At 38.8% G+C, this 872,985-nt stretch overlaps 4 protein-coding genes across 10 annotated transcripts; 2 read left to right on the forward strand and 2 right to left on the reverse strand.

Annotated features, from left to right (window-relative positions):
- Positions 1 to 151,562: 151,562 nt before the first annotated feature.
- On the forward strand, positions 151,563 to 532,520 carry LOC136879059 (core histone macro-H2A.1). Of its 6 annotated transcripts, none has more exons than XR_010860885.2 (10): positions 151,563 to 151,868; positions 177,266 to 177,372; positions 188,810 to 189,041; positions 201,872 to 201,981; positions 270,192 to 270,323; positions 336,905 to 336,953; positions 367,520 to 367,694; positions 387,979 to 388,156; positions 405,018 to 405,954; positions 406,033 to 406,317. XR_010860885.2 is itself a non-coding variant. In XM_067152802.2 (9 exons), exons 1-8 carry the CDS (start codon positions 151,697 to 151,699, stop codon positions 388,139 to 388,141), a joined length of 1,140 nt encoding a protein of 379 aa, XP_067008903.2. In that variant the 5' UTR covers positions 151,563 to 151,696; the 3' UTR covers positions 388,142 to 388,156; positions 531,991 to 532,520. The 6 variants fall into 6 exon arrangements, 4 of the variants coding, with proteins under 4 accessions (XP_067008903.2, XP_067008902.2, XP_067008900.2 ...); XR_010860886.2 differs by having other exon boundaries at positions 405,018 to 405,094; XM_067152802.2 differs by lacking the exons at positions 405,018 to 405,954; positions 406,033 to 406,317 and adding an exon at positions 531,991 to 532,520.
- Positions 414,235 to 416,130, reverse strand: LOC136878767 (uncharacterized). The gene is made up of 2 exons (XM_067152227.2): positions 415,443 to 416,130; positions 414,235 to 415,299 (listed from the first exon to the last, which is right to left on the reverse strand). The coding sequence occupies exons 1-2, from the start codon at positions 415,724 to 415,726 to the stop codon at positions 415,257 to 415,259; spliced, it is 327 nt and encodes a 108-aa protein (XP_067008328.2). The 5' UTR covers positions 415,727 to 416,130; the 3' UTR covers positions 414,235 to 415,256.
- LOC136879060 (uncharacterized) lies at positions 530,779 to 631,247 on the reverse strand. The gene is made up of 3 exons (XM_067152803.2): positions 631,010 to 631,247; positions 548,632 to 548,754; positions 530,779 to 531,457 (listed from the first exon to the last, which is right to left on the reverse strand). The coding sequence occupies exons 1-3, from the start codon at positions 631,219 to 631,221 to the stop codon at positions 531,268 to 531,270; spliced, it is 525 nt and encodes a 174-aa protein (XP_067008904.1). The 5' UTR covers positions 631,222 to 631,247; the 3' UTR covers positions 530,779 to 531,267.
- A 285-nt stretch (positions 631,248 to 631,532) lies between these two features.
- LOC136879058 (histone acetyltransferase KAT8) lies at positions 631,533 to 773,333 on the forward strand. 2 transcript variants are annotated; one of them, XM_067152797.2, is made up of 8 exons: positions 631,627 to 631,751; positions 633,262 to 633,391; positions 679,604 to 679,715; positions 694,802 to 694,949; positions 714,626 to 714,844; positions 714,928 to 715,158; positions 729,004 to 729,248; positions 771,785 to 773,333. In XM_067152797.2, the coding sequence occupies exons 2-8, from the start codon at positions 633,364 to 633,366 to the stop codon at positions 772,002 to 772,004; spliced, it is 1,203 nt and encodes a 400-aa protein (XP_067008898.1). In that variant the 5' UTR covers positions 631,627 to 631,751; positions 633,262 to 633,363; the 3' UTR covers positions 772,005 to 773,333. The 2 variants fall into 2 exon arrangements, with proteins under 2 accessions (XP_067008897.1, XP_067008898.1); XM_067152796.2 differs by lacking the exon at positions 633,262 to 633,391 and having other exon boundaries at positions 631,533 to 631,751; positions 771,785 to 773,332.
- Positions 773,334 to 872,985: the final 99,652 nt, after the last annotated feature.

An 872,985-nucleotide genomic window follows, 5' to 3' on the forward strand; every position in this document is an offset into this window, starting at 1 on the left:
TGGTTTTCCTAACTGAAGTCAACATAGGTCATTACAAAAACGTCAGTAGGAATGTAGCGATTAAAAACAATGTCATCATATAAAATACTCGATCAAATGAAGAAATGCACATTTTCTCACTTTTAACGAAGAGTACTACGGTGCCGATCCAACAGTCCAAAGTTCCAGAGCTGGAATGACCAGGCCGCAGGCAGCCGTGAACACTCCTCTGCCATTATTCCGTTAAATGTGCACACTGCTCCTTCCAATCAGTGCCTTAGAGTAGGGATTGAGTAGCTGGAATACTATGATGAACCAGTGTGTTACGTACCATTAGTAAGAGAAAATTTATGAACCACAGGAACCGCATGCTAAAGAAGAAGGTTATCTAACTTTCCAGCTACTTCCCACCAATATTCAGGCAGGATGTTAAACTCTGCAGAACCGGGCGGGATGGCCGTGTCATTAGGGGCGCGAAGGTGTGAGCTTGCATCCGGGAGATAATGGATTCGACCCCACTGTCGCCAGCCCTGAAGATGGTATTCCGTGGTTTCCCATCTTCACACCAGGCAAATTCTAGGGCTGTACCTTAATTAAGGCAAAGGCCGCTTCCTTTGCACTCCTAGCCCTTTCCTATCCCATCGTCGCCATAAGACCTATCTGCGTCGGTGCGATGTAAAATATTTAAAAAGTACTCAGTACGCAGCAGTAATCCAATCTATCGGACATGCTAGTTGCTTTACGTCCCAGGTCTTATGGCGACGATGGGATAGGGAAGGGCTAGGAGTGGAAAGGAAGCGTCCGTGGCCTTAATTAAGATACAGCCCCAGCATTTGCCGGGTGTGAAAATGGGAAACCACTGAAAACCATCTTCAAGGCTGCCGACAGTGGGGTTCGAACGCACTATCTCCCGAATACCGGCTACTGGCCGCATTTAAGCGACTGCAGCTATCGAACTCGGTTATCGGAGATGAGTGGCAACACAAGACACCAAGCACATCACAACAAACAACGGTCAATGTAATGTAAATGTTGATCAATTTTGTATGCTTTCGACATTGTAGGCCTTCACATTTATGTTTGTTTCGACTCTGTGATATTGGGGCGTACTATAAAATTATTTATATTGTAGACGGTAGTTCCTTATTCTCCGAATTTACATACCGATTTTCATTAAATTCTGTTTACCCATTTTCTCGTGACTAGGCGCTGATATGGACTTAATAACAAAATACAAATTCATGAATATATCTGTGATCATAACCGGCACGGTAACAATGTATAACACATTGCTGATCGGAAATTTACTACTATATAACTTTAATTATGTAGTATTTATCGATACGACCAATATTATCATAAATAACAACTCAGCGTGAATACAATTATTTATGGCCTAGATTATAGAGACTTATTCTCGGACTTAGCATATCGATTTCCATTAAGATATGATTCCAAATATTTCAGAATTCAATTTTAGACCTTCCACTAAACTACCTTTTTTTTCTCAGCGTGAATACAATTATTTATAGCTTATATTATAGCGTCTTATTTCCCGAATTCGTCTTACGATTTTCACTCAGATACGACCACTACTAACATAAATATTTAAGAATTAAATTTGTGCCAAACCACCACTATACTATCCCCCAAAAAATCAATGCGATGATATTACGTCGAAAGTAATACATACATCGGGAATAATTGAGGCGTGGACCCCGGCTAGGAAAGGCCTAGACATAGCCCTGAGCTGGAAATGACCCTCGTTGTCGGTGAACAAGCGGTGAAACTAAAACTACCAGCAATGAAAGAAAACAGAATGAATTACATTTAGGGTTTATTAATAAGATTGAAACCAAATATTAAACAAGAATAGAACCATATTTGAAAATAAAAAGAATGTAATCGTTATTAACCAGAACGTACCTTTCAGGAATGAATACCTCCATTTCAAGGCGTGAGGGCAAGATTACACTTGTTTCAATACTCAATCACATATATTTATAAGCTCAGCGCCTTCCAACAACACCTTTCTTACATCATAGGGCAGCGTAATAATCATTCTCACATCTCAGTTTAGGTCGCCCCTTTTACGAGAAACCTTTCCATTCATAACGAGTCTTTACTTACACCATTAACCAATAAACAATATCAATAGCTCGTCAACAATCCGCCCAGCACGGAGAATAAAAGGCAGATAAAAAGAATGGAGATATCGGTACGAGACTGAGAGAGACATCGCTGGACCAAATGTAAGATCAAAGAATACTACAGGCATGCGGAAAACAGAATACACGCAGCAAACATGGCGGCCACTCGGGCGAGCACACACCACGGGACGAAAAATAAATAAACAAATCTGCACCGAGAACAATATACGGCACAGATATAAACAAAGCAATAAACCAGGTCGACCGACATATCACCTTTTCTCTCCCTTCACTCATTAACACAAGCACATCTAGCATTCACACACATACATGAGGGTATCGGGAAATAAAAATGCGAACGGCCGTTCAGATAACAAAGTCAAATATAATTCAGAAATTATCACCCACACGGTCATAACCAACAGGTCTCACATATTTCAAGTATCAGCGTGCACCGTGCAATTAATTTTCACGGCCGGGGTGGTTGAATACTTTATTCAAATCCATCAGTATTGCGCGCCTCGTGCGACCTGAATGTAGCTTCGAGTCGAGACGAAGGGCTTATTATTGGGATGACGAAGTATACAAGCACGGAGTGCACCAAAACGTAGCCACGCAGGGACCCATTTGCTAACATCACACCCACACAAACCATACCATATAACGGAGTAGGAAAGATGTATGTCAACCAAATGTGAAAGTAAGCAATGAATCATCGCAAAACCAAAGATTTAAAACAAACCAACATACTGTACCTGTAATTATCAATGGTTTAAATTAAAAGAAAAATGTATGTATGTCCAAAGCTTGAAGACGTTAAATGAATATTTATGACACAAAATCACCACCTCGATCATCGTGGCTTCCATTGTTGTTATATGCCACATACACAACAAGATGAGCTTCAAAGAGAAAAACGTTACAGCTCTCGTAAAATGAACGATCTCCCTGTTTCACCGCTGAAGGTGCTGCCCTCTACTGAACATTACTAGAGATACATAAGTTATTGGGAAATGAGGCTGATAGAAGCCATTTGCATAGAGAAATGTCACATATGCGAACATGCCACAGGTATAGTCCAAATTTTAGGCCTTCCCCTAAAGTACCATTTCACTTAGCGTGAATAAAATTAGTTATGGGCTAGATTGCGGTGACTTATTCCCCGACCTTTCACACCGATCTTCATTAAATTCTCTTCAGCCTTTTTCTCGTGATGCGTGTACATACATACATACATACATACATACATACATACATACATACAGACAGACAGACAGAAAGACAGACAGACAGACAGACAGACAGACATACATACATACATACATACATACATACATACATACAGACAGACAGACAGACAGACAGACAGAAATTACGGAAAATTAAAAAGTGTATTTCTTTGTTACCGTGAACACGACTGATACAGAAATACCAGCTTTTTTAATTCTGAGCAATATCCAGATAAAACTCTTGTTATTTATCCAAGGCTACGGGCCACTCACATGGTGTACCCTTGTCGCTGCTGCACTCTTAACTTCCAAACAACATCCAGGTCTTAATATCTTCCAAATATTTCTTTCTCGGTCTTCTTCTCACCTTTCTTCGTGTACTCCTTCCTTCTAAAATATGTTTAAGAAACTGGTGAGAGTTAATACACAATATAAAATTTTTTTTCCTCTTTCCATTATATCCGACAATTTTGTCTCTTCATCAGTCTCTGTCCAGCTTGTCCTCTAAGCGAAGGTGCATCTCCACTCACAAGCTGGCGTAGTGCACAAATGGCGCACATGGTCAAGTGTGCACCGTGACCGCCAGGGTGTACTACGCATTATTGGCAGCGGTCATTATCGGTACCTCGGATCATAAGGCGGGACCCCATCCTCGCCATGCTCACAAAGCAACACCACCATTGTGTCATCAGTCACATGAGGCAATGGATCTTGCATTCACGCTGGTAATGGTGGGAATTTTCGCAAGACAGTGCACCAGAGATGTCTCGATGTCAACCCAATTGAGCACTGCTGATATGTGCAGTGATCACGGATGGCTGCCCAACGCTTGCTGTGGAGTCCATGCCACGCCTCATCGCCAACGTTATCAAAGCGAAACTACGAATCAGAAATCTCGGACTCAATTTCTCCTGAGTTCTTGTTGAAAGCGTTTTGACTATTTCTATCCTCCTCGTGATTTCACTGCTGCATCTGTGTCTCTTATTGTGCAATATTCCCTAACACCCTTGCTATGTAGATTGCCCCAATTCCACTGATGTTAAAGTGCTCTTTCAATTCCATTTTCCCCATACCCCTACTTCCTGGAAGTCAATAAGACAAGGAAGTAAGGTATGGTAGTACTATCTGCGCTAGAGTAACCATACTCATTGTTACCGCAGTCTCCTCCTCTAGCCACAGTTAGCTAGTGTGAAACTAGCCTTACAATCTCACTTTGCAGATCTGCGACAAACATAAAGACACGAGTTGGCTCCGCGGTTTCAGACACGCAGCTGAGAGCTTGGGTTCGAACACCATTGTCGGCAGCCCTGAAGATGGTTATCAATTTCTTCCACACCACGCAAATGCTGGAGCTGTACCTCAAGCAAGGCCACAGCCTCTCCTTCTACAACGTCACTTTTCTGCATCTGTGTGAGCAATAAGATAGGCAGCAAAAGAAATGAGGAAAAATCAGTTACATATTTCTGATTAAACCGGTAAATATCGTGTTTGCCTTATGAGTAAAAGAAATAAATTCCCACTGTGCCGTGTTGTTGCTTGAGTCATCAGTCCAGCTGGTTTGATGTAGCTCTCCATGCTACCCTATCATGTGCTAAACTTTTCATTCCTACATAACTACTACATCCTACATCTGCTCTAATCTGCTCGTCATATTCGTACCTTCGTCTACCCTTACCGTTCTTACCACCTACACTTCCCTCAAAAACCAACTGTACAAGTCTCAAGATGTGCCCTATCTTTCTATCTCTTCTTCTGGTCAAATTTAGCCAAATCGATCTCCTCTCACCAATTCGAATCAGTACCTCTTTATACATGATTCTATCTACCCATCTCATCTTCAGCATTCTTCCGTAACACCGCATTCCAAAAGCTTCTATTCTCTTGCTTTCTGAGCTAGGTATCGTCCATGTTTCACTTCCATACAATGCCACGCTCCGGACGAAAGTCTTCAAAACATCCTTCTCATTCACTGATAGAAGCCATTTGCATAGAGAAATGTCACATGTTCCAGGTGAACAAATTTCTTTTCTTAAGAAAGGCGTTAATTGCTTGTACTAGTCTGTATTTTATGTCCTCCTCAAGGGCGCCCTTAGGATAGCTTGTAGGGGGCTAGACCTTGGGGTATGTAGTATTTTTAATATTTTGGAAGATGAATGGCGACTTGTATTCCACGGTAGAATACCACCCACGGTATCCGCTAAGACTTCAAATCATTTTCTTGAAAGAAAAACGCCTCATTATATTATACTTTTTCCTTTCCCTGAGAGCTAGGTGGAGCGAGTCCCCCCTTGCCCCCGAGTATGGGCGCCCTTCGTTCTCCTTACTTCTACCATCATTAGTTATTTTACTACCTAAGTAAAAATATTCATCTACCTCCTTTAAGACTCCAATTCCTAATCTAATATTTCCTGTATCACCTGACTGACTTCGACCGCACTCCATTACTTTTGTTCTGGACTTATTTATATCCATCTTGTATTCCTCCTCCAAGACTCTGTCCGTACCATTCAGCAATTTCTCCAGATCTTTTGCAGAGTCAAATAAAATAACATCATCGGCAAATCTCAGGGTATTGATTTCCTCTGCTTGGACTTTGATTCCCTTTCCAAATTCATCTGTGATTTCCTTTATTGCCTGTTCTCTGTAAACATTGTAAAGAAGAGGGGACAAACTTCAGCCTTGCCTCACTCCTTTCTGGGTTGCTGCCCCTATTTCTAAGCCCTCGATTCTTATCACTGCAGAATGATTTTTGTTTAGATAATTCTCCTTCCTCGGTACCTGATCCGGATCACCTTCAAAATCACAAACAGCTTGGTCATTCAGCATTATCGAATGCCTTTTCTAGATCTTCGAAAGCTATGTACGTGGGCTTGTATTTCTTAATTCCGTCCTCTAAGATAAGGATTGCTTCACATTTCTTCTGAAGCTAAATTGATCTTCTCCCAAATTGCCTTTCTATTCTTCTGTAAATAAATCGTGTTAAAATTTTGCAGGCGTAGGATACTAAACTGTGCAGCAGTCTTCACACTTGCCAGCACCGGCTTTCTTGGGAATAGGTACAACAACATACTGCCGAAAATCGGATGCCACTTCTCCTGTGTCATACATCTTACACAATAAACGGAACAACCTCTTCACGCTAGTTTCCTCTAAGGCAGTCAATAATTCCGAGGGTATGTCATCAGTTCCAGGTGCTTTGTTGCTACTTAGGTCTATCATACCTCTGTCGAACTCTGACCTCAAAATTGTGTCTCCCATGGCATCAGCATCAACAGCCTCATCTTGTTTCAGAACCAAATTATCTACATCTTTACCTTGATACAACTGTTGGATATGTTCCTGCCATCTTCTTGCCTTGTTTTCTTTCCCTAGAAGTGGTTTTCGATCAGAGCTTTTAATATTCCCATACCTAGTTTTCCTTTCTCCAAAGGTTTCCCTGTTTTCCTGTATCCAGCATCTACCTTTCCTAGGACCATGTAACCTTCAACATCCTTGCACTTCTCTTTCAGCCATTCTTCCTTAGCTGTCCTGCACTCTCTATCTACTTCATTCTTTATACGCCTGTATTCTTTTCTGCCCTCCACATTTTTTTCATTCTTGTACTTTCGTCGTTCGTAAATTAGGTCTAGTATCTCATGAGTTATCGACTATTTCTTTAGTTGATCTCTCCTTTCTTCCTAACTTTTCTTCAGCAGCCTTACATATCACATTCTTCATAACTACCCATTCTTCCTCTACTGTTTTCCTTCAGCCTTTACATTTAGTCCTTGTGTTACATGTTCCTTGAAACAATCCCTCACATTCTTTTCTTTCAACTTATCTATATCCCATCTCCTTGCATTCCTTCCTTTCTTCAACTTCAGATGGCATTTCATGACCAACAGGTTGTGGTCAGAGTCCACATCTGCTCCTGGAAAAGTCTTGCAATTCAACACCTGGTTTCTGAATCTCTGCCTAATCATAATGACGTCTACTTGATACCTTCCAGTGTCTCCAGGTGTCGACTATGTATACAGCCATTGTTTGTGGTATTTTAATCAAATGTTAGCCAGGATTAAATTATGATCGATACATAATTCAACCAGCCAGCTTCCTCTTTCATTCCTTTGTCCCAATCCGAATTCTCCTACTATGCTACCTTATCTTCCTTGGCCTACCACTGCACTCCAGTCTCCCATCGCAATTAGACTTTCGTCGCCTTTTACATATTGTTTTAAATCTTCTATCTCTTCGTACATTGTTTCGATTTCTTCATCATCCGCTGAACTAGTAGGCATATCGACCTGTACTATTGTGGTGGGCATTGGCTTGGTGTCTATGTTGACAACAATAATCCTTTCACTATGCTGGTCGTAGTAGCTTACCCGCTGCCCTATTTTCTTATTCATTATTAAACCAACTCCTTAATTTCCCCTGTTTAATTTTGTGTTGATAATTCTGTAGTCGCCAGACCAAAAATCATGCTCATCCGGCCAACGTACTTCACTTATACAAACTACATATAACTTTAGCTTATCCATCTCCCTTTTCAGATTCTCTAACCTACCTCAACGATTCGAACTTCTAACATTCCACGCTCCGACTCGCAGAATGTCAGTATCCATCTTCCTGTTGATCGCCCCCTCTCGTGTAGTCCCCACCCGGAGATCCCAATGGGGGACTATTTTACCTCCGGAATATCTTACCCGGGAGGAAGCCATCATCAGTACATCATTCATACAGAGAGAGTTGCATGTCCTCGGGAGGTAGTTACGGTTGTAGTTTCCCATTGCTTTCAGCCGTGTAGCAGTGCCAACATGGCTAAGCCATGTTAAGTATTATTACAAGACCATATCAGTCAATCATCTAGACTGCCACCCTTGCAACTTCCGAAAGGCTGCTACCCCCCTTTCGATGAACCATTCGTCAGTCAGGTCTCTCGACAGATATTCATCCGATATGGTTGCACCTGCGGCTCGGCTATCTGCTGCATTGGGACAAGCAAGCCTCCCCACCGCGGCAAGGTCACATGGTTCCCAGGGGAGGACTGTGCCGTATCCTGTCCTAATTTCGGCCAAGCTCAAGGGTAGAAATGCGTGGTGCGTCCGAATATAGCCAATAGCAAATATATATATATAAATTATTAAATACACTATAATACATGGGCAGGTAATACGTACTTAAGTGTAGTGAATAAGAACTCGAGAAATCGGGTAAAATGGATTTATTGTAGTAAAACATAAAAAGAAACCATACTAAACAAAAAGTCAAATAAAGCAACCGACCATTGGTTGTGTCTAAGAAAATCACACGAACTTTTATATAAATTACAATGATCAAATAAATCGTTTACAAACGATGCGGGTAAAGAACCCAAGATATTAAGTGAGTTTCACATGGAATAGAATATGGAGGTTGCGCGATTTGTTAAGTCCCTAGGGTTCAATTTCCTAAACCGTTCATGAAATCCGACAGTAATACACGATTCACTAGTAACATACATATGCCGAATACTCGGACACAAACATATAAAATACTTGTTCACGACTGCATCTGAATAACCCTTCCAAAGTTGTCACAAATTCTACTTTATAGGTCCGAACACATGATCACAGGTGAGGTCCGAACCTCTCTTCCCATAAATAGCCGTCAGGCTATGTATCCCCATTATCGAACAAATGACAACAATGCAACAAAGAAATAGCACACTCGACACAAAATACAAAATCATAACATGAAAATAAACAAAACCTGGAAAATAAAACATACAAAATATAAACACTAAAGTTGATAGAGCTGTCGGGTCAAGAACCCATCTGGACGTCGCATATCTCATGTAGTAGCATGTGATGGGCGACCAACTAGGCCTTTGTGGCTAGGCGATTCATAAACGTAACGGGGTCACAGCTGAATTGAGGCTCGCAAAAATGAATGCCACATCTGGCTTTGACAACATTCTCAGTGCTACAAATAAGCATACAAAATCTGGCCAGCAAACACAGCTGGCAGATTTATATACATTCACATATAACAGGCCGGTTTATTATCTCATCATCATCACGGCTAAAATACGGCCATCATAGCCTAACTCTTAGCATCTCAGCCCCAGTAAATATCCACAGGCAACTCTCTAGCCTCACATATAAAGAAACCTCTGTTCAACGACCGATATATATCTATGAATTTCCTGCCACCATACTTAAGACCCTAATTTACTCTCGAGGTTGAAAAGTCTCAACTTGTGCCTTCTCACAGCTGAAATTCATGCATCATTCAACATAACATCCTAGCCTACAATGGTTCTAGTCTAATCTGCTCTCCCGGTTCGATACTGGTGGTGTACAGTCCACCCATACAACTCAACATAAATAACGTTAACACACACCTATACCTAAACTATTCTTTCTCTCATATTTACAATCCACAGCTCTGGGATTTAGCATGCATGCAGCCATAAACGCATTTAAATTTACTGAAATGAGCGGTACAAATGTCACTTGGCTTACATTTAAAAGTTAATTTTAATATTTAAAATGGCCCTTCACTTCACATGCTTAAATAACATAAGGACTTAATTTGGCTGCAACCTCTCCACATGCCACTTTGCATTCTGGCTTAGCCCATGATGACGACACACAGCATAGGCATGAAGGTCCTCTTTTCGACTCCTGGGTAGTTCATGACTTCTGCCATCTAGATGTTGGGCTGTATCTGGAACTGATGAATTAAATTAGCACAATCAGCTTCTCCGCTTAGTGCACTTGAATGCACGATCGCAAACTTAGCACTGGCTAACAATTAACAATATCCGCCGCTTAGATATTAGTCCGATCTACGCGGCACTAAATTAAGGGAACTGGGCCTGGTTGCTATCTGTACTTGTCAGCGGTTAACGAATCTCACACTTCGCGAACGCGCCGTATATTAGTTATATACACAGACCGCCACATGCTCTTGTGAATTAAATCACAACGATTTTAGTTTGTAATATTTGTAAATATCAATAATAATAATAATAATAATAATAATAATAATAATAATAATAATTCATAATCATTGCAATATAATTAAACAATCAAATATGAATAAACAAAATAATTAATCGCCTCACGCCTCGGCATAAATTGTAATATGATTCAAAATAGATGAAAAAATAACTGAATAACGTACTAAAATAAATTACATTAATAAAATAATTAACCGAAATGTCCGCAGTATGGGTGCCAGAATTCACCAGAATGGATCCCTCGAATTTTGATAAAGCATAATAAATCTCTCTCTCTCTCCCAAGCCGTGTACATAAAATCTGCGTACCGAGCTCGATAGCTGCAGTCACTTAAGTGCGGCCAGTATCCAGTAATCGGAAGATAGTGGGTTTGAGCCCCACTGTCGGCAGCCCTGAAGATGGTTTCCCATTTTCACACCAGGCAAATGCCGGGTCTGTGCCTTAATAAAGGCCGCGGCCACTTCCTTACACTTCCTAGGTTTTTCCTACCCCATCGTCGCCGTAAGACCTATCTGTGTCGGTGCGACGTAAAGCAAATGGAAAAAAAAATATCTACGTACTGGTACATCTGCTTCAGGCCTTTCCTAACCTTCTACAAACTACTAAATAGGTAGGAACTGCACCTAGGTTCATCAATAACTCCACTCATTCTAAAAACAACTAACTATATACTGAATAACATCCGTGCATGAGCGCCTCATCAACACACCAAAATACACATATAATGCACACACAAAATATTGCTGGAAGACTCCATATTTACATCAACAACAATGAAAACAGTGAGAAAACGAAAGTGAGAACCAAGCCACCATTTGCAGTTGGTCCGTTTAACAATGCACACATATATGTAGATAAGTACCCTTCACTGTCTCTATGTATCAGCACGACTTGTAGATTCTCAAAATTGGCACTTATTATCTCACACAGATGCTGTACCTTTACAATACTGTGTTCACTGTCTCTAACACTTGGTTTAAAGATACATTCACTTGACCAACACACGCTTGTCTTTCTAAAACGTAAATTCAGAAAAGTCTGAGATATAGAACCTCCCACCTTTCACCAACATGTAACACCAAGCCGCTACAAGTGATACAACACTCAGTGCCTAAGCACTCCGCAGTTTGTAGGTCAACCACGTTCCACAAACGTTTGAAGTCCAGTCCAGTCCAGTCCAGTCCAGTGTGTTTAAAAGTCATTTCACTGTGTCCTCTTCGACGTATGATCACATGCATATATAGACATCAGCTTCCTTTTCCCACACAGGATATGTCGAGATTGATCCTGGCCAGCCAATCACGAGTAGGTCCTCTTGTCAAGACCACGCCCTGAACCTCCTCCGATCGCATGACAATAACAACAACAGACTCTGGGGTGCTTCACATGAGTCATCGGAAGTTTCCGACTACAACAACAAGTTCACCTCATCGGACTCAGGCATGACCGCATGAGTCATGCAAATTTCCCGAGTTATGAATAGCACTGTTTTCCTAGCCGTTGTACAAAACAAATTACACATGCCACTTATGGAGACCTCCAAGCTTAAAAATATTAATACCGGACGAGTTGGCCGTGCGGTTAGGAGGGCGCGGCTGTGAGCTTGTATCCGGGTGAACCCCACTATCGGCAGCCCTGAGGATGGTTTTCCATCGTTTCCCATTTTCACACCAGGCAAATGCTGGGGATGCACCTTAATTAAGGCTACAGCACATCCTTCCCATTCCTAAGCCTATCCCATGAGACCTCTCTGTGTCTGTGCGAGGTAAAGCAAATAACAAAAAAATTAATAACAAAATATACAACTGATGTACTAATAAGAATAAAAAATTGAACTCTGACAAAATATATCTCACTTCTAAATACAGTGCGAGGGTGTGATATATGTACTATCGCATAACGCCCCATTGGTGAATCGATGATATCACATATTATGATTCACCATAATGAAGTACTTCATAAACAATCCCAGAATAACATAACAGAACACTTAAACTACTGTGATAAAGATATATACATTGCGTCTATTGCATTGTATTCGCACACGCGAAATATAATTTGTCCAAATAATAATAATAATAATAATAATAATAATAATAATATGTCTATATACAAATAACCCTGATTGTTTCATACCTCCTTTAACACAATCCCTTCTTACTACTGAACATATAAATTGATAATATATACAGTACATCAAAGGTGCAGATCATATCTCTTACATCTGCGAAGACGATAGATAATATATCTTCCAAGGACCTTGTCGTCATAAGTTAGAAGCCGATAAGCACACTTGCCTATTCGACTGTCTACAGTATACGGACACCGATATAAATGAAAAACTTATACACAGTTTTCTGATTCTGATTCTGATTCTAATTCGACAAATGAGGAACTCTGAGAAGCACTTCGTCACCCACCTCAAACTCGTCCTGTATTTTCCCCTTTTGTTGACGAATTCTCCTATTACCTGTCTTAATTAAATTATCCCTAGCCAGCTGGATGCAGATATCCCTGGGTACCGCCTCTCCTGTAGCTAAACCTAGTATTCTAGCGAGTTCGTTGGCAGGCTTCCTACCTAATTGAACCTCAATCGGAGAATATCCAGTGCTGTCGTGCTTGGTGACGTTAAACCACCGCTCAATATCGTCCAGACGATTAAACCATGAGCTGTGTTTATCGCTCACATACGACCTGAACATCCTGCCGAGTTCTCTCATGACTCTTTCAGACATATTCCCTTGCGGATATCGTATCGACGAATAAATGCATTGGATCCAAATTTTAGCTAATTTGGTTCTCCAGATTTTTTAGGAAAATTGTGATCCATGGTCTGATAGTATCCTGAGTGGCTTTCCAAACTCAGGCGCATACCTGTCAATGATTTGAATGACACACCCTCTCCCTGTGGCTTATCTCAGGGGATACAACATGACGTGTTTGCTGAATGCATCTGATACGACAAATATGAACTGGTATTCATACCGAGAAGACACTAACGGTCCATACATATCTACGCATAGAAGCTGTCCAGGCGCCTGTGTCAAAACTACCTGTCTAGGAGCCTCTAAATACCTGTTGGAATGCTTGCAGTGCTAGCACAATTCACAAGTCACTAGAAATTTCCTAACGTCCCTTCCCATGTTCTTCCAGATGAAATTGAACCGAAGAGCACATAAAAACTTGTCCGGACCGAAATGTTCTAACTCCTCGGGATAAAACCAAACAATGTCTTCAATCAAAGACCTGGGAACTATCACACACCACACATCGTTATAACACTTCACCTTGTAATCGGTACCACGTGTTACCTTAGTCAGGCTCACTAGCCTCCAATTCACCAATTATCTGAATAACGTCATCCACCTTCCTCTGTTCAACATTAATCTTATACAAACGTAACTTCTCCTCCTTACGATCATAAAATTTTGCAGTACATACTAAAATGCCTCCTGACTGTTCGGCGACAATGTCGTCACGAAATACCTGAGTGTTTATACTCAAGAAATCTGCTAAGATATTGTCCGCCCCTTCGACATGAGATATGTCGAATTTGTACTCTTGCAACGCAAGAATACAACGATACATTCGATTAGATGTTAACTTTCACGTCTGAATCAAAATCAGAGTATTGTGATCCGTCATAATCTTAAATTTAGTTCCTAACACATGCGTTCTATATTTTTCCAAGGAGTACACAATGCCAAGAAACTCTAACTCGGTAACGGTATACCTCTTTTCAGCTAAATTAAGTCGCCTACTAGCTAGAGACACAATCCCAAGGTTACCCTCATCATCCTCCTGAGATAACATCCCCGCAATCCCCTTGTCGCTAGCATCAGTCATCATTAAGTATGCACGGTCTGATCTAGGATATTTTAGCATGGCAGCTTCTCGAAAACCTAACTTGAGCTGCGTGAAAGCTGTATCATGCACCGGACCACATTTCCACCCAGGAATGGCTGTACGAGAAATGAATACCGAATTACAAACCTCCTAAAATAATTGCAAACTCCCAAACAGGACCGAATTTGTCTGACATTACGTGGAGTCCTGGTGTTCAAAATGTGTTCTAATTTTGTCTGTTCCGGAGTTACACCCTGCTGCGTGATAGTGTGACCTAGAAATGTTATTTGTTGTGCGCAAAATGCTGATTTATTTAATTTCAAGGTGAACCCCATCCCTAAACTTACGAAAAACTATTCCTAAGTGTCTCATGTGTTCCTTGAATGTATGTGACGCAATGACTAGATCATCAACGTAACTGGTGCTGAAATCCTCCGTTTCACGTCCCAACACAATATCTAATGCCCTGATTAGTGCAGTAAATGATGTTTTCGTGCCAAAAGGGAGACGAGTGACCTGAAATAACTTATTCTTATAAAAAACGCTGTGAATTGTCTGTTTTCCTTCCTTAGGGAAACTTGACAGAAACTAGAACTTAAATCTACCGTCGTGAGCCATTTCATATCATCGAAATGTTGGATCAGGCTTTCGGTGGACTCAGGTCGTTGTTGATCGGGTGCAATGCGTTTGTTCATTTGTCTCGCATCTAAGCACACACGAACACTCCCATCCTTCTTGGCCACAACCACTGTATTGATTACTTGAAGGTTCAATCATCCCATCCTCAAACATTCTCGATATAACTTCGTCTACTGCTCTAGCATGAACATGTGGGATAGGGTACCATGGTCCCACAAAACTCAAGCGATCAGTGATGTCAAACTCATGTTCATAATGGTAAGTTTTTCCAGGATTACCACTAAAACATCGCTATACTCTACTAATAAAGAAAATAAGCAATCCTTCTGCTCCTGTACTAAATTTGTTCCGTCCACAGCCTCGAGAAACTGGTCTCCGTGACTAGCCTCCACATACATATGGCACAGATTTACCTGTGACTTGCTATCACAGACTTCATTTACTTCAGCATCGTAGCCACCTGAATACAACTCAACTCATGAACAAAAATTCCCTCATCGATCACGAGAACTACCCCAAAAGAATCGAACCGTCGCACTATCAAAATCTAACTTAACCCCTTGACTACCCAAACAATCCGCTCCAAAAATCGTCTGATATACTAAATTAGGCACTAATAAACATACATGAAAAACAGTCTCACTGCCTATCTTAACTGGAATAGCCACTTGACTCTTAATTCTATGTGATTTGCTGCCTACCGCAGACAATATGAACGTGTTACTAACAGGAATTTCCTCTATAATATGTCCTTTTCTCTTAGCATCATCATAAAACTTTAGATTAATACACGCCTTCTCACTACCTGAATCTAATAAGCCTTGACCTTGTTCTCCCAAATCTCAACCTCAATCACATGTGTGATCATAATAGCTTCAGTTTCCTTCTGATCAAAAAACACTTGGTCCTTCAATAATTCCTCTTTCAAGTCTAAATCGTACCTTACCTGTTTCATCGGGTGAATAGGAATTTCGATATCGGACTGCCTATCTGACCCAACTAAGAAGTCCGATTCCGGTTCAAATTACTTGAAGTGGCTTGTTCACTGTTATCATGTCTCTTGTTACGTATTTTTAGTTAGGCCAGTTCAAACACGATTTCAAGCGGGGAGGAGAGGAGAACCTCCCTTAATTATAAGGTAGTGAACAATATTTAGGTGACAGGACAATTAGAGCAGACGGAAGCGTGCAAGAGACAATACGCAATTCGTCACAAATACAGCGCGCAGAACACAAAGTAAGGCCCTTTTCTAGAGGTATTCCGTGGTAGGAGCATTAGAATTAATATGAAAGGGATGCCAAATAAATAACAAAACACAAAGGAGGAGGTTTTCAAGAAAGCAGGACATATAATTACAACGGCATTAAGATAAAAGACTTACAGACATGGTACATAATAATTGAACTCATTATCTTTCGCATTTCACAGGTACAAGAATAGTAGACATTACAGAAGATAAAGTTAAAAATGACAGTATGAACAATTACATTATAATAGCATACAGATGACTAGATCCAATTTATCACAATGATATGTAGATCGCAGGAAGTAAGTTCCACGAAGATATCTTAGAAAAGGGTGTCCAATTAATTTTTACTCAAGTGGAATGAAACATTCCCTAAGCTTTGGGATGCCAAAATACAATGAGCATATTATCATTATATTAATCCCCCGAACGGAATTCACTACGCTTCAAACAGCAAGATTGGCACCATTTTAAACAATTGAAGGGAAAGAATACCAATCAGATTCGCAGACCACGAATAACCATTTTGTACCATTACAATTTCTCATATGAAACAGGAGAATGGGAAGTGATAATGGTAAAACATAAGAAGAAAGAGAGCAAAGGAAAAGGATAAGAAAAAATCACAGGTAAAGGTATGATAGAGTAGGCAGGGATCATGCTGCAAAAACCCACTTCGAAATAATGTTCATTTCAGGACACAAGTAAAGTTCCAATTCACTTATTAGTCCGCCAACCATAACTCCCTCATCACTGTTATTAACTTTCACAAAAGTGGGGGTAGTGCTCCAATGCCCAGTTAAGTCCGAAAGGGACCAAGGTTCAAACTTGATAATCGTAACAAAGTCTACCAGGAGCAAGAAAGATGTTAACATAAAATCAAAATAAAATATGAATCTGCTCACCCAGCCAGAAGAAGAAAGTTCCACATAGGTTATAAAACCAGCACGGACCAGCCGTGCGAACGGTATACTCTGCACTTGATCTGGAGGTCTTTGAACCGTACGCCTCCTACTTTCCAATTCCCCTTGATTCGGTCTTCTTCCATAATATTCCTGGTGATTTACTCCCTGATTAGTGTGTGTTTTCCCTTCTGGAATTACCACCCTGATTCGCTTGTCTAGAATGATTGAAATTCTGATTATTCCTATCTCCCCCCAGGTGATTACCTTGTCCCTCATTATCCCCATAATTCCCACCCTCACTTTGCCTAGTCTTCCCCTGCCCTTCCAAAGCCTCAAACCCCTCTAAAAGCTGCTCTAATTCCTTAATGGTAACGATATTCTGTATGCATGGGCTAATCCGACCTTCTAAGGAAAATGCCTCAACATCTGGCGGACTCTATCTCTCTCCGATGCTAGACCTTCTATATTCTGGCTGATCAGAATATGCACCAAGAAACACTCCGTCATAGACACACCTTCCTGAGGTCTAAATTTGCCAAATATCACGCGATGTCATTCCCATCCCTGAATAGCTTCACTCCAAAATTTAGAATTAAATTTCTCCCTAAATTCCTCCAAACTCGAAATACCCTGTCTACAAACTTGAAACCAAGATCTCGCATCTCCAACAAATGCAACATCCAACACTTCATCAACCATATTCCACTCAATGAAACCATCGTCAACATTCTTGGAAAACCATTTCTCCACCGTTTTCAAGAATTCCATCGGATTAAAGTGCCGACTATTAAACTTAGGTAATTCTGAGTGCTTCGTACAAGATACGTACCTACTACATATACTGCTACCTACTTGGATTTCACTGATCATCTGCCTTAACTGCACATGACATACTTTAATTCCTTCTTCCACTACCATTCTGGCATTCCCATCTACTGACTTGAGAACTTTCTCTAATTTCTCAGTGTTCTCATCTTTTCGCTTTGCTAAAGCATTCTGATTGGTTTTAATTCTATCTAGTTCCTGGACTTTATCTTCCACTATTTGTATCCTCTTATCACATTCCTTGCTATTTTCAACAAATTCCTTCCTAACTACATTAAATCGGCATTCAATTTTCGCGGACAGTTCGAAGCATTGGTTTAATTCATCTATTCTACCATTAACAGCACTGCTTAAACTATCAATTTTACTAGAGAGTTCAACACTCACTGAATTTAACTCCTTACTCTGACTATCAATCTTACTGGACAATTCATCACTCTTACTGTTTAATTCAACACCTTATTTATCGATTTTACTGGACAATACATCACTCTATCACTCTTACTGGACAATTCATTAAATAGTGATTTAAACACACTAAGAGTTAAAACCTCCTCTTGATCCCCTACATTCTAAATTTGAGGCGGGATACTCGATTCCTCACTTGTCTTTGCCGATTGATCTTCACTGCTGTTACCCATTTCGCTACTTTTACTTAAATTGGATACACTGGATGCGATGGAATTCTTTTGGCCTCTCCTATCCTGATTCATAGTACCAACAACTTTTACAACCTCTCTATTTCTCAATTTTATAGTACTCGACTCACTCAAACATTTCTTCATACTCCAAAATACATATCATGTACATATAAAACACTTAACTTGACATACTTTTTAGAATTCCATCCATACCTGACAAGAGCATCTACGCAGATACGCCTCAAATATGTACCAATCATTCAAGCCTTTTGTAATATTTGTAAATAATAATAATAATAATAATAATAATAATAATAATAATAATAATAATAATAATAATAATAATAATAATAATAATAATTGTTACGGAGTATCGTGGATGTGCAGAGGTGAAAGAAGGTGCGGGGGTGAACAGGTCCCAAAATACGAAATTGAAGTTAAGATAAAATTTAACAAGGTTATATTTTCTTAGCAAAATCAAGAAATAACAAGAATGGCAGGTACAGAGTAGCAAGGCAACAAATGTACAATTACAGTATTCACAGGATTTGGGCTTCGAGCCCCGGACTCACAGTTCTTGAGCTATAAGCCAAACCTTACGATATACAGAATACAACAAAGGGGCGGAAGACCCCAATCATGCCCAGGAGCACTTTCTCCCAATTACACAGTAAAGCCTCCTCGAGGCGCGCAGAAAACAAAATTTTAGAAAGAGCAACCCGCTCTTAAGTTCCAGCCTATCAAAGGCCACACCAAACTCCACTTTCAAGTTGTCCTCCCAGGACATGAAAACAGGGGTAAAATACCCAACCTACTGAGGCCTATTAAGTAAAGAAACAGGTTAATTACCTGGCCTCTAAAATACCAACTTGAGAGGAGGCGAAGCTGCACTCCTAATACATTTTGTTTAAAACCTACTTGGCCCTAGGCCGTTAATGCAAGGGCTAATCCCATACTAAAGAGGTGACTTATATGAGAAGACAATTTACATTACGCTAGAATGGAAGAAACGGTTAAGAAAATAAGTTCACCTCAAAGCAATATGAGTGGGAGCTCGAGAGGGTTAAGCACTCTCTATCCCAATTTATAATTTAACCAGATAGAATAGATACCGAGTGTCTTTACATTTTAAGGGAAAGTTACATGGTAAAAGGCTTCGGACCTGCCCCGAGAGTTAAACTGCTGAGCTAGCAAGAAAAGAAGTTATTAAACGGCCATTACCTTGTGGACGAACTGCTGCCCGAAGAAAGAGGCGCTTCCCGCCCCCTGCTACGTACTTTACACACTGAAAGATGTTACTGAAGTGGCGCGGAGACCCGAAAATCAGCAGTTTATATACTCTCGCGGAAAGTTCGAGGCGTTTCAGGAATGAGAACACCCTCCCACAAGAATTTTATTGGCTAGGGTTAAGCAACATATCCAAGTTGAAGAAGATACACCTGATTGGTCATACATTAATTAAAGAAATTCGGGATTGGCTAAATTCAAAACAAGGGGAAAGAAAGGGTTAATATTGCCAACTTAAACAATGACTGAAAGAAATTTAACAAAGAACAAACTTATGAATTCAAAATTTCTCCAAAAACATAGTTCTTTCACTTCGCACTAGGGTGCACAATTGTAGTTCTTCAGTAGTGCCATCTGGAAGACAATGTCCACACTTCTTACTACAGGCACAACAAAAATACATCGAAAACAACCCAGTTCAGAAACTTCAAAATTTCCAAGTAGTGACATCTTCTGAAAAACTTGAAAATTAACACAGTAGATAAAGTTCAGGCTTCCTCCAGTAGGGGAGTTTCAACTGGCGCAAAGTTTGAATTAGCGACGTGGAGGTGTACCACCCGGTACAATAATAATAATAATAATAATAATAATAATAATAATAATAATAATAATAATAATAATAATAATAATAATAATAATCGCAGTATTTATTTGTTACATGTCGAACATTGCAGGCTTTCGCCCAAATACGTGATGAACCATTCCTCCTACCGCTCCTACCATATATAATCAATAATTTATATCTAACCAAAGACATATACATTTAATAAAACAGAAAAAATTAGCTCCTAGTCGGAGTCCTTGACAGTGCGGCAACAATGTATAAGGAAAATGAATGCCTTTCGGAGATATAAGATATAAACACATCGGCACTCTGCGGGGATACATCACCTGCCCCCATCCTTTGTGTCAGCAACACTCGCCTATTCACTTCCTCTTCACACGCACACATCTTAGCAAGCAGCCACTGTCCATGAACCATGTTTCATATGCTTGAGCCTGTGTTCTTGCTCTTAATCATGACTTCCTCTATCTCCATTTTGCTGTACACACATATCGCTCCTTCAGCCTGCTGAGTTGTGCACTAACTAATTTTAACTCGAAATATCCTAAACCCCTGACTAACTATTGAAGAGTAGCACTTAAATCGCACTCGCCAGGCCTTTTCTTTACAATTTTTAAGATACTCGGCTATTTTATTCTTCCCTTTTGACCACGCATGTTTTAACAGCACGTAAGTATTTATTTAAATTACCGGTCCTGGTCTATGCATTCGCCGCCCGTTCATCCCCCTGCTTAAGTAGAGCTTCTCACTTTCTCTAATGCTATACATTCACCAAATGAAGGCCACAATAAACACCATGAATTACCTTCCCTTCTGCCTTTGGATGTCTTCAATACTCCCTACTATCTCTCTCTGTCTGCTGTTCCCCTTCCCGTACCACAGTCTTCCAAATATACCCCATCCCGATCCTATCCAAATACGCTTTAATTTTTGTAAGTCAACTCCCCGTATACATATGTTTCAACTGTTGGCGATATGCTGCTTTCAAAACCACACCCCCTTTTCCTCTTTTTAGTATCATCCAGTAGTTTAGTACTCTTTTAACACAATCTGCTTCAATAAACTCCCAACACATTAGTAATGCACCGGCATTCGCATTGCACTGTGGTAATTGCATTATTGTTTTGCTAAATTTACATATAATATGCTTCAACATGTATTTTTGTCCTCTAAACCCCATAGCTCCACTCCATACAGTACTCTGTCTAGCACCAACGTCTTTAACACCAATATTTGCAAACTGTAATTTATACCAGGGAATTTTGATTCTAGGATGTTGACCGCCGAAGGAGATGCGGCCCCCTTCCACTTCGCCCTCTTAATTTGGTCCCCCTAGCCTCCTCTCCTGTTGATAATTACTCCCAAATATTCCAGTTTGCTTATTTATTCAATCTTCACTCCCTGTACCACCCATATAATTTCATTCTTCCTTCTCATAGACTTACTACTATCACCTTCGACTTACTTCCATTAATTTTCAGGGACCACTTCCCGGTGAATATTCCTCAACCATGTTGAGATTTTCCTGTAAGCCTCCCCCTGTTAGGGCTATAAGGATCACATCATCATCAAATATTAAGCCTGGTATCTCCAACCCATTTACATCCGGCACTGCCCAGTTATTTCCTCCGTGATCCAGTAGGATGACATTAATGAACAGAATAAATAATGTAGGCGATAACTTACATCCCTGCTTCAGCCCCATCTTACATTCTATTTGGCTGCTCATCAGCTTTTCCTCCAATCTTACACGACAATACACCTTCCCATGTAACGCTTGAATCGCTTTGATAATATTTCTATGAATGCACGTCTACTAACCGTGGGAAATGCTTTCTCAAAATCTATTGCAGCTAAGTACACTTTACCCCCTTTCCTGTCCAGGTATTTTTCTATGATCATCTTGACTGTCATTATACTATCTGTTATTCTTCGTTCTCTTCTAAAACCTCCTTGCAAAATTGACAACATCGACTGTCTCTCGACCCAGACACTTAACTTGTTCGCCAAAACTCCTGTGAACACCTTACTCAGCGAGTCCAACTGTGTTATTCTTCTATAGATTTTTGGTAAATTTCTGCTACCTTTCTTTTTATAAATAGGGCATATTACGCCAACTTTCCATTCTTTTGGGTACTTCCCCCTTCGAAAGTTCTGTTAAAAAGTTTAACTAAACCCTCTATTATCTGATCGTGTTTGCCTGTTTCTTTCCGGAAAACGTTGCTTATACCATTACATTCTCCCGCTGATTTGCTCTTAAGATTAGTCAACGCCCTTATCACTTCATCCCTTGAAATCTCTTTATCAAGTTCCTGAATTTCAACCTCTAAAATTCACCCTCCTGTCATTTCCCTTTTTACCTGACTCCATTTGTCTTCACCCCCTAACAGCTTTCGGAAATAGTCAAACCATTGTTCGGTTTGTCAACCCTCTTCCCTCCTCTCCAATCGTCTCATCTTGTTTATTAGAATAGAATAGAACATCTCTTTATTTCCCACCCTAGTATACACCATCGGCTTACAGGCAATAAGACAGCGAAACACACAGAAACAAAAAATGTAAACAAACAATATCTACTATATATCTCTTAAAACTACTTAACTACATACTCTAACTAATTTGGTGGCGCCGCACAGGCGGAATAGCAGACCATGAGCTGCGTCACCCTTCACTAAAACTATTATTCTACTAACTACAACCAACTAACAGAAAGGAAAAAAGAGACAACTGGCTGTTCGCGGTATCCCCTGGTAAGGAGGGAGCCCCTTCCGCCCATGATACCACTATCAGCCACACCCGTGGCTCAGATGTCATCCCCACCTAAACCTCTTTGGCAATGTGCTTCCCTCCCATTTTTGCGTGGCGAATGACAGAAGCGGAAACCAGTCTATCGTGCAATCCGTCACGCTCTTATCTACTGTCCCGCCTACTAATTCAAGTCGTCTTACATACACATTGCCTGCTCCCATCTTTGACTGTTCAGTACCTCTATGTGCAGACATGCTTATTCTTTTCACCTTGGAAAGGGTCTGTCACACCCCATCCTTCCACCTTTTATCCCCCCCCTCCCTTTTCAAAATCTTTCTATCTCTCTCTCTCACTTACACCTGTCCATCTACCTTATTGTAACTTATCTACTATAGTTTATACACTGCTTATTTTCAATACTATGTCATAGAGTTAATATTTTATACACCTTTTAACAACACTGAACTCGTCAACAGTTCTACAGTTTCCTTATTCCTCACCGATCTTTCATTTACACACTGCTTGCTTATTTCCATCCACTATGTCCTAGTGTTAATACAACACCGAACTTGCCAACAGTTCTACAGTTCCCTTACTCATCACAATTCTTTCCTCTTATTTACATCTCTTAGTCTAAAAAACCACTCACTATTGCACATTTCTTTACATTACCAATTCAATTATTTTCACATTGGGATATAGGTCTGTCACACCCCATCCTTCCACCTCTTATAACGCCCCCTCCCTTTTCCAAATCTTCCCATCTCTCTTTCTCACTTACACCTGTTCATCTACCTTATTGTAACTTATCCACTGTCGTTTACACACTGCTTGCTTATTTTCATCCACTATGCCCTAGAGTTAATCCTTTAAACCTTTTTAACAACACCGTACTTGCCAACAATTCTACAGTTCCCCTACTCCTCACAGTTCTTTCATCTTATTTACATCTCTTAGTCTAAAAAACCACTCAGTAATTGCACATTTCTTTACATTACCAATTCAATTATTATACCATCTCTTTACAGGTTCTCTCTCAACTTACCTTCGTCTATCTAATTTCTTTATAACAAGGTTTTCCTACCTCATCTTATCTAGCAATTACCTACTCATCACTTATTAGAATATTTTACTCATATTTACAGGCTTCTTCTATTATGTTTAGATTATCTATCATATAACACTTTTTCAACTCATCCTCGTCCCTATCTAACTCTTTCAACTCTCTTCTTAATACTAATATCTACAATATCTTCTTTTTGTCACTACATTAACTGAAACAACACATTCGACAACGTAATACAATCTTCTTTCAATATCTACAATTTTGTTTTATAATACATTCTTTTCCAGTATATTAAAATCTCCTCTTACTTTTTTACATTATATATAATCTAACAGTTTCGCCTACATTTTTCCTCCCATTCCTCTGAAACCCCATTCTACCTATTATTCCCTTAATTTCTTTAAAAATCTACCTCTAACCAAGTTTAAATATTTTGATATATTTGTTCCTCTTTCCCATTCTCTGCATAGCCATGGCGTCATCTTATAATCCTTTTCTACTTTTTCTACCTCTTTCTTATTCAACACTTTCTTTTTCATCTGCTCTAACGCACTACACTGAGTAAATATATGCAGGTCCGACCATCCCTCCCCACATAAAATACATCTATCCTTATTTTCTCGGCCTATCCTTCCCCTGTTTTTGGAACTCCCATAACCCACCAGTATAAAACTCTTTTACCTCTCCTACCCTCAAATTCGGTTCTCGGGTTCGTAGTTTTCACCAATTTGTTTAAGACTGATAGTGAGTCTCTTTCTCTACATTCCATTATTAAACTCTGTCTTTTTATATCATCCACTCTCTTTTGCACCCTTTTCCATACCCATTCTTTCCTCTCTCCCCATCCCTCACACCCTAGATCTCCTAACTCTAAATTTTTAAATTTATTTTTACACTTATTCACCCAGTACTCTTCGTTCTCCATACTTTTCTGGAACCTATACACCTCTTGTAATAAATTCCCTCCCTACCCTTCTTCCAATCTCATCCAATACTTCATCACCCTCTCAGCTATTGTAATGTCTATCGATTCTTTACATACTAATCTAGTCCCCACATTTGCAGTACAGTCTGGAACCCCCATCATAATCTTACTAAATTTCGCCACCACTTGGTTTAGTTCCTTTCTTCTCTCCTCCAATCCCCACACTTCCACCCCATATAACATTTTTCCTTTAACCAGTGATTGGAACACCATTCTCTGAATTTTGTACTTAATATCCGGGAATTTATTTTCTAATACCCCCACTACTGCAAGTGCTACCCTCCCCTTAAGTTTGGATCTTCTGTTCTGATCCTTCCAGGATACGTTACTACTAATTATTACTCCTAAATACTCAATTATTTTTCTGGTCTGATTTCTTCCTGCTCTACTATCCAAAATTTCTTTCCTTTCTTGTCTTTCCTTTTCCTACATACCATTATCTGCGTCTTCTGAACATTTATTCTAAGTGCCCATCTTTTAGTGTATTCCACAACTTCTTCTAGCCCCCTTTTCAATCCACTTGCTGTTAGTGCCAAGATCAATAAATCGTCTGCAAATAACAGTCCCGGTATCTCACGTTTCCCTATCCAAAGACATTGCCATCTCTCACCTCCATGTCTATCTAATATATTATTTATAAACAACAGCTTACAGCCTTGTCTCACACCCCTCTTGGATTCAATACACTTACTCAACTCACCCCCCTGTAATTTAATCATCACCATTACTTTCTCATATATTCCTTCTATTGCCATCCTCATTTTCTTCGATAACCCAATATCCCTTAATCTAGTAAATAACGCCTCCCTATTCACTGCATCGAAGGCTTTCTCTAAATCTATTGCTGCTTCATATAATCTCATCCCTACTATCTTGACATACTTCGTAATTAAGGTATCCAAAATCCATACATTATCCACCGTACTTCACTCTTTTCTAAACCCATTTTGATACTCCGATATCCTTCCATACTTCTCTGCCCAATTCTAATCCTATTGGCTAGAATTCCTGTATATACCTTCGACAGCGAGTCAAGGAGTGTTATTCCTCTATAATTATTGGATCACTTCGACTCCCTTTATTCTTGTATATAGGACATAATACTCCTTTTCTCCATTCGGTAGAAAATTTCGCCGTTTCCCATATCTTGTTAAAAATTTAACCATCACCTTCAACATCGATTCATTTGTCCCTACTTCCTCCCATACTCTGTTAGTAATACCGTTCGCCGCACCCGCTGCTTTCGTTTTTGCTTTACTTAACACCCTAATTACTTCCTGTCTTGTTATCTCCTCATCTAGTAACTGTACTCCTACTTGTAATTCTCTTAGAATATAAGTCTTGCCCATGTCCCCATGCCAGTCTCCCCTCCCACCCAAAAGACCTGCAAAATATCCTACCCACTCATTTTCCTCTATGCTTGTTCCCTTCCCCGTAGGCTTAGTTCTCTTTAGCTTATTTATAGTTTCCCAAATCCTCTCAAATATTTTCTCTTTGCAATATCTGTTCACTCTTTCCGCTTCCGCCTCTTTCCAGTATTTCTTTTTCTCGTTCAGTAACTTCTTGTAATCTCTTCTTAATTTACAATATTCCTCTCTTTTTTCTTGTTTCCCTCCCTTCTTAAACTCTACTAGAGCTGACGTAAGTACCTCACGTTCCCTCTTTCAGTCTTCATCAAACCACCCCGTGACTCTGTTTTTTGTCTCTCTCTTCTCTTATCTTCACTATCTTTCCCACCTTCCATACTGGGAGTTCTATTATTTTTAAAACTTTATCTATGTCCTCTTCTTCCAGAGCCCTTTCACATTCTACCCTTATACTATCTCCCCTCTCACTTAGCTCTAATCTCAATTTCTCAATTGTAGTTTCATTTCAAATATACTTCCAACCCTCCTTATACCTCACCCTTTTTCGTACCCCTCTCTTCACTTGACCATTATCATCTCTTAATTTTATCTTAATGGGCATGTGATCTGATGTCCCACATTCTACCACCTCAAAACTTATTATTTTCCTTAAAGCTGTTTCCGTGCTTACTTCTATATCTACCAAACACCCTCCCTTCGATGTGATGAATGTCAATTCTCCCATACTATCTCTCTTCATCCATCCGTTTAAGATATATAATTTTTCTATAGCACATAACTCTAGCAACCTTACACCATAACTATTTATATCTTTGTCTTTACTGCTTCTTCTATACCATCTCACTTCGGTATCCTCCCTCCCATAATCTGGTACCCTATTACTCACTCTTACATTCCAATCTCCTATTAATATCATTCCATCTTCCATATATAAACCCTTAATTTTATTTATTTCTTCAATGAGTTCTTAAAAAAATTCGCATGAATCCTTAGGATGATTGTATAATAGAGCTAGATAAATTGCCTCCTTCTCTTTACTTCCCACTTTAATTCTAAACCACACCACCCCTTCTGCCTCATTCTGTATTCTCTCTACTCTCCGTACTATCTCATTTTTATTAAAACTGTCATCCCACCATGGTTTCTTCCCATCCTCCCCATTTTTTCTTTGTGACGTTGACTACTCTATACCCATACCATTCAATTTCCACCCCTTTCCCTAACCAAGTCTCTACTAGGGCAATGATCTCGAACTCCTTTACTAATTTCTCTATTTCTTTATTCCCTAGCTTCCCCATCAACCCGTCAATATTGCACAACCCTGTCGTCATATCTAGTTATTTATTCCCTCCCCCTCTCTGCTTCTGTGCTTCTCCACTTCCACCCCTACTCCTTGTCACTCTTCCTTGCAAATCTTCTCCATCTCTCTCCTCTTCTTCCTTTCTCTTGTCCTCCTTCCTTTTCTCCGTACCTACACCTTTTTTCTTTCCCCATAAATCCTTCAAACTTAATGATCTGTCCTTATTTAGCACCTGTCTTCTCTCCATTTTACTTTCTGTATTTCTTTTACTCGGGGGGGGGGGTGAATCATTACCCTGCTTCCTATTATCTTCATTCACAACTTTCACTTCACTCCGCACCACTCGTGACACATTACTTGCTTCCTCCACCTCTACGTTGCGCTGACACTTCAAGGTCTCTTCATTCCCGGCCATCTGGATGCTGGCACTGCTGTTCAGCAGTTCTCTACTTCCTGCACCTGATATGATGTGGACTTCACTCACTTCCGAAATATCATTCTCCTCTACGTCACTGCCACTTCTCCTTGTGCCCTTCCTTGCTACTCCCTCTGCCGTCAAGGACTCCTTCTGCTGCTGTTGGTGTTCCTCATCAAGTTTTGTTTTGCCGGTCCACCCCCCATATACGATTCCATCTGCCGTCTCCAACCACCAATTGTTGCCCTCTAATATATGCTTTAAGGCCTTGTTTTCTGCGTCTCTTAAATGTCTGTTCAGGATCCTGTTCTCCTCGATGGCTTCCCTGTTCATCTCTCTTATTATACACACTTTCTCTCCTTTATATTGCTCGAATTTCTTATCAGAATGTCAGCCATCAACGTGGATCATAATTTCACTCTGATGGGCCTCCTTCCCATAACTTTCCCCACACGATGCACATTGTCTACATCAACTTCAGTAAATTTGATCTTCATCCTATTCTGGACCACTTCCACCACTTTGTATACTAGTTCCACTTTTGACTCTTTTTCCTCTTCTTGGACAGCATATATAAACATGTTCTTTCTCACACTTTCTTGCACACCCCTCTCTACTAATCTCTTAGTTTATCTCAGGTCCTCCTTTCTCCACCCTTCAGCTCCAGCTGCCAATCACTCCGCGCTCCTTGCTCACTGTTCTTGTTCATTAGCGCGGCTTGTTCTTTCATCCAGATTCTCTTCCTCTCTGCGATTTTTAATTTGTATTCTTTTCTAGGGTTACAACCCTCCCTTCTTCCTAAATTCTTTTAGCGCCACCATCACTAATTTTCTTTTTTCTTTATATTCATTGTTGTACCAGCACTCTTCCTTCTTCTTTCACCTCTATTCGCCTGTGCTACCCTTTTAATAGGGTAATCTATTAGCTCTAACGCTTTATCAGTATTACCTCCTCTTAAGGCCTTTTCCCACCCACACCTAATTAAATCCAGCTCCTGCTGTGAAAGGGCATTTAGCTCCTTTTTGTCTTTTCCGCCCACCTGTATTTAGTATAGCTAATGCCCTTCTCCATGCTTCCCTTTACCTCCCCCTCAATGTTTCTCTCTCGCCTCTTTCTATCATCACCCATACTGGTGCATGATGGGACTCGGCCAGTCTCCAACCTGCATCTTATTGATACTCTCTAACATGTCTTCTGAACACAATACTAAATCAGTCACACTCCCCCACTGTCCCACAACGAATGTCAGCTTACCCTCTCCCCCTCCCCTTATCTCCTTCCCACCATCCATTCAAAATATAAAATTTTCCTGTGGCACATAGCTTCAACAGTTTTGATCCATACCCATTCCTTCCTTTATCTGCATTTCGCCTCCTTACCCTCATCATCATCTCGTCTTCTTTAGTGTAATCAGGGTACAGTTCCCCTATTTAGCATTCCCTTCTCCAAATAACAACATTCCATCTTCGTCAAATTTCCCTCTTATGATACTTGTTTCTAGTACTAATTCCTCATAAAAAGTTTGTTCACGTAAGCAGAGTTCTGTGGGTGGAAATATGCAAAAGCCGGATATACCTTTTTTCCCTCCCTTGTACCTTCCTCCAACTAAGCCTGACCCAAATTACTTTCTCCATCTGATTTTAATATCCTCTAAGAGCTCACAATCTCTTCCTTTATCAATAACGGAAATCTCCTCTTTCGCTCTTTTTCCTTCTGGATTTATACTTTACCTCATACCCTTTCCATTTATATCTTTCCCGAATTCAAGCCAAGTTTCTAGTAGCACCACATTGTCAAAGCTTTCTACCGTTTTAATGACTGCCTCATTAACTGACTTATTTATTAACCTTTCAATATTTATAAATCCTATCTTCCAGTCTCCCGTCCCTCCCCATTACCTCCCTTATTTTTACTTCTCGTTCTTATAGATCTATCCTCGTCTGTTCCCACTCCTTTTTTTCTTTGGAGCCCAGCCTGTCCTTTACCTCCAAAATTTTACTTTTCTTTCCGTTAGATACTATCAACTGCTGGCCCCTGATATACGCTCTGAGACCTTGACGTCATGCCCTAAATAGATCAGCTCTTAAAGTATTTACTGCCTTCACTCCCCATATATCTTCTCACCCATAATTTCTTCCTTGCAGATTACCAGCACTTCTCACGATAATCAGAGCTGATAACATCTTCACTCTGATAGGCCTGTTCCCTCTCACGTTTCCGACCCTTTCAACGTCGTCTATATCCACTTTGCTAAAGTTAATATATACAGGGATCTGCGCTCAGATGGCCTTCATTTAAACCGCAGTGGTACGTATAAGTTAGGAAACTTGTTTAGAAGGATTATAGGTAGGTACATTCAGGGAAACGCGGTGGACTAGGAAGCGGTGATAAGGGTACAGCGAACTGGAAATCAAGTAGGGATGACATAAAAATATTAGTGCTCAACTGTAGAAGCATTGTAAACAAAGGAATCGAATTAAGTAATTTAATAGATATATACTTATCAGATATTGTAATAGGAGTTGTATCGTAGCTGAGAAATGATATAATGGATGCAGAAATATTCTCACGGAACTGGAGTGTGTATCGTAGAGATAGGATAGGAATGGTAGGAGGAGGAGTATTCATTCTGGTGAGAGAAGAATTTGTAAGCTACGAACAGTTAAGGATTAAAAACGTGAAATTCTGCGTATAAGGCTCATTTCTAAAGATAATAGGCAACTTGATGTCTTTGGAGTGTACCGACCGGGAAAGGGTAGCGCTGCCCCTGATTCAGAATTATTTGATAAGATAATCAACTATGTGGGAAACGATAAGGAAAGGAACCTGATTGTAGCGGGTGATCTCAATTTACCAAATGCCAATTGGGAAGGAAATGAGAACGACAGGAAGCATGAACAACAAATGGCAAATAGGTTAATATGGGAAGGGCACCTGATTCAGAAAGTGATGGAACCAACTAGAGGGAAGAATATATTGGATCTGGTGCTGATAAAACCAGATAAGCTCTATAGAAAAACCGAAGTCATAGATGGTATTAGGGATCATGAAGCTGTTTTTGTCGTAGTTAAAAATAAATGTGGAAGAAAGGAAGGTATTAGAATTAGGACTATTAGGCAGTACCATATGGCTGATAAAACAGGCATGAGGGAGATTTTAAAAAGTAACTATGATCGCTGGAAAATTGTAAATAAAAATGTAAACAGACTCTGGGATGGGTTTAAAGCAATTGCTGAGGAATGTGAAGACAGGTTTGAACCTTTAAAGGTGGTAAGGAATGGTAGAGATCCAATATATTATAACATAGAAATAAAGAGACTAAGAAGGAGGTGCAGGTTGGAAGGAAATAGAGTTAGAAATGGTTATGGAAGTAAGGAGAAATTGAAGGAACTTACTAGGAAATTCAATCTAGCAAATAATTCAGCTAAGGATAACAGCAAGCATTATTGGTGGTCATACAAATTTTAGTGAAATACGGAAGAGTATGTATAGGTACTTAAAGGCAGAAACAGATTCAAAGAAGGACATTCCAGGAATCATTTATGAACAGGGGGAGTGTGTATGCGAGGATCTTCAAAAGGCAGAAATATACAGTCAACAGTATGTAAAGATTGTTGATCACAAGGATAATGTCCAGATAGAGGAGGTGAGTAATACAGAAGAAGTATTAAAATTTACTTATGATAACAATGACATTTAGAGTAAGATACAAAAAATGAAAACTAGAAAAGCGGCTGGAATTGGTAAGATTTCTGGGGATATACTAAAGGCAATGGGTTGGGATATAGTACCATATCAGAAATACTTATTGGATTATTGTTTGGTTGAAGGAGCTATAAGAAATGAATGGAGAGTTGCTATAGTAGCCCCTGTATATAAAGGAAAGCGTGATAGACATAAAGCTGAAAATTACAGGCCAGTCAGTTTGACATGCATTGCATGTAAGCTTTGGGAAAGCATTCTTTCTGATTATATTAGGCATGTTTGCGAAATTAATAACTGGTTCGATAGAAGGCAGTTTGGGATTAGGAAAGGTTATTCCACTGAAACTCAGCTTGTAGGATTTCAGCAAGATATAGCAAATATCCTGGATTCAGGATGTCAAATGGACTGTATGGATATTGACCTATCCAAGGCATTTGTTAGGGTAGATCGTGGAAGACTACTGGCAAAAATGAGTGCTATTGGACTAGAAAAAGAGTGACTGAATGGGTGGCTATATTTCTGGAAAATAGAACTCAGAGAATTAGAGTAGGCGAATCTTTATCTGACCCTAGGACCTTTATGTTTTCTTACATATATATATATTGCACCCGTCCACCTCCCGAGTCCCAGACTAGCATTTATCTCAGGGGTGTCGGTTCATTATTTAAGTCATCAAATATAAATATAGCGGCATAATAGAACACGGGAATGAACGGAGCAATTTAAAATTAAAAATGGGGAAGGCTCGATTGTAAACTTGAGTTTAAGGACTCCATGATAGGACTAGGAAGTGACTGTTAACTTTAAAAAAGGTACCATCTAACTACGATAAAAAGATTATGAGAATGGTTTCCTTTGAAATAATTTGCCAGAAGGAGCAGTTTATTACGCCATCCGACGTACGAAACTTTGATACATTTGGCAACGATATTTAAATTCCCACACATGTTACATAAATAAATCACTTGCTATACCCCAAGTGGTATCAATATGTTGCTGGGTTGCTTCTGAAAGAAATTACAAGTGGAGTATAACTTACGGGTCGATTCCATTTGAATCGAACCGTTGTTCAAGGATATAGCTTCCTTTTATCGGGAGCCCGAGCATAACCCATGTTACGGTCGGCTTCTCGATTTAACTAAGATGATGTACCCCGGCTATATACATTTTTCCGAGACCGGTACTCGGACTGGGTAATGTTTCTCGTGAATTGCGAAAAATGGATTACACGGAGAGTTCCTATCTTACGATGTCCAGCTGATGCCATACCACTGAATTAGCATTTATATTTTCTTTGTAGTCAAGAAAAATTTTCTTTACATTTGATTTTGGTTATTATAGTTAAATAGACCCGATATGTGCTTTCTGTTTGTCATTTTAACGAGCGATGTAATGACATTGAAGGAAAGTCCAGCCTTGTCATACCAAAGTGAAGTTGTTAAATTTGGGAGAAGCGATAATAATAATAATAATAATAATAATAATAATAATAATAATAATAATAATAATAATAATAATAATAATAATATTTCCAAGTAAATCATATCTGGATTGATTAGTGCCAAAATAAATCGAAATTGTAAAAGGGGTTATGCGTTAAACATAGTTAACGTGGACTACCGTGTAACAGGCGAAAATTAATTTTTTTAAAAAAATTAATAATAATAAATAAATATAAAACTACTTTTTAAGAAGACTTTATTTTTTTAAATTTGGATATAATAATAATTCATGTGATAACGGAATATTTAGTGAGCCGTGCGTAATAATAAATTTAAGTGATCACGTGTTGAGTTTGTCGGGAATCATTTAATGACTGTATGTCGTTTTTAATTCGGAATTAAAGAGTGTGGTAATTTAACTTGATAAATTAATAATATTGAAATGTAGATCGGTGCTAATAATCCGTGCATGTTACTGAACGTGTGGTTTAAATTACGGTCCAATATATTTTTACGTATAAATGTCGTGTCTTAAAGTTGCAATTCAGTAGCCGGAACACGTAGGACTAATATTACGAAACCATGATTGTCAAATTTTGGTAAATATAATTTCAAAATGTTACAATTATTTGTGGAGAACGAACTAAGGCGTAGATCAAAATGAGATAGAAAAATGTTAAAGAATCTGCAGTCAGATAATAAAAGGTCGTACAATGTCAGAAGTGAATAAATAAGTCAGTTGATAATTCTGTGAGAAATAAATGAATCAAGGAATATTGAGATAGAAAGGGATATAAATTCCGTACGAGAGACACTTAGGATATAAATGAGTGTAAAATGTACGGGCAGTGTCACAGAGAAATACTGAGTTACGTAGCGGGTAGAATTCGAACCCGTGACAGCATGTACGAAATAAATAGACTGCACCGCTATTCGTTGAGATACTACGGATCTAAGGATAATGAGAGTTCAGAGTCCACATAAATGATCGTATAGTGTAATCATTGTAATGACGAGCGATGACAATCATGATGTCGTGATAATAATAATAAATATTGCAGATAAAGGTTTGGACCGCCTTAAGTAATTGAGCGTTGATAAAGATGTTAAACGGGAATCTAAATGATAATATGCAACCGATAATAATAATAACAATGTAAGGACGATGTTAAATCATCGCGGTCAGATTAATAATAATTGTCATAATAATAACAGTAATGATGTCGTTGGTTGATCAGTGAAATAATTATAATTGCGACCGATATCTTAATATATTTTGGCGGAAGTGACCGGTTCATTAATAATAACCTCTTGAGTGACGTGAATAATAATAATAATATCTGGAGTCACCTATTCATTAATAATAATAATCACAAGAGGGATATAATAATAATAATAACAGTAATAACCATTTGTGTTTGCAGCCCGCATAATAATGACGATATTAATCAAACGTGACAGTGCCAGGAATCGTTAATAATAATAATAATAATAATAATAATAATAATAATAATAATAATAATAATAATAACAATAATAATTTCAAGGATGATAATTTCGTGGATAAATGAATACTCTGACGATAGTGGATTAATTATTTGGTGACAACATCCCTCTATTCGTATGTTGAATAATCAGAATGATAAATGTTATAGTCATTTGTTACCTCGTTATCGTACGGTTTCCGCACGGTATTTCCCACCGCTTCTCGTTATCTCATCTGTGGCAGTAGTATACTGAGGCTACTTTGTCACATTTCAGATCATGTGTAAATAAAATGTAAATGCTAATTCAGTGGTATGGCATCAGCTGGACATCGTAAGATAGGAACTGTCCGTGTAATCCATTTTTCGTAATTCACGAGAAACATTACCCAGTCCGAGTACCGGTCTCGGAAAAATGTATATAGCCGGGGTACATCATCTTAGTTAAATCGAGAAGCCGACCGTAACATGGGTTATGCTCGGGCTCCCGATAAAAGGAAGCTATATCCTTGAACAACGGTTCGATTCAAATGGAATCGACCCGTAAGTTATACTCCACTTGTAATTTCTTTCAGAAACAACCCAGCAACATATTGATACCACTTGGGGTATAGCAAGTGATTTATTTATGTAACATGTGTGGGAATTTAAATATCGTTGCCAAATGTATCAAAGTTTCGTACGTCGGATGGCGTAATAAACTGCTCCTTCTGGCAAATTATTTCAAAGGAAACCATTCTCATAATCTTTTTATTGTAGTTAGATGAGACCCTTTTTAAAGTTAACAGTCACCTCCTAGTCCTATCATGGAGTCCTTAAATTCAAGTTTACAATCGAGCCTTCCCCATTTTTAATTTTAAATTGCTCCGTTCATTCCCGTGTTCTATTATGCCGCTATATTTATATTTGATGACTTAAATAATGAACCGACACCCCTGAGATAAATGCTAGTCTGGGACTCGGGAGGTGGACGGGTGCAATATATATATATCAACGATATGTGTAAAGAATTGGAATCAGAGATAAGGCTGTTTGCAGATGATGTTATTTTGTACAGAGTAATAAATAAGTTACAAGGTTATGAGCGGCTGCAGGGTGACCTCGATAGTGTTGTGAGATGAAGGGTGGGCAATGGTATGGTGATAAACGGGGGTTAAAAGTCAGGTTGTGAGTTTCACAAATAAGGAAAGTCCTCTCAGTTTTAATTACTGCGTTGATGGGGTGAAAGTTCCTTTTGGGGATCATTGTAAGTATCTAGGTGTTAATATAAGAAAAGACCTTCATTGGGGTAATCACATAAATATGATTGTTAATAAAGGGCACAGATCTCTGCACATGGTTATGAGGTTTTTTATGTGTTGTAGTAAGGATGTAAAGGAGAGGGCATATAAGTCTCTGGTAAGACCCCAACTAGAGTATGGTTCCAGTGTATGGGACCCTCACTAGGATTACTTGATTCAGGAACTGGAAAAATCCAAAGAAAAGCAGCTCAATTTGTTCTGGGTGATTTCCGACAAAGGAGTAGCGTTACAAAAATGTTGCAAAATTTGGACTGGGAAGACTTGGGAGAAAGGAGACGAGTTGCTCGATTAAGTGGTATGCTCCGAACTGTCAGTGGAGAGATGGCGTGGGAGGACATCAGTAGACGAATATATTTGTGTGGCGTCTTTAAAAGTAGGAAAGATCATAATATGAAGATAAAGTTGGAATTCAAGAGGACAAATTGGGGCAAATGTTCGTTTATACGAAGGGGATTGGAATAACTTACCAAGGGAGATGTTCAATAATTTTCCAATTTCTTTGCGATCATTAAAGGAAAGGGTAGGAAAACAACAGATAGGGAATCTGCCACCTGGGCGACAGCCCTAAATGCAGATCAGTATTGACTGATTTGATCTTATTCTGGACTACTTCAACCACCTTGTATATGATATTAACTTTAGCCTCTTTTACCTCTTTCTTCACCCCGTATATAAAAATACATTTCTTCACACGTTTCTGACAGCAGTTCGCCTCTACTTTCTTCAGTTTCGGCACCTCTTCTTCCAGATTTTTTACTTTTTCTTTCAGTTTCGCGATTTCTTCTTCATTATTTCCCATCTTTGCTGCTATCTCTTCTATTTTGTCCTTTATGCATTCTCCAGATCTTCAAATTTCTTTGACTGGTTTAGTTGATCTGTTGTAAAAACACCCTTCACCTCCTCTCTGACTATTCCTTTAATAGCCTCCATATCGTCCCAGCTCATATTGCCGTTAGTATTCAGGCCGGGATTAAGTTCCACGCCCCCAATACAAGGTAACTAACTGCGTCGTTACCACCACAGCAACCAGTACCATCTCTCCTATCCTCCATAAATCACTCTTTTGCTCTCTTTTCTCAGATTTTTCCACTTCATTCTCCATAGCCACCCTCCTATCGCTGCTCGGTACTGCTCCACACCAACCATTGTTCTGCACACTACACTCAGCACGTCCACTTCCTTTGCTAGCTTTAGTGAGACTGTCATAATCATTGCAATATGATCAATACAATCAGATATGAATAAAACAAAATACTTAATCGCCTCACGCCTCTGCATAAATTGTAATCTAATTCAAAATAGATGAAAAAATAACTGAATAACGTACTAAAATAAATTAAATTAATAAAATAATGAATCGAAATGTCCGCGGTATGGGCGCCAGAGTTCACCAGAATGGATCCCTCGAATTTTGATAAAGCATAATAAATCTCTCTCTCTCTCTTCCAAGGCGTGTACATAAAATCTGCGTACTGGTACATCTGCTGAAGGCCTTTCCTAACCTTCTACAAACTACTAAATAGGTAGGAACTGCACCTAGGTCCATCAATAACTCCACTGATTCTAAATAACTAACTATATACTGAATAACATCCGTGAATGAGCGCCTCATCAACACACCAAAATACACATATAATGCACACACAGAATATTCCTGGAAGACTCCATATTTACAACAACAACAACAATGAAAACAGTGAGAAAACGAAAGTGACGACCAAGCCACCATTTGCAGTTGGTCCGTTTAACAATGCACACATACATGTAGATAAGTACCCTTCACTGTCTCTATGTATCAGCACGACTTGTAGATTCTCAAAATTGGCACTTATTATCTCACACAGATGCTGTACCTTTATAATATTGTGTTCACTGTCTCTTTTTTTTTTGCTACGGGCTTTACGTCGCACCGACACAGATAGGTCTTATGGCGACGATGGGATAGGAAAGGCCTAGGAGTTGGAAGGAAGCGGCCGTGGCCTTAATTAAGTACAGCCCCAGCATTTGCCTGGTGTGAAAATGGGAAACCATCTTCAGGGCTGCCGATAGTGGGATTCGAACCTACTATCTCCCGGATGCAAGCTCACAGCCGCGCGCCTCTACACGCACGGCCATTTCACTGTCTCTAACACTTGGTTTAAAAATACGTTCAATTGAGCAACACACGCTTGTCTTTCTAAAACGTAAATTCAGAAAATTCTGAGATATAGAACCTCCTAGCTTTCACCAACATATAACACCAAGCCGCTACAAGTGATACAACACTCAGTGCCTAAGCACTCCACAGTTTGTAGGTCAACCACGTTCCACAAAGGTTTGAAGTCCAGTCCAGTCCAGTGTGTTTAAAAGTCATTCCACTGTGTCCTCTTCGACGTATGATCACATGCATATATAGACATCAACCTACCTTTCCCTTTACATGATATGCCGAGATTGATCCTGGCCAGCCAATCACGAGTAGATCCTCTTGTCAAGACCACGCCCTGAACCTCCTCCGATCGCATAACAACAACAACAACAGACTCTGGGGTGTTTCACATGAGTCATCGGAAGTTTCCGACTACAACAACAAGTCCACCTAATTGGAACCTGGGATGACCGCATGAGTCAAGCAAATTTCCCGAGTTATGAATAGCACTGTTTTCCTAGCCGTTGAACTCATACCACATATGGAGAACTCCCAGCTTAAAATATTAATAACAAAATATAAAACTGAAATACTGATAATAATGATGATAAAAAGAAGAAGAAGAAATCGAATATTGACAATAATATATGTCACTTCTAAACACGTTGAGAGGGTGTGCTATATGTAATATCACAATTTCAATTCTAACGTAAACTTCACTAAGGTAATGTGTCATCTCCCCGCGGTCACGACACATCACTCTCGCGGTTCAAAATGCAATAGAACTCTTCCCTCGTCTACTGATCTTTCACAAGGTCTCGGGCTCCAAGCGGAACCGTCTTCCTCTGTGAGAGCTCGCCAGATGCTAACGGCTGCTCACGTTAATACGGATGGCGCAAGTAAATGGTTTTATTAGCTCCTCTTACTCTATAATTATCATCTTAACTACGTGTGGTGTCAGATCTGTAGAATTCAGGTGTGTCCAGCCCTGAAGAAGAGAAGTTTGTCAACCTGTGACAAATGTTGCACCCACCAGCGTTTGCTGTTCGCTATGGGGTCTTCGTGACCAAAATCACGGCTTGCGGCTCAGAGCAATTCGTTCCCACCGGAGCGCTACCGCACGGCGACTATATTGAGCGCGTGAATAAAATTATGCCACAGTGTTGTACATAATAAATCAAAGCATTTAGCCTACGATATGTTTCACTACGAAGTTCTGCAAAAAGGAAAAAGGATTTGATTCCTGTAAAGAATTTCCCACGCCTGTGAATAACTGAAATTAAATGAAATGGCGTATGGCTTTTAGTGGAGAGAGTGTCTGGGGACAAGTTCGGCTCGCCAGGTGCAGGTCTTTCGATTTGAACCGCTTAGGCGACCTGTGCGTCATGATGAGGATGAAACGATGATGAAGACGACACAAACACCCAGCCCCCGTTCCAACGGAATTTAACCAATGATGGTTAAACTTATCGACCCTGCCGGGAATCGAACCCGAGACCCCTGTGACCAAAGGCCAGCACGCCATGGAGCCGCACTGTGAATCACTGATATCGTGCTGTGGAACTGTTTGTGAACAAGTCTGCAATACTTGTTTTGAAATCATTTCCACCAATTTAGATATTAGATCCTACTTCAGAGATGTAGACTCCTATATTTCAGGTTAATGTTATTTATGTCGAAATTCTGTTTTTTCTTAGGCATCCCTATGGCACTTTCCATTTGATCACTACATTTTTAAAATCATAAAGTTCAAAATGGGAAAGAATACGTTTCGTTTTGGTCCAGCATCCGCAGCTTCATTTTCGGAGTTGATTGTGTCCCGTTATCTCCAGCAATAAATTTGAACGTGCATTTTCTACTAATAAAGTGAAGATTTGTGTGCGGACTATCATCTATTCTTACAGACAGAAGTGTATCGGTTTGATAATAAAATTTATTTATTGCAAAGATTTAATTATGCTAAATTGTGATATTGTGACGAATTAAGGCGATTGTTTAAGTATCTAACTTGTACAAGGTCCGATCTTCTTTAATGTAGTTGGTGAAGTCTTTATTATGGTTGTAATAGTTTGTCTTTGTATAACTTGACAACAAACACATGTAGTATTTCCATTTAGTGTTCTCACAACGCGTTTGATTTGTGTGTACTATCTTCGAAACTTTTATTGACACTTCGTTTTGCGAATTTGAAGAGCAAGGCGAGAGCATCAACGGTTACGGTGGAACTGCCAGCTGAATGGAACTGAAATATGAAACGAATTGGTAATAAGATTGATATGCAGTTTCCAAACCGTTATTACCTAAAACCCACAACTGCGTCACATCACATCACAATAAACTAGCTTTAGTCCACTTACTGAGAGCTCGTATTCATTTTGTAGTGAAGTTGTCTTTGTTTCGGCGTTGCCTACGAGATATACAAGTCCGGGACATAGCTACTAATTTGCCGCTGAAAGACGTCCCGACCGTGTTCACGGTTTGGCCGCTAGATGTCAGGTTTCTGTTCTGCTCTTGGCGGACTTCAACATTGTTATGTTGTGTTGATTTAATGCAATTTATTGTGCGTATTGTTTCTGACGGTGAGTCTGTGAGGTTTGAAAAGCAAGGTGCACTGTTGTGTTCCTCTACGCACTTCGGATACCGCTAAAAAGCAAGAAAATGTGACGTTCCATAATTTTCCTTCGGAGTGCGTTTTAAGAGAGAAATGCAGGCAAGCTACAGTATTTCTAGGCACGAGTATGTAGCTTGCATTTTAATACATCATATTTGAGTGTAAGCATATCAATCAAGCGAATTCTCCCCAACGAAGCTCCTTCTGATTTTAGTGTATATCCTGTTCAAAACAGAAAAGTGTCAAACACAGGAAGGCTCCAGCTCCAAGAAATGACGTATTGCCATCACACTTTCTGATTCACATAACTATAAACATACCATATCTCCAGCATATAACTGATCTACATCACCCACAAACAAAAACGTAACTACAAGTCTCGTTTCTATGTCAAGGAAAGGCTACGAGTATCTATGTTAATTCTAAATATATATTGTTGAGATTTCAAATGCCAGATGACGGAAAACTGTCTTTATATTGAGAAGTAGGATACAGTAATGAAATCACAAAAATGATTTTAGGTACCGTATCTTAACTTGACCAAAAAGTAAACCAAATTGAAAATAATTGTACAAATGATCATTTAGGAGTTTTATTCCCGTTCGAACAAACTGGATCTTACGGGAAGAAAAAGTGAAATAAGGAGGAACGACGCTAAAAATTAGTGTCCTATGGCATAGGAAAGCACCTACTGGCTACAGATTTGAGATCCTTGCACTGCTTAACTGTACCACATCAGAAGATGCTGAAAAATTATATAGGATTTTCTAATGGCGAAACGGCCATAACATCGTTCTCCAAACAGCGCCTTCAATACGAATGTCGCAACATCAGATGTATGGAAGAAAAGGTAGGATAGCTGATAATTTATAAGATGGTGATTAAACCGAAAGTTCTTTATGACCGCACTCTCGATCAGTTAATCGGACACACTGAGGCAGAATGAGAGAAAACGGGAGGAAGTGAGAAACTCTCTAATAGACTTCTCTGCTTCTTTCGTGAATTACTTATTTCATTTAAGCAAAGTGTAAGAAATACGTTGTAGAAAGTAAGTCATACAACTGCGCAGGGTGTATGAGCGAGCGAATGGTATTCCAAAGGGATGTTGCAGATGATTAAGAGACGAGATGAAGGCTTTCCAAGACTCGCGTCTCTTGGCATTAAATATGCGCTTGGTAAGCTTCAGTATTAACTTGTGACATTCGTCGTCCCACCAATGTATTTTCTGATAAGGACGGGGAAAGAGGGCGGGATGAATTTGCATGGATGAAAAGTCTCAACATATGTGGAGAGAATGCGTAGAAGGGTGGGATAGTCTAAGGTGGTGGGTTTGTATTTAAGGAGATGGGTGTGAAGGAAACTACAATACGATCGTTTGTCAAAATTCCGGGAAGACCTAATTTTACTGAGCTGGGAGGGTGGGGATGAGGAAAAGGGTGGTTTACAAACACCATAAGAAATAAGAATAGGGAAATGATCACTGAAATGAGTGTCACGGAGGGTACGCCACGCGGTATTTGGAGTTATTTGGTCATGGCAGAGCGAAAGATCAAAAGTACTAGGGGTGCTCCAAGAGGGGAGAGACGAGTTTGGACCCATCACTTAAAAGGGTAAAGTGATGGGATTGAGATGCCGTAAGAAAATTTGTCCCTTTATATGTATCTTTAGAACTGCCCCAGGTAGTATGGTGGCAATTAAAATTACCACAGAGGAAAACATGGTCAATGGAATCAAATTGGGTAAGGAAGTGGGACCAGTGAGAGGCATTGATGAAATAAAAATTAGGCAAAATAATACCTAAAGCCAGAGTATTTGGAATCCAATGCGTCAGAGGGAAGGGGACATATGGAATAAACAACACCTATTTACGCCTTATGTATCTCTTAGACAACGATTTCAGTCAGCCTCTAAGATCTTGATGATAATGATAGTTTACACTGCCACATGTCTCATGGTGATATATATTCGCCAGAGCAAGACCAACTCCAATACGTCAGGCGGTTGTTTGGGGCCATTTGCTGTTTCCTGTGAAACAAGAATAAAGCAATAGGCGTAATTTTTAGATGAAATAAAGAACGCTAATTATTTCAGTAAGGAGGAACTACAGTATTATATTCAACATTTACTGCATTTTCAAAAACACGAATTGATATTAGTTATCACCTAAAAATGTACACGATCTCGTATAGAGTGACCAACTGTTGTAGGAAGCATTCCTGGGGAACAGCTATGTTTTTAGGGTTAACATTTTACTAAAGCATTGTGTTAGCAGTGTTAAGACCACTCTTCTTGAAGTAATATTTGTTTGTTTGTCTACGGGATCGCGTATATGTGAGATGAATCTGTCGTGGCGGATTCTGACGTCAACCTCATATGAGGAGGCAATGAAATGAATGACGTGTTATGTGAAAGTAGAAAGCGAGAGGATGAAATCTGGTGCCGGCACATAGCCCACTCCTGTCGAACAGCACAAGGGGCCTGCACATGGCTTAACGTTCCCATCCGACGGACGAATCACGATCAAGAGCGTCATATTCCCTCACTCCATATGAGCACTGCGGAGAGGTTTGGAATTAATCCAGGCTTTTGGCACGCAATCTAGTGATTACCACCCCTCCCCTCCCCTGCCGACCAACATTCTGATGGTGACCACCGGGACTCGAAACGGCTAATCTGGGTGTCAGGCTACGAGGTAAGCAACTATTGTTGAAGAAATAACATAGAAAAATACATTTCACTCGTCTTTGTGCCTCGTCAAGTCGTAGTTTTCTCCATCAGAAAAAAGGCTCAGGGGATACGCTTGACGTGTTGGACTCCCGGTTTGCATTATATACGCCTTGTCGGGTTTAAATGGTGGCTTTCTTTCTTCGACGATGAAATCCATTTCAGAAATCACTAAAACTTAATGAAAAGCGGCAGTTTACACAAGTAATGCTGCTCCGGAACGCTTCCCCAATGAGACCATACCGTTGTTTAGTTTAAGCTAGGTGGCAGGACAGTTGCGAAAATTCTTACCGATGACAATAACACGAAACGACAGAAAACGAAACAATTACGGGGAAAATGTTTGGGATATTTAGAAAATACGGGACGTTTGATAGCCCTCTCGACTCGCGTACATGACCCTACAAACAGCGAACTTTTAACAATATCTACCATAATGACGTAAAATCCACTCATGTTCATAAAAACCCACCTTGAAAGACTAGAGATAGAAATGTCATATTCACAGGACACGTCCATTAGCATGTTCTCAAGAAATAATAAGCATTTGAAGCATATCGCCCCTCAGGCTCAAGGTCGGCGCACCACCACCGACTGCGGCTCTCGTTGTCGCTATAAACGGATGGTAAATGGATCTGTGTGACGAGCAGACATATGCGGGAAGGGCACCGTCAAATGAGTGAGTTTTAAAGAGGGCGTATTATTGGCATGAGAGAACGTGATGCATTCATCCGGGGAATTGCTGCTCGTGAGGGACGAAGTGCGTCGGCAGTGCAACGGGTGTGTACAGAATGGTTCATAGACGGCCGTAGAACACGACGAGATGGGTCTGGTTGCACAATCCAGACCACCCCCGAGGAGATCGACACCTAATTCGAATGCCATTGCAGGACATATCTGCGTCCTTCTCGGCTCTGGTCCAACAATGGAACAGTGCAACACATAGTACACTATCAGGAGTGACAGTCCTTCACCGTTTATTATGGTCTGGGTCACCGGTGCGTCGTCCACTTCTCTGCCTACCTTTGACTAATGTGCATAGACATGTTAGACTCCAATGGTGTATGGAACGACGTCACTGGGGACAGGAATGGCAGCAGATAGTGTTTTCGGACGAATTCAGGTTCTGTTTGTTTGAAAATGATGGCCGAATTTTGGTTCGTCGCAGACGGAGACAGGCGCCACATTTATTGCATTCACACAAGACATACAGCACCAACTCAAGGCCTTACGGTGTGGGGTGGTATTGGGTACAAGCACAAATCTCAGTCGGTGCGTGACCGGGGCACTCTGACCAGTTTGATTTACGTGAATGACATTCTGCGCCCCGTAGCCATACCGTTTCTACACGACACCCCAGACGCCATATTTCAGCAGAACAAAGCGCGACCACATGTTGCTGCACGAACACGTGCCTTCTTGTTGCCACAGGATGTCAGACTGTTGCCCTAGCCCGCACGATCACCAGACTTGTTACCAATCGAAAATGTATAGGATATGTTGAAACGACGGGTGCGGCGCTGTGACCCAATGCCAACCATCAAAGATGAACTGTGGAATCAGGTGAGTGCAGCATGGAACCCAGGATGTCATTCGCGATGCCATCACACATGGAACAAGTTTCAGTCCCCATGGAGGACCCAGTGCCTACTAGGCAACAGGACACATACTGAACCTAGGTGACTGAAACGCTAATCGTTTCTTCAGAACATACTAGTGAATATGAACTTCCTGTCTCCAGTCGTTGAAGATGTTCTGTTTTCTATGAACATGAGTGTACCGGTATATTTAAAAGAACAAGTGTTCACTTCCACTTCAGATTGAGGATACGTTATTTTCTAAAGAGAACAATTTTCAATATTTATGATTCCACTCTCTTTGAGTCCGCTTGTACGTAGGCTACCTGTCTTAATATAATTGATCGGCTGGTTCTTAGCAAATTAAAAGTTGTTTCCTCAAAATCATTTTTGTATAACTTGATAAAATAATTAATACTGATAATTTTCATAATTTCCGCAAATAATTGCTACATAAACTACGTTTATCACGAAATGATATTAATGTATCGTCTAGAAATGCGCAGAATCACAATGTGTCAGTTCGCACTCCTTTCAACAGGCTAGACACACGTAGCTAATTCCTAAACATACCAGTGCATTTCTTTCATTCTATAACTGAAGAAATTCATATTTATAATTGTCACTAATCAACACGGGAAAAAGGCTCAAAATACTGCAACAAAGGAAGAATAATATTGATAATTGATACTTGAAATCATTTTTGATCAATTGAATGAAATGTAAGGAATATCCACGTCACAATCCAAAGCGTCTCTTGCAATAAACTAGGTATAACATGTTTCATGAACGCAAGTATTGTTCCTAACCTATCTCCCGTCAGTGATTTGACCAGACTTTGTGATATGGGCCGATGACCTGGTTGTTAGGCCCATTTAAACAACAAACAACTTTGTGTTCTTAGTACAATGACAAGCAAGCCTATGTTCACATTGAAGGCATAACACCAGGATACGGTAACCATGTAATTACAATAACTAACATGAACATATTTCCAAGACTTCCTAACCAACAGCATGTGCACTACGCATATTGCATATTTACATGAGAAGCACTCAGAAAACTTTTCAAATGTTTTCTATGTTCAAAAGATTCTAAAATGTTTTCATTTTTTACACTAGCACATAAATAAAGCACAATTTTCACACAAAATGTCGTCTGAGATCAAGAAGGATTACCTAAGAGTGTGGAGTTTTCCGGGAAATTTGTGTACCAGAGAGGTGTAAGAAGGTAATGAGAGCATCAGTTAAAACACTAAATTTGTGTACCAGAGAGGTGTAAGAAGGTAATGAGAGCATCAGTTAAAACACTAAATTTGTGTACCAGAGAGGTGTAAGAAGGTAATGAGAGCATCAGTTAAAACACTAAATTTGTGTACCAGAGAGGTGTAAGAAGGTAATGAGAGCATCAGTTAAAACACTAAATTTGTGTACCAGAGAGGTGTAAGAAGGTAATGAGAGCATCAGTTAAAACACTAAATTTGTGTACCAGAGAGGTGTAAGAAGGTAATGAGAGCATCAGTTAAAACACTAAATTTGTGTACCAGAGAGGTGTAAGAAGGTAATGAGAGCATCAGTTAAAACACTAAATTTGTGTACCAGAGAGGTGTAAGAAGGTAATGAGAGCATCAGTTAAAACACTAAATTTGTGTACCAGAGAGGTGTAAGAAGGTAATGAGAGCATCAGTTAAAACACTAAATTTGTGTACCAGAGAGGTGTAAGAAGGTAATGAGAGCATCAGTTAAAACACTAAATTTGTGTACCAGAGAGGTGTAAGAAGGTAATGAGAGCATCAGTTAAAACACTAAATTTGTGTACCAGAGAGGTGTAAGAAGGTAATGAGAGCATCAGTTAAAACACTAAATTTGTGTACCAGAGAGGTGTAAGAAGGTAATGAGAGCATCAGTTAAAACACTAAATTTGTGTACCAGAGAGGTGTAAGAAGGTAATGAGAGCATCAGTTAAAACACTAAATTTGTGTACCAGAGAGGTGTAAGAAGGTAATGAGAGCATCAGTTAAAACACTAAATTTTGAAATTTTATTTCTTTCCTTTTTTCTGCGTTAAAAATATGATAGATATTTGATTTAACAGTGTGGCTCACTCTAGTCTCGACAGTAAGCGTAGGGCCAATGAGTGCCCAACGATCGGCCACTCCTTTTGAATGTATGTTTAGTCATCAGCCCGAAGGCTGGTTGCATCCTCACCAGCTCCGCCATCAACTGTCATAGATGGCCTAATCATCACTGAAGAGGCGTACCAAGTACATGAGGAGTGAGTAAGTTTTGCTTTGGCCCGAAATTACAGAGGGGTGACTATACGAAATATTAGAGCGAAGAATTGAGAGTTTTAGAAAATAAGTTACATATTTCCCAGCAGTCATTTGAACCAAACTTGCCTGAAAACTTACACTTAAAAGGTGATTAAGAATTTTATATCAGGAAAGAAGTTTGAAACCTTCCCCTGAAGTTAACTGCCTGGAGCTATGACATGTTAAAAGATGTCTGTCATTACCTTGAGTTGTTGGGCCTGCCTGCCTGCAATTACGCCGTACACTCACTTAGACCGCAGCGATGTAGACGATAATACGGCCCTAAAGTGGCCAGCTTTTATGGCAACTCAGAGGGGAAAGTTCCACAACTCTCTTGACCTAGGCAGAATGCCTGCACACACCCCGAATTTTAATTGGCCACAGCAAAATACACAATAATTTGTGATTAGTTCAGGAAGAAGGAAGTCGCTCAAGTACAGACAACCTCAGCTCATAAACACAATCTACAAACACTTAAGGTTTACAAACATAGAAAATTCCCTTAAAATTAATTGCCCGTCCTCTCACGAGAGGGGGCAGATAAGAGACATCTAAAGATTAAAGGTCCAAGTATTTTCAGATACATAGTTCAGGGTTCACAACACAGAAGGCGTGCTCTTCAACTGGACAGACGTGGTGCACCCGCGGTACACTCCGTGACTATCGTCCGTGACCCCTGCATGACGTATTTGTTCCATCTCACAATTTTTCATGTACGTGGCTAACGAATCCTCACTAGTGTTTAGTCCCATTATTGTTTTTACAACTTGGTCTACGTCGCGCCGACACAGATAGGGACAGGAAAGTGCTAGCAGTGGGAAGGAAGTGGCAATGGCATTAATTAAGCGACAGCCAGATGTGAACATGGGAAACCATCTTCAAGGCTGTCGAAAATTGGGTTCGAACCCACTCTCTCCGGAATACTGGCTGCAGCTATCGAGGTCGGTCCTCATTATAGACCTTATTGCTGCATCCCTACAGATAATCTCGATGGCTAAAAGCAACCACTGAATACATTATATTGTCAAACTCCCCTCAAAGGACGTCCAGCTTTACGGAAATGTGTATTATCTCATTAGTGGTTACATTTAGAATGGAATTAAAATGTACTTTTCAGTGAGAAATAGCAGAATTAATATTGTAGAGCCTACTTTTAGCTGACTTTACGTGAATATTACTGTCTAAAGAAATGAAATGTAATGCTCATTGTAATATTCTGAAGTTCTAACAAGTTATTTATCTACTCCTTAAAGCTGGAACGAATTCGTAACTCTCATCAAAACGATAGGAGATTCAATAATAAATCAAGAAAATATTAGCTTTGTACATTATTGATCATAGAGGTGCTATGAATCAGGCTGTGAAGATGCAGTTGGCAGCTCATTTTGTGTTAGTCATAGACAGGTGAATGGCTTCAAAATAAAATCGCTGCACATTGTAGTTGCAGTATTCATCGCGGTGCCACCACATTGACAATGCTGATGAGTTTATTAAACTTTATATTTATAATTAATGAGAATTTTGTTTGGTACGAACGACCTGTCTCCTGAGTGGAGGCTGCCACTGCACAGGACTGCCACCGCCTCTGTTCGCCGACATGTTCTCCCTGTTGTGTAGGGGTTCATTATCGGCACCAGGCTGATTTTCTGTCGGGGTTTCTTCCCTTAGCAGCTTCACCAGAGCCCCATTAGCCGCCATTTTCAGGGTTTTTATTAGGCCTTCACAGCCACTGTCGCGAACACAAAAAGTTGCTAAATTATATTAAAAATATAGCTAAAAGTGGCTACAATTACAGACTGAAATAGCTTTTGAAAAAGGTTAGATGAAGTCACCCTTCATACTGCTATCAGAGCTAGCGGAAGATACAGAAGCACCCGGTGCCGTGATACCACACTTGCATGGAGCGGCAGCTAATGGCTCTTCTGACACCAAAACGTGCAAGCAGATCAATCGCTTTGATATTAACACACGTTCTACGTGACCATTTGAATGTGATAGATACGATCTGTCATCTACCTCAACCCAAAACTCTATTGTATTCAAGTGTGTTCAACTGGGTTACCAGTAAGTCAGGGTCACGTGCGAATGTTTCAGCACCTTCAGGGTTTCCCCAACAACTACAAAATGCTTGTCATTTGTGTAGTATTTCCTGGAAGGCGTGATCGCAGTTCATTGGTCAATTTTACAGTAACATTTGTTCATCTTTGGCGTGTGTTAAACTCAGTGCTGGTCACTTGCGAGCAGAGCACGCAAAAACTTCTATTTTACCTTCTGCCTCACGTACGCCTAATGAGTGTAGTGTGGAGGTCCGTTGATCGCTGAAGGAGACTAGTCGAGAGATCGGCCGCTCTTTCAAAGATCATCATGTTGTGCATGTATTCCTTGACTTTATTTCACACTTGCATGAATCGTAAGGAAAATCATTAAATTGGAAAAAAGGACAAAAATAAAGCTAATAGGTATACTCAAAATTTTGTAGGAAATCGATTTCCACAATGGATAAACTGAGAACACTGTTCAGAGTTACAGTAGCGGTTCTAGGGCACACAATGTCCCCACTGTAGTTCACCCTTACAGGCACTCCCCCATTTGGACCATTGGGAGTCTAATTTTGTCTGTCTATTCAGGTCTGTAGTTCCTGGGCGTCAAACCTCGGACTACACAGGTCCGGGACGAAATGTGTTTAACAGATTCCTTCAAAACTCCTAAATTATCGCTAAATTCACAACGTTACGCTATAATCACAAGCGGCTGTTTTATAAATAATACGTGCGAAATGATATTTTTAAGTAGAAAATGGAAATTTTCGCGTAAAAATGTACGTCAACGTTTGGGCATATGCTCGTTACGTTAAGTTACGAGTATTTTAGGTAGAACGACACGGTTGACAAGAGGCTGCAAGAAAAAGTTAAAGCCATTGCGGAACTAGATACTATTGTAAAAATCAAGCATTTCAAGTTTGTAAAACAATGTGAAGGAGAAAAAGGTGACATTGAGGGGCATGCTTGAAGGTCATCGTAATTGTCTGCAGCTTATGTGGTTTATGTCGACAGATTAGATAATAGACCCAGTTTGTGCTTCTTAATCCACTGCTTTGCAAACAAGCAATTGTCAAATCAAGATTGTAGTCCTAGTTATTTAATCATTTTAATATCAATATGGAAACGTTTGTAAATATGACCAGTGATACAGTACTGACATTCTTTATATTAATTTTTACAACATGCAATTATTAGCGCATATTTTGTATATTTTATCCCATGTGTATGAACATATTTAGGCATTTTAATTGCATAAAAACCTTTACAGTTGTTAATAGTAGATCCGGATTTCTATGATCGAAAATTTTTGGAAATATGCCTATTCGTATGGTATAAAAATACCAATATATACCAGAAAGAGTGAAAATATGATGCAAAATAAATTTAAAATATGTGCAAAATTTGCTAAGAAGACCGACAATAAATGAGTCACATTCCTAGCATCCTTTCGCCCTTTCTGTCTTGACAACAAACCCCCCAGTTTACCGCAATGGGATCTAAACTAAGCAAACATAAACAAAAATGATTGGGACACATGTGTGTTAATGATTAACAATGCGAAGAATAAAAACCGCGTCTACTTGAGGTCGAGAGGCTAGTTTATTAAATAGTGCTCATTAAAATGAGAAACTAGTGAGGCATTTACAAATCATATCATTAATGAGAAGAAGTCGTGCTGACCTACTGCTACTGCTGAGGTTTACTCTCTTGGTGTGTGAACGAGCGAGAGAACACAACATATCTCGTACTAGGTTTTTTAGGGAAGTTAAGATGCTACAAATCAAATTATTTGGTATTTTCAGATTACCACCCAACAAAATAATGTGTATAGTCCTAACTAAATTAATGAATCTGTTGATAGAAAGTCATTCTCCAACGAAGTTGCAGTTAAACCTGGTCTTGTGTGGTGTCGTCCCTTTTCAGAGTTCGTTGCTAGATGGCAAGTTCGAAGCGAACTGATAGAAGTATGCCCCGCGACGGATGCAGAGGCCTAGCGGCGCCCACTGCTCTGCATTCGGGAGGCGGAGAGGGGCTGAGAATAGCCTTCCGTTGTTTTCTATTCTTCTGCTCTAAGGCGAACAGAGATTCCAACCCGCCATATTCTACGAACATCTCCTTCACCGTTACCATCTAGGAGGCTCGTCCCGACTTGTGTAGTAGTAACAACTTTGAGCACTGTTTGTAGCTTCTGTAGTCTTCTCACAAACTACTGAAAGGATAATATTACATTTTTCATCAACGCTTTATGATGATAAAACTGAACTACCTGAATTACTCTACTAAGGATAGACGAGAGCACGTGCAATCCATTACGTGTCCATCTGCAATTTGTTTACGAAATTCCTCAACCTAGGAACGTGGCAATCACAGCTCACACGTAAGAATTCATTTAAAAAAGGCACCTGCATGTCTAGAAGTATTATATTTTTATATTTTAAATCCTTATATTGGCCAATAAGTTACTTTCTTGAGGAATTCATATACCGTACCAAGTGTAAAACGTCACATGCAATTCAGATAATAGTGCCACATGGCACACAGTCCACTACTGGGACATGATTCCTCCCCGTGCTGCCCCTGAATAGGTATAAGTAACTATCACTTGTGATCTCCTGGCTAATGGTACACGAAACGAACGATACTAGCTCTTTTCAGAGCCAATCTGCAAAGCCCTTGGAGACTGTTCTGAGAATCCTTCAAATCAACATCGAAGGAATCAGTAGATCTAAAAGTGACTACCTTTCCAAACTGGCATTGGAAAATAATGTTGATATAATATGCATTCAGGAAACTCATGCCTCTAAATATCTCAGCTTCGTTCAAGAGGAAACATTCCTGGATACAAGTTTCTGGGAGCTACTTATCTTCAGTCTTGTCGGACTGCAACATTTGTTCGAAATTCCATCACCTGATCTTATTTAGTCTTTGCTAATTCTGATGCAGTCATTTTCAACATTACTACAGAAGTTAATGATCTATCGATCATAAATATTTATAAACCTCCAGGAATTCACTGGCCTAACAGTGTTCTTCAAACAATCTCTCACCCATCCATCTATGTGGGTGATTTCAATAGTCATCATACTGTGTGGGGTTATATAAATAGTGATCAGTGTGGAGAAAAACTTATAGAGTGGGCAGAGCTTTGTAACATGCAACTGATTTTCAATCCAAAAGAAAAACCTACATTCAAGCCAGGAAGATGGGACTCAGAGACCAATCCTGACTTGTGCTTTGCTTCATGTGATCATCAGGGATCCAGCATACCTGTGTTTCGTAAAGTTCTTATGAACTTTCCACATAGTCAACATTGACCTGTCCTTCTGGAAATTGGAATGCAGATTCCTATTATAAGATCTTCTCCACTCCCTCGTTGGAACTGCAGTAAAGCTAGTTGGGAGAGCTATTCAGCTGATCTTGACAGTACCATACGATGGATTCCTCCTGAGGTTAGTAACTACTCTAGGTTTGTGAAAGCTATTCTAACATGTGCTAAAAGACATATTCCCCGTGGAGCGAGAAAGGACTTTATTCCAGCGTGGGATGAGGCTTGTGGAGTACTTTATAAAGATTTCCAGAGGAGTGGTGAAAAAGATGTAGCTGACGAGCTCCTTCATAAGCTAGATGAAGCTGGACGAAGCAGACAGAAGGAAACCATGGTCACACTGGACTTCAGACACTCAAGTAGAAAAGCTTGGAGCCTTCTGAAGATGCTAGGAAGAATACCTCACAGTCCCCAGCTGAAACCAGAGGTTTCACCAAATCATTTTGCCAGTCGCATTGCCAGTTTGTCCAAATCCAAGCCAGACAAATTACACAAAAGGTTTATTAAAAACGAACTGTCTCATTTGAGAAAGCAGTACACTACTTCTTCCAACATTTCTGCTCCTTTTACTGAGCAAGAGCTTTTGCTTGCCCTAAATGAACTGAAAATTGGAAAATCCCCGGCTTTTGATGGTATACACCCAGAATGTTTGAAGCACTGTGGAAAAAACGTAAGGAGCTGTCTAGTGCAGTTTTTCTCAAACATACTCCGAACAAGTCAACACCCTTCAAAGTTTAAACAAACTAAGATAATAGCTATCTTAAAACCTGGTAAACCTACGGATTCTGTCGAAAGATATAGACCAATTGCCTTAATGAGTGTCTGCTTTAAGCTCTTGAAACGGTTTCTCTACAATAGAATAAGTCCTCTCATTTTTAGAATCATTCCAATCGAACAAGCTGGTTTTAGACCTCAACGTAGTTGTGTAGATCAGGTGCTTGCTCTGACAACACATATTGAGACAGGTTTTGAAAAGCAATTAAAGAGTGGAGCAGTGTTTATTGATCTAACAGCTGCATATGATACAGTGTGGAAAGAAGGTATTGTGTATAAGTTCTTTAAACTGACAAAGTGTAGTCAAATGTCGCGTCTGATTAACAATATGTTCTCGAATAGAATTATCCAGGTAGTCATGCATACAAATCACAGCAAAATAAAGGTACTTAACAATGGTCTACCTCAAGGATCTGTTCTCTCTCCATTACTGTTTAACCTGTATATTGCAGACATACCTGTCACGAGCTCTCGTCAATTTGCTTATGCCAACGATCTGGCAATAATTAGTCAGCATGTGGATGCTAATGTGATAGAGAGAACTTTAAATGCAGGTCTGGATGTTCTGTGCACATACTTCAAAACGTGGTGCTTGAAACCAAGCCGTAGTAAAACGGAAACCTGCTTCTTCCATTTAAATAACCGGCAAGCGAATATCACCTTAAAAGTGTCACTTAATGGAAGTCTTCTCCCTCACAATGCCAACCCCAAATATCTTGGAGTTGCTCTCGATCGAACGCTATCATATAAGAAACATCTAACCAATCCAGCAGCCAAATTAAGGTCACGCAACAACATCATCCACAAACTTGCTGGCTCCATATGGGGAGCTTCTGCATCTACTTTGCGTACTTCAGCTATGGCGCTGGTGCTTTCCACAGCTGAGTACTGTTCTTTGGTTTGGATCAACAGCTCCCATGCTAAAAAGGTCCTGAATTGAACAATGCGTGTCATAAGTGGCACAGTAAAATCTACTCCTCTTTACTGATTGGCAGTGCTCAGCCACATAGAACCTCCTAGAATTAGAAGATTGAATAACTTGGTCAGAGAATACAAGATATTAACCAATCCTGATCTCCCTATCCATGAAGATGTTAACGTCAGATTCAGCCCCCTCAAATCTAGATCTTCTCATATTCAAACAGCACAGGAACTTGTTGGGAGGGATTTCAATCCAAAAACTGATTGGCAACAAGAGTGGAACAGCGTAGCTCCGATTCAATGGCAGACACTGCTCAATTATAAGAATCTTCCAGCTGGCTTTGATTTGCCCCGCAAGACATGGGTAGTAGCCCTTAACAGAGTACGTACAAACCACGGGAGATGTGGATCAATGTTGTTTAAATGGGGTATGAGATCATCTCCAGCCTGTGACTGTGGTGCACTTAAGCAGACCATCAACCATATTGTCACCGAATGCATTATAAGGGCATTCGCTGGATCCAGCCAGGACTTTGTGGTGGCTTCTTCTGAGGCCATACAATGGCTAGAGAACTTAGATCTAACTCTCTGAACCCTTTTGCTTGCATGATTATTTTCAATGTTATGTGTATATCTTGTAATTATGTATATAATATTATGTGCTGTATATTTAATCTTTGTATTGTTTTGTGTACCATACACTAATAATAATAATAATACCTGCCCTGCCTTCAAAACGACTGCGTCGGAAATTCATCACTGACGTTAGGAGATTGTAACCTGTGAGCTCCTATTGAAAATGTCATTTCTCTCGCCAGGTGGCCTCCTCGTTCTTCCGACCTCTTCCCATGTGCGGGCACATGAAGAGGCTAGTGTATGAGACTCCAACTGGATTGGAGGAAGAGCTCTTCACAGCACAAGCCTCAAGCATAACACGTTGTAAAAATATTTTAATTAAATTGAAATGTAGTAGCTTCTTTCTCAACGTCCTCAAACCGTAGCTCACTGATCAATTTCCGACCTATAGTTATCGTGCGTTATACCCTTTCTTCTCACGGAGTGGTCAATGTAAAAGGAAAATCACAAATCTTAGTCAACTGCTGTGGAACTTCGATATCTCGAACTGCTCGTGGAGCCTGAAAATCATTCGAGTTACCGAATAACGTGCTCCACCGATACCATTATAGAAGCTGGGTTATTACGGATCATTCTCATTTTCGATACTTCGTACTGAATATTTTATCTGTAACACTGTACTCTGTACAAATTTCTCTAGCATATCGACAGTACCAAACACGTCCTCAGCAAATGATGGCTGTCCTTAAAGAAAGGTTTACCTAGCCAAAGGACCACGAACTGGCAATCTCGTACTGTCAGAAGCTAGCTCAGTGTTCGGTTCCTGTGGGGCATGGGGCTAGTCAAAGAGGCGCCTTATACAGAAAGTAGCTATTCACAGGCCCCGATTTCAAGTAGTTAGCGCCCTGGGCAAACAATATTTAGCCGTCCGCCCCTCTGCTTGTTTTCCTGTTCCTCTAGAAAATAAATGTTTACAAATTAAATATTACAGTTTTCAAGATTACAAGTTTTAAAACAGCACATTATGCAAACACAGTTAATTCTCATAATTAAACTTATCAAGCCAAATAAAAATAACAACCAAATAAGAATGAGGCTGTTTTTATTTTTATTTAAAAAGCCGTTGGTTCAGTTTGATAGTTTGTATGTAAGTAAATAATTTTAGAAATAAGACACATTTTCTTCATAAAATTTAAATATATGTTAAATTCAGGTTTTAAAGTTAGAATAGTTTAAAGTGTTTTATATAGTCTAATAAAATAATTGGAATAATTTGTGGAATGTAAAAGTAATTTGACTGTAATGAATTTAAGACGTAATTCACGGAGGCGATAATTACTCGATCCGCCGGCCGCCGCCTCTCAAAAACTGGCGCCTTGGGCAAATGCTCAGTCCGCCCATTTGTAAATCGGGCCCTGGCTATTCATGGGAATAATGTGTTCGCATTATTTCGAGTTAGAGAAACACACTTTCAATCGGAGCTTCAAATCTGCTTAAGGGTATCGAAAAATTGGAGAAATAAAACTTCGAGTTATGGAAAAAACCTAACAGGTAATTTTATGTCGGGTCCCTTGGAGAATTCTCGAGCTATACGCGGGGCGTGCTCAAGGCTTAACGTCCCCATCGACTATTCTCTCATTCCATATTCACTTGATTCAAGAGAAGCAGCTCCATTCATTCTGAGTGATTTCCGAGTAGCGTTACTAAAATGTTGCAAAATGTGGACTGTGAGTAAGGAGACGAGCTGTTCGAATACGCGGTATGTTCCGAGCTGTCAGGCGAGAGATGGCGTGGAATTACATTAGTAAACGAATAAGCTTGACTGGTGTCTTTAAAAGTAGGAAAAATCACAATATGAAGATGAAGTTGGAATTCAAGAGGACAAATTGGGGCAAATATTCGTTTGTAGGAAGGGGAGTTAGGGATTGGAATAACTTACCAAGGGAGATGTTCAATAAATTTCCAATTTCTTTGAAATCATTTAAGAAAAGGCTAGTAAAAAAGGGAATCTCCCACCTGGGTGACTGCCCTAAATGCAGATGAGTTATCAATTGATTGATTGATTGATTGATTGATTGATTGATTGATTGATTGATTGATTGATTGATTGATTGATTGATTGATTGATTTATTGATTGATTGATTGATTGATTGATTGATTGATTGATTGATTGATTGATTGATTGATTGATTGATTGATTGATTGATTGATTGATTGATTGATTGATTGATTGATTGATTGATTGATTGATTGATTGATTGATTGATTCGACACAAACACCCAGTCCCCGAGTTGGAGGGCCATTTAGCCAAGCGTATTCTCGTTTACTGCCTCCTTATGACATAAGTGATACTGTCATTGAGCTCGCTTTCTCTGAAACATGTTCTTACCCCTCAATGATCTTTCCTGCTTTTAAAATAGCCTCTGAAGCTTATTATTCTGCTTATGTCATTCCACACCAACTCACCACTGGTCTGCACTCGATCATCTCTTCGCCTTACTGCCACGTCTTCGCAGCACAAATTTGGCAATTCTACTGCTTTGTCGTGCTGCTTTCCTTCGAATGCCTTCCAGTTCTCATACCAAGTGAGGATACCATACTCTAACTGCGCTCTTACGCATTCCCCTTCATTACAACCCCTAAAAACTCATATAACCATGTGACGAGATCTGTAACCTCGTTAATTCCTTTTATTAACACCTACGTAACAATATACTGTAGTTCCCTACCGCGCCAGTTGGCCGTGCTGTTAGGGCGCGCGGCGTTGATATTGCATCCGGGACATACATCCACCTCCTTCACACTCCTAGGCCATTCCTATCCCATCGTCGCCATAAGACGACATATCTGCGCCGGTCGGAGGTATAAAAACGTTGTTCTCCATGGTGTACCATCTTCCCATCAACACAATAATTAAAAGTGAGAGGATTTCTTCTCTTAACAAAACTTACAAATTGACCATAGTCCGCAGTTCATCTCACTACATTGTGCTGTCCCGCCTTACCGTGATTTACTCATAAGAAAACATAAAGGTCACAAAACACGTATGAACCACTGACAGCTGTGCTCATTCCTGTTAGTGCCCCAGAGCAGGACTCCAATATGGCACGTACCAGTAGTTATTAGAACACGTATGAAATAGAGACAGCAGTCCTCATTCCTGTTAGTGCTCCAGAGCAGGACTCCAATATGGCACGTACCAGTAGTTATTAAAACACGTATAAAATAGAGACAGCAGTCCTCGTTCCTGTTAGTGCCCCACAGCAGGACTCCAATATGGCACGTACCAGTAGTTATTAGAACACGTATAAAATAGAGACAGCAGTCCTCGTTCCTGTTAGTGCTCCAGAGCAGGACTACAATATGGCACGTACCAGTAGTTATTAGAACACGTACAAAATAGAGACAGCAGTCCTCATTCCTGTTAGTGCTCCAGAGCAGGACTACAATATGGCACGTACCAGTAGTTATTAGAACACGTACAAAATAGAGACAGCAGTCCTCATTCCTGTTAGTGCCCCACAGCAGGACTACAATATGGCACGTACCAGTAGTTATTAGAACACGTACAAAATAGAGACAGCAGTCCTCATTCCTGTTAGTGCTCCAGAGCAGGACTCCAATATGGCACGTACCAGTAGTTATTAGAACACGTACAAAATAGAGACAGCAGTCCTCATTCCTGTTAGTGCTCCAGAGCAGGACTACAATATGGCACGTACCAGTAGTTATTAGAACACGTATGAAATAGAGACAGCAGTCCTCATTCCTGTTAGTGCTCCAGAACAGGACTCCAATATGGCACGTACCAGTAGTTATTAGAACACGTATAAAATAGAGACAGCAGTCCTCGTTCCTGTTAGTGCCCCACAGCAGGACTCCAATATGGCACGTACCAGTAGTTATTAGAACACGTATAAAATAGAGACAGCAGTCCTCATTCCTGTTAGTGCCCCACAGCAGGACTCCAATATGGCACGTACCAGTAGTTATTAAAACACGTATGAACCACAAAGAGTTATTAGAACACGTATGAACCACAGAGACTTATTAGGACACGTATGTACCACAGAGAGTTATTAGGACACGTACAAAATAGAGACAGCAGTCCTTTTTCTGTTAGTGCTCCAGAGCAGGACTCCAATATGGCACGTGTTGTTGTTTGAGTCATCAGTCCATAGACTTGTTTGATGCAGCCCTCCATGCCACCCTATCCTGTGCTAACCTTTTCATTTCTACGTTACTATTGCATCCTACATCTGCTCTAATCTGCTTGTCATATTCATACCTTGCTCTACCCCTACCGTTCCCACCCCCTACACTTCCTTCAAAAATCAACTGAACAAGTCCTGGGTGTCTTAAGGTGTGTCCTATCATTCTATCTCTTTCTTCTCGTCAAATTTAGCCAAATTGATTTCCTCTCACCAATTCGAATCAGTATCTCTTCATTCGTGATTCGATCTATCCATCACACCTTCAGCATTCTTCTGTAACACCACATTTCAAAAGCTTCTATTCTCTTTCTTTCTGAGCCAGTTATCGTCCATGTTTCACTTCCATACAATGCCACGCTCCACACGAAAGTCTTCAAAAACATCTTTCTAATTCCGATATCAATGTTTGAAGTGAGCAAATTTCTTTTCTTAAGAAAGCTCTTCCTTGCTTGTGCTAGTCTGCATTTTATGTCCTCCTTACTTCTGCCATCGTTAGTTATTTTACTACCCAAGTAACAATATTCATCTACTTCCTTTAAGACTTCATTTCCTAATCTAATATTTCCTGCAACACCTGCCTTCGTTCGACTGCACTCCATTACTTTTGTTTTGGACTTATTTATTTTCATCTTGTACTCCTTACCCAAGACTTCATCCATACCATTCAGCAACTTCTCGAGATCTTCTGCAGTCTCAGATAAAATAACAATATCATCGGCAAATCTCAAGGTTTTGATTTCTTCTCCTTGGACTGTGATTCCCTTTCCAAATTTCTCTTTGATTTCCTTTACTACCTGTTCTATGTAAACATTGAAAAGGAGAGGGGACAAACTGCAGCCTTGCCTCACTCCTTTCTGCATTGCTGCTTCTTTTTCAAAGCCCTCGATTCTTATAACTGCAGACTGATTTTTATACAGATTGTAGATAATTCTTCGTTCTCGGTATCTGATCCCTATCATCTTCAGAATCATAAATAGCTTGGTCCAATCAACATTATCGAATGCCTTTTCTAGATCTACGAATGCCATGTACGTGGGCTTGTCCTTCTTGATTCGATCCTCTAAGATCAGACGTAAAGTCAGGATAGCTTCACGTGTTCCTACATTTCTTCTGAAGCCAAATTGATCTTCTCCCAACTCAGCTTCAACTTGTTTTTCCATTCTTCTGTAAATAATACGTGTTAAAATTCTGCAGGCATGAGATACTAAACTAATAGTGCGGTAGTTTTCACACCTGTCTGCACCGGCTTTCTTGGGAACAGGTATAACAACATTCTTCCGAAAATCGGATGGAACTTCTCCTGTCTCATACATCTTGCACACTAAATGAAATAACCTTGCCATGCTGGTTTCTCCTAAGGCATTCAGTAATTCAGAGGGAATGTCATCAATTCCAGGTGCCTTGTTCCTATTGAGGTCACTCACAGCTCTGTCAAACTCTGACCTCAAAATTGGGTCTCCCATTTCATCAGCATCAACAGCCTCTTCATGTTCCAGAACCAAATTATCTATATCTTTACCTTGATACAACTGTTGGATATGCTCCTGCCATCTTTCTGCCTTGTCTTCTTTCCCTAGAAGTGGTTTTCCATCTGAGCTCTTAATATTCATACACCTAGATTTCCTTTCTCCAAAGGTTTCCTTGATTTTCCTGTATGCAGCATCTACCTTTCCCAGGACCATACAGCCTTCGACATCCTTGCATTTCTCCTTCTGCCATTCCTCCTTAGCTACCTTGCACTTTCTATCCACTTCATTCTTTAATCGTCTGTATTCTTTTCTGCCCTCTTCATTTCTAGCATTCTTGTATTTTCGTCGTTCAGCAATCAGGTCTAGTATCTCCTGAGTTATCCACTGATTCGTAGTTGATCTTTCCTTCCTTCCTAACATTTCTTCAGCAGCCCTACTGACTTCATTTTTCATGACTCTCCACTCTTCCTCTATAGTGTTTCCTTCAGCTTTTTCATTTAGTCCTTGTGCAACATGTTCCTTGAAACAATCCCCCACATTCTTTTCTTTCAACTTGTCTAGATCCCACCTTTTTGCATTCTTTCCTTTCTTCAAGTTCTTCAACTTCAGATGGCATTTCATGACCAACAAGTTGTGGTCAGAGTCCACGTCTGCTCCTGGGAAAGTTTTGCAATCCAACACCTGGTTTCTGAATCTCTACCTAATCATAATGAATTCTATTTGATACCTTCCAGTGTCTCCAGGTCTCGTCCACGTATACAGCCGTCGTTTGTGGTGTTTGAACCAAGTATTGGCAAGGACTAAATTATGATCAGTGCAGAATTCAACCAGACGACTTCCTCTTTCGTTCCTTTGTCCCAATCCAAATTCTCCTACTGTACTACCTTCTCTTCCTTGGCCTACCACTGCATTCCAGTCTCCCATCACAATTAGATTCTCGTCACCTTTTACATATTGTATTAAATCTTCTATCTCCTCATATATTCTTTCGATTTCTTCATCATCCGCTGAACTAGTAGGCATATAGACCTGCACTATTGTGGTGGGCATTGGTTTGGTGTCTATCTTGACGACAATAATTCTTTCACTATGCTGGTCGTAGTAGCTTACTCGCTGCCCTATTTTTTCTTATCCATTATTAAACCAACTCCTGCATTTCCTCTGTTTGATTTTGTGTTGATAATTCGGTAGTTGCCTGACCAAAAATCTTGTTCTTCCTGCCAACGTACTTCACTTATGCCAACTACATCTAACTTTAGCCTATGCATCTCCCTTTTCAGATTCTCTAGCCTACCACAACGATTCAAACTTCTAACATTCCACGCTCCGACTCGCAGAATGTCAGTATCCATCTTCCTGATGATCGCCCCCTCTCGTGTAGTCCCCACCCGGAGATCCGAATGGGGGACTAGTTTACCTCCGGAATATTTTACCCGGGAGGAAGCCATCATCAGTACATCATTCATACAGAGTGAGCTGCATGTCCTCGGGAGTTAGTTACGGCTGTAGTTTCCCGTTGCTTTCAGCCGTGTAGCAGTATCAACACAGCTAAGCCATGTTGAGTGTTATTACAAGGCCATATCAGTCAATCATCTAGACTGCCGCCCTTGCAACTACCGAAAGGCTGCTACCGCCCTTTCGATGAACCATTCGTTAGTCTGGTCTCTCAACAGATACCCATCCGATATGGTTGCACCTGCGGCTCGGCTATCTGCATCATTCGGACACGCAAGCCTCCCCACCGCGGCAAGGTCACATGGTTCGCAGAGGAGGATATGGCACGTACCAGTAGTTATTATGACACGTACAAAATAGAGACAGCAGTCCTCATTCCTGTTAGTGCTCCAGAGCAGGACTCCAATATGGCACGTACCAGTAGTTATTATGACACGTACAAAATAGAGACAGCAGTCCTCATTCCTGTCAGTGCCCTACAGCAGGACTCCAATATGGCACGTACCAGTAGTTATTATGACACGTACAAAATAGAGACAGCAGTCCTCATTCCTGTTAGTGCTCCAGAGCAGGACTACAATATTTCACGTACCAGTAGTTATTATGACACGTATGAAATAGAGACAGCAGTCCTCATTCCTGTCAGTGCCCCACAGCAGGACTCCAATATGGCACGTACCAGTAGTTATTATGACACGTATGAAATAGAGACAGCTGTGCTCATTCCTGTTAATGCTCCAGAACAGGACTCCAATATGGCACGTACCAGTAGTTATTATGACACGTATGAAATAGAGACAGCAGTCCTCATTCCTGTTAGTGCCCCACAGCAGGACTCCAATATGGCACGTACCAGTAGTTATTAGAACACGTATGAAATAGAGACAACAGTCCTCATTCCTGTTAGTGCCCCAGAGCAGGACTCCAATATGGCACGTACCAGTAGTTATTATGACACGTATGAAATAGAGACAGCTGTGCTCATTCCTGTTAATGCTCCAGAACAGGACTCCAATATGGCACGTACCAGTAGTTATTATGACACGTATGAAATAGAGACAGCAGTCCTCATTCCTGTTAGTGCCCCACAGCAGGACTCCAATATGGCACGTACCAGTAGTTATTAGAACACGTATGAAATAGAGACAGCAGTCCTCATTCCTGTTAGTGCTCCAGAGCAGGACTACAATATGGCACGTACCAGTAGTTATTAGAACACGTATAAAATAGAGACAGCAGTCCTCATTCCTGTTAGTGCTCCAGAGCAGGACTCCAATATGGCACGTACCAGTAGTTATTATGACACGTATGAAATAGAGACAGCTGTGCTCATTCCTGTTAGTGCTCCAGAGCAGGACTCCAATATGGCACGTACCAGTAGTTATTAGAACACGTATGAACCACAAAGAGTTATTAGAACACGTATGAACCACAAAGAGTTATTAGAACACGTATAAAATAGAGACAGCAGTCCTCGTTCCTGTTAGTGCTCCAGAGCAGGACTACAATATGGCACGTACCAGTTGTTATTGAAATACGTATGAACCACAAAGAGTTATTAGAACACGTATAAAATAGAGACAGCAGTCCTCGTTCCTGTTAGTGCTCCAGAGCAGGACTCCAATATGGCACGTACCAGTAGTTATTAGAACACGTATGAAATAGAGACAGCAGTCCTCATTCCTGTCAGTGCTCCAGAGCAGGACTACAATATGGCACGTACCAGTAGTTATTAGAACACGTATGAACCTCTGCCACTGTGCTCATTCCTGTCAGTGCTCCACGGCAGGACTCCAATATGGCACGTACCAGGGGTTACTAGAACACGTCTGAACCGGAAGAAATTTATGTCACTCCCCAGCAAATTCCCGGCATGACGCGAATTATCGTATATATGGCAGGGGAGTGGCGGCACATCAAATAATATTCTACGTAATGCCATGGTTCATCATATTTATGGACTTAAGCCTTCACATTGAGTTTCCTTTCTTCTTCTTTCTTCACTCCCTCTTGTCTTATTCTTCAAGTGATGATTTCTTTACGGTTTCCTTCTAATTTTTAAATTATTTTCACTATTTTGGACCGGTTACTGGGCCGCTGTACAGAAACCGTCACCAGTTAAAAGACTGCCACTCGGCGTTCATATGGACTAAGCAACAAACGTCATAGTCGGTGGCGTAGACATAAATGATCGGAAATTTTATTCTCGGTAATTGTTTCTCAGTGTTATAATCGTCTTATTCCTTGTCAATGTGGATTGATAGCAATCACGGCAAAACCCAACACCATCGCCAGTTAACACGACTTCGTGATGTTGGGCGTTCATGTGTACTGCACCGTTGCCGTCGACGGAACCAAGACTCGAGCATATACAGTACTCGATCTCAGCGGGGGTGGCAACGGGAAGAGATGACACAATGTATAGGTATTCTTAACTGGACGCATACAATAAATTTGGAAAAGGGAGGAAACAAATTATGAAATAGTATATCGTGTAGAAACAACAATCACGGTAAACTCTGTGAAAATTAATGCTATTAATACATTTTCTGGTTGAATAAGGAATATTGTCTTGGATTCGACTACACATTTCACTGTTTATTCACGAATGAATGTGAGTAGCTGACCTGGAAATGTACGAGTATGTTTAACGAGTTTCTGAGTTATAACGTTCCGTTACGTTACACAGAAAATTTCACGTCAAAAAAATCAATTAATACATGTGGACAGCTAAGGAGAAAATCGGATTTTCTAACCCTGAATCCAATCGCACTCGAAAAACAAACAGCAAATAATGATTTACAACCTTTCAGTAACAATCAAGATTGTTGTTTGTTGAACCCTTGTCCAGTTTATCTACGGGGTCGGGTATGAAGTGAGATGACCGGATGCCCTTTCTGGCGTCAACCTCATCAGAGTTGAATGACGTGATACTGTATACGAACCCGGTGCCGCCACATAATCTACAGCAACATCACCATCAACAGCGTCATGTGAGTAGTGCGGAGAGGTTCCGAATTTAATCCAGGCTTTTGGCACGCAGTATAGTGATTAGAAATTGTATCCCACCACCTCCCATACCTTGCCGGCCAACATTCTGATGGTGAAATTTTTTCGACCAACGGGACTCGACCCGAATGACAACCTAGATGAATGCGAATAAACATGCCATTAATAAATGTCACTGACAATTAACCCTGAACACGGAAATGTATTAACAAAATCTAATAACCACATGCTAGTGGTCATAGTCAATCAGCATTTCAATGGATTTCATGGGTTACTAACTAAATATGTCAGACTACGTTATGCAGTTCTTACTCTGGAAATGTACCCCAGCTGACAAGGCCCATGACTTCTGTATATCACTAAACAATATTCCGAGATCTAACCCCAGCCACAAGCATTAATCAACAAACACTTAAGGTAAGTAAACTCACGAGAAAATTAATAAATTAAATGTAATCAATACCACGTCAAGTGACAGGCACAGTCCTATCGGGTACAAGCTATGACCGAACACTGGCATTACGAATGATTGTTAATTATGTTACAACCAGTCATTATTGAGGATTCACCCGACCTGCAAATCTAGTGGTTACTATAACATCTGCCTTTTTTGGATCGGTCGAAACTGGCTAAGAACTACCTGGAGCTGAATCTGGGCCTCTTAGACTAATGAAAAGAGTGTAGAAGGTACGCCCCCAAAGCAGAGACACAATAACGTAGAGCAGAGGCCAATTTAAATGAATTAAGTTAATTAAAATAAAAGCACAGGGAAACGGTCTGAAGATTAGCATTAAAAACAAACTAATGGGGATACAGGGAGGCAAATACTCACACACATAACATGCAACATTGAACTTGGAACTTGACTTACTTAAACTTTTCCTCTGAAGATGTCACTACCGTAAGTTTTTTCTTATGGTGAAGTTTCCTGAACTGTGTGCATTTCAACTTGTTTTGTTTTCCGTTCTTCAAGAAGTGTGGACATTCTCTCATAGATGTCTCTGCTCAAAAACTATGATCATGCACCCTGGTGCGAAGTTAAGGAACTTTTTTGAAGAAATTTTGTATCATTAAGTTTGTTCTTTACTAAATTTCGTTCATTCATTGGTGGGTTGGCAATATTTAACTTTTCCTTCCGCCAGTTTTTAATTTAGCCAATCCAGAATTTCTGTAATTAATTTCCTACCAATCACAGGCTGCTTCTTCGATTTGGTGTGTAACTGTAAGCTATCCAATAAAATTGAGAGGGTGTGGCTAAGTTATTCAAGAAAGGTCTCTTTCCTTCCCCAATGGTTTATAAACTGCGGATTTTCACGTCTCTTGGCCATTTGATCAACATCTATCTAAGTGTGTGGATGTGAAGCAGGTGGTGGGTGGTGCCTCTTTCATCAGGTAGCAGGTCTTCAGCAAGGTAATGGCCATTTAACATCTTTATTTCTTGCTAGCTCAGCATTTTAACCCGCGGGAAAGGTCCGAAACTTTTACCATGTAACCTATCTTTCTAAACATGTAATTTTCTGCCGGCTTATGTAAAAACTTAATTAAATCTGTAACTGTAATTCGGGAATAGAGAGTGATTTACCCTCTCGAGCTCCCCCTCATTTTGGTTTGAGGGGACTACGTTTTGGTAACTGATTTTCTTCTCTTCCTTAATGTCTTAAATAATTCTTATACGAGTCACCTCCATAGTTTGGGAATAGCCCCTGTGTCATCGGCCTGGTGCCTTTTAGGTTTTAAGAAGCTACACAGAGGAGTGCAAGTGTTCGTCTCCTTTCATTTTGTATCGGGCCATTTATTTAACTGTTATTTCTTTTACACGAAGGCCCTGATGGCTGGGTACGAGATGCCCCTGTTTCATTTTTGTAAGTTGTGCCTTGATGGCCAGTGATTTTAAGTTTCTGATATTGCTTTGAATAGGCTTGAAAACTGAGAGCGGCTCAGCTCTTTTCTAGCGTGGTAACTGTGCCTCTGGGAGGCTTGATGTTTGAAGTCAGGAGCAAGTGCTCAAGGTATTAGGGGATTTCTGCCCTTAAGTAAGGTTATATGGTTGAGCGTGTAGTTCAGGAAGTGTGAAGTGAGGGCTTGAAGCCCAAGTTCTGTTTATACCTCCAATCTTGTCTTTACTGGACCTGTTGATCGCTACTGGTACCTGTTATATTGTTATTGGTTGATTGTCAATTTTTTAAAGAGAAAAAATATAACCTTTGTTAAAGTTTTAAATTAACTTTGATGTGGTAGTTAGACCCATTCACCCCGGCACCTTCTTTCACCTCTGCTGATCCACCAACCACGGTAACAGGTACTACTTCACATAAAGCAGGTGTGTGTGTGTAAATATTATGCTAGAGGTGTGTACTTTGTAATATATACGCTAAGCTGTCTTACATCACAATATACTGTACATATTGTATAAAGATAGTAAGAAGGGTGAGGTACACTAAGAGCGTAGTACAGCAAATGATCCAAGTTTAAACTTGTACACACAAAAATTACCAGAACTGAATTATTAATTGTAAGATAAAGCATGCACATACAAGAATTGCGTCGGGAAGGGAAGAAGGACGCAAACATCACTACGGTAAAATGATTCAAGATAAAACTTATACAGATAGATGTAAATAAATAATGTAGATTTGGCATATTCTTTTATTTTAGATTAGGTATTACCTTCTCCTCCTCCCGCTCCTTCTTCTTAAATACTCGAAAAAGAAGAAGAAGAGTATGTTAATAAAGAAGGTGTTCAGCAGATTCGTAAGTATTTTATCGTCTTAGAATTGCAGCTCAGTAAGTATGTTGAGAAGAGAATTTTTTTTTTTAAACAGTGTTTGATTCTAGTCTTGCAATGGAGTGTTTTACAGCATTGAACTGTAGTATGCGATTCTAGTTGTAATAGGTTTTGAACAGCAGTGTGTGTTTAAGTCTAAACATGCATCGTTGCAGCTACGCAATATGCGCACTGCCTTGTTCGATAAAGCTATGCCTTAACAGAGCAGGTAGAGGAAAAGGAGGTTATAACAGCCGCTATCTTGCTATCTTGATATCGTAGTGAAAGGCTCCGGCTGTTATCCATATGCAAGCGTTTCCACTCTCGTTCTGTGCGTGATTTAGCTCCAGATTCATAATCTCTCTCACTCTGTCACTGGTTGTTTTTGTCCCTGATATCCTGTTGATAGCGTTTAGTGTCCATCTCCAAACTTGTCCCGCATTGCCGCATGTGGTAACTCGATGAAAAGGTCAAATGCAAGATCCAGTGTGGTGTAACAGCATCAAATATCTATATATAAAGGGAACTGTGCTTTGTTAGCGGCTTTTTGGCAGTATTTATGACACTGTGGCATATATTTTCTGTGTGTGAGTGTTGTCTAGTGAATTTGTGATCATTTGATATTGATTTTTAACGTAAGTCTATTGTGTGTTTATGCCATAGGCGATAGTCATCTTGTTTTGCCCTCAGAGAGACACTCGATATAATTATTTACTATATTTGCCCTAAGTATCGGCCATTTTGTTCTATCTGCCATCAATGCCATGGAAACTATGACAAAGACGGGAACTATGCATGCTCCTATCGACGTTGCCAAGGAACTAGAGTCTACACCTGTTGACACCATTACAATGGACGTATTTTTTACGGTATAGACAGAACAGCCAGTGACTCCACGCCGAGTGTTAGGCGGCGAGAAATAACCTGACACCCTCAGGGAGCCAACGGCTTCGGGCGGATGAGCTCCTTGAGGAAGGGCGGTGGTCCCTCAGTGGAGGAAATGCCACTGGAATCCACTGAAAACCTGATGTCGGGCAGCAGCGCCATCAGTATCGACTTGATGCACAGAGCAATTCATGCTCGAGATGGGTCAAGAGCGGGGAGCCTCAAGCGTCACCAGAATGACTGGTTTTTCGGTTGTGGTACTGCGCTGAGGAAGAGAGAGGGACCTCACTACACTATTATTTCCATTAACACTATCATGATAGCTGCTTTAAATGGATCTAATTCGTCATGCGACCCGGCTGTCAACCGGCGCTTTTGCAGTTCCAGGCTGCAAAGTGTGAAATGTGCTACTGGGCATGTGCATGTAGGCAACCAGGCTGCATGTGCGAAATTTGCAACTGGAAGAACAAAGCAGAATGTGGGTACTTGGAATGTGAGAGGACTTTTAGCTTCAGGAAAACTTCTGATAATACAAGAGCTGGAAAAGTATAATATAGGAGTGGCTGGGACATGTGAAACTCACTGGAAAAACAATGGCCATTTTAGGAGTGGTAATCATTGGATCTACTTTTCTGGAAATGAAGAAAAAATCAGTAACGGGGTCGCAATTTTGATCAGTGACAAACTGAATGGCCGAGTGAAAGGATATAAACCTGTTAATGATCACATTATAACACTAAGTCTCAAATGCAAGCCACTTTCAATCAACATTATTCAAGTTTATGCCCCATCAGCGGATGCGTCCGATGAAATAATCGACCGCTTCTATCAAGATCTTGATGCTACTGTTTCAGCTTTTCCAAGCAGAGAAATAACTATTGTTATGGGAGACTTCAGTGCCAAAATTGGTTCAACACAACATGATGAGCATGTCAGAACATCGATAGGCAGATACGGAATTGGAGAAAGAAATGAATGGGAGAACAGGCTTCTTGAGTTTGCAATTCAAAACAGGTTCACTATAACTAATACAGTCTTCAAGCATCACATACGGTACATGTACACATGGACTTCGCCTGATGGTCAATATAAAAATCATATTGACTAAGTCTTGATCAGTCAAGATGGAGGTCCTCTGTAATGGACACCAAAACTTGTCCAGGTGCAGTATGTGGCAGTGATCATCAGCTTCTTAGAACAGAAATAAGAACAAAACTGCAAACACCAGTTAAAAGATCACACAGGATACCACAAGAAGTTAATATGTCGTCTTTCAAGGAATCATTGGCGCGAAGAGCCTCCATATTACAGGATCAAGTAATAACTGCAGAAGGGCTGTGGAATGTGACTAAAACTGGATAGAGTCCTCTTTGAATGAATCTCGAGTACCAAATACTAGAAGGCAACAGTGGATCTCTGACTTGAGCCTTTAGCTTGTAGAAGAAAGAAGGTGCCTTAAAAAATCTGGCATTAACACTAAAGAAAAAAGAAAGCAAATGTCTGATCTTGATAGAAGGATTCAGTCTTCTTGTAGAAGAGATAAGAATAATTTCCTTAGTAACAATTGTTTTGAGATTGAAGACCATGCAAATCAAAACCAGAGCAAGGATCTTATTGACAAAATTAGAATAATCACTCGAGAATTCAAGCCATATTCCTGGAATATACAGAACTCAAAGGGGGAAGATGTTGTGGATATAGAGAATGTTCTGGAAACATGGAGATGGTACTGCCAGGATCTGTACAGTGAACAATGTAATGCACAAGACCAAGTGAAGATAGACAAGGAATCAGATCCTGAACCTGACATCCTCCGAGATGAAGTAGAAATGGCTTTGAAAATGCTGAGAACAGGAAAAGCGTGTGGACCTGATGGAATAAGTGCAGAAGTCTTGAAAGCTACAGGAGATGCTGGAATTGAAATGCTGTTGAAAATCTGCCAAGCAATATGGAATTCTAGAAGATGGCCCGAGGAATGGGTACAGTCAATCTTTGTCCCAATCCACAAGAAAGATCGAGGAAAAAATGGGGAAATTATCGCTTAATTGCTTTGATTTCACATGCCAGTAAAGTTATGCTTCATATCCTGCACAATAGATTCCGGGCATTTCTAGAGTATCAAATTCCTGAAGTCCAGACTGGATTTATGAAAGGAAAAAGTACTCGAGAACAGATCTTAAGCCTAAGACAAATCATAGAAAAGGCTAGAGAATTCAGTGTTCCGGTATATCTGTGCTTTATTGACTACCAAAAGGCCTTCGATACTGTCAAATGGAACCATCTTTGGAAAATTCTGGATGACATGGGTTTGCCACTCCATTTGATTGATCTCCTCAAGTCCTTGTATAAGGAAAATACAGTCACTGTGAAGATTCAAAACAAACAGTCTCAGCAGTTTCGTACAAGGGCTGGAGTTCGCCAGGGATGTATCCTGTCACCGTTACTTTTGAACATCTATGGTGAATATGCAATGAGAACTGCATTAGATGGTTGAGACAAAGGGTTTTCCATTGGGGGATGCAAGATCAACAACTTGAGATTTGCTGATGACACCACCTTGATAGCATCATCTGAAGAGGAGTTGACACAGCTGATCAAGGGAGTAGAGGAAGCAAGCCTAGAAATTGGATTACGCCTAAATCGACAGAAAACCAAAGTCATGATTGTTGATCGTAAGAACAACAACAGTCCACATATCAAACAGATTGGAGGGTGTGAAGTTGTACATCAGTATGTATATCTAGGCTCCTTACTATCCAATTCTGGTGGTTCCAGGGATGAAATAAAGCGAAGAATTGAAATAGCAAAGGTAGCAATGATCCGTCTGCGGAAAATCTGGAAAGATAACAACATCACCATCAAGACAAAAAAGAAGCTCGTTGAATCTCTAGTCTTCTCAGTCTTCTTGTATGGCGCAGAGACGTGGACCATCCTCAAAAGTGATCGTGAACGGATAGAAAGCTTTGAAATGTGGTGCTGGAGGAAAATGTTAAGGATTCCTTGGACAGCTCATCACACGAACACATCAATCCTGAACCAACTTCAGATAAAAGTTCGTCTATCGTGTAAGGTCTCTCAGCGGATTGTACGCTACTTTGGACATATAATTCGCCGAGATGGTAGTCTTCAAAAGGTGATTGTTGAGGGCAAAGTCCAGGGAACCAGACAACGAGGACGAATACCAACGCGATGGATTGACATGGTGAACGGCCCCCTACAGTGTTCTCTCAGAGTAACCACATTGAAAGCTTTAGGTAGGGAAGAATGGCGGTGTATGGTTCATCGGCTAGAGGGCTGAATATTATGATAGTCACGACGCCTCAGTCATGAGGCAAAACGAAGAAGAAGAAGATCTTGCGTAGGCTGTTTAGAATTCTAGTCTTATTACTTTTCTCTTACAACAAAGGTATCCCCAGATATGTTGTATCGTGTATCGTGTTCTAAACACATCAATCAATGTTCAGATCACATATTGAAGTTAGCGGCATCGATTACAGTGTTCAATTCTAGTCTTGTTATGTTTTAATCACTTCTTTTGTAATCTAATCTTCTTAGAACAAAGGTATCCCCTAATATGTTCTAAACACATGTTTTATCAAGTATCGTGTTTTATTCTAGTCTCCATCTCTTATTTAGTGTACTGAACACATCAATCAATCTACTACGATAAAGATAGCAGCACGGTGCTCTGTTGATTAAAGATGGCGGATGACAGCTGTCGGAATATTTCAAATTGTCCACTACCACATGCATAAGGTGGCAACAGTGAGGTTTAGTCCCGTCAAGATAGTGGCACTGTGGTTAGCGATGCACGATGGCGGATCACAGCTGTCAAAAAAGCATGTGACTGTCAAAAAAGCACGTGGAGATTCAAATGTCGCGCTAGTGAGGTTTAGTGCCGTAAAGATGGCAGCACTGAGGTTTAGGCCCGTCAAGATGGCAGCACTGAGGTTAGCGATGCGTTGTTGTCGGATGACAGCTGCCAAAAAGCACGTGGCTTTGTTTACAAATTCAAATCTCGCGCTAGTAAGGTTTAGTTGGCAGCACTGAGGTTTAGGTCCGACAAGATGGCAGCACTGAGGTTAGCGATGCGTTGTTGTTTAAAGATAGCCACTTGGCAGCTGTCAAAAAGCACGTGGCTTTCTTTACAAATTCAAATCTCGCGCCAACATTCGAATCTCCGGCCAAAATTCAAATCTTCCGCCAAACTTCAAATTTCCCGCGGGAGGTGGAGTTCTCTCCTGAGAGCCGGAGGCGGAGGTGGCGGCTGAATCCCCCTCTTATACTACTAATTACATATGTTCAAATCTTTCCAGGTGATAATATTAAGCAACGAAGTACCCAGTGCGTGATCCGTGCGAGTCATGGCAGCTGCTAGTGGAGGGGAAGAGCTGCTCGATAATTTAGTGGATCATGAAGAATCTGTGGCTTTGCAGTAAACTATTCCTCTGTGAATACTAATCAAGTGCAATCACCAGACAATCCGAGTGAAAACTGTAGAAAAAAGCCTCAGCACCCACTTGACCAAGAGCACTATGGTCACTATATCGTGTTTGTCGAATCAGTTAGTGATAAAAACATTGGACGATAGCCTTCGGCCGTATTTTTTATGACAATGATATCTATGTCAAATCGATATCGCGAAATGGTCGAAATCGTTTGCAGCTTTCATTTCAACATTCCGCCCAAGCAAATGGCATCCGATACTTGACAGTGACTTTCTTATACGTTTATTTGTAAAATCGTTCTTATTGTATTATTGACGTGTTGGGCTGGAGAGACTCTTGGCAGCAATATTTCGCTTATCACGCCGTTGCAGTGATCGCCGCGCGCTATTTTGCTTCTGAATTTCTTAAGTATTTGATGTAAACATGGTTAATAAATTAGTATTAACTGCCTTCCGTATATGTTTTTACAAAATGAGCGACCTAAGAGATGTGGTTTTACCAGAAAAATTACATTCTTTTGTTCTAGGGGTCGGATATTGTGAATACTCTACCGCCGTTTGTTACGAATACTAACTTATTCGTATGTAACGCTACTTTACGTGCGGTAGCCAGTGACGTGTTGTGTGATGTTCGCCGCTCGTTTATAACCTAACTGTATGTTAAGTCTTGTGGATCTCTGAACGGCCTCTGGTTTCATCGCGGACGTGCTTATCTGCTGACGAAGCTCAAAGTGTCAGACTATCGTGCGAGCTCCCATTCAAGTACAATCCGAACTGCTGTTGAAGAATTCCACTGGAGAGCTGAGTAACTACTGGACCTGGTGACGCGCCCTATTTCGACTCCAGGCCGGTGCACATCTACAAGCAGACGTAAGTACCTAGACTGGCAACAGCCAATCCTTTCTTACCTAATATTGTTATGTGCATGTTATCCTCGCCCATGTATTGATTCCAGTTTTTCTAATTATTGTTCTTGTGTATTCCTCTTCTGCGGTCCTTATCTGTCAACATTGGTGAGACTAGCAGGAAGAAATTAGTTACTAATCGTGCAGTAGCAAAATCGAGCCTCACGCGTCTCGCGAAATTCGTACAAGAATTTCAAACGGATTCAAATTATCTGGCAATCATAGTTCGTTTGAAGGAACTGCCTATTATTCGTGACAAATTTGGAACTGCTCAATCGCAGCTAGATATATTTGAAGATTTCCAACAGCATGCCGAAGACAGAGATCACTCTGAAACCATGTATTTCGACACAGAAGCAAAAATGAATAGCATAATAGCTGTTATGAAGAGACTTTTCATTTTTGTAAAATTATTTCATTAATTGAAGTTGGCACTTTCTAAGCCTATTTCCGATTGGTCAGATGATTTTGTATTGTTGAAAATGGTTACGCATGCAACAGTCATGTCCGTCATCAAGTTGTGATATCGTATCATTAAGACACATCAAATGCAATAAAGTATTGAAGGCACCAAGTTCCTTTACTTCAAAATCAAAAACAAACAATAGTATTAACTAACGCGGCTGCTGGCCCCAGTAGTTCTCGTTCTAGTGACAGTCAGTCTTCTTTAAGTGAAACTAGAAGGCAATTAAGCTCCCTGCCGTAACACTGCCAACCTTCAGTAATGATGTAACTGGATTTAGACACTTTTATGACACGTTCATAAGTCTTATAGTTAACAATGAATCGCTGGACAACATTCAAAGATTTCATTACTTACTCTACCTGGCGAAGTGCACGTACTAAAATCCCAGTCACTAGCTTCAATTTCAACGTGGCTTTCGATACGATTTGGAATCTCTAAAATAATCCGAGGTTAATTGCATCCGCACATCTTAACAATCTATTGAACTTACCCACGATGAATAAGCCATCAGCGAATGAACTTTGTGCTCTATTCAATCAAGCTTTGAATAATTTGAACGCACTTAAGGCCTTAGAGCTAAATTTACCTTTAGATGATCTGAGTTTTTCACAGCTAATTCTTAAAAAACACGGAAGCGTCAGTTCGTATGGAGTACGAAACTGCTTTAAGTCCCAGACATTTCCTACTGTTAGAGATTCTTGCGACTTCTTGGAAACGAAATGCAAGTCCATTGAGATCGTGATCTCTAGTTTGCCTGTAAAACCAACCCTTTCGAACACCAGAATGTATGACTCATCCAGTCATAAGCAGCACTCCGCAGTGCACGTACTAGGACGTAGCTCACACACTGAGTAAGTTTCGTAACTTTGCACGTATTTCTGTCAATGAGCGCAGAGACTTTGTAAGAAGCAACAATCTGTGCTTCAGCTGTTTACGGGGAGATCACAAGGTACAGGCTTGTAAATCTGGTACCTGTCGCACTTGTGGTAAGTGGCATCATAGCACAACAACATGGTCTGTCACGCAACACCGAGAAAGCGAGCACTTCAGCAGAATCAAAGTCATGTATCAATAGCTATTGTTCACTGAAGGTGGAACCAAGTAAACACATCATTTTATACACTGCATGCATCAGAATTAAGGATAGGAATGGAAAGTGGCAGACATGTAGAGCTCTACTAGCTTCAGGCTCCCAATCATGTTTTATGTCAGAGTCCTGTGCCCAGCGATTAAGGTTGCATTCGGAGCCTAACAGAACACCTGTCCAAGGAATAGGTGATACCATTTCAGATACTAAGTAGAGTGTTTCGATAGATCTTGGCTCATGCACTAGTGACTTTACAACTTCAGCAAATTGTTTTGTGGTTCCTAGATAGCAGATGACTTACCGGGTCACATAATTGATTCTGCAACGTGGAACATTTCCCAGCACATTGTCTTAGCTAATCCCGAGTTTTATAAGCCCTCTAAGATCGACATCCTTCAAGGAGCTGAGGTCTTTCCGTAAATTCAGCAGCCAGGCAGGTTCACCCCATTCTTAAAGAAACCAAACTGGGATGGGTTTTAACCGGAAGATACACAATTAGTGAAGGACCTTCAGCTGTCTCACGGCGGCCGGTAATGTCATGTTTTTCTAAGGCAGATGTTGAAGTCCAACAGCAGCTTTGAAGATTTTGGGAGATCGAAAAGTTGCATCAAACTCCGCGTACGAAAGAAGAACAATGTGAAGCACACTTCGTGCGACATACCAAGAATGATTCTACAGGAAGATTTGTTCTTCGTTTAACGTTCAGAAAAGACCCGAAAAAATGGGTGACTCATTTCAAACGGCCGCCAGGCGATTCTATCATCTAGAGAGAAGATTGCGCAAACAACCCAATATGAAGCGAGAATACCTGAAATTCATGAAGAAATACGAAGAGTTAGGGCACATGGCACTGACACTTCCCTCTGCGATTCCTGCATACTATGTACCTCATCACGCGGTTATCAACGAATCCAGTTCTACCACAAAGCTACGTGTTGTATTTGACTGCTAGGCTAGTTCCAGCAGTGGAATTTCTTTGAACGACTTACTTTATGTTGCGCCAACAGTCCAGCAAGATTTGTGTTCTATAATCACCAGGTTCCGGACCCACGAGATCGCGTTCACTGCTGACATAGAGAAAATGTACAGACAGGTACAGGTAGATGAAGGAGATCGCACTTACCAGCGTATTCTCTGGAGAAATTACAAATCGCAGCCTTTACAGGAATATCAGCTCAAGACCGTTACATATGGTATGACAAGCGCCCCTTTCCTTGCGACACGATGTCTATATCAGATTGCAATGGAAGCCGCTCATGAACTTCCTAGAGCATCTGAAACGCTATTAGACGACCATGGGCGCCCGCAAGGGCCCCCCCCCCCGGAATTCTAAAGACGTTGATGTTCAATTGTTTAATATCATACCAGATTATTTCATAAACTGAAATTACTGACAGTCATCTAGCATATGTTATAACTGGAAATTTCTGTAAACAATTTAATGTTGCTGACGTTATATTGGTTTTTATATTCAAGAAAATTGTTAATGTGCCCCCCCCCTGGAAAAGATCCTGTGGGCGCCCATGTAGACGACTTTTATGCTGATGACTGTATGTCTGGATCACAAACTGTAAATGAAGCTCTATTCATGCAGCAGGACTTGATACATTTGTTAAGAAAGAGTGAGTTTTCAGTGCGAAAATGGTGCAGTAATCATCCAACTATTCTTGAGAATGTTCCTCCAGAGTATCGAGAGACTCTACTTCCCTGCGGATCGACAAAGATGAGAACTTAAAGACGTTAGGTTTGTTATGACATCCAGCATCTGACAACGTTTAGATAGTTAATAATGTTCAACCAAGTCTCCACGCTCCACCATTTTCGAAACGCTGTGTTCTCGCAACAGTATCATCCATATTTGATCATGTGGGACTCATGAGTCCAGTGGTAATTTTGGGGAAAATATTTCTACAACAGTTGTGGCAGAAACAGACGTTGTGGGATGAACCTTTGGATCCAGGAATGTCAAGTGCTTGGGAAACACTATACTATCAGTTGCCTTCCATTGAGAAGATTCAAATCGATCGTCGTGTCTTGGTTAAAGGCCCTATCAAGGATATTCAGCTCCATGGATTTTGTGACGCCTCTGAGAAGGCTTACGGTAGCTGTATCTACATACGATCGACTAATACCCAGGGTACTACTTCAGTTAGACTACTATGCTCTAAATCACGCGTCGCTCCTTTGAAAAAGCTGTCACTTCCTCGGCTAGAGCTCTGTGGAGCCCTTCTTCTTGCACGGTTGGTCAAGAACATTATCCTTGCACTGAAACAATCGGTCTCTAAAGTCATCCTGTGGACAGACTCAACCATGGTCTTGGCATGGATAGCTGCTCCATCTACAAAATGGAAATCGTTTGTAGCAGAGATTCAGGACCGTACTGAGAACAGTGGCGTCTCAAGACAACCCACCAGGCACTGTATCAAGAGGATGATGTCCAGATGAACTTGGTAAAACTCGTTTGTGGTGGCAAGGACCAGGCTGGCTACCGCAACACCATGATATGTGGCCTACCTCTGCAAGTGCTAGACCACTACTAGTGCTGCCTGAAGAGAGGTGCAAGGTGACGTGTAACACCGCAGCGATTCCTGAGGATAATGCTATCACCCGCTTTTCCAATCTTACCAAACTGCAGTGTGTTGTAGCATACTGTCTAAGATTTTCAAGAAATTGCAGGGCAACTCGTGGGTGCAGAGCAACAGGTGCACTATCCCCTCTAGAGCTCAACAGCGCAATTCTCCACTGCATACGAATAGCACAGTTGACATCGTACTCTAAGAAAATACATCAGTTGCAGTCCAAGAAACCTATTCAGAGCAAGAGCAAATTGAAAACTCTAAATCCGATGTTAGACAGTACCAATATCCTGACTGTGGGTGGAAGACTTGAACATGCCAACATACCTTATGAACAGATACATCCAGCGATACTGCCTGTAAATCAACATCTTACGAAATTGATTGTCGAACAAGAGCACAGACGTATGCTGCATGCCGTCGGTCAACATCTACTATCATCGATTAGGCAGCGGTATTGGTTTTAAAAGGCAAAATGTCATCCGAAGAACTTTGCACCGTTGTTTGATTTGTCAAAAATTGAAGTCAAACAGTGCTCAACAGCTTATCGGTCTGATGTAACGCCCTCGATAAAAGCAGTTAGACCATTTTACAACTGCGGGATAGATTATGCTGGGCTGTGCTATATAAAGGCCGGCTCCAAGCGATCACAATTTACGCAAAAATGTTATATTGCCTTATTTGTATGCCTAGCCAGTAAGGCAACTCACCTCGACGTTGTAGCCGAGCTGAATTCAAGGCCCCTTATTCCCTTGTTTTGCAACCCTGATGGCCCTGAAGCCATAACTCCAGGTCACTACCTGATTGGCACAGCTCTCAGTACCATTCCTCATCCAGATCCAGGTAATACTAAGCTTAACCTACTGACTAGATGGGAAATACTACAGCTGCAAATGCAGAGGTTCTTACACCACTGGTCGAACGACTACCTCCATGACCTCCAGCGGCGATCCAAACGGACATACTCCAGTCCAGATATGCAACCTGGTGCACTGGTGGTGTTAAAGGAGGATAATCTTCCTCCATTAATGTGGAAACTGGCAGTGATCACGGACGTTCACCCAGGATCAGATGGACTAGTGCGTGTGGCTAGTGTCAGCACCTCACGTGGGATATTGAAGTGGCCTATCAATAAACCATGCCCTCTTCCAAACGACGAAGAGTGATTTATGTGTGTTGTAGATATTGAGTGTTGTATTGTGAACTTGTCTAGTGTATTTGATCCGAATTATTTTGATTTCAACTTTATTATTTGTACCTTTGCAGTTGTATATTTTAAGAAATTGACATTTCTTGGCGGCAGGAATCTTGAGATAGTGACTTTCTTATAAGTTGATTTGTACAATTGTTCTTATTGTATTTGTATTATTGAATGATTTTTCGCTTGGCTGCTCTGTTGGACGCCCCAACAGTGGGCTGGACAATGGTCGATTGTAGATTTGAACTTGTTTCGCTTACCACGCCATTGCAGTGATCGCCGTGTGCTATTGTGTCTGAACTTCTTAAGTATTTGATGTAAATATGGTTAATAAATTAGTATTAATTGTCTTCTGTATATATTTTACAAAGTGAGCTACCAAAGAGATGTTGTTTTATCAGGAAACAAACAAAGGCCAAAGCCTTTATCCCAAGTTCAAATGTATTACGTGTAGGTATAATTCGTGGAGTCGATAAGGATTTAAAGGATGATGAAATACTCACGAACCTAAAGTCGCCATTCCCAGTTAAATCTAATCAGAGACTGAACCGTAAAATTGTTCATCAAGATCGCACCAACAGGCTCCATAAAAGTATTTTTCCTTACGCAAACCCTACCACAGCATGTTTCCCTATATAGAGCATATTTGGAAGTTCAACCTTTTATTTTTGCACCAATAATGTAAAGGGTGTGGTCATACGGAATGCAACTGTAAAGCACAAGCACACACAGCACGCTACATTTCAGTGCATGGAAAGCGCATTCACTGCCAGGGAGCACATTCTGATTGTCCAGCGCTTAAATACTAACAACTTGTTAAAGAGAAAACATTCCATAACCGGAGGCTAACTCCTAAATTGCCCCGCCCCCCCCCCCCAACTTCTATCCCTATCAACATCCTCGAAAATTTTCACCACTCTCTCAGAACATCCTACACCTCTCATAGACAATCCACGTAAACGGAAATTCACCCAAGTTGTTCATCAAAACGCCAGACCCACTCCACCACCAGGTTATGAAAGAGCGGGATATAGTCAATGCCTCCAGGCCACCCAGTGTCACCCAGCCACAGCCTTCCACGTCAACCGCAAGAGACATGATAAACAGTAACCCAATAATACCGATGTATCACCCTGCCAAGCGATAAAGAGACAATCTCCAAACTCAAATACACCAAATCCTTTTACTACTTCTTAAAATGGGCGATAAACCGCAAATCTCCAATGTCATTTATCAACTTGGCAGTATATCTTCTATGTTTGATTTCTATTGTATTGTATTGTATTGTATTGTATTGTATTTCGTCCAACTGATCATACAGTGATATGGGACACGTCAATAATCATCTTTACAGTAACAAAGGATTAAACAGTAATATACATGCCAAGATAAATAAAGAGAAATATACGATGTGGTAAAGAGGCACAGATTAAAAACAAAAGTGATACATAAGTTAATTTTCAAGAGCTAAGTATTCTTCAATAGAATAAAAACAATGGTTAGAAACAAATTTGAATAATTCTTTCTTAAATTTCGAACATGGTTTTATCTGCTTAATGTAGTCTGGTAATTTATTAAATAAATGTACTCCTGCATAACTCAAACTTGATTCATATAGCTTAGTTTTGTGTGTTTCTATGTGCAGACTGTGTTTATTTCTAGTATTATACCTATGTACATCAGAGTTTCTGGTGTAGCTGTTTACATTCTCCTTCATATATACAAGTGTATGGAAGATATAAATGCTAGGCAATGGTAAAATGAAATAAAGTTTAAAGTATTTCTTGCAGCTTGTCCTCCTGCCGACACCGGCCATTCCTCTAATTATTTTCTTTTGTAACTTAAAGATGACTTCGCTATATCGTGAATTCCCCCAGTAAATGATTCCATAGGTTAGTATGGGAAGGACATATGCAAAATATATAATTTGGCAAGCCTTTAAATTAAAACTATTTTTCAAAGATATTACCAAGAAATAAATTCTACTAAGCTTTTTCCCTATAAACTCTGTAGGTTTTTCCCAGGATAATGATTCATCCATCCACAAGCCAAGAAACTTTGTTGATGATGAGTACTCAATTATGGTCTTTCCAAATGATATTGGACTAATTTCCATATTTAAATTAATATTATGGGTAATCTAATCACAGAAGTTTTCTGTTTACTTAAAATTATTTTATTATCTTCAAGCCAGCACAGGATATTACTCACTATATTGCCTGCCTTCAATTCTAACCCTTCAGAACTTTCATCAGCTACAAAAAACAGTAATATCATCTGCAAACAAAGTTAATTGTAATCCTTGAATATCATCGACAATTTGGACGATATCATTAATAAATACTAAAAGTAATAATGGTCCTAAAACTGACCCCTGTGGAACACCATGTTCTATGTTTCTGACACAGGAATGCACATTCTTGATTACATTTTTGCTCAAATCAGTACCGGTATATGATATTTCAACAATCTGTCTTCTATCCCCTAAAAATGATTTTAACCAGTCATAGGCCATTCCCCGAACTCCATACATGTATAACTTTTCTAAAAGCACGCTGTGGTCAATTATATCAAAAGCTTTGGTTAAGTCCAAAAAAATACCTAAACATGCACCCTTCCCATCTAGTGTGTCATATATGCGTTCAATAAAGTTAATGAATGCTGTGGTAGTTGATCTATTTTTACGAAAGCCATTCTGGCAACCAGCTAATATATTATGCTTATCTAAGAATGATAACAGTTTATCGTACATAATTCTTTCCAGTATTTGGGATAATACAGAGGGGAGACAGACAGGCCTATAGTTACCAGCATCTTCACTACCCTTTTTATGTATCGGAACAACTTTGGTTACCTTGAATTTGTCTGGAAATTTACCAGTGGTTAGTGACAAATTTATCAAATAACAGAGAGGCTTGATTATGTATTGGTAACAGCATTTAATAAGGTAGTTTTTATAACCAGCTAAACCAGAAGACTTCTTTTTACCCATCTGTTTTATTATCTTATCTATCTCTTGCTCAGTCACAGGAGTAAGAAACATGGATGATACATTCCTGTGAACTGTATTCAAGTTTGTTCTTGTCACTGATGTTTGAAAATTTTCCGTTAACCTCAAAACTGGCTCTAGAAAATAGTTACTAAATATTTCTGCAACTTCTTCTGGATCACTGACTTCTTTCCCTGCATTTGTAAGAGTAATACAATTTTTTAATCGCGCGGCTGTGAACTTGCATCCGGGATATAGTAGGTTCGAATCCCACTATCGGCAGCCCTGAAGATGGTTTTCCGTGGTTTCCCATTTTCACACCAGGGAAATGCTGGGGCTGTACCTTAATTAAGGCCACGGCCGCTTCCTTCAAACTCTTAGGCCCTTCCTATCCCATCGTCGCCATAAGACCTATCTGTGTCAGTGCGACGTAAAGCCCCTAGCAAAAAAAAATAATTTTTTAATGGAACTGGAGTACCTTTCTCCCTTTTTATAATGTTCCACATACATTTAGACCTGTTTTTCGAATTTTGTAGCTCATTCTCATTATGTAATTTTTTGGCAGCCTTCAAAACTTCTTTATATATGTTAATGTTCTTATTATTTCTTATAATAATCCTTCAATTCAGATGAGGTGTTACTCCCTTTCACACATTTGCTTAAAAACCTTAATCGTCTACTTGAATTTCTAATTCCTGTTGTAATCCACCCATTCCTACAATTCTTTACAATTACCCTTTTGACTGGTATTGCCACTTGATAATAATAATCAAACAAACCCAAAAACTCACTGAAGGCCTCATTAGTTGAGTTATTTCTATATACACTCTTCCAAGTTTCCTTGGCCAATAACTGGTTAAAATATGAAATATTTTCCTTGTTACACATTCTAGTTTCCCTGTAAATTAAATTGTTATTTTTTAAATTATGGTTTCTTATTACCCTAAAATTTAGATGCACAATTTGAGCAAAATGATCTGAAAAACCTGTATCGTAAACTTCTATTTCATAGTTCCATATTTCCTCATTCAATACAACTTGATCTACTGCTGACTTTGTATCCCCAGATATTCTAGTTGGTTGATTTACAACTGCCTTTAGACCGTACAAGGAAAACAACATTTCTAGCCTTTGCTTATCTCGCCCACCATTATTCCCTAAAAAATCTACATTGAAGTCGCCCATGATTATTACATTTTGGTTCTTATTCTGTAGGTCATCTAAAATAATTTCAATATTATTATAAAAAGTTTCAACATTACTAGAAGGATTTCTATAAATGCATATAAGTATTAACTTATAATCCACTAGTTCAACAAAGCTAGCCTCAAAATGCTCCTCTACATTCAGATATTCAAATGTATCCAACTACTTACATTTGATATTATTATTCACATATATACATGAACCTCCACACTTCATTTTCTTTCTACAAAACTTACTTACAAGAGCATAACCTTCTAATACAAAGTTTGAAATCTCATCCTCTATCAACCAATGTTCAGTTAACCATAAAACATCATACCCTTGTAGGTTATCTGCCAACAGAACCCCCATACTTAGAATTTTATTTCTTAAAGATTGAACATTCTGGTGGAACAAATTTAGCTCTCCCTTTAGATTATAACTATTCCTTTTACCTTTTACCTTAAAAAATCCTGCTCTAGTAATACTGGTCGTTTCCTTGTCCTACTTGACGTTCTTATTTCTGGTTGTTTATCTTGCCCTCCTTCAGTTCGTCCTGATGGTGCTCCAACATCCAACCCTCCAGTAACTCCTCTCCTCGTTCATCCAACTGACTGCTACTGACGATCTAAATGGTTTCCTCACAAGTTTTCCCTGAGTACTCGGTGCTTTCTGGTATTGCTGATTCTGATGATTGTGGTAGAATCACATTAATCCCTTTCAGCTGATTTTCTTCTCCTAGGCATCCTTCTTTAGTGGTAGCACTCACCTCAACTACTTCCTCAACTCTTCTTACTTTCATTACCTGCAAATATTCTGCAACTTCCTCATCTTTATCGAACAGCAGTGGTATGGCATTATTCATGATAGTTGTTCCTGGAGTCTCTTGTATTTTCTTTCTTATCATATTACATAGCTGCTTTTTCCCACTTCTGCTAAGATACATGCCATGATTTGTGAAAAATCCTCAATCCAGATTGCTCATATCAATTATTTCTGTATTTCGAAAGCCTGTAGCCGCCTGTTTGTATCATCAACCAACGTATTTACACAAGACCATTCAATTAAATCATGTCGATGTGGAATATTACATAATATTACATTGGTGGTCTTTAATTTGCAAAGTACTTTCTTCACCCCAGAAATTACATTTGATGCTTCATTTCTAGCAATATCATTCGTCCCTGCCATAATAACCACGTAGTCATTCTCATTAAGTGTTCTCATCTCTTCCATATCTGACTGAAGAACCTCTTTGAACAGAGCACCTGGCTTGACAAAACCTATAACTTCAGTCTCCGGTAGCATATCACCAAGTTCGACAGCAATACCCCGACCATGGCTATCCCCGTACACAACTACCTTACATTCTTTCTTCTTCAACCCCAGTGCAGGCTTCCTTGTAATGGCTGGAACGTTATTAATCTTTACACATTCTTCTTCACTAGAGGTAATTGATTCAAGGACCTGGAACTTATTCCTTAATTCAATACCTAGGCCTACGCCCCGATCATGATTAGAAAAAAGGGCTACAGTTGCAACTCCTCGTACTTACTTCCGACCATGTCCAGTTTGCACTTCAGTCACACCATTTAAACTAAGTCTATTACGTTTAATACTTTCAATGTCTTCCCTTATCATTCGAATCATTTCATCCCTTGAGGCCAATTCGGATAATAAATTAACACAGTCAACACACTTTCCCGCTTCCGCATGCACGATGCGTGCGTCACATACACAAGCATTTCGCGAATTATTTTCCCATTGGCCTATGACCTAATCCACACTTCCACTGGTATTTGACACCTTCTTCTTCCCGTCGTTAAATTCTATGCACTCACTACTTTCCATTAAACTATTACATTTCTGAAAATTCTCAACAGCTTGAGGAGCAACACGACCGGCCGGCGCCATGGAGCGTATTGTATAAACAGTATGAATTAAAATTGCTCATTAAAGAAACTACCCCTCAAATCACTGCCATTCCCCCCAAATCGACTTTCATAATGCAGGATATAATATTGAACGTAGTGATGACCAGGGTCACGGTGGTGTGGCGACACTTGTTCACATAACCCTACTCAAATTCCCAGTACCTTTGTAGAAGGAGTTACCCATAATAACCTACATATTATTAATATTTGCTGCCGCCAGACATTTTTATACATGCAACAAAATGGTCTCAATGTTATCAACAATTCGACAGTTTGTGGAATATCCCACTTCCTTGGCCACCACACAATGTGGGGAAACATTACTGACACTACTATTCCCCACCCAGTGCCGTCGGTCTTACCTTAAAGCGCTGCTAGTGATATTGCATTGGAAAACCACTTTCACCACTTAACAAACCCGCAAAGTGCGATCGTTTCGAAATGTTTACTCAACACGGCCAGAAGTCAGCATATACTACATTACTTAAAATTCTGAATAATTACATAAATACCTCCCACCAATATAAATTGATAACTCCTACTCCACCTCGACTCTCTACCTGCATATGCTGGTGGGACAAAGAATGTCACCAGCTTATACACACTCGTAGATTGTTATTTCAAACTTATCGTAAATCATTAACACGTTCTAATTATCTGCGATTAAAACAACATATTGCTCACTCGAACGAAATTTTCAATGCTAAAAGAACAGCATGGAAAATGTTCATTTCGTCTCTAACTACTCATATCCCAGCCACCCAGCTGGTGAATGCTGTACGGACCCTTACGCGTGAATCGCAATATACTAGACCCTATACAAAAGACCAAACCTAGCTCAATTTTATTTCCCTTTCTTACTTCGCTAACCCCGCACTACACGGTGACTCCTATTGTTTCCTATGTCATCCCTTCGAATTCTAACTTCTCAACCCTGTCTCAACCTATCCATTTACGAGAATTAGAATCGGCCCTATCCACAACTTCCCATTCTTCAACCGGACTTGACTATATTATATATACAATGGTCCGCTTCCTACCCTCACAGGCAAAACATGTTATTCTCGACATTTATAACAATATATTACTAACCACCCATACCCCTGTACGGTGGAATGAATTATTTTTACTACCAATACTAAAACCTCATAAGATACCGACTGACCCCAATAACTACAGAGGGATCGTTTTAGGTTCGTGTCTACGTAAAACGTTTTAAAAATTCTCTTGCAGCGATTTAGTTGGACTTTGGAGTTTTATAATTTGGTCCCCAAAACCCAATATGCTTTTCTGAAAGGAAGAAGCACGCATGGTCCTATCAATATTATGATCGTTGATATACTTTTAGCTCGACATCGTAAGCAAAGCACCATAGCAATATTTTTAGATATACAAGGTGTATACGACTCAGTTCCTCTCCAGCTCCTCAGGGAAAATCTTGCTTTTCAAGGTATCCCTATTGAGTTTATATATATTTTACAACAATTGCTTTCATACCGTATGCTAAGAATTAAATCCGCTTATCATCGCCTTTCTAGTCGTCAGTCATCGCATGGACTACCTCAAGGTGATATTTTCTGTGGCATTCTTTTCGCACTCTATATGACTGACTTTGAACAGCTTATCTTGCAATCCGCCCATTATTAGCTTATGCAGACGATTTCGTTATATATCACTCCCAGCATAGTATTGATGAGTGCACGGAACATCTGTCACGTGTTATGAGTACAGCATTAACTAGGCTAAATAAACATGGTTTCCAATTCTCAATTACGAAATGTGCAGCGATGGTTTTTCTAACAGACGCAACTGTGACCATTCCCCTATTACTTTTGACGAATATGCTATCTCTTTTACCACAGATCATAAATACCTTAGGTTCAGCTTAGGTCACAAACTCAATTGGAAACAACATATCAGTAGCTTTCGCCACAAAGCTGACGGATACATTAAAGTACTTAAAACAGTCAGGCGAGGTAAGTGGGGAATAGACATCACGACAGCGATATCCTTATATCGAGCGAGAATACGATCTTATATGGACTATAGTGCACATATTATTGATACTGCGCTAATCTCTACTCTCACACAGTTAAATACAATAAAATACCAAGCCTTACGAATATGTCTAGGAGCCCTGAAAACTACACCCACAAATGTACTACCGGTACTTGTGGAATCCTCTGTGCATCCGCCGTCAAATGTTACCCACGAAATATCTCGTTAAAATACCTGCCCTCTCGATTTCCCCACTAGTTCCGTAATTACGACTACTGCATGCATATTATCAAGCGAAAGGCGTTAAAAATGGTCGCATTCCGACAATATATTACGGCTATCGAACTTCCTTATTGAGAACGCCTACTCTCTCTCTTCGTATTCCTTTTCTTTCACTAGTCTCTATTTCATTCCACGTATCATAATCCCACTAGCAGAGAATTTTCTACGAACAGATTACAGTTTGACTAATTTAGAGCACGTGAACATAAAGTTGCGATTATCCCTGGAACTGATATTTATACTGATGGGTCAAAAACCCTGCAGAGAGCCGGCGCAGACACTCTCGTTACTGAACAGAATCACCTACCCAATAACTTCTCTATTTATTCTGCCGAATTACTTGCGATTCGACAAGCTCTAATCTACATTAAAAACACTCCTTTAAGAAAGCAACCATTTACACTGATGCTTTAAGTGTGCCACAGTCGTTATCTTCATTCAGCTCCTCTCTTAATTGGTATTTATAAAACCTTAAGTATCTTATTTATCAACTCGAGCAATCTGGAGTTTTTTTTAACATTGGTATTGATACCTAGGTATTGTATCGGTTACGACTTGTACATGCGTATTTTTTGATGATTAATTGTATTCAATCATTACGCAAGACGTTCAGAGCGAACTTGATTTGTTTACGTTCGGAAGAGCGAACAGGCTAGCCGCCGACAGCTGTGTGTGTGACGTAGCTGCAGGGACAAGATAGACTACCCGCCTGACACCACGTGTAGCCTGCATGGCCTGGTATGTTCTGGATGTGAACGTCACGCCTTCGCGAACATTCAATTGAAAAATTCAAAACTTCTCTAATAATAATTGCAGCGACTTGAGCGATGCTTCATTTTGAAGAGGATAGCATAAAGGTCTCAAATTGCGAATACCAAGGAAAGAGATCACGTTATGTGATGACGTAGGAGCCCCAAACCGAATATATACCCAGATCAGACAGTCGTAGCTGAGTGTTCAGCCTGACTCTCCACGCTGCAGTATTCGTCGAAGTACTGACAGAAGCTATCTTAGAATATTTAAAGTCTTCATGTGGGACTTGGCGTGTTGAACTTGCACGTTTTGCGTGTGTTGAAACTCTGATTATGACAAGTCATGTATTGGTGACAACAGTAAAGTATGTAGAAACTTCTCGATGTAACTTACTTTCGTTCTTGTGGAACTGAGTTCATTACCACATTGCCTGTGGGAAACTTAATCTCCTAACCAATATTAATTTAAATGTGGCACTACCGCGATATACTAGGAACTGTGATATTCCTTTTTAAATATCAGTCAGCGGAACTTAATCTCTGAACCCATATCATTAATATCAGTGTGACACTATTACGTTATAATATTAACTGTGACATTTTTTCTTTAAATCTCAGTCAGCATAATTTCCTTAACAGACACGAGTATTCATGAAAGTGTTCAAATTTTCCATGAATGCTGCTGCAAATGATTACCATGATACAAGTATAATCTTGTACTGCGACACAAGTGTTTCACTGTGAATTCAAACTGTGTTTTTAATCCAATTCAAACAGAACTGTGTATTATTTCTTCTGAACAGTGTGTAAATTATCTGTGTGTGACTGACAGCAGTGTCTTTGACAAACTCTCGAACAGTCGCCTATTTTATTTAATGTCAAGAGCGCCTAACAACGAACTGTACTTTTCATTACAACCTTATTTCTTCGTCAAAGTGTTTAGTGTTGTTTCATGACGGACAGCAGTGTCTTTGATAAACTCTAGAGCAGTCATACAGTTCTTTCAAGGTCAAGTGCTACTTTATTTAGTGGAAAATCACCACGAACTGTGCCGAGTGCGTGAACAATTTTCAGTTTCATTATTTCTATTCTTGAACTGTGCTTTATTTTCTTCCAATCTCAATGCTACTGGCATCTACATCTTTAGTGAACTTTAAAATTCTATGTACAAGATTAAGAGTGAATTCGACGGCATATCCCAACCATATTAAATGAAACAGTGCTGTTAAACCAAAGTGTCGGGGGACTGTGTAATTTTGGACACTCGTATAGTTATGTGACGAGTGATTACCCCGCAACATCATCGGAGAACGTCGGAGATCGTCCAGAACGTCGAAAGTTCGAGACTCAAACCCATATCAAACCAACCTGGATGTTCCGGCCTTATGTCAACGTAATATTGGCAACTTCCAGAACGAGTTCCAGCCCCGTTCAGCCTGGTGAACTGGGAGCACGGGTCATCAAAAGGCGATATTCATTCTATTTAAAATGTTTCTTGTAGATAGGACCCTGCCTCCTGTACCAAGCCCTAGCTAGAAACTGCTCGAAATTGCCCTGAGACCTACTTCGTGCTAACTTTAAAGTTAATTCATAAAGTTGGGCTATTTTACTGGTACAGTATATTGGTATATTAGGCAATGAAAAAGCAAATTTTGTTGCTAAGAAAGCGGCCCTGCTTACGACGGCTCCCCTTACAGTAGCTGCATCTTCCCCTGATTATTATCCCCTCATAAAAGATACATCATATCGTGCCTGGCAAGTGGAATGGTGCAAATCTGTTCGGAGGAAAGAAAAAGTTTATTGTCAAATTCAACCCCACATACCTCTCATCCCTTGGTATAAGAAGGGTTCCTATACCCGGCGACACATCACAAATACCATTAATCATGCACTTATACCACAGTATAAATATCGCTTCCACAATACCAACCTGCCTCACTGCATATGTAGTGATCAAGATGGAGATATTAACCATTTACTTTTTCAATGTCATGTTTATTTTTCAGCACGATGAATATCTTTCGCCCGTCTCGCACGCTTGTGTTCCCTGTTTATTATTTGAGCTCAATCCTGCTCGGTTTCTTGATGACTCTAAATTAGTTTTGAAAACATTTCATTTGTTCCAATGAAGGTCATACGCTCCTGCTTCTATTAGTGATTTGGTTGTGCGTTTTAATGGGAGGACTCTGAATACATTGTTTACTACGTGTGTGGAGTGAGTACTTAATGACTTTAGTGAGAGTGATCTTCTAAAGTGCGTTGTGTGACTGGGTGACACGTAAAGAATCCATAATTTTCACCAAGAGAAGTAGAAGATAACATTAAACATGACCGGACTGTACTAAGGAGATCCGACAACGTCACTTGGAGTCAATTATGTGTCTTCTGTGTTCGTTATTTGTAAACAAGTCTAACGTGGTGTATCGTTATATTTTGTGTTGTGTGTGAATTAACTTGATGGCATTATTTAAAATTCAGTGTATACTGAAGATATTTTACGTGTTATAGTTTAAAACATTAATCAATTAATACTGATCTGCATTTAGGGCAGTCGCCCAGGTGGCAGATTCCCTATCTGTTGCTTTCCTAGCCTTTTCCTAAATGATTTCAAAGAAATTGGAAATTTATTGAACATCTCCCTTGGTAAGTTATTCCAATCCCTAACTCCCCTTCCTATAAATGAATATTAACCTACACGCTATTTGGTTTCCTGGAACGGCACTAATTTACGGCAAAGGTGAGCTTTCTCATGTTGCAGTATGTATAAGAGTGACAATCCACGCCGTTTTTAAAGCCATTCTGTGTATGTATTTTTAAAATTGAGTAGTTTAAAAGAGCAGCATGATTGTGTTATTTTATTTTACGTTGCACAAGTATGACAAGTATGACAACCACAATTAAAACTAGGCTTAATTTCAGATGCCAACGCATTGCTGTGATCTTTCGTGCTCCAACAACTATGATTATAATAAAGAAGGATACATTTCAGTGTTCAGATTTCCTAAGGATGATGCAGTGAAGGCTTCGTGGTTGAAATATATCTCCAGAGAGATACTTCATCTAGTGTAGTCTGTGCGAAACACTTTGCTCCTCAAGATGTGTAAATATTTGAGACTTACATTGATCACAATGGTGAAAAGAAAACAAAGAAAAACATAGGCCTACATTAAAGTCTCGTGCTCCCCCTAGGATTTTCCCAAACCTTCCCTATTATTTAACCAAACCCAGTCCATCCACAAGAAAAACTCCAGATGAAATGCGTAAAGAAATTCAGGAAAGGGAAGAGCATGAATTTCAAAAACTTGTTGAACAAGACAAAATTGTAGATTTTGTAACCTTAAAAGATTGTAAAACCCTCCTTGCTGACTGTTTAGGAAACAGATGGTTGACAGAAGGTAGTGAAAATGAATTTGTATTTTACATTCTGTCAAGTGTTGAGGTAGCAGTAAAAGTGTCAGTGTTGTTGGAGGTATAAGTGTTTGTGAAAGGGCAAAATGTAGGTAAGGATGATCTCTTATTAAAGTGAAAGTTACAGAAGTGCATTGTTGGATGCACTTGTGAACAGTTGGCTGTTCAGAGAGCTCTTGCATAATTGTAGTGATAAAGTAGTTAAAACCTATTGAAATTGTAGAAATTTTTTTGTGTGTGTGTTCCATTTAGTGCTATCTATGTATAGGTGTTTAGTGCTTGTTGGTGAAAATTGGGAGCAGGATATTTATTTGAATCTTATAACAAGTAACAAGTAACCTTGTTTCGAATTTAGGTTTAGGAAATACGTTTGGTAGGTAATAAGAGTAACTTTTTAAAACAATATTTTTAAATATCTGTAGGTTCGTTGGTATATTACTTACAAAGGCAGATTATCACAAGGAGTTGTAACTCATTGTAACTTCCGCCGCAACTTTTCCGATATTTCGTATAGATATCCGTTCAAACTATCACGAAGGTAATAATTTATTAAATTATACGCCTGTAAACTTCGATTTAAAAGAAGTTAAAGATAATACACGGTAGTTTCACGGTACTTGACAGTTTTTGGAATGTTGACGACTGTTGCTACATGCACATTGTAGTTGTGTAATTAAATACAAAATCAGCTGATTACTTTTTCCAATAATTTGTAGTCTCAGTTCCCTTCGTTCCACCTTCGTTCATTCATCGAGTAAAAGTTTAGTCAAATAATCAAATTACTATATCCCGATAATATTGCAGTTCAAGCCCCCGGCGTAGTTTTGACAGGAATTATTGTCAACAAACTCTTACTTTTCAGCATTTAAGGACACTTTTATTCCTTGTCGCTAGTAGTAGGGAAAATAATAGTAATCCACCAGCGGTAAAAATTCATATAACCATATCTCAGCTGAGAATGGTAGTGTAGATTCAGTATATTTAGATAGTACCGTATCTTGCCTCATATATTCGTGTGTATCTATTAGAGCATAGTACTAATAATAATATGTCTAAGCATTTAGCTTTGTTGGTAATCTTTGAGTACAGTAGTTCTTGCAAATTTCAAACTTGCAATTTTCATTTCTGTTTGTGTTTAATAGTGACATACGATAGGCTACTCGTATTGTAATTAGCATACGTCTGAACGTAGTTTAAAATTATTGTAGTGGACTGTACAGTAGTATACGAGTAATATCTTATTAGAATTTAGCGTGCTTATTTTATTATTGTACAATATTTGTGTAGTACCGGTATACTAGAGGTATCCGTTGAAACTGTCGTACTAAAATTATGTTGTTATAATTAGGATAGGCTTAATTGCAGTTTAGAATTGGGTAATTCTTGTGTATTGTTTACGGTATTCAGTAATTAACAGCAGTTTTCATCCTATTAGGGTGTTGTAGGATAAAAATAGAGTAAGACTAAGTAGTATTGTAGTGTAGTCGTATATTAATTACCTAATTGTCATGCGATTTTTAAGTACTATCCCAGACAATATATCCCCCTGTTAATTTTTTTTACATAAGTTATTTTTATTTTCATTTTTTTCCGTAAAAAATGGCTAAGGAGTGAAATTGCATGAACTGTGGGTGTGGCGAGGCATTCAGGGGTACGAGGGAGGAGTTGGAAAGTTTGAAGGAAATAATTAGGATTCTTACAGAAGACAGGAAGGAAGATAGGCCTCCCTCAAACAATGTACAGGTTACAGTAGATGCACAAGTGGTATGGGAAGGAAAGGGAGGAGTTGTAGAAGACAGGTGGTCTAATGTTCTAAGGGGAAGGAGATTGCAGGCTAAGGGCACTATTCAGGATCAGAATTCAGGACAGGTGTCTGTGCGAAATCGGTACGAGTCACTCCAGGTAGAACAACAGAGGGAAGATGAGGAACAGGGAACTGTTGCTGAGATGTGTGGAATAGGAGGAAGGGGAAAAGTAGAAAAGGAAAATGTAGAGGAAATGATAGGAAAAGACAGGTGGAACAAGGTCATGGGAAGGACAAAAGGGAGGAGGAAGTAGCTTCTGCAGCTATCGGGGAAGAGAGGGCTGACCAGGACGGGAGGGGATCAAATAAGGTGGGTAGGGTTGAGGCTCTGGTCATGGGGGATTCCAATGCTAGACATACCAGGAAAGTGTGTGGAAGAAAGGGAACCAGGGTAGAGTGTTATCCAGGAATTAGGTTGAGGCAGATGTTGAGGAAAGTAGAAGAGAGGGAGGAGGGGAAGGAGAAGGTGGTAGTTTTTCACGTTGGAACCAACAACATAAAGCAAGCTGATATAAGTACCAACATAGTTGGAGATGTGCGGGATCTGGTAAATGCAGCACGGGTAAAGTTTAAGGAAGCGGAGATTGTTATCAGTGGGATACTGTGTAGGAGGGATACTGACTGGAGGGTGATTGGGGATTTAAATGAGACTATGGAGTGGATCTGTGGGAAACTGGGAGTGAAATTCCTAGATCCTAATGGGTGGGTACGAGATAGGGATCTGCGCTCAGATGGCCTTCGCTTAAACCGCAGTGGTACATGTAAGTTAGAATATTTGTTTGGAAGGGTTATAGGGAGGTACATTCAGGGAAACGGGGTGGTCTAGTGAACAGTGATAAGGGAACAGGGAACTGGAAATTAGTAGGGATGACAAAAATGTTAGTGTTGAACTGTAGAAGTCTTGTAAAGAAAGGAATAGAATTAAGTAATTTGATAGATATATACTTACCAGATATAGTAATAGGAGTTGAATCATGGCTGAGAAATAATGTAATGGATGCAGACATTTTCTCACTGAACTGGAGTGTGTTAGGAATGGTGGGTGGGGGAGTATTCATTCTGGTGAAAGAAGAATTTGTAAGATACGAAATAGTTAAAGATGAAAAACATGAAATTCAAGGTGTGAGGCTCATTTCTAAAAATAATAGGCAACTTGATACCTTTGGTATGTACAGACCGGGAAAAGGTAGCGCTGACATGTATTCAGAATTATTTTATAAGATAATTCGCTATGTTGGAAACGACATGGAAAGGAATGTGATTGTAGCGGGAGATCTGAATTTACCAGGTGTCAATTGGGAAGGAAATCCGAACGACAGAAAGCATGACCAACAAATGGCAAATAAGTTAACATGGGAAGGACAGCTGATTCAGAAAGTGACGGAACCAACTAGAGGGAAAAATGTCCTGCATATAGTGCTAGTAAAACCAGATGACCTCTATAGAGAAACCGAAGTAATAGATGGTATTGGTGATCATGAGCCTGTTTTGTCGTAGTTAAAAATAAATGCGGTAAAAATGTCTTAAAAGTAGGACTATTAGGGAGTACCATATGGCTGATACAGCAGGCATGAGGCAGTTTCTAAAAAGTAACTATGGCCAGTGGATAACGATAAATAAAAAGGTAAGCAGACTCCGGGATGGGTTTAAAGCAATTGTTGAGGAATGTGAGAACAGGTTTGTACCTTTAAAGGTGGTAAGGAATGCTAAAGACCCACCTTATTATAATAGAGAAATAAACAGATTAAGAAGGAGGTGCAGACTGCAAGGAAATAGAGTTAGAAATGGCTGTGGAAGTAAGGAGAAATTGAAGGAACTCACTAGGAAATTGAATCTAGCAAAGAAGGCAGCTAAGGATAACATGATGGCAAGAATAATTAGCAGTCATACAAACTTAGTTTAAAATGGAAGGGTATGTATAGGTATTTTAAGGCAGAAACAGTTTTCAAGAAGGACATTCCAGGAATAATTAATGAACAAGGTGAGTGTGTATGTGAGGATCTTCAAAATGCAGAAGTATTCAGTCAGCAGTATGTAAAGATTGTTGGTTACAAGGATAATGTCTAGATAGAGGAGGTGACTAATTCTAAAGAAGTATTAAAATATACATATTATAAAAATGACATTTACAATAAGATACAAAATGTTGAAAACTAGAAAGCAGCTGTTATTGATAAGATTTCTGGGGATACTAAAGACAATGGGTTGGGATATAGTACCATATCTGAAGTACTTATTTGATTATTGTTTGGTTGAAGGAGCTATACCAAATGAATGGATAGTTGCTATAGTAGCGCCTGTATATAAAGGAAATGGTGATAGACATAAAGCTGAAAATTACAGGCCAGTAAGTTTGATATGCATTGCATGTAAGCTTTGGTAAGGCATTCTTTCTGATTATATTAGACATGTTTGCGAAATTAATAACTGGTTCAATAGAAGGCAGTTCAGTTTTAGGAATTGTTGTTCCACTGAGGCTCAGCTTGCAGGATTTCAGCAAGATGTAGCAGATATCTTGGATTCAGGAGGCCAAATGGACTGTATTGTGATTGACCTATCCAAGGCATTTGATATGGTAGATCATGGAAGACTACTGGCAAAAATGAGACAATTGAACTAGACAAAAGAGTGACTGAATGGGTTGCTATATTTCTAGAGAATAGATCTCAGACATTTAAAGTAGGTGAAGCTTTATTTGAACCTGTAATAATTAAGAGGGGAATTCCTCAAGGCAGTATTATTGAACCTTTATGTTTTCTTATATACATATATATAAATGATATGAGTAAAGAAGTGGAATCAGAAATAAGGCTTTTTGTGGATGATGTCATTCTGTATAGAGTAATAAATAAGTTACAAGATTGTGAGCAAGTAGGCAATGGTATGTTGATAAACGGGGTTAAAAGTCAGGTTGTGAGTTTCACAAATAGGTAAAGTCCTCTCAGTTTTAATTACTGCGTTGATGGCGTGAAACTTCCTTTTGGGGATCATTGTAAGTATCTAGGTGTTAACAATCCACGTTACAGAGTTCGGCGCGCATGTCTGTACCCGCCTTAATGTTACCCATGTTTATGACATAACTCGCCATCTGGACTTATTTCTCTCAGGATGTGATTTTCAGGAAAGCGCTTAATACACACAACTGTGTTGTGATTAACTATTAAATTCTCCTTGGGAATAGCCTTCTTCCATAACTTGAACTCGTTCTTCATCAGAAGGAAGCACAAATTCTTGAAAGGGAGAATGGCGCCTGCCGGTCGTGTTGCTCCTCAAGCTGTTGAGAATTTTCAGAAATGTAATAGTTTAATGGAAAGTAGTGAGTGCATAGAATTTAACGACGGGAAGAAGAAGTTGTCAAATACCAGTGGAAGTGTGGACCAGGTCATAGGCCAAAGGAAAAATAATTCGCGAAGTGTTTGTGAATGTGACGCATGTATCGTGCATGCGGAAGCGGGAAAGTGTGTTGACTGTGTTACTTTATTATCCGAATTGGCCTCAAGGGATGAAATTATTCGAATGTTAAGGGAAGACATTGAAAGTATTAAACGTAATAGACGTGGTTTAAATGGTGTGACTGAAGTGCAAACTGAGACATGGTCGGAAGTAAGTACGAGGTGTTGTAACAGTAGGCCTAAAACTAATCATGACCGGGGCGTAGGCCTAGGTATTGAATTAAGGAATAAGTTCCAGGTCCTTGAATCAATTACCTCTAGTGAAGAAGAATGTGTAAAGATTAATAACATTCCAGCCATTACAAGGAAGACTGCACTGGGGTTGAAGAAGAAAGAATGTAAGGTAGTTGTGTACGGGGATAGCCATGGTCGGGGTATTGCTGTCGAACTTGGTGATATGCTACCGGAGACTGAAGTTGTAGGTTTTGTCAAGCCAGGTGCTCTGTTTAAAGATATGGAAGAGATGAGAACACTTAATGAGAATGACTACGTGGTTATTATGGCAGGAACGAATGATATTGCCAGAAATGAAGCATCAAATGTGATTTCTGGGGTGAAGAAAGCACTTTGCAAATTAAAGACCACCAATGTAATATTATGTAATATTCCACATCGACATGATTTAATTGAATGGTCTTGTGTAAATACGTTGGTTGATGATACAAACAGGTAGCTACAGAAAATTGTCAAATGCTTTCAAAATACAGAAATAATTGATATGAGCAATATAGATCGAGGATATTTCACAAATCATGGCATGCATCTTAGCAGAAGAGGGAAAAAGCAGCTATGTAATATGATAAGAAAGAAAATACAACAGACTCCAGGAACAACTATCACAACTAATGCCATACCACTGCTGTTCGATAAAGATGAGGAAGTTGCAGAATATTTGCAGGTAATGAAAGTAAGAAGAGTTGAGGAAGTAGTTGAGGTGAGTGCTACCACTAAAGAAGGATGCCTAGGAGAAGAAAATCAGCTGAAAGGGATTAATGTGATTCTACCACAATCATCAGAGACAGCAATACCAGAAAGCACCGAGTACTCAGGGAAAACTTGTGAGGAAACCATTGAGATCGTCGGTAACAGTCAGTTGGATGAACGAGGAGAGGAGTTACTGGAGAAGTTGGATGTTGGAGCACCATCAGGACGAACTGAAGGAGGGCAAGCTAAACAACCAGAAATAAGAACGTCAAGTAGGACAAGGAAACGACCAGTATTACTAGAGCAGGATTTTTTACGGTAAAAGGTAGCAATAGTTATAATCTAAAAGGAGAGCTAAATTTGTTCCACCAGAATGTTCAATCTTTAAGAAATAAAATTCTAAGTATGGAGGTTCTGTTGGCAGATAACCTACAAGGGTATGATGTTTTATGGTTAACTGAACATTGGTTGATAGAGGATGAGATTTCAAATTTTGTATTAGAAGGTTATGCTCTTGCAAGTAAGTTTTGTAGAAAGAAAATGAAGTGTGGAGGTTCATGTATTGTATTGTATTGTATTGTATTGTATTGTATTTTATTTCGTCCAACTGATCATACAGTGATATGGGACACGTCAATAATCATATTTACAGTAACAAAGGATAAAACAGTAATATACATGCCATGATAAATAAAGAGAAATATACAATGTGGTAAAGAGGCACAGATTAAAAACAAAAGTGATACATAAGTTAATTTTCAAGAGCTAAGTATTCTTCAATAGAATAAAAACAATGGTTAGAAACAAATTTGAATAATTCTTTCTTAAATTTTGAACATGGTTTTATCTGCTTAATGTAGTCTGGTAATTTATTAAATAAATGTACTCCTGCATAACTCAAACTTGATTCATATAGCTTAGTTTTGTGTGGTTCTATGTGCAGACTGTGTTTATTTCTAGTATTATACCTATGTACATCAGAGTTTATGGTGTAGCTGTTTACATTCGCCTTCATATATACAAGTGTATGGAAGATATAAAGGCTAGGCAATGGTAAAATAAAATAAAGTTTAAAGTATTTCTTGCAGCTTGTCCTCCTGCCGACACCGGCCATTCCTCTAATTATTTTCTTTTGTAACTTAAAGATGACTTCGCTATATCGTGAATTCCCCCAGTAAATGATTCCATAGGTTAGTATGGGATGGACTTATGCAAAATACATAATTTGGCAAGCCTTTAAATTAAAACTATTTTTCAAAGATATTATCATGAAATAAATTCTACTAAGCTTTTTCCCTATGAACTGTGTATGTTTATCCCAGGTTAATGATTCATCCATCCACAAGCCAAGAAACTTTGTTGATGATGAGTACTCAATTATGGTCTCTCCAAATGATATTGGACTAACTTCCATATTGAAATTAACCTTATGGTGAAATCTAATCACAGAAGTTTCTGTTTACTTAAAATTAATTTATTATCTTCAAGCCAGCTCAGGATATTACTCACTATATTGCCTGCCTTCAATTCTAACCCTTCAGAAATTTCATCAGCTACAAAAACAGTAATATCATCTGCAAACAAAGTTAATTGCACTCCTTGAATATCATCAACAATTTGGACGATATCATTAATAAATACTAAAAGTAATAATGGTCCTAAAACTGACCCCTGTGGAACACCATGTATATATGTGAATAATAATATCAAATGTAAGCAGTTGGATAAATTTGAATATGTGAATGTAGAGGAGCATTTCGAGGCTAGCATTGTTGAACTAGTGGATTATAAATTAATACTTATATGCATTTATAGAAATCCTTCTAGTAATGTTGAAACTTTTTATAATAATATTGAAATTATTTTAGATGACCTAAAGAATCATAACAAAAATGTAATAATCATGGGTGACTTCAATGTAGATTTTTTAGGGAATAATGGTGGGCGAGATAAGCAAAGGCTAGAAATGTTGTTTTCCTTGTACGGTCTAAAGGCAGTTGTAAATCAACCAACTAGAATATCTGGGGATACAAAGTCAGCAGTAGATCAAGTTGTATTGAATGAGGAAATGCGGAACTATGAAATAGAAGTTTATGATACAGGTTTTTCAGATCATTTTGCTCAAATTGTGCATCTAAATTTTAGGGTAATAAGACACCATAATTTAAAAAATAACAATGTAATTTACAGGGAAACTAGAATGTGCAAAAAAGAAAATATTTCATATTTTAACCAGTTATTGGCCAAGGAAACTTGGGAGAGTGTATATAGAAATAACTCAACTAATGACGCCTTCAGTGAGTTTTTGGGTTTGTTCGATTATTATTATCAAGTGGCAATACCAGTCAAAAGGGTAATTGTAAAGAAATATAGGAATGGGTGGATTACAACAGGAATTAGAAATTCAAGTAGATGATTAAGGTTTTTAAGCAAATGTGTGAAAGGGAGTAACACCTCATCTGAATTGAAGGATTATTATAAGAAATATAAGAACATATATCAAGAAGTTTTGAAGGCTGCCAAAAGATTGCATAATGAGAATGAGCTAAAAAATTCTAAAAACAGGTCTAAATGTATGTGGAACATTATAAAAAGGGAGAAAGGTATTCTAGTTCCATTAAAAAATAATATTACTCTTACAAATGCAGGAAAAGAAATCAGTTATCCAGGAGAAGTTGCAGAAATATTTAGTAACTATTTTATAGAAGCAGTTTTGAGGTTAACGGAAAATTTTCAAACATCAGTGACAAGAACAGGCTTGAATACAGTTCACAGGAATGTATCATCCATGTTTCTTACTCCTGTGACTGAGCAAGAGATAGATAAGATAATAAAACAGATGGGTAAAAAGAAGTCTTCTGGTTTAGATGGTTATTCAAACTACCTTATTAAATGCTGTTACCAATACATAATCAAGCCTCTCTGTTACTTTATAAACTTGTCACTAACCACTGGTAAATTTCCAGACAAATTCAAGGTAAGCAAAGTTGTTCCGATACATAAAAAGGGTAGTGAAGAAGATGCTGGTAACTATAGGCCTGTCTGCCTCCCCTCTGTATTCTCCAAAATACTGGAAAGAATTATGTACGATAGACTGTTATCATTCTTAGAGAAGCATAATATATTAGCTGGTTGCCAGAATGGCTTTCGTAAAAATAGATCAACTACCACAGCATTCATTAACTTTATTGAACGGATATATGACACACTAGATGGGAAGGGTGCATGTTTAGGTATTTTCTTGGACTTAACAAATTCTTTTGATATAATTGACCACAGCTTGCTTTTAGAAAAGTTATACATGTATGGAGTTCGGGGAATGGCCTATGACTGGTTCAAATCATTTTTAGGGGATAGAAGACAGATTGTTGAAATATCATATACCGGTACTGATTTGAGCAAAAATGTAATTAAGAATGTGCATTCCTGTGCCAGAAATATAGATCATGGTGTTCCACAGGGGTCAGTCTTGGGACCATTATTATTTTTAGTATTTATTAATGATATCGTCCAAATTGTCGATGATATTCAAGGAGTGCAATTAACTTTTTTTGCAGATGATATTACTGTTTTTGTAGCTGATGAAAGTTCTGAAGGGTTAGAATTGAAGGCAGGCAATATAGTGAGTAATATCCTGAGCTGGCTTGAAGATAATAAATTAATTTTAAGTAAACAGAAAACCTCTGTGATTAGATTTCACCATAAGATTAATTTAAATATGGAAGTTAGTCCAATATCATTTGGAGAGACCATAATTGAGTACTCATCGTCAACAAAGTTTCTTGGCTTGTGGATGGATGAATCATTAACCTGGGAAAAACATACAGAGTTTATAGGGAAAAAGCTTAGTAGAATTTATTTCATGATAATATCTTTGAAAAATAGTTTTAATTTAAAGGCTTGCCAAATTATGTATTTTGCATAAGTCCATCCCATACTAACCTATGGAATCATTTACTGGGGGAATTCACGATATAGAAAAAGTCATCTTTAAGTTACAAAAGAAAATAATTAGAGGAATGGCCGGTGTCGGCAGGAGGACAAGCTGCAAGAAATACTTTAAACTTTATTTTATTTTACCATTGCCTAGCCTTTATATCTTCCATACACTTGTATATATGAAGGAGAATGTAAACAGCTACACCATAAACTCTGATGTACATAGGTATAATACTAGAAATAAACACAGTCTGCACATAGAACCACGCAAAACTAAGCTATATGAATCAAGTTTGAGTTATGCAGGAGTACATTTATTTAATAAATTACCAGACTACATTAAGCAGATAAAACCATGTTCAAAATTTAAGAAAGAATTATTCAAATTTGTTTCTAACCATTGTTTTTATTCTATTGAAGAATACTTAGCTCTTGAAAATTAACTTATGTATCACTTTTTTTAAATCTGTGCCTCTTTACCACATTGTATATTTCTCTTTATTTATCATGGCATGTATATTACTGTTTTATCCTTTGTTACTGTAAATATGATTATTGACGTGTCCCATATCACTGTATGATCAGTTGGACGAAATACAATACAATACAATACAATATAAGAAATGATCTTCACTGCGGTAATCACATAAATGGGATTGTAAACAAAGGGTACAGATCCCTGCACATTATTATGACGGTGTTTAGGGGTTGGAGTAAGGATGTAAAGGAGAGGGCATATAAGTCTCTGGTAAGACCCCAACTAGAGTATGGTTCCAGTGTATGGGACCCTCACCAGGATTACCTGATTCAAGAACTGGAAAAAATCCAAAGGAAAGCAGCTCGATTTGTTTTGGGTGATTTCCGACAAAAGAGTAGCATTACAAAAATGTTGCAAAGTTTGGGCTAGGACGAATTGGGAGAAAGAAGACGAGCTGCTCGACTAAGTGGTATGTTCCGAGCTGTCAGCGGAGAGATGGCGTGGAATGACATTAGTAGACGAATAAGTCTGAGTGGCGTCTGTTAAAGTAGGAAAGATCACAATATGAAGATAAAGTTGGAATTCAAGAGGACAAATTGGGGCAAATATTAGTTTATAGGAAGGGAGTAAGGGATTGGAATAATTTACCAAGGGGGACGTTCAATAAATTTCCAATTCCTTTGAAATCATTTAAGAAAAGTATAGGAAAATAACAGATAGGGAATCTGCCACCTGGGCGACTGCCCTAAATGCAGATCAGTATTGATTGATTGATTGATTGATTGATTGATTGATTGATTGATTGATTGATTGATTGATTGATTGATTGATTGATTGATTGATTGATTGATGTGGTCACAACTCAGGGAAATTCTGATTAATTATTGTGTATGTCATGCAAATAGCGAGTTGGAACCTCAGGTGCATTGCAAGAAAAGGGTTGACCATATCACAGGCTAGCTGTCAGATTTTGAGACTCAGTGAATCTCACTCAGATGGAGAATTTCCAGACTCGAAACAAGTAGTGTTTTTAAGACATCAGTTTCAACTCTTGTGTGTGTCTAAGATGTTTTATTCCTGCCTTCTTTTTCAGTTTTCATTTCTGATTCACTACATATCTTCTTCCTGTTATGCTGCATATTCGCAGTCAAAACATTATGTTCCTTCCTCATTCTAGACTTCTCAAACGCATAGCAAATGCATTACATGTGTCACCTGATCAAGATAATGACAGTTTTCTTAAGACTATAGCACGTGATCTTTCTGTGAGACAGCGATGTGTAATTCTCCTTTTGGATGAAATGTATGTGAACTCATATTGCCAGAATAAGTCAGGTGTTGTGCATGGCCATGCTCAGAATCAAACAGGAAATTTAGCTAAAACCATTCAGGCCTTAATGATAAGTTCTGTTTTTGGAAGTGTTTCTGCTGTAGTTGCACTGGTGCCAGTAAAAAATTAACAGGTGTTGTCTTAGCTATCTTGACAAAAAAGCTATAAGTACTGTCCAAAATTGCGATTTTACTGTGCTTAGCATTATTACTGATAATAATCGGATAAATCGCAATATGTTTTCTGTCCTAGGTGGAAGTTTAAATTATAAGATCCCCAATCCAAAGTGTGATTCTTTTATTTACTTTTTATTTGATACTGTTCATCTTAAATCTTTCAGAAATAATTGGTTAAATCTGTGTGATGTAACTAAAAACCTTCTTTTATCCCAAATTTGATCCTGTTGTTGGTCATGGTTGTTCTGTTTTCAAAGCCCAGTTTTCTGTGTTGAGAGAACTGTACAAGTTAGAGTCCAACAAGTTATTGAAGAGTGCCTCTAGACTTAATTACAAGTGAGTGTTTCCATCAATCATGGAGAGGCAGAACGTGGGTCTTGCTTGTAATATTTTTTTGTAATGAGACAATTACAGCAGTGTCTGAAAGAGGTTATTCTGAAGTAGAACATTTTCTTAACTTGATCAATAGATGGTGGACAATTATGAACATTAAGAGCAAGTCAATTGGAAGTAGAAAGAGAGAAGAATGAAGCTTCTCCATTCACATGAAGAGATGATATCAGATTACAGTTTCTTGAAGAATTTGTGAATTGGTTGAGGTCGTGGTTTAATATGACCTTGCAATACGGTCGCCCTTCAGTAGACACTTTCAGGGCTCTTATACAAACATCAAGTGCCATGATTGAGTTGATAAGCTTTAGTTTAGATCTACCTGAAGTCAAGTATGTGTTGCCAGGAAAGTTTCAAACCGATAAACTTGAGAAGAGATATAATTCTTTAGACAGGTGTGTGGTGCCAATTATAATGTATCTGTTTTACAAGTTTTTGAAGCTGAGAAGAAGATAAGAGTGCAGTGTTTGCTAGGATTAAGTCTTCAAAATATAAAGAAATATATTTAAGCAAGGACATGTTTGAATTAGATTTCGATTCATTGAACATAACTGACGTAACAGATGTACGGTATGCAGTGAATTTTCCAGTGTGCTAGTTAAAGTAAATGAAATAGAAGTAGACTTTGATAACATGTTTCCTGTCATTTACATTTCAGGTTATGTAGCTTTTATGCTAGCCAGTAAACTTAATTGCAGGTCTGTATCTCGAACATATGAAATGAAACAGTGGAAAATGACATGTTTAAAAGCTTAAACAGAGATGGGTTATCGGTCCCAGCAGAATTGCTCTTAAATGTGTATTCAAGTGTATATAAGATTATGTAGATTTTAATCTCTGAGGAATATGAAGTAGCATTCCTTCAGAGTGAGAATCAGAAATGTGTATTGATTCCGCTTGCTAGGCAAAGTGTAAAGGCCGGTCTCCACTGATTAACATTTAACAACAACATGTTAAATGTGTTAAATGTTAACTGGCGACACCATCAATATGTTACATGTTCAAATATTGAATATTGTTTCATTTAACATTGTGTCCAAACTTAATAAATATGTTGAACTTGACTTTCTTTGTTTATCATATCAATTTGCGGTACTACATTTAGGTGGTGTCTAGTATTTTCAAACAACGACAATGGACTCAGATGAAGAGGATTTGCCACTGTTGCTTCTTGTTATGATTTAGAAATGCAGTTTTATTAGACACATTTCCTCCCCTCATCCTGCTCATTGCTTCAAAAGCAAACCTTGGAGTCCCACTTGGAGCGGAAAACACGCCAACATGTTAAAAGTGTTAACCTCAACATTCTGAGTTAACATGCAAAGTCTATTGGAAGACACAATCACAATATACATGTCAATTGTAACATGTTCAATTTAACATGTTGGTGTTAAATGTTAATCAGTGGAGACCGGCCTTAAATGATACAAGGGAATGCTGCTCATATTGTGAAAAACCTCTACAGTGCATAACAGTCTTTTTTGTACACCAACTTATTGCAACGAAGTAATGGTTAAACTTTTGTATACAATTATTGTGTTGTATTTAATTGCCCATATCGTAATAGAGACACTAATAAACAGCATAAATAATAAAAAAGAGATCTATGATCTTACAATTTAACACAAATACAAGCAATGTACCAAAACCGGGCGTTTCATCGTGCAACAATCTTGTTTGTACATTAACAGAAGAAAATGAAAAGTTCACTCATAAACACTTGTTACCTTGTATTTAATAACCCGATGAGTATCCTCTGGCCTTGAGAACTGCCTTGCAGCTTCGCTTCATGGAATGAACCAGTTTCTCATATCCTTTTGGGTCAGTTTTGCCCCATACTTCGTTGACTATACTTCTTAACTGCTCTGGTGATTGATGTTTCCTAGCATGAACCCTTCTTTTTCGATCGACCCACAAATGTTCTATGGGGTTCAAGTCGCGGATTAAGCAGGAGTTCGCAGTTGCATTGGTAAGTTCCATATCAGCCGCTGCTTGCAAATATCAGCTGTGTGCTTGGGGTCATTGGATTGCTGAAAGATGTAGCGAGACCCCAACCTCATTTTTGCTGCACTCTGTTTGAATTGTTCTTTAAAATATTTAAATGACCCCATCTTTCATTGATGCCATTGATGATTTCGACATTCCGCACTCCACAAGACGACATGTACCCCCAAATCATAATTGATCCACTCCATGTTTTACGGTGGGTAGCGTATTTTCAGGTTTATTGGCTGTATTTAGTTTTCTCCATGCATAACTCTTTCCATCCGAACGGTACAGAGATATTTTGGTCTCATTTGACCGAATAACTTTGTTCCAGAACGTACGATCCTTGTTTTTAATACTCTCTGCGAAATTTAATTCCGTCTTGTCGATTTTCCTTAGGATCAAACGGCCTTTTCCATGGTCGTCTACCGTGATAATCATATTTCCACAATACCGTGCGAATTGTCTAACTTGACATTTTCTTCTTCGTACTTCCTTCTAGCATTATGTAAATCTTAGACGCACTTCATTGTGGGTTCTGTTTTGCTAGTTTCACAATATAACGTTAATCTCGCCTATTCAGTATGTTTTCGTTTGCTTTTCTTGGCAAATTCTTTGTGGTTCCTCCATGTCTGAATTCGTTCAACACAGAGTGTATTTTGGAATGCGGTTTATTTACTTTGCATCCAATTTCAGGCAGAGAATACCCTTGCGGTCCGAGAGACACAATTACATTTTTAGTTCGTCATTTTACTCGTTATGTAACACATGGCCTGGTGCACTAACTGCGAAACTATACACACACTACCACAGCACAGATTGACACCAGCTAACTAGGAGTGTTCCTGAACAAATACGAGGTAGTTAACGTGAACAAACAAGACTGTTGCAAACAATTAGGTCACTACACAACCTATTTCAGTCCTATTCTTTTAACATGATGTACCGAGACTTTTGATCACTAACATCATGCTCTCAACATCTTGTGCAATAACTTATCCAATGTCGTGCATTGATTACGTACTATTTAGAAATTATGAGGACATTCTATCTGCTAAGTTGGGTGCACAAACAAGACATTTATGCACTGTATATGAACTTCTCTGTCTATCTTTGCCCTATTTTGCTAATATTTTGATCAACAACTAGACAAAACATGTTAATCATGCTGATGCCATGTTTAAGAGTTCTGGCAAGAAAAGAAAACTGATGACCCTGGAGTGATTATGTTGTAAGTTGATTCCCAATGTTAGAAATGTATTTTGATGGACATAGGATTGTATTGTTTTTTCTAGTTAAAGCCATATGTTTGTTTATTCTCATATTTACATTGACGTATTTATTTCAATTTTCACCTTGTATTATATGTATCCAATGAAAACTGCTCTTCCAGCAACGTTTTATTTGAGAAAACATCATTGAAGGTTAACTTCTCAATTGTTACAAGTAAGGCTCGAAATCATCAAGATGGCAGTGACTTATATGATGTTCGCGTATAATATTGTCGCCTGGAACTATTGAATAATCGGTAATTCTAAGCTAAAATTTACCGTCTGAGGCAACAGAGTGAAGCTGCTAAGTACTTTTGTATTGAGTGTGGTTTTAAATCTGCATTTTGGAGATTAGTGTTCATTAGAGGATCAATCTCATACCTATAACCTCATCCTGTTAGCTAACCGATAATGGCCGCCTCTGTTGATGGAGGTCAGCAAGATTTTTCTAACTCATTGAATCTAAATAATGAAAATCAGCAAGTCGCAAGTAACCTCATGAATCGACAGGATAAAGAAATCATAATTCCCACCCGTACCGGTGAACCAGGTAACCTCTATTACTGTTCCTAACACTCTTAATCAATCTCCTGACAATCCAAGGTTAAGTTACTCTGCAGCAATGCAATCCTACCCTACCAAAGATCAAGCTATTGTTATTGAATCTTGTGATGGTAATAGTATCCGAGATTACATACTACCAATTGGACAAGTAACTAGCCCTAGTAACATCCGATTTATCTCACGGATATATAATGGAAGAATATGTATCTTCCTTGCAAGTCAAAAGTGTGTTGAAGGATTAATTTCAAAACATCCCAAGATTCACATAAATAATGTTTCCTTGGAAATAAGACATTTCCTATCTAAAAACAAACGAGTTATTCTATCTAATGTTTGCCCTGTGATTCCTAATATTGTTATTGAAGAAGAATTTCTCAAACTCGGCATTAAACCAATGTCAAAGTTATCACCTAGTAGAGCAGGTTTAACAATCCCTGGATTTTCTCACATTCTCAGTTTTCGGAGACAGATTTATGTTCAAAATGAAGACATTAACAAACTTCCAGGCTCACTCCAAATCGGATATGAGGGTACCAATTACTGGATTTATTTATCCTCTGACACACCCACCTGCTTTCTTTGTAAAACTGAGGGGCACTTAGCTAGAAACTGTCCCGATAATGATGAAATAATAAAAGAAGGTTCATTAAATCAAAACAGTCATTCCCGTGGCAAGATCAATCTAACGGAATATCCCCAACTAGTAGAGGATACACAAAAAATGAAGACAAACTGCCAAGAAAATGTTACCTGTACTCCCTCACAAACTACTCTTTAGACAACTGCTTCATCTACATCATATCTTCAGTGTTTTCAAAATAAAAACTGTGGGCCTTCACCCTCAGTCGAAACGACTCTAATCTCTCCTTTGGAATGTCCTCAAAATCCTTCATGTGTTCATCTTGCTGGATCAAAGAGGCCAATATCAATATCTAGCAGTGAAACTACAGGCAGAAAAGATCTTGATGTTAAGAAACAACTGAACCTAAGACAAGTGAACAGGCAGGGAAACCCAAGACAAAACAAACTTACAAGAAACCAAAGACAGAAAAAGAAAGCACAGCTATTAGTGGCATGCTTAAGCCAATTAAGCAAGTTCTAGAAGTCAACCCTCAGTCCTTTCCCCTCAGTTATTTACAACTCCAATCCTTTTTGAAAACAGTATTGGAGTTAATGACATAAGAAAAATAGCTTCCAATTACACCCAATATCTAGGGGGTTTAGCCCAAGCCCTTCAAAAACTATATCCATACTACACTGAAAAATCCATTCAGAACAGGAGCACTCGAGTAGTCAAGAAGCTGTTTAAGGCTAGCAGTGAAAACCGAGGTGAAGCAATTAACAGTTTAGTTCCAGATTACTCCAGCGATGACTCTACTTCCCTCACATAATGATGATAAAATTCCTTCTGCACCTGTTTGTCATTCTTATAACTATAACATTACTTAAATGGAACCTCAACAGTTTTCGATCACAGCAAGAGTATTTACAACTTCTACGAAATAATCGTCAGCCTTCAGTTGTCTGTCTACAAGAAACTAACTTTAGAGACAACTTTGTTTCCCATTTTGGACATTTCAACGTACATTATACAAACCGAATTAATCCAAATCATGCAAGTGGAGGCGTAGCTACCTATGTTAAAAGTAATTTATACCATCAAGTGGCTCCTTTAACTACTGCCTTAGAATCAGTCGCAGTTTTATTATACCTACCACAAGCTATATGCGTACGTAATGATTTTCCTACGAATAGTACATCTCACGCTGATGATTTAAGAAACCTAATACACCAACACCCCAAACCATTCATTTTGATGGGTAATTTTAATAGCCACAACAGTTTATGGGGTAGTCGCAATACTGATGCAAGAGGGAAAGAAATAGAGACGGTACTAGATGAATTTACTCTAGTGTTATTGAACTCAACTGCTCCAATCCGTTTTATATAGCACACGGAATATACAGTAGCATAGATTTAACTATATGTACGCCAGACATAGCTGCATTATTTAACTGGTCCATTTATTCAACTCTACAAGGAAGTGACCATTTTCCCATCATAATTAACGATGATCAAAGTTCTCCAGACAACACATCAAAACCCCAATACCGTAAATGGAATTTAAATTAGGCAAATTGGGAATCATTTAGAAAGACTGTAAATAACTATTTAAATGATCTAACTCCAACAAATAAATTTCCTTCTGTGCACATCAATGATATTGTTCAAGACTTCGCTGAAGTAATAATTACATCTGCTGACCAGAGTATCACTAAAACAACTCCTATGCCCTTCAAGAAAACGGTTCCCTTGTGGAATGCCTCCTGTAAAGAGGCTATCAAAAATGAAAAGCGTGCTTACTACCTATACAAAAGAAATCCTACATCTGAAAATAAAATTAATTTTCAGAAATATCGAGCAATAGCACGAAATAAAATAAAATAAAGTAAGAAAACCTCCTGGTTAACATTCGTCTCCTCCTTAACCTCCCAAACTTCACAAAAAATTACGTGGAATAAAATCGAAAGAATAAATGGTAAATACAATAAATTCTGTATTACTTCTCTAAGAGATCCAGTCGCCGTGTCAATTGTAAATGAAACTCAACAAATAGCTGATCTACTGGCTAAATCATTTTCAGAAATCTCTAGCGATAACAATTATGAACCTGAATTTCTTCACATGAAAACAACTCGAGATCCAATAGACTTAAGTGAATCTGTACCTACACCGAACTATGCTTATAATGATACTTTACAGTTATAAGAAATTGTTACAGAACTCAACAAATGCGGCAGATCTAGTCCTGGCTCAGATACCATTCCATATGAATTTTTGAAACAGCTTCCACATAGGGCATTCAATTATCTACTTGCTATTTTCAACTATATATGGAGTTCCAAACTATTTCCAGATCAATGGCGTTGTGCTATTGTAGTGCCTATACTAAAACCAGGAAAGGACATTTTGATCCCAGACAATTATCGCCCCACCGCCTTGACAAATACAATGTGTAAGTTAATGGAGAAAATTGTTAAAAAGGGATTACACTAGTATTTGGAACATATACACTTTTTGGTGATGCACAAAATGGTTTTCGTAAAGCACGTTCAACAACAGATACTCTGATATGTTTAGAATAAGAACTCCGAGAAGCTTTCCTGAATAATGAGCATCTCATAGCTTAAATTTCTCTAAAAAATATTTTCACCGCCTTGTCGATACTTTATACATTTTATTTTATTTAATTACCGTCCATGTACATGTTTCGAGAGCCACCAAACATTAATTGATCCTTGGACTATGGTACAAGTATATATGAATTTTGAACATTTTTACAACAATTTCTCTTAGTTTCACCTTTCCTATTTACGATGTCATTTTTTGCAGATTTTACTGGAATTTTCCTAAATAATGAAATCTATTTAATTAATCTCTATATGTTAATTTATGTCCTTATTTACATCTGAAAGAATAAATATTTCTTCTTGTCTAAATTTAACATTTACTTGTCATTTAGTGGAAATCCTTAAATAAATCAATTTGTAAAATAATAGATAACATCTATAAAATAGTCCTTATCCTAAAATCGTAAAATCATAAATAATAAATATCAATTCGTAAAATAATAAATAACATCTATAAAATTAGTTATCCTTTAAAATGTTTCTGCTCTCTTCTTTCTTATTAAAGTCTGCTATAATTTTCTAGACCTTTCATAAATCCGAATATCTTCTCTTAATCTCGTACAATTCTTCATTCCATCTAATTTATCCAAAAATTAAAATGCAGCTTGCATCCGGGAGACAGTGGTTTCGAACCCCAATGTCGGCAGCCCTGAAGGTGGCTTTACGTTGCACCGATACAGATAGCTCTGATGGCGATGATGGGATAGGAAAGGGCTAGGAGTTGGAAGGAAGCGGCCGTAGCCTTAATTAAGGTACAGCCCCGGCATTTGCCTGGTATGACATGGAAAACCACGGAATGTCATTTTCAGGGCTGCCGACAGTGAGGTTCAAACAAACTATCCACCGTATACTGACCGCACGCTGTTGTTATCCATTGATGGGATAAATTCTTTGGGTTCTTACGCAAAAATACTCTTCTCATATATAACAAGAGTGATGTTCTTAGCTACTGGGTACTAGTTTATGGATAACCCATGCAGATGAGTAGTACAAAGTGGTGGTGGTGAATATTGTTTTAAGAGAAGTACTATTGCGCAACCATCCACTTTAAACACTAATCAGAGGGGAAATTTTGAAACGATCCGACACTTCGAAAAAATTGTGCTATTGGCCAAAGAAAGACAAAGGCCACGAAGTTCGTGAAAATGAAAGACTGCTCTAATACCGTCGGGGTCGAAAAAGAACAAGAGTTGACCAAGGACGGTCGGATACGATAGAAAAACTGCGGAGCCTGGCACAAGTAAGTGGAAAGAATGTCGAGACTCAGCTAAAGGCTCCGTGGTCGCCAACCCACGCTCTCAAGTTATCAGCCTCTGGGGCCCCTTTAGTCGCCTCTTGCGACAGGAAGGGGATACCCTGGATGTATTCTTCTGTCCCCACAAAATGGTTCAAACCCGACATCTGTACTCTGTTTATGTCAACATCATTTGAAAACCGGTGATAATAATTTGTAGGGCTACAGTCTTCAGTTAGCTTTTGGCAAAAAAGTAAAGGTAATACTCATCATCATCATCATCATCATCATCATAAGAAGAAGAAGAAGACCGAGCAAGTGGCTGTGCGGTTTTGGTCACGCAACTATCAACTTGCATTCGAGAGATAGTGGGTTCGAACTCCACTGTTGGCAACCCTGAAGATGGTTTTCCGTGGTTTCCCCATTGTTCATACTAGGAAAATGCTGGGGCTGTTCCTTAATTGCGAGGCCATGGTCGCTTCCTTTCCACTCCTAGCCCTTTCCTATCCCATAATCATTACCCCCTCCCCCCTTCTCCGTGGATGGGAGTGGTAGAATAACACCCACGCTATCCCCTTGCCTGTCGTAAGAGGTGACTTAAAGAGGCCAAAAGGTCTCTTAACTTGGAAGCCCGGATTGGCGCCTACGGGGCCCTTAACTGAGTCCTGGCTTTTTTTCTGTCACTTAGCTTACTTGTGCCAGGCTCCATACTTCATTTTTCCTAAACGACCTCCCTTGTGTTGTTAACTCGAAAAAAGGAAAAATTAATAATATTATTATACAGTTCCTATTATATTTGCTGCTACCGAGCTCGATAGCTGCAGTCGCTTAAGTGCGGCCAGTATCCAGTAATCGGGAACTAGTGGGTTCGAGCCTCACTGTCGGCAGCCCTGAAGATGGTTTTCCGTGGTTTCTCATTTTCACACCAGGCAAATGCCGAGTCTGTACCTCAATTAAGGTCACGGCCGCTTCTTTCCACTTCCTAGGCCTTTCGTATCCCATCCTCGCCATAAGACCTATGTGTCGGCGCGACGTAAAGCAAATAGCAAAAAGAAATTGCTGCTTCTTTAAAAAAATCTTTGTTTGGAAACTTTCCTATAACATTTTAAAGACTTGAGTGGATTAGAAACATTTTTGGGATCGAATTTCAGTTGAGTGTTATCGCCCATCTACACTCTTCTGTTCAAATTGCAATTAATCAAAATGATATCAGAAGAAAATACATAATGGAACCTACAAATACAAAAATTATTCATATAAACATGTGATTCTTCAGGAATAACTCCATTGTAATAACTTACTAACCTCGAACAAGACGGAATTATAAGTGGTTTGCCATTTATCACACCTGTAATTTTTTACAGTATCCACTGAGCTCACCATTGCTTATCACTCGTTGGCTGAACGGTCAGCGTACTGGCCTTCGGTTCAGAGGGTCCCGGGTTCGATTTCCGGCCGGGTCGGGGATTTTAACCTTAATTGGTTAATTCCAATGGCACGGGGGCTGGCTGTATGTGATTTCTTCATCATTATTTCATCCTCATTACGACACGCAGGTCGCCTACGGGAGTCAGATAGAAAGACCTGCAACTGGCGAGCCGAATCCGTCTTGGGATATCCCGGCACTAAAAGCCATGCGACATTTCATTTCATTAGAAAGCGGAACACTATAATCCCGCCAGTTGACTAATTCTGACAATTTGGTGCAGCGCAGTATCCCATTTCCTTTAAAAATGCAAATATATTTCATATTATCACATCGGGCCCGCCCGCATCATAACGATGTTTAAGACCCAATATGGCCGTCTCCGCATAGGATTGTGGTAGTGGGACCAGACCTTCCTATACTGACCTTGTTCACCCATAGCTACACTAGCGCGATCTGCCGCCACCACCTCCCTATGCTTATACATCCTTACGGGCGACTGGATCCCTCGCTGCGCTCCTTATACGAGCTAGCTAGAGCGACACATCAAGTCGGCCGTGACATCCTCTTTGGACTATAAACAGTCAACGTCAGAACGCCATTTGACTTCTTTCTCCAGTTCGTCCGTATGTCTCGTACGGTGCGGGTGTTTCTTGGTTGCAGTCTGGTGTTTGCTTGCGGTGACAAGTGGTGTGTGAAAGTTGGGCGAGCGTGTCCGTGTAAGCTTAGGCGATGGATACCGATATTGGAGGAGATGAGGCACCGGATCCCTCATCCAATGACAATGTTGGTCATGAAGAAACTGTGTCTATGCAAACTGATTTGATTATTCCCAATTCAAATACGAATTCATTACAGCAGCCCTCACAACCTCAACAGTCTAATGACGCTCAGCCACCTCTCCCACCACCTGTGGTGTTGGAGGTTTATCAACAAGGTCATTTTGGTCCATTTATTGTCTTTGTTGAATCGTTGCCTACAAAATACCATACGCGCACCTTTTAGCGATACATGGGCACCCTAGTGCTGAAAAGGTCGACTTCGGGCATCTTCAAGATTCGTATTGGCAACATTTGAAATACAAACTATGAATCGCTTATGCATCGCTGTGTGACATCTGGCGTACACTTTACGTTCTAGTACCGTTGTTGTTTATACAGCAAAGCCAAACTATAGAATTCATGCTGGGAACAAGATTCGCATCGAGAAATGTTATATAATGTTATATAAAGTGTGTATGACACAGTTGTTGGCTTAAGATAATAAAGGTTTAGAGAATTCATATCGATCGATCATATTATCGATTCAATTCAGATTTCATTTTCTTTCAGTTGGCAGTATTACCGGAACCGTGAGAGGTCCCTCCTTACTCCACCCCCCGTACAAATAAATATCGCTAAAAGGTGCGCGGACTATACATAAGGCCGGGAAATACAGCACACTAGACTCGGCCTCGATACTTCCGACAAGAGCCACTGGAGTTCTCTTTACTGAGCTGTCTCGCCCGTTCATTGGAAAGTATGGAAAGCTATAAAAATTCATCAAAAATAGTAATTTCAGAAGACACCAAACAGTTGTGAGATTAAAAATAGACCAAGAGCAGTTGTATAACTTACTTTCTACAACGTCTTTCTTACACTTTGCTTAAACGAAATAAGTAATTCACGAAAGAAGCAGAGAAGTCTATTAGCGAATTTGTCACTTCTCCCCATTTTCTCTAATTCTGCCTCAGTTTATCCGGTAAACTGATCGAGATTGCGGACATAAATAACTTTGGGTTTAATCGCCATCTTATAAATTATTAGCGATCCTATCTTTTCCGCCACACATCTGATGTTGCGACATTCGTATTGAAGCCGCTCTTTGGAGAGCGATGTTATGCCCGTTTCGCCATTAGAAAATCCTATGTCATTTTCAGCATCTTCTGATGTGGTACAGTTGGGAAATGCAAGGATATCAAATCTATAGCCGGTAGATGCTTTGTTATGCAAGAGGACGCAAACTTTTGGCGTCCTTTCGCCGTATTTCACTTTTCCTTCCCGTAAGATTCAATTTGTTGTAACAGGAATAAAGCTCCTAAATGATCATTTGTACCATTATTTTTAATTTGGTTTACTTTTTGGTCAAGTTCGGGTACCTTAAATTATTTTTCTGATTTCATTACCGTATCCTACTTCTCAATGTAAATACTGTTTCCGTCATCTGGCGTATGAAATCTGATCAGTATATATTTAGATTTAACATACACACTCGTAGCCTTTCCTTGGCATGGAAATGAGGCTTGTAGGTGACGTAGAGCACTTATATGCTGAAGATATGGTATGTTCATCGTTATTTGAATCAAAACTTTTACTAAATTTTTATGTCAGTGCGTCATTTCTGGGAGCTGGATCCTACCTGCGTTTGACACTTTTCTGTTTGTGAACAGCATATACACTAAAATCAGAAGGAGCTTCGTTGGGGAGAATTAGCTTGATTGATATGCTTACACTCAAATATGATGTATTACAATGCATACTCGTGTCTCGAAATACTGTAGCTTGCCTGCATTTCTCTCTTAAACCGCACTCCGAAGAAATATTATAGAATGTCATATTTTCTTGCTTTTTAGCGGCATCCGAAGTACGTAGAGGTACACAACAGTGCACCATGCTTTTCAAAGTCACGGACACTCCCGACAGAAACAATACTCACAATAAATTGCATAAAATCAACACAACATCACAATTACTCCGTACATCACAATGTTAAAGTCCGCCAAGAGCAGAACAGAAACCTGACATCTAGCGGCCAAACCGAGAACACGGTCGGGCCGTCTTTTCAGCGGCAAATTAGTAGCTATGTCCCGGCCCATTATATCTCGTAGGCAACGGTTGAATCAACTAAGTCGAAAAACATTGGTGGGCTGCATCCCATGGGGCTTAGGCGATTACTTTACGATAATGATATTTTTGTGAAAGGTATAACGCCCAAAGGACGAAATAGATTATTGGTGGAATTTTGTTCCGTGATCCAAGCTAATTCCTTTCTACGTCATTCAATGCTTGAAACTCACTCTTTGAAAGCGTATATTCCCATCTCCAATATGTCCCGCGTTGCTCTGGAAAAGAACGTTTCTGATTCTGACATTCTTAAACACATCAAATCTGATGTTCGGGTCAAATCGGTCAAGCGGATTAACTGTAAGGTTGTGGAGCCCAGTGAGTGACCTACGTTCCCACTGGAACAGTTAAGATTCTTTTCCGCTCTCAGACTCTTCCCCAATATGTCTCGTTGTTTCAAGTGCATTTGAAAGTTCAACCTTTCATATTCTCTCCGATAATATGCTCTAAATGTCAGCGATATGTACATACGATCAAAAACTGTCAGGCTAAGTCACCCCGATATGGGCATTGTGCGTTACATCATCCTACATCTGAGTGTCAGGAAAATATTCGCCGATGTGTTCACTTTGTTTGTTATTTGTTAAAAATGAAGCCATGTTTTCCAGTGTTGACTTAGTTAAATGTAGCAAAGGCTTTTCAGTCTGTCAAACACATAGCAAATATAATGTAAATTAAAACACTAAAAGCATATCATAAAACACACACTAACATACAAAGAATGACATGTTTCGTTCTACAAGAACATCCTCAGATTCTATCAGATCACTTAAAATAAGCTTATATATGTACAGTATTGTTTACGTAGCGTAAACTTGTCAAAGATAGAGAGAAAAGTGATAACATGAAACAGTAATGACAAAAAATAAATTATATACAATTATAATATAGTGAAAAACTTACGTATTTATCTAGACTGCTGATGTTAAGTCTGTTGTCACCAAACACTATTTCAGGACTGTGGTGGAAAGTTTGTGGTGAGCCAGACTGTGCGTGGAGAGGGGAGGGCAGGACAGGGAGGGGCCTAGTAGAACGATGCGGATCTCTCCTATTGGATGATAAAATCGGGTGGACTATAGAGTGGAGAGGGGGGGGGGCGGTGGGAGAGATGTAGGGCGCAGTGGCTGGAGCGCTGTGGAACTTTCCATCAACATTGGAGGGGGGGGGGAGATGTTATTGACCTATTTCATGTTAATTGTACCTGTATGTAATATGGATGAATGTAATTATTATAATTTTTTATTATTTATAATAGGTGAATGAAGTACGGAACGGTATTATTATTATTATTATTATTATTATTATTATTATTATTATTATTATTATTATTATGAAAAAAGCAATTCACCTTCCGTCAACATTGGAGAGGGGAGAGAAGTTATTGACCTTTTCCTTGCGAATGTACCTTTATGTAATATGGATGAATGCAAATTAATAATTTTTAGTTGAATAAAGTAAGGGACGTTATTATTATTATTATTATTATTATTTACGATAGAAGCGATTTAATGAGTAGGTGTTGTCAGATATTATGCGAGTATAGCAAATAGGGGGGAATTATTTAAATGTGTATTATTATTATTACTATTATTATTATTATTTACGATAGAAGCAATTTAAGGAGTAGGTGTTGTTAGATATTATGTAAGTAGAGCGAATAGGGGGGAATTACTTAAATGTGTATGCTCATTCAGGTTATTGGCATTAGTATTTTTTGCGACGTAAATTTCTATTGCTTCTTTTATATTCAAAGATTTACTTTTATTTTCGAAGTGTAAAATTTTTAGATCAGTGTTGATGTCTGTGAAATGGTGTGAACAGTCGTAGATGTGCTCCCCGAAGGCTGAATGCCGATTATATCTGATCGCGTTTTTGTGTTCTTTGTATCTTGTATGGAAATTACGTTTTGTTTGACCTATGTATGTGGCGTTGCAGTTAGGTTCTTGGCACTTGAGTTCATACACTCCTGACTTTGAGAAAGGGTCCTTTTTGTTTAAGTTGCACCTGCTGAAGTGTCTCTGTAGTGTGTTATTCGTTCGAAAAGCTACTTTTAAACCTTGTTTCTTGAAAATGTTAGCTACTTTGTATGTGTTATTGTTAACATAGTTGAGAACCACGTAGTTTTCTTTGTCGTGTGTGGTGCTTTCCCGGCGACTTTTCTTATGCTTATTTAAAAGTTTATCCACTGTGCCTGGAGGATGGTTGTTTTCTTTCGCGATTTGTTTAATTATTTGCATTTCTTCATTGAAATTTGTTGTGCTCATTGGTATGGAAATAGCTCTATGTATCATTGTATTCAGTCCTGCTATTTTGTGTGTGTATGGGTGGTTCGAGTTGTTGTCAATAGTGTGTGACGTCTGAGTGGGCTTTCTGTATACCTTGTAAGATAGGTTGTCATTATTCCTGTTGATTGTGATGTCTAAATAGTTTATTTTCTTGTTATTTTCTGGTTCCATTGTGAAGCTGATGGATTTGTGTAAAGAATTTAGAGTGTTTAATAACTGGTCTGCATTAGTGACGTCATTATCATATATGCATATGACGTCATCCACAAATCTGCTCCAATGTAAGATTCCTTTTGAAAGCTGGCCCATTAAGAACATGTTTTCGAAGTTATTGAGAAAAATGTTTGCTATTATACCTGATAACGGTGAGCCCATGGCTAGCCCTTCTGTTTGGCAATAGATTTTGTCGTTAAATGCAAAGCAATTTTGGTGTAGTGTTGTTCTAAGAAGGTTAATAATTTCTTTAGTTTCTTGTAGAGAGGTGTTTTCCTTAAGAAGGTTTTCGATAATTTTAATGGATTCATCTATTGGTATGTTGGTGTACATGTTAGTGATGTCAAAGGATATCATACGTGTACTCTCTGTTATTTTAAGTTTATTTAATTCTTTAATTAGTTCTAGGCTGTTTTTAATTGATCTGTCTCCTTTAAGTGAAATTTTCTCTTTTAGAATGATGTTCAGTTGTTTGCTTACATTGTAACTTGGCGCATCTTTAAAATTTACTATTGGTCTAATGGGACAGAGCTCTTTGTGTATTTTGGGCAGGGCTCTTAGTGTGGGGAGTTTAGGATTTTTGATTATGAGGCTTTCTTTTTCTTGTTTTGTGAAAATTAAGTCTGTTTCCTTGATAGCTTGCTTTATTTGGTTTTGAAATTTATTTGTAGGGTCGCGTTGCAATTCTTGAATACCGTTGTTGTTGATGAATTCTATTGTTTTTTCTATGTATTCGTCTTTCTTCATTATGACTGTTGTGTTACCTTTATCCGCTTTTGTGATGATAAGGTTGTCGTTTTTAATTTTGTTCTTAATTGTTTTCATTGCCGAGTATTGAGTGGCGTAATTCGGTTGCTTAGTGGAATTTTCATGTGCGATTATTTTTAGGGCTTCGTTGGTGGCTACGTTTTTTATTATTTCTCTTTGTGGAGAGGGTATTTTGTCGCAGGCAATTTCTACGTCAGTGATGAGCTGTTTTATGTTGTTTTCGTTATGACGTTCCTGGCAGTTGAATTTGAGACCTTTCTCTAGCAGATCTATTTCATTCTTTGAAAAGGTAGTGTCTGATCTGTTAATTAATCTAGGGTGAAAATTCGCGAGTGTGTTGTGCTTAGCGTTTTCTGGACTTTTCTGTTTAATCATTAGGTTACGTATTTTATTGTCAATAACCTTCTGTTTCCGGATTGCTTCCTTTTTAATGTAATCGTGTAAAAAGTTGGAATAGGATGTCCATTGTGTGCGGTGCCAGAAGTTGCTTAGGTTTAAGTGGATGCGTAGAATTTGTTTATTGATTTGCTGTTTCTTTATGTACGCGAATTTGATTTCGTTTTACATTGATGTGTTCACTGTCATCAGGAACATTATACTGGTTCATCAAACTGTCCTGCTCATCAACAGCATACTGCTCTTAAAAAGCTTATGTGTACAGAAAATCTATCCTTTCCCCAGGCATCTGCTAGAATGCCCTCGACCCAATTTGACATGACCAATCATTTTCCACCTCTTCCTTCTACTCGTTCCTCTTCACCCGTGGTAAGCCCCAGGAAACATAAATTTACTCAGGTGGTTATGAAAGAGTCCCGTCCCCTTCCACCAACTGGTTTTGATAAGTCTGGGTATCTCAATCTCATCAACCCAATCCAGTGTCTTCACATACCTCGGTCTTTCCATCCACTTCATCTTGATCCTCACCGTCCCTTATTCCGTCTACGTCCCATAATTCTCAGTGTTTCCCTTCAGATCCTTCTCAATCATCTAGTTCCCCTGTGCTACGCCAAAAAGCTCATCTCCAAAATAGTATCCATCAACGACTTCTGCAACTTATTTAATTATTAGGGGACCAGCCACATGTTACACATGGTACACTTTTTAAGCTTCGTGATTGTGTGCACACTGTGTTCTCTTTAGATGCTACGAATTCTGCAGAGGAATGCTAGGAGTATTCCTTCTAAACGGTATGAGTTACAATTTTTGATAAACGAAATTTCCCCTTTCATTATAGCATTACAGGAGACATGGTTTTCCCCATCCTCTGAGTTTTCCTTAAATGACTTTAATGTTGAGCGTTGAGATGGTGTTGGTTTCGGTGGAGTTGCTTTATTTATTCACCATAGTTTATCCTATCACCGTATTCAAATCTCATATTATATACCACATACGTTTGTTATTGGTATCTCATATAATCGCCTTTCCATTATTCACCTTTACTGTCCTCCAGGTCTTTCTATTTCTCATATTCAATGGTGTCGATTCTTACAGCAATTTTCTTCTCATAACGAGCTTTTCCTCTTAGGTGACTTCAATATTCATCATACTTCCCTGGGTTCCTATTGCATCACTGCTTCTCAATCGCTCAATCGCACGACTTTGTCATTTTAAACGATGGTTCTCCCACGCGCCTCACTCCTCCCGGCTCTCCCCCAAGTGCTGTTGATTTATCATTATGTCGTACTGCAATAGCTTCGGTTGTAACTTGGCACCGTCTTACTGATACACATTCTAGCGACCATTTCCCTATTATTCTTACGTATGGTCTTGGTAGGTTTCCTAGTTCTTCTTCCACTCCTACAACTAACAGTAATGTTCGCTCCCTCCGTCACTTTGATCGAGTATCTTTCATCTCTTATGTTACCCATCGTCTTGAGCTTCTTTCTGATAATATTTTGTCCTTTTCTACTCTCTTTCAAATTATACAAGATTATCTCGATCTTTACAATCCCTATCAACTTGTTTCTCCACATTCTCCTCGTCCCTCTTCGTTTGTACGATGGTGGGATTCTGAGTGTCATAATCTCGTTCTCAAACGACGCCGCTTATTTCGGGTGCATTAGCCCCCAATCATTATTTCCGTCTTAAACAACATATTGCTTACGCTAGACGAGTTTTTCTTTCTAAACGCCGTGCTGCATGACGATCCTTTATTTCCTCCTTAAACGCTCATATTTCGTCTTCTCAGTTATGGAGTGCAATTCGCTCACTCACCCGAGCTTCTCAACATATTCCACCCTCTGTCACCCCTTCACAGATCCTATCTATCTTTCTCAATTGACTCACTCCTGATTATGTCGTGCCCGATCTTAATATTCCCCTGTCTCCGTGCTCTTCCCACTTCTCTGTATTACTCCAACCTATACATCTTCCTGAACTTGAGGCCACCTTGTGTAACGCAAAGAGTTCGTCTCCAAGCCCTGATTATATACCATACGATATGCTCCGCATCCTCCCCCTACGTGCTAAACAAGCTTCATTAGCTCTCTATAATAATGTAATTCTCACTACTTCTGTTCCTACCTCTTGGAATGATTTTTTATGGTGCCTATCCCTAAACCTCGTCAACTTCACACCGACGATAACAGCTTTCGAGGGATTGTCCTTGGCTCGTGTATCCGACAGACTTTTTTTTAAATTCTCCTTCAACGACTTCTGTGGTCTCTTGAATATTACAATTTAGTTCCCAAATATCAATTCGCCTACTTTAAAGGTCGTTGTGCTCAAGATGCTATTAACATTTTAATTATAGATATCTTATTAGCGCAAAATCGTAAGGACAGTACTATTTCTATTCTTTGGACATAAGAGGAGCCTTTGACTCCATACCCCCTTCATCTTCTCTGGGCTAATCTCGCGCAGAAAGGTTTTCTTGCTCATTTTCTCCATATCTTGCGTAATTTGTTTATTTATCGGAAACTTTAACTTAAATCTGCTTATTCTTCTCTTCCTTTTCGTCTGTCATCTATCGGTGTTCCTCAGGGAGACATTTTAAGTGGTCTTCTGTTCGCCCTGTGTATGAGTAATCTCGAACAATTGGTTACACAAAAAGCTCGCATTCTCTTTTACGCCGATGATATAGTTATTTATTATTCTCACAGTAATGTCGATGAGTGTCGTCACCATATATATCAGCTAATGAAGCACGTCATTACGTGGCCTACTTTCCATGGTCTTCAACTTTCCATTTATAAATGCTGTGCTATGCTTTTTACTTCTAAGCGTCGATTTAATTCTGAGCCACTTGTTTTCGATTCATATGTCAATCCTTTTTGTCCCTCCCATAAATACCTTGGTGTCATGCTAGATCGCTCGTGTTCTTGGAAACATCATACTAATCAGTTACGTAATTCTTCTGATCGCATATTAAAATTCTCCAAGCGGTTACTAGACGATCATGGGGTGCTGATCCTGGCACCGCCCAGATGTTATATTCCGCTACTATTCGCTCTAGACTCGACTACTGCGCGCATGTTATAGATACCACGTCTGATTCTTCTCTCAACCACTTAAATACTATACAGTTTAAAGTCCTGAGAACTTGTATTGGAGCATTGTTGTCCACCCCTACTAATGCTCTCCTTGACGAGACCGGTGAGCTCCCTCTTCCAATTCGCCATAAAATGATAACATCTAAATCTTTATTTAAACGATTTGCCGTGGCTCAACACCCATTGCTTCCTAAATTGCAGTTATTAGATGAATACTCCCTTCTTTCACATGCCCGCCGTCGTAAGATGCCCGCCTTGTTGTATGCATATCAATTTCTTCTCTCATATAAAAATGCTATCTTACGCACTCCTTCTCCCCCATTTTATTCAGTACATTTTTACTGTTTATTTTTGGTCCCTTCTATCATTATCTCCTCTACATCTTGTTTTCTTCCTCTATTCCTGGTTCCTCGTTAGCTGGCCCTCCTTTTAAAAAATTACGTGTTGCTCTAAGTGATTCCGGCGTCAATATATATACAGATGGCTCAAAAAACTCTTCCGGCGTTGGAGCAGCGTTCTTTATTGTCAATACCAATGTTGCTGAGCACTATCGTTTACCCAGTGACTTTTCTATTTACACTGCGGAACCTTTTGCTAATCGTCAAGCTCTCATGTACATTAAGCATCATTCTATATCTACAGCAGCTATTTATACGGATTCTCTCAGTGCCGTCCAGTCGCTAATGTCCTCTAATCTTTCTTTTAACTGGTATTTGTATCGTGTTAAAAGTCTCATTTGTACCTTGCATCAATCTGGGGTTGTTCTCACCTTCGTCTGGGTCCCTAGTCATATGGGTATCTATGGGTATGAACAACCGGATTTATTCGCTAAGCGAGCTGCTCGTGATGGAAAATCCCTTCTTTAACTTGCCGTTCCTTTACCCGATTTTTACCCTCTTCTTAAACATTCTGCTTATTGTCAGTGGCAAGAAGATTGGATTCGTTCTGCCTCTCATATAGGTCGATTTATTACAATATCCAGCCTTGTATTCCTCCCTATCCTTGGTATTTGAAGGGTAACTATAAACGCCGTCACATTTCAAACATTATTCGCCTTCGTTTTAATCATGCCCTTACTCCTCTGTATAAACGTCGATTTAACCTCTCCCCCCAACCCTCCTGTATATGTGGTACTCCGAATGCTGATGTACATCATTTATTTTTCCAGTGCCCTGTGTATGATTCTTTTCGTCCGACTTTTATTTCTCGTCTTGTCAGTCTCCGATATGTCTCCTGCTATAATGCATGCTATCAGTCAATATCTGGATGATTCTCACATTCTTTTGTAAACGGAACTACTGTATTTTTCACTTTTGCGCGGTTACATACTCCTGCTTCCACTGTATTTGATTCTGCGCACTTCATCTGTTTATGTATCTCGTTGCCTAAGATGTGTGCATAGACATGGTGTTCAACTCTGTTTTTGGGACTTTCATCGTGTGAATAATTGCGTGTGATTTAGCATTATCAGTGTCCTATCGTCAGTGGCGGCGCATGACTTTCGTCACTGGGGGTTGAACAAAAGGAAAAATTCCCCCTTCATTATCTCCTCTCCCCCCTGTCCCCTTGTGCCATGACTAAGTTCAAAGAATGGGCATAACGGTGAACATAATCTTCCCTGATGAGAAGTTGCACCCTGAATGGTGACCACTCATTACATTTGCTCCATCGTAACCTTGTGAAATCAATTTATCTGGATTATCCACAACTTCGCTCAAAGAAAATTTTAAACACTCTCCTATTGTCTTAACATCATGACTAGAGAGTGAGAGGAAACCCCAGAATCTTTCAACTGGCTTCCCGTTGGGAAGAACGTTAACAAATTGGGCTGTAGTTGATATATCGGTGTTCTCATCTGCGATTACCGAAATGAAGTGCGCTGTGGTGATTTATTTATTTTTTCTTTTCTCACGACAGATTCGTACATGCACGAGACGAATCATTCTGAATGTCTTTCGAGGTGCCTTTGAAAACAGTAGCTTTGGACAGATGGTGTCTTAATGCAACGTCAATTTCAGAACTAAAATTGACGAGGCCTCGAAATATGCCAGGATTCTATGATTCACTTATTTCTTCATGCCCGCGCAGTGCCATCTCAAACGCGCCACTGAACTTTACACAGCACATGACGATTTTTCCGTACTTTATCGTTGTCTCTTTCCACAGACTGCCTGTAAGCACAGTCAAATTACTAATGGTTATCGTGTCTTCCCAGGAGATCGAATTGTAACTGAGCAAGCATATGTGATTTAGAACTTTTGTGTTTCTTTACTTTTTTGGGACAAGTGTCCTAAATGTACCACTCCGACTTTGGTCCAAGTCCCTTCGCCTTCATCACTCATGATTCATAAAAAGGAAAACAAATCAACATGTTACTAATTTCGCACCCACAGATCCACTCGATTCTTTTATATATATATATATCAATTCTGAATTTATGCACGATTTCGTTACTTTTACTTTTAGGATGTCCGGCTCCATGGCTAAATGGTTAGGGCGCTGGCCTTTGGTCACAGGGGTCCCGGGTTCGATTCCCGGCAGGGTCGGGAATTGTAACCATGATTGGTTAACTTCTCTGGCACCCGGACTGGGTGTATGTGTAGTCTTCATCATCATTTCATCCTCATTATGACGCGCAGGTCGCCTTCGCCTACGGGAGTCAAATCAGAAGACCTGCACCAGGTCTCCCCGGAGACCACACGCCATTATTATTATTATACTTTTAGGATGCCTCGTTATATCAAGATCAGGCATTGGACGTCCGGCATCCTTAATTTTAATCTTACGTTTACGCTCAAGAGAGAGCGAGAGAGAGAGAGAGAGATAAGAAAAGTGTGTCTTCTTAAGTATCATATCACTGTTCAAACTCATTATGTAGCTCCTTACCTTTCCCTGGAACAAAGATTATGGACGCAACTACAGTGCACAAAAATACACACACGGACAAAATATTGTAACTTCTTGATGTCCTAAAAATTAAGTTTCTGAACGGCACAACAGTGCAGAAAAACACTCACACGCTTGCACAGCGTACAGTAATATTACGAATTATGATAACTGTTGCAAAAATTTGTAAACACTAGCACCAGACTTGAAAAACACGAGTAAACTTTAGGGATGTATGTTCGCACAATGTTGGTAACATAATTTTAAGAACTTCTATGGCTAGGCAATTAGCGTTTTCATTGGTATTGCATTCCCTGCGAGTTACAATCTATACGGATTCGCTGAGTGCATTACAATCTTTGGTTTCGTATGAGTTATCCTATAATTGGTATGTATACAATGTCAAGAGTCTCCTTTATATGCTTGACAACGTCGGTATTTACATAACTTTAGTATGGGAACCCGGTCATGTGGGTATCGAGGGCAATGAAAAAGTAGATTGTCTTGCCAAACAAGCTTCTCGTCTTCCAGTTCTGAATACTAACAATATTGTTCCTGCTTCTGATTATATAGTTGTTATCCGACAGGATTCGCGTCAAGAATGGCAGAACTACTGGAGACAGACTGCACAAGTCAAAGGTAACTTCTATTATCATTTACAACCAACACTTTTGGTTACACCTTGGTTTGTACGAGGATCATATTCTAGACGACATATTATTAACATCATTCGGTTACGGTTTAATCATGGCCTTACACCACAATATAGATCACGTTTCCATTTAACGCAGGATACAAACTGTTTGTGTGGTACAAATATTCGTAATGGCGACTCCAACCACATTTTATTTGAATGTTCTTTATATCCTAACCCCCGTAAACAACTTCTGACTAATCTCAAGCGACTCAAGCAAGTTTTTCAAACCAGTGTTTCTTGTTTACTCTGTAATCCTACGGACGAGATTATTAGAGTGCTAAATTTGTTTCTAGATGAAGCCAATATCGTGTTATAATTCTGTCTGTAATATAGGGTGAGAATTGCTCATGCTTTTGAAGGTTCCATTTGAGTGATTCCTCATATCATTAGTGTATTACTTGAGAGTGCTATTTTGGATTATTCGTGTGGGTGAAGCTTTAGAAGAAGTGTGATTGCAAGATTGGAAGTTTCCCGTATAAGAACAGTTTGCTCTAGTAAATTAGGGTTATTATGTGATATAGTGAAGATCAGTGTTTTGTGTTTTCTACTTGCAAGCTCAAGCATCAATTATTGAACTGAAGTTTTTCATTTATACTAGTGGGCTTAAATGAGTAAGCGAGTATTGACTGGGTGAAATGTCATAGACACAGCCCATAAGCATCAGCAAGCAAGCAAGCAAGTATTGCATTCCCGCTACTCTTTGCCTCGGTGATTTTTACGTTAATTTTCTCTCAAAAAAGTAATTATTCCAAAGAAGGCAAATTAATAGATGTTTAGTAAGTATTGATGTACAGTATTTGGGAAAAGGCATCAATTGGAATTTGGCAGTTTAATGTGACTGCTGGTAGTAATGATGCTCTTCAACACTAGCGCTAATTATGTACACTACTTTCTGCTGCGTAGATGAATTCCTGTAATGGCTGGTTTACACGTGGACAGTGTTTAGTACAGGGGTACATGGCAGTTTGTCACTCAAGCCACGTGATTCAGTCGTTCCTGTGTCGTCAACTAGATCAGAGATAAGATGGACGGCCATCAACAAAGTGTAAAATTTGTAATGACTTTATTCGCTGCGTGTTAGATAACATTTTAGAGGAAGTTGAGAATGAGGTGACCAAAGTTAGGAGAAAAAGAGAATGGGAGCGAAAATGGATTACCAGAAGGAATAATCTCGGGACAAGTACAATTCTCTTTAAAGAATTAGCCGAGGAAGATCGACAGGAATATATGTTATCCTTGCGAATGTCAGAAGTAACATTTAATGAGTTACTGAATAAAGTTGAACCAATGATACAAAAGACAGATAACATCATGCGTAGTGCATTATCAGCAAAGCTGAAACTGCATATCGTGCTGTACATGCTCGCGACGAGAAATAATGCCCGAAGCCTTCATCATTTCTTCAGAGTTTCCAAAGCCAGTATTTTTTTAATGATTCCAGAAGTATATGAAGCTATACATATATATATATATATATATACTGCTCTGAAATATTTCATACAGGTAAGGAAAAATAAAAACACACATTGGTTACAATATTATATATAAGCAATTGTTTAGCAAAACGACTATTATCAAAGGTTTATTGCTTTTAAATTTCAGTGAATACACATCAAAAACCTATCACAATAATTAGTATTGTTTCAATTCTGCAGTGACTTAAAAGCTTCTGTCCATCTAGCCATTGTTCTCGGCAATTAGAATGAACGATCAAAAGAAAAGAGGAACTCACAACGATGATCAGCTCCGTAGCTTTACCCACACCTTATGAACTTGACTAAATTGCGCCTGTTCGCACGTGGTAAGTTGCAAGTACAGTGCTCCCCACTACTCCGATGGGTGCGCGCGCAGCTGGTGAGAAGTCCACTTGAAAGGAAAAATAGACTGGATTCTATTCGACTTGACTAAATTGTTACTTAATCGTTTACTTACCACTTTACCACTAAAGTCACAGTTCACACGCTGCAAGTCACTTAAAATTAAGTTAAAAATTTAGTTACCACTGAATTACTGTCCGCGTGTAAACAGATCATAAGGGCAACAGATGGCAGGCACATACTTACCCCAACCTTAGCCTACAAGGAATACAAAGCCTGCCCAATAGCCACTCATAGTTATCCGCCCTATGGATGCTATATTTGCCGCTAGAGGCGCTGCAATTCAACCTCACATGAACGCCTCGGTTAGCGGTATTTCTACACCTTGTATGCTTAGTGGTGACGTCTACTACGAAAGTTGAATGTTAATAGTGGTAGAAATAATGAAACTCAATAATGATTTTATTTTGTCCGAATCCTTGGCTGAATCGTCAGTGTTGAGGCCTTCGATTCAGAAGTCCCCGGATTCGATTGCCGGCCGAAGTGGTGATTATAATCACGTCTACTTAATTCTTCTGGCTCGGGGACTGGTGTTTGTGCTTGTTCTAACACTTTTCCTTTCATATTCAGACAACACACTACACTTCCAACCACCAGAGGAACTTGATATAGTGATTACTAGACCTCGGATTTTTAGGTGCTAAAACGTTATTTTAGCTGCCTAAAACAGACTCTCAAATAGGCTCTACAATATTTTTAGGCAGCTGCAGTTTTACTTATCTCAATAGGCATTACTGAAAATACCATGTTGATTTTGCTAAATTCATTATAATTCGTTAGGGGGAATATAAAACAAGTTTCACTCACCTCTTTGCTGCAAACGTCACAGAATATAATTTTACCATCAGATGTGAAATGGGTAAACTCTTGTAAATTCAGGATGATTTGGAACCTGACACTTTCGGCTTAACTCACACACTGACAAAACGGGAAAACGGTATTGTTAAAATACGTCAATTATACAGGGTGTTAGGTGTATACGTGCAGATATTAAGCTAGTCGGCAAAGAAAAAGACATCTCACAATATATGCTATGTACTTTTTATCTTGTCCTATTAGTTTGCCCATAACGGAGCCAAATATTTCAGGACCTAATGTGTTTTGAACGGCTGTAGCAGGATATGCCGGTTACGTCATTCTGTCCACGCGTAGTGGAAGTACAGTAGCAGAGTCTAGGGCTTGTTGAACCTGTTTCTTATCGCAGGCCAACACATGTTGTTGTGCACTTCCCCTAAAGGCTTGGCAAGTAGCAGAGGATGACTCACGTGCCAGGCCACTTGCTGTACTCGTAAACCGGTCTAGGGTACTCTGTGTGAAATGTACACAGGATCCTTACAGTGACCTCGAAGATACGCACCAGCACATACGTGCGAATAAAGTATTGTGTAGTTGTGTGTGATTTATAAGACGTCAATGGCATTACTCAGTGATCCAACCTGACAAAATGAAAGGAAATAGTTAATAAGTAAATGAAAAATGAGCGCAACATTTCTGTGCTGTTATTGCGACAGTCTACGATGAATTTCTGACAATAAACAATGCGAGTTGTCTATGCTTATTCATAAACTTTTCAGGTCAATGAAAGAACGGTGGACACTGAAAGAAAAGGCTGTAAGCATTCAGTCATATTGTTATTAATGAGACAGATTTCAAAAACCGTAGTTGCAGCCATGCGTGAACATTGCTCGAAGGAACAATAGCTACTGTGGATTTCTTTTGCTAGATGCTTTACGTCGCACCGACACAAATAGGTCTTATGGCGACGATGGGACAGGAAAGGGCTAGGAGTGGGAAGGAAGCGGCCGTGGCCTTAATTAAGGTACAGCCCCAGCATTTGCCTGGTGTGAAAATGGGAAACCACGGAAAATCATCTTCACGGCCGCCGACAGTGGGGTTCGAACCTGCTATCTCCCGAATACTGGATACTGGCCGCAGTTAAGCAACTGCAGCTATCGAGCTCGGTCTACTATGGAATTGCCACCGGGCATTTCTAATAGAAGGCTTATTCTTCTTTTTCCTAATCTGTTTACATTCCAGGGTTGGTTTTCCCTCGGACTCAGCGAGGGATCCCACCTCTACCGCCTGAAGGGCAGTGTCCTGGAGCGTGAGACATTGGGTCGGGGATACAACTGGGGAGTGTTACGGTGTAACGCAATTTATCCTACCCTGTGAACCTATTTTGAACTGGCAATATCGCCGTAGAAAATCTTAATCTTTCTATATGTCTAAGCGGACGGATTCCCTCGTACTACTACGTGCTTTGGTGATACTCATCGAACTTATTTATAATTCTTATTGTGGACTGATGGCAACGTCCTTGGATTATCGCATTTCTGAATTGTACGGACTGTTTCATTTCTCTTACAATAAGTGCTGCAATCTTCTGCCAGACACCCACAATGAGTTTCCCCTCCCCTAGCGCTCTTCTCCTATCAGAGCGCGGCTACTTCCTCATGGAGCAAACCTCGCCATTTTGTCCCCGACAGTACGCATTGAGAAGTCATGGCGTGCGGTTGTGTTTATTGGATCCTTAAGATGTTGGCGTCGTGTTGGTGTGAAGACCCCGGCTGAGAGTCTTGAGATGTGGGTTTTAAACCCAAATTACTTTGTTTCCTGCATCGTCCTATTATGATACTTTTCAACTAATTCTGACCAGGGAAAAGCAAACTCATCAGGAAGCATCTGTAAGTATGTGAGGAACTAGCTCATCATGGCTGAGCGTCAGCTTCACCCAAGTAAGTGGGTTCATCATTTGGCAAGTTATATCCTGTGAATATGAAACGGCAAGGAAATTCGTGTGATTCGTGTATTGAAAATTAACTCCTTCAAGGTGGAATTTCGTGAAAATAATTTTTTTGGAAATTACTAAAAGGACGCACGTGTGCTTTATTCTAATAATATTTCAAAATTATTGGTATGTAGTGACTACGTAAATAAGGAAATCCTTTTTAAATTAACTATCATTTTCTCCCGTTAATGATTTTCATTGATCATGTAAATTCAATATGTGTCAGGCACTTAATGCCCTTTATACTGCGTGAGGTTCCGCAGAAGCATATAATTCTGGTTTCCTGGGTTTAAAAAAAAAAGAATAACCTTGCTTCTATTTTCTGGTATTTTAAACTTTGGTGTTTCCTGATTTTATTTTGGTTCTGGCCTTTGTTGTGCTTGTACTATGTTTGGTTTGGCGGGCGGATGTTTTTTGTTGCTATGGTTACGATTTGTTTTCGGGAGATGATGGTGATTGTTGCTAGTTGGCTTTGCGTGTTTTATGGTGGAGCCTGAGTTTGCTTAAGAATTTCCGCTTTCGGTGGAAGATTTATTTGCTCCTCACTTGATCTCTTACCGTTTTCTTCCTTTTCCCCTTGTTTACTGTGTGTGTTTTCCGTGCGCTAATCTTATTTGACCCCTCGTAGTTTATTAATTGGGCTAGAGTTCTATGCTCCTGCGAAGCCTCCTTTTATTAAGAAGGTGCAATGAAACTCGTTAATTGAGTGGCTTTCCCTAGGTTTAATACGTTAGTTTTAATTTCATTTTAGTAAGTCTAACAAACGGGCCCCGTTTTAACCTTCTGTGAACAATTTAAGTTTTAATTCGAATCATTTTCTGTTATTATGGTAATATTACCAAGGTGTACTATTTCTAGTGATGGATTTAGTGCCTTTAATTAGTACAACCTTCTGTTTTAAGCTAATGATTTCCATCAGTATCATTTTCTGAAGAGGACTACGTTTTTCAGTTTCATCTGTGTGTTTTCTATTATTCACTAATTGTTTTTTTGAACTACTTAAAATATTTTTTTTTCCCCTCAGATAGGACGATGTTTTTTTTTGGTTTCCTGTTAAGTTTTCATTCTTTAATTAAAAGTTTATTTGATTGAAACCAGTGACTCCTTTTATTATCTGTGTGGTTCAGCGCCTAAACAAGGAATTTTTATCCATTTCCTCTGGGTGTTTTATTTGGGCCTTGCTGGGTAAGTATCTGTTGGATGTTATTTTCCTATTCTTGTGACTGATTTCCTTAATTTGTTTAATAAACTTTGTTTATTTAACACCGGTTTATAGGTAGTACCAGCCGGTGCATGTTTGCTAATCACTAGTGTAGTGACTTTCTGCGCTGGTGGTATAGTAAAGTGGTAGCAGAAAGCTCTGGTTGTCTTTTTTCTTGAGGGCGCTGCTAACCATTGTCATTCTTTCCCCTTTTTCCCCTGGGTTATTGTACTTGTGATGGCGTTGAAGCACTGGATTATGAAGGTTGACTATGTATGATAATTATATGCATAATTGTGAAAAGAAGTGCAAGTATCTTTCCTAATTCTTTTGAATTCTGTTTCATGTTAATTCATCATGTCCCGAGCGGTGTTGTTTCCATATCATTTGCGGAAAGCTGAACTCCTGTATGAGCTCCAGGTTCGTGGCTTGGAGACTGACGGCACTGCTACTGAATGTGCAGCTCGTTTGTCATCCCATCTCCAGGTTCCGATTGATCTATCTAAGGTAGAAGTTAACAACTCCGGTGAGTCCATTCTTGAGATTAAAAGTAACGTAGAGGAGATTCAATCCTTCAGAAATGAATTTATTGAGGTGACGCCTACCAAGGCCCAAGTAGATCGGCTCAAGGCTAGATCATTCCACTATTGTGGGCGGATTCAAGACCTTTTAACCATTAAACCTGCTGCAGAAAATGTTAGTGAGTTAACACGTTTGTTATGTCTCGCCTCTAGTATCTCAACTGAGTTAGACTTGATGTTAGCGTGTAGAGAGGTAGAAAAGTTATCTGTGGTTGACAGGCAAGGTCCTTTGTGTACTAACCCTAATAACCATCCTAACCGAGTTGCTTCCAATACTAATGAACAAGAGTCTACCTGTGTTCCTACTTCTGTGTTAGAGAGCCTTATCTCTAGGTTAAACGTTAACCCTTCTCATAATTCCCTTAAGGAACTGTTTAACGGAGTTAAGAATTTTACTGTGAATTCGATCGAAGAAACCTTAAGATTCCTAAGATTCCTTGTAGAAATCAAGGAATCCGCTTGTGTATACTCTGTTGACGATCTGGGTATGTATAGAGCCTTATTTTCCCATTGCGAAGGTATTTTAAAGAGAGAAATTTCTGAGGCTATTTCTCAGAGGTGTAAAATTGATAATTTTCATGAATTAATTCTTGATAAATTTATTCCCTCCTTAGCCCTTCAGAGTCTCATTCCACAGCATTGCTTCAGGACTCAGTACCTTCATGAAAACTTACTAACATACATTGTTGATGTGAAATTCTTTTGTAAGGTGTTCCGAATTACGGTCCCTGAAGAAGAAATGGTGACTCGAATAATAAAAGGGATATCTCCTGCCTATCGGTCTTACCTTTCCCTCACGAGGTGTCCTACTAATTTTAGTGAACTTGAGGCCGCGTGTTCCTTTGCAGAAGATGTAAAGCACGGAGACGCGTCCAGATCGGTACACCTACCTCCCCCTATTTATCCCAGTCTTCCAGTGGGTCCTAAAACTGGTAATGGTTCTAATCTTAAAGCATGTTTTGTATGTGGTTCTGTCGAGCATCTCAGGAATTCTTGCCCTTCCAAGAACAGGAAACTGGATATTTGTTGCTATTTGTGTGGTTCTCGGCAACATTCCAAGAATTCCTGCCCTAACTCCTTCCATAGACGTAGCAAATGACAAAAGGGTAATGGTAAACTATTTGCATTTCAAAATTCTGTGAATTCAAACAATGTGAATGAAGTTCTCTGTCCCCCCGAATGTAATAAAATATATGGGCTCGTTTCTTCCCATGGTGCTTTCACTAAGGTGGAAATAAATAATGAAGCTGTTCTTGCATTGGTGGATTCGGGTAGTATGGTGAATTTGATTGATTTTGATTGGTATAATCGCCTGAAGAGTGCCTGTAAATTTTCTGAATTGCAACCCGTTGGCATTAAATGTGTTGCAGCTAATGGTAACAAATTGGATATTTTAGGATCTGTGAGAGTAAAACTAAGAATAGGAAATTTCACTTGGAAAGTTACCTTCCTAGTGGCATCCCAACTACCCTGCAATGTAATTTTAGGATCTGGATTCTTGTCAAAAACGGGTTTAGTCCTTGATCTTCAGGACAAAATGTTCTTTTTTAAATTTTCCCCCTCCTGTAAATTTAAATTGATTGAGAGTTCTAGGGGTACCCTTAATGTCTCTTGTGTATCTGGGTCTGAACCAGATGAAAGTTGTGGTATTGAAAACTTAAAACTTGGTCATTTAAGTAAAGAAAAGGCTGAGGTAATCCGTGTTCTCTGCAGTGAATTTCCTGAAGTTTTCACCAGTAAATTAGGGCTAACTAATGTTCTTGAATATGATATCGAACTAACTGATACCAAACCTGTGAGGTCTCCCCCGTATAGACTCTCTCCTCCACGTATGTTGGAATTAAAAAAGATTATTGAGAAAATGCTCGCGGAAGGGGTTATCCGTCCTTCTACCTCTCCATATGCCTCTCCTGTTTTCCTTGTACCCAAGCCCTCTGGTGGCTTCCGTGCTGTTTTGGACTATAGGAAATTAAACCAGAAAGTGGTTCTTCAGTCTATTCCGTTACCTGACCTGCACACCTGCTTTGGGTGGTTTTCTGGGGCAAAGTTTTTCACAGTACTGGACCTTAACCAGGCCTACTATCAGATTCCCTTATCTAAGCGGTCGATACCTCTTACTGCCTTCATTACTGACTGGAATTTGTATGAATTTCTCCGGCTCCCGTTCGGTTTAAATTCTGGGGCTGGTGTTCTCACTCGTTTGCTTGATTCTATCTTTTCTGATATCAAATTTAAATGCGTTTTTAACTATCTTGATGATGTCCTTATATATTCTAAAACCTTTGAGGAACATGTGACCCATGTTCGGGAAGTTCTTGAGCGCTTGAGGAAAGCTGGCCTCACCGTTAAGCTATCTAAGGTAGCCTTTGCCCAACCGAGTATGTCCTTTCTTGGGCACGTTGTGTCTTCAGACGGAGTTTCCGTTGATCAATCCAGGACACAGGCCATTCGTGAGTTCCAGCCTCCTAAAGATGTCAAAGGCATTGCTCGTTTTGTGGGAATGGTTAACTTTTTCAGAAAATTTATTCCCAATTTCGCTGAGGTAGCTGCTCCTCTCAATCATTTAAGGCGGAAGGATGTGAAGTTCTTCTGGGGTCCTCTTCAACAAGAAGCATTTGAAAAATTGAAACTTGCTCTGTCGAACGCCCCTGTTTTGGCCATACCTGATTTTTCTAAACGCTTTATTGTTCAGACCGACGCATCTGGAAAGGCTATTGCTGGTGTTCTCCTACAAGAGTACGAGGATGGACGCAGACCTGTTGCATATGCCTCCCGTGTCCTAACCGATCTTGAGAGTAAATACTCTGTTTACGAGCTGGAGTGTCTTGCAGTCCTGTTTGCCCTCGAAAAGTTTCGGCCATTTGTTGAACATGTAAATTTTGACCTGGAGACAGATAATCAGGCTTTGTCGTGGGTTTTGAACCGGCCCAAAAGAACTGGGAGGATCACTCGATGGGCACTTAGAATTTCTGCCTTTAATTTTAAAGTTAAGCATATCAGAGGTACTGATAATGTCATCGCCGATGGTCTAAGCAGAATGTTTGATGGGGAACCTTGTCCTAAGGAAAAATCTGATGTTGTAAATTTTGATGAAAGTAATGTCGTTGGAGTTAGTGCCATCCTTACTAATCTACCTTTACTTTACCATGAATTTGAAGATCATCAGAAATCTGACCCGGAATTAAGTGAGATCATCGACAAAATTAATAATGGAACTCTTGTGAAGCCTTACTCTCTTGTCAAGGGGGTCCTGTGTTGTAAGGGTCGAGGAGACCATAGTTTCAAAATTGTTGTGCCCAAGGTGCTAATACCGACTATCTTCAAGTATTATCACTACTGTCCAATCGGAGGTCATTTAGGTGTGTTCAAGACAAGGCAGAAGATTAGGCAGTTTTTCATTTGGAAAAGGATGGACTGTGACATCAGAAACATGATTAAGTCATGTAAAATTTGTGCCATCAGTAAACCTAGTTTGAACAACCGTGTAGGTTTGTTATCATCCTCACAAGCCTCTCGCCCGATGGAGCGACTATTCATAGACTACGTGGGACCAATGGTTCGATCTTCTCAGGGAAACACTCATATCTTTGTATGTGTCGATGCGTTCTCACGGTTCACTTGGATCTTGCCTACTAGGTCTACCACTTCTCGGACTACTATTAACTGTCTAAATTATATCTTTGCTTCTTTCGGCCCTCCCAAGTTCCTTGTTTCTGATAATGCCAGTGCTTTCACTAGTCATCTGTTTAAAAGATACCTTTTCGAGTTGTGTATCTCACATGTCACAACCACTCCTTATTATCCAAACCCATCTTATGCTGAAAGAGTAAATAGGAATTTGAAGTCTGCGTTGATAGCCTATCATCACCATAATCAATCTAAGTGGGACTCCTGTTTGCATTGGTTAGCTCATGCTTTCAACTCTGCAATCCATGAATCTCATGGAAAAACGCCCATGTCCCTTATGTTTTCTTACATTCCATATTCCCCAATGTCAAATGTGCTTGCCATTGATGATCTTTTGCCTGATCTCTCTAACCCACATGATGTTCGGAAGGTTTGGGAGGAAGCAAAGAAAAACCTGTCCGTGTCATATGAGAAAGCCAAGAGAAGGTACAATTTGGGTAGGAAATCAAATAGAGTCAAGGTTGGCGACTCAGTCTTCATTAAATGTTATCCCATCAGTAAAGCTGTTAATAAATTTTCAGCCAAACTGGCACCTAGGTATCAAGGTCCTTGCACCGTATTACAATTTCTGTCCCCGGTATCTATGTTAGTGAGTGACCCGGTTGCTAAAAGAATTAGGCGTGTCCATCTGTCTCAAATTAAACCTGGTTGATGTACAGTACTGTTCTACCATTTCCCTTACTTTGGGGTTTCTGTTTGGTCAAGCACCTGGGGTGCTAGAAACAACATACAACTGAGAACTGCATTTCAGTGAGCTAATTAAACTATTAACACGTTACGGTTTATTGTAAGTGAACTTGTCAGTTTCATTTCGGTGCATGTTTCTGTGATTTTGGAACCTAAGATTGTTATGCTCCTATTTGTTTTGGTACTGCTAATGTTTCAGGTGTGAACATGGTGGTTTGGTGGTGTGTGGAATTTATCACATGTCTGTTTCTTGGGGTTTGTTACCTATAAGTTTCCTGAGCTGTACACCTAATATCTTACCTTTTCTGGGTTTAAATTTTTATTTATCATGTCAATTCTGCCTTGGCTGTGAGTAGGATTTGATAATGAATTCTTCGAGTCTACCTTTGGTCATCCTTGATACTCATACTGTGGTATTGCAAAAATGTTATGACGGTGTCCTGTTGATATGTATTTAACCTCCTGTGCAGGGTATGTAGTTGGTAGCCTTCTGAACTAATGGTTGCTTGTTTTAATTTTGTCACCTGGGTGATCGTTCTAAAATATATTTAAAAAAAAAAAAAAAAAATTGGTCGAGTTTTAACTATCTGGTGGTTGATTTAATCATGGCATATTTGTTCATATCCTTGACTTGTTTCTGGTATTGGTGATCTTATCATAATTTATCCCTTTGAAATTAGGTTTAATATCTTGTTCTGTATCTTATTTGTGGGCTACTATCGACTTTCAATAATAAGTGTGCCTGAATGCCATTTGTTTAAGCTTCGAAGATTAACTCAGTTACTTACCGCTGATCAGTTTCTGCAATCCTTTTGTTTGGGTGAAATCCTTTGGGGTGGTCTGTTAACCTGTGTCGGAGTTGGTAGACCGTTTGCTTCGTGCATGGATCTTGGATCTTTATGGTTTTTCCATCTCTAGCTATTGGTTTCAGTCCCTCGTCATATCAAATGATGCGTTGCCCTTTGATAATTATTCTAAGGACTGACAGTAGTACCTCTATTCTTAGTAATCTCAATTTATTCCTTATTTAGCTTATGGTTTTCCTTTGGTTGAATGTATTATCCCATCGTTTTGAAATTTGGTCCTGTTTTAAAACTACTCTTCCTCTATGGGTGGTATTAGGTTGTCCTTTATGATGTTTATGGGTCTTGTTGTATTTTATTCCACGCATTACTATTACCGCCACACTACTGAAATATTTTCTTAAATTTACTATCTTCTTGTTGATCTTATCGTTCTGTGCGAGTTGTGGAGTGTATGTTGGGGTGTTATCTGTACCATCTTCCCATCTGTTGATATTATGTTGAGTAGAGAAGTCAATTCATGAACTTGAAGCCTGAGAAGTTATCTTCTTTTACCTTTGTGCTTGGTTTCCTGGTCCTGAATTTGGTGGTGGTGTGGTTTTGCACCATGAATTGGTTAAGATGTTGTGTGGCATGTCGTGGTGGAGGGACCCTGTTGTATTGTCTCTTAGTGCTGGTTAGCAATGCTCCTGTGAGGATTCCGTGAGTCAGTATTAGTTGTGTTATTGCACTCTGGGGGGGTGTTTAAGCACCTTTCATTGAACCATTGTGTCTTTGTGAAGATGGAAATTAATTAAACAGTTTGTGCCTGCAACTCGTATGGTATGTTATGGACTTGGTGAGTGAAAATTGTAGTTACCCGCATAACCTATTGCCCTGATGTCATCCTTTTTTTTTCACTTATAATATTGTAAAGTTCAATTTGGTTAATCCTACCTTCTGTGGTTGTTTTTCCTTTGGTTAATTTGCTAACATTAGTAGTTATCGTTGATTTGTCTGCTTACCGTTCTGCATTCTGGATTGTTGAGCGTGTTATTGCTTACCTAGGTGCTATCTCCTTTTTGGAGTCATCCTGCCCATTAATTTCGATGATCCCTTAGTGAATTCATTCTTTATTCGGTATGTTGGGTTATTGCCCATCACGACCCCAGTAGTCATCTAATTGAGGTATCTCATTACCTTTTCTGTTTTAATTGGGTGCACTATTGTGGAAGGTGCTCTAGTTTTTCCTTTCCCAATGTGGGTTGGTTATGAGACTCCGTGTTATATCCTCCTGAAGCCTTGTCCATCAATTCTTGAATGGTACTTTCCTCTGTGCTAGTTTGTTCCTTGCTTAGTGTACCCCCGCGGAATGATTGTCGATGACAAACTGTTGCGCTCCCTACACCTGATAGTACTAGAGGTCTCCAATTCATTCTACCTAGGGTTTCCTTTGCTCGGAAAGGGAATTACCATTAACTCAGTTATGGCTTCACAATGTTTGTGCTATGGTCGGTAGTTGCTCTACTTGATGTGTCCTTTTTGAATAATCTCTTCTTCTGGGTTATGCGTGGTCAATTACTTATGATTTAAAATCTGCCATACCTTATGATCTAATTAGTTACTTGGGTTGAGTCATGGTGGGTTCTTAACAAATAATGAACCAGTGGCTCACTGATCTGTAGATCTCAGTCTGTTTAAAAAAAAAAAAAAAAAAATAAAGGAAAAAGTAGGGGTTCTTTCTCATCTTATCCGTCTGTGGGTGTTTAACTAAAGCTGTGTTTTGGAGGATTGTATCTTAGAATATTACTGGTTTTGGGGATTTTTCTTATTGTGGTAAGGGTTCTCCGGTGGAGCACGTGAATTGATTGTTCTCCTTGTGGCTCCCTGTATAGGTAGAAAACCTTAGTGGATGTCATGTCCATTGTTCTCATTTTCCTCCTACGTTTAAGTTTAGTGTACTGAACCATTTGGTACTTTGTGGTAAGTACTGTAAGCTTGGCATTTATGTTTCACCCTTGGAGTAGGGTGGGTTAAAATTACCCTTGCTTGTGTCTATCTATTATGTGTTGTAATCTTGTGATGTTTGGGGTGCTGGTAGATTATTAGGTTCGTACCTACTTAGTTTAACCTAATTTGTTTTCTTGTGTAATTTTGTTTGGTGGGTCAATTGGTACGATTTAGTCTTGAGTCCGCCTTCTACTAAGTTAAGCTATGTGTGATTTATTATTGATTTTATAAATTTTCTTTACTGTATGAATCACCGGACTTGTTTCTCTCCTTGTGATTTTTCCTTTTCTTTTGCTTGTATGATTGACTATTATGTCAAAAGGAAATGGGCGAGATATTGCATTTCTTGGAAACCTAGAGAATATTTATTTCCTAACCTGTAATAAAGTACTTAATCTTAATCTTCTTTAAACGGGTGAATTGTAATATGTAACAGGCTTTACTGGAAGCGCACGGCCTAAAGAGTGTAAATTCAGCTAAAGCTAGCTGTTTTAGACGTTAGATAAATGGAACCCTGTTTGAGGGAAGCGTGATCTCTTTACTAAACTCTTGCCACCACCAACTTGAACTGAAGTGAGGATTGTGATATTAAAATGACTCAAGGTCGGTGTGTTATTGTTATACATACATGAAGTCAGTTGTGGTCTCTATCTAATGTGGACACGATTGGAAATTTAGCTTACTTCTTGACCACTAAACTGAGCTGGAAGCTATATCAGTGAATACACTAAGCTTCGGGGGGAGAGGGCTGTTACGGTGTAACGCAATTTATCCTACCCTGTGAACCTATTTTGAACTGGCAATATCGCCGTAGAAAATCTTAATCTTTCTATATGTCTAAGCGGACGGATTCCCTCGTACTACTACGTGCTTTGGTGATACTCATCGAACTTATTTATAATTCTTATTGTGGACTGATGGCAACGTCCTTGGATTATCGCATTTCTGAATTGTACGGACTGTTTCATTTCTCTTACAATAAGTGCTGCAATCTTCTGCCAGACACCCACAATGAGTTTCCCCTCCCCTAGCGCTCTTCTCCTATCAGAGCGCGGCTACTTCCTCATGGAGCAAACCTCGCCATTTTGTCCCCGACAGTACGCATTGAGAAGTCATGGCGTGCGGTTGTGTTTATTGGATCCTTAAGATGTTGGCGTCGTGTTGGTGTGAAGACCCCGGCTGAGAGTCTTGAGATGTGGGTTTTAAACCCAAATTACTTTGTTTCCTGCATCGTCCTATTATGATACTTTTCAACTAATTCTGACCAGGGAAAAGCAAACTCATCAGGAAGCATCTGTAAGTATGTGAGGAACTAGCTCATCATGGCTGAGCGTCAGCTTCACCCAAGTAAGTGGGTTCATCATTTGGCAAGTTATATCCTGTGAATATGAAACGGCAAGGAAATTCGTGTGATTCGTGTATTGAAAATTAACTCCTTCAAGGTGGAATTTCGTGAAAATAATTTTTTTGGAAATTACTAAAAGGACGCACGTGTGCTTTATTCTAATAATATTTCAAAATTATTGGTATGTAGTGACTACGTAAATAAGGAAATCCTTTTTAAATTAACTATCATTTTCTCCCGTTAATGATTTTCATTGATCATGTAAATTCAATATGTGTCAGGCACTTAATGCCCTTTATACTGCGTGAGGTTCCGCAGAAGCATATAATTCTGGTTTCCTGGGTTTAAAAAAAAAAAAGAATAACCTTGCTTCTATTTTCTGGTATTTTAAACTTTGGTGTTTCCTGATTTTATTTTGGTTCTGGCCTTTGTTGTGCTTGTACTATGTTTGGTTTGGCGGGCGGATGTTTTTTGTTGCTATGGTTACGATTTGTTTTCGGGAGATGATGGTGATTGTTGCTAGTTGGCTTTGCGTGTTTTATGGTGGAGCCTGAGTTTGCTTAAGAATTTCCGCTTTCGGTGGAAGATTTATTTGCTCCTCACTTGATCTCTTACCGTTTTCTTCCTTTTCCCCTTGTTTACTGTGTGTGTTTTCCGTGCGCTAATCTTATTTGACCCCTCGTAGTTTATTAATTGGGCTAGAGTTCTATGCTCCTGCGAAGCCTCCTTTTATTAAGAAGGTGCAATGAAACTCGTTAATTGAGTGGCTTTCCCTAGGTTTAATACGTTAGTTTTAATTTCATTTTAGTAAGTCTAACAAACGGGCCCCGTTTTAACCTTCTGTGAACAATTTAAGTTTTAATTCGAATCATTTTCTGTTATTATGGTAATATTACCAAGGTGTACTATTTCTAGTGATGGATTTAGTGCCTTTAATTAGTACAACCTTCTGTTTTAAGCTAATGATTTCCATCAGTATCATTTTCTGAAGAGGACTACGTTTTTCAGTTTCATCTGTGTGTTTTCTATTATTCACTAATTGTTTTTTTGAACTACTTAAAATATTTTTTTTCCCCTCAGATAGGACGATGTTTTTTTTTGGTTTCCTGTTAAGTTTTCATTCTTTAATTAAAAGTTTATTTGATTGAAACCAGTGACTCCTTTTATTATCTGTGTGGTTCAGCGCCTAAACAAGGAATTTTTATCCATTTCCTCTGGGTGTTTTATTTGGGCCTTGCTGGGTAAGTATCTGTTGGATGTTATTTTCCTATTCTTGTGACTGATTTCCTTAATTTGTTTAATAAACTTTGTTTATTTAACACCGGTTTATAGGTAGTACCAGCCGGTGCATGTTTGCTAATCACTAGTGTAGTGACTTTCTGCGCTGGTGGTATAGGAGAATGACCAGTACCTCGCCCAGGCGGCCTCACCTTCTATGCTGAACAGGGGTCTTGTGTAGGCCTTGCGGCGGAATGGGGAGATTGGAAGGGATAGACAAGGAAGAGGGAAGGAAGCGGCCGCGGCCTTAAGTTAGGTACCATCCCGGCATTTGCCTGGAGAAGTGCGAAACTACGGGAAACCACTTTCAGGATGGCTGAGGTGGGAATCGAACCACCTCTACCCATTTGACCTCCCGAGGCTTAGTGGACTCCGTTCCAGCCCTCGTACCACTTTTCAAATTTCGTGGCGGAGCTGGGAATGGAACACGGGCCTCCGGGGGTTGGCAGCTAATCACACTAACCACTATACCACAGAGGTGGACAGAAGGCTAATTACCGGGCAGTAAGTGCCGATAGGTAATGTAATGGACCCGTTTAATTAAAACGTCCGTAATAATAATGTTACTACTACTACTACTACTACTACTACTACTATCTTTACGTTCCACTAACTAATTTTCACGGTTTTCGAAGACACTGAAGTGCCAGAATTTTGTAAAGCAGTACGTTTTTAAATCCAAGTAAATCCACAGACACGAGACTGGCGTATTTCAGCACCTTCAAATACCACCGAACTCAGCCGCCATCGAACCTGCCAAGGTGGGATCAGAAGACCAGCGCTCTATCGTCCGAGCTACGCAGACCGGCATTGGGGCTTAGAGTAAGTTGATCGTGCGGTTAGGGGCGCGCAGCTGTGAGCTTGTATTCTGGTGATAGTGGGTTCGAACTCCACTGTCGGTAGCCGGGAAGATGGTTTTCCGTAGTTTCCCATTTTCACATCAGGGAAATGCTGGAACTGTACCTTTATTAGACTTCGAACGCTTCCTTCCCACTTGTATCCGTTTTCTCTCCCACTGTCGCCGTAAGACCTATTTGTGTCGGTGCGACGTAAAACAATTTGTAAGTACATGCTTCGGTAATTTCGGAGACATGTCTGCAATTATATTATTAATAATAATTCGGACATGTTAAAAGTTCACTATTTTCTTTAGTGTTTTCTGACAGATTACGAGCTACGAAGTTTGAGTGGGGCGATTAACTTTTATTTTCATAATAGTCAGTAATAATAGACTAACACAGTTTTTATAATAATATTGTTAGTGGCTTTTCGACGGATGCAAGCTAATCGCACGGCCAACTCGCCCAATAATAATAATAATAATAATAATAATAATAATAATAATAATAAATCTTCACGTGCCAATGGAGACGCGCGGTGTCGGAATTTAGCCCACTGGTATTCTTTAACGTGCCCGTAAATCTACCGATCAGAAGCGGTCGTATTTGAGCACCTTCAAATACCAGCGGACTGAGCCAGGATCGAGCCTGCTAAGTTCATGAAACCAGTGCTTGAACCGTCTGAGCCACTCAGCCTGGCAACGTTTATTTTGATACGTTGAATAGGCACTGCAAAATCAGCAGTAAGCTAGAAGGTTCTCATTTACATTTAAACATGTTCTCTTCGGTTGGAAGCACGAAAGGAAGGTACGTTTAATTAATTTATGTTTATAACATGTCCCTTACTGGTATGAAGTAAAACGTTCGATGTGTTTTGACATTTCAATTCCGATACTACTCACTTTGAAATTCTATCCCATGCATTCTTTCGTTGACGTAATAAACGTTATTTACGTACACGTCAACACGGGTTGTTTCTGCATACGGCGAGTAGGACTCCCAAAAGACCATGATATTGAAATCGCACTGTGGGAGAATATTCCACGTAAGCAGTTCGACAAAAGCACTAGACCTGTCACATGCTGGTTGTCTGCTGTTCTTAGCGACGGGGATGTCGCTGGACGGGTTCCCCACTCCTACATGAAACCGGTCTGTCTGACCTTGACCTGAATAACAGCTGTCAGAGATGCGAATTATCGTCCGTGCTTTGCGTTTTAAGGGCCGATGACATTAAGACAGCAATTATCATCATCATCATCATCATCGTCGTCGTCGTCGTCGTCGTCACGAATAAATATTCAATAAAATAATCGTTTTATATTCATCATTACTGAAATAGGAACTATAAGTTAACATTTAACTTAAGAAGATTGCCTAGAGTGTTTTGTTAATTTATAAAGGAAAGTTTAACATTTCTTTTAATGCAATCTGTATGTTTTGTTTTCTAAACTGTTGTACTGTAATGTTTAACATAGGTATATTATGTTGTTCACAGGCGTTTTCGTGTACGTTCGTAAATCCGTACTTTTCTATTCGAGATAGTCTTGTTACCGTCCACCTGGAATTACGGAGCCCGTACTGTATGTTAGTTCATTATTTTTCTACAACAGAGTGTTACGAATGCGACTGTAGTACCCGCGACCACGCCACTCTTATGTCTGTGTCACTAATGTGCACTTTGTTCAGCTGTGTGCTGCTTGACTATGTGGCTCTCGTTACCTTCTTCTTCCTCTTCTTCTACTGCAGCCTTATGTCTTAACAGGTATACTGTATTCTACCGACATCACCTCAACACGCAGTAGCGTAATCTGCTGCGATTTACCGAGCTCGATAGCTGCAGTCGCTTAAGTCCGGCTCCATGGCTAAATGGTTAGCGTGCTGGCCTTTGGTCACAGGGGTACCGTGTTCGATTCCCGGGAGGGTCGGAAATTTAACCTTAATTGGTTAAATTTGCTGGCACGGGAAGTGGGTGTATGTGCCATCTTCATCATCATTTCATCCTCATCACGACGCGCAGGTCGCCTACGGGAGTCAAATCAAAAGACCTGCATCTGGCGAGCCGAACTTATCCTCGGACACTCCCGGCACTAAAAGCCATACGACATTTCACTTCAGTGTGGCCAGTATCCATTATTCGGGAGATAGTGGGTTCGAACCCCACTCTCGGCAGCCCAGAAGATGGTTTTCCGTGGTTTCCCATTCTCACATCAGACAAATGCTGGTGCTGTACCATTAAGGCTACGGCCGCTTCCTTCCCTGTCCTAGCCCGTTCCAGTCCCATCGTCGCCATAATGCCTATCTGTGTAGGTGCGACGTAAAGCCAATTGCTGCTGCGATTTGTTATTAGCACCATCATAGTAAAATGTAATATAGTTGTGGCGGAATCTTCTTAGATAAGTTCGACATCTGTGGATTGTGTATAATTTGATAACTCATCTGTACACATGAAAGCGACCGTCGGCCTGGCGTTCAGGTTAATAACTACATGTCTCTAACGTGTAACCTTGTTTATGTTTCTTATATTTGTTGATGTGTATGTTTGATGTTTATACACAATACGAGATTACAGCTGACTCATCCCCACGAGCTTGACCTGGTTCTCGCTTTACGCATAGTAATCTGTAGGTAACTACTGCGACCGATGCTAACTCACGTGACATACATTTCATCTTGTTTCCACTTAAACCACGCATATTTTACTATTTTCTTCCACGTATTTCAGCTTTTAATGACCTAATAATAATAATAATAATAATAATAATAATAATAATAATAATAATAATAATAATAATAATAATAATAACGTTACGTGCTTTACGTCCCACTAACTACTTCTACGGTTTTCTGAGACGCTGAGGCGCCCGAATTTAGTCCCGCACAGTTCTTTTTATGTACCAGTAAATCTGCCGACACGAGGCTGACCTACAGTATTTGAGCACCTTCAAATACCACCGGACTGGGCCAGGTTCGAACCTGTAAAGTTGGAATCAAAAGGCCTGCACCTCAACCGTCTGAGCAACTCAGCCCGGAAGGAGGCATGAAATGTAGGTACGTTTAATTTATTTAGTTGTATAACATGTCCAATATTCCTTTGAAACTAAACGTTCGATGTGTTTCGATAATTCAATTCCGATGCTACTCACTTGGGCATCCCATAACTGCTTTCGTTGGCGTAAGGACCTGCCATCTTTCTTGTACCTTTACGCAATGCACAACGGGGATCTACTGTATTTCACGTCCCGGCGCGCCTATACCAACCAATAATTATATCACACGCTCGTACAGGTCCCGCACGGATTCAGGTTTTCAGGTCATTTCCATACTCGCTAGACCACGGGGCTGATGACCACACATATCCCAATCCCGTAAAGGACATAACAGCAAATGAACCAGTATTAACGCTGAGAATTCGGAACATCCAGGGTCCGAAACCGATGACCAGGGTTGTCTGAAGCCCCTAAGACGGAAACTGAATACTGACAACTACGAAACCACTCTGGCGAGAATGTAACGTAACAAGGTATACGCTACTGTAGTAGCCACCTTCAGCTGTTATCGTAGCTCAGTTGCTCTTAAACATAAAACCAGTTTGACAAGTATGTTACGTAACATCTCGTGCACTGCATAGGAAGCGTTCAGCTGTTGTACGTAAACATAAACAGAAACCAGTTTGGCACGAATGGCGCGTGACTCGCCTGTTCTCAAAGGGAAGCTATTCATTCACAAGAACAAGGCATACTACCTATTCTAAAAACATCGTGTCTCTTTGCTCTCGAAAATAACTTCCGAGAATTTCTAAAAGTTTGATATATAGTGGTTCGTCACATCGTTCTCTATTGCTAGAAGAAATATCTGCAGGTATACACCTAACACCCTGTATTACACTGGTGTACTGCTGAGTACCGTTTTGTAAACAAGGCTCTAGAAATGAAGTTCCTGGAAGTAGTTTCCATGAATTTCCTTGCCAAGAGTCAACAAGGGAATTATGGATTAAAGCAATAAGCAGACAAGGTATGGTACAGTAAATACGCAGACCATGTGACGGCAAAAATTAAATTACTTACACTGACTGACAGTGACAATGCAACACCAAGGAGGAGTGGTTCGAAAGGGATGAAAGTTGGGGAAAAAACAGAGACGGCACGGACGAATAATTGATGTTTATTTCAAACCGATATGCAGGTTACACAATGCGCACGGCATCGACTCAGTAGGATGTAGGACCACCGCGAGCGGCGATGCACGCAGAAACACGTCGAGGTACAGAGTCAATAAGAGTGCGGATGGTGTCCTGAGGGATGGTTCTCCATTCTCTGTCAACCATTTGCCACAGTTGGTCGTCCGTACGAGGCTGGGGCAGAGTTTGCAAACGGCGTCCAACGAGATCCCACACGTGTTCGATTGGTGAGAGATCCGGAGAGTACGCTGGCCACGGAAGCATCTGTACACCTCGTAGAGCCTGTTGGGAGATGCGAGCAGTGTGTGGGCGGGCATTATCCTGCTGAAACAGAGCATTGGGCAGCCCCTGAAGGTACGGGAGTGCCACCGGCCGCAGCACATGCTGCACGTAGCGGTGGGCATTTAACGTGCCTTGAATACGCACTAGAGGTGACGTGGAATCATACGCAATAGCGCCCCAAACCATGATGCCGCGTTGTCTAGCGGTAGGGCGCTCCACAGTTACTGCCGGATTTGACCTTTCTCCACGCCGACGCCACACTCGTCTGCGCTGACTATCACTGACAGAACAGAAGCGTGACTCATCGGAGAACACGACGTTCCGACGTTCCGCCATTCCCTCATCCAAGTCGCTCTAGCCCGGCACCATGCCAGGCGTGCACGTCTATGCTGTGGAGTCAATGGTAGTCTTCTGAACGGACGCCGGGAGTGCAGGCCTCCTTCAACCAATCGACGGGAAATTGTTCTGGTCGATATTGGAACAGCCAGGGTGTCTTGCACATGCTGAAGAATGGCGGTTGACGTGGCGTGCGGGGCTGCCACCGCTTGGCGGCGGATGCGCCGATCCTCGCGTGCTGACGTCACTCGGGCTGCGCCTGGACCCCTCGCACGTGCCACATGTCCCTGCGCCAACCATCTTCGCCACAGGCGCTGCACCGTGGACACATCCCTATGGGTATCGGCTGCGATTTGACGAAGCGACCAACCTGCCCTTCTCAGCCCGATCACCATACCCCTCGTAAAGTCGTCTGTCTGCTGGAAATGCCTCCGTTGACGGCGGCCTGGCATTCTTAGCTATACACGTGTCCTGTGGCACACGACAACACGTTCTACAATGACTGTCGGCTGAGAAATCACGGTATGAAGTGGGCCATTCGCCAACGCCGTGTCCCATTTATCGTTCGCTACGTGCGCAGCACAGCGGCGCATTTCACATCATGAGCATACCTCAGTGACGTCAGTCTACCCTGCAATTGGCATAAAGTTCTGACCACTCCTTCTTGGTGTTGCATTTGCTCTGTCAGTCAGTGTATTATTATTGCTCCTGTTCTGATGATAATAATTTCCTTATTCTGTTGTGTAGGTAGTACCAAAGATAAGTTATGGAACCCTAGTGACAGGTCCGTCGAGTGCTGCAATGGCATATATTGGAGGGTATTTGGTAAGAGTTGTCGAAGACCACATGCCATGCCATGAGTGTGTTGATAAAATTAGTACAGTAGTATCCAGAGTCCATCTCAACTAACGTCATTAATAAAAATCAAAGACAGAGGTGATCTCACGTCTCAGGTATCCGAAGCCAAGTTTTGTTTCACTGCTGATGAAACTGGGGCAAGTAAGGGACGAAATATTATCGGTAATACTGTGCAGTCCAAAAATGGCACAAACATTAACCGAAATACTGTTGCCACGTGTTGCTAAAAATCCTGTTCTACAGTGTGGAAAAAGTGATTATCCTGAGGAACTAAGCGGAATAATACTGCAGAAGTTTCTGCGCCCCTCTGTCACTAACTACGCTAATGACATGACAGATGAGTATCGCCGAGAATAGTTCTCGAGAAGAAAAACAATTTATGAGAAGAAAATATCAAGAAACATGGTTAAAGTCGTTCCTTTTCACTGAAAATATACGGTGCGGTAGTAAAAATATCTAGTGCAGACCTTATATCCTTTTAAATGCCAGACATAAATTTCGACAGTTATATGTGTTATCTGAAATGAAAATCCACAGCTGAATTGAACTCCTAGGGGTAAAAGCTGAACATTTATTATTTTCTACTTCATTCCGCTCAGTAACGTATATAATATACAGGAAGTATAGTGTAGAGGTAAATTTGTGCAGGTTTTAACTCCCGTTAGCAATGCTATCGAGTGCTGATGTGAGGTGGTATACTAGCGCTACAGTGGTCAAGACGCGCACTGCCAGGCGGACACTGTTTCTGAAGAGAACACTGCGATAGTGAATAGGCTTTGTATTCCTTGTAGGCTAAGCCCCAACACCCCCGACAACTCTACTTGAGAGAGTGGGATATTGCGCATGCGTAAACCGCGGATATCTGTTTCTGCGATATCCTGGTCTTGCCTACGTACAGGCCGATGTTCCCCCGCACCTCGCCACTCCCTTCACCCAGGTATGGACGGGGAGATCGCCTTCCAAGGGGGTTCATTTCAGACAAGTATCCAGCCACGGAACGTGCGCAGATCACATGAATTGAAAGCCAGTACTTGTATATTACGGATAGATGGGCTAACCAAGAGCTTCGAGATTGACAAGGAAGTTATGAATATTAAGTAGTTGAGTACAATTTAATGTGAACTGGAGGTTCATTGCGCTATACCAGAAACCGCCACTGCCTACCGTAATATTACGTGTTGTAACTGGGTGAAATAATAGAGCCCATAACTTCACCAACAACAACGATTTCTTTCTTGCTTACTACAGATAGCAGCACTTACTGGAAGTTTATTTTAGCGCTATCTAACGGATAGAAAGGTAATTAAGATAGTTGATAGCCAAAGGGGCGTAGCTAATGACATCTAGGGATAATGCGGTGTTTTAGCTTCGTGTAAGTGTTGTTTCTGTTGTCATTGTGTTTACATAGGAGTTTTCATAGCTCTCCCGTTTCCTGCTGAAAAGAGAAGTTCAGTAAGAATGTCTGCAAGAGGTGGAAAAAAGCGCCAGAAGGCAATGTCCAAATCTCAGCGGGCAAACGTAACTTTTCCTGTTGGGCGTATGCACCGGTATCTGAAGATAGGAACTCATCGCTTGCGTATTGGGGTTGGTTCCCCGGTGTATATGGCAGCCGTCATAGAATATCTCACAGGTATGAATAAATATATAGGAATTTCATTATCATTGTCCAGTGTTGAAAAAATATTCTCACAGTAGTATTATGTGGACTCGAGTGGATAATGTCCGATTTAAAGTCCTTCATACTCAGTGACTGAATAAAATAAATTCTGCAGACGGCATGGTTTGTACGAATTATCGGCACGTTGTAAATACAAGTTTCTCAATGATCCATAGATTTCGTTGTGATCCTGAAATAGTTCTCGATTCTCTAGTTTATGTATATATGCACTTCGTTAATTTGTGTCTCAGTTAACATCATGTAAAGTAACTACAGTGACCGTCATAATTTTTCGGACAGGCAGAGTTCCTTTAAACTTTTTAAAAAGAGATAATAGTTCAATTTTGCTTACTTGAGAATGAACAGTTACACATACAGATACCAAAAATAAACATGCAGTTCATTTCATGATACACAAAAATTTGAAACTTATGAATGTAATTAGAGTAACTCAAAATTGCCTGTTCATAAATATTCGGACCAAAATGCGCAAGTACAACAAAAATATACATGAAAGACGGAGTCCATGTAGGAATATTAATACTTCATGATTCTTCCCTTCCTGCGAAGCACTTCAGTCAGGCGTCTTAGCATGCTGTCCACGAGTTTTCTTGTAGTAGAATGGGGCAATTTTTCCCACTCCTCTTGCAGTCGTCTGTTCACATCAGCTTTGGAATTTATGGGAAGTTTCCGGATGCTGTTTTCCAGTATATCCCATAAATTCTCTATATAGTTGTCCGACTCGGCTGAACGGTCAGCGTACGGGTCGTGGATTTTAACCTTAATTGGTTAATTTCAATGGCACGGGGGCTGGGTGTATGTGTTGTCTTCATCATCATTTCATCCTCATCACGACGCGCAGGTCGCCTACGGGAGTCAAATAGAAAAACCTGCATCTGGCGAGCCAAACCCGTTCTGGGATATCCCGGCACTAAAAGCCATACGACATTTCATTTCTATATAGTTAATGTCAGGACTTTGATGGGGAGGATTCACAACTTTAGGACAGTTGTACAACAACCATAGCCGTACATTATAGGCTGTATGTTTCGGATCATTGTCCTGGTAAGATTTAAAACAGTCCTCAACTCCTATATTTTCTGCACTTTTCTTCAAGTTGTTTTTTAAAATCTGAAGATACGGGCGGTGGTCCATGTTTCTGTCTACAAAACTCAGCTCACACCTACTCCTTGAGTAGCCCCACACCATGTTTTACCGTTGCCTTCATATTTCTTTCTTCAACCTCTTTATTGGGCTGTCTCCAAATTATGATGCGCTGATCTGAGCCAGAAACATTGAATTTTGATTTATCGTAGAAAATTAGAGTCTTCAACCAGTTCATGTGTTTGCTAAGATGATCCTTAGCAAATCGTTGTCACTTGATTCTATTTATTTTGTTGATATAGGGCTTCCTTCTTGCAGTTCGCCCATGATAATCACCTCTATATAACACCCTCGGGATGGTACCTGCACTGATCTTTCCAAACTCGCTCTCAACTGAAGCAGCAATAGTGGTTGTAGTAAGACGTGGATTTCTTTTCACTTTTGTTACTACTGTCCTCTCTTCTCTCCTGTGGTCTGTGGCAAATTTTCAATTCTCTCTTGGAATTTGTATCGGCAGATAATTCGTTAACAGCACTTTTCTTATGTTCAGCAAATCTGCGATTTGTCGACATGTTTTCCCTTTCTCATGATAGAATCACATTTTTTAGCAATAGATTTTTGTTCTGGATTAAGGAGTAAGGAGGGAGCACTGCCGGTTCTGATAATATTGCCAACTGAATGGAAATGAAATCTGAATTGAATCGATAATATGATCGATCGATATGAATTTTCTACATCTTTATTATCTTAAGCCAACAAATATGTCGGATACACATTATATCCCTTTCAGACCATGTACGCACAATTGTGCGGGTTCGTATTTTAGTTATCCCTGACCGTATTTGATGTTTTTTCGGCGCTAGACTGGACTGCAGTGATTGTGCAGGACACGTGGCGTGTATTTCAATTGATTTTAGTATGCACTTGACCGCCAGGGCGAAGGAAGAAGAGTTTAAAAAGCACAGTTGATAGGCGAGATGGCGGGAAGCAGTAGTGCCAAAAGTAAGTATTTATTTATTGTGTTTATATTAATCTAGAAGCTTTACTGAATACCGGAATATATTCAATGAAGTGTGTACATTGGTTAGTGAACGTAAATTTTGAAGCTACACCACCGTACGTGATAGAACGAGGTTTTGAATTTTGATACGCACAATTGTGTGGGTCCTGTTTTTCGAAGTATTTTGTAAAATAAACCATCAATATGTGTATTGAGGAGCATTTTAGTCAGTTTTTGACATATAAACAAAAATTCACACCTCCAGTTTTCTTTCAGGTCTGAAAGGGTTATAACATTATGTAACATTTCTCAATGCAAATCTTGTTCCTAGCATGAATTATATGGTTAGACTTTGCTGTGTAAACAAAAACAGTATGAGTACGTAAAGTGTACGCCAGATGTCGCACAGTGATGCATAAGCGATTCTTAGTTTTTGTTTCAAAGGTTGCCAGTACGAATCTCGAAGATAATAATAATGTTATTTGCTTTATGTCTCACTAACTACTCTTTTAAGGTTTTCGGAGATGCCGAGGTGCCGGAATTTAGTCCCGCAGGAGTTCTTTTACGTGCCAGTAAATCTACCGACACGAGGCTGACATATTTGAGCACTTCAAATACCACCGGACTGAGCCAGGATCGAACCTGCCAAGGTGGGGTCAGAAGGCCAGCACCTTAACCGTCTGAGCCACTCAGCCCGGCAATCTCGAAGATAACCGAGGTCGACCGATTCAGCACTAGGGTGTAAATCTATCACTAAAAGGTGCACGTACAATAATTGCCTTTGATCAAATGTACTGTTCTTTCCTTTGCGTCCCATTTCACTCATGAATCGTTGCGTCTGCTTTGTGCATGAGGAAGGCACTGACTGGGACCTGCCTGCACAGCATGGCTCGAGTAGCTAAACATCTGTCCGAAAAATATTGACCAGCAAATTTTCGTACCTCAAATAAGTAAAAGGTATTATTACTTTGTTAACTCATCTGCAAATCCCATTTGGATAATTACAGTACATACGAAGTGCATTAAATTCAGAGTTTAGCAATTTCAAATTTATTACCTGTTCTTTCTTTAATAACAAACATTATGTAGATGGAACTATAGCACTAAAGTGACATTTCTGATTATTACAAGGTTACTTTTTTTTTTTTTCAGAACTTGATCTGTAGCACTTAGGCCTACTGAGTTACCTGCATCTTCATTTTGTTATAGTTAGTCCTAAGAGGAGAAGATTTTAAAAGTAAGAAAAGATCATAAAATGGAGATAGAAGTTGGAATTCAAGAGGACAAATTGGGGCAAATACTCGTTTATGCGGAGAGGAATTAGGGATTGGAATAATTTATCAAGGGAGATGTTTGATATAAGTTATTTCCAACTACTTTGAAATAATTTAAGAGAAGTCTGGGAAAACAACCGATAGGAAATCTGCCCCTGGCTGACAGCCCTAAATGCAGATCACTGGTGAATGATGACTATCATTGTAATTTTAGTTCCTGTCAAGTTTATTTGATGCGTTATTTATTTCTAGTTCTACGCTAGATCCATTGAGCATCCCAGTAAACAACAGAAATTTGACCATTACCCTAAGTATGGTCATGTCACACATTTGCAACTTTAGTGCTAAATACCATAAATTGTGCTGGTTTGGAGTAATATTTCTCAGTAATATTATTAAGTTTAAATTATAGAGCTAGGGCTAATCAGTTGCTTTCATTATACCAATAATTATTAGTGCTACCAATAACGATTAGTAATTTGATCAAAGTGTAATTTGATCTGTCACATTAAAAATCATTGCTATAAATTTGCCTAGGATTACCAGATAAGCCCTGGTGAGACAGAATATCGTCAGTAATTGATGAAATTGTAATCAATATAGGTAAAACTTTTTATAACCCTCATCAGGATAAATAACATTACAATCATGCCTGATGGTGGGGCAAATGGACTCTGCCATGGTTGAAGATTACGCTAATGAAACGTCGCTCCCATAATTCAAGACAGTGAGAAGTTACGAGCAACTTATGCAGTATAAAAAGACCTAAAACAGTGAGGCAATGTTACCGACAAGATAATCATCCTTGTAGTCTGGAGTAAGAATGGAAAGAATAAACATATGAAATTAATAAGAATAATAACATCTCGCTGTCTTGAATTATGGGAGTGACGTTTCAGCCAGTGGCAAAGCCCATTCGTGCCACCGCCAGCCATGATTTAATATGAATAAGAAAGACAAATAACAACATGTTGAAATGGTTCAGAGCTAGCAGTACGATAATTACAGATCTCGTCACTGTAAAGCATAGATTACGCTGTAGTCACTCTTGGAATTCATACGACCCAAATAATGGAAACAGAATTTTATGTATACAAGAGAAGCAGTAGCATTTGTAAGTGGTCCAGTTCTGACGGTAACTTAAAACTCGACAAAGTAAGGTGTGTATCGTGCTGATGTCAACAGGCCAAAGCCGTTTCGTGGCCCCACACTCCCTTTGCTTCATCACAGTCCAATGGGTTTGCCACTAGCCGGACATAACCTATCCAGTCAAATGATTTTCTGACTAGCCAGACCTCTGAAAAGTAACACTAATGGTCTAGGGTAGACGAATGCTGAAAAATTATTTCATACACACACGTAAACAAAGTTTAACGTACATAGGAGGAGGGAAGGAAGATTTATATAAAAATTTAGCATTCCTTATTCGAGAGCATCTAAAGAATAATTCCTTCCCTCGAAAATCAATACTTCTGACATAGCAACATCCACGTTTAACAATACCTTGTTGATTACCATAGCAACGAAGAATTTATTTATGACCGTAGCAACTAACCACAAATAAATTAAACATCCTGACCAAAGTTGGTACTAGCAACTAGTGATGTTGGTGGGCCTACCAGGAACTAATTACGTCGCATCAGTCGCCAAGAACTTACTTATGTCCCCAGTGACAAATAAACATTAAACAGCGGTGAAGGTTAGAAAAAGTTGTACCTCAATTTAAATTAGGCCTAAACATTTCATTTCTATTTTTCCATTATTACTGCTTGACTTTACATCCTTCATCATTGATCTGAATTGTCATCCAATTGTTTACCTGCTGGTTATTTCAAAGAACTTGGAAATATCTCAAACATTTTTCATCATAAATAATTCCAATCTCTAATTCTACTTCCTGTTTGCCCCTTTCTCATTTTTAATTTACACTTTCCCTTCATATTACGATCTTTCCAACTTTTAAAAGCACCACTCAATCCTTATTTGTCTTTTTGTCAATCCACAGATCAGAACACACTACATATTACTTGTAACATTATTGCTAAGCGAGGTTTCTCCGTTGTGAATCGAACAACTCAGTGAGTTTAATAACATGTATAAAGAATTATGCAATTGCAGTGAACAATTTTTTTAGTACTTGCTAATATCTGTAGAGACATAAACTGAAAGCCAGGTTGCAGAGAATGGAACTAAATTACAGAGAAGAGGCTTGAGGTAAGTAAAATACCAACACTAATTCTGTTCTGTTTGAATAATATTTCACTGATTAACTGGAGAAGCACAGTTTCTAAGGAAGAAAATTAAGATATTAGATCATTGAAGAACGATAGTTTTGTATAAAGGTAGAAAATGGAAATCATTTATGCATGGGACTTCATATACAGCAAGGAAATTAAACATTAAACCATTAATAAATGAAACTAAGTCTATCAGAAAATAACATCAGGCCTATGTCACTACAGAAATTATCACATTTTTAATTATTTTATTATTATGATCATAGTTTCACACATCTTAAGACACCCAGGACTTGTTCAGTTGGTTTTTGAAGGAAGTGTAGGTGGTAAGAATGGTAGGGGTAGACCAAGATATGAATATGACAAGCAGATTAGAGCAAATGTATAATGCAATAGTTGCATAGAAATAAAAGGTTAGCACGGGATAGGGTGGAGTGGAGGGCTGCATCAAACCAGTCTTTGGACTGATGACTCAAACAACAACAGTTTCATATAAAGGTTGAAAAGACATTATTATTGTCCATTGTTCTGAATATCATTAACAACCCCAGTCAGGTAATGTTCCTGTCTTTGAAATATGTGTGAGATACATCCCACAGTACCGGCCATTTAGAAACGATGAAATCAATTCCCTGTTCCAAGAGACATGGTGAACTTGGGGCAACATACTTGCAGCCAAACAGCAAGAAACCTGATCTGAATTGAAGTGACATTGAGCAGAAGAGCTGGTTCTGCTCCTTGTCGGGCAATACCCATGTTACGCGCTCAACTGCTCAGGACCGCTTGTTAATGCTTGCTGCTTCAAAACTAGCCACCGAAACTTTCCTAATTGAAGAGCTCAAATTCAAACTACAGCTGCCTTCTATCCATTCAGAACAAGAACTCCTCAAATCCAGGTGTTAGATCGTAATTGGACAGGACCAAAAAATCGCATGCGCAGTGCTCTTACAAGATTAGGACTACACGGCTTCAATAATAAGATGTGCTTATGAACAGGTTTTAACGAACCAAGTGACCAATGTGTGTGTGTGCCTTGTGTGGGAATTTACGCGAACGGTATTACTTCAACATGTGTAAAGAAAGAACTAAATCACTTATGGAATATAATGAAAATTAAATGAAACCAATCATACATATGTATGTCACATTATGGCCTTTCGGCTGAAATAAATTCTTATTTAATTAATTAATTAATTAAATAGTGCTGCTTTCCTTGGGATCTTTTCCAGTTCTTGTATCTCGTAAACCTCATATGCAATTATGGCACTATACCCCAAGTATCTCGTAAACCATACTCTCATTGAGGTCTTATACGCCCTCTCCTTTACATCTGTAATAGGCCTACAACATCTTAATACTCTCATAACCATATTAAGGATCAGTAACCTTTATTTACAATCCTGTTCATGTGATTATCCCTGTGAAAGTACTCTAATTCTCAGTTCTGTTTTCTAAAAATTTAGCCACCTGTTCAACAACTCTTTTGTCTAGGCCAATATCCCTCATGTTTGTCAGTAGTCTCCCTTGATCTACCCTATCAAAAGCCTTGGGTAGGTCATAGCTGTACAGTCAGTTTGACCTCCTGAATCTAAAATATGTGTGATATCTTACTGGAATCCTACAATTTGAGTCTCAATGCAAACTACCTTCTATCAATCCAGTTAGTAATTTTGCAAACATGTCTAAGATAATCATAAAGAATGCTTTCCCACAGCTAAAAAGCAACATATGGCAAGCTGAATGGCTCTAATTGTCCACTTTATGTTTCTAAGATGAAATTCTAAAAGAATTTAATTGTATAAAGTCCACCTGTTCAATACACGTTTGCCATTTAATAAAGGGTCTGTTTAAAAAACTACATAGTTGACACTAATTTTTCGACTTCTGAACGAATCTACACCTGAATACCTATCCTCACATTTTAACTTCCTCTCATCTTTCCATGAACATAATACCAGATCGACTTCTACCCTTATGATACTGGTTAATCATTCATCTGTATACAGCCACTCTTTCCAAGTGTCTGGGGCAAGGCTATGGAACACACTCCCTGCCAGTATACGTAATAGCACTTCAGCAGTCTCATTTAAACGGTCTTGTTGAGATTTCCTCTTAAATACGTGACCAGCTTGTATGAATGTTAGTGTGTATGATTGCAAGCATGATTTAGAACTACTGTTAGGTGATGTAGATAGGCTAGATAATATTAATCATTAAAAATAACAATTATAATCTGTTATAATATTACTCCATAAATTTAGGTAGCTCCTGGGGTCTGCTAATGTTATTTTACCAAAGTATGTGATTATGTACTGTACGTAGTGGTTAAGTGTAAGAGAGGGCCGTGAGCCCTAACTTTGCCACATACAAAGGCATAAAATAAATAAATAAATAATAAACGAGGCCATACCGCCTGATAGGAATGTCAGACGGATTGCTGAACAAACAGAATCTGAATCACACACACCATATGTCACACAACTTGTCCAAAAAAAGTGTCAGAAAGGTTCTGATAGCTAAGGTACACCTTTGACAACAACTAACAAAACTTGGCAATGTCTTGCACAACAAAATATGCTTAGGGTATATGGTTACCCCTAACGGCCACACATGCTTCGCAGCGACGTGGCATGCTCTCTATCAGATGTTCCAAGAGCTCTTGTGGCAGTCGATCCCATTCCTCCGAAAGGGCAATGCGAAGGTTTTGGAGGGTCCTTGGTGGAGGCTGTCGGGATGCAATTCGCCTCCCCAATGCATCCCAGGCATGTTTTGTAGGATTCATATCCGCAGACCTCGCTGGCCAGTCCATGCGATGAATGTCTTCCCCAGCCAGAAATTCATCCACCAGAGCAGCGCGGTGCGGTCGGACATTATTGTCCATTAAGAGGAAGTCTGGACCAACTGCACCTCTGAAGAATCGAACATATGGTCTCAGTACCTCATCCTTGTATCTCCGAGCATTAACAGTGTTCTTCGAACCACCCATGAAGATGTGCAAGTCTGTACGGCCGTTCTACATGATGCCACCCTACACCATGATGCCACCACGACCATACTGGTCCCGTTCCACGATGTTCCTGTGGTTGTATTGGCTACCCAGTTCTCTCAAGATTAACGTGCGGTGGGAATCGTTCTGCAAACTGAAGCGGGATTCATCTGTGAAGAGCACATGTCTCCGTTCATTCCTGGTCCAGTTTCGATATTGACGGCTCCGTAGTAAACGGATCTGTTTCTGCACTGGAGTGAGCGGGACGCATACCGCTGGATGTTGTGCGAACAGCCCTGCTGTTCTGAGCCTCCGGTACACAGTTTGCCGGGAAACGGCAACTCCCGAGACGGTTGCAAGCTCCGCCGACAATTGTCTTGCAGGTGCACTCCAATTTCATTGGGTAGTTAAGGCCAGATATCGGTCCGGCTGTGGGGTGGTTACCCTTGGTTGACCTTGTACTGGTCTACGCGACTTCGGTCTGTGTCTGGCCTGCTTCCAGGCGGCTGAGTATTCTACCCTGCAAAACGGGGTCCATTATAACATCACGTTCACAACGAGACTACACTCCGCACCTGTAAGAGGGCAAACACGACTGAGGGAATACGGGGCGCAGGCACTGGCTCTGTTTACCTTGCGGATACGCCGCTTAACTTATGCTTAACTTTTGGACACTAGTGTACAATGGAAATCTGGATTTAAAATGTACATAGATTCAAACTTGGACAAATTTAGTTGTAAGTGTGGGTCCAACCGTATTAATACAATATCAGTTGGCCTGAGGAAGTACTTTAAAAAATTGTGATTTCCAGTAGCATGACAAATAGAACAACATCTAACTGTCTTCACAATTTTTTAAGTATTTCCTGAGGCTAACCAATATTGTATTAAATGTGGTTGGACCCACACTTACAACTAAATTCGTCCAAGTTTGAATCTATGTACATTTTTAACACAGATTTCCATTGTATTTGTTGAGTGTATTTTAATATTGAAGCTATGCACATTTTAAATATAGACTTCCATTGCATTTGTTGATTGTATTTTATCTCAAATTTTCTTTTATTAATGTAGCACTGTTTTTGTTATATGTCTTTCTTCTTTATGTTATTTTAGCTGATGATGACCTCTAGGCTAGGTCAAAATATGTCCTATGTAGTAGCTCTTTGAACAACTATGTAGCTTTTTAAGCAGACCCTTTATTAAATGACAAACTTGTATTGAACAGGTGAACTTTATACAATCAAATACTTTTAGAATTTCCTCTTAGATATTTAAAGTATAAGTGTTGAAAGCGATTCAAATTACTCTCCAACTGACTTGCTAGGCTTAACATTAGAGAAGATTTTCTGTCAGGGTTAGCCTTTAGCAGGCCCTTGCCACATCTGCAAGGCAGCAGCTTCTAGTGAATTTATGTGTCATTTCCTACACAGTGGCTTCAACAAGCCCCCTAAGGGTGAACTCCTCTGCCCATAGCCATTGGTTCTCCCTTAGTTTGTCAGGTTTGGTAACAGCCGCCCAACCCTCGGCCAGACAGTCACAGGTAGTACCGTCTACTGTCGCATACGGTAGCAGGATGTACCTGACCTCAATGCAGTTTGGAAAGATGGCAAGATACCTACTGATTGGACCAAGGGTGTCATTATCTCCCTGTTTAAGAAAGGAAATCGCCGAAAATGCTCCAACTACCGGGAAATAACACTCCTTTCTCGTGGGCTTAAGTTTCTTGAGAAAATCTTAGAGAGCAGATTACGAGTCATCTTAGAGCCACAGTTTGAAGAGGAACAGTATGGCTTCAGACCTAACAGGTCCACAACAGACCTAATCTTCAGTGTCCGTATGTTAATGGAAAAATATTGGGAAAAAGGCAAAGATCTGTTTATGGTTTGTCTTGACATTGAGAAGGCATATGACAGCATTGCAAGAGAGAAGATATGGGAATGCCTAAGAAAAAGGAATGTGCCAGAGGGACTGGTGAGAAAAGTTCAGATGCTGGATGAGAACTGTACCAGCTGTGTGCGATTGGCTGATAGACATTCATCCTGGTTCAAGACCGAAAGTGGAGTCCAGCAAGGCAGTGCATTATCCCCATTATTGTTGCTATGGGGAGGATACTTTCAAGAAGGCTTCAAAATTCAGCAAATTAAGGAGAAAGAAGTCTATTCTTCTTTGTGCTTTCTACTGAGATGCAGGGACCATAACATCATTCCCAGCTGTGTGAAGCTGAAGCACAAGTTAAATACACCGAAAGCCAGGAGAATATATCTATGCTCTCGAGCTCTTACCCACACTAAACACTACAGGTCCAGAATTATATGGGAAGCGTAAATACGTAAAAATCCTAACAATTTCAAGAGGGACACCAGCTATCAATTAAGTAATACCTGGTTGCCAGCCATTAAGAATTTACGTAGGTAGTTCCCTTCCCTGTTCCTTCACTATTGTTATTTCATCTCAGTGTTTTCCAAATTCGTACTTCCTCGTCACCAGATGTTTCATTCCAGGCTTGTGTCTATATCGTACACCTGTCTATGTCGCGTTATGTGAACCGCTTAGTCCTGATTGTGATGGTTCGGTCGGCTTCCGCTTCGAACGCTAGCATTGTGCCACATCCTGGGGGCCATCTGGTGGCGAATGTACGTACCATTTCCACTTCTATTATAATGTCCAAATTTCAAAGTGTCCTTGTTTAAGAAGCTTTTCTCGTGGTCAGTCGAGATTTCTTCTGAGGACACAGAGCACAGTTTTCTGGGAAACGTTAAGAATTTCACCTTTTATTCTTGACACGGTGTAAGCCCAAAAGCCTATACAGTATCATATCCCCATTATTGTTTTTCACCATCATGGATGACATAATGAAGAACATCAAAGAAACTTCTGGTGAACTAAATGCAATGGCCTTTGCTGATGATGTTATGATCTGGGGAGAAACTGAGGAACAAGTACAGTCGAGACGCAATGATTGGAAGGTTAAGTTCCAGGAGTTCAATCTCAAGATAAGCAGTGATGGCAGTAAACAGAGAGGGACGACCAGCGAACATCATGCTAGGAAACCATCCACTAGAAAGTGTGGAAAGCTTTACATACCTTGACAGTGTAATATCTCGAGATACACTAGCCACAAAGGAGGTGGCAAATAGAGTGCAGAAGAGCTCTCACTTTTACCAGCAAGTATGAACAGTCCTCTGGGATCCCAAAGTACTAACAAAATCAAAGCTGGTGATGTTCAATCAGTACTTCATACCAATCTTAACCTATGGTATTGAAACCTGCACCCTCACTAAGGAACATTCATCAAGGTTGCAGGCATCCGAGATGAAGTTCCTTAGGTCCACTATTCAAAAAACCAAACAGGACAAGTTAAGGAATGATGTGGTTAGGAAGGAAGCTGGGATTGTTACATCATTGTTAGGTGGGATCAGCATGTACAGACAGAGGTGGTTTGGGCATGTAATGAGGATGGAGTCAACAAGGACAGCATATGTCAACTTGGAGCGACAAGTGGCAGGGAAACAGATGGTGGGAAGAGCAAGAACCCACTGGATGGACATTGCAGATCGGGGAAGGACACTGGAGGATGTCATTAACAACAGAATGTATCTCAATAAGACAATGCACACAGGAAACTGGAATTCTAAAATGATGATGATACTTAAAGTAAATACAGAACCAGAATGAAGTTCATTACTTGTCACCATTTCCTTTGTACACTGGGGCTACTATTGCAACTGCCCATTCCTTTGGTTTTGTTCCTTCATGCAAACAGTACTCAAATAAGTACTGGTATTTCAGATATGGCAGTATATCCCAACCCATAGCCTTTAGTATTTCCCCAGAAATCTTATCAATCCCAACTACTTTTCTAGCTTGCTGCTTATATATAGGCCTATATATATATATATATATATATATATATGTATTATCATGGGTACTTTGCCACTATTAGTCACCACCTCTACCTGGTCATTATCCTTATGTTCAACTATTTGCTGACTGAATACTTCTTCCTTCGGCCACCCCTTCCAATGTAGTTTTATGCAACATGCAATGTTAATTCCTTCCTGAAAACATCTACCCTGCCGACAACACAATCAGGCATTTTGGTATATACCGCCTCATTACAATAGGATGCCGTAATATTATACTCGTATTAAACATTGATCATACGAACCTGACGTGCTGGCGAAACACTAAATTGATATTGTGACCGTAGTAAACCTAATACATGCTATAAGCAGCACAGTGCGCTGTATGGAACCATAGCGTAGTTGGTGAAGGCACAACAGAGAGGGCTTACGTGTGAGGTGGGAGGTTTGAGTCTGGGGCGAAGATCCCATATTTTTGAAATATTTGTTTAATACGTATTGCACGTAATGTAAGTTCAATACTCAGTACTCATGAAATCAACCTATCTACGGAGAGCCCTCCGGTTATCCCAAATGACAAGGAACAGACTCCTTCATCAGGGAGGTAGCAATAAAGAATAATCTGCCACAAACCCCATATAAGGGAAAGCTTTTATCTCATGCCAGCCATGCCCACTGCGAGGCGTATATACGAGAATGGCAGTGCATGCATCAGCTCAATGTTCCTGCACTGTGAACAGTATCATCTGCTCGATTGCATAGTAAGGACAAACTCGCAGACATTTTATGCATTTGTTAAATTTTTTGTGTAATATACAATTCTCATGTAAACATTGTGTTTAATAAATGTTATTAATTAACACTCACTTTCATGCAAATTGTGTGTGAATGAATGTGTTTGTGGCCCTAAGAAAGGCCGATTAGTTAGCAGGCCAGGCACATATGGACCGGAAATAGTAGGAACACAACTGACCTGACAACGTTTTATCGCAGCAAATGCTCGATGTGATGACCGTTTCAGTTTTTGCACATTTGGACCCCGTGTCCATTAGATCGTTTTGCGTGCTGAAGCATTCCAGGTGTAATTGCTTGGCAGGTGTCTGTGATGAGTTGCTGGAGTTGGTTGGGGTTTTCCGGTGCTTGAGTGTAAACGACGTTCTTCAAATGCCCTCACGAGAAGAAGTCTAAAGGCGTTAAATCTGGTGATTTGGCGGGCTAAGAAACAGAGCTTCCTCATCATATCCATTTCCCTGGCAGTTCTCGTTCAGATGGTTATGAACGGGTAAAGTCGAATGTGGTGGAGCTCCGTCAACCACATTGTCAAATGATTGTGCAGGTGCACATCCTCCAGCTGTCGTGGGAGTTCCTGACTCAGAAAGTGTAGGTAGTGTGGGCCCGTCCGATGACTCTCAAAGAAATAAGGTCCAATCAGGCGATGCCCCAGGATTCCATACCACACATTCACTCCATGTCATACTTGATGGGACGCCTGTCGCACCCCAATAGTGCATGCTGTGGTGATTGACATTCCCATTATTGTGGAAGCACGATTTGTCCAAGAACAAGATGTGCAATACGAATGCTGCATCATTGTCCAGCCTGCCTAGTAGCCACCGACAGAACTCCATTCGAGCTTCGAAATTCCACCCATGGAGGTCTTGGTATAGCTCAAGATGGTATGGGTGAAATGTATGTTCATGCAGTATTCGCCAGATGGACGGCTGGCTGGTGCTCATCTGTTGTGCAGTCGCCCTTGTACTGATGTATGGATTATTACGAGCTGCCTTCAGAACGCCCTCTTCTGTTTCAACCGATGTAACGGGCCTATCGCGGACTGCTGGTTCTTGCAAATCATGACTGCTGTCCTTAGGCGTCTTTCAACATGGTAGAACGTCGTAGCAGATGGGTGTCACCTGTCGGGATACTGTTCTTGGTACAGACGTGGCTCGCACACATTTTATCTTGCTTCCCCATAAATGAGGAGCATGTCAACGTATTCCTCTGTAGAAAACATGCCGAATGACAGCAGAGATTACATTCAGGCCCTAACCAGTGGAGTATGCACAGGGCACAAGTTGAATAACAGCGTCGTTCTCCTGCTTGAATGTGGCAAACGTGGGCCTGAGTTTACATATTAAAACATCATACCACCAGGCGAGTTGGCCGTGCGGTTAGGAGCGTGCAGCTGTGAGCTTGCATCCACTGATTCTGGGTTCGAACCTCGCTGTCGGTAGCCCTCAAAATGGTTTTCCGTGGTTTCCCATTTTCACACCAGGCAAATGCTGGGGCTGTACCTTAATTAAGGCCACGGCCGCTTCCTTTCCACTCGTAGCCCCTCCCTGTCCCATCGTCGCCATAAGACCTATCTGTGTCGGTGCAACGTAAAGCAGCTTAAAAAAAAAAAGGAAAAAAAAGGGGGAAAAACATCATACTGATGCAAAAATATTTGAACGATGCAGGATTCAAACCGCCGGTGGCACATTTTGTCGATTGCTAGGCTAACGCCTAATCACATTCTCTGTGCTACACTGCTGGGAACATACTGGTAGTATGACGAGAGTCGAGTACATATGTCATCTGGTTCAGTGTTTAAGACATTAATTACTCCACTGTTACCTATTTTTATGTTCGTTACACCCGGTCACGAGGCACGACACATTAACGTGGTTACATGGTCAAAGGACATCGCTACACGATTTCAAGGAGTCATGTTTTGCGAGCGGACAATATAACCTGTCGGTAGGGTTCAGAATTGTGTGCAAAATATGCTCAAGTTCCTTACAGTACGCCTTATAAGTATGTCGCACTTTAGTTGAGTTGCATAAAACTGTACATTGGAAGGGGCGGCTGAATACACTCCCCTTGTTCATTTGTAATCCTTGTAATGTCCTTCATGTTCCTATTTTTTTTTTTTTCCGATAACAAAGTTTGCTGTATGACTTTGTCCTGGTAGAGCATTATAATTTGGCCTTGCATGAAGTAACTTACACAGTTTAGTAATGTGAATCTTATATATATAACACATAGGAGAGAGTGGTGTTCATTGCCGATGCTAAGGACCCACCAACCCACCCCAGAATTATACTTACTTTTATATCAGAATGTCAAATCATGCAACATTTTCCATACTTTCTGACTGAGGAGCCACTATCATTTTCTGAAATTTGTTAATTATGTTGTTACTCTCAGAATTCAACACAGATTTGATTTCATCACCAACTATCAAACAGTTAGAACTCCTGAGCTGTAGGTCTGTCGTTTGACACAAAACAGTGTCTCTGCTACATGGTGACATGGTGTGATCACTATCTAGGACGTGTCCAGACCAGTAATTAACACACACCTTGGAGTGTTTAGGCAACACTCAGTAATCGTGCGAGGAAGCAAGTTAAGGTACTAGAAAGGATGCGATGCTTTCTACTGGTCATAGCTGATAGGGATTTGTATACTGTACCTCTATTTCTGCTACACTCAACTCTTGCTTAACTAGGATAATGTAGGGTTAAAGCTTCCGCGGTAAGTAAAATCGCGATTAACCCGCAAAAATTTAAAAATAGGACAGGCATACTGAAAGCACAGTTAAAATGATACTACTGTATTGTTTTTTATTAACTTACCCAATACGTTTGAGAAAAAGTAGCACTTAGCACAATTAATAACTGGAAAAATAGCAATGACTCAACATTTGCCAAGGCAGCCCCATGCGTAACTGTTTGTTGTGCTTGTCTTACTGAAACTCCTAACATGCATGTATTTATACTGTTTTTGATATCACAGTTAAGCCGCAATGTGGTTGATCTGATTACGGTAAATTGAGAGTTGAGTGTACGTCATAAATCTCAATTTAGGTTCTGTTTTTCTTTCTTTCTCATAAAAAGAACTTGACAAATCAACCTCAAATTTGGCAAACTTACAGCGCACTAGGCCACTTTTATCACGCTGTCTCTTAGGGGATCTATGTGAAGCAAGTCGGAGAAAAGTATACGCCTACGACACGTAAAAGTGAGTGCAATGCTGAAATTTTAAAACAGGGAATCTTAGAATTTAATTTCCTGCATTTTTCCCTTACTCTCAACAAGTTTTTCAGAAAACCAGTGCTCCTTTATGGTTTGATGCATCTGATGAAAACGAAACAAAAGGAGCGCAGATACAGGATCGTATTCCTCTTCTTCAAACTGTAACTCTGACGTGCTTACGGTCGAGGTCACTTGTGTGCATTGTGGTTTCAGAAAAGCTGTATGTAAATATGAGATGTTCATTGAACTACACAATAAGAGAATTTAATAATAAATGCATCACCTTGTTACAAAGAATTTTGGAGCACCATTCTTAATCAATGATTATTTAAGCACGTTTAGTTGGTATTGGAATTAAACAATAGCATGAAGTTTTGCTTGCGAGCAGAGCACTACGGGGATTTAATGTTTCTTTAGTTGGTTGGAAGAATATTGATGCCTTCATTGCTGAAAGCACTTGTTAGCAACATGGAAGTACAAAATTGAAAAAGGACATTAAATTTTTTCCCATTTTGAAACCGATATTGTTGCAGAATTAGTTATTAGACACAAAGATATCATTGAAAATAAAAGGACAGATGTAGTCACCATAAAGCAGAAAAAAGAAACTGAAGAAAATTTAAGCAAAATTAAGTTTTATTTCTGGTAAGAAATTCTATTTCTCTGTGCTATAATGGTTTAATGTTCCAGTTAAACTATAAAAATGGGTCCTCAGAATATATAGTATGGCTACTGAATGTAAACTATTTTTTAAAGCAGTACTATAAAACTATAACTAAAAAGTACATTGGGTTATTTACGCCTGTAAATTGTAAGACAAAACACTATTAATACACTAGTGTAGGCCTACTATAGTTTATTTTTCTGGACTATTGTAATTTAATACAGTCAAACCTCCTTTCTGCGCACACCGTCAGTTCTGAGGAAAAATGTCCGTTACGAGAGGTGTCCGCTAAAACAAGTTTGTAAAAATAATCAAACATTTTAACGGCAAAGAACATCCACCTTAAATATAAGCGTACATATCTTTATTTTTAATATTCTTAGTCATTTCCTTGTTAGTATTTCATAGAGAGTTATTATAAGTGATTTTACATCATTTACAAACATTACAGCTTCATGAAGTAATCCCTTGTTACTCATGTTTAACAGACAACTGAAATTCTATGGTATTTCTGTCTCACTAATTAGCGCCTGTACTGTCTTTTCCTTCTAAAGAGCTCGAACTTATCAGCGACAATCCAGGTTATGAATAGAATGATGTAAGGGGAAGAAAATCCCCAGGTAACTTGTGAGTCAACAGTCTCTGGCAGCATTTCTCGGCAATTAGAATTCTTGGAATAGTCTTAGACACCACTAGGTAGAACTGCATTCCAATGTACCTTCTCTCCCCTTGCACTCGAAGTAGTACAAACATTCAAAAGGGATTTCCTTATGTCTGAAGAATGGTTTTAAAAGAAAGGACGACATGTGGTCCGGTGTAATAAATTGTCTTCCAATGTGTAAAGTGTCCGCTTAAGTCAAGTGGACGGGACAAATGGCGCTGTCCGGAGTTCGAGGTGTCCGCTTAAATGAGGCCAATATAACATTTGTATTATGTAATATAAAATCGGTTCCGAGAAAAATTTTCCGAATGGGGAGGTATCCGCTGAATAAGGGTGTCCATTAGGGCAGGTTCGACTCTATTTCGAGTTAAGCTTTAAACATTGGTCAATAGAATAAAATTTCATGACCTCTGAATTCAGAATTTTTTTAAACAATTCTACAAAACTGTATTCTGGTTTAATTTCATAAATAGAATAAAACAGTGTTAACACACCATAATTTCCAGGTATCTCTTGCTGGAGTGTAAGAAATTTGAAGGCTTGCTTGAACTTGAAGAAAAACAAGGAAAATATGTGCAGACAGTAAAGTGATGATGAATGCTGCTGTTGGTGCTAACTTTATATCTGAAATGACTGAAAATGTTATGGCCTTAATACAACCATCACATCACTTACGTGTGCTCATGACTTGTGAATGAACTTGGGCAGTTTTTACCAGGCATTTCACAAAAATCATAATACATTAATTAAGCTCCAATTGCAAATATTAATTACACTTTTTCTCTCTCCCTCTCTCTCTCTTGTTTTTTTTTTAGTCTTCCCATTTGATGATGTGGACATATTCAAGCACATGGAGCAGCAGTAAGATGAGCTGTAGTTGCACCATCTGATGATGATGGGCTAAGCACTGAAAGTTCTTGTAAAATCAATGACAACCAGCATTTCTGCCATCTTCACATAGAGCAGCACAGTCTTCAACATCAGCTGGAACACCCAAGGGAAGACTCCTGTGAAAGAAGAATTTCAGTGTTGGAATATCTAGTTGCAAGTAATGAGAAATGAAGTGGAAATTAAAGATTCAGTAATAAACATGAAAGAATAAAATACTGGCAAAATATGAACATGAAGGAAGATATGTCAAACAAGGTTCTTTTTTGTAGAGCAGCAAGTGTTGTTATTAGCATATTATTATTATTGTTAGCCTCCAAGACAAGTTAGTTTTTATGTTTCTCAGATAGGATTACTAACTAGAGTTTTGCTCAAATGTATTGTTTTGTTAGAAATTAATAAATTTCACTTGCCTGAAATGACCATTAATTAAAGCGTGACATACAGGTCTACCAGCATTGTCATTGTTTCTGTATACGTTTGATGCACTGGATTTAATTATTCGCCATTTTCCATATCGGGACCTGCGACTTGTTGGAGCTCTGTAATAATGTGTGGAACCAGTAAATCATCAGGAGAGTTTTGTTCAATACTGCTATAGCTTTATGATCTTCACACCTCAAACCAACAGATAGAGCAGAAAACTTCCACTTTCATACACCTTAATATCTTATTATTTCCGGTTCTAACATGTGCCCTGTTGTACATACGCTCTTCCCTGGTTTGTGGATTCAGCAGAGGTGGTAAGAGAAATGACCCACTCTCTCCGTGTTGTATTTCACCTCCTTTGAATTATGCCCGCTTACTGCAGATTGTGCTATCGTGGAAAGAACTGGGCCATGTAACAATAATATTTCTAATAAATAAATTACTGTCACTTATTGTCTGACAGTTTATGGAAAAATAACCTTTCCTGTTTTGAAATACAGGGTCTTCTTTTAGCTTTGGTCGTAGCACTACTTAGAGTACGGCACGACTGGTGGAATGACACTCTTGTCGCTAGCCGGTGGAACGTGCGCCTGTCCTCACCGCTACATCACGGCAATTCGCATTTATAGAAGGGTATTTCCAGTGAAACTATTAGGAAAACCTACGTGGCATTACATTTCATGTTCAAAATGTTGTCTCTCAGCTGTCAAATGCGCCTGACACCTCATAAACAGCTTTGCACACACTCGGCAAATCTCAGCTCGTGTGATGTTCAAAATAACTTGTGCAATGTTATCTTGTAGTTCTTCTCGTCTGTGAGGGTTGTTCCCATACATTTTTGTCTTCAGTATCCCCACTGGTAATAATGACAGGGTTTTAAATCCCGAGATCTAGCGGGATAATTAACCACACAATCTCTGAAAACTTTCCGCATTATCTTCATAGATTCACAATTAAGTATTTATTTATTTTCCACCTAGTCGATACAATGATTGCTTAAGGCAAATTTTAATGGTCAATTTTATGTTAATTTTAAGGACACTTCCTGTAAAGCATTACTTTGTCAATTTTATATATTTTTCATCTAAACAGTGTTATGTGGCTGAAGATGTTGATAATATACGAAACATGTACCACTTTTGACCATTAAAAATTGCCTTAAGCAATCGTTGTATCGACTAGGTGGAAAATAAATAAATACTTAATTGTGAATCTATTGAAGTGCGATACGGACCATGAAGCTGATTTTATGTTATCTTCATAGACCGATCAGCAATCTGCATTTATTGTTTCACGGAAAACTATAAGCCCTATAATTCTGCGAGCATTTATTGTGTACCAAACTCCTATCTTTACATCTTGAAGTGGATGGACATGCAGCTGTTTTGACTATTTATATAGCCACTTAAGTGCAGCCATGCTAAGAAATAAAAGTTGTTGGTGAACATCCCATCGTGAACTGACTGAAGCAACCAGTTACAATATCGAGCCCTAGCAAACCTGTCAGGTCCTCTTAAATGTTGGGCAGCAGTGGGTTTGTACTGTTTGGCTTTTAATACCGTATTTACGCAAATAATACCCGCATATTTTTTAAAAAAATTTCAGTCTCGAAATTGGGGTGCAGGTTTTATTTGCATCAATGTTGGCATTTTTTTTTTTTTTTTTTTTTTTTTTTTTCAAAATCGGCCTTCCTAAAGTTATGGTGCGGGAATTATTTGCATAAATATGGTAGTTTTGTTGCTTTGTGGGCAGGAGATAATGACACATTATCTTGTATGATGTGACATAACAGGGATTTTGTTGGAGTTCTTTCCAAGAGATTTCCTATTTCGTTAAGCTTTTTCTCTGTTAAAACAATTTGTCTCCTGCATGTTTTCTTATTAAGTATGGACAAATACAGTAGAGACAGTATGCGACACTTCCGGATTTAGCCCTGTTAAAATGGGAGACAATTCGCAAGTGGCACTCCTAGTGGTGTGACCTGAAAATTTGCGCTAAATTCAAATATCAATGGAAATGTATATACGGAAATGGATAAATAAATTATGTCTAGAAAGAAAGTGTTGCTAAAATATTAACTTCAAGGTTGCTAAAGCAATTCTGCATACGGTACATGAATGAAGAATTATATAACAGGTTATTATTTAAAGACTGAAATTAGACATATAATCAAGATGTGAAAGGGCTTGATCTTTCAATTATGCATTACTTTTTTAGCTTTAGCATACCTGCCTGAGCTTTTACGGCTAGATTTGTCTTTTTTTTCTCATTTAAAAGCATTGTACATCACATTAGCCGAACAACCTCAGCCACTTTTATATATCCTTAATAGTTATATGACAGCCTCATGTACTTCTTGTTTCATTATATTGATCATTTTAAGCTCGCATCACCTGGCTGCATAACCCGCCCATTATCGGATGGTTTTGGCATGATAATAAGTTTTTGCACTATTTTTTTATTCTCAACTCCAATTGAATTTTACAAGAAATTATCGGATCTTCAAGTACACAGTGATCTAACGCCACAACAAGAACATAGTGCTCGATATTTTAATGCATACAGACTCTATTCTATTGTGTTTTATCCTATTCGACTAGATGGAATTTAATTTCATGCATCCACACTTTGATTTTAAAAATCTTAAATTGTATAGGCAATAGTTTTGGATTTTTTAATGCCCCCTCCCCCCCTTTACTAGGTCTTTTTGTGTACAGGAATTTTAATTTTAATTTGACTAGCTGATGAAGGGAATGTATATAGATTTCCGAAACATGTACTAGACTTATGTAAATAAATATAAATAATTAATATTTAGTATTGACTAGGTAGACCATCCACCTACATATTTGTTGTGATCAAGTCAATGCGGACCAAATACCGGCCACTATGGTCAAGATTATTAATTAGCACACTTGTCAATAAAAATATCGGCACATTCCGTACACGCATGATTCAATGAATTTACATTTAAGAGCTGGACAATTTTGCTTTTAACTTGAAACCTACTAACAGAAAGAAAATCTATAAATTTAGCCGCAAAAACATTCAAAATTTCCCTGTAAGCAATACTTGCCATTACATTAGGGTAAAGCAAATTTGCATAATCATCACATTTCTTAAATCACGCATATTTTCTTCCGTGCTTGACTACGCATTATGGCATTCCAAATGGGGTAACTTGGAACACAACCGACCACACACATGTGCATATGCATTTTCCTGAATTAAATCAAAACCCACAGATCACACCTACAACAACACATCAGTATTGAAGGTTAACTGCTGCATTAATACAATAAAATAAGCTTATTATATTTTTAGCCAGTTAAAATATGGGTCACTCAGGTCAGAAGTTTAGGAAGTACTATAAAAATCTCTAACTGGAAGAATATATATGCAAATACAGTATTTACTTACATTTTCTTGTCACGAGGGAAACAGAAGAAAGACCACAAATCCTTCTGCACTTCATAGTTACTGCAGCCAAATGCAGCCCATATCTTTCCACTCATATTGACAGGAGATATAAAGGAATGACAGACACTACTATTTACTTATGTCAACTTAATGCAAACGCATAAATAATCCCATAAACTTCACAAACAAATACACATGCTCTTACGACAGAATCAGTAACTCTCAGGTCACTCCGCTAGGCAGAGCTCTAATCTCTGTCCCTCGATATCTCGCAGAGTGTCGTGTATTGTTTCTACTGTATTTGGTATGGACCCAGTGGTGTGAAACTTCTTCACTAAAGTAGGGGAGGGAGGATGCCAGGAAATTTGTAAATGAATCAAAAGCCACACACTAACAGAAGAATGCTTCGCGTGGCACAGCACAATTAATACACACAATTATACTGTATACATCACAATAAATTTTATGTTCATATGCTATTTCAAAGCTAACACATTGAACACACTCAATATCAGAGATGTTTAACTAAACTACTGTACTGTGGTGAAGATGCAGGATTTATCACTTAATCGCTACTCCATTAGCTTATACCAGCCAGAAATGAAGCAGTATATCTCTTGGCAAATGAGTCACCCAGTCGTACTATCTCCTTTCCGTGTAGCTCCCTGGACACTCGCACAGAGTCAAAAAGGACCCTTTATCTCCACCTGGAGAGCTGATGCGAATGTGATGGTTCCAGTTACACCAGAAAATCTAGCAAAATTAAAGTTTTGCATTTCTTCTGCTTGTGTTGTTGGGAAATAAATGAGGTTGTGTATATTGTGAGCTGCTGCTGTAGCAGTAATACCTACATTGATGTAATACCTCAATGCAGCAGCAGAAATAGATTGATTTCTGTGCATTGGAAATCGTAGTTTATTTTGCATTGTTTCTAGAAGACATCATACTGTTTGTTTTGATTAACGAAACCTTTCCAGACATTTTCTATCACTAAGTTCTTCAAAAGGATCACCTCACTACCAAGCGAGTTGGATGGTGGGCTTGAAGGTTTAATTGAACAGTGCAGTGACTGGCATCCATGTGACGATTGAGAAAGTTGGATAAGAGGAAGGAACTTTATGTTGCAACAGATTCCCAGAACATATGAAATTGTTTATTGCCAAAATACTGACAAAAGAAATCAACCTGGACCGCCAGTTGGTGACCCTTTAGCCTACCAGTATACTTCAGAAAGCATAATTGATTTCCAAGACGATTGGAGGTTCGAAACATAAACATGTGGATACCGTGCTACACTCTATACTCTATACATGACCTTCTCCAATTGAAACTTACAGAAACTTATAAACCTTATTCCAAATGATTATCAGGTTTTCTATTACTTTTTTTACTTACAAATAAATGAAAACAACATTTGAAATAGCTTTATTAGAAATAGGCTACCACTTATGTTTTCAGAAATAAGTGGCTTGCCACACAAGTGCTATTTAGTTATAGTTTAGAATTTAGAGGTGACCTGAGCCTGCGCTTTTCAACACAGACACAAAGTTATTCTCCTAAGAAAAAAGTGCTGAATAAGTTCTGGTTTATTGCACTTTTTATTTTCCTATATGTGCATGTGTTATGAAGGGTATGCAGAATCAACAAAAGCACAAAGCTTGTTCATAGTGTGGCAGTGTATGGTCACCCTAAGGCTTGCTTGAATTTGTTGAGATATTCTTGGCACCAAAGGATCTAACTTGATTTGCGCAGATTATCCTGCTCTTGGCTAGCAGCTTTAGTCGGTTACTGAGGATTCGTTCGTGTCCTCGGACCATACCGTGGGTCTCGTGACCACTCTAGCTCGATGGTCTTGTTCGCTAGTGTAAATCCCTCGCTAACAGTCCAGTCATAGGACCAAATATGACTGCTGATGGGCTTGTTCCTTGCCTCCAGATCTCAACAGAGAAGAGTGTACACACAAGCTGCCCTATGGTATGGTCTCTCTGTGTAGGTCCTTTGTCGCACTGACACATTCACTCTGATTGCTCTCCGAAGTTCCTGATTATCGGTGGGCTTGCGAAGTGCTGAAAGCAACAAATACTGAATCGTTTGTGTGTGCGTGAACTTTTTCCCAGCTCTGCAGACTCACTCCAACATGATCCACTTGTTACCATCCTTCTTGCAACACACAACAAATATTGAACCTGATGCGGGTTTAACGTAACTTACATCATCATGAGAAAGCGAGTAATTAGTTACATCGCATAACAATATGCAAATATTCAGCTACTATGTGACCTTCTTCATCAAGAATTCAGTTTGAGCTTGCTGCTTTTTTCTTCTTGAGCTGTTGACCGGCTACTCCAACCTCCAGAAGAAGGGGAAGTTCACCAAAATGGTTTTGTATTGGCTGTTGAGGAAATGTAGCAAATATGTTTTCAACAACAACTGAATCTCTGATTGAGTTCCTGGAAATGTTCTCTCTTAATCGAAGAGTTGGCTTCGGAAAGTCAAGTGCCATCTTTGGATTTCAGAAGGTTAGGACTTGTGTTGATGAGTCAAAGGCAGCTTTGGTAGCAGGGAAAAAAAGCTCTTGTATAGTTGATTTTGGCCATATTTTGTATTTCAAGAATCTTGGCTGTCCACTATTGGTTCTTTAGCATTCAAGTCCTCTTCATATTAACATTTTTCTGTAAATTATTGTGTAGAAAACTAAATTCATGTTCTTATATGCATGGCTTTGCCCTCAAAACGATCAACTTTCACTTTGTTTTGTTGTTTTGTGATGTAAACATTAAAGCATATATTTCACTGTTAATATAAACCATTTATTCTTATTTCAGCTGAAGTTTTAGAACTAGCAGGAAATGCTGCGCGAGACAATAGGAAAGGCAGAATTACACCTCGACATATTCTTCTTGCCGTAGCCAATGATGAAGAATTACATTTAGTAAGATTATTTTCCATTACTTCCTGTTTAGCATATATTTCTCAAAACAGTTTATTTGTTTTTGTTGATTTTATTTTAAATGTAATATGCCAGGCCCAGATGTTGATGACATAAAGAGTATTAAAATGCACTTAAGATGATCAAATTGACTATATTAAATGACCTAAAAGTTAAGAAAATTCATTATAAAATGTAAAAATGATATAATGAATATTTTAAACAATCGTTCATAAAATAATAGGCTTACAAAGCCCTCTAATACCGAATTACAGTACATGTTCTTTAGTCTCAGTTGCACTAGACTACAATAGTCATTCTCAGATGACCTGTAGTCCTCTGACAAAGATTTTTATACTTTGGAAATCTGTAAAAATTGCTCATACCATATATGGTGCTGCATCACTAAAAAAAAAATGCATTATCATGTTTTATGCCCCCAAGTCACAAAAAATATTGCACTATCAAAGAGTTTGGATATCATCAAGTAATTGGTCTTTTCTAATCCTTTAGCGGTCAATAAAAATATTTCACTTGATCTATCCAATTTCAATGTGTTTGTTTTTTTTACAATTGGCTTTACGTCGCACCAACACAGTCTTATGGCGATAATGGGACAGGAAAGGGCTAGGAGTGGGAAGGAAGTGGCCGTAGTCTTAATTAAGATACAGGCCCAGCATTTGCCTGGTGCGAAAATGAGAAACCACTGAAAACCATCTTCAGGGCTGCCGACAGTGGGATTCAAGCCCACTATCTCTCAAATGCAAGCTCACAGCTGCGCACCCCTAACCGCATAGCCATCTCATTCAGTTTCTATCATAATGTTGCCTACATAGTGCCTGACAGCATCTGTGGTCTCATTGATAGAAACCATGGCTTCTTCCCGTATTTTATTTAATGTTTTTCGTAGCACTGTGGTAAATAATTCTTATATGATGTCGACTCATCTGGTAATTTATTTGTTTGTGTGTTTTTCCTAAAATGCCTGTAATTTTGGATTAGAAAGTTTAAATAGTGGAATATTTGCTTTCACTAAAACATTGCACAATTCCTTAGTAAACGGTGAGGACCTGGTGGATATTGATGTCAAAGAAGTATTGGCGACATTCCAGCGAATAACATGCTTCCTGGAAAAGCGAGTGTGGGCCTGTACTTGGGCAGCTATCTAACCTTCATGCATCAGCTAGCAAAATAATACTGTGTTGAAATGTTTTATTTCCATATTTGTATAAACCATCAGTTTGTTAGTTTTAATTTAATAAAATAATATGGTTACATGTCAAAACGGTCCAAATTACCTAAAGAGACAGAATTCTCCAAAATCAACAAAAATCCTCTTAAAATTAAGAAACAGCAAAAATGGCACATGTCTTACTGGACAAGGAGGAAAACTGAAGCTGTCAAACCATGAAGTGAATTCAGAGAACATTGTGATGATTTTGGCCTGGAAGGACCTTCCATAACCCTTCCACAACCTGGTGACAAGAAAATCTTTGCTAGGGGCTTTACGTCGCACCGACACAGATAGGTCTTATGGCGACGATGGGATAGGAAAGGCCTAGGAGTTGGAAGGAAGCGGCCGTGGCCTTAATTAAGGTACAGCCCCAGCATTTGCCTGGTGTGAAAATGGGAAACCACGGAAAACAAGAAAATCTAGAGGAGGGCAATTAACTAAATTTGAGAAGCCAGCGGTCATCTCACTCTATACTCAGCATATTGGAGGAATAGACCAAGTTGAACACTATAGCCTGAGGAAAGCGTATTGCTGTTGTGAACAACCAGGTGCAAGTAACCTATTCCTCATCTTGGGAGATGTTGGTGGAGCTCATTGGTGACATTTGGAAGAGCAACAAGTCAAAATCTGCCGACCAGGAAGAGAGACTAAAAGGATACCGGTTCATTGTGAAGAGTCTAAGGACTGTGCCATGTGCAGTAATAGGAAAGGGAAAAACTTGTACTAGGAACCCAGGACTTCACCCAGAGGACTGTTTTGAAAATATCACACCCTGAAGTTATTTAAATGAATACATTTATGCCAAATACTGTACTCCTCACATTTGAGAATTATTAACTTGAATAATTATTGTGTGTGCATGACCGGAATTTACCATTTTGTCAAAATAAACTTTGAGCTGGCATAGATTAAGATGTGTTATTGTTTGGAGCCCTCTCAAAATTTGCATATTAATGTTGTGTGGTGTAGCTCCATCGATGGCCAGGTTGGGTTTATATAAATATGTATCTATCTTACCAGAAAGATAATAAGTGGTGATTACATAAATGTTGTAGAACTTTTCAGCGGTGGCTGTTATGCATCTCGGCAAAAAATGTAAGCGGTGTCTTAGCTTGTTTCTTGTTATTTTGCAAGGATAAAGGGTAATATTTTGCTGTTCTATCGTAATAAAAGGCACTTGTAAATCAGTATCTGTGAGCTACTGTTGCAAAGTGAAGTTAGGGTATATGGAAAATGTACATACTTCTTCAAAAAAATAGCATATATGTGTTAATTTTCATTATGCAGAATGAGTGGAATCAGTTTTCTCTAGTACAAGCTAGTATATTGTCGTTGCCGGGACAAAACCTACTATGTGATAATATTTTTTGGAGATATACTGACTCGCAGCACATACATTATGAAGAGCGAGAATGCTTTGACAATATTCACACAATATTGCATCTTAGATGACAGAACCTTATGAACATTAAAATAAGAACAATAGTTTACACCACCTTTCCAATACTTATTTTTCCTTATATTTAGGATATAAACATTACAACAAGTGTTGTAATTTGGGACATGTTTCGCTTAACTGTCGTAAGCATCATCAGCCGAAATAAATCTTAGCCTCCCCGAACTTAGTGTCCTTAAAATATATGGTACCCTGAGATTCAACATTTGCATTATAGAAAATCAAATAGGCTTAAAACTAGTTTGAAAAACAAAGAATGTTCATCATGGCTGAGAGAAAAAAACACAATCGTGTTGATAGAGGTTAAAAACATAAGGTACAACACAGAGCTGGTAGTGAAATAATTAAAATCATTGCTACCAGTCAGTTAATCAGAATGTTCATACATAAAACTAGTGTGAAAACATATAAGAATGTTCATCATGGCTAAGTGAAAAACACACAATCATGTTGACAGAGGTTAAAAACATATGGTACAACCCTCAGCTGGTAGTAAAATAATTAAAATCATATAGGATATCATTGCATACCTGCCAACCCTTCCAATTTACCCAGAAACTTTCCGATTTTTAACTCGTCTTCCGGTTTTCCGATTTATTTTTATTTCTTCCTATTTTTGACCAATATAACCTCCAGTACGGTCAGTACTCTTCCCCTAGCACGAATTCTTATGTGCTTGTGTAATTTACGCAACCTCATTTTTAAACATATTTACCGGTATTTGATGCTTTATTTGGCGGGCGGATCATCCGTCGCCTTTGTGTATCGTATTTCCCGCTCACTACAGCAGCGTGTGTGCTGTTCAGGTGGGAATTCGGGACGGCAATTGTCCTACGAGTCAGAGAAGGTCATGCGCACTAGCGACTGCTAGGGACTCTGTTGATCGGGATGAAAGAGTGAGTTTGTTATTGTGTGGTTCGCGCGCTCGTTTCTGTGCATAGTTTCATTGAAGTTTTAGACCACGTGTTTTTCCTTGCGGTTCTGTGCTTTTCTCCCTGTCGAAGTCATATGTTAATAATGCACGAGACATATTGATCTGTTTTGTATGTGGTAGTTTAGCATATTTCAGTGCTTTTGTGTTGATCCGAGTTCATAATTTTAATGACTTCAATGTATTTCAGAGAGTTGTGTCAGTGACAGTTTGTGATATTTTCTCTTCAGATGATGACTACAAAACATAACAAACGTTATCTCCAAGTGTTCAGAGATACCTATAAAACTGAATTTCCGTTCGTTTTACAGTCTAATAAAGGAAACTATTGTGCATTTTGTTCCATGTGTCGGTGTGATATTAATATCTCACATGGAGGGAAAACAGATATTGTAGCTCACAGTGTCACACAGAAACACGAAGATAGTGCTAGCTGTCTCGAGAGGAATAAAACATTATGTAATTTTTTTGTAGGTGGGAAGGAAGATGATGCAGTCACTCGAGCAGAATGTTTGTTCACGGCGTTCATTGTCGAACATAACCTTGCATTGTCTTGTTCTGATCACGCAGGGCCATTGTTCAGAAAGATGTTTCCAGATTCAGACATTGCGAAGAAATACGCGTGTGCTAGAACACAAACATCTGCCATAATGAAAGAAATGGCCCGTGATGCAGATAGTAAGGTGATTCAAACTTTAAAGACTGAACCTTTTGCAATTTCAACTGATGGTAGCAGTGATAAAGATAGTAAGCTCTATCCTATCGTCGTCTCGTTTTTCAACAAAGAATTGCAAAAGATTGAAAATTGTTTACTATCTGTGGAACATTTGGAAGGCAATTCTACTGGTATTAATATTGCTGATTTGCTCTTGGATGTTCTGAAAAGATATGACGTTCCGATAGCAAACTGCATAACTTTTAGTGCAGATAATGCTCCTGTTATGATGGGAAGAAAAAACTGTGTTGCTGCTAAACTAAGAGAGCAGTGCGAAAACATTATTATTATTATTATTATTATTATTATTATTATTATTATTATTATTATTATTATTATTATTATTATTATTATGGGATGCCCATGTCATTTGATTAATTTGGCTGCCATGAAGGGTGCAGACTCCCTTCCTGTCAAAATTGATGAGATGCTAATTGATATTTATTATTATTTAGAGAAAAGATCATCTCAAAATGTGTCAAGCTTTGTACCAAACTGATGTTAGAAAAATATTAAAGCATGTGTGTACACGCTGGTTATCCTTGGGGAAATGTTTGGAAAGATTGATTTCAGAGTGGGAGCCACTTCAGAGTTTTTTTTAAGGATGAGGTAAAGCGGTCCAATGGCACAGACACATCTCTGAAGTATTTCCAAATTCTCAAGCTAAAGGCACATGAAGATACAGAAATGGAACGTGGTCCTTGTGTCAGTAGAGTACAAGACCAAGCTTCTGTTATTTCTGGAAAAAGGAAAGCGGAGAGTAGTTCATTTCCATCTGTGAAAAAAATAAAGGAGTCTAGTTGCACTGCCAGTATTTCACGCGATAAGAGACTATTTCTTTTTCTTTCTTCAAACTTTAATAAAGCATTTTGCTCATTTCTGGCATTTATCATCCCTACATTTGAGAAAACTAATAAAGTTCTTCAGTCGCAAGCACCTCACGTCATAAGATCAATGCTGACAGATATGTTGAAGGACATTCTGTGTAGGTTTGTTAAGCCAGTGGTTATAAAAAAATATCATACAGTTTTAGAAGTGGTCTATCACACAAGAGAGAATCAGAAAGCTGATGATGATTTAGTAATTGGCAGTTCAACATCTCGTCTTGTAGAAAATCTGGCACCTGAGGAGAAGAAAAACTTTTATTTTTATGTCAGGAACTATTTTATTGCAGTTTGTGATTATATTATTCATAAATTTAATTTGAATAGTGTTTTTGTTAATGCTCAAGTAGCTCAGATAAATTCTTTGCAGAATTCTTCCTTCAGTGCCATAAAGTATTTTGTTTCAAAGTTTCCTGTTATATTGCCAGTGAAAGATAGTGAAGATAACCAAGAAGCAATGGATGCTTTACAGTGCCAGTTTTGTGCTCTCCAAGTTGAGGATTTACCATTGTCTGCTATGGGGGATATATGAGGTGCAGATGGGTGTTTCAAATATGATAGAATCGCAAAAGTAATGCTCTCAATATTGACAATTCCACACAGCAATACCGAGTGTGAAAGATTGTTCAGCCAGGTAAAAAAGACGAGGACACAATTCTGATCATCTCTGAATGACGAAAATCTCAGTAAACTATTGGTGGTCAAATCAAGTTTAAGTGAAAATTGTTATGAGCAGCAGTATGACAGTGCATTGTTGAAGAGGGCAAAGTTAGCTGCCAGTTCAATGCTAAACAAGTAAACACAGCAGTCTCTATCACCTACATGTGTATATTCTTCACCATTTGGTAAGTTGCAGTCAGTTCCTGACTTATCTGTCTAAATGTTACTATTCGTATGTATGAGTCATAAATGAGAATGATTATTAGGTACGTTTTCTTGCAATCGTTTGCAATAGTTTAAGATTTGAAATGTAATGGTTAATTCGCATTGTAACTGTAGATATGTATGCCTTTTATCTTGTCCTCTTTTTTACCGAGACCATGGCACAATACACTTGATGAAATCCAAGAATTAAAACTTTTCCTATTTTTGATTTCTAAAAGTTGGCAGGTATGTCATTGCTACCAGTCAGTCAGAATGTTCATCATGGCTAAGAGAAAAACACACAATCATGTTGACAGTTAATTCTTGCAAGAATGATATTTAATTAGTTAACAATTCTAATTACCTTCTTCATTCAAAAGAATATAATAATCATTTTTTATTATGTATGAACATTCTTATTAACTGACCGGTAGCAATGATTTTAATTATTTCACTACCAGCTCTGTGTTGTACCTTATGTTTTAACCTCTGTCAACACGATTGTGTTTTTTTCTCTCAGCCATGATGAACATTCTATGTTTTTCAAACTACTTTTAAGCCTATTTGATTTTCTATAATGTAAATGTTGAATCTCAGGGTACCATATATTTTAAGAACACTAGGTTCGGGGAGGCTAAGATTTATTTCGGCTGATGATGCTTACGACAGTTAAGCGAAACATGTCCCAACTTACAACACTTGTAATGTTTATATCCTAAATATAAGGAAAAATAAGTATTGGAAAGGTGGTGTAAATTGTTATTCTTATTTTAATGTTCATAATCTGATGTCCAATACGGTCTATAATGAGATTTATTACTTGTAATGACAGAACCTTACCGGCCAAAGTTCAGAGCTAAAATATTTTACATAGGAGGTTTTGTCCCAGCTGCGACAATTTGTTTGTCAAGTATATGTTTTCTTTTATTCATTGCTATATCTCCTAGAATGTCAAGTCAACAAGGTTATCAGATTGCAAAGTAAGGATAAATTGGTTTAACCCTTTGAACGTGGGAATATCAGGCAAAGAGCCTCAGCTGTTCTGATCCTAGTGTGCTTCCTTTGTCTTCTTTTAGGCATTCAATTGAATGTTGTAAACATCACTGAAAATTACATTTTAAAAACAAATAAATTTTAAGAATAAAATATATTTTTCCTTTAACCTAATGAAAATGAAAATTCACAGCCTGTTTGAAGTCATTAAGCGTAAGGAATTTCATGTTTTTATCCGTATTGAACTGAGATCATAACTAAATAGCTTATAGTAGGTTCCACATTTTCAATACATTTACAATGTTGTTATCTGATGTTTACAACATTATTTATTACAAATTACAGGACATGTTTCGGTGTACAATTTTTAACACCATCATCAGCTGCATGAAAAGTGTATAGAAACTTGCTTCCCATCATTGCCAATAATCTGAAAAAATATAGTCGCTTAAGCAAGCTAGAAATCGATGAATTCATGGCCATTTTAAAATTGCTGGTTAATAATAACTGTTTTATTTTCGAGCAGGTTATATATATACAGTGGTTTATGTTTGTGGGTTACTGTGGTCACGTCCTAGTTCGTGAACCATGGGCAACGCCTGAGTGGCCTAGTAAGTGGTCCTGAGAGTCGGGATACCAGTTGCTATGGAATGGGAGTGGGCATCTCGGACATATTCTGAGTCATGGCCCTCCTTGTGCTCAGGCGGCTAGGACTACACAATTCACCGGTGGTCCATAACCCGTTAGAGGAGAGATCCTCACTTGGACTATGTGCAAGTAGGGTAGCATCCTGCTTCATGAATTTACCGAGCTCAGAACATTTTAAGCAAGCCTCGGTCCTATGGGAGTAATGGAGCCCCACTCCCATTTGACAGGCGAGGGACTCCTTGGAAACAACTTGGCGAACTAAATGGAATTCGATGGGGAGCTATCAATATTAATGGGGCTTATGGAAGAAAGAAAGTAGAACTGGCTGAGTCAGCAAAGAGGATGCATTTGGATGTGCTAGGAGTAAGTGATATTCGGGTAAGGGGAGATAACGAGGAAGAGATAGGAGATTATAAAGTGTACTTGACGGGTGTTAGAAAGGGAAGAGCAGAGTCTGGGGTAGGGCTCTTTATCAGGAATACCATTGCACGCAACATAGTTTCTGTTAGGCACATAAATGAGCGAATGATGTGGGTAGATTTGTCAGTTGGAGGAATTAGGACTAGAATTGTGTCCGTGTATTCACCATGTGAGGGTGCAGATGAGGATGAAGTTGACAAGTTTTATGAAGCATTGAGTGACATCGTGGTCAGGGTCAACAGCAAGGATAGAATAGTGCTAACGGGCAATTTCAATGCGAGAGTTGGGAATAGAACTGAAGGATACAAAAGGGTGATTGGTAAATGTGGGGAAGATATGGAAGCTAACGGGAATGGGAAGCGTTTGCTGGACTTCTGTGCTAGTATGGGTTTAGCTGTTACGAATACATTCTTCAAGCATAAGGCTATTCACCGCTACACATGGGAGGCTAGGGGTACCAGATCTATAATAGACTATATCTTAACAGACTTTGAATTCAGGAAATCTGTTAGGAATGTACGAGTTTTTCGCGGATTTTTCGATGATACAGACCACTATCTGATCTGTAGTGAACTAAGTATCTCTAGGCCTAGGGTAGAAAAAGTGAAATCTGTCTGCAAACGAATAAGGGTAGAAAATCTCCAGGACAAGGAAATTAGACAGAAGTACGTGGATATGATTAGTGAGAAGTTTCAAACAGTAGACAGTAAGCAGGTTCAGGATATAGAAAGAGAATTGGTGGCTTACAGAAATGCTGTAGTAGAAACATCAAGGCAATGCCTAGGAACAACTGTGTGTAAAGATGGGAAAAGGCGAACATCTTGGTGGAATGATGAAGTGAGAGCAGCCTGTAAACGTAAAAAGAAGGCTTATCAGAAATGGCTCCAAACAAGGGCCAAGGCAGACAGGGATTTGTACGTAGATGAAAGAAACAGAGCGAAACACATAGTTGTTGAATCCAAAAAGAAGTCATGGGAAGATTTTGGTAACAACCGGGAAAGGCTAGGTCAAGCAGCAGGGAAACCTTTCTGGACAGTAATAAAGAATCTTAGGAAGGGAGGGAAAAAGGAAATGAACAGTGTTTTGAGTAATTCAGGTGAACTCATAATAGATCCCAGGGAATCACTGGAGAGGTGGAGGGAATATTTTGACGGAATATTTTGAACATCTTCTCATTGTAAAAGGAAATCACCCTGGTGGTGTTGCGAACAGCCAAGCTCATGGGGAGGAGGAAAATGATGTTAGTGAAATTATGCTTGAGGAAGTGGAAAGGATGGCAAATAAACTCCATTGTCATAAAGCAGCAGGAATAGATGAAATTAGACCGGAATTGGTGAAGTATAGTGGGAAGGCAGGGATGAAATGGCTTCATAGAATAGTAAAATTAGCGTGGAGTGTTGGTAAGGTACCTTCAGATTGGACAAAAGCAGTAATTGCACCTATCTATAAGCAAGGGAACAGGAAGGATTGCAACAACTATCGAGGTATCTCATTGATTAGTATACCAGGCAAAGTATTCACTGGCATCTTAGAAGGGAGGGTGCGATCAGTCGTTGAGAGGAAGTTGGATGAAAACCAGTGTGGTTTCAGACCACAGAGAGGCTGTCAGGTTCAGATTTTCAGTATGCGCCAGGTAATTGAAAAATGCTACGAGAGGAATAGGCAGTTGTGTTTATGTTTCGTAGATCTAGAGAAAGCATATGACAGGGTACCGAGGGAAAGGATGTTCGCCATACTGGGGGACTATGGAATTAAAGGTAGATTATTAAAATCAATTAAGGGTATTTATGTTGACAATTGGGCTTCACTGAGAATTGATGGTAGAATGAGTTCTTGGTTCAGGGTACTTACAGGGGTTAGACAAGGCTGTAATCTTTCACCTTTGCTGTTTGTAGTTTACATGGATCATCTGCTGAAAGGTATAAAGTGGCAGGGAGGGATTCAGTTAGGTGGAAATGTAGTAAGCAGTCTGGCCTATGCTGACGACTTGGTCTTAATGGCAGATTGTGCCGAAAGCCTACAGTCTAATATCTTGGAACTTGAAAATAGGTGCAATGAGTATGGTATGAAAATTAGCCTTTTGAAGACTAAATGAATTGCAGTAGGTAAGAAATTCAACAGAATTGAATGTCAGATTGGTGATACAAAGCTAGAACAGGTCGATAATTTCAAGTATTTAGGTTGTGTGTTCTCCCAGGATGGTAATATAGTAAGTGAGATTGAATCAAGGTGTATTAAAGCTAATGCAGTGAGCTCGCAGTTGTGATCAACAGTATTCTGTAAGAAGGAAGACAGCTCCCAGGCGAAATTATGTTTGCTTTACGGGAGCAAGCGCTAGGTGGACTCAAGATATCTTATTCATAAGTTAGAAGTAACAGACTTGAAAGTAGCGAGAATGGTTGCTGATACAAACAGGTGGGAACAATGGCAGGAGGGTACTTGGAATAATGAGATAAAGGCTAACTTAGGAATGAACTCGATGGATGAAGCTGCACGCATCAACCGGTTTTGGTGGTGGGGTCTTGTGAGGCGAATGGAGGAGGATAGGTTACCTAGGAGAATTGTGGACTCTGTTATAGAGGGTAAGAGAAGTATAGGGAGACCAAGATGGCGATGGTTAGACTCAGTTTTTAACGATTTAAAGATAAGAGGTATAGAACTAAATGAGGCCACAACACTAGTTGCAAATAGAGGATTGTGGCGTTACAGTCTATAATGATAATATATGTTCTTTATTATAATGCAATGTTAAAATAAGTTAGTATGTAGTGTGTTGTGCCGCACAAATCGTGTTTGCATGTCACCAAGTGGCACACATGTCATAGGTTTGCCAGCCGTGGCCTACGGGATGTACATTTTCCCTTCTTTACCTGCTATACTCATTTTTTCAAATGGTTAACATTTCACATTTTTATCCATTTGTTAATGGTACAAGGGGCTGAGGAACCTTTAAAATAATAACACCAACCAATGTTGTGTCAACATGTAAAAACATTTTGCTACTGTACTTTAAAGAAATGGCAGGAGTAAAAAGCCATGTAAGACTGATTCCGAGCTATATTTTGATATAATTCTTGACAGCTTTGTTCCAATATTTTCTCTTATAATTTGTTTCACAAGTTGTAAATTTTACTTTTATATATATATATATATATATATATATATTTTGCCAGATATAAGAATTTCTACCACTGTGTACCAATCATTAAATTAGAGTGTGTTTCATAAATTTTGTTACTTTTATAGTGTTAAGTCCAAGACTGACAATTAGCGATGTTTCTGTATCATTCAACAGCTTTTAAAGAATGTAACGATAGCATCAGGAGGTGTTTTACCAAAAATACACCCTGAATTACTTGCAAAGAAGAAAGGTGGCAAGTTTGTTATGGGTAATAACATGCCTCTGACTGTTCCATACAAAAAGCCAATTGCTACGAAACCCATTTCTCCTCACAAGAAACCATCGCCTCCAGCTATTCCAGCTTCTAGTGGTCTCCGTACTAAGAAAGCAACTAGTCCAACCACAGGTAAGTCAAGCTTCTGCTAACACACACTGCATTTCTGTTACTTAAAAAGAAAATTCTTACATAGGTTCTATGAAATACTCAGTATGAAATCTGTGAGTCACATATACAAAGCCAGCTCCATCTGGTCCAAGTTTAATTTCAGGCTCTGAAGGACTAAAACAAGCTTCACTCTGCCTCTGGTAATTAATTGAATAAAAAAGTGGGTCTGGACATCTTAGAATTGGTTTCCCATGACTTCCTACTTAAGATGTAGATAAGTTAGAACATATTCCACTGCAGAATCCCAGTCCTTGTTCTGGTTATACAACTACAAAGTAGGTTGTGAGACTGATGGTATTTTTTTTCATAACCATAGGACTTGTAGTTTTACACAGAGTCTGAATCGCTGGAATATGTTTTTTCATTTCAAGAATTCCACTTCCACAGGCTGGGATTGAAACTGCAGGTGCCTTAGTGTGAAGCTAGTGATGATATAATCCAGCTTTATCATCTAATTTCCTACACGACATCAGTATAGATACAGGTAATCACTAAATACACCACACTGATAAACAGAATTTCCCAAACTCCTTTCCTTTCATAGAAACAAGAAGGAAAAAAGTCCAGAAAGTAAGCCTCAGTTATTGTTTTAACAGAACAGAACCACATTTTCAAAACAGTTCATCCATTTAGTTTTATATGTATATATACTGTATATGGCCAAAAGTTTATGGACAAAACATATACCTGCATGAATATGTTCAATGACAGAGAATGTTAAAGATAAAAATTTAATAATGTTCCATATTGAACTGTATCACAATTAAATTGAAATAACAAATTAAGTGGTTCAACCTATTCAATACAAGTAAATAAGAAATGTAGTGTTACATTCTTGTTTGGTTAATAGTAGTACCAGTTTTTACCACCACCGGGCGAGTTGGCCGTGCGCGTAGAGGCGCGCGGCTGTGAGCTTGCATCCGGGAGATAGTAGGTTCGAATCCCACTATCGGCAGCCCTGAAAATGGTTTTCCGTGGTTTCCCATTTTCACACCAGGCAAATGCTGGGGCTCAACCGTAATTAAGCCACGGCCGCTTCCTTCCAACTCCTAGGCCTTTCCTATCCCATCGCCGCCATAAGACCTATCTGTGTCGGTGCGACGGAAAGCCCCTAGAAGAAAAAAAAATAGTTTTGACCACCAATCTGGGTCATCATCTGCCAATTAAAAATACAAAAACAATGCATAGAAAACAGAGAATTAAAGTATAAGTCTTTCACAAGAAGCAATGTAAGACAATAGGGGGTAGCACTGCGCGATTTTAAATAATAAAATCCAGAAGAATTCGAAGATCAGTCACTTATATGTAGCAAGGCGCAAGTCCCTGAAGAGTAGCACAACATACTCAATGTCCGGCACTGTGCCTTAAAATGTTTACGAGAAGAGGTGAACAGTTCATTGAACAAGCCTGCAAACACTGCCAGGCGCGAAGTCACAACACGATTTAATAAATTTGAAGTTCTGAAATTGTGTAGAAGTTGAAGACAAGTCGCTTAAATAAAGTAAAACGCTGGCTCCTGAGGATCAGCGCAACATACACAACGTCCGGCACTGTGCTTTTAAATGCCGACGAAACTCACTGAATAGCTTAAAGAACAAGGCTGCAAATGCTTCAGTCACGAAAATATATAGTAAAATTTAATATAATTGAAGTATATATCAGTATTAATAGGATCTTGTAGATTCTTTAGTGATGCAGAACAGTTGACGTAAAAAAAAAAAAATCGGAGGAGAAAAATGTTAAAAAGCGCAATATTGGAAACAAATGAAAAACGTATATACATAGCATGTTAATTCTTGAAGATAAGAATTTGGGTCGTACTTGAGGTAGCGTAAGGTATGAGTTTAAATTTGAATGTTGTAATGATCTGAATTGTAGGTGGTATTATAGTATACAGTTCAATTCGGAAAATAGTTGTTTGTTTTTTAATCGAGAGGTGAGGTGAAGAGAAAAGAAAAGATGGGATAAGGTAATGAAGGAGGATTAGTGGATAAGAGAAAATTAAAAGAGAACGGGTAGTTAAAAGAAGATGGGAAAGGATAGGAAATAAAGGAGGGGTAGTTTAGGGTGGGTTAGGATGATGGGTTATTGGAGGTAGAAAACATGGGTAGGAACTGTGTAAGGCATGGAAAATTGAATTCGGGTTTAGAAATTTAGCATTTTTGAGAAGAAGAATTAGGAAGTCTAATAGAATATTGGGTTTTTCAGAAGTGTCGTTTAAATTGAAATTAGGGTTGAAGTATTGGTCAAGGTGAATAAAACAATTTTCAGTAGTGTTTAGAAGGGGGCCTTTGTTAATGATTTTAAGTATTTTTATGTCCTTTTCAATATTGGTGAAATTAAGTTTGGAGTCTTGTATGTGTTGTCCTATAGCAGAGAATCTGTTGTATTTAATGGCGTTGATATGTTAGGAGTATGTGGTATTAAAGTTGTCTCCAGTCTGTCCAATGTACGAGGAGCTGCAGTTGTTACATTTGAATCTGTATACTCCAGATTTAGAAAAAGCATTAGATTTATTTAATGATTTAGAGTTGTGTAACATATCAAGATTTCTTTTATTGGTTCTGAAAGAAATTTTTATGTTGTATTTTTTAAGAACGTATATCCCAGTATTCCAATTTCCATATTTTTCCCCACTCATAGCTTGCTGTCTTTCTCATCAATATGTTAGTGTTCAGTTGCTGAGCTCTGTGTCTTCTGGTAGAAAAGCTTGGTTTCTTTATTGGAGGGGTGTTGGCTCAGTTGTGAGTATTATTATAAAGTAGCTGTTATATTATTGCAGTCAAAAGTCTTATTAATATTGTGACACACTTGGTCCGATTCTTTTCAGAATACAGATTAAAATTGATAACAGTAACCACTAGATCCACAGAGGGCCCATAACTTGTACCCGAATCTGATAAGCTTGCTTTGATGAAGTTTCAAGTTGTTATGCCCTTAGTATTTTACTATCATTTTATCCAATGCTAGACATTCTTCAGACACTCTGAGCTGCATTCATCATCTAGATATAAAAGGTCATGATGTGCCGTATCAGAGCCATGAATTAGTGATCCAGGCACATACATTCAAAATTTTATTAAGCATGTCCTGTATTTGGCGCAAGGCCGATGAAACAGGGGCTATTCCCAAACTATGGAGGTGACCCGTATAAGAAAGAAATTTTAAAACATTAAGGAAGAGAAGAAAATCAGTTACCAAAACGTAGTCACCTCAAACCAAAATGATGGAGAGCTCAAGAGGGTAAATCACTCTCTATCCCCGAATTACAGTTACAGATTTTATGAAGTTTTTACATAAACCGGCAGAGAATTACATGTTTAGAAGAGTAGGTTACATTGTAAAGTTTTGGGACCTTTCCCACGGGTTAAACTGCTGAGTTAGCAAGAAATAAAGATTTTAAACGGCCATTACCTTGCTGAAGTCCTGCTGCCTGATGAAAGAGGCACCTCCTGCCTCCTGCTTTACATTCATACTCTTAGTTAGATGTTGATCAAGTGGCCATGAGATGTGAAAATCAGCAGTTTATAAACCCTCGTGGAAAGTTCGAGAACTTTCATGAATAAAACAGCCACACCCTCTCAATTTAATTGGCTACCTTAAAGTTACACACCAAATCGAAGAAGTAGCCTATGATTGGTAGGAAATTAATTACAGAAATTCTGGATTGGCTAAATTCAAAACTGGCAGAAGGAAAAGCTAAATATTGCCAACCCACAAAAGAATGAACGAAATTTAGTAAAGAAAAAACTTATGAGTACAAAATTTCTTCAAAAAGGTTTCTTCACTTCGCACCAGGGTGCATGATCATAGTTTTTTTTGTAGAGACATCTATGAGAGAATGTCTACACTTCTTGCAGAACGGAAAACAAAACAAGTTGAAATCCACACAGTACAGGCAACTTCATAATCACAAAATTAAACTAGTGACATCTTCTGAGCAAAAGTTTAAGGAGGTCTAGTTTTAAGTTCAGTGTTTCTCCCATAGAGGAGGTCTTACTGGCGCAAGATTTAAATGTGCAGCGTAGAGGTGTACCTCCCGGTACAGTTATTATCTATACGAGTTTCTCGCGATGTAGGATTGAGATATTTCAGTAACTTTCCGAGGTTCAGACATGATCGATTGTCAATGTGGTAATTTCTTAGTTTCAGTTTATCATATTTATTAAAGAGTTGGCCACTTTATTATTCACGTTTACTTTGAGTGCGAGTGCTTTGATTTGTGACCAGTACGGTCGTGTTGCTTTCATGTGAACGAATGTTAGATAACATCCTTCATATTTCTTCAGTTTTACGCAATTTTAGGACATGAGATATTATTTGGGGTGATTTTGTGTAAGAGGACGTGTTCCTCATTTGAAAGGCGTGCATTTTCTTGATTCTGTGACTTGCCTCGGGTAGACTGTTGAGCAGCGTGTGTAAAGGGTTGGACCGTGTGGTTTCGGTATTGCTGCTTTATTTTGGGAGACGTGGATCTCCACTTTGAGTTATTCCGCCGTGTGTTGGCGAGGGTGATATGTTTGTCTACTGAGGAAAGTTTTATTTGAGCGGTCTGTACTTCGTGATTTTGTTTCTGTCCATGTCTCTACGGTTGTAGTCGACAAGAGTTTTATATCGCGATGTTTTGTTCGGATTTTCTTTTAATGATATAACCGTGCTGAGGAATATTTTGTCATGTAATCTCTTCCAGGATACAACGTTGAATTAGGTTGAAAGGTAAAGCCTACTCTGTCACCTTTTTTTATTGATTTTGTATCATGTAATTATTTTTCAGGAACCTGTGTTGAATAGGAAGTGTTGCTTAACGTGTAATTATGTTTCCTTTTATTTTCGTTGAGCCTTTGAGTGGATGCGAGTTGCGTGAATGCCGCATGCTTTCCTTGGTGAACCCTGGAAAATATGATATCATGTTTTTGTTTCTTTGGAATGTATATATTTTGCCATTTACATGTTTTTGATTTGTGTGGTTCCGATCCACACTGTTTGTTACGCTCATGACTCGAGATGTATATTTTGTGCGTAGGATGTTTTACCACTCAGCGGATTATATATTGTACAGTTAGGTTAGTTTTGTTCCTCCCTTTTTGCGCATTAGATCACGTCTTTTCTTAAGGTTAGGAACCCCACTGCAATGTCAAGTGTGCAGAAATGAGGAACGTACTCACCTACAGTTAAAAGTGTTAACAAAAAGTAAAGTCAGGAGCGTGCTGCGAGCACGCAAGCCCATGTGTTAAAATTAATGAAACTTCAAGATTTGATTGGATATGTTAAGTATGTGTGTTGGCATACACTGTAAATTTGTAATATATTCTGATTCTCAAGATGGACTTTATCCAGCTTAAAAGTCATGTAAATCTGGATTATTTGATACTTTTGCTATTTAAAAAAAATACTTATCTTGTTTATTTTAATAAACAGATTTTCCTCCAAAAAATTGACATCATGCTTCGCCTTGCTTTATTTGTAGTTTTAATTGACCTCACCGTGTCCGTATTTAGTTATATGTTCCCTATCAAGATCAAAAGATCCCTATCAAAAAAAAAAAAAAAAAAGAAAGAAAAAAAAAAAACAACTTAAATAAAGAATTGAACACCATTCGCTCTATAGCAAAATTCAATGGATATAATGAATCCTTTATTGAAAGAATAATCAATAAATTCAGACACCGCCCAAAAACCACCCTAATAAAAGACAATACTAGCACTGCCACGTTTTCCACATTTACCTTCAATAAAGAAATTTACAACGTCACTAACTTTTTTAAAAAACACAACGTTCAAATAGCCTTTCGTACTAACAATAGAAGCACAGAGATCCTACACAACTCTTCATCAATAAATAAAAGTAGTCCTTTTTCTAAATCAGGTGTATATAGGTTTTCTTGCCAAGACTGCAAAAGTTCTTACCTAGGGCAAACAGGACGCAGCTTTAAAATCAGATATGCAGAACATGTCAATGCCCTAAAACACAACCGTTTTTCCGCGGTCGGCCTACATATAAAAGAATTTAAGCACAACTTTACTGAAATAAATCAAAATCTTGAGGTATTAGATATTCTAAACAAAGGTTCTTTCCTAGACGTCACTGAAAACCTCTATATTCATTTAGACCAATATTTCAATCCCATCCTAAACTTAAATGATATCTCAGAGAAACCAAAGATCCTATTCAACTTTCTCATTGAATTTTTCAAAAACATGAATATCCCGAAAAACAGATCTGTCTTTCAGATTATGCATAATACTTTGTCACGCCACACACTTTCACCACATCACCCTCCATACTTCCCCTCCTTCCACTCCTCCTCCCCTACCGCTCCTCCCCTCTCCCCTCCTAATCCAACAATGGCCGCTCCCCAGACCTAAACTATCCAATATGCTCTGTTCCTCTTCATCTCGCGCCATAGCTTTACCGCCTCATGTCACGCAATAAACATCATAGAAACCTGCCCCCACCCTACACGTAACGCTGCAACAATACACCACAAATACTGGCACAGTCATCCTCCAAACTCTCAACAACGTATTCCTTAATACCTATTTTATATTCTTGTCGAGCTGAATACCAGACCTGTGAAGATTACAAGATTATTTTGTGCATCTACAGAATGGTGTGTTAATGAAGCTATGTAATATAGAGAGAGAATTTCAAAGGTGGTTAAATGAAGAATTTATATCATGTTCAAGATCATGCTTTCACATCTCTGCACAGTATTTAAAATACAATTTACCGTTGGTCTTTTATAGCTATTGTTGAGAGTTAAGGAGAATTTCCTGTTGTGTATGTTTATCAGGAACTCAAGGGAGACTTCACTAGTTAGTCGCAACATAGAAAGAATGATGAACTCTTCTCAGAAGAACTCTTAAGGTTTCACCTTACTTTTTCCTGCTTGCTGGCTCTTTAGAAATGTGTGCGCGTGTGTCTTGTATTCAAGAATCACTCAAGGCAAATATTTTCGCACTGCAAGTTGTGTGGTTAAGCTTATTTTTAATATTTATAATTTTTGCTTTCTCAACGATGCATTTGTTTCTACATTCGTCCCTGTTTTTATCTCCTCGTAAGATGTGTATTGTTTAATGTAACACCTTGTGTAAAAAATTGGGTTAAATGAAGGAGTTATATTATATTCAAGATCATGCTTTCACGTCTCTGCACAATATTTAAAATGAAATTTACCGTTGGTCTTTATAGCTATTGTTGAGAGTGAAGGAGAATTTCCTGTTGTGTATGTTTATCAGGAACTCAAGGGAGACTTCATTAGTTAGTCGGAACATAGAAAAAATGATGAACTCTTCTCAGAAGAACTCTTAAGGTTTCACTTTACTTTTTCCTGCCTGCTGGCTCTTCAGAAATGTGTGCGCGTGTGTTTTGTATTCAGGAATCATTCAAGACGAATATTTTCGCACTACAAGATGTGTGGTTAAGGTTATTTTTAATATGTATAACTTTCCCTGTTTTCATCTCCTTGTAAGATGTGTATTGTTTAATTTCCTATTGTGTATGTTTATCAGGAACTCAAGGGAGACTTCATTAGTTAGTCAGATCATAGAAAGAATGATGAACTCTTCTCAGAAGAACTCTTAAGGTTTCACCTTACTTTTTTCCCCGCCTGCTGGCTCTTCAGAAGTGTGTGCGCGTGCGTTTTGTATTCAGGAATCATTCAAGGCTAATATTTTCGTACTGCAAGTTGTGTGGTTAAGCTTATTTTTAATATGTATAACTTTGCTTTCTCAACGATGCATGTGTTTCTGCATTCGTCCCTGTTTTTACCTCCTCGTAAGATGTGTATTATTTAATGTAACACCTTGTGTAAAAAACTGGGTTATATGAAGGAGTTATATCATGTTCAAAATCATGCTTTCACGTCTCTGCACAATATTTAAAATGAAATTTTACCGTTGGTCTTTATAGCTATTGTTGAGAGTGAAGGAGAATTTCCTGTTTTGTATGTTTATCAGGAACTCAAGGGAGACTTCATTAGTTAGTCAGAACATAGAAAAATGAGAACTCTTAAGGTTTCACTTTACTTGTCCTGCCTGCTGGCTCTTCAGAAATGTGTGCACGTGTGTTTTATATTCAGGAATCATTCAAGAAGAACACTTTCGCACTGCAAGATGTGTGGTTAAGGTTATTTTTAATATGTATAACTTTTGTTTTCTCAACGATTCATTTGTTTCTATACTCGTCCCTGTTTTTATCTCCTTGTAAGATGTGTATTGTTTAATGTAACGCCTTGTGTAATATAAATGCCTACATGCTTGCCTATTCCCACATTTTGGCTGATGATGACGCAAATCAGCGTTGAAACTAGTTCCAAGTACAAATACATGTTATAAATAAACTATAACATTTTTGTATTGAAAAGGTGGACCGTTTTAAGTTTTCCTATCATCCATTATTTTTATCATTGTTCGGACTGAGCACGCCTGGGATCGGCTGACTAGTCTGGGGCAATTTACCTTTATGGTAAAAACGGGGACAACACCCACATTTCGAATGCTTCCAGTCTTTTTTCAGAGGGCTTGAGTAAGTGTCCAGCCATCCATTCCATAAAGTAACGTGGGAAGGATGTAGGCACAGACCAGTCGGAGCCTTAGGTTTAGTTGTAGGTTGCGATTGTTGAGCAGTTCTTCATCTGCATGAAGATGCTTCTCACATGTTCAATGCGGACCCGTATTTCCTGGCTGCAGTCCCATTTCTGATTGAGGTAACATCCTAGATACTTGTATTGGTGAACCCTAGCGATGGGTTCATTGTTGTGAGTGAGCTGCTCCTGGACGTCTTGCCGTTTACTGATGACCATGAACTAGGTTTTCTTAGGCCCGGTTTCATCAACGTGGGTTAAATATACTCTAACCCTGGGTTTGTTAACTTAGGGTTAATATTTTAACTCATTCTTACAAGTCACGCGTTTCACCAAGCTATTTCGGCAGCGGGTTAACTAACACTGCGTTAAACGTCGCAGGAAACAGCTGTCCTAATAATCAAGGAGGCAGTGACTAAAAATCAGAAATCACGAACACACTTCTTGCGTGGTTCTTTTGTTCATTTCTTGCGCGGTATTTCGTTTTCTTCCTCAGGTCCGTGGTAGATATTACTCTTTCGCGATCTTGAACGAAAAATGGAAGAAGTGCAGAAGAGAAATAGTGGCACGAATTTTTCTGCTTTAGAAAAATCATGACTTATTGAATTAGCCACAGAGTACCGAAGATTTACAGAATGCAAGAAGATTGATGGTATAAAATTAAAAGAAAAGGAGGATACATGGGAAAGAATAACAGGGGAATTTAATAATATTGCCCACGTTACAGTGCGATCTACGAAACAACTAAAACAGTTCCTTAAAAATTTTAGCTTCTCTGTGCCAAGAGTTGTGTTTTGAAAGTTGGCACACCTTCATAGCAATAACATTTGATAGGGTGGATCATGGGAGGCTACTGGCAAAAATGAGTGCATTTGGACTAGACAAAAGAGTGACTGAATGGGTTGCTATATTTCTAGAAAATAGATCTCAGAGAATTAGAGTAGGCAAAGCTTTATCTGACCCTGTAATAATTAAGAGGGGAATTCCTCAAGGCAGTATTATCGGACCTTTATGTTTTCTTATATGTATAAATGATATGAGTAAAGGAGTGGAATCGGAGGTAAGGCTTTTTGCGGATGATGTTATTCTCTATAGAGTGATAAATAAGTTACAAGATTGTGAGCAACTGCAACGTGACCTTGAAAATGTTGTGAGATGGACAGCAGGCAATGGTATGTTGATAAACGGGGCTAAAAGTCAGGTTGTGTGTTTCACAAATGGGAAAAGTCCTCTCAGTTTTAATTACTGCGTTGATGGGGTGAAAGTTCCTTTTGGGGATCATTGCAAGTATCTAGGTGTTAATATAAGGAAAGATCTTCATTGGGGTAATCACATAAATGGGATTGTAAATAAAGGGTACAGATCTCTGCACATGGTTATGAGGGTGTTTAGGGGTTGTAGTAAGGATGTAAAGGAGAGTGCATATAAGTCTCTGGTAGGACCCCAACTAGAGTATGGTTCCAGTGTATGGGACCCTCACCAGGATTACCTGATTCAAGAACTGGAAAAAATCCAAAGAAAAGCAGCTCGATTTGTTCTGGGTGATTTCCGACAAAAGAGTAGCGTTACAAAAATGTTGCAATGTCTGGGTTGGGAAGAATTGAGAGAAAGAAGAAGAGCTGCTCGACTAAGTGGTATGTTCCGAGCTGTCAGCGGAGAGATGGCGTGGAATGACATTAGTAGACGAATAAGTTTGAATGGCGTTTATAAAAGTAGGAAAGATCACAATATGAAGATAAAGTTGGAATTCAAGAGGACAAACTGGGGCAAATATTCATTTATAGGAAGGGGAGTTAGGGATTGGAATAACTTACCAAGGGAGATGTTCAATAAATTTCCAATTTCTTTGAAATCATTTAGGAAAAGGCTAGGAAAGCAACAGATAGGGAATCTGCCATCTCGGCAACTGCCCTAAATGCAGATCAGTATTGATTGATTGATTGATTGATTGATTGATTGATTGATTGATTGATTGATTGATTGATTGAGGTTCTGCAGAGATAGCCTCTGAGTAAATGTTGAAGAGTAGAGGCGATAATACGCAACCTTGTTGAACGCCCCGGCGGATGTCCATTTCTTCTGACAGGTTTTCCTCAATCTTGATTGCTGCTTTCTGACCCCAATACAAGTTGGCAATAATCCGAATATCTTGGTCGTCAAGTCCGATGTTGTGCAGTATTTCCATCAACTTCCCGTGCTGGACTTTGTCAAATGCCTTTTCGTAGTCTATGAAACGTGCACAGACATCCTTGTTCATTTCCAAGCAATGCTGGACAAGTACTTGAATACAGAAAAGTGCATCTCTAGTCCCAAGACCATTCCTGAATCCGAACTGTGTTTCAGTTATCACTTCTTCACACTTAGCACGGATTCTGCAATGAATGATCTTTAAGAATATCTTTAGGATATGGCTCATCAGACTGATGGTTCTGTGCTTTTTGCATCGTCTGGCATTTGCCTTTTTGGAGAGAGTGATGAAAGTGGACCTAAGCCAGTCTTCTGGGATTATTCCAGTTGAGTAGATTTTGTTGAATAGGTCTGTCAGAATACTGATACCATTGTTGCCAGGAGTGTGAGGAGTTCTGCATGCACTTCATCAGGTCCGGGGGCCTTTCCATTTTTCGTTTGGCAGATGACAGGTTTCACCTCGTCCTTCAAAATGGCAGGACCTATGTTCGCCTCGTTCACACCATGTTAGGTGTATCATCTTTGAACTGTTCTTCTGTATATGACTTCCAGACTCTGAGTCTGTCAGTGATGTTAGTCACAATGCAGTTGTTCTTATCCAGTAGTACATCATGCCCTCTATTTCGATATAACCCAAGGCATATTCAATGTGTTCATCATAAGAAGATGTTTTCAAATATTTCTTTCGGAGAAAGAGATTGGATTTCCTGCTTCATTCTCTCCACTGCACTACAAGCGAAACAGTGGAAAAGACCTCACCCTGTATAGACAGTGATAATCTAAATGGTAACTTCTTCACAAATGCAGCATGAACAAGCGGTTAACAATGCTCAAGAATGCCCGAACTCCCAGTGTCCTCATTTGAAAACACTCATTTTTTAAATTTTTAAACAATTACTCGACAGCAATGTACAAACCTGCGCCTGTAGATTCTCTGAGCAATGAAAAACCCCATCCGTTGTTTCTGCGGATGGCGTTTTCAGTGTGTTAATATGTCACGAGATATCCACTGATTCCTATTTTATCTTGCTATGTATGTTTTCATCATTAGCGCTATTTATCTCATTTCTCAGGGCTATGCACTTTTCATGTGTTGCGTTTCTTTCACTTTTTTTGCTAGTTGCTTTAGGTCGCACCGACACAGATAGGTCTTACGGCGACGATGGGATAGGGAAGGGCTAGGAGTGCAAAGAAAGCGGCCATGCCCTTATTTAAGGTATATTTGCCTGATTTGAAAATTTGAAACCACAGAAAACCATCTCACGGCTGCCAACAGTGGGGTTCGAACGCACTATCTCCCGGATGCAAGCTCACAGCTGCGTGCCCTAACCGCACGGCCAACTCACCCGGTGTTTCTTTCACTGTCGTCAGTAAGTCCTTCTTCAAAACTTCTCTTGAAACATTCTCTTTCTTTGGTTATTCACATCCTCTCTCTTTGTTTTCTATACTTTCTTCTGTTTCTTCAGTTTAGTTGGCATTTTATGGCCATGAAATTGTGATTGGAATCCATGACTATTCCCATAAAGATCTTGCTATCCACCTCATGCTTTCTGAATCTCTGCCTAACCATAATGAGATCTCTTTGATATCTACAGTATCTCCAGATCTTCGTCTTGCATACATTCATATTTTGTGCCTTTTGAATAAAGTGTTAGCAAGCATATCAGTGCAGAATTTTACCAGTAGGCTTCCTTTTTCATTCCTTTGCCACTGTCCATAGTTTCCTGCATTCCCGTCCCCATCGCAGTTTCATCTGCTTTTATGTATTGTGTTAACTCTTCCATCTCTTTGTATATTATCAATCTGCTGAAGTAGAAGACATGTACTGCACATCTGTTTATTTTCCTGGTTATAGTCCTACATTTCCCATGCTTGATTTTGTGTTGATAATTCTGCAGTCACCTGACCAGAGTTTGTTGTAAATATTTGGAGAGGAAGAGAGGCAATTTAAGGGAGCAAATAAACTGGATTCAACAATGCTGCTTAATGCAAGTGTTTAAAAGAGTATGTATGATTTCAGGAAAACCTGGAAAAGGTAAAGGAAAAACGAAAGATAACACAGCTAATAATAGTACAGCTGGAACTGGAGTAACCATTTTATCAGAGAAGAAGTTGTTCCTTGGACAGAAGGTGAGTAATACAGTAAACCTTATATCAAGGTTTTAGTACAAAGCACACCTTTTTTTGGCCGGTTTTACATAAATTGCACCATCACACATTATTTACACAATGACAGCAAACCTGCCCTATACACTACATTGTAGTTACAAAGGGACCTGTACTGTTCTCTGAAAATAAATAAATAAATAAATGAAGAAAGAAAGAAAGACTTGGGTACAGCCTAACAAACAGATTAACAAACCTGTGCCCAACTGATGATCCTCGGAACATACACAGGGTATTGTGGTTCCTATTCAGTCTGCAAGCCTCTGTGAATGAACTATATCTAGCCTCTTTCAGTTCCAAACCTCATAAAACTGTCTCCCTCTCTGTTTCTTAGTTGGTCAACAATTTAGGTAATGGTGAGCCCATCGTTAAATCTTACGTTTGACAATAGATTTTGTTGTTGAATGCAGTTTTCTGTAAAGTCAGAAAAGATGCCACACTCTTACAAAATTAAATTATAAAATCAGTATAAAGCAGTAATCAATTTATCCAAGATAAAAATCTGAAAGAATTTCATGGTATAAAATCCACTTATTCAATACAAGTATACCATTTAATAAATAATACATGTCCTATGTAGCTTTCTAGACAGACGATTTATTAAATGGCATACTTGTATTGAATAGGTGGACTTTATACATTTGAATTATTTTAGAATTGTATCTTAGATATTTAAAGTCAATTTCAGAACTGGAATGAAGTTCATTACTTGCAATAGCAGTCAGTTTGTTTGAATGTTTTCTAGGACCATGCAGTGATTTAATCATTATTATGGTATTTTCTAGATTCAATAATCTGTGAACACAGACGTTCAGTTTCATTCATAAAAATTGTAATAGCATCACTCCATAGGCTTCTGAGGTAAGCGTTTCAATTTTCTTACTTCAATGATAACCTTTTCGCTATAAATTTACATGGGGATAAACTTTCTGAAATTTAACCTGACACAAGAGTATAAATCAACCTCTGAAAACAGTGATAACGCTGTATTGGGAGAAGAAGGAGTTATCACATTCTTATTTTATTTCAGTATCTATATTCCAGGCCACCTTTTCAGCAAACTAAAGTGGAAGAGGCATTATAGGCCAGGCAAAGACTTGGGTGAGAGGGGCTGCACCTGCAGTGTTGTCAAATGGTAGGAGAGGGGTAAGGGGAGCTGCACGTTTTGTGCCTATTGCCACCATGAGTTATGGCAATGGTGTTGCGTATGCAGAGCTGCCTTGACCACGTGGGTGCAGTTACATTATCATGGACCATTTAAAACATCAGTGAGAGAATTTTATCAGTGTGCTTTGCTATGAAAAAACAGATTCACAACTAAGTATTTTTTTATTTTCCACCTTGTTGATACACTAAATTGCTTAAGGCAACTTATTGGTTTAAAGTGGTACATGTTTCGTATATTATCAACATCTTCAGCACATAACACTGTTTAGATGAAATATTCATATGAACATGTACCACTTTTAACCAACAAGTTGCCTTAAGCAATTTAATGTATCGACAAGGTGGAAAATAAAAAAATACTTAGTTGTGAATCTGTTCAAGTGCAATACGGACCATGAAGCTGATTTTATGTAATATGTATGTGCATATTATGTGCTTTGAGCATCTTGTACATGTGTTGGTTTATTCTTACTTTTTCTTATTACTGATTATCATTACGTGTACATAGAACTTCGTGCAGTGGATCCAAACAAAACTCACCACACTGCTTTCAGTTGAAAAAGAAACGTGAGATTTTTACAAATCCAGCAGGAGAGAAATGAATCTGTCTGTTTATGAGCATTTCCGAGTGAAAACTGTTGTCGGCGGTATTACTACTGTTCATGAAGTGGCAAGGCTGACAGATATACAACCATGCTGGACTCGGGCCATAATGCTGTAATAAAATAATGCGGGCCTAATGTGTATTATGACAATAATAATTCAACAAATGTAATGAATGTTCATGTCAAACAAATTTGTTTGCAATGCTTTAAGCTTGAAGTTGTAGTTAATGGATAATTTAATTCAATAACTTAATTATTTTAAGATGTAGCCATTCATTCAGTGCTGGTATGGGACTCCACTAATATGAATACATTAATACATGAATTCAGGTTACTATCGGTGATCTGTGCTGTGTGGCAACGGAGGCGAGTCCGCTTTAGTCTGTTCAAAAGGTTGTTCGGGAATACTATGTTTGGGTCACATACATAGTGGCAGCCCTATTTTCACACCAGGCAAATGCTGGAGTGGCTTTACGTCGCATGGACACAAATAGGTCTTATGGCGATGATGGGATAGGAAAGGCCTACGGGTTGGAAGGAAGCGGCCATCTTCAGGGCTGCCGACAGTGGGATTCGAACGAACCGTCTCCCGGATGCAAGCTCTCACAGCCACGTGCCCCTAATTTGTCCGGTTGTACCTTACTTCCTTCTATCCCGTCGTCGCCATAAGACCTATCTGTATCGGTGTGACGTAAATCAATTTTTTTTTTAAGTGTGTAGTATGAAAAATAAAGCAGTCGTTTACTTCAGCATTTATTTGTAAGGAGTTAACTGCTATTGGCCATGTTATTTACGCATTTAGCATGTTGTTTACACCAGTTGGAGTTGTGGGCTATTATTAACCCTCAAAGTGGCGGTCATTTATCCTGTAATGGCAGTGATATTTTACCAGTGTTGCAGACTCTTAGTATAAATTGTGTTAAAAATCGTTGACTTGTTATACATACATAAACAGCACACCCTTTTATCCTCAAAAGTACAAGGAATAAGATGATGACGATACTAAAGCTGTTATTTATCATCCACAAAGTGTAAGACCAAAAATATGTTGAATTTGTTTATATTATTTATTTTTGCAAACGTTTTGCTATATATAAAATGTTTATAATTAGGTAAATTTTAAAAATGGCATATACAAAAGAAGCACCAGTTCATGGTAAATAGGTGCATACCAGTATATAGTTTATAATACTGTTCTTAGCTGGAAAAATTATACAACAATGTATACAACAATTGTATGCTACCACTTGTACATTTCACTCAGAGTCACTTGGGTGGGTCTTCCTTTTTACTCCATGATTGTGAGGCCTCCAGAAGTGCACTAGTTTATAACACCCCTGGTGAATACCACCATTACATCCTCGACTCCAGAATGTAGACTTCTTCTCCTTCTTCTTCTTTACTTTCAAGCACACAACACGTAGGCGATTGTTATTCTGTGGCAATATTTCGAGAGCATGAGAGGGGCCTCCTGCATGACCTGTTGGCCTCATAACTGGAATTGGGAACTGTTCATTTAGCAATCCCCTAACTATAGTGATCATGAAGTCTCATCTTGCTAAAGGCTTATCAGTGTTCTTTATGTACAGGACGTATGTGTCAAATAATGTCATATCTAGAAGATTTGAAAAAAACTGCTTCCAGTACCTTCTAGTGGGTCTGGAACAAGTGGCATGGAAAATGCACTTACCTTTATTATCTACACCTCCCATGAAGTTATTGTACTTACGAATCAGTAGTGGTTTCAACCCCTCCTCTCCCTCAATATAACATCCTGTTGTGAGACAATAAACTGGTTTCCTTGTTTTCGTCTCTTTATAAGCAACCAGTAGAACGTCACCTTGCCTAAAGTAATCGATTTGCCTAGGTTCAAGTTTTATACCTCAAACAATCTGAGACAGTCCCTTTGAAGATTTATTCACTGTTCCTGTGAGGAAATGATTCAGTGTTGCTGAGATGAGTGCATATCAACACTTCAGATTGATATCAGAAGGAAAACTGGCGACTAAATATAGCTGGCTCAGCTGAGACATTCGTGTGGCCGGCCGCTGAGTAAGTAGCAGCTAGCACAAGACAGCGGAATTATGACGCTACTTTGGCAACGATTTACACTAGATTAGTGTAAGATGTTATTATACAAACTATTTCATGATTATGGCTGAACATTTCTCCTTCAATTGATTCGTAATTAGCACATTTCGATGAATAATAATATTATCAAAAGAAAATAAAGAGCATGTCAAAACGCCTGATATCAGGCGTTGCCACTTGGAGGGTTAATCAGCATCAGAGTAGAGCTTGCTCATGAGGAAGATGATCGATCATATTGTATATAAATGCTGAAGTAGAGTGTATGAATATCGACTACGGAAACCGAATGCGCCGAAATTTACTCGTAATAGTGGATGAATCGGCAAAAGGGATGTTGCACAGGAATTTCCAAGGGGGATAAAAATATTGTTGCAACGGTATTCTCACTGTAGTGGACTTTTGTTTTACTACTGTACTACACCAGCAGCAGTTGGATGTGTATGTGCCCCCATGCTCTAAATTTTTCCTCTGCCTTGAATCATCCTTAGCCAGCTTGTGACATCTTTTTCGTAGGTTTTTATTGTCCCATAACCGTAAGGAATAGAAATATAAATACTCGAGAATTTTAACATTTCCTTATACAAATTACGTTAAATCGAATGTAAAATTACATTGCTCTTGCAGAATAATTTTTGGGACTTGAAATTTCTTCCATTAAATGCGGGTTCATGCTAAATCGAGGCCACGCAAAATTGGGGTTATTCTGTAATTTATTTTAATGGGAAAAATATTCTTTATAAGCAATTATCAATTGAATTAGTGGGCACAGCCATGATGTGTTCAACTGTATTCTTCTGAAGATCTGATCTTCTTCAAAACAATTCGTTGACTTAGAATATATTTATAGAACATAATGACATGCCATTTTATGGTGGAATTTGTAATTTGTTGACTTAGAATATATTTATAGACCTTAATGACATGCCATTTTTTGGTGGAATTTGTAAATACAAGATAGCTCTGAAAGCGTCCAGCTCCATGGCCAAATGGTTAGCGTGCTGGCCTTTGGTCACAGGGGTCCCGGGTTCGATTCTCGGTGGGGTCGGAAATTTTAACCATCATTGGTTAATTTCGCTGGCACGGGGGCTGGGTGTATGTGTCATCTTCATCACAATTTCATCCTCATCACGATGCACAGGTCGCCTACGGGAGTCAAATCAAAAGACGTGCACCTCACGAGCCGAACATGACCTCGGACACTCCCGGCACTAAAAGCCATACGCCATTTCATTTTTGCTCTGAAAGCAATTCACCAAAATTTGGCAGTTGAAATCACTATTGTCACAAATGGAGGATATTTTGGAATTAATGAAAATCTCCCGGACATGTCTAGGAAGAAGACAACATCTGCAGCACCACGAACTATGAGCATGACAACCATTCTTGCGACTTCCCGTGATGCTCTAGAGGCACCTGTACCTACAGTGGTGCGTTGAACAACGATCATGGCCACAGGAATGTGGTCACATTGTCTTTTCGGACGAATCCCGGTTCTGCATACAGCATAATGATGGACATATCTACATTTGGAGGTACCGAGGAGAACTAATGTTGTCGGCTTGCATTCGCAATCGTCATGTGGGCGTAGCATCTGCAGTGATGGTATGGGGTGACATTGGGTGCACATCCCACTCGCCTATTGTTCGACAGCCCCAGCTACGGTTCTGACGTGTTGAGGCCCATGGCTGTGCACTGTATGCAGAGCCTCTATGATGCTACCTTGCAACAAGACATTGCATGATCGCATGTTGCCTGTGCTGTTCTGACCTTCCTCGATACAAAGTGTGTTCAACTAATGCATTAGAAAGCATATTCTCCAGATCTGTTACCAGCTGCAAACATTGCCAAGAGCCTGGCATGCCACCACTTGCTAGCCAATATGATTGATGAACTCTGGCTCGAATAATGTACGCGGACCTGTCATCAAAGCTCAGTGTTGATAAACTTAACCATAATAGGTATTTATTTGATTCTGTATTGACTTGTCTTAATATATTAAAGAAACTATTTAAAATAGTTTATGTTGGGTCCACCTTGTCAATACACTTTTAATTATTGAAATTATTCATTTTGTAACCGCCATCGGACAAGGGCACAATTACGGTTACACATAATAATAATAATAATAATAATAATAATAATATAAGAATAGTAATAATAAAAAAACTTAATAATATGACTAAGAAATAACGCAGTGGCGATGTATTCATATCAGAACATAGAAGCGTGACGAGTATTTTTGATATGCAAAATTAAACCAAATACAGGGAACACTTACAGGCCTAAAAATGACAACTAAGAAAGGATGGTGGAACGTGCGGAAGCCCTTACAAGGTCCATGAGAACGTATGACGTTATGGGGGAGAAAAGACTTACATGAAGCACCCTCTAGCTCAATTCTATTAAAAATAACAAATAACCAAAATTACAAGAGACTAAGTCACATGACAGAGCAGCAGATACTTTACACATTTGAGTAACGGAATGATTACGAAACCAAATCAGAAATGAAAGGATAGTTGATTAAAAGACAGAAAGGATAGTTGATTAAAAGACAGGAGAAAAACTTTAAATTACGAAATCTAGAATCTAGAGCAAACTCAAGACACGTTGAATATTAAAACTTTGAAAATTACATTAAGCAAGAAAATACCGAAACACAAAGGAATTTAATTAAATCAAACGAAATCAGAAAACATTGATAATAACATGAAAATAGCACTGAAATAACACTTACCTCGGAAAGGCAGGAGTTCCCGAGGGTAACCCTTGAGCGCGAATGCTTGCTAGGGCGGTCGAATGGAAAATGACGCCGAGCATACGCATCATTTTTCCAAAACCGGCAAGAAGACCGGATATGGCTTGATTACAATCTCTTAGTATGTATATTCCTTGTATTATTAACTATTACCATAATAACATCTCATTTCACTTGTTATTCTTTAAAATAACATTTTCTTAGGATTTCGCCAAAAATGATCTTCGCTCCAATACGACTGATGATGACCCCTAGATGGGTCGAAACTAGTACCGTGTAATTTATAATTTTGTGAATATATTTTAGTATTGAAAAGGTGGAAACGTTTACGTTGTTATTATTATTACTTATATATTATTCTCAGTTCAATGCGGACCAAAAACATGAAATTCATAACCATCAATGACCTTATATGGTCATTTCCTGTCTACAGAGGCTAGATAAATTACATCAGTTATTTCAACATCCATAACCGCGCGTGCGGTATAGGCTGTTCCAAATTAAAGCACCTTTACATTTTTTAAATGTTACCAAATTACATCATGATATACAAATCACTTTATCACTCTTGCAATGTTAACAATCCAATCTTGAGGTGTTCTTAAATTACATTTTATTAGTTATATAACTTGTCGCCGAGTGTTGGGCGGCGGGAAATAACCTGACTCCCTAAGGGGGCCAACGGCTTCGGGCGAATGAGCCCCTTTGGGTGGGGTGATGGTCCCCACAGTGGAGGAAATGCCACTGGAATCCATTATGCAGCGTCTGTTCTCCAGGTTAGGGGCGGCTGCACAAGGCGTCTGTACTCCAGAGGAGCGGCCTCATTATCACCTCACTGGATCACATCCAGAGTTGTAATTCGGGACCTAGTCCCACACAGGTGACACCTTGACAGTCAACCATGGAAGGTCTTTTAAGGAATACTCCACCGGCTGAACCAAGAGTTCAGAGAAGGCAGCATTCGGATACGGTGGGCTGCCACCTGAAAGATACCGTGAAGTCGGAGGCACGGAAATACCCCAGTACTACATACACGAATGAGACAAAATCAAGAATCAAACCAAAGCAGATAACATACTTCTCTACACACAACATAAACTCACTCATGCAAACCGGTAAACTAAAAGTGATCACCGACATAATGGACCAACACAAAATTCTTATCATGGGATTACAGGAAATTAGAAACACTGACCAGGATGCCTTGGAATCTCAAGGGTACAGACTTTATAAAGGTATACCCGGGAAGAGAGTGATGAAGAATGTCCCACAATTTGGAACAGGATTTTTGGTCAGCCTTAAAATAATAAACTCAGTTCAAGAATTCAGATCACAGTCTCCACGACTCTCAATGCTCACCTTAAAGGCATCTAATAAAATCTATACTATAATAAATGCCCATGCTCCCACTAATGATAAAAACAACTCCTCAAAAGACCAGGAGGAAACAGGAGAATTTTGGGACCTATTGGACCAGACCATAGATAACATCCCCAAACACCATATAAAATTATTAATAGGTGACTTCAACGCTCAACTAGGCAGAGAAAGAAAATACCGTGACATCATCGGAAAATGGCCAGCACACAAGAAAACAAATAAAAATGGAGAGAGACTAGTTGACCTGTGTAGAAACCATAATTTAATCTCAAAATCTACATGTTTTAAGAGGAAACCTCAAAAACTCAAAACATGGAAACACCCTGACTACACTAAAGGAGAATGGCAACTGGACCACGTCTGCATGGACAAATACCACCACAAAGAGATCTATAACGTCAAAGTCCTCCGAGGAATAGACACAGGTTCAGATCACTACGTAGTTAAAATTAAAATTAAACTCACTCCCCAGAGGAGACAACAAAAGCAAGCCCTTAAAACTAAAAGAAAAATAGATCCTACCCAGCTAATCAACAACAAAAATTACCAGAAAGCAACTGAAAAAATAAAAATCACAGACAAACTTGAAGACTTAGTACACAACCTTAAACAAATTGCAGAAGACCTAGCTCCAATTAAACCACGTAAAAAAACACCAATGGTGGAACAGTGAATGTGATGAAACAGTGGAGAAAAGACATCAGGCATGGCTATTACATCAGTCCCAAAAGACAGAAATATCCTATCAAAAGCTAGTAAAACAGAGAAAAGAAACTACCCAAGTCTTAAGAAGAATAAAAAGACAACATCATAAGGACACCCTGCAGTTAATTGAAGAACAGTTCAGTAAAACTAAATCAAGGGACTACTACAAAACCTTCAGAAAGCAGCTCCAAAAATATGAACCCCCGACCCTACTGATGAAGGATGAAGATGGTAAGCTGGCCCATAACAATAAAGACAATGCAGAAATTCTGGCTAAACATTTCAACAAGCTTTTAAATTGTGAGGAACCTACAGAACTCCTTCATTTGGACACCAACACCCCGATAAAAACATCACCAGAAAACATCAATCCCCCCACAATAAAGGAAGTCTACCAAGCTCTGAATAAATTAAAAAACTACAAAGCGCCAGGAGAAGATCAGACCTTTGCGGAAATCTGGAAATATGCAGGAACCTCAGCAAAAGTTGCCCTCCATCAACAACTTGTCTCTATCTGGATTAAAGAAGAACTACCAGAACACTGGACAACAGCCCTCATTCATCCTCTGCACAAAAAAGGGGACAAAACCGACCCTAATAACTACAGGGGAATCTCTCTCCTAGACATAACATACAAAATATTTTCAATAATCATCCTTAATAGGATAAGTTTACAACTTGAGAAAGAACTAGGAGAATATCAAGGAGGTTTCAGACCCTGGAGGAGCTGTCCTGATCAGATCATGAGTCTTAAGTTGATAATGGACTATAACAGGAGAAGAAACAGAGATATGGTGATAACATTTGTAGATTTCAAGAAAGCTTATGATTGCATCCATAGAGAATCTCTGTTTAAAATTTTAAGACACCTTGGACTACACCCCAAATTAATAAACATGATAAAATTGACTCTCACCAATACCAAGTCAAAAGTGAAGTTTAGGGGTGAAACATCAGAGACATTTGAAATTAAAACTGGACTACGGCAGGGAGATGGGCTCTCACCACTATTATTTAACTGTGCTCTAGAAATGGTAATGAGGGAATGGTTTAGAAAATGTCCCCCCAAAATAAAGATTGGCCGAAAAATCAAAACAAATTGCCTGGGTTTTGCTGACGATTTAGCATTACTAGCAGTGGACATAAAAGAAGCAAGAACCCAGATATCAGAACTTCAAAACATTGCAAATAAAATTGGCCTCAAAATATCATTTGAAAAAACAGAAATTATGCCCCAAAAACCAACACAGCTAAAAGAAGTCACCATAAATGGTAATAAAATCAAAATAGTAACTCAGTTTAAATATCTTGGAGAAGTAATAACACATAACTTAAATGAAAAAATCTCAATCCAAGTAAGAACAAATAGATTAGCTAAAGCACAAAAATTAACATGGGATATCTACAAAAAGAAATGTCTATCAATAAATTCAAAAATAAAACACTACAACACAGTTATAAAACCGGAAGCTACATATGCAGCAGAAACACTCTTTTACCTGAATAAACAATCAAAGACTGACAGACTTCAGAAAATTGAAAGGAGGATTGGAAGAACCTGTATCAACAAAAAATATCAGAAAGATGGACAGTGGCGGTTAATACCTAACAAAGTCGTGTACAAAGAGCTAGAACCCATTACAGATACTATGCGTAAGAGGAGACTGGGATTCTTTGGACATATCATGAGGATGCAGGACTCAAGACTTCTGAAACAACTAGTACAACACAATCTCGTCTCAAAAAATACCACAACAGGATGTAAATGGATCAGAGAAGTAAGAGAGGATCTGAAGGAAATAGGCCTTACAACAGAAGACACCAAAAATAAGATAAAATTGAATACAAAACTCAAGAATACAAACCTCCGCTTTACCCTTACACAAAACAAACCAACAACACGCACATTTTCAACTGAGGAAAGGGCACGAAGATCGGAGCGTCTGAAGAAGTACTGGGAGGACCGCAAAGCCCGAACAATCCCTTCAAAGAGACCTGAACGACGGACTGACTAAAGTGATCCTATGTGGTCATAAAAGAAGAAGAAGAAGAAGAACTTGTCGTATTCATACCTTGGTCTACCCGTACCGTTCTTACCACCTACACTTCCTTCAAAAATCAACTGAACAAGTCCTGGGTGTCTCAAGATGTGTCCTATCATTCTATCTCTTCTTCTAGTCAAATTTAGCCAAATCGATCTCCTCTCGCCAATTCGATTCGGTATCTCTTCATCTCTCAATGTACATACAGTTCAACATTTCTTGCTTATTGCCTAAAAGAAAAATTATTACACACACATTTAAATTGATATTTCTTGCAGTTACACAAAATAATTCCAGTAGAGTCCAGAGTTCTTATTTCTTCATTTCTCAAAATATTACAAACAAAATAAAATCCTTCAGATATGTTAAATTAAAAAAAAAAAAAACTTTTACATTTCCAAACTCCAACTTCTTGCAACACACAACATCCAGTTGCAGTTCTGTCCCACTACAGCTTACACATTTTATCATACGTGTTTCTGGAAAAATATCCATTCCCTTCATCAGTGATGTCAATTCAAGGAATATAACAGTATCTTTTGTTTTTCTTACAATATAAAGGAGTATTGTATCCTAATTCACCATATCAATGAATAAAGAAATTAATGAAATATTATGAAAATGATAAAACCTAAAATTTAATGTGTGTTTGAGTCATCAGTCCATAGACTGGTTTGATGCAACTCTCCATGTACCTATCCTGTGCTAACCTTTTCATTTCTACGTAACTACTGTATCCTACATCTGCTCTAATCTGCTTGTCGTATTCATACCTTGGTCTACCCGTACCGTTCTTACCACCTACACTTCCTTCAAAAATCAACTGAACAAGTCCTGGGTGTCTCAAGATGTGTCCTATCATTCTATCTCTTCTTCTAGTCAAATTTAGCCAAATCGATCTCCTCTCGCCAATTCGATTCGGTATCTCTTCATTTGTGATTCGATCTATCCATCTCACCTCCAGCATTCTTCTGTAACACCACATTTCACAAGCTTCTATTCTCTTTCTTTCTGAGCTAGTCATCGTCCATGTTTCACTTGCATACAATGCCACGCTCCACGTGAAGTCTTCAAAAACATCTTTCTAATTCCTATATCAATGTTTGAAGTGAGCAAATTTCTTTTCTTAAGAAAGCTCTTCCTTGCTTGTGCTAATCTGCATTTTATGTCCTCCTTACTTCTGCCATCGTTAGTTATTTTACTACCCAAGTAACAATATTCATCTACTTCCTTTAAGACTTCACTTCCTAATCTAATATTTCCTGCATCACCTGCCTTCATTCGACTGCACTCCATTACTTTGTTTTGGACTTATTTATTTTCATCTTGTACTCCTTACCCAAGACTTTGTCCATACCATTCAGCAGCTTCTCAAAATCTTCTGCAGTCTCAGATAAAATAACAATATCATCGGCAAATCTCAAGGTTTTGATTTCCTCTCCTTGCATTGTGATTCCCTTTCCAAATTCCTCTTTCATTTTCTTTACTGCCTGTTCTATGTAAACATTGAAAAGGAGGGGGGACAAACTGCAGCCTTGCCTCACTCCTTTCTGGATTGCTGCTTCTTTTTCAAAGCCCTCGATTCTTATCACTGCAGACTGATTTTTATACAGATTGTAGATAATTCTTGTTCTTGGTATTTGATCCCACTCACCCTCAGAATATTAAATAGCTTGATCCAGTCAACATTATCGAATGCCTTTTCTAGACCTATGAATGCCATGTACGTGGGCTTGTCCTTTTTGATTCGATCCTCTAAGATCAGACGTAAAGTCAGGATTGCTTCACGTGTTCCTACATTTCTGCTGAAGCCAAATTGATCTTCTCCCAACTCCGCTTCAACTTGTTTTTCCATTCTTCTGTAAACAATACATGTTAAAATTCTGCAGGCATGAGATACTAAACTAATGGTGCGATAGTTTTCACACCTGTCTGCACCGGCTTTCTTGGGAATAGGAATAACAACATTCTGCCAAAAATCGGATGGGACTTCTCCTGTCTCATACATCTTACACACCAAATGGAAAAACCTTGCCATGTTGGTTTCTCCTAAGGCAGTCAGTAATTCAGAGGGAATGCCATCAATTCCAGGTGCCTTGTTCCTATTTAGGTCGCTCACAGCTCTGTTAAACTCTGGCCTCAAAATTGGGTCTCCCATTTCATCAGCATCGACAGCCTCTTCTTGTTCCAGAACCAAATTATTTACATCACCACCTTGATACAACTGTTGAATATGTTCCTGCCATCTTTCTGCTTTGTCTTCTTTCCCTAGAAGTGGCTTTCCATCTGAGCTCTTAATATTCATACACCTAGATTTCCTTTCTCCAAAGGTTTCCTTGATTTTCCTGTATGCTGCATCTAGCTTTCCCAGGACCATACAACCTTCGACATCCTTGCATTTCTCCTTTAGCCAGTCTTTCTTAGCTACCTTACACTTTCTATCCACTTCATTCTTTAATCGCCTGTATTCTTTTCTGCCCTCTTCATTTCTAGCATTCTTGTATTTTTGTCGTTCATCAATCAGGTCTAGTATCTCCTGAGTTATCCACTGATTCTTACTTGATCTTTTCTTCCTTCCTAACATTTCTTCAGCAGCCCGGCTGACTTCATTTTTCATGACTGTCCACTCTTCCTCTATTGTGTTTCCTTCAGCCTTTTCATTTAGCCCTTGTGCAACATGTTCCTTGAAACAATCTCTCACACTTTTTTCTTTCAACTTGTCTAGATCCTATCTTTTTGCATTCTTTCCTTTCTTCAATTTCTTCAGCTTCAGATGGCATTTCATGACCAACAAGTTGTGGTCAGAGTTCACGTCTGCTTCTGGGAAAGTTTTGCAATCCAACACCTGGTTTCTGAATCTCTGCCTAATCATAATGAAGTCTATTTGATATCTTCCAGTGTCTCCAGGTCTCGTCCACGTATAAAGCCGTCGTTTGTGGTGTTTGAACCAAGTGTTGACAAGGACTAAATTATGATCAGTGCAGAATTCAACCAGCCAACTTCCTCTTTCATTCCTTTGTTCCAGTCCGAATTCTCCTACTGTATTACCTTCTCTTCCTTGGTCTACCACTGCATTCCAGTCTCCCATCACAATTAGATTCTCGTCACCTTTTGCATATTGTATTAAATCTTCTATCTCTTCATATGTTCTTTCGATTTCCTCATCATCCGCTGAGCTAGTGGGCATATAGACCTGCACTATTGTGGTGGGCATTGGCTTGGTGTCTATCTTGACAATAATTCTTTCACTATGCTGGTCATAGTAGCTCACCCGCTGCCCTATTTTCTTATTCATTATTAAACCAACTCCTGCATTTCCTCGGCTTGATTTTGTGTTGATAATTCGGTAGTCGCCTGACCAGAAATCGTGTTCTTCCTGCCAACGTACTTCTCTTATACCAACTACATCTAACTTTAGTCTATCCATCTCCCTTTCCAGATTCTCTAATCTACCATAACGATTCAAACTTCTAACATTCCACGCTCCGACTCGCAGAACGTCAGTATCCATCTTCCTGATGATCGCCCCCTCTCGTGTAGTCACCACCCGGAGATCCGAATGGGGGACTAGTTTACCTCCGGAATATTTTACCCGGGAGGAAGCCATCATCAGTACATCATTCATACAGAGAGAGCTGCATGTCCTCGGGAGTTAGTTACGGCTGTAGTTTCCCGTTGCTTTCAGCCGTGTAGCAGTATCAACACAGCTAAGCCATGTTGAGTATTATTACAAGGCCATATCAGTCAATCATCCAGACTGCCACCCTTGCAGCTTCCGAAAGGCTGCTACCCCCCTTTCGATGAACCATTCCTTAGTCTGGTCTCTCAACAGATACCCATCCGATATGGTTGCACCTGCGGCTCGGCTATCTGCTTCATTGTGACATGCAAGCGTCCCCACCGCGGCAAGGTCGCATGGTTCGCATTAATGAATTGAAATGAGAATACCTAAATAAATTTAAAATCTTCAAGTTTTCTTCTTTTTCTTCCTTAAATGATCAAATGCTAGTCTATACAATGGGTTCTCTTCTGTACTTCTTTCATTTAAACTTGATCCAAAGTCTTTTTTGTGCAAGATAAATTTCTAAACTTTCCAAAACATTAATGAATTTTCCCCTTTTGGCTGAATGTATTAACTCCATGCCGTTAGAAATGTCTGTAAATTTATTATTCTTTTCGACCATATGCTCTCCCATTGCCGAATATCTTTTATGTTTGCATTAACATGCTCTTTGAACCTTATAGCCAAACTTCTTCCAGACTGTCTACGTTTCACATGTCAATTTGTAAATTCCTGTTTTATTAAATATATACGTTTATTCTCTATTTTATCTGAATTGAAAATTATCTTCTTAGTATTATTATCAGTTTTGTATGTGACATTGATGTTCCTTTTTCTGAAAATTTTAGCCAGTTGATAAGAGTGCTTATTACAAATCATCACTCTCATTCTTGGTCCGTATTGAAAACAGCGATCTCGCCTAGTATTGAATAGATTGAACAATAAATGTACTCCATTTGTAAACTAAGTAAGAGTGCTTATATCGAAAAGTTAGGATTTATCTTTGTATTAATACATTTTCTGGAGTATCAGTTGTTATCTCTCTCCATTATAATTCTTCCTAGACATAGGTATATTCATAGCTCTGGATGATTGGAGTCGTTTCTGATAATAGTATCTGTTTGAGTAGCTTTTCCGAAAATTTGAAAATCAAAATGTTCTGAATTTTTAGTAATTGTTAAATCTAAAAAACTTAAAGTTCCATCATTTTCAGATTCCATCGTAAAATGTACTTGTTTATCCATGTATACATGGTTAAGATACGTCGATGATAGATTTGTTATTGTCGATGAACAAAAGGTTAAACCTGATGGTTTATTAGAGTATTTAAATATTTAGGATAAACAAGTACATTTTACGATGGAGTCTGAAAATGATGGAACTTTAAGTTATTTAGATTTAACAATAAATTACTAAAAATTCTGCTCATTTCGATTTTCAAATTTTCAGAAAAGCTATTCATACGGATACTGTTTTGCCTGCTGTCATTTCTTGATGGATACAGTACTTTTGCATCCTTCTCTTGGCACAGGCCAGAGTAAAGTGTAGCTTCCACCAAAGGTCCCAGTCAACATCCCTGGCTGTGACAATATGGAAGTTGCTGGGGTATGGGTGGTGCTGAGTAATGACATTCAGAGCGTGACTAGTGCATCTGAGTGTTATGAAAGGTGCTGCTCATAGGGTCAGTCGTGCTGCAATAGTACTTTCTGACCCAGTGAGGAAAGCAATGGCAAACTACCTCACTCCTCTTCTTGCCTAGTATGCCTCATTTTGGTGCTGCCATTGGTTTTTGGGGTTTCCTTATAACCGCATAACCTTTGGTGGTGCTATTTGAGGATCCAACCAGCCTCTGGGCTGATGACCTAACAGGCAGATGGATACTGTTATCAGAAACGACTCTAATCGTCCAGGTCAACATAAAAAGGCAACATTTTACAACTTAATTAAGACTATAATCTGCATGTGAAATTAGACTCAATATTCTATGTTCTTCACATTTTTTGCTGTTCTTTTCCATAGGGATTAAGATGATTTCACTGAAGTCCTTCGGTCATTTTCCTGTCAAGTATATTTGATTACATAATCCAATCAACTTCTTTCTTCATTCTTTATTTAATGCTTTTAACAGTTCAACAGGAATCTCATCTATTCCCATTGTTTTTCTATGTTTCATCTTGTTCAGTGATGCTTCAATCTTTCTTCTCAGTATAGTTTTCCCCTTTATCATCCCCTTTAACCATATCTTCCTCCTCTAATTCAAGTTCTTCATTTAAATTGTAATAAAAACAAAAGATACTGTTATATTCCTTGAACTGACATCACTGATGAAGGGAATGGATATTTTTCCAGAAAGATGTATGATAAAATGAATAATTTTGATCATTAAAAGTGTATTGACAAGGTTGACCCAACATAAACTATTTTAAATAGTTTATTTAATAGATCAAAGCTCAGTTCGACTTGATGCTCAATCAGATTACAGCTGTTATTGTTGCCAGAGTACATCAAAAGTACCTGTAAAGCGAATTGTCTCTTCCATCCATCATACTGTAAGAGAACAATAATATGATTCTGCTCTCTTCCTGGTGTAGCAATGTTAATGGCCAGCAGTTGTAACTTTACTACCATAAGGACTCAAAATTATTTATATAAATTTGCTGGGATGCACATAAAAATCATTCCCCCTTTACTAAAAAATAAACTTACTAGAGAAAAACCAAAACATGAAATTGAGATTGGGCACCACTGTAATGTATGTATGTTCAGTATTCAGCCCGAAGGCTGGTTTGATCCTCTCCAGCTCTGCCAACAGCTGTCATAAATAGCCTAGGCATCACTGAAGAGGTGTACTAGGGAAATGAGGAGTGAGGTAGTTTCCCGTTGCTTTCTTCACTGAGTCAGCCGTTGCTATTACATATCAGTCTGCCAAGCCCACTGAAATGTATGCACCAACCGACCATATAAGCGATATTTTCACACCATTCATAATAGGGACTGGTTGCATAAGGAATGGTATTACTAGCATCACTCACACCTCAGTTCCCCCCTGTGGGTGGGGGCAGTAGAATAACACCCACGGTATCCCCTGCCTGTCGTAAGAGGCGACTAAAAGAGGCCCCAGGGGCTCTGAACTTTAGAGCATGGGTTGGCAACCACGGGGTTCTTAGCTGAGTCCTGGTATTGCTTCCACTTACTTGTGCCAGGCTCCTCACTTTCATCTATCCTATCTGACCTCCCTTGGTCAACTCTTGTTCTTTTTCGACCTTGACGCTATTAGGTTTCCATTTTTCCCTCTGATTAGTGTTATATAGAGGATGGTTCCCTAGTTGTACTTCCTCTTAAAACAATAATCACCACCACCAATCACCACCTCACACCTCAGTCACTTTCATATTGTCAAAGCCAAGGATGAGACTGTGACAGGTCAATGAAAGGAACAAATTTGATATAGCCCATACCAGAAGACATAGTGCACTGTAAACACTACATCTCGCCAGCAAAGGCATGTAATGTAATTACAGAAATGAATAAACAAGTCAAATTTGTATAGCATGAGTGATCAAATTCTCCCAGAGTAACGATCTTGTGTTGATTAGAATCAAAATTTGCTTCTTAATCTTACCTAACACCTATTAACTCCCTGAAATTTAATCTAGGAAACATGCCACAAGAAATTACTAATGAATACTCATGTATTAACACGCAAGAGATCGCGCCCGCGACAACTTGCTGCACTTTTTAAATATTTGTTAATATTTCATTGCTTACGGCGCTCATTTTATCCCTCCCATCTCTCTCTTGCCTGACCTTGATTATCGTCAGTGTATTGCGTGCTGCGTTTCGGAGTGGTTTGTTTTCTTTCACTCTCACATCTGCCGCAGGAAATTGCCTTCGTGCGACCCCTCGCTTAGTGAATTCTTACATGACTCTGCATTTCCATTGATGGTTATGAATTTCATGTTTTTGGTCCGTATTGAACAATATATAAGTAATAATAATAATAACTTAAATGTTTCCACCTTTTCAATACAATATATTCACAAGATTACAAAATTATACGGTACTAGTTTCGACCCATCTAGGGGTCATCATCAGCCGTATTGGAGCAAAGATCATTTGTGGCGAAATCCTAAGACAATATTATTTTAAAGAATAACAAGTGAAATGAGATGTTATGGTAATAGTTAATAATACAAGGAATATACATAATAAGAGGTTTTTAACAAAGAATAAAGTATAAATGGGGTGTTGTAAAAATTATAATCATGGAAATCAGTAAGTTCTTGTATTGAAATGAAATATGGCTTAGGAAGAGGGCTTAAGGTGGGGCTGAAGGGTGCGGGAGAAAGTGTAATTGTCTTGGAAAAGTACCTTTGATTAAATTTAGGATTGAGTTTAGGTTGGCTGCATTATTGTTTCTGAGGAAAGTGATAAATAGATCGAAGAGTATGTTGGGTTTCTCTGAGATTTCATTGAGATTGTGACTGGCATTAAAGTATTGGTCTAAGTGTATGTAGTAATTTTCCATTATGTTCAGTAAAGGGCCCTTGTTTGCTAATACGAGGATGTCCATGTCTTGTTCAATATTGGTGAAATTATGGTTATAATCTTGCATGTGTTGGCCGATGGCTGAAAACTTGTTGTATTTTATTGCGTTAGTGTGCTCGTGGTATCTGATAATGAAGTTTCTCCCGGTTTGCCCGATGTAGGTTTTTTTACAGGTGGTACATTTGATCCTATAAACTCCTGATTTTAAAAAACTGCTGGTCTTGTTGATGTGTGAAGTATTGTATAAAACATTCATGTTCTTATTGTTGGTTTTGAAGGCTATTTTAACGCCTTGTTTCTTAAAGATGTTGGTTAACTTGTAGATATCATTGTTGAACGTGAAGGTGGAAAATGTTAGAGGTTTGGTTATTTCTTTTTTGAGGGTAGTTTTTGGGCGATGTTTGTGTTTATTGATTATCCTTTCTATAAAATGATTGCTGAAGCCGTTGAATTTTGCGATTCCGCGGATTGTGTTGAGTTCGTTTTTTAGATCTTTATTGGACATAGGTATGCTGAAGGCTCGGTGAACTAGGCTGTTGTATGTGGCTCGTTTGTGGGACTGGGGGTGCACTGAATCTTGGCGAATGGTGGAGGCTGTTTGAGTGGGTTTTCTGAAAATTTTATAACTGAAAGAATCTGAGTTTCTAGTGATGGTTAAATCTAGAAAGTTGATTTTTTGATTTGATTCGGATTCTAGTGTGAATTTGATATGAGGATCAATATTGTTGAGTCTTAAGAGGGTGGTGGGTGCGTTAATTGATTTCTCATTCATGATTACAAAGACATCGTCGACATATCTGGCCCAAAAGAGAATGTTTTCGAATTCGTTGTCAATTTTGGTGTATTCGAGGAAGTCCAGGTATATTTCTGCTAAGATACCTGAGGCCGGTGACCCCATTGCCAAACCATTTTGTTGATATATGACATTGTCAAAAGTGAAGAAGTTATTGTCGATGATAAGTTTTAATATTGTGATAAAGTCTTGTATCTCTAGTTTGCTTAAGTGGCTGTTTTTGTTTAAATTGTTTATAATTATCGGAATTAATTTTGATACTTGTATGCTTGGGTACATGTTTACAATATCGAAAGAGTGGATGGAGTGATCCGGTTGCAAATTGAACTTGTTTAGTTTTTCTACTAGCTCAGATGTGTTTTTAATAGACTTTTTGGATAAGAATTGATAATTTTTTCTTAAGAAACATTGGATGAATTGTGATATTCTGTATAAGGGGCTCGGTCTATAGTTGATAATTGGCCGGATGGGAATTCCGGTTTTGTGAATTTTGGGAAGAGCTTTAGCAGTGGGGAGTCCTGGGTTCATATGTATGAGTTTGGATTTTTCCCGTTCGGTAAATAAAAATGAAGTGTTTTTAAGAGTTTGTTTAAGTAGTTTTTGAATTTTTTGGGTGGGGTCTTTTTTGATTATGGAAAATGAGCTGTCTGTGAAAAAGTTTTTTGTTTTTTCAATATATACTTTTTTATCCAATTTTTAAACAATTTAAACAAAAACAGCCACTTAAGCAAACTAGAGATACAAGACTTTATCACAATATTAAAACTTATCATCGACAATAACTTCTTCACTTTTGACAATGTCATATATCAACAAAATGGTTTGGCAATGGGGTCACCGGCCTCAGGTATCTTAGCAGAAATATACCTGGACTTCCTCGAATACACCAAAATTGACAACGAATTCGAAAACATTCTCTTTTGGGCCAGATATGTCGACGATGTCTTTGTAATCATGAATGAGAAATCAATTAACGCACCCACCACCCTCTTAAGACTCAACAATATTGATCCTCATATCAAATTCACACTAGAATCCGAATCAAATCAAAAAATCAACTTTCTAGATTTAACCATCACTAGAAACTCAGATTCTTTCAGTTATAAAATTTTCAGAAAACCCACTCAAACAGCCTCCACCATTCGCCAAGATTCAGTGCACCCCCAGTCCCACAAACGAGCCACATACAACAGCCTAGTTCACCGAGCCTTCAGCATACCTATGTCCAATAAAGATCTAAAAAACGAACTCAACACAATCCGCGGAATCGCAAAATTCAACGGCTTCAGCAATCATTTTATAGAAAGGATAATCAATAAACACAAACATCGCCCAAAAACTACCCTCAAAAAAGAAATAACCAAACCTCTAACATTTTCCACCTTCACGTTCAACAATGATATCTACAAGTTAACCAACATCTTTAAGAAACAAGGCGTTAAAATAGCCTTCAAAACCAACAATAAGAACATGAATGTTTTATACAATACTTCACACATCAACAAGACCAGCAGTTTTTTAAAATCAGGAGTTTATAGGATCAAATGTACCACCTGTAAAAAAACCTACATCGGGCAAACCGGGAGAAACTTCATTATCAGATACCACGAGCACACTAACGCAATAAAATACAACAAGTTTTCAGCCATCGGCCAACACATGCAAGATTATAACCATAATTTCACCAATATTGAACAAGACATGGACATCCTCGTATTAGCAAACAAGGGCCCTTTACTGAACATAATGGAAAATTACTACATACACTTAGACCAATACTTTAATGCCAGTCACAATCTCAATGAAATCTCAGAGAAACCCAACATACTCTTCGATCTATTTATCACTTTCCTCAGAAACAATAATGCAGCCAACCTAAACTCAATCCTAAATTTAATCAAAGGTACTTTTCCAAGACAATTACACTTTCTCCCGCACCCTTCAGCCCCACCTTAAGCCCTCTTCCTAAGCCATATTTCATTTCAATACAAGAACTTACTGATTTCCATGATTATAATTTTTACAACACCCCATTTATACTTTATTCTTTGTTAAAAACCTCTTATTATGTATATTCCTTGTATTATTAACTATTACCATAACATCTCATTTCACTTGTTATTCTTTAAAATAATATTGTCTTAGGATTTCGCCACAAATGATCTTTGCTCCAATACGGCTGATTTGACCCCTAGATGGGTCGAAACTAGTACCGTATAATTTTGTAATCTTGTGAATATATTGTATTGAAAAGGTGGAAACATTTAAGTTATTATTATTATTACTTCTGCATTTCCAAGAAAGTTTCTGAATTTTGAAGAGGAACAGAGGAAAATTAGACAATAGTTGGAATCTATTCCTGAGCAGGTTTCAAATGACAACAATGACTCAGATAACAGTGACGTAGATGAAAGTGAAATTCTAAATAATTTTGAGAAGGATAGTGCTTCAGAAGAAAGTTTAAATGAAGAGGATGAACACAATTTAGATGAAGGGAAAGAACAATTTATCAAAGAAGAACTCGAAGGAGAACCAGAACAAGGTGAGGTTTTTCTAACCCTATCTATAGCAGCAGAGATATACCGAATCCTACGATTTGATCAGATAGGCCACAAAAGAGATCTAATCACACTAGAAAGCATAATATTTTTACTCAACTTCCAGGGGCCATTAGGAACGCAAGACATGCATCTTGTTCACGCCGCACCATTTTAACATTGAAGATTGGCAAGACGCTATCGCGCCGCATCACAGGATACAAAGACTTTGCATTTACTTATTTTAATGTGTCCTTGCCTTATTTTTAATGTTATGTATTTGTATTTATGACTGAAGATGTCCTATAAGAGGACGAAACATGTTTCATGAGTTTAATTTAATGTAATCTTTTTATAATAATAATAATAATAATAATAATAATAATAATAATAATAATAATAATCACTTTATTAATCATTATAATTAATAAAGATACAGCACACAAATTGTGCATTGTATAAACAAAGTTTGTCATATGTACTGTCACTTCTCACTATTACAAAAGTTCACAATAGATAATCCCCGGTTTTTGCGTGTGATTACGTGATATCGACTGCAATGCTCATTGCACAGCTTGCAAACACAGGTTTCGTCGGGGTCATGGAAGTACTCGGTGTTGCACAGTTTATGGTGGTACCCATGGACGGCCATCGAGTTAACAAAATGTCGCATGTCTTGATTGGTCTTTGTCCATGTTCTATTCATCATCGCCTCCGTTGAGTAGAAATCGAGCCAGATTTCTTCCCTCTTCTTCACTCTGTCCTGCATTAATTTTTCCCAAGCATCTGTGGATGGAAACGCTCGCTTCATTCGGAGGTCCTCGATGAAGAAGGTTTCCTTTGCAAGCTCATATGCAAGCCTTGATTTTGTGTATTTTGATATTCCCAGTGTAGCTTTCAGGAAGCGCGACTTGACTGCTTCAATTGTCTTCAGCTCAGCCAGACCCAATTTATTCCATACTAGCTGATGTACCCGTGCTTCGCTACGGGATTCTCAGAAAGACTGACTTGGTGGTTTTCTTAACTGAATTCAACATAGGTCATTACAAAAACATCAGTAGGAAAGTAGTGATTGAAAGCAATGTTATCATATAAAATACTCGATCAAATGAAAAACCGCACACTTTCTCACTTTCAACGAACAGTACTACAGTGCCGATCTAAGAGTCCAAAGATCCAGAGCCGGAATAACCAGGTCGCAGACTGCCATGAACGCTCCTCTGTCATTATTCCGTTAAATATGCACACTACTCATTCCAATCAGTGCCTCAGATTAGGGATTGAATAGCTCGAATACTGTGATGAACCAGTGTGTTACGTACCAGATATATCAGAAAATGTATGAACCAGAGGAATGGCATGCTAAAGAAGAAAGTTATCTTACTCCCCAACTACTTCCCGCCAATATACAGGCAGGCTGTTACAGTCGGTACGACCAGGCGAGTTGCCCGTGTGGTTAGGGGCGCGCAGCTGTGAGCTTGCATCCGGGAGATAGTGGATTCGAACCCCACTGGCGGCAACCCTGAAGATGGTATTCCGTGGTTTCCCATTTTCACACCAGGCTGTACCTTAAAGCCAAGGCCGCTTCCTTCACACCACTATTCATTTCCTATCCCATCGACGCCATAAGACCTCCCTGTGTCGGTGCGACGTCAAGCAAATTAAAAAACCTCGGTACGCTGCAGTAATCCTATCTATCGGGGATGAGAGGAAACAGAAGACAAAAAGCACATCACAACAAACAATGGTCAATGTAATGTTATTGTTGATAAAGTTTATGAGCTTTCTATATTGCACGCCTTCACATTAGTTTTCTTTCGACTCTGTGATATTAGGTGTCTTACAAAATTATTTATATCGTAGACTGTAGTTCCATATTCTCAGATTTTACATACCGATTTTCACTAAATTCTGTTTACCCATTTTCTCGTGACTCGGCGCTGATATGAACTTAGTAACAAAAATCCAAATTCATGAATATCTCTTATAATATGCGGTACGGAAACAATGTATAAGACATAAGTGATCGGAAATTTAATAACTTCTTACATAACTACTACTAACTTACGACATAACTAAAGTTATGTTAGTTATGTAGTATTTATCGATACGACCACTAATAACATAAATAACTTATTTGAGAATTATATTTCAGACCTTCCCCTAAAATACCATTTCACTCAGCGTGAATAAAATAATTTGTAGCCTAGATTGCAGTGGTTCATCACCCGACATTACATACCGATTTTCATTAAATTCTCTTCAGCCGTTTTCTATTGATGCGTGTACAAACATACATCCATCCATACATACAGACAGACAGAAATTACGGAAAAGTAAAACATGCATTTCCTTGTTACTGTGGACATGACAGATACAGAAATATCATTCATTTCAAATTCTAAGCAAAGCACAGGCAAAACACTTATTTTATATATATTTTATATATAGCTTTATATGCCTCAGAAACCATATGCTTAGGTGGTCACTCTAAAATTACAGAAATTGAAAAGCAGGAGCGGAAAATTCTCAGGAAAATTTATGGTCCTACGAGAGAAAATGGAATGTGGATTAAGAGGAAAACAGCGGACCTCTACTCCTTCACCGACAGGTTTACTGATGCTGTACGGAAAAGGCGCCTTAATTTCTATGGCCATATCTACAGAATGAACAGCGACAGACTAACTAAAAGATTATTCAAAGTAATCAACTCAAAGAAGGTCAAAATAAAATGGCTAGAAGAAACTAAGGCGGACCTCCAAGAAATAAATATTACAGACGACATCATGGAAAATCGTGGAGCTTTTAGAACCAAAGTAGCTAATCATAAATTTAGGGAGAAACCAAAAAAGACAACTGGTAGGAAGTGGTCGACAGAACGCAAGATGCAACACAGTGCATTCATGAAGAGATTTTGGGAGGATAAGAAGGCACAAACCATCAAACCAACTATCAAGTTCAAACGCGCTCTATGAATGGGCATAACGAAGGAAGAAGAAGAAGATTACATTTCAGGCCTTCCCCAAAACTACCATTTCACTCAGTGCGAATAACATTATTGATAGCCTAGATTATAGCGACCTATTCCCCGACTTTGCATACCAATTTTCGTGAAGATACGACCACTAATAAAATAAATATTTGACAATTAAATTTTAGGCCTTCCCCTAAACTACCATTTTTCTCAGCGTGCATAGCCTATATTGTAGCGAATTATTTCCCATCTTTGTCTAGCGATTTTCATTAAGACACGACCACTGATAACATAAATATTTGAGAATTAAATTTCAGGCCTTCCCCTAAATTACCATTTCTGTCAGCGTGATTAAAATAATTTATAGCCTAGATTGTAGCGGTTCATCACCCGACTTTACGTTCCGATTTTCATTAAATTCTCTTCAGCCGTTTTCTCGTGATGCGTGTACATACATACATACAGACAGACAGACATAAATTACGGAAAAGTAAAAAATGCATTTTCTTGTTACTGTGGACATGACCGACACAGAAATACCATTCTTTTCAAATTCTGAGCAATGTACAGACAAAACTCTTATTTTATATATATAGATAATGTCCAGTCCATATGTGGCAATTGGCGCAATTTTCGCATCGAATAGTTTCATAGCAGTTTCTAGTGAAAGCTTGGTAATTGTTTTAATATCATATATTGCTTTGGTGGCCGCCGTTGCTCTAGACTTTATGTGAATCCTATAGGTTGTTGCTGTTGTCTGCATGGTCAGTCCTAGATACTTAAATGTATTGACAGTCTTAAGGACTGTAGATCCTAGGTATATCCTGTCACTTGCGGCCTCTCGGCCACCGTTCCGAAATGTCATTTTTCACTGTTTTCTCTGTGTTAATTTTCATCTTGTTATCTTTTGCCCACCTGTCCAGATTGTCTACAGCTTTTTGCACATCATATAGGGAAATTGATCCAATGACCATATCGTCTGCATATAAGTATATTTTCAAATCTTCTATTCCTTGCTGAGTAACCTTTACCACATCGTACGTCGCAATGTTAAACAGCAAGGGGCTTAGTGGGTCTCCTTGGAGTACTCCGTTGGTCTGCACGATCAATTTCAAAGTCGAGACTTGGTCATCAATTTGTATGTAATTTGTCGTCAGTATGTTACTTATCAGAGTCGTGGGCTTGTCTTTCCCCATTATTGCTTCCAGCTTCGCGATTATTAGTGGTCTGCTTAACGTGTCGAAAGCTTTTGCATAATCAACAAATATTGCATGGAATTTGCCTCTTGGATGTCTGAGGGCTCCTTCCTTTACGGAATCCAAACTGTTCCCTTGGGAGTTTGTGTTCCACTGCGCCTGCAACTCTTTTTGTGAGAAGCTTTGTCATTATTTTCAGCATGCATTTTTCTATAGCTATTCCTCTATATGAGCTATTCCTTTGTGAACGGGTCAGTTACTTCTTGGTACGATTCTGTTATCGCAGCCTCAGTGTTGACGTCCTCATCAATATTTAGTATATTCCTAAAGTGATCTTCCCATGTGTCCATTTCTATCATTCCACTGCTTTGCATTTGTACAACATTTTCATAGTCGAGGTTCTCCAAGATGTTGGGATGTTGCATACTTGTAGACAGAGGTTCATTAGGTTTGAAATCACCAGGAATAGTATTTCTGATGAGTCTTTTAGGTGTTCGATGTAAATGCCATCGGGTCCTATGGCCTTTTTATTTTTAAGTGACATAATAGCTTCGTACACCTCTTCCTTTGTGAACGGGTCAGTTACTTCTTGGTACGATTCTGTTATCGCAGCCTCAGTGTTGACGTCCTCATCAATATTTAGTATATTCCTAAAGTGATCTTCCCATGTGTCCATTTCTATCATTCCACTGCTTTGCATTTTCCTAGGCTTTAATGCTACAAACGGGTCCGTGATGGCATCCTTCACGATTTTTATCGCTCCCTTCTCCATATGTTCATTTCGTTTTACCGATAGCATTTCTTGTATTCCTTCCTGAAGATGATATATTGTCTCAATGCTCTTGTTGTTCTTTGCCGCATGCATGGCCTTAATAGTGCTCTTTCTCTTCTTATAGCAGTCTTTATCGAACCATATTCGCGATCTTCTCTTACGCTTATACACAAGTGCTGATTTGATTGTCTTCTCCAGGGATAGTGCAGCTGCATCTATGTCATTATTCTTTATGTTCTTTTCAAGTTCTTTCTGTTCTTTGGTTTGTTGTTTGAGTACATTTTCATTTATCTGTCTTGAGAGTTTGGTATCAGCATACGGTAGTTCTCTCTCTTCTCTATTCTTGAGACATTAAAATGCGTCGAGACAGGACAGTGTTTCCTTATCATTGCCTGTTCTGTAGTGAAACACACGGAATAATTTATTAGCTTAATGTTTTGACCTTTGTAAAAGATTAAGTCTATAGTACTACTCCCTGTATATGTAAAGTACGTTCTATGTTCGAAGTTGTTAACAAGGTTGAAACCTTCCTCAGTCATCATTTCCAGGAGCTCTTTCGCTCTATGTTTGTTGTTGTCAAGTCTGCAGTTTAGGTCTCCGGCAAGTATTATGTCTCTGCCCGGAGCTATTTGTTTTATGGAGGACATGATGATTGCTATTAGTTCTTCAATGGGTGTTAGTGGCCCTGCGTATATTGCTATCACGGAGATCCATTTAAAGTTTATTATCATTGTATCCTGTTCTTGGTGTGTACTTAAAATTTTACCTAGTCTTGGTTTGTAGTAGCATGAAATACCGCGCATTGGTCTCCCTCTTGGTCCTTGCGTTGCTGGTAAATGTTGCGCATAGAAGTGCTTTAGTTCACTGGGTTTGGTAGATAGAGTCTCAAGTAGTATGAGAATATCATGTGATTGTAGAAGGTTATTGTTTGTCAACTGTATGGCGCTCTTTAGACCTTCTACGTTCCATAACAAGATGCAAAGAAGGTTAGGCTGGGAGTTTGACTCCTGTTTCTCTGGAGCGAAAAAGACTGTATCGTCTCACGACAACGCCTTTAGGCCACGCTTCACACCTTCCCCATTTCATGTAAAGGTATAACTACTCTTAGTGGTTTAAGTGAATTATTAGTTTGTAATTCTTCACATTCAATAATATTTGTCACATTTAATTTGGTTAGGTGTCGCTTTACCATTTCTACAGTGGTATTATGGTGTAGTCGCCCTATGTATATCCAAGCTCTGGGTTCTGCTGCTTGTAATTCTGTTTCATTCATCGTGAGGTCCTTTTCGGAGTTGATTAATCGTGCATCTGCTGTTGTCAAGATAGTCGGCTGTATGTTGGAAGGCATTGGTGTCTTTTGTCTGGATCGTGACTCTTCCATGATTTCTTTGTATGTGCGGCTGAGGTGCGTTGTGATTTCCATGGATGACATGTTTGAGGAAGTTGCTTGATCCGCTTCTGTGTTTGTTATGAACGAATTATTACCTCGAATATCGTTCAAACTATTTCGATTGATGAGTTCACCCTTATGGATTGTAATTCCGGTGTTAATTTCCTCACGTAGCATACGTTAAAGTATCCATCATGGCATGTAAGGCCTGTGTAATTTTTCTTGTGATTCTTTCTTCCATTTCATGTTCTGAGGAACTGACTATGTTGCCCTGCTGACCTCTAGATGGCATCTGGCCCTGCTGCTGGCGCTGTTCTAGATTCGATATCTCATCTGTCTGATCATAGGTTGTTCTCCCTGTGCCATCGCTGATGTCCGCTAGATAGAACCTGTCCCTCATCATGTTGGTCATTATTCATAACTTCGACTCGTTGCTCGGTGAATGATATCTTTGCGTTATCTCCGTTATTCTCTTGACTGCTCTGTGGCCAATCGGGATATTGCGAGTTCCCAAGAGATGGCGCCACCTGTCCTGTCATATCATTTTGTTTAACCTCATTGTCCTCATGTCGAGGATTCTGTTTTCTTGCACTGTCATTTCATCAAAACAGCTAATGATGACACTCACCATTTTATGAATATCTTCTTTAATTTCTTTCTTCATATATCCTCCTGCATCTGCAGTATTCTGTATAAACCTTAGAGCAATGTGTAACCGGCTTTCGATCTCGTCCGCCTTTTTTAATGTAGTCTTTTTAATAAAGACAATTACAGTATTGTAAAGGTGGAATTATAAAATCTAAATTTTCACAAGCTCTCTACGAGTGTCAGTAGATTTAGATTTTTGCTGAGAAATAAAAGATTTGTTGACGGAGACATTGAAGGTCATCAAGAAAGAAATCAAAGGATAAGTTTTATTGCATGAGAGAATTATTTGAAGAGTTTGTCAGTTTGTGTAAGGAGAACTATAGCCATAGTGAATTTGTTACTGTGGACGAGATGTTACCTAATTTTTGAGGGAAATGTACCTTTAGAGTCCACATGCCAAAAAGAGCCCAGTATGTTTGACATAAAAGTGTGGGCAATGTCAGATTCGAAGACTTTCTACACTTCCAACATGGAAATATCCATTTCAAAGCTAAAAAGAGGACCTTATAAACAAGACAACTCAGCTAGAGCACACGTCATCTATCTCGAACACAGGACGAAATGTCCCTTGTGACAATTACTTTACCTCCCTTCCCTTGGTGCAAGATGTGCTAAAAAGAAATCTGACTCTCGTAGGGACCATCAGAAAAAATAAAAAATAAATTCCTAAAGAGCTGACAACAGAACCACAGGGAAGCAAACAACCAATGTCTTACAGGCCCAAGAGACAGATGAGATCCGCGAGGAGGTTTCTCCATAAGGTTGCAGGTTTGCGCTACCCCCATTAATTCTTCGTTTATTTTAGGTAGTTTTATAATTTGGATTACTCAACTGCTGTATTTTCATCCAACAAGACAAACCTTTCAAGAGCTTGACTACAGGAGACTACAAGATGTTCACTGCAGGAGCCGCAAAGTTTGCAGCAGAGAGTCAACCTGAGGTAGAATGAAACCTGGGCTGCCAGAGGGGTGCGCGGGGAGAGGAAAAGATAGGTGTGGCTTCTTATACATTGCTTAAATTGAGGTTTATCAACCTGGCTCCTCCTACCACGGCCGACTTGATGCGTTGCTCTAGCTAGCTCCTTGCATCGCAGCGAGGGATCCAATCGGCCGTGCTCCTAAGTAACCAACTACTAGCAAAGTCGCTAGAGACAGTGGATTACAAGATATTAGAATCATTCCGTATTGACGGTTTTCACTTTACAATGGCGCCATTGTAAAGAGACAGTTGGAGCTCATTGTCAGAGCCTGTTACAGAACAGGGATGTCACCTAGCGACATTGGATGGAAGTTCATCTGCTGGATCACTGCCGACTGGATCCCTCGCTGCGCTCCCAAGGAGCTAGCTAGAGCGACGCATCAAGTCGGCTGTGTTTGGATATATAACTAATGGCTTTTATTTTGAAAATAAAGACCGCCATTTCTTTCAGTATAGTTGTGAGCTTTGTTATGTGCGGACAAGCTAAGTAGCTTATTGATTTCACTGTGTAAACATTCGTGTCAGCGTGTGTGTTTTTATTATTGTGCGTTTTTATGTTAGTGGTATTTTGCCAGATCATGAATTCGGTGCAGTCTTTGTATGGGCCGTTTCCGCAACAGACTGCCGAAGAAAAATCCTAGGGGAAACGAATAGGTAGGCCCACACGACGTTTAATTTCAAAACCAGATACAGTACCGGAATTAGGCTACCCAAAGTGTTTCATTTCAATATGGTAAAAGAGTTTCTAAATGAAAATATGTTGCTGGGTTGTTGTAATATTCCTGAAAATAGAAATGTAAAAAGTTTGTTTTATTCTTAATAATAAAAAGTATTGTTGATGTATCTGGAAAATTAGTCTGTAATATTGTGCACCACTGAACTTTTAAACCACCAGCCATCACTGGACTCTGGAGAAGACTTCAAGCCCAGTATGGTGACCTTTTACAACCAATATAAATGTGGGGTCGATGTTTGAGATGCTATGCAGAAACATTTCAAACAGGTGGCCACTGACGATGTTTTGTCTTTATGCTGAATGTTGGGAGAATAAACGGTTATGTAATTTATACAGCGAACAACTAGACTTTTGAACATGAAAAGGTTCCCCCATGCCGATCACTTCTGATGAATTTAGGGCCAGAAAAAGATCAAGCCCTCAATACAATATTGCGTGACAAGTGAAAATAAGAATAATGGACGTTTTCAAACTGGAACCTATCCAAGAAAGAGATGAAGAACCTACTAAAGAGGGACGATACCCTTACTGTAGAATTTGTCCTCAAAGGAAAAATAGGAAGACAACTGTAAGATGCAGTTCCGATTTGTAAAGAGCACACCAAAGCAACCTGTACACGATGTGCAGATGAAGTCATGGACACTGATTAGAACTGTTATCCAGCAAAAAAAAAAAAAGAATTATTCAACGAAATTAATTTTTGTAATTTATTGTTTGTTTATTTATTTATATATACATTTATTTATTTATTTATTTATTTATTTATTTATTTATTTATTTATTTATTTATTTATTTATTTATTTATTTATTTATTTATTTATTTATTTATTTATTTATTTTTGTAATTTTGTGCAGTACTTTCCGTTAAATTTTGTACTTCATTTTCAGAATACATTTTGTTCTTGAGTCGTCCAGTGGCAAAACCCGTTATGTCCAATTTTTTCCTCAAAATGAGTTATCACCGCCATTGTGTGCAGCTCATCAAAATACACAATCCAGTAATGTAATACGTGAGCAAAGGCCATTTAATCCATACGTTTAAAGGTGACAAATAACGGAACTGCTGCAGAAGTCGTTATTTCCAGCGTGTGTTATGCAGCAAAGCTCATTATGTCCCAGAACCCTGTAAGAGGATCATACTTACACTAACAAAATCAGGCAACTGTGTGATAAGATGTGAAGTAAACTATAACAGCAATTGTGGTGGAAGCAAAAAGCATATTGAAGTATGGGAAACCCTTTTCTGCTATTGTGCCCAGTACCAGTGGAGGAGGGAGTTTCTCTTAAGAAAGAAAAGCTCAACGACCTGAACACATTGCTGACCAAACATTAGGGAAAGAGTGGATAAGGAACAATGACCTCACATTCTACAAGACACTGTTTGACCAGTGGCAAACTTCAAACAGTGAAATGTCAGACTATGACATTGATGTGGGAGATTTTGTTGAGGACAATAATGGATTGTTAAACTGTACAAAATGTTAAAGAACTTATAAAACGTTTTGAATGAGTGATGATTTTTTGATGTAATCATAAAATCAAAGAGCGAGGATTAGATATCAAAACATTATATCCTAATCTTAAAATTATTTCCATTCATGCTATTTTCATAGTGTAACACTTTGAACGTAGCTAATAAAACATTTTCACCATAAATCTGCACACACTATTCCATTTACTGCTGCAGATATCTTTTATCTCCAAAAAACTGCTGCAAAACTTGTTATGTCCAAATGTATTTTTGCAAAAAATATGGGTTCTATAAGTTATATTTTGTGGAGATTTTGTGGTATGACGAAGATGAACGCTTACTGTTTAATTACAAGATTTCAACCTCCTATCCTTGCTGCATAACAAATGACAGTGTTTTGCGCTTCCTGAAAAATTTGTTTGTCTGCACATAACGGGTTTCGCAACTGGACGACTCATTTGAATTGTGACCAAATCATTCATTGAAATGTACAAATGCAAACATTGAGGCAATTTGCTCATGCGCGACCTCTCGTGCTCTTTAAAAACTCATGTAATTTTACCAGATTTAGCAAATAATTTTTTTTACATTGAGAAAATATTTTTTACTGGGTAATTATGTTAGTACTAGTTGAAAGGTAGTTAACCATTGTTTTGCTTTCGTGCGACCTCTTGCGTTCTAAAACGGGTGTGACCTGTCGCGTGTTAACAAATTCTTCTCAATTATATACACACATTACAAAATGTATTCCTCATAACTTTCATCAATATGGGGTTCTATGAAAATAACCATCACATACAACAAACACTTCACCTCTGATCCCCTCCTTATCAAACTCACTCGTATTAGTAAACTTGAAATCCAGTTATTATTACTTGGAACTTAAACGAGAAAGTATCAGTAGAAAATAGAACAACTAAATTGAAACAAACACAACGAATCACTTGGCCAACCTACAAGAAGAAATCTCTCTCGATAAACACTACAACTCCATTATTAAACTTGAAGCTACCTGTGCTAGTGAAACTATTCAGTTTGAACACCTAAATTACTGAAGACAGAAAGAAGAATCCTTAGAACAATCATAAACAAAAAACACCAAGTAGATGGACAATGGCGATTATTACCTAATGAAGTTGTATACCAGGAAACTGAGTCAGTAATAGACACAATGTGGAAAAGGAGGGTTGCATTTTTCTGCCACATATGAAGAGTACTAGAAACTAGGCTACTGAAACATATTTTCTACTACTTTTGGAAAAGTAAAACCAAGAATAATTGGTTCAAAGAAGTCCAAGATGACTTAGATGAATTAAGCTTGGCAATGCAGCAAATTGAAGACCGAGAAGAGAAGCGGATCCTGAGAAACATAGACTTAAACTAAAAACATTTACACGCAAACGGTACACCATAACTGACGAAGAAAGGCCAGCCAGGTCAGAAAGAATGAAGGAGTTCTGGGTGCAGAAGAAGAAACATAAGCCAAATTTGTAGTTAATTCTCTTAAGACTTAAATGTATGTGGATTGATTAAAGTGCTCCAATGTGGGCGTAAAATAATAAATAATAATAATAATAATAATAATAATTATGAGGACAAGGTATCTGATCACAGCAATTTACTCATTGTGATATCTAACATGTATGCTTCCCTCTTGCATCCAGGACCCTGAAGCTCACTACCGGCATCTATTGGAATTGATCAATCGATTTCCCCCAGCTTCCAGACATCACACAACAGGATTTACACTTAACTGGGCTGTACTAACCCACGTGGCTACATGAGACAACCAAAGATGTAATTTTCAATCTCACAATGAGCTTCTCATTTTAAAACTTTTTAATTTTACATTGCACCTACAACTGACACAGATATGACTTATGACGATGATGGGATAGGAAAAAGTTGGGAGTGAGGAGGAAGCAACCATGGCATCAGGGCAACATTTGCCTGGTGTGATCGGAAAACCATCTTCAGGGCTGCATGCAGTGGGGTTCGAACCCACTATCTCCCGAATACAAGATAGGTACATGACCCAAGAGGCTCTTAGTGCTGATTAATTTCACATAAGAACAGTCTCACAGTTAGCTTCACATAACAACAGTGTCTGAATAAGTTTGCTGCAGATCAGTCGTGTAATAACCTCCTAATAACATTCTTAAAATAAATATTTCTGAATTAGAATTGTAGAATGAGCACTTCACATTAAGTTCACATAAGAATAGTGTCAATAATTATGTTAGAGTAAACAGGCTTTCGAAATAAGTCCTTACATAGGAACAGTCTGAGCAAGGCAAAAGTAAGAATCTAAGTTTCTTGCTTGTGCAAGCTTATACAGGCTGGCTGAGGCAGGTGACAGCCAACAGGAAATTGTCAGATAGGTTTACATATTGAGAATTTCCTGTTTCATAAAACTTTTGAACTGACAACCGACACTGATATCACTTATGGTGATAGTTGAGCTTGATTCTCTCTTATCAAGTTTAATTTTATCGAAATTACTTGTCATTCTGCTGAGTGAGTATGAATTCCATCTTGTATTTTACCGCTTACTTTTTGGTAATAATAGTCGAACTGCATAGACTATGTATCGCATCCATTAATTGATATCGGTCTTCAGGGCCATCTAGAATGCAATACAGTAAACTTCCTCGTTCTGATATAAATTTATCGTGTTTATGAAAAACGTTTGACAAGTTACTAGGTACATTTTGCCTATCACGTAAGGGAAACTTGTAACATTAATGGAACAGGAAATTATAATGACATATTTACAAATTTGTCAGATCTGAGTTGTCGCACCTGTTGAGTTTGATGAAACAGGGGCCCAGGACCCACACGATCTTGTACGATGAGCACTTAGGGTGTCACAAGTGTGGCTGAGCTCTCACTTTAACACCTGCTGGATGAGACTCCATTACCATCCATTTTAAATATCTTGGATCTCTGGTCTCATCAGACATACAGCGTAGCATGGTCCAAGTAGAGATGGATTGTCACAAAGATTGCTCTGCTCTGTTACTGTCACAAGAACTTGTGATTTTGTCACAGTTATGATTTTACTTAACGTTGTTCTGTGTCCGTAAACACCTAGTTCTATACATGAATCTCGGTCGACTAACGTGGGTGAAACTAAGAGAAGACCGTAAAAATTAAATCATCATCATCTTCTTTTCCATTTCCAGCTTCCCGGGTTGAGTTGTGAATCAAGGACCTCCATCGCTTTCCCGGCAGGGTCGGGAATTTTAACCATAATTGGTTAATTTCGCTGGCACGGGGACTGGGTGTTTGTGTTGTCTTCATCATCATTTCATCCTCATCATGACGTGAAGGTCGCCTACGGGCGTCAAATCGAAAGACCTGCAACTGGCGAACCGAACTTGTCCTCGGACACTCCCAGCACTAAAAGCCATACGGCATTTCATTTAATTTTCCTCCATCGCTGCCTGTCTCTACACTACTTTTCTCCTTTTTTAAGTACATCTTCTGGTTTTCCTCCCCTCTTCTCTATGCACTCCCCTACTGAATCTGTCCATCTCTTTTGGGGTCTTACTTGTGGTCTCTTTCCTGAAAAAACTTTTCTCTGAAAAGTTTCTTTCTTTCCTTCTCTGAATATCTTCTTTATTTCTTTCTTTCTCTGAAAAACATTTTTTGGCACTCTCTCTTCTCCCATTTTCATCATATGCTTATACCACTTTCGGTTCGTTGTTTCTACCCTGTCTTGAAATTTCAGTATTCCTCCCCTTGTCCCTTTCTTTTCATTTCTAATTCTATCCTCTCTGGTCTTGCCCTCGGAATTTCATCTCTGCTGCCTGTATTCTACTCTCCTCTCGTTCTGTTGTAGTCCACGATCCAGCTGCATAGGTTAGTATGGGTTCATAATAGGTTGAATATAATACTTTCTTTAGGATGTCTTGGTTCCACAAAATACCCTTTATACTCTGGTAGAAGCTGTTTGCTTATTGTATTCTTTTCCAGATTTCCTTGGTTATCTTTCCATCTTCTGAGATCACACTTCCCAAGTACTTGAAACTTTTAACCACTTCCAGAATTTTACCATTCAGTTTTATCTTTCCTCTTCCTTCCTTCCTTCCTTCCTTCCTTCCTTCCTTCCTTCCTTCCTTCCTTCCTTCCTTCCACTTGTCATCACTATTGTTTTACTTTTCTCTGTACTTACTTTCATACCTTCTATCTCTTGATTCCATGCATCTACTTGTTTTTCCACTTCCGTTTCATCCTCACCCCATACCACTATATCATCTGCAAACAACATGGCTTTTCTTGCCTGTCTTCCCAGTCTCTGTTTAATGTTCTTATGAATTTCATCCATGACTATTCATCATCATCATCATCATCATCATCATCATCATTTAAGAAAAGGGTAGGAAAACAACAGATATGGATTCTGCCACCTGGGCGACTGCCCTAAATGCAGATCAGTATTGATTGATTGATTGATTGATTGATTGATTGATTGATTGATTGATTGATTGATTGATTGATTTGATATGATGAAAAGTATGGGGGATAGTACACTTCCCTGTCGAAGACCAGTTTCAACTTCAAACCATTTTGTTTTCCGTGTACTAGTTTTCACACTACTAACACAATTTTTGAACATAGCTTTTATCATTTGCACTTCCACTCTGTAAACTTATTTTTTCCTTAATGTGTCCCATACCAACTGTCTGGGCGCACTGCCGTAAGCTTTCTCAAAATCAATAAATGTCATCACCATGTCTTTTCCAAACTCCCATTTTCTTCCATCATATGAAAGATCAGGTCATACGTTGATCTGTCTTTCCTAAAACCATACTGTTGTTCTTCATTTCTCCTTCTAGCTTCCTCCTCAGTCTTCCTTCCAATACTCTCTCAAAGATCTTAGTCACATGGACAATAAGGGTGATCCCTCTGTAGTTATTACTTTCCTTTTTATCACCCTTTTTTTTTAAATATCGGGATAATTAAACCCTTTCCCCACTCTTCTGGGGTCTCTTTCTACCTCCAGATTATTCTGAATAATCTATACAGCCACTGTAGCTCTATTGGTCCTGCTGCTTTTATCATTTCCATAGTTACCTCATCCACTCCTGCTGCTTTACCGCTCTTCATCTTTTGTATGGCTTCCTCTATTTCTAACATTGATATCTCCTTTTCTTGTTCTCCTCCCTTCTCCATTGTTCTTGTTCCTTCTCATCTACCAGTTCACTGTGTTAAATATTTAGCAATTCTGAAAAGTATTCTTCCCATCTTTTTAGTATGTCATCTCTTTGCATCAATATCTGCCCTGTTTCAGTTTTTACAAATTTTGTATCTTCCCTATTTCTTAAACTATTCTTCAACAAACCATTGTGGCGTTTGGGTACGTTGGATATGTTAATATTTTATGTCTGACAATAATATGTATGTGCTAAGTGATAGAATAATCACAATACGAGTGAAAATAAGTAAACTTGTCCACAATACTTAGGTTATGAAACAGTATTATCGATCGATATCTGAGCAACTTAGTGCCTGAGCAGCGGGATACCATATGACTGGAGGGAATATGACAAACCACAGAAAGACATATGTCGAATACCGATCCCTCAGTCTCGTTAGTTACCAGCAGTACAGAACTATTACATTAGGAATAACAAATTTAATAAGCAGAGTCAGTGGAGCATTGCCAGACGGACCAAGATGGTAGTCCGTGGTAAGTACAAGATAAGAAACAACAGAGAGAAAAGGGGAAACATTAGGCAGAACTTTCAAAAAAAAAAAGAATCAATTTGAGAAAATTATGTTTTACCATAGATTTCCGACAAGAACACGCGATGTACAATAAGCAAGATTTTAAAATGCAATTTCCACGTGTTGGGAACAGGCAAAACCAAACATTATTAAATGAGATCAAATAGATCTTGACTAGTTATTTGCAAGCGACACCAATGAGTCTCACCTATAACCCATGATCCATACTCAATCACTATCTTTGATAAGTAAATCACAAAGCTTAAAAAAAGGAGTGATAATACAACTTATAGTACTGAATAAAGGCCACACTTAAAGTTTTTATCAAACCCACCAGGGAAAAAGAAGAATTTAAGCAAGTTACAAATAGTAGATAGGAATTAAGACCGTAAAAAAAAGGGGGGGGGGTGGTTGATACAGGAGAAAATACAGACAGACAGAGGAGGGAGGGAGGACGGATTTCAGGCTGCTGTAATCATATAAAGTTAACAGTGAGCGTGTACACTGCGCTGCTAAGCAAAGGGTTCTTGATGCGATAACACTTCTACCATTTGTCCATGATAAGTCCACCACATGAATTTGAAAACAACTAGAGACATCGGTCTGCAAGATTAGGTTGCAATCAAGGTCTGAAGGGCATGCTGTAGTAAATCTGAAGTCTTTATGAGAAAGCACCAAACATGTTGAAAATTTGCTCTCTCCACTCCAGAATATTCACACTCGATGTCTGACCACCGATCAGAGGCTTGAGCACGCTTATATAGTCGCAGAAGGGCGAGTCTGGAAGTTAGTAGAACAGAGAGTACGTAAACGTGATGTAGCGGCGAGGAGCAGCACAGTCAGTGATGAGCAGGGCGAGCATGTAGACAATGAAAGTGTAGCATCAGTAGAGCAGCGAGGTTGTCAGACGGTAAGAAAAATATAATGACCATTGATGTTGTAGACAGATGGGGGAGAGATGCGAAGCGATGCAAGAGATGAGAAGAGAGTCCCACGTTGTCCCAGAGAGGCACCTTCACAGGAACGCGTAGGACGATGCAGCAGAAACAAACAAGAATAAGCAGCGAACCAAAAAAGGGGGGCGGGTGAAGGAAAAAAACAGGGCTAGACAGGAGGAAAACAGTCTGGATCGTATATATAAAAAATATAAGAGGGTTGGGGCAAAAGTCTTGGCAACTATTTTTTTTTTCCTTGAAGATACCAGTCCAGTTGGAAAATGTGACATATACAGACGAAAGGACAAGGTGTTAACTACATGTGTGGACATTGAATAGCACTGAAATATCGTAACACACTAATTTATTACGGTAGTATACAGGGCGCCAGCCCCACGGTGTAGGGTTGGCATGCCTGCCTCTTACCCGGAGGCCTCAGGTTCGATTCCCGGCCAGGTCAGGGATTTTTACCTGGACCTGAGGGCTGGTTCGAGGTCCACTCAGCCTACGTGATTAGAAATGAGGAGCTATCTGACGGTGAGATAGTGCCCCCGGTGTAGAAAGCCAAGAATAACGGCCGAGAGGATTCGTCGTGCTGATGACACGACACCTCGTAATCTGCAGGCCTTTGGGCTGAGCAGTGGTTGCTTGGTAGACCAAGGCCCTTCAAGGGCTGTAGTGCCATGGGGTTTGGTTTGGTTTTAGTATACAGGGCAATATGGCCTTCCTGGTGCAAAAGAATGACAACACAATACACATAAAGTTGACATGACAAACCTCGGCCTAAAGACCCGTAATGTAGTTCCCTGCTATTGACACCACACGCTGCCAACTATGTGGGAGGCGCTGAATACCATCTGCCTCAGCATTTGCCGCACCATGTTTGAATCGGATCACCTGTTGGCGCACAGCATTAGCAATGTCCTCTTGTGTTGCAAACCGCCTACTGTGTCGTGGTTCCTTAATCTTTCAAATGAGATCAAATTCACAGGGCGAAATGTCGGGAGAGTAAAGTGGATGCTCCAATTCTTCCCACCCCCAACGTCGCAGTAGCTGCCCTACACACTCTGCTTTATGTGGCTTTGCATTGTCGTGCAGGATTATTGCACTGTCCACAAGATCCGGACGTTTCTCCCAAATACCACGTCATACCTGTCGCACCAAGAACTCCCTGTAGTACTGTGAGGACACTGTTCTGCCGTATGGAAAAAAGTGGCAAACAATGACATCCCTGACGTCATACACGGCGATCACCATCAGTTTGACTGGGGAAGGATTCTGACGGACCTTCTGCCTCCTTGGTGATCCAGCATGTCGCCACTCCGCGGACTGACGTTTCAGTTCTGGTTTGTATACCCTCCCAAAATTGATCGATGGCGATTATTCGTGAAAAGAATTAATTGCCGTCCTGTTGCCAGCGTGCAAGGTGGTCGGAGCATATTGCATAGCGCACCCACCTTTGCACTTCCGTGAGTGCATGCGGTACCCACCGCGATGCGATTTTGCGCAGTTGCAGCTCATTACGCAATATCCTGTGTACAGCGTGTTTCTTGATGCCACTTGCCCTCTCTAACTCCAATAGCGTCCATCGTCTGTCTTCATCCAGGAGCTGGTCGATGACGGCACGTGCCATGTTGGTCCACACACTGACAGGTCGTCCTGAACGTTGCTCATCACTGGTTGACACACGTCCTTGCTGAAACTTTCCTACCCACTGTGCTACTGTACGGTATGGTAGGGCGTTATTCCCAAGGGCTTCCACTAATTCACTGTAACATTCCATTGCATTTCTCCCTCGGAGAACGGCTATTTTGATGTAAGCGCATTGCTCAACACGGGTTATGTCCATCTCGCACGACACTCACCAACTGTTAAGGGTTATGAACTTCATATTGAAATGAGATGACATATAAATAATGCACAGTAAAGTTTTCCACCTATTCAATACTAAGTTGTATTTACAATATTTACATTACATGGGACTAGTTTCAACCCTACTCGGGGTCATCATCAGCCATATTAAAACATACACAATATTTGGCGAAATCCTAAAACATGTTTTCTAGCAGTAAGAGTCTTATGAAAATATAATTCTGGAATTCTGAGCATGTATAATGTACTTGTGTTAATTATTACTCACCTACATCACATGTAATATTTCATTTTCATTTGCAACATTTCAACCACACTTCATATTGTAAAAAATTATATTTTCATAAGACTCTTACTGCTAGAAAACATGTTTTAGGATTTCGCCAAATATTGTGTGTGTTTTAATGTGGCTAATGATGACCCCGAGTAGGGTTGAAACTAGTCCCATGTAATGTAAATATTGTAAATACAACTTCGTATTGAATAGGTGGAAAACTCTACTGTGCATCATTTATATGTTACCTCAACAACTGACTGATTTCACAGCCCTCACTGTGCTACTACCAGCTATCACAAAGCCATCTGTTGTTCTGCATACACACTATGCTTGCAGAACTTGCACACGACACATATACGTTTGTGATCCGTTCGCATATCTATAAGAAAAAAAATAGTTGCCATGACTTTTGCCCCAATCCTCGTATATACCGTATTTACGCGAATAATCCCCACCACCAATTAATCACTGCAGCCTAATTTTAGGAAGGGTCACTTCGAAAAAAACTAAATCACCTAAAATTCCTTCCATCAAAAGAGTAATGTAGGCATAAACAAACATTTCATATTACTCCGCGAGGTCCACGTGGCCTTTATGGAAATATGAACGTGTAAATTTACGGATATAGCTGCTTTGCTTGAACATATTTGAGATGATAAAAATGCATTATCACTCATATAAAATATATTTGCCATGAAAATGAGCAAGTAGTCCTAGGTATTCCATTAATCTCAACTTGCAATAGGCTCGATTCCCTGTAGATCGGAAGATTCGTTGACTCTTGCATCACTAGAATCCTCTCTTAAATTACTTACAAATTCGTCACACTCCACATCTAAAACACTTTTCACACGCGGTCTCTTTTTACTCAGATATTAAGATGACCGATGTTGGATAATACTTTTCGTGCAATGTAAACACTTGAAAGAGACACAATGGCGAACTCAAATGTTAGTTTTGCGATACAGTAAAACCTCATTAATTCGAAGTCATCGGGACGCAAAAATTGAACTTCGAAGTACATGATTTCAAATTAACCGCCAACTCGTACTTCAGAAATGCCAACCCTTGCCGCATCACAAAATATTCTAAGACCCGTGACTACATGCAATTAACATTGTTTCACAGTTTAAACCTTTTAAATATCATGGAAAGAACTATTTCCGAAATGTATCTAACATGGTACATTTACATTAATCAACTAATGCACTTCAGTGACAAGCATAACCTCACGCGACGAAAGAAAAACAAAACACTATTCAAAGACGAGGACAAATTATGCTAGTTCCCCTGTGCAAGTGGTTTAATTTTTGGATTACTGTACTGGTTGTATTTCAGATGCCTTGTATTTCCACGGAAAGTACCCAACGCCCTTAAAATTCCGTGCCTTATCAAACTTTCCTATGACGAGGGGAGGGAGTCTTTCACTTCCGTCTGCATTGCAACATAGTTCAGTGACCCCATCTCCTTCAGAAATGTCTGTTAGGGCTAGGCATAAAAAACAATGCAGTTTCATTGGTATTGACAATATTGTTCGGTGCGTATGAATTGATTATGATTATGAGCCACGTTATTTCGCCAGCTGTCGGCATCACCAGTATTCGCAGATTCTGCTTTGCCGCACACTGCCTGTTCCTTAAAACTCTGAATACAAAATAATTACTATTTCACTCGAACTTAGCAACTATGAAACACACTGTCGACACACTGAAGTGAAAGTGCGGAAAGCTACCCCTGCATGTTCCGGAAGACGCATTCTATCGTGACACGGAGAAATTTTGAATTTAAATTACTCTATAAAATACTTTTTTTTTAAATGTAAAGGCAGTTTTCAATTATAAGTCTGAATTATTTTCCGTGTAAATATGACAGTCTTCCATCTGCGGTTACACAAAGCATAACTGTACATCCAACATCGAAAACTTGGTGAGCAGGAGCGTGTTGTCAACCTTGACGCAAATAAAACCCGCACCCTAATTTCATGCCTTTTTTTTAAATATGCGGGTATTATTCGCGTAAATACAGTATATATCTATATAAAGAAGAAAAGGGTGGCCTTGACAAATAAATGTACAGGTACAGTTACATAGATGCTTAATGTAGTATATTAGATTATTATGATTAAAATTTCCCATAACAGAAACAGAGAAGAGGTAAAAAAAAAAAACAACAATTTTTTATTTTTATGGAAGAGTCAGACATGGGGTGAGGGTGAGTGGAGAAAGCAGAACCGAGTGAGCAAAAAAAAAGAGGGGGAAACACAAATATATATGTAAAATAAAAAGGAAGTACTCAAATGTGGACAAGTGGAAGAAGGGAAATAAACAAAAAGGAACAACCAAAGTCAGCCTGAAAGAACCTTATCCCTCACCACTGCGAAAGGGAGGAGCAAAGAACTTTAATTGGGAAAAGTGATCCTTTTTAACATCATTAGGAATGTCAATAGATTGCAACAGGGCAGTAGTGGGCGAGGGAAAGGAAAGAATGCGAAAAGGGCCAGTCTAACGGGGAGAAAGCTTAGCAGAAAGATTTTGAGAAGTGGAACTAGTAGGGTGGTTTTTCAGTAACACAAGCTCAGGAAGTTTAAAAGATGGTGTTTGGACCAGGAAATTACAGTTTTTTTTTGTGAAGATCTCTGGCATGAAGGACTTTTTGGAGGGCATCATTGAGTTAACCACCAGTAAGAAGGTAAGAGGGGGTGTATGATAATGAAGATACATTCCAAGTAAAAGAGAGAGGTGTTTGTAACTCTCTGCCGAGAAACAATTTGACCGGAGTGTAAGCAGTAGAAGAATTAATAGTAGTATTTAACGCCAAAACAAAATGTGGAAGTTCAGAATCACAAGATTTATGGTCATGGGAATGAAAGTTTTTCAGATTACGATGGTAATGCTCTACAATATTAGCCTGTGGGTGATAAGGAGAAGTAAAAACTTTTTTTATACCATGAGAAAAACAAAAGTTATAACAGGCTTTAGAAGTAAAAATAGTAGCATTATCAGAGACTAATGTTTTAAGAAGAGCAATAATAGGGAAGATTTGACTGGATAATAAGTTAATAAATATATTTCGTAATGGACAAACGATAAGAAAACCATCAAGCAAAGTAAATATATGAGCATTAGATTTTGAGGATTTAACCAGTGGACCAACAATGTCGATGTAGAATTTTTCAGTAGGAGAGGCAGCATAGGCACCATAGGGTTGATGGTTAAGGGGCTTATGTTTCTGACATAAATCACATAAGCAGACCCAAGAATAAACATCTTTCCTCATCTGTGGCCAAAAAAAATTGAGAAGCAAGAGGAGCATAGGTTTTTTTTTTTATTACCAAAATGGCCCCCGACAGGGGAACCATTAAAATACTGAAAAATCATGCATTGCAAATTGGAGGGCAGGACGGGACGAGGAGTAGCGCATGGAGTAGGTTTACAAATAAGAAGGTGATTCTGTAAACGAAAAGGGCCAGACTAACTAGAAAGAGAAAGATCATGAATAATTTGTTGGCAGTACGGATCAAGTTTTTGATGTTCTACACAAAAATGAAAAGAAAGAGGAAAGTTAGTTAGGGAAGAAATAGAAGTGATGGAATTAGTAGAAAGTCGATTCATTTCAGAATCATGAGATTGATTGTCTTCAAAGAGACGAGATAAAGCGTCAGCAACCAAATTTTTAAAGGCGGATACAAACTTAAGGGAGAATTTGAAACAGGATAAGAGAAGCAGTATGACCTATTTCGGTGGCATTATGAAGCAATGATGAAAGAGCGTGATTGTCAGTAGGCCTACTTACTAAGAATTTACGATGTTCAAGATAGTCTGCAAAATGTTCAGTAGCAAGAATAAGAGCCAGAGCTTCCCTTTCATAAACGGAATATTTACATTCAACAGGAGATAGAGAGCGACTGAAATAGACAATGAGTAATGTTTGACCATTAAAGGTTTGTTGTAGTACAGCCCCAATAGCAACGTCAGACACATCGGTTGAAAGTTCAAAGGGTAAACCACAGTCTGGGATTTGCAAAAGAGGAGCTTGAGAGAGTTTGGACTTTAACGTATCAAAGGCGGTTTGTTGGGGAGCAGCCCAATAAAATTTAATACCTTTTCTTTTAAGGAGATTCAAATGTTCTGAGATTTGGGAGAAATTAGGAATATACTTGACATTAAAAGCCAACCATACCCAGAAAAGAATGCAATTGTTTCAACTTTTTAGGAGGAGGGATTTTATGAATAGCTGAGGCTCTGTCAGGATCGACAGCGACACCCTGTGAACTTAAAATGTGGCCAAGAAATTTAATTGATGATTGAGCGATAAGGACCTTAGAAGGATTAACGGTCAAACCAACAGAACGAAGACGTCTGAGAACCTCCCGAATGTGCAATAGATGAGATTCGAAATAAGGAGTGTAAATCAGAATATCGTCAATAAAAAGAAATAAATATTTGTACTGAATGTCAGAAAACAAAGAAACAACAAAACGTTGCATAATATGTGATTCAAGAATTAGACCAAAGGGAACTTTTTTAACTGATATAAACCATTGGGAGTAATAAAAGCAGTGTAGCGGGACCTTATCTCATCAAGAGGAATTTGATTATAGGCGGAATTAAGATAAAAAATGGTAAAAAAGTGGGAATTAGAAAAATGCTGAAATGCAGATTATAATTTAGGCACCGGGTAGGCATAATACAGTATACCAGAGTTCACTTTTCGATAATCAATAATAAATCTAAATGATCCATCAGGTTTATTTACAATAAATGCAGGGGAAGCATAATTCGATGATGAAGGAATAATAGTGCCATCTTGAAGCATGTTCTCGATTAATTGGTTAATAATTTTCATTCTGGAAGGACCTACAAAATACGGAGAAGAATGGACCGGAGTCTTGTCAGTAAGATCAATGTGAGCAGTGAAATTTTTGACAGTACGTGAATTTGGAGTAATAACTTCAGAGAATTCATTGAGCAGAGACTGAACTTGATCAAAATGAAGGGAATTAAACATAAGAGAAGTAGACTGGTGGAAAGATGGATAATTTAAAATATTTATCAATGGAATGGACTTCGACAAAAAATGAAAAGAAACCTTGGAATCAACTGAATCAAGAATAAGACCAGTATGAGAAAAAAAATCAAAACCTAAAATAAGAGGAGAGGATAAATCTTCAACAACAGGAAAGGTAAAGGGCCACGAAAAATGTTGCATATTAATATTTAAAGAAATAGTTCCAAGAACATGAAGGGGTTGATTAGATGCTGAGACAAATTGCTTAGAAGATGGAACATAATGCAAATACGAAGAAGTAGCTTTTAATGAATTAGAAAATGATTAACTGATAAGGGATACGGCTGCTCCAGAATCTAAAAGAGCAATAGATGGCAAATTATTAACTGTTACCAGACCATGAGAGGTGAGAGGAGCAAATGAAGCATTATTCTTGGGAGAAAAAAATCAGAGGGATGTTGAAAAGAAGACAACGTGAATGAAGGCAGGTTTTCCCCAAATTTACGTCTACTGCCTAACGAGGCGGGTGGAAGGCATTCCCCGAAGGTGGGGTAGTGCAATATTTAGAAATATGCCCCTGACCTTCACAGCGAAAACATGTGATAGGCGAGCGAACCACAGGTGGGGAAGGAGAAACGGAAAGCGAAGGTAGCTACGTGGGTGGAGGGGGAGGTGTAGTACTAGGTGGCGGATGGAAGAATAATAACAGAGGTCTCCTAAACAATTAATAGCATGAGATTGAGCCAAATCATATAATTGAAGCATGGTAGTATGGGGGTTAAGTGCATTGAAAAGCTGACGAAAAGAAGGGGTAGCATAGAACTGAATGATTGAAATTAATTCTGAGGTATTACGGGCAATATTTAATACATCACTATAGGTGGTAATGGAGTCTAAGTAGTCATGTGCAGGTTCGGTAGGTAATTGATGGTGACGAATGAACTCAGTACTAAGTTTATAAAGTATTTTATAAGGCAAAAAATAATTGTGTATCGCATTCCACAATTCAAACCATGTGGATAAATTAGACATGTTATCAAGCCAAAATTTTGAAAAGAAACCAGTAGTTTTAGCGGATAAAAGACCAATCAGTTGGGGAAAGGAAGCTAACGTAATATTTAAAAATTTACGAGCCGAGAAAAGCCAAATAGTTATGCTACGTGGATCAGTAGCTTGTATTTGAGGAACCTGAAGCAAAGATTGTTTAACAATTTGAATATTAAGTGAACTGTAAACAGAGTTAAGTTGAGAATGAGGTAGTGGAGACAGAGGTATTCCGTGTTGTCGAAAGAATGAAGAACCTTTGTGTCATCATTCAATAGATCAGATGTAGGAAAATGCATTGATGAACTGGAAAAAGTAGAAAAAAAAATTATATCACCAACAGGAGGGTTGGGTAAAGAAAAATTATGGTAAGACGGAAGTGATGAAGAAATAGAACTTTCACCCAATGGAAAGTTATCTGAAAAACATGCCATACTCACTAAATGAGAAAACAAGGCATATAATTTGGAAAACAAAAAGATACTCTGCTACCATGTGTGGCGTTTGGGTACGTTGGATATGTTGATATTTTATGTCTGACAATAATACGTATGTGCTAAGTGATAGAATAATCACAATACAAGTGAAAATAAGTAAACTTGTCCACAATACTTAGGTTATGAAACAGTATTATCGATCGATATCTGAGCAACTTAGTGCCTGAGCAGCGGGATACCATATGACTGGAGGGAATATGACAAACCACAGAAAGACATATGTCGAATACCGATCCCTCAGTCTCGTTAGTTACCAGCAGTACAGAACTATTACATTAGGAATAACAAATTTAATAAGCAGAGTCAGTGGAGCATTGCCAGACGGACCAAGATGGTAGTCCGTGGTAAGTACAAGATAAGAAACAACAGAGAGAAAAGGGGAAACATTAGGCAGAACTTTCAAAAAAAAAAAAAAAAAAAAAAAAAAGGAATCAATTTGAGAAAATTATAATTTACCATAGATTTCCGACAAGAACACGCGATGTACAATAAGCGAGATTTTAAAATGCAATTTCCACGTGTTGGGAACAGGCAAAACCAAACATTATTAAATGAGATCAAATAGATCTTGACTAGTTATTTGCAAGCGACACCAATGAGTCTCACCTATAACCCATGATCCATACTCAATCACTATCTTTGATAAGTAAATCACAAAGCTTAAAAAAAGGAGTGATAATACAACTTATAGTACTGAATTAAGGCCACACTAAAGTTTTTATCAAACCCACCAGGGAAAAAGAAGAATTTAAGCAAGTTACAAATAGTAGATAGGAATTAAGACCGTAAAAAAAAGGGGGGGGGGGGGGTTGATACAGGAGAAAATACAGACAGAGGAGGGAGGGAGGACGGATTTCAGGCCGCTTTAATCATATAAAGTTAACAGTGAGCGTGTACACTGCGCTGCTAAGCAAAGGGTTCTTGATGCGATAACACTTCTACCATTTGTCCATGATAAGTCCACCACATGAATTTGAAAACAACTAGAGACATCGGTCTGCAAGATTAGGTTGCAATCAAGGCCTGAAGGGCATGCTGTAGTAAATCTGAAGTCTTTATGAGAAAGCACCAAACATGTTGAAAATTATACTTTTTGCTCACCCAGCTGTACGATGAATTTTTAGTAGGATTTCAAAAGGATTGATTAAAATATCGCAACGGGCCAACCGCTTGCGAATAAAACTGCTCTCTCCACTCCAAAATATTCACATTCGATGTCTGACTGCTGATCAGAGGCTTGAGCACGCTTATACTGTATAACAAGTAATAAATCTCATTGTAGACCGTATTGGACATCAGATATGAACATTAAAACAAGAATAATAGTTAACACCACCTTTCCAATACTTATCTTTCCTATATTTAGGAAATAAACATTACAACAGGCGTTGTAAGATGGGACATGTTTCGCTTAACAGTCGTAAGCATCATCAGCCAAAAATAAATCTTAGCCTAAAGTTAGGTCAGGGCCCTGAACCTAGTGTCCTTAACATATATGGCACCCTAAGAATCAACATTTATATTTATAAAATGAAAATAGGCTTAAAACTACTGTGAAAAAACATGGAATGTTACAACATGGCTAAGAGAAAAAAAACAATCGAGTTGAGACAGATGATAAGAACATAAAGTAGGCTACAGTACAGAGCTGGTAGTGAAATAATTAAAATCATTAGGATATCATTGTTACCAGTCAATCATCAGAATGTTCAAACATAAAAACAAGAGTGAAAATATAAGAGTGTTCATCATGGCTGAGTTAGAAAAAACACGTAATCGTGTTGCCAGAGGTTAAAAACATAAGGTACAACACAGAGCTGGCAGTGTAATATCAAACTCATGGCTGCCAGTCAGTTAATAAGAATGTTCATATATAACAAAACATGATGGTTATATTCTTTTAAGTGAAGAAATAATTAAATCCCCCTCTTGTATAGCTACGTGAGAACGGGCGAGAGAAGTCATATGTTGTAGCAGACATGGAGTAGTAACACTTCAAACAGGATTGATCATGCCTGAAGCTGCTTCATTTTTGCTGGGAGTTCAAGACCAAAACGGAAAAAATAAGATGCCAAGTCCGTGCACTGAAATCTGAAAATGGAAAAAGGAAAAAGATGTACTGGGGCCTTGAAAATAGGGTGTTCAGAATGGAAGACTAAGATCGCTTACCTCTTATGTTGGATGAGCGTTGAGCGGAGACATTAGCCGTTCAAGGGGGTCTGTTAAATTTATGCCCGTTGTTGCGTGTGTTGTATCTGTGTGCTTGCCTAGGCAAAGAGTAAGTTGGGACGGGAGGAGTAGGCGCAACAGTGAGAGTGCTGGAAGCTGGCGGCGGAGCTGTATTATGGGGAGGGGGTAAGGTGGAATCTGTTATGATGACTGGAGGGGTATTTAAAGGTTTATAATTGAAGATTTTCATGAAATTGTTATGATTTAAATTAAGATTAGTGAGTAAATTGGGGACTTGTTCAATTAATGGGCTGTTGTTCTCAGGGACATCATTCAAATTATTATTAAAATGTTGATCCAAGAAAATGTATGTATTTTCCAATTCAGTCATTAAGCTGCTTTTATTTACATATTTTATAATGTGGAGGTCCTGATCAATTGTAGAATAATTGTGGCCGGAATCCCTCATGTGGTTGCTCATGGCAGAGTACTTTTTATGCTTTAAGGCATTATAATGTTCCAAGTATCTAGTTCTAAAACTGCGGCCAGTTTGTCCAATATAGGAAAATTCACACTGGGGGCATTTGAGTCTGTAAATACAAGAGTTTGAAAATTTGTCTTGAGAACTATTTACCAAGTTGGAATTAAAGAATATATTCCGATTAGTGTTGCGAGTTCGGTAGGCAATTCTAATGTTATGCTTCTTAAATGGGTTAGTAATGCTGTGTATGGCGGGGTTAGTGAAGGTGAAAGTGGCAGTGTTTATTCTTTTGGGCTTATCTGGAATTAAATTTGTAGTATTTTTTTGAATTTATTTTACCTATAATCTTATCGATCAGGTTAGGTTTATAGCCGTTAAGTTTTGCAAGTTTTTATATATTCAAACTCTTTTTTTCGGTTAGAAGGGCTGGGCTGAGTGGCTCAGATGGTTGAGGCGCTGGCCTTCTGACCCCAACTTGGCAGGTTCGATCCTGGCTCAGTCCGGTGGTATTTGAAGGTGCTCAAATACGTCAGCCTCGTGTCAGTAGATTTACTGGCACGTAAAAGAACTCCCGCGGGACTAAATTCCGGCACCTCGGCGTCTCCGAAGACCTTAAAATAGTAGTTAGTGGGACGTAAAGCAAATAACATTATTATTATTATTATTATTATTATTATTATTATTATTATTATTATTATTATTATTATCGGTTAGAAGGGGATACTGGAATATTTAATGCTCGATGAACTAAACTAGAAAGTTGCTTGTTTATGAGATTGAGGGTGTAACGACTCATTCTTTATTGTCAAAGGAGCAGCGGAGGGCTTTCTCTAAATTTGGAAAATAAAATTATCACTGGCTCTGGTCAAGGTTAAGTCCAGGAAGTTTAAAGACCTGTTGACTTCGTCTTCCTTAGTGAACCTGATATTGTGGTCAAGGTCATTAAGGGTCTTTAAAATGTTATCACTATTATTGCTGTTGTGATTATTGGGATTTGATTATTTGGACTCGGAAGACGGTGATAAATTATGTATGTAAAGGATTTATTCAATTGTTTGTTTTGGTTTTCCTCAGTATGTGAATTTTGGAATTGTTTAATTTGTTTGAAGTCGATATGATTTTAAAATTATTTGATTGTCATTGTAATTCTGGTGCATCCTGTACCACACGCGCCACATCGGCGTGGGAGATTTCCGGTTTCGTAAAGTTGCACAAATGAGATTTCCGGTTTCGTAAAGTTGCACAAATTTCGTAATTTTTCTAGAGGCTTCCTAAATGTTCTTTGTCAGCACTATTTTTTTCTGCGCTCCTATTGGAGAAAATAAAAGGAAATGTGATTGGTAGGTGAAGGAAATCATCGTACGCTCATTGGCCGTGGTAATATTTCATAATTTCCGGGGAGAAGCGTTGTCGCTGGAGCCTTGCTCTGCGAGGGCGTCTTTTCTGTTTGACCACTGAAGGGAACGGTCACCTTCCAAGGTACGGGTCTTCTGGGCCCCACCATCCGGTAAGCACTGATTATTATTTTTTAACTTTTCTGGTATTCAGTTTCAGATGTAGTGTTTCATTTAATTTATCTTGCCGGAGCGTACCCGTGTTTCCTTCTGCTTCCAAATGTTATAATTATGACTTAGCTGTTTCGGTAAGTCACCTCACCTTGTTAAGAGATAGTTCCCGTTTGTTGTTTTGTAAATTAAATGTTATACGCCTTTCGAAGTAATCCTTATCAGTAATATTTTTCTCGGGACTATCTCATTAATTCCGCTTCATCATGGAATATTCATCTTTAGGTCGGGTACCCTTTCTCAGAAGTGTTTTTGAGGGGGCTACCCACTGAAGATGCTCTGCTCCATGATTATACGTAAATTATTTTTCCTCCTTAGATGTATCTCTTCACTTTAGTATAACGTTACCTTCCTTTATTTATTTCGAACTGTTTTGGGTTTTTAAAGGTAACGCCACGACAGTGGAACGTCATGTGTGATGTTCCGGTGTAAAATAAATTTAATTACTAAAAGCTACCCTCATGTAAATTGTAATGGTTGTTGAAATTATGCCGTCATTATTTTAATTGTATCTTGGTTATTGCTTTATATATGAAATCAAATCTAACTTGTTAAGTAAAGTTTAGGATTACATTGACTTCGCTTCTTCAGTGTTACCAATACCTTCCACCGCCTGGATATGGTTCCCAGCCGCTTCCCGGTTATCCTTTCTTAATAGTCATGTTGGTTAAACTGTTGTTTATTTCCTGTGATTTATGTGCTTGCAAATTTAATTTCGTACATGTTTACATGCCTAGTGTACAGTACTTTTGGTGAAAGCATTACGGTAGCAAACATTTTCTCTTCTTTAAACCTATTAATTGTAACCTTACCCTTTGGAGAGGTTGCAGTATGTTTGGGAGGTTGGACTGCAATTAGGATGGAGACGTTGGCAACGGCCGCGGTCAACGACTTCGTTTGACAGCGATACCAACGCTCTACTGGTTTTTGCCTGTATGGACGTTCCTGAAGAGAACGATGATAAGAAATTGTGGTGTGGTGCAATTTGTGGCGTTGTGAAAATATTCTGATCTCCATTAAGCCTCCCATTTTAAGTTCATTTAGATTTTGTTATTTTTGGTAAATTTTTTTTGTCGAGCTGAGCTCGACGTTGGGAGGAGGAGAATGTCACCGGTGTGTGGGACGGAGAATTGGAACTACAGTGTGTTTAAAATTTATATTTGTAAAGTTTTTGTGTACCGGTAACTGAAATATGTTTGTAAAATTTTTTTTAAATATGGAAACATCAAGAAACATTGAACTGTATGAACATTGCAACATGCAGAAGTGTTTTGAAGTGATTTTTTTTAAAAATGTAGTTTATATGTAATCTGATGTAAAATTTGTAAGGTGATTTATTTTGGAGCATCCTGTACCTGTACCACACGTGTGGTTTCCTATGATGAAATTTTGGTGTTGTAATCGTAATGTTCCAGAACTTGTGTAATTGCTAACGATGTTAAAATTACCATATATGGTAACGAGATTTCCTATTGGCAAAAGGTCCAGGAATCTAGGGTAAGTTTGATCTTATTGGTTGATTGTAATCGGGCCATTTCCGGTCTTCTTACCGGCTTGGGAAAAATGATGCGTGAGCTCGGCGTCTTTTCCATCCGACCGTCCAAGCGAGCGTTCGCGCTCGAGGGCTGTTGCCCTCGGGAACTCCTGCTTTTCCGAAGTAAGTGTTATTTCAGTGTTTTTGCAATATTATTCTCAATGTTTTCCGGTTTCGTTTCATTTAGTTTAATTCCTTTGGTGTTTCATTATTTCTTCGCTTAATGTCATTTTAAAGTTTAATTTGATGTGTCCGAGTTTACCCTAGGTTCCAATTGCCGTAGTTTCAAGTCTTTCATCCATTAAATACTTTCGTTTTAAACTATACCTTTAATGTAGCATCACCTTCATTGTTAAATCAAGTTTTATTTAAAGTTACTTAAGTATGTCTTGTTTCCGTGTCATGGAACTGTATTTGTAAAATTTTGTCATTTTTAATATAGTTGAGCTAGAGGGTGTTTCTTGTAAATCTTTTCTCCCCCATAACGTCATACGTTCCCATGGACCTCTATAAGGGCTTCCCGCTGCTTCCACATCCTGTCTTAGTTATCATTTTTAGGCCTGTAAGTGTTCCCTGTATTTGGTTTATATGAATTCTCCGCCACTGCGTCATATTTCTACCTCCTTATTCATATTATTAAGTATTATCTTATTTATTACCGGTATTATATTATTTCTATATTATTATTATTATTATTTATGGTAACCGTAATTGTCCCGAACAGCGGTTACTCCCCCCCTTTAATTTGGAGCACCGCTCCAAAATAAAAATTTTGATCACAACTTTAGCAGTTCAGTTACAGCATAGTTGAAAAAATAACAAAACACCTTAAAAAAAAACCGCTGAAAATAAAGGACATATAACAATGTTCATTGAAACAGAAAGCACATAAAATATACACTAAAGAGATTTTTAAAAAAATTTCTTTTTTTTTTTGTTCTTATGTTCGTAAAACACCACACTGAAATTATTTTCTTTAAAAAAATGAAACGTTCACTGAAAAAAAAAATTTACACAAAATAAGAGACATCTTTTGGATTGAATTCTTGGTTTTTCCAGTTTATTTACACTGTAGCACCACGAGTTCTTGCTGTTGATGTGACTGACGACGCGGCCACTGTCTTCAGCCTCTACATTACAGTTCAAACTGGGTGACTGCGCACAGCCTAGCACGACTGGCGTCATTGGCATATCTGGTTACAGCGCTGTAAATTGCCATGTCCAAGTATAGGTGATATCACGTGCCACTAATGGCCACGTCAGTGTATGTCTGGTAACTATTCAGAATCTTGGCATGGGATGATGGTCACCACCATGCAGACGGTTCCCTCTTGGATTAGGGACGTCAAGTTGTCAGGCAGGAACAGTAATTGTCATCTGTAGCTCAGCTCACTGGAATGCAGTGCAGAACGGCAGGGCCCAAGACATAACGTACCTCTCCACTAGGCACGACAGCAGAAATGGGGATGGTATCCCCCTCCGGCCACTGCAACAGAAATTTACCCGCAGCAGACAGGGAATATGAAGCTAAAGCCACCCTGGTGGACAAGAGCTTGGAGGCACCTAACCGGTGTCTCCTCGACCTTCATTTGGGAGGTTCCCCCACAGGTTTGGGACTATCCTAGCCCCCCCATTCCGGCAAGCACTATGGATAACTTAAGATGAAATCTAGGAAATAGTTTAAAGAAACTCAAAAACTTTGCCGGAGCTTACCCTGATTTCACAATTTGACAATAATCCCTAGTTACGAAGATCTTAATTCTACCCCACAATACATACTAAATTATATCTAATATGATCATAAATGACCTTTCCATTACAACTAAAGAGACTTAACTAAATCATAAACTATAAAATCCGAAAAATTGTGCGCACTTAATTAAAAATTTGCTTACAACTAATTCCTTATCACTACCCCAAAACAAAATAGTTTCTAAAGTATTATCTCATAACTAGGGAATTTTTATCTGAGATAAATGCACACGGCTGATCCTCTTTCTTTCAGGATCACTGATTAACAATGATACAGGGGTTAAAAATTTCAAAATTGTGCAGGGACCTCGGAATCTGGGGGATAACTTGCTTATTACATGGTCCGCAGCACTACTAATGGGATGAGTCTTTACATAGACCTGGTCACCCACAGACAGATTGTGCGGTCTTCGCCCGTGATTATAGTTACGTTGAACTTTAGCGTAATAAACCTTCAAATTTTTACGCGCACGATGCCAAGCAGCACGGATCGTTTCTGGATTAGCGACATCAGGCAGGAGATCGTTAATGGACCACAGATTAGAAAGTGGAGAATTAGGGGTGAACGCTAACATCAATGAAGCAGGAGTTTGCTTGTGACTTTCATGAACAGCAGTATTGAAAGCAAATGATAGCCAATTAAGTGAAGAATCCCACTTTGAGTGGTCAGAAGAATGGTATGCAATAAGAGCAGATCTTAGGTTCCGATTAACTCTTTCAGCATAATTAGGCCTGGGATAATAAGGTGTGGTAGTCACATGAGAGATAGATAGATCAAAACAGAAATTACGGAATTGCACAGATGTAAAAGCTCTAGCATTATCACTCACTAAAAATTGACAGGGTCCAAATGAAGCAAAGATCTGTTTTAAGCAAGAAATAGTAGTACTAGCATTAGCCATGCGAGTAGGGAACAGCCATGTAAAACGCGAGAACGCATCAACACACACAAGTATGAAACGATGGCCGGTCCGCGAACGCGGAAATGGTCCAATGTAGTCGATAAATAGTCTCTCCATTGGGCGAGAAGCTTGCTCAGATGACAACAGACCAAGGCGGGTATTAGGAGCGGGTTTACTGATGTTACAGGTTTTGCAAGATTTGACCATTGTGCGAATTTCACCATCCATAGATTTCCAAATAAAATGCTTACGAATTTTCTCCCTAGTTTTAAATACACCAAGGTGTCCGCCAACAGGGGATTCATGGAAATATTTGAAAAGAGCAGGGACTAGATTAGAAGGTACAACAATTTTGGGGTCTCTGCGCCCACGAGCAGGACAACACAGAACACCATTTTTGAGGGCATACGGTTTGACATGTTCACCAGATTTAATCCTGTCAATAATACCCTTCAATTCAGGATCGTCTTCCTGATGTTTAGAGATATCTTTGAAAAGGACAGGGGAATTGGTCAAAACCACATTAACAAAGGCCGAAACTTGTTCAGGAGAGGGATCAGCGGATTCTAATTGAGGATCAGAACTGCCAGGGTAGAACATTCTACTAAGAGTGTCGGCAATAACATTTTGAGTTCCACGAATGTGACGAGCTTCAAATTGAAAAGCTGAGATGCGTACTGCCCAACGCGCAAGACGACCAGTTCTTCTTGGCTTGGCCAGTACCCAACTCAATGCCTGATTGTCTGTTTCAAGATCAAAAGGTAGATGTTCAAGATACATTCTAAATTTCTCCAAGGAGAAAACAACAGCTAAGGCTTCTAACTCATATATAGAATAGTTGCGTTCAGCAGGATTTAGACTACGTGAAGCATAAGAGATAGGACGACGTCCATCTTCAAATTCCTGAAGGAGAACACCAGATATACCTGTAGATGAGGCGTCGGTTTGGAGAATGAAACGTTTAGAAAAATCTGGCATCGCCAGCACAGGAGCATTACATAAAGCAGATTTCAGATCATAGAAAGCTTCAAGTTGGGCATCACCCCACTCAAATTTAGCATCTTTTCTCCTCAAGGCATTTAATGGGGCTGCTCTTTCAGCGAAATTAGGGATAAATTTACGGAAGAAATTGACCATACCAACGAACCTAGCGACAGCTTTGACATCTTTAGGAGTAGGAAAATTTTGGATAGCTGCAGTACGAGATTGGTCAACCGAAACGCCTTTCTCGGACACGATATGGCCTAGGAAGGACATCTGAGGCTGTGCGAAAGTCACTTTGCTAGCCTTAAGGGTTAGTCCTGCTTTACGGAGCCTTTCAAGGACTTCATTGATATGAGCAAGGTGTTCTTCAAAAGTTTCGCTAAAAATTACCAAATCACCAAGATAATTATAAACGAATTTGAATTTAATGTCTGACAACACGTTATCCAGCAGCCGAGTCAAAACAGCGGCTCCCGTTGCCAGTCCGAACGGCACGCGCTCAAATTCATAGAGGTTCCAGTCAGTAGCAAAAGCTGTGAGATGCTTGGATTCCTCAGCAAGAGGTATCTGATAGTACGCCTGATTCAGATCAAAAGTGGTAAAAATTTTGGCATTAGCAAACCAAGAGAAACAAGAGTGCAAGTCAGGAAGTGGAACAGATTGAAGCACAACTCGCTTATTCAACATTCGATAGTCTATTACAGGCCGAAAACCACCCTGTGGTTTAGGGACTAGAAATATGGGAGAAGAGTACGCAGATTTAGAAGGACGTATTACACCATCAGCAAGCATTTGGTCGATGATAGCCTTAAGGGCTTTCATCTTAGGAGGCGACAACCGGTACGGAGGAGAACGAACAGGTACATTGTCAGTTACTTCAATTTTATATTCCAAAACATTGGTCACACCTAACTTGTCAGTGAACACATCAGGAAATTTATCGCAAAGATTCCTAAGCTGGTTGGCCTGATCATCAGGCAAATGATCAAAGTCGAAAGCTTTTGGTTCACTTGTGTCCTCAGACACAGCACTGACATGATAAGGAAGGATAGGAGAACGGTTACACAATGTAAAGATCCTCATAGAAAACTTAAACTGGAATTTATTATATTGAAGATCCAAAACCATACCAGTTTTGGCAATAAAATTTGCACCGAGAATGAAAGGACAAGATAAATCTTTCACCACTACCACGGGCATTTTCCATGTGAAATTACGTATTCTAATTTTGAGATTCAGACTTCCAATCAAATTCAAGGAATTAGAATTAGCCGTATGGCAGGTTAAAGACACAGGTGTTAAAGCAGGGAACTTACAAACAGATTTCACAGAGTTATACAATTTTTCACTCATCAAGGTGAGGCTACTTCCAGAATCAACTAAAGCACAAACTGGTTCATTGTTCACTTCTAGGCAAATGTAAGGTAATTTACATGGAGGAATAGCAGAAATACCACAAGATTTTGGAAAATTGACACTAGGGTCAGACTGAAGCTTATAATCGACTACAGGGTCAGGTAAATCATCAACTAATTGACAGCGATAACAGACGAAACATGAAGGTACACTATAAGTTTTGGCACCAGGATCGGCGGCTAGTCATCTGGGATTACTATTACCAGAACGCCCAGAGCCGGAAGAATTGCGAGGACACTGTCTTGAAAAGTGTCTATTTGACCCACAATATCTGCAAGAACTAGTGGAGAGAGAAACTCTATTCTCATTCGGATTTGAATTGCCTAAGGGCTCAATCTTAGGACAATTCCTTTGGAAATTTTGAAGATGACCACCCATGACAGGTTTTGAATTGCCTAAGGGCCCAATCTTAGGACAATTCCGCTGGAAATGATCCGTAGAACCACAACTATAACATGCACGTGAATTACGTGGCTTGGAAGAAGTAGAAACAGTACTAGTGACCTGAGAAGACATGCTCATAGGAGGAGGAGCCAAGGCGACTCGTAACTGGTCGGCATACCTAATGCCTTCAGCAGAAACAGTAATAGCTTCCAACTGAGCGAACGTAGCGGGTCGAGGCGACAGAGCAAGATACGACCGGTAATTTGGTGCAAGACCCTCAATAATGCTAGCAACCATTTGAGACTCAGAATAGTTTAGCATGAAGATCCGAGCATTGAACTTAATGTCCTGGATGTATTCCGACAATGTTTCATTCAAATACTGTACTCGAAAATAATGCCTTTGAACCAAAGAAGACAAAGCACGGGAAGGAATAAAAAACTAAAGCACATGTGCATGAAATTGGTCAACTGTCCACTTCTCTGAAATGGCTCTTATGACATGCTCAGAAAGAGCTCCAGATACATGTGGATATAAGACTTGGAAGAAATTGTCACGACTTAAGGAATACACTACACTCTGATCTTTAAATTCGACCAAAAAACGTAGAAACACTATGACTTCGTCAATCGAATTAACGGTGAACTTAGATACACCCTTAAATATAGCAGTTAATGGGTGAGGCAAGTTTGAAAAAATTTGAGAAGCAGCAGGAGTAGTAGGTACCTGAACAGCACTGGATTGGTTACAAGAAGGCATCACAGTAGCAAAGAAATCTTGATTTGAACGCTCCTGGGATAGGGTAGGAGTACTAAAAGTGAGGTTAGGACTGAGGTTAGATTGCATAGAAACCGGCACAGATATTCGCATTTGCGACACATTTTCACACATCTGTGACACCCCTGAAGAATTTACTACAGGTGACGCTTGGACATGGGGATATCTTTGTACAATAGGAAGAGAAACAACTTGGGTCGCAACCAGAGGATGAGATAAAGACACAGTAGAATTAACAGTTCCCATAGGAACAGTTGACATAGCAACTTGCGTACAAGAAGCACCACTATCATTATTCACGGGCAGAGAAGCACTGGTAAATACAGCAGGAGAAGATTGCACGGGAGTATCATTAAAAGTGGCCACTGCACTAACTGGTGAAGCAGTAGATACAGATACAGTGTCACTGTCACATGTTTCAGATTGGACGGGTACATTAACTATAGAACTTGAGCTAGGCAAAGAATTACCTTCCAGCAATCCAACAATTTTATCAAAAATATCACAAAACTGCAATAACAACGATTCGCACTCGCATCGCTCATCTTCAGATAAATTATGCGCCAACAGATCGCGAATCCTGTCCACGTAATGCTGCACTTGGCCTTTCGCACGTGTTAACTGTGCATCGGACGGTTTAGAAGAACAAAATGACATGATAATGGCTTTATATTCTACAATTTTATCTCTGACAATCGACAAAGATGCGCACACTTCATCTGTTGATAACCCTGGGACAAAAACAGGTTCATTTAGCGATTGTTTCAACAAGCTCGTGTCATCCTTAACCTTTCCTGTCGAATTCAACTTACGAATACGAAGTTCGTAAGCTAATTCCTCCTTCCTCAAATGGAACGGACCTGGGATAGCACGAGACATGTTGATAAAAAAAGGAAACTACGAGATAATACTTGAATTAAATTTTAGGTTATAATCACCGAATTACCATCAACTTTGCTTCTTCAGCAACCACGCTCTGCTACCATACTGCAACCTCTCCAAAGGGTAAGGTTACAATTAATAGGTTTAAAGAAGAGAAAATGTTTGCTACCGTAATGCTTTCACCAAAAGTACTGTACACTAGGCATGTAAACATGTACGAAATTAAATTTGCAAGCACATAAATCACAGGAAATAAACAACAGTTTAACCAACATGACTATTAAGAAAGGATAACCGGGAAGCGGCTGGGAACCATATCCAGGCGGTGGAAGGTATTGGTAACACTGAAGAAGCGAAGTCAATGTAATCCTAAACTTTACTTAACAAGTTAGATTTGATTTCATATATAAAGCAATAACCAAGATACAATTAAAATAATGACGGCATAATTTCAACAACCATTACAATTTACATGAGGGTAGCTTTTAGTAATTAAATTTATTTTACACCGGAACATCACACATGACGTTCCACTGTCGTGGCGTTACCTTTAAAAACCCAAAACAGTTCGAAATAAATAAAGGAAGGTAACGTTATACTAAAGTGAAGAGATACATCTAAGGAGGAAAAATAATTTACGTATAATCATGGAGCAGAGCATCTTCAGTGGGTAGCCCCCTCAAAAACACTTCTGAGAAAGGGTACCCGACCTAAAGATGAATATTCCATGATGAAGCGGAATTAATGAGATAGTCCCGAGAAAAATATTACTGATAAGGATTACTTCGAAAGGCGTATAACATTTAATTTACAAAACAACAAACGGGAACTATCTCTTAACAAGGTGAGGTGACTTACCGAAACAGCTAAGTCATAATTATAACATTTGGAAGCAGAAGGAAACACGGGTACGCTCCGGCAAGATAAATTAAATGAAACACTACATCTGAAACTGAATACCAGAAAAGTTAAAAAATAATAATCAGTGCTTACCGGATGGTGGGGCCCAGAAGACCCGTACCTTGGAAGGTGACCGTTCCCTTCAGTGGTCAAACAGAAAAGACGCCCTCGCAGAGCAAGGCTCCAGCGACAACGCTTCTCCCCGGAAATTATGAAATATTACCACGGCCAATGAGCGTACGATGATTTCCTTCACCTACCAATCACATTTCCTTTATTTTCTCCAATAGGAGCGCAGAAAAAAATAGTGCTGACAAAGAACATTTAGGAAGCCTCTAGAAAAATTACGAAATTTGTGCAACTTTACGAAACCGGAAATCTCATTTGTGCAACTTTACGAAACCGGAAATCTCCCACGCCGATGTGGCGCGTGTGGTACAGGATGCACCAGAATTACAATGACAATCAAATAATTTTAAAATCATATCGACTTCAAACAAATTAAACAATTCCAAAATTCACATACTGAGGAAAACCAAAACAAACAATTGAATAAATCCTTTACATACATAATTTATCACCGTCTTCCGAGTCCAAATAATCAAATCCCAATAATCACAACAATTGCGATGTATGTCAATGATGGCAAATGTGTCATCGATGTATCTTAGCCAAAGCTGTAGACCGTTGATTTTATTGATTATCTTGTTAGTCTCGAGGTGATCCATAAAAATGTTAGCAAGGATTCCAGATATCGGGTCGCCCATCGCTAGTCCCTTCTGTTGGTAAATTTTGTTATTGAATGTAAAGAAGTTATTGTTTACTACAAATTTTAGCAAGTTGATCAGTTCATCTATTTCACATTTGCTTATAGTGTTATGTTTCAAAAGGTTAGTTTCTATTAAACTAATGATTTCTTTTACTGGTATAATAGTATACATATTGATGACATCATACGAAACCATGACGTGATTGTCATGTAACTTGAATTTAGAAAGTTTATTACAAAAATCAACTGGATTTTTGACATAGGCTTCATTATTGAACTTATAATGGCTATTTAAAAAATGGTGTAAAAATTTAGAAACCTTGTAGGTGGGACTATTTTGACAGTTTATAATAGGGCGCATTGGCACATCTTTTTTACGTATTTTTGGTAAGGCTTTAGCAGTAGGTAACCTGGGATTCATAATGGTGAGTTTTTGTTGTTCATGCTCTTGAAAGAGAGAAGATGAATTTTTCAGCAAGTTCTTTAAACCACGCTGGATTTTTAAAGTGGGATCCTTGTCAATTAGTTTGTAGTTATTGGCGGAAAAGAAATCTTCAGTTTTACTAATATATTCATTTTTGTTCAATAATACAGTAGTAGAGCCTTTGTCGGCTTTTGTGACTATTACGTTATTGTTCCTGATTTTGTTCTTTACTTCAATTATTTGCTTGTTAAGATTTAAAGAAGGCTTGGAATTTATTTCACTGGTTAGTAACGTGAGCTTCTTTTTAATTTCGTATTTAACATCATTACGGTGTTCTATAGGAAGTTTTGAAATATTTGATTCGATTTCGGCAGTGTTGGTCACCAGATCGTCAATTTTATTGGGGTTGGGCCAGTTGAATTTGAAACCCTTGTTCAAAAGATCCATTTCACTGTTTGGAAAGTTAGTGTTGGATAAATTTACAGTGTTTGGAACAACTATGATTTGAGGAGAGGGTGTTCCCATGGTTTTGAAAGATTTGACGGATTTAGTTTTTGATTCTTTAAGAAAAGTAAACTTTTTGTCTAAAACTTCTTGTTTTTCATTTGCCGCAATTGACACCTTGCCGTTAGCAAATTTAGAAAAGGAGTCCCATTCTAAAGGCGACATGTTGGACGAAGTTTTTAGATGAACTTTGTAAAGCTGCAAGTTCAGGAGTGATTTTTTTCCTGTAGAGTGTTTTGATTTCATTTTTCAGCCAAATGGAATTAACTTTTTCTTGGGTGGGTTGTATATTTGGGGATGAAATGTTCTTTCGTTGTAAATGTTGCAAGAATCTGGGAACCAATCCATATCTTAAGCACTCCTTTAAAAACGTAATGTCCCTGGAAATTCTAGTGACCTTAACTTTGAGGTTAAGATATATATTCTTTGCATTTGCCTGGTTGGCGGTTACATTATAAGTAATAAATCTCATTGTAGACCGTATTGGACATCAGATATGAACATTAAAACAAGAATAATAGTTAACACCACCTTTCCAATACTTATCTTTCCTATATTTAGGAAATAAACGTTACAACAGGCGTTGTAAGATGGGACATGTTTCGCTTAACAGTCGTAAGCATCATCAGCCAAAAATAAATCTCAGCCTAAAGTTAGGTCAGGGCCCTGAACCTAGTGTCCTTAACATATATGGCACCCTAAGAATCAACATTTATATTCATAAAATGAAAATAGGCTTCCACAGTTGTTTTTTCTCTTAGCCATGTTGTAATGTTTATTTCCTAAATATAGGAAAGATAAGTATTGGAAAGGTGGTGTTAACTATTATTCTTGTTTTAATGTTCATATACTGTATAGTCGCAGAAGTGCAAGTCCAGAAGTTAGAACAGTGAGTACGTAAACGTGATGTAGCGGCGAGGAGCAGCACAGTCAGTGATGAGCAGGGCGAGCATGTAGACAATGAAAGTGTAGCACCAGTAGAGCAGCGAGGTTGTCAGACGGTAAGAAAAATATAATGACCATTGATGTTGTAGAGAGAGTCCGTAACACCACACAAAACCTTTTTATTTCCCTTTATATCCTCCTGTAAAGTTTCTGTTTCAGCTCTTCTGTTTCTCTTCTGATATTATTTTCTTACATACCGTTTTGGCTTCTTTATATTTCTGCCAATTCTCTGTACTAATGCTGCCTATCCACTTCCTCCAAGCCATTTGTTTCTCTTTAACTGCTTCCTTTACCCTGCTCTTCCACCAAGGAGTCTCCTTTTCCTTTTTTCCTCCCTAGTAGTCTTCCACAGTTGTTGTACAAAACCATTTCTGAAACATGCCCATTCCTCTTCCACACTGTACACTTCATCTTTGGAAATTTCTTTCTTTGCATCCTCTTGAAACTTTTCCCTTATTTCTTTCACTTTTAACTTCCATCTCTTTATTTTTCTTTCCCTTTTATTTTTCTATTAACTTCATTATTTTAGAGCCTCCGTGGCTCAGACGGCAGCGCGTTGGCCTCTCACCGCTGGATACCGTGGTTCAAATCCCGATCACTCCATGTGATATTTGTGCTGGACAAAGCGGAGGCGGGACAGGTTTTTCTCCGGGTACTCCGGTTTTCCCTGTCATCATTCATTCCAGCAACACTCTCCATTCTCATTTCATAGCATCTATCATTCATTAATAAATCACTTTGGGAGTGGCGACCCCATCGTACTGACACCGAGGTGTCACATTCCTACGTCTTCTCCCTCCTAACGTTTTTGGACCCGAGCTAACCCTCGTGGAAATTGGTATCTTACAACCTTAATTTTATTGTATTCGCCTTGCCGCCTTTCCCTACTACTTCTAGTTTTATTATTAACTACTACTCCGAGCTGGCGCTTTAGTTGTGTGACGATCTGATCTAAGAAGGGCTCCTTGTATGTACTGACATCTGTGCAGAGAGCTTGAACTACAATGCTCCGCTCCTTGACCAATGAGAGCTCGTCTCAGAGAGAACGTTGCCTTGTTGAGCCTTGGCCAAGGCGAGAGAGTCATTCTTGTGCTTGCGACTAGTTGAAGATGGACGCGCGTTGCATGTGTCTCGTGAAGGTGAAGATTTCACCTGGAGCAGTGGACTACGGCTGAAGAAAACTGTGAGAGGGCTCCTTCTCTCATGCCCTCAGTTCATTGTTCGGTGTTATTCATCTCGGGAGCGTCACCAGAGTGCATATCCTAATTTTTTTCCTACATCATGTACTGTAAGTAGAAAAATGGCGCTTCGCCTCATCTTCAGTAATGGTTTCCTTCTCTTCTTCCTGTATCGGAACTTCTTGTGGAATGGAACTGTTTTAAAAAAAGAAAAAAAACAGAATATTTTGGTGTGTGGAACTCTAAATTGAATTTTTGGTTCTCCAACTCAAAAAAATTATAATTAACTTTTAAATATCAACATAATTTGGGTTCCTTGTAACCGTTTGGATCTTGGTTTTTTGAGTGTACTGTAGTGCACTTATACTTGGGGTGAAACTAGATTTATTAATTTATTTTCTATATACGTTGAACATTTGTAATAATATTTATACTTTGTGTGAAACGGTACCAAACCACCCCTTAGGGTAAAGGTCGAATCATGAGTTCCGACCAAGAGGAAGGAAATTTTATTTAAGTTTTCTTGATCTTATGTTAATTTTCTGGAATCCTCGTTTTTTTTCTTTCTCGTTGAGTTATGTTTTTCTCCTTGTTGTTCGGGCTTGTTTCCATGGTTACCTATTTACGCTTGGATTCACGCCTTTCATTGCCATGACGACTGGTTATTGTTCATTGTTTAAAATAAACAAAAAGAAAAAAAGGTTGGATGAAGAATGGATGATAATTTCGGGTGACCTGTGAGATTACCTACTCGTGTGACGTTCCTATTTTGATATTAATTTCCCTTACTTTAATGCAATGTCGATACTGTGGTTGCAGTATTGTGTTTTATTTTCCACTGATTTGCTCCTTGAATGAAGTGTAGTTCTGATTATTTGATCTGTGTTGTTGAAGTTTCTTCCTGTTGGGCTGAACTCCGTGGTTCAGGGTGTACCTTTTAAAATATTATTAAAGAACAAATTTATCTCAATTTTCCTTTTTCATCTAGTGTTTGAGGCCTCTTAGATTTTACTTGACTTAGGTCGGATTGATCCTTTTGAGTAATGTTAAATAACTGTTTATCATTTTATCTTAATTTAACTTTTGCATTAATTCATTTTCCTGTGTTGACGCTTTCGTTGTTTTACATTTCAATTTAACTTCTCATTAATAAATCATTTTATTTTTCTTAAAGTAAAGGTGTTCTTTCTTTCTTTCTTTCATTTCTTTCGTGTTCTGATGTCCAGTACAGTGATTAATTTAATTATCCACGGGTTGTTGTGACACTTCTCCACTTGTTAAGGTAAGTTTTTCTTTCTTTCTTGTTCTTTGTTTGGAGTGTATAGTGTCTGATTGGGCTTCCACTTATTTCTTATGAACTGTGGCAGTAGTGTAACTGCTAGTTCATACTTTGGGCTGGCCGTTATGGTTGTAGTTGCGGTGTTTGACAATGTAACGGCACAGTACTAACAGCCTATATCTGCTTCATTCATTACATCCTTGACCCGGTCAATGACTGGAAAACAGGTTGTATGTTTTCATTTTTCATTATTTTACCAAGTCTTAATATAGCTACCACCAGTTTATGGTCTTCAAAAATCTGTTCATGGCATTGCGGTCACATCTTCCGGTTGTCTACGTTTCTCCTTCACCAGAATAAGATCAGTCATTATCTTTGTCTTTCTATCTCCCTAACTGTATCTAGTTCTTTTTAATTATCCTGTCACTGATCGAGTCAATTTTGTCCACATATTGCACTAGGTCTTCTTTCAATACAACACCAGCACCATTTGTTGCCATCTTTCCTCTACTCCAGTACATTCTATACCCTATCTTCAATTCTTTTTGTCCTTTCCCCTTCCATTTTGTCTCTCTCATTCCCATCATCACTATGTCTTTCTTTTCGATATACTCTTATCAGTTCTTCTACCCTGCCATTCAAAGTCATGACACTGATGATACCGATTCTGGTGATGTCTAGTAGCCCACTTCTCACAGTTCCCCTAGAGGTCCAGGAACCACGCCTCACTTCAGGGGGATGCCCCAGCATTTTCTGAGGCCTCGATTCACTTGCACTAATTTTATAGGTTGTTGGTACGATGGGTTCGCCACTCACAAAGGCATTTTATTACCTTCTGCCAGGTTCAAATTAGGCCACCCCTAGCATGGAGTCAGATGCCTTTTGTAGCAACTCCTCTGGAGTACAGACGCTGTAAAATATAGTATGTTCATAGGTTAGATTTTAAAAGCTTGAACATATTTATTAATAGGCTCTACATAATATAAACTACACATGAATAGGTTATAGGCTACCTCAGAACACAAATGTTTGAATTTTATGCAGAATTATTTGATGTTTCTATTATATAATTATAATGGGATTATATGGCGACCCATTTAACCCGATAAGTTGATCTTTAGTTCAGAGCACAAACATAATAATTTGAGTATGTTTTTGATAAAATTTGTGCAAAAATTTGAAACTTCTCCAGAAAAAGCAAAAATTCCATGGAAAAAAAAATCAAAATTTTGCATTCAAGAGATAAATTTTGCATTATTTCTCAAGCTTTAAATGATAGTTATGATCTTGGAGGACTTGAAAGAGAATACACGTGCTTTATGTGCAGTAGAATAATGTTTCATGAATCAGTCACTCACAAAAGCTAGGTATCTCTAGTAATTACACGCTTGGGTTTTATTCTGTTAGTTCACTCCATATGTTCTCGTTATTAATGTCCTTACTTGAAAAGAATGCAGAATTTCAGCAACATGTAGTTCATATGAAATTATTTTTTTCTGAAACTATTTTTTATTTATGTTGATATTTAAGTTGTATGTAGTAATAGCTTCTAGCTAAACTACATAAATTGTTCTGTTGATACGTTCACAGTTTGTTTTTTATACTTACAGTTAATGGTTGTTCAAGGAGACATTACAAATATTACTGCTGATGCTTTGGTTCACCCAACAAATGCACATTTAGCAATGATGGGTGAAGTAGGACAAGCTCTTGAGAAACGAGGGGGCAAAGAATTCCTTCAGGTAAGTTTGTTTTCTACCTCTTAATAATTATCCCTTTAGTTTTGATTGCTATGCATTTCAAGTAACCCTCAACTCCCTTTTCCAAAAATTGAAGACATACTCTGAGAAATGCACTAACCTACACTATTATAATGGAGAAAAAAATAAGTTTTGTGAATATGAAATTCAAGCAGACCATAAAAAAAAAATCTTTCTTCAGCTTATCCCAGTTATTGTTGGGGTCGCTGGAACCACCCAGGCTCATTTAGCTTTTGGCCAGGCTTCGTGATGCAATGTGATTTTTGAGATGAAAATCTCGACCCATAATTGACCGGGATTTTAAACAGCGTTCCGTAATACATGATTTTTTTTTTTTTTCAAAAATGAAAATTAGGATGTGTGGATTATATGAGACAAGTTTGGCATCAGCTTATTCTCAGCAATAATCAAATCTTCCATTCGTGCTCCTGCGCACTGAGACTTTACACAGTGCTTCATTCTTGCTTGTCTTTTTGGTTTTGGTGTTTGCAGTTTGTAAGTTAATATTTTTGTGACAAAATAAAAACTATGGGTTATTGTTGCTTATATACAGCAAGTGAAAAATTAAAAATAACTGAAAAAGCTGAAAACTAAGACAGAGCTGCAGGTGGTGGTGATTATTGTTTTAAGAGGAAAGTACAACTAGGCAACCATCCTCTTCAAAAAACTCTTCAAAAAATTAAGGTATTGGCGAAAGAAAGACAAGAGCCTCGAAGGGCGTGAAAATGAAAGACTCCCTAGGACTCGACACCTAAGACTGTCGGGATCGGGAGGTCCGATAGGATAGATGAAAGTGAGGAGCCTGGCACAAGTAAGGCTGGGACTCAGCTAAGGAACCCGTGATCCCCAGCCCTAGCTCCCAAGTTAAGAGCCACTGGGGCTCCTTTTAGTCGCATCTTACAACAGGCAGTGGATACAGTGGGTGTTATTCTACCGCAGGGGCAGAGCTACAGGTAGGTTGTGTTCTCTACTATCGAAGTAAGAAAGCTCTTGTAGTGGGAACCACCAGTAGCCGCAAAGAGCAGTGAAATATCCGGAAGTGGAAGAAAACTTTTGGGAGCTCATCAAGGAGAAGTGACAATTTGATTGTGCTGTTTCCATCGAAATATGTAAGTTAATATATGAAGCTACTGCGAAGGAAATGAAAATCAAGGACTTCAAAGATAGTCGAGGTTGACTGACTAGATGCTTTGGAAAGAAATTCTCTTTCGATAAGAAGAACAAGAATCTCAATACCTGTCGGATGCATACGAAATAAAATCTTAAAATTCCATCGTTATATCATCAATTTGTGGTTGCAGCCTAGTATACTCCAGTTTATGTTGAAATGCTGTTAGTAAAAAGGGAGAGATATGTCTTTGTAAGGACAGGTAGTTATGTTGTCGCACCGGGCCAAAGCTCACATGCTGACATACAACCTAATAATAGTCATAAGAAATTTGTAGTATGAAAATGTTTATGGTTATCAAACATGCAATATTTAAAATATAAAGTAAAACTGGTAATTTTAATTGTGCTTTATCTAGGAGAGATGTCACATAGAACGGACTTGGAAGCTTTACAATAAACAGCAAGTTATAAGTTCGACTTCATGTAAATGTAAATACATATTCAAAAAAATTACAGACTAAGTAACACAACACCAATAAAAAATCAGTTTTCCTTCTCTTAACGCTAGCACAACATACCTATTAGCTCATTATTCACCCTTCACCAAAATATTGCACTCGAACAAAACTAGTACTGCTCATATCCAACAAACAATTTTAAAGCAAGTGTCTACCCCAGAAAATAAACATTCGTTAATGACTTAAAGTCAATTTATTTAAAGTTCCTTGCTGTTGAATTTCAACTCTTTCGTAATGTGCTGTTTCTGCCTGAGAGTTGTTTCATCAGTCATTCTCATGGCACCATGCTTTTCAAGTTTCTTGGCAATTTCTTGGGTTATCTTCTTTTCATTTAAGACGTTGGTGTAATTGTTAATAAAATTATTGGCCTGAATTTTCACACACTTCTTCATAATTCTGGTCAAAGGAGCACCGCATTTGCACACATTACTCGCATTATCAACACTGTAACTGTTCGCCTCACCTAGCTTCACACTTGAGGAGACGAAAGTTAATAGCTGGGGACACATGAATATAAACTATATGTGGCTTGCCCACAAATTGCCACGCAAATAGAATATCAGTTATCCTTCCATGGTTTTCCATTTCTCTATGTTTGGATTGGGTGCCAGCTTTACAGTTTTAAACAAAACTGTACAGTAAAATTTATATTTAATAGCATAGAGACTTATGCTTAAATCACAGGGGTGGGATTTTAAATAATTAACCATTAAGTATCGCTTTGAGAAAGAAAATTAACGCAGTATAAAATAAAATGAATTTATTGCAAGAGAAAAAAAATGAGATGAATGGGAAAAGTTCCTTTAAGCTTGGAGAGAATTTAGAATTTATGTTACTGAAATTTACTGTTGCTTGCTTGGTCTAATTGTGGCTCACCAACTGCAGCTTCCGTTGAGATAATCTGTATTCTGTGGTTACTCGTTCTCCTTTCCTCGTTGTAGAATTGGCTCCATGGACATCCTTCCTTCCTTCTACTATTTTGGTTTGGTCTATCTGGACTAGCACTCCCTTATTGCCTAGTCTTTAAATGAGACATTGGCCCTATGCTTGTGAAAATTGATCCGTTGATCTTGGGAGGAGAAAATCCAGTGTTATGAATTTTTGCATGTTATCAGAAACCTCAGTCCAACTAAGCTGTTCTCCTGATACAATACAGACTTGTACCAAGTACCGTAGACTTGAACTAATGTAGTTCTTCGTCCAGAATGATATAGAATATACTAGAAGCCATATACTTGTTCCGTCTAACCCTGATCCAACAGCATCACAGCAGCTACGTACTGTATCTCGAAGCGACAACTCACTGTCCTAAAATAATATAATTGTGTGTTTCTGGATTGCTCCATATAGAATAATATACATGAGCCATCCCGTCCCCAGGTAACTGCTCCATACCAAGTCTCTTTACAACGTAACATCGTATTCGTTGATCTCATACCATATGTTCTCTCTCTTCTTTCTTCATGAGTCACCAGTAGGCGTGTTGACGAAGTAGTCTCGTAGCATGTGGTTCGTTGTATAATCACGTGGTCTTGAGTTAAACCCAGTGATAAAATTGAAATAATTGATAAAGAGATTCAACCTATTCAATACAAAAGAATAAGAAATGTAGTGAATTACATTCCTATTTAATAATAAGTAGAAATGGTATCGGTTTCAACCCTAGTCCAGGTCATCATCAGCCAATTAAAACATGAAAAACAATGCATAGGAAAAGGAAATGAAAGATCAAGTACACTCCGGATCAGTAGAAGAGGCGATATAAAAATGAACGGGGGTAGACACTGTAAAACTCAGAAGAAGTAAAATGCAACTCACTCAAAAGAAAACAGTGCGCAATTCTCTGCGCGGCAGCATGGCACACGCAGCGCTAGGCAAAGTCCCACAATGTTTACGAATAGCGGAGAACGGTTAAATGAGCCAGTTTTTAAACACTGTCAGGCACAAAGTCACATCACAATCGAACACATACAAAGATCAATAATCGTGCAGGAGTTGAAGACGAGTAGATCCATTGAAGCAACTTGCCAGCTCCCGGTTATCAGCGTGACAACATACAATATCAGCCACTGTGGTTTCAAACGCCAAAGTAAAATGGAGAATAGCTTGAAGATCCAGTAATTTTCCTCGGTCGCAGGAAAGTAATTATATAGATAAATATAATACAATTCAATATAATTGAATAAGTAATTGTGCTCCTATAGAATACTTAGAATAGTTGACATGAAGAAACAATTGTGAAGAGAAATATAGTAAAAAGTGCAATACCGGAAACAAATTAAAACATATATGCACAGTGCGCAATTTTTTAAACGTAAAAAATTCAGGTCTTGATTGAAGTAGTCGAAATCGGCGCAAGGCAGGAGTTGAGTATGAAAGAGAAGAACTGAAATGAAGGTGGAATTGAATTTTTTTTGTTTGTTTTTTTAAAGAAAAGATAGAATAAATTAATAGAGGAATAGTGGAATAGGATAAGAATAAAAGAAATTGAAATTAAATGGTGTTGAGGAAGGATAAGATAGGGAGATAGATGAAGGAGGGGTAGTTTATGGTGGGTTAGGAGGGTGGGTTATTGGAAGTAAAAAATGTGGGTAGGAACTCTGTAAGGCATGGAAAATAGAATTGGGGTTTTGAAATTTAGAATTTTTGAGAAGAAGAATTAGGAAGTCGAAAAGGATATTGGGTTTTTTAGAAATGTTGTTTAAATTGAAATTAGGGTTGAAGTATTGATCAAGGTGAATAAAGCAATTTTCAGTAGTGTTTAAAAGGGGGCCTTTGTTTATGATTTTAAGTATTTTCATGTCTTTTTCTATATTGGTGAAACTATGGTTGGAGTCTTGTATGTGTTGTCCTATGGTGGAGAATCTATTGTATTTAATGGCGTTGATATGTTCGGAGTATCTGATATAGAAGTTGCGGCCAGTTTGTCCGATGGAGGGGGAGTTGCAGTTGTTACATTTGAATCTGTACACTCCAGATTTAGAAAAAGCATTAGATTTATTTAGTGATTTAGAGTTGTGTAAAATATCCAAATTTCTATTGTTAGTTCTAAAAGAAATTTTCATGTTGTGTTTTTTTAAAATATTAGTTATTTTATAAGCATCTTGAATGAAAGTGAAATTGGAAAATGCAGTTGGTTTTGGTATGTCTTTAGATAAAGTGGTTTTAGGACGGTGTTTGAATTTGTTGATGATGCGGTTTATGAAGGAGTTGTTAAAGCCATGGAATTTAGCAATGTTACGGATGGTGTTCAATTCATTATTTAAATATTTTTTAGACATAGGGGTGTTGAAGGGACGAAAAATTAAGCTGTATTAAGTAGCACCTTTATGAGCTTGAGGGTGCGAAGAATCTTGTCGTATTGTGGTTGCTGTTTGGGTTGGTTTTCTGAATATTTTGCAAGATAAAGAAGAAGGATGTCTAGTGATAGTTAAGTCTAGAAAGTTAAGAGTTTGGTTGTGTTCAGATTCGAGGGTAGAATTTAATGTTAGAGTCTAAGTTGTTGAGATGAATAAGTGTAAAGGCTGCATTGGTTGATTCTTCATTTAAAATTACCAAAGTGTCGTCGACATATCGGGCCCAAAAGAGGATGTTGGAAAAAATTATTATTATTATTGATTTTTGTGTTTTCTAAGAAGTCAAGGTAAATTTCAGCAAGAATGCCTGAAGCTGGTGATCCCATAGCCAAGCCATCTTGTTGATAAATGGTGTTATCAAAGGTAAAATAATTATTATTGAGAACCAATTTTAAAATAGACATGAAGTCTTGAATTTCAAGTTTACTTAGGTTACTGAATTTATTTAGGTTGTTGTTTATTATGGGGAATAATTTTGAAATTGGAATACTAGGGTACATGTTTACAATGTCAAAAGAATGGAGAGAAAAATTTGGTTGGATATTAAAGTTCTTTAATTTGTTGATTAGATCAGAAGTGTTTTTGATAGATTTGTTGGATAAAAATCTATAGTTTTTTAGTAAAAATGTTTGGATGAATTTAGAAGTATTGTATAGGGGACTGGGTCTGTAATTGATTATTGGACGGATGGGAATGTTAGTTTTGTGAATTTTTGGGAGGGCTTTGGCAGTGGGTAGGCCTGGGTTCATGTTTATTAATTTAGTTTTTTCTTGATCTGTGAGGAGTGTACCGGGCGGTACACCTCTACGACGTAAGTTCAAATCTTGTGCCAATTGAAACTCCTGTACAGGAGAAACCCTGAACTGTAACAACTGAATCAACTCTCCTGTTTATCAGAAGATGTCTCTAGGTGTTTTTGATTTGCTTTTGTTGATCAAGAAGTGTGGACATTCTCTAACAGATATCTCTACTAAAAACTATGATTATGCACTCTGGTGCGAAGGAATGAACTTTCTTGGAGAAATTTTGTATTCATAAGTTTTGTCCTTACTAAATTTTCTTCTGTCACTTTTGGGTTGGCAGTATTAATCCTTTCTTTCTGCCTGTTTTGAATGTAGCCAATCAGGAATTTCTGTAATTAATTTTCGGCCAATCGGGGCTTTCTTCTTCAATGCTGTATGTAACCGTGTACTGTAGCCAATAAAAGTTTGAGGGCAGGTTGTTATCATTCTTGAAAGGCCTCGAACTTTCCATGAGGGTATAAAAACTGCTGATTTTCTTGTCTCCGGGCCACTCGAGAAACATCTTGCTCAGTGTGTGAATATGTAGCAGGGGGCGGGAAGCACCTCGTTCTTCAGGCAGCAGCTCTTCAACAAGGTAATGGCCTCTTAACATCTTTATTTTTTGCTAGCTCAGCAGTTTAACTCACAAGGATGAGCAACTACGGCGACCAAAAATAGCGGGAATGAAACTTGTGGCCGAGATTCCCCACAGACAGTATGGCAGCGCTGGTTTTGCCAAACCAAATTTACAGATTTTGTCTGTTGCAGCCACCAATGAAAATCAAATCGAGATAATAACTGTGAAACTCAATAACTGCACCGTTTCGGGCGTCTACAAACCACCAAATGTAGATTTCTCCTTTAAAATTCCAGAGAACTACTTCAAGCAAAAGACAAACGTTGTGGTTGGAGACTTCAACAGCCATAACAGTGCATGGGGATATACAGATGATGATAATAATGGAGAAGTTGTGTTAGAATGGGCTGGTGATTACCAATTACAACTTATTCATGACCCCAAACTACCTCCATCCTTTAACAGCAGTAGATGGCAACGAGGCTTCAACCCAGACCTGATATTTGTGAGTGAACACGTGGCACAGCAATGTGTGAAATCAATGTGCAATCCTATTCCAAATACCCAACATCGGCCCATAATGTGTCAACTTTTCTCTGCAATTCAACCAATAAAGGTTCCGTTTCGAAGGAGATATAATTTCAAAAAAGCAGACTGGGAGAAGTTCAGCTCAACCCTTGATAAAATAATATCAGATATCCACCCAACACCAGAGTTTTATGATCAGTTTGTTGAAGCTGTGAAGAAAGCTTCCCGCGCTTCCATACCATGAGGATGCAGAGTTAACTATATACAAGGTCTAACTTCAGACACAGCTGCCCAAATGAACACATATATTTCACTGTTTCAAGAAGATCCACTAAGTGAAGACACCATCTCAGCTGGAAGGAAACTGCTTTCCTCAATTGCAGAGGCAAAGAAAGATGCTTGGATCAAACTTATGGAGGAAACTGACATGTCAAGGGATAGCCGAAAGGCTTGGAAGCTTCTCAAACGACTTAGCAACGATCCAACCAAGGGACCAGTCCATGCAAAAGTTACGGCAAACCAAATTGCAAATCAGCTTGCCATCAATGGGAAAACAAATCACCCAATAAGGAAGATGGAACATAATATCCTAAAAAGCGAGGTAATGAAGTCCAGTAACCTATCCCGGCCATTTGAAATAACGGAATTACAGAAAGCGATTCAATGCGCCAAAAATGGAAAAGCAGCAGGATTAGATAATATTACAATAGAACAAATAAAACACTTCAGTTCAACCACACAGGCATGGCTTTTAAAATTCTTCAACAACTGCTTTACTTCCCTAAAAATTCCAAAAATATGGAGAAAATCCAAGGTGATCGCATTTCTGAAACCTGGAAAGGAACCTTCGAACCCCAAAAATTTCAGACCAATCTCTTTACTCTGCCACCTATACAAAATAATGGAAAGAATGTTGCTCAACCGCTTAATGGGAGTAGTAGACCAAGTCCTAATCCCTCAGCAATGTGGCTTCCGCCCAGGAAAGAGTTGCACAGCACAGGTTTTACATCTAACCCAGCACATCGAGGACGGGTTTGAAATGAAGAAGATTACTGGTGTGGCTTTTGTGGACCTCTCAGCCGCCTACGATACAGTAAATCACAGGATATTATTACACAAACTTTATAGAATGATTACAGACATCAAGGTAACCAAGATGATAGCTACTCTCCTGGAAAATCGTCGCTTTTTTGTCGAATTCCAAGGACGCCGAAGCAGATGGAGAAATTAAAGGAATGGACTACCTCAAGGCAGTGTACTGGCTCCTATTCTTTTCAACATCTACACTAATGACCAGCCATTACCAGAAAATACTAAAAGCTTTATCTATGCCGATGACCTTGCACTTACTACTCAAACTGATACCTTTGATGAAGCAGAGATCTCTTTAACTGCTGCATTAGAAGAGCTAGGTACCTATTATGAGAAAAACCAACTCAAACCAAATCCAGCTAAGACTCAAATTTGTGCGTTCCATCTGCGGCATGTGCAGGCCTCTCAGAAACTCAAAGTACTATGGAAGGGGAACTTACTGGAACACTGCTTTACACCAAAGTACCTGGGAGTTATGCTGGAACGCACATTAACATATAAGAAGCATTGCCAAAACCTGAAACAAAAGATAGCTGCCAGAAACAACATTCTACGAAAGTTATCAGGAACAAGTTGGGGAACACAACCACAAACAATTAGAACATCAGCTCTTGCTCTATGCTATTCTGCAGGAGAATATACCTCCCCGGTTTGGTACAGGTCAGCTCATACGAAGCAGGTCGACATCGCTTTAAACGAAAGCTGCAGGATCATTACTGGATGTTTGAAACCTACACCCATTGAGAAGGTCCAACTTTTAGCTGGTATTCCTCCCGGTGAAATTCGTAGATAGGTAGCAGCTAACAAAGAAAGGCTTCAGGCATCTTCTTCAGAAGCACATCCTCTCTATTGATACCACCCAGCCACACAGAGGCTAAAATCTAGGAAAAGTTTTCTCCGCTCATCAGTTAACCTTGAGGGGAAAGCAGAGAATGCTAGTCACAATGTGGAAAGAAAGAATCCACCACTTTTCCAACTGGATAGAGCCGAAGGAAAGTCTTCCATGTGGACACCAGGAGAAGTGGACAGTATGGAAAGCCCTTAACAGACTCCGTACAGAAGTCGGCAGAACCAAAGTAAACTTGCGGAAGTGGGGCTTCTCAAGTGATTCATCACTTTGTGATTGCGGAGAGCAGCAGACGATCCAACATCTATGTCAGTGTGTTTTATGTCCTTCAATGTGCACTATGAAAGACTTGATTGCAGCCTCCCCCAACGCTATTGACGTCGCCCAATACTGGGCAAGCATCATCTAGCTCTCGAATATTGTTGCTCTCTCTGTGATTGTATAATAGACCTGTATATTTGTATAGTAGGAATGTAGATATCTTGTTGCTTTTTGTTAAATATCTGTAAGTAAAGTTGATACTTCTGACACGAATAAAGAAAGAAGACTCCCGGGGAAGGTTCGAAACCTTTAATATGTAACCTATATCTTTAAATATGTAAGCCTTTTCAATCTTTGTAAATACTCCACTTAACTGGAACTGTAATTCTGGGATAGAGAGTGCTTTTACCTCTCGAGCTCCCCTTCATTTTTGGAATTTGAGGTGACTACGTTTTCGTAACCGTTTTTCTCTTCCTTCTTAATGTGTTAAATTTATTTTGCAGACTAGTCACCTCCATAGATTGGGATTAGCCCCTGTATTATCGGCCTAGCGCCACATAGGTTTTAACAAACTTTAGGAGTGCAAGTACTCGCCTCCATTCATCTTTGTGTTTGGGCCATTTAATTAACCTTTAATTTGCTATTCAGGCCTCGTAGGTTGGGTACTAGATACCCCTGTGTCCTTATAATTGTGCCTTGAGAGGCAGTTTTTTTCTTGCTAGGGGCTTTACGTCGCACCGACTCAGATAGGTCTTATGGCGACGATGGGATGGGAAAGGCCTAGGAGTTGGAAGGAAGCGGCCGTGGCCTTAATTAAGATACAGCCCCAGCATTTGCCTGGTGTGAAAATGGGAAACCACGGAAAACCATCTTCAGGGCTGCCGATAGTGGGATTCGAACCTACTATCTCCCGGATGCAAGAGAGGCAGTTTGGAGGAATGTTTGTTGTTGCCTTTAACAGGCGTGAGAAATTGAGAGCAGGTTAGCTCTTTCTGATGTGATAGATGTGCCTCTAGGAGGCCCAATATGTGTCTTTGGAGCTAACGCTTCCAGTAATGAAGGGGTTTTCTGCCCTTTGGTCATTTGTGGTTGTGAGCTGAGAGCTCAGACTTTGGGGCTCGTAGCCCAGAATTGTAAAGTTGCATTGTACCTGATTGTTCTTTGTTATTTCACTTAGTGAAAATTGTTAAATGTTGTTATCTGTTGAAAATATAACCTTTATTTAAATTTTAAAATTCATCTTTCGGACTTGTAGTTAGACCCATTCCAGCCCGCACCTTCTTTCACCTCTGTCTTCCACGGATAACTCTGTACCAAGGAGAAAGGAACTTTTTTTAAAGTTTGTTTGAGTAGGCGTTGGATTTTCGTGGTTGGGTCTTTTTTTACTATAGAAAAAGAAACTGAAAAATTTTTTGGTTTTATCTAAGTAGTCAGTTTTTTCCATTATGAGAGTAGTGTTGCCTTTATCAGGTTTGGTGATGATGAGATTGTCATTGATTTTCTTTTTAAGGTCCGAAATGAGTTTATTATTATTAATTGAATTATTAATATTGTTATTATTTTTATTATTATTATTATTATTAAGAGAAGTGTTTTTGTCATTGTTAAGGAAGATTTTTTTCGAGTTTTCTTTTTACTTCATATCTGATTTCATCTTGTTCATCTGTTGGCATTTTTTTAATGGCTATTTCAGATTCAATAATTAAATTAGTGGCTACATTGAGGTTGGGCCAATTGTGTTTGAGGCCCTTTGAAAGAATTGAGTTTTCATCATCACTCAGAGTTGTTTTAGATAAATTTACAATGGGAGGATGGAATTGATCAATAGTTTTGGAGGGTGTGTTAATGTTCTTAAACTGAAATTTATGTGAAGAAGATTTGTTCTTAAGAATGTTGAGTTTTTTCTCCGGGGTTTGTTGTTTAATTGACAATTCATGAAATAATTTATTATCTACTTGAGTTAGGAAAAGGTCCCATTGTGCACTCGGGAGAATATTGGCAATTTCTAGATGTGTTTCGTATAATCTGTTGTTTAAAAATGATTTTTTCTTGTATAAGAAATGAATTTTGTTTTTTAACCAAATTTTGTTGGTTATTCTTTGGGTTTTTAACATGTGAGGAGAAGAATGGATTTTTCTGATACAACTTTGAAGAAATTTAGGGATAAGATTATAGGAAATGCATTGTTTTAGGAATTCGATGTCTTTTCCTAATTTAACGATCTTGATCTTAAGGCCCATGTAAGAGAAGGCTTTTTGTTTAGCTTGGTTAGCTTGTACATTTAAAGTTAAAAACTTCATTGTTCCATATTGAAGAATATTACAGATAAAATTGAAATAATTGACAAAGAGATTCAACCTATTCAATACAAAAGAATAAGAAATGTAGTGAATTACATTCCTATTTAATAATAAGTAGAAATGGTACCGGTTTCGACCCTAGTCCAAGTCATCATTAGCCGATTAAAACATGAAAAACAATGCATAGGAAAAGGAAATGAAAGATTTAGTACAGTCCGGATCAGTAGAAGAGGCGATATAAAAATGAACGGGGGTAGACACTGTAAAACTCAGAAGAAGTAAAATGCAACTCACTCAAAAGAAAACAGTGCGCAATTCTCTGAGCGGCAGCATGGCACACGCAGCGCTAGGCAAAGTCCCACAATGTTTACGAATAGTGGAGAACGGTTAAATGAGCCAGTTTTTAAATACTGTCAGGCACAAAGTCACATCACAATCGAACACATACGAAGATCCATAATCGTGCAGGAGTTGAAGACGAGTAGATCCATTGAAGCAACTTGCCAGCTCCCGGTGATCAGCGCGACACATTCAACATTAGGCACTGTGGTTTCAAACGCCAAAGTAAAATGGAGAATAGGTTGTAGATCCAGTAATTTTCCTCGCTCACGGGAAAGTAATTATGTAGATAAATATAATACAATTCAATATAATTGAATAAGTAATTGTGCTCCTATAGAATACTTAGAATAGTTGACGTGAAGAAACAATTGTGAAGAGAAATATAGTAAAAAACGCAATACCGGAAACAAATGAAAACGTACAAGTTAACCAAGCTAAACAAAAAGCCTTCTCTTACATGGGCCGTAAGATCAAGATCGCTAAATTAGGAAAAGACATTGAATTCCTAAAACAATGCATTTCCTATAATCTTGCCCCTAAATTTCTTCAAAGTTGTATCAGAAAAATCCATTCTTCTCCTCACATGTTAAAAACCCAAAGAATAACCAACAAATTTTGGTTAAAAAACAAAATTCATTTCTTATACAAGAAAAAATCATTTTTAAACAACAGATTATACGAAACACATCTAGAAATTGCCAATCTTCTCCCGAGTGCACTATGTGACCTTTTCCTAACTCAAGTAGATAATAAATTATTTCATGAATTGTCAATTAAACAACAAACCCCGGAGAAAAAACTCAACATTCTTAAGAACAAATCTTCTTCACATAAATTTCAGTTTAAGAACATTAACACACCCTCCAAAACTATTGATCAATTCCATCCTCCCATTGTAAATTTATCTAAAACAACTCTGAGTGATGATGAAAACTCAATTCTTTCAAAGGGCCTCAAACACAATTGGCCCAACCTCAATGTAGCCACTAATTTAATTATTGAATCTGAAATAGCCATTAAAAAAATGCCAACAGATGAACAAGATGAAATCAGATATGAAGTAAAAAGAAAACTCGAAAAAATCTTCCTTAACAATGACAAAAACACTTCTCTTAATAATAATAATAATAATAATAATAATAATAATAATAATAATAATAATAATAATTCAATTAATAATAAAAAACTCATTTCAGACCTTAAAAAGAAAATCAGTGACAATAATCTCATTATCACCAAATCTGATAAAGGCAACACTACTGTCATAATGGAAAAGGTGACTACTTAGATAAAACCAAAATTTTTTTTCAGTGACTCTTCTTTTTCTATAGTAAAAAAAGACCCAACCACAAAAATCCAATGCCTACTCAAACAAACTTTAAAAACCACTTCCTTTATCCTCACAGATCAAGGAAAAACTAAATTAATAAACATGAACCCAGGCCTACCCACTGCCAAAGCCCTCCCAAAAATTCACAAAACTAACATTCCCATCCGTCCAATAATCAATTACAGACCCAGTCCCCTATATAATACTTCTAAATTCATTCAAACATTTTTACTAAACTACCAATTTTTAATATATAAGTAATAATAATAATAACGTAAACGTTTCCACCTTTTCAATTATTATTTATTTATTTATTTACATATTTTACGCCCACATTGGAGCACTGAAATCAATACATTTGAGATAATTTCTTCTTCTTCTTCTCCCAGAACTTTTTCATCCTCTCCGACCTGGAAGCCCTTTGTGTGTCCGATATAGTATATTGTTTCCGTTCAACTGCTTTTAGTTTGAGACTTATGCTTTTGTTCTTCAAAATCCTCTTCTCTTTTCTGTCTTTGATTTGTTGCCGAGTTATACCCAATTCTTCCAAATCGTCCTGAACTTCTCTGAACCAATTATTATTGATTTTATTCTTCAAAAAGTAATCGAATAGTTGTTTCAATATCCTGGTGTCTGCTAATCTTGATATGTGACAGAAAAAGGAAATTCTTCTTTTACGCATTGTAGATATTATTGATTCACATTCACGATAGACAATGTTGTTAGGCAACAATCTCCACTGTCCATCAACTTGGTGTTTTTTATTAATAATTGTTCTAAGAATTCTTCTCTCAGTTTTCTGTAATTTGTCTGTTGTAGATTTTACATTTAATTTGAATAAAGTTTCACTAGCATAGGTTGCCTCTGGTTTAACTATGGAATTATAGTGTTTCAGCTTAGCGTTTATCGAAAGAGATTTTTTTTTATAGGTTGGCCAGGTAAGTCTTTGTGCTTGTTTAAATTTAGTTGTTCTGTGTTCTATTGCTTCTTTTTCATTTGTGTTCCATGTTATTATTTCCCCAAGATATTTGAATTTCTGAACAATTTTAATCTCTTTATTACTGTTCAGCTGAATAACTGGTAAATCAACTTTAAAAGTTGGCATCATTTCTGTTTTTTCAAATGAAATTTGTAATCCCATTTTTTTAGCTATAATTTCTAGTTGTTCAATTTGAAATTTAGCCTCTTCTATTGTATTTGCAAGTAATGCTAAATCGTCCGCAAAAGCAAGGCAGTTGAGTTTAATATTTCTACCGATCTTGATAGTTGGTTGGCATTTCTTGTTCCATTCACGCATAACCTTCTCCAATGCACAATTAAATAACAATGGTGAAAGTCCGTCTCCTTGTCGAAGTCCAGTTCTTATAGTGAATGATTCTGATAATTCACCTCTAAATTTAACTTTTGCCTTCGTATTTTTAAAAGTCATATTAATGAGATTAACAAGTTTTTGATGTAAGCCAAATTCTTTAAGGCTTTTTAATAATGAGTCACGATGAATACTGTCGTATGCTTTTTTAAAATCTACAAACGTGATGACCAGACCCTTACTTCGAACTCTTTGGTGCTTCATTATCCATTTTAAACTAATGATTTGATCTGGACAGCTTCTACCTGGTCGAAATCCTCCCTGATATTCTCCAAGTTCTTGGTCGAGTTGTTCTTGGATTCTTGTGTATATCATCTTGGATAAAATCTTGTATGTAATATCAAGTAAGGATATCCCCCGATAATTATTTGGATCGGAGCGATCACCTTTCTTGTGCAGCGGGTGGATTATCGCTGTATTCCATTCCTCAGGAAGCTTCTCCGTGTTCCAAATATCAATGATGTATTTATGTAGGTTTTGAATAGTCTGATCATTAGCATTCTTCCATATTTCTGCTACTATTTGATTCTCTCCTGCTGCTTTGTAGTTTTTAAGTGCATTAATTGCCGTTTTCACTTCATTGTAAACTGGTGGTATAATCTTTTGTAATGGAGTTTTATTTTTTGGGTTAGGATCAAATTCTAAATGTTCCACAGGATCCTCACAATTAAGTAACTCTTTAAAGTATTCTGCAAGAATGTTAGCATTATCCTGATTATTGTGTGCCATTTTACCATTTTTATTTCTTAACATAAGTGTGGGAGGGGTAAATTTAGATTGATATTGCTTGAATGTTTTGTAATAGTCTCTTGTTTTATGCTGATTGAATGTTTCTTCTATAGTGCTAAGCATTTCCTTTTGATAATTCCTTTTAATTGTCCTAATTTCTTTAGCTGTTTGTCTTCTGGCATTAATTAGTTCTTCTCGAGATTTTTCCGTTTTCCTCTGTTGATCATTTATCCATGCCTTGTGTCTTGCTTGAATTGCTTTGTCACATTCCTCGTTCCACCACGCATGTTTCTTTCTCCTTTTGATTGGGGCAATTTCTTCAGCTATGGTTTTAAGTTTGTTGATCATTGTCTCTAATTTGTCATTTAAAGGTGTTTTGGATCTCTCTAAATATATTTTATTATTTATTAAGTAACTGGGATCATAATTTCTCCTTGCTTTGAGATGATTATGTTTGTGTTTCCTTTTTGGTGTTAACTTGATTTTTATTTTTGAGATATAATGATCCGAGTCAATGTCTACCCCACGGAGGACTCTGACATTATAAATTTCTTTATGATAATCTTTATCCATGGCAACATGATCAATCTGAAACTCTCCCAATTTTACGTTAGGGCATTTCCATGTCATAAGTTTATGTGGTCGCCTCATGAATCTGGTGGTTTCCAAAACGAGTCTATGATCTGCACAAAGTTCAATTAATCTTTGGCCATTTTTGTTCGTTAATTTATGAGCTGGCCATTTTCCTACAACTGTGCGATACTTCTTTTCTCTGCCTATTTTAGCATTGAAATCTCCAAGTAAGATTTTTATATGCTCATCAGGGATCTTCGCTAATATGTAATCAAGTTCCTCCCAAAAGTTTTCAACTCCTTCTCTATCTTTATTGTTTTTGTCATTTGTTGGTGCATGGACATTTATTAAAGTATAAGTTTTATTCCCTACTTTAATTGTTAGAAGTGCCATCCTCGAAGATTTTGAAGAAAATTCTTCAATTGAGTCTATTATGCTACTATGAACAAGAAAACCTACACCAAATTGAGGGACATTCTTCATTACTCTTTCTCCTGGAGGTCCTTTGTAGAGACGATAACCTCCTGATTCAATTGGGTCCTGGTCTGTGTTCCTAAGTTCTTGTAAAGCCATTATTAAAATCCTATGTTGGTCCATCACATCAGTTAAATGTTTCAACTTGCCCACCTTACTTAGTGAATTAATGTTTAATGTTGCAAAGTATGAAAATTTTCCTGATTTGTTGAACTTAAGTCTCTTCTTACATTGTTGGGTTAGTCCACTGTCTGTCAGCTGTCTGTCGATTGTCTGTTGGGCTTCCAGGCGCTCCGATTCGCCTAGGTCTTCTACTTGACACCCCACCGATTCCGAGTGGTGTCTTTGTGCAGATCCTTGTTGTTGTTTGTCCACACCGGTGGATTTATTCATTAGAAGACTCATCATCATTGATTGTCTGATCTTTCGATCGAAACATTTCTGACCAAGGTCAGGCTTTACAATTCCAGATGTGATCTGGAAAGGTGATTAATGAAGTATGAATTGGTGATGAATGAAGTGCTACAAGTTCATCCTAGTTGTTCAGGACTGGGAGTAGGCATTTCCTCCATACTCCGCATATGTTATGGTTTCCCATCTAGGGGTCATCATCAGCCGTATTGGAGCAAAGATCATTTGTGGCGAGATTGGTCTAGACCAATACTTTAATGCCAGTCACAATCTCAATGAAATCTCAGAGAAACCCAACATACTCTTCGATCTATTTATCACTTTCCTCAGAAACAATAATGCAGCCAACCTAAACTCAATCCTAAATTTAATCAAAGGTACTTTTCCAAGACAATTACACTTTCTCCCGCACCCTTCAGCCCCACCTTAAGCCCTCTTCCTAAGCCATATTTCATTTCAATACAAGAACTTACTGATTTCCATGATTATAATTTTTACAACACCCCATTTATACTTTATTCTTTGTTAAAAACCTCTTAGTATGTATATTCCTTGTATTATTAACTATTACCATAACATCTCATTTCACTTGTTATTCTTTAAAATAACATTGTCTTAGGATTTCGCCACAAATGATCTTTTCTCCAATACGGCTGATGATGACCCCTAGATGGGTCGAAACTAGTACCGTATAATTTGTAATTTTGTGAATATATTGTAGTATTGAAAAGGTGGAAACGTTTACGTTATTATTATTATTACTTATATATTATTCTCAGTTCAATACGGACCAAAAACATGAAATTCATAACTACCAATTTTTATCCAACAAATCTATCAAAAACACTTCTGATCTAATCAACAAATTAAAGAACTTTAATATCCAACCAAATTTTTCTCTCCATTTTTATGACATTGTAAACATGTACCCTAGTATTCCAATTTCAAAATTATTCCCCATAATAAACAACAACCTAAACAAATTCAGTAACCTAAGTAAACTTGAAATTCAAGACTTCATGTCTATTTTAAAATTGGTTCTCGATAATAATAATTTTACCTTTGATAACACCATTTATCAACAAGATGGCTTGGCTATGGGATCACCAGCTTCAGGCATTCTTGCTGAAATTTACCTTGACTTCTTAGAAAACACAAAAATCAATAATAATAATAATTTCTCCAACATCCTCTTTTGGGCCCGATATGTCGACGACACTTTGGTAATTTTAAATGAAGAATCAACCAACGCAGCCTCTACACTTATTCATGTCAACAACTTAGACTCTAACATTAAATTCACCCTCGAATCTGAACACAACCAAACTCTTAACTTTCTAGACTTAACTATCACTAGACATCCTTCTTCTTTATCTTGCAAAATATTCAGAAAACCAACCCAAACAGCAACCACAATACGACAAGATTCTTCGCACCCTCAAGCACATAAAGGTGCTACTTATAACAGCTTAATTTTTCGTGCCTTCAACACCCCTATGTCTAAAAAAGATTTAAATAATGAATTGAACACCATCCATAACATTAATAAATTCAATGGCTTTAACAACTCCTTCATAAACCGCATCATCAACAAATTCAAATTAAAACAAATTAAAACCAAAACAGACTATCAACGTATTAGGTTGTGTTACGTACATGTAGTACGTGTTGAAGAGATGTTAAGTACAGAACAAAAATGGCCAGCCGGACACCAGTGGGATCCGAACCCACAACCTCCCGATTTCGCATCGGTTGCTCTACCGATTCAGCTATGGTGGTCTAGGCCATCTTTGTTCTGTTTGAAAGGATCTGAGCTACAGGTCTGGCACTGCTGCTAGCACACTGTAGAGTGCGTTTAAGTCGCTCGTTGTGGGGCATGTCAATGAATATTGAATTTTCATGACCGCATTGTAATCGAAACAGACTATCAACGTATTAGGTCCTACTACATGTACATAACACGATACGACCTAATACGTTGATAGTCTGTTTCGATTACAATGCGGTCATGAAAATTCAATTTTCACCGTCCTAAAACCACTTTATCTAAAGACATAACAAAACCAACTGCATTTTCCACTTTCACTCAAGATGCTTATAAAATAACTAATATTTTAAAAGAACACAACATGAAAATTTCTTTTAGAACTAACAATAGAAATTTTGGATATTTTACACAACTCTAAATCACTAAATAAATCTAATACTTTTCTAAATCTGGAGTGTACAGATTCAAATGTAACAACTGCAACTCCTCTTACATCGGACAAACTGGCCGCAACTTGAATATCAGATACTCCGAACATATCAACGCCATTAAATACAATAGATTCTCCGCCATAGGACAACACATACAAGACTCCAACCATAGTTTCACCAATATAGAAAAAGACATGAAAATACTTAAAATCATAAACGAAGGCCCCCTTTTAAACACTACTGAAAATTGCTTTATTCACCTTGATCAATACTTCAACCCTAATTTCAATTTAAACAACATTTCTGAAAAACCCAATATCCTTTTCGACTTCCTAATTCTTCTTCTCGAAAATTCTAAATTTCAAAACCCCAATTCAATTTTCCATGCCTTACAGAGTTCCTACAAACATTTTTTACTTCCAATAACCCACCCCCCCTTATCCACCCTAAACTACCCCTCCTTCATCTATCTCCCTATCTTATCCTTCCTCAACACCATTTAATTTCAATTTCTTTTATTCTTATCCTATTCCACTATTCCTCTATTAATTTATTCTATCTTTTCTTTAAAAAATAAACAAAAAAATTCAATTCCACCTTCATTTCAGTTCTTCTCATTCATACTCAACTCCTGCCTTGCGCCGATTTCGACTACTTCAATCAAGACCTGAATTTTTTACGTTTAAAAAATTTGTGCACTGTGCATATACTGTACCCTATAGGGCATAAACAACACTGCATAATCGATCTTACCTTCTTACCTGTTATCTGATGAATGCGCCAGCTCAACTGCAGTCGGCAGGAAAGGTCGTTTACTGGGTTCTTGTGAACGAGAGTAGGGAGATAATAAAGAAAATTGTTCTATACGTATGCTTACGAAATGAGGAACACAAACGCATTTACTAACATTTTGAGCCTAAGTTGTGTATTCTTAAACCAATATTTTCCTTTTTTTTATTTTACAATTGATTGCACTAATAGTGCTAAAATGGATGCCCCATAGGCTCACATCATAAATCCAAAGATAAACATCGAAAAAATATACAATAGCTGGTTGATGTCGTGCGGGAGACGATAAGTGAACCGAAGAAACAAATATGTCCTTACACGGAACAGCATCGCTGTACCTACAAATAAAGTATATGATGCCAGGGTGAGAAATTGTCCTGCAGAAATAAAGCCACAAAAAGGTCCCCTTACATTATTTGGGAAATACACACAACAAAATAGTGAGTTTGAATCTACAACTACAGGCATATCTATTCAATCTCGCATGAAATATATATTTTATGGATGTGAACCAAGGTCCATTAAACAAACGTTATATTTACAAAATGTACTGATTAAGCTAGTTTCCTTAGTGCCCAGTTCCTACCTAAGACATCTCAATTAAAAAAAAAAAAAAAAAGAAAGAATGAATGAATGACACTGCCGCGGCAGCTTGTCTCGCCCGCAAGAAAGAAATTCTCACATTACTGTCTCTTTAAAAATGGCGTCGAGCCTCCCTGCCATGCAAGACTCGACTGTGAAACACCCTCACAACAAAAAGAAGATAAAAACATAGCCTAGTTTCCAAGCATGCAGAGACCTTTGCCACTGCTCCTTCCCTCTTCTACACATGACTACAATAGCCATATAAATGAGTGAGGAATCACCTACATTTTTCTAACTGTCCAACACCCGTGACAGACCGCCCTGGGTCTCGATTATAACATATGAAGTATAACATTCCGTTATTCACGTCAACCTCGCCGTCAACCCATGCGACGAGTTCCAGCTACCCTCAAGTCTAGGGTTCAGTCCCTTACTTGGCAGAGTATGAGGGGTCGCAAATATTCGTGACATAGCCTATGGCGTAGTTTCATTACACTTGCAGTTAATCAAACTCAATACAAACACGAAGTAAACAATTAAATCCAGGCCGCATGCGTGCTCTACATTATGCAGACAGATTCCCTTCCCAATATAAAGAAATGGTACACTATCATTAATAACCCATAATTACAAGCAGATATCGTCTGATGCCAGGCACTAAGAAACATTGACCTAAGCTCGTAATTAAGCTCCCCTACGACTATGTACACAGCAACACTATCACATAAGCTACCTTGATCCTTGCTTTCTATGAAATAGAATAAAATGTATATGCCTTACCCTAAAATATATAAAGAAAATACCTCAATAAATGGCCTAATGGGCCGTAATCATATTCCCTTCTATATTTACAAATTAATCACCGTATTTCTGCATAACAACCCCCCGACCCTACACATGTATATTAATTATAGTTCACTTATCTATCATCTTGGAGACCTCTTCCTCACCATCCGGGTTGACTGCGAATGCTTAAGCAGTCATGGCGGCAGCGTTGTCCCGGATCGATCCCTTAGGTCCAGTCTTCCAGTGTATCACGTTCATGATGTCTTCTTCCGTCTGGGTGGCTCGTTGGTCGTCTTCTTGGGGTCGTGGACGGCAGTTCGTAACACCCGTCTCCTGCACACCTCACTGCTCTTCACTAAAATGAAATACTTGGTTTATTCACAGCACACCACCTCCCGATCTATTTATTCCCTTTGACATGGGAATCAGTACTGGATATCTGGAATCTCGAAACTGACTTTACTATTCCTGCTCCACTAATCTAGCCTTCTACGTCTGACCGGAATAATACCAACTATCCTAGCTTATTGTTATTGGTACTCCTTTCGCCCATCGCCACTCCTCTCTCATCGCCTCATAATGAAAGTCTACACAGGTAGCACTCTTTGCGTCAAATACTTAAACACTCGCGGTCTCACTGCAAACGTCTACATATTGTCATTCACTTAAATTGCTACCGGGAATTTTACAAATCTCAAAATTACTGAATCAAGTTATCGCCACAACACTTATTAGTCACAACCTTTGTCTTAGACAAAGGTTTCCGGTGTGAATATCAGCAGAGACGCGACGCGCACGGACAGCGATCTTATCACGGACTGAATACCTCCTCCCACCATTCTCAGCTCTTATAGAATGCAGGAACCCACGCGACGCTCTGGGAAGTCCCGGGAAACAACTTGAGATTGGCATGTGGCCTCGAAATATTTTCTCACGGTAGTCGGCCTCCCACGTAGTTATTTATTCGATTATATATTAATAGACTTTGATGCACCTATGGCTTCATAAAATTCTGGCAATGATTTCCATCCTTTTACTTTCCTCGGAAACCTTCAAATATAGGAATTACGACTCAATTTCTGTAATGTAGTGAGCCTGTCTGTTCCCACTGAAAATCTCTGGTAAGATGGCAGGTCTCTCCCCCAGACAAAATCCCATCTCTCTTTCTTTCTTCCTCACATATTCTTTCTTCGTCACACATGACCACGCCTTGCCTCGGGGATCCCCTTCAGTTCCCGCGCTTAGTATAGCATCACGCCTTTGCAGTTAGCGTCCTGCTGCGCATTATCATATCAGTGTTAAATATCCATTCTCATAATTAACAGAATGGTACAATACGTTTTAATTTGTTTCCGGTATTGCGCTTTTTACTATATTTCTCTTCACAATTGTTTCTTCACGTCAACTATTCTAAGTATTCTATAGGAGCACAATTATTCAATTATATTGAATTGTATTATATTTATCTATATCTATATAATTACTTTCCTGCGATTGAGGAAAATTACTGGATCTTCAAGCTATTCTCCATTTTACTTTGGCGTTTGAAACCACAGTGCCTAATGTTGAATGTGTCGCGCTGTCCTATAATGTAAATAATAAATGATGTTTCTAATATATGTAATATGATTTCAATAGCCTTCTTATTTACAATTGACTGTAGTTAAATTAACAGGTCTCTGTGAATAATTGCAGATGACAGATAATTTTGATATCGAGTGATATCACGTAATTGGACTGTAGAATTACAATTAATATGGCTGGTGAACCTTGGACGGTTCCATACACCGTCCTGTTATTTACAAATATTAAGATATGTGAAAATAACATACTACATGAATACGGCTGATACATACATCATTGCCTCTTATAAACACCTAATAAACATAATAAAATCTTGTATCTCGCTGTAGTGTGTCTGTTCCAATGTTATCATATAACACTTGTAATAATTCGTGCTGATTTCCTTACGGAAGTTTGTCAGCAACACTCATAATATTTTACAACATTACAACAGGTAAGTAACACTATCTTTGCACTTCACCATCATAGTGTTCTACAGTTCTGGGTTATTATAATATATACACCACACACGTCATCACACATGGCTTATCTCTCTTAGATGGCAGCAAGCAATTTCTTGTTTTCATTGTACAAAAAAAAGCTATTTAGAAAATCATAGCATTAATTTCCTTCTGCAGTGTCAAAAAAAGTTCCCAAGTTATTCATGGCTTCTACAATAGTATTAAAAATTAAATAATTGCAGTTCAACCAATTCAATACATAAAAGAAAGAAATGTAGTAATTACATTCTTATTTAAATGGGACCGGTTCTGACAGAGTGTGAAACTGACCCATTTCTCCAATATTCATAAACATTGTGTGATTTCGGCTACTTGTTTTTACGGCTGACGATGACCTGGACTAGGGTCGAAACCGGTCCCATTTAAATAAGAATGTTATTACTACATTTCTTTCTTTTATGTATTGAATTGGTTGAACTTCAATTATTTAATTTTTAATGTTAATAATTTCAATACGGAACAATGAAATTTTTATCTTTAAATTCTACATAGTGTCAGGTCTAGTTTCACAACCTATACATGAATTCACGTTTTCTAACTCAAGTACATTTAGTGTTATCAAAACGACACCTGGGAGACATTACGCTTTATTCTCAGAAATGTATCATCCCAGAGAGCAAATATTATGAGTGCCCAACATGACACAACAAGAAGAATTTCTTCATCACCTTCTCTTCACTAAACGAGAGCATGGGAACACATAACAAAACAGAAAGTCCTACCTGAAATTCGTCTAACACCTGACGTTTCTGCTGTTTGCTACGCTTCTCAGCCACTTTAATCAAATTTTTATAGTATTCTGCCCACTTCCACTTATTGCCAACTCTCAGCAAATCTCTAAACGGCTCTAATAAGTAGGAAAATCGAACTACAAATCTTCTAAAAAATTTACATGCTCCAATATATGACCTCAATTCCTTTAAATTCCTGGGCCTTTTTCATTCAGTATTTTCTCTATTCTCATGGTTCTGGATTCACACCTACTGCAGATACACGGTGTCCTAAAAAGATGACTTTGGGCTTACAAAATATGCATTTCTTCAGTTTAAGAGTGAAACCTGCCTGTTCTAAACTTAGTAAATACCCTATCGAGATGTTCTAAATGCTCTTCAAGACTACTAGACGAAATGACTAAATCATCAATGTAATTAGTAGCATAGTGGTCGGCTTCATGCCCCAAAGCAATATTCAAAGCATTAATTAACGCAGAAGAACTAGTACGAGTTCCATATGGGACACAACAGAATTGATACAAATTACTCTTGTGACTAAAAGCTGTTAAAGGTGTATCTTCCTCCTAACGCAATCTGCCAAAAACTACTACGTAAATCTACAGTTGAAAACCAAACTTTCCCTTGAAAATCCTGTATCAACTCCTCTACTGTTAACGTTAATTGATCTGCCGCAATACGTTTATTCATCTCCCTCGCGTCAATACATAAACAAACAGAACCATCGCTCTTAGGCATGATCAATAAAGGATTGACACACTGATTACTCGAAACTTCAATGATACCATCCTCTAACATGGGTTCTATTTGATTGTCTACTGCTTTATCATATTTATGTGGTATCGGATATTTCGGTCCAGGCGAATATACTTTGTCCAGCACTGAAAATGAGTGTTCATACACATGTGCCTTACTACGTTTCAACGAAAACACCTCCTTGTGTTTTCTCAACACATACAACAATTGGTCCCTCTGACCTTCTTCCTAATTGCTACTATCTACTGCTTCTCTGAAAGCATTATCCTGATTCTCCTCTAACCACACTTCACATAACTTAAAATTTGCTCCATCTTCTTCATCTTTTGAAACCTCATTGACACACCACATGCTGCAAACCTTCACTTTTGTCTGAACTTCGACCTCCCACCTGACTTTAATATCTTTATTATTCCACTTTAAATATACCATCGCCTCATTGAAATCTAACTGAGCTGAGTATAAAAATAGCCAGTCAGATCCCTAAATAACATAAACATCAAATATAAGGTTCGGAATTACAAGACATATCTGAAATTTTGACTTCCCGTTAATACATATAGGTATGGCAACTTGTTTACATATTTGTTTGGATAGTTTACCTACAGCAGTGATGATACATGTGGTGGATTTCAAGGCAATTCCTCTCTATCTCAGTATTCTCCTTTTTTCTGTCCTCAAAACACTTCGAACTTACACATGACCTTTGACTACCTGAATCTAATAAAGCCTGATTAGTTTAGCATACTGCGATTGTAACAATGGGGTTATCACTTTTACTAGCAACTTTGATTTTCCACTTACACCTCCCGTAATAACTCATCTCTGACAGCGAGATCATAATTCATGTGCGTCATTACGCAATTTCTCGCAACATTTACTGAAGACTGATATTCTGTTCTCTCATTACCGTCTACTATCAGTTTAAATTACTCTGTCTCCTTGTATCCTGATTTCGGCTTGTACGCTCCTCAACATTACGTTCCCTCTGAACATTCCTATTTTGCTGGTGTGACTGATTACCTATATTTTGTTGTCTCACTTGGAATTGACCATGGTGATTGTGTTATTGTCTTCTTGGTGGTGTTTGATAGTTTGTGTACTCTCGTGTACTACTACTATTTCCTAACGCATCAAAACTTGCTAGCAATCTTTCCATTCCTTGAATAGACTCTATCTGTTGCTTCACGGATTTTGTTGGGAAAATGTCTTAAGTAATAATTTCACAATGTCTCTCTCTGCTGACATCCTGTCTACATTTTTACAAATCATAACGTGGACCAGAAAATATTCTGTCATAGAAACCCCTTCGTGTGGCCTAAATTTCCAAAAGACAATGCATTCTCTTTCCCTGCTTTGTATAACTTCACTCCAGAATTTCTCAGTGAAATATTTCTGGAATTCCACTATACTGGTCATGTTGCTCTTATACACCGCAGACCATGATTTTGTTTCCCAAGTAAAAGCATTACCAATTATTTCTAACCATTACTTCACAGTGTTTAATAAATCAGATAAAAGCAAGGTAATATAGGAAGTTAGTGCCATGGTACAAATTTCTTATGTGAAACAGAACTACCAAAATTCACTGGGCGGCAGACAAACCCTTTAGATTTTTTGTAGTATTTGTGCCTCCGACCTATCAATACGTTCATTTATTCGTTTCACTTTAGTTTCTACGTCACTCGCAATGTGTTCCTGTCTTTCCTTGGTGACTTTAATTTCAACTGCATTTTCCTCTGCTTTCTTAAACTTTTCATTACATATTTTAGCATTAATCTCTACCTTACCGCACAGATTATCGTATTGTTGTACCTGTTCTCTAACTTTGCTAACTTGTCGTACTTGTTCTTGAATTTTACAGTTAATTCCTGTGATTTGCTGGTCTACTTCGCTCCTAACTTAACAATTTTCTTTCTCTACCAACTCCATGACTTCACTTGTGTGTTCACTTAACTTTCTTTCTACCTCTTTCTCATGTTGTGTAGGTTTTATCTCCTGTTCCCCTAACTGTTCATCAAAAAGTTTCTGCTGTTCTAGTGCTTCATCTAATCTTTGATTTAAAGCATCCATCTTAGTATTAACTTCTCTGCTAATTTCGGTTTTCGTCTGTTCTATCCCCTTTTTATTTTCTTCAATTTCTGTCTGCATTCTCTGTAGTTCCTTCCTAATTTCATTCATTTCCATTCTAATTTCCTCTATCCCTTTCGTTTCCTTCCTATTTTCATCCATTTCTTTCCTAATTTCATTAATTTCCCTCCTAATTTCATCTCTCTCTTTCATTTGCTCTAATATCCCTTGCATCATCAAAAACAGTTGTTGAATATTCCTTTTACAATTCATATTACTTTCTTTCTTGCCCTCCATCCTAGTACATTAGATTCTGTGCTATATTCCGTGTTCTTCCACTCTATACCGTTTTATCTACTTCTATGTTCTCATCCACAACATCCCTAGAATTCAGCGCCTCGCCTCCCTTTACTAAGTTTCCACTACGTAATTTCATGTCCTTTTCACCTTGTGCAGCCATGATTTCCCCAAAATCACACACATAAATTATATGGACACACACTTTACCCTCACAATCACAGACTCTACTTTTACTGCTTTCTTTTCTCGAATACTTAATGGTTTTTGAGCTCCACATTGGTGTGACAAATGTAACTGTTCGCCTCACCTTCACACTTGAGGAGACAAAAGTTAATAGCTGGGACATATGAATATAAATATAAACTATATGTGGCTTGCCCGCAAATTGCCACGCAAATAGAATTTCAGTTAAACCTCCATGGTTTCCCATTTCTCTGTGTTTTGATTGGGTGCCAGCTTTACAGTTTTAAACAAAACTGTACAGTAAAATTTATATTTAGTAGCATTGAGACTTATGCTTAAATCACAGGGGCAGGGTTTTAATTAATTAACCATTAAGTATCGCTTTGAGAAAGAAAATTAATGCAATATAAAATAAAGTGATTTATTACAAAAGAAAATGAGATGAATCGGGAAAGTTCCTTTAAGCATGGAGAGAATTTAGACTTTACGTTGCTGGGCTGCGTGGCTCAGAAGGTTGAGGTGCTGGCCTTCCGACCCCAAATTGGCAGGTTCGATCCTGGCTCAGTCCAGTGGTACTTGAAGGTGCTCAAATACGTCAGCCTCGTGTCAGTAGATTTACTGGCACGTTGAAGAACTCCTCCGGGACTAAATTCCGGCACCTCAGAGTCTCCAAAAACCGCAAAAGTAATTAGTGGGACGTAAAGCCAATAACATTATTATTTATTATTAGAATTTATGTTACTGAAATTTACTGTTGCTTGCTTGGTCTAATTGTGGCTCACCAACTGCAGCTTCCGTTGAGATAATCTGTATTCCGTGGTTACTCATTCTCCTTTTCTCGTTGTAGAATTGGCTCCATGGACATCCTTCCTTCTGCGGTTTTGGTTTGGGCTATCTGGACTAGCACTCCCTAATTGCCTAGTCTTTAAATGAGACATTGGCCCTATGCCTGTGAAAATTGATCCATTGATCTTGGGAGGAGAAAATCCAGTGTTATGAATTTTTGCATGTTATCAGAAACCTCAATCCAACTAAGCTGTTCTCCTGATACAATACAGACTTGTACCAAGTACCGTAGACTTGAACTAATGTAGTTCTTCGTCCAGAATGATATAGAATATACTAGAAGCATTTTATACATTGACCAACAAGCATATAACTTGTTTATATTCTTTTAAGCATTGTAGTTTTACTTCATCTTCTTAATGTCACTTATTACTAAGGGTCTATTATATGTAATACATACTTGTATATCTTTGTTCACGCAACCTGTTTCAGCTGATGGTGGTGTCCATAGACACCAAAACCGGTACTGAATAAAAAATGTTGTGATTAAATTAACAACATATTATGTAACGAAAAAAGGTGGATCAATCAAATTTTCCTTTGTTGTATGTTAAGTATGTAATCGCCCGGATAGTGCCAAAAGTTCCACGACAGAAAGAATAAAAATAAATAACAGGAAAGTTTGCCGCATTTATGGATATCTACAGGTGTGGCGGTAATGCATTGTCTTATCATAATGTTTAATTTTGTATGTTCGCTGTCTCCCATTTTTTATTAACGCATACCCTAGTATGTTTCGTTTGGCGTCTCCGAAATTTGCTGAAAGTAATTGGGGACATAAAAAAATCAATTAGTTATTATTATTATTATTATTATTATTATTATTATTTGTTAGGTACGTTGGCGAGTAAAACAATTGTGATTGGATTATTTTTATCACGTTTTAAACCTACTTCTCTCCCAAGACACCCTACATTGGCCCGAGTTACGAGATATTAAACGATCACTTTGTTAATGATCTTGCCTGCCTATATTAATAGGCTTAGCAACAACTGTGAAATTTTCTTAACTAAAATAAACTTGTTTCCTCATGCCAAGGTGGTGCAGCTCTTTTTTAGACAGGCCCCCAGTGGAAGGGAGTTGCATGTACCATTTTTACTGCAAATCAACCTTCCTGCCATTCGTAAATCTTTGGCAGTACGTTACCGGGAATCGAACTCAGCCTGCCGAGAACGGCAGCTAATTGTGCTAACCATTACACTGGCAGACATTCTTAACTACAAACCACAGACATATAGCATGCTGATATGTGTCAGTCGCTAAACTATTCACCTATTTGTGCAACGTCATCAGAGCTGCAGTAGGCCTACTCTACGGAGGCGGACATTTCTTAATTACGAAACACAGATGTACCGCATGACTTTGACGCATGTTAACATTGCATGAGTTGTACAGATGAAACTATTCACAAATTTGAGTGATGTCATCAGAGCTGCATAGGGCTTGTAGCCACTTTGAAGCAGAATCATTGTTCTTCTCTGACGAATTACGTTGGGGGTCTTGTATGCAAGATTGATGAATTACAGTGGGGGTCTTGTGTGCAAGATTTATTTTTTCATTTTCTTTGTCTCGAAAAGCCAAGGCGGGGGGGGGGGTCTAATACATGAGTAAATATGGTAATCTCCTATAGGTTCCAAACCTTCCTTCCAAACTCAGTCTGTAACTTTGCTGTAAGTCCCTATGACCAATTACTAAAAGCGTACCTACACAACTGAACTAACGCTGTCAAAGTAGTGGTCAAATGTTAAGAAAATGGTGGAGAGTTCAGTCATAGTGTAAAGTGTGTATCAAGGCAAACTTGTAAATCTGCAAGATAAACAGCAGCTAAGTGCCATTCGTGACCTAATCTCCGTAGTTTTAGTAATCACCGTCCAAGATTGACAATGATCATGACGCTACGGGATGTAGTTCGAAAGGTATCAGCAGTTGAAGATGCAATGCACCATTTCCGCGCCCAACTCAAGGAGGCGACGAGCAGCGCTAGCCGGGAGGAGAAACTACAGTGGCTGAATGAGGAGTTCTGTGCGTTTCAAGAGAAAGTGTCTGATGAACTGAAAGACATAAAAAAAACAATATTTTAAAAATAGAGCAAAAGCTGGATGAGCAAAGTGAACGCATGAACAAAGCGGAGCAATATAGCCGCCGAAACTGTCTAATTTTGCATGGTGTCCCGGAAGCACCAGGTGAAAACGTGTACGCTAAAGTATTATCCTTAGGGCCGATGACCTTCGATGTTAGGCCCCTTAAAACAACAAGCATCATCATCATCATCAAAGTATTATCAACTATTAAAGAAAAACTGGATATCGAGCTTAATATGTCAGACATTGACCGTTGCCATCGCCTAGGTGTTCCGAAGCAAACAACGGCTGATGTGGTTGCTACGGGTAAACGCCCTTTGATTATTAAGTTCCTGCGATATCAGGATCATGACCGCATCTGGAGGGCTAAATGTCAGCTAAAAGCACGCACCTTCTCCTGACAGAATCCCTCACGGGTATCAGGAAAAACATCTTAAATCGTGCACGTGATCACTTTGGCTTAAATCGTGTCTATAGCCAGGATGGTCGCATTGTCATGCTATGTGATAATGGACGAAAAGTAATTGTTACTACAATGGTACAACTTGTTAGTTTAATGTAAAACACGAGTGAGCATTGATACGGGCTCATTACTGAGATGCCATTAACGGGTAATGTAGTTTTAAGTAGATGTGCATGTAAGTGTGTGAGTGAATGTGATTGTACCCCTGGAAGTACTTGTGGAGAAAACAAGGTGAGTAAGCAGAAGTATTTTCTAGACAATGGCTAGTCACAATACAAGTGTTATTGTTACCGATTGTAGTGCCCTTGATGTCAGTGACCCGCTCCCACCCCACTCCCTGGTCTCCCCTCTCATCCTACCCTTCAACAACGTCAGCGGGAAACATTCTCAGGGAAAGTCTTGCAAGGTATCGGCGAGTCGTACAGTGTTGTCAATATTAACGCGCAATCGTTAATGGCTCACATTGACGAAATACAATCCCTCTTTCATGACAGTAATACCTTGCACTGCGTATATGTAACTGAGACTTGGTTACAACCCTCACTAAACTCAGGCCTTGTTGAATTAAATAACATGACTTTTCATCGTCTAGACCTAAAAAAACGTATAGGGGGAGGGTGTGCTATTTACTGTCGTAATGATCTCAAAAGTAAAATAGTGGCTACTTCAGACCAGACAATTCCCAATCGACCTGAGTTTATGTTTGTGGAAGTTTCGGCTAACAATTAAAAAGTACTGATCGGAGTAGTTTATAAACCCCCAGACATAAGACATATATTGGACCTTGAACTTTGGTTAGCCAAGTTAATTCCACTGTACGAAAATATAATTATACTGGGAGATTTTAATACAAATCTGCTGACTGCGACAAACGACTCATTACATTTACAAAATATGTTCTTTAGCTTAGACCTAAACACCCTGCCTCTAAATGCTACTAATCATCTACATACAGTAAACCGGATGACTCATACTTTGATTGACTTGATCATAACTAACAATCCTCAGAAAGTTTTAAATCCCGGACAGCTTGCAGTGCCAGGTATTTCTACCCATGGTCTAATATATGTCTGCTATTCATTAAAGATACCAAAATATGAAACTAAATATATAACACCTAGGGATATAAAAAATCTGGACAAGGAAAGAATACGACATGAAGCATATTATCTACCATGGAACGATATTTTACACGTGGATGATATTGACGAAAAAATAAATAAAGTATCTGATCTGGTGTTAGAACTGTATGACAGATTTGCTCCCAAGAAAGAGATCCGGGTAACTCGGCCACCTTCTCCGTGGATGACTAGTGAGATTAAATCAGAAATGGCAAAGCGTGACTCATGGTACAGAAGGTTTAAAGGAACGGGTAATGCTAATGACTTTGAAAATTACCGCGTTCTCTGCAACAGGGTTAAACCGTTAATCAGAAACAGTAAATATAAACACATGTCAAGTATCGAAATGCAAGAACTCGACAGAAATATGGAAACATTTACGAACGATGGGTATAGGTCGAAAGTTATTAAAGCAGGCGCCGAATGTATCCCTTGATGACTTAAATTTTCACTTCACGTCTGCCGAATCTACTGTAACAGCAAATAATAATAATAATAATAATAATAATAATAATAATAATAATAATAATAATAATAATAATAAATGCTTCTTCTATGCCAATTCAAGATACATTTGTGCTTAAAGAGGTTGGTATAAATGATGTAAAGTGAGTTATGTATTCTCTCAAATCAAATGCTGCTGGACACGATGGCATACCTCTTGTCTTTCTACAAATATATCATTGGCGCCATTCTGCCGATCGTAACACACATTATTAACTACTGTTTAACCCAAGGAATTTTCCCTACGGCGTGGAAGGATGCCCTCGTCATCCCAATCCCGAAAAAGGATGGGCCCAGTATTCCTTCAGATTACCGACCAGTTTCTATCCTACCACCCCTGTCCAAAGTGCTGGAATGCCTGGTACATGAGCAAATCCTTACATACTTACATAAATATGCTTTACTTGCCTCTTACCAATAAGGCTTTAAGAAAAAACATAGTACCATGACAGCTCTGCTGAAAGTGACAGATGACATTAGATATGCTGTAGACAACAAACAAGTGACAATACTTACTCTTTTAGATTTCAGTAGTGCATTTGATACTGTCGATCTTGGGTTGCTTCTTCCCAAATTTCAGTCATTAAACTTTAGCCAGAAAGTGCTGCAATTTTTCTATTCTTACCTCACAAACCGCCGGCAGTGTGTGGTTGCAAATAGTAATAAATCAACGTGGCGAACAAAAAATATTGGTGTCCCACAAGGGTCAGTTCTTGGCCCTCTCCTGTTCTCTTTATATATAAATGATATCACCAGATCAATTAAGCACTGCAAGTACCATCTTTATGCTGATGATCTGCAAATTTCTTACCACACTAAAACTATTAACATACAACAAGCAATATGTAATGTAAATACGGATCTTGAGCAAATTAATGGCTATGCAGTTAAAAACAACCTTAAATTAAACCCCCATAAAACGCAAGCCATTATCATCGGTACATCAAAGAACCTTCACATTCTAACACAAAACTGCATTCCTCCTATAACTTTAACTAATACTGTTATACTTTTTTTTTTTTTTTTGCTAGTTGCTTTACGTTGCGCCGACACAGATAGGTCTTATGGCGACGATGGGACAGGGAAGGGCTGGGAGTGGGAAGGAAGCGGCCATGGCCTTAATTAAGGTACAGCCCCAGCATTTGCCTGGTGTGAAAATGGGAAACCACGGAAAACCATTTTCAGGGCTGCCGACAGTGGTTTTCGAACCTACTATCTCCCGAATACTGGATACTGGCCACACTTAAGCGACTGCAGCTATCGAGCTCGGTCTGTTATACTTTATTGTGAATCAGTTTCTAATCTTGGAGTTATTATAATGGAAACTCTAAACTGGTCAGCGCAAGTTAAGAATATCTGCAAAAAGGTTTATTGCGGCTTGCACCCCTTAAAACGGTTCAGAAATGTATTCCCTTGATCACTAAAAATTCAACTTGTTCAGTCATTATTATTTCCCATTTTTGACTACTGTGATGTAATTTTTACGGATATAAAAAATGAATTTAGCTTGAAACTACAACGCACTTAAAAGTGCTTGTCGTAGATATGCTATGGATTTATGGTATGACGCTCGAGTTTCTCCCTACTATAAACAATTATCTTGGTTACGACTAGACATCAGGCGTAAACTACATTCAAATACTCTTGTGTACCAGGTACTTTCGGAAGACATCCCTGCTTATCTCTCCAGCAATTTTCGTCACCTTGGTTCTTTACATCTCCATGATAGTCGCTCACTGTCCCTTCTAGAAATACCTGCCCACCGAACAACCACATACCATCAATCATTTACTATCACCACTTCGGGATTGTGGAACACTCTTCCCAAGGACTTCAAGGATGCTGCATCAAAAAGCATATTTAAAACCTCTTACCAGCAGTTCCTCGTTAAGTGCTTCCAGCAAGGTACCTGTATCAGTGGAACGAGTGATTGTGTGTGAAAATGATATGAGATTATTGTACAATAAAATATTCAGTTAATATGATAATTTAAATTAAATTAAAAGCATCCGTACTGTATTTATGAAGAAGTAGCCTAAACAAAGCTAGTAGTAACTACAGTATTTAACTTAGTCTAGTATTGCAAGGATACAGTTAGTTAGATTTACAGTAGAGTCTCACTTAACCGACCTTCGCTTAACCGACACTCTGTGTTATCCGACACTGGTAGGCTTAATTTGAACTTTAGGAGGATGCAATTCTGGGACACGGGGTGTGGAGGGTGCGACTGTGGGACAAGCACTGGCAGGCATGCGGTAGGATTGTTCAATGTAGTATTGGTTGGGTGCGGATGTTATAGTTTTCATATCCTCTGTGAGTATGGCGAGTAAACGTAACAGAGTGATTGTTTCTGTCGAAGACAAGTAGAGTGGATTAAAGAGACTGGACAAAGGGGAAGCTCTCCAAAAAATGGCTTCAGATTATGGTGTTGGACGTGTTACAGTGGGAGACTGGAAATATACGAGGGAATAAATTGAAAAGTGGTGCTCTACCAGAGCAACAAATGATGCCCTGAAAATTAGAAAAAAACAATGAAAAATGTGAGTACGAAAAAGTAAGTGAAGCACTATTTCTTTGATTCACTAAAAACCAGGAAAAGGGCTTGTCAATATCTGGCCACATTTTGCAAGAAATGGCGGTGTATATCCAGGAGTTTAATAAAGGGACCCTAATTTTACTGCCAGTGCTGGGTGGCTTGATCGGTTGAAAGAGCGGTACGGCATTGGGCAGCTTAATATCTGTGGAGAAAAACTGTCAGGTAAATCCGATGAGGTTGTGAAATTTAAAAGACAATTTCAAGAAATAATTCTTGCTGAAGGATTATCCGGTGATCAGATTTTTAAGTGTGATGAGACTGGGCCAAATTTCACGATACTGACATCAAAACTCTTGCAGCCCAAGCCAAGACGTCTGCACCTGGCTACAGGCGTAGTAAGAAAAGAGTACTGCGTCTACTGTACAATTTAATTAATAAGTCAATAAATAGAATCCCATAAAACATAGTACGTAATACAGTATAGCCTTCCTGTTTGTTTTAGTTAATTTTCAAAGTTATTCTGTATTATCCGACATTTTCGGTGATCCGACGTACTCCAGATCCCGTTTAAGTCGGATAATCGAGACTCTACTGTAATTTAATATTTTTATTAAACTTACTAGTATTTTTATATTAGTATTTCTTTCGTTCCGTATTGAAATGAGTAGATTTTCAAATCTGTGTTATCTAGGCAGTTCCTTTTTCTTTCTTTCTTCTTTGCTTGTATATATTCATATTCTTGTCTTAAAATTTGTCTTAAAAATTAGTGTTATTTATAGTTCTTAGTATTTTAAGTTAATCAGTGTCATCATTAACAAATAATAATATGTGTGTGGTTAAGTGTAAGAAAGGGCCAAGACCCCTAACTTCGCCGCAGAAAATAAAGGCTTTTATCTATCAAAGCAAGGTGAGTTTCATTACTCAGTTTCCCTGCAACATGCAACATGTGCCGAACATCAATGTAAACTTTCAGACTTTCTAAGAAAGTAAGTTTAGGGTCATCAGAACCAGTAATGGGATTGGAGTCATCCTTTTTGGTATATTTTCCCTTCATTGGATTAAATAAAATTTGTGTGGCTGTTTCTAGCTGGGTGCAGCCCTTGTAAGGCAGATCTTCCGATGAGAGTGGGCGGCATCTGCCATGTGTAGATAACTGCATGTTATTGTGGTGGAGGATAGTATTATGTGTGGTGTGTGAGTTGCAAGGATGTTGGGGACAGCACAAACACCCAGCCCCTGGGCCATTGGAATTAACCAATGGAGGTTAAAATCCCCGACCCAGCCGGGAATCAAACCCAGGACCCTCTGAACCGAAGGCCAGTACGCTGACCATTCAGCCAACGAGTCGGACTATTGGATGCTGAACATTGGATATTGCCCATTACCTACCAATCAGCTTCAAGAAATGAATTGTGCCAATGGAAATATCAACACCTTCACTCTTTAACACTTCTAGAGCTGCAATATTCTTCACCTCAAAAATATTTATTGTTAAGGAAACATTCTGCCGACCGAGCTCGATAGCTGCAGTCGCTTAAGTGCGGCCAGTATCCAGTAATCAGGAGATAGTGGGTTCGAGCCCCACTGTTGGTAGCCCTGAAGATGGTTTTCCGTGGTTTCCCATTTTCACACCAGGCAAATGCCAGGGCTGTACCTTAATTAAGGCCACAACTGCTTCCTTCAAATTCCTAGGCCTTTCCTATCCCATCGTCGCCGTAAGACATATCTGTGTGAAGCAGCCAACCAGGCAAAAGTTATAGCCCATCAATATATGGGTTTAAAGATTAAAATTAGAAAAATAGGCAAGGACATTGGATTTATTAAGCAATATATAAGGCTTGATCTTACCCCTAATTTTTTAAGGAAAAATTTGTGTATTCTTTATGCATTGTTTATTGTAACCTTGTCAATGTATCTTTTTCTTATTTTGGGCTGATGATGATGCACACCAGCATCAAAACCGGTACTAAGTATAATGAAATGTTATAATTTATCTTATTACTTTATGTGGTATTGAGTAGGTGGATCTCTCTTGTTTCCATTAGGTTCGACGTTAAGAAAAAAAAAAACCAACATTCTGCCTTCTACTGAAGTAGGTGATGATGATGATGCTTGTTGTTTAAAGGGGCCTAACATCGCAGGTCATCAGCCCCTACTGAAGTAGGAAGAAGGGTTTTTCTTGATAAGTTTGGTGCCAGTTTCAAAAGCATGGTTTTTTTTTCTGAGTGGAATACATCTTTCAAGTCTGAAAACCTAGCTTCAACTGTAGAATACTGACATGTAGCAGTGCCATCAGGAATACTGAGCAATGGAAAAGTCTCTTCACCATTTAGAATAGTGAATGTTTGATTAGACCTATTGATCCAGTTATTTCTGATACACTTGAGTAAGTGAACACTATCAAAAAGAAGACAAATGACATGCAATAAATTAAATGGGTTTGGAATACAAGCTTTTAGCAAACAGTTCAAACATTCTTCTGTTTGTACTATGATTGTCAGAGATCATGCACACAACTTCAAACCCTAATTCATTCATAAGTTTTAGAACCTCTGTCATGAGTTTCAAAAGTGTTTCTGCATTTAGTTTTGAAGAGACCAATAACACCTTTTTGATCAGAAAGTATTAAAGGGGACATAAAAACCTGAATGGTAGTAGCTGGATCCAGCTCAGCCACTCCTAAAATCTTATGTCAGTTTAGAACTGACAAAGACTTCAACCAGCATCAATGTCACAACTTGATCATGTTTAGCCTTCTCCTTTAAAAATGCTTTTTGAGAAGCCCCGATACCAGTGCTATTTGGAACTATTTTTGTCAAAAAAGTGCCCTAAATAGACAGGATGTGGTAAAGTCATCACCTGTGTATTCCTCAACATGCGATAAGACCCAGAAAAAGAATAGTAAAAAGTTGCTGCCCATATTAGCAACTCAGAAGAATATCTCGCTTGAAAATAACGGCTGCATTAATGCAACTAGGAACTTGAAACAAGAACGTACAATTTGTTTGCAAGATCTAGGCATAGAAATGAATGATCGAGTTATGTCCAAAAATAGCCATCTTCCCAACGTAAGGAAGGTCCGACAGATACTACGAGACAGAGAAGTTCAGTCATGGACGAAGTTGCCGCACAAAGGAAAGGGCATTGGACTCTTCCAGGAATACATGCCAGGGAACAAATGGATAAGAGATCACCGAGGCTTATTCTGTATGGAATGGAGAGAGACCAACAAGATGACAGCGAATGTGTGCGCCGTTCGCTCTGTGCCAGGAAGGTCCCAGGACAACACCCTCTCTCAGCGTTGCCACAGAGAGCACGAAACTCTTGGCCATGTCCTGGGAGCCTGTCCTCATGGGAAGGTATTGAGAAATTCCCGCCATCATACAATACGACACATGATTGCGACCTTGCTGAGGGATCACGGTTTCACGGTGCATGAAGAGGTCTCTGGCCTAGTTACCGACGGGAGTAACAGGCGTATTGACATGATAGCCTTTCAACCAGCTAGCAAGCAAGGACTAATCTTAGATCCCACGATACGCTTCAAGTCGCACGTTGGCCAGGCTGAAGAGGTGGATGCCGAAAAGAAGTCAATTTACCAGCCAACTGTAAACTACTATAAAGATAAATATCACCTAGACAATATTTCCGTCCATGGACTCATGATCGGAGCTCGAGGCACAATCCCGAAATTTATTGTACAGTTATGGGATTCTCACGGTCTCAGCCGGACACAACTTCACGACATCGCTATCGTCGCAATACGAGGTTCAGTGACCATACTCCGTAATCATCTATATAACATCTGAAGAACCGTATTGCAAATTTATTCCTGAGCCTTGTGGTGATTTTTCTACCTGGCACACTAGCAAAGTCAACAGTAACTTAGAAGACAAAATACTGTGTAGTCAACATACTTTGTCCTTGTGGCAGCCTCCGGATGGGGGAAGTTGTAATAATAATTTAAAAAAAATAAATAATAATAATACAAACTTAATTTTATTGTGTTTCACTGTTTCTTTTTCACAGTCTAAAACAAGGGCTTTTTTCAGAAAGTTTACCAAAATAAGTACTCTATCACTCATTTGAATACTACTTCTTCATAATTACCAGAGTTCTGTCACACTTAAGACCATCCTGTACTTCACATCCTAATATAAACCTTAATTTTTCTGCAGGTAAAGGAATGTTTCTAAAATGCACTTTCACTTCTAGGTCACTCGACTCACCACAACTGATGGAATCTCTTGGTCTAGAAGTTTTAAGAATAGAATATCATCTTTCACAATCACACTGAATGGGCTTACATTTCTCTTCTTCACTTCTATCATGAAAACCTGAAAATTCTATTTTGTCCTCTTCACACCAACGTTTAAATGCTTCTTCATCTCTCTGTAGCAATTGCTATTTATGCTCTTCAGGGTCCTTTCTGTCTCGAGGCAAACTTATGATATTATACGAAGGCTGATTGTCAAATATGGTTGCATAGGCTTCAGGTACTAATTTAGGATTCTACCTAGGAATGCAAATCGGTTCACCATTCTCAACGGAAAAAACATCTTAATGCAGAATAAATTTAGGGTCAAAATGTTTGATGCAGACAACAGTCTTATTATTTACAGTGAAATTTTCATGATGAATGCAACGAATCCATTTCTCTCGTAAGCCTTTGTCCTTTGGAAATGTGAAGGCAGAAATTCCTGAAGAATTGCCATAATTTGACTTACAGAGAGGTACACAACACGATCGTCCCATGTTAATCTAAAATATGTACATTACATTCTAAAATGACACTGATGATAATAATAATAATAATAACAACAATAACAATAACACTCGAACACAAAGATAAACAAACACATAATCTATACGTGACCACATGCAAACAGGAGATAACCTAAGGTATGTTACAAGGACATTCCTACCTTCCAATACTTGTCAGTTTCTTATAGCTAGTTTATTATTTACATAAAATAATCTAGCTTAATCTCTGAGTATAGTACTAAATAGAACATGTTTTGTTCCAATTATGGAACATCTTCAGCTAAAAAATTTAACAAAAATTGACATGACAAAACACTTGTGATGATTATGATAATGATGATGTGATGAAATGAAATGTCGTATGGCTTTTAGTGCCGGGATATCCCAGGACGGGTTCAGCTCGCCAGGTGCAGGTCTTTCTATTTGACTCCCGTAGGCGACCTGCGCTTCGTGATGAGGATGAAATGATGATGAAGATAACACATACACCCAGCCCCCGTGCCATTGGAATTAACCAATTAAGGTTAAAATCCCCGACCCGGCTGGGAATCGAACTCGGGACCCTCTGAACCGAAGGCCAGTACGCTGACCGTTCAGCCAACGAGTCGGACGATGATGTGATAAAATGTTCATTCATGTTGGGTTAAAATTTTGCATCAAGTCAACGTCCAAGTTAACGAATAAAATCGACGTAAGGAGTCTTCTTTTTAGACTGGAGAAGTATGTACCTGTTGAATCTTGAAGTTAAAATTGAGAATATAAAAGATTTTCTTAAAATATGATTGTCAGGGGAACTCTTGAAAACAACGGTAGTTGAAGTTTAAATTTAAAGTTAGACTGTTGAAATAAGTCTGAAATGAGAAAGAATTTAAGTAAGAAGGTTAGTATTTTAAAGGAGAAAACCTTGTAAGAATGTATATTGGGAGGATATATAAAATTATTTACCTCATAGTCGGTCGTTGTGTTTAGCGTCCTCTCTTACGCCGTGTCGTCAACTGACGAGTTTGTATGTATTTAAGAAGCTTTTTGTTCCTAATTGGAATGAAACCTGTTCTATTTAGTACTATATAAATCAATCAATCAATCAATCACAATCAATCACTACTGATCTGCATTGAGGGCAGTGGCCAGGGTGGCAGATTCCCTATTTGTTGTTTTCCTAGCCTTTTCTTACATGATCACAAAGAAATTGGAAAATTATTGAACATCTCCCTTGGTAAGTTATTCCAATCCCTAACTCCCCTTTCTATAAATGAATATTTGCCCCAATTTGTCCTCTTGAATTCCAACTTTATCTTCATATTGTGATCTTTCCTACTTTTAAAGACACCACTCAAACTTAGTCGTCTACTGATGTCCTCCCACGCTATCTCTCTACTGATAGCTTGGAACATACCACTTACAAGTAACTAATCTCATTTTGTTCCGTAATGAAGATACAGTAAGTAAAATTATTTCTTGAATAAAATTACTGTGTCCACCTATTCAATACAGTTATATTTTGTAGTGATTACAATCTACATGAAATATAAACACTAGTTAGGAACATGTTTTGCCCTGGTTTTGGGCATCTTCAGCCTAATACTAATCTTAAGGTCAAGTCTTAACTCTATTAACATTGGAACTTAATACTAAACGTCAATTAATATCAAATACTAAATACTTATGCTTATTACATATTTACATAGTTTACAGTATGTACATTAATTAAATGCCAGAATTTGTGAACAAGGAAGTAATAAAATATTTTATTTTACAATGACTAGAAAATGCCTGAGACGTCTGGATGAAAGTTATGCAAATGTGTACGTATTGGCTAGAAGTTGATCACAGTGTGAATTGTGGCTTCTCCAACTGTTTGACTCGAGATTGATCACAGCGTGAATTGGGGCTTCTCCAACTTATAGATGAACATTAGGTTGAAGGTTTAACTGCTGGTTCGTTGAAAGGTGGTTATGGCCATTATCATAAGTATATTGTTGCAAAACTGGTACCGTGGTTAAAGTCGATCGTGTTGGATTTGAATATTCCTTTAGAAAGAAGCATGGTTGGACGGTAATGTTTAATAGGTTAAAGCATGTATGTTGGAAACATATTGTTGGTATTATTCATTGGTGCTCATCTGATAAAAATTTTTTTTTTTGAATATTGTGCCATTCTTATCGATTAACGTTCCCATTGGTGCATTGTTCAACCTTGGGAGGAATTATGAGATGTCTGTAACTGAATAAGAGAAAAAAAGGAATTTAGAATGTGAATGTAGAGCCCAATATAATCATAATTGTAAAGGGAAAGTGTTTACCGCATAAAAGTGGACGAACTTACTTAACTTACAAGTAATAAATCTCATTGTAGACTGTATTGGACATCAGATATGAACATTAAAACAAGAATAATAGTTAACACCACCTTTCCAATACTTATCTTTCCTATATTTAGGAAATAAACATTACAACAGGCGTTGTAAGATGGTTGTAATGTTTATTTCCTAAAAATAGGAAAGATAAGTATTGGAAAGGTGGTGTTAACTATTATTCTTGTTTTAATGTTCATATCTTACTTAATTTGTCGATGTTAGCTGGAAACATCTGTTCCGGTTGCGTCTGAATGACTAACCTTACTATTCCTAGTGAAGTATTGATGCAGTAACGGAAGGGTGGAGTGTAGAGGGGAAGGGGGAGTGAGTTTCAATTTGTGCGTCTGTGTTGTTGCTTGAGAGGCGTTACTCGAATTGGATTGGGCGGGCCCAGCATTAGACGTGGCAATTGGAGCGCATGCGTGCTGTGATTTAAATAAACTGGGGACTTGATTCTGATTTATGGCCAGGATTAACCTTGGAGTTGCCTCATATAAAGGATTTTTGTTGTCAATAACATCGTTAAGATTATTATTTTTATTATAAGATTGTTCCAAATAAATGTACAAGTTTTCCGTCTCGTTCAACAACTTCCCCTTACCTAGGCTTCTAACGATCGTCAAATCGTTCTCTATTGAGGTGAATTTATGGCCTGTTTCAGTCATATGCTGGCTCATGGCTGAATACTTGTTATGTTTGGAAGCATTGTAATGTTCCAGATATCTTGTGTAAAAGCTCCTCCCTGTTTGTCCAAAATATGTGAACTCACATTGGGCACATTTTAACCTATAAACACCAGATCCTGAGTAAATGTTGTTATTATTATTGACTCTATTGTGGTTGAGGAATATGTTACGATTATTATTTATTGTCTTGAAGGCTATGTTGACGCTGTGTTTTTTTAAAATATTAGTGATATGATGGATAGCCGAGCTATTATACGTGAATGTGGAGTAGGTGTTGATCTTTGATTTCTCTGGGACTAGGTTAGAAGGTAGCGTAATTTTGATCTTATTAATTAACCAGTTGATTACATTTACCTTGAAGCCATTGAACCAAGCTACCTATCTTATGTAATTCAGCTCTATTTCCAAACTTTTTGGCGAAAGAGGAATTTTTAGTGCCCTATATATTAGACTATGATAAGCAGCTAGTTTTTGGGCCTTAGGATGTAAGGATGAATCTTTAATAGTTATGGGTGAATGAGTAGGTTTCCTAAAAATTTGAAATTCAAAAGTGTTATCCAAGCGTGTAATTGTTAAATCTAAAAAAATTAAGGAATTTTTGACCTCATCTTCTTTGGTGAATTTGATGTTAGGATCTATTTCGTTTAGTGAGAGTAAAATATCGTTACTGTCGGTAATGTCCTTGTTGATGATCACGAAAGTATCGTCAACAAATCTTAGCCATAAACAAATGCCCTTTACTTGTGAAATAATTTTAGTATGTTCTATAGAGTCCATGTAAATATCTGCTAGAATGCCAGAAACATCAATAAACACAGCAGCCTTAGTAAAATGGAAATTGAAGAATTCATGAAGATATTGAATTGTGTACTAAACAATAATTACTTCTCCTTTAATGGTAAATATTATCAGCAGGAAGGCCTAGCTATGGGAGATCCTCTTTCTGGCATTGTAACTAAATTGTAAAATTTTAATATCTGAATTCCTTGAATAATTTACGCATCCAAAGTTTTTGCCTGTACTTTTCGTCAAAAAAGGGTGCCAATTACACAAGAAGATACGGTATGATGGACATTTTTTGCAGGAACACAAAAGATGAAGTGAAAGCTTGAGGAAAGCGAGGAAACAGAGAGCAAGTTATCATACCTGAAGGACTCGCATCAGTACTTCAGCTGCTTGATGTATGCATTTCAAGGCAAACTTGAAATGGGTATACACCAAATGGACAGCAGGTAGCAATGACACTTGGGGGCTGATATGTAAGTGATTATGGCAGGAGAAGTTGCAAGATGTGTGGTATATCAGATGCACACGATGGTCTGTGAAGCAAGAAGCAGCTGTGTAAACTGATATGAAAGTTAGGTATCTGTGACTTTAACCGGTAACTCTCCGCAGAGTTACTCACGAGTATGGTAGAATTTAAATGCATAAACTTATATTTACCTAATAAAATTGCATGTTAAAATTATTTGGGATTATTTTTTTTTTCTTTTTTTTTTTTTTTTTTTTTTTTTTTTTTTTTTTTTTTTTTTTTTCACTGTTCTCTTTGTAAAGTTGGGGTGCAAAGTATCAGAAAACCTGTTTGTAAAATATAACTTGTCTATAAAAATATTTATACTCTGTTAAATGTATTGAATATTGCATCTAGCTTTTTCTTAGTATTTTTAACATTTCCGTTTTCTGTTTCTGCCATTGTTTCTTTTTAAATCTTAAGTGCATCAATATAAACGCAGTTCAAAAGGTTTTTTCATTGGTGTTTCAAGTGGACTTGGAAGACATCTGTATAAAATGCAATGAGTGTGCCGTCAACAACGGACCCTTGCCGGGGTGAGTGCTCAGAGAGTTGACGCCCTGGCCTTCTGACCCCAACCTGGTGGGTTTGATCCTGGATCAGTCCAGTGGTATTTGAAGGTGCTCAAATACGCTAGCCTAGTGTCGGTAGATTTACTGGCATGTAAAAGAACGCCTGTGGGACTAAATTCTGGCATCTCGGCGTCTCGAAAACTGTAAATGTAGTTAGTGGATTATAAAGCAAATAATATTATTATTATTATTAGCAAGGGACAAAGCAGGAGTCATAAAGCTCAAATGAAGATGTACAATGTGGATATGCCCATTGAGAAAGTGTTGATTGATGTAGCCAGACCATTCCCTATTGGTGATGCGGGAAATTGCCATATATTCACTGTTAGTGATCACTTCACGAAGTGGCCGAAGGTGTATGCTCTGCTGAACCAGGAGGCAACTACAGTGGTGTTTGCTCTTTGTGAATGAGTTACTTAGCAGATACAGCATACCATTAGAGCTACATTCTGACCAAGAACATAAATTCAAGTTGGCAGTCATCCAAAATCTGTGCTGACTACTGGATATCCAGAAAACCAAAATCATGCCTGTACATCCCCAGTCAGACAGAATTGTGGAATAATTCAACAGCACCATAGCTGTCAGCAAACATGCAAGGGACTGCAATCATCATCTTTCCCTATTCCTCTTGGCATACCAGTCTACTGTGCACAAAGTCACAGGATGCTGTTTGGAAGAGAACTGGACATCCTGGTCCGGAGGACCATCATGCCTTGACCAACCAGTATTGCCTGGATCTGGCAAGACGTACATGCCGCTGTTCGGAAGAAATTGATGATAGAAAGCGACCGATGAGCGAGTGCTACAAGAACAAACGACCTATTGTGGCTGTATAATTTCACACGGAAGAGGCTTGTCTCCCAACTCCAGAAGGTATGGCAAAGCTCTTAGCATGTTCTGGAGAGATCGGCTGGCATACAGGCACATGACAACCTCTGCCTCCACTGTCCTTTCGTCTGGTGTGTTTGTAAATTTTTTGAAAGGCAAAACTAGAGCATTTATATTCTGTCTGTAACTACAACTTCTATGAGTGTTGAATGGTCATATGAGGTGATTGTGTAAGTTATCAGTCTTGTCTGGAGCCGTGTGTTGTGGTAGTCAACCTGACCACTTCCAGTTGCTGTACGAAATGAATGTGGCACGTGCACAGTGAAGTCGTATCTTATCAATTTCATTTCCGTATTGATAGTTCAACGGTTCACAATGTAGGTTTGGGGTTCTCTACCTAATAGTGTTAATTATATCTATTCACGTTTAAAAGTACATTATGAGTGTAGGACTAGTTTTGATCCTCTGTTGGGATCATCTTCAGCTTCTAAATGTATCATGAACATAAATATACCAAGAATTAAAAATATTACACTACTTAAGATATGTACAGTTCTAAATTATGGTGATAAGAACACATGTTTACGTCCTCACCACATATCTGAATTTGTTCAGGATTCACTTTCACATCTCTACGTACTAGTTGCAGCAGTTTACTCAGAGCATTGTTGATTCAAAATTCACATGCACAGATCTCTGTCTAACAATAGCACTTGACACCATTTGGTGAGAAAACTGTACAGGATCTCTTATGCCAGACAGATATACACAAATTGGTCAAATGTTTTCATGGTTTTCCGTGGTTTCCCATTTTCACACCAGGCAAATACTGGGGCTATACCTTCATTAAGGCCACGGCCACTTCCTTCCCACTCCTAGCCCTTTCCTGTCCCATCGTTGCCAAAAGAGCTATCTGTGTCAGTGCGATGTAAAGCAACTAGTAAAAAAAGAAAAAGTCAAATGTTTGAACAGAGTCTGTCCCATTCAGTAACACAGCGATGTACACTGGTATGGAAGTTCTTGCTGTCTTCTTATGAGTATTGCATTTGTGGTTTGGAGAGAACCTCCCTTAAATAAGTTGGTATAGGAGCTGTTAACATTTGATTGTGTAATCTAGAATGAAAGAGAAAGTATGTAGTGTTAGATAATGTCTATGAAATTTGTAGAAGTGTTAGAGTTAATATGCTCAATATGACAGCATCACTAATTTTAAATTAATTTTATCACAGACTCTGTTCAAACATTTGACCAATTTGTGTATATCTATCTGGCATAGGAGATCCTGTTTTCTCACCAAATGGTGTCAAGTGCTGCTGTTAGACACAGATCTGTGCATGTGAATTTTGAAACTGTTGTTACTAGTATGTAGAGGTGTGAAAGTGAATTTTGAACAAACTCAGACAGGGTCAACTGGGGCAAATATGAGACAGCAATATGTTGAGGGAAAAGCGGGACATCATCATTGTTCCTTACGAGTGGCAATAGATTATTTTTAGTTCATTGAATGGCTTGAAATGACTAAATGACCATGTTATGAGCATCAAACATAATGAAAAACTAACACTTATTTTCAGGATTCAAAAATTGCTTTCTGGTTAGAAATATTTGTAATTTTAGAAGAAAGCTATTGTAGATACAATTGATTTCTTTAATCCAAGTTTAAAGAGAGCATTGCAGAAATTGCCTTTAAAACCGTGTATTTGTAGGATCAATATTAAGCAAGAAATTTTTCTTTTCATATTTGGGGCAATTGTGGGACATTGTTTGGGGCAATTCAGGGACATTCATAGGGTAAAGTCAGGTTTTGTTTTGGTAAAATTTGAAGTAGCAAGAAAGCAGAATATCAATGAATGCAGGTATGCATGTATTGTTTTTGAATATTCAGGCCAGATGAAGTTTATGTGACATTAATTAGTCATATGAATATTAAGAAATTGCCACAACCTAAATTTGTGTGTATTGGGGATCGTCTCCATTATGAATTTACAGAGTCCATAGATGTAATGGAGAAAAAAATAGGATATTGGATTACTTTGACATATTGTAGACTATAATAGTAGCCTATTCTTTTTGTCCAACTTATATTTTATTACATACCCTATGGCATTTCACATCGATGATGTGCAGTGAGTGAAGTTTTTTATTTGAGAAGTATTTGATATCAATGGTGGCTTATATTTTAATTGAGCAATATGTATGGACAGTGGTTATTATTTATCCCAAGTTTTCTGCATTTTGGTAGTAAATGAAAGTGATTATTGTTGCCTCAATTATCAGGTAATTTTTAACAGTAAAAGTCTATTTAATGAACAAAAGTAGTGCAATATTATGCCCAAAAAAAGTTTTTTTCAAAAATCATATTCATATTATGTGAATAAGCTCTGTCCCACTTTTGCCTCAGTATCTGTCAAACAAGCTTTCTGATTGAGTTAACACCGTGTCCCTCTTTTGCCCCATGCCTGTCCCAGCATTGCCCCAAAGCAAGGGGTAATTGTGGGACACAGTTTTTGTGGAATTGCTGAACGGTTATAAGATTTTAATAGAATTCCTTCCTGGAAGTGAACTGTGGATACAAAATTACAGTAATTTAACATCATGCCAAATTTCCACATTGAGATTTAGTGCCCCAGAATTTGAAAGTTTTCATTTGTGTCCCATAATTACCCCAATTTACCCTATGTAATGAGGACGTTAACATGTGTTATCATCATAATTGAGAACTGTACATATCTTAAATAATGTAATATTTTAAATTTAATATATTGGTCATCATCATATCATCAGGATTTCCTTCGTCTGTTTAGCTCTTAAAGGCACTCCCTTGTCCCAGATTAGGTTTCGTACTTGGTGGAAGAAGCTAGATCCTTTTGCTACTCTGTTTAATACTTCTAGTTTGGCACTTTTATCACATGATATGACACTACCCAGGTAATTGAAACTTTTCACACTTACCGTCTCTCCCTCCAGTATGATGGTATAAAATGTGGGCGTCCTGCTCATCTGCATTGCTGCTGACTTGTTCTTACTCAGAGTCAACTTGAATTCCAGTAATCCAGTTTCATCTGAACTTCCATTTCACTCACCAAATGGTGATGTCATCAGCATTGAGATCTTCAGTTTCTTCTTTCTTGATTTCTTTCATGATTGTGTCTATAAGCATAATGGAGAGTAACAGGGAAAGCAAACTGCCTTGTCTTGATCTTCCACCTCCTACTTGTACACTGCTCACAGTATGTTTCATCAAGCATTCCCATATTTTATCCCTTGGTACACTGTCATATGCCTTTTCCTAATCCAGGAACACTACTATCAAGTCCTTTCCTTTCTCCCAGTGTTTCTCCATTAACTGGTGGAGGGAAAAAATGAGGTCTATCATTCCTCTATTACTTCTGAATCCATGCTGTTCTTCCTCGAGTTGGGTTTCTAGGATTTTCCTCAATCTCTTTTCTATCATCTTTTCCATTATCGTAAAACAATATGATAGTAGTGTGATTCCTCAGTAGTGGGTGCTCTTCGTTTTACTTCCTTTCTTGAACAATGGTTTTATAATTCCATTTTCCCATTATTCCGTTACTTTATTCTCTTTCCATATCACCCCCAGTATCCAATGTAACCACTGTATTCCATGGATTCCAGCTGCCTTAATCATAGCTTGCCGCCTTCCCACCTTTCATCTGTTTTAGGGCATATTCAGTTTCTGCCCAAGAAATTCAATACTGTTCTTCCTCTACTTCAATGACTTCAGTATCTCTTTCTTGTTCATTTTCCCCGTTCAGTAAGCTTTCAAAATAATTCTTCATCTCTTCCCTGATGCCTTTCATTTCCATTGATATCATCTCCATCTTGAGTTTCAATTGCTTTTATATCTTCTCTATCAGACCTCCTACTTTTCAACAACCCATATAACAATTAATGAACGTATGTTTTCATGGCTCATTGTATTAACATAAAGAAATAAATGAACTGGATTAAAGCCACTATATTGAACCCTTTAGGTCCTTATTGAGGGATACCTACCTTCCTTACCTATCAGCAAAGTTCATGAGATCTGTCTCTTGGGTCGTTTCGGGTTCTTCGTCACTTGCTGAGGTAAAGGTAGGGTTCATTAATTCTAATCTATCTACTGGAATGAAAGGTCTGTTTAAAAGATTCCTATTTATTCAGGAAATTCTGAAGCAATCTGTCACTGGTATCATAGAAGTCAACTGTATCCACTGGACACCACAATCATTTTACATAATGGTCAGAACACTGGTGTGAGACTTTAACGTAATTGCCTGATGGGCATTCTTACTAGAAACCATTATCTCAATTATTAATCATTTAAGAAAGGAAAGTCTGGAAATCCTTAAATTCGGCTTCCATGTGAGACCACATGTACCATCATAGTGATTCGTTATGGTCCAGCCCTCGTAACACGAACTCTGGACTCTGGTTATAATTAAGGCCGTCCAATCGGTGTGTGCCACACAGTGGTTCTACGGCATGGACCCTTAATTGAATCGATGTGACCTGCGTCTATGTCATGGACCGACATCTAATCTTCTAAGTTACTTTAAAGTCATTGTGGATGATGACCGCAAGGAAAGGATGCTACAATGGCATATGGCCCTAATCTAAGTCACTGAGGTTGATGACCCCCTGACCATCCAAGTTTCTAGGCTGAAGGCTAAACACAATTAAGTTACATCGGTTGATGACCAAAGTTCCACTTTACTATCCCCAGCACATTCACTGCTCAATCAATCAAAGTTCAATAATTACACCAACAACAATGCTCACAAACTTTGTGGCAGTCAAATCCATTTCCTTCGGATATGTCCCTTTAATCTTTACTTTATTTTTAATATTCCCCAGACAACAAACTAAAATTTCCAGAATGCATCTCCAAGTTATTCGCTTGATTAAAGTTATTTCAAAATGCGGGTTCACTGAATTTAATAATTTAATAAATTTAAATGATTTATCGAAATGTTAAAGAACAGTAAATTTTATCTCCGCGGACTCTGGTTTCCTCACAAATTTCTACGCAGCTGTAATGTAAAATTCAATATTGCGATGTTTATCTGGCTGGAAAAGAATTTGTTACATCATTCATGTCCAGCTATATATCTCGTATCGTGATATCACACTTTAAAATCTAATCTAATCCTAACCGTTATTAACACTTGGATATCCTAATAATCTACGTACAAACCAAACAACTCGCCATATAATTACGATGTCATATCTCGTCATTACCATTATGAATTTTGCACACCCCTCGCAGACAAATCGATCATCACGACCATCGCTCTATATTTTGGACAACCTTGAAATTGGGTTACTCTGTTCCTTATACTCAAAGTTCATGGTTTCAAATGTTCATTACGTCCCCAATTACAGTATTTCACAAATTTAGATCATTACCGGCTATGAATTTTCAACTAAATCCAGCATTTTAACGTTTTCCTGGCCGAGAATTAAAGTACAATCTCGACTCCACTCCTATTCCCGTTATTATCCCCGCTGTCCGCTTAGGTCTCTCACCCCATGCTCGCTTGGCAGTTACAGGAACCACCTGGTTTATTCACAGATGACTGACTTCTCAAAATGCTCCCTTTAAACTCTGCCGACATGATTCAACAAATACGATATTCTACCCAACAAAATGCACAGATATGCTTCAAGATGCCCACACTAATTATACGCGTCGCCAATTATACCGCTATGGATTTCTATGAATTTCTTTCCATTCCCAACATTATAAAATATTTCTCGGGCTATCATATCCCGGCTTCAATGACAGGACTCTAACCTGATTCGCACATCTCATCTCAACTCATATACAACACTCCTCGGGCTTCAGTGTCCCGGCTTCAATGACAGGTCCAACCTGATCCACAAAACCAACCTCTGTTTCCCAGCTCCACAATTATCATCGACCAAGAACTGGAATAAAATCCTCACTAGAAATACCGACGTCTAATATCGCACAATGCATTAATCATGAATAACTTCGCATAAATGATATCGTATTTAATAACTTGATTTTTACGAGAAATGACTGAAACATTCTACTAGATCTTTTTATTGTCAGTCAGACACAGTTTAAAATGGGCATTAAATAAAAACGTTTCTCTCCGTGACCAAATTCATCCCCTAGGTTCTCACCCGACAGCGCGCTTCCACTCGATTGAAAATGAGTAACCATGGATTATTATTATTAACGTCAAATTGCAGACAGAAGAATTTTACGTCGAATGAACATCTTACTTCGACATCACAAAATACAGGCAGTACACTCACACGGATGACGATCTACATTGGACGTGATATCACTTCAGAACCCTTATCAATAACCTTTTACAACATTATACGGCTTTCGCAAGACTTCAAAATTTATCCAAGTGGAAAATAAAACAAATGACTCTTTTAGTCGTACTCTCACATTTACAAAACTTAGTAGGGCGACCACTGCGTCGTAAATCCCCATTCAAATACACTTTTAGAAATCACGATACGAGATATAAGAGGTAGTAAGATGGAAAGTCACATTACCTTATGTAGTCACACCATTGTTCGTCATAGGGCTCACCTGCGACCCTGGCATTTTATTTAGCCATTTTTACATTCATGGCTGTACATCTCATTATGTTTCTTCAGGTTTCCTGGAATAAAGCATTAAAAAAAAAGAAATACCCTTCACTTGTTTGCTTGAACGCACACGATGGACTATAATTATTTCGGCACACGAATTACTTAATCACATTAGAATATTTCAGTACTTTGACCGTCCTATCTGATACACTTATTTCTCTCAAGAAAACTATCTCCCCATGGAGTCAAGACTTAGCCACACTGGCTAAAATCTGCAGTCGAACTCAGTCTACTTTCGTTGATTTGATTTCGCAGAGCAGCTCAACAATTTTTCGTCCGCTTTGTATCACAAATGCCGGAGAAGGAAGCTTCGTCATGGCGTCCCTTCATATTTATAGCAGTTACCCCCTCTCTTCAGGTCTCTCCCTTTGCCGCCAAGAAAAATTTTATAAATTTTCTGACTTACCTAAACTGTAATTTCAAGAGTTTTGAAAGTGACTACATGCTTGCTACATTTCTGATGGTAGTGTTCATGGACATTTAAAAATTTTACGGGTTCGATTTGTGAGATGATTGACCTCCTTTGATAGGCACTATATTTTTTTGACTTGGCGTGGTCACGCCGTGTACACGCGCTTTGAAATAGTTCATAAAAATGAATTGAGATTCTTCCGCCGTCGACACGTGTGGTTGACGTCACGTACCCCAGAGCGTGGGACCGAAGGTAATCACCCCCTCGTCACGTGTCAAATCCATGCTATCAAGAATCCAACTTTTAGTTTAATTGTTATATAATGCATAATGTTCTTAGGGCACAAAGGTCATGGGTTCAATATATATTTATTAATAATAAAGCCAAGCTTTCAGCCAAATTGCATTGGCCTTCATCAGGGCATGTGAAGTTTTGCCTCCGACAGTGAGCAAAGAAATTATCTGAAGGAACATGGAAGTCATGCCCGTACTATCCACGGCCTACCCCTCTAACTGGACTCAAGGATTGTGGCGCTGTGCTGTGGTGGTTGGGAGGGAAGTTACTGATGCACCACCCTCTGTCGACAGTTTGAGTGCGTCCCGCTGTGCCATGGTGGTGTTATGCATGTATTTCTGCAGTACAGGTCTCCATGTATTTGATAACTTGAAGCCGTCTTCCCTGTTGACCGAGCTCGATAGCTGCAGTCGCTTAAGTGCGGCCAGTGTCCAGTATTCAGAAGATAGTAGGTTCAAACCCCACTGTCGGCAGCCCTGAAAATGGTTTTCCGTGGTTTCCCATTTTCACACCAAGCAAATGCTGGGGCTGTACCTTAATTAAGGCCACGGCCGCTTCCTTCCCACTCCTAGCCCTTCCGTGTCCCATCGTCGCCATAAGACCTATCTGTGTCGGTGCGACGTAAAGCAACTAGCAAAAAAAATTTTTAAAAAATAGCTTCCCTGTTGATGTTATTTGGGCGCAGCTCTATCTCTATGGCTTCCCTCACAAGACGAAGCGAAGGTCAAAATGGTGGTTTAATAATGTGTGTACATAATTTGTAAATATAACAGTGTACACAATTGACAGCATCTTTGTGGTAACTCTTATCATTCCACCAACTGGTTTCTTTCTCTTTTACCTTAACTTTTTGTTTTGCCACATATTTGCACAGCACTACTGACTATTGATGCTGTAAACAGGTTCCGTTCTTCATCAACACTACCAGTCTCAGTTCTTGGCAATTTTTGTGCTGTTAGATTTTGGAAACTTTTCTTATTTTCTTCTTACAACTTCCATTCCTTAATTTTTGGCATTCTTTGTACAGCAGTCACACCTCTAATATTATAATTTAGATCTGCCACTAGTAACCTGTGGTCACCATCTAGACACTCACATGGTATAAGTTTTGTCTCTCTCACTGTTTCTCCAATTAATTAACTGTTAAGACATAGTCGATAACTGTCTTAGATTTGTCATCCTAGCCATATGTCGTAATCTTATGGATATCTTGTTTTTTGAAAAAAAAAATTCTTTACTAAAAGATTATTCCTTATACACAGATTTAGAGTTTATTTTCCCATATCCAAAAGGTCCCATCACTTCCTCCTATACATTTCTAACGATACCAGTGCGTGCATTCAAATCCCCAATAATCATTACGTTGTCTTCTCTTACTTGGTCCTCCAGTTCTTCAAGGAATTTCACTTTTTCATCCTCACTACACCCTTGCTGAGGTGCATACACTTGAGTATAATGAAACTGTTCTTTCCTATGTTCACTCTGGGCCTATTGCAGAAACTGTGTTTAGACAATGTCTATGGTTAAAAAGTGCATAAGTATTGCTGCTGCATTGCAAAGACGTTATTTATCACTTAGACACTGTCTAAAACGCATGTTCAACCGGCAATGTTTAAACACTGACGAGAGCACTGTTTAACCTCAAATGACAGGAGTGAATCACAATCAGAGGTTATGTACCATTAAACATGTAATTTGTATGATCATGTTGAGACGATTCCGGGAAGAAAGGTTAGTCCGATGGCCTCTCTGTGGGTTGCCCACTGCGAAATTGCAGCAATTCGTTTGAAATGTATGGGGAGGTAGATCTTAAAATAAGAGACTTTTTTCTTGAGCCTGACAAAGGGACAGTCCGGTAACTGTCAACTTGAATATAATTCTTGGCAACCAATATATTTTATTGTATATGGGGTAATTTCCATGGAATTATAGTTCACTTCGACTACATACATGTCAGAATTACTTGTCCCAATCACCAGAGGGCTGTCACATACATCGACCGGGAGGGATTCACTTATATTTATTGCCAAGTAAGCACACATAATAGTGAAAAACTAAAAAGTAGGTTGTATGTGGTTTATGAATATATATATATATATATATATATATATATATATATATATATATATCATCGTCCCGCTAATTCAGATAAGTTTTCGGCAACTATGAGGTGATGGCAGTGATTACTGTTTAAAGAGGAGGACTGGGGAAGAAGAGCCCTAGTGTTGGTCTGGTGCAAAAATAGAGAAACTACGGAAAACAAGGGCTGCCGATGATGCGTTTCAAATCTACGATCTCCAGAATGCAAGCTACATCTATGTTGCCCACACAGCACATTCAGTTACACATTACTATTGTTTCATCTTCCCTTTGTCGAAGCTATTTACGAGTAGATTACACTCTATTACATGTTATGAGTCTCATTATGATAGCCGTATTGGAGTACAGAATGTCAAAGTTTCAAACAAATTTATTAAAAACCACCATTCCAATACTTTACAATCTTTACAGGAAACCTTTGTCCACTCCGTTGACTATAAAAAATGATTATTTGCATCCACATTCTCATAAGCAGGCGACTTTTTACAGTTTAATTCACAGGGCTCTAAAAATCCCATTTTCTAATGCTAACAGAAAGAAAGAATTTGGTTACATTAAAGATTTAGCTGAACTCAACAGCTACAAACCAGATATGGTCAATAAAATTATAGGTAAAATCAAACTAAAAGCCGCTTCAAAATTAACTCCCGAAAAACCCGAGAAAACAAGTTTTGCTGCTTTTACCTTTACTAACCCGGCTATATACCGTATAACCAATCCGCTAAAGAAATATGACGTCAAAATCTCGTATAAAACTCGTAACACGAATCGTAATATATTTTTTAAACTCCAGTACTGTAAATTCAATACACAATAAATTTTCGAATTCCGGAATTTATAGACTCAAATGCGCCCAATGTAACTTCACGTACGTAGGCCAAACCGAACGCAGTTTCAAAACTAGATATTTGGAACATTACAATGCTTCAAAACATAGAAAATATTCCTCCATGAGCAATCATATGAAGGATACCGGCCATAACTTTACCACGATTGAACAAGACCTTCATATTATATAACACATCAACAAGAGTAAACTGATGACCGAGTTTGAAAACGCTTAAAGCACTATAACATTAATAGTAATCTAAACGATGTTCTTGACACAAATAGCCCATTAATTGAACAAATCTCTAAATTACTCACATTCTTCAACATAAATACAAATATTTAATTATAAACACGTCAGCAATTTCCCTAACGCAATAGTAGCCACTCCCAAGTTACCGATTCACGCCACACCCTCTCCGCCTACTCCTAACGTCCTCAGTGCTCTGCCTACCTCCCCTCTCCTGACTCATTCTCTGCCTTCACAGACACACCCCTACAACACACGTAGCAGTACAATAACAACTGCCAGATCGTCTCAAACAACCAACAAGACTAGTCACCTCTCTGTCAACACTAGGGGTAAGCATTGTTAAACTTCCACTCATTAATAGAATGTTCTCTATGTTTCAAAACGTACATTTATTTTCTTACACATTTCAGTTTTCAACACACGCTACATTGCGAATTCTCCCACGTCTAAGGCTTTATTGAACACCGTATTTGTTGAATCTACGCTAGACAGCTCGCGACTACAATCTATTACAAAGATTATTGTAGAAGGAGACACAACACTTCTATACTGATGCTTCAAGCGCCTTTTGACCTTATCATGCAACTACTTGGAGTTAACAACTCTACTGTAATTCTACGTACCTGCTTCTCAACAACGTTCGAAGATTTATTTTTCAATATTTTAATTAATCCACGTTTCATTAATATCAAATAATTTGTACAAACCAAATGTATGTCAGATCATTATATGTCTCATTCTACAAATAACCAACTTGTACTTTTTTAGACAAACGCTAGTATTCATTCCATGTACTTACAATACTATGACAAGTTCATTATTGAATTTTAGTTGCATTTAAGCATCGCTTTCTCCACAGACTAGATTTTTATGACTGTTTTATCTTGTGTTACAGCATGTATTATACTTTGATGAGTAACCCAGTTCAGGGCCCTGACTTAGCTTCAGATTAAGTATGGCTGAAGATGCTTACAAAGCCTAAGCGAAACATGTTCCATTTTAACATATGTAATATTTGTATCTTAAACTTAAAGATTATAAAGTATTGGAATGGTGGTTTTTTAATAAATTTGTTTGAAACTTTACATTAGATTACACTCACCATAACAACGCTATAATCAAAGCTACACTTCCTCGTGTAGTGGCATGTTGCTTTAGTGTTGATGATATTATGAGACTTAATTTCCACCGAAAGCGATACTCTTATCTGTGGGCAAGTCATGCTCGTGCTTAGCCATGTTTGAGTAATGTGTATAGGAAGACAAACAGCTGACGCGCTCGGACGAATTTCATTGGTTGCAACAAGCAAAGAGTTGAGTGAAAGATACTTCTATGTCCATCTTCAAACCAATATTGAAACTTTAAATGATGTCTAGTTAAACACCGACTGAGCATTGTTTATGCAATGGAAGATCGTGCTTGATTTAGACGTTGTTTAGGTAGACGTTGTCTAAGGCTTAAAACTAGTCATCGTTTCTGCAATCGGCCCTTTGGCTTTAATTATCCTTTCACTTATAAAGCTTACATCTGTAATAGGGTCAGTGTCTTTGTGAAACACAAAGCCCACTCCATTCTTTGCCTCTTTATTGTGACCGTGCCAGTATAATTTGTATCTATCTCTCTGCAATTTGGAGTTGGTCTCACTCATTCCAAGGATACGGATCTTCCTCCTTTCCATCACGTCTGCAACCTCTTCACTCTTTCCCCTCAAGGTTATTACTAGAGACGGGAATTTGCCTATTTGCCTATTTTATTCCTGTGCTCAGAAACATAGGCTTTTAAGATATAAATCCGTTTCAGGTTCCTTTAAGCTAGATTTAGTTGGTTTTATTGTGCCTATAAATGCCTATTTCAGGGGTTTGTGCCTATTTGGTGTATAATTGCCTATTCAATGCCTATTTGATGCCTTTTTAATCCGTTTTAAAGAAGCCGGTTTTCTTCCAGTGCATTATATTGTAACTGATGTGCTCGACAGTATTATCTTCTCATTTCTCAAGATCTGTTTAACCCAGGAACAAAAATGGGAATTCTTGGAAGTCACCAGAAATAGTTCTTGAGAAATTTCCGTCAGGAGAAACAAGGAACAATTTGACCTTGAAGCCTTCAACCCCTCCAACATTCTAAGACACATGCGAGAACCAATCAACGTCGAACCCTTATACCTCCTTCTCGATGTGAACTGTTGTACACATGCGCTTTATCTTCAGAACGTGTTGCGATTTATTGTGAAGAAGAAGAAGGGTGTCTGTGGCAATACCCGAAGAAAAATCATCGGGCGAGTTGGATGTGCGCTTAGGGGCGTGCAGCTGTGAGCTTGCATCCAGGAGATAGTGGGTTTGAGCCCAACTGTCGGCAGCCCTGAAGACGGTTTTCTGTGGTTTCCCATTTTCACACCAGGCAAATGCTGGGGCTGTACCTTAATAAAGGCCACGGTTGCTTCCTTCCCACTCCTAGGCCTTGACCATCCCATCGTCCCCATAAGACCTATCTGTGTCGGCGTGACGTAAAAAATGTAATTGCGAAGAAGTCCTACTGGCTAAAGCGGTGGATCACAGGGGATGGAAGGGTAGTCTTCTGCCAAACTTGGTAACTTCCTTTGTAACTGAACTACGATCACATTTCATTGTAGCATTTATAGGCCTATTAATTTATGTATTGTTTGTTGCAATGCTATATTAGTTGTGAATTTTCAATAATTTGTATTACTAAAATGTAGATAGTCATTTTATTACTGAACGAGGAGTTAGAACGCCGATGGTCTCTTGTCACAGAGTGGATGAAAATTACAAATTGGTAATTTGAACTCTGATTCAATTCCCGCGAAAATAGAGATTTACAGCTGAAATATTTTATTTCTGCCTGTCTTTCTTTCTTTCTTTCTTTCTTTCTTTCTTTCTTTCTTTCTTTCTTAATCTGTTTACCCTCCAGGGTAGCTTTTTTCCTCGGACTCAGCAAAGGATCCCACCTCTACCGTGTCAAGGGCAGCGTCCTGGAGCGTGAGACTTTGGGTCGGGGAATACAACCGGGGAGGAGGACTAGTACCTTTCCCAGACAGTCTCACCTTCTATGCTGAACAGGGGCCTTGTGAAGGCATGGGAAGATTGGAAGGGACAGGCAAATAAGAGGGAAGGAAGTGGCCAAGTCTTTAAGTTAGGTACCATCTCAGCATTTCCCTGAGGAAAAGTGGGAAACCACAGAAAAGCACTTCGAGGATGTCTGAGGTGGGAATTTTATTTTTTGCTAGCGGCTTTACGTCGCACCGACACAGATAGGTCTTATGGCGACGATAGGATAGGAAAGGTCTAGGAGTTGGAAGGAAGTGGTAGTGTCCTTAATTAAGATACAGCCCTAGCATTTGCCTGGTGTGAAAATGGGAAACCACAGAAAACCATCTTCATGGCTGCCGACAGTGGGATTCCAGCCCACTATCTACTGGGTGCAAGCTTACAGCTGTGCGCCCCTAAAACCACACGGCCAACTCGCCCAGTGATGTGGGAATCGAACCCACCTCCACTCAGTTGACCTCCCAAGGCTTAGTGTACCCCGTTCCAGCCCTCGTACCACGTTTCAAATTTCGTGGCAGAACCGGGAATCGAACCCGAGCCTACGCTGGTGGCGCCTAATCGCGCTAACTACTACACCACAGAAGCGGACTACAACTGAATTGTAATTTTTAAAAATCATGAGCAGCTTTCACCAGCGCTATGTGTAGGCTCTAGTGAACTCTGTTACGCTTCCGCTATGCTTTCGCGAAACATAGGATGAAGATTGAATGTGGTGCAGCTAGGACGATATCACAGAGGCTAGACGTACAAGATGGCATGGCTTGGACGATGTCACAGCGTGTTTAACAAGGCTACAAGGACTATCTTTACAAGACCAGGCCAGTGGAAAGACCGTTGGTCTAGATTGGTGAGGTCCGGTTTGTACCCATTGTGCTGAGGGGGCAGAGACAATCAAAGAGAGTCTGGGGTGCATAAGCTCTAGCATCCCATCTAGAGTTTCGCTAAATTGTGATAAAAAGTAAGTTTATGGGCGCATGCCACGACAATTTCAAATCACGCGGTTTTCTAATTTTCTACGAGGGTGGCAGTCTTGTCGGCACACATGATGCAGGATCTATTGCAGGCAACAGAAAATAGTCTTCATGACAGCTGACCCGGGTGACCAAAGTAGGCGAATAGTAACATATAAAATGTTCACAAATCTGAGATTTATAGTGCCTCCGTTTTAATTTTTCTATATAAGTAAGAATACTGCTAGAGGCAGCTTGGTGAGTTTCTGGCAAGCATGTAGGAAGGATCTCTCCTCTACGCTACTCAGGTATCGTATCGCGTCATTTTCATGGGGTTTTTTTTTTTCACCCAGTGAACTCAACAGGAAACTGACAGATTATAACTGAACATTTTGAGGACATATTTCCATGTAAATTACGAATTCTCTTGTTCCTATTTTAAAGTTTTCACCTCTAACAGTATTTCTCTTTTTTTAATGAAACAAATGGATGTTTATACTGTCCGACTCGTTGGATGAATGGTCAGCGTACTGGCCTCAGGTTCACAGGGCCCCGGTTTCGATTCACCGTCGGGTCGGGGATTTTAACCTTAACTGGTTAATTCTAGTGGCTCCGGGGCTGGGTGTGTGTGGCATATGCAACATTAGAAATCATCCTAGGATGGGCCCTCATCTTCACAGACATGCACGTCGTCTAATAGGCCGTCTACGATAAAAAGACCTGCACCAGGCCTCTCCGGAGGCCATAAGCCATTATTATGTTTATACTAAACATTATTGCCAATTAGCCCAGCTTTAGGAATATAAGAACATTGTAATTTAAGTCAATTTTATTATTTTTCAGATCAAATGTGAAAAAATACCATATAGATCAACATAGAAATATTGCGATGCATTTGACACAGGTACAGAAAGCGTTGTCATCGCAGCTTTTCTACCAGTCCACTGTGAACAGCGACCAACAACAATTTTCTATAGACCTGTGCACTGCAACGATGGGAGCTAATATTCCCCTTGCATAAACTGGAACATCTTCAGACTTCGACAAGCTGCCGGGAGCAATCACCGAGTAGGAGACGAGTGGCTTTCCCCCGGTGGACTCATTTAGGGTTGTGGAAGAAGTCAGGAGAAATATTGACCAAACCTCTGAGAAGGTAGCCGCTGTCAGTAAAAAGTTCCATAAGAGTTCTGCAGCAGAATCTATGATGGAAAGCTACGGTAAACGTAGCCAGGGTGCTACGAGGTGAGGTAGATGAAGCAGCTGAACTAAAACCAGATGAAGTGGCTTCATTGAAATTTTGTCCAATCACTTCCTGTGATGTTAAGAGATTTCTCTCATTACAAAACATTCTGCCCGACAGGAGAACAAGATTGTTACCCGAAAACATTGAAACGTTGCCTGTTGTAAATTCATTTTATAGTAATTGAGCGTGTTATTCAATTATAAGTATTTTTTCATGCCTATTATGTTGCCTATTTTACACGTTAGTGCCTATTTACATGCCTATTTTGGCTAATTTAAGAGCCTATATGCCTGCCTATTTTAACTGTTTTTAGTGCCTATAATTCTCGTCTCTAGTTATTACATTTGATGTTCCCACTCTCAACTTTTCGTTTAGTTCTAGTTTTTTGTCCTTTATCAATAATTCTTCTTGCATTCCTTGGATTGTCTTCAGGCTGTAAAGAGCCGTCATTCATGCCAGGGGTACAAGAAGTGTTGTCTACATTAAGTATTTTTAATCTGAGGCTCATTCTTTCACTGAAAGCCATAACATCTATTACTCTTCTGCTGCCCTGCTAAGCCTAACGCATCTGAAGATTTTCTTTCAGGGTTTACTCTGTTAGCCTTTGAAGATCCCTCTTCACCACAAGGCAGTGTTTTCCTCTTGTAATTATCCCCAGGGAGGATGGGTTGCCATCTCTGCCATTCCGAAGGTCTCATTCTCTGCCATACATGCTCTTAAGGTCTTTGCTCCTAACACCGGGCAAGGGTTCCTCGTTATACCCCGTGGAACTGGGTCCCTGCCTGAACTTAGCCATCCTTTCACACCAGCCTACTGATGTAGAGGATTCCACGCCATTTCTCTGCTGACAGCTCGGAACATAACACTCAGTCGAGCAGCTCATCTCCTTTCTCCCAGTTCTTCCCAACCCAAACTTTGCAACATTTTTGTAGCACTACTCTTTTGTCAGAAATCACCCAGAGCAAATCGAGCTGCTTTTCTTTGTATTTTTTCCAGTTCTTGAATCAAGTATCCTGGTGAGGGTCTCATACACTGGAACCATACTCTAGTTGAGGTCTTACCAGAGACTTATAAGCCCTCTCCTTTACATCCTTACTGCAACCCCTAAACACCCTCATAACCATGTGCAGAGATCTGTATCCTTTATTTACAATCCCATTTATGTGATCAACCCAATGAAGATCTTTCCTTATATTAACACCTAGATACTTACAATGATCCCCAAAACAAACTTTCACCCAATCAACACAATAATTAAAACTGAGAGGACTTATCCTATTTGTGAAACTCACAACTTGACTTTTACCCCCATTTATCATCATACCATTGCCTACTGTCCATCTCACAACATTATCGAGGTCACGCTGTAGTTGCTCACAATCTTGTAAGTTATTTATTACTCTATAGAGAATATCATCATCCGCAAAAAGCCTTACCTCTGATTCCAATCCTTTACTCAAATCATTTATATATATAACAAAATATAAAGGTCCAATAATACTGCCTTGATGAATTCCCCTGTTAATTATTACAGGGTCAGATAAAGCTTCGCCTACTCTAATTGTCTGAGATCTATTTTCTAGAAATATAGCAACCAATTCAGTCACTCTTTTGTCTAATCCAATTGCACTCATTTTTGCCAGTAGTCTCCCATGATCCACCCTATCAAATGCTTTAGACAGGTCAATCGCGATACAGTCCGATTGACCTCCTGAATCCAAGATATCCGCTATATCTTGCTGGAATCCTACCAGTTGAGCTTCAGTGGAATAACCTTTCCTAAAACCGAATTGCCTTCTATTGAACTAGTTATTAATTTTGTAAACATGTCTAATGTAATCAGAAAGAATGACTTCCCAAAGCTTACATGCAACGCATGTCAAACTTACTGGCCTGTAATTTTCAGCTTTATGCCTATCACCCTTTCCTTTATACACAGGGGCTACTATAGCAACTCTCCATTCATCTGGTATAGCTCCTTCAACCATACAATAATCAAATAAGTACTTCATATATGGTACTATAACCCAACCCATTATCTTTAGTACATCCCCAGAAATCTTACCAGTTCCAGCCACTTTTCTAGTTTTTAACTTTTGTATCTTACTGTAAATGTCATTGTTATCATAGGTAAATTTTAATACTTCTTTAGCATTAATCACCTCCTCTACCTGGACATTTTCCTTGTAACCGACAATCTTTACATACTGCTGACTGAATACTTCTGCCTTTTGAAGATCCTCACATACACACTCTCCTTGTTCATTAATTATTCGTGGAATGTCCTTCTCGGAACCTGTTTCTGCCTTAAAATACCTATGCATACCCTTCCATTTATTACTAAAATGTGTATGACTGCCAATTATGCTTGCCATTATGTTATCCTTAGCTGCCTTCTTTGCTAGATTCAATTTCCTAGTAAGTTCCTTCAATTTCTCCTTACTTCCACAGCCATTTCTAACTCTATTTCTTTCCACTCTGCACCTCCTTCTTAGTCTTTATTTCTCTATTATAATAAGGTAGGTCTTTACCATTCCTTACCACCCTTAAAGGTACAAACCTGTTTTCACATTCCTCAACAATTGCTTTAAACCCATCCCAGAGTCTGTTTACATTCTTACTTACCATTTTCCACCGGTCATAGTTACTCTTTACATTTTGCCCCATGCCTGCTTTATCAGCCATATGGTACTGCCTAATAGTCCTACTTCTAAAACCTTCCTTTTTATCACAATTATTTTTAACTACGACAAAAACAGCTTCGCGATCACTAATACCATCTATTACTTCGGTTTCTCTATAGAGCTCTTCTGGTTTTATCAGCACCACGTCCAGGATATTTTTTCCTCTAGTTGGTTCCGTCACTTTCTGTATCAGCTGTCCTTCTCATATTAACTTATTTGCCATTTGTTGGTCATGCTTCCTGTCGTTCGCATTTCCTTCCCAATTGACATTTGGTAAATTCAGATCTCCTGCTACAGTCACATTCCTTTCCATATCGTTTCCCACATAGCTGATTATCTTATCAAATAATACCGAATCTGTGTCAGCACTACCCTTTCCCGGTCTGTACACTCCAAAGACATCAAGTTGCCTATTATCTTTAGAAATGAGCCTTAGAGCTAGAATTTCATGTTTCTCATCTTTAACTTTTTCGTAGCTTACAAATTCTTCTTTCACCAGAATGAATACACCCCCTTCCACCATTCCTATCCTATCTCTACGATACATACTCATGTTCTGTGAGAAAATTTCTGCATCCATTATATCATTTCTCAGCCGTAATTCAACTCCTATTACAATATCTTGTAAGTATACATCTATTAAATTACTTAATTCTATTCCTTTCTTTACAATACTTATACCGTTCAACACTAACATTTTTATGTCATCCCTACTTTATTTATTTATTTTAACCTGTTCCCTGTTTCCCTATCACCGCTCCCTAGGCCAGCCCGTTTCCCTCAATGTAACTCCTTATTACTCTTCTAAACAAATTTCCTAATCTACACGTACCACTACGATTTAAGTGAAGGCCATCTGAGCGCAGATCCCTATCTCCTACCTACCCATTAATATCTAGATATTTAAGTTGCCCACCCCCAGACAAGAATTACTCGAGGGGAGATTAGGGAAGGTGACCCTATCTCCCTTGAGCTGGGTTAATGGTTGCATATGATGCAACAACCAATGTATCGGTATCTTGATATATTTATGTTCATGATACTTTTAGCAGCTGAAGATGATCCAAATAGAGAGGATCAATACTAGTCCTGCACTCATAATGTACTTTTAAGTGTGAATACATGTAATTAGCACACTGTGAGCTGTCAGTCAAGATTATGGATGATCACCCATTCTAGCTGCCAGGACAATAAACTTCTGTAAACAGCCAGCCATCCTAGATAAATTAGTTCAAGAAAACAGTCTGTGTTTTATTGGTAACAGCATATATGTAAAGGGGGTGAAAGTGGGGGGGGGGGGTATTTATTGGAGATGATAAACAGCAATGTGTGCGATGTGAGCAAAACCTCTCGATTAATAGAAATAATGCAATATTTAGTTGGAAAAGAAGGCAAGTAGCAATGTACTGCTGTATGTCATTTGTGTTTCGTTATGTAAGTTCATAGCAAGAAGCTGCTAAATTTGCTAAATTACTATTGATGTTCTCAATTATTTCACATTCAAGCTGGTGTATTTTAATGTATAATTTTTTAATTGCAATTTTTGCTTGCATAACAATACTTTTTGTAATAAAAATTGAAAAAAAAAGAGCATGACTTAATCATCATCATCATCATCATCATCATCATCATCATCGTTATAATCATCATATGCAGTTTCCAGCTGTTGGCCAAGTCTGCTTGTAACATAAGCCTCTTCATCTCCTCTTGCCTCTCCCTCGTCTCTCTTGCCCAGTCCTCTCCTCTTCTCTGTATATGCTCTTCGTCTCCTTTTATCTACCTGTCTCTCGGTCATTTTCCTGTTACTTCCATTTCATGCATCCTCCTTGGTATCATTTCCTCTGTCATTCTCTTCATGAATCCCTACCATCAAAGTCTAGATGCCTCTATCCTATTCCTTTACTATACCTGATGTATGCACAAGTCGTTTCCGGTTTGACCAAGAGATAGCGCCAGCGAACAGTATGCAGCATATGAATTTGACACAGCAGTTTGTTCGTCTGACATTAACCTACCAACACACACAAGTTGAGTCCACCAAACACTGGCATCTGTGTTGTATCCTTCAGTGATCATGTCGACGTTTGTGCCTGAAAAGAACATTTGCGGCACGCATTGCTTTTCTTATTTAATCAAAAGAAAAAGGCTGTGGAAATTCATTGTTTGCTGATAAAAACATATGGTGAACACGCTCCATCTGTTAGAACATGTGAGACATGGTTTTGACAATTTAAACGTGGTGATTTCAATGTAAAAGACCATGCTTTGTGTCTGATGGGACTAGAGCGGTATTGTGTATTATGAACTATTGAAGCCCGGCGAAACCTTTAATCCACAACGCTATCGCCAACAAATGATTCATTTGAATCGTGCATTGATCGAAAGACAAGTGGAATGGGCCAGAAGACGTAGCAAAGTGATTTTGTTACATGACAATGCGCCGTCTCACACACAGTCGCCTCGATATTGCTTGGATGGGACATCTTTCCACTCCAGCCGTACTCCCCTGGTCTGGTGCCATCTATCACCTCTTCACATCAATGGGGTATGCGCACGCAGGAGCGAGGAAGTTGGAAAATGGCTTGATGAATGTTTTAAAGCAGTTTTTCTGGCATGGTATTCATAACCTACCTGAAAGATGGGTGAAGCCGATGGCTAATATTTTGAATAAACAAAAAATGAATTTTTCTTGAAAATTATATGTTTTCTTTACCACAAAAACCAGCAAAAACGTATGCATACACCTGCTACTTCTAACTTTCTCGTTTCTCACTTTATTCATTCCTGTCACTCCTATCCTGTCACTTGCCTGTATCCTAGTCACGGCTCTCTGCCTCCTGCTGCATACGTCCTGTATATTACTCTTTTGCTTCTCTAAGGATCATCCTTGCTCTAGAGTAGGCTTCTGGCACTTTTCAGGAACCCATATTGTGCAAAATATAATGATAAATTTTCTTTGTAGGAAATTCAAGATCTGCGTGCAAATCATGGGCCCCTTGATCCAACTACAGGTAAGAAATGCAATAACAAGTTATATCATTAAGACCACTTGGCTAATATATTGTTGCTGACAAATATTTCCAATTTAAAAATACTTCCTTAATTATAATTACTTAAAGAAAAAAGCACCATCAAGAAAGAGAATTTTCTTCTTTATTTTTACCACTTTTTCCACACTATGGGGTTGTGGGTGCAAACTACATCACACAAGTCAATTTGCCCCTGCTTACGGTGGATGCCGTTGTTGACACCAACCCTATATAAAGGGACATAATCATTATTGGGTGTTTCTGTGGTGGTTGGTAGTGTAGTGTGTTGTTAGTACATACACAAACACCTAATCCCCAAGCCAGAAGAATTAATCAGAAGCCAGGAATCAATCCCAGGACCTCTCAACTGAAGGGCAGTATGTTGACTGTTCAGCCAATGAGTCGGACACTATCAAGAACAAAAATTATTCTGATAAATTCATCGTTGCTTGCTTAGTATCAAAATACTTTTAGACCATCTGTAAAGCAATTAGATCAGGTGTTAAGCAAAATAATAATAATAATCGTATGGCCTCAGCTACAGTGTGCAGACATTTCAATTTGATGCCATCTAGCTGTTTGCTCGTCAGTTTCGACGTTCTGTTTTACTCTAGGCCCACTAGATGGCAGACCGAGTAAACAGAAACCCTCTTGGGCATCTAAGGCTGAGATTTAATGAATTTTGTCAGGTAAACACCAAATGTGTCACCCGAGATCTTTTACGTGCCGACATCGTACGACATGGAGTGTTGAATAGAATTTTTTCCGCCCTTCATAAATCTAACTACCTCTTCCAGGTTTGAACCTGCTATCTTGGGATCCGAAGGCCAACACCCTACCACTGATCCACAGAGGTAGCTAGCTTTATTATCTTATGATTCTGGTGCCTTTCATTTGGAGAAGAAGTATGTTGATATTTCCAGATAACTGGCTACAGGAAAAATTTGAGAAGGTATTGTAACAGCTAATATTAAGGATAGAGATGTGGAGTGCTAGAATTTTAGAATGCATATGATTGCAGTTTGAAAAGAAAAAGTAGTAAAACCTCAAGAAAAGTAAGACAGAAAGATAATAATAATGTTATTTGCTTTACGTCCCACTAACTACTTTTACGGTCTTCGGAGACGCCGAGGTGCCGAAATTTAGTCCCGCAGGCATTCTTTTACATGCCAGTAAATCTACCGACACAAGGCTGTCGTATTTGAGCACCTTCAAATACCACCGGACTGAGCCAGGATCGAACCTGCCAAGTTGGGGTTAGAAGGCCAGCGCCTTAACCGCCTGAGCCACTCAGCCTGGCAAGACAGAAAGAGACAGTGTGGCAGAAATAATAGGGAAGAAAGTGTATGCTGAAGAGTAAACTGAGAAATATTTTCTGTGGGAATAGGGGATAGAAAAAATCTACTACAGCAAAACCTCGTCAAGAAAGTGTTAAACGAGAAAAGTACTGTTGAATAAGGTAGTAACTATCCAACAGGGAACCTTTTCTTCCTACATGCATGCATTTTACAATGAAAGCTATATCTTCCAGTTTTAAAGATGAGGGAGAGTATTGACAGGTATAAAAATTATGAGGGAACAAAAATGAAAAACTTTTTTTTTTCCATTGGGGTGTATTCAATAACAACAGTATGTTAAAAGGTGCGTAAAACACCAAACAACAAATATGAAAACATTTGCACTGGGGCCCGTAATAGTATCAGTGCATTATTGCAGATCACACTCTTTCTGAAACAAATGTTAGTTGAAGCATTATATTTCGGACCATTGGGTTATTAAACATTTTCTAGTCACACTCTTTGACCATGAATTATTCAGAGGTTACACTTGGCTGTTGTGAGAGAGTGAACTTAGCTGCCATCTGAATGCAGCACTTAGACAATATTGTAGTACACGTCTCTAACAAACTTAACCTCACTTTGTTAAAGAAACTAAACACACTTGACAAAAAATGGAGTGCTCTTTCAAAAACAAAAACAATGCTTAGCAAAAATAACACTCCAAATAACACAAAGTCAAATGATTTTAACCAACCTGTAGTAAACTTAAGTAAAATCAATCTTGATGTCGATGATCTCAATGTGCTGAGCAAGGGTAATCCTTCTAACTGTGATAACACTAGCCTGCAAAATAAAACTTTTTTTGTGCGGTAAAAACAAAACTAGGTGGGTTTTATGAATTTCTTAATGTAGAATTCGAGAAAAAAATTAGTTTTGGTGAATCACGTCTGGTTTGGTGGCAATTTTACAAAACATTATTTTGTTCTTACGTAAAATTGTTGATACTTAGTATTGATTAAATTTGATGTATTAATGTAAATTTCAGCTTGCAAAACGTAATCATATTTTGCATGCATTGAATACACATAAATGCTGCTTTGTAAGCAAGTAGATAGTATGTATTATATTTTTAATGTATATTGAAATTCGTGAAACTGAAGCATAAAGCGCCTATTTAGTTTCGACTGTACAGTTGCTTTTAAATTAATATAACCGTACCTTGAATAAAAATTACATGGTTAAACATACATAGTTTTGTTACTTACATTATGTGCAGGTTAGATTCATACCTCCGTCTTTTCCCGTTTTCCGTGGAATTTCCAGGTCTTTGAAGTTCTTGAATGATCTCCAGAAGGGTCGTCTCGTGCAATCGACCAACAGTAATCGGCCATCGTATTCACATCCCAACGTCCCTGATAGCGTCGTTCTGCATCTTTGAGATCCTAGTGAAACCTTTCACCTTGTTCTTCACTGACAGCTCCTAAATTTAGAGGGAAATAATCCAGATGCGAAGCTAAAAAATGAAGCTTAAGGCTCATATTACAACCGAGTTCCTTAAACTTTATCAACATTTTCCTTACTATTTCTTTGTATTGAGGGTCCTTAATGTTGCCAAGGAATTTAGTCACTACATCTTTGAATGCGTTCCATGCCTCTTTCTCAATTTTGGTCATCGTGTCTGTGAAAATTTTATCCTTCATCTGTTTACGAATCTGTGGTCCATCAAATACGCCTTCTTTGATTTTTGCATCTAATAATGAGGTAAATTTAGTGGATAAATATTGGAAGCATAGGCTACTTTTATCTAATGCCTCGACATACAGTTTCATCAATCCAAATTTGATGTGCAAGGGTGGAAGTAGAATTTTTTCACGGTCAATAAGACTTACATTCAAGACATTTTTGGATTCTGGTTGTAGTTGTTTCCTTTCTGTTCAATTCACTGTATCCCAATGTTTATCCCGTGCCCTGCTATCCCATTCGCATAGGAAACAGGGAAATTTTGTATAGCCTTTTTGTTGTCCCAGCAACAATCCAATGATCTTCAAATCACCGCAAATTTGCCACCCATGCTCATGATACTTAATTTTTTCAAGCACCAACTTTAAGGTCTCGTATGTTTCAGACATTTTTGTGGAGTGTGCAAGTGGATGGATGCCAGAACATTTGTATTATGAAGCAAAACAGCCTTTAAACTTATTTTGGAAGAGTCAATAAAAACACGCCAGTTACTAGGATCATACTCTTTCTCTCCCAATCGACGTAGAAGGTTTGAAACATCCATACAAAATAAAAGTTCATCTTATTGAGTATAATACTTTCGGACTGTTATCTTTGAAAGGAAACTGCTTTATCAGTCCATTATAAATATTGCATAAGGGCTGGGGCCTTTAACACGTCTGTTTATTCAAGTGGTCTAAGATGAAAGGCAAACTCTCAACTGTCTTATCTTCAATCCTACATACCTCGCGGTCTATTGCGTATCTGGGGGAGTTTGTTATGAATTTACCAGGAAATCCCCAACTACAAAATGAAAATTTAGACAGCAATAAACCTATAATAAAATGGAAACAATAACAAATCAAATCACATAATTGTATTCTAAAAAAAGTTGTGCGAGAACATCTCTCAACGTTACATCTTACGAATTCATGCAGATACTAAAACACCGAATTGCGTGAAAACTAGACGTGTTAGGAAAAAAAATAGCATCATTTTCGGAATCAGGGCAGCGATTTCCATAAGAATTACATATTCTCTATGTTACCGCAAAATCATGTTGGCTAGTGTAATTTAATTTCCACCATAGCTGAATCTGAATTGGCCATTAATAAATTACCAATAAACATACAAGAAGAGGTCCGATATGAAGTCAAACACCAGCTATCTTCCATCCTTAATCAACAACCCAATACAGAGCACATAGGTAAAGTAAACAAACTAAAGAAAAAAGTCAAACACAATGACTTAATTATAACAAAAGCCGACAAAGGAAATGCTACCATAATCATGGACAAAAGTGACTCTCTTAATAAAGCACACATGCTTTTTGCAAACAACAACTTCATAACCTCTAAAAAAGATCCAACTAATAAAATACAGAGAGACCTAAAAACCATCATCAAGAACATTTCATTTCTGTTTAATGACCTTGAAAAATCCAAAATGATTATCATGAATCCGAAGCTTCCCACAGCCATAGCGCTACCCAAGATCCATAAAGCAGACGTCCCCATAAGACCCATTATCAATTTCAGAAACAGCCCAACCTGTGAAGTACCTCGGTTCATTCACAAATTCCTCAAGTCACACTATCGTTTTCAAGCCAACACATCAGTAAAGAACTCCTTAGAATTCTGCAACAAGATTAAACACTTTAATTTATCCAAACACCACATTCTTCATTCTTTTGATATTACTAACGTGTATGCTAATGTTCCCATTAACAGCACCGTACAATTGATCACGAACAATCTCTCCAAATTCAACAATTTAAGTATAGGCGACATAGATGAATTTATTCAGATTCTGGAATTTACTTCGAACAACAATTTCTTCACTTTCTATAATGTTATTTACCAACAGATAGGTCTTCCCATGGGGTTACCAGCTTCAGGAATCCGTGCAGATATCTACATCGATCATTTAGAGCATTCTCACATCATTGGCAAGATCAATGACATTCAACACTGGACTCGCTTTGTAGATGACACGTTTGTTATTTAGACTCCCACGTTACTAACAGCAACACAGTACTTGAATTTCACAACTCCATTGACCCACATATAAAATTCGCCATAGAGTCAGAAAACAATAATGCCCTTAATTACCTGGACTTAATCATTATGCGCAACAGCAACAAACACTTTATCCTTCAATATATACAGGAAACCCACCCACACCATCAATACCATCCATCAGACCTCTGTGCACCCAGACATACATAAAAAAAGCAACTTACAATAGCATGCTCCTCAGAGCATTAACTGTCCGTTTATCTCGCAAGAATTACAAAAAAGAAATTATTACCATTTACAATATTGCAGAACACAATGGTTTCAGTAGAACCTTCGTCAGCAGAATCATCAATAGGTATAAGAGCAGACCCAAGACTACCCTAGAAAAAGAGTCCGCTCCTAAAGAAAAGTTTTCCACATTCACTTTCAATAATAGTAGTATTTACCAAATTTCTAATATTTTTAAGAAACACAACATCAAAATAGCTTATAGAACCTCCCACACCAACTCCAAACTCATTTTCAATCCACACACTGTCAACAATAACAACATTAACAACAAATATTTGAACTCTGGAGTTTACAAATTAAAATGCCAATCCTGTAATTCCAATGGTCAAACAGGCCGCAATTTTGTCATAAGATACACCGAACATCGCAACGCTCTCAAATATAATCGTTTTTCAGCTATGAGTGAACATCATAAAGCATCCAGCCACGAATACACTTCAATAGATAAAGACCTTATGATCTTGCATTATGAGCAAAAACACACCTTTCTCAACGTTCTCGAGAACATCCACATCGATTTAGATCTGTTTATGAACCCCTCTCACAATTTAAATGAAGTCAGCAAGAAAAAGAACATTCTACTTGAAACATTCATTCCATATATTTGTCAGAACTTCCATAATACAAAGAAACCCCACCTCCATCTCTCCAACTCACCACCACTCCCTCCTCCTCACACCAGCCCTGCACCACCCCTTCCCCTCCGCTCTTTCCATCCTCGCGAACACAACTGAACCAACAATAGACTCGATCACGCGAACAAGACCGTTACTTTGAGAAGGCCAGGCCATTCGAGAGGACAACCATCTGCTAAACACCATAAGTTTAAGCTTTCTACACACCCAATCCACACTTTTTACTTATCAGCCCACATTTCTCACATAACCTCATTTTTTCCATTACAGATTAGAACTTCATTGACGGTTTCCACTAGGTCACTTAGAGTTTACCATGCATCTATCGTCTACCTAACACAGTTTCTCAATTTTATGTTGTGTCCCTCCGACCCTTTATAATAAGGCAAACCAACCAGCCAATATTATGAAACGATAATCAAGAAAGGGACTGCTAGATTGAGAAGATATTAAGAATGCTGCTGTTTCTAAAGCTTTAAATTTCATTGGTGTTTTTCCTTTTCACCTGCACGTTATATCAGGCTTGGTTTCTCAAAAAAAAAATTCTCCCGCTCCCTTCCTAATCAATTTGATGTGATGGGTTTCTACAAGGATGATTTTCGACATTGATTTCAACCTGTTTTGTTATTGTTACAAAATCAATATTTTGTAAACTATGAGGTCTGCAACCTAACCTTGTGCTACTATTGTTCATTTCCATCTGTATCATTTGTTTTTCATTCCTTCGTTTCTTAGGTTAACACAGTTTTTAGTTTCAATTATTATTTTAACTCTTTCGCTGCGCTATTTTTAAACAGAACACATACAGAAAAATGTAATTTTTTTTGTATTTTCCAAATGAACTGAAATTTAATTTTTGTTAAAGGTTAGTGACATTCAACACCATTGCACAATTTTTAACTCAACTTTGGCAAACTAGCAGTGACATTTGACCTTGAAACACACATTACTGTGATACATCTCCGAACATGGAACTGGAAACATTGCAGGCTGCCCTGGGTAATTCTTACAAAAAAAATACTGTCTGTTTTCTCTTGCACAGTCCCTTTCCTTTCTCTGAATATTTTGCTGGTAATATGGAACAAACAACACAATTAGGTTTGTGACTCTTGTCCTGCTGCTCTCCAAGAAAGTGCGTCTCCGTCAGGCGCGCTTGAGGTATGTAATCAGAAGGTCTTCCTCGTTTCGCCGGCGGTCTGCACTGATACTCTCGTAGAAGTCCGATTATGACAGAATTTCTGAAGTCAGGAGCACTAGTTGCCCTTTTTTGAAGCTTATTGTGCAATATTCTTCCTCTCATTAGTGAAGTTTCAATGCCATCACTAATATCCCGCTAGTCCGAAACAAAATGAAGATCTTCCTAGTTGGCATTTTCTTGCGAACAATCACTATGCACATCATCACTTGTTTCATTGTCCAAATTTACTGAACAGACTGAATCAGAATCGGCCACTAAAAGATTGAAGATTTCGTCACTGTCATTACTAATGTTTTTCCGCTCGCTCATAGCTGCTGAGTGCAGCCTGCTATCGGCCAGACAGTTGACAGGAATGTTGGCGGGTGGACGGGCGGGTGAAAGATAACAAGTAAACATAGGTCCAGTATTTGTGGCAACGTTTTCAAACAATGCTTAGTACATAGTCAGTATATGACTATAGATGTTTGTATTATTAAATGCGCCTTTATTAAGGAAGCGCGTGGAAAATATAGCAGGAAAGTACCAAGTCGACAAAAGTTGATTTCCGCAGCGAATGCTATAAGGAAGTAAGTCAACAAAAGTCGACTTCCGCAGCGAAAGAGTTAAATTAACACCTGTTTCACTGAATTTTGTTGCAGTGAGTTGTTTTTTTGCTCCGCATATTGATGTAAATATTGTATATTTGTGCTAATTTTGTTTCTGTCTAGGCTCTCTTTTGTTTGTTTTTTCATTTGCTCCTTTATGTTTTTTTGGCATTTTTTAAGTTATATTATGTAAGTTATTTCAACCCCCTCTTTTTTCACTGGAGATGACTCAAACGAGTCGAAACATATTTGAATTTGTTTACTCCGTCTAATGATGGAATATATGATGTATTGAATTAGGAGAATACTCTCATTTTTCACCTTTGTAAATAGTAGTAGGTCTTCCTCGAATTTGGAAGTGCGTGTTTCAACATTCTTGCCACCTCTATATGCTCCCATTCCTAGATTTTAATTTTGTCTTCATTAGTAACAAATTTCTCTTTTTTTCTCTCTCTCTCCCTGTATCTGTAACTAGGCTATTGCAAGACAAGAATGTCACTTTAAAGCTTTTCAGTCTGTCATTCTCTCGCACACGGCGTAATGAAATGCTTCAACGCTTCAACATTTGTTCTAGAAAGAGTGTGATACTGTCATGGGTCCCCAGCCAGTGTTTTACAGTACACCTTGAAAAAAAGTTAAAAGTGTGATTTAGTAGACTCGGGAGATGTTTGTTTTACCTCGTAGTATTCAACGGTCTGGAAGTTACATTAACTGAGTCGGCACTAAAAAGTAACAAACATGATGATGATGTTTTTAGGGGCCTAACATGTCATCAGCCCCTAATGGTATGAAATGTAATGACAGTTTAACCGTTCAAAATCATCCACTGACCAGAATAAAAATGTGATGAAGAATAAATGGATGGATATGAATTTAAAACAATCAGTGGATCAACCCAGAAACTATCTCAAACAGTAGTATTACTGACCAAGGGACTGCTTTGGAAGCACAGTCCTGCTGAGTCAAGGATGCTTGTTGTCTAAAGGGGTCCAAAATCCAGGTCAATGGCCCCTCATAATGGTACTTATCACTAGTAAAGTAGAACCACGGTATATGTCATGTTGTGGTACTAATCAAAAGTAGCATAGACTCACGGTGTTCCACACATTATGGTACTACTCACAAGTACTGTACGTTGCACAGGTAAACACAAACTCATGGTGTTCCTCACCTAGCTGTACTAGTCTTTACAAAGGTAAAATTAAGTGCATCCTCCTACCGTAATTCAATACATCATGTAATTCCATCATTAGATGGAGTAATCAAATTCAAACATGTTTCGACTCATTTGAGCCATCTTCAGTAAAAAAAGGGGGGGGGGGGGGGGAGGTTAAAATAAATATGATCAATCGGTTAATTAATAAGATCAAAATTAGACTATCTTCCAATCTAGTACCAGATAAATCTCAGAAAAATAGTCACGCCACATTTACGTATAACAGCCCGGCTATTCATCAGGTCACTAATGTTCTAAAAAAAAAAAAACATCAACATAGCCTTCAGGACAGTAAATAATAACCAGAACATATTCCTCAACCACAGTAAGGTCAATAATAATGACGACTACGTTTATTCAAGATCTGGGGTTTATAGATTTAAGTGTACACAGTGTGGGTTCACGTATCTCGGTCAAACAGGGAGGAGCTTTCACACAAGATATCTGGAACATTATAATGCTTCCAAACATAACAAGTATTCAGCCATGAGGCAGCATATGAGTGAAACGAGGCATAAATTCACCTCAATAAATAAAGATTTGACGATCGTTAGAAGCCTAGGTAAGGGGAAAGAAATTATTGAGTGAGATGGAAAACTTGTACATTTATTTGTAGCGCACTTATAATAAAGATAATAATCTTAACAACGTCATTGACAACAAAAATCTGTTATATGAGACAACTCCAAGGTTAATCCAGGCTGTAAACCAGTATATTTGAGTCACAGCATGTATTCGTTCCAATTACCATGCCTAATGCTAGGCCCGAGTAACGCAATAACACAGGCGTACAAGGTACAACTCACTCCCCTTTCCCCTCAATGCTCCACCCCTCCGTTACCGCATCAACACTTCACTAGAAGTAGAAAGGTTAGTCGTTCAGACGCAACCAGAACAAGTGGATCCAGCTAACATCCGACTGGACAAGTAAGTTCGTCCACAATTATGGGGTTTTACAATTTCATCTTTATAATTATCAAGTGGGCTCTACAGTCGTCATTCTAAATTCTTTTTCTGTCTTATTCAATTACAGACAATACTCATAAATCATCCCAAGGGTAGAACAACGTACCAACGGGAACATTAATAAGATAAGAACGGCACAAAATTCCAAGAAACATTTTATCAGGCGAGCACCTGACTAATGAATAATATTGACAACATGTTCCAACTACGCTTCTTCCTAATGGGATATTCAAGCTCAACAACATCAACATTACACCACGGTTCCGGTTTTGTAACTGCTGTACTTAAGACATAGGTGATCATAAGCACCTTTGGATGAACACATTTGTATAAACTATCAACCTAATGATTCATCCATACAGTTGGTGAAGTTCCAATTTGCACTTTGGACAATTTTTAGTCAATGTATGATAGTTTTAATTGCTTCTTTGTCACAAATTCTGGGTTTTAATTAATGTACACATTTTAAACCTATGTAAACATCACCTAAAGCACAACCTTTTGTAAAAAACTTTTAAAGCTTAAGACCATTGTTTTTAGTTTAAAGTTCAAGTGTTTAATTGGTTTAAGGACTTGACCTTAAGATTATCATTAGGTTGAAGATCCCCAAAACTAGGGCAAAACATGTACCTAATTAGTATATGTAATTCATGTAGGATTTAATCACTACAGAATATAATTGTATTGAAGAGGTGGACACAGTATATTTTATTCTTGAAAGAATTTAACTTAAATTTGGTTGGTTCGAGCATGCATCACTACTCAATCATCCATTATAAAGTTTCGATCGATAATAATCCATATTTTCAATAAGTGGGATATAGGCATTGTTTTGCTATACAAGACGTATTGCAGCAACCATTCACCACACTTTCTGGCAGCTACGTTCTGAAGATGATAGGGATCAGATACCAAGAACGAAGAATTATCTACAATCTGTATAAAAATCAGTCTGCAGTGATAAGAATAGAGGGCTTTGAAAAAGAAGCAGCAATCCAGAAAGGAGTGAGGCAAGGCTGCAGTTTGTCCCCTCTCCTTTTCAATGTTTACATAGAACAGGCAGTAAAGGAAATCAAAGTGAAATTTGGAAAGGGAATCACAGTCCAAGGAGAGGAAATCAAAACCTTGAGATTTGCCGATGATATTGTTATTTTATCTGAGACTGCAGAAGATCTCGAGAAGTTGCTGAATGGTTTGGACAAAGTCTCGGGTAAGGAGTACAAGATGAAAATAAATAAGTCTAAAACAAAAGTAATGGAGTGCAGTCGAACGAAGGCAGGTGATGTAGGAAATATTAGATTAGGAAATGAAGTATTAAAGGAAGTAGATGAATGTTGTTACTTGGGTAGTAAAATAACTAACAATGGCAGAAGTAAGGAGGACATAAAATGCAGACTAGCACAAGCAAGGAAGAGCTTTCTGAAGAAAAGAAATTTGCTCACTTCAAACATTGATATCGGAATTAGAAAGATGTTTTTGAAGACCTTCGTGTGGAGCGTGGCATTGTATGGAAGTGAAACATGGACGATGACTAGTTCAGAAAGAAAGAGAATAGAAGCTTTTGTAATGTGGTGTTACAGAAGAATGCTGAAGGTGAGATGGATAAATCGAATCGCGAATGAAGAGATACTGAATCAAATTGGTGAGAGAAGATCGATTTGGCTAAATTTGACGAGAAGAAGAGATAGAATGATAGGACACATCTTAAGACACCCAGGACTTGTTCAGTTGGTTTTTGAAGGAAGTGAAGGTTGTAAGAACGGTAGGGGTAGACCAAGGTATGAATTGAATGAGTACTTATTCTGATTTGCGTCGTATATTTTTATATACGTACTTAACTTCCCGCAACCGTAACAAATTCTGGACCTTCATAACATTCTCCACTCTACTTTGGCGTCCGACCGCTGCGCATGACCTCGAATGTGCCGCGCTGATCACCAGGAGCTGGCGGTTTTCTACTACAAATCTATTCGTCTGCGACTTCAAGTTTTTTTGATCTTCGTATATTAGTTGATAGTGTTGTGACTTTGTGCATGACAGAATGTGGTGTCGTGTCTTTGTGCCTATCAGAGTGTGAAACTGATCTCCAATATTCATAAACATTGTACATGTTTTTACGGCTGATGATGACCTGGACTAAGGTCGAAACCGGTCCCATTTAAATAGGAATGTCATTACTGCATTTCTTTCTTTTAAGTATTGAATAGGTTGAACCTCCTTTTCAAATATTTTTTTTTTAACATCAATAATTTCAATACGGAACAATGAAATTTTTATCTTTAAATACATACCACTTAGTCGAACAGCTCTTCTTCTTTCTCTCAATTCTTCCCAACCCAAACATTGCAACATTTTTGTAACGCTACTCTTTTGTCGGAAATCACCCAGAACAAATCGAGCTGCTTTTCTTTGGATTTTTTCCAGTTCTTGAGTCAGGTAATCCTGGTGAGGGTCCCATACACTGGAACCATACTCTAGTTGGGGTCTTACCAGAGACTTATATGCACTCTCCTTTACATCCTTACTACAACCCCTAAACACCCTCATAACCATGTGCAGAGATCTGTACCCTTTATTTACAATCTCATTTATGTGATACCCCAATGAAGATCTTTCCTTATATTAACACCTAGATACTTACAATGATCCCCAAAAGGAACTTTCACCCCATCAACGCAGTAATTAAAACTGAGAGGACTTTTCCTATTTGTGAAACTCACAACCTGACTTTTAACCCCGTTTATCAACATACCATTGCCTGCTGTCCATCTCACAACATTTTCGAGGTCACGTTGCAGTTGCTCACAATCTCGTAACTTATTTATCACTCTATAGAGAATAACATCATCCGCAAAATGCCTTACCTCCGATTCCACTCCTTTACTCATATCATTTATATATATAAGAAAACATAAAGGTCCAATAATACTGCCTTGAGGAATTCCCCTCTTAATTATTACAGGGTCAGATAAAGCTTCACCAACTCTAATTCTCTGAGATCTATTTTCTAGAAATATAGCAACCCATTCAGTCACTCTTTTGTCTAGTCCAATTGCACTCATTTTTGCAAGTAGTCTCCCATGATCCACCCTATCAAATGCTTTAGACAGGTCAATCGCGATACAGTCCATTTGACCTCCAGAATCCAAGATATCTGCTATATCTTGCTGGAATCCTACAAGTTGAGCTTCAGTGAAATAACCCTTCCTAAAACCGAATTGCCTTCTGTCGAACCAGTTATTAATTTCACAAACATGTCTAATATAATCAGAAAGAATGCCTTCCCAAAGCTTACATACAATGCATGTCAAACTTACTGGCCTGTAATTTTCAACTTTATGTCTATCACCCTTTCCTTTATACACCGGGGCTACTATAGCAACTCTCCATTCATCTGGTATAGCTCCTCCGACCAAACAATAATCAAATAAGTACTTCAGATATGGCACTATATCCCAACCCATTGTCTTTAGTATATCCCCAGAAATCTGATCAATTCCAGCCGCTTTTCTAGTTTTCAACTTTTGTATGTTATTGTAAATGTCATTGTTATCATACGTAAATTTTATTACTTCTTTGGCCTTAGTCTCCTCCTCTATCTTGACATCATCCTTGTAACCAACAATCTTTACATACTGCTGACTGAATACTTCTGCCTTTTGAAGATCATCACATATACACTCCCCTCGTTCATTAAATATTCCTGGAATGTCCTTCTTGGAACCTATTTCTGCCTTAAAATACCTATGCATACCCTTCCATTTTTCACTAAAATTCGTATGACTGCCAATTATGCTTGCCATCATGTTATCCTTAGCTGCCTTCTTTGCTAGATTCAATTTTCTAGTAAGTTCCTTCAATTTCTCCTTACTTCCACAGCCATTTCTAACTCTATTTCTTTCCAGTCTGCACCTCCTTCTTAGTCTCTTTATTTCTCTATTATAATAAGGTGGGTCTTTACCATTCCTTACCACCCTTAATGGTACAAACCTGTTTTCGCATTCCTCAACAATTTCTTTAAACCCATCCCAGAGTCTGTTTACATTTTTATTTACCGTTTTCCACCGATCATAGCTACTTTTTAGAAACTGCCTCATACCTGCTTTATCAGCCATATGGTACTGCCTAACAGTCCTACTTTTAAGACCTTCCTTTCTATCACATTTATTTTTAACTACCACAAAAACAGCTTCATGATCACTAATACCATCTATTACTTCAGTTTTCCTATAGAGCTCATCTGGTTTTATCAGCACCACATCCAGGATATTTTTCCCTCTGGTTGGTTCCATCACTTTCTGAATCAGCTGTCCTTCCCATATTAACTTATTTGCCATTTGTTGGTCATGCTTCCTGTCGTTTGCATTTCCTTCCCAATTGACATCTGGCAAATTCAGATCTCCCGCTACAATCACATTTCTTTCCATGTCGTTTCCCACATAGCTGACTATCCTATCAAATAATTCCAAATCCGCGTCAGTGCTACCCTTTCCCGATCTGTACACTCCAAATATATCAAGTTGCCTATTATCTTTAGAAATGAGCCTTACACCTAGAATTTCATGTGTCTCATCTTTAACTTTTTCGTAGCTTACAAATTCTTCTTTCACCAGAATGAACACTCCCCCTCCCACCCTTCCTATCCTATCTCTATGATACACACTCCAGTGCCGTGAGAAAATTTCTGCATCCATTATATCATTTCTCAGCCATGATTCAACTCCTATTACAATATCTGGTAAATATATATCTATTAAATTATTTAATTCTATTCCTTTCCTTACAATACTTCTACAGTTCAACACTAACAATTTTATGTCATCCCTGCTTGATTTCCAGTTCCCTGTTCCCTTATCACCGCTCCCTAGGCCATCCCGTTTCCCTGAATGTACCTCCCTATTACCCTTCCAAACAAATTTCCTAACTTATACGTACCACTGCGGTTTAAAAGAAGGCCATCTGAGCGCAGATCCCTATCTCCTACCCACCCATTAGGATCTAGAAATTTCACTCCCAGTTTCCCACATACCCACTCCATAGTCTCATTTAAATCCCCAATCACCCTCCAGTCAGTATCCCTCCTACACAGTATTCCACTAATAACAATCTCCGCGTATGGCTTTTAGTGCCGGGAGTGTCCGAGGACATGTTTGGTTCGCCAGGTGCAGGTCTTTTGATTTGACACCCGTAGGCGACCTGCACATCAAGATCAGCTGATGATGACTTCTAAGAACATCAAAACCGGTACCGAGTAACCGAATTAAAATGTAATTCAAACTGACCAACATAATTATTTTGAATTGAAAGTGTGGACCTTTCGCAATTTATTTTGATTTTTGTTATTCTCAGTTCAGTATGGACCCATGATGAAGTTCGGGGAACATCCTTCGTTGTTTTGTAACAGCTGCTGTATGTTGAAAATGTCACTGTTGATGTTGTTTTTTAAAAGATATAAATAATAATAATATTAATAATAATACTATTATTATTAATTATAATTCATAACCATTGCAATATGATTAAAATAATATAATATGAATAAAACATCATCATCATCATCATCATCATCATCATTAATGTCCCACTCCAGTCGCCCGGGTGTGGTTAACATGCCTCCTCCACTCCTTTCTTGTCCTTCCACTTTTCCTGCTGTATTATTTCCGCCACACCCAATCTAGCATCTCTAATGTCCTTCCAAATCTAATCCATCCACCTTCTTCTCGGTCTTTCAACTAGTCTCTTCTTGTCTTTTTAACCAATGTTCTTAAAAATTTCATTTCTACTGCTTGGATATTACTATCTTGTCTCTTATTAGTTACCAGCATTTCTAGTCTGTATGTTGCAATTGGTATGAAATACTGTTTATATAATGTTAATTTCACTCTCTTAGGTACTTTGTTATCCCATAAAAGCTCTCTGACTTGATGATAAAATGTTGTACCTTTACTTAGTCTGTTGTTAATTTCAGGGTTGATTTCATTACTTCCATTAATAATGCTACCCAAACTGTTCTACATTCTCTAACCATTCTCCATCTGTGTTCACTTGGCTTCTCTTTTTCTCTTTTCTACAGTGCATGACTACAGTTTTCTATTTACTAATTACCATTCCAAATTCCTTCAGATTTTCATTCCAAATGTCCAGTCTCCTTTGTACTTTCTTTTCTCACTTTCTCCAAATCACCACATTATCTGCAAATACCAAGGTATTCACTTCATCACTACTGATACTCTGTTTTACACGTGTTATGATTTCATCCATCAATATTGTACCGGGCGGTACACCTCCACGTCGCTAATTCAAACTTTGCGCCAGTTGAAACTCCCCTACTGGAGGAAGTCTGAACTTTATCTAAGGTGTTAATTTTCAAGTTTCTCAGAAGATGTCACTACTTGGAAATTTTGAAGTTTGTGAACTGGGTCGTTTTCGATGTATTTTTGTTTTACCTGTAGTAAGAAGTGTGAACTTTCTCTTCTAGAGGACACTACTGAAGAACTACAATGGTGCACCCTAGTGCGAAGTGAAAGAACTATTTTTGGAGAAAATATGAATTCATAAGTTTGTTCGTTGTTAAATTTTCTTGCAGTCATGGTTTAAGTTGGCAGTATTAACCCTTTCTTTCCCCTTGTTTTGAATTTAGCCAATCCCGAATTTCTTTAGTTAATTTATGACCAATCAGGTGTATCTTCCCCAAAGGGGATATGTTGCTTAACCCTAGCCAATAAAATGATTGTGGGCGGGTGTACTCATTCCTGAAACGCCTCGAACTTTCTGCGAGAGTATATAAACTGCTGATTTTCGGGTCTCCGCGCCACTCCAGTAACATCTTTTGGTGTGTAAAGTACATAGCAGGGGGCGGGAAGCGCCTCTTTCTTCGGGCAGCAGTTCAACAACAAGGTAATGGCCGTTTAATAACTTCTTTTCTTGCTAGCTCAGCAGTTTAACTCTCGGGGCAGGTCCGATGCTTTTCCACCATGTAACCTTTCCCTAAAATGTAAAGACTCTTAGTATCTATTCTCTCTTAACCCATTTATGCCCAGGTGGGTCGTTTTCGACCCATCAAATCATGCTATCTTTCTTTAAGCTATCACATTCTTGACACTTGTAAGATTGATTAAGTTAACCATTATATATTTCGTCATACGTTTGGGCGGGAATTTGTTTCATTGTTGACGTTATTCTTGATCTGGAGTCAATAAAAGAAAGATGGGTTGTCAGCCCTCTGGACGCGGGTGAAGAATGTAAGTAGAATTGAGAACTATTCTCAAGTTGGCAAGTTACTCATTGCAATATTTACTATTGCAAACTTCAATAATATACATACATAATTTGATATCCGCATAAGGTTCTTAGAATTTCCGTTATATTCAATAGAACCTAGTGTGGGTCGCTAACGACCCGCTGGACAGTTACCCGAGAACTATCACTGACTTCCACGTTCGCTCAATAACGATCATATATTTAGCTTAAACCTTACGTAAATAGTCTTAGGATCCCTAATTGCTCTGTAATATATTGCAGAGTATAGTAAGTAACAGTTGCAGAAATTCAGGATGAGCTCGAAGCGGCCGATCCTTCAGATATCCCCGACTCAGTTGTTGATATCTTTACTGGGCTGCATGAAAACGGAGGAGAAGAAACAGATGCTGACTCTGGTGATGAAAATTGTTCAGATCCTGACAGACTAAATCGTGCTCAGCTTCCAGCTCCAGCAGAATTAGTGATGCAGGTACCAATAAACAGTTACTTCAATTCAGAACTTCCTCCCGAATTCAGTAATGAACCTGAACCACTTCCGGAAAATGAACAAGTTGACGGTAGTGACTTAGACAAAAATTGTAGTAACGGGACAGCTAAATCTTACTCTTTCAATTGGGAAACAGTTGATATGATATTCCCACCCTCTTCTTTATCCAATGTTCGTCATCCAGGTAAAATAAATTTTACGATCCGATCATACCCTATAGATTTTTTGTGTGCATTTTTCGAAGCGGATACAGTTCTTAAAATATTGAAATAGACCGCCATACTTTTTCTGAGAGGGTATGTACCCCTACCACGAAGAAGAATGTCTCAATTCCACTGTCAGTTATGGAATCTGAAGTTGCGTGTTTTGGGTACTAAATATTATTATAATTAAACAGAACAATGACAATTATTGCTTTTTGTGTCATTATGAAACTCATTTCTAAAGGTTCGTAAACTGTAAGTCTGTAGAAATAAATTGTTGCTAAGGTTGATGTTCGGAATATCGTCTCTCTCTGTTTCCCGAGCAAGTGCTTAGCGGGTCGTTAACGACCCATGTGTTTATATGGGTTCTAAACAAGTAAATATGGTTTTGTTCATTTCTATATTAATAATGGGTCATATTGAGTGTTTATATATACAAGTTATCAATATCGCAAGAAAAAAATAATTTGGGCATAAATGGGTTAAGCTGCATATTGGGATAGAGAGTGCTTAACCCTCTCGAGCTCCCACTCATATTGCATTGAGGTGAACTTATTTTTTTCTCAACCGTTTCTTCCTTAACGTAATGTAAATTGTTTCATTCTAAAGTCACCTCTTTAGTATAGGATTAGCCCTTGCATTAGCGGCCTAGAGCCAGATTAGGTTTTAAACAAAATGTATTAGGAGTGCAGATCGCCTCCTCTCAAATTGGTATTTTAGAGGCCATGTAATTAACCTTTTCTCACTTAATAGGCCTCAGTAGGTTGGGTATTTTACCCCTGTGTTTATGTCCTTAGAGGACAACTTGAAGGTGGAGTTTGGTGTGGCCTTTTATAGGCTTGAACGTTGAGAGCGGTTTGCTCTTTTTGAAATTTGGTTCTGCGTGCCTCGAGGAGGCTTTACTGTGTAATTTGGAGCAAGTGCTCCTGGGCATGAATGGGGTTTTCTGCCCCTCTGTTGAAACTTGTTTTGGGGTAAAGCTGGGCTAATTGCTCAAGAATTGTGAGTTTGGGGCTCGAAGCCCAAATCCTGTAAATACTGTAATTGTACTTTTGTTGCCTTGCTACTCTGTCCCTGCCATGCTTGTTATTTCTTGATTTTGCAAAGAAAATATAACCTTGTTAAATTTTATCTTAACTTTAATTTCGTATTTTGAGGCCCGTTCACCCCCGCACCTTCTTTCACCTCTGCTGTTCCACAGATACCTCGGAACAAATATAATAAACAATAATGGTGACAGTGCACTTCCTTGCTTGAGACCTTTTCTTGTATAAAATGTTTGTCACCACTCCCCACTCGTACACTGCCTTTACTCTCATGATAAAACATTTTTATCTTGTTAATTAATTATTTTGGTACATTCCTTTTCAATAGGCCTTCCCATACTTGTTTTCTCTTAACTGTATCATAAGCTTTTTCCAAATCCAAAAATACGAATATGGTTTCCTTGTTCCTTTCCAGATGTTTTTCCATTATCGTTCGCACTGTAAATATCAAGTCTATTGTTGATCTATTCGGTTTAAAGCCATATTGTTCTTCCTGTAACTGTGTTTCTATTATATCCCTCAGTCTTTGGTCTATGACTTTTTCCATTATTTTTAACCCATGTGATAATAGGGTTATACCTCTATAATTTTCACATTTCTTCCTATTTCCTTTTTTGAACAGCGGTACAATGCTTCCTTGTTGCCAATCTTCACGTATCCTTTCATCCTTCCATATGGCATTGAGGGCTCTGTGTAGCCACTGTAGTCCAATGCTTCCTGCTGCCCTAATCATATCAGCATGGAATTCGTCTTTTCCACTTGCTTTACCTTTAGTCATTGCTTTCACTGCCCTTTCAAGTTCCAACCATGTTATTGGTTCTCTTCTTTTTCTACGTCTATTATTTCCATTTTCTTATCTCCTTCTTCCTCCAAGCAGTCATTCTCATTATAAAGTTTTTCAAAATACTTTGCCATCACCTTCTGATGACCCTTTTCATTATGTACTATGGATCCATCTTCTCTCTCTAATGCCTTGATTTTTCTTGATTTATTCTTTTCGATTTTATTACTCTGTATAATAGTTTCTGATTTCTTCAACTATCTTGCTTAATTTTGTTGGCAAACTCTCCTTTTCTTCCTTGATACTCCTCTTTACTTGTAGTTTCAATCTTTTGTATTCCACATGGAACCTTTCTGTCTTATTCTCATCCCTCTGATATGTTTTTTGCTTTTCCTATTCCATTTCTTTCTTCACCTTGTTCCTTTCTTTTATTTCAAGTTTTATTTTGTTTGTCCACCACCATGTCTCCTTTGCCTTAACCTTTGCTTTTGTTTTCCCTGCATACCTCAATTGCTGTTCCCACAAATGTATGTCTTAAAGTGTTCCACTCTTCTTCTCCACTTCGTATTTCTGTGTTAGGCAACTTCCTTTTTATACAATCTTGGAATGCCATTCTTTTATCCTCCTCCTCTAATTCCCAAATCCTGATCTTTGGTTTCTTCTTCAATACAATTTTAGGGATTTTTACTTGTTTTAATTCCACAATTAATAAGCTACGATCACCTTCCATACTTTTACTGGGGATTATCTTCATATTAATGACCTATCTTCCCCATTCTCGGTCTGTTACTATAAAATCGATGAGTGTTCCATGCTGTCCATCCCAACTATTGTTGATAAACTTAACCATGTTAGGTTAATATGGTTGTTTGATCCGTACTGACTTGTCTGAATCTATTACAGAACTATTTACTTGAGTTCATCTTATAATGAAGGGAATGGATGACTTCCCGAAACGTGTATGGTAAAATTAATAGTTTTCTTTCATTATAAGGTGTATTGACAAGGCGGACTCAGTAAAACTATTTAAAATAGTTCTGTAATAGATTCGTCCCAACTATATCGGCTGATCTTATGGCTAGTCCTCTTCATAAACCATGTGTTCTTTATTATCAGGTTATTTCTGATACAAACGTCCAACAGTTTCTTTCCATCTTCATTTCTATCACCATACGCATGTGGGACCAGATCATTCTCATACCCCATTCTATCAGTTCCCACGTGAGCATTCAGATCTCCCATTATCATGATCCCACCTCCAACAATGTGTTTCCAGTTCATTGAGGAACTCTTCTTTTCCTTCAACGTTACTTCCTGTCTGTAGAGCATACACTTGTACTATCTTGAGTAGTTCCTTGTTTACATGTATGTGCATTATATATAATTCTTTCATATACATACTCAACTTCAGCTATTAGTTCAACATTTCTTTTCTCTTTACTGTTACCCGTCCAGTACAAGGTGTACCCCTTTCTTAGTTTCTGTATTCCTTTTCCTTTCCATTTTACTTCACTTAATGCCAGGATGTCGAGTTTTTGTCTCTCCATTAGGTCAATCAGTTCATTTTCCTTCCCATTCAGTGTTAAAATATTTATTGTTCCAAATTGGGTTTTGTTCTGTGATCTAACACTTTCACGAACATCAGCATTACCATTATACTGTGCAACTGTTGCCAGAGACTTGTCAATTTCATTTCCATTTATAAACTTCCATCCGAGGCTTGTATTATAGTTGACAGCAAGTACAAATTTACTCATCTGCTGACCTGCTAAGCCTAACGCATCTGAGGATTTTCTTTTGGGGTTTACTCCCTTTTCTCCACAAGGCAGTGTTTTCCTCTTCTAATTTTTCCCAGAGAGGAAGGGTTGCCTCATCCATCATCTTTGCCATTCTGAAGGTGTCCTTCTCTGCCTAAGATGCTGTTAAGGTCTTCACCCATAAGCCTGGGCACGGGTTCCATATTATATCCCGTGAGACTGGCTCCCTGCCTGAACTTAGCTCTCCTTCACACTGGCCTGCTGATGAGGAGGATACCCACCCCTGCAACGTGGATGTGCCAGACAAGAATTATTCAAGTGAAGGATAGAGAAGATGGCCCTATCTCCCTTGAGGCAGGTTAATGGCTGTGTATGATGCTACAACCAATGGCAATTCAAAATATATCTATAAATAACTGAATAAATTACTAAAATAAATTAAATTAATAAAAATAATTAATAGACATGTCCGTAGTATGAACGCCAGAGTTCACCAGAAACGATCCCTCGAGTTTTGATAAAGCACGATAATTCTCTCTCCCAGGGTATGTACATAAAGCTGCGTACTGGTACGTCTGCTTCAGGCCTTACCTAACCTTCTGAAAACGACTAAATAGGTAGGAACTGCACCTAGGCTCATCAATAACTCCACTATATTCTAAACAACATCTGTGCATGGGCACCTCAATAACACACCAAAATTTACATAAATTACACTCACAAAATACTGCTGGAAGACTCCATATTTACAACAACAAAAAAAACAAAAATGGTGGGGAAACCAAAAGCAAGGACCAAGCTACCATTTGCAGTCAGCCCGTTGAAAGTTTATTACAAAGAATATATAGATGAATACCCTTCACCTTCTCTGTGTATCAACACAACTTGCATATTCTCATTATAGGCACTTGTTATATCACACAGATACTATACCTTATTATACTGTGTTCACTGACTAGCAGGAAAGTACCCCATAGCTTTCACCAAGCTGCCACAAGTGATACAATACCAAGGGTGGCATGCACCAACCAAGAGTAAGTGCTACTTCCATAGTAAAGTACTCTTGAAGTCAGCATTCGGTGACTTCCATACGAGAGTAAATTACTTACGAAGTATTTTAGTCCTTTCAGATACTCCTGGACTAAATTACTACAAGAGCACCATCTTGTAGTATATTACTAAAGTAGTAAAAAATGCACGAATATAGGTTAGAATTTACTCTCACGTCGTGCATGGAGTAAGCTAGGTGCTGTATATGAGAGGAAGACGTTTCAAATGTGTTTATGGATTACTTCGATTATCTTGATGATCTCGACGCAGAAAATGACGGGAAATGTAATAGTGCATACAGTGCGTGAAAGGCACACAGAGAGAGTTTCAGGAACATTTCCTTCCTTAGGAAGGAATCCTTTACTTTCCTTCTAAATCTACTTGGAGATCACTTACAGCTGAATTCCTGTCTTAATTGTGTTGTATCTCTCAAATTACAATTGCTGTGTGCCCTACGAGTGTTTCGTACCGGAACATTTCAATATAGTTGCCGGTGATCTAATTAACGTTTACCGCACCACTGCTAGCCATATCTTTCATCGCGTGGTGAAAGCACTACTGAGGCTAAGAGTGAGGTATGCCTGCAAATGATTATGACTGTTCTGAAAATAAAAGGATATTCTTCACGTTGGCAGGTTTCCACACATCGCGGGTGCAATTGACTGTGACTGCACGCATATTCCCATTTTTTGCCCTCCTGATGACAACGGTGAACTTTTCAGAAATTGGAGGAGGTAGGCCTGTTTACCCTTTTTTTTTTTTTTGCTTAACGTCGCACAGACACAGATATTGGTCTTATGACGATGATAGGGTAGGAAAGTCCTAGGAGTGGGAAGCGGCGGTAGTCTTAAGGTACAGACCCATCATTTGCCTGGTGTGAAAAAATGGGAAAATTCGCTGTAGATGTAGGCGATCTGTATGAAGAAATCACCATCAGTTTTAATTTCTCCCGCGTGTCCATGACTTTGAGCTTTTCTTTACCCTTCACTTTTAAGTCCTTCCACATTGAATTCATCAGTCACGGCTTTCCATGAATTTCTTTTCTTATCCAGCATCTTTCTGTTCTGTTTCTTACACCCTATATCCTTTGCATAGATCGTCATTATCTCTACTAACAAGCATTTATCTTTTTCACTTACGTTTTTCCCCCCCTTTTGCTATCGCACATAACCTTATCCATTTAGATTTCTTTAAAGTAGACACACAAACACAACACTACTCCGCGAGTAACAAATGCTACTTCTATAGTATTAACTAAAATAGTAAATTGTACTTCAACTCTCCGACATTACTTCCGGAGTAAGTAACTCCCGTAATAATGTAGTATGGACTTCTTTAGTAAACGCTACTTCTGTAGTAATTTACTCCAAGATGGTGCATACCACCCCAAGTGTCTAAGCACTCCACAGTTGTAGATTAGTACCACTTTTCACATTCCACAAACATTATAAGAGCACGTTCCACCAAAGTTGTATCTTCTCTTCCTACCAAAGTTTGAAGTCCAGTCTCTCCGCCGTTTTTGCACATGCTGATATAGACCTCAGCTTCCCTCTACTCTTTCACGATACGTCTAGATTGATGTTGGCCATCCAATCACAAGTGGAAGATCCTCTTGTCACTCCAAGACCACGCCCCCAAACCACTTCCGTGTCACAAGACAATAACAAGGCCACCTCATCAGATTCTGGAATGTCCGCATGACTCACGCAAACTTTCCGAGTTGTAAATAGCACTGTTTTTCCATCCGTTTGTATAAAACAAGTTACTCATATCACATAATAATAATATAAATAATGACAATACGGTTAACCAACCGCATTTTCACTTTCCTCCAAGAGAAAAAGGCAAAGGAGGCATGGTTCAGTGAGGTACAGAAAGATCTGCAGGAGATCGGGATCTCATTTGAAGATATCCAGGAGCGTGTCCCACTTAAGAAAAAACTCCAAGAACATCAGAGTTTCCTACCAAAGCCGAAGATGAAAACTGGAAAGGCATGGACGGAAGAGCGAAAGGAGCAACACCGTGTACAAATGAAGGAATACTGGACCAACATTAAAGTTCAAGGGAAACAGTTGAAATGACGTGGTCCTTAGTTGGCTGAAATGAAACAAGAAGATCTCCTACTTCTGAATACATTTTTTTAAAGGTATCTTTTTATAGCTTGCTCTGCAGGGCATTCAGTGTACCATTATCTCATTCCAAACTAAAAGAACATGATACCATCAGGGCAATAGCTCATTCTAATGGATGTAACAGAAGGTTCATCGACCAAATAATATCTAAAATTCAAAATAAACCAAAATCTACTCTTATTAAAGAAAAGAAACAGAAGGAAGAAACAGAACGATGATTCTGTATACCAAGTAGCAAACTTGTTTAAAAAACCCGGGGTAGAAATAGCATTCAGGATAATCAACAACAATCTATCTCACTTCCACAATCCAGGGACCGTGAATAAATCCGGTAAGTTTGGTAAATCAGGTATTTACAGATTACAGTGCATGTCATGTTTAGCAGGCTATATCGGACAGACAGGGAAGAGCTTTAACACCAGGTACATCGAACATATTAGTGCAGTCAAACATAACAGGCATTCTGCCATGGAAATACATATACATGAATCCAACCACAATTTTTCTGATATAGACAAGGACTTGCATCATTGAAATTATGAAAAAGGAACCTCTGCTCAATATCACAGAAATGTTTTATATATCTTTGGATCAACGAGTCAATTTCAATTGCAATGTGAATGAATCTATCGAGAAAACAAACATACTTTACGAGGTCATCCATCCCCTTATTCTCAAGACGTATCTAGGTAGCACAGCGGATCAACGGATCACTCACCTACTCTCTCGCGCCCCCTCTTAAAGTCAGTAATAAACTCCACTCAGTGTACCTCCAGCTTTCCTAGCGGCAGGGTAACGAGAACAAGGAGTAAAGGAGTAAGTACTATCAAACCATTCTCTAATACGCACATTAACTCTCATTTCTTCTTTCTCAGACATCCATCTTTTGCGACTACTGTGCCTACAACAACATCACCAGTGACATTTTCAACATACAGCAGCTGTTACAAAACAACTCCTCGGCAAAATGCCTTAACTGTAAATTGTCTTAACATAACTTAACAACTTTCACAAGATTGACATTTTTTATACGTGTTTTTTTCTCGACGATTCAACTACGAATATATGAACAAATTTAACATAGGTTTTTTATATATCCACAGCAACAATGTAAGAACTTCATAGCATTCCTCAACTTCAAGTTTTTATACAGTAGAACCTCGATAATTCGAAACCGGTTAATTCAAAATCCCACCTAATTCGAAGGAGTTCTCATTCCCAGAAACATGAGGTACGGTTTTGCATGTTTTTTAAATTGTTTAATTCAAAATACGGATAATTTGTAATTCAAAGAACAGTGTCGGTCCCATTACCAAAATTCAGACTTTTAATTTAAAACTGTCTTTACATTTTTTTTTTTAAATAATATTTTTCGGAGTAATTTAAATTCAAAATTATCTGCAACATGATAGAGCGCATCTCCCGGAACATGCAGGGGTAGCTTTCCGCACTTTCACTCATTTCGGTGTGTCTACAGTGTGCTTCATATTTGCTAAGTTTGAGTGAAATCGTAATTCTTTTATACCGGTATTCAGCATTTTAAGGAGCACCACAATATCATGTAGCAGGCAGTGTGCGGAGAAGCAGAATCCATGAACACTGGCAATACCAACAATTGGCAAAAAAGCGTGGCTCATATAATCAATTCGTACGCACCGAACAATATTGTCAATATGGTGAAACCGCATTGTTTTTTTTTATGCTGAGCCCAAACGGACTATGGTTTTAAAAGAGAGAAGCGCCAGCCGGGAAATCGTACAAGGGTGGGGGTCATTGTACTGTGGTGCAATGCACACGGAAGCGAGAGACTTCCTCCCCTCGTCATAGGAAAGTTCAATAAGCCACAATGTTTTAAGGATGTCGGGCACTTTCCGTGCAAGTACAAGGAATCTAAACAATTCAAACAGTACAGTAATCCAAAAAATAAAGCATTTGCACAAGGGAGCCAGCATAATTTGTCCTCATCTCTGAATTGTGTGGGTTTTTTTTTTCCTTTCATTGCGTGAGGTTATGTTTGCCAGTGATTTATCCAAGTGCATTATTTGAATAATGTAAATTCACCTTGTTGGATACATTTGGGAATTTTTTTTTTTTTAATTTTTTTTTTTCCTGTGGCATTTGAAAGGTTTAGACTGTGAATCAATGTTAATTTCATGGAATAACGGGCGTTAGATTATTTTGTGACACAGCAAGTGTTCAAGAAGTTAGTATAAATAACCACCTAGCGCAGAATAAACGTCTTTTCCAAACAAAAACGAGAGGCAAGATGTCCTATTATGATGACCTCCATTTTTTAACAAAGGAATCTCCAAAGAACTTTTATTATTTGTGCTTATTGTCCTAATGTTTTTCTTCTCAGTTCTTTCTTTATACAGCTGAAGAGGACCACTGACTGGTCAAAACATGTCCTGTAAGTGCTAATTTATATTCAATTTCACCTGAGACAATAATAAAGTATTGATTGGGTGGTTATTTATACTAACTTCTTGATTATACTCATCAATACGGTCATGAAATGGACAACTTGTAATACAGCAAGTGTTGGCATTTCTGAATTGCGAGTTGGCGGTTAATTCAAAATCACATAATTCGAAGTCTGGTTTTTGTGTCCCAACGACTTTCAATTAACAAGGTTTAACTATATATTATTTTCAAATTCTACTCAACATTGTACAAATGCATTCCAATTATTTGTGACCTAGTCGTAGGCAGTTCTTTAAATATTAACGTATAACCCATGTCAACCATTTTAAGTGTGTTCAAAGGCAGATTTCATGTTGGAAGGTGTTAATACCCTTCTGATTTATTTATTTGCTTTGAACTGATGATGATTCCAAGGGAATACCGGGCGAGTTAGCCGTGCGCGTAGAGGCGCGCGGCTGTGAGCTTGCATCCGGGAGATAGTAGGTTCGAATCCCACTATCGGCAGCCCTGAAAATGGTTTTCCGTGATTTCCCATTTTCACACCAGGCGAATGTTGGGGCTGTACCTTAAGGCCATGGCTGCTTCCTTCCAACTCCTAGGCCTTTCCTGTACCATCGTCGCGATAAGACCTGTCTGTGTCGGTGCGACGTAAAGCCCCTAGCAAAAAAGATTCCAAGGGAATCGAAAGCGGTATTCATTTAATGAATGTTATATATTATATAAAATATTGATGGTGGAACATCCCTCGATTGGCTCTTATTATATAAAACAAATATATATCTTGAAATATATTAATTCATTTTCCAGGGAAAAAAATAGGTCAAAACCTAAAAAATCTGGACTCTCCTCATCACGGAATAAATTTCTAGCCGTTAACTGGAATGCACTAACAGGCTCACTAGCACTGCTAACTGGCAAGCAAAATTGAACCCCCCTGAGACTAGCAGCTTGATCCCCAGGTGGAATTTACCCTGTGAAGTTCAAGAATTCAAGGACTTTTCCCTTTATTCCCATCTTTCTCCAACCTGCTTCCTATCTGTGTTGGAAATCTCATTCCTTTCACATGGATGACACTGAAGATTTTCAGGATAACAAAGAACATTTTAAGGGCTAGAAAAAATGTGATTGTACTTTGTGGTAATGGCAAAAGTTCATTACACTATAAGTGAGGTACTTTATATAGATTTTACACAATGGGAACTGGGACTTCGAATTTACGACTTTCTAAACGATTAAACATCTTAATGAGGAACGTACTAATGAGGTTTCACTATAAGTGGAAGTTGAAAATGTTGTCATTAGAATTTTTTGTAGCGGTAATCGAGATAATTACGCCTACAAATAATAATAATAATAATAATAATAATAATAATAAATGTTTAATATTGACATAAAAGGTGAATGAAGAAATAGTAAATAATAGAGACACTTAATAATATTAATAAAGAAATAGTAAAATGACACAGGGGCGGTGAATTCACATCAGAGCATGGAAACGTGACGGAAAACTTCTAAATACGCAAAATCAAATCATACGCTGGGAACTTATAGGCCTAATAATGGCAACTAAGAGAGGATTATGGAACGTGCGGGGCCCTATGAGGTCCATGGCAACGTATGACGTTATGGGGGAGAAAAAACTTATAATAATACACCCAACAGACAAATAATTATTGAGAAAATGAACATACAATTATAAATGAACTGCGGATTAACTGATCCTTGAGATACAAAACAAACGATGTTTAAGGGAAACAAACAAACAAACTTTGACATAGAGGTTCACATTAAGTTGAATGAAAGGAGGCAACCTCGAACGAAACAAAAGTAATTACGCTATTCAAAAAGGTGTTACAGTTACAACTTGTCTGCCTCTGAAAACAACACGTTGCGGACTAGCATAATCGCTCTATTTTGGAAAATGTGGAAAACTAGAGGAAACTCTGGTACACAAGATGAAATTCTACATAATTACTGAAGTTACATTAAGTGGGAAAGGTCCGAAACACAAGAATGCATTTAAATAACATAGCGCTTACCTTCGCCGGCTGAAGACCCATTGCGGGACGGACGTAAAACGCGTCTGCCCGCTGTAGTGATCCAAATTCAAAGACGCGGACAAATTAACTCGCACCCGCGAGGAGCCGCAAACAGGATATCGAGTGATTACAAATAACCAATAGCCACACTCTAGTGTGCCACATTCACAAATTAAAAATCCTAATATACTGGCCAATTAAAGCATCTTAACGGATATTACAAAACGACACGTGGCACACCCTGCCTCACAAGTCATGTATAAAAATTCCACATCCCTTTCTATACTTTACAAAATAATACAATTTAAATCAGGAAATGCAAAAGAACATAAATCTTCTTCATAGGCCTAAATATTTAATAATTTTTAAATAAGAAAGCTTCATACAATAATTTGCTTTGCATAAACACTTCAGTTCTTTAAATGTTTTGTTTACCCAACATGATGACAAGACAAAATTTACATAGCACTTCTGTTGCTTCACTGATTTCTGTTCATTGCTATTCAACAACGGCCATATCTTCCCCCCCCTTTTACACTCTAGCAATGCTCGAAACAATTGCTTTTTAACTTGTACTAATGAGGTTTCACTATAAGTGGAAGTTGAAAATGTTGTCATTAGAATTTTTGAAGGCCAGAAATGGAGTTGTGGAGACAGCAATCCAATGGAAAGAATATTTTGTTGACTTGTCAAGTGTTAAAGCAAGAGAAGAGGCATGCTACATCCTGAATTCTCAAGAATGGTCCTTGTCGATGCTCACCGTCCCGAGTTCGCGAGCTGAGAGGGAGCAGTACATGGAGTTTGTCCTCAATATCTAGCAACTGAAACTGTCTGTGGCTAACTTCTCACTAAATTAAAATTAATCTTGCCTCTAAGATGATGGGATTTTATAAAAATTTATCATGTTAACCTCTGATCGAGGTTAAGTTGCCTTGGCAAAGAATACCGCATTGTATTCAAAATGTCAGCAAACTCAACCCAGAAGAACTAGGTAATTTTTACCTTGTTGTTGGTTATTCGTTGACGAATGGCTGCTCTATATGTTGGAGGCCTGAAGAGCAGCTTACTTTATCTTTCTTGCAACTTCACCGCTCTGTTTGTTGGCAGCAGTGTAGACCTTCATACCTTACATAACACTTTGTCTGGTTATATTCTTTGTGGCAATCCTGTTCTTTTACTACAACACTGAGTAAAGAACGTTTAATGTTACCAGCTAGGCATTGCACATTGTTTCCTGGGCACATGTTCATTTCTTTACGCTAGAGTACATCAATAACAATGTTTGTATCAGTGTGCCCTTTCCCTGTATTAATATTTGATTTGTTGTGAAATATTAACTGTATAACAATAATTATATTTTTATCATTGCAGGGAAACCTAGCAGAATGAGTTTATGAAACATCACAGTAATATTATAACAGAATAGTGCAGATTGCAACCTTCTTATGCTCTCTGCTTTCAGCGGCTGTATGTGGGGGATATAACTTCCCTGCCAAATGGGTGATCCACGTAAATGGTCCTACAAGTAATGAAGTGGATGCTACTGATAAACTGGATAAAACTGTTAAAAACTGCCTGACGCTTGCAGATCAGAAGAACTTGAAGTCTCTTGCTCTTCCTGCTATTGGTAGTGGCAGGTCAGTATATACATCTAGATCAGCAACACTGTATTCCAACATTCTGTCAAAAAGAGCACTCCCAGCATAGTGCTGTAGTGTGTAAATGCTTTTCTTCTGAACATCAAATTGCCACTAAACTAAGCAGCTGAGAATCTCCTGAAAACCTAGTACAGGCACTTGGTTCTCTTTCTTTTTATGACCAAAAGCTGCAAAATGGATGCCTTGCATAACTTTTGTTGGCCTGTGATTATAAGTTGTTCTGTAGACGGCATTTAAAAAACAGGCTAAAAAAGAAAATCAGAAAACCCTACCGAGCAATCGCTGGTCAGCCTGAAGGCCGGAGATTACAACATGACATGGCAAATCTTCACAATCATTATCCTTGACTTTCTAGACTGAGACGACTATCTCAATAGTCAGATAGTTCCTGAATTGTTCTCATGTTGGCTGAGTAGACCTAAAACCAGCCCTCGTCTCGCAATTAAATCCCAGACCTAGCCAGGGCAAGTAACTATTTTGTTAATATGATTTCATCATCATTAAAGCACATCTACTTTGTGCTTTCTGATATGGAAAGCATTGGTATTTACACAGCACTACTACCAGGGCTAGATCTGTGGAAGTTTTTAAATATTGTTAGTACAGTGTTATGAATAGTCCCTAAGTAAATTTAAACAGACTGTTGGAAGAAAGCGGCATTGTAGGTACAGTGGAACCTCGATTATTCATTCCCTAAAACTATGTTTTCCCATATTATTCTCATATTTTCCCATATTATTCGTTCAAATTATGTGCTCCCGCGAGCATCCCAGTTAAATAGTGTTTTAAAAATCCCACATTATCTGTTCCTCAAAGAAACAATATCCCAGATTAACCTTCCTCAAATTTCAGTTCCATCAGTGCTAAATCCTTGTGTAACCGTAGTTCTAAGCCCGTACACAAAAAGTAATAAAAATAATAATAGAATAATAATAATAATAATAAAATAATGATATAAAATAATAAATATTGACATAAAATGTTGATAAAGAACTAGTCAAATGACGCAGTGGCGGTGCATTCACATCAGAGCATGGAAACGTGACGGATAACTGAGGCGTCCCATGCCAAACCTCGCCTTAGCCACTTTTTTCTGAAATTGAGATAGCTATAGTACTGGATTCCTTGGGTTAATCCCTATTTTATGGTGATACACATATCGTGCTAGAACTGGTCATTTCCTGTTAAAATGAGCACAGAAAATCGAGTGTCATAGCAAGACATGCCTTTTCCAATGCACCTGTCATTCCTAAACTGGTCTAATCCAACTGGCCAATCACAGCTCAGCTGGGAGGTCACGTGAGTACCCGGCCGGCAGCCAGTTAGTTGTTCTAATGTTTATGTTGTGTTTGAGTAAAGGTATACTGTTGCTTTATTTGATAAAAAGTTTCAGAATGAATACTAGTACCGTAGCGGTCCCAGGGCCCTCGAAGTCCCCACTGTACTTCACCCCTACAGGCAGTCCCCTACTTTGGCTGTCCAAACTCCTTAGACCAGGGGATGGAATTAATTTATTCACACACTTTTTTTTTTTTTTTTAACAATAACCTGCACTGGTCGAATGCCCTCTAACACTTCATTTATTTTCTCTGTTGCTGTTTATTCTCTTCTTGAATATCTGTACAGATTTTGGAAAAGGATCAAATACTACCCCTGGTAAACTGTTCCACTCCTTCACATCCTTCCCAATGAATGAAAATTTACCCCAATCGCTTCTGCTAAAATTCCTTCTAATTTTATATTTGTGGTCAGTCCTGCCGATATAATTATTTTCCAACTGAAGCCTCTCACGGATATCTCCCCATGCTTCTTCTCCTGTATAGGCTCTATATAATCCTATAAGTCTAGTTTTCTCCCTTCTCTTACTTAAAGTTTCCCACCCAAGTTCCTTTAACATTTCTGATACACTACTCTTTCTCCTGAAATCCCCTGTTACAGATCTTGCTGCTTTCCTCTGCACACTATCTATTTCTTTTATTAGGTATTCTTGGTGAGGATCCCAAACACTGTTTGCATATTCCAATAATGGACGAACCATACTCAAGTAACTTTTTTCTTTTTATTTCTTTGTTGCATCCTTTAAAAAGCCTCATTATGACATGTAACGATCTGTATGCTTTCCCAACAATGTCATCAATATGACCCTTCCAGTGCAAATTACTTTCAAATCTCACACCTAAGTATTTGCACTTGCCATCTTTTGGGATAACTACCTCATCCAAAGTATATTCAAATTCAGTTTTAAAGCTCCTGTTTGTAAAAGTTGTAACAGTTGATTTGCCTCCATTAACCTTCATATTATTTTCTTCAACCCATTGTTGGATACTTTCAAGGTCCCTTTGTAATTCTGAACAATCCTCAATGTTGTTTATTTCCCTATAAACAATTATGTCATCTTCATACAATCTTATTTTTGATGTTATATTGTTCCCTAAATCATTTGCTTATATTAAGAAAAGGAACGGACCGATTATACTACCCTGTGCAATTCCCTTCCAAACTTTCTCTTCCTGAGATACATTATTTCTTACTTTGACTTTCTGAACCCTTGAATTTAGAAATGTTTTTATCCTACATGTAACCCTTACGTCCAATCCTATTCCCTCCAATTTCTTTAATAATATTCCATGTTCCACTCTATCAAAGGCTTTGGAAAGATCTATGGCTATGCAATCTAACTGACCTCCTGAATCCAATTGATCTGATATGTCCTGCTGAAATCCCACCAGTTGTGCCTCACAAGATAATTTCTTTCTAAATCCATACTGGCTCCTCATGAACCAATTTTTATCATCACATATCCCTCTGATGTACTTCGATATTAAACTCTCCAGTATTTTACAAACTATACTGGTCAGGCTGATTGGTCTGTAGTTCTCTGGTTTCCTTTTAACACCCTTTCCTTTATAAATTGGTATTATTATAGATTCCTTCCATTCCTTTGGTATTACACTATTATTTATGACATAGTCAAAGAGAAATTTTAAATAAGGCACTATGTACCATCCCATTGTCTTTAATACCTCCCCAGTAATTTGATCACTTCCTGCTGCTTTTCCTTGCTGAAGCAGTTGGATTTCTCTGAAAATATCTTCGTTTGTGAATGAGAAGCTTCTTGTTTCCCTCTGTCTCTCTCCCTCTCTATCTTCTGTTTCGGTTTCCAACTCTTGACAATCATCTACTGAATCTCTAAATTCCCTACTAAATAGGTTTGCTTTCTCAGTATCTGTTAAATAGTGTTCACCCCCTTCTCCCACCATTGTAGGAATTAGGATTCCTTTTCCTTTTTGATTCCTGATATATGAATACAGTTTTTTCCATTTCCCTTTGTGATCATTACCCTCTTGAAGTATGCCATTCATATAATTCTCTTTTGCTTCCTTTTTGACTCTATTCAGTTCCTCATTAGCTGTTTTCTAGTTTCTCTACTCTCCCTACCCTCTTTGATTTTCCTGTTTACTATTCTACATTTTCTTTTTAATTTTCTTATTTTCCTTGTATAATAAACAGGGTCTGAGGTCATATTACCCTTTTTAACAGGTACAAATCTCTTCTCTCCTTCCCAAATGATTCCTTTAAATTTAGCCCAAAGTGTATCCACGTTACTCCCTTCACTTATCCAACAACTGAATTGTGATTTAAGGTAAGTCCCAAATTCATCAACCTTAGTTTTTCTGTACAATTTCCTGTCTTGTGTAACCCTCTTATTAAGCCTTTTTGGTACGAGTCCTACATCCATTATTACAGCCTTATGGTCTCCTATTCCTTCAATTAGCTCAGTTTTATCAACAATTTCCCATGGTTTAACCAAGAATACATCTAGTAAGTTATCGAGACGAGTCGGTTCTTGTACTACTTGTGTAAATCCTCCCTCCCAAATTAACTTATTTGCCAGTTTCTGTTCATGGGCTTCACTTGCAGCTCCATTCCATTCAACTTCAGGCAAGTTTAGATCTCCCCCAATTATTACCATATCATTATTATTGTTTTTATGAGTATAATCTATTATTTTCTCAAATATTTCCATGTCTCTTTCCTCTCTTCCTGGCCTGTATGTTCCTATAATTCCCACCTCCTTCATATTATCACAAACTAATTTTATCCCTAATATTTCATCCCTTTCATCGGTAAACCATTCATGTGAACAGTAAGTTTCTTTCACCAGAATAAAAACCCCCCCCTCCCTTTTTATCTCCTCGGTCTCTACGATAGACTGTGTACCCTTCTGGAAATACTTCTCTATTAGCCACCCCTTCTTTCAACCACGATTCCACTCCTATCACCACATCAGTCTCGTAAGATTCCATCAATGTACCGCATTTTAGTTGTTTATTTACTACACTTTGACAGTTTACCAAGAGCAATCTCAGACCCCCTTCCTCCCTAAAACTTGACTGTTGCAATTGGGTAACTTGAAATTCCTTACTATCCTGAGTTTCTTTTTCTAGTTGACTGAGCCAGCTTGAAGTACAGCTGGCTCTTTCTACTAGTTTTCCTGGTCAGTATTATAACTCAAGGGAGTTGCCTGTTTTACAGTACATATCTTAAGATTAATAAAATCTAGAACAATGTTTGCTATCTTTCGTTTACCTGAATTGTTTAGATGGAGGCCATGTTTCGTATAACAGTATCTCTCAAAACTGCTGCATTCAATAACCTGAGTATTCCGAAAATGTTTACAAATTTTAACAATATCTGTATTGACCTTGTCCACTTCAATGTTCACACACGAGTCTCTACTCAAATCATGCCTGTGGGGCAAAGACGTTAGTGAGGGTCAGCTTCCCTAGTGTATGTTTAAGTTGTGATCTTACATTCTTGGCGTCGTCGTGGCCTTGGAGTAGCCAATCAGAATGCATGAGTCCTCCCATCCCCTCCTAGGTTCACCAATCACAATTCCTATTCCCGTGGCGAACATTAACTAACATTCTCGAATATACACGTTCACGAATCTTCCATTTCCAGAATAGTTCGAAAATTCCTTCTAGAGCACATAACCCACAAAAAGCACACACCCTGTTCAACAATTTTCTAGATACTTCCAGTAAGTACAGAATTGAAATCTACTATTTACAAATACATATGTTACAAATATTACACAGTACAGGTTAGGTCATTACAAATAAAACATTATATCATACTTTACAAATAAAGTCTTCAAAAGCACTTTCCACTTCCACTATATTGTTCACCTGTGATATCTTCCTCCCCCCGAAAGTCGAGCCACGCTCGACCATTAACATAGTTTCCCTGGGGAGAAAGTGATAAAACATTCTCACACAGTACAGATAGTAAAGATACATTATTCTAACACACACGATTTCTTGAAGTAGTCCTTCTGATAACAAAAAAAACAAACTGTCAGCACACCACAAGTCCTTTTAGTAGCCAAGATTTTACGATTCATCAATAATTTTCAAACATAATAATGGTGTTCATAGATCCACCTATTCAATACATATCACAAAATCTACATGGGTAGTCACATTACACTCCAAAATGCCTTCTTTCACAGTAGTTTAGACAATTTGCACTCTGTCTACCAAAGGATGTACACACTTCCCTTCTGCTGAATGTTAGTCATCCAGAAACTTCTCACTCTGTTGCCAAACAGCGTTCAAAAGCCTCCCATTAGGCAAGTTATGGACTCAGTATTTTGCACCACTTTTCCACACCAGTCACAGCACAGCTAGGCCACAGGTTCTCGCTGATGATGCGGCTGCTGACACGGCCGTTTGCCGCCAGCCTCCATTCAATTTCAGTCCGATCCAAGTAGCCATGTAATTGCAGTCCAGTGGTATCCTGCACCAGATAAGCAACAGGGTGAGACACCATCCAGTCCGACTGTCTCCATTAGGACGTTCGTCACAGGATCGTGGTGTGGCATGGTAGCGCCCAAGGCACAGAGTGTGCCTCCCAACTTGGCACTTCAGGTTGCTGTCCAAAGAAACTGGTCACTGCAGCCTCTGTAACACAAACAAACTGCAGCAGACAGGGGAATACTTAAGGAAAGTATGCTGCTGGGCTCAAAGCTCTTGCGCAGTCACCCGAAGGCTAGCTTAATAAGTATGCAGTAGGGACTCTCCCTCGCACACCAGGGATATTAGGGCACTAGCCCCAGGGTAAGCACTGCTATCTATAATTCATCTGACAAGATTATGGTGGGGGTGAAAGGAAGCTATAGGAGTTTACCCTAAACCTGGAAGTCATCATCATCATCCTAAACCATCTCCAGTTTCCCGGGTGTGGTATATGAGCCTCCTCCATCTCATCCTGTCCTTGTACCATTCTTCCTCCACCAACTTGTCCCAATCATGACCTCTCAGCAGTACATCGCTCTTAACTAAATCTATCCACTTCCTTTGTGGCCTTCCCACGGGTCGTCTTCCTTCTACCTTTCTGTTAAATTCCTTCCTTGCAGTTCTGTTTACTGGCATCCTCTTCATGTGGCCAAACCACTTCAGTCTTGATATCTGAATCTTAGTGAGGAGAGATTCATCTGTTCCTACTTCTTCTCTAATTTTCTCATTCCTAATCTTGTCTTTCCTGGTTTTCTGGATCATAGTGCGTAGGAATTTCATTTCAGCTGCCTGAAGTTTGAAATTATCTCTATTGGTCAGTGTTGTGGTTTCGAGACTGTATGTAAGAATTGGTGTATAATAGGACTTGTACAATGTCATTTTTGTTTTCATGGGTATTTGCTCATCCCACAGCAGGTGTCTTACCTGGTGGTAAAATTGTGCTGCCTTATTGATTCAATTGTTCACCTCATGTTTTGCTAGGTTGTCATTTGATATAACGCTACCCAAGTATTTGAAAACTGGAACGCTGTCCAGTTGAGCTTCATTTAACATGACTATTGGTTCTGCTCCTTCCCCATACACTTTCATCACCACCATCTTGGTCTTGCTGAAGTTTAAACCATATTTCTTAAACTCCTCATTCCAGCTTTGTATTCTCTCTCCCAATTCCTCTTCTGAGTCACTCCAGATTGCAACATCATCTGCAAATGTGAAGGCTTTGATATCTCCATGTTCTTTCCTTTTAATAGATTTCATTACTACATCCATTACAATAATAAATAGAAGTGGTGACAATAAGCTGCCCTGCTGCACTCCTCTCTTTGTTTCAAACCAGAGAGGAGTGCAGGGGAATAAATTCCAAGGAGTGATCCTAAAGTGGAACCTACCTAACGTATAATACTAAATCCATTACACTAGAGGATACCTAAAGTATTCGTCTTCACAATTACTTACAACTAACTTACAACCAAACTGATATCTTCATCTTTATTCATCTTTAGACATGTTTTGCCCTTCATTGAGGGCATCATCAGTCAAATTACCTCCTCAAGGCAAAAATCAGGTACCTGGTTAGTAATTAAATTATAAACATTAAGATACATTACAATGGGAAAAATTAAGCAACCAAGAAAAACTTGTTCACAGGTGATACAGTTAAACAGTATAAGTTTATAGACACAGTAGTCGGCACCAATGCGTAAAATCACTGGGTATTTTAGCAGAGTCCAGCAGTGGTGTTCCGAAGAATAATTGACGCACTCATTAGAAAATCATAGGAAATTATAAAGTTTATACAAATATTTACATTGAAACAGTCAGGGGAGAAAAGGTATAAAGTATCTGGCGTCAATGTTCGTAACATTAATTAATGCCGTTGGTTGAACGATTACAGGTTAACAGGGAAACTATACAGTAAATTTACAATATCCAATTGAACAGTTGAGAAATTACAGCTTATATACATATTTACAAGAGAGCAGCTTGGTGAGAAAGGGTGTAAAGATGTCTAGCATCAAGTGCGTCCCGTTGTTTTAGTCGGTGGATGACGTTTGCAGCATTAACACATCGGTAATATGCAGAGCGGTCCAACCTTAGTTTATAATCACAGGGGTCAGGGAAAAATATTCCATAGTTTATTTTTTATTTTTAGAATGTCAAATGAGGTTCTGTAGGCGTAGTCAAACTGAAAGTTGTCTGGTTGAAGTCCCGGGTTCAGTGCGGTGAATTTGGTCAGTGTGGACGGAGACTCAGTGGGTGTCACTGAGTACACGGTGCATATGAATGGCAACAATGACGGCAGTTATTTGTTGATAACACAACCCAGCATTTTCAAACATTTTTCTTGCGGCAAGAGGTGTGATAGGTGATCTTAACTAATTTTGGGTCGCTGAACACGAATCCGTTGTCCGTTTCTACGTATCACGTCACGTTTTCTCGCAATAGGTATATCAAAATAAGAGGTAGACCTGAATATTGCATTTTAAAAGTACTGAAAAATGTTGATAATTTTGGAAATATTTGTTTGTATTATTATATATATTTTGAAAGTTGAATATTGTCTTGAATTATTATATAAAATGAATAATTATCAAGTATAAAATTACAATGAAATATTTAGCATTTATTTTAATATAATACTGATTTACACAAAAACACATAAACAAACAACTCTGAGGCAATGAAAGCATTTTATTTTGACAATTAAATGTGATTTATAAGCAAACAATGTAACTTTTATTCAGTATCTTTATAAATTCACAAATGTGAACAAAATAAACTTTAACAGTCCTAGATGTTCGTTTGGAATGAACACTTCGCTTCCCAGCGTCTGACTGCATCAAGTTTTTCTTTTCTTCAAACACCAACACTAGTCGGGCATCATTGGTTCATCCCACCTCCCCTGGTATCTTCTTTCTGCCTCCTTGATGTCCTGATGGGACCTCTCTCCCATCTCTTCATTAACAGCCCCAAGATTTTACGGAAATTGATCGAGATGAGAATGAAGTGCAGTTTCAGACTCATTCTACGCAACTCTTTTATATCACCCAACATCGTTTTCACTATTGTTTAGTATTGTTCATCCTTTACATTTCCTAGGAACTTCATTATGACGTCTCTTATTGAATTCTATGCATCAAGTTCCACGCCATTCATCGTCTGTTCGAAGTTTCTCTTTCAGAAGCTTACTAATTTGTGGTCCATTAAAAATGCCTTCATTGACTTTTGCATCAGATAAATGTGGAAATTTGCTTGCGATGTACTTGAAACAGGGGCTACTTTTGCCCAAGGCCTTAACATACAGCTTCATGATTCCCAGTTTGATGTGTAGCGGTGGCAAAATTGGTGGGTCAACTAATGAAGCATTTGTAACATTTTTCACACCACGTGTCAAAACTTGTCTCTCTGGCCAGGAAGGTGTAGACCAGTATTTGTCCCTAGCTTGCTGTCCCATTCACATAAATAACAATGGAATTTAGTGTAGCCTGCTTGTTGTCCTAATACAATACCACACACCTTCAAGTCACTACACACATCCCACTGGTGTTCATGATACTTGATTTTATCTAAAACAGTTTGCATTGTGATATATTGTAATTTTCTTTTCGTGAAACCGAATGTACCACAGGAATCGAAGCGAGAATGTTTCCGTTATGAAGTAGTACAGCCTTTAAGCTCCTCTTGTAGGAATCCACAAACAGCCGATTCGCTGTTATCACAAAGCAGCACTGTGCCGCAATGACACATTTTCAGACAGTAAATGGAAAATAACACGAAAACTAGATGTGATACAATAGAACCAATGACATTTCTGAAATCAACAATACAATTATTAACAAATAACTGCCGCCATTGTTGCCATTCATATGCACCGTGTACTCGGTGACACCCAGTGAGTCTCCGTCCACACCGACCAAATTCACCGCACTGAACCCGGGACTTCAACCAGACAACTTTCACTTTGACTACCCCTACAGAACCTCATTTGACATTCTAAAAATAAAAAATAAACTATGGAATATTTTTCCCTGACCCCTGTGATTATAAACTAAGGCTGGACCGCTCTGCATATTACTGATGTGTTAATGCTGCAATCGTCATCTAACGACTAAAACAACGAGACGCACTTGATGCTAGACATCTTTATACCCTTTCTCACCAAGCTGCTCTCTTGTAAATATGTATATAAGCTGTAATTTCTCAACTGTTCAATTGGATATTGTAAATTTACTGTATAGTTTCCCTGTTAACCTGTAATCGTTCAACCAATGGCATTAATTAATGTTACGAACATTGACGCCAGATACTTTATACCTTTTCTCCCCTGACTGTTTCAATGTAAATATTTGTATAAACTTTATAATTTCCTATGATTTTCTAATGAGTGCGTCAATTATTCTTCGGAACACCACTGCTGGACTCTGCTAAAATACTCAGTGATTTTACGCATTGGTGCCGACTACTGTGTCTATAAACTTATATTGTTTAACTGTATCACCTGTGAACAAGTTTTTCTTGGTTGCTTAATTTTTCCCATTGTAATGTATCTTAATGTTTACAATTTAATTACTAACCAGGTACCTGATTTTTGCCTTGAGGAGGTAATTTGACTGATGATGCCCTCAATGAAGGGCGAAACATGTCTCAAATGGAATAATAAATTCCTAAATGTTTAAATTTTATATGTATTGAATAGTTGACACAATAAACCCTTTAGCATCCTACAAAACACATGTATCGAAAAAACTTGAAATAATCAAACATATTGAAATTTATCAAAGACTTTTGGAACGCGAACACATCACACGAAATGTGAAGACATCACTTTACTACAAAACACGTGGTCAAGCGAAACCTTGCCACACAAGAAAATTTATTTAAATTAACGAAACAAAAACTTGTTACAAATAGTGACGCACCATTTCCTCCAACCGTTAATTACAAGGTAAAACACAGCAACACAAACTGCCCCTCACGGAATGAACAACACGTGGTTTGTAAAACTCGAGCAAAAATCATGAAAAACAAAACCCGGGATTTAAGAATACGCACGTAACAATCATAACCTATATTCAAACTTAAGATTTAAATTAATTTTAGAAACTTAGCCGAGAATGATCATTGTAAAGTCTTTCTCCTTCCATAACCACGCTCTGCTACCAGTGTAACCATAGTTTTGAGCGTGTACACAAATATATAATAAAAATAATAGAATAATAATAAAATAATAAATGTTGAAATGAAATTTGAATAAAGAAATAGTAAAATGACGTAGTGGCGGTGCATTCACATCAGAGCATGGAAACGCGACGGAAAACTTTCAGTACTCAAAATTAAATCAAATACAAGGGAACACTTACAGGCCTAAAAATGACAACTAAGAAACGATGTGGAAGGTGCAGGAACCCTATGAGGTCCATGGAAAGGTATGGCGTTATGGGGGACAAAAGACTTACAGTCATCACCTCGAAACTCATCATATTAACACAAACGAAACCATTATTACAAGAAACAAGTCATAACATAGCAACTGATACTTATACACAAATGAAGGGTGTGTAAAAGACTTTAACAAAATACAGTTCCACGACACGGAATCAAGACGTACTTAAGTAATTTAGAGAAAATTTGATTTAACATAGAAGGGTGATGCTACATTACAATGTATAGTTTAAAACGAAAGTAAGTGATAGAACTGAAATTACGGCAACAGTAAGCTAGGGCAAACTCGGATACGTTAAATTTAAAACTTTGAAAATGACATTAAGCAAGGAAATACCGAAATACCAAAGTAATTAAATTAAATCAAACGAAACCAGAAAACATTGAGAATAACATTGAAATAACACTTACCAATAAGAACTGGAGTTCCCGAGGCTCACGCGCTCGCTAGGGCGGTCGGATGTAAATGACGCCGATCACATGCATCATTTTTCCGAAGCTGGCAGAAGACCGGAAATACCCCGATCACAATTTTAAATAAGATCAAACTTATACTAGATTCCTGTTTGCCAATACAATTGCATGACCATATATGGTCATTTCCTGGCCTACTGACGCGAAAGGAATTACATCACCTGTTTCAACATCGGTAACCACGCGTGTGGTATAGGATGCTTCAAAATCAAGCACCGTACAAAATCTTATCGTTAATCTCAATTCAATACGGAAACATTAATGAAGTTCATTTCTTTAAACATTGTCACCGGTGACGAGAAATGGTGCCTGTATGTCAACATGAAGAAGAGGAAAGAGTGGCTCAGCCCATCAAAAAAAGCAACTCCCCGTGCCAAGGATAGTGCCCATCCACGGAAAGTCATGCTGTATTTTGGTGGAACAAAGGTGGCATTCTTCACCATGAACTTCTTCCAAAAAATGTAACGATTACCTCTGCTGTGTATAGTGACCAGCTAAGATGACTCGCTGTTGCTATTAACAACAAAGGACAAAGACAACAACCAGTCTTATTGCCCCATGATAATGCTCGCCTGCATACAGTGCAATTGACCAAAGGTGTGATTGCTGAACTTGGCTGGGAACCTCTTCGTCATCCTCTGAATTACCCTGACCTTGCCACCTCAGATTTCCGCTCTCTTTCTAAGTACAAGATATTAGAATCATTCCGTATTGCAGTATAAAGATAATTTAAAAGTCACCACCTTATCAATACACAGATTTATTTACTTCAAAATTGGTAAATTAGGTCAAGACCGGTTTCGATCCCTAAGGGATCATCTTCAGTTGACATACATATAAAAAAGATATTTACAAAAACATCACATGTAAAATATTAATCTTTTAGTTAATTCAATTGAGTCAAAAAATTATTATTATTATTATTATTATTATTATTATTATTATTATTTTTTTTTTTTTTTTTTTTTTTTTTTTTTTTTTTTTTTTTTTTTTTTTTAGAATGTTGGTGGGTACATCTTAGTTTGAAAACGTGTGTGAGATTTATAGGCTCACTATGTCTAAATTATTGCGTATATAGGTCCTATACTTCTTTACATACAGTGTCAAAGTTATTACATTCAATATAATTTTCCTATTTGATGAAAACACTGGCAAATTGCTTACTGAAATGGTAAAGTGTGTACATTTTTTAGTTTAAAAGTACATGTTTTTTACATGTTGTCATATTACGATTTATATTACAAAGTATAGAATAAAATTATTCTTGCATTTGTGCACATTGATAATAGTGAGACTATTGTAGGATCTTCAAAAAATATACCATTGTTTGAGGTATGTCACTGTATATCTGCTTTTTTGAAATGTCAATAGCCTAATTACATTCTTATATATAAGTTATGAAATTTCACTTTTTATAGTTCGGTCAAATGGAAAAAACATAGAATAACCTTGTTAATATAGATTCTTCATGACTAAAATACTGGTATATAGTACATTATTAAAATAGATCCTTAATACTAAAATACAAGTATGTGGTACCTTCTGTACTTGTTTTATATATTAAAATGGGGTTTACATTTATTGACATTAGTTCTATGGTTTGTTACCATTTGTAAAGTTGTGGTCTAATATGAAGGCCAGTTGGAAATGTTTAAAGTTAGTCTGATGGGAAATGGTTCAATCCCTTGTTTATATTGTTTATTTTTGCCGCTTGTTAGGTACAAGCATGGGATGATCTAGTTAAAATGAACTCTTCATAACTAAAATATTGGTATATGGTAGCTTATTAAAATAAATTCTTTACATTAAAAGTACTAACGTGTAGTGCTATATTGTGCACATTTTTCAAACGTAAGATAGGGTTAACAACAGTACTATGGGTGAGATTGTAATCTGATATAACTGGTCAGTTAGAAATGTTTACATAAATAGGACCGAATACATATTTATACTATGTTGCTTTGCCTCTTTTTACAAGTGAATTACGTGTTGTAGTATAGTATTTGTTGCAATTTTGTAAGCTGCTGCTGTCAAAATTCATACAAAAATTCATCAAAAAACATTACTTTTTCAGGCAAATAAAACCATAAAAAACTCAATAGAATTTTGCAATATTACCAAAAATATAAAAATAGAACAATACTACAAACTAGCAACAATTGTTGGTTCGACTGTGTTTGCTAGGATGGAAGGAGCGGAGGGGGAAGGGGTGGTCCAGGGCTGGTGTGAGGAGAGGGGAGTGGTGGTGAGTTGGAGAGATGGAGGTGGGGTTTGTTTGTGTTATGGAAATTCTGACAAATATATGGGATGAATGTTTCAAGTAGAATGTTCTTTTTCTCGCTGACTTCATTTAAATTGTGAGAGGGGTTCATAAACTGATCTAAATCGATGTGGATGCTCTCGAGAACGTTGAGCAAGGTGCCTTTTTGCTCGTAATGCAAGATCTTGAGGTCTTTATCTATTGAGGTGTATTCTAACCACATTCAGGGGCAAGTGTTTCCTGACGAAGCTTCTCTTGAGTAATGGCTAGCATATTTCTTCCAGTTAAAACCATAACAGTTCTACAGGCAAGGCATACATCTGCTACCTGAACGTTGGCAGAAGGTCATAGAGAGTGGAGGTGAATACGTCACTGAGTGATTGTGATTGTGAGTTACAGTGACAGTAAAATAGAATATAAGAACCACACAAACTTATGCATCGACTCAATATCTACATTACATCCAGGGTTAGAGTTTATTTTTTTACTTCTTTCAGTTGTATCGCCGAACAGGACTTCCCTCAGCACACTATACAGTCACTCGGCTTTCAGACAGGAATCGAAATTATTGCTCCTTCGTAACACAAATCTAGAATTTTTAATATGATCGAATAATGATTATGTTCTCGAGACCAGAACAGATTTTGAAAATTAAATCATTAGCCAGAACAGATGTTGCACATTACATAACTAAAGACATGGGAGGTCGTAGGATTGCCTATTGCTGTTTTGGTCCTAATATGAAATGGGGATTTTTACATTTTTATGTCAAAATACCCTTATAATTGCAGACGTGCAGCGTAACATTTAAAAAGTTTGTATTTCACTCTTGTACTGGTTTTTGCCACGAGTACATATAGCCACTGTAGCCACGAGTGTCTCAACGTGCTTTCCAGCTGAGCGCAAGGTCACGAATATACCAAAATTTCTGGAGTTTTGATGATTGTTTTCTCTTTCCAATTTGCTTGTGATTAGGGACGGGCAGAATTGAAAATACTGTAATGCATTCAAGAACTTTTGAGAATTGATGCCTACATTCAAAACCACATTCTCGAGTTTTTTCTTTTTGCTATTTGTTTTACGTCGCACTGACCCAGATAGGTCTTACTGTGACAATGGGATAGGAAAGGCCTAGGAATGGGAAGAAGCAGCCGTGACCTTAATTAAGGATCAGCCTGAGCATTTGCCTGGTGTGAAAATGGGAAACCACAGATAACCATCTTCAGGGCTGCCGACAGTGGAATTCGAACCCACTATCTCCCGGATGCAAGCTCACAGCTGCGCGCCCCTAACCACATGGCCAACTTGCCCAGTATTCTCGGGTTTAACATAACCTCTAAAAGTCAACGTAGGCCTAATTTACGCAGTACAAGACGTCCAGAAACTTATATTAACCAGTGACTAGATTAAAGTGGAAGATTAAAAAAAGGGATTTTGCCATCATGTTGGGTGCTTTATCTTATTAGAGAATTGAATCTACTTGTGAGCAATTGTTGTTTGGTTTGGTGTCATTTATTAGACTCTTCAATGAGCTTGGCTAAAGTTGCTGACGTGGAAGAAGTTCTCACAGGAAACTGCAGAAAAACTGAATATCAAGTATTGATATCTTTTATTCCTCTAATTTTTTAGCTGGCCCACGGTCACCTGTCTCTCAACCGGAGAGGCCCTGCATTCGATTCCTGGCCAGGTCAGGAATTTTTACCTGTGTATGAGAGATGGTTCTAAGTCCACTCAGCCTACAGGATTACCATTAATTGAGGAGCTATCTACGGTGGATGGGAACCGTGGCATAGAGAGCCAGGAGTAATGGCCAAGAGGATTAGTCACACTAACCATGCATCACTTCGTAATCTGCAGGCCATTAGTGCTCTAGTTTGCTTTGGTTTAGCAGTGTTTGTAAGATTGTAATTATACATATTTCATTATTGTGGTGAAATAATTGTTGATGGTTTTAATTCGTTCCTGCATTTTCCCTTTTTCCCATACCATACAGTTTTTCGTCTTTTTCTTTTTTTTTCATGGTCCCTCAAAACGCAGAGAATTGTGGTTCCACTGTATATGTATGTTTACAAAGATGTATCTTTAGTAAATTTGTGCAGAAATTTAATATTCATTCCAAGAATTTACACTTTATTTTTTATGGTCAAATAGTCAGGGATGAACATTGAACATGTGTTGTTTTACAGTGAAATGAAATTCTGTAAGCCCCATATATCAGATTCATGCATGTTGCAGCTGTCGACGGTTAGCGTGTCTATACAAAATAATAATAATCATAAAACTAATAATAATAATAATAATAATAATAATAATAATAATAATAATAATAATAATAATAACTACCAAAAGGCCTTTGATTCAGTACCACACACTTGGCTCATACATGTTCTGGAACTATATAAAGTTGACCCCACAATCATTCACTTCCTGAAGACGGTAATGGCAGACTGGAACACCTCACTTCACGTTTCTCTAAGAAACTGCAGTGTTGCAACAAGACCCATACCAATACGACGAGGGATCTTCCAAGGGGCTCACTGAGTCCATTATGGTTCTGCATGGCATTAAATCCACTATCCTACCTACTGAACACAAGTGGGTATGGATTTAGCATTAAGAATAAGCGAGAAGAGCTATTCAAAATCAGCCACCTAATTTATATGGATGGCATTAAGCTGTATGCCTCTACCAAACCCCATCTCCAACATCTCTTCTCAATTACCAAGACGTTTTCTTCAGATATAGGCATGCGGTTTGGATTGGACAAATACAGAACCCAAACTGGCATCAGAGGCTCGGCACAAGGGACACCTTCGAGTTTAAGCGACAAATCCATACAACAGCTGGAAGAAGAAGAACTGTACAAATACCTCGGTTTTCATCAGAGCACTCGTATGAAACATGCCGACATCAAGAGAAATGTCACGCAGCAATATATAACACATCTCAACAAGGTACTGTCATCAAAACTGACAGCTACACATCTTCCCAAAGCAGTCAATACGTACACCGTACCACTGCTCACATACTCCTTTGGTATCATAAAATGGACCCAAACAGAACTTCAGCAGTTACAAACGAAAACAGCAGTTTCACTCACCCGGTACCATATGCACCATCCTAAATCAGCAACCGAACGTCTTACACACCCGAGATCAGAAGGTGGTAGGGGCTTCTTATCCATTGTCAATTTACATAGCAAACTGATATCAAGTCTAAGAGAATATTTCCACTCGAGAGCTGATACATCATGTCTTCATCATGCTGTTTGCAGAGCTGATATAAACTATACACCTCTCAATCTGTCATCGCCAGAAATGCCTGTTTCTACCCCACCTACAAAAGAGATGAATATGGCCATGTGGAAGCAAAAACCTCTGCACGGGAAATACCCCCATGAACTGGATCAGCCTCATATCGACAAACGTGCGTCGCACGCTTGGCTGACCTACTCCGGTCTTTTCCCAGAAACAGAAGGATTTGTTCTGGCCATCCAAGATCAAGTAATTGCTACACGGAACTACCGTAGATTTATCATGAAGGATCCAACAGTTGTCTCGGACAACTGCCGCCGCTGTTCCAGAACTACAGAGAGCATACAGCACGTCATCTCTGGTTGCCCACACTTGGCCAACACCGATTATAAGCACCGACATGATCAGGTAGCAAAAATCATTCACCTGAAACTTTCTGTAAAATGTGGATTTCTTCAGTCATCAACTGCATATTGGAAATATACACCTCCACCCATTCTCGAAAACTCCTCATATAAACTACTATGGGACCGAGAAGTCATAACCGATGTCACGCTCAGCAACAATAGGCCAGATATTATTCTAATCGATAAATCAAAAAGATCCGCATCCCTTATAGAAATTGCCTGTCCAAATACCTCCAATCTGCAAACAACAATAGCCACAAAGATATCAAAATACACAGAACTGGCAATAGAAATACAACGCCTGTGGAAACTAGAGTCAGTCACCACAGTTCCAATAGTAATATCATGTACCGGTGTTATTCCAAAATGCTTGCACAGCTTAAACCTGCATCATCACACATACGTAGAACTACAGAAAGCCACCCTCCTGAGCACTTCCCACATTGTGAGAAAGTTCCTAGGAACGAGTTTTCCTCTGACTCACGCCAAACAGCATGAAGTTCCAGGCCGCAGTTCCAGTAATACTGAAGAACAGATTCCCAAAACGGGGACATAAGAAGTCTGAAGTTGTTTGTATTTATTGTATAAATGTATATGTTGTAAATATTTGTACATATATGCACCTGTAGTTTCATAATCAAGAGGGTGACTCCTTGCTTAGGCCGAGTCAGCCCATTATGTTACCGGCACAAGCCGAGCCTTCCTAAATTGATAAAAATAATAATAATGATAATAATAATAATAATAATAATAATAATAATAATTAAAAAAATGAATTAGGAAAACATGAATATAGCGATGGCTTCACATCTAGGCCAGAAAATGCAACAGTTGACTTATGAACATAACGTACAGGTCTAACGATGACAACTATGGAAGGATTGTGGAACGTGATGGGAACCCTAATAAGGCCATAGGAATGTATATCGTTGTGGGGAAAGGGAAGCGAGCATCGATTACCCTTGAGCTCACATATATTAAAATTAACAAGAGATACAAAATCAAATAAACCAAAACAAAGACATATCGGATGACAAATACAACCTAAAATGAAGATATTTAGATAAATTGATAAAACACAAGATTTAACATAAAAGTTGATGCTGAATTACAATAAGTTGCCAATAACAAGATGTGGTGACTGTCTGTCAAAAGCACAGTCATTCAGAAAAGCAAAATTGGCGAATGCGAGGATCTAAAGCAAACTCCGGCACGCCGAACTTAAATAATTGAAAGTTAGCCTACATTAAATGAGCAACGACCGAAACACAAGAATGAATTAAATAAAATGAAACATAATAGAAATAGCACTTGCCAAGGAAGGCAGGGGTTACCCTGAGCGCTCGCTAGGCCGGTCAGATGGAAAAGATGTGGACAATACGCATCACACACGCAAAGCCGGAAGAAAGCTGGAAATGGACCGATCACAAGTGACCAATAGGACACCGAATTTCTCTAGATTCCCGTTTTCGCCAATTGGAAAGGTCGTTGTTCTGACCAATCCAATTACATGACCATATATCGCCAGTTTCTAAACTGCTGATGCCACGTTCTCCACGTGGCAGTACATACTGTTCCAAAAGCCATGCACCGCACGCGCTTCACCAAAACACAATATTAATTTTCTCTTCCAATTACATCAAATATATTTCTTCTTCAATGTCCATCAGTTCATATTGTTTACAATACTTTTCTCCCAATTAACATTTTCTAACACACAAATTATTCAAACAATGTTTTTTTCTGGAGGCTTCCTGATATTAATTTAAATGATACACAACCTTTTCAAAATTCAATAAACCACAACTACATAAAATTTAAATACAAAGATCACTTCAAAAATAATTCTTGCCATTTTCATTTACAGTTCCAAATAATAGGTAAATCATTTCTTGATCTGCTCAGAAACAACATATTAAGCAATTCCATTTTCTTAAAATAAAAAGCGAATAGTCCGAACTTTGATAATATAATTTTACGAAACACTATAATTTCCAGTTTGCTGTCCCACCACACGTGACAATGCGTACATATAGATGTATCGTAGATAACCTTTTACAACTGCATGATGCGCTAAATGGGGAAGAGTGAAGTTATTTCTTACTTTGTTACAGCAGAATGTTTGTTCGTCATAGTTTTTCCAATGGATGGAGCCATTTTCCTATCTTAATCCTTGTTAAGAACATTTTTTGCCAGTAATGCGGGCTCAGCAGGAGTGTCGCTCCTCCACAGAGCTTTGCCAAAGAAGTGGGTGGGGTCTGGACTCTTCCTCGCATGTAGAAAATACACATTATGAAGTTCAGTAACCTGCACCTGATTACATCAGCAAAGCTGGCAAGAATCTAATTCTGAAACTCGAGATCCTTCTCGGCCTGTTTCAGTACCAAAAAGGTTCATGGTGCATAACATATTTTCTGTCATCATTAAACATAAGTTTGCTCTTGTTTTACTCTCTTCCCTATCTTGCTTTCTATTGGCAGTAATGTTGTATTGTGGTCACTCAAAGTTCTTAATCAGTTCATAAAATTATGTTTCCCACAATATTCATTTTTACCTGTGAAAATCTTTCATTTATTGAATTTTTCTGAATATTTCAGTATCATAATATTACTTGTTTTCTTTTAGGGCGGGGTTCCCAAAGCAGCAAGCTGCCCAGACCATTTTGAAGGCGATAAGTAACTATTTTGTTAATGTGATGTCATCATCATTAAAGCAAATCTACTTTGTGCTTTTTGATATGGAAAGCATTGGTATTTACACAGCAGAACTAGCAAAGCTAGATTCATAGAAGTTTTTAAAAATTGTGAGTACAACATTGTGAACAGTCAATAAGTAAATTTGAACAGACTGTCGGAAGAAAGCATCATTTTATGTACGTGTATGTTTACAAATCTAGCACTTCCAAGGGATGTGCAGAAATTTAATGATCATGGAAAGAATTTACATTTTTTAAAGTGGTCAAATAGTTAAGAATGAACACTTGAGATGTGTTTTATTTCACAGTGAAGTGAAAGTTTTTAAGCCCCATTTACCAGATTCATACGTACTCAGGGCAAGGTGATTTCAAATTCTCATTAGTAGCAACAAAAGAAATGTTGGAAGAATGATACTTGTTTCAATGACAGTTGCCTTTGAAGCTTGTAAGATAATTTTCCCATTTGTTCATATTTGAACAGAGCATTATTTTTTAGGCTGAGTGGTTGCTCTCTAGGATCAAAATATGTGAATTCCTCTCCAGCCTTGCCCTTTCATTATTTGCTTAGTACTTTGTAAAATGGCATTTATATTGGCACTCTTGTTTGCATCTCCTCGGTTGGTCGTATTGAAAACAAAACAAGAAGATACTGGTTTCTTACCCCTGAACAGTGCAGAATCTCCCAAATCATAATATTATCAAATTCTTTTGTAGGTTAATATGACTGCCTTTTATATGTTTATGTAATCTTTTGTATGAATCTTTGTTGAATATGCATGTAAATTGAAAGCTGTAACTTAGTTTGTAATTTAGCTGGAGAGCAATGTGTTGCTATATTTGGCAGGAATGGGAGGTACTTGAAACTGATTGCAACCACTTTTGTAATATTGCATCTAGTGCCTTCATAGTTTGGTACATGCAATGTTCTCCAGTATACAGGTCACTTAGTTTAGTAAGGGGAAAAAAGAAATCTCTTTAGCTAATTTCTTACAAATATAGTCGTTATAAGAAGTTGAATGGAGCTTGGTGTAATTCAACCAACAAGAAACTTTTAGATTACAGAATTTCATTACCATGAATCTCTCCAGTTTTGTAGTTGGCAAGGAGATCCAATGGTATGTGTGTTGTATTATCATTATTGATTTAAGCTCTCTGGATAGTGCTTATGACTCGTTCTATTTTTGAGCATTCACTTTTTTTCTCAGTGTCTCTGGAGTCCGGCTAATAATTTTTCCTTTCTCTCCTGTGAGAGTGGTTTCTGGGACTTAGTACTTTTCGGTGGCGGGAACCAAGAATTAATCATATTACCGAATTTGGAGCGATCTAGGATATCAAGTATAAATCACAGTGGAATCCAGGTCTCTTTTTGGATCTCATGGAGCCAAAGGCTTCCTGTCTTGTAGCTTTTACAAAATTGTTCAAAACTGTTTTAATCCTCCTAGTCAATACTATTCTGTAATAATAGCCTTTAATCGTGAGACTATTCGTGAAAGGTGCCCGTAGAATTTCAGCCGCACATGTCACATGGTGATGTTGGCCATTCAGAGTTTCCTTTTTGTCGGTAGGTTCTGTCTGGAAGTACTCTAGCATCATGAATTTTCCTGATGATACATCTTTGATATTCTTCCAAGTTGTCCATGGTACCTTTTGTATTCACTAGGAGAGTCTCTTGGTGCATATAGACTGATCTTGGCATTCTTCGAAATACACTTCTTGTTGTATCAGTTTCATGACATTGAGTTTTGTACATCTTTCTAGGAACGAGGTGCTTTCTCTGCCATTGTGGTAGAGATAGCAGAAACAATCAACGCTCCCAATCATTCTATGGACAGTTGTTAGAAGGGTTTCTCCGAGGTGCAAGTTCTCAAAGTACTTGGTCTTGTCGTACAATATCTCATGTAGAACTTAGACAGCAATGGAAGCTTCCTCAGAGTTATTGGCTTGGATTGCAATGTCGTCTGCAAAGGCCAAACTCCTCATTTTGATCTTGATACTCCCGGCTCACGTCGTGATCAGTTTGATTTCTAGATTTCTCATTTTATTTTCCTTCACAACATCTTAGAAATGGCTTTTTATTTAGGTTACTCTTGTTGGCTAACAAGTATTTGAGTGGTCTGTCCATTTCTTTCCATCATTTTTTCTTTATGGGACTAGCTCTAGTCTTCTTATTACATAGAGAGAAATGGCAATGCTTGACCATAATTATTATCTTTGTTAGTGGTTTACTTAACCTCATTTGACCACCTATAGTATAGCAGATTATGAACTGACCATCATCCATGTGGTAGATATGAACATTTTTACTTGTCCGTATTTACTTTGTTTGCATAATAATGCATTTTCATCAAAATAGTATTTATAACTCACATTTCTTTTATTTCTTAATGTCTTTCTTTCTAGCTGGTATGAATACATTTGGCATAATATGTATGAAATGCTTAAGGCTTCTGTAGTTGTCATCTGAACACAGATCAGAACTGCCGGTGGAAAGAATTAGCATGCCTGATAAGCGAGGGTGTGAGCGAAGGCCTCGTTTGTGCTACTAGCTCTGCAGTATTATTTTTATCAAGAACAACACTTCTGTTCCCAATTCAAGTCAACTGTGAAGAAACTGAAGCTTACTAACATCCTTTCGCTTGCTTTAACCATATAAAAAATTCACTGTATTATCCTAGTTTATCTGTCCATCTCCAAACAACACAATTACTAAGGCTATCAGGAAAATGTTTCTCAGATGCTGATGTACTAGTAAGGACTACCCTGAAATAAATATTACAACTACCAACAGATACCCCAGATAGCACGTTATATTCTCCAAAGAAACACAAAGAACTTATGCTGCAGATAGTAAGCATACCTTTAACACATCCTTATCAGCTCTAATAACATTTGCATAGTCCACACGGTGCAATATCAGTTATGAACCAGATAGTGTTCGCACAAACTAGATCTATCCAGCAAACAGTCCACTTCAGAACTCGAAAGTGTCTGTTAGTTTAGACAAGGCATATGCCTGAAAGAATATTAAAGATCATGCTCCTTACTTCAGTAGGGCGAAAGAGTTATCCTGTTCAAGAAATATATGGCAGCCAACAGATGGGTGACAAATCTGGAGAGATTATTGAGCAGTAAATGGAGGGACTCACTCAAAATCATTGCTGATGTATGTCCAGCGTGAGCATGATCAGGCATATTCCAAGATGGAAACAACTATCACTGTTCCCATAGTGATGTAGAAACCCTTGCACATGTCTTGGGTGCCTGGAAACATTTTGAAGCACTTAGCAATGCCTGTCAGTACCTTGAAGTAATGTCAATATGAAGTATACGGGGAAGTGCCTGGACTTGTGCTCAATAATAGCTGTTATGGCTGCTCTAGTGTTAGAACTGAGGCCTTGGAAACCCAATCAAAGAATGTTCATCAAGAAAAGTGAGGCCTATGAACTCGCAGGAGTCTAATGGTTGGAGCTAGAAGCACAATAACAGCTGTTCAGGTTGCCAACACATTTGTGACTGTAAAGGATTCAATTGATATCTTGAGGAATCTGTTGTATAACTGTTACCTATCTGAGTAAGACTTACGGTATGGCTAGACAGCCTCTAGCTAGAAGAAAGTGAATGGCAGATGATGTCAGTGGGAGAGGGGGCAGGAATATTGCTGCCTGTATTTCGAAGGTGTTTAAGAAACTGGCCGTGTTAAAGAAATAAATATCAAACCTGTAAAGAAGATCTGGCGAGATAGAGCAATATCTAAGAATACGAAGAAAAGATTAGTCCATTCACTTGTGTTCTTGATCTTCCTGTATGGACGCAAAACATGGACCATAAAAGGAACCGAATCAGCACCTTTGAAGTGTGGTGTTGGAGAAGAATGTTGCGAATACCGTGGACAGCCAGGCGAATAAATGATTCTGTCATCCGGGAAATTGGAATACAAGAAAGTCTATGCCAAGTTGTTTGGTCACATTATGAGAAGAGAGTATGACAACCTGCAAAAATTCATTGTACTAGGAAAAGTTTCTGGCACAGAAAGATGGGTTGATTAAAGTAAGAAAAATCAAGGACTTGCTTGTTGTTTTAAGGGGAGAATTACTATCCAGAAAACACAAGTTAACAAAGTCCTTGGGTCATGATACTTAGTCATGAGAGAGAGAGATGTAAAGGTTTGTAAAAAAACGTAACCTGTATAATATACAGTAGAAGTCTGTTATAGCGAGAATTCACAACAGCGAAAAATTCACTTGCTATAGCGGATTGTCGTTATATCAGATTTTTGTATAAAAGTTGGTAAACCCCCATGTACATTAAAATCGACATGAAACAGTACTCAGTTTGTTCAAAACTTCGCCACAATCCTCGATTTGCAACTAGTGTTGTGGACTCATTTAGTTCTATACCTCTTATCTTTAAATCCTTAGAAACCGAGTCTAACCATCGTCATCTTGGTCTCCCTCTACTTCTCTTACCCTCCATAACAGAGTCCATTATTCTCCTAGGTAACCTATCCTCCTCCATTTGCCTCACATGACCACACCACCGAAGCCAGTTTATGCGTACAGCTTCATCCATCAAGTTCATTCCTCTAAATTAGCCTACATCTCCTCATTCCGAGTACCCTCCTGCCATTGATCCCACCTGTTTGTACCATCAAACATTCTTGCTACTTTCATGTCTGTTACTTCTAACTCATGAATAAGATATCCTGAGCCCATCCAGCTTTCGCTCCCATAAAGCAAAGTTGGTCTGAAAACAGACCGATGTAAAGATAGTTTTGTCTGGGAGCTGACTTTCTTCTTACAGAATACTACTGATCGCAACTGCGAGCTCTCTGCATTAGCTTTACTACACCTTCATTCAATCTCTCTCACTATACTACCATCCTGGGAGAAAACACAACCTAAATACTTGAAATTATTGACCTATTCTAGCTTTGTATCACCAATCTGACATTCAATTCTGTTGAATTTCTTACCTACTGACATCAATTTAGTCTTTGAGAGGCTAATTTTCATACCATAATAATTGCACCTATTTTCAAGTTCCAGAATACTAGACTGCAGCCTTTCGGCACAGTCTGCCATTAAGACCAAGTCGTCAGCATAGGCCAAACTGCTTACTACCTTTCCACCTAACTGAATCCCTCCCTGTCACTTTATACCTTTCAGCAGATGATCCATGTAAACTAAGAACAGCAAAAGTGAAAGATTACAGCCTTGTCTAACCCCTGTAAGTACCCTGAACCAAGAACTCATTCTACCATCAATTCTCACTGAAGCCCAATTGTCAACATAAATGCCTTTGATTGATTTTAATAATCTATCTTTAATTCCATAGTCCCCCAGTATAGTGAACATCTTTTCCCTCAGTACCCTGTCATATGCTTTTTTCTAGATCTACGAAACATAAACACAACTGCTTCTTCCTCTCGTTGCATTTTTCAATTACCTGGCGCAGACTGAAAATCTGATCTTGACAGCCTCTCTGTGGTCTGAAACCATACTGGTTTTCATCCAACTTCCTCTCAACAACTGATCGCACCCTCCCTTCCAAGATGCCAGTGAATACTTTGCCTGGTATACTAATCAATGAGATACCTCGATACTTGTTGCAATCCTTCCTGTTCCCTTGCTTATAGATAGGTGCAATTACTGCTTTTGTCCAGTCTGAAGATACCTTACCAACACTCCACACTAATTTTACTACTCTATGAAGCCATTTCATCCCTGCCGTCCCACTATACTTCACCAGTTCCGGTCTAATTTCATCTATTCCTGCTGCCTCATGACAACGGAGTTTATTTACCATCCTTTCCACTTCCTCAAGCATAATTTCACCAACACCATTTTCCTCCTCCCCATGAGCTTGGCTGTTTGCAACACCACCAGAATGATTTCCTTTTACAATGAGATGTTGTTCAAAATATTCCTTCCACCTCTCCAGTGATTCCCTGGGATCTATTATGAGTTCACCTGAATTACTCAAAACACTGTTCATTTCCTTTTCCCCCTCCCTTCCTAAGATTCTTTATTACTGTCCAGAAAGGTTTCACTGCTGCTTGACCTAGCCTTTCCAGGTTGTTACCAAAATCTTCCCATGACTTCTTTTTGGATTCAACAACTGTTTGTTTTGCTCTGTTTCTTTCATCTACGTATAAATCCCTGTCTGCCTCGGCCCTTGTTTGGAGCCATTTCTGATAAGCCTTCTGTTTATGTTTACAAGCAGCTCTCACTTCATCATTCCACCCAGATGTTCGCCTTTTCCCATCTTTACACACAGTTCTTCCTAGGCATTCCCTTGCTGTTTCTACTACAGCATCCCTGTATGCCACCCATTCACTTTCTATGTCTTGAACCTGCTTACTGTCTACTGTTCGAAACTTCTCATTAATCATATCCATGTACTTCTGTCTAATTTCCTCGTCCTGGAGATTTTCTACCCTTATTCGTTTGCAGACAGATTTCACTTTCTCTACCCTAGGCCTAGAGACACTTAGTTCACTACAGATCAGATGGTTGTCTGTATCATCAAAAAATCCCCGGAAAACTCGTACATTCCTAACAGATTTCTTGAATTCAAAGTCTGTTAAGATATAGTCTATTATGGATCTGGCACCCCTAGCCTCCCATGTGTAGCGGTGAATAGCCTTATGCTTGAAGAATGTATTCGTAACAGCTAAACCCATACTAGCACAGAAGTCCAGCAAACGCTTCCCATTCCCATTAGCTTCCATATCTTCCCCACATTTACCAATCACCCTTTCGTATCCTTCAGTTCTTTTCCCAACTCTTGCATTGAAATCGCCCATTAGCACTATTCTATCCTTGCTGTTGACCCTGACCATGATGTCACTCAATGCTTCATAAAATTTATCAACTTCATCCTCATCTGCACCCTCACATGGTGAATACACGGACACAGTTCTTGTCCTAATTCCTCCAACTGACAAATCTACCCACATCATTCGCTCATTTACGTGCTTAACAGAAACTATGTTGCGGGCAATGGTATTCCTGATAGAGAGCCCTACCCCAGACTCTGCCCTTCCCTTTCTAACACTTTATAATCTCCTATCTCTTCCTCGTTATCTCCCCTTACCCGAATATCACTTACTCCTAGCACATCCAGATGCATCCTCTTTGCTGACTCAGCCAGTTCTACCTTCTTTCTTCCATCGAATTCCATTTTGTTCGCGAAGTTGTTTCCAAGGAGTCCCTCGCGTGTCAAATGGGAGTGGGACTCCTTTACTCCCATAGGTTCGAGGCTTGCTTAAAGTGTTCTGAGCTTGGTAAATTCATGAAGCAGGATGCTACCCTACTTGCACATAGTCCAAGTGAGGATCTCTCCTCTAACGGGTTATGGACCACCGATGGATTGTATAGTCCTAGCCGCCTGAGCACAAGGAGGGCCATGACTCAGAATATGTCCGAGATGCCCACTCCCATTCCATAGCAACTGGTATCCCGACTCTCAGGACCACTTACTAGGCCACTCAGCCGTTGTCCATGCGTCTCTACAATATGATGATCCATCAGAAAAATATTCTTGCTGTCTATAAAACTGTTACTTTTACTCAGCGTCAGATATAACCGGCTACCTGTACATGCACATCTCGCTTGCCAGGTTCGGCCAGCTTCAGTAGCTACCGATGTAGTGGCCTAATCGCGGACGTTGAAGGTCAACGAACGAGTTTATTGCGCCGTGATATGCCATTCCGCCCTTGCGATTTTCGTGCACTTACCTCACTGTTTCATCTTCGACTCTTTAAAGTGCCGTTGTTGCAGATCACTGAATGAATTTCTTGTACAGTACGCTTTTTTTAGCTATCTTTGTCTTCACACTAACGCCGAATTTTGGCTTTAGTTAGGCCTATGCCGTATTTTCTTGCGGCTGTACAATTAATCTACATTTCCGAGTGTTTAATAACCATTAACTTAAAATTGGCATCATAATATTGGCGAGAACCCATTGAAAATTTGCCGGCTATACCTGTTCCACGAATCTTCACAACACGACCATCCATCACGAAAATATTCCTGCTCTCTATAAAACTTAATTTTACTAAATGTCAGGTAGAGTAGATGCGTTAGAACTCTACCACTGAGTAGCCAGTTTTTCTAAGAATTCTAAGGTTCGTATGTTTTGATGCCATTCTACAGATTTGAGAAACGTTTTTGTAGGGGCTAATAGAACGTCAATCTCTCTTCACTATTTCTCGAGATCCAGTGATGTAGGATGCTAAAAGGTTTGTTTTGTCACCTATTCAATACATATAAAATTTTACAATTTAGGAATTTATTATTGATTCCACTTGAGACATGTTTCGTCCTTCATTGAGGGCATCATCAGTCCAATTATCTCCTCAAGGGAAAAATCAGGTACCTGGTTAGTAGTTGACATGCACAAATTAATTCACATTATTAATACACATTACAAAAATTAAGTATGAGAAACAGTTGTACAATAGTGATGGTTGAACATATAAGTTTATAGAATAAGAAGTCGGGACCAAGCGTAAAATTAAAATAGTAGAGTTCGGCAGTGGTGCTCTGGAGAATAATTGACTCACTCATAGGGAATATAAAGTTTTAAAAATATTTACATTATAACAATCAGGGGAGAAAGGGTGTAGTGCTCAGTGTCAATGTTTGTAACCAAAAATTAATGTCAATGGTTGGTAACTATACAGTATTTACATTGTCCAATTGAACAGTTGAGAATTTTACAATTTATATACATAATTACATGAAAGCAGCTTGGTGAGCAAGGATATAAAAAAAGTATAGTACCAAGTGCGTCCTGTTGTTTTAAAGGTTGGAAGAAGAATGTAGCATTGACATTCCTAAATTGTAAAATTTTATATGTATTGAATAGGTGACAAAACAAACCTTTTAGCATCCTACATTCAGTATCTTCAATACGGATAACAATGATTTTTATCCAGTGATGTTACACAGAGGCACTGTGCAACCAGTTGCTGCAGCTAGCGATGTATAATAAAGAGGCGGTCGTTTATTGTCAATGAGTTCTGTATCTGTGCAGGGTTGGGAGGTGAAAAGAAGCAGCGTGGTTACCGCAGTAGTTGCCAGTGGTATTCATTACTGTTTGGCCACGAATGCAAGACAACCCTTGATTTTTCGCATGTGATACTGAGATAAAGCGTCATTTTAGATTCGGAGAAATATGGTATCACTCCCGAGGCAGTCCGGCTCCATAGCTAAATGGTTAGCATGCTGGCCTTTGGCCACAGGGGTCCCGGGTTCGATTCCCGGCAGGGTCTGGAATTTTAACCATTATTGGTTAATTTCTCTGGCATGGGGGCTGGGTGTATGTGTAGTCTTCATCATCATTTCATCCTCATCACGACGCGCAGGTCACCTCGGGCGTCAAATCGAAAGACCTGAACCTGGCGAGCCGAACATGTCCTCGAACACTCCCGCACTAAAAGCCATACGCCATTTTATTACTCCCAGGGCTTCTGTGGCAAAAATTTCAGTTTTCTTCACACAGCGTCACCTAACCTAACCATATATGTATTGTGAAAACATGCATGTAGAGAAATTATAACCTCCTCACTAAAAATTTACGTGGGAATAGCCTTTCCAAAATTTAACTAGACACGAGAAAGTATGAACTATCGAGTTAAATCAATGATGTACCCTTCCATATCTTGAGGTGTATTACATTCTTACTTAATTTCAGTATATAACATTAAAATTAAGAGATCGTTTACTTCAGCCATTATTTTTAATGAGTTAACAACTGCTATCGGCCACGTTATTTACTCATTTATTAGGAAAGCGTGTTATTCTCTTTCATTTCAAATTTTCTTTAGAGAACAGCAGTCAATGGACATTACTAATTGACTCTAATATCACTTTTGAATGTCGACGAGAGAGCTCGCAAATGCATACAGTGAGAAAACTATATCGTACTAAAGATGATCGATCGCATTTTGTGGCAAACGTTTCAGTTTTCTTATTCAAACATCGCCTATCATAACTTAACTGTACTTTACATATGATGAAAACATACTTCAAGCGCCAGTAGAAAAATGATAACCTTCTTGCTATAAATTTACATGGTAATAGCCTTTCCGTAATTTAACCAGACGCGAGAAAATATAAACTAACCTCTGAAATCAATTATGCACTCTGCCATATCTTGAGGTGTATCCCATATTTACTTAAATTGCAGTATTTAGCATTAAAATTAAGGGATCGTTTAGTCAGCTTTTACTTTTAACGAGTTAACAACTGTTATCGGACATGTTTTTTATGCATTTATTATGAAAACATGTTCCGTTTCATTTCGAATTTTCTTTATGGAACAGCGGTCGATGGGTATTACTTATCAACTCCGACGTTGCCTTCTAATGTCGACGAGAGAACTCGCTGGTGGACATAGCGAGGAAACGATACCGAAGGTGATCGATTGCATGCAATATAATCACTGGGGTGCATAAATATCGGTAATGGAAAAATCGCGAGCGCTTAATCGCTCATAATAACGGATAGGACTCTCGCTGTAACCGAAAAATAATGCACGGTTTAATATAGGAATTTTGAAGGCACAGACAGCAATTGTCGTTATAGCAGGGTTCACGTTATATGCCGTACTCGCTATAGCGGACTTCTACTGTAGTTTGAAGAAATACATGAATAAGAGTAATCATTTGTATGAGGTTTAAACAGATGTATATCAGATCTTTCACAGGAAACATTTTGAAGTTCAAAACAGCTAAAAGAACCTGTAGTAGCTGTATTTAAGAGCACATCCATACCAGAATATTTTTTTGTAATTGTGTGTATTATTTTTCTCAAAAAAAATTATATTCGTTAACATTTATGTTGATGAACATGTGAAGGTAGTCACTTATTTTCTGTGTTTATTAACATTAACAACTTTGCATGTGCTAGTGCTAATACAAATCATTCCCTTCTTTAATTTTTAATTGGAGTCATGAGTTCTGTCCTCACTTTATCAGACTGATTCACTCAAACCATAAGAGAATTGGTCATTGCTTATTTTTAATATTTTTTAAATTAATACTGGTATTTTCTTGTATACTGTCAACATAAATCTAAAAGGAAGCTCAGGAACAAGGAAAGTTGCCAGTGGCTGCTTTTCATCTATACAATGTTGAATCATTTCATACCAAATGGAAATCCACTTTAGGCTGCCACTTAGTAAACACTTCACATGAAAAAACCTTAGATTGCAGTTGAAGTATTGTGGGAAGACGATTACTGCATTTCAGTAAATACCTAACCATCAGTTCAGCACTGAATTTGTGTCATTTTAGCACACACAATACTGTAAAGTAGTGGCCCCCCACTGCGCAGAATACAGCCTCGGAGGGGTTCTTTCAACTTCGGAAAGTCCTGAGGACTCGTGTGGTGAGTACGGAGCATGTTCCAAGACCTCCCAATGCTACCGTTGCAATAAGAGCTTTGCAGCATGACAATGTGCATTATCGTGCAACACAGTAGGGGCGGACATCTTGCAAAAGACTTGGACGTTTGCACTGCATAGCCGGAAACAGATGTCGGCAGTAGTAGTCGCTGTTGACGGTTTGTCCCTCAGGAGCACAACACCCTCGTAATCGTACTCCACTCTCACCCGACTGGGTTCCTGTCGAAATTTCTGTGGACGTGGTGAACCTCGTAGGCTTGTACCCACGTCTCATCAAAGGCGACAATACGTTCCAGAAGTGAGTCTCCTTCGTTGTAGTATTTGTCCAGGTGGATGTCAGCCAGTGCATACTGGTGCCATTTGTGTACGTCAGTGAGTTGATGTGGAACCTAATGGGACGCAGTTTTCTTCGTGTTAAGACATTTTTATCAGTATGTACCACAGCGTTTCATGACTGAGACCAACCTCTATGGATAATCCCCAGACTGTCTGGTCTACAGAAACGAGACCACTCACGATGTCAATCTGATCTTCAGGATGGACGACCGACCCGTGCTGTGCAAATCCGTAGTATAATTCCGACCTGCACGAAACGCCTTGACCCATCGTGCAACTGTCCTGTATGGTAATGCATTCTCACCACAGGCTTCACGTAATCCTCGATAACATTCTGATGCATTTTTGCCACATGCAACCTAAATTTTAATCTACAAATACTGATCCCCTTTTGAAAACGCGCCTTAGAGGTGTGAAATAAACGGTCTTCACTTCAACAGCACACAGCAACTACACTACCAACTGGATGCCCATCAAATGCACACTACACATCGGCAAGAGGGCCACCTGACCACTCCCATATCTTATTTATACGTGCCCGATTTCCTGCGAGTATGTAAAAAGGGTCATTGAGGAGAAATTGTCTTGAAGACTGATAGACTCATCCATATAGGGTAGTGTAGATAGTCATGGTTCTATTTGGCATTTGATTTGTTCACCATGTCCAACTAACTAAATTCAATTTTGTTAGGAACCAGCCACATCATATACACTGACCAGAACAGTGTCACAGCGGCATGCAACAAGTCTTGTTCAAAATAAGAAAATGGGATAAAGGGCACCACAAATGCACTTTTGGATCTGCCAAGACTAATCCTAATGGTTAAATGGCCTCCCCACACTCCAGTCCTCATTGTGACCAGCCACCAGTTCTACTCTATCTAGTCTCGAGATTTTGATTTCCACGGGTCTTGCTTTACCTAGTGGTTCTTCCAAGGCCTTTGATGTGCAGAGGAAACATTTCCTGGATTTCAGTCAGCAGCAACTTTGTGGCGAATGCCCGCAAGGCAGTATAACTAAATAATGAAAGGCGTAATATCCTATGTATGTGTGAATGAACTTGTCGACTGAATCATTGTCTTCTAGTTATTGTAATAGAAATTACTGAGAGAATGATTGAGCTAGTGTTAATTATTGTAGGGTTGAAATAGTGGATGTAGCAATGTAGTGAAGGTCAGACCAATTCCTAGTCCTTTAAGACTCTGATGGCTTGAAATTAGTCATGTTAAAAAATATTTTGATACAAATTCACTGAATATTTTAGCAGTAAATATTGATTCTTTACATATCAGTGCTTCTGTTTATTACAGTCTGGCTCAGAACAAGATGACCTCTCCCCATCCCCTTCACTGTGTAACAGTAGCCCCGTGCCATTGCTATTGTTTTGCCCCTGCTGCATGGCAGTGGACAGACAAGTGTAGGCTTCCATTGTATTGCTGTGTACCTCGTCATCCAGTCCCGGTCATGTTCGGAGCCCGACATTATTTTTCTGAATGCATGAAGGTAAAGATGTTTCAAATTCCTGCCATTGTCAGGAACTGAAGTTGTCCTCCATTTTAATTTGTGATATTAGAAGGGTGAAAATGCTAATGAACACCAAATTGAAAATAACGTAAGCAATAACAACTGCAACTGGACTTTTCAGTTGCTCAAGAGTCTTTTTAACTGTCCACTTTTATATTATAATGGGAACATTGTGATATAAATCTGATACTAGATGCAGTCTGCCTAGTTTGTGCTAATTGGAGCAGCTCTGAAGATAAATACAAAATCTATTAGATTAGTTAATTTCCTTGAGAAAAATGAAGAAGAAATACTTCACCAATTTAGCATATTACTTTTTTTAATAATTCAGTTTTGGCAGAACCTACAAACTTCAACTGTATTATGGGAAAAATCTCTGTGTTGTTGATGGTCCTTGTATCTGATTTCTCAAAGTATATCACCAACACCACCTTCCCCAGTCCATTACCTTCAGGAGATTTATGCGTGGGATATTCAAGTACGTACAGTAATAAGGTTAAAACAACTATATATTTACTTCATTGAGCATTAGATTAGTTTGATGTTGCAACTATAGTTGGTGCATATTCACTGGAATAAGACATATGTTGAGATTGAGAATCCCAATTAATACTGATTTTTTAATCTGGCTTTGAAATTTTTGAAAAGCCAAGTCAAGAAATTCTAAAAAGGGAACAATAAAGGTTATGATAAATCAGACACTATAGTGTGATTCCACTCTCCTGCTGCCATCATGAACCAGTATCTTCAGAACTTCTCTTGTTTATGTAAGTTAGTGATTACTATGTTGAATGATTTTGTCAAAGTCCTATTTCCCTCGTAAAAATCACTAGACTGTTTCACTGCTATTATGTTCAAATAAATTTCTAAGAGTATTTGTCTTTTCTCAATATTATTGTTATTATTATTTTATACAATCTGAAATATTTTTTGTTGCTGTTCAGCTACCTCTAAACCTTTAAAAAATACATAAAATTCTCTCTCTCTTTTAGGACCATATATTAGTCAAATTAGAGAATTAATCACGGACCATTACGTAGCACAAAATGAGACTATCTGCATTTATTAAGTATGAGTACAAAAGTCGAGAAGTAGATTTTATATTCATATTTACTCACCATGATGACAGCCATCCATTTGAGACTGTGTTAAGTGAAATGATTTGTAATTAATTGTAGTTTGTTTGGGTTTATTTTAAGTGGGATTTCCCTTCCCCAGTTGAATAGTATAGAAAGAAAAAGAAGCAACTGAACTGCATTGTGACAAAGTGTCTTGTCAGCCACTTAGTCATCAAGTGTTGGTTAATTATAATCTGGTTTCCTTAAACCAGTCCATGTGTAAATGTTCCTTCACTGGATATCTTACGTATTTCAATCTATTAGGCTGAGAAAAATAGCTATATTTGTATTGGGATTAAGGTTTTCTTCATAAGAAAATTTATGTTTTTTAATTGTAACTGGTAAATTTCATGTTTAGTACTGCCACATATTGATATTTATCTAGTGATTTCCAAAGCCAAGTAGCCGTTAAATGTACAATGAGGTCTCTTTATAAAGAACTGAAACTGGAAATGCCATAATGTTGATGTCTCCAGAAATATCTACAATGTTTATTACAATAGCTGGAAATTTTGTTATAATATCATTAACTTATCAGAAAATCTATTAATTTCCAAGGAAACTTCCACGAGCAGTATTCACCACAGATACCTACATAAACTTTTCCAAGATGCTGCTATCAGCATTGTTGAGTAATTTTTGATAAATGCTTATGTCATCCATTTTCCTATCTTCATATTACAGCTACTATTACATAAAAATGTTTCAGTGTTATACTCTCAGGCAAGATGGTAAACAAACTAACAACTGTTAACATTTACAAAGTATAATTTTTGAAGAAAATAGATATGACAAGAGAACCCAGTTGTGAAAAAAATGTTTGTCAGTAACAGTTTGGGGATCATTGTTTTATATTTTAGTTGTATCTGATCCTACTGGATGATCTAACTCTGCCTTATGTTGAGCTGTACATAAAGTAGATTTGTACATATATAAACACTAACAGGAACAACACATGAAAATTGAAGAATATCTAAATTATGAATGTAAACAATTTGCCATATTGAAACTCTTTAAGCTAACAACAATAAGAAGCACGATAATGCCCATGAGGACAAAGAAAACTTTTTGTATAATGTTATAGGAATGGTCTCTGAATAGACTACCAATATGTTAATGGCTAAAGCAGAACCCATATCCATTTTACTAACTCACATCAGGTGGTTTTTGCTAATAGTTTAAATCACACTAATGTAGACTAATGTAGAAAAGGTTTTTGGCAACACAAGTCACGACATTAACCTGGTGTGAAAATGGGGAACCATCTCCAGGGCTACCATCAAGTGGGGTCAAACATATCAATATTCTTGATCTTACTACTATGGATGGATGGATGGATGGATGGATGGATGGACGGACGGACGGACGGACGGACGGACGGACGGACGGATGGATCCTCACACATCTCCACCATTAGCTGCCATAGATGGCCTAGGCAGCACTGAGAGGTGTACTTGGGAAATGAGGAGTGAGGTAGTTCCTCATTGCTTTCCTCATTGAGCCAGAAGTTGCTATTAGATATCAGTCTGCCAAGCCCACTGAAATGCATGCACCAACCGACCCTATGAGCAACATTTTCACACCATTTATAGCAGAGACTGGTTGCTTAAGGAATGGCATTACTAGCATCGCTCACACCTCAGTTACTTTCTTACTGTCAAAGCTAAGGATGAGACTGTTAAAGTTGAATGAAAATAACAGAAGACATAGTGCGCAGTAAATACTAGCTCTCACCAGCAAAGGCATTGCTGTTGGACATTAAAAAAAAAAAAAAATTGTTCCACAAGGCGGATCAATCAATCAATCAATCAATACTGATCTGCATTTAGGGCAGTCGCCCAGGTGGCAGATTCCCTATCTGTTGCTTTCCTAGCCTTTTCCGAAATGATTTCAAAGAAATTGGAAATTTATTGAACATCTCCCTTGGTAAGTTATTCCCCATAAGGCCTGTTATGAACTTCAGAAGTAGTCCGACATACAAAATATTCCAATATATTCACAATTTTCTTAAAACACATTATTTCTTCCAAGATAACACGTCAGTTAAAAATTCCCTGGAATTCTGCAATAGGGATAAAAGATCTTACTTTACCAGAACATTACACCCTTCACTCCTTTGACATAGTCAATATGTACGCGAATGTACCCGTCAATAAAACCATCGAAATAGTAAAATTCAGTAAACTGACTGTAGGGGAGATAGATGAGTTTGTTCAGATCCTCAAGTTTACATTAAATAGTAGTTTCTTCACTTTTAATAACATCATATACCAACAAAAGAGTCTTCCTATGGGGTCAACGGCCTCAGAAATCCTCGCTGATATTTACGTAGATTTCCTTGAATACACTCATATTATAGGCAAAATTAATGGTACCAAACATTCGACTCGCTATGTTGATGATACTTTTATTATCCTGGATTCTCATACTACTGATAGCAACACAGTTCTCGAATTCCTTAATAACCTAGATCCGCACATAAAGTGTACGATAGAATCCGAGAACAACAATTCTCTTAATTATCTTGATTTAACTATTATTCGCAATCAGAATAAAACCCTTTCTTTTAATATTTACAGGAAGCCCACTCACACAATAAACACAATCCACCAGACTTCTCTACACCCAGGGATGCAGAAGAAGACAGCTTATAATAGTATGATTTTCAGAGCTCTTAATGTTCCTTTATCCTGTAAGAATTTTAGAAGGGAAATCAACACTATTTATACAATACCCAAAGGTAATGGTTTCAGTGAAGCTTTCATGTACAAAATTCTTAATAAATTTAAAAGTAAACCCAAGACCACCTTAGAAAAAGAATCTTCCCCTAAAGAGAAATTCGCCACATTTACCTTTAATAATAACAACATATATCCTATTTTAAACATCTTTAAAAAACACAAGTTAAAAGTAGCTTTCAAGACCATTCACACCAATGCAAAAACATTTTTAATTCTCATACTATCAATAGCAACAAAAAAATTTCAAACTCTGGGATATATAAATTAAAATGCCAATCGTGTCTTTCAACGTATGTTGGACAAAGAGGCCGCAGCTTCAATATAAGATACTCCGAACACCTCAGTGCCATAAAGTACAACCACTACTCAGCCATGAGCGAACATTGTAGAGAGAAAAATCACAAATACACAACAATTGACCAAGATTTAAAGATCTTGCACTATGAACAGAAAGGTCCCTTACTTAATATACTACAGAATATTTATATAGATATCGACCAATATAACAATCCCGTGCACAACTTGAATGAAATCAATGAAAAGAAAAATATATTATTGGAAACCTTTGTCCCACTCATCTCTGAACAATATATTAATAAAAACAAGTTTCACTACCGACATTCTAGAACAAGACCCGTCTCACCTCATCCCTCTCCATTCCCCCACCCAACCGCATCGGCACAGATACACGGTAAGCCACACACAAGCTTAGTTGTCAATGTGACTTGAGACTGACAAGATCATTTCCATTCGAGACGACAGCTTCTATTTACAAGTAAGTTAAATGAGTTTTCTTTTCTTACATATTTTTTACTTGTTTTTCATCCACTCATAATTCCTTTTCTCATTACAGATGTTACACACGTTTTAATCCATGGTGTTGACGGTCTCGCTACACTGCTTAGCACAGTGTTCTCGTTTTAACAGTCAGCAAGTTTTATTTGACAATCAAGAACGACCCGTCAGGCGAGAGGACGTTGTACCTCAATATGTTTTTAATTCATTAATCATGATCACTGTCATTTCACTTCATCAAGATTTTTAATTTGTTTGTCTTGTTCTGCTACTGAAGGTGGCCTTGAGAATAGGCTGTAACATGTATAGACTTTGTTTCATCTGACAGATGAGTTGATTTGTATTGATAAGGAGGATTTTATAAATATTTTTATTTGTAATGTAACAGAAAATTGATTACAGTCGCATTTTCAGTAAATCAGTCAGCTATCCTGTACATCTGCTTTCCTCTAGTTAATGGGAAAAATAACCTGAGAATATTAACTCTGTAATGTTTTCGTGTGTTGTTGATATTAATTTTGGAATCTCCTGCTTGTGAAAATTTGTGGTGGAGTGATTACTGTCTCTTGTCATTCCATCAGTGACTTCCTGTTTCGTAACTTTATACAATGGCCCCTTTTTCAGAGTTGTTTAAGACTGTCTTCTGATTATTTCATTAGTTCTCCCAATTTTGTCTAATTATTGGTGAACTTCGGTTATATACGCATTACATTCCTTCGGTGTAGTCATTCTCTATTGATGGCAGGACTCGGAGGGTGTTCCAAGGCCACTGCTGCAATGACAACACAATGGGGTGATCATCTCACAATAAACTTGGACGTTTGCACCCGCATAGCCAGAAGAAGATGTTGCTCCTGAAATCAGCAATAGTAGTCACTGTTGACGGTTTATCCCTCGGGCACAGCATGCATGAAAAGAACACCCTCGTAGTCAGGATGAGCTTCTCCCGACTCGGTTCCTGTCGAAATCTCTATGGACGTGTCGAACATGGGTGACACCATTCATTCGGACTCGTAGGCTTGTACCCACGTCTCATCAATGGTGACAGTACGCTATAGAAATGCACCTTCTTTGTTGCGGTATCTGTCCAGGTGGTTGTCAGCCAGAGAGTTGATGTGGAACCCAGCGGGACGCTGTTAAGGTATCATTTGTGTATTAATAGATTCAACGTATAGACGAGAAATGTGTTTTTCCACCAATCAATACTTAATACACTAGTACCGGTTTCAGCAAGCCTTCAGACATATTGGTACAAAACCTCCACAACAACCACAAACGAACATAGACGAGAGAGGTGTCGCCACCAACAGCTTCTAAATTCAAACTCAAGACCTGCAGTTTATTATATAAAAAATTTACTGGAGTACATCACAAAAAATTTTCATGACAAAGGTCCACACCAATATGACACATATCAGCCTCAGAACATTCTCGAAGATTACCTCACAGAGCTAAACCAACATGACATAGAAGCAAAGGAACGACACAGAAGATAGAAGAATGCAATCTAAACAACATGAACTTAAATTTTAACAAGTGTCTAACCTATACATACCAAATTTTAATGTGTTAAACCTTTTTAAGTGTCTTATATTGTGGCCCATATGTTTTAATGTGTTCTGTATACTCATGGTCTAACTTATTGTAACTTTTTACCTTTGACCACAGATATTTCCATCCCCCATTAGACATCCGGATGTCTAACATAATAACAACTTGTGATTTTGTCTAATGGCTGGAAACTAGGCCGCTACTAGTGTGATCTATTTACATTTCTCGTCTATACATGTTAAGGTATTTCGTCAGTATGTGCCACACCGTTTGATGACGGAGACCAACCTCTACAGACCATCGACAGTCTACAGAAATGAGACCACTCACGATGTCAATCTCACCTTCAGAAATGGACGACCGATCTGTGCTGTGAAAATCCGCACTCTCATTCCGACCCGTTCAAAATGCCTTGATCCATTGTGCACCCTTCCTATATGGAAATGCAGGCTTCACATAACCCTCCATGGCTTTCTGATGCATTTTTGCCATGGGCAACCTTGATTTTAATCCACAAATACTGATCACCTTTAGAGCGGTGAAACCAACTTTCTTCACTTGAATGCCACACAGCAACAGCACTCCCAGCACCACTTTATTTACTGCTCTCGTTCTCATGCCCTCTGTTTGTCTGTTCTGTCTTGGATGCACTCTTCTTTATTCAAGTTTGTATAGTAGGTTGGTAATGGATGTTATTTGGGTACCTGATTTCCCTCAGTATGTAGTTGTTTATTGACTTTACCGCAACATTTTTGTCATATTCCAGTGTTTTTTCTTCACTGTGGCCAAAAAAGTACAGTTTTCAGAACAGTTTCCATGCATTATTTAAAACAGGATTTGCTTATTGTACTGTTTCTGCATCCCTTGGAAACAAAGAAGCACTGAGAAAACATCAGTAATTAAAAAAGTAGATTTTGGTGTTAAAGTAAAAGCGATTGAGTGATAAATGCCAAATGCTTATTTGCATCATTCATTTTGGAGCATAATTTGCCAGTTACTTGTGCAGATCAGGCAAGTCATCTTTTCAAAAAAATGTTTCCTGACAGCAGTATTGTAAAGAGGTATGAGTGTGCAAGAACAATTATTGGAGATCTTGGCCATTATTCTACCTTACAGTATATAATCAGAAGGCACACATTTGAAAGCTGCTTATTGGCTGTCCCTAACCTGAAAGGGGATTCCACCAGTGTGAACATGAGTCCCCTTCTTCTCAACACCCTGAGAGTGCAATATTCCACTGAACAACTGCTTAGCCTAATGTTGTGATAATGTACCAGTAATGGTTGGAATGAAGAATGGAGTTGGTGGAGTGCCTGATCTCTTTGTAGCTGGATGTCCCTGCCATTTGTTAAATTTGCTGCAGAAAAGGGAACATCATGCATGCCATTCCAGACTGATGATTATTTGGTCGACATATACCATTTTCTGCTAAAGAAAAAAATGACTAAGAGGAAAGAGGAACTGAAACAATTTCAGGAACTGTACAGTGTCGAGACAAGGAGAAATTTTAAGCATGCGTGCACCCGTTGCCTTTCTGTGGGCAAGGAAATGAATTTCAAGGAAACATACACATGAAATGACACGCCATTGCTCTTTATGAATCTCCCTATGCAGCCATAAGCATTTTTCCTTCATTCGGAAAGCTGCAGTAGTGACAGTGCCAAACAATCCAGCGACTGCAGCGCCAGTGCTACTTACTCACTCTATGATGTTACAGGCTTTGATGCTATTGATGGATAGCCATGACATACAGAGCCGCAGCCTGCTTAATTATGAAGTAGAGTCTGGTAAAGATGAGATGATGAACACCAGTAGAGAGTAAAAACCAATGAATCACCAGTCCCATGTTATTCTACATCCTAAACAATTTTATTATTGAAAAGGCACACATACCGTGCAGAAAACCATTACATTACTTTTCTTTGCTATAAGCTACGATGGATTTCTGTCTATTCCTGCCTTTTATAATATGGTATCTATCACAGAATTCCAAGCACAACTTACACACACATTCGTCATTTGGTTAGTGAAATAATTTGTTGCAGCACACCTTGTGGTGAAAACCATGGATCGCCAGTCTCGTCGTCACGTATCGCATATCGTGATTAGCTTCCATCCAGGTCCTGTCTTGCATAGCAGATGTTGCATAGATGTCCTCCGGTATGTTGTTTTTCTTCTCATGCAGATCATATATAAGCTGTTTCAAGCTGGTACTAGCTGGAAGTATGAGCTCGCATCTCAATCGTCTATTAAGAAGGTCTCCCTGGTAAGCTCATACACTAACCTCGATCTTGCATTCTGCGGGACTCCTAAAATTCTCCCAGCTATTTGTATGTGAGGTATTCTCCCACAAATTCTAGGCCATACATCAGAACAGGTAGTATCTTTAACCTAAACAGTTCCATAGCTGTGCTGATCGATAGTTGTGTGATGTTTCTGATTTCATTCATAGCTCTAGTGGCCACCACTGTTCTAGATGTTATGTGTAATCTGAAACTCTTTCCCGTTGTTTGGATTGTGATACCTAGATATTTAAAATTGTTAGCCCTCTTGAGTAGTTTGCCATTGCATTTGACGTTCTCTGCTTCAGTGAGTCTTCCTCCTTTCCTAAACACTACCAATTCCGTCTTCTCTTTGTTTATCTGGATGTCATTTCTCTCCGCCCATTCACATAGTGTGTTTATCGATACTATATCTGTCGCTGTGATGGCCATGTCATCAGTGTATATGTATGTGCTTGTTCCTGCCATTCCATTGGTGACATCATTCATGAGAACATTACACAGGATAGGGCTGAGTAGATCGCCTGGGAGGACACCATTCGTCTGTGACAGTCAGTCAGATATGCCTATTCCATCATCTATCTGAATGTGATTTTCTGCCAGTATATTCGATATCAGGGTCATTGTGCTCGTTCTTCCAGTTAGTTCCTCCAGTTTATCTATTAATACCTTTCTGTTAACCATATCGAAGGCGTTTGAGTAGTCAACAAAAACCACATATAGTTTTCCGTTTGGTCTTTCTATCGTCTCTTATTTGTTCCAAAAGGTTTTCTACTGCCAGAGTCGTGGACCTTCCCTTTCTAAAACCAAAATGTTCCTCTGGTACAAGGGGTTCTAGCTTCTCTGCCAGCCTTTTGGCAAGGATTCCTGTTAGGAGTCTCAGTGATGTAGATTCCAACACTATTCCTCTATACACGTTTGGGTTCTCTGTGTGTCATTTTCCCTTGTATAATAGTTTAATTGGTGACTTTCTCCATTCGTCTGATATACTTCCTAATTCTAAACATTTATTTAGGAGGAGGTCCATATTGGTAGGTATTCTTCTACTGTCTGCTTCAAGAGTTCATCTACTGGAACTCTCCTATTCTTCATTTTCTGTATCGCTCTCGCAATTTGATCCGTGGTGAAGATCTCATCAGCTTGTGGAGTCCTAGGTGCCTTAATCATGGGTCTTCTTTCTTTTGAGCAAATTACTATTCTTATATGATCTATCCATGTTTCCATGGGTATGTCGGGCTGTATTTTCTGCCTTTTTGGTCTCAGAGCTCTGTAAGGGTCTTCTTCTGCCTCCTCTACCATTTTCTTATGTTCTTCTTCCAGGTCTTGCTTGTCATTTGTTCTCTAGTTTTATGTAGTGTTTTCAGTGTCGATTTTCTTTGTTCATAACATTTTCTGTCGAACCATGGCCGTGCCTTCCTATTTGTATCTTGTGTGGTGGCCCCACTTATTATAGTTAATTTCAGCCATGTAGCGGCCTCATCAATATCTCCTGCTCTTATTGCTCTTTCAACCTTATCCTTTTCTTTCATTTTTCCTTTAATTTTTTCCATGTCCAGGATCTTGCCAATTGTTATATTTAGTCTTTCTTCTAGTTCTGCCGTTTTCTATATTTAATTGTACTGGAATGTGTTTACGGATGACTGCCACTGTGGTGGCAGGGTGTTTTGTTCTAAAGCCCTTTCTGCTAGCTCCGTTATGCCCTATGTATGTCCAGTCCTCCTGTCTGTTGTGTATTGTAAAGCCTTCGTTTGTTAGATATTCCATTACTTCTTTGCATTTTCTATCTTGCCTATTTATTGCGCAATTCAGATCTCCCGCAATGATTATCTTATCGTTGCTTCTACTGTGATCCAAGGCCATCTCTAGTTTATCTATTATGTCTGTCGTGGTGTGATCTGGATTAAAGTAGACTGCTGCTATAACTCCAATTCTTGTCCTGACAACCAGCATGTTTTCTTCTCTTAATAGTTATTTGAAGGGGGCCAGTTATGGTTTGATAATGCATAGCACACCGCCCGCTGGTCTTCCTCTAATCATACACTGTATCGCATAGGCATGAAAATTGTAAAATTCTGAAATGTTCCGTTCTGTGTCCTCTTGTACCATTGTGTCTGTGAGTACATGATATTTCTTGGGAGCAGGCTCATGACTCCCCTCAGGCCCTCTACATTCCATGTTTTACATTAATCCCTTATTGCCAGGCCTCTGAACTTCCAGGGTTGCCGAAAGGGCCGACACATTACATCTTTTGGCCAGAAGTTTCCATCGTAGAGTGTTTCTAGGTCTTGCATTGGAATGCCTATTTTGAAAGCTCTGCTTCCTGTTTTGTCATTCACCAGGCTGCAATATATTTTCCTTTTTACTCCGTTTTCCTTCAGGTATTCTATGATAGCTTCCTCCGTCGTATCCTTGTCCAGTTTTCCTACGTGTAACCAGGCGTATCGTTCCGCTGCCTTTATTTTACTTTCCCCTTGTCTCATTCCCATTTTTCTGTTCATTTCTTTTCCTGCCTCGTTTTCCCGTTGTCTGTTCCCGCCTCTCACCGCTGTTGTCCACTCTCTATCCTGGTTCTCTAGTTTAGTTTCATCATTTACTGGTGTTCTAGGCTGCCCTGTTGTTCGCTTCCACTCTTCATCTTCTATCATATTTATTTTGGCGTTGTTGGATCGTCCTTGCAGGCCCCTGCGCTCGTGTTATTACCCTTGTCTCTGTTACGCCATGTGTTTGAGCTGGTTCCTGTCTTTGTGTCACCATTATTTTTATTTCCTCTTTTATCATCATCTTTATATCATATGTCAGATTTCCAAACATGTATTTTATCTGTTGGTTCATCTTTTCTTATTATTCCTTCTATATCTTCTTCCGTTCGTGTTTGGTGTTACGTGTTTGTAGCCAGGTCTGGTGACTGACCATTACGTGTCGTCACTTCGTCATCATTTCCCTTAGTCAGTCTTTGTTCATCACTACTAGTTGCCTGCTGATCTCTTTGTATCTCGGAGATGTCGTTGTTGCTGTAGCTGAGAGATGTACCTACATTTGACAAATGAAATATAATTTTGCCATTAATTGTGACTCTCATCCATTTGGTGCAAGATATGCTGCTGGACAAATTAAGGCTTCTGATATCTAAATTTGTGCAACTTTCAGTGGTTAAATCCTCCTCTCATTTGGAAGTTGATTACCATAGCAGAGGAAACCACAAGAATGATTGTGACTTGGTCATTGGTAGTTGCACTTCCCAATTCGAAGATCATCTGAGATACGATGAGGAGGAGGAATTCTTCACATCACTTTGAAAATACTTCAGTGCCGCATGCTACTACATTGTTCACAAGTTTCCATTGAAGAATCACAAATTACATCTGCATCCAAAGCTCAATTTGGTGCCTAAGTTTCCAATGCTACTGAAAAAGAGTATGAAGCCATGGATGAATGGCAGCCCCAATTCTCTGCGTTTCAGATAGATGAACTACCACATGAGATCTTCGTGCAAGAAAGAATTGATAGAAGTGGTGGTGATGGGGGCCTAAAATATGACAGATTAGTTTGTGTTTGTTAACAAACTCTCACAGTAATGCTGAATGTGGCAGGTGACTAAAACACAAACACAGCTTAAGACATCTCTTGATAATGAAAACTTGAGACATTGTTGACAGTAAAATCAAGAGTACAGGGCAACTGCTTTCAACAGTTTCTCAAACAGGCAAAATCTGCCACTGCTGCTTCTTTTAATCAATAGCAAGCCCTACTATAGATGTTCTTATACATACTCTATTGTTATTGGATATTTTGATATAACTGAATACATACTAAAAGTTAAATATTTGTGGATTTAGATTCCACTAACAGTTTTCCTGGAAATGTGTTGAATCAAATGTGGATTTGACAACATGATGCTTAGAGTTTGCTAGGATAAAGTATGAACTGCCTGAGACATGTAGAATAAGCAGTTTTGACTATATATCTTATTTTTTTATTTTGTAAGGTTGGCGGGTGTGCATTAATTGCTGAGAATCGTTTCAGATAGTTTATCCAAGGAAGGTAATAATAGAAAGTGATCAACCAATCAATACTTCCAGATCATACAGTCCAAGACTTCAGTTTAACCTCTAGAGACCCAAGGTCGAATTTGTTTCGTGAAATATGATTCTCTGAATTAATTTTACTCTTTCAGGCTTGAAAATGGTACTTTGACTAAAAAAAAAAAAATGTGTAGGGTTTGCATAGTGGCAGGAGGGGATGTATCATATATGATACAGTGGGTCTGTATCAACAACAAACATTTATTGTAAGAAATTTTATTTGCATGATAATACAGGTTAAAATAAGCTCTTTCATAGCCTTTTACTTGGTAGAACTATTAGACATTGAAAGAATGAATTTTAGAATTGCCTTTCCATACCCATCCAACAGACAACTCCCTCTTGTGGTGTGGAAATCACGGAAGCAGTTTCTTTGGGAAGTGAAACGTAGAAACACATTACAATCTATGCATCTGACATATGTTAATGCAGATCATCTGGGAGCTCTACACCTTGATCTTGACTTCTGTTGAATCATCATTTCTGCTAAAGGCATGGCATTTCTTGATCATTTTGCCAATGGTGGAAGTGGCTGGGTTGGGGTTCGTTTTCTTTGTTCTTCTGCTAATTCGTCATCTTCGTCTTCACTTTCTCTTTTTACACTTTTCCTAGTGACATGAGAGTAGATGAGATGCTCTGCAATACATAGCTTGAATGAGAAATAGGTTAGAATGTCTTTCCTTAGCCACTTATTTTGCATAGCAGCCATTCGATACTCGATCCAAGCGGCTGCCAACATAAAATCAAAAAAATGGTGGATTGTTCTAATTGTCCACTTATTAGTCCTGTTTCTCATAGCATACCTGCTGAGGATTCTATCCAAGAGATCAACACCTCCCACGATGTTGTTGTACATTTTGACTAGGAATGGTCGAGGAATACGTATGTACTTATCATCTTTCTTTGACCAACGCCTGCAGTCTTCAATGGGAGCAACACCGTAGTCTGTTGAAATTAATTTACTATAACCATCTTTTCATCTGCTCTTACAACTTGGTCACTTCCACCTCTCCCTTCGCGCCTCATATCACCATCTCGTTTCAGTGTCACAGATTTTGGAATCCTGTTTACCATGATTGTACCACAAACTAAAATGGACCTGTGGGTAAACAATGCATCAAAGAGAGTCACAGATAATAAATATCTGTCCATAAAAATGGTTGAACCAGAAGAAAGAGAGTCCAAGAGTTTAAGTAAAACCCTTCATCCAATGTCCATTTTCTCTGGGAGAGGAACCTTTTCCGACACAATTTCCCTTCCACCTCCTTCATACAAGGTAAAATCTAAGGGAAGGCCACTGGTACTTGTCATAACAAAATTTTTTAACCCAACAAGTTGGGGTTTTCCTTTCACATACTGTTTCATCTTCACTTGGCCATGAAAGGGGCATGATGAGATGGCCCCAGAAACCTGAAAAGAAAAACAAACCATAAAATTAGTAACAAGATACTTTTTACTGTTTGAACTACAACACACATTGAGATAATCTGTGGAAATTGGCTTTTATTTGGGTTGATTATTTATTAAATGGACCAGTTGACAAAATTACTCACTCTGTTTTGTGGCGCCATCGCTGAGTAGGAACCCTTCTGGCAGAAACGTCACCATTGGAAACTGTTCCATCATTAGCATCATCATCATCATCATCATCATCATCATCATCAGAAGCTCCTTCCTCCAGAACGCTAGTACTAACTGCTGGAGCTTGAATGTCAGCCTCAACATCCTCATCTTCAATTTCAATATCTGAATTGTTTGGATATACGCCATCCAACATCTCAAAAATCTCATCATCATCCAGCCCTAACAAAAGAAATCGGAAGATCATGTGTAACATAACCTTAAAATATCGATAAATTTTTATTCTTAATATGTCTGTATGGGCTTACATATTTGATATGTATTTACCTCACCGTTCTATTGCATTAAAGCCAAAAACATGACGATTCCGAGAATAAAAATCTTAATACTAAATCACAGACAACCCACGAGAAAACTGCTTGAAAAGTAGTTATAGAAACCCAATGTATCATATATGATACATAAGATATATCTTGGTGTTACACATTGAAATTTTATTGAAAATTTTTTTACTATGATGAAAATATGATCTCCAGACTTGGAGCACAATTAGCAAACAATCTTATGTTATAAAGTACGTAATAACGTAACTTACCGTATTTATTATGCAGCATTGTTGTTATGGTTCAATCTCCACCTGATTACAACCTCCCCTGCCATCTACCGGGACCGCGAGCAATGAAAAACAAGCGACGGTTGAATAGCGTAGAGTGTAACGAATGTGATACAATGGGTGGAACCTTCCCAACATGCATACGAAGCGCCAGAGAAAATAAATTCCCAGTGTATCATATATGATACAAGGGGTCGCTAGAGGATAAGTAGCCAAGTTTAATTATTTGGTCATTTGTTTTAACAAAGATGCCCTTATGTTCTCTTGTACTTCATAAATCAAGTTTAATGACACAAGATTGATTATGAGTTTTCCATTCCTAAAAGTGGATCAAGGTGTGAAGAAAAGTCCTCATTTGAGTCATATATCATTCAGTATGCACTGTAGACTGAAGAAACCATTTCAAAATTAATTATATCTCTGTGATCAAGATTTACAGTAAGAATGAAACAGACCTATAGTTCTGGCCAGAAGTAGTAATCTTTCTATCGTATGCATAAACATTTAATACCCATATGGTAATGTATTATTGATATATGACCTTATACAACCACAATTATAGCTGCACTACATTTGTGGGCTTTTTAACAAAAATAATTGCATTGCATAAACTCCACATTGAATTCCATATTGATATTGACTATTCACTTTGTATTAGTTCCACCTTTCAGTACAAATTGTGTTAAACATAAAATCAGCAAGGATAAGTCATGTTAAAGTGTAGGACATGTTTTGCACCTCTTATCAGACGACTTCTGCTACATAAACTTTAATGATAAAAATATACATTTATGAATAAAAAAATAGCACCATGTTGCATTAAAATTTGTAAAAAATCCCATCCGTACTCACAGTCCTGACGAATATAAAGACATTGTTGTTTCCTCCGTCTGAAATTGTTCACAAATGGAGTGCAGATAGTAAGGTGATATTCACTGGGTGTTTCTGTTCAGCATCCAAAACTGGGCTATAATTAATTAACTAACCGCAAAAAGGCGTGGAAGAAGAAAATTTTATGCCTGATGAAGTACACTGTTCAGAGGACCAATATTTTCAGACAACTTTGAAAGGTCAAATTAAAGATTTTGTTGTTCTAATTCCATTATGTAATCATTAGTGGAAACGTAACATTCTGTTTCATTTTGTGATTATAAACAATTAGAAAACATATTTCTCAAAATTATTTATCTACAGTATAATCATATACAGTTATGCAGTCATCATTCACAACCAAAATAGCAGAAATAATTTCAGCTCATCGTTAAAGCATTCTCCAAAATCATTATACCTTTCTTATTCCTACTAAAACAATTGGCACTGTGCCTATCTGAATCCTGTATTACAGGTACAAGGAAAACTGGAAATCATAGATGAAACTTTACATATCGAGAAGAGTTCTGACAAGATGATTTGCTATGTGCAATAAATCAATTTTAATATAGTTAATATAGTTTTTAAACAGCAAATGTTAATAATTCAATTACAATTGTAATGAAGACTTATTTCCTTTAAAATGTTTGTGTTTTGATAAGTTTAACTAGACCAGTAACAGCAGTCAGTGTTTGTTTAGATGTGTACCTCCATCTGAAATCACACTGTGTTTAGTAGTAAAATAGTAGTATGGTATTTAATGATTCCAGTAGGTGAAGGCACTATCAGTTCTGTACTCATTTGTGTACATTTATAAATTAGTTTGTGCTAAGCTTGTATAGTAATCATAGTTGCTGCTCAGAAACTCAAGTATTCATCATAGTAAAGAAGAGTATGCTCCTCTTTTTATTTTAAATAATTAATCATGTATCTTAAAACTAGTTTTGTAATTTTCCTTTGTTTTCTCCTCAATGCAAAAATGCACGAGCATGTTTGACTATTTATTGTCCTTTCACAAGAAAGCTGAGTTATTAAAACGTCCACAGGCCTATTGAAGCATTTGAATGTACAATGCCATTGGTGGATACTGAATACGTTGTGATCAGATAAAAGAAGTTGTATTTCAATCAGAAGAGAATTAAAATTTAGAATAGTCTTGCAGTTGTTATCGGAGATCCCTACAGCTTTTTGGTACTATCATGTGAAGGGGCAAAGCTCATGGTCCTGACAAAGGTGAATCAATAAAATCATCATGGAAGATATTCTGAGAGGTAGATGGACCAAAACCACTTGCTGTCTAAAGTTCCTGTCAGTTGCAATGAGATTCACATGTCATTTGAATGATGTTTGAAACATGAGATCATGGAGTTAGGTCATGAACAGAAAATGTTATATTCTTGTAGAATTTGAATAATTTTTCTTAGAAATGTACTCAAAACAGCAATACTAGAATACGTTAGCTGTTTCTCTGCTGATCTACAGTTTGAGTTCAGACATAATATGAATCAAATCCTGTGCGGTGACTGTTGTTTTTTTGCTATTTGCTTTACGTCGCACCGACACAGACAGGTCTTATGGCGACGATGGGATAGGAAAGGCCTAGGAGTTGGAAGGAAGCGGCCGTGGCCTTAATTAAGGTACAGCCCCAGCATTTTCCTGGTGTGAAAATGGGAAACCATGGAAAACCATCTTCAGGGCTGCCGACAGTGGGGCTCGAACCCACGATCTCCCGGATGCAAGCTCACAGCCGCGCGCCTCTACGCGCACGGCCAACTCGCCCGGTGGTGACTGTTGTAATAGTATCAATAATTAAGTACAAATTTGATTATTTCTGTGGTTTTCATTCATTTCTTCTACAAAGTTTTAGGTTGTAAATGCATACAGCATGCCAGAGTTTTCATCATCAAAGAACAATTATGAATTTCTAAATATTTTCTGCTTTATACTTTATTTTAAAAGTTGTGAAACTTTTCCAAAAATATTTGCTTTCTTTAGTATTAAGAATTTCCCCCCATTATTAGCACTGTATAAGCATGCTCCTAGTTTATCAAAAGTTGGCACCTGTGATAATAAAAGATGGAAGAAATGTGAGCTTCAGCCACATGTGTTTCTCGAGTCATTAGTCCAGAGGCTACATGACATCACATCCCCGGCATGAATTACAAGACGGTTTAGTTCCAACGTGAATGTGCCATATGTACTTGATGGGAATCAGTGCCCTTAATGAAATAGACATTAAAGCAGTGGAATTTCCCATCAGCACCTTCCAGAATTTATTCTTCACATTAAGAGCATTTTCTTTTCTTTTTTTTTGCCCCCATCATGATGATATGGACAAATCTTGAATGACTTTGATATTCATTGAATCAAATCCTGTATGGCTAGTATTGTAATGCTGTCGGTAACTGATTTACTACAAATTTGATTTTTTTTTTCCTGTGGTGTTCAGTTTTTAAAAAAAATCACACTATTTCTGACAAAGTTTGAACTTGTAAATACATGCAGCAGGCCAGTTTTCATGATGTTAATAGCAATTGTTATTACTGTTTAAAATAATTCTGTTGATGAAAAGTACTCAATCCTGTTTTAGTTTGTATTCTAAGCTGTGCTGTATATTAGCTTACACTTATCGTAACAATTGGTGTTTGGTGAAATGGTAGAGCCTCCACTAGTTGGATTGTTTCAGGTTCATTTTGCATTGAGTCACAGTGCCACTTTTCTTTGAGATTGCGCTTCTCTAAACGCCCACTATTTCAGACTAAAAGAGAAGACAACTCGTACAAATCAATGAAAGTTCAGAAATGTTTTTTTGAAATTGAAGCTGTATTCAGTCAGTCATTTAAGACTCTCGTCCAGATGACAGATTCCCTATCATTTCACCTAATCTTTTCATAAATCATTTGGAAAAAACTTGAAAATTTATTGAACATTTCCCTTATTCCTCCTCCTGTAAACAAATATTTGCCCTAATGACACACTACTGATCGACTGCACACATTTTTTGACCCAAACTTTGGGTGCCGTGGCGCGTAGATTCACATGTTATTTTCCTACCGGTACAGAGCTTCACAGTGACTTGGGAGTTTGATTTAATCAAGAGATGGGAGACAAAAAGTGAAGCAAACCTCAAATGAAAGGTGATATTTGCTTCTGAAGCAACAAGACAGAAGTTCACCAGTCCTGAGCTAGAGAAAAAAAGGTTTTAAAAGTCATACATGAAAATAGAAAATAATCGTAAATGTACCTGAATTGTAATTCTGGGAACTCACTGTTCTCTACATTTATTGCTATTTTTCTTAATGTTGTAAAAAAAAATTGGCTTACTAATGCCCGACTCGGTCATGTGCTGAAGTACTAAACTTCAGTTTATTTAGGTGTTGTAGAGTATGGCATTCAGAGATAGAATAGTACTATATACTGAAACTTATCATATTGTGGGCTTCAGCAGAGGGTGAGACATATTACTGTATTGGAGTCTCGATTGTCATGAATTCCAAATTAATGAAGTCCAAGTTTGCTGTAATTTTCATTATTAAAATGTTTGTAGATGTTGATTAATGTAGTCAAATCTGGCTGTTGCAAGAATATTTAACTGTACTTCTCTCATTGTAACAACTCAAATTTTCCATTTGGTATAAGTTGGATGGCTCCAAAACTTACCTGCATTAATTAGTCCGTTTATTGCAAATGTTAAGGAAGTGTTTGCCCAGGATTAAAAATTGTACGAATATTAAATTCTGACTTCATACTATAGTAATCCTAGCTAAATAGATAGCCATCATTTTGGAAATATTTATGTACTAACGAAGTAATTTGTATTTCATTGATGTCCTGAAAAATATTGTTATGTAGTACATTTGAACTGGTCTTGAGCAAAAGTGTTGTCACTATTGTTATCTCAACTTATCCCCATGATGGAAATTTATGAGAATTTGAGTTGCTAATGAAGACGAATATAGAATATCACAAATGTTATTCCCTTATTGCTTAATGTGTATATTCTGTTGAGCAAGCAGGGAGCACACTGCTTCCGTTCTGTTCAGTTCAGTTGGTTCACGTGTAATCAAATGTCCAGCCGCGTACTGCTTCAGCATTTCTTCCCCACCATCCGTTCAGTCGAGCTTGCCCTCGCGAGCAAAGTTGACGGAAGGTAGACCCCACCTTGCGAGCCTCTGGCGAAGTGTTTTATTTGAGTTCAATGAGTATGATCAATGAAGAACTGCTGACTGAAGTTGACATCCGGATATCATGATATGGCAAGGAGAAGATCAAGTCAATCGGCAAGAAGTGATAATGATGCAGCAACTCTGTCCACGGTTTCTATGCAAAGAAAGAGACTTACCTCTGTGGCCAAGGAGTTGGACAATTTTTTAAATGACAAATATTCAAAAGCAGATAGAAAGCCCGCGGATTGCCGACAAAAAGTTTTATGAAATCGTGGAATAAACAGTGAGATATTTTAGTTCTCTGCTACAAATTGAATTTAAATCTAAAATAACTATTCTAGTGACGGAATATGACAGACTGTACACTGACTTGTAGTATTATACAATTCTAATTACTTTGACCATGTAGTATTGTTAAATAAAATATGAAAAGATTTTTTTTTTTTTTTGCTCTACGTTGCACCAACAGAGATAGGTCTTATGGCGACGATGAAAGGAAATCAATAGATACTTCATTGTTACTGCTAGTCGCTCAAACGGTGAAATTGGTTTTGTGAAATTTGATTTTTTTAAGAAGTTGTGCTCATCAAGTAGCGAGTCCGGAAAGTGAAGGTAATATTCACCACACAGTGTTCCCTTTTTAAATGTATTTCATGTATACAAAATCTTCTTTCTTTCTTCTTCTTCTTCTTCTTCTTCTTCGCAGTCTATAATTTCTCTGTCTTCGGACAAAGAGCTCGACATTACTACAGGAACTGTTCCAAGCCTGGTTCACCGACAGCTTCCGAAAGAGACGGAAGGTATGTGCGGCAGATGAACTGATGCGAACTGATACGCAGGAAACTGAACTGAACTGAACCGAGCGGGACGGATGCAATGTGGCCCCTGCTTTAGAGTTCTTTCTCCAAATGTCACTTGGGAAAGAAAAACTGAAGCTGTAACCAGTTCCAATGCTGTCCAGTTAACTATTCTTGCACCCTCTTTTGTATATGATATGAACAAATAATTATGCAGTACTTTCAGGCTTGGAATATCTGTAACAGAAACAACTCACTGGGTTTCTAGCCTGCCCCAACTGACCCCAGAAGACAGTTGAGACAGCTGTGCTTAGTGAAGTGTGTACATGCAGCAGACTCCAGCTCATGTAGGTCTCTACAGCAAATTTATCACAAAGTGCTTTCTCTTTTCTTTTCCTCCATGTCACTCTAATACTCTGTACTTAGTTTATTTCAAATGTCACACATCATCTTGAAGTCAATTGAGAGCAGTATGTTTAAAATAATCTTTAATCTATCGGGCAAGTAAAAAGCAGTTCAGGTTTCCCGTATCCACCGAACTTAAATGGGGGGAATCAAATTTACCCATTTCAAAAATCAGTACAGGCATATACAGTATTATAAAATTATTATTGGCAAACAAACGTATATACTGTACTCAAAATTGACATGTTCTTCTACCCTCAGTTTCAGTTATGTAAGACCTCTGTTGACTGTATATTGTAGCCCACTGCTAGCACGTTTGGGTCAGAGTAAAAGAAAACAAAAGGTTCATGGTGCAGGACTCTGTGCTGCTAGCATAAAGATGTCATTATTATTCAACCATGGGGTCAGTTTTTCAACTAGAAAATGTTATCCATTTTGTTTAATGTAAAATTGTTATCATGTCACATTTTCATGCCATTGGAACCAGCTAATTGATCCGTTTGAATTTTACATTAGGGTTGTTTTGATACTGATGTAGAGATACTATATGCTAATACAATGAGAGGTGAGCACCAGCCAAGACCCAGCAGGTCAGCAAGTTGTTGTTGCCATCCTGATATCTCTAGGCCTTTCTTGTGGTCCTGTTGTGGGACCATACCACTTCAGTCTCCACTTCTAATAATAATAATAATAATAATAATAATAATAATAATAATAATGTTGTTGTTTTTACGTCCCACAACCACTTCTGATGAATTTTGAAGATGCTGAGGTGCCGAAATTTTGCCCCACAGGAGTTCTTTTACATGCCAGTAAATTTACCAACATCAAACTGATGTATTTGAGCACTTAGCCCTGGACTAAGCCAAGTTGTGGTCAGAAGGCCAGTGCCTCAACTGTCCTCAGTGACTCAGCCCAGCTATTTACCCAGTTCTTATGTCTGCAACAAACTCCTTCCCATACCAAGCTGTTCATGTATTTCCTCCCTTCTGGTGTTCTGTCACCAAGAACGTATTGCTTGGAGTCTGTTGTTTAGCTGCTTTAAGTCCTTAGGTCACCACATAGAGTTATATATATTTATGTAACCTTGGAAGTGAGGGGAAAAGAACCATCCCTTAACAGGTGGTGATTCTATTGCCAATTTCATGTTTTATGGTGATGTTTGAAGAAAAGTAGCTGCCTGAGTATTTGAATATGTTGATTATTTCTGGGCATCAGTACAAATTTGCAGATGAATCTTTCCGATTTCCTGCTCAAAACCAAGCCGACTGCCTCATCTTAGCTAATATTTATCTCCACCTTATTAAACATAAAAATAAGGTCTGTAGTTGATTTGGCTGGTCAGAATCCATGCTGTTCTAGTTTAGGCTGTACAGGTTTTCTATTTCGATTTCAAAAATGGACTGATATATTTTCAAACCATGAGAGAGCATTGTAATTCTCCTAGGGTGGTAAATTTTTTAGTGTCTCCTTCTTTAAAGAGTGGAATGAATACACCTCATTTCCAATCTTTGAGAAATTGATTTCTGCCCAAATCTTTGTCAAGATTGTACCTCCACTGTTCTCCTAAGTCAAGACTAAATTCATGTAAACCATGCAATTTGTTACTTTTCATTTTCTTTATTCCACTTTCTGCTTAGAGCTAGGTCAGTGTTTCACAGCTGGAGGATCATCATTAATCACGAACTTATGGTCATTTTGACAGTAAGTATCAAAATATTGCTATTTTATTCATTGTAATCTATCTGGGAGCTCTATTGCTCTGATGGTTCGGATCATACTGCACGGAAGCTTTGTTTTTCAGTCTTATGCACTTTATTTTTCAGATCTTTCTTATGTTTGTTTTTCAATTTCAACTGTTCTTTTGACCTTTTGGTTGCTCTTCTATTGCACCTTGTGGATGTTTTCATTAAATGCTCTTGGTTCAGAAAGTTGCCATCTCTAATAATCTAGGGTTCCATCCAAACCTTCAGGGCTGAGTAGCACTGGCCTTCTGATCCCAACAGCCTCATGTCAGTAGAACTCCACCGGAACAAAATTCCAGCACCTCGGCATCTCCGAAAACCATAAAAATTTAGTTAATGGGATGTAAAACCAGTAACACTTCCCATACCTCTTGGTTTGTTAAGATGTAAGCAATCACTGTACCAGCAATACCATACGTGTGATCTTGTGGAGTCCATGTGTTGCCTATGACCAAGCTGTTTCTCATGCATAAATGGACATTTTAGAGGTTTCCTTAGCTAGTAGAACTTTATAGATACCAGTGCAATTTGATATGTAATACTCTGTTTTAATGGCAGTGTTTAAATACAGGAGGTTAGTTATGTCATATATATAATAAATAGGGCCTGGGTTTCTTAAAATGCATATGCAAATGCATATTTTGAATGTTAGTGCATATAGAGATGTATTTTTCTATTATGTGTCATCGATTATCTAGAATTTCTGAACGAAATGAAAGATCTAATGAAATCTATATGTTCTTCATCCCTTGACAACATGAGAAGCCTTCCCTGGTCAAGGAAAGTGCTTTCAGTGTCGCAGTACAAGCAGGTAAACAGATAATGACCCTTTCCTCAACAGTTATTTCCTTCTTTGTGACGTTCCTTTCTCCTTACACTAGCTTCCGTGGTTTGCTTAACCAAGTGCGTTCATTTGTTAATTGCAATGTTTTACCAGGATAAACTGTAAAAATGCCTAAAGATAACAGATCTATGTCTTTTTTTAATTAAACAGTGGATGTCGGGCAATAGAGACCAGTGTAGTGTACTGTCAAGTGTGCGACAAACTGAACAGCATTCAAAAACAACTTCACATCTCAGATCAAAAGAACAGTAAGACGTGACTACACGGTGTGAAGTTAGTACATTTTCCGCTTATATTTTTAAAGCTTTTGCATGCAGCTACATTCTGCTGCATAAATTGAAGAATCCACATCTATGCTTGTGTCTTGAAAAGTATTGTGCTAATCCAAGGATACCAGATGAATCTACACTTAGGAAGAACTATTTACTTTCACTGCACACTTTCGTCGTGGATTCGATATGATCTGACATCGGAGGGAACTGTGTCTGGATATCAGTAGATGAAACAACCGACTCGTGTGGTCGATATTTTGCGAACTCATAGTCGGTAAGCAAATCAATCAATCAATCAATCAATACTGATCTGCATTTAGGGCAGTCACCCAGGTGGCAGATTCCCTATCTGTTGTTTTCCTAGTCTTTTCCTAAATGATTTCAAAGAAATTGGAAATTTAATGAACGTCTCCCTTGGTAAGTTATTCCAATCCCTAACTCCCCTTCCTATAAATTAATATTTGCCCCAATTTGTCCTCTTGAATTCCAACTTTATCTTCATATTGTGATCTTTCCTACTTTTATAAACGCCACTCAAGCTTATTCGTCTACTAATGTCATTCCACGCCATATCTCCGCTGACAGCACAGAACATACCACTTACATGTTACAAATTTCATATTTGGTCCGTATTGAAATGTACCTCAATTTAAGATACTATCAAAATTTATTAGGATCAACCTATTCAATACAATAGAATTTACAAAGTTAGGACTTACATCCTATTAAACTAAAATTTGAAGGGACATGTTTCGCCCTTTAAAAGGGCATCATCAGCCTTTTTACACTCATACTCAAAGATAAAAGTCAGGATCCTGATTGTCATGGTAAAAAAATATAACATTAGAATATAAGATTAGAGTTAAATTATACAATGTGAGAAATTGTTAAGAGTTCTTAAATAATAAATAATAATTTACAATTAAAAACTTCATTTAAAATATTTGCGAAGAAAAAGTTGAAGTTGGTATGATATTACACTAGCAATTTTAAAATGATTTTATAAATTAGACAAACTAGGCCTTAACCTCATAATAACAAGAAGGTCTACGGCTGAAATTCGAGTGAAATTCGGCTGGAAGTAACTTGATTTACATGTTGAAGAGAAGGTTAATGGAACTTAGTAGCCGCTTGAGATGGCATTGAAACTTTCGCTCGAACTTTGATACGGCAACTTTAGCCATAGACCTTCTTGTTATTATGTGGTTAAGGCCTAGTTTGTCTAATTTATAAAATCATTTTAAAATTACTAGTGTAATATCATACCAACTTCAACATTTTCTTCGCAAATATTTCAAATGAAGTTTTTAATTGCAAATTATTATTTAAGAACTCCTAACAATTTCTCACATTGTATAATTTCACTCTAATCTTATATTCTAATGTTATATTTTTTACCATGACAATCAGGATCCTGATTTTTATCTTTGAGTATGAGTGTAAAAAGGCTGATGATGCCCTTTTAAAGGGCGAAACATGTCCCTTCAAATTTTAGTTTAATAGGATGTAAGTCCTAACTTTGTAAATTCTATTGTATTGAATAGGTTGATCCTAATAAATTTTGATAATATCTTAAATTGACATACCACTTAGTCGAGCAGCTCTTCTTCTTTCTCTCAATTCCCCCCAACCCAAACTTAGCAACATTTTTGTAACGCTACTCTTTTGTCGGAAATCACCCAGAACAAATCAAGCTGTTTTTCTTTGGATTCTTTCCAGTTCTTGAATCAGGTAATCCTGGTGAGGGTCCCATACACTGGGACCTTACTCTAGTTGGGGTCTTACCAGAGACTTATATGCCCTCTCCTTTACATCCTTACTACAACCCCTAAACACCCTCATAACTATGTACAGAGATCTGTACCCTTTATTTACAATCCCATTTATGTGATTACCCCAATGAAGATCTTTCCTTATATTAATACCTAGATACTTACAATGATACCCAAAAGGAACTTTCACCCCATGGACCCAATATTTGAAACTGAGAGAACTTTTCCTATTTGTGAAACTCAATCTGACTTTTAACCACGTTTATCAACCTACCATTCCCTGCTGTCCATCTCACAACATTTTCGAGGTCACACTGCAGTTGATCACAATCTTGTGACTTATTTATTACTCTGTAGAGAATAACATCATTTGCAAAAAGCCTTACCTCTGATTCCACTCCTTTACTCATATCATTTATATATATAAGAAAACATAAAGGTCCCATAATACTACCTTGATAAATTCCCCTCTTAATTATTACAGGGTCAGATAAAGCTTCACCAACTCTAATTCTCTGAGATCTATTTTCTAGAAATATAGCAACCCATTCAGTCACTCTTTTGCTTAGTCCAATTGCACTCATTTTTGCCAGTAGTCTCCCATGATCCACCCTATCAAATGCTTTAGACAGGTCAATCGTGATACAGTCCATTTGACCTCCAGAATCCAAGATATCCGTTATATCTTCCTGGAATCCTACAAGTTGAGCTTCAGTGGAATAACCTTTCCTAATCCCAAACTGCCTTCTGTCAAACCAGTTATTAATTTCACAAACATGTCTAACATAATCAGAAAGAATGCCTTCCCAAAGCTTACATACAATGCATGTCAAACTTACTGGCCTGTAATTTTCAACTTTATGTCTATCACCCTTTCCTTTATACACAGAGGCTACTATAGCAACTCTCCATTCATCTGGTATAGCTCCTCTGACCAAACAATAATCAAATAAGTACTTCAGATATGGTACAATATCCCAACCCATTGTCTTTAGTATATCCCCAGAAATCTGATCAATTCCAGCGGCTTTTCTAGTTTTCAACTTTTGTATCTTATTGTAAATGTCATTGTTATCATATGTAAATTTTAATACTTCTTTGGCCTTAGTCTCTTCCTCTATCTGGACATTATCCTTGTAACCAACAATCTTTACATACGGCTGACTGAATACTTCTGCCTTTTGAAGATCCTCGCATACACACTCCCTTTGTTCATTAATTATTCCTGGAATATCCTTCTTGGAACCAACTGTTTCTGCCTTAAAATACCTATACATACCCTTCCATTTTTCACTAAAATTCATATGACTGCCGATTATGCTTGCCATCATGTTATCCTTAGCTGCCTTCTTTGCTAGATTCAATTTTCTAGTAAGTTCCTTCAATTTCTCCTTACTTCCACAGCCATTTCTAATTCGATTTCTTTCCAGTCTGCACCTCCTTCTTAGTCTCTTTATTTCTCTATTATAATAAGGTGGGTCTTTACCATTCCTTACCACCCTTAAAGGTACAAACCTGTTTTTGCATTCCTCAACAATTTCTTTAAACACATCCCAGAGTCAGTTTACATTTTTATTTACCATTTTCCAGCGATCATAGTTACTTTTTAGAAACTGCCTCATGCATGCTTTATGAGCCATATGGTACTGCCTAACAGTCCTACTTTTAAGACCTTCCTTTCTATCACATTTCTTTTTAACTACCACAAAAACAGCTTCATGATTACTAATACCATCTATTACTTCAGTTTCCCTATAGAGCTCATCCAGGATATTTTTCCCTCTGGTTGGTTCCATTGCTGTCCTTCCCATATTAACTTATTTGCCATTTGTTGGTCATCTCATTTACTTTCATGCGAAGTCCTAGAAACAATTCCTTTCAACTTCTGTGGCCTGGTGAATTGGAGAGTGATTGTTACAAAGTGCACCTTTTAGTTGCAGATGCAGCTTCGTATATGTTGAAAGTTGGTCAGTCTCTTTGAGTACTTTTTTCCTAATCTCATCCATGTCACATATTTGCTCTATAGATTGCATCATATTGCGGAAGAGATCCATCTGTCAACAAAGTTATTTCAGGTGGGAAAAAGAAAGTGTTCCTTAAAACACCGGCTCGTGTACAGTTGTACAAAACTCCTCTGCATCAGGTTTCTCTTCCGCTGGAAACTGTTCTCACAAGTTGGGGAACTTGGTTATCTGCATTATTGTTCTGCAAGAACTGTATTGATGATAGTCATACTGCATGTGTTTGTGAAGCAAAGTACGCATTTGAATCTGAAACTGTATATAAAGATATCAGTTTCATCCATGTGCATTATTTGTCATATTTTTGGAGTTTGGAGTGCATATGAATCCGGGCCCTAATAATAAAACAGTCCTATTTCCCCTACACAAATCCTTTCAGTTAATTTGAAACACCAGTAGTTTTTTAATGGTGTCCCTAGTGAAACTGTAGAGAAAGTTAAAAGGAAAGTCAATACGATTTTGGGCTCAAACCCAGGACTGAAGAAGATTCAATCCGTAAGCAACTACATAAGTGGAATCAGGCAGTCAGTGCCACGGTACATGTATTGCCCAGTTACATCTGTCGACACAGAACGATCATTTTCAGCGTATAAATTAATTCTGTCCGACAACAGGAAAACATTGAAAAACTGTTGATAGCCTATGCCACACATCATTTTGCAAGGAAAGAACACGTTTATCAATTTAACACTGAGTTAAAATTAAATAATCCGTTTGGTAAGTGCATTTTGTTTTATTTTTAGTGCATATATTCGTGCATATTTTCAACCTTGTTAGTGCATATGTGCATGCATATTTTTGAAGTCTGTAGTGCATATGAATCCGGGCCCTAATAATAAAACACTCCTATTTCCCATGCTTTGAGGACCCACCCCCGGTGTAGAAAGCCAAGAATAACGGCCGAGAGGATTCGTCGGGCTGACCACACGACACCTCGTAATCTGCAGGTCTTCGGGCTGAGCAGCGGTCGCTTGGTAGGCCAGGGCCCTTCAAGGGCTGTAGTGCCATGGGGTTTGATTTGGTTTTTGAGGACCCACCTGTTCTTTGTGAACAGACCTGGGCATTAAAAGTTCCCATTGTGAGAAGGTTTCTGCAACCTAGGTATCTGCATTTCATCCAAATTTAATACTACTCGGCTACAAGTATCCAGATATTTATGGAGTATGAGAGTCCATTTCGTGGTTTATCTTAATTTCCAGACTCTTCAAGTTTATAGTCTAGCCAGAGAGTTTTGATACCTCATCCCTGTGATGAGAATTTTACATCTCTCCATGAGGTCTATCAACTCCTCAGTTTTAGTCAACACTTGGGTCAGGTAACTACTGGCAAGCCATCATTGTGATAAATTCGCTTGAATTGAAAGCAATTTAAAGGTTTTCATCTGCTGGCTTGCTAGGTCTAAAACAGCTGAAGATTTTCTGTTAGTCCCTTACCACGCAGAGTTCTTTTTTCATAGTAAATACGAGTATAAAATATTCACTGTAAAAAGAAAATTGAATCTTCAATGAAAATAAATGACTTGTTTATAAATATCCTGAGTAACCACCATAAATTACTGAATGTAATACGGTACTTTTAGTACATCCTTATGATAAAAAGAGTATTTCACAGAAGTTCCAGAAAGTAAAGTTCAATGTAATATTTATTCCCTGTGCGTTAGTTTCAGAAACAAAAACACATTGGGCATGATTCGCCATTTGAAGAGCCACGAGATATTTCAAGGCTCGTACTGTTCCACTTAATAGGCTGTGTTTGTAGCTTAAACTACATTGTTTTCATTCTTTTTATATATACTGTATTTTTTTTTCAAATAAGTAAGTTATAACTTTACAGTTAAATAATTTTTCTCAAATTTAAATTAGAGAAAGTATAATTCAGAGGAGGTTTTTTTTAATTTATATTTATTGACATAATATTTGAAGAGTTCCTAAACTGGGTTTTATTCTGTTTCATTTCTTTTTAAAAATAAGGAGTTTAATTAATATTAGGCAAAGAATTTTAGGAAGATGTTCTTTAACAGCTGGAGTCCCATATATTTCCAGTTCAGAGAGTGCAGCCGACTCGGGAGGAGTTACAAGATTTTGGCCACCAGCCACAACAGACTCATAAGAACCTTTATGTTATGAAGGTGGGCATACAATGTAAGGCTGCAGCTGACTAATCACTCAGCTAATGTTAAATTATTATCATTTTGTTGTTTTTCTTACAGAGTATTTTGATGATATGAAGATTCTCTCTATAATATGGTTTATTTAGTTAACAAAAGTAATGAGTTTACAATATTCTGATGACCCTATATGTCAAGAGCCAATGACATGTTCTATAGTCTCATGAACTATTGGTTGGTGCCGATCTGGGTAATAGATCATAAAGGAAGTGCTCCAGTATCAGAACAGCCCTATGGGTTTTTTTTAATCCTCAGTACAAATGCAAGAAAATGTACAGTATTCTATTAGTCCATATAGATAGACATAAGTGGGAACAGCTGTCATGACAAAGACATTTTAACACATTTTCAAAAAATCAAGTGTTGAATTCAGAAACTCTCATGCACTGTTAGAAAACATGTATCCAAAGCATTAACCCTGACAGTAACACGTCTATAAATATCGTTTTAGTTACACCACACGTTTCGAACACGTGTCACTCAAAGCCTATTATTTAAAGTTACATTAAAGTTACCAGATGGAATGAACAAGGACTAGAGGTGGTGGAGTGGATAACTCTCCGCTCCTTAAGAGGAATAGATGGCATTCATTCGCACGACACGTCAGAAAAACATATGGTGTTACTGTCAGGGTTAAATGCTTGTCTTGAAGAAAGTGAGCTTGGACTGAGTTAGCTGGGTCTAATAGAGGGAACAAGTGTATTGTGGAATGTCGTGTGAAATATCCCTCAGTCTTTCAGCTTGGAAGGAAAGTGTCTTCCATGCAGGTGAATATGGAACATAGAATTGACTGTAGTTTCAAACTTTGAGAGAAACATTATAAAGTGTTGAAAGTGTTTAGTTAAGGTTGTGGTTCATCAAATACACCTTTCATGTCTGCAATAATGGCAAACTTTATACTGTGTTTTAGTTTAGTTCCATGCACACACACACACACACACACACGCACGCACACACACACACACACACACACACACACAGAGAGTTGCAGTTGTGCTGCTTATTGAAAAATCATGAAGTTTAATTTTATGAATTGGTGATGCTTTGAGAGGTCCATTGTTTAGTCATGTAGATGTTTGTTTTGTTTGATTGTTTGTTTTATGTAAGAAGAAACAAAAATTTAAAGACTTATCTGGGAATTTAGAGCATATTTTGTAATATTTCTCTATTAGCTAGTCACACATTATTAGGAAATTATATTTAATTGTAATGTACAAAAGTTTTAAAATGAAAGAAAAAGTATTTGTTCAGGATACTATTGTGTTTCTATTTATTCCCTTATATGCATGTACAATCCAACTTCTGTCATCTGTAACAAACACATCATTCTCTACCAGATTGTTATGAAATTTTCCAATTTCATTTGGCTGTTTATAAATGTAAGAGCATTTGAGAGGCTGTGGATGGAACCTTGGCTATCCATTGTTTGACTTGCTAAGTTGTGTGGTTATAAAAATATAGCACAGGTTAAAGTGATGACCAGAAAAGCGAATTGTCAGAATTTTGATGATGAATTAGCCAGATCACAGTTAACACCAACCTCCATATGTGATATGGACCTTGTTTTCTTTTCTAGCCACCAACGTCTGTAAATTGATTAACCTACACGGTTGGGCATTATTGTTCTCAGAGTTATCAAAATATGAATGGTTTTCCTTTAAAGTTGAAGCTCTGAACTTTAAAAATATATTTTCTGGCATATAGCTGTCTTAGTGAGTAGATAAATATCCCATCAAAGATGTCAATATGCTGCCGTGACCTATGAACGCAGATGAATGAACCTTGCAACCCTGAAATGCCGCTTGAGCTATTAACCCTTAAGCGACCGACATCAACACGACACACAAATAAAAACAAGGACACACAATTGCTAACAAATAAAATCAAGACTCAAAACGAAACCTGGAAGAAAATACACCCATAAAATACACTGGTCTTCATACAAGCTCATGTACCGACCGAACTCTTGACCTGTCAGATACATTGGCATCCACTCATACGACTGGACATGCAATATCCCAGTTGGTCTCGGTAACACATTGCTGAACTATGCATTCCATAACTGAGTAAGGGGTCTCTGTTTACTGCGGGCCAAGGCCATTCGCAGAGCCGAGATAAACTTTCGCTGGCCATGGGACAAGCCCCTCAAGGCCCCTTCAGCCAGTCCAATCATACAGTACATCTTTCAACCTCTATGTCTGGGATTCACATGATGTGCCTTTAGATATCCTTTTACTCAGGCCATCTACATTAATCTCAGCGATTCTCACCCTTTCATATAACGTACCCCCGTTCCATTTAAGAGCACAGTCACGAGCCATCGGGGAAATATCTCCCTCTGCTTTTAGAGCTCCACTGAAATGTCACGCCCCCGGTTCGAAACTACAAGGCACTTTCGTTCTCTCAAGTCCTTTAGAAATGAAACATGCACCAGTCCCAACCGTATTTAACTAACTTTCCCATAATGGGGTTACTGAAAATATTATCTATGTTATTTACAATGACCTTTTCTTAACTCGTGATTTGATTTACTGGGCTAGTTGGCTGTGCGGTTAGGGGCACACAGCTGTGAGCTTGAATCCGGGACATAGTGGGTTCTGAGCCAAGAAATCTTTTCTTGACTCTTTACTATCTGTTTCATGCTACTAATATGTTGGTCACAACAGATGGCAGTGAGATCGCTCTTGTGATCTTTGTCATCTCTGTTAGACTCCTGCAGGAATGAACTATTCTGTTCTGTGAATTTCCCTAACCTGATTTTGTCTTTTATTATCCCAATGAAGGATTGTGTTCATTATATTGAACGTTATGATTGATAATCTAACTAGGATGGATGCTCTAATGACCTCTGTATTTGCATGGAATGTAAGGCATAGTTCCAGGTGGAAGGCTCATACTTTATACTTGGTACTATTTTTTTTTTTTCAATTTGTTTTACGTCACACCGACACAGATAGGTCTTTGGCGACGATGGAATAGGAAAGGCCTAGGAAGTGGAAGTGGCCGTGGCCTTAATTAAGGTACAGCCCCGGCATTTGCCTGGTGTGAAAATGGGAAACCACAGAAAACCATCTTCAAGGCTGCCGACAGTGGGGCTCGAACCCATTATCTCCCGATTACTGGATACTGGCTGCACTTAAGCTACTGCACCTATCGAGCTCGGTGGTACTACCTTAACCTCATGTGAAGTTAATGTTTTCCTTCGCGCCTATGCGGGTGTTTTGGCAGACACGATAACTTGAATTATTGTTTCCTTTTTTCATTCCTTTATGTGAGGTGTTTTGGTCATTTCGATTTTATTCATTCTTTAGTTATTCAGCCAGCACATTCCGAGCGGCGGTGTCCTTCTTTTTGTTTATTTTCCTTTTGTGTTCCTTGTATTTTTATTATAAACAACGTGAGATATTTTGATGATATTTGGTTTTGTGTCTGTTTCTTTTATTTGCCATGGCTTACCAGTGACACTTTTTTGGTATGCACTGTTGGTTTAGTCGTGCGTGTGCATGCTTGCATATCCATCAACACGTTCTGCCGAGGTAAGCTATTATGAACCCAAACTGCGTTCATTTACCTGTCACAGAAATAAGTGTATTTGTACAAAAGTTAAGTGATGGGATTCTACTGTTGTACAAGATGATATGAGGAGCTACTAAAAATTGGTGCTCTATTTACATGTGATAAAATTGCATACCAAATTTGACATTTTCTGGTCTCCTTGCTTATCTCCCTTCTTGTGTGATTGAGTTTAGAATGACTGTATTAATGTCTCGCCTTGTTTCTAATTGTATTCTTTGATTTTGTATGCTGACACATAACCTTCCTTTTTCTTTTGTGGGAGGACATTTTGTAATCATCAAGCGTTACAGGTAGACATAAACATGATTCCTTTTCTTTATCCACTGACCTTTTCTCTTTCTCCTTGTGGCGCTATGTTTGCCCCATTCCAAAATAGGCTTCGCAGCAGGAATGTTGTCTTGGAAACAGAATAACAAACTGCTTTTGCGGTGAACAACAAAGAAAGAAAGGCAAGGAGAAGGAGCTTAAATGAGATTAATATTGTTCAATGACATCAATCACAAGAGAGAGAATTCCAGGTGATAGGAATTCCCTCTTATGATCCTAAAACTCTAATAAATAAAGGAATCAAAGTCCGTAAGCTCTAGCCTACTGCCATCCTTGTATCCTTTATCCTGTCTATGCCTATGTTATCAATGAGTGTTGCCACAATCTTTTAATTTTGTGTTTGTGTATATTAGTAATAGAATTACCAAGCTTCTTTTTTCTAAGTTTCATTAATTGGTGCCTTAATAAGTACATATGACTTCATCTTATCATTTCTATCAAGTAGACTAGGTCCTAAGAGCCTGGATCCTTGGTCCGTTTTGAACCACGATCATGGCCATACAGCTGGGTACAGTTCGACCTCCATTGCTGGCAGCCCTGGAGGTGGTTTTCTGTGGTTTCCCATTTTTACATCACCACCTTAATTAAGGCCACAGCTGCTTCCTTCCCACTTCTAGACCATCGTGACCATAAGATATATCAGTATCGGTGCAATGTAAAGCAAATTATAAAAATTAAAAAGAATAAAGAAAGACAGATTTGATTTATTCCAACTTATCCAGTTTCTACTGCGTTATGTCAGCTCATCCTTCCGGGCTATACATCGTGTTGCTGAAGTCGCCCAATCCACTCCAATGCTGGCGGTGCAGTCATGGTTCAATGCCATCTACTGGCTCTGCTCGTCCTACTGACTTCTCCAACTAGGCACAGACTGACACGTCCACAGCACTCATGTTCTCTGATACCGTGATCAAGAAATTGGGGAAACAATTGGCTATTCTTGCTATACAAGCACGAGTCCGGCTCTTACACCTTGTAATCAAGTGTTGATTACCCGATCATTTAGATATCTGTCCTGCAATCTAGTTCTATTCAACTTCTCATTCAATCTGAAATATTAAAATCATCTCCCTGATTTAAGAACAATTTATTATTCGCTCTAGATGACTACTCGCCCTATGTTGCGTTGTATCGGGCAGAAATAATACGCACCTTACGTCCACAGCGATAGTGACGCCTCATTCAACTCTAGGACCTACCTCCCCTTTGTGCGGTAGCCGTCTTTCAAAACTTAACATATTTTGTTAATAAGTAGAGATCGGAGGTTCATGCATTTGCATATATTTTTCTCACCATTGTATGAAATCTGAACAGAATATGAGTGGCGAGCACGAAACTTGGATGTCGTGTCTATGATGTAACCCCACACTAAAGAAGTTTTTTACCTACAATACTGCTTGTATAGCTACGTCTTGAAGTCCTTTGGCTACATTCAAATTTATTTATCGTTGTTGGTTTAGGGCTGAGCAACGGCTTCCTCTTTATGGAAGTTGGAAACACTGTTCACAATAGCAGTGACGCTGTCTCAACAGTGCTGAGGGCGTTACGTTTGAGTTGCAGTGTTAAGTGTGTTGTTTAATGTTCATGTATGTACATCATGCCAAAAACTAAATCAATTAATGGCGTGTGTCTTTCAAGTTGACGGTGTACAGGCGACCTGCAGGGCCCTAACTATGATGAAGACTGCACACGCACCCAGCCCCCAAGCTATTGGAATTAACCAATGAAGGTTAAAATCCCAGACCCATACAGGAATCAAACCCGAGACCCCCTGGACTAAAGACCAGAGCCGACCTTTACAGTAAATTAAGTAGTGCAGGTAGGATTAAAGGCTACAAGATGAGTTTTTTTCTCAATTTATTTCTACTGATTCTAAAATACCATATTGCAAGGCATGTGTAGGTAGTGTAAAAGTGTATCAGCATATGAACACATCAGTCTACTATGTGGAGTGTTCGTCAGCAGATATTCCTCTGTTTAATTCATCACTGAATATATTCCAGATGAAAGCACTTCATGCATCAGCTGGTGTTATAATGTCCAAGAAATTGGTACGTGTGGGTTAGTGTCAAAGAGACCCATATCTTCTTAATGTAGAATGGCTACACAACAGTAACTCAGTTTGTCATTGATTCACTGGAATTATTCTGGCCTGATGGTATTAGATACATGAATGTACTCCTCATGATTAAATCGGGGACAACGTTGAACGTTTCTTTAATTGTATTCACGTAACATGTTTTGCACATGAACTCCATCGCATAGTAGTCACTATCCATTAGTTGACAAGTTAAGAAAATATTTGTAAACGCACTATGACAGGGTCAGATATTCCCATACCACCATATCATATTTTAACGTGCTGCGCTCTATTATTCTGAACAATAGAGAAGCTGTAAAAACATCTGATCCTATTGAGCTGGCTCAGCAAACACTGTCAAGCAAAGGATTGTGTTAATAACAGCTCATTTTCCATTGTATTCCTAAAGCTATTACATCATTGGAATCAGTTGGAATTCCTTTAAACCAGTCATTTGTAAAATTTGACAAATCCGTGTCCACTTTAAAAATACTTCCAGGAGTTGTAGGAGAAACAGTGAAATAGAAAGTAACAAATGTTCTCTCCAAAAATCCTGGGTACAAGTATTATGTACTGCTTGAAATTGTACATGTTCGAGAACACCAACTGAACAGTCATAATCTACAGAACAGTTAGCAAAACAACTCCCTATGGGTGGGGAATGCAGACAAAGAATACACCCACGGTATTCCATGCCTGTCGTAAGAGGCGACTAAAAGGGGCAACCAAGGGATTATTTATTTATTTATCGTATGGCATATATACATATATACAGAAACAAGAAAGCAAGTACATTATATTTTAATGTCCAAAGATGTTATCCATTCTAGAGCCTCTGTATTGGCCTCTAGAAAATCAAACCAATCTCCAGGGTAGGCTCTTCTGCTACACTCCTTTACAATGTGTTCGATGGTTTGAAAAGGAGCACCACAGTCACACTCGGGGGATTGTATCTTTCCACATTTATACAGGGACGCAGCACAGACACCATGACCACATCGAATCCTATTAAGGATGGTCCAAGTTCTTCTTGGGAGATCAGACCTTGAATTAGGTGGGAAGAAAGGCCAGAGATGTTCACCTGTTTTTAAGATCCAATCTTCCTTCCATTGGGCATAGGGGTTGAAACCAAGGGATGGTTGTACTAGATTCATCAAACTACTTGTGATTAGGACCACCACGCGGGGAACAGGAGCAACACCATGGTTCTGGCTTGCCTATGATTAGTACCCACTATATGCGGAACACCACGGGACAGTGCAGTGTGCAAAACACCATAGGTCTGTATTCTATGTGCGAATTTCATTACTTGTGAGTAGTACCATGCTGTGTGGAATGCCGCGAGTCTACACTACTTTTGATTAGTAGCGCAACATGACAAATACCATGGTTCTACTTTTCTAGCGCTAAGTACCATTATGCACTTTCCTAGTGATAAGTACCATTATGAGGGCCCGATGACTAGATGTTTTTAGTCTAAAGGGGTCCAAAATCCATCGATTCATTATTACGCTATAGACGCAATCCTTTGGTCAGTAATACTATTGTTTCATGTCAGTTTCTGTGAATGTGAGGCACTGCGGGTCGGATCCACTGATTGTTTTAAATTCATATCCATCCATTCATTCTTCGTCCTCATGTTTTGAATTCTGGTCAGTGGAGAATTTTGGACTTTTAATTTGTCATTCCATTTCGTACAATTAGGGGCCGATGACCTAGACAACAGTCAGCCTCAAAGGGCCATGGCCTACGAAGCAACCGCTGCTCAGCCTGCAGATTACAAGGTGTCATCACGACAAATTCTCTTGGCCGTTATTCTTGGCTTCCTAGACTGGGCAGAACAGTTAGCAGCATTTGTCGCTTTGTATGATACAGAACAAAGCTTTGCTGAGGAACAACAGACAAAGACATCCATTGTTCTCTGGAATGGTGAAAAATTCACCAATGATGAGGCTGGGACTTCAAATTCCATGGAATAGCGACATAAGTTACGGATAATTATTTTATTTTGTGGGAATGAGCTAACATTGATGCATATTTAGGGAGCAAATGCATACATATTTATACCGTTTTGATGATGATGATGACTTGTTTAAAGGGACCTAACATCTAGGTCATTGGCCCCCTAATGGTACGAAATGAGCTGAAATGCAATGAAAATTTAAAATTCCAAAATTCACCCACTAACCGGAATTCAAAATGTGATGATGAATGAATGGATGAATATGAATTTAAAACAATCAGTAGATGTACAATATTATAGGTTAGGATCCACCTTTCAATACTCCGTAATAAGATGGTAAAAAGTAGTTACAACCTGTTTAATGGGACCGGTTTCAACACATTTTAAGTGTCATCATCAGCCAATTTGCGAAGATCTTAAAACAACTAGCACATTGAATACAGGCAAAAAATTAACATTGTATCATAACGTAGCAATTCAGTAAATTCAGTGAATTGCTACGTTATGATACAATGTTAATTTTTTGCCTGTATTCAATGTGCTAGTTGTTTTAAGATCTTCGCAAATTGGCTGATGATGACACTTAAAATGTGTTGAAACCGGTCCCATTAAACAGGTTGTAACTACTTTTTACCATCTTATTACGGAGTATTGAAAGGTGGATCCTAACCTATAATATTGTACATCTTATTTCTCTATTCAATACGGAACAATAATGAAGTTTTTAACTTTAAAAAAAACAATCAGTAGATCCGACCCGCAAACTTTCCAGAAACTATGACTGACCAAGGGACTGCTTCCAAAGCACAATCCTGAATTGAGGATGCGTGTTGTCTAAAGGTCAACGGTCACTCATAACGGTACTTATCGCTAGAAAAGTAGAACCATGGTACTTCTCAAGTTGCGGTACTAATCAAAAGTAGCATAAACTCATGGTGTTCTGAACATTGTTCGTCGCACAGGTAACGCGGACGTATGGTGTTCGTCACATAACGGTACAAATCACAGGGACTCGTACTCTCCTGTGGTGTTCCTCATATAGTGGGTACAAATCGCAAGCAACGCCCAGATCCGTTTTGTTTCTCACGTAACGGTACAAATCACAGGCAACGAAAGCTCGTGATGTTCCGCATATAGTGGTACTATCGTAATCTATGATCTATGTCTAAAGGTCAACGGCCCCTCATAATGGCACTTATTGCTAGAAAAGTAGAACCATGGTACTTCTCAAGTTGTGGTACTAATCAAAAGTAGTGTAAACTCATGGTGTTCTGAACATTGTACGTCGTATGGTGTTTCTCACATAGGTGTACTAATCACAGGGACTCGTACTGTGGTGTTCCTCATATAGTGGGTACAAATCACAGAGGATTTGTCGTGACGTACTGCACCCATCGGATGAGTCTGATTGGCAACATTTTAATAATTGGATTTGTTAATAAATAGTAATAGCCAGCGTTCTTAAACAAAGGGACAGCATTGGAAATTTCTGGTAGCTAGCCCGTGAGAATGAAGCCTTGATAGGAACTCACGCTTCTTTCTCTGCTAAAAATAAATTATTGGGACACCTGTTATTACATCATCTTTTGGAACTGCGTAGTTAGAGTGGAAAAGTACTGGCAGGAGTGACTGAGATGGAGAATCATGGTTTTTGATACCCGAATCCCCTCATTCTGGAATGAACTCGTCTGTACAGATGAACATCGGAGTATGCGCTCCAATCAGATTGCTGCATTTAAATAACTTCAAAATTAGCGCGACCAAATGATATGTGGCTTGTAATTAATCCCTGTCAGTATTTAAGGAAGATTATATCAAAGGAGATGTCAGTAATTATTGTAATAATTCTGAACTAACTTATTGGTTTGTGGCAAATGGATTGGAATATTGTGTATCCAGATGTTTGTTATCACCGGCAGTGGGAACCCCTTTGCCAGCGTGGAGAGTGGTTTATCAGCGCGGCAGAAGATATAGTCCAACCAACGCCTACTGTATTGTAAAAGAAATTACGAACAATTTTAGAGTCAGGGTGCATCATGGCAATAACAAGAATTTATGCAGTCTGTGTGTACAAGGCATTTCATGTTTTTGGCAACTTTGTTTGGGAGGTACCCAGCATTCCTTTGGTTGGGATTTTTAGTGGCAAGAATTAGTGTCCCTACGCCGATTTAGTGCGCCAATATTCCCCGACTAGTGGCTTCTCACGAGTCAGTCATCATCAAGAGTCTAGTGGCGGTCAGACGTGTCTTAAATTTGCTCCGCACTTAAGTACGATTGTGGTAAATTATATATATTTATTAGTACTGTGGAGGAGGAAATGAGTGTTATAAACAGAAGTGTAGGTGGTAAAGTTTTCGAAACCCCACAAGTGAGTGGAGGAACAGATTAACAAATTATACAAGTGTCTAAATCTACGCAGAGTAAAGAAATGAAACTGGGAATTATGCAGAGTTGCATCTTATGTGACGTATTTTCAATATGTAGCCCGCAGAGCATAGCAGACAGTTCAATAGGCATTGGTAGCCCGTAAGTGTGGAAACATTGCCTGCTACGGCTGGTTTGTTAGGGTGTTTGAAACGTGGAGCGAAGAAAATACTTTTACTTTCTACGAGATATTTAGCTAAAGTGGGGGTAGTCACTTTCCCCAACGGCGTGGTCTACATGAAGGGAGCGGTTGAGCGCACAAAGACTTTGCTACAATGGAAGTAGCTGTTATGTTAGAGCATAGTACGTGAGATCCGGCCTAAGTTCCAAGTTATCTGAGTACTGCGTATGTGTATATATATATATTACAGTGTAATGTCAAGTGTTAAAAACGAGTTGTTATGTTTAATATTATGAGTAGGAAATAAGCGTGTGCAAAGTGTCAAGATAGTGGAAGGTAGTAATATAAGCCCATGCCGGATACATCAAGAATGGTCAAGGATATTAACATGTTGGTCATGAATCTGTAAGACAACATGGCTGCCTTTAGTCCTGGCGATCCCGAAGTGCCCTCAATGTGAGTACACAATCTCATGTTTGATTTAAAATCTAAAGCTTTCCTTTGATAATGGTATCTTTATTTAGACGGGTATGCGAGTGACGATGATGTAATTATAAACTCGAGTACACAGCCAGAAAATTAGGATAATTCTGTTTATGAGTAGTGTAAATATTATTATTATCATTATCATCAGTCGTGCGTGTATTATTCTGTTCTGTATTGACCAAGTTATATTTTTGAGGCAATTATAACGAGTGATTCGCCTATACCTGCACTATTATTATTATTATCAGTAGCATTGTCAGTATTGCATTTAGGCGGAATTTTATTTGTTTCACGCAAGCACAGTTATCGTGGGGGAGTAGTGATGAAGTCAATTAATGATAATAAAACATATATATATATATATATATATATATATATATATATATATATATATATTCAATAGTTACTGTCGAGAATTTTGTTGGACGACAGTAACACTGATACATCCACATGTTGGTTGCTATGGCAAGTAACGCGGTTAGACAGTTGAGTGAACAATGTTAAATAAAAGGATTTATTTTTGGCTCAGGTAAAATCAAGGTGTTGTCAAATAATAAGAGCGATATTGAGCGACGGTAATTTATTTGAAATGTTTGAAGGTCCGTAGTTGAGAGTATATGGTAACACACGGGGTTATTTACCTGAAGATAATTATGGAGAACAAAGAGTATGGTGAACATATTCTTAATAAAAATGGAAATATAAGTATCAGCGCGATAGCTGAGAGGTAATAAAATTCGTGCAGAATAAGAAATGATGATGACGTCGTAAATGAATAAATGTGAGGAAATAAATAAGCCAGTTAAAGAAGGTATATCAGTTAGAAGGACAAGATGATACATATAAATGGTTTAGCCGTGTCACAATATCGTTCTATTTAGAGAAAGTTATAGTACGCATTTAAATGATATTTCAAAGTTAGGTTGGTAACATGGATCACGCAACTGGGCTGGTGTGGATGCTTGCCAGTAGGAACTATTTTATTGGTTTTAATAGATGATGATTATTATTATTAATATTAAATATATTTATTACTTTATTTGCCTCGTATCAGTCATCATTTAGGTACATTCTTTTATTGTCTGTGCATTGTCTATGCATTTTATTCTGAAGAAACCACAGTAACATTTGCAATGGGTCATGGCTACATTTCAGCGAATTATAATATGTTGAGACGCTGAAATAAGTCAAAAGTGTGGTGTGTGCTGATGACAGAGTTCATCTATGTATATATTAGTGGAATTTTAAGTATTAGGTTAGGATTTCTGGCAGCGTTACCTCGCTTGGTGTACATATTAGCATAAGTTAGTGTATGTTTCTTTAAAGTAGGAGAGTTTGTCTTTTCCAGATTAATTTTACGATATCTAAGTAGGGGTCACTCGCATATATGAAAGCAAAGCTTTAGATTTTTGTATGCAACAACAACCAAGGTCCATTATGTGAGACAAAGTTACTGAATTCTCAGGTTAAAGCAAGTATTGTTTATTGCACCTGGAAGGAAGATATTGTAATTATGGGAACTCAGTAACAGTTTTGATAAGAGAAATATTATTATTATTATTAATATTGATGAACTCTATTATGAGAATTTCATAGTTATGCCTTTACACAGTGGATTAGGTATTTCATTAAATTATGGCAAACATGGTTTTATAGATAAAGAAAACCCAATATGCACTGTTAAGTAAGATTCTATTCAAATGGTGTTACTCATGGCAAATGAATGTTCTAAGATAACTGACGTAAACATACTATAATTTATCAGGATGGTGGATCAAGAGTACCGTAATTACAGGTCAAGTTAAGATATTATTATTTATTATTATTATTATTATTATTATTATTATTATTAATATTGAATATTATTATCTAACATTTTACCAATGTAATTCACAAGCAATTAGGGAGTTTTGATGAATACCATATTAATCACTTGTGTCAGTCAATTGTGGATTTATTAATTAATTAAATAATTTACATTTTATATTTTTTTTATTATTCAATTTATCTACGATTTGGTTAACAACAGTATTGGATTTTGGTAGGCGATTATAAATTCTTTAGGACTTTTCTTTATGATACCCAACATAGAAGTAACATTCATTAAGTGATATTATTATTCTCGTTTCAATTATTATTATTATTATTATTATTGTTATTACAATATTATTATTATTATCATTTCGATGCAGTGTAAATTCATTAATATCACTATATTGGAGGATTTGAGTCACAAGACAAGGATTTCCAGTGATCAGTTAGGCAATTAATTATGTAATCAATAAAATTTGAGTACAATCAAATTAGTAAAATTAATTAATTGTTATATTATGGTAATTTTTGGTATGTTTGTTTGCAAACTTATTTCACATATCTGAGAGATTAGTAGGGACATTTCTAGGTTTTGATCTACGCAAAAAAATCGTCGTATTATTTCAATTATTATTATTATTATTATTATTATTATTATTATTATTATTATTACTATTGTATTACATTTTAGGTTGGTTTTCCACGCTTCAGATATGTATTTGAGATACACTATGGAGACTTTCCTGTATTCTTTTAATTGGTTTACAATGTGATTCAGTGATATCAAAACAATTTTATTAATTAGTTAATATCGATATTTTATTTATTTTTTATATCTATATAAACAATTTTATCTATTATAAATATATTTTACTGATGGCAAGTAGTTTTTTTTGATGAATAACTTGATTTGGCTATACAAAATTTTATTCATATAAATATTATTATTATTATTATTATTATTATTATTATTATTATTATTGTTATCATCACTAAATGTTCTCATGAGTATATTGTTATTCAATTGATCCACCTGGTTTATAAACAACATTATCCTAGCAAATATGTAGAGTTACACCGACATTATATAATTGGATGAACAAATATGGGAAACATCATTTAAAACAAAATTTTATGGAAAATTACAAATATTATACTTTAGGGATTAATGAGGTAGTCATGTGTGTCATTAATGAGAGTTCTAGCTGTACAGTCTCATATGATAATAATGTAACATTAACAAGTTTATATTTACATTTTAAAAAAAAATTATTTACTTTTCTCTTTTGATTTATCAATAAAATTTTATACACATATTTAAACTCAAATCAGTCTGAGTCATAAATTATTGTAGTCAATAGTTTACCGAATGCACTATCCCTATGCATCCTGATTCGACGACAGGGACTGATCGCGCCTGAGAAGAGGACCTCACCACCTTCGGTAAGTATATTTTTTTAGGGCAGCCGAGGCAACATTGACATCTAATCTACACCGAAGGAGCTCTGCAAGGGTGCATAGGTAATCAGTAATGAGTTATAAAATGGTCACCCAACGTTGGGGCTTGACTGTCGTCTATAAGGGAATGGTAAGTCAACGTTAGGATTATTTAAATGACCAGACTGAAACTTAGAACATTCATTGAACTTGCAGTAAAATGAACACTGTGTAAAAGGCGGAATTTCATATATGTGATACATATTGAATATATGTTATTAATGTTTATTTATGTAAAACATGGGACATTTGTTGTTGTTGTATATAGCACGTAAGGTCACCTAGGCATAGAGGCAGACTTTTATGCATAATGGTTATAACACAGGAGCAGTGGGAGCAGCTAGTTACGAGCATTAATATGCTCAACACCAAGGTAGAAACTGTACAGAGTGAGATGAAGGAAGGACAGGATGAAATTACTAAGAACTTAACAGAAAGTCTAGAAAATAGTCAAACAGTACTCAAGGACGAAATTACTAAGAACTTAACAGAAAGTCTAGAAAATAGTCAAACAGTACTCAAGGACGAAATTACTAGGAACTTAGCGGAAAACTTAGAGAATAGTCAGGCAGTGCTTAAAGATGAAATCACTAGGAACGTAACTGAAAGTTTTTCCCAGAAACTAGAGGATACGCGGGCTATGTTGGAGACACTCGATGGTAAAATTGTTAGTAGTCAGGGCGAACTGAGAAAGGAATTCCTAGATAACCAAGAAAAGTTATTAAGGCTCTGCGAGACTAATAGGGCACACACTAAGCAGGAATTGCATAGTTTAGCCGCTGCACATAAGCAATTAATTAAGCAGATAGGCGATGTAAGCATATCATTTACAAAAAGTTTGCAAGAAACCAAAGAAGAAGTGCAAGCTCAGTGTGAAAAGATGTCACAAAAGATCGTTATGATCGAAGATAGGGTCAACCAGGTGGAAACGGAGACACGTGATAACCTTACGGCGGTTAGCGCTAAAATGCAGGAAACCATGGAAAGGTTGGACCAGGGATTCAAAACGGTCGAGGCCAACCGGGTAGCAGACCAGGAAAGGGTGACACAACAATTCGCTGACATGAAAGAAGACATAGTTGAATGGCAGGTGGACATGAATAATAAATGGGAACAGTTAGATAAAGGCTTGATCTCTAGTGAAGAAGGGGTTAGAGAAGAGGTGAAAGAAGTCCTAAATAAGGAAATACACCAGTTGCAAGTACAAAGTGACAACTTAGCAACATTAATAAAATTTGTGACAGAGGAGCAAAGCGAAATTAAGAAACAGCTGGCTCAAACCACGACATCACAGGTAGTGACAGATGCTAATCCGTTCCGGGATTTGTTGATTAACAAGGAATCCAATACTCCATTAACTTCAGTTGGAGGTGGACAGACAGTTGCTGCACCGGCAAGTCTCATAAATGTGCTTAAGATTACCGACGAACAACCGAGAAAATTTAACGGGAGTGGGTCGTTAACTCCAAAAATGTTTCTGAAAGATCTTAAGGCCTACTTTAGGGAAATGCAGGTACCTGAAGAAAAGAGGTTGAGAATCGCAGAAAGATACCTCGAGGGCTCTCCTAAAACATGGTTTATTGGTTTCCGATTTTTATTTGAAACTTTCGAAGATTTTGAAAAGGCATTTCTGAATCGGTATTGGGGAAGCGACGCTCAACAGAATTTAAGGCTTGAGTTATATTCCAGAAAATACAATTCCAGCATGCCTACGAGATACAGTGATTACTTTTTGAACCAGCTGGTCAAGATGAAAGAGCTAGATAATCCTCCTTGTCAACAAGAGTTGGTTCAAGCCATAGTAAAGCAGTTTCCTCCAGATGTACAAAGGATGATGATTACCGCTAAAGCACAAAGTCCTGAGGAAGCGGAAGGAATTTTGCGACAGCTGGACAACACTGTAAATATGAGCACTCCGAGGCAAGCCAAGGCCACAGAGCACAGGGCATTTGTAGTTGATGCGGTGAAGGCAAATGATAAACAAGATGAGAAGGGACGCGTCACTGGTACAATTTCAAGACGACTACCGAATGAGAGGAATACACCAAGTGGTCGAGAATTTTATGAACATCGGCAGTATCAACAGAACTACAATTATCCCAGGTCATATTCGAGAAGATACTGGAACAAGGAGCAAAATAGATACCAAAATAGGAATAGAAGTCAGCCATATCAACGGTACAGTCGGAGAGGAACGTGGAGTGATCATCCATCGCAGAGATCAGGCTACAGGAATCCGGAATACCGCAATTATGAGAAGAAAGGATATGTGCAGGAACTGCGGGAGCAACAGCAACAGCAAGAGCAACAAAAGTGGAAGCAAGCGTTGGACAGACAAGACTTAAATCCCGATCTCACTGGAGCAGAGAGTATAGAATTTCAGCGAGCAAGGGAGCAGGATGGTCGACGTCAACAATCGCTTAATCCAATGGTTCAAGCTTACCCACCTGGGGGTAACAGTCAAGAAAAAAAAAAACGTCAATTTTGAATTGCTAAATACATCTAAATGGAAGGATACGGGCTTAGTGGATGAAAATCCAAGTGAATGGGTGGTAGCACAAGTAGACTCTTGGGTTGTTGAACCATCAGATCTGCTAGAGGATCCAATTAAAAGGGAAGCAACACAAGTTAGGAAACTACCTGTTATTAATGTTCGAATACATGGCACACAGGCAAGGGCATTGGCTGACACCGGCGCCACGATTAGCATTATTTCTAGAACATTATTTGAGGATTTGAAAGAAAGGCACAACCTACCAGAAATACCTGTATCGGCTGTAAAAATTAGAGGAATCGTGCCGGACAAAACTACAACTTGCAAGTCACAAACACTTTTAGATATACAGATTGGAAATTCATCCTTTTCACATCCGTTTGTCATCATGTCGCGGATGAATTACAATGTCATCCTGGGAGCAGACTTCTTAAGGGAAACTAATGCTGTAGTAGATTTGGCACGGAACACTATTAAATTTCGCAAAATAGATGGCAACGAATGTATACAAATGAGTCAAGAGGTCGGAAGGAATGAGGAAATTAACTGTGTAGATCAGGCTGGTGTGGAACTTGAAGAGATAGAGCATGTTTTGGATCACGAGGAAATTTTTCAGGATATTTTTAATAGTGAGATTCAATCGGAACTAGAAGAATTAATTGATGTCAAGGTGGCTGAGTTTAGTGGTACGAAGGAACAAAAACAACAGCTGAGGGATATGCTGATAAAGTATCAAGAAGTTTTCGATTCAAAGGTTGGGAAAATTCCGAATTTTGCCTACGCTCTCAATGTAACAGATTGGCGTCCATACAAGAGAAAGCCATACCCGATTCCCGAAAAACATTATCAGGAAGTAAAAAGGATTATAAGGGAAATGGAAGAAAATGGGATTATAGCTAAAAGAGTTACACCTTTTGTAAACAATTTAGTCACAGTTGTCAAACCAGATGGGTCGCTGCGCATTTGCTTGGATGCACGACAAGTAAATGAAAAACTCATTCCAGAAAATGATAAAGCGCCTCCAATTAAGGATATCATCCGTCGTTTCAAGGGGATGAACATGTTTACGGGGGTAGACCTGACCTCTTCTTTTCATCACATCCAATTAGAGGAGAAGTCAAAATTACTAACTGGCTTTATATTTGACCAGCATACGTACACCTTTGAACGTCTACCCTTTGGCCTGAAGAATAGCAGCGCAGCATTGATAAGAGCCTTGGACAGGAACCTGACTGACGCTGTCAAGGAATTTACAACCAGGTTTATCGATGACATCATTATCCCAAGCACATCATTCGAGGAAAATTTGCGACGAGTCAGTCTATTGTTCCAAAATTTAATTGATACGGGATTTAAGGTCAATTTAAAGAAATCTCACTTTTGCCAAACTGAAATACTTTTCCTAGGGCATATCATAGATGGCGTAGGAATCCGACCCAACCCACTAAAATTAGAGGCCATCAATAACTTTCAGAGGCCCAGGAAGATTAAGCACATCAGGCAATTCTTGGGTATGTGCCAATTCTTTGCGGACCACTGTCCTAATTATACTGAGGTGGTGGCTCCATTGCAAGAATTGTTGCACAAGAATAACAAATGGCGATGGACGGATGTAACGGAGATGTCTTTCCAGCGAACAAAGGAGTTGCTTTCCAGAAGTATCAAGTTATCTTATCCAGACTTTGAGTTGCCATTTGTACTGCAAACGGATGCTTCCAATGTTGGAATTGGTGCGGTCTTATTTCAAGAAGAAGAGCACCCACCAAATGCCAAAAGATATATTTCATTTTACAGTAGAAAGTTGAGGAAACATGAAGTCAACTATAACACCACAGAATTGGAAATGTTGGCCATAGTTCAAGCGCTGCAACATTGGCAGAAGATAGTATATGGTTTCCCAGTAAAGATCAGGACCGATCATAAGGCGCTCACATTTATGTTAAAAACGGCTGTTTCTAGTCAACGAGTCTCACGATGGTCTCTATATGTGCAGCAGTTTAATTTCACAATAGAACACTGTCCTGGTAAAGAGAACATCATTGCAGATATTCTCAGCAGAAACCCTAATGAAGAAGAGGAGCAAGCAAATTATGTTGACCTCGTACAGGAAGACCAAGAAGTTTTGCTTCATTTGAGTCAATTAGCTCGCTATCAACAGGCAGATGCTACTTTGAGTAGATTAATTGACTTTCTCCAGGGAAGAATTCAACAAGGGGATCCTAACTATATAGAAATTCAGAAAGAGGCCGAGGAATACCTAATTGTAAATAATCTTTTGGTCAGATATTTGGACAAGGATCATACAAAATTAAGGGTGGTAATTCCATCTCAACTCCAGGAAGAGATCATTTGGCACGTTCACCGGATTACAGGGCATGGAGGAATTGACAAAGTAGTGGCTACCATTCAAGAGAACTTTATTTGGAAAAACCTTAGAAAATCTGTAAGAGAAGCAATTATTACCTGCGACATTTGCCAAAGGGTTAAGGCAAATTCATACCTTATTAGGCAAATGCCTATTCCGTTGTTGCCAAGTAAGCCCAAGGAGTTGTACGCAATGGATATTTTTGGTCCAATTCCGAAGTCCACTACGGGAAACAGGTTTATCTTGGTGACAATGGACGTATTTTCAAAATTCACCACCTTATTTCCCATGCAAAAGGCAAACACTAAACTTGTTGTAAGATGCCTCACTCGGAGTTTAATTCCTGGTATGGGAAAACCGGAAAGTTTACTAACTGACCATGGGCCCCAATTTACTGCAGCTCAATTTAAAGCGACTCTACAGGAGCTAGACATTAAACATGTTATGAGTTCTATTAGAAATCCTCAGAGTAACCCATCTGAGAGGGTTATGAAGGTCATTTCGAAATTTTGTAGGATCTATATCCCTAATGAGCATGCCAAATGGATGAAACTTTTGCCAGTGATTACTGATTGCATCAATAACACAATCCATGAAGCAACAGGATCTATACCATCAGTGGTTCATTTAAATCAATATCCCGCTAGACCTTGGCACGCTGTCGTGGATAGCCCAGTGGATGCACAACCTGCACCAGAAATAAGAATACGAGAGGTAGCCGAACATCTGCAACAACAAGCACAACGTCGCTTGAGGAGAGTTCAGGGAAGAAGATTTCATCGTCCGCTGAGAGTGGGAGAACTTGTATTGGTCCGACGTCCAGCTACTTCAGTACCTGCAGCTAGATACTATGCTAAATTCGCACCACTTTACATAGGCCCATATCGTGTCACTCAAACCTTTAACAACAATGCATACAAGATAACGGATCTGGACGGGAACAACGAAGTCATTTTCAATGCTTCAAACTTGAGACTCTATAGACAGCCACGACACGAGGTTCCACCACAAGTTAATATCGCCGAACAATGGGGAAAATCATCAGAAGAAGATGACGTCTGTTCCGAGAAGGAAGAAGAAGATGGGGAGGACACGGAGCCGTCATCAGATGAGGAGGCGACATCCTTTGTTTCCGAGGAGGAAGACGACACCATTTCGGCCCAACGCCAGGGAGAAGAGAGAAGAGATTGCTGTCCAGTATGTCTGCAAGAACAAGTAGAATTGAGAAAGGTTTTACTAACTATAGCAGAACAATTAATAAAGGAACAGAGACACCTTCTTCAAGAGAATCAAGAGCTCCGGAGTAACTTGCTTAAGTCAAATAGAGCATAAAATAGTACAGACTCACGAATGGTTGCAAGTGATGCACACAAGTTACATTATCAATATGGAGGTGGAAAAATTTTCTCGATACTCTCAAAAATTTTATTTAAAGTGGGAGAGTGTTGCACCCATCGGATGAGTCTGATTGGCAACATTTTAATAATTGGATTTGTTAATAAATAGTAATAGCCAGCGTTCTTAAACAAAGGGACAGCATTGGAAATTTCTGGTAGCTAGCCCGTGAGAATGAAGCCTTGATAGGAACTCACGCTTCTTTCTCTGCTAAAAATAAATTATTGGGACACCTGTTATTACATCATCTTTTGGAACTGCGTAGTTAGAGTGGAAAAGTACTGGCAGGAGTGACTGAGATGGAGAATCATGGTTTTTGATACCCGAATCCCCTCATTCTGGAATGAACTCGTCTGTACAGATGAACATCGGAGTATGCGCTCCAATCAGATTGCTGCATTTAAATAACTTCAAAATTAGCGCGACCAAATGATATGTGGCTTGTAATTAATCCCTGTCAGTATTTAAGGAAGATTATATCAAAGGAGATGTCAGTAATTATTGTAATAATTCTGAACTAACTTATTGGTTTGTGGCAAATGGATTGGAATATTGTGTATCCAGATGTTTGTTATCACCGGCAGTGGGAACCCCTTTGCCAGCGTGGAGAGTGGTTTATCAGCGCGGCAGAAGATATAGTCCAACCAACGCCTACTGTATTGTAAAAGAAATTACGAACAATTTTAGAGTCAGGGTGCATCATGGCAATAACAAGAATTTATGCAGTCTGTGTGTACAAGGCATTTCATGTTTTTGGCAACTTTGTTTGGGAGGTACCCAGCATTCCTTTGGTTGGGATTTTTAGTGGCAAGAATTAGTGTCCCTACGCCGATTTAGTGCGCCAATATTCCCCGACTAGTGGCTTCTCACGAGTCAGTCATCATCAAGAGTCTAGTGGCGGTCAGACGTGTCTTAAATTTGCTCCGCACTTAAGTACGATTGTGGTAAATTATATATATTTATTAGTACTGTGGAGGAGGAAATGAGTGTTATAAACAGAAGTGTAGGTGGTAAAGTTTTCGAAACCCCACAAGTGAGTGGAGGAACAGATTAACAAATTATACAAGTGTCTAAATCTACGCAGAGTAAAGAAATGAAACTGGGAATTATGCAGAGTTGCATCTTATGTGACGTATTTTCAATATGTAGCCCGCAGAGCATAGCAGACAGTTCAATAGGCATTGGTAGCCCGTAAGTGTGGAAACATTGCCTGCTACGGCTGGTTTGTTAGGGTGTTTGAAACGTGGAGCGAAGAAAATACTTTTACTTTCTACGAGATATTTAGCTAAAGTGGGGGTAGTCACTTTCCCCAACGGCGTGGTCTACATGAAGGGAGCGGTTGAGCGCACAAAGACTTTGCTACAATGGAAGTAGCTGTTATGTTAGAGCATAGTACGTGAGATCCGGCCTAAGTTCCAAGTTATCTGAGTACTGCGTATGTGTATATATATATATTACAGTGTAATGTCAAGTGTTAAAAACGAGTTGTTATGTTTAATATTATGAGTAGGAAATAAGCGTGTGCAAAGTGTCAAGATAGTGGAAGGTAGTAATATAAGCCCATGCCGGATACATCAAGAATGGTCAAGGATATTAACATGTTGGTCATGAATCTGTAAGACAACATGGCTGCCTTTAGTCCTGGCGATCCCGAAGTGCCCTCAATGTGAGTACACAATCTCATGTTTGATTTAAAATCTAAAGCTTTCCTTTGATAATGGTATCTTTATTTAGACGGGTATGCGAGTGACGATGATGTAATTATAAACTCGAGTACACAGCCAGAAAATTAGGATAATTCTGTTTATGAGTAGTGTAAATATTATTATTATCATTATCATCAGTCGTGCGTGTATTATTCTGTTCTGTATTGACCAAGTTATATTTTTGAGGCAATTATAACGAGTGATTCGCCTATACCTGCACTATTATTATTATTATCAGTAGCATTGTCAGTATTGCATTTAGGCGGAATTTTATTTGTTTCACGCAAGCACAGTTATCGTGGGGGAGTAGTGATGAAGTCAATTAATGATAATAAAACATATATATATATATATATATATATATATATATATATATATATATATATTCAATAGTTACTGTCGAGAATTTTGTTGGACGACAGTAACACTGATACATCCACATGTTGGTTGCTATGGCAAGTAACGCGGTTAGACAGTTGAGTGAACAATGTTAAATAAAAGGATTTATTTTTGGCTCAGGTAAAATCAAGGTGTTGTCAAATAATAAGAGCGATATTGAGCGACGGTAATTTATTTGAAATGTTTGAAGGTCCGTAGTTGAGAGTATATGGTAACACACGGGGTTATTTACCTGAAGATAATTATGGAGAACAAAGAGTATGGTGAACATATTCTTAATAAAAATGGAAATATAAGTATCAGCGCGATAGCTGAGAGGTAATAAAATTCGTGCAGAATAAGAAATGATGATGACGTCGTAAATGAATAAATGTGAGGAAATAAATAAGCCAGTTAAAGAAGGTATATCAGTTAGAAGGACAAGATGATACATATAAATGGTTTAGCCGTGTCACAATATCGTTCTATTTAGAGAAAGTTATAGTACGCATTTAAATGATATTTCAAAGTTAGGTTGGTAACATGGATCACGCAACTGGGCTGGTGTGGATGCTTGCCAGTAGGAACTATTTTATTGGTTTTAATAGATGATTATTATTATTATTAATATTAAATATATTTATTACTTTATTTGCCTCGTATCAGTCATCATTTAGGTACATTCTTTTATTGTCTGTGCATTGTCTATGCATTTTATTCTGAAGAAACCACAGTAACATTTGCAATGGGTCATGGCTACATTTCAGCGAATTATAATATGTTGAGACGCTGAAATAAGTCAAAAGTGTGGTGTGTGCTGATGACAGAGTTCATCTATGTATATATTAGTGGAATTTTAAGTATTAGGTTAGGATTTCTGGCTGCGTTACCTCGCTTGGTGTACATATTAGCATAAGTTAGTGTATGTTTCTTTAAAGTAGGAGAGTTTGTCTTTTCCAGATTAATTTTACGATATCTAAGTAGGGGTCACTCGCATATATGAAAGCAAAGCTTTAGATTTTTGTATGCAACAACAACCAAGGTCCATTATGTGAGACAAAGTTACTGAATTCTCAGGTTAAAGCAAGTATTGTTTATTGCACCTGGAAGGAAGATATTGTAATTATGGGAACTCAGTAACAGTTTTGATAAGAGAAATATTATTATTATTATTAATATTGATGAACTCTATTATGAGAATTTCATAGTTATGCCTTTACACAGTGGATTAGGTATTTCATTAAATTATGGCAAACATGGTTTTATAGATAAAGAAAACCCAATATGCACTGTTAAGTAAGATTCTATTCAAATGGTGTTACTCATGGCAAATGAATGTTCTAAGATAACTGACGTAAACATACTATAATTTATCAGGATGGTGGATCAAGAGTACCGTAATTACAGGTCAAGTTAAGATATTATTATTTATTATTATTATTATTATTATTATTATTATTATTATTATTATTATTATTATTATTATTATTATTATTATTAATATTGAATATTATTATCTAACATTTTACCAATGTAATTCACAAGCAATTAGGGAGTTTTGATGAATACCATATTAATCACTTGTGTCAGTCAATTGTGGATTTATTAATTAATTAAATAATTTACATTTTATATTTTTTTTATTATTCAATTTATCTACGATTTGGTTAACAACAGTATTGGATTTTGGTAGGCGATTATAAATTCTTTAGGACTTTTCTTTATGATACCCAACATAGAAGTAACATTCATTAAGTGATATTATTATTCTCGTTTCAATTATTATTATTATTATTATTATTGTTATTACAATATTATTATTATTATCATTTCGATGCAGTGTAAATTCATTAATATCACTATATTGGAGGATTTGAGTCACAAGACAAGGATTTCCAGTGATCAGTTAGGCAATTAATTATGTAATCAATAAAATTTGAGTACAATCAAATTAGTAAAATTAATTAATTGTTATATTATGGTAATTTTTGGTATGTTTGTTTGCAAACTTATTTCACATATCTGAGAGATTAGTAGGGACATTTCTAGGTTTTGATCTACGCAAAAAAATCGTCGTATTATTTCAATTATTATTATTATTATTATTATTATTATTATTATTATTATTATTATTATTATTACTATTGTATTACATTTTAGGTTGGTTTTCCACGCTTCAGATATGTATTTGAGATACACTATGGAGACTTTCCTGTATTCTTTTAATTGGTTTACAATGTGATTCAGTGATATCAAAACAATTTTATTAATTAGTTAATATCGATATTTTATTTATTTTTTATATCTATATAAACAATTTTATCTATTATAAATATATTTTACTGATGGCAAGTAGTTTTTTTTTGATGAATAACTTGATTTGGCTATACAAAATTTTATTCATATAAATATTATTATTATTATTATTATTATTATTATTATTGTTATCATCACTAAATGTTCTCATGAGTATATTGTTATTCAATTGATCCACCTGGTTTATAAACAACATTATCCTAGCAAATATGTAGAGTTACACCGACATTATATAATTGGATGAACAAATATGGGAAACATCATTTAAAACAAAATTTTATGGAAAATTACAAATATTATACTTTAGGGATTAATGAGGTAGTCATGTGTGTCATTAATGAGAGTTCTAGCTGTACAGTCTCATATGATAATAATGTAACATTAACAAGTTTATATTTACATTTTAAAAAAAAATTATTTACTTTTCTCTTTTGATTTATCAATAAAATTTTATACACATATTTAAACTCAAATCAGTCTGAGTCATAAATTATTGTAGTCAATAGTTTACCGAATGCACTATCCCTATGCATCCTGATTCGACGACAGGGACTGATCGCGCCTGAGAAGAGGACCTCACCACCTTCGGTAAGTATATTTTTTTAGGGCAGCCGAGGCAACATTGACATCTAATCTACACCGAAGGAGCTCTGCAAGGGTGCAGTACAGTGTTCTGTTTCTAATTGTATAGTGGGACTAATCACAGAACTGGAAACCCACAGTGAACTCCTCTCTGCTGCTACGAATCACAAACCTATTGTGTACCTAACATAGTGGTACTACTCGCAAGTAAAGGCAACCCATGGTGTTCCCCGTGTGATGGTACTAATCACGAGTAGTTTCATGGTTCTAATTCAATCATCCCTCGGTCGCCCCTTTTAGTTGCCTCTTATGTTGGGCAGCGGATACCGTGGGTGTATTCTTTGTCTGCGTCCCCCACCTACATAGTGGCTCCATTCATAGGTAACGCAATCCCATGGTGTTCGTCACATAAGTGTACTAATCACAGGGATTCGTACTATCCCGTAGTGTTCCTCATATAGTGGGTACTAATCACAGGCAACGCAGACCAATGGTATCGCTCATATAGTGGTACTAATCACAGGCAACGCCCACGTACGTCTTGACCTAAACCAGATCCACTACCCTCTAAATTGGCACTAATTCTGCACAATATACAGTTTTTAGGTCATGAACTTCTAATCCCTATTAATAAGACAGTTACATGATTTTATGAGTCTCATACACTCTATAAATCTAGGGAATCTCTGTTTTACTTTTGCTCAAACCGTCACTACAGTGTAAATCAAATCTCTTATTTTGAGGGAATTCCAGGCCTGACCACTCTGATTTCGCTAGCTTATATTGGCAACTGGGACTCGCAATTGGGCAACACGTACATACCTTCTTAATCTCTTCTCTGTCAGCATTGCACATCATGACCTTGTGCATTCTCAAACTGTCAAAAAGATATCTTCAATGGTTGCTCAATTTTTGTTATATTGGGAGAAGCTCCTTTCCATGTCACGGGAGTGTATTTGAACTGAGCTGTGAGTCGTCTTTGCATAGAATAGATCCACTACCCTCTAAATTGGCACATTTTGGATACTCAGTATCTTATTGAGTTTCTTCTTCACCGCAGCTGACACTGCACACCACCGGGTGAGTTGGTCGTGTGGTTAGGGGCGCGCGGCTGTGAGCTTGCATCCGGGAGATAGTGGGTTCGAATCCTACTGTTGGCAGCCATGAAGATGGTTTTCCGTGGTTTCCCATTTTCACACCAGGCAAATGCTGGGGCTGTACCTTGATTAAGGCCACGGCCGCTTCCTTCCAACTCCTAGGCCTTTCCTATCCCATCGTCGCCATAAGACCTAACTGTGTCGGTGCGACGTAAGCATCTAGCAAAAAAAAAAAAAAAAGACACTGCACACCAGTAGTTTCTAGGCGAGAGATAGCTTTTGACAGATCTTTCAATCAATCAATACTAATCTGCAGGCATGAGCAAACTAATTCTGCACACTGTTGCGTATTCAGTACCTTACCAAGTTTGTTCTTCACCGCAGCTGATACTGCACACCAGTAGTTTCTAGGCAAGAGATAGCTTTTGACAGATCTCTGTAATTTGAAGTAATACACACTTATTCTGCACATTGTTGCGTATTCATTACTTTACCGAGTTTGTTCTTCACCACAGCTTACACTGCACACCAACAGTTTCTAGGCGATGGATAGCTTTTGACAGATCTCTGTAATATGAACTAATATACACTAATATTTCACCGGGCGAGTTGGCCGTGCGCGTAGAGGCGCGCGGCTGTGAGCTTGCATCCGGGAGATAGTAGGTTCGAATCCCACTATCGGCAGCCCTGAAGATGGTTTTCCGTGGTTTCCCATTTTCACACCAGGCAAATGCTGGGGCTGTACCTTAATTAAGGCCACGGCCGCTTCCTTCCAACTCCTAGGCCTTTCCTATCCCATCGTCGCCATAAGACCTATCTGTGTCGGTGCGACGTAAAGCCACTAGCAAAAAAACACTAATATTTCCCAACAAATTGTTGGAAAACAGTTCTCATGCACTTATTATTGAAGATGCCTCACTACTGTCAAAAGCAGAAACAATTTCTTGCACAGTTTTGTAGTGTTCACAGTAATACTCCACAACGTTAAGTCACATTCCCCGCCAGGTGAGCACTAGCTGAGGGGGAAGAGGAAGTGCAGGCACATGATCTTTCAAGTTTGCCACCCTCAGTGAAGCCTTCACAAATAATGTTTTAACGTTTGATATTAACTGGTCCACATCAGAAAAATTCTGCCGTATTTCTTCAGCAACTCAGTGCAACCCATGAGCAAGACATGTTAAATGGACCATTTTTGGGTAGAGTATCTGAAATCCCCTTGCTGCTTTCACCGTGTATGGTGCAGCATTATTCTCGCTTAACTTCATCATCCAACAAAAGCTTCATGGTGTTGTCAAACAGTACTGCGATTGTGGAATGGTTACCTGGATCTAGACCTCTGAACGAAGCACGATCCACGAGAAGCATGCCAATTATATACCTCCGACAAACATTCATAGTTCAATCAATGGATACCTAGACGCTATTGTTACCAAATGTTTAAGTGCGCCTTCATAACAGGAGGGCAAATAACCTTTTTGCAATGTTGCCTTGTCCAGTATTGATTGTGTTGTGTATTTAGTTAAGTGCTCGTTCACTTTGTGAGGCGAAATATTGGTAGATACCAGCACTTCGCACCGGTCTTTTGGTAGACAAAGATTTCGCTGTATCAAACAAAAGAGTCTGCCTGTTCTGTTCAGAATTTGTGCAGCTTTCATGCTGTTGCACATTAAGTCGCTTTACCACCGCTACCTGAACTTTGCATGCTTTAAGGAATTGTTCCATCAGTAGGTACTGATTTCTTAATTTCTCTGACAGATCCTGTTCCACTCTCGCCTTACATACTGTTGCCTGTTTAAAATCAACGTACAGCTGGTGCAGCTGCTTGTCGTACTCATAAAACTTCTCCAGTAATTGCCGCAATATAAAAATCTGATCCAGTGTAGAGCGATTTTTTCTAAAACCTGCTTGGTAATCCCCTAGTATCCTTTCCATCCATGGTTTCAGTCTTGAGTCTAATATCTTACTAGAAACCTTGTAAGTTCCATCCAGCAAAGTAATTCCTCGGTAGTTTCTGCATACTGCCTTATCTCCTTTCTTATGTATTGGACATATTATGTCCAATGTCCCATCCTTGGGCATTTCCTCCTTCATCCAAATGTTTATAAATGCATGAACAGCCTTCTCTACTCCTTCTCCCCCATATCTCAACAGTTCTGTCTCCATCCCATCTTCACCTGGGCCTTTGTTACTCTTTAATTGCTATCCTGACCTCTTCTAAATCTGGCTGCTCTATTAACTCTTAATTCAATTCTCCTTCTTTCCCATCATCACTAATGTTTTCCTCTTCTCTATCATCCTCATTATTTCCATTGAGTACCTTGTAAAAATACTACTGCCATCTTTTGAGCACTTTGCTTTTGTCACCAATGAGGTTTCCATCCTCGTCCGTAAAGAAAACAGCTCTTGATTGAAATCCTCTCTTAGGATCTTTTATTCTCTCATAAAACTTTTGTACCGCATTTCTATCCTTCATTTAATCCAGTTCTTCGATTCTCTTTCTCTCAAAAGCTCTCTCTTTGGATCTACATATCTTATCGGCTCTTCTCTGCTTCTCTCTGTACTCTTCCACTGCTTGCCTTGTCCTCCTTTGAAGCATTCTTTTCTTAGCTTCATTCCTCTCTTGAATTAGTGTTAAACATTCTTCATCAAACCATTCTGCTCTCTTTACATGTTCCTTCTTCTCCAAAGTATCATCTGCAACTTCACTGAAAATTGTTCTCAGTATCTCCAACTTACTTTCCACTTTTCCTTTCTCCAATAACTCCTTTCTTATTTCCAAAGATTCTGCCATTTTCTTCTTGTATTTCTCTTGCAATTCCTTGTTTTTAATACCCTCTACATTATGCTTTGTCTTCTTCCTTTTTCCATCCTTGCCAAGTCTATTTTTTGTCTGTATTTTATTCTTACAAGATAATGGTCTGAATCAGCATCAGCACCTCTACAACCTCTAACACCCATGATGTCTGATGCATCCCGCCTGTCGATGATAACATGGTCTATTTGATTTCTTGTTACACCCTCTGGTGATATCCATGTCTCCTTTATGTTTTTCCGCGGGTGCCAAGTACTTTTGATTATCATTTGCTTCCCACTCGCAAAGTCAATAAGTCTCAAACCATTATCATTATCATTACTGACTTTGTGCAAGCTTTCTTTTGCTTCTATATGTTTATACACCTTTTCTCTTCCAATCTTTGCATTTAGATCTCCGAGGAGCATTTTCACGTCATGTCTTTTAACTTAGTTAATTTCATCCTCAAATTTGGTGTAAAATGCATCTCTTTTCTCACCTGCCTCTTCTGTAGAGGCATACACACAAAACATTGTAACATTGAAGAATTTTACTCAAAGTCTCAAAGAGCACATCTTATCGTTGATTGCAGTACAATTGATCACGCTTTGCTTACAGACTTTTGTATGAGGAATCCTGTGCCATTACTGCATTCTTCTCCTCCACTGTACATCAGGATATGTTGAACAGATGTTATAATTCCTTGCCCCTTCAATCTTACTTCCCGCAGTGCTGCTATTTTCACTCCATACTTATGCAGTTCATTCCTTAATTCCTTCAACTTGCAAGGTCTCTTTAATGTCCTTATATTCTGCGTTGCTACTATATCATTTTTCCTTCTCTTCAGCCATTTTTCTTGCCGGGTCATCACCAAGTTATCTGCTTTTCCTGTGGTATGTCTTAATTTATCCGTAACATTTGTCTTTTTATGAGGTAGGGGTCTGGAGGACTAGGGTAGTCTGGATCATCACCTTAGACCTGTCCGGCTTGCGTGGCCCTACCAGGAGCATGTGCTCCCGCCGGCATAGCTCTAAAGATCATTTGAACACGCAAGCCTCCAAACACCCAGCAAATTATATTTTGCCTTCGTCAAGGTGGTGATACCTTCGGGAGGCCAAATGTCACTTAGCAGTTCCAAATTCAAGAGCAATGGATATGGGTGGTGGGGGCAGGTTATGAGTGATACTAGTTCGGACCTGCGCGTTGGTGGCAGATGTGTGGTGGTCATCTCGCTGACACCCTGCATAGGCCTATGTGTTTGCGCAGGCCTGTTTAGGGTTACCACTCCCCACTCCACATAGGAAAGGCCCTAGAAAAGGAGGGCTAAACATCGTATGGGCAGCCGCACCCAGCGGGTCACCCTCTCATTCAGTCAGAAATCAAAAGCAGGAAACAGTCACATACTGAAAATCAGAACATGGAATGTGGGAACTTTACTTGACGTGACAGCCTGTGAGAAGAATAGCATGAGCTCTCAAGACTCAACATTAATGTTGCTGCTTTGAGTGAAAGCAGACTGTCCACCGAGTTTGGAAGCGGAAGGAGGAGCAAGAACATTGTATCGAAGATTTGGGATTCGTTGTGATTATTGATGGAAGGGAGTGTGCATGTGAGGATCTTCAAAAGGCAGAAGTATTCAGTCAGCAGTATGTAAAGATTGTTGGTTACAAGGATAATGTCCAGATAGAGGAGGTGACTAATACTAAAGAAGTATTAAAATTTACATATGATAACAATGACATCTACAATAAGATACAAAAGTTGAAAACTAGAAAAGCAGCTGGAATTGATAAGGTTTCTGGGGATATACTAAAGACAATGGGTTGGGATATAGCACCATATCTGAAGTACTTATTTGATTTTCGTTTGGTCAGAGGAGCTGTACCAGATGAATGGAGAGTTGCTATAGTAGCCCTTGTGTATACAGGAAAGGGTGATAGACATGAAGCTGAAAATTACAGGCCAGTAAGTTTGACATGCATTGCATGTAAGCTTTGGGAAGGCATTCTTTCTGATTATATTAGACATGTTTGTGAAATTAATAACTGGTTTGACTGAAGGTAGTTTGGGATTAGGAAAGGTTATTCCGCTGAAGCTCAACTTGTAGGATTCCAGCAAGATATAGCGAATATCTTGGATTCTGGAGGTCAAATGGACTGTATCACGATTGACCTGTCTAAAGCATTTGATAGGGTGGATCATGGGAGACTACTGGCAAAAATGAGTGCAATTGGACTAAGCAAAAGAGTGACTGAATGGGTTGCTATATTTCTAGAAAATAGATCTCAGAGAATTAGAGTAGGTGAAGCTTTATCTGACCCTGTAATAATTAAGAGGGGAATTTATCAAGGCAGTATTATGGGACCTTTGTTTTCTTATATATATATAAATGATATGAGTAAAGGAGTGGAATCAGAGGTAAGGCTTTTTGCAAATGATGTTATTCTCTATAGAGTAATGAATAAGTTACAAGATTGTGAGCAACTGCAATGTGACCTCGAAAATGTTGTGGGATGGACAGCAGGCAATGGTATGTTGATAAACGGGGTTAAAAGTCAGGTTGTGAGTTTCACAAATAGGAAAAGTGCTCTAATTACTGCGTTGATGGGGTGAAAGTTCCCTTTGGGGATCATTGTATGTACCTAGGTGTTAATGTAAGGAAAGATCTTCATTGGGGTAATCACATAATTGGGATTGTAAATAAAGGGTACAGATCTCTGCACATAGTTATGAGGGTGTTTAGGGTTTGTAGTAAGGATGTAAAGGAGAGGGCATATAAGTCTCTGGTAAGACCCCAACTAGAGTATGGTTCCAGTGTACGGGACCTTCACCAGGATTACCTGATTCAAGAACTGGAAAAAATACAAAGAAAAGCATCTCGATTTGTTCTGGGTGATTTCCAACAAAAGAGTAGTGTTACAAAAATGTTGCAAAGTTTGGGCTGGGAAGAATTGAGAGAAAGGAGGAGAGCTGCTCGACTAAGTGGTATGTAAATACAAAGTATGTTACAAGTGTTTATTTATATATCCACCTATTCAATACAAAGAGATCTTTTTAGAAATTAAATATTATTATAAAATGTTAAGGAACATGTTTCGCCCATATTAAGGGCATCATCAGCCTCAAATTCAAACCTGTATGGTGAAAAATCAGGATCCTGATTGCTCTTACAAGCCATAAGAAGAGGATATCATTATAGGTGTCAGTCTAAACATACAAAATATTAGAATGTCCTTGGCTAAAATTGCAGTATCAAGCTGCATGTCATAAGTTCACATGAATATACTTTCCGGAGCGTTGAAAAACTTGTTGAGGTAGGGCAGTAAATAGCTCAGTCTTTATAATGAAACAGAAATGTGCCTCCTTGAAGATGATAAGAAAAAGCAAAGCTGATACACTGTTACAATGTCAATATCGTATGTTGTGATAAGACAACAGATCTCTTAAATGGCTGTTCAGCTGCCTATAGTCTATTTAACTGGCTGAAGGAGTGAAGGTCGAATGTGTTATGATAAGATAACAGTCTTCCTTACGTAATTGTGGGAGCAAGGAAAAAGCATTCGGTTGTCTATAGATGTATTTATCTTATTTGAAGGACGAAAGTCGAAGGTTTATCGACGTTGATAGAGCTCTTTGGTGTGAAGTCTGTAACAAGAGGAGAGTGAATGCTTAGGAAGGTATTTTTGAAGAGAATGTGGGTTTAAAGAAAGGTAAAACATGGAAAATCTATAAAAACACTTACCCTTTCGTCTGTGAAGATGTAAATCAGTTATGGCAAGGTTAGTTGAAGAAAAATAACGTTATGTGTAGGTTCATTTATTTGTTTGACTGTTAATGCAGTTGCTATGGTAGCGTTGAATGACTGACACTTGTACTTCTGGTATTGTATCGATGTGAGATTGGCAGAGGAGGGTGTGGTTGAGGGGAGGGGGTAGGCAGAGCGTTAAGTTTATGTGTTGTTGGTTGCGAGAGATTTACATGGTCGGACAGGGAGGGAGTCGTGTTGGGTTGCGGGAGAATTGTGGGGGCGGGCATGAAGGGAGTCAAGTTAGTTAAAGTAGTGGAGGTTCTAGAAGATGTTAACTTAAGATTTTTAAGAATGTAGTTATGTTTTGAATTTAGAGTTTGCAATAATTTGGGTAAACTTTCATATAATGGATTCTTGACTTCAATTAAATCATTGAGGTTTAGATTTTAGAAACAGGACATCACTTCACAACAATAGAAAGAGACCTCACAATTATTAAGAGAGTAGACAAAGGAAAGTTGAGGCGTAGATATCAAGGATAATTTAATAAAAAACCACCTATTCAATACTTTCCACGTTTAATGTGGTTATTATCTACATGATTTTATGTAGACTTATTTGGTCAGGTACATGTTTCACCCATTATTTTGGGCATCTTCAGCCTGTAAACAACCTTTAGGTCAAGGTTTGGGACCTTTTTAACCAATATAAACATACCTATATATACACTATATACAACATATACATTATATACAAAATATACAAACATAAGTTAATACAGTTAAGTTTTTTGGTCCTAATCTATCTAATATGGAAAATGTCCAAAACTAAAATGGATCTTCTTTTCGGTGAAGAGGATTGCATATCGGGGTTTATGTGACCCCTGTAACGTATTAAGTTCTTGACGTATCGTGTCACCAGGACCAAAAAACTTAACTGTATTAACTTATGTTTGTATATTTTGTATATAATGTATATGTTGTATATAGTGTATATATAGGTATGTTTATATTGGTTAAAAAGGTCCCAAACCTTGACCTAAAGGTTGTTTACAGGCTGAAGATGCCCAAAATAATGGGTGAAACATGTACCTGACCAAATAAGTCTACATAAAATCATGTAGATAATAACCACATTAAACGTGGAAAGTATTGAATAGGTGGTTTTTTATTAAATTATCCTTGATATCTACGCCTCAACTTTCCTTTGTCTACTCTCTTAATAATTGTGAGGTCTCTTTCTATTGTTGTGAAGTGATGTCCTGTTTCTAAAATCTAAACCTCAATGATTTAATTGAAGTCAAGAATCCATTATATGAAAGTTTACCCAAATTATTGCAAACTCTAAATTCAAAACATAACTACATTCTTAAAAATCTTAAGTTAACATCTTCTAGAACCTCCACTACTTTAACTAACTTGACTCCCTTCATGCCCGCCCCCACAATTCTCCCGCAACCCAACACGACTCCCTCCCTGTCCGACCATGTAAATCTCTCGCAACCAACAACACATAAACTTAACGCTCTGCCTACCCCCTCCCCTCAACCACACCCTCCTCTGCCAATCTCACATCGATACAATACCAGAAGTACAAGTGTCAGTCATTCAACGCTACCATAGCAACTGCATTAACAGTCAAACAAATAAATGAACCTACACATAACGTTATTTTTCTTCAACTAACCTTGCCATAACTGATTTACATCTTCACAGACGAAAGGGTAAGTGTTTTTATAGATTTTCCATGTTTTACCTTTCTTTAAACCCACATTCTCTTCAAAAATACCTTCCTAAGCATTCACTCTCCTCTTGTTACAGACTTCACACCAAAGAGCTCTATCAACGTCGATAAACCTTCGACTTTCGTCCTTCAAATAAGATAAATACATCTATAGACAACCGAATGCTTTTTCCTTGCTCCCACAATTACGTAAGGAAGACTGTTATCTTATCATAACACATTCGACCTTCACTCCTTCAGCCAGTTAAATAGACTATAGGCAGCTGAACAGCCATTTAAGAGATCTGTTGTCTTATCACAACATACGATATTGACATCTGTAACAGTGTATCAGCTTTGCTTTTTCTTATCATCTTCAAGGAGGCACATTTCTGTTTCATTATAAAGACTGAGCTATTTACTGCCCTACCTCAACAAGTTTTTCAACGCTCCGGAAAGTATATTCATGTGAACTTATGACATGCAGCTTGATACTGCAATTTTAGCCAAGGACATTCTAATATTTTGTATGTTTAGACTGACACCTATAATGATATCCTCTTTTTATGGCTTGTAAGAGCAATCAGGATCCTGATTTTTCACCATACAGGTTTGAATTTGAGGCTGATGATGCCCTTAATATGGGCGAAACATGTTCCTTAACATTTTATAATAATATTTAATTTCTAAAAAGATCTCTTTGTATTGAATAGGTGGATATATAAATAAACACTTGTAACATGCTTTGTATTTACGTACATTTCAATACGGACCTAACATGAGAATTATAACATGTAAGTGGTATGTTCCGAGCTGTCAGCGGAGAGATGGCGTGGAATGACAGTAGACGTATAAGTTTGAGTGGCGTTTATAAAAGTAGGAAAGATCACAATATGAAGATAAAGTTGGAACACAAGAGGACAAATTGGGGCAAATATTCATTTATAAGAAGGGGAGTTAGGGATTGGAATAACTTACCAAGGGAGATGTTCAATAAATTTCCAATTTCTTGAAATCATTTAGGAAAAGGCTAGGAAAACAACAGATAGGGAATCTGCCACCTGGGCGACTGCCCTAAACGCAGATCAGTACTGATTGATTGATCACAACTGCAATCAGCGAATGCCTCTCAGGAGGTATGCTGTAACCTTCACCGAGTGCTCATGATGTAAAGGATGAGTTCTACAACCAGCACCAAGGTACCCTCTTACTCCTTGGTGATTTCAATTCCAGAGTTTGGAGAGATGTGACAGGTAAACAGGGAGTTGACTGTTGCTTCTCCGTGAATGAGCAGAACATGAACTCTTCATCACAAGAGAAGGGATTTTAAGATGGAAAGTATGGTCAGAAAAGGGGCAAGAAATGTTCTGAAAATACATACAAAAAGTGATGTGGAAATCATTTTATTAAGGTTTAAACAAGTCACATATACTTTATCATATTTAATGGGTTCTAATAATTAACCTCCTCAGACCCATAGAAAATTGGAAATATAAATAAATGTAATTATTCGGTATTTATTTCCATTTAGTGTATGAAACAACAATAAAACATGTATTATGGATGTCTGAAATATTTTTGACATAAAAATGGCATGTCCCCTATAGGGGACATTAGGCTTTAAGCTATGAATTCCAAGTGTTAATCAATAATCACCATTTTCTTCCTAAAGATTGTTACATTGTTGCATTCTATCTAAACAATCACACTGGCCTTTCACTGCATTTCATGATACTGCTTGAAACAGTTTCGTCCTGTAACCTACCACAAATGCACCTTGCAAGTAGTACACATTATCCTCGCTTTCTTGCTCTGGCAAGTTGGCAGGCGGCATCTGTGTTCTTTAGTGTCCACGATTTCAGGCATGTGCAGCACACCTTCGTAGTTGAGGGGATGGGTGTGGAACAACTTTTCTTCTTTTGCTGTTCATTTCCTGGTTTCTCTCTTCCTCACTGGTGTCATCTGAAACAATTTGTGACTCATTTTCACAATGCAGAAGGCTATCAGCAACGTACTTCTTGAAGTCCAAAAAACCATATTTGTTCTTCTTAGGAGTTTCCCTGGCTGTTTCATCCCTTCTCATTTCAATCCACCCTGCTGCAATTGCGAAGTCCAACATATGCATAATAAGTCTAACAGTCCACTTTCTTGTCCTGTTCATAATCCTATAGAATGCAATTATTCTGTCGAAGAGGTCAACACCACACATTTGGGAATTATAATTCTTCACAATCAATGGTCGGTTGACTTTGATATACCTTTTTTTCTTTTTTACACCAACGGAGACACTCATCAGGTGGTTCTGAAGCTTCTTTTGAAGACGCCAAGGTTACAGATTTATTGTCAAACCACTTCACAATTTCCATTTGTCCATCGCTCCGTACCACTTGATCTGTTGTTCCTCTACCTTCCTGTTTCATCTGCTTATTTGTCTTCAGACGAGCTCCTTCAGGAATTCAGTTATTCTGAATTGTTCCCGTTGCTTGCAGTTTTCTTTCTGAATGGAGAAGGTCTAGAAGGGGAATTGATGTAAAATAGCTATCCATGTAGACTGTAGATCCTTCACTGAGAGTTGTTGTGAGACGCATCACAGCTTTTTCACCTATTCCAAGTGTTTCTGTTTCTAAAGTATCATCATTAAAAACTGAATCACCTTTACCATCATACAAGAAAAAGTCTAACAGCAGTCCATCTGGAGAACAAGCAAGGAAAACTTTTAAGCCATAAGGATTTGGTTTGCCACGAACATATTGCCTCATGCTAACATGTCCGTGAAATGGTACGATCTGTTCATCCACAGAAACAGTTGCCCTTCTGGAATTTTTCAGGCAGCCTTCTCTCAACAAATTCAGCATGGGCCTCACCTTCCAAAATTTATCTTTACTTCTGTCATCCTCAGAAACAGAATCGTCATCAACAATTTTGAGGTTGCTCCTTAGAAGCAAGAACCTGTTCCGGGGCATTTTATCTGCAATTGCGGAAACCTTCGTGCGACTGGACCAATACATTCGCATTTGTGGGTATCGCAGATACGACATGGTTATAATAATTCCAAATAAATTTTTTATTTCCTGTGGAGTTGAATTCAGTAGTTTTCCCGTCTTCACATGATAGCGATGATTAGTCTTCTCGCTCACAAGTTCATAAAATTCTAGTGGAAGATATTTCAAGACATAATCAAAGGGTAATTGCTTTCGATATGGATGAACATCTGGCTGATACTCTGGAGCAGGAGGAAGAGGTTGAAAATCCCCAGTATGCTTCCAACGAACCCGCTGTGTTTCGTTAGCGTAAGAGATGTCGTGGGCTTGAATTTCACCATCCTCATCTTCTTCATGCTCTTCTTCACTGGAAGTCGAGTCTGACTCTTGAAGTGGTTGCAGTGTAAGATCTGTTTCCCCATAATCTTCACCATCCGAAATATCAATGTCTGATATATCACCATTGAGAGTTTCAGTGATGTCCTTTTCCGACAAGCCTAATGAACAACAAAATTTGTGATAAAATATTATAATAAATGGGGTTATCACACACACATCCCACATACATACACACTGCTCATAGCCCATAATTCTGTCCAACTAGACACAGAACAAAGAAACAATGATCACTACATTAACTACGCCCTAGACTCAATGTCCCCTATAGGGGACATTAAAACTTAACATGAACTTTTTTTTTTTTTTGCTAGGAGCTTTACGTCGCACCGACACAGATAGGTCTTATGGCGACGATGGGATAGGAAAGGACTAGGAGTTGGAAGGAAGCGGCCATGGTCTTAATTAAGGTACAGCCCCAGCATTTGCCTGGTGTGAAAATGGGAAACCACGGAAAACCATTTTCAGGGCTGCCGATAGTGGGATTCGAACCTACTATCTCCCGGATGCAAGCTCACAGCCGCGCGCCTCTACGTGCACGGCCAACTCGCCCGGTACTTAACATGAACTAGATCCAAAGTAAGATTTAGTATCAATTATATTACTGCCAACGTATATTACACCAAAACTAATAGAGTGATTTGTGTAGCCGTAAGTAAATATTCAATAGTGTGAAATACAGAAAATGTGATATTTACCTCTGCTTTGCAGCACATGTTCGGCTATCAGACATTTCTTCTGAATTGAGTATGTTACCATCCAACAATGGTTAATATTTGGCGCTAAAATACTGTTGTGTTACAGAGCTGCATTCTTCAGAAAGGCAACAATGCAATAACACAACAGTGGAAGTAGAAACAATCACAAGGATATTACAAAATCAAATGTCCCCTATAGGGGACAGTGGGTCTGAGGAGGTTAATCAACATATTAGATTACACACAATATTTTAAAGTTTTTGACAGTAAGTCACTGGCACTCTGAGCTCAGTAGATCCTTATATAGCGACATGCACAGAAACCAATGAAACCTATCTTCTCAGCACTCATAAAGGGAGTTCAGTCAGTTTCTACATCTAGATTGTTCTTCAAATTCAGTTTGAATTAGTCTTTAGAAATCTGTCAGGGTTGCCTCTAACTTCCTCCACTGTTCCTCCTTCTTGACCTTCGACATGATTTGTGTTATGAAAAATCCGCTCTGGTCCTGGCCAACATAGTAGATAGGGGGAAATGAACTAACTGAACTTGTTGCACATCATTGTTTAGCTGCAGATTGGGCACTCTTGCTGAGGTTGGCCTTTGTTGCTGGAGGTTTCCACATAAATTATAAAATATAATTGTATTTTAATAATTTATTGACTAGTGTTCATTTCTGATCAAACAAAATGTTAAAAATCTGTTCAAGAAAGGAAAAAAATGTCTAATCTTTTAAAAACGCAGATAGTAAAGGTGCTGTACCTTAAAATACTTTCACTCTTCATCCTCGATCCAAGCATTGGCACATTCTTGATTATGTCATTACACGGCACTTGATACCAGAACAGCAAGAAGTACTGATCACATACGCCCTGGGCATCTCCAAATCTTGATCAGGAGAAAGTTCAACACTTCAGTATGAAACCTTTGCCACAGAATATGATCAATGTACAACTAACAGTTAACCCTGTTAGCACAAATGATGTTCAGCAAAAATGGGCCACTTTGCAGAAGAAGTCAGCCGAGGAAACTGTTGGTTTTGTAAAGCAGAAGAGGCAAGATTGGTTGGACAATAGTGAGGAAACTTTTGTCTCTCATCAATGCAAAAAGGGAAGCCTTTCTATCCCATCTTCAAGATCCATCCTCCAACATTAAGAAACTCAAAACAACATCTCAAAGATAAGAGAAATTAAGAATACCTAAGGGCAACAGAAAGCTCACAAACTTCAGGGGCTATCTGATGCTCAGGACCTGAGGGACTTTTACACAGAAATGAAAGAGCTGTATCTTCCAGCCTACAATGAAAACTGCTGACACCTCTACCACTCTTACTGAGAGCCGTGGAGTGTTGAAAGGAGCATTTCTCCACCCTTCTAAATCATCCTTCCACTGCTGATGATAGGCCTCAACAGCCTGAACAACCATGGATGGCAGTTCCACCAATTACCAAGAATTCAGTGCAGCTCTCAATCATCTGAAACCCAGAAAGGCACCTGGCCCAGATAACATCTCTCTACAGTTAATTCAAGCTGGTGGTCAGTCCCTCAAAACAAGGATTTTCACTCTCATCCTCAAAATTTGGAAAGTCAGAGAAGTACCTGGTGAACTAAAAATGCCAATATCATCACAATCTTCAGGAAAGGTGATCAGTTCGTGACAACTATCGCAGTATATCACTTCTATGTATTGCAGGCAAAATTCTCTCAAGAATTCCACTTAATCGCCTGCAGGTTATCTCTGAGAGAGTCCTCCCAAAGTCCCAACATTGGTTTTGAACCTCCAGAAGCACAACTGATCTGATTTTCTGTGCAAGGCAACTTCAAGAAAAATGCAAAGCACAACAGAATCCTCTCTTTTATGACCTGAAAAAAGGCATTTGACTGTTCGAAGACATGCACTGAAACACTTTTTGTTGATATTGTTCAAGCCCTTCATGATGGCATGACCGGACAAGTTGGCCATCAGATCTCATTCATGGACTGAAACAAGGCTAACAACATTTGGCTGCCATGCTACATGAACAACCCAGGTGTTTTGATAGAGGACTTTTCAACCTAGCTCGACTTTGCTCCCAGAGAGTCACCTGCACTCCCACCAGACAAACTGCTACAAGATGCATGTAATCGTTTTGTTCTAACCATTATCGTTCAAAAGACCAAGGTCCTAGCACAACCCTTCCACATTTCAACGTCTCCATCTCAGACACTCCAGTGGAGCAGGTAGTAAACTTTCTGTGAGCTGTAACTGGGATCCACCCTGTGGGAGGGGGCAGTAGAATGACTCCCACGGTATCCCCTGCCTGTCGTAAGAGGTGACTAATAGGGGCCCCAGGGGCTCTGAACTTTGAAGCGTGAGTTGGCGACCATGGGGACCTTAGCTATGTCCTCGCATTGCTTCCACTTCCTTGTTCCAGGCTCCTCACCTTCATCTATCCTATCCGGCATCTCTTGGTCAACTCTTGTTCTTTTCCGACCCGACGGTATTATGTATGGAGGCCTAGGGAGTCTTTCATTTTCACGCCCTTCGTGGCCCTCGTCTTCCTGTGGCCGATACCTTCATTTTTCGAAGTGTCGAACCCTTTCCATTTTTTCTCTCTGATTAGTGTTATATAGAGGATGGTTACCTAGTTGTAGTTCCTCTTAAAACAATAATCACCACTACCACCACCACCCCCTGTAACTGGGAGCAAGGTGGGAGTAGAGAATTGAACTGCCCATACACCATTTGGGCGACTATCACACTGGGTGTTCATGAATAAAGACCTGACCGTGAAGATGAAACTCATGGTGTACCACGCTGTTGTCATGACAATATTGCTATATGGTTGTCAAACTAGGACCCTTTACCGACATGACTTGAAAACGAAAACTTTGATCCACCCTTAGGATCAAAAGCGAAGACCAACATTGCTGTTCTTGAGAAAGTGCATGACAAGAGCATAAAATCATCCATCACAGGTCATCAGCTTAGATGGATTGGCCATGTCCGTCGAATGAGTGATACCAGATTTCCACAAAAATCCTGTGTGGTGAACTTTGTTCTTTGTTCCGGTGCTATGAGGTGCTACAAGGACCAGCTTAAACACACTAAGAAGATGACAGAAACCTCGGACACACTTGCTCAAGACCGTACAATATGATGCCGGACAGTCCCTGCTGCTGCCAAACTGAAGGGGAACATCAGAGACGTGAAGTGGCCTGGAGTACGACAATGCCCTCCTCCAACAATTGTGTGCAATATGTGTATGGATACTTATTCCATGCCAGAATTGGTCAGTTTAATCACCTAAAAGTACATCCACAGACAGAAATGAATTTATTGGAAGGAGTTACTTACTCAGGAATGACTTACACCGACGGATTGTGGAGCCACAAGCACCAACCATCAGCATTACTGTGTCCAATCGAAAGAGCGAGGGTTCACCACAGATCAGGCTTTGTGAAGGGCAGAGTGCTGTCAGGCTGCTCATGGCAGTCCATGGAGCTTTTTTAGATGCATGGAAGGCGTTTGACCAAATTCCTTAGAAGCTGATCTGAAGGGGACACGAGTTTCATGGTGTTTCCAAAATACACGTTCACTGAAAAGCAGCTCCTGCACAGTAACAGAAGAGCAATCGCGCAATGTCCTTCTGTAATCACAAGGTCCTTTCCCCATCTCAGTTGGCATCCATCAGGTTTCTCCACCCAAGTGTTTTAATTGCAAAATAAAACCATGATATTATAAGAACTGCTGGTGTATGATTGTCAACGCTGCATTCCATCTTGTGCACTCCTTTTCAATTTTTTCCACATGATCACAAACACAATCAATCACCTCTGATCCAGCTGCCAGAGTTGATAGTGACATTATCAACTTAAACTTTGGACCCAATGATGCATGACATGGAGGCTGTCTCCACCAGCAACCATCATTACCTCCAACGCAATCTTAAACAGCAGACCAGGTGAAGCATCATGTGGAGGCTGTCAGCCATCATTACCTCCAACGCAATCTTAAACAGCAGATCATGTGGAGGCTGTCAGCCATCATTACCACCAACGCAATCTTAAACAGCAGATCAGGTGAAGCATCATGTGGAGGCTGTCAGCCATCATTACCACCAACGCAATCTTAAACAGCAGACCAGGTGAAGCATCATGTGGAGGCTGTCAGCCATCATTACCTCCAACGCAATCTTAAACAGCAGATCAGGTGAAGCATCATGTGGAGGCTGTCAGCCATCATTACCTCCAACACAATCTTAAACAGCAGATCAGGTGAAGCATCATGTGGAGGCTGTCAGCCATCATTACTTCCAACGCAATCTTAAACAGCAGATCATGTGGAGGCTGTCAGCCATCATTACCACCAACGCAATCTTAAACAGCAGATCAGGTGAAGCATCATGTGGAGGCTGTCAGCCATCATTACCACCAACGCAATCTTAAACAGCAGACCAGGTGAAGCATCATGTGGAGGCTGTCAGCCATCATTACCACCAACGCAATCTTAAACAGCAGATCAGGTGAAGCATCATGTGGAGGCTGTCAGCCATCATTACCACCAACACAATCTTAAACAGCAGACCAGGTGAAGCATCATGTGGAGGCTGTCAGCCATCATTACCACCAACGCAATCTTAAACAGCAGATCAGGTGAAGCATCATGTGGAGGCTGTCAGCCATCATTACCACCAACGCAACCTTAAACAGCAGATCAGGTGAAGCATCATGTGGAGGCTGTCAGCCATCATTACCTCCAACGCAATCTTAAATAGCAGATCAGGTGAAGCATCATGTGGAGGCTGTCAGCCATCATTACCACCAACGCAATCTTAAACAGCAGACCAGGTGAAGCATCACGTGGAGGCTGTCAGCCATCATTACCACGAATACAATCTTAAACAGCAGACCAGGTGAAGCATCATGTGGAGGCTGTCGGCCACCATTACCTCCAACGCAATCTTAAACAGCAGTTCAGCTGAAGCATCATGTGGAGGCTGTCAGCCATCATTACCTCCAACGCAATCTTAAACAGCAGATCAGGTGAAGCATCATGTGGAGGCTGTCAGCCATCATTACCTCCAACACAATCTTAAACAGCAGATCAGGTGAAGCATCATGTGGAGGCTGTCAGCCATCATTACCACGAATACAATCTTAAACAGCAGACCAGGTGAAGCATCATGTGGAGGCTGTCAGCCATCATTACCACGAATACAATCTTAAACAGCAGATCAGGTGAAGCATCATGTGGAGGCTGTCAGCCATCATTACCACGAATACAATCTTAAACAGCAGACCAGGTGAAGCATCATGTGGAGGCTGTCAGCCATCATTACCACGAATACAATCTTAAACAGCAGACCAGGTGAAGCATCATGTGGAGGCTGTCAGCCATCATTACCACGAATACAATCTTAAACAGCAGATCAGGTGAAGCATCATGTGGAGGCTGTCAGCCATCATTACCTCCAACGCAATCTTAAACAGCAGACCAGGTGAAGCATCATGTGGAGGCTGTCAGCCATCATTACCACGAATACAATCTTAAACAGTAGACCAGGTGAAGCATCATGTGGAGGCTGTCAGCCATCATTACCACGAATACAATCTTAAACAGCAGACCAGGTGAAGCATCATGTGGAGGCTGTCAGCCATCATTACCATGAATACAATCTTAAACAGCAGATCAGGTGAAGCATCATGTGGAGGCTGTCAGCCATCATTACCTCCAACGCAATCTTAAACAGCAGACCAGGTGAAGCATCATGTGGAGGCTGTCAGCCATCATTACCACGAATACAATCTTAAACAGCAGACCAGCTGAAGCATCATGTGGAGGCTGTCAGCCATCATTACCACCAACGCAATCTTAAACAGTAGACCAGGTGAAGCATCATGTGGAGGCTGTCAGCCATCATTACCACGAATACAATCTTAAACAGCAGACCAGGTGAAGCATCATGTGGAGGCTGTCAGCCATCATTACCACGAATACAATCTTAAACAGCAGATCAGGTGAAGCATCATGTGGAGGCTGTCAGCCATCATTACCTCCAACGCAATCTTAAACAGCAGATCAGGTGAAGCATCACGTGGAGGCTGTCAGCCATCATTACCACAAATACAATCTTAAACAGCAGACCAGCTGAAGCATCATGTGGAGGCTGTCAGCCATCATTACCACCAATGCAATCTTAAACAGTAGACCAGGTGAAGCATCATGTGGAGGCTGTCAGCCATCATTACCACGAATACAATCTTAAACAGCAGACCAGCTGAAGCATCATGTGGAGGCTGTCAGCCATCATTACCACCAACGCAATCTTAAACAGTAGACCAGGTGAAGCATCATGTGGAGGCTGTCAGCCATCATTACCACGAATACAATCTTAAACAGCAGACCAGGTGAAGCATCATGTGGAGGCTGTCAGCCATCATTACCTCCAACGCAATCTTAAACAGCAGACCAGGTGAAGCATCATGTGGAGGCTGTCAGCCATCATTACCTCCAACGCAATCTTAAACAGCAGACTAGGTGAAGCATCATGTGGAGGCTGTCAGCCATCATTACCACGAATACAATCTTAAACAGCAGATCAGGTGAAGCATCATGTGGAGGCTGTCAGCCATCATTACCACGAATACAATCTTAAACAGCAGACCAGGTGAAGCATCATGTGGAGGCTGTCAGCCATCATTACCTCCAACGCAATCTTAAACAGCAGACCAGCTGAAGCATCATGTGGAGGCTGTCAGCCATCATTACCTCCAACGCAATCTTAAACAGCAGACCAGCTGAAGCATCATGTGGAGGCTGTCAGCCATCATTACCACGAATACAATCTTAAACAGTAGACCAGGTGAAGCATCATGTGGAGGCTGTCAGCCATCATTACCACGAATACAATCTTAAACAGCAGAGCAGCTGAAGCATCATGTGGAGGCTGTCAGCCATCATTACCTCCAACGCAATCTTAAACAGCAGATCAGGTGAAGCATCATGTGGAGGCTGTCAGCCATCATTACCTCCAACGCAATCTTAAACAGCAGATCAGGTGAAGCATCATGTGGAGGCTGTCAGCCATCATTACCACCAACGCAATCTTAAACAGCAGACCAGGTGAAGCATCATGTGGAGGCTGTCAGCCATCATTACCACGAATACAATCTTAAACAGTAGACCAGGTGAAGCATCATGTGGAGGCTGTCAGCCATCATTACCACCAACGCAATCTTAAACAGCAGATCAGGTGAAGCATCATGTGGAGGCTGTCAGCCATCATTACCACCAACCCAAAGTGCAGACCAGGTGAAGCAGGTGGTGGTAATTTTTGTTTCAAGGGGAATTACATCTAGGTAATCAAACTCTGAACAAATTACAGGAAAAGAAATTTAAAATAAAACATAAATATATAGTCAACAAAGAAATACGGAAGTGTAGTACAAAACAAATTATTATTGAATTACACCGAAAAATTGTTCTGCCCCACGGAGGCAACGAGTCCGCCTGTCACCCAGCAGCCCCAGGTTCGATTGTCGGCCGGGTCAGGAGTTTTTGATTGTAAATTATTAATATCCCTGGTCTGGGAACTGGGTGTTTGTGTCGTCCTTAATGTTCCTTTCTTCACATTCAACACTGTACACTTCCGCAATTCCACTTGCACAAGGTTAAGATCATATGGTGAAAGTAGTAGCAAATGATCTATAGAGGTCAATGCCACGAACAAATATCATTTTTAAAAGAAAGGCCGAAATATTACTAACGATACAAAAGAGAACCTCTGTTCCCTGAGTAGCAGTTACTTTTAATTTACATACCCTTGATTAATCCACTGTAGCACATAAATTGGATGACGGGATCAACAGCAGTCGCGTCATCTAGTATGCGTTTGAGTGTTTCCTGCGGGCTGAGGCTCCATCTTAGGCCAGAGAGTTCTGCGCATTTTGTGAGGATGGTAGCCACGGTGAAGTTGGCACCACAAGAACACCTGGGGGGGGGGTCCCTCTTTAGGAAATAAGAGTGCGTAGATCATAAATGACCTATCCTCAGCCTACACAATACTAGGGCCTCTCTCCGTGAAGGCCGGAAAGAGAACCGCCACACGGTAGTTGTCTTCTTAATTGCTCTCAGCTTGTTGGGGTTCAGATAGCTAGCCACTCTGATTCCCAGCGCGCCAAGATGGTTCGATGTAGCTGATAACAAATATCTCTAGCAGGTACTGTACCCGTCTAAATGGTACCTCAGTTAATTTGAGAAAGCTGGGAATATTTATTACGGAGCATTGCTTACGAGTGCGCGTGTACCAGCTGTGACACAGTTGTGCGAGAGCGAGCCGGCCGAAACTAGGTCAACAGCTGATCGAGGGCGACCAGAGCGCAGTTACGTCATGACACCGGCAGACGACAAAGGGGAGGAGAAATGTTCTCATAAAATCCACTCGTAGCGGTCAAGGACGAGCTATGGCGCAGGTCGAATACCAGCCAATAGAAATTGAGGAAAGTGCTGGAAATATTAGGATTGTTCTGGAACTAAGTCGAAGGAAGTTCTTGGGTAAGAACGTCAGAACAGTTCAAGAGAAATTTTACGAGACGACGGCCAGAACAGTTTTTCAAGAGCACGTCGGACAGTTGTTTCTTACGAGAAGTCGAACCGTGTATTCTCTACGGGAAAGAAGAATATGTTCAGACGACGTGAATACTAGTGTAATCCTTGTAGGGCACGATCATTACATTACTTGAATGCCAGTGTAATTCATTGTTAGCTCAACGCAGTATCCAGCGAGCTTATTACAGTCGTGCATTCTCCCGGGTGGAAAATGTTAAACCGCAGACAGTCAGCGTGCTCATTAAAGCCGATTCTTGCCATAGAAGCTTTAGGAATGTTCCATTGGACATTATGAAAGGAAATCACGATCTCAAGTGGATAGGCGAGAGGAAATCTAACCTTTATTTAATCATCATAATAGTCAGCCCTATTATTTGTCAGCCTAAGGCGTATCGTAACTTAATGAATGTGTTCAGAAGACGAAGCTTATAGTAATAATGGACCTAAAGTACATCGTTGCGCCAAGTTAAGTGTTGTACATAACTTAGTGAGTTATAGCTAGTGTGGATCCCTGTGTTAATAGAATATTTTAGTTTCAGCTATCTCCGAGGAAACCAAGTTGTCGACATGCGGCGATCAAGAGGGAAATCGAGAGATTTTCTGGGACTTTGCTGGAGTAAAAAGAAGACGCTGAATATAGCTACAGTCATGAGGAACTAAATTCCAGAGTGCACGCCAACGCGATGACTTTGTACATCCGTAAACCACCATAGATGAGTCAAGAGACGTTGTCGCCTGAAGCAGCATCCCGACGCCAAGGATTTTCACCGGAAATATGAGTACCCTTGTAAAATTTCTTCTCTTTTAGTAGATGACTAGATTGTATTCTTGCGTAGAGTAAAGTAGTTTCCTTAGTAATTTTGTATGTAATGGTGATGGGAGAGCATTCCTTACTTCGTTGATTTGTAATTTCAATATTGTTCTATCTTTGCATTTTCTTGGAATAATGATAATTTTATTTTTGGACGTGATGATGAATAATCCCAGTCGTTCTCGAGTTGACAAGAGTGAATGATTATGATCTTCGAAAGTGATTTAAGGGAGTAAGGTCTACTAACAATCATAATAATAATAATAAGAGTAAATTAAACTCATAAAAATAGTAAATGAAGATATGATTAAATGTAGGAGTAAACTATAATTAAATCGTAGTTTTAAAACCCTGTTAGTCATGTGTAGTGATTGATGGTAGAAGGGAAAGTGAACGACGAATGTTAGAAATATTCTTCGAGAGAACGATCTAGGAGCCATTATAGGATAATAGTAATAATAATAATGATCAAAATAGTAAAGGTCGGATAATGTAAAAGTTGTTGAGATTCAACTTGTATGGTCATTGTGATAATGGAGTTCGCCATTAATGGACGACATGGGACTACTAGGGTGCATGTCGGGCCTAAACGGTATTATGAGTCACAATGATTGTAATGAATGATTATGGCGATAATGATTTATGAGGATGTACGGATTTAGGGACTATAATAGGTCTATTTCTGGCTCAACCACTGATATGAATAATACACGACTTAATCGTTATTAGATGTTTTCGAGGCTCTTGAGCTCTTATCACTGACGATGGTGATGGTTATTCTTCGAGAGAGAAATTTGGCTTTCTGTATCATCATAACTACAGTCATGAGCGAGTTTTATTCTGGTCAGATGATTATAAGGATCTTCAATAAAACCCAAGAGGAAGACGAGATAAATGACTGGATAATAATAATAATAATAAATATTACAGATTCATTGTGTGATAAAAATGTACTTATAACCAGTTGGTAGAATTGGGTTATTTGGTGTCATTTACTTTTATCATTCCAAGGAAACTTATCTTGTATATTTTTTTTGTGACTGTGATGCATTGTTGTTGTTGTTGTTGATTCCGTGTAGGATCACATGATGCTCTATCCATCCATGAAATGCTAGGTAATTTAGAAAGGTTAAATAGAGTAAGGAAAGAATACAGTCAAGCGTAGTCTACGAGAGAGAGGGAGTTATGCCAAAGAAATTGTAAAAATATTTCCAAACGCTAAAGTGAAGAATTTGTAAAATATTTCCCAGCACTAAAATGAAATTGTAAAGGAATTTTATGATGACAAAATGAGTTAGAGGATTTTTCACAGGTAGAGTGAAATGAATGTTCAAGAAATTTTCTTGAACAAGTAAATGCTGAGTTAATAGTAATTGTTCTTCAAAATGTATGAAATTATTTTACCTGTAAATGACTAAACATGAGTTATAACGGGAAATGACAGCTTTGCTAATTTAGTGATTCATTCGATGTTACAGAGTAAAATCTTAGGTGGAGTTTCATTGGAGAAGCAATGGAATCTAACTCCAGAAGCATGCGAGGACTTACAGTCGTATTCATTTATTCACAAGCCATTAAAGATTGAGATATTCCTTTTATTGCAAAAATCACATTGTATTTAATAAAATTTTTTTTTTCTTTCATGCATTTGTCCAGACTGAGTTTCCATTATGTTTTTAATAAACGTTGTTGTTATTTTGCCCTGATTTTTCATTTATATTGTGTCACCTATCCAGTCACCAAGGGTCCTGAAAATATAAATTCTATGAAGTTGTCCCTTAATAGCATAATCGGCCCTGCGAACGGTCCACCCTTTTGGGACTCTCGCTCCGCCGACTGAGCGACCCCGGAGAAGGGGACATATTTCTGTGGCGCCCAACTTTCAGGGCCAACCCAAACCCTCATTGCTTAGGCATTGATCGTTTTGGTGAGTTATTTCCAGGGCATATTTTTGTTGTTGTTATATTTACGATCTTGTTTCGGCGAACACTATTGTGGCGCAAAAGCAAGGAGATGGTAATTTTTATTCAGTTAAATGGTGACAATTAAATGGATAGAGATACCAAGGTTGGTAATGACATAATACAGCTGGACATTGCTTCGGTATAGGTCTATTTGTTACAGTACGGAGAGCATGCTTGTGGAGTTCATACTTTGTATTTTACAAATTCTTTGGCAATTTCCGGTGAAATTTAGGCAAATGGGGCAAAGATGTACAGGTTCATCGTTGTTGGCGAGCACAATGCTTATGAATTGTAATGGATTTGGATACTTTAGCTCGGATGATAGCGGAGATGAGAGCCAGCGCTGAGAAATTGGGAGCTGAGAATAAGGCTAGTATTGAAAGACTTGAACTTGCGCAATCTCAAATGTCGGCCGAGTGTAGGGCTAGTGCTGATTCTATGAAAGCCGAAACTAAAGCTAGTATTGAAAGACTTGAACGTAATCAATCAGAAATGAGAGCGGAAACTAAGGCTAGTGTTGATTCTATTAGGACTGAGTTTAAGGAGAGTCAAGCACAGATGTCACGTGAGTTCAAAGACAACCAGACTAGGTTAACCCAAGAAATTAAAGTGATGTCGCGTGATTTTAAAGATAGTCAGGCGAAGTTGAAACAAGAGATTGAACGAACAGTTACAAACTCGATAGCTAGCGTAGCGCAGGAGTTTACTGAGAGGCTAGGCACGCTCAAGAAATCAATTATGGATAATATGATCACACATAAGACTGAGGTGGAAAGGAAAATTTCTGAACTTAGCAACCAAATACAATCGCATAAAGAAAATACGACCGATGCGCAATTGAGGTGGACTAAACGATTTAAGGAAGTATGTGATAGTATAATTCAGGTCGACAAGGGGGTCAGACAGGAAATTCAGATGAGCAAAGAACTCATTACTGATGAAGTAGAAGGTCTGAAAACAGCTGTAAATGACAATAAGAAAGCTATCGGAGAAGTTGTATCCAAGGTGGAACACGAACTTCTTGCGTCCCGTGGGTTAGTAGGACAAATGGAGGATAAAATAAAGGGGATGTCAGACGAAATATCAAATATGACAACGGAACTACAAACGTTGCGATTGCATAGTGACAGCACACGAGTTGTGACTGCGTCCGTAATTGAAAGGCAATCACAAATGGAGCAACAGTTTAAAGCAGGATTCATTTGTTCGACTCCTAATGCAGCACAGGAGATAAAAACTTCCGGTCGAGCTAAGAATAATACCGTATCTTTAAATCAAATGGACGATAAAGGGAACAGGCCGCAGATTGTGAATATTATACGTCTACAGGACAATCAACCCCGAAAGTTCAACAATCAAAACGGACCTACACCTAAAACCTTTATTAAGGACCTACAAGAATATTTTAAAGATAATGACATTCCTCCTGAACGACAATTACGAGTGACGGAAAAATACCTAGATTCGTCAGCTCACACGTGGTTTATGGCATTCCGGTACAGTTTCGATGATTTCGAAGGATTTAAAGTCGCATTTTTCGACAAATTTTGGAACACAGATATTCAGCACAATTTAAGGACGGAATGGTATGCTCGTCGATATGCTTCGACGCTGCCTACGAAATTTTCCGAGTTCGCCGCAAATCAGATCCGGAAAATTCGAGAATTGGACGACCCACTTCCAGAGGAAGAATTATGCCGAGTCATCATTCGACAGTTACCGCCGGACGTACAAAGAATATTAATAGCATCGAACATCCGAACAGCTATGGAGCTGGAAAGAGTATTAAGACAGCTAGATATGACGTCTAGGGATCATACCCGTAATACTCGAGCCTTGAGTCAGGAAATCAATTCGACTTATGTTGAGAAAGAAAGGACGGTGGTTCCACAGAAAAATAAAGAGGTACAAACTAAAGAGAGGTCCGAACGGAGTGAAACAAGGGATGAGCAGAGATTACAGAGGGGCTTCCATGGATTTCGACCGTATTCGATGGGATCAAGAGGAAGAGATCGATATTTTGGCCGAACTTCTCGAGGAGTAAAATATGCCGCCGAGAAAAGAAGAAATTATCATCGGTTTTATCAACCAAGGGGGACAGTTGATGAAAACAAAGAACATGTCCGGGAACTCAAGGAGAAAACAGACGGAGGTGAAATATGGAGAAGAGCTATTTTGAATCAAAATACAGATCCCGACGTAACAGGCGCAGAATCCCTCGCATTTCAGGAAGAGAAAAAAAGACGGAAAGGAGAGGAGGAGACCGTCTGCCAACCCGGAAGGAGTCAAGGGGTGAAAAAAAAAACGTCAATTTTTGAATGAAGAAATACCCGAAATATTGGCGAATGGTCAAGGGGACTGCTTTGAGATAATTCAGGTGGATTCATGGCTCACACGACCGCATGATTTATTGGAAGAAAGACGCCAGGGCAACAACCCGAATAAAGGTAAATTACCTGTCATTACAGCACGAGTGTTCGACAGGAAGGTATCCTGTTTAATTGACACTGGAGCTACCATTAGCGTTATATCCAACAGTTTTTTACAGGAACTGCAGGGAAAAGGAGATATACCATCAATTCCGGTATCCAATATGAAGATTAAGGGTATCATACCGGATAAATCCGTAGAATGCAAAGTGCAGGTTTTCCTCACACTTCAGATAGGAAATTCAGAATTTCCTCACATTTTTGTAGTAATGTCGCGGATCCAATACAATATGATTTTGGGAGTCGACTTCTTAGAGTACTATCAAGCTCAAATTAAATTCAAAACTAATCAAGTTTTATTAAGGAAAAACGATTTTTCAGAGATCGTATCCCTGGAAGATGGGGGAAAAATCTCATATCAAGAATTGGTCACCAACCAATTGTCGTCGCGGGACCATCTTTGGAATCAAGAACAGAATGAAAATCCTGGCCGAATTCAGCACAACATAGTGGATCCTGAAGAAGAAGTTTCCCTAAAAGAGATAGAGATGAAAGCTCAAGAGATTGAAGGGACGGCTGAACAAAAATTGATAGTTACATCAGTACTGTTAAAACATAAGGTAGTATTTTCGGACAAACCTGGGGCAATTCCAGACTTTAAATACACACTGTTAATCAACGATTGGTCTCCATATAAGAGGAAAGTATACCCTATCCCAGATAAATATTATGATAGAGTGGGAAAGGTGATTGAGAGGATGGAGAAAGATGGTATTATTGAGAAAGCCCGAACTCCGTATTTAAATGCTATTGTTATCGTTCCTAAGCCTGACGGTTCCCTCAGATTGTGTTTGGACGCACGGGCTGTCAACGAAAGCCTAATTCCGGAGAATGATAGGATGCCTAATGTAAAGGATATACTCCGAAGATTTTCCGGCATGAATTTGTTGTCAATCATGGACGTAACGTCTTCATATTATCACATCGTGCTGGAAGAAAAGTCTAGGCTGTTTACAGGTTTCCTGTATGGACAACACACCTATGTGTTCGTTCGTCTCCCCTTCGGAATCAAAAATGCAGGGGCAGCTTTATTGAGGGCCTTAGATCGATGCCTGACGCCGGAGGTAAAGGAGTTCACCACTCGTTTTGTAGACGATATCGTCATCGCTTCTAAAACGTTTGAAGAGCACGTGATGAAGCTAGAAAAGCTACTCACAAATCTAGAAGAAGCAGGGTTGAGAATTAATTTAGGGAAATCCAAGTTTCTTCAGAAAGAAATCCAGTTTGTAGGCCATGTGATAGACGGAGGAAACATTAAGCCCAACCCCGTCAAGGTGACCGCTATTTGTGATTTTCCACGTCCACGAAGGATAAAACACGTACGTCAATTCCTAGGCATGTGTCAGTTTTACGCGAATTTTTGCCCGGGTTATACGAGAACGATCTCGCCATTGCAGGAATTATTGAAAAAGAACCAGAAGTGGAAATGGTCGGAAGTTGAAGAACAAGCTTTCATCCAGACCAAGGAAATGCTAAGGAATAATGTTAATCTTAGCTACCCCGACTTCGAACGACCGTTCATTATTCAGACGGACGCCTCAAAGGTTGGAGTGGGAGCAGTCCTATTTCAAGAAAATCCAGAGAAACCGGATGTGAAAGACTTTATTTCGTTTGCAAGCAGGAAATTACGACCTAATGAGAAAGGATACACTATAACGGAATTAGAAATGTTAGCAATTGTTTACGCTTTGACGCAATGGAAAAAAATAATTTATGGGTTCCCCATACTGATCCGAACAGATCACCATGCCTTGACGTTTATGACGCGCGCCACAATGAGTAGCGAAAGGGTAATGAGATGGACACTCTTTGTCCAGCAGTTTGATATCCAAGTCGAGCATTGCCCGGGAAAACAGAATGTGTTAGCAGACTATTTAAGCCGTAATCCGGAGGAAGATGTCGAGGTTTATCGGATCGAGCTAATTCCGGATGACCTGGAGCTCCTACGAAAATTACGATATTTTCCACAGATGCAGAAAAGAGATGCTACTTTAAGGCCTTTGATTGATTATTTGTCTGGAAAGATCGAACCAGGTGATCCCAGGTACAAAATGCTGAGGAGAAAGGCTAAACGATATCTCAACCAAGGGGGCATGTTATGTCAATTCGTGGACCCCATGAGGGTCAATTTAAAGGCCGTGGTGCCCATGAAAATTCGAGAAGACTTAGTATGGCATGTGCACAGAATTACGGGTCATGCAGGACTCGATAAAACTGTAGCAACTATCAAAGAAACCTTCACTTGGGATAAACTCCGCCAGAATGTACGTGAAATTATACGCACCTGTGATACGTGTCAGAGAACGAAAGCCAGCTCACACTTTGCTAAGCAAAAACCGATTCCTATTATTCCAGAGAGACCACTAAGCTTATTCGCAATGGACATATTTGGCCCGATTCCAGCCAGTAGATTTAAGCATAAATTCGTAATTGTGACCATAGATGTGTTTTCGAAATTTCTAACCCTTTTTCCAATTCAGAAGGCGAACACAAAATCGATCCTATGGAGATTAAAGAAAAGCATAATTCCTATGATGGGGAAACCCAAGGTCTTGCTGACTGACCACGGATCGCAATTCACGGCTGAAGAGTTCAGACGAGGCTTATCTGAAATGGGGATCAAGCACACCATGAGTTCGATCCGAAATCCAGCCAGTAATCCCGCTGAGCGGGTGATGCAAGAGATTTCAAAATTTTGCAGAATTTATTGTAAAAACAGACACGAAAGGTGGATCGCAGTGTTACCAATAATGATGGACGTGGTAAATAACACAGTGCATGAGGCGACGAAATTAATTCCCTCAGTCATTCATTTCAATCAATATCCCGTCCGAACTTGGGACAACGTAATTCCACACCTGGATCAAAGACGTCCTACTCATGCGGAAGTAATTCTCCAAGCGAGAGAAAACCTTGTAGATCATGCCAACAGAAGACGGAGGAGAGTACGTAAGAAACGATTTCATCGTCCCTTAAATGTTGGAGAGTACGTATTACTCCGTAAACCCGCTATTTCAAGTCCTGTTGAAAAATTCTACGCGAAGTTCGCACCTTTATATGTTGGACCTTACAGAGTAATTAAAGATTTGGGGAACAATGCATACCAGGTAGAGAGCTTTGATGGACACTTTAGAGCTATTTATAATGCTGGGAATTTACGCGTCTATCACCAGTTCCGGAGAAATCCTAGAAATTAATCTTGAAAAGGAGCTGTAATGGTGCACATTTTCCGTGTACATTTAGAAAGTAAACTGAGCTGTTATGATTTAATCTGCTAATTAAATCCTAAATCAACCAAGGGGGATTATGTACCCGTCTAAATGGTACCTCAGTTAATTTGAGAAAGCTGGGAATATTTATTACGGAGCATTGCTTACGAGTGCGCGTGTACCAGCTGTGACACAGTTGTGCGAGAGCGAGCCGGCCGAAACTAGGTCAACAGCTGATCGAGGGCGACCAGAGCGCAGTTACGTCATGACACCGGCAGACGACAAAGGGGAGGAGAAATGTTCTCATAAAATCCACTCGTAGCGGTCAAGGACGAGCTATGGCGCAGGTCGAATACCAGCCAATAGAAATTGAGGAAAGTGCTGGAAATATTAGGATTGTTCTGGAACTAAGTCGAAGGAAGTTCTTGGGTAAGAACGTCAGAACAGTTCAAGAGAAATTTTACGAGACGACGGCCAGAACAGTTTTTCAAGAGCACGTCGGACAGTTGTTTCTTACGAGAAGTCGAACCGTGTATTCTCTACGGGAAAGAAGAATATGTTCAGACGACGTGAATACTAGTGTAATCCTTGTAGGGCACGATCATTACATTACTTGAATGCCAGTGTAATTCATTGTTAGCTCAACGCAGTATCCAGCGAGCTTATTACAGTCGTGCATTCTCCCGGGTGGAAAATGTTAAACCGCAGACAGTCAGCGTGCTCATTAAAGCCGATTCTTGCCATAGAAGCTTTAGGAATGTTCCATTGGACATTATGAAAGGAAATCACGATCTCAAGTGGATAGGCGAGAGGAAATCTAACCTTTATTTAATCATCATAATAGTCAGCCCTATTATTTGTCAGCCTAAGGCGTATCGTAACTTAATGAATGTGTTCAGAAGACGAAGCTTATAGTAATAATGGACCTAAAGTACATCGTTGCGCCAAGTTAAGTGTTGTACATAACTTAGTGAGTTATAGCTAGTGTGGATCCCTGTGTTAATAGAATATTTTAGTTTCAGCTATCTCCGAGGAAACCAAGTTGTCGACATGCGGCGATCAAGAGGGAAATCGAGAGATTTTCTGGGACTTTGCTGGAGTAAAAAGAAGACGCTGAATATAGCTACAGTCATGAGGAACTAAATTCCAGAGTGCACGCCAACGCGATGACTTTGTACATCCGTAAACCACCATAGATGAGTCAAGAGACGTTGTCGCCTGAAGCAGCATCCCGACGCCAAGGATTTTCACCGGAAATATGAGTACCCTTGTAAAATTTCTTCTCTTTTAGTAGATGACTAGATTGTATTCTTGCGTAGAGTAAAGTAGTTTCCTTAGTAATTTTGTATGTAATGGTGATGGGAGAGCATTCCTTACTTCGTTGATTTGTAATTTCAATATTGTTCTATCTTTGCATTTTCTTGGAATAATGATAATTTTATTTTTGGACGTGATGATGAATAATCCCAGTCGTTCTCGAGTTGACAAGAGTGAATGATTATGATCTTCGAAAGTGATTTAAGGGAGTAAGGTCTACTAACAATCATAATAATAATAATAAGAGTAAATTAAACTCATAAAAATAGTAAATGAAGATATGATTAAATGTAGGAGTAAACTATAATTAAATCGTAGTTTTAAAACCCTGTTAGTCATGTGTAGTGATTGATGGTAGAAGGGAAAGTGAACGACGAATGTTAGAAATATTCTTCGAGAGAACGATCTAGGAGCCATTATAGGATAATAGTAATAATAATAATGATCAAAATAGTAAAGGTCGGATAATGTAAAAGTTGTTGAGATTCAACTTGTATGGTCATTGTGATAATGGAGTTCGCCATTAATGGACGACATGGGACTACTAGGGTGCATGTCGGGCCTAAACGGTATTATGAGTCACAATGATTGTAATGAATGATTATGGCGATAATGATTTATGAGGATGTACGGATTTAGGGACTATAATAGGTCTATTTCTGGCTCAACCACTGATATGAATAATACACGACTTAATCGTTATTAGATGTTTTCGAGGCTCTTGAGCTCTTATCACTGACGATGGTGATGGTTATTCTTCGAGAGAGAAATTTGGCTTTCTGTATCATCATAACTACAGTCATGAGCGAGTTTTATTCTGGTCAGATGATTATAAGGATCTTCAATAAAACCCAAGAGGAAGACGAGATAAATGACTGGATAATAATAATAATAATAAATATTACAGATTCATTGTGTGATAAAAATGTACTTATAACCAGTTGGTAGAATTGGGTTATTTGGTGTCATTTACTTTTATCATTCCAAGGAAACTTATCTTGTATATTTTTTTTGTGACTGTGATGCATTGTTGTTGTTGTTGTTGATTCCGTGTAGGATCACATGATGCTCTATCCATCCATGAAATGCTAGGTAATTTAGAAAGGTTAAATAGAGTAAGGAAAGAATACAGTCAAGCGTAGTCTACGAGAGAGAGGGAGTTATGCCAAAGAAATTGTAAAAATATTTCCAAACGCTAAAGTGAAGAATTTGTAAAATATTTCCCAGCACTAAAATGAAATTGTAAAGGAATTTTATGATGACAAAATGAGTTAGAGGATTTTTCACAGGTAGAGTGAAATGAATGTTCAAGAAATTTTCTTGAACAAGTAAATGCTGAGTTAATAGTAATTGTTCTTCAAAATGTATGAAATTATTTTACCTGTAAATGACTAAACATGAGTTATAACGGGAAATGACAGCTTTGCTAATTTAGTGATTCATTCGATGTTACAGAAATCTTAGGTGGAGTTTCATTGGAGAAGCAATGGAATCTAACTCCAGAAGCATGCGAGGACTTACAGTCGTATTCATTTATTCACAAGCCATTAAAGATTGAGATATTCCTTTTATTGCAAAAATCACATTGTATTTAATAAAATTTTTTTTTTCTTTCATGCATTTGTCCAGACTGAGTTTCCATTATGTTTTTAATAAACGTTGTTGTTATTTTGCCCTGATTTTTCATTTATATTGTGTCACCTATCCAGTCACCAAGGGTCCTGAAAATATAAATTCTATGAAGTTGTCCCTTAATAGCATAATCGGCCCTGCGAACGGTCCACCCTTTTGGGACTCTCGCTCCGCCGACTGAGCGACCCCGGAGAAGGGGACAGTACATTGATAAGTCTTGGAGGTAAAAATGCCTCTTCCTTTGCAACTTCATCCGCAAGTTCACTTCCCGCAATCCCAACAAGGCTTGGAAGCCATGCGAAAGTAATTCCGGTGCCAGGCTAGGTCATGAATCTGCTGTTGCGAGAAACAGGTTGCAATGGACTGCAGAGAGCTTGATGAGTCAGTACACGTAAGAAACTGCAGAGCTTTTACGATGGTGTAAAGCTCCGCAGTATACACTAGGAAGCTCATATCATTGGTGATGAAAAGAGCAACCAACATTTTCTCCGATTTTACAACCATCCGTGGAGATATGTTTCGCTGCCAGATATTGGGGAGCAAAGTCCTCGAATCTTTGTTCTCCACGGAGTAGATCCAGACATATATCCGGTCGCGGAACTAACCATGGAGGTACTTCGCTAAAAGTTTGCTTAAGGCAACTACCGATATCTATATTTAAATCACGACACAAGCTATCAAAAGATTCACAATTAAGTATTTATTATTTTCCACCTAGTCGATACAATATTTGCTTACGGCAATTTAATGGTTAAAAGTGGTACACCACTTAATTGTGAATCTATTGAAGTGCGATACGGACCATGAAACTGATTTTATGTAATACAAGCTATCAATTCAAAAACCAACCGGCCGTGTAGAATTCGGCCAGTCTTGGTACTTCTGGTGGTGAAAAATCAAAATCCACAGCCTGTTTCCAGTGATTCGATGGGGTTAGGAATGGAATGAACGAAGCCCCCATCTAGCAGCGAAGATAACAATTGTGCCGGCTGCCGAAGCCTGTCGCACTCCTCTGGGGCAATGATTAATGACTGATAAATGAAATGATATTGGGGAGTGTTGCTGGAATGAAATATAACAGGGAAAACAGGAGTACCAGGAGAAAAACCTGTCCCGCCTCCGCTTTGTCCAGCACAAATCTCACATGGAGTGACCGGGATTTGAACCATGGATCCTGCCGCCTGAGCCACAGAGGCACACCTCTGGTGGTATTCGGTACTAAAGATGGCTTGGATGTAGTGGCATTTCACAAATTTTGGCAACGCACGTGAGCAGTAACTGCTGCCTCCTTATTCGTAAAAATGGAACTCCCTTTTCAGTGAGTAGGCTGGGAATGGGGCTAGTATGGAAAGCTCCCATTGCCAGCCTTACTCCACTATGGTGAATACTGTCTAAAAGGCTCAGTATAAATTTTGATGCTGAACCATAAGCTGCACTTCCATAGTTAATTCGGGAGAAAACCGTTGCTGTGTAAAAACGTAGCAGCACCGCACGATCAGCCCCCCACAAAGTGCCGCTGAGAAACTTAAGCACGTTAAGTCTCTTCGTGCAGGCAACCTTCGGCTGCCACCTTAGTCTCTTATCAAAATTGAGTCCCAATAATCTGCAAGTGTTTACCACTGGTAAGGCACTGTTTTGCAAGCGGATCTTTACCTGGTTTGGGAATTGGTATCACAATTCCCTCATGTCAATGAGATGGAAACACCCCCCTCACTCCATATTCTTTTGAATAGGGTGAGGATATGCTTGAGACATCTGTCACTCAAATGCTTAAGCACTTGACTGTGGATTTTGTCCAGTCCGGGAGCCGTGTTTCTGCATAGCGCGAGTGCAATACGCAACTCCCACTCCGTAAAAGGTAAGTTTTAGGGATTCGAAGCACTTGAGGTGAAAGGGAGGTTGTGTGCCTCTTCTTCGCGCTTAATTGGTAGAAATTCAGGGTTGTATCTCCCAGAGCTGGCTGTATCTGCGAAATGTGATGTGATGTGGTCTGCAATGACTGAAGTTATTGTAACAATATCTCCATCAATGGATATACCAGCGACTGAGGGCACATTCTGTAGTCCGCAATGTGGTGGAGTTTTGTCCACACTTTTCCCACGTAGCTTTCTTACTTTCTCGAATTAAAAACCGGGCCTTCGCGCGCAGACACTTAAATATGATACGATTGGCCATCGTATGATTCCAACAATAATGCTTTAAAGCCCATTGGCGATCCCGTATGGATGCTGCAATTTCGTCCTTCCACCATCTGACCTGTTTCTAGGGATGAATACCGGACGAGGAAGGAATTGTTTCCTCTGCAGCAGCCAAAATTCCAGTAGTAATGGAAGAAACGTGGTCGTCAACAGACTCCAGTATATCATCGGCCATCACTGCATGACTGGAAAATTCTGGCTAATTGGCTCGCCTAAGTAACCAGCGCTTCGGCACTTCGGACCGTCTTTGATTCAAGATAGATAGAATTATCGGTTAGTGGTCACTATCACAGAGGTCGCCGTGTACTTACCACCGTAGCAGGGGAACTAGCGCACGGCTGCACAAAGTGACATCCAGATGCAAGAATCTACCATGTGCACTGCTGAAATGTGTCGGTTCTCCTGCATTAAGCACGCAAGGATCGAACAGATTGATCAGTCGCTCGAGCATTCTCCCCCAACACAGGAAGACGGAGAACCCCATATTGTGTTACCGGCGTTCACGTCTCGCAGCATGAGGAAAAGAGGAGGTAACTGAGCGATTAAATCTTGTAGTGCACGCATTTCAAGATCGTAATCCGGTGGTATGTACACATTGCACACCCTTGTCATTACTGGCAACAGAGTGCAAACTGCAATTGCATCTAGCTGAGTACAGAGCGGTACTTCTTCACTGAAGATGTTGGAGCGAAGTAGGGTATAAACGCCCCCAGTTGCCCCGCCATCCACAGCTTTGGAATAAAGACGATATCCTCTCATAGTTGTGTCATGTCCAGGTCTCAAACGAGATTCCTGTAGGCAGACTATGGAGGCCGAAGAGGCAGATATCAACTGATGTAACTCAGCTAAGCGACAGTGATAACTACTGCTGTTCCACTGCAATAGTGCCATTGTGTGATTAGGTAGCGCTTCGAATTTAGAGCAATTTCTTGCCCTTAGTTCGGTCCATTACCTGCCAGGTTCCGCCGTCTTTGTCGGTATCTTTCTTATCACCACCATCCACGACGATGAGTGATTCAGTCTGCATGGTCTCCTCAGAAGAAGGAGACGCGGTGACTGGGCACTCCGCAGACGGTGATCTCATTGATAGGGAACCGTGGGCCTTCTTCCTGGGAGAACTAGGTTCTCCAGAAAGTGATCGAGCAAGAGGATGTTGGGGTCTCTTGCTCTTACCCACAGTTTCTGTCTTTTTAGGAGGAGAACCGGCAGATGGCTTGCCGGACTTCTTCGGGGATCCTGTGACCCCTGATTGAGTCGGAGAAGGCTTCTTCTCAAATTCTCAAATTTCTTAAGGAAGCTCTGTGGCTTCACCTTCTCCTCCTTTATGGTCTGAGCATTGGAAGGAGGACTGGACTTTCCAGCCCTATTTGGGAAAGTCTTTCCACCCTCTGTGTTGGAGGAGGACTTCCCAGCCACCTGGGAAGGGCCCTTCCCAGGCTACATCGAAAGTAACGCTCTTTTCAATGGTTCGCGTAGCGAAACTCAAGTTTCTTTTGCTTTCACATTTTTTATGGATTTTCAGTACTGATGTTCTGTGCAAGACTCTGTGGAGTGATCCACACGTTTGCTACCTTTCCAGTGAAGGAGATGGAGAACTCGAGAGCAGCCATATACTTGTACTTCCTCGTGGCATCTGGATAAGATAGCTTACCCAGCATTTTTATCTCCTGGATCTTGTTCTCATGCTTGAATGTGGGGCTCTCTTTTGAGATTGCTGCATGCAAATCTGGGCAATTTATGCACACAGGTGGTGGTGTGCAGTCAACACATGTATATCGCATTGAAATGTGGCCAAACTTTTGACTGTTATAGCACCTCATTGGTGCCAGAATATATGGACAGAGTGTCGGATGATTCTTTGCCACTTTTATCCATTCAGGAACGGTCTTGGTGTCAAAGGTAAGGATGAAAGCACCTGTATCGAGTAGCTTATCACACACATGCCTCTTCAACCCCCTTTCACGCTGGTTACACCTCGACGTGCTAGGTACTGGATCATAGTATCATCGGAGGACTTAACCAAATCCCAGCGGAATAAAACTCCCTGAGGGAGTTCAGGGTTTGCTGCTTCTCGATTTTCACCTCTACCTTTTCGAATAACTTGGCTTTAAGTAGCTGCCTGGCATGTACAGCCGTAGACAACTTTATAAGTACGAATCCATCGCAGAACTTGCGCATCTCATCGACTTCACAAGCAACAATTTCTTCAATGGAATTGCTGATCAAGAAAGCACATTCAACAAGGAAACTTTTACAATCGATCCTGGAAACAACCAGGAATCGATGAAGATGTTTGTCACTTACATAATCCACTTGAACTGCAGTATACCGCTTACATTTCTTACCTATTTTTGACAACATTTTTTGAAGGGTGCCACACAAGAAAGAGAAGAGAGATGTTCCGTTTTCGGTCCCACAAGAACCCGGGAGAAGAAGGTCAAATTTCGACAGAGCCCTGACGTGCCAAAGGCAATGCAATATACTCCAGAGGGCGTCCAGAATAAGGAGGGGGTCCTTAACAACTACTCTCCCAGTAGACATGCATCACCTCGCCATGACACGAAACTTATGACAGGGGGAGGATAAAACCTATTCTACCCGAGGCAGAGGTGGCCAGACAGGAAGAGGAATGAAATATAAGGAGGTGAGCATAGAAAGGTAGACACAGTGATGAAGAATAAAGAGCACAGACACCTTTCAGGCAACACGGGGGGACACCTTGTTAGCCTGGCCCTACATAGCGGCCAATCCAGCATGGGTAACCCTGAGCTAGCATGGCCCTCGGGAGCAACAAGCACACAAGACCCCACACTGACGTCAAAGTCTTGGTTATCCCTAGAGTGGGCCAGGTGAAGCATCATGTGGAGGCTGTCCCCACCAACAACCATTATTACCACCAAGCTCATCTTATAAAGTGCAGGCCCGGTGAAGCATCATGTGGAGGCTGACTCCACCAGCAGACATTATTACCACAACCCACTGACAAAGTGCAGATCAGGTGAAGCATCATGTGGAGGCTATCTCCACCAGCAGACATTATTACCACAACCCACTGACAAATGGCAGACCAGGTGAAGCATCATGTGGAGGCTGTCTCCACCAGCAGCCATTATTACCACCAAGCCACTGACAAAGTGCAGACCAGGTGAAGCATCATGTGGAGGCTCTCTCCACCAGCAGCCATTATTACCACCAAGCCACTGACAAAGTGCAGACCAGGTGAAGCATCATGTGAAGGCTGTCTCCACCAGCAGCCATTATTACCACCAAGTCACTGATAAAGTGCAGACCAGGTGAAGCATCATGTGAAGGCTGTCTCCACCAGCAGCCATTATTACCACCAAGTCACTGATAAAGTGCAGTCCAGGTGAAGCATCATGTGAAGGCTGTCTCCACCAGCAGCCATTATTACCACCAAGCCACTGATAAAGTGCAGTCCAGGTGAAGCATCATGTGGAGGCTCTCTCCACAAGCAGCCATTATTACCACCAACACACTGATAAAGTGCAGATGAGATGAAGCATCATGTGAAGGCTGTCTCCACCAGCAGCCATTATTACCACCAAGCCACTGATAAAGTGCAGTCCAGGTGAAGCATCATGTGGAGGCTCTCTCCACAAGCAGCCATTATTACTACCAAGCCACTGATAAAGTGCAGACCAGGTGAAGCATCATGTGGAGGCTCTCTCCACAAGCAGCCATTATTACCACCAAGCCACTGATAAAGTGCAGATGAGATGAAGCATCATGTGAAGGCTGTCTCCACCAGCAGCCATTATTACCACCAACCTACTGATAAAGTGCAGACCAGATGAAGCATCATGCGGAGGCTGTCTCCACCAACAACCATTATTACCACCAAGCTCATCTTATAAAGTGCAGGCCCGGTGAAGCATCATGTGGAGGCTGACTCCACCAGCAGCCAGTATTACCACCAACGCACTGATAAAGTGCAGACCAGATGAGGTGCCATGTGAAGCCTGTCTCCACCAGCAGCCATTTTACCACCAACCCACTGATAAATTGGAGACCAGGTCAAGCATCATGTGGAGGCTGTCTGCACCAGCAGCCATTATTACCACCAAGCAACTGATAAAGTATTTACCAAATTTAGCATCATGTGGAGCCTGTCTCCACCAGCAGCCCTTATTACCATGAAGCCACTGATAGAGTTCAGACCAGATGAAGCGTCATGTGGTGCCTGTCTCCACCAGCAGCCATTATTACCACCAACCAAATAATAAAGTGCAGACCAGGTGAAGTATCAGTCTGGCTTGAACAACAGTGGAGTGAAGTCGCGTGGTGCAGTGCGTGCCGAGAACATGGTTGTGCCGCGATTGGGAAGTGGCAGGTGAAGCAGAGGAAGAAGACCAAGAATGGACGGGTGTTAAGAAAAGAAGGAGTAAAAATGGGTGAAGCGGTGCTGGTAGTGACAGTGCTACTGGTTATTGGGGGGGAAGTAAACCCAGTCCGAAATACCAGCGGAAAATTCAGCATGGATGACTTGACAGCACTCAAGGTGGTAGTGAGTGAGGTAATAGAGGAAAAGTGTCAATGGGATAAGGTACAGGAAATAAGAGACATCGATGGAGGAGCAGAGAAATGAGATAGGGAACATGAAGAAATGGCTGGAAACGCAAACTGAGGAATCGAACAGGAGAGTGGACAACAATGAGAAAGAAATAGAGTTATTAAGAGGGGAAGAGAAACATCTGGAGGAGGAGGTGATGATGATGAAGAGAGAAGCGGAAGGGTACAGGCAGGAGAGAATGAAGAAAGCCATATTTATATATGGTATGGAGGAGGGCGAGAGGGAAGGCAAGATTGACCTAATATCCAAGGTGGTAGAGGTCATACAGGATAGGATGAAGATAAATTTCAGTGAAGTGGACATAGACGATGTGGAGAGAGTGGGAAAAACTAAAGGACGGGGGCCAATTAGGGTAAAATTTTTCTCAACCCTAATGGCAGAAATTGTGATAAGAAACAGTAATAATTTACAGGACCAGAAAGTAAGGGTGAAAAGAGACATGGGAAAGGAAGGAAGTGAAAATATGAAGATCTTGAGCAGACACCTATGGAGAGCGAGAAATCAGGGGCTAAAGGCCTGAATAAGAGGTCAGAGGTTGGTGGTGACAAACGGAAGATGGGTTAAGGAGCACTCAGTGGCGAAGCTAAAGGAGATGGACGAATGCGTTAGTTCCGAGGGAGGACAGATTACAAGGCAAGATGGAAGGAAGAAAGAAGTAACAAAGAGGAGTGGAGACGAGGAAGGAGGGAAGATCTACTCATGTGAGAACGGACAGTGCAGTGTGTATACAGAAGATCAAAACAGTGAAGACGTGAGTGAGGGTGAGCAGCAAGAAACGGTGAGAGCAGAGTGCAGTGGTTTAGTGAGTAAGAAAGGACATGAGAAAACTAATTGACAGGAAGTAAAGCAATTATGAGCAAAGGAAGAAGTAGGGGTTTAAAAGACCTCTGGGGTAAAGTATGTAAAGGGATGGAGGATGCAGAGGGCATGGAACGGATTAGGTTGGTAGAAAAAGGAGGAATGGAGACAATAGATGAGGGGGCGAGAACTACAAGGAATAAGATTAGATGAGGAAACTTCGAAGGGAGGAAGGGAAAATTATAACTATATTGGAAAATAGGATGTGTGAATATTGAGGGACTAATGAGCAAATAAGAAAGTTCGGGAAGTAATAGAAAGTTTCAATGTTGTGGCACTCTTGGAGACCTGGCTAGAAACAGGGAGGGAGATCCGATGGAAGGGGTTTGTGATTAAATATAAATATAGAAGAAAGGAGAGGACTAAGGGACGCACACCAGGAGGGATGATAGTACTAATTAGGGAAGAAATCAGTGAACTGGTGGAGGATATAGACAGATATAAAAGAAACCATATGGTTGAGATTGAATATGGGAGGGGTAGAGGGAAGGGGGGAAGAAAATAAATCTAGCGTTCGTATATTGCCATCCTAGTGATTTACCATATGCAAGTAAGTATCTTTTTGAAGATTTATTGTTGGATATTAGTATGATAAGAGAGAAGTGGCAGAAGAAGAGGATATGTTGTTATTTGGAGACTGGAACGCTAGAATAGGGGAACAGAGCCCAGTATATAGTAGAGAGGATGGAAGGTGTATGTTGAAAAGTAGAAGTAGTGAGGATAAAATTATCAACAGCTATGGGGAGAAACTCCTAGGGATGTGCGCTGCGGGAAATTTGTATATTCTGAATGGATGGATGGAGGGTGACAGTACGGGGAAATTGACCTATGTTACCGAGAAGGGAGGTAGTGTGACACATATGGTTTTAAGTTCGAAAGGAGTGTTGGAGGATATTGTAAGGATGGAAGTAGGCGACTGGATTGAAACACACCATTTCCCAGTGTGGGTTATGTTGAAAAGGGAGGAAGAGACGCATATAAGAAAGGAAGTTGAGATGAAGGATAAATTAGGGAGTGGATATAACAAGTACAAATGGTCAGAGAAAGTGGGACGGGATTGGGATAGGGTAGTAAAAGAGGAATTACAATTTCTGAAATATGGCTGGGCAAGTGCATTAGAGGAGAATAATATTGATGAAGCCTTGGAATTGATGCTACATCCAATAAAGATGTTAGCACAGAAGGTAGAATGTAGAAGGAAGAAAAAGAAAGATGGTGAAGAATGGTTTAATAGAGAGTGTGAAGAAATGCGGAGGAGGGTGTTGGGTGCGTTAGAAGAGTATAGAAAGAAAGGTGGAAGTGCAGAAAGGGAGGTTTTCTGTGAGTTGAGGAAGTAGTATAAAAAGAAAATCTGTGAGGTAAAAAAGGCATAGTTAGAGGAACAAACTGTAGCCATAAATAAAGATTGTAAGACTAACAGCATTGAAAAGGTTTGGGAAAAGATTAATAGAATAATTAAGGGTGGAAGGAGTCTAGAGAGAACGAGCATTGAGGAAGTTAAGTGGGTGAGGTACTCGGGGGTAAGGGGGAAGAATGGTGGAGACAAACGGGGGAGGAAGTAATTTGGAGGAATAGAAGAGTGGCAAATTATGATTTGGACAAGGAAATTACAAGGGAAGAAATCTTGAGAGTGATAAGAAGAATCAGGGGCAAATCGGCCAGGGGATGTAATGGGATCTATAACAAGTATTGGAAAGAAATAAGCAAAAATGTGATAATGATGGAGGGCATAGTTAAACTATTCAATAAGATCTATGGGAGAAAGTACCCGAAGGAATGTGAAATAGGAATTGTATGTCCAATATATAAGGAAAAGGGTAGTAAGAATAGTTTGAACAATTATAGGGGAATATCTCTGTTAGACTCCTTAACCTTTAGAATACCAGAGAGCGCAAAAACGTTCCTCGGCGAGCGAGCGAAAATTGCCGGGAACGCAACAGCGCTCCTTCCGCAAGCAGTTTTGTATTTGCTTGTAGTTCTTAGTTTCCGGACATACAGCAGCACAGCGCAGGTGATCTAGACTTTTCGGAAACAGTAGTTTCTAAATCTACCACAACTATCGCGCCAATCGCTTTATTTACGGAGATATGATTTTATCAAAGCGACCTATATTCTGTACACCGTAAAAGTTTGTGAGTAGGAAAATGGCCGCCTCTGCCGCGCGCGATGTGTTCGAGAATGATGACAATTTAGCTGAATATATTAACAGACTCTATGCCAATGACGACTATATTGAGTCTGATGAAGATGTAGCTATATCAGGGTCATGTAATAATGATGTTGGTGATGTTATTTCAGAGACAGGAAATGAGTAGCGATGACATTCCACGGTACAATAAACCTCGTGGTATTGTCATTAGTGAAAGTGACAGTGATGCTGATTCGGAGAGTGACGGAAATGAAGACAGTGTAGACCGTGATGCAGGCAATAATGACAACAATGCCTACATGCTTAACACAGTGTTCAGTGAAGATTCAGTTGGAAATGACACGGTTCCATCCCTCCCCGCTGTATCTCGAAACACCCAGTCACAAAATATTTTTTAAATTAGAAACTTTAGTGCCTAGGTTATTGAAATTTTGCAAATAGTGAACAAGAGCATGTATCTGCAGACAATAATATTTTTCAGTGCATAATTTTTATTTTTATTTGTGTTTCTTTATCTCAATTATGACTTTTCAATTTTCATTTTGATAATTGTTAAACTAATATTTTTTATTTGTTAGAGCATTAATATAACATAGCTTGTGAATTTAAAAACATGTAAAGAACCTCCTTTTCTATGATAAGTTAAAATGTCCGATGCATATCTTCAATAATAAGAAAGTTATAATGATTTTTTTTTTCAAAATGGCGCCCGGTAATGACGACGTAGTGTTTTATTCTCCGAGTAAATTAACCGTAAAATGTGACGAAAAGTGCGGAAAATGTCGAAAATTAGTGAAAAATGGAATGTTGTGTGATTCATGTGATCGATGGTGGCATTATAAGTGCGGAAATTGCCCTAGAGACGTAAAAACTAATGAAAATGTTGACTGGATTTGTGAGCAGTGTGTTCGGAATGTTGTTGTTGGGGACGGCGTTGACGAAGCACCGAAAACAGTCGATGAGGAATATAAAAGTGCATTAGAAATTATAAACATTCTAAAAAAGGACAATGAGACTCTTAAAGTTGAAAATCAAGAATTAAAAGAAAGACTGCGATCGCTAGAATTTGGGACTGACCATTCTTCGAGTGATATACCGGTACAAGTAACAAACTCGAGCACGTGGTGTCAAGTAGTTCGTGGATGGCCGGCTAAGAAGAAATCTACAACTGAATTTCCGGAAATAAACATTAGAAATAGGTTTTCTGCCCTAAATAATGTAATCCTGGAAGAAAGTGATCGCGCGCGTGAAACCAAATCATCGCGATCCGTTGCCGTGCCGAGTTTGAAATTTAGGCCTAGAATTCAGATTCAAGACCCAGTTAGGCCTAAATCAGCGAAGGTAGCTGTGTTTGGTGATAGCCAAGGAAGGGGAATTGCGGGAGTGATTAACGACGAGAATATAGCAGCAACCGGAGAAATATATCCAGGAGCTTCTATCAGCAGGGTTGTGGAAAACGTAGAAGCAGCAACTAGGAACTTCGGGAGCGGCGATGCAGTGCTTATCATCGGTGGGACGAACGACGTAGCTCGCGACGACGCCAAGAATGTAAGATCACAACTTAAACATACACTAGGGAAGCTGACCCACACTAACGTTTTTGTAGTGAACGTGCCCCACAGGCATGATTTGAGTAGAGATTCGTGTGTTAACATTGAAGTGGACAAGGTCAATACAGATATTGTTAAAATTTGCAAACATTTTCGGAATACTCAGGTTATTGAATGCAGCAGTTTTGAGAGATACTGTTATACAAAACATGGCCTCCATCTAAACAATTCAGGTAAACGAAAGATAGGAAATATTGTTCTAGATTTTATTAATCTTAAGATATGTACTGTAAAACAGGCAACTCCCTTGAGTTATAATACTGACCAGGAAAACTAGTAGAAAGAGCCAGCTATACTTCAAGCTGGCTCAGTCAACTAGAAAAAGAAACTCAGGATAGTAAGGAATTTCAAGTTACACAATTGCAACAGTCAAGTTTTAGGGAGGAAGGGGGTCTGAGATTGCTCTTGGTAAACTGTCAAAGTGTAGTAAATAAACAATTAAAATTCGGTACATTGATGGAATCTTATGAGACTGATGTGGTGATAGGAGTGGAATCGTGGTTGAAAGAAGGGGTGGGTAATAGAGAAGTATTTCCAGAAGGGTACACAGTCTATCGTAGAGACCGAGGAGATAAAAAGGGAGGGGGGGTGTTTATTCTGGTGAAGGAAACTTACTGTTCACATGAATGGTTTACCGATGAAAGGGATGAAATATTAGGGATAAAATTAGTTTGTGATAATATGAAGGAGGTGGGAATTATAGGAACATACAGGCCTGGAAGAGAGGAAAGAGACATGGAAATCTTTGAAAAAATAATAGATTATACTTGTAAAAACAATAATAATGATATGGTAATAATTGGGGGAGATCTAAATTTGCCTGAAGTTGAATGGAAAGGAGCTGCAAGTGAAGCCCATGAACAGAAACTGGCAAATAAGTTAATTTGGGAGGGAGGATTTACACAAGTAGTACAAGAACCGACTCGTCTCAATAACTTACTAGATGTATTCTTGGTTAAACCATGGGAAATTGTTGATAAAACTGAGGTAATTGAAGGAATAGGAGACCATAAGGCTGTAATAATGGATGTAGGACTCGTACCAAAAAGGCTTAATAAGAGGGTTACACAAGACAAGAAATTGTACAGAAAAACTAAAGTTGATGAATTTGGGACTTACCTTAACTCACAATTCAGTTGTTGGATAAGTGAAGGGAGTAACGTGGATACACTTTGGGCTAAATTTAAAGGAATTATTTGGGAAGGAGAGAAGAGATTTGTACCTGTTAAGAAGGGTAAAATGACCTCAGACCCTGTTTATTATACAAGGGAAATAAGAAAATTAAAAAGAAAATGTAGAATAGTAAACAGGAAAATCAAAGAGGGTAGGGAGAGTAGAGAAACTAGAAAACAGCTAATGAGGGAACTGAATAGAGTGAAAAAGGAAGCAAAAGAGAATTATATGAATGGCATACTTCAAGAGGGTAATGACCACAAAGGGAAATGGAAAAAGCTGTATTCATATATCAGGAATCAAAAAGGAAAAGGAATCCAAATTCCTACAATGGTGGGAGAAGGGGGTGAACACTATTTAACAGATACTGAGAAAGCAAACCTATTTAGTAGGGAATTTAGAGATTCAGTAGATGATTGTCAAGAGCTGGAAACCGAAACAGAAGATAGAGAGGGAGAGAGACAGAGGGAAACAAGAAGCTTCTCATTCACAAACGAAGATATTTTCAGAGAAATCCAACTGCTTCAGCAAGGAAAAGCAGCAGGGAGTGATCAAATTACTGGGGAGGTATTAAAGACAATGGGGTGGTACATAGTGCCTTATTTAAAATTTCTCTTTGACTATGTCATAAATAATAGTGTAATACCAAAGGAATGGAAGGAATCTATAATAATACCAATTTATAAAGGAAAGGGTGATAAAAGGAAACCAGAGAACTACAGACCAATCAGCCTGACCAGTATAGTTTGTAAAATTCTGGAGAGTTTAATATCGAAGTACATCAGAGGGATATGTGATGATAAAAATTGGTTCATGAGGAGCCAGTATGGATTTAGAAAGAAATTTTCTTGTGAGGCACAACTGGTGGGATTTCAGCAGGACATATCAGATCAGTTGGATTCAGGAGGTCAGTTAGATTGCATAGCCATAGATCTTTCCAAAGCCTTTGATAGAGTGGAACATAGAATATTATTAAAGAAATTGGAGGGAATAGGATTGGACGTAAGGGTTACACGTTGGATAAAAGCATTTCTAAATTCAAGGGTTCAGAAAGTCAAAGTAGGAAATAATGTATCTCAGGAAGAGAAAGTTTGGAAGGGAATTGCACAGGGTAGTATAATCGGTCCGTTACTTTTCTTAATATACGCAAATGATTTAGGGAACAATATAACATCAAAAATAAGATTGTATGTAGATGACATAATTGTTTATAGAGAAATAAACAACATTGAGGATTGTTCAGAATTACAAAGGGACCTTGAAAGTATCCAACAATGGGTTGAAGAAAATAATATGAAGGTTAATGGAGGCAAATCAACTGTTACAACTTTTACAAACAGGAGCTTTAAAACTGAATTTGAATATACTTTGGATGAGGTAGTTATCCCAAAAGATGGCAAGTGCAAATACTTAGGTGTGAGATTTGAAAGTAATTTGCACTGGAAGGGTCATATTGATGACATTGTTGGGAAAGCATACAGATCATTACATGTCATAATGAGGCTACTTAAAGGATGCAACAAAGAATTAAAAGAAAAAAGTTACTTGAGTATGGTTCGTCCATTATTGGAATATGCAAACAGTGTTTGGGATCCTCACCAAGAATACCTAATAAAAGAAATAGATAGTGTGCAGAGGAAAGCAGCAAGATTTGTAACAGGGGATTTCAGGAGAAAGAGTAGTGTATCAGAAATGTTAAAGGAACTTGGGTGGGAAACTTTAAGTAAGAGAAGGGAGAAAACTAGACTCACAGGATTATATAGAGCCTATACAGGAGAAGAAGCATGGGGAGATATCCGTGAGAGGCTTCAGTTGGAAAATAATTATATCGGCAGGACTGACCACAAATATAAAATTAGAAGGAATTTTAGCAGAAGCGATTGGGGTAAATTTTCATTCATTGGGAAGGGTGTGAAGGAGTGGAACAGTTTACCAGGGGTAGTGTTTGATCCTTTTCCAAAATCTGTACAGATATTCAAGAAGAGAATAAACAGCAACAGAGAAAATAAATGAAATGTTAGAGGGCATTCGACCAGTGCAGGTTATTGTATATAAAAAAATGTGTGTGAATAAATTAATTCCATCCCCTGGTCTAAGGAGTTTGGACAGCCAAGGTAGGGGACTGCCTGTAGGGGTGAAGTACAGTGGGGACTTCGAGGGCCCTGGGACCGCTACGGTAGCTGTGAAGGCCCTTCAGGAACTCTGAAAAGTGGTGGCAAAAGGGGCTCTGGTTAAGACGCAGCAGGTCGTTATGCTACTTAGGATCCAGAACGGGTAAAAAAAAAAAAAAAAAAAAGTAAATAAATAAATGCAATGTAAATATTAATGTTATACCAGTTGTATAGTATCATTTGAAGTAATTCCACATACTGTATATCAGTTGACTATATTTGTAAGTAGGACAGGATATATAATAAGTAGAATTTTGTAAACAATATAAATTTATTAAGGATGAGCTGTGTGTTTAATAGAAAACATTGTTGGCGTAAATTGTATAATATTGTATTATAGGAAAAATTTTCTTCTCTTGTTAATTTAATATTTAGTGCTTGACAATAATGTATTTTAGTGTACCATTTGCCACCGAGGTAGACACCTCATTTGCAAATAAAGAGATTTTGATTTTTTTTGATTTTATTGAAACATTGATATTTCTTAAAAATAAGCCTGGTATTCTTCGCATACACCACCTATAAGCGACTGGTACTAAAAAGGTTAAGTAAAATTTACACGGGGGTGTTGGCGAACAGGTTAAGTGAATGGGCCGAAAGAAATTAAATATTAACAGATTACCAAGGAAGATTTAGAAAAAAGAAAAGAACAGTGGATAATATAATGATTGTAAGGACAGTCTTAGAGAAGTATAAGAGCCTGTATAGAAGTAAGGTGTATGTGGCAGCAATTGATTTTGAAAAAACGTTTGATAAGGTGAATAGAGAGGCTCTATTGGAGAAATTGGGTAGGTTGGGGGTTTCGGAAAAGATGATAGAGCAGTGGAGGATATATATAGGGTGGTCAGGTTTTGTGTAAAATTGGGAGGCGATAGATTGAGCAGACCCTAAGAGTCCAAGGTGGGTTTGAAGCAAGGGTGCAAATTATCGCCAATATTGTTTATTTTATTTATCAACGATATCTTGGATGGGCATGGGGATAGAAATTGGGCCGTGCCGGTAATTAATGGGTTGGAAGTTCCGGGATTGATTTTTGCGGACGATGTAATATTAATAACTCTAACTGCAGGAGGGATGTAGAAAGCTTTATATGCAGTGTCGGATTTCGCGAAGAAATGGGACCTGAGAATTAATGGGAATAAATCCAAAATGCTAGTTTTGTTTGTCCAACCCTTGTCCCGTTTCCCTACGGGGTCGGGTATGAGGTGAGATGAATTTGTCGTGGCGGTTTTTTACGACCGGATGCCCTTCCTGACGTCAACCTCATCAGAGGAGTTAATGAGAGATGAAATGAATGACGTGATATATGATAGTAGGGAGAGGGTGAAACCCGGTGCCGGCACATAGCCTACTCCTGTCGAATAGCACCAAGGGGTCTGCTCAAGGCTTAACGTCCCCATCCGACGGACGAATCACCATCAACAGCGTCATATGCCCTCACTCCATATGAGCACTGCGGAGAGGTTTGGAATTTAATCCAGGCTTTTGGCACGCAATCTAGTGATTAGAAATTGTATACCACCACCTCCCCTACCCTGCCGGCCAACATTCTGATGGTGAAAATTTTTTCGACCAACGGGACTCGAACCGGCTAACCTCGGTGTTAGACCGTTTTTAGACTTCAGCGCCTTAACGATCATGGCCACCAAGCGGGCTAAATCCAAAATGCTAGTAGCCCAGGGAAAAAAAGGAAGAGGGGAGGACAGGAAATGGCTCCTACAGGGAGAAAGGTTGGAACAAGTAAGGAAGTTGGAATATTTAGGAGTCATTATTAAGAGTAAAGGAACTTGGAATGATCAGATTAGTAGGGCGAAAAGCAGAGGTTTGGCAGCCCTAGACTCAGTCAAAAACTTGTTAGTTAAATATCCAGGTATCAATTATAAAACCTTGAGGTTAGTGTTAAGATCGGTGATTTTCAGTAGGGTATTGTATGGCGCGGAAGTATGGATGAGAAAAGAGGTGAATTGAGAAGAATTATAAGTAACTTCGGTAAGATGGTGATGGGACTGCCGCTGTGCACAGCTAATGCAGGGGCAGAACTAATGTGTGGGGAGGATTTGGAATCCGAGTGTGTGAAAAGAATAGTTAGATATTGGATGTTTTTAAAAAGACAGGAAGGGGGGAGGATATTACAGGCCGCGTATGAACAACAACGAAAGAGCATGTATAAGGGCGGTTGGCTAGAAAAAATTAAGGGATATTTGGAGATGATAGGTTTGGGGTACATGTGGTAAGAGGTGTGGACGAAGACAGAAGCTAGATGGATGAAAGTACTGACGAGGATTAAAGATTTGTATAGGCAGAAATTATTGGCTGAAAGTAGAGTAAGAAGTTCTCTTGGTGTTTTTAATAAAGCAGAAGAAGTAACGGGGATAAATATTAGAAATGTAGAGAGGTTAAACAGGAGAGGGTTGGTTTGGTGGCTATTGGGCCTTCATAAAAATAAGGGATGGTTAAAAGGTGGAGAGAAGTCGGTATGTATACTGTACCATTTCATTGCCCTGATTATATTGAAATGAGATGTTACGACACCAATGTTTGCCATGCATCGTAATAAAATGACAAAGATTATATAGTAGAGAAATACATTAGAAGAAAGTACAGACATACAGAATTAAATAGGCCGTGATTATGTTATAATAAAAGTACAGACATATAGAATTAAAGAAGCCGTGAATGTGTCAAAAAGAATACAGATCTAACGAATCAAGTAAGACATAGTCAGGAAGTAAGACATTCAGACCTATAGAATCCACATGGCCGTGATTTTAAAAAATGCAGAATATTTTAAATTGTTAAAATAGGAAAGTGAACAATCACATTTACGTTGAGCATCAGAACGAAGTTTTAACGCGAGATCATCACGTAAAGAAGGAGGAAGCTGTTTCACGGAAGATTTGTAAAAAATTGGAAGAATGAGTAATATTATAAAGATATTACGCCAACCTACAAATAAGTATCAAGGTTAACGAGGAGAAAACTTAAAAAAGAGTGGAAGAATTAAGTTACCGGAGACCAAAGCTCGAATTGAAAATTAACACTAGTTACTTAGAGGAAAATAAAATATCGCCAACTCAAAATATATTTACGACAAACTAGAAATAATCTAAAGTACTTTACAGGTCTTATAACTGGAGATTTTCATTGAATTTTGAGAGAATAATCTGTTTAAAAAAAAATAGAAATTAGACACAGAAGAATTTGTTGTGAAACTGAATTGTGGAACTAATGGCGAAGTTAATTATGTTTTTATCGCATGTAAATGATGGCATCGAGATGAGTAACTAAGCCGGAGATGGGGCTGACAACTGATGGACACGGGCCAGCTGATTCTACAAGCCCGAAACTGGTAGCCACTGCCCAAATATGACGCAGCCATCACCTTGAGCCAGGGAACCAAAGATGATCGAGTTTGAATCCAGCCCAGTCCAGTAACGCCAGCAGATAAAAGTTAAATTCCATGTAGTTTTATCTATTCAAAGTAGCCATACATATTTAACTTTAAGAAGTAGTGCGTTGATGTTAGTAATGTGATTTTATAAAGTCGACATTTATATCTTCGAGAACTGAATTCAATGTGCAGTGTTTTCGCAAAGAAATTATTATAATTGTCATAAAAACGTGGATGTACAGTAGGTAGTCCTCGATTACGTAAATCAACATTCAAATGTAGGGATGCTTGTGTGGAGAGATTTGAAAACGATACTTCGACCATTGCCAAAGGGAAGTGCTATACAGAATGTGATTTAATTCAGCTGTAATGCGGAATGGAAATAGATGATTTCATGGGATATTAAGACTTGGTTATCGCTAGATCGTCATCGCATGTAAGTAAATACGAGCCTGATACATTCATACATGTATTTCTTTTACAGGAAAATAGTGATTATGTGTATTTGAATAGAGTTTAAACCCATTTATGCATCATTGTCATATGATAATGGAATATTGGAATGATATGCCGCTAAAGGAGAAATTATTAATATTTATATGTGTAATTAAGAGTACATACAACGTAATGATGAGATTATAAGTATGAATATTCTGAGGGATATATTTGTTGATATGAATAATGTGGAGTTATAATGTTTACGGTTGGAATATGAAGAGAGATATGTGTTTATGATTTATTGGTAGTAATTACGCGACATAATGTTAATCATGGGTTATAGTTGACATGATTGCGGCATGATTTTAGTAGTGGCATAGGATGTTTTGGGTTAATAGGTTATTCATATGGTGAAATACGTTACAGAATCCGTAGGCTGATAACCATAAACAGTCATCAAAATAAAATTTCCAAATAATAAATCTTAAGGTGTAAACCTGAAATCTTCTAGGAGAATTTCACATGTTGTACAAAGTCCTCTTTGATTTATGTCGAAGCCACAAACTGATGGGAGAAAGCTTCCTCATAATTTAAGTCTCTGCCATTGACAAGTAGATAATTATCACCAACAATATTCTCCAGAATACCATGATCTAATGATTGAATTTAGATGCGATTGTGAATCTTGATAGATGTAAGACCTGATAGGATAATGATTAGAATTTATTAAACGATACCTACATTTTCTTTTTAGGAATTAATATGGATATATTTATCCAGTAACAGGTGAAACTGATTGATATTTTTTTTTATGTAAGTTATCGGCATATATTAAGAATAGCCATTTGAAGCTATGACATTTGGAACTTTACTTTTTCTGCTATCATTACAATTGAAAATCAAGCAAGGATATACGAGAAGATTAATGACTTGATGAGAAGATAAATAAACACTTTTGATTTAATTCAATTTTGATTTTAACCACACTTTCAACTTAATTCACTTTCGACTTTATTCATTTTTTATTTTATTCACACTTTTAATTTTCTTGCCACTTTGATTTCATTAATATTCAGCAATATAGTTACTGAATGAGATTGATATTTACGACAGATAATGCTTCATACATTTTTGTTTGCTTTTATTTATTGAGAACCATATTTCTTTAACGAAATAATGATTTGATCTTAGTCAAAGACCATTGATTTATCCTTTGAATTAAGATACGACGAATGTAATTAGATATTTAATAATTGAATAATTCATCCCAAGGCAATTCATGATCATGAATAAATCAAGAATTTAAACATTTAAATTATTATTATTGCAATTTATTTCATTATTATAGCAGAATAGTTTAATTCCTGCAGGATTATTTTTAGTTGGATGAGTTTAAATCATGATTTTTATTTATATTTGAGAAAAAATGGATTTGCTGGTAAACTATAAGGGAGGATATGCGGGTCCCCAGTTGATCTCACATAAAAAAATATATTTTATTGATGCATACCCCTGAGAGGTATCGTGTAGCAAATCGGAGAATAATTTGACGCCTACAGAGAAACAGAGAAAAGAGATTATTACGTTAACTGAAAATTATGAAGGCGCAAAGAATTTATTATTGACGCATTAATGGAGTTAAATGTAGCTGCTGATACATAGCATCATATTTAATGCACGATCTATAAAATTGACTCCAATATGTGGAGTAGTCTGAAGAGGAGGAGTAGCCGGTGCAATAAACAGGTCGCCAATGGGAGGCGAGAAAGATATTCCCTCAAAGGAAGGTGCATTAAATTGGTCGCCTATCGTGGCGCAATTAGAATGGTTGGACGATGCAATACTTTGTGGGGCAGAGAACAGCGATTTTCACTTATTAGGTAATTGTAAAGAAATAAGTAAGATCAGAAATACTCTATTGAGTGCCAAACGTCGGGAAATGTTAGGAATAGGGGACGAGCGGAGTATTATAAGGTGGATTATTAAGGAATGGTAAGACGGAGGAGAATTGAACAGGTATTTATGTGCGGTTAAAAAGGCATGTTTAAGAAAAATGGAAGGAGATTTATAGGGCAATGGTGGTGAGTTTAGCTTGGAGGAAATAAGGAGATATGTATTTGGGAATGGGGATGGGAGTTTACAATGTTTATGGGGGTCTTGTTTAACAGTATTCTGTGTTTGAGTTTGTTAGGCGAGTTCAGCAGTAAGTGAAGTGCTGGTGAGATAGTGAAGAATGTAAAATTCGTGCCTGAAGGTGAAACAAGACCGAGTGACAGCGATGTGCATTCAGATTGCGAAGTACCGTTTGCGAGATTGCATGAAAATATGCGATTGTTGTCATTTGGTATACTTTTAATACACGGTAAGCCAGTTAAGTAACAAGGATTGCGAAGTAAGCAACTGTGTATACAAGGGCTTGAGCTGAATCTGTTGTAATGTTATGTCAGCGGTTTTCTTCTTTTGCAGAACTATATGTTGTGACAGTCATGTGGTGATTGCAAGGTCAGCGTAGGGCCAGATTAGTTGTTTTGTAGGTAGATATTATTATTATTATTATTATTATTATTATTATTATTATTATTATTATCATCATCATCATCATGGGTACTTGGTTGTATACATTAGGGCAAGAGCTTTTTTCTCACTATTCAAGCATAATAGGAGCTGGTAAGGGAGAGCAGGACATACCCGTAAGAAGACGGGGTGGGACGGCATCACTCCAAATAAGTAAAGGAAGAGAGAAATGTGAGAGGTGGGCTCCAGTTTCACGTGGTCGGTCGCAATGGAATGGTGAGAGAAACGCATTGTCATATGATAGGATTGTTGGGGTCTTCCTTACGACCGCATGGATAGGGCCGGTCGTGTCATCATCGGGAGGGCGGTCTTCTTCTTACCAGGGGTGATGACACGGCAGGACAGTAGCAGTAGTCACAAATATTATTTCTTGCTTTACTTTATTATTCTTTATTGTTCATTTTATGTCTTAATATTAAGTAGAGACGATGGGTGTGGCATGAGAGACCGAGGATGACTGCCATGGTAATTCAACCTTGGGAGTGTCACATTTCCAGAGTGTCAAATAAACCGCATGGCATGCCCAAGGAATCCGGTATTTCTTTTCTTTCTTCTGATGTGAGTTGTCCATGTCAACATGTATCGGGGCAAATTCGCCTGTTTTGTTCAATAAATATCTATCTATCTATCACCAACAGCCATTATTACCACCAAGCTACTGATAAACTGCAGACCAGGTGAAACATCATGTGGAGGCTGTCATCCACTAACAGCCAGTATTACCACCAAGCCCCTGATAAAGTGCACATCAGATGAAGCATCATGCGGAGGCTGTCTCCACCAGCAGCCATTATTACCACCAAGCCACTGACAAAGTGCAGACCAGGTGAAGCATCATGTGGAGGCTCTCTCCACCAGCAGCCATTATTGCCACCAAGCCACTGATAAAGTGCAGGTGAGATGAAGCATCATGTGGAGGCTGTCTCCACCAGCAGCCATTATTACCACCAAGCCACTGATAAAGTGCAGGTGAGATGAAGCATCATGTGAAGGCTCTCTTCACCAGCAGCCATTATTACCACCAAGCCACTGATAAAGTGCAGACCAGGTGAAGCATCATGTGGAGGCTGTCATTCACTAACAGCCATTATTGCCACCAAGCCACTGATAAAGTGCAGGTGAGATGAAGCATCATGCGGAGGCTGTCTCCACCAGCAGCCATTATTACCACCAAGCCACTGATAAAGTTGTGACCAGATGAAGCATCATGTGAAGGCTGTCTCCACCAGCAGCCATTATTACCACCAACACACTGATAAAGTTGTGACCAGATGAAGCATCATGCGGAGGCTGTCTCCACCAGCAGCCATTATTACCACCAAGCCACTGATGAAGTGCAGATCAGATGAAGCATCATGTGGAGGCTGTCTCCACCAGCAGCCATTATTACCACCAAGCCACTGATAAAGTGCTGATGAGATGAAGCATCATGCGGAGGCTCTCTCCACCAGCAGCCATTATTACCACCAAGCCAGTGATAAAGTGCTGATGAGATGAAGCATCATGCGGAGGCTCTCTCCACCAGCAGCCATTATTACCACCAAGCCACTGATAAAGTGCAGACCAGGTGAAGCATCATGTGAAGGCTGTCTCCACCAGCAGCCATTATTACCACCAAGCCACTGCTAAAGTGCAGATCGGATGAAGCATCATGTGGAGGCTGTCTCCACCAGCAGCCATTATTACCACCAAGCCACTGCTAAAGTGCAGATCGGATGAAGCATCATGTGAAGGCTGTCTCCACCAGCAGCCATTAATACCACCAAGTCACTGATAAAGTGCAGACCAGATGAAGCATCATGTGGAGGCTCTCTTCACCAGCAGCCATTATTACCACCAACCTACTCGTATAAAGTGCAGATGAGATGAAGCATCATGTGGATGCTCTCTCCACCAGCAGCCATTATTACCACCAAGCCACTGATAAAGTGCAGATCGGATGAAGCATCATGCGGATATTACCACCAAGCCACTGATAAAGTGCAGACCAGGTGAAGCATCATGTGAAGGCTGTCTCCACCAGCAGCCATTATTACCACCAAGTCACTGATAAAGTGCAGGTGAGATGAAGCATCATGCGGAGGCTCTCTTCACCAGCAGCCATTATTACCACCAAGCCACTGATAAAGTACAGACCAGATGAAGCATCATGTGGAGGCTCTCTTCACCAGCAGCCATTATTACCACCAAGCCACTGATAAAGTGCAGACCAGGTGAAGCATCATGCAGAGGCTCTCTCCACCAACACCCATTATTACCACCAAGCCACTGATAAAGTGCAGTCCAGGTGAAGCATCATGTGAAGGCTGTCTCCACCAGCAGCCATTATTACCACCAAGTCACTGATAAAGTGCAGACCAGGTGAAGCATCATGTGGAGGCTCTCTTCACCAGCAGCCATTATTACCACCAAGCCACTGATAAAGTGCAGACCAGGTGAAGCATCATGCGGAGGCTGTCTCCACCAGCAGCCGTTATTACCACCAAGCCACTGATAAAGTGCAGGTGAGATGAAGCATCATGCGGAGGCTCTCTTCACCAGCAGCCATTATTACCACCAAGCCACTGATAAAGTGCAGACCAGGTGAAGCATCATGTGGAGGCTGTCATTCACTAACAGCCATTATTGCCACCAAGCCACTGATAAAGTGCAGACCAGGTGAAGCATCATGTGGAGGCTGTCATTCACTAACAGCCATTATTGCCACCAAGCCACTGATAAAGTGCAGGTGAGATGAAGCATCATGCAGAGGCTGTCTCCACCAGCAGCCATTATTACCACCAAGCCACTGATAAAGTGCAGGTGAGATAAAGCATCATGCGGAGGCTGTCTCCACCAGCAGCCATTATTACCACCAAACCACTGATAAAGTGCAGATGAGATGAAGCATCATGCAGAGGCTCTCTCCACCAGCAGCCATTATTACCACCAAGCCACTGACAAAGTGCAGACCAGGTGAAGCATCATGCGGAGGCTCTCTTCACCAGCAGCAATTATTACCACCAAGCCACTGATAAAGTGCAGACCAGGTGAAGCATCATGTGGAGGCTGTCATTCACTAACAGCCATTATTGCCACCAAGCCACTGATAAAGTGCAGGTGAGATGAAGCATCATGCGGAGGCTGTCTCCACCAGCAGCCATTATTACCACCAAGCCACTGATAAAGTGCAGGTGAGATGAAGCATCATGCGGAGGCTGTCTCCACCAGCAGCCATTATTACCACCAAGCCACTGATAAAGTGCAGGTGAGATGAAGCGTCATGCGGAGGCTGTCTCCACCAGCAGCCATTATTACCACCAAACCACTGATAAAGTGCAGATGAGATGAAGCATCATGCAGAGGCTCTCTCCACCAGCAGCCATTATTACCACCAAACCACTGATAAAGTGCAGATGAGATGAAACATCATGTGGAGGCGCTCTTCACCAGCAGCCATTATTACCACCAAGCCACTGATAAAGTGCAGATGAGATGAAGCATCATGCGGAGGCTCTCTTCACCAGCAGCCATTATTACCACCAAGCCACTGACAAAGTGCAGACCAGGTGAAGCATCATGTGGAGGCTGTCATTCACTAACAGCCATTATTGCCACCAAGCCACTGATAAAGTGCAGGTGAGATGAAGCATCATGCGGATGCTGTCTCCATCAGCAGCCATTATTACCACCAAGCCACTGATAAAGTGCAGAGCAGATGAAGCATCATGTGGCGGCTGTCACCCACTAACAGCCAGTATTACCACCAACCTACTCGTATAAAGTGCAGATCAGATGAAGCATCATGCGGAGGCTCTCTCCACCAGCAGCCATTATTACCACCAAGCCACTGATAAAGTGCAGATGAGATGAAGCATCATGCGGAGGCTGTCTCCACCAGCAGCCATTATTACCACCAAGCTACTGATAAAGTGCAGACCAGATGAAGCATCGTGTGGAGGCTGTCTCCATGTAAACTCACGCCTCATCGTGCGTAACGGAGACAGCTGCGGAGCCTTATCATTATCCCATTTCCTCAATGGAGGAAAGACTACGACTCTTCTAACAGGACTGGAGCCAGAAACAAGGAAAGACCTAAATAAGGAGTTCTGCATGATGATCTCTGGCGGGGGTGAAAGAAGGACTACCTCCTCCACCTGCAAAACTACCATGAGGTTAGGTGTCCTCGTTGTGGACATCCGAAACTCCGAATAGGGGATACTGTTTTGTTACAAGGCGACGTGCTGCCCAGGTTGATGTCAAGAAGAGCTTGCATCAAGGAACTTCTCCAAGGAAGAGATGGACGGGTAAGAACAGTCATCCTGTGTCAGCCAGGTGGATCCAGAATCAGCCGACCGATGCAACTGGTCATCCCTCTGGAGACTGACCAGGATCTTGCCTGACATATCTTCTTTTACTCTGTGAACAATGCTGATTTGTATGTGTTCATTTGTGTACATATTGTCTCCACAAATAAAGAAAGGAATTGCTACGTAAAGGTGTTTTTCAATAACCCCCCTCTCCCATCACAATCACGATTCACAACAACCTTAACATAGATTAAAACATGTCCTTGAGACATCATCTTTAATTTAAGTGGTGTATATTTGATAATACAAGAGCTGGAAAGGTAAAATATAGGAGTGCCTGGGTCTACTTTTCTGGAAATGAAGAAAAAAGCAGTAACGGGGTCGCAATTGTGATCAGTGACAAACTAAATGGCCTAGTGAAAGGATATAAGCCTGTTAATGATCGCATTATAACACTAAGTCTCAGATGCACGCCACTTTCAACCAACATCATTCAGGTCTGATGAAATAATCGACCACTTCTATCAAGATCTTCATGCTACAGTTTCAGCTTTTCCAAGCGGAGAAATAACTATTGTTATGGGAGACTTCAATGCCAAAATTGGTTCAACACAATATGATGAGCATGTCAGAACATCAATAGGCAGATACGGAATTGGAGAAAGAAGTGAACGGGGGAACAGGCTTCTTGAGTTTGCAATTCAAAACAGGTTCACTATAACTAATACAGTCTTCAAGCATCACATACAGTACATGTACACATGGACTTTGCCTGATGGTCAATATAAAAATCAGATTGACTACATCTTGATCAGTTCAAGATGGAGGTCCTCTGTAATGGACACGAAAACTTGTCCAGGTACCGTATGTGGCAGTGATCATCAGCTTCTTAGAACAGGAATAAGAATAAAACTTCAAACACCAGTTACAAGATCACACAGGATACCAGAAGTAGTTAATATGTCTTCATTCAAGGAATCATTGGCGCGAAGAGCCTCCATATTACAGGATCCAGTAACAACTGCAGAAGGGCTGTGGAATGTGACTAAAAACTGGATAGAGTCCTCTTTGAATGAATCTCAAGTACCAAATACTAGAAGGCAACAGTGGATCTCTGACTTGAGCCTTTAGCTTGTAGAAGAAAGAAGGTGCCTTAAAAAAATCTGGCATTAACACTAAAGAAAAAAGAGAGCAAATGTCTGATCTTGATAGAAGGATTCAGTCTTCTTGCAGAAGAGGTAAGAATCATTTCCTTAGTAACATTTGTTTTGAGATTGAAGACCATGCAAATCAAAACCAGAGCAAGGATCTTTTTGACAAAATTAGAATAATCACTCGAGAATTCAAGCCATATTCCTGGAATATACAGAACTCAAAGGGGGAAGATGTTGTGGATATAGAGAATGTTCTGGAAACATGGAGATGGTACTGCCAGGATCTGTACAGTGAACAAGGTAATGCACAAGACCAAGTGAAGATAGACAAGGAATCAGATCCTGAACCTGACATCCTCCGAGATGAAGCAGAAATGGCTTTGAAAATGCTGAGAACTGGAAAAGCGTGTGGACCTGATGGAATAAATGCAGAAGTCTTGAAAACACAGACGATGCTGGAATTGAAATGCTGTTGAAAATCTGCCAAGCAATATGGAATTCTAGAAGATGGCCCAAGGAATGGGTACAGTCAATCTTTGTCCCAATCCACAAGAAAGGATTGAGGAAAAAATGTGGAAATTATCGCTTAATTGCTTTGATTTCATATGCCAGTAAAGTTATGCTTCATATCCTGCACAAGAGTCTCCGGGCATTTCTAGAGTATCAAATTCCTGAAGTCCAGACTGGATTCATGAAAGGAAAAGGTACTCGAGAACAGATCTTAAGCCTAAGACAAATCATAGAAAAGGCTAGAGAATTCAGTGTTCCGGTATATCTGTGCTTTATTGACGACCAAAAGGCCTTCGACACTGTCAAATGGAACCATCTTTGGAAAATTTTGGATGACATGGGTTTGCCAGTCCATTTGATTGATCTCCTCAAGTCCTTGTATAAGGAAAATACAGTCACTGTGAAGATTCAAAACAAACAGTCTCAGCAGTTTCGTACAAGGGCTGGAGTTCGCCAGGGATGTATCCTGTCACCGTTACTTTTCAACATCTATGGTGAATATGCAATGAGAACTGCATTAGATGGCTGAGACAAAGGGTTTTCCATTAGGGGATGCAAGATCAACAACTTGAGATTTGCTGATGACACCACCTTGATAGCATCATCTGAAGAGGAGTTGACAGAGCTGATCAAGAGAGTAGAGGAAGCAAGCCTAGAAATTGGATTACGCCTAAATCGACAGAAAACCAAAATCATGATTTTTGATCGTAAGAACAACAACAGTCCACATATCAAACAGATTGGAGGGTGTGAAGTTGTACATCAGTATGTATACCTAGGCTCCTTACTATCCAATTCTGGTGGTTCCAAAGATGAAATAAAGTGAAGAATTAAAATAGCAAAGGTAGCAATGATCCGTCTGCAGAAGATTTGGAAAGATAACATCACCATTAAGACAAGAAAGAAGCTCGTTGAATCTCTAGTCTTCTCAGTCTTCTTGTATGGCGCAGAGACGTGGACCATCCTCAAACGTGATCGTGAACGGATAGAAAGCTTTGAAATGTGGTGCTGGAGGAAAATGTTAAGGATTCCTTGGACAGCTCATTGCACGAACACTTCAATCCTGAACCAACTTCAGATAAAAGTTTGTCTATCGTGTAAGGTCTCTCAGCGGATTGTACGCCGAGGTGGTAGTCTTCAAAAGCTGATTGTTGAGGGCAAAGTCCAGGGAAGCAGACGAGCACAAGTACCAACGCGATGGATTGACATGGTGAACGGCCCCCTACAGTGTTCTCTCAGAGCAACCACATTGAAAGCTTTAGATAAGGAAGAATGGCGGAGTATGGTTCATCGGCTAGAGGGTTGAACATTATGATAGTCATGAGGCAAAACGAAGAAGATATTTGAATAGGTAGACGAATATATGTAAATTCTTGCTAAGAATTTTTAATTATATTTAAGTCGATACAGAACTGAAGATGAAATTTATCACATGTAACAAAATAAAAATGAAAACTCGAACTTGTGACCTTCAAATCAGTAAGCAAGCACTTTACCACTATTCCACGAGAAGAAGATATTGAATGACTCCTCCTCAAACACCACAGTTCTTTGCATCTACGAAGAACATGCCTCAGCTATGTGCCGACATCAGCTTTCACCCTTTCCTTACCACAGACCTCTCCAGAGGCCACACGACATCAAGTGGAGTCGATCAATATGTTCAAGATCACATGCAGATAGTGTCACTCCTGTTGGTGCGCACCAGGCATGTCTAGTGTGTATGATAATGATAATGAGGTAGGGAAAATGTGAAAGTATGACCTAATCCGCTCACCTTCAACACTCCATATGAGCACTGTCGAGAGGTATGGTATTGAATCCAGGGTTTTGGCATAAAGTCTAGTCATTAGGAACTATATACCACGTGGTAGTGCCTTTATTCGGACTAGCTTGGATGAAAAGAAAAGAGTTCAAGTGTTTTATTTCTTCCTTTAACGATACACTTATGAGCAACTGAATTAAAGTTAGCTGTGATGTCGTCACTGGCTGCGTAGGTAACACGTGGGCACCGGATGGGTAAGACACGAGATCTCAGCCGTACGTATGGGCTGTTCCATCTCCAAAGTCACCACATTGCCGTGCAGTACAGGGGATAACCATCAACTGACTTGGATGGTACGAGGGGATAGACAGGTCACTGTGCAACAGATTACTCGCAAATTCAATAAAGGATAACAATGAACTGTGAGCAGAACTATCTCCTCGTCACGCACAAAAGCCACCATCCCACTTGGGTTCAACTGCTTACTGCACGTTACAAGACACAGGAACTCTCTAAGTATAGAAAAAGATCACCAGAACAAATGAGTCTTGGTACCAGTTTGTACATGTCGATGGCAGGGAACAAGTATGTTACCGAGCACTCTCTGGTCAACAAGCCAGGCTCAAAGTGGTTTATGGGAACTGCTCATTTGGGGTGTAATAGGATCGATGAACAATACTATGGCGTATGCATATATGTCGCGCATTTCAAGAATGCATGGACTTAAAAAAAATATTTAAAGGTCATTCGAAGCCCGATGGAATTGTACACGATTCATAAGAAGCGGGTTCTTACCAGTAGAAAAGTTGGCTATCAGACTGAGTGTTTCATCTGAACTGCATCCTACTGCCATCTGTGAGCACAGCGTGAACTTCAGCGCTGCTCTGCCGATTATCGATCGAGTTCGACAATATGTGCGTAGTTTTTTGTTTTGTTTTTTCCCTAGTTGTTGTTGGAGATTCTGAAGCCAAACTGTTCGAACTTGGTCACACATACTTGGTTTTTTAAAAGAAACCCGATCAAAAGATGAAGACGGGCGAGATGTGGCTGATTTTCGACCCTGGTTAAATTTGTGGCCAACCGGCCACAAATTCTAGTTGGATTTGTGGTTTGTTTATCAACTTATATTTGTTTCCGAGAAATTGTAAGTACCCTGCACGATGAAATCTGCATGAATACCCTTTCCCACCGAGGTATCTCCACAATCCTCAAGATTTTTGGTTTGGACCGAACAAGTAAAAAAATCTGAATTGCGAGTATGTTTTAAACTACAGTTATCAAGAGGAATTTCCTTATCACGCGTTAGCCTTTACTCTGGCATTAATAAGATGTAAATTGTTAAAATCGGGACTCAGATTTCTTATGTGTTGGTAAATTTTCATTTCGAAACTTCTTGTAACAGATAGTTAAGCATTATTTCGGTGGATCACAGATGAAAATCGGTAAGTTGGAGTTGTTTGGTCAATGTCTATCTGATAATGTTTGGTAGCCATGTTTTAATCGCGACATGTGATTCGTTTCTTTGGGAACTGTTGTAAACATATATGGATTCCCTGTGTTGAAAAAACAGCTGATGCCGTGCACGTAGAGGCGCGCGGCTGTGAGGCTTGCATCCGGGAGATAGTAGGTTCGAATCCCACTATCGGCAGCCCTGAAGATGGTTTTCCGTGGTTTCCCATTTTCACACCAGGCAAATGCTGGGGCTGTACCTTAATTAAGGCCACGGCCGCTTCCTTCCAACTCCTAGGCCTTTCCTATCCCATCGTCGCCATAAGACCTATCTGTGTCGGTGCGACGTAAAGCCCCTAGCAAAAAAAAAAAAAAAAAACAGCTGATAGCTGTCGATTGTATTTTGATTCGGTGTATGGACTCGTATTGTACTCCAGTATACTAATTATATGTTGAAATACGTCTTCCTTTCCTATGGTGTAATTTAATAACGATTGGGTTCTATTTCGCCTAAAACTTGGTAACATTTATTTGCCACTTCGGTTATTTCATGGAATTATACTAGACGTGTCGAGAAACAAGCCCCAACTTACCTTCAATTATTCCACTACTGGTCCACTATTAAATTGATTAATTAATTTGGTTTTCAAGAATTGTAATCCCAGGATTTATTTCTTATATTTTCAAGGGTCGACCCAAGTTATATTATCTTTTCTTTTAGTCTGATTATAATTTTCTTCTTTTCTTTTAATCATTGAATTGTTTCGAAGGTTATTAATGTCTTTCGAGATCTGAAGCACAAATCCATTAAAGTTGGTTTAAGTTTTTAAACTGTCTTTCCTTTATAGTTAGTACATTCTCTTGGGTTTGATTCACATAGCCTCTGGCACCGGTGTCCGTTTCTCATGCCTTTTCTTCTTTGGACATCGTGGTAAGTATTTCATTTCGGTTGTTTTCTTGTAAGGTCCAGTGTTGCCAAACTACTACCGATTGGGAAGTTTCGGAGACACCAAGGTAGAGTTGGTTGTTATACTGTTGTGTTGTGACAGTATTTGGTAGCTACGCGTGGGTTTGAAGTATTATTACTGCCGTGTTGGCTACCTTTTGGGACTGATTTATTTATAATCAATAACTTGTGTTGCTCTCACAAGAGAATATACTGACTGGAAAAGAAGATAGGTCTATAATTGAAAGTGTAAGAGAGAGTGTAAGGAGAAAGGCAAGGTTACCTTTAATTTATTGGAATTTTCTGTTTCATGTCAAAAATGTCTGCCCAGTCTGTCTTACTGCCACGCATGTTAAGGAAAGGTGAGCTGATATATGAACTGGAGGTGCGCGGGGTGACCTCGTATGGGTCGGTTCCGGGTGATGTTGGATTCCTTGGATTGTCCGGTAAAGCCTAGAAATTTAAACTACGAATTGGGTGAGTCAGTGCAGCTTATTAGTAATGCATTAGCTGAAATCAATACTGTTGTGAAGGAATTAAGTGACATGGAACCTTCGGCATATCAAGTTAAAAGGTTAAAATCCAGAACTAGTCACTATATCAACAGGGTTCAGGATTTAATATCATTGTCGCCCGAACCTGAATTGCTTGCTCGGTGTACCTCCTTGCTAATGTTGGGAATTAACCTTTCTGTTGAATTAGATATAATCATGAATATGAGAAATGTCAATGAACTTACCTTGAGTGGTGGGTCTAGGAAAGATGAGAGTGACAGTCAGGAAGTGATTAATGCTTCTGGTTGTCCTGAATCGCCGAGTAATGAATCAGCTCATTACTGCGCCCTTGCTCCTGTTTTAGAAGGCTTGTTAGCCAAACCTAATGGTACCCCTAATTCTATCAAAGAGTTATTCAAAAAAGTAAAAATATTTTCGGTTAACTCCATTGATGAAACTATTAGATTTATGCGCTTTTTAGTGGAGTTGACGGAATCTGCCAATGTTTTCTCTATGGACTCCCTAGGTGTCTTTAGGGTTCTATTCCCTTACTGTGAGGGAATATTAAAGAAGGAAATTTCTAAGGCTATTAGTAATAATCTAAGTATAACTGAATTTCATGAGCTAATTCTATCTAAATTTATCCCATCCCTTGCATTACAGAGTTTAATCCCTAAACATTGTTTCAGGACTCAGTTTCTTCATGAAAGCTTGTTAGCATATGTTCTAGACCTGAAATTTTTTTGCGAAGTCTTCAAAATTGTTGTACCTGAAGATGAGATGGTAGCGAGGATTCTTAAGGGAATTGCTCCACAATACAGATCCTTTTTGTCGTTAACTAGGACTCCCACTACCTTTGCTGAGTTAGAGGAGGCGTGTTCCTTCGCCGAAGATGTTAAGTACGGCGATGAATCACGTCATGTTAACTATCCACCTCCCCCACCTCCTAGTAACTCCGCATATTTTCCCTCTCATACTCCTAATGAAGTTCAGGGTAAGAAATGTTATGCGTGCGGGTCAAAGGACCATCTCAGGAACAAGTGCCCTTCAGTTAGAGGTAGAAGTGGTGTAGTCCAGAACCAGAGCATCTGTTGTTTTATTTGTGGTTCTAGACAACATGTGAAAAGACAGTGCCCTAATTTCAACAAAAATAATTCACGGTGACTAGTAAATGAAATTAATGAATTCCATGAAGGTACGCCTAAGCATAAGCAGTTAAGGGATGAGATTCGTGTCCCTCAAGATTTGAGAATTTCAGGGAGGGTCATTCCGAAAACTTCTATAATTCAGATTGAGGTTAATGACGAACCTGTATTGGGTCTAATTGATTCGGGAAGCATTGTCTCTCTTGTGAATGATGCCTGGTATCGGAAAATGAAAAGATGTTGTAAATTTCCCGAAATTGTAACTTCGAAACTTAATTGTGTAACTGCCAATGGGAGTAAGTTGGAAGTTGTTGGTTCTACTGTGGTCAAAATTCGTATAGCTGAATTTACGTGGAAAATTACTTGCCTTGTAGCCTCTAATTTGTCGCATCAAGTCATATTAGGTACCGATTTTATAGTTAAAGTTGGAATGCTCCTGAATTTGCAAGATAGAATGTTTTCCTTTAAATTCTGCCCTAATCGAAAATTTTATTTCCATGATGTTAAGATGTTTCAGGATAGGGTAGCTTGTGTATTGGATGAGAATAGTGAGGAGGGCGAGAATGACAAATTGGATCTCGATCATCTGTCGGACGAACAGGCTTCAAAAATTCGTGAGCTTTGCGCTCAATACCCTGAAGTTTTTACTGATCGGCTTGGGCTAACTAATGTGCTCAAATATCATATCGATGTAACTGATAGAACTCCGGTGAGGTCTCCAAATTATAGACTATCTCCCCCTAAGATGATCGAGTTGAAAAAAAATAATTGAACAGTTACTCAAGGATGGAGTAATACGACCGTCTATTTCCTGCCTACTCTGCCCCAATGTTCCTGGTTCCTAAGTCCTCTGGTGGTTACAGGCCGGTTATTGATTATCGAGGACTGAATCGTAAGATCGTCCTGCAGTCTGTCCCCTTAGCTGATTTACATACCTGTTTTTCTTGGTTCCATGGTGCTAATTTTGTTTCAACTTTTGACTTGAATCAAGCATATAACCAAATACCACTAGATGAAGATTCCATTCCTCTCACTGCTTTTGCTACCGACTGGAACCTCTATGAGTACACCAGGATTCCTTTCGAGCTATCGACGGGAGCCACTGTGTTAACTCGCTTGCTCGATGCTGTGTTTGGCGATGTAAAATTTAAGTTCGTGATTAATTATTTAGATGACTTGGTTGTGTACTCTACTAATTTTGAGGATCATCTCGAGCATATCAAGGAGGTTGTTGAAAGATTAAAGAAAGCTGGGCTAACCGTGAAACTCTCAAAGACTAATTTTGCTAAATCTCAAATTTCCTTCCTTGGGCATATTGTATCGGCACAGGGCATCTCTGTAGATCATGCCCGTACCCAGGCCATCCACGATTTTGAACCACCCAAAAATGTGAAGGGCGTTGCTAGGTTCATCGGGATGACCAATTTCTTTTGGAAATTTGTGCCTAATTATGCTGAAATCGCTGCCCCGTTAAACTTATTACGGCGGAAAGATGTCAAGTTTATGTGGGATCAACCTCAACAAGTTGCTTTCGACTCCCTAAAAATGGCCCTTAGCAATGCCCCGGTACTTGCTATTCCTGACTTTAACCAGAAATTTATTATCCAAACTGACGCCTCTGGGAAAGCTATCGCTGGAGTCCTATTGCAAGATTCGGAAACAGGAAGAAGACCCATTGCGTACGCGTCCAGGGCACTTTCTCCCCTGGAAAGGAAGTATTCGACTTATGAACTTGAGTGTTTAGCAGTTCTGTTCTCATTGGAAAAGTTCCGTATGTATGTGGAACATGTAAATTTTGATTTGGAGACTGACAATGAGGCTCTTTCTTGGGTGCTTAGAAGACCTAAGCGAACTGGCAGATTGACTAGATGGGCATTAAGGATTTCCGCCTTCAATTTCAATGCTCGCCACATTCGTTGCACTGATAATGTAATTGCGGATGGGCTCAGTCGTATGTTTGATGGTGAAATAGACCCCCTTGAAAATTCTGGAGAAGTTACTCCTCAGTGTAGTTTGGTAGAAGTAAACCCTATCCTATCTAACCTTCCTATGCTGTACCAAGATATTGCTCAATATCAAAAAGATGACCCTGATTTGAAAATAATTTTGGAGAAAATCATGTCTGGGGAAAATCTGAAGCCATACTCCTGTGAGAAAGGTGTCCTATTGTGTCAGTCCCGTCATGATAAAAGGTTAAAGATTGTTGCTCCGAAAATTATTGTTCCTATCATCTTCCAGTATTATCATGATAGCCCTCTTGGTGGACATTTAGCTGTATTTAAAACAAGGCAAAAAATTCGACAATTTTTCATATGGAAGAAGATGGATAGTGACATAAGATCTATGGTTAAATCATGTAGAATTTGTGCAGTTAGTAAACCAAATCTAAATAACCGAATGGGATTGCTGTCTTCGTCCCAAGCATCTAGAGCTATGGAGCGATTGTTTATCGACCATATCGGACCCTTACCTCGGTCTTCTCGTGGGAATACTCATGCATTAGTGTGCATTGATGCTTTTACCCGGTTTTGTTGGATCTTCCCAACCAGATCTACAAATTCACAAACAACTATTAACTGTTTAAATTCCATTTTTGCTTCATTTGGTACACCTAAGTACTTAGTTTCAGATAATGCTAGTGGTTTTACCAGCCACACATTTAAGAAATATTTATTTGACTTACGCATTTCGCATGTCACTACTACTCCCTATTACCCGAACCCCTCATATTTGGAGAGGATGAACAGGAATTTGAAAGCTGCACTAATTGCGTACCATCATTCCAACCAGACCAAGTGGGATACTTGTCTACATTGGCTGTCATATGCCTTCAATTCAACAACCCATGAATCCCATGGTAAGACTCCTATGGAATTAATGTTTTGTTTTATTCCATTTTCACCTCTGTCAAACCTCCTTCACATTGAGGAGCTGTTACCGGATCTGTCTACCCCATGTAATGTCCGTAAGGTGTGGGATGAAGCCAAGGCAAAGTTAGCCGTGTCATATGAGAAGGTTCGGAAAAACTATGACAAGGGACGCAAACCCACCAAGCTGACGGTTGGAGATCAAGTTTTTGTTAAATGTTATCCCATAAGCAAAGCTATCAATAAATTTTCTTCCAAGTTGGCTCCGAGATTCCAAGGTCCTTGTACCATCTTGCAGTTTTTGAGTCCAGTATCTTTGCTGATAAGTGATCCTATTGCCAAAAGGATAAGGAGAGTGCATCTCTCTCAAGTAAAGCCTGCGTGAGTTTCTGTATAATTGTGTGTTTGATATTGCTTAATTCTAAATTTGAGACTGTTGGGGTAATTCACCAGTTATCTTTTCGATTTAACATCATCTTTTTTTAAAAATCTGAAATATGGTAATAATATTGTTTGGGGAGTTAATGAACTTGTAGTGTGGAGTATAGAATTTTGAACCATGCATGTGTATTGACGTTGGGAAGGTCTTGTATTTGGGTTGGACTGGGCTAATCGTCTAAACCGTAATAATCTAGATTTGAGTAAACACCAAAGGTTAACTTGATGAATTATGATGGTGAGGTTATATATTACCCATGTAACTGAGTTTGCTTATCTACCTTCAGTCCACGTTTCAGTAAGCGAGTTGAGTCATTCTGGTTGTACTATAATTACCTTCTTCAGTGGGTGAATTTCTATTGGTAATGAGTAAATGTTACTATTGACCAATTTTGGTAAGGTGAGTTGTGTGCTGATTATCTAGCGACTAAGGATCCTTAAGCCTGAGGAGTGAAGGAACAATCTCCTCTTAATTTGTTGATATGGTTTTATGATCCTTGTTGGGAATTATTTGAGTGATGATATAGTGGAAATGTTTTAGCTGTTGATTGTGATTACATTGTGATTTGTTGGCATGTGTTGTGGGTTGTAAAGTTTTTTTCTTTAACCTTCGAAGAATAACACATGTACTCTAGTATCATTTTAGTAGCGTTATACTATGGTGTGGTTTTGATGTTACTGTTCATTTATTGTTTAAGACACTTGGTGAGGCAAGTCCTTGCTTCTTTTCATGTTGCCTCTGTATCATCGAAGTATGGGGTGTAAATTTATTTATAGGTGTCTGCAACCCATCTTTTGCTTCTTAATTGTAAATGCAACCTTCTGATCCCCTGTGTGATGTCTTGTTCCCATCCTTATGTTTGCTTGCATAGCCTATTTCCTGACATAATCTGGAAAGTGTCTTTTCCTGTTGAGCATTGGTTATCATTTGACTCCTTACCAGCCATTAGAGGTTTGTTGGTGGTGTATAATGTAGGTTACTGCTCCTTGATTTCCTGTGGTTACCTGGTTTGAGGTAAATTTCTTTACCTTTTCATCTAATCGGGTGATCATTATGGAGATATATTTTGGAAATTCCTATGAATTTGGTTAAATGGCTGGTATCAAAACCTTTTACTCTCATGTATTCTATTCCTAAAACTTCTATCCTTCCCCTCCCACGGTGTTTATGATTATCTTGTATTCAATTATTACCAATTCTATCTTGGTGCTATGCTTTGCTTGGTGTTATTCGATGAATCTGTTGTTGATGACAAACATTACGCGTACCTTCCATCTAATTGAGCTCGAAGTCTCCAACCGTGTTCATCCTGTTTCTCCTTGGTTAGCATGTTCTTATTTAAAAACCATAAATTTGGTGGTTTTTCCTATACTTGTTACAAACGCTGTTTCTATTCCGCTGGCATGACGATTCCCTATATGCCCTTTCCTTTCTTTTCTTCCTCTTCTTATTCTTCTCTTTCTTTTCTTCCGGGGTATGTATTGTGTGCATTTGGATGTGAACCTGTGCAGCAAAAAAAATTGCACTACTTGTCACTTATTTTGGGTAATTTTAATGACTCGCTTGGTGTTTGTGCTGTGCGTAAAAAGTTCTGATTTGATTTTCCTTTGTCTGGGAACTGTAATGTTATTTAATGATATCCTTTCTCTAGTCGTACCTAGACTAGTTTACTGATTATTCTGAAAGATTATGGGTGATGATGATGCCTACCTGTTGGTGATGAGGTTGTAATGTAATTGATTGTAAATATTGATGCAATGACTCATTCAGTCATTTTTCAGTTACCGTCTTTCCTTTCCCCCTATTATTTTCCTGGGATTTATTCTTTTTTTTACCTTGTGTGTTGCGAAACAAGGTAACCGTGCCTTCTCTAGCTTGGAGTCCCGAAGTTGTGTTAACGAAGTAATGGATGGTCTAGATTATTTCTATTGAGTTCCGATCATCTGCAAACCATTCTCTTAAAGCTTGGTGCAACATAAACTTTTGAAAGATTCTCATTGACGTGCTACCGGATTGAAAATTAGTTGTTACTGAACTGTGGTAAGTTAACTAGTTGGAAGTGCGTTGCCACGAAAGAACTGTGAAACATCATAGACTGAAAGGAGGACAAATTATTAGTAACCAACTGGGTGTCTCCCATATTTGGTGAAACGTCTCTGCTACTGCTACAATATGTCTAATGAGTGTGACAAATTTAGTTAAAGATGCTAGAGAAGTTTTCGATGCGATACCCATCTGTTTGTAAAAAATTCTCTGGTGGGCGCTTGGCCTCACCCGTGTTGAGCTTTTGCTGGGGGAGGCTATGGCGTATGCATATTTGTCGCGCATTTCGAGAATGCATGGACTTAAAAAAATATTTAAAGGTCATTCGAAGCCCGATGGAATTGTACACGATTCATAAGAAGCGGGTTCTTACCAGTAGAAAAGTTAGCTATCAGACTGAGTGTTTCACCTGAACTGCATCCTACTGCCATCTGTGAGCACAGCGTGAAGTTTAGCGCTGCTGCCGATTATCGATCGAGTTCGACAATATGTGCGTAGTTTTTTTTTTTTCCCTAGTTGTTGTTGGAGATTTTGAAGCCAAACTGTTCGAACTTGGTCGCACATACTTGGTTTTTTAAAAGAAACCCGATCAGAAGATGAAGACGGGCGAGATGTGGCTGATTTTCGACCCTGGTTAAATTTGTGGCCAACCGGCCACAAATTCTAGTTGGATTTGTGGTTTGTTTATCAACTTATATTTGTTTCCGAGAAATTGTAAGTACCCTGCATGATGAAATCTGCATGAATACCCTTTCCCACCGAGGTATCTCCACAATCCTCAAGATTTTTGGTTTGGACCGAACAAGTAAAAAAATCTGAATTGCGAGTATGTTTTAAACTACAGTTATCAAGAGGAATTTCCTTATCACGCGTTAGCCTTTACTCTGGCATTAATAAGATGTAAATTGTTAAAATCGGGACTCAGATTTCTTATGTGTTGGTAAATTTTCATTTCGAAACTTCTTGTAACAGATAGTTAAGCATTATTTCGGTGGATCACAGATGAAAATCGGTAAGTTGGAGTTGTTTGGTCGATGTCTAACTGATAATGTTTGGTAGCCATGTTTTAATCGCGACATGTGATTCGTTTCTATGGGAACTGTTGTAAACAAATATGGATTCCCTGTGTTCAAAGAACAGCTGATAGCTGTCGATTGTATTTTGATTCGGTGTATGGACTCGTATTGTACTCCAGTATACTAATTCTATGTTGAAATACGTCTTCCTTTCCTATGGTGTAATTTTTTTTTTTTTTTTTTTGCTAGGGGCTTTACGTCGCACAGACACAGATAGGTCTTATGGCGATGATGGGATAGGAAAGGCCTAGGAGTTGGAAGGAAGCGGCCGTGGCCTTAATTAAGGTACAGCCCCAGCATTTGCCTGGTGTGAAAATGGGAAACCACGGAAAACCATCTTCAGGGCTGCCGATAGTGGGATTCGAACCTACTATCTCCCGGATGCAAGCATGGTGTAATTTAATAACGATTGGGTTCTATTTCGCCTAAAACTTGGTAACATTTATTTGCCACTTCGGTTATTTCATGGAATTATACTAGACGTGTCGAGAAACAAGCCCCAACTTACCTTCAATTATTCCACTACTGGTCCACTATTAAATTGATTAATTAATTTGGTTTTCAAGAATTGTAATCCCAGGATTTATTTCTTATATTTTCAAGGGTCGACCCAAGTTATATTATCTTTTCTTTTAGTCTGATTATAATTTTCTTCTTTTCTTTTAATCATTGAATTGTTTCGAAGGTTATTAATGTCATTCGAGATCTGAAGCACAAATCCATTAAAGTTGGTTTAAGTTTTTAAACTGTCTTTCCTTTATAGTTAGTACATTCTCTTGGGTTTGATTCACATAGCCTCTGGCACCGGTGTCCGTTTCTCATGCCTTTTCTTCTTTGGACATCGTGGTAAGTATTTCATTTCGGTTGTTTTCTTGTAAGGTCCAGTGTTGCCAAACTACTACCGATTGGGAAGTTTCGGAGACACCAAGGTAGAGTTGGTTGTTATACTGTTGTGTTGTGACAATACAAGAACCTGCTCTCGGATCATGTCCGCCTATTTGTTCAGTACGGCAGACCTATACATACAGTGGTTAATTGGTTCGATGAACACTCAATGGTCCCTAAGTTCAATCCTATTTAGCACATCAACGATGCTGTCGGGAGAGACGTGCTCCGAGCGATCTCTGTGCATCATGCATGTTACATGCAATTGTTCATCAGTGTACATTTAATGTGTTGAGATATTATCCGTTCTACAAAGTACACTCAAAGTGTTCAGGTCCAGGGAAAGCTATTAAATTCTAGGAACTGCAGGGGGGGGGGGGGGGGAGAGGATCTTGTATTCGCTGATTTACAGCATATATATATTAGGTAGTAAATTCAGTTTCTAATAATAAGATATGTCAATATATCATTAGGTTTATTTTTATACCATCATATGATTTCAATACACAAAGTATTAACTAGGAAAATTCACAAATAGCATTTTAATAAATATGAAGAATGACCTAATAATACAGTTGAGAGTTTTCGCTTGAAAATGATTTTGTATCATCAATACAAACATTTACGTGTTTAGCACTTTATACTTATATACAGAAAAAACACTAGATAAATATCACACTGCACTAACCTTTAGTTGTTGAGAGAAAACAATCATAGGGAAATATAAAATACAATTTTAAATCATTACAATGTAAAATAATATTTAACAAAATTGAGAAAAAGGTAGAAAACATGATACTTCATGATGATCATGGACCAACTGGTTCTCCATGATAACACATCTATAAAACAAGAACTACTGAAGAACTAGAACTGTGCTGCAGTACTTGACGAGATGCCAACTAGATGGCAAAACAGATAAAAGTCTGAGATCTTTCTTTCCACACTTACTTCTTAGGAGGAAGGCTCTTCAGCTTTGAATCAATATAACTTAGGTAGCTCATTCCCCAATTCATCAAGCCTACTCCCGATGATACTCCGATCACCGAGCAGATGAAAACGTTCTTGGGTACGAAACTTCTTATGATAGCCCAGAGAAGAACAGAGCCCAAACTGAACATGACTGCACCATATATACTGAAATCAAAGAACATTCCACTCCATTAAATGGCTGTTTTCTTCCACGCTGCAGAACCTTTCTCTGCTCATGCATAATTCATCATGCAACATGTTTGCCTGGCCTAAAGGTAAATAAAATATATATGCACAATGTGAATGCTGGAGTTAACACACGAGATAATATAATGCAGGCAAGTCCTTACACAGCTCATTAGCAGGACAATAGTGAATTATCAAGAGAGGTAGAGCATGCAGTGCAGTGCCTGTATCACTGGAGGCAGGTATAACTTAAGGATCACTATCATGTGCATGTTATCTCGTGTGATCAAATCTACTCCAGTTCACTGCTGACGGGTATAATGTCACAGATCTACTGCCCTCATCAATCAGAGAATTCCACGAGGTCTCCAGAAATCCTAATCTACTTGTGTATAGGGACCTGTCATTTTTAAATCGTGAAATAAATTTAATTCTGTTTATCTACATTTTTATCTACATTTTGCTTCTCTCGTTTTAATATTCATCTGATTATTTTTTTGTTTTCTTTCTAGATTTCATTCCCACAACATGACCTGACGGCAGTTCATTTCCGATCAATGGTCTGGCTGGCATTAATTTAATCTACATTTGTAAATTCGTAACATTTTAGAAGTTTTTATACGAAGTGGAACAACAATTTTAATGAATCAACTGGCAATATTTTTACGTGAAACAAATTTTAAGGAACAGAAGAAACTTTTAATTACTGATGTAATGTCATAATGTCATAGAACTGTTCAATGTCAGACTCATTCTGATGGTGTTTCAACATGCACTTATATGAATGTTAATTTTATTCATGTTTTTGTAACTTTTAATATATTAATTTTATTTCTAGAAGTTGAAGATGGCCTAATGCAGCCGAAACATGTCTTGTCCTTCTAATATGATGTTTTTACAACTTTGAGTTGACTAGGTGGAACCAGTTACAGAACGGGCCATGGCACTGTGAGTGGACATTCAGTTGTGAGTAACCCTGCGAAGTTCACTGTTTCTGAAATGGTAATATGTATGTCTCTGTTGTTGTTGTTACAAGCATGTAATAGCCATATGCTAAATAAATCAATATTTTTTTCAAAATCTGGCAGTGAAAAGTCGGGGTATATGCATTATTTGTGTCAAGGTTGATAAAGTACTTCTGACATACAGAAATCTGGAAATTGGTATTTTTTTGCCTCCTCTATTGGCAACTCTTTTCCCACTACAACCAAAAAGTGAGCTGTGAACATGAGGCGTTCCGGAAGAGAAGGCCGAACTCTTTAACACAATCATACTCTGTAATTATCATAGACTAGACCTACGTTATTAGGGTGGTAAATTTAATACCAAACATTAGGGCAAATAAAGGGACAGAATGAACTGATTAACAGGAAATAATAACCAGGTATGCCAGGCTGATTGTCATTTTCACTGTTACTCATAATCATACGTCTAGATGCATGAATCTTCATACTGACATAGATTAAATACTATGATAATTGAAATTGTATCAAAGTATGTATTTTAAGCAACCACATTAATGTTGTTTAACTTTCGGTAACCTCGAGCATAAGCTTATGCATGATAAACCTTTCAATTTTCTTTTTGAAGAACCAGGATTCTGTGATGTGATTGACAGTTCTATTATTTAACAATTTTGTTATTTTCTGATACAAAGTCAAGTTCTACTGTGTTCGTATTGTAATTCTTTCAATGCTTGAGGTTAGTGGCTTTTAGTATTCAAACTAAGTGTTCATTTTTTTGCCTTTACACTCTTCTAAACAAGCACATGAATGCATGTAACTTGAAACCGTCATCATGTTCGTTGTAATACAGTGTTTCATATCAAATTACCTACTTTGGTTATAACTTTACATTGTTATTGTGCCCTGACCTATTTCGAAACTAGTTTTTAAAATCTATGAGGCATAAAAACGCTTTTACTGCATTCTCATGTTCTCTACTAAACAATATTGACAATATTTCTAGTTGTACGCTAGAACCCCACAAGTGAACCTAAGATAAGGCGCACTACCTATCGCACACATCGATAGCAAACTGTAAGAGTTTGGCGGATCGTCTTCATCACTTATGCCCGGTTTCTGGAACGTGAGATATCGAACCTATAGCGGTATCGAATGGTTAACGTGTGTTCTGGCGTTGCACGAACGTAAGATACACCTATCTGTTCGATAAATCTCTTGCTAACTTAGAGGGCCCTGAGCAGGAGATATCTATTTGTTAACTTGGTGGGCGCATGCGCAGTACTTCAGTACCAGCAGCTAACATTGTGTTTGTTAAAATTTTCTATGGCTTTCTCATCTTCTTCCACATTCTAGAACGACCACGATTATATCATCGCCAGCCTAATGTTCTAATAAAGTATACAGTAGTGAAAATGAATTTAAAGACAGATTGAGGCTAAAGAAATATACTGTCATAGGTTTGGTAGAGGTTACAGGCGACAATTTGCGTTCTGTGACAAATAATTTTCCATTGTCCCCTGTTGATCAATTATTAATTACGATACCCTTTAAGATTCAGTACTACTGAGTCTTATCATATTTGTATCTGTGACTGCATTCGTGACCATAAAAACACTGGTACCAGTAACTGAGCTTAACAGATAATTACACATTTATCGTAGTAGGCCTACTTGCATTGGCCGTGAATGTATAATTTTATCGTGGGATTGTTTTTAATTAGCGATATTACATTACAAGGAACTTAACAAGTTATATAATTATGTTAATTACCCGATATATATCGTTATACTGTGATCAAACAATGTTCATAGTTTGTAATAACAGTGAAGAGATATGGTATACTTATAAGGCTCAATGCAAACTGGATTGCGTGTGACATGTGACATGTGCCACTTGTGTGCATATTTCATTAGAAATCCTCAAACAATGTAAAATTCTTCTGACAGTCCTTAAACACCACGAAACTGACACCCACGTCTGCAAGAACTAGTCAAATACCCATTTCTTGCTTCATGCCAAAGATTGGATAATAGGAGCTGCATAGAAAGCTCAATTACTTGCGCGCATGCGCCTGACAATCTAGGGAACAAACCTAATGCACAAAAACAAAGCAGTACGAGGGGTGGCATCTAGTGTGTATTTATGAAAGTTGATCAACGAGCCAATAGTTGACAGTTCGATAAGTTAGCTGCTATCTTGCTGTGCAACGCAGTGAAGATTTATCGAGTCGACAGCTGTAACAAAGCAATAGCTATCGGAAAGATATCTCACCATTCCAGAAACCGGCCATAAGTGTTGTATTAGCAAGTCTCTTATTTAAATTAGTGTCATTGTGCATGACATCATGAGAAAATCTCAATGATCATAGATTTTTGTAAGTACCAAGACTATTTATCTCAGTAGACATGACACCCACCAAGACCACTAAAGAAGATCAGTGCAGAACATGCGCGAAGACTGTATGGCAATACAGTGTTGAAGGCCCATGCCACGTATGGTACCATAAGGACAGTCTTTCATCACTAATGACATGACCAGTATCATAGAAGAAAAAAACAGTTGAAAATCTTTTCAAGACACATAACAAACTATCCATGACAAATAAAGAGACCCCATTAAATACAAGCACCTCAAGAAGCTCAACAAATACACTTACATCCCATGGAAAATAATGACGACAAGAGACGGTACTACTTTCACAGAGATATTGAGAAAGAAACTAAAGCCAAGGGATCTTTCAATAACTGGTACATCAGACCCCATCCATGGAGAACTTCAGGGAGGACCAAAACTTGCTTGGCTGTATATGGGTGAACTCCACCAACAGACGACAAAAGAAACAACTGAGAAACACCTACACCAACAAGGGATCTCCAATATTGCCGTTTGTAAAGAAGAGTTGCAAGTCAAACGACATCTGAAAGCATTCAAGAGAGGCATACCATTCACAGACCTTCAGCAATTTTTATAACAAAACAAGCATTGCACAGCATTTCCCAGCTGATTATTTCCACAGAAATGTTATTGGTTTGTGCTAGAAAAAATTAATATGTACTCTGACAAATTGGTAATGACTGGAGTACAGGCTACTAAAGAGGAATTCTTCTTCCACTTTCCCCACACCCTTGCGGGTTAGACTCCATATACTCTTCACAACGCCAACCCGATGTGGAAGGCTGTGGTTGGTTGAGTGATACATGAAGAGGATAAACACAAACGCCCAGTCCCTGTTCTTTCTTTTCCAGTTCCTCTTGTTCACCTGGTTAAACATTAAACATTCTGATCCATATAATACCTCTGGTTTAATTTCAGTTGTGTAGTGTCTGATTTTTGCCCAGAACGATATCAATCGTTTGTTGCAATGGTGTTGTCCATCTTCTTTGATCTCTCTTTGCAGGTTGTGTTATACAGTCAAAGATATTTAAATTTATCAATTCTTTCAATATGTCCATGTTGTGTTGTTAGATACTTATCTGTTCTGTCTGTGCTCAATATATTTAATTTTTCATATGAAATTTGAAGACCATTTTTAATGGGTATATCATGTAGAATTTCTGCCATTATTTGTGCTTGTAATTTGATTTCTGATATTCAGGGGTAGAAGAAAATAGAAATAATTCAGTAGCCAGCCTCTTTTCATCAGGAGCCAGCACATTTTTCACAAATATACATTATGAACACCACAGGTTAGACTAGGATAAAGCTACATATTATTTTTGAAATGTGACCTTAAGTAGTATAGTCTCATTTCATATAAGAATGTAAAATTATATTTTAAGATATACTAACCCAAATAATCACCAGTCACCTTCAAGGTCAGCATCTTTTAAAATTATACTACATGTGCCTGTTTGATTTCCCACCAGTTACATTCAACTTCCTTAACAATGCAAACAAACCTTCAAAATCAGTGTAGGGTCTTTTTTTTTTTTTAGCATTCATTTTCTTGACGCACCTCACTAAAAGTGCACATTCAGGATTTTTCATGAAACTTAAAGCCTCCTGCCGGCCCCACGGTGTAGTGGTAGCGTGCCTGCCTCTTACCCGGAGGCCCCAGGTTCGATTTCCGGCCAGGTTATGGATTTTGACCTGGATCTGCTTGTGTTAATACGCACTGCATTCGACTGCAATAGTTATCGATATTTTAAGGATGAGAATTTTGTGTCGGTCATTATGATGAATATGCTTGGAGATGTTCAAAGGATAAACAAAGACATTTCCACAGCAGCTGTGACTATAGTTTAAAAATTGGATAAATTGGTGTTTGGCAATGGAGATGATGGCAGAACCATAATAGACAGTAGGAATTTAAACGATTTGGGTTTTCAAAAGCTTCCAATGAATGTGACAATAGACTTAAAAGCTATGTGTATTGTCTTGTATTTGGGATACGAGGGAGATAAAGAACTGACAAAGTGCATTTTGCAATACCTCATGAAATTAGAATTGTTACTGAAACTTGGAAATGATGATGACGACGACAAGGGTGACCGTGGCAACTATGACAATGATGTAATTGTCATTGTAGTTCTGAATTCAAAACTAAAAATAAATTAAAAGAACACGTCTGAATGAAGATCATCATCATCGCCATCATGAATTCCTTCCAGCGAGCCAGGTGGGATGTTTACAAACGATGTGCCTCCATTTATTACGGTCCTGGTATGCTTCTTTTCTCTCTACTGCATCCCATGTTTCTCCTCTCTTCTCTAGGTCTTCTCTTATCTGATCTAACCAACTTCTTCTAGGCGTCCAATTGGTCTTTGTCCCAGAACTATCTTTTCACGATACTTACTTGGTGCTCGAGTCTCTTCCCTCCACTTACCGTGTCCTAGGCACTTCAGCCTTTCTTCCATGGTCAGGCTGACCTGCAAGTCTCTTCGTATCTGATCATTCCTAATTCTGTCCTCCCTTGTTTTCTGTACAGCTGATCTAAGCTTGCAGTTGACTTACTTCTCGTATGTATGATGCAACTCTCCAGATGATATGTCATGATGGGCAGGAGACAAGTCTTAAACAGGGTCTGTTTAGCCCACTGAGAAACTTCCTTGTCCCATACTATGTTTCATACTTGATGGAACAATTTGGATCCTGTTCATTGGCAGTTCCGTCACTTGATATTGTTTGTACTCCCCAGATATTCCATCTTCTCAACCTCGAGGGTGAGGTTACAAGATGTATTTGTCCTTCTAACTACCGCTGTTTTGCTCTTGCTCACAGTTAACTTACTTGGTGTTCCGAAGATCCAGTCTCCTCTGAACATCTCTCTCAGTTTCTCCCCAAATGGCAACATCATCAGCAAAAACAAATTCAGTACGATCTTCCTTATCTATTTCTTTGAGTTCCTTTATAATAGTATCCGTGAGTGAAATGAAGAGCAATGGGGAAAGAGAACTCCCTTGTTGGACACCTCTTCTTGTTTTAAACCACTCAGATCTTCCATCTTCTAGCTGCACACTACTTTCAGAACCACCACACAACATCTGAACTTTTTAAATTAGTGCTTCTGGGATGTTATGTTTTACTAAACATTCTCATATTTTTCCTCTCTCTACCCTGTTGTATGCTTTTTCCACATCCAAAAACACTATTATCAAGTCCTTCCCTTTTTCCCAAAATTTTTCCATTCGATGCCTGAGCAAAAAATTAGGTCTGTGGTTCCTCTATTTCTTCTAAATCCTTGTTGTTCCTCTTCAAATTGATCTTCCTTTATGTCTTTCAGTCTCTGTTCTATAATCTGCAATGTGACAAAAGGGCGATGCCTCTATAATTGGTGCACTTCCTTTCTTAAACAGTGGTATTATAATTCCTCCTCTGGCAACTTGTCTTTCCATATAACTCCCAGTGTTCAATGTAGGCACTGTATTTCAAGGATTCCAGCTGCCTTAATCATGTCTGCTGTTAAGTAATGAACGTAGATTTTCGTGGCTCATAGTATTAATGGAAATAAATAAATGAATACTGGATTAAAGCCACTATGTTTATTTAATGAAGCCGAGCTTTCAGCCAAATTGCATTGGCCTTCATCAGGACAAGTTAAATTATGCTTCCGACAGTGAGCAAAGAAATTCAAAGAACGTGGAAGTCATGGCCATAGTATCCACGGCCTACCCAACTAATAGGACTCAAGGATCGTCATGCTGTAATTCACCGCCCTCTGTCGACGGTTTCGTGAGCGCATCCCACTGTTCCATGGTGGTGTTATGCATGTATTTCTGCAGTAAAGGTCTCCATGTATTTGTTAACTTGAAGCCGTATTCCCTGTTGATGTTATTTGGGCTCAGCTCTATCTCTATGGCTTCTCTTACCAGTCGAACATAGAAGTCTTTTACAGGCGTGATGGCCTTCACCTGGCCAAAGAGGATTTCATGGTCTGTGCTGTAGAAATGTTCTGCTATGGCAGACTGGCTTATGGCATTCTCCGTGGAGGATGAAAGAGCGACATTCTTTGCAAATCGAATGTGTTCTTTCAGCCTGGTGCTCACAAGCCTTTTCGTCATACCAATATATGAGCGACCACAACTACATGTAAACTTCATACACGCCCGGTGTTTCAAAATGTGGTTTTTCTTTGAATGGTCGAAACAGGGATTTGAGCTTCCGGTCTGTGGTGAAAACTGGAATTATATTGTGCTTACTAAGAATGCGCACTATTCTGTTATACCTGCCACGTAAGGAAGGAATACTTTCATCTTTTTATTGTAGTCCTGGTTGGTACTATCCCTGTTAGGCTCCTTGATCTTCACAGCTTGTGCTATGTCTCCTGACGTATAGCCATTTTTCTTCATGGATGTTGTCAGTTCTCTTAATGCACTTGAGCGGTTATCAGCGTCTACAACGTTATTCACCCTGGTAAATAATGTTCGAAGGAGAGCTGCTTTTTGGCACGGGTGGTGATGTGAGGACTTATGAAGGTATCTTTCAGAATGTGTAGGTTTCCTGTACATTGCATGGCCTATTGTACCATCATTCTTCTTGTACACTAGCACATCAAGAAAAGGTAATTTACCTTCATTTTCTACTTCCGTCGTGAATTTGATCTTACTGTTAATGGATTTAGGTGTTCCAGTCATCCACATAACGATAGAAGCACTTAGGTTTCAATGGCGCTGTAGTTAATTCAGCAGACTCAGAGGGCGGAGAATTACAGCACGACGATCCTCGAGTCCTATTAGTGGGGTAGGCTGCGGATACTATGGCCATGACTTCGTTTCTTTGAATTTCTTTGCTCACTGTGGGAAGCATCATTTAACTTGCCCTGATGAAGGCCAATGCAATTTGGCTGAAAGCTCGGCTTCATTGAATAAACATAGTGGTTTAAATCCAGTATTCATTTATTTATTTACGTTAATGTCTGCTGTTAGTTCATCTGCTCCTACTGAATTTCCACTTTTCATTTTCTTCAGGGCATTTTCTGTCTCTTTGCAAGTAACTGGAGGTTGTTCCTTCTGTAATTCATTAATGACTTTGGTAACTTGTTCACACTCCCCATTCAATATTTTTTCAAAATAAGTCTTCATCTCTTCTCTGATTCCTACCATGTCTCTGATAATGATGCCGTCCTCTGTTTCAATAGCTTTAATTCTGTTCTATAATCATCATCTTAAGGCAGTGTGACAAAAGGGCGATGCCTCTATAATTGGTGCACTTCCTTCTACTTCCTTTCTTAAACAGTGGTATTATAATTCCCATTGAGCGTTCCAACCTTAAATTGCAGTACAGTGGTAATGGGATAATTCCGTCTCTTTCCTTCTCCCATGTTTTGCGGGTAGCGCTGTCCTACTCTAATGCAGCGGGTTTGCCAAATATCCGTAAATCAGAATGTTATCGGTTAAAATGGGTAAATATTGTGTTATGTACAAAATTTCAAGGCGTATTTGATACCATTAACAAAAAAAATGTAAAAAAATAATTTAGTAATAAAATAGAAAGTTTCACCAAATGCAAAATCTTCATTGCATAGAACTTATCATGTCATAACTCCTATTTTATATTCATTATTTTCTTAATTTTTTCACTGCTGGTCAAGAAACATTTCAGATCGATGTAGATAAGTTTATTTTGAAATTTAAATGATAACAAAATGCAGTATAAGTGTTTATTTTCAGTCATGTTCAGCGATTTTTATGTGCAGGCATGAAAAAGTCAGTCGCTGGCCAGCTTCTTTCCTATTGAATTTGCATGGGGATCAAAGCGAGACAATTGGTCTTCAGATATGGAAGTTATTTTTAAAAACAATCCTGAAGTTCTTATCTTGCTTAGTTCTTAATTTTTGACAGGAAGAATATCTCCTTGAATTTTGGTTGGCTAAACTGATCTTCAGTGACTTCTCGCCTTCGACTGAGGTGCTATCTATCATTAAATGTACGAAGCTCATTTCGATTTTATTTTCCTGTGCCTGCATGTACTGATTATCACCAACGAGCGTAATAAGGGGAGTCTGCAGAGTTATGGACAACGATTTATGTCAAGGTTTCGTGAGGATAATCTATGAGATTTTAAAATCAATACCTAATTGGGTTTAAAACTCCAGATTTTAACATTTTAATTTTCTTACACCAGTCATGTAAGGCAGTGTTTCATAAAGTATTCTCGCAGTAGAGTGATCAAGACGCTCGCTCTGGAATAGAAGGTACGCAGATTCTGTTAGTCTTTTTAATTTAAATTCAAAATTATTTTCATTCTCTGTTGTTCGTAACTCTCTTTTACGTGCTTCCTCGTACAGTAGAAGTCCACTACAAGAATGGCACATAACGAGAACCCCGTTATAACGATGGTTTTTGTCTGTTCCTTCAAAATTCCGATATTAAACTGTGTATTAACCTTCGGTTACAGTGAGAGCCCTATCGCTGATGCATCCGTTATGAGTGATTAAGGTTGCACGATTTCTCAGTTAATGATATTTATGCACCCGGTGATTATATTGCATGCGATCGATCATCTTCGGTATAGTTTCCTCACTATGTCCACCAGCGAGTTCTCTCGTCAACATTTGAAGGCAACGTCGGGGTCGATTAGAAATACTCGTCGATTGCTGTTCCGTTGTTAACTCATTAAAAATAAAGGCTGAAGTAAATGATTGCTTAATTTTAATGCAAAACACTGCAATTAAGTAAGAATGGGATACACCTCCAGATATGGCAGAGTGCATTATTGACCCACTGTAGACAATGCCGTACATATAGACATCATCATGAAGTGGTATGGGTAACCCCGCAAATATATTGCAAAGTGCGGAAGAAGTGCAAGTACAAACTAAACCAATTTGTGTTATTCCCGCTAGACTTATGAGTCAGAATCAGTCGAGTATGAGAAGCTGACAATTCGCTCGGCCGATTAAGTTGCTGATTTCAGATAGTAGATATATTGCCTACATACATTCGTGCGCGGTTAAGCAGCTAAAGGAGAACAATTTTTAACGTCGCAGATCACCAGCACTGATTAATTAAATAAAAGTACCGGGAGTGTTGTGCTGTTAATAAATTAGGCATTTCATTCCAGTGAAGACCTATGCCATGTTTCAAGAGATGTGTGATACAAGACCTTCCGACCACAAGAAGACGGCCTCATGAACGAGCTATCCCTCAAGAAGACAGCCTCATGTACGAGCTATCCATGGAGACGGGACCGAGAGGATCCACCCAGGACCACATCGCTACCATGATGGGCTAAGAAGGCACAGCCTAACCCTGAAAGGGGGATAAGGTGGTCACCAAATGATAGATAAGTGAACTACACTTGTAAGCATGTGTTAGGATTGGGGGGGTCGTTATGGAGAAATGTAGTAATTAAGTATGTAGTTTAGAATACGACTTGAGTATAGCCCATCAGGCTGTTTATTAAGATGGTTTTAAAAATACTAAAATTGTAAGTACAGATGTTTTTATGTAGCAAATAGCAACGTAAGGTATGTTAGGTGCTGGGAAGAAGAATGCCTAGAGTTACTTAGGTTGTTTAGTGAATATGAGATCAGTATGTTCCTTAGTATCTGTTGGCGGATAAAATTTTCTGTAGGTAGGGATCGTTTGGATTAGTTTATCATTCTCTCTATTTGGAAGGATAGATAGATCTGCGTAACATAGTGTTTGCATGACGCCTGAATTTGATTTATATGCATGTATCTATTTGTTTGAATCCTGGTAAATTAAAACCACATCGTATGCAGTGCCATTAAAATCTTTTACTCAATTTCACTCTGCCAAACATGGACTTGAACCTTGGACCTGGAGTGTACCAGGCGCGTCATATGTATAGACGGTCATGATTTTACGAGAAATAGTACGGTATTGTACTTTGTGTGAAATGAATTAGGCCTGAGATGGCCAGGTATTAGAGCCAGATATATAGAATGAGAATTTGCTCATTGTTTGTTCTAAGGCTTAGGGTTTTTTTTTTTTTTTTTTGCTAGGGGCTTTACGTCGCACCGACACAGATAGGTCTTATGGCGACGATGGGATGGGAAAGGCCTAGGAGTTGGAAGGAAGCGGCCGTGGCCTTAATTAAGGTACAGCCCCAGCATTTGCCTGGTGTGAAAATGGGAAACCACGGAAAACCATTTTCAGGGCTGCCGATAGTGGGATTCGAACCTACTATCTCCCGGATGCAAGCTCACAGCCGCACGCCTCTACGCGCACGGCCAACTCGCCCGGTTGGCTTAGGTTTGTCAAGAGAAGACTAAATTTACAGCCCTCTTATGATCTTAGCCCACAACGCAGAGAAAATAGGTTACTGGCACCCATGTGTACGATTTTGTGTGTGTGTGTTGTGTGTGTGTGTTGGGGGGGGGGATTTCTTTTTCTTTTCCATGTACTTGTCAACATTGATGTGTATTGTACATATGATATCTTGGTACTAAGGAATTAGGATTATTAGTTTATGTAGTATCTATAAAAATTACTCAAGAGGATATGGGTTCACATCCCTATGTATTTTATATGTGGTCGGGTAACATTTAGCTTCAGTGTTTGGTTTATCTTAGTTGTCGTTTGTAATGTGCGAAGTTGCTATTTATATGTAAAGATTTCCCCAAAAATGTGAGGGAACCTTTAGTAATAGCTTTATTTCTGCGAAACGCCTCTAATCCTGGCATCATGTTTTTATTTTTGTAGGTCCAATGGTTGTTCCCTAAAGAGGGATACAGGCTTGGTTCACGGATTTACTCGCCTGCACCGAGTCATCACATGATTTTATCTTTGTAAATTATGAATGTGCACCTTTACAGCAGTTATCTTTGCACTACGAGTGCGATCCATTGTAAAAGAGGTATTGTGATAACTAACTTTTTTTTTTCATTTTAAATCAAATATGCTTTGTCAAGTAAAGAGTCAAATAATAATGGAGTTCCTCATTTCCATAATTAAAATTTAATAGTGTAGTATCCCTGTCCCATTATACTCTTGTCACAAGAACCCAAAACGCCCATCTGCCGGTTGCAGCTAGCTTGGTGCAGTAATTTACTGACAGGTAAGCAGGTAAGTTTGGTAATCCATTATTGTTTACGCCCGGTAGGGTATAATATTTTCTCACATCTAGTTAAATTTCAGAAAGGCTGTTCCCATGTAAATTTGTAGCAAGGAGGTTTATTATTTCTCTACGTGCACTTGAGATATGTTTTCATGATACATGTATGGTTAGGTTATGCTGTTTGAAGAAGAAAAATGGAACGCTTGCCACAGAGGCGTCTGGAGTGATACTAAACTTTTTTTGTATGAAATTAAACATACTCTTTTAAGTAGTATCGGATTTTGAATAATAACGAACGAATAAGCCGTAATGTGGATATCGTCCGCGAAAATGGAAGTTTTGAACAAACTGATTACCGTTTCATACCGATTTTAATGTGGGTTTTTCCCAACTTTTACGTAAAATCGGATATAACCACAATCCATTATAGCGAGCAAATTTTTGCCATTAAGAATTCTTGCTATAACAGACTTCTACTGTACGTATGTACACACATCTTCCTTAGGGACTTATTGCCTCCGAGCATTCTATCTGCAGGCTTCTGTGAATTAATTAAGTACCTCCAAAATCATCTACTTGCAACTAGCTCTGTGACCTCATTTACTTCCACATGCTTCCATCTATTGAAAATGTATTTCATTCTGTGGTTCATGGTGTGGATTACTGTAGTCACGTTGGCAACAGCTGAGTGGCCCAGTAAGTGGTCCTGAGAGTCAGGATACCAGTTGCTATAGAATGGGAGTGGGCATTTTGGAGATATTCTGAGTCATCGCCCTCCTTGTGCTCAGGCAACTAGGACTATACAATCCACCGGTGGTCCCTAACCCATTACAAGACAGATCCTCAATTGGACTATGTGTAAGTAAAGGTAGCATCCTGCTAGAATTTTCACCCAGCATGCTCAGAACGTTCTAAGCAAGCCTCGGATCTGTCAGATTAACCCTTTACTGCATACTGTTGCCCTCAGGCAACATATAACTTTTCACATGTATAAATGGATACTGATTGTGGACAGAGGTAGTTTTATATTTATTCACAAAGCACAAGATACAACTACAATGAACAAATTTCACTTGCGTGGTCAACAGACTATTTAACAAACGTAAACTTTCATAATAAAATATAACAAACATAACAAAATATAACAAGATCAGGTACACAGCCTACTAATAACAACTGTCTAAATCAAAGACCATGAGAATGTCCATGTTCATAGCCAAGTCGTTGTCGGTCAAGATGACGGTATAATCCCTTCACATCAACTTATCTTTAAGAGACTATTTACACCCCTCTCGAATATGCTTTTATTTGATGCTATATCAAGCTCTTGGCTCCTCAGTCAATCAAAGACATATACCAATGATGCCTTGTTTTTTTCATAACATAAGACAAAACAACCCTACAACCCTACAACCAAAGGTTTATTGTACGTTGGCCCTCCCCATCACATTACCACAGGCTTCAGGAGTACCTCTGGCTAAACCTCAAAGACATTACCGACCTACGGTAGTGCAAGTTGTACTTGCGCCTTGCAGTACGTACCCATGGCCAGCAGGCAGTAATGTTCGAAAACTGGAACGTTTGCTAGCCTCTCTTGCTTGTACGACGATTGCCGTCCTGAATCCCCAGCCGTTAAGCACACATGCTGCTGTAGTGGGCAGGAAACATGATTCACGATGGTGATGGACGACACTCGCGAAATACAGCATTAAATAAAAATGCTTGAAAATGAGGTTGGGTAAATTACACAAGCACATAAGAATTTATCCTTCATCCCAGGGAAATAGTATTGACTGTATTGGAGGTTATATTGGTCAAAAATAGAAAGAGCTGAAAATAAATAGCAAAATCGGAAGAAGAGTTAAAAAAACGGAAAGTTTCCGGGTAAATCAGAAGGGTTGGCAGGTATGGGTCCAGTAGTTTTTGAGTCCATTTGAGATGAACAAACAAATATTCATTTTTATATATTATATGGTGTGTAATTTTTTTATGAACATGCATCTGGAGTAAGTTGTAGTGAACTAAGTATCTCTAGGACTAGGACAGAGAAAGAGAAATCTGGTTGCAGATGAATTTCTAGGAGGAGGAAATTAAGACAGAAATACATGGATGTGATGAGTGAGAAGTTCCAAAGAACAGACAGTAAGGAGGTTCAGGATATAAAAAGAGAGTGGGTGGCATACAAGGATGCAGTAGTAAAAACAGCAAGGGAATGCCAAGAAACAACTGTGTATAAAGAAGCGGGGAAAAGCGAACAATTTGGTGGAGTGATGAAGTGTGGCCAGCTTGTAAACATGAAAAGAAAGCATATCAGAAATTATTTAACATTAAAAATTTCATTCTTCAGGTTCCGTATTGAATCAAGATTCACAATAGAGAAACAAGGATTGATGCAGACAGGGATTTGTACGAAGAATGAGACAGAGCAAAAGAAATAATTGTTGAATTTGGAGAGGAAGTCTGAGAAGATTTCATAACAACCTGGAGAGGCTTGATCAAGCAGCAGGTGAAACCTTTCTGTACAGAATCTTAGAACAGAAGGTAAAAGAAGAAATGAATAGTGTTTTGAGTAAATTAGGTGAATTCATAATAGATCACAGGGAATCACTGTACAGGTGAAGGAATATTCTGAAAACTTCACAGTGTAAAAGGAAATCTTTGTTTTAACATTGTGAACAACCATGCTTGTGGGGAGGAGGACAACAACATTGGTGATATTATGCTTGAGGAAGTGGAAACGCCACTGCCATAGAATAGATGAAATTAGACTTGAAATGGCGACGTAGAGCAGGAAGGCAGGGATGAAATGGCTTCACAGAGTAATAAGATTACCATGACATGTAAGTGGTTTTTTTTTTCCTAGTGGCTTTACGTCGCACCGACACAGATAGGTCTTATGGCGACAGTGGGATAGGAAAGAGCTAGGAGTGGGAAGGAAACAGCTGTGGCCTTAATTAAGGTACAACCCCAGCATTTGCCTGATGTGAAAATTGGAAACCATGGAAAACAGTCTTCAGGGCTGCCAACAGTATAATTCAAACCCACTATCTCCTGGATGCGCGCTCCTAACCGCACAGCCAACTCGCCCGGTGGAATGTTAGTAATGTACTTTCTGATCGGACAAAAGCAGTAAATGCACCTATCTACAAGGGATCAAAGAGAATTGCAACAGCTATCAAGGTATTTCATTGATCAGTAAATGAGGCAAGGTGTTCACTGACATTCTGGAAGGGAGAGTGCAATCAATGAAAACCAGTCTGGTTTCAGACCACAGCAATATGTCTCAGGTACAGTAATTGAAAAATGCTATGAAAAGTCATGTTATATTATGAGGGATAATGGAATTAAGGGTAGACTATTTAAAAAAAGGAATTTATATTCACAAATGTGCTGCAGTGAGAATAGATGGTAGAATGAGTTCTGGTTCAAGGTACTTAAGGGGTTATATAAGGCTGTAGTCTTTCACCACTGTTGTTCATAGTTTACATGGATGATCTACTGAAAGGTATAAAGTGGCAGGGAGAGATTCAGTTAGGTGAAAATGTAATAAGCAGTTTGGCCAATGCCGACGACTTGGTCTTAATGGCAGATTGTGCCGAAAGCCTGCAGTCTCATATCTTGGAACTTGAAAAAACGTGCAACGAGTATGGTGTGAAAATTAGCCTTTCCAAGACGAAAATGATGTCAGTACATAAGAAGTCTAAGAGAACTGAATATCAGGCTCAGAATACAAAGCTGGAACAGGCAGAGATTTCGAGTATTTAGGATGTGTGTTCTCCCAGGATGGCACAGTGACACAAACTAGGTGCAGCGAAGCTAATGCAGCGAGTTCACAATCGCGATGATCAGTATTCCGTCAGCACCTGTATGAAACTATCTTTACATCGGTGTGTTTTCAGAGCAACTTTGCCTTACGGGAATGAAAGCTGGGTGGACTTAGGATATCTTGTTCACGACGTAAGAAATATGAAAGTAGCGAGAATAATTGCTGATATAAACAAGTGGGAACAAGAGCAGGAGGGTACTCAGAATAAGGAGATAAGGAATGAAATAAATGGGTGAAGCTGGGGCGAACGGAGGAAGAGAGGACTTTGTAATGGAGGGTAAGAGAAGTAGAGGAAGTTTCTAATGATTTAAAGATGAAATAAACGAGTTACAAATAGAGGATTGTGCGGTGGTTAGTAAATTCACAGGGGCTTACAGACTGAACAGACTGGGTAACACAGGAATGGGATCCGGATGTGCTTCTCAAATGACAACCATGACTCTGTGTGTTGCTTTGATAGAAGCTCACATCAATGAACTGAGTGGATGTATCCCCATTTCACCAACAGAGGGTCATATGAAGTCTTAACCCTCATACAATGGCCTTTCAAATACAGCCTGATACAACTGATCATAGAAAGAATGGAAACTAAGACGTGATTCAACATCCACGATACGCCAGGATGATCACCAACATTCTGTGAGGAATCAGAAGCATCGTAATAGTGGTCGGTCACACTTCACAACCAAATTGTCAAAAAATGAAAAGCAATCTCTTTCAGGAAAAAGTTTCATAACTTATAATTTATCATTAAAAAACACAACTACTTTAACCAATAATTGAGTGTAATGTTCAACTAAATTAATGTAAAAATCTATGCAATCAATGACACCAATCACTACTTCATTTAAAGTTTTAGAAACGCAATTCACTGGAACAACACGAGAGTCAACACATACCTGAAACCAAGCCTCATATCTGACGGTGCGAGTCTCATGTGGGGCCTGTCGTAAATATACAGCCCGCTTCCCACCAATGAGCTGCATAGGAGGATATTTGCAATGTCATAATTTGGAATCAACCTGGGAAAAAAGAATCAAAGAAGTGAAAAACTTAAAACATATAAATTATTATTAAGAGGGAACCAGGATTGTTTGAATCATCTGGCTACTGTGGAGGACTGAACATACTATCAACAGAAAACAATCTTACTGAAAATGTGGTTAGTATGTTTAAAAGTAAAAAAAGCATGAACAAAGTCATTTGTCTAGTAGAATTCTGTTTTGTAAGGGATCAATTAGACTTCCATCCTTGGTACCAATGTTAGTGTGTGTTTCTTGTACATAGTATTTAGTAGTTTTAATAATTTCTGTCTTCATTTTGTTTTCCAAAAACTTATGATTTCTTGTGCATTAGCCTTCTGTATTGTATATATGTATGTATAGTCCTCAGCCCGAAGGCTGGTTGGATCCTCAGCAGCTCCGCCATCAGCTGACATAGCTAGGCATCACTGAAGAGGCGTACTAGGGAAATGAGTGAGGTAGTTTCCCGTTGCTTTCCTCATCGAGCCAGAAGTCGCTATTACATATCAGTCTGCCAAGCCCATGGAAATGCATGTAGCAACTGACCCTATGAGCAAAATTTTAACACCATTCATAGCAGGGACTGGCTGCAGAAGGAATAGCATTACTAGCATCACTTATACCTCAGTTACTTTCATTTTGTCAAAGCCAAGGATAAAGCTGAGACAGATCAATGAAAGTAACAAAATTCCTCTAGCCCATACCAGAAGACACAGTGCACTGTAAACACTAGGTCCCGCCAACAAAGGCATTTCTGTATTGTATTTGTTGAATACTCATAAGTAGAGCCCGGATTTCCATGCAAATGCATGTTTTTAAATAAGATAGTTACACTTCTCAAACTTTGCAAATATGCGTTTTATGGCTTAACAATTCCAAATAACCGTTCTTTTTCCGTGCATGTTTGCATGTTTCGGCCTTTTTAGGACAAAATTCATGCATAATGCATATTTTGAAGATTTTGGGTTTAATAGCGAATATTTGAACGTTTAATATTGCATAACATGACTTTTCTTCTGACTTTGGCGCATATATAATGGTAACCTGCATGATAGTGCCTTTTATGAATGTTGGTTTTCCATGTTACACAGTATGTCTATTACTGAGAGACGGAGAGAATGTATTCCTGGTATCCTATGTTACAACCAAAGTTAGTACATACAGTAGAGGTCCTATAATCCAACTTAACTAAGCACTTTCTTATCCGTTGCTTGAATAAACATTGACGTAAGCCGGAAGGCTCCACGTCGATCTCTGTAATTTTTAGGAATAAGCTGTCCCAGTTATACATTGCTATAAATTGAACCGCAAATTGTGCATTACTCATTGCCGGCTGATTTTTTCGTTTATGTTAGATGAACAAAACAGAACTTGTATCGCTCTTCCGTGGTGCTGCGTTACTGAGATATTAGCTTATCATACCTTGGTTTTGCATTGAATCCTCTTCTGTTGTTATCCTGGAATTTTCTACCCGGAACTATCAATTGCCACACGTCTTTGTTGTCGCATGAGGCAATCCTTACCAGTTATTGAAGACATTTAAATGTGTCTGCAATCATCGCACGGAGAAGTAGCTACGGCAAGTACAGATAGGTTGAACAAAGTGATCCGTTCAAGTTCTGATTTTGAATTTGTCAAGCTTATAAAAGACGTATTGTGGTGAAAGTGCAAAAGATGTACAATTTGACCTCACTTTGTCCCAAAAGTCCACAATTAAGTATGCACCTGTCACTTCTTGTGACGTAGAAAGGTCATTCTATGTGCTTAAGAATGTGCTGACATATAAACAGGTGAGCTTAAATCAAGACAATTTGGAGAAATTAGTTGTTGTACAATGTTTCAAAAGGAACTGAATTTTGATAGTGCATATTTTCCAGTTTATTGTGCATGTTTTCCCATATGATCGTGCATGAATGCATGCATATTTTGAGATTTGAGAGTGCATGGAAATCCGGGCTCTACTCATAAGCTATCTGAAGACATGTACATATAATTGGAGGTGCACAATTTTCTCAGATCTAAGGGCACAAAATACCTAAATCCAGGGCTGTCCAGTTAATTATATGATAAATTAAAACCACAATTACCAACATTCTGAACGGTCAGTCAGTAAATACAGAGGTAGGATTTATTTATATGGCACAATGTCTAAAAGTAGCACATTTCAAAATGAGTGAATTAAATTTGATCAAAATACCTTGTCAGTATTCAGTTTACTGAAGAAAAAATTTACAGATAATCACCAAGCAGAATACACTACTTACCACGACCAGAACTTATCACTATACTGGGAAGTTTTGTTCTTCAGTCTGTCAAGACTAATTCAATGTAACATAAATTTAGAAAAAGAAAGCATAATCTGTTATAATGAATTAGTTTCGACAATGGTTAAAAGAGATCAAGCAGAGAAATTGTTCCACCTAATCGATACTTTTTATTTTGCCTTTGGCAAATTTAATTTACAAGCCGTACATGTTTCATTTAGATCAGCTACACTTTTTGGTTTAGGTAGAAATTCATAAAAGTACAGACACATACAGTTCCATATGAATCTTAAAACAATTTCTAATATGTTAAAAACTATTGGGTTAGATCTTTAAAAATGAAGGATGTGGCGAGGGAGTGGGGGTGAGGAAGGTTAAGAACTTAGTTATGACTTTCTTTTTTTCCTACCGCTTTTCCCACACCTATAGGGTCATGGATGCGAACTCTGTCGCTCATGTGGATTTGGCCCTGTTTTGCGACTGGATGCCCTTCCTGATGCCAACGCTACATGGAGGGATGTAATCACTATAGCGTATTTCTGTAGTGGTTGGTAGTGTAATGTGTTGTCTGAATATGAAGAGGAAAGTGTTGGGACAAACACAAACACCCTGTCCCCAGCCCAGAAGAATTAATCAGAGGTGATTAAAATCCTTGAACCAGCCGGGAATCGAACCCGGGACCCTCTGAACTGAAGGCCTCAACGCTGACCATTCTGTCAATGAGCCAGACAAGAACTTATTATTATTAAGAACTTAATTATGACTATTTTGGTTAAAACTTATAGCTAGTAAATATTTCTAAAAGCATGTTATAATTGATGACTAGAAAATGTCTTTGTTCTTTTTGTGTTTCCATAACTTGGAACGTAGAATGTGAACAGTCTTTATTGGTGCAACACCTATTATGCATCGAATGGTTAGTTGGTTGTTGGCCCATGTTCTTATTACTACCTTGGGAGTGGTCCAGCTATTAACCTGCTGTGATACCAGTATGTTCTTATTACTACCTTGGGAGTGGTCCAGCTATTAACCTGCTGTGATACCAGTATCTACTAGCTAGAGGTGGAACAATTTCTCTTGCTTGATTGATTGATCTATCTATCCTTCTATCTATCGATTCAGACAATGATGATGAAGATGACGATGCTTGTTGTTTAAAGGGGCCTAACATCGAGGTCATCGGCCCCTAATGGTGCGAAATGAGATGAAATGGAATCAAGAAGTAAGTATAAATAACCACCTAATCGATACTTTATTAATGCCTCAGGCAAAATTGAATATACAGGACATGTTTCGACCACTTAGTAGTCCTCTTCAGCTGTATAAATAAAGAACTGAAAAGAAAAACATTGACAATAAGCACAAATAAACGTTCTTTGGAGACTCCAAACTTTGGTTGTGCTTATTGTCAATGTTTTTCTTTTCAGTTCTTTATTTATACAGCTGAAGAGGACCACTAAGTGGTCGAAACATGTCCTGTATATTCAATTTTGCCTGAGGCATTAATAAAGTATCGATTAGGTGGTTATTTATACTTACTTCTTGATTAAACATCGATACGGTCATGAAATGGACAACTTGTAATAAAATGAAATGGAATGACAAATTAAAAGTCCAAAATTCTCCACTGACCAGAATTCAAAACGTGAGGACGAAGAATGAATGGACATTAATTTAAAACAATCAGTGGATGCGACCCGCAATGCCTTACATTCACAGAAACTGACGTAAAACAATAGGATTACTGACCAAAGGACGGCTGCTAGAGCATAACATTGAATCGATGATGCTTGCAGTCTAAAGGGAGTCCAAAATCCAAGTTATCGGCCCGTCATAATGGTAATTATTGCTAGGAAAGTAGAACCATGGTATTTTTGTCATGTTGCGGTACGAATCAAAAATAGCAGAGACTGGTGGTATTCCACACATTATGGTACTACTCACAGGTTATGAAATGCGACATATAATACAGACCTATGGTTTTTCTCACTTTGCGGCGCCATTTACAGGCAACGCAAACCTACGGTGTTCATCATGTAAGAGTACTAACCACAGGGACCTGCACTATCCCGTGGTGCTCCTCGTATAGTGGGTACTAATCATAGGCAAGGCAGAACCATGGTAGCTATCATCCCAGGGTCCTTCTCATATGGTGGTACTAATCACAGGTACTGCAAAAACCGACCGCACTGTGCTCCTGTGTGCTACTAATCACAAACCTATTCGGTACCTAATATAGTGGTACTATGCGCAAGTAAAAGCGACCCATAATATTCTTCGCGTGGTGATACTAATCACAAGTAGTTTCATGGTTCCAAAACAATCATCCCTTGGTCGCCCCTTACGACAGGCAGGGGATACCATGAGCGTATTCTTCGTCTGTGTCCCCCATCCACAGGGGGTTGTGTGTTTGGTCCGCGAGAGGTATTTTATTTCCCTCAAGTCCGCGGGCAAGCTGTTTAGGACCCTCCTATCCGCCACCTGGGATGCGCCACGTGGGAGTATCATCTCTCCCCATGCTACGCCAGCGTAGTAGGTTCGTGAGATTCAGGCAATGAAGTGGATGGTTTGCAAGACACAAGAACCACACAAACTAAGTCAAAACTGAAGAAAAATGGCTTCCATCATAACAACAACAGTACAATTCTCAAGCTTTTAACTTATGAGGTATGCTTCAGCAGGGAAGGGATTTGTGTGGAGGTGTGACTGTCATTTTTGGAACTTTTCTTTGCTTCTTATAGCTCAGATATTTAAAATACCAATCCCTAATTAACAGTTACACTTTTTAAATATCATAACAGTTTTTGTTGAAGTGCACAGTCTAATCAGAACAAGGTTCCTTTCTTACTTTTTATTTTCCCAATAGTTGGCCACAGTGTGGCACTCATTGGTTTCTGTTCATTATTTCAATTGCTCTGTGTGACAACTGTATGAGTTACCTTGTGACATTCGTAATACCTGTCTTCAACAGAAACGATTCCCAGGAATCACAGTGTGACTGCAGAATACCTCGTGAGCTACTAAATGTAAATCAATTTATATGGTTGCATAGATTGGTTCAAAATCACTCAAGAAAAAAGGGAAACAATGGCAGGATACGGTGACACGGGAGTGAATCTGCATGCGACTTCAAATAAGTGGAGGGAAAGCTTCGAACAGAACAGTTATCAGGACTGCATAACAGAACACTCGGAAAAGAAGTTGTCACTTTGAAGAGCAGGAGCATGTGTGCTTCAAACAAAGAATGAGCCACCATTTGCAATGGACAAAGATGTTTCTGGGGTATTTTACACATACTAATACTGATAATAATAGTAACTTCAACAATATTCTCTTTTGGGCAAAGTATGTAGACAATACCTTAGTAATTATGGATGAAAAAACAGTAGATGCTGCTACCACTCTTCTCAGTCTTAATAACATTGATTCACACATCAAATTCACATTTGAATCTGAAAATGATCAAAAAATAATTTTTTTAGACTTAACTTTTGTTAAACACTCAAGCTTTATAAGCTATAAGATTTTTAGAAAACCTACTCAAACAGCTTCTACAATCCGCCAAGAGTCTTCACATCCTCAGATTCATAAACGAGCAACTTACAATAGCATGGTTCACCGAGCCTTTAATGGGCCTATGTCTAGCAAAAACCTAAAAAAATGAATTGAACACTATTCGCATGATTGCAAAATCTAATGGTTACAATAGTTTTTTTCACTGAAAGAATAATCAACAGATAAAAACATCGTCTTTCGACCATGTTAAAGAAAGAAAAATCCAACGTCCTCTCAATTTCTAACTTCACACTTAATAAAGAGATCTCTAAAGTCACTAATATCTGTAAAAAACAATGTAAAAATATCCTTTAAAACTAACAATAAAAGTGCAGAAATTTTACATAATTCAAAAACAGTTTCTCAAAATCAGGATCAAATGTAATAGTTATAATTTTTCTTACGTTGGACAGACTGGGAGGAGTTTCAACACTTTAATGCCCTAAAATATAACAAATTCTCAGCAGTCGGACAACATATGCATGATTATAATCATAGAACAAGATATGGAAATCCTCAAGATGATAAATAAAGGACCCCTTCCTAATATAACAGAAAACTGCTTTATACATTAAGATCAGTATTTCAATTCAAACTACAACCTTAACCTTTTGAACTCCATTACCCTTAGCGTATGCTTCCTGCTCCACTCCTAATCAATTTCTGCACTATGAACAGCTGTAGGATGTGAACAATGTAAAAGAATCTAACACAAAATATAAGTATGTTTTACATGAATATATTTACAATTAGGCACACAAAATACATTAATCCTTGTAGGTTTTCACTGTGTGGTATTTTTCAAAATAGTTTTCTGGGTGGAGACCGGGTTTTCTCGAACATGTTTTACAGTAGTAAACTCTTTCCTTTCTACCACCTTTCTTGCTCCTGTTTGAACAGACAGCACAATCTTCATGTTGTTTTCCAGGCAGCTTGTTGATGATGTACAGTGTACCATTCAAACATTCTTCAACATCAGAAGTCGATGGTCTTCCTCGCTTTTGACCTTTGTTGCGTACTTTGCCAACCAACTCGCTGATCACCTGTTTTCGGAAGGTTTTGTGAGATGGAATCTCCATGAGATTCATGGTGCAGTAATCTTTATAGAGCAAAAGGCTGCTGACTATTGCCACTTCCAATAGCCAGAAGTATTATTTCCGCCACCATTTCAAGCTTTTCACAACAAAAGCGAAGTTTGATGTGTAGTGGTCCAAGCGATCAACGATTATAATCATAGTTTTACTGACATAGAACAAGATAAGGAAATCCTCAAGATGATAAATAAAGGACCCCTCCCTAATATAACAGAAAACTGCTTTATACTTTTAGATCAATATTTCAATTCAAACTACAACCTTAACCTTTTGAACTCCATTACCCTTAGCGTATGCGTGTAGTCAACAATTACGTCTGGTTATTCTAATTGTTCTAATTGTTCAACACAGTTTCTCTTCTTTCTGACAATAACTGAGGTTGAATTGTTTCCAGATGTTAAAAGCATCAGTACTGTGCGGTTGTCATGCCATTCCAGAACCATCATTGCATCTGTGCGTAAGCATTTGACTTCATGCTTCTTTAGGCGCAGATTTTTCTTCCGGATCCCATTTGGCAAGTGCTTGCGATTCGGTTGAATTGTTCCAGTGATATGGATCTTTTGCTTCAGTAATTCATCAGCCAGAGTACCACCTGTATAGAGACGATCAGTGTGGACATGGTACCCAGACTGACTTGTTGCATTTGTAACATTAGCAACTAACTGAAGCACGATTCTTTCTGTGAAAGCCAAGTCCGGTCGAATCAAAGATTCTCTAGTTGCAGAGCCATAGTAAGGGATAAGACTACACACATATCCATTTGTAGAATCGGATATTACGCAAACTCCGAGTCCCCATTTAGTAGGCTTCTGCAGATTTTACGTCTTGAATAACACACGGCCTCTGAAAGACACTGTTGATTCATCAGCTGCTAGTTATTTATGTGGTGCATAAACTTCCAAGAACTTTTCACTGATATAGTCCAAAACGTACTTGACTTTGCTGATTCGAGACCTAACTTGAGGATTTAAATGGATTGCTGAATCTGGACCAGAAACATGCAGAGCCCAGAATATCTGAAAGAATATTTTGTGGCTAAAACAGTCTACAAAAAAACTGGACGATTCTAACCAACCTCTTGAAAAGAAATCCTGCATTGTCATTTTTCTGCATTACCATATTCAGTAAAACTCCATGGAAAGCCTTCATTTCATTTACAATAATACTAGTCCAACCCCACCAAGCCGAATGCCTTGTAAGTGGTGTCACTTTCTGAATTTTGACTTTAGCATATCTGTTGGTCTCGTCGGCAATTTGCTTGAATAACTCCTCACTAAAAATAAATAGAAAAAATCCGTAAGGTGTTGAGGGATTGTTCCTACCTGATGCTTTGTATCGACAAATTTTTTCATTGAATGAGAATGCAGGTAGGTAAATCAGGATCGCCGGCTTTCCACTCGCGCCATGGGGATGGAGGAGCATCACCATCCCCGGTTTAATTATCACAATCACGTTGTTCACTTTCACTTACATTATTCACTAATAAATTATCCAAGTCAGTTGTTGGTTCATTATCATCACTATCACTGTCCACTAACTGTTCTAAAATATCCAGTTCCATGAGTGAAGACGAAGCAGAAGCCATGTTTACATTCAAACAACATCTGTGAACTTGCATAAACATTCGAGAATAACAGAGCTTAAAAAGTCATCACAATTCCCACGAACTATTGTAAATAGGAAAACGTGTTCTCTCAGAGACCGTTACACAGCTCTACAATACCAGAACCCGGCATAATCGTCATATGAGCGCTGAAAGTACGAGATATTGTCATAGTCGAGTAGAGCTCGACATCGGAGCGCAAGTCTAATATTTGTAACGATCTTTGTACTTGATAGTGTCTTTGCTTACTATCAACTCGCTAGAAATAGCGTTGTAATTGAGATTTGCTTTTAAGAAAGTGCCCTTGATCGGGACACTAGACAACAAGATATCAAAGTACTCAGAACTGACAGTACACAACCGCGCAGAGTGCTGAGAAGCGTGCAACATGAGAATATAACAGTTCAATACATCGTGTCAACATTACCGTAAACAATGCAATTTAGAGCTCCATACATGTGCATAAAGAAGTTAAAGGGCCGCTACCCAAGAGAATTGCCGTGATAGGTACCAGTGAAAACAGAAGTAATAGGGGAAAGGAACTCGTGAAAGAGAATTTTGGAAAACAAGTTTGAAAATAACAAATATATTATACCAATCTCAAAGGGGTAACAAATTATATTTACATCAGAACAAATAGTATGAACCAGCATATGGCGTAATAAAAGCGTTAAGTTTGATTTTAAGACACGTAGGTGATACAAATTTTAATTACATCGTCATAATCGAATTCCTAAGCACCAATCACTACAATCTTTGATATATGTTCCGACACTTCAATTAGGGGAAAAAGAAAAAGAATGGGGGGAAACCCATAGATTCTGAAATCAGTTTCTTTGCATTATATTACACAATACGCTAGAAGGAAGGTACATCAAATAAAGTTTCAGGCTCGTGCCAGTAGAATACAAAGTTGGTAGTGTCATACACTTGCAAGATAAGCTCACAAATTGATACAATGTTTACAATAAGACATTGTAATGTAACCTCATGCCAAACAATTCAAGAGATTCAGAATTGAAATAACCCAATCTCCAGTTTCAGGGACTGATCCTTTTGGTAGATTAGAAAAGAAAAAAAAGGAATTCTAACAAATGATCCCAGAAGGGATTAAAACACACACGCATGCGCAGAAGCGATAATAAAATAGAAGCTAACCGATGAACATACAAATTAAATTAGCAGACCACATCTTTTGAGCAAACACCATTTTTACGCAAAATTAACAAATAGATGGGATAAGAAAAGAAATAAAGATAGGTAGAAGATCAAGGATAGAATAAGGAAATAAGAAACGGAGGAATGGGATAGGATAAGGATCAAGCCGCCAAGTCCCCAGCACTAACAGACGCGATGCAAAAGTTCAACTCAGAAGGTAGGAATGTTTATGGACTAGAATATTAGATCAGCTGTCCAATACACCATTTACACCACATTTTAGGAATATAGATGTCCAAAAGGCAGAACTTTTGCGCTGCATGAATACTCAGATGTGTCCTGAAGGGACCAAAGTTAAATTTTCGTTACTACGGCGAAGCCCAAGTATAGCAAGGTAGGGCACGTTAAATGATAGAAAGAAACAGTGTCTGCTCACCCTTGACAGTGACAGAAGTCCAGCACGAAGTTTACAAGTAAAATGGACACGGTCCAGCCGTGTGGAGAGTTCCAGCTCCCACTGTCTTCAACAAGGTTATACCACAACTGACCTGCCGAATGAACGACACAAGGCCATATATATATGCCAGCGGGGTAGATCGAGAACATACTATAGGCGTGACGTCAGAGTGGATGCGCCATACAGGCGAGCAGTGACAGCAATAGTACAAGCAGCCGGGAAGCCGACAGTTCGTAACAGCAGACGGAGAAAAGAGCACCAATTCGAAGGGGAGAATTTTTTTACGTAAGGTAAGCACAAACAGCTCGCAACATATTTTAATGTCGAACTGCACTCAACACAGGAATGCAAAAGGTTAATGACATTTCGGAGAAGCCCAATTTTTTATTTGACCTTCTTATTAATATTTTTAGAAATGTTAAGTCAACAAACCAGAATTTGATTTTTCATTCTATTCATTGTACCTTCCGCAGCAAGTACCCTCGGCCCTGCCCACCACTTACCCTTCCCTCCATATCAGTCATGTACAGCCAGTTACGTTCTACACATCGCAGCAAAAGGTCACATATTGCTTATGCCATTTGATCGGCCCTTTTCTTCAACAGTCCTCATATTAATTATGGCTTTTATTATTATTTATCAGTCAAACTTCTCATTCTGCATTGAACTGCGAACCTTTACCACCTGCATCTTAGAATTAATTTGACCTTCATGCACAACATTTGCCCTCAGCATAATGAACATCAACTGGAAGATTTTTTAACAACTTCAATGTACCTTGTTTTAACATTAATCATATTATGTGCACAACCTAATCTTAAATGTCATTGCTACCACACATCGTGATCTGACTATTAGAACTTTGTAATGGAATGCAACACATTTTTAAGAATCTTCTTCAGCATCAAGATCAATTAACTAGAAATATTCCTTAGGGGCATCCAACTGCCTTATTTTAATGTATTGTGTGCAATATTTAAATTTTTAATATCAATGTGACCACCCTTTATCTTCAGTTTTAACTTCGTAATGGTGCACCACAATATTCAAAATCTGTCTAATTTTAACTCTCACAGGTTTATTTTAATGTCATCGTATTGTACATTGTTTTTGGACTACTTGATATATTGTATAATTTGTGTTATGGCTGATGTTGACCTTGACCTTAGGCCGAAACTAGTACCAAATTAAATTAACTTGTAATGTAAACGCATTGCTAAACTTTGTATTGAAAAGGTGGAACTGATAAAATGTATTTAACTATTAATGAAAGACTATCAGAAGGAAATAAATGGAGAGGTATTTGAAGAATGGTTTGTTAATGTTCTTACTCGTCTTAAAGCCAATGCGGTAATTGTTATGGACAATGCGTCTTACCATTCGGTTAGAATTGAGGAACTGCCTAATCAATCGTGGAGAGAGGAAGATATAAGTAAGTTTCTGGATGGAAAGGGAATCCCTTACGAACTGAACAGTGCCAAGTTGGAACTTCCTAATGTCATTCCATACATATGAAGGACTCGTGTGGTGCGTATCGAGTAATAGATGATATCCCACTGCAATCGGGAAGAAAAGTTTCAAGGTTACCTACGTACCACTGTCTTTAAATCCAATTGAAAGTGTGTGGAGCCAAGTTAAGGGCCATGTGGCACGGAACAACTTAACTTTCACCATTGTGGAAGTAAGAAAACTGCTGATAGAAGGGATCGAACTAGTGACCCCTCAACATTGGGAAATGTGTGTAAAACATGCCATTGAGACGGAAGGAAAATGAATATGGGATAGAGACCAGTTAGTACACGATGCCATTGAACGGATAGTGATAAATGTGGACAATTCCAACAATGATGGGAGGGGATTAAGTAACCAGTGTTTCTTCCGCAGGTGACACTGGTGAGTACATTAACCTTCAGAATTGTATTGACTATCATCTTGATTCATTCTGATGATTGTATAAATGTTGTATTCTTCTTATAACATGTTAGTTAAAGATTATTTGAACTAGTTATCGATCTCATGGTTTCTATATGACTAGTGCTGCAATGCACACGTGGCCGGACATGTTATTCTTATCTCCGAGGTAATTTGAGATAGGGTATAGCGATTCTTGCTTAGAGTAAACCTTGAGTGCTTGTGGGTTCTTGGAGTGATAGACCAACAGGGTCTCGAGATGAATTTCTTCTTCACAACAAAGAGGCTATGGGTCCTCTTTTCTTGTACTGACAGAAATGTTCTGCTAGGCATTTGTTTCCACAACAAGCCAGTTTAATCCAGATTGAACACTTGATATAGCAAATATCCATACTCCTCAATCACAACTGAACCTTGTAGGAAAATTTTCAGCAGCAACATCCCTCCTGCAGCTTCCCGTTAGCTTAACGTCATCCCGTGAAACGTTCAAACCAACCTGCACTTGCAGTAAAACATTGTACTTCAAGGTCTGGGCAGGATGCTTTAACCTGCTTTAACTGGTGGTTATCAGGATAGAACATTTATGTTCAATCCACTGTGGCAACATTCGTTACATTTTCTCCATAACTGGCACTTATTTGTGTCGTCTTGGATTCTGGTCACACTTCTGCAGCTTTCTTTATTTTTGTCTGACTTCTTATGGTTGTCAGGGTTGATTCTGAGATTCCTGTAGCTCTGACAATGTCTACAGTCGATATTGCTTCATAATTTCCAGCTCTTCTTCAAGAGTTATTGATTTCTTTTGTTTTTTGCTTTCGGAAGCATTTTGATCACCTGTTCTCCATGGCTGCCAACAGTGGGGTCTGAATCCACTATCTCCCAACTACAATCTTCAGCTTTTGTCGAGATGATATGTGAATATTTTCACAGTTCTGTAACCTTTTTCTCAAATTGCAGGTGTAGACATCTAGAGATTTTGATATCTCACAGGAAAATAAAATGCTGTAGTTTCTCTCTGGTCTCACGTATGTACAGTACGGTAGTGATTTTGATATTACTAAGAAGGTTCTTCCATTTTTCTCAAAAGAGTGATTTGTGGATAGTTTCATAATTCTTGTAATATGTCAGTTTCTTATACTGTATGTATAGCATCCATGAAGACTTGGTGGTTGCATTTGGATGTCTGAAATCAAGATCTTCTTCCATTCAAAATGCCAGGGAGCTCATCATTAGGTCCTGTGAGTGGCATGTGAAGTGGAAAAACAGAGCTCCAATTGAGTGGCAGGCAGCATCCACCAGCTGGGGGCTGCACCAATCATGGACGGTGTGGCTCACTGCAGACTATCCAGCAATATCGCCACTGGGGCCTTTGGAAGACTATGGACAATTTAGTTTTAATTTTATGAACTCGCCAAGAGTTTGGTATTGGTAACGGTTTTTCTTTTCAGTTACTTCTTCATTATTTGTTTTATATTTGTATGTAACTTACAACACTGTGTACAATAAAGAAACAAATAAATAAACATGCACTTAAGTATTATAAAAGTGTTGCAGTTTCTGTAAATTTGTGGTAGTATACGAGTATGATTACTTGTAAAAAAGGAAGTATATACTGTGTTGTGCAAAATACTAATTGCAATTAACACAAAGTGGTGATTATTGTTTTAAGACGAAGTACAACTGGGTAACTAACCTTTATCAACACTAATCAGAGAGAAAATGTGGAAGGGGACAGAGCAACGGGCTAGAATAATATGCCTGACATCAGCGCTCCTTGCAGCCTTGTTTTGTGTTGTCAAAGAGAGAGTGTGAGAGAACATACAATCAGGTGACACGGAGATTGTGCATGGCGATTGAACATCATAGGTTTTAAAAAGTTACATTTTTGCCTTCAAGAATGCCAGTAATATACTTAGCACTAATATAATACCAATATAGTTGGTCTGTTATTGGCCTTTATAAATTTTCCAGCTAACTCGTTTCTGGTTGCCAGTGTTTCGCCCCAGTGTGCAAAGTTGGGCTCATCGGTTGGTAAATAGCACACCTACCAAGACGCATGGCTAGTGCAACCATGGAGGCCACTGTCTAGGCTACTTGGAGGCACCAGCAGTGCCAATGCACTATGAGAGACTTTGTCCCATTTCCAAAGTTGATGTCTGCCTGGTCATCAGATGATATAGATGTTGATTCCCATAGGGAAGCTGAAATATTTGTCCCGAATGAGTAGCCTACGCAGTGGCCTCCACAGTATGCACTAGCCATGCGTCTTGGTAGGTGTGCTATTTACCAACTGATGAGCCCAACTTAGCTCACTGGGGCGAAATGCTGGCAACTGGGAATGAGTTAGCTGGAAAATTTATAATACAAAGGGCACTAGGAAAGTTTTGCATTGTGAGTGAACGCTTTAGACTTTTTCAAAATAATTTCCACGACACTCAATACACTTCTCCATACGTCGAAACCAGTCACTGAATCAACTCTGCCACTTTTCTTCGGTTACATTCTCACACTCTTGATCCCATGCTACCAGAAGCTCCTCGTCGGATGAAAAACGCCACCCTTTCAGCTTCATCTTCACTTCTGGGAAGGGTGCAAAGTCACACGGGGCAAGATCAGGACTGTATGGAGGGTGATCAAGCACAGTCAACCCTGATCTGGCAAGAAAATACATTGTTACATTTGCACGATGTGCTGGTGCATTGTCGTAATGCAAGAGCCAAGTGTAAAGCCGAGACCTTGGATGGAGCTGCTTGAGAGCCTGGATGACCTGAGGCAGAAAAGTCTCACTGTACCACTTCGCAGTAACTGTCCTTTGTGTTTCTAGCACAACCCGAGTCAGGATGCCCTGTTTAGTGAAGAATACTGCAATCATCCTTTGCTTCACTGACCTTGACTTTCGCATACGCACAGTCACACAAGTACTCTCATCTTCAAACAGCCACACCTTGTTTTGGGATTTTGTTGGGACATCGTAATAATAAAGCTAAGTTTCGTCACCTGTAACAATGCTATTGGCGTTACGCGAAGTTCCATTTTCAAAGTTTTTTTTTAGCATTTCTCGGCACCATTTCACTCGATGTGCCCTTTGTTCCTCTGAAAGTGAATGGAGCACCCAAAGGAAACAAACCTTTCTAACATGCAGATGGTCATGTAGAACTGAATGAATAGCTGGTGCAGGGATGTGGAGGGTCTCTTCTACCTGCCAATATGTCAACCACCTCTCTTGCTGCAACATTTTTCCTCACAGCTTTAATGTTTTCCTCAGTCAGTGATTCAGACGGTCGCCCAGAACGAGAATCATCTTCATCCCCAAAATTTCCCCTCTGGAACTCTTTGTAACAGTGGAAAATTGTTGTCCGATATGGACAGTCTTTCCCCAACACAGGAGTCATTTCCTCCAGGCACTGGTCACCAGTTAATCCACGAGCAAAATTGTAGCAGATAATTGCGCGACCACACTGACATCTTAACTTGCTTTCAATCCCACTGCTTAGTAACAACTGGTGTGAAGGTCATGCCTTACTGTCTTCTAGACCAGTTTTCACCCCTCTTCATCCCTCACCATAACAGGGGAGTCCAGCCAACCGTTTTTGTGTATTGCAAAACCTTCCTAGTGCCCTTTGTATTATATAAATTTTCTCATTTGGGAGAAATATTTTAGGTTCCCCATGGGAATCAACATCTATATCATCTGCTCAGTACTAATCAGAGTTGTGGGCGAGGTGCTGTCATGTTATGAAAAACTTGGTTGTAACAGGTCTCTTAAAATGATTTCCTTTATGCTCATCTTGGCTTCTTCCCGGAAAATTTGCATCTGTAAGAGATGTACATGGCAAATGATTTCATGCAGACATTGCAGCTATGGAGAAGAGTTATGCAGGGAAGTGCTGGACTTTGGCGAGAGATGCTCCAGAGACAAGCGAAGCAAAAATGCTCATCATCAACGTATCACTTTGACAGACTTTTGTTGAAACTGACTACAAATGTGTAGCTTATTTCTTTACACTAACTCTATCAGTTCAACTATAAGGAAATAGTGTTTACTTATTCATTTTGCCTTTACTGCAAAAGTAATATACTGCTGTATTTAATTAACTTTTTCATAGTATTTTTGTGTGTATACCTGAAAACATGCATTTTTAATGTATCTCAGCTGTTGTAAGTTCATAGAATTTCAGCCTTTATCAATTCAGTTTGTTGAATTTGTTGAATACTGAAAAATGTATTTAAACATTGTAATCTAGAAGCACTTATTTCCAACACTGGAGCTAAGTATTTGTTTAGATCGGAATATTTACTCATATTAAACACACATGAATGTGAAAAATCCAAACTGAAGTTATCTGCACACTTTTCATCAAAATTTGTTGAACACTGTAATGTTGCCTTTTTCTGACTTATGATAAGTGATGATTTCTTGGTACCTGTTTATCTTTTATCCTTCAATTTTTTTGCCATCTGTTATTGATCTAGGATTCATTGAAGTTTGATATTTAGGTTTTTTCCTCCATAATGGTCCTACGTGTCACTTTCTGAGCTTTGCAGTTGTGAACTGGTTTGATGTAAGCCTATTTCAGTCAAACGTACACCAAGCGTGGAAAATAAACAGCTGTTTGTAAAATTTATGAAGTGTTTATTATTCTTCTTAAGCCGTCGTCTCCAAACGGAGGTAGACGAGCCACACGGCCAGCTCCGATCTTGACGTTGCAGCCATGCCATGTGGATTTATTGGAATATCTCTCAGGATCTTTAATGCAGTGGTTTCCCGTTGCCTTCTGCATCCTAATGCCGTTGACCAAACTGGTTCCTCCACCCTTACCCATACCTGCTCATCCACTCTCAAAGAGACTGTTGGCACTTGGTATAGGGGATCTCCTTATACCGGGAGATAATCGGTCCCTTCATTCGTTAGCCGCCTGCATATAATATATTATTTTTATATGCAGTCGTTGCCACCTCTCTGAATCTCAGGATTTCACCGTCATTGAAACAAGGACCAAATGGCATTGCTCTTTAGAGAGGGAAGTGTTTATTGTAGTTTGAAATTAGGCTACATTTCATTACAGACAACTTTCAAAGTCACTTTTCAGCTAGTAATCCCAGTGTTGTTGTTTGAGTCATCAGTCCGTAGACTGGTTTGATGCAGCTCTCCATGCCACCCTATCCTGTGCTAACCTTTTCATTTCTACGTAACTATTGCATTACAACTTTTATTATAATTTGGATCCACCCTATTCAACACATAAAAACTGTTGTTTAGATGAAATTACAACATATAATTCAATCAGAACTAGTTTCGACGCCCTTTTTGCGTCATCATCAACTGATATAGTTTCTTGGAAAAATTGGCAATTACATAAGTTTATCTACGTCAAATTGAACACAATTTAAAACCATATTAACAATCTAAAACTGTGTTACAATTAAACTGTCTCAAAGTCCATATTTTTTACAAGTCTGAGACTTGCGAGTCTTAAACCTTAAATTGATGAAAACATATGTAAACCGGTTTGCTCACTAATAAACTAACATGGATTTAAAAGAACAACAACTTAAAAATAAAATAGTCTTGAAGAAACATTACCTTATTTTAGCACACTTCTTAAAACGTGATGTGGAATCGTATTAAAATAATTCAATAAAATCTTCAGAGTCGCTTTTTGGAGCAATCCTAGTGATGTGGAAACGAGCAATCGGTCCTTTAAGATGTTAACAAGTACAACGTTCCCAGTTCAATGCGGACCTGAAATAATAGGAATCTAATAAACTATCACTTAATTGAAGAGGCAAAATATAAAATTACGTCTTATAACATGAACGTTTTTTACGTGACTCACCGCAAAAGATCGCTGTCCATGCAAAGCACAATGAAGCCTAGCGAGCAGTGTTGTGTTAGTAATCAAGTGTCCAAGGTTGGTCTGGGCCAAAGGGGGGGAAGTAGGGGAAAGCGGGAAGAGCAACTGAGGAGCGGCAACCTGTTGGAGCTCCGGAGGGCGTGGTCCGCATTGAACTGGGAACGTTGTACTTGTTAACATCTTAAAGGACGGATTGCTCGTTTCCACATCACTAGGATTGCTCCAAAAAGCGACTCTGAAGATTTTATTGAATTATTTTAATACGATTCCACATCACGTTTTAAGAAGTGTGTTAAATTAAGCTAATCGTTCTTCAAGACTATTTCATTTTTAAGTTGTTGTTCTTTTAAATCCACGTTAGTTTATTAGTGAGCAAACCGGTTTAAATATGTTTTCATCAATTTAAGGTTTAAGACTCGCAAGTCTCGGCCTTGTAGAAAATATGGACTTTGAAACAGTTTAATTGTAACACAGTTTTAGGTTGTTAATATGGTTTTAAATTGTGTTCAATTTGACGTAGATAAACTTATGTAATTGCCAATTTTTCCAAGAAACTACATCAGCTGACGATGACGCAAAAAGGGCATCGAAACTAGTTCTGATTGAATTATATGTTGTAATTTCATCTAAACAACAGTTTTTATGTATTGAATAAGGTGGATCCAAATTATAATAAAAGTTGTAACCTTGGTTCAATCCGGACAAGCAATGAAATTTATTAATTTAACTAACTACTGCACCCTACATCTGCTCTAATCTGCTTGTCATATTCATACCTTGGTCTACCCCTCCCGTTCTTACCACCTACACTTCCTTCAAAAACATACTGAACAAGTCCTGGGTGTCTTAACCCATTAGTGCATATGATCCGAAAAATTGGATCTTGGTATTTCAGGCTTTAAATTTCATAATTGTGTGATTTTCTTTTATTTCCACTTTCATATCTGTTCAGTAATACCTTCTGAACAAGTTAGTACCATTAGTTAGTGCATACAGTTGGCCAGACTGATACAGTATTCATTAGAAGACAACATGGCGTCTCAGAGGAGCACTGTTCACAGCATGTGGTAAGTATTTTGCAAAAATATCACTTATTTCTAACATATCTGATCTCTTATTTGTTGTAGAAGTATTGTTGAGAATCCATGCTTTTGTTTGATATGCATTTTAGACAAGTACGTCCATACGTTTTGGAAATAACGAGATTTATTTTCATGGATCCGAAAAATCTGATCACATGCAAAGCAGTCTTACATTGTTCTCCTTATACAATACCAACTAAATGTTGTAATTGTTGTAGGATGTTTCTGATCTCAACATAATGAGTACAATATTTTTTTCTCCTTTTGTTTCAGCCTCCCTGTGGCCAAGATAATTGAAATGCTTGAGGAAGAGGACGAGGAACACAGTGATGACACTGAGAATGTAATATACGCTGCAGTTCCAGCTGAGGGTAGGGAGACAGACATTGACAGTGATAAAACAGAAGACGAACATGAGGGTAACCTTAACCACCTTGGTTGGAGGATGATGATTAGCTCGTGTGAAATACAGACTAATGACACAGACTTTGAAGAAACCGAAAATTCTCTCGGACTTACACCAGAACCTATCGCGTCTGGTTCAAAAGTTGTTCAGGTATCTGAAAGAGATGAAATGGTGGACTCCCGTGAAAGAAGAAACGTGTTCCTGTGAGGGAAAAACAAAATTTTACGTGGAGGAAATCAGATCCTCATCCTGTCTTGAAAACTCAGTGCGAACCAATACCTGTGTCTGAGACTGCAGAAACATTCCAAACACCATTGCAGTTTTTTCACTTGTTTTTTTCAAAGAATTTGGTACAGAAAATTGTAGAAGAAAGCTATAAATATGCAGCTCAGAAAAATGTTATTCTCGGCCTAACAGAGTCGGAATTTTGGGTACTGATAGGAAGCCTGCTTTTATCCGGGTATGCTAAATATCCCAATAGAAGGATGTACTGGTCAGCAGATGAAGATGTTCCCAAGCTTTTAGCCAACAGCATCCGCTGTAATAGATTTGAAAGTATTTTGCACTACCTGCATTTAAATGATAATGACAACATTGACCCGAACAATCGTCTGTAAAAGCTGAGACCTATCATCGATATACTGAACGAAAATTTCAGGAGCCATGGTGGACTTGAAGAGCACTTGTCTATAGACGAAAGTATGATTCCATACTATGGGAAACATTATGCTAAGCAATATATAAGAGGTAAACCAATAAGATTTGGATTCAAGAACTGGGCACTTTGTTCTTTATCTGGTAATATGGTGTCCTTCAAAATTTATACAGGGAAGGAAGAAAATGATGAGAAGCAGTTTGGCTTAGGTGGTGATACAGTTATCTCACTAATAAAATCCGCAGATGTACCCCCACACAAAGGGTTCAAGCTATACTTTGATAACTATTTCATGTCAATAAAATTGCTCAAACACCTGTCTGAAGAAGGTTACTGTGTAATGGGAACTATTCGAGAAGGCCGTACTGAGAAATGCCCTCTCATCAGCACAGCAGAAATGAAGAAACTGCCGCGTGGATCCAGCTATTTCCGCTCTTCGGGTGAAATACTTGCTGTCAGGTGGAAGGATAACAATGTTGTTATCATAGCAACAAACCACGGTGAAAATAGAGAGGGAACCTGCTCTAGATGGTCCAAGGAAAAGAAAGGAAAGGTGACAATCAAGCAGCCTACACTTTTTGGCTCCTATAATAAAGGAATGGGGGGGGGGGGGTGTAGATCTAATGGATCAGTTAGTGGCGACAAACAGAACCAGAATACGTCAAAAAAGTGGTACCGGCCAATCTTTGTTTACTTACTGGATGTTTGTATTATCAATGCATGGCTAAAAATGCGTAAAGTCTTGCCGGATGATGATAAACCACAAAGTCTCCTGAAGTATCGAAGGGATGTATGCATTAGTTTGCTGAAGACGCATGGAACTGTTTCTAGAAGGGAAAAACAACCGTGTGATCCCAACATAGATAGTCGCTTCGACAAAATTCATGTGCGACAAACGTGATGTAGGCCTCCACCCGAAATGTTTCAAGGCCTACCATTCATACTAGGAAAACAGTGGTGGTATTATGCCTTAGGCAGTTTCTTTGAACAACTCTACAGAAGTGTGTGAGAAGTACAGAATTTTGAGCAAAAAGAATTGTTTGTATCAACATTTGAGCATGTTTCTTGTATGTGAGTGTATATGTAACTGATATTCTGACAAAATCAACAATAAAGAAACTATCGTTGAGTTGTACTGGTCTTCTATTATTGAATCTTCTCTTCCTCTCCCTCTTCCTCAGTGTATTTTATCCTTGCATGTGATCCGATTTTTCGGATCGCACCTCCCTACCAAAGTACGCAATATCCCGTGTTCTATGCATAATATATATTTAATGTACTTACATATAGTTAGGAAAACACAATAAAATTAACTAAAAAGCAACCAGGAAACTTCATGCACTAATGGGTTAAGATGTGTCCTATCATTCTATCTCTTCTTCTCGTCAAATTTAGCCAAATTGATCTCCTCTCGCCAATTCAAATCAGTATCTCTTCATTCGTGATTCGATCTATCCATCTCACCTTCAGCATTCTTCTGTAACACCACATTTCAAAAGCTTCTATTCTCTTTCTTTCTGAGTTAGTTATCGTCCATGTTTCACTTCCATACAATGCCATGCTCCACACAAAAGTCTTCAAAAACATCTAATTCCTATATCAATGTTTGAAGTGAGCAAATTTCTTTTCTTAACCCTTTCAGTCCAGGTGTACAGTATACTGTACATCAAATTCATTAGCTTATAGCACCAAGAATTATTAGTGAATAGGGGAGTTCTCTATCTTGCTAGAGACTTCTATGCTCTGTCTTTGTTTCTCAATTGGTTGAAGTTACATCTACCAACACATTAGGGAATTATGAAGATAAACAACAAACATGGCAGACAAGCATGCTGTTAGTGGAGGTAAGTGGGAAAATTTTATTCTTTATTTTTAACATTTTATTCTGTTTAGGGTAAAGTTCTGTTTGGGGGTTAAAGACAAAGGTTTGAATAGAATATGCATACTAATTATAGTTGGTCTTTCATATCAAAATCAAATCAAAATCTCTTTATTTGCAAATGAGGTGTCTACCTCGGTGGCAAATGGTACACTAAAATACATTATTGTCAAGCACTAAATATTAAATTAACAAGAGAAGAAAATTTTTCCTATAATACAATATTATACAATTTACGCTAACAATGTTTTCTATTAAACACACAGCTCATCCTTAATAAATTTATATTGTTTACAAAATTCTACTTATAATATATCCTGTCCTACTTACAAATATAGTCAACTGATATACAGTATGTGGAATTACTTCAAATGATACTATACAACTGGTATAACATTAATATTTACATTGCATTTATTTATTTACTTTTTTTTTTTTTTTTTTTACCCGTTCTGGATCCTAAGTAGCATAACGACCTGCTGCGTCTTAACCAGAGCCCCTTTTGCCACCACTTTTCAGAGTTCCTGAAGGGCCTTCACAGCTACCGTAGCGGTCCCAGGGCCCTCGAAATCCCCACTGTACTTCACCCCTACAGGCAGTCCCCTACTTTGGCTGTCCAAACTCCTTAGACCAGGGGATGGAATTAATTTATTCACACACATTTTTTTTATATACAATAACCTGCACTGGTCGAATGCCCTCTAACATTTCATTTATTTTCTCTGTTGCTGTTTATTCTCTTCTTGAATATCTGTACAGATTTTGGAAAAGGATCAAACACTACCCCTGGTAAACTGTTCCACTCCTTCACACCCTTCCCAATGAATGAAAATTTACCCCAATCGCTTCTGCTAAAATTCCTTCTAATTTTATATTTGTGGTCAGTCCTGCCGATATAATTATTTTCCAACTGAAGCCTCTCACGGATATCTCCCCATGCTTCTTCTCCTGTATAGGCTCTATATAATCCTGTAAGTCAAGTTTTCTCCCTTCTCTTACTTAAAGTTTCCCACCCAAGTTCCTTTAACATTTCTGATACACTACTCTTTCTCCTGAAATCCCCTGTTACAAATCTTGCTGCTTTCCTCTGCACACTATCTATTTCTTTTATTAGGTATTCTTGGTGAGGATCCCAAACACTGTTTGCATATTCCAATAATGGACGAACCATACTCAAGTAACTTTTTTCTTTTAATTCTTTGTTGCATCCTTTAAGTAGCCTCATTATGACATGTAATGATCTGTATGCTTTCCCAACAATGTCATCAATATGACCCTTCCAGTGCAAATTACTTTCAAATCTCACACCTAAGTATTTGCACTTGCCATCTTTTGGGATAACTACCTCATCCAAAGTATATTCAAATTCAGTTTTAAAGCTCCTGTTTGTAAAAGTTGTAACAGTTGATTTGTCTCCATTAACCTTCATATTATTTTCTTCAACCCATTGTTGGATACTTTCAAGGTCCCTTTGTAATTCTGAACAATCCTCAATGTTGTTTATTTCTCTATAAACAATTATGTCATCTGCATACAATCTTATTTTTGATGTTATATTGTTCCCTAAATCATTTGCGTATATTAAGAAAAGTAACGGACCGATTATACTACCCTGTGCAATTCCCTTCCAAACTTTCTCTTCCTGAGATACATTATTTCCTACTTTGACTTTCTGAACCCTTGAATTTAGAAATGCTTTTATCCAACGTGTAACCCTTACGTCCAATCCTATTCCCTCCAATTTCTTTAATAATATTCCATGTTCCACTCTATCAAAGGCTTTGGAAAGATCTATGGCTATGCAGTCTAACTGACCTCCTGAATCCAACTGATCTGATATGTCCTGCTGAAATCCCACCAGTTGTGCCTCACAAGAAAATTTCTTTCTAAATCCATACTGGCTCCTCATGAACCAATTTTTATCATCACATATCCCTCTGATGTACTTCGATATTAAACTCTCCAGAATTTTACAAACTATACTGGTCAGGCTGATTGGTCTGTAGTTCTCTGGTTTCCTTTTATCACCCTTTCCTTTATAAATTGGTATTATTATAGATTCCTTCCATTCCTTTGGTATTACACTATTATTTATGACATAGTCAAAGAGAAATTTTAAATAAGGCACTATGTACCACCCCATTGTCTTTAATACCTCCCCAGTAATTTGATCACTCCCTGCTGCTTTTCCTTGCTGAGGCAGTTGGATTTCTCTGAAAATATCTTCGTTTGTGAATGAGAAGCTTCTTGTTTCCCTCTGTCTCTCTCCCTCTCTATCTTCTGTTTCGGTTTCCAACTCTTGACAATCATCTACTGAATCTCTAAATTCCCTACTAAATAGGTTTGCTTTCTCAGTATCTGTTAAATAGTGTTCACCCCCTTCTCCCACCATTGTAGGAATTTGGATTCCTTTTCCTTTTTGATTCCTGATATATGAATACAGCTTTTTCCATTTCCCTTTGTGGTCATTACCCTCTTGAAGTATGCCATTCATATAATTCTCTTTTGCTTCCTTTTTCACTCTATTCAGTTCCCTCATTAGCTGTTTTCTAGTTTCTCTACTCTCCCTACCCTCTTTGATTTTCCTGTTTACTATTCTACATTTTCTTTTTAATTTTCTTATTTCCCTTGTATAATAAACAGGGTCTGAGGTCATTTTACCCTTCTTAACAGGTACAAATCTCTTCTCTCCTTCCCAAATAATTCCTTTAAATTTAGCCCAAAGTGTATCCACGTTACTCCCTTCACTTATCCAACAACTGAATTGTGAGTTAAGGTAAGTCCCAAATTCATCAACTTTAGTTTTTCTGTACAATTTCTTGTCTTGTGTAACCCTCTTATTAAGCCTTTTTGGTACGAGTCCTACATCCATTATTACAGCCTTATGGTCTCCTATTCCTTCAATTACCTCAGTTTTATCAACAATTTCCCATGGTTTAACCAAGAATACATCTAGTAAGTTATTGAGACGAGTCGGTTCTTGTACTACTTGTGTAAATCCTCCCTCCCAAATTAACTTATTTGCCAGTTTCTGTTCATGGGCTTCACTTGCAGCTCCTTTCCATTCAACTTCAGGCAAATTTAGATCTCCCCCAATTATTACCATATCATTATTATTGTTTTTACAAGTATAATCTATTATTTTTTCAAAGATTTCCATGTCTCTTGCCTCTCTTCCAGGCCTGTATGTTCCTATAATTCCCACCTCCTTCATATTATCACAAACTAATTTTATCCCTAATATTTCATCCCTTTCATTGGTAAACCATTCATGTGAACAGTAAGTTTCCTTCACCAGAATAAACACCCCCCCTCCCTTTTTATCTCCTCGGTCTCTACGATAGACTGTGTACTCTTCTGGAAATACTTCTCTATTACCCACCCCTTCTTTCAACCACGATTCCACTCCTATCACCACATCAGTCTCATAAGATTCCATCAATGTACCGAATTTTAATTGTTTATTTACTACACTTTGACAGTTTACCAAGAGCAATCTCAGACCCCCTTTCTCCCTAAAACTTGACTGTTGCAATTGGGTAACTTGAAATTCCTTACTATCCTGAGTTTCTTTTTCTAGTTGACTGAGCCAGCTTAAAGTATAGCTGGCTCTTTCTACTAGTTTTCCTGGTCAGTCCCTTGACTCATAACATCCATGTATATTAGCATGTACAGTATACTGTACATGGGGTCTCAAGTGTTGCAAATAGTGTGACTGAGTTCATTATCTTTCACAAAGTTTTATTTATATACCTGGTAGTTTCTAGTAATATAGAAGAAGATTAAGTGTTATATACTCTTAGATTGTCTCTTAGAAATTTAAAAAGAAACTTTGTTTTTGTTCTCTGAGTTCCCTAAAAATATATTTTTGTTGAAATTCAGGCACATCAAGAATGAAAATGAACCCAAGCAACTTTGATATGATATTGAAGTTGTTGGAGAATGGAGATGTGTCTGATGTGGAGGAACTAGCCAGTGATGGTGAGGATGAACCACAAACCAGCCACAAATACAGTGCATTGGTACGTTATCACATTCAATATTATTAAACATTATGAAACTCCAGTACTCTTATGGCAAACTGAGTTGCCCAAATTTTTAGCTAATAATTATTAAAATACAGCTTTATTCTGCGATATATTTCAGGAGCTGATGTTGAGATGATATCTGTAAGCAGCCCAACCGAGGCAAGTGGCAATGGATATACTATTGGTACTTCTGGAGATGCTGAACTTTCTGTTGAAGATATTTTCCTGACACAGAGGCCTGATATTCTGCTCCCATGACAATGTGCAAACCAAACAACACTTTATTACTTTCCTCATGTTTGATTGGCTTGTATGTCACGTTTTTCTGAAGTGCATACATATTTGTTTTCTCTGAGTGATGGAGTATAGTCAAAATGCTAGAAATGCTGGGTTGCCACAGAAGGAGATAATGGATTTGTTAGATTTCAGGCTTAGGGTAGCTGAAGCTTTTCTGAAGGTTGATAACCAATTCAAGTGTATCAAAAGAGGAAGGCTATCTACAAGCCCTGTAATATCACCTTCAACTAATAAAAAACAAACAACTGAGAGGAGACCATAGAGGGAAGTGCAGGATAGTGTTGATCACTTACCAGAGCATGATGGCAATAAAGAACCTACTCGATGCAAGAAAATTAATTGCACCCAGCGATCACACATTATCTGCAGAAAATGTGGAGTACATCTTTGTATAAATAGGAACAGGAAGTGCTTTGCAGCATTTCATAAGCAATGAAATGAATGTGAATTGTTATGAAGCATTTCTTTGTCGGTAATATGTGAACAAAATATGAATATTTGTAAGTAATTATCTGTAAACAATGAAAATATCTCAAAAATAGATAATTTCAGTTCTATAGGAATGTATGGCTTACTATTTAGTACAGTAGAAACATTGTATACCTCCAAATCCTGTCCTAAGAAGGTTGCCATCCCAAGGTAAGAGTTTAGGATTCAGCAACACTTGAGACCAAATGTACAGTATACTGTACATGATATATTTTTGTAACGGGAGGTCTCTCATCAACCAAATTTTGTAAGTGCATCCCCAGTATGACCTAAAATCAAAATCCAGTCAGAAATGATTTTTCTTTCTAAACAGAAAAATTCAGGACTGAAGGGGTTAAGAAAGCTCTTCCTTGCTTGTGCTAGTCTGCATTTTATGTCCTCCTTACTTCTACCATCCTTAGTTATTTTACTAACCAAGTAAGAATATTCATCTATTTCGTTTAAGAATTCATTTTCTAATCTAATATTTCCTGCATCACCTGCCTTCGTTTGACTGCACTCCATTACATTTGTTTTGGATTTAATTATTTTCATCTTGTACTCCTTACCCAAGACTTCATCCATACCATTCAGCAACTTCTCAAGATCTTCTGCAGTCTCAGATAAAATAACAATATCATCGGCAGATCTCAAGGTTTTGATTTCCTCTCCTTCGACTGTGATTCCCTTTCCAAATTTCTCTTTGATTTCCTTGAATGCCTGTTCTATGTAAACAATGAAAAGGAGAGGGGACAAACTGCAGCCTTGCCTCACTCCTTTCTGGATTGCTGCTTCTTTTTTCACAGCCCTCGATTCTTATCACTGCAGACTGATTTTTATACAGACTGTAGATAATTCTTCGTTCTCGGTATCTGATCCCCATCATCTTCAGAATCATAAATAGCTTGGTCCAATCAACATTATCAAATGCCTTTTCTAGATCTACGAATGCCATGTACGTGGGCTTGTCCTTCTTTATTCAAACTTCTAAGATCAGACGTAAAGTCAGGATTGCTTCACGTGTTCCTACATTTCTTCTGAAGCCAAATTGATCTTCCCCCAACTCAGCTTCAACTTGTTTTTCCATTCTTCTGTAAACAATACATGTTAAAATTTTGCAGGCATGAGATACTAAACTAATGGTGCGGTAGTTTTCACACCTGTCAGCACCAGCTTTCTTGGGAATAGGTATAACAACATTCTGCCGAAAATCGGATGGGACTTCTCCTGTCTCATACATCTTGCACACTAAATGGAACAACCTTGCCATGCTGGTTTCTCCTAAGACAGTCAGTAATTCAGAGGGAATGTCATGAATTCCAGGTGCCTTGTTCCTATTTAGGTCACTCACAGCTCTGTCAAACTCTGACCTCAAAATTGGGTCTCCCATTTCATCAGCATCAACAGCCTCTTCATGTTCCAGAACCAAATTATCTACATCTTTACCCTGATACAATTATTGGATATGCTACTGCCATCTTTCTGCTTTGTCTTCTTTCCCTAGAAGTGGCTTTCCATCTGAGCTCTTAATATTCATACACCTAGTTTTCCTTTCTCCAAAGGTTTCCTTGATTTTCCTGCATGCAGCATCTACCTTTCCCACGACCATACAAACTTCAACATCCTTGCACTTCTCCTTCAACCATTCTTCCTTAGCTACCTTGCACTTTCTATCCGCTTGATTCTTTAATCGCCTGTATTCTTTTCTGCCCTCTTCATTTCTAGCATTCTTGTATTTTTGTCGTTCATCAATCAGGTCTAGTATCTCCTGAGTTATCCACTGATTCTTAGTTGATCTTTTCTTCCTTCCTAACATTTCCTCAACAGCCCTACCGACTTCATTTTTCATGACTATCCACTATTCCTCTATTGTGTTTCCTTCAACCTTTCCATTTAGTCCTTGTGCAACATGTTCCTTGAAACAATCTCTCACACTTTTTTCTTTCAACTTGTCTAGATCCCATCTTTTTGCATTCTTTCCTTTCTTCAATTTCTTCAGGTTCAGATGGCATTTCATGACCAACAAGTTGTGGTCGGAGTCCACATCTGCTCCTGGGAAAGTTTTGCAATTCAACACCTGGTTTCTGAATCTCTGCCTAATCATAATGAAGTCTTATTTGATACCATCCAGTGTCTCCAGGTCTCGTCCGCATATACAGCCATCGTTTGTGGTGTTTGAACCAAGTATTGGCAAGGACTAAATTATGATCAGTGCAGAATTCAACCAGCCGACTTCCTCTTTCGTTCCTTTGTCCCAATCCGAATTCTCCTACTGTACTACCTTCTCTTCCTTGGCCTACCACTGCATTCCAGTCTCCCATAACAATTAGATTCTCGTCGCCTTTTACATATTGTATTAAATCTTCTTCTATCTCTTCACATATTCTTTCGATTTCTTCATCATCCGCTGAACTAGTAGGCATATAGACCTGCATTATTGTGGTGGGCATTGGTTTGGTGTCTATCTTGACGACAATAACTCTTTCACTATGCTGGTCGTAGTAGCTTACCCGCTGTCCTATTTTCTTATTCATTATTAAACCAACTCCTGCATTACCCCTGTTTGATTTGATTTTGTGTTGATAATTCGGTAGTCGCCTGACCAAAAATCCTGTTCTTCCTGCCAACGTACTTCACTTATATCAACTACATCTAACTTTAGTCTATCCATCTCCCTTTTCAGATTCTCTAATCTACCACAACGATTCAAACTTCTAACATTCCACGCTCCGACTCGCAGAATGTCAGTATCCATCTTCCTGATGATCGCCCCCTCTGTGTAGATCCAAATGGGGGACTAGTTCACCTACTTCAAATCTCTTCAAGATTTTAAAATTCATTTCATTACTACATGTTATTTAGACGCTTATTTTTAATTTAAGGTTAAGACTATGGCTGATGATGCCTTCAGGGAAGGCGAAACATGTCCCACTATTAGCTAACAAATTTATGTAAATCATCCAAGACGATTTTGTATTGATTAGGTGGTCTAATAAATAACTTAATGTTATTATTTCAATCTAATATCATCAATACGGACCAAAAATGATATTTATTACATGTAATGTCAATGCCAACCAGGCAATAGTAAAACCTAACAAGTACTTGAACCTAAAAATTAAAATAGGCAAGATTTCTAGAGATATCAAGTTTCTTAAAGATTGCTTGAAATTAGAGTTGGTACCTAAATTTCTCAAATCTTTACAAAGAAAAAGTCATCCCTATTCAAAATCTAATGCCACTCAAAAGAAAGTAAACAACATATGGTTGAAAAATGAAATTAAACTATTATACAAGAAGAAATCTTTACTAAATTTACAATTATATAGGACTCATTTGACCATCTCTCAGAAATTACCCCCACTTGAACGGAGCTCATTTTTAAGGTACACTGACCTCAAACTATCTTACGTATTAGACAAGAAACAGAAAACCCTAAACCATAAATTACTTTGTCTTCAAGAAAACAAATGTAAAACTCCTGACCAAAATACAAACAACAAAGTGTCCCCTTCCCATTTGACTAACATTCCCACTACAATCAACCTATCTAATGCAACCTTCTCTAACCAAGAATTAAATCTATTAGATAAAGGCATCAAACATAATTGGCCCAATCACAAAAAGGCAGAAGACATCATCACTACCATCGCTGAAACCGAAACTAATATCGATAAACAAATCCCAATTGATAAACAGAATGACGTACGATATGAAGTAAAAAAGAAACTCCCAACTTTGATTAATGAGATAACATCTAATAATAACTACAATGTCTCGAAACAAATTCTAAACCTGAAATCCAAAATCCATAACAACAACGTAGTAATTACAAAAGCAGATAAGGGCAACACCATAGTAATAATGAACAAACAAGATTACATCAATAAAACTGAAACCTTTTTTTCAGACAATACCTATACCTTAATTAACAAAGATCCAACAAACAAAATACAGCGTAACTTAAAGAACCTTCTTAAAAATTCTAACTTCATTTTAAATGATCAAGATTATCAGAAATTAACTGTAATGAACCCAAAATTACCTACAGTCAGATCACTGCCCAAAATTCATAAAAATGATGTCCCCATTCAGCCTATAATTAATAGTATCAATAGTCCTACCTATAAAACCTCTCAATTCCTACACAAATTCCTAAAAAAACACTTCAAATTTCACAACTCCAACCCCATAAAGAACTCGATCGAACTTTGTAATTCCCTAAATAATTTCAGTCTACAACCAAACCATGTTTTATGTTCTTTTGACATCACCAACATGTATACTAATATACCTATCAACAACACTATTAACATCATAAAAAACAATCTCTTGAAACATAGCACATTGAGTAAAATCGAAATTGATGAATGGTTAAAATTACTTAATTTCGTTTTAGACAACAACTATTTTACCTTCAATAAGAAAATTAACAAACAAGAAGGTCTAGCGATGGGAGACCCGTTATCTGGAATACTAGCCGATATATACTTAGATAATCTCGAACATAGTAAGATTATTAATAACATCAACGGACTCTGTCTTTGGCATCGCTATGTTGATGATACCATAGCTATCATTGATAAACAAATCAACAACAGCAATAACATACTATCATTCCTCAACAACTTAGATAATAATATTAAATTCACTAAAGAAGATGAGTTCAATAACTCTTTGAACTTCTTAGATATCAAAATCACACGAGCATTGAACAAATTCGACTTTGAAATATACAGAAAACCCACCTTTTCTCCAACAACCATAAAAAATGATTCTTTACATCCCAACTCACATAAAAAAGCCACTTATCACAGTTTAATATATAGAGCATTAAAGATCCCTATGTCCTCTACTAATTTAAAGAAAGAATTACTACTCATCAAGGAAATAGCTAAATTCAATGGATTTAACACGAGTATGATTGATAAATTCATCAATAAAACCAAACTGAAACTAGCTACCAATTTAACTCCATTAAAACCCGTCAAACCAAAATACGCTAAATTCACGTTCACTAACCATAGCATTTACCCGATAACCAATTCATTAATGAAGCACGAAATAAAAATAGCCTACACAACAAAAAACACTAATCGTAATTTATTCTTCAATCACAACTCTATCAACATCACAGACAATAGTTACTCTGGATCAGGAATATACAGATTGAAATGCTCTACATGTAATTTTTCTTATGTTGGCCAAACTGGCCGCAGCTTCTCTACCAGATACGCCGAGCATTACAATGCCCAAAGACACAACAAATTCTCCGCAATGGCCAACCATATGAGGGACACCGGGCATAAATTCACCACAATACAACAAGACCTCCATATCCTAAAAAGAGTCGATAAAAGCAAACTCATGACAGAATATGAAAACTTATTTATTTTCCTCGACCAACATTTTAATAAAGATAAAAATCTAAATGACTCTACTGATAAAAAAAGCCCCTTGTATGAACAGATTCTTATTTTATTACGAGAATCAACTTCCCTCACCAACAAATTCTTAAAAATCTTCAACCTCACATCAATTAGAGTTCCCACCTCCCCTACAGCTAATATACCCCCCTCCCTTCCCCCCGCCGCTAGTACCTCTAATTCAAATACAACCAATAAACCCATAGCCACACCCACCGGAACATCGCTCCCTCCAATAGCCTTACACCGTTACAACACGCGCAGTAATACACTCTCTTCCTTCCCTCCCACCAATAGCAGCCCCCCTCCAATAGTTACGTCAACGCAAACAGATCCCCCTCCAGTACAAAACTTCAGTTATAACACACGTAGCAAGAAGTCTACTGTTGCAAATACTTCTAACTCATAATATTACAAGCTATCTTTGTCACCGTCAAATGGTAAGTGCATACGATTCTACTTCAATATTTTTCAAATATCTTTTCACACAATTAACTCTACGTTTCTTGCTTCCATTTACAGATCCACTTTTATATGCTTTTTCAACTAGAATATCTACAAACTCACAATTTACAACATTTGAACATCACTTCAAATTTTGAGATGGTCCATAGTGATCCTATTTGAAACTGTTCTTCAACTTCTATTCACCAACTTCATATCCTCAATGTCTTCTACAACTTCACCATATGCATCTGACTTTCGTCTTTTATCTTCAAGATCATGATGAACTTCGGATCTCTCGACTAACTTTGATTTTTATTCTCTCCTCTTTACTTTGATTATATAAGATTTTTCGCCGTCGTCTAATTATAACCGCCATGACTATCAACTTTACTTTTATGCAATCTTACTACTTGTTGTATAACAATCTGTTGTTTTATCCATTGTACTTATTTTAGCAGCCTTCTAATGTTAATTTTGTTAATACTTCCACTATTGTATCTCATCACATTGTATTTTCAAACCATCATTGTTATTTTAATGTTATTTTACTTCAAATCTCTTCAAGATTTTAAAATTCATTTCATTACTACATGTTATTTAGACGCTTATTTTTAATTTAAGGTTAAGACTATGGCTGATGATGCCTTCAGGGAGGGCGAAACATGTCCCACTATTAGCTAACAAATTTATGTAAATCATCCAAGACGATTTTGTATTGATTAGGTGGTCTAATAAATAACTTAATGTTATTATTTCAACTGGGTTGTGTATCGTAGAGATAGGATAGGAAGGGTGGGAGGGAGAGTGTTCATTCTGGTGAAAGAAGAATTTGTAAGCTACGAAAAAGTTAAAGATGAGACACATGAAATTCTAGGTGTAAGGCTCATTTCTAAAGATAATAGGCAACTTGATATATTTGGAGTGTACAGATCGGGAAAGGGTAGCACTGACGCGGATTGGGAATTATTTAATAGGATAGTCAGCTATGTGGGAAACGACATGGAAAGAAATGTGATTGTAGCGGGAGATCTAAATTTGCCAGATGTCAAATGGGAAGGAAATGCGAACGACAGGAAGCATGACTAACAAATGGCAAATAAGTTAATATGGGAAGGACAGCTGATTCAGAAAGTGATGAAACCAACGAGAGGGAAAACTATCCTGGATGTCGTGCCGATAAAACCAGATGAGCTCTATAGGGAAACTGAAGTAATAGATGGTATTAGTGATCATGAAGCCGTTTTTGTGGTAGTTCAAAATAAATGCGATAGAAAGGACGGTCTTAAAAGTAGGACTGTTAGGCAGTACCATATGGCTGATAAAGCAGGCATGAGGCAGTTTCTAAAAAGTAACTATGATCGGTGGAAAACGGTAAATAAAAATGTAAACAGACTCTGAAATGGGTTTAAAGAAAATTTTGAGGAATGCAAAAACAGGTTTGTACCATTAAGGGTGGTAAGGAATGGTAAAGACCCACCTTATTATAATAGAGAAATAAAGAGACTAAGAAGGAGGTGCAGACTGGAAAGAAATAGAGTTAGAAATGGCTGTGGAAGTAAGGAGAAATTGAAGGAACTTACTAGAAAATTGAATCTAGCAAAGAAGGCAGCTAAGGATAACATGATGGCAAGCATAATTGGCAGTCATACGAATTTTAGTGAAAAATGGAAGGGTATGTATAGGTATTTTAAGGAAGAAACAAGTTCCAAGAACAACATTCCAGGAATAATTAATGAACAAGGAGAGTGTGTAAGTGAGGATCTTCAAAGGCAGAAGTATTCAGTCAGCAGTATGTAAAGATTGTTGGTTACAAGGATAATGTCGAGATAGAGGAGGAGACTAAGGCCAAAGAAGTAATAAAATTTACATATGATAACAATGACATTTACAACAAGATACAAAAGTTGAAAACTAGAAAAGCGGCTGGAATTGATCAGATTTCTGGGGATATACTAAAGACAATGGGTTGGGATATAGTACCATATCTGAAGTACTTATTTGATTATTGTTTGGTCGGAGGAGCTATACCAGATGAATGGAGAGTTGCTATAGTAGCCCCTGTGTATAAAGGAAAGGGTGATAGACATAAAGCTGAAAATTACAGGCCAGTAAGTTTGACATGCATTGTATGTAAGCTTTGGGAAGGCATTCTTTCTGATTATATAAGACATGTTTGTGAAATTAATAACTGGTTCGATAGAAGGCAATTCGGTTTTAGGAAGGTTATTCCACTGAAGCTCAACTTGTAGGATTCCAGCAAGATATAGCAGATATCTTGGATTCTGGAGGTCAAATGGACTGTATCGCGATTGACCTGTCTAAAGCATTTGATAGGGTGGATCACGGGAGACTACTGGCAAAAATGAGTGCAATTGGACTAGACAAAAGAGTGACTGAATGGGTTGCTGTATTTCTAGAAAACAGATCTCAGAGAATTAGAGTAGGTGACGCTTTATCTGACCCTGTAATAATTAAGAGGGGAATTCCTCAAGGCAGTATTATCGGACCTTTATATTTTCTTATATATATAAATGATATGAGTAAAGGAGTGGAATCGGAGGTAAGGCTTTTTGCGGATGATGTTATTCTCTATAGAGTGATAAATAAGTTACAAGATTGTGAGCAACTGCAACGTGACCTCGAAAATGTTGTGAGATGGACAGCAGGCAAGGGTATGTTGATAAACGGGGTTAAAAGTCAGCTTGTGAGTTTTCAGTTTTAATTACTGCGTTGATGGGGTGAAAGTTCCTTTTGGGGATCATTGTAAGTATCTAGGTGTTAACATAAGGAAAGATCTTCATTGGGGTAATCACATAAATGGGATTGTAAATAAAGGGTACAGATCTCTGGACATGGTTATGAGGGTGTTTAGGAATTGTAGTAAGGATGTAAAGGAGAGTGCATATAAGTCTCTGGTAAGACCCCAACTAGAGTATGGTTCCAGTGTATGGGACCCTCACCAGGATTACCTGATTCAAGAACTGGAAAAAATCCAAAGAAAAGCAGCTTGATTTGTTCTGGGTGATTTCCGACAAAAGAGTAGCGTTACAAAAATGTTGCAATGTTTGGGTTGGGAAGAATTGAGAGAAAGAAGAAGAGCTGCTCGACTAAGTGGTATGTTTAAATTTAATTCTAAGAATTTCATTTTTGTCCGTATTGAACTGAGAATGGAAGACAGGGTGGTATGTGGTATGTTCCGAGCTGTCAGCAGAGAGATGGCGTGGAATGACATTAGTAGACGATTAAGTTTGAATGGCGTTTATAAAAGTAGGAAAGATCACAATATGAAGATAAAGTTGGAATTCAAGAGGACGAACTGGGGCAAATATTCATTTATAGGTGGGGAGTTAGGGATTGGAATAACTTACCAAGGGAGATGTTCATTAAATTTCCAATTTCTTTGAAATCATTTAGGAAAAGGCTAGGAAAGCAACAGATAGGAAATCTGCCACCTGGGCGACTGCCCTAAATGCAGATCAGTATTGATTGATTGATCTCTGAAACTGTAAAAGTAGTTAGCGGGACGTAAAAACATTAACATTATTATTAGAAAATATTTTCCGGTTAATCTGAAAATTACATAATCCGAACAGACTGTAGTCCCAATTAGTTCGGATTAACTAAACTCTACTGTACTTAAACATTTTGCGTGACTTATAATATACAAGAGTTAGACACTGGACATGTTAATACCGTGTGTGATAGAACTGTTGCTTAACTTGTCAATTAAAACGAGTCTACGTGTTAACTTTCTACGAGTAAAATAACCAGTTCGGACTTTGTTTGTGGAAACTACATGTCTAATACTTCATGGTTAGAAGTAAAGACAGTGCCATTAACTAATTAATATTTCATGGTGACAGAGTGATAGTAGACTGTTTCTCAACCCATAGGCAACATAAATGAAATGGAGTATAGCTTTTAGTGCCGGGAGTGTCCGCGGACAAGTTCGGCTCCCCATATGCAAGTCTTCTGACTTGATACCTGTAGGCGAACTGCGGGTCGTGACGAGGATGAAATGATGATGAAGATGACACATACATCCAGCCCCCATGCCAGCAAAATTAACCAGTTATGGTTAAAATTCCTGACCCTGCCAGGAATCGAACCCGGGACCCCTGTGACCAAAGGCCAGCACGCTAACCATTTAGCCATGGAGTCAGACATAGAGAACCTAGACTGAATCCTACACTAGTATCACGTGTGAAGTTGAATGAATAGACTTTATTTTCAATTTCCTTTAATTGCATTAACCCTGAGTTGGTGCGACGTTAAGCCACTAGCAAAAAAAAAATTTAAAAAAAAAAAAAAAAAAGAAGCATTAACCTGACAGTCAGAAATTAGTGAAGTCAGCGTATTGTGAAAGTACATTTATCTTATTATAGACTTTGTTTAAAATTTATTGAAGTGCATTAAACTGGCAAGTGGAACTTAAAAAATTCAGTGTCTCATGACAAGTCAATAACCTTATTAATGGACTTGTTGCAAATTACTGTGCATGTTAGTCGTGCTACTTGGAACGAACAGTGCCATATCACCCAAAGTGACGCGTGTAAACCACCGCCCCATGCATACTCCGACCGCCCATATTATCATTTGAACTTCCGCCGATGGAGACGTAGTAACTTCAAGGGATACACGGTATTAGTGCTCCTGATCTACGGTGGACGTGGTAACTTCAAGGGATGTGGTGATGGTGTTCCTGATCTATGGTGGACGTGGTAACTTCGAGGGATGTGGTGATGGTGTTGCTGATCCATGGTAGACTTGGTACTACAGACTGTGAGGACACAGTCAAATGGAACCAGCACTTCAATAAGGAGATATGCATTTGTGTCATTAAGACCAATGTGAACTGTCGTATCTAGTAATTTTTAAATTCAGCAAGTCACTTTAAAACTTTCTAGCAACTTTAATTCTCATGATTTCTAACTTATACATTCCAATTTTTCAAATGACTTGCTATTTCTTAAAGCCAGTATAATATTAAGTCATACCAACAAACTTGCTAGTGAGTATTCAGTGCAAAGGCTGGTTTGGTCCTTCACAGCTCCGCCAACAATGTCGTAAATAGCATTGGCGTCACTGAAGAGGCGTGCTAGGGAAATGAGGAGTGAGGTAACTTCCCGCTGCTTTTCTCACCGAGCCAGAAGTTGCTATTACATACCAGTCTGTCAAGCCCACTGAAATGCATGCACCAACCAACCCTATGAGCAATATTTTCACACCATTCGTAACAGGGACTGGCTGCATAAGGAATGGTATTACTAGCATCACTCATGACTCAGTCACTTTCATACTGTCAAAGCCAAGGATGAGACTGAGACAGGTTAATGAAAGTAACAAATTTATTCTAGCCCATACATGCCAGCAAAGGCATGCTAGCACATGGAAACTTTAAAACTTAACTACTTCATTAACCTGTCTATGGCCGGAACTTTGCTTATACCCATATTATGTTAGTTAGTTAACTAATTGAAGAACAAACTTTAGCTCGCTATTTTATAAGCATATCAAGATTAACTTTATTTGCTCGCACCAATTGATCATTTCAGAAAGAAATTCTAATTAATTTTGTTAGTTCCATTTTTCAAGAATAATCTTTATATATTTCAAGGTGAACTTAATTAACAATGTTATTTATGAACTTTAAGAATGAACATTAAACACTTAAAATAATTAATTATTTCAAGGTATCTTAATTAATGTTGTCATTTATAAACTTCAAGAATGAACTTTCTTTATCCAAGTTAATTAATTATATCAAAGAGATTTTTTGCTAATAAGTTTGACACAAACATATTATCAATTTATTGACGGTTAAATGCGGATGAGAGTCCAATTTGATAAGTATTCAAAGAAACGATAGGCTGTTCGTTTATTTTGATTGATTTTAATAAAGTTTATGTGGCCAGTCTGTGCAATCTTTTACTCCCTCTCTGTACAATCTCCTACATAAGACCGCACACGCCCTGCGAAACCCTCATGCTCCATTACACACATCAATGAGTGTGTGTCAGTTACTGGTACAGAGAGAGGAGCAATATACGTGGTGCCGCAACGTGTAAGGCCCGAAAGGAGAACTCCTGCTGACAAGTAGGAGATATACGTGGTCAACCCTAACGTGTCAGGCAACACTGATTTCTAAATCTTTTGGCAGTCGCTCAAATTTACAATCTCTATAGTAAGCAATATGAAAAATACACTTGCTGCTTAATATGAATCAACAACTTGCCAAGGCAAATGCCAACATCACTTCTGAATTAATTAATAGTGTTCCGACTTCATTCGGACAGGTCCCTGAGAACACGTGGTGCCAGGAACCACATGCTGGTTCATTCATACACATAGAAAGATGAAATGTATTTAATTTTACATATACTAGATTTATTACACTATATACACATAGTGACTTGTTTAAGCTGTTGCTCATGCGATGGTTTAGATATTTACAGAACTTGTCCGCATAGCACATTTGAACATAGTCCGGCAGCCATGCTGCATTTTCTAGTCACTCGCTCACCCCATTGCACGCGAAGATGCCCAACCACTTCCGATATAAAACAACCCCAGGAAGTGGCGCTCTGATCAGTCACAAACATACCGCCACACCTACATGTATCACATTTAACAATTACAAGAAATGTTGAATTTAAATTGAACACATAGTCATCAGTGTTGCCAACTTATATTTTCAAGATCAGCTAAATACTACAACAAATCCGCTAAAATTCCGCCAAGAAATGCGATCTCAAATAATAATAATAATAATAATGATAATAATAATAATAATAATAATAAAAGGAAATGTCTGCACTCACCTGCTCTGTGAGTTTCACTGGGAATAACCGCCTGCCTGCGAGCCGGCGAGCTAAAACTTGTAGGTGTTTTACTGCCGGGTACAAACTAGGTGAATCCCATACCTCAAGGGCCACACAGTTCATTAAACGGTCTTCCTTCATAGCATAAATATAAATGCTACTCTCACACCGTTTCATTATCTGTCGTCATTCGTCAACTAGGAGATAAGTACCCTTTCCCCACGCATTACAAATTTATGATACCATGATCTCATAACATCAAATCAAATAACATGTTTTCCTCATGCGACTGCTAGCTCCTGACAAGAAATACGGAATAGCTCAGAGACAGAGTGGAGTACAATTTTTTTTTTTTAAGTAAAATGCATAAAACGCTAAATTCCGATATAATAAATCTAGAATTCCGCCAAAAAATCCGCTGTCCGCTAAATGGTATATTTCTCCACCGAGAGTCTTCTAATTCCACCAAATTTAGCGGAAAATCCGCTAAGTTGGCAACACTGAGTCATATTATGAAGTTCTTTCATCATCAATACATATGCCGATACGACACATGCACGACTTCAACCAATATTACTGAGCAAAAATGTACACAGATGTTCAAATAATGAAACCTAAATGAACAAATTAAATCCTACAATAAAAGTACAGCACTAAACACAAACAATAAAGGACACCGATCATAATTAAAATCTTACATTACAAGAGCAAAGAATTTAACACCAACACGAAATGAGACACTGTGTGTACTTGCAAGTATCAGTCTTGAGCTGGCAATGGACATAACTTATGTATAGAACGCCTCAAAATTCCATTGCTGGAGCAAATTGTAACCGTACGCACTCGTCCGTCCTTCCCAGGATGAGTTTCCTCGATCGTTGCAAGTCGCCAAGAGAGAGGAGAAATGTTGTCGTCCTTAACTAAGACGATAGTTCCATGCTGAAGGTTAGGCTGACTCGTCAACCACTTCTGCCGCTGTTGTAAGCTATTAAGATAGTCATTAGACCACTGTCTCCAAAACTTCTGCTGCAGCGCCTGAATGTAGCGCCATCTGGAAGTATAACAGTGCACACACTCACTATGGTCAGGTTCAGGGAAGGATAACAGGGGAGCTTCGATCAGAAAGTGGCCAGAAGTTAGGTATCAGGCTTGATCAGGGTCGTCTGAGAGTCTAACGAGCGGCCTTGAGTTTAGCCATGACTCTATTTGGCAAAGTAGGGCATACATCTCGTCATATGTCAAGCAGGCATTGCCAGCAGTTCTTCGCAAAGGATGTTTCATGGATTTCACTCCAGCTTCCCAGAGTCCCCCGAAGTGAGGCGAATAAGGAGGAATGAAATGCCAAGTGAATCCCTCTTGCGCTGCGTTGCTCAGCATTTCTGTCTTCCACTGCTCCGACTGGTGCACCTTCAACAATTCATTTCTAGCTCCTACAAAGTTTGTAGCATTGTCACTATATAGGTTTATACACCTCCCCCTCCTGGCTGCGAATCTCCGTAAGGCAGCAATAAAGGCCTGTGTGGTCAAGTCACAAACTAATTCCAAGTGTATTGCCTTGATGCAAAGGCAAACGAACAATGCTACATAGCATTTTACCTTGACCTTGCTCCTGGTTGCACCCTGTTTAATGTACAACGGGCCAGCATAGTCAACTCCCGTATTCAAGAATGGCCGCGATGAAGTCACTCAAGGAGAAGGTAGCTGCCCCATGAGCTGCGTTGCTGTTGAGGCTCGTAGTCTGAAACACTTCACACATTGGTGAATGACAGTCCGTACCACTTTCTTTATGCTCACTGCCCAATATCTGCACCTAAGAGAAGCTGCTACATGATTTGTACCAGCATGTAGCAGCCGAATATGCTTGTCAGCCACAATCAACTTGGTTACATTATGATGCTGAGGTAATATGATTTGATGCCATTCTGCAAATGGTTTCAAAGAGTTTTGTAAGCGTCCTCCTACTCGTAATATATTGTTCCCATCTAGGAATGGGTTCAGATTTCTTATTGCACTTTGCGATGAAACTAATGAGTTCGACTTCAACTCGCCTATTTCCCTCGCGAATGTCACACGTTGAGCAAGTTTGATACATATCTGTAGTCTCACTGCTAGCTCTTCTGCAGATAATGGTCCCATTCTTCTTACGTTGTGTCTTCTGGAATTGAAAATAAATCTGTTGCAATAAGCCATCACCCTCTGTAGACGACGGAGAAATGAGAACCACGTCGTTACTTTGTCAGATGGAATGGCACTAACTAAACATTGTACTGTATCCCTTCTTTCCGGAAGTTCGCCTGCAGAATCGTTTGAATCCTTAGTGGGCCAGGTACTTGCATCTTGCACTAACCATGCCGGTCCATGCCACCATTGTTCATTATGTTGTAGGCTGAGTGGTCCTTCTCCCCTTGAAAGAACATCAGACGGGTTGTCTTCTGACATAACATGACCCCACTCGGTTCCTCCAGTCAACTGCTGTATCTCAGAGACACGATTTACGATAAACGTTTTCCATCTTGTCGGTTCAGCTGCAAGCCACGAGAGTACTACTGTCGAGTCAGTCCACAAGAAAGTGTTGTCGATTTTCAGATTCAGGGTGTTGGTAGTCTTATCCACCAGACGTGCCAACAAAAGAGCCCCACACAGTTCTAATCTAGGTAGAGACTATTGTTTCAGAGGAGCAACTCTGGATTTCGAACAGACCAAATGTACCGAAACTTCACTGAGTTGATTGGTACTGCGAATATACACGCATGCTGCGTAGGCCCATTCAGAAGCGTCTGAGAAGTCATGAACCTGTATTTGGACGATTCTTCCTGTGCAAAGAATCAATCTGTCGACATGAATGTTGTTCAGTGCTGGATGATCAGTAAAGATTTTAATCCAGCCCTCAAGTAAAGGAGATGGTAGCGGTTCATCCCATCCTAGTTTTTCTTGCCACAAACTGCTGCATGAAAATTTTACACATTACGATTACTGGTCCTATGAGCCCTAGTGGATCAAATATACAGGCTACAATTGAAAGCACCTTTTGTTTCGTATGGCCTCCATTGCAAAGACTTTAATATTACTTATCTAGACTCACAGAGCGCGCTGATGCTATGCGGAATATTGAACACTTTCGCGCATCGCCATGTTGCGGGCGCTTCAGCTTCGAATGCATGGCTAGCACGTGGTAATGTTTACAGACCTTTGCATGTTTTCGATTTGTATCATGCCTGTTAGTGAATCCGTTTTAGTATTATATGAGATTGAGTGATAATATATTGTCAAATATTTTCAAGGAATGTGTGATCTGATATATTACAGTAGACTCGGCAATATTAGGCCTAAAGTTAGGCCTTACCTGTAGAATGGAAAGATATTAACGAGGGTGAATTCGTGTTCAGCCTTCATTTGTACAGGTTGCTATCGGAAGGGATCTGCTATTTCTTTTCACATGTGAGTAGAAATTGAACTGTTATAAAATAACTTTAATTTACCATAGGGTCTAATCGAGAACCAAACAGGCTATAGGGTGGTTGATTCAGAGAACGCATGGACATGAAGTTTAGAATATTTAGGCTTCTTCTTTTTGCCTTTTTCCAATTAATCGGAGATAGTTGTTTAGAACTAAACAGCTGTTCTGAAAAAGGCTACATATTTTTCACACAAACCGTATTGTGGTATTACAAATTTGATAAACTTGTGCCTAGAATCCGTAAGATATGATTGCTACAACTTGATAAAACCTTTTGATATTAGGGTAAGGTATTGTTTCAAATTATCAATTATCTGAAAAATGATTTAATAGTATCGCATGTCTTCATTTTTTTTTCTATTTTTTCCCATTTGCTTTATAATAAAATAATACAATTGTTAATACGCTATTCCAAAAAATCTGGCAATATAAAGTGTAAATAAAGCTCATTACAACCTTGTCAATCCTAGTCTGCAGTAGAAAACGCTAATCAAAATAACTGTTCACTATGATATTGATCTTTTTGTTTGAAAGTGCTTTACTTTCAGTTTCATCTATTTTCTTTCTGGTGTAAATCATGGTGTTCATATCAGAGAAAAATTAGAACGCACTTTCAATTTTTATGTGCTCAGATAATGTTAATTCAGAATGAGTTGGTAAAAGCAGTAATATTTAAGAAGATAATATTATAAGGAGGGTTTTACATCTTAAATGATACCATTCTTACTTAAGCCTAACCGTGCGAGTTGGCGGTGCGGTTAGGACCGCCCAGCTGTGAGCTTGCATCCAGGATATAGTGGGTTAGAACCCCACTGTCGGCAGCCCTGAAGATGGTTTTCCATGGTTTCCCATTTTCACACCAGGCAAATGCTGGGGCTGACTTTAATTAAGGCCACGGGCTCTTCCTTCTCATTCCTAGACCTTTCCTATCCCATCGTCGCGATAAGACCTATCTGTGTCGGTGCGACGTAAAACAAATTAGTAAAATAACTTAAGCCTAAACCACGCAGAAAAACTCAAACTAACCCTAGACATTCATTTCATTTTAAGAAATACACAATAGAAGACTAGCACTAGTGTAACAAATGCCAGGCAGCGTTTACCTAAATCCAAACCACACAATTATGATAACTTCTGCTCATCCAGTTACGTTATTTCATATCCAAACCAAACCCCATGGCACAACAGGCCCGAAAGGCCACGGCCTACCAAGGGACCGCTGCTCAGCCTGAAGGCCTGCAGATTACGAGGTGTCATGTGGTCAGCACGGCGAATCCTCTCGGCCGTTATCTCACCGTCAGATACCTCCGAAATTGTAATCACGTAGGCTGAGCGGACCTCGAACCAGCACTCAGATCCAGGTACAAATCTCTGACCTGGCCGGGGATTGAAGCCGGGGTCTCCGGGTAAGAAGTAGACACGCTACCCCAACACCGCAGAGCCGGCATTTCATATTCAGAAAATGATAAAACATGTATCTGATTGTTTTAGAAAGATTTCTGCAGTCATGTACTTTTTAAACAATGATTTCAGAGAATTGAGTAAAATTTGCTGTAGGCCTAATGACTTATCAGAAAGGAATCATAAGCTATGTACCTTTCATAAAAAGAATTTATTTCACAGGTTTCCTTTTTTGTTGATATTGAAGCTTATTGTTATCGGTTTGTAAATATTTGTGTGTTCGCCAGTCTGCTGAGAGACAGGCAATTTTTATCTCACGATATGAAATCATACTTAAGTTGTAGACTGCTTTTTAACATGTCTTGTTATTTTCAATAAAACTAAATTGTAGAGTCTAGGTTTTTCAAGAGACGGATTGTCACGTGATCCTCGTCCTTTGAGTCTGGCATTCTTGCCATACGTACAATGTTCGAACACTTCAGTTACGAACATGACCCTTATATTAAAGTGAGCAACATGATAATTTTCGAAGTACCGCTAGTGTATTTTTGTAGTAGTGTATTTTTCAGTCTTTTTATTCAGTCTGCTAAAGTTTCTTTTTAGGTGCGACGCCTATGGGCTATCCAAAGGATTTGTGTAGATTGTTCAGTTTTTATACAGAAATATATTTTAATATTACCACAGTCTTTATATTATGTATATTAATTTTGCGTGTGTACACGGTAGTCGGTGTAGGCTGTCATTAATGTTGAAGGGTGGATATTTTCATGTGTGCGAAATTTAAATTAAAGCACGTATTCCATACGATCTTCGCGTCAAGCTGAGGAGCGCCCGCAACATGGCGGTACGCGCATGGACATGTCTTCCCCAGTCATACGCTTCTGCGCAGCCAGCGGTGTGGGGCCTTGCTCCATTGTTCTCCTTGACGTGAACCTCAAACTGGAACGTGTCAAGAAAGGGATGCCAAAGCAATCCTAGCATTTTAATATTGTCTTCCTTATCAAATCGTAAGGGTAACTGTGATTCTCTCAGTTCTGCTGGTATCGTCTCAAGTACAGCAGAGTGATTCTACGTCCACTTGCGGAGCGGGAAGCTTCTGCGTTGCAGCAACTCTTGTAGTTCTCCTCACAGCTGTATAGCATTTTCCACTGTATCACTACCACACAATACATCGTCCATGTAGAAGTCACGCTTCAACACGCGAGATGCTGTAGGAAACACATGGGCTGCTTCTTCAGCCATTCGAGTTAGACACCTTGTGGCTAGGAAGGTCGCTGAGGATGTACCATACGTTAAAGTCTTCAGTTGGTAGGTGCGTAGAGGCTCGGATGGATGTTTTCGCCAGATTGTGCGCTGTAAGTTAACATCCTTGTTGTCTACTCTGATCTGACGGTACATTTTTTGTAATTTCTGCCGTCATCGGAATCTGATGTGTGCGAAAACTAGTCACAATTGATAGTAGATCTTGTTGAACAGTAGGTCCCACTGCAAGAGTGTCATTGAGGGAAACACCATTGTCAGTTTTGCAGGACGCGTCGAATACAACCCGTGTCTTAGTGGTACTCTCTGCCTTCAAAACTGCATGGTGCGGGAGATAGCAGACTGCTTCTTCATCCTTGCATATATCTGGGGCCAGCTTCATATGACCCAGAGTCTCATACTCCTCCATGAAGTTCACATAATCAGCTCGCAGATCAGGTCTCTTCTCAAGCTCCTGTTCTAGTAGCCTGAATCGTTTCTCCGCTATTTTGTAAGAGTTTCCAAGTTGCAGAACTTCTGCCTTTGCAGGCAACCTCACAATGAAATGTCTACTGTTGTCCTGTTTGGTTTGAGTTACGTGGTGCTCCTCGCAGTGCTGCTCCCCTTTCGTTAGGGGCATTTTTCTAGTTGTCACTTCTTCTATTGACCAGAATTTTTCCATCTTTCTGTTGAGGTCATCGTTTTGTATGAGGAAAAATTACGAAGTGGGTGGAGTTTCTGCTTTCTCACTAGTCCGAGCCCAGGACTTTACTGAGCCTGATAGTATCCATCCTAACACAGTATTCTTCAAGATGGGTAATTCATCACAGTTTTTCCGTCACCCTTCTTGCAACAGCTGCATAAAATCTCAGCACCGATGAGCATATCCACTGGTCCTGACTCGAAGTGAGGATCCGCCAATGTGATATCCTCTGGCAGATTCCACAATTTACAATCAATATGGTTTGCTGGAATATCGCCTGTTATGTGAGGGAGTATAGAACATGTTATAACAGTTTCAAATCTAGACACATTAGAAATGATATGAACGTCAACACTTTGAGATGCGGCGACAGCAGTGTTATTTATACCATTAATTGGAATAGAGTTGCTATGTCGCTGAGGCCTCAGCTTACTTGCAAGCGACTTGGTTATGAAATGCAATTGAGATCCATTGTCAAGTAGAATTCGACTATTGTTGTCTTCAACTCCTACTATTGCATTGGACAGCATTACTTGAGACTGTGGCTTGAATTTTAGAGTGCAGTAACTAGCATTACTCTGACCTTGTTCGTCATCTCTAATATCAGTACCTCTACTAGCTTGGGTATCTTTGTTCGTAGTCGTCTGATTGTGTGTGGCACTGTCGAAGTGAATCAAAGTGTGATGTCTACGTTGGCAAGTCTTACAGATATCATATTTGCACACGTTGACACTATGATGCCTGAAACAGTTAAAGCATAAACCCTTCCTTCTGACAAAATCATAACGCTGTCTTGTGTTAGCTTGCAGAAATCCTTTGCACCGATGTAATGGATGATCTAAGACCCAAAAGTCAAACTTCCCCCCTTGTAGATACGTATGACTTAACTCAAATTGGGCTTTCGTTGTTTCTCACATACGGGTGCTTAGCTGGATTTGCCGCGCTCCCACTTTGTTCCCAAGTTTCCATCATCAATTCCAACACTTGTGTCCTCTCTTCCAAAAAGGTGGATAACTCAGCAAGTTGCAAGTTATCAGCTTCATTTTCCGTATCAAAATCTAATCACTGAGATTTACAATATTAAAATTCTTCCACAATTTTGATACATTTTTATTTGCCTTTTAGCAAATTTTTATTTGTCAACAGCACATGTTTCGTTACTACTTAGGAACATCCTCAGCTGTTATTAAAGCTTAGGTGAATTGCTAAGATTTTAAACACGTTAATATTTTCAAATGAATAGACATAGTTTGTAAGCTGACCAACTATGTAATCATCCGTTCTCATATCATTAACACACTAACCCCTACATCGTTTTTAATATCATTTAATTTAATTGGTATTAGTAGTTTTTAAGAGAATCAATGTATCTGCAAATTAACGTGTTTAAAATCTTAGCAATTCACCTAAGCTTTGATAACAGCTGAGGATGTTCCTAAGTAGGAACGAGACATGTACCGTTGACAAATAAAAATTTGCTAAAAGGCAAATAAAACAGTATCAAAACGGTGGAAGAATTTTAATATTTTAAATCTCAGTAACTCAGCAAGCCTCGGAAAATCATCGCTGGGAGCTTTCATTTCAAACTCTTTACGGGTAGCAGGATCTAACTTGTCTAATATCAGCTGCTGGAGTAAGGCTGCGTGTAAAGGCACTGAAAGGCTGAGATTCTGAATAGCGTTTAAATTGCTTACTAAGTGGTTGTTCAACTTCCTAAGGTCTGATGCTGTATCTTTGTGACATGTAGGTAATGACAATAGAGGCTTGATATGTTGTGTTGCTATCAGTTTTCTGTTGCTGTACTTCTTACATACGATTCCCCAAGCTACTAAATATTAGAGTTAGAAACAGGAATGTTCTGAATTAATTGATGAGGCTCACCCTTGAGTGCTGAAAGTAGATAATGAAAATGCTGAACGTTTGATATTTTTAAATTATCAACAATTCAATCCTGAAAAGTGTCTTGAAAATGAGTCCAAGTCTCATACTGCCCATGAAATGTAGGGAGGTAAATGACAGGCAATCGTATCTCCATGGAATTCTGTTGGGAATTACCGCAAGAATGCTGAGATAACTGATCGATATTCTGCACGGAGGTTGTGCTCTTTTCTATCAGTGTAGTTATTCTCGCCCCTAAATCGTAATAGTTTTCTTCAAACTGTTTCCTATCCCGTTCATGATTTTCGTAGTTCTCGTCGTCATTAATCTCGAGTTTACACTGAACAGGCTTATATTCTTCCCAGAGCGAAAGCAATTGTTTCAACCTGCTAAGTAATGCATTAATATCAGAGCCCGCCACAAACTTGTCTACATATTTACTGATATGTCAGTAACCCTTTAATGACCGCTCGTTGTTTCACTAACAGGTTTTTCTCATTAGACTCCATGATATGAGTTAAGAAAGACAGGAACAATTAAAGAAATGACTGACCTCTGGTATACTGATGTGATGTGCACTTACCCTTTGTCCGCCTTGTCTAGTTCAGCATGCCGCTGGGATAATGATACACGTGCTCCAGTATTCTCTCCACATGTTGTCAGCACTCGAAACAGACACTCACAAACACCGGAGGACCACGTAATATTATAGCATTACAACACCTTCACAAATCCGGCCCAGTATGACCATTCGGCCAGGTCCCTGAGAACACGTGGTGCTAGGAACCACAAGCTGGTTCATACACATAGAAAGATGAAATGTATTTAATTATACATATACTAGGTTTATTAAACTATATACACATCGTGATACATTTGTTTAACCTGTCGCTCACGTGATGGTTTAGATATTTACAGAACTTGTCCGCATAGCACATTTGAATATAGTCCGGCAGCCATGCTGCTTTTTCTAGTCACTCACTCGCTCACTCGATTGCCCGCGAAGGTGCCCGACCTCTTCCGATATAAAACAACCCCAGAAAGTGGCGCTCTGATCAATCACAAACAAATAGCATTGCCGAGGTGAACTCCAAAATTGAAACTAAATTTGCCAAAGCGAACTCCAAAATTGCAGGGGTAACTACTGACATGAATAAAGCCCCCGAATCTAAATTCGCTGAGCTGAATACCAAATTGACCGAAGCAGATACCAAAATTGAAACCAAATCTGCCGAGACAGATAAACATCTTTCCGATTCAAATGCTATCCTTAAACAGCAGCTTCTGCAGGCTAGCACACGAATAGAAAAAAGATTTAGTGACTCTAATGCTGAAATTGAAAGGAGGTTCACATAGATTAATACTCAATTCATCAGTAACCTCGAAGCGGTAAAAGAAAACATTATATTACAGGTGGTGAATACCATCAAGGATGATTTACAAGCTATTTTACCAGCTTCAAATCAAATAGCACAAGAACTAAATGATCTTAAGGCAGAATTTAGGGAATCTGATGGCAACCTTTCATTGGCACAAGCCAAGATAGCTTCAGTCCAGGACAAGTTAGGAGATTCGCTCAAAAATGATAAAGATAGAATTAATAATTAAGTTTGCCTCTTTAAAAGTAAACAAGGAGAATTTGATAAACGCCTCACAATTCAACTTTAAACTATGCATACTCAAGTCTACCGGCTCTGTAAGGACGTAAAATGTAAAAAGGGACATTCAAGCAGAAGTTAAGGAAATGGAAATGACGATGCAGATACAAGTAGATGCCCTCGATAATAAAATTACCTTATTAGAACAGAGGAATGTTTTATTTTCACCATCATTGTCAATGGGATCATGTGGTGACAATCTTAATGTAACTACTATTATAAAAGTACAAGATGACAGACCTGCAAAATTTTCAGGAAAGGAGGATTATACTGCTAGAGAGTTCCTAAAATGATTTACAAGCTATTTTACCAGCTTCAAATCAAATAGCACAAGAACTAAACGATCTTAAGGCAGAAGGAGTGCAAACAGAACAACAAGTAGTTCTCAAGAGGCTAGGAGTAACACTAGACAATTACGCAGCAGGAAGAAAAATATACCAAAAAGCCCAATTTGGAACATACGAGAACAATTCAAATTCTACATCACATTAGAAAGTGTTTATTCACCAACAAGTTTGTTCATGAACAATATCCTCGTATTGGCAACATAAAATTAATGCCAATACATTTTGAGCAAATGTTACTCCAGCAACAACAAGAACAAGTAAAATGTTCATAACATAGGCAATTATCAACTGTAGAAAATTGTTAATATAGTTAACGAAGTTTCAGCGACAATCATACAAGTCAAGCACCATTGAATAAATACAGTTAGCCAGATCTCAAAAGGTTTTTAAAAATAATTTTAAAGGATGTTCACCAGATGAGTTAAGTCAATAAAATGTTACTCTTAGATAGATTTTAGACAAATATGTTTTAACTTAAAAACATAATTTTATTGTTATTTGACTTGTAAAATATTATAAGATATGTCAATCAGGTTTACAAGCATAACCTTAATCCAATAGAATAGATTCATGATCTTATATAACCTTAAGTAAATAATAATTGGCTGATGATGCTCACGAAAAGGAGCGAAACATGTACCGGTACCATATCATAAACTTAATAAATATGTAAGTTTTTATTACATTTTTATTGTATTGAATAGGTGGTAATTAACGAATTATAAGAATATGTATCATAAGTGGTATGTTCCGAGCTGCCAGTGGAGAGATGGCGTGGGAGGATATCAGTAGACAAATAAGTTTGGATGGTGTATTTAAAAGTAGGAAAGATCACAATATGAATTTAGCAATCTCAGGGTTAATCGGTGTAAAATGTGTGATTTATCTTGAAGATATCTTGCTGTATGCTAATTCTATTGAGGAACACAATCAGAGACTTAGAGATGTGTTCTAGAGATTGAGGGAATGTTGGCTGAAGCTGCAGCCAGATAAATGTGAATTCTGTAGAACGTTACGGAAGTAGCATTTCTAGGTCACATTAACATTGCTAACGGGGTACAGCCAGATGAGCGAAAGGTTGAGGCAGTGAGAAAATTTCCCAAGCCTACAACTACTAAAACTGAGCTCGATAGCTGCAGTCGCTTAAGTGCAGCCAGTATCCAGTATTTGGAAGATAGTATCCAGACTTTGAGACCATTCATCTTAACTGCTTGTACCAGTGGAGAGGCATTAGCAGTAGTTCTCTCACACGGCGAATTAAGCAAGTGCTTGCCAATAGCATACACTAGTAGAACTTTAAACGAGACAGAAAGAAATTATTCAGTTACCAAGAAGGAATTACCTGCTACCGTCTGGAGCGTGAAGTATTTTAGACCGTACCTGTTTGGACGGCATTTCACCGGGGTCACAGACCATAAACCTTTAAAATGGGTATTCAATGTACAGGACCATTCTTCCAGGTTAATGAAATTTAGAATCAAACTAGCTGAGTATGATTTCACCATAGTATACAAGAAGGGGAAAACGAATCAGAACGCAGATGTATTCAGTGGGATCCACACCTCACCTGAGAAGGCAGTAAGGGTGATAGGTTCCGAAGGGTAGGAATCCAGCCAAGAGACAGGTGAGCAAGGAAAGGTTGATAGATGGAATGATCTCAAGGACGTGAGAGCAGAGAGGTCAGGAAAAGAGTATTTAGTTCAGGACTCTAATTCCGAGGACGCGGAAGCAGAGGAAGCTGAGTCTCATGGGGAAAAGAGCTTGCCTAATGTTGCAACAAAGGAGCAAACTAAAGAGAAGTTAGCTATCTTGCAAGATGCACATAATTCTCTTATTGGTCATCAAGGTACTACCAGAACTCTAGCGCGAATCAAAGATGTTTACCAGTGGCCAAACATGAAGAAGGACATAAAAGCTTTTGTACGCTCTTGTTCTTCATGTCAAAAGAATAAAATTGCAGTTCCAGAAACTAGAGTGTCAATGGTCATTACTGATACACCCAGTACAGTATTCGAGAAGGTAGTGTTAGACGTGCTGGGACCTCTTCCTGTAATTGAACGAAAACACAGATATATACTTACCTGTCAGGATCAGTTGTCTAAATATGTAATAGCAAGTCCAATGGTTAATCAAGAAGCACATACCATAACAAGGACTTCAGTAATGAACATGATTAGCATATTTGGAAGTCCAAGTGTTATTTTGATAGATATGGGGAGTAACTTTATGAGTCAAACTTTTAGAAAACTGTGTAAAATTTTGAGGATAGAAAAAATTTATAAGACAGTTTTCAGGCCACAATCTAATGGAAGCATAGAATGAGTACATAGGACACTCACTGAGTATTTGAGATATTACATATGTAAATATCAGAATGATTGTACATTATCATTATAGACTGTTATGCCTTTCAGCGTACAGTCTGCAAGCCTCTGTGACTTTACTAAACGTCGCCACAATCCTCGATCTGCAACTAGTGTTGTGGCCTCATTTAGTTCTATACCTTTTTTCTTTAAATCGTTAGAAACCGAGTCTAACCATCGTCGTCTTGGTCTACCTCTACTTCTCTTACCCTCCATAGCAGAGGCCATTGTTCTCCTAGGTAACCTATCCTCCTCCATTCGCCTCACGTGACCCCACCACCAAAACCGGTGTATGCGTACAGCTTCATCCATACAGTTAATTCCTAATTTAGCCTTTATCTCCTCATTCCGAGTACCATCCTGCCATTGTTCCCACCTGTTTGTACCAGAAATCATTCTTGCTACTTTCATGTCTGTTACTTCTAACTTATGAATAAGATATCCTGAGTCCACCCAGCTTTCGCTCCCATAAACCAAAGTTGGTCTGAAAACAGACCGATGTAAAGATAGTTTCGTCTGGGAGCTGACTTCCTTCTTACAGAATACTGTTGATTGCAACTGCGAGTTCACTGCATTAGCTTAACAACACCTTGATTCAATCTCACTTACTATATTACCATCCTGGGAAAACAAACAACCTAAATACCTGAAATTATCGACCTGTTCTAGCTTTGTATCACCAATCTGACATTCAATTCTGTTGAATTTCTTACCTACTGACATCAATTTAGTCTTCAAGAGGCTAATTTTCATACCATACTCATTGCACCTATTTTCAAGTTCCAAGATATTAGACTGCAGGCTTTCGGCACATTCTGCCATTAAGACCAAGTCGTCAGCATAGGCCAGACTGCTTACTACATTTCCACCTAACTGAATCCCTCCCTGCCATTTTATACCTTTCAGCAGATGATCCATGTAAACTACGAACAGCAAAGGTGAAAGATTACACCCTTGTCCAACCCCTGTAAGTACCCTGAACCAAGAACTCATTCTACCATCAATTCTCACTGAAGCCCAATTGTCAACATAAATACCTTTGATTGATTTTAATAATCTACCTTTAATTACATAGTCCCCCAGTATGTCGAACATCCTTCCCCACGGTACCCTGTCATACGCTTTCTCTAGATCTACGAAACAAATACAACTGCCTATTCCTCTCGTAGCATTTTTCAATTACCTGGCGCAGACTGAAAATCTGATCCTGACAGCCTCTCTGCGGTCTGAAACCGCACTGGGTTTCATCCAACTTCCTCTCAACGACTGATCGCACCCTCCTTTCCAAGATGCCAGTGAATACTTTGCCCGGTATACTAATCAATGAGATACATCAATAGTTGTTGCAATCCTTCCTGTTCCCTTGCTTATAGATAGGTGCAATTACTGCTTTTGTCCAATCTGAAGGTACCTTACCAACACTCCATGCTAATTTTACTACTCTAGAAGCCATTTCATCCCTGCCTTCCCACTATACTTCACCATTTCAGGTCTAATTTCATCTATTCCTGCTGTTTTATGACAATGGAGTTTATCTACCATCCTTTCCACTTCCTCAAGCATAATTTCACCAACATCATTTTCCTCCTCATCATGAGCTTGGCTGTTCGCAACACCACTAGGATGATTTCCTTTCACATTGATAAGATGTTCAAAATATTCCCTCCACCTCTCCAGTGATTCCCTGGGATCTATTATGAGTTCACCTGAATTACTAAAAACACTGTTCATTTCCTTTTTCCCTCCCTTGCTAAGATTCTTTATTACTGTCCAGAAAGGTTTCCCTGCTGCATGACCTAGCCTTTCCAGGTTGTTACCAAAATCTTCCCATGACTTCTTTTTGGATTCAACAACTATTTGTTTCGCTCTGTTTCTTTCATCTACATACAAATCCCTGTCTGCCTCAGCCCTTGTTTGGAGCCATTTCTGATAAGCCTTCTTTTTTACATTTACAAGCTGCTCTCACTTCATCATTCCACCAAGATGTTTTTTCCCATCTTTACACAGAGTTGTTCCTAGGCATTTCCTTGCTGTTTCCACTACAGCATCCCTGTATGCCACCCATTCACTTTCTATATCCTGAACCTGCTTACTGTCTACTGTTCGAAACTTCTCACTAATCATATCCATGTACTTCTGTCTCATTTCCTCGTCCTGGAGATTTTCTACCCTTATTCATTTGCAGACAGATTTCACTTTCTCTACCCTAGGCCTAGAGATACTTAGTTCACTACAGATCAGATAGTGGGCTGTATCATCGAAAAATCCGCGGAAAACTCGTACATTCCTCACAGATTTCCTGAATTCAAAGTCTGTTAAGATATAGTCTATTATGGATCTGGTACCCCTAGCCTCCCATGTGTAGCGGTGAATAGCCTTATGCTTGAAGAATGTATTCGTAACAGCTAAACCCATACTAGCACAGAAGTCCAGCAAACTCGTCCCATTCCCATTAGCTTCCATATCTTCCCCACCTTTACCAATCACCCTTTCATATCCTTCAGTTCTATTGCCAACTCTTGCATTGAAATCACCCATTAGCACTATTCTATCCTTGCTGTTGACCCCGACGATGATGTCACTCAATGCTTCATAAAACTTGTCAACTTCATCCTCATCTGCACCCTCACATGCTGAATACACTGAGACAATTCTAGTCCTAATTCCTCCAACTGACAAATCTACCCACATCATTCACTCATTTAAGTGCCTAACAGAAACTATGTTGCGTGCAATGGTATTCCTGATAAAGAGCCCTACCCCAGACTCTGCCCTTCCCTTTCTAACACCCATCAAGTACACTTTATAATCTCCTATCTCTTCCTCGTTATTTCCCCTTACCCGAATATCACTTATTCCTAGTACATGCAGATTCATCCTCTTTGCTGACTCAGCCAGTTCTTCTTTCTATCTTCCATAAGGCCCATTAATTGCTCGCCATCGAATTCCAATTCGTTCGCAAGTTGTTTCCAAGGAGTCCCTCGCCTGTCAAATGGGAGTGGGACTCTGTTACTCCGATAGGTCCGAGGCTTGCTTAAAATGTTCTGAGCTCGGTAGATTCATGAAGCAGGATGCTACCCTACTTGCACATAGTCCAAGTGAGGATCTCTCCTCTAACGGGTTATGGACCACCGGTCATACCTGCCAACTTTTAGCAACCAAAAATAGGAAGATTTTCTAAATTCTTGGATTTCATCACATATATTCCACCACAGTCTACGTGAATAAAGGTCAGGATAAAAGATATATCTACAGTTACAATGCGAATTGACCATTGAATTTAAAATCTAGAACTTAAAAAAACACAAAAATGGTTATAAGAAAATGTACCTTATCACTCTCATTTATGACACATACGAATTTATGTCACACCGACACACACAACAAAATGCATAAAATACCGTGTTTTCTCGCGTAATTAACGCACTTTTTTGACGAAAAATACAGGCAAAAATTTCGGATGCGTAAATTATTCAAGGAATTTAGTTATTTACAAATTATTTACAATTCATTTTCATTTAAAAGATAAGTTACACAAATACAATATACACACAATTGGTTCAACTCATTTGCGATTATCGTCATTTGGCGTAAAATTCCTGCGCGAGATTTTTTCTGAAAAGTCAAATAGGGCACATCAGCTAAGTTAGACACGTGGGTTTGAAGTAGCGACACAAGAAAATATTCTTCTCATTACGAGCTGACAATACGACCTGAATGACATACCATAATGGCAAAAAAAGAAAATGTCCAATACGAGAAGGGCCGGGCATCGAAGGAGGGACTCTGCTACATTACCCCCGACCGTTCGTATCCAATCTTGTACGAGTGACGTGTCCATCCACCCTTTTCCTTGAATACGAACGTGGATCAATCGCGGAAATTTTGCTATAGGCATTGTTTTTCGTTTTAGAACAATGTAAGGTGCAAGCTTTCTGCCATCAGCTGTTACAGAAAGCGTTGCAGTACCGGTACATCGTTGCTGTTTTTTTTTTTTTTTTTGCTTCCGGTAGCGCGTCCGATAACACTGCATGTTCCTTTCTTATCGACTGTTCGACTTTGTGGCATATGGAAACTGATTGGCGTCTGACCTCCGGTTCCTATAAGGGAGATCAAATATTCATTCACTTTACGCTTCTCAATCACAAAGCGATGAAAATGGTTGAAATCATTCGTCATTTCTCTTCGTAAAATTAATCAAGCCTCGGCTAACTTTGAAATCCGAGACACTGATTCCATGTGGCGCGACTATCTATCATTCTTTAAAGTACAGCATTTCGTGAGAAACGGCTTATCCAACATTGCGCAACAAAATCATATATTTAAGCACATAATCCTCTACTTGCGGAAACTTGCCGCTTTTTGGTCCGCGAAATGCTTTGCGAGACTCGTTGGCCGCTTGAAGTGCACTTCTGTTACCGCTGTGGCGCACGTTTCATTTGGACACTGAATACTTGCTGCCCGCTGCTCTATATGTTTCGGCGTAATTGATCACCGCGAGTTTGTCTGATGCAGTATTACTTCAATGCTGTGGACTGACAAACAATTTTGAGATCACAGAGTGTCCCGTATCCGAAACACTCGTAAAACTAGTGCAGTGGCATTTCCTGACTGCTAATAACAGCACGTTGCCCTGTGTTTGGAATGCCCGCTTTCGCAATAGGAAGCCTGCTACTTGAATAGTTGGCATCTTTATTTCGAAACGCATCCGGAGCTGAGTGATGGATGCTCGAAGTTGTGGGTGCGTCAAATACGTGAACTTTTCTTTTTCTTCACAATGGGCCCCAAAATATTGGGATGCGTAAATTATGCAAGGGCGTTAATTACGCGAGAAAATACGGTAGATTACTTTATCATACGGTAAAATGACCGGAAATGTATAGGTATCGCTGAACGCTTGGAGATAAAGTTTGTCATATTTTTATGCCATAACGAAAAAAAGGAAATGCCAGAAACTGTCACCGACACAACATTCAACTCATTAAAATTATGCACTTAAATACGCGAAACTACCACATACAAAACAATTCAATATGTCGCGTACATTATTAACATACGACTTTGATAGGGGGGGGGGGGGAGCATAGAAATGCAAGAAAAAACACGTGGCCTACAACTCCGACGAAACTACGCACAGAAACGATGGTAACAGCGCGCGAACAACAAAATAACATTCTTTCGTCCCGATAAACGGAGTCGTTACCGCGCGCGAGCCTCTTGCTTGAATGACGATCGCCGCTCCGAATCCCCAGCTGCTGTATCAAGCGCACGCGCTGTTGTGGTGAGCGGGAAACAAGATTCAAGAAGATGGCGGACGAAACACTCACGAAATACAGTATCAAATAAATACGCTTGAAAATGAAGATTCGTAAATTACACAAGCACGTAAGAATTTATCCTTTATCCTAGGGAAAGAGTATTGGCCGTACTAGACGTTATATTAGTCAAAAATCGGAAGAGCCGCCTGAGCACAAGGAGGGCTTTGACTCAGAATATGTCCGAGATGCCCGCTCCCATTCCATAGCAACTGGTATCCCGACTCTCAGGACCACTTACTAGGCCACTCAGCCGTTGCCCACGGTTCACGAACTAGGACGTGACTACAGTAACCCACTAACATGAACCATGATCAGAATGATTGGGACGAATATATATTTACCCAACGCCACTTTTGTGTATAATACTTTGCATCAAGCTAACACAGGTTTTATTCCGTATGAGTTCATATTCGGGCAGAAGGCGAATATATCGGGAATATTGCAGAAAATACCCGAGGTAATCTACAATGAGTACCAAAATGTGGTAACCCGTATGTTACAGTTCAGATTTTGTTCCACCATCACTTTCCAGATTTAGCTTGCAAAGTGAAAAGTGAGGAATCTTTTCACTTTCCAAGCCTGTTATGTTCCTCCATTGGTACAGAAATGCAAAGTGCAAAGAAATGAAGTGAAAAGTTTTCATAAATCTTGCAGAGATGATTCCCTTTTCATATGTTAATTAACAAGTATGTACACTAGTTTCTCGGCATAGAATTTGGTTTAGTGATATAATCACATTACGACATGAGCGTTTGTTAGCATCAAGTGAGGACAGTGATGAAGAATCTAATAAGAGAACGAAGAAAGACAGGATTATTTTTCATAATCTCACTTCGACGTAATTTCGCGAGTGATTTCGTATTGCCCCAACACAGGCTGACTATATTCTTGAAATGATCTATCATTTATTGAAACATGCAACAAAAAGAAGTCAATTCCTTTCCGAAAAAGAACAAATACTATATGCTTACACTGATTAGCAAATGGTGCCCAGCTGGACGGTGTAGCACCAATGCATGGGACACCAAAATCAATTATTTGCAGAACTGTTACCAAAGTCGTAGATGTTATAGTAAATGTAATATTTCCCAACAGTACGTTGGCCTGATAATCCACTTAATATAGCGACGGGATTTCTAATGAAGGGTGAATTTCCTTCTGTGTGGATGTGTTGACGGTATTCTTGTTATCATTGATGTGTGTCATCATTTGAGAGGGTTATTTTTAAAGTTGCCAAAAAGGATGTCACGTTTCTCCTTGACAACTTCCAGCACAGCCAGCTTCTTGTAAAACCTTTCTTTCCCGTGATAAAAACTTTAACAGTACGACAATTATACCGCCAAGTTCGCCGCAAAAAGTAAAGCATTAAAATCATAGAGTATTAGGCCTATTTATTTATTTATTTAGCATATGGTCCATACACTCAAGTTGAGTTCAGATATAAATTATATACATATTTACATAACAAGAAAACAATGAACAAGAAAAAGCTCCCTACAAGTGAATGTCAAGACCACTGATCCACTGTATTGCTTCTGGAGTTGCCATCTGGAAATCCACTTTGCTGCCTGTGTATGTCCGCGTTTCGCACTCTCTGACAATATGATGTATGGTTCGTCGTGCAGCTCCACAGTCACACGCGGGTGTCGGCAACTTGTTCCATTTAAACAGCATGTCCCTGCATCTGCCATGGCCTGTTCTTATTCTGTTCAGAGCAGACCATGTTTTACGTGGTAGTTGGAATCCACTTGGAAGTTTGGCATTCGAGAACATACTGTGCAGGTGCGTCTCCGTTGCTGCTTCCCACCGTCTTTTCCACTCTGTAGTTGGGTTGTATAGGTGGGCCGGCGTAAGGTTGCACTTGACAGCTGCGCACAATGTTGGTCACACTGCAATGGCGCACGAAGCGATGTTGCCGCTGTAACAACAGCTGATTGCACGACACATGTGTTTTTAAAAACATGGGAGAAATGTTTTTATTGTCATCGCGATGATACACAATACAAATGAAATCTGCCGACAAAAATTGAACTTTCAACTCGCCGATTATTCATCACACAAAATTATACGAGATAAATATACTACGAAGTTCTTATTGTCGCAATGTTAGAAAACACGGAAGAAATCGGCCGACAAGGATCTCACTTCATATACACCTTTACCAATAAATGTTAGAATAATATACACCGGTGCTAACACAAAATGTTTCAAGTAAATTCTATAAAATTTACGAAATTTCAGAAACCTTATTTTCATACCTGATTCACAAAGGCAGAGGCTCGATACCCTCCAGTTCCCCGCCATCACTACCGTCGCCTTCGTTGTCACTGTCATCATCGTCTAGGCAGATCATCAACTCCTGAGAGTCACTGATGATGCCATGTATTGCCATTGCCGAATTAATGAATGCTGCGACATGGCTAAATTTCTTCCTGCACAAAGCCGCATCCATTGGAGCAATACTCTCCCGGAACAGTCCTTCCACTTCAGTAACTGTGAAGGACGTGTTATAAGTGCGTACGTAATGTTTTACTTCACCCCATACCGTACCAACTCAATGAGGTTGAAGTGACAGTGGTACGGCGGCAACCTAATAACCTCGTGCCCTTGTTCCTTCGCTACCTCGTCGACTTTTTTTTTTTTTTTTTTTTTTTTTTTTTTTTTTTTTTTTTTTTTTTGCTATTTGCTTTACATCGCACCGACATAGATAGGTTTTATAGCGACGATGGGACAGGAAAGGCCTAGGAATGGGAAGGAAGCGACCGTTGTCTTAATTAAGGTACACCCCCAGCATTTGCCTGGAGTGAAAATGGGAAACCACGGAAAACCATCTTCAGGGCTGTCGACAGTGGAATTCGAACCATCTATCTCCCGGATGCGAGCTCACAGCTGCGCGCCCCTAACCGCACGGCCAACTCGCCCGGTGTCGACTAATTTAGTCGTACACATATGCGCTGGGATATTTCTTTACTGCAGCCATTCCACTTACAGTTCTTTACGGGCGCTCGAAGAAGTGGTCTTGTCCATTATTACGGAGTGGTAACGTGCATTGTCCATAACAATGACAGATGGGACTTTGAGCTGTAAAAATCGTACTCGTGTCTTCGTATTGCATCAGCCTGGAAAGAATTAATTCCTATTACAGGAGATAGCTTAATTCGTTTCTTTCCCGGAGTGCTGTGAAACAAGTCCCTACTATCAGCCCCGTTTTCGCTATTGCTATGTACCCCAGTCACTTTTTCCTTCTGTTCTTGGAGGCGAACACCTGTTTGAATGACAGTACGCTTTGAAAGCCCTAATGTTTGAGATATGCGATCCACAACATGATCTACAGGAACGGAGAGACGGCTATACAAACGTACGAATTTCGTCTCCCTCTCGTAAAACTCACGAGTTCTCCGCACTAATTCTAATGCCTGACTATTAAGGGACACTCCGCGGCTCAAAGGATTATCACTTCGCGCTTCATGACTATGTTGTCATTTCCGAGACATCGCACTGCATTCGTTAAAATAAAATTTCACAATTTTCTCAAAATGAAAACAAAACCTTCATAAACGCGGGAATCACACCCGACCACGTGCTAGCGGCGACAGACAAAACGGCAACACTTCAATACATTAGTCAAGCTACTTATAGATGGCACCACTATACTACATATATTGCCAACAACAATCAACTGAAAATAATTCGTATTTGTTTTGTAGCTCGTTTAAACCTTATAATATATTTTAAATGCTCATATTTGTGTAGGCAAATAAAATATTATGATCACTATACGGAATTAAATACGAATTAACATGAATAAAATGCGCAACTGTATCTGACATAAAAAGTTATGGATTGGTGATTCTGATTGACGAGTGACGTTCTTCATTTCACTTTTGTAGTGGTGCCAACATGACATACAACTGTCAAGTGCAACCTTATGCCGGCCCACCTATAGCTTCTAACAACCATATCTAAGGCGTTACGTAAAGTTGGATGGGGTGAACGTAATCTGTCTTGGTTGATATTTTGTAGATCTTCATGTACAGGTCGATCGGGGTTCCTTAAGATTTTATTGAATTCCTTGATAAGAGCGGCGGATCTGCGTAAATCAGATGGCATTATTCCAGATAGAAGCGGGAGCCAATGTGTTGATGTAGATCGAATTGTGCCAGTTATTATGCGCATAGTGGAATTCAATTCAGTATCAATGAGTTTTGTGTGATGACTGTTCATCCATACTGGAGCACAGTACTCAGCACTTGAATATACCACGCCTAAAGCTGAAGACCGTAAAACACTTGCCGAAGAACCCCAGGTAGTTCCACAAAGCTTATGAATGATGATGTTATGTGTTTCCAGTTTCTGTGCAGAGCCCAGCAGATGTTGCTTGTAGGATAGTGTTCGATCCAAGATTACTCCAAGATATTTTGGGTTCCAGTTGTGGTGAAGTATCCTGCCACAGAAACTTACATTCAATTTAGTATTGGCCAAGTGACTGTTTAAATGGAAACAAGACACCTCCGTTTCATTGGTGTTGGGCTTAAGTCTCCAGTTCCTGAAGTAAGTTTCCAAAATGGACAAATCCCTTATTAAAATCTCTTCAGTTCTCTCCAGTTCTTTGTGTTGCACAGCTAATGCTATATCATCAGCGTAGCAGAATTTCTGTGATGTAACTGCAGGAAGATCAGATATATATAAGCTGAACAGGAGTGGCGATAGGACTGAACCTTGAGGCAAACCATTTTTAAGCTTCCCCTCCTTGAACACATTGTTTCCGATGATAACCTGAAGCCTCCTATCACCCAACATATTGTTAATAAGTCTTGCTATCTTCATGCACGGTATGACCCGGAGAAGTTAACAGACCATACATTCCCCCCACACGGTATCAAATGCAAAAGTGAGATGTTTTCAATTTTCTTTGGAACCCCATTTCTATAAATGTTGTAAGAGTCAAATTAGGCCTTATTCGCAAAGACTTTTCACTTTACGAAGAAATTGAAAAGTACAACCTAGTTCATGGTGGAACAGAAAGACTTTGCACTTTGCAAGAATTGATAAATGAAAAGTGCAAAGTTGAAAAGTTACAAAGTGCATTCGTGGAACAGGCCTCAGGTACTGCTTAGAGATGAGACATTAGGTGAGGACGTATTTCCAAATTTTCCCAGCCATATAGAGGTCGGTATGTGGTACAGAAAGTTGAAGGCGTAAATTGTCTCTTGAGAATTAATAAAAAGGGGAAGATAATTGAAGTACATAAAAATAGATTGAAATTACACATTTAAGTTGGGTCAAGAATTTGAGATGTGTTGGCTCCTATTTCGATCACAGTGGATTTCACACTCCCGTCCACTCCTACGATTATTTGGAACCATCAATGGTTCCTGGTAGGATTAGTTGAAATACCCAGCCAAACCATGTAACCAAATTTAGAGGAGAATAGAAATTTGAAACCATATAATTAAGTTAGGTTGTGCTATGTAGAGATGAAGCTCCTTCTTGTATCAGGTGCCAAGGGATATTTAGTAAGAGCCTGGGGATTTCAGTATGAATAATAATAATAATAATAATAATAATAATAATAATAATAATAATAATTGTACCGGGAGGTACACCTCCGCGCCGCTAATTCAAACATTGCGCCAGTTGAAACTCCTCTACTGGAGGAAGCCTGAACTTTAACCACCATGTTAATTCTAAAGTTTCTCAGAAGATGTCACTATTGTAAATTTTGAAGAGTTCTGAACTGTGTCTTTTTCGTTTTATATTTGTTTTCTCCGTAGTGAGAAGTGTGAACATTCTCTTCTAGATGGCACTACTGAAGAACTACAATTGTGCACCCTGGTGCGAAGTGAAGGAACTGTTTTTGAGAAATTTTGTGTTCATAAGTTTGTTCTTTGTTAAATTTCTTTCAGTCATTTTTTGGGTTGGCAGTATAACCCTTCTCTTTCCGCTTGTTTTGAATTTAGCCAATCCCAAATTTCTTTAATTAATTTTTAACCAATAATGTGTGTCTTCTCCGATATGGATATATTGCTTGACCCTAGTCAATAAAGTTGAAGGGGGTGTGGGTTCTCATTCTTGAAACGTCTCGAATTTTCCGCGAGGATATATAAACTGCTGATTTTCTTGTCTCCTGGCCACTTCAGTAACATCTTTCCTAGTGTGATTATGTAGCAGGGGGCGGGAAGCGCCTCTTTCTTCGGGCAGCAGTTCATCCATCAGGTAACGGCCTTTTAATAACTTCTTTGCTTGCTAGCTCAGCAGTTTAACCCTCGGGGCAAGTTCGAAACTTTTATCATGTAACTTTCCTTTAAAATGTTAAAGACACTTGGTATAAAATTCTGTCTCTTTGACTACAAATCAGGATAGAGAGTGCCTAACCCTCTCGAGCTCCCACTCCTATTGTTTTGAGGTGACCTTGTTTTCACAACCGTTTCTTCCTTTCTTATTGTAATTAAGTCTTCTCATACAAGTCACCTCTTTGGTATGGGATTAGCCCTTGTGTATACGGCCTAGAGCCAAATAGGTTTCTAAAAAAAGGTGTATTAGGAGTGCAAGTTACGCCTCCACTCAAATTGGTATTTTGGGGCCATGTAATTGAACTGTTTCTTTATTGAATAGGCTTCAGTAGGTTGGGTATAATTACCCCTGTTCTTGTGTGCCCGGATGGCAGCTTGAAAGTGGAGTTTGGAGTAGCTTTGGAATTGGCTTGAACTTTGAGAGTGGGTTGCTCTTTCTTAAATTTGGTTTCTGTGTGCCTCGAGCAGGCTTTACTGGGTAACTGGGAGCTAGAGCTCCTGGGTATGATTGGGGTTTTCTGCCCCTTTGTTGAACCTTGTGTATAAGTAAAGTTGGGCTCATTGCTCAGGGATTGCGATTCTGGGGCTCGAAGCCCAAAAGCCATTAATAAACTGTAATTGTACATTCTTAACTTGCTGATATATATATATATATAACTGAGTTCCTGTTGTACTTGTTATTTCTCGATCTCGAAAAGAAAATATAACCTTTGTTAAATTTTAAATTAACTTTAATTTCGTAAGTTGAGATCTGTTCATCCCAGCACCTTCTTTCACCTGTGCTGTTCCACAGGAACCTCAGAACAAGTGGTAGCAGAGCGTGGTAGAATGGGTCTCAATTTAGCCCCTTTTGACGGCTAAACATTGCTTTGATTCGAACTCTAACAATTTTCTCAGTTGCTGGATTTTTTTATTATTTTTCTTTCTCAAAAATTTTCTGTCATCATGTCCGGCCCTCGCGAGGTTCTCCATCCTTTCTATTTGCGTAAAGAGGAATTAATTTATGAACTATCTCTCAGACACGTTCAATCTGGAGGCACGGTTGCATTCGACTCCAATAAGCTAAAAGATTCCCTTGATTTGCCTATTATCATCCCGACTTTGGGAGAGAAAGAGATTGACGACGCTCTCTCCACGATCAATGATAATACTACTGAGCTAGCATCTGTAGTTAGTTTTTTTTAAGTAAGTGATCCATCTCCTAATCAACTCAAAAGAGTACAGGCTAGGCTGTACCACTTTTATAATAAGGTGTGTGATCTATTGTCTCTGAAGTTAAATGACCTTCAGGGTAAGGAAGATAGTGCCCTTGCCGAAAACTTGTCTAAAATGTCTAGCAAAGTTAGCCATTTGTAATCTGGATCCGCTATTCCTAAAGTCGACCAGCCCATGGTAGTAAATATCGTAAATGTGGAGGATTCCTCTAAAGAGGAAGGAAGTAGTACTGAGGCGACTACACAACGAACATCTGCCCCATTAGGAACCGAGTCCGATCCTCGCACGTCCATTCCACCCTTTGTGTTAAATAATGCTCCTTCTGAATCTGCTTCTCCGCCACTTAGGCCCCTTCCTACTACGTTTCCGGGTTTCAGCAGTTTGCCCCATCCTTTAGCAACGTTGCTCAGAGGTATTTCTAAGTTTTCGGTTAACTCTACCAGTGACGTAATTTCATTCTTAAGGTTTTTAGTTGAGTTACAGGATCATGCCCTTGTTTTTTCTCTTTCCGCTTATCAGATTTTGCTAATCATCTATCCCTATGCAATGGGTGTTCTCTCCGACAAAATAGTTAGGGCAACTGCGGAACAGTCATCCATAGAAGACTTCAATGCCGATCTGTTGGCAAATTTTATCCCCGCCCAAGCTAGGTCTTCGCTCATTCAGAAGTACTACTACCGAGTACAACGGTTGGATGAAAATTTAGCAGACTTCATCCAAGACATTAAGTTTTACACTAGGGTATTTGCCCTTCATTTTCCCGAAGATCAAATTGTTCAGGCCATAGTGGAAGGTATTTCCCCATCATACCGCTCATACTTGTGTTTTGCATTGCGTCCGCAAACTTTCGCTGAGTTAGAGGCTATGGCTGTCTCAGCCGAAGGAGTCAGATACGCCGATACCTTGCGTGTAGCGAAAGAACCCCCTCCATCATCTGGTAATTTTCGGCCTCCACCTCGCCGACCCATCACACCCCGTAAATGTTACGCTTGCGGGTCGCCTGACCATCTTCGCAATAAATGTCCATTGATCAAATCTAGTAGGACTAATAATGGAGCAGGTTCATCCCAAGGCTGCTATAAATGCGGCGCGTTTTCACATATTGCCAAGAACTGCCCTAATGCTAACAGCACTCCCTCCTGCTCAACTTTGAACAACAATCAAAAGTCACTAGGGGCTTCGGCTGAGTCGATCAATCCTTCATTCCGAGGCTCAGCCCCAAGTAAAACGGCCGAATTACCAGGGAAAACTCTGTCTTCAAATTTAACTTTTGAAGGTCCCAAAGAATGCCTTAGGATTGCGGCGGATACCCCCGCACCGGTTCCTTTTCTCAAAATTGAATTAAATAATGAACCTGTGACTGCTCTTTTAGATTCTGGCAGTGTTTGTTCCATTATCTCGACCGAATGGTATTCGAAATTGAAATCTGTTTGTAAACTTCCTGCCTATTGCTCGTCTTCGGTTCAATATGTTTCGGCTAATTCTTCTCCATTAGAAATTTTAGGTTTTTTTATATGCCAAAATTCGGATTTCTAAATTTACTTGGAAAGGTAAATTGTTTGTGGCAAAGCACTTATCTTGCCCCATTATATTGGGAGCAGACTTCATGTCTCATACTGGTCTAATGCTCGATCTTCAAAGTAAGTCGTGCACATTCAAATTTGCTTCTAATTGTAAAATCCCCTTATTGAAATGTAATTCTGCATCATGTTCATCTATTTCGCCTACCCAGGATCAGATGTTGTTAGATCTTAGACATCTACCTGAGGAGCAGGCTGATAGTATTCGTAAGCTGTGTCAGTCGTTTCCAGAGGTGTTCTCTGATACTCTTGGTGTTACTGACCTTATTGAATACAAGATTGAGGTTACGGATTCGATTCCTGTCCGTTTTCCACCTTATAGGCTATCTCCACCTAAAATGAAGGCGCTGAAAGAAATCATTGATCAGATGCTGAAGGACGGTATTATTCGGCCCTCTAAGTCGGCGTATTCTTCGCCTATTTTTCTAGTCCCGAAACCCCAAGGTGGCTTCAGGCCTGTGATTGATTATAGGGCTCTCAATCGGAAGGTGGTGTTACAATCTGTGCCCCTTCCAGACCTTCACTCTTGTTTTTCATGGTTTCGGAAGGCTAAGTACTTTACCATATTGGATCTGAATCAGGCCTATAATCAAATTCCTCTGGCTGAAGAATCTAAACATCTTACAGCGTTTGCCACGGATTGGAATTTGTATGAATACAACCGCGTGCCTTTCGGGCTCCCCACGGGAGCAGCTGTACTCACTAGACTGTTAGATAGGGTCTTCTCCGAAATCAAATTCGAGTACTTGTACCACTATCTTGATGATGTTGTATTTTCGGAGACCTTCGAAGAACATCTAGATCATCTGAAAGAAGTTCTCAATCGCCTCTGTAAGGCTGGGTTAACTGTGAAGTTGTCCAAGGTTGCCTTCGCTAAGCCCTCCATGTCATTCCTAGGGCATATTGTGTCGCCCGATGGTGTCGCAGTCGATCACTCTAGAACACAGGCCATCCGTGATTTCAAGCCTCCCAAGGACATCAAAGGTATTGCTAGGTTGATTGGTATGGTGAATTTCTTCAGGAAATTTATTCCAAATTTCGCCAACAGAGCGGCGCCCTTGAACTTACTTCGTAGGAAAGGCGTCAAATTTGAGTGGGGACCTTCTCAACAAGCCGCTTTCGAAGATCTCAAATTAGCTCTGTGTAACGCCCCTGTTCTGGCCATGCCAGATTTCTCCAAGAAATTCATCGTCCAAAACGACACGTCGTCGTCGGCGGTAGCTGCAGTCCTTCTTCAAAAGACTGAACTAGGGAGGCGACCCATCGCCTATGCATCTAGGACTCTATCGGCTCAAGAAGCCAAATATTCCATCTATGAGCTCGAAGGTTTGGCAGTCTTATTTGCTTTAGAAAAATTCCGTCTCTATCTGGAACATGTCAAGTTCGACTTGGAAACTGATAACCAAGCCTTAAGTTGGGTCTTAGGTAGGCCGCGTCGTACTGGTCGTATAGCCCGGTGGGCCATCCGAATTTCGGCCTTCCAATTTGATGTTAGGCCTATCAGAGGTACTGAAAACGTGGTTGCTGACGGACTAATCCGTATGTTTTCTAATGATGTAGAGACGCCTGATCTGGATGATAGTTCTTCACCTCCCGTGTCCATACTATCCGAGGTTAATGCCATCTTAACAGATGCTCCCATGCTCTTTAGGGATATTGAGAAATATCAACGTGAAGATCCGACGCTGGCTCCAATCATGGAAACCCTTTCTTCTGGGGAACATGTTGTCCCTTATGTTTTGAGGAATGGTGTTTTATGTTGCCCGTCGAGGCATGATCAAAAAATTAAAGTTGTTGTTCCAGCTTTTCTTGTACCAATGATTTTCAAGTATTATCATAAGACCCCATTAAGGGGGCATTTAGGCATCTTCAAAACCCGTGAAAATATTCGTGAAATGTTCATCTGGAAGGGTATGGACGGAGAAATCCGTGAATTGGTAAAATCTTGTAAATCATGTTGGCTTAGTAAACCCACTATGTCCACCAAGGTAGGTCTATTGTCTTCTCAGCAAGCATCACGCCCAATGGAACGTCTCTACATCGATTACGTAGGACCCTTCCCCCAGGCAAAGGGGGAGCGCCAACAAGTTCATCCTTGTATGTGTAGATGGTTTTACTAGATTTTCTTGGTTATTCCCGACTAAGCTGGCTACCGCTCAGTCCACCATTACTTGTTTAAATTCCATTTTTGCTTCTTTTGGTCCGTGTCAATATATTGTGTCTGATAATGCTAAAGCTTTCACATCCAATCTCTTTCGTAAATTCTGTTTTGATCTGTCCATACCTCATGTGACTACTTCGGCTTATTATCCTCAACCATCTCTAGCTGAACGAGTCAATCGCAATTTGAGGTCGGCCCTTATTGCCTATCATCACGACGATCATTCTAGGTGGGACACGTCCTTGCATTGGTTAGCTTTTGCTTTGAATTCGGCGGTTCATGAATCTCATAAGTTTACTCCAGCTTCTTTGATGTTCAAATTTGTTCCCAACACGCCGCTCTCTAACCTTTTGTCTCTTAGTGATATTCTACCTGAGACAATAGATCCAGATAATATTAAAGATCTTTGGAAGAAGGCTAAAGCCAATCTTAAAGTGTCTCATGAAAAGGTTAGGGAAAGATATGATCGTGGACGCAGACCCACCCATTTGAAGGTAGGTGACCAGGTGATGGTCAAGAACTTTGTTCCCGCGGGCAAGCTTGCCCCCAGATTTCATGGGCCGTGCATAATTGTAGATTTTCTCACGCCGGTCACGTTATTGCTAAGCAATCCGGCCACCAAGAGGATATTTAGGGTTCACCTGTCCCAGGTGAAACCTGGGTAATTTCCGCACTAACTTAGCTTGTTTTATTTCTTGTTACATTTTGGAAGAAATCTGAAGGTTATATTTTTAGTTTCATTTTGAGGCCTTCTGCCCTTGGAATTATGTTCTTTGTTTCCTAATGTTCATTGTACAACCTCCCCCGAACAGTTAAACTGCTATCCTGTACTTGCCATGGCCATTACCACGCTCCCGTCTCCTGCTCAACCACACCAGGGGCTAATTAAAATGAAATAAAGATTTCCACACCGCTGGCCCCTCAGCTCCACCACAGGTACTGTACCCGAAAATCATTATGGTCCAACAAATTCTGCCGCCGAGATCTTAATGTTTCAGTGCCCCCGCAGCCGCGCGGCGCCGTGCCGCTACTGGAGTAGAGCACGGGCCCGATCTACTTCAGTGAGGTCAACCAGTGTACAGCGAGCCGGAGCCCTCCTCCTGGCCAAGGCTGATGTGCGGCGCACCACCTGCAACTTGCCCGCGGCCTGTAAACATTCGCCGCGTGTGCGGCGTGCTTCAGCACCACTACCCCTCTCATGGTGCGGGCGAGCGGTATCTCAGGGTACTTGAGGGGTCCGAGCGGCCTCCTCTGGACACAAGCAGCGGCGGCTGGTCTGGCCGTCTAACTTAATCAACATTTAATGTACTTAATCAGAAACATGGACATTTCATATCAACAATTACTACATTTTTGGAATTCAACTGCAATATTTGGTGAACTTAAAAACTTTTTTTTTCCTTTCAAGAATTAAGTTTTCCTTCTGAAATCAACTACTACAAGCATAAAGACATTACATCAAAGTTACTGCAAAGAATTTTGAAACTGGATCCAACCAATTTAAGAAAGTTGTTTGTAAATCCTCCTGCAATTAATTTCTATATCAACATCATAACTTGGACCTTGTTTTAAAATAAAATCTGGTGTTCTTCTGTGTTACCCCTTGGAGGGTCTTTTGGGGGGGGGTCTGTACCGGGCGGTACACCTCCGCGCCGCTAATTCAAACATTGCGCCAGTTGAAACTCCTCTACTGGAGGAAGCCTGAACTTTAACCACCATGTTAATTCTAAAGTTTCTCAGAAGATGTCACTATTGTAAATTTTGAAGAGTTCTGAACTGTGTCTTTTTCGATTTATATTTGTTTTCTCTGTAGTGAAAAGTGTGAACATTCTCTTCTAGATGGCACTACTGAAGAACTACAATTGTGCACCCTGGTGCGAAGTGAAGGAACTGTTTTTGAGAAATTTTGTGTTCATAAGTTTGTTCTTTGTTAAATTTCTTTCAGTCATTTTTTGGGTTGGCAGTATAACCCTTCTCTTTCCGCTTGTTTTGAATTTAGCCAATCCCAAATTTCTTTAATTAATTTTTAACCAATAATGTGTGTCTTCTCCGATATGGATATATTGCTTGACCCTAGTCAATAAAGTTGAAGGGGGTGTGGGTTCTCATTCTTGAAACGTCTCGAATTTTCCGCGAGGATATATAAACTGCTGATTTTCTTGTCTCCTGGCCACTTCAGTAACATCTTTCCTAGTGTGATTATGTAGCAGGGGGCGGGAAGCGCCTCTTTCTTCGGGCAGCAGTTCATCCATCAGGTAACGGCCTTTTAATAACTTCTTTGCTTGCTAGCTCAGCAGTTTAACCCTCGGGGCAAGTTCGAAACTTTTATCATGTAACTTTCCTTTAAAATGTTAAAGACACTTGGTATAAAATTCTGTCTCTTTGACTACAAATCAGGATAGAGAGTGCCTAACCCTCTCGAGCTCCCACTCCTATTGTTTTGAGGTGACCTTGTTTTCATAACCGTTTCTTCCTTTCTTATTGTAATTAAGTCTTCTCATACAAGTCACCTCTTTGGTATGGGATTAGCCCTTGTGTATACGGCCTAGAGCCAAATAGGTTTCTAAAAAAAGGTGTATTAGGAGTGCAAGTTACGCCTCCACTCAAATTGGTATTTTGGGGCCATGTAATTGAACTGTTTCTTTATTGAATAGGCTTCAGTAGGTTGGGTATAATTACCCCTGTTCTTGTGTGCCCGGATGGCAGCTTGAAAGTGGAGTTTGGAGTGGCCTTGGAATTGGCTTGAACTTTGAGAGCGAGTTGCTCTTTCTTAAATTTGGTTTCTGTGTGCCTCGAGCAGGCTTTACTGGGTAATTGGGAGCTAGAGCTCCTGGGTATGATTAGGGTTTTCTGCCCCTTTGTTGAACCTTGTGTATAAGTAAAGTTGGGCTCATTGCTCAGGGATTGCGATTCTGGGGCTCGAAGCCCGAAAGCCATTAATAAACTGTAATTGTACATTCTTAACTTGTTGATATATATATAACTGAGTTCCTGTTCTACTTGTTATTTCTCGATCTCGAAAAGAAAATATAACCTTTGTTAAATTTTAAATTAACTTTAATTTCGTAAGTTGAGATCTGTTCATCCCAGCACCTTCTTTCACCTCTGCTGTTCCACAGGAACTTCGGAACAATAATAATAATGATGATGATGTTATTTGACTTACGTCCCACTAACTACTTTTACGGTCTTCGGAGGCACCAAGGTGCCGGAATTTAGTCCCGCAGGAGTTCTGTAAATTTACCGACACGAGGCTGTAGTATTTGAGCACCTTCAAATACCACCGGACTGAGCCAGGATCGAACCTGCCAAGTTGGGGTTAGAAGGCCAGCGCCTTAACCGTCTGAGCCACTCAGCCCAGCGATTTCAGTACGCAGTGCACATTGCGTGTATCTGTATGTACTCATCAGAAGGGACTCTCTGAGGTGAGGCCATAGTCCAGATGTACCTTGCAACTAGGAGATCATACTTTGATCCCCAATTGGAGAGATATTAATGTCATTTACATAGTTAAAGCTATAACGTGAATATGAAACATGTCACTACAGTACATCACTTGCAGATCTTCAGATAATTTGAAGAGGTTATGCCTGTAAATGAAAGAACACGTGTTATGAATAAGCAATAGTGAACGCTTACAGATGTTTGTTGGTAGAGAAGTAGACTGGAGAAAGTGAGAGTGAATACCGTTCACCCTAGTGAGTTCAGTCCAGGCAATGGAACACACCCATTGCTCTATGGTTAAATGCTTCGATGAATGAGCCCATTTAAATGTTGGTAGTAGACAAGATGCGATTCTATTTGCCCTTGTGGCATAGGGCAGGCACAAACAACACATAGACACCTGGAGTTGTAGAGCGAAAGACATTTGCACACGCAGAATAGCGCCACGACTAGTTCTGTCTCTCGTAGCAGGCAAGAAAAGAATTCTTTCTTTTCCATCTTGTTCTTATGCTGTCTATCTAGACAAGATATCTTCTTCTTACTCGTTTCCGAAAGAGCATGTGTGGCTCAGTTGATTAGTTGAAAGGAGGTGCAGTACTATTGGTTGCAGTGGCCACAAGGTTGGCAAACCCTATCTTCTCTTAAGTCCCAAATGAGCGTATGCTCTACCTACCATCCTCTGGTGAAAACCTCACTTACCGGTACTTCTTTTGAGAGTAGAAGCAATGATGATGTAAGACGATTTGAGAAGTAGATTGTTTCTATAGTAAACCACAGAAGCATCTTAACTACTTTTGATTTTAAAAAGGGAACTGTTGTAAAAGAGAGATCATTTGTATGTGAATGTGATGAACTCGCAGGTGTATAGATTTAATGCAAGGATTGATTGTCCACTCTTCTTATTCTCCCATATGGAGAACTTGTATCACTATTATAGTGTTTACAATTTAGGGTGATATGACACTATCATCAAAGAGTCTGCTGAATAATAGGTTGATACTCAATTATGACTCCTGTAATAAAGTATTGATATGGGTATAGCAAGAAATATTTTTTCAACTGCAGGTCATTTCCTTGGAGGTGCAAGATGGAGACTTTTGCATGAAAAGTACTTTCGATCATAACAGTCATTCACCTAATGACATATGGAGTTATCATGAGAGAAGCATTAGATTTTCAAGTGTTACCGTATGAGAAAACCCCAGGGATATATTTTAAAGATCAGGGAAATGTGGCTATATCCACGGTAGATTTGAGATTGGATACTTATGTGAATGTGTAAGTAAATTAAATGATGCATTTCGAGTTGTTAAACATACAGAAAACACAAACACTGTGTAATCAATTGCCAGAAGAATTAAACCACACATGTCAACATGACATACAGTTAGAGGTAAATCATTTAAAAAAAGAGACAAGAATTAAAAGAAGTAATTAAGCAATGTACTTGAAGTATAGAGAAACGTAAGAAACGTGGGATATTTAGCTTCATTGGCACTGTGTCAAAAACTGTATTCAGTATTTTAGATCAGGGCAACATGGATTTTTATCTAAGGAAAATATCAGAGTTAGAGAGAGAACAGATGTCCATGTTAACGATAGCTAAAGAACAAATGACAGCGGCCAGATCTACATTACAATCTATAAATAGTACTTTTGATGATGTAACAACCAATGAGTTAATATTGAATCAGAATTCAGAAGATATTCAAAATTTTCTTCACAACGAAACAAGACAGTTAACACAGTCTTTTAAACTGTTAGAAATTAAGATAGCTGTTAACAGACACACAATCTAGATAGAGAATCTTGTATCACAACCATATGAACAGTATCAGGTGGTTGCTACCGGAATTATGTATGCTCAAGTAGGAATAATACACATGAGCCCTGTTGAGATATTAAAGGCATATGAGGAGTCACAAGAACAGTTTCCATTAGGAATGACCCTACCATTTGAGCTGGGCACAACTCTAGCACAATTGATTTATAAGATTGTTGAAGTTACAGCATTTATTAATAAAGATATGCTGGTGTACGTTAGGGTTAATGCAGCTCAGTGATAAGAAAATCTTCAAGTTATATGAAATACTTCCTTTTTCTACTACAGTTAGAAATCAAAATGATCAATTTGTGAGTGTACAAATAGAAAAAGACTTTGTGCTCATAGACTCGGAACAATTCTATACTTACCCAAGCAGAAACCAAATAAACAATTGTGAACTTGTAACTAAAATGTCTAGAGTGTGTAAATCAGAATTCATAATGAAAATGGTTCATGGAACAGAAGAATGTGTAATTATGTTGTATAAAGGTGTTAATTCAATACCCGAAAGTTGTGAAAAGGATGTAGTGCACATAAAAAAAGTTAATATGATTACCTATAGACACAAATAAGTACTTGTATTTAGCTCCTAAACCAGTAAAGGTAACAGTTGCCTGTAGGCCTAAATGGTACACGTATATTAATGTTGTATGAGGCTTGTTTCACACCTACCCGGCTGCCGGGTAACCGGTGCCAGGTACACGGTTGTCAGGGTAAGTGTACGAGACGTTTCACACTTGCCCGGTAAAAGTCGTGGCCGTATAAACGGCACCCAGCTGCCGTGCTATTGTAGTAGGAAGCCGGCAGCCCCCACTGTACGGGCCGGCTGCCGGGTGAACAAAACCAGATTGGGAGGGTAGTGCGGGCTGTGTCAGTGGAAGTTTACAAATCTCGCCAGCACGGCAGTGTATACAGTCTTCTCGAGTGTTGTGTTTCCTTGTTTTTACGCTCTAGTGTATTAAGTATTTGTTCTTATGGCGGAAATTGACACAGAAAGTTTGCACACTCATCCTAAAATAGTTGAAAAATTTGTCGCAGTCATTTCTTAAGTCTTCAGAAAGTATAAAGAATGCCCCAACCTCGTCTCTTCCCATATTGACTGGATTCACCCATAGCAGCCTATTTTTTCTCCTTTTCTTCAAACGCCTATACAAGACCATAAACGGTAGTAATTTATTGCGATCCATTCCAACCCGCGATGTGTACACAACTGCTGCAGTGTGCTTGCCGGGTATATGTGAAACGGATTCCCATTCTTGCCGGAGCTGGCTACTGGTTACCCGGCAGCCGGGTAGGTGTGAAACAAGCCTGAGCCTTGTACAGTTTATGGGTTGAACACTAAGATTAAAACTATTAATAATGTTAATACTACCAAATACAGTAGAGACAAAAAGCGACACTTCCGGATTTAGCCTTGTTAAAATGGGAGACAAGTCACAAGTGGCTTGACCTGAAAATTCGCACTAAATTCAAATATCAATGGAAATGTATATACGGAAATGGATATATAAATAAATTATGTCTAAAAAGAAAGTATTACTAAGATATTAACTTCAAAGTTGCTAAAGCAATTCTGGATAAATGAATGAAGAATTATTTAACAGGTTATTATTTAAAGACTGAAATTAGACATAGGCCTATAATTAAGATGTGAAATGGACTGATGTGAAAGGGCTTGATCTTTCATTTATGGATTACTTTCTTAGCTTTAGAATTCCTGCCTGAACGTTCATGGCTAGATTTTTCTTTTTTCTCATTTAAAAGCATTATATCATATTAAAACACTTGTCAACAAAAATATCAGCATATTCCTTACACACAACTCAATGAATTTACATTTAAGAGCTGGACAATTTTCCTTTTAACTTGAAGCCTACTAACAGAAAGAAAACAAGTGCGGCCAGTATCCAGTATTCGGGAGATAGTAGGTTCGAACCCCACTGTCGGCAGCCCTGAAAATGGTTTTCCGCGATTTCCCATTTTCACACCAGGCAAATGGGGCTGTACCTTAATTAAGGCCACGGCTGCTTCCTTCCCACTCCCAGCCCTTCCCTGTCCGATCGTCGCCATAAGATCTATCTGTGTCGGCGCAACATAAAGTAACTACTGTAGTTGTAGTGTAGCATAAATTTAGCCTCAAAAACATTCAAACATTCCCTATAAGCAATACTTGCCATTATATTAGGTTAAGCAAATTTACATCATTATATTGTTCCAACAAAATATGTACATTTCTTAAATCACCCATATTTTCTTCAGTGCTTGACAACGCATTACAGCATTCCAAATGGGGTAACTTGGAACACAACCAGCCACACTCATATGCATATGTATTTTCCTGAATTAAATCAAACCCACAGATCACACCAACAACAACACATTGGTATTGAAGGTTAACTGCTGCACTATACAATAAAATATGCGTATTATATTTTAAGCCAGTTAAAATATGGGTCGAGCAGGTCAGAATATTATGAAGTACTATAAAAATCTCTTTGTCACTGGAAGAATATGTATGCAAACACAATATTACTTAAATTTTCTTGTCACGAGGCAAATGGAAGAAAGACCGCACATTCTTCTCTACTTCATAGTTACTGCAGCCAAACACAGCACATACCTTTCCCCTCATGTTGAGAGGAGATACCAAGGAATGACACACGTTACTATTTAATTATGTCAACTCACTGAAAACGCATAAATAACACCAAAAACTTCACACACAAATACATGTGCTCTTATGACAGAATCAGTAGTTCTCAGGTCAATCCACTAGAAAGAGCTCTAACAGCTGTCCCTCGATATCTCGCCGAGTGTCGCGTATTGTCTCTACTGTATTTGATACTACTTACAGGAAGGATATAGTTCCCAGTATACCCCTTGAGTATAACTGTTGTGAACATTTAAATTCTAAAATCTCATTACAAGATTTAAATGTAAAAGAAAATGTGCTACATAGTCTCCTAACGCACGTAGATGGAGAAAGGTAGAGGAAGTGGAGACCTTAATCAGCGACGATGTCAATTCAAGTCTCAGAGGACGAAAGTAACTATAGTTTAATTGTTGAAAATTTTGCACAAAAATTTGTTTTAAACAGAAGATACCTAGTAAATGAAGGTCATTTAAAAGCAAAATCATCAGATTTTGATTTGACAGTATTCATGGAAGGGAAATCTCAAACGATTCCTCAGAGACAGATACTGGTGATGCAGTGTACACAACCCATAGTACGAGATCCCACAAGAAAATGAGATTGTAAATCAAAAGGTACTCCATGCAGTAAATAAGTGTTACCACACAATGTAGGCCCTAATAAGATAACAGAAATGGTTGAGAAGAGCGGACAGATATGTTCGCATCAAGTGGACGCAAATATTTCTTCCCTGGCGAGGGAGGTGTCATGACTGTCTCTCGTGACACGCCCCTTTCATGTCTCAGTGCCGAGCGAACGGACTCGAGCGAGTCTCGAATCTGTGACCTCCAAGACTAAGGATATGGGCATTGATCTAGAGTTTTTATGATCATGTAACAGTGGCGAGAAGGTATAGTGTTTCAAATGTTGAGTGATAATTTTATGAAGTGGGAGAGTTGTGAGTAGGGACCTGAAAAATTAGCATCTATTTGTTTCAAAATTAGCATCTATTTTTCCAAAATTAGCATCTATTTAAAAAGTTTCAATAATCGCACAGTATTATTAATTAATTTTAACGATTCCAAGTTTATGAAGTGTAATTATTGTCCTTGGTTCACACACAATACAAATTCCCTGAATGTACCTGTCTATAACCCTTCTAAACAAATTTCCTAACTTATATGTACTACTGCGGTTTAAGTGAAGGCCACCTGTGCGTAGATCCCTGTCTCCTACCCACCCATTAGGATCTAGAAATCTCATTCCAAGTTTCCCACATACCCACTCCATAGTCTCATTTAAATCCTCAATCACCCTCCAGTCAGTATCCCTCCTACACAGTATTCCACTGATAACAATCTCCGCTTCCTTAAACTTCACCTGTGCTGCATTTACCAGATCCCACAAATCCCCCACTATGTTGGTACTTATACCCCCTTGCTTGGTTCACCACCTTCTCCCTCCCCTCCTCTTCTACTTTCCTCAACATCTGCCTCAACCTAATTCCTGGATAACACACTACCCTGGTTCCCTTTCCATCACACAATCTCCCAACATGTATAACCATGAAATCCCCCATGACCAGAGCCTCAATCCTACCCACCTCAATTGATCCCCTCCCCTCTCTTTCCTGATAGCTGCAGAAGCTCCTTCCTCCTCCCTTTTCTCCCTCCCATGACCCTGTTCCACCTGTCTTTTCCTATCCTCTACTCTACATTTCCCTTTCCTACATTTTCCCTTCCTCCTACTTCTACACATCTCAGCAACAGTTTCCTGTTCCTCATCTTCCCTCTGTTGTTCTACCTGGAGTGACTCGTACCGATTTCTCACAGACACCTGTCCTGAATTCTGATCCTGAATAGAGCCCTTAACCCGCAATCTCCTTCCCCTTAGAACATTAGAACACATGTCTTCTACCATTCCCCCTTTCCTTCCCATCCCTCCCAGGAGTAGGCCTCATATGCTCAAAACTGTGATTTATGCCAGAGATGGCAACACACACGTGTGATGGAGCAGAAATTCAGTGCAATAATAACTGTAACATGTGACAGGAACTAAAAATGGGTATAAGTCCAGGATCCGCCGGCACGGGCTTCGCGGCTGCTGCTCGTGCGTCTATGTGACGATCATATATGACGTGTTTAGCGAGCTGATGTTTGCAAACATGGCGGATAACTCGAAGGAACGTTAGCGGCCGCTAAATTTATGAATTAATGGTCTGGTAGATTTAGCTGTTTGAGGCTGCGTAACACAATTCACAGGTACTAGATTGGGTTACAACTCGACTAGTTTGTTCGTGAAATAGATATTGACGGTGCGATATGATGGGGCTGACTTAATTTCGCCAAAACTTTACGAATATTAAGTACGTCCGGCAAGTAAGAAAAGCATTGGTCTGGTCTGGTTAGGTCCGGCCAGTGGAAAAACCATTGGTCTGGAGACAAGCAAAGGGGGTCTGGGGGCGTAAGCCCCAGTGTTAGGGCCGCAAAGCAGCCAACAGCCTCTAGCATCCCTTACGAAAGCAATTGTGATTCACCGAAAACCAATGATAGTGGTAGGTTGGGGTGTAATCGACCGAAAACCACTGATAGTGACAGGTTAGGTTGTGATCCACCGACAATCACTGATAGTGACAGGTTTAGTTGTGATCCACCAAAATCCACTGAAAGTGACAGGTTAGGTTGTCATCCACCGAAAACCACTGGTAGTGACACGTTAGGTTATGTTTGGTTAGGTGCGACAGCATTTCTAATTTAGCGGGGTGATCCACCAAAAACCACTGATATTGACAGGTTAGGTTGTGATCCACCAAAAACCACTGACAGTGACAGGTTAGGTTGTGATCCACCGAAAACCACTGGTAGTGACAGGTTATGTTGTGATCACCGAAAACCACTGATAATGACAGGTTAGGTTGTGATCCACCATAAACCACTAACAGTGACAGGTTAGGTTGTGATCCACTGAAAACCACTGATAATGATAGGTTAGGTTGTGTTCCACCAAAAACCACTGATAGTGACAGTTAGGTTGTTATCCACCAAAAACCACTGATAGTGACAGGTTAGGTTGTAATTCACCGAAAACCACTGGTAGTGACAAGTTAGGTGTGAGAGCATTGCTAATTGAGCGACTGTTGTTGGAAGTACACTTCTGGTGTTCACATCACGAATGGGAAAGCAACACTATACACACGAGTATATTGCAATCACTGAGATAGGATATGAATTTATGGGTACTCACCACAAGTTGGCACAGGAGTGGACAGAAGAGGGACTTCTTGTGTTTGCGTAGATGTACTCCCTCTTAAAATAATTATTACTAGTATGGATGCAGCACCGAACAGGAGTTTTAATTGTTTTGGCTAGTTGTACTTCGTCTTAAAACAATAATCACGAATATCACAGAGCTTGACACACGACTCGATTGTTTCTCTCTAGTTATACTTCCTCTTAAACAATAATCACGACTGATAGAGCTGGACACACAACTCGATTGTTTTCGTCTAGTTGTAGGCCTACTTTCTCTTAAGACAGTAATCACGGCTATAACATAGCTGGACAATCGACTCGATCGTTTTCGTCTAGTTATACTTCCTCTTAAAACAATAATGACGACCACCACAGAGCTTGACACAAGACTGGTTTGTTTTCGTCTAGTTGTACTCCCTCTTCAAACAATAATCACACTGCTGATAATGAAACTCGTGATTTGTGTTTGATGTATTTTTGTTCCTCGTAGAAGTTAAGTTGGCAACAGTTGAGAGAGAGAGATGACAGAGTCATCGTTTGGGTCAAGACGGCCTGTCACCAGGAATTGATAACAGGTAAGTAAAATTAGATTGGTATGTGAATATGTAAGTGGAATAACTACGTATAAAATAGGTTAAATGGATGTCGGTGAAGTACAGCCAGGAGTTGAAAAAAAAAGTGAAGGTATAGAAAATGCAAGGTAAAAATTCTTCAGTATCTTTTTAAGTTCTCCCCATCCAAAACCCCTCCTACCCAGGAAGTCCCGTGAGTATGTCGTCATAGCTGTGCCGGTGAATTCTGGCCTTGTTCCTAAAAATAGACTGTCCTGAATGTTAAATTTTGATACAAACGTGGGTGATTTAGCAAGTTTTTGTATCCCTGAGAATAATTTACTGTATACTTTAATTTCTCCCAAAGAAAATTGTTCTGGATATCTGATTAGTACCGAGTTAAATGATAATCATTAAGATAACTACACGCACAACTTAATCATTGATTTTAATAAAGTGATCAGTTACTTTGCAAAATATGAAGTGTCGGTTTTTACCTATACCTAACTAATACACAGCAGCCAAGGAATATCGGTCATAAACTTGCATGTCATGTCAGGTATTTGAAAAGGCGGGAGTCAACTGCATTTGTCAACAATAGCAAGCTGCAAACCCAAAAGTTATATCCAACAAAATTTACTTTTGCAAAGGTTTTGACATATTGGGGAGGGCATTGTAATACTTTTGTCAAATACTGGAGACCTATCTCCTGGTTTGGAAATCTACACCAGCTGTACGATATTTTATCAAGTAATTTCTTGAGATCAATTTGGGCAAGAATAACAATCAATGCCCATTGAGAAAATGGCATTTCAACCAGAATAAGCATAACTTACAGGCTTACTGAAAAGTGGGCACTTGGGTGTAAATTGGTATTAATGGCACCCACAAATGCAGTGCTGTACTCCTACCACACCCGTAAAAATCGCCAAAACGACCAAACGAAGATAAAGCATCCCAGCAATACTGGCCATAAACTTGGGCATCGTGTCAGGTGGCAATCAACTGCGTTTATGATTTATGTCAAATAATGTTATTTTGCTTAACGTCCCAATAACTATTATTACGGATTTCGGAGATGCCGGAATGTTGTTCCGTAGGAATTCTTTTACGTGCCAGTAAATCTACAGATACGAGGCTGGCGTAATCCAACACCTTCAAATACCACCGGAATGAGCCAGGATCGAACCTTACATTTAAAAACTTTCTAATTACAGGTCGCGACACTGCATTTAACTGGGCAAGTTCGAAAGTATACCTACATAAGACTAAGTAAGTAATAACGAAACAAATAAGAATGGTTAATATCCAACAAAAAAAAAAAAAAACGTATTTCATTAGGCAATTAGCCGAATTCCCATGCAATACTTTTAACTTTCCAATAAATCAAGTTACAAAGGCTTTATTCCCCTCAGCAAAAGGAAAGCGATAATGACGATCAACTTCGCATAACAAAACCCAGAGACAAGCAAATAATATTCCTTACATGAATTATATTCTACACAAAGATAAACCTACTCTACAGTAGCTCACCTGCTAACCAAAGTAGGGTTCATCACATTCACCGAAAGAAACGTATAACCAACAGCACCCTGCAATGGCATGTAGTAATACATCAGATTTTCAGTCGTGAGAGGTTTTAATTCCAATTCTTTTATCCTATCTATTAGAGATTTATCGTTCGCCGAGCTTGCAGCTCTAGACGCGGCCATTTTTAATTTAACAAAATACGACGAACAGCGCATTCGTAATGTAATCGGCGCAAACAACCATCGTCCATATTCAGAACTCTTTTGTTTCAGTTAGTTCATACCAATCACCAACCATCTGTGGAGCCTGTTCCCCAGAAGTTGATATCTGAGATAATATAAATATTAATATTGATAGGCTGAATAGTATAAAACAGTAATTCAACACCTGCTTTGGAATTTTCTTAATACGATCCCGTGTTTTTAAGATCTGCGGCCATGAAAGCTATTTTTGGAACAATACAAATCTGTTTTGCCAATTGTGTTTTCATAACTGTACGCTCATGTTGGTACTAGAAAGTAGAAATAAACAAACTTTGTTTGGAAAATGGCTGATGGTGAGCCGAAAATAAGGGAAACTTCTCAGGATAAATTGGATACCAATATGGTAAAGCAAGAGAAAAGAAGTGAAAATATGCAACTTGAGAATAATAAGGGAGTCGGTGATAACGAAGATGAAGAATCAGTGGAAGAACAGCCTCTAGATATTGGTGAACACTATTTGGTTAGGAGAGCAGATGATTGGCGTGAGTGCATTATGGATTTAACATTAGTTTTATTACAGTGTTAATAACATAATGTGTCATTTACATTTTGATATTTTAATTTCTATCTCTTGTGAAGGTAATTCTTCGTACAGTGATTGATCTTTTTTTGTCTACATTTTGAGTAGACTTTGATTTGTATCATTTCTTGATATGAGACTATCCATTTCAGGTTCATTGACCATACTCCGCAATTATCTATATAACATTTGAAGAACCATACATCATGTCATATCCCAAATTCATTGCAAATTTAGTCCCGAGCCTTGTGGTGGTTATTTCTATCTGGCACACTAGCAAACTCAACAGTAACTTAGAAGACAAAATACTGTGTAGTCGACATACTTTGTCCTTGTGGCAGCCTCCGCATGGGATAGTTGTATTAATAAATAAAAATTCCAAATCTGGCTATTATTCACAGCGATATACAGAATAGTACAAAGTTTCAACAGCTGAAATTGGTACCGGTTATGTCATCTTTAAAAGAAAAATAAGGTTGTTTCAGGGAAGTAATCATCATTCTCATTGTATGGCCTCAGCTATCGTGCGCAGGCATTTTTTTATTTGACACCATCTGGCTGTCTACTCGTCAGTTTCGTCGTTCCGTTTTACTCTAGGCTAGATGGCGAGATCGATGAATGAACTGACAAGTGAAACATTCCTTATTGAAGATCTCAAGGCAAGGTATTTTCTGCCATGTACTGATAACTCGACGAAGATGTTGAATGAGAGGCAATGAGAAAGAAGAGAGATATGGAGTGATTTCTACTGTGCAAATGCCATGATGACTACAGACTGGAAACAAGCTAACTATACAACCTTAGGCATCTTGTAGCATGCTTCGCAGTCCACAGATTTGATTTCAGAATATGTCCAAACAAGGGATTTAATTAACCATGCCCCAGTTGCATCTGTGATCTGTGCAAGAAAAATTGTTATCGGTACCACACAATAGTCTATAAACAAAGAGTTGATTCGCTATCAAAATTTCTTTTCAGAATGGTACCTTCTGCACATCATGTGCAACACTTGTTTGTTATTATCAGGCCATTGGCTGCAGTTATTGTATCTATAGATGGCAGAGTAAACTGAATCTCTGTTTGGCATCTATGTGCGTTTAGTGAAGTAATTATCTCATGTTCGTCATAATAAAGTACAAAGTTATGTCCATCGGCAGGAGTTCGAATTACGTACATCCTGTCTTATGTTACCTTCCACAGATATAGTGAGAAAACAGGAACATTTGATAGACTGAAACTGGTTCAGATATAGGTTACAGCAGCAGTGCATTGATGACCATCATACTTGAACGTTTTGGTGAAAAATAGTGTCAGACCTAAGACGAAACGCCTGAAAAGCCTTACATCTGATATGTTTTTGACATGATCTATTGGTGAAAAATATCTAATTCCCTCCATGGGAATTTAGAATTTTCCCTTTGAAAAAAAGTATCTTTCTGTCATGTGAATGTTTTTTTTCTTTGTTTTTTCAGAGAAAACTCATTATCTCATCGATAAGCACGAGACAGAACGCCTTCTGCTGAGTTTGAGAATTAACGTCTTACCAAATGTTGATCGTGGATGCTTCATTGTAGATGTTTCCATGGTGGAGATATGAGTCAGGTGTGTACTACTTTACAGTTGTGAGAGCTGGACTATTGGAAAAAAAGAAAGGGATTCATTGGAAGCCAACAAAATGTGGATTTGGAGGAAAATGGCGAGGATATGCTGGACTCAAAAAAGGTCAATCGAAATGTTCTAAAGGAAGTCAATGAGTAACGGAGACTGATAAAGGATATGGAAAGAAGGAAGTTAAAAATTGTAGGTCACGTCCTGAGAGATAATGACTTCCTAATTAACATCTTTGAAGGAAAAATACTAGGAAAGAAAGGAGGAGACCAAGGATGTGAGAATCTTGATGGAATGTAAAGATTACCGGTACAAGGAAGCGAAGATTGAGATGAGAACGGTTGCAGCGTTTAGTGTATGATGATGATAGTTCTTTCTCAATGATAAGCCTCTCATTCAACTAGGTGAGATGTCATTTTTTTGCATATTAGCATAAGAATGAACCAGGTCCTACTGTCTGCTTTGAAATTTTTGCATTTTGGAAGTGATAACTGATAAAACAGTAAATATGTTGGAAGATGGTCCGCCTAGTCAATACTATTTATTTATTTATTTACCTTTCACCTTAACATCTAGTACATGTTTCGAGAATAGTATGCATTCTCTTCCTCAGCTAGTAGATTAAAATTCAGTATACAATAAGACCTTACTAAAATAGGGGGGGGGGGGCCCATTAAAAATTCAAAACAATGAGTATTACAATGTAACACAAAAAATTTGGATAGTACAAACATAGAATTAAAATTCCATTTTGTCAAGTACAAATTAAAAACACAATATAGTAATGTCTAATTAAATACAACGTCTTGTGATGATATGAATTCACAGTGTTGATTGAAGTTGCCTTGCGTGGTTCAAAAAAAGTTGAGTTAGGAATGAATGAAATTGCATTAAAACTTGAAGTCCTGCCGATATCCACCGTTAATGGGTGTTAAAATGATGTCTATTTAAATTAAAATATTGGACACAGCGTCGTATAATGATGTGAACTTACGGTGTCCTAGGAATTGTAATACTATCTTGCGTAGTTCAATTGGATTTGTGCAAGAATAAATGAAGTTGCGTTAACACTTGGAGTCCTGCCATTATCTTCAGTTGATAGATGTATTATGCAGCCAGGTTGAAAATAGGTTAAAATGGTCTTCTGAAGCATTTCACAGGGTGACTTCCATGTGACTCTCTCAAGATTGAGGAAACCAACAGAAAACCACAGAGAGAGCATCTCTTTCAGGGTCAGGTTTAACTGTTGTAGTGGCAGAGCAGAGGGATCCTTCACATCCAATTCTGAAAGAAGTGTCAGAACATCAGTCCTGAGGTCCACAAGAAACTTCACGCCTTTCTCAAGTCGTCCCATGTGGATGAACAGCCATGAATATTGTGGAGTGAGTAAGTTCTTAAGCCTCTCTTCACCTTTGATGACCTGAAACTTGTCACATTCTTCTTGCAATGATTTTGCTGCTTTGCATACCATCTGATGATCCACAGAATGTTCACATGCCAGGACTTTGAGAAAACCATCTTTATGTGGTTTAAGAAGATAGCGATAAGCCGAACATAGTATTTTCACTTTACTCTCAACAATCCAGCTGCTCACATTAGTGTCTCGGTATGCTAAAACTTCTTTCAATAGTTTTTCTAACCAACGTTCATCGTCTGTAGTACTTGGTCTTCTGGCAAAGTGTTCTGGCAATGAAAATATATCATCAGGATCATCGACATCTTCATTTCCAGTATTCTTTCTCACATCACACCTCGGTCTTGTGAACAAAGTTCTGTTTTTCAAATTATCTGGATCACCAGAGGCCATGCGAGACAAATGGGGAACGATCGAGTAATAACCACGGCTAGTGTTTTCAAAAAATATATTTTTAAGAGCTATAGAAGATAAAGCCCCATTTAACTGGGCAAAGCTATTTTCAACCTGGCTGCATAATACATCTATCAACTGAAGATAATGGCAGGACTCCAAGTGTTAACGCAACTTCATTTATTCTTGTACAAATCCAATTGAACTACGCAAGATAGTATTACAATTCCTAGGACACCGTAAATTCACATCATTATACGACGTTGTGTCCAATATTTTAATTTAAATAGACATCATTTTAACACCCATTAACGGTGGATATCGGCAGGACTTCAAGTTTTAATACAATTTCATTCATTCCTAACTCAACTTTTTTTGAACCACGCAAGGCAACTTCAATTGACACTGTGAATTCATATCATCACAAGACGTTGTATTTAATTAGACATTACTATATTGTGTTTTTAATTTGTACTTGACAAAATGGAATTTTAATTCTATGTTTGTACTATCCAAATTTTTTAAGTGTTACATTGTAATACTCATTGTTTTGAATTTTTAATGGCCCCCCCCCCCCTATTTTTGTCAGGTCTTATTGTATACTGAATTTTAATCTAGTAGCTGAGGAAGAGAATGCATAATATTCTCGAAACATGTACTAGATGTTAAGGTGAAAGGTAAATAAATAAATAGTATTGACTAGGCGGACCATCTTCCAACATATTTACTGTTACTAAGTCAATACGGATCCAATCCCGACCATCATGGTCAAGATTATTAATAACTGATAAAAGACGTTACATATAAGTCATTCCCGTATTGTCAGCTTCGAACAGTTTTATATCATTAAACGTTCCACCTATACAGTACTCACAAAGTTTAATCTTAAAACAAAGTATCAGGTACTTGTTTCATCCCTCTTGGGGAAATCTGCAGCCTTGCAAAGAACAAACGTTAAGTAGTAAAAATAGAAGCATATCTGAAATGTTGTTACAATTCATGTCTTCAATAACTTAACCCGTTAAGTGGGGAGCAAGCTCTTCCTCTTTACACACTACGGTGGGGAGGTGTTTTCATCATTATTTTTTTTTTTAAATACTTGGATTTATGCAACCCGACATGTATCTATCTAATATTACTTGAATATTGTGACAATAAGACACATTAATTTCGATACCGCACTGAATATTCACGATAAAGAATGATTTTTAAGCACGACATTTTTAGTGCAACAAACACATAAGTCTCATATTTCCCGTTTTTTTCTCTTATGGGCATTGTAATAGTTACTTTCCGAAACTTATACATAAGCAGTAAGCATTTATGAATCAAACTGTCATTGTAGTCCCACAAGTGCTATAATATATTGTTATACTGTACTATTATTACACTATTGAAGAATATAAAAATGATCAGAGAAAAGTGTACTCACCAAATATCTTTCTTCTCTTGTTCTGGATATGAAACTGCCGAGTCACTAATTTCACTCAGAGATTTTCAATATATATCCACACGCAGTGGCGGTGACAGTTGGGGGGGAGGGGGTTAGCGGTGCTTGCTCTGACAGCACATATTGAGACAGGTTTTGAAAAGCAATTAAAGAGTGGAGCAGTGTTTATTGATCTAACAGCTGCATATGATACAGTGTGGAGAGAAGGTATTGTGTATAAGTTCTTTAAACTGACAAAGTGTGGTCAAATGTCGCGTCTGATTAACAATATGCTCTCAAATAGAATTATCCAGGTAGTCATGCATACAAATCACAGAAAAATAAAGGTACTTAACAATGGTCTACCTCAAGGATCTGTTCTCTCTCCATTACTGTTTAACCTGTATATTGCAGACATACCTGTCACGAGCTCTCGTCAATTTGCTTATGCCAACGATCTGGCAATAATTAGTCAGCATGTGGATGCTAATGTGATAGAGAGAACTTTAAATGCAGACCTGGATGTTCTGTGTGCATACTTCAGAACGTGGTGCTTGAAACCAAGCCCTAGTAAAACGGAAACCTGCTTCTTCCATTTAAATAACCGACAAGCGAATGTCGCCTTGAAAGTGTCACTTAATGGAAGTCTTCTCCCTCACAATGCCAACCCCAAATATCTTGGAGTTGCTCTCGACCGAACGCTATCATACAGGAAACATCTAACCAACCTAGCAGCCAAATTAATGTCACACAACAACATCATCCACAAGCTTGCTGGCTCCACATGGGGAGCTTTTGCATCTACTTTGCGTACTTCAGCTATGGCGTTGGTGCTTTCCACAGCTGAGTACTGTTCTTCAGTTTGGATCAACGGCTCTCATACTAAAAAGGTGGACTCGGTCTTGAATGAAACAATGCGTGTCATTAGTGGCACAGTAAAATCTACCGGTACTCCTCTTTTCTGGTTGCCAGTGCTCAGCCACATGGAACATCCTAGAATTGGAAGATTGAACAACTTGTATAGAAATACAATAAGATATTAACCAATCCTGATCTCCCTATCCATAAAGATGTTAACGTCAGATTCAGTCGCCTCAAATCAAGATCTCCTCCTATTCAAACAGAACAGGAACTTGTTAGGAGGGATTTCAATCCAAAAACTGATTGGCAATAAGAGTGGAACAGCGTAGCTCCGATTCAATGGCAGACACTGTTCAGTTATAAGAATCTTCCAGCTGGCTTTGATTTGCCCCGCAAGACATGGGTAGCCCTCAACAGAGTACATACTAACCACTGGAGATGTGGATCAATGTTGTTTAAATGGGGTATGAGATCATCTCCAGCCTGTGACTGTGGTGCACTTAAGCAGACTATCAACCTTATTGTCACCGAATGCATTGGAAGGGCATTCACTGGATCCAGCCAGGACTTTGTGGTGGCTTCTTCTGAGGCCATACATTGGCTAGAGAACTTAGATTTAACTCTCTGAACCCTTTTGCTTGCACGATTGTTTTCAATGTTATGTGTTTATCTTGTAATTATGTGTATAATATTTTGTGCTGTATATTTAATCTTTGTATTGTTTTGTGTACGTTACCATATGCTAATAATAATAATAATAATAATAGCAGGGGTTGATTTATCATACTTGTCAAAAAGCTTCTGGATAACGTGCATACGGAATTGTAAGTGAGTGAATTTTCCTCCATGTTTTTTATAAATAACGAAGGAATTGAACATTGTTATGTCCAACAAGTGCCTGAAAATCTTTTGGTAGAATTTCTTGATTCGCTTTCAGGCAATACTGTACGGGACCATATACTGATCAGATAAATCGACCCCACCCATTGAGTCACTGTAATCTATACACATAACAGGCTTTTCTACTGTGTCCCCTTTCCTGTTTTTCACAGTGCGCATTTCAGCATCATGTATGCTACTTAGCATACACACATCCCTCTTGTCTCTCCACTTGAGAGCAATGAGTTTGTTACGATAAGCAAACGCAACTTCCCCTTTTTTTAGTTTCTTCCCCATAACATCTTTTGGGATATTTTTTCTGTTCGGTCTTACGGTGCCTACAGCATCTGTCTGAAGGTCATTGAGCAGGTCATATAGCTCCGGACTACTGTAGTAATTATCCACAGCTATTAGATAACCTTTATTCAGCAGAACTTCGGCCAGTGTAAATACAACTTTGGAAGGCTTAGTGTACTCAGAAATATCTATTCCACAAACTTCGTTTACCACATCAGTTTCCTTCCCCGTATACCATAGGAGGTTCCACACATACCCAGATTTAGCTTCACATAACTTATAAGTAGGGCCCGGATTTTTAGGCTTTAACCTATTTTTTTCCTCGCTATTTAATTCACAAATTTCTATATATTTGTTCGTTTCACACTTCCTGGAGCAGAATATGTGAATTTCATTGCACCTAAAAAACCTAAATGAGGGGTTGACACCTAAAATAACCTAACTAGCTGTTTTACCTTCTTCAAATAAAGAATGTTATTTTCCCTGCATTGTAAAATTATTTCCAGCCCAATTACAAGCAGTAGGACGGAGATAGTTGATGTTACTACCGTTAAATGCAGCATATCCCATGTTTCCCACTACATATGTGACATCTAGTGGCTCCTTGATGCATCTGATAGAAGGTCAGGAGGAACGTGAATAGTTTCGCCTCCAGTCGTCCATAGAGAGTACAGCCGGCAGAGTGTGTGGTGACTGGTTCCTGCAGTATTTTCTAACGGTAATTGCTATATAGCGAAACTATGCCTAAATCGCACTTATTGAGAAAATGCATTGCTACAGATGGACACTTCACTACAGACGGTCGAGTAGTCTTCTGTCAGGCATGTTTCAAAGAAGTAAGTTTCCCGTAACTAACCTAAAACCTGCATTGCAATACCCTGGCTCGCTTACTGAAGAGTACTTAGGATTTGGATTCTTCATTTCAGGTTAAATGTGAGCAGAAATCCCATCTTGAGCAGCATAAATCTGCAGCGGCTCACATAGCTAGCGTAGCGAAGAGAAATAAGTCCAGCAGCAACAGTAAGCAAACGTTTATTTCTTCCGCAGTTGGCAAGCCTGAAGATAACTTTAACTTTCGCCTATGTCAGGCGTTGGTGTCTGCAAACGTCCCATGGAACGTGCTAAGTAACCTGCCCATGAAAACATTCTTAAGAGACATCAGCGGCCGCAGTATACCTAATGAATCCACTGTAAGGAAGAATTCTTTGCATCCTGTTTACCAGAAGACATTAGATAAAATAAGAGAAGATATAGGCGATCGCTATATTTGGTGTTCTGTCGATGAAACATCTGACAGTTGCGGTCGCTTCATTGTGAATGTGGTAGTAGTTAAGCTGGATCAAAACGAACCAGGTAACGCTCATCTAATTCTGTGTAAAGAAATAGAACAAACTAACAACAGCACAATAGCCTGCACTGTGAGGGATGCTTTACGCATATTGTGGCCAGCAGAGAATCAAGATAGTAAGTTCCTTTTGTTAGTGACAGACAGTGCTGCTTACATGTTGAAGGCAGGGCAGGTTCTACAGTCCTTCTACCCGAGCATGCTACACGTTACGTGCTTGGCCCATGGCCTGCACCGCCTTGCGGAGGAGATTTGAAGCAACTTCAGTGACGTCAACAATGTGGTTTCTTCAGTCAAGAAAGTTTTCCTCAAAGAGCCCCAACACGTATACAGTTGTTTAAAGAGAAACTACCAACAACACCTCTTCCACCTGAGCCGATACTTACCCGCTGGGGAACTTGGTTGTCTGCTGCTATTTACTATGCTGAGCACCTAGAAGGAATTTAAAATGTTGTCAACGACTTGGATGAAACAGAAGCTTCCTGCATCGCAAAGGCCAAGAAATCGCTCGAGTGCCCGACCCTCGTCGCTTCCCTAGCATATATTAAGACACATTTTTGTTTTATACCAGAAGCTATTCTCCAGTTGGAAGGTGCAACCTGATTCCCTGGATATCATTGGCAATGTTTCCAGAAGTGAAATACATGGGCCATTGGGAGTGGCATGTTCTTCGAAGCTACAGAAGATTCTTCAACGCAGTCCTGGTTTTGAAGATATGAAAGTCATCAATTCAGTATTACAGGGAGAAAAGTATTCAGGAAAATTACCCCCACAACCTCATGCATTAGCATCTATGTACTACGCTCCAATGACGTTGTGTTCCGTTGAAAGAACTTTTTCGTCATATAAGAATGTGTTACGTGACAACAGGAAATCATTTACGCCAGACAATTTGGGTATGTACATTATTTACTGCAATGCCAAAAAATAACTTACAAAGGAAACAGTACAGTGTATTCTCTGTGTATTTTTTATGAATATGACAATGTAAACTTTTGTGAAATAAGTACATAAATAAATTTTAGAGAACTACCAAAACCACAAAATATTGCTGCCTGGAGGCAAAACCTAAAATAACCTATTTTAAGAATACAAAAAACCTAAAATGAAGGTTTATGCTGCCTAAAAATCCGGGCCCTACTTTTTTTTTTCAAAATGGCGCCCGGTAATGATGACGTTGTGTTTTATTCTCCGAGTAAATTAACCGTAAAATGTGACGAAAAGTGCGGAAAATGTCGAAGATTAGTGAAAAATGGAATGTTGTGTGATTCATGTGATCGATGGTGGCATTATAAGGTTGACAGACTGAACTCTTTAATATTAGGACTGTATGACAAACACGCTCCGATGAAGCAAATTTGAGTTTCTCACCCTTCGTCTCCTTGGCTAACAAATGAAATAAAGTCGGTCATGGCAAATCGTGATGCTTGGTATAGGCGATTTAGGCGAACTGAAAGCACTAGTGATTTCGAAAATTACCGTATTCTCCGAAATCAAGTTAAGAAATTAATTCGTAACAGCAAGTATAAATATATTCAAGAGATAACAAACAGACGAAATTCAGCACTAATATGGAAACATTTGCATCATGACCATGCAGACACCCAGTATACCACTTGATGATCTAAATTCTCATTTTACGAAAGCAGCATACACTAATAATGATATTACTGACAATAATGACTATGATGCTAACTATCCTAATAATGATAATAATAATAATAATCATCGCGCGTAGAGGCGCGCGGCTGTGAGCTTGCATCCGGGAGATAGTAGGTTCGAATCCCACTATCGGCAGCCCTGAAAATGGTTTTCCGTGGTTTCCCATTTTCACACCAGGCAAATGCTGGGGCTGTACCTTAATTAAGGCCACAGCCGCTTCCTTCCAACTCCTAGGCCTTTCCTACCCCATCGTCGCCATAAGACCTATCTGTGTCGGCGCGACGTAAAGCCCCTAGCAAAAAAAAAAAAAAAATCATCATCATCATCATCATCAACCAGTTGATGACCTAACTGATGATATTAACGCCATAAATGCTCATTCCCGAGTAAATCAAATAAAATTCACTTTCAAAAAAGTTGGGGCGAACGATGTGAAGCGTGTAATTTACTCCCTCAAGTCTGATGCTCCGGGTAATGACGACATACCATTATCTTTCATAAAAAATATTTTTGGTGCCATATTACCTATTCTGACGCATATATTTAATCATTGCCTTGTACAGGGAGTATTCCCAACTGTGTGGAAGCACGGTATCGTCATTCCTATTCCTAAGAAGAATTGTCCTAGTTTACCATCAGATTATCGCCCTATATCCATTCTCCCACCCCTTTCCAAAGTACTAGAACGCTTGGTACACGAACAAGTCCTCACTTACTTGACTAACTTCTCACTGCTTGACCCTTACCAATCTGGTTTCAAGAAAGGACACAGCACAACGACTGCCCTACTGAAAGTAACTGATGATATCCGACAGGCAATGGACACTCGACAAGTGACTGTACTGGTTCTTCTTGATTTTTCTAGTGCTTTTGATACTGTTGTTCCTCAACTGCTACTTTCAAAATTGGATTCATTAAATTTCAGCAAGACGGCAATAAACTTTTTCAGTTCGTACCTCAAAAATCGCCGTCAGTGTGTCAAAGTAAATAATAGCAGATCTGAGTGGCTTAACAAACCCCTCGGTGTCCCCCAAGGGTCTGTACTTGGACCATTGCTGTTTGCAATTTACTTACACGATGTTGCCAAATCGATTACACATTGCAAGTATCATCTTTATGCTGATGATCTGCAGATCTACTACCACTCAAGAACTGATAAAATTCAGAGTGCTGTAGAAAAAATTAATGCTGATTTAAGTCTCATAAGTAATTTTGCATTGAGTAACAATCTCAAAATTAATCTTCTTAAAACACAAGCAATAATCATTGGTACTTCAAAAAACTTACACGTCTTAAAACAATACGAAATTCCTCCTGTAGCACTAAACAATACCATTATTCCATTTTGTGAAACAGTTATGAATCTTGGTGTGGCTATAAGCGAAACATTGAACTGGTCGCAACATGTGATGAAAGTGTGCCAAAAGGTATATCAAAGCCTGCATCCTCTGAAGCGGTTTAAAAATATATTTCCTCGGTCCTTGAAAATAAAGCTCATTCAATCACTCTTGTTTCCAATTCTCGAATACTGTGATACAGTTTTTATTGATATCAGTAACGAGCAAAGCATGAGACTGCAACGTGCCCAAAATGCATGCATCAGGTATGCATTCGACATACAACCATACGCCCATGTATCCCCATTCTATACACAATTATCTTGGTTACGACTGAATGACAGACGTAGACTCCATGCAACTACTTCGGTGTATCAAGTGCTTTCTGAAAACACTCCTCCTTACCTATCCACCAGATTTCGCTACCTTAGTTCCCTGCACCTGTTCAATACCCGGTCAGGCTGTACGCTAGAAATTCCTGTGCATCGAACCGCAACCTACAACAGATCGTTCACAATCTCCGCCACGAGCTGGTGGAATGAACTCCCCAATGACATCAGGGAAGCTAAATCTAAGACAAAATTTAAAATCCTTTGCCAGCGTCATCTTTTAAGCACTTCCAGTCTTTCTTGAGTGTGAATGGGATGCATGAATGAGAGTGAATATGGTTGTTTATTGCAATGTGTTCCTGTATATAATTTAGTTATACTTTACTCACCTTAGTTTAGTTAGTGATACTTTAGTTGCTTTAATTATACTTTAGGTTGTAAAGATTTCATATGTTTAAATTTTATGTAAAATATACATTGTATATACATGAAGTGGTTAAGTGTAAGAAAGGGCCGGGAGCCCTAACTTCGCCACAATAAAGACGCTTTTTTAATAATAATAATAATAATTATAAGTGCGTAAATTGCCCTAGAGACGTAAAAACTAATGAAAATATTGACTGGATTTGTGAGCAGTGTGTTCGGAATGTTGTTGTTGGGGACGGCGTTGACGAAGCACCGAAAACAGTCGATGAGGAATATAAAAGTGCATTAGAAATTATAAACATTCTAAAAAAGGACAATGAGACTCTTAAAGTTGAAAATCAAGAATTAAAAGAAACACTGCGATCCCTAGAATTTGGGACTGACCATTCTTCGAGTGATATACCGGTACAAGTAACAAACTCGAGCACGTGGTGTCAAGTAGTTCGTGGATGGCCGGCCAAGAAGAAATCTACAACTGAATTTCCGGAAATAAACATCAGAAATAGGTTTTCTGCCCTAAATAATTTAATTCTGGAAGAAAGTGATCGCGCGCGTGAAACCAAATCATCGCGATCCGCTGCCGTTGCCGTGCCGAGTTTAAAATTTAGGCCTAGAATTCAGATTCAAGACCCAGTTGGGCCTAAATCAGCGAAGGTAGCTGTGTTTGGTGATAGCCAAGGAAGGGGAATAGCGGGAGTGATTAACGACGAGAATATAGCAGCAACCGGAGAAATATATCCAGGAGCTTCTATCAGCAGTGTTGTGGAAAATGTAGAAGCAGCAACTAGGAACTTCGGGAGCGGCGATGCAGTGCTTATCATCGGTGGGACGAATGACGTAGCTCACGACGACGCCAAGAATGTAAGACCACAACTTAAACATACACTAGGGAAGCTGAACCACACTAACGTTTTTGTAGTGAACGTGCCCCACAGGCATGATTTGAGTAGAGACTCGTGTGTGAACATTGAAGTGGACAAGGTCAATACAGATAATGTTAAAATTTTTAAACATTTTCGGAATACTCAGGTTATTGAATGCAGCAGTTTTGGGAGATACTGTTATACAAAACATGACCTCCATCTAAACAATTCAGGTAAACAAAAGATAGCAAATATTGTTCTAGATTTTATTAATCTTAAGATATGTACTGTAAAACAGGCAACTCCCTTGAGTTATAATACTGACCACGAAAACTAGTAGAAAGAGCCAGCTGTACTTCAAGCTGGCTCAGTCAACTAGAAAAAGAAACTCAGGATAGTAAGGAATTTCAAGTTACCCAATTGCAACAGTCAAGTTTTAGGGAGGAAGGGGGTCTGAGATTGCTCTTGGTAAACTGTCAAAGTGTAGTAAATAAACAACTAAAATGCGGTACATTGATGGAATCTTACGAGACTGATGTGGTGATAGGAGTGGAATCGTGGTTGAAAGAAGGAGTGGGTAATAGAGAAGTATTTCCAGAAGGGTACACAGTCTGTCGTAGAGACCGAGGAGATAAAAAGGGAGGGGGGGGGGGGTGTTTATTCTGGTGAAGGAAACTTATTGTTCACATGAATGGTTTACCGATGAAAGGGATGAAATATTAGGGATAAAATTAGTTTTGTGATAATATGAAGGAGGTGGGAATTATAGGAACATACAGGCCTGGAAGAGAGGAAAGAGACATGGAAATCTTTGAGAAAATAATAGATTATACTCGTAAAAACAATAATGATATGGTAATAATTGGAGGAGATCTAAATTTGCCTGAAGTTGAATGGAATGGAGCTGCAAGTGAAGCCCATGAACAGAAACTGGTAAATAAGTTAATTTGGGAGGGAGGATTTACACAAGTAGTACAAGAACCGACTCGTCTCAATAACTTACTAGATGTATTCTTGGTTAAACCATGGGAAATTGTTGATAAAACTGAGCTAATTGAAGGAATAGGAGACCATAAGGCTGTAATAATGGATGTAGGACTCGTACCAAAAAGGCTTAATAAGAGGGTTACACAAGACAAGAAATTGTACAGAAAAACTAAAGTTGATGAATTTGGGACTTACCTTAAATCACAATTCAGTTGTTGGATTAGTGAAGGGAGTAACGTGGATACACTTTGGGCTAAATTTAAAGGAATCATTTGGGAAGGAGAGAAGAGATTTGTACCTGTTAAGAAGGGTAAAATAACCTCAGACCCTGTTTATTATACAAAGGAAATAAGAAAAAAAAAAAAAAGAAATGTAGACTAGTAAACAGGAAAATCAAAGAGGGTAGGGAGAGTAGAGAAACTAGAAAACAGCTAATGAGGGAACTGAATAGAGTGAAAAAGGAAGCAAAAGAGAATTATATGAATGGCATACTTCAAGAGGGTAATGACCACAAAGGAAAATGGAAAGAGCTGTATTCATATATCAGGAATCAAAAAGGAAAAGGAATCCAAATTCCTACAATGGTGGGAGAAGGGGGTGAACACTATTTAACAGATACTGAGAAAGCAAACCTATTTAGTAGGGAATTTAGAGATTCAGTAGATGATTGTCAAGAGTTGGAAACCGAAACAGAAGATAGAGGGGGAGAGGGACAGAGGGAAACAAGAAGCTTCTCATTCACAAACGAAGATATTTTCAGAGAAATCCAACTGCTCCAGCAAGGAAAAGCAGCAGTAAGTGATCAAATTACTGGGGAGGTATTAAAGACAATGGGGTGGTACATAATGCCTTATTTAAAATTTCTCTTTGACTATGTCATAAATAATAGTGTAATACCAAAGGAATGGAAGGAATCTATAATAATACCAATTTATAAAGGAAAGTGTGCTAAAAGGAAACCAGAGAACTACAGACCAATCAGCCTGACCAGTATAGTTTGTAAAATACTGGAGAGTTTAATATCGAAGTACATCAGAGGGATATGTGATGATAAAAATTGGTTCATGAGGAGCCAGTATGGATTTAGAAAGAAATTTTCTTGTGAGGCACAACTGGTGGGATTTCAGCAGGACATATCAGATCAGTTGGATTCAGGAGGCCAGTTAGATTGCATAGCCATAGATCTTTCCAAAGCCTTTGATAGAGTGGAACATGGAATATTATTAAAGAAATTGGAGGGAATAGGATTGGACGTAAGGGTTACACGTTGGATAAAAACATTTCTAAATTCAAGGGTTCAGAAAGTCAAAGTAGGAAATAATGTATCTCAGGAAGAGAAAGTTTGGAAGGGAATTGCACAGAGTAGTATAATCGGTCCGTTACTTTTCTTAATATACGCAAATGATTTAGGGAACAATATAACATCAAAAATAAGATTGTATGCAGATGACATAATTGTTTATAGGGAAATAAACAACATTGAGGATTGTTCAGAATTACAAAGGGACCTTGAAAATATCCAACAAAGGGTTAAAGAAAATAATATGAAGGTTAATGGAGGCAAATCAACTGTTACAACTTTTACAAACAGGAGCTTTAAAACTGAATTTGAATATACTTTGGATGAGGTAGTTATCCCAAAAGATGGCAAGTGCAAATACTTAGGTGTGAGATTTGAAAGTAATTTGCACTGGAAGGGTCATATTGATGACATTGTTGGGAAATCATACAGATCGTTACATGTCATAATGAGGCTACTTAAAGGATGCAACAAAGAATTAAAAGAAAAAAGTTACTTGAGTATGGTTCGTCCATTATTGGAATATACAAACAGTGTTTGGGATCCTTACCAAGAATACCTAATAAAAGAAATAGATAGTGTGCAGAGGAAAGCAGCAAGATTTCTAACAGGGGATTTCAGGAGAAAGAGTAGTGTATCAGAAATGTTAAAGGAACTTGGGTGGGAAACTTTAAGTAAGAGAAGGGTAATCACATAAATGGGATTGTAAATAAAGGGTACCGATCTCTACACATGGTTATGAGGGTGTTTAGGGGTTGTAGTAAGGATGTAAAGGAGAGTGCATATAAGTCTCTGGTAAGACCCCAACTAGAGTATGGTTCCAGTGTATGGGACCCTCACCAGGATTACCTGATTCAAGAACTGGAAAAAATCCAAAGAAAAGCAGCTCGATTTGTTCTGGGTGATTTCCGACAAAAGAGTAGCGTTACAAAAATGTTGCAATGTTTGGGTTGGGAAGAATTGAGAGAAAGAAGAAGAGCTGCTAGACTAAGTGGTATGTTCCGAGCTGTTAGCGGAGAGATGGCGTGGAATAGTAGACAAATAGGTTTGAATGGCGTTTATAAAAGTAGGAAAGATCATGATATGAAGATAAAGTTGGAATTCAAGAGGACAAACTGGGGCAAATATTCATTTATAGGAAGGGGAGTTAGGGATTGGAATAACTTACCAAGGGAGATGTTCAATAAATTTCCAATTTCTTTGAAATCATTTCGGAAAAGGCTAGGAAAGCAACAGATAGGGAATCTGCCACCTGGGCGACTGCCCTAAATGCAGATCAGTATTGATTGATTGATTGAAAACTAGACTTATAGGATTATATAGAGCCTATACAGGAGAAGAAGCATGGGGAGATATCCGTGAGAGGCTTCAGTTGGAAAATAATTATATCGGCAGGACTGACCACAAATATAAAATTAGAAGGAATTTTAGCAGAAGCGATTGGGGTAAATTTTCATTCATTGGGAAGGGTGTGAAGGAGTGGAACAGTTTACCGGGGGTAGTGTTTGATCCTTTTCCAAAATCTGTACAGATATTCAAGAAGAGAATAAACAGCAACAGAGAAAATAAATGAAGTGTTAGAGGGCATTCGACTAGTGCAGGTTATTGTAAATAAAAAAATGTGTGTGAATAAATTAATTCCATCCCCTGGTCTAAGGAGTTTGGACAGCCAAAGTAGGGGACTGCCTGTAGGGGTGAAGTACAGTGGGGACTTTGAGGGCCCTGGGACCGCTACGGTAGCTGTGAAGGCCCTTCAGGAACTCTGAAAAGTGGTGGCAAAAGGGGCTCTGGTTAAGACGCAGCAGGTCGTTATGCTACTTAGGATCCAGAACGGGTATTAAAAAAAAGATAGTAAATAAATAAATGCAATGTAAATATTAATCTTATACCAGTTGTATAGTATCATTTGAAGGAATTCCACATACTGTATATCAGTTGACTATATTTGTTAGTAGTACAGGAGATATTATAAGTAGAATTTTGTAAACAATATAAATTTATTAAGGATGAGCTGTGTGTTTAATAGAAAACATTGTTAGCGTAAATTGTATAATATTGTATTATAGGAAAATTTTCCTCTCTTGTTAATTTAATATTAAGTGCTTGACAATAATGTATTTTAGTGTACGATTTGCCACCGAGGTAGACACCTCATTTGCAAATAAAGAAATTTTGATTTGATTTGATTTATTTTGATTTGATTTGAAGATTCCATACCAAAGCGCGACCGTTTCTTCGGTATGTATACCTTCCATCCCAGTCTACCTTTCCACATTAACAGGCTCTCGTCGATAGATAGGCGATCGTCTGGGGTATTTGTGGTTCTGAATTTTGATAATAGGTCATCTAGAACTGGCTTCACTTTATACAATTTGGGGTGAACCCGTCTATTATATGCTTCATTGTCTGCAAAATGCAAAAATTTAAGTAAAAGGAAAAATAATTTCTCAGGCATAATTTCATAAAATACAGGAATAGCTAACGGTTTATTACGAGGAAAGTAATGGACTAATTTCGGCTTCTGAACAATACCCTGCAGTAATAAGATCCCTAAAAAAAAGTTTTATTTCATTTTTGTTAGTGGGTACCCAGTCTCTCTCACGACTTCTTCTTTTCACTTTTGCCATCAACGAATTCGAGGTAATTGTTTGCTGAGCATACAGATTTGTTTGCTGTGCAATAAGATCACAAAGTCCGTCATCTATAAAAAATTCGTAAATTTCTTTGGGCTGTTTCTTATCTAAAAGTTCACCCTGGATTCCAGCATTGTAATTTATTGGAAATCTTGCTCGCTTACAACCCCGCACATCCCATTCAGCCTGTACAGCAGCAGGATTACCGTCATTCGCAGATTCATTTTCACTGCTTTCACTGGAACTCGAACTCCGCACCAATTGAACCGGTCTTGGAACACTACTAGAAAAGCTACTTCCCGGAATATTTACTAATAACGGAGATTCATCGTCACTTTCCGAGCTGAAGTCACTACAACTTTCATCTTCGCTATTATCAAGGATATCACGAATAGTACAATCACTTGGAATATCCCTCATCCCTTTAAACATACTGTAATACGATATAAAACAAAATAAAACTCTAACACATTTCAAAAACGCAAAAGGAACACACTGAAGCTTTTATTTATCGTGAACTTAGTACAGCGCAGGGCCAGTTATGCGGCCTACTGAAAAATGCACGGGCTGAATGTGATGCGGCGCTTCAGCGATTTTTGCACTCAACAAATACGAACGAAACAGAAAGGGGATTCCCTGTCACAATACCGTTCTTACTACCTAGTTAAAAAAAATCGAAGAGATGGCAGCACCTTCCAAAGCATGTGAGGAAAGTTTCGAGGCTCGCTCCTAATATTGAAGATAAGAAAAAAATAAAAACAGTCGCGCGTCTGGAGCCGCATCGCCCTCCCTAGCGCAGAGTTTGAAGTGCGGCTGGAGCCGCAAGCCCCGCTCTACGGGTTAACACTCAGTACACAGCACAAGGCCACTCAAGGCTTGCCTGCCAAGACAAGGAATGACATTTCAAGGAAATTGCTTCATATACAATATTACAACATAAGCCCAGCAATTTTAACTTCTAACTACACAACATAAAATGTTTCCCCTGTGTAAATAGGTTCAGTTTTTCCACACACTGGTTTTATCAGTAAAATGCATAGTACAAATAGTAGCAAGAAAACCAAGACTGCACAACAAGTTAAACAAGTTATAGAATTTTATCCATAACCTATTTGCTTGCAAACATAAAGACTTTTATAAGCTTTTTTTAAGCAGGTTTTGATTGTATGTTAGCACTTTCATGTTAAATGGCGCACAAGGACCCTATAGATTTAAGTTACCCAGGTGGCAGGAATATACCACGATAGTTGCCACATATACTGCAATAACCTTACTTGAACATGGTGATGATAGTAGCATTCTTCAGGTACTTGCTGAGTTTCCCAGAATAAAAGGATTAGAGTGAAGAGTCTTGTCTTTAAGGAATGGAATATTGTCAGGTCCAGGTACCTTTCTGGATTTCAATTTGTTAAGAGCTTCACGTATGATGGTGGCATTCCCATCCATGCCTGCGTGGGCTGTTGTGGTACATCTCGGATGAAGTCCTCAGCTGTGGTAGAGTGACGATTTAAAAGAGTGAAGAAGTGTGTGTTTCCAGCGCTCCCAAGATATCATTGCTATAAGTAAATGTGGTAACATTCATTGTCGGCTGATTTTAGAGCTCCTGTTGAGGAATAAATTGGTCCATGTAATTCTTTAAACCCTGCAAAGTTCCACAGATCTCTAGCATCAGGTAATCTTTGAAGCTCTTGAGCTTTCTGTTGCCACCGGTTGTTCTTCATTTCCTTATTTGAGTCTGGCATTTCCATTTAGGATCTTGTAAATGGGTTTTCTTCAAGCTTGATTGGTCAGTACTAAAGGGATATAAGAGCTTGCTTTTTGGCATCAATGAGGCTCATAATTTCTGCATTTTTCCATTGTAGTCCTCAAACCAGTCTTGACTCTTCTTCGAAACCAATAGATTTCTTACCTGACTCAAGGAGAACAGTTTGAATTGTTGACCATTCTTGCTCCACGTCATTTGTGATAGTGGGATTTGATGCCAAGCCCTCAGAGATCGCATTCTGGAACTGTATAGGTGGATCAGTCTGATAGTTTATGGATGTCAATTTGGATACACTTGTATAATTTTTACTGAACGCTTTAACTCTCTCATGGACGAATTTTGAAATAGAATTTTAAAAAACTAATTCTTATGTTTCTAGACAGGAAATACAATAAATAATACCATCTAACACAAATTTCAACAAATTGACTGTTACAACTGTCAAAAAATGACAGGCCTCATATGAGGCTTAAGTTTACCAATGACATCTTTTTTAGAAAGGGAGTTAGGGATTGGAATAACTTACCAAGGGAGACGTTCAATAAATCTCCAATTTTTTTGAAATCATTTAGGAAAAGGCTAGGAAAACAACAGGTAGGGAATCTGCCACCTGGGCGACTGCCCTAAATGCAGATCAGTATTGATTGGTATAAATAGATGCATTGCAACAGGTATCTAGAAAGCATGGTTTAGCCCTCTTATAGTAATGTTTACTCAAATATAAATAATAATACATCCATATACTAGTAAATAGTAATAATACATAAATAGCACAGCAAAATAATTCATTCCAAATCAATTTTTACTGCACAGGTGAATCTTTATATCTGAGGAATGCACATACTGTATGTATAGGGGAGTCATATCTTCCTTGCTTCTTCCCCTGAATGATGTAACACAGTCTTCTTGCTGCTTATTCCAGCATGTTGTCAGCAATGGTGGAAAGTCTTGTACCATGTGTCAGACTCTAGTACTGTCTTAGTCTTGCATATCGTAAATAGGTAATCATATAGTTGATACTAAAATACGCTTTCAACTCTTGGACTGTAAGTCTAAAATTTTCTCTACCCTTCTAGGTGGCATACAAATTACTAGCATCAACTCTTTCCTGTATGAACTCTTCAGGGAATATGGATAAACATAATTTATCGGCATCCTGCGGTTCAATATTTGATGTATGTGTACCCTGAAATTAAGGAATGTTGCCCACAAGACCATTTTCTTTCTCACCAAACTACAGAAGTGGCCATGGATTTATCTGAAGGCAATGTATTGTATCGGTCGCAAGTGATGGTGGTTGTGGTGATAACTCCTGAGAATCATTTACACTATTGGGTGAATCATCGCCACTGTTTGATGGCTGTGGCTCCACATTCTCAGATGGGACCCAGAGTTCATCCTCCGATCCAGAAAAATCATCTTCTGAGCTTAACGTGTACAGCATGTTATGGATCTCACGTGTTGATAGCACATCCCTCAATCCTGCGTCTAAAAAATAGTATAAAATGTAAGGTTAGAATCCATCCTACACCCTTCAACACAGATAGGCCTCATATAAGGTCTCACATTCAAGCACAAATAACATGATCTACAATAAAGATAGTTGTTATAATGTTACGTATTCATGATTTCACATGCTTTCCAATCCTAAAAATAATTTTGCTTACCTCCTAGTTGATATCTGCCGAGCAACACAGGTCACTGAACATTTGCAAATGCAATAACAACACAACTTCAAAGAATATCACAGCAGAGATGCAAGTTCTGGGTCCGTATGGTGCTGCAATCTGTCCCACGCTCATGAAACTATAAAATGACCTTACCTGAGGTCTATGTGTAGCAATGGAAACATAACAGAAAACATCTGTTGTCATGGAGACTTAGCATGACAATTCAAATATCAATTAATTTCAGACCTCGTATGAGGCTTTCATGCACAAGAGGGTTAAGGCCCTTCAAAGGATACCTACCTTCCTCACTTATCAGCAAATCAGCATGAGATCTTTTTCCTCGGTCTTCTATAGGTTCATCACTTGCTTAGGTAAGAGGCTGGTTTCAGCAATTTAAAACTAATGTCTACAATGAGAGAACTCTATTTAAATGTATTGGTTTATTGACCATTTAAAACAACATCAGAAAAAAACTTGTGATATTTCACAACAGCTGATCGTCATACTCAATCCTGACCATTTAAGAACAAACGAATAATAAAAACGATTATGAGAGACGCTGGCTTTGGAAACCTTAACTCAATTGCCTGAAACCACCATCTTACGAAGAATAAAATAAAGAAAGTCTGGAGATCCCTAAGATTGGTTTCCATGTAAGACTGCATGTACCTCCATAATGGTTCATGATAATCCGATAATCCAGCCCCTGTAATGTGAGCTCTGGACTCTTGGTATAATTAAGGCAGTCCAATCGGTATGTGCCACACAGTGGTTGTACGGCACGGACCCTTAATTGAATCGAGGTGACCTGCGACTATGTCATGGACCGGCATCTAACTTTGTTATGCATAAATATCTCCAGGATAATTTAAATGCAACCACCTGTTCAATACATACTACATTTAATGTAGTTTGGATCTACATGAATTTATATGGATTTACCAGGTATATGTTTCACCCTATTTTGGGCATCTTCAGCCTGTAGACAACCTTAAGGTCAAGGTCCAGGACCTTATTTAACCCTTATGTAATATAAATTATGAATATTAATGTTACACAGTAATAACCTCTTAAAAATTAACATGCCACAATGATATATATATATATATATATTGAAATATGTTCCTTAACTGCTGCCTAACTTTTGAAACATATTAAACTGCATTTAACTTGAAAAATCTGAATATCTTCATTTAAAATGGAAAATCTGAAAATTAACATTCATTAAATAAAATACACACTCGTCGAACCTTGTACTCACACTTACTTGTTACCTGCTTACTTACACATACGTTATTTGAAGGGCGCCAGCTGTCACTCAGTACAGCAATAATAGAATGAGATTCTTGACTATCTCTAGGGTGTGGGGTAATAAGCTTACTTTTGACAACATACCATATAAGTTCTGGGAAAAGGAGATTGGCGTTCGGTTTCCCCATTAATTTTGAGGTTAAGATATTTTACTGTCAATGAAATGAAACTATGAATTCGTTTGATAGAACAATATATATTCTTTAAATAATATATCAAAAAAATAGTGAGTCTTGTTGCGATAAAACAGATGAGAATGTGAAATTATGACATTGCAACTGAAAGAAACTAGGCATGAATTTGAATTCTTCTTGACCGGACATTTAACAATTTATACGAAATATTTCCCTCACTGATTCACTTGACTGTACCTTTAACACTTTGAGTGTAATTACGACGTAATCCATTGCTCTGGTGTTTACTGTAGATGTGTCACGCCTAACATGGTGATACATCCTTGAGACTGCTTCTTCTCCATATCATCTGACTTCTTTGTAAGTCAATATGGTATGACCTCTTTGCAGGTCCAGGGTTGCCCTCTCTGACTCCTTGGTAAGCCTTGCGTCCGCGTCTTCCACTAAGTGACGGACCAACCATTTGGTCTCACTCTCTCAATGACCAATAATTAATGGCTCACTGAGTCTTCTCCATCTCTCGTTCACACTCGTTGGCTGACCACCTAAGGCCTCTTGATCTAGTAGACTACTTCACTGTACTGCATCCGTATAAGTAATGACTGACGCTACAATATGGAGCTACCTTATATAGAAGTTGGTTGACACAACTACGTAATCTCCAGAAATAACAATGACATACTCCCACCTATGCGACAGATATTACATCCAGTGGTGAAATAGCCGCCGGCTCTAACTCGCTGAGCGCATATTCTAAATAAAAACGATGACATAGCCAAGGCGCGGCGATGACTTGGCAGAATCGCCACTAATCTTGCACAATGTCCCCACGTCACACTCAATCTCTGATATATACAACAATTCTCACTGTACAGGTATTGAGTGTTATACTACACATACGTATATATGTATACATCTAAGTGCAATCTTGCAAGCAACAGGCAATTGCAAAATTGAATAAAACGGATAATTACAATAATAGTACAATATCACAGATAACATAATAATAATAATAATAATAATAATAATAATAATAATAATAATAATAAAATACAGATAAAATCATACAATAATAAAAATACAGATATCATCTTGTAACGGGATTTGAACCGTTACAATTCGCCTCCCTCATAAATAAATCGAAGAACAAAGAATCGATTGATTTATGAACAAAATTATATATATAACACTGACACAGATAAACACTATAAATGAGTATACAACAATAATTTTCTTTTTCAGCATCCATACATTTTATAATACATCACATATATGAGAATTCTTCTCGCACATTGTCATCGTAGATAACTGTTCAGTGTCCCATTCTCATACAATTCACAAGAGCATAGCCCTTAATTTAACACACACAAATAATTTTCAATCAATATACAACATTCTTCTCCTTTTTTTTTTTTTTTTAACATATCAAAATATTTTGTGAAATATCACTTATATGAGAACTTTTCTTGCATATCGTTATCGCAGTTAACTGTCCAATGTCCTGTTCTCCGTTTATTTGTCACACAGTACATGACAATGTAGCACTTATTCTTCCAATACACCAATACGACACTTGGTTCACACGCATATCGCAGATGTTAGTTTTATTTTGCCAGTTTCTCACAAAATTAATCATCTTATTCTTATCTCAACAAATCTCACGTGACGTACTTCTTTAAGTTCTTAATGTTGTAAGTACCGACAATCTTCCCTTCCTGATCTTTTAAGGAATATGCACACTTCCCGATACGGCTCACAATAGTGAAATACCCCTGATACAAAAGAAAGAATTTAGACATATTTCCCGCCTCTGCAGATGATGAAATGGAACTCTGAGTAGCACTCTGTCACTCAAACTGAATCAATTTTGCCCTCATTAACTTACATATCTCAACAAATCACATCCTCCTTGGCAACAATAATTAAAGGATCAATACTATGGCTACAAGATGGTTCAATTATTCCGTAATCCAGCATAATGCTTATTTGTTCTTAGACTTCACTAGCATTTTTAAGTTGAATGGGGTACTTACCTCCCACAAACGATCTATGGTCATGTACTACAAACTTATGTTCATATACGTGTTCTTCCTCACTTACCAATAAATACATCTCGATGCTTACCTAACATCGAACTCAATTACTCCTCCTGTAATTCACTCAAATTACCTCACGTCACTGCCTCATACCGACTATCCCTCGGATACTGGTCGTACAGGCACGTAACACACCCAACAAAACATTTCCTCTCACTAGGAACAACTTCACTTACCTCTCATATATTTCCAAGAACACACGTCACCAACACACTTACCTCAGACCATCATAATTAACACGTACTTCTTTGCTAGATTACTCCCAGAACAAACACACACTACCTAAATCAAAGTCTACTCTACTTCCATGATTTGCAACCAAGTCAGCTCCTAAAACAACTGAATACACAAGTTCCGGTACAACAAGGCCTAGTTGAAACTTACAATTATCTTTACTTATGATTGGTACCGCTATTATTTTATTTACTCACTTTGACTCACCCAACGGCTGTTATAAGATCTGATAGTACCTTCACTTACCTTCTTCATATCACAATTTCCATCATCGGAGTTATTCCCTCACTACTTACATCACATTCTCGGCATTACAAGTACTTCACTTTAACAGATCACGTCTTACGTCTAACTTACTGCTACTATTAATTACTTCATTATCTACGACTACGGCACTACTTAATTATCTCACTTAACATTACTCAGGTCACAATCACACTATACTTAAATCTACTTTCACTACATAACTACTTATACTACATACCTGTTCATCTACTACCTTCAGACTGTTCACTTAATTTATCCGATTCCCTGTGAATCTGAAATACTCTGGCTCGATAACGACACCTTGATAACATTCATATTCGGCTTATCATAATCCCTCTGATATCTCAAACCCGTACGCCTCCCATCTTCCGATTCTCTCTCGTTACTCTTCTGACCCTCTCTCTCACAACTCAAATACATACGCCTCCCATCTTCCGATTCTCTCTGATTACTCTTCTGACCTTCTCTCTCATAACTCAAATACATACGCCTCCCATCTTCCGATTCTCTCTGATTACTCTTCTGACCTTCTCTCTCATAACTCAAATACATACGCCTCCCAATTTCCGATTCTCTCTCGTTACTCTTCTGACCGCTATCACCATCAACACAACTATTAATCCTCTGCGGATCATGATCACCCCCTCTCCTCTGATACACGGCTAACATTTTCCCCTCTCTCTCTACTACACTACTTTCCCCAGACATCATGCGCTCTCTCTCGCGCGCGCGCCCTTGCACACATTTCTTCCAAAGCCTATCAATGGACACTTTAATCTCTCCTAAATTAGACATATCATCCCAGTACACTCGAAACCATATTTTACTTTCACCGATAAAAACATTAGACAAAATCTCCAACACATATTCCCATTCAGTATTATTATTCCTCAACTTACTAGCAAATCTTTTCTCAACTATTTTCACAAACTCTATAGTATTAAACTGTTTTCCAGAAAACTTGGTTAAATCACGATCCCTACTGAACAAACCACTCGCCACTATCATTTCTCCCGTCATCTCACCTGCAAATTCAAATTCCTGCCGAATCAATCCCTGGCAGTTCACAACTTCTTCTTCTTCTTCTTCTTCTTCTTCTTCTTCTTCTACTTCCGCTGCTCTCTCAGAATTCTCTTCCACTATTCTCACGTCTTCCTGCAATTCTTCCTCTCTCTCTCTCACCTGCTGTGATAGCATTTCCTGTTCGTTCCGTAGTTCACTGACTTCCACAAGTTTGCTTTCAATTTGTTCAATTCTACTAATCTGTTCCCTCGTATCTTCCCTAACTGCATTGTAAATTTTGTCCAATCTTTTCTCGACTACCTCATGAATTTCTTCCCGATTACTCGAAATTTTATTTCTTAATTCTTTGATATTCTCTGTACAAGTTCCTTTGACATGCTCAATTTGCGTATGAAGATCGCTCCGACTCGACTCCATTTCTTCTCTAAGGTCAACACACTCTTTATTTACCTTATCTTCTAACTTAGATATTTGACTAGTTACCTCTACTATCTTAGTATCTATTTTAGAATTTAGTGATTCACTTAGCCCATCTATTTTATCATTAATCGCACTGTTACCATTAATCAATTCTTTGATTTTACTACTTAGAGAGTTAATCTGTTTATTACAATTTTCATTACTACTATCAATTAATTCTTTCATCTCTTTCTTATTATTTTCACTCATCTTTTCCATTCGTTTATTACTATTTTCATTACTATTACTAATTAATTCTTTCATCTCTTTCATCTCTTTCTTATTATTTTCACTACTATTACAAAATAATTCTTTCATCTCTTTCATCTCTTTCTTATTATTTTCACTAATGATCTCGGTAAATCTGGCCATCATCAAATTTATAGAATCTTGGTTCATTCCCCCCGCGATTTCCTTTTGAGTTTCAGTATGCTTCTCAATTTCTGCACTTTCCTGAATTATCTCAGAAGCTTCCATCGTATTCACCTGTTCCCTACTCTGAATTTCACCTTGGATGTCCGCAGAAGCAATGACCTCGTCGTCACATGACTTGTTATTGTCTTCCTTGTCCATCTTTGGTTCACTAGTGATAGTACGCGATCTCAAATTAATTTCCCTCTTCAAATCCCTTGACATATCCCCAAAATACAAATATATATCACAAAATTACACTCTTGACATTTACCGGTAATAATTTCCGTTGGCTTAAATGCGCACACTCCTCCCAAAATGAACCTATGATATGCTGTCATTCAGACCAAGTTCTGAATTTATTCGAGCCCCACGTTGGGCGCCACATTGAAATATGTTCCTTAACTGCTGCCTAACTTTTGAAACATATTAAACTGCATTTAACTTGAAAAATCTGAATATCTTCATTTAAAATGGAAAATCTGAAAATTAACATTCATTAAATAAAATACACACTCGTCGAACCTTGTACTCACACTTACTTGTTACCTGCTTACTTACACATACGTTATTTGAAGGGCGCCAGCTGTCACTCAGTACAGCAATAATAGAATGAGATTCTTGACTATCTCTAGGGTGTGGGGTAATAAGCTTACTTTTGACAACATACCATATAAGTTCTGGGAAAAGGAGATTGGCGTTCGGTTTCCCCATTAATTTTGAGGTTAAGATATTTTACTGTCAATGAAATGAAACTATGAATTCGTTTGATAGAACAATATATATTCTTTAAATAATATATCAAAAAAATAGTGAGTCTTGTTGCGATAAAACAGATGAGAATGTGAAATTATGACATTGCAACTGAAAGAAACTAGGCATGAATTTGAATTCTTCTTGACCGGACATTTAACAATTTATACGAAATATTTCCCTCACTGATTCACTTGACTGTACCTTTAACACTTTGAGTGTAATTACGACGTAATCCATTGCTCTGGTGTTTACTGTAGATGTGTCACGCCTAACATGGTGATACATCCTTGAGACTGCTTCTTCTCCATATCATCTGACTTCTTTGTAAGTCAATATGGTATGACCTCTTTGCAGGTCCAGGGTTGCCCTCTCTGACTCCTTGGTAAGCCTTGCGTCCGCGTCTTCCACTAAGTGACGGACCAACCATTTGGTCTCACTCTCTCAATGACCAATAATTAATGGCTCACTGAGTCTTCTCCATCTCTCGTTCACACTCGTTGGCTGACCACCTAAGGCCTCTTGATCTAGTAGACTACTTCACTGTACTGCATCCGTATAAGTAATGACTGACGCTACAATATGGAGCTACCTTATATAGAAGTTGGTTGACACAACTACGTAATCTCCAGAAATAACAATGACATACTCCCACCTACGCGACAGATATTACATCCAGTGGTGAAATAGCCGCCGGCTCTAACTCGCTGAGCGCATATTCTAAATAAAAACGATGACATAGCCAAGGCGCGGCGATGACTTGGCAGAATCGCCACTAATCTTGCACAATGTCCCCACGTCACACTCAATCTCTGATATATACAACAATTCTCACTGTACAGGTATTGAGTGTTATACTACACATACGTATATATGTATACATCTAAGTGCAATCTTGCAAGCAACAGGCAATTGCAAAATTGAATAAAACGGATAATTACAATAATAGTACAATATCACAGATAACATAATAATAATAATAATAATAATAATAATAATAATAAAATACAGATAAAATCATACAATAATAAAAATACAGATATCATCTTGTAACGGGATTTGAACCGTTACAATATATATATATATATATATATATATAAGAAAGTGAACAATACATAAATATGAGTAATATAAAATTTATGATATTTTAACACAATTAAAACTTGTCAGTTCTATTTTATCTGATTATTTTTTTTTTTAATGTCCAAAACTAAAATGGATCTTCTTCATCTGATCTGAGGACCATTAGGCTGACAATGGTCTTGGGTAAATAGTGTATTTATCTGAAGGGGTTATTTGACCCACATATATCGTTTGACGAACCAACGTTGAATGTGTTGTCTATCACAAATGAAGGTTTTGAAACCGATTGTCGATATAGATTGGATAAGACTGTTTAAAACTTCATTAAGTTCTGTTGTAAAATAAAAATATAAGCGTCTTGATTTCTTAATGAAGTTTTAAATGGTCTTATCCCATCTATATCAACAAACAATCGATTTCAAAACCTTCATTTGTGATAGACAACACATTCAACGTTGGTTCATCGAACAATATATGTGGGTCGAATAACCCCTTGGGATAAATACACTATTTACCCAAGACCATTGTCAGCCTAATGGTCCACAGATCAGATGAAGAAGATCCATTTTAGTTTTGGACATTTTCTTAAAAATCAGATAAAATAGAATTGGCGAGTTTTAATTGTGTTAAAATACCATAAATTTTATATTACTCACATTTATGTATTGTTCATGTTTGTTTATTTATATATATATATACATACGAGGGGCGTTTGGAAAGTCTGTGCAAAAATAAAAACTACTTACGTGTTTGGGATAAACTTTTTTTTTCTTTTTTGACATAGTCTCCTTCTAGGCTTATACACTTTGTCCAACAATGTTCTAGTTTGTTGATCCCTTCCGAATAATAGGATTAGTCCAAGTCTGCAAAATATCCATTAGAGTTTGCAATCACCTACTCGTTTGAATAAAATCTTTGTCCCGCCAGCCATTTCTTCAGACTGGGGAACAAATAGTAGTCCGAGGGAGCCAAGTCTGGAGAATAGGGGGGATGTGAAACGAGTTGGAATCCTATTTCCATTAATTTTGCTACCACAACTGCTGAGGTGTGTGCTGGTGCATTGTCGTGATGGAAAAGAACTTTCTTGTGGGCCAGTCGCGGGCGTTTTTCTTGCAGCTCGGTTTTCAAACGGTCCAATAATAATGAATAATATGCGCCTGTAATAGTTTTACCCTTTTCCAGATAGTCAATGAGGATTATCCCTTGCGAATCCCAAAAGAGAGTTACCATAACCTTTCCGACCGAAGGAATGGTCTCGCTTTTTTTGTGCAGATTCCCCCTTGGTAACCCATTGTTTAGATTGTTGTTTGGTCTCAGGAGTATAGTAATGTATCCATGTTTCATCCACAGTGACAAAACGATGCTTAAAGTCCTCCGGATTCTTCTGGAACAGCAGCACACCATCCTTGCAACACTTCACACGATTCCGTTTTTCGTCAAGCATGAGCAGTCGCGGCACCCTTCTTGCGAATAGCTTCCTCATGTCCAAATGTTTATGCAAAATATTATGTACCCGTTCATTCGAGATGCCCACAGCACTAGCAATTTCACGCACATTAACTCTTCTGTCATCCACCACCATATCATGGATTTGATCAATGATTTCTGGATTCGTAACCTCCACAGGCCGTCCAGAACGTTCAGCGTCACTTGTGCCCATATGGCCAGTCCAAAAATTTTGAAACCACTTAATTGAAGGTGCAGTCACTATAATATTTATCAAACTTCTCTTTAGTCTCCTGAGGTGTTTTGCCTTTCATAAAGTAATGTTTAATCACCACACAAAATTCTTTTTTGTCCGTTTCTTGAAAATCACTCGATTTCCTTGATTCACACGAATGCCAAACACAAAGAAATTGACCAGTATGGCTGAAACTTGGTGTGCGTTCATTCAAGAGATGCTACTAACTAAACATGACCTCGATACGTGCCGGTGGTGCTATCTCTCGGACTTTGCATGGACTTTTCAAACCAGCTTCATATATCATTGAGCCTCCGTGGCTCAGACGGCAGTGCGTCGGCCTCTCACTGCTGGATACCGTGATTCAAATTCCGGTCACTTCATGTGATTTGTGCTGGACAAGGCAGAGGCGAGACAGGTTTTTCTCCAGGTACTCCGGTTTTCCTTGTCGTCATTCATTCCAGCAACACTCTCCATTATCATTTCATATCATTTATCAGTCATTAATAATCACCTTGGTGTCGACCCCATTGTAATAATAGCCTATATATGATACTGTATAGGTTTTTGGGCTTAATGCCGTGTCAAGAAAATAAGGTGAAATTCTTAACGTTTCGCAAACTGTGCTCTGCGTCCTCAGAAGAAATCTCGACTGTCCATGAAAAAGGCTTCTTAAACAATGACACTTTAAATTGGACGTTATTATAGAAGTAGAAAATGGTACGTTCAATCGCCACCAGATGGCCCCCAGGACATGGCAATGCTAACGTTCGAAGCGGAAGCTGACCGAACCATCACAATCAGTCTAAGAGGTTCACATAACGTGTTTGCATAATGCGTCACATTGGCAGGTATATGGCATAGACACAAGCCTGGAATGAAACATCTGGCGACGAGGAAGGTACAAATTTGGAAAACACCGAGGCGAGATGACAATAGTGTAGGGACAGGGAAGGGAACTACCTACCTAGGTATTACTTAATTGATAGCCGGTAATACCTGGTTGCCAGCCATTAAGAATTTACGTAGCTAGTTACTGTACAGTACACTACAGTAATTTTAAACTACTTTCAGACGTATCCTAATTACGATACCGGTAAACTAAGCACAACAGAAATGAAATTTGCAAGAACTACTGTACTCAAAGATTACCAACGAAGCTAAATGCTTAGACAAATTATTATTAGTATTACGGTCCAATAGATACACACGAAAAATAACACACGAATATAGCAGGCAAGATACGGCACTATCTAAATGTACTGTATCTATACTACAATGTATCTACACTACACTGCGTTTGGTTAAATGCTTAAGTATTTTCACACCAGGCAAATGCCGGCGCTGTACCTTAATTAAGGCCACGGCTGCTTCCTTCCAATTCCTAGGCCTTTCCTATCCCATCGTCGCCATAAGACATATCTGTGTCGGTGCGACGTAAACCAAATAGCAATTTTTAAGAGGTTTACTGTTTAACATTAATATTCATAATTTAGATTACATAAGGGTTAAATAATGTCCTGAACCTTGACCTTAAGGTTGTCTACAGGCTGAAGATGCCGAAAATAGGGTGAAACATGTACCTGGTAAATCCATATAAATTCATGTAAATCATGTGGTATGTATTGAACAGGTGGTTTCATTGAATTATCCTGGAGATATTTATGCTTAACGTCACTTTCAAGACGGAACAAGAATGAGAATTGTTACCTGTAATCTAACTTTGTGATTTGCGTTAAAGTCATTGTGGATGATGGCCGCAAGAAAAATGATGCTATAACGGCAGATAGCCCTAATCTAAGTCTCTGAGGTTGATGACCCCATGACCATCCAAATCTCTGGGCTGAAGGCTGAACACAATTAAGTTAAAGTAGTTGATGACCAAGGTTTCCACGTTAGTAAATCCCCAGCACATCTGGTGCTCAACAAATCAAAATAAAAAATAACATCAACAACAAATGCTCACAACACTTAAGGCAGTAAAATTCCTGCTATCAGACATGTCTCCTTAATCGTAACGTTAATCAGTTGAATTTTCCCAGCAAATAAAACTATGATTTCCAGAATACATTTTCAAGTTAGTCACTTGGTTTTAGGCTAATTCTCAGATGGGGTTGTACCTTAATTAAGGCCATGGCCACTCCTTCTCACTCTTAGCCCTTTCTTATCCCATCATTGCCATAAGACCTGTCTGTGTCGGTAAAGCCACTAACAAAAAATTTAAGCTAATTCTCAGAATACGGTTCTACTGAATTTAATAAATGAAGTAATCTCATAATCCTAATTAACAACAAATTTATCTACCCCGGACGAAGTGGTTTCTTTAAACTCCCTAACTGTTTCAATTAAATTTACATTATCACTTGGACATGTTTACCAGAAACATTCCTTTGAAAGAAATATTGATTTTATCATGAAACATAACATGACCTTTCGTCGTATTCCTCTGACATTTTCACGAAATGAAAAGGTGACATAATGAAATAAACAAATGCACTTTACAAAGGTTAGCTTACACAACAAAGGTGAATGGTCCGCCTAGTCAGTACTAAATATTACTTATTTATATTTATTTACATAAGTCTAATACATGTTTCGGAAATCTATATACATTCCCTTCATTTTTGTGTACAAGAATTTTAATTTTAATTTGACTAGCTGATGAAGAGAATGTAGATTCCCAAAACATGTACTAGACTTATGTAAATAAATACATATTTGTTGTGATTTAAGTCAAGACGGATCAAATACCGGCCACTATGGTCAAGATTATTAATAATGGTTAACTTACAGTCGTACGTGGCCTCTCTCAATCTCGACAGATAGTGGCTTTACAAAACATACTCTTCCTTTCATCAGGATTCCTATCCTGGCTAAAAAAATGTTTTATTTTACATCATTCATCTGAAAATAATGACATAAAAAATATAAATGCCTTTCACATGTTTCTTCCTTCCGCGAACCGAACATGTTTGTCAAACCACCGATCCGCACACGCAATACTTATGATACAACAATGATATTTTGTAATTACCGGGCGAGTTGGCCGTGCGCGTAGAGGCGCGCGGCTGTGAGCTTGCATCCGGGAGATAGTAGGTTCGAATCCCACTATCGGCAGCCCTGAAAATGGTTTTCCGTGGTTTCCCATTTTCACACCAGGCAAATGCTGGGGCTGTACCTTAATTAAGGCCACGGCCGCTTCCTTCCAACTCCTAGGCCTTTCCTATCCCATCGTCGCAATAAGACCTATCTGTGTCGGCGCGACGTAAAGCCCCTAGCAAAAAAAAAAAAAAAAAAAGATATTTTGTAATTCAACTGCAGGATTTTGTTATTATAATGACCGTCTGTTTCCAGGACTTGAATTGGAATGATGATTTCTCATTTTGGAAAACTGTTGATTTACCTTCTAACCTATCTCCACTTGGATATGATTTTATTGCCACCTTCGGCCAAACCTATCTTCCCTCTTTGGGACAGTCTTCCTGGCAAGTTTGCAATGATATTCTGAATTGCGTTGAGTCGCCTCCAATCCACTGGACACAATGGACATTTCCAAATGGTGCTGTGTGGTTTTATAAATTTTTCTCCCACTCCCATGCCATCTGCATTTACCGCCAAAAGTTTACTGACAGTTTTTACCTCACAAAAAATGTAATTAGGGCTGATCTTGAAATGACACAAACATTAAGGGTTTCTCTTAACAAATTTGAGTCTTTAAATTAACTCATAAGCTAGGCACTATATTTTGGTCGATGTAACAGAGTTTAAACAAACTGGCGCGTCTTTTCAACAATTTCCCTTCTTGGGCTATTAAGCGGCCTAAAGCCTTTACCACTAACAACCAAATTGTTTCACTTATGAGCTCCTTATGTTTACCACAGTGGTTTCATCGCCAATTCTTCTTAAAACGGAATTTCAACAAAAATTGCTTTGTATCCTTGCACATTCTACAAGTGTGGGTGACGTAATTTCTGTTGCCTGAGAATGAGAATATCACACCTGTTCTCCATGTGCCATCTCTGTTCAGAAAATAAAAATGCAACTAGGGCTCCTGAACCGCATCCCACCCTCACATAAATACCCGGTAAAAAAAAAAAATTGGCGGAATATAATACGTGAGCACAAAACCATGAACCGTGACTGGGAAAGGCCGAAAAACTAAGATCCTGAGCTGGAAATCGGGCTCTTAAAATAGTACTAATAAGAGTCCAAATGCTTCTCGAATGAAATTCAAATGTCCCAACAACAAGGTTTATTCAATCAAAGAAAATCAAATTAAAAAGGACTGAATTAAATTGAAACAAGAATAGAAATTGTGTCAAATACATACGTAATTCAATCGTCGACCTTTGGGTAGTACTCACGACCATTCTCCAGTGAACATTCCAACATATTTTAAAATTGTATTTTTAACTTACTCAATGCAATTGCACTGAGGGTTAGAACATTATTAAATAATTTCAGAACAGATCTACGAAAGTCACACTTCCCCGCAGATATGTCATTCCTCAAGAACGTACAATTTCATCCACCCGCATACATCTTAGTTTTACAACAATTCCATTCCCGTCGTTATCCGCCCACGCGCCAAGGAACAAGCAAAAGTAATATTTGTTCTGAGAGCTCCAGGAAGTTAAAAAGGGGTAAGCGAGCTCATTCAGCAAACATGTTGGTAATAAAAATTAATAATATAGTAAGAGGCCAGCACAGGCATGAAACTACAAGCCTCGAACCGGCATCAAAACACAGATAAATAAACAAAGCGGGCAATCGATATGACACGTCCTCCAACACACCTACGCACTGATCCACGCCACCATACATTTCGGTACTGATATACACAGATCTAATACTAACATAATTTCGTAATTATCATGACCCTAAGGACACCCAAGGGTTACACAGATGGGCACAGGAACGTGCGTATGGTGCATGCACGAAGAATACGGTAACAAGACCGTGCAATATAATTCCCATCATGACCGTGATTCGTACAAGGCAAGAGAATTCTTGCGATGACATGAACGGCAATCACAATCTGATGGTTAAGGCAAGCGAGAAGGCTGACACAAATATACAGTATAAGCTGGACCATCTCATAATCAAAAGGCAAATCAACCAAGTACTAAAACACACACACACACACACACACACACAGTCCGTTCACACAAGGGAGTAAACATTGCCTATCGAAAATAAGAAAAAGCCAGTATTAAATATAAGATAACTTACTAATACCGGGAGCTATCAAGGACTCAAACGGAAAAATGAAAGGTAGTTACAGATGCACTTAAAACGTTTAAAAACGTTCTTATAAGTCAAAAACGCTGCTCCAATGTGCAGGGAAGCCATTTATTTACAGTCCCCAGAATAACAACCACCAAAACATCATCATCATCATAGGTTGTTTTGCCATCCGGCAGGTCCAGTCATGGCTATGACTTCCATATCTCTCGATCGCGTGCCCTTTTCTTCACTGCTGCATAATCTTCCTTTCTTTTTCTAATGCTGTCTAATAACTGGTATCGTCTCCTTCCCTTACCTCGTTTTCCCTTTTATCATCCCTTCAATTGCTACTCGTAGTAAAGTGTTGTGTCTTAGATTATGCCCTATTCAAGTTTTCTTCCTATTTTGGATTACAGTCAGCATGCTCCTCACTTCTCCCACTCTCTTCAGAACTTCCTCATTTGATATTTTATCTTCCCACTTTACTCCTTCAAGTCTTCGCCAAATCCACATCTCAAATGCGTCTATTCTTCTCTGTTCTTCCTTCCTTAATGTCCATGTTTCAGCGCCATATAGAGCTATACTCCATACGTAACACCTTGCAAGTCCCTTCCTCAGATCTTTCTCTAGGCGGGCCACAAAGCAATTCGAGCTTTTATGTCGGGAAGGTCTTCAGTCACAATACTTCCAAGATACTTAAACTACCAAAACATCAAGGAGATAAAAGATTCACAGGTGGCAGGAAGTTTGACCTTTGGCGACGAACACCGAGACGTCCGCCATCTCTCATACACACATGATACTATTAAAGTCATATCAAGTGAAGTGGCAAGATGCCATTACAGTAATACTTTTTTCAGAATAAACCAAACTGACATGTCGACACGATAATAGCCAATGCAAGGTGGCTTAAATTCTTTGTCACAGCTGCTCCATCGGCCGCATTTATGGGCATTTTTGTTCCTAACATCCCCAACAAGCCCCATGATAACTTGGTCCCTGAAAGTCTTGTGATTTACCTTGGGCTTATATTCTGCATTTTGTTGCAAATTATACAGGTGAAAACTGTTCACCAAAGCTAGCTTCAGCACCCAGAAGTACAATTTCCTCCACCACTTCAGGCTTTTCACTACAAAATTGTAAGACGAGCAGTAGTGATCAGCACGATTTGACCCCTCCCACCCCCTACATTACTGCTTTCGCCATTATCTTCCACCTAAATTTCCTCCTCCTTCTCACTCAAAATATCATTCTCATATTCGGGAATACTAATGTTGCTATCAGAATCCGTCAACAAATCATTGTCGGTATCGCCACTGTCGCATAACTCTTCGTAAATATCACCAGACTCCATGCCGTAGTTGCTGGACGCTATGTTGATAACAAAAGTAAACACAGCACTGGCAGTGAGGAACTATCTCCAAAGAAAACACAATTCAGCTTAAATAAATTAACAGCTGATGGCAGTAGGTAAGAGAGAAATGTGTAAAGCTCGGCACCATTTCTGCTCCAGCATACAGAATATAGAACCTTAAAGTAGGTCCGACATTGGACCCCAAAAGGTTAAGGCTGCTCCTGCTATGCACCAGTGGTAGACTGTCAGCCTCCTAATACGAAGATCACAGGTTCAAGCCCGACAGTGATAGTCGGAACTTCGAAGGCCGGTAAAAAGTCCATTCGATGATCCATGTTGTACGATGTCAGGATGTAAAAGATCTCTGGTGACACATTTGCTGTTTACCCAGCAAAATTAATTAACACTTAGCCATATATAGCCCATGTAACAGAGTAAAACAAAATGTTGAAATTGACTTGCAGGCATCCTAGGAGATGGTGTCGTGTGAAAATGCCTTCATACAGTTGCTGAGGCCATACAATTGTTGTTGCTGTAGTTTTTAAAACCCTAGGGTCATTAGTAATCCAAAATAGCATTCATGACCAACAGTTGCATGTTTTTATTGAGATGTATCTAATAAGGAGAGCATTGAACGGTGAGGTTTGAAGTACACTTCTTCTCTCAGTGCCTATCCGTTTCGGGTGTTGGCGATCATGATGGCTATTTTCGTCTTGTTTGTGACAGCGTGGAACAGTTCAACTGATGACATATTGCACCAGCCTCTAAGATTGTCAAGCCAAGATATTCTTCTTCTTCCAGGACCTCTTTTGCTGTTGATTTTCCCCTGGAGTATTTTTTGGTGTAGGTTGTATCTATCTGTGTTGCGCATTATATGTCCCAGATACTGCAGCATTCTGCATTTCAATATCTTGATCAACTGAGGTGTTGTGTTCATCCTTCTCATTACTTCCACGTTTGTCATTCTCTGGGTCCAAGATATTCTCAGGATCCGCCTATAAAGCCATGTTTCAAAGGCCTCCAGATTCTTCTCTGTGTTTTTATTTAAGGTCCATGTCTCTACACCATATAAAAGAACAGAAAGTACATAACAGTGCAGAAGTCTGATCTTAGTCCCTAAAGTTAGATTGTGGCTTTTAAACACATTAGTAATTTTCTGGAACACACTTCTTGCTTTTCCAATGCGTACCTTGACTTCTTGTGAGCATTTATTATGGTTCCAGGTATGAATATTGTTTTAACCTTTCTATACTCTTTTGATTTATAACCAAGTTTATTCCGGAAATATTTTCCTTGCTTATAACCATGAGTTTTGTCTTTTTGGTGTTTATTTCAAGCCCGAATTGGCTGCTGACTCTTACAATTCTATCTATTAGTGATTGTAGCACTTGGATAGTGTTGTTGTTGTTTGAGTCATCAGTCCATAGACTGGTTTGATGCAGCCCTCCATGCCACCCTAACCTATGCTAACCTTTTCATTTCTACGTAACTATTGCATCCTACATCTGCTCTAATCTGCCTGTCATATTCATACCTTGGTCTACCCCTACCGTTCTTACTACCTACACTTCCTTCAAAAACCAACTGAACAAGTCCTGGGTCTCTTAAGATGTGTCCTATCATTCTATCTCTTCTTCTCGTCAAATTTAGCCAAATCGATCTCCTCTCGCCATTTCGATTCAGTATCTCTTCATTCGTGATCTGATCTATCCATTTCACCTTCAGCATTCTTCTGTAACACCACATTTCAAAAGTTTCTAATCTCTTTCTTTCTGAGCTAGTTATCGTCCATGTTTCACTTCCATACAACGCCACGCTCCACACAAAAGTCTTCAAAAACATCTTTCTAATTCCTATATCAATGTTTGAAGTGAGAAAATTTCTTTTCTTAAGAAAGCTCTTCCTTGCTTGTGCTAATCTGCATTTTATGTCCTCCTTACTTCTGCCATCATTAGTTATTTTACTACCCAAATAAGAATATTCATTTACTTCCTTTAAGACTTCACTTCCTAATTTAATATTACCTGCATCACCTGCCTTCGTTCGACTGTACTCCATTACTTTTGTTTTGGACTTATTTATTTTCATCTTGTACTCCTTACTCAAGACTTTGTCCATTCCATTCAGCAGCTTCTCAAGATCTTCTGCAGTCTCAGATAAAATAACAATATCATCGGCAAATCGCAAGGTTTTGATTTCCTCTCCTTAGATTGTGATTTCCTTTCCAAATTCCTCTTTGATTTCCTTTACTGCCTGTTCTACGTAAACATTGAAAAGGAGGGGGGACAAACTGCAGCCTTGCCTCACTCCTTTCTGGATTGCTGCTTCTTATTCAAAGCCCTCGATTCTTATTACTGCAGACTGATTTTTATATAGATTGTAGATAATTCTTTGTTCTCGGTATCTGATCCCAATCACCTTCAGAATCTTAAATAGCGTGGTCCAATCAACATTATCGAATGCCTTTTCCAGGTTTACGAATGCCATGTATATGGGCTTGTCCTTGATTCGATCCTCTAAGATCAGACGTAAAGTCAGGATTGCTTCACGTGTTCCTACATTTCTTCTGAAGCCAAATTGATCTTCTCCCAACTCAGCTTCAACTTGTTTTTCCATTCTTCTGTAAATAATACGTGTTAAAATTTTGCAGGCACGAGATACTAAACTGATGTTGCAGTAGTTTTCACACCTGTCAGCACCGGCTTTATTGGGAATAGGTATAACAACATTCTGCCGAAAATCGGATGGGATTTCTTCTGTCTCATACATGTTACACACTAAATGGAATACCCTTGCCATGCTGGTTTCTCCTAAGGCAGTCAGTAATTCAGAGGGAATGTGATCAGTTCCAGGTGCCTTGTTCCTATTTAGGTCTCTCACAGCTCTGTCAAACTCTGACCTCAAAATTGCGTCTCCCATTTCATCAGCATCAACAGCCTCTTCTTGTTCCAGAATCAAATCATCTACATTTTTACCTTGACACAACTGTTGGATATGTTCTTGCCATCTTTCTGCTTTGTCTTCTTTCCCTAGAAGTGGCTTTCCATCTGAGCTCTTAATATTCATACACCTAGATTTCCTTTCTCCAAAGGTTTCCTAGATTTTCCTGTATGCAGCATCTACCTTTCCCAGGACCATACAACCTTCAACATCCTTCAGCCATTCTTCCTTAGCTACTTTGCACTTTCTATCCACTTGATTCTTTAATCGCCTGTATTCTTTTCTGCCCTTTTCATTTCTACCATTCTTATATTTTCGTCGTTCATCAATCAGGTCTAGTATCTCCTGAGTTATCCACTGATTCTTAGTTGATCTTTTCTTCCTTCCTACCATTTCTTCAGCAGCCCTGCGGACTTCATTTTTCATGACTATCCACTCTTCCTCTATTGTGTTTCCTTCAGCCTTTTCATTTAGTCCTTTTGCAACATGTTCCTTGAAACAATCCCTCACACTCTTTTCTTTCAACTTGTCTAGATCCCATCTTTTTGCATTCTTTCCTTTCCTCATTTTCTTCAGGTTCAGATGGCATTTCATGACCAACAAGTTGTGGTCAGAGTCCACGTCTGCTCCTGGGAAAGTTTTGCAATCCAACTCATGGTTTCTGAATCTCTGCCTAATCATAACAAAGTCTATTTGATCCCTTCCAGTGTCTCCATGTCTCGTCCACGTGTACAGCTATCGTTTGCGGTGTTGAACCAAGTATTGGCAAGGACTAAATTATGATCAGTGCAGAATTCAACCAGCCAAGTTTCTCTTTCGTTTCTTTGTCCCAGTCCGAATTCTCCTACTGTATTACCTTCTCTTCCTTGGCCTACCACTGCATTCCAGTCTCCCATCACAATTAGATTCTCGTCACCTTTTACATATTGTATTAAATCTTCTATCTCTTCATATATTCTTTCGACTTCCTCATCATCCGCTGAGCTGGTAGGCATATAGACCTGTACTATTGTGGTGGGCATTGGTTTGGTGTCTATCTTGACGACAATAATTCTTTCACTATGCTGGTCGTAGTAGCTTACCCGCTGTCCTATTTTTTTATTCATTATTAAACCAACTCCTGCATCACCCCTGTTTGATTTTGTGTTTATAATTTGGTAGTCGCCTGACCAAAAATCCTGTTCTTCCTGCCAATGTACTTCACTTATACCAACTACATCTAACTTTAGTCTATCCATCTCCCTTTTCAGATTCTCTAATCTACCACAACGATTCAAACTTCTAACATTCCACGCTCCGACTCGCAGAATGTCAGTATCCATCTTCCTGATGATTGCCCCCTCTGTGTAGATCCGAATGGGGGACTAGTTTACCTCCGGAATATTTTACCCGGGAGGAAGCCATCATCAGTACATCATTCATAGAGAGCTGTATGTCCAGGTTGAGTATTATTACAAGGCCATATCAGTCAATCATCTAGACTGCCGCCCTTGCAACTTCCGAAAGGCTGCTACCCCCCTTTCGATGGTATCAGCAAATATAATTGTATCATCGGCATACTGGATGTTATTCAATCTCACTCCATTTATCAAAATTCCTTCTTCTATATCTTCCAAGGCTTCTCTAAATATGTATTTCGAATACAAATTAAATAGTATAGGTGACAAGATACATCCCTGCCTCACTCCTCTCAGGATTTTGACTGCTTCGGTGTGTTCTCCTTCAACACGCAACACCGCTGTTTGATTCCAGTACAGCGTCTTGATGATTCGCTTATCTCTTTCCTCCATTCCAATATTTCTCAAAATCTCCATCAATTTTTCATGTTTTACACAGTCAAAGGCTTTCTGGTAGTCTATTAAACAAGTAAATCCATTCTTATTTACATCTCTACATCTCTGAAAGAGGACCTGCACACTGAACAAAGCCTCTCTCATACCTACTGCTTTAATAAACCCAAATTGATTAGTCTGTATATTCTTCTATGTATCACTCTCAAGAACACTTTCAAGAGATGACTCATCAAGCATATTGTGCTGTAATCTCCACATTGGTTTGCGTTTGGCTTTTTTGGCAAGGTGATGAACTCTGATTTGAGCCGTTCCGATGGAATATTCCCGGATACATAAATTCGGTTGAAAATTTTGGTCAACCATTTTACATGATGTTCATCCATCAGTTTTAAGAACTCTGCTTCTACTTTATCTTGTCCCACTGCCTTACCGTCCTTCATCTGATTGATGGCTGTTTGAACTAGCCTACTTCTTCTAAAATATCTGTGCCGCTTATCTCATTTGTATTTTGTGTAAAAGCACATCTAGTGTCACGAAATAAATCTTCTATATATTTTTTCCAGATCTTTTTCTTGTCTTCAAAATCCACCATCAAGTTCCCGGCTTCATCTATTAACTTTCCACCAGTGCCATTCCTGTATTTCCCTGTTACTTCTCTTACTTTCCTGTGTACATTGAAGCTGTCATAACTTACCTACTTTGATATTACTCAATCTCCTCACATTGCTCCACTTTTTCTTTTTCTTTTGCCTCCCGGATCTTTCTTCTGATGTCTGCATTTATCTTTCTGTATTCTGCAGGTTTTCCTTTATTGACTCTTCTTTTCTGCATTAGGTTCAGTATTTCATCTGTCATCCATGACTTTCTCTTTTTCTCCTCTGGTTTCATGTACTTCTCTTTTATTTGCTGAACGGCGGTTTTTAGTTTAGTTAATTCTAATTTGACATTATTGCTGGTGATGTTTTCCTCTGTGATAATCTTCAAGTTAAGTTCTACTTGCATGTTCTGTTTCACTATTGTGTCTTAGATTTTCCTCAAATTGTAGTTTTGCCTGTTCTTCCTCTTCACTTTCTTCATTTTGACTTTGAAAACTCCAACAAGTGGTGTGTGATCTGCACCTGGGTAGGTTTTCACTGTGGTGCAACTGTTCCTGAAACGTTTATTTAGCAATATGAAATTAATCATCTGGTTTCTCACACATTTCCTGGGTTTGTCCATTGGAGAGTTCCATGTATATAGTCTTCTAAGTGGGAGTTTAAACCAAGTGTTCAAGATCTCTAAATCATTTTACATCGCAAAACTTTCAAGATCATCCCCTCTGGAATTCCCCTCTCATAGTCCAAACGGTCCTACCTTCCCCTACTTTCGCATTGAAATCTCCCATCACAATTGTAACCTTTACTACAGTGGTTAACAAAGCACTAAAAACAATAAGGGGGGGAAGTAAGAGCAACTACACAATGTCAGAAAACACTACACACTCAGCGAAACATCAGCTGGACTACGCAGATCTCCGCCAACAACATAATACGTAAATATCACTAGGGCCAACTAGTGGACAATAAACCAGGAAGGTGGAAGGAACTACGACCTACTGAGGGCATGGACATGGCTTAGGATGCTGTTTCCGAAATAATTTGCCGTGATCCTTAAATTTGAAAAATATTATTTACAAGTGAAATTTTACAAATACATTCCGAAACAAAATCCAACTTACAACTTACGAACTATAAGCTCCGTGATATACATATCTTAGAGGTTCTTTGATAATGGCTTCACTGCAATGTTCAAACTTCAAACCAACTGTACATCTAGTTACAAATCCAGTTGTACAATGCAATTTAGTAGGTTAAAAGCAACGTAAAAAGCAATTACAATTTACAATAAAGTGAACGTACTCTCCTAAACTCTAGCATACATCAAGTGACACTGAACTACCAGAGGCAAACCCCAAGGTAAATATATTAAATTACAATCTACATATTTAGTGAAATAAGAAATGGGAATGCCTCGAAAACAAACAGGCAAGCCCAGCTGAAAAGCTAAGGCGTCATAAATAATTAATTTGGCGAATCTAGGTTAGGCTAGGGCAGACTCCTGTACGAAATAGCAACCGAACATTACGGAAATTTTAGCCAGAACGGAATTCAAGAGTGCTTACCCGAAGGTGGCCCATCCTGGTAGCGAAGCGTCACACATGACGTAAAACTTAAGACAGATCAAGACAGACCAAGGCAGACCAGGCCAAGACAAGACCAAGACAATAATCTATTAGTTTCATGGTCCGTATTGATAGTTCAAGTACAAGTATGAAGGATGAGTTCTCCACCTAATCAGTATTTTACATAGTGTCAATAATTTACATAAAAACAGTACCGGTTTCGACCCGTAAATAGGTCATCTTCAGCTGTTAGAGAACTAACTTAATAGCGACTGTACAGAATAAACAATACTACAATTAAAACTGGGCCGATGACCTTCGATGTTAGGCCCCTTAAAACAACAAGCACAACAAGCAAAATTAAAACTAAACAAGAATGCCATTAAATAAACATGATACCAGCTATATACATATGATACAGTTTTGGGGTTAAGGGTGTTATTTTCAAATATTACATATATTGAGGCTGGAATCGGATACAGTTCTTGGTGTTGATCAAGATCACTGGTATTCAGATGTCAGGTTATCTGTGTTAAAGCCACTATTATGTCCAACGGTTTATGAGATTTTTGAAGTGCATTGTTGTGTCGAAAATATTCGGGGGTGTCGTGTTCCTTAGAATAAGAGGTTCAGGGACCAGTTCACGGACACGTATCTTATACCCAGTCTATATCACTGCTGAAAAGTACGTTAGTGAGTGCCACTTTTCTAAAAAATACTTAAAATATATACATATGGTACAGTTATGGGGTTGAAGGGTTTTACACTGGCCCCATGATTCCACAACATGTTGTGGAACACAAGCATAAATTCACCAACATCGAGAATGACATGGAAATTTTAAATATAAACCCGTCAGGCCCATTGCTCAATATAATGGAAGATTTATACATAAACATGGACCAATACGCTAATCCTAACTACAACTTAAATGAAGTCGCAGATAAAACAAACATCCTTTTCAACACAGCCATACCCTTTCTAAAAGACACAGGAATCAGCAAACAAGGGCCCATACACGCCTCACTCCACATGCCGCCCCCCCTCCTCACCACCTCTCTTTCTCAACGCTATGATAGCCACACAACGTACACGCAACAATGTGCAACATGCTCCTAACCATGCTCAAGGACATATCCAGCTTACACGTAAGTAACACACACACATACCGTATATACAACCTATTTAACAGGCACTCTCTATCAGTTATTCTAATACCTACCTTCCTTTTCTTCTTTCTCAGATTTTCTAAAATTACATGAGGGAACGCAAGTATGAAGTGAGGAGCACCCACAACTAGCTTTCACTGATTTCAATATGTCACGCACAGCAACGTAAACCTCAATAAGGAAGTCTAATATAAACTAGCTTGTTTTTTATCATCGATATAGACTGAGTAAGAGCTATGTACCTGTAAACAGGTTATTCAACCTCTCATTCTAATGAATACGACGTCCGCGCATATTTGCGGCCCAACAATGCACCTTGAATAACCGTTGGACATGGTACTGGCATTTAACATTGGATATCTGAGCCTGACACCAGTATGTCAATGATTCTCCATAAACCCTAAGAATTGTATCCAATTTCAACCTCACGGGACCCTTACCAGATGTTACACACCGGGCCAGTGTGCTCTGAGACTCGCATAGGCAGGGGTGCCACTCCCTGGATAGGGCTATCTGCAAAGATGGCCCCTACCTGCAACACAGTTCTAGTTAATGAGGATGGTAGGAGAGACCGTGCTGTTAGGGCTGCACTGATGGGAGCTTGCATCTGGGATATAGTGGGTTCGAACCCCACTGTCGACAGGCCTGAAGAGGGTTTTCTATTTTCACACCATGTAAATGCTGGAGCTGTACCTTAATTAAGTCCATGGCCGCTTCCTTCCCACTCCTAGGCCTTTCCTATCCCATCTTAGCCATAAGACCTATCTGTGTCAGTGCGGCGTAAAGCAAAATGTAAAAAAAAAAAAAAAAAAAAAATAGAGAGAGAGAGAGAGATGGTTGTAGAAATAATAATAAAATAAATATTCTGAATGTAAAATGTGTGTAACATTAAGGCATACTTGGGTGCCAGAATTTTGCTTTGAGAAGGGTTTTAACATGGATCTCTCATTTTAACACTGTTAAATGAGAGCTGATAATGCTGAGATTCAAACCTGCAACCTTGTACTCAGGAAACCAGCTGAGTCCAATTATTAAATTTACTGTAGATGTCTTGATATGAATGGTTAGTCACTTCATAGGTTTGTTATTTTAGTTTTCTGGGTGAGGAAGAGTTCTACCTCTCCAGCTTGGAAAAGTGTAGGTCATTGTTTGAACCCCTAACGTCAGCTTATAAGCAATGATGATGATGGAAGACTCTTGCACAGCGTTGCATTAAGAAGGCTTTGCAGTTTGGAAGAGATCACTCAACACAGGGGAGATTCTTGATGAACAGCTGACCCAAGTAACAGCTATCGTACAAGTTGTGAGTGAAGATCAGAAAATACCCTGCACTTCTTAGATCTTGTAAGCTGTTGATAACTGTTTCAGTATCCCACAGTTATACTTCAAATGTATGTTCTCTTTTACTGGAACGTCTCTATGGTTTAAGTGTGGTTTTTGAATAAATATTCCAAAGTAAGTGGAGAACACTCCTAGAATGTTTCATGGCCATAAATTGATGAAATTCATAAATCAGAACTGCAAGTCAGCAGCAGTTCTCCCTCTTGTTTGATTGCCGTGGTTTTAATTCATGGTCTAATAAAATGAGAAAAGCTAAAGCATTAAGATAATGATGAACTTACATGTATGGCAAAGATGCTTTCAAGATTTTATGAATGTCATTATCATCATCATTCCCTAACTGCAGTTTCATAGGTCTGGCATACAAATGCTCTCCACTTCTTCTTATCTTCATACATATTTTATTCTTGCATGTTTTCCCATGTGAATCTGTTTTTCATCACTGCCTCTTTCTGCCACTTCCTTTGTCTCCCCCTTGATCTTTTTCTTAACATTTTGAGGCTGAAGTTCTTAATGTGTCCATACCACTGAAGTCTATGCTTGTTTTAACATTGGCAATAGGAACTTCCTTCTTTTATTCGCTTCATTTCTGATCTTGTCCCATCTGGTCTTTTGATTGATAGTTCTGATGAATGTCATTTCTGTTGCTTGAATTCTGCTAAGGTCTTTGTTTAGAAGAATACATCTCTCCAAATTGTAGATGAGAGTTGGTACATAATAGTTGTGGTATATAGTTATTTTGGCTTTTTGGGGTATTTTATTTTCTCAAAGTAGGATTATGATTTAATTGTAAGAGTGATCTGCCTTTTGGGTTCTGTTGAGTATTTTCTACTTAACTGTGTTGTCTTTTGAGGTACTAAAAGTGAGAAGCTGATTCTAATTTGGATTTTTCTAAATAGATGTTTGAAATTGTTCGTCTTTTGTTCTTAACAATCTCTGCTATCTTTGTTTTACTCACTTTCCAAGCAGCTGATTTCTCATGTACTGTGTATTCTATTCATAGTAAACTTGATTTTTCCAGTCCCCTACACTTTGTCACCCATCCCTGTTGTGCAAGTTGAAGACAGAAATGTATTAGTATCATTCACTAAGGTAAAGACTCAAAGGATGTCCAACAGTAAAAGTTTTCTATTTACTTTGGAGGCACTACAAGACATTAATAGTTCAATTTCCTTTCCAGATCCAGCAGAAATTATCCAGACTCGGTACAATGAGCAGGATGGCCACTACGAGTATTATGTGCACTATGAAGGCTATAACAGACGTTTGGATGAATGGGTTCAACGAGACAGGTATTGCTTTAGAGTTACAGAAAGTAACACAGAAGTGACAAATCTAATCTTTTTAATAAGTCACTTGTTTGTACTTTTCTATCGTATTGATGTTTACCTGACTTTCTTCATATCCTAAACTTCACACATCCTTCCTGATGAAGTTGGGCAGCAGAAATGAACTGGGGTGAGGACCTTGTCCTTTTGCATTTTCATGTTTGTCTTTATCTGCTCTTTCTGTTCCACCCTCATCCATTGCTTTGTGTCTTCCTAACTTTCTAAATGACTTGAGTTACTTTATTGAAATTTAGAATATAGAGTTGTGTATTGTACTACAAATGCTGTATGGGAAAAGCAGATGTTGTGTGTAGTTGGGTCATAGTGAAACAAAGAGAAGCATCACCCTCATGACGTGTGCCGTAATAAAGGCTCTATGAAAGGATGGGGCAGTAGTACATACAAGCCTATGTGGTGATGGATTGCTGATTTCTTTTAGTCTTTCTCTAAGTTAAAAATGAATTCAGAGTATGCAGGTGAGAGAATGAAAATACAGGACAAACCCTCAAGTATCTTTCAGCATCAGTATCTTTCAGCTGACTGTCAAGGACACATACGTTCCAGCTACTTCAAGATGCCCCGCTGGGGGTTTACAACAGCCAGAGGGAGAGAAAGCTATTTAACCCTAGAATCGGCAGCTGTCGAATATTCGACACTTTGGTCCCTGCTGTAGTGGCACTGTCGAATACTCGACATGTTCGTATTTTTCTCATAATTTTCCCATTTCTTCAACAGATGTCATGAGAGTCTACTTCTTGTCGTTATTGATATCCACAGCAGCCGTGATTTCAGCTTCATTCATATTTAGAAGCTCTTTGGGCACATTTTCACAGAAATAAATGAGTCCAGTTTTTGACGACCTGTGTTTGTAAACAAACTTTCACAGGCTCTGCTTTGCTATTCTATTTCATTTTATTTCGTAGTTTTCCATTCGGTGTGACTTATTTACTTATTCTCATGGCTGATGACTATAGAGAGACATAGAATGTAAACTTGATGGTTTTGACCCATATTGAATTGTGATGAGGGTAGTTTTCCTTACGTTGGAAGTGTAATCTCCAGTGATAATTTGGTCAGAAAGGAAATTATAAACAGAGTGCAAAAGGGATCAGAATTCTACCAACAACTAAGAACACTTTTATGGGATGACATGATTCCAAAACTGGCCAAACTGATGATGTTTAACAGCTATTTCATACCAATATTGACCTATGGTATTGAAGCGTGCATCCTCACAAAAAGAGATCCATCAAGACTGCAAGCATCAGAGATGAAATTTCTTAGATCCACCATCCAGAAGACCAAGAAGGACAAGTTAAGAAATGAGGAGGTGAGGAAAGAAGCCAGAATAAACACATCCCTATTAGTCCAAAACGGCACATCCAGACTACGGTCGTACAGGCTGGAGCCTACAAGAACAGCCAGAATAAGTTTGGTAAGACAGGTGGAGGGCAAAAGACTTGCAGGAAGACCTAAAACCTGATGGATGGACATGATCAAAGTTGATCTAGTTTCCAGGGGATGGACAGTAGATGGATGTTTTCTATGACAAGTTGTATATTGACAGGAAGAAGTGAAAGAGGCTCATAAACAGTACCTGGGAAACTGGAACTGTACAATGATGATGATGATGATTGAATTGTGATCACAATAATAATTGAACTTCGGTTTTAATGGTCCACTTTTCAATACTACTGTATATTATGCAATGTTTACATTACATTTTTAATTTTGGAACTATTTTCGGCCTTGGCTGGCCATCATCATTCATAATATAAAAATGTACAAACACATCTAATGACTAAAACAAATGTACAAACACAAATGACGTTAAAAGGTATTAAAAGGATCTGGAATGAACTATGTGCACAACATGTAAAATATGGTGAAATTAAAATAAGGCTCCAAAATCCTTGGATGCGTTGCATCATGTTAAAGTGTTTCATTAGTGCTTCTTGTTAAAATATCTTAAATAATGCTGATGGAGATTGTCAAAAACAACACGTGAAGATATGACACGAGGTAGGTAGCCGGTTCATATCACTGGATTCCTGTGGAATTATTAACAAAACATATAGATGAAAAATTAAGATGGGATTGTCTTATTAAAAAATTGCGAAGTCTCTGAGTTCTGTTTGTTTTGCCTTAAGGATTTTGTCTAATAGTTGTAGTGAAGAATATGTTAGAATAGCATATCGTCGCTGCCGGGACAAAACCTCCTATGTGAAATATTTTAGCTTAGAACTTTGGCCGGTAAGGTTCTGTCATCTAAGGTGCAATATTCTGTGACCATTGTCAAGGCATTCTTGCTCTTCATAATGTATGTGCGGGTCAGTATATCTCCAAAAATATTATCACATAGGAGATTTTGTCCCGGCAACGACGATATTTTGGATATTTCCATTCAGTCATCACTTATGCTGTTGATCCTTGGGGTTGCTACAAATCAAATCTTGATGTTATTTTTCGAATAAAGAAACGACCTATCAGAATTATATCAATAGGTAACAGGTTAGATCATTGCAGACCATTATTTAAGAGACTAAGGATACTCCCAGAACCAAGCATATACATCATGCAATGCATTCTACACGTGAAAAAAAATATTGATCACTTCAGAAAGAGTTTTGACAATCACAGTTACCAGACCCGAACAAGGAATAATATTTTTATCGAGCACAAGAGTAAAACCATTGCCTTGAGACATGAAGACTCTGTTGGAATCAGATTGTATAATAAGCTTCCAAATACAATTAAAGATATTATTCCCATCAGTTCATTTACCACAGCTTTAAAAAATCTCCTGCTGATAACTGCTTCTACAGTACAGAAGAATATATGATGAAGTGCTGGTAATGATGCTACTACTTATTAACTTGTAAACGTTCTTAATATCTAGTATATAGCCTTAAAAATATGTTAATGTCACATTGATTATGTACATATTATTAACACCACATCAATAGATTTTTATTTTGTCTCGTAATTATTGGTTATTAATATTATTTATTATTTAAAATATTAAGATGTGCTGTCTTAACATTGAGGTAATTTTCTTCTTTTTCAAAATGTTCATTATTGCACATATATTATTGTTAGTTATTGTTAGTTATACTAGTTATACTAGTTACAAGTAACTAATCTCATTTTGGTCCGTATTGAAGATACACTAAGTAAAACACTTTCAAGATTAAAATTATTGTGTCCACCTTTTCAATACAAATATATTTCTTAGCGATTAAATTCTACAGGAATTAAAAACACCAGTTAGGGACTTGTTTCGCCCTAGTTATGGGCGTCTTCAGCCTAATACTAAATCTTAAGGTCAAGAATCAAAACTATAAACATCGGAACTTAATAGTAAACTTAACTTAATACTAAATACAATGGTTTTATGCTTTTTACATAGTTTACAATATGTACAGTATGTACAAAATGTACATTAACTTTGCCAGAATTATGAACAATGAATTTATTTATTTTATAATGACTAGACATCCAAATTGTAGATTGGATTAATCACAGCTTCCTTCCTATCCCTAGCCATTTCCTGTCCCTTCGTCGCCATAAGACCTATCTTTGTCGGAGCGACGTAAACCTGCTTGTAAAAAACATTATATAAACACATGTGGAGCATCATAACTATTATAATTTTCTACCTGATCATCATGTGCCTTTCATCAAACTTGTGATTCATTGTGTGTCATTGTGAAGCGTAGGAGCCACAAGAACCTTACAACCATAGTTTTTATATTGTATTTTTAAGTACATTTCATCATTTTTACAAGTTGGTTTATGCCACACTGACACAGTTAGGTCTTATGGCAATGATGGGATGGGAACAAAATAGTAGGGTCAACCTATTCAATACAAAACAATGCTATAAGATGAATTATAGGCACTAAAACCAGTTAAAATAAGCAGTCATATAGGCACTTAAATTAGCCAAAGTAGGCATTTAAATACGCAACAAAATAGGCATAAAAAAGTACTTATAATTTAATAACACGCTCAGTTACTATAAAAAGAATTTACAAGCAACATTTCAATGTTTTCTGGTAACAGTCTTGTTCTCCTCTTATACACAATGTTTTTTTTACTGAGAGAAAGATCTCTCAATATCACATGAGGTGATTGGACAAAACTTCAATGAAGTCACTTCATCTGGTTTTATTTTGCTGACAGCGGCTGCCTTCCCAGAGGTTCGGTCAAAACTTCCCCTGACTTCTTTCACAATCCTAAATGGCTCCACAAGGGCATGCCACTCTTCTCCAACTTGGTGATTGCTCCCGGCAGCTTGTTGAATTTTGAAGATGCTCCGGTTTATGCAGGGGCATATCAGCTCCCAACATTGCAGTGCATAGGTCTGAAGAAGATGGTTGTTGGTCACTGCCCAAAGTGGTCTGGTAGAAAGGCTGCGTTGATACAGATTTCTGTACTCATCAAATGCATCGCAGTATTTCTAAGTTGATCTATGTGGTATTTTTCTTACATTTGATCTGAAAAGTAATTAAATTGACATAAATTACATTGTCCCTATATTTTAAATTTCTACATTTGGGCTAATTGGCAGTAATGCTTAGTATATATCATGCATTTGTTTCATAAAAAAAAGAAGACTATTAGAGATGATGTTTCTAGAAGTACAAAACTTTAAAGTAGAAACAAGGAAATATTAGTAATTTACATGGAAATATGCGCTCAAGGAGTTTTAGTAATTTACATGGAAATATGTCCTCAAGGATTTTCAGTTATAATTTCGCAGTATCGTGTCGAGTTCACCAGGTGAAAAATATAATACAAAAGACATGAAACGATACTGGAGTAGCGTAGAGGAGAGATCCCTTCTTTATGCTTGCCAAGGACCCACCAAACTGGCCCTATCAGTATTCTTATTTATACAGATGAATGAAAAAGGAGGCACTATAAATCTCAGATTTGTGAACATTTTATTTGTTTCTATTTGCCGGCTTTGGTCAGCCTGGTCAGCTGTCATGAAGATTATTTTCTGTTGCCTGCAATAGATCCTGCCACACTCGTTGAAAATTAAAAACTGCGTAATTTGAAACTGTCGTGACATGCGCCCATAACCTTATTTTACCAGGCGAGTTGGCTGTGCGGTTAGAGGCGCACAGTTGTGAGTTTGCATCCGCGGGGTAGTGGGTTCGAATCCCACTGTCGGCAGCCCTGAAGATGGTTTTCCGTGGTTCCCATTCCTAGCCCTTTCCTATCCCATCGTCTCCATAAGGTCTGTCTGTGTCAGTGCGACATAAAGCCACTAGCAAAAATAAAAACCTTATATTTGTCACAATTTAGCAAGACTCTAGAGGGGATGCTAGAGGCTTGTTAACCTGGGAGCTTACACCCCTCAGACTCTCTTTGCCCCCCCCAGAGCACAGTGGTTACTAACCGGACCTCACCAATCCAGACCAACGGTCTTTTCGCTGGCCTGGTCTTGTAAAGATAGTCTTGGCAACCTTGTAAAGCTCGCTGTGGCATCGTCCTATCCGGGCTACGTTGGATCTGCAACCTGTGTTTCGCGAAGGCTTAGCGGAAGTGTAATAGAATTCGCGAATTTTTAAAGGGAATTTTAAAAATTGCATTTCAGTTGTAAATATCTATTTTCACACGAAATGAATCACAGTTCAACATACCGATTTAATTTTCATCCATTCTGTGATAAGAGACCACCTGCGTTCTAACTCCTTATTCAGTAATTTAATGTTTTGCATGATAGCAATATAAATTATTGAAACTTCATGACTAATACAACATTGCAACAAAACAAGTTGCCACAATACAGAAATTAATAGGCCTATATATGCTACAATGAAATGCGATCATAGTTCTCAATCACAAGAGAGATAAAAGGAACAAATGAACTTACTTACCACCTAACAGCAAGCTTGACAGACTACCCTTCCATCCGTAGTGAAATTGGGATCCCCTGTGATCCACTGCTTAAGCCAGTAGGACCTCGACGATTTTTCTTTGAGCATGCCGCAAACACACTTTTCTTCCACTTCACAATAAATCACAACACGTTCTGAACGTAAAGCATGCGCGTACAACAGTTCGCATCGAAAGAAAGGTACAGGGCAGACGGGTTGTGCAGCATATTTTGGCGTTGACTGGTTCTCGCATATGTCTTAGGAGGTTGGAGGGATTGAAGGTTTCGAGGTCCAATTTTTCCTTGTTTCTCCTGATGGAAATTTCCCTAGAACAATTTCTGGTGACTTCTGAAAATTCCCATTTTTGTTCGTGGGTTAAACAGATAGAAAATCGTCTGTTTTAAAATACAGTCAAAAGGCATCAAATAGGCAATTATACTCGAAATAGGCACAAACCCCTGAAATAGGCATTTATAGGCACAATAAAACCAATGAAAAATAGCTAAAAAGACCCTAAAACAGATTCATATCTCAAAAGCCTACGTTTCTGAATACAGGAATAAAATAGGCAAATTCCCATCTCTAATTATAACATTTAATTATTAATGGGACCGGTCTCAACGCGTGTTCAGCATCATCTTCAGCCATAAATTTTAAAAGCAGACAGAACAATATTTAAACTTACAAAACAGTGCATAATACATATGAGTGTACATATCTTATGAACGATTGGTTGAAATTGATATTATTAAAACATGATCTGGAAACTTTTCTTATAACACCATTTCCATTTAAATAAGTATGGCAAGTCCTTTTGACGAGTCTTGATTTGTAAAATATAAGTTATGAAGAATATTTTTTAATTTCGTGTGGCTATTTCTAGCCGGGTGCAGCCCTTGTAAGGCAGACCCTCCGATGAGGGTGGGCGGCATCTGCCATGTGTAGGTAACTGCGTGTTATTGTGGTGGAGGATAGTGTTATGTGTGGTGTGTGAGTTGCAGGAATGTTGGGGACAGCACAAACACCCAGTCCCCGAGCCATTGGAATTAACCAATGAAGGTTAAAATCCCCGACCCGGCCGGGAATCGAACCCGGGACCCTCTGAACCGAAGGCCAGCACGCTGACCATTCAGCCAACGAGTCGGACATGAAGAATATTAGGATCCATTTTCAAAGCACCGAGTGAACACCAGTCTTTAATGTTCCTTCTTAAAATGACATAACAAATCTTCAAATCTAAAAAACGAAGATTAATATTTCAAGTTCTGCTTTCCGTTAACGGTTTTAAAAATACTAGATACCTTGCGTCTATTTTTGAGGATGAAATACAGGTGTTCTCTACCTAAAAACACCCATTAACAATGCTATGGCTGGAGTTGGTCTGCTGTGGGTTTTCAGTTTTATCATAACATGTGAAAATGAGGCAGAAAAGGCACCATTTTTGCCCAAGGGTACTAGAAGGTATTCTCAGTTCAAGGTGGGACCTGAAGCAAAAAGAAAAATGGGGAGAAGTTATAAAAATTGGAAAGGAAGAAATCCTGCTCTAGAGTTTAAGTAAATATGTGATTCACCTCCGGCGGCATGTGTGAACGTGTGTTAGAGGATTTCGCCACAAATGATCTTTGCTCCAATACGGCTGATGATGACCCCTAGATGGGTCGAAACTAGTACCGTATAATTTTGTAATTTTGTGAATATATTGTATTGAAAAGGTGGAAACATTTAAGTTATTATTATTATTACTTGTTAGAGAAGACACTGAGAGTTGTAAGACACCGAGACCAGTACATACTGTGTGTTTGGTAAGAGGTAGGGGAAGGGAAAGTGGGTAAGCAGGGGATATGATAGGAAGGAGTGGGAGAGTAAGTAGGGATGGGAGAGGAGGGAGATAGGGAGGAGTTTGAGTAGGGACGGGGTGGGAAGGGAAGGAGGAAGAGGGGGAATTAGGTAGGGTGATGAGCATGGCGTGAAAACGTATTATGTATGTTTTGAAAAACTAATTTGCTATTGGAGATTTTACTAATCCTAAAGAATGCAATTAAGAAATCAAATAATATTTTTGGCTTTTCATAAATGTCGTTGAGGTTTAAACCTGAATTGCAATATTGGTCTAGGTGAATGTAACAACTCTCAGTGATGTCAAGCAAAAGACCTTTGTTCAGAATAAATAGTACTGTGAAATCTTGTTCGATATCAGTAAAATTATGCTGAAAATCCTTCGTATGCTGGCCTATTGCTGAGAACTTATTATATCTGACGGCGTTGACATGTTCTGCATATCTAATCCTGAAGTTTCTTCCTGTTTGTCCTAGGTACAAACTGCTGCAGTCTTGACAGCAGAATCTGTATACTCCGGAATTATGAAAAACATTACTATTGTTTATGGAGGTGGAGTTTTGAAGAATGTCAATGCTTCTATTACTAGTTCTGTAGGATATCTTCATATTATGTTTTATGAAAACGTTAGTGATAATTTAAATTTCATTAGTAAAAGTGAAGGTTGAAAAAGTGTCGGCTTTGGATTTACTTCTCAGTAGGGTCGTGTTAGGGCAATGCCTAAACTTGTTAAAATGAATTAAATTGAGTTCTTTGTTTAAATTCTTTTTTGACCTAGGTATTCTAAATGCTGTCTCAACCAAGCTATTGTAAGTAGCAGTTTTATAAGCCTGAGGATGGGAAGAATGGTTCCTTATGGTGTTGGCCATTTGAGTTGGTTTTCTGTAGATGTTATATGTGAAAGAGGAAAGTGATCTAGTAATTGTTAAATCCAAAAAGTTTCTCCGATTATTAGTCTCCGATTCTAAGGTAAATGTAATATCTTGGTCTAAACTGTCAATGGTAGACTGTGCATTTGTGGAGCGTCCACATACCTGGCCCAGAAATGAATATTATTAAACTTAGAGGTGAAGCTTCCACGGTCTGTAGAATTATTTAGTTTGCGTACGGTTTGCCGATGTTTCAAATACATTGCAGTATTCTTTGTCAAGGCGACTGAAATACCCCTATTACCTCGGATCGAGTAGGGTTGAGAGAGCATTTAGAATACCTATGTTAAAAAGGAATTTAAACAAAGAACTCAGTTTAATTTGTTCGATAGCTAAAAGTAATGGTTTCAAGGAAGCCTTTATCGAGAGAATAATTAACAAGAATACTGCAATGTATTCGAAACGTCGGCAAACTGTACATAATGTACAGATAAAAACCACACAGTTCAACCCGGAGAATAAACTAAATAAAACTTTAAATTGTTAACTATAACCGTGTTTTCCGAGAAATCTAAGTAAATCTCAGCCAGAATCCCCGAGGCTGGTGACCCCATTGCTAGACCATTCTGCTTATAAATAGTATTATAGAATGTAAATAATATTATAGAATGTAAAGTAATTGTTGTTCAGCAACCTGAGAAGGTTCATAAAATTGAGAACTTGTAGCTTACTGAGTTGGCTATTAGTGAGTAGATTCTTCTTAATAATAGGAAAAAGAAAATTGGTATTTATGCTAGGGTACATATTAACTATGTCGAAGGAATGCATAGTGTGAAAGGATTGAAGATTAAAATGATCTAATCTGTTAATTCCCTCGTGTTCTTAATGGAAGAAAATTTGTAATGTTTAACAAGAGTAAACTGTGCTAACTTGTAAAGAGGACTAGGTCTGTAATCAATAATAGGGACACCAGCTTTGTGGATTTTGGGGAGTGAAGCTTAGATTCATAATGATTAATTTTTGTTTTTCTTGTTTGGTAAAGAGAAAGGAAGTATTTTTTAAAATTTGTTTTAACTGGCGTTGAATAGACTGTGTGGGTTCCTTCTTTATGATTGAAAACGAATCGTTATTAAAGAAGGCTTTGGTTTTTGGGAATGTAATCCATTCTGTCCACGACTACTGTCGTTTTACCTTTATCGGCTTTCGGGATGATAAGATTATTGACGGTTACTTTCTTTTTGAGATTCTGAATCTTTTCCTTTCCTTGAACAGTTCTTTATTATTGTTAGTATTGGGGGCTACTTTACAGCTTTTAAATAGGAAGGTTTATTAAGTTCTTTTTTCATGTTGACTCTAAGTTCCTGTTGTAGGTCGTGTGGCATTCTACTGATGGCCATTTCTGACTCAATAACGAGTTTTGCAGCTGTATTGGCAGGATTTAAACATGGCCAATTATGCTTTGACTTTTAGAAAGAATAACTTTTTTGTCCTCGTCCAAGATTGTATTGGATAGGTTTATTAACGGAGGATGGAAAAGAGCTAAAGGATCGGTAGTGGGTCCTGGATTATTAACAGATTTGACTGGAGAATTTTTAGACTTTGCTTTGTGTAAAAGCAAATTGAGTTTCTTTTCTAAAGTAGTTTGTTTAATAGCTAATATGTTAAATAACCTAACTTGGGCTTGCTCTTGAAAGATGTTCCATTGGGCTTCTGTAAGTAGAACTGTAGCTCTGAGGTGAGTCTCATATAAACAGTGATTGAGAAACGATTTTTTCCGATAAATAAATTTTAAGTTCGTTTCTCAACCAAAGCTCATTAGTTTTTAGATGAATATTACGTCGATGGGAAGGGATGAAACTTTGTTTTATCGCACTTTAAAAAAAAATTGGAGTGAGGTTTGATTTTGCGCATTGATTTATGAACTTCATGTCTTTGCCTTAGTTTTCCAGTTTTGATCTTCAAACTCAAATACTGATGGGCTGTAGCATTTGCCTGGTTGGCTGCTTCATTCAAGTTTAAAAACATTTTAAATCCATACCTTCTAGTACCCTGGGGTAAAAATGGTGTTTTTTCCGCCTCATTTTCACATGTTATGGTAAAATTGAAAACCCGCAGCTGACCAACTCCAGCCATAGCATTGTTAATGGGTGTTTTTTAGTTAGAGAACACCTGTATTTCATCCTCAAAAATAGATGCAAGATATCTAATATTTTAAAAAACGTTAACGGAAAGCAACTTGAAATATTCGTCTTCTTTTTAGATTTGAAAATTCGTTATGTCATTTTAAGAAGGACCATACATACATTTTAAAAACTGGTGTTCACTCAATGCTTTGGAAATGGATCTTGACTGAAGTTCCTAATATTCTTCATAACTTTTATTTTACAAATCAAGACTCGTCAAGAGGACTTTCTCTTAGTATCATAAAAGGAAATAGTGTTATATTTTTAGTATAATTTTTAAGCTAGTGTTACAAGAAATGTTTCCAGATCATGTTTTAATCATATCAATTTTTAACCAATCGTTCATAAGAAGATTGTACACTCATATGTATTATGCATTGTTTTGTAAGTTTAAATATGTTACTGTCTGCTTTTAAAGTTTATGGCTGAAGATGACGCTGAACACGCGTCGAAACCGGTCCCATTAATAATTAAATGTAGCACTCTTTTGTATTGAATAGGTGAACCCTACTATTCTGTTCAGTTCAATACGGATTTAAAATGTTTTTAAACTTGAATGGCCTAAGAGTGGGAAGGAAGTGGACGTGCCCTTTATTAGGATACAGCCTCAGCATTTGTCTGATGTGAAAATGGGGAAACCACGGAAAAACATCTTAAGGGCTAATACCAATATAATGGTCCGTTATTGGACATTATAAATTTTCCAGCTAACTCATTCTTGGTTGCCTGCGTTTCGCCCTCGTGTGCTAAGTTAGGCTCATCAGTTGGGACTTAGCACACCACCCAAGACGCAATGCTAGTGCATACCATGGAGGCCACTGCATAGGCTATTTGAAGCCACCAGCAGTGCCAATACACTATGAGAGCTAATGTCCAATAATGGACCATTATATTGGTATTATAAATTTACTCATTCAGGACAAATATTTTAGGTTCCCTATGGGAATCAACATCTACTTGATCTTAAGGGCTGCCGACAGTGGGGCTCGAACGCACTACCTCCTGAATGCAAGCTCACAGTTGCACGCCTGTAACCTTTTTTGTAATTTTAAAGGTCCGGGTATGTTAAGAGGTTTCTGAACTTGTGAGTTGAAAAGAGCTGAAGGCTCTCAAAACATGTACTGTTAGAATGTAAAGAACAATCCTTGTTATGTATATTTAGGTATTGACAGGGCAGATCAAATAAAAGAAACATAAACACTAATTATTTAAAGAAATGAATACCTTTGTGATAGATTGAACTATTTGAAATACAGAGGGTTTAAGGTGGGGCTGAAGGGTGCGGGAGAAAGTGTAATTGTCTTGGAAAAGTACCTTTGATTAAATTTGGGATTGAGTTTAGGTTGGCTGCATTATTGTTTCTGAGGAAAGTGATAAATAGATCGAAGAGTATGTTGGGTTTCTCTGAGATTTCATTGAGATTGTGACTGGCACTAAAGTATTGGTCTAGGTGTATGTAGTAATTTTCCATTATGTTGAGTAAAGGGCCCTTGTTTGCTAATACGAGGATGTCCATGTCTTGTTCAATATTGGTGAAATTATGGTTATAATCTTGCATGTGTTGGCCGATGGCTGAAAACCTGTTGTATTTTATTGCGTTAGTGTGCTCGTGGTATCTGATAATGAAGTTTCTCCCGGTTTGCCCGATGTAGGTTTTTTTACAGGTGGTACATTTGATCCTATAAACTCCTGATTTTAAAAAACTGCTGGTCTTGTTGATGTGTGAAGTATTGTATAAAACGTTCATGTTCTTATTGTTGGTTTTGAAGGCTATTTTAAGCCCTCTTCCTAAGCCATATATAATTTTATATATGTCATTTCAATACAAGAACTTACTGATTTCCACGATTATAATTTTTACAACACCCCATTTATACTTTATTCTTTGTTAAAAACCTCTTAGTATGTATATTCCTTGTATTATTAACTATTACCATAATAACATCTCATTTCACTTGTTATTCTTTAAAATAACATTTTCTTAGGATTTCGCCAAAAGTGATCTTTGCTCCAATACGGCTGATGATGACCCCTAGATGGGTCGAAACTAGTACCGTGTAATTTATAATTTTGTGAATATATTTTTATTGAAAAGGTGGAAACGTTTACGTTGTTATTATTATTACTTATATATTATTCTCAGTTCAATACGGACCAAAAACATGAAATTCATAACCATTATTGAACTTCGCGCGCGGCGGGAGATATGCAGCCCGCCGAACTCAATGACGTAGCTGCCTCGGGTGTCCTCTACATGACCATATATGGTCGTGTTCCAGCCTACCTGCAAAAGTCTATTTTGAGTTAAAATATCGCTATTTTGACACTGCCATCGTAAAGACCATTATAATGGACGCAACCTGTCAACATTTCAGGGAAATCCACCGTATACTTTAAGAGTTATAAGGATCGATAATACCCATGTTCTAGATACTTCCACGCAATCGGGTATAAAAGGAGGACGACCCAGACTACTCCACCGTCTCTGCAGCACGGGTGACGCGAGGAGCACTGTGAGTACAGACCGAACCTATAGTTGGAAAAGTCTTTGAAATCCGAGTGTTGGAACTTTATTATTTTCTTAAAGTGCCACGTTGGGACTTTGTTATTTTCTTCAAGTATCGCGTTGGGACTTTGTTATTTTCTTCAAGTATTGCATTGGAACTTTGTTATTTTCTTCAAGTGCCGCATTGGAACTTTGTCACTTTCTTCGAGTGCCGCGTTGGGACTTTGTTATTTTCTTCTTTGTCACTTTCTTCTAGTGGTGCGTTGGGACTTTGTTATTTTCTTCAAGTGCCACATTGGAACTTTGTCATTTTCTTCGAGTGTCATGTTGGGACTTTGTTATCCGGTGACTATTGCAGGAACTTAGAATTCTCGTGAGTGTCGTGACTTCTGCAAGCACCACGTTTGAACTTATATTTCGAACTTGTGCTTTCGTGGATCAATTTCAGGAACATAGAAATTCTCAGAGTGCGTAAGTTGGACTTGTGTTCTATGACAAGCTGTGTCAACGTAAACTTTCGTGTGAATGGTATGATTTTCTTCCAAGTACCACATTGAACTTATGTCTTATGACAAACTGTGGAACTTAAGGTATTTTTAAACATTGCGTTCGATTGTGAAAATATGAAATACTTTCCGAGTACTGCATCAGGACTTGTGCTTAGGCTCGTGTCAATATAATAGATTGTGACAACTTAGAATACACATGCCATGTTCCGAGGGAATATAGAACTTTCTAGCGTTATAAGTGAACTCACAATTTACGGAGTTAGACTTTTTCCAAGTACGATTTTTCTTTAATGATTATTTACTTTGCTTATCGACGGAATAAGACATTTTCAGAGTGCTATTTCATTTACTAAGCTTACTGCCAATGTGTTCCGAACCTTCATAAACTGTGCATTAAAAACTGTGGTGACTATAAACGGCAATCCTATAGAATATTTTAGTTTACCGTGCCTGTGTTAGTAAGCTCACGTCACGAACTTAACATTTTACACATTAATTCTACCAGTACAAGGTCAAATATTTAATGCCATCATCCTGTTTTTCAAGTGACTGTTTAGGAACATTTTTGATTCAATGAAGTGTCTGAATCAAGGATTTAGTGACACTTGTCACATTTCATTGTACGAGTGGATGCAGTCATTGAAAGGTCATATCTATTTAACAGTGCCACAAATAAATGGTATGCCGTACAGGGACTTGCACGTGAATCACGTCTTAAAAATCGAACCCCGGTACGTGTGCGTCCAGAACTTCAAGAAATTCCAGAACTTCGAGAAATTCCATAACTTCACATCCAGGCGGGTGTGGTTCCTACCCAGGCCGTATCCAGCGCCATCCCAGGACCCGGAGTTACCAACCGGCCACGACACTTCAGTTCTACTGTATGAAGGTGATATTAACTTGTTTTCAATGGTCAATAAACTCAGATTATCCAAAAAATCTCTAAGTTCGATGAACTATACCCTTCTCTGTACCAACTCCAATGTTTTAAGCCACACCCTAAGATATAGTCCATGCTCATCAATTTAGTGTCAAGCACCTCTAAGATAAACATCTTTTCCTGATAGAATATAAAACCTTAATCATATTTAGCTAAGAATATTTCGAACAATGCAATGTATAATTAGTACTAACTATATAGAGAATGAGGAGTAGTTTTATTTTGGTTTTAGAACTAAATGCTTTGTGATAACCATTGTCTCTAAAGACAATGTTGCTATTGTACATTTGCCTGTCAATTTCATTTTATTTTGTAGGATAATGAATTCCCGGTTTGACATGTCCGATCAGCAATGGAAAAGCAACGAGAGAAATCCTGTCGGTGACTTGTTGTCAGATCAATCCGATAGAAAAATTACACGTAACCAGAAGAGGAGACATGATGAAATCAACCATATTCAAAAAGTAAGCTTGCTATACATGCAGTTTGTCTAGGTTAAGAAATGGTGTCATGCAGTTTACTAAGAAATTCTGTTTAATGTACTATTAGAGTGTCTGATTTTTATGCCTATTTATTTACATATTTTACGCCCACATTGGAGCACTGAAATCAATACATTTGAGTTAATTTCTTCTTCTTCTTCTTCTCCCAGAACTTTTTCATTCTCTCCGACCTGGAAGCCCTTTGTGTGTCCGATATAGTATATTGTTTCCGTTCAACTGCTTTTAGTTTGAGACTTATGCTTTTGTTCTTCAAAATCCTCTTCTCTTTTCTGTCTTTGATTTGTTGCCGAGTTATACCCAATTCTTCCAAATCGTCCTGAACTTCTTTGAACCAATTATTATTGATTTTATTCTTCAAAAAGTAATCGAATAGTTGTTTCAATATCCTGGTGTCTGCTAATCTTGATATGTGACAGAGAAAGGAAATTCTTCTTTTACGCATTGTAGATATTATTGATTCACATTCACGATAGACAATGTTGTTAGGCAACAATCTCCACTGTCCATCAACTTGGTGTTTTTTATTAATAATTGTTCTAAGAATTCTTCTCTCAGTTTTCTGTAATTTGTCTGTTGTAGATTTTACATTTAATTTGAATAAAGTTTCACTAGCATAGGTTGCCTCTGGTTTAACTATGGAATTATAGTGTTTCAGCTTAGCGTTTATCGAAAGAGATTTTTTTTTATAGGTTGGCCAGGTAAGTCTTTGTGCTTGTTTAAATTTAGTTGTTCTGTGTTCTATTGCTTCTTTTTCATTTGTGTTCCATGTTATTATTTCCCCAAGATATTTGAATTTCTGAACAATTTTAATCTCTTTATTACTGTTCAGCTGAATAACTGGTAAATCAACTTTAAAAGTTGGCATCATTTCTGTTTTTTCAAATGAAATTTGTAATCCCATTTTTTTAGCTATAATTTCTAGTTGTTCAATTTGAAATTTAGCCTCTTCTATTGTATTTGCAAGTAATGCTAAATCGTCCGCAAAAGCAAGGCAGTTGAGTTTAATATTTCTACCGATCTTGATAGTTGGTTGGCATTTCTTGTTCCATTCACGCATAACCTTCTCCAATGCACAATTAAATAACAATGGTGAAAGTCCGTCTCCTTGTCGAAGTCCAGTTCTTATAGTGAATGATTCTGATAATTCACCTCTAAATTTAACTTTTGCCTTCGTATTTTTAAAAGTCATATTAATGAGGTTAACAAGTTTTTGATGTAAGCCAAATTCTTTAAGGCTTTTTAATAATGAGTCACGATGAATACTGTCGTATGCTTTTTTAAAATCTACAAACGTGATGACCAGACCCTTACTTCGAACTCTTTGGTGCTTCATTATCCATTTTAAACTAATGATTTGATCTGGACAGCTTCTACCTGGTCGAAATCCTCCCTGATATTCTCCAAGTTCTTGGTCGAGTTGTTCTTGGATTCTTGTGTATATAATCTTGGATAAAATCTTGTATGTAATATCAAGTAAGGATATCCCCCGATAATTATTTGGATCGGAGCGATCACCTTTCTTGTGCAGCGGGTGGATTATCGCTGTATTCCATTCCTCAGGAAGCTTCTCCGTGTTCCAAATATCAATGATGTATTTATGTAGGTTTTGAATAGTCTGATCATTAGCATTCTTCCATATTTCTGCTACTATTTGATTCTCTCCTGCTGCTTTGTAGTTTTTAAGTGCATTAATTGCCGTTTTCACTTCATTGTAAACTGGTGGTATAATCTTTTGTAATGGAGTTTTATTTTTTGGGTTAGGATCAAATTCTAAATGTTCCACAGGATCCTCACAATTAAGTAACTCTTTAAAGTATTCTGCAAGAATGTTAGCATTATCCTGATTATTGTGTGCCATTTTACCATTTTTATTTCTTAACATAAGTGTGGGAGGGGTAAATTTAGATTGATATTGCTTGAATGTTTTGTAATAGTCTCTTGTTTTATGCTGATTGAATGTTTCTTCTATAGTGCTAAGCATTTCCTTTTGATAATTCCTTTTAATTGTCCTAATTTCTTTAGCTGTTTGTCTTCTGGCATTAATTAGTTCTTCTCGAGATTTTTCCGATTTCCTCTGTTGATCATTTATCCATGCCTTGTGTCTTGCTTGAATTGCTTTGTCACATTCCTCGTTCCACCACGCATGTTTCTTTCTCCTTTTGATTGGGGCAATTTCTTCAGCTATGATTTTAAGTTTGTTGATCATTGTCTCTAATTTGTCATTTAAAGGTGTTTTGGATCTCTCTAAATATATTTTATTATTTATTAAGTAACTGGGATCATAATTTCTCCTTGCTTTGAGATGATTATGTTTGTGTTTCCTTTTTGGTGTTAACTTGATTTTTATTTTTGAGATATAATGATCCGAGTCAATGTCTACCCCACGGAGGACTCTGACATTATAAATTTCTTTATGATAATCTTTATCCATGGCAACATGATCAATCTGAAACTCTCCCAATTTTACGTTATGGCATTTCCATGTCATAAGTTTATGTGGTCGCCTCATGAATCTGGTGGTTTCCAAAACGAGTCTATGATCTGCACAAAGTTCAATTAATCTTTGGCCATTTTTGTTCGTTAATTTATGAGCTGGCCATTTTCCTACAACTGTGCGATACTTCTTTTCTCTGCCTATTTTAGCATTGAAATCTCCAAGTAAGATTTTTATATGCTCATCAGGGATCTTCGCTAATATGTAATCAAGTTCCTCCCAAAAGTTTTCAACTCCTTCTCTATCTTTATTGTTTTTGTCATTTGTTGGTGCATGGACATTTATTAAAGTATAAGTTTTATTCCCTACTTTAATTGTTAGAAGTGCCATCCTCGAAGATTTTGAAGAAAATTCTTCAATTGAGTCTATTATGCTACTATGAACAAGAAAACCTACACCAAATTGAGGGACATTCTTCATTACTCTTTCTCCTGGAGGTCCTTTGTAGAGACGATAACCTCCTGATTCAATTGGGTCCTGGTCTGTGTTCCTAAGTTCTTGTAAAGCCATTATTAAAATCCTATGTTGGTCCATCACATCAGTTAAATGTTTCAACTTGCCCACCTTACTTAGTGAATTAATGTTTAATGTTGCAAAGTATGAAAATTTTCCTGATTTGTTGAACTTAAGTCTCTTCTTACATTGTTGGGTTAGTCCACTGTCTGTCAGCTGTCTGTCGATTGTCTGTTGGGCTTCCAGGCGCTCCGATTCGCCTAGGTCTTCTACTTGACACCCCACCGATTCCGAGTGGTGTCTTTGTGCAGATCCTTGTTGTTGTTTGTCCACACCGGTGGATTTATTCATTAGAAGACTCATCATCATTGATTGTCTGATCTTTCGATCGAAACATTTCTGACCAAGGTCAGGCTTTACAATTCCAGATGTGATCTGGAAAGGTGATTAATGAAGTATGAATTGGTGATGAATGAAGTGCTACACGTTCATCCTAGTTGTTCAGGACTGGAAGTAGGCATTTCCTCCATACTCCGCATATGTTATGGTTTTCCCGCCAATACTCGGGTAGCTGATTGCAGTGGTTTCCCACTGGGCGATGGGGTCGCCACATCCCTACGCCACTTTTTATGCCTATAATATAATATAATATTAACCTTGTATGTGAGTCATTGTCATCCTGCTTTAGTTACTAGCTGCCGATCTCAAACTCATCACTTCTTTCTTTTCATGAACTCCCATTTTCTCAACATTTAATTTGAGTCCAATTTCAGCTCGTCCTGGACATTAGTGAGGAAAACGTTGCCAGCATACAAGAGCATCTCCGTGTGTGTCTGGCAAGTACTGCACCACATGAAGCATGTGCATGTACGAAGAATTCATAGCTCTAGGAAGGCAGTGTGAACTTGCGTGTTCTTCTCCCTGAGCAGTCTGACGGCATGAATGGCATCTGGTGTGCCACATCCACATTGATCACTTGTAACATTGTTGATGCTCCAGAGGCAGCTGTCAAGAACTTGCTGAAAAATCTTCATAGTGTGCCACAAATAGGGCGATAGTTGATTCATTTGCTGGTGTCTCCCTTGCCTTTTCAAATGAGTCAAAAAATACCGGGTGCCTGAATTTTCAAATTTGGTTTTGAAAATTTATTTTTTGAAATCCAGAGTTTCCTTACATGTACGTTTCCACCACTTTATAAAGTTACAAGTCGTATGATGTTTTGCGTGTTTTCTGTAGCTCATATATTCTACTATCTACTTTTAAAATTTTTACTGCTTTTGGCAGAGTCTTGAATATTCTGTAATTGAGTTTCATGCCTTGGAACTTGACGTTTCAGTTCTGTGCGAGATTTGCCTAGCGATAATGGGAGACGTCATTGTAACCCGTCAAACAAGTAGCCTCTCATGTAGACATTGAGTTCCATTACAGATGATCAGTTATCGGTAGCCGAGTACAAGGATCAGACCAGAGTTGTGGAGAAATGCAGAGAACTAGTACGTTAAATAATTCTACAAACACTACATTACTGCCTTCCTTCCCGCAACTAGCCGTTCCTAAACTACTACCGCCAAATCAGTGTCGATAAATTCCCGTGGAATTCATTCATTGCGTTTAAAACATACGGAATGTTGTGTTCATCAATTTGTGTATTTTCACTGAACATTATTTATACTTTTAATTTAATTAAAGCATCTTGGTATTGAACGGTTTGCACTTTTCAAATATGGTTGTTTTCATTCCTGTGCAGTTATGGAAAATTGGTAACGTTGCATCAGATATCGAAGCCCGCAAACTCGGCAGCCATTTAACGCTGGTGATTTATTGTAGTCTGTTATTTGTTTTACGTTTCTGTGTTGATAAAAGTGGCAAAATGAAAAGAACAAAGCTGCACAAATTGACTGATGCGAGAAAAAACTGTGTATTCCTTCAGATTTCTTCATAAGTAACACAAGTAATTGTAACACAAAGTGATACAGAAGCGAGTGAATGTGAGAAAACACTTGATGGAAGTGCCAATTGTAGTGTTCAGGACGGCAATGGCCAGTGTGAAATTTATGGTCAAACATTAAAAATACGTTGAAATATCAATTATCAGGCAATTTTAGACATTCGTGGCTTGAATTACTACCGTGGTGCACTATGAAGAAGGAATTAATAAGTGTGAATTGTGCACTAACTTTCCTAGTATTGCCGACCAAAATTCTAAAGTTGTATCTGGATTTTTAGGACCATTTAAACTGTAAACTTGTAAACAACACAAAAAATCCTATCCTCACTTGAAGTGTCAGGAGGCTGAAAGTTTCAAGAAAAATCCCTAATGTACACTTTTAGCTAAGTGCATAAAGAAAATTGATGCTAATATGTTATAGCATATGAATGCATTCTTCATGGCATCTTATCATATTGCAAAAAATAACATCCTACCCTGATTTTGAAGGTTTGGTTGCATTGTTAAGCAAGTTGAATGTTACTGATTCAGGGAAGTATGTGAATGATAAACAATGCAGAGAATTTATTTCATGCATTGCCTCAGATCTTTGTGAAGATTTGATATGTGAAATTAAGGAAAGTTCACGTCAGTATGTTACTCGATGGATCAACAGATAAATCTGATGGTGAGGACCTGATACTTTACATTCGTGTTTTAAAAGAAGATAAGTTGAAGGAGACATGTTTTTCCTTTGTGTCATTGGAGGATGAAACAAACAATGGCTGTATGGAAGCTCTAGAAACAGAACTCTTCACGGGTACATAACTAATAGGTGTAGCATGTGAAATATCTGTATTACAGTACTTACACAAAGTTAGATGGGTAGCAAGCAAATGCAGTTGTCAAGCACTGGGAATGCCTAGTGGTGCATTTAGATAATATTTCTGAAAGGAAAGGTGAAGAGGGAATCACAGCTAAAGTTCTTCTAAAGAAGTTCAAAGAAGACTTCACTTCTTGTATGACATCGGAGTATATTCAAAAGACTTTCACTTGTATTTCAGAGGCATGATCTGATTTTAAGTCAGATAAGAGTGCATGTAAATAATGCAGTTAATTCTTGCAGCAACTTCAGAACACCAAGGGCCCAATGGAAGAAAAGTTTGTTTCTGCTACAACACTTCAGGAGTTTTCAGTAGAATACAATTATCAGGTGTGTCGGATAAGAATTTAACATTAAGAATTTCATTCTTTAGGTTCCGTATTGAATCCAGATTCACAATAGAGAATTGGGAAAAGGTATATCGATGACGTATTTATCATAATGGACCAACGTTCCATAGACGCAGTTACTACTTTAACACATTTAAACACTATCGATGCAGACATTAAATTTACATTAGAGTCCGAAGTTAACAAGACCATTAATTTCCTAGATCTCACTATCACTAGGCTCCCCTCTTCCTTCAAATATAAAATTTACAGAAAACCTACGCATACTGGTACTACAATAAAACAGGACTCCATTCATCCCCTTAATCATAAACGGGCAACTTACAATAGTCTAGTATATCGAGCCTTCAACATACCTATGTCCAAATCAGACCTCAATAAAGAATTAAATACCATACGCAAGATAGCATTCTATAATGGCTACAACAAGAGTTTTATAGAAAGTATAATTAGCAAGTTCAAACATCGCTCAAAATCCAACCTACTTAAAGAAACTATTAAACCAAAAACTTTTGCAGCCTTCACCTTTAACAACGACATCCATCCAATTACAAACATATTTAAGAAACAGAATATCAACATCTCCTTCAGAACCAATAATAGAAACTTAGACATTCTACACAATTCTAACTCAATCAACACTTCCAACCCATTTGAAAAGTCAGGTGTATATAAATTTCATTGTAACGACTGCCTCAGTACTTATCTCGGACAGACCGGTAGATCATTCAAAATTAGATATACAAAACATGTAAACGCTATCAAATACCGAAGATTCTCTGCAGTAGGACAACATATAAACGACTGCAAACACAAATTTCAAGGCTTAGACCAAGACATAGACATCATCGAAATAATAAATAAAGGCCCTGCACTCGATTTAACAGAACAATTCTATATATCACTTGATCAGTACTATAACCCTAATTATAATCTCAATGACCTCTCTGAGAAACCTACGATCTTGTTTGACACGTTCATTAAAATTTTAAATAATCTAAAAATACCCGAAAATCAATCAGTCATCAAAACAATACATAACATGCTCAAGTATTACCCCTACCGCTCTCCGCGCCCACCTTACTATAGTCCCGCCTCTATTGCCCTTCCCCTTCCCCTCCCTCCTACTTAGAAACTCCGCCCCTCACTGCATTCGTGCAGACCCGCCTCTACCTCCAGTTAGTCCGTTGGTTCCTCTCTGACACATCTGATACTAGCTTGGCATCCGAGGTGAGTCTGCTATTCTTTTATTAATAATATACATTCCCGGCTTACGTAATTCTAAAATCGCGGATTATATTTTCTTATAGGTTCCGCCTTGGTTCAAGATCCTTCTCGAACAACCTATGTACTTGCAACTCATAGTGTTCATTCTGGTGAAAGAAGAATTTGTAAGCTACGAAAAAGTTTATTATTATTTATTTGGCGTATGATGAATAATGACAACCCATAAACTATTTACACAACCAGTGAAAGATGAGTACAAAGTAAATACAAATTATCATATCTATACAGTCAAAGAAAGCAATTTACAAAGTTTGAAAGTACAAGAAGAAAACACAATATATTTACATCGCTATCCACCTATCAACTCTGACAGTTCATATATACACACTGAGTGCGAGTGATGTACATGTCACTAAATGTGAATGTCCAAACCCGCCACCCACTTCACTGCTTCGGGTGTTGCTGTGTTGACGTCTTCCATGGTGCCAGTGAAAGCACGGAGTGGACATTCCTGCACTACATGTTTCATTGTTTGTCGAACCTCCCCACAATCACAGTATGGAGAAACTGACCAGCCCCAGGCGTGTAAAGTAGATGCTATTCTACCTACTCCACATCTCATGCGGTTTAGTCTACTCCAGGTGCAACGTGGCAGATCAAAGCCTGCCAGCTTTGTGGATGGGTTATTAATATCCACTATTGCCCGAGCTGGGGATAAAGACCACTCTGTTAACCATTTAGAGGTGGGGTTGAAAAAGTTATAGATGAGACACATGAAATTCTAGGTGTAAGGCTCATTTCTAAAGATAATAGGCAACTTGATATATTTGGAGTGTACAGATCGGGAAAGGGTAGCACTGACGCGGATTCGGAATTATTTGATAGGATAGTCAGCTATGTGGGAAACGACATGGAAAGAAATGTGATTGTAGCGGGAGATCTGAATTTGCCAGATGTCAATTGGGAAGGAAATGCGAACGACAGGAAGCATGACCAACAAATGGCAAATAAGTTAATATGGGAAGGACAGCTGATTCAGAAAGTGATGGAACCAACCAGAGGGAAAAATATCCTGGATGTCGTGCTGATAAAACCAGATGAGCTCTATAGGGAAACTGAAGTAATAGATGGTATTAGTGATCATGAAGCTGTTTTTGTGGTAGTTAAAAATAAATGTGATAGAAAGGAAGGTCTTAAAAGTAGGACTGTTAGGCAGTACCATATGGCTGATAAAGCAGGCATGAGGCAGTTTCTAAAAAGTAACTATGATCGGTGGAAAACGGTAAATATAAATGTAAACAGACTCTGGGATGGGTTTAAAGAAATTGTTGAGGAATGCGAAAACAGGTTTGTACCATTAAGGGTGGTAAGGAATCGTAAAGACCCGCCTTATTATAATACAGAAATAAAGAGACTAAGAAGGAGGTGCAGACTGGAAAGAAATAGAGTTAGAAATGGCTGTGGAAGTAAGGAGAAATTGAAGGAACTTACTAGAAAATTGAACCTAGCAAAGAAGGCAGCTAAGGATAACATGATGGCAAGCATAATTGGCAGTCATACGAATTTTAGTGAAAAATGGAAGGGTATGTATAGGTACTTTAAGGCAGAAACAGGTTCCAAGAAGGACATTCCAGGAATAATTAATGAACAAGGGGAGAGTGTATGTGAGGATCTTCAAAAGGCAGAAGTATTCAGTCAGCAGTATGTAAAGATTGTTGGTTACAAGGATAATGTCGAGATAGAGGAGGAGACTAAGGCCAAAGAAGTAATAAAATTTACATATGATAACAATGACATTTACAATAAGATACAAAAGTTAAAAACTAGAAAAGCGACTGGAATTGATCAGATTTCTGGGGATATACTAAAGACAATGGGTTGGGATATAGTACCATATCTGAAGTACTTATTTGATTATTGTTTGGTCGGAGGAGCTATACCAGATGAATGGAGAGTTGCTATAGTTACCCCTGTGTATAAAGGAAAGGGTGATAGACATAAAGCTGAAAATTACAGGCCAGTAAGTTTGACATGCATTGTATGTAAGCTTTGGGAAGGCATTCTTTCTGATTATATAAGACATGTTTGTGAAATTAATAACTGGTTCGATAGAAGGCAATTCGGTTTTAGGAAAGGTTATTCCACTGAAGCTCAACTTGTAGGATTCCAGCAAGATATAGCAGATATCTTGGATTCTGGAAGTCAAATGGACTGTATCGCGATTGATCTGTCTAAAGCATTTGATAGGGTGGATCATGGGAGACTACTGGCAAAAATGAGTGCAATTGGACTAGACAAAAGAGTGAGTGAATGGGTTTCTATATTTCTAGAAAATAGATCTCAGAGAATTAGAGTAGGTGAAGCTTTATCCGACCCTGTAATAATTAAGAGGGGAATTCCTCAAGGCAGTATTATCGGACCTTTATGTTTTCTTATATATATAAATGATATGAGTAAAGGAGTGAAATCGGAGGTAAGGCTTTTTGCGGATGATGTTATTCTCTATAGAGTGATAAATAAGTTACAAGATTGTGAGCAACTGCAACGTGACCTCGAAAATGTTGTGAGATGGACAGCAGGCAATGGTATGTTGATAAACGGGGTTAAAAGTCAGGTTGTGAGTTTTACAAGTAGGAAAAGTCCTCTCAGTTTTAATTACTGCGTTGATGGGGTGAAAGTTCCTTTTGGGGATCATTGTAAGTATCTAGGTGTTAATATAAGGAAAGATCTTCATTGGAGTAATCACATAAATGGGATTGTAAATAAAGGGTACAGATCTCTGCACATGGTTATGAGGGTGTTTAGGGGTTGTAGTAAGGATGTAAAGGAGAGGGCATATAAGTCTCTGGTAAGACCCTAACTAGAGTATGGGACCCTCACCAGGATTACCTAATTCAAGAACTGGAAAAAATCCAAAGAAAAGCAGCTCGATTTGTTCTGGGCGATTTCCGACAAAAGAGTAGCGTTACAAAAATGTTGCAATGTTTGGGTTGGGAAGAATTGAGAGAAAGAAGAAGAGCTGCTCGACTAAGTGGTATGTTCCGGGCTGTCAGCGGAGAGATGGCGTGGATTGACATTAGTAGACGAATAAGTTTGAATGGCGTTTATAAAAGTAGGAAAGATCACAATATGAAGACAAAGTTGGAATTCAAGAGGACAAACTGGGGCAAATATTCATTTATAGGAAGGGGAGTTAGGGTTTGGAATAACTTACCGAGGGAGACGTTCAATAAATTTCCACTTTCTTTGAAATCATTTAGGAAAAGGCTAGAAAAACAACAAATAGGGAATCTGCCACCTGGGCGACTGCCCTAAATGCAGATCAGTATTGATTGATAATTTAATTTAAACAAGAATCTCTTCAATACCATTACAACAGAACTGATATAAATTAGAGTACAAACAACTTATACATAGAATCCACCAACGGACATTTTATATGCCAACATCAATGTGCAGTGACATTCAATCTTTTAAGCTGAAGCCATATTCGAATACTTTCTAGATTTTACTGTACATATTTTTATTTAGAAACACTCATAACTAAGCATGTGTCTACTTTTATAATGTTAAACATGGCTATAAAGCCTCCAAAAACACAACCATACTGTTCAGCAGACAAATATGTCACTAAAAGCTGATTATTATACTTCACTTTCAATACTTTCTCCTTTTTTAACTAAAATACAAAGGTGTACACCTTATAAAACAATCTTTTATCCCATTGACTGTCAGCTTATATATGTATATATTTTTAATTATTTTCATGTTTATATTCATTACATGTTATATTACTGTAGGAGTCATGATTAATGTAATATATCTTTTTACAATTGTCCTTGGCTAATGATGACATCAAACATTGTCGAAACCGGTACCAGATGTAAATAAACGTGATGTTTTAAATGTAAAACCCTCACGTAATCCATTGTATTGAAAAGGTGGATATTAACTTTTCCCAATTCTCTATTGTGGATAAGAATTTCACGAGCGAGAGGGAACATATTTTGCCAAGTGGGATTAACTTTCTGAAAGACACATTTCTTCAAAATGAGAATATTCCAAGCGCCAATGGTGTTTTTGACACATATTCCTGGCCATCAGAAAAACAATTGGAAAATTATGGCAACAGTGAAATACAGCTTCTGGCCACTAATTTTTCAAAACACCTTCAAATTGAGGAGAACAACATAGAAGACATAATGAGCGAGTGGTCGAGTTCAAAATAGTCGGTAAATGACTTCCATTAAATGATCTACTTAAAAATCGCAGACTGTGGAAGGACGATCTCCGATTTTAGGAAGGCTCCTCAGTATAATGGCAACAATTCCTGTATCAAACTCATGTGAGCAAGGGTTCAGCACAATGAATATTATTAAACACAATCTGTGAATCAAGCTTGCCGTGAAGAACTTAAATGATCTCATGATGATCTCTTTGAATGGACCATCTATAAAGGACTTTGATGCAACAAAATGTAGTGATCCTTGGTATTTTGGTGGGAAATCAAACAGGCACATGTAGTGTAATTTCAAAACATACTGACCTTGAAGGCAACTGGTGGCTATTTGGGTTAGTATCTCTTAAGATATAAATTGTTTCTATTCCATTCTTACATGAATTGATAGACTGGACTACTTAAGGAAGCATTTCAAAAACAAGACGTAGTTTTCATAATCTTTATTTGCAAAAATTTGCTGGCTCCTAATTTTAAAAAAAGGGCTGGCTACTGAATTATTCCCTGGTATTGATGTGCTGGAGTTCCAGATCTGGGACACTATTCCTTCCTTCACAATTTGATTGAACTAGGATACCAAGAGTTCAGCACCATGCTGATCAAGCATTTTCAGCTGGGTGTTCTGCCTGCTGAACTTGTCTTTCATTGAGATGGTTGGAGCTGATGCAAGGATGCATTCAGCTCTGTTAATGAGCACATGGAGAAACTTCACAGTACTGACTTTTCTTAAGTAGTTGCTCCATCAATTCAAGATGGCAGTCAACTCTCGGAGGACTTGGTAATTTTTCGTCTTTGATGTGAATGAGGTGACCCATATTTTCCTTAGAGCAGTTGCAGGGATTTGGCTAGGCGGAATATCTTCTTTCCTCCTTCAAATGTGTCCAGCTGTTCATACAGCTGACTTCTTTTAACACTTGAGTCCATGTTTTTTTCTCTTCTGTCTTTTGTTGCCTAGCCTTGCACGTGATACTTGTACGACTCAGGATATTTTTCAACTTCTTCCCCAAATTTGATGTTCACGATTTGTATTGCAGCACCAAGCATGAGACTGCTACTACAATGCAATTGAGGTTGCTTTGCATCTGGAATGCAACCGTTATATGACTGATTAATAATCAGTTACATATGGAACGAACTGTGTGCAACAGCGCATTCAACTATGCATGAACAAGCTTGCGTGCAACTCTCATGCAACTAGTCACCAACTTGTAATTTCTAATGATATACAGTGAAACTCTGTTAAGAAGTTTTTCAAGGGACCATTAAAAAAAAAAATTTAACTTCTTAAGCAGGAAACTTCTTAAAAGGGGTAGTGCCCGAAAACTTATTCTGTACTTTGACATACATGTGAAACACACAGCCAACAGATTTCCTTGTTTGTGAACAATAGGCTGATATACAAGAGCTGCTGAAAGAAAGCCACAATATAAATATTACATTATCATGACATGTATTTTTAGAGATAAAGTAAAATACTGTATTATAAAAATTCTTGATAAGAGAAGGGAACATATTATATAAAACTTTGCACAAGAGAACATTAAAACGGTAGATGGTAACTGTACATTATGTAAATGCCGTACTCCATTAGACATTAAATACATTTCCAAACACAAAAGTCTAGGCTCCTACTTGGAAAAGAAATTGTCCAGGGTTGACTGTTTTAGGTTTTTACTGTTTTCTTGAAGTATAAACCTCTCCATTTCCCACATTGCCTTTCATGTGTTCTGAGGCACACAGACTGAACCTTCCATAAACCGCCTCAGTTTTTCAAGGCAGATGCTTGCCTCACTGCAAGATGGTCTTGTGGGATTCTCTTCTTCTTCTTCTTCTTCTTCTTCTTCTTCTTCTTCTTCTTCTTCTTCTTCTTCTTCTTCTTCTTCTTCTTCTTCTTCTTCTTCAATCTCCTCATCTCCTGCCTGAACTTCCTTGCAGATCTCATCGATAGTCTGCTTCTCACAAAGATTACCATCTAATGTTTCTATTAGATTCTGGGTTCAATACGGAATTAACATGAAGTTTTTAAACTTGAGTGATTACCATATCATCCATGACAGTCAAGTTGTCGAAACTACTGGTAATCTCCATCTTCTCCTGTATAGTTTTCCAGCACCCTGGCTCTTCATCACCAACTTCCATAACAATGCTGTTGGAACCACCACCGAAGCCTGCTTTCTTGAAGCAATTTGCTATTATTTACAAGCTCCACTGAATCCCATGATGAGGCAATGAACTGCATTGTGTCTAAAAGAGATGGTTTGTAGATGGGTTTGTCTGCTTCCGTGCATAGCAGCATACAGCGCACAACTGATTTTCGGTACCTCTGCTTCAATACCTTAATGATTCCTTGGTCCATGGGCTGTAGTACCGATGTAGTATTCCGTGGAAAAAATTCTACCTTGATGTTCCTTAAATGGGGCCACTCCTTGGTCCGTAAACACCACAGTCTTCCTGTTCTGGCTCCCCATTTTGGTATCTAATGCCTGCATATACTCTTCAGACAGGGAACTTGTCATCCAAGCTGACTTGTTGCTGGTGTACTTGCACGGTAAAGTCCCAACATTTTTAAAACAACGTGCCTTCCTAGACTTCCCGATCATCAGTAGAGGTGGTTTTTCAGTTCCTTCCATATTGACACCAACCAATACTGTAACTCGCAATTGACTGGTAGATACTGGTAGATACTTCTGGAATGCTGACGTTCAGTTCAGTACTGGAATTTTAATCCAGGTACCTATGCAGGGGCACCACGAGCAGGAATCAGCTTCATCAGGAAGATGGAACATAATATCCTAAAAAGCGAGGTAATGAAGTCCAGTAACCTATCCCGGCCATTTGAAATAACGGAATTACAGAAAGCGATTCAATGCGCCAAAAATGGAAAAGCGGCAGGATTAGATGATATCACAATAGAACAAATAAAACACTTCAGTTCAACCACACAGGCATGGCTTTTAAAATTCTTCAACAACTGCTTTACTTCCCTAAAAATTCCAAAAATATGGAGAAAATCCAAGGTGATCGCATTTCTGAAACCTGGAAAGGAACCTTCGAACCCTAAAAATTTCAGACCAATCTCCTTACTCTGCCACCTATACAAAATAATGGAAAGAATGTTGCTCAATCGCTTAATGGGAGTAGTAGACCAAGTCCTAATCCCTCAGCAATGTGGCTTCCGCCCAGGAAAGAGTTGCACAGCACAGGTTTTACATCTAACCCAGCATATCGAGGACGGGTTTGAAATGAAGAAGATTACTGGTGTGGCTTTTGTGGACCTCTCAGCCGCCTACGATACAGTAAATCACAGGATATTATTACACAAACTTTATAGAATGATTACAGACATCAAGGTAACCAAGATGATAGCTACTCTCCTGGAAAATCGTCGCTTTTTTGTCGAATTCCAAGGACGCCGAAGCAGATGGAGGAATCAAAGGAATGGACTACCTCAAGGCAGTGTACTGGCTCCTGTTCTTTTCAACATCTACACTAATGACCAGCCATTACCAGAAAATACTAAAAGCTTTATCTATGCCGATGACCTTGCACTTACTACTCAAACTGATACCTTTGATGAAGCAGAGATCTCTTTAACTGCTGCATTAGAAGAGCTAGGTAACTATTATGAGAAAAACCAACTCAAACCAAATCCAGCTAAGACTCAAATCTGTGCGTTCCATCTGCGGCATGCGCAGGCCTCTCAGAAACTCAAAGTACTATGGAAGGGGAACTTACTGGAACACTGCTTTACGCCAAAGTACCTGGGAGTTATGCTGGATCGCACATTAACATATAAGAAACATTGCCAAAACCTGAAACAAAAGATAGCTGCCAGAAACAACATTCTACGAAAGTTATCAGGAACAAGTTGGGGAACACAACCACAAACAATTAGAACATCAGCTCTAGCTCTATGCTATTCTGCAGGAGAATATGCCTCCCCAGTTTGGTACAGGTCAGCTCATACGAAGCAGGTCGACATAGCTTTAAACGAAAGCTGCAGGATCATCACTGGATGTTTGAAACCTACACCCATTGAGAAGGTCCAACTTTTAGCTGGTATTGCTCCCGGTGAGATTCGTAGGGAGGTAGCAGCTAACAAAGAAAGGCTCCAGGCATCTTCTTCAGAAGCACATCCTCTCTATGGATACCAACCAGCCACACAGAGGCTAAAATCTAGGAAAAGTTTTCTCCGCACATCAGTCAACCTTGAGGGGAAAGCAGAGAATGCTAGAGTCACAATGTGGAAAGAAAGAATCCACCACCTTTCCAACTGGATAGAGCCAAAGGAAAGTCTTCCATGTGGACACCAGGAGAAGTGGACAGTATGGAAAGCCCTTAACAGACTCCGTACAGAAGTCGGCAGAACCAAAGTAAACTTGCGGAAGTGGGGCTTCTCAAGTGATTCATCACTTTGTGATTGCGGAGAGCAGCAGACGATCCAACATCTATGTCAGTGTGTTTTATGTCCTTCAATGTGCACTATGAAAGACTTGATTGCAGCCTCCCCCAACGCTATTGACGTCGCCCAATACTGGGCAAGCATCATCTAGCTCTTGAATATTGTTGCTCTATCTGTGATTGTATAATAGACTTGTATATTTGTGTAGTAGAAATGTAGATGTTGCTTTTTGTTAAATATTTATAAGTTGATACTTCTGACACGAATAAAGAAAGAAGACTCGCAATTTACTTAGTTTTCCCCCGTGGCAAGATTCTCCCTTCAAAACTAGAAATTTATCCGGGATAAGCTGGTAAAAAAAGTGCGAATTCATCGAGATTAAAAACGTTGCAAGGTTTGTAACTGCTTATTTTAGCAGGCCAAACTGTTTCCTTCCACGCTCCCGTTTCCTCCGCACTTACACTCTCTGCTTCGCCGCAAATTGTTTTGTAAACGATACTGGCTTGATTTTTAAAGCGGTCCAGCCACCCGTTCGATGCGGTAAAAGGTACTTTTAATTTGCACGCAATTTCTTCAGCTTTCTCCTTCACAATAGTCCCGCTCAAAGGTATGTTTAAACTTCGCTGCTGTTTAAACCATATTAGTAGAGCTTGTTCTACTTCATCGTACTTTGCAGATTGAACTTTCTTGCAATCTGCTGAAGTATTCCCTGCAGAAGCCAAGATCTCCTCTTTCTTCGCTATAATGCCGTTCAAAGTAGTCGGCGGCATCCCCAGCTCCTTCGCCAAAGCAACACGGGAAAGTGTAGATGATTCCACTTTCCTTATAATCTCCACTTTGTCTTTAATTGTTAGTGCCTTTCGCTTGATCACTTCTCTGAGTTCCGCTTATTTTCACTTAAAATGTTCGTACGTTGATATTACAAGTACAACTAACTTCACTGTCTCTTGTTCACACTAATTACGAAGCTACACTATGCTTGGCGATCCGTAGCTTAGGCTTACAAGGACGTGTACTACAGTTCGTTAGCATGTGCTTTCTATCTTCTTCACACCCCCCAAAACCTGCTTCAAGGTTAATGGCAGCAAATGGGAAATCTGGCAACTTATTCTTAGAGATTCTTAGGACCTAGGCATTCCTACTGGTTGTCACGGCAACGCGTAGTTTCTGGCTGTTTCGCAAGTACCGCATGGACAAGCCGATATTGAGTTTATTTTCCTGGTTTAATCCTCTTCATGCTAAAGGTAATGAAGAAAAGAAAAGCAGGTTCAAAGTTGCAGAAATTAGTGCATGGGGAAGTATTGGGGTATTACGTGCGAGTGATAAAGGCGCAGTAGCAACGCTAGCACATCTAAACGTAAACAGTTCTTTCCCTGCGAGAATTTTATTTCATGTCTCCTCATCCTTGTGCTACGTTCTAATAATGTGATGTAATAATTACGAGTAACACGATAATACAATGTTTAGCTCGTATAAAGGTAAAAATAAAAGTAACTTTCAATTTTATGCCAACACGTGGTATCGCAATGCCTCTGCGTCTGTGTATCGGGCCCCCTCTCACCAACACCCAACTGGTTATCAATATTCGTTCAACTTCGTAAACGATCGGGATCTTTCAGCTGGCAAGTCGGCTGTTTCTTGCGTAGAGTCGCGAAGTATCTTAGTTTTGTAATAGTTTATTCACCTAACTAATAATGGACACAGAAAATCTTATCAGTTTAGTTCCAAAACGTAATTTCTTGTACGGCAAGATCCATAAGCATTATTGCAACAACAACGTAAGAGAGAATGTCTGGAAGGAAATAAGCAAGGGAATGAAAAATCAAACAGGTTAGAATATTCAATTTTGTGGCAGATTAGGCCTATATGGTACTTTATTTTGCAATTATTGTTGACCTTATTTCAGAATCATATTATCATGTTGGAGTCCATATACAGTACGGTATGTCAGTACGATAATTGACATGTCTTGGAATGTACAGTATTTACCGTGAACAATTTTGTACGTAGCATTCCCTACGGTTGTCGTTCGTGTATTCCTAACAAACAGTACAGCAATGCATAAGAAGCTGCTGTGTTGTGGACAGATACATTTTTCGGTTTTTAATTAATGTTGAGGCCACCTCGATTAATGACTTCACCCTGTCGTGGCACGCAACTTACTGCCTTAAAGTTTTATCAAACCATCCATTGCGTGCTTTGTGTTTCCCGCGTAGAATCCCATTCGATTCTATTCTGCTTGATGTAAACGGTGGAGTGGAAATTTCGACTGATGGGTTCGATTCGATTCCACAAGGTGAGAGTGAGTGTCTGGTGTTGGTGATGTCATATGGCCTTGGCAAGCCTGGAGAGGCTCCATGACAGGCGCAAACGGTCTAACACAGGATTCAACTTGCGCGGCGCCTGGAGGTTCGAACCATGAGCTGCTTTGAGCGGACGTTTTCTATCTCAAGCGGCTCTAAAATTTGAACTGTTTAACCGGAAATATATTTACAACAGAACACTTTAAGTGGGATAAATATACATATATCTTAATGCAACCGATCAAGGGACCAACAATATCACACTTCTTAGGCAGGAAAACTTCTTAACCGAGTTTCACTGTAGATTTTGATTCCCATAAGGAACCAGAAATATTTGTTCTGAATGAGTAAATTCATAATTCCAATATAATTGGTCCATTATTGGAAATTATAAATTTCCCTGTTAACTCATTCTTTTCTTTTTCACTTTACAATAGAAAATTCTTTACCTTATCCTCCTTTTCAATACAAAAGTGTTGATCTGTGTTAGATGGGACAATGTCTCACTAGACATGTTTTGGCTTTTCTAAAAGCCATCTTCAGTAGAAAGCTTAAAATGTTACATATATACACTAACAAATAAAACACTGAGAAAATTGTGTAGAATTAAAAGGACAGTGAACATGATTGACACTTAAAAGACATGAGCAACACAATATCTCACTACCATTTGATTCCTGCTGCTCCATTAACAGAATGTCGGCATCTTGGAAGATAGATTTTCCATTTTAAAACGGACAAAAAATGTTTTTACTTTAACCAGAGGAGTTTAGACAAGAGGACTTTTGACCTCAACATCAAGCCAAAACATGACCCATGTAACACAGATGGACACTTTTGTATTGAAAATGAGGATGGTATACTATTGTAAAGTGATAGCCATCAATACTTAAAACATGCAATGGTTGCCGGCGTTTCTAGCTGGTCGAGCCTTGTGAGGATGGTCTACCTGAGCCTGTTACTGCATTGAACCATTGATTCTTATTGCTGCCTTTAATTCCTAACAGAATTTTTTTAAATATTACAATCAATCTGGAAAATCAATTATAGTCTTCTGGGTTTGTGTTGTATAACCAACAGGATTACGTCTAGTATTTGTGACTGAGAAAGTATGAAATAATTCAAATTTACCTTCGGTAATCCTGTTCCAGGTCTACAAAAAATAAACATAATAAAACATAGTAGTGCTCTATTACTTCAAAATCTGTTCTGAAAACATCTTTGTGGTCTAAAACTGCACTTGTTTAATGCCATCATATCCTTTTTTTATGTTACTGGTTAATATTAAATTTGTTCTCAGTGAAATTATTCAAGGTGCCATATCATTGTTGTTTCCATTTTATATTCTTTTTTTCTCCTAGACATATGCAGAAATGGATCCTACTACTGCAGCTTTAGAGAAAGAACATGAAGCAATTACGAAAGTGAAATATATAGATAGAATTCAGATTGGAAGATACGAAATTGATACGTGGTACTTCAGTCCATATCCAGAGGAGTATGGGAAACAACCTAAACTATGGATATGTGAATATTGTCTTAAATACATGCGTCTTGAAAAAACGTACCGATATCACATGGTATGTAGTTTTACGGTTGTACTGATGGGGTTGCTTTTGCTGTGCTCTATCTGTTTCTTGTAATTTATATACTATTGTTGCAGAGTGAATGTACTTCAAGACAACCTCCAGGAAAGGAAATATATAGGAAGGGTACCTTATCTATTTGGGAAGTGGATGGAAAAGATCATAAAATTTACAGCCAGAATCTCTGTTTGTTGGCCAAGTTGTTTCTTGATCACAAGACTTTATACTTTGATGTGGAGCCGTTCCTCTTCTACATCCTGTGTGAGGTTGATAAACATGGTGCCCACTTGGTTGGCTACTTCTCGAAGGTAATTATCTTTATGAAATACACAAGAGTTGGAGCATAAGCAGTCTTAACCATTAAATATTGTGAAATATCATCCACTGTGTCTTGTGTCTGCTTTGACAAGTCATGATGATATCGGTAATGTTAAGTCATGTTTAGTAGAAACTAATAGTGTCATAACTTGCATTTCACTTACAGTGTGTTCCTATCGAAACCTACAATGAGATTTCGCTCAGAGGATGAGGGGACCATAAAAAAGCATTTAGCTGCCATTTCAAACTGTAAGATCCTAATGTCTAATAAGATTGCACACATTAGCATATAGCTGGACATGGTGACCACCTGAGGCGAGAAATTTCTGTGCCAGGCAGTCATGAATCCAGCTGCATTTTCTAGAGTATCCATTAGCTTATTTGTGTGAGAAAAGGTTTCTCTTCTTCTCGTGAAATAACTTCGATGTGTGATCAAACTATTTCAAATCATCCCACGTGTGCCAGCATTGTCTCTGAGTCGTGTCTGGAGAGAAATAGTGATAGCGAAAGTGAGAGCCGAAGCAGCAATATCTCGTCTGTATCATCTGAAAGAGAAGACAGCACACCATTGCCAGGCACAAGATGTGTTATGTATCTGAGTCTGATTCCTGTCAATCCATTGAAGCGATACCGCAGTCACCTGATAAATCTACCAGTTCAAGCTATGCTTCCAGTCCACAGAAGAAAATGTAACACAATGTACATCTTGCGTGCAAGAGGAAAGCTATACATTTATGGTTAAATAAGGGGGGTGGGGCTTTCATTAACAACTATTCGAAAACATTGTATGTTGACATCACTACAACAACACAAAGATGCACACAAAATGCTGTCAGTTGGTACACTTATTTATTTCACCTTAACTTCACATTAACATACACATAACCTGATCAACTGCTGTCACAAACAAAATACAGTATAACCCCGATTTCACGTAAAACCATATTTGACAGAAGAAATTTCAAGTCCCGAAATTATGCCATAAGAACAATGCAATTTTATATTCCATTTAACGTAATTAACATTACGGCAAAATCCGCATTTAGCGTTAGGAAATTTTAAAACTCGCAAGTATTTATTTCTATTCGTTACGGTAATGGGACATTGAGAACGCACGAAAAAGGCTTGCTAAGGGTGATTCAAGGCTCTGATACACACCCGACCGCGGCTGCTGCCGTATATGACAATATTAAGGTGCGCAATAAGAACCTTTTCACCGATTCATCCGTTCTTACGGGCAAATTTGGGCCGCGTTAGTTTCTCCGTTGTGAATATTCATACTCTCAACCCCGGTGTTGATATAACGTGATCGGTCATTTTCCGTATGAATTACTCGCTACGCGCACGAACGAGCTCAAACATAGCTGACTGCGGCCGAAGACTAACGATGACACAATGTTCAAACGCTCGTGATGCTCTGCTTGCATGCACGCAGTACACGGCTGAGCTCTGTTCGAGTGTGTACATCTGTAGCAGCATTAGAGTATAATGTCAGTTCGTCTGTTGTGTATCGCGTGGATTATCCAGCTCTAAGTCAGTTTGCTCTAGTTCGTTGTTTTAGTGAAGTTGACTATGGCAGCGAAAAGAAAAATGTGATAAACGCAGATAAAGTGGACTTGATTCCGGAAGTGGAGAGAAATGCAAATGAGCCCGTTAGTTGACAGCTCTGTTATAGACGGACTAAACCAATTGGAAATGGACATTTTGAACGTAAAATCCAACAGATTACCATCTTTGATTATTTTAAAAAAAGAGACACTGTCAGTTGTGTAAATATGTTGTGGGTGTTGTGTGCTGGGAATCTGCTATCTTTGAATACTGCATTAGTGCTACAGATAGGTGAAGCCCAACAGGATGTAGAGGGTTTGATGAGACCTTGCCCTTCCATTTCTTGTATCTTCTGGATGACGAAGTTGCGCTTATCCTGGTTGATTGGATATTGGCGTTGCTTGATGGGTGAAGAAGCGCTGCATTCAGTGGTGTGCGTTACAGTGGTAGTCCGTCCTATTTTATTGGTGATGACTTCCGGAAAGTCTTTTAAGGTGTGTGTCAGCTCCTCTTCTTCACTCAGTTGAAGATGCGTTAACTGGATATCTCCCAGGTCTACGTCAACTACTGTATCCTTGCGAGACCGGAGATTTCCATCGTGCCAGGCGATCCTCAGATGTCTGTCTTTTCTCAAAAAAGACTTCATGAACTGCATGGTCTAGGATCACCTTGTATTCCACCAGAAAATCATGACCTAATATGATGTCAGGTATCAGGTTCTGAATCACTGCAACATCAATTACAGTAGGCATGTTCATGCATTTAGCAGTTAGGTTAGTCTGTCCTTGAATGGAATAGGTTACCTCGTCTGCTACTCCCCATGGGCGCCCATATGACAGTTTGTAGGGGTGGGGGGGCCTAGACCTGGAGGTATGTAGTATTTTTAACATTTTCGAAGCTGAATGGCGAATTGTATTCCATGGTAGAATAACACCCGCGATATCCCCTGCCTGTTGGTGGGGGCGGTACCACCACTTCTATGTAATACCGACTTTTAAATAATTTTCTTGAAAGAAAAACACCTGACTACGTTATATTTTTGCCTTTCCCTGAGAGCTAGGGGGATGAGGGCAGCCCCCCTTGCCCCCAGGCACGGGCGCCCTTGCTACTACTACTATCCTTCCGAGATGGTGAGACTTCATAGGCAGTAGTAATCTGGCGCCAGTCCCGTTGACAAATGATGGCTTGCTTGGCTGTGGAGTATGGCCGAAAAATTCTCGTTTCCTGTCCTTAATATGATAGCAGGGCGGGGTTGATCTGTTCTACTCACAATCTGACCAATCCCTCTCCTACTTGACTAGGGTTGTGTAACTGTACAAGTGTATGACTCCCAATTTTAGGTTAGGAAATTTTCATAAAATAATTTTTAATATAAAGTAGTAAATATCTTGTGAGCTTTGAATTGAGATGTAAGAACATTATATTATAAGAAGAATTTGGTAGTAGGGAATTTTGTATCTTTCTTTATATTGGTGTAACATTAATTTGTGTATGAATCTGCACATGGCATAGCAGTAAAGTTTATGCAAGCAGGAAAACAGCTACTATATCGGTAAAGACAGTTGAAGGTGGTTTAAAGTGTTGCAACATGTGGATTTTGGCGGAGTGAGTCTGTATATGTGTGTGCGTATTATTGTGCGTGACTGTTACAGTTTCTGATTATTGCTATTGAGGTTACTGTTGATACCGCGAAGTGGGTGCTGCACGAGCATTTTACTGCACAATTACCGAGTCAAGAGTGCATGGCTCGTTAATGGACATTCCCAGTAAGCGGTTGGTGAGAGATGCTGTACGGTGATGTTTTGAAAGACTATCGATTTTCCCTCGCCAAGGATATGCACATTGTGTGCAGTGTGGAGGTAATATGCGGCTCACAGAACTAATTACAACTTGATGGAATATAGCCCAATTGTTCATTACCTGCGGTCAATACCACATGCTTGTTGCTATTTATCGTGACTTACGCGAGAATGAAACTGGGGTCATTATTCTTTTACATTCAGAGTCAGTAACCAGCATGGACTCAGTGCGTGAACAGTTTTCATTCATACTTGTTTGGCTGCATTTCTCTTCGCTTCAGGTAATTTGATATTTTCTTCACAGACACTTGACTTGACATTGTAAGATTTGATTTGATATCACCTAGGATGCTGATGTGTCTATGTTAATACCTCATACAGTGACATCACTTGGTATTCTCAAACGGTGATGGTGCTTCTTGTTCAGTGTATATACTGTCACAGGTGAACATGTAGTGGAAGTGGAAAGTGCTTTTTGAAGACTTTATTTGTAAAGTATGATATCATGTTTTTTTGTAATGACCTAACCTGTACTGTGTAATATTTGTGACATATGTATTTGTAAATAGTAGTATTCAGTTCTATATTTACTGGAAGTATCCAGAAACTTTTTTTACATAAATTTTTGAACAGGGTGTGTTGCCTTTTGTTGGTTAGGTATTCTAGAATGTATTTTCTGACTGTTCTGGAAATGGAAGGTTCGTGATCGCGTATTCGAGAATGTAGATTAAGTTCGCGACTTAAGTTGGAGTTGTGATTGGTGAACCTAGGAGGGGTTGGGCGGACTCATGCATTCTGATTGGCTGTTCCAAGGCCAGGGTTTACCTATATATAGAGAGCGAGGCAGCGTTCGTGATAATTCGGTCTGTTTTGTCTGTCTTGGTCTGTCTGAAGTTTTACACCGTGTCCGACGCCTCGCTTCTGAGATGGGCCCCCTTCGGGTAAGCACTCTTGAATTCCGGCTAAAATTTCCGTAATGTTCGGTTGCTATTTCGTATAGGAGTCTGCCCTAGCCTAACCTAGATTCGCCAAATTAATTATTTATGACGCCTTAGCTTTTCAGCTGGGCTTGCCTGTTTGTTTTCGAGGCATTCCCATTTCTTATTTCACTAAGGGCCGAATTCATAGACAACACTTATACATAAGTGCCCCTTATAAGCCAGGTTTCATTTCATATTACCTACTTAAGTGTCCCACTTATTGCTATAAGTGGACCTCCCACACACACTTAAGTGACTCACTTATGTTGCAGCAAGATGGAGGATAATGATTTTGCTTGAATATGTTGCAGTTCATTCACAGAATGCTTTCCGTGCACACAGTAGAGATGGAAAATCCTGTTGAAATGTAATGTGATCAACAATTTAAAGAAGATTTCATTTTAGTAAAGTGAGAGTTATGAATATTCTTGTTCCTTTGATTGAGAGTGCTCTGGATGACTCACTATCTCACCATTAATGAAGATATTGTCTTGATAATTTATGCCACCTCTTAATTTCAGGTTATTATTATTATTATTATTATTATTATTATTATTATTATTATTATTATTATTATTATCACCATCATCATTACTGGCATTTCGCTTAATTGGAAACGTGTTAACAGTTGATAAGTTATCAAGACTGTAGGCCTATGGAATAGTAAAGAAATTATAAGAAAAATGAACGTGTTCAACTACCACCATTTATTTTAAGGTTGACTTTTGCTAATTATATCAGGATATCAACCAATCATTTGCCGGATTATATCAGAAGTTTCTGAAATTATGGCATCGCACATCAAAACAGACTATTTACATTTTATTGGAGAAGTAATTAGGCCTATTACAACATGACGGTTACGGATATATTTGTCAAATCATTAAAAGTGTTGTAAGGCTAGATATTCTACATTTGGATGAATATTTGTATATGTTCGAGTACCTGGATAACTATAAACATATTATATTAAGAAGAAAATTAGACTGGGCATTTTCGTAGTTTGCATTGCCATTAAATTAGAATCTAGCACCGAAACATGCTCTGTAATAAATAATGTTGTAAATACCATCCAACAACATTGTATTTTGTATTGAAAAGGTGGAACCCGCTAGATTCTAGTTTAATTGTGATCTCAGTTCAATACGGACCAAAAGATGAAGTTCCTTACGTTTAAAGTTTGCATTGCCCACAAGTTTTTCCCACGTCATTCATATTCTGATGGGAAACTGCGTCGATCTGCTTGTTCTACATTATGTGCATGTTCTTGCAGGTGCCGTCTCAGCTCGCTGTTTTGTTATCCATTCTGATAACCAAATACAATATAGACAATCTTTTAACCTCAAAAATGTCGCGCGCGGTCATGCGATGTCCTTCGATAAACCGTTGCCTACGTGATTAGATTAGTAATATCTCGTAGGCAACGGATAAACAAAGCGCAATAGATCATGCCACAATTCGGTAGCAGAACTACACGATCCAGGAAGCATGGGCATAATATACAGCATTGCCACATCTCCAGTGATACTAACTGTATCAATGAGTGTGCTCTTTAAGTGCTGTCTATGAAATGTAAACTCACATAAGTGAATACTTATTATAAGTAATCCCTTATTACTTAAGGGTTCCACTTATACATAACTGCTGACTATGAATTCGGCCCTAAATATGTAGATTGTAGTTTGATATATTTACCTTGGGGTTTGCCTCTGGTTGTTGAGCGTCACTTGATGTATGCTAGAGTTTTGGAGAGTACGTTTACTTCACTGTAAATTGCATTGTACAACTGAATTTGTAACTAGATGTATAGTTGGTTTGGAATTTTGTAACTTGTATGTAGATATTATCAAAGAACCTCTAAGTTATGTGTATCACAGAGCTTATAGTTTGTAAGTTGCAAGTTTGTGGATTTGGTTTCGGAATGTATTTGTAAAATTTCACTTGTAAATAATATTTTTTCAAATTTAAGGATCACGGCGAATTATTTCCGAATCTGCAACCTAAGCCATATCCTTGGCCTCAGTAGGTCGTAGTTCCTTCCACCTTCCTGGCTTATTGTCCACTAGATATTTACGTATGTTTTGGTCGGCGGAGATCACGCGTAATTTCAGTTAATGTTTCTGAGTGTGTAGTGGTTTCTGATGTTGTGTAGTTGCTCTTACCTTCCCCCTTGACTGTGTTTAGTGCTTTGTTTTGTGTAACCACTGTAGTGAAGGTTACATATACGAGATCAAAATGGGATGAAGATCTTGTAGCCTACTTCTAAATTGTCAGTAATAAGCTAAGCAGTCTGCAATCTGGATAAAGATGAGGAGAATTGGTGCAGTGTTTCCTGGGTGGTAATGTTTATGGAGCAACCAACCAACCTATGGATGGTTGTGGCAATTGGAAAGGCTCAGAAGTCAAGATTTAAGAAGTGAGCGTTGTGTTAGGTTAGAGATGCAGTTAGCAAATAACTGGTTTCAAATCATAACGGTAGTTGGGCACCTTGTCCTTACTAATTAATATGTTGAGTAAAAATTGTGCGTTTGAATCTGTTATAAGGGATAACACATGAGGTATGTATGTACGGTGTAAATATTTTGTTGTTTGTGAAGTGGGCAAGATGGAAATGTAATTGTATATTGTGAGTAATGTTAGAATTTTTTATAAACTTTAATTCGCAGTAAATTTAATAGTTAAACGTATGATAACTTTTACTCATGGAGTGAAAAACCTGGCATGTTACCTAAATTTAATTTCAGGAGTAAACAGGTAAGGTTATATAGCAAGTTTGGAGCATCGTCAGCCTGATGACCGTCGCCTTGGGAGGGGGAGTTCTGTCATGCTCCTTGAGTCAATTATTCCTGTAAATTGTTTGCAGGTGGTGCCCAGTTTCGATATTTATACCTTATCCAAGTGACTATTCATACATGTAGTAATTTTTGTTTCGCTAACCAGTTACAGTTGCTTGCCCGTCGTGTCTTTAGACGCATTCCTGTTCCCGGTCCCATCCCCCCCTCAATCTAGAATGGACCGGACCTAGTTTTCCGACATCAAGGCTGGGCACTTGTTCTTCAGGTGTCCCGCTCTTCCACACTGGTAGCACTTCCTAACTGCGCTGGTCTCTTCCGTAGCTTTGCTCCTGTGTTCCTCCTCCAGCTGGGCGATGATTCTGCGTAGACCATCAAATGATCTCGGTTGTGATACTTTCACTAGGGGTCGAATCGTATTGTGCAGTAGCTCTGTGGTAACATCTCGTTTTCCCTTGCATCCGGGTGCAGACGTTTGAAGAGTTGGTACTTCTGTAGGATGAAGGTGCTAGCTCTCTTTCCAGTGGGTTGTGCCTCAGTCAGTAGTTTCCTTTTCACGGAGCTCTTCACCCCTTCGGAATTACACCCAGTGAAGAATTCCCTCTTGAAGTCTGTCCAGTGTAAATTTAGACCCTTCATGTGTTTCCATCAAGTAGCGGCTTGCCCCTTTAATAGCGGTGTGATGAGTTGCACAAAGGTGTCCTCTGGTAGATTAGTCCTTCCTAACAGACTGACCGATCCCTCGATGAAGCTAGTCGGTTTCTCTTCCAGTCGCCCGTGGAATTCCGGAAGGCTCTCTATAATCACCTTCGGGTCTAGGTGTGCTGTATTGCCGGTTAGGTTTGAGGGGGTTAGCGGTGTGGTGATATGTCCTGTTAGAATTGATCTATATTCTACTGCGTGAAGGATGTTTTCCCTTATATTCTGCATATTTCCCTTGGTGGTCAAAAACCGGTTTTCTAACCTTCCTTCAACAGCAGAAATCCTTCCCTCAACCTGTTGCTTTATGCCGGAAACCTGGTTGTCCACTTCCTCCTTGAGGTTCGAGATATCCCCTTCCAGCTGGCTTACTCTACTACGAGGGGCGTTTGAAAAGTCCGTGCAAAAATAAAAACTACTTACGTGTTTGAGGTAAAACTTTTTTATTTTTCAGCATAGTCTCCTTTTAGGCTTATACACTTTGTCCAATGATGTTCTAGTTTGTTGATCCCTTCGGAATAATAGGATTTGTCCAAGTTTGCGAAATATCCATTAGAGTTTGCAATCACCTCCTCGTTTGAATAAAATCTTTGTCCCGCCAGCCATTTCTTCAAATTGGGGAGCAAATAGTAGTCCGAGGGAGCCAAGTCTGGAGAATAGGAGGGATGTGAAACGAGTTGGAATCCTGTTTCCATAAATTTTGCGACCACAACTGTTGAGGTGTGTGCTGGTGCGTTGTCGTGATGTAAAAGGACTTTCTTGTGGGCCAATCGCGGGCGTTTTTCTTGCAGGTCGGTTTTCAAACGGTCCAATAACGATGAATAATATGCACCTGTAATAGTTTTACCCTTTTCCAGATAGTCGATGAGGGTTATCCCTTGCGAATCCCAAAAGACAGTTGCCATAACCTTTCCGGCCGAAGGAACAGTCTTCGCCTTTTTTGGTGCAGATTCCCCCTTGGTAACCCATTGTTTAGATTGTTGTTTGGTCTCGGGAGTATAGTAATGTATCCATGTTTCATCCACAGTGACAAAACGACGCTTAAAGTCCTCCGGATTCTTCTGGAACAGCAGCACACCATCCTTGGAACACTTCACACGATTCCGTTTTTCGTCAAGAGTGAGCATTCGCGGCACCCTTCTTGCGAATAGCTTTCTCATGTCCAAATGTTTATGCAAAATATTATGTACCCGTTCAGTCGAGATGCCCACAGTACTAGCAATCTCACGCACCTTAACTCTTCTCTCATCCACCACCATATCATGGATTTGATCAATGATTTCTGGATTCGTAACCTCCACAGGCCATCCAGAACATTCAGCGTCACTTGTGCCCATATGGCCAGTCCGAAAATTTTGAAACCACTTATAAACTTTTCTAATCGAAGGTGCAGAGTCACCATAATGTTTATCAAGCTTCTCTTTAGTCTCCTGAGGTGTTTTGCCTTTCATAAAGTAATGTTTAATCACCACACAAAATTCTTTTTTGTCCGTTTCTTGAAAATCACTCGATTACCTTGATTCACACGAATGCCAAACACAAAGAAATTGACCAGTATGGCTGATACTTGGTGTGCGTTCATTCAAGAGATGCTACTAACTAAACACGACTTACACATGCCATCTCTCGGACTTTTCAAACCACCTGTCCCAGTTTTGATCTGATGTCCGATATCTGCTGCGTTAATCGATTGGTGATGCGATGAAATTTTGTCCTTTATAGTTGAAGTTTTCGATTCTTCAACTTTGTAAACCTGTGTGTACACTTGTCCGGTTAAAAATGAGTTAGCTTGAGTGTCTGTGTCAAGTTCGAGAAAGCACTTTGGTCATATTTACCTCATCTTCCGATGTTTCGGGATCTTCTCCTTCTTCAGCGAAATTTTCCCGTAATCGCATCTGTAGCGATTTCTTCTTCCCATTCTTCAGGAGATTTCTCTTGGTGAGTTTGTCTTTGAGCTGTTTCACCGACATATTGTCCAGCTCCATGGCTAAATGGTTAGCATGCTGGCCATTGGCCGCAGGGCTCCCGGGTTCGATTCCTGGCAGGGTCGGAAATTTTAACCATAATTGGTTAATTTCGCTGGCACGGGGGGCTGGGTATTTGTGTCGTCTTCATCATCATTTCATCCTCATCACGATGCACATGTTGCCTGCGGGCGTCAAATCGAAAGACTGCGCTTGGCGAGCCGAACTTGTCCTCGGACTGTCCTGGAACTAAAAGCCATACGCCATTTCATTTTTACCGACATATCTTCTAGTATCACTTGAATTTTGATCTATTTCGTGCTACACTCGTAAATTCTTCTGTCCTGTCCCACGTTCATCATTGATGTCTCCACAAGGATGCACATGAAATGCTGTCTGTTGATACACTTATTTATTTCACCTTAACTTCACATAAACATAACCTGATCAATTGCTGTCACAAACAAAATATACACATCAACAAACCGCCATTTTAACAATTGCCTATCACATTGCATGGAGATTGCAACCTTAAAACGCAGCTGAAACATTTGACTACTGACTGCCTATGTTGGCATGTCAGCCTAACCACAACACATGTTCCTGTGAAACCATAACTCGTCTCTACCATCAAGACCACCGCAACTCCATTCTGCTGTGCGCCACACCAGCAAGGGTTGCCCAGTAGCTGCATTGTCACATGGATTTTGAATCAAGGTTTCAACATTTTTGTACATGGCTGTTCTATGGCCTCGTCATATTCTCAGCGAAATTGCATCATCGGTTTCGATATGACCTTACGGATAGTTGCCTTGTGAGAGAAGCAGGGGAGGTGACATCAGTTTATCTATAAAAAGAACGTTGATCTGAGGCTAGTATTTCTTTGTAAATAGTCAGCTTCCAATAACTCGGACATATGATAATTCTGGTAACATTTTTCAAAAATAACATTTTTAATTATTAATGTAATATCCACATTCTGTCAAAGTAAAAGGTTACAGAATTAGGTTATTTATTGAATGTCCTAACCGTATTATAGAATTAGGTGATGTAATGCAGCAGCTCAACGCCACTCCTCAAAGCCTTGCGCTGAACACGAGAAACATCCAGACAGACCACGTCAGTGGCATCAAACAAGAAAAAGTGTGTGATTCTTTAGGGTTACTGAGAAACTGAAATTTATTGAAAAGTTGGAGTTAGGTGTTTCTGTGGCAAATGTGTGTAAGAATAACGAACAGTTTCCAGTTGAAAACTACTGAAGTTGCCTAGTGACACAAACCTGGTACACAGGTCTAGCGGAGTTGCAGTTCATTAGCTGCTATTCATCAGGAAGATAATGAAGGTGACTATTGCTATGAGAAGTCAGTTGGTCAGGTTCTTTACTTAGTCTTCTCTGAAATCACTTCACCAAAGTTGGAAATGTACTCCCTTAGTAAACCCTAATTTCTCTTCAAGAAGACCATCACACTTTTTATCAGTTTCATGGATCCCTTGTGCATGGGGGATGCAGATCCCCTGCTTGTCTTAAGGGGCGACCAAGGGATGATACTTTTTGGAACGATGAGACATGCGATGAACACCATGGGTCGACTTTATTTTCGATTAGTACTAATACATGTTCCTAGTTGTGCTCCCTTTTAGAGCCATAATCACTAGTTCCTGAGGAACACGTACCGCTACTGCCTCCAGCTGGGCCTGTGATTACTATCATCTGGGGAGGCTTACCATGGGAGTAGTACCATTATATGAAGAACACCATGAGTCTGTGGTACCATAATGTGGTCTACATTGCCTACAATTAGTACCACTATGCGAGCAACGCCATGAGTAACCGGGTGAGTTGGCCATGCGGTTAGGGGCGCGCGGCTGTGAGCTTGGATCCAAGAGATAGTGGGTTCGAATCCCGCTGTCGGCAGCTCTGATGATGGTTTTCCGTGGTTTCTCATTTTCACACGAGGCTGGTGGTGCTGTACCTTAATTAAGGCCACGGCCGCTTCTTTCACACTCCTAGACCTTTCCTATCCCATCGTCGCCGTAAGACCTATCTGTTTACATGTAACTAATCTCATTATTAGACCCGTATTGAACTATGCTATGATATACTAACAATTTGTTGGTTGTTTTGATCCACCTTTTCAATACAAATTACAGTTTGTGTTGCTAAGTTGTAATGTTACAACACTAATTTACTGGGACATGTTTCGCTTTTATTCACAAGCATCATCAGCCTATACAATTGCCTCAAGGTTTGTCGTATTTGGATTGTTGTTACAAATTTCATTACATTGAATGTAAATCTAATTTCAGTGATATCAATATTTAAAACATAATAATATACACATGAAAAATTATGACAATATTATTTGCAATGTTAAAATGGAGTAACTCTTAATTCTAAAACACATTGACGTCCAAAACACAGTTTTTACAATTTGAAAATTTGGCTAAAAATTGGTCGCAGTGTTAAAATAAAATGATTTAACTATAATTTGGCATTAAAATTTGAGTCATAAATATAAATATAGGATGTTAATATATAGGAGCCATAGTTTCTGAAGTGCGTTGGTTTCTAGAATACAGTAACATTTCAGTATTGAGAATTTTAGTTAAGAATTGTGCTCTGTAAATAATGTTATTTAAAAAGACTGTAATTTTGCATTATGTGTGATTGGAGTCATGATGATAATCTAGAATTGAAGTCTTGGGAAATCTGGAAGCCATTTGTACTGTTGTGAGGGGCCGGTGACAACAAGCACCATCTCAGAAAATAAGGCATTGTGAATCAGATCCAATGATTGTTTTGGATTCATGGTCATTTTTTCATCATCATTTATTTCAGATTCTAGTCAGTGGATACATTTTGAAGTTTTAATTATCGTTTCATTCCATTGCACCTCTTATTAGGGGCAGATGACCTAGCCTTTTCATTGCTGAAAACTATTTTGGTTAGTGCACACAACTGCCATCCTGTCTACGGAACCGGCTTCATGCTCCTGCACAGAGTGTACAGTCCCGTCCAGTGGCTCAGTGTATATGTCCAAGGTGAGGCCACTGAATAAAGACACTGTAGCTCCTGAAATTCATACAGATCGTACTCATACATTTATGAAACCTAACTTTCATAATAATTCACTTTGTATTATAAAAACAAAGAAGTAAAGGACTGGAGTACCGAATGGTATCTGCAAAATTCTTCTCCCAGATCAAATATCTCAGTGACTGATATCCTGGATTTTGAAAACAATAAGGATTCACTCTGGAGATCATTCCAGGTCCATGTCAAGGGGACCGTTGCACTCTTTATCTCTTTTACCTCCTTTAATGGTACCTACCTGTTATCCCACTTCTTAACTATTGCTTTAAACCCATCCCGTGGGCTGTTAACATTTTTATTTACCGTTTTTCACCAATCATAATTACTTTTTTAAACTCTCTCTTGCCTCCCTTATCAGTCATATGGAAATGCTTATAACCTTCCCCTATGTTCAATTTTTTTTCTAACTAAGTGAAAGTCCTCATGTAACTCCAAAAAATGTTGCTGACCATATAGTTTCTATATCTTGAACAACTAGAGACAAAAAACACTTAAGATATATCAAGAAAGGGATATGGATCAGAATATACTAGACCCTTCACCATGAAAATTTTTTTTGTTATCTTCAAATTCACTGAAATTATTTTCCTGTGTGCCCTCTTGCCTTACATCAATTTTGTTTGTACTCTGATTACTTGTTGTTCTCTCTCTACATCCTAAAAGAGCTTCCTAATTCTTGTGCTCTTGTTTGGAGTCAAACTCAAAAAGGTCATGTGCAGAACAGGTCTAAAATAATTTGCAGCAGTGGGATGCTGATGCTAGAATTGTGCACTGGATGTGTGCTCTACTGACATTAGAACTAAATCTTCTGTATCTAAAATTCAGTTATTCCATCTTGATTTATGCAGAAGAAATATCCTCCTCTTCCAGTACATGACCTTTGTATCCTGCTCTCTTCCTACCTATATTGTGTGTGTATTGGTTCATTATTCACTTATTTTTAATACCTTTTTCTGTAGGAAAAAGAATCTCCTGATGGTAATAATGTAGCATGTATCCTGACTCTGCCTCCATACCAGCGGCAAGGCTATGGAAAACTTCTTATTGCTTTTAGCTATGAGCTCTCAAAAATGGAATCTGCTGTTGGAAGTCCAGAAAAGCCTTTGTCTGACCTAGGCAAGCTTAGTTACAGATCTTATTGGTCATGGGTTCTTTTGGAAATACTAAGGGACTTCAGAGGAACTTTAGCAATAAAGGATTTAAGGTAAGTCAGAGTAACACATATTACTGCAGTAGAATTCAGGTTCCAAAAATTATTTCATTAGATTTATGCATTTTTTCCTTTGATTTAAGATAATTCTTAATAGAAGTTTCACCGTTGCTGTGCTTAACCCTTTCATTGCTATGCTTTATATGAGGCGTCTAGTATCAAAACCGGCCAAGTCACAAAATTTACCAAAATGAGTTGAGGTTATCAATTTGAAGTAGAAGTATAGCACTATCAGGTGAAACAAGAATATGCTTTAAAATCGTCCATGTCTTCATGTTATAGACCACTGAATTCTCGGTCGTGCAGCAGAATCGGCCAAGTCATGCAGCCAGTGAATTCAAAACCGGCCAAGTCAAGGAACGAGCAACAATCTTTATGATGCAGCATTATTGTCTGGAATCTTGTGTTGTTACATTAAGCAACAATGTGATAATACCAGTAGGCAAAATCGTTCCTTGTAATGTATATTCTTTGAAGTCATTATATTTTGTTTTTTGGTTGTTTGCAACACTGATTTACGTATTCGCGGGCTTCTTACCGTCATTGGCGCCAAAACAATCCTATTTCCGGTGTGCTCGTATTTTGTCATTGTTGTGTGCTGTAACGTGGATATTGTTCCGAGTGGAGAACTGAAAGATTTACTTTCATACCTTGTGAAATTGTACAAAATTGCAACAAAAACGGCCAAGTCAAAATTTAAATTAACAAAAAAGATGGGTTAATTATGAGTTAGATTTCTCAAAACAGCGGAACTTAAATATTAAACCATTAAGGATATAACTGTGAAAAAAAACCTTTCCTGACCATCATTGCTCTGTCTCTAAGAGGTTTTTCGTCCATATTGAAAAATATGCCTTGAGTGACTTGGCCGGTTTTGATACTAGACACCTCATATGCACTTGTAAACCCTCTCTGCTAACTTTTACACATCATCATTATTCCCAGTAGGGCGCACGGTTGGGGAAATGAAGCATGTTGCGTTCCTGTCTCTTGCCATAATTTTAGATAGAATCGGGGTGTGAAAAAGGGTTTTGTTAACCAATGTTCTGAAACTCTCAATTTCTTTAAGTATTGTCATAAGCATTGTAAAAGAGAGAGGAAGAATCACATATCCCGAGTATGACGATGCTGTCCCTCGAGACTGGTTACACGTATTGATGCACAGTCCATCAGGAGAACAAGTTCATTTTCCTTTGTGCGTGTGTAAAGGAAAATGAACCTTAAATACATTTTACTCTGGGAGCAGGCAAGTAATACTTTGTTTATACGTTTTCCACGGGACCAAAGGAAAAAAAGTATGAGTGTGAAAAGCCCTTAAATGAAATTCTGTAAATATGAAGCTGAGTTAAGTATATATGGCAATATGAAACAATGAAAACACAAAAGAAATGCACCCAGACTTTTAAAAATGCAAAGAGAGGGAAAAGGGTCACTTTCCAGAATAAAGTAGTCCGTTATCTTGGTTTGTTTTTTGTTGGCCGTGGCCACACATCTACAGCATTCTCAAACCAGTACAATTTGGCCATTATTTCCTCAGAAACATTATGACGCGTCACAAAATGTTTGATAGTCCGTAGAGCATTGACAGTGTCATTAAAGTTCACTGAAGTTTGCTGCGGCTCTTCGGTATTAGTGTCGTGATTACAGTCCTCACTCAGACCTCTGTGCGTCTTCAGCATTCTCGGAGATAGTCGTGGCTTCTGCAGTAACAAGGTTAGCGTCAAAATTTACTTAATCGTCGAATGATGCCTTCTCTTCCAATTTCCTCCATTCGCTGTCATTATCAGGATCATCGCCATTATCATCGATGTTATTACAGTCGTTATCAGAAATACCTTCAAATCCAGCTTTTAGGAAACAATTTTGAACTGTAAGTACTGAGACACGGTGCCATGATGCTGTGATGTAATGCATTGCCTATCAGAAGGAAAGAAAATAGTCTATATTAATTTATTGTTTTTAATTTGTTTGAAGACACAGGATTATTATAACAACTCATAAACTTGTGTGTTTCGGGGCTGCTTCACATTACGCGACCAGAATCGGCTACAGAGTAGCTGAGCAGTAGCCGCCTTCCCCGGCCCTGTGCTAGTTTTTTATCATCTGCTTGCCTCTTGTTATTGCCAGAAAGAAAGAAGGAAAAAATGTGTCGTAGGTTGTTGGAAGATTGTTTGGAAAAAGGACTTTTCTATAAATTATTCTATTATTTATATGATGACCAAGTTTATTAGTTACTTGAGGATGTCAAAGAAACCTTTTGATGAACTCTTTGAAAGTGTGAAAGATATTACTGGTACGGGTATGGATACCAAGTTGAGAAAAGCAAAAACTGGCTAAAGAAGAATTAGGCTTAACTTTGAGGTAGTTAAACTGAGAAAACTCTATTGCTACATAAGTTCCAGATGGTTGTATAATTTGTTTATTCGGCCCACTTATCTAGATATATCGTACACACATGATGTGAAGGAGGGTGTAGTGGTTGGTAGTGTGATATGTTGTATGAAGAGTGTGAGTACAAACCATACCATGTGCAGTTTAAATTTCCGGCCCCACTCGGAATTGAACACGAGGCCAATAGGTTGTCCATTCAGGCAAGGAGCTGGACACATTCACACTGAAAATAATTGATTTTATTTAGTACAGTTTATAGTATTTTGAAATGAAATCCATAACATGGAGGAATATGGAATGCACAATGACAATGAAGGGAGATCTGAACGGAACGCGATTGAAGAATGTTAAGACCCGTGAGCACAGCGATGGTTTACCAGTTGCTGGGAGTGGTCGGTCGCCGAGACAGAGTAGCCCTGTGCGAAGAGCTCCGTGAAGCATGGGCAGCTGGTAGCCGCTTCCTGTCCCCTAGTGTGAAACGGCTCGTAATGCACAGTATTGCGCAAAGTCCTAGGGTAAACATTAAAGAAAGAGGAATTAAATGAGAGAAATCTTGCCTGTAATGTGTTGATCTTCATTTCGTCCTTCTTTCCAACGTGTAAACGTCTAATTGTGTGCTGCACCAGCATCTTACGATAATGCAACTTCAAGTTGCGCATCACTCCAAGATCGCACGGCTGCAGCTCACTTGTGCAATTCGTAAGGAAAAATTCCACAATCACATTTTTCATATAAGAAGTACTGTAATAGGAGGATGTGCTGGGCATCGATCCACGAATAATATGATCTTACGACCTTTCACTCCCGTTTTGGCGTCCAAGCTTCGAAGCCAGTCTTCAAAAACGGTACATCATATTGACAAACAGTTTGCTCTATAAGATGCCTCTTTTAGAGATTTACATGGTAAAACCTATGACATTTTCTTCTGTCTCCTCTATTTATGGCTTAGATTGAGTTAGAAATGTTTAATAAGGCAAAATTTGGGTGCAGTTTTCACACACCATAAGTTTCTGGATACTTATATGACAGCTAGAAACATACAGTTTGGTTCACATATGGTTCTTTTCTGGCTCTCAACTTTTATTATCGAACCTAAGTTATGAACTTGAGAGATGGTTGTTGTATATATTATATATAATATTATATTCATCATATGGTAAATAAATAACTACGTGGGCCAATGTTTGTGCCGAATTTGATGATTCTACCCTTTTTATTTTAAATATATATATCTTTATATACAGATTGCTCCAAACTGACCTGCATTTATTACTCGTCGTCATCATCAATGTCCCACTCCAGTCACCCGGGTGTGGTTGACAAGCCTCCTCCACTCCTTTCTGTCCTTCTACTTTTCCTGCTCCATTACTTCTGCCACATCCAATCCAGCTTCTCTAATGTCCTTCCAAATCTGATCCGTCCACCTTCTTCTCGGCCTTCCAACTGGTCCCTTTCCATTTCCCTTCTTGCTACCCGTTCCTTTCCCATTCTTTTTACATGTCCGAACCACCTCAGTCTTGCTTTCTGTATCTTCTGTACTAACAGTTCTATATTTAGATCTTCTCTGATTTTAATATTTTGAATTATATTTCTTCTTATCTTTTTAAGTGATGTTCTTCAAAATTTCATTTCTACTGCTTGGGTCTTACTATCTTTTCCCTTATTGGTTACCAGTGTTTCTAGTCCGTATTTTACATCATCATCATCTGCAGTTTCCTAGTTGTTGGCCAGGTATGCTTTCTGTATGTTACAATTGGTATGAAATACTGTTCATATAATGTTAATTTCGTTCTCTTGGGTACTTTGTCATCCCATAAAAGATCTCTGACTTGATCTTAGTCTGTTAATAATTTCAGGGTTGATTTCATTACTTCCAGTAATAATACTACCCAGATATGTAAACTGTTCTACATTCTCTAACCATTCTCCATTTGTGTTCACTTGGCTTCTCTTTTCCACAGTGCATGACTACAGTTTTCTTTTTACTAATTACCATTTCCAAACTCCTTCAGATTTTCATTCCGAATGCCCAGTCTCCTTTGTACTTCTTTTTCTCCCTTTCCTCAAATCACCACATCATCTGCAAATTCCAAAGCATTCACTTCATCACTACTGATACTCTGTTTTACATGTTTTATGATTTCATCCAGCACTATAATAAACAATAATGGTGACAGTGCACTTCCTTGCTTGAGACCTTTTTTTTATATATAAAATGCTTCAGTCACCATTCCCCACTTGTACACTGCTTACTCTCATGATACAACATTTTTATCTTGTCAATTAATGATTTTGGTACATTCCTTTTCAGTAGGCATTTACATACATGTTTTCTCGGTATAACTCCCGATAAGGCTCGCCGGGATAAATAACGTAGTAACCATGCCGGACGTGGGCGAATGGACTCTGCCATTGTTTGAAGATTACAACAATGAAATATCATTCCCATAATTCAAGATAGCGAGAAGTTATAGCCAACTTACGCAGGATGAAAAGGTCTAAAAGAATGAGGCAACGTCAAAGAATAAGCATACGAAATTAATAAGGATAACAATATCTCGCTGTGTTGAATTATGGGACAAATCTTCAGGCAATGGCAGAGTCTATTCGTGCCACCACCAGCCATGATTATATACAACACCGAAGATTAATAACAATATGTTGAAATAGTTCAGACGTAGCTAAGCAGTAATTACGATTCTGAACACTGGAAAGCATAGAATGTGCCAATTATGATGAAATATTAATAAGAAGTAAAAGTTAGAAGCCATGTTGGTTGTTCACAGACCAATGATTTTTAAATAGTTGAGATGTAGCGGTGCAGTAATTATGATCCTGAACACTGTAAAGCATAGACTGCACCACTTAAGATGTAATATTAATAAGAAATAGAGGCCTAAAGCCGCTTCGCAGCTTCTAACATTTGCTTGTTCACAGACCAATGGTTTTGTCACTGGACGGACCTAACCTATCCAGACCAATGGCTTTGTCACTAGCCCTGCAGTAATTACGGATCTGAACACTAAGGCATAGATTGCGCCACTTATGATTTAATAGTAATAAGAAATAGAGGCCTAAATCCGCTTTGTGGCTTCTAACGTTTGTCTTCCTTGTTGGCTGGAATCTGCCTTCCTGTTGCTTGCCTTGGTGCAGACACAGATGTAGTACCTCTTCACGTAGTCCAGGATGTCTTTCCGCATGTTGACCCAGGTGAATCTTTGTCAGATGGACTGATATGTCTCTTCACCTCCTGGATGTCCGGCTTCCGTGCTGTCATGGAACTTGTCAAGGATGTCCGTCGTGTGCTGTCTGGGGATCACCACTACTGCAGTTGTGTCGGAGATTTGCGACCTTTTCATCAGGAGTCCTCCTTCAGCCCAGAAGTTCTTGTAGCACATCTAATTCCCTCGGGACAAGTCGACTGTTGGTGTTGTGTCTCCTAATCCACTGCATCATGGTTCTACAGGGCTTGTCTTGTTCCCGCCACTGTTTGATCACTCCCAGATCAAGTTCTTTCTTGATGGTCATAAGGACAGATTCCTTAGGCTCACTCTCGATTTTTATTGGAACTCCCTCTCGACAATGGTGCTCCTAGCTTCAGGTTTAATCGCCGGGTGTCGAGATCAGCTGTCTGCTCCTATGTTTGTCGGTCCTGGGACGTGACACACTTCGAAATCAAATTCTGCAATTAGCAGAGCTGATCGCATCAATTTAGATTTTGAGCCAGAGGCAGAGTTCAACCATTTGAGAGCGGTGTTATCGATGTAGAACTGGAACTTCCTTCTCTCCAAGTAGCCTCTGAATTTGCCCATGGCCCACACCACGGCCAAGGCTTATTTCTCGGCAGTACAGTAGTAGGTATTTTCGTGGGAGATAGCTTCCTGTTGGCATACTCAATGATGTTCCTTCCACCGTCACTGCTCTCCTGGAATAACACTGCTCCCAAGCCATATTCGCTGGTGTCCGTTTGCAGGCACATCTTCTGTTGAGGGTCGGGATAGGCTAGATCAGGAGCGTTGCATATTGCAGCCTTAATGCCTTGGAATGCTCCCTCTTCCTTGTTGGTCCATCGGAACGGGCGGTTATGGAGTAGATCGGTGAGTGGTATTGCTTTATCTTCAAAGTATGGCACAAAGCTGCTAAATCATTCACGCAAGCCAAGGAACTGACGCACTTGTCGCTTGGTCCACGGGCGTTCAGCTTCTTCGCTAGCTCGATTCTTCTCCGGTTGCCTTTCTGAGCCTTCAGAGGTTAGGGCATGGCCAAGATATTCTACGCAGGACTGGGTGAAGTGGCACTTCTCCAGTTGGCAATTCAGTCCATGAATTTTCAGTCGTTCCAGTACTATCCTCAGAAGTACAAGGTGTTCTTGAAAATTCTTGCTGTGAATTAAAATGTTGTCGAGGTACACTTGGCAAAAATCTCCAACATATCCTGATAATACCTATCCATCAGTTGCTTGAAGGTGGCAGGAGCATTCTTCAAGCCAAGGGGCATTACTGCAAACTGGTACAATTCTCTCTGAGTCATGAAAGCGGTCAGTTGTGTAGAACTTTGCTCAACCTCCACTTGCCAGTATCCGGAGTTGAGATCCAGTGAGTCTTTCAGGTCAGGCATCACTAACGGTCTTCTCGTTCAACCTGCGGAAGTCCATACATAGTTGATATTCCCCATTCATCTTCTTCAGTAGGACGATAGGTGAAGCCCAACAGGATGTAGAGGGCATATACACTGACTTAGCAAATGTCATGGGATAGTCACCTAATAGCGTGTGGGGCCCTGGCCCTGCGAACTGCAGTGAGACACCATGGAAGTGAGTCGACAAGTCCTTGGTAGTCCTCTGGACGCAGCTGACACCAAATCGTTTGCAGAGCGGCCGTCAATGCTGGTCTGTTCGTGGGTGCAGGATCCATGGCACGGAGCCTGCATTCCAGGACATCCCAGATATGCTCGATAGGGTTTATATCGTGGCTCCTGGGTGGCCATGGCAGTCGTTGGACCTCCGCTGCATGTTCCTGGAACCATTCCCGGGCGACGTGGGAGCAATGTGGCGGTGCGTTATCATCTTGAAACACCGCAGAACTATCTGGGCACTGGAAGACCAAAAATGGGTGGAGATGGTCTCCGAGCAGCTCAACATACCGCGTACCATTCAAAGTCTCTTCCAGAACACCTAGGGGGCCCATTCCATACCAGGAAAATACATCCCAGACCATAACAGAGACCTGGACCACACCTTTGAGGCAGGCGGGATCCATCACTTTATGTCGTCTGCGCCATACACGGTGCCTCCCATCGGCATGGTGCAGTTGAAATCGTGATTCATCCGACCATATCACGTTACGCCATTGTTCCAGTGTCCATCCGTGGTGACTGGCGACAAATGCACGTCGTCGTGTCCGATGACGTTAGGTTAACAGTGGCACCCGTGTGCGGCGCTGGCTCCCATACCCCATAGAACCCATGTTCCTGTGGATTGTCCACTGGGAGACGTGTGTAGCACGGCCTGTGTTGAATTGAGACGTGATTGCCTGTCTGTCACTATTGGTCGCGCTCATCGAGGCTGGCTGGACGGCCGGTCGTTCGTCTGTTGTGGATGGTGACATTCAACCATTCACAATACACCCTGGACACGGTCGATCGTGGGAAGCTGAATTCCCGCACCACTTCCGAAATCGCACTTCCCATCCGACGGGCACCGACCACCATACCCCGTTCGAACGGTGTCAGCTCACATGCACAGCCACTGCTCACAAGGTCTCCTATACAACTGCCACTGGCACAGGGGGCGTGTGGTGGGCATCAGTGCTCCGCTATCCCATGACATTTGCTCAGTCAGTGTAAATTATAAACATAAAAGTTTTCCACAATAGTTATATTTACAGTGCGTGTATTCACATTACATGGGACTAGTCGGGGTCATCATCAGCCGTATTTAAACAATACACAATATTTGAGAATGTTCAAATTGGGCCAGTTGTGTTTGGGTCCTTTGGCTAAAGTTCAAATTAACTTAAGGGTGTGTTTAACAGGTGGGTGAAACTGTTTACAATTGTCCATGTTTCTAGTGTCATTGTTGTGTAGTTTGGAGTTTTTTAATCTGTTAAGTTTTTCTCCAGATTTCATTGTTTCCTGGCTAGTTCGTGGAAAAATTGATTTTCTACTTGGTCCATTGAGGATTTGAAAGTAGTTTAGTCGTAGTTTAGTAGTTTAGCATCATATAATTTCTGATTTAAAAAGATTTCTTCCTATACAAGAATTTAATTTTTCTCTTAACCATATTTTGTTGGTTTTGTTATGAGATATCACGAACACACTAACGCAATAAAATATAATAAGTTTTCAGCTATTAGCCAACACATGCAAGATTATAAGCATAGTTTCACCTATATCGAGGAAGACATACATTCTTGAATTAGCAAATAAGGGTCCTTTACTCAACATAACGGAAAACTACTACTATATACACCTAGACCAATATTTTAATGCCAGTTACAATTTTAATGAAATCTCAGGGAAACCCAACATCCTTTTTGTTTTATTTATCACTTTTCTCAGAAATAATACTTCAGCCAACCAGAATTCGTTCCTAAGTTTAATTAAAGGTATTTTTCCGAAAGAATTACCCTTTCTCCCACACCCTTCAGCTCCACCTCAAATTCCCCCCTCCTCCCCCTCCCCCCATCCCCTCCCGAGCCACTACCACTCTCCCTAATCCGCATGCGCCCGCCCCTCACTTTCCTCCCCTCCCATATATCTTCTTCCGCCGCCAGTCGCACACTATCAGCTAAGCTGCACACACTGCCGCGCTAGGTGAGTGTCAGTTCGCGTTGTTGTCATCTATTCTTCTCTCCACGTACTTTGTGGATTTTCTGTTTTTTTCTCTCAATTTTAATAGGTCCCTTTTGTTCCGCTGTGTACTGAGAGTTCCACCCATTCATATCACCATGCGCAGTGTCTACTTACAACTCCAGAATAATTCTCAAACTTCATATTCAGTCTGCATAGTTCCAACAATCAACCCTGCAGTCATATCAACATAGCTTGGTTACCTTATACACCAAGTATCAAAATTTCTGCTTAAGCTGATACAATGTATAATCAATTCACAGATTCTTCTAGAGAGTATCAAGTACATATTTGTTACTCACACGTTTGTACATACTTGTATACTTTTATTATAAGTGTCACATTATGTTGTGTTCAGTCCTAGTACCATAACACTCGGTCCACAACCGTAATGTATTGCCAGGACCTACTGAATTCTATCTGAAACGCCATGTGTCTAAAAATTTGACTCAAGTTGATCCACAACATAGAGCATCTCATTTGTACTTTTATACCCAGACTTTTTAACGTATTTGTGTACTTGTATTATATATTGCTCACCTATTGTCACTTTCATATGCAACATTTTTAACACCATAGCACTCGCCTAATTCAACCACACATCATAGTGTTAATTATATACTTGTTTTATACTGTTCTTACTGCTCATTAGAAACATGTTTTAGGAGTTCGTCAAATGTTATGTATTGTTTAAATATGGCTGATGATGACCCCGAGTAGGGTTGAAACTAGTCTCATGTAATGAAAATACACGCATTGTAAATATAACTATGTATTGAATAGGTGGAAAACTTTTATGTTTATAATTTATATGTTTTCTCAGTTCAGTACAGACCAACAACATGAAATTCATAACCCTTGAGGAGTTGAGGGTTCGATGAGACCTTGCCCTTCCATCTCTTGAATCTTCTGGATGACGAAGTTGCGCTTATCCAGGTTGATTGGATATGGATAGATGGATAGATAAATGTCTTTATTGGTGTAGTTAAGGCCATTAGGCCTTCTCTTACACTAAACCAATTATTATACATAGAATCAAAGTTAACACTACCGTAATTAATACTAAATATAGCACAGTTCAAGATAATCTAAATACTTTATATCAGAAATAAAATTCCACCCCAGTGAGATATACATAATCATAATAAAAGCTAGTGGTAATAATGCACCACCAGTAAAGACTAGAAATGGACAGTTCATTCGTATCCTGGTGTACCTCTTAACGCTCTTTTAAATGACCTTGCGGTTGGTATTCCTCCAATGTCATCCGGTAAATGATTCCATTCTCGGACGGCAAACACAGGAAATGAGTTATTATGTATGGCAGTTCGATGGTGAGAAATGACAAGCAGGTTTGAAGTTTGAGCCCTTGTATCTCTGTTATGCACATTTGAGAAATAATGAAAACGCGAAGAAAGGTAAGATGGGGAAGTTGTAGTACAGACTTGGTCTAGGAGAGACAGAGTATGACGATTACGGCGAACATGGAGTCGCGACCACTCTAGTTCTAGGAAAGATGATGACATGTGGTCATATTTTCATAGACTACATATATACCTTACACATGCATTTTGAGCGTGTTGTGGCCTTAGGGACAACAGTGGCCTCACATCATTGAAAACAACATCGCAATAGTCAAAATGTGGCATTACAAGAGCCTTGATTAATGTTTGCTTAAGTTTTTTTGGAATTATATATTTATATAAAGAATGAAGAGCAGAGAAAATCTTTTGGCAGTTATGTAAGATATGTCCAGACGAAATCATGCATTTGTCCATGATAACGCCGAGGTTCTTCACTTGTACAAAAGGAATTGCAACATTATGGAGGATTACTCTCGGTAGTGGACATTTATTAATACTTGCCATTTGATTTTGATGGCCAAGAAGGATTACTTGTGAATTTGTAGGATTCAATTGCAGGCCGTGGGCAGCAGACCATTCACTAAGAGTCTGTAAGTCAATGTTTAGTAAGTCTATGTTTTCCTGAAGGTTTTGTGCTGTAGAGTCTGTGTAGAGTTGAAGGTTGTCAGTGTAAATGTGGTATTTGCAATGTCTTAAATTTGATGATATGTCATTCACAAAGAGTGCGAAAAGAAGAGGTCCAAGTACAGAGCCTTGAGGGACTCCTCTATTCAGGTGGCGCCATGAGGAAACGATTCCATTATTACCTTTCACACATTGTTGACGTCTGTGAAGATAGGAATGCATCCTAGCAATCGTACTCTGAGAAAAATGTAGAGCCTTCAGTTTTACAAGTAATATGTCAATGTTTATGCTGTCAAAGGCTTTACTGTAATCTAGTAGTATTAGAACTGTGACTCGTCCTCTGTCTATTTCTTGTTCAACGTCCTTAGTCACTTTGAGTAAGGCGGTAGTTGTACTATGTCCTTGTCAGAAACCAGACTGGAAAGGATTAAGGAGATTGTGCGTTTGAAGGTACTCTGACATTTGTGTATGGACTATAATTCTAAGATTTTAGATAAAGCTGATAAAATACGGATTGGATGATAGCCTCCCTCGTTCGAAGGCATTTGACTTTTTGGAAGAGGTAGCACAATAGCCTTCTTCCAGAGAGTTGGGTATGTGGAGTATAGAAGAGGGAAATTGATTATATGGGTTAAGGTTGGTAATATAAAATCAAGAATTAGTTTGACCATGTCAGTGCCAATGTCATCATTTCCTTTCGCTTTCGTGCTTATCATAACAACTGCTCTTTCTGACTTGGAGGGGTGTCACGTGACTGAAATAGAATTTATCTCTGTCAGGGGTGGGATGTGTTTCGTAATGGTTCATAAGTTTATGTTTGTCGACAGGTCGTAATGCAGAGGAACTAGCAATAAAGTACTCATTAAGAGCCTTGAGAGATACTGTAATTTAGTCTGTTTTTGTTCTTCGTAAGTCCAAGGTTATTAATAGATTTCCGCAATGTTGTCACTGTTCTGCCGTTCGGCGTAGTTAAACTGCAAGTGTGGCGCAATTTAGCATTCTGTATTTATGTTGTCTTGTTTCGTAACTTCCTATATTCGTCAAACTTTTGTACAGTAGGTTCGTTTTTGTATTGTCTATGGGCACAGTCTCTTTGTTACATTAGTTGTCTAATGTCGTCATTTAACTGCAGGGAGGGTCCTTTATATATTCTTGCTCGCCGCTTTGGGGCATACTTGTCAAATAGTTCCGTTACTTTGCATTGAAGAAGGTGACTTTGTCGTCTAGTTTGTTATATAACATAAAGATAATTGAGAAGTCTCCACCTTTTTGTAACTATTTCTTTGTGTGTCAGCTGAGGATGATCCCATAGGGATCGAAACCAGTACTGACTGAATTTACTACTTTAAAGTAAATAAATAATGTATTGATAAGGTGGAGACTTCTCAATTTTCTTTATGTTGTAGTAGCAATCAATACGGAGATGAAGCTGATAGACTATGATAGTTTGTTATATATCGTTATGTTATAGCCGGGTATGTTGCTTGCGTCCTCGAAGAGTCTATCTTTATTTATACTTTTCAGTGGTCGATAGGTAATAAATTTTTGGGAGGGTTTTGGTGGACGGAGGTTATACGAGATGTATATTGCGTCATGTGCAGAAATACCAGGTACAGAGGTTTGACCAACATTGAGAACTCTGTCTGAATTGCTGGTAACTATAAGATCTAATAGTGTGTGCAATTGAGATGTGTGGTGAGTTGGAGAGAAAGGCAAGATGTCCATATTATAGGCTTGAAACAATGTTTCAAGTTGCGTGGTTTGGGGAGAAGTTACGTCAATTAAGTCCATATTAAAATCTCCCATAATTATTGTGTGAGGGTAGTCTGGCAGCAGTTCAGTTAAGTCAGCTTCAAAATCTTCTAAGTGGCCTATATTCGGAGGTTTGTAAACTACTCCTACAAGGGCTTTAAACCTGTTTGCTGTTATTTCTACGAACATGTAGTCTGGTTTCCTCTCATACCTGCCTGGTGAATGACCTAACATTTTGGGTTTGAGGCTGGTTAAGAAATAGTCAAATACCCCTCCACCTCGCTTGTAGGTGTAGTCATTGCTTGATGGGTGAGGAAGCGCTGCATTCAGTGGTGTGGGTTACCGTGGTAGTCCGTCTTATTTTATTGGTGATGACTTTCGGAAAATCCTTTAAGCTGTGTATTAGCTCCTCTTCTTCACTTGTTCAAAGATGTGTTAACTGGATATCTCCCAGGTTTATGTCAACTTCCGTATCCTTGCAAGTCCGAAAATTTCCCTCGTGCCAGGCGACCCTCAGACGTCTGTCTTTTCCCAAAAAGACTTTATGAGCTGCATAATCTAGGATCACCTTGTATTCCACCAAAAAGTCATGACCTAATATGATGTCAGGTATCAGGTTCTGAATCACTGCAATATCAATTACTATAGGCATGTTCATGCATTTAGTGGTTAGGTTAGTCTGTCCTTGGATGGAATAGGTTACCCTGTCCGCTGCTCCTACTACCCTTCTGTGGTGGTGATACTTCATAGGCAGTAGTTATCTGGCAACAGACCCGTTGACAAATGAATGGCTTGCTTGGCTGTCGAGTATGGCTAAAAAATTCTCGTTGCCAATCCTTAAGATGATAGCTGGTTGGGGTTGGCCTATTCTACTCACTATCTGACCAATCCCTCTCGTACTTGACCAGGGTTGCTGATCCGCCAGGTCTTGAGGTGAATTCCTGTTCCCTGTTCCATCCCCCCTCAATCCATAATGGGCCAGACCTAGTTTTCCGATGTCAAGTCTGGGTACTTGTTCTTCAGGTGTCCCGCTCTTCCACACTGGTAACACTTCCTAACTGCGCTGGTCTCTTCCGTAGCTTTGCTGTTATGTTCCTCCTCCCGCTGGACGATGATTGTGCATAGATCATCAAAGGATCTGGGTCGAATCTTATCTTGTAGTAGCTCTGTGATATATGGTAAGATCTCGTTTTCGCTTTCTTCCGGGTGCAGACGTTTGAAGAGTTGTTACTTCTGTAGGACGAATGTGCTAGCTCTCATGCCAGTGGGTTGTGCCTCAGACAGTAGCTTCCTTTTATTGGAGCTCTCCACCACCACTTCGAAGTTAAACCTAGCGAGGAATTCCCTCTTGAAGTCCATCCAGTTTAGATTTAATCCCTTCAAGTTGTTCCACCAAGTAGCAGCTTGTTCCTTTAATCGTGGTGTGATGAGTTGCACGAAGATGTCCTCTGGTAGATTAGTCCTTCCTAGTAGGTAGATCGATCCCTCGACTAAGCTAGTCGGGTTCTCCTCCAGTCGCCTGTAGAATTCCGGAAGACTCTCTATAGTCACCTTTGGGTCAAGGTGTCCTGTATTACTGGTTAGGTTTGAGGTTAGAGGTCTGGTGGTATGTCCTGTTTGAGTCAATCTATCTTCTACTGCGTGAAGGACGCTTTCCCTTATATTCTGCACACCTCCCTTGATTGTCGAAATCCCATTTTCTATCCTTCCTTCAACAGCAGATATACGGCTCCCAGAATTTCCCTCAATGGCAGATATACGGCTTAAAAGTTCCCCTCGATGTTAACAATCCTCCCCTCAACCTGTTGGGTTATGCCGGAAACCTGGATTTCAACCCCTTCCTTGAGGTCCAGGTGTCTTACTCTACTATCGATCTGGTCAACGTGTTCCAGTTTTGACCTGATGTCCGATATCTGCTGCATTAATCGGGCGGTGGTGTCGCTAATTTGCTATTAAATGTTGTCATTTGCCGTTGAAATTTTTTATTCTAGGCCCTGTTCTATATTGTAAACCTGTGTTTACACTTGTGCTATCCGTCCTGTTAAAACTGAGTTAGCTTGAGAAATTTTTCCTGAAAGTTGTCATTTACGTCTGAATTTTGATCAGCAAGTTTGTTATTCTGTTCATTGAGTGCCTGGATCATAGTCATTATGTTAGAACACATTTCGGTTATATTTACCTCATCTTCTGATGTTTCGTGAGCATCTTCATTGACTTCGATGCAAAACTTTCTTGGATCTTCTCCACGAGATCTTCCCGTAGTCTCCTCTTGGCAAGTTCGTCTTTGAGCTGTTTGAGTGACATATTCTGCATTTTGAAATACTACACTCGTATTCACTCCTGTCACAGTCGCCAGTTAACCTATCCACAAAGACGCACACGAGATGCTGTCAGTTGGTATAATTGTTTTATTTAAGGCAGGTCTCCACTGAATAACATTTAACAACAACATGTTAAAATAACATTTAACAACAACATGTTAAATGTTACAAGTGTTAATATTAATTGGTGACACCATCAACATGTCAAATGTTAAATGTTGAATAGTGTTTCATTTAACATTGTGTCCACGATTAATAAACATGTTAAACTTGACGTCCTTTAGGTAGTTCATTATATCAGTTTGTGGTGTCTAGTACTTTCATACAAGGACAATGGACTCAGATGAAGAGGATTACCGGACGAGTTGGCTGTGTGGTTAGGACGACGCAGCTGTGAACTTGCATCCGGGAGATAGTGGGTTCGAATCCCGCTGTTGGCAGCCCTGAAGATGGTTTTCTGTGGCTTCCCGTTTACACACCAGGCAAATGCTGGGGCTGTACCTTAATTAAGGCCACGGCCGCTTCCTTCCAAATCCTAGGCCTTTCCTATCCCATCGTCGCCATAAGACCTATCTGTGTCGGTGCGACGTATAGCCACCAGCTAAAAGAAAAATGATAAAGAGGATTTCGCCTTTGTTATTGCCACTGTTGCTTCTTGTTATGATTTATAAATGCAGTTTTATTAGGCACGCTTCCTGCCCTCACCCTGCTCATTGCTTCAAAAGCTTTGAAGTGTAAACTTTGTCCACACCCGCCCCCGACTTTCGACTTTTCTGAACTTTCTGCAATTCTCGACCGTACTGGGAGTGAATGGAAGCTAGTTCATTTTCGATGCACTCGCGGGAACAATTATAGATAATTTCGAGTTCCTGTAATCTTTGCAGGTTATAAATTTCATTTTTTGTCCGTATTGAAGATCTACAGTACTTGTGATACAAATTCTTATAATTTTGTTAAATACCACCTATTCAGTACAATAAAAACGTAATAAAAACTTACATATTTATTAAGTTGTTGATATGGTAAGTCATATAACAATAAAATTATGTCTTTAAGTTAAAACATATTTGTATAAAATCTATCTAAGTCTAACATTTTATTGATGAAACTCATCTGGTGAACATCCTTTGAAATTATTTTAAAAACCTTTTGAGATCTGGCTAGTTGTATTGATTCAATGTTGCTTGACTTGTATGATTGTCGTTGAAACTTCGTTAACTATATTAACAATTTTCTACAGTTGATAATTGCCTATGTTATGAACATTTGACTTGTTCTCGATGTTCCTGGAGTAACATTTGTACAAAATGTATTGGTATTAATTTTATATTGTCAATACGAGAATATTGTTCATGAACAAACTTGTTGGTGAATAAACACTTTCTAATGTGAGGTAGAATTTGAATTGTTCTCGTATGTTCCAAATTGGACTTGTTGGTATATCTGTAATGGAAGATAAAAAAATATATGTTTATGGTTTTGATTATAATTCTGTATAAACTTCTTATCGAAAGAATTGTCACTTACTTTTCTTTCTGCTGCGTAATTGTCTAGTGTTACTCCTAGCCTCCTGAGAACTACTTGTTCTGTTTGCACTCCTTGTATTATATGAGTGTGTGGATGAGTTTACGTTTTGGTGGGGAGTGGGAAGGGAAGTGAAGGTAGACGGTGCATTGACAGCTTCAATAGATTGTGGAGGGGACTGCCAAGGAGAAGTAAGGGGAGAAGTTATTATTATTATTATTATTATTATTATTATTATTATTATTATTATTATTATTATTATTATTATTATTATTATTATTATTATTATTTATTGGTGACAAAAGGTCCCATGAGCCTCTGGCTCGTGATAGGGACGAGTACATTTTTGGATAACTAAGACATTGTGGGTTTTTTTTTTTTTTTTTTTCAATGTTAGGATCATAGTTTCTCAGAAGAATATTCAGATATTGCATGGCTGTAATATATTAAATATGGACAATATATATATTATTGTATTAAATAAAGCAAGTTATACAGAGATTATATTAAGATATCTGTAAAAGAGTAATATTCCTTCAGTTTTTTCTTAAAACATATAACCGATTTAGAGTTCTTTATAACAGGAGGCAACACATTATATTCCCTAAACATGGATGATTCTATGCCTTTCACTCCATACTTTACTGAATTAGAGTGAGAGGGATATATCCTTAATGATCCTCTAGTTTCATATCCATGAATTTCACTGAAATGGGAGAAGTTAACAGTAGAATGTGTTAATTTCCTGTCTAGCTTATACATCAAGACTGCTGATGAAAATCCAATTTGTTTATGGAATGGCAGAATATTTGACTCTGAAAAAACTTCATGTGACGGTTTGAGGAAGGGGAATCCATACATAATTTTGATGGCTCTTTTTTGTAGGATTTCCAAATTATTAATGTAATCTTTCCTACATCTTCCCCAAATAAAGCTTGTGTATGTTAGATGTGGGTGGATCATTGCATAATATATACCCTTCAATTGTTGATGAGAAAAATTACTGTATCTTAATCTGTACATTATTCCCATCAAAGGGGTAATTTTGCTGATTACATAATCAATATGGCTTTTCCGGGAAAGTGTTGAGTCTAATATTATACCAAGATACTTAGCTGAGTTGACTCGCTCTATTACTTGGTCCTTTAGGGTAACAGTGTTAGCCGCTGTGATCTTATGGGCTGTTTTATGAAAGATTAAGTATTTTGTTTTAGTCACATTTATGATAATTTTTTGAGATAAAGCCCAGTCCGATAACTTGTCCAAGCCACAATGTATATCTTTCATAATTTGCGTTTCACATAGTCCTTTGTAAGTTATTAAGATACCATCGGCAAATACTTTACATTTTCCCTTTAGTGTTAAAGATTGTATGTCATTAATATAAATCAAAAATAGAATAGGACCTAGTACTGAGCCCTGCAGTACTACTGTTTTTGTTTGCTGCTTAGAACTTTTAGTATGGTTAATTATCACATTTTGTGTTCGGTTTGATAAATAATTTTGGAACCATTTGTGCACTAAACCCTTAATTCCTGCTAATTTTAACTTGTTCAGAAATATTTTGTTGTCAACCAGGTCAAATGCTTTTTTTAAGATCTATGAGTAGCCCTGCTGCTAATTTATTTTCATCTAAGGTCTTTTGAACATCTATTACTGTATCAAATACAGCATTATCAGTTCCTCTATTTGGGAGAAACCCATATTGATTATTGGAAAAGTAATTAGTTTTACACAGAAAATTTACCAATCTAATTTTTACTACCATTTCTATGAGTTTTCCAATTGCAGTAATATACTAATTGGCCTTTAATAGGATGGATCTGTGCTATCTCCTGATTTAAAGATAGGTACAATTCTGGTACATTTGAGTAATTGGGGTATTTCTCCACTGAGAATTGAACGGTTAATAATTTCCACAATATAAAGCACTAAACTTTCAACACAGGTTTTTAACATGACATTGGTTATTTTATCTTCTGTTAAATTATTTTTATTTTTTAGAGAAGTGATAATTTTGAGCACTTCACATTCATCAGTTGGAGGCATGAAAATACTATTAGTTTGACTTTCAGCTGTTGTGCTGCCATGAACTTGCTCATCTTCAGGAAGACCTTTTCTTATATTTTCAGCTGCGTTAACATATAGTTCATTTAGATTATTGCATATGTCCTCTGTGTTTGTAATGCTGACATCATTTACCACCAGATGGCTGATTTCATGTTTATGTCCAAGCTTCCTATTTAACACTTCATTGACTACATACCATGTTTCTTTTTGGTTTTTGCAATTCTGTAATCTGTGTTCATAATACCTTTTTTGTAACTCTCTCTTGGATTTCGTTATTTTATACTGATTCTTTTGTATTCTTCAATTACTTCCGCAGAGGGGTTTTTTACTTTAGTTTTTGAAAACAGTGAGTCTTTGATGTGAATCAGTGTTAGTAATTCTTGGGTAACCCAAGGTTTTAGGGGAATGTCTTTGGGGTTCTTTCTTTTTATTGAAATTGAGCTGGTTTCAATTCTTGTGCGAATATACTCAATAAATTTATTATAATTAGTGTTTACATCCATTTCCTCACAGTTAAATTTATTTTGTAGGATATACTGATTTAATTTGTTGTAATTTACAAATTGCTTACCACTATCTTTGACTATTGGTACTACTGGAACTGATTTTTCACTAGAAATGTCACATACCAGTAGGTAGTGATCACTTAAGTTATTTGTTATATTGAATACATGACATTTTTTTACTACTATTTGTGACAAGTATGTGATCAATTAATGTGGAGGTTGTTTTCGTTACTCTAGTTGGGTATTCGTTATTACATGTTATATAGCCGTAAGTTGTTATTAAATTGTCATACAAAGTTCTGTTTCTGGAGGTTGAAAGCAAGTCTATATTTGTATCTCCAAGTATTATTGAAGTATGCCCTGAACTACTATTTAGGATATTTTCTAGATCAAACATAAAACTTGGCGAGTTACTTTCTTGTGGGTTATAAATGGTAATGATTTCATATCTTTGATTTCCTTTTGTAATCATGACTTGCAGTATGGTATGAGATTTATTTATTTCATTTATGATATTGCTTTTCCATTTATTTGAAACATAAAGCGAAACACCCCCACCTATCTGCTCCCTTACCACATGATGAGAAGTGTAGTTGTTTGTTTCAAAAGCGTGGGTTAGTTTGTTGGTTAACCAATTTTCAGAGATTGCAAGAATATCTACTTCTTTAATCTGATCTAAGATAATTTCGATTTCATCAAATTTATTTTTCATGCTTTGTGCATTTATGTGTAGGCCTTTCAGATCACATGATCTACTTTCTAAAACTCTATCTTTAATATAATTATTTAGGGTTTCACATTTAAATTCATCTACTTTAAGAAATTTGTTTTCAGGATCCAGGTTTGGTTATGTAAGGACAAAAATTTGAGATTAAGAAAAGAAAGCTTGGAATTGAAGCGGGTACAACACAAGGAAAGGTTACCTCATTGTTTCTAGATCAGCTGAAGTGAGCAAGTTCATGCAGAACTTCAGGGTTTGCTACTAGCCTCGAAGGACCGTCCTGGAACTTACGGATATACACTGTACAGTCCCTGACCTATGTGCCAAATATTTTCCCCTGTTGCCGTAGCTCATGGCATTTTTTGGCGAGGGTATCATTCCTAGGCGTTAAGTGCTCGTGGATATAGATGTTATTTACCGAACTATATCCGATTTCGTCCGTTTTTAGTGTCTTTTTTTGTTGTCTGCTACTGAGGATTTCTTCTTTCTTCCATCGATTAACAAACTTCACGATGATAGGTTGTGGTCCAGGTTTCGTGGATGGAAGTCTGTGTGCAGCGCCAATATCTTCGGGCTCGACTCCCAGCGCCTTTCCAACTTCAGTTACTTTCTGGAAAACTTTTTCATCCTTTTCAGTAGGAACTCCATACACTAGTAAATTGTTTTTGCGTTGATACTGCTTCAAGTCTTCTAGCTCGTTCATGGCTGCTGTTGTCGCAATTTCCGCATTTTTCTTATCTTTCCTCAAAGTGTCTAGTTCGTTCTTGAGGTCATCATATTTTTCGGAAAGAAAGGTTGCTAATTTCCATACTCCTTTGTTTTCTTCCGTTTAATTTGGGGGACTCTTCAAGTTGTTTGGAAAAGTTCGCCATAACCTCATTTATGTTAGGTTGTGCAATTCAGTCTTCACGTTTACACAACCATTGGAATTGTTCTTCCTTACGGAAATTTTGGAGAGTTTCTTTGTTCTTTTTTACACATGTTACGTGGAACCAACGTTCGCATTTACCATCACAGCTTACAGCCTGTTTGTTTTTTTATTTTCTTGCCACACGGGGAGCACACGAACACCATGATGTTGTTTATCTTATTTATTTAGTTGTAGCTGTTTGAGTGCTAATTCGATTTTGTTTTAATGTTTTCCTGAGTTATTAATGTTACTGATCTGCAGTATCTTCCTGAGGAATTGTGGATATTACTCACATAAATTTGTTTTTTTCATCACTTCACTTAATATATCATACACTCACTGCCGCCATGTTCATTCATGAGTTTGTTTGCGTCAATAAGCCATTACCTTTTGTCGGATTAAAATGTTTATAGAATTTATATCAGATTTAGGCATTTGTATTAATTCTGGTAATTGTACTAAGATGGGGTTCTTTATTTCAATTTCATCATTTAGGTTTTTATTTTTGTTGTATTGCTGATCTAAATGAATGTAACTTATATGTTTTCCAATTTCGTCATTTCTTTTCCTTTTTCTACTCTTCTTAAAATTCTTAAATCCCTTTCAATAGTTGTAAAACTGTGCCCAGTTTCTAGCATGTGTGCTCCCGTTGCAGAATGTTTCTTGTGTTTTGCTGCATTTACATGTTCGAGATATCTTATCATAAAGCTCCGGCCAGTTTGGCCATCATACGAAAAATTGCATTCTGCACACGCAAGCCTTTATATTCCAGATCCTTCACATTGATTACTATTTATATAAACTTTATTGTGATTGAAGAAAATATTTTGGTTCGTATTTTGGGTTTTGAAGGCAATGTTAATATCTCAGTTTTTGATGGTATTAGTGACTTGGTATATAGCTGGGTTAGTAAAAGTTGCAAATTTGGATTTTCCTGGAAACTGTCAGCTTTCTTTGCTTTTTCTCTGTATTCCTTTGATGAGACAACCCACAAATAAGGCCTTTCTATTATATCGTTAACAAAGTCCAGAGTAATCTCCTTGCTCCACTCCATTTCTGACTATAAATTTTAGTACCGGTAGAGTGCAGAGAGAATGACGTACGTGCGCATCCTGTATTTGTAGCTTATAATAAAGAGAATGAGTGTTTCAGAGTGTTGTAACTATAATCGTACTTCACAAGAAGCACGTCGTTCGTGTCGTTTAGGCTATCTGTTGGCATGGAAACAGCACAGAAATTGTCGAAGCTGTGCCAACATCTCACGAACAAGGAATTAACTTGACAGGAGTGGAAAACATTCCAACGTGTTAAAAGTGTTAAACTCAACATTCTGAGTTAACATGCAAAGTCAATTGGAAGACACAATCACAATATACACGTCAGTTGTAACACGTTAAATTTAACATGTTGGTGTTAAATGCTAATCAGTGGAGACCGGCCTGTACATTTATCTACAAATTATCACACACACATAACCGTAATCCCAGTATCACAACAAAACACTTCACTTCAAGAATATCAACAAAGTCGCCATTATTAAAAACAACTAGCAATCGCTGCACATGGAGATTACCATTTTGAAACACAGTTGAAAACAGATGACTACCGACTGCCTACCTCGGCATGTCAGCTAACACGTGGTCAGAAGTATATTCTTGGTACACCATAACTCGTCAACCAATAACTTCCAAACAGAAACTAACTTTTTCCGTCTCCTTGTGTATATATATGCCTGGCCAGGCTTCTAGAAAGTTACATTGCAAAATATATCTACATGAAAATTCTGGAGTGTCTAATACATAGGTTATAATGTATAGAATATTCTCAATTGTTCTCGTGACTATTACCATTCTGGAAGTTACAGTGTGTTTCACAATTATGGATTACAATTGAAGGGGTCGGGGTAAAAGAGTACCAAGCAACATTTTTGGCAAAACTGAGCTGTCGGTTTCATCGGTTGACGATTATGATAAGCCAACAGTAAATACTGGAAACTTGCATAGAAACACATTCAGGTGGCACTGCATGTGGCTTTCATCTTGTTGCCGCTAAGCGTTCTTAGAAACACTTGTAGCAAAACAGTGTCAAGCAACCAGGAGTCCCAGATTACCATGGATTGTAGGAGGAAGCTTGTTTTATCCAGTGATTCTGAAGAATATCCCAGTGATCCTGATGTAAGTGGCTTTTTCAGTTCAGAGTTTACTAGGTTTATTTTAAGGCCTTTGCTGACTGACATTCGCAAATATGCATTGTGTGGCTTGGCACTATATTGCACCAATATTAAATCTGTTGCTGTCAGTCATCATTTTTCTCAAGAAAGGTTACATTGTCACTTGTGACCAGAGATTCATACGAGTTAACAGAAAAACTAGTGCATAATTTTGCAGCACTCTTGTTAAAGTAATCGTTATTAGTTTCATAACAGAGGACACAACATGGGTATTTCTCATACTAAGACTTGGTGTTTTCCACTGTTTAGGATATCCTGCTAAAAAGCTTGTCCCTTTTTTCTGATAACTGAGGTGGCCAGAATATAAACTGGAATATAATGGCTCCCTGGTGTTATTTAATTCATACTAAGCGATTTAATGAGACTGAACATTGGTTTTTAACATCTGACCACACATTCTTGCCATCAGATAGGGCTTTGGCAAAATTGAGAAGTACCAACGAAATCAACCGCATGTGTACGACTCTGCCGAGTTGGAAACGTATCATTCAAGAATGTGGGAGAAAGTGTAACAGACATGAAGCAAGACGACATTTATGACCTGTTGGCACTAAAAGTTGGACTCCTGAACACCAGTAAAAAAAAAAAAAAATGTGTAAGTGGCATGGAATTTAAATTCAGACGTAATTTATTTCAAATTTGAAGCAAGTAATTCATGGTTTATCAAACTAAACACAAGAGTGAATATGGATTTTGAAGACTGTAACGTTCAAAAAAGGGGCAACACCACAACGTTGAGCTTGAAACTGCGAAAAGTAAATAAAAACAAACTGCAAGATGTGTTGAAACTCCTGGACTATGTCTCACATGTCCATCACCAGTTTTATTTCAGCTTGATTCCGACTCTGCAGACACTAATGAAGTTGAAGAAGTGTAGGAAAGGAGCAGCAGATCTGTTAGTTTTAATGTTATGCGTGTGCAGTTATAAGTCCCTAAATTCCATATTTTGAAAAGAACATCATAATGAAAAGGTACAAACAGATCTTTTTCCATGACGGATTTAAGTTGATTTATTTAAATTTCTTTACAGTTGCCAGTTCCACCCCGATTTCCACTGCTACCAATTTAAATATTATTGGTGGAAATGTTATTGTAACTGAAGATTGGTGTTAGTTTTCATTTCTGATTAAAATAGTTGAAATATCAGACATTGTTTCATTATCATAAAATAATATTCCTAAGATAAGTGTCTCTCCCATTGGGGCAATAAAATGCCAAGCCACAGTATTCTGTGACACGGTATTAAATGGATTGACCTTTGACCCTACAAATAGCAGCCCAAAAGAAATTATGCCTGCAAATCACATACAATGCATATTACTGAACCACTCAAAGCTATTAATACATCATTCCCATGAATGGTACGATTGAACAAACTTTCTAAATGCTCTCCCTTAAAATTAAGAAAATGTTGCTTGGTACTCTTTTGCCCCGACCCCTTCATTTTATATATACAGGTAAGAATAAATTATAATATTCATTTACAGGTATTTACATTAACTGAACAGATATAAATGTCTATATACAGTGCATGTTTCATGACATAACCTCAAAAACAACGCGATCATATTGTATGTATGCATGATGTTTTTTTTGCTGGGGGCTTTTACGTCGCGCCGACACAGATAGGTCTTATGGCGACGATGGGATAGGAAAGGCCTAGGAGTTGGAAGGAAGCGGCCGTGGCCTTAATTAAGGTACAGCCCCAGCATTTGCCTGGTGTGAAAATAGGGAAACCACGGAAAACCATTTTCAAGGCTGCCGATAGTGGGATTCGAACCTACTATCTCCCGGATGCAAGCTAACAGCCGCGTGCCTCTACACGCACGGCCAACTCGCCCGGTTATGCATGATGTAATAATAATACTAAATGGTTGTAACACTTCACAGCTATACATACAATAATAATTATTATTATAAAATAATAATTGTACCGGGCGGTACACCTCCACTCCGCTAATTTAAAATGTGCGCCACTTGAAACTCCTCTGCTGGAGGAAGTCTGAACTTCATCTACGCTATTAATTCTCTACTTTCTCAGAAGATGTCACCACGTGGAAAATTTTGAGTTTTTGAACTGTGTCATTTTTGATGTGGTTTTGTTTCGCTTGAAGTAAGAAGTGTGAACTTTCTCTTCTAGAGGACACTACTGAAGATCAACAATAGTGCAACCTAGTGCGGAGTCAAAGAACTATTTTGTTGGAGAAATTTTTATTTCAAATGTTTGTTCTTTGCTAAATTTTTTTACAGTCTTTGGTTAAGTTGGCAATATTAACCCCTTCTTTCCCCTTGTTTTAAATCTAGCCTATCCCGAATTTCTTGAATTAATTTTCCACCAATTATGTGTTTCTTCTTAGTATTGTGTAGGGGGTTTATTGATCTACCAATAAAATCATCGCGGGAGGGTGTTTTCATTCCCCTAACGCCTAGAACCTTCTGCGAGAGTATTTAAACTGCTGATTTTAGGGTCTCCGGGCCACTTCTGTTCCATCTTTCAGTGTATAAAGTACATAGCAGGAGGCGGGAAGCGCCTCTTTCCTCGGCAGCGGTCATCAATAAGGTAATGGCCGATTAATAAATTCTTTCTTTGCTAGCTCAGCAGTTTAACTCTCGGGGCGGGTACGAAGCGTTCCTCCATGTAACCTTTTCCTAAAATGTAACGATCTTTTCTTCTATTCTCTTTTAAGCTGCATATTGGGATAGAGAGTGCTAACCCTCTCGAGCTCCCACTCACATTGTCTTGAGGTGAACTTATTTTCTCAACCTATTCTTCGTTAATGTAAAACAAATTGCTCTTTTCTAAAGTCACCTCGGTAGTATGGGATTAGCCCTTGCATTAGTGGCCTAGAGCCAGATTAGGTTCTTAAAAACAAGTGTATTAGGAGTGCAAGATCGCCTCCTCTCAAATTGTTATTTTAGAGGTCATGTAATTGCCCATTTTTATTTAAAAGACCTCAGTAGGTTGGGTATTTTACCCCTGTGTCTATGTCCAGTGAGGACAACTTGAAGGTGGAGTTTGGTGTGGCCTGGGAGAGGCTTAAATTTTGAGAGCGAGTGGCTCTTTTGAAAATTGAGTGTTGTATGCCTCGTGGAGGCTTTTCTGTGTAATTTGGAGCAAGGGCTCCTAGGTATGAATGGGGTTTTCTGCCCCTCTGTTAAAACTCGTGTTTGGGGTAAAACTGAGCTGATTGCCCAAGCAGTGTAAAATCAGGGCGCAAAGCCCAATTCCTGTAAATATTGTAACTACCCTTTTTGATTTGCTACTTTGTACCTGCCATGCTTGTTTGTTTTTGAAAAGAAAATATAACCTTGTTAACTTTTAAATTAATTTTGCTTTCGTAGCTGGAGACCTATTCACACCCGCACCTTCTTTCACCTCTACCTACCACGGAAAACTCCGTAACAAGTGGTAGCAGAGCGTGGTTGAATGGGTCTCAATTTAGCCCCTTTTGACGGCTAAACATTGTTTGTTCCGAACTCTAACTATTTTCCCAGTTGCTGGAATTTTTTGAGTTTTTCAAAATTGTTCTGTCACCATGCCCGGCCCTCGCGATGTTCTCCATCTTAACTATTTGCGCAAGGAGGAGTTGATCTATGAATTGACTATTAGAAATGTACAATCTGGAGGCACGGTTGCAGTAGACACAAACAAGCTTAGAGAGTCCCTAGATTTGCCTATTTCCATCCCCAATTTGGGAGAGAAAGAAATTGACGACTCTCTTTCCACGATCACGGAGAATATTACTGGGCTAGCTTCTGTAGTTAGTTTTTTTGATGAAAATGATCCTTCTCCTAATCAAATTAAGCGTGTGCAAGCTAGGCTATATCACTTTTCGAATAGGGTTAACGATCTGTTGTCTCTAAAGTTGAATGACGTTCAGAAGAAGGAAGCTAGTACGCTGCTTGAAAATATGTCTGAATTATCTAGCAAGGTCACTCAATTGTTAACAGGGGAGGTTCCTCCCAAAAGCGATCTACCCACCACAGTGAATGCAGGTAGTGAGGAAGCGCCTCCCAAGGGAGAAGTTAATAGGATAACCGTTGCTGCTCAAACTATCCCTGCCCCATTGGACAACGAATCTGAACGTCGTGCATCATTGAGTAACATCCGTTCTGAATTAACTTCCTTGCCATTGAAACCTTTACCTACTATGTCACCCGGGTTTAGCAGCTTGCCTCATCCATTAGCAATGTTGCTCAGAGGTATCTCTAAGTTTTCCGTTAATACCACCAGTGATGTAATTTCATTTTTAAGATTTCTAGTTGAATTTCAGGATCATGCCCTTGTGTTTTCTCTTTCTCCATGTCAAATTTTGCAAATTATCTATCCGTATGCTATTGGTATTCTCTCAGATAAAATCGTAAGAGCCATTGCCGAGCAATCATCTATTGAGGATTTCCATGCCCATTTGCTAGCTAACTTCATCCCGGCTAGGGCCAGGTCCTCCCTTATTCAGAAGTACTATTACCGTGTACAACGCTTGGATGAAAACCTGGCGGATTTCATACAGGACATTAAGTTTTATACTAGGGTGTTTGCTCTTCATTTCCCTGAGGATCAGATTGTACAAGCTATTGTGGAAGGGATTTCACCACCCTACAGGTCATATTTGTGTTTTGCGGCGTGCCCGCAAACTTTCTCTGAACTTGAAGCATTGACCGTCTCAGCGGAAGGAGTTAGATACGCCGATTCTTTGTGTGTCGCGAAAGAACCCCCGCCTTCCTTTAGTAATACTCGGCCTCCACCTCGCCGACCAGTCAATCCCCGTAAATGTTATGCTTGCGGGTCGCCTAACCATCTGCGCAACAAGTGTCCACTGATCAAGTCAAGTGGGACAAGGAATGGAGCCGGGTCATCACAAGGCTGTTTTAAATGTGGGGCTTTCTCACATATCACCAAGAATTGTCCCAATTCGAATAGCACCCCCTCCTGCTCAACTTCTGGTGCAAATTCCACCTATGCCAATAATAAAAAGTGACTAGTGGCTTCGGCTGAGTCGACTAATCCATCTTCCCGAGACTCAGCCCCGGGTAAACAGGTTGTAAATTCAGGGAACGAGCAATTTTCAAATTCATCTTTTGAAGGTCCCAAAGAGTGTCTTAGGATTGCGGCGGATTCCCCCGCACCGGTCCCCTTTCTCAAAATTGAGTTAAATAACGAGCCTATAACAGCTCTCTTAGATTCAGGTAGTGTTTGTTCTATTATTTCGGCTGATTGGTATTCAAAATTGAAATCTGTTTGTAAGCTTCCTAACTATTGTCTGTCGGCGATCCAATACGTTTCGGCTAATTCCTCTCCATTAGAAATTCTCGGTTCCTTATATGTCAAAATTCGTATTTTTCAATTCACATGGAAAGTTAAATTGTTTGTGGCCAAGCATTTGTCTTGCCCCATTATATTGGGAGCGGACTTTATTTCTCACACTGGTCTTGTGCTCGATCTTCAGAGTAGGTCTTGCACTTTCAAATTTGCCTCGAATTGTAATATCCCTCTATTAAAGTGTAATTCTGAATCATGTTCTTCTATTTCGCCTACCCAGGATGAGATGTTGTTAGACCTTAGACATCTACCTGAGGAGCAGGCTGATAGTATTCGCAAATTGTGTCAGTCGTTTCCCGAGGTGTTCTCTGATACTCTTGGTGTTACTGACCTTATTGAATACAAAATTGAGGTCACGGATTCGATTCCTGTCCGTTTTCCACCTTATAGGCTATCTCCACCTAAAATGAAGGCTCTAAAAGAAATCATCGATCAGATGTTGAAGGACGGTATTATTAGGCCCTCTAAGTCAGCGTATTCTTCGCCTATTTTTTTAGTCCCGAAACCCCAAGGAGGCTTCGGGCCTGTCATTGATTACAGGGCTCTCAATCGGAAGGTGGTGTTACAATCTGTGCCCCTTCCCGACCTTCATTCTTGTTTTTCATGGTTTCGTAAGGCCAAGTTCTTTACTATCTTGGACTTGAATCAGGCCTATAATCAAATTCCCCTTGCCGAAGAGTCTAAACATCTTACAGCGTTTGCCACGGACTGGAATTTATACAAATACAACCGCGTGCCTTTCGGGCTCCCCACGGGAGCAGCTGTACTCACTAGGCTGCTAGATAGGGTCTTCTCCGACATCAAATTTGAGTACTTATATCACTACTTGGATGATGTCGTCGTATTTTCAGAGACTTTTGAAGAGCATCTAGATCATCTGCGAGAAGTTCTCGATCGCCTTCGTAAGGCTGGGTTAACTGTTAAGTTGTCCAAGGTTGCCTTTGCTAAGCCCTCTATGTCTTTCCTAGGGCATATTGTGTCACCGGATGGTGTAGCAGTCGATCATTCTAGAACACAGGCCATCCGTGATTTTAAACCTCCCAAGGACATTAAAGGTATCGCCAGGTTCATTAGTATGGTGAATTTCTTCAGGAAGTTTATTCCTAACTTCGCTAATAGAGCGGCGCCATTAAACCTTCTTCGTAGGAAAGGCATCAAATTCGAGTGGGGACCTTCTCAACAAGCCGCTTTTGAAGACCTTAAATTAGCTCTTTGTAATGCCCCTGTACTTGCTATGCCTGATTTCTCGAAGAAATTCATTGTCCAAACCGACACATCGTCGGCAGCGGTAGCTGCAGTCCTTCTTCAAGAGACTGAACTAGGGAGGCGCCCCATCGCCTATGCGTCTAGGACATTGTCGGCTCAAGAAACCAAGTATTCCATCTATGAGCTCGAAGGTTTGGCAGTCTTATTCGCCTTAGAGAAGTTCCGTCTCTATCTGGAACATGTCAAATTCGACCTGGAGACAGATAATCAAACCTTAAGCTGGGTCTTAGGTAGGCCGCGTCGTACTGGTCGTATAGCCCGCTGGGCCATCCGTATTTCTGCCTTCCAGTTTGATGTTAGACATATCAGAGGTACCGAAAATGTTGTTGCTGATGGACTCAGCCGTATGTTTTCTAACGACATCGAGACCCACGAACCGGTCGACAGTTCATCACCTTCCGAGTCCATACTATCTAAGGTTAATGCCATCCTAACAGATGCTCCCATGCTCTTTAGGGATATCGAGAAATACCAACGTGAAGATCCGACGCTGGCTCCGATAATGGAAACCCTTTCTTCTGGGGAACATGTTGTCCCTTATGTTCTGAGGAATGGTGTTCTATGTTGCCCTTCGAGGCATGATAAGATGATGAAAGTTGTTGTTCCAGCGGTTCTTGTACCTATGATCTTCAAGTATTATCATGAGACCCCATTAGGAGGGCATCTTGGTATCTTTAAAACTCGTGAAAAGATTCGTGAAATGTTCATCTGGAAAAGTATGGACGGTGAAATCCGTGAACTAGTAAAGGCTTGTAAATCCTGTTTGCTTAGTAAACCGACCATGTCCACCAAGGTAGGCCTCTTGTCTTCTCAGCAAGCGTCGAGCCCCATGGAACGCCTGTATATTGATTATGTAGGACCATTCCCCCAGTCAAAGGGTAATGCCAACAAGTTCATCCTTGTGTGTGTAGATGGTTTTACCAGATTTTCTTGGTTATTTCCGACTAAGCTGGCTACCGCTCAGTCTACCATTACTTGCTTAAATTCTATTTTTGCTTCTTTTGGTCCGTGCCAATATATTGTATCTGATAATGCTAAGGCTTTTACATCTAACTTATTTCGTAAATTCTGTTTTGACTTATCCATCTCTCATGTAACTACTTCTGCTTATTACCCTCAACCATCTCTGGCTGAACGGGTTAATCGTAATCTCAGGTCCGCACTTATTGCCTATCATCATGAAGATCATTCCAGGTGGGACACGTCCCTGCATTGGTTAGCTTTTGCTTTGAATTCGGCGGTTCATGAATCTCATAAGTTCACTCCAGCTTCCTTGATGTTCAAGTTTGTTCCCAACACGCCGCTCTCTAACCTTTGGTCTCTGAGTGACATTCTACCCGAGACAATAGATCCGGATAATATTAAAGATCTTTGGAAGAAGGCTAAAGCCAATCTTAAGGTATCTCATGAAAAGGTTAGGGAAAAGTATGATCGTGGACGGAGACCCACCACTTTGAAGGTAGGTGACCAGGTGATGGTCAAGAATTTTGTTCCCGCGGGCAAGCTTGCCCCCAGATTTCATGGGCCATGCATCATTCTCGATTTTCTTACGCCGGTTACATTGTTAATAAGCAATCCAGCCACCGAGAGGATATTTAGGGTTCACCTGTCCCAGGTGAAACCGGTGTAAATTTTGTGTCAACTCGCTTCATATAATTTGATAGGAATATGAAGGTTATATTTTTTTTTTTGAGTTCCACTCTTAAGGCATTCTGCTCCTTCTATTTTATTTTATATGTAAGCATTTCTGTGAAACCTCCCCCGATTTGTTAAACTGCCATCCTGTCCTTGCCACGGCCATTACCACGCTCCCGTCTCCTGCTCCACTACACACAGTGGCTGGCTTAGATGAAATGCCATGGATATCTGCACGCCGCTGGCCCCTCAATCTCTCTACATGCCTGTGCCCTCAAAAGAAACATGATGGTCCAACACAATTCTGCCGCCTAGCTTTAATGTTTCAGTGCCCCCGCAGCCGCACGGCGCCGTGCCGCAATTGGGTTTGAGGAAGGGCCCCCTCGGCCCCAGCGAGGACGACATGTGCACGGCGAGCCGGAGCTCTCCTCCCGGCCAAGGCTGATGTGCGGCGCACGACCTGCTACTTGCCCGCAGCCTGTATATGCTCACTGCGGGCGCGGCGTGTTTCAACACCTCTGCTCCCCTCATAGTGCGGGCGAGCGGTATCTCAGGGTACTTGAGGGGTCCGAGCGGCCTCCTTTGGACGCAAGCTGCAACGGCCGGTCTGGCCATCCAACTTCATCAACCTCAACTACATGGACAGTTACGATAAGCAATGACTACACTCGGGAATTCAACAGCAATATTTGGTGGACATTGCAAAATTTTTCATCACTTTTAAGTATTAAAAGTTTATCCTCAGAATTCTACTTCTACAAACTTAAAAACTATTCTTCATCTGCAACAACAAAATTTTGAAACTAAATCAAACCAAATTAAGAAAATCTTATAAATTTTTTTGGCAATTAATATCCATATCTACATCAAAACTTGGACCTTGTTTTCAAACAATTTCATGTGTCACCCCGGGAGGAACTTTTGGGGGGGGAGGTCTGTACCGGGCGGTACACCTCCACTCCGCTAATTTAAAATGTGCGCCAGTTGAAACGCCTCTGCTGGAGGAAGTCTGAACTTCATCTACGCTATTAATTCTCTACTTTCTCAGAAGATGTCACCACGTGGAAAATTTTGAGTTTTTGAACTGTGTCATTTTTGATGTGGTTTTGTTTCGCTTGAAGTAAGAAGTGTGAACTTTCTCTTCTAGAGGACACTACTGAAGATCAACAATAGTGCAACCTAGTGCGGAGTCAAAGAACTATTTTGTTGGAGAAATTTTTATTTCAAATGTTTGTTCTTTGCTAAAAATTTTTTCAGTCTTTGGTTAAGTTGGCAATATTAACCCCTTCTTTCCCCTTGTTTTAAATCTAGCCTATCCCGAATTTCTTGAATTAATTTTCCACCAATTATGTGTTTCTTCTTAGTATTGTGTAGGGGGTTTATTGATCTACCAATAAAATCATCGCGGGAGGGTGTTTTCATTCCCCTAACGCCTAGAACCTTCTGCGAGAGTATTTAAACTGCTGATTTTAGGGTCTCCGGGCCACTTCTGTTCCATCTTTCAGTGTATAAAGTACATAGCAGGAGGCGGGAAGCACCTCTTTCCTCGGCAGCGGTCATCAATAAGGTAATGGCCGATTAATAAATTCTTTCTTTGCTAGCTCAGCAGTTTAACTCTCGGGGCGGGTGCGAAGCGTTCCTCCATGTAACCTTTTCCTAAAATGTAACGATCTTTTCTTCTATTCTCTTTTAAGCTGCATATTGGGATAGAGAGTGCTAACCCTCTCGAGCTCCCACTCACATTGTCTTGAGGTGAACTTATTTTCTCAACCTATTCTTCGTTAATGTAAAACAAATTGCTCTTTTCTAAAGTCACCTCGGTAGTATGGGATTAGCCCTTGCATTAGTGGCCTAGAGCCAGATTAGGTTTTTAAAAACGAGTGTATTAGGAGTGCAAGATCGCCTCCTCTCAAATTGTTATTTTAGAGGTCATGTAATTGCCCATTTTTATTTAAAAGACCTCAGTAGGTTGGGTATTTTACCCCTGTGTCTATGTCCAGTGAGGACAACTTGAAGGTGGAGTTTGGTGTGGCCTGGGAGAGGCTTAAATTTTGAGAGCGAGTGGCTCTTTTGAAAATTGAGTGTTGTATGCCTCGTGGAGGCTTTTCTGTGTAATTTGGAGCAAGGGCTCCTAGGTATGAATGGGGTTTTCTGCCCCTCTGTTAAAACTCGTGTTTGGGGTAAAACTGAGCTGATTGCCCAAGCAGTGTAAAATCAGGGCGCAAAGCCCAATTCCTGTAAATATTGTAACTACCCTTTTTGATTTGCTACTTTGTACCTGCCATGCTTGTTTGTTTTTGAAAAGAAAATATAACCTTGTTAAATTTTAAATTAATTTTGCTTTCGTAGCTGGAGACCTATTCACACCCGCACCTTCTTTCACCTCTACCTACCAGGGAAAACTCCGTAACAATAATAATAATAATAATAATAATCACAATCGTAAAATAATAATAATAATAATAACCATAATAATTCGAGCTCAATATCTGCATTAGTCACCCATGTGCGAGAGAATATTGTTTTCAAGTTATACCTGTTATCGCACTTGTGTCAAAGTGGAATCGGAGAAAAGGCTTTTTGCGGATGATGTTATTCTGTATAGAGTAATAAATACGTTACAAGATTGTGAGTAACTGCAAAATGACCTCAGTAATGTGAGATGGACAGCAGGCAATGGTATGATGATAAATGTGTTTCACAAATAGGAATAGTCCTCTCAGTTTTAATTACTGCGTTGATGGCGTGAAAATTCCTTATGGAGGTCACTGTAAGTACCTAGGTGTTAATATAAGGAAAGATCTTCATTGGGGTAATCACATACATTGCTATTGTAAATAGAGGGTACATATCTCTGTACATGGTTATGAGGGTGTGTAGGTGTTGTAGTGAGGATGTTAAGGAGAAGGCATATAAGGGCCGTTTTCTCCAAATGAGCTTAAACTAGGTTTATTTTAATCTGGTTTAGGTCTGAATTTAAACTAACATTCATTTTCCCCACATTGGTTTAAACTTTGTATCACTTTAAACTTGGTTCAGAGTTAAACCTTCCATATTGTAGGTTTAAACTGCTGTTTATATTCAACCTTCTTGACATTCTATTAACGTATCTGTGATTTTCTTAGTAGAAGGATTGACTACCAGTACTGCAGTACTTAAATAGAAAACATACTAAAATTAGAATGTAGTATTAGCATTAGAAAAATGCAAGAATTTATTGAAGTTTACAGTTTCGGAAAATCGGATATAAGTGTGATTTTCAATGGGTTTATAATTCATAAGTGAACAGCAAGGATTCTCTTGTATCAAAGAAGGCTTTATTTAAAACGCCAAGTAATGCTATTTCTCCAAAAGCAATAAGATATTATGCAGAAGGCATTTTTCTCATTAACATCGGGGACCACAGGCCTTAAATTGCATTCTCCATATATACTGTTGGTGGCATGAATACTCTAATGTGAAACATAAAAATATTCCTACATAAATGGTGTAATACAGGGTGTTTCAAATAGAATATACGTATTTCGAATGCATATATTTATTAAACTGTAAGACATACGAATATGAAACTTTACGCACGTATTTACAAACCTCTCGAGTTCACATTACAGATGTTCAATATGTCCTCCATCAATGACCCGAACAATATCACATCCTCTCATACTCGGCAAGCATGTCCTTCGTCACTGATGTTATGGCAGTACGGATCCAGTTCTTCAACTCTTCCAGGTTCTGTGGGAGTGGTGGTACATAAACGTTGTCTTTAACAAAAACCCACAGGAAGAAGTCACAGGGTGTCAAATCTGGTGACCGTGCAGCCCAGCTGAGACATGCTAAGTCGCCAGCTCCTTGACGACCAATCCAACGGCTCGGTAGAGTTTCGTTCAGATATTCACGCACTTGGCAACTCCAGTGAAAAATGAAGTTGTCTTCGTGCTGCCTCGTAAACAGCCAGTTTTGTAACATAGCGAGATACTGCTGACCGTTAACCGTGTTTCCATCAAAGAAGAATGGGCCGTAAACAGATGATCGGGGTATCGCACAAAACACATTGACTTTGGGCAAATTCTCTAGCACTTGTCGTAATATAAATATCTGATCCAGAGTAGAGCGATGTTTTCTAAAGCCTGCTTGGTATTCCCCTAATACTCTTTCCATCCATAATTCCAATCTTAAGGCTAGTACCTTACCAAAAACCTTGTACGTTCCATCCAGCAAGGTGATCCCTCGATAATTTCCACATACTGCCTTATCTCTCTTTTTATGTATTGGGTAAATTATACCCAATGTCCAATCCTTGGGTATTTCCTCCTTTGTCCAAACCTCCTTAATCAATTCATAAACAGCCTTTTCTATTCCCTCTCCCCCATATCTCAACAGCTCTGACTCCATTCCATCTTCACCTGGGGCTCTATTATTCTTTAATGCATTAATTGCAGCTTTGACCTCTTCTAAGTCTGGTTGTTTTACTGATTCCTCTTCCAATTCTCTTTCCTCCCCATCAACATTTATATTTTCCTCCTCTGTATCATCTTCATTATTTCCATTGAGTAACTCGTAAAAATACTCCTGCCATCTTTCAAGCACTTTGCTTTTATCACCCAGAAGGTTTCCATCTTTATTCTTGAAGAAAACAGCTCTTGGTTGAAATCCTCTCTTAAGGTCTTTTGTTCTTTCATAGAACTTTCGTACCTCGTTTCTATCCTTCATTTCATCCAGTTCTTCGATTTTCTTTCTTTCAAAAGCTCTTTTCTTATATCTACATACCTTATCTGCTCTTCTTCGTTTCTCTCTATACTCTTCTACTGTTTGTCTTGTTCTCCTTTGAGGCATTCTGTTCCTAGCATCATTCCTCTCTTGGATTAATGTTGAACATTCCTCATCAAACCATTCTGCTCTCTTTACCAATTTCTTCTTTCCCAGGGTACTATCTGCAACTTCACTGATAGTTGTTTTCCCATTTATCTTTCACTTCTCCTTTTTCCCATAATTCCCTTTTTATTTCCAAAGATTCAGCCATTTTCTTTTTGTATTTCTCTTGCAATTCCTCATTTTTTAGACCTTCAATATTGTGCTTTGCCTTTCTTTTTACTTTTTCCGTTCTTGCCAAATCTATTTATTGTCTGTACTTGACTCTAACGAGATAGTGGTCTGTATCTGCATCAGCACCTCTGCAGCTTCTACTGTAACATCCATAATATCTGATGCATGTTGCCTGTCTATGATAACATGGTCTATTTGATTTCTTGTCACACAATCTGGTGAAATCCAGGTCTCCTTGTGAATGTTTTTCCTAGAATGCCAAGTACTTTTAATTATCATCTGCTTTCCGCTCACAAAGTCAATCAATCTCAATCCGTTATCATTACTTACATCATGCAGGCTTTCTTTTCCTACTAAGTGTTTGTACACCTCTTCTCTTCCAATTTTTGCATTTAAATCTCCAAGGATAATTTTCACATCGTGTCTTTGAACTTTATTAATTTCTTCCTCCAATTTAGTATAAAATGCATCTTTCTTCTCATCTTCTGCCTCCTCAATAGGAGTGTACACACAAAATACAGTTACATTAAAGAATTTTGCCCTAATTCTCACAGAGCACATCCTATCGTTGATTGGTGTAAAGTTGATCACGCTTTGCTTTACTGACTTATGTATGAGGAATCCTGTGCCATTACTGCCTGCTTCTTCTCCACTGTAAATAAAGATATGTTGTCCAGTCTTCATCATCGCTTGCCCTTTCCATCTTAGTTCCTGTAGAGCTGCTATTTTCACTCCATACTTATCCATTTCATTCCTTAATTCTTTCAACTTGCCAGGTCTCTTCAATGTCTTAACATTCCACGTTGCTAATATAATATCCTTTTTCCTTCTCTTTAGCCATTTTTCTCGCCGGTTCGTCACCAAGTTTTCCGGTCCTGCTTTATTCATTCTTAAGGTATCCGTAACAGTTGTTTTTTTACGAGGTAGGGGAGTTAACCCTACGCTCAACCCCCAACCTGGAGGACCAGGGTATCACTTTTAGTCTGGATCATCACCTTAGATCTGTCCGGCTTGGGTGGCCCTACCAGGAGCAGATGCTTCCGCCGGCATAGCTCCAAGGATCATTTGACCACGCAAGCCTCCAATAAACACCCGGCAAAATATATTTTGCCTTGTCAAGGTGGTGATACCTTCAGGAGGCATCCTGTATTTACAAACTGTCAATACTATCTGCGAATGTCCCACCCATTCGGAGGATCAATTTGGTACCTCAGCCTGAAATGTATTTACACTGTAATCACAGAACTGCACTTCGCAAACTCGAGAACACAAAATTATTTCTGCTACGGAGAAGCAATTTTAAACATATGACGGTTACCATGCAAACCTGAAGACAACTGACATCTAGCGGCTGTTAATAAAAATTACACTATATATTCGTTTTTCCAATAGCCGAGCCAAGGCGCAGCAATCGATAGTTTGGGCAGAATAATACTTTGTAATATGTGTATTCTTTTGAAATGCCCTGTACATCCTGTGTTTGTGCTTGGTCTTATGACTGTGGTCATTGAAGCGGCAGGTCTGGATCGTCCGAGACCATGATTAGTCGGTTCAAATCCAGTTGATGAAAATATTTTTAACATCAGAATGTTGCCTGGCACGGTCGGAGAGGTGGTGGTATACAATTTATAATCACTAGATTGCGTGCCAAAAGCCTGGATTCAATCCCGAACCTCTCTGCCATGTTTATACGAAGTGGAGACATTGACGCTGTTGATGGTGATTCGTCCATCAGATGGCAACACTAAGCCTTGAGTAGACCCCTGGTGCTATTCGGATAGCAGTGGGCTATGTGGACACCGGGCTTTACCCTCCTCATTCCTCTACAGGAAAAAAATTAATGGATGGAAAGTGCAACCAGAGAACGAAGTGAAAAAGAAGACTGGAGCAAAGTGGACAGAAGAACGAAAAAGGATCCACAGGGAAAGGATGAGAGCTGTTTGGCAACTCAGAAAACAGAATCGTTAGAGCTTTGCGTGATCGATTGGGTCCATATGCACATAATAATAATAATAATAATAATAATAATAATAATAATAATAATAATAATGTTATTGTTACTACGTTCCACTAACTACTTTTGTCCGTTTTCAGAGGCCCTGAGGTGCCGAAATTTTGACCCGCATGAGTTCTTTTATGTGCAGGTAAATCTACTGACATGAGGCTGACATATTTGAGCACCTTCAAATACCACTGGTCTGAGCCAGGATCGAACCTACCAAGTTGGGTTCAGAAGGCCAGCGCCTCAACCTGTCTGCACCACTCAGCATGGCGCCCCCTTCGTACTATCATATATCACGTCATTCATTTTGTCTCATCTTCCCTGATGTGGTTAACGTCATAAAGAGTCCAGGTTCAAGAACAAGTCCATTAACAAAACTATTGAAATCCAGATCACATGCACATCCTGCTTATCTTCTTGTGCTAAAGACAACGCTTTAAGCATCAAGATCGGGGACTTTTCAGTATTTCTCAAGAAAATTTGTGTTTTCCTTGAGTAAATTCCTTACATTTACTACTTTACTCCTCAAATTGGCGTCGCCATCGGTAACCGCATAGTTAGCCTTTGGGCTGATGAGGTAACAGACAGAGCACATCGCAGAAACATTCTTGTCATTTACAGCACCGAAGTGTAACGAAATGTCCTGACTGTGATCACAGGCTACACTCGGAAAATGTCGAATAACTGTGATGCTGTAGACTGAAGGAGTTCTACTCGGTGGAGAAATACTGAAACTATGAAAACAACATTGTTGGAGGTTACGTACGATACCACAGCTTTATTTTCAAGTGATCAGGATTTTCGGAATCTGATCAAATATTACAGGACTTACATAGTGTGTTTGTCTTGTCAAACTGCTCTTAAGAAAATATAAACTATGCTCAATAAATATTTATGGGATCAGAAAAATAAAGTATTTCGTGCATGCTAGTAAACTAGTAATAAAATAAATTATAGTTAAGAATATTTCATCGTAACTATTGCCAGCTACTACATAGCGCGAAGTAAACGAGTATAGAATCTCCAAATAATGCATCCTCAGTGGTCTATCTGCTGGATCCGAGGTTTGCGAGATTGATCCCGGCCGAGGGTGATAGGATTTTAATAGGAGATAGATCCTGAACATGGTTGGAGTTTGTTTACTTGAAATTCATAAATGTTGATTTTCTGAGGAGAGAAATATTGCTAAAAGACTAGGATTTTATATTTCAACATTCCCGTGTGTTCCGTAGGATAACACGGACATCAAAAAACACGTATTAGTCCCGCGGTACTTGTTTCTGGTAAATCATGTTCGAGAGAAATAAGAAATAAAAGGCTTTCCAAGAAATTGTAGACAACAATGGGTAAAATAATATCCTGCCAAATTTCTTCTTTATTCACTACGTCCAATAGCATTAATTCGCTACAAACAGCTGATATTAATACAAAAATGTTGGTCATTGAATTACTTAGCTCTGACTGGCCCATTCCAATCGACCATGCCTTCGACTATTCGTTCAGTGCAGTCAATGCTAGCGCAGACTTGGCATCATTAGTTTAAACAGGCGAGCTGTTGTTTAAACTAAACGAGTGTCAGAAATTGGTGGAGAAAGTGGGCGCAGGTTTAACACTTTCGCACTAGCTTATATGCAGGGGTTTGCTCGAAGGAGCTCAAACTAATTTCCATTATTTTCCAACCAAATTACAGAAAATCAACACGTAAACAGTTTAACATATATAAAAATAAAATAAATCACACTAATACAGGAAACTATGAGCATTGCATGTTATTGGTAAAGTAAAAAAAATTATTAAATTTTGAAAATAAATTAAAGAAATAAATTATGGTTTTCAATGACAGAAAGATCCGACATTACTGCGTCTTTCTTCTTTACTCTTAGACTTGAAAGAAAGAACATTTAATTCTGAATAATTTGATATCAATATGATGTGTGTGCTGCAATTCACTCATGAAGCATAGCACAAAGTTATTCACTGTACACGTAACTTTTGTCCATGTCAGGTCCTCGCGGCAGCTGTGTCTGTGTCACTTCCCACATAACTTTCAGCAAAAGTAGGTAATTATTACTGTTTAATTATCTGCAAATTCAAGGATATTGGCGTCATTCAGCCTCGAATATGACCTAGCCATTACGATAAAAAGATGACGTAAGCACTTGCAACAATGGAGTAATGAGAAGGTGTAAAATTATAGTTTGCGAAGTACAGCGAACACACGATATACTAAAGAAATGAAATAAACTCATTTATACCAGGTTTAACTGGATTAGGAGAAAATGGCACTAAGTGTTTGGGATCCTTATCAGGATTACTTGATTCAAGAACTTAAAAAATCCAAAGAAATGCAGCTCCATTTGTTCTGGGTGATTTCTGACAAAAGAGTAGTGTTACAAAAATATTGCAATGTTTGGGCTGGGAAGAGTTGGGAGAAAGGAGATGAGCTGCTCGACTAAGTGGTATGTTGATACAGATGTTGATTCGCGTAAGGAACCTGAAATATTTGTCCCGAATGAATAAATTTATAATACCAATATAGTTGGTCCATTATTGGACATTATAAATGTCCTTTTGAACCTAACTCATTTATTATGTCCAATAATGGACTCTTCAAGTAGCCTACGCAGTGGCCTCCACAGTATGCACTAGCCATGTGTCTTGGTAGGTGTGCTGTTTACCAACTGATGAGCTGTCAGTGGAGAGATGGCGTGAAATGACATTAGTAGACTAATAAGCTTGAGTGGTGTCTTTAAAAGTAGGAAAGATCACAAAGTTGGAATTCAAGAGGACAAATTGGGCCAAATATTTGTTTGTGATTGAAATAGCTTACCAAGGGAAATGTTCAATAAATTTCCAATTTCTTTGAAATCAGTTAAGAAAAGGCTAGGAAAACAACAGATAGGGAATCTGTCCTAAATGCAGATCATAGAGATTGATTGATTGATTGATTGATTGATTGATTGATTGATTGATTGATTGATTGATTGATTGATTGATTGATTGATTGATTGATTGATTGATTGATTGATTGATTTTCATTATGCCAGACATCATCGGCTATTTGCTGCAGGAAATAGAGTGGGCACAATAAGTACGCACACGATAAGGTAAGAAACACATTAGGAAAACAATTCACACACAAAAGGCTGTTCGTGTACTTCCCACATCAAGACTGAAGATCTGTCCAGAGAGTTTAGTAGTTAGCAGGATGCCCACCCTCCTGACAGAGACTAGTTTGTAATGCTTTTCAGGTGTTTGCTCTATTAACCAGCATTTTGTCTTAGGTCTGACACTAGACTCATCAGAGTGGGATGTGTCAGACCCTACCCACTGATGCTGGGGTGTATGCAGGTGAACTTATCAGAAGCCCTATATAGGAGGCACAGTCTGATAACTGCATACGAGAGATAAAACTCCACAATGGAATTATTGCCCTCCTAGCAATTCCGAATGGAAATTCTAAGTTTCCAATGAGGGAATTAGATATTTTTCCACCAATAGAGCATGTCAAAAAAACAGATCAGATGTAAGGCTTTTCAGGCGTTTGCTCTATTAACCAGCGTTCCCTCCTTGGGAACTTAGAATTTCCATTCGGAATTGCTAGGCGGGCAATAATTCCATTGTGGAGTTTTATCTCCCATATGCCTGTTATATAGGGCTTCTGATAAGTTCACCTGCATACACCCCAGCATCAGTGGGTAGGGTCTGACACATCCCACTCTGATGAGTCTAGTGTCAGACCTAAGACAAAATGCTGGTTAATAGAGCAAACGCCTGAAAAGCCTTGCATCTGATCTGGTTTTTTTGACATGCTCTATTGGTGGAAAAATATCTAATTCTCTCCTTGGGAACTTAGAATTTCTATTCAGAGACTAGTTTTTCAGGATCCTAATGAGATGGAGTGAGTGTTGCTCCCTATGTTTGTTCCTATCTCTATGTATTAGATAATATCCTAGGGAACTCTTTACAAATATACTTTTGTAACTTCTCCTTTGCTTTCAGTGAAATGACCAGCATCACCCAAACGGATATAATCTCCACGTTACAGTCGATGAACATGGTCAAGTATTGGAAAGGGCAGCATGTTATCTGTGTCACTCCGAAACTCGTTGATGAACACATAAAATCTTCCCAGTTCAAGAGACCTCGTCTTGTTGTTGATACTCACTGTTTAAGGTGGTCACCCCCCAAGAAGACTCAGACAAGGACAGGAAAGAAGTAACAGACAAGTCAAAAGTTCATGTTCAGCTGTGATATTTAGTATTTAAATTCCATCAGGTCCATTATAGTCTTGTTTATGTACGTTTTGTCAATTTTCCAAGGTGATTTAAAACTGAATTCATCAATGCCCTAAGACCGTCTTCAGTGAGAGTTATTATAAATTGGAAAGAAAATGACAGTATCCTTGTAAGTTGCAGATCAGTGTGCTCGGTAGTAAATTTTGATCATTGCAGCTGTTTACGAATATGGCAGTTTGAAATGAAAAGTTGCATTTATTTTTTACTCTAGAATATATTTGTGGCCATACTTCCGTTATAGCTGCTGTGCTTCAAATCTTTGTTCTGAAGAATGGTGTCATATCACATGGTGTCAAAAATGTATTCCTTAAATAAAAATTCTCATCAAAACCTTGAGAAATCAGTGTGATTCATTCTATCGCACACACCTCATGTTTTATTATTTATAAGCTTCATTTTCCGTATTGATTGGATTCAATTTATAGACAAGAAAAGTGTTCCACCGATCACTACTTATTTATTGTGAATGAATTATTACACTAGTACCGGTTTCGGCCTATCATGGCCATCATCAGCTAGTACATAACATTTATAGTCATTAGACAAAATTAAAAAGATGTTACGTTAGATCATCCGGATGTCTAATGAAGAAAGGAAGTAAAATATATTGCAGTATTGTTATGTTAAAATATTTGTGATTAAAGGTGGTGGTGATGGTTACAATAAACTAAAACCTATTTAGTGTAGATGGATATGAGTACTTTAAACACATTAAAACATTTAGGCCACAGTATAAAACACTTGAAAAATTATAACACATTAAAACATAGTATATATTTTAAAAACGTCTATTAAAATTTGAGTTCATGTTGTGTAGCACTCATTCTTCAATCTTCTTGTGGTTGTTGTGCAAATTTAGTTGTGTTAGGTGATCGTCGAGAATGTTCTATGGCTGATATACTTTATATTGATGTGTTGTAAGAACTCTTGTTATTAAAATTTGTTTTCTTGAAAATTGAGTACTGTACAGTTCAACTATTGATGTACTCCAGTAAGTTTTATATATACTGCGAGACAGGGTTTGTTTTTAGAGCAGTTGGTGGCGGCACCTCTCTTGTGTATGCACGTTATGTGGTTGTTATCTGTAAATATAAGTTAATGTAAGTATAGTGTTTGTATGATGGAATGCCTGGTGTATGTATGAAAATGAAAAGAGTACGTACCATTGTTGTTGTGGAGGTTGTGTACCGGTATGTTTGGAGACTTGCAGTGTTCTGCTACGAGTACGTCTGGGGCTCATATTAGCTGTGGGGAGGGATGTAGGTGGAGGGGAAGGAGGAGTGGCTGTTGTGGAGGTAGGGGCGGGGTTAGGCTTCTGATTCGTCGGTTTGTTAGGACGTGTGTTTACTATTTTGAGATAGTCATTCTTTATTGCAGGAATGGCTTAATGATGCTGGTTTTCTCAGTAATGTCGTTAATGTTATGATTGGGGTTAGCGTACTGGTTCAGAGAAATATAGAAATCTTCGGTTATGTTGAGCAGGGGGCCCTTAGAGTTTATGTTTAATATCATCATGTCATTATTGATGTCTGTGAAACTATGCTTAGATTCTTCTACATGTTGACCTATTGATGAAAAATGGTTGTGTTTTACTGCATTTATGTGTTGTTTACAACTGTGACACAAGTTATATTGGACGTACCGGCAGAAACTTCACCATCCGCTACAGTGGACACATTTGCACAGTATTGATCGGTGGAACACTTTTCTTGTCTATAAATAAAATCACACCTCATGTGACAGGTAGCAGCCATGTTAACTCTGATAACTTAATTAAAAGTATTGTAATAGTGTAGCTAAGATCTGATTGTTAATAGGAATAATATGCAAACAATCTTCCATTGTTTTAATCTACAGTATTTTATATAATACTGAATACATTATTTCTTGTTTTAAAAATATATTTAATAAATGATTATTGTCAATTATATTTCAAATGAAATGGTGCATACTCAAGATTTGAAATATCCTGGTATTAATCACTATACACATTGTGCTCAAAAGTGTTTCATACAAACTGTAAACTTAGAAATACATACTCTATTTTCTTCTGCTTACAGCTTGATACTATCCTAGCACTAGGTAGCATCTCTTCACAGCACACATCAAGTGTAAATGTTGAAACAACGAAAAGCTTAACCGTTGAACATTACAAGATTTTGTGTACAACAGAACTAACGATCATGAGATTATAATTAAATTATTATTCATAGTAACACATACCAAGTCCGGCCCCACGGTGTAGGGGACAATGTGTCCGCCTGTCACCCGGCGGCCCAGGTTCAATTCCCGGCCGGGTCAGGGGTTTTTAATTGTAATGATTAATATCCCTGGCCTGGGGACTTCGTGTTTGTGACGTCATTAATCTTCCTTTCGTCACACACACATTCCACACTACCGCCATTCCAATTGCATGCAGGTTTATACAATATGGTGCCAGTAGGGGCAAAAGATCCACATGGGTCGATGCCCCGAACAAATAGCATTTTTTTTAAACGCATACCATAATATTGGGTAAAAATAGAAAAGAAAACCTTTATGTTGCTGCTTATAATAATTATATTATATCTTATAGCCTGTGTAGGCATTTCAATTTAGGTTATGTACTTGTTACTTTGTGCTGAACTTCAGCAGATGGTGGCCAACCTATTGCTGAGTTTCACATTTTTTTAAATTTTGGGTGAGCACTGAACTAGAGATTTATTATTGCTTTCAAAAATCTACTCACCTCTGCCAGGTCGAACCTTCCATCCTGTGATAGGGAGCTGACATCCTACCACTGATTTAAAGAAGGAGGTAGATTGCTGCTAATCATACACATATTATACTAACATATATAGTAATTAACGTAAAAGATTTAAGTAAATATTTTAAAATTATGCATTGAAAATAACTTGGCAAAACGGTTCAATAATGAAAAAAAAAAATGGCATATCGCCCACAAAGTACACAATTGAACACGTTTTTCATATTTGGTTTTTTTTTCAATTAGACTATTATGAGCTACATGTGAGTTACTGTTATTACATACATTATTTTTAGTATATTCTTTGTGAAGATGGTTTGTTATGGTTATGGTAGAGATGAACAAAGAACCCTTTTACTCCTACTCAACCATACACCCAACCAGTGTGGATCTTAACTGAGGGGCATAGTGGATTACATCCAAGCTTATCACTGTAATCTGAGAGGAATGTTTTTAAGTTATAATGATAATAATAATAATAATAATAATAATAATAATAATAATAATAATAATAATAATAATAATAATGTGATTTATTAAGTTCAAAACAAATAGTGACAAATGTTTATTTTACAAAGGAATGAACAATGTTTCACACAGAAGCAAAGGACATGGCAGTATCTTCTTAGGCAACGTTACTAACTACTAACTTTCAAGTTAAAGAATACAGTAAAACCTTGATAATTCAAAATCCCGCCTAATTCGAAGAAACTCTTGTTCCCGGAAACATGAGATACAGTTTTGCATGTTATTTAAATTGTTTAATTCGAAATACGGATAATTCGTAATTCGAAGTACTATGTCTACTGTAAATTCAGACTTTTAATTCGAAACTGCCTTTACATTTTAAAACAACAGTATGTTACAGAGTAATTCAAAATTTATCTGCGTCATGATAGAACGCGTCTTCCGGAACGTGCAGGGTTAGCTTTCTAAACTTTCACACACTTCAGTGTATGTACAGTGTTTTTCATAATTGCTAAGTTTGAGTGAAATCGGAATTCTTTTGTATACGACGTTTTAAGGAACGCTGTAATATCACACAGCAGGCAATGTGTGGAGCAACAGAATCCGTGAACCCTGGCGATGCCGACAGTTGACAAAAAGCGTGGCTCATATAATCAATTCCTTTCCTTTCCGCCTGTTTTGAATCTAGCCAATCACAAGATTTTGTAATTAATTTTCAACCAATCCCGCATTTCTTGTTCACTTTGAATCTGCCAATAAAATTTAAGAGGGTGTACCTGATAAATCTTGAATGATCTCGAACCTTCTCTGAGGGTATGTAAACTGTGGCTTTTCATGTTTCCTAGTCAATTGATCACCGTCTTGATAAGTGAGTGATAAGTCCTTCTTTCTTCAGTCAGCAGAACATCTATAAGGTAATGACCACGTAGACTTTATCTTTCTTGCTACCACCGCAGCTTTATTCGAGGGGAAGGTGCGAATCTTTTAATTATGTAACCATGCTTTCCTAAAATGTAACTTTTCAATTCATAGGCCCCGAACAGTATTGTCATTGCTGATGTAACTGCCTTGCTTTACATTGTACTGTGTTGCAGTGCACACTGAAGCGAGAGAAGTCCTCCCCTCGTCATAGGAAAGTTCGATAAGCCACAATGTTACAAACCATTATTCTCATCATATTAGACTTCAACCTTATCATATACTATATCTTTTAACTGTATTGTTCTTGTCCTGTGAAGCCTTGGTTTTGATAATCTGTTCTCCAGGCGTGATATATATTGTTCAGTCTTTTTATCAAAAAGATCCATTTCAGTGTCAGATATGGATTATTTAAAAAAAACAATGTGTGATAATTACTTTTAGACAAACGTTTTAATTTTTCGAAGTGATTTTAGTATATGTATCTATTTTATTCAATATTTTTTGTGCTGTAATCATTATGCAACCACAGTATCAACACCTGTAAGTGTTCATCAATACGTTTTATGTAAATTGTTAAGATTCCTCAGACCAGTGTGTGTTTTAAGATTGAACGAGGCTGGTGATGCCCAATAAACATGTACCTTTAAAATTCTGGGAATTTCTATGTGTGTTTGACCACACAATAGTGGAATAAATTGTATTGAATAGGTGGTATTAAAATTACTCCTTGTGTAAACTTTGTGATAAGCCACTTTCCGTGAAAGTGCAAGCGGTACAGTAATCCATTTGCACAGTTTATCCTCGTCAGTGCATTATTCGAACACCTTGTTGGATACATTTCAGAAATAGATTTTTCCATTGCATTTGAAAGGTTTAAACTGTGAATCAAGGTCATTGCATGCATTAAACTTTGTGACGCGGCAAGTGTTTGCATTTCTGAAGTACGAGAGAAGTGCCCTGGTGGGAAATCGTACAAGGATAGAGTGACTGTATTGTGTTGTCATGCAGAAGGAGGCGAGAGATTTTCTCCCCACGTCATAGGAAAATTTGATTAGCCACGATGTTTTAAGGGCATTGGGTACTTTCTGTTCAAGTACAGGGCATCTAAAATGCATACAGTACAGTAATCGAATTAATAACGCACTTGCGCATGGGAGCCAGCATAGTTTTGTCCTCGTCTTTGTATTGTGCTTTTTTTTTCTTTCGTTGCGAGAGGTTGTGTTTGTCAGTGAGTTATCCAAGTGCATTATTTGAATACTCTAAATCTACTTTCTTGAATGCATTTTGGAAATACTTGGTTTTTTTTCTTTTTTTTTTTCTTTCCATGGCATTTGAAAGGTTTAGGGTCGGTATTATAATAGAGGTTTAAACTGTTGGTTCAGTTTAAACTTCGGTTTATTTGTTAGTCGTGTATTATAAAACTTAATCTTAAGTTTAACTAGAGATTAATTTTACTGCCACTCATCTACCGTTTAAACTGAAGTTTAAGAATACATAACCTTACAACATGGCAGAACGAATGGATCTCGAAGGTATTTTTGAGGTGTTTGAAGAAATACTAAACGATGACGAAACAGTGGTTCAAATTATTGAACAACCATGAGCACTACGAGTTTTCCGAGCAAGGGGACGTCACTTTGATATATGGAATGAAAAATAGTTTTTAAATAGGTTTAGGCTTACAAAACAGACTGTCATAACCCTATTTCAGCAAATTCGTGCTAGAATAAAACATGCAACGAAAAGGTAAGAATGTCAAAATGACTTTTTGAACTGTTTGAACGTCAAAAGTGTAAATTTTAGAAAATAAAGTAACTTCCTTCTGTTGCAGAAATCATGCTGTAGAACCCCTCAGTCAGCTACTAATAGCATTGCGGTTTTATGCCTCCCGTAGTATGTTTATTAAAATGGGAGATTTCGTAGGAATTCATAAGGCCACTGTTTCACGGATTATATAAATATTTCTGTACTAATTGCACAATCAATTCTATTTCCCTACAAGTAAAATTATGACTACTCTTATTGCTTTTATCCGCCATTCTACCTGCAAGTAAACAAAACATTATTGATAGTCATCTTTTCTCGCAAGTCACTGCTCCCAAGATCATATATTTCCTTCTTCACCTCAGTTTAACTTAGGCCGGCCATTATAAGACCCAACATCGGTTTAAACTCAAGTTACAGCTTAACTCAATCTTCAGTTTAAACCCTCATTTTAATACCAGCCCTTAAACTGTGAATCAAGGTTAACTGCATGCGGTAACGGGCCTTAGAATATTTTGTAACGCGGCAAGGGTTGGTACTTCTGAATTATGTGTTGGCGGTTAATTCGAATTACACAAGGAACTTGCAAAATAATAATAAAAAAAGATTACATTGAACGAACAAAACTTCTATGATGCTAATATACATTATTTCAAGAAGGAACATCACACTGAATGTACAAATTTCACGGCGCAAATATTAAGTAACATACATTGCGAAGAAAGAGTACACACATACACACAAGGAAGGAAGGGAAAGCTCAAAATGAGAGAATGCTAAGAGGACGCAGTGGCAGCCCCGAGGGGGAAATTTACGATTTACATTTACAACCAAAGAAAAAAAAGGAATTGAACATTTTACATTTTAACACAATTTATGAAAACAAAAGGAAAAGGGAACTGCCTCTAAACAAACATGATATGACTAGCCGCAAGTGCTACTTCCTGTGAAATTAAATTTGGAGACAGAGAGAAAAGCGGGTAAGGTCCGGCGTTAAAGAGAAATTAAACTGCACACTACATATGAAAACAACTTCTCCCGTCGCCGGTCCAAAACACAAGACGGCCTGGATGCGCTTGGCTCATGCCAAGAGCTCCGCGACCGGAAATGGTAAAATTGCAAAAGAACCAATGAGTGCCCCGCATTTCTCGCATTCGCCAGTCGCAAATAGGGCCCAGGGAAAAGCTGCTGACAAAATTGACAAAATACCCCATATGGCTTCGCGAAATTTCCAAACTGATGCAACCGGAAATCCCTCGAAGCTTCCTACCAGATCTGGCGCATGCACCACACCGTGCTTCACAAGTTTTTAATTTTACTTTTAAACGTTCGTAAGACCTAATAAAATTTTTCACAATAATTAAATAATTTTGAAGTAGTGTCATAACTAAATAATTTTTAAGAAGTTAATCCTAGATATCTTTACATACAGAAGACATAAAACTCATGAACATACAAGATTCCCCCACAGTTTTTCCAAGTCCAAATAAATATCTGCGAATAATACTAACCCTAATTTTAGGAAGGGAAGTTTTTCCTTTTTTGTTTTTGTTATATATTTATTTAAATATCCATAAATACTTCTGTACAAATTATAAAATTATGAAGCAACTAGTCCCATCATATTTACCAATTTGCAAGAGTAAGTACAAAGCCGGTGACTGATATATGTGGTATTATTTGCAATATTTTCTTTATGGCTGGGAGACTTTGTGTAGTACTAGTTCCCATGCGCGGGAGCCATGTTAAGGTGTTGAACACATTTCCTCACCTCTCTTTCTTTGGCCTGATCGCCTTGCGTGCCTCTTTGTCCAAACTTTTAACTTCTTTGTTCATCATTTAAATGTTTTCGTATATATATAAATGATATGAGTAAAGGAGTGGAAATCGGAGGTAAGGCTTTTTGCGGATGATTTTATTCTCTATAGAGTGATAAATAAGTTACAAGATTGTCAGCAACTGCAACGTGACCTCGAAAATGTTATGAGATGGACAGCAGGCAAAGGTATGTTGATAAACGGGGTTAAAAGTCAGGTTGTGAGTTTCACAAATACGAAAAGTCCTCTCAGTTTTAATTACTGCGTTGATGGGGTGAAAGTTCCTTTTCGGGATCATTGTAAGTATCTAGGTGTTAATATAAGGAAATATCTTCATTGGGGTAATCACATAAATGGGATTGTAAATAAAGGGTACAGATCGCTGGACATGGTTATGAGGGTGTTTAGGGGTTGTAGTAAGGATGTAAAGGAGAGGGCATATAAGCCTCTGGTAAGACCCCAACTAGAGTATGGTTCCAGTGTATGGGACCCTCACCAGGATTACCTGATTCAGGAACTGGAAAAAATCCAAAGAAAAGCAGCTCGATTTGTTCTGGGCGATTTCCGACAAAAGAGTAGCGTTACAAGAATGTTGCAATGTTTGGGTTGGGAAGAATTGAGAGAAAGAAGAAGAGCTGCTCGACTAAGTGGTATGTTATTATTTATAAGTTTCATATTTCGTATTGATTGGATTCAATGTAATAGACAAGAAAAATGTTGCACCGATCAATACATTTATTGTGAATGAATTATTGCACTAGTACCGGTTTCGACCAATCTTGGCCATCATCAGCTAGCACACAAATTTACAGTCATAGGACAAAATTACAAAGATGTTATGTAAGAGCATCCGGATGTCTAATGAAAAATGGAAGTAAAATTTATTGCAGTATGTTGCGTTAAAAATATCTCTGATTAAAAGTGGTGATGGTTAGAATAAACTAAAACCTATTGATTGAGCATGGACATGAGTACATAAACACATTAAAATATATATGCCACATCATAAGACACTAAAAAATATAGCACATTAAACACATTAAAACATGGTATATTTTAAAAACGTCTATTAAAATTTGAGTTCATGTTGCGTTGCATTCATTCTTCAATCCTCTTGTAGTTCTTGTGTTGATTAAGTTGAATATCGAGAATGTTCTATGGCTGATATACTTTGTATTGGTATGTTATAAGAACTCTTGTCATTAAAATTTGAAAATTGAGTATTATGCAATTCAACTGTTGATGTAGTGAGGTAAGATTTATATATACAGCAAGATAGGGTTTAATTTTAGAGCAGTTGGTGGTGACACTTCTCTCGTCTATGCACGTTATATGGTTGTTATCTGTAAAGAAAAGCTAATATGAGTATAGCGTATGTATGAAGGAATGCCTGGATGTATGTGTGAAATGAAAAAAGTACTTACTGTTGTTGCTGTGGAGGTTGTGTACCGATATGTTTGGAGATTTGTTGTGTTCTGCTGCGAGTACGTCTGGGGCTCATGTGAGCTGTGTGGAGGAATATTGGCGGAGGGGATGGAGGAGTGGCCATTGTGAAGGTAGGGGCGGGGTTAGGTTTGTGATTCGTCGGTTTGTTATGACGTGTGTTTACTAATTTGAGATAGTCATTTTTTATTGCAGGAATTACTTTGTCAAAGATGGTACTGGTTTTCTCTGTAATGTCATTAATGTTATGATTGGGGTTAGCGTATTGATCCAAAGAAATATAGAAATCTTCGGTTATGTTGTGCAGGGGGCCCTTAGAGTTTATGTTTAATATCATCATGTCATTATTGATGTCAGTGAAGTTGTGCTTAGATTCTTCTACATGTTGGCCTATTGATGAGAAATGGTTGTGCTTTACTGCATTTATATGTTCATTATAACGGACGGTGAAGTTTCTACCTGTACATCCAATGTAGCTTGTGTCACAGTTGTTACATTTGATGCGGTAGACACCTGATTGGTTGTATTTAATATTATTATTGGCTGTTTTGGTGTTATGTATATTGTTGGTGCTGTTGTGTGTGGTTATGAATGCTATTTTCAGGTTGTGCTTCTTAGTTATAGTTAGTTATAGTTATAGTTAGTTATAGTAGTTAGTTATAGTATTGTACAACGAGCTAGAAAGAGGACTATAGAGTGGCTATTGGACCGCCATATTTGAATCTACTTGAAAGCCACGTCCGCCATATTGTAAGCGACCAAATCGAGTGGGCTTGTGATGAAGCAAGTACAGAGGCTGCGGAAATAAATACCGTTTCACAGTTTTCTTTATTAGGGAAGCACTCAAAGATGCGCAGTGTCTGTTTAAAAGGACATTAAAAAAATACAAGATACAGGCTACGTACTTACATATTGTATAAAGAAAGAAAATTAGCGCATTTCCACTAGTCCGAATTACAAAACAAATCACAAGACATTGCCAAAAATTTAGACCCACTTACAGGAATGAAAATATAGAACACAAAACCTTGAGCAAAGCAATATAACAACATCGAGAAATAATTCATATAACTTTAATAATAATAATAATAATAAATCCTGACATCTTTCCATTTACCTGGAATTGGCATTTTGTATGGATTTAGCCTAATTTTACGACCGGATGCCCTTCCTGACGATGCCAACCCTAGGTGGAGTGATGTATTTACTATTGCGTGCTTCTGTAGTGGTTTGTAGAATGTTCTGTTGTGTGTAGATGAAGAAGGTTATCCAGTCCCGGATCCAGAGGAATTAACTGTCGACTACCCGGTTAAAATGCTCAACCCGGTCGAATCTGGTGCCCTCTGAACCAAAGGCCAGCATGCTGATCATTCAGCCAAGAAGCCGGACACTAAACAACTTGGCAGGTTAGATCCTGGCTCAGTACGATAGTATTTAGGTGCTCAAATCCCTCAGAACTCCTGCGGGACAACATTCCGGCACCTCGGCTTATCCGAAAAAGTAGTTAGTAGGGCGTAAAACTAATAATAATTTACGAAAAATAAGTATTCTAGAGCCTTGGGGTACAAGGTTTGAAGTGAACAATGGTGTAATAAAGTATCCCTTAATAATAATAATAATAATAATAATAATAATAATAATAACAATAAAATAAGAACAAGAATTTGTAGGATAAACAATTTGAAATAATTGCTAAAAAAGAGAACAGTTCTTCTTGTGATAATGATCTTAAATCACATAAGTTAACTTTCCTGAATAATTCACTTCGATTATCTTTGGAAGAAGATTATGGTAACGCCGATTTTTTATTTGCCTTATGTAGCACACACTCAGACACGCCTTATAGTTACGATGGGATAGGGAAATGCTAGGACTGCGAAGGAAGTGTCAGTGGCATTAAGGCACAGCAGCCCCCGTATTTGCCTGATGTGAAAATGGGAACCACGGAAAACCAGCTATCAGTGCTGTCGGCAGTGGAATTAGAACTCACTATATCCCGAATGCAAGCTAAGAGCTATATACCGCGAACCACTGGCGTAGCCAGGGGGGCCGGGCCCCCCCCCAAAAATATTTCCTGAAACTAGAGAGAGGATTAGCCGCGTTGTTTTACGTACGGTGCGAACAACTTAAAATCGTACGCCGAAATGTTAAATTAACGTAGCTACAAGAATCTATTAGTAGGCTCAATAGGGACATACATAATTCTCCATATTTGTACTGCTTGAATGAAAGGAAGACGCTTAGGATTGTGATGCGCGAGGATATTTCCTTGTAGAGGCCTCAGTATTGGGAATGAAACCGTGTATTGACAAATGTCAAGACATGAAGAAAGGGCCAATTAGCAAGGGATTACTCAGTAGGGGGCCGGAACGTGACCACCGAGATAACGGGGGCCACGTCCAGAAACAGCTGCAAGCTTACAACATCGTGTCAGATTTTGCAGATCGGTTCCAGGAAACAACAATGTCCTACGGATCCTCGGGTTGCACCGTGGTTGAGAGATGTACCGGTACTGTGTTTGAGTTGCAGCGTTGGGAAGACTGTGACAGGATTGTGATCTGCACGTTAGTTCCTCATTTTGTGCCATATAAGTAACATTTTTGTGAAGAGGGACCGTTTTGTCACTGAAAAGCCAACACTATGTGCATCCTCGGTAAGTTATGAAATAGTTTTTTTTTTTAATTCTTACAGTGCCAAGACAATCGCGGATGTGTGCCTAAGTTCGATAGGTAGGCCTATATATTTTGTCAAATGCCCGGGGACTGATTGGAACCTCAAATGGCACCATCAAAAGTGCGGGTAAATACTTTGTAATTGGCGGGCGTGATAACTCAGTTCCAATGCTTCTATCTTCTCATCAGGACGGCCCAGGCTTGAATCGCAGTCGATGCATGAAACATTTTTAAAATGGGTAGTCACGTTCTATTGATACGGATTCTACTTAAAACACTAGATCCCGTCCCTTACCTTTCTTTATACTTTTGAGCCAGAACCGTATCATTTATGGTGGTGTATTTTGAGTATCCAACCATTCTTCGGTCTTACCTTGTACCTTAAATGGTGAGTGGATGCAGTGGCGTACATGGATACAACTTTTCCTTGGAAGGGGTTGTGAAAATATTTTTTATTCTTTAATTAGAATTTGCCTTACGTCGCACCGTAGGTCTTCGGTGGCGACGATGGGAAAGGAAAGGGCTGAGAGTGGGAAGAAGCGGCCGTGGCCTTAATTAAGGCACAGCCCCAGCATTTGCCTGGTGTGAAAATGGGAAACCACAGAAAACCATATTTAGGGCTGCCGACAGAGGTGTTTGAACCCACTATCTCCCGGATGCAAGCACACAGCTGTGCGCCCCTAACTGCACGGCCAACTCGCCCGGTGAATATGAAAAGAAAGCCGGTCCTACCGAGTGCGGTGACGGATCTTCAGTAGATATTGTTGGTTTTGATTGTTACCATGTACAATCATAGCTTTTGTACTCTTAACATAAACCGGCTGCATTATTGAAACTGTTCGTAAAATTGATAATATCGTTCTTCGTTTGTGAGGAAGTAGAATCTTCATTTAATTTGTCTTCTTAAAAAAAAAAAAAGGAACCACTTTGGTACTACACCCCGTGAAGGTGACTACCTTCCAGGCCGTATATATTTCGATTACGAGAGACTCAAGGAAAACTCTACTGCACCCAAAAACAAGGTTGTATCCTCCCCATCCCATGCCTTTCTTAACTCTGTCAGTGCCGGGAATCGAATGCAGGATGTCTTAAGTCAAATTCGAAAATAAGGAGACCTAAAAGTACCAGCCGGCCCCACAGTGTACGGGTAGCGTGCCTGCCTCTTACCGGGGGCCCCGGGTTCTATTCCCGGCCAGGTCAGGGACTTTCACCTGGATCTGAGGGCTGGTTCGAGGTACACTCAGCCCACGTGTTTATAATTGAGGAGCTATCTGACGGTGAGATGGCGACCCCGGTCTAGAAAGCCAGGAATAACAGCGGAGAGGATTCGTCATGCTGACCACACAACACCTCGTAATCTGCAGGCCTCCGGGCTGAGCAGCCGTCGCTTGGTAGGCGATGGCGCTTCGGGGCTATTACGTCATGGAGTTTGATTTGGAAAAGTGAACAGAGAAGGAAGCGACACCCCTGCAAGGCTCCTTAGCTTCCAGCTAGTTCTTCTGTCCGGCCTCGTGCGTTTAGGACAGTAAAAAAACGTACGCCTTAATAAATGCTCCTCATAAAACCTTTGTAAAAATACTAGCTGCATCTATTTATAACAATAATCACAAACGCCTCCTTTTCATGTGGCTCAGTTGATTGAGTCGCTGTCCTTCTGAATCTGAGTTCGCAGATTCAAATCCCGGATTGGATCGGTAACCCTTAAAACGGTGTTGAAATGGCAACAGATCAGTGTCGTTGATTTCTGGCACGTTAATAAAAATTATAGATACGAATATTAGTGTCACGAAACTCTAACTTTATACTACTATATTCTGTATCCCAGACTTGCGTGGAAAAGTAATTAACAATTTACTTTACGTCACACCGACACAGATAGGTCTTATGGCGACGTCGGGATAGGAAATGCCTAGGAGTGGGAAGGAAGCGGCCGTGGCCTTAATTAAGGTACGGCCCCAGCATTTTCCTGGTGTGAAAATGGGAAACCACGGGAAAACATTTTCAGGGCTGCCGACAGTGGGGTTCGAATCCACTATCTCCCGGATGCAAGCTCACAGCTGCGTGGCCCTAACCGCGTTGGAAACTAACAGGACAAGGTAAACCCTACATAGCATTTGTTGTAACGTGTATTTTTCTTTACCAACTAACAAAATATCTATACCCATACGCTTTACACTGTTTATTTATTTATTTATTTATTTATTTATTTATTTATTTATTTATTTATTTACTTGTCTGTTTATTAGTGCCTTCAGTACAGTGGCGAAGTTAGGGCTCCAGGCCCTCTTGTACAGTTAACCACATACTAATCAAAATCTTAAATAAAATACTGAGATTCTTAAAATAGTTAAAACTACATAAATTAATAGAATTTAAAATAAATTTAAATATTACGTACTAAATTAATATTAGAAGTAATTAATATTAAAAACTCTTAAACATGGCTAATCCTCAGGAACGCACACATTCATACTTCAACCATTCAGTCAGCTGTCCTCAGCAGGTAGTCTCGGCAGGTGACCTTAAATCGTGATTTTAAAAAAGCTAGTTTCTCTGACCTGAACTGGCAGGGAATTCCATAATCTGGCGACAGTCAACACAAGTGATCTAATAATTTTATTTGTGCGGTGTAGTGGAATAGAAAGAATGGATCTAGAACGTGTATTAATGTTGTGAAATGATGATAAAAAGATGAATTTAGAAGAAATATACATTGGCTGACTTTCAGCTACCACTCTGATCACCATCGTTAAAGTGTGTAGCTGCCGACGTTTATCAGACATCAGCCATGAGACAGCCTGATAGTATGGGGTGATATGAACATCGTACCCGATATTGTAAATAAATCGCAGGCAGGAATTCAGTGCTCGTTGAAGTTTAAGTGTTTCTTCTCTCGTCATGTCAACCAAAACAACGTCACAATAATCAAGAATAGGGAGAATGAGTGTCTGTATTAGTTTGGCCTGTAGCTCAAATGGAAATACATTCCTCTGTCGTTTAAGAGGGTGAAGAACTCCAAAAATCTTTTTACGTATTTCTTTCGTTTGATCAGACCAATCAACTGTTACATTCATCATTACGCCGGGATTTTTAACCGTTTTACTGTAGGGAATAATGTTACCATTCAGTAGGATAGGCGGCATTGCGACATTGTTTGAGAAGCTCAGTAATTTTCGTGATCCAATTATAATTGTCTGAGTTTTTTTGCAGTTTAGTATAAGAGAGCTTCGTTGTGCATATACACTGAGTCGTCGGAGGTCCCTGTTAATATCATGTCTTGCAGTGTCGATATAGCCTATTTAAAGGTCGTCAGCACAGAGGTCATGTGTGTTATTTCCTGTCACAGATGGTATGTCATTGATATAAATACAGAAACTTAGGGGCCGTAGAATACTGCCCTGTGGGGCAACACTAAGTTTCATTTTCCATTTAGAGGCCTTGTCGTTTACTGTTACACGCTGTTGACGGTTACTCAAATAAGAACTAAAAACCTTAAGCGCAGCCAGGTCGAAATTTAGCAGTTCCATTTTCTGTATCATAGTCGGAATTAGTACAGTGTCAAAGGCGCTACTGAAGTCAAGAAGGATACGTATAGTGAGCAGTCGTTTGTCCATAGCGTTTCTAATGTCTTCGGTAACCTTCAAAAGTGCTGTCGCGGTACTGTGACCCTTCTCAAATCCAGATTGCAAAGGGTCCAAAAGAGCATTTTTATTTAGGTATTCCAGAACTTCCTCGTATACTAAACGTTCAAATTCTTTAGAAAGCGCATGGAGTATGGACATATGACGATAGTCAGAGGGTGATTGTGGATCTGAACTCTTAGGTACCGATATAATATTGGCTGTTTTCCATACAGTAGGGAAAGTTCCGTTTAGTAAACAGTAGTTCAGTATGTGCGTCAGTATAGGCGAGATAGCACCCATAATGTTATGTATAAAAGTAATAGGAATATCATATACACCGGTAGTCTTTGATTTAATCGAGTACAAAGCCTTTTAACCTGATTTTCTGTGACACTGTGAAATGTGAATGGCGGATTGGCTGGAGGGGAGGGCGGTGAGTCGGTGCAGTTAATTTGGGTAGGTTGAATATTTATTCTACTAAAGTAATCGTTCAGTTCGTCAAGTGGAATGTCAGGAGTTGTCTGTCTCTGTTGATGTTTTCCTATTCCCAGAGCTCTAAGTTGGTCCCATGCGCGATTAGAATTTAAGTTGTTAGCTAAAATCCGAAAATATATGCATTTTTTAAATTTCTGATTAACTGCTTTGTGCGATTTCTTAAGATGCCGTTAGATTCGAAGTCTGTGTCATCTAGGGTTTGTTTATAATGTCGAAATAACGAGTCACGGTGGGCCATCATTCTCTTGCCTTCATCATCTAGCCATGGACAAGAAGGACGAGAAACCTGTATTCGACGCGCATTATTTGTATAAAATGTCACTTCTTTATTGCTTATCACATGACCATTATTATTATAACATTACCGTATTTGTTCCAAACCAGAATATTGCATCCTTACTCAAAGTGTTTATTCTTGCATTCAGTTCACTTCTACGCGGAATATATGAAATGCTGCAGTTATGTTGGGATGGGAGTAACAGAGATAGCTGGGGGACCGGGGGGTTGTCGTCCAAGGAGTCCAGACACCCCAGGAGTTTTAACGAAAATTCTTTTATTGAGCATTTTATATATAATGTGCATTAATATTAGCTTCCGGAGTCCTACTCATTGGCTGAATGATCAGTGTTGAGGCCTTCGGTTCAGACGGTTCCGTGTTCGATTCCCGGCTGGGCCGGGGATTTTAATCGCGTCTGAATAATTCTTCTGGCTTGGGACTGGGTGTTTGTCCCAACATACTCATATTCAGACAACATACTACATTACCAACCACCAAATAAACACACAACACTGATTACATCCCTCTATATAGGGTTGGCGTCGGGAAGGACATCGGCCGTAAAACAGGGCCAAATCTACATGTGCGACACATTTCGCACCCGCGACCCCACAGATGTGGGAAAAATGGGGAAGAAGAAGAAGAAGAAGAAGAAGAAGAAGGAGGAGGAGGAAATTACTATTAGCTTCCGGAATCCGCACGAATCCACCACTCTTACTTGGATCCAAGGACACTCATTTCCTTTTTCGGTATTCTTCACCACCTAAACTATGGAAGTTTGGACACCTATCAAAATAAAATTCTGGATGAATGCCCCCCCCCAAACTGAAATCCTGGCTACGCTACTGCCGCGAACCACGTAGCCAACTCGCTCAGTAGTAGTGGTGATGTAGGACTGAAAGTCCTCATATTACTCCGTATCGTTGGCAAAGGGGATGAGGTGACTAGGAAATTCTAAATATTGTAGGTGTGGCGTTGGACAGCAGGCGTCTTGTAACATCGTTGTTCACTTTATATTTAGTTTCAAAATGCTGGGGAAATGTGCTCTGTAGGATACAATGTAATAATAAATAGTGGTATTGGTTTTTCGTCCTACCGACTACTTAGTACGGTTTTCGGAGAAGCTGAAGTGCCGGAGATTTGCCCCGGTGGAGTTCCCTTACGGGCCGGTAAATCTACTGACACAAAGGTAACCTATCTGAGCACCTTCAAATACCAAATACAAGAAAATAAAAGTAGGCCTACCCTACACGTGCTGGATTGTGCTACACAGGCAACGTAATTCTGCTAATCGCCCAAAACTGTGTACTTTAGTAAAAAAGAATCTTATCTAAAATATGATATTTATTCTTCGTGTTTTATCTACAATTTATGCAATTGCATGCCACACACGTAGAGAGCATATTTTCATCGATCTAATCTGTTAGAAGTATCGCACCGTATGCGGAGAAATTATATGAATGGCGCTTAAACAATGGTGTCGCTATTTCGCCTTGGCACCACCCAGAGCACTGTAGCAGCCATGTTAGCCACTCTATAGTCCTCTTTCTAGCTCGTTGGTATTGTACCATTACGTTACATTTTGACGTCAGTTGACATGAAGATAGATCGGAAGAAAAATGGCGCAGATCAGCTTCAATATTATTATTGGCTGTTTTGGTGTTATGTATAGTGTTGGTGCTGTTGTGTGTGGTTATGAATGCTATTTTCAGGTTGTGCTTCTTAAAGATATTAGTTATAGTATTGTACCATTACGTTACATTTTGACGTCAGTTGACATGAAGATAGATCGGAAGAAAAATGGCGCAGATCAGCTTCAAGCGTTAAGAATGCACGGAATAACTTTTTGTGACAAGTTGACCGCAATTAGGAGGCAGTGCCTGGCGAGATGGAAAGGAAACTCTATGAGAAATGAACCATTATACGTAAAAAAAATTGAAAAACGGTCTATTATTACCTACTTTGGCAAGAAGATTTTTCGTCGTAAACGGACTGTGAATTGCAATTACTTGACCAGAAGATTAGCTGACATAATCAATATAACCATAATAGGAGCCATACGAAGGAAGAATCCAGAAACAAACTACTGGAAAATACGTAAAAACGGCAGGGAAACACGCATAATAGATTTCAAATACTGTACGGAAGAAGAGGTGTTGGAATACGGCATTCGTAAATAAGGCCTACACTGACTTAATAAACGGCCAAATTTTCATCAAATTATACGTATAGCCCATTTATAAGATTTAAAGAACATTATTCAGACAACATAAAAAAAACAAGGAAGAGCCAGTTTATGAAAATAAAATTGAATCTGAGCAGTATCTTTAGAGGAAAAGAAATATAAATACAGTTAGAGAAAGTCCTTGGAAAAGCTCTATATACTGAAAATTAAGATGTATTCTATCAATTTAATAATATCTTTTCGTTGCATGGAAATTGGACACGAAATGGAGCTAGCCTAAAGCGATGGAGGGAGGCTGACCAGATCATCGTAAGCTCAAGCCTGAAGACCTAGAGATCCAGCATGACGTGATCCGGCACAAGGCTAGACGTTGCGAGATGCCGTGAGCAGGAAGAAGAAAGCAACGTCGGACATAACATGGCCATGAGATAAGTAACATTCTAAGAAATTTAACTATAAAGTATTTCATTTGGTGTAGTATAATTGTAGGAATGCTGTAGTGCCAAATATATGACCTGTTGTGCCATTGTGTGAATTCTAAGGCATATGCCGGAGAAAATAACCACAGATACGTATTATTTATGTGTAGTAATATACTGCCGTGCTCAAAAGTTTGATCTGAGGTTAATGTGAGCAGTATCGGGAAGAGAATTGATGTTTTGAACCTATATGCTTAGGGAAACGTAGTATTCAAGCTAGGCGAGGCTGAGATATGAAAGTGAAGTGCAGTATAATAATAATAAACCTAGGCTACCCAATGACCAGATTGAATAACGAGGCCGATATCGTCTACATTTACGATGAGTTGAAATAAACAGTAGCAGCTTGCGGTGTTTTGAGTAGATATTAAGGTAAAAGAAATGTTTTACTGCGACATGGTAGACATTACGAAGAAGCTGAGTAGAAATATTGTTGTATGCGGAGGAATCGCAGTAATTAAATGCAGAAACGATAATATGTTGTTGGAGATTTGAGATGTTGAGTAAGTATTGTGTAAGTAAATGATTGAAGGAAATAGGTGCGAATTTATGCTTAGCTACAGTTATGTTGCGATTGAAAATGAGGCAAGCAGTGAAATTAAGGCCTAGATACGTGAATATATTAAGTGTAGCAGTGAGATTAAATGGTCTATTGGTCGAACTTATTTGGAATATGGAGATAATTTGATCGTAATTTTCATGTATTTTGAAGTGCATATAGAATAGAGATATAGTCGCCTAGTAATATATTTGTCTCACATAATGAATATACAGCATTGGAGCACGCGTTAACCTGAAAATGGTAAAATTAGTAGGCAGTAGAAGGAGTAATTTTAATTGAAAATACACATAATAATTAATTGGTCGGTACGATTCTGACAGGTCATGACGGTTGAAGAACATGGCGATGGCACTCGTAAATGAAGATATTTAATTTTATTTTTGGCACACATTTTTAATATATATAAGGATGTTGGAATTTATATTTATGGTTAAGATTAATTTCTTTTAGATACTTAAAATGGCATTTTGAAGCCATCATTGGAAAGAGTTACTTATCTCATGCCATAAACAAGTCAATACGCAAATTCCCAAACCAATTCCAAAGAGTACTGCAAAGAGACCTAAAGGAAAGAAAGACCACTCCCTCCTTTAATAAAGAATAAATCCTAATTGTCCCCATGATTAAATAAAATGATGAAATGTGGCCACGCAACAAAATAATAATTGCCCAGATGAATTAAAGATACCTGCCCAATTTTAATTATGTCAATTTTAGTTGTCAAGAAAAATAATATGTGATTTTTTGAGTTTACTTTCCTCTATTACCAAAGATGATCATTATTTTGTTAATTATAATATTGGCATGCTAATAAATTAGTTTTAAGATTATTCTAGCGTTTATTTTCAAAGGTACAGATAGGAAGATTAGTTGTAAGGATACATTTAGGATGATATTTCGGAGTCATGATATTTAAAGGCTTATATAAATTCTATGGTAGGATTTCGGAGTAAATGAGTAACACATTGAACTATACACCCTCTTCAACGGAACTTGCGAAAGTAAATAGTATTGTTGAATATGTATAGATGTTTTTACCCTGAGATATTGACTTAATATTGACATGCAACCAACGCGTTTGATATTGATATATCCATCCCCGATTTCGGATAGTTAATTAGCAACTTGTAAGTGGAGATATTGCACGGGCAACATCATATTAAATTAGTACTACAACTTGAGGTGAAGTATGAGGAAGTACAGCGCGATGGTGATGCCTATATTTTTTTTATCAGTCCAACCTGGAACTTGGTAAGAATTAGAACTACGAGGCCACCAAAGGTTGCATTAGATTTATCACCCATTCGTGAGGCAAATTGTAGAGAAAGGCACCGTAGGGCATGTTGCAGTATATATATTGGTGTTGTTGAAGGTAAATAGGACATAATCTTTTTTCGGTTTGGCTGTTTTGATTAATTTAGTTTTAGGTTGGGATTTTATTTTGTGGATGATTTTGTTGACCATTTCTTTGCTGTATCCATTGTATTTGGCTATGTTGTGGATTAATTTTAATTCATTATTTCGATCTTCTATTGTCATTGAGATATTGAAAGCTCTATGTATCATACTATAATAGGCTGCTCTTTTATGTGTGTTAGTATGAACGGAGTCATTTTTATGGTATTTAAAGTGTGTGTGGGTTTCCTATAGATCTTGTTATTGTTAAGTCCAAGTGATTTAAGGTACGGTTATTTCCTGTTTATTTAGTGAATTTAATTTGGGGGTCTAAATTGTTAAGTTTGTCTAGTATAGTATCTGCATCAGTGAATCTATTATCTATAATTACGAAGATATCGTCGACAAATCTACACCAAAAATATGTAATATCTATTTTATTAATTCGCGTGTGTTCTTGGTGGTCGATATATATTTCTGCTAATATTCCGGAAGCAGGAGATCCCATAGGTAATCCTTGTTGCTGATATATGGTATCATGAAATTTGAAGTGCTAGCTGATGATGGCCAAGATAGGTCGAAACCTGTACTAGTGCAATAATTCATTCACAATAAATGTATTGATCGGTGGAACATTTTTCTTGTCTATTACATTGAATCCAATCAATACGGAGTATGAAACTTGTAAATAATAATACGGAATCAACCAGGCAAAACGTAATGCATACAAATACCAAAACCAAAAAATCAAGCTAATTAACGCAACCAAAAGCATTGCCATCTTGAAGGAATGCCTTTCAAACAACTTAACACCGAAATTTCTCCAGAAATACAAATAGGCCTACAAACATAGACGAACTGCTCAGACACGCAAAACACTAAACAAGACTAATAACATTTGGTCAAAAGAAGAAATAAAATTCCTATATCGTAAGAAACAACATCTCAATAATGAACTTTATTCAACACATCTCAAAGTTTCCCATGAACTCCCACATAGCTATTGGAATTACTTTCAACAAATTTCTAGAAATAAAATAGAAGATTTAGCCATAAAGAAACAAAACACATAAAACAAAAAACTGGAAACACTGAAACAACAACGCAAACCGAAACCACTAACTATAACTGAAAATAAAGATCCTTCCCAACATAAATTCCACCCACCCGTAAAAAATCTCACACTAACCGTATTTGACGATCTAGAGACGGCTATGTTGAGCAGGGGACCCAAACATAACTGCGGTAATGCATCATCCTATCAGAATATTATAACTGCCGTTACCGAAACAGAACTCGCTTTACAGAAAATTCCGTACGATATACGAGACGAAGTTAGACACGAAATCAGTATAAAGATCCCGCAATATATCAATAATGTTGGCAATAATAACCTAAACATGAATACCACCAATAAATCGAACCTAAACAAACTCAAAAACAAAATAAAACAGAACAATCTACTAATGACAAAAGCCGACAAAGGCAACACTACGGTTATTATGGATAAGAATGAATACATAACAAAGACTAAAGAATGTTTCCAGGATAACAATTTTTTCAATTAAACGCCGAGATCCAACCAATAATATACAAAGAAATTTTAAAAATCTACTCAAGAACACACACTTTATTCTCACCGAAACAGAATCTGCTAAACTTATAACTATGAACCCCCAATTACCATCCGCAAGGGCCTCCCCTAAAATACACAAAGAGAATGTACCCATGAGACCGATTATAAACTATAAAGCCAGTCCAACCTATAAGTTATCACAATTCATTCAGAAATTTTTGAAAATCAGTATTCATTTTTAGCAAACAAAACAATACAAAACTCAATAGATTTTTGCAACAGAACCAAAGAACTAAAGATCAAAAAACATCATACCCTTACTTCATTTGATATAACAAACATGTACCCTAACATTCCTATTAAACAAACAGTCAAAATAATTGAATCTAACCTTAAAGAACATAGTAACTTGAGCACCTTAGAAATAGAAGAATTCGTGATTCTGCTGAAATTCGCCCTAAACAATAACTACTTCAAATTTTATGATACCATATATCAGCAACAAGGATTACCTATGTGATCTCCTGCTTCCGGAATATTAGCAGAAATATATATCGACCACCTGGAACACACGTCAATTAATAAAATAGATGATATATATTTTTGGTGTAGATTTGTCGACGATATCTTCGTAATTATAGATAATAGATTCACTGATGCAGATACTATACTAGACAAACTTAACAATTTAGACCCCCAAATTAAATTCACTAAAGAAACAGAAAAAAACCGTGCCTTAAATTACTTGGACTTAACAATAACCAGGCATGACACTCACTTATCTTACAAGATCTATAGGAAACCCACACACACTTTAAATACCATAAGAAATGACTCCGTTCATCCTAACACACATAAAAGAGCAGCCTATTATAGTATGATACATAGAGCTTTCAATATCCCATTGACAATAGAAAATCGAAATAATGAATTAAAATGAATCCACGACATAGCCAAATACAATGGATATTGCAAAGAAATGGTCAACAAAATCATCCACAAAATGAAATCCCAACCTAAAACTAAATTAATCAAAACAGCCAAACCGAAAAAAGATCATGTCCTATTTACCTTCAACAACACCAATATATATACTATAACTAATATCTTTAAGAAGCACAACCTGAAAATAGCATTCAAAACCACACACAACTGCACCAACAGTATACACAACACCAAAACAGTCAATAATAATAATAAATACAACCAATCAGGTGTCTACCGCATCAAATGTAACAACTGTGACACAAGCTACATTGGACGTACAGGTAGAAACTTCACCGTCCGTTATAATGAACATATAAATGCAGTAAAGCACAACCATTTCTCATCAATAGGCCAACATGTAGAAGAATCTAAGCACAACTTCACAGACATCAATAATGACATGATGATATTAAACATAAACTCTAAGGGCCCCCTGCTCAACATAACCGAAGATTTCTATATTTCTTTGGATCAATACGCTAACCCCAATCATAACATTAATGATATTACAGAGAAAACCAGTACCATCTTTGACAAAGTCTCTCCTGCAATAAAAAATGACTATCTCAAATTAGTAAACACACGTCATAACAAACCGACGAATCACAAACCTAACCCCGCCCCTACCTTCACATTGGCCACTCCTCCATCCCCTCCACCAATATCCCTCCACACAGCTCACATGAGCCCCAGACGTACTCGCAGCAGACACAACAAATCTCCAAACATATCGGTACACAACCTCCACAGCAACAACAGTAAGTACTTTTTTCATTTCACACATACATCCAGGCATTCCTTCATACATACGCTATACTCATATTAGCTTTTCTTTACAGATAACAACCATATAACGTGCATAGACGAGAGAAGTGTCACCACCAACTGCTCTAAAATTAAACCCTATCTTGCTGTATATATAAATCTTACCTCACTACATCAACAGTTGAATTGCATAATACTCAATTTTCAAATTTTAATGACAAGAGTTCTTATAACATACCAATACAAAGTATATCAGCCATAGAACATTCTCGATATTCAACTTAATCAACACAAGAACTACAAGAGGATTGAAGAATGAATGCAACGCAACATGAACTCAAATTTTAATAGACGTTTTTAAAATATACCATGTTTAAATGTGTTTAATGTGCTATATTTTTTAGTGTCTTATGATGTGGCATTATATTTTAATGTGTTTATGTACTCATGCCCATGCTCAATCAATAGGTTTTAGTTTATTCTAACCATCACCACTTTTAATCAGAGATATTTTTAACGCAACATACTGCAATATATTTTACTTCCATTTTTCATTAGACATCCGGATGCTCTTACGTAACATCTTTGTAATTTTGTCCTATGACTGTAAATTTGTGTGCTAGCTGATGATGGCCAAGATAGGTCGAAACCGGTACTAGTGCAATAATTCATTCACAATAAATGTATTGATTGGTGGAACATTTTTCTTGTCTATTACATTGAATCCAATCAATACGGAATATGAAACTTATAAATAATAATACGGAAGCCAACCAGGCAAAACGTAATGCATACAAATACCAAAACCTAAAAATCAAGCTAATGAACGCAACCAAAAGCATTGCCTTCTTGAAGGAATGCCTTTCAAACAACTTAACACCGAAATTTCTCCAGAAATATAAATAGGCCTACAAACATAGACGAACTGCTCAGACACGCAAAACACTAAACAAGACTAATAACATTTGGTCAAAAGAAGAAATAAAATCCCTATATCGTAAGAAACAACATCTCAATAATGAACTTTATTCAACACATCTCAAAGTATCCCATGAACTCCCACATAGCTATTGGAATTACTTTCAACAAATTTCTAGGAATAAAATAGAAGATTTAGCCATAAAGAAACAAAACACATAAAACAAAAAACTGGAAAAACAGAAACAACAACGCAAACCAAAACCACTAACCATAACTGAAAATAAAGATACTTCCCAACGTAAATTCCACCCAGCCGTAAAAAATCTCACACTAACCGTATTTGACGATCTAGAGACGGCTATGTTGAGCAGGGGACCCAAACATAACTGGGTAATGCATCATCCTATCAGAAGATTGTAACTGCCGTTGCCGAAACAGAACTCGCTTTACAGAAAATTCCGTACGATATACGAGACGAAGTTAGACACGAAATCAGTAGAAAGATCCCGCAATATATCAATAATGGTCACAATAATAACCTAAACATGAATACCACCAATAAATCGAACCTAAACAAACTCAAAAACAAAATAAAACAGAACAATCTACTAATAACAAAAGCCGACAAAGACAACACTACGGTCATTATGGATAAGAATGAATACATAACAAAGACTAAAGAATGTTTCCAGGACAACACTTTTTCAATTAAACGCCGAGATCCAACCAATAATATACAAAGAAATTTTAAAAATCTACTCAAGAACACACACTTTATTCTCACCGAAACAGAATCTGCTAAACTTATAACTATGAACCCCCAATTACCATCCGCAAGTGCCTACCTTAGAATACACAAAGAAAATGTACCCATGAGACCGATTATAAACTATAAAGCCAGTCCAACCTATAATTCATCACAATTCATTCAGAAATTTTTGAAAAAGCATTATTCATTTTTAGCAAACAAAACTATACAAAACTCAATAGATTTTTGCAACAGAACCAAAGAACTAAAGATCAAAAAACATCATACCCTTACTTCATTTGATATAACAAACATGTACCCTAACATTCCTATTAAACAAACAGTCAAAATAATTGAATCTAACCTTAAAGAACATAGTAACTTGAGCACCTTAGAAATAGAAGAATTCGTGATTCTGCTGAAATTCGCCTTAAACAATAACTACTTCAAATTTCATGATACCATATATCAGCAACAAGGATTACCTATGTGATCCCCTGCTTCCGGAATATTAGCAGAAATATATATCGACCACCTGGAACACACGTCAATTAATAAAATAGATGATATATATTTTTGGTGTAGATTTGTCGACGATATCTTCGTAATTATAGATAATAGATTCACTGATGCAGATACTATACTAGACAAACTTAACAATTTAGACCCCCAAATTAAATTCACTAAAGAAACAGAAAAAAACCGTGCCTTAAATTACTTGGACTTAACAATAACCAGGCATGACACTCACTTATCTTACAAGATCTATAGGAAACCCACACACACTTTAAATACCATAAGAAATGACTCCGTTCATCCTAACACACATAAAAGAGCAGCCTATTATAGTATGATACATAGAGGTTTCAATATCCCAATGACAATAGAAGATCGAAATAATGAATTAAAATGAATCCACGACATAGCCAAATACAATGGATAAAGCAAAGAAATGGTCAACAAAATCATCCACAAAATAAAATCCCAACCTAAAACTAAATTAATAAAAACAGCCAAACCGAAAAAGATTATGTCCTATTTACCTTCAACAACACCAATATATATACTATAACTAATATCTTTAAGAAGCACAACCTGAAAATAGCATTCAAAACCACACACAACAGCACCAACACTATACACAACACCAAAACAGTCAATAATAATATTAAATACAACCAATCAGGTGTCTACCGCATCAAATGTAACAACTGTGACACAAGCTACATTGGACGTACAGGTAAAAACTTCACCGTCCGTTATAATGAACATATAAATGCAGTAAAGCACAACCATTTCTCATCAATAGGCCAACATGTAGAAGAATCTAAGCACAACTTCACAGACATCAATAATGACATGATGATATTAAACATAAACTCTAAGGGCCCCCTGCTCAACATAACCGAAGATTTCTATATTTCTTTGGATCAATACGCTAACCCCAATCATAACATTAATGACATTACAGAGAAAACCAGTATCATCTTTGACAAAGTCATTCCTGCAATAAAAAATGACTATCTCAAATTAGTAAACACACGTCATAACAAACCGACGAATCACAAACCTAACCCTGCCCCTACCTTCACAATGGCCACTCCTCCACCCCCTCCACCAATATCCCTCCACACAGCTCACATGAGCCCCAGACGTACTCGCAGCAGAACACAACAAATCTCCAAACATATCGGTACACAACCTCCATAGCAACAACAGTAAGTACTTTTTTCATTTCACACATACATCCAGGCATTCCTTCATACATACGCTATACTCATATTAGCTTTTCTTTACAGATAACAACCATATAACGTGCATAGACGAGAGAAGTGTCACCACCAACTGCTCTAAAATTAAACCCTATCTTGCTGTATATATAAATCTTACCTCACTACATCAACAGTTGAATTGCATAATACTCAATTTTCAAATTTTAATGACAAGAGTTCTTATAACATACCAATACAAAGTATATCAGCCATAGAACATTCTCGATATTCAACTTAATCAACACAAGAACTACAAGAGGATTGAAGAATGAATGCAACGCAACATGAACTGAAATTTTAATAGACGTTTTTAAAATATACCATGTTTTAATGTATTTAATGTGCTATATTTTTTAGTGTCTTATGATGTGGCATATATATTTTAATGTGTTTATGTACTCATGTCCATGCTCAATCAATAGGTTTTAGTTTATTCTAACCATCACCACTTTTAATCAGAGATATTTTTAACGCAACATACTGCAATATATTTTACTTCCATTTTTCATTAGACATTCGGATGCTCTTACGTAACATCTTTGTAATTTTGTCCTATGACTGTAAATTTGTGTGCTAGCTGATGATGGCCAAGATAGGTCGAAACCGGTACTAGTGCAATAATTCATTCACAATAAATGTATTGATCGGTGGAACATTTTTCTTGTCTAGTACATTAAGTGGTATGTTCCGAGCTGTCAGCGGAGAGATGGCGTGGAATGACGAGTAAGTTTGAATGGCGTTTATAAAAGTACTAAAGATCACAATATGAAGATTGTAGCCGGGATTGATAAATGTAGCCTGAATTGATTTTCGCGGCCAAAATGATGGATAAAATGTGAACGTCGAAGTAGTAATAACAAGAATAAAGATAATCATCACGATCATTCCGATACCAGCAATACGGTATTAACGGTATCACGCAAGTTATCAAAGCACAAAGGAAGGAAGGATAAGGTTGGCTACATACATAAAATAAAATCGCAAATGAAATAAAAGATGCGGAAGAGGATATTCAAAGCTTAAAGGTCTAAACGACAATTACAGACAGGAATAGTGTGGAAAGCGGACTTGGACCCGATGAGGCAATAAGATCGTAGGATGTTGAAAGGAAAAAAAAACGTACTCGCCCATACCCTTCGTATAAAATATAATTAGAAAAACAAAGAAAAGAACAGAAATACAACTGCAACTTGAATCTTGAACAATCAACCAGATAGGATATAACAAACACTCTTCTGGATGGTTCATTATAGGACGACTACAAACTTTTCTCGTAATTTCTATATACAGAGCTACTGGAGGCAACCTGATAAAAAAAATTAACACATTGCAACATTAAGGATAAAAGAAATTTTAAAACAAGAAAACCTCCAAACAAAAGGTGGCCTCGTGTAACACAGAGGCATAAATGAAATAGCCCAAACTAAGATCCGAGGTGATTTCCTAGCAGGATAAGAACATTTACATTTCGCGAAATTTAAGAAGAAAGGCCGAAACACACGAAAGTTAAATTTAGAAAGAAAAAAAACAACCAAAATCACATATTATAAAATTTTAAGATAATTAAACGTGCTTACCTTAGGGTAGGTTGGCCCCGTAGGCCCGGACCGCGCGCACCGCGCGTCCGACCTCTTCGAAGATCGAAAACGAAAGACAACAAGAAAACGGTAGCACACGCGTACCTCACATCATACCGGAAATCGGTCGATATCAAACCGCCAATCGGAAAACACCTCCATGTTAAACCAATTACAACACTTCTAATTACAACCAGTTACAAAAACCCTAACCTTATATGGGCATCAAGCAAACGACAAGCCATGAAGAAATTGCTGACGCAACAATTGAACCATCAATTTCTTACGCGTGTCGGTATAGGGAGTTCATTTTTAAACTGGACCAAAATTTGAAAACATTAAATCAGCAAGACCAAATTATACAATCTTCAAGTTTTCTAGTTATCACTGGAATAATTGAAACAATCAAATAAATGTCTTAAATATCTCGAGGCATTTTTTTAAAAGTTCTTTAGCGGTCTTATCCAATAATCTTTTGGCCTAGGAGAAAAAAAGAACATAACTTTCTTGGGATACACAAAACATAATCACATTTTTTTATATGTCCAAACAGTTTGTTTCTAAATAATTTTCTTTCAAAATAATTTTCGGATAGTCTTTACCTAGAAAAAAAAACACAATTTCTCGAAATACACAAAACATTTTCACCAAGAAAACAAAATAAAATTACAATTTCTTGATGTATAGAAAACACTCTGGAGATCGCTATCCAATAGTTCTATTCCTCCAGAATAAAAACTTGACGTTTTCTTCCAGCTCAGGTACCATGTCTCCCACTACGGGTTACAAAGATAAAGTTGGAATTCAAGAGGACAAACTGGGGCAAATATTCATTTGTAAGAAGGGGAGTTAGGGATTGGAATAACTTACCAAGGGAGATGTTCATTAAATTTCCAATTTCTTTGAAATCATTTAGGAAAAGGCTAGGAAAGCAACAGATAGGGAATCTGCCACCTGGGCGACTGCCTTAAATGCAGATCAGGATTGATTGATTGATTGATTGATCGATTAAAAAGGTAAATTCGTGTCCTCATCCCGAGGTGGTGCAGCTCTTTTCAGGCACACCCCCATTGGAGGTGAGCTGCATGTACCATTTCAACCACATACCAGCCCTCCTGCCACTTTTAAATTTCTGGCAGTACCGGGAATCGAACCCGGGCCTCCGAGTACGGCAGCTAATAGCACTAACCGTTACGCTACGAAGGTGGACATTGATTGATTGATTGATTGATCCAAGCCCGGCAGTTCAACTCTTAATTACAATATTTTGAGGGAAGTTCTCCTCTGAATCAAGCCCAGTGCAAATTAGTACTAGAACATCAAGAACTACAGCTTGTCTGCCAAGTGTTGGAACTATCATTTAACATTTTAACTTAACAACTACAAATTCTTTAATGAACCATGATTTTAAAGACAGTGCAACCAATTTTATAACTTGTTGTCGCATGTTTAATACTTCATATGATCTTTTCTCAAGATGCAAAAAAAAAACATTTCTTCATAATTAACTAAGTTTTTCACTTATATAAATGCTTATTGATACATTTTTAATTGCATGTATTTTTTTGAAGCATATGTCTATAACAATGGAAATTTGACTAGAATCTACAGACTGTAACTCAAGAAGACTAATACATATTATTAAAATATAATGTTGTGTTTTTTAATGTTGCTATTTAATTTTGTTCCTCGAGTGACTCAAGATGTCCCCTAAAGGAAGACGAAACATGCCCCACTGGTGTTATTCTAAAAAAGGGAAAAATAATTTCCATTAACTTATTGTAAAGGTTGATTTCTCCCCAGAAAGATCTTTAACACTTGTTTAATCTCATCTGTGGAGGCACAAACATCTGATAATTCCTAAAGCTCACATTATTAATCTCAGCAATCGTTTATCGTTAAAGATAATAGCACAAACATGAAGTGTAACTCTCACAAATCTAAACCATTTAAATTGATTCTACCTGATGTGTGATTATTTAATTATTGTAATCATTTCATTCTAGGAAGTCTTCTCCTATCACAGACACAATATTAATTTATGGTGAGCCTCTAATCTTTAAATTGTCCGGCTCCATGACTAAACGGTTAGTGTCCTGGCCTTTGGTCGCAGGGACCCCGGGTTCAATTCCCGGCAGTCAAGAATTTTAACCGTCATTGGTTAATTCCGCTGGTACAAAGGCTGGGTGTGTGTGTCGAATCAAAAGACCTGCACCTGGCGAACCGAACGTGTCCTTGGACGCTCCCGGCACTAAAAGCCATACGCCATTGCTTTTTTTTTTTTTTTTTCAATCTTCAACTCCTCAAGGTAAACATATTTGATGAAATAATTCGAAATATCATTCCGAAGAAATAAATATTAAACCAGAACATTAAACAAGTTTAATGAAATCATTTAAGATATTAATATCCATTTATTTACGGCGGATGGCTACGGTTCAAATTCATTGATGTCCTTACCATTGATGTCAGAAGAAAATCTGCCATCACACATCTTGAAATTATCCATTATCAGAAAGTCTACATTTCACCATAACGATAGGAAAATGAGGAAATTCAGTAGAGAAACACTACAGAGAGGATTTACTTATGCAAAGATGAGATATCACAGCTTCCCCATTTTGAAAGTTTTTTCTTCCATCTTGGGTGATGGAATATTGTCCAGGTACTGATGACCTTAGGACTGGAATATTTCACATTTAAACGCTGCCGGTATCGGTTTTCCTGTTTAACACATCATGTTGATTGAAGAAGTCCATGTGGCGAAGAATACCAGTCCCGCATCGAAATCCATGACGAAGTCCAACTTTGAAGTAGTCTCGATCCCTCGTAGTCCGATTGCGCTGAAACTTGTATAAGAAAAATTACTCAAGAGTTCTCAGAGCAGTTTGTTGCTAATAGCATGTAACCATACATACTGCAACTTGCCAGAGTTAGCTGTCTGCCGTAGCCTGATAACGAATAAGAAAGTGTCGTGGAAAGCTTTACGCATTAACGCGTTGATTGCCTTAGGCACAAATTGGTTTGATCGATCGACGTCCTTAATTATAATATTGGCCTACCAAGCGACCGGTGCTCAGCCTGAAGGCCTGCAGATTGCGAGGTGTCGTGTGGTCAGCACGACGAATCTTGCATAATTATCACAGCACGAATTAATATTTGTTGTTATTACTTTGAGTAATTACTACATGGTAGCACTGTTGTTTGCTAGTGCTATGTTCCAGAAAATTCCATTCATTTCTTCAATTGTCCTGGTGTAGATAACAGCTGTTATGAAGGCCACAGTGTATTGATTTTTTAATTTATCAAGGTCGTCGTATCTGTTCCCACACAGATACACTCAACAAGAATTTGGCGCAAGTGTCGGCATAAACCTAGGGTGAACACCAAAGAAGTTTCTGCTCAGAGAAGCGAACTGTCACATTTTGAACTTCAGTGTCCTGGAATAGGAAATATTCTGCTCTTCTTCATATAGCGTATGAAGCCACAAGATTCCTGTGCATTTTGTTAGAACAGTCCAAAGTATAAGACAGGTCTGCATAGTTCCTAGGGACGGATGTGTGTTCATCTCTTACTGGTTGGACATTTCTGGACAGAAAAATGCTGAAATACAGATCTTTGAGTAACAACTATTCCAATTTATTTCATGTATGATAGAAATGTTCCTCAGGAGAAGAGGTTTGGACGTATATTGTACTTGTGAGAACTCTTGGTGTTAAGTTCCATTATCTGTTGAAGAAGAGTATAAAAATGATTTATGTTCTGTAAGTCCTGGTTATATTATTTTTGAAGTAAGTAAATGAAAGAATACACTTCAGAATGAAGATTAGTTGCTATTCATACATGGGCAGTCACCATGTTCGCTGTGTCTGTTGTCGCAATGATTGCGTGTGGCAAGTTGGAAGGTGGTAGTGGCGACTGAACCCCAGAACCTTGCTGCATCGTAGCCACAATCCACACGTCTGATGGCTGTTATCTGCTAACCAACTCCAGGACTCTTGGAAGCTGGAGCAGCACACCACAGTGCGCACTACATATTGACTTGAAACCTTAAAAACAACAAGCGTGCTCCACATATGTTACTTGTTGAAAAGTTTTGCATTTTTTGATGTCCTTTTTATCTGGGTTGTGAAGTAAACTGGCAGTTTGTTGACATTTTACGCTTCTTGCAGTGAATAATTACTAATTCGCTAATGTAATTTTCTCCAGCGGCATATTCAGTCTTGCTATTGTTGTATTCCATGTCTTAAACCATCCAGTGAATCACCTTTTCTTGGATTTTCTCTGCTGTAGAAACCATAAATAAAGTGCTTCATCTAGTTCATCAAATTTTAACACTTTTGATGTTTGGCAGGTTTCATGATGCTGTGCAAAACTGTTCAGTTAAACCATGGTTTTTCTTCCAATTGGAAGAACTACTGCCATTTTGAAGTTTCTACTGCAATAAGAGACCAGTTTTTGGTTCATTGCCTTGTCTAAACAATTTGTAACCAAGCTCAATAGCTGCAGTCGCTTCAGTGGGGCCAGTATTCGGGAGATAGTGGGTTCGAACCCCACTGTCAGCAGCCCTGAAAATTGTTTTCCATGGTTTCCCATTTTCACACCAGGCAAATGCTCGGGCTGTACCTTAATTAAGTCCATGGCTGCTTCCTTTCCCATTCCATCGTCACCATAAGACCTATCTGTTATTACAAGTGATGAAAATAATTTTTCGTCCGTATTGAAAGTTTTATAAACTGTATATAGGATAATATGTTTTGTTTATTTCCACCTATTCAATACATTACAAGATGTTGGCATTTACTTTAAAACATTATTCAGATGAGACATGTTTCGCCTCCTACCAGTTTTTATGTATCAATTGATTGTATTATATATTCTCATTGAACTGATTTCATATGCCTTCCACTATGTATTAGACATCTATTAATGACCACGGCTTTAAGCCGTACTATCATACGACGTCCTAATCAACAAAGAACTACATATGTGTTTATCATTTTATTAGATCTTTAGTTATTTCATTGAACATTTTATATGTACTACCTATGAATCCATTAGTTTTTAGTATCAATTGAATGTAATGTATATTCTCATAGAACTGATATTTTATGCCTTCCACTATGTATTAGACATCTATTAATGACTACGGCTTCAAGCCACCTTCTTTTACTATAGTACAATCAAACAAGTCCTATTCAACAAAGAACTACATATGTTTTTATCAATATATTAGATTTTTACTTACTTCATGAACATGTTTATAACAAACGTAAATCTTACCTCTCTTATAATCATCAAACACATTTTTGAATATCTTTAACCAGATGCCTGGTAAAATAATAAGGTTTTTGATAATGACTGAGGATGCCTCACAGTAGGAGGCGAAACATGTCTCATCTGAATAATGTTTTAAAGTAAATGCCAACATCTTGTAATGTATTGAATAGGTGGAAATAAACAAAACATATTGTCCTATATACAGTTTATAGACCTATCTGTGTCGGTGCGACTTGTAAAAGAAGAAAAAACAATTTGTATTTTCAGTTATCTTGTGTGGAAAGCTCCCAACACCAAATTCAACGGAGAATTTGATGCACTTCACCTTTTTCTGCGACACTTCAGTTTTTCTTTAAGTGTTCACGTTGTTGCTTTAATTTATTTGACCTTTATCAGAAGTACAGTGTTGCTAATGAGCTGAGACAATGCCATCAGCAGACTGATGCGGAGCGTCACACACTCGCTGGGGTGCTGTTAGCGGCTGAGCTGAAGCTACTTCTATGTTGCATTCTAGGAACGATTTTCTGGTTAATCCGAAAATTTCCTAATCTGAACAGGGCCTGATCCCAATTAGTGTCAGATTAACAGGACTATACCTAGAAATGTGTGTGTTTTTAGCCTCTGACATTTTTTAGTTTCTTATTACAATTAGAGACCAGTTTTTATTTCATTATCTTATTGAAATCTCGAATTACTGTATGTCAACAGTTTCTGTAGGATAAAGCCATTATAACCATTACTGGCCTCTGGAGAGGCTGGGTGACACCCTATCAGTCCTTACCTATAATGAAGACAGCACAAACATCCTGCCCTCAAGCTCTGAGCCCAGCTGGGAATCAAACCTGGCACTCCCTAACGATTTGGTCATGAAGCTGGACTTCGCAACAGTGTAACCTAACAACTTCTTATTTCAAAGTTCAACACATCGGCAAGGTGTTCCACAGTGAACACATGATCACAATTTCCAGGTATAATACGATTGTGAAATTCTCTAAGATTTTGCAAACTACTTCTTTCCTAGCCTTTGTCCGCCATAAAGGCTACACTGTCTCCATTTGGCTCAGTAATTGACATCTTCAGGGTTCAGTCCCACTTCCTTAATATTTCATGGAGCTTCCACATTGCCACAGAATTGTCCTTGATTTGCTTAACACGACTGTACTACTAGGGTAGTGCCAAACGTGGTCATTTGTCATATAATGACTCACTCCAAGGATCCACTGGAGCTTCATAAAGAGATCCAGCCCATATTTCCTCATGATGGGACAAGTATGCATACAGTCTTTACAACTTGAGATATTCCAGCAGAAGAGGACTTGAGCCATGCAACATTAACTTGCATCTGGGTATCAAGTGTGGCACCATCTTCTTCAAGGCCTGATTATCAATACTGATGGTGCCATTGGTTCTGTTCTCAGCCAGCCCGTGTTTGATATTGGAACACAACGCGGGTTACCTTCATGAGATCCATATCGCCTGCATAAAGAAGCATCAGGGAATGTAGTGACTGTATGTCAGCCGTTCTGTATCCAAGCAGACTATGAAACCCAACGATGATACTGAAAGGCTGAACATCAACACTTGTGGGAAGTTTAACCCAGCTTCATATACATCTAGAACTTCCGTGAAACTGAAGGGCATGCCAGAATGTGCATGTCCCTCCATCATTAGACACGTGCCTTTGACAAATCCACTCTGGTGGATGACCATTGTTCTGAGTCAGCTGTCTCGCTCTCATATGATCATCTTCCTTGGGTGCTACAAGAGTCAAATAAGTTAAGTTACGCAATCTCTGAGAAGGCCTTTACCTTTCCAGTGTGGTCCATGCAGTTATTTGATTGAAAATAGCGGCAAGGTCCCCATCTTCGTTAATTAAGCAGTACTTAGTGGCCCAAGGCTCAGTATTGCCAGGTATCGCATCAACATAGGCAGCAAACCGTTGCAGGCTAGAAATGTTCTTCTCATTTCAGACATTCATGTTTCTAATCATTGAATCACATCTGGCATTTTCATGCGATACCAAGCGACTTAGCTATACAGTGCATTCAGCAGCTTTGAAGACTGTTCCCGATTTTCACACCAGACAGATGGTGAGGCTGTACCTTAATTAAGGCCATGGCCGCTTCTTTCCCAATTCTAACCCTTTTCCATCCTTGCACACCTTGATGTGTTAATGTGTGTCAGTCCGTGTGGCCAGTTATGATCTCTTGACATCTTGTACTGTAGCCATACACATATTGTAAGGTACTGCTGATTTAATTTTGAGGTCCTTCAATATCGTTTCATTTCTTTTGTGATCCCACTTAGTATATCGTGCTGTTCTTACATTTCAACTATATCCCTGCTTCGCTTTCATACTTCTTGAGATGAGATAAGAAATAGATAATAGATAGTGTACATTAGTTCAGTTATCCTGAACAAACACACAAAACAACAATACAGTGAAACCTCTTAACTGCATTCCTCATTAATACGTTTCCTCACTTAACACATCTTGAAATCCCAATTATCATCATCATCAGTGTCACACTCCAGTCGCCCGGGTGTGGTTTACAAGCCGCCTCCACTCCTTTCTGTCCTTCCACTTTTTCTGCTCCATTACTTCTGCCACATCCAATCCAGCATCTCTAATGTCCTTCCAAATCTGATTCATCCACCTTCTTCTTGGTCTTCCAACTGGTCTCTTTCCCGTAACTTCCCGTAAATTCCCTTCTTGCTACCCATTCCTTTCCAATTCTTTTTACATGTCCGAACCATCTCAGTCTTGCTTTCTGTATCTTCTGTACTAACGGTTCTATATTCGGCTCTTCTCTGATTTTATTTTGAATTCTATCTCTTCTTGTCTTTTTAACCGATGTTCTTAAAAATTTCATTTCTACTGCCTGGATCTTACTATCTTGTCTCTTATTAGTTACCAGCATTTCTAGTCCGTATGTTACAATTGTTATGAAATATTGTTTATATAATGTTAATTTTGTTCTCTTGGGTACTTTGTCATCCCATAAAAGATCTCTGACTTAATTATAAAATGTTCTACCTTTACTTAGTCTGCTATTAATTTCAGGGTTGATTTCATTACTTCCAGTAATAATACTACCCAGATATGTAAACTGTTCTACATTCTCTAACCATTCTCCATTTGTGTTCACTTGGCTTCTCTTTTCCACAGTGCATGACTACAGTTTTCTTTTTGCTAATTACCATTCCAAACTCCTTCATATTTTCATTCCAAATGTCCAGTCTCCTTTGTACTTCTTTTTCTCCCTTTCCTCAAATCACCACATCATCTGCAAATTCCAAAGCATTCACTTTATCACTACTGATACTCTGTTTTACATGTTTTATGATTTCATCCAGCACTATAATAAACAATAATGGTGACGTGCACTTCCTTGCTTGAGACCTTTTTTTATATAAAATGCTTCAGTCACCATTCCCCACTTGTACACTGCTTACTCTCATGATACAACATTTTTATCTTGTCAATTAATGATTTTGGTACATTCCTTTTCAGTAGGCATTTACATACATGTTTTCTCGGTATAACTCCCGATAAGGCTCGCTGGGATAAATAACATAGTAACCATGCCGGACGTGGGCGAATGGACTCTGCCATTGTTTGAAGATTACAACAATGAAATATCATTCCCATAATTCAAGATAGCGAGAAGTTATAGCCAATTTACGCAGGATGAAAAGGTCTAAAAGAATGAGGCAACGTCAAAGAATAAGCATACGAAATTAATAAGGATAACAATATCTCGCTGTGTTGAATTATGGGACAAATCTTCAGGCAATGGCAGAGTCTATTCGTGCCACCGCCAGCCATGATTATATACAACACTGAAGATTAATAACAATATGTTGAAATAGTTCAGACGTAGCTAAGCAGTAATTACGATTCTGAACACTGGAAAGCATAGAATGTGCCAATTATGATGAAATATTAATAAGAAGTAAAAGTTAGAAGCCATGTTGGTTGTTCACAGACCAATGATTTTTAAATAGTTGAGACGTAGCGGTGCAGTAATTATGATCCTGAACACTGTAAAGCATAGACTGAACCACTTAAGATGTAATATTAATAAGAAATAGAGGCCTAAAGCCGCTTCGCGGCTTCTAACATTTGCTTGTTCACTGACCAATGGTTTTGTCACTGGCCGGACCTGACCTATCCAGACCAATGGCTTTGTCACTAGCCCTGCAGTAATTACGGATCTGAACACTGTAAGGCATAGATTGCGCCACTTATGATTTAATAGTAATAAGAAATAGAGGCCTAAATCCGCTTCGTGGCTTCTAATGTTTGTTTGTTCAATGACACTAGCCGGACCTAACGTATTGAGACCAATGTAGGGAGACAGTAATTACGGAATTGCACGCTGTAGCGCTGTTCTTACTGATTGCAATACTGGCACTCATGATTCAATATCAGTGAGAATGACATGTTTAAATGCATCAGAGGTAGCGGTCACAGTCCAGGATAAAGAAGGATATAAAAAAAGAAACATTTATAGTGACATTGAACGTACCTTAATGGAGAGGAGGGTAGAAATCAGCAGCTGCCAGGAAGAAATAGTGTACACTGTTCTGTATCGGAAAGGCACTTTTGAAGAGGAATTCAGTCCACCTCCGTACCGTAACGGTTAGTGTTATTAGCTAATTAAAAGAAATAAGTTTCATAATGATAGATCCGTATTGAACTGTGATTACAATAGAGTAAAATAATATATTATTATTGGTCCACCTTTTCAATACAAAATGAAAATTACATAGGGACTAGTTTCGACCTAGTAATAGGTCATCATCAGCCTGAAGTAAATTAAAGCGTAAATATCGAAGAAAAACATAAACAATGTAAACACAAGTACAGTCTTTTTAAAGGTACATACCATGTGGGAATTTGAGTAGAGATATATTAAAAATAATAACAGTGGTCTTTTATAATATACGGCGCACCGAACTTTACATAACTTCCGCTCAGTGCTTCGTCAATTGGAAGAGTTATTATTTTTAATATATCTCTACTCAAATTCCCACATGGTATGTACCTTTAAAAAGACTGTACTTGTGTTTACATTGTTTATGTTTTTCTTCGATATTTACGCTTTAATTTACTTCAGGCTGATGATGACCTATTACTAGGTCGAAACTAGTCCCTATGTAATTTTCATTTTGTATTGAAAAGGTGGACCAATAATAATATATTATTTTACTCTATTGTAGTGTTATTAGCTGCCGTCCTCGGGGGCCCGGATTCAATTCCCGGTACTGCCAGAAATTTAAGAATGGCAGGAGGGCTGGTATGTGGTTGAAATGGTACATGCAGCTCACCTCCAATGGGGGTGTGCCTGAAAAGAGTTGCACCACCTCGGGATGAGGACATGAGTTTACTTTAACCCTCTTGGAGCCAAGAGCCGATCTGGTCGGCCGCTCCCCATCAGCTGGAAGAGGCCAGAGCTCCCTCTCCACTCTACTACTGTAAAGTGCCAGGCCGTTTTCAGTGGAAATACATGTATTTTAAAATTCCCGTATATCTACCGGTGTATAGCAAATACCGGCATGAAATTTTCTACACATCGACTACGTAGAATAGGAAACTGGTTTGGAGTGATATAAGGAGTCAAAGACGTTTTATTGTTGATTTATAGTTGTCGATAACGTTTATTTTTAGGGAGAGAAAAATATTTTTGCACTTTCTCTCTCAATATCTACTTTGAAAAAATAATTTACGATACAAAATAATATACGTAATTATATATAATGTATTTCTAAATACAATTCTATAGAATAACTAATTGGAACGAGAAAAATAAAAACTTTAAAATTAAAAATTCAAACATATGTCACTAATAAAAACAAGACAATTTTACTCACCGATAAAATTCGCGTGTATGTATTGTACCGGGAACACCGCTACGACAGAAGTTCGAAGTATGTTTGTTGAACTTCGCGCGAGATGGAAGGTAGGCAGCCCGCCGAACGCAGTGACGTACCCAGCGAGTGACGTAGCCGCCGTAAGCCAGCTCTCCGCTACCATATATGGTAATGATCCAGCTCGTCCTCAAAAGTACATCTTTGAGCTAATTTATCGCTATTTTGACACTGCCATCTTAAAGGCCCTTACAATAGACATCATCTATTCAGATTTCAAGAAAATCCACCGAGTATTATAGAAGTTATAAGGGTAGATAGTACCCGAGTTCTAGACACTTCCATGCGAACGTGTATAAAAGGAGGCCCACCCGACCTACGAATTCAGTGTCTGTCACTCCGCCGTCTCTGTGACACGGGTGACAAGAGAAGTCTTGTGTGTGTGTCGAACTTCTAGTCGACAGTCTGCGATATCCAAGTTCGGTATTTCTCTAAGTGTTGTATCAGGACTTTGCCATATTCTTGAAGTGCCTGAATGGGACTTTGTTTTCTGCGAGCATCGTATTGGAACTTTGTCATATTGACACATTGGGACTTGGTTTTTTTTGTCGTGTGTCGTGATTGGACTTTGTTTTTTTCTTAAAGTGCCATATAAGAACTTTGTTTTTTTTCTGAAGCATCTCATTGGAACTTAGTTATTTTCGCCGAGTGTCGCGATAAGACTTTATTATTTTCTTAAGGTGACATACTGGAACATTGTCACGGAACTTTATTTTCTTCGAGTGTCGTGTTGGGACTTTAACATTTTTGCACATTGGAACTTTGTTATTTCTACACATTGGAACTTTGTTTTTTTCTTAAGTGCCACATAAGGACTTACTTATTCGACGACGATTGAATTTTCACGTGTGTTGTGTATCGCATTGAACTTACGCGAACTTATATTTTTGAATCAATTTCTGGAACATTGAACTTAGGGGACATTAAACATTACGTTTAATTGTGAAATATGCAATGCTTTCCAAGTGCTACACAGGGACTTATGTTTTGATTCTTAAAGACTGTGACAATTCGGAATACGCATATCGCATTTCCAGAAAGCCTAGAACTTTCCAGTATTTTGAGTGATCCATAATTTATGAAGTCAGACTTTTTCTTTCAAATATTACTTTCTTTAATGGCTATTCACTTCGCTTATTAATGCAACAGGACAGTTTCCGAGTGCTACTTATTCAGTTCATTGCCAATATGTTTTAAACCTTCAGAACTGTGCATTTAGGACTGCAGTAACAGTAATCCTCTAGAACATCCTGACTTACAGTGAGCTTGCCTTATGAACTTGCGTTTCTACCAGTACTTGTTCTTCGAGTGATTATTCTAGAACGTTTTTGCAGTAATCATAATTAAAAAGGTCATATCTGTTCAGACAGTGCCCTGAATGTGTGGAGTGCCGTACAGGAAATTCAGGTGTGAATTACGTCTCGAATCGAACCCAGGAGCACGTACCAATCTTCGAGACATTCCAGAACGTCGGGACATTCCAGAACGTCGAGACTTCCAGAACGTCGAGACACTTCCAGAACCTCCAGACGTTCCAGAATTCCTCATCCGAGCAGGTGTGGTCCCTGCCCAGTCGATGTCCAGCACTATCCCAGGACTTGGAGGTACCAACCAGCCACGACATTTCCACGCTGCTGTATGAAGGTGATATGAACTTGCTTTTGATGATCAATAAACTCAATTTATCAAAATAATCTCTCAATTTGATAACTATACCTCTCTCTGTACCAGCTCCAATGATAAAGCCACAACAGAGATTAAGCCTCATGCTCGTTCATTTAATATCAAGCGCCTTAAAGATATGAACACATTTTTACGGGTACAGTATCGATGTTTGGCAAATACTGACAACAAATTTTCTACGTGCGGACAACACAGTACTAAAATAATTCTGAATTATTAAATAAGTAAAAAACAGTAGTTGATATTATAGTTTTTTTGTTTTCAGAAAAAATAGTTTCTCGTTTTCGGTTGTAGTATATTTTAGAAAAATAATTTTACAATACAACAAAATTTACGAAATTAAGAAATGTATGGCACTAAAGCCGTGATTTGCTTTGACCTACTAAGCGACCGCTGCTTAGTTCTATACCTGCAGTTTACGAGGTGAATCATGGTCAGTGAGACGGATCCTCTCAGTAATTATTCTTGATTTTCTAGACCGGGATCGCCCTCTCACCCTCAGATATCTCCTCAATTGCAATCACTTAGGGTTACTTAGATTGAGTGAACCTCGAACCAATCCTCAGGACCAGGCGAAAATTCTTGACCTGGGCGGGAATCGAACCCATGACCTCCGGGTCAGAGGCAGGCACGCTATACTTGGCCTGCGGAGACCGGCATTTAGGTAATGATAGAGGACTATATGTGACTATTAGGTTTAGCAGAGAGTAAGTGAAAAGTAAATTGAAGTGTGATATGGGCGGAGAATCAGACGGTAGGGAATGTTTAGGTCCAAGAACTTCCTTGAAGGAGACAGGAGGTTGAGGAATGTTGTCGGGTTTCAGTGGGACAAATTTCCATAAAATGTTCTCTAGAGACATCATCATATTCGTTATCACTAGTTTCATATACCACTATATTCAGACTAGCTTTAGTGCTGTTAGACACAGTTAAATGTCTCTTCTTTAGCTGCGGTGATTCCGCGGACGTGTCCGGTATAATTTCGTCGCTACTCTCTGAACTAAATTCTCTATCGCTATCCGATAAATCATCCGCGTTAACTTCGCACTGTTCAAAATACTGCATTAATTTATTGTCATCAATACCTGCTGAAAAAATATCACGTGAACAACATGCCATTTTCCTGTCACAAATCCACTCACTGCAAGGAGCAATCGCTTACTGACCGGTTAGCGGTATTTGTAAACACAGGAAACGACTCTTGTGAAAGGTATAACACCCTCTTAGAACTGCCAAAGCAAGGCTAGGCACACAATAACGTGTAGCCCCTTTACTACAGGTTGTAACAAAAGTATGCACGTCACTATAGGTTGCCTCAAAGTTATGTATATCACAGAATTTAAACCGGCCGATGTAATCGGCTCTGGCAACTTCCGACTGGATTGTTAACGGCCGACCAGATCGGCTCTGGCAATTTAAAGGGCGGATGCTTGCACTACCGCCTGGCACTAAGAGAGTTAAGTGGAATTCACAAAGATAGCCGACAAGAAATTATATTTCCTCCTCCCAAATGTCGGAATGGAAGAACTGCCATGTTTTAAATGCCGCCATCTATTTTCAACGTTCTGTGTATGTACAGAAGGCCTGTTATCAGGGAGCACCCTCCTATTACTCCTGTTAACCGGTCCGCTCTTGCTGCGATCAATAAATTGTATAGAGTGATTGACTCTAAGATGAATATACCTCTCCTCCTCCACATAATCGTAAGCTTTCCAGCAGTCAGAAATCACAGTTGACCCCTGCAATACCCACTCTTTAATAACTTCCAGCAACATATTCTTGTTTCTACTTTCTATTTGAACAACAAAAAACTTGGTGTGATCGTCCCTTTCAACACCCCCCAATAGCCACTACCCTGTAATGTATCTGCCGCGGTGGTATTTAGACTTGCAAAACTTGCTCTCATCTATTTCCACAATAACATTCGGTCCACCTATTTTCTGTTCCGATCTACCCATATGACACAAACTTCACGGCAAAAGATACTCCAATCTACCACAGTTGTGTGACCAAAACCAAGTTCTGTCTTTAAAACAGCGTATCTCGGCTTAGGTAAAGTGCATCGAAGTACAACAAAATATCCTATATCGAATAAGGAAAGTTTCGATTTCTTAAAGAACGTATTTCTTTAGCACTAAACCCTCATCCACATTTGACACCGTTGTATCTACGAGAGCACCTAAAAAATAAATCACTGCCTCGACGAACACTGAGTTTGGTGCTTTCTTCACATTTTTCACATTTTCTCTCCCTCGTGATGAGGCCGTGATTAAAATAAAATGATAATAAGTCTTCGAATTTAGACCTAAATTGAGCAAAATCTACTATTTTCACACAGCAGTGTCCACAACCAGCGACATCCATTTGAAATAGTTAGTTGTTGATTACCATAGCAACGAAAAGAATAATCAAACATCGCACGCAATTAGTGCCCTCCCCTTTATCGCCCGGCCAAGTTGGTACTTCGTGCTACGTAGTATTAAGAACTAAGTTTAGTTGTTGGTACATCATACTAGAAACTAATTGAACTGACTTACATCCCCAATGACAAATGAACATTAAACAGTGATTGTGCGCTGGTCAGCCTTTTCGGGAGTTGTACAATTTTTTCTTAACTGTATCATATGCTTTTTCCAAGTCCATAAATATGAATATGATTTCATTGTTCCTTTCCAGATGTTTTTCCATTATCGTTCGCACTGTAAATATCAAGTATATTGTTGATCTATTCGATCTAAAGCCATATTGTTCTTCCTCTGACTGTGTTTCTATTATATCCCTCAGTCTTTTGTCGGTGACTTTCTCCATTATTTTTAACCCATGTGATAATAGGGTTATACCTCTATGATTTTCACATTTCTTCCTATTTCCTTTTTTGAACAGCGGTACAATGCTTCCTTGTTGCCAATCTTCTGGTATCATTTCATCCTTCCATATGGCATTGAGGGCTCTGTGTAGCCACTGTAGTCCAATGCTTCCTGCTGCCCTAATCATATCAGCATGGAATTCGTCTTTTCCACTTGCTTTACCTTTGGTCATTGCTTTCACTGCTTTTTCAAGTTCCAACCATGTTATCGGGTTCTCTTCTTTTTCTCCATCTATCATTTCCATTTTCTTATCTCCTTCTACCTCCAAGCAGTCATCCTCATTATAAAGTTTTTCAAAATACTTTGCCATCACCTGTTTGTCATGTACTATGGATCCATCTTCTCTCTCTAATGCCTTGATTTTTTCTTGATTTATTTTTTTCGATTTGATGACTCTGTATAACAGTTTCTGATTTCCTCAACTATCTTGCTCAATTTTGTTGGTAAACTCTCCTTTTCTTCCTTGATACTCCTCTTTACTTGTAGTTTCAATCTTTTGTATTCCACATGGAACCATTCTATCTTATTCAAATCCCTCTGATATGTTTTTTGCTTTTCCTTACCCATTTCTTTCTTCACCTTGTTCCATTCTTTTATTTATTTTTTTATTTTGTTTGTCCACCACCATGTCTCCTTTCCTTAATCTTTGCTTTTGTTTTCCCACATACCTCAGTTGCTGCTGTCTTAAATTGTCCCACTCTTCTTCTTCTCCACTTTGTATTTCTGTGTTAGGCAACTTCCTTTTTATACAATCTTGGATTGCCATTCTTTTATCCTCCTCCTCCAATTCCAATTCCCAAATCCTTATTTTTGGTTTCCTCTTCAATACAATTTTAGGGATTTTTACTTGTTTTAAATCCACAATCAGTAATCTGTGATCACCTTCCATACTTTCACTGGGGATTATCTTCATATTCATGATGTATCTTCCCCATTCTCGGGCTGTTATTATAAAATCAATGAGTGTTCCATACTGTACATCCCAACTATATCGGCTGATCTTATGACTATTCTTCTTCATAAACCACTCAATTCTCATTGTATTAAATCTAAAAAAAATACCTAGCTTATCTTGTAATGAATTTTCACCCATACTACTTAGTACGCTCACATTTATCAGGGAGAGCCGTTGCCACAGGAGGCAGGTGAGGGAAAGTTGAACAAATACAAGAAAAGGCCTAGAATTCCAGAACTTCATGTGGTAAAGTGGACCTTTGGAGAGCAAGCTGTTAATTTTGCTTGCCGATTAGCAGTGAGATAACACAGTGGGCCTGTTTGTGCTTGTACTTCTCATTCCATTCAGAAGTTAGAAATTTATTCTATGTTGAGTGGTACAATGACCGGTCTAGAAAGCCAAGAATAACGGCCGAGAGGAATCGTCGTGCTGACCACACGACACCTTGTAATCTGCAGGCCTTCGGGCTGAGCAGCGGTCGCTTGGTAGGCCAAGGCCCTTCAAGGGCTTTAGTGCCATGGGGTTTGGTTTGGTTTGTGGTACAATGAAGGGTCACATTATAGCCTGCCTACAGATTAGGAACATAATTGTGTGAAGTTTGTAACCGGCTTTCAGAGGTACACAAAACACAGCAAAGAAAAAGGAAAAATTAAATTATATGGCACTTTAATATCCTTAGCACCAAACCAAATGTCAGACAAACTGCATCAAGTCTAAGCAAATGAACATCAGGTTGGGCAACGTGACGACTATAATAAAAGGATGTGGAGCAGACGTGGAAACCCTACCAGAGACATTGGGATACTAGGTTGTGGGGTTCTAGAAAAATCAACGGTGATCCCTCGATCCGTGCTGTTATTTTCCAAAATAAACATTACAAAGAAAATTCAGAACAAAATCCAGTTACGATATCTCCAAACCACAAATTAGATGTCATTTGCCAAGGGCTTTTCTTTTAGGTCAAGAGGCTAACCAAAGATACCTTAACATAACGCAACTTCCAGAATACAATATTTAAAGCTAATAGAAACCACATGCTACAAATACAAAATTAAGAGAAAGTTAATGTGTTTTCAGACAATCGCGCCACATAATGGAAACATAGGGTAAACCAGAAATACTTAAACTTAACGCAGAGGCCAGTTCATCCTGCTCCCACACAAAAAACACTTCTGATGCGGGGCAGAGGAAAAGCTAGCATGCATCAAGTGAGGTAAGTTACTGGAGGCAAACCCCGATGGAAATAAAATTAATCTACTAATTACAGAGTTTACAAAACTAAAAGAAAAGGGGAATGCCTTCAAAATCAAACAGGCAGGCCCAGCTGAAAAGCTAAGGCATCTGAATAATTGAGTGGCGAGTAGGGGTAAACTCCTATGTGAAAGTACAAGCAGACATTGAATATGAATTAAGGTAGAAATGAAACCAACAGTGCTAACTCCAAGGCAGCCCATCCTGGCAGGGAGGATCCCCGACGTGCGTCTGATTGCTGCACTGATGAGAAAGGAAAATGACTACCTCACTCACTTAAGAAGGCAAAGCTGGCCCCGGTGCGATTACCGAGTAACCAATCAGACCACAGAAGCTTCCCTCTTGCCACCCAGATCCACCAATCAAAACTCCTTACCAAGTCGCGATGTTTTCACAATATTCCAAAACATCACCTGGCCCTAATCGCGAACTTTCCATCTTCCAAAATTAGTAAAAACATGCTTCTAGAATCGACAGAGGCAGACGCACCCTGTTCCGAAAGTCTGCATCACGAAAAGCTCCGGAACATTACAAAATATCATTCAACAATAATAATAATTTACGATTTATTAGTTACATTTTCAAATTTAGTAGATAAAACGAACACAAATAAATATTCTACAATAGTAAATTACACCACATAATAAATGTTTCTTTGAAAGAGACATATTCCACAGGTCCCAAAGTTGACTAGCATGGTGCATGTATGTCTTGTGATAGCCTACTTACAGATGCAGAAAGTGTCTTGAAAAACAAACAAAAAAAGTAGCTTGCATCCGGGAGATAGTGAGTTTGAACCTCACTCCTGGCAGCTCTGAAGAGGGTTTCCCATTTTCACACCGGGAAAATGCTGGGGCTGTACGTTAATCAAGGCCACGGCCACTTCCTGCCCACTCCTAGACATTTCCTATCCCATCATCGCTGTAAGACCTATCTTTGTCGGTGCGACGTAAACCAAGTAGTAGTAAAAATAAAATAAAAATATTTCAGGAAGTGGACTGGCATCCGCATCGATAAGCGCGTAGAGTCGTTCAAATGGCACATGCTGGCTCTATCCCTGTTTATCCCCTGCAATGATGTTTTACTGTACATCAAACAAGGTGGCAGATTCCCTGTCTATTATTTAGCAAATCTTATATTAACTCCTCTTTGTATGAATGAATTCTGGTTTCTGTCTGTCCTCTAGAATTCTAATTCTATCTTCATATTATGTACTTTCCTACTTTTAAAAGCTCCTTTCAAGCTTATTCATCTACAGTACAGATGAACGCCTGGAACGTCTCCTTTCTCCCAAAGTTTGCAACATTTTTGTAACACTACTCCAGAACAGATCGTGCTGCTTTCCTTTGGATCTTTTTCAATTCTCGTATCTAGTAGTCCTGACGTGGGTTACATAGAGTCGAACTGCAGACTTACCTTTCCTTTACATTCTTACTACAACTCCCAAAATACACTCGTAATGAGGGGATTTTTGATTCCGTTCATGTTACTGAATCGATACAGTGATCCGATTCATGGCACGTTCCTATTACATCTGTGTAGTGTCTACTGATAAGACAGCAGCAACAACATGCAAGGCTTGATGCTGCCATCTGGTCTTCATTTTATAAACTGCTTTCCTATGCGTCATCTAGCTTTCAGATTCAGCATCAAGTTTTGATGTTACAAAGCCTTTTGCCCACACTGACAACTGTCGTCCAGGTGGGAGATTCCCTATCTGTTGTTTTCCTAGGCTTTTCTTGTGTTGTGTTTGAGTCATCAGTCCATAGACTGGTTTGATGCAGCCCTCCATGCCACCCTATCCTGTGCTAACCTTTTCATTTCTACGTAACTATTGCATCCTACATCTGCTCTAATCTGTTTGTCATATTCATACGTTGGTCTACCCCTACCGTTCTTACCACCTACACTTTCTTCAAAAACCAACTGAACAAGTCCTGGGTGTCTTAAGATGTTTCCTATCATTCTATCTCTTCTTCTCGTCAAATTTAGCCAATGATATAGATGTTGATTCCCATAGGGAATCTGAAATATTTGTCCTGAATGAGTAAATTTATAATACCAATATAAATGGTCCGTTATTGGACATTATAAATTTTCCAGCTAACTCATTCTTGGTTGTTAGTTGGTACCTAGCACACCAACCAATACGCTGGCTAGTGCATACCGTGGAGGCCACTGCGTAGGCTAACTGGAGCCACCGGCAGTGCCAATGCACTAAGAGACTTTGTCTCATTATCAAAAATTGATGCCTGCTTGGCCATCAGATGATATAGATGTTGATTCCCATAGGGAATCTGAAATATTTGTCCTGAATGAGTAAATTTATAATACCAATATAAATGGTCCATTATTGGACATTATAAATTTTCCAGCTAACTCATTCTTGGTTGTTAGTTGGTACCTAGCACACCAACCAATACGCTGGCTAGTGCATACTGTGGAGGCCACTGCGTAGGCTAACTGGAGCCACCGGCAGTGCCAATGCACTAAGAGACTTTGTCTCATTATCAAAAATTGATGCCTGCTTGGCCATCAGATGATATAGATGTTGATGAGCCCACCCTAGCACACGAGGGCGAAACGCTGGCAACCAAGAATGAGTTAGCTAGAAAATTTATAATGTCCAATAACGGACCATTTATATTGGTATTATAAATTTACTCATTCAGGACAAATATTTCAGATTCCCTATGGGAATCAACATCTATATCATCTGATGGCCAAGCAGGCATCAATTTTTGATAATGAGACAAAGTCTCTTAGTGCATTGGCACTGCCGGTGGCTCCAGTTAGCCTACGCAGTGGCCTCCACGGTATGCACTAGCCAGCGTATTGGTGGGTGTGCTAGGTACCAACTGATGAGCCCACCCTAGCACACGAGGGCGAAACGCTGGCAACCAAGAATGAGTTAGCTGGAAAATTTATAATGTCCAATAACGGACCATTTATATTGGTATTATAAATTTAGCCAAATCGATCTCCTCTCACCAATTCGATTCAGTATCTCTTCATTTGTGATTCGATCTATCCATGTCACCTTCAACATTCTTCTGTAACACCATATTTCAAAAGCTTCTATTCTCTTTCTTTCTGAGCTAGTTATCGTCCATGTTTCACTTCCATACAATGCCACGCTCCACACGAAAGTCTTCAAAAACATCTTTCTAATTCCTATATCAATGTTTGAAGTGAGCAAATTTCTCTTCTTAAGAAAGCTCTTCCTTGCTTGTGCTAGTCTGCATTTTATGTCCTCCTTACTTCTGCCATCATTAGTTACTTTACTACCCAAGTAACAATATTCATCTACTTCCTTTAAGACTTCGTTTCCTAATCTAATATTTCCGACATCACCTGCCTTCGTTCGACTGCACTCCTTTACTTTTGTTTTGGACTTATTTATTTTCATCTTGTACTCCTTACCCAAAACTTTGTCCATACCATTCAGCAGCTTCTCGAGATCTTCTGCAGTCTCAGATAAAATAACAATATCATTGGCAAATCTCAAAGTTTTGATTTCCTCTCCTTGGATTGTGATTCCCTTTCCAAATTCCTCTTTGATTTCCTTTACTACCTGTTCTATGTAAACATTGAAAAGGAGAGGGGACAAACTGCAGCCTTGCCTCACTCCTTTCTGGATTGCTGCTTCTTTTTCAAAGCCCTCGATACTTATCACTGCAGACTGATTTTTATACAGGTTGTATATAATTCTTCGTTCTCGGTATCTGATCCCTATCATCCTCAGAATCATAAATAGCTTGTTCCAATCAACATTATCGAATGCCTTTTCTAGATCTACGAATGCCATGTACGTGGGCTTGTCCTTCTTGATTCGATCCTCTAAGATCAGACGTAAAGTCAGGATTGCTTCACGTGTTCCTACATTTCTCCTGAAGCCAAATTGATATTCTCCCAACTCAGCTTCAACTTGTTTTTCCATTCTTCTGTAAATAATACGTATTAAAATTTTGCAGGCATGAGATACTAAACTAATAGTGCGGTAGTTTTCACACCTGTCAGCACCAGCTTTCTTGGGAATAGGTATAACAACATTCTGCCGAAAATTGGATGGGACTTCTCCTGTCTCATACATCCTGCACACTAAATGAAATAACCTTACCATGCTGGTTTTTCCTAAGGCAGTCAGTAGTTCAGAGGGAATATCATCAATTCCAGGTGCCTTGTTCCTATTTAGGTCACTCACAGCTCTGTCAAACTCTGACCTCAAAACTGGGTCTCCCATTTCATTAGCATCAACAGCCTCTTCTTGTTCCAGAATCAAATCATCTACATTTTTACCTTGATACAACTGTTGGATATGCTCCTGCCATCTTTCTGCTTTGTCTTCTTTCCCTAGAAGTGGCTTTCCATCTGAGCTCTTAATATTCATGCACTTAGATTTCCTTTCTCCAAAGGTTTCCTTGATTTTCCTGTATGCAGCATCTACCTTTCCCAAGACCATACAGTCTTCGACATCCTTGCACTTCTCCTTCAGCCATTCTTCCTAAGCTACCTTGCACTTTCTATCCACTTGATTCTTTAATCGCCTGTATTCTTTTCTGCCCTCTTCATTTCTAGCATTCTTGTATTTTCATCGTTCATCAATCAGGTCTAGTATCTCCTGAGTTATCCACTGATTCTTAGTTGATCTTTTCTTCCTTCCTAACATTTCTTCAGCCGCCCTACTGACTTCATTTTTCATGACTCTCCTCTCTTCCTCTATTGTGTTTCCTTCAGCCTTTTCATTTAGTCCTTGTGCAACATGCTCCTTGAAACAATCTCTCACACTCTTTTCTTTCAACTTGTCTAGATCCCATCTTTTTGCATTCTTTCCTTTCTTCAATTTCTTCAACTTCAGATGGCATTTCATGACCAACAAGTTGTTGTCAGAGTCCACGTCTGCTTCTGGGAAAGTTTTGCAATCCAACACCTGGTTTCTGAATCTCTGCCTAATCATAATGAAGTCTATTTGATATTTTCCAGTGTCTCCAGGTCTCGTCCACGTATACAGCCATCGTTTGTGGTGTTTGAACCAAGTATTGGCAAGGACTAAATTATGATCAGTGCAGAATTCAACCAGCCGACTTCCTCTTTCGTTCCTTTGTCCCAATCCGAATTCTCCTACTGTACTACCTTCTCTTCCTTGGCCTACCACTGCATTCCAGTCTCCCATCACAATTAGATTCTCGTCACCTTTTACATATTGAATTAAATCTTCTATCTCCTCATATATTCTTTCGATATCTTCATCATCCGCTGAACTAGTAGGCATATAGACCTGCACTATTGTGGTGGGCATTGGTTTGGTGTCTATCTTGACAACAATAATTCTTTCACTATGCTGGTCGTAGTAGCTTATCCGCTGCCCTATTTTCTTATTCATTATTAAACCAACTCCTGCATTTCCCCTGTTTGATTTCGTGTTGATAATTCGGTAGTCGCCTGACCAAAAATCTTGTTCTTCCTGCCAACGTACTTCACTTATACCAACTACATCTAGCTTTAGTCTATCCATCTCCCTTTTCAGATTCTCTAACCTACCACAACGATTCAAACTTCTAACATTCCACGCTTCGACTCGCAGAATGTCAGTATCCTTCTTCCTGATGATCACCCCCTCTCGTGTAGTCCCCACCCGGAGATCCGAATGGGGAACTAGTTTACCTCCAGAATATTTTACCCGGGAGGAAGCCATCATCAGTACATCATTGATACAGAGAGAGCTGCATGTCCTCGGGAGGTAGTTACGGCTGTAGTTTCCCGTTGCTCTCAGCCGTGTAGCAGTATCAACACAGCTAAGCCATGTTGAGTATTATTACAAGGCCGTATCAGTCAATCATCTAGACTGCCGTCCTTGCAACTACCGAAAGGCTGCTACCCCCCTTTTGATGAACCATTCGTTAGTCTGGTCTCTCAACAGATACCCATCCGATATGGTTGCACCTGCGGCTCGGCTATCTGCATCATTGGGACATGCAAGCCTCCCCACCGCGGCAAGGTCACATGGTTCTCAGAGGATCGCAAATAAATTGGAAATTTATTGAACGTCTCCCTTGGTAAGTTATTCCAATCCATAACTCCCCTTCCTATAAATGAATATTTGCCCCAATTTGTCCTCTTGAATTCCAGCTTTATCTTTGTATTGTGATCTTTCCTACTTTTAATAACACCACTCAAACTTATTCGTCTACTGACGTCCTCCCACGCCATCTCTCTACTGACAGCTCAGAACATACCACTTAATTGAGCAGCTCGTCTCCTTTCTCCCAAATCTTTCCAGCCCAAATTTTGCAACATTTTTGTAACGCTACTCTTTTGTCGGAAATCACCTGGAACAAATCAAGCTGCTTTTCTTTGGATTTTTTCCAGTTCTTGAACCAAGTAATCCTGGTGAGGGTGCCATACACTGGAACCATACTCTAGTTGGGGTCTTACCAGAGACTTATATGCCTTCTCCTTTACATCCTTACTACATCCCCTAAATACCCTCATAACCGTGTGCAGAGATCTGTACCCTTTATTTACAATCATATTTATGTGATTACCCCAATGAAGGTCTTTTCTTATATTAACACCTAGATACTTACAATGATTCCCAGAAGGAACTTTCACCCCATCAATGCAGTAATTAAAACTGAGTGGACTTTTCCTATTTGTGAAACTCACAACCTGACTTTTAACCCCGTTTATCATCATACCATTGCTCACCGTCCATCTCACAACACTGTCGAGGTCACCCTGCAGCCGCTCACAATCTTGTAACTTATTTATTACTCTGTACAGAATAACTTCATCTGCAAACACCTTTATCTCTGATTCCACTTCTTTACACATATCATTGATATACCGGTACACTGAAGAAAATGGAAATTGCAACACCCAGAAGGAGTGGTGCTACATTGCTGCAATTGAACATGCAGGACGAGTGTTCGGTTGTGATTCAACGATTACACTTTCAGATCTCTCTGACTGCAAGTTTGGACCACAATCAATACAGGATGTGCCCACCACGAGCTGTAATACATTGATGAATTAATTTGTCGAGGCATGGAGTCAATAAGGCCCCGGAGTCAGGCTGAGTGGCTCAGACAGTTGAGGCGCTGGCCTTCTGACCCCAACGTGGCAGGTTCGATCCTGGATCAATCTGGTGGTATTTGAGGGTGCTCAAATACGTCAGCCTCGTGTCGGTAGATTTATTGGCACGTAAAAGAACTCCCGCGGGACTAAATTCCGGCACCTCGGCATCTCCGGAAACTGTAAAAGAGTAGTTAGTGGGATGTAAAACAAATAACATTAATTAATTAATTAAATAATAAGGCCCTGGATCGCTTCCTGAGGAATTGTGGCCCATGCTTGCCGCACTGCAAGGGTCAGTTGTTCCAGAGTTGTGGGTGGCTGAGGACGGTTGGCCAGTTGTCGACCCATCATGTCCCACACATGCTCAATAGGACTGAGGTCCGGGGATCTGGCGGCCTTTCTAAGGTTGTGATGTTGAGAGCTTCTCTGGAGATGCGTGCAGTGTGAACCCGGGCATTGTCCTGCTGAAACATCCCATTAGCAATGTTCGCCATCTTAGGGACAACCACTGGATTGAGTACCCTATCAACGTATTGTCGAGCAGTCAAAGTGCCGTCAACAAGCACTAATTGTGATTTCACATTAAAGCCAATAGCTCCCCAGACCATAAAGCTTGGTGCTGGCCCCATGTGCCTCTTGACAATAAGATCTGGGCAGCCCCTCTCCCCGGTACGTCGGCGCATGCGATTCTGGCGATCACTGCGGGCAAAATAGAGGCACGATTCATCACGAAAGACGACCCTATGCCATTCGTCAACCCACCTCGATCTTTCTCGACACCAGGCCAGCCTTACACGTCGCTGTTGTGGGGTCAATGGAACACCTTCTGCAGGGACACGGGCTCGTAAGCCAGCTGCATTCAGGCGATTACCAACTGTTTGTTGTGTAACATGGGGTGCCAGAGCTGCTTGAATTTTCGCTGCTGTTGCATGGGGTTCCATCCGGGCCATCCGAATGATGCGGCGATCCTCTCTCACAGTTGTCCGTCGCGCTGGGCCTGTGCCAGGTCTACGAGTGTGGGTACCTTCATTTGACCACTGCTGCCATACACGTTGTACTGTAAATGCCTGTCGGCCAAGACGTGCAGCGACAGTCCTTAGCGATAATCCAGCCTCACACAGCCCAATTATCCGAGCCCTCTCAAACGGCGACAATTGTTGATTTCATGCTCTTCTCTGTCGTTGAGGCATGTTTGTCGGGGAACACTTCACTGCACAGACTGCAAGTCAACTACGCTACACCAGAGTCCGTATACTGGAGTTGATTCCTCTACGACCAATCACGTGGGGAGATCTGTAGCAACAATCCAATGGGTCTGAAACTTTGATCGTTTACATACCTACATGGCATTGTTCCATATCTTGAAAATCAACACAAACGACCAATGCCTTCATGGTGTTGCAATTTCCATTTTCTTAAGTGTGTATAAGAAAACATAAAGGTCCAAAAATACTGCCTTGAGGAATTCCCCTCTTAATTATTACAGGTTCAGATAAAGATTCGCCTACTCCAATTCTCTGAGTTCTATTTTATAGAAATATGGCCATCCATTCAGTTACTCTTTTGTCTAGTCCAGGCACCAGCGCTGCACTCAGCAGCACCGTTCCCCTCCTTCCCCACCTACATCACGCAGTGCATTGTATTTTACATCACGAACAATTATGTGCGAGGAACTTTCGCAACTTTAAATCTTTTATGTATACTGTGTCAAAATGTGTAAATTTCTGCAGAAAACAGGGTTTGAACCATCGGCAGTTCAAAGGATTTTTAAAGATCTTGGGGCAGAATGTAGCGACATTCCCTTTTATTGTATTGTGTACTAGTAAAGTTGCGCGAAAGTGCTAGCAGCCTTCTTTGCAATAATTGAAGAAATTGCTCTGTTCATGGAGATGAAAGGTTCTCCACAACCAACTTTGCGGAATAAATAATGGGTAGCTAATCTCGATTTCGTGGCGGACATAACGTCCTGTTTAAATGATTTAAATATTTCATTGCAAAGGAGAAACGCATTGATTAGCACTATGTGTGATAAAATTATGGCTTTTAAAATGCATAGTTTGGTATTGAAAAGTCCACTTGAAGCCGGAAATTTTGAATATTTTACTTCTTTAAAATCATTACATTTGTCTACTTACAAAAATCTTAGAGATTATCAGACGTCATTACAGACTTTTCACCATGAATTCAATGCCCAGTTCAAAGAAATGAATGATATGGCACCTCAACTTGAAATATTTATGAGCCCATTTTCAGCGCGTCCTGAAAAATCACTATCATATGTCCAAACAGGGCTGATAAAACTACAGTGTGATGCAATCCTCAAGGACAGGTACTACCATTACAACAGTCATTTAATTTCCTTTACAAAAGTGTTCATCCATGAGAATTTCCCAGACTTCATGCACTTGCCTTAAAATTTACGTCAGTGTTCAGTACTACTTATGCATGCGAACAGATGTTTTCAATTCTAAATTTAAACAAATGTAGAACTAGGACTTCTCTGACTGATGTTATCTTAGAGGCTCTGCTTAGAATTTCTACTGCCAAATCGATTGTAGCCAGTATTGGTAAATTAATTGCCATAAAACGATGTCAACAATCGGCTTAAACGCTAAATGTACATTAAAGCAAATGCAATTTATGTACAGAATAAATTGTTCGTTTATGTGTTTACAGAATTTTCATAAATAATATTGTTTTCGTAAGCTACACGCTGACTTGACGACCTGTGTTTCTGCCTCTGCCACTTCCCCTCTTTCCCCCACCACCTCACCGGGGCTACAGCACAGCGCCGGAGCTGCTGTCGGGGCCTGCCAGGGCCTGCCGGGGCCATGGGACCACCTCAGTTGGAATTGTTTGGTCTAGTCCAATTGCACTCATTTTTCCCAGTAGTCTTCCATGATCTATCCTATCAAATGCCTTAGGTAGGTCAATTGCAGTACAGTCCATTTGGCCTCCTGAATCCAGGATATCTGCTATATCTTGCTGAAATCCTACATGCTGAGCTTCAGTGGAATAACCTTTCCTAAACCCAAACTGCCTTCTAACAAGCCAGTTATTAATTTTGCAAACATGTTTAATAAAATCAGAAAGAATGCCTTCCCAAAGCTTACATGCAATGCATGTCAAACTGACTGGTGTGTAATTTTCAGCTTTATGTCTATCACCCTTTCCTTTATACTCAGGGGCTACTTTCATTTGGTTTAGCTCCTTCAACCAAACAATAATCAAATAAGTACTTCAGATATGGTACTATATCCCAACCCATTGTCTTTAGTATATCCGAGAAATCTTATCAATTCCAGCCGCTTTTCTCCAGTTTTCAACTTTTGTATTTTACTGTAAATGTCATTGTTATCATATGTAAATTTTAATTCTTCTTTAGTATTAGTCACCTCCTCTATCTCGACATTATCCTTGTAACCAACAATCTTTACATACTGCTGAATGAATACTTCTGCCTTTTGAAGATCCTCACATACACACTACCCTTGTTCATTAATTATTCCTGGAATGTTCTTTTTTGAACCTGTTCCTGCCTTAAAGTACCTATACATACCCTTCCATTTTTCAGTAAAATGTGTGTGACTGCCAATTATGCTTACCATCATGTTATCCTTAGCTGCCTTCTTTACTAGATTCAATTTCCTAGTAAGTTCCTTCAATTTCTCCTTACTTCCACAGCCATTTCTAACTCTATTTCTTTCCAGTCTGCACCTCCATCTTAGTCTCTTTACTTCTCTGTTATAATATAGTGGATCTTTACCATTCCTTACCACCTTTAAAGGTACAAACCTATTTTCACATTCCTCAACAATTGCTTTAAACCCATCCCAGAGTCTGTTTACATTTTTATTTACCATTTTCCAGCGTTCATAGTTACTCATAGTAACTCAACTTTTATTAACTACCTTATGGTTTTCCACAGTTCTCTGAAAGTCACAGCTCTATTATATATACAGAATTAGATGTAAAAATACCTGTGTCTACAATAAGTAGCCTATATATTAAGTGTAAATCAAATAAGTTGCTTTATAACGCACCATCACAGATAGGTTTTATGGCAACGATGCGATAGGAAAGGGCTAGAAATGGGAAGGAAGCGGTTGTGGAATAAGCTATTGCATCAGTCTGCTCACTTACTGTCTACGTACACAAGTGACCTCATGATTCAGTTATTGAAGTATTGTGCAATGATGCGACGTATGAACTGAGAGAATACCGAGCGGTTCTTCCCAATACAAAACAGACAATTTTGAATGGTCATGAGCATGACTCAGTCATAGGGTAGGCTAGATAATAATGTTATCAGCTTTAGGTTCCACAAACAACTTTTACGGTTTTTGGAGATGCCAAGGTGCCAGAATTTCGCCCTGCAGGAGTTCTTTTATGTGCCAGTAAATCTACTGACATGATGCTGACGTATTTGAGCACCTTTAAATATGACTGGACTGAGTCAGGATCGAACCTGTCAAATTGGGGTCAGAAGACCAGCGCCTCAACCGTCTGAGCCAACCAGCCAGGTGGGTAGGCTACAGAGCTGAGTGTAATTAATTGTCAAATGTCAAGTAGTTATAAAAATACTGATTCATTAAACTAATATGGTAAATAGAATAACCTAATAGCCTAACTACTTACAAGCTAGGTACTTTTTTGACTACCTTTTTAACACTGCAAATATTGTCCGGCCCCGTGGTGTAGGGGGCAATATGTCCGCCTGTCACCTGACGGCCCTGGGTTCGATTCCCAGCCGGGTCAGGGTTTTTAAATTGTAAACGATTAATATCCCTGGCCTGGGGACTGAGTGTTTGTGTCGTCCTTAATGTTCCTTTCCTCACCTTCAACCCTTTACACTCCCACAATTACAATTACACGCAGGTTCATAACATATGGTGCAAGTAGTGGCAAAAGATCTTTAAAGGTCGACGCCACGAACAAATAGCATTTAAAAAAACCACTGCGAATAAATCCATCTATTATTTAAACTTCCCGGTAAGAAGAGGATAATGAATGCAAGTGGGTATTATTTTCAAATGAGCCATTTCCCGAGTCCAAGTCTCTTGGCGTGCAAGAAAAATCCTCGGTCATGGTCAGTAGGCATCTCAGGGTTTGTAACAAATAATAATTTTTTTTTTTTTTACATGAATTCAGAGAGGATTATTCAACGCAACGCTTCCATTCACCCAAGATAAATCTGACAGAAGTTTCTATCGCTCATCAATTGCTGTATCGGTTCATATATTAGCACTGCCGTAATCATAACTTACATACTATACCAAAATCTATAAATAATAATAAGTTATACCTTACTATCATTTATTCAAGAGAAATATGATGGATAAATTAATTATATGATTTGCTTGAAGATTTAAATTATTGACGAAATTGAAATGTTATCTTTTCAATTATTTGTTCAATAATATCTTTTTTCTCATAGATATTCATTGAAAAGGGTAGCCTTAAGGTTTCATTTTAAAATTACGGGGATCACAAGTCTGCGTGGAATGGACTTGGTAAACAACATTAATTCTTCTTAACAAAAATGTCTCTCACTTATTTATAAACTAGCTTCCCGATATAAAGAACGATTGTTTTGATCTGTCTTCATAAATTAGACGCATACAGAATAAGATTAGTTTCAATCCTGTGTAGCATTCATTGGCTACATATCATTTAATATCTTCTAAATTATAATATAGTCTGTACCGGGCGGTACACCTCCACGCCGCTAATTTAAAAGGTGCGCCAGTTGAAACTCCTCTGCTGGAGGAAGTCTGAACTTTATTGACGGTATTAATTTTCTACTTTCTCAGAAGATGTCACTACCTGTAAATTTTGGAGTTTTAGAACTGTGTCATTTTTGATGTGTTTTTGTTTTGCTTGAAGTAAGAAGTGTGAACTTTCTCTTCTAGAGGACACTACTGAAGAACTACAATAGTGCACCCTAGTGCGAAGAAGAAGAACTGTTCTTTGGAGAAAATTTTATTTCAAAAGTTTGTTCTTTGTTAAATTTATTTCAGTCATTGGTTAAGTTGGCAATATTACCCCTTTCTTTCCCCTTGTTTTAAATCTAGCCAATCCCTAATTTCTGAAATTAATTTTCCACCAATTATGTGTTTCTTCTTCATCTTGTGTAGGGGTTTCTCTTTATTCTCCAATAAAGTGATTGTGGGCGGGTGTTCTCATTCCCCTAACGCCTAGAACCTTCCGCGAGAGTATATAAACTGCTGATTTTAGGGTCTCTGCGCCACTTCTGTTCCATCTTTCAGTGTGTAAAGTACATAGCAGGGGGCGGGAAGCGCCTCTTTCTTCGGCAGCGGTCAACAACAAGGTAATGGCCAATTAATAACTTCTTTCTTTGCTAGCTCAGCAGTTTAACTCTCGGGGCGGGTCCGAAGCTTTTTCCATTATGTAACCTTCCTTAAAATGTAAAGAAACTTGTATCTATTTCATCTTTTAAACTGCATATCGGGATAGAGAGTGCTTAACCCTCTCGAGCTCCCAATCATATTGTTTTGAGGTGAACTTATTTTTCTCAACCTATTCTTCGTTAATATAATGTAAATTGTTCTTTTCTGAAGTCACCTCTGTAGTATGGGATTAGCCCTTGCATTAACGGCCTAGTGCCAAGTAGGTTTTAAATAAAGTGTATTAGGAGTGCGGAGAGCCTCCTTTCAAGTTGGTATTTTAGAGGCCAATAATTAACCTTTTCTCACTTAATAGGCCTCAGTAGATTGGGTATTTTACCTCTGTGTTTATGTCCGTTGAGGACAGCTTGAAGGTGGAGTTTGGTGTGGCCTGGGAGAGGCTTAAATTTGAGAGCGTGTGGCTCTTTTCCGGAAACTGAGTCTTGTATGCCTCGAGGAGGTTTTACGGTGTAATTTGGAGCAAGTGCTCCAGTGTTTGATTGGGGTCTTCTGCCCCGTTGTTGAAATTTGTATATCGTAAAGTTGGGCTAGTTGCTCAAGAATTGTGTTTTCAGGGCTCGAAGCCCAAATCCTGTAAATACTGTAATTGTACTTTGTTGTCTTGCTACTCCGTACCTGCCATTCTTGTTATTTCTGAATTTTGGGAAGAAAATATAACCTTGTTAAATTTTACATTTAACTTTAATTCAGTAGTTGGAGACCTATTCACACCCGCACCTTCTTTCACCTCTACCTACCACGGAAATCTCCGTAACAAGTGGTAGCAGAGCGTGGTTGAATGGGTCTCAATTTAGCCCCTTTTGACGGCTAAACATTGCTTTAATTACAACTTTAACTATTTTCCCAGTTGCTGGAATTTTTTGATTTTTTCAAAATTGTTCTGTCATCATGCCCGGCCCTCGCGATGTTCTCCATCTTAACTATTTGCGCAAAGAGGAGTTAATCTACGAATTAACTATTAGAAATGTGCAATCTGGAGGCACGGATGCAGTAGACACAAACAAGCTTAGAGAGTCCCTTGAATTGCCCATTTCAATCCCCACCTTGGGAGAGAAAGAAGTTGACGACTCTCTTTCCACGATCGTCGAGAATATTACTGGGCTAGCATCTGTAGTTAGTTTTTTTGATGAAAATGATCCTTCTCCTAATCAAATTAAGCGTGTGCAAGCCAGACTATATCACTTTTCAAATAGAGTTAACGATCTGTTGTCTCTGAAGTTGAATGACGTTCAGAGGAAGGAAGCTAGTACGCTGCTTGAAAATATTTCTGAATTATCTGGCAAGGTCACTCAATTGTTAACTGGGGAGGTTCCTCCCAAAACTGATCAACCCGTCACGGTGAATGTAGGTAGCGAGGAAGAGCCTCATAAGGGAGAAGTCAATAGGAAAACCATTGCTACTCAAACAACCTCTGCCCCATTGGACGAGTCTGAACGCCGTAACTCATTAAATAATGTACGTTCTGAATTAACTACCTTGCCATTGAAACCTTTACCTACTATGTCACCCGGGTTTAGTAGCTTGCCTCATCCATTGGCAATGTTGCTCAGAGGTATCTCTAAGTTTTCCGTTAATACCACCAGTGACGTAATTTCATTTTTAAGATTTCTAGTTGAATTTCAGGATCACGCCCTTCTTTTTTCTCTTTCTCCATGTCAAATTTTGCAAATTATCTATCCGTATGCTATTGGTATTCTCTCTGATAAAATCATAAGAGCCATTGCCGAGCAATCATCTATTGAGGATTTCCATGCCCACTTGCTAGCTAACTTCATCCCGGCTAGGGCCAGGTCCTCCCTTATTCAGAAGTACTATTATCGGGTACAGCGCTTGGATGAAAACTTGGCAGACTTCATCCAAGATATTAAGTTTTATACTAGGGTGTTTGCTCTTCACTTCCCTGAGGATCAGATTGTACAAGCTATTGTGGAAGGTATCTCACCACCCTACAGGTCATATTTGTGTTTCGCGGCGTGCCCGCAAACTTTCTCGGAACTTGAAGCATTGGCCGTCTCAGCGGAAGGAGTTAGATACGCCGATTCTTTGCGTGTAGCGAAAGAACCCCCGCCTTCCTTTAGTAATACTCGGCCTCCACCTCGCCGATCAGTCACCCCTCGTAAATGTTATGCTTGTGGGTCGCCTGACCACCTGCGCAATAAGTGTCCACTGATCAAGTCGAGTGGGACAAGTAATGGGGCTGGTTCATCACAAGGCTGTTTTAAATGTGGGGCTTTCTCACATATCGCCAAGAATTGCCCAAATTCGAATAGCACCCCCTCCTGCTCAACTTCTGGTGCAAATCCCACCTATGCTAATAATAAAAAGTGACTAGTGGCTTCGGCTGAGTCGACTAATCCATCTTCCCGAGACTCAGCCCCTAGTAAACAGGTTGTAAATTCAGGGAACGAGCAATTTTCAAATGCATCTTTTGAATGCCCCAAAGAGTGTCTTAGGATTGCGGCGGATTCCCCCGCACCTATTCCTTTTCTTAAGATTGAGTTAAATAATGAGCCTATAACCGCTCTATTAGATTCAGGCAGTGCCTGTTCGATTATTTCGGCTGAATGGTATTCTAAATTGAAATCTGTTTGTAAACTACCTGACTATGTCTCATCTCCTGTTCTATATGTTTCGGCTAATTCATCTCCATTAGAAATTCTAGGTTCCTTACTGGTCAAAATTCGTATTTTTAAATTTACATGGAAAACCAAACTGTTTGTGGCTAAGCACTTGTCTTGCCCCATCATACTGGGAGCGGACTTCATTTCTCACACTGGTCTTGTGCTCGATCTTCAGAGTAAGTCGTGCACATTCAAATTTGCGTCCAATTGTAACATTCCCTTGTTAAAGTGTAATTCTGTATCATGTTCATCTATTTCGCCTACCCAGGATGAGATGTTGTTAGACCTTAGACATCTACCTGAGGAGCAGGCTGATAGTATTCGCAAATTGTGTCAGTCGTTTCCCGAGGTGTTCTCTGATACTCTTGGTGTTACTGACCTTATTGAATACAAAATTGAGGTCACGGATTCGATTCCTGTCCGTTTTCCACCTTATAGGCTATCTCCACCTAAAATGAAGGCTCTGAAAGAAATTATCGATCAGATGTTGAAGGATGGTATTATTAGGCCCTCTAAGTCAGCGTATTCTTCGCCTATTTTTCTAGTCCCGAAACCCCAAGGGGGCTTCAGGCCTGTCATTGATTACAGGGCTCTCAATCGGAAGGTGGTATTACAATCTGTGCCCCTTCCCGACCTTCATTCTTGTTTTTCATGGTTTCGTAAGGCCAAGTTCTTTACTATCTTGGACTTGAATCAGGCCTATAATCAAATTCCCCTTGCCGAAGAGTCTAAACACTTACAGCGTTTGCCACGGACTGGAAATTATATGAATACAACCGCGTGCCTTTCGGGCTCCCCACGGGAGCAGCTGTACTCACTAGGCTGCTAGATAGGGTCTTCTCCGACATCAAATTTGAATACTTGTACCACTACTTGGATGATGTCGTCGTATTTTCAGAAACTGTTGAAGAACATCTAGATCATCTGCAAGAAGTTCTCGATCGCCTTCGTAAGGCTGGGTTAACTGTCAAGTTGTCCAAGGTTGCCTTTGCTAAGCCCTCTATGTCATTCCTAGGGCATATTGTGTCACCTGATGGTGTTGCCGTCGATCATTCCAGAACACAGGCCATCCGTGATTTTAAACCTCCCAAGGACATTAAAGGTATCGCCAGGTTTATTGGTATGGTGAATTTCTTCAGGAAGTTCATTCCTAACTTTGCTAATAGAGCGGCGCCCTTGAACCTTCTTCGTAGGAAAGGCATCAAATTCGAGTGGGGACCTTCTCAACAAGCCGCTTTTGAAGATCTTAAATTAGCTCTCTGTAATGCCCCTGTACTTGCTATGCCTGATTTCTCGAAGAAATTCATCGTCCAAACGGACGCGTCGTCGTCAGCAGTAGCTGCAGTCCTTCTTCAAGAGACTGAACTAGGGAGGCGACCCATCGCCTATGCATCTAGGACTCTATCGGCTCAAGAAGCAAAATACTCCATATATGAGCTCGAAGGTTTGGCAGTCTTATTCGCCTTAGAGAAGTTCCGTCTCTATCTGGAACATGTCAAATTCGACCTGGAGACAGATAATCAAGCCTTAAGCTGGGTCTTAGGTAGGCCGCGTCATACTGGTCGTATAGCCCGTTGGGCCATCCGTATTTCTGCCTTCCAATTCGATGTCAGGCATATCAGAGGTACCGAAAATGTTGTTGCTGATGGACTCAGTCATATGTTTTCTAACGACATTGAGAACCATGAACCGGTCGATAGTTCATCTCCTCCCGAGTCCATGTTATCTGATGTTAATGCCATCTTAACAGATGCCCCCATGCTTTTTAGGGATATCGAGAAATACCAACGTGAAGATCCGACGCTGGCTCCGATAATGGAAACCCTTTCTTCTGGGGAACGTGTCGTCCCTTATGTTCTGAGGAATGGTGTTTTATGTTGCCCTTCGAGGCATGACAAGATGATGAAAGTTGTCGTTCCAGCTGTTCTTGTACCTATGATCTTCAAGTACTATCATGAGACCCCATTAGGGGGGCATCTTGGAATCTTTAAAACTCGTGAAAAGATTCGTGAAAGGTTCATCTGGAAGGGTATGGACGGTGAAATCCGTGAACTTGTAAAAGCTTGTAAATCTTGTTTGCTCAGTAAACCCACCATGTCCACCAAGGTAGGCCTTCTGTCTTCGCATCAAGCGTCGCGCCCCATGGAACGCTTGTATATCGATTATGTAGGACCCTTCCCCCAGTCGAAGGGAAATGCCAACAAATTCATCTTTGTATGTGTAGATGGTTTTACCAGATTCTCTTGGTTATTTCCGACTAAGCTGGCTACCGCTCAGTCCACCATCACTTGCCTAAATTCTATTTTTGCTTCTTTTGGTCCGTGCCAATATATTGTGTCTGATAATGCTAAGGCGTTTACATCAAATTTATTTCGTAAATTCTGTTTTGACTTGTCCATCTCTCATGTAACTACTTCTGCTTATTACCCTCAACCATCTCTGGCTGAACGAGTTAACCGTAATCTCAGGTCCGCACTTATTGCCTATCATCATGAAGATCATTCCAGGTGGGACACGTCCCTGCATTGGTTAGCTTTTGTTTTGAATTCGGCGGTTCATGAATCACATAAGTTTACTCCAGCCTCTTTGATGTTCAAGTTTGTTCCCAACACGCCGCTCTCTAACCTCTGGTCTCTGAGTGACATTCTACCCGAGACAATAGATTCGGACAATATCAAAGATCTTTGGAAGAAGGCTAAAGCCAATCTTAAAGTGTCTCATGAAAAGGTTAGGGAAAGGTATGATCGTGGACGGAGACCCACCCCTTTGAAGGTAGGTGACCAAGTTATGGTCAAGAACTTTGTTCCTGCGGGCAAGCTTGCCCCCAGATTTCATGGGCCTTGTATCATTCTCGATTTTCTTACGCCGGTTACGTTGTTATTAAGTAATCCAGCCACCGAGAGGATATTTAGGGTTCACCTGTCACAGGTGAAACCAGTGTAAATTTTGTGTCAACTTGCTTCATATAATTTGAAAGGAATATGAAGGTTATATTTTTTTTGAGTTTTACTTTTAAGGCTTTCTGCCCCTTCTATAAAATTTAGTTTCATATGTAAGTATTTTTGTAAACCCTCCCCGCACCGTTAAACTGCCATTCTGTCCTTACCACGGCCATTACCACGCTCCCGTCTCCTGCTATACACACTGTGGCTTGCTTATATTAAATGCCATGGATATCTGCACGCCGCTGGCCCCTCAACCTCTCCACAAAGTCTGTGCCCTCAAAGAGATGATGGTCCAACAATATTCTGCCGCCTAGCTTTAATGTTTCAGTGCCTCCGCAGCCGCGCGGCGCTGTGCCGCGACTGGGTTTGAGGATGGGCCCCCTCGACCCCAGCGTGGACGACATGTGCACGGCGAGCCGGAGCTCTCCTCCCGGCCAAGGCTGATGTGCGGCGCACGACCTGCTACTTGCCCGCAGCCGGTATATCTTCACCGCGGGCGCGGCGTGTTTCAACACCACTGCTCCCCCCATAGTGCGGGCGAGCGGTATCTCAGTGTACTTGAGGGGTCCGAGCGGCCTCTCCTGGACGCAAGCGGCTACGGCCGATCTGGCCATTCAACTTAGTCTACATCAACTACATGGACATTCCAGTTCGACATTACTACCTTCTCTTGGATTTTTCTGCAATACCTGGTGGACCTAGAAATTTTTTTTTCTCAACTTTAAAAACTAAAGTTTATCTTCTGAATTCAACTTCTACAAGCATAAAGACTGTACTTCACCTGCAACAACAAAATTTTGAAACTGAATCAAACCATATTAAGAAAATCTTAAAAATACTTCTGCAATTAATCTCCACATCTACATCAAAACTTGGACCTAGTTTTCAAACAAATTTCATGTGTCACCCCTGGAGGAACTTTTGGGGGGGGGGAGGTCTGTACCGGGCGGTACACCTCCACGCCGCTAATTTAAAAGGTGCGCCAGTTGAAACTCCTCTGCTGGAGGAAGTCTGAACTTTATTGACGGTATTAATTTTCTACTTTCTCAGAAGATGTCACTACCTGTAAATTTTGGAGTTTTAGAACTGTGTCATTTTTGATGTGTTTTTGTTTTGCTTGAAGTAAGAAGTGTGAACTTTCTCTTCTAGAGGACACTACTGAAGAACTACAATAGTGCACCCTAGTGCGAAGAAGAAGAACTGTTCTTTGGAGAAAATTTTATTTCAAAAGTTTGTTCTTTGTTAAATTTATTTCAGTCATTGGTTAAGTTGGCAATATTATCCCTTTCTTTCCCCTTGTTTTAAATCTAGCCAATCCCTAATTTCTGAAATTAATTTTCCACCAATTATGTGTTTCTTCTTCATCTTGTGTAGGGGTTTCTCTTTATTCTCCAATAAAGTGATTGTGGGCGGGTGTTCTCATTCCCCTAACGCCTAGAACCTTCCGCGAGAGTATATAAACTGCTGATTTTAGGGTCTCTGCGCCACTTCTGTTCCATCTTTCAGTGTGTAAAGTACATAGCAGGGGGCGGGAAGCGCCTCTTTCTTCGGCAGCGGTCAACAACAAGGTAATGGCCAATTAATAACTTCTTTCTTTGCTAGCTCAGCAGTTTAACTCTCGGGGCGGGTCCGAAGCTTTTTCCATTATGTAACCTTCCTTAAAATGTAAAGAAACTTGTATCTATTTCATCTTTTAAACTGCATATCGGGATAGAGAGTGCTTAACCCTCTCGAGCTCCCAATCATATTGTTTTGAGGTGAACTTATTTTTCTCAACCTATTCTTCGTTAATATAATGTAAATTGTTCTTTTCTGAAGTCACCTCTGTAGTATGGGATTAGCCCTTGCATTAACGGCCTAGTGCCAAGTAGGTTTTAAATAAAGTGTATTAGGAGTGCGGAGAGCCTCCTTTCAAGTTGGTATTTTAGAGGCCATATAATTAACCTTTTCTCACTTAATAGGCCTCAGTAGATTGGGTATTTTACCCCTGTGTTTATGTCTGTTGAGGACAGCTTGAAGGTGGAGTTTGGTGTGGCCTGGGAGAGGCTTAAATTTGAGAGCGTGTGGCTCTTTTCCGGAAACTGAGTCTTGTATGCCTCGAGGAGGCTTTACGGTGTAATTTGGAGCAAGTGCTCCAGTGTTTGATTGGGGTCTTCTGCCCCGTTGTTGAAATTTGTATATCGTAAAGTTGGGCTAGTTGCTCAAGAATTGTGTTTTCAGGGCTCGAAGCCCAAATCCTGTAAATACTGTAATTGTACTTTGTTGTCTTGCTACTCCGTACCTGCCATTCTTGTTATTTCTGAATTTTGGAAAGAAAATATAACCTTGTTAAATTTTACATTTAACTTTAATTCAGTAGTTGGAGACCTATTCACACCCGCACCTTCTTTCACCTCTACCTACCACGGAAATCTCCGTAACATAATCATCAACATATTCAATAACTACTTTGGAAATTGCCCTAAATAGTTACGGTAGCTTCATAATTAAATTGCAACTCTAGCCTATTATCTCATAAAATTCAGTCAATCTTGTTTGTAGGGAATACCATGGATGAAAATTCTAAGTCCTTATTAGTCATAAGATATTATTAAGAAGACATTAAAGACTATATCTTCCACTAATAACTTGTTATATTAGCTGCAATCACTTTAAGCCATTTAAATAATATGAATTTATCATTGAAATTGCCATGTGATTGAAGATCATGGGTTATTGGATTTGTTTTTGAAGACCAATACCTATCAATAGCTCGTAACTTCCGTACCATGTTGCTGTTTGCCATGCAATGTGGATTATTTATTACATAAACATCATTATCACCATAAAATCTACCATTGATCCACGTCTGTGCTACTAAACTACTCTTAATAATTAATATTGTAACGTGTTGGCAGGGTTCAATGAGTACAGAACCTGGTAGCATCCTATTTCTAAGATTTATTAACTTAACACTACAATTACAGATTTACACACACACAGACGATAGCCGAGCTTACAACTTACATAAGTACGTGCTCTCTCTCTCTTAGTTTCTCATGTTCCATCTACAATCACACACTCACACAGAGTCATCGATTATTTACACTACACTCACTCAGCCACTCTGCCACGCTCCACAGCTTACATGTCAGTCTCGCAGGTCGGGATAGCATCCGCTGTTCACTCAATCCGTCAAACCCCGTTCGCAGTCTGCACAAGTCGGCACCCAGTGTTCCCTTCGCGCTGCTCCAGAACACCCAAGGTTCTTCTCCAGCAGCCGGCCTCAAGGGACTCACACACACGACATCAGGGAAACAGGAACGAGTCCTCCAACAGGCAGATACTCCATTAGGCTGACTGCCCTCTTCGCTAACTCACACCAGCAAACTCAATCTCGCTCTCACTCACTCAATCACTCACTAACTCTCAACTAACTCACTGCAGGCAAGTAACTGCTCTTATATACCTGCGCCAGCCCTTCTACAACAGTCTGGATGCTCGATGAATCCAGGAACCTCGCGAGATGGAAGACTCCAGATTAATAATCGGGTAATTTCCGTTGTCCCATGCGGCGCAACCACGGACAGAAGAGAGAAGGGCCCGCCCAGCATTTAATCACTGCTTGTGATTGGCGCGGTTGAAGCGTAAGGGGTGGACCTATACGGTACTGGGCCGGGCCCATAGTCAGTTGGCATGGCGGACGCTATAACCATTACAATATATATATAAATCCTTCCTCATATTTCTTCGCATTTAACACAATTCATCAATTCTTTCCTTCATATAAAAATATTCTACCATTTCACACTTCCTTCCTCATATTTCTCTTTATATATTTTTACTGCACCACATGTCAGTATTTCTTATTTAATTCAAAGTAACACATAATTCAATTCACTTCTCACAAAACCAAAATATAATTTCATGGATCAACATTTATTTTTCATTTTTACCAATATGTATCTTATTTATCCATATGCATCCATATTTAGCCTCTTCTGATTTATTACTGGCGATAAATGATCAATGTTTACAAACGTGATATCCTACAACTCAATATTATTATCTAACATTTTCTATTCTCATCACATATTCCTATTAATGGCAAGGTTTATTATGATTGACTGAATATCGCTGATGTAACATTATACTGCTATATGGTCACTTCCCTATCTTAAGATAAACTTTCTTCATGCTGAAGACTACCTATGATCTTCCTAAATATGACACTTTTTGGATCACTCACAAGGAAATACACGTTATTGAATTATATTATGAAGATATAACGACCTATTCCCTTCCAAATAAATATACTCAGTCTACATTCTACAAAAAAAAAAAAAAATATATATATATATAGAACTCACTTGGTAATATTCTGACAGCTTATTCTGTATTCGTCTGCCGGGATTGATGTTGCTTCAGCTGCACTGGTCCTCCTTTGGTGTAATGAGCTCGGTCATCTGGCATCTCTTCTGCGGGAAACAAGCTTTCGTCTGCCCGTGATGTCGGCTGGTCTCCTCTGGTCGTCAGCCCCATTCTGGATTTACAGGTCCATTACGTCGGTCTCTTGCGCATTCAGGAAACACAGATTCAAAGACAATATTAATGAAAACGTTTTTTCAGATGCAAAGCCTTCTTCTTTTATGTTGGTCTATACAGACTACCAAAATGTCTGGCGTGACTTTATCTCGTTTAATTCAATGGTAGTTTTAATATGATTGCGTTTTCTTAATATGCTTCCTAAGGAAACTTTTTTTTGTACAAGTCAGGTCTGTCCAGTAGCTTCTTCTTCTCCCTTCTACCGTTCTAGATGAATTCTATTATTCTATTTAACCTGTTTTCAGTCTTCAATATTAAATTATACTTGTATGATATGTGTGGATGTATATAATTGCTGTTCTTTCAATTTTCTTCAGATTAACTTGTCGTTTGACTTCCAAATAACTCTTCTTGAAATTGTATCTGCAGTCTTCTTTCGCCTGTCTTCTCAAAAATCCATTCTCTCTTGTTCTCAGTGTTTGTCACGACCACTATGATTGTCTTGTTCTCAGTGTTTGTCACGACCACTATGATTGTCTTGTTCTCAGTGTTTGTCACGACCACTATGATTGTCTTGTTCTCAGTGTTTGTCACGACCACTATGATTCTCTTGTTCTCAGTGTTTGTGTTTGTCACGACAACTATGCTTGTCTTGTTCTCAGTGTTTGTCACGACCACTATGATTGTCTTGTTCTCAGTGTTTGTCACGACCACTATGATTGTCTTGTTCTCAGTGTTTGTCACGACCACTATGATTCTCTTGTTCTCAGTGTTTGTCACGACCACTATGATTGTCTTGTTCTCAGTGTTTGTCACGACCACTATGATTGTCTTGTTCTCAGTGTTTGTCACGACCACTATGATTGTCTTGTTCTCAGTGTTTGTCACGACCACTATGATTGTCTTGTTCTCATTGTTTGTCACGACCACTATGATTGTCTTGTTCTCAGTGTTTGTCTCGGTCACGACCACTATGATTGTCTTGTTCTCAGTGTTTGTCACGACCACTATGATTGTCTTGTTCTCAGTGTTTGTCACGACCACTATGATTGTCTTGTTCTCAGTGTTTGTCACGACCACTATGATTGTCTTGTTCTCAGTGTTTGTCACGACCACTATGATTGTCTTGTTCTCAGTGTTTGTCACGACCACTATGATTGTCTTGTTCTCAGTGTTTGTCTCGGTCACGACCACTATGATTGTCTTGTTCTCAGTGTTTGTCACGACCACTATGATTGTCTTGTTCTCAGTGTTTGTCACGACCACTATGATTCTCTTGTTCTCAGTGTTTGTCACGACCACTATGATTGTCTTGTTCTCAGTGTTTGTCACGACCACTATGATTCTCTTGTTCTCACTGTTTGTCACGACCACTATGATTCTCTTGTTCTCAGTGTTTGTCACGACCACTATGATTGTCTTGTTCTCAGTGTTTGTCACGACCACTATGATTGTCTTGTTCTCAGTGTTTGTCACGACCACTGTGATTCTCTTGTTCTCAGTGTTTGTGTTGCTCACTATGATTCTCTTGTTCTCAGTGTTTGTCACGACCACTGTGATTGTCTTGTTCTCAGTGTTTGTGTTTGTCACGACCACTATGATTGTCTTGTTCTCAGTGTTTGTCACGACCACTATGATTGTCTTGTTCTCACTGTTGGTCACGACCACTATGATTCTCTTGTTCTCAGTGTTTGTCACGACCACTATGATTGTCTTGTTCTCAGTGTTTGTCACGACCACTATGATTCTCTTGTTCTCAGTGTTTGTGTTGCTCACTATGATTGTCTTGTTCTCAGTGATTGTCACGACCACTATGATTGTCTTGTTCTCAGTGTTTGTCACGACCACTATGATTGTCTTGTTCTCAGTGTTTGTCACGACCACTATGATTGTCTTGTTCTCAGTGTTTGTCACGACCACTATGATTGTCTTGTTCTCACTGTTTGTCACGACCACTATGATTCTCTTGTTCTCAGTGTTTGTCACGACCACTATGATTGTCTTGTTCTCAGTGTTTGTCACGACCACTATGATTGTCTTGTTCTCAGTGTTTGTCACGACCACTATGATTGTCTTGTTCTCAGTGTTTGTCACGACCACTATGATTGTCTTGTTCTCACTGTTTGTCACGACCACTATGATTCTCTTGTTCTCAGTGTTTGTCACGACCACTATGATTGTCTTGTTCTCAGTGTTTGTCACGACCACTATGATTGTCTTGTTCTCACTGTTTGTCACGACCACTATGATTCTCTTGTTCTCACTGTTTGTCACGACCACTATGATTGTCTTGTTCTCAGTGTTTGTCACGACCACTATGATTGTCTTGTTCTCAGTGTTTGTCACGACCACTATGATTCTCTTGTTCTCAGTGTTTGTCACGACCACTATGATTGTCTTGTTCTCAGTGTTTGTCACGACCACTATGATTGTCTTGTTCTCAGTGTTTGTCACGACCACTATGATTGTCTTGTTCTCAGTGTTTGTCACGACCACTATGATTCTCTTGTTCTCACTGTTTGTCACGACCACTATGATTCTCTTGTTCTCACTGTTTGTCACGACCACTATGATTGTCTTGTTCTCAGTGTTTGTCACGACCACTATGATTCTCTTGTTCTCAGTGTTTGTCACGACCACTATGATTGTCTTGTTCTCAGTGTTTGTCACGACCACTATGATTGTCTTGTTCTCAGTGTTTGTCACGACCACTATGATTCTCTTGTTCTCAGTGTTTGTCACGACCACTATGATTCTCTTGTTCTCAGTGTTTGTCACGACCACTATGATTCTCTTGTTCTCACTGTTTGTCACGACCACTATGATTGTCTTGTTCTCAGTGTTTGTCACGACCACTATGATTCTCTTGTTCTCAGTGTTTGTCACGACCACTATGATTCTCTTGTTCTCAGTGTTTGTCACGACCACTATGATTGTCTTGTTCTCAGTGTTTGTCACGACCACTATGATTGTCTTGTTCTCAGTGTTTGTCACGACCACTATGATTGTCTTGTTCTCAGTGTTTGTCACGACCACTATGATTGTCTTGTTCTCAGTGTTTGTCACGACCACTATGATTCTCTTGTTCTCAGTGTTTGTCACGACCACTATGATTCTCTTGTTCTCAGTGTTTGTGTTGCTCACTATGATTGTCTTGTTCTCAGTGATTGTCACGACCACTATGATTGTCTTGTTCTCAGTGTTTGTCACGACCACTATGATTGTCTTGTTCTCAGTGTTTGTCACGACCACTATGATTGTCTTGTTCTCAGTGTTTGTCACGACCACTATGATTGTCTTGTTCTCACTGTTTGTCACGACCACTATGATTCTCTTGTTCTCAGTGTTTGTCACGACCACTATGATTGTCTTGTTCTCAGTGTTTGTCACGACCACTATGATTGTCTTGTTCTCAGTGTTTGTCACGACCACTATGATTGTCTTGTTCTCAGTGTTTGTCACGACCACTATGATTGTCTTGTTCTCAGTGTTTGTCACGACCACTATGATTCTCTTGTTCTCAGTGTTTGTCACGACCACTATGATTGTCTTGTTCTCAGTGTTTGTCACGACCACTATGATTGTCTTGTTCTCACTGTTTGTCACGACCACTATGATTCTCTTGTTCTCACTGTTTGTCACGACCACTATGATTGTCTTGTTCTCACTGTTTGTCACGACCACTATGATTCTCTTGTTCTCAGTGTTTGTCACGACCACTATGATTCTCTTGTTCTCAGTGTTTGTCACGACCACTATGATTGTCTTGTTCTCAGTGTTTGTCACGACCACTATGATTGTCTTGTTCTCACTGTTTGTCACGACCACTATGATTGTCTTGTTCTCAGTGTTTGTCACGACCACTATGATTGTCTTGTTCTCACTGTTTGTCACGACCACTATGATTCTCTTGTTCTCAGTGTTTGTCACGACCACTATGATTCTCTTGTTCTCAGTGTTTGTCACGACCACTATGATTCTCTTGTTCTCAGTGTTTGTCACGACCACTATGATTGTCTTGTTCTCAGTGTTTGTCACGACCACTATGATTGTCTTGTTCTCAGTGTTTGTCACGACCACTATGATTCTCTTGTTCTCAGTGTTTGTCACGACCACTATGATTGTCTTGTTCTCAGTGTTTGTCACGACCACTATGATTGTCTTGTTCTCAGTGTTTGTCACGACCACTATGATTGTCTTGTTCTCACTGTTTGTCACGACCACTATGATTCTCTTGTTCTCACTGTTTGTCACGACCACTATGATTGTCTTGTTCTCAGTGTTTGTCACGACCACTATGATTCTCTTGTTCTCAGTGTTTGTCACGACCACTATGATTGTCTTGTTCTCAGTGTTTGTCACGACCACTATGATTGTCTTGTTCTCAGTGTTTGTCACGACCACTATGATTCTCTTGTTCTCAGTGTTTGTCACGACCACTATGATTCTCTTGTTCTCAGTGTTTGTCACGACCACTATGATTCTCTTGTTCTCACTGTTTGTCACGACCACTATGATTGTCTTGTTCTCAGTGTTTGTCACGACCACTATGATTCTCTTGTTCTCAGTGTTTGTCACGACCACTATGATTGTCTTGTTCTCAGTGTTTGTCACACCACTATGATTGTCTTGTTCTCAGTGTTTGTCACGACCACTATGATTCTCTTGTTCTCACTGTTTGTCACGACCACTATGATTGTCTTGTTCTCAGTGTTTGTCACGACCACTATGATTGTCTTGTTCTCACTGTTTGTCACGACCACTATGATTCTCTTGTTCTCAGTGTTTGTCACGACCACTATGATTCTCTTGTTCTCAGTGTTTGTCACGACCACTATGATTGTCTTGTTCTCAGTGTTTGTCACGACCACTATGATTGTCTTGTTCTCAGTGTTTGTGTTTGTCACGACCACTGTGATTCTCTTGTTCTCAGTGTTTGTCACGACCACTATGATTGTCTTGTTCTCAGTGTTTGTCACGACCACTATGATTGTCTTGTTCTCAGTGTTTGTCACGACCACTATGATTGTCTTGTTCTCAGTGTTTGTCACGACCACTATGATTGTCTTGTTCTCACTGTTTGTCACGACCACTATGATTGTCTTGTTCTCACTGTTTGTCACGACCACTATGATTGTCTTGTTCTCAGTGTTTGTCACGACCACTATGATTCTCTTGTTCTCAGTGTTTGTGTTCGTCACGACCACTATGATTGTCTTGTTCTCAGTGTTTGTCACGACCACTATGATTGTCTTGTTCTCACTGTTTGTCACGACCACTATGATTGTCTTGTTCTCAGTGTTTGTGTTTGTCACGACCACTATGATTCTCTTGTTCTCAGTGTTTGTCACGACCACTGTGATTCTCTTGTTCTCAGTGTTTGTCACGACCACTATGATTCTCTTGTTCTCAGTGTTTGTCACGACCACTATGATTGTCTTGTTCTCAGTGTTTGTGTTGGTCACGACCACTATGATTGTCTTGTTCTCAGTGTTTGTCACGACCACTATGATTCTCTTGTTCTCACTGTTTGTCACGACCACTATGATTGTCTTGTTCTCAGTGTTTGTCACGACCACTATGATTCTCTTGTTCTCAGTGTTTGTCACGACCACTATGATTGTCTTGTTCTCAGTGTTTGTGTTGGTCACGACCACTATGATTCTCTTGTTCTCAGTGTTTGTCACGACCACTATGATTGTCTTGTTCTCAGTGTTTGTCACGACCACTATGATTGTCTTGTTCTCACTGTTTGTCACGACCACTATGATTCTCTTGTTCTCAGTGTTTGTCACGACCACTATGATTGTCTTGTTCTCACTGTTTGTCACGACCACTATGATTGTCTTGTTCTCACTGTTTGTCACGACCACTATGATTGTCTTGTTCTCAGTGTTTGTGTTTGTCACGACCACTGTGATTCTCTTGTTCTCAGTGTTTGTCACGACCACTATGATTGTCTTGTTCTCACTGTTTGTCACGACCACTATGATTGTCTTGTTCTCAGTGTTTGTCACGACCACTATGATTGTCTTGTTCTCAGTGTTTGTCACGACCACTATGATTGTCTTGTTCTCAGTGTTTGTGTTTGTCACGACCACTATGATTCTCTTGTTCTCAGTGTTTGTCACGACCACTGTGATTCTCTTGTTCTCAGTGTTTGTCACGACCACTATGATTGTCTTGTTCTCAGTGTTTGTCACGACCACTATGATTGTCTTGTTCTCAGTGTTTGTGTTTGTCACGACCACTATGATTCTCTTGTTCTCAGTGTTTGTCACGACCACTATGATTCTCTTGTTCTCAGTGTTTGTCACGACCACTATGATTGTCTTGTTCTCAGTGTTTGTCACGACCACTATGATTCTCTTGTTCTCACTGTTTGTCACGACCACTATGATTCTCTTGTTCTCACTGTTTGTCACGACCACTATGATTCTCTTGTTCTCACTGTTTGTCACGACCACTATGATTGTCTTGTTCTCAGTGTTTGTGTTGGTCACGACCACTGTGATTGTCTTGTTCTCAGTGTTTGTCACGACCACTATGATTGTCTTGTTCTCACTGTTTGTCACGACCACTATGATTGTCTTGTTCTCAGTGTTTGTCACGACCACTGTGATTCTCTTGTTCTCAGTGTTTGTCACGACCACTGTGATTCTCTTGTTCTCAGTGTTTGTCACGACCACTATGATTCTCTTGTTCTCAGTGTTTGTCACGACCACTATGATTGTCTTGTTCTCAGTGTTTGTGTTTGTCACGACCACTATGATTCTCTTGTTCTCAGTGTTTGTCACGACCACTATGATTCTCTTGTTCTCAGTGTTTGTCACGACCACTATGATTGTCTTGTTCTCACTGTTTGTCACGACCACTATGATTGTCTTGTTCTGAGTGTTTGTGTTTGTCACGACCACTGTGATTCTCTTGTTCTCAGTGTTTGTCACGACCACTATGATTGTCTTGTTCTCACTGTTTGTCACGACCACTATGATTCTCTTGTTCTCAGTGTTTGTCACGACCACTATGATTGTCTTGTTCTCAGTGTTTGTGTTGGTCACGACCACTGTGATTGTCTTGTTCTCAGTGTTTGTCACGACCACTATGATTCTCTTGTTCTCAGTGTTTGTCACGACCACTATGATTGTCTTGTTCTCAGTGTTTGTGTTTGTCACGACCACTATGATTCTCTTGTTCTCAGTGTTTGTCACGACCACTATGATTCTCTTGTTCTCAGTGTTTGTCACGACCACTATGATTGTCTTGTTCTCAGTGTTTGTCACGACCACTATGATTGTCTTGTTCTCACTGTTTGTCACGACCACTATGATTGTCTTGTTCTCAGTGTTTGTGTTTGTCACGACCACTATGATTCTCTTGTTCTCAGTGTTTGTCACGACCACTATGATTCTCTTGTTCTCAGTGTTTGTCACGACCACTATGATTCTCTTGTTCTCAGTGTTTGTGTTTGTCACGACCACTGTGATTCTCTTGTTCTCAGTGTTTGTCACGACCACTATGATTCTCTTGTTCTCAGTGTTTGTCACGACCACTGTGATTCTCTTGTTCTCAGTGTTTGTCACGACCACTATGATTCTCTTGTTCTCACTGTTTGTCACGACCACTATGATTCTCTTGTTCTCACTGTTTGTCACGACCACTGTGATTCTCTTGTTCTCAGTGTTTGTCACGACCACTATGATTCTCTTGTTCTCACTGTTTGTCACGACCACTATGATTGTCTTGTTCTCAGTGTTTGTCACGACCACTATGATTGTCTTGTTCTCACTGTTTGTCACGACCACTATGATTGTCTTGTTCTCAGTGTTTGTGTTGGTCACGACCACTATGATTCTCTTGTTCTCACTGTTTGTCACGACCACTATGATTGTCTTGTTCTCAGTGTTTGTCACGACCACTATGATTGTCTTGTTCTCACTGTTTGTCACGACCACTATGATTGTCTTGTTCTCAGTGTTTGTGTTGGTCACGACCACTATGATTCTCTTGTTCTCAGTGTTTGTCACGACCACTATGATTGTCTTGTTCTCAGTGTTTGTCACGACCACTATGATTGTCTTGTTCTCAGTGTTTGTGTTTGTCACGACCACTGTGATTCTCTTGTTCTCAGTGTTTGTCACGACCACTGTGATTCTCTTGTTCTCAGTGTTTGTCACGACCACTATGATTCTCTTGTTCTCAGTGTTTGTCACGACCACTATGATTCTCTTGTTCTCAGTGTTTGTCACGACCACTATGATTCTCTTGTTCTCACTGTTTGTCACGACCACTGTGATTCTCTTGTTCTCAGTGTTTGTCACGACCACTATGATTCTCTTGTTCTCAGTGTTTGTCACGACCACTATGATTCTCTTGTTCTCACTGTTTGTCACGACCACTATGATTGTCTTGTTCTCAGTGTTTGTCACGACCACTATGATTGTCTTGTTCTCAGTGTTTGTGTTTGTCACGACCACTATGATTCTCTTGTTCTCAGTGTTTGTCACGACCACTATGATTGTCTTGTTCTCAGTGTTTGTCACGACCACTATGATTGTCTTGTTCTCAGTGTTTGTCACGACCACTATGATTGTCTTGTTCTCAGTGTTTGTCACGACCACTGTGATTGTCTTGTTCTCAGTGTTTGTCACGACCACTATGATTCTCTTGTTCTCACTGTTTGTCACGACCACTATGATTCTCTTGTTCTCAGTGTTTGTCACGACCACTATGATTGTCTTGTTCTCAGTGTTTGTCACGACCACTATGATTGTCTTGTTCTCAGTGTTTGTCACGACCACTATGATTCTCTTGTTCTCACTGTTTGTCACGACCACTATGATTCTCTTGTTCTCAGTGTTTGTCACGACCACTATGATTCTCTTGTTCTCAGTGTTTGTCACGACCACTATGATTCTCTTGTTCTCACTGTTTGTCACGACCACTATGATTCTCTTGTTCTCACTGTTTGTCACGACCACTATGATTGTCTTGTTCTCACTGTTTGTCACGACCACTATGATTCTCTTGTTCTCACTGTTTGTCACGACCACTATGATTCTCTTGTTCTCACTGTTTGTCACGACCACTATGATTGTCTTGTTCTCAGTGTTTGTCACGACCACTATGATTGTCTTGTTCTCACTGTTTGTCACGACCACTATGATTCTCTTGTTCTCAGTGTTTGTGTTGGTCACGACCACTATGATTCTCTTGTTCTCAGTGTTTGTGTTTGTCACGACCACTATGATTGTCTTGTTCTCAGTGTTTGTCACGACCACTATGATTGTCTTGTTCTCAGTGTTTGTCACGACCACTATGATTGTCTTGTTCTCAGTGTTTGTGTTTGTCACGACCACTATGATTCTCTTGTTCTCAGTGTTTGTCACGACCACTATGATTGTCTTGTTCTCAGTGTTTGTGTTTGTCACGACCACTATGATTCTCTTGTTCTCAGTGTTTGTCACGACCACTATGATTGTCTTGTTCTCAGTGTTTGTGTTTGTCACGACCACTATGATTGTCTTGTTCTCAGTGTTTGTCACGACCACTATGATTGTCTTGTTCTCACTGTTTGTCACGACCACTATGATTCTCTTGTTCTCAGTGTTTGTGTTGGTCACGACCACTATGATTCTCTTGTTCTCAGTGTTTGTGTTTGTCACGACCACTATGATTGTCTTGTTCTCACTGTTTGTCACGACCACTATGATTCTCTTGTTCTCAGTGTTTGTCACGACCACTATGATTGTCTTGTTCTCAGTGTTTGTGTTTGTCACGACCACTATGATTCTCTTGTTCTCAGTGTTTGTCACGACCACTATGATTCTCTTGTTCTCAGTGTTTGTCACGACCACTATGATTGTCTTGTTCTCAGTGTTTGTCACGACCACTATGATTGTCTTGTTCTCACTGTTTGTCACGACCACTATGATTCTCTTGTTCTCAGTGTTTGTGTTGGTCACGACCACTATGATTCTCTTGTTCTCAGTGTTTGTGTTGGTCACGACCACTATGATTCTCTTGTTCTCAGTGTTTGTCACGACCACTATGATTGTCTTGTTCTCAGTGTTTGTCACGACCACTATGATTGTCTTGTTCTCAGTGTTTGTGTTTGTCACGACCACTATGATTGTCTTGTTCTCAGTGTTTGTCACGACCACTGTGATTGTCTTGTTCTCAGTGTTTGTGTTTGTCACGACCACTATGATTGTCTTGTTCTCAGTGTTTGTCACGACCACTATGATTCTCTTGTTCTCAGTGTTTGTCACGACCACTATGATTGTCTTGTTCTCAGTGTTTGTCACGACCACTATGATTGTCTTGTTCTCAGTGTTTGTCACGACCACTATGATTGTCTTGTTCTCACTGTTTGTCACGACCACTGTGATTGTCTTGTTCTCAGTGTTTGTCACGACCACTATGATTGTCTTGTTCTCACTGTTTGTCACGACCACTATGATTGTCTTGTTCTCAGTGTTTGTCACGACCACTATGATTGTCTTGTTCTCAGTGTTTGTCACGACCACTATGATTGTCTTGTTCTCACTGTTTGTCACGACCACTATGATTCTCTTGTTCTCAGTGTTTGTCACGACCACTATGATTGTCTTGTTCTCAGTGTTTGTCACGACCACTGTGATTGTCTTGTTCTCAGTGTTTGTCACGACCACTATGATTGTCTTGTTCTCAGTGTTTGTCACGACCACTGTGATTGTCTTGTTCTCAGTGTTTGTCACGACCACTATGATTGTCTTGTTCTCAGTGTTTGTCACGACCACTATGATTGTCTTGTTCTCAGTGTTTGTCACGACCACTATGATTGTCTTGTTCTCAGTGTTTGTCACGACCACTATGATTGTCTTGTTCTCACTGTTTGTCACGACCACTATGATTCTCTTGTTCTCAGTGTTTGTCACGACCACTATGATTGTCTTGTTCTCAGTGTTTGTCACGACCACTGTGATTGTCTTGTTCTCAGTGTTTGTCACGACCACTATGATTGTCTTGTTCTCAGTGTTTGTCACGACCACTATGATTGTCTTGTTCTCAGTGTTTGTGTTGGTCACGACCACTATGATTCTCTTGTTCTCAGTGTTTGTCACGACCACTATGATTGTCTTGCTCTCAGTGTTTGTCACGACCACTATGATTGTCTTGTTCTCAGTGTTTGTCACGACCACTATGATTGTCTTGTTCTCACTGTTTGTCACGACCACTATGATTCTCTTGTTCTCAGTGTTTGTCACGACCACTGTGATTGTCTTGTTCTCAGTGTTTGTCACGACCACTATGATTGTCTTGTTCTCAGTGTTTGTCACGACCACTATGATTGTCTTGTTCTCAGTGTTTGTCACGACCACTATGATTGTCCTGTTCTCAGTGTTTGTCACGACCACTATGATTGTCTTGTTCTCAGTGTTTGTGTTGGTCACGACCACTATGATTGTCTTGTTCTCAGTGTTTGTCACGACCACTGTGATTCTCTTGTTCTCACTGTTTGTCACGACCACTATGATTGTCTTGTTCTCACTGTTGTCACGAGCACTATGATTGTCTTGTTCTCAGTGTTTGTGTTTGTCACGACCACTGTGATTCTCTTGTTCTCAGTGTTTGTCACGACCACTATGATTGTCTTGTTCTCAGTGTTTGTCACGACCACTATGATTGTCTTGTTCTCACTGTTTGTCACGACCACTATGATTGTCTTGTTCTCAGTGTTTGTCACGACCACTATGATTGTCTTGTTCTCAGTGTTTGTCACGACCACTATGATTGTCTTGTTCTCACTGTTTGTCACGACCACTATGATTCTCTTGTTCTCAGTGTTTGTCACGACCACTATGATTGTCTTGTTCTCGGTGTTTGTCACGACCACTGTGATTGTCTTGTTCTCAGTGTTTGTCACGACCACTATGATTCTCTTGTTCTCAGTGTTTGTCACGACCACTATGATTGTCTTGTTCTCAGTGTTTGTGTTTGTCACGACCACTGTGATTCTCTTGTTCTCAGTGTTTGTCACGACCACTATGATTGTCTTGTTCTCAGTGTTTGTCACGACCACTATGATTGTCTTGTTCTCAGTGTTTGTCACGACCACTATGATTGTCTTGTTCTCAGTGTTTGTCACGACCACTGTGATTGTCTTGTTCTCAGTGTTTGTCACGACCACTATGATTGTCTTGTTCTCAGTGTTTGTCACGACCACTATGATTGTCTTGTTCTCACTGTTTGTCACGACCACTATGATTGTCTTGTTCTCACTGTTTGTCACGACCACTATGATTGTCTTGTTCTCAGTGTTTGTCACGACCACTATGATTGTCTTGTTCTCACTGTTTGTCACGACCACTATGATTGTCTTGTTCTCACTGTTTGTCACGACCACTATGATTGTCTTGTTCTCAGTGTTTGTCACGACCACTATGATTGTCTTGTTCTCAGTGTTTGTCTCGGTCACGACCACCATGATTGTCTTGTTCTCAGTGTTTGTCACGACCACTATGATTGTCTTGTTCTCAGTGTTTGTGTTTGTCACGACCACTATGATTGTCTTGTTCTCACTGTTTGTCACGACCACTATGATTGTCTTGTTCTCAGTGTTTGTCACGACCACTATGATTGTCTTGTTCTCAGTGTTTGTCACGACCACTATGATTGTCTTGTTCTCAGTGTTTGTCACGACCACTATGATTGTCTTGTTCTCACTGTTTGTCACGACCACTATGATTGTCTTGTTCTCAGTGTTTGTCTCGGTCACGACCACTATGATTGTCTTGTTCTCAGTGTTTGTCACGACCACTATGATTGTCTTGTTCTCAGTGTTTGTGTTTGTCACGACCACTATGATTGTCTTGTTCTCAGTGTTTGTCACGACCACTATGATTGTCTTGTTCTCAGTGTTTGTCACGACCACTATGATTGTCTTGTTCTCAGTGTTTGTCACGACCACTATGATTCTCTTGTTCTCAGTGTTTGTCACGACCACTATGATTGTCTTGTTCTCAGTGTTTGTCACGACCACTATGATTCTCTTGTTCTCAGTGTTTGTGTTGCTCACTATGATTGTCTTGTTCTCACTGTTTGTCACGACCACTATGATTGTCTTGTTCTCAGTGTTTGTCACGACCACTATGATTGTCTTGTTCTCAGTGTTTGTCACGACCACTATGATTGTCCTGTTCTCAGTGTTTGTCACGACCACTATGATTGTCTTGTTCTCAGTGTTTGTGTTGGTCACGACCACTATGATTGTCTTGTTCTCAGTGTTTGTCACGACCACTGTGATTCTCTTGTTCTCACTGTTTGTCACGACCACTATGATTGTCTTGTTCTCACTGTTTGTCACGAGCACTATGATTGTCTTGTTCTCAGTGTTTGTGTTTGTCACGACCACTGTGATTCTCTTGTTCTCAGTGTTTGTCACGACCACTATGATTGTCTTGTTCTCAGTGTTTGTCACGACCACTATGATTGTCTTGTTCTCACTGTTTGTCACGACCACTATGATTGTCTTGTTCTCAGTGTTTGTCACGACCACTATGATTGTCTTGTTCTCAGTGTTTGTCACGACCACTATGATTGTCTTGTTCTCACTGTTTGTCACGACCACTATGATTCTCTTGTTCTCAGTGTTTGTCACGACCACTATGATTGTCTTGTTCTCAGTGTTTGTCACGACCACTGTGATTGTCTTGTTCTCAGTGTTTGTCACGACCACTATGATTCTCTTGTTCTCAGTGTTTGTCACGACCACTATGATTGTCTTGTTCTCAGTGTTTGTCACGACCACTATGATTGTCTTGTTCTCAGTGTTTGTCACGACCACTATGATTGTCTTGTTCTCAGTGTTTGTCACGACCACTGTGATTGTCTTGTTCTCAGTGTTTGTCACGACCACTATGATTGTCTTGTTCTCAGTGTTTGTCACGACCACTATGATTGTCTTGTTCTCACTGTTTGTCACGACCACTATGATTGTCTTGTTCTCACTGTTTGTCACGACCACTATGATTGTCTTGTTCTCAGTGTTTGTCACGACCACTATGATTGTCTTGTTCTCACTGTTTGTCACGACCACTATGATTGTCTTGTTCTCACTGTTTGTCACGACCACTTTGATTGTCTTGTTCTCAGTGTTTGTCACGACCACTATGATTGTCTTGTTCTCAGTGTTTGTCTCGGTCACGACCACTATGATTGTCTTGTTCTCAGTGTTTGTCACGACCACTATGATTGTCTTGTTCTCAGTGTTTGTGTTTGTCACGACCACTATGATTGTCTTGTTCTCAGTGTTTGTCACGACCACTATGATTGTCTTGTTCTCACTGTTTGTCACGACCACTATGATTGTCTTGTTCTCAGTGTTTGTCTCGGTCACGACCACTATGATTGTCTTGTTCTCAGTGTTTGTCACGACCACTATGATTGTCTTGTTCTCAGTGTTTGTGTTTGTCACGACCACTATGATTGTCTTGTTCTCAGTGTTTGTCACGACCACTATGATTGTCTTGTTCTCAGTGTTTGTCACGACCACTATGATTGTCTTGTTCTCACTGTTTGTGTTTGTCACGACCACTATGATTGTCTTGTTCTCACTGTTTGTCACGACCACTATGATTGTCTTGTTCTCAGTGTTTGTCACGACCACTATGATTGTCTTGTTCTCAGTGTTTGTCACGACCACTATGATTGTCTTGTTCTCAGTGTTTGTCACGACCACTATGATTGTCTTGTTCTCAGTGTTTGTGTTGGTCACGACCACTATGATTCTCTTGTTCTCAGTGTTTGTCACGACCACTATGATTGTCTTGTTCTCAGTGTTTGTCACGACCACTATGATTGTCTTGTTCTCACTGTTTGTCACGACCACTATGATTCTCTTGTTCTCACTGTTTGTCACGACCACTATGATTGTCTTGTTCTCAGTGTTTGTCACGACCACTATGATTGTCTTGTTCTCACTGTTTGTCACGACCACTATGATTGTCTTGTTCTCAGTGTTTGTCACGACCACTATGATTCTCTTGTTCTCAGTGTTTGTGTTGGTCACGACCACTATGATTGTCTTGTTCTCACTGTTTGTCACGACCACTATGATTGTCTTGTTCTCAGTGTTTGTCACGACCACTATGATTGTCTTGTTCTCACTGTTTGTCACGACCACTATGATTGTCTTGTTCTCAGTGTTTGTCACGACCACTATGATTCTCTTGTTCTCAGTGTTTGTGTTGCTCACTATGATTGTCTTGTTCTCAGTGTTTGTCACGACCACTGTGATTCTCTTGTTCTCAGTGTTTGTGTTGCTCACTATGATTCTCTTGTTCTCAGTGTTTGTCACGACCACTATGATTGTCTTGTTCTCAGTGTTTGTCACGACCACTATGATTGTCTTGTTCTCAGTGTTTGTCACGACCACTATGATTCTCTTGTTCTCAGTGTTTGTCACGACCACTATGATTGTCTTGTTCTCAGTGTTTGTCACGACCACTATGATTGTCTTGTTCTCAGTGTTTGTCACGACCACTATGATTGTCTTGTTCTCAGTGTTTGTCACGACCACTATGATTGTCTTGTTCTCAGTGTTTGTCACGACCACTATGATTGTCTTGTTCTCAGTGTTTGTGTTGGTCACGACCACTATGATTGTCTTGTTCTCAGTGTTTGTCACGACCACTATGATTGTCTTGTTCTCAGTGTTTGTCACGACCACTATGATTGTCTTGTTCTCAGTGTTTGTCACGACCACTATGATTGTCTTGTTCTCAGTGTTTGTCACGACCACTATGATTGTCTTGTTCTCAGTGTTTGTGTTGCTCACTATGATTCTCTTGTTCTCAGTGTTTGTCACGACCACTATGATTGTCTTGTTCTCAGTGTTTGTCACGACCACTATGATTGTCTTGTTCTCAGTGTTTGTCACGACCACTATGATTGTCTTGTTCTCAGTGTTTGTGTTGGTCACGACCACTATGATTGTCTTGTTCTCAGTGTTTGTCACGACCACTATGATTGTCTTGTTCTCAGTGTTTGTCACGACCACTATGATTGTCTTGTTCTCAGTGTTTGTCACGACCACTATGATTGTCCTGTTCTCAGTGTTTGTCACGACCACTATGATTGTCTTGTTCTCAGTGTTTGTCACGACCACTATGATTGTCTTGTTCTCAGTGTTTGTCACGACCACTATGATTGTCTTGTTCTCAGTGTTTGTCACGACCACTATGATTGTCTTGTTCTCAGTGTTTGTCACGACCACTATGATTCTCTTGTTCTCAGTGTTTGTCACGACCACTATGATTGTCTTGTTCTCAGTGTTTGTCACGACCACTATGATTGTCTTGTTCTCAGTGTTTGTCACGACCACTATGATTGTCTTGTTCTCAGTGTTTGTCACGACCACTATGATTGTCTTGTTCTCAGTGTTTGTCACGACCACTATGATTGTCTTGTTCTCAGTGTTTGTGTTGGTCACGACCACTATGATTGTCTTGTTCTCAGTGTTTGTCACGACCACTGTGATTGTCTTGTTCTCAGTGTTTGTCATGACCACTATGATTGTCTTGTTCTCAGTGTTTGTCACGACCACTATGATTCTCTTGTTCTCACTGTTTGTCACGACCACTATGATTCTCTTGTTCTCAGTGTTTGTCACGACCACTATGATTGTCTTGTTCTCACTGTTTGTCACGACCACTATGATTCTCTTGTTCTCAGTGTTTGTCACGACCACTATGATTGTCTTGTTCTCAGTGTTTGTGTTGCTCACTATGATTGTCTTGTTCTCAGTGATTGTCACGACCACTATGATTGTCTTGTTCTCAGTGTTTGTCACGACCACTATGATTGTCTTGTTCTCAGTGTTTGTCACGACCACTATGATTCTCTTGTTCTCAGTGTTTGTCACGACCACTGTGATTCTCTTGTTCTCAGTGTTTGTCACGACCACTATGATTGTCTTGTTCTCAGTGTTTGTCACGACCACTATGATTCTCTTGTTCTCAGTGTTTGTCACGACCACTGTGATTCTCTTGTTCTCAGTGTTTGTCACGACCACTATGATTCTCTTGTTCTCAGTGTTTGTGTTGCTCACTATGATTGTCTTGTTCTCAGTGTTTGTCACGACCACTGTGATTCTCTTGTTCTCAGTGTTTGTGTTGATCACTATGATTCTCTTGTTCTCAGTGTTTGTCACGACCACTATGATTGTCTTGTTCTCAGTGTTTGTCACGACCACTATGATTGTCTTGTTCTCAGTGTTTGTCACGACCACTATGATTCTCTTGTTCTCAGTGTTTGTCACGACCACTATGATTCTCTTGTTCTCAGTGTTTGTCACGACCACTATGATTGTCTTGTTCTCAGTGTTTGTCACGACCACTATGATTGTCTTGTTCTCAGTGTTTGTCACGACCACTCTGATTGTCTTGTTCTCAGTGTTTGTCACGACCACTATGATTGTCTTGTTCTCAGTGTTTGTCACGACCACTATGATTGTCTTGTTCTCAGTGTTTGTCACGACCACTATGATTCTCTTGTTCTCAGTGTTTGTCACGACCACTATGATTCTCTTGTTCTCAGTGTTTGTCACGACCACTATGATTCTCTTGTTCTCAGTGTTTGTGTTGCTCACTATGATTGTCTTGTTCTCAGTGTTTGTGTTGCTCACTATGATTCTCTTGTTCTCACTGTTTGTCACGACCACTATGATTGTCTTGTTCTCAGTGTTTGTCACGACCACTATGATTGTCTTGTTCTCAGTGTTTGTCACGACCACTATGATTCTCTTGTTCTCAGTGTTTGTCACGACCACTATGATTGTCTTGTTCTCACTGTTTGTCACGACCACTATGATTGTCTTGTTCTCAGTGTTTGTCACGACCACTATGATTGTCTTGTTCTCAGTGTTTGTGTTGGTCACGACCACTATGATTCTCTTGTTCTCAGTGTTTGTCACGACCACTATGATTGTCTTGTTCTCAGTGTTTGTCACGACCACTATGATTGTCTTGTTCTCAGTGTTTGTCACGACCACTATGATTCTCTTGTTCTCACTGTTTGTCACGACCACTATGATTGTCTTGTTCTCAGTGTTTGTCACGACCACTATGATTGTCTTGTTCTCAGTGTTTGTCACGACCACTATGATTCTCTTGTTCTCAGTGTTTGTCACGACCACTATGATTCTCTTGTTCTCAGTGTTTGTCACGACCACTATGATTGTCTTGTTCTCAGTGTTTGTCACGACCACTATGATTGTCTTGTTCTCAGTGTTTGTCACGACCACTGTGATTCTCTTGTTCTCAGTGTTTGTCACGACCACTATGATTGTCTTGTTCTCAGTGTTTGTCACGACCACTATGATTGTCTTGTTCTCAGTGTTTGTCACGACCACTATGATTGTCTTGTTCTCAGTGTTTGTCACGACCACTATGATTGTCTTGTTCTCACTGTTTGTCACGACCACTATGATTGTCTTGTTCTCACTGTTTGTCACGACCACTATGATTGTCTTGTTCTCAGTGTTTGTCACGACCACTATGATTCTCTTGTTCTCAGTGTTTGTGTTCGTCACTACCACTATGATTGTCTTGTTCTCAGTGTTTGTCACGACCACTATGATTGTCTTGTTCTCACTGTTTGTCACGACCACTATGATTGTCTTGTTCTCAGTGTTTGTGTTTGTCACGACCACTGTGATTCTCTTGTTCTCAGTGTTTGTCACGACCACTATGATTGTCTTGTTCTCAGTGTTTGTCACGACCACTATGATTGTCTTGTTCTCAGTGTTTGTGTTTGTCACGACCACTATGATTCTCTTGTTCTCAGTGTTTGTCACGACCACTGTGATTCTCTTGTTCTCAGTGTTTGTCACGACCACTATGATTCTCTTGTTCTCAGTGTTTGTCACGACCACTATGATTGTCTTGTTCTCAGTGTTTGTGTTGGTCACGACCACTATGATTGTCTTGTTCTCAGTGTTTGTCACGACCACTATGATTCTCTTGTTCTCACTGTTTGTCACGACCACTATGATTGTCTTGTTCTCAGTGTTTGTCACGACCACTATGATTCTCTTGTTCTCAGTGTTTGTCACGACCACTATGATTGTCTTGTTCTCAGTGTTTGTGTTGGTCACGACCACTATGATTCTCTTGTTCTCAGTGTTAGTCACGACCACTATGATTGTCTTGTTCTCAGTGTTTGTCACGACCACTATGATTGTCTTGTTCTCACTGTTTGTCACGACCACTATGATTCTCTTGTTCTCAGTGTTTGTCACGACCACTATGATTGTCTTGTTCTCACTGTTTGTCACGACCACTATGATTGTCTTGTTCTCACTGTTTGTCACGACCACTATGATTGTCTTGTTCTCAGTGTTTGTGTTTGTCACGACCACTGTGATTCTCTTGTTCTCAGTGTTTGTCACGACCACTATGATTGTCTTGTTCTCACTGTTTGTCACGACCACTATGATTGTCTTGTTCTCAGTGTTTGTCACGACCACTATGATTGTCTTGTTCTCAGTGTTTGTCACGACCACTATGATTGTCTTGTTCTCAGTGTTTGTGTTTGTCACGACCACTATGATTCTCTTGTTCTCAGTGTTTGTCACGACCACTGTGATTCTCTTGTTCTCAGTGTTTGTCACGACCACTATGATTCTCTTGTTCTCAGTGTTTGTCACGACCACTATGATTGTCTTGTTCTCAGTGTTTGTGTTGGTCACGACCACTGTGATTGTCTTGTTCTCAGTGTTTGTCACGACCACTATGATTCTCTTGTTCTCAGTGTTTGTCACGACCACTATGATTGTCTTGTTCTCAGTGTTTGTGTTTGTCACGACCACTATGATTCTCTTGTTCTCAGTGTTTGTCACGACCACTATGATTCTCTTGTTCTCAGTGTTTGTCACGACCACTATGATTGTCTTGTTCTCAGTGTTTGTCACGACCACTATGATTGTCTTGTTCTCACTGTTTGTCACGACCACTATGATTGTCTTGTTCTCAGTGTTTGTGTTTGTCACGACCACTATGATTCTCTTGTTCTCAGTGTTTGTCACGACCACTATGATTCTCTTGTTCTCAGTGTTTGTCACGACCACTATGATTCTCTTGTTCTCAGTGTTTGTGTTTGTCACGACCACTGTGATTCTCTTGTTCTCAGTGTTTGTCACGACCACTATGATTCTCTTGTTCTCAGTGTTTGTCACGACCACTGTGATTCTCTTGTTCTCAGTGTTTGTCACGACCACTATGATTGTCTTGTTCTCACTGTTTGTCACGACCACTATGATTGTCTTGTTCTCAGTGTTTGTCACGACCACTATGATTCTCTTGTTCTCACTGTTTGTCACGACCACTATGATTGTCTTGTTCTCACTGTTTGTCACGACCACTATGATTCTCTTGTTCTCACTGTTTGTCACGACCACTATGATTCTCTTGTTCTCACTGTTTGTCACGACCACTATGATTGTCTTGTTCTCAGTGTTTGTCACGACCACTATGATTGTCTTGTTCTCACTGTTTGTCACGACCACTATGATTCTCTTGTTCTCAGTGTTTGTGTTGGTCACGACCACTATGATTCTCTTGTTCTCAGTGTTTGTGTTTGTCACGACCACTATGATTGTCTTGTTCTCAGTGTTTGTCACGACCACTATGATTGTCTTGTTCTCAGTGTTTGTCACGACCACTATGATTGTCTTGTTCTCAGTGTTTGTGTTTGTCACGACCACTATGATTCTCTTGTTCTCAGTGTTTGTCACGACCACTATGATTGTCTTGTTCTCAGTGTTTGTGTTTGTCACGACCACTATGATTCTCTTGTTCTCAGTGTTTGTCACGACCACTATGATTGTCTTGTTCTCAGTGTTTGTGTTTGTCACGACCACTATGATTGTCTTGTTCTCAGTGTTTGTCACGACCACTATGATTGTCTTGTTCTCACTGTTTGTCACGACCACTATGATTCTCTTGTTCTCAGTGTTTGTGTTGGTCACGACCACTATGATTCTCTTGTTCTCAGTGTTTGTGTTTGTCACGACCACTATGATTGTCTTGTTCTCACTGTTTGTCACGACCACTATGATTCTCTTGTTCTCAGTGTTTGTCACGACCACTATGATTGTCTTGTTCTCAGTGTTTGTCACGACCACTATGATTCTCTTGTTCTCAGTGTTTGTCACGACCACTATGATTCTCTTGTTCTCAGTGTTTGTCACGACCACTATGATTGTCTTGTTCTCAGTGTTTGTCACGACCACTATGATTGTCTTGTTCTCACTGTTTGTCACGACCACTATGATTCTCTTGTTCTCAGTGTTTGTGTTGGTCACGACCACTATGATTCTCTTGTTCTCAGTGTTTGTGTTGGTCACGACCACTATGATTCTCTTGTTCTCAGTGTTTGTCACGACCACTATGATTGTCTTGTTCTCAGTGTTTGTCACGACCACTATGATTGTCTTGTTCTCAGTGTTTGTCACGACCACTATGATTCTCTTGTTCTCAGTGTTTGTCACGACCACTATGATTGTCTTGTTCTCAGTGTTTGTCACGACCACTATGATTGTCTTGTTCTCAGTGTTTGTCACGACCACTATGATTGTCTTGTTCTCACTGTTTGTCACGACCACTATGATTGTCTTGTTCTCAGTGTTTGTGTTGGTCACGACCACTATGATTGTCTTGTTCTCAGTGTTTGTCACGACCACTATGATTGTCTTGTTCTCAGTGTTTGTCACGACCACTATGATTCTCTTGTTCTCAGTGTTTGTCACGACCACTGTGATTGTCTTGTTCTCAGTGTTTGTCACGACCACTATGATTGTCTTGTTCTCAGTGTTTGTCACGACCACTATGATTGTCTTGTTCTCAGTGTTTGTCACGACCACTATGATTGTCTTGTTCTCACTGTTTGTCACGACCACTATGATTCTCTTGTTCTCACTGTTTGTCACGACCACTGTGATTCTCTTGTTCTCAGTGTTTGTCACGACCACTATGATTGTCTTGTTCTCAGTGTTTGTCACGACCACTATGATTGTCTTGTTCTCAGTGTTTGTCACGACCACTATGATTGTCTTGTTCTCAGTGTTTGTCACGACCACTATGATTGTCTTGTTCTCACTGTTTGTCACGACCACTATGATTCTCTTGTTCTCAGTGTTTGTCACGACCACTATGATTGTCTTGTTCTCAGTGTTTGTCACGACCACTGTGATTGTCTTGTTCTCAGTGTTTGTCACGACCATTATGATTGTCTTGTTCTCAGTGTTTGTCACGACCACTATGATTGTCTTGTTCTCAGTGTTTGTGTCGGTCACAGCCACTATGCACCTGTATCATATAACTTATACTTTTCTGATGATTAAATTGGTACTATTTAATTTCATTTGCTGTGAATAGTAACATCTGGACTCCGTGTATTAGCAATCAGGACAATGGAGCGGCTTTCATTGTGCCGTGGTACTTTACGTATCGCTGCAATGGAAGTTCAGCTCCCTACCAATGTCCAGTGTCCCGGTAGTGAGCCTTGAGTGCGCCACTCAGCACCGTGTACTGCGAGTCGACTGAATCATGTGCCGTGAACTCGCTGTTCCTGTGAATCGATACACAACTTCAAATCATACACTCAGTAGCCAACACTAATATGAAGAGATATATTACATTTATTGAACGAATCAACCACTTCCCGCAATTACGGGTTGCCACAATGGACAAAGTAAAGGATGTCAGAATAGAGAATGTTTTATCATACATAAATATAGTACGGTTCGAACAGGTGAGATTTCAGGATGTGTAACGATCCACGATGGTGGTGGTAGCTGTTCTTTCAATGCTCTTCATAGGCAGGTCGAACTTCTTCCAGAATTCTATGAACAAGGCAGGTATTTTGCCACGAACACCAACCATTATGCCGATAATCTCTACTTCATTCAGCTGGTATTTACTTTTGTAGAACGGAATGGTGAGCATGTAAAGGTTCTGCCTTTCAAGATGAACTTTAGTAGCCTGGCCGACATGGTGCTCGAATCGGATGGTCGGATCGATAATGAAGCCTTTCTTGTTGTTCTTTAAAGGCAATTATGTCAGTTCATCTTGTACTCCCTGTCGTAGACAAACCGTCTACATCTTCATGTACATGGAAGTTTTTGCTATGGAGTTCTTCTGCAATCAGTGATCTTATTTTGTGGTGACGTGAATTTCTCAGTACTTTGCCGTAGGGGCAAGAACCCAGAACGTGAGCCAGTGTTTCTTTCTCTCTGACGCATCTTCGACAGAGATTTCCATCCTGAGTTCTGCCTGGAATAGTTCGTACTGCAGAAACATTTGATGTCATCTTGATTGCCTCTCGCCATTCGCTACAAGAAAGTCTCTGGTGATGCCTAATCCAATTATTGGCTGGAGTGTACTCTTTATACAACTCTACACTCTACAACTCTAACTTCTTGTGCAAGGTTTTTAAAGAAGAGTTCGCATCAAAGGTGAGTGTTTCATTAAAAGTGATGCCAAGATATCGAATTTCTTCTCCTTCTTTAATAGTACTGATCTTAAATTGTACTGAATATTGAGCACTCCATCCACGAGTTGCCCCTTTTCAATACATATGTCCACACATTTGTTGGCATTTATCTGTAGACCGATTTTCTGGAACAACGTAATAGCGATGCGTGTCAACTCAAGAGCAGCTGCCTTATTTTTGCCAACAATGACTGTGTCATCGGCGAAACCTATAATAGCAAGAGGAGGCAATTCTGCAGAAACTGATTTGCCATATACTTGTAGTATCTCATAAAAAATGAAATCTGTGGCCAGGTTATACAATGCTGGCGATAATAGTGATCCCTGCATAAGTACTCTTAACAAGTGAATTGGCTTTATTTTACCCTCAGTAGTTTTGATCTGTGTTGTATTGTCAGTCTGTAGATTGATTAGTTCCTTCAGTTTTGATGGAAGTGGCTCGGCAGCTAGTGTTAGATTTAGGTGCTGATGTCCGATGTTGTTGAAGGCTTTTGATATGTCTAAAAAAATCACTATAATATCTTGCTTATCTGTCTTTGCTGTCTTGAGGAGTCCTCTGAAATTGGAAGTATTTATAAGGCTCCCTGACTGGTCGCTAAAGCCTCTTTGGTCTTCACTGAAAATTACAAAGGAGCGCAAATGCCGATCTAATACCCTTTCAATGTCCGACTTGTTGTACTGGCCTTTGGTTCAGAGGATCCCGGGTTTGATTCCCAACTGGGTCGGGGATTTTAACCTTCATTGGTTAATTCCATTGTTCAGGGGGCTGGGTGTTTGTGTTGTCCCCAACATCCCTGCAACTCATACACCACACATAACACTATCCTCCACCAAAATATGCTTGTTGTTTTAAGGGGCCTAACATCGAAGGTCATCGGCCCTCCACCAAAATAACACGCAGTTACCTACACGTGGCAGATGCCGCCCACCCTCATCGGAGGGTCTGCCTTACAAGGGCTACACTCGACTAGAAATAGCCATCATGTTGTCCTTAGCTGACACATTTGCTAAATTCAGTTTCCTAGTAAATTCCTTCAGTCTCTGCTTTCTTCTACAACCATTGCTAACTCTGTTTTTCACTAACTTGCAGCTCCTTCCAATCTCTTTATTGTCTGTTATACTGTAGTGGGTCTTTACTCTCCCTTACTGCCTTTAAAGGTATATGTACACTTCTTAACAATTCCTTTAAACCCATCCCACAGGTGATTTAACTGCATAATTACTGTTTAAAATATCCTTCATACCTCTCTTATCAACCATTTGGTATTACCTATTAGTCCTAATTTTTTTAACCTTCCTTTCTAGGGCATTCATTTTGAACTCAGTGGCAAAGAGCATTAAGAGGAATAGTATTTTGGGCAAAATTGGGAATAAATTTTTAAAAATTCATCGTATCAACAAAGCGGGCTGTTGCCTTCTGATCCTTGGGTTCTGCAGGTGATACGATGTGACGAACAACTTCCCTAAGATGAGAGAGATGTTCTTCAGAAAACCCCCTGACATCATCGAGATATAGTATAGTCTGGTGAGTACAGCTGAGACCCAACAGAATACTAGTTCCAGTCAGTGATAAAGGCAGTTAAATGTTTACTCTCACCAGCCAAAGGAATTTGGTGATATGCTTGATTGAGATCAAACACCAAATAGTACTTACCACCATAGAAAAGTGAAAAAAATGTATGCAAATCAGGTAAGGGAGATATTGTAGGATAATCTTCTTATTGAGACCCCTGTAATCAACAACGGGCCAAAAGCAACCTTGAGGCTTAGGAACTGGGAAGATGGGGGATGTATACACAGAAGTTGAAGGCCTGATTACTCCATCCTCAAGCATCTTATCTATAATTTCCCTTAGAATCTTCATACACAGAGGAGAAAGACACAGGGATGAACAAACAGGAATACTGTCACTTACATCAAATTTATATTGAAACACATTAGTTACCCCCCGTTTATCAGTAAACACTTCAGGGAATTCATTACATAATTTATGTATCTGTTGAGCTTGTTCAGTTGTCAAATAATTCAGCTCACTCTTTTCCTCAGCATCTTGGTCATGAGCATCAATAGCACAAATGAGTTTAGCAGTACAAGGAAGATAACTAACCAAAGGGAGACTATAGTTAGGACAAAATTTAAAGAACAGGCAATGGTTATGAACATCAGGGATTAATGGCAAAGTCATAACCAAGAATGATATTGTGTGATAAGCCTTTGGCTGCAATAAAATTAAACTTCCAGGTGAAATGATTGATAAGAATTTTGACTTTAGCATTCAAGGTAGATCCATTAGTGGTACGAAATACGGTTGACACAGGAACAATCTCAGGCAGTTTACATCATCATCATTGTACAGTTCCAGTTTCCCAGGTACTGTTTATGAGCCTCTTCCACTTCTTCCTCTCCATATACAACTTGTCATGGAAAACATCCATCTACTGTCCATCCCCTCAAAACTAGATCAACTTTGATCATGTCCATCCATCAGGTTTTAGGTCTCCCTGCAAGTCTTTTGCCCTCCACCTGTCTTACCAAACTTATTCTGGCTGTTCTTGTAGGCTCCAGCCTGTACCACCGTAGTCTGGATGTGCCGTTTCGGACTAATAGGGATGTGTTTATTCTGGCTTCTTTCCTCACCTCCTCGTTTCTTAACTTGTCCTTCTTGGTCTTCTGGATGGTGGATCTAAGAAATTTCATCTCTGATGCTTGCAGTCCTGATGGATCTCTTTTTGTGAGGATGCATGCTTCAATACCATAGGTCAATATTGTTATGAAATAGCTGTTAAACATCATCAGTTTGGCCAGTTTTGGAATCATGTCATCCCATAAAAGTGTTCTTACTTGTTGGTAGAATTCTGATCCCTTTTGCACTTTGTTTGTAATTTCCTTTCTGACCAAATTATCACTGGAGATTACACTTCCAAGGTAAGGAAAACTACCCTCACTTGCTGGACGCCCTTCTCTCTTGACTTCTGCATGAAGAAGCTGGAATGATCGGTCGTGAGAGGTGGTCTGCTTGTGTTTGATGCACCATTATGACAGAAGAGAACTACATGAAACACGACACAGATAGCAATCACCTAGCAGACAATGACAAATAGAGGTAAGGTATATACTGCATTTTATTTTTAAAAATAGCTAAGTTTGCTTGGTATTTTATGTCCCGACAGCATACTTGGATTATTATTATTATTATTATTATTATTATTATTATTATTATTATTATTATTATTATTATTATACCAGTCCCTAGTTTGTGATTTTAATTTTCCTTTACCGGGTGAGTTGTCCGTGCGGTTAGAGGCGCACAGCTGTGAGCTTGCATCCAGGAGATAGTGGGTTCAAGCCCCACTGTCGGCACTCCTGAAGATGGTTTTCCATGATTTCCCATTTTCACACAAGGCAAATGCTGGGGAGGTACCTTAATTAAGATCACAGCCACTTCCTTCCCGCTCCTAGGCCTTTCACAGGGGGGGGGGGTGAATGTAGTGATTATTTGAAATTGAAAGACTGGGGAATTTTGCATCATGTATTTATTTATGGTTTACATGTTCTGTGTGTGAACTTTAGCATTATTTAATTTTGATATGACTCGATGTTTCCGTTTTCATCATATTGCATCAATTTTGAAATTTCTCGACGTTACTCGATGTTCCCAGGAGCAGAGCTGTATTTAGGCATGGGCCTTATTGGCACTGAAGTACCGGTACTCCCTCTGGTGATTGTTAAGTGCAACTTCCCCTTATTGTCATGAGTGTGACTATGTCCCTGGAGCAGAGCTGTATTTAGGCATGGTCCTTATTGGCACTGAAGTACTCCCTCTGGTGATTGTTAAGTGCAACTTCCCCTTATTGTCATGAGTGTGACTATGTCCCTGGAGCAGAGCTGTATTTAGGCATGGGCCTTATTGGCACTGAAGTACCGGTACTCCCTCTGGTGATTGTTAAGTGCAACTTCCCCTTATTGTCATGAATGTGACTGATTGTTAAGTGCAACTTCCCCTTATTGTCATGAGTGTGACTATGTCCCTGGAGCAGAGCTGTATTTAGGCATGGTCCTTATTGGCACTGTAGTACTCCCTCTGGTGATTGTTAAGTGCAACTTCCCCTTATTGTCATGAATGTGACTGATTGTTAAGTGCAACTTACTCTTATTGTCATGAATATGACTATGTCCCAGGAGCAGAGCTGTATTTAGGCATGGGCCTTATTGGCACTGAAGTACCGGTACTCCCTCTGGTGATTGTTAAGTGCAACTTCCCATTATTGTCATGAATGTGACTGATTGTTAAGTGCAACTTCCCCTTATTGTCATGAGTGTGACTATGTCCCTGGAGCAGAGCTGTATTTAGGCATGGTCCTTATTGGCACTGAAGTACTCCCTCTGGTGATTGTTAAGTGCAACTTCCCTTTATTGTCATGAATGTGACTGATTGTTAAGTGCAACTTACTCTTATTGTCATGAATATGACTATGTCCCAGGAGCAGAGCTGTATTTAGGCATGGGCCTTATTGGCACTGAAGTACTCCCTCTGGTGATTGTTAAGTGCAACTTCCCATTATTGTCATGAATGTGACTGATTGTTAAGTGCAACTTCCCCTTATTGTCATGAGTGTGACTATGTCCCTGGAGCAGAGCTGTATTTAGACATGGTCCTTATTGGCACTGAAGTACTCCCTCTGGTGATTGTTAAGTGCAACTTCCTCTTCTTGTTATGAATGTGACTATGTCCCAGGAGCAGAGCTGTATTTAGGCGTGGGCCTTATTGGCACTGAAGTACTCCCTTCATTGGTTGTTGGTGGAAACTTACTCTTATTGTTGTGAATGTGACTATGTCCCAGAGGCAGAGCTGTATTTAGGCATGGGCCTTATTGGCACTGATATACTCCCTTCATTGGTTGTTGGTGGCAACTTACTCTTATTGTCATGAATATGACTATGTCCCAGGAGCAGAGCTGTATTTAGGCATGGTCCTTATTGGCACTGAAGTACTCCCTCTGGTGATTGTTAAGTGCAACTTCCCATTATTGTTATGAATGTGGCTATGTCCCAGGAGCAGAGCTGTATTTAGGCATGGGCCTTATTGGCACTGAAGTACTCCCTCTGGTGATTGTTAAGTGCAACTTCCCATTATTGTCATGAATGTGACTGATTGTTAAGTGCAACTTCCCCTTATTGTCATGAGTGTGACTATGTCCCAGGAGCAGAGTTGTATTTAGGCATGGTCCTTATTGGCACTGAAGTACCGGTACTCCCTCTGGTGATTGTTAAGTGCAACTTCCCCTTATTGTCATGAGTGTGACTATGTCCCTGGAGCAGAGCTGTATTTAGGCATGAGCGTTATGGACACTGAAGTACTCCCCTCATTGTTTGTTGATGGCAACTTCCTCCTATTGTCATAAATGCCACTCTGTCCCAGGTGCAGAGCTATATATAGGCGTGAGCCTATGGGGACTGAATTACTCCATCCAGTGGCTGTTAGTGGCAACTTGCTCTTATTTTTATGAATGTTACTATGTCCCAGGAGCAGAGCTGTGTTTAGCCATGGGCCTTATGGGCACTGAAGTACTTCCTTTATTGGTTGTTAATGGCAACCTCCTCTAATTGTCATGAATGTCACTCTGTCCCAGGAGCAGGGCTATATTTAGGCATGAGCCTCATGGACTCTGAAGTACTCCCTTCATTGTTTGTTGATGGCAACTTCCTCTTATTGTCGTGAATGTCACTGTTGTATACAAGAACAGGTATACAGGAACACAACTATATTTTATTGCTTCAGATAGTCTTAACAACATATATACATACATTCAAATAAAACTTTCCTCGAAGCAGTATGAAAATTATAAACAGTTAACGTTGCTTGAAGACTGGAGTTCCAAAAAATGTACACTTTATATACATATATACATGAATCTATCTTGATGCGAAAGTCCATTGAAGAGCTAGAGTTCTTGATAGTTGAAAACTATCTGTTCTATACTGTCACAAGTGTAATCAGTAGCAAAAGCTTGCACTAATAGAATATTAGTTGTTTCTGTAACTTGTCAGGAACTGACATTGAAATGCATAATTAGTAGAATACTAATTGATGTGTTTGAGCCTAGGTGGGACTGAGGGAATACTGTCATTGGGCTCGACGTGGCTGCAGGAAACGGGAGCGGAGGCAGTAACCCGAGGTGAAACCTCAAACACTCAGAATCAGTCCACCTATTCGAGACACCTTTTTAAGAGGGATAGCCTCCGTGTTCGACATTCGGCGTAATCTGGTTCTGGGCACTGGCAAGTCCTCGCCTGTGGCTGGAAGGCAGCGCCTTTATATAGCTGGCTGTTGTAACAGGCGAGCGCAGTGCAGACGTCTCGTAGAGTCGAGAACAATCCAGGCTGTTGCCTGCGCAGAGCAGGCGGCGCAGAGCAAGGAGCGCGCAGACACACGACAGTCACTCTGTCCCAGGAGCAGAGCTATATTTTGGCATGGGCTTTATGGGCCCGAAACCAGGGCAGCAAAAATGAAAATGTTTTGAATGAATTGAGAAGGCCGCTTATTTCCCCTAATGTCAAGAGTTCCGAAGGTGTCCTTCAAAGTAAAAGCCATTCTTAATAATTTTTGTGTTAC

The sequence above is a fragment of the Anabrus simplex genome, chromosome 8 (assembly GCF_040414725.1).
Source record: "Anabrus simplex isolate iqAnaSimp1 chromosome 8, ASM4041472v1, whole genome shotgun sequence".
Lineage (NCBI taxonomy): Eukaryota > Metazoa > Arthropoda > Insecta > Orthoptera > Tettigoniidae > Anabrus > Anabrus simplex.

Excerpts from the sequence above, each read along its gene's own strand:
- LOC136878767 (XM_067152227.2), bottom strand. The coding sequence starts at position 415,726 with ATGTTACACATGATCTTCCGATTTCTTTTGTTAGGGCTGGATGATGAT. Across the intron at positions 415,300-415,442 it reads CGATGGCGCCACAAAACAGA|GTTTCTGGGGCCATCTCATC; the intron begins GTGAGTAATTTT and ends TTTTCTTTTCAG.
- LOC136879059 (XM_067152802.2), top strand. The coding sequence starts at position 151,697 with ATGTCTGCAAGAGGTGGAAAAAAGCGCCAGAAGGCAATGTCCAAATCT. Across the intron at positions 177,373-188,809 it reads ATGATGAAGAATTACATTTA|CTTTTAAAGAATGTAACGAT; the intron begins GTAAGATTATTT and ends ATCATTCAACAG. Across the intron at positions 270,324-336,904 it reads GGGGCAAAGAATTCCTTCAG|GAAATTCAAGATCTGCGTGC; the intron begins GTAAGTTTGTTT and ends TTTTCTTTGTAG.
- LOC136879060 (XM_067152803.2), bottom strand. The coding sequence starts at position 631,221 with ATGCGCTGTTCGTCGTATTTTGTTAAATTAAAAATGGCCGCGTCTAGA. Across the intron at positions 548,755-631,009 it reads AACCCTACTTTGGTTAGCAG|GTTGATTCCAAATTATGACA; the intron begins GTGAGCTACTGT and ends CTTTTTTCCCAG. Across the intron at positions 531,458-548,631 it reads GATATGAGGCTTGGTTTCAG|TATATATGGTGCAGTCATGT; the intron begins GTATGTGTTGAC and ends CTTTGATTTCAG.
- LOC136879058 (XM_067152796.2), top strand. The coding sequence starts at position 631,553 with ATGGCTGATGGTGAGCCGAAAATAAGGGAAACTTCTCAGGATAAATTG. Across the intron at positions 631,752-679,603 it reads TAGGAGAGCAGATGATTGGC|ATCCAGCAGAAATTATCCAG; the intron begins GTGAGTGCATTA and ends TTTCCTTTCCAG. Across the intron at positions 729,249-771,784 it reads TTAGCAATAAAGGATTTAAG|TGAAATGACCAGCATCACCC; the intron begins GTAAGTCAGAGT and ends CTTTGCTTTCAG.